The 1075565-nt window shown below is 39.1% G+C and overlaps 8 protein-coding genes, 3 long non-coding RNA genes, 2 other non-coding genes and 1 pseudogene across 25 annotated transcripts; 7 read left to right on the forward strand and 7 right to left on the reverse strand.

Moving 5' to 3' along the window:
- Positions 1-13365: 13365 nt before the first annotated feature.
- On the forward strand, positions 13366-38003 carry TSPAN3 (tetraspanin 3). The gene is made up of 7 exons (XM_077128461.1): positions 13366-13601; positions 24780-24971; positions 25206-25280; positions 26722-26823; positions 27777-27929; positions 28205-28288; positions 37047-38003. The coding sequence occupies exons 1-7, from the start codon at positions 13539-13541 to the stop codon at positions 37137-37139; spliced, it is 762 nt and encodes a 253-aa protein (XP_076984576.1). The 5' UTR covers positions 13366-13538; the 3' UTR covers positions 37140-38003.
- Positions 21180-35390, reverse strand: LOC143656379 (uncharacterized). The gene is made up of 3 exons (XR_013162476.1): positions 35173-35390; positions 22891-22973; positions 21180-21444 (listed from the first exon to the last, which is right to left on the reverse strand). It is a non-coding gene; the product is annotated as an uncharacterized LOC143656379 (long non-coding RNA).
- Positions 38004-48956: 10953 nt separating the features above from the next.
- PSTPIP1 (proline-serine-threonine phosphatase interacting protein 1) lies at positions 48957-104372 on the reverse strand. The gene is made up of 15 exons (XM_077128462.1): positions 104180-104372; positions 69108-69208; positions 68624-68698; positions 60014-60048; positions 59660-59766; positions 57639-57701; positions 56951-57049; positions 56045-56090; positions 54987-55066; positions 54342-54440; positions 53648-53744; positions 53065-53152; positions 50698-50747; positions 50331-50464; positions 48957-49230 (listed from the first exon to the last, which is right to left on the reverse strand). The coding sequence occupies exons 1-15, from the start codon at positions 104213-104215 to the stop codon at positions 49099-49101; spliced, it is 1242 nt and encodes a 413-aa protein (XP_076984577.1). The 5' UTR covers positions 104216-104372; the 3' UTR covers positions 48957-49098.
- LOC143656382 (uncharacterized) lies at positions 62157-66775 on the forward strand. Of its 2 annotated transcripts, none has more exons than XR_013162479.1 (3): positions 62157-62278; positions 64694-64788; positions 66366-66775. It is a non-coding gene; the product is annotated as an uncharacterized LOC143656382 (long non-coding RNA). The 2 variants fall into 2 exon arrangements; XR_013162478.1 differs by having other exon boundaries at positions 66449-66775.
- Positions 103104-108956, forward strand: LOC143656381 (uncharacterized). Of its 3 annotated transcripts, none has more exons than XM_077128464.1 (6): positions 103104-103471; positions 103630-103786; positions 106662-106720; positions 106898-107019; positions 107752-107909; positions 108571-108956. In XM_077128464.1, the coding sequence occupies exons 1-6, from the start codon at positions 103137-103139 to the stop codon at positions 108772-108774; spliced, it is 1035 nt and encodes a 344-aa protein (XP_076984579.1). In that variant the 5' UTR covers positions 103104-103136; the 3' UTR covers positions 108775-108956. The 3 variants fall into 3 exon arrangements, 2 of the variants coding, with proteins under 2 accessions (XP_076984579.1, XP_076984578.1); XM_077128463.1 differs by having other exon boundaries at positions 103111-103471; positions 106898-107040; XR_013162477.1 differs by lacking the exons at positions 103630-103786; positions 106662-106720; positions 106898-107019 and having other exon boundaries at positions 103182-103471.
- A 44509-nt stretch (positions 108957-153465) lies between these two features.
- On the reverse strand, positions 153466-168988 carry RCN2 (reticulocalbin 2). Its single transcript, XM_077128465.1, has 7 exons — positions 168842-168988; positions 168366-168471; positions 166077-166273; positions 160504-160617; positions 157182-157278; positions 156033-156175; positions 153466-154299 (listed from the first exon to the last, which is right to left on the reverse strand). Exons 1-7 carry the CDS (start codon positions 168986-168988, stop codon positions 154147-154149), a joined length of 957 nt encoding a protein of 318 aa, XP_076984580.1. The 3' UTR covers positions 153466-154146.
- A 45469-nt stretch (positions 168989-214457) lies between these two features.
- SCAPER (S-phase cyclin A associated protein in the ER) lies at positions 214458-892614 on the forward strand. 9 transcript variants are annotated; one of them, XM_077128470.1, is made up of 32 exons: positions 214458-214570; positions 229835-229901; positions 262380-262497; positions 304943-305013; positions 314597-314794; positions 377985-378085; positions 384100-384216; positions 395699-395859; positions 450658-450920; positions 455343-455579; positions 458890-459060; positions 459294-459369; positions 459572-459689; positions 459959-460070; positions 463425-463565; positions 503695-503850; positions 510021-510163; positions 535426-535507; positions 536492-536644; positions 537600-537707; positions 578758-578894; positions 596995-597060; positions 620947-621073; positions 686847-686962; positions 727820-727943; positions 772411-772646; positions 799552-799707; positions 816852-817089; positions 856147-856296; positions 887652-887843; positions 890244-890295; positions 892493-892614. In XM_077128470.1, the coding sequence occupies exons 2-32, from the start codon at positions 229899-229901 to the stop codon at positions 892591-892593; spliced, it is 4224 nt and encodes a 1407-aa protein (XP_076984585.1). In that variant the 5' UTR covers positions 214458-214570; positions 229835-229898; the 3' UTR covers positions 892594-892614. The 9 variants fall into 9 exon arrangements, with proteins under 9 accessions (XP_076984585.1, XP_076984586.1, XP_076984587.1 ...); XM_077128471.1 differs by lacking the exon at positions 214458-214570 and adding an exon at positions 214925-214976; XM_077128472.1 differs by lacking the exon at positions 214458-214570 and adding an exon at positions 215129-215560.
- Positions 261507-262156, reverse strand: LOC143656561 (large ribosomal subunit protein uL1 pseudogene; annotated as a pseudogene).
- LOC143656704 (U6 spliceosomal RNA) lies at positions 638244-638349 on the reverse strand. The gene has a single exon (XR_013162606.1). It is a non-coding gene; the product is annotated as a U6 spliceosomal RNA (small nuclear RNA).
- Positions 793717-795763, forward strand: LOC143656384 (putative ATP-dependent RNA helicase DDX6). The gene has a single exon (XM_077128466.1). It carries the CDS (start codon positions 794025-794027, stop codon positions 795474-795476), a length of 1452 nt encoding a protein of 483 aa, XP_076984581.1. The 5' UTR covers positions 793717-794024; the 3' UTR covers positions 795477-795763.
- A 6449-nt stretch (positions 892615-899063) lies between the features above and the next one.
- ISL2 (ISL LIM homeobox 2) lies at positions 899064-904367 on the reverse strand. Its single transcript, XM_077126672.1, has 6 exons — positions 904207-904367; positions 903197-903386; positions 902751-903013; positions 900835-901118; positions 900101-900268; positions 899064-899669 (listed from the first exon to the last, which is right to left on the reverse strand). Exons 1-6 carry the CDS (start codon positions 904262-904264, stop codon positions 899553-899555), a joined length of 1080 nt encoding a protein of 359 aa, XP_076982787.1. The 5' UTR covers positions 904265-904367; the 3' UTR covers positions 899064-899552.
- A 263-nt stretch (positions 904368-904630) lies between these two features.
- Positions 904631-911050, forward strand: LOC143655238 (uncharacterized). Its single transcript, XR_013162126.1, has 4 exons — positions 904631-904731; positions 907545-907673; positions 908276-908620; positions 910946-911050. It is a non-coding gene; the product is annotated as an uncharacterized LOC143655238 (long non-coding RNA).
- Positions 911051-951525: 40475 nt separating this feature from the next.
- On the forward strand, positions 951526-1063944 carry ETFA (electron transfer flavoprotein subunit alpha). 2 transcript variants are annotated; one of them, XM_077128476.1, is made up of 12 exons: positions 951527-951694; positions 965746-965892; positions 971655-971736; positions 971837-971919; positions 983321-983420; positions 984457-984567; positions 985213-985314; positions 986528-986596; positions 1000897-1000979; positions 1052012-1052077; positions 1055078-1055158; positions 1063592-1063944. In XM_077128476.1, the coding sequence occupies exons 1-12, from the start codon at positions 951656-951658 to the stop codon at positions 1063628-1063630; spliced, it is 1002 nt and encodes a 333-aa protein (XP_076984591.1). In that variant the 5' UTR covers positions 951527-951655; the 3' UTR covers positions 1063631-1063944. The 2 variants fall into 2 exon arrangements, with proteins under 2 accessions (XP_076984592.1, XP_076984591.1); XM_077128477.1 differs by lacking the exons at positions 1000897-1000979; positions 1063592-1063944 and having other exon boundaries at positions 951526-951694; positions 1055078-1055123.
- LOC143656644 (U6 spliceosomal RNA) lies at positions 1009361-1009471 on the reverse strand. The gene has a single exon (XR_013162552.1). It is a non-coding gene; the product is annotated as a U6 spliceosomal RNA (small nuclear RNA).
- Positions 1063945-1075565: the final 11621 nt, after the last annotated feature.

Genomic DNA, 1075565 nt, shown 5'->3' on the forward strand with positions numbered 1-1075565 from the left:
GGCCTACCCTCTGTGCCCAGAGGGGCCTCTCTCACCCATGGCTTCGGGCAGGGCAGCACCAGCAGCTGTGGGCCCAGAAAAGGCAGCTTACCGCCTCCCCATGCCACTCCGCGCTCATGCCCTCGGGGAAGCTGTGTTTGGGGTCCTTTCCAAGCTCTGGTGGGACAAAGGCCTCTCGCAGGGCACTGTTTCGACTCCAAGAACCATCAGCACACGGCGCTGTGGGGGCAGGTGGCCTTTACCCTCTGCCTCTCTCCTTTGAACCCAACCCTCAGGCTTCCCCGCACTGCCCTGCCCACCCTCCCCCAACCCCAGCCCCAGCCCCGTGGATTCCTGCCCCTCTTGGCCACTGGGCTCCCCTGGGCCTGCCTCTCAGGACCACACTTCACAGCCACTCTTGTCTCCTTTCCCACACATCTTTATTCTATTCTTCTACAAATTGCTTCTGGAACTCTATTCATGCTCCAAATGACCATGGCTTTCCAGCGTGGTTCCAGCATCCCACCCACATTTTACTACTGTTCCCCTCCGCTTTTAAGGTACTCCAAAGTATGGGTTTGTCTTTCCTTTCTATTCTCTTTCTTTTCTTTCTCTTCCCTCCCTCCCTTCCTTCTTTCTGTCATAGAGTTACTGTCCAGGTCATGGGGTTATTCATTAAGGCCAGGACATCTCTTTCATAGAAGAATTTTTGCCTCTGGCTTTGGTAGGAATGTTCAGCTGAGATGGGGACGCACCTGTCTATATACGTGGTAACATATATAACATAAAGTTTGCCATTTTAACCATTTTTCAATGTACAATTCAGTGGCACTAATTACATCTACAATGTTGTGCTACCTTCAACACCATCCATTACCAAATTTTTTCAGTCACCCCAAGCGGAAACTCTGTACCCATTAAGTAATAACTTCCCCTCTCCTCTCCCTCTAGCCCCTGGTAACCGCTAACCTAATTTCTCTATAAATTTTCTTATTCTAGATATTTCATATGAATTGAATGATATAATATCTGTCTTTTTTATGTCTAACATTTCACTTAACATATGTCTTCAAAGTTCTTCCGTATTGTGCTGGTTTGAAAGGAAGTATGCCCCCTAAGAAAAGCCATGTTTTGATATAAATCCCATTTCTTAAAGGTAGAATAATCCCTATTCAATACTGTATATTTGAAACTGTAATGAGATCATCTCCCTGGTTGATGTGATTTAGTCAAGAATGGTTGTTAAACTGGATTAGGGGATGACATGTCTCCACCCATTTGAGTGGGTCTTGATTGGTTTACTGGAGTTCTATAAAAGAGGAAACATTTTGGAGAAAGAGATTCAGAGAGAGCAGAGAATGCTGCAGCACTACAAAGCAGAGTCCACAAGCCAGCGACCTTTGGAGATGAAGAAGGAAAATGCCTCCCGGGGAGCTTCATGAAACAGGAAGCCAGGAGAGAAAGTAGCAGATGATGCCTTGCTTGCCATGTGCCCTTCCAACCAAGAGAGAAACTGACTGTGTTCGCCATGTGCCTTTCCAGATGAGAGAGAAACCCTGAACTTCACTGGCCTTCTTGAACCAAGGTATCTTTCCCTGGATGCCTTTGATTGGACATTACTATAGACTTGTTTTAACTGGGACATTTTCTCAGCCTTGGAACTGTAAACCAGCAACTCATTAAATTCCCCCTTTTAAAAGCCATTCCATTTCTGGTGTATTGCATTCCAGCAGCTAGCAAATTAGAACATGTATTGTAGCATGAATCAGAACACCATTCCTTTTCATGGCTGAATAATATTCCATTGTTTGGAAATACCACATTTTGTTTATCTCTTCATCTGTGGACAGACATTTGGGTTGCTTCCATCTTTCAGCTATTGTGAAAAGTGTTGCTATGAACACCGATGTACAAGTTTCTGCTTAGGTTCCTGCTTTCAGTTCTTTTGGGTGATAGACATAGGAGTGGGATTGCAAGGCATATGATAATTCTATGTTTAACTTTCTGAAGAACCACCAAACTGTAGGAGTGATTTTTTTTCATTTTATAATAATTTTTAATTTTTCTTTGTGGATAGATCAAGCTCCTCCAAAATATACATTCCTATGCACAATGAATGCATAACTTAAAATGAAGACTTCAGTAAATGAAGTACACAGGCAGCCTTAGAATAATTTGACATTATATATTCAGCTTGGTAGGAAACAAACCATGGTGCCAAATGAAAAAAGTTTTTTCTTCCTTCTACTTTTTGGAATTTTCCAATATTTCTATAATAAGCATCCTATCAGTCAAGAATCTTGACTATAAATAATGAAATTGACTCTGACTATTTTGAATAGAAAATGATTCAATGCAAGGATATTAGTTAGTTCCCAGAATCTTCAGGGATGCTGAAATCCCAGGAAAGCTTGGCAGGAGAGAACTCAGCCAAGGTCAAACCACAGGAGACGGCCACTGGCATTGCCACGTGTGGGCCCGCCTGTCACCACTGCTGCTGGGTCCCCGGACACCGATGCTGCCGCTGGAGCACTCTCTCTAACTGTCCCTGTGTCTTTGCCTCAGGCTCTCAAGGTTCAGATTTCGGGGCAAGATCACCTGACTTAGCAGCACCAGTCACATGACCACGTTCTAGCAGCCTCAGGGCAGGCATTAAGGACTGTATAACTCTTGGGTGGTGTTTCCTGTGGCTGCTGTAACAAAGTACTGCAAATCGAGTAGCTTCAAATAATAGAAATGCATCCTCTCACTGTCCTGGAGGCTTAGATGTCCCAAATCAAAGGGTCAGCAGGGCCATGCACCTTCTGAAGGCAGAATCCTTCCTTGCCTCTTCCAGCCTCTGCTGGCTGCTGGCAATCCTTGGTGCTCCTTCGTTTGTAGATGCATCGCTTCAATCTCTGCCTCTGTCTTCACCTGGCCTTCTGCTCTGTGTCTCTCTGTGTCCTCTCCTCTAATTTTTTTTATTTTTTATTTTTTAATTTTCATTTTTATTTGATGTTTCCAAATGTAAAAAAAAAAGTCAAGATTCTTATACCAATTATCTCAAATGAGACCATGCAAAGTAGTTCAAAGTGTGTACAACAATCATTTGTCCCCCTTCAGTGTTGCTGCTTTATCAATGGTGTGATCAACAGAAAAATGAATGGCATGTGCTTGGTGGGAAAATGTCATCTGTTTACAGAACATGCAGGACAGTTTCTACACTCCATGTCTGCGAGTTTTAATTTACAATAACTATTCTTTTCTGTTTGTTTTTAATTTAGAAGGCACATGGACAGAAACATTTAGCTGCCTAATTTTATTCAACTACCACACAAAAGGCACAAATGACGGTCCAACACTGCAAACTGCGGCCTCTCCTCTTATAAGGATCCTGTCACTGTACCTAGGGCCTACCCTAATCTAGTATGACCTCATCTTAGCTATAGCATCTGCAAAGACCCTACTTCCAAATGAGGACACATTCTGAGGTCCCAGGTGGATATGAGTGGGGTTTGGTGGGGGGGGGAGTATTTTTCAACTCATTACAGCTGGGCACGGACAGCTGGGTGCTTCTCAAGATACACACAGTGGGAATTCTCCCAAACATGTTTAAATGCAGAATTGCTCAAAAAAGCCTGCAAGCGGGCATTACTTTTTCATTTTTTGCAATGTTCTAAATCGGGCTGCAGAGCTGGTCTAATTACCTCTCACCACAAGGGGGCATAGTCTTTGCAGTGGGAAAACAGACCTTCCCTTTCCTGCCTTCTCTTCCTCCTCCTTTTTCCTTTTGGTAAAGATAATCACACAAAGTAAATCAGAGTGAATTTTACAACTTTACACAATATGAGTTAAGGAACAGGATTAACCGGGGAAAGTTATAAACTGAGGGTCAGTAGAAGAAGGCAGCAGGGGTGCCCTTTCCTCCCCTGGAGAGGTGTGCCATGCCAGGTGTGATTCTGGGGGCGGGACCTCACCCCACTTTTGCTCTCTCTTCTTATAGGACAGGTGTAAGCGCAACTTTGTCAGTGAGGGGAAAAATAGCCTGCTTATTCCTGGGGCAGTGGGTATTTAGAGTGCCAGGAGTTATCCACGAAGGCTAATTTTCCAGGAAGACAGGGACACCAGATGGGTGGGAGGGGTTAGTGAGGAGATTGTGGGTCATTAGGGTGAGGAATGATGCCCGGTCTTCACCCAGGTGGGAGGGAGGGAATGTTATCAGTGAGCTAAGAGCACAAGTGGAGGAGGGCAGGCTTGGGGGGAAGCAATTCAGTTTGGGATGTGCCGAGTCAGAGGTGCCTATGAGTCATCCTCAGTCAAACTGCCCCTGACCCCCAGACAAGGTCAAGGCCCGTTTACACACTTTCACAGCAGCCTGTGCTTCAGTCTGTAGTGCTCATCCCAACTGCATGCGTTTCCCAAGGCTGCTGTAACAAAGCACCACACACTGAGCTTTTTCTTTTTTTAACAGTATGATATCTTTATTGTGAAATATAACATATCTACAAAAAGCAATACATTTCCAAGTGCATTTTAACAAGTAGTTATAGAACAGAAATTTTTTATATTTTATGAGAAATTACTTTTATTGATGAAAAGCATAAATGTCCATGTAGATATACATGAGAACAACATTCAAATATTCAGAGATATTACACACATATTTACCGTTTGACTTACCACAGACTGCGTTTTAAACAATAAACATTTATTCTCTCACTGTTCCGGAGGCCAGATGTCTGAAATCAAGATGCCGGCAGGGCCGTGCCCCTCTGAAGGCCCTGGGAAAGAGTTCTTCCTTGCCTCTTCCAGTATCTGGTGATTACGGCAAGCCTTGGCCTTCCTCTGCCCCCATTTCCCCTGCATGTGTGATGAGTGTTGAGTCTTGCTGCTAACTACAAGCTCCCTGAGGCCAGGGGCCATGTCTAATCACTTCCCTGCTCTCTCTCCAGCATCTGGCATAGGATGAGGCATAGAGGGAGTAACCAACAAAATGTATCAAGTGAATAAATAAATCCGCATGGACCTATGTAGCAGGCATTGGATCTATGGATAGGCTGAAGTTGCAGATTCAGGAGAGTTCTGCACATTACATAGAAACTAAACCCAAAGGGCTGGGTGAGATGGCCCAGAGGGTTTGAGAAAATCAAAGGGCCTCGGTTAGAACTCTGGGAAACGCCAATACATCCAAGAAGGTGAGGGAGAGGAGCATCCAGAGGTAGGTAGAACACGAAGTGAGGCTGGTGTTCTGGAAGCGAAGGGAGGAGAAAGTTTTAAGCCTGGAGAAATCAATGGCGTCAAATGCTTCTGAGAGGTCCTGTACGATGGTAAAGGCCAGTGCTGATGAAGTTCGTGTGCTGGGTGCTGTTCGGATGGCTCTACGTGTAGTAACTCACGTAGTTCTCATAGCAACCATGGGAGACAGGTGTTATCATCACTACCCCCTGTGCATGATGAGGAGGCTCGGGCACAGAGCAGTCACCCAGCTAGCAAGTGGGTTACATTTTGAACCCAAGTTATCTGGCTCTTAACTACTGCCTATTAGTGTTATCGTTTTTTAACTGCTGCTGGAATGTATTATACCACAAATGGAGTGACTTTTTTTTTTTTAAACATAACAACATACAGACAAGAACATTCTTGCCATATGATCATTCCATTCTTGGTAAATAATCAAACTCAGAATATTATCACCATGATCATATCTCAGAACATTTGCATCAATCCAGAAAAAGAAATAAAAAGAAAAAACTCATACATACCATACCCCTTACCCCTCCCTCTCATTGACTGCTAATATTTCCATCTACCCAATGTATTTTAGCCTTTGTTTCCCCTATTTTTTTCTATATTCCTTACCACTCCCTTTCATTGATCACTAGCATCTCATTCTACTCAATTTATTTTAACATTTATTCACATTATTTATTTTTAATCCATACATTTTACTCATCTGTCCATACCATAGATAAAAGGAGCATCAGACACAAGATTTTCACAATCACACAGTCACATTGCAAAAGCTATATCATTATACAATCACCTTCAAGAAACATGTCTGCTGGAACACAGCTCTACAGTTTCAGGCACTTTTCTCCAGCCTCTCCAATATACTTCACTAAAAAGTTGGTATCTAAATACTGTATAAGAATAACCTCCAGGATAACCTCTCGACTCTGTTTGGAATCTCTCAGCCACTGACACTTTGTCTCATTTCTTTCTTCCCCCTTTTGGTCGAGAAGGTTTTCTCAATCCCTTTATGCTGAGTCCCAGCTCATTCTAGGATTTCTGTCCTACGTTGTCAGGAAGTTTATACACCTGGGAGTCATGTCCCACGTAGGGAAGGGGAAGGCAGTGAGTTTACTTGTCATTTTGGATGAGACAGCGAGGCTACATCTGAGCAACAAAAGCGATTCTCTGGGGGGGACTCTTAGGCCTAATTTTAAGTAGGCTTAGCCTATCTTTTGTGGGGGAATGGCTTTTTAAAAGGGGAATTTATTATATTGCAAGTTTATAGTTCTAAGGCCATGAAAATGTCCAAATTAAGGCATCGAGGGAAAGATACCTCAATTCCAAAGAAAGGGTTGATGACATGGGTTGATGACATTTGAGGTTTCTCTTTCGGCTGGGAGGGCACATGGCGACCTCCGCTAGCTTTCTCTCCTCATTTCATAAAGCTTCCCCAGGGGTGTTTTCCTTCTGCTCCAGAGGTCTCTGGCTGCATGAACTCTGTTGGTTCTGATGGCCCTAAAGCTTTTTCAAAAATGGTTCCCTCTTAAAGGGTTCCATCAAGCAACTGGACTTCAAATGGATAGAAACATATCTCCATGGAAACCATCTAATCAAAAGGTACCACCCACAATTGGGTGGGTCACATCTCCAGGGAAATAATCAAAACGCTCCCAGCAATATTGAATGAGGAATAAAGAACTTGGCTTCTTGGGACCCACAACAGATTCAAACTGGTAAGAGGAATAATGGATTGATCATTAGTGACTTTGGTGAGATCTATTTCAGAGGAGCAGTGGGGTGAAGCTACACCGCTGTGAGTTAAAAAGTGAATTGAAAAGAAAAAAAAGCAAATTAGGAAGTAAGAGAGTGAAGACCAGGGGTCCAGGCCCTCACTATTTAGAGTGGTCCAGCTGCATCAGCAACACCTGGGAGCTTGTTAGAGCTGCAGACCCATGGGGTCCAGACTGGCCTCCTGACTCAGTCTGCATTTTATACGTTTTTAAATTTTGCATGAGCAGGCACCGGAATCGAACCCAGGTCTCCAGCAAGGCAGGGGAACCCAGGTGCCTGCTAAGCCTCCACAGCCCACCCGCCAGGCTGCATTTTAACAGGACTCTCGGGTGATTCATGAGCACACTGAGAGGCACTGGGCTAGATGACTCTTCCAGGAACTTTGGCTGAGAAGAGGGGAGAGAGAAAGAAAATAGGATGTTAGCATGTTTATTAACTTAGAACAATGGTTCAAACACTGGCAGCACATTAGAATCATTTGGGGTACTTGTTAAAGATGACTGATCCCGAAGTTCACACCTCCCAACCCAGAGAATCTGATGGACTTTGTGTGGGCCAGAAAATTCTAACGTACAGGGAGTGGAGAGTCCCATCCCCGCCCATGACTCAAGTAAGGAAGGACAGGATGGAGGGACAGGCACCAAGGAATGGTGAATGGAAATGGAAAGGGATGGGATGAGGGTGAAGAAATGCAAAGGAGGGGTTTGGGGAAGGAGTTAGAGCAGTAAGAAAAGCAGAGAGGGAGACAGATTTGTAGGTGGTGAGGGCCGGTGAGGAGATAGGTTCTCAAAGAGAATCCTATATATAGCCATGATTCCTTTTTTCTGAAATAAAGAATTTTTTTTATTTAAAAAAATTTAACAACAAATGAACAAAAACATTCTTAACATATGATCATTCTGTTCTACATATATAATCAGTAATACACAATATCATCACATAGTTGCACATTCACCATCCTGATCATTTCCTGGAACTTTGCATCTATTCAGAAAAAGAAATACAAAGAAAACAGAAAAAAATTCATACATACCATACCCCCCACCCCTCCCCCTCACCGATCACCAGCATTTCAATCTAAATTTATTTTAATATTTGTTCCTCCTATTATTCATCTTTATTCTATGTGTTTTACTCGTCTGTTGCATATACAGAATGTTACACCCCAGAACAGAAGTACATACACTCTTCTCAAGTGTGCATGGATCATTCTCCATGATAGACCACATATTGGATCACAAAACAAGTCTCAATAAGTTTAAAAAGACTGAAATTGGGTGGGCCACGGTGGCTCAGCAGGCAGATTTCTCACCTGCCATGCCAGAGGACCCGGGTTCGATTCCCGGTTCCTGCCCATGTTAAAAAAAAAAAAAAAAAAAAAGACTGAAATTATACAAAGCATCTTCTCAGACCATAATGGAATGAAGCTGCAAATCGATAACCTACAAAGAACTGGAAAATCCACAAAATATATGGAAGTCAAATAGCACAATTCTAAACAATCAGTGGGTCAAAGAAGAAATTGCAAGAGAAGTCAGTAAATACATTGAGAAGAATGAAAATGAGAACACAACATATCAAAACTTATAGGATGTAGCTAAGGCAGTGCTGCAAGGAAAATTTGTAGCTCTAAATGCTTAAGTTAAAAAGGAAAGAGCTAAAATAGAAGACCTAACTATACACCTAGAGGAAATAGAGAAGGAACAGCAAACCAATCCCAAAGCAAGCAAAGGGAAGAAATAACAATGATTAGAGCAGAAATAAATGAAATTGAGAATAAAAAAACAGTAGAGAATGAACAAAATCAAAAGTTGATTCTTTAAAAAGATCAATAAAATTGACAAACCCTTAGCTATACTGCAAAGAAAAAAAGAGAGAAGATGCAAAGAAAACCATAAATGAGAAGGGGAACAACATTACTACTGACCCCACAGAAATAAAAAAAAATTAAGAAGATACTATGAACAACTGTATCCTAACAAATTATACAACCTAGATGAAAGGACGAATTCCTAGACACACACGAACAACCCACACTGACTCTAGAAGAAACAAAAGATGTCATCAGACCAATTACAAGTAAAGAGATTGAATCAGTCATCCAAAACCTTCCAACATTGAAAAGCCCAGGACCAGATGATTTCACAGGTGAATTCTACCAATCATTCCAAGAATCAATACCAGCCTTGCTCAAACTTCCAAAAAACTGAGGAAGAAGGAAAACTACCTAATTAAATCTCTGAGGCCAATATCACCCTAGTTCCAACCAGAAAAGATACTACAGAAAAGAAAATTATAGAACAATTTGTCTTATGAATATAGATTCAAAAATACTAAATAAAATACTAGCAAATTGAATTCAACAGCACATTAAAAGAATTATACACCTTGATCAAGTGGGTTTTATCACATTTATGCAAAGGTGTTCAACACAAGAAAATCAATTAATGTAGTATATCATATTAATGAAACGAAGGGAAAAATATCCACATGATCAACTTCATTTATACAGAAAAGGCATTTGACAAAATGCAGCATCCTTTCTGGATAAAAACACTTAAAAAATAAGAATGGATGGAGACATACTCAACCTGATAAATGGCATATATGAAAAACCCACAGCTAATATCATACTCAATGGTGAAAGACTGAAAACTTTCCTTCTAAGATCTGGAAAAGACAAGGATGCCCATTGTCACCACTGTTATTCAACACTATACTGGAAGTTTTACCCAAAACGGTTAGGCAAGAAAAAGAAATAAACGGTGTTCCAGTTTGCTAGCTGCTGGAATGCAATATACCAGAAATGGAATGGCTTTTTAAAAGGGGAATTTATTAAGTTGCTAGTTTACAGTACTAAGGCCATGCAAATGTTCCAATTAAAGCAAGTCTGTAAAAACGTCAAAATTAAGGCACCCACAAGAGAAAGGCCGATGAAGTTCAGGGTTTCTCTCTCAACTGGAAAGGCAAAGGCACATGGTGAACATGGCAACATCTGCTAGGTTTCTCTCCAGGCTTTTTGATTCATGAAGCTCCCCTGGGGACATTTTCCTTCTGCAGCTCCAAAGGTCTCTGGCTGAGCGGGTTCTCTTGGTTCTAGGGACAGTTTCGTGGCTCTGTCTCTTTCTCCAAAATGCTTCCGCTTTTAAAAGATTCCAGTAAACTAATCAGACCCACCTGGAATGGGCGGAGTCACATCTCCCTCTAATTGATACCCACAATTTGGTGAGTCATGGCTCCCTGGAGATAATCTAATTAAGCTCCCCGTATACAGCACTGAACAGGGTTTAAAAGAAGCTGCCTCCACAAGATTGGATGAGGATTAAGCCATGGTTTTTCCAGGGTACATAAATCCTTTCAAATTGGCACTAAAGGCATCCAAATCAGAAAGGAATAGTATAACTCTCACTGTTTGCTGATGACATGATCCTATATGTAGAAAGTTCTGAAAAACAACAACAAAGCTACTAGAGCTAGAAACGAATTCAGCAGCATTGGTGGGGTAAAAGATCAACACATAAAAATCAATAGTTTCTATACTCTAGAACTGAGCAACCTAAGGAGGAAATCAAGAAAAAAAATTCCATTTACAATAGCAACTAAAAGAATAAAATAAAATTTGAATTATTTATTTGAATACATTTCATCAAGTATGGAAAGGACTTGTACATAGAAAACTACAAAACATTGCTAAAAGAAGTCAAAAGGAATTCCCTGCTAATGGACTGGAAAATTAAATATTGCTAAGATGTCAGTTCTATCCAAAATGATTTACAGATTCAACGCAATCCCAACAAAATTCTAACAGCCTTCCTTGCAGAAATAGAAAAGCCAATTATCACATTTATGTGGAAAGGCAAGGGGTCTTGAATAGCCAAAAACATCTTGCAAAAGAAGAACAAAATTGGAGGACTCATACATCCTGACTTTAAAGCATATTACAAAACTACAGTGGTGAAATAGTATGGTATTGGCACAGGATTGACATATTGACCAATGGAATCAAACTGAGAGGTCAAAAATAGACCCCCACTTATCTGGCCAATTGATTTTTTTTTTTTTTTTGCATGGGCAGGCAGCAGGAATCAAACCTGGGTCTCCAGCATGGCAGGCAAGAAACTCTGCCTGCTGAGCCACCGTGGCCCCTAATTGTTTTTTGGCAAGGCTCCCAAGTCCACTCAACTGGGACAGAATAATCTCTACAACAAACGATACTGGGAGAATTGCATATCCATATGTGAAAGAATGAAGGAGGACCTCTATCTCACACTCACTAAAAATAACTCAAAATGTAAAACTATAAAATTAAACCTAATTTAAACATAAAACTAGATCTAATTATATTTAGGTCTTAAAACATAAAACCAAAAGATGACTATAAACTCCCAGAAAATGTAGGGAAGCATCTTCAGGATCTTGTGTTAGGCAACTTTACAACCAAAGTTCAAGCAACAAAAGAAAAAATAGATAAATGGAACCTCCTCAAAATTAAAAACTTTTGAGCATCAAAAGACTGTGTCACAGAAGTGAAAAGGCAACCAAGTCCACGGGAGAAAATATTTGGAAACCACATATCCCATAAGGGTTTAATATCCAGAATATATAAAGAAATCTTACAACTCATCAATAAAAATACAAACAACCCAATTGAAAAATAGGCAAATGACCTGAATGGACACTTTTTCAAAGAGGAAACACAATTGGCTGAAAAATACAAATGAAACCACAAAGGAAAACTATAGTTGTTGGAGAGGATGCGGATAAATAGGAACATTCATTAACTGCTGGTAGGAATGTAGAACAGTCCAAATGTGGAAGACAGTTTGGCAGTTCCTCAGAAAGCTGAGTAAAAATTACCGTATGATTTGGCAATCCCTCCAGTACATATATGTCCAAAATAATTGAAAGCAGGGATGTGAACAGGTATTTGAATACCAATGTTCATAGCAGCATTATTCACATTGCCCAAAGATGGAAGCAACCGAAATGTCCATCATAGATAAACAAGGTAAGATGTGATATATACATACAATGAATATTATTTAGCCGTAAAAAGAATGACACACACAACAATACATGCAACAATATGGATGACTCTGGAAGACAATTACATTAAGTGAAAATAAGCCAGACATAAAAGGACAAATATTGTATGATGTCATTGATAGGAACTAATTATTATGAACAATCTCATAGAGTTAGAATATAGGTTACCAGGGGATAGATTGGGGGTTAGAAAACAGGGAGTTGATGCTTAATTTGAACAGCATTTATATTTAGGTTGATTGTAAGGGTTGGAAATGGATGGTGGTAAGGGTAGCACATTATTGAGTGTAATTAACAGCACTGAATTATAGAAATGAACGTGGTTAAAATGGAAACTTCAAGTTGTATATGTTACTAGAATAAATTTTAAAAGATAAAGCATAGGGCTATATAATGTAGTGAACCCTGTTGCAGACAATGGACTACAGTTTTATAGTACAGGTATAACAGTGTTCTTTCACGAATTATAATAAATGTACAACACTAATACAGGGTGCTAATAATAGGGTGGTATCCAGAAAAAATATACCTGCCATAAACTATGGACGATGGTTACTAGTAGTATTTTAGTAATTTTTTTCAATTGTAACAAAGGTAAGTAGTTAAAAAAATTTGTATAATTACAAAAAAGTGCCATCATCAATTGTAACAAGTGTTTCACACCAGTGCAAGTTGTTGGTGGTGCGGGGTGTATATGGGAACTCTGTATTTTATGCATGAGAGGTCTGTAAACCCACAACTTATCCAATAAAAAATTGAAATAATAAAAAAGAAGTTTCTGGAATCATAAGACTTGTTCCAAAATGTACTGCCTTGTAATAAACTTGATGTCCTACCTTGCCTTCCACCACACACCCACATAAACACGTCTCAACCTTGCCAACCCCATCATTAACTTTCCTCCTTGTGAAATGTAGCTGGCACCTGGCACAAGAAGTTCCCCATAAATACATGTTGATGCTCATTGCAATTTTCTCTGTGCTTAATGGCTTATCCTCTAGTCAGGAAAATCTCTGGTAAGAGAGATTACTGTCTCCGTCCTTCCAGGGGAGAACGGGTTAGGTAGAAAGAAAGAACCCTATGGCCTCTGAGCCATCTATATGGCTGGCATAGTAAACCCACCTTAACCAGGGAGAGGGTCTGATTCACCAGGACCTCCCCAGTGGACTGGGTAGGGGACAAAAAAACGCGCTCAAATTTCGGCACCTTTAAAAGGCGTGGCCTCGCTGCTGCGATCGTCTGGAGTGATTGACTGATGAGACCTGTTCAGCCGCCGGGGGCGGGACTCCGTTGCCAGGGAGTGGCGCGGGGGCCGTTGGGGGACTGCGGCGGCTGCGCAGTGGGAGCCGGCACCTGCTGGGGCCCGCGCTCCGCGAGTGAGCGTCCGGGGACTGTGGGGAGCGTCGCGCAGGCCGCGCAGTTCCCAGTGGGAAGGCGCCGCCGCCATTGCCGCCTCGCTCGGTGAGCGCAGCTCCGCTCGCCGAGCTGGGCCTCCGCGGGCCGCTGGCACCATGGGCCAGTGTGGTATCACCTCCTCTAAGACCGTGCTGGTCTTTCTCAACCTCATCTTCTGGGTGAGCGACGCTGACGGAAGGCGGAGGGCGAGGGGCTGGCAGGGAGGCCCGGGAGGGAGGCTTGGGCTGAGGGGCCCGGCGAGGGCGAGGGCGGGGGCCGGGCCGGGGCCTGACGCTTTCTGGGGGCTGCGGTGGCGAGTCCCGGGCAGCGACGGGGCCCTGCGGCTAAGGTGCGGGGAGAGCCCGGTCCGGGTCCCGGAGACCGTTTCGCTAGGTCCGTCCGGGGCGAGGCGGAGACCCCGGGTGTGGAGGGCGACGAAGGGAAGCCCTCAGGCGCTTTCTGCGGCCTCGCTGCTCAGGCCCGACTCCCGGGACGCGTGGCTCCTCGCTAGAGTCTCGGCGTCGAGGAGCTGGGCCGAGTTCCCCGTCTCCCGCCTCCTGGAGCAGTTTGCTGGGCAGAAAGCTCTCAGTACTTCGGGTTGGAAACCGGATATTCCCAAAGGGTCGGGCCCCCGCTCTCTTTGTCAGGGCCCGGAGCCGGGTAGATCCGGTGGCGGCCCTGAGGCACGTGAGCGAACCGTGCGGATTTGCGGAGACGCTTTCCAGTCAGGGGTGAGGGATTTTGACCTCGAGCGCTTTGTGTGTGGAGAACTGGTTGGTTATCAGCCCAGAGGATTTCAACTTTAGAAGCCAAATAGTCTTTTCCCAAGAAAAGCAGTTTTCTTGTTTCGGTCTTTGATGTGGGTCAGCCTGCGGTTATGAACCTCGGTTCAATGTGATTCGGATGTCACAGGATTTCTGAGAGGGGTGATGAGTTGACGTTCAATAAAAGGTGGTTTATTAATTTTATTTGGACATGTCCCCTAAGAAAAGGGTGTTTGTAACCGTTGGGCCTTTTAGTTCAGGTCCTTATCTCAGCTGGGACTTTTATAAAAACTTGTGTTGTTCCTGTCAATGTCTCCACCCTGCAGCCTCTCTGGACCTTGCACCCGGATAAATCTTAAACATTTCCGCCATTACATCATTTTCTGTTATATTTTTACAAACCAAACAAACGAAACACTCAACAAGAAAACTTCAACAGCAGTAGAAATTTCAACCTCCTGCACCTGGTATTAGAACCAAAGTGCTCTGCCTGGTTCTAAAGCACCTTTACCCTCCATTTCCTTAAACTCTTGCTGCCCTGGACAGATTTCTCTGTCCATTCCCCAGAACACTCCTCAAACGGCTGGACCTGCCATACCTTTGTACGTCTTCACCCCATCCTCACTGATCCCTTTTCAACTCCCTCCTACAGGGAAACTCCTGTTCTGGAAAGAACCCTTTCCTTCCTTCTCTCCTTACCAAAGGATGAAACTTTTCATATCTTGACTGCTGATAGTAAGTCACCTGCTCCGTACATGCTTACCATAGATGCTTTAGGGTATTTAGGGTGTGCAGGAAAGTCTTGACTGATAGTACCTGTTCAAAATCACCCTGGTGACGTTGGGGTTTTGTAGTGTTTGAGGTACAGGTCTTTTTAAAGGGGAAAAGCAATTTTAAGACTCCCTAAATGAGAAAGGCTATAATAACTTACTTCAGTGAAGGAAGTTTTTTTGAACTTCAGCTGTACCTTTCATAGTGGGTTATTGCCAAGACTGAAGTCATAATGTGGTAAGAACACCTCTTATCTGTGCTAGTCAGATAGTTCTATGATAAGAAAGTTAAGCAGACACATAGGGAAAAAAATGGTATAGAGCAGGATTAGTGCAACATAACTAACAAGGAGCCAGCTTTAGATGCGTCCTATGCCACATGATTAGTTTAGGAACAAACTAATGAAATTGGTCGATGGTGATTAATATACTTGCTATATGCCAGACACTATGCTAAGCAGTTTACATGGAGTATCCCACAGCAACCATACCTGGCAGGAAATAGTATGCTTATTTTGCAGGTGTAGGCATTAAGGTTTACTGAGTTATAGTAGCCCTCAGCCCAAGGTGTGCTGGAGCCAGTGTTCAAACCCAGGTTGTTTCATACTGAAGAGCCTTTGAGGTTACTGCAAGGTGTGATTTCAAAAGATTGGAAAGTTAAAGAAACCTTTAACTTTGTTAGGCTTTGTTAGAGTCACTTTCTCCCAAACATGCTGATTTCAAGCTTGATTACAACCTGTGTCCACATTTAAACTACACTATTTAACTGATCTGTTTAAAAAATTAGGGTCATTGTGAGGAAGTATATAAAGCAAATGTTAATTGGTACCTTCTGGGAATTTGTCATGCATTCTTCACTTCTAATAAGTTATTCATATTTAGTGACCCCCTCCCCCCCTTTAATGCCTTGAGGTATACAAGTGGAGAATAAACCTTTCCTGTTTAGGGCATATCAGAAGTTTATCTGGGTTCCTTCGGGCAACTTTGGCAAACACTTTTTAACTTTCTTGCACTGGCTTTTAACTACAAGGTGATAACGACTGATAAGTGTTAAAGTGTAATTACTTTGGCAAGATCTTTAAATTATACCTTTTGCTATCTTGATAATCCTGATTTAATTGACAGTTTGTTTTATGAGCTGTGATATGTACCTGAAATACTGGAACTCAGCACTAAATGATCTGTGAACAGCCAAAGTTGTAGTTGATTTGGGCTAGATTGTTTTAGGCAATGCAGTCTGAGAATGTTTTTTTTGGAAAGGCGAAAACTAAAAGGGGAAACAATCATTTATAAAATCCTGAAGGTTTTTAACGTAGTAGAGAGTTCCTCACCAAATTCCAGAATTTTAGGGCTTTGCAGCTTGAAAAATAATTTTGCATAACTTGGATCTCTTCATTTAGAGTGCAAGACTAGTAATAATTTATCAAGGTGGTTAGGAATGTTCAAGGTACATACCAAATTTTGAAGGCTATTGGAAAAAAAATTTACTAGCCTCATCTATAAACTGTGCCTTTGTACCAAGGTCAGACGGCATACTAAGTTTAGAAGGGCCCTTGTCTAAAAGAAATTTAAATCAGTACTTTCAGATTTTCAGGTTTTTATTCTGGCAAGTTGAGTACTTCATCAAATTACCTTTATTTTTTCTACCCTATGAGAAAAAATAATTGTCTAATATTTATTTGACTTATATGTGCCTTAGGCATTTTATTGTTCTATTCCAAGTGAAATGGAAGCTTTGTCCGTGTTTGTAGAGTTTAAGATCTAACATATCTTTTTAGGCAGTTGTTTTTCATCTGCAGGAAAGGTGATAGTGACACTTAAACATCTGTAGAGTGGAAAGTGCCACAAGAAAGACACCTTTTTTTAATGCCATCAGAAACAGCTTCAGAATATAGCACCTTCATTGAACATCATTCAGTCATATGTAAAGACCCCATACAAACAAGTCATTTTATTTTCATTGTTATTCTATTCATTTTTCTTCCCAATTTTAAAATTTATTTTTAATTGTGATATAATATATATAAAAATCAGTCTAAGCATTTTAAATGCTCACATCTTTGACATTAAGTGCACCAACAAATACTGCGTAACATTCACAACTGGTCTATATCCAGGCTGTTTTCATCATCCTAAACCAAAACTCATGCTCATTTAGAAATAACTTCCCCATTCCCCATACCCTCCACCCCAGTAAGCACTATTCTGTTTTCTGTCTCTGTGAATTTGCTTATGCTAGTTTTTTTCATATAGAAGAAATCTTGTATTTGGTCTTATTGTGTTGGGCTTATTTCACTCAATGTCTTCAAGGTTTATCCATCTTATATCATGTGCAGCACTTCACTTCTTACCACTGAATAATATTCCAGTGTATGGATAGACCACATTTTGTTTATCCATTCTTCAAACGAGTCATTTTTTAAAACTCAAATTTAAATGGTTTAAATCCAAATATAACCTTTGAAATTTATTCCTCTTTTTTAAAAAAGTACTTTTCACATGGCATTCCCTTCTGTGAATGCATACAATTAAGGGAAATTGCTTTGTTAAACAAAAAAGCTACAAATTTTGTGTATCTTCTTTATGCCTTTATTGTTGTTAAAATGGTGAAAAAAGACAGTGACTCTCCCTGTTCTTATGGGATTTTCTTTCTGGTAGAGTAAGACAGACAATTAAAAATAAGAAAAATATGAGATACTGAGGTATTATTTAGAGAATTGAAGCAGAGTGATGTGATAGAGTGATTGAGTGGCTTTAGATTGGCACAGAAGACTTCTCCAAGGAGGGAAAATTTAATCTGGAGTACAAGATGCTGGTTTGGGGTGATTTGGGAGGGATGGGAAGCATCGAGGCTGAGGGAACAGTTTATGGGCCTTAAGGCAGTAATTTATTTGGTTTGTTCAAAATTACCAAAACAAGGTTTAACTATACCTTCATGCTCTTATTCAAAAAATAAAAATTTATGATGAACTATTTCAAGTTTTTTCCCACTTGTCCCAAATCTCCTTACACATATTTTGTGTTTTCTAGCACATCCTGCACCTGTGAGTCGGTAATTTGTTTCTCTGCTTCCTATATTTTTCCCAGGAGAACAGCAAATACCTGTTCTGACAGAAAATGGAACACACCTTCAAGTAGCAGATTTTTCCCCACAGTTTTCAATTCACTAGAAGAAAAGCTATCTCTGTCAGTTAGCAAGTCATGTTATGGTGTACTATAACTAGGAGAAGTATCAGATTTCTATAGAATATAGAAATTTGATATATATAACTTTATTTTTGTCTATGACGCTTAAGGTAATGGATGTTTCCAGTCTGACTGCATTCTTAGTCTTCTGTCCCCTGACCAAGAACCTTGTGGCCCTGAATAATCGTTAATGGAAAGAAATTCTAACACTGGGAACTTGGAATCAGCAGGGCTCATATTGAAGGAAAGCTCTCTGTAGTTGCAATTTAAGGAATGAATTATTTATTAGAAAACTAGGATAGTTATCATGCTTTGAGATATTTTAGTGAATTGTATTCCATAAGATTTCATTTAGGTTAAGTTTTTTGCAGTTTATTCCATAAAGTTTACACTTGCACCAAACAGGTATACCCCAAGAATCATTCACTCCGTAAATGTTAATTGAATATCTGCACTTTACCTGTTTCTGGGTAATACAAAGAATAAAAGCACATAACTCCTGCTCTCTGATAACTAATGATGGGGTGTGCAGGCAGACAGACAAAATCATTTCAATTTTCTTAGAATTTCATTTCTAGGTGTACTTCTTCACAAAATTCACATTCATGGGTAGTCCTCCCCCCTCATCCTCTCCCTTCTCCCCCACTTCCTCCCCTCCCCCTCATCCTTCCCCTTCCTTTTAATAGTTTGAGAGTCAATAGATTATGAGAAAATTGTTTGCATTTATGTGCTGTTTATATAAATTGGGTCTGTAGTAACTGTTTACATATTTATCTTACATTGCTGCTCCTACTGATTAAACACATAACCTGAGCATGGACAAATTGTAATATTATAAAGTGTAATTGCCCCAGGCTTCTACAGTAATAACTGACTCTTTTTACCACTAGAGTAGGTTTGAGTAGTAGGGTGTAGGGAAAATGCATGTCTAAATTTCATGCTTCTCAGGTGACCCTTGGAGCGCCTGAAAATAACCAGTTTCCATACTGTTCAGATAATCTGAAATTGGCAATTGGTTGATCTCCAATTTCATTGCCACCTGAACTTTTGGGTCTTTCAGTTGGTAGGTATGACTTGGGTTAAATATAACATTTGTTAAACAGAATAAACAATTACTACAGAAAATATATAGAAAAAGTGAAATAGGAAAGAATTGAGTAGCGTGACCATTGGAATGCTATTAAAGTAATAGTGGTTTGAAAGGATTATATTTCTCCTTTAAGAATGATGACAATAATAGTGACAGTGATGATGATGGCAGAAGTGGCTTGTCAAAACGTTTTGCCCCCAAGTAGAATTTTTTTCCTTATCATTGAAAGGTGGTATTTTGAGAAAAGATAATGTACACTGAAAGAATCAGGATTGTATTAGAAGTCATCAGAACATATCTGACGGATGAGTCAAAGCCAGACAGACCCTGAGAAGAGTGATATAAACGTGAGAGAGTGCCAGAATTGCCTAAAGTACTAAAATTTAATAGATGCCTATTTTGCGTCAATGATTATGGGCAGCTCTAGGAATTAATTCATTTGTGAGAGAACATTAAGTCTCAATTTCTGATATAATCTTAAATATTTACTTTTCTGATTATGCAAATAATACATTTGGCCTTTTTTAAGGAGACACTAAAAGTATTTAAAAAAAAAAAAGAAAAACAAAAAACACCACCCATAATCCCACCACCCAGACATAGCCAATATTAACATATTTTGGTGTGCTTTTAAAATGTCTATATGTGATAGATGTGTGTTTTTCCCATAGTGTACCACAGACATAATAAATTATGCTTTAACAAAATATGTAAGGTATGTAAGGACTATAATGCTGCCTTACGTCTGGGTGCCAGAGTTGCTTGGTTTTTGTTTGTTTGTGGCTCTTACAATTTTGTTATCCTAACACTTTGAAGAACTTTCTTTTTTTTTGGGTCCAGAAATGGAACCCAGGTCTCCTGCATGGAATGTGAGCATTCTGCCACTGAACCACCATGCACCCAAGAACATACTTTCTATACAAGCCTTTTTTCTCATCTGACTTATTTTTTAAGGTTAAATTCCTAGAGGTGGAATTAGGAGGTAAAAAGCATAAATGCTGAGGCTGATAGGTGTTGCCACATTGCCTTCCAGAAAGATTACTCTGTATTAATTTATACTCCTTCCAGCCCAAGAGCCCTTCTCTCTGTTCCCTCACACATGTTGAACAATATTGCTTGGTTTTATTATTGACCAGTTTGATAGGTAAAAAGTAGTATTTGTAAGACTAGCGTTAATTTCTGAAAGAGGACTTGAAATCTTTGGAATAGTTTTGTGTTTAATGACATGAACTAATCTATCAGACTAAGTCAGAATTAAAACAAAGCATGGTTGTACTAGAGAGTGCTTGGTAAGTAAAATGCTGAAAGATTGATGACAAGGTGGTTTTAAGACACTCATGAAAGTATGAGGGTGGAGTTTTGGGATGCCTTCAGAAATACCCTGTGTAGAATTACCTACCAGTGATTCTTCTCAGCAGAGAGGTGCAGTACATAAAAAACTAATATGGCTGTATAGGGAACTCTCTGAATTAAATGTTAAAAGATGTACACATGAGATGGTTTTCTGCTGCTTTGTTTTCCTCTCTGCTTTCTACTTTAAACAACTTTCTTAAAGTATGCAGTGGTCTTTTGCCCAGTTTTTCTCTTCTTGACTATTTTTCTCCAACATTCCATTCACTTATACTTTACCAGTTGACTCCTTGAAACAAAAATCACTCCAGAGGCGGGAACTGCCTGAAAATGTAGAGCTGTGTTCCAGTAGCCGTGTTTCTTGAAGATGATTGTATAATGGTACAGCTTTCACAGTGTAACTGTGTGATTGTGAAAACCTTGTGTCTGATGCTCCTTTTATCTACTTTATCAACAGATAAGTAAAACAAATGGGAAAAAAATCACTCCAGAAGAGCAATTCAGGCAGATGAACAGCAAGAACTTGTTAGGCACTGTGCTTTTTCTATTTTAGAAAAATAGACGAACTTGATTGGCCTTCATCTTTACACTGCCTTTATTCTTGCCCATTCTGTATTTGAACCATCCATGTCTACTCCAAACCACGGCAAGAAAATTACTGCTCTTCTTTGCCTTATCTTCATTCAGTGTTCTGTGAGATGCTTCCACTTTCACATTTCTGAATTTCCGTATAGATACACTTTTGACAACTGAGCTATTTTTTATCTCTCCAGTTTTGTAACAAGTTTGTCTTTTTTAATGTTGCCACATTTCAGTAGCAAATTTCTCAATGGTTGATGTGCCCCCTTTCATTTCATTTGTTCTTCAAAAAAAAAGAGAAAAAATTTTGTAGTTTTAAAGATTTTAGCATTTCATCAGCTCATCTGTAATTTCAGAGAGAATTTGCAATTACCAAAAAAAAAGTTTCTGAACTATATAAAAAGCAGTCTTATGTAAGAATGAGGTTTCTTATTTTAAAAGAGACTTCATGTTTATTTATACATAGAGGAAGGGTAAAAGGATAAACTGAAGTATCATGCTTTTGAAAATTATATATCCCCAAATTTTATAACAGAAGGTCTTTATTATTCTTAGGGAAAGAGCTTGGTGTCATGGACAAGCAATTGGCACTCCTAAAGTTTTAAAATTCTGTGACTTAATTTAGAACACAGACTTAAAAGGAGGTATTTTTCTTTTAAAGAAATCATCATTTCTATAGTTTCAGATCTTGCCTTTTCCCTTAAATTCCCCTTCATTTCTTTGTAAAGGATGAATATTTTTAGTATACTGTCCTGGTACAAATCCTCTTTATAGGCTCAGATTTTCTCAGTGGTGACTAAAGCAGTTCAGCTGGTTCCAAGTTCTACATTTCACTGCCTCTTCTCTCCTCCCCTCCCACCCCCACCTGCTTTGTTAGCAAAACCCAGATCCTTTGAGATATCCAGTCCCATCATGGCCCTTCAAAAGAAGAATTTAAGCAAGCTCACCTGTTAGCCTGTCTGATAGCCACACCTCCTATATTAAAAATCTGACTATGAAGTCCTTACACATACTAGTTCCGAGTTACTTACTTCCCTCTATTTACTGTATAGATTTTGCCCTTTCCCCTGTTCCTTTGAATGTTTTTCACACTGATGACTGGATGTCATTAATGCAATTGCTTATAGCTGCTTTTAGCTCTTCTGCTGTTGTTAGGACACCTACTATTTTCAAAGTAACTGGTATTACTTGATTATGCAACTTAAGTTATAAATAGCATATACAGATCTCATTAAAAGAAGAAAATTTTGAAAGTGTCTTCAATTTAGGGAACACAACCCCTGTTTATAAGTAATTTGATTTTACAGTTAATTTGTTATAGTCTCCTATCAGGAATCAGTGCAGTTTCTGCTTTGTATGTGCATGAGGCTTGCAGCTTAAGTTGCTTCTCACTATATGTAGTCAAGTAGAGCTCTGTTGTGATCTCAACTCTCTCCTGTGTGAATTGACTGTTGTGTTTGCAGGCTGGCAAAGAAATTGCTGAGTCTGTTAGAAGAGAATAGGTACCTTTACAAAAGGTAGGAAGGTACCTACCTTCCATTTCCTTTGTTACATGTCTAGTGATATCTGCTGCTGGTTTTGTTTTTCTCCCTTCTCAGTCTAATTTTCAGATGAGTACCTCAGTCTGGGTGGAAGATGACAGCCCTGGGATTGTTTCACTTGGCCCACTCCTAGGCAGCATGAAATGTGATTCTTATATTATGGGAATCTCTTTAAAATAACAACTCACCATTTTATATCTAAAATGCAAGGAGTTCTTCAGTGTTCTGTGCTTCAGGTTAATCATTGAGGACGTGTATCTTTCAGTTTTATCTTTTTTTTTTTTTATTAACGGAAAGAAAAAAAGAAATTAACACAACATTTAGAAATCATACCATTCTACATATGCACTCAGTAATTCTTAACATCATCACATAGCTGCATGATCATCGTTTCTTAGTACATTTGCATCGGTTTAGAGGAACTAGCAACACAACAGAAAAAGATATAAAATGCTAATATAGAGAAAAGAAATAAAAGTAGTAATAATAGTAAAAAAAAAAAACAAAACCTATAGCTCAGATGCAGCTTCATTCAGTGTTTTAACATGATTACTTTACAATTAGGTATTATTGTGCTGTCCATTTTTGAGTTTTTGTATCTAGTCCTGTTGCACAGTCTGTATCCCTTCAGCTTCAATTACCCATTATCTTACCCTGTTTCTAACTCCTGCTGGACTCTTACCAATATTCAAATTTATGGAAGCTAAAACTTCATGTACTAGAAGCTCAAAAGTGTAAATTCATTTAAATTCAAGCCTTTTAAGAAATAAATACTACCTTTTGGCGTATGAAAAGCTGAGAATTGAAAGAAAGAGATGGCTAATGAAGACAAACTGGGGGAAATTTGATTATTTCTGCTAATTCATTTTGACAGTAGAAACTGATTACTTTTATAATATATGTGTATACATATATATATACACATATATGAGTACAAATATATATGTGTGTATTTACATAACATCTTAACACTTACATAGTGAAAAACAAGTAGTATTTGGTAAGTGTTAGTAGTTCATGTTTTTCTTAAAGCACACCATGCTACTAAGCTATTTCTCCTCAAGCAGTTATGTCAGTAGACTCTGAGGATAAGGGATAAGATGAGGAGTCCTCAGTAAATTTTGACCAATACCTGCTATATGTATTGAGAGTGTATGGTGCATTTGGGTATAACAGTTTGTCCCGAGTGTGTGAAGGATAATGGTGAACTTTGAAGCTGAAAAATAAAGAAAAACAGCTTAATTCATCAAAGGCCTTATTTGCTTCATTTTGTGGGTGCTGGGAACTAGTAAAGGATTTTAAATAAGCTAATATCTTGATCTGGTTTGTGTTTTTAACGAAAATAACCCTTGTAATGTAGAGAACATATTATTAAGGGACAAAGACAGTCAGAAATTAAGATTTAGGATAACCAATGATAAAGCCTAAATTAAGAGAGAAGCAGAATTGAAGGAATTTGGTGATTGAGGGGATGTAGAAGTGGGGCAAGAGTATAGGATAACTCTTAGGCCTTTAACTAAAAAAATGAAGTGCTGAGATAGGAATGTGAGAGGAAGACAGGATGGTGGGCACGAAAGCCAAGAGGATTTGAGGCAGGTTGTGGGTGAAGTGTCTTTGGAACTTCCACATGAGGATGTGTAGATCTGAGGCGATAGCTTTAGCAGTGAGATAAAATGACTAATGAAGCCAGGGCTTCATAATCCAGGGAGAGCCTGGATAATAAGAAAAAAATAGAGCTGGATAGAATCACTAACTTTCCAGAGTCTAGTATAAAAGAGTCCATGAAGAGAATGCGAAAATGAGCAGCTAGAGAATAACAGAAACAGCAGTGGGACCCCTTGGAAGCCAGAGGGATCAGGATTTAAATGTATGTATATTTTAATTGCATACTTTATTCCAAACTTTTCAACTTTATCTGGTAAAGAAATGTTCTTAAGAATGAATAATGGGAGACTTTTCAGCTTTAAATTGATGTAAAAGTAATGGAAAATCTCATTAAATTATAATCTACTAAGAAACAGTAAGAAAATATTACTGGACAGGGCTTAGACTCTTGCCAATACTCTGTTTTTTGCAGGGGGCAGCTGGCATTTTATGCTATGTGGGAGCCTATGTCTTCATCACTTATGATGACTATGACCACTTCTTTGAAGATGTGTACACTCTCATCCCTGCTGTAGTGATCATAGCTGTAGGAGCCCTTCTTTTCATTATTGGGCTAATTGGCTGCTGTGCCACAATCCGGGAAAGCCACTGCGGACTTGCCACGGTGAGTTAGCATCTCACTGACCATGTGTTGTTATAATATGCAGGAGTATGTAATTTGTGCTGTCTTTTCTTGAATTGAGCATAAAACTGTAAAGATTTCTTGGCTGTTATACTTGAAACAGAACTAATGTTTGTCCTAAACAATGATCACCTCTGATCATTGTTTTTTATCAAGAGAGCCTTTAAACCTATTTTTTTCGTTTGTATTTAATTCTTTGCTAATATTTCCTTACAGTTTGTCATCATCCTCCTCTTGGTTTTTGTCACAGAAGTTGTTGTAGTGGTTTTGGGATACGTTTACAGAGCAAAGGTATGTTGTCTGCTCTAATTCACATAATGCTTTAAAAGGTATTTTTCAGATGAAGTAGAACAAGTTCATTTTTTAAGGTACACATTTTCTTTTTTTATTATGTTAGTGCTTTTAATTTTTAAAGTTAATTAGAAATTATCTGCATATCTAGACTTCTTCTGGTCTCTTTCGGTATATAGAAGTGTTAATTCTGCTGTTCTTGACCATAGGTAATTTTCTTTAAATTTTATCACGATAAGCTGCAAATCAATAATTGGTCAGCTGAGAAGTTTGTTTACATTTCCTCAGCCCATAGATTGCCTGTATGAGAGGATAAATGTAAATTTTCTGATTTCTCTTCTTCTCTCCTATCTATTTTGCCTGCTTTTGTTTTCTGCCTCCAGTATCACTTAAGACTAAACAGTCTGCTTTAAATTAATTTAGGTACAACTTTAGAGCCATGATAAAAGCAGAAGAGAATCATTTTCATTTACAGTTTAAGTCAAAGGCATTACATACCAACTTAATAATAAAGCCATTGATAGCATAAGGTGCTATGCAGCTATGCCAAATAAAAAATTAATGGATTATGTGCCTATCTCTGATTTGGTTATCAACTTTATAGTCTCATCACATCACTGACATAATTATCAAATAGTTATCATCATCTGAGAGGGATAAGGAGACTCTAGCACAAGCAAACTTAAAGTGATACTTATTTGCCACTTTAGTTGTTTTCAGCAAGAAATTGCAAAGTTTATTACCTGTCTCCTCTGGCATACATGAATTGCAGTCTTGGCATAAAGTACCACTTCTAAGGATTTTTTTTAACCTGATGATTATTTTTGCATATTTGGCCTAGTTTAGATATTGCATAAGTGAGTTTATTACCTGTCTCCTCTGGCATACATGAATTGCAGTCTTGGCATAAAGTACCACTTCTAAGGATTTTTTTTAACCTGATGATTATTTTTGCATATTTGGCCTAGTTTAGATATTGCATAAGTGAGATGGAAATAATGCTGGTATTTGTCCTAAAAGTATCTTTTGGGTACCTTAAAGTTGTTTTATTTTTATCTCTGTTTAGAAAGGAAAAAGAGTAGGTCCTTTGAGAACATACTGAAAGCTTACTTGAATAAAGAAGGTAGTCCATAGTTAGTGTAGGCTATCTATCCCAAGGTTCAACAGCTCTCTCCCTTTTGAGTAGATCTTTAACCTGCCATCTTGCACACAGCTTTCTCTTTGGATACTTTTAATACACGTGATATATATCTTAATCTTCACCTGTCTATCTGTATGGAAGCAGGAAGAGGGAAATTTTTTTTTCCCTTTTTCTTATAAGAAATTCCCAAAGATATCTGGCAACTTATAAACATGTCATTTAGGTATTTTAGCTAGAGTTTTGACTAGTGTTATTTTGGGCTAGTATTTTTGAGGGACTGAATCCTCTCTTTTGATTCAGGTGGAAAATGAGGTTGATCGCAGCATTCGGAAAGTGTATAAGACCTACAATGGAACCAGTCCTGATGCTGCTAGCCGGGCTATTGATTATGTACAGAGACAGGTGAGCTCTCCTGAGGTGAATATGTTTTTTAAGGGCCAATCACTGTTTGATCAACATCAAATTGACTGTGTTATTACTGCATAAATTAGCCATGTACCTTCACAGCCATCTGTGTTTGCCTCCCATTGTATCCAGTATTCTTCCCCATTCTGTCACCCTTGGGAAGTTTTTTCTGCTATCACCTAGTCAAAGTCAGAGAATGAGTGTCTTAAACTTTTTTTTTTTAATCATCTGATGTTTAAAAAAAAAAAAAATTGTCAGAGGTGTGTGTCAGAGAAAAGGTGGGAGTCCAGATAGATTCTAGGGAAGGTGGGAGGTCTGTATCTCCCTCTAATAAACAAGGTCAGAAAAGGCAACAGAAAAAACTGTAAAAAAAAAAAAAAAAAAAGAAATCAGTTATGGACAATTTGAAACATGTAAGAATAGAATAATAGTGTATTTATATACCCATAATCCAGCTTTAAAAATTAACCTTTAATCAGTCTTTCCGTCTATTACTTCCACATTTAAATCCCAGACATTTCAAATAAGATATTTTTAACACTTTTTCATTGGAAATAATATTTAACTTGAAACCAGACATGAAGATTTTTCTTAGCTTCTTGAAACTGTGCCTTATAGGCAATGTGGTTTTCATTTGGAGGTTCTAGAACAATATTGTCTAATATGTTAGCCACTAGCCATGTGTAACTATTTAAATTAAAGCTAAAAATTCAATTCCTTAGATGTACCAGCCGCATTTTAAGTGCTTAGTAACCTCATGTGGTTAGTGTCTACCATATTGGACTGCACAGATATAGAAAACTTCCAACAGTGCAGAAAGTGCTTTTGGGCAGCACCGTTCTAGAGTAGCTTATTTTAAAAGCACTATAGTGTGTGAAACTCTAAAATTTCAACCCTTGTGTATATGTTTTGTGAGGAGTAATATCTTTATTTTCTTTTGTCTCCTCTAGCTGCACTGTTGTGGGATTCACAACTACTCAGACTGGGAAAATACAGACTGGTTCAAAGAAACCAAAAACCAGAGTGTCCCTCTTAGCTGTTGCAGAGAGACTGCCAGCAGCTGTAATGGCAGTCTAGCCCACCCCTCTGACCTCTATGCTGAGGTGAGTCAACTTCCTTGGCCTAGACTTGAGTCTGTCTTGAAAACCTTTTTTTCTCTGTCTTATATTTACCTGGAACTTTTTTTCCACCCTCTTTGGCATGTCTTCAGTACTATTTTATTTTGCTCTAAATACTTTTAAAATGCATTGTCTTTTGCTTTAATTATGTGTCTATAACTTTTGCTCTATAGTTTCTGTCATTTCTATTCTGCCAAGGAGTAATCTGTGAGTCTTCAGTTTCACTTTTAAGACTTCTGATAAGAATGACTGTATTTCAGGGGTGTGAGGCTCTAGTTGTGAAGAAGCTACAAGAAATCATGATGCATGTTATCTGGGCAGCACTGGCATTTGCAGCTATTCAGGTAAGTATAGTTAGCTTAAGAGTTGTTATCAAAGTGAGCTGGTTCTCTGGTGTCAACCTGAATGGTTTTAATCACCAAGTGCAGTGAATCTTTGTATACGTAGATAACTTGTAAGTGGTTGAGGTACCAGTCAGCAGTTTCTAATATCTTCCATTTCATGCCTCTAGACCTGAACCCAGAAAGATCCAAAGAAACCAGAGATCTAGATGGGGGGTGGGGAGAAACCGTGTGTGGTTCTTCTAGCTATTCCAATACATTTGAAACTAAAAAGAAATATCTATATAATGAGTCAGTAGTCATAATCATTTGTTAAATCCTAATTTCTTAATTACACCTCCTTCCTCTCATTTAATCATTCTCTCAATCTTCAGGCATATCTGAGCAATGACTTTTAACTTGTTAGTGCTGGAAATAGGTATTGATTCATGGGCCAGGGGAGTGAAACTGGTTGATGTTCTCAGACTGACTGGTACCTCTGGGTTTCGAGATTGATCTGGCATAGGAACAATCTGGATCCTTAAGTTTCTGAACAAATAAACTTACTAAGAAAAGCTTTTATAGATCTTAAATTGCACCCAGGGTATTCTTTAGGGTTTTCAGGAATACTGTTAGTCGGGGCTTGGCATACTGTGGCAATTTGCAGTATCTGACAGCCAGGGATTTTTTTCTCTCTAATAATACCTTATGCAGAATAGCTTTTAATTGCTTTATCACTTTCACTTTATTTGTTCCCACCCAACTCCCCCAAAACACTCAACCTTATTTAACCCTCATCCTCCCTTGAAAAACAAAGAAGAAAAAAAATAATTTTCCCACCCAGTATATCTATATATTTTCCTAGTTTCTCAGTTATGTACAGTTTATCTTCTGGAACTGTTAAGGGAATGTCTTAGAGCAATCTTACAGCTGAGAGTAGGTAACTGTTTGAAAATTGAAAATCCTTTTCATCATATCTAATTTTCAAAATGTTTCTATTAGTTATTCTTGAAATAGATTTCCAGGCTATTTCAGAAAGGGAGGTATCTTTTAATTGTTGGATAAAAACAATGTAATTGCTAGCTTAAATATAAGTTGCTTGGATTTCCTGGACTTTGTATATTTGAACAGAAGCTAGTTTATTTAATGGGGCGTGCTTTTAAAATGGTAAAGCGATGATGTTTACTTTGCTGGTATTGAAACAACCCTGAAATGATATGTTAAAAAAGCCAAGCTCTTTATTTGCTATGGTCTCTGCCCTTTAAGCATTTACTTTGTAGCTGAGCATAGCTATAATCTGATGATCAGCAGGGATGTATTTCATATTTTGATTGTCTGTGCAAACACATGCATTTAGCTAAAAGTAATGAAACAAGAGAGAAGTCTCTTTTCCCAAGTGAAATCCTGATCTGTGTGCATTCTTAATGATTTTACATGTGGTAATAAATTAGCATGCAGCAAAAAACAAACCAAAAAAAAGCTTTGAAATTGTATGGTGCTTGTAGGAATCGTAAAATATGCGACATATATATAGAGGACTGATAAAAATTGTCATATTAGCTATAACCCTCATCTAGTTAAGCTTATTAACCAGCCAGATATTTCTTCATTAAAGATTTTTCAGTGAAAGTTAATAAATATTTTAACTAGTCTCTGAATTTACTTATGCCTGCCCTATGTGTTTTGTATTTAAATGGCTCTGACTTAAATAATAACCAATAAAGACTTGATATTTTCAGTTCAGCAAGGCAATGTCAGGGATTCAGAGCTTTCATGGACTCAAAACCTAGTGGTTTTTAAAATAAAACTTTGGTTTTAAGGGAAATAACACACATTAGAAATAATAAAAGAATTTTCCCTAATGTGTGTTCTTTTATTTTTTTAAGAGGACCTATAAATGTTCTAAACTTTATTCAAAATCTAACATAGGGCGGGCAGTGGTGGCTCAGTGGCAGAGTTCTTGCCTGCCATGCTGGAGACTTGAGTTTGATTCCTGGTGCCTGCCCCTGTTAAAAAAAAAAAAAAATCTAATGTAGATTGGTACCCTCCATGTGGAAAACCAGACAAAGGCAGAAATAACACAAAAGATCAGTGAGCTTTAATACTTGTATACTGACTCTGCTAGAAAACAAATTTAGAGCTAGAAGAAGAACCCTTGGAGATTCTCTAGTCTAAAGGCCACAAAAATGAGGGGAAAGGGAGCACGGATAATGACCATCTCACAGATAGTGGCAAAAGCAAGGCATAAATCCTGACTCTATTTGTACCCTGTCTCCATTTACCTATGTAAAAATTAATATTCTCAGATGATTAATTCCTAAATTCTGTTGTTAAACCTGACACGTCATTGATGCATCAGCTGGATAACATTCATAAGTTAAATAGCATCAAAATGTCATTAGTACTTTCCTTCAGGTTCTAAAGCTGAGTAACTATAAGAGTTGTAATAGGTAATAAAATTTCAAGTAAGTCAGAAGATTGAAAGATGATTTCTGGTAGTGTTGTAAGTATCAAAACTATTTTAAGTCTCCTTTGATTTGAGTGTGATTTGTGCTACTGTTATGACACATTCATGAAAGTACTATAGCATAAAGGTGACTTTAAGAAGGACTTTTCTAAACCTACTTTACCTGTAAAAGGTTCTAGTTCAAATGTTGACAGACTGCTGCCCCTTGGGCTAAAGTCATACCCACTGTCTGTTTTTGTATGAGCTCGCTCCAGTCATTTGTTTATTGATTGCCTATGGTTGCTTTTGTGCTGCAATGGCAGAATTCAGCAGTTACCACTGAGATAGGCTTTCTAAAATGTTTTCTTTATGCTCCTTTAAGAAAATGTTTGCCGGCCCTTCTTCTATACTAGTTAAATAATCTAGATGTGGGCCAAACCAAAATGATTAAGGAAGAAAAAAACCTGAAGCATATTAGTTAGTGATTATAAGTTTTTGGATATAGGAGAATGAAAATTTTTAAAATTTTGCTGGACCTCTCATTTTGTTAGCAGTCAGCAAGATTGCTATCTTTGAGAGTACCAAGTCTCTTAAATTAACAAATGGCCAATTGTGTCTTTTAAATTTAGAGGGTCTGGTCATAATAATAGACAAAAGTCTAGATTTTGATTTGGTAAGCTCTAAAGTACTACTGAGGATGGGGCTTTCTGCAACAACAGTATGGGGAAAATGGGATTTGTTAGTCTTTACTTTGTAGTCACGTGAAGTTGGAACATCCTTAAGATGAGATGATGAAGACCAAACTTTCATAGAGAATTCTTTCCCAAGACTATGTTGCTATTTTCTGGCCAATGTACCAGGTGAGAAGGAGATTGAGACTGCTCTTTCCATCCACCTCTTCCTCCTTGGGATGAGTTGAAGTACATAAATGAATAGCATTTCAAGTTGGGTCCATAGATAGGAGTTAAGATTGAGTGGCTTGATTCTGACTCTCTTTTGAAAAATATTCCAAGTAATACTTCCATATAAGGTTCACCAAAGCATGGGAAGGTAATTCTTTTTTATCTTACTTTTTTCCTTTTTAAAATTGTTTTTATTAGAGAAGTTGTAGGTTTCTAGAAGGATTGTGCAGAAAATACATAGTTCCCACCTACCTGCCCCCATTTTACATTAGTGTAGTACCTTTGTTACAACTGATGAGAGAATATTATTGTAATTGATACTATTAGCTACAGTCCAGTTTACATTAGGGTTCACTGTGTTGTACAGTCCTCTGGTTGTTTTGGTTTTTTACATTTTTATTCTAGCAATATGTATACCATCTAAAATTTTTCCCCTTTTAGCCACATTTGGATATATAATTCAGTGGTGTTGATTTGATTCACAATGTTGTGCTGCCATCATCACTGTATATTACCAAACCTTTTCCATTACCCCAAACAGAAACGCTACACTGATTAAGAATTAGCTCCCCATTCCTTACCCTCATCTCAACCCCTGGTAACCTGTATTCTAGTTTCTGACTGAATTTGGAAGCTAGTTCATTTTTGGCTCAGAGCTGTTATGTTTTATTATTTTTTTTAATTTTCATAAAGTCAATCTTAATTGTTAACTTTTTGTAAGTTTTTTAATGGAAAATACCCATTTGTTAAAAAAAGAAAACTTTTTCAAATGATTCATAATTGTATTTTAGTAAAAGTTAAGTCTCCCTTTTCAGTCTTAACCCTCAGTTACTTGAGTCCCCCTCTGCAGAGGTAACTGTGGTTACTTGTTTCCTGTATATCATTACAGAATAGTTTGTACTTATAAAAGCACACACACGTGTGTATATGTATTTATGCAAATAGATGCTTATAGCATTCAATCATGTACCTTGCCTTTTTTTAATTGAGATAATTGTATGTTCACATTCCATTGTAAGAAATAATGCAGAGATCCCTTGTATGCTTTGTTCTGTTTCTCCCACTGGAAACATTTTGCAAAATTATCATGACTATATTGACATTGATGCTATCCACAGTCTTACTCAAATTTCTCATTTGTGTATGTATGTGTATCTATTAAGTTTTATGCAGTTGTACTGTCTGTAGTTTCCATCACTACAGTCAAGATACTGAAAAGTTCCAGCACTACAAGGATCCCTCCTGTTACCCATTTATAACTACATCCATCTTCTTCCTGTTCCCCCACTCGGTACACCTGGCAGCCATTTATCAGTCCTCCATTTCTAAAATTTTGTCATTTCAAGAATGTTATATAAGTGGAATCATATAATATATAACCTTTTGTGCCTTCCTTTTTTTTTCTATGGTTGCTGAGTTTACTCCTAGTCCCTGGGGTTCAGTGGCAGCAGTGTTAAGTGTGTCATGTGGTCAGGGGGTTCCCAGGCTGGGGGTCACACAGGCCAGGGACTGACAACCTGTGGCTGTAGGAGACACGCAGGGGACCCTGAAGATTCCAAAGGACAGGCAACACTTGCCTGATGTTCTAGTTTGCTAGTTGCTGAAATGCAGTATAACAGAAATGGAATGATTTTTAAAAGGGGAATTTAATAAGTTGCTAGTTTACAGTTCTTAGGCCGAGAAAATGTTCCTATTAAAACAGGTCTATAAAAATGTCCAAATTAAGGCACCAGCAAGAGGTTACCTTCACTCAAGAAAGGCGGATGAAGTTCAGGGTTTCTCTGTCAACTGTAAAGGCACATGGTGAACATGGCAATGTCTGCTAGCTTTCTCTCCCGGCTTCTTGTTTCATGAAGCTCCCCTTGGGATGTATTCCTTCTTAATTTCCAAAGGTCTCTGACAGCATAGGCTCTCCACTTCATGGCTCTAAAAAAGGGACTCTGTTACTGGAATGGGTGGAGTCACATTTCCCTCTAATAAAAGTTAAAACCCACAATTGGGTGAGTCACAACTCTGTGGAGACAATCCAGTCAAGTTTCCAACACACAGTACTGAATAGGGTTTAAAAGTTTTCTCCCACAAGATTGGATCAGGATTAAAACATGACTTTTCTAGGGTACACAGTTCTTTCAAACCCGAACACCTCGGTTCTAGAGGGCATCTGGGGCTGGGTCTCCTTGGCCACTGCCCCAAACCCACCCAGCCACTCAGCCATTCAACTCCTGCCACCTGCCCAGGACCTGGGGGAGAAGGACAAGGCCCTGCAGGCCTTTTTGAAAACAAACATCTTTTGGATATGGTTCTACTGTTTTAATTTCATGGCTACATAATATTCTATTTATGGGCATACTTTAATTTATCTAATTTATACTAGTGGACATTTATGTAAGCCTTCCTATTATAAAAATCCAAGTATAAATGTCCTTGATATGCTTATTCAAAGTATATAAAGCAAAAATTTATAATGGTGAAATAGGTCAGAATATATGAAAGAATTTTTATAGACATTTCTGACTTTTTTCAGAAGAGGGTGTTTACAGTGTGTGGTTCCATTAACCTTCTACAGGAATACGTATTGTCCCAAACCCTAGCCCACATAGTTTGTTTGGTTTTTTTCATATGGGTAGCCACCAGGAATCAAACCCGGGTCCGTCCCCCCCCCCCCCGCCCGGCATGCAGGGGGAGAACTGTGCCACTGAGCCACCGTAGCCTGCCCCCACATAGTATCTTTTAAAACATTTTTATCCTTGGCACTCAGTTTTTAATCATCAGTTGCTTCTGTATTGAGGAGTAATTTTTTGCAGTTGCCAAGTGTTATATTTGGTCTAAGTGAAGATTAGGTTTCGTGCCTTGACTATTACAGGGGAAAATTTCATTGCAAGAAATAACAGTTAAAATATTTGCATATTTTCGAATCAGTTGTTGAAAGATTTCAATAAACAATGAAATTTCATATAGCAACACTGTGGAAATAGGCTTGTAATACTTAGTAATCATGTTTGGACTATAATAAATTCTGTGGATCTGAATGTTTTTAAATATTACTCATTTCCAAGCATGAGTAGATTTTATCAAGTTTATTTAATTGTTTTTAAAATAATGTGGATTGACTTAATTGAAATAAAAGAATTAGGAAAGAAATGATACTTTTCAGACCCCCCCCCCCTTTTTTTTTTATCTTCATGGGCAGGCACCAGAAATTGAACCTGGGTCTCTGGCATGACAGGCGAGAACTCTTCCACTGCAGCACCATTGTCTGTCCCAGACCCCATTTTGAGAATTCTGACTACTTTAGTAGAAGTTAACCAACTGGAGATGGGAAGAGATTTTTTTCCCCCCAGCATATCAGTAATTTCTGAGCTCAGTATTTTAATTGCTCGATTTAACGTTGCCTGGTTTTGTAGTTTGTAAGCTGCCAGAATGCGAAATACCAGAAATGGAACAACTTATAAAAAGGGGAATTTATTGTGTTGCAAGTTTACAGTTCTAAGGCAATGAAAGTGTCCAAATTAAAGCAAGGCTATAAGAATGCCCAGTCTAAGGCAGCCAGGAAAAGATACCTTGGTTCAAGAAGGCCAGTGATGTTCAGGGTTTCTCCCTCAGCTGGAAAGGCATTTGGTGAGATTTACTAGCTTTGTCTACAGTGGCTTCCCCAGGGCTCTGTCTTTTCATTTGGCTCTGTCAAATCTGGTGGTTCTCATGGCTCTTTCCAAAATGGTTCCCTCTTAAAGGCTCCAGTAAGCGATCCCATCTTGAATGAGTGGAGATGCATCTCCATGGAAACCATCTAATCAAGTGTTACCACCCACAATCGGGTGGGTCATATCTCCATGGAAATAATAAAAAAGATTCCGCCCGGCAATATCAAATGAGGATTAAAGGATATAGCTTTTGCGGAGTACACAACAGCCTCAAACCAGCATACCTGTGAACATAATTGTGTTTGATTTTATAGCTCTGCTGAGAATGTTTTGATGATATTCAACCAAAATGTATTTCTTAAGAAATTAGATCTTAAACATGTCCAGGATTGGCTTAAGATGTTTAGTGAACTTTCAGTAATACCCATTTTTAAAATGCCTTCAATGTGCTTTGCACTAGGTAACACTCAGCAAAAATTGATGTAATGAAACTAATGGATTTGGGTACAAGTCTATACCCTAAATAGTTTGAATATAGGCTAATATGAAAGCAGAAATTGGAGTGTGCAACTTTATACCAGGGAGCATTCAGACTGAAGGCATCCTTATTCTGTGTGTCTTCATTAGTAATTAATCTTGCACTTCAAACTTTGAGTGGTTGTGCAGGGAAGGAGTTCTTGCCTGCCATGCGAGAGACCTGGGTTTGATTTACAGTGCTTGCCCATGTAAAAAAAAGGGGGGGGGATCTGAAAAAGTATCAAAGTTTATGGATACTGTTTATGGATTAGGTACATTTTGTTGAAATTAGATTGACCCCAGATGTATATAGGACCTTGCCTTTTAAAATCAAATAATTGAGGCCTTTTACCTACAATGAAAAGTTAGATCAAAAATTAGTTACTGTTTATTTGTTGTGAGATGCTGGGTCAAAAATTCTAGAATTGTTTTCTCTTTAATCCACTTCATTCTCTTTCTTATCCGTAAGAACAGGGCATTACTTTATTACTATTGCAGTATGCTATCATAGAAGAATTGTGGCATATTAAAATAAAATATAAAGGAATAGTGACCTTTAAAATGTAATATGCATGTAATACCACAGAAGCCAAGCCTAGATTTCAAAAATAGTAAGTGTAAAAGAAACAAACACCTTCAGAATTGGCATATTTAGGCTTCAAAATTGCCTTCATTGGGCTGTTGGTACTGAAGTTTGTGGATTGCTTAAGCCTTTCTCCCCAAAATTCAGGTGCCTGAAAAGACCACCATTAAAGTTCGTCAATACACATGATCTTGACTATTCCACTCCCTAGACTTTTGCTGTCCGATATGGTAGCCACAAGCCACATGTGTCTAAAGTTTAACTTAATTTACATAGATGAAATATCCAACTCCTTTGTTGCACTAGCTGCATTTCAAGTCCTCAATAGCCACACGTGGCTAGTGGCTCCTGTACTGGACAGCACAGATATAAAACATTTCTTCTACCATTGCAGAAAGTTTTTATGGACAGCACTGCTCTAGATTGATGGTGGGGGTGGCAACAAGAAAGCCTTGATTCTCTGTGGCTTCACAAATAGTTCCTAAGTATAAAGCAGGGAAGTTAAAATTGGATACATAGATGATTCCTAGAAAATGTATTCATAAGGAATTCCTTTTTTATTCTTGTTATTGCTTTTTTGATGATTTGAGGTCATTGAGCATTGAAACATCTCCATGGCCAACATAGAAGTACGTACACATTTGCCATTAGAGGGTTTTCAGCCTTTTTTCCATTTTTGTTTTCTTCTCCACAGCTGCTGGGCATGCTATGTGCATGCATCGTGTTGTGCAGAAGAAGTAGAGACCCTGCTTATGAGCTCCTCATCACCGGTGGAACCTATGCATAGTAGAAAATTCAAACCTGAGCTTTTTAGTCTTGTTTTTCTGATTTGGAAGGTGAATTGAGCAGGTCTGCTACTGTTGGTGTCCTGAGTTCATTTAGTTAAAGCACATGTACACTGCTGTTGGGCAAAGCAGCTTGACTCTTCATGTACCTCCTTTCCTACCTACCTTCCTACCTGCTTACCCATAACTTTCTTTTCCCTTCTTTTAGCTGACTCTCCATGTCTAAGTTTTTCAAGTATGGTGGTAAATGTTCTAATTTCAGAACCATTTGCAAGTTATTTAGTGTGGTAGTATTGAAGGAGGATGTGGGACTACTTTTGTTACCTCCAGTTAATGAACTGATTCTGAAGTGTATTACCAGATCCTTTCAGTCTTTACAATTAGAATTCTTGGCCAGAAGTTGTGGGGAGAAGGGGGAAGAAGGCAGCTCTCTGGTTGAACTTAACAACAGATGGTACTCCCTCATCAGTGTCCTTTAAAATATACATATGTTTATATATATACCACAGTCCAATAAGATAGCAATTGTACAAAATGTACAAATCTACATTTGTACAAAATGACTAAAATAGACTTTAGAATCATATGGTGTGTATCTTGGTTCATCTTCAAAATCAGAGACTGATCTTTGAAACTAGTGGTTTTTAATCAAAGGTGGCTTTATAGGAGGAATATAATGTCTGCACTACTGTTTTAAAACAATTAGTGTGAGTGTGTATGTTTTTATATGATTGAGCCTTGTTCATCATAAGTCTTAAACTCATTTGGAAATAATGTACCCATGTAGACTAACAAAATAGTATGTAGATGTGATCTCAGTTGTAAATAGAAAAATCTAATTCAATAAACTCTGTATTACCCCTTGACATGTAGTTTTTTATTATTTTGGGGATACTTTAATTGCAGAGCAGCAGTGTAATGTTTGGTACTGTCTAGAGTTCATCATGATTCGTGTTTCAGTTGTATCTGTCGGCAAATTTTACAGGCCTTGGTATTCTGAAACCATTACAGATATGAGTATCTACTGTGTGTAAGGCACTAGAGATGCAGGACCAGTATCTTTAAGGACCTTAGAGTCCTAGTATAGGAGACATATAAAGGAGCAGATAATTTCCTTACAGTGCATTGATTGTAGTGATAAAAGAACGAGAGTCCAAAGAGGGTGTCCTTAACCCAGCCTTGCAGGCTCTCGAGGATAGCTTCCTAGAGGAGATGCTCAAGCCTGGAGGCTGAATAGACTTTTGGGGAGATATTATTTAGGAGTAGGAAATGGGATGGAGTATGTAAGGAACTACAAGTAGCTCATTGTGCCTGGAGCTTAAAATACAAGACTAAGAAAAGAATTGGAGGAAGTAGCAAAACCCCAGATCTCTAGGGTCTTACATGACATTCTGAGGAACTCAGCCTTGACTTGAAGGCAGAGGCAGCTGTTAAAGGGTTTGAACATGGGAGTTGTTCTAGTTTGCTAGCTGCCGGAATGCAACACACCAGAGACGGATTGGCTTTTAATAAAAGGGGATTTATTTTGTTGGTTCTTCAGAGGAAAGGCAGCTAACTTTCCACTCGCGGAAGGCACAAGAATGGTCTCTGCTGGGCTTCTCTCCAGGCCCCTGGGTTCCAACAACTTTCCCCGGGGTGGCTTCTTTCTGCATCTCCAAAGGCCTGGGTTGAGCTGCAAGTGCTGAGATGAGGAATGCCGAGCTGCTTAGCAGTGCTACCTTGCAATCTCCCATTTAAGCACCAGCCAATTAAGTCAAACGTCACCCATTGCAGCAGACACGCCTCCTAGCTGACTGTAGATGTAATTGGCAACAGATGAGGTTCACACACCATTGGCTTATGTCCGCAGCAACAAGACTAGGTATGCTCACCTGGCCAAGTTGACAACTGAATCTAACACAGGAGTCATGCATACAGATCTGTTGCAGATGGTAGGGAGGATGGATTGAAGAAGGTGAGACTAGGCATTGGTTAAGATGTAGTCATTCAAGAGAGCTTTAAGGCATGAAATAGGGCAGTGCTGGTTGAAGTGGAGAAGGGTAGACTCAGGGACTGTTTGGTGGGGGAAAAGACAGAATTTGATCATCAGTTGGATGTGGAGCAGAGAGAAGAGAGAGAAAGAAAAGTCTAGGATGACTGGTTCTGTCACCTGGGGAAGTAGAGTTAGGCATAGAGGCAGGGAACAATTAATCTGGTCTTCTAGACCAGATCTAGAAGAATGAATTCACATACGGCTTTGGACCCACTGATTTTAGGATGCCCATATCATGCTAGTCTGTCCTGCCTGAATATGGAGATGTGGGAAAGGAGGGCAGTAAAAGCTAACTCCTGTTCAAAAAATGGAAGTTACCAAAACATTCATGATTTCAGAGACCTCTAATGGGTGTGATAATGTTGGCATTGACCATCCCACCTCATGTCCCTACCTATTGCATTGTGGGCAGAGGTGTACTGCTTGTCCTTGTCACCTTTCACTACCACATTTCCTCTTCCAGCCCTGTCCCCTCCAGTTTTCTATATGTTCCATTCTGTGGCTACTCAGAATGTAGAGTGTGATGTTGGTTGCCCTCAGCTCTTACTGCACAGCACACCTGGGCCTCCAGAGAAGGAAATTGCTTTGGAAAAAGGTGCCAATTAGTAGCCCATATCTTGAACTTGGCCAAGAGGCTAATTCCCTGCATACTCCTTCACACGTTCCTCTCTGGTGTGGGGGCAGCTCCCTCCTGTGGGTTCTGTCATCAGGACCCAGCTCTACCGCCTTAGCAGTGAAGCTAAAATATGGTAGCTCTAGGGGTACACTATTCTAGCTTCTTCGAGCTTTAAGCTGTGTTTAATTCTTGGGACAAGAGTCATGGAAATGTCTTTTATCCTAGTTTGGAACAGTCTAGAAAGAGAATCTGTCCATGTTGACCTGGGCCTTAACAGATTCAGCTTCTACCTGTGTTAACATCTCCAGAGTTTCATATATGCCATGCTGCATGTAGCTCACTTTTGAAAACAGGAATCTTGCATTACTCCGAGACTGTATTTCCCAGTGCTATTCACAAATCAGAGGACAAAAGAGCTACCCCCATTTCTGAAATTTCATGATTGAGCTCTCCCCCTATATCTGCACACAGCAATCACCTTGAAAGCTTTGAAAATTACAGATGCCTGGGTCCCAGAGTTTCTGAAGTGGTCTGGGGGCACTTCTGTTGTGCAGCCAAGGTTGAGAACCACTGCAATATCTTACTGCCTTTTTAAAATAAAAAACTTCATTTAGAAATAATTTCAAACTTGCAAATAAGTTGCCCGATAGAATTGTACATATAAGGCCCAAATATTCTTTACCCAGATTCACTATTAATATTTTGCACCATTTGATTTGTCATTTGTGTTCTCTTGTGTGCATGCTTATCTGCATGCATTTGTGCAGTCCCCCCAACCCTCAACAACTCTCATCCCTGCGTATACATCATGGCCCTTTATCCCTAATATATCAGTGGGTATTTCCTAAGAGTAAAGATACTCTTGGACATAGCTGCAGTGCAGTTACCAAATTCCATAACTTCAGCACTGATACTACACTTTAATCGAATCTACCATTCATATTCCAACTGACCTCATAATGTCCTTGATAGCATTTATCCCCCAGTTTCCACAGTTTTGGAGTCAATTTGTTATCAGGTATTACATTTAACTGAGTCTTTGGTTTCCTTTAATCTGGAGCTGTTATATAGTTATGTCACTTATGACATTGATATTTTGGAAGAGTCCCTTCTTAAAATAATGCTTTCCTCTTGATGAGATCAGGTTTTACATTCCAAGTGGCTGGGCTACTTCCTGCGTCCTGTTGTGTCCTCTCAGGCATTGCATCTGGAGGCACACAGTGTCCATCTTCCCATCATTGGTGATGTTATGTTTTGGTCACCCAGTGTATCATTCAGGATCCAGTGAGAGAAGTTGAGCACAAAATTTGTTTTTTGGGTAGCTCAGTTTTATTTTCTGCAGTAACAAACATTTAAGTATGCCCTTATTCTAAATAAAGGGAAACAAAGCAAGTGGGTTTCAATCTCCCAAAGGTCAAGATAAGCAAAAAAGTTAGACCCTGATAATAAAGTGGCAAGTACTCTAAAAGTCAGTGCCCTATTGCATTGCTTCATAGGGAAAACAAGGTATTAAGCCTCAACCCCCTTTTCCTGGCCAAGGCTTAGCAGAAACGGGGCTAATGTGCTGAATGCTCCATACTACCAGAGAAAGCTGGTCAAGAAGGGACTTGGTGGAAATTTGAAAGAGAACAGGGTCTACAGCAGTCCATCTGAGAGCTAGGACACTGCCAGTCACTGGAAGTGCTTCTGAACCACTTGACTTTGGTGTAGGGCATCTTGGGTCAGAGACCTTTGGGCCATGTCCACCTCCAGGGTGGATTGGAAAGGTACCCTGAGGGTGAGCTCCAGCTGTCGGCGTCCTGCTCTCCAGCCAGGTACTAATACTGTAGTTTCCACATTCTTAGGGACACGTGGTACTCATGCAATCTAGGAAGTACCACTGGCTGCAGCACCCTCCGTTGCTGACCTCCTGGGCCTTGGGACCCACCAGGACTATCAGGGCCACCCTGGGAGCCATGATCTGTACTCATTGTGCCTGTAGCACTGCCTGTGCCTTCACCTGCAGCCTCCATGGCTCTCACAACTCTGCCTACCCCCTCAGAGCCCATTGGGAGTGCCGTTGATGCCGTCTGCCTGCCTCTGATCTCTGAGCAGAAAAATTTTAATGTAAAGAATTAACCTGGTAAGAGGTGGTTAACTACTAAAAGGGGTGAAAAAGAGAGCTCTGAGGTGTCACAGAGGTAAGTGGCAGCTTCGGAAAACAACAACCACCCCTAAGTAGGGCTGAGAGGAGAGTGAACAAGGAAGGAACTTAGAAACTCAGAGGAGGGTCCTGCAAGATTGAGAATCAGACCTCCAAGGAGAGGGTTAGCTGCCACAGGAATGCGCTGCCTGCCTTGTGCTGAAGAATAAACTTGCTGGCAGTGCCTACTGCCACAGGAGAGGGAACCGCCACTGTGGTGGCTACTATGGGGAACATTACCGCACTGAAAATAAAAAAAGAAGAAACTGTCCTTTCTCCTCTAGCTTTGCAGTCCCTTTCAGAGTCTCCCTCTTGGCTAGCTGACAAAGGAGAAAGGAAGAGGTAGAGGCACTTTGCAGAGTCTTAGCTTCCATGTGACTGGGAAGGGCAAAGAATATGGTGAATTGGAGTTAAGAGACAATAACATAGCATAGTTACTCTTTTTCCTCCCCTAACTAATAAGTATCTGTCTGGAGAGATTCTTTGAGACCATATAAATATCCTGCTCCTCATCAGATATCCCTTAGATTTAGCAAATACTGCTGATTCTGGCCTGATTAATCTTTACAATAATGATTGCAAAACAATGTTTTTCCAACCCAGTCCTCATCCTCTGTTTACTAGTCAGTCCTCCCTCCCTCTTATTTTATATATTTGTTTATTTATACCCATTATGTACTAATGAATCCCCATTTCTTTAAGTAGTCTATAATTCATTATTGCCCTTATTTTTTGTCCTCGGTAGCTCTAGAATTGGCCAGTGGGAGCCCCTTTAAGTTGGCACCTGTGTTCTTGGTGTTTTCTTGTGCATTTCTGTAATCTCTGGCCTAACAAGATGTTCCAGGCTCATCTTGTCCAACCTTTGCCCCAGCCCTAGGATCTGCCATTCCTCTCACAAACCCTGGTCCCTGGCACCAGGTATGCTTATTGTTACTGAGATGTCTTTGCATCTTGTCGATTGACAGAGCTTAACTTACTGACCTTTAAACATTTTTAATCTATTTTTTTTTCACAGAAATAATTAATGCTTTAAAAAAAATGTGAACCATTTAGAAGTCTAGACAGAAAAAAGTGCCCATAGTTGAGCAGTGGTGTGTATCCTTCTGGGATATGTTTTCCATGTATACAAAACCACATTTGGTGGTGCTTTGGTTTTGTTTTTGTAATGAGTTTTATTCTACAAGTTCCTTATTTTCTCTTCACAACATAATATGGTACTCTTTCTGTGTTTGACTGTAGATCTGTATCATTCCTTTTGTTAGCTGCATAAATGTATCAGTGTTTTGTGTGATGGTTAAGTTCGTATATCAACTTGGCTAGGTTATGCTGTCCAGTTGTTTGGCCAAGCAAGCTCTGGCCTGATTGTTACTGTGAAGGGTATTTAATGGATTTAAATCATTAGTCAGTAAATGGCATCTGTGGCCGATTACATCTACAATCAACAGGGGAGACTGCCTTCATCAATGAGAGAAGTCTCATCCAATTACTTGAAGGCCTTAAGGGGAGAACCGATGACTTCAGCAGTCAGAAGAAATAATTTTGATCTCTATTTCAGCCAGCCAACTTCTTCTGGGGAATCCATCGAAACCTTCATTGGAATTCCCAGCTTATGGCCTATGCTATGGAATTCCTAGACTTGGCAGTCCCCATAGTTGCCTGAGCCAATTCCTATAATGGATCTCTTCATATTTACATGTTTATCTCCTGTCAGTTTTGTTTCTCTGGAGAACACTGACTAATACCCTATGATTAACCAGTCTGCAGCGTTATGGACATTAGGTGGCCTCCAACCTTGGTGCAGTGAACATCTCTGTACATTTCTGCTTGAACTCAGGGATGAATTTTCTCTGGACCAAAAGTCATATTTAAAATTTTTTCGTGGTTATATCCAGTTGCCCTCCATAAAGGCCATGCCAGCTTATACTTCTATTAGTAATATATGAGAAAATGTGTATTTTCCTATACCCTTGCTGACACTTTGCTTATTATCGGCCTCTAACTCTCTTTTCCAATCTGACATGAAAATATTTCTTTAATTCTTTGATTGTTAACTAGGTCCAGGACGTTTTAAAAGCAGTCCAACCCTTTCTATCTCCTCTGAATTTCTAATTTCCATCCTTTGTCAGAACTTACTTATTTTTTGTTTGTTTTCCTTACACATCTTAATAGAGTTAAGTTTACTTAGGAAGCTCTTTTCTAGGAAACTTAATGTCTGTTTCTGTTGTGAATGGAAAGACTTTTCTGATATGTTTACCTTCTGGTTCTTGCTGGTGTGTGGGAACATTTACTTCCAGGGTATGTTACTCTTATATCCAGCATCCTTACAGTTCTTGAAGATAATTAGCATGTTCTGTTGGCTCTTTATTGCCAGCATCCCTGAGGTCTCCTGAGGACATTATGCACTGACTTTACAGAAACTTCCAAGTTTACCTCCTGAATTCCTTTTTTGGACAGTGCTGAGTACATTGCTAGTTGTGGGGAAGTTGATGCATACACAGCTCATGCTCTCCTGAGTTTACCCAACTGAAGAAATTAAAGCAGATGTGGGATTTATAATATAGGGTGGAAAGGAGGCTTGTTCATCTTTGCATCCTTTGCACGTGGCACATAGAAGGCAGTAAATGTCTGAAGTAAGACACTGAGGTGCCAGAAGAACATAGTTTTCAATTTTCTTTTTTAGCCGAAAGTCCATTAGCTAGGAGGTTCTCAACCCTGGCTGCACCTTAGAATCACCAGAGGAATATTTGAAATATTTATGCCTAAGTTCAATTTACAGAGATTCTGTTTTGGTTTATCTAAGGTGTGGCCAAAACATCAGCATTTTTAAAAGCTTAGGTGATTTCACTGAGCAACCAGGATTGAGAACCTCTCCTAGTCTGTAATCTAAACTATCCAAGGAGAGCCTGAGATGGTGTGGGGGTCTCCCTTTGACCCCTAAACTGAGCACAGTTTGAAAGCCAAGTCCTCATGGTCCTGTGGGGATGCCGAAGACAGAGCCTGCTTGCTGGTGGCAACCTTGTTCTAGGTTTGTGCTGCTGTTTCACATGCCAGGATGGGGAAATAGGCAGACATCTGCCTATTTGTAGATTGACCCAAGCCGTGCAGATAACAGCTATGTCGAGGTGGCTGGACCTAGGAATAGCTGTCAAAGACTGGTCAGAACTTGGCATTGGACACTAGTGGTATTCACGTCCAGTTCGGCCAAAGGGTGAATTACTTCTCCTTGTTACTGTTGTGAAGGTCTTGCTGACATAACCACATCTCTTTCAGGGGAGCATGCCAAATGAGTATGATTTTGCTAAGCCTACAGCTGCTGTTGGTTAAGGCCAAGATTTGGAGGTGTGGTGGAACTTAATCCATTGCTTGTAATTAGCATTGAACTGTTACCTAGTTTGAACCTTACGATGTTAGCTACTTACACAGGAACTTGTACTCATCTTACTGAAGATGAAACTGAGGCCTAGAGAAATTGTGACTTGTCAAAGACTACATAGGTAAATGTGAACCTGGATTCAGAGGCTGATGCTTAACCTTCGCTGCTCTGTGCCATCTTTGAGGCCCTTTATCAGGAAGAGGGCTGCAGTTATAGATTCACCGAGTTATACATATTCCAGCTCCCTCTTGATCTGGCACTAACTCTGCTGCGAAGGCCGTCCATCCATGCCACTGGTTTCCAGCAGCTTAAGTTGTGACCTGGTGCACAGGAGAATGGGGAAAGCTGCAGAGGCAATGAATCTGACTTAGATGTGTTATAGATTGTATTTCCTCTTTTTTTCCTGATATAAATTGTGACTCACAAGTTGCTTTCGGTTCTATCCTCCAACTGTCTGAAAAGCTAGAGCACAGACTCTGTTATCTAATTTGTGACTAATCACCCTCCGGAGCCCATAGCAATGGTGGCATCTGTCAGAAATGATAATAACTATCTAGGCCAAAAGTTAAAAAAAAAAAAATCTTTGCAGCAGAATAGAATGCTCTAGCAATCAAGATGACAAAAGTTTTCAAGGAATTAGAAAAGCACTGATAACCTAATTTTCTACTTTTTTCTTTCCTCTTTGCTGCCTGCTAGTTGTCAGTCTACTTGGGCTGTCCTACCTCTTCTCGGCTCTCTCCCTCTTAGTCCCTCAGACTGCCCCAAGGCTGTCTCACACTTTGACTCTGCTGGTAACCCTTTTCCATCTTCTGCTTCTCTTGGGGAAGACTAACCCGTCTTCAAGGTTCATCTCAGAAGTCACTCTTCACTTCTCACTCTTCCCCATCCCTATCTCACCTCCCATACATTACCAAACCCCGTCAATCCACTTCCTGCATTCTTCCAGCCCATTCACCACTGTCCTCTCTGTTGGACAGCCTGCATCTGTTTGCCTGCCCCACTCCTGGCCTACTCACTACCTTACATCCGACGGGTTATAGAATGTCTGCCACTCCTTGAGTGAGGGCACCCCTTTATCATAGCCTTCCCCACACCCATCAAACAGTGTCAGTCACACAGGAGTCATTCAAATGTCTGGCGCTGCCCAACAAGTCCGGTACCTGGCTGGGCCTGGCAGGGCCTGACATACATGTCTTGGGCAGTGGCTGCAGGCACACTGTCCTAGGTGAGTCTTTCTTCACAGACTGCTCTCTCTCCTTCAGGGGAGTGCAAGACCAAGTACCAAGTTACAGTTTTCTCTCCAAACATCCCTATTTATAGACCTCAAGTGTCAGGGACAGGTATGGGTGATTAGGACATGCTTTAAGAGGGGAATGGCATTTCAGGAAGGATTTAAGCCTGAGTCTGATTTTTTTTTCAGAGACCCAATGCCTTTCCCACCTGTGTGTGGCACACCCATCTGGTGGGAAATGGTGATGGGTAACACCCAGCAGACAACTAGCCTGTCCTCAGCTCTGGAGCTCTGCTTCCTGGGGTCCTATACCTGCAGCTTGGGAGCTGCCTCTTGCCTTTGCACCTCTGTCTGACCCCAACACAAGTAACATTTTGGTGGTACTACAAATCCTTCCACTACATTGGCTTGCAGACTGGAGAGGTGCCCAACACCTGAGATGGTTGGGAGGCCACAACCAGAGGTAATTTTCCTCCCCAAAGAAAACCCATTCCCCTCCATCAGGCCTCATGTTGGCTTAACCAAATCCACTTTTTTGCTCATATGATGAAGATGAGGGCATAAAGATGGGCGGCTACATTAAACACTGGAACAGCCCCCTTTTTACTGGATAGACTATTCCTGGGCCCCCACTTTCTCCCCTTCCTCAGTCACAGCTTGGTCAAAAGCTTTATTTTTGCTTCCTGTAGCACCTGATATTTGCCTGGGCATATGAAGTAGTCCTTGGTATGCTGGCTGTCGGGTGAATGGCCAGGTTGGGCCAGGACTAATGGGTGAAGGCCCAGTGCCACTGCGGGCTTCTTTGGTATGTGATGAGCTTCCTGTCACTAGAAATGTTGAAGCAGACCAGGGTATCCAGTGCTTGCTTGCCGAGGAGGTCAGATTAGATTCTCAAAGTCTCTTCACATTCTAAATTCCGGTGAACTCCAGTGATCACCCTCATTCCATTTCTCTCTGCCACGTGCACAAACTCTCCCCTATCCCCCCACCCTCCACCATTGTAGAGTTACCAGAGGCAGGAAGGAGCAAAAAGAAGTCCTCCCTTTTCGTTTCTTGAAACAGAAGGCTCTGTGACTGTTGTTTCATTTCTGGGCTGTTTGGTTCCCTCAGCCAGGTCGAGAGTTCCTTGAACAGAGCAAGGGACTGAGACTTCATTTATCTTGCCCTCACTGGGCCTAGCGCAGAGTGTGTGTAGGAGGGAGGTTCTTAAAGGTTTATGAAGGAGTAAATTTATTGATGGTCCCAGATAAAGATGGTCTACAGGGGCCAGTTAACACCCTTCAACAAACCATTTCTCCAGTTAGGGCCCAGTAGAGAAGAACTGATGTCTCTCCCACCCACCTCTTGGCCTCACAGTTGCCCTTCAGTCCCTGGGCGGGAGAACGAAGTCTGGCCCTGGCATGGGGGTGGGGTGGGGCTGCTGGCCAGTTGTGCTGGCTCAGTATTGGGGCCCTGGGCCCCAATGTTTGAATTGGAGCTGCCTTTGCCGGCTCAGCCACCCACTCTGGGGAAGCTCAGGACTGAGCTGCTGGCTCCAGGGCCATCCCAGTTCCCAGTGGTCCTCTCCCCTGTACCTACTCCTAAAGGCCTTGGTATGGCTGAAGCTGGGCTGAGGACTTGGCCAGCAGAGGAAGTTATATTTCTGGGGTCCAGGTCGAAAAAGAGAAGGGGCCGGAGAGTGTCAAGAACGGGAGTAACTGGACCACCTCAGTGCCCAGGGTCAACCTGCATGGCCCCAGAGCCTCTGCCCAGGCAGCGTTTACTATATTTGAGGGGCATCATGGGCAGCAATGACTGACTTCCCCAGGCCCCAGCTGGGTGGGAGAGAACTTGATGCCATGTGTACCCACCTGCCCCCAAGCCTGTCTTCCCGGACTCCCTACCATGACCCCTCCACCTCCTACAGGACCGTCACCTATCCCCCGTCCCGAACTGAGCTTGGTCCATCCCCAGAATGTGCCCCAGGTGTTCCCACCCCCTCTCCTGTGCTCACACACTTGCCCAGCCCTGGTACTCTTTTCTTCCTCGTGTCCTGTCTGCCACTGCCCATCCAAGGCTCTGCTTCACTCTCTGCCCCCGAGAAGCCTGTTCTCCCCATCCCAGCCCTCCTGAGCCCCTCTGGCTCCTATTCCATCCTCCCTTATCCTGCCTTCTCTTTCTATTTTGCCAGGGCATGTCTTCCTGGAAATGTGGGAGCCTGCAGAGCCAGGGGCTAGGGCTCCTCTGCTCCATCCACAGAGCAGAGCTTGGGACATGCCCAGGCAGGGCCCTCAGTGACTGCAGCTGAAAACTTGTCCAAGGACAGGGAAGCTCTGCATTCCCAGACATCTACTCACACTCCTTTACCACCTCTGAACCCAAGCACCTGAGAAAGTGATGCCAAAGACCAAGTTGAAAAGAATGCATTTATTTATTCCCTGTGGGAGAGACCCCCGGGGTGCAGGCTCCGTTCTGGGGCTCCAGGCAGTTAGCAGGGCACTGCTGGCTCCACAGGCGGGTGAAGTTCAGATGGAGCTCTTGCCTTTCCTCAGAGTTTCTCCAGGTAGGAACCGGGGACAAAGCCACGCTGCCCATTCCGTTCCACTGTCCACCAGCCATCCTCCCCTTCCAGGATGACCTGCAGGATGTCTCCTGCAGAGATGTCCAGCTCATCAGAATTCTGCACAAGAGATTCAAAGTGCATCAGTCTGGAGGTGCCTGCTGTGAGGGCTCTGGTTTGGCCTTCCCTTCCCCCCACCTCAGGCAATAAATAGAGCTGTCTCAGGGTGGGCCCAGTAAGCTGAGAAGCACTCTGGGAAAAGGCTGCTCTCTCTGGGCCGGCACAGCCCCTTGGAGACATGTCCTCCTTTGCCTCCTGTTCCCGTTTGTCACCATAACTCCCCCCGCCCCCATTGCCTTCCTCTGTTTCACGTCCCACCGTCAGCTCCAGACACACGGTAGCTCTAGCAAGTCAGGGGTCAGGTTTGCTCACCAGGCCCAAGAGCTCACTCTCCAAGGCTGGCCACACACAGCCTCCTCACTAGTGAGCGCCTGTGCTCTCCTGAGAAGCTTCGCCAGAGCTGCCCCTACCCTGCTAGTCCCTGTTACAGCAGCGCAGTCGTTCTCCTGGCTTGTCTCCCCAGGGCGGACTGGGCTGTTAGTGTCCACCCCGAACTGTGGCCTCACTGTTCCGCCTGCCCAGCCTCATGGGGTGCTCACCCTCAGTCCAGAGGGACCTGGGGTCTGGCTGCACACCCCTCATCTCGATGCAGGGAGCAGATTGGACTCTGGTGATCTCGGCACAGCCGCTGCCTTGGCCCATCTTCCCCTCTTGGGTTTCATTTCCTGCACAGCTGAAGGACTCTGGCTGTGGTTTGTTCTCCATAGCCTTGGCCTCAAGCATAAGGCCCTAATGCTGAGCCTGGCCCACAGGAGTTCGTTACCTGCAGGTAGCCCCGGGCTCTGCCAGTCTCCCTGCGTGCGTGCACACACATGGGCGTGCACGGTGCCCGAATGGACACCAGGTGTGTGTGTGCATACAGATACAAGCAAACCTAGGCTCTCACCGCCCAGAGACAGTCACTGAGCCCCTCCTCGGTGCTAGGTGCTATTCTGCATGCACACACCCTGCGCTCCTTCACAGGTCCCTGCATCTCACAAACACATGCCTGTCCCCCCAGATACATGTGTTCCAACTCCCACTGAGACCCATCTCTTCCTAGGACCTGTGGATGCCCCAGCCTGGGTGGCCCCATGTGGGGGGGCAAGCAGCTGGCTCACCTGTGCTGTGTAGTCATAGAGTGCCCTGTAGTCCTGGGCTGGCAGGATGGGAGTTTCTGGCGTGTCCTGCACTGCGATGGCAGCATAAACAATCTCATTCCGCTCAGGAGTGGGCGTCAGGGACTCTGTGGAGGCTGAGAGCAGCGTGAAGCCTAGACCTTGTCCCTTTCAAAGGACCACGCGCCCCAGAGGCCTGGCTGGGGAGGGCAGGGAACTTCCCAAGGCTTGGCTCAGCCCTCTCCTCTCCCTGCCTGCCCCACCTGGCTGCTGGAGGGATTGACCCTTCCTCTCTGGTGCCACATCATCTTCCCCCTGGGGTCACATTCTGTTGTAGGGTCGGGAGGGGGTGCAAATCACTTGCAATTACCAGCTGGAATTGCCGAGGTCTTGGGACTTCCATGCAGCAGCCCAGAGAACCTGGGGGCGGGGAAGAAAGAGGATAGGTCCTGGGAGGGAGTCGTCTTAGCCCTTAGCACTCTCTCCCAGGGCTCATAGCCTCCAGGCAGAGGCCTGATTTATGAGATGCCTTTCAGGCACAAAGGCTCCCCAAAAAGTGCCCCTTCCCTTCCCCCATCCGTGTCCTCCCACTCCCTTACTCAAGAGACCTCTTCTCAGCACATCCCTGCAGGCCCCAGGGGCTGCTTTGGGGTTCTCAGGCCTCTATGCTGTAGCCCTGGGATAATGCTCAGGTCCCCACACCTGCCAGGCCCACTACTCCAGCCTCCTAACAGTCTCCCCCAAAGTCAATGTGCTGACCTTCAAAGCTCAGCCCCCACATGCCCTGCTCAGGCCTTTACCAGCAGCCAACCCTCCTCCTGGCAGCCCCACAGTGCCCAGGCCATGCCCCAGGGGCAGGGAGTTGTCAATGTACATGTCAGCTCTGGGCTGATTCACCCTTTCCCTGCTCCCAACTCAGGCCTGGCCTGGAACGAGCTGGTCTCTTGAAGCTTTGTTGAATAAAAATGAAAGGACCAGGAGGCAGACATTGGGGGCACCCCACCAAGCAGATGATAGGGGCCAACATGACTTCCCTGCCTCAGGCTTCCTGGAGGAAGCAGCATTGATCACTTCAGAGATGAGTGAGCCTTCCACAGGTAAAGACGGGAGTGAGGCCTTGCCCGTGAATGGGAGGGGACAAACACAGGTTGTAGAGGAGGGACTGTTCAGGTGGGGCTTGGGGAATGGAGTGGGTCAGTTTGGGGTATGAGGGACACATGACTGGACTAGGGGCTGGGCCAGAACCTGAGGGGCCTCATGTGCCCAGGGGCCAGTGGAGATGTAAATGGCCTTCCTCGTGGTTGGGATGACCAGCCACCCCCCTCCTCGCAGGGCACCCTGGGAAGGACTGATGCTAACGGAAGTACCCTCACTGCCACACACCTGCTCCCTGTAGCAGGGCGGAAGGTCAAACCTTTGGGGGCTGTGGGTGGGAGGGAAGGAGAGCCACAGGCTATATGCATTTGGAGCTCATTGTCTGTCCTATACAGTTCACAGCACTTTTCCTGTCTCTACCCACTGTTCTGCTTCCCCAAAATTGTCTACTGGTGCTGGTGCCTCCCCTCTACCCACTTCTCAGCCACTGCCCCCTGCCACTGTGCACTCCTCCAACCCTGCCTTGTTCCTGGATGCCCCATCCCATGGCCCCTGACTGCCCTCTCCAGTGTCCAGGCTCAAATACAGCCTCTTCTAACTGTCTCTTTTATTCCCACTGGGGCACCCCTCTCTGTCCTTTCCTGAAGCGACGGCCCCAGGGGAACTTTTTAATCCAATTGCTTATGTGACCACCTAAGCTGGATCCAGGTATTCATCTGGGGTGCAGGGAGGCCTGAGTCCCCTGAGTCCTCAAACGTGAGGGTTTGAACATGCCTCTTTCTGGGGCCACTGCTGTCCCAAGGTCCTCAAAGGGGTGTGCTGTGTACCCCTGCTCTGAGCACAGGTGATTCCCGTGAGCCTCTGCTTCCCAGATACTTCCTTCCAGGAAGCTCAGGAGCTCCCGAGGCCTTGGAAATGAGCTGTCCTTGGAGGGCCAGGAGGGCCAGGAGGGCCAGGAGAGCCATCGCCTTCCCCACCATCCCCACCTTGCAAAGGCAAGTCAGGACCCAGGCCAAGGCGTCAAGCCCTTCTCTGCTGCTGGCTGGTGGGAGAGCAGAAGTCGTGGGTCCTCAAATGGGCGGTGGGGAGTGGATGCTCCTAACTGCCCCCAGGAACCTGCCTGAACCCTGAGGATCCTTTAGGTCCTGAGTCAGACCCCAACACTCATCTGGCCTGGAACCTAGAGAAGGTGAGTGGCTCACACAGGTCACACTTAGAGACACGGCACCAGGGCCTGCAGAGTTCACCAAGAGCACAGGTGGCAAGCCCCTGTTCCAGATAATGGCCAGCCAGAGAGCACAGCCACTGCAGCCTGACAGCCAGGGCACTGATGCAGGCTAGGTGCAGGGCCCCAGGCACAAGGAGGCCAGCCTGGGGCTCTCCCCAGAGCCCCGAGCACAGTCACCAGTGAATAACTAGGGTGTGATTATTTGTTTAATACCTGCTGGGTCCCCCTGGGCCAAGGGCTCCAAGAGGCTGGGCTGAGTCTGTCTTTTCCCCACAGCACCTAAATACCACAGCAGGAACATCACTGTGCTCAATGACTATGCGTGGAAGGAGCTGGCTGCAAGAGAGGCTGGGCCTGCTGCTCTGGGCCCCCTGCCTCTGCATCCCAGCCAGCTGTCATCCTTTGGCTCCTCACCTCTTCATCACGCTGCAGGACACCTGCGTTCCAGGACTGCCCGACAGGGTGATCTCCCGATCGTAGTAGCTGTGGTAGGGCACAGGAGCTGCAGGCGGCAAGCCATGAGGCCCAGGGCAGGGAGGCGGCTCGGGGCGGGCAAGACCCTGTGCCACCCGATGCCCCACCTTGTGTCTGCCCGGAGACCCAGGCTAGAACCCCACTTTCTAGCCCTGGCCCATCCTGGTGCTTGGGGAGAAGCCTCACCCACTCCCATGAGAGATCCCCACTGTGGGTGCCTCTGAGATGGGCTGTTCCGGATTCATGATTTAATGGAACCAAACAGGCTGGGGATGGGGCCTCTGAGGAGACTCTCCAACTCTTATCTCCCATCCTCATCTGTTGGGGGAGGCATCAGGCCAAGGGTCCAGCCAGGGTACTTGTCCATCCCCCACCCCTACCCCAGGGCTCCTCCACCCAGGAGGCAGCTGTGAAGCCCCCAGGCCTGTCCTGGTACATGAGGCTCGAGAAGCAGCCCAGCCTTCCAGGGACAGGTGGTCCTGGACCAGAGGCTGTGCTGCCTGAATGCTGGGCTGGGCCTCACCCGGGGGCTCGGTGCCAGTGCCCTTGGCCTGGATAAAGCTGTCGATGTCAGCGTCCACGCTGCAGCCCTCCAGCGTCAGCCGCACCTCCTCGTAGAGCTGGGAGAAAGGGGAGGCTGAGAGCCCAGGCCTCACCTGAATGCCCACCCTCAGCTAAGTTCTGTCCTTCTTTGGGTCTGAACTCTGCCCCTGGCCCCCACCGAGGGCCACACAGCTCAGTGCCTATTTCCTGAACACCTACGGTGCACAGTGCCCCATGGAAGGGACTTAATGCACATCTGTCCCCTGCAGCAGACACTCGTCCCTTATATTATCAGTGGGAAACTTGGCAGGAAAGTGACCTGCCCAAGGTCACAGAGCAATGATGCTGTGCTCGCCAGGAGCAGGTGTGGCTCTCAGAGCAGAGCCAGGGAACTTGCAGTGGAAGCCAAGGAGGCAGGGGCCAGGGCAACCACAGCCAAACAAGCTTCCAGGCACAGCAGCCAGTGGCCCAGAACTGTACTGAGCTGCCCATCCCTGGGGCAGTGGGGGCAGAGGGTGAGTGGCAGGAGTCTGAGCCTGAAGGCCCTGTTCACAGAGGACTAGGTTTCTGTTGACCAACCCAGTGGGCTACTGTTGCCCTGAGGCTACCCTTTCCCCAACCTCCGCCCTCCTCGCCCCACCCCAACGCCCCCATCCCTGCCCTTGGCACCCCACCTCATCGTCCTTGACGCACTGCATGGAGAGCTGGTTGCAGTGCACCCACAGGGCATTGCGGAGGATGGTCAGCCGGTCAAACTCTTGCAGCTGGAAGGCCTGGGGGTACCGGCGTGGTGGAGGGAGGTGGGAAGTAAGGAGGGGCTGGACCCAACTCATGGTCCAGCTGCTCTGACCAGCCCAGTCCCCACCTGGGGACCTTTCTGAAAGCCAAGTCTAAAGAAAAGACACCCCTCCTCCTAGGCCCTGAGGCTTTGCCCCATTCCTCCCTCTAGGCCCCGTTCCCACAATAAAAAAGGCCTTGGGGGTGGTGAGAGGAGCACTGGCCCAGCCGCCCGAGGCCCTTCTCCCAGGGTGCTCATGGGGTGGGGGTGAAGCTACAGATTTTGTCTCAGCCTCAGTTTCGGCTTCAGCCAAAAGGGGTGAAGAATTCCAGTCTGCCAGCAACAAAGCGACCCAGGGCACACAGCCAGGGGGTGAGAGCACAGGCCTGGTGCAGCATGCATGCCAAGTGAGTGAGGGAATGAATGAATGAAGCCTTTCCCCCATCACTTCTCATTTGTCCCCCGTGAAGCAGCCCAAGGTTTGACATCTTTCCCACTTTCCACCTGGGGGGGCCTGAGGCTGTACGCCGGGGTCCCTCACCTCGCAGGTGGTCCGGTGCTCCTGCTCCCACTCGCCCCGCACCTTCTCCAGCTGCTCCACGTTTTGCCGGTACACGCGCTCTGGAAGCACAGGGGGCCGTGGCCCAGGCAGCCTCCCACACCTTTGCTTCTGCAGCATGTCCTCCAGAAGTGCCCTTCCACCGCCCTGCAGGGACCCACCCTGGTGGTGCTATCCGTGCACTCCAATCAGATGCTCTTTTTGGGGTGACTCGTAGCTCTGCCACAAGCTCTGAGCTGCCCCAAGGCTGAAGGGGAGCCTCATACAAGTTCAGAGTCAAGGTCCCGTCCTTGGTCCCACCCCCTCCCTGTCCAGGATGGGAAACTGAGCCTCAGAGAGGGCAGAATACAGGAGGGTGAGAGGGAGCAGCACGAGCTGCTGGGATGGGAGACGAGCAGGCTTAGAGCACAACCAGTGCCCCACCTCAGGAAGCAGATGGGTCCTGGAGGAGGCAGAGTGGCACAAGAGCCTTCCCAGGGCAAGGGAGGAGGGATGACTGTTCCAGGAGGTGCCAGCAGGGACAAGCAGTTGGGGGAATTTTGGCTTCAGATGAAGAATAGAGGAGACAGGGGCCTAGAAAAGGCTGTGTGTACTTATACACACACATGTGCATGTGTGTCACTCTGTCAAATTGTGTGTGTGTGTGATATAAGTGGGTCTGTCTCCCATAAATGGGTGCATAAGTCCTGAGCTCTGGAGCAAGGTGGCCTAGGGTCAGATGCAGTCACCACCACTTATTGGCTGTGTGACCCTGAGCAAGTTACTTAACCACTCTGTTGCTCAGGTTTTTCATCTGTTAAAGACGGGGGATAGTAACAGCACCCACCTCATAGGATTGTTACCAGGGTTAGGTAAAACGTAAAGCACCACAGTCTCAGCACACACGAGAACGTACAAATGTGGAAATGAGTACATAAACATAGAAATAAGGGTACAATTGGGTGTGAGTCTGCGTGTGCTCCTGGGGCAAGGGAAGTGTGTCAGGGGCGGGACTTCCCAGGTCACCCCGCCAGCCTGTGAAGATGGACAGGCCCACATACCTGCCTCTGTGGCTGAGTCCCTGCACTGCTTCGCTTTGTTCTGGCTCTGGGGAGACAGAGAGGAGCAAGGCTGAGCCTTCCCCAGGGAGCCAGAGCCCACCCAGCCCCAGCCCCCCGGGGCCGCTCCAGAGGGACAGCCACACCTTCCCCAACCGCCCAGGGTAAAGCCAAGAGGCCAGATGTGGACAGTTCCATCTTTTACTGCTGGTCTCTCCCCTCAAAGCACCACAAGCTGGTTTGAATTAAAACATAAAAACAAGAAACCCTGAGCCTGCGAAGGTACAAATGAAAACTAAGATATCAGGACTCTGCCCTGCGAGGCCACCGTGGACCCCTTTGGGGGGGACTCCAGCTTTGGCACCCGGCTCGCTTATCTGACTCACCTGGCAGGGCCCTCCCCTCTGGGCCTCAGCTTTCCTGTCTGGGTGGGATGTATTCTTGGGCCCTGGACACAGGGCTGGTCCCTGGCTTGGCCTGGAGGCCAGAGCAGTCAAGAGCCTGGGCTCTGGACACACGCGGGGTTGGACGCTCTCTTGACTGCTTCCTGGCGCTATGGCCTCGGGTAAGTTGCCCACTGTGTCTGGGCCTGTCTCCTCCCTGGGACACGGGCCCACTGCGCCCCTCTCCAAGGGTCGGGAAGGTCAGTGAGGTAACGGGAGTGGACTGGGGCTGCTGAATGAGCCCTTGGGTGCAGCCTCGAGATGGCCTGGGGTGGGGGGCCTGTGGACCCCGTCCGTCCCCAGCCTGGGATACGAGGCACCCAGCTGCTCAGGGGGTGCGAGGTGGTCTCTAGGGTGGAAAGCCAGCACGCCCCTGATATACAGGGGGTGTCTGTGAAGCCGCCTCTCTCCACCCCCCTCAACTACCCGTCCTGGGTGACCCCCTTGTCCCAGCAGCCCCACACACCTTCTCCACCTGCTTCTGGTTGCCGCTGGTGCTGATGCGCTCGCAGGTCTGCTCGGCGTCGTCTGCGTCCCGGCACCTCTGCTCATACGACTTCTTGGACTAGGGGTGCGGAGGGGCGAGACCCGGGGAGCCGCACGGCCCTTACTTGTGGTCCCTGAGCTCAACCTCCCTCCCTCTCCTGATGGGTGACCGTGGGAGCATTCTCAGTGGGGACAGGGATCCGGGGGCACAGAATGGAGATGCAGGAGGGCTGGGGACTGCCGACCCTGTCCCCCTGGGGACCGCAGAGCCCTGGCCCTGGCCCCCGCCTCTTTGGGGGTTCATATCAGAGCACTGGCGGGTCCTTGGAAGTGCTGAGCAGCCTCGTGACGCTAAGCTGGTATGGAACACTTTGTCCCCTGCTTGCCAGAGTCCCATAGGACACAGCTCAGGGACCCCTCCTCCCGCCACCCTCGGGAGGCCCCAGCCGACAGCATGCATCACCCCGAGGACCACTGTCTGGGCCTCGGTCTGCCCATCAGACCCCCGGCGGGCAGGGCCTGGACACCTGCCGCAGCTCCCAGCCCCGGCAGGATTCAGTGCTTGTTGCTGGACAGAGGTCTGAGGAGGCGTGTCCCAGACGGCCAGCCCAGGGCCCCTGGGGAGCACACCCTGAGCCCCCACCCCAGGCCCATGACCCCCCACTCACCTCCATCGTTTTCTTGTACAGTGACAGCTTGCTCTTCTGGACGCGGTCCATGACAGCCTCATACTGCAGGGGACACGAGGCTCTGAGCAGGGGGCTGTGGCCTCAGGACGCTCCCCTAGGCCAAGAGGACGGGGTGGCCCTGGGATGGGGAGCAGCAGCCCTTCCTGGCTCTTTAGGAGGGGCGCAGAGGATGCACCCCTCCTGAGAGCCTGCCTTTTACCAATGACTGCTCAGAGCAGAACGCCAAAGAGAAGCAGGGCACGGAAATGGTGGCGCCTTCCTCACTGCAGACCCTCGCTGGGCCTGGGTCCCTAGCTGGAGCGTGCCCAACTACACACACACATACACAAAAACACACACACACACACACACGGTCCTTCACTCACAAGCCTCTGTGTGCACTCCCAGATGCGCACACAGATCCGTCTGTGTGCACACCCTGGCACGCGTACACACAGACCCACATGGTCAGAAGTGCTCACTAACACGGCCCCACACTCCCAGCTGCCACAATTGTGTACACACAGGCCTTCACGCACACACAGACACACCCGCAGACACTGCTTACAGGCACACACAAGTGCACTCTCTCGTGCCCTTCCACGCATGCCACAGATGAACATGCTAGGCTCATGAGCATATGTGGATGCGCTAGGCCACCGCACCCCCAGCCCTTGCCCCCGGGTTTCCTGTTCAGATGCTGGAGGTGAAATGCAGCATATAGAGAGACGGGGCAGTCAGGCAGGAGACCTGGCAGTGGAAAGGCCCCGCCCTGACACCCCTGACACCGGGGCTGAAGCCAGTCAATTCTGAGGCCTCGGCGGGGCGCTCTGAGCCAGCTGGGCGCACTCAGGCGAGCTGCCTCGTCGAAGAGGTGCAGACGCTCAGAGCCCAACAGGAACACCTGCGTGCAGGCGCGCACACGTGAGCCCACACTCCTTGTACACACACACACGTGTGCACACACGCACACTCTGGTGGGGACCCTCCCACAGCCTAGAGCACAGTTCTCTGCTTGCAGGGGCCACGCCACTCAGGGGAAGGAGTCACCCTATCCAAAACAGCTTCTGCGGACCCCACAGCTCCTCTGGCCACAGGAGAGCTCCAAATAGCCACCCAGGGCCACCCAGTTGTGGTGGGGGCATGCAAGCTCTGCCAGCAAGTCCTGTCCAGAGGGGTCGCTTGCTCCGGCACCTCGAGGTGGGCAGCGGGGGGCAGTTTCGGGCGCTGGCTTTGGGGATCCACTGTCTGCTCAGAACCCATATTCGGAATCTGGAAAGTCTGAGACCCCCAGCTGGCGGATGGGAGTGCAGCCACCCTGTGATTCTGTGATCAGAGCCGCTGCTGGGAAGGGTGCCCTGATGTGAAGGCAGAGGGGGTCTGCTCTGTGTTCGCTGTGGCCTCCCCCACCCTGTCATGGCTGTGGCCCCCAGGAGCCCCACCGGGCCAGCTTGCCCCCTGCCAGCCCTCTCAGATTCAGCCCATCTGAGAGCCTCAGGCGTGGGAGATGACCTGGGCACGGAGGTCACCAAGGCCAGGCCTCTGGATGCTAAGCTCAGCCTGAGACTCCCTCCCTGGCCTCAGACAGCCCTGCAAGGAGAGGTCACCGAGGCTGTGGCACCCAATCAGCTTTCTCCAGGACAAGCAGCCCTGACCCCTGGCTGGGAGCTAGTTTCCACCCACCCTGCTCCAACTCAGCTTGCCTCCTTTGGATATCCTCATTTTGTTGTGGGAGCGAAATAAAAAGGATCATTTTTGTCCTTCCTGCTTCCCGGGCATAGAACGCTGATCTCCAAGGAGGGAGCTCTTTCCAAGGCAGCTCAGCGGGAAGGACCCCGGTGGGGCTCTCTGGCCCTGCTTCCTCCTTCAAATCGCCCCTAGTCTCCAAAGCCTGGGCACCGCCCCCCACCCCCTCCACGAGCCCCACCGGGGGGGACCAGCCCCACCCTCAGCACAGCCATGATGGCTTCTCACTTGGGCACCTGCTGACGGCGGAGCTGCTCCCCCAGCGGCCGCCTCACCTTCTTTCTCTGCTCCTTCTGCCTCTCGCGGAACTCCTCAAGGCTCCTCAGCTCCTCACGCAGGGCCTGTGCCAGCTGGATGTGTGAGCTGCCCACGTTCTCCAATTCTGGGGGCACAGCACGCCCAGGGTCAGAGCTGATGGGCTCGGCCACCCCACGCTCACCTCTGCCTGGACCCCTGCCTCCCCCCACCCCTCCCCACCATCCGCCAGCCTCGCAGCTGGGCCACGACCGGAGCCCACCCCTCCAGACAGAATCCCACGGGCGGGGCAGGATCACGGCAACTGCAGAGAGGAAGCCCCGCCCCCCCGCCCCCCACCCCCGGCCCGGGGCAGGGGACAGTCGGGGACTTACGCTGCTTCATGGAGTCAAAGGAGGCCCTCAGAGAGCTGTAACACAGAGAGGGCAGTCAGCAGGAAGAGAGAGCCCAGCGCCAACCTGAAGTCCTAGCTGCCCTCCACCGCTCTCAACGGAAGGGGCCCGCCGTTGGCCAGAGGGCGACCGTCCACTCGGGTTCCACGCTGGGATTTCTAGAAGGCAACGTTCCTGGAACCCGTCCCCTCGGTGGCATCTCAGGAAAGCGAGGGGTCAGTGCCCGCCTCTGCCCTAGCTGTGCTCTGGAGAGGACTGGGCTGTCTTAGGACGGGCCCTCCCCCCTCAGAACCCCTCCCCACTTTACAGCTCTCGTGTCACCTCTTAGGTACCAGTGCCCCCGCCCCAACTGCTCCATGCACATTTTTTTAAGGGAGACGGCATTGCTTAAAGTCTCGCTGCAAACTGAGCTGGCCCTTGGGGCCAGAGAAGTCCCCACCATGGTGCCAGAGTTGGGTCTCGAAGGACCTATCAGGGTTTTCCAGGCCAAGATGAGGGGCAAGTACCTCCCAGGCCGCAGGGACAGCCTGTGCAGAGGTGGGAGAACACAAGGCAGACCTCGAGAAGGGCCGTGGTTCACCCGTCACGGCTGGACTGGTAGGTGAGGCTGGGTGAAGCGATGAGGCCAACTGGGGAAGTTGAGGCCAGGTCCCAAGGGGCTCAAATGTCAGGTTAGGGAGTTTGCCTTTTCCTTGGTGGGCCATGGGGTTGCCAGGGTGACACAGGGCAGGGCAGCTTTCAGGTCTGGCTTTCAGCAGGGGGCCCGGAGGTCGTCTTGGAGGAGGTAGGATGGGCGGGTGGGGTAATGATGCGGGGGCAGGCCTGGGGGTGGGGGAAGAGCAGAGGGGGGCTTTGGCAGCTGGTGAGGAGAATGGGGCTGTTGGTGCTCAGTTGGGGACAGCAAGGGGCTGAAGGGCTCCCTGGTCCCTGGCTTAGGAGGCTGAGTGAACAGAGGGTCCCCAGGAGGGGGGTGGGTTTGAAGGACACAAGGGGAAGGTGGGGGGTTTACTTTAGGTTGTGCTGAGCTTGAGGTGCCTGAGAACACCCGGGAGGAGGTGTCAGGGGCCAGCAGCATGGGCCAGCCTGGAGCAGAGATGTGGGTACCGTCTAACCCAGAGGGGCCCAGGGAGAGTGGGAAGGGAAGAGGCTGGCAGCAGGCCTGGGGGGGGGGGGTGGGAGGGCCCAGTGGGAGGCTGCTGGATGAGGCAAATAAAAATATCACCCAGTTAAATTTGAATTTTAGATAATTTTTTTTTTTTAGTATAAGTATACTCAATATCTGGGCCATACACTAAAAAAGCACTTTGCTTGTCTGAAATGCAACTTTAACTGGGCATTCTGTATTTTATCTGGCACTCCCATGAAACCACAAACGGAGTCGAGGCGTGAGAAAAGGTGCTGATGCCAGAACCCACTCTGGACTCAACCTGTCTGCTGAAGAGCAAGGTGGCACCGGGGATAGAGGGTCCCCGTGAGGGAGAGTGCCTACCCCAGCCCATCAGCACCCAGGGGCGGAGGCCTCGGAGGGATGAGCTCCCCGTGCCAGGGGGGGAGGGGACGGTAAGGCAGAGGGACCTAGGAAGCCGGCAGCACCCGGGCGGGGCTTCTTTCAGCCCTGGACTCTCACAATACATTTAAAGCACAAAGGGTCCTGGGCTCTGTCGTGCCCTCGCTGTGTGACCTTGGGCAACTTGCTTAACCTCTCTGTGTCTCCGTTTCCCGTTCTGTAAAACGGAGGTAACAAGAGCGCAAACAGGATGGATGGGAGAATTAAACGAGTCTGGGGGTGGGGGGTGCAAACCCCCTGCACCAGGACCTGCCTCCAGGTCCTGCAGACCCTTTCGTCCCAGTGTGGTGAAGGACGCTGGTGAGATCCCCGCCCTTCGCTTGAGTGCCCTTAACCTGGGAGGCGAACGCTGCCGGGTCTCCCTCCCCAGCAGGACGAGGGAACAGCCGCAGTCAAATCGAGGCTGGGCGGGGCAGCTGCGGCCTGCGCGGGCCAGCCTCGCCCGGGCCAGCCTCGCCCGGGCCCCCCTCCCACCCCGGGCGGCTCCCCATGCCGAGCGCTCGGCCGCCCCCTGGTGGCCACGCGGCCGCACGACGCCCGCCCGCGGTGCCTCCTCCACCTCGGCAGGGGGCGCCCTCCGCCCCGTGGCAGCCGGGGAAACGGAACTGGTGCAAATCGTTTAACCCTCACAAGTCTGCGCGGCCTGGCGGCGGGATGTCTTTATGGAAAAGGAGACCCAGGTGGGGCCCCCCTCGCTTCTCTCCCCGCTGCTGGCCGCAGCCCCTCCAGGCTCGGCGCGGCCTCCCCTCGCCCAGCTGCCCGCCCCCGCGCATCCTCGGGCCCCCGCACCCCCACCGCCCGGGCCTCACCTCCTTTCGGACCTCGCGTCTCGCGGACACGCAGCTCAGCCGCTGCCCCCAGCGCCCCGGGGCTCGCGTCGGGTGGCCGGAGCACCCGCCCACCCGTCGGACAGTCCGGAGCCCAGGGGTGGTCCTCGGCTCTGTCCCCGCACGCCCCCCCCCATCTTCTTCTCCCACCCTCTTCGCGTGCCGGCCCGTCTCGCCGCCGCTCCAGTGCAGTCACCTGGGACTTCCTTTTTTGCTGATGTATATTCTATATTCACATACCAAGTAATCATCAGTGTACAGTGTACAATCAGAGTGTACAGTCAGTGGTTCCCAGTGTCATCACACAGCTGTGCATGCATCATCACAATCAACTTTTTTGTGTGTGGACAATAACTTATAAACAAATAGGCAATAAATTTCAAAGCACATCGCAACAATTAGTTGCAGCACAGACCTCAGAGTTGGGTGTGGGTTACAGTTCCACAATTCTAGGTTTTCACTTCTAGCTGCTCTAAGAGACTGGAGACTGAAAGAGGTATCAGTATACTGATTCGGCAATCACACTCACTTGTTAAATCCTACCTTCTCTGTACAACGCCACCATCACCTGTGATCTTTCTCCCACTCTTCAGGGGATGTTTAGGCTATGCCCATTCTAACTTTTTCATGGTGGAAGGGACTGTCGGTAATATCCTACCAGTTCTTCTTACATAGCATGCTTCTTCCCACCTCAGGGCCTTGGCACGTGCTAATTCTCCCCTCCAGTCTCTGCCTGGCGTCCTTCTCTTTCCTTGATGAGCAGTTGTCCTTATTGTCACCTTCCACCCATGATTGTGAGCCGGTGGGGACTGGAATGATGTCTGGTTCTCCTCCCGTGTCCCCCGGCTCACGGCCCAACTACAAAATCAACACTCCACAAATACAGAGGCCTCGCTCTACTCCAAGCCCTCCCGTGCCCCACTTTGGCCCACCGCTAAGGCCCTCCCTGCCAGGCTCAGGCGGCTGTAAGGAATCACAGCCACTGTAGATCCTTCTTTCTGCCGCCCACCGGATGCTGGGAGTCTCTGTCCCAGCCAGCAGCTCTGTCCTCACCGCTGAGGCAGGCCTGATGGTGAACACGTCCATGCTCACCTCTAGCCTCCACCTGCTCCTGCGCCTGCCTGGAACTTGGAGCCTGTGCCCGCGCTGCCTGGGACGTGTGGGCCGGGGGTGGCTCTGCCCCCTCTGGGCTGCATGCTTTTCTGCCTCCGCCTCACCTGTTCCTAGGGCTGGTGCTTTTAGACGGGGCCAGTTTGGCTCACACAGCCGGGCCTGGGACGTTCAGAAAGGCAGCCCCAGCTCTGCAGGCAAGGGCGGGACCCCAGCTCGGCCCCCGTGAGCAGCCTTTTAAGCTGTGATCTTGGGGAGGTTAGGGGGCCCATCTAAAGCCTCTGCCGGCCCCATGAGACCCCGAAGAGATGTTTTCTCTTAGCTTGTCCCTCACTCCTGGGTTTCTCCACGTTGTCCCCCAGGGAAACCATCACCTTAAGCTCCTTGAGCTTTCCTCCACTCTGTCTCCATCGCATGTCTGGGTCAGAGTCCTCTTCCTCCTGTCACCAGTCACCAGCGCTCTGACGCGTTACTTGTCCCATTGTCCTTTTTGACATGGCTCCCAGGACGCTCAGCCTGGAAGTCTGTGCTCAAAGGACATCTAGATCTCTAATATCTCTTGTGGGCTAGGCCTGCAGTGAGCTGGTGTCCCAGGCGCCTTGATGGGAACCCGGCCTGACTCTCCCTCAAGCCCCCGAAGGGATATTTGCATTCTCTCTGAGCTCAGAAGGAGAGAGACACCCCTGCCCCCAAATGTCTTCTGACAGGAAAACCACATTGCTTTAGGCTTGTGACAAGCAGGGGGCAGAGTGGGCAGGACGATGGGACTTGTACCCCTGCCTCTTGGGCTTGCTTGCTGGAGCCACAGTGGGCCCCCCAGAAAGCTGGTCCCAGCCCTCTGCCCACCTCAGTGCTCTGTGTGTGTCCCCAGTGCCTGACCTGCGCAGCTCCTCTGAGCATCTGGTACCTTCTTCACCCTGGGGCAGCATGAGCAAGAGGGAGGCCAGCACACCCAGCTTGGGGAGGATGGGGAGGGAGGTGGCATTTTGGCTAGACTGGAAGGATGGATCAGATTGGGAGGGGGCGATCCCGGGAGCGAAGGCCCAGAGGCTGAAGCGTGGCATAGAGGCACAGTGTCTGCCGGGTTGGGTACGTGGCTGAGGCACGCACGCCTGCGCCCCCTGCACGAGCGTGATGCTGTCTGAAATGCATTCGCAGGGCTGGAGTCTGGGAAACAGGCCCTTCCTGTGTACTCGACATTGCCATTGCTGGATAAGTGGTGAAGGCGGTGAATGTCAACAACTCATGTTAAGGTGGGAGCGACCTTCCTTTAATTTATGTGGCCTGAGCCTCCGGAGAGGTCAGAGGATGCAGCAGAAATGCTGCCTCTTCAGGCAGCAGAGCTAGAGAGGCCAGCTGGCTCTGGCCTGCCGGCTCTCACGGGGCTGTTCCTGGGGTCCCTGAGCTCTCTGGCTTTTCGACCTTCTGGGTCACCCAGCCCCAGCCTTTCCCCCTCCAGCCTCTCTGACTGCCTTCCAAAGGGCTGCGAAGTGAGCATCTCAGAACACCCGCATGCACCCGGGAGGGCGGCCTGTAACCTCCATGCTGAGTCAGCCAGAGCACTTTCTAGGGGCCGATGCTGAGACACACCCGGTGGGTCTCAGTGATGAGAAAGTGACCAGGTTGTCACAGGAACAGCGTGACCTGGTCTAAGCCAAGACCTTGGCGGCAAGGCAAGGCTGGAGTGTCTGGGGGGTGGGGGGGCTTCTTGGAGGAGGTGGGACATGAGAGCACCTCGAATGAAGCTTCTGGTGCACAGGGTTGGGGAAGAGAATGAGGGCACCCACCACATGCTGGATTCTGGCTCAAGAATGGTGGGGCCCCTTATATATATATGTATTTTTTTAATGCCCAAATCCCACAACTCAGCCCAGGGTACAGCACATAGTAGGTGTTCCATAAATGCTTACTGACCAAGTGGATGCATAAGGATGCTTGGTTCATGCTTAAACAACGCTAATGCAAAAGAGCCAAAGACAACGAACCCCGCCAGGCCCTGGCACCTGCCACCTAGATCAGCAACAACACTTATTAAGCACTTACTGTGTGCAGTGAACTGAGCTGGGAGCTGCCTGGAACACGGCCCTGGGGGAGGCAGCAGGTGAGGTAGGATGAGTTCAGTCCCACTGCTATCATTCGCTGACTCAGGATGTGCCCTGCCCTGTCCCACCTCCGAGCCTTTGTCCGTGCCAGTTGCTCTGGCAGGAATGCCTTCCCCTGCTCTCCACCTGCCCACTGCCCTTGGCCCTGCTTCTCTGGCTGCCCTGACCTGATGGTGAGCTCCAGGCGGTGCTACTCTCTCTTACGCCACTCCTTGGCCTGCCCTGGGATGTTGGGTGGGTAGAGAGTAGGGAGGGACAACCCCAGCATCGCCTCCTCGGGGCTCCTGGCTTGGGTTTTGCATCTGCCTTTCCCACTGCTGCTGGGCTCAGTGACGGGGCCCGGCATTCCCGGTGGAGGCTCTAGGTCCTCCTCACCTCTGGCTCTGCTCCCTGCCCCAACCGGGTTTCCCCCCACAAGTATGGGGCTTCCAGCCTCCAGCTCCAGGCACTGGTTTTCCTGAGGTTCTTTGGCCCTGGGGCCCAAAAGGAAGTGATCTGGGCTGCCCAGTCGGTCTTCTCAGCCCAAAGCCAGGGTGACCCTGATTTATCTGATGTCAGGAGGCGTGAGGTCAGTGGGATCTGTAAAGACTTCAGTGTTTATGGAACATTCCCTGGGTGCTTGGCCCTTTCTGCTCATCGTTTTGATAGCTGGAAAATATGCTGGCCCCGGCCGAGCTTAGCAAGCTACTGTGCTTCATTCCCAGGGCAATAGCCAGACCTCCTCACAGTTCTGTTTACAGGAGTAAGATAACAGAATAGCATCGAGGACATCCTGTGGCCCAGTGAATCAGTGACTCCTCCCCTGTCACAGGGCAAAAGTCTGACATTCCTGAGGATCAGCTAAGAGAAGAGGCAGGAAGACCTTGGCTCAAGAACTTGCACAGGAATACCTAAACCTCAGCACTGACACTGGAACCGCAAGTCGTGCTTAAGACGACACGGGAGGGGAATTGCTTGTGCAAAGGTCCAACGTCATGTTGACCGGACAGGAATGAATCATGTGGATGCTACTTAGTTTTTGACCCCGACCCCAACTCCCTTCCCTTTACGTATAAAAAAAAACCCTAGTCCACATCCCCACTGGGTTGGGGAAGATTCCTCTGGTTCCTTGTAAGGTGCACTTGGAATAAATCACCGTCTTGCTAAGAGAGATGTGTTTCTCTTCCTTGGGGCTGGATCAGGCGAGTTTTGCCATCAGCAAACAGCCATGCTTAGGGTAACGATTTTACTGCCCAGAGTAACTCTCTGGGGTGACTACCCCTTCCAAGGCAAGGACCCAGGAAGCAGAGAGGGTGGGTGACCATCCCAGGGATACCCAGTGAATAGTCAGCACACAGCCTGCCCCACGTGGCTCCCGCAACCACACAGGGACTCAGGGCCGCCCAGAGCCTCATCTTGGCAGGAAAATGAGAAACTTTATGCTTCTAAAAATGGGACAAGGTATTGCATAGCAGCTACCCCCTTCCCACTGCCCACAGGCTCCCACCCCATTTTCGCTTCTTGGGGTGCTTTCTCCTTCCTTGTTATAAAGTCTCCTGGGACTCACAGCCCCCCCCCCGAGTGTGCCTCACATAGCCCACCTGGAGTACACCCTGCAGTGCTCCCCACTGTTTGTATCCCATCCCTACCCACCCCCAGCCCCCAGATGGCTCAGCTCCAGGCCCCCTGGTCCCCATCCACGAGGTTCTCGCTACCCGGGAAAGTTCTTATTTCCCAGCCGGCCAGGGAGGCTGAGAGCCAGCAGGGTGTAGGGGGGACTCCTCAGTCATGTCCACGCACCCACCCCCGGCTCCCACCTTCTGCACCTCCCCTGCCTGGGTGTCTCCCTGGGAGAGGCGCCCCACGGACTTCCAGTCCCTCCTTGGCCCACCCTGATTCCCTGCTGCACCCAACCTGACCCAGCCTCGGCTCGGCCCTTGCAAGCCCTTGGGCCATGTCCTCGCCTGTCTGCACCACCACTCGCTGTGGGGGCAGGTGTGGGACAGGCTCGGGGTGGCCAAGCCCTCTGCCCACAGCTCCGGGCTCACGGAGGCCACGCAGGGCCTGAGTTGGGGGAGGGGGCGCCTCTCTCAGAGGCTGCCCAGCTTCCCGGTGGGACACATGGGGACACTGACCTCCCCCAGGTCCTACTGCCTTGAAACTCTCCTTCCCGTGTCTCCTGCGGGTCCCCACAGGGGCCAGGAGCCAGGCGGGCTCTCCGTGTCCTTAGAATACCTAGTGCTGCATGTTTGGAGACGCAAGTGTGGGGCTGCCTCTGTGGCCTCCGAGCTGACGGCCTTTGGGGCCACCTCCCTCGGGCAGGGCCAGGCATGTCCCCGGCTGCGGGGGCGCAGGGTCCAGCTGCGGGCTGGAGTGAGGCCTCAGGGGCCCAGGTAGAAGGACTGTGCGCCCCGCCGGGACTTGGGGTCCGGCTCCTGGATCCTCACTTGGGCTCAGCCTTCATCCAGGGGCACGTGCGTGCCTCCCGGGGTGAACCCCCAGCCGCCCACTGGCTGCCGAGGGTCAGTCCTCACCCCTTTTCTGCTCCCTGTGGTGCCCGAGGCCCCCTTCAACTAGAGCCCCCCATATTGCCGTAATATCTCCACTTAGCGCCCCCCCCCATGCCAGGCCTGGACGGAGACCCTGGACCGCTTTACCCTCCAAGGACGGTGGCATTTGTATCCTGGGCCCTGGGACCCGGGTGTGTCCCCTGCCCTGCATCTGCAGGTTGCTAGGGGCTCTGGTAGCTCCCCCCGCCCCCCTCGGGACTCTCAGAGACTTAGTACCCCCCCATACCCTGAACTTGGCCTCCTGGGGTCCCCCACCCAGGATGCCCAATTCCCAGGAGAGCTGTCCCTGAGACGCCAAGGAAGGTCCTGCCGGCCCTGCCCCGAGAGCAATGCAGACTGTCCCCCCGCCGCCCTCCACCAGGCAGCCTTAAGCCCCCTCTGGGGGTCCCGGGCGCCCGGCTAAGCAGAGCGGCGAGCCCCAGGGTGGGTCCTCTTACTTGGCCTCCGTCTGGCCCCCCGCCTTCCGGGCGATCTGCACCAGCTCCTTTCCATAGCGCTCCTCGGCCTGGGCCCTGCAAGAACCCGGGGTGGGAGGCACTGAGGGGCCGCCACGTCCGCCAGCCAGGGGGTCCCCAAAACCTCCGTGGCAGAACCCGAGGTTCCAACTGTCCAGCCTGGGGGGAGGGCACAGCCCGACAGGCGCCTCTGTGAGAAAGTCAACCCATCCCCCCCAACCCTACCCCCCTGCTTCCAGGCCCTTCCCCACCTCTCCCCCTCCCCCCCCACTGCCCTTCCTCTCAATAAATGTTGGCCAAGTACAGGCATATTTGCAGAGTCAACAAATCTGTTGCCCATTCGGGCTCCCGCAGATTTGGGGAGGTCTAGGCCTGCGGAGAGACAAGAGTCAACCTCCTGAAGTTTCAGAGCAGGGGGTACTCTGCAGGCAGCTTGGCCGGGACTGGGGTGGGGGAGCCGGCTCACCTCTGCCTCAGCAGGTCCTCGGCGTCCTTGCACATCTTCCTGCCATCCAGCAGCCGCTGCAGCAGCACCTCGTAGCCCGTGTGGGCTGTGAAGTCCCTGCACTGCAACACGGGAGTGGGGGGGGACAGATGAGGGCAGAGGACCTGGCAGTGTGGGGAGCATGCGAGGTGGGCACCGAGCTCGGCCCCGCGAGGAGCCTCCAACCAGGAAAAGGCTCCCTCCCTGCCCCGGGGCCCGGCCACCCCGCCCCCCCCCCCCATCTGCCACCCCATTCAAGGCCAAGTTCTTGAGACTCAGGACGTGAGTTCCTGAAGGCGCACAGTAGGGGCCCCCCGAGTGTGCAGGTAACAGGGTGAGCAGTGAGCCTGCGTGGTGCACTCGGCAGGGGCCACGGCGCCTACTCACAGGGCTCACAGTCAAGGCCTCGTTGGCTCTGACACGAGTCACCCGATGGGAAGGGCCACCGCCGAGGCCCTTAGTGACAGGGCCAGCCCGGGATGGGATTTCTGGGTCCTGGCACTGCTCACGCCACCCTGTGAGCCTGCCCTCTTGGGTCCTATCTGAGGGAGACAACTGAGGCACAGAGTGGGGAAGTAGCTGGCCCAGGGTCTCACCACTTGTAAGTGGCAGGCCTGGCATTGAACCCAGGGAGTCAGGCTCCAGAGGCCATGCTCTTAACCTCTACGCCATCTGGCCTCCGCATGATACAGTCAGGACTGTCATTTCTCCAGCACTGCAGGGTGCCAGGCGCTGCCCTGGGCTCTCACCATGGGGCCTCGGCTAGCACCCCCGCACACACCCCAGGAGGTGGGTGTGGAGGGTGACTTCACACCCTGGGCCTCACATTTAGGAGGTGGGGGGTCGTGGAGACTTTTCCAGTACACAGCTGCCCCTCTGCCACCCGGCACTTGCTCGTCCAGCCCTGGCATTAGTGCTTGGCCTGAGTCACCTTCTTCCCCACTGATGTGGATTCTGGGGGTATATCTGAGCTGCTGGTGCAGGAAGAGAGGGTGGGAGGTAGAACTCAAGGATGATGAGGGATCAGAGGATCTCCTAGGAAAGCCTCAGTTTTAGGGGGCGGGTCCCAGTACGAGGCTGCCCACTCCTAGCTCTCCCAGGGCCCCCTGCGCGCACGGCTTACAGCCAGCTGGAGATTGATCACGGGAGGAGAAGTGAAACTTTGTGCTGAGAGAAGGGGCCTCTGTCCATCTGAGTATAGCATGCAGGTCCATTTTTTTTCCATCTACCCAATTTATTTTACCCCTCTTCCCCCCTATTATTTATTTTTTTCAATCCATATTTTTTTTACTCATCTTTCCATACCCTGGATAAAAGAGCATCAGACATGAGGTTTTTACAATCACACAGTCACATTGCAAAAGTTATATGTTTATACACTCGTCTTCAAGGAGCAAGGCTACTGGAACACAGCTCAACCTCCTTTTTCCCCAGTCCCCCAAGGGGAATTTGCAAATACTTCCCTCCAGCTGCTCCAATACACCAGGAACTAAAAAGGGATATCTATACAATGCATCAGGATAACCTCTCGACTCAGAAATCTCAACCACTGAAACCTTGTTTCATTTCTCTCTTCCCCCTTTTGGTCAAGAGGGCTTTTTCAGTCCCTGGATGCCAGGTCCTGGCTCATCCCCAGGATTTCTGCCCCACATTGTCAGGGAGGTTTACACCCCTGGGAGTCATGTCCCACGTAGCGGGGAAGGGCAGTGAGTTCACCTGCTGAGTTGGCTTTGAGAGAGAGGCCACATCTGAGCAGCAAAAGAAGTTCTCTGGGGGTGACTCTTAGGCCTAATTTTAAGTAAGCTTAGCCTATCCTTTGCAGGAATAAGTTTCATAGGGGCGAACCCAAAGATCGAGGGTTCAACCTATGAATTGGCTGTCCCCACTGCTTACAAGAGTATCAGGAATTCTCCAAATGGGGAAGTTGGATATTTCCTCCTTTCTCTCCAGTCCCCCAAGGGGAATTTGCAAATACTTCTTTATTCACTGCCCAAATTATTCTGGGATATATCAGGGCACCACACTAACCTGGATAAACCTGTAAGATCTCACACCCTGTTCAGGATTCCATGTACTTACGGTGTTCCACTCAACTGACCATACAAGTTAAGTTAGGAAATACACTACTCAAAATATAAACTTCGCACCAAATAAACATCCCTCCCTTTAGTCTCACACAGTAGTTGAAGTTTCAAAATATGGACGATATCATCCTTTGTATTCTGATTTACCCTAGTCCTATCCAGATCAGCTCCATTCATATCTCTAGTCAACATCTGATCCCTTTTTCAACTTTCAAAATAGTTCCTGTATAGGGTAGTGCTGACTTTCATGGCTCCAGAGCTCCAACTCTGAGTCTCAGGTGTCACATAAATACCTGGAGTTTCTGGGAACAACCAGGTTATATACAAACAGCTCAGTATCTCAGAATTTAGAATTAGCAGTTATACCTTTTGAATATATGTGACTGCTGTAAGAGCTTACAATCTAGGACCCTTTACAATAGGCCCCAACCTGATATCCCCTGCTCTCGACTTCAGATCGCCGAGTTTTTATATTATGGTTAGTCCATTGAGTTAGTCATGATAACATTTGCCTTTTTTTTTGCATGGGCAGGCACCGGGAATCTAACCCGGGTCTTCGGCATGGCAGGCGAAAACTCTGCCACTGCGCCACCATCGCCCACCCAATATTTGTCTTTTGATTCTTCCGTTTCATGCAACATACAGTTGAGGTCCATTTTTGAGGAAGTCCCCAGGTCCTGTGCCAGGCAACACCAGTCAGGGCAGCACTGAGATTCAGCACCTAGCCTCTGCCTGCTTTTCCGTTCCCACAGAGCCCTGGAAACCACGGAGACTGGAGAAAGGAGCCCCGGCTTCCCTGGCAGTGGGCACCGTATCCCTATTCACAGAGCAGGAACCCAAAGCTCAGAGAATTGATGGGACTTTCCCAAGCATGGGGGAATCCATTGCTCAACCCGTCTCAGAGTCAAAGGCTGATGTTCCTTTTCCCGCCCCGTGCCCCTCCTCAAATAATATGTTATGGATTGTCTAGGAAATCACAATCAAGGAAAGCTTCCTGCAGGAAGAGGCATTTGAGCCAGGTCCTGAGAGAAGAAGGTGCTGTTCTCCACAATCTGAGGGGTCTCAGACATGGAGGGGAGACTCGGGGGGAGCACACTCTGCCCTTTCTGGCCCCAAGCCCCAGGCCAGCCCAGGTGAGTGCAATCTCCAGGCCCAAAGGACACTTACGACCCCAAACTCATACCTTCCTTCATAAGCATTCCTAGAAATTCCTGAGGCTGGCCCAGCCTAGGCCCCGCTGCCCACAGGGTGACAAGAGCAAGACGTCTCCACAGACCCCTGCCAGCCCGTCCTGGGCCAGAGGTCAGCCCCAGAGTCCGGGGCTGGGCCAGACCTCCATGTCTGTGGCTGTTGTGTACAGCCTCTTGCCCAGTAACCGGTCAGTAGACCACGGCTTCCTGCCCCCTCGGCCTCGGCCCCCGCTCCAGGCCCCCAGGTCTGAACCTGGTGAGAACCTCAGCCTTCTACACCCTCCCCAGCTAGGGGACATTTGGAGCTGGACACCAACTTGCAGAGCAGAATGGAATAGAGGCCTGGCACTGGGAAGCATCTTTTCCATGTCCCCATAGTCCTGGGGGGAAACTGAGGCCCAGAGAGGGGAACGGCTCCAGGGCAGAGTGAGGACAAGAGCTGGGTCCTGTTATTGCTTCTAATGCTTTCGGGGAAGTAGGGAAACACCGATCCCCCAGCAGGACTCTCCACTTGCCCCTCCCAGACTTCTGCCAGCCAACACCCAGGGAAGCCCTTCCTCTATCCTTAGGGAGACTCCCAGCGGGAAAAGAGAAGCAAAAGCAAACCTACATTGGCCATTCCAGGAGGAGGTAGAAGGCAAGGAGGGGTCCCGCAGGATGGGTCCCCAGGAGCTCACTTCCCCAAAGCAGCACAGGCTCGGGGTCCCATCCAGCTGTGCTCGGAGCAAGGCCACGCTTGCGCTTGCGGGAGCTGCGGCAAAGTGAGCCAAGGTCACAGGCGACCAGGCTGTTCCAAGGAAGTGCTGGAGGCTGCTCCTCCCTGCGCCTCTCCCCCAGGCATGCTCCCTCCTGCTCCACCTCACCCCAGCCACCTCCTCAAGGGATGGGCTCTGACTCACAGCTCAGAGCTGGGCAGAGTGGGGGCTCAGCCCGCAGCTGAGGAAATGAATGAAGGAGGGAAGGAAGGGCTGAATCAGCTGCACTGTGAATTCATCCATCAGTCATGCAGTTCAACCATCTAAGGCCCAGCAGCAGAGTGTGTCTGCGCCTAGGCTTCCCTCCCCGGCACCCCACCCAGCTCCGTCATCCAAGCACCAAGGGCCTCTGTTGGGCCTCCTCATCTGGGGGCTCAGGCTGACCCTTCCATGATAGGTTGGCTCCCGCAGGGCCCCTGACCCCTCCTGTCCACCTCCAGCCTCAGCCTCCTGAAACCTGCCCTGACCTTGCTTTGTGTGAACTTGCCGTTTCTTGAATCCACCTGCCACGCAACGCCCCGAGAATGTCACAACTGGTTTCTCATGCAAAAGTCCGGGGAGGTAAGGATGGGACAAGGCGGCCCAAAGAGGGGAAGTGACCGCCAGGATCACATGGCTGGTGCACAATTTGGGATGTGAATCCCGGTCAGCCAGTCCCCAAAGCTACATGCCCAAATCAGGCATTCAGTAGACAGCCCAGTAACTGTTTTCATTTTTGAAACATCAAAAATGATTTTTTTTTAAAAGTAACTTTTATAAGTAGTTACTCAAATTCTTTCCACCTCAATCAAAGCTGTACTTTGGGCCGTAACTCAGTTCTGGGGTATTCAGAGAGGCCGGCTCTGTGCCCAGGCTGGGCCAGAATTGCCACGGCCCTGGAGAGAGGCCGTAGCTGGGCCCTGCAGACGGGAGCAGGCGAGCCAGCCACCGGCCAGAAGCCACGCCCCAGCCACGCGGCCCCTGGTGCCACACGCTCCAGGTCGCCCCTTCCTCCAGGATGTGGAATGCAGGTCCGAGGCCTGGGACCCGAGTTCCAGCCCTTGCCAAGTTGGGCAGCCACTCCGGGCCCCCCTTTCCCTGCAGAGGGGACAGATCCAGTCTCCAGGGCTCCCCCCAGGCTTCCAAGGGCACACGCTCAGGACAGCTTAGGGCAGGGGAAGCAAGTCGCTGCCTCAGCCTCTGGCCAGTCTAGGGAGGGCCTGGGGGCCCCGTCCTGCCCAGCACAGCCCACACACTTCCTTCTGAGCCACGACCCAGCCTGCAAGCTGGCCTGGCTCTGCCGTGCCCCCTCTGGTTAGGTAGACGCGGCCCCCATACCCACCACCACTTCCTCCTTTCCTGCTTGTATTACTCTTGGTGGCCGCAGGCGCCGAGCCACAGAGGCCAGGGCCCCAGCGAGCCACTTCCCTTCTTGAGACCTGGTTTCCTCATCGGGGCAGTGGAAGCGGGAGACTGAGCTCCCTCCTGGTCCTGACAACCTGCCCCCGCTAGGGATCAGCCTCATGGGGGCTGCCAGGTCAGAGAGGGGGCCCAGGCCTGATCTGAGAATCAGGAAGAGCTCAACAGACCAGATGTGGGTTCACATGCCACTCTATGACCCCAGGCGAGCCACTCGGCCTACTTCCCTCCCTGCAAAAAGGGGCCCAAGTCCCTATCACTTAGGGTTGATCTGAGAAGCAAGTGTGCAAGTGAGAATAGCTAAGAGCATCTCAGAGTGTACCCCGAGGCGGGTACCGGGCTAAGGACTGCTCCCCCCGTTTTCTAGATGAGGAAAATGGAATCCGGAGAGGTTACCCCACCTGCCCAGGAAGGTGCAGGGCAGGGCCGGGCTTTGAACCCAGGTCTTCCAGACTAAGATTTTCACTCTTAAATGCCCACCCTGTTTCCTGTCTCCGCCAAGCTGCAAACTCAGGATCCAGCACCCAACGGCTCTCCATGCCCTGCTCCTCCTCCAACCTCTGCCTTGGCCAGCTGGAAAAAACAAGGTATCTTTATATTCACCATGCCTCCTCCAGAAATTCCACTTATAAGGTAGTGGAGCTCCTTTTCAAATACTCCCTTACATGGAATTCCAGAATATAAAGTAGAGCAGAGGAAAGCTAAAAAACCCCAAAAGGACAGACCTGGGTTTTAATCCCAGTTCCCATCTGCTGGGCTGCCTAGATGGAGTCACTTGCCCTCTCTGAGCCTTCCTACTGGGAAATGAGCATCTCGTAGGTGACCTGCACTAGCCCTTCCAGCAGGGAGGTCCTCTGAGCTTCAGGCATCCAGCCTAGGTGTGAGAGGGGACACACGGGGCCCGCAGCCGGGCTCTCAGATGGGTGAGTGTTGACTCACAAGCTGTATTTTGCTTGTCCCACCCCAAGATATTTGGAGTGGGAGATCACCCCAAATGGGCATGCCTGCGCAGCCTGGGCGAACTTAAGTAACAAACCCCATGCCCTTGGACACCCACTCCCTGGGTGCCAAATATATGGCTTTTTACACTTGTCAATCAGCCTCAGACAAATCTGAGCGGAGGGAGTCCCAGGACCCACGGTGGCCCCGCCAAGGCTCACTAGGCAAACGCATGGAGCAGGTGTGTTCTGCTGCCTCCTGCCACAGCCTGGGAATTCTCTCTTTTTTTTTACTTTCTTTATTGTAGAATATAACCTATATACAAAGAAAGAAAGAAAAAAGCAATAATTTTCAGAGCACCCTTCAACAAGTAGTTACAGGACAGATCCCAGAGCTTGTCATGGGCTACCATACCAGCTTCAGATTTTTCCTTCTAGCTGCCCCAGAATATAGGAGGCTGGAAGGAATAAATATTTTTTTTATCATCACAATCGACTTTTTTTCTTTTTTGTGAAAAATAACATATATATCAAAAATTTCGAAGCACAGCAATTAGTTGTAGAACAGATTCCAGAGTTTGGTATGGGTTACAATTCCACAATTTTAGGTTTTTACTTCTAGCTGCTCTAAGATACTGGCGACTGAAAGAGATATCAATTTCATGATTTAGCACTCATACTCATTTGTTAAACCTGACCTTCTCTGTATAACTCCACCATCACCTTTGATCTTTCCATCCCTCTCTTTAGGGGTATTTGGGCTATGTGCATTCTAATTTTTTCATGTTGGAAGGGGCTGTCACTAATATAGGGTAGGGAGATGGAACTAGCTGATGTTCTGGAGAGGCTGGGCCCTCTAGGTTTCAGGACGTATCTGGTCCAGGGACCCATCTGGAGGCTGTAGGTTTCTGGAAATTTACCCTAGTGCATGGGAACTTTGTAGAAGCTTATATATTGCACAGCCTGGGGAATTCTATTGTGTTCCTTGGAAAAAGCGTGAGTAGAGTGTGACTCCCCCAAAGCTTGAGTCTTCAAGGTCACTGGGACACTAAATCAACTCATGGTGTTGCAGCAAGATTCCGGTTAGTACTGCTGCTGACCCGAGATGACTTTTCCCTTTGAGACTAACCACTCGTGCAAGGTAGAGAAGGGATCAGAAAAGAAGCCGTTTCTACCTGTCAAATAACTTGGGAACCCATAAAAGTTAAGCAGGCACATGCAGGCTCTTGTGGGGTGATAAGCTGCCAAACATATTTGCAAGTCTAGTTTAAAGGCAGCAGGGAGAGATCTGAAGTGAGATGGAGGGTATGGGTGAACAGGTGGTCAAAGGCGGAAGACCAGGGTTGTGGGGCCACCACGCATGCCCAGAAACTACTGGTATGAATGAAAACTGGTACAGTTTCTCAGAGAGCACCGCAGAATTCCCAACACATTTCAAATGCATTCTTCCTGTGACACAGAAATCCTACCTACAGGATTCTCTCCTACAAATGTGCTCTCACAAGGACACAAAAATAGATTGCCAGGGTGAAAAAGTCATTTCCAGATTGTCATCTTGGAAAACTGGAAGACATCCAAATGTTGACAAATAGGAGAATGCCTAAATCAATGACTCTATTTCCATACCACAGAATACTCAACAACCATTGAAAAGAATGATGATCAGGACGCATTGCTGAATGAAAAATCAATTTGCAGAACAAGATATATAGAATGATCCCATTTTTAATAAAACAATACAAAATTAAATTAAAACCCAACTATACAGAGCATCTAGCCTAGAACAGGAAAAGGTCTAGAACATTCCACCCCAAGCAGCATTAGCATTACGCTAAGGAGAGCCGGGGACAGGCGAGGCTTTCACACCGTACACGTCTGCACTGTTTGAAGTTGCTGCCACCAGAGTATATGATGGGTCCTTGATCTCTTCTCCAACCCTTTAGCGCCAGACGTATTTCCAAATTTTTAGATCTTAGAGCTTGTATGGAGCACTTGCTGTGTTGCATCAGGGTCTAGGGATGGCCTGATCAACAAATAACATCCCATTTCTGTAGTGAAATACATGGGGAGTTGCCACGAGTGGGGCAAATAAAGCCTGGAACTAGATTCACGGTAGTTTGGTCAGATTTGTTTGCCAAGCAAATCTCGGTGCCAAATGTACATAAAACCTTTTGGTTTTCTTGGATCTTGAAATCGTGGGCCTGTACTTTTAAAATTTAAAAGAGGTCAGTGGTCTGGTCTTTTTTTCCCCTTAAGACGTGTGCTTGTCCATAAGAAACACTTTTTTTGACAGATATTGGAAATCTAGTATCGCTACTTCGAATCATTTCTTTTTCCTTAAAAACCTATGTTGTCATTAGAAACGATTTTTTTAGATATTGGGGACCCAGTGTCCACACTTTGAAGTTGTGTGCATTAAAAAAACCACACACAACAAAAACAGCAGTAATGTGCAAAGTGAAATGCTTTTGAAAAAACATAAACCTATTTTCTGACCGTTCTTAATGCAAATTCTTTGCCTTCGATGGTAGAATGTTTTTAAATTTGCACCAAATAAAATATTAAAAAATCTAAATACTGTTTTGGATGGCTAATAGAAAAGTGTATACGTACATCTACAGATATGAACATACGAGTATGTAGACTATTTGACACAGAACAGGAAATCTGCCCGGCAAGTTTACCCCTTTGCAGTGGGAGTATTTGCTAGCTGTGTGTACAGTGTGGTTAATCATTAGTGACACGCTTCCCACCTGATTACAGCAACGGGAAACACACTGTGTCCTACCAGCCTCTGAAGCGTGCGCTCAAACTGCGTGTGTGCAGAGGCCGTGTGACGTGAGCGTGCACGAAGGGGAAAGTAGCTGTTAATCTTAGTAAGCCAAATGCTCAGGCTAAACAACTGACGAACAAGGGTCTCTGTAGGTTGTTTTGTTTTTTCCTGTCAAATTGCTACTTCTATTGTGGAAGACAAAAGCATTTCCATTTCAACAGTTTGTCAGCTTTATTAATGTTGGGAAAAATCGAAATGTTATGAAAATGAAACTGATCTATAGTTTTGGGGCAAAATTATAAAATTAAACATGTAGGTAACCTATTTCTATATTGCTATAAAGTAGTTTTTGAAGAATGATATGCAAAGAAGCTAGAACCTGAAATGTATATTGAAAGATTTTTTTTTTCCCTCTTGGGTGCCAGCAGATAAATATATCTGCTTTTTTTAAAAATAAAAATATCATACCATACTGTGATTCATCAAACAGCACAAACTTTCATTTCACAGAGTTTATCTGTTGACTCTGATTTCAACTATCCCTGGTTTTATCATGTGGGAACATAAGTTATGTGGTCAAAAATGCAAGGATTTTGAACTAATGTTAATTCAAGTTGTGTTGCCTTATCATATTCTTTTCAAAGTGCTGCCAGTTGAAAAGGGAAGCATTATGTTTACAAATCTATTTTGAAATGTTTGTCAAATTTTTGGTAGTATCTTTACATCCAAAAAAATTAAGTAATAACTTTGTGTGTAAAAAAAAGGACAATAGGAGGGAGGGGTAAGAGGTTTGGGACGTACGTGTTTTTTTTCTTTTTCTGAAATGATGCACATGCTCTAAAAAATGATCATGGTGATGAATACCCAGATATGTGATAATATCGTGAGCCACTGATTGTACACCATGTATGAACTGTATGTGTGTGTGATCTGTCAGTAAAAATATTTTTCAAAAGTTTAAAAGAAAAACATTTAAGATTAAAAAAAACAATAGAAAAGAAAGCCGCATTCAAAATTTAAAAAGCTCCTTTCTGCTGTTTCTCCCCTTCCCCATCACCTCGCCAAATTCTCCCCATATTTAGCCACATGGAGAACCCCCACCCTGGTTCTGTCTTTCCAGACCGCCCCCTGGCCAGCCCCCCTCACCTGCAGCACTTCTCTCCACCCAGGGAAGTCTGGTTCTAATCCTGCATGGTGAGACCGCGGCTACCTGCCATGCTTTTGCTCAAACAAGGCTCTAGTTATTAGAAGCCAGAGATGTGTCAGAATGTCCAGTAGGACCGCCTGGGGGGGACAGACGTCCATCAGAGCCGAGGATGAAAAGTAAGGTGGCTACATGTCTTAATCAGGGGGACCAAACCCTGTGGGCAGCACCTACCAAGGGGTGGCGAGCCGGCTGCTCATCCAGGGGGCGGGGATAGGTAATGGGGAGAGTCGCTGGCCAAGGATCAGGGAGCCACTGAGAAGCTCTGCCTTGCCTGCAGATCTCTATGAGGCTGACAGGAGCAGAGGCTGTGTCTGCAGCTGGTGACTCCGAAGGCTTCAGCCAATGCTCACTGGGGCAGAGTTGGGGGGCATTGGGGTGGGGGGACAGCCTCAGCTCAGTGCAGCGAGGGGCTCCCTGAGAGCTGGAGGGCAGACAGGGGAGCGAGATGGAGAGCCCCCATCCCCAGGGCTATGGAAGCAGGTCAGTGAATCTGCAGGGAGGCCTCATGTAGCAAGTACATGTTGAACTAGGTGATTCGTGTCTGAGTCTCGCCCGACCCAAGGACTCAAGGGGTCGGTGCATAAGCGTATAAGCACGGGGGTGACGTACGGCTTTTCTGAGATGGCCCAGGACAGGTGCTGGAGAGAAAGAGCCAACAAGGCAAAGAAAGACTTTTAAAGAACAATAGCACACTGAATGGGGTTACAGAAGCTACCCTGGGTTCAGCTGGGCTGCTGGGAACGTGAGAATAGATGGAAGTTTCCAGAATGCCCCACCTCTGCACCGAGCTAAACTTGGGGGGCCTCTGATGCTGTTTCTTACCTGCCCCCCCCGCCCCCCACCACCAAGCAGCTCAGCCCCTCGGGGCTCTGTGATGCCTGCAGCCCTTGGCCTGAGCCCGGCTGGGCTCGAGCACGCTGGGAAGCTGCAGGCCTGTGGCTGAGCGCCCACCCCACAGCCTGCTGCGGGCCCCAGTAGAGCCCTGGGAGAGGGCCACCGAGAAAGCAGCCGGGCCTTTGAAGAGGGCGTCCTGGGCACGCCTGTGCAGGCCTGGCTGCCACTGCTTGAGTCATCCACACCCCCCGTGGGTGATTGTCCACCTGTCATAAGGGCGAGGAAAGTGAGAGGGCGAGGTTATGTCACTCGTCCCTGTTCAAACAGCAATCGTGTGGGACAACCAGGCTTTTGACCAAAACCTATCTAGCTTGAAAGCTTTGTTCTTCTAAAGAGGCCTCCTCAGCTATTGGGAAGGAGAGCATAAGTCTCCCCCCTGGGCCTCCACTGCAGCCCGCTCCCCGCCGAAGTACAGCTCGCTTCCCCACTGACCCCTCGAGTCTCAGAAGCACCCCCAAAACACACACAATGCCCCTACCTGCTCTAGGAAACTGGAACACGTAGGGAATTTAGAGACCTGGCCAGAGCTGGGGTGTGCAAGCCCGGCCGAGGCTCAGGCTTGGGGGGCAGGGCAACCCGGTGCTTGGGCCCTAAGTTGCTAATACATATTTGCCACCTGGTGCAAAGGTGGCAGTGAGAGATCTGAGGGGACATGGGGATGTGTGAGACCAGAGGGAGTCCCGTATCGGGCCGGGGTGAGGTGCAGGATCTGCACAGGAGGTGACAGGGAACTGGAGCCTGGCAGGATATGCAAGGTCAGCTATTCTGCATCATGCCCTCTGGTCCCCAGGGGGCCCTGGAAGGCCAGCACTGGGCAATTGTTACCCCCACGTTCACATGCGGAGACTGAGGCCCAGCAAGGTCAGTGACGTGCCAGGGACATGCAGGATATACACCCTGGACAAGCTGACTTGGCATCGGGGCTCGCTGGCATCCAGCAGTACCCCAGGCTGAGGGGAAGGGGGGCAGGGGGTCCCAGGAGGTGGCTGATGGAAGGTGGGATGGGACTGGGGCAGCCCAGACTGAGCCCTGTAGGAGACGTAAACCCCACCACCAAGCCAGGCGGGGCCCCGACGGGCTTCAAAAAAGGCCAGCTCCTGTCCTGTCCACCCTGCCCGTGGCCACGGCACTGCTTTGAAAGGATTGTGTTCCCTAGAAAAGCCATGCCTTAATCCTAATCCAATTTTGTGGGCACAATTTTTCTTCTAATCCCTATTCAGTACTGTAGGTTGGAAACTTGATTAGGTTCTCTCCATGGAGATGTGACTCACCCAATTGTGGGTATGAACTTTTGAATAGAGGGAGATGTGACACCACCCATTTCGGGTGGGCCTTGACTGGAATCCTTTAAAAGAGGAAACATTTTGGGCCATTAGAGAAATGCAAATCAAAACCACAATGAGATATCATCTCACACCCACCAGAATGGCCATTATCAACAAAACAGAAAATGACAAGTGCTGGAGAGGATGAGGAGAAAAAGGCACACTTATCCACTGTTGGTGGGAATGTCAAAGGGTGCAACCACTGTGGAAGGCAGTTTGGCAGTTCCTCAAAAAGCTGAATATAGAATTGCCATACGACCCAGCAATACCATTGCTAGGTATCTACTCAAAGGACTTAAGGGCAAAGACACAAACGGACATTTGCACACCAATGTTTATAGCAGCGTAATTTACAATTGCAAAGAGATGGAAACAGCCAAAATGTCCATCAACAGAAGAATGGCTAAACAAACTGTGGTATATACATACGATGGAATATTATGCAGCTTTAAGACAAGATAAACTTATGAACCATGTAATAACATGGATGGACCTAGAGAACATTATGCTGAGTGAGTCTAGCCAAAAACTAAAGGACAAATACTGTATGGTCCCACTGATGTGAACGGACATTTGAGAATAAACTTGGAATATGTCATTGGTAACAGAGTCCAGCAGGAGTTAGCAATAGGGTAAGATAATGGGCAATTGGAGCTGAAGGGATACAGACTGTGCAACAGGACTAGATACAAAAACTCAAAAATGGACAGCACAATAATACCTAATTGTAAAGTAATCACGTTAAAACACTGAATGAAGCTGCATCTGAGCTATAAAAAAAAAAAAAAAAGAGGAAACATTTTGGAGAGAGTCCCCCTTTTAGAGCCATGAAAATGATGAGAGCCAGAGCCCACGCCACCAGAGAACTTTGGAGATGAAGAAGGAAAACACCCCTGGTGGAGCTTCTTGAAACAAGAAGCCTGGAGAGAAAGCGAGCAGACGTCACCATGTTCGCCATGGGCCTTTCCGGCTGAGAGAGAAACCCTGAACTTCATCGGCCTTTCTTTTTTTTTTTTGGACCCTTGATTCCTTTTTTTTTTTTTTGATTTATTTATTAATTAAAAAAATAAAGAAACAAAACAACATACATAATCAGTAATTCACAATATCATCACTTAGTTGCATATTCATCATTTCTTAGAACATTTGCATTAATTCAGAAAAAGAAATAAAAAGACAATAGAAAAAGAAATAAAATGAACACAGGAAAGAAAAAAAAAGATTATACCTATCATACCCCTTACCCCTCGCTTTCATTGATCACTAGCATTTAAACTAAATTTATTTTAGCATTTGTTCCCCCTATTATTTATTTTTATTCCATATGTTCTACTCCGTTGTTTACAAGGTAGATAAAAGGAGCATCAGACACAAGGTTTTCACAATCACACAGTCACTTTGTGACAGCTGTATCATTATTCAATCATCCTCAAGAAACATGGCTACTGGAACACAGCTCTACATTCTCAGGCAATTCCCTCCAGCCTCTCCATTACATCTTGAATAACAAGATAATATCTACTTGATGCATAAGAATAACCTCCAGGATAACCTCTCGACTCTGTTTGGAATCTCTCAGCCATTGACACTTTGACTCATTTCCCTCTTCCCCCTTTTGGTCGAGAAGGTTCTCTCAATCCCTTGATGCTGAGTCTCAGCTCATTCTAGGGTTTTTCTCAATCCCTTGATGCTGAGTCTCAGCTCATTCCAAGATCTCTGTCCCATGTTGCCAGGAAGGTCCACACCCCTGGGAATCATGTCCCACGTAGAGAGGGGTAGGGTGGTGAGACTGCTCATTGTGTTGGCTGGAGAGAGGGGCCACATCTGAGCAACAAAAGAGGCTCTCTTGGGGGTGACTGTTAGGCCTAAATTTTAAGTAGGCTTGACCTATTCTTTGCAGGGTTAAGTTTCATATGAACAAATCCCAAGACTGGGGGCTCAGCCTATATCATCAACCTTTCTTGAGTGATGGTAACCTCTTGTTGGTTCCTTAATTTTGGACATTTTTTATAGATTTGTTTTAATCGGGACATCTTCACCACCTTAGAATTGTAAACTTGCAGCTTAATTAATTCCCCTTTTTAAAAGCCGTCCCATTTCTGGTATATCCCATTCTGGCAGCTAGCAAACTAGAACAGCCATCCTGTGCATGGTTCCCTGCTGAGTGGCTCCCACTTAGGAGTGACCAGCCAGGGGCTGGGGGGGGCACCAAGGGCCTGGACGCTGTCCCAGCTGCCTCCTTTAACCACCTAGGAGGTACCCCCCAGACCCTCCACACATCCCTCCACACCCCTTACCCCCACTCAGGGCTGTCTAAGCCTGCCAGGGGTGGCCCAGGGGACACTGGCCCAAGGCGGGTCCCAGGCCGTAGGGGAATGGAGAGAGCTCAGGCCCTCGGCTCTGGTTCCTGCCAGCTCCACCCTGAACACCTAGAAGTCACTTTACGTCCTGAGCACCAACTCTCTCCTCTGCAAAGTGGGGCTAAACATATACCCCCCTCCCAGCTGGCCCTGAGAACAAAATGAAATCATGCATGTAGGAGACCAGCAAAAAGCATCCTGAGCTTTAACAAGCTCCCAGAAAATGCCAACTGTGGTGGGCATTACAAAACTATCAACTAAAAGTCCGATTAACTGAAAGTCCACCAAGGAAGGAAATTAAAAAAGAAGAGCTGGGTTTGAATCCTCCAGCTGTGCTCCTTATTTTGACTCTTCACTTCCAATCTCTCAGCCTCAGTTTGTCATCCGCAAAGTGGGGCAAACCCTCGGGGCTGGCGCAGGTATCCAGCATTGCGGCAGTGGATTGTGGCAGGTGTGAGGACTGGCAGCCTCTCCTGGTCTTGGAACCTGCTCAGGAAGTAGAGCTGGGTTCCCAGAGTGGCAAGGGAGCCCTCATTTCTGTCTCCGAATCTTTCCCCAAAGGCAGGTCAGCCCCCCTCCGGCCTCTGGAAGGCGGTCCCTGGCGTGGCCTTGCAGGGTCTGGGCCCCAGGGCTGACGCTGGGTCCTGGCTAAGCTGCCCCCCTAGCTGGGTCCTGGCTAAGCTGCCCCCCTAGCTGGGTCCTGGCTGAGATACCCCCCTAGCCTAGGGGCTGGTTGAGATGCCCCCCTAGCTGGGTCCTGGCTGAGATGCCTCCCTAGCTGGGTCCTGGCTGAGATGCCCCCCTAGCGGGGTCCTGGCTAAGATGCCCCCCTAGCTGGGTCCTGGGTGAGATGCCCCCCTAGCTGGGTCCTGGCTAAGATGCCCCCCTAGTTGGGTCCTGGGTGAGATGCCCCCCTAGCTGGGTCCTGGGTGAGATGCCCCCTTAGCTGGGTCCTGGCTGAGATGCCCCCCTAGCTGGGTCCTGGGTGAGATGCCTCCCTAGCTGGGTCCTGGGTGAGATGTCCCCCTAGCTGGGTCCTGGCTGAGATGCCCCCCTAGCCTAGGGGCTGGTTGAGATGCTCCCAGAGACTTGGGGAGGGCTGACTTGGGAGGGGGGCCTGCAATGGGGTTTCTCGCTCCCCACTAAATGCCTGGCTCCATGTCCCCATTCTCTAACCATGGACATCGATTTAATATGTGGATGTTTCTGGATAAGGACCCAGAGGCTGGACTCGCTGGGGCTACCCCACAGGTGGGCTCAGAGCTGGTCCAGGTAGGAGGGAAACGCTCAGGTGACTGAGGGGCTCCTCTTCTACAGCAGCTGCCAGCTGAGAGCTGGGGACAAGAAGTCCTCATTTCCAAGGGACCTTCCAGTCCAGGCAGGCCGAGGGCAGGGCAGACACCAGCTTCCTGTGGGGCCTTCCCAGGCTCCATTGCGGAAGCCTGTGACCCCATCTGGGGGCCTTCCCTCCTGACCCTCCTTAAAGAAGACCGAGAGTTGGTATGGCCTCAAGGAAGCCCAGAAGCCATGGGCCTGCCCAAGGGGCCTGAAGGTGAAGCAACCCCAGGAGGGAGCCCTTTACCCCTGGGGGGTGGGGAGGAGGTTGCCCAGGCAGGGTGTCTCCTCAAGCATGCCCAGGCTGTGGGAGGCATGTGTGTGTTTGTGTGTGTGTGTGTGTGTGTGTACATGTTTGCGGGGGTGTATATCACAGACTGGTGCTCAGCTCAGACTGGGCAATCTCAGAAAGGTCCAAACCTCAGTTTCTTCGTCTGTATAATGGGGATGATACAAACACCTCTATTTATAGGCAAAAGTCAAATGAGTTCATGAAATTGGGAAAGGTCATTGATCTAGAATCATCCAAATGGACTACAGGGGTTCACAATCTTGGCCACAAGTAGGAAACATGCGGGAACTTTGAAAAATATTGATGCCCAGGCCTCATCCCCAGAAATCTGCGCGTAATTGGCCTGGGGTCGGGGGCAGGCCATGGTGGCTCAGTGGCAGAGCTCTCACCTGCCATGCCAGAGACCCGGGTTTGATTCCCGGTGCCTGCCCATGTGAAAAAAAAAAAAATTGGCCTAGGTGGGGCTTTGGGAGTTTTGAGAACTACAGCCCCACAAGACTTGTTTCCCTGCTCTATTTCTGATCTGGCTGCAGCCACGCAGACCTCCTTGCTCTTCCCTGAACCTATCAGGTGGGCTCCTGCCTCAGCCTGTCGCCCCCTTGCTGCCATCCCCGGACCGCTCAGCTTCCCAGTTTCCTGTTTCTGCAGTTGGGAAGCCCCGAGTCCCTTCTGGCAACCCCGTCCCCACCCTGGCTGCTCGTCTCGGGAGCTCCAGCTGGCACTTCCTGTTGTCAGCACCAGTGGAAGGGGCTGTCACCATCAGCCTGCTTACCCGCCTGCTGAGGGGACCAGGACTGAGGAAATGGCCGCATCTTCCCCTGACCCCAAGGAAGGCAGCAGCCAGGCCCAGTGCAGCCCCAAAGTCCACTTTTGTGGTGCCCCCCCAGACCCATGTCCCCTCTATGAGCCTCAGTTTTCTCTCTGTAAGACAGGAGTAAGAATACCAACCTCATTTAATTGATGAAATTAAATGAGATAATTTGGTGCATCTTGTTATTGAGACAAAGGAAAGACTTTTTAATTGTGGAATTTAATATGCCGTGGTGAAAAGAGTTGGGAGGCATTTTGGGAGCAGGAGGATTCACATATAAAGTTCGCTCTGTAGGTGTCTCAGTGCATATTCAACTATAAACCTGGCATCTGATCCCTCAGGACCCGTCCCCTTGGCCCTGCTCTGAGAAGCTCCACTTCAATGCTGTTACCTCAGGTAAGAATCACTGGCGCCAGGTTTGGCGGCACCACCCCTTGACAGCCTACAGATGAAGAGACTGAGGTTCAGAGGAGACCAACCAGCAAGTGAGGATGGGGCCAAGGTGAGGCTTCAAGAAGTCCGTTGTTTCCTTCTGAGGTTGGAGGTTGGGAGTGTTCGGGCCTGTGAGGTTGGGAATTTCCAGAGGCAGCACAGAGGCAAGCCCTGGCGTGGGCAGCCCCAGGGGTACCATCACCCCTCACAGCAGAGCAGTTTCCGCTTCCGCACAGAGTTCCCTCTGGTGTGTGGTTTGCAGCGTCTGTCAGGCTCTGGGCGAGCAGGGAGGAAACCTACCCACACAGCCTGCAGCCTGCAGCCCATTTTGCATGAGAGGAAACAGAAGACACAGGGTTAAAAAGAAAATATCCCTGTCACCACTTAAGTGAGCGGTCAGGACCTTTCACAAGCCTGCTTGGACCATCCCGTCCTACCAGCTGCCCCACGCAATCCTCTGGGCCAGAAAACAAGCTTTCAAACCCACCAGGCCTGCTTTCACTTCCACATCTTTGCCCGCACACTTCCACCTAGGGTTGTCCACCCCCTGCCATTTCCACAATTATCACCACCCTTCAAGACACAAGGCCCTGCTTCTCCGTTCCAGGGGCTACCCAGCTCTGAGTGGATTCAGGAGCAGCCAGGAAAAGCATGTGAGTTCCCGGAAACTGGAGAACTGAGAATACTTGACATCTAAAGCAGATGTTAAGTATTTGCAAAGTCCCCTTGGGGGCCCTGGGAGAAAGGAAGAAATACTAAACTTTCCCACCTGGGGAATTTCTGAAATTCTTGTAAGCAGTGGGGACAACCAATTTAATAGGTTGAGCCCTCAATCTTGGGGTTTGCCCCTATGAAGCTTATTCCTACTTATAATTATGCCTAAGAGTCAGCCCCAGAGAACCTCTTTTGTTGCTCAGATGTGGCCTCTCTCTTGAAGCCAACTCAGCAGGTGAACTCACTGCCCTTCCCCCAGTGTGGGACATGACTCCCAGAGATGTAAATCTTCCTGGCAACGTGGGACGTGACTCCTGGGGATGAGCTGGGACCCAGCACCAAGGAATTAAGAAAACCTTGACCAAAAGGGGGAAGAGAGAAATGAGACAAAGTAAAGTTTCAGTGGTCAAGAGATTTCAGAGTCGAGAGGTTATCCTGGAGGCTATTCTTATGCATTATACAGATACCCCTTTTTAGTCTGTGGTATATTGGAGTGGCTGGAGGGAAGTACCTGAAACTGTTGATCCGTGTCCCGGTAGCCTTGATTCTTGAAGAAGACTGTATAAAGATACAGCCTTTACAATGTGGCCGTGTGACTGTGAAACCCTTGTGTCTACTGTTCCTTTTATCCAGGGGATGGACAGATGAGTAAAAAAAAGATGGATAAAAAAAATAAATAATAGGGGGGATAAAGAGTAAAAAATTGGGTAGATGGAAATACTTGTGATCCACTGGGGGAGGGGTAAGGGGTATGGGATGTATATGCTTTTTCTTTTTATTTCTTTTTCAGGAGTGATGCAAATGCTCTAAAAATGATCATGGTGATGAATACACAATTAGGTGATGATGTTTGTAAACCACTGATTGTATACCTTAGATGGACTGTATGATATATGAAGATATCTCAATTAAAAAAAAAAAAAAGCAGATGCTGTTTTCTTTGAAGAGTAAAATCAAAGATGGGGGTTGGAGTTCTTGACCCAGGACTCTGTGAGCAGTAAGTCCTGGAGGCGACCCTCGGCACAAGCAGGGCACACGTGACTGCAAACCTGTGCCATCATTTGGCACCATCAAACAGCCCCATCCTGTGCAAGAGGCCCCGAGGAGCCAAGGTCTCGGGTCCGGGAACGCAGGCGCAGACAATGTGGCAGGGTTTTAGCGGTTCAAACCACAGCCCTGGACTAACACCGCCTTGGCCTTGACACCAGGGGCTGCTTAGTTTTGTTATTAAACATTTCCTTTTAATGATGTATGTGCTCTGGGTCCATTTGCAGAAAACGAGGGTGAAATGGGGAGAAAACTCATCCCACTTTCAAAGGCAAAGAAACCAACAGTAACATCTTGGGGGCACCTTTCTTCCTAGGGGCACTTCAGACAGCAGTTATTACTGAACCAAGAGCAAACGGGCTCATCCTGGGTCAGAGCCCCTCATGGACCCAGGAGGACACTGAGAACGTGTCCCTGCAGGGTGCGTCACGGGACACATGCAAAGTGGCACAGAGTTGAACCTCCCCCGGCGGGCACCGCCGCTCCCCTGTGGGTGTTTCCCTGTAGCTGGAAAACAGAGAAAACGTCTCTGACTTGTCTCTGGAAATCAACATCCTCTTTTTCTTTCTCTTTATTTTTTTCTTGTTTACTGTATGGCGGGGTCACATTTCATTATTTTTCCGTGGGAGTATCCCATTATTGCAGCACCATTTGTTGAATTATTGTTTGTTTGGTGTTTGTTTGCTTTATTTTCTGGGATTGGGGGAGTTGCATGGACTGGGAATCGAACCCAGGTCTCCTGCCTGGCAGGCGAGAATTGTACCACTGAACTGCCCTTGCGCCCCTCCCCCTTCTACATTTTAAATTTTATAATTAAAATTTGCATAAGTAATTGCATTTACATGATTCAAAAATCCAACGGTATAAAAAAAGTACAGTCGAGTCTCGCTATTGGCAGTAGGTATGTCCTATAAAGTCACTGCGAATGCTGAATTCTCCGATGCCGAATCCCAGCTCCAAGGGGCAGTACAGGGGGAGATTCCTGTGAGCCTCTGGTCACGACATTTTCACCAATCAGTACATAACCTTGTTCTTTGTGCTTCTGTTTTAAGTCAATGTGCTTCATCTATACTGTTGCTTCATTAACCTTGAACTCACTGCCCAAAGCAACATACCTTGTACCTGTAAGAAGCTTCCCCGACACACGTATTTTCTCTGCAGCCCTCTTGCCCTTTGGAACACTAGAATTCAGTGCTTACTCGGGGGCCATTGTAAACAAAGAAATCACCAAACGAAGCAAAAGAATAAAATAAAAGAGATGCTAAAATTTAGGCCTAAGAGTCACCCCCAAGAGAGCCTCTTTTGTTGCTCAGATGTGGCCTCTCTCTCCAGCCAACACAACAAGCAAACTCACCACCCTCCCCCTGTCTACATGGGACATGACTCCCAGGGGTGTGGATCTTCCTGGCAACGTGGGACAGAAATCCCAGAATGAGCTGAGACTCAGCATCAAGGGATTGAGAGAAACTTCTCCACCAAAAGGGGGAAGAGGGAAATGAGACAAAGTGTCAATGGCTGAGAGATTCCAAACAGAGTCGAGAGGTTATCCTGGAGGTTATTCTTATGCAACAAGTAGATATCACCCTGTTATTCAAGATGTAATGGAGGGGCTGGAGGGAACTGCGTGAAAATGTAGAGCTGTGTTCCAGTAGCCATGTTTCTTGAGGATGATTGAATAATGATACAGCTGTCACAATGTGACTGTGATTGTGAAAACCTTGTGTCTGATGCTCCTTTTATCTACCTTGTCAACAGACGAGTAGAACATATGGAATAAAAATAAATAATAGGGGGAACAAATGCTAAAATAAATTTAGTTTAAATGCTAGTGATCAATGGAAGCGAGGGGTAAGGGGTATGGTAGGTATAATCTTTTTTTTTTTCTTTCCTGTGTTCATTTTATTTCTTTTTCTATTGTCTTTTTATTTCTTTTTCTGAATTAATGCAAATGTTCTAAGAAATGATGAATATGCAACTAAGTGTTGATATTGTGAATTACTGATTATATGTGTTGATGTTTTATTTGGTTTCTTAATTTTTAAATTAATAAATAAATTTAAAAAAATAAAATAGATGCAATAAAACATGGCCCTGGATACACCGTGGAAAGGACACCTGTTCCCAGGGTGAGAGCCGATGCGAGAAGGCAGGTGTTACGTTGCTCAACTTTACCAGGAGACATGCACATTCAAGGGACCGCACGCGTTTGTGAGTGGCAGCAAAGGCACCGTGAGTATTGACTTTGGGGTCACAAGCAAATTTTCATGAGTAGGTAAATGTACAAATACGGAAGCTATGAATAAAGGGAATCGACCGCCTATAGTGAGAACTTCCCCTATCACCCACCCTGGCCCCATATGTCACCTGTCTCCGCTGGTCTCACAGGTAACCACTCGAATCTGTTTCCTGCAGATCTCCCTTGAGATTCTTTTTGTTAATATAATTCTATGCCCATATAAATGCCTACTTCCCCCATTTTTCACAACAGGTTGCACATCAGACACACGGGCCAGCTTTACACTTAAAAGCATGTCTTAAAGAGCTTTCCCAGCCCTTTCCAGAGCGACAGCCTCACGTTTTCTGAACCACCACCAGGAAGCTGGTGCAGGGAAAGGCGGGACAGCCAGACCTTCCTTCCCTACTTCCACCGTCACTGACAAGCCTGTACCTCCAGAGACCGGCTCCTCAGCCCGCTTGCATCTTGGCCTTTGAGACCACAGGGGTCTGCCCAGCCTCTTATTCCGTGAAGGGCCCCACAGCCCCATCCCAGACTTCTCTGGTCCCTCCCGCCAAACCAGAGGATAGGAGGGGTCCCAAGGTGGCTAGAAGTGCCCAGAGCTGGAGAACTGGCCCCACCCTGACACCCAGAAATCCCCCCTCAAAACCTCAAAGATTTCCCCATTGCCTCGCTGTCCAAAAGAGCAAACAGTTGAAAGTAACCTAAATATCCAATCATAGGGGATTGGGGATTGAATAGGGGAATCCGTAGCATGTTGCCCATGTCTACAAGGTGGAAAAATATGAGCCATTAACAGCAGCATTGCTGAAGAGGAACGCACATCCATTTCCACAAATGTTCTCAATGAAGTGACGTAAAAATTTTAAAAAACTGAAAAGGCAGAATTCAAAATCGCACACACATAATAGGCTTGTACCTATTTATGGAAATATGCCCAAAAATTACCAGTTGTTTCTGCGTGATGAGACTAAAAAACTGCTTCTCCTCATTTTTCTCTATTTTCCCACTTTCCTTTGAGGATCTTATATTAATGCATTAATTTTCATATGCATACTTTTCTTTTTTTTTTTTTTTTGCATGGGCAGGCACCAGGAATCGAACCCAGGTCTCCGGCATGGCAGGCAAAAGCTCTGCCTGCTGAGCTACCATGGCCCACCCTATATCCCCAGTAGTACCCAGTAAATATGAACCCCTCCGGAACATCTGTGAAGCCCAGGCCATGATCCGCAGATCCTGGGAGGAGACAAGCAGCGTCAGGACAGACCACAGAGGGTGCCCTCAGCCCCCCTCTCTGCGGCCTCCCAAATGGGGAAGAAACACAACACAGAACCGGGAAGGGGAACAGGCACAGCAGCTGAGCAGCTGTGATGGGGGAGGGGAGCCAGCCTCAGATCCACTCGGCGACCCTGGGAGAGGCCCCCCCCCCCCCCACACCTGTCCTAGCCAGGCTCAGAGGTTTCCAGGTAAAGACGGAAACCAGGCTCAAAGAGGGAAAATGTGACTGTGCGTTGAAGGGGAAAGTTCAGGTCTACTTTCCCACACCCTTTGGGAGTTCCAATCAAGGGCTGAGGGGCTCTGTGGTGCATGTGCCGTCCCCTCCTCAGGCCTTCACTTTTCTTTTTAACTAGCCCGAAAAGGATGGGGGTGTCAATAAAGCCTGGGCCAGAACTAGATTTTCGCACTTAAAACACCATCTAAGCACACTAATGTAAGTACATTGAATGAAGCTGAATGTGAGAATGATAGAGGGAGGAGGGCTGGGGGCACAAATGAAACCAGAAGGAAAGAGAGATGATAAAAGACTGAGATGGTACAATCTAGGAATACCTAGAGCGTATAATGATAGTGACTAAATGTACAAATTAAAAAATATTTTTGCACAAAGAAGAACAAAACAATGCCAACATTGCAGGGTGTTCCCTCTCTACGTGGGACATGACTCCCAGGGGTGTAAACCTCCCTGGCAACGTGGGACAGAAATCCTAGAAGGAGCTGGGACTCAGCATTGAGGAATTGAGAAAATCTTCTCGACTGAAAGGAGAAGAGAGAAATGAGACAAAGCATCAGTGGCTGAGAGATTTTAAACAGAATTAAGAGGTTATCCTGGAGGGTATTCTTACGCATTATATAAATCCCCCTTTTAGATTAAGGTGTATTAGGCTGGAGGGAACTGCCTGAAACTGTAGAGCTGTGTCCCAGCAGCCATGTTTCTTTTCTTTTCTTTTTTTTTTTTTACCATATGATCATTCCATTCTTGGTATATAAGCAATAACTCACAATATCATCACATAGTTGTAAATTCATCACCATGATCATTTCTTAGAACATTTACATCAAATTCAGAAAAAGAAATAAAAAGAAAAAAACTCATACATACCAAACCCCTTATCCTTTCCTCTCATTGACTACTAGTATTTCTATCTACTCAATATATTTTAGCCTTTCTCCTATTTTTTTCTATACCCCTCACCACTCCCTTTCATTGATCACTAGCATTTCAATCTACTAAATTTATTTTAACATTTGTTCCCCCTAATAATAAATAAAATATTATTTATTTTTAATCCATATGTTTTACTCATTTGTCCATACCATAGATAAAAGGAGCATCAGACACAAGGTTTTCACAATCACACAGTCACATTGTGAAAGCTACATCATTATACAATCATCTTCAAGAAACACGGCTACTGGAACACAGCTCTACATTTTCAGGCAGTTCCCTCCAGCCTCTCCATTACACTTAAACTAAAAAGATGATATCTACATAATGCGTAAAAATAACCTCCAGGATAACCTCTCAACTCTGTTTTAGATCTCTCAGCCACTGACACTTTAATTTGTCTCATTTCTCTCTTCCCCCTTTTGGGAATGTCACCTCCTGATGGTCTCTGTTCTTAACTGAAATTCTCCAAGTTCATGCACTAATGTCAGCTCATATCAGTGAGAACATACAGTATTTGTCCTTTTTTTACTGGCTAATCTCACTCAGCATAATGTTCTCTAGGTCCATCCATGTTATTACATGCTTCATAAGTTTATTCTGTCTTAAAGCTGCATAATATTCCAACGTATGTATATACCACAGTTTGTTTAGTCACTCATCTGTTGATGGACATTTGGGCTGTTTCCATCTCTTGGCAATTGTAAATAATGCTGCTATAAATATTGGTGTGCAAATGTCTGTTTGTGTCCTTGCCCTCATGTCCTCTGAGTAGATACTCAGAGTAGGTCATATGGCAATTCTATACTTAGTTTCCTGAGGACCCACCAAATTGCCTTCCACAGCAGTTGTACCATTTCACATTCCCACCAACAATGGATAAGTGTGCCTCTTTCTCCACATCCTCTCCAGCACTTGCTATTTTCTGTTTTTTTGATAATGGCCATTCTGGTGGGGTGTGAGATGATATCTCATTGTAGTTTTGATTTGCATTTCCCTAATAGCCAAAGAAGTTGAGCATCTTTTCATGTGCCTTTTAGCCATTTGTATTTCCTCTTCTGAGACATGTCTGTTCATGTCTTTTGCCCATTTTTTAATTGAGTTTTTCATCTTTTTGTTGAATTGAAGAATCTCTTTATATATATTCTGGATACTAGACTCTTATCTGATATGTAGTTTCCAAATATTGTCTCCCATTGCATAGGCTGCCTTTTTACGTTCTTGATGAAGTTCTTTGATGGCAAAAGTGTTTAATTTTGAGGAGTTCCCATTTATCTATTTCTTTCTTCAGTGCTCGTGCTTTGGGTGTAAGATTTAGGAAACCACCTCCTATTACAAGTTTTAAAAGATATTTCCTTCTAAAAGTTTTATGGTCTTAACTCTAATGTTTAGATCTTTGATCCATTTTGAGTTATGAGATATGGATCCTCTTTCATTCTTTTGCATATGGATATCCAGTTCTCTAGGTACCATTTATTGAAGAGACTGTTCTGTTCTAGTGAGTTGGCTTGACTGCCTTATCAAAGATCAATTGTCCATAGATGAGAGGGTCTATATCTCAACACTCTATTTGATTCCATTGGTCAAAAGATATTACCATGCTATTTTGACCACTGTACCTTCATAACATGCCTTAAAGTCAGGTAGTGTGAGACCTCTGACTTCATTTTTCCTTCTCAGGATATTTTTAGCTATTTGGGGCACTCTGCCCTTCCAGATAAATTTGGTTATTGGTTTTTCCGTTCCTGAAAAGTAAGTTTTTGAGATTTTAATTGGTATTGCATTGAATCTGTAGGAAAAGATGAATTTTGTCAAATGCCTTTTCTGCATCAATCGAGATGATCATGTGATTTTTCTGCTTTGATTTGTTGATATGGTGTATTACATTAATTGATGTACTTATTTTCAACCATCTTTGCATACCTGGGATGAATCTTACTTGGTCATGATGTATAATTCTTTTAATGTGCTGCTGGATTCGATTTGCAAGAATTTTGTTGAGGATTTTTGTATCTATATTCATTAGAGAGATTGGTCTGTAATTTTCTTTTCTTGTAGTATCTTTGTCTGGCTTTGGTATGAGGGTGATGGTGGCTTCATAGAATGAGTTAGGTAGCTCTCCCTCCCCTTCAATTTTTTTGAAGATTTTGAGCAGGATTGGTACTAATTCTTTCTTGAATGTTTGGTAGAATTCACATGTGAAACTATCTGGTCCTGGACTTTTCTTTTAAGGGAGCTTCTTAATGACTGATTCAATTTCTTTGCCTTGTGATTGGTTTGTTGAGGTCATCTATTTCTTTACAAGTTAGTATTGGTTGTTCATGCCTTTCTAGGAAGTTGTCCATTTCATCTGCATTGTATAGTTTATTAGCATAAAGTTGTTCATAGTATCCTCTCATTACTTCCTTTATTTCTGTGGGGTCAGTGGTTATGTCTCCTCTTCCATTTCTGATTTTATTTAATTGCATCCTCTCTCTTCTTCTTTCTGTCAGCCTCACTAAGGGTCCATCAATTTCATTGATTTTCTCATAGAACCAACTTCTGGTTTTGTTGATTTTCTTGACTGTTTTCATGTTCTCAATTTCATTTATTTCTGCTCTTATCTTCGTTATTCCTTTCCTTTTGCTTGTTTTAGGGTTAGTTTGCTGTTTTTTCTCTAGTTCTTCCAGTTAACAGTTAATTTAACTGGACAGTTAAATTCCAGTTCTTCCAGTTAACAGTTAATTTAACTGGACAGTGGACAGTTAATTCCTTGACTCTTGCTCTTTCTTCTTCTTTGATATAGGCATTTAGGGCAATAAATTTCCCTCTTAGCACTGCCTTTGCTGCATCCCATAAATTTTGTTATGTTGTGTTTTCATTTTCATTTGCCTCGAGATATTTACTGATTTCTCTTGTAATTCCTTCCCTGACCCACTGGTTGTTTAAGATTGTGTTGTTGAGCCTCCATATATTTGTGAATTTTCTGGCACTCTGCCTATTATTGATTTCCACTTCATTCCTTTATGATCTGATAAAGTGTTTTGTAAGATTTCAATCTTTTTAAATGTACTGAGAATTGCTTTGTGACCCAGCATGTGTTCTATCCTTGAGAATGTTCCATGAGCCTTGAGAAAAAGGTGTATCCTGCTGTTGTGGGGTGTAATGTCCTATAAATCTCTGTTAAGTCTAATTCATTTATTGTATTATTCAAATTCTCTGTTTCTTTATTGATTCTCTGTCTAGATGTTGTGTCCATTGATGAGAGTGGGGAATTGAAGTCTCCAACTATTATGGTAGGTGTGTCCATTTCTCTTTTCAGTGTTTGCCTCATGTATTTTGGAGCACTCTGGCTTGGTGCATAAATATTTATAATTGTTATGTCTTCTTGTTGAATTGTTCATTTTATTAATACATAGTGTCCTTCTTTGTCTCTTTTAATTGTTTTACGTTTGAAGTCTAATTTGTTGGATATTATATAGCTACTCCTGCCCTTTTCTGATTGTTGTTTGCATGAAATATATTTTCCCAACCTTTCACTTTCAACCTATTTCTATCCTTGGGTCTAAGATGCATCTACTGCAGACAACATATAGATGGTTCCTGTTTTTTTAATCCATTCTGCCAGTCTATGCCTTTTGATTGGGGAGTTTAATCCATTAACATTTAGTGTTATTAGTGTACGGGAAGTACTTTCTTCTACCATTTTGCCTTTTGGATTTTATATGGCATATTTAATTTTTCTTCTTTTTACCTTTACTGATAGTCTTCACTTCTACACTCTTCTCCACATCTCTCTCCTGTCTTTTTGCATCTGTCTCTAGTGCTCCCTTTAGTATTTCTCGAAGAACTGGTCCCTTGGTCACAAATTCTCTCAGTGATTTTTTTTGTCTGAAAATGTTTTAATTTCCCCCTCATTTTTGAAGGACAATTTTGCTGGGTATAGAATTCTTGTTTGGCAGCTTTTCTCTTTTAGTATCTTAAATATGTCATACCACCGTCTTCTTGCCTCCATGGTTTCTGCTGAGAAATCTACGCATAGTCTTATTGAGCTTCCCTTGTATGTGATGGATTGCTTTTCTCTTGCTGCTTTCAAAACTCTCTCTTTCTCTTTGACATCTGACATTCTGATTAATAAGTGTCCTAGAGTACGTCTATTTGGATCTATTCTATTTCGGGTAGGCTGTATTTTTTGACCTGTAATTTTAAGTCTTTCATAAGAGTTGGGAAATTTTCAGTGTTAATTTCCTCCATTAGTTTTTCTCCTCCTTTTCCCTTCTCTTCTCCTTCTGGGATACCCACAACATGTATATTCGTGTGCTTCATGTTGTCATTCAATTCCCTGAGCGCCTGCTCATATTTGTCCATTCTTTTCCCTATCTTCTCTTTTGCTTGTCATATTTCACATGTCCCGTCCTCCAGTTCACTAACCCTATATCTTTTGCCTCTTGAAATCTAACATTGTAGGTTTCTATTGCTATTTTCATCTCTTCTATTGTGCCTTTCATTCTTATAAGTTCTGTGATTTGTTTTTTCAGACCTGTGATTTCTTCTTTTTGTTCATTCCTTGCCTTCTTTATAACCTTCCTCAGTTCACTGATTGGATTTTTGATGAGATTTTCCATGTCTGTTTGAACATTCTGAATTAATTATTTCAACTCTTGTATCTCATTTGAATTGTTGGCTTGTTTCTTTGACTGGGCCATATCTTCAATTTTCCTAGTATGAGTCACTATTTTTTGCTGGTGTCTAGGCATTTATTTTCCTTAATTAGTTTATTCTGGTGATTGTTTTCACTTTTTTTTTTTACCTAGGATTTTCTTGCTGAATGACTTTACTGTTTGTCTATTCTTTGACACTCAGTTCAGCTTATTCTAGACCTCTAGCTTTGGTTTTGTTTAACAGATCAGAATTTTTCAGTTCTTGTTTTCTTGTTTCTTGCCCTGCCTGTATGGTGCTTTTTTTTTTTTCTTTCCTCTAAGTGGGATCTACTTAGGTATTATATGATCCAGTCAGATTTTCCCAGAGCAGACTGGCCTCCTCTCAGGAGGAAAGAGTCACCTGCATCAGTTTTCCCTGAGGATGAGACCCAGCAGGTTGATGGACTTTCCTATGAAGCCTCTGGACTCTGTGATTTCCCTATCCTGCCTGGTATGTGGTGCTTGTCTGCCTATGGGACCCAGTAGCATAGATGAAGTGGTACCTTTAACTTCAGCAGACTCTCCCTGCTGAAGGCATGGTGGAGACAGAGGAGAGGTTGTAGGCTGGCTTTAATTGCATCACTTTTCCAGACCCTGGCGTCTGAATTCCTTGAGGGAGAGATTCCACCTGAGCTGGGCCCCACCCCTCACCCGGGGAAGGCACAGGCTCCAGATAAACTCTCAGAGAAGCTTAATTCTGCCCTTACTTGGGGCAGTTGGATCCTGAGAAGCCCTGCAGCTGTATCCAAAAAGCAGTCAAGCCTTAGAAACACAGCCACAAAAAAGAAAAGAAAAAAAATCCTTTCCAGAGCAGGAACCCCTTCCCTCGGGTTTGCCAATCAAGAGCTTAAGTTGGTACATTGTTCTGTGTATCTCTAGATCCTTTGTGTCCCCTCCTTTTCTTCAGGGCCCAGACCCTTTCAAGTATTTTGTGCTGTCTGATGCAAAAAAACCTGTTTTTTGTTTTTGCTTTTCTTTTTTTGGTTAGCCCAGCCCTCTGTGCCGGGGCAGAAACCAGCAACCTCAGCTTTTACTCGAGTTTCAGGTGATCTGGGGCCTATTTTTAGGAGTCAGAATCTGTGAATTAATTCCACAATTGGAGTTTGGTTGTGCTCAGCCCCTGCCTCTGGTAAAGTCCCTTTTGTTTCCCCTCTGGGAAGCAGCCTGTGGGGGAGGGGCGCCGGCTCCATGGGTTGGGGAACTCACGGTTCTGGGAGGGCTTGCAGCCAGTCCAGCTGGTCCAGTTGGGGTATGCTGTGTGTCCGGTCACTGATGTGGCCCCAGCAGTTGTTCTGAACTGTTTCTGGCTATTTACAAGCTGCTCTGGAGGACGAACTAAATCCCACATTGCACTAAGCCTCCAGCCACCTTTGCTCCCTTCTTCGCTGTGGATTTTTACTGAGACTCGGAATGTTGCTTCCAAGACTTCCCGGCACTTCTCTTCAGGTGTTGGTGCCATTTTATCTGGTGATGTAGCTATGTCTTATTTTTAAAAGCTCTTTTAATTACTTTCCTAATAAAATCTGTTTTTTTTTTATCACTGAAGTCTGTGTTGTCCACGAATCTGAACCTATAAATTAAGTGGCCACAGATATCATGTTGCCTTTCGTGCAACAGACTAAAGCAAGAAATGTTTATTTGGTACAAAATTTATGCTTTGACTAGCACATTTCATAATTTAACTTATATGGGCAGTTTAATTAAACACCATAAGTACACAGAACTTGAATAGGGTATGAAATTTTGTAGATTTGTACAGGTTGGTGTGATGCCCCGATAAATCCTAGAGTGATTTAAACAGTGCATAAAGAAGTATTTGCAAAGTTCCCTTGGGGGAATGGGGAGAAAGAGGGAAAATTCAACTTCCCCATGTGGAGAATGCCTGATAGTCTCACAAGCAGTGGGGACATCCAAATCAATAGGCCAAGCCCTCAATCCTGGGGTTTGTTCCTATGAAACTTATCCCTGCAAAGGATAGGCTAAGCCTATTTAAAATTAGGCCAAAGAGTCACCCCCAGAGAACCTCTTTTGTGACTCTGTCTCAGCCAACACAACAAGAAAACTCACTGCCCTTCCCCCTCGACGTGGACATGACTCCCAGGGGTATAAACCTCCCTGGTAACATGAGACAGAAATCCTAGAATGAGTTGGGACTCAGCATCAAGGAATTAAGAAAATCTTCTAGACCAAAAGGGGAAAGAGAGAAATGAGACAAAATAAAGTATCAGCGACTGAGAGATTTCAAACAGAATCGAGAGGTTATCCTGGAGGTTATTCTTACGCAGTATATAGACAACCCCTTTTTAGTTTAAGGTGTATTAGAGAGGCTAGAGGGAAGTGCCTAAAACTGTAGAGCTGTGTTCCAGTAGCCATGTTTCTTGAAGATGATTGTGTAATGATATAGCTTTTGCAATGTGACTGTGTGATTGTGAAAACCTTGTGTCTGATGCTCCTTTTATCTACGGTATGGACAGATGAATAAAAAATATGGATAAAAAAATAAAGACATAATAGGGGCAACAAAGTTTAAAATAAATTGAGTAGATTGAAATACTAGTGGTCAATGAAAGGGAGTGGTAAGGGGTGTGGCATGTATGAGTTTTTTCTTTCTTTTTCTGGAGTGATGCAAATGCTCAAAAAAATGATCATGGTGATGAATACATAAGTATGTGATGATATCGTAAGCCATTGATTGTACACCATGTGTGAAATGTTTGTAAACTAAGAATGTGTTTGAATGTTGTTGGGTTTTTAACTTTTTTATTGTGTAATATAACATATATCATACATTGTTTTAGCAATAAAAATATTTTAAAAACACCATTATCTAATGCCATCTCTCCCAAGGACATATGGGTCTGAGAAGATGTGGGAGACTGTGGGGCAGGCACAGTTCAGAGCCCTTCTTTGGAAAGAGCTCGAAAACCCCTGGTGGATTGGATGTGGGGGTGAGCTCAGGGGTATGGCTTGGCCCACCTGCTAGAGAACCCAACTCAAAAAATGTGTATAGAACACAGCTGATGTGCAGTGAAGGAGAAGATGGGATCAGGAGGGCGGGTGGGCCATGAAACGGGGCCCCCCACTATTCATTCATCTTCTCCACAAACACTTACTGAGCACACACTCTGCATGCAGACAGACTTTTCTTCCAGCCCCACTTGGCTGCCTGCTGGGACTCTGTCTCCTCTAGACTTCCGAGCCCCTTAGACTAAGCGCTAGTCTAAAACCCTCCCACTCAGATGCCCGAGCTTCTCAGCCTCATCCTTGTCCTGCTGGCAGGCCCCACTCCGAGGCTCTGCCACAAACTTCCTGTAAGGCGGTGACACTCTTTATCACTTGTCTGTGTATAACAGAGATCAAATTATTCCTTTCCTCCCCCTGCTTCGAGTCCACTCCACCTCACTCCCACGCTGACCTGCTGCAGATAAAAGCTGGCTATAGATAAACACTGTGTGGCCGCACGGACAAAATTCCAATACAGGCCTCCTAAGGGACAGAACCCCCACACTGAACGGCCCCACCACTTCTGAACCATTATGTCTGCTTTTCACAATTTTTCCATCTCCTTTCTGGCTATCAGACTATAAGTCATTAGTGAAATTGCCTCTAGAAGCTCAGGTCCCCCAACATTTATGATCACCAGCTACATATCAGATATTGTGCAGACTCCCTCCTGAATGCTGCCTTAGCGGGTTAAAGACTATGCGACCAAGCTTGTTGGAACTGCAAGGAAAATCAGAGTTCACAGGCCCCGACCAAAAGCCGGGGGCTTCTACGAGTAAGCGGTGATGCAAACTGTTAGGGACAGCAGGTTTGGCGACTCAGAAACCACATTTGCTTTCCTCCTTGCCCAATTTCACCCTGTGTTCGGGCCAGAAGCACGTGGTAAATGAAGTGCTGTGGAATGAGACACGCTCCTTCAGGGGTTTCCTTCCATTATTTAAAGCCTAGTGATTGTCAAGCAGTGCTCTGCCGGGCTGCAGGATGAGATGGCATTGCCTCAGGCTGGGGGGCACCGCAGGCTGGGCTCTGCCCCTAACCCACTCCACAGAAACACTGCATTGCAACTGAAATGTAAATGCTCCAAGCACCTAGACGGGCCCTCCTACCCCTCTGGGAGGAAGGAAAGAGAGAATCTATCCCCCATCTTGTGGATGTGGGTGCTGAGGCCCAAGGATCTCCAGGTGGAGGGTAGTCTGGGAGCTGAGAGCCCAGCACCACTGCCAGCCTGGCGGGGTCCGATCCTAGCTGTGGGACAAGAGACTTTGGTTCTCTCAGCCTCAACATCCTCCTCTGAGTGATGAGGATAACAATAGCAGCTACTCCATCAGGTGCTGGGAGGACTGAGTTAAAGTCTACACAGCCCTGAGAACAGCAGCTCACACATTAATAGTGCTCAGGAAATGCTACTGTTATCCCAGATCCCAGGCCAGGCTTAACATCATGGAGAGGTGCTAGAATTCAGAACTTGGGGGCAGGTGGTGCTGACAGTGACTTCTGAGGTTGCGCCCAGGCTTGGAATGGGAGGTACCCCCCCCCACCCCCAGCCTCTTCTTTTCCCCCTCCCTGCTCTGGCCTTCCCTAGGGAGGCGGCACCCTCACCCCAGGCCCAGGGAGTCCGGCATGGAGGAGAGGAGGCCCCTGGAGGCTCACAGCCTCTGGCGGGGGAGGGGGGGGCTCAAGCAGGATGCCACACAGGAAGCTGCCTCCAGGGCCCATTTCTTGCTGCTGCTGGGGCTGCTGCTGCCACACCCTGCTCCCTGACATCCCCTTCCCCCCTCCCCATGCTCACAGCCTACCCTGGGGGCAGCTCCTTGCCCCAGTTCTGCCGCAGGGAAGGTGGGCTCAGGGACTCTGGGCTGGGATAGATTTCCTAGAGAGAACAGTCTGGGTCTGCTGCATTTCCAGGCCCTTTTTCTCCCCAACCTTGCACTCTGGGGCCAGGGCAGCGATATGGTGACTCATTTCCTGGTCCCCGGAACCCCCTGTCCCTCCACCCCTTAGCTGCCAGCTGGGCAGGGAGCACCCTGGGGTTTGGAAGCCAGAGCTGCCTTCACCAGCTTCTCTGAGCTGGCTCCACCCCCTCTTTGTAGAGATGGGTAAACGGAGGTCCAGAGAGAGGCGGGGCGGCCTCCCCGGGCTGGGCCCTCTGCCCGCCCTGCGGCCAGCGCCGGCAGACAGCAGGCTATTCACTCAGCCTGGGGCGCTAAGCACAGCGTGGCCCGGAAGGGGAGGCAGCCAGGCCCGCTGGCTCCGTCCCTCCTGGCAGCTGGCCCCAGGGAAGGGCCCGGGGAGGGCCAGCGAGCCCTGTGAGGGGCGGGCTGGAGCTCTCCTGGGACAGTCACATTCCCGGCTCAAACCACAGAGGCCCCAGCTTCCCCCGCCCCGGGAGCCTCCGAGGACGGCGGAGCAGCAGGGCCCGGGGGAAGGGTGAGCGGCGGCTGCAGAACAGCGAAGGGGCCGGGTGGGGGGCGGGGGGCGGGGCGGCCCGGGCCGGCTGGCCAGGTGATCCGTGTCACCTGCCGGAGCGGGCCAGGTGCCGCAATCCCGTGGCGCCAGGACTTGTTTGATGCCTGCGCTGAATTTAGGAAAGTGAGCAATGAAGGGCCCAGCCCCCTGCTCCTCGGAGCCCGAAAGCCTCGAAGGGAAGAGGCTCTGCGTGCGGGGACCGCTTGTTGTGCCAGCGGGGGCTGGGCCTTCATTGCACAGAATCGCCCCGTTCCCTCCTCCCAGGCCTCTGCACAGGTAGGGAAGCCGGGGCTCTGGGACCTCTAAAGACGTCTTGCACAGACAAAATCTGACCCCAAGTTTTTGTCCGGTCCCCAAAGCTGTGATCCCCCCTTCGCCCCTCAAGCCCTGCACCCCTGCATTAGACTCTCCTAGAAAAGGTCCTGCCGGCGTGGAGAGGGTCTTCCACGTTCACAGACGGGGCGGTGACCCGGGGCACAGCCACGACAACGAGAACCACAAAGTGGTGGCCCCTGCTTTTTTTTTTTTAATGAGAAAAAGCTCCGCGGCGGAAGCCACATCCACGGGAAATTTCGGTGGGGTGGGGGTGGGGCTGGGGTCCTCCCCCTGACCCCCGCCCCGCGCCCCGGGCGGTCTCCACCTGCGCGCGCCCGCGGCGCCTTCACTCACCCAAAAGGCGTCTCTGAACTGCAGCTGGGGCGTCATCCCGGCTGGCGGCGGGGTGGGGGTGCCCGCGCCCCTGTCCCAGTGCCGGCCCCGGAGCCCTCCCAGCCCGCGCGCTCTGCAGCGGCTCCGAGGCGAGGTGCTGCAGGGAGGAAAGGGGCGCCACCTGCTCGCTGCGGGCCACGATCAGCAGCCAAATGAGGAAGGAGCCCATCGCGGGGAGGGCGGTCCCGGGGCGCACCCCGCCCCCGAGCGATCCGCGGCGACCCAGCGCGGGGCAGACCCGGGCGGGGAGCGGGCGCACCCCCGGGGGGAGGCGGCGCGCGGGCCAGGCGGGCAGGCAGCTGAGGCCGCGCCGGAGGGTTTGTGCAACCTCCCCCGGGCGGGCCCCCGGGCCCCCACCCACAGGAAGCGCGGTGCTCTGCAACCCCGCGCCCATCCCGCCGCCACCTGCCACGCTAGACTCCCCAGCCGTCGCCAGCGCACCGCTCAGGAGGGCGCCCCGGGCCTAGGCCGGCCATCGGTCATCAAACCCTGCTGCTCCGGCCAAGCCCTGGCCTCAAGGAGCTCATAGTCCAGACACAGACCCAGCTGGGCCAGAGGGGCGGGGAGGGGGGCAGACGTGGGAGCAGATGGGGTGAGCAGCGTCTAGCCTGAGACCTTATGAGACTGCTCACCACCCCCCCCCCACACCCACCCATGTCTGCAGATTAGACCCTCTCCTGGCATGGAGACCCTTCTGAAGATGGAGTCTAGAGAGAGGAGACAGAGAGAGAGAACTAGAAAGACACAGGGGTGGGAGTTTGAAAACAGGTGGCGGTCCTGTTTGTTTTGTCTGGGCTCTACCCTTCAGTGCTAAGGGACCTTCATCCACTCTCTGATTCCCCGGCCTCAGTTTCCTCATCTGTCACCCCCAGTCTTTGGAAAGGACAGAGTTTGGAGAGCATTTGTGGAATTTTCTGGAATGGTGGGGCAGGTGCTGGGGGCAGAGTCAGGTATGGTGTTGGGAGGAGCCCTGGTCTGGAGCCCAGGCTCAGCCCCAAGGACCCGGCACCCGCCCACCCAGCAGGAGATGCCCGCAGGGAGGCCGGAGCCCCGGCAGTGGCAGAGGGCATGGGTCAGGGGTTCTCCACGAATCCTCAGGCAGATGATAAGACAGAGGAAACTGCTCTGGGGGACTTGGCGAAGCTCCCAAGTACCAGGTACATAGGCCCGGGCTTTGGAGGGCAGGGGTATGTCCCAGAGAGAACGCATGGCACGGGCAGGGGGGAAGAGTCGCCGGGCAGTGGGGCTGGAGCTGCTCTGCCGACCTGGGACACGTCCTCCTTCCACACCCCTGGCCGGGTGAGCTGCTGATCAGCTTCAGCACTGAGGACCCTCCAGTGGGGTTTTCTGTTGTTTGCAGTGAGACAGCTAAGATTGTAAACCTCACCTTGAGCCCCAGAGGCTACAGCAGAGGCTGTGAGTCTCGCCCCAATGCACCATTGCCCTCTTAGCACTGACCCAGTCTCCCTGGGCTCAGTTTCCCCATCCATCAAATGGGATGATACCTCTAATTCCAAAAGTAGTCCGGAAACCCTCTGTTCATAGAGAGCCCTCCACTCTCTTATTGGCAGAAAACTTTGCAGCCAGCCTCCTTCCCCTGCCCCTACTGCCTCCCACAAACTCCAGCTCCCCTCAGGCCTCCTCTCTCTCCGCAAGGGCACCCTTTGCTCTCCCACCCGCACACTTTGCTCCATCGTGCCCTCCCTTCTGGCCTGCCATCCTCAATCTTCCTTACCTGGGCAAACCCTCCCATCCCTCAATGCACCGGAGCCCTTTGACTCTGCTCCACCCCGATGGGTGCTTGCTGGCAGTGGACTGGAGCAACTGGGGGAGGATGTGATAGGAGGAACAAGTGGAAAGATTTTAAAGTTCTCTGCAGAGAGAGGTCCCTCCACCCTGCCCTTTTGCAGCTGGCAACCAGAACAGGCAGCAACTGCTTTGGAGCCCTGATGGTGTGTGCAGTGCACCAATGAGCTTTTTACAGGGCCTGCCTCATTCACTCCTCACCCAAGCCTGCAGGCCGCTCTCTATTCTTATTCCCCATTTCGCAGCCAAGGAAACCAGTGATCAGAGTTTATATGACTCAGCCTCACAGCCGCCAAACCCAGGACTGTCACCTCCAGTTATCTCACACCAACAGGTCTCTGTTAGCAAACGGTTTTGTCCTTCCTTTCTCTAGGGCTGTGCCCAGAACCTGTCACCCCACCTGACGGATGGAAAACCTAGCCCAGGGAGGCTGTTGGGGGTTGGTGGTGCTAAGGGGATGAGAGCCCAGCCTTGGCACCTGGTCTTCCAAGTTCACTGTGGGGTGAGGTTCCTGGCACTGAGGAATTGTACCGTCCCCCTCCCCCGAGGGCTCCGGCGGCAGGACGCCCCCTGGGGGTGTTCTCAGGAATGCAGCTCAGTCTCTTGGCCATTCTCCCCCTTATGTCTCCCTTTTCAGCTGGTCCCCAAGATGCTACAACTGCTCTGGGCTCCAACTCCAGACCAGGCATGTCTTGAGTAAGAAAAGGGGCATCTGCCCTTATGTCTCATTTTCTCCAAGCTCCCAGAAGACCTCCCCTTGTCTCTCGTTGGCCGGAAGTGGGCCACATGCTCATGCTCTGCCACCACTGGCCGCAGGGATGTGAGCCCTCGTTGGGGTGCTATGGGCACTGGCCATCTATCTGCCTACCACAGGTGGCTTCTTTCCACCGAGGCCCACAGACCCGGGCAGCACCCCAGATCAGGCCCTGCCAGGACTGGGGAGCAGAGAGGCCAATCCAGTCTCCACCCCGAGGGGCCCACGGACCAGCCGACAGGTTCTAGAAAGATCTCTTCAGGTGGGAGTGGCTTGGAGAGACAGGCAGAGGAGGGGGTTGTGATAGCTCTCAGAGAGGGACTAGGCCTGGACGGGGCAGCTGGGGTGGGGGTGGGGGTAGCAGAAAGGAGGCGGCTGCATGCCCCTTGGAAACGGGAGCTGTTCTTTGCCCCTACCCTTACCAGCTGCCCTACCCTCAATCCAGCCCCCCAGCCCCCTGGGGTCAGGGTGGGGACAGTCAGCTCCTGAAAAGTACTACTTTTTAGCAACTGTTGCAGCTGCTTCAAGCAAAATTTGCCTTGAGGTCTGGGCAGTTGTGCCTCAAGTCCAGGCTTGTGAGCCCACTTTTTTTTACGGGGTGGGATGGCGGTGGGGGGAGTTCCCCAAGCAGGCAGAGGCCCATCCTCTTTTGCATGTTATTTAAATCCATCTGCTTGAAGAATTTAAAAAGCAGTAGGTTGAAGATTACAGAATAAAATACAAAACCAATTATTGCAACATTAAACACCACAGTCAGCCGCTGGGCTCAGCTGCAATCCACCATCTCCAGCTGCATAACTAAAAACTTGTAATTCTAGCCGCTATTTAGGGATATGCCTTTCCGTGCTTGTTCTCATTGATTGCTCACTGCCAGGACAAGTTTCAGAAGGCCAGTGTGGGGACTTAATTCAAAAAGAAGGGAGAGAAATGCCATTACAGGTACTAAAATGTACAACTTTCCTTTCTTCCACAGCCTCTTATCCTGCTCTAAGGGCCTCTCCTCCACACGGTAACTTCTCACGTAGAAGCAGCCCTCCTTCTCCACCGATGACTTCCTGCCTGGTAGACTGGGCATGTGTCCACAGTGGGACCATGGGTTTGGCTCTCAGCTTTTCAGCTGTAAAATGGGAGGTATTTCTCCTCACCTGCGGGGCTGATGTGAGGGCCCTGTGAGATGCTGCCTGTAATTCCCCAGCTCAGAACCTGGCCCACAGGGGGTGTCACTCTCCTTACTTCCTTTTGATGTGAGGCACTTCATGCATTCCACGGTTCAGAATATTGTAGTGTTGAATGGGTGATGATGGATGGATGGATGGATGGGTGGGCGGACAGGTGGATGGATGATGGATGGAAGGACGGATGGGTGGACGGACAGATGCATGAGTGGATAACAGAATGAATGATTGTGCCGATCAACAGATGGATGGGTGGAGAGACGACAAAGTGCAGAAAAGCCTGAAAGCAAATAAATGCCAACTTGAAGGAAATTTAGCGGAGTCCTCAGTGGCTGGAGATGTTTTCAAGAGAAACTGGTCTCAGGGATGAAGCCGATGTCAGACAGGAGAGCAGAACTGGGTTTCTAATTTGTAATCTAGAAAAGGTTGGCGCCCTTCTGAGGAGGCAAAGAGGCTGAAGAGAAGGAGCATCTGATAGCCCCGTGGTGGCCTCTGAGGAGCCAGGAGTCCCTGCCATGAGTTTCACTTGGGAGCAGCATCGCCACTGATCTAAGAGGCGTTTGTTTTGTTCCTCTCTTTGCTCGAGTCCCATCTGGCTAATACCTTCTGTTCTGCAGACAGGCCAGGCGACACGCGACACGCGACACTGGGCACTCTTGGCTCCTTCCTCGGGGGAAGAATCTGCCCTGAAGGAGCAGCCCTGGACCGGTCAGTGGATCCTGGCTAGAGCTGTGAGCCGACACCGCCACGACACTGCCCGCGGCCCTCAGGTTGCCTGCCCCACCATGGCTGAGCTGGAAAGTTCCCGTATCTCACCATAGTGGTCCACTGTTCCCGGGGGAGAAGCCTGTAGGGTCCCCCTAGGTGGCCAGAGGCATGTGTCCGCTGAGCTGCAGCTCCCAGCCTCAACCCCACCCAACAAGCCCCTGCGCGATGCAATTCCACCAGCCCCTGCTGAGCCTCTCTGTCTGGAGACATGGAAATAAAGAAGGAATTTCCAGAACGTCAGTAGTAAATCTGGGGACTAGTCACTACTGGGGACATGCCAGCCTCTTCATAAGCACTTTACTTGCCTTATGTTTCACCTAATGCTCCTATCCCTGTGTCTTATGGTCCTCATTCAACAGATGAAGAGACTGAGGCTCTAATAGGTTAGTCAACTTGATGGAGTCCCACCCACCACTAAGGGGGATCTTCTCTTCCCCCAGTTTAGGGCTGGGGGTGGCGGGCTGGGGCAGGGCTGGGGCAGATGCCAGATGAGGAGGAAGGGGAAGGAAAGGAGGTGCCCGGCTGAGGGGAAGTGAGGCAGCGAGGGCCGGGCTGGGGGGAGCGGGCGGTGCGGGGGGGTGGAGACTCAGCTCCTGTGTGCGACACCAGGAAGCAGTCGTGCCCTGGAGTACCCTCCCCCGCCGTGGGGGCCGCGGGTGTAGCTTTGGCCGTCAGGAGATGATATAGATTCAGGCTTTCAGTTTGACTCGGGAAAGCTGTTGTAAAAATAAGGTTCTTCCCACTTGCACAGCTCTTTTGAGTTGAGAAAGCGCTTTCAGGTTTAGTAATTTGCAGCCACAGGAGTGTGAACTCTGAATTTCCAGAAGCTGGGGTTCTGGTCAGCATTCTTAAAAGACATCAGAGAGGTGCAAACAGACCCACGGTGGCCGGGGAGATGTCGGGGTGTGGAGCTCCAGCCTATCCCAGGCATCCCCCTCCATCAGCTCAGGGGCTGGGCAACCTGCAGTGATGAAAGGGTCCTGGGGGAGCACCCAGAAGCTCTCAGGTGGGGTTTCCAGAGTGAAGAAATTGGGTCAGGGTGAAGAAACAGATAGCCAGGCCCCAACCTCAACAGACTGACTTAGAAAGCTGGTCTGGGCCAGGGAATCTGCATGTAGATTCAAGAGTCAGCCATACATGGGAGATCAGACCTCCTGCTATTGTCCTACTGCTTCACTTTCCAGAAGGGGAGGCTGAGGCCAAAGGCCGGAGCTAATGTCCTGACCGTGGCTGCTCTGTGTCCTTGTTAGCCTGAGCTTCCACCCCCCACCCCCACCCTCTCCCACTTCCCACCCCCTCCCACCCCCACCCCCACCCCCTCCCACCCCCACCCCCCCATTAAGGCAGCTGTTTCTCCAAAGAGCTTCAAAACAGTTCTTCAGTGTCCTTTTCCAGGTCGGATTGGTTTTAACTTAGTCAGAAAAATGACTTTGATCACAGTAAGGCAAAGCTTGACTGCAGGCCAGTTTGTGTTTTGTATACCACCAGGAACCTGGGATTCCGAGACAGGAGACCTTGACTTCCCTAGAACCTCAGGGATCATGCATGCAGGCAAGGGAACAGAAAGCAGCAAAGTCCCGGGCATGTGCAGGAAGGCTGGGGCACTGGGGGGTCGGGAGAACGGGTTCCCGCTACAGGAGTGGCTGCGCGTTGGAGGGATGGGCACTAGACATGGAATCAGAGAAACAGGGTTCAAATCCTACTTCCGTGACTCACGTTGCTGAAAATCCCTTTCCTCATCTGGAAGACGCGAATGATGAGCCTGCGTATTTAACAAGATTGCTCTGAGCTTAGGTAAAATGTTTATAATCTGCTGCCAGCTGTAGAGGTTTGAATAAGAGCTCGCAGACATCCGTGCCCGCCTGTAACCTCAGAATGTGAACATATGGGGGGAACCGGGTCTTGGCAGATGTAAGGAGATGAGATGAAGTCTCACTGGGTTAGCATGGATCCTAAACCGAATGGGAGACGTCCTCACAAGAAGAGGGGAGGACACAGAGATTCAGAGGGAAGGTGGCCATGTGACAAGAGAGGTCGAGAGTGCAGTAACGTAGCTGTAAGCTGAGAAACAGCTTTGAGATCTGGCAGCGTTGCTCCTGAAAGCCCTGTTCTTGCAGGTTCAGCCGGAAAAGGCTCATCCCAGGACCTCAAGTAGCAGAAGAAAGCTGAGGACTGATGCGTGCTCTGAGCAGCGCTGGGAAGTAGACCCTCATGAGACCCCCACATTCTGGGGGTGCAGACACCAATCCCTGGTCTCCTCCCAGACCTACCCCTTCACAGCCCCCTCCTCAGGTTGTCTGTAAGAGGCGTGTTTTCTTCTGTGTGTGTGTTTAAGTTTTGTTTTTATAGGATTTTAAATTTACAGAAAACAGTACAAAGAATTCCTGCCTTCTTTACCCGGATTCACCAAATTATTTGCATTTTACCCCAATTGCTTTATTATTGTTCCTCTCTCTATATCTGTATATATGCATATCAATTTTAAATATTACTTGAGAAAGCTGGAGACATGGTATCTTTACCCCGAAATTCTTCAGTGTGTCTTTCCTAAGATAAGGACATCCTCTTATCGAACCTCAGAACAATTTGCAAAATGAAGAAATTTGACATTGATACAATGCTATTAATCTGTGCTCCACATTCAAATCTAATTCCATCAATTGTCCCTGATAATGACCTTTAAAGCTATTCTTTTTCCCTCCTGGTTCAGGGTCTGAGTCACATTACGTTCAGATGTCATGTCTCTTTGGTCTTCTTCAATCTGGAATAGTTCCTTAGTCTCTACTTGACTTTCGTGACCTAGAAAGTTTCAAAGATTGCAAGCCAGTTTATTTTGCAGAATATCTCTCCTTTTGGGTTAGTGTCTGGTCTTTTCCTCACGACCAGAATCCGGTTTAGTCCTTTTGGCCAGGTCACCCTAGAGCACCACTTCAGACGCACGTGCTGTTGATCTGTCCCATCATGGGTGATGCTAACTTTGATCATTGATTAATGTCATGTCTACCAGTTTTCTTCACTGCAAAGTTACTGCTTTTCCCTTTGTGGTTAATAAGTATCTCGTAGGACATACTTTCAGACTGCAAATATCCTGTCCCTCACCACACACTCGCCCACTCATTTTTTAGCATCCGTTGATGATTTTCTAACTGCATCCTTCTTCCTACAGTTATTAGTTCGCATTCCATTGTAAGAAGAGTTGCCTTCTTCCTGTTTATTTATTCATTTATTCATATCACTGTGGACTCAGGAATTCTTATTTTATTCAATGAGTCATCATTGAATAATAAAATTATCATTTATTTTCATATTCAAATTGTCCCAGATTTGGTCAGTGTGAACCCCTTGAGGTGGTTTCTGTTTCTTTAGATGTCACCCCATCACGTCATTCTTTGAGCACCTCCTCACTCTCTGGCACAAGATGTTTCAGGCTCATCTTGTACTTTCTATACCCCAGCTCTGCACTCAACCTTTCTCCAAGGATCTCTGGTTCCTTTCAGCGGTGATTCCAAAGCTTTTGCTCTTAGCTCATTACCCTATACCGCTCATCTCCCAGAAACATTGGCGTAGACTTTGAGGAGAGAGCCAAGATTTTGTAATGAGCAGACGAGCCAAGCTTGTAGGTTATTGCCGATACCAAGCCTCTAGGAGTGTCCATTCTTTGGTGGAGCCTAGAGAGACATGAGTCCTTTACTGTTGTTATTGTCAATAATAAAGATATGCCTTTCCATTATTCAGCAGACATTCACTGCGTCGCCATCTGTGCCAGGCTGGGAGGGAGCAGGCCAGCTCATGCGAGCATTACAGGCCAGGCTGAGGATCTGGGCTTCCACCTAAGGACACTAGAGAGCCACTGAAGGGCTTCAAGCCAGAGGGTCCCGCCTGCCCTTTCCTTGAAGACTGGGTTCCTGTCTCTTTCTAGAGCTGCCTCCTCGCTCTCTGGCTTCAAGGCTTCTTGACCAGATCACACAGAGATGGGAACAGGAGGGAAATGATGCACTGTGCCTTTAACACAACTAAAGAATGACCTGACACCCTCGTCCAGCAGAAAGCATATTACCAGGCCTAGGAACCAGCTTCAGGGGGAGGAAGTGGTGAGATGTGAGTAACCGGACGTGTCAAAACTGCTGGGCCAGAAAATCAGGAACCCATGGGCTCAGAGCATCCAGCTCTCCTGCCAGGAGCTACTTTGGTACAAACAGAATGATCTGCTGTTTGACTTCATTCTCCTTGTCCGCATGTTTCAGAGCATCTGGACGAGTCCCTGTCCCCTGAAGTGTCTCTCCTGCAGGGCAACCTTGCAGAGCTGAGCAGGTGGTTCTCAGTGGCATGGAGAGGTGCTGCTCAGATCCCTTTTTATAAGGACTTGCTCCCCCAGCAGTGCAACGGTGGTTCAGTTCGTCTGCCATGCCTGAGACCTGGGTTCGAGTCCCGGAGTCTGCCAATGCCAAAAAAAAAAAAAAAAGACTTGCTCCCCAAGTGCAGGGAGCATGGTCAGCAGGGCCCCCAGCTCTCAGCTCCTTCAGGGTCCACCTTGGCTGCAGAAGGCCACCTGGCCTGTGACTGAGCAGGGCAGGGGTGTAAAGGTTCAGCCTTTTAGGCCAACGTTGATGAGTTCTTTTCCCTCCAGAGGGATCTGCTGGATTGGCTGTGGCTTTGTGAAGGCAGCAACACGGGCTGACTCTCCCTCCGCCCGATGCTGCTCCCCGCCCCGTTCCTTTCCCAGGTGTGGATCCCCGATAAACATCTTGCACCCCAAGCTGTCGTGGTGTGTGCTTCTGCAGAACAAATCCTGTGACACAAGGGTATCCAGCCAAGAAGAAATTCAGGGCTTAAAAACCTAGACCTCGTTCCTCTAGCCGAGCAGCCTGAGCGTGGGGTTCCTCTGCTCAGTGGCCACCAGTTTCCACTTTTCACTAAGACGTGGTGTGGGCCAGCGGCGGCCCCGTGACTCTCCTCGTCTCTGCCTCGGGATTCCCCATGCGGCACTTCCCACTTCCACATTCCTCCCCACCCCCACTCGGCCCCTGCCATCCCCTCTGCCCTGATGTGGTCGCTCTCTCTCTCTCTCTCTGACACTTGTCCTTCCCCTTTCCCAATTAACCGCTGAGGGGTCTTCCATTGTTTCAGGAGAGCCAGGGCGGTTCTTGTCCTCTGTCTCCAGCAGAGAAACCCTTTGGTAGATATTTAAATCTGCTGAGATGATGAGGGTTCCTTCCTCTCTCTGGTTCCCCAGGATTTCTTTGGGGCCTGGGCAGGTCTGAGGATGGAAGGACGCCCAGAACCTTCTGCAGATGGGTGAGCCAGCGCCCGGCCAGGGCGAGTCCAGGGTCACACAGTGAGCCAGGCCCAGGTGCAGGTGCTGGGTAACCCGCCAGCGCCCCCGGGGCCCACCCCTGCCCTGGGGCCAGCCTCCCGCCCCCCAGCCCCATTCCGGACCAGCTCCTCTGCCTTTCGGTCTTGCCCCCCTGCTCTTGACCTTCCCTAAGCCTCCTCCCTTGACCTCTCCCGCTTGCTTCGCCTTCCCCGCCCCTCTTTTTACCTCCTCTCCTAGACAGCCTAACAATCCCTCTCCTCTCCCCGCAACCCCGTTCTGCTCCCAGAGCGTTTTGTTTGCCTTCTCTAGCCTCTGACCTTGGCCTGTGTCTCCTGCTCGTCTGTCTGCAGGGCTCCTGGAGGCCCCGGGTTTATGGTTTTATCAGAGCAGGGATGGAAGAGCCAGGGTTGGGGGGCGGGGCTGAACCCTGACCCCGGTGGCCTCGGCTTCCAGAGGCGCGAATGCACACCAGTCCCGCCATACTGCAGGCTCGCCACACTGCAGCAGTAAACGCTTACTGTGTTCCTACTGTGTGCCGGACACCGAGTGTGTACTTTGTGGGGGCCTAACCTCGGAGACATGGCAGGTTCCATCGCAGACCACTGCAATAGAGTTACCATCACAAGAAAGCAAGTCCCATGGGTTGTTTTGGTTTCCCTGTGCATATAAAAGTCAAGTTTACACTATATTGCAGTCTATTATGTGTGCAAGAGCATTATGTCTAAAAATCAATTTATGTTCCTTAATCAAAAAATACTTTATTGAACTCTGATCACATGGCACTTAAGTTAGTGTTTAATGTTTAGAATTTAAGAAACTCTGCATTGGAATGTGTGGATTTTTTTTTTCTTGTTGCCTTGATTTTTAATTGGTTTGTGAAACTTACTGTGCAAACACGGGTTTTACACTGATTATTTGGATACTTTATTTAAATACGCCTATGGATTTGTTAACTGACATATCCATTTTTGGTGATTCTAAGTGTATTGTTTGTTTTCTTAAATAAAAATACCTTAAAAGATAAAAAACAAATAAAAAGACACTTTATTGCTAAAAAATGCTAATCACCAACTGAGCCTTCATCAGATCGTCATCTTTTTGCAGGTAGAAGGTTTTGCCTCAATGCTGACAGCTGCTGACTGACCAGGGGGTGGGCGCCGAAGGTGCGGTGGCTGTCGCAATTTCTTAAAATAAGACCACAGTGAAGTTTGGCACATCAACTGTGATGAAAGATTTCTCTGTAGCACGCAATGTTCTTTGATAGCATTTCACCCACAGTGGAACGTCTTTCAAAATCAGAGTCAATCCTCTCAAATCCTTCCACTGCTTCACCAACTAAGTTTATATAATGTTCTAAATCCTCTGTTGACATTTCAACAATGTTCACAGCATCTTCAGTGGGAGTAGATTCCATCTCAAGAAACCACCTTCTTTGCTTCTCCATTAGAAGCAACTCCATCACCCATTTGAGTTTAATCCTGGGATTCCAGCAATTCAGTCACATTTTTAGGTTCCACTTCCTTTTTTTTTTTAACATGGGCAGGCACCAGGAGTCGAACCCAGGTCTCCAGCATGGCAGGCGAGAACTCTGCCACTGAGCCACCGTGGCCCACTCCAGGTTCCACTTCTAATTCTAGTTCTTTTGCTTACCACATCTGCAGTTGTTTCTTCCACTGAAGTCTTGAGCCCCTCAAAATCAATCATGAGGGTTGAAATCAATCTCCAACTGTGAATGTTGATTTTTTTTTAAACCTTTTCCCATGAACCAGTTCTCAATGGCATCTGGAAGGGTGAACTCTTTCCAGAAAATTTTCAATTTACTTTGCTCAGATCCATCAGAGCAATCACTATCAATGGCAGCTATAACCTTACAAAACGTGTTTCTTTTAATTTTTAATTTTTGTTGGCAAAGCAAAACAACATGCAAACACGAACATTCTTAACATATGAACACTCCATACTTGGTGTGCAATCAGTGGCTTAAATATCATCACCTAGTTGTGTATTTATCACCATGAGCATTTCTTAGAGCATCTGAATCACTCCAGAAAAGGAAATAAAAAGAAAAAAGAAAAAACTCATGCATACCATACCCCTTACCCCTCCCTCTCATTGACCACTTGCATTTCCATCTACCCAATTCATTTTAACATTTGTTCCCCCTATTATTTATTTATTTTTAATCCATACACAATGTGTTTTCTTAAATAATAATACTAAAAAGTTAAAATGATGCCTTGACCCATGGGCTGCAGAATGGATGTTGTGTTGGCCAGCATGAAAACGACATTTGTCTCATTGTACATCTCCGTCAGAGCACTTGGGTGACCAGGTACTTAGTCAATAAACAGTAATATTTCGAAAGGAATCTTTTTTCCTGAACAGTAGGTCCCAACAGTGGGCTTAAAATATTCAGTAAACCATGTTGTGGACAGATGTGCTGTCATCCAGGCTTTCTTGTTCCATTTACAGAGCACAGGCAGAGTAGATTTAGCATAATTTTTAAGGGCTCTAAGATTTTTGGAATAATAAGTGTGCCCGTTTGGATCTGTTGTGGACCCCAGAAAAGCCGTGTCTTTAATCTTCATTCAATATTGCTGGGTGGGAGCTTTCTCTTTGACTTTTAAAAGGGGGGAATTTATTGAGTTGCAAATTTGCAGTTCTAAGGCCATGAAAATGTCCCAATTAAAGCAAGTCTATAAGAATGTCCAAATTAAGGCACCAATAAGAGGTCACCTTCACTCAAGAAGGGCCGATGAAGTTCAGGGTTTCTTTCTCAACTGCAAAGGAACATGGAGAACATGGCAATGTCTGCTAGCTTTCTTCCCAAGCTTGTTTCATGAAGCTCTCCCGGGTTCGTATTCCTTCTTCATTTCCAAAGGTCTCTGGTTACATAGGCTCTGGCTCTCGTCATTATGAAGATTTCTCCAAAATGTTTCCTCTCTTAAAGGATTCTGGTAAACTAATCAAGACCCATGTGGAACGGGTGGAGTCACATTTCCTTCTGTTCAAAAGTTCATACTCACAATTGGGTGAGTCACATCTCCGTGGAGATAACCTAATCAGGTTTCCAATCTACATTACTGAATAGGGATTAAGAGAAATGGTTGCTCCCACAAGACTGATTAGGATTAAAACATGGCTTTTCTAGAGTACAGGTATCCTTTCCAAGTGGCATATTCTACCCTCTGGACCCTAAAAAAGACATGTTTTCTCATACACAAAATACACTCATTCCATCACAATATCAGAAAGTCTTAAACCATTTCAGTAATAATACAAATGTAATACAAGGTTAAAACCAGTACAAAGTCTCATCAAAGTTAGCTACAGGCATGGTCTGTCCTAAGGCAAAAATTCTCCTCTGACTCTACACCTGTAAAACTAAGTTATTTTGCTGCCAACACACAAAGGAGGGACAGCCATTAGATAAATACCTCCATTTCTGTAGGGAGAAAGTGGAAGGAACACAGGGGTCACTGGACCCAAGCAGTTTCGAAAACCTGCAAGACGAAGTCTCTGCTGGGGTAGAGGAGCAGCGCCCCCCAGAGGCCAGCAGGGTAGAGCAGCTAAGAGCAATGGAAATCATGACCTCTGCTTTGGGCTTGAAGAGCTTCACGTCAGGGCCAACCTGGGCCTTTCCGAATTTTATTTCATGCAAGTAGCCCACTGCTTACTATGGTGGCTTTGGGTCCATGAAATGCCTGTTTGACTCTGTGGTGTACCCCAGAAAAGCCATGTCCTTTAATCCACTTCAGTAGTGCTTTTTTTTTTTTTTACATGGGCAGGCACTAGGAATCGAACCCGGGTCCTCTGGCATGGCAGGCAAGCATTCTTGCCTGCTGAGCCACCATGGCCCGCCCTGGGTGGGAGCTTTTTGATGATCCATGGAGATGGGACCCACCCAATTGTGCATGGTAACCTTCGACTAGATGGTTTCCATGGAGATGCGTCTCCACCCATTCAAAGTGGGGCTGCTCACTGAAGCCTTTAAGAGGGAACCATTTTGGAAAAAGCTTCAGAGCCAACAGAGCTAGAGACCTTTGGAGATGAAGAAGGAAAATGCCCCTGGGGGAGCGTTATGAAATAAGAAGTCTGCAGAGAAAGGCAGCAGGGTCACCATGTTCACCACGTGCCTTTCCAGCTGAGAGAGGAACCCTGAACGTCATTGGCCTTCTGGAACCAATGTATCTGTCCCTGGATGCTTTAGATTGGACATTTCTATAGCCTCACTTTAACTTGGACATTTTCACAGCCTTAGAACATGTAAACTTGCATCTTAATAAACTCCCTTTTTAAAAGCCATTCTGTTTCTGCTGTATCGCATTCAGGCAGCTTGCACACTAGAACATGTGGTGAGCAGAGCTGCTTCCCACAGGCCACCCAGGGTGCTGAGGCAGGTGCCGAGACCGAGGAGGTGCCCATTGGTTGCAGGGTGCCCCTGTTCTGCCTCCTGTCCATCCAGTCCTGCCCTGCCCTGCCCCTAGGTCTCCTCAGCCTTGGCGTGGGGGCAGCCAAATCTCGAGCTCAGGCTGGTTGTTACAGATTTTCAGATTTCCAGCCAATCCTTTGGAGCTGTTGGGCCTCTTAGCACTTGGGTAGCTTCTCTGGGAGCCAGGTAGGGCTGGGGGTGGAGCCCAGGTGCTACTCACCTCCAGCCCTCTCACCCCAAACCCTGTAGTTCGGGGAGTTTAGCCTGGTATGCTGGCGAGGAGGGAAGTGTTGTGCCTCAGCCGTCCCAAACGTCTCTTGCAGGCACAGGGAAGGGGTTTTAGCATCTCTGCTGGTGCTAGCAGGCTTCTAGGCTAAAGCCACCAGGTCAGTCGTGTGACCCAGACTTCCTGTTCCGGTGCCTATGATGGGGAGTCCGGGGCAAGCCGAGAGTCCATCAGTAGAGAGAAGATGAATTAAAGGTGGCTGTGGCTGATGTATTGGCCAGACGGTGCACACAGCCCAGGGATGAATCTCAAAATCAAAGCGCTTAGTGAAAACAGCAGGGAGCTGGATGAGGATTTATAACAGTGCCCTTTATAACACGTACATCAAAATACATGCCTCTGTGCATGCTTACTTTTAGAATTGCATTATAGCCTCTGTAATAAAATGAGTGCATGACTATTGAGTCAGGCTGTCTAAAAGAATTGAAATACTTAGCTTATTTTTAGGATAATAGGGGAATATACTTTTAACTAAAATTTGGACACTCACGTTATAGACTAGCATGATTGTATAACATCTCTCCTATGTTAATTATGCTTTTTTATTTGCAATTTTTGCATATTCCATATAGTTGAAAGATATTTCACTGCTTACTCTCAATACTTCAGTACTCTTTTTTTCTTCTTTTTTTTTTTTTTGCAAGGGTAGGCCCAGGAATCAAACCCAAGTTTTCTGGCATGACAGGTGAGAATTCTGCCACTGAGCCACCGTTGCACTGCCCTACAGTACTCCTTTAAATGTACTTGAACATTCTATAAATTATCAAAAGAATTACATACTTAAATGTATATCTGTTACTCACAATATATGTTGGCTTTCAAAATTATTTTTTATCACTCAGAAATGAATAGCACAACACTACCTAACTGTAATACAATTATGTTAGAACACTGAATGAAGCTGAATGTGAGAATGATAGAGGGAGGAGGGCTGGGGGCACAGATGAAATCAGAAAGATAGACAGTGTTCTAGTTTGCTAGCTGCTGGAATGCAATATACCAGAAACAGAATAGCTTTTAAAAAGGGAGAATTTAATGAGTTGCTAGTTTACAGTTCTAAGGCTGAGAAAATGTCCCAATTAAAACAAGTCTATAGAAACGTCCAATCAAAGGCATCCAGGGAAAGATACCTTGGTTCAAGAAGGCCGATGAAGTTCAGGGTTCCTCTCTCATCTGGAAGGGCACATGGCGAATACAGCGTCATCTGCTAGCTTTCTCTCCTGGCTTCCAGTTTCATAAAGCTCCCCGGGAGGTATTTTCCTTCTTCATCTCCAAAGGTCTCTGGCTGGTGGACTCTCTACTTCACGATGCTGCAGCATTCTCTGCTCCCTCTGAGTCTCCCTCTCCAAAATGTTTCCTCTTTTATAGGACTTCAGAAACTAATCAAGACCCACCCAAATGGGTGGAGACATGTCGTCCCTTAATCCAGTTTAACAACCACTCTTGACTAAATCACATCATCCAGGGAGATGATCTGATTACAGTTTCAAACATACAGTATTGAATAGGGATTGGTCTACCTTTATGAAATGGGGTTTATATTAAAACATGGCTTTTCTTAGGGGGCATATATCCTTTTAAACTAGCACAGACAGTAAAGACTGAGATGGTATAATATAGGAATGCCTAGAGTGTACAATGATAGTGACTAAATGTACAAATTTAAAAAATATTTTTGCACGAGGAAGAACAAAGGAATGTCAATACTGCAGGGTGCTGAAAATAGTTGGTAACTAATATTTAAAAATGTTAACTTATGTGTGAGACTAAAGCAAAAGATGTTTATTTGGTACAAAATTTATATTTTGATTAGTGCATCTCCTAATATAACTTATGCAGACAGCTTAATTGAACACCATAAGTACATGGAACCTCGGGTAGGACATGAGATTTTGTTGGTTTGTCCAGAGTGATGCCCCCATAAATCCCAGAGTTATGTGAACAGTGAAGAAAAAAGTATTTGCAAAGTCCCCTTCAGAGAATGGTGAGAAAGGGGGAAAATTCAGCTTCCCCAAGTTGAATTCTTGATATTCTCACAAGCAGTGTGGGCAACCAAAGCTGTAGGCTGAGCCCCCAATCTTGGGGTTTGTTCATATGAAATTTAACCCCGCAAAGGATAGGCTAAGCCTACTTAAAATTAGGCCTAAGAGTCACCCCCAAGAGAGCCTCTTTTATTGCTCAGATGTGGCCTCTCTCTCCAGCCAACACAACAAGCAAACTCACCACCCTCCCCCTGTCTACATGACTCCCAGGGGTGTGGACCTTCCTGGCAACGTGGGACAGAAATTCTAGAATGAGCTGAGACTCAACATCAAGGAACTGAGAAAAACCCTAGAATGAGCTGAGACTCAGCATCAAGGGATTGAGAGAACCTTCTCGACCAAAAGGGGGAAGAGTGAAATGAGACAAAGTGTCAATGGCTGAGAGATTCCACACAGAGTCGAGGTTATCCTGGAGGTTATTCCTACACATTAAGTAGATATCACCTTGTTACTCAAGATGTAATGGAGAGGATGGAGGGAACTGCCTGAAAATGTAGAGCTGTGTTCCAGTAGCCATGTCTCTTGATGATGACTGAATAATGATATAGCTTTCACAGTGTGACTGTGTGATTGTGAAAACCTTGTGTCTGATGCTCCTTTTATCTACCCTGTCAACAAAGGAGTAGAACATATGGAATAAAAATAAATAATAGGGGGAACAAATGTTAACATAAATTTAGTTTAAAATGCTAGTGATCAATGAAAGCGAGGGGTAAGGGGTATGGTAGGTATAATCTTTCTTTTTTCTGTTTTCGTTTTATTTCTTTTTCTGAATCGATGCAAATGTTCTAAGAAATGATGAACATGCAACTAAGTGATGATATTGTGAATTACTGATTATATATGTAGAACGGAATGATCACATGTTAACGTTTTAGTTTGTTAAATTTTTTAAATTAATAAATTAATTAATTAAAAAAAGAAATACACATGGTTTTCTAAGTTAAGAAAATGCATGCATGCAAAACACATACAAATAAAAACCTATACATAAGCACATTGGAATGGTTATCTTTGGGGGGAGGCGAACAGGAGGGAAATACGGAGATAAAAAGGAACTCATTAATTAAAAACCAAGAAAGGGGCCTTACTCCAATGATACCCCAATGATATTGGATCAGGAAAGCTGAGTGACTCAACTTCCCTTCCTGCACCAAAGGGCAAAAGAAACAAAAACCACTGCACAGCTGCTGGCTCCAAGCCCAAAGCCAAATCCTTCTGTTCCAACTTGGATGCAATGTCTTCCAGGAGTTCAGCCACCCAGAGACCCTGTACTCCAGAAAATTCCTTAGAAGCCTGGGGGGCGAAGGATGGTCACAACCGGAGAACTTCCACCCTCAAAGATGACAGCAAGTCTGTTAGATGCACCCCCCCACACACCCCCAAGGTCAGAAAGATGAACGGAAATCTGTTTTCGGTCTATTGGAGTTGAAAAAGAAAATTATTTTTCCAGGACAATGAAAGCTGGACTGTCTGTTCTGGATGACCTTGAAACCCCTGACTGCCCAGTGGCTCCAGCTATGAGCAGCGTTCAGGCTGCTGTAGTTTCCCAGCGCAGGACCTGGCCGGGCAGGTCCCCAGCAGAGTACTGGTCAAGCTGAAGCCTGCGGTGCCTTTGGACCTCTATAACTAGCTCCTAAAAGAAACACAATCAGCCAGGATGCCAAGAAGACACAAGCCTCAAATTAGTCAGAGTGTGCCTTTGCTTAAGGACCTTCTCTCTAAGGTATTAAGTCCAGATTCCCGGATCTGGAGTAGAAGAACTTGGCCCTGGCTGCATGTGAAGAAATACTGACATTTCATGTCTGACACATCCTGATATAGGAGCCCTCAGCAAAATCATGAAGAAGGTTGTGATGGCTAATTTCATGTGTCAATTAGGCTGGGTTATGGAATCCAATTGTTGGTCAAGAACTGGCCTGGTTGTTGCCATGAATGTATTCTGAAGTGGGATTTACATCTACTATTATCAGTCAATTGCATCTACAATGCACAAAGGAAAATGCCCTCAGCTTATATGGGGGGTTCCTTCATCCAATTGATTGGAAGTCTTAAAAGCCAGAATTAACAATTTCAGAAGTCAGAAGGGGAATCAACTTTAACATTGGCTCTTGCCAGAATTTTCAGCCAGCCAGCTTCCCCTGGGGAATTTAGACTAAAGACCTTACCTTAGCATCTACTTAATCGGAGTTTCCAGCTTGCAGCCTGCCCTACAGAATTGACTTTTTGCCAACTACCACAATCACATGAGCCAATTCCTTATAATAAATCTCTTTTTCTCTGTTGGCTCTGTTTCTCTGGAGAACCCTGATTAATAAAAAGGTAAACTTGAATGAAAGTCTTCAACCCTTCCATGAAAGGGCCAGTGGCTCTCTGGCTGCCTGGGCCCCTCCTGTAGGAAAAGATGTGAGGAACTGAAAGATTTCCTTTCCTAGGACAAGTTGCCTGTTGCTTGAGTGCACTGCTGCTGTTAAGGCCAAGAGGAGAAGTATGAACGTGGGACTGTATGCTGCTGAGGAGAGAAGGTTCTTCAACTTAGGCCAAGAGACCTTAACGCATATTTCCTTGACATTAGGTCAACTGGGCAACCATATTAATGATTCTTGGAGAGCAATACCCCCTGCTTTTTGGCCTTAGCAAGCATGCCAATCTCATCTTGGAGGCACAATGCTGATTTGCTAAATGCTATGACTTTTTAGAGGAAAGAGCTTTATTATTGAGTTTGTATTCATTTTCCTCCCAGATCAAACCAAAATAAATTGTATCATTTGTAGTTTTACTCCAAATAGCCAGATTTTAAATCCTCAAAGGATAGATCAGTCCCTTCTAGATGTGTCCATCCACGTGCCTTGATTTCTCTGTGGTTTATCATTTTGCTTTGAGAGTTGGTTGGAGATTACCCCTTAGATGAAGGTCATGAATTTAATTGGGAAGTTTGAAAAGTCCAAAGCCCCCACTCCCCACCCCTCATTTTGCTTCAGCTGAGATAAAATTCCCTTCTTCTGAGCCATCAGCCATTGCTGGTATCACCCTGGGGGTCTGGGAACCCTGAACCCCACAACCGTGCTTCCATTCTGGACCTCCTCCAATCACTCCCCTCCCCACGGCAGAAGGGCCTAAGGCATGTGTCCATCAGAGCTGAACCCCCTTTCTAGACCAAGTTTCAGGTCCCGGGACCCTGGGAATAGCCTGCCCAGACAGCCCCAAGTCTACTTCCAGGGCCATCTCTTCCCCAACTCTGTCTTCCAAAGGATAACCCAAACTGTTGGTGTGTGCACCCTATACCCAAAGGACGGCCAGTGGTGTGGGTAGAGCTTGGACAAAAGGGCTGGGACATCCCCACACATGTGTGCATATCTCCTTGCAAAGTGGGACAAAGCAAGGGAAGGAGAAAAGGGGAGCCCTCTCCAAGATTCCATGCTCCAACACAGAGTCCAAGAGTTTTATAAAGCTCTTTCCTCTAAAAAATCCTAAATAACTGATTATTTAGACATAAGGCAGGTGGTCTCCATCCATCCTCTTAATTGGAGTCCCACATATATTGGGGGCAAGGCCTGGATGCACCCCCTCTTGTGGGAGCCCACCCATAAACACCCATTTTTTTTTTCTGTGAGGCAGGGGAGAAGGCAGGAGGTGCAAATGGGACTTGAGAAGGGAATAGAGAAGAGGAAAATAAATGCCTCTTAAATCTCCTCCTCCAGCCCATCCTACACGCAACTGCCACAGGGATCTTTCTTTTCTTCTTTTTCTTTCCTAAATTGCTTCACATTTATATTTTTAAACACTTCATTATGGAAAATCTCAAACATATCCAAGAATAGACAGCATCAGATAGCACCCTTGTCCCTATACCCACCTTCGACAACTGTCAATTCATGGCTTAAACTTGTTTCATCTCTGCCCACCCACTTCCGCCTCCTCTTCTATTATTTTGAAGCAAATCTCAGACATTAAACATCCCATGTGTGAGTATTTCTCTATTTATCTCTAAATAGTAAGGAAACTTGGGAAAAAAAGCATCACCACCACAGCACACCTAATAACAATTTATGATCATTTTTTTTTTTTTTTTTTTTTTTTTAAGAGAGAGGGAGGAAGGGAAGGAAAGACAGAGAGAAGGAAGGAAGGATGGAAGGAAGGAAGGGAGGAAGAAAGGGAAACATCTTTAAACATTTTCTTGTTTTATTGTATTTTGTTTGTTTGTTTGTTTTTTACATGGGCTGGGGCCGGGAATCGAACCGAGGTCCTCCGGCATGGCAGGCAAGCACTTTGCCCGCTGAGCCACCGCGGCCCGCCCTATGATCATTTTTAATATCAGATATCCGATCAGGGTTCAAATTTCCAGTTGTCCCTTAAATACCACAATGAAATTTACTTATTTTTTTTTCACCATTTGTTTGAATTTGATCTGAATAAGTTCTACATGTAGTTGTTGGTGATATGTCTCTTAGGTTTCTTTTAAATATTAGTTTCCTTTCCATTGCCTATCGTTCTTGCAATTTATTTAAGAAACTAAGTCACTTTATCCTGTAGATGTTCCCTCAGTAGAGATTTTCCTGATTGAATTCCCCTGGTGTCCTTTAAGATCTTCTTTGGTTTCTGTATTTCCTATAAGCTGTCAATTGAATCCAGACCTAGGTTGAACTTCCTGGTACAAATACTTCACAGAAGGCATTGGGTTGTCTCTGTTGGTGATGTCAGCGCCTTCAGTGGCAATATCCATGAATTACTTAGGGACTGCCAAATGGTTCTAATTCTATCATCAGTCGGACAGTTTGTATAGGAAAGGCAGAAAAAATGTTCAATTATTTCTCCTTATCAGTTTTCTAAACTATGAATTTGTCTACAAGCATCCTTCAAAGGTCATCAGTTAGATTTGTTTTAATATTACAATGAACTCATGGAGGTACACATATTTGATGTATTTCAATCCACTGCAGTTTTTCTTTATTGATGCTAAAATCGCCCCAACTTTGGCAAGAGGGAACTTCTTCTAGTTGGCTCCTGAGTTCCTCTGACATTATACGAGGCGCTTCAAGGACACCCATGACATCTGTTACGGTGCCTGTTCCAGGTTCATCTTGTCCATTTCCTGCCCCAGATCTGAAATCAACCACTCTTTCAAAGTACCCTAGTTCTTATATTGGGAAATGGTATCTCAAGGCCACGATCTGGGCTCTGGGGGTGTACGTGTCACCAGGTTGGTTATTGTTGTAGGTCCTGTCAGCGTTCAGAGCCAGAAAATATGTTTTTTGGTTATTAAGATAAAATGCATCATAAGTTCATATTGATACTTTCAACTGAAATTCATGGCTAGAGGGTTTTGGTTTTTGCATAATCTCTGCTTTCTTCCACCTGCATCTTCTTCCTCTCTTGCCAAGAATCTCATTTTTCAAGGACACCAAGAATTAGGGGATGCGAGGGTAGTTCAGTGGTAGAATCCTCTCCTGCCATGTGGGAGACCCGGGTTTGATGCCCAGTCTATGCACTTCCCAAGAAACAAACAAACAAAAATTCAACAAATGGTGCTGCAATAACGGGTACTCACATGGAAATATAATGAAATGTGACCCCTGCCATACAGTATACAAAGAAAAGACACTGAGAATTACAGAATGACAATTTCATATACTTACTCGTTTGCTTTTTTTCTTCGGCATGGGCAGGCTCCAGGAATCGAACCCGGGTCTCCAGCATGGCAGGCTTGTTTGCGTTTATGTCACATTACACCCAACAGTCTCAGAATAACAATTCCAATGTTACCAGAAATATGATTGCTGAAAGCAAGTTTAAGATATTTTTGGTTGTTGGCAGTTCTTTCTTGTCCTTAAGGAATATCCCTCTAGGGATATGTAGTCAAATCACTGTGTTTGAAACAGTTCTCCTTGCATGCTTATCCCGCCCACCAGACACACATTTATATTTATGTCCATTTCTGTCCTCTTTTTATCTTTAGAGAGCCCCTTTTTATTTACTTATGCTTTTTTAAAAATTATGCAAGATGTTTCCTCGGTTCCAAAGTGAAATCTATATTTTCATATATATTTGGATAAATTCAGGTTCTCTCCCCATTTCCCCCATCTTTCCCCTCCCTACCCCCTATAATAAATCACTTTTCATCGGATTATCCTTCCATGGTTTCTCTGTTTTTTGGGCTTGGCTTCGTATTTTGTACTGACTGTCAAGTGATCCTTCACTGAGGTACTTTCCTTTGTAGTTCCTAACCAGCTGGGCATCCATCCCACCGCACCACTGCTGATGTCATCCACAGCGCCACAGGGGTGGCGGCTGTGGCATGGCAGCCTGCAGACCGGCCATCCCCAGTACCTTTTTTGTTTGTTTGTTTGTTTGTGTTTGTTTTGTTTTGTCTTCACAGGTTTTTAATTTTTTTTAATTTTTTTACTCATTTTATTTTTTATTTTATTAGCTTTAATTAATTTAAAAATTTTTTTTAAACTATGACAAGAAACACAAACACTCTTAACATATGATCATTCCGTTCTACATATATAATCAGTAATTCACAATATCATCACATAGTTGCATATTCATCATCATGATCATTTCTTAGAACATTTGCATCAATTCAGAAAAAGAAATAAAAAGACAACAGAAAAAAACTCATACATACCATACCCCTTACCCCTCCCTTTCATTGATCACTAGCATTTCAATCTAAGTTTAATTTTTTTTTTAGGGTTTTTTAAAAAATTTTTAAATTAAAAAAAAATGACAAGAAAGAAACACAAACATTTTTTTAAAACCAATTTTTTCTTTCTATTTCTTTAATCACAAGTATCTGTACATTCTCATTATTATTATTTATTTTTTTTAATTTTATTAACAAATCTTCATTACATATAGTCCATACATGGTATACAATCAATGGCTCACAATATCATCACATAGTTGTGTATTTACCACCATGATCATTTTTTCAAGCATTTGCATCATTCCAGGAAAAGAAATAAGAATAAATAAGAAAAAAAAATACATACCATACCCCTTACCACTCCCTCTCATTGACCTCTAGTATTTCCATCTACCCAATTTATTTTCCCCATTATCCCCCCTATTATTTATTTATTTTTTATCCACTTTTTTTTTTACTCATCTGTCCATACACTGGATAAAAGGAGCATCAGACACAAGGTTATCACAATCACACAGTCACATTGTAAAAGTTATATCTTTATACAATCATCTTCAAGAATCAAAGCTACTAGGACACAGCTCAACTGTTTCAGGTACTTCCCTTCAGCCACTACAACATACCATAAACTAAAAAGGGATAGCTATATAATGCATAAGAATAACCTCTAGGATATCCTCTCAACTTTGTTTGAAATCTCTCAGCCACTGAAACTTTACTTTGACTCATTTCATTCTTCCCCCTTCTGGTCAAGAAAACTTTTTCAGTCCCTTAATGCCAGATCCCAGCTCATCTTGGGAATTCTGACCCACATTGCCAGGGAGATTTACACCCCTATGAGTCACGTCCTACTTAGCAGGGGAGGGCAGTGAGTTCACCTGCCTAGTAGCTTAGAGAGAGAGACCACATCTGAGCAACAAAAGAGGGTCTCTGGGGGGCGACTCTTAGGTCTAATTTTAAGTAGGCTTAGCCTATTCTTTGTGGAAATAAGTTTCATAGGGGCAAACTGCAGGTTCAAGGGCTCAGCCTATTGATTTGGTTGTCCTCACTGCTTGAGAGAATAAGGTATAGAAAATTTCTGACAATCCAGAAGGCTCCCTCTATGTTCCAGTTGGGTAGTTGCAATATCTGGTTGCCAGCCAGTAGAAGGATTAATCTGAGCAACAAAAGAAGCTCTCTTGGGGGTGACTCTTAAGCCTAAATTTTAAGTAGACTTGACCTATCCTTTGTGGGGTTAAGTTTCATATGAACAAACCCCAAGTCTGGGGGCTCAGCCTGTAGATTTGATTGTCCGCACTACTTGTGAGAATATCAAGAATTCGACTTGGGGAAGTTGAATTTCTCCCTGTTCTCACCACTCCCCGAAGGGGGCTTGCAAATACTTTTCCACTCACTGATCAAGTCACTCTGGGATTCATCGGGGCATCACTCTGGACAAACCAACAAAATCTCATGTCCTACCTGAGATTCCAAGTACTTATGACGTTCAATCAAACTATCTACATAAGTTATATTAGGAAATGCACTAGTCAAAATATAAATTTTGTAACAAATAAACATTTTTTGCTTTAGTCTCACACATAAGGTGACATTTTAAAATATTAATTACCATCTATTTTCAGCACCCTGCAATAACTCATTATTTTTGCTTGTTTGTTGTAATTTTTTTTTCTCCAGGAATTCTAAATTTTTAAAAAATTTTTATATTTTATTTTTTTAAATACCAAAATACATGTAACAAATGCAAACATTCCTATTTTGCTCATTCTGTTCTACATACATAATCAGTAATTCACAATGTCATCACATAGTTGCATATTCATCATCATGATCATTTCTTAGAACATTTGCATCAATTCAGAAAAAGAAATAAAAAGACAATAGAAAAAGAAATAAAACAAAAACAGAAAAAAAAATTATACATACCATACCCCTTACCCTTCCCTTTCATTGATCACTAGCATTTCCAACTAAATTAATTTTAACATTTGTTCCCCCTATTACTTATTTTTATTCCATATGTTCCTCTCATCTGTTGACAAGGTAGATAAAAGGAGCATCAGACACAAGGTTTTCACAATCACACAGTCACATTGTGAAAGCTGTATCATTATACAATCATCATCAAGAAACATGGCTACTGGAACACAGCTCTACATTTTCAGGCAGTTCCCTCCAGCCTCTCCACTACAGCCTGCCCAGTACCTCTAAGATTCCAGAGAGTTCTCTACCTGAAGATCGGTGTTGCATCTGTACAGCAATGTGGCAATCTCATCGAAGGTGATATTTCCACGGTGCTTAATGTGTTTCTGCTTCTTTGGGCCTCTGGGTGGTTTTTAAGGACTTTGATGATCAGAGGAGGCAGTAGGTACCACTCAGTCCGGGCCCGTCTGATTGAATGGCCCAGTTTACCTTAATCCTTAGACCCGTCCAGCCACCACTGCCCTGGTGATGTCCTCACCAACCTTTGTGGGAGACAAACTCAGAGAGCCAATCCTGGGGGCTGGGGAAAAGGTAGCACTGACCCCCTCCCCGACTTTGGTCTCACTGGGGCAGCGTGGCCAGGCAGCTGGTGTGGAATGAACACGGATTTGGGACAATAAAAGAAGGTTGAACCTTGGCCTCTTCCGAGCTGAAAGCCAAAAGCTGTTTCTCTGCTTTTAAATATAAGCAGATGTGTTCATGTGTTTGTATATTTGTAGCCCTTACTTTCTTAGATAAATATGTACACATTCATTTTTCACCTAATGCCATATCTAGAATTCATTCTATTATATAGTAAGTGGGGTAATTCTCATTTATTTTGACAGTATTTCTTTGCATGGACAGTCCAGAGTTTATTCAGCAGCCTATTGTTAGACATTTGCATTGTTTCCAAACTTTTGCCATTAGAAGTGGTCCCGCAATTAATAGTATTTTGGCCTGAGTTTATTTGGATGCATACCCTCATAGAGGATTCTTCTAAAGCACAGATGTGGTCATAACTCTTTGCTGCTTAAGCCCCATCAGTGGTTCCTCATGGCTCGTAGGATCAAATCCAAACTCCTTAGCTCAGCAGATGGAACCTTACCAAAGGCTCCCAGCCTAGCTGCCCAGCTGCCCAGCCCGTCCTCTCCCCAGCACCTCAGGCCCCACCCAGGGGGACTGCTCTGCATGTCCCTGACACCAGGCTCCCTTTTGCGTGTTCTACTCTCTGCTTTGAAGGCTTTTCTCGCCCTTCTTTTCTTCATCTCTCTAACTTAACCAACAGCTCAACTGAGTCCCTTCTCTGTGTGGTTGTAGCAACCTGAGTAAATCAATCCCTGTCAACAAATGAAGTCCTGGACTAGAGGGGTGAATCCTGTGTCTGTCTTCCCCTCAATTGTTGATTCCTTAATTGCTAGGTAGATTAATTGCTACACCCCCAGCACTTACCAGAAGCCCAGAACCTCCCACATCCTCAGTGGAATGAATGCATACCTGCCTTTCTTTTCAAAAGACGAAAACAGCTCCATGTCACAGCCTTGCCAAGCAGGGAAGCAGCTGCACTGTGATGAAACCTTTTTGTTGGAATTCTTTTTGTTACCTTTCTGAAGGTAAAACATTTTCCTGCCTGTTAGATGTTTATGAGAAAGAGTAGAGTTATCACCACAGTGGGGAAAAAGGCATTACAATCCAAAAGCTCGAGAGGTCCAAGAATTTTCTTATGACAAAATCTCTGGTTCCTTAGACAAAAACAGACTTGGAGCCAGCAAGTATTGGGGCAAAGAAGGGAGGCCCTGGCTACCGACACTCTGCAGCAGGTCCCTGTGTCATCTCACATTTCACCCTTCAGAGTGGGAGAAGCCACTTTTGCTCACCTCTGAGACCCCTCCAGGGCACACCCAGGCAGTGGGCTTCCTACAGTCCGAGCAAATCCAAACTTCACATGTTGGCTCAGACTTGGGGGCCTGCCTGCTTTCTGTCCTGTCTGCACCCATGGAGGCTAAGGGCAGCCACATCCTTCTCAGTTCAGCTCATCACAGTCTCTGCCCTCTTCTACCACTAGGACCCTCGGTCTCGACATGGAAAGCCCTCGCTGTGTGCCTTCCCCACGCTATTCCTGTTGTGGCAGGCTGAGTTATATACCCTACCAAACAATTAAAAAACATGTGCGGAATCTTAACCCACATTCCTGTGGGTGTGAACTATTGCAAATAGGACCTTCTGAAGTCATTTTTAGTTAAGGCGTGGTCCAACTGAATGAGGTTGGGTCTTAATCTGAATCACTGGAGTTCTTTGAAAACAGAAGGAATTCAGATGTAAGAAGGAAAAGCTGTGTAGAGGTGCGCCAGAAGTCGGAAGCCAATGGACTTGGAAGAGAAAGGAGAGGACATCGCCGTGTGACAGGAATGCCAAGGAATTTGAGGGCCCTCAGCCAGCCAGGACACTACAGGCCCCAGGAAGAAGCAAGACTTCCAGCCTCTGAAACCTGAAGTCAATAAATTCCTGTTGTTTAAGGCAATCCATGCTGTGGTATATGTCATGGCAGCTGGGAAACCAAGACTCGTGGGGAGGTACATGCGAGGCAGTGGCTGCAGCAGAACATATGTTTAGATGCTCCCAAACCCTTCATCCATTGGTGGTGGCCCTCATCCATGGGGGTGACACCAGATCCAAGGGCTCTCAGGCGAGGCCTGGGGAAGAGGGAGAGCAGACGTTCTGGCTTGAAATTTGACAAAGAACCAGAGTCCGAGAAGCTCATGTTGGAAGCGGCCTTGGTACTCACCTAAGATGTTCCAAAGAGCTGTCCCAGGGATAAGGGAGCAGCCAGGTGGGCTCCCCAGGGGCGACCAAAAAAGGTTTCTTTTATCTGTTTCATAAATTGAGGTACCACGGTTTATCATTTTGCTTGAAGAAAGGGGTCTGCCCTCAGAAAACAATACAATTAAAATATAAAGATGCTGCAAACATTGAGACTAGCACAGTTTCTTGCCTGATCCCGGAATTCCCTTTGCATCTCTGTTACCTGGCGATGCAGATAGTAGCAGGAGACTCCTGTCGCTCCTAAGTTGCCCTCCCACTGAAGGGCAGACCTAATTATCAAAAGGAGCCGTGGGTGGGTCATGATGGCTCAGTTCTCTCCTGCTATGCTGGAGGCCTGGGTTCGATCCCTGGTGCCTGCTCGTGCAAACAAACAAAAAAAGGAGGCTCTAAGGGCCTCTCGGTGGTTCTCTGAGTCAGTCCTTCTCCTCAAGACAGGGCTGGGGCCAGGAGAAGGCCTCTTCCTCTCCCAAATGTCCCCAGGTCTGCTCCTTTGATATTTAGAAGGTCATTAACCTGCCCTACAGGGATTCTCTAGTGAGAAGTAAAAACTGTTTTACAGCCATCACTTCAATTTGCTGTGCTTTGGATTCAAAGCAGCCATTGCCTTCTCTTTAATGGTCTTGCTTTCGCCCCGCCCCTCCCCTTGCTGTGAGTTCTCACCCCTCTGGAAGGCTGGTTTGAGATTTCCTCCCCAGGCCATTTGCAACTTTTGCCTCCAGCCTCCCCTTCCTGGCCCGAGGACCAGGGACCCCGGAGTTATGGTTGAGAGGGTTACAGTGGGTGATGTGGGGTGTGCAGAATCATAAAGAAAGGGCTGTGACGATTCACACCCATAGAACCTCAGACCTGAGTGTGCGCTGTTGTTAAAACACACAGTCCCGGGCTCACTGATTCAGGAGATCGGGGGTGGGGCCTGAGAACTTGCATTTCTACACAGTTCCCAGGGGTGATGATTATCTCGGGGTCACAGAACCACACTTTGAGAACCACTGTATTCAATAACCTTGTAGAAACACCCCCCCCCCCCAAACAAAGCGGGGCATCAAAGAAAAGAAGTGCTAGTAAAAGTCCGGTGGGGAAGGAAGGGTGCACCTGACCTGAACCCCCCGCTGCTCCCTGAGGTGTGGAGACAGACCGCGGGCCACCCCGGCTTCCTCCCGAGAAGCCTCCACCTCGGCCGCTGGTGGCCCCAGCCCAGCGTGTCACGCAGGGTTAGAAGCACAGCGTCCCACCCATATGTTTCATCTCAAAGGCAAAGGAAACTGCCCCTGTGGACCTAATTTTGGCCACTAAGGAAGACCTGTTGAGAAAGCTGCTGTTCCGTCTCAGAGCTGACCATAATCAGAGAAAGGCTGTCCAGCACCACGGTCCTGCCCACAGCATTTTTTCCTTTTTTGCATGGGCAGGCACCAGGAATCCCCGGGTCTCCAGCAAGGCAGGCGAGAACTCTGCCACTGAGCCACCGTGGCACCGCCCCCACAGCAAGCTTTTAAAAAACATCTCTGTGTGCCAAAGCACTCTGCAACGATGTTCCCAGGACTTCAGAAAGGCAAATTTCAAACCCCGAGAAAGATGGTTCCCGGAAGACGTGGCTCAGAAGGGATGACAAGTGTTTGAAAACAATCATAATGACCTGATTTTGCAATCCTCTGGGTTGAGAGTATGGAAGAAGAGCTGAGAGGGAAACCAGAGTTCTGAGCTGGGCTGTCAACAGGACACAGAGGTGTGAGAGGTTGGGGCTGTTTGTTGGTTTCTGAAATATTTAGCGTCACTTGAGCATCAAAGACTGACAACAGGCTGTGAAACTTCCTGGAAGAGAAGGAATGCAATTAAGTTTAAGGGGCATGAACTGTCAATTGGAGGCTAATAGAGGTAGAAAAGCAGCCTTCATCTCTGGCATTTGTCTAATTCATCTCACCTTGCAGCCTTATCAAAGGTTTGCCCTTTTATTGCTTAGAAAGTCACTTTACTGGGATCTTGAAATGTCAGTTTCAGCTCCTATCAGAATTTAGATTGGCTTTAATCAGAAAGTGTGTATTTCCTGTTTTAACCTTTAAGGAAATGGCTACAGTGCCCGCTGAGGCCTGACAAGAATGGTTTTAAGACAGCAAGTTTAGAGTTTTCCTCCACATTGCATTTTGGCCACGCTTGCTTCGTCTCTCTATTATTACCTAGCAAGGAAAGAATTTCCTCTTTCTTTTCTTGTCTAAACATTCTCCCAGGAGAAAAGAGCCTGTTTCCCTATTGAATAATAGGTAAAAGAGCCTGTTAATAAGAATTAAAGTCCATTTGGAAATTAATGGTAGGTAAGAATCAATACAATTGACGTTAATCATATTTTTTTCCTATCCAATAGAGCATAAAAAAGCAGATTGTCTTTCCGGGCTGGCTTTGAAGAGCTAATACAGAGTTTATTTTTAATGATTTATGTCAGATTCGTATTGTTGATTCTACCTCCAAAATGTCCTCACTCCCTGTTCCTACAATTCACCTACCATAAGGCCCATCATTCTTTTCTTATGAGTCCACATCATTCATTCAGTCCTTCAATCCACACACAGTAAACCAAGGACTTTCTATGTGCCATGCACTGTACTGAGTCCCTTTAAGTAATATCTCATTTAATCCAACAATGACTCTATTAGGTATGTATAAATACCTTACAAACCCTATTTAACAGTTATGAAACAGGGACTCAGGGAAGCCAAGCAGCTTGCACAAGGTCAGGCTTCACAGTTGACGAGAGACAGATGACCAAGTGATCAATTGCTATGGTGACATAGGAAGGTGTGATGAGAGGCCAGCGGAGGCTTCAACCGTGCATTCACCGTGCATTCACTCACTCACCCATTCACTCACCCAACATATATTTTCGGAGCCCCTATTACATCCTGCATTGTTCTGGGTACTTGTAAAATATGAGAGAAGAAAAGAAAGATCACCGAACTCATGGAGCTTATATTTTAACGGAAGGAAACATAGAAAGAGCAGCTGTTAACGATATTATATTGTATGCTATGGGTCGAGGTGGGGACAGAGCAGGGCTTAGGGGGTGGGTGGCGGCTGGCAGTAGCAATGGGGTGGCCACAGTAAGCAGGTGACATTTTACGAGGCCTGAAGGAAGGAAAGCAGCCGGGCTCCGGCGCTCTGGGGGAAGAGGGAACAGGCAGAGGGCCTGGCGCGGGGGGGGGGGAGCTGCGGCGAGGTCCGGTGCGGAAGGAGAGGCGTGGAGAGGGAAAAGGTTAGAACAGGTCCGAGAGATCAGCAGCTCCTGGAAACCTGCAGCCGCTGAAAGGACTTCGGTTTTTACTCTAGGTGGAATTGTGGGGGTGGGGGCATAGGCGATGGAATCCCATTCTCTGGCACTGTGTAGAGAACAGGTTACGGAGCCTGCAGTGGGGACTTGGGGACAGGCAGGAGCACGGATGGAAGCAAGGAATTCGGAGTCGATTGCGTTAATCCAGGAGAGAGATGGCGCCGGCGGCGGCAGTGGAAGTGATGGGCAGAGCTGGCTGGATTGGAAGTGGAGTGAGAGAGGCGAGGAGTCAATGACTCCAGGGGTTTTAGTGGGGGGAGAGTAGGGAAGGCATCCGGGAGCCTGATCGAGCCCTCTAAATGCATCGTCCGTCCTTCACCCCACCTTCCTCTGACTCTGCTTAGGGGTTTTTATTCCTGTCTGTTCCTCTGATTTGGTTCCTAGCTCTTGGAGGACAAGGCACCAGTCTTGGCCGTGTTTGTATTCCATGCCTAGCAGGGTCACCATTTGCACAACTCCAGGGAGCTCCATAATCTATGGACAATGCGGCTCCCCTGTTGTGATGTCTCACACATAAAGAGCCCAATAAACGACTGTGGGAGGGAATGGAGGAAGGAGATGTATTTGGCATCACACACGCCCAAACTGGAGCTAGTTCATTCAATATGAACGTTACACTTAAAAAAAAAATCTACATTTAAAAAATTCTCCAATTACATGGTCTGTGACTATACTTCAATAATATTGCATTTTAAAAAATTTCTACAGACTCATTTTGGTTTTGAAAGTTAAATTGTTATATCCATTGTCTCCACTTTTAAATTTATCTCATAAAAAGGCAGTGTTTCTTTCTGCCTGTTTAAATCATATTCCGCACTGAAATTGGTTATGTAATTTAGGAATGAAAGCAATGTCATTCCCTGCTTTTAGTTTGTCCCCTGGGAGCAGGGCGGGGGCAGGTGGGGACAGGAGACTTTCCTTATCGAAGTGAGTGAGGGGAATCCATCAAGTCACGTTCATAAAGCAATTTAATGAACGTGTCCTTAATTAAGTGGGAAATATACAATTCTCTTCAATCAAGCGTACCAAATACAAAACACACTCCAAATTTCAACTGGCTGCCAGTAAAGGAGACAGAGTGTCAGAGCTGGAAGGAAATTGAGAGATGCAGTTAGCTTGATGTCTTTTAAGCCCTGGGCTGAGGAAACTGCCCCAGGATGAGGAGAGAGCTGGGGGGCATCTCCCAGCTGGTGACGACAGCCTACTGCTGTCCCCACACACTGCCCTGCAGCTTCCTGTCGGAGCAGAAATGGAAAACAAAAGTAGGAACTTTCAAAACCAGGGCTCTTAAAGCAATATTCAGAGCAACTCAACCCGTGGTTCTCAAGTGGGGGCAATTTTTCTGCTCAGGGGCAAATCTGGTTGTTCCGGGCGTGGGGGGGGGGGGGGCTCATGGCATCTCACGGGCAGAGCAGGGGACTTTAAACATCCTACAGGGCACAGGACAGCACCCCACAGCAGAGGGGTATGGGGCCCCAAATGTCAGGATTGAGCACCCCAAACGAGCTTTTCATCTCTAGCTGCACCTTAGAACCACCTGAGCCACGGCAGACCAACTCATTGTCTAGGGGTGGGGCCAGGGCATTAGTATTTCTCTAAAGCTTTCCAGTGATTTTTCACGTGCGGGAAGGGCGAGAGTCACTGGTTTAATTGAAAAACTGGAAAATGAAACAAACAATTGAAAAAGGTATTTAGCCTCTGCAATGTATCCACCAGACACCCAAGGGGATATGAAGAAGTTACCGGCCCAGTCTGCACCTCAGGGAGTAGCATTAAACGAGAAACAAACCAATAAAAACTAACACTTATGGTGGTATTTGTAGCAAGCGCTGTAGCAAAGGGGGCAGCAAATGAGAGCAGTGAGATAAAAGAAATAAGAACCCCGTTGCAGCCAAAGATAAGCTTATTGGTGGCAGCTCCTTCATTCCTTTTTGTATTCTTTATACTTTTGTTTCTGTGATCAGAAACAGCATTACTTTTTCAGCCTGTTAGAACTGACTTAGCCTCTTAAGATATGTTATCATTCCTCAATTATAATAGTACGTGATTTAATAATAATTCAAGATAGTGTAGGCGTATTGCTGAGTCCAGAAAGACAGTTTCAGTTTTTGGTTTTTTTTTTAGAAATGGGATAAGCAATTATGTGTAACTGATATACAAGGAAATAGTTGCGTTAAACTTGTCTTTTCCACTGGGGAGTGGGTTCCTTAAGGACATCTTGGTCGGATGCTTTAAATTGTCTGTCATTTTTGTGGTTAAAAATCCTCATTTGATCATTTAGGACAAGTCTTTTTCATTCTTAAACTAGTCTCTATTCAAAGTCTATTTTTTTTTCCTTTTCTCCCTACAAATACTGGTTGCTCTAGGCAGCAGTTTTCAACCCTGGAACAGCCCCCGTGTTCCTTTGTTTTAATACTTGTTTTGTGCTGTCGGCTTTACTATCTGAAAATGAGATTCCAAGATAGTATAACTTATCCACATATAAAATTTTTAAATATCAATATGTCCTGGCTGCCTCCCCTCCCCCACCTGCTTTCCATCCTTCTGGGCCCTGCTGAGACATTCCTTCATATGCTGCATCCCAGCCCTGGCTCCCTGGCTTCCCTTTGGATGAGGCCAATGGGAGGCACCGCCAGGAGACACAACAGCAGGGGAGAGAGGTGAGGGCATTTGCTCCCTGCCTCACCAAGGTACCGTTAGTGGCAGCATGTCTTCACAGCCACATTTCATGCATTTGCACATGCGTGTGCATGCACAACATCCCTAAGGCTAAGGGATGGCAAAGCTTTGTCTAACCCCATCATTTCTTCTACACATATTAGTTGGCATTCTGTTGTATGGAAGAGGGTTCACTTCCCCTAAATTCATTATTATTATTTAAAAATTTTTTTAAATTGAAAAATCTTCCTGCACATACTTTCTATACAAAGTGCAACAATCAGTGGCTCACAATATCATCACATACTTGTGTATTCATCACCATGATCATTTTTTAGAACATGTGCATCACTCCAGAAAAAGAAAGAAAAAAGAAAAACAAAAAACTCATACATACTATACCCCTTACCCCTCCCTCTCATTGACCACTCGTGTTTCCATCTACCCAGTTTATTTTATCCTTTGTCTCCTTATTATTTATTTATTCCAAATTTATTTTTAAATTCATTTATTTATATCAACATGGACTCATATTCTTATTTTATTCAGTAGAGTGTAATCTGTTAGCATCATCATTTATTTTGATGCTCCCATTGTACCAGATTTGGCCAGTGGGAACCCCTTCAAGGCTGAATCCTGTGCTCTTTTGATGTGTCACCTTTATCTTTTGATCACCTTTTTAAAGAGATTTGAAGAACTCTAAGTTTAGTCATTTAGTTGACTCAGCTGGCCTTTTGTTTGCTCTGACCTCATGACTATATCTAAGCACCAAAATCCAAAATGAGATCCAACAAACACTGGAATCTTTCTTACAGTCTACATACTGCATTTTTATTTAAAAAGCACCTATGATTGCGTTATGTACTTTTCATATCCTGGTGTTATTAGATTGCTACCACCTGTGGATATGTAAAACCTTCTGCTCTTTTTTTTAATATTCTTTTTTTATTGTAAAATATAACATACATAAAAAGTAAAGAAAGAAAAAAGCAATAATTCTCAAAGAAAAAGGCAATAATTCTCAAATTACACTTCAACGAGTGGCTTTGGAAGAGATCCCAGAGTTTGTCATGGGCTACCATTCCATCATCTCAGATTTTTCCCTCTAGCTACTCCAAAACGCTGGAGATTAGAAGAAATATTAAAATAGTGATACAGCAGCCATACTTGTTTGTTAAACCCCACTTTCTCTGTTATACCTCCTCCTTCTCCTTTAATCCTTCTCCCAATCTATAGAGGTCTTTGGGCAATGCCCGTTCTGACGTTTTCATGTTGGGAAAGGGTGTCCGCACTAAAGTATGGGGTGATGAAATGATCCTGGGGAGACTGGTCCCTCTGGGTTTCGGGACTTATCTGACCTAGGAACCCTCCAGGAATTATATGCTCCAGGGAGGCAAACCTACTGCATGAAACCTCTACAGAGTCTCAGTTTGATCCCTAGGTGTTCTTAAGAGTCAACAGGAGAGATGTTGATTGGGGTTTAGCAAACCATGGCAATTAGTTTCTCAGTCATTGTATCCTTCAGCTCCTTTCATCTGTTGAGATCATGGTTGTCTTACAGTTTCCTCATTTGGTTGTACAATCAGCAGCACTCTCAATTTTTTTTTTAATTTTGTATACTGTTTGGTGGGGGTCACGTTTCATTCTTTTTCCATGTGAGCATCCCCTTATTGCAGCACCATTTGTTGAATTTTTGTTTGTTTGCTGTTTTGCTTGTTTGTTTGCTTGTTTGTTTGGGAAGTGCATGGGCTGAGAATCGAACCTGAGTCTCCTGCATGGCGGGCGAGAACACTACCACTGAACCACCCTCGCACCCCCAGCAACACTCTCAATTTTACAGTTTTCATCAGCCCATAATGGCAAGGAACTGGCAAACACAACATCACCAACTACCAAATCAAAACTACCCATTATCACTTGTCCCTCCCCATAATTAATTGCCTCTGCTAGTGCTGCGGTACTGTTGATGTCTTCCTGTTCACTACTGGCCATAGCAAGCATTTTTAGTTTTCCCCCTATATTCCTCTACTATCGACTGTGTCCATTATCAAACCACTGAAATAGTTCATGGGAGAATTTATTTATAATTGTAGATTTAATCAGTGGGATACATAGCACTATACACCCCCTTTCAATCACATTCACCTTTAATACGACAATGTTACTTATAAACCCACTTAATTAGTCACCGTCACCTCTATCCATTCCCTTGCATTTCATCTGCTTTGGGTAGCCTTTTCTCTGTCTCTAGCTTTTACGTACTTCTAGGTCTGCTATAGTCAACACTGTAACCTATGAGATTACCTTCACCAGAATCATAACAGCGTGTCTGACTTACGTCATTCAGCGTTACACCCTCAAGGTCCAGCCACATTGTCATATGCTTCAGGACCTCATTCATCCTGCTGCTGCCTAATTGTATGTACTTATCACATTTTGTTTGTTCACTCACCTGTTCATGGGCACTTGGATGGTTTACATCTTCTGGCCATTGTGAATAGTGCCACTATGAACACCAGTGTGCATATGTCTGTTTCTGTCACTGCCCTCAACTATTCTGGGTATAGACCGAGTATTGGTATTGCCGGGTCATAGGGCAGCTCAATGTTCAGTTTTCTGAGGACTCGCCGAACTGTCTTCCACAGTGACTGCACCATTATACATTCCCTCCAGCAGTGTATGTGTCCCAATTTCTCCACATCCTCTCCAACATCTGTAGTTTCCTGTTTGTTTAATAGTCACCATTCTTATAGGTATGAGGTGATATCTCATCCTCATCTTAATGTGCATTTCCCTTATAGCCAATGAAAATAAGGTTCTGTTCATGTGCTTTTTTAGCCATTTGTATTTGCTCTTCAGAAAAGTGTCTATTCATATCCTCTGCCCATTTTATAATTGGGTTGTTTGTTCTTTTGTTGTTGAGTTGCATAATTTCTTTATGTATACAGGGTATCAAGCTTTTACCTGATATGTGGTTTCCAAATATTTTCTCTTATTAAGTTGGATGCCTTTCCACTTTTTTGATGAAGTCCTTTGAGGCACAGAAGCTCTTATCTTAAGCAGTTCCCATTTGTCTATTTTTTCTTTCGCTGCTTATGCTTTAGGTGTAATGTTTAAGAAGCTACCTCCTATTACTAGATTTTGAAGATGTTTCCCTGCATTTTCTTCTGGAACTTTTATGGTACTGGCTCTTACATTTTGGTCTTTAATCCATTTTGAATCAATTTTTGTATAGGGTGTAAGGTAGGGGCTCTTTCAGTCTTTTGACTATTGATATCAGTTCTCCCATGGCCATTTATTGAAAAGACTGTTCTGTCCCCATTCAGTGGACTTGGGGGCCTTATTGAAGATCAGTTGTCCATAGATTTGGTGGTCTATCTCCATGCTCTCTGTTCTAGTTTGCTAGCTGCCAGAATGCAAAATACCAGAAACAGAATGGTACTGAAAAAGGGAAATTTAATAAATTGCTAGTTTACAGTTCTAAGGCTGAGAAATTGTCCCAACTAGAACAAGTCAATAGAAATGTCCAATTTAAGGCATCTGGGAAAAGATACCTTGGTTCAAGAAGGCTGATGACATTCAACGTTCCTCTCTCAGCTGGAAGGGCACATGGCGAACATGGCGGTGTCTGCTGGCTTTCTCGTGGCTCTACCAAAAAGGGGACTCTCTCCCAAATGTTTCCTCTTTTAAAGGATTCCAGTAAGCAACTCCACCTTCAGTGGGTGGAGACACACCTCCATGGAAATCATTTAATCAAAAGTTACCACCCACAATTGGGTGGGTCACATCTTCATGGAAACAATCAAAATGTTCACACCCAGCAATACTGAATGAGGATTAAATGGCGTGGCTTTTCTGGGGTCCACCACAGGTTCAGACTGGCATACTCTCAATTTGATTCCATTGGTTGATACTTCTATCTTTGTGCCAGTACCATGCTGTTCTGACTTCATAGTAAACTTTGAAGTCAGGAAGTGTTAGTCCTCCCACCTCACTCTTCTTTTTTAGGAAATCTTTATCTATTCAGGGTCTCTTTCCCTTCCAGATAAATTTGATAACCAGCTTTTCCAAGTCTTCGAGTGGTTGTTGGGCTTTTGATTGGTATTGCATTGAATCTGTAGATCAGTTTGGGTAGAACTGACATCTTATCTTCTTATCCATGAACATGGAATGTCTTTCCATCTATTTAGGTCATATTGTTGTAATTTTCTGGGTGTAAGTCCTTGGCATCTCTGGTTAGGCTTATTCCTAGATAACTTTGGTTGCTATTTTGAATGGAATTATTTCCATAATTGTCTCCTCAGATAGGTCATTGCTTGTGTATAGAAACATTACTGGGTTTTGTACATTAACCTTGTATCCCACTACTTTGCTGAACTTGTTTATTAGGTTAAGGAGCTTTGCCATAGATTTCTCAGGGTTTTCTAAGTATAGGGTCTTGTCATCTGCAAATAATGAAAGTGTGTTAGTTAGATTCAGTCGTCAACTTGGCCAGGTGAGCATACCTAGTCTCGTTGCTGCGGACATAAGCCAATGGTACGTGAACCTCATCTGTTGCTAATTACATCTGCAGTAGGCTAGGAGGCGTGTCTGCTGCAATGAGTGACATTTGACTTAATTGACTGGTGCTTAAATGAGAGATCACAATGTAGCACAGCTAAGCAGCTCGGCATTCCTCATCTCAGCACTTGCAGCTCAGCCCAGGCCTTTGGAGATGCGGAAAGAAGTCACCCCGGGGAAAGTTGTTGGAACCCAGGGGCCTGGAGAGAAGACCAGCAGAGACCATCCTGTGCCTTCCACGTAAGAAAGAACCTCAGTGGAAAGTTAGCTGCCTTTCCTCTGAAGAACTAACAAAATAAATCTCCTTTTATTAAAAACCAATCCGTCTCTGGTGTGTTGCATTCCGGCAGCTAGCAAACCAGAACAGAAAGTTTTACTTCTTCCTTTCCTATTTGGATGCCCTTTATTTCTTTCTCATACCCTATCTTAGGGGGAATGCTATCAGTCTTGCACAGTTAAGTGTGATGTTGGCTATGGGTTTTTCATGTATGATATTAAGAAAGTCTCCTTCAATTCCTACCTTTTGAAGTGTTTTTATCAGGAAAGGGTGATGGATTTTGTCAAATGTTTTATCAGCATCAATCGATATGATCATGTGATTTTTTTCCTTTCAACTTGTTAATGTTCTGTATTATGTTGATTGATTTTCTTGTGTTATCAATCACAAGAAAGGGTTGTCCACCCTTGCATTCCTGGTATAAAGTCACTTGGTCAGGATGTACAATTCTTTTATTGTGCCATTGGATTTGATTTGCTGGTATTTTACGAATGTTTGCATCTATGTTCATTAGGGAGATTGGTCTGTAGTTTTTCTTTCTTGTAGCATTTTAATCCAATTTTGGTAGTAGAGTGATGTGAGCTTTTTAAAATGAGTTAGGTAGTGTTCCTTTTTCCTCAACTTTTTTGAAGCGTTTGAGTAGGATTGATGTTAGTTCTTTTTGAAATGTTTGATAAAATTCCCTTGCGAAGCTGTCTGCTCCTGGGGTTTTCTTTGTGGGAAGATTTTTCATGAATGATTGAATCTCTTTACTTGTACCTGGTTTGTTTTGATCTTCTATTTCTTCTCAAGTCAGTGTAGGTTGTGTGTTTCTAGGAATTTGTCCATTTCATCTAAGTTGTCTAGTTTGTTGACATATAGTTTTTCATAATATTCTCTTATGATTTTAAAAATTTCTTCAAGATCTGTGGTAACAACCTCCTTTCATTTCTGATTTTGTTTATTTGTGTCCTCTCTTTTTTTCTTTGTTAGTCTAGCTAGGCGTCCATAAATTTTATTGATTTTCTTAAAGAACCAACTTTCGGTTTTGTTGACTCTTTCTATTGTTTTATTGTTCTCCAGGTTGTTTATTTTTTAATCTTTGCTATTTTCCTTCTTTTATTTGCTTTTGGGTTAGTTTGCTGTTCTTTCTCTAAATCCTCCAGGTGCGCAGTTAAGTCCTCAATTTTTGCTTGTTATTGTTTTGTTTTGTTTTTGCATGGGCAGGCACCGGGAATTGAATCTGGGCCTCCTGCCTGGCAGGTGTTGCATGGCCCTATTGTTTTTTTAATGTAGGCATTTAGTGCAATAAATTTCCCTGTCAGTACTGCCTTTGCCGAACCCTGTAAGTTTTGATATGTTGTATCCTCCTTATCATTCGTATCCAGATATTTACCAATTTCTCTAGCAGTTTCTCCCTTGACACACTGATTATTTAAGAGTGTGTTGTTTAATCTCCAGGTATTTGTGAAAGCTCTGGTTCTTTGGTGACTATAATTTCCAGCTTCATTCCATTGTTGTCAGAGAAAGTGTTTTTGATAATTTCAATTTCATTAAATTTATAAAGACTTGCTATCCTGGAGAATGTTCCATGTACGTTAGAGAAGAATATATATCCTGATGTTTTGGTGTGTAATAATCTATATATGTCTATTAGTCTAACTCATTTATCCATTTGCTTATGTTCTCCATTTCCTTGTTGATCCTCTGTCTGGTTGTCCTATCTATAGTGGAAGGGGCGTATTGAAGTCTTCTACTACTATTGTTGAAACATCTATAACTTCCTTCAGTTTTGCCAATGTTTGCCTCATGTTCTTTGGAGCTCTTTGGGAGCATAAACATTTATGATTATTATTTCCTTTTGGTGAATTGTCCCTTTTATTAATATCTAGTGTCCTTCTTTGTCTCTTATGAAGTCTTTACGTTTAAAGTCTATTTTATCTGACATTAGTATTGCTACTCCTATACTAATATCAGCTTCTGTAGAAAATGTTTTTCCATCCTTTCACTTTCATCTGTGTCCTTTAATATAAGATGTCTTTTATAAATAGTCTGTATCTGTTAATTGGTGAATTTAAAGTTATTACTGCAAAAACAGTTCTTGAATCTACCATTTTATCCTTTAGTTTTTATTTGTCAGATCTCTATATTCTTTTCCTTCTTTCTCTTTTTATCCTTTAAATAATTGTTACTTGTATTCCTCAATTCTGTGCCCTCCCTCTCCTGTCTTTTTTCCTTTTTTTTTTTTTCAGCTAATAGGACTCCTTTAGTATTTCTTGTAGGGCAGACCACTAGTCCTCTCAGTCTTTGTTTGTCTTTGAAGATTTTAATATCTCCCTCAATTCTGAAGGACAGCTTGGCTGGATAAAGAATTCTTGGCTGACAGCCTTTCTTTTCAGGATGTTGAATTTATCATAGTCCTGCCCTTTTGCTTCCATGGTACCTGTTGAGTCATCCAAAGTCAGTCTTTTGTGTTTTCCCTTGTGTGTAGTAGATTGCTTTTCTTGTGCTGTGTTCAAGACTTTCTGTTTCTCTTCAACATTTGATCATTTGGTTAGCGTGTGTCTTGGAGTAGGCCTGTTCAGATCTATTCCATTTGGAATTCAATGGGCCTCTTTAATTTGCATATTTATGTCTTTTATAAGTATTAGGAAGTTTTCCCCAATTATGTCTTCCACTAACTTTCCCAGCCCTTTTCTCTTCTCCTTCTGGGACACTAATAATTTTATATTTGTGCGCCTCTTGTTGTCCATCATTTTTCCAAGATCTAGTTCCATTTTTCCATCTTTCTTGCCATTGTTATTTTTTGCACTCTAGTTCCATTGTCCTATCTTCTAGGTCACTTATTCTTCCGTTTGCTTCTTTGAACCTGCTATTGTGTGTCTGTAATTTCTATTTTTCATTTCTGTGAGATCTTCCATTTTTCTACTTAATCTTTTGAATTCTTCTTTATGTTCTTCTAGTGTGTTCCTGATATCCTTTTTCTTTATAAGTATCCGTGAGACACATATTCTGTGTCTCCTCAGGAGTTCTGATTTGGTTGTTTGGCTGGGTCATTTCTGTTTGGATCTTCATGTGCTTTGTGATTTTCTGTTGTATTTGGGGCATTTGATTACCTTAAGGTTATTTTGCAAGTTGGTTTCCGCTGTAGTTTGCTAGCTGCCGGAATGCAACACACCAGAGATGGACTGGCTTTTAATAAAAGGGGATTTGTTTTGTTAGTTCTTCAGAGGAAAGGCAGCTAACTTTCGGCTGAGGTTCTTTCTTACGTGGGAAGACACAGGATGGTTTCTGCTGGCCTTCTCTGCAGGCCTCAGGGTTCCAACAACTTTCCCCAGGGTGATTCCTTTCTGCAACTCCAAAGGCCTGGGCTGAGCTGGGAGTGCTGAGATGAGGTATGCTGAGCTGCTTGGGCTGTGTTACATTGTGATCTCTCATTTAAGCACCAGCCAATTAAGTCAAACGTTATTCATTGCGACTGCAGATGTAATCAGCAACAGATGAGATTCAGGCACCATTGGCTCATGTCCACAGCAACAGAACTAGGTGCCTTCACCTGGCCAAGCTGACAGCTGAATCTAACTACAACATGTTCCTTCACTTGTCTAAAGTTTTGTATTTACTTGGTTTAGCATTGAAGGTTTCCTTTTGCATTTTATCAGTTATCGCTGCCAAAGCAAGGTACTCCAGTGATAGAACGGCTGCCCACCACACAGGAGACTCAGGCTTGACTCTCAGTCCATGCATCCAAAAAAAAAGAAAAAGTAAATAAGAACATAATAAAAATATGCAACAACAACAAAACACACCTCAATATTAGTAGGCCCCAAAGACAGAAGGCAAAACTCCAAGATATACTGGGAATGAACGCAGACTGGTGCCCACCAACAGGAGAGAAAATTTAAGAAAAACAAAATTAATAATAAATATAAAAATAAATTAAAATATATGAAGTAGAAATCAAAAGTAAAGAGTAAAATATATATAAAATAAGATGGAAAATAATAAAAAATAACCTTAATACTACAAACAAAAATATATATATAGGAAAAATACATTTGAAAAAGAAGGGAAAAATAAAAAACAATATTAGGGAAAAATTAAAACCTAGGCAGATGGGGGTGAGCCTCCCTGTATTTACCACTTCTCACCAGCAGATGGCACTCTAGAGGCGCCTCCTCCCCCAGGCCCGCTTCTCCCAGCCAGCAGTGGCTGCTGGAAGAGAGCCGAGTGCACAGCGTGGGTGCTGCTCCCATCTGCGCTGGACCGCCAATCCCGCCCATGGGACTGGGGAGCTGATCAGCCGGCCCGCGGGGCCCGGTGCCTGGCAGGTCCATCAGACACCGCACCCACGGGGCCGGCTACTCCCGGTACCTGGCTCTGCCTCCACTCCCAGCGCCTGACCCAGCCGCGCTGTGGACGAGCGGGCCCACCTCTAGGCTCGCCACCGGGGCTGCTGACCACGGGGTGCTCGGGGAGGTTGCCCTAACCGGCCACTGGGGCAGGCTAGAGCAGAGAGACCGTCAGTTCTCTCCTATCGCAATTCACGCTGCAGCCGCCTGGGCAGGAATCACGGTCCAATCCACCCTGCTCTTCCTGTCCCCCCCCCCCCCCCCCCCCCCCCCCCCCCCCCCCCCCCCCCCCCGCCCCACAGCCTCTCTCCTTCCCCAACTCTCTAGGGACCCTCTGTTTACTCACACTCTGGGACTTCAGTCCTGGCCATTTTCTCCCCGTCCCCCATCCTGCTCCACGGAGCAGGAGTGAACACACTCCACTCCGCTCTCCATCTGCCTGGAAGTCCTGCTCTTTTTTTTTTTTTTTATTAATTAAAAAAAAAAAGAAATTAACACAACATTTAGAAATCATTCCATTCTATATATGCAATCAGTAAGTCCTGCTCTTTTTAACTGCAAATTGACACTAAGCCTTCTGGACATTGTGGCGGACTGAGATCCCATTCCAAGTGCATAGAAATGCTGGAACGTTTAATAATAGTGCAGTGTGCAAGAGCAAAAAAGAGAAATCCTAAGATATCACACACACAAGGAGAGAAAAGGAGGAGGCACAGGGGCACCACTGCTGAAAGGAGAGTTAGATTGGCCCGAGGATATGAGCCCTAACCTGTTCCTGGGGCTGCAGCCTTAATGCCAAAGGAAGGGAAGGGAAGGGTGCCTCGGGGCTCTCCAGTGGTGCGTTAGGCAGAACTGGAAGAAGGAAGAGCTCTTTGAAGTAGAGACTAAGGGAAAACTCTGCTCAACGGTGGAAGAAAAGAGCAAAGCAGTACATTGCCTGATGGAGTCAGGGGTGATAAAGTCACTGATAAGAAACTGGAACCTAAATTATGCCAATGCAGCTTTACGTGCCATTCACACCACTGTGAAGGATGGGAAACGTCACACCAAGGAAGTTTACACAGAAGCTTATGTAGAACTGATAAAACCCAGAGGGCCTATCGGGGCAAACTGGAAATCACACTGGAAATTTACAATGTTGGATACACCAGGCTCCCATGGAAAACAACTTACTGAAAATTGCAAACCACAATGAGTGAGAGTCAGCAAACTGACAAATGCAGCACACTAGAAGTAACAGAAGAGGCTCAAAGATACCAAAAAATACACATATTTAAATAGCCAAAGAGATAAAGAATATAGAGAACACAGGCTATTAGACATATAAAATAATATAGCCACTGAACTGGTCTCTCTCATCTTGTACATTTTATTAGTAAATCCACTCAATAATTATCTACTCTGCACTAATCACAAACTGAGTATGCTGGAGACAGAGTGATAGAATGACAGAGATACAGTCACAGTTTACAAGGAACTTATATTTCATTTTTTAACCTTAACATAGGATAATACAACCCAAATTGATTCCTAGATTAACTTTTTAATTGTATATCATAGCATATATACAAAACAAAGAAAGAAAAAAAGCAATAGTTTTCAAAGCACTCTTCAACAAGTAGTTATAGGACAGATCCCAGAGTTTGTCATGGGACAAACGATTCTCAGATTTGTCCTTCTAGCTGCTCCAGAATATAGGAGGCTAGAAGAAATAAATATGTTATCGTCACAATCAACTTTTTTGTGTGAGAAAAATAATATATGTACAAAAAAGCAATAAATTTCAAAGGCCAGCATAAGAAATTAGTTGTAGAACAGATTTCAGAGTTTGGTATGGGTTACAATTCCACAATTTTAGTTTTTTACTTCTAGCTGCTCTAAGATACTGGAGACTAAAAGATATCAATTTAATGGTTCAGCATTGATATTCATTTGTTAAATCCTATCTTCTCTGTATAACTTCACCATCACCTTTGATGTTTCTATCCCTCTCTTTAGAGATTATGGCCATTCTAACTTTTTCATGTTGGAAGGGTTTGTCACTGATATGGGGTACGGTGATGGAACTATCTGATGTTCTGGAGAAGCTGGGCCCTTATCTGGTCCAAGGACCCATCTGGAGGTTGTAGATTTCTGGAAAGTTACCCTAGTGCATGTAAGCTTTGTAGAAGCTTAGATATATTGCCCTAGGCGTTCTTTAGGATTGGCTGGAATGGTTTTGGTTGGGGGTTGGCAAGTTAAGATAGGTAGCAATGTTTAACTGAAGCTTGTGTACGAGTGACCTCCAAAGTAGCCTCTTGACTGTTTGATCTCTCTCAGCCACTGATACTTTACTAAACTTCTTTTCCCCCTTTTGGTCAGGATGGAATTGTTGGTCCCATGGTACCAGGGCTGGATTAATCTCTGGGAGCCCTCTCCCAAGCCGCCAGGGAGACTTTCACCCCTGGATGTCATGTCCCACATAGTGGGGAGGGAAATGATTTCACTTGCAGAGTTGGGCTTAGAGAGACTAAGGCCACATTCTAGATAGACTTTTATACTTTTTCTTCTTGCCACATATTTAGCAGGAGGAGGGTGGCAATCAATACCAATCAATCTTGTCTCTTTCCTTCTCTAAGCTTTCAGTAATTTTCATTTTGCTTTGGGTAGATTGTTTGGGAGTTTTGGCAAATTTTGCTTAGGTGCTTGGAACAAATAAAGTAAAACTGAAGGAGCAAAGACTGAAGACTAATGACAGTAAAATAAAATAACTGGAAATAGTTTACAATGATAGTCAGTCTTATCTTGGCCTACAACCTTTTCCTTACCACCAAGAAGGTAGTCCAAAATTAACCTTAATCAAGTTTTTCATTTCAGAGTACTATTGTAACATAAATCACTCGGTATAGCTGGAACGAAGCATTAATTCAGAAGACGGGCCAGCAGCTGACCTGACAAAGGAAAAGATCCTTGTTTATGCTTTATCTATCACTGTAATGGAATGGTTTATTGACCCGTGTTAGCAAGCAATCCAAATGGTACAATCAGAGACCAAAATAGTGAGCCTATGTCTGCTGGAACCTGGTCTCAGAAGAGCAGAAAATATCTTCTGTAGAACAGAGCAGAAAATGTTTTTAAAAAGGTTGGTGAAACCGAGATTAAAATCTGTGTAATTAAAAAAAAAATCCTTTTAACAACTTTAAAATAGTTTTGTGAACTCAAGTGGTCTCCTTTCTAGAGTTCATGAATGTCTTTGATTAATTTGAAATAACGATATGGCAAATTTGAGGTATTCCACAGTATTTGTTTTTCTTTATACTTGGATTGACTTTTTTTCCAAAATAAAATTGAGATGTATTTAGTGGCTGCTCTGAAGCCCTGAGATGGTTGAGCTACCCACCATTATCAGTTGTAAAAGCTTTTATAGCAGCCAGGAAATTTAACCAAATATTCATTCATAAAAACTCTATGTTGAAAGGAAGCAAATTAGTTGTTACACTTGTTTCAAAAATATGACTCTTATGTGGTATTCCTAAATAATTTTTCCGAGTAAAAAAGAGCTCATATAATTTGCAAAGAATTAATCATACTCAAAGAGAGGTCTCATCTTTGCCTTTAGCTGATCTCTCTGAGCCTTTGGACTGTGCTGTCTAGTTGAGAGCTTTGAGCCAAACCTGATAACAACAGCAATTTATGGTGGGGGCTTTTGGGTCACATGGTATTGGCTCAACATCCAGACAGGTTGGAAACCAAGGAGAGCCATGCAGGCAGTCAACCAGGTTCCTGGGCCCCATTAAAAACTCTGGGCACCAAAGACTCAGGTGAGTTTCCCTGGTTGGCAAAACTCTGCAAATTGCCACATATAGTTGCTCGGAGAAGTCAGTGCTGTCCAGAACTCCATTTGGAGAGGATGACTGGAATGACGGCAAATGCCCCTCTTCCCTTCGCTAATTCTAATCTGCATCCTTTCATTGAAAATATCATAATCATAAGTAAGATAGCTTTCAGTGAGTTCTTTGAATCCTTCAAGAGAATTATGGAACTGATAGTTGTCTTAGGGGTCTCCCGAACTTGTAATCAGTGTCAGAAGAGTGGGTAGGGTCTTAAAGACTCCCAAACTCTGCAAATCTTACAGAAATTCCTCACTCAAAAGGAAATATTGTAACACAAAAACTATAAAGAAATAAAAGCATAAGCAAATTTATCCACATACTTAAAACTACAAAGGAAAGAACTAATTTAAAAAATATGGCATGCTGGCTTTTACTCTGAACTTCCTGGTTTCAAGTTTAGCTTACAAGCTAAAAACATTTTCTGTCCTATAAAATCACCCAACTGGAGCCACATATGGACCGATTTGTGCCAACCCTGTTCACTTTTCCATTTTGAAGTAGTAGTAGACGTCAAATGGTGGAAGTGATGAAGTCCTTCAGCCAAGAATTGGTCAATTAACTCAAAAAACCTTATTCTATTTTTACTCTAACACTACAAGGATAAACTCAAATTATACTAATTCTATTGAAATGAAAATAAAAGGTTTAAAATTAAAATCCAAATGAAAGTTGTTAAGAATGAAATTTTCTATTTAACTTCATAGAAGATATAGAAACTATTCAAATAGATGATTCTTTTTCTCTGCAAGCTTGTAAAAGTCAATTGTCTAATGCCCAATCCTCACTCAGTCAGGATAGGCTGGGCTCTGCTATACTTAAAAAAAAAGAACAAAATCTCAGTGACTTAATATAGTAAGTTTATTTTTTGATCATACAAAGTTCACTGTGGGTCCGGCTGACCTACAGATGGTCACTCAGCAATTAAGATCACTTTGATCTTGTAGGTTCTTCATTTGAACCGAGGCACTTTCATAATGCCAAGGCAGAGGAAATGGGTTGTCACTGACCTGGGCTGGAAGGGACACACACTGCTTCCACTCATGTTTAATTGGTTAGAATTAGCCTCACAGCCCTGCCTACTTGCGTGGCGACTGGGAAGGACAGTTTTCCTTATGTCACAAGGAAAGGAGAGATACTGGTGAACATAAATAATGTCTATCACAATTCTTGTATCTACATGACATCAAGGCTGAATGTAATTCAGTAAGGGCATTTCTTTAAGGACTGAACATTTCTTTAAGGATTGAAATAACATCCATATATGATGACCTAAAAATTCTGGCAGATTTTGGAAAATCTAGCAAGACAAAAAAATAGTTAACAAGCTAATCAAACTGGTTATTTCAAATATCCCAACTTCAATAAGACTGACACCAACAGATGAATGATGTCTTTATATGCTAACAAACAGCTATAGCCAGAAAGGTTTTGTTTTAGATTAAAATGGAAAACATGTAGTTTAGATACCCAGATGAGCAAGCTATCAATAAGTTGACAGTTTGCACTCACACCTCTCATCGCCAAGATGTGGATAGTAAGACGTGTGCGGGTGCAGGAATTCTATCAGGAAAAGAACTTCGGTCTCATATACTCCTCAGTACTTGCTGAGCCCCCAAGTCCTCTGAGTGCTCCATGAAAGACAACGTACACAAGATTGCACTATATAAGAGACAATACAGTGCCTGGGAAAACTTCAACAGGATGCGAAGCTGACCTCTTTATTCACAAATAAAGTTACTTAAAAAGAAAAACTATCTTTGGAACAAAACCAAGAAAAAATACATTCTTCACCTTCTCACTCTTCCTAGCCCCTCCTTAAGGGTAAACAAATTGATCTGAAGAAGAATAAAATTGACTAGAGGTGGAAAAATGCTTATCAACCATGATCTTAATTTTAGTATAATTGATTTTGGGCTCTACTGGTGGTAACTAACCAGTTCTGCTGAGAATAGCACCTATTGTAATTCTTAACATTATTTCCAGCCCCAAAAGACAGTTGCTATTGTAGCAAATGCATCAAGTGTACATTCAATTATAACGTTTCTTTTATAAAAAAAGAAAAGCAAAGTAAGGAGATGCAGCAAGAACAATTTACGAGTTGTGAAGACGTATACAACCCAAATACAAGAAAGGAGAAGGTGAGAAAATGCCCAAATATAACAAAATGTATGTTAAATTCAAGGTTTATCTGGATGAGTAAAGAAAGACAAACAAAGATATACAAAGATAGGACATCTCATTTTTAATCAGTCAAAAATGAAAATGGTTCTGGACAATGTCAAATTCCACACACCATAATGCTATAGTTATACATTAAATATAATTACTATCTATACATATGCAAAAATATAAAGTTCTATTTCATACAATAAAACCCTTTATAGAAACCATTTTAAAATTAAGCAGAACTTCTCAACATTAACATGTGAGGTATAAGCTCTTCCAAAGGTTCCTTTAAAGGCTGTAAAACAAAATGCTAAATCTAAAAAACACTGTCCTTTCTGCCAATTCCAAATTAAATCTACTTAAAACAAAACAAAAATTGATAGCTTGGTCACATATCACTTAAATCATACTGTTCAGGTATCTCTAAAATCCTCCATTATTTCAAGTATGGAAATATAACTCAAATATTCCACAATACAGTACCAAACAGATGGAGTATTTAGGAAAGACTTTGTTGTCATATGGCACAATACTGTTCAATTTCTTCTATACATTTTGAAATAAATATCAAGTTTTTGTTTTGTTTTTCTTCTAAAAGGCCAAAATTATAATCTACATTAGGTAATTTTGACTGTGGTTAAGATAGTGTGTAAAATATAACATCAATATTTTATCACAAAAGTAAAGCTGGTAACAAATTATAAAAGGAGTCAGTACTTAAACATACTCAGGGATTATAGCTCATCATGATAGAAATACTCGTCATGGAGCTGTCTGCCGTAATCTGTAGCTTCACTGGTAAGAAACAAATCCTGATTTTCCAGAATCTCTGCTTCAGAGAGCTTTTTATCACTATTCAAATCCATTTCATCAATTAGATGAAGAGCCTTTAAAACAAAAGAAAACAAAAAGGTATCAAGTGCAGTATTTTCAGCAAGGTGGTCACAGTTTTAATGTTTTGGTTTTGATTTTTTCAAGACTATTCAGGTATGCCAGGTACTCATTATTGTCCAAGTATCCAAAAATCTCACACATTGTAACCAGGTGCTTCTCTCATTATCTCCTTTCTTAATTTCTGTTGGGTTCTGACTCCTCAAATTCAATCCAGGATATTAAAAGGAAAAACAAAATTTATAATTCACTTTGAGCTCTAATAAATAAATGTAAACTTTTAACTCTATTCACTATACTACCAAATTAATACATGAAACAGTCTTAATTGCTTGTCTCCCAGAAAATCTAAGACATTCTAAGAATGTTCACAGATTTAAAATAAAAACTCAGTGGCACGTGGTCCCTGCACGCTCGGCTGCGGCAGCGGCCAGGAGGACAAGCTCCTCTGCCATCTCCACAGCTGTGCTCCTTCCCCTGTGCCTGCCACTACCAAACTCCAGAAGGCCAAAGATGCACAGAGAATTCTGAAAGCCGAATGGGGAAGCACCACGCAACATATAAGCCTCATAAAATTAAGTGCCAATTTCTCATTGGAAACTATGGGGCAGGAAGGCAATGGGAAGACATATTTAAAGTGCTGAAAGCAAAAAATTGCCAAGCAAGAATTCTACATCCAGCAAAACTGTCTTTCAAATACAGGGAAGAGATTACGACTTTCCCAGACAAATAAAAGCTGAGGAACTCTGTTACCACTAGACTGACCCCTAGAAGAGATTCTAAAGGGAGTTCTGCAGGTTGAAAGGAAAGAAACTGACAATTGACGACTGAAGCCACATGAAAATCTCCAGTAAAGGTAACGGCATGGGCAAATATAAATACCAGTATTTGTAACTCCACTTTTTACTTCCTACAGCATCTATAAAGCTAATGCTTAAAATGTAATGGTAAATCGTGGTTCTGGATTCATGATTTATAAATAATTTGTGACAAAAAACTACTGGGACAGGGGACTGAGGGGTATAAGAACTTGGGTTAGGGGACAGAAGGGTGTAGGAACACAGTTATGTATGGGAAGACTTACATTGCGTATGTTTCCATAATTTAAAAAAATAAATTAACTAATGACAATTAAATGCAATACATGGTACTGGATATGATCTAAGAATGGTGGAGAAAAGGCTCAAAAGGACATTATTGAGACATAAGAAAAAAACTAGAATATAGAACGCAGACTTTGTATCAATCCGTTAAATATCTTGCGCTTGATAACTGCACTTAGAGGTGACTGCGTAAGTGAATATCCTTGTTCACAGGAAATGTACATGGAAGTACTGTGTGTTCAAGGAGTACACTGTGTGCAACCTGCTCTCGAAGTTCAGAAAATAGATGAAGACACACAGATGATGGAGTGATACAGCAAAGGTAGCAAAAGTGTTAAATTTGGTGGATCTGGGTTTCTGGGAGGGAGGGGTGGAGGTATGTTGGAGTTGTCTGTGTGAGGTCTGTATTATTTTTGTAACTGTCCCGTAAGTTTGAAATTATTTCAAAATAAATTTTTTTTTTCAAAAATAGCAGAACAAACCCCCAAAACACAGCAATGCTTCAATCACAAATAAATGGCCCTATGACGTCTGACGCTGGCTTAAGATCTATTTTGGACTTCCTTTCCTATCAACAGCACCAAGTTGAAATGATTGGGGGGCAGTGGTCATTCAGCAAGTCTTACCTCTTCCTGGGCAATGCCCTGATTATTGGGCACTACCCAAGATAACAGCTCTTGGGGATCAAGCCTGCCATCGTTATCACTGTCATAATCATTCACGAATCTGTCTTTCTCAACAAGTATCCATTCTGGATCTTCATTTGCAGCTTAATATAAAAAAACACAAACATACATACACAAGAATATCATATGCATCCAATAAGAAGTTTGGTATATCCCTGGAATAAAGAAAGTGAATTTAAAGTCTACTACATAAAGGAAGCCCAATGAAATAGCATGACTTAACTGAAAAATCCTGAAGTAACTACCACAGACACACTACTTTTCAAAAGCGACACATGTCTAAACAACTCAGTTTTGAAATAGTTGCATATATCACAAACTAGTAATCTTGTTAACTGCTATGATTTATTCTAATATCTAATTTTTCCAAATTTGAGTTGGATAATTTTTTTTTGTACATCATGAGACTGTACAAAAGTTTCCTATGGGGTGGTGTGACGGTGGCTCAGTGGCAGAGTTCTCGCCTGCCATGCTGGAGACTCGGGTTCGATTCCTGGTGCCTGCCCATGCAAAAAATAAAAAAAAAAAAGTTTCCTGTGTGTTCGAAGTAATGGCATGAATAATTTTCTAGTTAACAGTCATAGGTGACCAATTTTGAAACGGCATTGTCTGTCTGATGCTTTTAAGCAAGAATTCTGAAAAAGAGCTACTTATGGGAAAGGATACACAATCTCCTTTTAATTCCAAACACCTCATAAATCACCTTCTACAAGCATTTATAGTATTTATGTTTCTTTCTCTTTTAAGATTTACATGCAAAGACACTGGATTTTGCTTTAAAATATCGACCTTTAACTTCCTTCCCCATATGAACTGATAATTACATTCATTTGAAAAGGAAGAAAAACTTTTGACTCTAGATGCGACACTCCAAGTGAACAAGACAGCATTCTCGGAAAGGCTATAAATCCCTTTGTTTCACATGTACTATAGTTAATTTGGCTAAACAAGCAGAAATCAAGCACACTTTCTCATGTTCCATTTTCCTTTGTCAAAAAGCTCTCTCAACAAGCAAACCTGTCTTTTAATTCTTTTCTTCCTTAATTCTATTTTTTTTTCCTCCTTCCACATTCCCCCCAGGCTACTTACTTGGATCCCGCCTGTAATCACCAAGAAATTCTTCCAAACTAACAAATCCATCATCATTTTTGTCATGTTCTTCTAATGCCTCTTGAATAACAAATTCCTATAACATGTTTATAAAAAACAAAATTAGTCACAAAATTTTCAATCCCGCCACTCTCTAAATCAATCCTATTGTAGAACTTAAGGAATAATCATTTTGGCTATCTATACTTGTTGGGCAGTCTTCCAAACACTGGAATTTAGAAGGAAGAATAAAACTCCAACTACTTAGTAGCATGAAGTTCAACATCCTTAAGCTTCTGACATTGTAAAGAATTCCACTTTCATACTCCTAAACAACCTGGCACTAAGTTCATGCTCGTATAGTCCTCACACTCCTCTCCCTCTCAAGAATGACACTGTTACTATTCTTGTCTTAAGTCCAGTTTCCCTCCAATTCATTAACAACCAAAAAGGATCCCTTACCTTAGATCTTTGCACAGAACTACTGGTCCCACCTCCAGATTTGGAATTCGCCAGTCCCTGAACCTCAGCCTCCTTGCTCCCCTTACACCAAATCTGTCCCCAGCAATCCCAAATGCCCAGAAACCTACTCCTCATTCTTTCCAAAGCTTGTAGGTAATCAATCTTTCTCTCTGAAACCAAGATTAGACTCTTGTTAGTTATGCTTGACCCAAGATGTCCCGTTTCATGGTCAGCTGCTTCAGTACATTCCTCTTTACCTTCCTATCTCCTATTTTGTACTCTTTTCTTATTATGTCACTCCCCACCCTGCACATCGGACTCAGTCACCTTCTCCTTTTCTATTTTACAGCCATAAAGGCTGAAAAAGAAAGATATAAGAATATAAGCCTAGTCCTTAGTCCTTATATATTAATTTTCATATTGCCAATGGACCCTTGCTGCAGCTTAGAAGTTAGTCTCTGCCTCAGTTTTCCCAACACTCTCTACAGCTTTTTTTCTTTTGAAACGCCCACTTAATTTGAACCTCACTGCAAACCTTCCCCAATACTTTCTTCACAAAGATCCTCCTGTATTTCTAAACACGACAGAGATGTTTTAAAACGTTTTGTTGTTTGCCAGCATTACATCCTCACCTTTAAGTGCCCCTATTTCTATACCTATTCCTCTCATCCTTCCCTTTCATCTCAGGAAATTAAAGCTATCCCTTCCTAGATTCCATACTTTTCCATTTCCTATGTGCTTTCTTTTGCTCTTAACTCCGGCCTCCACCAAGCCACCAGCTCCTTCTTCTATACCTTTAGACAGCTTCAGGTCCCGAGGACTTTGCTGCAACTTTTAACTACCATTCTGGTTTTTTACTTCCTTGCCTTGCTTCTCATAGATTACATCTATTATTCTCATTTCCTCCCCCCTATTGACTCCCTATCTCCTTTCAATTTGGATTCCAGCATCACAACTCTAATGAAAACATCAAAAGTCTCCAATAACTTCATTCTTACCAAATCCAGGAGCTTCACCTGGCATCTACATGAAATATTACTTAAATTCAAGTTTTTCCTTTGAAATCAAATACTACAGATTTTATATATAGAAAGCAGGGGATCTTTATCCAAGGATCCAAAGATTAGTTTCAGAGGGAGGGATCAGAGAATCCCATGAAATTATGAGCCAAATATTTTGCATGTATGAGCATATCTAATTTTTCTGGGGGAGTCAGATTAATTTCTGGGAAAATTAGAATTAGATGTCACAGTTTGCATCACATCCTTAAGGGAGTCTGTGATTCAATATAAGTTAAGAACCACTGATCAAAATGATTATTCCTCCATTAAAAGTAATCCTCTAGGGAAACAACAGAATTTTTTCTATAAAGCTACCATGGTTAGAATAATTTTTGGAATGACATGAATGACAGTATCTCTAAAGCTGAATTGATTTTTAATCCAAAACAGAATCACTTAGGTTGATCTTGTACCACTGATTTTTTCCCTACACCAAATATGCCTTTAAAGGGCAAACGAGAGACACAAAAATAAACAAAGTCAACAGGAATTAATGAAGCTGTGGAATGAGATACCAGCTCATGGCCACATATCTCATGTGTGGCCATCACCTCCCACATCCTACAAAGGGAGCCGACCGTCCTTCGCTATCCCGTCCAAGGCCCTATTTCTACCATCGTCATCATCTGACTCTTTCCTTCACACGAGTCAATATTCTCGTTTATGCTTTCTTCAAAATGCTGAAGTCTATTTCATTCCACTGTCTTATTACTCCAGAGCTCTATCAAATAATGCCTAAATGATTTCATTGCTTTCAATGGCCATTCTCCTCCTCAAAATCTTCAACTGTTCCGTATTTGCCAGGGTGTAAGACCCAGCATCCTTCACCTGTCATTCCAGGACTCAAGAATCTTGTACCAACCTTATTCTGGCACTTGAACAAACTGTGCCCAGCACTGTTTTTAAGTTAGGTCACGTGTCTCACTTTGGGGCGAGGACAGTGGTACTAATGGGGGTGTCCCGACAACGACCTCTAGGAAAATCGTATCTGCAGACTCGTTACTCAAGGCAGCAGATTCTGACTGTGACCCACCAAACAAAAAGCTGCATCTTCCCTCCCGGAAATATGCTGAAAACTGACACTCTGAGTGGCAAACCTCAACATAAATGTTTAGTCTATTTTATTTAAAGCTATTTGTTACATTAATCTTTACTCCTAAATATGATTTCTGCCCTCAAGAAACTTCTCAAGTCATAGAAATGACTCAATCGATGTCTACTGAATTAAACCTGGAAGTCAACAAAAAGTCTGAAAAGCTCATACTTCTTTTAAGTGTTAAAAGGATGAGAGGACTCATTATGCTAAAGCTGCAAAAACAGTCATTAGCAGCTGCACCACCCACCCCCTCATCCCCTATGAAAAGTGATCCAAACGTGATATACTTTTCCAGAACAAAAGCTTTCACAAGTGGATGTTGTAAGTGTGCTGAAGCTAAAGAGGAAGTTCTAATATTATTAATAATTGAAAAACCAGTAGAAATCTGAAAGCTACAAAAAGGACCAGGAAGGCCCTGGGAGTAACGTCGCCATCAGAGAGAAAACAGCTCTAGGAACACCACTGCTCATGTAAAACACAGAGATAAAAAAAAAAAACCTCAGCCCTTCACCTCTCTTCCAAGAAGCACTCCTATCATCTCTATCCCCTAACCTTCTTCCCACTTCTCACTTTAGATGGGTAGAATTTTGGATGTTCCTGGATTTCTGGTAGCTACACAATTCATTTTAATAATCCAGTATACAGGGGTGGGTTTTAAAGTTTTGGTCATTCAATAATTCTCTGAAAAAAATTTATTCCATACCGTCATATAATCAACTTCTTCAGGATGCTCAAAAGCAATAAATTCTTCAAGACTCAAACCAGGACCTGAATCCCAGTCAGCTTTTTCAAATCGCTTCTTGTCCTTTAAATGAAGCTTTAAAAATTAAAAAAGAAAAATTTTAAACATGTTTAAAGGTCTAATTAATACCATAAAATCATTAAAATTACTTCAGAAAATACCAACAATATACAGTCTTGTACATTCTTTCATTTTACTCCTTATCATTCCGTTGAAGGTACGCTGGGCAAACAGTCACACACATTTATTAGCGGTAGTACAGACACAGGCTCTGGAGTTAGACCCAGACTGGAATTCCAGCAATGCTAACTATTGGCTGTGTATTTCAGAGCAAGCTGCTTAACCTCTGTTTTCCTCATCTATAAAATTGGGATAAAAATTCCTATTAAGCAGCAGTTAGCAAATCTTACATATTTAATAAATGTTAGTTATTACTATCATTGATAGAAAAACTGAGATTAAATAGTCAAAAATACAGAAAATATATTCAACTTGGATCCTCCCTGTTTTTACAGCATTACACTATTTGCTTTAATAATTAATCTCAATGCTTTTCTTGACGTACAAAAAACAATCAATTTAGTCTATGTACAAGTCTTGGTAGGACTTTTACAAATTGTTTCCAGTCTTTTAAGTTACTTTTTAAGAAAATGTTATCAGGTTTCAGAGTAAGTAGCCTTATAGCTCAAGAATCTCATACTATTAGTTTATATATACAATATTTGGAAGTCTAAGTGGGTTCTTTAAAGTGTTAATTCTGTATGTTCAGAAATACATCAGAAGTCCAACTGTACCCATTTTAACACACCTCTCTCCTATCTACCTTTGGAAAAAAAAAAGTACACTCAAGTAGTAAAATGATTCAACGCTAATAGGGACAAGGGTGTTTATGATTAATTTTTCAAATGTACTTCTGTAATCAAAAGCCTTGGAAGCCAATGGCACTATACTGTTAATCCTGCATAATTTCTATTTTGAGAATTCTATTTTTGAGAATTCTTCCTATAAACTGGTATATATTAAACTGAATGTCACAAAAAACCCGATTTCAAATATTTTAGTAGTTTTTAATTTACATGTTTCACTGTCAGAAAAAAAATGCTCCTTTCCATTTTTAAAAATAAGAAGCCAGATAGCAGTTTACTTCAGGTAAACACTAATTCTTTTATAATGACTGATTTACAGAGGAGGCTCACCTCTTCCCCAAAAGAATTACTCTTTTACCAATTCAGACTCTACGAGCTAGTTATACTTACCCAAACATGATGAAAAAGAGAACAACAAAAACTGTTCACAAATAGCTGCTTTTAACTTAATGTTTTATAACTTAAAATAACCACACCAAATAATTTACATTTTACATTCAGGTTTAACATGGGGAAAAGTATACAAGAACTTGAGGTTCTTTTTGAAAAAACCACTATTCTGAATACTAAGCGCTTAGAGTTTCTTATGAAAGAACCCTTCAAGCAAAAAGGTCCATGTTTCAGCAGAGGGAGCTGAATTTGGCCAAATCTGCTTATAGAAAGAAAGATCCTCTATCAACAAGCTAAAAAAAAAAATTGTTTTGAAGTAGTTTCTGGTTTGCATTTCTCAAGTTTTGTAAATAAAATGAATGTGATTTTTAAAAGCTTTTTATTCATGACAATTTGAAGAATATAATTTGAGACCAGCTCATATTAAATAAGTTAATAAGCAGCAAGACTTTTTCTTAAAAAGTGGCATATTCTTATGTGGACAGCTTAACCGAACACCATAGTACATGGAACCTTGAACAGGGCATGCAATTTTGTAGGTTTTTCCAGAGTGATGCCCTGATAAATCCCAGAGTGATCTGAACGGTGACTAAAAAGTATTTGCAAAGTCCCCTTGGGGGAATGGTGAGAAAGGGGGAAAATTCAACTTCCCCAAGTGGAGAATTTTTGATACTCTCACAAGCAGTGTGGACAACAAAAGCAATAGGATGGGCCCCCAATCTTGGGGTTTGTTCATATGAAATTTAACCCCACAAAGAACAGGCTAAGCCTACTTAAAATTAGGCCAAAAAAAGTCACCCCCAAGAGAACTTCTTTTGTTGCTCAGATGTGGCCTCTCTCTCAGCCAACACGACAAGCAATTTCACTGCCCTCCCCCTCTATGTGGGACATGACACTCAGGGGTGTGTGGACCTTCTTGGCAACGTGGGACACAAATCCTAGAATGAGCTGGGACTCAGCATCTCATTAAGGGATTGAGAAAACCTTCTCGACCAATAGAGGGAAGAAGGAAATGAGACAAAATAAAGTGTCAATGGCTGAGAGATTCCAAACAGAGTTGAGAGTTATCCTGGAGGTTATTCTTAAGCATTAAATAGCTATCACCATTTTAGTTAAGGTGTAATGGAGAGGCTGGAGGGAACTGCCTGAAAATGTAGAGCTGTGTTCCAGTAGCCATGTTTCTTGAAGATGATTGTATAATGATATAGCTTTCACAATGTGACTGTGTGATTGTGAAAACCTTGTGTCTGATGCTTCTTTTATCTACCTTATCGACAGATGAGTAAAACATATGGATTAAAAGTAAATAAACAATAGGGGGAACAAATGTTAAGATAAATGCTGTAGATTGAAATGCCAGTGATCAATGAAAGGCAGGGAATAAGGAGCATGGTATATATGAATTTTTTTCTGAATTGATGCAAATGTTCTAAGAAACGATCATGATAATGAATATACAACTATGTGATGATATTGTGAATTATTGTTTATATATCAAGAACGGAATGATCATATGGTAAAAATGTGTTTGTAGGTGATGTTTAATAAATAAATTAATAAATTAAAAAGTGGCATATTTCTAAAAGATAAACAACAAAAAGATGGACAGTTTTATAAAACCTCAACACTTTTTTCATCTGTATAAAAGCCTTTTATTTTAGTAGATGGGAGAAATTATAGTAGTAAAAAGATAGAAACAAACATACTCATCTATTTTTATAGATGATTATAACAGAAACTTGTAAGGAACAAAACTGCCATCTTTTGGTAGACTAATGAATTTACATGACGAAATACATAATCTGTGATAGTAGAACATCTAGGTCTTAAAAATTCTGATTAGCTACATGCAAGGTTATATCTTATGTAAATAAATATTGCTTTTACAGAGACATTTAGCAGCTGACTTGAGAAGTTAGAGCTATGGAACTTTTGTCAGGTAGGTCCTCAAACTTTAATTATACTGCTTATAAGTGCAGACTATAATAGTTCATTATATTATAAAGATATGCTTTTTCAGGCATTTCATGGTCTGAAAGAGTCATTATTCCAGGTTGTCTCTGTTCTCAAAAAAGAACCTTATTAAAAAATAAAATTAAATTCAGGTATCAAAGTGATTTTTGTTTAATAGGTTCTCATATAGAAAATTCTTATTTTTCAGATATCCAATTACTTTAATGCTTATTTTATTTATGATATATTGTTTAGTTTGTAACTCTGACATTGATTCATCCTTCATCTTTTATTTTTTATTTTGAAGAATATATACACTGTTTTTGGGTTCATCTTCACACCCCACATACATTTTTAGGGGTTATTTATAACAAATTCAAATAAAATGTGATTAGAACTCTCTGAAAAAGAGAGAGACATACTCCTAGATGTCAAAGAATAACTAATAGGACTCCCACTGAGAAATGTTCATTTTAGGGAGCTGAATTAATACTTTTAGGCTACTAACATCGATGCAAGTCTTATAATCAGCATATACAGAATATCTGGTGGGGAACACGGCATTAAAAAAATCCAACATTAAAAGAAAAACTGTACATAAGGCAGCTTGTATTAGTGAGTCTTGTCTCTTCAAGGTGAAAACTTTCTTCTCAGTGGCATTATCATCACCCTCCTCTCCACAAAGAATATAAGCAACGACTTTAATTAATTATCTGAGTGCCCCTCCCCCCCCAAAACAATTAGAATTGATTTTAAAACACCATAGTTTACTTTTCTGTTGTTTCTGGCCAGGAAAAGTTATAATGTCATACCATGGCTTGGCTTTAGAAAAGTCTGAGAACTCTACAGATGCTGCTGAAATACGTTAATTTGAATAATAAAGAAGGATACCTAGTAGATGAGACAACAACCCTAAATCTCAGTATGACTATTTGTTTTCTTTTTTGCTTTAGTCTGTTACAAAATGAAAACTCAAATAAGGAAGAAAAAAGGAAACAAAATGTTCATCTTTCCCCTATACATTGAATCCTAACTAATATAAAGTTAATATAGTTTAACAAATACCTCAGCAATTTTTAAAAGGTGATTAATATAAACATTAAATATAAATTTGACTCATACATGCTCTCTTCAACAACATTCCTTTAATCAAAATAGAATAGCTTACCATCCAACTATTTCCTAACATTTCCCCATACGATTATCCTTATTTTTGAGGTGAGGAAACAAACACAGAGAGGTTTAATAACCTTCTCAATAACCTGCACAGCTATCAAGTGGTCAAGCAGGATGTGAAGCCAGGCAGACAGGATCAAGGCAGGAGCCCTTAGCCTCCACACTGGCACTATATGCAAAGTATACGCGTATTCATTAGCAGTGAAGCAACCAACTTGGATTTAGTAGCAGGTCTATGGAGCCTATTTGAGTGGCCAATATAATTCTAAAATAAATAGCATGTATGATGATAAAAGAGTGGCCACAATAAAAATTAAAAGGTATCACTAATAATGGGACAAGTTAAGGAATAGAAAGACTCAAATAATTCCCTTGACTAATGCATTGACAGAGTTTGTAACAAAACTTTTTTTCCCACATATAAAAAACTATCCGTGGGTTTGGTCTCTGGAGACTGCCCCTGCCAAAAAAAAAAACTATCCAAAAAAAATCACGTCTTTAAAATTACTTTTGAAATGGCAGATTTCTCAAGCTTATAGTCATTTGAATTGATATACTTTCAGTTTAACAGGCTTCCTAAACAACTTGAAAAGTTTCTAAATAAAAAGTGTCCTCCTCAAAGAAATAATAAATAAATGGGACCCTCCTCCTCCCCTCAAAAAATGTTTTCCTCAGCTCTACTGGATTAAGAAGCACATATATCAACAAATTAAACTAAGGGAACTACAGAACTCAGTGATATTGAATCTTCAGAATGAGTTATTTTATATTAAGCTACATGCCTTAAAAAACGGCAATGGATCACTACAGTCTTCTTAGTAAACATGGTATAAAACCAACTGATCAATAATGACATTAAAAATGAAATATGAAAATGCATATTCAGAATACATACAAAAAAACAACTCTAGAAACGAGGACAAATGACATGGCTGAGAAAACCAGACACAACGGTAATTTAGGTAGTCCAGAATCGAGTCCTAAATCTGGCTGGAGGGAAAGGAAATCATCAAAAGGAGCACTGAAGTGGAATAGGCCTAGAGAACAAGGCAATCCAGTCCGCGACCTCAGGCCCTCTGGTGCTCACTCATGCAGGAAGGTAAAGGGGACTGGAAGGATCAGAGGAGCAGCTCCCGCGCATGCCCTCACCTGCCTGAAGGACTCCTCCTCCGCGTCATCCAGAGCAGCGTTCTCGTCGAAGTCGATCACGCGGTCGTACATCTGAATGTTGTATTCATCCCAAGACACGCTGCCGTCACTGTTTTTATCGTATTCGACAAACTGTTGCTTTGCTTCTTGCATAGCATAATGTTTAAAAGACATTTGAATCCATGAGCTGAGCTCACCTACGAGAATTTCCCAAAACACAAAGAATGTGGCAGTAGTTCTGACACTTAGGAGTGAAGATTTCTATACCTTTTTTAAAATCAAAAAAAAATCTTCAGGCTTTGCAAAGACTGAGTGAGGAGTTGGCCTTGCTGTACTGATAGAAATAGGGGCAAGGGGTGGGGAAAGGTATTTGAAGTATGACAATTATATAAGGTGATCATTAAAATGCAAAGTCCATGAGTACAGAGAATTGTACCTCTTTTTCTCCTTTGCTTTTTCATGTATACCCACGCCCAGAAAGTGCCTGGTACAATAAGTATTTGCTGAATGAATTATTAACTGGTCAAAATAGCATTTGGTCGGGTTTTTCATTTATGAAAGTGATATAAAATTTTCTTTTAAAATAAATTTTACTCAGGTGAGTTGAATCAAAATTATATTCAGGTAATAATGGATAGTATATGGTCTAAATTGTGAGAAGGTATTCAAAGGACTGAAGTTTGGAGAACACTGTCTCCTTTTAATCGTGTCTTAAAACATTTTAACCAAGTTTGGGTAACAATTATAATGTATGCCCTTCTGGCAACAGCTTTCTGTCTTAAATTGGTTACTTAAAGACATGGAGAAGAAGTTTCTAAATCTTAAATGTCCACTTTTGATCAACTTTTAAAACTCCATTCTGAGATATTTACTGCATTATAGAAAAAAGAGGGGAAGACGTGCATATTTGTAGGGACAGCAGGATTATCATCATTTGGTATAAAGATAATAAACCATTTGGTTTAAAGAATGTTGTATCACTTTTGGTTTGGGGGAGGTTAGGCAGAACAGTAAAGCAAAGACACTTTCTCCTCAAACTGTCAGGGCGAATAATAATTACTACGGCAACCATGTGGTAACAGTTACTATGCATTAGGTCTTCCAAATACACTATCTCTAATTGTCAAAACAGGATCATCACTATCACCACTATTTTACAGTTGAGGAAACCCAAGTTCAGAAAGTCCCAAGGCCTCACACCTAATGGAAGCAGAATCCAGATTCAAACCTATGTTTGGCTTGAAGGTTCAAACTCCTTCCAGTAACTTTTGCTGCCTCTTAAGAACTTCTGATACAGTCCTGGTCCTCAAAGTGTAAATTTGCAAAACTGTCTGAAGAGAAAGGTTTCGTTTGCTTGTTTTAAGTAGAATAAACAGAAACCCTGAATGTTCCTGGGGAGACCAATGTGATACTACATTGACTGTTCATCTTAAAATTATTAATTGGCTTCCAGTTCTCTCTCTCTACCAACTTCATTCCTTGGATGCTGTGCGACATTTAAATGAGAGGTATAGCAAAATAACTTATAGTCACAGTAACTACCTTTTGAATCTTTTGAGGATTAACTAGGAAAGTTAACAGGGTTCCTTAACTGAATCAAAGTAATGGGGAGACACACAGTCTTTTAATAATTTGTGCATTTCAGTTCTGACAAGAGAACCTACTTAAGAACACCCAGATTTTTTTTTTTTTTTTAAGTAAAGGGTATTAAAACCTGAATTAGGAAACTTGGATTCCAGATGTGGCTTTGCCCTTTTTTTTTGAAAAAGGCACTTACCCCTCCAGGCTCTATCCTTACAATGAGAGTGATGAAAAAGAGGTTCTAAGACCCATACCAAGTCTAACATTTTGTGATAAACAATTCATATGCAACGGGTCTTTTTCCTCTTTCCTTTACAAAGACGATTAAAACCCTAATGAAGTACATATCAAAAGAGCAATAAATCATTTAATGCCAGGAAAGTTTGGGACATATATCCAAAATTAATCATAATGTCGACATTGCAAAAAATCATGTTGGCATAAGGTGTCTCAAGATTGCACACATCGAGCAGGGTTAACGTTTATTTGCTACTGTATAATGTTTTACTTGGTACCCTATGTCTAAATAAAAATTTCCTGGTATAAAACCTACCCTTCACGTAGCAGGTTTTTCCTTCTCGCAATACCTCTAATTGCTGGAACATTAGCAATCTACCTTCAACACACACCCTTCGCTTAATAATGTTTGTATCTCTGTGTACTACACAGGGATTTCTCCATCGTTCGTTGGGTAAGACCAGTCCTTACTTTCGGTGAGAAAGCCGTCTGCGTCCAAGTCAATTTTCTTTATGATCGATTTCAGCCTTTTGTGCTGCTCTTCGGGGCTGAGTTTAACATATTCATCCACTTCTTCCTTCAGGGGGAAGGGAACACAGGGGTCGAGCATTACTATCAGTGGAGCAGGGTGGTGGGGGGAAACAGGGCTACCAGGAGTCCCCTTCGCCAAGGGGTTGACCTCGTTTCGAGGTGACCAGGGCCCCTGCACGCCCCCAACGACCCTGCCCCGCGCGCGGAGGGCAGCAGGGGCGGGCTCCCGAGCCGCGCTATTTCCTCAGGCCGAAGAGCCCGCGGTTCCCCAGCGAGCGAGCGCCGAGGCCCGAGGCCCCCCGCCCGGGCCCCCTGCTCAGGCCGCCGCCGGCGCCAGGCCTCTCCCGGCCGCCCCCTTTGTCCCGGGACAAAGCCCGCGGGGCGGCGGCGCTGCGGGGCCTGGCCTGGCCGCTCACCTGGCCGCCCAGCAGCGCCTCGCGGTCGTAGTCGCCGCGGTGCTCGCCCTGCGGGTAGTGCGGGTCCTCGGCGTTCTCGGCGCCCGCCGCCGCCGCCGCGCAGAAGAGCAGCAGCCCCAGCGCCGCGGGCCTCGGGCCCAGCCGCATCGCGCGGGCCCGCCACGAACACAGACCGCGGAAGCGGGAAGCGGCAGGCCCAGGCCCGCGGCGGCTCCGCGCCGACGTCGGGGGAGGGCGGGCGCGGGGTAGGGAGGCTGGGGGCGCCAACGCAGACCCGGGAGAGAGCGGCGCACGACCTCCCCAAGAACCACTAGGGCACGCACGGGCGACAGTTACAGCGCAGCGTCGCGCCAGGCCGAGGCCTATATAGCAACGGCTGGGGGGGCGGGGCGCAAGGCTGCGCCGCTGATTGGACCGCGTAGCGCTGGGGGCGGGCCACCGCGATGTGGCGGCCTGGAGGCGCCCAGGGACCGCGGGGAGGGCGGACCCCCTCGAGCGCCTGCTTGCCTGCTTCCCACGCATCGCTGCACCCTCCGGAAACGCGCATCCCACCCCAGCCCCGCCTTGTCTTTTCCAGTCTGCCTCGCTCCTGCTAGAAACTTGGTTATCTGGTCCGTGTGTCTGAAAGGCCGGCGATGTGAGTGAAAACAATAAATCTAGAAAGATCTTTGCTTTGAAGAACGGATCAGCCAACCCGGCGCCTGCATCCGGATGACTCCATCTGATGCTTCTTACCACTTAAAGTTATGTGACCTTGGCCAAGTTTCTTGGCCTCTGAAAATCTGTTTGCTCGTTTACAATATGGGCATAGTAATAAGATACAAGGACTTTTGTGAAAGTTAAAATTAAATAATGTAATACATTTAGAACAATAGCTGGCACATATGGTGAAGTGCACAGTAATATGCAAACTTTTATTATCATACGTACTGGCTAGTATCTATACAGATAAAAAAGCAGAGGGCAATTGGAGAGAATGAGTAGCCCAAGCAAAACTTTTGCAGATAGAGGGCATGTGCAGATGGCTTCTATTCCATACCTACTACTTGTCTATGTAATTTCCTCACCGCATTCCCAGTACATCCAGCCCGAGGAAATTTGTAGGCTGCAGCTTGCGTCCTTTTCTTCATTGATTGCTCCACTTACTACCAGGCCTTTTCACGCAGAAGAAAAGGCTTTCTGGATCCCCTTTCATTTCTCACAGTCTCTTTTTGGATTGGGAGCAAGAATCCTGTTCCAAACTGAAAAACTGAGCGGGCGGAAATCACACAAATATCCTGGGCCAGGTTGTAATATTTTATTGTTTTTCATTAGTGATCATTGAAAAGTTTCAGCGCAAACAGTAAGTTTGATATGATCTTTCCAGTATTTTGAAGGTCAACACAGAACAAAGGTATGTAAGTTTCAGAGTATAAATATGGACATTTCAGAGCTGATTTCATTAAAACAAATAGACCAAAAAGGAAAAGAAAAACTGTAATCTCTGGTTTTTAATTTTAATTTTAATTTTAACTTCAGTTCTTGGTCTCAATTCAGTCTTGGAAAAAAAAAGAGAGATAAATGTTCCTTTTTAATATGAGGAACTCAGTTTTGCATCGATTTTTCTCCAATGATTACAGAATAAACGTTGAGCAGCTTCTAATGCAACTCTAGACACAAATAGAACAAAAGGTATTATGGAAGTTAGTCTAAGCTCAGAGGTTCCACAGAGAGAGGTTTGAGGGCGAATGGGAATCTAACATCTAAGGAGGCAGTGGGGTTGACAGCATAAAACTCTAGGTATTCAAAGACCTCTGTTCTGTCTTCCTTCAGCCCCTGCTTTCCCTCCTGGGGCCTGTTTCCTTCATCTGTAGGAACAGGATTGGGTCAGCTAAGGAAACCTCAATTTGAGATTTTGGAAACTCCTTCTGGGTCCCTGGATGGGTTTCAGTGGCGGGAACTTGGTGTAAAACTTTGTGCATATGTTTATTTTGGGGGAAGAGGTCAAAAGTTTTGTTTTCATCAGAGCCTCAAGGAGCTCCATGAAGCAAAAAAGATTAAGAGCCCCAGAAGAATTCTCTAAACAACTCATCTCTTAAAATGCACGATTTGATGATCTTGGAAGTTAGGACTGTTTGGAAGCAGATAAACTGAAAAGACCTTCACTCAAGAGACAGAAGATTTATCTATTGTCCATACTTGTAATTAATTCATTTTATTGGGGGGAAGTAATGAAATAAAATTAGCCTATCAAAAAAAGCATTTTAAGAATCCAGAGGTCAATTTTCTTGGCTTAGAAAAGCTCATAATACATAGCAAATGTTTTAATTTACATTTTTATTGAGGTGTAATTTATATATAGTAAAATGCACAAATCTTAGGTGTGCAGGTTTTAGATACATGTGCACCTATGTAGCCTGTTCAGCACCCCAAAATTCTCCCTAGACATTACTCGTGTCAAAGGTAGCTACTCTTTTGATCTTTCTCACCATAGTAAGTTTTGCCTATTCTTGAACTTTATATAAATGGCATTATACAACATTTAAACCTACTGGCTGTGTGCCGTTCTGCCCTGCAGGGAAGCAGTGTGAGGTCGTGGACAGAACAGGGACAGTTTTGGAATCGGGCACAACTGGGTTTGAATTTTCAATGGCCATAGCCTACCTGCTGTGTCACCTTGAGCCAATGACCTAACCATTTATTTCACTCTATAAAAAATGGACTAATAAAAACCTTGTCTGATAATTTGGTATGAGGAGTATATTAAGTACTATATGTAAAGTGTCTGGCCCATAGAAAGGGCTCAAAGTTTTTTCTTTTTCTTTCTGTTCCCCTAACAAATGTCCATTCATTTGTTACTCACGTGTCCCGAGGGAGACCTTCCCTGAGTCCCTGACAAGCAAAATTGTTGGTCTCTCATGTCTCTGGATTCTGTCATTGTGGCTCACAGGCACCTCTGCTACAGCATTTAGCAGTCTGCTATGATTATTTGTTGACATTCCTTCAGGGCTGTGGGTGCCTTGAGGTCAGAAACTGTACTTCACTAGGGCCCCTACGAGAAAGAGGAACTCAATAAATTTTTGTGGAATGAATCATCATTCTTTTAGAAAGTACCCACTGTAGGTTGTAAAGGCAGCCTTGAAGCCATTAAGAGAGGGAATTTGTGGATCTTTTATTTTTTGAGTTTGATAAGGTTAATGTTACAAGGAGCAGTGACTTGAAAAGCAAATACTTCAGCCCATGCACTCCTCCCCCAACCCTGCAAAAAAAAATTTCAACAGATGGTGCTGCAATAATGGGATAGTTATAAAAGAATGAATTGTGACCCCCCCACCTACAGAGTGCACACACACACACACACACACACACACAAGCAAATACTCACTTTACATATATTATGCAGACCTCATGTTACAGGATGATTTTTGCTAGAATGAATGGGATTTGGCACAATAAACAACATAAGTGGAAAACAGCAACAGATTCAATGAGTTTGCAGCTTGTACGCAAGTGGAAAATCCAAGAAAAAGGAACGTCTGTTAGTAAATTAGTAAACCAGACATTAAGGCAATGAATGGGAGAATGACTTAGACTGAATGATTCCTATAATTTTGTTGGGTTTTTAATCTTTTAGAAGTACTTGCAAGAAATTCAATTTAAATGGTGTTCATTGAATGAGATTTCCCTAAATTAAACATGGATCTGACTCAGTGATCAAATGGAATGATGGCTCCATCCTCAAATAGAAGCCACCCTCTACTTCCGGCAATTCACATTTATGGCCCTCAGCCAGTTACACCCACCTCTCATCATAAAAACAACCCAGGTGGACAGATATTGGTCAGAGCGTCTTCCCTGACTTGCTTCCTACACCAATTCCAGTTGCACTAATATCATTATTAATCGCTCCTCCTTTCAAACTCAAAAGTGTCCTGGAATAGGGCGATAAGTTATAAGGTCACCCTATCTTTGGGTCTCACACTCAAAGTGTCCAACCTCTTCTCTGCTCCTCTCTCCTGCCCCAGGCTTTATTAAGCCTCAGAACCTTTTCCCACACTCTTCCCCTCAGGTTTTCAACAATAGGTCCTTGAAGTCTAAATCAAACACATCAGCAGTAAAGATGAAGAAGAGAGAGAAGATAAGACACTTAGCTAAAGGCCTTCAGAGAAGGAATAAGGAGAGGAGTGAAAGAGTAGAGCAATCTATTCCTAAGAGCCCTACAATCTTAGGAATTATAAAATAATGAAATTGATTTTCTTTTGGTATTAGGGAATTCTGAAGACAATTTCGTGAAAGGAAATCCAAAACTGAGATGAGGAAAGTGACTTCTTTGAAAGACAGCATTCCCTGAGTGTACAAATTCCAGACTGTTTATGGTCACACCATGTATCCAAGACTTACATGCTCACAGATCAGACAAACACAGAGAAAAAGCAGCTCTACGATTCCACCGTCATCACAAGACCATGTTCAGGGACTTGTGAAAAATTTGGGTTTCGAGTTTATGAATTCAGGATCAAACCTAGGTCTCTGGCTTTTGACTTTATCTCTGTTAAAAAAATAATCTGAGACCCCATTCTCAGAAATAACTACTATTAACATATTGTTGAACACTTTCCAAGGTTTTTCTGTATACAGTATATATACTTTTGAAGGCATTTATGTCTTATGCAATAATAGGATACAAAGGAAGCTGCTACTATTGATAAAATAGCAGCTCTAAAAGCAGAAGGAACTAGTGGGCCAGGAAACCACCCTAAAAATCATCAGCAAAATGCATATTCCATCTCAGTAGTTGCTGTGTATCCGTGAACTTTTGTCTGATGTGTTATTTCTCACCCTCTGTTTTTACTAGTCAATAACAACTAAATGCATATCTCCACCTCCAATCACAGATATTGTTTTGCCTGTAGCCTTCTGACCTCTGGGAATAAACAAACCATTTTGGAATCAAGTATAATATTCTAAAACATCGCATCTCCTCCGAAACATGACTCTTGATCTTCACTCTCAGATTTTACTCAAAATATGCGAAGTAAGAGGTGTTCCACATGATGTGGCGAAAAAACTGCCAACTGGATCTCACTTGTGGAATTAGAACACAAATGTACGGCGGGGAACAGACATTACTGAATCTGTGTTTAATACATCAGAGAGGCCAGCACTCAATCTCCTGATACCCATGCTTTCCTCTAAACCAGAACCATGTGCACTGGGGAAAAAGTCTGTATTGTGAAGTTGTTGATTGCAATTCTCTCTATATGCCAATTAATTAATTGTAAATGTGTAGTGTGAATCTTTTATATCTATGCCGATTTTTTGACAGCTTATTCTATTAGTTACTCTTTTGAGTTTGTTAATCTTTGTCATTTAAAACCATGCTGTTAAGGACAAATTTATGATGGCTATATTTTCCAGGTGGATTAATATTTTATCATTAAGAAATGTCTTCCTTATCTTTTGTATATATATAGCCTTTTGCCACTTGTTAGTATAGCTACATCAGAGTCCTTTTGATATACTGTTTGCAGAGAAACTAAATCCAAGGGAGTTCATCACCACTAGACAGGCCTTACAAGAGATGCTAAAGACAGCTGTGTAAGTGGAAAAGAAAGCATGATAGATAGTGGACCAAAGTCTTATGAAGAAATAAAGATTTCCACTCGCTACTATTATCCCGTGCATCTTGCAGCACGTTCAACATCTTTGTACTGCAAAAAAGTACATCGGTCACAGACATCGTGCTGGGTGAAATAAGTCAGACACAAAAGGACAGCTACTGTATGATTCCACTTGTAGGAAATGACTACAGTATGCAAATTTGCAAAGACAAAAGTAGCATAGAGGTCACCAGGGGTGGGGATGGGGACAGGGAACAAGGAGTTAATGGGTGCAGCGTTTCTGTCTGGGGCGATGGAAAGTCCTGGGAGTGGACGGTGGTGAGGGTGGGCCAACATTGTAAATGTGCTTACTACTGCCACTGGCCTGCACTCTCAGGGGTGGTTGAGATGGGAAATTTCATGTTGCATGTGTTTCCACAATTTAAAAGAGAGAGAGAGAGGCAGAAAGACCAAAGAGATGTTAACAACCAAATATAATACGTGATCTAATAATGCATCTAATTACAGAGGAGAAAAGACCCAAAAGGACAAGGGAGTCTCTGTCTACTTAAATTCAGTAATCACAGTCTGATAAGGACGCGGTCACCAGGAGCGTAGACTCCTCAGAGCCAAGGGTCTGGGCTAAGTCACCTAGACTGGCTGGACTGGTGAAAGGACTAGTTAAGGGGGAGGGGACTCTAGAAGGTGGTAGAAGAGAGAAAGGATAATTATCAGTATGGCCTTGGGTTCAACTGCAACAGCAGGGACTATAACTCATCTCACAGGCCCTCTTCTCTTAAGTTTTGCCAAAGATTGTAACTGGCCAGAATCTTGGAGAAGCTCTGACCAGAGGGAATGAATCTGATATGAAAATTGCATGGGTCTTAATGGTGGAAGACCTGGATGGCTGCTGATAGTCCACCGAGATCTGGAATCCATTTTCCGATTTGGTTGTGGGGCTCATCCCTCGGTAATGGGCACACCTGCAACTTTCTCTGAAGGATTTCACCTCCTGTGTTTGAAATCTCTGGATTTCTTGTATGGAGGTACCTGGGATTTATGTTAATCCCCACCCCCACCCACCCATTTCATGGGCTAGGACCGATGCATGATTGCGGGGGTGCAAAAAAGGTTCCCTCCTGTGCCGGGTGAGACAGGTTCCGCAGTGCACTGTATATACCAGAGCTCCTGGTAAGAAGAGCCCAAAGCCAGAATTCACCTGAAATCCCATTCTCCAACAGCACATGCTGAACTGGAGTCCACACTAGAATGACATCTCACCATGCCTGAAGCTGTGCTTTTCCCAGCTGCCTGCTCCCTGTCACCTGCAACTCCAGCCAGCAGGCTGCTCTCTTCTCAGCTCACCTTAGCGGGGCTCCTCACACCGCCTTGGAGAGGTGCTCACAATGGAGGGGGGCGGCGGGGAAGCTCTCACAGCAGTTCCTGCTCATGCCAAAAACACCCTGGGAATAAATAAAGGTCCCCATTCTAACACCTTCTACTCCTACCAAGTATTCACGTGGGAAAAAAAAAGAATAATTTAAAAATAAAACCCTCAGAGAAGATAATTCTTGGAAAGCCTCTAGCTCAGTGCTTGGCAGACACTCAAGGATCAGTAAAAGTTCCCTTCCTTTTTCTTTCCCATCTTCACGTCATATTTTCCTACTTTGGCACATGTGAGAGAATTGCAATAGGTAAAAACAAGAGGAGTTTCTTCCTTTATATAAACTTGTCCCCCCAGTGGAAGATGTTTGGCCTAGAAGATTGGAGACCTCTGAAGATCCTATCGTAAATATTTAGGGTGAAGCAGTGTGTACATATGAAGGACTGAGCCAGGCTAAATGGGGTTTATCATTTGTGAGCCACCTACCCCTATGTATGTCCCTTGAGAGGTCCCAGAGGCACATGGTCGGTAGCAGTGTCAGCTTTGTAACCAAAGAGATAAACATCATCAAACGCACGAAAGCTGTTGTGATGGGTCATTCCTATCACATTCTAGGTTAACTCATTTGTTTAGGTAGAACATATGAATGTTGACTCATGAAGAATAAAGGAGGTTATTAAATATTATTAAATAATAATAATTATCATTAATCAGAGGTTAACTTTAATTGCCACCAGTTGTTCCACATGTCCTTTTTTTTATTGAGAGAAATTAACAAAGTCCTAAACACTTGTTATACAGCAAGTCATTTGGTCGATGTTTTTTTCCTCCAACCAGGTAAGCCGAGAACACTAAAAATAGTTTGCTAGTTACACACCTTCACGTTTTTGACTCAGTGTTGCATCAACTCTGACTGTATGCCACATTTAATCCACACATAATCTTGACATTTTCACCATCCCATAAGACATGATGCTGATATGATTTAGAAACATAGAAAGTAGTAGCTATTCTAGATGTTTTGTAAAGATGTTAGGAGAAAAATCCCTTGAAAATGCAGTGTCATTCTACATAGGTAAAGTTTCTGGGGCTCAGTGGCTTAGGGTTTATCAGGGTCTTGGTCCAAAGTAAAGGAAAGCAGCTGCACCATGTACACCTATCACAAGAAAGAAACGCAACGCTTAAGAGAGATCTTCTAATTTTGGAGGCAATGAGTTCACAACTCTGGTCCATTATTGGATGACCAAAAAGATTGCCAAGTTTTACTGAGGCCAAGAGAAAGATAAAACTCTACATCTTTTTAAATTTTATTTTAATTTTATTTTTAAAGTAAACCGTTTATTCAAGGTAATTATAGATTCACAAGCAGTTGTAAGAAATAGTTACAGAAATTGTGTGCTCTTTTTTTTTTCATATTCATCATCATGATCATTTCTTGGAACATTTGCATCTATTCAGAAAAAGAAAACAGAAAAAAATTCATACATACCATACCCCTTACCCCTCCCTTTCGTTGATCACTAGCATTTCAATCTAAATTTATTTTAACATTTGTTCCCCCTATTATTTATTTTTATTCCATATGTTCTACTCATCTGTTGACAAGGTAGATAAAAGGAGCATCAGACACAAGGTTTTCACAATCACACAGTCACATTGTGAAAGCTATATCATTCTTCAATCATCATCAAGAAATATGGCTGCTGGAAACACAGCTCTACATTTTCAGGCAGTTCCTCCAACCTCTCCACTGAATCTTGACTAAACAAGGTGATATCTTTTAATGTGTAAGAGTAACCTTCAGGATAATCTCTCTACTCTGTTTGGAATCTCTTAGCCATTGACACTTTGTCTCATTTCACTCTTCCCCCTTTTGGTCAAGAAGAAACTCTCCATCTTGTCCAAGCTAGAGCGCATACAACTTTGTCAATTGGCTCCACAGATCCAGCAAATTCTCTGGCACTTTCAGTGTCTGTGGTTGACAGGCTTTCTGGATAGATGTGGAGCAGGATCAGTAGTGAATCTCAGTGGTGGTGCTTCAGGTTTTGGAGCAAAGCCGTATCTTTCTCTGCAAGTAACTATTTTTCTTCTTTTTAAAAAACTTTTTGTTGGAAGTACTTTCAAACTTATGGAACAAGTTGCAAAAATAATACCGACTTTGTACAGGAAACTCCAACATGCCCCTCCCCTCCCCCACCTCCAGATACCCAGACCCACCAATCTTAACATTTTAACACATTTGCTGCATCATTCTAGTGTCTATCTGCTTTCCTTCTGCGGTCTGTCACTCAGTCTGCCAGGCCATCTGCCTATTGTTTATCAATCCATTTTCGGACACTTGAGTGTAAGTTGCATATATCATACTCCTTGAACACCTATTATTGCTGTGTACCTTTCCTGAGAACATTTATGTAACCAGCTCTAAGTTCAGTTACAAGGTCAAGAAATTTAACATCAGTATAACGCTTACCGTCTATATTCCAATTTTTTTCATATGTCCTAATAATGTCCCTTTGAACCTTTTCTCTTTCCTTGTTAGGCCCCATCCAGAAACATGTGTTGCATTTAATAATAATTGTTTCTTTAGTTGCTTTTTTTTAAAATTTTGGGAACATACATGCAACAAGAACTTTCCCATCTCAACAACTCCCACACATACCAAGCAACGGGCACACAGTGTTGTGGTGCCCTCACCACCTTCTATTACTCAAACATTCCCATCTCCCCAAATAGAAACCCCAAACCCTTATGCATTAATCCCCCATCCCCCCTGCCTCTGCCTCGGGCAACCTGTATTCTAATTTCCATTTCTATTAGCGTGCATAATCCCAGTATTTTCTTTGTAACTACTCTGGGGTTTACATTTAACATCCTGAATATATAATAATCTTATTTGCTTTTGCAATAATTTCAATATTGTAGGTAAACTAAGTTCCTCCATTCTCCCTCACCTTTAGTAGTTCTGGTTGCAAATTACATGCTTATACATTATGAGTCAAAAACCATATATTTATCATTACATTTAAAGTATTTGTCTTTAGAAACAGTAGGAAGTAAAAAGTTGGGTTACAAATAAAAAGTACAATATTTGCCCATGCCATTACTCTCACTGGAGATCTTTATTTCTTCATACAACTTTGATCTATTGTATATTGTCCTCTCCTTTCAACCTGTAGAACTCTCTTTAGCATCTCTTGTAGGGCTGGCCTAATGGTGACAAACTTTCTCAGCTTTTGCTTATTTGAGAAGGTCTTCATAATTCCCTTATTTTTGAAAGATGGTTTTGCTGGGTAGAGAATTCTTGCTTGACAGTTTTGCTTTCAGCACTTTAAATATATTCTCCCATAACCTTCTTGCCTCCATGGTTTCCTATAAGAAATTAGCACTTAATCTTATTGAGGTTTCTTTGTACGGGACATGTTACATCTCTTGTGGCTTTTAGAATTCTCTTTTTATCTTTGGCATTAGACAATTTGATCATAACATGTTGCGGCATGGGTCTATTTGGGTTTATCCTGTTTGGAGTTCGTTGTGTGTCTTGGATGTGTATATTCATGTCTTTCGATAAATTTGGGAAGTTTTCAGCCATTATTTCTTCGAATATCCTCTCTGCCCCTTTCTCTCTTTCTTCTCTTTCTGGGACTCCTACAATCTGTATATTGACATGCTTGATGGGTCACCTGGGTCCCTTAGTCTCTTTCCACTTTTCTTTATTCTTTCTTCCTTCTGCTTCTCAGACCAGATGATTGAAATTGTCTTTTGTTCAGGTTCACAGATTCTTTCTTCTGCCAGTTCCAATCTGCCTTTGAACCCCTCTAGGGAATTTTAAATTTCCATTACTATGGTCTTTAGCTTTGTTCGTTCCTTTTTATAATTTCCATCTTTCTATTCATATGCTCTTTGTGTTCCTCTACTGTTTTTCTGATATCCTTTAGGTCTTTGTCCGTGTTTTCCTTTAAATGTATTTAGGATCATTTTTAAAAAGTCACATATAAATCATATTTAGAATCATTTTTTTTAAAGCCTTTGTCTGAAATGTCCCAGGTCTGATCCTCCTCAGTGATGGTTTCTGATGTTTTTATTTGCTTCTTTACCCGGGGCATCACTTTCTGTTGCTTTGTATGTTTTATAATCTTTTGTTGAAACCTGGACATTTTGTGTTTAATGTGCTGTCTCAAGGAATCTAGACTCTGAGGCTTTTGTTCCTTAAGCTTACAAGCAGCTAGTATTATGACAGCGCTTTCTTTGAATACTAGGATCTAATAACATATATATAAAATAAGAAAAAATGAAAACACCTTTCCCAGTCTTTTCAGATTGACCTGTTCAAGTGCTCTCCTTCTCAGTTTATCTATATAATTAGTTTAGAGAATAGCTCCAGGATAAAGTATAGGTGCCTCCCTGCTCCTTACTGTGCATGTGTTCTGTCTTGGGCATGCATGTGTGGCCCTAGGAATACATGGTTCACATGGTTCTGAACGTCCCCTATTCCTTAGGAAACAGTTTCTTCCTGGTCCTGGGCACTGCGCTGTATGTCCTACGGCCAGCAACCCCTTGCCCCAGGCAGCACAACTTGACTGCTTTCCCACTCAGCCTTCTGTGGGAGAGCTCTGTGAGCTGCCTTCCACATACCAGGCAAGGTCTGGGACAATGTGTCCCTCAGGCCACTACCACATAGGTCAGGACAGATAAACATGCTCCAGTATATGCACAAGTGTCCCTCTGCTCCTTCCATAAGTGGGACCAGGGATTCCAGAGGGAATGTGGGCCGACTCCATCTGCACCTGTGATGGGGTTGGGGAGGGGCCAGTCAGGGCGCCATGAAATCCTACAGCTTATAAGTGGCCTTCTTCTTGATTCAGTGTTTTCCCTGTCACTGCAATCCTTTAGCTGTTTTCCAGAGCTTTGAGAAAGATGTTTCTGCCAGTTTTTCGGGCTTGTTCAAAGCTTCTGTGGGATGATGGAGCCCTGAAGCATCCCATGCCGCCATAGTGGTCAGGGCCAACCAGTTTCTTTTTGAAGAATAGCTACTGATATAGACTGTGTGGCTAACAGTGAGATACAAGACGTTTATATGACCCAAGAGGCTCCAGCAGGAATAGGTTGCTATCTGGTCCATACAGCCATAAGTTTGTGAATATTTATAAGCACACATTATAGTGAAGGAGTAATTAGCATGAACTCTAGAGCCAGATTGCCTAGATTTGAATTCTGGATCCACTTTTGACTAGCTGTACATATGTCCAAGGATACATTATTTAGCCTCTTTTGCCTCAATTTCCTCATCTATTAAATGGGAATGATAATAGTTCCTACATCACAGGGTTGGTATGAGGAAAGTCAATATTTCAAATACATGGTAAAAGCTATATAAATGTTTATTAGATAAAGTAGACAATTAAAACCAAAGTGGGGGACATGCATAGGACTATACCTAAACAGGTCCAATGTACAAATAAGTTGCATAAGCTGGTGGCTTACACTCCTACTCATGCCGTAGTTACACTCCTTCCTCCAATCATGCTGTGGTAGTTAGATTTAGTTGTCAACTTGGCCAGGTGAACGTGCCTAGTTCTGTTGCTGTGGCCATGAGCCAATGTATGTGAACCTCATCTGTTGCTGATTACATCTGCAGTTGGCTAGGAGGCGTGTCTGCTGCGATGAATGACATTTGAGTTAATTGGCTGGTACTTAAATGAGAGACCTCAACATAGCACAGTCCAAGCAGCTCAGCACACCTCATCTCAGCACTCGCAGCTCAGCCCAGGCCTTTGGAGGTGCAGAAAGGAATCACTCCGGGGAAGTTGCTGGAACCCAGAGGCCTGGAGAGAAGGCCAGCAGAGACCATCCTGTGCCTTCCCACGTAAGAGAGAACCTCAGCGGAAAGTTAGCTGCCTTTCCTCTGAAGAACTAACAAAATAAATCCCCTTCTATTAAAAGCCAATCCATCTCTGGTGTGTTGCATTCCGGCTGCTAGCAAACTAGAACACATGCCATCGGCTTCAAGGACAATTCCCTAAGAAGAAATTCAAAACCGACTTAAATATAATTCTGCATGATTTGCTGGCCAAAGGCAAAAATGGAGTGGTTTAGCATTACACCCATGTTCACTAGTAGCTGAAATCCTTCAGTGGAGAAGGGAAATCATCAGATATACCGGAAGTTGGAACAGTACTTATTGTCTCTTTTGCCTGTAAACTTAAGGCAATGGTCTGTGTCTGTACCAAATCATGAGCAGTGGCTAGCTGTTTAGCCAGACGATTAGGGACTTAAGAGGCACAAGAATGGAAGATAGAAGAGAAGGGGACTTGGGGGAGTTCTGTGAATGAAACACTGCAAATGGGCCCAGAATATTTGTGTGCTTTGCTAATTTTCACCCAAGTGTTTCAATGAGGCTCTCCATAATCAGGTGGAAGACATGACAGGCCTGTGGATTTCAGTCCACCTCTTTGCTCCAATACCCTAGAACTTCCTTGATGCAGATATGAAGAAATTGGCCACTGTGGCAGGGATGATAACTTAGACTTCCTTTCGTCAGTGCAACCTGACTACTTCTACTGCTAAATGCCCAATTCTCCAGTAGGAACAACCAACCCCATCTCCCTATATTGCCATGTCTTAGTGGTCATGGTGGTGGCGTTATTCAACCAGCTAACCTGACGGCAATTTGATGACCTTAGACACCTTCTATTATGAAAGGGGCAGCTATTTGTCCTCTCTGGAATAAATATTCACTTTGGATTTGTCTTCAGTGCCCATGCGCATGATACCGAAAAGCATACCACCACCCATAACCCTTAAATATTTTATATATCATCATGATATTCCACTAACATTGCTTCTGACAAAGAAATTCACTTTATAGTAGAGAATTAAGGCATGAGCTGATGCCTGTGGAATTCACAGATCTTCTTTTTCAGGAACAAGTGATCTTATAGGTAGGATGCTCTATTGAAAACTCAGTTGTAATGCTAGCAGGGAGACTTTCCAGAGATGGGTATTGTCTTATAATATGCTCTGAGTCAGCAATGAACATGTGGTCCCATTTTTTCCATTGCCAAAATATAGGTTCCAAGATGGGAGTTGGAAGGGTGCCTTTCATATGTAATGCAAACTGGCAGTTTTTTTTTTTTGTTTTCCATCCTGGTGATTCTTGGATTTGCTGGTTTAGAGCTCTTGGTGTGGTCTTCCAGGGGGTACAACTATGGTTCTGTCCCAGTCTGAATCTGTGGTGGACCCCAGAAAAGCCATGCCCTTTGATCCTCATTAAATATCGCTGGGTGGGAGTATTTTGATTATTTCCATGAAGATGTGACCCACCCAATTGTGGGTGGTAACTTTTGATTAGATGATTTCCATGGAGGTGTGTCTCCACCCGCTGAAGGTGGAGTTGCTTGCTGGAATCCTTTTAAAGAGGAAACATTTTGGAGAGAGTCCCCTTTTTGGCAGAGCCACGTGAAAGCCAGCAGACGCCGCCATGTTCGCCATGTGCCCTTCCAGCTGAGAGAGAAACTTTGAATGTCGTCGGCCTTCTTGAACCAAGGTATCTTTCCCCGGATGCCTTAGATTGGACATGTCTATAGACTTGTTTTAATTGGGACATTTTCTCGGTCTTAGATCTGTAAACTAGCAACACATTAAATTCCCCTTGTTAAAAGCCATTCTGTTTCTGGTATGTTGCATTTCAGCAGCTAAGAAACTAGAACAGGTTCCACTGAATTTGAAGTTAAGTCTGCTACCTGCATACTTAAGGTTCCCATGTCACCAAGAAAACTAGTCAAAAGAAGTGTTGTCTGGGGCAATTTTGATCCTGACTGTCACAAGGAGTTAGGATCCCTGATACACAGCTGGAACTAAAAAGACCATGGTTGGAACTCACAGGATGTCCTTGGGGGCCTCCTAGTATTGTCGTGTCCAGTGATAAAATTGATGAAGGATTTCAGCAATCTTAAATGGACAAGAATATTAAGGATTCAGATCCCTCAGGAATAAAGGTTTGGATTATTCTACTAAAAAATGAAGCTTGGCAAGCTGCAGCTGTTAACTGTTGGCAAAAGGAACATGAAACAGGCGGTAGAGGAATGAAGTTAGAAATACCATTATAACCTTGTGGCCATTGCAGAAATAAAGACTGTAGAATCTAACTCTTTTTTTTTTCTTGTTCTGACATGCATATATTCAAACTAGCTTTACTTTTCTTTTCCATCCCCTTTCTCCAGGGTTACTGATGGGTGTTTAACTTTACAATTTAATATACAGTTTATCGAATACTGAGACAGGATTATGATGGAATCAGAAGAGGACTGAGCATCACCCCAAATTTTGGATGAGCTGGAGAGTAGCAACCAATGAGAGCTGAGATTGTCACACTCTTAGGGAAGGGCCAATCCGTTCTTTTTAAAAAGAATACTTGCTTTATGTTAAGTGGCAGAAGGGTTTATGTTAATATTGGGTATTGTTCTAGTTTGCTAGCTGCCAGAATGCAATATACCAGAAATGGAATGGCTTTTAAAATGGGGAATTTAATAAGTTGCTAGTTTACAGTTCTAAGGCCGAGAAAATGTCCCAATTAAAACAAGTCTATAGAAATGTCCAATCAAAGGCATCCAGGGAAAGATACCTTGGTTCAAGAAGGCTGATGAAGTTCAGGGTTTTCCTCTCAAATGAGAAGGCACATAGTAAACACAGTCAGGGCTTCTCTCTCAGCTGGAGAGGCACATGGTGAATATGGCGTCATCTGCTAGCTTTCTCTCCTGGCTTCCAGTTTCGCGAAGCTCCCTGGGAGGCGTTTTCCTTCTTCATCTCCAAAGGTCGCTGGCTGGTGGACTCTCTGCTTCGTAGTGTTGCTCTCTTTGAATCTCTCATTATCCAAAATGTTTCCTCTTTTATAGGACTCTAATAAACCAATCAAGACCCACCCAAATGGGTGGAGACATGTCATCCCCTAATTCAGTTTAACAACCATTTTTGACTAAATCACATCATCCAGGGAGATGATCTGATTACAGTTTCAAACATACAGTATTGAATAGAGATTATTCTACCTTTATGAAATGGGATTTATATTAAAACATGGCTTTTCTTAGGGGGCATACTTCCTTTCAAACCAGCACAGGTATGGACAACAAAGGGGTGAACTCTACTATATTGTCACTTATTTTCATCTAACATCTGAATTTCCTTTTGATGTTTGGAGACTTCCTCCCTTATAAATCTATTTCCCACTGCAGATGATGAAAATTGCAAATACTTACGTTTTCTGTCTTTCTTACCACTAGGGTGTGAGCTAGGACCCATCATTAACCAGATGCCAACTCCCAGTACCCTGAACCAGAAGTTAGCCACAGGAGGACTTCGAGGAAGATCACATGCTTGGACAGCAGGGGTGTTTTCACTGGACCAATTTTGTGGTGTGAATTTCAGGTGTAATTTCTGGTTAGGTACCCTTGAGCCTGGTCTCCAGCCTTTCTGGCAATTCTGGGGGCCACCCCAATATTATTTATTTTTGCTTAAAATTTTTAATTTTGATATGATTTCATTCTTACATAAAAATTTCAGGTATAGTTAAGGAACTCCCATATGCCTTCTCACAGAGAGAGAAATGGTGGAGAGAGTGAGAGAGACTCAATGAAATGGGAAAAGTATAAACAATTGGTGAATCCAGATAACGAGTGGAAGTTCCTTAGCTATTTTTTTTAATAGTCTCATACATTTTATTGTATAGTATAACATATATACAAAGCAAAGAAATAAAAAAGCAATAGTTTTCAAAGCACTCTTCAACAAGCGGTTATAGGACAGATCCCAGAGTTTGTCATGGGCTACCATACCATCCTCTCAGATTTTCCCTTCTTGCTGCTCCAGAATATAGGAGCCTAGAGGGCTTAAATACTTTTTTTATCATCACGATCGACTTTTTTTCCTTCTTTTTTTGTGAAAAATAACATATATACAAAAAAAGCTATAAATATCAAGGCACAGCACCACAATTAGTTGTAGAACATATTTCAGACTTTGACATGGGTTGCAATTTCATAATTTTAGGTTTTTACTTCTCGCTGCTCTAAAATACTGGAGACCAAAAGAGATGTCAATTTAATGATTCAGCATTCATATTCATTTTCCTTAGCTATTTTTGCACACACACGTGCACATATTGTTTCTGTTTCATTTTTTGAGAACAAGTTATAAATGTCATAGCCCTTTACCCCTAAATGCATCTGTGTATTTCTTAAGAACAAGGATATTCTTTTATATAACCATCACACAATTTTCCAAATAGAGAAATGTAACACTGTTGCAATACTATTATCCGATCTATATTCTATATTCAAATTCTTATATCATTTTAATACGTTTCTTTAATGCTTAAATAAATTAGACTCCACTTCTGTGAATGCTGACTTATTCAAGGTCTTAGAAAGATATTACTTCTTCCAAGACATATTCCTGAACTCCAACTCTGGATTAGGCAACTCTCTTACATATAACACAGGATGCTCTCCCTACCAGTGAATTTATAACGCTATTCCTGATTGTCTATGTGCCTATTTCTTCTACCTTAACTAAGTCACTTAAGGGCAGCTACCTCTTTTTTTTTTCAAACATGGGCAGGCACCAGGAACCGAACCCGGGTCCTCTGGCATGGCAGGCGAGCATTCTTGCCTGCTGAGCCACCGTGGCCCGCCCCAGATACCTCTTTTTTTTTCACTGTTCTTTCTTCACTAGCTGACACAGTGTCTGACACATGGTAGATATTTACTAAATAGTCATTGGACAACTGGCTTGGTGTACTTAATGACAACTTAAATTAAGTAGGTTTTAAATGGAATTTGTCAGGGAATCTTAAGAGGGGATCACAGGAAAGGCAGGGCTGTGAGTGGGACTGGCTGTGCATCAAATCCCTAAAGAGAAGCTTTAAAACACTTCGAAATCATTGGAAGAAAACTACAGCTGGGATCTGCCTGCTGACATGGGGGGGTCATTGGCTCTATGGAAAACACCGTGATAACCTACTAAGGAGAGCAGCCGTTCAAGAAGCTTAGGTGTTTGGCAATCAACTCACTCCTCCTAATGTACAAGTGAAGAAGGCAACTGTCTCTCAATTCTGCAACTTGCAAAAGGTAAAGCCAGGACTCCATTTGAAAAAAATCCTGCCCCAATTTTATACTTATCAGGCATGGATGTGACTATCATTTAGAGAGATTATAAGGGACAAGCCAAGAGACTCCTGGAATTGATGGAAAACACAGAGGTTATCATTGCTGCAGGTGGAGATGGGACATTGCAGGAAGGTTCTTCGAAGAGCAGATGAGGCTAACTTCAGGCAGATTCTCATTGGATCTATACTCTGGGACAGACCAGTAGTTTGAGTCATATCCTCTTTGCTGGAATTGGAAACAAAGTACAATGGGTCTTCAATGTGGGATATTAGCCTTTGTGGGTGTGTGAGTCTGGGAAAGAAAAATTCACAAGTGTGGTATAATTATTTTTATCATTATTTCAGTTTTGATAGCTTGATACTTGAAATATTAAGAGGGCCTAGATCAGAGCAACCTTTCAGTTCACTGGGAAGGTTTCCTATTAGGTTAAGGGATTTTGGTGATCTAATAATATGTCCCAAGTTCAGGTATGGAGATGAATACTTATGTTCTTTGGTCAGGTTAAGATAGCATGCCTGAGCCAAATTCTTTCATGCTTTTACTTTCTAGATTCTCTAGTGAAGCCCGATTTGTACTCATCATTTCTTTACTTTAAGTAAATATGACGACAAGTAGCAAGTTCCTTGTAAAGATTGAACCTGCAGGCTTGGCTTCATTATCTTGATGATATAAATAGCTAAAACAGCCTTTTGGGAATGCCTAAAGTGGTAGGCAATCGGGATAAAGCAGACAGTAAAACAGCGTAACCCTGTCATCTAAATTAGATTACTGTGAGCCTAACAATGTAAAAAAAAAGAATTTGTCGTATTCCATATTTTAGTTGAAAGCTGTATCATCCAAGGTTCAATGCAAAAAGTAGAAACCACTCCAGTATTTTTATACATGAAGGGATTTATTGCAGTGAATTAAAGCTTATAAAGGCTAAAAGAGAAAGATATAGGCTGGGATGCTAAGAATGACTCTTATAAAAATACAGAAAACACAGGGAGAAGATGGGAGACATTTCTACCTCTGAGGTTATCACTTGATCTATTCAGGACACATCCCCATAGCTTTGATCGAGGGATTAGAAAAATATAGTAAAAAAGCTGCTGGCATTGCCACCATGTATGACTACACTGCTCTCAAAACTTAGAAAGCTGGAAAGTGGCTTGGGATGCCACTGCAGAGAAAAATGCACGTTTCACAACCTTTCTTGGTATTATAAAGGGTAAAAAGATGGCTTTTGCTTTCAGATTACTTTTGCCTGTCATATTTCATGAGTTCATCCCAGCAGCAGAAACTAATTCTTCTTCTCAAGCTCACGTTGAACATTCACTAACCTAGACTACATCTTGGGCCATAAAACACAGCTGAACAATTTAAAAATAATAGAAATTAAACGAAGTATGCTTTCAGACCACATGGAATCAAACTAGAAATCAATAACAGAAAGATATCTGTAAAATCCAAAAATATTTGGAGATTAAACTTCTAAATAACTTCTAAACGTCAAAGAAGAAGTCTCAACAGAAATTAAAAAAACATTTTAAACTAAATTAAAATGAAAATACAACTTATCAAATTTGTGGGATGCAGCAATAGCAATGCTTATTGGGAAATCTATGGCATTAAGTGCATGTATTTGAAAAATAGAAAGACCAAAAGTCTATAAGCTTCCACCTTAGGAAACTAGAAAAAGAGAAAAACAAATCCAAAGCAAGAATAAGAAAAGAAAAAGAATAGCATTAGAAATCAATAAAATTGAAAACAGGAAAACAATAGAGAAAATCAGTGAGATGGAAAACTGTTTTTTTGAAAAGACCAATCAAATTGATAAAACTCTAGCCAGGCTAATCAAGCAAACAAAGGAAAAAACACACATTACTAATATCAGAAATGAAAGAGAGACCATCACTACCAATACCTTGGACATTAAAAGGATAATAAAGGAATATTCTGAGCAACTCTATGCCCACAAATTTGAAAACTTAGATGAAATGGAAAATTTTCTTGAAAGACACAATATAACAAAGCTTACACAAGAAAAATGGATAATCTGAATAGGCATATCTCTATTAAAAAAACTGAATCAATAATTAAGGTCTTCCAAAACAGAAAGCACCAGGCCCAGATGGTTTCACTGGTGAATTCTACCATTTAAGGAAGAAATGGTACCAATGCTCCCAAATCTCCTTCAGAAAACAGAAGAAGGAACACTTCCTAATTCACTTTATGAGGCCAGCATTCTCCTAATACCAAAACGAGACAAAGACATTACAAGAAAGGGAAACTACAGACTAATATCTCTCGTGAACATAGATATAAAAACCCTCAACAAAATATTAGCAAATCAAACCCAACAATGTATAAAAAAGAATTATATTTCACAACTGAGTGGGATTTGTTTTAAGTATGGAAGACTGATTCTGGTTCAAGATTCAACAATCAAATAATGTAATGCATCACATAAACAAGATAAAGAAGAAAAATTACATGATCTTATTGATACAGAAAAAGCATTTGACAAAACCCAATACCCATCCATAATCAAAACTCTCAGCAAACTAGAAATAGAAGAGAACTTCCTCAACCTGATGAAGAACATATCCAAAAACCCTATAGCCAGCATCACACATGATGATGAGAAACTAGATGCTTTTCCCTCGAGATCTAGAAAAAGACAATGATGCCCCTCTCTTCATTCCTATTCGACATCGTACGGGAAGTACTAGCTAATGCAATAAGACAAGAAAAGGAAATAAAAGGTATAGAGATTGGCAAGGAAGAAATAAAACTGTGTTTGCAGATGATACGATTGTCTACAGAGAAATACCCAAAGAATCAAGGAACTAAATTTGTATCCAGAAAACTAGTTTCCAAGGAGTCAGGACAATGTAGTTTTCAACTCTCCAGACTTTGTAGTGCAGAAGACCCCCTGTGGATTGGAAGGTAAATGTTTTAATCCACAGTATGCACCACAGTGCATCTGCATTCATACAGCGGGTGAAGTCAGACATCTGTTTAAAATCACTAGCCACTCTCTGACACTAAGAGGCTCCCCTAGTATGGATGGGGTCCTCTTCTGTGGCAGATTAAATTTAGAGGATGCAAAAAAGTTTGTTAGTATCCCAGGGGATGGGGTGAAGTACCTTAGTTGGCTGCCCAGAATCATGACACTTCAAGCAGTTTTCTGCCTGAGAAAATGATAGCCACATAGCCAAATTTGATCTTGCCTCCCTCTTTTTTTTTTTTTAATATTTTTATTGACAAAATAACATACAAACACAAACATTCTTAACGTATGAATATTCCATATTTGGTGTACAATAATGGCTCACAATATCATCACATAGTTGTATATTCATCACCATGATCATTTCTTAGAACATTTGCATCACTCCAGAGAAAGAAATAAAAAGAAAAAAGAAAAAACTCATTATACCATACCCCTTACCCCTCCCTCTCATTGACCATTAGTATTTCCATTTACTCAGAATATTTTAACCCTTGTTCCCCCTATTTATTTCTATACCGCTTACCACTCCCTTTCCTTAATCACTAGTATTTCAAGCTACTGGAACACAGTTCTACAGTTTCAGGCATTTTCCTCTAGCCTCTCTAACAAACCTTAAACTAAAAAGGGGATATCTATATAATGCGTAAGAATAACCTCCAGGATAACCTCTCAATTCTGTTTGAAATCTCTCAGCCATTGACACTTCATTTTGTCTCATTTGTCTCTTTCCCTTTTCGATCGAGAAGGTTTTCTCAATCCCTTGATGCTGAGTCCCTGCTCATTCTAGGATTTCTTTCCCACATTGACAGGAAGGTTTACACCCCTGGGAGTCATGTCCCATGTAGAGAGGGGGAGGGCAGTGAGTTTGCTTGCCATGTTGACTGAGAGAGAATGAGAGAGAGAGAGAGAGAGAGAGAGAGAAAGGGGTTACATTTGAGGAACAAAAGAGGTTCTCTGGGGGTGACTCTCAGGCCTAATTTTAAGTGGGCTTAGCCTATCCTTTGCAGTTGTGCTGATTTGAAAGGATGTATGTTCCCTAGAAAAGCCATGTTTTAATCTAAATCCATTTCATAAAGGCAGAATAATCCCTATTCAATACTGTATGTTTGAAACTGTAATCAGATCATCTCCCTGGAGATGTGATTTAATCAAGAGTGGTTGTTAAACTGGATTAGGTGACGACATGTGTCCAGCCATTTGGGTGGGTCTTAATTAGTTTCTGAAGTCCTACAAAAGATGAAACATTTTGGAGAATGAGAGATTCAGAGAGAGCAGAGCGGAATGACATAGCTATGAGAAGCAGAGTCCACCAGCCAGCGACCTTTGGAGATGAAGAAAGAAAATGCCTCCCAGGGAGCTTCATGAAACAGGAAGCCAGGAGAAGAAGCTAGCAGATGATGCCATGCTCACCATGTGCCCTTCCAGATGAGAGAGGAACCCTGACTGTGTTCATCATGTGTTTTTCCATGTGCCCTTCCACTGAGAGAGAAACCCTGAACTTCATTGGCCTTCTTGAACTTCATTTCCCTGGATGGCTTAGATTGGACATTTCTATAGACTTGTTTAATTGGGACATTTTCTCAGCCTTAGAACTGTAAACTAGCAACTTATTAAATTCCCCTTTTAAAAGCCATTCTGTTTCTGGTATATTGCATTCCGGCAGCTAGCAAACTAGAACAGTGGGGATAGTTTTGTAGGAACAAACCCCAAGATTGAGGGCTCCCCTTGCCTCCCTCTTTATGTGACAGTAACATACTAACTCATTTTGCCAAGTACAACTGTGTTCTCCAGAGCCAGTGTGGTGAAAGGAAAGTGCAGAAACCAGAGACAGTAAGATTCGTATGGTATAATGGAAAAAGCATGGGCTTTGTAGTCAGAGAAAACGTAATTTTGAATCTAGGCCCTGCCTACTGATGCATCTCCAGGAGCAAGTTCCTCATTTCTAACCTACCTACCTCATAGGGCTGTTACGAGGATTAAATTAGATAACACTTATGGGGATAAAATTAGATAACATGTGTAAAGTACCAGTACATACAAGTGCACAAAGAAATGTTGGCTTCCTTATTAGTTTCCTGTGGCCATGTAACAAATTATGCAAAGCTTAACATGCATTTTATCCTCTTAGCAGATGTGTAGATGTCTTGCTCCATTTCCCTTCAGCTCACTGGAGTTTACCTGCAGGTTTAGTAGAGAATTCCTTGTATAATGACAGCTTTCCACTTTCTCTCTTCTCTTCCTATGGGATTTCTTACACAGTTTGTGGGCATTGCAACAACTTGCTCTGTCAAATGCTGGTGCAGCCCAGATATAGGAGAGTTAATGTCTTGTGGATTGGAGTTGATATAAGCCTAGCCTTTCCTTCCTCCAAGAGGACCATTCTGAGGCTTGTTTCACACCACTTTTCAGAGGGTTCTTGGGGTGACTGAACCTCAGTTGTCCACAACAGTCACCTGTTTATCATCACATACCTTATTGGCTCTCCCTTTTCTGACTCACTCTCTTTATCTCCTCTTTTGTGTGTACTGGGATTGCCTCTCAGATAAACTACCTGCGCTCAAGACCTTGTCTTAGGACAAGAATCCAAATTAAGACAGGAACCAGGACCTCTAAACCAGAAGAGGCCAAGGTACGGAGAAGGGAAGCTAAATTTTGTAAGTCGATCATGAGGTACAATAGTGAGTATCACTTACACCTCTTGTTTCTGGAATCTGGGCATTTGGCTGTAGGAGAAACAGCACCATCTGTTGGTCACTGGCACAAAGCATAGACTCTGTACTGCATGGCAGTGCTAGAGCTCACAGGGCTGTGATTATGTAATTCTGACTTTGGTAGGCCGTTTCACCAATCTATCAAGAAAGTTGTTTCTGGACGATAGGATATGTGATAAAACTAGTGAATTCCAACATCATAAGCCTACTTCTCTCGCTGTGAAATGAGAGCCCTGGTGAGAAGCAATCCTGTATAGGCTATCATAATGGTAAATCGTGGAATCATGACATTGCATAAGTCTACAGTCTACAGATGATGCTGGTAGAACAATTTTGGACCTGGAAGACAAAACGGGACAAAAATGTCTTCCATTGAGGACAAAATTCTGTCCCTCCATGATGGAAAAGGTCTAACAAAATCAACATGTCCTAAAACACTGAATGAGGCTGAATGTGAGAATGATAGAGGGAGGAGGGCTGGGAGCGCAAATGAGATCAGAAAGAAAGACGATAAAGATTGAGATGGTATAATCTAGGAATGCCTAGAGTGTACAATGATGGTGACTAAATGTACAAATTAAAAAATGTTTTTGCATGAGGAAGAACAAAGGAATGTCAATATTGCAGGGTGTTGAAAATAGATGGTAATTCATTTTTTAAAACTTTAACTTATGTGTGAGACTAAAGCAAAAAAATGTTTATTTTGTACAAATTTATATTTTGACTAGTGCATTTCCTAATATAACTTATGTAGACAGCTTAATTGAATACCATAAGTACATGGAACTTTGAGTAGGACATGAGATTTTGTGGGTTTGTCCAGAGTGATGCCCCGATAAATCCCAGAGTGATTTGAACAGTGAATAAAAAAGTATTTGCAAAGTCCCCTTCAGAGAATGGTGAGAAAAGGGGAAAATTCAACTTCCCCAAGTTGAATTCTTGATATTCTCACAAGCAGTGTGGACAACCAAAGCTATAGGCTGGGTCCCCAATCTTGGGGTTTGTTCATATGAAACTTAACCCCGCAAAGGATAGGTCAAGCCTACTTAAAATTAGGCCTAAGAGTCACCCCAAAGAGAAACTCTTTTTTTGCTCAGATGTGGCCTCTCTCTCTCAGCCAACACAATAAGCAAACTCACCACCCTCCCCTGTCTATGTGGGATATCACTCCCAGGGGTGTGGACCTTCCTGGCAACGTGGGACAGAAATCCTAGAATGAGCTGGGACTCAGCATCAAGGGATTGAGAAAACCTTTTCGATCAAAAGCGGGAAGAGAGGAATGAGACAAAATGTCAATGGCTGAGAGATTCCAAACAGAGTCGAGAGGTTATCCTGGAGGTTATTCTTACGCATTAAGTAGATATCACCTTGTTAGTCAAGATGTAGTGGAGAGGCTGGAGGGAACTGCCTGAAAATGTAGAGCTGTGTTCCAGTAGCCATGTTTCTTGAAGATGATTGTATAATGATATAGCTTTTACAATGTGACTGTGTGATTATGAAAACCTTGTGCCTGATGCTCCTTTTATCTACCTTGTCAACAGACGAGTAGAACATATGGGATAAAAATAAATAATAGGGGGAACAATTAGGTGGCCTGGTGATAAATGAAATATATATGTAAGCCCATCACACATAGGATGCAATGAATTCTGTAGACCCCCTCTGAGGTTTTTTCCACAGTTCCTGAATGCATATTTGGACGACACATACTTGGCAACTGGTGGAACCCATGGCTTCCTGACCCATGAAGCGAGGGCTATTATGGCAGGAAAAGCCAAGTAGAAGTCCCTATAACTGCCCTTCTCTAACAAAATAGTAAACCAAGAGCAATACCACATCTCCCTGGGAATTTCAAAGATTAGTGCCACCATCAATGATTTGATAGATGCAGGAGTGGTGACTCACGTCATAGCCCTCTTTAATGCCCCTGTTTAATTAGCAGCAAAATTCAATGCTGAGGGTCAGTATAGTGGGGTGTGGAATTAGTTTGTCCTACTAAGAAGCTAGTAAATAGGAATGGCAGAACAGCTGCTGGGTAAAGATCAGTGACTGGACACACAGTGTACATCAGTCTGAAATGGGTGGAACGACTGAGACCCCACACAGAACCCCAAGCCATGGAGGTCAGTACCTCTCCACCAGGGACACAGCAGGCTGGTTCCCCAAGGGGAAAGGAAACAGACTTTACTGGCAGCAAGGGCTTAGCTCAGCCAAGCTCCAATTGTGGAAATAATGAACAAATTCTGACTACTGAAAACAGGCCCCCAGCACAGGTAAACCTGGAATAAAAACTAAAGGACTAGGAGCTTTTTCCCTGGCATAGAGAGGGTGCAGCTGACAGTAAATGAAACAGAGGCTTTTTGAGTTGAACAGCACAGAATACCGGAAAAGGGTGGAACCCAAGTAAAAGGAGCACATAGAGCCTGGAGGTACATAAAGCCATGTACCAACTCGAGCTCTTGATTGACAAAGCCCAGGAGCAGGGAGTCGGGGTGGGGCTGCTCTGAAAGGATTTTTAAAAATTCCTTAAACAGCTCATTAGATAGAACTGGAAACCCTCTCAGGCTCCAGCACTGTCCCAGGCAAGGGAGAATTAAGCTTGTCTGAGAGACAAAGTAACTAGTCAGGTGAAAGGAGTTAATTCCTTAAGGGGTGTATCTTTCCCAAGAAAAGGGGGGCAGGGCCCAGCACAAGTGGAATCCCTCCCTCAAGGAATTCAGACTCCAGGGACTGGGAAACAGAAGCAATCAAAGCCATCCTACTAACTCACCTCTGTTCCAACCTCACCACTGGCAGGGGGAATTTGGAAATTAAAGGCACCGCTTCACTTTAAACTGATGGAAAGCCATAGGCAGACAAATACCTCATGTTGGGCAGGATAGGAAAAGTACAGAGTCTAGAGGCTTCCCAGGAAAGTCTGACAACCTGCTGGGTCTCATCCTCAGGGAAAACTGATTCTAGCTACTCTTTCCCCTTGAGATGTGAGCCTGTTTGGACTGGGAAAATCTGACTGGGGTCTATAATATCTGAGGAGACTGCCTCAAAAAAATAAAAGTCTCCATATAAGTAGGGCAAGAAAAACAGAAAAACAAGAAATGAAAAATTCTGATCACTTAAGCAGAATTATGCTAGAGGCCTAGAATAAGGAAAGCGGAATGTCAAAGAATAGATAGAAAACAAAGCCTCCAGCAAGTAAAAGAGTGAAGACAACCTCCAGAATAAACTAGTTAAGGAAATCAAATGCCTAGACACCAGGAAAAATAAGGAGTCATATTAGGAAAATTTGAAGATAAGGCCCAGTCAAAGAAACAAACCAACAATTCAAATGAGATACAGGAATTGAAACAACTAATTTAGGAGGTTCAAACTCATGCAAAAGTCTCATCAAAATCAATCAATGAGTTGAGGAAGGATATAAAGAAGACATTGGGCAAACAAAAAGAAGAACTTGAAAGTTTGAAAGAAAAAAACATAAATCACAGAGCTTATGGGAATGAAAGGCACAGTAGAAGAGATGAAGAAAAAAAAACCAATGGAAACCTACAATGATAGATTTGAAGAGGCAGAGGAAAGGATTAGTGAATTAGAGGACTGAACATCTGAGATCTGATACACAAAAGAAATATAGGGAAAAGAATGGAAAAATATGAGCAGGGACTCAGGGAATTGAATGACAACATGAAGTGCATGAATATACATGTTGTGGGTGTCTCAGAAGGAGAAGAGAAGGGAAAAGGAGGAGAAAAACTAATAAAGGAAATAATCACTGAAAATTTCCCATCTCTTATGAAAGACACAAAATTACAGATCCAAGAAGTTCAGCCTAACCCATACAGAATAGATCCAAATACACATACTCCAAGACACTTACTAATAAGACTGCCAAATGTCAAAGACAAAGAGAATTTTGAAAGCAGCAAGAGAAAAGCAATCCATCATATACAAGGGAAGCTCAATAAGACTATGTGTGGATTCCACAGCAGAAACCATGGAAGTGAGAAAGTAGTGGTATATATTTAAGATTCTAGAAAAGAAAACTGCCAACAAATAATTCTAAATCCAGCAAAATTGTCCTTCTAAAATGAGTGGGAGAAAAAAAATGAGGGGGGAGATTAAAATATTTTCAGACAATCACTAAGAGAATTTGTGACTAAGAGACCAGCTCTGCAAGAAATACTAAAGGGAGCACTACAGGCAGATAGGAGAAGGCAGGAGAGAGAGGTCTGGAGAAGACTGTGGAAAGGAAGACTACCAAAAAAGGTAAAAAGAGAAAAAAAATTAGATATGACATATAAAATCCAAAAGACAAAATGGTAGAAGAAACTACTGCCTTTACAGTGATAACATTAAATGTTAAGGGATTAAACACCCCAAACAAAGGACAGACTGGCAGAATGGATTAAAAAACAGGTCCTACATTTATGCTGTCTACAGGAAACTCATTTTAGACCAAGGGACAAAAATAGGTTGAAAGTGAAAGGTTGAGAAAAGATATTTCATGCAACAGCAATCAAAAAAGAGCAGGAGTAGCTAAACTAATATCCAACAAATTACACTTCAAAAGTAAGACAATTAAAAGAGACAAGGAAGGACACTGCATTAATAAAAAGGACAATTCAGTAAGAAGACACAACAATCATAAATATTTATGCACCAAGCCAGAGTGCTCCAAAAAACATGACAACATTGGAGGGAGAAGTAGACACCTCTACCATAATAGTTGGAGACTTCAACTGCCTGCTCTCATCTGTGGATAGAACATCTAGACAAAGGACCAATAAGGAAACAGAGGTTCTGAATAATGCTATAAGTGAGCCGGACTTAATAGACATTTACAGAACATTACACCCCACAACAGCAGGATACATATTTTTCTCAAGTGTTCCTGTATCATTCTCAAAGAATAGACCATATGCTGGGTCACAAAGCATGTCTCAATACATTGAAAAAGATTGAAATCATACAAAACACCTTCTTGGATCATAGTAGAATGAAATTGGAAATCAATAATAGGCAGAAAATTCACAAATATATGAACACTAAACAATGCACTCCTAAACAACCAGTGGGTCAAGGAAGACACCACAAGACAAATCAGTAAATATCTCGAGGCAAATGAAAATTAAAACATAACATATCAAAATTTATGGAATGCAGTAAAGACAGTGCTGAAAGGGAAATTTATTGTTTTAAATGCCTTTTTAAAAAAGAAGAGCAAGAACAGTCTCTTCAATAAATGGTGCCTAGAGAACTGGATATCCATATGCAAAAGAATGAAAGAGGACCCGTATCTCACACCCTATACAAAAGTTAACTCAAAATGGATCAAAGATCTAAACATTAGGTCTAAGACCATAAAACAGTTAGAGGAAAATGTAGGGAGATATCTTATGAAACTTACAATTGGAGGCAGTTTTATGGACCTTAAACCTAAAGCAAGAGCACTGAAGAAAGAAAGAAATAAATGGGAGCTCCTCAAAATTAAACACTTTTGTGCATCAAAGAACTTCATCAAGAAAGTAGAGAGACAGCCTACACAATGGGAGACAATATTTGGAAATGACATATCAGATAAAGGTCTAGTATCCAGAATTTATAAAGAGATTGTTCAACTCAACAACGAAAAGACAGCCAACCCAATTACAAAATGGGAAAAAGACTTGAACAGACACCTATCAGAAGAGGAAATACAAATGGCCAAAAGGCACATGAAGAGATGCTCAATGTCCCTGGCCATCAGAGAAATGCAAATCAAAACCACAATGAGATATCATCTCACACCCACCAGAATGGCCATTATCAACGAAACAGAAAATGACAAGTGCTGGAGAGGATGCGGAGAAAGAGGCACACTTATCCACTGCTGGTGGAAATGTCAAAAGGTGCAACCACTGTGGAAGGCAGTTTGGTGGTTCCTCAAAAAACTGAATATAGAATTGCCATACGACCCAGCAATACCATTGCTAGGTATCTATTCAAAGGACTTAAGGGCAAAGACACAAACGGACATTTGCACACCAATGTTTATAGCAGCGTTATTTACAATTGCAAAGAGATGGAAACAGCCAAAATGTCCATCAACAGACGAGTGGCTAAACAAACTGTGTTATATACATACGATGGAATATTATGCAGCTTTAAGACAGAATAAACTTATGAAGCATGTAATAACATGAATGGACCTAGAGAACATTATGCTGAGTGAGTCTAGCCAAAAACTAAAGGACAAATACTGTATGGTCCCACTGATGTGAACCGACATTTGAGAATAAACTTGGAATATGTCATTGGTAACAGAGACCAGCAGGAGTTAGAAACAGGGTAAGATAATGGGTAATTGGAGCTGAAGGGATACAGACTGTGCAACAGGACTAGATATAAAAACTCAAAAATGGATAGCACAATACTACCTAATTGTAATGTAATTATGTTAAAACACTGAATGAAGCTGCATCTGAGCTATAGTTTTTTTTTTTGTTTGTTCGTTTGTTTGTGTCTTTTGTTTTTTTCTTTTTCCTTTTCTTTTTTTTAATTATTATTTTTATTTTTTCTCTATATTAACATTCTATATCTTTTTCTGTTGTTTTGCTAGTTCTTTTCCTAAATCGATGCAAATGTGCTAAGAAATGATGATCATGCATCTATGTGATGATGTTAAGAATTACTGATTGCATATGTAGAATGGAATGATTTCTAAATGTTGTGTTAATTTCTTTTTTTCTTTAATTAATAAAAAAAAGAGCAAAAATCAAGGAATTAACTGTTCACTTGGAGGAACTAGAGAAAGAACAGCAAATTAACCCCCAAAGCAAACAAAAGGAAATAAACAATAAAGATTAGAGCAGAAATAAATGAAATTGAGAATATGAAAATAATTGAGAAAAACAACAAATCCAGAAGTTTATTCTTTGAGAAAATCAATAAAATCAATGGACCCTTAGCTAGGTTGACAAAAAATAAAAAAATAAAATAAGAGAGAGAGAGAGGATGTAAATAAATAAAATCAGACATAGAAGAGGAGACATAACCACTGATCCTGCAGATATAAAGGAGGTAATGAGAGGATACTATGAGCAACAATATACTAATGAAGAAAACAACATAGATGAAATAGACAATTTCCTAGAAAGGTATGAATAGCCAACATTGACTCAAGAAGAAATAGATGATTTCAACAAACCAATCACAAGTAAAGAGATTGAATCAGTCATCAAGAAACTCCCAAAAAGAAAAGTCCAGGACCAGGTGACTTCTACTAAGCATTCAAGAAATAATTAGTACCAACCCTACTCCAATGCTTCAAAATAATTTAAGAGGAGGGAAAGCTACCTAACTCACTCTATGAAGCCAATATCACCCTAATACCAAAGCCAGACAAAGATACTACAAGAAAAGAAAATTACAGACCAATCTCTTTAATGAATATAGACACAAAAATCCTCAACAAAATACTTGCAAATTGAATCCAGCAGCACCTTAAAAGAATTATACACTATGACAAAGTGGGATTTATTCCAGGTATGCAAGGCTGGTTCAACGTAATAACATCAATTAATGTAACATACCATATCAATAAATCACAGCAGAAAAACCACTTGATCACCTCGATTGATGCAGAAATGGCATTTGACGAAATTCAACATTCTTTCTTGATGACAACACTTCAAAGGATAGGAATAGAAGGGAACTTCGTCAACACGATAAAGGGAATATATGAAAAACCCACAGCTAACATCAGCTTCAATGTTTTCCCTCTAAGATCAGGAACAAAACAAGGATGCCCATTGTCACCACTGTTACTCAACATTGCGCTGGAAGTTCTAGCCAGAGCAATTAGACAAGAAAAAGAAATACAAGGTATCCAAATTGGAAAGTGTTCTAGTTTGCTAGCTGCCAGAATGCAACACACCAGAGATGGATTGGCTTTTAATAAAAAGGGATTTATTTTGTTGGTTCTTCAGAGGAAAGGCAGCTAACTTTCCACTGAGGTTCTTTCCTACGTGGAAGGCACAAGATGGTCTCTGCTGGTCTTCTCTCCAGGCCCCTGGGTTCCAACAACTTTCCCCGGGGTGACTTCTTTCCACATCTCCAAAGGTCTGGGCTGAGCTGCAAGTGCTGAGATGAGGAATGCCGAGCTGCTTAGGCTGTGCTACATTGCGTTCTCTCATTTAAGCACCAGCCAATTAAGTCAAACGTCACTCATTGCAGCAGACACGGCTCCTAGCTGACTGCAGATGTAATTGGCAACAGATGAGGTTCACGTACCGTTCGTTGGCTTATGTCCGCAGCAACAAGATTAGATATGCTCACCTGGCCAAGTTGACAACTGAATTTAACTAACACATGTCCACCCCTTGCCAACTTGGCAACTTCAAGCATCACCTTAAACAGATGCAAAAAATTCTGTTCTTGCTGTGGACCTGTGAATCTCAAAACAAGTTGTTTGGTGCCAAGATGCAAAGGAGCATATTCACAGGATATAGACTGTCATTTCCATAGGGAGAAATTGGAAGAAACACAGATGTAAAACCTGCAGGGCAAGCGCCGTGGGATCTCAAAGTCTGAAAGTCATTCATTCTTCTGCTGTAGAAAGTGGCAGTCCCACCCTTTCTGAGGGCCTATGCAGTGGCCCGCCCTTTCCAAATCAACCTCGGGAAACATCGAGGAGACCACCTCTAGGCTCCACTCTCTCCAGGCATCAGGGCCACCCCTGGGCTCTCTGCCATTTCTGGGGCACACGCTCAACCCCTCCACATGGTGGCAGCCAGGCTCTCCCAGTCCCCCAAGGAGCGTGCTCTACCTTCTCCAAAGCCTGAGGCTACACAACTCTTCCACTGCAACAAGATGATGGTCTCATCCTCACCCTTCAGGGTAAACTCACCCTCTCCATGTATATGGGTGGGTCCACTCTCCTGGCTGAGGTTTCTTGGCTTCAGAACCGAGCTTCCATTGTTCTTACTCTGCAAACTCCAATTTTTCCCTTTTGTGTCCTCCTTTGCCAAGATTGGCAGTGGTTCCATTTACACCAACAGTCTCTTCGAGCCCTCCAGGACTTCTCCATCAATCTCTTCACAGTTCCTCCAAAGTCTTCCCCTTAGCCATCCAAAACACCGTTCCAATAGGTCTGGTATTTGCAAACCGCAGCAGCACCCCACTCTCCGGTAACAACTCTGTTCTAGTTTGTTAGCTGCTGGAATGCAACACACCAGAGATGGATTGGCTTTTAATAAAAGGGGATTTATTTTGTTGGTTCTTCAGAGGAAAGGCAGCTAACTTTCCACTGAGGTTCTTTCCTACGTGGAAGGCACAGGATGGTCTCTGCTGGCCTTCTCTCCAGGCCCCTGGGTTCCAACAACTTTCCCCAGGGTGACTTCTTTCCGCATCTCCAAAGGCCTGGGCTGAGCTGCAAGTGCTGAGATGAGGAATGCCGAGCTGCTTAGGCTGTGCTACATTGCGTTCTCTCATTTAAGCACCAGCCAATTAAGTCAAACGTCACTCATTGCAGCAGACACGGCTCCTAGCTGACTGCAGATGTAATTGGCAACAGATGAGGTTCACGTACCGTTCATTGGCTTATGTCCGCAGCAACAAGATTAGGTATGCTCACCTGGCCAAGTTGACAACTGCATCTAACTAACACAGAAAGGAAGAAGTAAAACTCTCACTGTTTGCAGATGACATGATACTATATGTCGAAGATCCAAAAATCTACAGCAAAGCTACTGATTCACAGTGGATGGAGGTGGCCTAAAGGCACAATGACTGAGGAATGGCAGGAGGAACTGTGGTATTTATAAACAATGGACTACTGAACAGCTGCAAGAAGGAATGAAGTTGTGAGGCATGCAACCAGGTGAATGAACCTTAAGAGCTATATGTTGAATGAAATGTCAGAAACAAAAAGACAAATATAATCATGCCTCACTCATATGTACTAACTATACTATACAAACTCAAAGAACTGAAGTCAACAGCATGGGTTATCAGGTTGGAGCCTATTGTCAAGTGTCCTAGATCGTAAACTCTTACAGCAGTCACATATATTCAGGAGTTGTAACTGTTAATTCTATTCTGAGATATTAAGCTGTTTGTATATAACCTGGTCATTTCCAGAAACTTTGGGTGTTTATGTGACACCTTGGACTCAGAGTTAGAGCTCTGAAACTATGCAAGTCAGTACCCCACACAGGAACTGTTTAAAAAGTGAGAAGGGGATCAGACTTCAACTGGAGAAACGAATAAAGGTGGTCTGGATAGGATTGGGATAGATCAGAACACAGGATACAGGATGATATCATCCACATTTTAAGACTTCAACTTCTGAGCGAGACCAAAGAAGAGATGTTTATTTGGTGCAAAATTTATATTTTGGGTAGCACATTACCTAATTTAATTTGTATAGTCAGTTTAGTTGAACACCATATGTACATTATTCTAGTTTGCTAGCTGCCGGAATGCAACACACCAGAGATGGATTGGCTTTTAATGAAAGGGGATTTATTTTGTTAGTTCTTCAGAGGAAAGGCAGCTAACTTTCCACTGAGGTTCTTTCTTACGTGGAAGGCACAGGATGGTCTCTGCTGGTCTTCTCTCCAGGCCCCTGGGTTCCAACAACTTTCCCCAGGGTGACTTCTTTCCGCATCTCCAAAGGCCTGGGCTGAGCTGGGAGTGCTGAGATGAGGAATGCTGAGCTGCTTGGGCTGTGCTACATTGTGATCTCTCATTTAAGCACCAGCCAATTAAGTCAAACTTCATTCATTGCAGCAGGCACGCCTCCTAGCCTACTGCAGATGTAAATCAGCAACAGATGAGGTTCACGGTACCATTGGCTCATGCCCGCAGCAACAGAACTAGGTACGCTCACCTGGCCAAATCGACAACTGAATCTAACTACCACATACATGAAATCTTTTTATTTTTTTTTTAGCTTTTTTTATTGTTAATGTAACATACACAAAGCAAAGAAAGAAAAAATAGTTTTCAAAGCCCTCTTCACAAGCAGTTATAGGACAGATCCCAGAGTTTGTCATGGGCTACTATACCATCATCTCAGAGTTTTCCTTCTAGCTGCTCCAGAATATAGGAGACTAGAAGGAATAAATATTTTTTATCATCACAATTGACTTTTTTCTTTTTTGTGAAAAATAACATATATACACAAAAGCTATACATTTCAAAGCACAGGGCAACAACTCTTGTAGAACAGATTTCAGAGTTTGGTATGGGTTACAATTCCACAATTTTAGGTTTTTACTTCTAGCTGCTCTAAGATACTGGAGACTAAAAGAAATATCAATTTAATTGCTCAGCAGTCATATTTGTTTGTACGTGGAATCTTGAATAGGGCACGAGATCTCATTGGTTCTGTCCAGGTTAGTGTGATGCCCTAATATATCCCAGAGTAATTTGGTTAGTGACTAAAACAGTATTTGTAAAATCCCCTAGGGCGTCTGGGGAGAAAGGAGGAAATATTCAACTTCTTGTTTTGGAGAATTCTTGATATTCTTGCCGGCAGTGGGGACAACTAAATCAATAGGCTAAGCCCTTGATTTTGGGGTTCGCACCTATAAAATGTATTCCTGCAAAGGATAGGCTAAGCCTACTGGTAATTATGCCCAAGAGTCACCAACAGAGAACCTCTTTTATTGCTCAGATGTGGCCTCTCTCCCTCTCTTTAAGCCAACACAACAGGAAAACTCACTGCCCTCCCCCTTACATGGGACATAACTCTCAGGGCTGCAAATCTCCCTGGCAACATGGGACAGGACTCCCAGGATGAGCTGGGACTCAGCATCATGGGGTTGAGAAAGCCTACTTGACCAAAAGGGGGAAGACATAAATGAGACAAAATAAAATTTCAGAGGCTGAGAATTTCAAACAGAGTCAAGAGGTTATTCTTAAGCATTATATAGATATCCCTTTTCAGTTTATGTTGTATTAGAGTGGCTGGAGGAAGCACCTGAAACTGTTTAGCTGTGTTCCAGTAGCCTTAATTCTTGAAGATATCTGTATAACCATATAGTTTTTACAATACGACTATTTAATTGTGAAAATCTTGTGTCTGATATTCCTTTTTTTTTTTTTAACATGGGCAGACACCGGGAATCGAACCCAGGTCCTCTGGCATGGCAGGCAAGCAGTCTTGCCTGCTGAGCCACCGTGGCCCATCCTGATATTCCTTTTATCCAGGGTATGGACAGATGAGTATAAAAATAAATGGGGCGGGCCACGGTGGCGTGGTGGCAGAGTCCTCCCCTGCCATGCCGGAGACCCGGATTCGATTCCCGGTGCCTGCCTATGCAAAAAAAAAAAGATAAAAAATAATAAATGATGGGGGGATAAGGAGTAAAATAAATTGGGTAGCTGGAAATACAAGCGGTCAAGGAGAGGGTGGGATAAGGGATACAGGACGTATGAGTTTTTTTTTCTTTTTATTTATTTTTCTGGAGTGATGCATAAAAATGATCATGGTTATGAATACACAAATATGTGATGATATTTTGATCATTGATTGTATACCATGTGTGCTGTTTGAAAGAATGTATGTCCCCTAGAAAAGCCGTGTTTTAATCAAAATCTCATTTTGTAAAGGCAAAATAATTCCTATTCAATTCTGTATATTTGAATCTGTAATTAGATCATCTCCCTGGAGATGTGATTTAATCAAGAGTGGTTGTTAAATTGGATTAGGTGACAACATGTCTCCACCCATTCGGGTGGGTCTCGATTAGTTTCTGAAGTCCTACAAAAGAGGAAACATTTTGGAGAATGAGAGTGATTCAGAGAGAGCAGAGCAGAATGACATAGCCACGAGAAGCAGAGTCCACCAGCCAGCGACCTTTGGAGATGAAGAAGGAAAATGCCTTCCGGGGAGCTTCATGGAACAGGAAGCCAAGAGAAGAAGCTAGCAGATGATGCCGTGTTGGCCATGTGCCCTTCCACTTAAGAGAGAAACCTTGAACTTCATCGGCCTTCTTGAACCAAAGTATCTGGATGCCTTGATGGGAGACATTTCTATAGACATGCTTACACTGGGACATTTTCTCAGCCTTAGAACTGTAAACTAGCAACTTATTAAATTCCCCTTTTTAAAAGCCAATCTGTTTCTGGTATATTGCATTCTGGCAGCTAGCAAACTAGAACACCATGTATGGACTATATGTGTGTGAAAACTTGTCAGTAAAAATATATTTTTTTAAAAAAAACAGCCAACTCGATCCTGACTCTACTTGCAGCTTCTGATCCAGACATGACATCTTTACTGGAGCAAATTAATGCACTCCTGGCATCTAATATGTAGTTTTTGATCTGGTAAGTCATTTTTCCTTCCTTATCAATTATCAAGGAAAATCAGAAAAAGTAATTTTTCACCTGTCAGGAATAGCAATACACTTATAGCAATACTTACTTACTTTAGGACTACGTTAACTCTCAAACTCGCTGTCACTGTACAGAACATCACTTTGATCCACTACATTGATAACACCATGCTGATTGGCTTGGTGGAGCAGAAATTAGCAAGTATTCTAGAAGCCTTAGTAAGACACAGCGTCGAGTTTTGCCAATAATTAAAGAGGGATATGATGCAAATCACTACTCTTACATCTATTAAATTGTTGATGGTGGCACTGATCTCTGTAATTCCCAAGGAGAAGAGGTATTGCTCTTGACTTACTATTTTGTTAAGGAAGGGCAGTTCTAGGGATTTCTACTTGGCTTTTTCTGCCATATGTGTCAGGGAGCCAGTGCAGGGATTCCACCAGTTGCCAGGTATGTGTAGTCCAAATATGCATTCAGGAACTGTGGAAAATACCTCGGAGTGGGTCTACAGAACACCTTGCATCCTCTGTGTGATGGGCTTACGTATATATTTCATTTATCACCAGAACACCTAATGTTCTCAGTCTATACAGAGGTTCCAAGGGTTAACATAAACTCAGAAAGCAGTGTCTAATAATCCCCTCCAAGTCTGGGTATGCCCCTTTTCTCAGTGCACACCCATGCCGTTAATAGCCACAGGTCTTTTTGGGGGAAGGCTTGGAAAAATATTTACAGTATACAGTTGTGACAGAGTTGCAGTGTCCTTCCTCAAGAGACCCAGTTTCTACTTCAGTCACTGGCCCCCGGGTATATGAAATAACTTAGGTCTGGGAACAAAATGAGAGGCTCTTGAGGCTCAAGTAATACTTTGGTAGGCTGCCCAGTGATTTTATTCCTAGGGACTCTGTCATCAGCACCCTCCAGATCCCTGAGGATCAAAACATTCTGACGGCCACTCTGCCTCTCCTGCCCGTTGTGGTAACTGTGCCCCCTTGTTGCTGATGGTTAAGTATTTACACCTGGCCTCTTTCACTCTAGGATCCTAATGTTCCCATTGAAATCACAATGACAAAAATCAATCATTTTTGTCCTAGAGAGAGCAGCCATCACAGAGTTTTCAAGGATGTTTTCTCAATGCCTCAGTGCCTTTTTTTTTAAATTGTAAAATATAACATATATGCAAAGCTAAGAAAGAAGAAAGGAATGATTTTCAAAGATTCTTTGAAAATAGAAAGAGTAGCTACAGAACAGATCCCAGAGTTTGTCATGGGCTACCATTCCACCATCCCAGATTTGTCCTTCTAGTTGCTCCAAAACACTGGAGGCTAGAAGGAATATTACTATATTGATTCAATAGTCATATTCGTTTGTTAAATCCCAATTTCTCTGTTATACCTCCTTCTTCTCCTTTAATCCTTCTCCCAATCTATAGGGGTCTTTGGGGAATGCCCGTTCTGACTTTTTCATGTTGAGAAGGGGTGTACACACTAAAGGATAGGGGGTTGTAATTAATTGATAATCCTGGAGAGGCTGGTCCCTCTGAGTTTCAGAATTTATCTGACCTAGGGACCCTCCGGGAATCATACGTTCTAGGAAGACAAACCTAGTACATGAGACCTTTATAGAGTCTCAGGTTGAGCCCTAGGTGTTCTTAAGAGTCAACAGAAGAGATGTTGATTGAGGTTAGCAAACCATGGCAATTAGCACTATCTAACTGAAGCTTGCATAAGAGTAGCCTCTATAATAGCCTCGACTCCATTTGATCTTTCTTGGCCACTGATGCTTTATTTTATTATACTTCTCTTCCTCCTTTTTGGTCAGAAAGGCATTGTTGATCCCACAGAGCTAGGGTCAAACTCATCCCTGGGAGTCATACCCCACGTTATCAGGGAGATTATTTCTCCTGTAAGGCTGTATCACGTAGTGGGGAGGGCAGTGATTCTCCTTGCAGAGTTGGGCTTACAGAGAGAGGCCACATCTGAGCAACAAAAGAGGCTTCCTGGAAGCAACTCTTAGGCCTCCTTATGGGTAGTCTTAGCTTCTCCCCTACAGAAATAAGTTTCAAAAGTGCAAGCCTCAAAATCCAGGGCCTGCTATTTTCCTGGGAGTCCCCAATAGATAAGAGGGTACCTGCGGTTTCCCAGATGGGAAAGTTTAATGATTCCATATATGTTTTTCCCCTTTGGACCCTCAGGGGACTTTACGAACACTTTTTAATTATCAGCCCACCATAGTCTGAGACGTATCCTGGTATTACCTTAAGCTATACAGAATTACAAGGCCTCATTCCTGTTCTGGACTCCAGGAGTTTGGGTTGTTTAAATGAGGTATACTCATAGGTTGATTTAGATTATGTGTTACAGAAAATTTAGGTTCTAAACATAATAAACCTTTGGTCTCATACAGTAGCTGAAGGTATGGAGTACCGACACTATCAACTTTTACCCTGCATTTTAATTTACCTTAGACCCAACCAAACTGGTTGTGTTTTAAACTCTAATTGAAGCCTGATCTCTTTTTCAGTTACTTTAACTGTTATTATTTAGAACTATGCTAATTTTCAGGACTGCTCAGTGCCTTTTACATACGACCCTTTGGATGCACCCTTAGAGTTCCTTTCTTCACATTATGTGTGAAAAGTTCTGGCATCTCAGCTTTACTAAAACCTAGTTTCAGTCAACCAACTAAGCAAACTGCTAGAGCTGCTTCTTGCTACACATAGCACATCAAAATCAGAATCTCAGGTAAGAACATGATTGTGTAAATTTAATTTGAACCATCATCATAGTCTATCTCTCCTCATCTAACAGTTTTAAACTGTACTCCCATACACGTTTCCCAGGTTACTGCTGATGTACATAAACAATATATTGTAATTGTTTTGGTATGTAAGTATATTTGTATGTATAATCTATACACTTTTTTGGAATAGACTTTGCGATTCTCTTCTGGGCCGTAGATTTGAATTTAGATATGGGAAGCAATGAAGGGTGGTGGAATGGGTTTTGGGGAGAATTGACATGGCTTTGCAAGGCAACTGTTGTATACAGGATCATTATAGAATCACTAAGCAAGGGTCAAGTTTCCTCAGTTAAGAGAAGAGGCAATGGCAAAGGAGGCTCAGGGATATTGAGGCAGCTTGTCTGAATCACCTCCAATGTCACTATCCTAAATCTCAGGGTGCCACCCCTTTCCGGTTGATGTCCTAACCTTAATACAAGTGACTGGGAGAGACTGTTTATTGAATTTGCATTTTAATCCTGCAACTTGCACAAGATTGATTTTGATACTGAGCCATAATCTGTCCTTAGGTCATAACAAATAAGACATTCTTTGGGTCACTGTAGATTCTTTCTGGTTCACTAACCATGATTTGAACTGAGAATTTAAAGCCCTGAGTTTAAATTTTCTTTCTCTGAGGCTTCTGACATTGTCAACCTACACATAGTCCTTGTAATTACTATTATTACTACATGGTAGAGTACGGCAGCTCCAAATTTTCCAGTTTCCTTACCTTCAACTGGTACTTCATTTCAAACAAACACAGATATTAATTTAAGCAATTATAGTACCATTGCCTGCCATAGATTACCATATTCCATTTCCCACTTGCCAGGAGGTGATTCCCACATTCAAGGTAAACAGATGAGCAAATTAATGCTCAGGTACAATGGAAAGAGGTGTTGCTACAAGAGCCCCAAAGCTAAGACTGTCAGGCAGAATCTAGAACCATGGCAGCAGCAGCTCAGTTGAAGTTGGAGCTATGGAGGAGATGCAGCAGCCACTGGAGATGCTGCATGAGCAGAGTAAGAGAGGGGAAACCTCATGGCTTCTACCCTCCAGCCTCCTGCTAGCATCTTTCATTGACTGAATCCAACCCCAAGCCATGTGGCAAGGGAATCTAGGGAGTGTAGTCTCTTGAAATTCAGAGCAGAAAAAGACAAGGAATGGATCTGAAAGCAAACAGCACAGATTCACCTTCTAACAACTCCATTCCACCCCAACGTCATGTACTATTGTATTTTATGTCTCCTAATCACATCTTTTATTCTCCTGCCTCTGAACCTTTGTTCAACCACTGTCTGTCAGTTATTCCTTTCCCCTTTGTTCATTGACTATCTAAAGCTAGCCTTTATTTCACAAGATTTTAATTCAAATCCTATTGTCTTTTCTATATCTAAACTAAACTCTCACCTCTAAATTCTTACTATATTAATTCATACAATAAACATTTGTTGAGCCCCTACTATGTGCCAGGTTCTGTGCTAAGCTCTTAGGACAGGCATTAGATGTGCTTTGCCCTTAGGGAGCCAATAATGGGAGCAAGTTTAGTGGCGGGGACATGTGTTCAAAGTAAATAATTACAATACAGCACAATTTTACTAAGCAGGTCAGGCTTCAGAATTCCTGCCTTGCCCATACCTTCAATGGGACATGTCCCCATGCCTTGGCAGTCTTATTTCTGTATCATGTGGACAATCTCCATGCCATCCTCTCCAAACCCTGTGCACCTCTGCTAGTGTTGAGTGGGCTAATGGTGGGCACTTGGTGTAAAAACAGCCAATCTATAGGCTGGCTATGACAGAGTTTGATTGAAAAAATGACCTGGGAGAATTAGGCTCCCTTTCTTGGAATATGATAATGTATCTCTAGAGTCCAGCATTGTCTAACAGATCCCTCTGTGATGATGGAACTGTTATATATCTGCCCTGTCCAAGACGGTAGTCACTAGCCACATGTAAATATTGAGTACTTGAAATTTGGCTAGAGCTACTGGGCAATTTAAATTTTATTTGATTTTAATTAATTTAGATCTAAATAACCACATGTGGCCAGTGGCTATCTTAACTGTATAGACTTGCTCTAGAGAAAGAATTGGAACTGAAAGGCCTTGATAGAAAAAGGCAACATGGTTGGCCACGATGGGCTGGTGCAAGCTAAGAGAAGATTCTGTGAGTGAGCAGAGAAGCTGGTGGCCAGGAGAGGAGAATGGGACCCAAAGCAGAGAGGGACAGAGAAGCCAGAGGATCCATCTTAGAGAGGGAAGAACAGCTGATTCAGAAGGACATTTGCATTTCAGCTCTAGCCTCACAGTAAATTCCACTTTTCCCCAAGTGAGTTTTTGCTTTCAAAGAGTCCTAACTATCAGAATTTGTACAAAGGGCTGGGAAGCCCAGGGAGGGAGAGACCAGGCTTGCTGTGGAAGTGGAGGAAGGGCTATCGCAGGCAAGTCCTACAGGTGAATGGCAGTTTAACAAGCAGAAAAAAGGAGCTGGAGCATTCTGAAGGACTAGGGTGCCAGAAGCCAAGAGGTGGCAAAGGATAGGGCAGCTAAAGAAGAGGGGACACTTATATAGGAGTATTTACCTCGTAAGTTTGTTGTGAGGTTAGATGACAAAATAAACATTACAGCTGGTACAATCTGAGATCTTACTATAAACTAACCTTTTCTAGAAGCTTCCTAAAATAAACTCATTTAATAGTAATAAAAACCCGATGAGGTACATCTTATTCCTACATTTTACAGATGAGGAAAACTAGAGGGTTTAGTAATTTGCTCAAGGTCACGCAGTGAAGTTGTCTGACTCCAAAGTTTGAGTCTTAGCTGCTATAGGATATTGTTACTCTATACTTTGTGGCCTGCATTTTTTTTACATTGATTAAATACAATGCAAAGTGCTTTAGCACAATGTCTGCCACATAGTAAATGCTCAATAAAAGTTAACTTTCTCTAGATATTGCCGTAGCAGAATAACTCAAAGAGGGTCTTTGGAGTAAAGAAGACCTGGGTTTAAGTCCTGGCTATATGCCTTCCTAGATGTTTGCTCCATGACAAGTAAATCTAGAGTCTTTATTTGCAGAATGGGGACGTTACCTAATTCGAAGGGTTGTTGTTAGATGAAATGAGATCACATGTAAATTGTCTTGTACATTGAAAATGTGCAGGCAAAGATTCCTGTTATTATTACTCCAGTAATAAGGCACAACTTGAGTAAAAGCTTAGGGTGGGGCGAGGGAGAGAGGGAGAAGTGAATTCCATGGCTTGAAGGTATTTTAATTTGCCTGGATCCTGGGGTGGTTGAGAAAATAACCTAGAATGAAGCTGGAGGGGTCAGCAGGCTTGATCTGCAGAATCTTGTAGGCGAGATCAAGGAGCCTAGAGGGAAAGTGGAGCCTGTCACACAACATACAGGACAAGGGTATTCTTCAGGACAGGCTAGGTTATGCTACAGTAACAAATATTCCCTAATATTTCAGGGGCTGCCTTAGTTTGCTAAAGCTGCTATCACAAACCACAGCTTGGTTTTGGCTTAACAACAGGAATTTATTGGCTCACAGTTTTGAGGCTAACAGAAGATAGTGGCAAAGCTTGCTTTCTCCCCAAATCAGTAGCATTTTGGTGCTGGCTGTTGGAAATCCTTGGGGTTCCTTGGCTTATATCTTTGCCTCCCTACACATGAGATGATCTCTCCTTTTTGTCAGTTCTTCTGGTTTTCCACTGACTTCTGGCTTCTGGTTCCTTTCATGTTTTTTTTTGGACTTTGGTTTCTTCTCTTTATAAGGTCTCCAGTAGTATGGACCAAGACCCATCCTTTTTCAGTTTGACACACTTTAACTAAAAATAACATTTTCAAAAGGTCCAACTTATAATGGGTTCACCCCCCCCCCCCCCATAGGGACATGGATTGAGATTAAGAACATGTTTTTGTTGGGTTATATAATTCAATACACCACCATGGCTTACAAAAACCAATGCTATTTGTCAGGCATGGACTGTGTTTCTGTTCCATGTCATCTTCATTCTGAAACTCAGTTTGATGGAACAGCTTCTGTCTGAAACAAATTGCTGGTCTGGCAGCAGAAAGAAAGAGACATGGTAAACTCCAAGCTGGCTCTTCAAGATTCTGCTTGAAATACATACTTCTGCTCACATGTTACTGGCCAAAGCGAGTCACGTGGTCAAACCTGCAACAAGTGGGGGGAGAGGAAAGGGCATGAGGAGCACCTGAATACTTGGCAGAAAAGAACAGATTTTGTGGAAAAAGATAATAATTATATGTTTTTTACTTTTTTGAACGTGATGATTTTGAGAGGTTTAAATGGAGATGACTAGCAGGTGGTCCTAAGTGGATATGGAGCTCAGGAGCAGAATTCAGGCCTCAATATATAAACTGGGAAAGTAAGAGCACAAAGATGCTAATTGAAGTCATGCTAACTGAAGCCATCACCCAGAGAGAATGCATCCTGTGGGAAAAGAGAGAGGCCTTGTACCCATCCCTGAGGGAGAAATGGGGACGGAAATCAGAGTTTAGTAAGTCAAGGGATGAAGGGTAGTTGAAGCAAAGATAGAGTTCAACAATGGGAGAAATGGAGCTGCAAAAGGCAGGTCTGAAAGAAGAAAGAGAGCAGAGGTAGAAGTGGGTTTGAGGGGTTGGATGGGAGATTTCAAGACGGGAGTTTAGGTTATTTAAATGCTCTGAGAAGGAGGGAGGGAGAGAGGAAAATTTGTAAGAGGAAGAAGGCCCGGACATTAAGGAATTTGCAGTGTACTCTTCACTCCATCCTTTCATTCTATTCATTATTTCTGTAGTGTTTATCACCCTCTTATGCGTCATATAATTTACTTATTATGTTTACTATTTACTGACTGTCTTTATCCTACTCCTGGAAGGCAGGGATTTTTTCTATATGGCTCATTTGGAATAATATTTGACACACGGTATGTGTCAATAAACATTTGTTGAATAAACGAAAGAGCTCGTTTTCTAAGAAGGCAAGGGGGGAAAGTATCCAGAACACAGACCACCATGTATTTCTGTCCCACAAGTGCTCATAGTCAGAATGTGAGGTAGATGCCATGAGATTCCACGACTTCCTACCTATTACGGGCAACGCGGAGGAACGAACCGAAAAGCCTCCGAGTTTTCCAAGTGGAGGATACTGGATGAAAAGCAGTGGGGAATACTTGGAGTCTCTGTCACTCATTTGACAGTTATGGTCTGCGTTGAGTCACTTTTCGATTTTGTTCAGAGTCGTGATTTAAATATTTAACAATATTTATCACGTGTTCATTTGGTCTTTGAAATAGATTAAGACTATGTAAGTGTTTGTACTTTGAGTCACAGCTAGCCCATCAACCCCGACAACACAGAAGGGGCCGAATAAAGCTCCACGGAGAAGGGTGAGCTGTTTGGCACAGACGTGCGTGCTTTTCTGAAGCTCTCTCACTTGGACAGATTTTTAATCTGTGGGACTGACAGTGTCGATAAGGAGGGCGGAGGGAAGGGAATGAAGCTGAGCGATGGGACAGTGGAGCTAAAACCGGAGGCGCGGCCCAGACCCAAGTTCGAATGCAGCCGGCGCGCGGAACAACTAACCCAAACCCACGCCCCCGCCTCCCGCCACGGCGCCCCACCCGCGCGCAACGCGCTGCGCCTGCGCGCGGGCTGCAGGGTGCGAGGAGCGGCGCGACACCCGCCGCGAGTCACGTGGTGCGCCGTGCAGCCGCCCCGCCCCGCCCCTTTCCCGGCGGGACGCTCGGAGCGGCGTCGACCCTGTGAGCAGGGCGGCGGGGGTGAGTGTCCGCGAGGGGCGCGCGTCGCGCAGACCCGGGCGGGCCTGGGCTGGGGCGCAGGCTGGCTGCCAGCGTTGCGGGGGCCACGGGGACAAAATGGCGGCGGGGTACGCCCTCCCCCCCACCTCACCTGGGCGGGCGGACGTTGGGGACCGGCGTCGTTGCTGTGGGCGGGGAGCTGCAGCCGCTCGGGGGTTTGAGGAGCGGGAGGACACTGAGGCCCCCTGAGGAGGCCTGGGGGCGGCAGGCTGCCCAGAGGTCTCGGCAGGAGTGCGAAGGACGCGGGAGCCCGCGCGCGACGCGGGCCGAGGGGTGAGCGGCCCGGGCCGCGCGTGTCGAGGTTTCTGGTATGTCAGGACCGCGAGGGGTGTCCCACGAGCCTCCCGCCCAGCCCGTCGTTTGACAGGTGATCGCCGTCGTCCCCGCGGCGCGGTTGGCCAGGCTTTCTCTGAGGCCCAGAGGGGTTCAGAGCGCGTGACCAGGGCCTCACTCCTGGGGTCCTACGACCCGGCTTTCCGCCTTCCTAGCGCTCTTTAATCAGCACTTTCTTTTTCGCGCGCCCCCCCCCCCCCCTCCGCCGCGTTCTCTGGGCCAGGCTGGAGGAGGGAGAAGACTCGCGTGGGGGACGGGATTGTTAGAAAGCTGGTCTTCGGGCCGGCACCTGCTCCTGTCATTGGCTCCCGCCGGGATGGGAGCCCGCTTGAGCGCAGTTCTTCATGCTGGTGGCCCGAATCCTCGAATCTGTTCACGCCAAGTTAATTTCGGTAGAGGCATCTTACTGAAGAGGTGGTGCTTTTATATAGCGTGTTGTAGTTTACAGATTGCTTCTGCCAACATGAACTAGTTCATCCTCACGGTCTGTGAGGTGGAAGGGTAGGATAGCTGCTACGCCCTTCATACGAATGGGAAACTGAGACTTGAAGAGGTTACTCTTTGCTCCAGGCCACTCCGTGGTAAATCTGAGGCTAAGGTTAAATCTTCTGACCTAAGGTTGGTAGTCTGATTACTGCTTCACTCTTGTCTTGGTTCTCTGTCCCGTGTATTTCTTCCGTCAACTATGATTTTTCCTCGAAACGAGTTGGTTGCAGATTGATTTAAACCACATATTGAATGGTTTGAATAATAACCACTAAGGAATTAATATTAAGTAATTGAAGAGTAAATTTTAATATGGTTTAGAAGGTTGTTTTTGTGGGAGGAAGTGTGGTGATCTGGTGACTTTCAAGGCAGACTGATTTAAGTTTGAATCCATCTCTGCCATCTGTCCTTTGGCAAATCACTTACTTTTTTGAGTCTTGGCTTCTTCATCTGTAAGATAAGACAATACCCACCTCATAAATTTGTTGAAAGCAGTAAGTGGGATTTAGAACTGCTTCTGGTCCATAGTGTATTCCCTCAGCAAATGCTTATTCCTTTCCTCTTCACCCACTCCCTTTAGCCACTCTTTTTCTTGGTAGTTTAGGTAAAATAAACATGGAAGCCTAATTAGTGATACTGTACAAATGTGTTTATAAGTGAACTGTTTTGGTGATTGATTTCCAAAGGATATTGTGTTTTAAATATAGGCTTTTAAAATGTTTTGCCCCTTGGACTTCATAGTGATTTAAGAATCATTTAAAAATTGATTTAAGGCCTTCACTTAGCTGAGTGTTTTTTTGTTTTTTTGCATGGGCAGGCACTGGGAATCAAACCTGGGTCTTCCGCATGGCAGGTGAGAACACTGCCTGCTGAGCTGCCATGGCCTGCCTTACAGGAATGTTTTAAAGATGAGTAAGATTGAAGTGAAGGTGCTTGAGATTCCATCTTTTCTTTCACCTCCATATAGAACTACAACCCAACTTATTTTTAAAGGAAAAGCAAAAATTCTTTGGGAATCACATGTGATTGTCCTTTAAACACCTAGAAAGTGGTAGTGTTTTTTAGTGGGAAGTTAAACAGAATTCTCTCTAATGGTGTAATCTGTTATCCATTGTGAAATGGGCATTTCTGAAATTGTTTGTAGAAGTGAAAACTGTAAATGGCTGGTATAACAAAATCTTAAATAAGTCATTAATAAGAATCTGTTTACCATTTTCAGCTGTTCTAGTGACCTCCTTATTCACAAATATGTTTGGTTTTGTCTGATTGGCAGTAGATATTGTGGAATAGAAATAACAAAAAGATGTGTAGTCCAGGGATGAAGCCAGCTTTAAAAAATTATTAAAAGGAAATAATTTATGGGAAGATTTTTTTTCACCTCTGTGACATGAAACACTAAAGATTTCATGAAACTGCAAAATAATGACTTTTTTAATGGTAACTTCTTAAAGTAAGTTCAGTTTTTGAAATGTTTTAGTATGGAAAATTTGGAAACATATGCAAACATAGAATTGTATAATGAACTACTCTGAACCAATCTTTTTTACCAATTACTTATGCAAGGACAATCTTGTCCCATAAAAGGTACATTTCCCTCCTGTCTCCCATGGTTTTGAAGCAAATCTCAGGCATCATATTTCATTTGTAAATACTTAAGTATGTGTTAGGCCTACTTTTGATATACTATTGAGAAATAAGAGGTAGTTTTGGTATTTTCAGTGAAGCGTACCAGGTTTATTGGAAGAAAATAAACGTCTCCTAGTTGACATATCCACAGCAGTATATATATAGGAGTAATTGGAATTGAAAACTTCATTAAACAACTTGCAATTATCATTTTTTACCATAATACACTTATTTTTCACTTAACAAAGACATGAAAAATTACAGCTAGTTTTTGAGTGTCTTTACAGCAACACTGTTTAAATGCCAGACTCAGAAAGGCAAATACACAGATTTTCTTAGACTTCAGAAAAGGCAAAAACAATGGGTGATAGGTTTTATGATCATCAGAGAGTGACTATGATTGTAAATCCCAGTTTTTCTGCTCTTTGTTGGTAAACATGAGAACAGTTTCTGGTTTCAGCTAGATGGGCCTATACTTTTTAGAGTTTTGCTATTTATAAACTTCTTACCACTTTGGACCCACCATTTACTCCCTACCCTTTTGGAATATGGTTACCCGAGTGTGGATAAAGGAAAGGAGACATAGGCCTCTCCTGACACTTGAGCCAGTGTTTACATTCACATCTCTAGGACTGTCAATTGTCTGCACAGATAGTCTGGTACTGCAGGCCACAGTAGGATAAGTGAGACTTCAGTTAATCACAGGTAACAGCTTGTTCAGAACACCTTAGGCTCAGTCAGTCCCAGTATTAATTCCCTGCTAAAACACTTGTTTTGTGCTCTATTTTCTGCTAGGCCATTATTTTGCTGTAGCCCAGAGTCCCCCAAATTTCATTTTTTGGTACTACTGTCAGTATTTGCCGTATCTATTTTTTGTATTAATTGATTTTTCATTTATGATAGTTGCAAACAGTTAAGTAAAAATGTGGTTCTGTTTAAAGAAAAATATGTAAATAATAGTATGGGTGGCATTTAGTTATGGCAAGTGTCATGATAGTAGTAGTTGAATGATTGAAATATTGGAAATTCTGGATTAGGACGGTGTTCTTTTTTAAGATGTGTGCCACACACCATTAAATTCACTGATTTAAAGTGTGCACGTCAGTGGTTTTCAGTGTATTCACAGAGTTGTGCAACTATTACCACAGTCTGATTTGAGAATATTTTCAACATCTCAAAAAGAAACCTCATACCTGTTAGCAATCATTCCCCATTCTTTGCCTCCCTCTCCTCTTCCTCACTCCCCTCGTCTCCCCACCCACCCTTAAGCAAACACTAATCTACCCTCTATGGATGTTCTTATTCTGGACATTTCACATAAATGGAATCATACAATATGTGGTCTTTGTAACTTTCTTTTTCACTTTGTCATGATGTTTTCAAGGTTCATCCATGTTGTAGCATATACTTCATTCCTTTTTATAACCAAATACTGTTCCCATTGTATGGATAAACCACATTTTATTCATTCATTAGTTGATGGACGTTTGGGTTGTTTCTACTTCTTGATTTATTAGGAATAATGCTGCTGTGTGTACTTGTGAACTAGTTTTTGTGTGGATATGTTTTCCTTTCTCCTGGGTAGTGGAATTTCTTGTAGTGGAATTGCTGGTTCATATGGTAACTGTATGTTTAACTTTTTGAGGAACTGCCAAACTGTTTTCCAAAGTGACTGTACCATTTTACTTTCCCACCAGCGATGCTTGAGGGTTCTAATTTCTTCTCATTCTCCGCAACACTTGTATTGTCTTTTTTATTTTACCCATCTTAGTGTATGTGAAATATTACCTTATTATAGTTTTGATTTGTATTTCCTTAATGAATAATGGTGTTCATTGTCTCTTCATGTGCTTATTGGCTATTTGTATATTATTTTTGGAGAAATGAGGACACACAGCTTTTTTTTTTTTTTTTTTTGAGAGAGGGAGGAAGGGAAGGAAAGATGGAAGGAAGGAAGGGAGGAAGAAAGGGAAACATCTTTAAACATTTTCTTGTTTTTTATTATATTTTGTTTGTTTGTTTGTTTTTTACATGGGCTGGGGCCGGGAATCGAACCGGGGTCCTCCGGCATGGCAGGCAAGCACTCTTGCCCGCTGAGCCACCGCGGCCCGCCCGACACACAGCTTTTTAAACCTGGTATGGTGGCTCTGCTTAACCTGATGTGGACCCTTGCAAGCTCTTTCTTGCTCTATTGGATTTTTATTCCTGTCCTTAGGTGGATTACTCCTCAGGAATCCTTTGTGATATTTAATTATTGATGATTTTGATGGCACTTTGCATTTAATATTGTTACTGAAACGATTTAAGGTTTTTATGCTATTGTGATGGAATGAATGTATTTTGCGTATGGAAAGAAGAAGACTTTTTGAAGTCCAGAGAATGGAGTATTGTAGTTTGGAACTGTATGTACCCCAGAACAGGCCATGTTCTTTTTTTTTTTTAAATTTTTATCGATACAACAACATACAAGCACATATATTCTTAACATAAAACATTCCATACATGGTATGCGATAAGTGGCTCACAATATCATCACATAATTGTATATTCATCACCATGATCACTTAAAAAATTTATTTATTTATGATATATAACCACATGCATATGCAAACATTCTTATCATATGATCATTCTGTTCTTGTTATATAATCAATAACTCTCACTATCATCACATAGTTGTATATTCATCATCACGATAATTTCTTAGAACACTTGCATCAATTCAGAAAAAGCATAAAAAGAAAATAGAAAAAAATTCATACATGCCATGCCCCTTACCCCTTCCCTTCACTGATCACCAGCATTTCAATCTACTAAATTTATTTCAACATTTGTTCCCCCATTATTTATTTATTTTTAATCCATATGTTTTACTTGTCTGTCAATAAGGTAGACAAAAGGAACATCAGACACAAGGCTCTCACAACCATACAGTCACACTGTGATAGCCATATCACCATGCAGTTATCTTCAAGAAACAGGGCCATGTTCTTTTAATCCATTCCTGTGGGTACAGACCTGTTGTGGATAGGACCTTTGGTTAGGTTATTTCAATTTAGATGTGACCCAGCCCATTCTAGGTAGGCTTTAATCCTTTTACTGGAGTCCTTTATGAGAGAATAAAATACAGAAAAAGCCAAGAGAGAGTATAGAGAAAAGCCCTGGAGAAGCGAGGAGAGTACCCACAGGAGCTGAGAGAGGAAGCTGCTGAAGTCCAAAGCAGAAAGCAGTGAAACCTGGGAGAGAAGGACCAGCAGATGCTGGCCATGTGCCTCCCCATGTAACAGAAGTGTCCCAGATGTCAGCAACCTTTGTTTAGAGAAGGTATCATTGTGTTGATGCCTTAATTTGAACATTGTCACAGCCTAAGGATGGTAAATTGTAAGTTAGTAAATCCCCATTGTAAAAGCCAACCCAATTCAGATATATTGCATTCTGGCAGCATTAGCAAACCAAAACAAGTGCCTGCCATTTTGTAAAGCAGTACATTAGGTGGAGTAGAGCAAAAATGATTCAACTACTGATTCTGTCTTTCAGGACCTTCCCTTATGTGAGGGAAATGGGGAAAAAGAGAATAGCATTTATTAAGCATCCTCTTTGTGCCAGTTTTCATATATTCTTTCAAAAATTATTTGAGTACATCTTATATGTCCAGTATTGTGTTAATTTGTAAACATTTGAACTCTAGTGTAGTGCCTTTTAAATATTAAGTCTATTAAGTATATACTATTCCTATATTATAGAAGAGAAAACTGAGATCCTGGGGGTTAAATGCCTTTATATACTATAAATTTAATAGGGATCTAAATTGGGATTCAATCCCAAATCAGTGTGTATTCTTTTCCACTTGTGCCATATTGATTTCAGTATATATGTAGCTCAGCTAGTCCTCTTAAAAAGTTTGTAAGTTAGGGAGAGCCTTCATTTTTTCTTTTCTTTTCTTTTTTTTTTTTTTGCATGGGCAGGCACTGGGAATCGAACCTGTGTCTCCAGCATGGCAGGCAAGAATTCTGCCACTGTAGCCGCCCTAGTCCTCATTTTTATAGATGAGAATACTGATACTCAAAGAGGTTAAATCACTTCTCAAGGTCACATAGCCAGTGATTTGGCTGACTCCAATGCCTCTATACACTTTTTTCTACTATATAAAGCCTTTTACTTTTTAGAGGTAAAAGATACAGATCAAGTGATCTGGGAGTTTAGATAAAGGTGATCTCTGTCAGCTGGGGATGTCAGAGTTGGCAGGCTTCATGAAGATGACTTTTGAGCTGGGTTTGAAAATTGGTAGGCCTTGAATATATAGAGGGTGGGAGGAAAAGAGCAAGGTGGGCAAAGATTCTTTAGCATAGGTTGCATTGATTAGTAAATAAATATTTAATTAATGCCAACTCAATGCCAGGCCCTGTTTGTCCTGTGTTCTGGGACTATAGCAGTAACAAAACCATTAACTATCCCACCCCTCATGGAATTTACATTCTTTGGGGGGAGGCAGATAATACATCAAGTAAGTAAATAATAAAATAAAAATTAATAATAACCTTTGTAGAGAAAAGAGGTATAGGGAGTGCAAGTGGTGGGAATGAAGGTAGATTAGTGCAATTTTAAATAGGATGCTTGGAAAAGTCTCGCTGAGAAAATGCCATTGAACAAAGAAGGAGTGAATCTTGAGTGGTCCAGACAGGAGTTCAGTAATCTACTTTCTGTCTCTATGGATATGTGTATTCTGGACATTTCACATAAATGGAATCATACATATTTGGTCTTTTGTGATTGGTTTCTTTTACTCAGTATAAAATTTTCAAGGTTCCTTCATATTGTAGCAGGTATCAGTACTTCATCCTTTTTCATAATTGAATAAATATTCCATTGTTGATAGATACTTAGGTTGTTTCCATCTTTTGGCAATTATGAATAATGCTGCTATGAACATTAGTGTGAAAATGTCTGTTTGTATCCCTGCTTTCGGTTCTGAGTATGTATAGCTGATAGTGGGATTGCCAGATCATGTGGCAGTTAGCTTTCTCAGGAATCACCGGACTGTCTTCCAGGGTGGCTTAATAATGACGTTCTAGTAGGTGTGAAGTGATAGCTCACTGTGGTTTTGATTTGCATTTCCATAATAGCTAGTTAGGTGAGCATCTTTTCATGTGCTTTTTTAGCTGTTTGTATTTTCTCTTTGGAAAAATGTCTATTCAAGTCTTTTGACCACTTTAAAAATATGGTTGTCTGTCTTCTTAGTGTTGAGTTGTAAGATTTCTTGATATATTTTGGATATCAAACCCTTATTGGATATATAGTTTTGAAATGTATTCTTCCATTGAGTAGGCTGCCTTTTCACCTTTTTGACAAAGTTCATTGAAGCTGCAGAGTTTTCAGTTTTGGGAGGTTCCATTTATCCATTTTTTATTTTATTGTGCTTGGATATAAGGTCTAAGAAACCACCACCACCTACTACAAGATCTTGAAAATGCTTCCCTACATTTTCTTCTAGGATTTTATGGTCCTAGTTCTTATATTTCGGTCTTTGACCTGTTTTGAGTTAATTTTTGTATATGGGGTGAGATATGGTCCTTGTTCATCCTTTTGGATGTGGATATCTGGTTCTCCTAGCACTATTTAAAAAACATATATATTTTTATTGAGATATCTTCACATACCATACAGTCCATCCAAAGTATGCAATGAATAGCTAACAATATACATAGTTGTATATTCTTCACATAATCATTTTCTTTAACACTTGCATCACTCCAGAAAAAGAAATAAAAAGGCAAAAGAAAAACACCCACACCCCTTACCCTTCCCTCTCACTGACTACTAGTATTGCAATCTACCCAATTTTTTTTTACTCTCTATTCCCCTCCTCCCTCATATTATTTATTTATTATATATTTTATTGCATGGGCAGGCACTGGAAAGCAAACCCGGGTCTCCAGCATGGCAGGCAAGAATTCTGCCACTGAGCCACTGTTGCACTGCCCCCTTATTTTTTTACTCATCTGTCCATATCCTGGATAAAGGGAGCAGCAGCCACAGTATTTTCATAATCACATGTGTATAAGAATAACCTCCAAGATAACTTTGAGACTATGAAATCTCTCAGCCACTGAAACTTTATTTTGTCTCATTTCTCTCTTCCCCCTTTTGGTCAAGAAGGCTTTCTCAAACCCATGATGCTGGGTTCTGGCTTATCCCCACGAGTCATGTCGGCCAGGGAGATTTACACCCCTGGGTGCCATGTCCCATATGGAGGGGAGAGCAGTGAGTTTACCTGACAAGTTGGCTTCAAGAGAGAGGCCACATCTGAGCAACAAAAGAGGTTCTCTGGGGGAGACTCTTGGGCATAATTATAAGTAGGCTTAGCTTCTCCTTTGCAGAAATAAGTTTCACAGGGGTGAGCCTCAAGATCGAAGGCTCATCCTATTGCATTGGTTGTCCCCACTGCTTGCAAGAATATCAGGAATTTCCCAGGCTGGGAAGTTTAATATTTCTTCCTTTCTCCCCAGCCCCCCAAGGGGGCTTTGCAGATACTTTTTTATTTTCTGCCCAGATTACTCTGGGATATATTGGGATACCACACTAACCTATAGAAACCAACAAGCTCTCACTATATTCAAGATTCCATGTAATTATAGTATTTGAATAAACTGACCATACAAGTTAAATTAGATAATACACTGCCACAAAAATAGAAATTTTGTACCAAATTTGGTCTCACACAGGAGTTGAATTTTTAAAATACAGACCATGTCATCTTTTACCCTGTATTCTGATTTACCTTAATCCTATCCAGATCAGCTTCAATCATATTTTTAGTCGAAGTCTGATCACTTTCCTACCCAGCACCATTTGTTAAAGAGACTACCTGTTCCAGTTGAATGGGGTTGGCAGCCTAGTCAGAATTGATTGGCTGTAATGTACAGATCTATTTCTGAATTCTCAGTTTGCTTCTGTTGATCAGTATGTTTATCCTTGTGCTGATACCATGCTGTTTTAACCACTGTAGCTTTATAAAATGCTTTAAAGTCAGGAAGGGTGAGTCCTCCAACTTTGTTCTTTTTTTTTTTTCCTAGCTGTTTTTGGCTATTCAAGGCCCCTTACCCTTTCAAATGAATTTGGTAATTGAATTTTCCATTTCTTTAAAGCGATCCCAAAATTTTGATTGGGATTGCATAAATTTGTAAATCAATTTGGGTAGATTAGATGTCTAAATGATATTTATTCTTCCTATCCATGAACACAGAATATCCGTCCATTTCTTTAAGTCTTCTTTGGTTTCTTTTAGCAATGTTTTGTAGTTTTCTGAATATAGGTCCTTTGCATCCTTCGTTAAATTTATTCTCTCATATTTGATTCTTTTGAGTGCTATTGTAAATGGTACTTTTTTCTTGATTTCCTCATCAGATTTAGTGTATAGAAACAGTACTGATTCTTTCATGTTGATTTTGTATCCTGCCAGTCTGCTGAACTTGTTTATTCGCTGTAGTGGCTTTTTTTTGTAGATTTTTTAGGACTTTTTAAGTATAGGATCATATCATATGCAAATGTATGAAAGTTTTACTTCTTCCTTTCCAATCTGGATGCCTTTTAGCTCTTTTTCTTCCATAACTGTTCTGGCTAGGACTTCTAGTACAATGTTGAATAACAGTGGTGACAGTGGGCATCCTTGTCTTGTTCCTAATCTTATAGGGAAAGTTTCAGTCTTTCACCATCAAGTACAGTGTTAGCTGTGGGTTATTTATTTATGCCCTTTATCACATTGAGAAAGTTTTCTTCTGTTCCTATCTCTCTCAGTATTTTTATCAAGAAAGGATGCTGGATTTTGTCAGATGCCTTTCCTGCATCAGTTGAGCCGATTATGTGGTTTTTCCCTTTTGATTTGATGTGGTGGATTACTTTAATAGCTGTTCTTGTGTTGAACCACCCTCTACACCTGGAATAAGGCCCACTTGATCATGGTGTATAATTCTTTAGTGTGCCATTGGACTCAATTTGCAAATGTTTTGTTGAGGATTTTTGCATCTATATTCGTTAGAGAGCTTGCTCTGTAATTTTCTTTTCTTGTAGTATCTTTATCTGGCTTTGGTATTAGCTTCATCGTCTATGAAGATGTTGGCTTCGTAGAATGAGTTCAGTATGGTTCCCTCTTCTTCAGTTTTTTGGGAAGAGTTTGAGCAGGAATGGTGTAAATTTGTCTTGGAATGATTGGTAGAATTCAACTGGTCTTTTTGAGAATCCCTTGTAGGTAATTAATCACGGTTGCTGCTTTCAGAATTCTCTCTTTATCTTTGGTATTGGACATTCTGATTAGTATGTGTCTTGGAGTAGGTCTGTTTGGATTTATCTGAAGTATCTTTTGCTTCTTAGATATGTGTTTTTATGTCTTTCATAAAAGGTAGAAGTTTTTGGTTATTATTTCCTCAAATCTTCTTTTTGTCCCCTTTCTTTTTCTTCTGGGATACTCATGATGTATATTTTTGTGTGCCTCTTTCAGTCATTTAATTCTCTGAGATCCTTCTCAAATTTTCTCATTCTTTTTCTCTGTTTGACTTAGGATGTTCTGTTATTTAGGTTGCTGTTCTTTTCTTCTGCCTGTTCAATTTTGCTGTTGTATTCCTCTGGTATATTTTAAATATCATCTGTCATGCCTTATGCCTTTCATTCCCTTATTTTATTTTCTTTGCATGCTTTCAGATTCTTCTTTATGCTCCCCACTGTCTTCTGATATCCTTTATCTCTGTAGCCGTATTAACCCTCATTTCCTTGAATTGCTTTGAGAGATTTGTTTGAACATCTTTGATTACTTTTTCCAAATTCTGTTTCTCCTTTAACTTTTATTTTCCTTTTTTTTTGCTTTATTTTTTGTTCTCATCCTCACTCCCTCCACCCTACACCACCAGTTGAGGGTAAGTGGCAGGCACAGCCCTTTACCCCTAAATGTTTCACCATGTACTTCCTGAGACTAGGGTTCTGCTTTTACATAACTGTAGTTCAGTTCTCACCATCAGTTAAATTTAATAGTTGATGTAAGACTTTTCTCAAATTGACCCTCCATGGACCAATTTTGTCAGCTGACATCATAAATGACATTTACAGAATTGCTTTTCCCTCCAGTACAGGATCTGGTCTAGGAGCAAGGGCAGGTATTGCATTCGTTATGTCTCTTCTTTCATCAGAGACATTTCCACAACCTCCTTTGACTTTCAGTCATTGGCATTTTTTTGTAATGGGTGGCTCCCAACTCAGGCTTTGTCTGGTGCTTTTCCTGTCTGGATATGGGTGATGCTCTCCCAGAGGCAGCTGAACGGTGCTTGGAGACCGGGCCCTCGGGCCCTCTGTGCCCAGCAGCCACTCCTTGGCAATTGCAGTTTTCACCCCCCCCCCCCCCCGCTAAGATGTGGCTTGATCTCTTCACTGTATAATTCTTTTTATTTTCACTTTCTTGCATCCAAAAGCAGTCTGTGGAGAGATCCTCAAGAGCTTGGAAGTATCCTGATACTCAACAACATTTTTACTGGAATTAGCACTCACTGAGAATGAACAGTGCCTGCTCTAATCTTTCTTGTGCAGCCTGCAAATGCTGATGTCAACTGCAGCTCTCTTCCCTCCCCTACCAAGGGGCCTTCAGCATTGCACTGTGAAAAGAACACATCCTTTCCCTCCTTCACCTATTTACTGATTACCAGTGTGTCATGAATTCTTATTTTCCAGGGGTTTATAATCATCACTCCATTTAATTATTTTGGTGCTCATATTATCTTAGATTTGGCCGCTGGGAGCCCCTGAAAGCTATGTCCTTGCAACATATCCCATCTTTTTTTTTTTTTTCTTTTTTCCCTAGTATTTGCTCACTTTTTGGCACAACAGAGTGTCCCAGGCTTACATTATATTGACCCTGTCCCAACTTTGGAATCAGCCACTTCCCTGAGGAGCTCTGCTCGTTTTGGTGGGGTGACGTTAGAAGCCAAGGTCCGGGCTCTGAAGTGCTCATCATTACAGGGTGGTCTTACTTTAAAGCCCTCCCAAGAGACAGAGCTGGAAAATAGACACAGGATACACATATCTGTTTATGTACGTACACACACAGACATACACACACCACACCATCTTCTATCACATCATCTCACCACTTGTTTATTCTTGTGAATATTGACATACTCTGAAACAATCTGGTTTATTAATCTGCTTGTCTGTTCACTGGGTCTCTGATCCATCTGTGACCCCACAGAAGCGGGATTGGCCTGCCCTGCCCTTCACTGTGTGCCACAGCAGAGCAGGGCTTCCCAAACCCTCTAGCACGAGGCCTTGGCTGATGTTCCTAGCTTCAGGGTGGCTCATCTGCCCATGTGGCCTGGAGGCCTGCAGTAGACGAGCGTGCCCTCCGCAGTGAGTGCCCGTGGAGCTGCTTCCCTGCCCTCTGGGAGACTGAGTCATGAACCCCAGTGTGGACATGTCCTTGGCCTTGATTGGCTTTGCTGTGGTATGAACCCATTGTAATGAGCATCTCTAGAAGATGTTATTATAAGTATGGTCCAATTGTATCCTGGTGGGCCTTAATCTGGAATCCTGGCACCCTCCATTAGCAGGAGAAATTCCACATAGAGGAAGCCACAGGGAAATGCCAGGAGTCAGCAGAACCTCTGTTATTATATTTACCCCACTTTCTAGATGGGTAAACTGAGGTTTGCCTCCAGGTGAGACCAAGGGCAGCTTGTGGGTCCTGACCTGGTGCTGGCCCGGCAGGTGCAGGCAGTGCTTTGGAGTGCACGCCTCTTCTTTGACTTTTCATAGTTTTTTTTTTTAACATGGGCAGGCACCGGGAATCGAACCCAGGTCCTCGGGCATGGCAGGCAAGCATTCTTACCTGCTGAGCCACCGTGGCCCGCCCTCTTCTTTGACTTTTGAATGTTCCCTTGACTGGGCCATATCTTCCTGTGTCATAGTATGGCTTCTACGTTTTTGCTGATATCTGGGCATCTGGTTATCATGATGAGATTATTCTGAAGGTCAGTTTCTCTCTTTTGTCTGGAATTTTTTTTGTTGATTGGGTTTGTGTTAAGGCCCTTCTCTGATCTCTGATATATCAGTATTTCACAGACAAAACAGGACAGGGACCCACATTAGAGTTCAGGCCAGTTCAAAAGCACCCTGGGGAGAGGGTCAGAAAAATAAAAGCCAAGAAAGCCTTTATTTCAGCTCTGTAGGGTTGCACTTTCCTGACTTGACCAGTAGATGGTGCTCTTCGCCAAGAAGTCTTTTTGATAGCTCCCTGAAGGTACGCTTTCCTGACCTGTCCAGCATGTGATACTTTTCAGCCCATTCCCTGCATCCCTAAGAAGGCAGGGTATTTTTTAACCCTCTGGTGGTTCTGACTCTGAGATGGGTCAAAACAATGGTTCAGGTTGCTTCTGTCCAAGACAGGCTAAAGCAGCATGACCCAGTGGTCTAAATTTGCTGACTAATAGTTGTACTTGGCTATATTCCCCTGTTTTCTTGGAGAGGAAGGCTTCTGTGGCCCAACAATTCATAGTAGCCTGCCAGGCAGATCTGGCCACCCTGAAGCTGCTTGCCTTGAGGGGTGGGGCATGGGCCGCATGAGTCTCTGTTTTTCACCGGTTTCTCAGTCTTTTGGTCCTGCTCTTCCCTGGATGCTGTGCAGTACTTTCCTGGTCTCTGGAGCCCCAGAATAGTTGTTTCAGAAAGTTTCTGCTTGTTCTTTAGATGTTTTTTGGGAGAGGAGTGAGCCATGCAGCTCACTATTCTGCCATCTTTCTGAAAGTCCTGCCTAACCCACATTTTTTCCGTTCATTTGTTGATGGATTGATTTTTTCCCCTGCGTTTGGCTATCATGAATACTGCTGCTATGAACATTTACATAGAAGTTTTTGCATGAAGAAATGTTTTCATTTGAAGTGCTGCTTTTTAAAAGGAACAAATTTATTTGACAAAGGCAAATTCAGTTAATAAAGAATAAATGTCCTAGAATCTCTTCCCATAAGAGTGTTTAGTTTCAGTTGTTGCTTTCTTTTCTTTGTTCATTGCCTCTTCTTACAGGGCTAGGCCACTCTTCCTAGCAATTTCCATGTCCCTATGTGTTCTATCTGTTTCTCTGCTTTGGATTTCTTTGAGTAAATTTTGACTTTGTTAAATAAGTTCCTTGACAAGTAAGGTCTGTTCTGTGTAGGGCATTTATGTAATTGGTAGTTATGATATACTGATGAAATATAAGTTTGTAGAAGTTCTTAAAGAGAGTTTAGACTGTGTTTTCATACTGAATTGAAACTCATTAGTGAGTCATAAATCAATACAGTGAGAACAACATTTTAAAAATGTACTAGAATAGAGATAAATATTATTTCGTGGAACTTGTTTCAGTTAAACATGTTTGTATGAACTGTATCAAGATATAAAACGTGTGTCTGTTTGTATGTGTGTTTGTGGGTTGTGGTATGTTATCGTAAAAAAATTTCAATCTCTGGGTTAATATATACTGGATTATTCATGTATCTCCTTTCAGTTTGCCATGGATATGCTAAACACTGTTTCTTTTACATTTTATATTTTTTTGGAGAGTATTGAGGTATTCCTTAGCTTGGGGTGTTTAAATCATGCTATTATGTCCAGACAGACAATATAAATGAGCTATTTTATTTTCTTAGTGTTTAATGTAGTAAAAAATTTAAGGAATTTTTTTTTAATTTAAGAGTTTATATCTTTTTATGAATACATGTGATTTGATGATAATGTCACTGGTTTATAGTATGTTTTTTTTTTCTGTAGGAGTCACACCCTGTGGGTTTACGTGATAAATGAGGTCCTTGACACAGACAAGACGTATAGAGTGATGGTAAGTGATCCATATAGTTTTCACAATGTGACTGTGTGATTGTGAAAACCTTGTTCATATGTGTTCATAGTACTCTCTCTAGGTATGTGGTTAGGTCTCTAATTTGAGATCTTCTTTTCTGTTGTCAGTATTTAGAGCCATAAATTTCTCTCTCATCCCTGCCTTTACTGCATCCAGTAAGTTTTGGTATGTTGGGTTTTCATTTTCATTTGATTTCAGGTATTTCCTCATTTCCTTTGTGATTTCTTCTTTGTCGCATTGGTTGTTTAAGGGTGCATTGTTCAATTTCCACATACTTGTGAATTTTCCAGTTTTCTCTAATTGATTTCAAGCTTTAGTCCATTTTGGTTAGAGACAATACATTGCATAATTTCAGTATTTTTGAGTTTATGGAGACTTGTTACCTAATGTTTGGTCTAATCTGAATAATGATCAGTGTACACTACAGAAGAATGCACATTCTACTTCTGTAATTTGAAGTATTTTTTATATGTTAGGTCTAGTTGTTTTATAGTGTCATTCAAGTCTTCTTTTACCTTACTGATACTCTGTCTAGATATCCTATGTATTATTATTATTTTAAAAATCTTTTTATTGAGGTGTCTTCATGCCCCATACAGTCCATCTGAAGTATACGATCAGTGACTCACAGTATCATCACATACATCACATAGTTGTGTATTCATCACCATGATCATTTTTAGAATATTTGTATCGCTTCAGAAACAGAAATAAAAAGAAAAATAAAACCCCATACATCCCATACCCCTTACACCTGTCTCTTGTGGACCACTATTATTGCAATCTACCCAATTTTTCCCCCACTCATCCCCCCATTATTTATTTATTTTTTTGTCCTTACTTTTTTTACTCATCTGTCCATATCCAGAATAAGGGGGGCATCAGCCTCAAAGTTCTCACAATTGCATGGTCACATTGTAAAAGCTATACAGTTATATAGCCCATAGCATGAAATAGCAGTTTTCCCCCTGTACTCTGAACTTATAAACTCTTTATACAAGAGTCATGTCTTTCCAGTAGTTCATGCAAGAACTTATTTATATTTGTAGTGTTAAACAGTGGGACCCATGGGTCTTATACCCCTTTCAATCATGCTCACCTTCAATATGGTAATATTACTTACAGACCCACTAATGAACTGTCTTTACTTCCATCTATTCCCTTACATTTAAGTTCAATCTCATTAGCTAACTGTTCACCCATCTCTAGCTTCTTTGTATCTCTAGATCCCCTATATTCTGTATTATAAACCTTTGATTCACCTTTACCATGGTCATAAAAGTGGAATCATTCAGTATCTGTTCTTTTGTGTCTAGCTTCTTTCGCTTAGTATTATGTCCTCAAGACTCATCCATCTTGTCATGTACTTCAGGGTGTCATTTTGTCTTACTGGTGCATAATATTCCATCGTGTGTATATGCCACATTTTGTTAATCCACTCCTCTGTTGATGGGCACTTGGACTGTCTCCATCTTTTGGCAATTGTGAATAATGCTGCTATGAACATTGGTGTGCAAATGTCTCTTTGTGTCACTGCTTTCAGCTCTTCTAGGTATATACTGAGTAGTGTTATTGCTGGGTCATAGGGCAACTTGATATTTAGTTTCCTAAGGAATTGCCAAACAATCTTCCATAGTGGCTGTACCATTATACATTAATACCAGCAGTGCATAAGTGTCCCAGTTTCTCCACATCCTCTCCAACATTTATAATTTCCTGTTTGTTTAATAGCACCCATTCTTATAGGTGTGAGGTGATATCTCATTGTAGCCTTGATCTGCATTTCTCTTATAGCTAATGAAAATGAGCATCTTTTCATGTGCTTTTTGCCATCTGTTTTTGGTCTTCAGAAAAATGTCTATTCACATCTTTAGCCCATTTTATAATTGGGTTGTTAGTTCTTTTGTTGTTGAGTTGTGTGATTTCTTTATGTATACAGGATAGCAAACCTTTATCCAATGTGTGATTTCCATATATTTCCTTCCATTGATTTGGTTACCTCTTCACCATTTTGACAGTCTTTTGAGGCAGAGAAGCATTTGATTTTTTTTTAACTTTTTAAATTGTATAATACAACATATATATGAAGCTAAGAAAGAAAAAAGCAATAGTTTTCAAAGCACTCCTCATCAAGTAGTTACAGGATAGATCCTAGAGCTTGTTTTGGGCTAGCATACCATCATCTTAGATTTTTCCTTCTAGCTGCTCTGAAACATTGGAGGCTAGAAGGAATATATATATTTTTTATCATCACTTTTTTTCATTTTTGTGAAAAAGAACATACATACAGAAAAGCAATAAATTTCAAAGCACAGCACAACAGTTAGTTGTAGAACAGATTTCAGAGTTTGGATGGGTTACAATTCCACAATTTTAGGCTTTTACTCCTAGCTGTTCTAAAATACTGTGACTAAAAGAATTATCAGTATGATGATTCAGTAGTCATACTCGTTTGTTAAACCCTACCTTCTCTGTATAACTCCATCACCCTTGATCTTTCTCCCACTCTTCAGGGGTATCTGGGCTATGCCCATTCTACCTTTTTCTTGTTGGAAAGGCTTTCAGTAATATGCATTTTGTATAATCTTATGTATTGCCCTAGGTGTTCTTTAGGATTGGCTGGAATGGTTTTGGTTGGGGTTTGGCAAGTTATGATAGGTAGCAGTGTCTAACTGAAGTTTACGTAAGAGCAACCTCTAGAGTAGCCTCTCAACTCTATTTGAACTCTCTCAGCCACAGATACCGTATTTATTACACTTCTTTTCCCCTTTTGGTCAGGATGGCATTGTTGATCCCCTGGTGCCAGGACCATACTCATCCCTGGGAATCATCTCCCACACTGCCAGGGACTTTCACCCCTGGATATCGTGTTCCACGTACTGGGGAGAGCAATGATTTCACTTGCATGGTTGGGCTTAGAGAGAGTGAGGCCACATCTGTCCAAGAAAAGTGGTACTCTGAAGGTGACTCTTAGGTACACCTATAGATAGGCTTAGCTTCTCCACTACATACGTAAGCTTTTCAAGAGCAAGTCTCAAGTTCAAGGGCTTGCCTATTGAGTTGGGTATCCCTAATGTTTGACACAGTATCATGATTTTCTCCAGTGATAAAGTTTAAGAGTTCCATAATTTTTCTCCCATCCCGTAAGGATCTTTGCCAATACTTTTTAATTTTTTTTTGGCATGGTAAGCTCTGGGAATCGTACCCAGGTCTCTGGCATGACAGGCGAGAATTCTGCCACTGAGCTACCTTTGCACCATCCTGCCAATACTTTTTGATTATCTGCTTAATATATTCTGGAATATATCCAGGCATTACATTAAGCTATACAGGAGTAAATGCCCTCATTTTTATTCTGGGCTCATTGTGTCTCTCTTGTTTAAATGAGCTATGTAGGTAGGTTGAGTTAGATTATGTGCTACGGGAAATTTAGATTCTGGACAAAATAACCTTTCTTCCTTTGGTCTCAAAGAGTAGGTGAGGTTATGAAATACAGACAATATCTTCCTTGCCACTCTGTTCTGTATGACCTTAAACCTCACCTGATCATCTTCGTTCTTATCTCTGAGTATCAGGTTATATATATATATGAAACAACCTCTAAAAATCCAGAAATAATAATTACCGTTCTGGACAAAAAGTGACTGCTACAAGAGCTTACAATCTAGGGCCCTGTTTTCTTATAATCATTTTCTAAATGAGACCATACAATAATTGCTCTTTTGTTTCTGGTTTCTTTTGCCTTACTAAATGTCCCACAGGTTCATTCACAATGTTGCAGCCTCACAACTTTGTTCCTTTTTGTAGCAGCACAATATTCGATCATATGTATGCACCATCATTCACCAATCTACTTCACAGTTCATCCTTCAACCACTTTTACCATGGTCATAAAAGTGGAATAATACAGTATCTATCCAGAAATAAGTCTGGCTTATTTCACTCAGCATTATGTCCGCAAGGCTCATCCATCTTGTCATGTGCTTCAGGGTGTCATTTCATCTTACTGATGCATATTATTCCATCGATGTAATATACCACATTTTGTTAATCCACTCCTTTGTTGATGGGCACTTAGATTGTTTCCATCTTTTGGCAGTTGTGAATAATGGTGATATGAACATTGGTGTGCGAATGTCTGTTTGTATCTCTGCTTTCCGCTCTTCTGGGTATATACTGTAGTAGTGCTATTGCCGGGTCATAGGGCAACTCAATATTTAGTTTCCTAAGGAACCGCCAGTCTTCCATAATGGCTCCAGCATTATACATTCCCACCAACAGTGTATAAGTGTCCCAATTTCTCCATATCCTCTCCAACATTTGTAGTTTGCTGTTTGTTTAATAGCAGCCATTCTTATAGGTGTGAGGTGTTATCTCATTGTAGCCTTGAGCTGCATTTCCCTTATAGCTAATAAAATGAGCATCTCTTCATGTGCTTTTTGAGTCATCTGTATTTGCTCTTCAGAAAAATGTCTATTCATATCTTTAGCCAATTTTATAATTGGATTGTCCTTTTGTGGCTGAGTTGTATGATTTCTTTGTGTTTACAGGATATCAAACCTTCATTCAATGTGTGATTTCCTAATATTTTCTCCCATTGATTTAGTTGCCCCTTCACTTTTTTGACAAAGTCTTTTGAGGTCCAAAAGCATTTTATTTTGAGGTATTCCAATTTATCTGTTTTTTCTTTTGTTGCTTGTGCTTTGGGTGTGAAGTTTAAGAAGCTACCTCCTATTACTAGGTCTTGAAGATGTAGCCCTACGTTTTCTTCTAGAAACTTTATGGTACTAGTTCTTTTATTTAAGTGTTTGATCCAGTTTGAATTAATTTTTGTGTGGGGTGTAAGGAAAGGGTCCTCTTTCATTCTTTTGGCTATTGCTATCTAGTTCTCTTTCCCATGCCCATTTATTGAAGACTATTTTGTCCAGTTCAGTGAATTTGGGGGCCTTGTCGAAGATCAGTTGACTATATTTGATTGTCTATTTCTGCGCTCTCATTTCGATTCCATTCCATTGGCTAGTACATCTGTGCCTGTACCATGATGTTTTGATCACTGTGGCTTTATAAGTTTTAAAATCAGAAAGTGTCAATCCTCCTACTTCATTCTTCTTTTTTTAGGATACTTCTACCTATTTGGGGTCTCTTTCCCTTCAAGATGACTTTGTTAACTAGCTTTTCCAAGTCCTCAAAGTAGGTTGTTGGATTTTGATTGGTATTGCGTTGAATCTGTAGATCAGTTTGGGTAGAATTGATATCTTAACTGCATTTTACCTTCCTATCCATGAGCAGGGAATGTCTTTCCACCTGTTTAGGTATTCTTTGATTTCTTCTTGCAATGTTATATAGTTTTCTGTGTATAAGTCCTTTACGTTCCTAGTTAAGTTTATTCTTAGGTACCTGATTCATTTAGTTGCTATTTTGAATGGATTTTTTTCCTTAACTGACCCCTCACTTAGATCATTGCTTGTTTATAGAAACGTTACTGTTTTGCACATTAATTTTATATCCCTCTACCTTGCTGAATTTGTTTATTAGCTCAGGTAACTTTGTTGTAGATTTTTCAGATTTTCCAAGTGCAGTATCATGTCATCTGCAAATAATGGAAGTTTTACTTCTTCCTTTCCAATTTGGATGTCTTTTATTTGTTTTTTTCTGCTTGATTGCTCTGGCTATAACTTCTAGTACAATGTGGAATAATAGTGGTGACAGAGGGCATCCTTGTCTTGTTCCTGATCTTAAGGGAAAGCTTTCAGTCTCTCTCGATGGAGTATGATGCTGGCTATGGGTTTGTGATATATATCCTTTATCATCATATTGAGGAAATTACCTTTGATTCCTATCTTTTGAATTGGTTTTATCAGAAAAGGATGTTGAATTTTGTTGAATTTTTTTCTAGCATCAATTGAGATGATCATGTGATTTTTCCCTTTTGATTTATTAATGTGCTGTATTACATTAATTGAGTTTCTTTCATTGAACCATCCTTGCGTTCTTGGTATAAATGTCACTTGGTCATGGTGTAAATTCTTTTAATGTGTTGTTGAAATTGATTTGCTAGTATTTTGTTGAGAATTTTTGCATCTGTGTTGATAAGGGAGATTGGCCTGTAGTTTTCCTTTTTTATAGCATCTTTACCCGGTTTTGGTATTAAAATGATGTTAGCTTCATTAACTGAGTTAGGTACTGTTCCTTTTTCCTCAGTTTTTTGGAAAAGTTTGGGTAGGATTGCTATTAGTTCTTTATTGCAATGTTTGATAAAATTCCCCTGTGAAGCCATCTGGCCCTGGGCTTTTCTTTGTAGGTAGATTTTTGATGACTGATTGAATGTCTTTACTTGTGATTGGTTTGCTGAGATCTTCTATTTCTTCCTGAGTCATTGTAGCTTGTTTGCATGTTTCCAGGAATTTGTCCATTTCATCTAAGTTGTTAAGTTTGTTGGCTTAAAGTTGTTCATAGTATGGGCCTTATGATTTTTTTTATTTCTTCAGGGTCTGTGGTAATGACCCCTTCTCATTTATGATTTTATTTGCATCCTCTCTCTTTTTTTTTGTCAGCCTTGTTAGTGGCCCATGGATTTTATTGACTCTCTCAAAGAACCACCTTTTAGTTTTATTGATTCCTTTTGTTGTTCTTTTTATCTCTCGTTCATCTAACTCTGCTTTAATCTGTGTTATTTCTCTTCTTCTGTTTGCTTTGGGGTTACTTTGCTGTTCTCTCTCAAGTTCCTCCAAGTGAGCAGTTAAGTCCTTGATTTTTGCTCTTTCTTGTTTTTTGATATAGGCATTTAGGATAATAAATTTCCCTCTCAGCACAGTCTTTGGCACAGTCTTTGCCACATCCTAGAAGTTCTGATTAGTTGTATTCATGTTTTCGTCTCCAGATAGTTACTGATTTCTCTAGCAGTTTCTTCTTTGCCCCACTGGATGTTTGTGAAATTTCTTGTTCTTTGATGATTATTGATACTCAGCTTTATTCCATTGTGATCAGAGAAAGTGCTTTGAATAATTTCAGTGTTTTAAAATTTATTAAGACCTGTTTTGTGCCCCAGCATATGATATATCCTGGAAAATATTCTGTGAGCACTAGAGAAGAATGTATATCCTGGTGTTTTGCGGTGCAGTGATCTCTGTATATCTATTAGGTCTAATTAATCTATCAGATTGTTTAAGTTCTCTATTTCCTTGTGGGTCCTCTAGTTCTGTCTATATTGAAGAGTGGTGTATTGAAGTCTCCTACTATTATTGTCGAAACATCTGTCACTCATTCCAGTTTTGCCAGTGTTAATCTCATGTACTTTGGAGCTCCCTGATTGGGAGCATAAACATTTATGATTGTTATTTCTTCTTGATTGATTGTCTCTTTAATTAATATACAGTGTTGTAATGGTCAGGGACATGTGTCAACTTGGCCAAGTTGTGGTGCCTGTTTATCTGGTTGGGCAAGTGCTGGCCTGTCTGTTGCAATGAGGACATTTCATAGAATTAGATCATGATCATGTCAGCTGCATCCACAGCTGATTCCATTTGTAATCAGCCAAAGGGGAGTGTCTTCTACAATAAGCGATGCTTAATCTAATCACGGGAAACATTTTAAGGAGGATTCAGAGGAGACAGGCCCCATTCCTGCTTCGGCTGGTGAGCCTCTCCTGTGAAGTTCATCCAGACCATCCATCAGAGTTGTCAGCTTCACAGGCTGCCCTGTGGATTTTGGACTCTGAGTTCCTGCAGTCACGTGAGACACTTTTATAAATAGTATATTGCAAGTGTCCCCTGTTGATTCTGTTTCTCTAGATAACCCTAACTAATACAAGTGTCCTTCTTTGTCTGTTATGATGTCTTTACATTTAAAGTCTGTTTTGCCTGATACTAGTAGCTATTCCCACTTTCTTTTGGTTACAGCTTGTGTGGAACATCTTTTTCCATCCTTTCACTTTCAATCTGTTTGTATCCTTGTGTCTAAGATGAATATCTTGTAAGCAGCATATAGCTGGATTTTATTTCTTAATCCATTCTGCCAATCTGTATCTTTTAATTGACATATTTAGTCCATTAACATTCAGAGTTATTACTGTAAAGGCGTTTCTTGGATCCATTATCTTATACTTTGGATTTTATTTGTCAGATCTGTGTATTCTTTTCACTCTTTCTCTTTTTATCCTTTGTTATCTTTACTGGGACTCTCGCATTCTGTGTCCTCTTTCAGACCTCCTGCTCCTGTCTTTTTTTTTTTTTTCTTCAGCTCATGGAACTCCCTTTAGCATTTCTTGTAGGGCTGGCCTCTTGTTTACAATTCTCTCAAGATTTGTTTGTCAGTGAAAATTTTAATCTCTCTCTCAGTTTTGAAGGACAATTTTGCTAGGTACTGAATTCTTGACTGGAAGTTTTTCTCTTTCAGAATCTTAAATATATCATACCACTGTCTTCTCACTTCCATAGTGCCAGTTGAGTAGTCTGAACTCAGTCTTATGTGGTTTCTCTTGCGTGTAGTGGATTGTTTTTCTCCTGTTGCTTTCAGGATTTTCTGATTCTCTTCAACACTTGACAGACTGATTAATATGTGTCTTGGGGAAGGCCTTTTTAGATTTATTCTATTTGGGCTTCTTTGATTTGCATATTTATGTCCTTTATAAGGGTTGGGAAGTTTACCCCATTATATCCTTAACTAATCTTCCTAACTCTTTACTCTTCTCTTTTCCCTCTGGGACACCTGTGATTCTTATATTTGTGCACTTTGTTTTGTCCATCATTTATTTCCCTGAGATCCAATTCAAATTTTTCCATCCATTTTGCCTTTTTGTCTTTTGTATGTTTGAAATCAATTGTCCTGCCCTCTAGTTTGCTTATTCTTTTTTCTGCCTCTTCAAATCTACTGTTGAGTGTTTGCAGTATATTTTTAATTTCATTTACAGCATCTTGCTATATGGTATTTATAAGTTGTTGTATGTCATTTTGTAAGTCTTACCCCTTTCTTCCCCTTAATTCTTGCATTAATTTCAGAATTCTTTTAGAATTCTCTAAATTTTTGTACTGTACCATTTAAGTACTTTCTTATTTCTTTCTGTGTGTGTGTGTGTATATATATATATATATATATTTTTTTTTCCCCTTCAATACTTGTTTGTATTTAGATTTCACTTTCACTTCACCTTAATGAGTTTCATTTAGGGTATTTTTAACACTGTGGATTGGGTAAGTGGTAGGAATTTATTGGTTCACAGTTTCAAAAGCTAACAGTTCAAAATCTTGCTGAAGACTAGCATTCTGGTGGTGGCTGCTTGCAATCTTTGGTATTCTGTGTCTTATATTTCTGCCTCCTGTCATGTGGTAATATCCTCTGCTTTGATGTCTGTGTCCTGCTTAGAAGGCTTCCGATTATCTGGCTTAAGACATACCCTGCTTCAATTGACCACACCTAAACTAAAAATAACATTTTGAAGAAGTCCTATTTACTGTGGATCATACTCATAGGAATATGGGTTAAGAATATGTATTTTTTGTGATACATGATTCAGTTTACCACTTTCTATTTCTGTTTTTATTGGTTTTCATTTACTTGTTTTGATTTGTCTCCTAATATGCCTGGAATTAAAAAAAATTTCATTTTGAAATAATTTAAAATTTTTAGGAGAGTTACAAAAATAATATAAAAACTCACCAAGAGAACTCCAATATACCCACTGCCACAATGCCCAGATCCTCCAATTTTTACATTTTGCAACATCATTCTTTCTATCTATCTGTCGTTCTATCTATATCTTTCCTAAATATTTGAGAGTAAATTGTATACATCATGCTCCTTGGACAGGTAACACATCTCTGTACACTTCCTAAGATTAAGGATATTCACTTAATGTAACCACCAAAAGTACAGTTATCAAGTTGAAGCAATTTAACAGTGATAAAAGGCTTACCATCTGTTCTAGTTTGCTAGCTGCTAGAGTGCAATGTACCAGAAACGGAATGGCTTTTAAAAAGGGGAATTTAATAAGTTGCTAGTTTATAGTTCTAAGGCCGAGAAAATGTCCCAATTAAAACAAGTCTATAGAAATGTCCAATCAAAGGCAATCCATCCAGGGAAAGATACCTTGGTTCAGGAAGGCCGATGAAATTCAACATTTCTCTCTCAGCTGGAAGGGCACATGGCGAACATGGTTGTTCCTGCTGGCTTTCTCATGGCTCTACCAAAAAGGGACTCTCTTCAAAATGTTTCCTCTTTTGGGCGGGCCGCAGTGGCTCAGCGGGCAAAGTGCTTGCCTGCTATGCCGGAGGACCTCGGTTCGATTCCCGGCCCCAGCCCATGTAACGAAAACGGAGAAACAAAATACAATAAAACAAGAAAATGTTTAAAAGATGTTTCCCTTTCTTCCTCTCTTCCTTCCTTCTATCCTTCCTTCCTTCTCTCTGTCTTTAAAAAAAAAAAAAAAAAAAAAAAAATGTTTCCTCTTTTAAGGGATCCCAGTAAGCAACTCCACCATCAGTGAATGGAGACACACCTCCATGGAAATCATCTAATCAAAAGTTGCCACCACAATTGGGTAGGTCACGTCTTCATGGAAACAATCAAAATGTTCCCACCTAGCAATATTGAATGAGGATTAAAGGGCATGGCTTTTCTGAAGTCCACCACAGATTCAAACTGGCACACCATCTGTACTGCAGTTTTTTTTTTTTTTTTTTTTTTTTTTTTAAAGAGAGAGGGAGGAAAGGAAGGAAAGACAGAGAAGGAAGGAAGGATGGAAGGAAGGAAAGGAGGAAGAAAGGGAAACATCTTTAAACATTTTCTTGTTTTATTATATTTTGTTTGTTTGTTTGTTTTTTACATGGGCTGGGGCCGGGAATCGAACCGGGGTCCTCCGGCACGGCAGGCAAGCACTCTTGCCCGCTGAGCCACCGCGGCCCGCCCTGTACTGCAGTTTTGTTGTATGTCCCAATTATGTCCTTTTCTCTTCCTTATTAGATCTCTTCCAGGATCATGTATTTGTATTGCCTTCATTATCGCTCTTTGTTTTTTAAGATTGCAGAAACATATATATATATATCATGAACTTTCCTGTCTCAGTCACTGCTAAACATAAAATTCTGTGGGATTAAACAGTTCAGTGTTGTGCTACACTCATCATTATGCATTACTATAACCTTCGCATCACCCCAGGAGAAATCCTGCACCATTGTGCATAAAGTCCTTCTTTTCCCTCCTCCTCTCCCATAATCTGTACTTTATTTTTTATCTCTGTGAATTTGCGTATTCCACCTATTTTATATAGGTGAAATTATATAGCATGTTTGACATTTTACTCAATATGATATTGCCAAGGTTCACCCATGTTGTCATCTGTATCAGAACTTCATTCCTTTTTAGAGCTGAATATTTTTCCGTTGTAGGGATATAAACTACTTTGTTTATCCATTCAACTGTTGATCGACCTTTGGGTTGCTTCTAGTTTTTGGATATTGTGAATAATGCTGCTATCAACATTGGCGTATAGATATCTGTTTTCAGTTCTTTTGGGTGTATACCTGGAGTGGAGATTCTAGGTTATATTGTAGTAGAGGAACCACCAAACTGTTTTCCACAGCTGTTGTACCATTTTATATTCCCACCAAAGATTTACTAAGATTCTCATTTTTCTGTATCCTCACCAGTATTTTTTTTACTTTTCATTTAAAAAATAATGCCCATTCTAGCAAGTGTGAGGTAGTATCCATTTTGGCTTTATTTGCATTTCCTAATGATTAATGATACTGAGCTTCATTTCATGTGCTTATTAGCCATTTGTGTATCTTCTTTGGAGAAATGTGTATTCAAGTCCTTTGCCATTTTTGTAGCTAATCCTTTAACATCCTTTCTCATTTCATTCTATGCATATTTTCCCCATATTTTCTCTGTCATTACCATGGGACTTAAATGTAATGTTTTCTATCTATACCAGTCTTTTTTGACCTGACATCAACTTAACTTCAAGAGCATGTATGCCTTATATTCCTATTCTCCTTCTTGTTACAAATGACAGATTTTACAGTATAAGTCCAAAAATCATTGATTTGTCAATATTTTTTTATGTATTTGCATTTTAGGTAGAATTCTTGGATGATAGTTTTTTCTTTAAGGACTTTATATGTGCCATCCCATTGTGTTCTTGCCTCCATGGTTTCCCATGGAAATTGACACTTAGTCTTATTGAGGCGCTTTTAAACGTGACATGTTACTTTTCTCTTCCAGTTTTCAGAATTTTGTTTTTGTCTTTGGTACTTATAAGTTTGATTATAACATGCCATGGCATGGGTCTGTTTGGGTTTATCTTGTCTGGAGTTTGTTGAGTGTCTTGGATGTGTCTATATTAAATTTGGGAAGTTTTCCATCCTTATTTCTTGGAATATTCTCTCTGTCCCTTTCTCTCACTCTCTTCTCCTTCTGTGACTCTCACAGTGTATATATTGGTGCACTTGAAGGTGTGCCAGTATATACAGGTGTCTCAGGCTCTGTTCACTTTTCTTCATTCTTTTTATCTTTTTGTTTCACAGACCTGCAGTTTCCTTATCTTCAAGTTCATGGATTATTTCTTTGGCCAGCTTCAATCTGTTAAACTTTTCTACAGTTTTTTATTTCTGTTCTGTGATCTTCAGCTCAATTTGGTTCCTTTTCATGATTTCTTCCTTTTTTTTGATATTCTCTTTTTATTCATCTATTGTTTTCCATGCTTTCCTGTAGCTCTTTGAGCATATTTAGGACCATTTACCAAAAGTTTTTGTCTGATATTTCCAAGGTTTGGTATTTCTCATTGATAGTTCCTATTTCTTTAATTTTTTCCTTTCTAGGAGCCAGTGTTTCCTGTTTCTTTCTATGTTTTGCTGCAAACTGGACATTTTGATATTTTAATGTGTTATATCTGAAATTTAGAACCTTGTGCTTATGTTCCTTAAGTTTGTGTCTAGTTATTGTTATGACAGAGATTTCCTTAAATGCCAGCAACACTTTTTTCCCCTTCTTTTTGTCAGCAGCATTTTAAGTTGCCCTTTTCTTGAATTGTTGCTTGCCCCGTTATTGCAACCCTTTAAGAATTCTTTCCTAGGACTTTGAGAAAGATGGTTTTGCCAGCTCTTCTTTGTTTCTTAAAACTTCTATGGGAGTCCTGGAGCCCTGGAGCAGCTCACTGTGTCATCCAAGGACCAGAACCCAGTCATGCTTGGTAATTTTTGATTGAGTGCAGGACATTGTATACAATAATTTACTAGTTAATTTGATGCCTAAAATGATGATATCTTCTTCCATAGAGGCTTACCTTTGGTTAAGGGCACTGGTAATCCCAGTTTACTTTAATCAAGGATTGAGATGGTTCAAGACTGGCTCAGTTGTTTGTGAGAGCTAATCTATTTCTGACTCATCCTTATTCTTGGGATGAAGCTCTTTTGAATCTCAACCTAAAACCTGGGTAACCTTGGACAAATTTTGTTTTCATTCTTTTGTGAGTCTGTCAAACTCTTTTTAGCATCTTTTGTTGAATTGGTAGGTGCCTCTGAGAGAAAAGCAGCCCTGAATGCTGCACATACCTGTCTAGGTTTCTTTTCTCCCTAAATCTTGGCCCTGTAATTGCTTACCTCTTCTGTGTTTATCTGATACTTTTCAAAAGATGTTTTAAAAAGTATTTTGTTGAGCTTTTTTGTTCTTTCTCAACTGCAATAGGTGTTCTTAACTTGTCCTCAATAACCAGAAGGCAATCAACAGATTGGAGTTTATTTCTTATTCATATAATATAGTTCATTGCATGTATTCTGCATGCAGCATTCGAAGTTGTGATTCTCAGGATAAATGTACTTCTGTCTTCTGGCTCTGTCGTTCTCTAGAGAGTCCTGTGCTGGACCCTCTCTCTAGTCAGCAGGTGGGAGAAGAGTAAGCAGTTTAGTTGTTTACCCAGAGATCTTTTTATAAGCAAGCCTGGAAATGGTTTACATAATCTTTGCCTACATTCTTTTGGGCAGAACTCAGTCACATTGCCATATCTGTGAAAGCGTTGGGGAATAATTGTATAGCTTTGTTCCAGACAGAAAAGTAAGTGGTTGTGGTGAACATATGGTAGTTTCTGATACAGGAGGCTGTTATTTAGGTTTGAGATGATGATGGTTCAGACTGTGGAGGTGTTAATGATTTATGATTTCAAGATATATATAGAATATAAAATTGGTCAGACTTGATCTGTTATTTAGGGTGTAGGATAACTTGCTATAATAGAGACCTCAAAATACAGTAACTTATTCAAGATAGTTTATTTTTTTCCTTTGTAATAGTGTAGGCAGCATCATTTTACCTAGGGATTTGCCTTTCAAAAAGTGTGAGATATGAGTAAGATTGAAAAATTATCATAGATTACTAAAAAGATTTCCAGCCTGTCATTTTGTAACGTTAGGGAAAGTGTACCAGTTACATCATTTCTTGAGTATGCTTTCATAGTTTGTAAAACTAATATTCAAGTATTACCAGTCTTAGGATTTTAATGTATTTTTAAAAAAAAAATTTTTTTATTAATCAAAAAAAGAAAAGAAATTAACACAACATTTAGAAATCATTCCATTCTACACATGCACTCAGTAATTCTTAGTATCATCACATAGATGTATGATCATCATTTCTTAGTACATTTGCATCGATTTAGGAAAAGAACTAGCAAAACAGCAGAAAAATATAGAGAAGAGAATTAAAATAATAATACTAATAAAAAATATATATATAAAAAAAGGAAAAAGAAAAAAACAAAAACAAAAGATGCAAACAAACAAACAAACAAAAAACTATATTTCAGGTGCAGCTTCATTCAGTGTTCCAACATAGTTACATTACACTTAGGTATTATTGTGCTGTCCATTTTTGAGTTTTTGTATCTAGTCCTGTTGCACAGTCTGTATCCCTTCAGCTCCAATTACCCATTATCTTACCCTGTTTCTAACTCCTGCTGGTCTCTGTTACCAATGATATATTCCAAGCTGATTCTCGAATGTCAGTTCACATCAGTGGGACCATACAGTATTTGTCCTTTAGTTTTTGGCTAGACTCACTCAGCATAATGTTCTCTAGGTCCATTCATGTTATTACATGCTTCATAAGTTTAGTCTGTCTTAAAGCTGCATAATATTCCATCGTATGTATACGCCACAGTTTGTTTAGCCACTCGTCTGTTGATAGACATTTTGGCTGTTTCTGTCTCTTTGCAATTGTAGATAATGCTGCTATAAACACTGGTGTGCAAATGTCCGTCTGTGTCTTTGCCCTTAAGTCCTTTGAGTAGATACCTAGCAGTGATATTGCTGGGTCGTAATCCATTCTGCCAGTCTATGTCTTTTGATTGGGAAATTCAGTCCATTAACTTTTAGTGTTATTACTGTTTGGATAATATTTTCCTCTACCATTTTGGCTTTTGTATTATATATATCATATCTGATTTTCCTTCTTTCTATACTTTACTCCATACCTCTTTCTTCTGTCTTTTCGTATCTGACTCTAGTGCTCCCTTTAGTATTTCTTGCAGAGCTGGTCTCTTGGTCACAAATTCTCTCAGTGACTTTTTGTCTATAAATGTTTTAATTTCTTCCTCATTTTTGAAGGACAATTTTGCTGGATATAGAAGTCTTGGTTGGTAGTTTTTCTCTTTTAGTAATTTAAATGTATCATTCCACTGTCTTCTAGCTTCCATGGTTTCTGCTGAGAAATCTACACATAGTCTTATTTGGTTTCCCTTGTATGTGACAGATTGTTTTTCTCTTGCTGCTTTCAAGATCCTCTCTTTCTCTTTGACCTCTGACATTCTAACTAGTAGGTGTCTTGGAGAACGCCTATTTGGGTCTAATCTCTTTGGGGTGCGCTGCACTTCTTGGATCTGTAAATTTAGGTCTTTCATAAGAGTTTGGAAATTTTCAGTGAAAATTTCTTCCATTAGTTTTTCTCCTCCTTTTCCCTTCTCTTCTCCTTCTGGGACACCCACAACACGTATATTTGTGCGCTTCATATTGTCATTCAGTTCCCTGATCCCCTGCTCAAGTTTTTCCATTCTTTTCCCTATAGTTTCTGTTTCTTTTTGGAATTCAGATGTTCCATTCTCCAGTTCACTAATTGTAGCTTCTGTCTCTTTAGATCTACCATTGTAGGTATCCATTGTTTTTTCCATTTTTTCTTCTTTGTCCTTCACTCCCATAAGTTCTGTGATTTGTTTTTTCAGATTTTCTATTTCTTCTTTTTGTTCAGCCCATGTCTTCTTCATGTCCTCCCTCAATTTATTGATTTGGTTATTGAAGAGTTTTTCCATTTCTGTTCGTATATTCAGCATTAGTTGTCTCAGCTCCTGTATCTCATTTGAACTATTGGTTTGTTCCTTTGACTGGGCCATATCTTCAATTTTCCGAGCGTCATCCATTATTTTCTGCTGGTGTCTGGGCATTTGATCAGATTTCCCTGGGTGTGGGACCCGGCTGGTTGAAAGGTTTTTCTGTGAAATCTCTGGACTCTGTTTTTCTTTTCCTGCCCAGTGGGTGACGCTCGTGGCGCCCGTCTGTCTGCGGGTCCCACCAGTAAAAGATGCTGTGGCTCCTTTAACTTGCCAATCCAAATCTCGCAGTCGGCCCGGGAAACCGCGCATGGAGGGGGGTCGCCGGCCGCTGCGGCTTGGGGGAGTGCCGGTCCAAATTGCCCAGCTGGCCCGAGACGCCAAGCGTGGCGGGAGGGCCCCGCTATCCAACGTTCCCAGTCAGACCGGGGCGCCACGTGCGTGGAGGGGACCCCGGTCGCCAGCCGCCCCGGCCGGGAAAACGTGCGCCCCTCGGGTATCTCACCGCAGCGGATTCTCCCTCCCCGTTCAGCCGTTCCAGAATGGGGTACGCTGTCTTTCTGGTCTCTGTCGTGGCTCCGGGAGCTGTTTCATATTGTTTCTGTTTCTTTAGTTGCTGTTCTGGAGGAGGAACTAAGACCCGTGTGTCTTACTAAGCCGCCATCTTCTCCGGAAGTCAGGATTTTAATGTATTTTTGATCTTCGCTGGTTGATTATCTTTTCTTCATGTTACCCAAAATATGAAGGGATTTAGTAGTGAAAATTTAGGAGAAATGCTCTTTACTGAGTTTTTCAGGAAATTGACAAACATTTAAAAATATATGGGATTTCATTTTCTTGACAAACAGTATGGATAGATTTTGAAGAACTTGTATAAAGTGGTAGCTTTTTGAAGATACAAATATAAAAATTGATGCTTATAACCATTTCATGGTTATAAGAAAAGTTGAAAGTAGAAGTTATTAAAAAATTTTTTTTTTAACCTAGGAGAGAGGAAAGTTAAAACTTTCTTTTCTCAGTTTAGGAAGCAAGTCTCAAATACATAGTATTCTAGTTTGCTAGCTGCTGGAATGTGATATACCAGAAACAGAATGGTTTTTAAAAAGCGGAATTTAATAAGTTGCCAGTTTACAGTTCTAAGGCTGTGAAACTGTCCAAATTAAAGCAAGTCTATAGTAATGTCCAATGTAAAGTATCCAGGGAAAGATGCCCTGGTTCAAGAAGGCCAGTGACATTCAGGGTTTCTTTCTCAACTGGAAAGGCACATGGCGAACATGGCTTCTCTCCAGGCTTTTTGTTTCATGAAGTTCCCCTGGGTTTTTTTTTTTTTTCCCCCTTCTTCATCTCCAAAGATCTCTCACTGCGTGTGCTCTGAAGCTTTTTCCAAAGTGGTTCCCTCTTAAAGGGCTTCAGTAAGTAGCCCCAACATGAATGGGTGGAGACACATCTCCATGAAAAGCATCTAATCAAAAGTTACCACCCACACTTGGGTGGGTTGCATTTCTATGGAAACAGTGAAACCCTTCCTACCTAGCAATACTGAATGAGGATTAAAGGACATGGCTTTTTGGGGTTCACACCAGACTGAAACCGGCACACACACAGTCTCTTTGGTGAACATTCTGAATACTTGCTTTCTTAGGTTATGGACTGTATAGAGTCGAACATAAAACCTTTCTTCAAGACTGATGTTTATGCCTTTCGTTGAAACATTTAGTATTTGAATAAGTCTCTGTAAAATCTCCCTATGGCACTAGGTGGCACACTGTGATTTTGAATGAAAATAAACCTTTTTGGTTTAAAACTTCTTGAGGAAAAGAACCTAGTTTTGAAATAGACATCTATTAATGGTATGTGGTATTTCAGACTCATTTACTGCATTGTAAACCTTGGTACTTTAACTAAAATGTTAAAAATGTTGTATCTGAGTTATTACTGTTATTATTATAAGAATTGGATTATTAAAAATAATTCAACTTCATTGGTTTTTACTGAAAGTTCATTATGCATATATTTTAGAAATGCAAATGTGTTTTAAATTGAGAAATAGCTTTTAATCATATTTTAATAAGATCAGTATGTTTCTGCATATGAAATATTGGAATTAAGTCTGAAAAATTCTTGAACCGGCTCCTTTTTGATTGATTATGTGTGTATGTGTACCAAGTACAAAAGAACCGTCTTGGTAAAATTTATAGTAAACAGAAATGTTTGTAGAAGAAAGGAATATTAGCTTTGCAGTTTTCTGGTCTTGCATGACTACATTGCTATTTTGAGGTCATTTTTTTTTTTTTTAATTTTTTTATTTTTTTTTATTAATTAAAAAAATTAACTAACACAACATTAGAAATCAGTCCATTCTACATATGCAATCAGTAATTCTTTTTTTTTTTTTTTTTTTTTTTTTTTTTTTTTTTTAAGGAAAGACAGAGAGAAGGAAGGAAGGATAGAAGGAAGGAAGAGAGGAAGAAAGGGAAACATCTTTTAAACATTTTCTTGTTTTATTGTATTTTGTTTCTCCGTTTTCGTTACATGGGCTGGGGCCGGGAATCGAACCGAGGTCCTCCGGCATAGCAGGCAAGCACTTTGCCCGCTGAGCCACCGCGGCCCGCCTGCAATCAGTAATTCTTAATATCATCACATAGGTGTATGGTCATCATTTCTCAGTACATATACATCGATTTAGAGAAAGAAATAGCACGACAACAGAAAAAGAAATAAAGTGATAACACAGAGAAAATACAAATAAAAATAAAAAGTACAAAAATATATAAGAGAAAGAAAAAAAAAACAAAAAAAAACTATAGATCAGATGCAGCTTCATTCAGTGTTCCAACATAATTACATTACAATTAGGCAGTATTGTGCTGACCATTTTTTTTTTTTTTTAGACATCATACCATTCTACATATGCAATCAGTAATTCTTAACATCATCACATAGATGCATGATCATCGTTTCTTAGTACATTTGCATCGGTTTAGAAGAACTAGCAGTATAACAGAAAAAAATATATAATGTTAATATAGAGAAAAAAAATAAAAGTAATAATAATAAGAACAAAACAAACAAAACAAAACAAGAACCTATAGCTTGGATGCAGCTTCGTTCAGTATTTTAACATGATTACTTTACAATTAGGTATTATTGTGCTGTCCATTTTTGAGTTTTTGTATCTAGTCCTATTGCACAGTCTGTATTCCATCAGCTCCAATTACCCATTATCTTACCCTGCTTCTAACTCCTGCTGAACTCTGTTACCAATGACATATTCCAAGTTTATTCTCGAGTGTCGATTCACATCATTGGGACCATACAGTATTTGTCTTTTAGTTTTTGGCTAGACTCACTCAGCATAATGTTCTCTAGGTCCATCCATGTTATTACATGCTTCATAAGTTTATCCTGCCTTAAAGCTGCATAATATTCCATCGTATGTATATACCACAGTTTGTTTAGCCACTCTTCTGTTGATGGACATTTTGGCTGTTTCCATCTCTTTGCAATTGTAAATAACACTGCTATAAACATTGGTGTGCAAATGTCTGTTTGAGTTTTTGCCCTTAATTCCTTTGAGTAGATTCCCAGCAATGGTATTGCTGGGTCGTATGGTAATTCTATATTCAGCTTTTTGAGGAACCGCCAAACTGCTTTCCACAGTGGTTGCACCATTTGACATTCCCACCAACAGTGGATAAGTGTGCCTCTTTCACCGCATCCTCTCCAGCACTTGTCATTTTCTGTTTTGTTGATAATGGCCATTCTGGTGGGTGTGAGATGATATCTCATTGTGGTTTTGATTTGCATTTCTCTAATGGCCAGGGACATTGAGCATCTCTTCATGTGTCTTTTGGCCATTTGTATTTCCTCCTCTGAGAGGTGTCTATTCAAGTCTTTTTCCCATTTTGTAATTGGGTTGGCTATCTTTTTGTTGTTGAATTGAACAATCTCATTATAAATTCTGGATACTAGACCTTTATCTGATATGTCGTTTCCAAATATTGATTCCCATTGTGTAGGCTGTCTTTCTACTTTCTTGATGAAGTTCTTTGATGCACAAAAGTGTTTAATTTTGAGGAGCTCCCATTTATTTATTTCCTTCTTCAGTGCTCTTGCTTTAGGTTTAAGGTCCATAAAACCGCCTCCAATTGTAAGATTCATAAGATATCTCCCTACATTTTCCTCTAACTGTTCTATGGTCTTAGACCTAATGTTTAGATCTTTGATCCATTTTGAGTTAACTTTTGTGTAGGGTGTGAGATATGGGTCTTCTTTCATTCTTGAGGTCATTTGTTTTAGTTCCTGGGAACAAATTAGTTTATGAGGATCCTGAGTTAGAAAGTAATTTATGGTGGGATAGTTCTGTATCTGCATATAAATCTCATATATGTGAGATTTTTAAAATACTGATTGTCTAAGGAAATTATCTGAAAAAAGAAGCTGAAAGTAGGCAAGCTATTTAAATGTTCATCTGGCTGGTAATAGAGAGGAATGGTGAGACTTCTTGGTTAAAACAGTACAGATAATCTAAATGATTTATGCCAACATAAGTTATATAGAATTGAGTTATAAGCACTTCTAAGTGTTTAAGCTAAAGGATGATGTTTCATGATGTTACATTGATTATAAAGTGTGGAAATAAATAAGGAGAGCTGAGTCTAGAAATTTGCAAAACTGTAGGTCATAGACTAGACCTTGAATGGTGATCAGAGACTAATAAGTTACAGGGAAAGTTGAATCAATCAGGTAAGTTGATGCCACGTGGATATTTAGGGAAAGGTCAGAGAAAATGCAGGACTTTGGGTGCAGGTTGTTTATATTACAGATGTAAAAGAGTTAAGTTATGGAGAGGAAAATTTAGGTTAGCCTTTTAGTACAGAGTATTATAGGGGAAGAGAGCAGTCTTTGTTTTTCTAATAGTTTGGGCTGATTGGTTGGTTCATTCATCATTGGTGTACTGGAACTCAGTCTCTTTACCCTATAGATTTATCTCTTACGGATGTTCTATAAGATTCCTCTTTTCCGTACAGAATGACGTTTGTCACTCTACTAGATCATTCCTTCAGTATAAAAATATGATACACTATTTTCTATCTTGAAAATCCTCTTTGTTCATTTCCGGTTTTTTCTTTCTCTGTCCTTATAAAAGGCAAAATGAAAAAAAAATGTATATCTACTGTCTCCACTTTCTCACTCATCATTCTTTGTTGAACCCTTTTCAGTCAGGCTTTTGACCCTACTATTCCACTAAACAGATAATATTTGTTTATTGATTTATTAGAGTTCAGTTTAAATTATTACTTTTATCACTTCCTGAACAAAGCAAAGCTGTTGATCTTGTCATTTCTTTAAAGGTGAGTTTTCCCCCCTGCTATGTATGCTCTTAAGATTTTCTCCTTTTGTTGTGTTTTCAATGATGGAATTAGATGTAGTTTTCTGTGTACTTATTCTGCTTGGGGTTTGTAGCGCTTTGGAAGACTCATGCTGATGTCTGTAGTTAATTTTATCTTATACAATTGTTTTGGTTTGATAAAGCTGCCAAAATACAATATATCAGAAATGGAATGGCTTTTATAAAGGAAATTTATTATGTTACAAGTTTACAGTTCTGAGTCTGTGAAAATGTCCAGGTTAAGGCACCAACAAGAGATTACCTTCACTTAAGAAAGGCTGATGCCATCCATAACACCTCTGTCAGTGGGAAGGCTGCCCCCTGGCTCATGGGCTCCACTGCCTCCAGCTTCAGATGCCAGTAGTTTCCTCTGTGGGCCTTCACTTAGTTCCTCCAGGGCACAACTCTGGATTCTGGCTTGCTTAGCATGTGTGCTGGTTTGAAAGGCAGTATGCCCCCTAGAAAATCCATGTTTTAATCAAAATCCCATTTCATAAAGGTAGAATAATCCCTATTCAATACTGTATGTTTGAAACTGTAATCAGATCATCTCCCTGGATGATGTGATTTAGTCAAGAGTGGTTGTTAAACTGGATTAGGCGACGACATATCTCCACCCATTTGGGTGGGTCTTGATTGGTTTATTGGAGTTCTATAAAAGAGGAAACATTTTGGAGAATGGGAGATTCAGAGAGAGCAGAGCAGAACAACATAAGCCACGAGAAGCAGAGCCCACCAGCCAGCAACCTTTGAGATGAAGAAGGAAAATGCGTCCCGGGGAGCATCATGAAACAGGAAGCCAGGAGAAGAAACTAGCAGATGATGCTGTGTTCACCATGTGCCCTTCCAGATGAGAGAGAAACCCTGAATGTGTTCACCATGTGCCCTTCCAGATGAGAGAGAAACCCTGACTGTGTTCAGCATGTGCCTTTCCAGATGAGAGAGAAGCTCTGACTGTGTTTATACCATGTGCCATTCCACCTGAGAGAGAAACCGTGAACTTCATCAGCCTTCTTGAACCAAGGTAGCAAACTAGAACAGCATCTCATGGGAATGCACATGGGGCGACATCTGTCTCTCTCTCTCTCTCTGCGCATGTCTAGGCTGCTCTCTCTGTTGGCATTCGAAGCATCTCTAAACATTCTTGTCTCTGTCAGCCCTGAAACAACTGTTCTTCAAGCATCTGCATCTGAGGTTTCTCCAAAATGTTTCCCCTTTTAAAGGCCTCTAGTAAACTAATCAAGACCCGCTTTGAATGAGTAGAGTCATATCTCCATCTAATAAAAAGGCCACACTCATAACTGGGTGTGTCCCATCTCCATGGAACCAATCCAATCAGTTTCCCAACCTAAACAGTAGGTCTGGCCCCACAAAATTGGATCAGAAATAAAACATGACTTTTCTGGTCTACGTAATAGTTTTCAAACGGGCGCAACTATCAAAGACATTAGTTGGATAGATAGTGAAATAAAAAAGTGCTGATTTAGATAATAGTTTTGGCTCAGTGATAATTTCCTAATTTTGATAGTTGTAGCCTAGTTACATAAATGAGTATCCTTGGATATAGGAAATATATATTGAAGTATTTAGGGGTATCATGACTGTAGTTTACTCTCAAATGTTTCAGAAAAAATGTGTAAGGGTATTTGGGGATTCTTTGTAATAATTTTTAATTTTTTAATTAATTAACGGAAAAAAAGAAATTAACCCAACATTTAGAAATCATACCATTCTACATATGCAATCAGTAATTCTTAACATCATCACTTAGATGCATGATCATCGTTTCTTAGTACATTTGCATCGGTTTAGAAGAACTAGCAACACAACAGAAAAAGATATACAATGTTAATATAGAGAAAAGAAATAAAAGTAATAATAATAGTAAAAAAAAAACAAAACAAACAAACAAAAAACCTATAGCTCAGATGCAACTTCATTCAGTGTTTTAACATGATTACTTTACAATTAGGTATTATTGTGCTGTCCATTTTTGAGTTTTTGTATCTAGTCCTGCTGCACAGTCTGTATCCCTTCAGCTCTAATTACCCATTATCTTACCCTGTTTCTAACTCCTGCTGGACTCTGTTACCAAGGACATATTCCAAATTTATTCTCGAATGTCTGTTCACATCAGTGGGACCATACAGTATTTGTCCTTTAGTTTTTGGCTAGACTCACTCAGCATAATGTTCTCTAGGTCCATCCATGTTATTACATGCTTCATAAGTTTATCCTGTCTTAAAGCTGCATAATATTCCATTGTATGTATATACCACAGTTTGTTTAGCCACTCTTCTGTTGATGGAGATTTCGGCTGTTTCCATCTCTTTGCAATTGTAAATAACGCTGCTATCAACATTGGTGTGCAAATGTCCGTTTGTGTCTTTGCCCTTAAGTCCTTTGAGTAGATACCCAGCAATGGTATTGCTGGGTTGTATGGTAATTCTATATTCAGCTTTTTGAGGAACCGCCAAACTGCCTTCCACAGTGGTTGCACCCTTTGACATTCCCACCAACAGTGGATAAGTGTGCCTCTTTCTCCGCATCCTCTCCAGCACTTGTCATTTTCTGTTTTGTTGATAATGGCCATTCTGGTGGGTGTGAGATGATATCTCATTGTGGTTTTGATTTGCATTTCTCTAATGGCCAGGGACATTGAGCATCTCTTCATGTGCCTTTTGGGCATTTGTATTTCCTCTTGTGGTAGGTGTCTGTTCAAGTCTTTTTCCCATTTTGTAATTGGGTTGGCTATCTTTTTGTTGTTGAGATGAACAATCTCTTTATAAATTGTGGATGCTAGACCTTTATCTGATATGTCATTTCCAAATATTGTCTCCCATTGTGTAGGCTGTCATTCTACTTTCTTGATGAAGTTCTTTGATGCACAAAAGTGTTTAATTTTGAGGAGCTCCCATTTATTTATTTCCTTCTTCAATGTTCTTGCTTTAGGTTTAAGGTCCATAAAACTGCCTCCAGTTGTAAGATCCATAAGATATCTCCCTACATTTTCCTCTAACTGTTTTATGGTCTTAGACCTAATGTTTAGATCTTTGATCCATTTTGAGTTAACTTTTGTATAGGGTGTGAGAGATGGGTCTTCTTTCATTCTTTTGCATATGGATATCCAGTTCTCTAGGCACCATTTATTGAAGAGACTGCTCTGTCCCAGGTGAGTTGGCTTGACTGCCTTATCAAAGATCAAATGTCCATAGATGAGAGGGTCTATATCTGAGCACTCTTTTCGATTCCATTGGTCGATTTATCTCTCTTTATGCCAATACCATGCTGTTTTGACCACTGTGGCTTCATAATATGCCTTCAAGTCTGGCAGCGCGAGACCTCCAGCTTCGTTTTTTTTCCTCAAGACACTTTTAGCAATTCGGGGCACCCTGCCCTTCCAGATAAATTTGCTTATTGGTTTTTCTATTTCTGAGAAATAAGTTGTTGGGATTTTGATTGGTATTGCATTGAATCTGTAAATCAATTTAGGTAGGATTGACATCTTAACTATATTTAGTCTTCCAATCCATGAACACGGTATGCCCTTCCATCTATTTAGGTCTTCTGTGGTTTCTTTTAGCAGTTTTTTGTAGTTTTCTTTATATAGGTTTTTTGTCTCCTTAGTTAAATTTATTCCTAGGTATTTTATTCTTTTAGTTGCAATTGTAAATGGGATTCATTTCTTGATTTCCCCCTCAGCTTGTTCATTACTAGTGTATAGAAATGCTACAGATTTTTGAATGTTGATCTTGTAACCTGTTGCTTTGCTGTACTCATTTATTAGCTCTAGTAGTTCTGTTGTGGATTTTTCGGGGTTTTCGACGTATAGTATCATATCGTCTGCGAACAGTGATAGTTTTACTTCTTCCTTTCCAATTTTGATGCCTTGTATTTCTTTTTCTTGTCTAATTGCTCTGGCTAGAACGTCCAACACAATGTTGAATAATAGTGGTGATAGTGGACATCCTTGTCTTGTTCCTGATCTTAGGGGGAAAGTTTTCAATTTTTCCCCATTGAGGATGATATTAGCTGTGGGTTTTTCATATATTCCCTCTATCATTTTAAGGAAGTTCCCTTGTATTCCTATCTTTTGAAGTGTTTTCAACAGGAAAGGATGTTGAATCTTGTCAAATGCCTTCTCTGCATCAATTGAGATGATCATGTGATTTTTCTGCTTTGATTTGTTGTTATGGTGTATTACATTAATTGATTTTCTTATGTTGAACCATCCTTGCATACCTGGGATGAATCCTACTTGGTCATGATGTATAATTCTTTTAATGTGTTGTTGGATTCGATTTGCTAGAATTTTGTTGATGATTTTTGCATCTATATTCATTAGAGAGATTGGTCTGTAGTTTTCTTTTTTTGTAATATCTTTGCCTGGTTTTGGTATGAGGGTGATGTTGGCTTCATAGAATGAATTAGGTAGTTTTCCCTCCACTTTGATTTTTTTGAAGAGTTTGAGGAGAGTTGGTACTAATTCTTTCTGGAATGTTTGATAGAATTCACATGTGAAGCTGTCTGGTCCTGGACTTTTCTTTTTAGGAAGCTTTTGAATGACTAATTCAATTTCTTTACTTGTGATTGGTTTGTTGAGGTCATTTATTTCTTCTTGAGTCAAAGTTGGTTGTTCATGTCTTTCCAGGAGCCCGTCCATTTCATCTAAATTGTTGTATTTATTAGCGTTAAGTTGTTCATAGTATCCTGTTATTACCTCCTTTATTTCTGTGAGGTCAGTAGTTATGTCTCCTCTTCCATTTCTGATCTTATTTATTTGCATCCTCTCTTCTTCTTTTTGTCAATCTTGATAAGGGCCCATCAATCTTATTGATTTTCTCATAGAACCAACTTCTGGTCTTATTGATTTTCTCTATTGTTTTCATGTTTTCAATTTCATTTATTTCTGCTCTAATTTTTGTTATTTCTTTCCTTTTGCTTGCTTTGGGGTTAGTTTGTTGTTCTTTCTCCAGTTCTTCCAAGTGGACAGCTAATTCCTGCATTTTTGCCTTTTCTTCTTTTCTGATAAAGGCATTTAGGGCAATAAATTTCCCTCTCAGCACTGCCTTTGCTGCGTCCCGTAAGTTTTGATATGTTGTGTTTTCATTTTCATTCGGCTTGAGGTGTTTACTAATTTCTCTTGCAATTTCTTCTTTGACCCACTTGTTGTTCAAGAGTGTGTTGTTGAGCCTCCACGTATTTGTGAATTTTCTGGCACTCTGCCTATTATTGATTTCCAACTTCATTCCTTTATGATCGAGAAAGTGTTGTGTATGATTTCAATCTTTTAAAATTTGTTAAGACTTGCTGTGTGACCCAGCATATGGTCTATCTTTGAGAATGATCCATGAGCACTTGAAAAAAAGGTGTATCCTGCTGTTGTGGGATGTAATGTCCTATAAATGTCTGTTAAGTCTAGCTCATTTATAGTAATATTCAGATTCTCTATTTCTTTATTGATCTTCTGTCTAGATGTTCTGTCCATTGATGAGAGTGGTGAATTGAAGTCTCCAACTATTATGGTATATGTGTCTATTTCCCTTTTCAGTGTTTGCAGTGTATTCCTCACGTATTTTGGGGCATTCTGTTTCGGTGCGTAAATATTTATGATTGTTATGTCTTCTTGTTTAATTGTTCCTTTTGTTAGTATATAGTGTCCTTCTTTGTCTCTTTTAACTGTTTTACATTTGAAGTCTAATTTGTTGGATATTAGTATAGCCACTCCTGCTCTTTTCTGGTTGTTATTTGCATGAAATATCTTTTCCCAACCTTTCACTTTCAGCCTATGTTTATCTTTGGGTCTAAGATGTGTTTCCTGTAGACAGCATATGGAAGGATCCTGTTTTTTAATCTATTCTGCCAGTCTATGTCTTTTGATTGGGGAATTCAGTCCATTAACATTTAGTGTTATTACTGTTTGGATAATATTTTCCTCTACCATTTTGCCTTTTGTATTATATATATCATATCTGACTTTCCTTCTTTCTACACTCTTCTCCATACCTCTCTCTTCTGTCTTTTCGTATCTGACTCTAGTGCTCCCTTTAGTATTTCTTGCAGAGCTGGTCTCTTGGTCACAAATTCTCTCAGTGACTTTTTGTCTGAGAATGTTTTAATTTCTCCCTCATTTTTGAAGGACAATTTTGCTGGATATAGAAGTCTTGGTTGGCAGTTTTTCTCTTTTAGTAACTTAAATGTATCATCCCACTGTCTTCTAGCTTCCATGGTTTCTGCTGAGAAATCTACACATAGTCTTATTGGGTTTCCCTTGTATGTGATGGATTGTTTTTCTCTTGCTACTTTCAAGATCCTCTCTTTCTCTTTGACCTCTGACATTGTAACTAGTAAGTGTCTTGGAGAACGCCTATTTGGGTCTAATCTCTTTGGGGTGCGCTGCACTTCTTGGATCTGTAATTTTAGGTTTTTCATAAGAGTTGGGAAATTTTCAGTGATAATTTCTTCCATTAGTTTTTCTCCTCCTTTTCCCTTCTCTTCTCCTTCTGGGTCACCCACAACACGTATATTTGTGCGGTTCATATTGTCCTTGAGTTCCCTGTTACCCTGTTCAAATTTTTTTTCTTTTCCCGATAGTTTCTGTTTCTGTTTGGAATCCAAATGTTCCATCCTCCAAATCACTAATTCTATCTTCTGTCTCTTTAAATCTATCATTGTAGGTATCCATTGTTTTTTCCATCTTTTCTACTTTATCCTTCACTTCTATAAGTTCTGTGATTTGTTTTTTCATATTTTCTATTTCTTCTTTTTGTTCAGCCCATGTCTTCTTCATGTCCTCCCTCAATTTATCGATTTTGTTTTTGAAGAGGTTTTCCATTTCTGTTCTTATATTCAGCATTAGTTGTCTCAGCTCCTGTATCTCATTTGAACTATTGGTTTGTTCCTTTGACTGGGCCACGTTTTCAATTTTTTAAGCATGATCTGTTATCTTCTGCTGGCGTCTGGACATTTAGTCAGATTTCCCTGGGTGTTGGACTCAACAGGTTGAAAGATTTTTCTGTGAAATCTCTAGGTTCTGTTTTTCTTATCCTGCCTAGTAGGTGGCGCTCGTGGCACACGTTTGTCTGCAGGTCCCACCAATAAAAGGTGCTGTGGGTCCTTTAACTTTGGAAAACTCTCGCCGTGGGAGGCGGTTCGCCAGCCGAAGCATCTTGGAAGAGTGCCAGCTGGCCCGGGGGTCTGAACGCGGGGAGGGTCGCCGGCCGCCACAGCCCGTGAGAGCACCCGTCCGAATTTCCTAGTCGACCCGGGGCGCCAAACATGACGGGAGTGCGTCAGCCGCCGCGGCCCGGGAGAGTGCACCGTTCCCAGCCAGACCGGGGAGTCACGTGTTTGGAAGGGACCCCCCCCCCGGTCACCGTTCTCCGCGGCCTGGGGATTTCCAATCCAATTCTCTCAGTTGGTCCGGGAGGCCGTGCGTGGTGGGGGCGCCAGTCGCCGCGACTTTAGGGAACCGCCTGCCCAATTCTGCCAGCTGGCCCAGGAAGGAGGAAGGGATGGACTCCGACCGCTTTTGCTGCCCGGCCCGGGGAACCCCGCGCCCCTCGGCGATCTCACCGGAGCGAGTTCTCTCAGCCAGTCAGCCGTTCCAGGATGGGGTACGCTATCTTTTTGATCTCTGTCATGGCTCTGGGAGCTGTTCTGTATCGTTTCTACTCCCCTAGTAGCTGTTTTGGAGGAGAAACTAAGATCCGCGCGTCTTACTAAGCCGTCATCTTCTCCGAAAGTCCTCTTTGTACTAATTTTGAACTTTGAATTTATTTAAAATAAAAAGTGATATCCCTTTAACTGTCTCCCACTTGGCTTCTTACCACTCTCTTGTTATCACTACCATCAAAACCACTGTCATTTTCTGTCAGAACTGTTTTATTAAACAAATAACTGGTCTTTCTCCTTGCACTTTTGTTTGGGAGTAATGTGTTTCTTTCCCTTCACATACTCCCCCAAAAACAAGCAATTGAAATAAACCATTATGTGGGGGAGAAACCCAAAATGGAATGTTCATAGTTACACAATACAAATGAAAACATAAGCACTCTGAAGGGGGTGAGGATGAAAGTAGCTAATTTAAGTAACTTTTGAAATCAGTACTTTGACTAGGCATTGTAAGGCCAAGAACAAAAAGAATTGTATATAAATGCTGTAATATAGTTAGAAAATGTGCTTCCCAGAAGAGTGGGTTAGCAATTCTGAAACCCCCTTGTGTGTGTACTACAATGGAAGGCCTGTGTAAATATATTGTAGATAATGAGAGCAGGGTTTCTCACTGTAGAGAAAGAAGTTACAAATAAAGAAGGGGAAGGCTAAAATGAATACTTTGTTGTAGGATTGAAACCAGAGATAGTATAAATTCATGTTATATATGCATATACTAGTATACACATACACACACATATATATACACATACATACATATTTACATACAGGTACCGAAGTACAGATGTATATATGGGTGGGTTAGTATGTATACATATAGTTCCTATTGTTTCTCATGATTCTGTGGGTTGATTGGGTAGTTCTTCTACTGTGGTGTCAGCTGGTACAGCAGCAGTCATCTAGAAGCTCCTTTGGGCTGAAGTATCCAACCAACATCATTTGATGGATGCTGTCTCTCGGCCAGGAGTTCTGCTAGGGCTGTTGGTCACAGTACCTAGGCGTGGTTTCTCTATGTGACTTGGGCTTCTCTTGGCATGATGGCTGGATTTTAAGAGTGACTATCCCAAGAGTAAACCTTCTGAGAGAACCAGGAAAGCAGCAAAGCTTCTTGTGACCTAGTCTTAGATGTCCTGCAGTATCACATTCACCTCATTTTATTGGTCAAAAAGTAAGTTACAGGACATATTTAAGGGAAGGGAATTACACAGGGCATGCATACAAAGATGTGGCTTACATGGCAGGAGTGCATCTATGGAGACTAGCAGTCACACTAATTAATTCATGTATTATTTTTTGGTTTATTCACTTGGGTTGTTAATTCTTTGAGGAGAAGTTGCAGTACCTTCTATTTCTTTGTATGTTTTTCAGTGTCTTATATAGTGATTTGTACATAGTAATTGCTCAATAGGTATTGTTGTCTAAGTATTCCAGCAATGGTGAAAGTCCAGTCTTAGAAGAGCTAGAAGAGCGGATGAAGGCACCCATTAATTGGTCTGGAATTTTGGTCTGGGCTCAGTGGTAAACTTTTTTCAGAAAGAGTCAGAGAGACCACTTATAGTTAAGGATTACTAAGAATTCTGCGTCTTCATGCTCATATGGATGCTTTAGGACCCCTTTCTTTTCATAGATGTTTGATAATAAAAATAGACTATTTTGAATAATATTCCTTAGTGGGGAGGTTTATCTTACTGGCCATGGCTCCCACTGGCCCAGGGTCTTGGTAGGCCTGAACCTGTAAGCTAATGTTGCTTTCAAGCTGGGAGAGGCTAGAGCAGACAAGGAATTATATATATGAGCAGTACACACACACATCTATATATAGCAAACACACACACTTGTACACATTACATGCAGGAGTTTGAGTTTTAAAATTTGCAACTTAAATATGTCAGTTACAGGATTATTATTTTTGTTCCAATAACTTAGAGGTAAAATTGTCTAGCTGGTAATTGAGTAGAAAGGTACTTTAGTGATGTCTCTCCGGGAAGAGAAAAGATTTTCTAAGACTTTTTCTGCTGCAGAGAGCTGGCAAGGGAAATACACGGTCTGTTTGTACAAACTCGTCTCTTTGACACTTTGACCTGTTGATATGTAAGGGGTGATGCTTAATGGGTAGATTGCAGTGTTTGTGCCCTTTAGGACAGTTTTTCAAAGCTTAGCTTGTATTTATTCTTGAAATATTTTATTTTATTTTTTCTTTTTACTGGGACTAGCGTTTATTGAGCTGTGTCTTAGTATAGCACTGGGACTTGCCCATGGTGTTCTTGATATATCAAGTCCAAACATTCTGCCAATTCTTTGTGAGCAGTGATACCAAGAATTTGACAGCCAAGTGAATATTGTACACAAGCTTGTGTCATCGTCATGTAGCCAACAGCCACAGCCAGATACAGCACCTTTTTCATCTGGAACTTGACTGTGGACTTCACTTCATCAACTTTGGCCACCATGTTCTCCTTGTGGGTCAGCATGGAAGGGACTTGTCAGCTTTATTCAGGCCTGGGCCCAGGATTCATCGAATCTGCTTGTTCATGGATTCAGAGGCCAAAATGCCATCATACTTCTTGGCCGGTTTCTTCATTAACTTCTTATTCTTGTTGAATTTCTTCAGAACTTTGATGTCCATATAGGAGCTGTCTACAGCCTTGACTTCATCACATTGCTAGTGGTCCCCCAGGACACACACAGAGAACTTGGGGTGGGGAGTAGACTTAAGCCTGATGGTGTCCGAGAAACGTTTGTCCCGAGTTCTTCAAGCTGATGTGCAGTTCCACATTTTTGGTGCTTGCACTGGTTCCCAGGCAGGACTTCCCACACTTCCTCATAGAGGGTGTCTTGAGACACTCTGCTCGTGGTCCTTCATATCGCAATAGTTTATTTTTAAAGTTGTAGAATTCAGTCTTTTTTGGAGCTAAGAAAAGCTGTGACTTAGTTTATCTCTGTTTATCTTCCTTCTCAATCCCAAATTAGGTTTCAGTGTTTCCTTTCAGAGAAAATGTGAGTGAGAGTGAATTTATCTGTCAAATATATTCTATCTGTTCAGTAAGGTAATCTAATAAACATTCTTTTTTTCTGTATATAGGCTTCATTCCAGCGTTCCAATAGTCATGACAAAGTAAGGAGAATAGTTGCAGAGGAGGGCCGTACGGCAAGAAACCTAATAGCTTGGAGTGTTCCACTAGAAAACAAAGATGATGATGGTATGTATTAAAATATTTGGTTTTATTTTTATGTAAATTAAAAGGATATATTTAGTCTTAAACAGGAGATAGACTGAAAACTGTTTACCATAAGAATTCTAATGGGCAGATTAGTATATATTAATAAGGTAATTTCATTATTGCTTATCTTACTTTATCAAATACACTAAGGGTTTCATAACTGTTAATATTAGTTTTGCTCTTTCAGGTAGAAATGAAATTGGGTTTATACTTTTATTACTATGAGATTTGTTTTTTTTTTTGGTTAAAGAAAACTTAGATTTTTCTTTTGTTAAATTCTTTTGAATTGAAAAATAGGTTTTAAAAAATTCACTATATTTACAGTGATTAGCTACAGTTTAATGTAATGATTTTAAAAATAAAAGATGATTATATTTCTTTACTTGTCATGATTTGAACCAGAAAAGAATATCTTCTTTATTCAGTCCCCTCCATTTGATGGATAGGGGCAGTGTGAGGCCAGTGCTTTTGGGGATCTAGAAGTTTGGATGGGGATATAGGAAACAGGAGGTTGGAGTATGCCAAAGGAGATGTCACTATGAACATTTTCAAGAACTTGTAGACTATTTTTCATATTGGGTTTGTCTGATGTTTGTTCATGATTAGATTTACATATCTATTTTTGGCAAGAATTCTATAGAAGTGATATGTCCTTTTCAGTGCACCAGGGGAGGCAAATGGTGTCAGTTTGTCTCATTACTAAAGGTATCAGTTTTAGTCACTTGGTTAAGGTGATGCCTGGTAAGTTTCTCCCCTGTAGATTAACTATTTTTTCTCTTTGTAATTATTTAATAGATAATTTATAGGAAAGTAGTTTGAGATTTGTAACTACTGTGTTTCTTTTGAAATGGTCCACGCTCTATTGGTTTCCATTGATAATTCTTCTTTGAATACGTTATTACTCTGGTGCTTGCAAAATGGTAATTTTTCAAACTTCGTTATTCCACATATATTTATTAGTTGGTGTTCCAGTGTAAGGAAGAACGTGCCCTTCTCCTGTGTATTCATGTATGTATATATTTAGTTATGTAAATTTGAGTGGACTCATGATTTCTTATCTTACTTTAATTTTTTTATTGTAAAATATAGTTTTATTTTCAAATCAAAGAAAGAAGAAGCAATATTCATAGCAGACTTCAGCAAGTAGTTACAGAACAGATCCAAGAGTTTGTCCTGAGCTATCATTCTGCCATCTCAGATTTTTCCTTCTAGCAGCTCCAAAATACTGGAGGCTAGAAGAAATATTAATACAGTGATTCAGCAGTCATACTTGTTATTTAAATCCTATATTCTTTATTATTCCTCCTCCTCCTTCTCCTATTCTATAGGGATCTTTGGGCAGCGCCTGTTCTGACTAATTTTTCATGTTGAGAAGGAGTGTCCACACTAAAGGATAAGGAATGTAATTAATTGATGAGTTTGGAGAGTCTGGTCCCTCTGAATTTCTGGATTTATCTGACCTAGGAATCCTTTGGGAATTACAGCTTCCAGGAAGGAAAATTTAGTGGATGAAACCTTTATAGAGTCTCAGTTCGAGCCCTAGGTGTTCTCCAGAGTCAACAGGAGTGATGCTGGTTGGGATTTAGCAAACCATGGTAATTAAGTACTATCTGACTGAAGCTTGCATAATAGTCACATCCAGAATAGCCTCTTGACCTCATTCAATCTCTCCTGGCCACTCATGCCTTATTTTTTTTTTTTATTAATTAAAAAAAAAATTAACACAACATTTTTTTTTCATGCCTTATTTTATTACATCTCTATTCCTCCCCTTGGTCCAGAAGGTGTTGTTGATCCCATGGTGCCAGGACGAGATTCATCCTCTTGAACTGTGCACCATCTGCCAGGTAGACCTTCAGCCCTGGATCTTATGTATCCTGCAGGGTGGGGAGGGCAATGACCTTCCTTGCAGAGTTGGGCCTAGAGAGAGAGAGAGGCCACATCTGGGTGGCAAAGAGCTTTCCTGGAAGCAACTCTCTGGCCTCACCATGGGCAGTCTTAGCTTCTCCCTGACGGAAAGAAGTTTTATAAGGCCAAGCCTCAAAATCAAAGACCTGACCCATTTTCCTGGGTGTCCCCAATGGTTGAGAGGGTACGTGGGGTTTCCCAGATTGGACCGTTCAGATAGTTCCGTATATAGATATATTTTTTCCTTCAGACCCTCAAGAGACTCCACCAATGCCTCCCAATTATCAGTCCACCACAGTTTGAGATGTGTCCCACACTACACTAAGGTACGCAGACCTATGAGACCGTCTTCCCACTCTGGACCCCAGGAGTCAGGGCTGCTCAAAAGAGCTATATAGACAGGCTGATCCAGATTATGCATTACGGAAAATCCAGGTTCCAGACACAAAAACCCCTCAGCCTTAGGTCCCACCCAGTAGGTGAGGGTCTAGAGTACATACATTATCATCCTCCACCCTGTGGTCTGATTTACCCCATACCCTTCAAAATAGACTTTGTTTTTAACTCCATTCTAGGTCTGATCTCCCCTTGGTCACTTCCACTGTTCTTGTATATAGCCATGCCAAGCTTCCAGGCTGCAGCTCTTCTTCACTGGGTCCCAGGTGTCATAGAGTTACTTGAAGTCCCAGAGAAATACTAGATGATACGTACACAGCTTGGTGTCTCAGCATCCAGAAAAACATTTACAACTTGAGTCAAAGTGGGGCTGCCACAAGGGCTTACAATCTAGGCTCCAAACTTCCTACAAGTATTTCTGAAAGAGACCTTAGCATATTAGTTCTTTTGTTTCTAGCTTGTCTTGCACAACACACTGTCCTTAAGGTTCATTCAGTTCATTGCATGCCTCTCGACAGCCTTCCTTTTTGTATTGGCATCATATTCCATCATATAAGTGTATCAGAGTTCACCATTCTGCTTCTCAGTCACTAGAACTTTTGCCTTCCTCCATCTACCATACATCATGGATAATGTCCAAAATAAAAAAAAAAACCACCTTACAGTATTCTCACTTGATTGTAAAATCAGCAGCACTCTCAATTTTAGACGATTTTCATTGGTCTTTACCAGAGTCATAATAGCAGAATCATGCAGTATCTATCCTTTTCTGTCTGACTTATTTCACTCAGCATTATGTTCTCAGGGTTCCTCCATGTTGTCATATGCTCTGGTACTTACTTTCATCTTACTACTGCATAATATTCCATCGTATGTATATACCACATTTTATTTATCCTGTCGTCTGTTGATTGGAACGTGGATTGTTCCATCTTTTGGCAATTGTGATTAGTGGCACTATGAACATTGGTGTGCAAATATCTGTTTCTTGTCACTGCTTTCAGCTCTTCCAGGTATATACTGAGTACTGGCATTGCTGGGTCGTAGGGCAACTCAATATTTAGTTTTCTGAAGAATCGCCTAACTCTTCCACAGCAGCTGCACCATTTTTCATTACCACCAGTAGTGAATAAGTGTTGCAGTTTCTCCACATCCTCTGCAACATTTGTAGTTTTCTGTTTATTTAATAGCAGCTATTCTTACAGGTGTGAGGGGATTTGTCATTGTCATCTTGATTTGCATTTCCCTTATGGCTAGTGAAAATGAGTATCTCTTCATGTGCTTTTTAGCCATCTGTATTTGTTCTTCAGATACGTGTCTATTCATATCTTCTTCATTTTATAACTGGGTTGTTTGTTCTTTTGTTGTATAATTTCTTTATGTACACATGGTATCAAGCCTTTACCTGATATGTGGTTTCAATTGAATTATTTGACTATTGACCTTTGTGACAAAGTCCTTTGAGGCATAGCAGCTCTTTTCTTAAGGAGTTGACATTTGTCTACTTTTTTCTTTCGCTGCTTGTGTTTAGGTGTAAAGTTTAAGAAGCCACCTCCTGTTACTAGAAAGATATTTCCCTGCATTTTCTTCTAGAAATTTTGTGGTTCTGGTGCTTACATTTAGGTCTTTAATTCATTTTTAAAAATATTTTTGTTGTAAACAACAAACATACATACAAACATTCTTGACATGGTTATAATCACAATATCATCACATAATTGTGTATTCATCACCGTGATCATTTTTTTGAACATTTGCTTCTCTCCAGTAAAAGAAAGAAAAAAGAAAAAACTCATACATGCCATTCCCCTTACCCTCCTTCTCATTAACCACTAGTATTTCAATCTCAATTTATTTTTACCTTTGTTCCTTGTATTATTTGTTTATTTTTACTCATCTGTCCATACTGTAGATAGAAGGAGCATCAGACACAAGGTTTTCACAATCATACAGTCACATTGCAAAAGCTATATCATTATACGATCATTTTCAAGAAACACGGCTACTGGAACACAGCTCTACAGTTTCAGGCACTTCCCTCTAGCCACCCTAATACATCATAAACTAAAAAGGGGATATCTATATAATACATAAGAATAACCTCCAGGATAACCTTTCGACTCTGTTTGAAATCTCTCAGCCACTGACAATTTATTTTGTTCCATTGCTCTCTTCCCCCTTTCAGCTAAGAAGGTTTTCTAAATTCCTTGATGCCAGGTCCCAGCTCATCCCCAAACTGCCTTCCATAGTGGGTGCACCATTTTACATTCCCACCAGCAGTGGATAAGTGTGCCTCTTTGTCCACATCCTCTCCAGCCCTTTTCATTTTCTGTTTTTTTGATAATGGCCATTCTAGTGGGTGTCAGATGATATTCATTGTGTTTTTGATTTGCATTTACCTAATAACCAGGGAAGTTGAGCATCTTTTCATGTGCCTTTTAGACATTTGTGTGTTCTCTTCTGAGACATGTCTGTTCATGTCTTTTGTCCATTTTTAAATTGGTTTGTCTTTTTGTTGAATTGAAGAATCTCTTTATATATTCTGGATACTAGACCCTTATCTGATACGTGATTTCCAAATATTGTCTCCAATTGTATAGGCTGCCTTTCTACTTTCTTGACGAAGTTCTTTGATGCACAGAAGTATTTAATTTTGGAAAGTTTCCCGTGTATCTGTTTCTTTCTTCAGTGCTCGTGCTTTGGGTATAAGATCTAGGAAACTGCTTCCTATTACAAGTTTTAAAAGATATTTCCCTACATTTCCTTCTAAAAGTTTTATGGTCTTAGCTCTAATGTTTAGATCTTTGATCCATTTTGAATTAGTTTTTGTGTAAGGTATGAGATATGGATCCTGACCCTCTTTCGTTCTTTTTCATGTGGATATCCAGTTTTCTAGGCACCATTTATTAAGGAGACTGTTTTGTCCCAGGTGAGTTGGCTTGACTGCCTTATCAAAGATCAATTGTCCATAGATGAGAGGGTCTATATCTGAACACTCTGTTTGGTTCCATTGGTCAGTATATCTATCTTTATGCCAGTATCATGCTGTTTTGACCACTGTAGCTTTGTAATATGCCTTAAAGTCAAGTAGTGTGAGACCTCCAACTTCATTTTTCTGTCTCAGGATATTTTTAGCTATTTGGGGTACCCTGCCCTTCCAGGTAAATTTGGTTATTGGTTTTTCTATGTCTTCAAAGTAAGTTTTTGGGATTTTAATTGGTATTGCATAGAATCTATAAATCAATTTAGGTAGAATTGACGTCTTAACTATATTTAGTTTTCCAATCCATAAACACATTATGCCCTCCCATTTATTTAGGTCTTCTGTGATTTCTTTTAGCAATTTCTTGTAGTTTTCTTTGTATAGGTCTTCTGAATCCTTAGTTAAATTTAATCCTAAATATTTTATTCTTTTGGTTGCAATTGTAAATGGAATTTTTTTCTTGATTTCCCCCTCAGAATGTTCATTATTAGTGTATGAAAGCACTACAGATTTTTGAGTGTTGATCTTGTATCCTGCCACTTTGCTGTACTCATGTATTAGCTCTAGTAGTTTTGCTGTGGGATTTTTGGGGTTTTTGATACATAGTTTCATCTCATCTGCAAACAGAGTTTTACTTCCTTTCCAATTTTGATGCCTTTTATTTCTTTTCCTTGTCTAATTGCTCTAAGAACTTCCAACACAAAATTCAATAACTATGGTGACAGTGGACATCCTTGAGTTGTTCCTGATCTTAGGGGGAAAGCTTTCAGTTTTTCCCCATTGAGAATGATGTTAGTTGTGGGTTTTTCATGTATTCCCTTTATCATATTGAGGAGGTTCCCTTCTACTCCTATCCTTCATAGTGTTTTCATCAAGAAAGAATGTTGAATTTTGTCAAATGCCTTTTCTGCATCAATTGAGATGATTATGTGTTTTTTTTGCTGTGATTTGTTGATATGATATATTACATTAATTGATTTTCTTATGTTGAACCATCCTTGCATGCCTGGAATAAATTCCACTTGGTCATGATATATAATTCTTTTAATGTGCTGTTGGAGTCGATTTCCAAGAATTTTGTTCTTTAATCCATTTTGAATTAATTTTTGTATAGGGTATAATTTAGGGGTCCTCTTTCATTCTTTTGACTATTGATATCCAATTCTCCCATGCCCATTTATTGAAAAGACTGTTCTCTCCCAGTTCAGTGGATTTGGGGCCTTATTGAAGATCAGTTGTCCATAGTTTTGGTGGTCTGTCTCCATACTCTTTAATTCAGTTTCATTGGTCGATACATCACATCTATACCCTGATGTTTTTGGCCACTGTGGCTTTATAGTAAGCTTTAAAGTTGGAAAGTGATAGTCCTCCCATTTTGCTCTTCTTTTTTAGAATATCTTTATCTATTTCGGGTATCTTTCCCTTCCATATAAATTTGAGAACTTGTTTTTCCAAGTCTTCAAAGTCAGTTGTTGCAATTTTGATCAATATTGCATTGAATCTATAGATCAGTTTGGGTAGAATTGTCATTGTAATGACATTCAGCGTTCCTGTCCATTCATGAGCATGGAATGTCATTCCATCTGTTTTGGTCATTTTAAATTTCTTTTAGCAGTGTTTTGTAGTTTTCTGTGTACAAGCCCGTGACTACCCAGGTTAGGCTTATTCCTAGATACCTGACTCTTTTGGTTGCCATTTTGAATGGAATTTTTTCCTTATTTGCCTCCTCAAGGTAGGTTATTTCTTATATATAGAAGCATTACTGATTTTTGTACATCAATGTTTTATCCCTCCCCTTTGCTGAATTTGTTTATTAGTTCAAGTAGCTTTATTGTAGATTTCTCAGAGTTTTCTAGGTAGAGGATCATATTATCTGCAAATAATGAAAGTTTTACTCCTTCTTTTCTTATTTGGATGCTTTTTATTTCCTTTGTTCTTTTTTATTTTTTTTCAAGCATGCACTTTGTATTTATTTCATTAATCATTTCCATAGTCCAAAGCAGACATTCATCTGATGAGGTCAAATGACTTGTCCAGCTACAGAATCCATACCCATGGAAGGTCTGATCTGTTAACTTGATGCTCTGGGGTTCATCAAATACCTTCTAATTCAGGAAATGGATAGATGCCTCATCTTCAAGAAAGAGGAGGAGTGGGAAGGAATCCACTTGCGGCTACCTTCAGGGCTGACTTGCACACAGTGGCATCCTCCTTTTATGTTTTCCAGTCAAGTATTCTATGACTGTCTCATGAGAAGACCTCTGTCTTCAAGACCTGGAAAGGATGGCAGAAGACGTGAGAAAAGTTGGGTGTTTGGGTGGCAGCTTAGTCTCTGTTGAATACTTATGTGTTCTCACCAAAGCGGGCACTTCTGGGAGGTGATCCGAATCTGAGCAGTAAGGGGTGATAAGTGAATCCTCTTAGCAGATAGTTGGGTTGGTTCCCTACTGCCAGACTTCCTGAGATGTGAGAGCTAATGCACTTTCTATTTTAGTGCTGGTTGCTGGCATGAGAGCAAGCCTCTTTCTGAGTTTAGCCATTGCATTGGTTGGCCTTTATTTTACAACCACCTCTGACTATAAATCTAAGCACTTCCCTTGCATCCCACCCAAAAGAAACTAGTTTAAAATTACCTGTGTTACCTAATCTGCCTTTTAAAAAGCATTGATTACCAAAATTTTTCCATCACCCCAAATAAAAAAATCTATCCATTAAGCAGTAACTTCCCATTCCCCCTCTCTACAGCCCTTGGTAACCTCCGATCTACTTTCTGTTCCTATGAATTCGCTTATTCTAGTTATTTCATGTCATTGAGATCATACAATATTTGTCCTTTGGTGTCTGTCTTATTTCACTGATGTCTTCAGGGTTCATCCATGTGGTTGCATGTTTCAGAACTTCATTCCTATTTATGGCTGCATACTGTTCCATTTTATATATGATACATATATACACATATAACCACATTTTAAAAATCCATTCATTGGTTGATGGACATTTGGGTAGCTTCCACTTTTCCTTTTTTGTGAATAATGCTGAGGCACTGTTTTCAATTCTTTGGGAGTAAATACCTAGAAGTGGAATTGCATGATATGTCTTTGACTTAGACCAAATATCCTGATTCCTGATATCAGTTAAAGGGCATTATTATTAAGAGATTAATTATTTTATTAATATCATGATAGCAAAAGGCAGCATTTATCAAGCATTCACTATGTGTCAGGCACAGTGCTTAAGCTCTTCCCATAATGTACTGTTTATCAGTCTCCCTTTTATAGATGAAACCATAGAAGAACAGAAACTATGTGAGAAACTCAAGACTATGTATCTAGGAAGTAGTACTGGGTGCTGGCAGTTGACCCCAAGTTGAGTGGCTCCCTCAGCTGTTCTCTTCAAGTTTGAGTTACCTCTCATGCCAGGGACTGAAGTATTAATCCTGAACTAAAATTGCATCGCCCTTCCTAAGATCAGCAGCTCTGCTTTTTGACCTTTTTACCCTTTGCTAGCTAGTTTTGTTCACTTGGTTGGATTGCAGTGGGATTGGCCAGCTCTGAAGCTTTCTGAAATCTTAAAGTATCACAGCCCTTGTTGCCCAATCTGTATTCTAGTCAGTGGGACCAGACTCAAATTTCGAATTAGTTCCAAATATGCACATCATTTTTTTCCACAGAGATTCCAAGATCCTAAGAAACAGGGCCAATGCTTTGTTTTTCTTTGGTTTCCCCCAGAGAGCCTAGCATGTTGGTGGGTGTGTAGAGGTAGTTTAGTACCGCTTAGTTTGTTAGGGGAACAGAATAATCTCAGTTTAAGTGGGTGACTTCTGTTGATAAAATCTGCTTTAGAGTGGTAATAAGAATCTTTATCTCTTTAGAACAAATGCGGTTTGCTTTGGCAACTATAAAGCAGACCAGAAATGTCACTGGGAGAATTGTAGGGGCCCATCATATAGAGCTTTTTTTTTCTTTGAACTTTTTATTTTGAAATAATTTCACACTTACAGAATGATTCCAAAAATAATATAAAACTCATAGAGAGAATTCCAACATATTCCCATCCTCCCAGATACCCATTTTCACCAATTAAAACGTTTAAACATCTCTCTCTCTCCATCTATTAGTTCTTTGCTCTATCCATCGCTCTCTCTATTTATTTATTTTTTGAGCATTTAAGAGTAGATTGTATGCATCATACTCCTTGAACACATAATACTTCTGTATTAGTTAGGATTCTTTAGAGAAAAAGAATCAACAGGGAACACTCGCAGATATAAAATTTATGAAAGTGTCTCATGTGACCATGGGAATGCAGAGTCCAGAATCTGCAGGGCAGGCTGTGCAGCCGACGATTCCGATGGAGGGTCTGGACGAGCTCCACAGGAGAGGCTTGCCAGCCAAAGCAGGAGGGGCCTGTCTCTTCTGAATCCTCCTTAGAAGGCTTCCTGTGATCAGATTAAGCATTACTCGTTGCAGAAGCACTCTTCTTTGGCAGATTACAAATGGAATCAGCTGTGGATGCAGCTCACATGATCATGATTTAATTCTATGAAATGTCCTCATCGCAACAGACAGGCCAGCACTTGCCCAACCAGACAAACAGGTACCATCACTTGGCCAAGTTGACTTAAGAACCTGACCATGACAGTCTACCCCTTGTAAACTTGGCAGGTATACGTACCACCTTAAACCATACCTAATTTCTAAATAAAAAACAATAAAACACACATTTTTTTCTTTCACCTAACAATATTCAACTGTCCTGCATATAACTGGAAACACATTATATCTCTCCAGAATGTGGTGCAAAATCCTTGGGTAATATTTACTCTTAAACTTGATATCTTACAACTTAAATAGTATAACATGAACAAAACAGTATTACAGTTCTCGTTTCTGTAACTGATCACGTGGTCGAAGTTCATATTTATCACTACCTTCTTCCACTACCCATTCCACTTCAGCCGGCTGTGGTCCTTTGCCTGGTGGGGTGACCCAAACCTTCATTCCTGAAGTTTCAGAGCCATTGGTAGTCCTGCCTGGATTGGGTTGTTGCAGTTTTTCATTGATTTTAATCACAGGGCATGGTAGTACTAAAAGACGCTCTAGGGGATCTCCTATATCCCAAGAAAACTCTTCTTTACCTCCATTATGTAGTTGCAGTCCTACTTCCCCGTGATAGTCAGGGTCAATCACCCCAGACAATAATGTAATCCCCTTCTTGGCTTGTTGATCCAGTGGCATAAGTAGCCCAAAGTGATCAGGTGGCAATCTTAGATTCCAGTTCAATGGAATCATTGTTGTTTCTCCTAGTGGAAGCACTCCCATTTTGAAACTAAAACCTGTAGACCAGCAGAGCTCAGGGTCGCAGGGACAGGAAGCAGAAATTTTCCTAGTGGATCACTAGGGGTAATAGTGAGTGGTATGCGGGAAGGGAGGTTTGCTAAGCCTTCCTCGATGGGGGGTCTTCTGCGGCCAGCGGTCGGGGGAAGCGTTGGCCTATGCCTCCGGGGGCTCGACAGGGCAGGACGTGCAAGCGGGACGGAAATCAAACCGCGGGACCAAGTGGAGTTAGCAGGACTGCGCACAAGGACCTTTATTAAGGGAAGTACATTTGCTTATATAGAAGCGGTGGAGAGGGGGATAATCTCAGGAAAGGGTGGCCGTGGGCTTAGCTGATTGGTGGAAGGAGACATTATATCTAAATATGGCTTGGGACGGAGGAGAAGTGGAGGATGGGGGTGGTTAGAGCCAAAGGGAGAGAGAGATAAGTGCGTGAGGTGTTTAGTAGCCGGGTAGAGGGTTGAAAAAAGGTGGCCAGTAAAGAAGGCTCTGTGATTGGAGGATAGGATGACGCTATCAGTTGCTGGGTAAGGTGTGGTTGAGGAGGGGCCTGGTTTGAAAGTATACTGCAGTGGTACCACTCCCATTTCCACCCCTTTGTTCCTGGACTCATGGATCCTGACTATGAGAGAAACAGCATCATACAGCTGATGCTGATTCAGAGCATATACACCTTCCTGGAGGATATCACCCCAGCCTTTCAAGGTGTTGCCACCTAGTTGGCACCGTAATTGAGTTTTCGAAAGGCCATTACACCATTCTGTCTATCCAGCTACTTCTGGATGATGGGGAACAGGGTAAGACCAGAGAATTCCATGAGCATGTGCCCATTCCCATACTTAATTTGCTGTGAAGTGTGTTCCTTGATCAGAAGCAATGCTATGCGGAATACCATGACGATGGATAAGGCATTCTGTAAGCCCATGGATGGTAGTTTTGGCAGAAGCGTTGTATGCAGGGAAAGCAAACCCATCTCCAGAGTATTTGTTTATTTCATTTAGAACAAATTGTCCCCCCTTCCATGAAGGGAGTGGTCCAATGTAATCAGCCTGCCACCATGTAGCCGGTTGGTCACCTCGGGAAATCGTGCCATATCGGGGGCTGAGTGTGGGTCTCTGCTGCTGGCAGATTGGGCATTCAGCAGTGGCTGTAGCCAAGTCAGCCTTGGTGAGTGGAAGTCCCTGTTGCTGAGCCCATGCATAACCTCCATCCCTACCACCATGACCACTTTGTTCATAAGCCCATTGGGCAATGACAGGAGTTGCTGGGGAAAGAGGGTGACTGGTATCCACAGAACGGGTCATTTTATCCACTTGATTATTAAAATCTTCCTGTGCTGAAATCACCCTCTGGTGCGCATTTACGTGGGACACAAATATGTTCATGTTTTTAGCCCACTCAGAAAGGTCTATCTACATACTTCTTCCCCAGACCTCTTTGTCACCAATTTTCCAATTATGGTCTTTCCAAGTCCGTGACCATCCTGCCAAACCATTAGCAACAGCCCATGAGTCAGTATATAAACGCACCTCTGGCCAGTTTTCCTTCTAAGCGAAATGAACAACCAGGTGCACTGCTCGAAGTTCTGCCCACTGGGAGGATTTCCTCTCACCACTGGACACCTAGAAATTTCACTGAGGTGGAAGGCCTCTGTATTTTTGTTGGATTTATCTCTCATCCTCTGACATGCAAATGCCTTACCAGTAAGTCTAGAGTAGTTGCTACTTCTTGCTCACTAGGTCCAATCAACATGTTATCATCAATATAATGGACCAGTGTGATGTCTTGTGGGAGGGAGAAACGAGCAAGGTCCCTGCGGACAAGATTATGACATAGGGCTGGAGAGTTGATATACCCTGAGGTAGGACAGTGAAAGTATATTGCTGACCTTGCCAGCTGAAAGCAAACTGTTTCTGGTGGTCCTTACTAATAGCTATTGAGAAAAAAGCATTTGCCAGATAATAGCTGCATACTAGGTACCAGGGAATGTATTCATTTGCTCAAGCAATGATAGCACATCTGGAACAGCAGCTGCAATTGGAGTTACCACCTGGTTGAACTTACGATAATCCACTGTCATTCTCCAAGACCCATCTGTTTTCTGCACAGGCCAAATAGAGTTGAATGGGGATGTGGTGGAAATCACCACCCCTGTATCCTTCAAGTCCTTAAATTCCTCCAGGAATCCGGTATTGTTTCTGATTTACTATTTTGTTTGGTAGGGACAGTTCTAGTGGCTTCCACTTGGCCTTTCCCACCATGATAGCCCTCACTGCATGAGTTAGAGAGCCAATGTGGGGATTCTGCCAGTTGTTCAGTGTGTCTATACCAATTATACATTCTGGAACTGGGGAAATAACCACAGAATGGGTCCGGGGGCCCACTGGGCCCACTGTGAGATGGACCTGAGCTAAAACTCCATTGATCACCTGGCCTCCATAACCCTCCACTCTGACTGGCGGACCTGAGTGACGTTTTTGTTCCCCTGGAATTAATGTCACTTCTGAACCGGTGTCTAATAATTCCTGAAATATCTATCATTTCCTTTTTCAAGGCTGTTGGTCTCCTTGGGGAAGGCTTGGAGGAAGATTAACAGTATAAATTTGTGGCAGTGTAACAGGGTTCTCCCCCAAAGGGACCTGGCCTCCCCTTCATTCAAGGGGCTCTGGGTCTGTAAAGTGTTTCAAGTGTGGAAATTGATTAAGGGGTTGAGACTCTGTGTTTTTTTAATTCAGGTTAGACTTCTGTTCACTTGACCTAGAACTCTTTTGTTTATACAGCTCAAGCAACAATTTAGTAGACTGCCCTTCTGTTGTATTTCTAGGTGCCCCATGATTTACTAGTCAATGCCACAAATCTCTGCGAGTCATATAATTTTGATGCCTGTCTATTATAATAGCCACGTCTACCCTGTCTTTGGTGATTAAATGCAGTCACCTGGCTTCTGCCAACTTGGGATCCAGTCCTCCCCATTGTGTTTAAGGATTCCAGCTCAGTGACAGCAGTTCCTACAGTAATAACTGACCTACAGAGAAGTGTAACCACAGAGCTCTTCAGGGATGATGGTGCTAGTCTCACAAATTTATTTCTCACTGTTCTGGTAAAAGGTGCATCCTCTGGACGTTCCTGGGGTGTGAGAGCAGGCTTTGCATGATAAATCCACTCTAACATTCCAATCTCTCTAAGCTTCTGGATCCCCTCATCTACATTATACCTCGGCAGTTCTGGCATTTCAACCTCAGGTAATGCTGGCCACCTTTTGATCCATGTTTCAACCAACCATCCAAACAAACTGTTAATACCTTTTCTTACTCCTCAAGCTATAACATTGAATGCAGAATGTCTGCTCAGTGGGCCTATATCAATAAATTCAGTCTGATCCAGCCTTATATTCCTTCCTCCATTATCCCACACCCTTAAAATCCATTGCCACACATATTCCCCTGATTTCTGTCTAGATAAATTGGAAAACTCACACAGTTCTTTTGGAGTATAACATACCTCCTCATGTGTGATACTTTGTACCTCACCTTTAGGGGCCTGTTGGGACTTTAGTCTATTATTAGGTCTGGAAGAAATGAGGGGTGGTGGGGGTGGGTCATGAAAAGAATTAGAAATATCTTCCAAGCCATTTGCTTCTGGGCCTTCATTTGCAATTTCATCTGGTGAAATGGGATTAATCACTCTAGGGCTAATCCGGGTGGCCAACTCCTCAAGGCAGGCTGGAGGTGGGGCAGTTATGTCCTCAGGGCAGACTATTACAGGGTTATCTGGAGAAGCCTCAGCATAACCTAGGGTTTCAACCTCATCCCCGACATTGTCAATCCACATGTCACCATCCCATTTTTCAGGTTCCTACTCCTTTCCAATCAATGCCCTCACTTTAATGGCAGGCATCATGCAACATTGAGATTTCAGTTTACGTTGTAAAGTTGCTACTCTAACAATAAGATTCTGAGTTTGATTTTCAGAGATCTCAGGTGTATGGCTACAGGAAATAAGATTTTCCTTCTGGATACTCATAGAAATGTCTACATCTGTCAGACGATGCTTAAGCTTCTCGTTTGAATCCTTAAGCCCTTCCTTTGTACTCCTAATGTAGCCAGTGTATATAACAACAACCAGCCAGCATCTCTATGCCTCTTATTTCCACAAAACTCTGTAAGGATGTCAAAAACATTATCCCCCAGAGCCTGGCTTCATACAAGTGAAGCATTAAGAGAATCGAATGGGAGATTCAGAGAATGCTGCAGCACCATGAAGCGGAGAGTCCATTGGAGATGAAGAAGGAAAACACCTCCCGGGGAGCTTCACGAAACCAGAAGCCAGGAGAGTAAGCTAGCAGATGACACCGTATTTGTCATGTGTCCTTCCAGCCAAGAGAGAGAAGCCCTAACTGTGTTCGCCATGTGCCTTCTCACTTGAGAGAGAAACCCTGAACTCCATCAGCCTTCTTGAACCAAGTTGAGAGCATGGTAATTGTTGGAAAGGCCATTCTTGAAAGGAATAATTTCACTGACTTCAAAAATATGAGGATGGGTTTCCATATGCCGCCATTCTGTTCTATTTCCCACTTGCATCTTTATGTCCTGGCACCAGTCACTCAGCTTGGCTTCATATCAAAATTTGTTTATAGAGTCAATTCCTAGTGGTTTATCACAGCTGATTATTTGATTGATAAACTATGAACATGAAAATGTCAACATTAAGAAGACTTTCCTAATCATAGTCCAACATAAATTAATATTTTGATCCCTTTGAAGTCTACTTGCTATTTTAAGGTTTGTTGGGTTTTATAAGCAGCTATTGCTGAGTAGCCTGAGATCTTTTCTGAATGTATGTTTCTTGACCTATGATGTAGTTTAAATAAGTATCTGTCATTGACTTCTTTGTTTTAATGGTTAGTTATCTGAAGTGTAAGATACTATGGATAAAATTCCATAAAAAATTGTTAATCAATAAGGGCTCTGTATTTTAAAAATTCAAATATTTTCATTTCTCAATAGTAAAGAGGAATGATTTATTTATATGTGTCCACTATGAAGAATAAACAAGTATAAAAAATACTTTATTAGAACCTTTATTACTTTGAAGGAGTAAAAAATTAACTATTTATTGATGGTTCTTTAGTTTTAAACACAATTATTCAAAATATGGAATACTTCAATATAAAGCAATCTCTGATCTTGTTGATGGAAAGAGGTTTATCATTTTTCACTTAAATTTCAGATGTTTGTTTTTAACTCCTAAAACCTAGCATTTTTGTAATATACTGATCCTGAAATTTGGGAACAGTGAATTTGTAATAACAGTCACTGGGGCTAACAACAGAAGTCACTGCAATGGAATTTACTGTAGGAACATAAATGGGGAAGAAACATAAAGTGGTTATGTTAACATATTAAAACTGACAGAAACTATTGCTTCATGGCTTGATTTTTATGCCAAAGGGAAATTTAAAAGATTTCATCATGAAAAAGGCCTCATTTGAAAGAAGAGATAGACTTGGTTATTAAAATAAATTTTCATATCTACATTTTAATATTAAGGACATATCATTTCATGAGGTGTATTTCTTTAGGACTTGCCTGTTGGTGCTAAGCCATTTAAATACTTCTGTGTATCTCCAATAACTGTAGTGAATGTGAATGGAGAGTAAGTGCTGAGACCTAATCCTGCATTGTGTCAGTGTATAATGGGCCCATGTACATGAATATAAATGGACATAAGGATTAATATATTGATGTTGGAAATGAGCTGAAATTACTAGTTTTCTTTCTTTGGGTGTTTGTGATGTAAAATATAGTTTTAAGAAATGAAATGCTGCAGTGTTTGGTTGAAACATCTGAAGTCAATATTGTTTAGTTTGTTAATTCATTTATTTTTTCAGTAAACATTTGTTTAGTATTTAATGCATACTATGCCCTGTGATAGGATCAGGGAATAATAGAAATGAGAAGAGACAATCTGCTTCAACTGTTAATAAAGGGGTAAGACAAAATCAGTGGTTAGAATTTAGGGTAGAATGTGTTGTAATGGTTATGTGTCCAAAGAAGAGATTGGAGGAGGAAACACCTCTGAAAGCATGTGGCAGTGAAGCTGAGTAGTAAAGACTTAATGTTAGGCAGGCAGATTGTGGAAGTTTAGTTGAGGGACCACATGTACTTTTCTTGAGTTCTGCTTTTATTATTATTTACTTTACAATTGAAATGAATGTCAGTTTCATTTTAATCATTGGCAGTGGGGAAGGGAATTTGGAAGTTGGTATTATGGGCTGTCAAAGTTGGATTACAAGGTTTTCAGCATTGCTTTGTGAAGTAGCTCACCGAACACCTACTTGTTAGCAGTTACAAGTTTCCATAAATCAGCTAAAATCTGACCAGCTATAGGAAAGGAATTTTCAACATGTGAAAATTGAGTGCTTAACTATGTATGCTTGCAATGATATAACTGACAATAGTATGAAAATAGTATACAAATTATTTAAGGTGTTTTGAAATGCCTTATGGATCTCTTCAAAAATGTGTTTAGTCCATTAATTTAATTTATATAGTTAATATTCATATGTTTTTCTTCTTTGTGGAGAGTCTCTGCTTTTACATGTAAAGATAATCAAATTGCTACAATAAAAATTCACTTACCCTTAAAAAAGAAAAAAAAAGAATCGAATGGTGATATTTTGACTATCTCTTTTGCCAGCTTACCCATGGATTGGGACTGTCATTCTGATTATGGGAATCAGAGTCCTTAATGCCTTTGAGTCCAGTCAGAGTAGAAAACCATTCATAAAAACCCATTTTTAAGGTACTTTTTCTTAAGAACCACTCCTGGTACCAAGATGTATTAGTTAGGGTTCTCTAGAGAAACAATCAGCAGAGAACACTCACAAATATAAAATTTATAAAAGTGTCTCACGTGACCATGGGAACACAGAGTCCAAAATTTGCAGGGCAGGCTGTGAAGCCGATGATTCCGATGGAAGGTCTGGATGAACTCCACAGGAGAGACTTGCTAGCCAAAGCAGGAAGAGCCTGTCTCTTCTGAATCCTCCTTAAAAGGCTTCCAGGTATCAGATTAAGCATTACTCATTGCAGAAGACACTCCCCTTTGGCTGATTACAAATGGAATCAGCTGTGGATGCAGCGTGACATGATCATGATTTAATTCTATGAAATGTCCTCATCGCAACAGACAGGCCAGCACCTGCCCAACCAGACAAACAGGTACCATCACTTGGCCACGTGGACACATGAACCTGACCATGACAACTTCCATGTACATTTACTAAGATCAAGGATATTCACTTATGTAACCTCCTTAAGTACAGTTATCAAGTTCAAGAAATTTAACATTGATACAAAGATTTCAACTCTATACAGGCATTCCTGTTTGTTCATATGTCCCAATAATGTCCTTTTGAGCCTTTTGTCTTCCCTTACAAGATCCTCTCCAGGAGCACATATTGCATTCACCATTATTTCTTTAGTTGGTCTTTTTTTTTTTTTTTCAATTGTGGAAATCTTGTGCATTCATATTGGCCTCTTTATATCAGGTGTCTTTGTGCTGTGGAATTGCTAAGGTGACTGCTGTCTCATTAGTCTGTGCAAAGGACAGAACCAACCTCAGCTCTGAGATTGAACCTGGTTTGCTTGATGGGGCCTTAAAGTCTCATCTGCCAGGCTGTGTTGTTTGGTTTTGCTGCCGGTTGGTTGATTTGCACACGTGCCTGTCTGAAAACAGCACAAGCTGCCCAATGGCTCCCATGCTGTTGGCAGGGGAGGCCTTGGAGAGAAGCGTCAATGCATGTTTCAGAGTGGGGGGCTATTTTTTTTTTAACCCCATTTTGGCCAGTGAATGCTCAGACATTCTTTTCAGCCTGCTTCATCCTTGGCTTATCTTGGGTGAACAAAGTGTTAAATTACAGCCAGCTGGGGGCGTCCTGCTCTTCTGGAGCTGGAATGCTCTATGGGTCCCTTTTCCAGAAAGAATTTTGTTGGCTTTTCTTGGATCTGGTCACTTCTTTTATGTTACTCTATGAAATGAAGAACCCATGCCTATTATTTGTGTTTCTGCAGGCTGACTTGGGGTAAGGTTGCATCCCTTGGTGGCATATTAGAGAACTAGGGACAGTGGCAAGCTTACCAACCCCCAGACACGCAGATGGCATCGACCCTGTGGTGCTTGTCACCTCTCTTTCTTCCTCTGCCCCAGGGAACGTGAAGGGTCAAGGGCATCATAGGTACACGATAGCCAAATGGTGTGGTCAGTGACTTGCAAGAGACTTTCTGTAGATGGAGAACAGCAGGTCCAAGTGGCACCTAAGTCATGAGTGGAGACATTCCAGGGAAAAATGTTTGGCAAACTCAGTGGCAGAGCCAAGGGGGCGGGCCTTCAGCCTTATTCAACTTTATTCGTGGCTCTGATATAAATTCACTCCAAGTTCAGATTTCTCTGGGTTCCTTGTGTATCTAGTGGGTACCACTGAGACTGCTAGAAAGACTGAATGATGCTGAGCAAACAGTGAGCAGACTTACTGACATAGCAACCTTGGCATATCTGTTCAGAAGAAGACACTCAGAAGCAGACAGGATCCTGGAGGGTTTTTTCTGATGAGGGTTTCATTATAATTGCTTTGTTCAAAGGAGCCCCTTCTACCCCCTTACTGTACTTGGCCATCAAAACCTTGTTTAATGCTTCAGAGGAAGGAGGAGGAAGTGCTGGGGGCATATGGAGCCCTAAATTGTGTAAACTCAGAAGAGAAGGCAAGGTGAGGGAAGCAAAGGGTAGTAGACATGTTCTTGCTAATTTTCACAGCCAAAGGCTGATTCTCTGACTCAAGGATTGACCCTACATCCAGGGTTCCTCTGTCACATCGGAACACACATGGTGACATTTGCTGGTCCTTCTCTCTAGGGTTCTGGTTTCAATAGCTGTCTCCAAAATGTCTCTGGGCATTTCTTTCTCTCTCAGCTTCTCCCGGGTCATTTTTTTTCTCTGACTCCAAATGTCTGAGTTCTGAGCTTTGTCTGGATGCCTTTTATTTCTTTCTTCTAATTGCTCCAACTAGGATGTCTAGTTCAATGTTGAATAATAGTGGTGGCCAATTCCTGATTGCCTTATTCTTGAACTTAGGGGGGAATGCTTTCAGTCTCTCCCCATTAAGTATGGTGCTTGCTGTGGTTTTTTTTTTTTTTTTCCATGGGTAAGCACTGGGAAATGAACCCAGGTCTCCGGCATGGCAGGCGAGAACTCTGCTTGCTGAGCCACCCTTGCTATAGGTTTTTAATATATGTCCTTTATGACTGAGGAAGTTTCCTTCGATTCTTTCCTTTTGAAATATTTTTATCAGGAACAGATGCTGAATTTTGTCAAATGCTTTTTCAGCGTCAATCGACATGTTCATGTAATTTTTCCCTTTCAGTTTGTTAATGTGATGTATTATGTTGATTGATTTTCTTATGTTGAACCACCCCCTTGCTTCCTGGTATAAACCCCACTTGGTCATTGTATTAGTTTGTTAATGCTACCAGAAAGTAATAAACCAGAAATGGGATGACTTTTAAAAAGAAAATTTAATAAGTTACAAGCTTACAGTTCTAATTCTATAAAAATGTCCAGCTAAGGCATCCAAAGAAAGTTAGCTTGACTCAAGGAAGGCCAGTTTGGGAAGGCATGTGGCTGGTGTCTCTGCTGGTCCTTGTCCCAGGTTTGTTGCTTCCAGTTTCTTATGCCAGTGGTTTCTTCTCTAAGTATTTCTTCACCTTCATATAGTTCCTCCACGATACTTTCTGGGTTCTAGCTTGCTTAGCATGTCTTGGGAAAGCATGTGGTGTTGTCTGCTGGGCTCTTCATCTCCAAACGTCTGTGTATGCATCTACTTCTGAGGTTTCTCTGAAATGTTTCCTCTTTAGAAGTATTCCAGCAAACTAATCAAGACCCACCTTGAATGTGTGCAATAGCTCCATCTATTCAAAAGGTCACTCCCACTTTGGGTGTGTCACATCTCCATGGAAACAATCCAGTCAGTATTTCCATCCCACAGTATTGAATCAGGATTAAAAGAAACATGTCTGCCCACGCAAGATGGCATTAAGAATGAAAACATGGCTTTTCTAGGGTACATAATATTTCAAACCAGCATGGTTGTGATGTTTAATTCTTTTAATGTGTTGTTGGATTTGATTTGTAGTATTTTGTTGAGAGTTTTTGCATATAAATTCCTGAATCTTGAGAGATTGGTGTGTAGTTTTCCTTACTTGTGGCATCTTTATCTGGTTTTGGTATTAGAGTGATGTTAACTTCATAAAATGAGTTAAGTAGCGCTCCATTTACCTCAATTTTTTGGAAGAGTTTGATGAGGATTGTTGTTAGCTCTTTTTAGGAAAGTTTAATAAAATTCCACTGTAAGCCATCTTGTCCTGGGGTTTTCCTTATGGGAGCATTTTTGATAACTGATTGATTCTCTTTACTTGTAATTGGTTTGTTGAGATCTTCTGTTTCTTCTCAAGTCAGTATAGGTAGATTCGTGTGTTTCTAGGAGTTTGTCCATTGCATCTCAGTTGTCTAATTTGTTGGCATATAGTTGTTCATATGTTCTATTATAATTATCTAAATTTCCTTAGGATTCATGGTAATGACCCTCTTCTCATTCCTGATTTTGTTTATTTGCATCCTCTCTCTTTTTTTCTTTGTTGGTCTGGCCAAAGGTCCATTAATTTCATTGATTTTCTCAAGGAAGCAGCTTTCGGTTTTATTGGTTCTTTGTATTGTTTTGTTTTCCAGTTTGTTTATTTTTGCTTAAATCCTTATTTCTCTTCTTTTATTTGCTTTGGGATTAGTTTGCTGTTCTTTCTCTAAAGGTGAACAGATTAGTTTTCTATTTTTTCTGTTTCTTATTTTTGCCCTATTTTCTTTCTTATTTACTGCCCTAAACCCCTTATATAGGGGTTTAGGGCAGTAAATTTCCCTTTCAGCACTGCCTTTGTTGCATCTCATAAATTCTGATATGTTATATTCTCATTTTCATTCATCTCCAAATCTTTCCTGATTTCTTTTTTTTTTTTTTTTTTACATGGGCAGGCATCGGGAATTGAACCCGGGTCCTTGGGCATGGCAGGCAAGCACTCTCACCTGCTGAGCCACTGTGGCCCGCCATTCTTTTTTTTTCTGATTTCTTTAGAAATTTCTTCTTTGCCTACTGTTTATTTAAGAGTATGTTTAAGCTCCATATGTTTGTGACAACTCTGGTTCTTTGGTGATTATTAATTTCCAGCTTCATTTCATTGTGGTAAGAGAAAAAGTGCTTCGGATAATTTCAATTGTATTAAAGTGGAAAGACTCATTTTATGTCCTAGCATATGATCTGTCCTGGAGAGAATGTTCCATGTGCATTACAGAAGAATGTATTTCCTAGTGTTTTGGAGTATATATATGTCTATTAGGTTTAATGTGGGGTAGTTGATGGCTGGTTAGCTGATGGCTGGGGGTAAGCGGCGGTACTGAGTCACTTACACAGACACAGACACACAGCACACGACTCAGGAGACAACCCGCAGGGGAAAATGGAAGGCGTCTGCTTTATTCAGGAAGTGCACAGGCTTATATAGGCTGGGAAGCATGCAGGGACATGTGTCGGGCTGGGATTGGTGGTCGTTGTTGCTAGGCTGGAGGGCAGATTACCGGGATTGGTCACCGTTGTTGCTAGGGCGGAGGGCAGATTTCAGGTTAGCCATTTTGTGTTGCCTTGCATCAGCCGCGGCAGCCATGTCAGCGATGTTTTATGGCTTCTCCAACAATAGCAATATTTTATGGCTTCTCCAACAGTTTAGTTCATTTATCACATTGTTAAATTCTCTGTTTCCTTGTTTATCTTCTGTCTGGTTGTTCTGTCTATCGTGGAGGGTGATATTGAAGTCTCCCACTATTATTGTTGAGATATCTGTTGCTTCTTTCGTTTGCCTCTTGTACTTTGGGCCTACTTCATTGGAATCATAATAATTTATTGCCTCTTGGTGAATGGTCCCTTTTATTTAGTGTCCTTCTTTGTCTCTTATGATATCTTTTCATATAAAGTCTATTTGATCTGATATTAATACAACTACTTCTGCTTTCTTTTGTTTACAGCTTATATAGAGTATCTTTCTTCATCCTTTCATTTTCAGTCTAGTTCTGTCCTTGGGTCTAAGGTGCATCTCTTGTAAACAGCATACAGATGTATTATACTTTTTAAACCATTTTGCCAGTCTGTATCTTTTAATTGGTGAGTTTAGTCTGTTAACATTTAAAGTTATAATTGTAAAAGCAGTTCTCAAATGTACCATCTTGTCCTTTAGTTTTTGTCAGATCTGTATATTCTTCTCCATCTTTTTCTTTTTATCCTTTAAATGCCCATTTCTAGTATTCTTCAATTCTGTGCCCTCCTACAGACTGCCTTCTCCTGTCTTTTTTATCAGTTGATAGGACTCCCTTTAGTAATTTGTAGAGCAAGTCTCTTATTAACTAGTCTCTTAGTCTTTGTTTGTCTTTGAAGATTTTAATCTCTTCCTCAGTTTTGAAGGACAACTTGGCTGTATAAAAAAATTCTTGGCTAGAAGCCTTTTTCTTTCAGGATCTTAAATATTCATACCACTGCCTTCTTGCTTCCATGGTTGCCTGTTAAGTAGTCTGAGCTCAGTGATATGTGTTTTCACTTGTCTCTAGTAGATCTCTTTTCTCATGCATCTGTCAGGAATTTCTGTTTCTTTTCAACTTTTGACAGTTTGATTAATATGTGTCTTAAAGTAGGCCTATTAGGATTTATTCTATTTGGAGTTCGTGGAGCCTCTTTGATTTGTGTATATGTGTTTTATAAGATTTGGGATGTTTTCCCTGATTCAACTAACTTTAACTTCAACTAACTTTCCAAGTACTTCTATTTGTCTTTCTGGGACACAGATGATTATTTAATTTATGTGCCTTTTGTTGTCCATCATTTTCCTAAGATTCAATTCCATTTTTACCATCTTTCTTGCCATTTGCTCTTTTTTTGTACTCTAGTTCAATTGTTCTGTCTTCTAGCTCACTTATTCTTCCTTGTGCTTATTTTATTTTATTTTTTTCTTTATATATTTTTATTGACATCTTCACACACATACTTTTCATAGATGGTATGCAATCAGTGGCTCACAATATCATCACATAGTTGTATATTCATCACCAGGATCATTTTTCAGAACATTTGCATCACTCCAGAAAAAAAAAAGATAAAAGAAAAACTCATACATACCATACCCCTTACACCCCAGTCTCATTGACCACCAGTACCTACATCTACCCCATTTATTTTACCCTTTGTCCCCCACATTATTTATTTATTTTTTATCCATTTATTTTTACTCATCTGTCTATACACTAGACAAAACAAGCACCAGACTTAAGGCCTTCACAGTTACACAGTCACATTGTAGAAGTAATATGTTCATGCAGTCATCTTCAACAATCACGGCTCCTGGGACACAACTGAACAGTTTCAGGTACTTCTCTCCAGCCACTCCAATACACCATAAACTGAAAAGGGATATCTATATAATGCATAAAAATAACCTCCAGGATAACCTCTCAACTCTGTTTGAAATCTTTCAGCTACTGACTCTTTTGTCTCATTTCTCTCTTCCCCTTTTGGTCAAGAAGGTTTTTCTCAATCTCTTGATGCTGTGTCCTGGCTCATGCTGGGATTTCTGTCCCACATTTCCAGGGAGATTTACATCCCTGGGAGTCATGCTCCACATAGTAGGAGAACAGTGAGTTTGCCTGCCAGTTGGCTTAGAGGGAGAGGCCACATTTGCACCACAAAAGAGGTTCTTTGGGAGTGACTCTTAGGCCTAATTTTAAGAAGGCTTAGTTTATCCTTTACAGGAATAAGTTTCATAGGGATGGGCCCCAAGATTGAGGGCTCAGCCTATTGATTTGGTTGTCCCACTGCTTGTAAGAATATCAGAAATTCTCCAAATGGGGAAGGTGAATATTTATTCCTTTCTCCCCAGTTCCCCAGGGGACCTTTGCAAATACTTCTTTATTCACTGCCCAAATTATTCTGGGAAGATCAGGGCATACACTAACCTGGACAAACAACAAAATCTCACTCCCTAGTCGAGATTGCATGTACTTATGGTGTTCAATTAAACGGACCATACAAGTTAAATTAGGAAATGCACCACCCAAAATACAGATTTTGCACCAAATAGGCATCTCTTCCTTTGGTCTCACACAGAGGTTGAAGTTTTAAAATAGAGATGATATCATTCTTTACCCTGTATTCTGATTTACCCTAGTCTTATTGAGATGCCCTTCATTCATATCTCTACTTGAAGTCTGATCACTTTTTCAACTTTTTAAACAGTTCTTGTATGGAGTAATGCTAACTTTCATAGCTTCAGAGCTCTAACTCTTATGTCTTAGGTACCGCATAAATACCCAAAGTTTCTGGGAATGACCCAGGTTGTACCCTTGTGCTTCTTTTAATCTGCTGTCATTTGTCCGTAGTATATTTCTGATTTGGTCTATTGTATCTTTCATCTTTGAGAGATCTGTCATTTTTTTGTTTAATCTTTCAGATTCTTCTTTATGCTTTTCTATTGTCTTCCTGATACCCTTTATTTCTTTATGAATATCCTTGAGTAGTTATTCCATATTCTGTGTCCCCTTTGCTTTTCAGAAGTAGGTGGTCCTACTGAATCACTTTCCCCCTCAGGCCTGCCCCTCCTTGACTACAGCAGCCTACTGGAAGAATGCATGTAAGGCAGGGGAGCTGTTCATGGCCCCCAGTGGCAGGACAGCTGGTCCTCACATGGAGCATGTTGGGAGCCTGCTGTAGCACCTGGGGCACTCCTGACCTGCAACACCCGGTACCCAACAGATCTCCCACATATGGTGCATTGTGGCACCCGACTGGTTGACTGCTCCCTGGGCCTTGGGGTGCGACTCTTTGTGGTGGATGTTGTGCTCCCCTGGGTGCTCCCCGATTCGGAACCACTTGGAGAGGTCTTCTTAGCCAGCAGTTGGAGTTACCTGGAGTTGAGGGATGTTTAGTTTCCTCCTATCCATACCATCCCAGGTGCCATCATCCTCTCCCAGTAGGGTCTTGGCCAAGCTGAGTCACTTCACTCTCTCCATCCTGATACCATGCCTCCCCATACCTCCCTTTCTGACCTCCCCAAGAAACATTGGGGACCCTCTGCAATTACTCACCTCCCAGGACTCCAGTCCTGGTCATTTGCTCCCTGTCCCCTGTCTTGTCTCACGTAGCATGGGTGATTAACTCTGCCATCTTCCTGCAAGTGTTCTTATTTTATTTTAAAGGGTTAAAATACATTACCCTATTTTTTTTGATGCTTAAATTGTTCTAGATTATCTTGTGGGAGTCCCTACTCTCTGGCTCCTGTTTCCTTTTTTTTTTTTTTTTTTTTTTTAAAGAGAGAGGAAGGAAGGGAAGGAAAGACAGAGAAGGAAGGAAGGATGGAAGGAAGGAAGGGAGGAAGAAAGGGAAACATCTTTAAACATTTTCTTGTTTTATTATATTTTGTTTGTTTGTTTGTTTTCTCATGGGCTGGGGCCGGGAATCGAACCGGGGTCCTCCGGCACGGCAGGCAAGCACTCTTGCCCGCTGAGCCACCGCGGCCCGCCCTCCTGTTTCCTTTTGACATGTTTTATCGTTTATTGAGAACATCCTTGTACTTCAAGCTGTACAAGAAGTCACTCATGTTTTTTCTTTTTAAAATTTTATTTTTACATTTAATTTTTAATATTTTATTTTTTACATTTTTATTTTATTACTATTTTTAAGTTTAATCTTATTTTTATCTTTATTTTTAAAATTTACATTATTGATCCTTTGTAGTTTATTCTTATGTATCATTCTTCTTACAATTAGAACTACTTCATGAATCTAATTATATGTTTTTTCATATGGCTAACCAGTTGTCCCAGCATCATTTATTACAAAATCCATCTTTGCCACAGTTCTTTGAGATGTGTCTTTATTATGTATTGAATTTCCATATCCATTTATATTTTGTTCTCTAGTTTATTCAGTTACTGTGCCAATGCCACATTGTTTTAATTAGGAAATTTTTATAGTATTTTTTAAATATCTGATAGGACCAATCCTCCATTTTTTTGCTCAAAGCAGATTCTATGTAATGCATTGGCTTTAACTACTGGAATGTATTAGCTTACAAGCTTACAGTTTTGAGGTTGTGAAAATGTCCAAATCTAGGCATCATCAAAATAATGCTTTTTTCCTGAAGACAAGCTGATGATGATTCTGGACTTCTGTGTTACATGGCAAAGCACATGGTGGCGTCTGCTGGTTTTTCCCTTCTCTTTTGGGTTTAATTGCTTTTAGCTTCTTGGTTGCCTGGCTTTCTTTTTTTTTTTTCCCTGAATTTCATTGTCTTATATATTCTGGATATTAAACCCTTATCTGATATGTGGTTTCCAAATATAGCCTCCCATCACATAGGCTACCTTTTTACTTTCCTGACAAAGTTCTTGGATGTACAAAAGTTTAATTTTGAAGAGATCCCATTTATCTTTTTCTTTTTCATTGCTCATGCTTTGGACATAAGGTCTAGGAAGCTACTGCCATCACAAGATTTATAAGATATTTCACTACATTTTCTCCTAAAAGTTTTATTGTATTAGCTCAAAAGTTTGGGTCTTTGATCTATTTTGAGTTAATTTTTGTACAGGCTGTGAAATATGGATTGTCTTTTGTTATTTTGTGTATGAATTTATGGTTTTCCAAACACCATTTATTGAAGAGGCTGCTCTGTCCTAGTTTGGTTGACTTGGTCTCCTTATCAAAGATCAGTTGTCTGTAGATGAGAAGATCTATTTCTGAACACTCAGTTTGATTCAATTGGTCAGTATTTCTATGTCAGTACCACGCTGTTTTGACCACTGTAGCTTTGTAATATGCTCTAAAGTCAAGAACTGTGAGACCTCCCATTTCATTTTTCTTTCTCAAAATATTTTTACTATTTGGGGCACACTGCCTTCCAAATAAATTTGTTTATTGGTTTTTCTATTTATGCAAAGTAAGTTGTAGGGATTTTAATTAGTGTTGTATTGTATCTGTTAATCAGTTTTGTAGACTTGACATCTTAACTATATTTAGTCTTCCAATCCATGAGCATGGTATGTCCTACCATTTATTTAGGTCTTCCATGATTTCTTTTAGCAATTTCTTGTAGTTTTCTGTGTATAGCTCTTTTGTGTTCTAAGTTAAATTTATTCCTAAATATTTGATGTTTTTAGTTGCTAGTATAAGTGGAATTCTTTTCTTGATTTCTTGTTCAGATTGATCATTATTAGTGTATAGAAACCCTACTGATTTTTGGGTGTTGGTCTTGTACCCTGCCAGTTTCCTGTACTCATTTATTAGCTCTAGTAGCTTTGCTATAGAATTTTCAGGATTTTCGATATATAGTATCATGCCATCTGTGAACAGTGAGAGTTTTACTTCCTCCTTTCCAACTTGGATTCCGTTTATTTCTTTTTCTTGTCTAATTGCTCTGGCTAGAACTTCTAGCACAATGTTGAATAACAGTGGTGACGGTGGGCATCCTTGTTTTTTCCTAATCTTAGAGGGAAAGTTTTCAGTCTTTCCTCACTGAGGATGATGTTTTTGTATATTCCCTTTATCATGTGGAGAAAGTCCCCTTCTATTCCTTTCCTTTGAAGTGATTTCATCAAGAAAGCATGTTAAATTTTGTCAAATACCTTGTCTGCAACAATTGAGAAAATCATGTGGTTTTTCCGCTTGACTTATTGATAGGGTGTATTATATTAATTGATCTTCTTGTGTTGAACCAGCCTTGCACACCTGCAATATATCTCACTTGTCATGTTGTATAATTTTTAATGTACTGCTCGTTCAATTTGCAAGTATGTTGTTGATTTTTGCTTCTATTTTCATTAAAGAGATTGATGTGTAATATTCGTTTCTTGTAATATCTTTGGCATTAGGGTGTTAGTGGTTTCTTAGAATGAGTTAGGTGCCTTTTGCTCATCTTCAGTTTCTTTGAAGAGTTTGAGCAGGATTGCTTCTAATTCTTTCTTGAATGTTTGGTAGAATTTACATGGAAAGCCATCTGGTCCTAGACTTTTCTTTCTTGGGAATTTCTTGACAATTGATTCAGTCTCTTTACTTGTGATTGATTTTGTTGTGCTCGTCCATCTCTTCTAGAGTCAGTGTTGGTAATTCATGCTTTTCTAGGAAGTTTTCCATTTCATGTATATTGTCTAGTTTATTTGTATGTGGTTGTTCATAGTAACCGCTCATCACCACCTTTATTTCTGCAGGGTCAGTGGTTGTATCCCCTCTCCCATTGTTGATTTTATTTATTTGCATCTTCTTTCCTATTTTATTTCTCAGCCTAGCTAAGGGTCCATCAATTTTATTGATATCCTCCAAGAACCAACTTCTGGTTTTGTTGATTTTCTCTACTTTTTCATATTCTCCTTCATTCATTTCTGCTCTAATCTTCGTTATTTCTTTCGTTTTGTTTGCCTTTGGGTGAGTTTGCTATTCTTTTTCTAGTTCTTCCAGGTAAACAGTAATGAAGGAATAGAGTATAGAAAGAAAGAAGATAAAATTCCCTTATATAATTTTTCTGTTTATCATCAACACAATATTTGCCATATTGGAAAAAATCAGGGAAACTGCGAAAAACATTTTCTAGATATATGTTATAATATACCTTAGTATTGTACAGTTTAGAAAGTGAAGCTGTTCCAAGGTTTTAAGTTATGCTTATGGCCTTTTTGGCATCTTATTTTTTTTAATCAAAGAATTAATTTTAGGAATTAACCTGATAATAAGCCCTCCTGCCAACACTTGTTCATTTTACTTGTGAGTTCTCTGTTTCTGCAGAGTTCACTGTGAAGAGCAATACTTATTTCTGATGTTTAAGAACTTTGGCTTCCTCTACTCTGATTTCTCTATCAGTTTCATCCCACCTGCATTTCTGAATAGGCCGCCTCTGATATAGTTTTTTTTTTTTATTATTGTATTTTTATTTATAATGCCATGTTTTAGTTTGTCAAAGCTGCCTGAATGCAGCACATCAGAGGTGGATCGACTTTTTTTTTTTTTTACATTTTTTTATTAATTAAAAAAATTAACACAACATTTAGAAATCATTCCATTCTACATATGCAATCAGTAATTCTTAATATCATCACATAGATGTATGATCATCATTTCTTAGTACATATGCATCGATTTAGAAAAAGAAATAGCAAGACAACAGGAAAAGAAATAAAATGATAATATAGAGAAGAAATAAAAATAAAAAATACAAAAATATATAAGAAAAAAAATTTTAAAAAAACTACAGCTCAGATGCAGCTTCATTCAGTGTTTTAACATAATTACATTACAATTAGGTAGTATTGTGCTGTCCATTTTTTTTTTTTTTAGAAATCATACCATTCTACATATGCAATCAGTAATTCTTAACATCATCACATAGATGCATGATCATCATTTCTTAGTACATTTGCATCGGTTTAGAAGAACTAGCAATACAACCAAAAAAGATATAGAATGTTTATATAGAGAAAAAAAAATAAAAGTAATAATAGTAAGAACAAAACAAAACAAAAACCTATAGCTCAGATGCAGCTTCATTCAGTATTTTAACATGATTACTTTACAATTAGGTATTATTGTGCTGTCCATTTTTGAGTTTTTGTATCTAGTCCTGTTGCACAGTCTGTATCTCTTCAGCTCCAATTACCCATTATCTTACCCTGTTTCTACCTCCTGCTGGACTCTGTTACCAATGACATATTCCAGGTTTATTCTCGAATGTCCGTTCACATCAGTGGGACCATACAGTGTTTGTCCTTTAGTTTTTGGCTGGACTCACTCAGCATACTATTCTCTAGGTCCATCCATGTTATTACATGCTTCATAAGTTTATTCTGTCTTAAAGCTGCATAATATTCCATCGTATGTATATACCACAGTTTGTTTAGCCACTCTTCTGTTGATGGACATTTTGGCTGTTTCCATCTCTTTGCAATTGTAAATAACGCTGCTATAAACATTGGTGTGCAAATGTCCGTTTGAGTTTTTGCCCTTAATTCCTTTGAGTAGATTCCCAGCAATGGTATTGCTGGGTCGTATGGCAGTTCTATACTCAGCTTTTTGAGGAACCGCCAAACTGCCTTCCACAGTGGTTGCACCATTTGACATTCCCACCAACAGTGGATAAGTGTGCCTCTTTCACCGCATCCTCTCCAGCACTTGTCATTTTCTGTTTTGTTGATAATGGCCATTCTGGTGGGTGTGAGATGATATCTCATTGTGGTTTTGATTTGCATTTCTCTAATGGCCAGGGACATTGAGCATCTCTTCATGTGCCTTTTGGCCATTTGTATTTCCTCTTCTGAGAGTTGTCTGTTCAAGTCTTTTTCCCATTTTGTAATTGGATTGGCTGTGTTATTGTTGTTGAGTTGAACAATCTCTTTATAAATTCTGGATACTAGACCTTTATCTGATATGTCGTTTCCAAATATTGATTCCCATTGTGTAGGCTGTCTTTCTACTTTCTTGATGAAGTTCTTTGATGCACCAAAGTGTTTAATTTTGAGGAGCTCCCATTTCTTTCTTTCTTTCTTCAGTGCTCTTGCTTTAGGTTTAAGGTCCATAAAACCGCCTCCAATTGTAAGTTTCATAAGATATCTCCGAACATTTTCCTCTAACTGTTTTATGGTCTTAGACCTAATGTTTAGATCTTTGATCCATTTTGAGTTAACTTTTGTATAGGGTGTGAGATATGGGTCTTCTTTCATTCTTTTGCATATGGATATCCAGTTCTCTAGGCACCATTTACTGAAGAGACTGTTCTGTCCCAGGTGAGTTGGCTTGACTGCCTTATCAAAGATCAAATGTCCATAGATGAGAGGGTCTATATCTGAGCACTCTATTCGATTCCATTGGTCGATATATCTATCTTTATGCCAATACCATGCTGTTTTGACCACTGTGGCTTCATAATATGCCTTAAAGTCAGGCAGTGCAAGACCTCCAGCTTCGTTTTTTTTCCTCAAGATGTTTTTAGCAATTCGGGGGCACCCTGCCCTTCCAGATAAATTTGCTTATTGGTTTTTCTATTTCTGAAAAATAAGTTGTTGGGATTTTGATTGGTATTGCATTGAATATGTAAATCAATTTAGGTAGGATTGACATCTTAACTATATTTAGTCTTCCAATCCATGAACACGGTATGCCCTTCCATCTATTTAGGTCTTCTGTGATTACTTTTAGCAGTTTTTTGTAGTTTTCTTTATATAGGTTTTTTGTCTCTTTAGTTAAATTTATTCCTAGGTATTTTATTCTTTTAGGTGCATTTGTAAATGGGATTCGTTTCTTGATTCCCCCTCCACTTGTTCATTGCTAGTGTATAGAAATGCTACAGATTTTTGAATGTTGATCTTGTAACCTGCTACTTTGCTGTACTCATTTATTAGCTCTAGTTGTTTTGTTGTGGATTTTTGTTTGTTTTGAAGTACCACTGTGGTTTTATTCTTTAAAAATAAGTAATCTAGAACAGTCATCCATACAAAAACTCTGAAACCTGTTCTATAACTAATTGTTGTGTGCTTTGAAAGTTAATTGCTTTTTTGTATATATATTATTTTTCACATTAAAAAAAAATAAGTGGGCAGTGCTATCGTGGCTCAGTGGCAGATATCTCACCTGCCATGCCAGAGATCTGGGTTCAACTCCCAGTGCCTGCCCATGCAAAAAAAAAAAAGATAATAATAATTTAAAAATAAGTCATCTGTCTGTCTATTCGTTTGTCTTCTTTTCCCATTTCTGTGGATCTTCAGAGGATGGGTCTCTGTGCTGAATAAACCAGGCATCAAAGAATTAGAATGAAATATATGTAGAATATTGGGATCAGTTTAAAGCTGGCTCTTAAGCACTAAATGCATTTCTGTCTTACTTTAAAAATTTAGTTTTGCTTAATAGCTTTTTTATTAGAGAAGTCTTAGACATACAGAAAAATCATGCAGCCCCCCTCCTAGTGTGTTACCTTTGTTACAAATCATGAAACAGTATTATAATTGTGTTATTAACTGTAGTCCTTAGTTTACATTAGTACACTGTTTCTGTTGTATAGTTGTATTTTTTTAATTCTAATTACATAAATGCAATCTAAAATTTCCCTATAACAACATTCAAATATATAATTCATGGTATTAATTATATCCACAATGTTGTGCTACCTTTACTACCATCCATTACCAAAACTTTTCCATCGCCCCAAACAGAAAGTAATTAACAATTAAGCATTAACTCCGGGTTCCATATCCCTACCTAGAAACCTGGTAACCTGTATTCTAGTTTCAGAGTCTCTGAATTTGCTTATTCTAATTATTTAGTATCAGAGTGCTCATACAGTATTTATCCTGTTGTTTCTGACATTTTCCGTGCAACATGATGTCTTCAGTGTTCATCCAAGTTGTCAAATATATCAGAACTCAGTTCCTTTTCACAGCTGAATAATAATTCATTCTATATATAGACCACATATTGTTTGTCATTGATCTGTTGATGGACACTTGGGTAGCTTCCATCTTTTTACTTTTGTGTATAATGCTGCTATAAACATCAGAGGGTAATATCTCTTGGAGTCCCTGCTATAAATTCTTTTGGAAATACCACCTGGAAGTGGGATTGTTGGGTCATATAGTAATTCCATATGTAAATTTCTGAAGAATTGCCAATATCTCTTCCATGGCAGGCAGCTGCACCATTTTAGATTCCCACCAACAATGAATGAATTTTCCTATTTACCCACATCTTTTCTAACATTTATTTTCTGTTTTTTAAATAGTACCTGTTCTAGTTTGCAAGCTGGCAGAATGTAATATACCAGAAACAGAATGGCTTGTGTAAGGGGGAATTTGCTAAGTTGCTAGTTTACAGTTCTAAAGCCATGAAAATGTCCAAATTAAAAGCAAAGATATGGAAATGTCCAATCTAAGGCATCCAAGGAAAGATACTTTGGTTTAGGAAGGCCAATGATGTTCAGGGTTTCTCTCTCAACTGGAAAAGCACATGGTAAACATGATGACATTGGCTAGCTTTCTCTCCAGGCTTCTTGTTTTATGAAGCCCTCCCTAGGGGTGTTTTTCTTCTTCTTAAAAGGTCTCTGGCTGCAAGGGCTTTCGTGGTTTTCAAGCTTTTTCCAAAATGTTGCCTCTTTTAAAGGATTCCAAGAATCTAATCAAGACCCACCTGGAATGACTGGAGTCACATCTGTCTCTAATTAAATGCTAATGTCCACAGTTGGGTGTGTCATATCTCCGTAGAGACAATCTAATCAAGTTTCCAACCTATAGTGCTGAATAGAGATTAAAAGAGAAGGTTGCCTCCATGAGATGGATCAGTATTAAAACATGGCTTTTCTGGAGTACATCATCCTTTCAAACTGTCATAACTATTATCTGATACATAGCTTCAGAATCTTTTATTGCTTTCTGTAGGTTGTCTTTTTACTTTATTTATTATTTTTAAAAATTTTAACATTTGTTCCCCCTATTAATTTTTATTCCATATGTTCTACTCGTCTGTTGACAAGGTAGATAAAAGGAGCATCAGACACAAGGTTTTCACAATCACACAGTCTCATTGTGAATACTATATCATTATACAATCGTCTTCAAGAAACATGACTGTCTTTTTACTGTAATAATGAGGTCCTTTGATGCAAAAAGTTAAATTTTGATGAAGTCCCATTTATCTGTTTTTTCTTTGATTGCTCATGCCTTTGGTGTAAAGTCTAAGAAACCATTGTCTAGCACAGGATCCTGGAGATGCTTCCTTATGTTTTCTACTAGGAATGTTAGAATCCTGATTCTTATATTTAGGTTTTTGACCCATTTGGACTCTTGTATATGGTGTAAGATATGGTCCCCCTTCATTCTTTTGCATGTGGATATTTAGTTTTCCCAGCACCGTTTGTTCTTTCAGTCAAAGAGACTGTTCTTTCCCAATTTAGTGGACTTGGCAGTCTTGTAAAAAATAATTTGGCCATAGATGTGAGGGTTTATTTTTGAACTGTCAGTGTGATTCCATTGAATCACATATCTAGTTTGTTAGAAATATCTGTACTTGTTCAAGTGCCATGCTGTTTTGATTACTGTGCAGGTTTGAAAGGATTTGTATAACCTAAAAAGCCATGGCTTAATCCTAATTCAGTCTTGTGGGAGCAACCATTTCTTTTAAATCCTATTCATTTCTTTATGTTGGAAGCTTGATTAGATTATCTCCATGCAGATGGGGTTTGCCCAATTGTGGGTATTAACTTTTGAATAGAGGGAGATGTGAATCTGCCCATTCTAGGTGGACCTTGACTGGAATCCTTTAAAAGAGGAAACATTTTGGAGAGAGACCCTTTTTTTTTAGAGCCATGAGAATGACGAAGCAGAGAGCCCACACTGCCACAGACCTTTGGAGATGAAGAAGAAATGCAACCCTGGGGAAGTTTCATGAAACAAGAAGCCTGGAGAGAAATTGGCAGACATTGCCATGTTCACCATGTGCCTTTCCAGTTGAGAGAGAAACCCTGAATGTCATCGGCCTTTTTGAACCAAGGTATCTTTCCCTGATGCCTTAGATTGGACATTTCTATAGCCTTGCTTTAATTTATACATTTTTATGGCTTCAGAATTATAAACTGGTAACTTATTAAATCTCCCTTTTTAAAAGCCATTCCGTTTCTGGCATATTGTATTCCGGCAGCCAACAAACTAGAACAATTACTATAGTTTTGTAGGAAATTTTAAAAGTGTGACGTATGAGTCCTCCACTTTCTTCTTTTTTCAAGATGTTTTTGGCTAGTTGGGTTCCCTTGTCTATCCAGATAAATTTGATAAGTGGCTTTTCCATTTCTGGCTGTTGAAATTTTGGTTGGGATTGTGCTGAATCTGTAAATCATTTTGGGTAGAATTGACATCTTAGGAATATTTAGTCTTCCAATACTTGAATGCATAATGTCTTTCCATTTATTTAGGTCTCCTTTGATATCTTTTCAGTTAAGTTTTATAGTTTCCTGCCTATAAGTCCTGTACATTCTTTGTTAAAATGTTCCTAGATATTTGATTCTTTTAGTTGCTATTATAAATGGTATTTTTCTTGACTTCCGCTTCAGATTGTTTATTACTAGTTTATAGAAACACTGCTGATTTTTGCTTGTTGATCTTGTGCCCTGCTGCTTTGATGACTTCATTTACTATCTCTAGGAGCTTTTTTGTGGATTTTTCAGGTTTTTTTGTATATAGGATAATGTCATCTGCAAATACAGAAAATTTTACTTTTTCCTTTCTAATGTGTATGCCTTATATTTATTTATTTTCTTGCCTGTTCATTCTGGCTGGAACTTCTAGTACAGTGCTGACAGTGGAATAAGCATCCTTCTTATTCCTGACTTAGAGGGAAAGTTTTCAGTCTTTCACTATTGAGTATGATGTTATCTGTGGGATTTTTGTATATTCCCCTTTTCATGCTGTGCAAGTTACCTTATAGTCCTAGTTTTCTAAGTGTTTTAATCAAGAAGAGGTTGTAGATTTTGTCAAATGTATTTTCTCTGCCCATTGAAATGATTGTATTTTTTCCTTCTTTCTCTTAATGTAGTGTATTACATTAATTGATTTTCCTAAGTTGAACCACTCTTGCTTTTTTTTTGAACCATGGAGTTACAGTAGTATTAGCATTTATAATTACTCATATTGTTACCTTTATGAGAGGTCATTATACCTTTATGTTCTTTTGATCCACTTTTAAAAATATATATATATTTATTAAAAATACATCAAAATGACAAACAGCCATGTCCTGCAAGGCCTGAGTTAACATCAAAATATGCTATAAGCATCTTCCCAAAGTGCACTATGCTGGATGGTGTTTTTTTTTAAATTATGCAGTTATTTTTATTGTGAAATGTAACATATATACAAAAAGCAATAAATTTCCAATTATATTTTAACAAGTAGTTATAGAACAGATTTTAAAGTTTGGTATGAGTTATAGTTCCACGATTTTTCATTTTTTCTTCTAGCTGCTCCAAAATACTAGAGACCAAAAGAAATGTCAGTATAATGATTCAGCACTCATTCTCATTTGTTAAAGCCTGTCTGAATCTTGTTATACTCCTCCTTCTCTTTTTTTTTCTTTTTTGTGAAAAATAGCATATATAAAAAAAAGGAATAAGTTTCAAAGCACATTGCAACAGTTAGTTGTAGAACAGATTTCAGAGTTTGGTATGGGTTACAGTTCCACCATTTTAGGTTTTTATTTCTAGCTGCTTTAAGGTACTGTAGACTAAAGGAAATATCAATATAGTGATTCAGAATCATACTCATCTGTTAAACCTGACCTTCTCTGTTTAACTGTACCATCACCTTTGATCTTTCTGTTCCACTCTTTAGGGATATTTGGGCTGTGCCCATTCTAACTCTTTCATGTTGGAAGGGGCTGTCTGTAATAGATCCACTGTCTTTTGTCCTTTCATTTCAGTCTGAAGAACTCTTTACCATTGTTTGTAGGGCAGGTCTAGGGATGACGAAGTCCCTCAGGTTTGGTTATCTGGTGTGAATGTCTTAATCTCCCCCTCATTTTTGAAAGACAGTGTCACCAGATATGAAAGTCTTGGTTGGGAATTGTTTTCTTTCAGCACTTTAAATAATTTTTTCTGTTGCCCTTTTACCTCCATGATTTCTGATCAGAAATCAGTTTTTAATCTTATTGGAACTCCCTTGTATGTAACATATACTTTACTTTTGCAACTTTCAGAACTGTCTCCTTGTCCTTGGCATTTGAAGGTTTGACTACTGTGTGTCTGGGTGTAGTTCCCTTCAAGTTTATCCTTTTTGGTGTTAATTTGGCAAGTCTTCTGCCGTTATTTCTTTGAATATTCCTTCTGTCCCTTTCTCTCTTTCTTTTCCTTTTTGAACTTCCATAATGAGTATATTGGCATGCTTGATGGTTTCCCATATGTCTCTTAGGCTATGTTAGCTTTTTAAAATTCGGTTTTCTTCCTGTTCCTCATTTTGAATGATTTCAGTTGTCTGTCTTTGAGTTCATTGACTCTTCTGTTGACTCCAATCTTCTGTTGAAATTGTCCAAGGAGTTTTTTATTTCAATTATTGTGATTTTTAACTCCAGTATTTCTTTTTTGGTTTCTTTATTTTTTGAAAAACCTTCTGTCTCTTTATTGAGATTCTCATATTTTTTATTCCTTTTTTTTCCTGATAGCCTTTCATTTTTTCTCTGTTTTTTCCTTTATCTCTTTGAGCATATTGAGGATCTTTTAAAAAAGTTTTTGGATAATACATCCAGATCTTCGTTGATGGGTTTCTGGATTTTTATCTTTTGAATGGGCCATCTTTTTATGTTTTGTTTGTTTGTTTCATATTCTTTTGTTACATACTGTACAGGTTAATATTTTAAGTGTTAGCTCTGGGATTTAGGCTCTAAACTGCCTGCTCTTTAAGTTTGTATCCAGCTAGTATTATGACAGTGGATTTCTTTGTGTCCCCGGAGCTAACAAATACAAGCAAACTAACTTAAAAAAACCCTTTAACAGTCTTTGAAAATTGGTCCTCTTTTGGTTGGTGTCCTCCTTTCATGAAGATTAGACTGACCAGAATGTGGAGTGCAGAGTCCTCTCCATTTTTGTGAGCCTGTGTCTTGTCCTGGGCTCCTGCTTGCTGGTAGTCTTAGGTTTTCCCCCATTTACTGAAATTAAAATGACCTTCTGTTCCCTAGGTGTTGCCCATCTCCAGGGTGCTCTATTTTATAATTTGAAGTAGGTAATCCTTTGCCCCAGGCTGGTTTGAGTTCATTATTTCTTATACTGCTTTAGCTAACTTTAACTCCTTCTGTCTGCAGGGCAAGTTCTGGGAGTGTAAGCCTGGTATACATTTCTTGGTTCAGTTTTTCAGGCTGCCACCCGATAGATTGGTATGTACATGTAGGCACCCCGGTATGCTCTTAGGGGTTAATCTGTTCCCTCTGGAACAGGGCCAGTGTCCCACAGTGGGAGTTCTGGCTGGCTATATGCCATGCTGGGAAGGGGATGAGGGGTGCCAAGCAAGGGGTGCCAAGCAAGGGTGCTGGTAGTTTCTTCTCCCATTTTGCAAGCTGTGTTTTCTAGATTTGGCCTACAACCCATTATCTTTCTTCAGAGTTTTGAGTAAGATGGCTCAGCCATGTTTTGCTAGTTGTTCAAAGATTTTGTGGAATAACAGCATGTAGGAGGGTGTTGTTTAGCTGGAGGTCTCCTGATCTTTCCTTTGGTTTTGAAGTCATGATTAAGTTTTTTAAGATCATCATAAAATATATTTTATGATCACAATAATGAATCTTAATGTCTGTTATATAGAAGTACAAGAATAAGTCTTGTGTCTTAAGTTCACCAGATGTTTTCATTCTAGGAAAAATGAGAAGCCTCCAGAAAAATGTTATATCTCATTTCTGGATAACTGTGATCCTAAAGTTTTTATCATTTGCTTTGGATTATTCCTGAAACAACTCTTTTATCATTCTTTTGCTTAAAAACTGTCAGTGGTCCTCCCCCATTCCCTCATCTCACCCTACCCTGCCTGCTACATTAGGAGACATAAAAACAATTTGGCTGAACATTTAAAATTCTCTATAACTTATCCTTACTAACTTTTCAGTTTTATTTCCTGTTCAACTCCAACCTATTTGAGCAATATTATTTTATCGACCATGTATTCTTATATGTTGGCTGTCTTTTCCTTCATTCTTTACCCACGTTTTCTCTCTGCCTTGGATAGCTTCACTTAACTCTTTTCTGTCTTATCAGATCCTTTTATACTTGGCCTGAATTTTCATCATACTGTCCATTTGCTTCACCTTGTATTATTTTTAGTTTTTAGTTTACCTTCTGCATTAGAATTTCTATGTCAGGATTTGTCTATGGTGAAAATTTCTTTATTTCTGTGTTTGAATTTTTCAATGACCAGAGCTGTCTGGTTAGAGACTGTCAATTTTCCCACCCATTTTTTTCCATTTCAGCTAGGTATTCTGCAGAACCAAGACTAGGTATACCAAATAAAAGAAGCATGTATAAGCTCACTATCTGAAGCCAAGAGTTATGTTTTAATTTTTGCTTTTTTATTATTCCTGTTTGTTTGTTGGTTCCTTAATGTAACTGTTTATTCATATTCTAGTTGCAAAGCTTCTGCTCCCCCTCCCCTCCTAGTTTCTGTTTTCTTTTCGTGTTAAAAACAATGTTTTAAAGCATAACATTAGTATGTAGTTATTGTAAAAACTTTCATGATACAGAAGCATAACGTGAAAATTTTCACCTCACCCTTCTCAATTTGCATTTCATAGTTTGTTGTATATTCTTTGAGAATCCTATGCAAAAGAAGGATATATATTTGTATGTATTAGGAGTGTTTTTAAAAGTAGAACTTGGTTCATTAAAGTACACATTATTCTTTTTGAAGGTTTTCTTAAACTTAGTCAATTTTGTGTCTCTCCATATAAGTGTTCTTCATTATTCTTTTTAAGGATTTAATAATGCAGTGAATGATGGAAAGAATTTATTAAACCAATATTTAATTGATTGGCATTTGATTATGTTTCTAATTTTTCATATATATAACGTTTCTAAAAGTAAGATTGCTGGCTCAGAGGTGATGCAGGTTTAAATTTGGATGGCTTCTGCGAAATTACTTTCCAAATTGGACTTTGAATTCCAAGCCAGAATTACTTTGGGGTGGAGAGAATTTGGAAAATAATTCTCAACCCTGGACATGTGCTGGGCATGGAGGAGGGGAAGGAGGTGTTGTCTGTGTTGGTGAAGGCTTTTCTAGAGTGGGCTTGTACTGGTTGCCACCTGAGGGGAGGTTAAATTCTAGGGTTATTGGGAAACTGGAAGAGCAGCAGCATTTTTCTTTTGTGAGTTGACAATTCCAGGAGTGGAAGTATAAGGGAGTGTTGTGGAAAGCTGTCTTCCTAGGTATCAAATTATTTTCACTTATGTTTAGGTGTTACTAAAATCTTACTATGAATAAGTCTCTGATAGTTCATTTTCATATTTGCCTTGGGGAAAATGTTTTGACTAAAGTATGTTTGTGTTTATATTTTTTGAAAAAAAATATTTTATAAGAAAAATATATTATTAGAAAAACCAGGTTGGCCTCATAAATGATTCATTTAGCTCAATATTTATTGAAGGTTTTTCCGTGCTGGACAATTGTGTGATACCTGGGATACTCAGTGATAAAAAGGACAAGAATCTCTGTCCTCACGGAGCTTATTTTCTACTGGTCAACACTTATATAGTACTTTATGCATATTAACTCATTTAATTCTCCCATTAGTAATATGAATTAGAATGGTTATTATTTTCCTCATTGTATCGAAGAGGAAACTGAAGCATAAAAGAAAGGTTAAGTGATTTGCCCAAGCTCATGGGTTTTGTAAACTCTTGCGATAGAATTTAAATCAAGGTAGTTTTGCTGCAGAGTGTACTATACTGTACTACCTGTAATACAGAACAAACTTGTAATTGATTTGGTTGTCTTTGGTTCTCTTAGCACCTTATGTTTAGTTAAATATCTTGATGGGATTGTATAGAATAGGTTTAAGAGATGATTGCAGATTTGAAGCGAGGGTCAAAGTAGGTTTTTATGCAGTGTGTAAGTTCAGTTCTATTTCTGTTTAATGAAAATATTATCAAACTGTAGTAACTAGCAGACTACAAATATTTTAAGCTTTATTCCTTAGAAGTATTATATATATAAAATCTTAGTACAGTCAAATAATAAATTGACTTGTTTTTTTTAAAGCAGTGAGATCTGATCTGAATCACTGGTTTTCTTATATTTGAAAGGGATTCCTCTCCCTTTTTCTCTTCCTTCAAGCAATTATTTGGTATATTTTATTGGGTGCTCACTGTTTGCCATCACTGGGCTAAAATCTAGGTATTCAAAGTTATTAATCATAGTTTAGACTTCAGCCTGCCTGTGACGGTGTAAAGCCTGTAGTTATTTCATTCATGGGACTGCCATAAGAGCAGTTCCCCACAGCCTGTCCTTTGAGTTCAGAATTTCATATTGATTCCTGAATAGAAAGATGGAGGTCCCAAGTGGTAGGAGAGGCTGTACCTTCATCCCTGGTGAACAGTGAGGGAGTCACTGTGAATAAGTTATCAGGAGGTACCTGTGTGTTATGACTCATCTCCCTTGTATTATTTCAGAAGACCTAACCCTAAAATTATTTTGCAGAAGGGAAAATTATTCTGTTGTACATTATAGCATTTTATACCTGTTTTGAATTTCTCACAAGAATAGTGATTATACAGCATCTGTTAGTGTCTTTCTTACTATAAAAAAGTGAGAAATATGTATCTAACTATAAAAATTCAGAAAACTGAAAATCTCCCCTTTCAAGATGAAACTATACATTTCATTGTCCGAATAGATTGACTTCTTTAAGTAGCTAATTTATCCTGTTCTGAGAAAGCCATTCAATAAAAGGAAGCTCTGGGGCTTTGGAAATTTCTTTTTTCTTTTTTACTGCATCAGTTCATATTGACCACGAATAGATAGTATTGTTTTGTAGTCTCTGGAAGATGATATGTTAGTATGACTGAATCATTTGTATAGTTGTTTTATACTATCTGTGTACCTATAGATCAGTTATATATTTATTTATTTGTTGATCTATATATCTATTTATGTTTTTTAAATTTTTGACTTGAAGGCAAACCTAAATGTCAAACTGGTGGAAAACCGAAGAGAACAATTCAGGGCACTCACAAAACTACTAAGCAGGTATAGTATGTAAAGATTTTATATGCTGACTTTTAATTTTAATTTCTGAGTATAATATGAATTATAAAATCTACTTTTTCAGGATTTGAATAGTGTATTTTATTTTCATATAAAAATGTAATGTAACATTCTTTATTTAACAAGTATGTGTATAGTACTTATTATGTGCCTAGATTGTACTAAATTCTTTATAAATGTAATTTATTTGGCTTTCATAACAATCCTTTGATATAGGCATTATTATTATCTTCATTTATAGATGAGGGAACTGATACAGAGAGTAGGTACTTAACTTCTTAGTAAGAAACACAATCAGAATTTGAACCCAAGCCATCATTTCCCACAGTTCATGCCTTTAACCCCTCTGCTGCGTATCTCATATTTGCAAGTTCTTTATGATTTTTCTGCCTTTGAATTGTAGAATAGTAACAATATATTGACTCTAAAAATTATCAAATTGCTTTACTGAAGTCTTAGAGAACACAAACTTATTTATTTTTTGAAAATTTTTGCTGCTATTATAGTTTTTAAATCCGTAATTATTTTCTCTGAACTTTTTGTTATGCTATTTTAGTCTGATATTATACCTTTTTTTTTTTGGCGTGGGCAGGCTCCGGGAATCAAACCCGGGTCTCTGGCATAACAGGTGAGAATTCTGCCACTGAGCCAATGTTGCTCACCCTATACCACTTTTTATTATGCAAACTAAAAATTTTCATATAAGAAAATGGATTTCTAGTGAAGATACTGTCATGCATTCTCAAAGAACTCCCTTCCCCTTGCACAGAGACATCAATGATAAAAATTTTTTTAAAAATATAAAAAAGCTAAAGGATGCTTTCAGAAATAAGGTGAACATCTCTGTGGATCAGAAGTAAAACAAAAACATACATTGACATGTAAATGGAGTTTGAGATCACAAGCTTGATCAATAGAAGCATCTTGAAGATCAATTTGTGTGGGATAAAGGAAGCTGAAATACCCCATTTGTGATGGGGAAACAGATCCAGGTTCATGATTTGAAACCTTAGGCTTGTACAAGGCTCTGCATTAGGAGACAAAAAAAAAAGCTACAAACTGCCTGGTGCAGTTGTGATAGCTGATGCCTGAAGCAATAGAAGGGAGTGGAGACAGCCACTGAAGGGTGGCATCCTGGTTCACGACTGGGTCTGCTATATTCTTGAAGGATGAGAGCTTTAAGATCCCCAATAAAAGAACTTCAGTAGTGGAACCATAGTGGACCAGATGATGATAACCATAAAAATAGTAAACATGAGGTTTCAGCCCATAGTGAGAAAAGGAGAAAACTAAAATATAAGAAACACAAACTCATAATAAGCTTCCAAAGTAAAATAACAAAGCACATGAGGAAAATAATCCTATAAAATATTGATGAATGCCTTCCACGAATGAGAGAATTTGTTCCTGAAATAATGCAAGGAAGAGAGCATTTTTAAAAAGAGAACTTTAAGCTTAAATACCTCAGAGGAAAGAAGAACACTTACATAAAGCAAAGAGAAGAAATTATGGAATAAAAATAGGTAGATATTAATTTTGAACATTTGTAAATAAATCTGAGCCAATCAAAGTGAGCCAATCAGAAATCTTAGAAATGACAATGTCAGTGAAAGTATAAAAACCTTCAATTAATGGAAAAAATGATAGATTGGGCAAAGAGATTAGTCAAAGAGAATTTGTGAATTGAAAGACACTGTTGAGGAGGATAGTGTCTCCTATCTCCAAGCTATGGAGAACTAAAGAGAATAAAAATATGAATGGGAATATAAGATTGAAAAATTATAATATATACCTTATAAGATTTCCAAAAGTAGAGAATAAATACTGGGCATAGACTATTTGAAGAAAAAATATTGAGAATTTTCCTTACTTTGTATGTTCTCAAAAGCCTAGAAACTGAGTTCAAAAATTGAGCAAGATAACTGGAAATAGATCTAGTTCCTAAATACCTTCTAGGGAATCTGGAGAACATCAAGATTAAGAAAAAAAGTCTTTAAAACTACCAGGGAGTAAACAAAACCACAGAAGGATGACAGGTTAGTAGCAGCCTTGTTATCAACAAAAAAAGACACTGAAAGCAATATCTTCACAGTTATGAGGCAAAGTAACTTTTAACTCAGGATTCTATGCCTAGCCAAATTATTATTTAAGTGCAAGAGTGAAATAAAGCCAATTTTAGATATCCAAAGACTAAGGGTTTGCCATTTATAGATCCTTAATGAAAGAAAAGCTTATCTGTAAATATATTGGTAAAACCCATTAACTATTGATTTTTTAAAAACCCACACTAAATTCATTACAGTTTTAGAAAGTTAGACTACGGTTTTATGTAACATTAACAGGGAAGATGGATTGTAGGGTGGTTGAAAGGGAGTTATTGTCTTATTTAGGAAAAAGTCTTCGTTAGGAAAATATGAGTATTAAGTGTATGTGATAAAAATTTAAAACTAGCCACTAAAAGAATAAAAATACCAGCTATGATTTCAAAACAAACAGAGGAAAAGGGAAAGTAAACAGATAAAAGTTTTTCATTTTAATGGAAAACAAGAGAAGGAAAAAAAAGAAAAATCTGGTAAGTAAAAAACACAAAACAAGACAGTAGCTGGTAGTATAAATATATCAGTAAACACAAGATGTGTACTGATCATATCCATAAAAGACAGATTGGATTAAACCTCTCACCTCAGAAGTGAGCTCTATGCTGTTTACAATGCACACTTAAAACCTCAGAGAAAGGATTAAAACAAATGATTGAGAAAAATCCAGACAAATATTTGGTATGCTAGATGTATTCTAAAGCTGATAGAGTAATATTCACATTAGCTCTTGAAAAGCTTTGATAAGGGTAAAGATGGAAATTATCTAATGATAAAAAGAATAATCTGCCAAGAAGTATAAAACATCCTAAACTTTTATGTACCTGTTTTAGTTTCCTCATTGCTAAAGCATGTACCATGTGATGGGGTGGCTTAAACAATGCAAATTTATTGGTTCGTGGTTTTGAGGCTAGGAGAAGCCTGAAGTCAGGGTGTGATCAAGGTGATAACTTTCTTCTCCCAGAAGACTGTGAAGTTCTTGTACTGGCTCCTGGAGATGGTTGGTCCTTGGCACCTGATGACCTCTCTTGGCTCCTCCCTTCTCTGCTGGGTTCCCTTGCTTTCAGCTTCTGACTGTTCCACTGCATTTTGTGTCTGGCTTTCACGGTGTTTATAAAGGACTCCACTACTCTAGATTAAAGCCTAACCTGATTGATTTGGACACACCTTTCCTGAAGTAACATCTTGAAGAGATCTTAATTTATAGTAGGTTCACACCCACAGGAATGAATTACGTTTAAGAACATATTTTACTGGGGTACATAGCTCCAGGCCACCACAGTACCTAATACTATCGACTTGAAATATTTAAAACCCAAACTAACACAGTCATAAGGGCCAGAGTGCACTCATAAGCTTACTGGGAAATATTAATATCTTTCACTCAGAAACAGGTAAGCAGAAAAAATTTTAGGATATAAAAGAATTAAGAATACAATTATTCTTTATTTAACATAAATGTGTGCTAGTTCTTTAATCCTGATTCAGTATTGCTGGGTGGGATCTTTTTGATTAAGTTGTTTCCATGGAGATGCCACCCACACAGTTGTGGGTGGGACCTGTTGATTAGGTGGTTACTGTAGAGATGTGTCTCCACCCCATTCAGGGTGGGGTGCTTATTGTAGTCTTTTAAGAGGGACAAAGTTTTAGAGCCCACACAGCTGAGACCTTTTGAAATGCAGAAAGAAACTGCCCCCGTGGAAGCTGTTTGAAGAATCCTGGAGAAAAAACTAGCAGAGGTTGCCATGTGCCTTCCAAGCTGAAAGAGAAACCCTGAATGTCATAAACTCTTTCTTGAGTCAGGGAATCTTTTTCTGGATTACTTAGTTTGGACATTTTTCTGGCCTTAGAACTGTAAACTTGCAACTTAATAAATTCTCTTTCTAAAAGTCAATCTATTTCTTTTTTTTAATTAATTAATTTTTTGCGTTGGCAGGCACCAGAAATCGAACTTGGGTCTCCAGCATGGCAGGCAAGAATTCTGACACTGAGTCAAAAGCCAACCCATTTCTGTATATTGCATTCCTGCAGCTTTAGCAAACCAAACAGTATTCATATGTGTATGTATTTGTTTGTATTTATTTATGAATTTTTTGGCATGCAAGAAATAGAGTATGTATATTATTTTCAAAATTTGCAAAAATGTCTACATACTAGATCATAAAGGAAGTCACAGTAAATTTCAGAGAATACATTGCATCAGTCACATTATGTTCTTTGGGGCAGTACTGTCCCAAAATCCTACTGCATTTCCCTAGTCATTCACGTTCCCATTCTCATAGGCTATTTCATCTCATCTCCAAGCTTTCAAGACTTCCTCCTCCATCTTCATTCTTAACTGATGGTCTTATTTCCTAGTTCACTGAGAAAATAGAAGCAAGTGGAAGAGAACTTCCATGTGCTTCCACTACCAGTTCTTCCAGCCTACCATCATCTTGATCCATGCAGTTTGCTTTCACCATAGATGAATAGACTGTGTTAATATCCAACTTGTGAATCTGTTCACTAGATCCCTCATGTGTTCTTACCTTTCCAAGGTCATTGTTCCAAGTTGTACCCTGTTTTTCTTGTAGCATCTCTTTTTGCCTCTTTGTTGGAGTATTCTCATCAACATATAGACATGCTGTTGTAGATTTCATCTTAAATCAGGCTTTTATACCCCTTACTCATCTGAAAGAGCTCTTGGCAAGGTTATCAGTGACCTTTGCGTTGTCAAATCCATTGGTCAAATCTTAATCCTCAATTTAGCAGCATTTGACACAATTGTTCCCTTGGTTCTTGATGCACATTACTTGCATTCCAGGATGTACTTTCTTCATTTGGTTGCTCCTGCTCATGTTCCTTTACAGGCCTTTCTCTTCCTAACTGCTTCACTTTAGAGTATCCTAGGTCTCGTTCTTCCCTTTATATGGTAACCCTCTTGCTGATCTCCAGTCCACCATTTATATCATTTATAAATCAGTGACTTGCAGATTTATATCTCCAACTTAGACTTTTTTCCTTAAATTCCAGGCTTGAATATTCATTTCAGCTTCCTACTTAACATTTCTACCTAGATGTTAATAGATATATTCAGTCAGAAATGTCCAAATTGGACTAGTTATTTTTCTATACCTGCTCATAGTTCCATACATATTTAGTAAAAGAATTTTGGCCTGGAAGGATGTGTTAGTTTGCTAAAAGCTGCTGGAGTGTGATATACCAGAACTAGAATGGCTTTTATAAAGGGGAATTTAATAAGTTACAAATTTACAGATTTACTTCTTTAGAAGTGAAAGTGTCTAAATTAAGACACCTTCAAGAGGTTGCATTCACTCAAGAAAGGCCAGTGGGTCAGGAACACCTCTGTCAGCTTGGGTAGTCAACGTGGCTGGCATCTGCTGGTTCGTTGCTCCTGGGCGCTGTTGCTTCCAGCCTCTATTCCTGTGGAGGTCCTCACTTAACTTCTCCAGGGCTGGCCAACTCTTGGCTTCCCTTGGCTCTCTCCGGGGTTTGGCTTGCTTAACATCTCATGGCAATGTCTACTGGGCTCCAAGCATTTCCAAACATCCGTGTCTCTTGTTCTCCATGTGTCCACATCAATGTGACCTATGCTATGAAGGTTCTGTTGGCTCTGAGGCTTCTGCTGTTTGTCTCTCCCTCCAAAATGTTTCCTCTTTTAAAGGATTCCAGTAAACTAAGCCAGACCCACCTAGAATAGGTGGAGACACATCTGCTTTTAACCAGAGGTCACACACACAGCTGGGCATGCCATGTCTCATGGAGATAATCGAATAAAAAATTTCTGAACTATAGTATTGGATTAGGATTAAAAGAAATGGCTGCTTCCACAAGATTAAATCAGCATTAAAACATGGCTTTTCTGGGTACATAATATTTTCAAACCAGCACAAAGGGTATAAACCAAATTCATGATTGGTATGTCTGGAGATTGGGGAGAGGAAGTGAAACCAGGAAGGGAAACAAAGAAGACTTCAACTTGATTCAAAATTTTTATTACATTAAAAATATCTGAAACCAAAATGATGCAATATGAATAGTTATGTATTCTGTGTAATGTGTGATATTATTTTCATCTGCAGAATGGAGTTAATATTACTACCTACTTTATTGGTTTATTCTGATGTCTAATTAATCTGTATGTATTATTTAAAAGAAAACCTGGTATGCAGCATGCAAAAAATGTTTTAACACTTGGTATCTCTGAGTGGTGGCAATATGAGTGATTTCTCTTTCTTTGTTTCTGTGTGTTTTAAATCTTCTGAATTGAATATGTATTTCTCTTATGGTAGAGAACATTTTATTAAAAAACAAACTAGTTTAAATATTTAATTCATATTACATTGAAAAAAATTAGTTACCAAGGTATACTGTATTGATAATTTGAGTGGGTTATTTATTTAATTTTCTGTTAGTTACACATATAAGAACCTGTCCTGTCTATGGAGGAGAAGGCACCAAAAAGAAATCTAATTTTTGGAATTAAGAAAATGCAAATGCCTGCAAAATACAGGGAGAGAGTGTCCTAGTCTGGAATTTAAGGTGGAATCTGTTCTAGTTTGCTAGCTGCTGGAATGCAATAAACCAGAAATGGAATGGCTTTTTTAAAAAAAGGAATTTAGTAAGTTGCAAGTTAACAGTTTTTAGGTTGTGGAAATGTCCCAATTAAAGCAAGTCTATGGTAATGTCAGATCTAAGGCATCCAGGGAAAGATAGCTTGATTCAAGAAGGCTGATGAAAAACGAACAAACAAGAAACAAAAAAAAGCCAAAAAAAAAAAAAAAAAGGCCAATGAAGTTCAGGATTTCTCTCTCAAGTGGAAAGGCACTGAACATGGTCAGGGTTTCTCTCTTGGCTGGAAGGACACGAGGCGAACATGGTGTCATCTGCTAGCTTTCCCTCCCAGCTCCGTGGGAGGTGTTTTCCTTCTTCGTCTCCAAAAGTCGCTGGCTGCTGGACTCTTTGCTTCTTGGTGCTGCAGCATTCTCTACTCTCTCTGAATCTCCCCCATTCTCCAAAATGTTACTTCTTCTATAGGATTCCAGTAAACTAATCAGGACCCACCTAGAATGGGTGGAGACACGTCTCTACCTAGTCCAGTTTAACAACCACTCTTGATTGAGTCACGTCTCCAGGGAGATAATCTAATTAAAGTTTCAAACATACAGTACTGAATAGGGATTAGAAGAAACAGATGCCTTTACAGGATGGGATTAGGATTAAAACATGGCTTTTCTAGGGTACATACATCATTTCAAACCAGCACAAACCTGTCGTGAGCAACAGGAAAATATATGTTCAGTTTTACAATTGTAGTTGCCTTTTTCTGGGATTAAGTCCATGGGTTTTGTCAGATTCTCAGAGTTGTTGATGAGGGATGGGTCAGAAGTACCAGTCTCTTCCCCCCCTTCCTCTCTCTCTCTCTCTCTCTTCACTTCTTCTTTCTTTTCCTCTGTTATTAATTAAAATAGAATTCACTTGTCTGACTTTCCTGGAAATTTAGATTGTTTTGTCTTTATTGGATGTCTTGGGAAGCAGATATTTGTATAATAAGAAGTTTCAATTGGATAGTTAGTGGATTTAGAATTCTGGATTTGCCACTTAACTAGTGTGACACCTTGGGGGTCATCATTTAACTTAGCTAAACCTCAGTTTTCTCCTCTGTAAGATGGAGATAATAGTGTCTATGACATAAAATTGTTTCAAAGATAAAATTAAGCATAAACACTTAGCACATTATCTGACACACAGCAAGTATGCCATGAATGTTAGGTACTACTGCTTCAGCAGTATTTTTACTATTGCTTTTTATCAGTTTTAGGTAAGAGCCCTTTAGTTGGAACTTTGTACTGGATTTCTCAGCCTTCAGGATTTGATGAGCCTCTTCTAGTCTTTTTCCACAAATTTGATGTTACTGTCATTTGTTTAATCACATTTTTTATGAGCATATTTTTTCTCCTCTTTTGCTTTCTCACAATGATCATAATTAACATTATTTGGGCATTTAATTGTTTGCTAGATGCTGTGCCAAATGCATTTATGAACATTGGAGCAGAAGCTGAAAGATTAGGTTTTGTGGTTCCAGTCTGCCACTCCTCAATCCTTTAATTTTGTCAAGAAATTCAACCTCTCTGATCCTTAGTTTTGCCATCTATAAAATAGAACTAACAATACCCTGTCCTGTTTTTGCAGTTAGTTGGAAGGTTAAATAATATTGTGTTTCTAGAAGCTCTTTACAAAATAGAAATATTTGTAAATCTACATGTAAAAATATAAAGTATAACTATTTTTTCCAAGTTAAATGTCAAATTTGCATAGCACAGTGCCTTGCAGATAGAATTACTGAGCTATAGTTTCTAGTTTCCTGGAATCATTGGTAATAAAATGTCTCAAGCATAGCAGATACACAGAACAGAAATATCTGAATCTCAAAGCAGTATTACCTGTTCTACATTTTAAGAAAGGATAGTAAAAATCATATACATTTTATGGATGCAGAACATGATAAATACATATCTGGAGGAAGATGAATGAAAGTATTTTTGAGATTTTCATGGTAAGAATTGAATCAGGTTCATAGGAAGCTACTAGCCCTTTGCTGATCAATGTAGAGTAAACTCTTGGAAGAAGGTATGATTTAGGAAACTTCCCAAGTTAATTTTAATTTTGGATAATGTATAGAAAGAAACCCAAGAATTGAGGTGCAGGGCTCTTATAAAGGGCTAACAGTAATCAGTTTAAGTAGCCACAGAGAAATAAAATGCTCTTTTGTATTTCTAGTGAGAAGCTTCAGGTTTGCCTTTTGAATTTAGGTCTTTATATGAATAAATTGCATGCTCTTGTTTTTGCTGGAATGATTCTGTGGGATATAGTTTTGTGCTTTCAAAGTTGACTTGAGCAACTGTAGAAAGACTGGGTCATGTGAACATTAAAGTTATTTTATTTGGTGAGTCTGCTCTGTAGCTGATGCTTGTTTTTGCTAATTCTTTCCATTTTCTTTTTTAGTAAATTGTTTCCTCTATATTTTTACTTGTAGTGGGAAAATGGTTTAAGATAAAATTAAGAAATTGAATACAACTGTAGTAAATGCCATTTCTAAATGAAAAGAATATATGTAAACAGTTTCAAAATGTGGAAAATCACTACTTATTGCTCATGAATACGTACAAATGTGTCATATATGAGTTCCAGTAAATCAGGAACAACTTTGGTGCTCCTTTTTGGCTAAGGGTCTGTTCACTGTTGAAGTCACCCTAATCTTCAATAAGATGTATTTGAAATGACTTTATGAGCCCACCTCTTTTATTTAAGGTGAGAAGCTTTGTTTTGATGAACCCAGTTTGATATGATAAACTGAAAGAATGTCTTGTTTGAAAGTATTTATGTTGAAAATGTATTTTATTAAAAAATCCAATCCCTGGAGGGCTTTTTATTTATGTTTTTTTTCTTGTTTTATTTTATTTCACCAGAACACTGCAGTAGACTGTAAAATAACATCGTCTACAACAGGAGATAAACACTTTGATAAAAGTCCCACTAAAATAAGACACCCTCGGAAAATTGATCTAAGAGCTCGATACTGGGCATTTCTTTTTGACAATCTTCGCCGGGCAGTAGATGAAATTTATGTAACTTGTGAATCAGATCAGAGTGTGGTGGAATGTAAGGTAAGGTTTGTTTTGAGGTTTTGTAATCCATCTGAAGTCACATTCTCCAATTTTGATACACCTATTTACCTCAATTTTTTAGTGTTAATAAATTCTTTGTACTTTTACCCTCATTACTTATTGTCAAAAGTTATTCTTTTGATCAGTACACTAAAATTAGCATTATACTTCAGGTTTTTCTTGAAGAATGTGCCCCCCTACCCCCTTTTTTCTGTATAACCTAATTATGTATTTTTATATTCAGCAAAATATTTCATAGAAAGGGGTCTTGATACGTAGTCTTAGGCAAGGGATTAAGAGATACACACACAAGTACATATGTATATGTGTGCAAGCCTGTATTATATATATATAAATAATATATTTTATATATTTGTATATATAAATATATACACACATGTGTATGTAATTCTGTTTTATCTGCATTCTCCATTGGTGCTGTAGGTGGCACTGGTGAGATTTTCACATTCTTTGGTTTCATGTTTAATGTCTTTAATTGGACATTGCTCTCTTTCCGTTGAGCTAGTTATCACTCTTCTAATTCTCTCTGGTCAAGAAAGACTGAGATTGATGGCTAACCGTAAACAATCCTGGGTGGGATTGGGATGTCTTTGTAAGGTGTGTTTTCTAATTTTAGATAACCTTGTGTTTGCAATAGGATATTAAACAGATGAATTGTAAAGTCTGTTTCTGAAAGTCTGTAAAAAGGCTGGTCTTTTAGTAAGTAGAAATTGTACTATGTTAATTTATATTGAATAAAATTATTTTGAGGAAAAAACAGAGTGATAGGGCTTCATATTAAAGAGGTAATAACTTATATTTCTATAACGAGTATAGTTGAAAACACTGGAATTCATTATTTAACCTTTGAAATATGTGAAGGGTCAAAGAAAAGTTATATTTTGAGACAGCAGCTGCATTTCTTCTCAAATTGTAAACAGCCAAATATCCAAGTTAGTTTTAGACTAACTTTAAAATGTGATTCATCAGAAGCAGATTTCAGAATGAACCAAATTGATATCAGTTTTATCCACATTCATGGTTTGGTTGTCACAATTTATACTTTTTCTATCAGGATGTAAAAGCATTTTATATTTTAAGAAAACATTTTTAAGCAAAATCAGTTCCTTGAAATATAATGAGTCAGCAGGTTGTGATAGGAGGCACTGCTGGACTTTGGAGTTATGGATTATAGGACTAGAAAATCTCTAGGTTATCCATGAAGAATCTTTGATTTTGTGATTAAAAATAACAAAAGATTGACAGAGAAGTTATACAAATGGCAAATAAGCACATGAAAAGTTGCCCAGCATCATTGGCCATCAGGGACATTCAAATCAAAACTATAATGATATACCACTTCACACCTTCTAGAATGGCTATTATATATGTATTATATATATAATATATATGAAACAAGTGTTGGTGAGGGTAAGTAGGAAACCTTGTACATTGCTGGTAGGCTTGTAAAACGGTCCAGCCACTATGGAATATTGTGGTGGGTTCTCAGAAAGGTAAACAGAATAACCATATGAGCAAGAAATTCTACTTCTTGATATATACCCAAAGAATTGAAAGTAAGGACTCGAACAGATATTTGTACACCAGTGTTCAAATAGCATTATTCACAATAGCCACAAAGTAGAAACAAAGCAGGGTCCATCAAAAGATGAATGGATAAACACAATGTGATATATATATATATAACACACTCAATGGAATATTGTTCAGCCATAAAAAGAAATGAAGTTCTGATACATTCTACAAGGCGGATGAACCTTGAAGACATTAGTGAAGTAAGCCAGACTTAAAAGAACAAATATTGTATGAGTCTACTTATATGAAGTCCCTAGAATAAGCAAATACATGGAGATGGGAAGTATATTACAAGTACCAGGAGATGATGGTGGGGAATGGGAAGTTGTGTTTAATGATTGCAGAGTTAACGTTGTGAATGTAATTAACATCATTTAGTTGTACACATGAAAGTGATTAAAATGGGAAATTTTGTGTTGTATATATGTTTTACACAATAAAAATTAAAATAAGAAATTCCAAAAAAGTAAATAACAAAAGATTGCTAGAAAAAATAAAACTGTTAATGTGTACTTTATAGAAGAAAGGCTGACCAGTTGTTATCATGTCGTTTTCTGATAACAAAAACGATTGCATTTGTCTTGGGCACTGCATTTGAAGGAAGGCAGACATGGATATAGAACAGTGTGGCTTTTATTTCTGGCTCTGTCACTTATTTACCCAAAGCTTTATGGGATTTTTTTTTGTTCATAAATTTCTTTATTTTATTCTTACACATGATCGATGGGTATGTGATTCTAGTTTGGAAATTTCCTGCAAATTTCTGAAGGCATCAGTTCATTGTTTTCTAGCTTTTAGTGCTTCTGAGAAGTTAAATGACATTCTCATCCTTGACCCTTTGCATGAATCTATTTTTTCTGTCTGGAATCCTGTCGAATCCTTTTACTGTTTTAAGGAATTTCATTAAGGGATGCTTGCATGTGGAATAGATTCATCTATCCAGTGAGTTTGTTCAACCTAGAAACTCATATCCTTTACTGCTGGGGAATTGTCGATGATAATTTGTTAAGGAGTTTTATTGACTTAGGCACACCCAGAAAGAAGACAAATTAGTAATATCAGAAATGGAAGAGGTGTCTTCACTATTGATTACATGGGAATTAAAAAGATAATAAATGAATATTTTGAATAACTCTATGTTCATAAATTTGATAACTTAGATAAAATGGACCAATTCCCTGAAAGACACAATCTACCAAAATTCCTTTATGAAAATTGAAAGTAATAGAAATGTGTTGTATAAATTGTATATTAGAAGAATAGGGAGGTTTTCTATATAGTGAGGAGTAGAGATGTGTTCTCCCTTCCTTGTACTGTGTAAAAATCCTTAAAGGCTCATGCTGAGAAAAAAGTTTGGAAGCTTAAAAGCTCCTTTCCCCACAGCTGCCACTTATGGCAGAGGACCCAAGGTTATGAATGTAAGAAACAGAGAAGCAGGAAAGTACAAAGTTGAGGAAGGGAGGAGAGACCCAGTGAAAGCAAGCTTTGCCCCTCCCCACCACAGGCGTCTGCTAGAGGCTGTGTGATTCTCACTTGTGCTAATGAGAAAGATTGTCCATAGGTGGGGTTTAAAAACTATGCTATGATAAATTGAATGTGAATGAAAATTGTGTAGTTGCACTGTGCATACTCAGGAGGTTTAGGACTGAACTGAGTAGCTGTGGGGGAAAATATAAAAATATTCTGGGTTTATATCTCAGTAAGTTGGGGCTTCTCAATTCAGCTAGTTAAATAAGGCTAAAAATGGGACATAAGAAAATGTTTTGAAAGGTATGGCATGCAATGAAAACAAAATCAACTTTATAACTGGAAAAAGGATGGAGATGGAGGAAGAGGAGTATCGGTACAGAGATGGAAAAGGGTCATCGTTGAGGCAGGAAGAGGACTAGGTGAATAGGAATGTCCTGAAAGCCATGGAAGGAGCAGGAGCACCGTAGGAATTGACCGTGTTTGAGAGAAAGCCTTTTCATTTGGCATTCAAGAGGAATAAGAACAGATGGGCCATGTCAACTGTGCTCTCCTGTAGTGAAATGTCATGTGGAAAGGAACCCATCTGAGCCCAAGGTGCCCAGCCCAGACTCTAGCCCCTCTCCCTCCAGAGACGTCCTTTCACTGCACAGAACCTGTGACAGGCCCAGGACACATAAGCCACATGGTCCATCCTTCAGCAATGCCTTTGGCAAACAGGTCAGCTCAGGGAACTTCCACTGACCCCATGCTCCCATACCTTGTCAACTCAGCAGGCAGACAGCATTAAAGCCCAGGGGAGGTGCTCTGGGCCTGTCTGTAGTTGTGTCTTCCTTACATCAACAATGTGGGTTGAAAAATTAAAACTAATTTGAAAAGGGGAAATATTAGTTAAGCTCATGTGAATAAAACTTTCAGTAGATTGATAAAAAAAAAAAAGAACAGATGGACTCAAGATGAAATTTGTGGTAAGAATTTGAAATTCCATTTGATGGGTTCTTTGCCCAATTTATCTTTGTTTAAATTTTTATTGTGAAATATAACAAATATAAAAAGGTAATACATTTCAAAATATATTGTAACAAGTAGTTATAGAACAGATGTCAAGAGTTTGGTATGGGTTACAATACCACAACTTTAGGTTTTTACTTCTAGATGCTGCAAGACCCTGAAGACTAAAGGAAATGTCGATATAATGATTCAGCAGTCACACTCATTTGTTAAATCCTATCTTCTCTGTTATAACCTTCCTTCTTTGATCCTTCTCCCAGTCTTTAGGGGTATTTAAGCAAGGCCCATTCGAACTTTTTCATGTTGGAAAGGGCTATTGATAATATGGAATAGGGGAATGGAGCTAGTTGATGATGTGGAGAGGTTGGCCTCTGGTTTTCAGGACTTATCTGGCCTAGGAACCCATCTGGAGGTTGCAAGTTTTTGAAAAGTAATCATTATGCACAAAACTTTTGTAAAATCTCAAATTGAGTCCTGTGTTCTTTCGGGTTGGCTGGAATGGTTTTGATTGGGATTTGGTACACCATGATAAATAGCAGTATCTAGCTGAAGCTTGCATAAGAGTAGCCTCCAGAATAGCCTCTTGACTCTATTTGAGCTCTCTCAGCTGCTGATACCTTATTTGTTACAACTCTTTCCCCCATTTGGTCAGGCAAGCATTGTCGATACCACAGTGTCAGGGCCAGGCTAATTCTTGGAATTCATATCCCAAGTTGCCAGGGAGACCTCTAGATGTCATGTCCCACATAAGGAGAGGGTAATGATTTTCCTTGTAGAGTTGGGCTTAGAGAGAGAGAGAGCCTACATATAAGCAGCAAAAGAAGTCCTCTGGAAATAACTCTTAGGTATAACTGTAGAGAGGCTTAGCTTCTCCGCTACATAAATAAGCTTCACAAGAGCAACCCTCAAGATCCAGGGCTTGGCTTATTGACTTGGGAGTTCCTAATCTTTAAGACAGTATTAGGGATTTCCCCGATGTTAAGGCTTAGCAGTTTCATATTTTCTCCCCCATCTCTCAAGGGAGTTTGCCAGTACTTTTTAATTATCTGCTCAACATGCTCTGGTCTCTATGCAGGTATTACATTAAACCATACAGAATTACAAGCCTACGTTCCCATTCTGGGCTCCATGTGTTTGGGTTGTTTAAATTATCTGTCCAGACAAGTTGAGTGAGATTATGTGCTAAAGGAAATTTAGGTTTTGGATAAAATAAACCTCTCTTCATTTGGTCCCATTGGGTAGGTAAAGTTCTAAAATACAGACAATGTCCTCCATCTCGCTGTATTGTGATTTACCTTAGTCCTGACCCAATCATCTTCATTTTTATTTCTAACTGAAGCCTGATCTATTTTAAATTTCTTTAACAGTTGTTGTATGTGGCAATGCTGACTTTCAGACCTGTAAAAGTACTACTCTGAGTCTTAGGTATCACACAGGTACCCAGTGTTCCAAGGAAAATACCAGGTTTAGCCTCTCAAAATCTAGAAATAACAATTATGGCTCTGGACGGAATATGACTGTTGTTGAGCTTACAGTTTAGGACCAATTTTCTTATAAGTGTTTTCTAAAAGATACCATACTATATTTGCTCTTTTGCTTCTGGCTTATTTTGCATCGCATTATGTCCCCAGTTTCATTCACCTTCTTGCATGCCTCACAACTTTATTCCTTCCTGTAACTGTACAGTGTTCGATCATATTCAGTTATATGTATACACCTCAGTTCACCATTCTGCTTCTCTGTCAGTATATCTTTCAGCCACCTCCATCCATTGGTCATCTGGTTTAATGTTCAGAGTCAACAATCCTTGTCTTACGTTAACCTCACTTAGTTGTATAATCAACACTTTTGATTTTAGACAATTTTTGTTGCTCCCAAGAGAAAAATAACCATAAACATACTCTTACCAAATAGAAAATCCGCATCCCCCCTTAACTCTCACCCCAATTATTTACCCCTGGTATTGCTGTGGTACTGTTGATATCTTCCTCCTAAACATAGACCATAGCATGCAATAGCAGTTTTCCCCCTATATCCCAACATTATTTACTCTTTGTACAAGATGCATACCTTTGAAGTAGTTCATGCAAGAACTTTTATTTGTAGTGTTAATCGGTGGGATGCATGGATTTATGCAACCTCTTTCAATCATGTTCACCTTCAATATGACAACATTACTTATAAACCCTCTAAAAAACTGTGTTCTCTCCTATCCATTCCTTTACATTTAAGTTCAACCTCATTAGCTAACTGTTCACCCATTTCTAGCTTCCATGTATCTCTGTGTCCCCTATATTCTGTATTATAAGACTCTGAGTTTCCCTTTGCCAGGATCATAAAAGTGAAATCATATATTATTTACCCTTTTGTGTCTGACTTATTGGAGAGGATATGGAGAAAATGGAACACTTATGTACTGCTGGTGGGAATGTATAATGGTATAACCTGGCAGTATTACTTATAAATCCTCCAGGTTCATCCATGTTTTCATATGCTTCAGGACCTCAATTCAATTTACTGCTGCATAATATTCTATTGTATATATACACCACATTTTGTTTGTCTACTTGTCTGTTGATGGGCACTAGAATTGTTTTCATCTTTTGGTGATTGTGAAGAATGCTTCTGTGAACATCGTCATGTGATGTCTGTTCATGTCACTACTTTCAGCTTTTCTGGATATTACCGAAAAGTGATATTGCTGGGTCATAGGACAACTTGATATTTAGTTTTGTAAAGAACCGCCAAACTGTCTTCCATAGAGGCTGTACCGTTATACATTCCCACCAGCAGTACGTAAGTGTTCCGTTTTCTCCACATCCTCTCCAATATTTGTAGTTTGTTTAATAGCATCCAATATTACAGGTGTGAGATGATATCTCATTGTATTCTTTTTTTTTTAAATATATACCATGTTCATTTATTGGGACACTCAATATTATTTAAATGGCAGTTATCCCCAAGATGATTTCTAGATTGAACAACACTCCTAATAAAAATTTCAGGCTTTTTAACAGATTCTAAAGTTTTTAAGGAAATGAAAATGCCCTAGAATAACCAAAGCAATTTTAAAAATAAGGATAAAGTTAGAGGACTCTATTTGAGTTTAAAGATTACAATAAAGCTACAATAATTAAAAGTAATTTAGTCTTAGCAAAAACGTAGACATATTGATCAATGGAACATAACAGAATCTAGAAATAGATCCACATATATTTTGCCAATAGCTTTTGAAAACAAAACCAGAACAAAACACCATTGACTAAGGTTGAATCCTGAAAAATTTTAGACAGTAAAATCCTCCCACCAGTGGCATCACTAGTGTGTCACATGCATATTTTAACACTCTCTCCTTGAAGGAACACATTTTCAGTAATAGCCATGAGTGAAATTACATAATAATGGTCAGAAAAGAAACGAAGTGTAAATTCTGTTTTATTGAACTTTTTTTTTTACCTTTTTTTTTTTATTAATTAGCGGAAAAAAAGAAATTAACCCAACATTTAGAAATCATACCATTCTACATATGCAATCAGTAATTCTTAACATCATCACATAGATGCATGATCATCATTTCTTAGTACATTTGCATCGGTTTAGAAGAACTAGCAACACAACAGAAAAAGATATACAATGTTAATATAGAGAAAAGAAATAAAAGTAATAATAATAGTAAAAAAAAAAACAAAACAAACAAAAAACCTATAGCTCAGATGCAGCTTCATTCAGTGTTTTAACATGATTACTTTACAATTAGGTATTATTGTGCTGTCCATTTTTGAGTTTTTGTATCTAGTCCTGCTGCACAGTCTGTATCCGTTCAGCTCCAATTACCCATTATCTTACCCTGTTTCTAACTCCTGCTGGACTCTGTTACCAATGACATATTTCAAGTTTATTCTCGAATGTCCGTTCACATCAGTGGGACCATACAGTATTTGTCCTTTAGTTTTTGGCTGGACTCACTCAGCATAATATTCTCTAGGTCCATCCATGTTATTACATGCTTCATAAGTTTATCCTGTCTTAAAGCTGCATAATATTCCATTGTATGTATATACCACAGTTTGTTTAGCCACTCTTCTGTTGATGGACATTTTGGCTGTTTCCATCTCTTTGCAATTGTAAATAACGCTGCTATAAACATTGGTGTGCAAATGTCCGTTTGTGTCTTTGCCCTTAAGTCCTTTGAGTAGATACCCAGCAATGGTATTGCTGGGTCATATGGCAATTCTATATTCAGCTTTTTGAGGAACCGCCAAACTGCCTTCCACAGTGGTTGCACCCTTTGACATTCCCACCAACAGTGGATAAGTGTGCCTCTTTCTCCGCATCCTCTCCAGCACTTGTCATTTTCTGTTTTGTTGATAATGGCCATTCTGGTGGGTGTGAGATGATATCTCATTGTGGTTTTGATTTGCATTTCTCTGATGGCCAGGGACATTGAGCATCTCTTCATGTGCCTCTTGGCCATCCGTATTTCCTCTTCTGGTAGGTGTCTGTTCAAGTCTTTTTCCCATTTTGTAATTGGGTTGGCTGTCTTTTTGTTGTTGAGTTGAACAATCTCTTTATAAATTGTGGATACTAGATCTTTATCTGATATGTCATTTCCAAATATTGTCTCCCATTGTGTAGGCTGTCTTTCTACTTTCTTGATGAAGTTCTTTGATGCACAAAAGTGTTTGATTTTGAGGAGCTCCCATTTCTTTCTTTCTTTCTTCAGTGCTCTTGCTTTAGGTTTAAGGTCCATAAAACCGCCTCCACTTGTAAGATTCATAAGATATCTCCCTACATTTTCCTGTAACTGTTTTATGGTCTTAGACCTAATGTTTAGATCTTTGATCCATTTTGAGTTAACTTTTGTATAAGGTGTGAGATACAGGTCTTCTTTCATTCTTTTATATATGGATATCCAGTTCTCTAGGCACCATTTATTGAAGAGACTGTTCTGTCCCAGGTGAGTTGGCTTGACTGCCTTATCAAAGATCAAATGTCCATAGATGAGGGGGTCTATATCTGAGCACTCTATTCGATTCCATTGGTCGATATATCTATCTTTATGCCAATACCATGCTGTTTTGACCACTGTGGCTTCATAATATGCCTTAAAGTCCGGCATCGCGAGACCTCCAGCTTCGTTTTTTTTCCTCAAGATACTTTTAGCAATTTGGGGCACCCTGCCCTTCCAGATAAATTTGCTTATTGGTTTTTCTAATTCTGAAAAATAAGTTGTTGGGATTTTGATTGGTATTGCATTGAATCTGTAGAGCAGTTTAGGTAGGATTGACATCTTAATTATATTTAGTCTTCCAATCCATGAACACGGTATGCCCTTCCATCTATTTAGGTCTTCTGTGATTTCTTTTAGCAGTTTTTTGTAGTTTTCTTTATATAGGTTTTTTGTCTCTTTAGTTAAATTTATTCCTAGGTATTTTATTCTTTTAGTTGCAATTGTAAATGGGATTCGTTTCTTGATTTCCCCCTCAGCTTGTTCATTACTAGTGTATAGAAATGCTACAGATTTTTGAATGTTGATCTTGTAACCTGCTACTTTGCTGTACTCATTTATTAGCTCTAGTAATTTTGTTGTGGATTTTTCCGGGTTTTCGACGTATAGTATCATATCGTCTGCAAACAGTGATAGTTTTACTTCTTCCTTTCCAATTTTGATGCATTGTATTTCTTTTTCTTGTCTAATTGCTCTGGCTAGAACTTCCAACACAATGTTGAATAATAGTGGTGATAGTGGACATCCTTGTCTTGTTCCTGATCTTAGGGGGAAAGTTTTCAGTTTTTCCCCATTGAGGATGATATTAGCTGTGGGTTTTTCATATATTCCCTCTATCATTTTAAGGAAGTTCCCTTGTATTCCTATCTTTTGAAGTGTTTTCAACAGGAAAGGATGTTGAATCTTGTCAAATGCCTTCTCTGCATCAATTGAGATGATCATGTGATTTTTCTGCTTTGATTTGTTGATATGGTGTATTACATTAATTGATTTTCTTATGTTGAACCATCCTTGCATACCTGGGATGAATCCTACTTGGTCATGATGTATAATTCTTTCAATGTGTTGTTGGATACGATTTGCTAGAATTTTATTGAGGATTTTTGCATCTATATTCATTAGAGAGATTGGTCTGTAGTTTTCTTTTTTTGTAATATCTTTGCCTGGTTTTGGTATGAGGATGATGTTGGTTTCATAGAATGAATTAGGTAGTTTTCCCTCCACTTCGATTATTTTGAAGAGTTTGAGGAGAGTTGGTACTAATTCTTTCTGGAATGTTTGATAGAATTCACATGTGAAGCCGTCTGGTCCTGGACTTTTCTTTTTAGGAAGCTTTTGAATGACTAATTCAATCTCTTACCTGTGATTGGTTTGTTGAGGTCATCTATTTCTTCTTGAGTCAAAGTTGGTTGTTCATGTCTTTCCAGGAACCCGTCCATTTCATCTAAATTGTTGTATTTATTAGCGTAAAGTTGTTCATAGTATCCTGTTATTTCTGTGAGTTCAGTAGTTATGTCTCCTCTTCCATTTCTGATCTTATTTATTTGCATCCTCTCTCTTCTTCTTTTTGTCAATCTTGCTAAGGGTCCATCAATCTTATTGATTTTCTCATAGAACCAACTTCTGGTCTTATTGATTTTCTCTATTGTTTTCATGTTTTCAATTTCATTTATTTCTGCTCTAATCTTTGTTATTTCTTTCCTTGTGCTTGCTTTGGGATTAGTTTGCTGTTCTTTCTCCAGTTCTTCCAAGTGGACAGTTAATTCCTGCATTTTTGCCTTTTCTTCTTTTCTGATAAAGGCATTTAGGGCAATAAATTTCCCTCTTAGCACTGCCTTTGCTGCGTCCCATAAGTTTTGATATGTTGTGTTTTCATTTTCATTCGCCTCTAAGTATTTACTAATTTCTGTTGCAATTTCTTCTTTGACCCACTTGTTGTTTAGGAGTGTGTTATTGAGCCTCCATGTGTTTGTGAATTTTCTGGCACTCCGCCTATTATTGATTTCCAACTTCATTCCTTTATGATCCGAGAAAGTGTTGTGTATGATTTCAATCTTTTTAAATTTGTTAAGACTTGCTTTGTGACTCAGCATATGGTCTATCTTTGAGAATGATCCATGAGCACTTGAAAAAAAGGTGTGTCCTGCTATTGTGGGATGTAATGTCCTATAAATGTCTGTTAAGTCTAGCTCATTTATAGTAATATTCAGATTCTCTATTTCTTTATTGATCCTCTGTGTAGATGTTCTGTCCATTGATGAGAGTGGTGAATTGAAGTCTCCAACTATTATGGTATATGTGTCTATTTCCCTTTTCAGTGTTTGCAGTGTATTCCTCACGTATTTTGGGGCATTCTGGTTCGGTGCATAAATATTTATGATTGTTATGTCTTCTTGTTGAATTGTTCCTTTTATTAGTGTATAGTGTCCTTCTTTGTCTCTTTTAACTGTTTTACATTTGAAGTCTAACTTGTTGGATATTAGTATAGCCACTCCTGCTCTTTTCTGGTTGTTATTTGCATGGAATATCTTTTCCCAACCTTTCACTTTCCACCTATGTTTATCTTTGGGTCTAAGATGTGTTTCCTGTAGACAGCATATAGAAGGATCCTGTTTTTTAATCCATTCTGCCAGTCTATGTCTTTTGATTGGGGAATTCAGTCCATTAACATTTAGAGTTATTACTGTTTGGATAATATTTTCCTCTACCATTTTGCCTTTTGTATTATATATATCATATCTGACTTTCCTTCTTTGTACACTCTTCTCCGTACCTCTCTCTTCTGTCTTTTTGTATCTGACTCTAGTGCTCCCTTTAGTATTTCTTGCAGAGCTGGTCTCTTGGTCACAAATTCTCTCAGTGACTTTTTGTCTGAGAATGTTTTAATTTCTCCCTCATTTTTGAAGGACAATTTTGCTGGATATAGGAGTCTTGGTTGGCAGTTTTTCTCTTTTAGTAACTTAAATATATCATCCCACTGTCTTCTAGCTTGCATGGTTTCTGCTGAGAAATCTACACATAGTCTTATTGGGTTTCCCTTGTATGTGATGGATTGCTTCTCTCTCGCTTTCAAGATCCTCTCTTTCTCTTTGACCTCTGACATTCTAAGTAGTAAGTGTCTTGGGGAACACCTATTTGGGTCTAATCTCTTTGCGGTGCGCTGCACTTCTTGGATCTGTAATTTTAGGTCTTTCATAAGAGTTGGAAAATTTTCAGTGATAATTTCTTCCATTAGTTTTTCTCCTACTTTTCCCTTCTCTTCTCCTTCTGGGACTCCCACAACACGTATATTTGTGCGGTTCTTATTGTCCTTGAGTTCCCCGATACCCTGTTCAAATTTTTCCATTCTTTTCCCGATAGTGTCTGTTTCTTTTTGGAGTTCAGATGTTCCATCCTCCAAATCACTAATTCTATCTTCTGTCTCTTTAAATCTATCATTGTAGGTATCCATTGTTTTTTCCATCTTTTCTACTTTATCCTTCACTTCCATAAGCTCTGTGATTTGTTTTTTCAGTTTTTCTATTTCTTCTTTATGTTCAGCCCATGTCTTCTTCATGTCCTCCCTCAATTTATTGATTTCGTTTTTGAAGAGGTTTTCCATTTCTGTTCGTATATTCAGCATTAGTTGTTTCAGCTCCTGTATCTCATTTGAACTATTGGTTTGTTCCTTTGACTGGGCCGTATTTTCAATTTTCTGAGCGTGATCTGTTATCTTCTGCTGGCGTCTGGGCATTTAGTCAGATTTCCCTGAGTGTTGGACCCCACAGGTTGAAAGATTTTTCTGTGAAATCTCTTGGTTATGTTTTTCTTATCCTGCCCAGTAGGTGGCGCTCGTGGCACACGTTTGTCTACGGGTTCCACCAGTGAAAGTTGCTGTGGGTCCTTTAACTTTGGAAAACTCTCGCCGTAGGGGAGGTTCGGCAGCCGAAGCGTCTTGGAAGAGTGCCAGCCGGCCCGGGGGTCCGAACGCGGGGAGGGTCGCCGGCCACGCAGCACGGGAGAGCGCCCGACCGAATTTCCAAGTCGGCCCGGGGCGCCAAGTGTGGCGGGAGGGCGCTAGCTGCCGCAGCCCGGGAGAGTGCACTGTTCCCAGCCGGACCGGGGAGTCATGTGTTTGGAAAGGACCCCTCGGTCACCGTTCTCCGCAGTCTGGAGATTTCCGACCCAACTCTCTCAGTTGGTCTGGGGGGCCTCGCGTGGTGGGGGCACCAGCCGCCGCCGCCCAAGGGGATCGCCTGCCCAATTCTGCCAGCTGGCCTTGGAAGGAGGAAGGGAGGGACTCCGGCCCCTTGCTGTCCCGCCCTGGAAAGCCCGCGCCCCTCGGCGATCTCACCAGAGTTGGTTCTCCCAGACAGTCAGCCGTTCCAGGATGGGGTACGCCGTCCCTTTGATCTCCGTCGTGGCTCCGGGAGCTGCTCTGTATTGTCTCCAGTCCCCCAGTAGCTGTTCTTGAGGAGGAAAGGTGAGGGTGGCAAGGCTGTCGAGGCCGGTGGTGGAGGAGCCGGTGAAGGCCGAAGAGGGCACGGTGGTGATTGGAGAGCCGCCGGAGGAGGGGGAGAAAGGGAAGGATAAGATGGCGGATGGAGCACTGCCGGAGTAGAAGGGGGAAGAGCGAGAGGAGGGCGGGCAGGCTGGCTGGCTGACTGGCGGGGCACGTGCGCCGCACGCTGGGCCAGGTGGACAAAGAGGGAGAGGATGGCGGGCGGACTGGCTGGCTGACGGGGCGTGGGCGCCGCGCGCCGGGCCGGCGGACAAAGAGGGAGAGGAGGGCGGGCGGGTTGGCTGGCTGGCGGGGCATGGGTGCCGCGCGCCGGGCTGGCGGACAAAGAGGGAGAGGAGGGCGGGTGGGCTGGCTGGCGGGGCGTGGGCGCCGCGTGCCGTGCGGGCGGAAAAAGAGCGAGAGCCCCCCATACCCTTCTGTTGACTCTTTGTGTGCTATCAAACCCTTAAAATAGTTCATGAGAGAACATATTTATGATTGTAGATTTAATCAGTGGGATACGTGGCAATATATATTCCCTTTCAATCATATTTACCTTCAATATGGTGATGTTACTTATAAGCTCTCTAATTAGTTACCATCACTTCTGTCCCTTCCCTCGCATTTATGTTCATCCTTTTTGCTAAGATTTTCCCCCATCTCTGGGTGTTATGTACCTCTAGGTCTGCTATATTCTATACTATAACAATTCAGATTACCTTTATCAGAGTCATACTAGCAAAATCATACAGTATCTGTCCTTTTGTGTTCAACTTATTTCACTCAGCATTATGTTCTGAAGGTGCACCCATGTTGTCTTATGCTTTGGGACCTCATTTTGTCTTACTGCTGCATAATATTCCAATGTATGTATATACCATTTTGTTTATCCACTTATACATTCATGGGCACTTGGATTGTTTCTGTCTTTAGGCCATTGTGAATAGGGCCACTATGAACATTGGTATGCAAATGCCTGTTCATGTCACTGCTTTCAGCTCTTCTGGGTATATATAGAGTATTGGTATTGCTGGGTTGTATGGCAACTTAGTATTTAGTTTTCTTAGGAATCGCCAAACTGACAGCGGCTGCACCATTTTTCATTCACACCAACAGTGAATAAATGTTCCAGTTTCTCCACATCCTCTCCAACATTTGTAGTTTTCTGTTTGATTAATAGCAGCCATTTTTTTCCAGGGTTTTCTTTTCTTTTTTTACTGTGAAGTATAATATATATCCAAAAGTGCAATAAATTTCCAGGAACATTTTAACAAGTAGTTATAGAGCAGATTTTAAAATTTGGCATGGATTACAGTTCCATGATTTTTTGTTTTTTTCTTCTAGCTGCTCTAAGACACTGGAGACCAACAGAACTATCACTATAATGATTCAGCAGTCACACTCATTTGTTAAATCCTATCTTCTCTGTTATACTCCTCCTTCTCTTTAAGTAACATATTGTTTTGTACCTCTTGACATCCTTCCTTTTTGTCGCTATCCTACTTCTCAGTCATTGTACTCTTTGGCTCCCTGAATGTATTAGCCATTATGGATAGTGTCCAAAGTAAATAAACCATGTCTTACAGTATCCTCACTTAGTTGTACAATCAGCAGCACTCCCAATGTTAGGGTGAAATATAATATATATATATATATATATATTATATTTTATAAAATAATAAATATATTATAATATAATATATATTATTATATATTAATAATATATATTATAATAAAAATATAATATATTTATAATAAATAATAAATATATTATAATATATATATATTATATTTTATAAAATAATAAATTTATTATTATTTATCTATAAAAGCAATAAATTTCAAAGTACAGCACAACAGTTGTAGAACAGATTTTAGAGTTTGCTGTGGGTTACAATTCCACAGTTTTAGGTTTTATTTCTAGTTGCTGTAAGGTACTGGAGGCTAAAAGAAATATCAGTATAATGATTCAGAACTCATACTCATTTGTTAAACTCGACCGTCTCTGTGTAACTCAACCATCACCTTTGATCTTTCTCCAACTCTTTAGGGGTATTTGGGCTATGCCCATTCTAAGTTTTCATGTTGAAAGGAGTTGTTGATAATATGGAATGGGGGATGGATCTAGTTGATGTTCTGGAAGGGCTGGTTTAGTGCATTTCAGAACTTACCTGGTAGGGATCCATCTGGAGGTTATAGATTCCTGGAAAGTTACCCTAGTGCATGGAACCTTTGTAGAATCTTAAATAATGCTTTAGGTATTCTTTAGGATTGGCAGGAATGGTTTTGGTTGGGTTTTGGCAAGGTATGATAGCTAGCCAAGTCTGACTGAAGCATGTATAAGAGTGGCCTTGAGAATAGCCTCTGGACTCTATTTGAACTCTCTCAGCCACTGTACCTTATTTCTTTTCCCCCTTTTTGTCAGGATGGCTTTGTTGATCCCATGATGCCAGGAATAACAGCCAATCTTATAGGTGTGAAGTGATACCTCATTGTCATCTTGATCTGCATTTCCCTTATCATTAACAAAATTGATCATCTCTTCATGTGCTTTTTTAGCCATCTGTATTTGTTCCTCAGAAAGGTGTCTATTCATATCCTCTGCCCATTTTATAATTGAGTTGTTCTTTTATTGTTGAACTGTATAGTTTCTGTATGTACACAAGATATCAAGCCTTTACCTGATAGATGGTTTCCAAATGTTTGAGTTGGCTGCCTCTTCATCTTTTTGACAAAGTCCTTTGAGACACAGAAGCTTTTGATCTTAGAATTCCCAGTGGTCTATTTTTTTTCTTTAACTGTGTGTGCACTGAGTGTAAAGTTTAGGAAGCTTCCTCCTATTAATAGATCCTAAAGGTATTTCTCTGCATTTTCTTCTGGAAGTTTTATGGGACCGGCGCTTACATTTAGGTCTTTAATCCATTTATTTATTTATTTTTTATGTAGGCAGGCACTGGGACTCGAACCTGGGTCTCAGGCATGGCAGGCAAGAATTCTGCCACTGAGCCACTGTCATACCGCCCCCCCCTCCAAATATTTTTATTGATAAAACAACATACGAACACAAACATTGTTAACATACAAACATTCCATATATGGTGTACAATCAGTGGCTCACAATAACACGACATAGTTGTGTATTCATCACCATGATAACTTTTTAGAACATTTGCATCACTCCAGAAAAAGAAACAAAATGAAAAAAGAAAAAACTCATACATGACATTCCCCTTACCCCTCCCTCTCATTGACCACTAGTATTTCCATCTACCCAGTATATTTTAACCTTTGTTCCCCTTATTATTTGTTTATTTTTTATTAGCCATATTTTTTACTCATCTGTCCACACAGGGTTTTCACAATCACACAGTCACATTGTAAAAGCTATATCATTATACAATCATCTTTAAGAAACAAGGCTGCTGGAATACAGCTCTACAGTTTCAGGTACTTCCCTTTAGCCACTCAAGTACCATAAACTGAAAAGAGATATCTATATAATGCATAGGAATAATCTCCAGGGTAACTTCTTGACTCTGTTTTAAATCTCTCAGCCACTGACACCTAATTTTTTCTCATTTCTCTCTTCCCCTTTTTGGTTAGGAAGGTTTTCTCAGTTCCTAGATGCCGGGTCCCAGCTCCTCCTCGGGTTTCTGTCCCATATTGCCAGGGAGATTTACACCTCTGGGAGTCATGTCCCATGTGAGGGGGTGGGAAGGACAGTGGGTTTACTTGCAGTGTCGGCTTAGAGAGAGAGGCCACATCTGAGCAACAAAAGAGGTTCTCTGTGGATGACTCTTAGGCCTAATTTTAAGTAGGCTTAGCCTTTCCTTCACAGGAATAAGTTTCTTTGAGGTGAACCCTAAGATTGGGGATTTGGCTGTCCCCACTGTTTGTGAGAGTATCAAAAATTCTCCAAATGGGGAAGTTGAATATTTCCCCCTTTCTCCCCATTCCCCTAAGGGAACTTTGCAAATACTTCTTTATTTACTATCTGAACACTCTGGGATTTATTGGGGAATCATATTAACCTAGACAAACCAAAAGAATCTCATGCCCTTTTCAAGATTCCTTGTATTTACGGTGTTCAACTAAACTGACCATACAAATTAAATTAGGAAATGCACTAGCTGAAATATAAGTTTACACCAAATAAACATCTCATGCTTTAATCACACACAGAAGTTGAAGTTTTAAAATATGAACGATACCATCCTTTACCCAGTCTTCTGATATACCTTAGTCCTTCAAATCACCTTCATTCATATCTCTACTCAATATCTGATCACTTTTTCAGCTTTTTAAACAGTTCCTGTATGGGGTGCTGCTGACTTTCATAGCTTCAGAGCTCTGACTCTTGAGTCAAAGGTGTCACATAAATACCCAAAGTTTCTGGGAAGGACCAGGTTATATACAAACGGATCAGTATCTCAGAATTTAAAGTTAACACTTACACCTTCTGAATGTATGTGACTGCTGTAAGAGCTTACAATCTAGGACCCTTTACAATAGGACCCAAACTGATAACCCATTCTCTTGACTTTAGTTCACTGAATTTTTATAGTACAGTTGGTCCACATAATTGAGGCATGATGGTATTTGTCTTTTTGTTCCTGACATATCATTCAACATACAGCTCTTAAAGTTCATTCACCTAGTTGCATGCTTCACAACTTCATTCCTTCTTGTGGCTGGTCAGTAGTCCATTGTATGTATACACCACAGTTCCTCCTTCTGTTCTTCAGTGGTTGTAACCTTTTGTCACCTCCATTCATTGTAAATCATGAACACTACCGCCAGAAGCACCAGTCTATTTGTGTACCTCACTCAGTTCCTTCAGGTATGTACTGAGCAATGAAGGTTCAGGATCATATGGCAAACCCACCCCTAGCCTCCTGTAGAACCACCACTCTACCCTCCAAGGGCTCCACCTCTCATTTCTCTTCCTACAGGGAATAGGTAACACCTTTTTCTCTGGATTTTCTCTAGCACTTATTTCTTTCTGTTTTTTAAATAGTTTTATTCACACATCATACAGTCCAGCCTAAGTGTATAGATATGCCTTCGCCACCGTACTCTATTTGAAGACATTTCATTTTCTTCCACAAAGAACCAATTTCCCTTTCCCAATGCCTCCCACCTGCTAACATTTAGTTTTGGCATAATACCTTTGTTACATTCAGTGGAAGCCTATTACATTGTTACTGTTGACTATAGACCCTAGTTTACATTGATTGTACTTTTTCCCATATACCATCTGTTTTCAACACACTGCAATACCGACATTCCTTTGTTCTTCCTCCTGCAAAAATCTTCTTTAATTTTCTACATTTAATCACCATCATTGTATACTCTAAATTATACCGTCTCAGTCTTTATCCTCTATCTTACCTTCTGATTTCATACATGCTCTCAGCCCTTCTCCCACAACAATAACTCACATTCAGCTTTATTCAGTGTAGTTACATTACTGTGCTACAATCAGGTAGTATTATACTATCCATATCTGAATTTTTACAATGTATTATTGCATAATCTGTATTCCTTTAGCACCAATTGCTCAATCTCAACCCTATTTCTATCCTGATAACCTGTGTTCTTAACTGAAATTCTTCAAGTTCACTCATTAATGTTCATAATTATCAGTGAGACCATACGATATTTGTCCTTTTGTTTCTGGCTAATTTCACTCAGCATAATGTCCTCAAGGTCCAACCATGTTGTTACGTCCTTCATGACTTTATTCTTTCTTATAGATGTGTAATATACCGTTGTGTATATATATACCACAACTTGTTTAGCCACTCATCTGTCAGTGGACATTTGGGCTGTTTCCATCTCTTGCCAATTGTAAATAATGCTGCTATAAACATTGGTGTGCAGATGTCCTTTGTGTCCTTGCCCTAATGTCCTCTGAATAGATTCCTAGCAATGGTATTGCAGAATCATATGGCAGTTCTATACTTAGCTTCCTGAGGAGCCACCACACTGCCTTCCACAGGGGTTGTACCATTTTACATTCCCACCAACAGTGGATACGTGTGCCTCTTTCTCCACATCCTCTCCAGCACTTGTCATTTTCTGTTTTATTGATAATGGCCATTCTGGTGGGTATGAGATGATATCTCATTATGGTTTTGATTTGCATTTCCCTAATATTGAGGGAAGTTGAGCATCTTTTCATGTGCCTTTTAGCCATTTGTATTTCCTCTTCTGAGACATGTCTGTTCATGTCTTTGGCCTATTTTGTAATTGGGTTGTTTTTCTTTTTGTTGTTGAGTTGAAAAATCTATATACTCTGGATTCTAGACTCTTATCTGATATGTCGACTCCAAATATTCTCTCCCATTGTGTAGGCTGTCTTTGTACTTTCTTGACATAGTTCATTGATGCACAAAAGTGTTTAATTTTGTAGAATTTCCTGTTTATCTGTTTCTTTGTTCAAGGCCTGTGCTTTGTGTGTAAGACCTAGGAAACTGCATCCTATTACAAGTTTTATAAGATGTCTCCCTAAATATTCTTCTAAAAGTTTTATGGTTTTAGATCTAATGTTTATGTCTTTGATACATTTTGAGTTAATTTTTGTAAAGGGTGTGAGATATGGATCCTCTTTTGTTCTTTGCCATGTGGATATTCAGTTCTCCAATTACTGTTTATTGAAGAGACTGTTCTGTCCCGGGTGAGTTGGCTTGACTGCCTTATCAGAGATCAATTGTCCATGGATGAGAGGGTCTATAACTGAGCACTCTATTCGATTCCATTGGTTAGTATATCTATCTTTTTGCCAGTACCATGCTGTTTTGACCACTGTGGCTTTGTAATATGCCTTAAAGTCAGGTAGTGTAAGACCTCCAACTTCATTTTCCTTTTTTGGGATATTTTTAGTTCTTTGGGGCACCCTGCCCTTCCAGATGAATTTGGTTATTGTTTTTTCTATGTTTCAAAGTAAGTTTTCGGGATTTTAATTGGTATTGCATTGAGTCTATAAATGTAGAATTGACATCTTTTTTTTTCAATATGAACATTCTTTTTTTATCACATAATTGCATATTCGTCTGCATGATCATTTCGTAGAGCAGTTGCATCAATTCAGAAAAAGAAATCAAAAGAAAACAGAAGAAAAGTTCATACGTACCATACTCCTTACCCCTCCCTTTCATTGCTCACCAGCATTTTAATCTACTAAATTTATTTTAACATTTGTTCCCCCTATTATTTATTTTTTTAAAGAAATTTTTTATTAATTAAAAAAAATTACAAGAAACAAACATTCCCAACACATACACTCAGCAATTCACAGTATAATCACATAGTTGCATATTCATCATCATGATTATAGAGTTGTCATCTTAAACATATTTAGTCTTTCAATCCATGAACACAGTATGCCCTTCCATTTATTTAGGTATTCTGTGATTTCTTTTAGCAATTTCTTGTAGTTTTCTTTGTATGGATCTTTTGTATCCTTCGTTAAATTTATTCCTAAATATTTTAGTGTTTTGGTTGCAGTTGTAAACAGTTGTTTTCTTGATTTTCCTCTCAGATTGCTCATAAGTAGTATATAGAAACCGATTTTTGAGTGTTGATCTTGTATCCTGCCACTTTGCTGTACTCATGTATTAGCTCTAGTAGTTTTGCTGTGGATTTTTTTGGGTTTTTGATATATAGTATCATATCATCTGCAAACAGTGAGAGTTTTATGTCTTCCTGTCCAATTTTGATGCCTTGTATTTTTTTTCTTGTCTAATTGCTCTGGCTAGAACTTCCAGCACAATGTTGAATAAGAATGGTGACAGTGGACATCCTTGAGTTGTTCCTGATCTTAGGGGGAAAGCTTTCAGTTTTTCCCCATTGAGGATAATGGTAGCTGTGGGTTTTTCATATATTCCCTTTATCATGTTGAGGAAGTTCCCTTCTGTTCCTATCCTTTGAAGTTATTTCAACAAGAAAGGGTGTTAAATTTTGTCAGATGACTTTTCTGCATCTATCAAGATGATCATGTGGTTTTTCTGCTTTGATTTGTTGATATGTTGTATTACATTAATTGATTTTCTTAGGTTGAACCATCCTTGCATACATGGGATGAATCCTACTTGGTTATGGTGTATAATTCTTTTAATGTGGTGGTGGATTCGATTTGCAAGATTTCTGTTGAGGATGCTTGCATCTGTATTCATTAGAGGGATTGTAATTGTCTGTAATTTTCTTTTCTTGTAGTATCTTTGTCTGGCTTTGGTATGAGGGTGATGTTGGCTTCATAGAATGGGTTAAGTAGCCTTCCTCCCTCTTCTGTTTTTTTTTTTTTTTGAAGAGTTTGAGGAGGTTTGGTACTAATTCTTTCTGGAATGTTTGGTAGAATTCACATGTGAAGCCACCTTATCCTGGACTTTTCCTTTTTGGGAGCTTCACATGACTGATTCAATTTCTTTCCTTGTGATTGGTTTGTTGAGGTCATCTATTTCTTCTTGAGTCAGCATTGGTTGTGCATGCCTTTCTAGAAGTGATCCATTTCATCTACGTTGTCTAGTTCATTAGCATAAAGTAGTTCATAGTACCCTCTCATTACCTCCTTTATTTCTGCGGGGTCAGTGGTTATATCTCCCCTTCCATTTCTGGTTTTATTTATTTGCATCCTCTCTCTTCTTCTTTTTGTCGGCCTTGCCAAGGGTCCATGAATTTTATTGATTTTCTTGTAGAAACAACTTCTGGTTTTATTGATTTTCTCAATTGTTTTCATGTTCTCAATTTCATTTATTTCTGCTCTAATTTTCATTTTTTATTTCCTTTTGCTTGTTTTGGGGTTAGTTTGCTGCTCTTTCTCTAGTTCTTCCAAGTGAACAGTTCATTCCTCAACTTTTTCTCTTTCTTCTTTTTTGATATAGGCATTTAGGGCAGTAAGTTTTCCTCTTTGCACTGCCTTTGCTACATCCCATAAATTTTGATATGTTGTGTTTTCATTTTCATTTGACTTGAGATATTTACTGATTTCTCTTGTAATTGTGTGTTTTCAGCCTCCATATATTTGTGAGTTTTATGGCCCTCTGCCTGTTATTGGTTTCCAACTTCATTCCTTTATGATCTGAGAAAGTATTTTGTATGATTTCAGTCTTTTTAAATTTATTGAGACTTGCTTTGTGACCCAGCATGTGGTCTGTCCTTGAGAATGATCCATGAGCTCTTGAGAAAAAGGTGTATCCTGTTGTTGTTGGGTGTAATGTTCTATAAATGTCTGTTAAGTCTTGTTTGTTTATTGTATTATTCAAATTCTCTGTTTCTTAATTGATCCTCTGTCTAGGTGTTCTGTCCATTTTGGTGAGAGCGGGAAACTGAAGTCTCCAACTATTATGGTAGATGTGTCTGTTTCTGTTTTCAATGCTTTCAGTGTTTGCCTCATGTATTTTGGAGCACTCTGGTTCGGTGCATAAATATTAACGAGTGTTATGTCTTTTTGTTGAATTGTTCCTTTTATTAATACATAGTGTCCTTCGTTGTCTCTTTTAATTGTTTTACACTTGAAGTCTGTTATATTAGTAGATATTAGTGTATATATAATATATATAATATATTAGTAGATATTAATATAGCTACTCCTGCTCTGTTCTAGTCTGCTAGCTGCCAGAATGCAATATACCAGAAACGAAATGGCTTTAAAAAGGGGAATTTAATAAGTTGCTAGTTTACAGTTCTAAGGCCAAGAAAATGTCCCAATTACAAGAAATCCATAGAAATGTCCAATCAAAGGCATCCAGGGAAAGATACCTTGGTTCAGGAAGGCCGATGAAGTTCAGGGTTTCTCTCTAGTGAGAAGGCACATGGCGAACACAATCAGGGTTCCTCTCTCATCTGGAAGGGCACATGGCGAACATGGTGTCATCTGCTAGCTTCTTCTCCTGGCTTTCTGTTTCATGAAGCTCCCTAGGAGGAATTTTCCTACTTCATCTCCAAAGGTCACTGACTGGTGGACTTCTGCTTCTCGTGGTGATGTTGTGTTTTTTTCTGATTGTTTTTTTGCATGAAATATCTTTTGTCATCTTTTCACTTTCAACCTGTTTTTATCTTTGAGTGTAAAATGAATCTACCGTAGACAGCATATAGAGGAGTCCTAATTTTTAATCATACTGCCAGTCTATATCTTTTGATTGGGAAGTTTAATCCATTAACATTAGTGTTATTATTTTAAAGGCAGTACTTTCTTCTGTCATTTGCCTTTTAGATTTTATATGTCACATGCAGGTTTTTTTTTCAACTCTTTTTACTTTTACTGATAATCTTCATTTCTACACTCTTCTCCACAGCTCTGTCCTGTCTTTTCTTATCTGCTTGCAGTGCTCCCTTTTGAATTTCTTGCAGAGCCAGTCTGTTGGTCACATATTCTCTCAGTGATTTTTTGTCTGAAACTGTTTCAATTTCCCCCACATTTTTGAAGGATAGTTTTGCTGTATATAGAATTCTTGGTTGGTAGTTTTCTCTTTTAGAATCTTAAATATATCATACCACTGCCTTCTTGTCTCCAGGTTCTGCTGAGAAATCCATGCATAATCTTATTGGGCTTCCTTTATATGTGGTAGATTGCTTTTCTCTTGCTGCTTTCAATATTCTCTCTTTCTCTTTGACATCTAACATTCTGATTAGGAAGTGTCTTGGAATATGTCTATTTGGATCTATTATGTTTGGGCTGTGCTGTACTTCTTGGATCTGTAGTTTTGTCTTTCACATGAGATGGGAAATTTTCAGTGATAATTATCTCCATTAGTTTTTCTCCTCCTTTTCCCTTCTCTTCTCCTTCAGGGATACCCACAATACATCTGTTTGTGTGCTTCATGTTGTCAGTGAGTTCCCTGAGACCCTGCTCATATTTTTCCGTTCTTTTCCCTATATTTTCTTTTGTGTGTTGGATTTCAGATCCCAGTCCTCTAGTTCACTAATCCTTTCTTCTGCCTCTTCAGATCTTTTGTTGTAGGTTTCCATTGTTTTTTACATCTTTTCTTCTGTGCCTTTCATTCCCATAAGTTCTGTAATTTATTTTTTCAAACTTTTGATTTCTTCTTTTTGTTTGCCCTGTGTGCCTTCTTTATATCCTCCCTCAACTCGTTGATTTGATTTTTGATGAGCTTTTCCAGGTCTGTTTGCACATCCTGAATTAGTTGTTTTCAGTTCCTTTATCTCATTTGAATTGTTGGTTTGTTCCTTTGACTCGGCCATGTGTTCAATTTATCTGATGCGACTCATTTTTTGCTGGTGTCTAGACATTTGATTTCCTTAATTAGTTTATTCTGGAGGTTGTTTTCACTCTTTTACCTAGGATTTTCTTGCTGGATGGCTTTGTTCTCTATCTGGTTTTTGACATTCTGTTCAATTTATTCTAGACTTCTAGCATAGGTTCTTTTCAACTGATCAGAAATTTTCAGTTCTTGTTTTTCTGTTCCTTGGCCAGGCTATACGGAGCTTTTTTTTTTTTTTTTGAGAAGGGTGTTCTAGTTTGCTAGCTGCTGGAATGCAATATACCAGAACCAGAACAGCTTTTAAAAAGGGAAATTTAATAAGTTGCTAGTTTACAGTTCTAAGGCCAAGAAAATGTCCCAGGTGAAACAAGTCAATAGAAATGTCCAATCTAAGGCATCCAGAGAAAGATACCTTGGTTCAAGAAGGCCAATGAAGTTCAGGGTTTCTCTCTCAAGTGGAAGGGCACATGGCAAACACAGTCCAAGTTTCTCTCTCATCTGGAAAGGCACATGGTGAACATGGTCAGGGTTCCTCTCTCATCTGGAAGGGCACATGGCAAACACAGTGTCATCTGCTAGCTTCTTCTCCTGGCTTCCTGTTTTATGAAGCTCCCTGGGAGGCATTTTCCTTCTTCATCTCCAAAGATCACTGGCTCTTGGTTCTCATGGCTATGTTGTTATGCTCTCTCAGAATCTCTCATTCTCCAAAATGTTTCCTCTTTTATAGGACTTCAGAAACTAATCAAGACCCACCCAGATGGGTAGAGACATGCCATCACCTAATCCAGCTTAACAACCATCCTTGATTTAATCACGTCTCCAGGGAGATGATCTAATCACAAACATACAGTACTGTATAAGGGATTAGAAGAAACGGTTGCCTTTATAAAATGGGATTAGGATTAAAACATGGCTTTTCTAGGGTACATACATCATTTCAAACCAGCACAGAGGGTCTCCTCAGATGCTTTAGACCCCAGTTAGAGTCTTCCCAGATCAGACTGACCTCCTCTCAGGAGGAAGGAAATTAATCTGCATTAATTTTACCTTAGAGTGAGACACAGCAGGTTGACAAACTTTGTAACGAAACCTCTAAACTCTGTGTTTTTCTGATCCTGGCCATTACGTGGCACTTGTCTGCCCGCAACTTCCCGCCGGCATACCTATAACTTCAGCGGACTCTCCCTGCCAGGAAAGGTGCAGCCTTAGCGATTTAATTCCTTTCACCTGATTAGTTGCAAGGGACTGTTAGTAATATGGAGTAAGGAAATGGAACTAGTTGATGTTTTGGAGAGGCTGGCCCCTCTAGGTTTCAGGACTTATCTCATCCAGGGACCCATCTGGAGGTTGTAGGTTTCTGGAAAGTTACCCTACTACATGGAATCTTTGTAGAATCTTATATATTTCCCTAGGTGTTCTTTAGGATTGGCAGAAATGGTTTTGATTGGGGTTTGGCAAATCATAATAGGTAGCAATGTCTAACTGAAGCTTGCGCAGGAGTGACCTCCAGAGTAGCCTCTCAACTCTATTTGAACTGTCTCAGTCACTGATGCCTTATTTGTTACTCTTTTCCTCCTTTTAGTCAGGATGGCATTGTTCATCCCATGGTGCCAGAGCCAGACTCATTCTTGGGAGTCATCGCTCACATGACCAGAGAGACTTTTACCCCTGGATGTCATGTCCCATGTAAGGGGAAGGGGAATGATTTCACATGCTGAGTTGGGCCTAGGCAGTGTGATGCCACATGTAAGCAACGAAAGAGGTCCTCCAGAAGTAACTCTGAGACATACCTATATATAGGTTGAGCCTCTCTGCTGCATACGTAAGCTTCACCAAGAGGAAGCCTCAAGATCAAGGGCTTGGCCTATTTATTTGGGTGTCCCTAATGTGTGACACAGTATCAGGATTTTCCCCTGTGGTAGAGTTTAATAGTTCATATTTTTTCTCCCGTCCCTGAAGGGACTTTGCCAATACTTTTTGATTATCTACTTAATATATTCTAGGATGTAACCAGGCATTACATTAAGCTATCCAGGCATTACTTTAAGGTACATAGTCATTAAATACCCTCATTATTATTCTGGGCTCCCTGTGTTTTGATTATTTAAATGAGCTATCCAGACAGGTTGAGTTAGATTATGTGCTAATTTAGGTTCCAGACAAGATAAACCTTTCTTCCTTTGGCCTAAAGAATAGATGAGTTTTAATAATATAGACAATGTCTTCCTTACCCCCGTGCTTTGTATTATCTTAATCCTGACCTGATGGACTTCATTCTTCTCTCTAAATATTCTTGTGGTAATATTTTTGATGATTGATTGAATCTCTTTACATGTACTTGATTTGTTGATATCTTCTCTTTCTTATCAGGTCAGTATGTTTAGTTTGGGTATTTTTAGGATTTTTTCCATGATATCACTGTTGTCTGTTTTGTTGGATATATTTAGTTCATAGTATTCTGTTCTGGTTTTTAAAATTTCTTCAGGACCCATGGTATTGACCCCCTGTTATTTCTGATTTTATTCGTGTCTTTTCTCTTTTTTTTCCTTTGTTAATCTAGTTATGGGTCCATCAATTATATTGATTTTGTCAAAGAACTAACTGTTCATTTTATTGATTCTTTGTATTGTTTTCCAGTTTTGTTTGTTTCGCTTTAATCTTTGTTATTTCTCCTCTTTTATTTGGAATCAGTTTGCTGCTCTTTCTCTTCATTCTCCAGGTATACAGTTAAGTTCTCAATTTTTGTCTTTTTCTTTAATATAGGCATTTAGATTAATAAATCTCCCTCTTAGCACAGCCTTTGCCAAGTCCCATAAGTTCTGATATGTTGTGTTCTCATTATCACTTGTCTCCAGATGTTTACCTAATTCTTTAGTAATTTCTTTTTTGACCTCATGATTATTTAAGTATGTGTTGTTTAATCTACATTTATTTGTATAAGCTCTGGTTCTTTGGTGATTATTATTTTCCAGCTTCATTCTATTTTGGTCAGAGAAAGTGGTTTGGATAATTTCGACCTTATTAAATTTATAAAGGCTCATTTTGTGCCCCAGCATATGATCCATCTTGGAGAACAGTCCATGTGCACTAAAGAAGAATATATATAATGGTCTTTTGGTGTGTAGCAATCTATATATGTCTGTTAAATCTGGTTTGTTTATTACATTGTATAGTGAATAGTGGTGTATTGGAGTCTCCCATTATTGCTGAAACCTCTCTAGCTCCCTTCAGTTTTGCCAGGGTTTCCTTCATGTACTTTGGAACTCCTTGATTTGGAGCATAAACAATTATGATTGTTATTTCCTTTTGTTCACACAAATGTAAGAATCATTGGTGTCCTACAAGTAGAAGAAAGTCCCTTTTATTAATGTGTAGTATCCTTCTTTATCTCTTATAAAGTCTTTATATGTAAAATCTATATTATGTGATATTAAGATAGCTATTCTTGCTTCCTTTTGGTTACAGTTTGCATAGAACATCTTTTCCATTCTTTCACTTTCATTCCGTTTGAGTCCTTGGATCTAAGGTGCATTTCTTGTAAACAGCACATAGCTGGATCATGTTTTTAAATCCATTATGCCAATCTGTGTCTTTTTTTGTGTGTTTGGTCTCTTAACATTCAATGTTAAGTTATTACTGTAAAAGCAGTGCTTGTGTCTACCATTTTATTCTTTAGTTTTTATTTGTGAGATCTGCATATTATTTTCCCTCTCTCTCTTTGTGTCCTTTAGATTACCATTACTGGTACTCTTCAATTCTGTGCCTCCTGTAGATGTCCCTTCTCCTCTTTTTTTTCGTTAGCCAATGGACTCCCTTTTGTATTTTTTGTAGGGCAGGTCTCTAATTGACTAGATCTGTCTGTCTTTGTTTGCCTTTAAAGATTTTACTTTCTTTACTCATTTTTGAAGGACAAGTTGGCTGGATGAAGAATTTTTGGCTGGAAGCCTTTCTTGTTCAGGATCATAAATATATCATACCACTGTCTTCTTGCTTTCATGATGCCTGTTGAGTAGTTTGAACTCAGTCTTATGTGTTTTCCCCTGTATATACTAGATCACTTTTCTCACATGGCTACCAAGACTTCCTGTTTTTCTTCAACATTTGATGGTTTAATTAGGATGTGTCTTTGTGTAGGCCTGTTTGGGTTTATTATATTTGGAGTTCCTTGGGCATCTCTGCTTTCCACATATTTATCTTTTATAAAGGTTGGTAAGTTTTCCCCGTTTATATCTTCGACTAGCTTTCCTAGACCTTTGCTCTTCTCTTCTACTTGTGGGACACCAATGATTCTTACATTTGTGTGACTCTTGTTGTCCATTATTTCATTAAGATACAGTTCCATTTTTTCTGTCTTTCTTGTCATTTGTTCTTTTTTGCTCTGTAGTCCCATTGTCCTGTCTTCTAGCTCACTATTCTTCCTTCTGCTTCTTTGATTCTGCTACTGTTTGTCTCTAGTGTATTTCTAATTTGGCCTATTGTATCTTTCATCTCTCTGAGATCTGCCGTTTATTTGTTTAATCTTTTGAATTCTTCATGCTGTTCTAGTGTCTTCTGATAGTCTTTATAAATATCCTTGAGTAGTTCTGTGTTCTGTATTCCCTCTGGAATTTTGATTTGGTCATTTTTCCCAGTTATTTCTGCTTGGATTTTCATGTGCTTTGTGATTTTTTTGTTCACAGCAGTTGATCATTTTAGTAAGGTTATAGTGCAAGTTTATTTCCTTCATTCCTCCAAAGTTTTATATTTACTTGGTTTTGCATTGAAGGTTTCTTTTTGTACTATGTCGTGTGTTCTCTGCCTTGAGTGAACAAGGCACAGATATCATGTAGGGTGTGTAATTCTGCTTGAGAGTTTGTTATAAGCTAGGCAGGGTTGCACATGTATTTCAGTGGCAGAATGCCTTCTTACCATGTGGAAGTCCCTGACTCAATTCCAGGCCCATGAACCCTGCCCCCCCCCCCCAAAAAAAAACATAAATAAAAGAAATAATGATAATAAGATAAAATAAAAATGTAATAGAAATATGAAAGAAAAAACAACTGCACCTCAACAATAGTAGACCCCAAAGTCAGAAGAAGACACCTTAAGTTATAATGGAAATGAAATCAGATTGATGCCCACAGAAGGGAGAGAAATAATGCTTAAGAAAAGCATTATTATAGTACAAAATAAAAAATTAATAAAATCTATAAAAATATATACATATGGAAACTATGTATGAAGTAAAAATAAAAATTAAAATAACAGTACAACTAATACAACATATATAGGGGGTGCAACGGTAGTTCAGTGGTCGAATTCTTGTCTGCCATTCGGGAGACCCAGATTTGTTTTCTAGTCCATACACTTCCCAAAAAACAAGCAAATAAGCAAAAACAAACAAACAGAAATTCAACAAATGGTGTTGTAATAATGGGAAGAAAAAATGAAATGTGAAATGTGACCCTGCCATACGGCATACAAAAAAAAAATATAGAAGAAAATATTTTAAAAAGTAGAAAAAAAAAAGAGAAGAGGAAAAAAACACGAGGTGTGTAGGGAGTTTGCTAGTCTGCACTTACCACCTCTCATCAGTAGGAGGATCTCATGAAGCACCTCCTCCCTTCAGGCTGGTGGGTCAAGGAGACTGTTCCCTGTTCCTGGCAGCTGTGCAGCTGATTGCTCATGGGATGGGGAAGCCAACAGCCACACCTGGGATGAATAGTCAACCAGCAGTGCCTGGCCAATCTCACTCACACTGCAGCAGATGGGCCGGCTGTTTTTGGCACCTAGCTGGGCACCTCCTAATTTGTTGCCTAACTCTGGCCTCTGCATGGGTGCTCTAGAGGGTTGTAGAGCGCCTGGGAAAGTTTTCCCAATGAGCTGATGGCATTGGCAAGAGCCGAAGGAGATCAGTTTCCTCAGGTTCACACCTCTCTGTGCGGTGCTATCTGCCTCCAAGGGGATCACTGCCAGTCTGACTCACCCTGCTCTCCCTGCTCCAGTCCTCCTGGGTCTCCTCCCCAATAATCACTGCAGGTCCTTTATGATCACTCACCACCCTCAGACTGCAACCCTGGTTGTTCACTCTCCATTTTGTATCTTGTGCCATGGGGCAGGGGTAAACTGAGTCTACCCCAGTCTGCCATCTTCCCCGAAGTCCTTAGTATCTATCAACTTGATCATTACTTAGCTTAAGCTAAAAATATTTATTTTTAGGGGTGGTTTTGTTTTGAAAGAAAGTTATTTGTCTCAGATGTGAACTTTTTTTTTAAATACAATTTTATTGAGAGGCACTCACACACCATACATATCATCTGAAGTATACAATCACTGGCTCACAGTATCATCACGTAGTTGTCCATGATCAATTTTGGAACATTTTCATTACTCCAGAAAGGAAATAAAAATAAAAAATAAAACCCAAATCCCATACCCCTTATCCCTCCCCCTACCCACCCACCCATTGACCCATAGTATTGGTATGGTGCATTTGATAATTGTTAATGAAAGAATGTTAAAATATTACTGTTAATCATAGTCCATAGTTTGCAATAGGTACATTTTCCTCATGTATCCGCCTATTATTTTTTTTCACAGTTGCCATTATTTGTTTTTAATCCATATGTTTTACTCATCTGTCCTTACTGTAGATAAAAGGAGCATCAAACACAAGGTTTTCATAATCACACAGTCACATTGTGAAAGCTATATTATTATAAAATCATCTTCAAGAAACATGGCTACTGGAACACAGCTCTACAGTTCAGACACTTCCCTCTAGCCTAATACACCTTAGACTTAAAAGGGGATATTTATATAATGTGTAAGAATAACCTCCAGGATAACCTCTCAACTCTGTTTGAAATCTGTCAGCCACTGACACTTTATTTTGTCTCAGTTTTTTTCTTCCCCTTTTCGGTCAAGAAGGTTTTCTCAATCCCTTGATGCTGAGTCCCTGCTCATTCTAGGATTTCTGTCCCATGTTGCCAGGGAGGTTTACACCCCTGGGAGTCATATCCCACGCAGAGAGGGGGAGGGCTGTGAGTTCACTTGCCCTGTTGACTGAGAGAGAGATAGGCCACAGCTGAGCAACAAAAGAGATTATCTGGGCTGACTCTGAAGGCTAATTTTAAGTGGGCTTAGCCTATCCTTTGCAGGGATAAATTTCATATGAACAAACCCTAAATTGAGGGTTTAATCTATTGCTTTGGTTGTCCCCACTGCTTGCAAGAATATCTGGAATTCTCCAAATGGGGAAATTGAATTTCCGTTCTCTCTCACCATTCCACCATGGAAATGTATTTGCAAATACTTCTTTACTCACTGTTCAAATTACTGTGGGATTTATCAGGGCATCACACTGAACAAACCTATAACATTTCATGCCTTATTCAAGGTTCCATGTACTTATGGTGTTCAATTAACCTGTCCATATAAGTTATATTAGGAAATGCACTAGTCAAAATATAAATTTTGTACCAAATAAACATTTTTTGCTTTAATCTCACACAACAGTTGAAGTTTTAAAATATGAATGACCATCTATTTTCAACACCCTGCAATATTGACATTCCTTTGTTCTTCCTCATGCAAAAACATTTTTTAATTTGCACATTTAGTCATTATCATTGTATACTCTAGGCATTCCTAGATTATACCATCTCAGTCTTTATTGTCTATCAGATGTGAACTTTTGAATAGTTACAGACTAAAATTAAAAATTCTTATATTTAAATAGTGTGGTTTCCATGCTAATATATATATATATTAATTTATTTATTAATTAAAAAAATTAAAAAATGAATGAAAACATCAACATATATAATCAGTAATTCACAATATCATCACTTAGTTGCATATTCACCATTTCTTAGAACATTTGCATCAATTCAGAAAAAGAAATAAAAAGACAACATAAAAGAAATAAAATGAAAACAGAAAAAGAAGAAAAGATTATACATACCATACCCCTTACCTCTCACTTTCATTAGCGTTTCATACTGAATTTATTTTAACATTTGTTCCCCCTATTATTTATTTTTTATTCCATATGTTCTACTCGTCTGTTGACAAGGTAGATAAAAGGAGCATCAGACCCAAGGTTTTCACAATCATGCATTCACACTGTGAAAGCTGTATCATTATTCAGTCATTATCAAGAAACATGGCTACTGGAACACAACTCTACATTTTCAGGCAGTTCCCTCCAGCCTCTCCATTACATCTTGACTAACAAGGTGATATCTACTTCATGCATAAGAATAACCTCCAGGATAACCTCTCGACTCTGTTTGGAATCTCTCAGCCATTGACACTTTGTCTCATTTCACTCTTCCTCCTTTTGGTGGAGAAGGTTTTCTCAATCCCTTGATGCTGAGTCTCAGCTCATTCTAGGATTTCTGTCCCACATTGCCAGGAAGGTCCACACCCCTGGGAGTAATGTCCCACGTAGACAGGGGGAGGGTGGTGTGATTGCTTGTTGTGTTGGCTGGAGAGAGAGGTCCCCATCTGAGCAACAAAATAGGCTCTCTTGGGGGTGACTCTTAGGCCTAAATTTTAAGTAGACTTGACCTATCCTTTGTGGGGTTAAGTTTCATATGAACGAACCCCAAGACTGGGGGCTCAGCTTATAGCCTTGGTTGTCCACACTGCTTGTGAGAATATCAAGAATTCAATTTGGGGAAGTTGAATTTCTCCCCGTTTTCACCATTCCCCAAAGGGGACTTTGCAAATACTTTTCCACTCACTGATTGAATCACTCTGGGATTCATCGGGGCATCACTCTGGACAAACCAACAAAATCTCATGTCCTACCTGAGATTCCAAGTACTTAAGGTGTTCAATTAAACTATCTACATAAGTTATATTAGGAGATGCACTAGTTAAAATATAAATTTTGTACCAAATAACATTTTCCATGCTAATATTGACCTTGTAATTCAGGTCTATTCACAATAGAGTAAAATTCTGCATAAGATTAACATGAAATTATTCAAGGATGTTAGAGTCTATAAAATATGAAAACGATGAGTTCTGTAAGGCTTCTGGCAGATAGAAAGACTCCCATAATGATCCAGTGCTTGTTTCTAATTAGAGAGTAATTCTCTTCTTTTAAAACTTCACCTTAAGGAAATGGAGACATATAAATAGATACATATTAAAATTTGGTTGTATCTGATAAAAAGACTGAAGAAATGTGCAAATATTTTTGTATTAGAAACCAAGCTGAAGCAAAATGTGAACTATTATCATTAACCATGAAATCTGAACATGATTTTAGAAATCATATAATCAAGTCTCGTGATTTCATTGGTGAGTGAACTGTAAATCTAAGTTACAAGCCTGAAAATATGTAGGAAATTAGCGATAGAGTTAAGAACTAGAACCCAGGTGAACTTATCTTTTATTCAGTAATTCTTAATTGAATATTTATTACAATGTGCACTGGTTTAGGTGCTGTTCCTGAAAATAAAAGTGGTATAACTATAACAAATGCTTTATATAAAACATAATTATTGATTTACACACCACAGTTTTGTAAAAATATTTAAAGTTTTTTTTCTAGGAGGGAATATACATGTTACTTCTGTTATCTTTTGTTTGTTTTTCCTTTTTATTGAGGGATTATGGTTTTTAATTTAAATAATTGTTTTTGTTAATTTGAAAGTGATAGATGGTAGATGATGATTCTAACACATAACGCAGATCTTCTTGGTGTTAGATCCCTAAGCATAGTAGCACAGTTAAAATTCATTATATTATTCCATTGGATTATTAAAATGATGTGAGATTTGATTGCTGATGAGAAAGGACAGTCATTTTATGTCTTTGGAATAAACCTTGCTCTTCCATACATGTTGCCTCAATTATGGTAAATGTTTAAGGATTCACTTCATACTGTTTTTTTTTCAGCAGTAAGTTAGAAAGTGAGATGTATTATTACAAATGTATATGATTTCAGGAAGAAAAGACTTTCAATTGTATAGCATTTGTGAGCTTTGAATATGAATTAACATTTAGTATTACACTTCATAATACTTGGCTGTTCATACAAGAGATGGCTTCTGGCTGTAGGCTCTTAGAAGAGCTTCTGCATTGTGGTACTTGTGCTGGTCCTTGAAGAGAGATTTTGGATATTTCAGGATAGTAGTCTATGCTGGTTTGGAGCTGTTATGTACCCCAGAAAAATGTCATGTTCTTTAAACCATTCCTGGGGGTGCAGACCTGTTGTGGGTGGGACTTTTTGGTTAGATTATTTTAGTTGAGATGTGACTCACCTCATTCAAGGTGTGTTTTAATGCTTTTATGGGGCTTCTTTATGAGAGGATTAAGGATCAAAAAATCGAGTGAGCGTAGAGAAAAAGCTCAGGAGATGCTAAGAGAGTATCCATAGAAGCCCAGAGAGGAGACTGCTGGAACAAGGAGCAAAAAGCAATGAAGCCCACGAGTGAAGGACCACCAGTCACCAGCCATGTACCTTCCCGTGTAACAAGAAAACCTTGGATGCCAGCGGCCTTTCTTCAGAAAACATATTGACCTGTTGGTGCTTTAATTTTCCTGTCCTTAGAACTGTAAATTTATAAACTAATAAATCCCCATTGTAAAAGCCAGCCCATTTCTGGTATATTGCATTCTGGCAGTTTTAGCAGACCGAATAGGCATTCCAGTGCTTCCTTTGAGATAGTTGTAAGACTTTGGGAAAAAAATCACCTAACCTGATTCAGTCTTTGATTTTGTAAATGAAGAGGTTAGTCTAGATGAGGGCCAGGGTCCCTTCAACTTGAATATAATCATATTATTTGATATTGGGAGACTATTCTAGGCAAAATAAATGCCTTAAGAAATTATTTGAAATTAAGCATGTAGGAATCTGGGAAATTTGAGTGTGACACATTGAGTTTGAGCCTTAAAACAATTTATTTTTAGCAGCTTTGCCTATTTATTCATACCTGCAATAGATCTCTGATTTTTTTCGGAGCAAGAAGTACCATAAGAGAAAATTCAGGCTAACTTGCAAATGAGTTGAGAAACAAATTAAAATATGGCTGAAATTAGTCACTGCAGTAAATATATGTATCACTACCCAGTCAAATTTTATTAACATATAAAGATGCTAGTAATAGATTAAAGTTAGGGAATGGTTTTCATTAGCAGATTTTCATTTATATTGTTTTGGTTGGTGAATATATTCTGAATCTCTTTTCTAAATAGCTTATATTGGAAATTATATGGAGACATTTGAAGAGATGAGTGAGGGTTGAAGATGACTATGAATGATAACATTATTAGATAGTTTTGAAAATGGTTTGCTTGCCATTTTATTTCCAGATGATTTCCATTTGAACTGTTTATTTTGGTAGCACCTTTTAAAAATCTAGATAAAGCTGTTCTTAAAAATAATGCTTCTAAAAATTTGTTTCAAGTTTGGTTAAGCTCTTTCTTTCATAAAGCTTCCCTTTTGTCACTGACTTCTCATGTGGTTTCTGTCCCTTCAGTATCACTGGGGTACACTACTGTACTCATTCCTGTAGCTGAATTGGAGGGGTGTATTGATGTCCTGGGCCCAAGGGCTTGTGCACTAGTATTATGTGTCAGGAGGACAAAGAGATGGCGCCAACATTCCTGCTCTGTGCGCCAGTAACTCGAATTAATTATAAACCAATCGAATCCGTTGCAGCCAATTGGTAAACTAATTGGTAATTTTAGCTGTATGTCTATACGTAGTTATCTGAATGCCTGTAACATTACTTTCAGAGCCACTTTTGTTCTGTTTCATCCTGCTTGACAAAATGGCCTTCATAGCTTTAGGGAGAAAGATGTGCATCAGTGATTGTGAGGCTGCTCCAGCTGCTTGTCTTGTTTGTGTTCCCTTGTTCATAAAACATGACTCAGATTACAGCCGCATGGTACCACTCTGATCATTTTGGATAACGTTGAGCTAAACATTCCTTACAATAGGTTGTTTAAGCCATGAAATGTATTTTCTCTGTGCCAACTAGTGTCAGGAATTAAGCTGCTTATATCTTACCCTTTAGGTCCCTTTCCCCACCCCCTAGCTAAAGGGAACTCAGTAGAAAACTTCTGAAATAAATTATTCTCAATTAAATCTTTCTGTCCCTTAATGTAAGTGGTTTAAGCTAAATGAATATAATTAAAGAATTTGAATTATTTTAATAGAATTGAGAAAAGGTAGCCAACTAAAATTTAAAATTTGCTCTTTTCCTGATTACAAAAGACTTTTATTACCAGGGATTTGGCAGCAAGGATTACCTTTGAAAGCAAATAAATAATGTTTCTTTGTTTAATAGAGTCTTTTAAAATGGAATGTAATTTTAATGACTAAGAGTGGTACTGTATTTCATGTTTGAATAGTTTGGCATTCATTTATTATAAGTCTTGATTCTGATTTCCAAAGTATCTATAACTTTTAAAACATTCTTAAGAGAAAAGTGGCTTTCAGGTCTTTGCCTGCCATTGATAATGCAAAGTCAATTTAAAACCTAGCTGTAGGGGGTGCAAGGGTAGTTCAGTGGTAGAATTCTTGCCTGCCATGTGGGAGACCTGGGTTCAATTCCTGGTCCATGCACCTCCCAAAAAACAACAAACAAGCAAGATAAACAAAAACTAATCTAACACATCAAATGGTGCTACAGTAATGGGATACTCACATGGAAACATAATGAAATGTGACCCTGCCATACAGCATGCAAAAACAAACAAACAGAAAATCTAGCTGCAGGAAAGTAATGTATTTATAATGCAAATGATCATTTTTATATCTGGTTGACATTTATTGCTAATCATTTTCTGGAAATTTTGGAAAGTAACCTTTATAGTAAGGTGAGACTGGTATGAGTAACTTTTTGGAAATGAGTAAACTTAAAGTTCTTTGCCTTATACATTTAAATGGCCACTTCAGTGAATGTTCAATACTTACACACACACACACTCACACCTAGGTCAGTTTTGCCTTTCTGAACGATTGAATAGATCTCAGTGGTCCATGCTTTTATACTCTTTCCTTACACAAAATGTTCATTTCCATTTAGATGCACAACTAATCAGTGCTAAGAACATAATCTTTGCCCGATACATAGAATGTAGTGTCACAATAAATAATTTTAGATGTCTAAGGAAGAAAATTAGAGTGCACTAATGCTTATTAGGATAAATATGTATAATGGGCACAGATGACCTACTCATCCTAGTTAGGCTGATTTGAAAATGAATATACTTCAAATACAGTGAATTTTACATTTGTCTTATCTTTGGATGCTCAATGTCAGTTGAAATGTTACATTTGATAACTGAAGGCAAGTTATGCATCATATTATTGAAAACTGATTTTAAATCCTGCAGAGTAGCCTATGATATAGTTTGCTTTTTATCAAATGCATAAGAAATGTTGATAAACTTTCAAGTGTTTACTTTTTCAAACATTTATATCTTTTTAAAGTAATGATAATTTCACATATATGTTAGTAGAATTGAAGATGAATGTTTGGAAGGGGCTAAATAGTACTGAATTTTCATTTTGAATACGTTCTATGTTGCTAGCTGCCAGAATGCAATATACCAGAAATGGAATGGAATGGCTTTTTAAAAGGGGAATTTTATCAGATGCTACTTTATAGTTCTAAGGCTGAGAAAATGTCCCAGTTAAAGCAAGTCTATAGAAATGTCCAATCTAAGCCATCCAGGGAAAGATACCTTGATTCAAGAAGGCCGATGAAGTTCAGGGTTTCTCTCTCAAGTGGAAGGGTACATGGCAAACACAGTCAGAGTTTCTCTCTCATTTGGAAAGGCACATGGTGAACACTGTCAGAGTTCCTCTGTCATCTGGAAGAGTACATGGTGAACACGGCATCATCTGCTAGCTGCTTCTCCTGGCTTCCTGTTTCATGAAGCTCCCCAGGAGGCGTCTTCTTCATCTCCAAAGTGCTGGCTAATGGACTCTCTGCTTCATGGTGCTGCAGCATTCTCTGAATCTTTCATTCTCGAAAATGGTTCCTCATTAATAGGGCTTCAGAAACTAATCAAGACCCACCCGAATGGGTGGAGACATGTTATCACCTAATCCGGTTTAACAAACACTCTCGATTACATCACATCTCCAGGGAGATAATCTAATTACAGTTTCAAACATACAGTGCTGAATAGGGATTAGAAGAAACGGTTAAATGGGATTAGGATTAAAACATGGCTTTTCTAGGGTACATACATCATTTCAAACCAGCACAGGATACTTTCAGTTTAGAAGTAAATGCTAAAAATGTTGAGACATTAAAAATATTGAGGAAAAAACTCTGGAGGGAAATGTACTCAGGTTTTTCTTATTGCCAATGTAGACAATATAGGCAGCATGCCAGGAATCAGAGGACTTGGATTTTGGGCCATTTTAAGTTATTCACTAAATCTCAGTATTCTCAATTTTAAAATGAAGGGCTTGACTGTAGACAGTGTGACTTCATCACTCAGTAAATAATTCCTTGGGATTTGCTTATTATTTACTATCTTTTGTAGTTAATAGTTTTACGTAGTCAGCCAATTCATTAGAATACAAATTTCTAAACAAGACTGACAAGGATAGAAATTTGTTTTAGGAAAGATTGCAAAATATTATTTGTTCTGTCAGAAAATACCACGGATAGCTATTTGTTAGTAATCGTGAGAGAAAAATTTGCTGAATTCATTTAGGCAAAAGAGCAGCATTTGCTGCCATACTGTCAGTGTTTCATAGCATGATAAACCTTTTTAATATGGTTTGAGCTTTCATACATACAGCAAATAACCCACCCATTTTGGCACACTGCTGGATTCTAACAGTTGGTGAATAAATCATAGAATCTCAGAATTGTAAGTAGAGCTAATTCATCTATCCATTACATGGTTATCTTTGGCCATACCTGTCTGTCACTGAACACATCTAACAGTAGAGTACTGTCTACCATTGGTATATAATTTTCTCTTGAGACAACTCTGTGAGGTAAAAAATTTTTTTCTCTGACATTTTTACTTAGCTTTCTTTGTTCCATGCCTCATGTCTATATGGAAGTAATACAATTCCTTTTTACTAGCCCTTTTTTAAGTGAAGTCCCAGGCAAATAAGTCTGACTGGTTAAAGCCCCGTTATATTTCCATGCTTTACTCCAAGGGGTATGGAGGAGGAGGAAGGGAAAGAGGAGGAGGATGATTTCCTCTTCTTAAATCTGAATAAGAACCTAAACCCCAAAACCAGAAAAGGAGTCACAACACTGGGTAACAATTAACTAAAAAAAAGGAAAAATATGTTTAGTGCAAATGAAATACCCTCAGTGGAGGTGATCTCACGGTACTCTGTGCTGGTCAAATCTCAGTGTCTTCATAGATATTATTTATTTATCAGGCAGTATTAAAAACATATTTACTTTTTCATTTGGCTTAGCATTTTGTTTACTCAATTAAGTTTGGTGCCACAATTCTTAAATCTTTTTTATAAAGTGTCCTGTGTTGTTAAAATCAACTTTCTCCCACTCCTGTACTTATACCGTTAGTTTCTGGATCAAAAGGTAGAACCTGAAATTTATCCTTTTAATTCTTATCTTAAAAAATTCGTGTTATAACCATAGACTGCCTAGAGCAGCATTAGCCAATAGAAGTTATAATGTGACCTTTAAAGCTTTCTAATAGGCACATTAAAAAAGTAAAAAGAAACAGGGGAAATTGATTTTAATTATTTTATTTAACTCTTCATCAAAAATATTATCAACAGGTAATCGGTATAAATATTATTAGAAGAGATTTTTCTCATTTTTTGGTCTAAGACTTGGAAATCTAGTCTGAACTAGCCACTTTTTTATTTTTATTTTTTTAACTTTTATATGGTATAATATAACATATATAAAAAGCAAAGAAAGAAAAAAGTAATAATTTTCAGAATACTCTTCAACAAGTAGTTACAGGACAGATCCCAAAGTTTGTCATGAGCTACCAGTCCATCATCTCAGATTTTTCCTTCTAGCTGTTCTGTAACATTGTAGGCTAGAAGAAACATGTATTTTTAATCATCACAATCAACTTGTTTTTCTTTTTTTGTGAAAAATAACATATATACAAAAAAGCAATAAATTTCAAAGCACAGCACAATTAACTGTAGAACAGATTTCAGAGTTTGGTATGGGTTACAATTCCACGATTTTAGGTTTTTACTTCTAGCTGCTTTAAGATACTGAAGATAGAAGAAATAGCAATATAATGATTCAGCAGTCATATTTGTTTGTTAAACCTGACCTTCTCTGTGTAACTACACCATTATCATTGGTCTTTTTCCCACTCTTTAGAGGTATTTGGGCTATGCCCATCTATCTTTATCATGTTGGAAGGGGCTGTCAGCAATAAGGGGTAGGAACGTGGAATTAGCTGATGTTCTGGAGAGGCTGGCACCTCTAGGTTTCAGGACTTATCTGGTGCAGGGACCCATCTGGAGGTTGTAGGTTTCTGGAAAGTTACTCTAGTACATCGAAACTTTGTAGAATCTTATATATTGTCCTAGGTGTTCCTTAGGTTTGGCAGGAATGGTTTTGGTTGAAGTTTGGCAAGTCATGATAGTTAGCAGTGTCTAACTGAAGCTTGCACAAGAGTGACCACCAAAGTAGCCTCTCATCTCTCTTTGAAATTCTCTCAGCCACTGATACTTTATTAGTTACACTTATTTACCCCGTTTTGGTCAGGATGGAATTGTTGATCCCACAGTGCCAGGGCCAGACTTATCCCTGGAAGTCATCTTCCATGCTACCAGGGAGACTTTCACCCCTGGATGTCATGTCCCATGTAGGGGGGGAGGGCAATAATTTCACTTGCTCAGTTGGGCCTAGGGAATGTGAGGCCACATCTGAGTAACAAGAAAGGTCCTCCAGAAGTAACTCGTAGACATACCTGTAGATATGCTAAGCTTCTCTACTACATACATAAGCTTCACAAGAGCAAAAGCAAGCCTCAAGATCAAAGGCCTGGTGTATTGATTTGGGTGTCCCTAATGTTTGACACAGTATCAGGATTTTCTCTGGTGGTAAAGTATAATGGTTCCATATTTTTCCCTCATCCCTTAAGGAACTTTGCCAATACTTTTTTACTATCTGCTTAATATATTTTGGGATATATTCAGGCATTACATTAGCTATACAGGATTTGTATATATGTTATATTATACAATAAAAAAGTTTAAAAAAGTGCAGAGATAGACCACCAGAAAAAAAAAATTAACATTCTGAGTGACAATAGTGGGATCCAAAGGCTACCACTGATGGTTCTGGAGACAATGAAATAGACAGGAAATATGTCCACTGAATGCTTTGAGTTGTTTGTCCTCCCTCCATCTCCTGGGTTGTGGGTGAGTCCCTTCCACATCCAACCTCTACACTTATATTCTCAGTGTCATTAGTCCTCAGTCCAAAGGTTGGTTAATCTGTCTTATTGATGAGAAAGCTGAAATTTTTAGCCTGAGTCTTTAATAGTTTGGTGAAGTCTGAAGTTCATTTTTGTTATTGCTACTTTCTTTGTCCAATGCAGAGCTTAGAAGTGTTCTGTTCTGTGCACAGGGTAGAAAGTGGTGAGAGAAACAGAGGAACCTCAAACTCAGAAAAGTTTTACTCTATCTTCTGGCACTCTGGCATGCTACATGTTCAAATATATGGGACCAGAAGCTGTGCCTGACCAAAAAAAAAAAAAGAAAGAAAAGCTATACAGGATTAAAGGCCCTCATTTTTATTCTAGGCTCCCTGTTAGTTTAAATGAGCTTCCAGACAGGTTGAGGTAGATTATGTGCTACAGAAAATTTAGCTTATGGACAAAATAAACCCTTCTTTCTTTGGTCTCAAAGAGTAGGTGAGATTTTAAAATATAGACATTGTCTTTCTTACCCCTGTATTACGAATTACCTTAATCCTGACCTGATTGGCTTCACTCTTATCTCTGAATACTAGGTTATACATATATAAAACAGTCTCTCAAAATCCAGAAATAATAATCGTCACTCTGGACTAAATGTGACTGCTATAAAGGCTTACAATCTAGGTCCCTCTTTTCTTATAAGCATTTTCTAAATGAGACCATACAATAATTGCTCTTTTGTTTCTGGCTTATTTTGCCTCACCAAATGTCCCACAGGTACATGCACAGTGTTGCATGCCTCACAATTTCATTTCTTTTCTTAGCAACGCAATAGCAGTGCAATATTCGATCATATGTATACACCATCATTTGCTAATCTACTTCTCAGTCAGTGCATCCTTCGGCCACCTGTGTTCATTAGGCATCTTGTATAATGTCCAAAGTTCACAGTCCATCAGCACTCTCAATTTTAAATAATTTCATTGTTCCCAAGAGAAAGATAACCAATAAACATACCCTCACCAAATAGGTGAGGTCCTTATCCTTCTCCCCCATTGTTTACCTCTTGTTTTGCTGTGGTACCACTGATCATTTGCTGTTAAACATATCCCGTGGCATGCAGTAACAGTTTTACCCCATTCCCTGAACTTAAACACTCTTTGTACAAGAATCGTATCTTTGAATTAGTTCATACAAGAACTTATTTATATTTGTAGTGTTAATCAGTGGGACATGTAAGTCTACATAACCCCTTTCAATCATGTTCAACTTCAATATGGCAATATAACTTATAGACCCATTAGTGAAGCGCCTTCACTTGTATCTGTTCCATTACATTTGAGTTCACCCTCATTAGCTAATCATTCACCCGTCTCTAGCTTCTGTGTATCTTTAAGTCCCCTATATTCTGTATTATAAGCCCCCGATTTTACCTTAACCATGTTCATGAAAGTGGAGTCATATGTTATCTATCCTTTTGTGTCCGACTTATTTTACTCAGCAAAATGTCCTCAAGGCTCACCCATCTCGTCATATGCATCAGTATGTCATTTCATCTTTCTGCTGTGTAATACTCCATCGTATGTATATACCACATTTTGTTAATCCACTTGTCTGTTGATGGGCACTTGGGTTGTTTCCATCTTTTGGCGATTGTGAATAATGATGCTATGAACATCAATGTGCAAATATCTGTTTGTGTTACTGCTTTCAGCTCTTCTGGGTATATACCAAGTAGTGCTATTGCTGGGTCATAGGGCAACTTGATATTTAGTTTCCTAAATATCTGTTTCCCTTTCAGATGAATTTGGTAACTAGCTTTTCCAAATCTTCAAAGTAGGTTGTTGGAATTTTGATTGGTACTCCCTTGAGTCTATAGATCAATTGGGTACAATTAACAAACTGTCTTCCATAGTGGCTGAACCATTCTACATTCCCACCCACAGTGCATAAGTGTCCCAGTTGCTCCACATGCTCTCTAACATTTGTAGTTTCTTGTTTGCTTAATAGCAGCCATTCTTATAGGTGTGAGGTAGTATCTCATTGTAGTCTTGATCTGCATTTCCTTTATAGCTAATGAAAATGTGCATCTCTTCGTGCGCTTGTGAGACATCTGTATTTACTCTTCAGAAAAATGCCTGTTCATATCTTTAGCCCATTTTATAACTTGGTTGTTTGTTCTTTTGTTGTTGAGTTGTATGATTTTTTTATGTATACAGGATATCAAACCTTTGTCCTACATGTGATTTCCAGATATTCTCTCCCATTGAATTGACTGCCTCTTCACCTTTTTGACAAAGTCTTTTGAGGCATAAAAACATTTAAGGAGTTTCCAGTTATCTGTTTTTTCTGTTTTTTTTTCTTGTGCTTTGGGTATACAGTTTAGAAAGCTTCCTTCTATTATTAGGTCTTGAAGATGTTTCCCTATATTATCTTCTAGAAGCTTTATGGTGTAAGTCTCATATTTAGGCGTTTGATCCACTTTGAGTTAATTTTTGTATAAGGTGTGAGGTCAGGGTCCTCTTTCATTCTTTTGGCTATTGCTATTTAGTTCATGCCCATTTATTGAAAAGACTATTAAGTCCCAGTTCAGTGGATTTGGTGGCCTTGTCAAAATACAGTTGACCGTAGATTTGGTGGTCTATTTCTGCACTCTCGATTCTATTCCATTGGTCAATAGTTCTATCTTTGTGCTAGTATCATGCTATTATTATTTTTTTTTTTTTAGCTTTTCTTATTGTATAATATAGCATATATACAAAGCAAAGAAATAAGAAAGCAATAGTTTTCAAAGCACTTTTTAACAAGTAGTTAGAGGACAGATTCCAGAATTTGTTGTGGTCTAACATACGATCCTCTCACATTTTTCCTTCCAGCTGTTCCAGAATATAGGAGGATAGAGGGCTTAAATATTTTTTTTATCATCACAATCGACTTTTTTTCCTTCATTTTTTTTGGGAAAAATAACATACATACAGAACTATAAATTTCAAAACACAGCACCAGAATTAATTGTAGAACATATTTCAGAATTTGACATGGGTTACAGTTTCACAATTTTAGGTTCTTACTTCTAGCTACTCTAAAATACTGGAGACTAAAAGATATATCAGTTTAATGATTCAACATTCATATTCATTTGTTAAATCCTATCTTCTCTGTATAACTCCACTATCACCTTTGATCTTTCCATCCCTCTTTATGGGTGTTTGGACTATAGCAATTCTAAATTTTTGATATTGGAAGGGTCTGTCACTAATATGGGGTAGGGAGATGGAACTATCTCATGTTCTGGAGAGGCTGGGCTAGGTTTCAGGGCTTATCTGGACCAGGGACCCATCTGAAGGTTGTAGAGTACCATGCTGTTTTGACCACTGTGGCTTTATAATAAGTTTTAAAATCAGAAAGTGTTAATTTTCCCATGTAATTCTTCTTTTTTTAGGATACTTTTAGCTATTCAAGGTCTCTTTTTCCTTCCAGATCAATTTGGTAACTAGCTTTTCCATGTCTTCAAAGTAGGTTGTTGGAATTTTATTGATACTGTGTTGAATCTGTAGATCAATCTGGATAGAATTGACATTGTAACTATATTTAGCCTTCCTATCCATGATCAGGGAATGTCTTTCCACCTACTTAGATCTTCTTTGATTTCTTTTAGCAATGTTATATAGTTTTCTGTGTACATGTCCTTTATACCCATATTTAAGTTCATTCCTAGATACTTGGTTCGTTTAGTTGCTATTTTGAATGGAATTTTTTCCTTAACTGATTACTCAGGTCATTGTTTTTATATAGAAACATTAGTGATTTTTGCACATTAATTTTATATCCCGCCACCTTGCTGAATTTGTTTCTTAGCTCAGGTGACTTTGTTGTAGATTTCTCTGTATTTTCCAAGGATAGTATCATGTCATCTGAAAATAATGCAAGTTTTACTTCTTCCTTTCCAATTTGGATGCCTTTTATTTCTTTGTCCTGCCTGATTGCTGTAGGTAGAACTTGTAGTACAATGGTTGAATAATGATGGTGACAGTGGGCATCCTCGTCTCATTCCGATCTTAGGGGGAAGGCTTTCAGTCTCTCTGTAGTGAGTATGATGCTGGTTATTGGTTTCTGGGGCACATGATGTTTTCAGACCAGCATAATGCTCTTTCTAATATTGAGGATGCTTGCTTCGATTCTTACCTTTGTTTTTATCAGACAAGGATGCTGAATTTTGTTGATTATTCTTTCAGCATCAATTGAGATAGATGATCATGTGATTTTTTTTCCCTTTTAATTTATTAATGTGCTGTTAATACATTGATTTTCTTGTGTTGCTCCACCCTTGCATTCCTGGTATAAACCCCACTTAGTTGTGGTGTATAATTCTTTTACGGTGTCATTGGATTTGATTTGCTAGTATTTTGATGAGAATTTTTGCATCTGTATTCATTAGGGAGATTGGCCTGTAGTTTTCCTTTCTAAAAGCATCATTACTTGGTTTTAGTATTAAAATGACTTTAGCTTCATAAAATGAGTTAGGTAGAGTTCTTTTTTCCTCAATTTTTGGGAAAAGTTTGAGCAGGATTGGTGTTAGTTCTTTTTGGAATATTTGATAAAATTCCCCTGTGAAGCCATCTGGCCCTGGGCTTTTCTTTGTAGGAAGATTTTTGATGACTGATCGAATCTCTTTACTTTGGTTTGTTGAGATCTTCTATTTCCTGAGTGTGGCTTGTTTGTTTGTTTCCAGGAATTTGTCCATTTCATCAAAGTTGTCTAGTTTGTTGGCATATAGTTGTTTATCATATGGGCTTATGATTTCTTTTATTTCTTCCGGGTCTGTGGTAACAACCCCTCTCTCATTTCTGGTTTTGTTTCTTTGCATCTTCTTTCTCTTTTTCTTTGTCAGCCTTGCTAGTGGTCCATCAATTTTATTGATTTTCTCGGAGAATCAATTTTTAGTTTCATTAATTCTTTCTGTTGTTCTTTTGTTCTCCCATTCAACTCTGCTTTAATTGTTGTTGTTTCTCTTCTTCTCTTTGCTTTGGGGTTAGTTTGCTGTTTTTTCTCAAATTCCTCCAGTTGAGCAGTTAAGTCTTCGATTTTTCTCTTTCTTGTATTTCAGTAGGCATTTAGGGCAATAAATTTCCCACTCAGCACAACTTTTGCTGCATCCTGTAAGTTCTGATGTGTTGTATTCTCATTTTCATTTGTCTCAAAATGGTTACTCATTTCTCCACCAATTTCTTCTCTGACCTACTGGTGTTTAAATGTGCGTTATTTAATCTCCTTATATTTGTGAATGTTCTTATTCTTTGGTGGTTATTGATATTCAGCTTAATTCCATTGTGATCAGAGAAGTTGCTTTGAATAATTTCAGTGTTTTAAAATTTATAAAGACTATTTTGTGCCCCAGTATATGATCTATCCCGGAGAGTGTTCCATGAGCCCTAGAGAAGATTGTATATCCTGGTGTTTTGGGGTGTAATGACCTATATATGTCTGTTAGACCTAATTCGTTTATCAACTAGTTTAACTTCTCTATTTCCTTGTTTATCCTCCATCTGGTTGTTCTATCTATAGAGGAGAATGGTGTATTGAAGTCTCCTACTATTATTGTTGAAGTTTCTCTCGTTCCCTTCAGTTTTTGCCAATGTCTGTCTGATGCACTTTTGAGCTCTTTGGTTGGGAGCATAATTATTTATGATTGTTATTGCTTCTTGGTGAATTGTCCCTTTTATTAATATATAGTGTTCTTCTTTGTCTTTTATGATATCTTTACATTTAAAGTCTGTTTTGTCCAATATTAGTGTATCTTCTTCTGTTTTCTTTTAGTTACAACTTCCATGGGACATCTTTTCCATCCTTTCACTTTGAATCTGTTTGAATCCTTGTGTCTAAGACAAGTGTCTTCTAAGCAGCATGTAGCTGGATTATATTTCTTAATCCATACTGCCAATTTGTATCTTCTAATTGGTAAGTTTAGTCTGTTAACATTAAAAGTTAGTACTGAAAAGGTAGTTCTTGAATCTACCGTTTTATCCTTTGGATTTTGTTTTTCAGATCCATATATTCTTTTCCCTCTATCTCGGTTTGTCCTTGAGTTTCCCCTTACTGGAATTCTTCAATTCTGTGCCTTTCTCCCTTTTTTTTTTTTCTTTTTTTCCCAACAGGCAGAACTCCGTGTAATATTTCTTTTAGGGGCAGTCTCTTGTGACAGATTCTTTCAGGATTTGTTTGCCTTCGAAAATTTTAATCTGTCCCTCAGTTTTGAAGGACAGTTTGGCTGGGTACAGTATGCTTGGCTGAAAGTCTTTATCTTTCAGGATCTTAAATACATCGTACCACTGCCTTCTTGCCTCCATAGAGTTCCACTGAGTAGTCCGAACTTAGTCTTACGTGGTTTCCCTTGTATATAGTAGATTGTTTTTCTCTTGCCACTTTCAGGATTTTTTGCTTCTCTTCAATGTTTGACAGACTGATTATTATGTGTCTTGGGGAAAGCCTATTTGGATTTATTCTATTTGGAGTTTTTTTTGGCATCTTTGATTTGCATATTTATGCCCTTTATAAGGGTTGGAAAGTTTTCGCTCATTATATCGTCAACTAACATTCCTAGCTCTTTACTCTTCTCTTCTCTTCTCATTGTGGGACACTGATGATTCTTTTATTTGTGTGCTTTGTTTTGGCTATCATTTCTGTGAGATCCAATTCAAAAATTTTTAATATTTTTTGCCATTTCCTGTTTTGAGTGTTCAAAATCAGTTGTCTCTGTCCTCTAGTTTGCTTATTTTTTCTTCTGCCTCTTCAAATCTGTTGTTGCATGTGTTGAGTATATTTTTGATTTGGTCTACAGCATCTTTAATCTCTATGTTATATTCTGTTTTTGTATTTATTCTTTCAAATTCCTCTTTATGCTCTTCTAGTGTCTTCTTGATCTCCGTTATGCCATTAACCATCCTGTTTATTTTATTTAGTAGAGTTATATGAACATCTTTGATTAGTTGTTCCAATATCTGTGTCTCCTCCCATGTTTTAATTTGTTCATTAGGCTGAACTATATCCGTGTGCATCTTGATATGCTTAGTAATCTTCTTTTGTTTTTGAGGCATGTAAGTATCTTGATAGGTTTATTTTGGAAGTTCATTTTTTAGAATCTTATACAATGCCTTAGGTTGTCTTTAGGATTGACTGGAATGATTTTGTTTGGGGTTTGACAAGTTCTGATAGGTAGCAATGTCTTACTGAAGCTTGCTTAAGAGTGACTTCCAGAGTAGCCTCTCAACTCTATTTGAATTCTCTCAGTCACTGATACCTTATTTGTTATACTTCTTTTCCTCCTTTTGGTCAGGATGACATTGTTGAACCCGCAATGCCAGGGTCAATTCATCCTTCAATTCATCCAAGCCAATGGGGGTTGCCTTGCCCCCATTTCACCCCAGAATGTCATGGCCCACGTAGTGGGGAGGGGAATGATTTCACTCCCAGAGTTGGGTTAGAGATCTAGCTCACATCTGAGCAACAGAAATACTAGCCAGTTTTTTTTTAAACATTTTTTATTGTGAAATATATACCAACAAAAAGCAATAAATTTCAAAGTACATTTTAACAAGTAGCTTTAGAACAAATTTCAAAGTATGGTGTAGGTTACAGTTTCACCATTTCAGCTGTTTTCTTCAAAGACACTGGAGACTAAAAAGAAATACCAGTATAATGATTCAGCAGTCATACTCATTTACTAAATCCTGTCTTCTCTGATACAACTCCTCTTTCTCCGTTGATCCTTCTCTCTTTTTTTTTATTTTTAACTTTTTTTATTGTATAGTATGACATATATACAAAGCAGAGAAATAAAAAAACAATAGTTTTCAAAGCACTCTTCAACAAGTGCTTTGTTGAAGGACAGATCCCAGAGTTTGTCATGGGCTACCATACAATCCTCTCATATTTTTCCTTCTAGCTGCTTCAGAATATAGGAACTAGAGGGCTTATATATATTTTTTATCATCACAATCAACCTTTTTCCTTCTTTTTTTGTGAAAAATAATATGTGTACAAAAAAGGTGTAAATTTCAAAGCACAGCACCACAGTTACTTGTAGAATACATTTCAGAGTTTGAAATAGGTTACAATTCCACAACAAGCCATTTTAAAAGCATAAAATAACTACATATGGTAAGTGACTAGCATATTAAATGGTGTAGGTTTTTTCTCTTTTTGGTATTTAGATTTTGTTGTCTCCTATGATACTGCTTCATCTGTAAATTGCATCAGCATGCCTTACAGTTTTTACCTAAGTCACTGGCAAAAACACCCACTCCATCATTGGATGAAAGGGTTTCCACTGCCAGCAGGGATAGACTACGTAATTCAGTCTTACTCTCACACGGAGGACAACTAGTGGACTTACATGATATAACAGATCTGCTAGAAGTTTAAGAGAATGAAGAATTCTTAGGCAGTGAAGAGACACAGGGGGATAATACAAGAAAAGATAGAAGTCCTAGGACTGGAGCCCAGCAAAATGCTTCTAAATAGTTCATTGGTTAAAAAGAAATTACAATAGAAATTAGAAAATATGGTTAACTGAGTGATAATAAAAATAATAGTTGTGGGGTGGACCTTAAGTCATGCTTGAAGAGAACTTTATAACCTTATTAAAAATGTAAATATTTGAAATGAATAAAAGGTGGAAAGCCAGTGATCTAAGTACCCAGTTCAAGAAGTTAGGAAAAAACAAAACTAAGTTTAAAGAAGTCAGAAGGAAGAAAATAATAAAGATAAGAATAGAAACTAACTCTCTGTTGTACTCCGTTCTCCCTGGTAACCTATATTTTAGATTCTGACTCTATGAGTTTACTTATTATAATTATTACACATCAGATCATACAGTGTTTGTGTCTGGTTTATTTCAATATTAAGAATTGGTACGTAACCCCATAGCTTTAAAAGAGAAATGGCTGGCAGGCTCAGGAGTTGGTTGCAGAAGAGGTATTACTTAAGCAAATAAGTAAATATATTAAAGATAAAAGGAGTTAGATTTCTTATTTTTGGAGCAATTATTTACGTATATGAAAACATTGAAGGTTAGAATGAACCTTGACTGATTGATTGGAATTTGGAAATATTAATGTGAACTGATGGTTTTTAATACCTATAGATAGTTAAATATATAAATAGATGTAGATGTGGGTGTGTATGTGTATGCGTGTACTTCGTAGTTCTCTCTGCTAGGAGGACCTAGAAGCATTGACATACCAAAAGCAGTGAACACATGAAGCATCTATATATTGATCAAATATCATTCTCCAATAAAAGGAACCAGGGCTTATTGGAGGAATGATGGATTCCAGGGATGGGACAGGAAAAATATAAGATGAGCCTGAAAAATCTTTTTGTGATAGAAAGTTAAGAGGTGCTCACAGAGTGGTGGAGATATGTTAGGGAAACACAGAAGCCAACTTTAAGGGCCTGTTGGCCAAATCTGGGACAATTTGAGCCTAGGAATATAAAGTGGATTAATGGATTATTCAATATAATAGGAATCTGTGAGCCCATACTGAAATAAATAAATAAATAAATGAGAAGGGAATCTTTCATACATTAGAATGCTTAATAATAAATTTAGAAGGAATGATGGAATTAGAAAATCATCATTTGGAAGCTATTATAATAATAATTGATTTCGGCAAGTATTATCAGTGGATTTTAAAATAGTGGGCAAAAATTTGATGAGAAATAGGATATTTATATAGTCACAGAGTATCTTTCTACAAAATATTTATTAATTATAAAAGGAAAAATAAGAAGTTTAAGTGGGGGAGACCTGGTTGATACCACTTTAACCAAATGATCAAAATTAATTAGTAATAGGACATATAGATGTCATATGTCTTCTGATATAATGATCAAAATTAATTAGTAATAGGACATATAGTTGTCATAATGCCTTCTGATATAATGCACTGAGAAGAATTCAAAATAAATTCTGTGGTATTCTTGCCATAACCTAAATCTGATTAATGTTATCTAATTTAATACTAACTTAAACTGAGGAGTGTTCTGCAAAATAACTGGCCGGTACTTTTTAAGAATGTCATGTCATGAAAGACTGAGAAACAGTTGTTCCAGATTGAAGATGATATGGCAGTTAAATACCGTGTATAATCCTGGATTGGATTGCGGAGTATAATTTTTTTCTCTAAAGAAATATTATTGAAACAGTTGATGCAATTTAAAAGTGGTCTATTAGTTGGTAGTATTGTATCATGTTACTGTCCTGATTTGATTATTCTGTGGTTCTATAGCGATTGTCCTTGTTTTTTAGAAAATAACTACTGATATATTTAGGAGTAATGTGACGTCATATCTGCATTTTACTGTCAGTTGGTACAGAAAAAAACATAGATTTGGAGAGAATAGTAAAAACGATTATGCCATATGTTAAGCATTGAGGAATTTGGCTGATGGGTATTATAGAGGTTTTTGTACTATTCTTACAGTTTTTCTGTAAGCTTAATATTATTTCAAAATAAAAGATTGTTGTGGTTTGCTAAAGCTGGAGAAATGTAATATATCAGAAATGGATTGACGTTTAACAATGGGGATTTATTAGCTTACGAGTTTACAGTTCTAAGGTCATGAAAATGTCTACTTAAGCCATCAACAGTATGCTGCGATTATGAAGGTCGGTTACTGGTGAACTTGGGTTCCTCTGTCAGATAGCAAGGCACATGGTGTTGTCTGCTGGTCCCTCTCTGACAGGTTTCATTGTTTCGGGTTCTGGCCTCTCTGTGGCATGTTCTAGCTTGCTAGCTGCCGGAATGCAATACACCAGAGACAGATTGGCTTTTATTTATTTTTTTTTTTAATTTTTTTATTAATCAAAAAAAAGAAAAGAAATTAACACAACATTTAGAAATCATTCCATTCTACAAATGCACTCAGTAATTCTTAGTATCATCACATAGATGTATGATCATCATTTCTTAGTACATTTGCATCGATTTAGGAAAAGAACTAGCAAAACAGCAGAAAAAGATATAGAATGTTAATATAGAGAAGAGAATTAAAATAATAATACTAATAATATATATATATATAAAAAGGAAAAAGAAAAAAACAAAAACAAAAGATACAAACACACGAACAAACAAACAAAAAACCATATTTCAGGTGCAGCTTCATTCAGTGTTCCAACCTAGTTACATTACACTTAGGTATTATTGTGCTGTCCATTTTTGAGTTTTTGTATCTAGTCCTGTTGCACAGTCTGTATCCCTTCAGCTCCAATTACCCATTATCTTACCCTGTTTCTAACTCCTGCTGGTCTCTGTTACCAATGATATAGTCCAAGCTGATTCTCGAATGTCGGTTCACATCAGTGGGACCATACAGTATTTGTCCTTTAGTTTTTGGCTAGACTCACTCAGCATAATGTTCTCTAGGTCCATCTATGTTATTACATGCTTCATAAGTTTAGTCTGTCTTAAAGCTGCATAATATTCCATCGTAGGTATACGCCACAGTTTGTTTAGCCACTCGTCTGTTGATGGGCATTTTGACTATTTCCATCTCTTTGAAGTTGTAGATAATGCTGCTATAAACACTGGTGTGCAACTGTCCGTCTGTGTCTTTGCCTTTAAGTCCTTTGAGTAGATACCTAGCAGTGGTATTGCTGGGTCGTAATCCATTCTGCCATTCTATGTCTTTTGATTGGGAAATTCAGTCCATTAACTTTTAGTGTTATTACTGTTTGGATAATATTTTCCTCTCCCATTTTGGCTTTTGTATTATATATATCATATCTGATTTTCCTTCTTTCTACACTTTACTCCATACCTCTCTCTTCTGTCTTTTCGTATCTGACTCTAGTGCTCCCTTTAGTATTTCTTGCAGAGCTGGTCTCTTGGTCACAAATTCTCTCAGTGACTTTTTGTCTATAAATGTTTTAATTTCTCCTTCATTTTTGAAGGACAATTTTGCTGGATATAGGAGTCTTGGTTGGCAGTTTTTCTCTTTTAGTGATTTAAATATATCATCCCACTGTCTTCTAGCTTCCATGGTTTCTGCTGAGAAATCTACACATAGTCTTATTGGGTTTCCCTTGTATGTGACAGATTGTTTTTCTCTTGCTGCTTTCAAGATCCTCTCTTTCTCTTTGACCTCTGACATTCTAACTAGTAAATGTCTTGGAGAACGCCTATTTGGGTCTATTCTCTTTGGGGTGCGCTGCACTTCTTGGATCTGTATATTTAGGTCTTTCATAAGAGTTGGGAAATTTTCAGTGATAATTTCTTCCATTAGTTTTTCTCCTCCTTTTCCCTTCTCTTCTCCTTCTGGGACACCCACAACACGTATATTTGTGCGCTTCATATTGTCATTCAGTTCCCTGATTCCCTGCTCAAGTTTTTCCATTCTTTTCCCTATAGTTTCTGTTTCTTTTTGGAATTCAGTTGTTCCATCCTCCAGTTCACTAATTGTAGCTTCTGTCTCTTTAGATCTACCATTGTAGGTATCCATTGTTTTTTCCATTTTTTCTTCTTTGTCCTTCACTCCCACAAGTTCTGTGATTTGTTTTTTCAGATTTTCTATTTCTTCTTTTTGTTCAGCCCATATCTTCTTCATGTCCTCCCTCAATTTATTGATTTGGTTTTTGAAGAGTTTTTCCATTTCTGTTCGTATATTCAGCATTAGTTGTCTCAGCTCCTGTATCTCATTTGAACTATTGGTTTGTTCCTTTGATTGGGCCATATCTTCAATTTTCCGAGCGTCATCCATTATTTTCTGCTGGTGTCTGGGCATTTGATCAGATCTCCCTGGGTGTGGGACCCAGCTGGTTGAAAGGTTTTTCTGTGGAATCTCTGGGCTCTGTTTTTCTTTTCCTGCCCAGTAGGTGGCGCTCGTGGCGGTCGTTTGTCTGCGGGGCAGTCGGCCCGGGAAACCGCGCGTGGAGGCGGGGGTCGCTGGCCGTGGCTTGGGGGAGTGCTGGTCCAAATTGCCCAGCTGGCCCGAGACGCCAAGCGTGACGGGAGGGCCCCGCTATCCAATGTTCCCAGTCAGACCGGGGAGCCACGTGCGTGGAGGGGACCCCAGACGCCAGCCACCCCAGCCGGGAAAACGTGCACCCCTCGGGTATCTCACAGCAGTGGATTCTCCCTACCCGTTCAGCCGTTCCAGAATGGGGTACGCTGTCTTTTTTGGTCTCTATCGTGACTCCGGGAGCTGTTTCGTATTGTTTCTGTTTCTTTAGTTGCTTTTCTGGAGGAGGATCTAAGACCCGCGCGTCTTACTAAGCCGCCATCTTCTCCGGAAGTCTCAGATTGGCTTTTAATAAAAGGGGATTTATTTTGTTGGTTCTTCAGAGGAAAGGCAGCTAACTTTCCACTGAGGCTCTTTCTTATGTGGAAGGCACAGGATGGTCTCTGCTGGCCTTCTCTCCAGGCCCCTGGGTTCCAACAACCTTCCCCGGGGTGACTTCTTTCTGTATCTCCAAAGGCCTGGGCTGAGCTGCTAGTGCTGAGATGAGGAATGCCGAGCTGCTTAGCTGTGCTACGTTGCGATCTCTCATTTAAGCACCAGCCAATTAAGTCAAACATCACTCATTGCAGCAGACATGCCTCCTAGCTGACTGCAGATGTAATTAGCAACAGATGAGGTTCACGTACCATTGGTGTATGTCTGCAGCAACAAGACTAGGTATGCTCACCTGGCCAAGTTGACAACTGAATCTAACTAACACAGTGACCTTCTTATAATTTCATATCTATGTGTTTTTATTTTTAAAAAATTTTATTTATATATCTTCATGTACCATACTGACCACCCAAAATATACAGATCAGTGGTTCACAGTATCATCACGTAGTTGATACTGTGATCATTTCATTTTTAGAACATTTGCATCACTCCAGAAAAAAAAAAAACAGCTCATACATCCCATACACCTTACCCCTCTCCATCTCATTACCCACTAGTATTTTAATCTACCTAATTTTTTAACCCCTCACCCCCCATTATTTATTTATTGTTCTTTTTCCCCTACTTGTTTAATTGAAATTTTATGAGATATGTTCACATACCATGCATCCGTCCAACATATATAATCAGTGACTCACAGTATTAACACATATTTGTGTATTCATCACCACAGTCAATTTTAGAACATTTTCATTACTCCAAAAAATTAAACATTAACAACAAAACCCAAAGCATACATGCACTTTAGCCCCCTATTATTGACCCCCTAATATTGTCATATATTTGTTACTGTTGATGAAAAGATATTAAGATATTGATAGTTAGCAGTAGATACATTTTCCCCACATACTACACTATTATTAACTCCCTCTCACAGTGTCATACATTTGCTGTACTTCATGAGAGAAAGTTTTTATATTTGTACATTTAACCACATTCATAGTCCACCACGAGATTCATGTCCTTATTTTGTTTTACTCGTTTGTCCATACCCTGCATAAAGGGAGCATCAGACACAAGGTTTTCACAATCACACAGTCACATTGTAAAAACTGTATTTACATTCATCCTCAGGAATCAAGGTTGCTGGAATACAGTCCAGCAGTTTCATATACTTCCCTCTGGCCACTCCAATACACCATAAACTAAGAAGGGATATACATATATATATATATATATATAATGCACAACGGTAACCTTCAGGATAACCTCTCAGCTCTAAAGTCTCTCAGCTACTAAAACTTTACTTTGTTTGTTTTCTCTCTTCCCCCTTTTGGTCAAGAAGTGTTTCTCAATTCCGTTGGTTTAGACAATAATTTTTAGATGTGCTACTAAAAGCACAGCAACCAAGGAAAAATTAGAGAATTGGACTTCATAAAAATTAAAAATTTCATGTCAGAGGACATTATCAAGTGAAAAGACAACCCACAGATTGAAAGAAAATGTTTGTAAACTATATACTTGTAAGGATCTAGTATCCAGTATATATAAAGAGCTCTTAACTCAACAACAAAAAGGCAAATAAATTTTAAAAATGGGTAAACACTTGAAGTATATGTGTCTCCAAAGAAATATGCAAGTATCCAAGAGAAAAGATGCACAACATTATCAGTCATTAAGTAAATGAAAATGAAAACTATGCCAGATACCACTTCATATCCAGTAGGATTTTAGATTTAAAATGTTAGATGATGTTCTAGTTTGGTAAACAAACCAATATACCAGAAGTGGAATGGTTTTTAAAAAGGGGAATTTAATAAGTTACAAGTTTATAGTTTAAAGCTTATAGAATTGTCCAGGCTATCCAGGGAAAGATACCTTAATTCAAGGAAGACCAATGGGTCAGGAACACCTTTGTTAGCTGGAACGGCACATTGGTCCCTTGCTGGTCCCTTGTTCCTGGGCTCTGTTGCTTTCAGCTTCTGTTCCTGTGGGGGTTCCTCACTTTGCTTCTCCAGGGCTGGCTCTCAGAACTCTTGGCTTCCCTGGGCTCTCTCCAGGTGCTGGCTTGCTTAATATCTTATGGCAACATCTTCTGGATTCCAAGCATCTCCAAACATCTGTGTCTCTGTTTTCCACGTTTTGGCATCTGTGTTGGCTCTGCTCTGCAGTTTCTGTTGACTCTGTCATTTCTGACTCTCCAAAATGGTTCCTCTTTATAGGATTCCAGTAAACTCATCAAGATTCACTTGGAATGAGTGGAGTCACATCTCCATGTAATCAGAAGGTCATACTCACATTTGGACATGTCACATCTCCGTATAGATAACCTATTCAAAAGTTACCACTCTAGGGGGTACAAGGGTATTCAGTGGTAGAATTCTCGCCTGCCATGTGGGAGACCCAGGTTTGAGTCCCAGCCCATGCACTTCCCAAAACAAACAAACAAGCACACAAACAAAGAAAAAAACAAAAACTCAACAAATGGTGCTGTGATAACGGGATACTAACATGGAAAAATAATGAAATGTGACCCCCGCCATACAGCATACAAAAAAAAGTTATCACTCTACAGTATTGAATTAAGGTGAAAAGAAACGGCTACCTCCAGAATATTGAATCAGGATTAAAACATGGCTTTTCTGGGGGTACATAATAGATTCACACTGGCACAGATGATAAAAACTGTTGATGAGAATGAGGATATGGAGGATCAGAACCTTCATGCATCGCTGGTGAGAAAGTAAGATGGTACAGCTAATGTGGGAAGCAGTTTGATAATTGTTCTCAAAATGCTCAATTTAGAGTTACCATATGTTTTAATTTGCCAAAGCTGCCAGAATGCAACATGCTAGAGATGGATTGGTTAAATTTATAGTTCTTCAGAGGAAAGGCAACTAACTTTCATCTGAGGTTCTCTGTTACATGGGAAGGCACACAGTGACGATTGTTGGTGTTCATTCTGGCTTCTGGGTTCCAGTTGCTTTTCCTGGGTGATTCCTTGCAGCTCTTAGTTGTGAGTGCCAGATGGCGTATGCTGAGCTGCTGAGCTCTCTTCTGACTTCTTTCTTTTAAGCCTCTAGCTAATTAAGTTAAACCTCACTCATTGTGAAAGGCACTCCCCTTAGCCTACCTCAAATGTAATCAGCTATAGATGAATTTCGCATGATTATTTAAGGCAGCAGAATCCGAATCAGTGGGCATCATCACTTGGCTAAGTTGACACCGAACCTAACTACCATACCTTTTGACCCAACATTTCTACTCCAAGGTGTATGTCAAAGAGAATTGAAAACATACATTCACAAAAAGCTTGTACACGAATGTTCACACGGTATTATAACAGTGGAAAAGTGGAAATAGTCCCCACCCGCATCAAGATGGTGGAGTGAGATGCTTCAGGGCTCCATTCCCCCCACAGAAGGTTTGACCAGCCAAGAACTGGCAGAAACATCTTTTCTAAAGCTCTAGAAAACAGAGTTGCAGTAACAGGGCAAGCCCAAATCACATGATCCATCTCAGTGGACACAGGAAAGGCATTTGATAAACCGGACATCCTTTTGTGAAGAAACACTGAGATAAATAGAAATAGAAGGAAACTTCTTCAACATTGTTAAGGGCATATTTGAAAAACCCACAGCTAATATCATGTTCAGTGGTAAAAGAGCAAAAGTTTTACTCCTGAGATCAGGAACAAGACCAAGATGCTCACTGTCACCATCACTATTCAGCATTGTACTGAAAGTGCTAACTAGAGCAGTTATGCAAGAAAAAGAAATAAAAGGCATCCAAATTGGAAAGGGAGAAATAAAGCTATCTTTATAAGCAGATGACATGATCCTATATGTAGAAAACCCAGAAGAATGTACTGAAAACTGATAGAACTAATAAACAAATTCAGCAAAGTAGCCAGGTATGAAATCCATATGCAAAATAGTGAAGACCACCCAAATGTTCATCAGCTGTTGAGTGGATAAAGAAAATATGGTATATTTATGCAATCATTTAGCCATAAAACAAAGAATTGAAATATACTAAAACACGGATAAACCTCAAAAATTATTCTAAGTGAAAGAAGCCAGATATAGAGACTTCTTATGGAATGATTTTATTTACGTGAATTATCCAAAATAAACATATCTATACAGACAGAAAGTAGATTAGTAGTTGTCATGGACTTATGGAATGACTGCTTACTAGTACAGGATTTTTTTGGGGGGTTATGAAAATATTCTGAAATTAAATAGTGATAAAGGTTTCACGACTCTGTGAATATTCTAAAAATGACAAAAATTATATACGGTTATAGGTTGAATTATTTCCCCCAAAAATGTATGTTGAATTTCTAAATGCCTATTACCTCTGAATCTGACTTTATTTTGAAATAAGGTCTTTGCAGATGTAATCAAGTTATGATGAAATCTCACAGAATTAGGGTGGGCCCTAATTCAATAGGATAGGGTCTTAAGAAGAAGAGGACACAGATACAGTCACAGAGAGTACAATGTCACATGCAGACCAAGACACATAAGGAGAAGCTGGCGATGTGAAGATGGAGACAAAAATTGGAGTTAGGTTGCCTTACCAAGGAACACTGGCAACTATCAGAAGCTAGGAAAAGGCAAAGAAGGATTCTTCCCTAGAACCTTTAGAGGTTGCATAGTCCTTCTGACACCTTGATTTCAGACTTCTAGCAGAACTCCAGAACTGTGAGAGAATAAAATTCTATAGTTTTATGCCACTCAATTTGTAGTACCTTGTTACAGCAGCCCTAGAAAATGAATATTATATATATACTTTAAATTGATGAATATTATGCTATGTGTTAAAAAATACAGTTGAGTAAAAAAATTAAAGTAAGTCAGTATATTACATGAACTATTGTAGAGTAGAGAAAAAAGAGAGGCCCTTACTTGTTTACTAAAACATTTAAGAGAAATGAAAAGTACATATCACTTGAGAATATCAAATGAAAATTATACACCACTTGAGAATATTGATGTAGAAGTACTGATATGTTGAATCTGATGATTCAAAAGTCAGATAATATATCATAATCAAATTACGTTTATTCCAGCAATGCAAGGCTTGAGATTCAAAGGTATTACATTTTAATCTCAAAGTATTTGTCAAATGAGATGAATAAAGATAGAAGATTGTATGATTGTCTCAATAGAGCCAAAGAAAATTTGCTAAAATTCAATACCCATTTATAATAAAACTTTAGCAGATGGGGAACAAAAGGAAACTTCCATACTGATATAGGAAATTTTTCAAAAAATTTATAGAAAACATCATACTGAATGGTGAGATATTGAGAGTGCTCCTTCTAAAATTGTGAATGAGTCAAAAACCTTGCTGTTGGGCTGCATATGTGGTTCAGTGGTAGAATGCGCGCCTTCCATGCGGGAGACCTGGGTTCGATTCCTGGACCATGCACCTAAAAAAACAAGAGAAAAGCTTACTGTTGTTATTCCTATGCAGCTTTGTACTTAAGATTGTTTGCAACAAGGAAGGGCAGGAGTAAGAAATATAAGGTGAGGATTGGAGAGAAAGAAATATGTCATTATTTACAGATGATGTGTCTATAGAGAAAATCCAGAGGTATATAAAGAGAAATTATTAGAAATAGTGAGTTAAAAAAGTTGCTGCATGTAAGTTCAAAATAATAAAAATCAATATTATCAGAATATGAAAAAGAAAATGAAAATTTAAAACATCTGTATTTATTTTTAGTGATAAATCTAATAGAAGATGTACTAGACCTCTATGCAAAAAGCTATAAAACATTATTGTGAGATATTGAACAAAGTGTTTATCTCTTCATGGACTACAAGACTCAGTATTATAAAAATGTTAGTTTTCTTCCAGTTGATCTAAAGAGTCAATGCAACTGAAATTAAAATTCCAACTTTTTTTCTGGAGAAATTGGCAACCTGATTCTAAAATTCATATGGAAATGTAAGAACGCCAGGATTACCCTAAACCACCTTTTAGTCAAAGATACAGTAGAAGTGTTTAATCTAATATGGTGGATTTTAAGATTTATTCTAAGAGCTATAACAATGTAAGACAGTGTGGTGTTGAGACAAGAATAGGTAAACTGACCAATAACAAAGGAGAGAGGCTAGAAATGGAGCCATGCTTATGTATATCTGATTTATGACAAAGATGACACTGCAGGGTAGTGGGGAAAGATTAGACTCTTCACAACTAGCATTTGCATATCCACATGGAAAAAGAAACTTGTCTGTTTTATACCATACAGAAAATCAATGCCAGATGATTGCAGTTCTGAAGGAAAATGATAAAACTCCAGAATATCACACTGGAGAATATCTTCCTGACCTTGGGATAGGAAAAGATTTCTAAAAAAAGACACAAATAGCAATAACCTTAACGTGAAAGACTCATAAATCAGATAACATTAAAATTAGGAACTTCTGTTTATCAAAAGTGCAGTGCTTTGAAATACATTAAGAAAATGAAAAGGCAAGTAGAGAATAGAAAATATTTGCAACACAGATAATCTACAAAGGCTGATATTCAAAAGATAAAATGAACTCCTGTTAAACATTAATGAGCAAAGGACAATTTATTCTCTAGAAAAATGGGCTAAAGTCTTTAACAGGCACTTTACACAAAAAAGAAAAAGGATATCAAATTGTTAGTCATCAGAGAAATACAAATTAAAACCACAATGAAATATCATTACACATATGTGCTAGTATGGCTCCCAAACTCCCAAAATGGACAACTAGTGTAGACAAGGGTGTGGATCAAGTACTCACGTACAGAACTGGTGGGAGTGGCAAATACTTTGGAAAATAACTTAGTATTATACTAAAGTGCAATGATATACTTACCTGTGACTCAGCAGTCCCATTCTTGGGTTTATACTCAAAAGACTTGCATTCCATATATGCAAAAGACACGTATGTGAATATTTATAACAGTGTAATAGATAATATCCCAAATTGAAAATCACCCAAATGTCCATCCACAGTAGATTGCATACATAAATATTGGTATATCCAGGCAATAGAATATTGTTCAGCAATGACAAGAAATGAATTTCACTTATATTCTTCAATATGGATGAACCTAGTAAAAGAAACCATACAATAATACATTCTGTATGAGTTCAAATGAACTCATATATATTAAGTTCAAAAATGGACAAAATTAAGCTATTAGAAATCAGGATAGTTGTGCTTTTGGAGGATGAATAGGGTAGTGATTGGATGAGGGCACCAGTGGAGCCTTTCCAGACTAGCGTTGCTGTTACTGTTGTCCTGGGTGGTGGTTACATGGGTTCTTGCTTTGTGATAATTTATCAGTACATTTATGTTTTGTGCATTTTCTATATATTAAACTTCAAAATAAAATAGGTTCAAAGAATGGCCATTTGGGAATGTCTTGAGAAAGAATAGCAATATCATCTCTTGTCTTTAGATTATCATAGTCTACTAATTTCTTATTATATTACTAAGGAGTGGCAATTAAAAAAAAACAACCCAGACCACTAAGTTATGTAGCTTTCTCATTGAGGAGTATGTTGTAAAAATTAATTCCTACATCATTCACTCTAATAGTTTTTTCTTGGAGCTTTTTAGTCTCAGATGGGACTTAATGCATTTTGTTTGTTTTAAATTAGGAGGTGCTAATGATGCTGGATAACTATGTAAGAGATTTCAAAGCATTGATTGACTGGATTCAGCTTCAGGAGAAACTAGAGAAGACAGATGCTCAAAGCAGGTAATGGTCTGGTCTTCATTTATAGCAGCCTGCTATTTTCAATTACGGTGACTGACCTCATATTGACTTGAAACTTATAAAAATCTCAGAGTTAGGTGCTGCAGTTCTCATTCAGTATAGCACATATTTAAGGTACCTAGTAATTCAAGGACACTTTTATCTACTACAGAGGTTTAATTTCTGCACATGACACATTTACCATTACCATGGGCTTCGCAGTTTTGAGGTGTGACAGACTAGAACTTGTAAGTACAAAAAACTATTATGGGTTTTCAGAGGACAAGTTCATATCCCCAGTTGAGGGATTGATCAGGAAAGAGTTCATGGAAGATACAGCAGTAGAAGTAGTGTTTAAATGATGGGACAGATTTTAACAAGAGTGTAGCATTTCAGATGAAAGGATTAACATTGACTGTCATGGAAGTGCAGGGCATGTGTGAGGGGTGATAAGTAATACAGGGAAAGGTGTAGTATTTATTCTTAGTATATTAGACAGGAAAATTGACAGTTTTTGATTAGGAAAGTAATGAGAGATCAAAGTTTCTTTTGAAAGCTTCATTTAGAATCAGAATACAGTAGTATGCTAGGCTGTAGATTGAAGAAAACAGCCACTGCCCTCATGAGGTACACAGTGCATTTTTAGCAGGAAAGAGTGATATTAAATAATTATAAATTTAGTAAATAATTATTCATTTGCAACGTGTCACCAAGAAGAAATAATGTACCTTTGGAGCAAAAGATAAGGTGGTCTTAACCAGTTTGCTGAGACCAGAAAGTCTTCCTTAAGAAGGCAATATTTAAGTTGAAACAGAAATGGCAAATAGGAGTTAGCTGGACTAAGAGAGGGCAAATGAGTAATTCCATGTAGAGATAATGATACATGCAGTGTCTTGGAGATAGAAAAGAGCACAGGGTAGTCAAGGAGATTAGAGTTTAGCAGGGCTAGAGTGAACAAGGGGAAGAGTAGCATGAGATGAGCCTGGAGAGGTAGGCTGTGATCAGATTATGTAGGACTCTATAGACATGATAAAGATTTTAGACTTTATTTTGAGCCAATAAGGGGTTTTAAGTAAGGAAGGGATATATATATATATATATATATATATATATATGTTTATTTATTGTTAAATATTTTTATTGATGAAACAACATATACACACAAACATTTTTTACATACAAATATTCCATGTATGGTGTACAATCAGTGGCTCACAATATCATCATGTAGTTGTGTATTCATCACCATGATCATTTTTAGAACATTTGCATCACTCTAGAAAAAGAAAAAGATTAAAGAAATAAACTCATACATACCATACCCCTTACCCCTCCCTCTCATTGACCACCAGTATTTCAAGCTACTCAATATATTTTAACCTTCTTTCCCTCTATTATTTGTTTTTATTAATCCAAATATGGATAAAAATATTTTACTCATCTCTACATGCCCTTGATGAAAGGAGCATCAGGCACAAGGTTTTCACAATCACACGGTCACATTGTAAAAGCTATATAATCTTCAAGAAATGGGGCTACTGGAACACAGCTCTGCAGTTTCAGGTACTTCCCTTTAGCCACTCAACTTCCCCTTAAATGAAAAGGAATAGCTATATAAGGCATAAGAATAACCTCCAGGGGAACCTCTTGACTCTGTTTTAAATTTCTCAGCCACTGACACTTTATTTTGTCTCTTTTCTCTCTTCCCGCTTTTGGTCAAGAAGGATTTCTCAATCCCTTGATGTTGGGTCCTAGCTCATCCCAGGATTTCTGTCCCATGTTGCCAGGGAGAATTACACCCCTGGGAGTCATCCCACATGGTGAGGTGGGAGGTGGGGGTTCAGTGTCACTGGGTCCACTTGCCATGTTGGCTTACAGAGTGAAGCCACATCTGAACAACAACAAAAGAGGTTTTCTGGGGCTGACTTTTGGGCTAAATTTTAAGTAAGCTTAGCCTATCCTTTGCAGGGATAAGTTTCATAGGGGCGAACCCCAAGATTGAGGGCTTGGCCCATTGATTTGGTTGTCTACACTGCTTGTGAGAGTATAAGAAATTCTCCAAATTGGGAAATTGAATTTTTCTTCCTTTCTCCCAGTTCCCCTAAGGGGACTTTGCAAATACCTCTTTATTCACTGTCCAAATCATTCTGGGAATTCAGATTTATATTTTTAAAAAATCATTCTGGCTGTGGATTGGTGATGTAGCAGTCTAGTTTAGAGTTCATGGCTACTCAGACTGGGGTAGGGGCAGTAGAGAAAGAGAATTAATAGATATTCCACAAACAGATAATCTCCTGACGTTACTATTATTTTGGGTATGTGCAAAGGCATAATTCATTATTTAATTTAGACTTGTAAGTAAAACTTGAGCCCTTGTGAGCTGGGCCTTGGCACATATGGATCTATATTGATGCTTTTGACCCAGAGAAAACAGGTAGCCTAGGCTGCCTCTTTCCCTGTCTACTTTGATTCTATGACAGTGAGTGGAACCATCTGATAGAGAAGGCATCTTTTGGCCTTCTAGTGTATCAGTCCCATAGTGGACAGGAGGGGAACCAAGAGGGTGAAGGAATCCCAAGAGACAAATGAAGGAAGGCTGGATTCCCAGACTAGAAAACCCAAGTAAAGCATGACAGTGAAAATTTGACTGTGTTTTTTGATGTCGTTTTTTGCACTTGCTTTGCCTACAGTCTCGGAGGAAGCCAGAACTAGGTGAATTTAAGCTATGTGATTTTACGCTTAATCCTTGATTGGATCTGGGGGATGCAGTTCTTCACTGGGTTTAACCAAGTTAGAGATCACCATGCTCATTTGTGACTGATGGCTATATTGCCTTGTAAATATAAGCAGAACAGAGAAAGTTGAAAGAAAATGGAATAGATGTACAGAGAGAAGCAGAGATGAGAGAAACCATGTGATGGTTGAAAGATTAAGAATGTTACTTTAAAATCTGTCTATTCCATGTCTAATCCTGCTGAGCCCTGATTCCAGTTTTTTTTTTTTTAATCCTTTGATGTCCTTGACTTTATGTAGTTTATATCCTTAAAATAAATCTTTTGTTTTCTTTTTTATTTAGCTTGATTGGGTTCTGTTTCTTGTATCCAAAAAGGTCTACAATGTAGCTGCCAATAAAAGAAAAGATAACTGGGTTGTTTTTTTCTTTCTTGAAAACGTAAATCAGCTAGTGGTAGCTGCCTTGGAAACTGTGTTGAGAAGGATTCTTAGGCCAAGTCCAGGCTTTGCAGAGTGATTTCCATCCCTGCCCTGCTGTCTTGTTCAATAATACCTGAGGCATCTCTTTTGACCTTAACCAATATCACCATTTCTCCTTTTTGCCTCTGGAGCAGCAACCAGATATGGAAGCAACCTTAAATTTCAGGTAGCTGTCAATATCCAGCTTACATTCCTTAAATCATGTATCAAAATTCATTTCAGCTAGACTGGAGATTTAAATGTAAAAACTGAAACTGTAAATGTTAGGAGAACAACATTTAGGTAAGTATTATATTTGTATTGTGTAAAAACATTGTAAAGCAAAGGCAAATCTACAAAGTGAAATATTGACCGGTTTGATTTATTAGGAAGAAAATATACTTTTCTTCATAAAAATAATTAAATTAGAAGTAGCAAACAAGGAAATGGTTACATCATCTATACCAAAGAATTCAGAATTGTAAGAGTAATTATGATAGTAATAGTGGTAGTAATAAATAATTTCTAATCAACTAGAAAATGATGCAAATCCCAGTCGAAAAAAATGAGTTAAAGATACCAGCATGCAGATCTCAGGAGAGGAAATTGAAATGACTGGTAAAAAAATCTAACCTCACATATAGTGATAATGAACATATGTACATTAAAAAACAAAAAGCAATGAAATATGGTGGGAGTATAATTTGTTGCAACTTTTCAGAACGGTGATTTGGCAATAAATTGTCAGAAATCTTAGACTTTTGAATAACCTTGACATTTCTGTTTCTAATATTAAGAAAATTGTCATGCATATATACATGTGTATAACATATAGGATATTATTTGGAGCATCCTTCACCATTCATTCATTAGTTTAAAAAATATTTAATGATTTCATGCTATATTCAACTTCTCTGCTAGTTGCTGAGATTGTGTCCTCAAAGAGTTCTAATTTAGTGAGTGAGAAATATATTAATTAAATGCTTGCAAGATTAAATATGTAGTTAAAATTGTGATGAAAACTGTAAAAGAATAAGTATTACATTTTGTAAGTACATATAATAGGGAAGCCAAACCTAGTCTGAAGATTTAAGGAAGACTTCCCTGAGGACTTAACGGTTGTGTAGAGCTCTGAAGGATGAGTTTTTTTGTGCACCCAGGGGAGGGAAGGAAAGTGCTCCAGGTATGGGAAAGCATATGCAGAGGACAAAGTTAAGAGGTACCTAGGCGAAAAGATAAAATGCTGGAGATATACCAACTTGAAAACTATATTTAGGATTTTGATCTTTATCTTTAGAGTAAGAGGGAACAATTAAAGAGATTTAAATAGTCAAGAGACATGATTAAATTTGGAGTAGGTGAAGACCAGTGGGTGAGAGGAGCTAGTTAGAAAGCCATTGTGGTAGTTCAGATGAAAGAAGGATGATAAATGGTGCATGGACTAGGGGATGGCAGTGAATGTGGGTAGGAATGGATTGACTTGAGGGAGATTTAAGAGATAACATTTTTCAGGAATAAATGATGGAATATGAGGGTGAGGTAGAAAGAGGCAATAAAAAGTTATCTTCTGGGCTTTCATTTGTCAAAGATATCAGAGGGAAGAGGATACTAGGCTAGAAGTGAAAGAGGGATCATGAGTTTTGAGTTGCTTTTGAGATATCCAAGTGAATATTTCCTGGAGTCGAGAGTATGAGCTGGCAAAGGAGATTGAGAAGACATGGTAGAGGTTTACAATGGTGAAAACTATTTTGACAATTTTACATTTATTATAAGTAATATGATTAATAATAATTTCATTTATTGCACTCTTCATATGCTGCATGGGATAGTTAGTATCTTATATACATTGTCAATCATAATAACCACCCTGGGAACTCTTATTATTCTTATTGGAATAGCTATACCATAGACTATTATATAACCATTAAAAATGATCTTGTAGAATAATATAGATTTACAAGGAAAATATATTTATGATATATATATATTTAAATATGTGTATTCATACATAGAAAAAATAATCTATTCACAGGAACCAGAGGGTTAATAGTGCCTTTGTTTTTGAGTAGTGTATTATGGATAACTTTTATCTTCTTTTCGTTATCTGAATTTTTTTGTTTTGTAACAGCAAATACAAATGAGAAAAAAATTACTAAAATTGTGTAGACTAGATTGAATAGAGAATAAAGGCAGGGACACCCAAGGATGTGAGGAGGATCTGACTGAGGGCACAGGGGTAGAGAAGTCATTGTTTGTGAAAGGCATTTTAGTAGAGATTTTAATCCTGTCACCTGATTGATTGTGGGTCCAATAAAAAAAGAAGGATACAAGTTACATTTCTTAGCTTTCCTAGCAAATGACAATGAAATCTTTATGCTCCCACTCTAATGAATGAGTAAGAGGGAGGAGACTTCATATTTTCCGGTGTATTCTTCATTTAACTTCCATCTATTTTGATCCCTGCTCAGTGAACTTTCTTTTGCAGGAGATGAAACACATGTAGCCTGAATTAGTACCATTGCTTTTTAAAATTGTATTCTTTTTTAGCTGGAGCATGGAGCTTGTAAATCACAAGTTTATCTCCATGTCTGTGTAACCCCATGACCCTTTTTAAAAAGTAAACTTGTGCTATTATGCTTCAGTGGATGGAAAACCCTGGGCCATACATCATTTGTGATTCCTGACAGGTGTTGTGGTAACTTTCTGGTAAGCAGTACTCTAGGGAAAATTGTGACCTGATTATATTTTCACCCACAAATAACTAAGAGAAAAGATTAGTTTGTTCTCCCCTTTTCTCTAATCTGTTGTATGTCTTGAATATGCAGACCAACTTCATTGGCATGGGAAGTAAAGAAGATGTCTCCAGGACGTCATGTGATTCCAAGTCCATCTACAGATAGAATAAGTGTAACATCAAATGCTAGAAGAAGCTTAAATTTTGGGTGAGGTGAACTCAATAAAAGCCTACTAAGACTTGTATTACAGTAAAAATTATTCTCTGTGAACAATATGGTATTGTAAAACTGATATTGCACTATAAAAATATCCATGTATATGTTTGAAATTGTCTAAATAAAAAGTTAAGAAGTTCCAGAAGAATAAAGTTTAATTTACAGAAAATGTAGTAGGAAATATAACTAGTGATCCATACTGAATACCAGTCACTATATTGCATGCTAAATGATTCCTGTTATGAACTGCTAATTTCTTTCAGAACAAAATATTTGAATACATATCATAAATTGTATTATTTAGAATTGCTAATATAATTGCATCCTATTTTAGGGGAATGTGGGCTGTTGTCTTATTGAAAACCATTGCTCAGCCAGGTAGGACATGGGTCAAGGCATGTGAAAACACCACAGAGCTTTCCTACCATCTTTCCTGTTTTTCCCCTCCATAGTGCTGTGAGATGGACCCAACCAGTACTATCCATTTTTTAGAAAATTAACTTTATTAATGCAATTGTAAGTTTAAAGAAAAATTGTGCAGAAATTAAGAGTTCCCATATAACCCCCTCTTAGACATACAGTATTCTCTGTTAAATTTTTTTTTTTTTTTGGGTGCTTGGTCTGGAAATTGAATCTTGGTCTCCTGCATGGCAGGAGAACAGTCTACTACTGAACCACCCGTGCACCCTCTCTATTCACTTTTTACATTAGTGTGGTGTCTTTGTAACAATTGATGAAGCATTATAATTATACTATTAATTATAACTCATAGTTTTCATTAGGGTTCACTCTTTATGTGGTACAATTCTATATTATTTTTTCCTGGTAACTTATATATAATCTAATATTTCTCATTCTATCCACTTTCAAATATACAATTCATTGTTTTGAATTGCATTTATAAAGTTGTACCTCCAGTACCATCATACATTGCCAAAAGTTTTCTATCACTCCAAACAAAATCTCCAAACCAATTAGATATTAGTTTCCTGTTCCCCACCCTACCCTGCCCCTAATTCTCATTTCTGACTTTATGAATTTGTAATGTTCTGTTTGTTTCATGTAATGAGATCATAAAATATTTGTTCTTTCGCATTGACTTCACTCATGGTTGATCCAAGTTAGAGCATACATCAGAATTTTATTCTGATGTATTTTGTGTAGTATATATGTATACACTACATTTTTTTTTAAACCCATTCATCTGTTGATGGGCTCTTGGATTGCTTCTAACTTTTGGTTGTTATAAATATTATCAATGTGGAAATATCTGTTCAAGTCTTTGCTTTCAGTTCTTTTTGTATATATGTAGAAGTATGATTATGAGGTCGTATGGTAATTTCATATTTCCTGAGAAACTGTTTTCCACAGTGTCTACGGTATTTTGCCTGCCCATCAGCAATGTATGAACGTTACTATTTCTTTACATCCCCTCCAACAATTATTTTTCAATAGTATCCATACTAGTGGCTATGAAATGGTATTTCATTGTGGGTTTGATTTGCATTTCCCTGATGACTAAATGATACTAGGCAACAAAAAAATGAAAAAAGAAGAAAGAAAAAAACAAATAAAAAAGGAAAAAAATGAGAAAATAAAAAAGAAAAGAAATAAAACAATGAAATGACATTAAGCATTTTATTATGTATTTATTCGCCATTTATATGTCTTCTCTGCAGAAATGTCTATTCGTGTTTTTTTCCCATTTTTAAATTGGATTGTTTGTCTTTTTGTTGTTGAGTTTGAGAAGTATTTTATATATTCTGGATATTAATATACATCTTATCAGATGTATGGTTTCCAAATATTTTCTCCCATTCTGTAGGTTGTATTTTTACTTTCTTGTTAAAGTCTTTTGATGTACAAACAATTTTAATTTTGATGAAGTCCTATTTAACTATTTTTTCTTTTGTTGCTCCTACTTTTGGCGTAAAGTCTAAGAAACCATTTTCTCTCACCGGGTCCTAAAAATGTTTCCTTGTATGTTCATCCAGGGAGTTTATGGTTTTAGTTTTTATATTTAGATTTTTGATCCATTTTGAGTTAATTTTTTGAATTCGGTATGAGGTAGAGGTCTATCGTCATTCTTTTGAGTATACCTGTCCAATTCTCCCAGCACCATTTGAGGAAGAGACTCTTCTTTCCCCAGTGAGTTAATTAGGCATCCTTATAAAAAATCAGTTGGCCATAGGCATCAGGGTTTATTTCTGAACTCCCCATACAATTTTTCTGGACTATAGGTCTGTCCTTTTGTTAGCACACTATTTTGATTCTTGTAGCTTTGTAATAAGTTTTAAAATCAGAAAGTGCAAGTCCTCCAACTTTGTTCTTTTTCAAGATGGTTTTGACTATTCATAAACCCTTACCTCTTCCATATAAATTTGAAAATTGGCTTTTCCATTTTTGCAAAGAAGGCTGTTAGAATTACATTGAATCTGTAAATCACATTGGGTAGAATTGATAGATTAATATTTATTCTTCCAGTCCAGGAACTTGTAATGTCCTTCCACTTATTTAGGTCTTTAACTTTTCTCAGCAATGCTTTCTAGTCTTCTGTGTATAAGTTCTCTATCTCCTCGGTTTAATTTATTCCTAGGTATTTGATTCTTTTAGTTGTTATTTTATTTTATTTTTTATTAACGGAAAGAAAAAAAAGAAATTAACACAACATTTAGAAATCATACCATTCTACATATGCACTCAGTAATTCTTAACATCATCACATAGATGCATGATCATCGTTTCTTAGTACATTTGCATTGGTTTAGAGGAACTAGCAACACAACAGAAAAAGATATAAAATGTTAATATAGAGAAAAGAAATAAAAGTAGTAATAATAGTAAAAAACAAAACAAAACAAAAAAAGCCCTATAGCTGAGATGCAGCTTCATTCAGTGTTTTAACATGATTACTTTACAATTAGGTATTATTGTGCTGTCCATTTTTGAGTTTTTGTATCTAGACCTGTTGCACAGTCTGTATCCCTTCAGCTCCAATTACCCATTATCTTACCCTATTTCTAACTCCTGCTGGACTCTGTTACCAATGACATATTTAAAGTTTGTTCTCGAATGTCCGTTCACATCAGTGGGACCATACAGTATTTGTCCTTTAGTTTTTGGCTGGACTCACTCAGCATAATATTCTCTAGGTCCGTCCATGTTATTACACGCTTCATAAGTTTATCTTGTCTTAAAGCTGCATAATATTCCATCGTATGTATATACCACAGTTTGTTTAGCCATTCTTCTGTTGATGGACATTTTGGCTGTTTCCATCTCTTTGCAATTGTAAATAACGCTGCTATAAACATTGGTGTGCAAATGTCCGTTTGTGTCTTTGCCCTTAAGTCCTTTGAGTAGATACCTAGCAATGGTATTGCTGGGTTGTATGGCAATTCTATATTCAGTTTTTTGAGGAACTGCCAAACTGCCTTCCACAGTGGTTGCACCATTTGACATTCCCACCAACAGTGGATAAGTGTGCCTCTTTCTCCGCATCCTCTCCAGCACTTGTCATTTTCTGTTTTGTTGATAATGGCCATTCTGGTGGGTGTGAGATGATATCTCATTGTGGTTTTGATTTGCATTTCTCTAATGGCCAGGGACGTTGAGCATCTCTTCATGTGCCTCTTCGCCATCCGTATTTCCTCTTCTGGTAGGTGTCTGTTCAAGTCTTTTTCCCATTTTGTAATTGGGTTGGCTGTCTTTTTGTTGTTGAGTTGAACAATCTCTTTATAAATTGTGAATACTAGACCTTTATCTGATATGTCATTTCCAAATATTGTCTCCCATTGTGTAGTCTGTCTTTCTACTTTCTTGATGAAGTTCTTTGATGCACAAAAGTGTTTAATTTTGAGGAGCTCCCATTTCTTTCTTTCTTTCTTCAGTGCTCTTGCTTTAGGTTTAAGGTCCATAAAACCGCCTCCACTTGTAAGAGTCATAAGATATCTCCCTACATTTTCCTCTAACTGTTCTATGGTCTTAGACCTAATGTTTAGATCTTTGATCCATTTTGAGTTAACTTTTGTATAAGGTGTGAGATACGGGTCTTCTTTCATTCTTTTACATATGGATATCCAGTTCTCTAGGCACCATTTATTGAAGAGACTGTTCTGTCCCAGGTGAGTTGGCTTGACTGCCTTATCAAAGATCAAATGTCCATAGATGAGAGGGTCTATATCTGAGCACTCTATTCGATTCCATTGGTCGATGTATCTATCTTTATGCCAATACCATGCTGTTTTGACCACTGTGGCTTCATAATATGCCTTAAAGTCCGGCATCGCGAGACCTCCAGCTTCGTTTTTTTTTCCTCAAGATGTTTTTAGCAATTCGGGGCAACCTGCCCTTCCAGATAAATTTGCTTATTGGTTTTTCTAATTCTGAAAAATAAGTTGTTGGGATTTTGATTGGTATTGCATTGAATCTGTAGATCAGTTTAGGTAGGATTGACATCTTAATTATATTTAGTCTTCCAATCCATGAACAGGGTATGCCCTTCCATCTATTTAGGTCTTCTGTGATTTTTTTTTAGCAGTTTTTTGTAGTTTTCTTTATATAGGTTTTTTGTCTCTTTGGTTAAATTTATTCCTAGGTATTTTATTCTTTTAGTTGCAATTGTAAATGGGATTCGTTTCTTGATTTCCCCCTCAGCTTGTTCATTACTAGTGTATAGAAAAGTTACAGATTTTTGAATGTTGATCTTGTAACCTGCTACTTTGCTGTACTCATTTATTAGCTCTAGTAATTTTGTTGTGGATTTTTCTGGGTTTTCTACGTATAGTATCATATCGTCTGCAAACAGTGATAGTTTTACTTCTTCCTTTCCAATTTTGATGCGTTGTATTTCTTTTTCTTGTCTAATTGCTCTGGCTAGAACTTCCAACACAATGTTGAATAATAGTGGTGATAGTGGACATCCTTGTCTTGTTCCTGATCTAAGGGGGAAAGTTTTCAATTTTTCCCCATTGAGGATAATATTAGCTGTGGGTTTTTCATATATTCCCTCTATCATTTTAAGGAAGTTCCCTTGTATTCCTATCTTTTGAAGTGTTTTCAGCAGGAAAGGATGTTGAATCTTGTCAAATGCCTTCTCTGCATCAATTGAGATGATCATGTGATTTTTCTGCTTTGATTTGTTGATATGGTGTATTACATTAATTGATTTTCTTATGTTGAACCATCCTTGCATACCTGGGATGAATCCTACTTGGTCATGATGTATAATTCTTTTAATGTGTTGTTGGATACGATTTGCTAGAATTTTATTGAGGATTTTTGCATCTGTATTCATTAGAGAGATTGGTCTGTAGTTTTCTTTTTTTGTAATATCTTTGCCTGGTTTTGGTATGAGGGTGATGTTGGCTTCATAGAATGAATTAGGTAGTTTTCCCTCTTCTTCGATTATGTCGAAGAGTTTGAGGAGAGTTGGTACTAATTCTTTCTGGAATGTTTGATAGAATTCACATGTGAAGCCGTCTGGTCCTGGACTTTGCTTTTTAGGGAGCTTCTGAATGACTAATTCAATCTCTTTACTTGTGATTGGTTTCTTGAGGTCATCTATTTCTTCTTGAGTCAAAGTTGGTTGTTCATGTCTTTCCAGGAACCCGTCCATTTCATCTAAATTGTTGTATTTATTAGCGTAAAGTTGTTCATAATATCCTGTTATTACCTCCTTTATTTCTGTGTGGTCAGTAGTTATGTCTCCTCTTCCATTTCTGATCTTATTTATTTGCATCCTCTCTCTTCTTCTTTTTGTCAATCTTGCTAAGGGCCCATCAATCTTATTGATTTTCTCATAGAACCAACTTCTGGTCTTATTGATTTTCTCTGTTGTTTTCATGTTTTCAATTTCATTTATTTCTGCTCTAATCTTTGTTATTTCTTTCCTTGTGATTGCTTTGGGATTAGTTTGCTGTTCTTTCTCCAGTTCTTCCAAGTGGACAGTTAATTCCTGCATTTTTGCCTTTTCTTCTTTTCTGATAAAGGCATTTAGGGCAATAAATTTCCCTCTCAGCACTGCCTTTGCTGCGTCCCATAAGTTTTGATATGTTGTGTTTTCATTTTCATTCGCCTCTAGGTATTTACTAATTTCTGTTGCAATTTCTTCTTTGACCCAGTTGTTGTTTAAGAGTGTGTTGTTGAGCCTCCATGTATTTGTGAATTTTCTGACACTCCGCCTATTATTGATTTCCAACTTCATTCCTTTATGATCCGAGAAAGTGTTATGTATGATTTCAATCTTTTAAAATTTGTTAAGACTTGCTTTGTGACTCAGCATATGGTCTATCTTTGAGAATGATCCATGAGCACTTGAAAAAAAGGTGTATCCTGCTGTTGTGGGATGTAATGTCCTATAAGTGTCTGTTAAGTCTAGCTCATTTATAGTAATATTCAGATTCTCTATTTCTTTATTGATCCTCTGTCTAGATGTTCTGTCCATTGATGAGAGTGGTGAATTGAAGTCTCCAACTATTATGGTATATGTGTCTATTTCCCTTTTCAGTGTTTGCAGTGTATTCCTCACGTATTTTGGGGTATTCTGGTTCGGTGCGTAAATATTTATGATTGTTATGTCTTCTTGTTTAATTGTTCCTTTTATTAGTGTATAGTGTCCTTCTTTGTCTCTTTTAACTGTTTTACATTTGAAGTCTAACTTGTTGGATATTAGTATAGCCACTCCTGCTCTTTTCTGGTTGTTATTTGCATGAAATATCTTTTCCCAGCCTTTCACTTTCAACGTATATTTATCTTTGGGTCTAAGATGTGTTTCCTGTAGACAGCATATAGAAGGATCCTGTTTTTTAATCCATTCTGCCAGTCTATGTCTTTTAATTGGGGAATTCAGTCCATTGACATTTAGAGTTATTACTGTTTGGATAATATTTTCCTCTACCATTTTGCCTTTTGTATTATATATATCATATCTGACTTTCCTTCTTTCTACACTCTTCTCCATGCCTCTCTATTCTGTCTTTTTGTATCTGACTCTAGTGCTCCCTTTAGTATTTCTTGCAGAGCTGGTCTCTTGGTCACAAATTCTCTCAGTGACTTTTTGTCTGAGAATGTTTTAATTTCTCCCTCATTTTTGAAGGACAATTTTGCTGGATATAGGAGTCTTGGTTGGCAGTTTTTCTCTTTTAGTAACTTAAATATATCATCCCACTGTCTTCTAGCTTGCATGGTTTCTGCTGAGAAATCTACACATAGTCTTATTGGGTTTCCCTTGTATGTGATGGATTGCTTCTCTCTCACTGCTTTCAAGATCCTCTCTTTCTCTTTGACCTCTGACATTCTAACTAGTAAGTGTCTTGGAGAATGCCTATTTGGGTCTAATCTCTTTGGGGTGCACTGCACTTCTTGAATCTGTAATTTTAGGTCTTTCATAAGAGTTGGGAAATTTTCAGTGACAATTTCTTCCATTAGTTTTTCTCCTCCTTTTCCCTTCTCTTCTCCTTCTGGGACGCCCACAACACGTATATTTGTGCGGTTCACATTGTCCTTGAGTTCCCTGATACCGTGTTCAAATTTTTCCATTCTTTTCCGGATAGTTTCTGTTTCTTTTTGGAATTCAGATGTTCCATCCTCCAAATCACTAATTCTATCTTCTGTCTCTTTAAATCTGTCATTGTAGGTATCCATTGTTTTTTCCATCTTTTCTGCTTTATCTTTCACTTCCATAAGCTCTGTGATTTGTTTTTTCAGTTTTTCAATTTCTTCTTTTTGATCAGCCCATGTCTTCTTCATGTCCTCCCTCAGTTTATCGATTTCGTTTTTGAAGAGGTTTTCCATTTCTGTTCGTATATTCAGCATTAGTTGTTTGAGCTCCTGTATCTTATTTGAGCTATTGGTTTGTTCCTTTGACTGGGCCATATTTTCAGTTTTCTGAGCGTGATCCTTTATCTTCTTCTGGCATCTGGGCATTTAGTCAGATTTCCCTGGGTGTTGGACCCCACAGGTTGAAAGATTTTTCTGTGAAATCTCTGTGTTCTGTTTTTCTTATCCTGCCCAGTAGGTGGCGCTCGTGGCACACGTTTGTCTACGGGTTCCACCAGTGAAAGTTGCTGTGGGTCCTTTAACTCGGGAAAATTCTCGCCGTAGGGGAGGTTCGGCAGCCGAAGCGTCTTGGAAGAGTGCCAGCCGGCCCAGGGTTCCGAACGCGGAGAGCGTCCCCGGCCACCGCGGCACGGGAGAGTGTTTGGCCGAATTACCTAGTCGGCCGGGTTGCCAAGCGTGGCGGGAGGGCGCCAGCTGTCGCAGCCCGGGAGAGTGCACTGTTCCCAGCTGGACCGGGGAGTCACGTGTTTGGAAGGGACCCCCCGGTCACTGTTCTCCGCAATCTGGGGATTTCCGACCGAACTCTCTCAGTTGGTCCGGGGGGCCTCGTGTGGTGGGGGCGCCAGCCGCCGCGGCCCAAGGGGACCGCCTGCCCAATTCTGCCAGCTGGCCTTGGAAGGACGAAGGGAGGGACTCCGGCCGCTTGCCGTCCCACCCAGGAAAGCCCGCGCCCCTCGGTGATCTCACCGGAGCTGGTTCTCCCAGACAGTCAGCCGTTCCAGGATGGGGTACGCCGTCCCTTTGATCTCCGTCGTGGCTCCGGGAGCTGCTCTGTATTGTCTCCACTCCCCCAGTAGCTGTTCTGGAGGAGGAAAGGTGAGGGTGGTAAGGCTGTGGAGGCCGGTGGCGGATGAGCCGGTGAAGGCGGTAGAAGGGAGAGGAGGGCGGGTGTGTCGGCTGCTGCAGGGCGTGGGCGCCGTGCGGCGGACCGGCGGACAAAGAAAGAGGGGAGAGGAGGGCGGGCGGGTCGGCTGCTGTGGGGCGTTGGCGCCGCGCGGCGGGCCGGCGGACAAAGAAAGAGGGGAGAGGAGGGCTGGCGGGTCGACCGCTGCGGGGCGTGGACGCCGCGCGGCGGGCCTGCGGACAAAGAAAGAGGGGAGAGGAGGGCGGCTTTAGTTGTTATTTTAATTGGAATTCATTTCTTGAGTTTTTCATCAGATTGTTTGTTGCTAGTGTACAGAAAAACAGCATTGTTTTTTTAAATATGTTCTTGTACTCTGTCGTCTTGCTGTACTTATTTATAAAAGCTCTAGTTGATTGTTGTAGATGTTTCAGTTATTTTCTATATGTGGGGTCATGTCATTTACAAATAGGGTTATTTTTACTTCTTTCTTTCCAGTTTGGATGCCTTTATTTCTTTTTCTTGCTGATTGCTCTACCCAGCACTTATAGTACAACATGGATAACAATGGTGACAGTGATCATCTTTGTCTTGTTCCTAATCTTAGTATGAACATTTTCAGTCTATCACCGTTAAGGATGATGTTAGCTGTGACTTTTTCATGTATGCCCTTTATCATGTTAAGATTGTTTCCTTCTATTCCTAGTTTTCTGAGTGTTTTTATCAAGAGTGGGTGATGAACTTTGTCAAATGCCTTTCCTGCCTCAATTGAGATGATCCTGAGGGTTTTGTCCTTCATGCTGTATTCATGTGTATGTTAATGATCTTCTCATATTGATCTTAAATTGAACTACTATTGCACTCCTGAAATAAATTCTATGTAGTCATGGTATATAATTCTTCAGTGATTCTATGTAGTCATGGTATATAATTCTTCAGTGTGATGTTGAATTGGATTTGCTAGCATTTTGTTGAAAATTTTTGCATCTTTATTCATAAGAGATATTGATCAGTTATTTTCTTTTTTGTGTGTTGTGTCTTCATCTGGCTTTGGTATAAGGGTGATGCTCTTTTCATAGAATGAAGTGGAAAGTATTCCCTCTTAAATGTTTTTTGAAAATTTAAGCAATATCGGTGTTACTTCTTCTTTGAAAGTTTGGTAAAATTCACTGTGAACCCATCTAGTCTTTCCCACCATTTTTAGGTTTCCTGTTTTTTGATTTAGGGCTTGCTTAGTTGTAAACCTTGGATTGTTTTCCAGAATTTTGACAAGACTGGCTCTGACAGTTTCTTGCTTTTTAATGTTTCTGTGGAGGGAGAAGATCTTGGAGCTGCCTACTCCACCATATGTTGATGTCACTCCCCTTGAAATATTTTAATGCCTGTTTTTTCCACTTACACCGTGACCTTCTTTAAGACAAGGTCTTTGTCGTGTTTTCTGTATACCAAGTACTAGCATTGTACCTAGTACTTGGCAAAAAGTCATTAAATGTTTATCCTGTAGAGCCAAACGTCTGCGTTGAGATTCCCATATGGGGTTGTTACATAATACTGCCTTTAGCGAACGTTCATGGACTTTGGAATCTTAAAATATTCATATCTCAAGGGGGGTATTAAAGATATATAAGCAAAACAAAACAAATATTTGTATGTTCAAGCAGCTTTTTCAGGAACTTGCTCTGTAATACATTCCTTTGGACTTTGGGTGAGAGTTTTTTATGATGCATGGTTTATTTTACATGGGAACCTTTTAATGCATGTTTGGTAAATGTTCTCTTACTGATCTCCAAATATCTGTGTCTTTAGATTAACTGATACTCTTCATTATCATTGTAAAGTAGTTTTTTTACAGCATGATGAAAAATTGTGACTTGTAGATTACCTTTCATATATGTCCTTACTTCTATTCCTACTGTTGAGTTATATGCTTACTCAGAATATGTTACTAGTTACCAAACCTATTTATGCAAATTACCTTCATTATTTTAATTCACAATTTAAATACTAAATAAACCAGCAAAATGTGTGAAAAAAAATCATTGTTTCTATGAAAACTAAGAAGGTTTCTGATTTTAAAGTAGTATTGTCTGTTTAATAATTATTAGTTATTAGTAATATTTTACAGAAATCTTATTGGAAATAAGATAAGATTTTGGAAAGTTTGGATAAAGGTGAAATATTGACATAAAGTGGTTGGAAAAAGAGGAGTTGATAGAAGAACAACAAAAGATCTGGGAAAATATTAAAGTTGAGGAGGATTATGCAGTTAGATTGCTGCATGTGTCACTAAATTCTCACTCCACTCTACAGAAATCAACATTTGCTGTTGTCTATGAGGCATTATGTTTGTGGCTCATGTAAGAAATGTACACAAAGAAAAAAAACAGTTTTAATAGTGCCTATTTCAACAGGTTGACAAATTAATGCACATTTATATTATTTAAACATGAAAATTTTAAACATAAAAAGTTTGTTATGCATAATTTTTAATATTCCCCATTTAATTGAATTGTCCTTTTAACCAACTAATGAGGGCTTCTAGTATATTATCCTAACTCCCTTCTCTGTATTTCCAAGCACTATAATATGTTGTAATATACTAAATTAATGAAGTATTAGACCAGGACAAATTTATTAATATATTTGCCTAAATTATATTAATTTTATGTTATTCTATAAAATTGTATGCACACCTTTATACATGCACAGTTTACTTTAAATTCAAATATGTGCTAAGAATATATTTTAAATTGTAGCATTTTTACTTTATTAATGCAGTTATTTTCTCCATAGGGGTTCACCTGGTACTGTGGCTGCCCCTCGTCTGGCTCCCACTGGTGTCAGTTGGGCCGACAAGGTAAAGGCTCATCATACAAGCTCTTCTGCTTCTTCTGATGTAGCAGCTATCCAGTCTTGCCAACCGATGACAATGCAGAAGACCTCTCGCAAAAATGGCAAGTGACTTTAAATTATCATTTTTTTTGTGTGTGTGTTTAACTTTTTTTATTATATTGTATAACATATATACAAAGCAAAGAAATAAAAAAGCAATAGTTTTCAAAGCACTCTTCAACAAGTGGTTACACAACAGATCCCACAGTTTGCCATGGGTTACTGTATGATCCGCTCAGATTTTTCCTTCTAGCTGCTCCAGAATATTGGAGGCTAGAGGGCTTAAATACGGAGGCTAGAGGGCTTAAATTTTATCATCACAATCAACTTTTTTTCCTTCTTTTTTGGTGAAAAATAACATATATACAAAGAAGCTATAAATTTCAAAGCACAGCACCACAATTAGTTGTAGAACACATTTCAGACTTTGACATGGGTTACAGTTTCACAATTTTAGGTTTTTACTTCTAGCTGCTCTAAAATACTGGAGACTAAAAGAGATATCAGTTTAGTGATTCAACATTCATATTCATTTGTTCAGTCCTGTCTTCTCTGTATAACTCCACCATCACCTTTGATCTTTCCATCCCTCTATTTAGGGGTGTTTGGGCTGTGGCCATTCTAAATTTTTTATGTTGAAAGGGTCTTTCACTAATATGGGGTCGGGAGATGAAACTATCTGATGTTCTGGAGAGTCTGGACCTCTAGGTTTCAGGATTTATCTGGACCAGAGAACCATCTGGAGGTTATAGGTTTCTGGAAAGTTACTCTAGTGCATGGAACCCTTGTAGAATCTTATATGTTGCCCTAGGTGTTCTTTAGGATTGGCTGGAATGGTCCTGGTTGGGGTTTGGCAGGTTATGATAAGTAGCAAGGTCTAAATGAAGCCTGTGTAAGAGCATCTTCCAGAGAAGCCTCTCAACTCTATTTGAACTCTCTCTGCCACTGATACTTTATTAGTTACACTTCTTTTCCCCGTTTTGATCAGGATATACTTGTTGATCCCACTGTGCCAGGTTTGGACTCATCCCTGGGGGTCCTCTCCCACGTCACCAGGGAGGCTTTCACCCCTGGATGTCATGTCCCATGTAGGGGGGAGGGCAATGATTTCTCTTGCAGAGTTAGGCTTAGAGAGACTGAGGGCACATCTGAGCAACAGCAGAGGTCCTCCAGAAGTAACTCTTAGCCATGCTTATAGGTAGTCTAAGCTTCTCTGCTACCTACATAAGCTTCACAGGAGTAAGCCCCATGATTGAGGGCATGGTCTATTGATTTGGGTATCCCTCAAGTTTGACACAGTATCAGGGGATTCCTGATGGTAAGGTTTAATAGTTCCATATTCTTTCTCACCTCCCTCAGGGGACTTTGCCAGTACTTTTCGATTACCTGCTTAATACATTCTAGAATGTTACCAGGCATTACAATAATATATACAGGATTAAATGACCTCTTTCTTATTCTGTGCTTCCTGTGTTTCAGTTGTTCAAATGAACTATGCAGATAGTATGAATTAGATTATGTACTAAAAAAAATTTCAGTTCCAGATCAAATAAACCTTTCTTCTCTTGGTCTCAAAGACTATGTGTGGTTCTCAAATATAGATACTGTCTTCTTTACCCCTATGTCCTGAATTACTTCAACCTCAACCTGTTTGGCTTCATTCTTATCTCTAAATATCATGATATATATATAAAACAGCCTCTTAAAATCCAGAAATATTAATCATGACTCTGGACTTAATGTGTCTGCTCTAAATGCTTACAATCTAGGCCCTTGTTTTCTTATAAGAATTTTCTAAAGGCGACCGTACCATTGTTGTTCTTTTGTTTCTGGCTAATTTTGTTTCACCAAATGTCGCATATGTTCATCCACATCGTTGCATACCTCATGACATTGTTCCTTTTTGTAGCAGCATAACCTTCATTCATTAGTATATACCATCGTTCCTCAATCTACTTCTCTATCAGTGCACCCTTCAGCCACCTACATTGATTGGGAATCATGTAGAAGGCCCAAAGTCCACAGTCCATCAACATTCTCAATTTTAGATAATTTCATTGTTCCCAAGAGACAGAAAACCAATAAATACACCCTCACCAAATAGGAAATCTAAACCTCCTCTTGACTCTTATCCCTCTCCCCATTATTTACCTCTGCTGTTGCTGTGGTAGTGATGATGGTTTCCTTTTGAACATAGCTCATAGTATGCAATAGCAGTTTTCTCCCTATACCCTGGACTTAAACACTCTTTATATAAGAATCATATCTTTGAAGTAATTCTCATGAGAAAACATTCATATTTCTAGGTGAATCAGTGTGACATGTAGGTCTATACAGTCCCTTTCAATCATGTTCATCTCCAATATGGTAATTTTACTTCTAGACCCACTAGAGAATCACCTTCACTCCCATCTTTTCCCTTACATTGGAATTCAACCTCATTAGGTGATGATTCACCCATCTCTAGCTTCTATGTATCTCTAAGTCTCCTATATTCTATATTATAAACCTCTGATTATACCTTTATGCTGGTCATAAAAGTGAAATCATAGTATCTATCCTTTTGGGTCTGGCTAATTTTGCTCAGCATTATGTCCTCAAGGCTCATCCATCTTGTCATGTGCTTTAAGATGTCATTTTGTCTTGCTGCTGCATACTATTCCATCATATGTATATACCACATTTTGTTGATCCGCTTGTCTGTTGATGGGCATTTGGTTTGTTTCCATCTTTTGGTGATTGTGAATTATGCTGCTGTGAACATCAGTGTGCAAATGTCTGTTTGTATTGTTGCTTTCAACTCTTCTGGGTGTATACCAAGTAGTGTTATTGCTGGGTCATGGGGCAACTCAATATTTAGTTTCCTGAGTGTGCTGGTTTGAGATGATTTTTGTACCCTGGAAAGGCCATATTTTAATCCTAATCCCATTTTGTAAAGGCAGCTGTTTTCTCTAAACACTATTCAATACTGTATGTTTGAAACTCTAATTAGATCATCTCCCCGAAGATGTGATTTAATCAAGAGTGGTTGTTAAGCTGGATTAGGTAATGCATGTCTCCACCCATTTGGGTGGATCTTGATTAGTTTCTAAAGTCCTATAAAACAGGAAACATTTTGGAGAATGAGATTTTCAGAGAGAGCACAGAAGAACGACATAGCCACAAGAAGCAGAGAGCCCACAAGCCAACAACCTTTGGAGATGAAGAAGGTAAATGCCTCCTGGGGAGCTTAATGAAATAGGAAGCCAAGAGAGAAAGCTAGCAGATGACTCCTTGCTCACCATGTACCTTCTAGCTGAGAGAGAAACTGTGACTGTGTTCGCCATATGCCTTTCCAAATGAGAGAGAAACTCTGAACATCATCGGCCTTCTTGAACCAAGATATCTTTCTCTGGATGCCTTAGATTGCACATTTCTGTAGACTTGCTTTAATGGGAACATTTTCTTGGCCTTAGAACTGTAAACTACCAACCTATTAAATTCCCCCTTTTGAAAGCCATTCAGTTTCTGGTATATTGCATTCCAGCAGCTAGCTAACTAGAACACTAAGGAACTGCCAAACAGTCTTCCATAGTGGCTGCACCATTTTACATTCCCACCAGCAGTGCATAAGTGTCCCAGTTTCTCCACATCCTCTCCAACATTTATAGTTTCCTGTTTGTTTAGTAGCAGCCATTCTTACAGGTGTGAGGTGGTATCTCATTGTAGTCTTGATCTGCATTTCTCTTGAAGCCAATGAAAATGGGCATTTCTTCATGTGCTTTTGAGCCATCTGTATTTGCTCTTCAGAAAAATGTCTATTCATATCTTTAGCCCATTTTATAATTGAGTTATTTGTTCTTTTGTTGCTGGGTTGTATGATTTTTTTGTATATACAGTAAATCAAACCTTTGTTTGATATGTGATTTCCAATTATTTTCTCCCATTGAATTGGCTGCCTCCTCACCTTTTGACAAAGTCTTTTGAGGTACAGCAGCATTTGATTTTGAGGAGTTCCCATTTATCTAGTTTTCTTTTTGTTGCTTGTGCTTTTGGTGTTAAGTTTAGGAAGCTAACTCCTATTATTAGATCTTGAAGATGTTTCTCTACATTTTCTTCTAGAAGCTTTATGGTGCTAGTTCTTTAGGTGTTTGATCCACTTTGAGTTAATTTTTGTGTAGGGGGTAAGACACAGGCCCTCTTTCATTCTCTTTGCTATTGATATTCAGTTCTTCCATGCCCAATTATTGAGAAGACTAGTTTGTCCCAGTTCAGAGGATTTAGGGGCCTTGTCAAAAATCAGTTGACCATAGATTTGGTAGTCTGTTTCTGTACTCTCGATTGTGTTCCACTGGTCAATGCTTCTGTCTTTTTTTGTGACAGTGCCATGCTGTTTTGACCACTGTGGCTTTATAACAGGTTTCAAAGTCAGAGAGTGTTAATCCTCCCCCTTTGTTCTTCATTTTTAAGATGCTTTCAGCTATTTGGTGTCTCTTTCCCTTCCAGATAAATTTGGTAGTTAGCTTTTCCAAATCTTCAAAGTAGGTTGTGGGACTTTTTATTGGTACTGTGTTGAATCTGTAGATCAGTTTGGGTAGAATTGACGTCTTAAACATATTTAGCCTTCCTATCCATGAGCAGGGAATGCCCATCTGTGTATTTAGATCTCCTTTGATTTCTTTTAGCAGTGTTATGTAGTTTTCTGTGTACAAGTCCTTTATGTCCCTAATTAAGTTCATTCCTAAGTATTTGATTCTTTTAGTTACTGTTTTGAATGGAATTTTTTCCTTAACTGACTCCTCAGCTATGTCATTACTTGTTATAGAAATGTTACTGATTTTTGCACATTAATTTTATATCCTGCCACCTTGCTGAATTTATTAATAAGCTCAAGTAACTTTGCTGTAGAGTTCTCAGGTTGTTCCAAGTATAGTATCATATCATCTGCAGATAATGAGAGTTTTACTTCTTTCTTTCCAGTTTGGATTCCTTTTATTTCTTTGTCCTGCCTGAATGCTCTAGCTAGAATTTCTAGCCCAATGTTGAGTAATAGCAGTAAGAGTGGGTGGGCATCCTTGTCTTGTACCTGATCTTAAGGTAAGGCTTTCAGTCTATCTCCATTGAGTACAATGCTGGCTAACGGTTTTTCATAAATTCCCTTTATCATATTGAGGTACTTACCTTTGATTCCTATCTTTTGTAATGTTTTTATCATTAAAGGATGCTGAATTTTGTTGAGTGCTTTTTCAGCGTCAATCAAAATGATCATGTGATTTTTCTCTTTTGATTTGTTAGTGTGCTATATTACATTAATTGGTTTTCTTGTGGTGAACCATCCTTGCATTCCTGGTATAAACCCCACTTGGGCATGGTGTATAGTTCTTTTAATGTGCTGTTGGATTTGATTTGTTAATTTTGTATTGAGAATTTTTGCATCTATAATATTAGGGAGATTGGCCTGTAGTTTTCCTTTCTTATAGCATCTTTACCCAGTTTTGGTATTAAAATGATATTAGCTTCATAAAATGAGTTAGGTAGAGTTCCTTTTTCCTCAATCTTTTGGAAAAGTTTGAACAGGATTAGTATTAATTCATTCTGGAATGTTTGATAAAATTCCCCTGTGAAGCCATCTGGCCCTGGGCTTTTCTTTGTAGGAAGATTTTTGATGATTGATTGAATCTCTTTACTTGAGATTGGTTTATTGAGATCTTCTGTTTCTTCTTTAGTCAGTGTAGCTTCTTTGTGTGTCTCCACGAATTTGTCCATTTCATTTCATTTGTCTAGTTTGTTGGTGTATAGTTATTCATAGTATCCTCTTATGATTTCTTTTATTTCTTCAGAGTCTGTGGTAGCCCACCCCTTCTCATTTCTGATTTTGTTTATTTGCATTGTCTTTTTCCTTTGTCAGTCTTGCTATTGGCCTGTCAATTTTATTGATTTTCTCAAAGAATCAACTTTTGGTTTTATTGATTCTTTCTATTGTTTTTTTTTTGTTTTCTCATATATTTAACCCTGCTTTAATCTTTGTTGTTTCTCTTCTCCTATTTGCTTTTGTGGTTGGTTTGCTGTTCTTTCTCAAGTTCCTCCAGGTTTTCTGTTAAGTCCTCGATTTTTGCTCATTCTTGTTTTTTAATATAGATATTTAGGGCAATAAATCGCCCTCGTTGCCACATCCCATAAGTTGTGATAAGTTGTATTCTCATTTTCACTAATCTCTGGATAGCTACTGTTTTCTCTAGCAATTTCTTCTTTGACCCACTTTATGTTTAAGAGTGTGTTATTTAATCTCCATGTATTTGTGAATGTTCTCATTCTTTGGTGGTTATTGAGATCCAACTTCATCCCATTGTGATCCGAGAAAGTGCCTTGAATAATTTCAGTATTTTTAAATTTATAGAGATCTGTTTTGTGTCCCAGCATATGATCTATCCTGGAGAATGTTCCATGAGCCCTAGAGAAGAATGTATATCCTTGTGCTTTGGGGAGCAATGACCTGTATATGTCTGTTAGGTCTAATTCATTTATCAAGTTATTTAACTTTTCTATTTCCTTGTTGTTCTGTCTAGTTATTCTATGTATAGAGGAGAGTGGTGTATTGACGTCTCCTATTGTTATTGTTGAAACATCTATTGCTCCCTTCAGTTTTGCCAGTGTCTGTCTCATGTACTTTGGAGTTCCTTGATTAGAAGCATAAAGATTTGTGATTGTTGTATCTTCTTGATGAATTGATCTTTTAATTAATATATAGTGTCCTTCTTTATCTCTTAGGGTGTCTTTACATTTAAGGTACATGTAAGGTAAATGTCTGATATTAGTATAGCTACTTCTGCTTTCTTTTTGTTACAACTTGCGTGGAAAATCTTTTTTCATGCTTTCACTTTCAATCTATTTGTATCCTTGTGTCTAAGATGAGTCTGTTAGCAGCATATAGCTGGTTTATATTTCTTAATCCATTCTTAGTCTGTGTCTTTTCATTGGTGTTCTAGTTTGCTAGCTGCCAGAATGCAATATACCAGAAACGGAATGGCCTTTAAAAGGGGGAATTTAATGAGTTGCTAGTTTATAGTTCTAAGGCCGAGAAAATGTCCCAATTAAAACTTAAGTCTATAGAAATGTCCAATCTAAGACATCCATCCAGGGAAAGATACCTTGGTTCATGAAGGCCGATGAAGTTCAGGGTTTCTCTCTCAAGTGAGAAGGCACATGGTGAACACAGTCAGGGCTCCTCTTTTGGCTGGGAGGGCACATGGAGAACATGGTGTCATCTGCTAGCTTTGTCTCCTGGCCTCCTGTTTCATGAAGCTCCTCGGGAGGTGTTTTCCTTCTTCATCTCCAAAGGTCACTGACTGGTGGACTCTGCTTCGTGGTGCTGCTCTCTGTGAATCTCTCATTCTCTAAAATATTTCCTCTTTTATAGGTCTCCAATAAACCAATCAAGACCCGCCCAAATGGGTGGGGACATGTTGTCCCCTAACCCAGTTTAACAACCACTCTTGACTAAATCACATCATCCAGGGAGATGATCTGATTACAGTTTCAAACATACGGTATTGAAGAGAGATTATTCTACCTTTATGAAATGATTCTTATGTTTGTATGCTTTGTTTTGTCTGTCATTTCCCTGAGTTTCTGTTCATTTTTTTCCATCTTTTTTGCCATTTGCTTTTTTAAGTCTTTGAAGTCAAATTATCCTGTCCTCTATATCACTTATTCTTTCTTGTGTCTCTTCAGATCTGGTGTTGTGTGCCTCTGGTATGTTTTTTATTTGGTCAGTAGAGTCTTTAATCTCTGTAATTTCTGCTGTTTTTCTATTTATTCTTTAAAATTCCTCTTTGTGCTCTTCTGCTGGCTTTTGATCTTTATGTCATTTGCTATTGCACTTATTTTATTAAATAGAGTTGTATGAACATGTTTGATTAGTTGTTTTAATTTGGTCATTAGAGCTATATCTGTCTGCATTGTGATATGCTTAGTGATCTTCTGCTGTCTTGTGGCATGTAAATATCTTGATTGATTTACTTTGGGAGTTGATTTCTTTCACTAGTCTAAGGCCTTGTGTTTGTGGTATAGTTGTCCAGCAGGGAGCACAGCATGGAGTGGAGCACTCAGCAAGGTGATTTGTTTCAGGGCAGGTATGACCATAAGTTGGGGATATTATGCTGATGCTTGTGAACATGGGCACCCAGCTGCCAAAGAGGATGTAGCTGTGCGGGTACACCAGTCTGGGGGCCATATGCTGGTGTGCACTTGTCTAAGGCACAGGGCCCTTTGTGCGGCTGTGTAGAGCTGTGGCAGTAGATTGGAGTTATGCCATCGTGGATTGGGGGTAGATGTGACCCGGCTGTGCAAGTCAGCACTTTCTCAGAGGTGGGAATTGAGGCTGAGGGCTGTGCACATGCATGGTTCTAGGACTGCTGTAAAGTGCAGTTCCCAGAGCTGAATGATGTGATTGAGGGTCTGCACGCATGCATGGGCCTGGGAGTACCATAAATGGATGCGCTCAGGGAAGCTCAGGGAAGGCAGGGTGAGGCTGTGCAACACTTTGGGTGGGGGGGCGGGGTTAGCCTAGGTATGGTGGTTAGTGTCCGCAGCCTTTATGTGCTGCTAACAGCCTGCAAGAAACAGGGAGGGGGAGGTAGTGCTTGGGAGAGGTGCAGGAGAGGTGGGCTGGACTATACTTGTGGTGGGGGTGTGGGGCAGGTATGTGCACTGGGGTCCGGTGGGGTGGGGCACCTGGAGCATGGGGGATGGGAGTGTATAACAGGGTTCAGGTGCGTGGGGTGTGGGCTGATTCACAGGTCATGGGGCTGTGCTGGTGAGAGTAGTGTGTCCAAGGAACGTGGCCTGACTTACTCCCTAGTCCCATGCTCCTGTCCGTGCACTCCCATGGGCTCCACGGCTCTGCACCTCCGTGCCAGGCTCCAGCTTTCTGCCTCTTAGTTCCTTTACCCCTGCAACCACGGCTGCTGCATGTGGTGCAGAAGCCTCTCTCAGGTCAGCTGCACTCACGAATTGCTGCCTCAGTTGCCCTCCTGTCCCTTCTCTAACTTTTCTGGGGAGCAGGGCTCGTCTTGAGCTACTCTAGTCGGCCATGTTCCTGGAAGTCCTCCTGAATTAACATTTTTGCGTAGTAGTCAGATAGCTATTCTTTCATTTATTTATTTTAAAACTGGTCCCAAAAGAATTATATATTTTATTTCTTATATCATCCATGTACTATTAATTTACCTTCAGTAAAATAAAAAAGCCTTAAAAAAACTTCTTAGCTCTGTATGAAATCTATGAACATCGTGCTAGTCTCAGGTTCACCTTGTATAAAATTGAAGGACAATGATTCCCTTTGCCAGTTCATTTATAAGAATGTTTTAAATTCTTTTGACTTCAAGAATAGGCTAGTCTGTTCAATAAGCGATATGCATTTTTAAGAATCCTATTACTTCATGTAGTTAGTAATTGATTATTATTTTTGTACAGTAAAATAATAATTTGTTTACTGTGTTCACACATCTCTTTTCTATACCATCAGAATAATTAAGGAGCCATTATTTTGAGGATCTACCACCAGGAACAATTGACTTTATAAGAATATCCTTCCTAAAATGTTTTTATTTAGCAATCCATAGTGGGATTTTATACATTTATGGAGGCTTGAATTTTAGAATAGTAATAAATAATACTGAGTTTTTGGTACTTATGAGTTAAGGAACAATTTCATACAGAAATACTGTATTTGAACTTTTTGGTTCAGAAGGAGTGTTTAATTGGAAATAAAAAGACTTTTTATCTTTACATTTTGGAAGTGTTTTTTGTTTATTTGTTTGTGTTTTGTTTGTTTCTTTTCTGTTCTCAGTAAGGTATATTGGCTTATTTCAAATAATATTTCTTAATTTTACCCAATGTATTTCCCTTTGTTTCTCTGTCAGACTGACTAGTATAAAATGGAGAGAGGCAAGTAGTAATTTATATTAGACTATCATAGGTCATAATGTATATTATAAACTCTAGAAGACCATGAAGAGTAAGAGAATTTATAAGTAATAATCTAATAAAGGGATCAATAGTATTGTAATAAATTTTGATTATTCCAAAACAAGACAAGAAAGAAGAAAAACGAAACACAAAGCATAGAAAATACATAGAAAACAAATTATAAGATGATAGCTATAAATAAAAATGTCATCATATGTTAAATGTAATGTAGCATTAAATAGTCAGTTGCAAAACAAAGATTATAAGATGCCATTAAAAAAACTCCACTATGTGCTGCTTACAAGAAAAAACACCTTAAATATGAGGACATAGAAAGATTGAAAGAAAAGAATGAGGAAAGTTATTTCATGCATATCCGATTAAAATCAAAGGTGTTGTCACTCTTATATCAGACAAAATAGATAAGGGAGGCAAGGTACATTCTAAAGAGGGATGTTTCTTAATGATTTAAGCGTCTGTTCAGCAGGAAGATAATTTTTTATTTATGTGCATCTAATACATGACTTCTACATTTATAAAGCAAAAATGGAAAGAGTTTAAAGGCATAATTGACAAATCTACGCTCATGCTGAGAAACTTTAATGTACCTTTTTGAATAAGTGTTGGAAATAAGTAAAAATAAATATTTACAACCTGATTAATGCATTAGACATAATCAATATCTAGTGATGATAATGCATATTCTTTTCCATACTTTTTTTCATTTAGTGCTTCAGTCTGGACCCTTTTTACTGATATGTCTTTATAGTCCACTAATCTCTGTTCTGCTGTGTCTAATCCAATATTAAGCTCATGCTAAATTCCCAATTTCAGTTATGTGTTTGTTAGTGCTGTGATTTCCTTTTGATCATTAAAATAAAAAATTTCTGGAATTTTCCATTTTTTCCGTGTTTTCTTGAACATTGCAGTAATAATTAAAAAAAATTTCTAGAAATACAGTACGTCTATGTAAAGTATCTGTGGGTTTGTTATTTAAAAACAATTTGTTGGACTTCCGGAGAAGATGGCGGCTTAGTAAGACGCGCGGGTCTTAGTTCCTCCTCCAGAACAGCAACTAAAGAAACAGAAACAATACGAAACAGCTCCCGGAGCCACGACAGAGACCAAAAAGACAGCGTACCCCATTCTGGAACGGCTGAACAGGGAGGGAGAATCTGCTGCAGTGAGATACCTGAGGGGCGCGCGTTTTCCTGGCCGGGGCGGCTGGCGACTAGGGTCCCCTACACGCACGTGGCTCCCTGGTCTGACTGGGAACGTTGGATAGCGGGGCTCTCCCGCCACGCTTGGCGTCTTGGGCCAGCTGGGCAATTTGGACCGGCACTCCCCCAAGCCGCGGCGGCCGGCAACCCCCCCTCCATACGCGTTTTCCCGGGCCGACTGTGAGATTCGGATTGGCAAGTTAAAGGAGCCACAGCATCCTTTACTGGTGTGACCCGCAGACAGACAAGCACCATGAGCGCCACCTGCTGGGCAGGAAAAGAAAAACAGAGCCCAGAGATTTCACAGAAAAACCTTTTAACCAGCCGGGTCCCACACCCAGGGAAATCTGATCAAATGCCCAGACACCAGCAGAAAATAATGGATGATGCTCGGAAAATTGAAGATATGGCCCAGTCAAAGGAACAAACCAATAGTTCAAATGAGATACAGGAGCTGAGACAACTAATGCTGAATATACGAACAGAAATGGAAAACCTCTTCAAAAACCAAATCAATAAATTGAGGGAGGACATGAAGAAGACATGGGCTGAACAAAAAGAAGAAATAGAAAATCTGAAAAAACAAATCACAGAACTTATGGGAGTGAAGGACAAAGAAGAAAAAATGGAAAAAACAATGGATACCTACAATGGTAGATCTAAAGAGACAGAAGCTACAATTAGTGAACTGGAGGATGGAACATCTGAATTCCAAAAAGAAACAGAAACTATAGGGAAAAGAATGGAAAAACTTGAGCAGGGGATCAGGGAACTGAATGACAATATGAAGCGCACAAATATACGTGTTGTGGGTGTCCCAGAAGGAGAAGAGAAGGGAAAAGGAGGAGAAAAACTAATGGAAGAAATTATCACTGAAAATTTCCCAACTCTTATGAAAGACCTAAAATTACAGATCCAAGAAGTGCAGCGCACCCCAAAGAGATTAGACCCAAATAGGCGTTCTCCAAGACACTTACTAGTTAGAATGTCAGAGGTCAAAGAGAAAGAGAGGATCTTGAAAGCAGCAAGAGAAAAACAATCTGTCACATACAAGGGAAACCCAATAAGACTATGTGTAGATTTCTCAGCAGAAACCATGGAAGCTAGAAGACAGTGGGATGATATATTTAAATTACTAAAAGAGAAAAACTGCCAACCAAGACTCCTATATCCAGCAAAATTGTCCTTCAAAAATGAAGGAGAAATTAAAACATTTATAGACAAAAAGTCACTGAGAGAATTTGTGACCAAGAGACCAGCTCTGCAAGAAATACTAAAGGGAGCACTAGAGTCAGATACGAAAAGACAGAAGAGTGAGGTATGGAGTAAAGTGTAGAAAGAAGGAAAATCAGATATGATATATATAATACAAAAGCCAAAATGGTAGAGGAAAATATTATCCAAACAGTAATAACCTAAAAGTTAATGGACTGAATTTCCCAATCAAAAGACATAGACTGGCAGAATGGATTACGACCCAGCAATACCACTGCTAGGTATCTACTCAAAGGACTTAAGGGCAAAGACACAGACGGACATTTGCACACCAGTGTTTATAGCAGCATTATCTACAATTGCAAAGAGATGGAAACAGCCAAAATGTCCATCAACAGATGAGTGGCTAAACAAACTTTGGCGTATACCTACGATGGAATATTATGCAGCTTTAAGACAGACTAAACTTATGAAGCATGTAATAACATGGATGAACCTAGAGTACATTATGCTGAGTGAGTCTAGCCAAAAACTAAAGGACAAATACTGTATGGTCCCACTGATGTGAACCAACATTCGAGAATCAGCTTGGAATATATCATTGGTAACAGAGACCAGCAGGAGTTAGAAACAGGGTAAGATAATGGGTAATTGGAGCTGAAGGGATACAGACTGTGCAACAGGACTAGATACAAAAACTGGAAAATGGACAGCACAATAATACCTAAGTGTAATGTAACTATGTTGGAACACTGAATGAAGCTGCACCTGAAATATAGTTTTTTGTTTGTTTGTTTGTATCTTTTGTTTTTGTTTTTGTTTTTTTCTTTTTCCTTTTTATATATATATATATTTTTATTAGTATTATTATTTTAATTCTCTTCTCTATATTAACGTTCTATATCTTTTTCTGCTGTTTTGCTAGTTCTTTTCCTAAATCGATGCAAATGTACTAAGAAATGATGATCATACATCTATGTGATGATACTAAGAATTACTGAGTGCATGTGTAGAATGGAATGATTTCTAAATGTTGTGTTAATTTCTTTTTTTTGATTAATAAAAAAAATTTTTAAAAAAAAGCAATTTGTCATTTATTTGACCTTTTTTTGTTAGCCTCCCTACATTTTTTATTGAATGTTTAACACTGTGTATTAAAAAAATCAAGAGGTTTGTCCTAAAAGAATTATTTTTTCTTCTGTCAAGCATATAGAGTATAAGCAGATCACCTTAATCCTGTTAAGGATTGGTTTGGGGTTTTATTAAGGCTGATGTAGTTCATTTTCTGGTCTCAACTAAAAGTCTGGGGTGTTTGCCAAGACCACTATACTTCTGAATTTCAATTTTTATTTCCTCAGCATGGTCCTAATGCTACAATGTCTGCTTAGCTCATTATCCACTCAGCTGCTACTTTTTGCTAGATTTCTTGGACTCTTACCTAGTGTATGAAAGCTTAGCAGTTGTCAAATTTCTTAAGGGGAGATTGAGCGCATATTTTTTTTTTTAATTTTTGTATTAATTAAAAAAAATTAACTAACACAACATTTAGAAATCATTCCGTTCTACATATGCAATCAGTAATTCTTAATATCATCACATAGGTGTATGGTCATCATTTCTCAGTACATATGCATCGATTTAGAGAAAGAAATAGCACGACAACAGAAAAAGAAATAAAGTGATAACACAGAGAGAAACAAAACTAAAAATAAAAAGTACAAAAATATATAAGAGAAAAAAAAACAAAAAAAAAATCTATAGCTCAGATGCAGCTTCATTCAGCGTTCCAACATAATTACATTACAATTAGGTAGTATTGTGCTGACCATTTTTTTTTTTTTTTTTTTTTTTTTTTTTAGAAATCATACCATTCTACATATGCAATCAGTAATTCTTAACATCATCACATAGATGCATGATCATCGTTTCTTAGTACATTTGCATCGGTTTAGAAGAACTAGCAGTATAACTGAAAAAGATATAGAATGTTGATATAGAGAAAAAAAATAAAAGTAATAATAATAAGAACAAAACAAACAAAAAAAACAAAACAAAAACCTATAGCTCGGATGCAGCTTCATTCAGTATTTTAACATGATTAATTTACAATTAGGTATTATTGTGCTGTCCATTTTTGAGTTTTTGTATCTAGTCCTATTGCACAGTCTGTATTCCATTAGCTCCAATTACCCATTATCTTACCCTGTTTCTAACTCTTGCTGAACTCTGTTACCTATGACATATTCCAAGTTTATTCTCGAGTGTCGATTCACATCATTGGGACCATACAGTATTTGTCTTTTAGTTTTTGGCTAGACTCACTCAGCATAATGTTCTCTAGGTCCATCCATGTTATTACATGCTTCATAAGTTTATCCTGCCTTAAAGCTGCATAATATTCCATCGTATGTATATACCACAGTTTGTTTAGCCACTCGTCTGTTGATGGACATTTTGGCTGTTTCCATCTCTTTGCAATTGTAAATAACGCTGCTATAAACATTGGTGTGCAAATGTCCGTTTGTGTCTTTGCCCTTAAGTCCTTTGAGTATACTCCCAGCAGTGGTATTGCTGGGTCGTATGGCAATTCTATATTCAGCTTTTTGAGGAACCGCCAAACTGCCTTCCACAGTGATTGCACCATTTGACATTCCCACCAACAGTGGATAAGTGTGCCTCTTTCTCCGCATCCTCTCCAGCACTTGTCATTTTCTGTTTTGTTGATAATGGCCATTCTGGTGGGTGTGAGATGATATCTCATTGTGGTTTTGATTTGCATTTCTCTAATGGCCAGGGACATTGAGCATCTCTTCATGTGTCTTTTGGCCATTTGTATTTCCTCCTCTGAGAGGTGTCTATTCAAGTCTTTTTCCCATTTTGTAATTGGGTTGGCTGTTTTTTTGTTGTTGAGTTGAAAAATCTCTTTATAAATTCTGGATACTAGACCTTTATCTGATATGTCGTTTCCAAATATTGATTCCCATTGTGTAGGCTGTCTTTCTACTTTCTTGATGAAGTTCTTTGATGCACAAAAGTGTTTAATTTTGAGGAGTTCCCATTTATTTATTTCCTTCTTCAGTGCTCTTGCTTTAGGTGTAAGGTCCATAAAACCGCCTCCAATTGTAAGATTCATAAGATATCTCCCTACATTTTCCTCTAACTGTTCTATGGTCTTAGACCTAATGTTTAGATCTTTGATCCATTTTGAGTTACCTTTTGTGTAGGGTGTGAGATATGGGTCTTCTTTCCTTCTTTTGCATATGGATATCCAGTTCTCTAGGCACCATTTATTGAAGAAACTGTTCTGTCCCAGGTGAGTTGGCTTGACTGCCTTATCAAAGATCAAATGTCCATAGATGAGAGGGTCTATATCTGAGCACTCTATTCGATTCCATTGGTCTATATATCTATCTTTATGCCAATACCATGCTGTTTTGACCACTGTGGCTTCATAATATGCCTTAAAGTCAGGCAGTGCAAGACCTCCAGCTTCGTTTTTTTTCCTCAAGATGTTTTTTGCAATTTGGGGCACCCTGCCCTTCCAGATAAATTTGCTTATTGGTTTTTCTATTTCTGAAAAATAAGTTGTTGGGATTTTGATTGGTATTGCATTGAATCTGTAAATCAATTTAGGTAGGATTGACATCTTAACTATATTTAGTCTTCCAATCCATGAACACGGTATGCCCTTCCATCTGTTTAGGTCTTCTGTGATTTCTTTTAGCAGTTTTTTGTAGTTTTCTTTATATAGGTTTTTTGTCTCTTTAGTTAAATTTATTCCTAGGTATTTTATTCTTTTAGTTGCAATTGTAAATGGGATTCGTTTCTTGATTTCCCCCTCCGCTTGTTCATTGCTAGTGTATAGAAAAGCTACAGATTTTTGAATGTTGATCTTGTAGCCTGCTACTTTGCTGTACTCATTTATTAGCTCTAGTAGTTTTGTTGTGGATTTTTCCAGGTTTTCGATGTATATTATCATATCGTCTGCAAACAGTGATAGTTTTACTTCTTCCTTTCCAATTTTGATGCCTTGTATTTCTTTTTCTTGTCTAATTGCTCTGGCTAGAACCTCCAACACAATGTTGAATAATAGTGGTGATAGTGGACATCCGTGTCTTGTTCCTGATCTTAGGGGGAACGTTTTCAATTTTTCCCCATTAAGGATGATATTAGCTGTGGGTTTTTCATATATTCCCTCTATCATTTTAAGGAAGTTCCCTTGTATTCCTATCCTTTGAAGTGTTTTCAACAGGAAAGGATGTTGAATCTTGTCAAATGCCTTCTCTGCATCAATTGAGATGATCATGTGATTTTTCTGCTTTGATTTGTTGATATGGTGTATTACATTAATTGATTTTCTTATGTTGAACCATCCTTGCATACCTGGGATGAATCCTACTTGGTCATGATGAATAATTCTTTTAATGTGTTGTTGTATACGATTTGCTAGAATTTTATTGAGGATTTTTGCATCTATATTCATTAGAGAGATCGGCCTGTAGTTTTCTTTTCTTGTAATATCTTTGCCTGGTTTTGGTATGAGGGTAATGTTGGCTTCATAGAATGAATTAGGTAGTTTTCCCTCCTCTTCGATTATGTCGAAGAGTTTGAGGAGAGTTGGTACTAATTCTTTCTGGAATGTTTGATAGAATTCACATGTGAAGCCGTCTGGTCCTGGACTTTTCTTTTTAGGAAGCTTTTGAATGACTGATTCAATTTCTTTACTTGTGATTGGTTTGTTGAGGTCATTTATTTCTTCTTGAGTCAAAGTTGGTTGTTCATGTCTTTCCAGGAACCCGTCCATTTCCTCTAAATTCTTGTATTTATTAGCGTAAAGTTGTTCATAGTATCCTGCTATTACCTCCTTTATTTCTGTGAGGTCAGTAGTTATGTCTCCTCTTCCATTTCTGATCTTATTTATTTGTGTCCTCTCTCTTCTTCTTTTTGTCAATCTTGCTAAGGGCCCATCAATCTTATTGATTTTCTCATAGAACCAACTTCTGGCCTTATTGATTTTCTCTATTGTTTTCATGTTTTCAATTTCATTTATTTGTGCTGTAATCTTTGTTATTTCCTTCCTTTTGCTTGCTTTGGGGTTAGCTTGCTGTTCGTTCTCCAGTTCTTCCAAATGGATAGTTAATTCCTGCATTTTTGCCTTTTCTTCTTTTCTGATATAGGCATTTAGAGCAATACATTTCCCTCTTAGCACTGCCTTTGCTGCGTCCCATAAGTTTTGATATGTTGTGTTTTCATTTTCATTCGCCTCGAGGTATTTGCTAATTTCTCTAGCAATTTCTTCTTTGACCCACTCGTTGTTTAGGAGTGTGTTGTTGAGCCTCCACGTATTTGTGAATTTTCTGGCACTCTGCCTATTATTGATTTCCAACATCATTCCTTTATGGTCCGAGAAAGTGTTGTGTATGATTTCAATGTTAAGACTTGCTTCGTGACCCAGCATATGGTCTATGTTTGAGAATGATCCATGAGCACTTGAGAAAAAGGTGTATCCTGCTGTTGTGGGATGTAATGTCCTATAAATGTATATTAAGTCTAGTTCATTTATAGTAATATTCAGATTCTCTATTTCTTTGTTGATCCTCTGTGTAGATGTTCTGTCCATTGATGAGAGTGGTGAGTTGAAGTCTCCAACTATTATGGTATACGAGTCTATTTCCCTTTTCAGTGTTTGCAGTGTATTCCTCACGTATTTTGGGGCATTCTGGTTCGGTGCGTAAATATTTATGATTGTTATGTCTTCTTGTTTAATTGTTCCTTTTATTAGTATATAGTGTCCTTCTTTGTCTCTTTTAACTGTTTTACATTTGAAGTCTAATTTGTTGGATATTAGTATAGCCACTCCTGCTCTTTTCTGGTTGTTATTTGCATGAAATATCTTTTCCCAACCTTTCACTTTCAACCCATGTTTATCTTTGGGTCTAAGATGTTTTTCCTGTAGACAGTATATAGAAGGATCCTGTTTTTTAATCCATTCCTGCAATCTATGTCTTTTGATTGGGGAATTCAGTCCATTGACATTTAGTGTTATTACTGTTTCGATAATATTTTCCTCTACCATTTTACCTTTTGTATTATATATATCATATCTGATTTTCCTTCTTTCTACACTTTACTCCATACCTCACTCTTCTGTCTTTTCGTATCTGACTCTAGTGCTCCCTTTAGTATTTCTTGCAGAGCTGGTCTCTTGGTCACAAATTCTCTCAGTGACTTTTTGTCTATAAATGTTTTAATTTCTCCTTCATTTTTGAAGGACAATTTTGCTGGATATAGGAGTCTTGGTTGGCAGTTTTTCTCTTTTAGTATTTTAAATATATCATCCCACTGTCTTCTAACTTCCATGGTTTCTGCTGAGAAATCTACACATAGTCTTATTGGGTTTCCCTTGTATGTGATGGATTGTTTCTCTCTTGCTGCTTTCAAGATCCTCTCTTTCTCTTTGACCTCTGACATTCTAACTAGTAAGTGTCTTGGAGAACGCCTATTTGGGTCTAATCTCTTTGGGGTGCGCTGCACTTCTTGGATCTGTAATTTTAGGTCTTTCATAAGAGTTGGGAAATTTTCAGTGATAATTTCTTCCATTAGTTTTTCTCCTCCTTTTCCCTTCTCTTCTCCTTCTGGGACGCCCAGAACACATATATTTGTGCGGTTCACATTGTCCTTGAGTTCCCTGATACCGTGTTCAAATTTTTCCATTCTTTTCCGGATAGTTTCTGTTTCTTTTTGGAGTTCAGATGTTCCATCCTCCAAATCACTAATTCTATCTTCTGTCTCTTTAAATCTATCATTGTAGGTATCCATTATTTTTTCTATGTTTGCTACTTTATCTTTCACTTCCATAAGTTCTGCGATTTGTTTTTTCAGTTTTTCTATTTCTTCTTTATGTTCAGCCCATGTCCTCTTCATGTCCTCCCTCAATTTATCGATTTCTTTTTTGAAGAAGTTTTCCATTTCTGTTCGTATATTCAGCATTAGTTGTCTCAGCTCTTGTATCTCATTTGAGCTATTGGTTTGTTCCTTTGACTGGGCCATATTCTCAATCTTTTGAGCGTGGATAGTTATCTTCTGCTGCTGGCATCTGGGCATTTATTCAGCTTTCTCTGGGTGTCGGACCCAGCAAGGTCGTAAGATTTTTCTGTGAAATCTCTGGCATCTGTTTTTCTTATCTTGCCCAGTAGGTGGCGCACGTGGCACACATTTGTCTCAAGTGTTTGGAATGGGTCTCCCCCAGTCACCGATCTCTGCGGCCTGGGGATTTTGGATCCAATTCTCTCCGTTGGTTCAGGGGCCACGCGTGGTGGGGGCGTCAGCTGCCGCGGCTTGAGGGGACCCTGTGACTGGTCGCGGGCCGCAGCGGGCCTGGGGGATTCCCCACCGGACCAGGAAGCCTCCCGCGTGGGGGGGGCCACCGCAGCTTGGCTAGCCCTCCGATCCGAGACTCGTATCTGCGGACTCGAAGCCGAGACTCGAAGCCGCCCGCAAAAGAGGGGCCCCGGCCATCACGGCTTGGGAAACTTGCCTCTCTCAGGCTCTCAGCCGGCCCGGGAAGGAGGGAGCGAGTAGCTCGGACTGCCGCAGCTGCCGCTGCTTGGGAAATCGTGCGCCGCCGGGGGTCTCACCGCAGCCGAGTCTCGCAGTCAGACTTGCCAGCCCAGACTTTGGATAGCCCTCTGATCCTAGATTCGTAGCTGCGGACTCAAAGCCGAGACTCGAAGCCGTCCGCAAAAGAAGGGCGCCGCCTGCATCGGCTTGGGAAACTTGCTTCTCCGATACTCTCAGCCGGCCCGGGAAGGAGGGAGGGAGTAGCTCGGACCGCCGCAGCTGCGGCTGCTAGGAAAATCGCGCACCTCCGGGGGTCTCACCGCAGCCGAGTCTCGCAGTCAGACTAGCCAGCCCAGACTTTGGATAGCCCTCTGATCTGAGACTCGTAGCTGCGGACTCAAGGCCGAGACTCGAAGCCGCCCGCAAAAGTGTGGCGCCGGCCGCCTTGGCTAGGAAGCTTGCCTCTCCGAGTCTGTCAGCCAGCCCGGGAAGGAGCTGAGCGCATATTTTTTGACTCACTTCCCTGTATATCCTTGTCTCCATATATTTTTTTGCCCCTAAAGTCCCAGTTGTGTTAGAGTCCCTACACTCCATTATTTGTCTTTTCAGCCATCTGGGACTGCTTGTTTCTTCTAGGACTCAACTGCCCTGCATTGTGAATTTACAAATCTTCTCAGGAGAAAAGGCAGGGTATATGTAGATTTCACCTTGTTTTACTTCCCTTTTCTCAGGTATTGTATATAGTTCCTCCAATATTGCTTGCACTGATTGCTTTAAACAAATTATTTATTTTTTTCTAGATTTTATAGTTGATTTTAGCAGAAGGAGGGTTACTTCTGATATAAGCCTACTTTGTCATGGGCTGGAGCTGTAAATCCAAGTACATATTCACGTGCATATGGAACATTTGCCAAAGTTGAGGTATACTTGTCCAGAAAGCAAATATCAACAAGTTTGAGAGGACTGAAATCATTCTGTTTCTGGTCACAATTGAACTAAAAAGTCAATTACAAAGGAAAAAGAAAATTCCCAAATATTTGGAATAAACTTATAAACCATTTTTCAAAGGAAATCACAATGAAAATAAGAAATGTGAATTAGATGAAAATACATGTTTAAGAACTTGTGGGATTAAACTAAAGCTATATTTTGAGGAAAGTTTCAAGCCTCAAGTATAAATATTAGAAAAGTAGAAAAGCTAAAATCTTCAATTGGTGTCCATCACAGGAAGTTAGAAAAGAGCAGAATGTTAAACCCATGGAACATAGAAGGAAGGAAAATACATGGGTGAGAATAGAAAAAATCAACAAAGCCGAAAGGTAGTTCTTCAAATAGACTAATGAAATTAATAGACCTATAGTAATAATAATAAGAAAAAAAGGAGAGAGAAGTCATACATACCATTAATGAAATAGAGTACATTGTTAGGGATCCCACAAATAATAAAAAGATATTAAAATGAACCACTGTACACTAAATTTGGAAACTTAGGAGGAAATAGAAAAATTCATTGAAAAACACAACAAAGTTTTCATAATAAGAATTAGAATATTTGAAAGGTCCTATAGTTATTAAAAAAATGTATCTGTAACTAAAAATCTTTTCAAAAAGAAAATTCCAGGCCATGATGGCTTCACCAAAGAATTCTTCCAACCATTTAAGGTGAAAGTAATGTCAGTTTCATAGAAACTTCCTGAAAGTGGAAAAAGAGGAAACCCTCCTTAGCTTCTTTTCTGATGCTTGTATAACCTAAGTATCAAAACTTAGCAAGGGCCTGCCATGCAAACAAAACAAAACAAAACAAAAAACTTATCAAGGGAAATTTCAGTAAAGCTGAATGTTATGTCTTGAACATTGTTGTAAAATCTTGGGCAAAATATTGGTTAAATACAGTGATAAATAAAAATGATAGTGCATCACAATCAGGTTGGGATTATCCCAGGACTCTACTATTATTAGTTGAATTGATTTGAATTTAGAGCTATTTATTAATGACATTCATAAATTTTTTAAATTGGTCAATATTAGAGTGTAAAATTCATGATGTGAAATGTAGTTTTACATTTTATATGCCTCTGTTCTAAGATAGTCATAGCATTTATAAGCTCTCTGACTCTTAAAGTACATGATTTTTCTGTCTGTAATAAACAGTATTATGGGATTAAGTTTTCAAAGTAGCTTTCCCATATGGTACATTAAAAGTATTATTTGTCCATAACTAATTTCTTTGTTTTAAAGAGATTCAGATTATAGTTTCTATTTCTGTAATTTGGTTCAATTATTCATATTATTATTATTTTTTTATTACATGATAATATTTGTGTAGGCCATCTCATTGGTTAATGGATTAGGCCAAGTTTTAGGCAATAAATATTTCTTTATATGAGGAAGCTTTTAAAGAGGGATGTTTTTCTTTCTTTTTAAAAAGGAAAGTGATTAATCATAGTGCTCAGGGTGGGCCAGGTAACTCAATTGTAAACTGAAATCTTTCGTTAAGCCTTCTCAATTTTAAAGTTTAGTATGCTTTTAAATATTTGTGTTTTTTATAAGCTTCATTTTGTGGTTTTTCATTTAAATTGCAATGTACATATATTTATTTAAAAGATAAAAAAGAAATGTGTAATATTACCATGTACTAAGTTTTCAAAAAGTTAAACATGAAGGAAAATCAAAAACAGATTCAAGGCGTCGAAGGCATTGCTAATAATTTTGATGGGTTTCAGCTTAGTTACGTGTTTTATTACATTCCTATCTGTTAAAAGATATTGAGGTATTCTCAGGTGAAATGATAATCTTAAGATTTGCCTTAAAATATTTTGGAAAAACAATGGGAAGGGGTGAATAAAACCCCATGAAATAAGAGTTGAGAATGTTATTTATTATTGAGGCTGGATATGATGGGAACATGGAGTTCTTTGTACTCATCTGTTTTGTGTATTTGAAATTTTTCACTATAAGAAGTTAAAAAAATTGAGAATAACTTCTCTTTTGAGATTTCTGACTTAAGACCTTTAAAGTAAAAGATTACAGGTTCTTTGCAATAATTTTGAATTCAAAATGAATATAATATAAAATATATGAACATAGCTATGGTTAATGCTCTAATGTACCAGTTACCACATGAGAATTTCCTAAGTGTTTTTTTTTCCTGAAATAAAATTCCATACCTTTTGTGAATCATGTGATGGTATAATACAGTGGTTTATGATAAGTAGTAAAATTGTAATTTTCATGGTATTATAGATTTTCAGTTCTTCAGAAATAACTTCCAGCCTTCCTATTAACTTTCATATACCAGTTTTATTAATTTGTAATTCACATACCATATAATTGACCCATTTAAATGTATAGCTTAGTGGTTTTTATTGTATTCACAGAATTGTGCAACTATTACCACAGTCAATTTTAGAATGTTTTACTGTCTCAAAAAGAAACTCTGTACCCTGTAGCTATCACCCCTCCCCTTGCAACTTCTTCCCTTCCCTGAGCCCTAAGCAACTGTTATTCTACTTGTTTCTGTAGATTTGTCTATTCTGGATATTTAATAAAAATGGAATTGTATAATATATGGTCTTTTTGACTGGCTGCTTTAACCTAGCTTAATGTTTTCAGGTTTGAGCACTGTTTTAGCATATATCAGAACTTCATTCCATTATATGGCTGAATATTATTCCAGTATGTGAATATTCCTCATTTTGTTTATTCATCATTTGAGAGACATTCAAGTGATTTTTACATTGATCTTATATCTTGAAACCTTGCTGAACTTTTATTAATTCTAACTGATTTTTTAGTGAACTTCTTAGGATTTTCTATGTATAAGATCATGTCACCTGTCAATAGAGTTAGTTTTCTCTCTTTCCATTTTTTTTTTTAAGCTAACTTCCTTTGTTGGAACCTCTAGTACAATGTGGAATAGAAGTGGTGAGAGCAGAAATCTTTTACTTATTTCAGATCTTAGGAAGAAGCATTCATCTTACACTATTTAGTATATGATGGTAGCTGTAGATTTTTTGCAGTTTTTCATCAGGTTGAGGAAGATCTTTTGTATTTAAGATACATTGAATGTTTTTATCTTGAAAGGATGTTGTTGGATTTTGCCAAATGCTTTTTTGTGTCTATGGAGGTGATCATATGGTTTTTGTTTTCTGTTCCATTTATGTGTATCAATTAATTGGTAGATTGATTTCTAGGTATTAAACTGACAACTTTGTATTCCTGGAATAAATGTTTTGTTTTCATGATGTTTAGTGCCTTTTATATCTTGTCGTATTTGGTTTTCTCGTGTTTTGCTGAAGAATTTTGCATCCATGTTTAAAAGACTTAGTGGTTTTAGTATTCTTTCCTCCTGATGTCATTGTCTGCTGTTCGTATCAAGGTAATACTGGCCTCATAGAATCCGTTGGATAGTGTTCCTTCTGCTTCTTTTTTTAGAAGAGATTTGAAAGATTGGTATTAATTATTCTTTAAATGTTTGTTAGAATTTACCAGTGAAGTTATTTGGACTGGGCTTTTCTTTGTGAATAGTTTTTTGATGACTAATTCAATTTTTTGTTATAGGTCTTTTCTTCTTTTTTTTGAATATTTTTGTTGAGAAACGTTCCACACACATGTAATCCATCCACAGTGTACAATCAGTGGCTCACAATATCGTCACATAGTTGTGTATTCATCACCATGATCATTTTTAGAATGTTTACATCACTCCAGAAAAATAAATCAAAAGGAAAAAGAAAAAACTCACCCCTCTCTCATTGACCACTAGTATTTCAGTCTACCCAGTTTTTTTTTTTGCCCCTTATCCCCCCATATTATTTATTTATTTATTTATCCTGATTTTTTTACTCATCTGTCCATACCCTGGGAAGAAGGAGCATCAGACACAAGGTTTTCACAAGCACCTGGTCACAGTGTAAAAGGTATATAGTTATACAGTTGTCTTAAAAAATCAAGGCTACTGGAACAGAATTCGACAGTTTCAGGTACTTCCCTCTAGCCATTCCAATGCACCATAGCTTAAAAAGGGTTATTTATATAATGCATAAGAATACCCTCCAGGATAACCTGTCAGTTCGGTTTGAAATCTCTCAGGCACTGAAACTTTATATATTTTTTTAAATCTTTATTAATTTAGACATTAAATGTTTACAATGCTTCAGAAAAGAGAATGAAAAAAACCAGTAAAATTATTTTATTTTGTTTTGAATCTCTACCTTAAGCTGCTTTTTAGTAGCTTTTATTTTTCATATATTGCAATGCATATCAGTGCACATTTGTAGTGAAATACACGGATCTTAAGTATATAACTCAGTGAGTTTAGATAAGTGTATATACTACCTAATCACTATCCTGAAAAAATATGCAATAATTCTAACAGCCCAGACTTTCCCTCGTACCCCCAGCAGTTAATTTCCATCCCCACCACCCCCACAGGAAACCACTATTCTGATTTCTGTCCTATAGATTAACTTTGCCTGTTCTTACACTTCATATAAATGGAATTATCAGCTGGTACTCTTTTGTGTCTGGCTCCATATATTATCATATTTTTGAAATTTGTTAATGTTCTTGCATTTATTAGTAGTTTATTTTTTTGTTGCTGAATATTCCATTGTATAACTATACCACGATTTGTTTATCTATTCTCCTGTCAATGGACATGGGAGCGGTTTTCAGTTTGGGGCTATTATGCATAAAGCTGATAAAAGAGCATTTTTGTTCAAGTCTTTTTCTGGGCATATGTGTTATTTCTCTTGGATAAATACCTAGGCCATAGGATAGGTGTGTGTATAATAATTTTCCTAGGTATTTGTATCATTTTATGCTCCTATCAATTGTTCCACATTCTCACCACATTGTATTGGTCAGCCTTTTTAATTTTAGTCATTTTAGAGAGTAGGAGATTGTATCTCATTGTGATTTTTTTTCTGAGGTTGCTTTTTTTTTCTTTTTTTTAACTTTTTTATTCTATAGTGTTCTAGTTTGCTAGCTGCCAGAATGCAGCATACCAGAAACGGAATGCTTTTAAAAAGGGGAATTTAATAAGTTGCTAGTTTATAGTTCTAAGGCCGAGAAAATGTCCCAATTACAACAAGTCTATAGAAATGTCCAATCTAAGGCATCCAGGGAAAGATACCTTGATTCAAGAAGGCTGATGAAGTTCAGAGTTTCTCTCTCATCTGGAAAGGCACATGGTAAACATGGTCAGGGTTCCTCTCTCATCGAAAGGGTGCATGGTGAACATGGTGTCATCTGCTTGCTTCTTCTCCTGGCTTCCTGTTTCATGAAGCTCCCCAGGAGGCGTTTTCCTTCTTCATCTACAAAGGTCCCTGGCTGGTGGACTCTGAGTCTAGTGGCTTTGTCGTTTCTGCTCTGCTCTCTCTGAATCTCTCATTCTCCAAAATATTTCCTCTTTTATAGGACTTCAGAAACTAATCAAGACCCACCCAAATGGGTGGAGACATGCCTCCAACTAATCCAGTTTAACAATGACTCTTGATTAAATCACATCTCCAGGAAGATGATCTCATTACAGTTTCAAACATACAATACTGAATGGGGATTAGAAGAAACAGCTGCTTTTACAAAATGGGATTAGGATTAAAACATGACTTTTCTAAGGTACATACATCATTTCAAACCAGCACATATAGTATATACAAAGCAAAGAAATTTTAAAAAGCAATAGTTTTCAAAGTACTCTTCAACAACTAGTAATAGGACAGATCCCAGAATTTGCCGTGGGTTATGATACCATCCTCTCAGATTTTTCCTTCTAGCTGCTCCAGAATATAGGAAGCTAGAAGGCTTAAATATTTATCACCACAATTGACTTTTTTCTTTCTTTTTTGTGAAAAATAGCATATATGCAAAAACCATTAAATTTCAAAGCATGAAACCACAATTAGTTGTAGAACATATTTCAGAGTTGGACATAGGTTACAATTCCACAATTTTAGGTTTTATTTCAAGCTGCTCTAAGATACTGGAAACTAAAAAAAAATCAGTATAATGATTTAGCAGTCATATTTGTTTGTTAAATCCTATCTTCTCTGTGTAACTCCATCATCACCTTTAATCTTTCTGTCCCTCTCTTTAGGGGTGTTTGGTCTATGGCCATTCTAAATTTTTGATGTTGGAAGGGTCTGTCAATAATATGGATAGGGAGAGGGAATTATTTGATGTTCTGGAGAGTCTGGGCCCTCTAGGTTTCTGGACTTATCTGGACCAAGGACCCATTTGGAAGTTGTAGGTTTCTGGGAAGTTACACTAGTGCATGGAACCATTGTGGAATTTTTATATATTGCACTTGGTGTTCTTTAGGGTTGGCTGGAATGGTCCTGGTTGGGGTTTGGCAGCTTATGATAGCTAGCAAGTTGTAACTGAAGCTTGTATAAGAGCAACCTCCAGAGTAGCCTCTTGACTCTATTTGAATGCTCTCTGCCACTGATACTTTATTAGTTACACTTCTTTCCCCCTTTTGGTCAGGATGGAATTGTTGATCCCCTGGTGCCAGGGCTGGTTTCTTCCCTGGGAGTCATTTTCCACATTGCCAGGGAGACTTTCACCCCTGTTTGTCATGTCCCATGTAGAGGGGAGAGCAATGATTGCACTTGCAGAGTTGGACTTAGTGAGACTGAGGCCACATCTGAGCGACAACAACAAAAAAGGTAACTTTTAGGCATGCCTATATGAAGGCTAAGCTTCTCTGCTACCTACGTAAGCTTCACCAGAGTAAGCCTCAAAATCAAGGGCATGGTCTATTGATTTGGTTGTCCCTAAAGTTTGACACAGTTATCGGGGGATTTCCTGATGGTAAAGTTTAATAGTTCCATATTTTCTCTCCCAGCCCTCAGGGGACTTTGCCAATACTTTTTGATTATCTGCTTAATATACTCTAGGATATATTCAGGCATTACATTAAGCTATATCGGATTAAGGGATCTCTTTCTTATTCTGGGCTCCCTGTGTTTGGATTGTTCAAATGAGCTATACAGATAGGTTGAGTTAAATTATGTCCTACAGAAAATTTCAGTTCCAGACAAAATAAACTTTTCTTCCTTTGGTCTCAAAGAGTATGTGTGGTTCTAAAATATAGACATTGTCTTCCTTATCCCTGTGTTCTGAATTACTTTAATCCCAATCTGATTGGCTTCATTCTTATCTCTAAATATCAGGTTATATATATATAAAACAGCCTCTCAAAATCCAGAAATAATAATTACCACTCCAGACTAAATATTTCTGCTATAAAAACTTACAGTCTAGACCCCTGTTTTTCTCGTAAGTATTTTCTAAAGGAGACCATACCACTGTTGTTCTTTTGTTTCTGGCTTATTTTGCCTCACCAAATGTCCCACACTTTCATTCACATCATTGCTTGCCTCACGACTTTGTTCTTTTTTCGTAGCAGCACAACATTCGTTCATGAGTATACACCATCATTTGCCAATGTACTTCTCAGTCAGTTCATACTTCAGCCACCTGCATTCATCAGGGATCATGTATAGTGCCCAAAGTCCACAGTCCGTCAACACTCTCAATTGTAGACAATTTGATGGAAAACCAATAAACACTCCCTCACCAAATAGGAAATCTAAACCTCCTCTTAACTCTTGTGCCTCCCCGCATTATTTACATCTGCTGTTGCTGTGGTAGTGCTGATGTTTGCCTTTTAAACATAGCCCATAGCATGCAATAGCAGTTTTCCCCCTATACCCTGGAGTTAAACATTCTTTTTATATAAGAATCATATCTTTGAAGTAATTCTTGCAAGAACTAATTTATATTTCTAGTGTTAATCAGTGAGACACATAGATCTATAAACCCCTTTCAATTTTCTGCATCTACAATATGGTATTATTACTTACAGATGCACTAGAGAGCCGCCTTCACTTCTCTCTATTCCCTTATAGTGTTCAATCTCATTAGTGACTGTTCACCCATCTGTAGCGTCTATGTATCTCTTAAGTCCCTTGTATTCTGTATTATAAGCTTCTGATTTTATCTTTACTATGGTCATAAAAGTAGAGTCATACAGTAACTATCCTTTTGTGTCTGGCTAATTTCACTCAGCATTATGTCCTCAAGGATCATCCAGTTTGTCATGTGCATCAGGACCTCATTTCATCTTACTGCTGCATAATGTTCCATCGTATGTATATACCACATTTTGTTAATCCACTCGTCTGTTGTTGGGCATTTGGTTTGTTTCCATCTTTTGACAATTGTGAATAATGCTTCTCTGAACATTAGTGTGCAAATGTCTGTGTCATTGCTTTCACCTCTCCTGGGTATATACCAAGTAGTGCTATTGCTGGGTCATAGGGCAACTTGATATTTAGTTTCGTAAGGAACTGCTGAACAGTCATTCCACAGTGGCTGCTCCATTATACATTCCCACCAGCATCATATAAGTGTCTCAATTTCTCCACATCCTCTCCAACATTTATAGTTTCCTGTTTGTTTAGTAGCAGCCATTCTTATAGGTGTGAGATGGTATCTCATTGTGGTCTTGATCTGCATCTCCTTTATAGCCAATGAAAATGAATATCTCTTCATGTGATTTTGATTCATCTGTATTTGCTCTTCAGAAAAATACCTACTCATATCATTAGCCCATTTTATAATTGGACTGTTCTTTGTTGAGTTGTATGATTTCTTTGTGTATACAGGATATCAGACGTTTGTCCAATATGTTATTTCCAAATGTTTTCTCTCATTGAGTTGGCTGCCTCTTCACCTTTTTGACAGTCTTTTGAGGTTCAGAAACATTTGATTTTGAGTATTTGTGTTTTCCTTTTTTCTTTTGTAGCTTGTGCTTTGGTATAAAGTTTAGGAAGCTACCACCTATTACTAGTTCTTAAAGATGTTTCCCTGCATTTTCTTGTAGAAGCTTTATGGTGCTACTTCTTGTGTTTAGGTGTTTGATCCACTTTGAGTTAATTTTTGTATAGGTGTAAGATAGGGGTCCTCTTTCATTCTTTTGGCTATTGGTATCCAGTTCTTCTATGCCCAGTAATTGAAAAGACTATTTTGCCCCAGTTCAAAGGATTTGGGGGCCTTGTCAAAAATCAGTTGACTGTAGATTTGGTGGTCTATTTCTGCACTTTCGATCTGATTCCATTGGTCAGTGCTTCTATCTTTGTGCCAGTACCATGCTTTTTTGACCATTATGGCTTTATAATAGGTTTTAAAGTCACGGAGTGTTAATCCTCCTACTGTGTTCTTCTTTTTCAGGATGCTTTTGCTATTCGGGCTCTCTTTCCCTTCCAGATGAATTTGGTAACTAGCTTTTCCAAGTCTTCAAAGTAGGTCGTTAGAATTTTGATTGGTATTGTGTTGAATCTGTAGATCAATTTGAGTAAAATTGATATCTTTTATTTGGCCTTTTTATCTATGATAAGAGAATATATTTCCACCTATTTAGATCTTTTTGGATTTCTTTTAGCAATGTTATGTAGTTTTCTATGTACAAGTCCTTTACATTCTAGTTAAGTTCATTCCTAAATACTTGATTCTTTTAATTAATATTTTGAATGGAATTTTTTCCTTAACTGACTCCTCAGTCAGGTCATTGCTTGTGTATAGAAAAGTTACTGATTTTTGCCCATTAATCTTATATCCTGCCACCTTGCTGAATTTGTTTATTAGCTGAAGAAACTTTTGTGTAGATTTCTCAGGATCTTCCAAGTATAGTATCATGTCATCTGCGCATAATTAAAGTTTTATATCTTCCTTTCCAGTTCGGATGCCTTTTATTTCTTTTTCCTGCCTGATTGCTCTAGCTCAAACTTCTAGTACAATGTTGAAAAATAGTTGTGACAGCTGGCATCCTTGTCTCTTTTTTGATCTTAGAGGGAAAGCTCTCAGTCTCTCTCCATTGAGTATGATGCTGGCTATCAGTTTTTCATCTATTCCCTTTATCCTGTTGAGGTAATTACCTTTAATTCCTATTTTTTGGAGTACCTTTGTAAGAAAAGGATGTTGAATTTTATTGAATGCTTTTTCGGCATCAATCGAGATGATCATGTGATTTTTCCCCTTTGATTTGTTAATGTGCTGAATTACATTAATTGATTTTCTTGCATTCAACCATTCTTGCATGCCTTGTGGTATGTAATTCTTTTAATGTGTTATTGGATTAAATTTTTTTTTTTCTCATGCAACACGCAAGGGGTTTATTTACCACACATGCGTGGGGCTCACTGAACAAGCAGGAACAGAGAACCCCGAGCCTGGGTTTTGGAAGCCTTTTAAGGGCCAGGATAAGGGGGTGGGGTTTGAGGGTTGAACATGAGTTACAGGTTCTGCTTTATGCAGGAAGTAGATAACGAACAGTTTCACAACAAGTATTTCTGGCGCCAGGAGTCATGGGGGTTGCGAGAAGCAGATAACCGCCCCGGGAAAGTCCCGGGTTGTTTTTCTTCAGCCTGATGGGGCCCGTGACTCTTTTCTCTACAATTCTTATCAGATGCATAGCAATAAAATGACACAAATGCTTTTGCTGGATATTTCTGTTATTCAGAAGCTAAAATATATGTAAATAGCTAAATTAAGCAGTAAAAATTAGCTACTGTTAAGCTTTATAAAATCCCTTTTTACATTCCCCACTCCTTTTTGTATATATCTCTAATCTTAGAGATTTTCTGGGTTATTTAACACTGAGTACTGTTGTCTGATGAGCATTAATTTGACATTTCCAATCTGCCTTTGTAAAAACTGTATAATTCTATTTAGAATACATGGTCTTATAGTTATTATTAAAAGTAACACAGTTAAAGGCCCAGTGAGAGCAGATAATAGCATCGTCAACCAGGGGGACTTAGTAAACCAAGATTCAAACCATCCCTGTTGCGCCTCTCGTTCTTTTTGTCTTTCACGAAGGCGCTCTCTGAGTTTTGTCATGGACTCTTTAACAACACCAGAGTGATCCGCATAGAAACAGTACTGTTCTTTTAAAGCTGCACATAATCCCCCCTCTTTAAGGAAAAGTAAGTCAAGTCCCCGCCTATTCTGCAGAACTACTTCTGAAAGGGAGGTTAGAGAGTTCTGAAGGGCTGAGACAGATCTTTCTATTTCTTTTAAGTCTTGATCTATCGCGGCCTGTAATTGACTGGTTTGCTGATTGCTATGTACAATGGCAGCAGTCCCTGTGCCTATACCAGCAGCAACAGTTACCCCCATAAGGACTGCGAGAGTTATTGAGATTGGTTCTCTTTTGTATCTGGTTTGGCTTAATAGTGTAGTTTCTAAGTCTGTCCCTGAATGATAGAGAATTCGGGGGTATATAGAAACTAATACACAATAGTTGGCAGAGCTGTTAAAAACCTTTGTAGATACACAAGGGGTAATTCCAGTGTCAATGCCCACTTTAAACCTGGGGGAGGTTGAAGGAATTTATCATTATCTTGGGTTTGATTAATGGTGGCACATAAGATTTAACGTGGGGAGGAGGGTTACCTATACAAGTTCCTTGTCCCGTAACTTCAGACAAGGTGAGTTTATGGTTGCCGTCCCAGTCGCAAGACGTGCCAGAAGGGAGGATGGTATATGATTTGCTTATAGCTATTCCTTCATAATAGGGCGGCGAAGCCGACAGGCAAAGCCAGCATGACTGGGTGAGACTAGCTCGGGAGTGATGGAGGGCAGAAAAGGCTCCCAGAATTAGGTTGTATAATCGGTCACCAAGAGTTCCTGGATTGTGGGAAGTCGGAAGGGGTGGGGAAGTGGGAATTAGGGTACTAATGGGGTTACGGGGGGTTTGGCTAGGACTTCGTGGGGGTGTAGGTTTTGCACAAGGCCCTGGGTTTTTCACAGTTAGAACAGGGTTGGGGCCTATCCTGATAGCTTTTTTGGGGATTTCTTCCTTTTTAATTAGTATTAGCCCCCCCCTGTCTGGGCCTTCTTCGTTGTATCTGATTCCCCAGGTCTTTCCACTGATCCAACCATTGTCTGAGGGGTTAGTGATATTTAGGAACACTTGGATGCAAGGGGGAAGGGAACCTGGTTTCTGCGCATAATTTCAGCCAGTGCCGCCTGGGTCACATCCACATGGGGAATCCAATTTTAAGGAAAGGATCGCCTGAGGTCATCCACTTTGAAGCTAAAGTCTCACAGCCCCAGTGGGCAAAATAATAATGTCCTGGGCTGTTACAATAACTTTTACCCGGATTGGATGCAGGACATAGGTAAACAGGGGCCTGGTTGCAGCAGGGCTCGGACGAGCCCCCATGAATGGTAAGACTACAAGGGGTCATTAGAAAAGAAGGCTCCCCTGCTCCCTCCCAAGTTTTTATAGTCTTCCCATCTTCCCATCTGGATATTGTCCATTTCCAAGGCTTATGCGGGTTGGACTTGGGTTCCCCTGGGGGAAGGAGGAGAAGAAGTAGTAGCCCTACGAACCCGCAACTTGAGAGGATTGTCAGTCTTTTCCAGTTTCCACTGGGACTCAGAGGACGAAGGCGCAGGTTTGAGGTGAGATGCATGGATCCAGGATGCGATGCCATCAACCTTGACTGCGGTGGGGGTGGTCAAGAGTACCTGATACGGTCCTTTCCAGCGAGGTTCAAGAGTCTGTACCTGGTGGCGGCGGATGTAGATGAAGCCTCCCACCTGATATTGATGCGGAGTTCTGTTGTCTCCTGGCTGGTAGAGGGTGGAGAGCTGCCGCCACAGGAACCTCTGGGCTTTTTCTAAGGCTCGCAGCCCATGGAGGTGGGTTTTCACACAGGTCCTGCCAAATCATGATGTAGGGCTGCTGGTCTGGGTGGCCATATGGGTCAGGGCAGAATATGACTGACTTGACGGCCTGAATCAAGGGTAGATGAAAAGCTCCTTCACGAGGCCATTCCACGTTAAAAGAGGGCCACTCGGCCGAGCAGAAGGTCTGCCATTTGCCTTTTTTACAATAAGAGATAGATTCTGACCTCTTTCCCTGACCTCAGACCAGTGTCTTAAGGTCAGAGAAAGTGGAGTCGATGTTCTCTGACCCATCTTTGGTAAAACAAAAACAATTCCTAACACACAAATACAGACAGACACACACAGAGCCGGCACACCACGTTTACACAGTTTCAGAGACAGCTCAGACTGGCCTGATGACTATGATCGAGTTTCCCCCTGTCAGAAGGGAAACAGAATCAGAGTCGGCCCTGTAGGAAGCCTCCAGGCATCCCCAGAGGTCCCCCAATCCCGAGGCGTCCCTCGGGAGAGTGACCTGCAACCCCTGGACACGTCTGCCGGTTGCGGTCGGGGAGTGCTCACGCAATTCTCCGACAGTCACTGCCAGTCTGACAGACTAAGCGATCGCACCTCAGACAAAAAGGCCTCACTTACCCCGAGAGAAAGAGCTGTTGGAGCCTCCCCTTACGAAGAGCAGATCTCGGTGGAACCTCCAAATGTAAGAATTCGAGAGTTTTGCCACGCAAAGGAGGACTCCAAGAGACGTTCTCTCATGCAACACGCAAGGGGTTTATTTACCACACATGCGTGGGGCTCACTGAACACGCAGGAACAGAGAACCTGGATTAAATTTGCTAATATTTTTTGAGAAGTTTTTGCATCTATATTCATTAGAGAGATTGGCCCATAGTTTTCCTTTCTTATAGCATCTTTAGTTGGTTTTGGTATTAAAATGATATTAGCTTTATAAAATGGATTAGGTAGTGTTCCTTTTTTCCTCAATTTTTTGGGCAGACTTTGAGCAGGATTGGTGTTTCATTCTGGAATGTTTGATAAAGTTCCCCGTGAAGCCATCTGGCCCTGGGCTTTTCTTTATAGGAAGATTTTTGATGACTGATTGAATCTCTTTACTTGTGATTGGTTTGTTGAGATCTTCTGTTTCTTCCTGAGTCAGTGTGGCTTGTTTGTGTGCTTCCAGGAATTTGTCCATTTCTTCTACGTTGTGTAGTGTTCTGGTTTGCTAGCTGCCATTTGCCAGAAATGGAATGGCTTTTAAAAAGGGGAATTTAATGAGTTGCTAGTTTAGAGTTCTAAGGCCGAGAAAATGTCCCAATCAAAACAAGTCTATAGAAATGTCTAATTTAAGGCATCCGGGGAAAGATACCTTGGTTCAAGAAGGCCGATAAAGTTCAGGGTTTATCTCTCATCTGGAAAGGCATATGTCGAAAACAGTCACAGTTCCTCTCTCAGTTGGAAGGGCAAATGGCAAGCAAGGCATCATCTGCTACTTTCCCTCCTGGCTTCTGGTTTCATGAAGCTCCCCGGGAGGCGTTACTTTCTTCTTCTCCAAAGATTGCTGGCTGGTGGACTCTCTGCTTCGTAGTGTTGCTCTCTCTGAATCTCTCATTCTCCAAAATATTTCCTCTTTTATAGGACTCCAATAAACCAATCAAGACTCACCCAAATGGGTGGAGACACATCATCCCTTAATCCAGTTTAACAACCATTCTTGACTAAATCACATCATCCAGGGAGATGATCTGATTACAGTTTCAAACATACGGTATTGTATAGAGATTATTCTACCTTTACAAAATGATATTTTGATTAAAACTTGACTTTTCTAGGGGACATACTTCCTTTCAAACCAGCACATGTAGTTTGTTGGTATATTGTTGTTCATAATATTCCCTTATGATTTCTTTTATTTCCTCAGGATCTGACTTCAATTCTCTAAGTTTATACGTTATGATTAGTCCGTTTGAGTGAGATATGATAATATTTGTCTTTTTTTCCTGCCATTTCATGGAACATACTGTCCTCAAGGTTTGTTCACTTTTTTGCATGCCTCACCACTTCATTACTTCTTGCAGCCACTCAGTAGTCCATTGATGTATACATTGCAGTTCCCCCTTCCATCCTCATCATTGAACGCTTAGGCTACCTCTGTGCATTTCAAATTGCAACACTGCCACTCTAAACTACAGTGTGCAAACATCCATTCATGTCCCCACTTTCAGTTGCTTCAGTTATATACCTAGTAGTGGGGTTGCAGGATCATATGGCATCCCCACCCTTAGCTTCCTTTACAGTCACCACACTGCTCTCTGGAGGGGCTGTGCCTCTCAGCTTCCCTACCAACAGTGAATAGGTTCGTCTGTTTCTGCGCATGTTCTCTAGCATTTGTTTCTCTCTGTTCATTTATAGAGTTTTGTTCACACATCCTACAATCCAACCTAAGTAAATAACCATGCCTTTGCCTTGTATGAAGAAATTTCATTTTCTTCTTCAGAAAATCCATACCCTTCCTCCATATCCCCTGCTTGTTGCCATTTAGTGTTTGCATAATGCCTTTGTTATATTCAGTGGAAGCATATTACTCTTTGAATATAGGTTGAATATATACCCTAGCTTCATTAATTGTACTTTTCCCCATATATATATATATATTTTCAGCACCTTGCAATGTTGACATTCGTTTGTTGTCCTCCATACCACAATGTTTTTATATCTGTCCACTCTAGGCATTCCTAGTTGTGCTATCTCAGTCTCTATCCTCTGTTTTTCCTTCTGGTTTCATACATTCCCCCAAGCCCTTCTGCCTCAACCATACTCACATTCACCTTCATTCAGTGTACTTATATTACTAAGCTATCTTCAGACAGTATTGTGTTATCCATTACTGAGTTTTTACAATCAATACTCTTGCACATTCTGTATGCCTTCAGCACTAAATGCCAAATCTCTACCTCCTTCTATCTCCTAATAACGTGTGTTCTTAACTGAATCTCTCAAAGTTCACTCATTGATGTTAGTTTATATTAGTGAGACCATAAAGTATTTGTCCTTTTGTTTCTGGCTAATTTCAGTCAACAAAGTGTCCTCAAGATTCACCTATGTTACATGCTTCATGAGTTTATTGTGTCTTACAGCTGCATAATATTCCATCGTGTGCATATACCACAACTTTTATGGCCACTGGTCTCTTCATGGGCATTTGGACTATTTCCATCTCTTGACAATCGTAAATAATGCTGCTCTAAACATTGGTGTGTAAATGTCTGTTTGTGTCCTTGCCCTCATGTCTTCAGAACATTTATCTAGTAATGGGATTGCTGAAACATATGGCAATTGTATACTTAGCTTCCTGAGGAACTGCCAAAGTGCCTTCCAGAGTAGGTTGCAACATTCTACATACCCACCAACAGTGGATAAGTGTGCCTCTTCCTCCACATCCTCTCCAGCACTTGTTTTCTGATTTTTCAGTAATAGCCATTGTAGTAGGTGTGAGGTGATACCTCATTGTGGTTTTGATTTGCTTTTATCTGATAGCCAGTGAAGTTGAGCATCTTTTCATGCGTCTTTTAGTCATTTGTATTTCCTCTTCTGAAAAGTGTCTTTTCATGTCTTTTGTCCATTAAAAAATTTTTTTTTGTCTTTTTGTTGTTGGCTTGTAGAGTCTCTTTATATATTTTGGATATTAAACCCTTATCTGATATGTGGTTTCCAAATATTGTCTCCCATTGTGAAGTCTGCCTTTCTGCTTTCCTGACAAAGTTCTTTGATGCACAAAAGTGTTTAATTTGGAGGAAATTCCATTTGTCTGTTTCTTCTCTCGTTGCTCATGCTTGAGGTGTAAGATCTAGGAAATCACCTCCTATCACTAGATTTATAAGATATTTCCCTGCATTTCCTTCTAAAAGTTTAATAGTCTTGGCTAATGTTTAGGGCTTTGATCCATTTTGAGTAAATTTTTTGTGTAGGGTGTGAGATATGAATTCTCTTTAATTCTTTTGCATATGGATATCCAGTTCTCCAAACACCATTTATTGAACAGGGTGCTCTTTCCCAGTTTGCTTGCATTAACTGCCTTATAAATGATCAGTTGTCCACAGATGAGAAGGCTCTATTTCTGAACACTCAGTTCAATTCCATTAGTCAGTATAGTTATCTTTATGCCATACCATGGTGTTTTGATCAGTGTAGCTTTGTAATATGTTAAAGTCTGTGTCATGGTTAGGTTCATGTGTCAACTTGACCAAGACAGCTGTTTGTCTGGTTGGGCAAGTGCTGGCCTGTCTGTTGCGATGAGGACATTTCATAGAATTAAATCATGATCATGTCAGCTGCATCATGTCAGCTACATCCATAGCTGGCATTACATTTGTAATCAGCCAAAGAGGAGTGTCTTCTGCAATGAGTAATGCTTAATCTGATCACTGGAAGCCTTTTAAGGAGGATACAGAAGAGACAGGCTCTTCCTGTTTCTGCTGGTGAGCCTCTCCTGTGGAGTTCGTCCAGACCCTCCATTGGAATCATCGGTTTCACAGCCTGCCCTGTGGACTTTGGACTCTGCATTCCTGTGGTCACGTGAGACACTTTAATAAATTTTATATTTACAAGTGTTCTCTGTTGGTTCTGTTTCTCTAGAGAACCCTAACTAATACAGTCTGGTAATATGAGACCCCCCCCACTTATTTTTCTTTCTCTAGATACTTTTTGCTCTTTATGGTACTCTGCTCTTTCCAATAAATTCGGTCATTGGTTTTTCTATTTCTGCAAAGTAAGTTGTTGGGATTTTAATTGGTATTGTGTTGAAGCTATAAATCAATTTGGGTAGAATTGTCATCTTATTTATATTTAATCTTCCTATTCATGAACACAGTATGCCCTTCCATTAATTTAGGTCTTCCATGATTTCTTTTAGCAATTTCTTACAGTTTTCTGTGTATAGGTCCTTTGTATCCTTAGTTAAATTTATTCCTAAATATTTTATTCTTTTGATTGCCATTGTTAATAGAATTTTTTTTCTTGATTTTCTCTTTAGATTACTTATTACTATTGCATAGAAACACTACTGACTTTGGTGTGTTAATCTTATACCCTGCCTCTTTGCTATACTCATTTATTAACTCTAGTTGCTTTACTGTAGTCTTTTTCGGATTTTTGACATTTAGTATCATATCATCTGCAAACAGGGAGTGTTTTACTTTTTCCCTTCCAATTTGGATGCCTTTTATATCTTTTTCTAGTCTCATTACTCTGTCTAGAACTTCCAGCACAGTGTTGAATAACAGTGGTGACTGTGGTCATCCTTGTCTTCATCCTGATTTTAGAGGGAAAACTTTTCCCCGTTGAATATGATGTTAGCTGTGTGTTTTTCATATATTCCCTTTATCTTGTAGAGGAAGTTCCCTTCTATTCCTATCCTTTGAAGTGTTTTCATCAAGAAAGGACATTGAATTTATCATATGCCTTTTCTGCAACAATTGAGATGATCATGTGGTTTTTCTGCTTTGATTTATTGATGTCATGTATTACATTATTTCATTTTCTTGTGCTGAAACAGCCTTGCATACTTGCAATAAATCCCACTAGGTTATGGTGTATAATTCTTTTAATTTGCATCTGGACTCAATTTTCAAGTATTTCGTTGAGGATTTTTGCATCTGTATTCATTAAAGAGATTGGTCTGCAATTTTCTTTTCTTGTAGCATCTTTGAATTCATATGTGAAGCATCTTGTCCTGGACTTCTTTTTTCAACTATTTTTGATGATTGATTCAGTCTCTTTACTTGTGATTGGTTTATTGAGGGTATCTATTTCTCAAGTCAAGGTTGGTTGTAGGATTTCAGATGTCCTTTCCTCCAGTTCACTAATCCTTTCTTCTGCCTCTTCAAATCTATTGGTGTAAGTTTCTATTGTTTTTCATCTCTTCTGTTGTGCCTTTGATTACCATAAGTGCTGTGATTTGTTTTTTTCCAGACTTTTGAGTTCTTCTTTATGTTTGCCCACTGTCATCTTAGATATCCTCTCTCAACTCGTTGATTTGATTTTTGATGAGTATGTCTGTTCAGACATTCTTAATTTGTTATTTTGACTCTTGTCTTTCATTTGAACTGTTGTTTTGTTCCTTTGACTGGGTTATATCTTTGATTTTCTTAGTATAACTAGTTATTTTTTTTGCTGTTGTCTAGGCTTTTGATTTCCCTAATTAATTCATTCTCACTCTTTAACCTGAGGCTTTCTTGTTGGATGGCTTTGTTCTCTTTCAGTTCTTTGGAATTCAGTTCAACTTATTCTAGACCATAGCATAGATTCCATTTAATTGATCAGAATTTTTCAGTTCTTGCTTTTCTGTTTCTATATGGAGCCTTTTTTTTTTTTTTGAGGGTCTCCTCAGATGTGATCAACACCAGTCAGATTTTCCCAGACCAGATAGGCCCACATCTCAGGAGTAGAGAGTAGCCACCGTCAAGTTTTCCCTGAGGGTGAAACCCAGCAGCTTCTCAGAGTTTCCTATGAAGCCTCTAGTCTCTGTGGTTTTCTGTGACATTTGTCTCCCTGTAGTTTCCCACCATTATAAAGTGATGCAGTGCCTTTAATTTCACCAGCCTCTCCTTGCCAGGGGCTTGATGGATACAGAGGTTCAGGTGGTAGGCAGGCTTTGATTGCTTCTATTTTCCAGTCCCTGGGGCCTGAATTCCCTGAAGGAGGGCATCCATTTGAGGTGGGCCCCTTCCCCCTCTTTGTGGGGGATGCATCCTTAAAGGAAAAGTCCACCTGACTTTTTCCTTTGTATTTCATGCATGCCTTAATTATGCCATTGCCTGGGGGCAGTGCTGGAGCCTGAGAATACTTGCATGTCAATCTAATGAACTTTTAAGTTTTAAAAAAATGCCTTTTCAGAGCTAGACCCTTGATCCCCTGGTTTGTTTAACAAGAGCTGGTGCTGTACATGGCTCAGTGTGTTCCTAGGTTCTATGTGCTACCTTTTCTTGGGATGCAGCCCTTTTCCTGCGTTTTGTGTTCTCTGACTCTAAAAGTATCTTTTTTTTTTTTTCTGTCAGCCCCACCCCCTCTCTGCTAGGGTGAAAACTCCTAGTTCCTTTAGTGCTTACTCTAGGTTATGTATGCTCAGGACCTTTTTACAGCAGTCAGAATTTGTTAATGAATTCTGCAATTGGTACTTGGTTGAGCTAAGCCCTGCTGCTAGTAAAATCTGTTTCATTTCTCCTCAGGGAACCAGTCTGTTATGCCCATTGGGGAGGGGTACCTGCTTTCATGGCTTAGAGGACTTTCTGTTTTATCTGGGATCTCAGCCGTTCCATCCATCCCAGACTAGTATATACTATGTGTCTGGTCACTGATGTACCCCCAGCAGTTTTCTGTACAGTTCCTGGATATTTATTAGCTGCTCTGGAGGCTGAACTCGGTTCTGCCCCTCACTATGCCACCATCTTACCCGTTTCTAACCATCTGTTTCTTCTTGAGTAATTTTCAGTAGTTAACATTTTTCTAGGAATTTGTTCATTTCATCTAATTGTCTAATTTACTGGCATACAATTGTTCATAGTGCTTCTTTTCAAAATTTTTATTTCTGTTAAAGCACTATTGATGTCCTCAGTTTCATTTTTTTTCTAGTAATTTGTGTCTGTTCTCTTTTTTTTTTTTGAGTCCATGTTGACTTAGTTTTGGTAGGTTTTTTTTTTTAAAGAACCAACTTTTGTTTCATTCTTTTATGTTTTTCTATTCTGCTTCATTAATTTTTACTCAAATACTATTTCCTTTCTTTTGCCTTCGATTTAGTTTGCACTTCTTTAGCCATTCTGTTACTACAGAAGTTTAGTTTATTGATTTCAGATCTTTCTTCATTTTTAATAAAAATATTTACTGTTATAAATTTCCCTGTTAAGCACTGCTTTAACTGTATCACATAAAGTTGCATATGTTGTGTAATTTCCATCATCTCAAAGTATTTTTTATATTCAATTTTGATTTTTCTTTCACCCATTAATTATTTAAGAGTGTGTTGTTCACTTTCCTCATATTTGTAAGTTTCCCAAATTTCTTTCAGTCATTCAGTTATAATTTCATTCCATTATGTTCAGAGGACATACTTTTGCATTATTTCTATACTTTGATATTTATTGATGTTTATTTTATGACCTAGTATGTGGTCTATCTTATAGAATGTTTCATGTACCGTTGAGAAAAACGTGCTGTTGCTGGGTGGAGTGATCTACAGATGTTTGTTAGGTCTAGTTGGTTTATACAGTTGTTCAAGTTCTCAGTTTCCTTACTGATCTACCTAGGTGTTCTATCCATTATTGAAAGCAGAATATCAAATCTATTTAAAGTCTTTATATTTATATATTTTCTATATTAACATTTTTTAAAGCCATTTTTAGTTCTCTTCTTTCATTCCTGTGGATTCACATTACTGTCTGATATCATGGCTTTGCTCCTACCCACCTCCTCTGTGCTGTTACATTACGTTCCTATGTCATATACTGCTAGCAGTATTTAGCTTGTTGTTTCTTTGCATGTTTCATAACTTCTCTTTCTTGTTGGAGGATGATATCGAAATAATATATTGTAATAACTCTGGGTACTGCCATCTCTCCCCCCACTTCCTAGGCTTATTATTGTTATTTGCTTGTTTATTTGTTTAGTGATTGGCTGGATATTCTAATGAAGTCTGTTTTCCCTCCCCATTACAGTGTGAGTCCTCTGTTGTTGCGCCCCAGGAATCTCACATTGTATTTGGTTTAGTTCTTCTGGGATGACAGTGGATTTGGCAGGGCTCTCTTTGTCTTTTTCCTGGGCCATACCCATTTGTATGCTCTAATAATTGTTGTTTGAATGCTCTGTTGTTTTCAACAATTCCCTGGAGTGTAAATTGCCTACAGAATAATCCAAATTAATACTGGCTCCTTTGAAAGGGTAGTCCCCTGGGTTAGTGATTAAGACTTGTTCTGCCCCAGGAGCATTCTTCCCAGCTGTGTCTTTCTGACAAACTAGATGGCCTAAATTTAGCCTGTATCTTCATTGAATCTATCAGTATCCTCCCAGTTGTCTTTCACCACCACTTCCACTGTTATTTTTCAAATGCCGTAGGCTTTAACTTTTCCATACACTGCTGTAAGTGAAGCTCTTTCTTGTGGAGTTTGATTTGGAGCTCTCTGTTGTATGGCCTGCTTCATCTCTTTGGAAAATTTCTGAACCATAGATACCTATTAATATTTTAAAACTTTATTTTGAGATAATTCTAGATTCATATATAGTCTTAAGAAATTCTACACAAAGATTTTGTGTACTCCCAGTTTTCCCCAGTGGTATTATCTTACATTACTGTTTTACAGTAGTACAATCAGAAAATCTACATTGATAGATTTTCATGTGTTGGCATGTATCCTGCAACCTTGCTGAACTCACTCATTAGTTCTTAGATTTTTTTTTTATTTTGGGAGTATATCCCTTTGTATTTTCTGTATAGACAGTCATGTGATCTTGCAAATGGAGGCATTTTATTTCTTACTTTCCTTTAAGAAAATAAGGAATTTTTTCTTATTTTATGTGCCTTTTTTTCTTGTCTTTGTTTTTTTGGCATGGACAGGCTCCAGGAAATGAACCTGGGTCTCTGGCATGGCAGGCAAGAACTCTGCCACTGAGCTACCATTGCCTGCCCTTTCCTTGTCTTTTTCTACTGTCTTGAACTTCCAGTAATATGTTGAATATGGGAGCAGACATCCTTGCCTTATTTTAGATCCTAGAGGAAAAGCATTCAGTTCTACAACATTGAGTATCATGATAGCTGTAGGTTTTTTGTGATGGTTATCAAATTGAATATCCCCTCTATTCGTAGTTTTCTGAGATATTTTCCTTCAAAATTTTAATTTTAAAATAATTTCAAACTTACAGAACTTGCAAAAATTATATAAAACCCATAGAGAGAACCCATACAAAGAACTCCCACACACCACTCCACTTTCCAAGGTACCCACATCCACCAATTTTTAAATTTGCCATATCATTCTATCCATATGTCTGTTTGTCTATTTTCTGAATATTTGAGAACATTTTGCCACATTTGCCATATCATTCTATCCATCTGTCTGTCTATTTGTCTGTTTTCTGAACATTTGAGAGTAGATTGTATACATCAAACTCCTTTAACACAGTAATTCTGTGTACGTTTCTTCAGAACAAGGATATTCATTTATGTAACTACCTTAAGTATGGTTATCAAGTTTAAGAAATTAAAAATTTTTATATAAAGTTTACAGTTTATATTCCAATTATTTCATATATCTCAGTAATGTCCTTTTTAGTCTTTTCTCCCTCATCATTATACCCTATTGAGGATCCTGTTTTGTATTTAGTTGTCGTTTTCTCTTTAGGTGCTCTTTTTTTTTAATTGTGGAAATATATATGCAATATAACTTTCCCATGTTGCCCATTTCCAAGCATACTGCTCAGTGGAATTAATCACATTCACAATTTTCTTTTACCCTCACCACCATCTAATACCAGATCATCATTCTAAACAGAAACCATATACTCATAATGTGTTAATTCTCTGTGCCCCTGCCCCTGATAACTATTCCCTCTATCTCTGGTAAATCTGTACTTTACTTTCCATCTCTATGAGTTTGCATATTTAAGCTATTTCACATATTTCGGATATGTGATCATGCAATATCTGTCCGTTTGTGCTGACTTATTTCACACAACATGATATCTTCAAGATTAATCCATGTAGTAGCGTGTAACAGAGTTTCATTCCTTTTCAAGGCTGAGTGAAATTCCATTGTATGTATATTCTGCATTTAGTTTATCCAGTCATCTCCTGAAAGACATTTGTGTTGCATCTACCTTTCAGCTTTTGTGAATAATGCTGCTGTGAAAATGGGTATACCAGTATCTGTCTAAGTACCTGCTTTCAGGTTTTTTTGGAGTATACCTAGAAATGTGGTTATTGGGTTATATCCTAGTTCTCTGTTTTACTCTCTGAGGAGCCACCAAACTGTTTTCCAGAGCAGCTGCATCATTTTACATTACCCCCAACAATATAGGGGAGTTTCTATTTCTCCATATCCTCTCCAGTACTTGTAATTTTCCATTTAAAAAATGATAGCTATTCTGGTATATGTGAGGTTTTGATAGGAATTTCTCTGATGGCTAATGGTTTTGAGCATCTTTTCATTTGCTTTTTAGCCTTTTGTATATCTTCTTTGAGAAAATGTCTATTCAAGTGCTTACTGTCCATAGTAATTTACATATGTAATGCAATCCTAATTTATTTGATTATACTAGTACTATTTAGATTTTCTAATTTATCATGAGGGTTGCAACTGTTGGAAGGCAGATGTTAGGTAAGGGGAGCTTATGTCAAGATTATAGCTGCCAGAGGACAAGAGGGATGGGTTGGGGTGGGTTTCCTGGAAATTAGGGGTGAAGGAAAACTTCTTAGAATATTTGTTGGAGGTTGGTCATATCATGGGGGAGGGGATTCTACTTAACATGCCAGCCTTTTCCTTTTAGTTTTCTTGAGAAGCTAAAAAAAGGTGAAGGTCTGTGTTCTGATTTGCCAACTGCCGGAATGCAATATACCAGAAACAGAATGGCTTTTCTAAAAGGGAGAATTTAATAAGTTGCAAGTTAACAGTTTTTAGGCTGTGGAAATGTCCCAGTTAAAGCAAGTCTATAGAAATGTCCAGTCTAAGGCATCCAGGGAAAGATACCTTGATTCACAAAGGCTGATGAAGTTCAGGGTTTCTCTGTCAAATGGGAGGGCACTTGGCAAAACACCGTTCGAGTTTCTCTCTCAGCTGAAAGGGCACGTGGTGAACATGTTCAGGGTTTTTCTCTCTCAGCTGGAAGGGCACATAACAAACATGGCATCATCTGCTAGCTTCCTCTCCTGGTTTCCTGTTTTATGAAGCTCCCCGGGAGGCATTTTCCTTCTTCATCTCCCAAAGTCACTGGCTCGTGGACTTTTTGCTTCTCATGGCTATATTGTTCTGCTTTACTCTCTCCGAATCTTCTCCTTTCTCCAAACTTTCCTCTTTTATAAGATTCCAGTAAAGAAATCAGGACCCACCTAGAATGGATGGAGACACATCTCCACCTAATCCAGTTTAACAACCACTCTTGTTTGAGTCACATATCCACGGAGATGATCTAATTAAAGTTTCAAACATACAGTACTGAATAGGGATTAGAAGAAATTTCTGCCTTTACAAAATGGGATTAGGATTAGAACATGGCTCTTCTAGGGTACATACATCCTTTCAAACCAGCACAGTCTGTTTTCTGTATCTGCTTCTAGATGGTGGGTGGGGGTGCATAGTGTTGTCCCTATGTTTTGTCACAGGGCAGTGGCTGGTGCTGGTGTTTTTGTTAGAGAAGTAACCTGTCACCAGCAGCCTGATTCGTCATCATTTGGATGGTTCTGTGAATAAAGCTGGTTAAGAGTTTTAAGAGACAGAACCCAAAAATGAAGGGAAATATCTGGGTGATGACTCTCTAACTGCTTCAAAGCTGAAAAAAGGGCATTGTCTTAAGGGGCAAAGGAATGATACGATAATATTGGTTGTTACTCTTGGAAGGTTTGAAATCTCTGGGTTTCAGAGCTTCTCTGGCATTAGAACAATTTGGAGATCTTAAGTCTCTGAAAAAAAAACCTAATAAGAAAATTTTTACAGAGCATAGGATATCTTTTAGGGTTCTCAGGAACACTGTTGGTTGGGGTTTGCCATGCTGTGATAATATCTGGCTGAAACTTGCATAAGAGTAACCTCCAGAATGATCTCTTGACTCAATTTGAAATCTCTTAGCCATTGAAACTTTCATTTCACCCTTTTGGTAAATTAATCCACAGTGCCAGGGCCAGTTATGTCCTGTGATGCCAGGGCCAGGGTTAGACCCCTGGAAATCATGTCCCACATTGTGGGGGAGTTTAGAGTTTAGTTTAGAGAGAAACCACATTTGAGCAGCAGCAGAGATTTTCTGGAGACGACACTTAGGCTTTAATCATAAGAAGGTTTAGTGTGTTATTACAGAAATTAGTTTCATAAGGGCAAGACTCAAAACTGAGGTATTGGCTTAATAAATTGGGAGCCCTTCTTACTTAAGAAAATGTCTAGAATTCTCCAAGTGGGAAATTTAATAGGTCTATATTTCCCAGTCCCTCAAAGGACTTTGCAAACACTTTTTCATTTTCTACCCAAAATACTCTGAGATGCATCATTGCATAACGATTTGTACAGAATATTAAAATTTTAATCCCTATTCCAGTTTCTATATCAAATAAAGCTGAAATAGGTTGTTTAAATTAACTGACTAGACAGATTAAATTAGATAGTGTGCTACAGAAAACTTACATTTTGTACAAAATAAACATTTTTCTTTTTGTCTCACACAAAAAGCTTTAAAATACAGACAATATTATTATTATTTTTAATTTACTTATTAATTAAAAAAATTTAACAAACCAAATAAAACACCAACATATATAATCAGTAATTCACAATGATATTGTGAATTAGTTCACTTAGTTGCATATTCATAATTTCTTAGAACATTTGCATCAATTCAGAAAGTGTTCACTTAGTTGCATATTCATAATTTCTTAGAACATTTGCATCAATTCAGAAAAAGAAATGAGGACAATAGAAAAAGAAATAAAACGAAAACAAAAAAAAAGAAAGATTATACCTACCATACCCCTTACCCCTCGCTTTTATTGATCACTGGCATTTCAAACTAAATTTGTTTTAACTTTGTTCCCCCTATTATTTATTTTTATTCCATATGTTCTACTCGTTTGTTGACAAGGTAGATAAAAAGAGCATCAGACACAAGGTTTTCACAATCACACAGTCACATTGTGAAAGCTGTATCATTATTCAGTCATCCTCAAGGAACATGACTACTGGAACACAGCTCTACATTTTCAGGCAGTTCCCTCCAGCCTCTCCATCACATCTTGAATAACAAGGTGATATCTACTTAATGCGTAAGAATAACCTCCAGGGGCGGGCCGCGGTGGCTCAGCGGGCAAGGTGCTTGCCTGCTATGCCGGAGGACCTCGGTTCGATTCCCGGCCCCAGCCCATGTAACAAAAAACGGAGAAACAGAATACAATAAAACAAGAAAATGTTTAAAAATGTTTCCCTTTCTTCCTTCCTTCCTTCCTTCTATCCTTCCTTCCTTCTCTCTGTCTTTCCTTTAAAAAAAAAAAAAAAAAAAAAAAAAAAGAATAACCTCCAGGATAACCTCTCCACTCTGTTTGAAATCTCTCAGCCATTGAGAGATTTGTCTCATTTCACTCTTCCCCCTTTCAGTTGAGAAGGTTTTCTCAGTCCCTTGATGCTGGGTCTCAGCTCATTCTAGGGTTTTTCTCAATCCCATGATGCTGAGTCTCAGCTCATTCTAGGGTTTTTCTCAATCCCATGATGCTGAGTCTCAGCTCATTCTAGGGTTTTTCTCAATCCCATGATGCTGAGTCTCAGCTCATTCTAGGATTTCTGTCCCACCTTGACAGGAAGGTCCGCACCCCTGGGAGTCATGTCCCACGTAGACAGGGCAGACAATATTATTCTTTACCCTATATATTGATTTACCTTGGTTTTAACCAGATCAGTTTCATATACAAAGAGTAAAGCATTTTAGAATTTAAAGGTAACAGTTATAGTGTATAATCTGAGCTTTAATTTTTATAAACATTTTTAAATGAAGCTAATTTTAGAACTAAAAATTAGGTACTTGCTTTATGCTAAAAATTAGATACTCTGCTTTATAGCAGAGCTTTTGTTGTTTCACTTTTACATATTTACCAGAGTTATGTTAATTAACAGATAAAGTATTATATGTGTGTGTATGTATGTGTGTGTGTGTGTATATATAAAGTATTATATTATGTGTGTGTATATGTGTATACATACACACCTACATTTGTCCTGTCTTTCTTTTAATGTTTTTCCTGTTACAGATGGAGCTCTAACTTATTACAGACTTCATATACTTTTAGAGAAGTGTTAGAGCAAAGCAGTGCAACTGATAATTTGGCTGTTTCTATGATCTACAGCTTTTTAAAAATATTTCAAACTATGAATAACAACACCATACCATTGCTGAACATCATACAGATTAGTATAGGATATAACATGGGTGGTTGAGAATATTGTCAGATTTTTAGGAATTTTATGTAATTTCTAATATATAAATAATACCCTTTTACCTATACAAATTTAACCTGCAAAGGATAGAAAATCTCTTTTAACCTTTGTAGTACTTCCCGAACACGACGTATGCAATAGGTTGAACTACTTTAGCACCTTACTTATGGAAGTTGGAAGAAATGTTTGCAACATTTTTTTCCTGAAGAGTGAGAAAACTTGTCCTCTGAAATAAAGAATGAGAAAGCTAAGGATATTTTTTTAAATGTTTTTTTCAATTGTGAAATATAACATATATACATAGAAGCCATAAATTTCAAAGTACATCACTACAATTAGTTGTAGAACAGATTTTAGAGTTTGGTATGGGTTACAATTCCACAATTTTAGGTTTTTATTTTTAGGTACTGGAGACTATAAGAAATATCAGTATAATGATTCAGCACTCATACTTAATTGTTAAACCTGACCTTCATTGTATAACTCCACAATCATCTTTGGTCTTTCTCTCACTCTTTAGGGGTATTTAGGCTTTGCCCATTTTAACTTTTATAGGATAGGGAAATGGAACTAGTTGATGTTCTGGAAGGACTGGCTTCTCTGCATTTCAGGACTTATCTAGTCCAGGGATCAATCTGATGGTTGCAGGTTTCTGAAAAGTTACCCTAGTGCATGGAATCTTTGAAGAATCTTATATCATGCCCTGGGTTTAGAATTGACAAGAATGGTTTTGGTTGGGGTTTGGCAGGTTACTATAGGTAGCAGTGTCTGTCTGAAGCATGCGTAAGAGTGACCTCCAGTGTAGCCTGTCAACTCTATTTGAACTTTCTCAGCCCAATACCTTATTGTTACACTTCTTTTCCACCTTTTGGTCAGGATGACATTGTTGATCCCATTGTGCCAGGGCCAGGCTCATTTCAGGGAGTCATCTCCCACGCTTCCAGGGACACTTTCACCACTGGATGTCATGCCACACATAGTGAGGAGGTCAATGGTTTCACTTGCAGAGTTGGGCTTAGAGAGAGAGGCCACATCTGAGCAACAAAAGAGGTCTTCAAGACATAACCTATAGGTAGGCTAAGCTTCTCTGTTGCATACATAAGATTCATAAGAGCAAGCCTCAAGATCAAGGGCTTAGCCTTTTGATCTGGGTGTCCCTAATGTTTGGCACAGTTTCCAGTGTTTCCAATGTTTCCCCCATAGTAAAGTTTTTGGTTCCAAATTTTTTTCCCCATTCCTCAAAGGATTTTGCCAAAACGTATTGATTATCTGCTTAATGTACTCTGGGATCTATCCAGGCATTACAGTAAGGTATACAGGATTAAAGACTCTCATTCTTATTCTGGGCTCCCTCTGTTTGGGTTGTTTAAATAATATATCCAGACAGGTTGAGTTAGATTATGTGCTACAGAAAATTTAGATTATGGATGTAATAAAACTTTCTTCCTTTTGTCTTCAAGAGTAGGTGAAGTTATAAAATACAGTCAGTGTCTTCCTTAACCCTTTATTCTGAACTACCTTAATCCTGACCGGATTAGCTTCATTCTTATCTCTAAAGACCTGGTTATACATATACAATATAATAGCCCCTTAAAATCCAGAAATTGCAATTATTGCTCTGGTCTAAATGTGGCTGCTATAAGAGCTTGCAATCTAGGCCCCTGTTTTCTTATAAGTATTTTCTAAATGAGATCATGCAACATTTGCTCTTTTTTTCTGGCTTATTTGCCTCACCAGATGTCCCACAGGTTTGTTCACGTTGTTGCATGCCTCACAACTTCATTCCTTTTTGTATAGGAGTACCATGTTCGATCATACGTTGACACCATCATTTGCCAATCTACTTCTCAGTAAGTGCATCTTTTACCTATTTCCATGTATAATGTCCAAAGTCAATAGTCCATCAGCACTCTCAATTTTAGATAATTTCATTGTTCCCAGGAGAAAGATAGCCAATAAACACACCCTCACCAAATATAAAATCCAAATCTCCCCCCAAGTCTTGTCCCTCCCCCCGTTATGTATTCTTGGTATTGCTGTGAAACTGTTGATGTTTTCCTGTGAAACAAAGCCCATAGCATGCAATAGCATTTTCCCCCATACCCTAAAATTACACACTGCTTGTACAAAATTCATACCTGTGCGGTAGTTCACGCAAGAACTTATTTGTATTTGTAGTGTTAATTGTTACGACACATGAGTCTATATAACCCCTTTCAATCATGTTCACTTTCAATATGGTAATATTACTTTTAGACCCACTAGTGGACCGTCTTCACTTCTATCTGTTCCCTTACAATGAAGTCAACCTCGTTAGCTAACTGTTCGCCCATCTCAAGACTCTGTGTATCTCTAGGTCCCCTGAATTTTGTAGTATAACCCTCAGAGGAGGGTTGAGATTCTGTGGTGGAATTTAGAGCTGGGAGAGAGGAGAAGATGGGGGAGTGTTATCTTCTGGCTGCATCAGAGGTGCTGCATAGGGAGGAGGGGGAGAGGAGTTAAGGGGAACAACTTAGGTGGAAACAAAGGAAGAGTTACGGGGTGGGGAGGATTTGATAAGTGCAACAAGTTTGGCAGAGAGAGTGAGGGGCATCTGCGCAAGCCAAATAAAGCCTGGATATATATATGGGATTTCACTTCAGTTGTCAAGACTATAATTGTCAAGGTTTACAAGAATGGTGAATCAAGGGTTGCATTCTGGTCAAACTGACCCATTATTTAATTTGTGCTGTGGCCAGGCAAAGTAATTTCTTAGGTTTTAATTTAGCAGCAGGACCAAGGACTGTCTGTTTCTCACAATAGTAGGTAGGGTAAGGAGAAAACTCTCACTCTTAGACATCAAGAGGGTATCCCAGGTTACAGGTTATAAGTCCTGGGACTTATAGAGGAGTGAATGGATGCATCCCACTGTCTCAGTTGCTCCTAGGGTCCAGGACCTGACAGAGGCAACTCTACCCTCACGTTAGGATTTCAAACGTGTTGTTCAGGACAATGGATATCTCAGACAGAAAAAGCCAAGTGTTTTTCCTTACGCTGAGAGATTTGCCGGTGTTGGTGCTGAAGTTAGGCAAGTGGATTCCGTTCCCTTTTAAAGGAGGTGTCGTCTCCATTCCTGGTCCCAGGTTTTGGCCCCAAAATGATGGGTTTCTTAACTGAAAGGGAGGAGAAGAGTCCAAAACTCAATTAATGGAACTTTATTGTAAGGTGTGCTAACACTTAAGATGGTGACAGCCCCTTGTACTTTTAATGGGTATAGGACCTATGGTGATATTTCCGGTCATTTCTGATATTGATGATTTGTATCTTTTCTTGTTCTGTTTTAGTCAGAATGCTAGAGGTTTCTCAATTTTGATTTTTTCCAATTATTTTTGCTATTGATTTTCCCGTGTTTTAGTTTCCTAGTGTCTAAAACAAATGCCATACAATGGGGGCTTAACAACAGGTATTTATTGACTCACAGTTTCAGAGCCTAGAAGGTTCACTTCTTTCCAGAGTCAGTATCTTCTGGCTGGTTAGAAATCTTTGAGGTTCCTTATCTTTTCGTCACATGGGTTCTGTGAACTTCTAGCTTCTGGCTGCTCCCAGTGTTTCTCCCTCCATCTGTCTTTCAGTCTGTTTGTAGAAGAATTCAGTAGTCCAGATGAGGGCCCAACCTGAAACAGTGGGGCCACTCCTTAACTGAAGTCACAGGTAGAAGAGATCTTATTTATAAGGGGCTCACACCCACCAGAATGTAGACCAAGATTGAGAACATATCCAGACTGGGTGTACAATTCAGTCCATCACCGTCCTGTTTTTATTTCATTGAGTTGTGCTCTTGTCTTATTTCTTCCTTTGTGCTTACTTATGTTGTTTTATTTATTTTTCTTTTCTTGAGATTTAGAAACTTAGATGACTGAGACTTTCTCTTGTAAATATTTAGTGCTCTAAATTCCTTTTTTGCATTGCTTTAGTTGCATGTCATAAATTTTGATGTGTTGTATTTTCATTCAACTTTATGTACTTATAAATTAAAAAAAAAATTTCCTCTTTGACCCATGGACTATTTAGAAATGTGTTCTTTAATTTTCAAGTGCTTGGAGATTTTCCTTTTGTCTTTCTTATTTTGATTTCTGGTTTGATTTCATTATGATGAGAGAACATATTATGTATGATTTTAGTTCTTTTCAATTTGTGGTGATTTATTTTATCGTCCAGAATATTGTCTATCATAGTGAAAGTTCCATGAATAGTTGAAAAAAAGTATATTTTATGGTAGTTGAATAGACTTTTCTATACATATTATTACATCTTTTTGACTAGTTATGTTGTCCAATTTTCCATGTACCTGATGATTTTCTGCATTGTAGTTCTCTTAATTGCTGAGAGAGAGGTTTAAAGAAGTCCATGGCTATAATTGTGGATTCCTCTGTTTCCCCTTTCAGTCATATCATTTTTTTCCTTCATGTATTTTTAGGTTCTGTCGTTTGGTGTGTACCTGTTTAGGAATTTTGTGTCTTCATTCTTGAGTGATAAATTTATCATGTAGTGCCCCTCTTTGTTTCTAGTAATTTTCTTTGTCCTAAACACTAGTTTATCTGATATTGATATAATCATTCCTGCTTTTTTTACTGATGTTTGCATGGTATATCTTTTTCTTCCATTTTATTTTCAACCTACCTGTCATTGTTTCTGAGTGAATCTTAGAGATAACATGTTATTTGATTACATATTTTTATTTCATTGTGCTATTCTCTTTTATTTGGTGTATTTAGACTATTTACCGTTAAGATAACTACTGATGTGGTGGGTCTTAAATCTGCTATTTTATTATTTGTTACTGTTTCCTCTTGTTTCTTGTTCCCTTGTTTCTTTCAGTGGATAAGTTGAACATTTTTTATGATTACATTTTTATTTATTTATAGTTTTTTTGGTACATTGATTTGTATAGTTTTAATGATTACTTTATGTGTTACAATACACGTTAAGTAACTTATCATAGTCTACTGTGTTGATGTTTAGCACTTTTGAGTGAAATTATTGCCAGGCAAAGACCTTGGATTCTTTTGCCCGACATGCTCAATAATCAGTTCCTGAGACACTGGGATTTCAAATAGTGAAAGAGGTTATTACTAGGTGTGTGGTAGGAGAGTAGATGGCCTAGTAGCCCAAAACCTGTCTCTTCGAACTGCAGTAATTCTGATAGTTTTATTGGAGAAAAAGATGGGCAGGGTTTAGGATAATGAGCACAATAGCCCGGTTGATGTAGAGGCGTTCTAAATAATGAGTATGCGCAGATTGATTAAATGCTTAGTCACATAGGGTGTGTAAGAGCAGAATGAGGTATAGGTGACTTGTGGGTTAAAGTTAAGGTACTGTGCTTGTCAGGCAGGCCCATTTTGGTTAGATCCAGTCTTGGTTATCAAGATAACTTTGGATTTGGAGTGGGTTACTTCTAGGCTGACCCAAGACCCTTCATTAATAAACATTAGGGGCTGTCTTTAGTGATTACACTGAAGTTGAAAAACTTAAACTTTAGACTCTAAAGTTTAGAAACTTTAAACTTTAAAGTTTAAAATTCTAAAGTTGAAAAACTGGGTAACTGGATACAAATGAAGATTAGTCACAAGGCTTTTACAATCACAGGGGCAGAAGATAAGGGCTATACAGTCATTATCAGAAATCAAGGCAGCTGGATTACAATGTAGAAATTTCAGGTATTTCCCTCTGTCTACTCCAGCAAGCAAAAAGAAATATCTACATAATGATTCAGTAATAAAAATCATCCCTTAAATTCTGATTTCTCAGTTACTAAATGGAGATATCTTCTTTATGTTTGAGTCCCTTTATCCTCTCCACTTTTAAAATATAATTATCTTTAGTATTTCTTTTATGTACGTTAAGAACGATACCAGATTTTGTTACAATTTTTGCTTTGCTATCAAATATGATTCAAAAAATTCATGAGAATAGTTTATTATATTTATCCCTGTTTTATCCCTTTCTCTGTTGTTCTTTCCTTTTATCATCTAATGAAATCTTGATTTGTTTCCTTCCCCCAATTGCATAGAACGGAAAGATGCTGAAGGATGGGAGACTGTTCAGAGAGGAAGGCCTGTTCGTTCACGATCAACAATAGTGATACCAAAAGATTCATTAGTTACAGAAGCACTGAGGTCAAAGGATGACAGTGATAAAGAAAATGTACATCTTTTACCTGAAGAAAGTATACAGAAAGGTGAATTTGTTGGAGAAGGACCTTACAATATTGTAGAATCTTGGCCCAAAGACTCATTACACTCTTGTGAGCATCCTCTTACTGAAAGAACCCAGGTAATGCATTTTCAAAATAATTTTACTCCTTTTTAACGTGTGTATTCTGGAATGTCTTATTTTTCCTCTTGATGTTTAACTCTTTATTGTGAAGAATTTCAGATCTATAGAAAATTTGCAAGAATAGCATGAACCTTAAGCACCCTTACCTAGATTCACGTATTTTAACATTTTTCCCACATTTTTCTTTTCTCTTTATAATTAAATGTCACACGCATATTGCATGCTAAACATCTGAGAGTAATTTGCAGACATCACAACCATTCACCTTTAAATACTTTAGCATGTAATCGCAAAGAACAAGGACATTTTTGTTTATTTAACCACATTATAAATAGCAAAGTCAGTGAATTCTAATTTATAGTCCATATTTAAAACTTTCCAGTTTTCCAAATTCTTTTTGTAGGATCCAATCCAGAATCTCACATTATATTTGGTTTTGTTTCTTTAGTGTCTTTCATCTGGGACAGCTCTTCAGCCTATTTTTGTCTTTCATGACATTAATATTTTTGAAGAATTTTTTTTTTTTGTAGTTTATCATTTGTCCATGATTCAATTTAGCTCATGCATTTTGGCAGGAATAAAGTGATTGTCCTTAGTGTCACCTAGAGGTGTATAATATTAGTTTGCCAAATTTTGTTGTTAAGTTTGATCTCTTGTTTAAGGTTGTAACATGTTTCATTTGGAGTGTTATTAAGAATGATGATAAAAATAAATTTTGAACTTGTTCTACTTTTTCTTCCTGAAAATTGTGGAAAATTTTTCTAATAGTTAATATTACTCCCTAATGTTAATATTCCCAGTATTTCTTCTGTTGAGTCACTTGAAATTTACTTTACTTACTTGATGAAGGACTTCATCTATTTACCTTTTTGTTTACATAAAAATTCGTGTTCAGTTGGTATGATTTTATATAAAATGACTAATGAAATGTAGCAGATATTATTTGAAACTATGGAGTATTGGCTAGGTTAATAAGTTGTAAAATAAAGTAATACTTTTCTCAGTCTGGGATAGTATCTGCTTTGTAAAATTCTCTTTTTACTTTTAGGATATTTATTTACATTAGAAGCTCAACTTCTTTGTTTTCCTTCTTAATGATGATAATGATTCTTAATCCTATACTGCTCCTGGTGTTGTTTGGTTCTTTAATGTGTATATGTTTTATACGCATATGAAATTTGGAAGCCTCTGTAGGCAGTATCTTATGCTTTTATATTTTCTACAATATGGAGCAGAGTTCTAGACATATGGAAATAATCAATACATATTTAGTGGCTATAATGTTAAGAAAATTTTTAACATAGTCAAACTGAAGCTAATTCTTGGTAAAGAAATAACTTTTCATAGCACTTAAATGTTTAGTATTTTTGTTAATGTGTACTTTAGCTAAAATATATATATAAAAGTTACGCTGGTTTTATGTAATGAGTACATTTATATAATGTTGAAATTTCAGGGATAAGCCATACATAAAACTTTAAAAAAATTTTTTAAGTTAATTTTTAAATTAAAAATATATAACAACAAGCATTCTTAACATATGATCATTCCATTCTACATATATAATCAGTAATTCACCATATCATCACATAGTTGCATATTCACCATCATGATCATTTCTTAGAACATTTACATCAACTGAGAAAAAGAAATAAAAAGACAACAAAAAAATTCATCCATACCATACCCCTTACCCCTCCCTTTCTTGATCACTAGCATTTCAATCTAAATGTTGCATTTAGATTGATTTGTTCCCCCTATTACTTATTTTTATTCCATATACTTTACTCGTTTGTTGATAAGGTAGATAAAAGGAGCATCAGACACAAGGTTTTTGCAGTCACACAGTCACATCGTGAAAGCTATATCATTATACAATCATCTTCAAGAAGCATGGCTACTGGAACACAGCTCTACATTTTCATGCAATTCCCTCCAGCCTCTCCATTATATCTTGACTAACAAGGTGATATGAATTTAATATGTAAGAATAACCTCCAGGATCACCTCTCAACTCTGTTTGGGATCTCTCAGCCATTGACACTTAATTTTGTCTCATTTCTCTCTTACCCCTTTTGTTTGTGTTGGTTGGAAAGAGAGGCCACACCTGAGCAACAAAAGAGGTTCTCTTGGGGGTGACGCTGAGGCTTTATTTTAAGTAGGCTTGACCTATCCTTTGTGGGGATAAGTTTCATATGAACAAACCCTAAGATTGGGGGCTCAGCCTATTGCTTTGATTGTCCCCACAGCTTGTGAGAATATCAAAAATTCTGCATTTAGGGAGGTTGAATTTTCCCCCTTTCTCACCATTCCCCCAAGGGGACTTTGCAAATACTTTTTTACTCACTGTTCAAATCACTCTGGAATTTATTGGGGCATCACTCTACAAACCTACAAAATCTCATGCCCTACTCAAGGTTCCATGTACTTACGGTGTTCAATTAAGCTGTACACGTAAGTTATATTAGGAACTGCAGTAGTCAAAATATAAATTTTGTACTGAATAAACATTTTTTGCTTTAGTCTCACACTTAATTAATATTTTAAAAATTTAATTTACCATCTATTATCAACATCCAGCAGTAATGACATTCCTTTGTTCTTCCTCATGCAAAAAACATTTTTAGATTTGTGTATTTAGTCACTATCATTATACACTCTAGGCATTCCTAGATTATACCATCTCAGTCTTTATCATCTGTCTTTCTTTGTGATTTCATTTGTGCCCCCAGCCCTCCTCCCTCTATCATTCTCACATTCAGCTTCATTCAGTGTTCTAACATAATTGTGTTACAGTTAGGTAGTATTGTGCCATCCATTTTTGAGTTTTTACAATCTGTCCTGTTGCACAATCTGTATCCCTTCAGCTCCAATTACCCAATATCTTACCCTGTTTCTATCTCCTGATGGTCTCTGTTACCAATGAAATTCTCCATACATAAAACTTTTGAGAAAACTATTAGTTAAATATTTCAGTGTAAAAGTTCACTGCTGTTGGTGACCAAACTAGTGATGATATTTGTTTTCTTCATGGTCATTCAAAGAATGAAATTAGCATATTTATTTCTTTTTCTCAGCATTCCCTGACAGTTTTAGCTTTTATTTTTGTTATATAAATGATAATGATTTTTAGTAAACAGGATTGACTATATTGTAAACATCAGTAATGCCAATATAAATATTGCCAAGAAGATTTTAAACCATCGTAACTAATGTATGTAAATAATGTTGATAGCAATATAGACAATGTGATACCGTTTAAATAATAATTAAGGTAAAATCAACACTTTGGGACACTTTAAGTTCAGACCAATCAATAGGAGAATTTTAAAAGTAGTTTATAAGATTGGCCAAGTTTAATATTTATATAAATAACCATACTGGGGTTTTTATGGACATTGTGGTGTTTATTTAAGAAGCGATATGAGTTTTAAATTCACAATTTTATATTTCAGTTCTTCAACTTGGAGCTCATTACTCTGAGTATAACTGACAAAAAATACCCTGTTTGAAAGTCAAAACAAAAGCTTGTTTCTCTTTACTAAACTATAAAGTTAAAAGAACAATGGATGTGTTTGAACTAAACCAATGTTTTTTTTCTTCCGTTTTTTTTCCCCCTCATTTCTGTTGGATATGTCTTGCATCCTTCTGGGGAATGGGGAAGATCTCTAAATCTGAAGAATACAAATCATATGATGTGATACTGCATGCTCAACTAAGCTATGCTTTTTAATGTTTTATTTTTCTTTTAGATCAGTGAATTAGTGCCACATGGGTCTTCATCAAAGATACTTTCAGGTTATGCTAATGATATCTGAAGAGAACAAGTTTCACATTTTTGAGTAAAATGCTCTCAAGTGTATTTTGGTGAAAAATGCCTTTAGGGTGTTTTTAAAAGAAAGCTGAATTACCTCATTTGGTATTAGACAGTCTTCTTGAAAGATCATATGAATAACTTTAGTTAGCATGAGTATGAGACTGAGTGTCATACTGTGATGATTAGATTTCTTTTGTGAAGGGTGTCAAGTAATCATCAAAAATCTGCCTTTTATTTCAATAAAATATAATTGCAATATATACTGTATATATTGGCTAATTTTTTGTGCACTTCAGGTGGTACTCAATACATAGTAGGCATGCAAATAAAATTTGTGACTGCTTAATGGTCTTCTCTCCTCTCCAACCCTCCCCTTCTGTCCCTTCCCTTCTTCTCTTCCTCTCTTCCTCCTCTCCTCTTCTTTTCTCTTCTTTTCCACTTGAAACATGTAGAAGAGGTGACTTGGTAGGGTGAATTATCCATCAGCCAATCAACTAGTGCTTCACATTTGGGAGGTTATGCACAATCAGTCTTTCTAAAGTGGAATAATTGCTGAATATTTTTTATTATCTCTGATTCATTCTATCAATATGTTTTATTAGTTTACAGTGAGTACTTTGGATGATGTCAGGAACTCTGGCAGTGGTTTCTTACAAGACAATTGTGTTCGAACTTCTGAAATACCTGCTGTACACATTGATATAGAATGTGTTTCAATTACTCAGCAAGCCGACGTACCTCTTTTGCAAACCAATGAAGACAAGTTTCCAGAAGAAAAAGCAAGGATAGAAAGTGAAATGGACCCTTCAGATATTTCAAATGTGAGTGCTGCTAACTTGGTAAGAACAACTTAATAGAATTCTGAGTAAACATATTTGAGAGGCATAAAGCCCAATAATAATATAATAACTGGAATTATGTATTACTTTACACTTTACAAAGCATTTTTTAACAAAGCATTTGTATATACTATTTCATTTTAGCATTTTATTCTAATAGTAATCTTTTCATATAGTTAATTTCTTCTTGTTTTGTAGAGAAAGTGAGATTGTGAGAAGTAAATAACTTCCTCAGAATCATAAAGTTTGCATGTGATATAATAAAATGCTCTTTAGTCCAAGATTAAGAAATCAAATCACTAACAATAAAATCTTCCATATGATTTCTATCATTCTGATAGATGGGAAGTGGTGCTTATTGGACTTAATTGTTAAAAGTCTCCTTCGCAGAGTGCTTCAGACAGGTATTATCATTTGCTTGGGAATGTTCTTGAAGCTCTTCAAGGTCTTTAAGATCTTTAATAAGAAATTTATTTACCAACTCTACTCCAGAGTCTCAAAAATTACATTGATTTGGGTTGATTTATATATTCATATTTTTGTATGACTACTTATTTCTGCTCATCTCTTCCTATTTTTATTTTGTATTAAGATATTTGATATGGGGATAATCCTGAATAGATCCTGAATAGCTTTGTTCAAAATAATCCTGAAAAGGTTGTTCAAAAAATAATTTTCTAAAGAGATAGGCATGTATAAAAAGATAAGTTATTCAAGTATTATTTTTTAAAAGACTACTTACTGTACATTATGATATCTTCCAAAACTTAATACCTTAAAATGCTAAGAGATGCTAACAGCAGATGATACAAGACCAAATTATAGTTCTGGTAGAGAGAGAATAACAGCAACTATAAATGAATCTTGATGTGAGTTATGAGGCGGGGGGAATAGAAAAGAATGGATTATCATAGTAAGAAAAACAAATGTTTAGATTCCTTTAATAAGGTTGAGCAATTTGCTCTTTAAGTTGGGTCTTTTAGAGATGAAGTTTGTAACACAATTCTGGTCATGTAAATAAGTAGTATATTCAATATAAATAATAAAATTGTATATGGATCATTAATTGTTATTCCATCTATCAACTCTATAAACTTTACTACTTGGTTAAAATCTTTTCAGGTCTTCAGAGAGTTAACTAAATAGAAGTGAATTCTGGGGAAAAAAAATTGAGAAAGAAAATAAGTTTTATGTGAGAGCCTCTTTTCTCCAAACTTAAATATACATGACTTTACTATCTGGATTTTTATTATTGTTAGATATCACATCTGTGCAACCCATTAACAGTAGTCAGTTTCTATAGTATTCTAGAGAGAACACTTTTTTTTTTCTCTTCCCACTTCTATTCTTTTCCCCAGAGACAACTTTTGAGGGAAGGGGGTGCCATAAAAACGTACCAAAGCCAAGTCTCCACTTCAGACCAATTATATCCTAAGCTAGGGCCCACACATTTACATTTTAAAATAACTTTATTGATGTTTAATTGATTTACAATAAACTTCACATATTTAAAGAATACAAATTGATGTTTTTAGATGTATTTTATGCCCACGAAGCCATTACTACGATCAAGATAATGGATGTTGATTGATCCCAGAAGTATACTCATTTCCCTTTGCAATCCCCTTTCTTGTCCTTCCCTGCACTGTCTTCCCAGGCAACCATTAAGCTGCTTTCTGTCACTCTATATTTTCTAGAATTTTATATAAATGGAATCATACGATTTTACTTTGGTTTCACTAGGCATAATTAGTTTGAGATTCATCCATATAGTAGGATGTATTAGTAGTTATTCGTTTATATTGTTGTTAATAATATTCCACAATCTGTTTGTACATTCACTTGCTGATGGACTTGGAGTTGTTTTCTTTTTCTGTCTTATGAATGAAGCAGCCGTGAACATTTGTGTGAATCCTTGTGTGAACACGTTTTCATTTCTCTTGGGAAAATACCTAAGTTAATTTTGTCGATAATATTGTTCAAGCCTACTATATACATACTAATTTTCTGTCAGTTGAGAGAGGTGTATTGAATCATCTGGATATAACTGTGGATCTATTTTTTTGTTTTAGCAATTTTGGGAATACAGTGTGTCTTTTGTGAGTGACTTCTTTCACTTAGCATAATGTTTTCAAGGTTCATCCATGTTGTAGCATATATCAGTATTTTATTCCTTTTTATGGCCAAATGATATTCCTATGTATGGTTATACCACATCTGTTCATCAGTTGAGCATTTGGAGTGTTTCCACTTTTTGGCCATTATCAGTAATGCTTTAACTATCTGTGTACAAGTTTTGTGCAGATGTGTGTGTGTGTGTGTGTGTGTTTGTGTGTGTGTGTATATATATATATTGTGTGTGTGTGTGTAGACATATTTTAATTTGTCATTTGAAGTAGAATTGTTGGGTTATAGAATAGCACTTTGTTTAACCTTTATGAGGAATTGTCACATTATTTTACAAATTGGCTGTACCATTTTACAAACCCACCAGGTTCATTTCTTTTTGCATTTCTGTCAGATTTTGCTTCATGCATTTTTCTCTTTTATCCCTCCTTATGGATTGAGGTTGTTGTTTTTGTAAATATGAAGTCTTTAATTTTTAGTATTTCTTTCAATAACAAACTTTTTTTAAAAAGAATTTTGCCATTGCTTAGTGTTCTTATATATGGGACCCTACAGTGTATAATTGAATATTTTTTGTAATTATACTTTGTCTTTGTTGGCATATTAGCTATAACTCTTTGTTTTGTTGTTTCAGTGGTTACCTTAGGGTTTATGGCATATATTTTTAACTTCTCATGGGGATTTATAATTTAATAATTCTGATGCATATTATTTGTATTTCTTCTAATGCATATTTTGAAATTAGGTATATATGTTCAGAGAGTGCCATTACCATTACAGAATCAATTCTTTCCATGTTCCATTTGTAGCCTAGTATTTTTCTTTTGTTATTGTTAGCTTATTTGATTTGTAACTGTTTTGAATTTTGGCACTCAGATTATTTTGTCATTAATAATAACAACTTACATAGCTGCACAGTTTTTCTTCTACAGGAGTCTTGTGAAGAAGGTAAATAATGGATTATTGTCTCATTTTATGGAGTAGAAAATAAGCTTTTGGTTCTAAGAAACTTCCGACTCTCATACTAGCAAATTGTAAGCCTATACTGAATTCAAGGTTTTATCATTTGAGATGAGTGCTATTTTATCTATACTGTTTTCATGATTAAAGCATAATGAAATATTACTTAACTTTCCAGTTCAGTGATCAATCTGTTTTTGTATGTTCATTTTTTACATTATAGTCCATGGCAGAAGTTCTTGCTAAAAAAGAAGAGTTAGCAGATCGTCTAGAAAAGGCCAATGAAGAAGCCATTGCTAGTGCTATTGCTGAAGAAGAACAGTTAACCAGAGAAATCGAAGCTGAAGAAAACAATGAAATTAACATTGAAACTGACAACGATAGTGATTTTTCGGTGAGCTTTTAGAATTTTTAACATAGTTATTCAAAATATTTTATTCCCAAATAAAATTTGTGGAGCCAAAAGGACTTAGAGTTCATCTAATCCTATATAAAATTTTTTACTTAATGTAGCTTTTTTCTTGTTTTTGATTATGTGTTCAATGAAATATATTAGCAACAAGTAGAAAAATGGTATATGTAGTTCATTGTTATAATTGCTTTTCATTTTTCTTTATTTCACTTTAGGCCAGCATGGGCAGTGGGAGTATATCTTTCTGTGGTATGTCTATGGACTGGAACGATGTCTTGGCGGATTATGAAGGTATTGTGTGTGTGTGTGTGCGCAAATGTGTATTTGTAGGTAGAGGAGTGTAAAATAGATTATCTTATTACATGGAGTTTTTGTGTAAAATAAATAATTTGGAAGAGGAATGCTGATGCCTTTTTAATATTCTCTTCTTATATATTGGTATTTTAGAACTGTATGGTTAGACAGTAACAATAGATTTCTTTTTTCTGTACAGCTCGTGAGTCTTGGCGCCAGAATACATCCTGGGGAGATATTGTAGAGGAGGAACCTGCTAGACCTCCGGGACATGGAATTCACATGCATGAAAAACTTTCCTCACCGTCTCGCAAGAGGTCTGGCCTTTGAAAATTAACTTGAAGTGTTTCATAGGTGGGAAACTGGTTCTCTTGATGAAAATAGATTTGCAACATAATCTCTTAAGACACAGTACTTCAGGACAGTTTGATATGCGTTGAAAAGTGACAGTCTTTTCCTGGAATATTAAGCCAGAATTAGTTTGAATACTATTTATATTTATTTTAAGAACTGTGTAGACTAAAGAATAGTCTTTTTGTCTTTATCATGTAAATATTTGTCTCTCCTGTCTTTGTTTGTGTAATAGAACAATTGCAGAATCTAAGAAGAAACATGAAGAAAAACAAATGAAAGCGCAGCAGCTAAGAGAAAAGTTACGTGAAGAGAAAACATTGAAGCTTCAGAAATTGTTAGAAAGGGTATGTTTCAATGAAGTTAAAATTTGTTTTTGGGAAATTATGGTAATTTTAAATTGATGGGTTTATTTTCAACTTGACTTTTTCTTATGGCCTGAGAGAAGCTAAAAGAACCATAGAAATAGTTAAATTTTCTAGTAACTAAAGGCATTTCTCTCTATTGAATTCCAGAAAGTTACCTGTCAAAAATGAATTTGGGGCGGGCCGCGGTGGCTCAGCGGGCAAAGTGCTTGCCTGCTATGCCGGAGGACCTCGGTTCGATTCCCGGCCCCAGCCCATGTAACAAAAACGGAGAAACAGAATACAATAAAACAAGAAAATGTTTAAAGATGTTTCCCTTTCTTCCTTCCTTCCTTCCTTCTATCCTTCCTTCCTTCTCTCTGTCTTTCCTTTAAAAAAAAAAAAAAAAAAAAAAAAAAAAAAAAAAATGAATTTGTAGTTCCCAAATTAGTAAATTGATACTTTGGAGGCTTGGCATAGATTATTGGGGCTTTCTTTTTGTCTTTAGCCATATTCATTGAAGGATACCCTTTGAGGAGTCTTGTCCATAGTGTAGAATGACTTGATAGGATGATTTTGAGCCTCATATTATCAGGTTTGAATAACTGGGGAGATTTTTTTGCAGAAAACCTTCTTGGAGTATTTAGAGTAGTGCAGCTGTAGATCAGTGTGGTATGTTTTAAGGAACATGGCCCTTGGAGGTAGCCAACCCAGTTCAATCCTGGTTTTACCAAGTAATAAGATACGAGGCCCAGGGCAAATTACTTAACATTATTGCATTTCTGTTTTTTACTTTGTAAAATGAAAATTGTAATTATTTACTTTATAGGACTGATATGATGATTAAATGAGGAAGGTATGTAAAGTGCTAGTGTAGTAGTGGAATGGTGTTGCTCAGTAGTGCTTCATCTTTTTGTTATTTAAACACATGGCAGATATTGATGAGTACTTGTTCTAGTTTGCTAGCTGCAGGAATGCAACACACCAGAGATGGACTGGCTTGTAATAAAAGGGGATTTATTTCATTAGTTCTTCAGAGGAAAGGCAGCTAACTTTCATCTGAGGTTCTTTCTTATGTGGGAAGGCTCAGGGTGATCTCTGGTGGCCTTCTCCCCAGGCCTCTGGGTTCCAACGACCTAGCCGACTGCAGGTGTAATCAGCAACAGATGAGGTTCACGTATCATTGGCTCATGTCTACAGCAATAGAACTAGGTGCCTTCACCTGGCCAAGTTGACAACTGAATCTAACTACCACAGTACTATATCAGTTATCTTTGCTGTGTAATGAATGGCCTCAAAACTTAGCTTAAAACACAAACATTTATTATCTTACAATTTCTGTGGTCAAGGAAGCCAGGAGTGACTTGTTCCAGTGATAACTTGCCCAGGGTCTCTCATGAGGGTACAGTCTGGCTGTTGACTGGGGCAGCAGCCTCTGGAGCTAGACATTTCACTTCCAGACTCATTCTTGTGGTATTGGCAGGCCTCAGTTCTTCTCTAGCTTTTGGCTAGAGACCTCTTTTTCTTGTCACCATGGTTTTCTCCTTACCAGAGCTCCTGTGATATGGCTGTAATCCCTAGAATTTCTTGTTCTGGGGAAGTAATCCTAGGGAGTGAGGTAGAGAATGGAAGAGTGAAAAGGAGATCTACCAAGATTAGTATCTAATCTTGGAAGTGACATGCGATCACTTTTGCTGCTTTCTATTGGTCATACCCTGTTCCAGTGCAGGAAAGGCCTGCATATCAGGAGGTTGGGGATATTGGTGGTCATCTTGAAGGTTGCCTACACAGTATGACAAAAGATATATAATCATTGTATAACAGTTATAGGGTGAGCTTCTTTGTTACTTTCTGATATTAGAAAGGAGTACTAATATACATAGGTGAAGCGTATTACTTGTATTATAAATATTATAATGCATATTTTTAGATTCAGGAGAGTTAATTAAATTAAATAATGCTAATGTGTTATCTAGCATAAGATTTTCTTTAGTATGGTAGTAAAGTTAATTGAGATGAGAAGAAATTCTTTGAGTTTGCCCTTTTACTGGAATCTCAAGAATTTGCCAATATTTTTCTTTTAATCATTTTAAATGGAAGTTCAAATATGAATAGCAGCCCCCATATTGAGGGATTCTATAAGAATTAATATATTATTTCATTTTCAGCTTGAGAGGTTCTCTAACAAAACCACCATTTGTCCCTTTGTTGGGTGTATAAAGCATGTAAAATTGCACAGTATATTTTCTCACTATATAATATGTTCTCTAGGTGTTCATGCAACCATAATCATATATTCTTGAAATTGTTTAAGACTTTAGACATTCTCTAGTTTAATTTTCCATCAATACAGGTATCTCTTCAAATGATTATAATGGTAAATTCCACCTTCCATTTGTGTAGTATTCTACATGTTCTGCACTATTCCGCATGTCTGTCTCATCTGATCACAATAACTCTACAAGGTGGATATAGCAGATACTGAAACCCTGTGTTACAGAGTGAAAACTATGTCTAGAAGAGACTGACTGCTATTTTCAGTGTTACCAGACCAATAATTTGCAGAGCTAGGGCTTTAAGGACTCTGGCTTCTAGTCCACTGCTATTTCTGTAGCATGCTTTTTTCCATTGGTTCAACATATGATTATTTAGCTGAAAATCAACCATAATGTTAGTTTTTTTACCCCCTCATGTTGAACCAACATCTTGATTATCCATTACTTATTCTCATTGGTTGTGAATATGATTTCCTGGAGCAGTACAGAATAAGTCTGTTACTTATCTTGTTTGATACTGTTTTAAGGTTTAAAAGCTGCTGTCATGTCTGTCTTTGTTGTTTTGTAGGCAAAACCCTCTTAGCTCCTTCAGAGAATGATTCTTGTGCATATAATGTGCTTTTTCAGACTTCTAACCATTTTCCAGCCTCTTGGATAAAATTACTCATTGAAGTTGAGTTATAGAAATTTTTAAGGTTTATAAGGATGAGATTTATACACTTAGGTTTGTTTTAGGTATATTCCAGTGCAGTGCAATGACAATAACAGTAAAGATTTCTATAGAATTATGTCTAAATATATGTGAGTTAATATTAACTCAGTCCTCATAGAAACCTTCTGAATTAGATACTATTAAGATATTCTATTAATAGATAAATAAACTGAGACATAGGCTGGAAGTTTGCTTTGTTACACAGCTTGTAAGCAGGCAATATTGACTCATTCAGTCTGTCTTCAGAGTCTGAGTTCTTAATCATTAGTCATACTACTTATTTAGGTGTCTACGTTCTGGGCTTTATGTATTCATAAGATATTTATCTGTTAGAACTTCTGTATGTTGAAATTAACTCACTATATATAGGAGAAGGATGTCCGGAAGTGGAAGGAAGAATTACTAGATCAGCGACGTAGGATGATGGAAGAGAAATTACTTCATGCTGAATTTAAACGAGAGGTGCAGTTACAAGCAATCGTGAAAAAAGCACAGGAGGAAGAAGCTAAGGTATATTTTAGATGCTTTAAACATTGAATTAGTTAGCTAAGTACATTTTTCATTTGTTAATTTTAATAGCAGCTAACATTTATCGTGTTTATTATGTGCCAGTATTTTATGAGCTCTTTCTAAACTTATAAGTTGCATTATCATATTTTATCCTTAAAATAATTCTTTGAATTATGCATTATTTTTACAGCTTTATTGAGGTATCATTGACAGACAATAAGTAACATGCATGTAAAGTATTGTTTGAGAGTTTTGATATGTATACATCTCCAAAGCCATCAGTACAATGAAGATAATGAACAACTCCATCAATCAAAATTTCTTCATTCCTTTTTGCAATTCATTCCTTTCTTTAACACTGTCCGCAGGCAACTGCTGATCTCTTTCTGTCATTATAGATACTTGTATTTTCTAGAATGGTACGTGAATGGAATCATACAATATGTGTTCTTCTGTCTTTTTTCTCTCAGCAAATTTTGAGATCTATCCATGCTATTGTGTGTAACAGTAGTTCCTTCCTTTTTGTTGCTGAGAAGTATTTCATTATATGGATATACCATAATTTGTTAATCTAGTCACTTGTTCATGGAAATTTATTTCCAGTTTTTGACTATTGCACATAAAGCTACTGTGAACATTCATGTATGCACATTGGTGCAGTGCACTTTAATTTTGCTTGAGTAAATACCTATAAGTATATTGGCATCGTCTTATGATAGGTTCATGTTTAATTTCTAAACATACGGTTTTCTAAAGTGGTTATATTATTTTACATTCCTTTAAGCAGTGAATGAGGGTTCTAATTATACCATGTCTTCACCAACACTTGGCATGGTCAGTTTTAATTTTAGCTATTTTTGTATGTGTGTTTTAGTTTTCCAGCTGTTAAGACAAATATCATCTGATGGCTTGGCTTAATAACAAGAATTTATTGGTTCATGGTTTCAGAGCCTACCAGAGTTCACATCCACAGAAACAGGGGTTGGAACCTGAACATGTCATTTGCAGAGGGCATGTTTAATCCCAGACATGCTGTGCATAGTGTCTCATATGTGTTTTTCTTTGTTGTTGTTAATATTTTTATTGTACACAATTAACAAACATGCAAACATTCTCTACATGGTGTGCAATTGGTGGCTCACAATATCATCACATAGTTGTGTTCATCACTGTGATAATTTTTTTTAACATTTGCATCTCTCCAGCAAAAGAAATAAAAAAGAAAAAGAAAGAACTCATACATGCCATACCCCTTACTCCTCCCTTTCATTGACCACTACTATTTCAGTCTGCTCAATTTATTTTAACCTTTGTTCCCCCATTATTAGTTTATTTTTATCCATATTTTTTTACTCATCTGTCCATACCCTAGATAAAAGGAGCCTCAGACACAAGATTTTCACAATCACACAAAAATGATATTGCAAAAGCTATATCATTATACAACCATCTTCAAGAAACATGGCTATTGGAACACTCTACAGTTTCAGGTACTTCCCTCTAGCCACTTCAATACACCATAAACGAAAAAGGGGATATCTATATAATCTGTAAGAATAACCTCCAGGATAGCCTCTTGACTCTGTTTTAAATCTCTCAGCCACTGGCACTTTATTTTTTCTCATTTCTCTCTTCCCCCTTTTTGGTGGAGAAGGTTTTCTCAATCTCTTGATGTTGGGTCCCAACTCATCACAGGATTTCTGTTCCATGTTGCCAGGGAGGTTTACACCCCTGGGAGTCATGTTCTACATAGAGGTGGAGAAGGGCAGTGAGTTTGCTTGCACTGTTGGCTTAGAGAGAGAGAGAGAGTCCACATCTGAGCAACAAAAGAGGTTCTCTGGGGGTGGTTCTTAGGCCTAATTTTAAGTAGGCTTAGCCTGTCCTTTGCGGGGATAAGTTCTATAGTGGCAAACCCCAAGATTGAGGGCTTGGCCTATTGATTTAATTGTCCTACTGCTTGCAGAAATATCGGGAATTCTCCATATGGGGAAGTTGAATTTTCCCCCAAGGGAACTTTGCAAATAGTTCTTTATTCACTGTTCAAATCACTCTGGGATTTATCAGAGCATCACACTAACCTGGATAAACCAACAAAATCTCATGCCCTTTTTAAGATTCCATGTACTTACAGTGTTCAGTTAAACTAACCATACAAGTTAAATTAGGAAAATGTACTGGTCAAAATACAAATTTTGTCCTGGTGCCTGCTCATGCAAATAAAACAAAACAAAACAAATTTTGCACCAAATAAACATTTCTCCCTTTAATCTCACACAGAAGTTGAAATTTAAAATATAAATAACCGTCTATTTTCAACACCCTGCAATACTGACATTCGTTTATTCTTCCTCATGCAAAAACATTTCTAAATGTGTACATTTAGTCACTATCATTGTATACCCTAGGCATTCCTAAATTATGTCAGTCTTTATCATCTATCTTTCCTTCTGGTTTCATACGTGCTCCGAGCCCTTCTCCCTCTATCACTCTCATATTCAGCTTCATTCAGTGTACTTACATTATTGTGCTATAATCAAGTAGTATTTGCCATCCATATCTGAATTTTTACAGTCAGTCCTGTTGTACAATCTGTATCCCTTCAGCACTAATTACCCAATATCTACCATAGTCCTATCCCCTGATATCCTGTGTTCTTAACTGAAATTCTCCATGTTCAGTCATTAATGTTAGTTCATATCAGTGAGACCATACAGTATTTGCCTTTTTGTTTCTGGCTAATATCACTTAGCATAATATCTTCAATATCCATCCATGTTGTTATATGTTTCCTTGCTTTATTCTGTCATACAGCTGTATAATATTTCATCATATGTATATACAGCAGCTTGTTTAGCCACTCATCTGTTGATGGACCTTTGGGCTGTTTCCTTCTCTTGGCAATTGTAAATAATGCTGCTATAAACATTGGCATGCAACTGTCCATTTGTGTCCTTGCCCTCGTGTCCCCTGATTAGATACCTAGCAATGCTATTGCTGGGTCATATGGCAATTCTGTACTGAGCTTCCTTAGGAACCACCATACTGCTTCCCACAGCTGTTGTACCAGTTTACATTCCTACCAAAAGTGGATAAGTTTGTCCCTTTCTCTACATCCTCTCCAACACTTGTTGTTTTCTGTTTGTTTGATAATTGCCATTCTGGTGGGTGTGAGATGATATCTCACTGTGGTTTTGATTTGCATTTCCCTGATAGCCAGTGAAGTTGAGCATCTTTTCGTGTGTCTTTTGGCCATTTGTATTTCCTCTTCTGAGAAGTGTCTGTTCATTTTGCCCATTTTGTAACTGGGTTGTCTTTTTGTTGTTGAGTTGAAGAATCTCTTTATATGTTCTAGATACTAAATCCTTGTCTAATACGTGGTTTCCAAATATTGTCTCCCATTGTGTGGGCTGCCTTTTTATCTTCCTGACAAACTTCTTTTTTTTTTTTTTAATTTTTTTTATTAAGTAAAAAAAAAATTAACAGACAAAACATTAAGATATCATTCCATTCTACATATACAATCAGTAATTCTTAATATCATCACATAGTTGCATATTCATCATTTCTAGAACATTTGCATCGATTTAGAAAAAAATAAAAAAGACAACAGAAAAAGAAATAAAACGATAACAGAAAAAAAAAGATTATACATGCCATACACCTTACCCCTCGCTTTCATTTACCACTAGCACTTCAAACTAAATTTATTTTTAACATTTGTCCCCCCTATTATTTATTTATTTATTTTTAATTAATTAAAAAAAATTAACGCAACATTTAGAAATCATTCCATTCTACATATGCAATCAGTAATTCTTAATATCATCACATAGATGTATGATCATCATTTCTTAGTACATTTGCATCGATTTAGGAAAAGAACTAGCAAAACAACAGAAAAAGATATAGAATGATAATATAGAGAAAAAAATAAAAATAATAATAAAAAATAAAAAATAAATATATATATATAAACACAAACAAACAAAAAAACTATAGCTCAGATGCAGCTTCATTCAGTGTTTTAACAAAATTACATTACAATTAGGTAGTATTGTGCTGTCATTTTTGAGTTTTTGTATCTAGTCCTGTTGCACAGTCTGTATCCCTTCAGCTCCAATTACCCATTATCTTACCCTGTTTCTAACTCCTGCTGGTCTCTGTTAAGAATGACATATTCCAAGTTTATTCTCGAATGTCGGTTCACATCAGTGGGACCATACAGTATTTGTCCTTTAGTTTTTGGCTAGACTCACTCAGCATAATGTTCTCTAGGTCCATCCATGTTATTACATGCTTCATAAGTTTATTCTGTCTTAAAGCTGCATAATATTCCATCGTATGTATATACCACATTTTGTTTAGCCACTCGTCTGTTGATGGACATTTTGGCTGTTTCCATCTCTTTGCAATTGTAAATAACGCTGCTATAAACATTGGTGTATGTGACAGATTGTTTTTCTCTTGCTGCTTTCAAGATCCTCTCTTTCTCTTTGACCTCTGACATTCTAACTGGTAAGTGTCTTGGAGAACGCCTATTTGCGTCTAATCTCTTTGGGGTGCGCTGCACTTCTTGGTTCTGTAATTTTAGGTCTTTCATAAGAGTTGGGAAATTTTCAGTGATAATTTCTTCCATTAGTTTTTCTCCTCCTTTTCCCTTCTCTTCTCCTTCTGGGACACCCACAACACGTATATTTGTGCGCTTCATATTATCATTCAGTTCCCTGATCCCCTGCTCAAATTTTTCCATTCTTTTCCCTATAGTTTCTGTTTGTTTTTGGAATTCAGATGTTCCATCCTCCAGTTCACTAATTCTATCTTCTGTCTCTTTAAATCTACCATTGTAGGTATCCATTGTTTTTTCCATCTTTTCTACTTTGTCCTTCAATCCCATAAGTTCTGTGATTTGTTTTTTCAGACTTTCTATTTCTTCTTTTTGTTCAGCCCATGTCTTCTTCATGTCCTCCCTCAATTTATTTATTTGGTTTTTGGAGAGGTTTTCCATTTCTGTTCGTATATTCAGCATTAGTTGTCTCAGCTCCTGTATCTCATTTGAACTATTGGTTTATTCCTTTGACTGGGCCATATCTTCAATTTTCCTCGCGTGATCCGTTATTTTCTGCTGGCGTCTGGACATTTAATCAGATTTCCCTGGGTGTGGGACCCAGCAGGTTGAAAGGTTTTCCTGTGAAATCTCTGGGCTCTGTTTTTCTTATCCTCTCCAGTATGTGGCACTCGTGGCACTCGTCTGTCTGCGGTCCCACCAGTAAAAGATGCTGTGGCTCCTTTAACTTTGGAAAACTCTCGCTGTGGGGGAGGGTCGCCAGCCAAAGCGGCTTGGGGGAGTTCCAATTCAAATCCCGCGAAGCCAAGCGTGGCGTTGGGCACTGGCCGCTGCGGCTTGGGGGAGTGCTGATCCAACGTTCCCAGCCGGACCGGGAAGCCACGTATGTGGAAGGGACCCCGGTCACCGGCCTCCACGGTTTGGGGGACCTCCTATCCAATTCTCCCAGCCGGCCCGCGAGGCCGCGCGTGTTGGCGGCGCCGGCCGCCGCGGCTTGAGGGGATCGCCTGTCCAATTCTCCCAGCCGGCCTGGGAAGGAGGGAGGGAGGGACTCCAGCCGCCAGCCGCCCCGGCCCGGGGAAACACGCGCCCCTCGGGGATCTCACCACAGCGGATTCTTCCTGCCGGTTCAGCCTTTCCAGAATAGGGTACGCTGTCTTTTTGGTCTCTGTCCTGGCTCCGGGAGCTGTTCTGTACCGTTTCTATTTCTTTAGTAGCTGTTCTGGAGGAGGAACTAAGACCTACGCATCTTACTAAGCCACCATCTTCTCCGGAAGTCCCTGACAAACTTCTTTGTTGCACATCAGTGTTTACATTTGAGGAGTTCCTGTTTATTGATTTCTTTCTTCAGTGCTCACCCTTTGGCTGTAAGTTCTAGGAAACTGCCTCCTATTACAGGTTTTATAAGATATTTCCCTGCATTTTCTTCTAAAAATTTTATGGTCTTAGCTCTAATGGTTATGTCTTTGATCCATTTTGAGTTAATTTTTGTGTAAGGGGTGAGGTATGTATCCTCTTTCATTCTTTTACATATGGATATCCAGTTCTCTAAGCACCATTTATTGAAGGGACTGCTTGGCCCCAGGTGAGTTGGCCTGACTACCTTATGAAAGATCCGTTGTCCATAGATGAGAGGGTCTGTGTCTGAACACTCTTATTTGATTCTCTTGGTCTGTATATCTACCTTTATGCCAGTACCATGCTGTTTTGATCACCATAGCTTCGTAATATGCCTTAAAGTCAGGTAGTGTGAGACCTCTGACTTCATTTTTCTTTCTCAAGATATTTTTAGCTATTCAGGGGACCGTGCCCTTCCAAATAAATTCGCCTATTGATTTTACTATTTCTTAAGAGTAAGGTTTTGGAATTTTAATTGGTATTGCATTGAATCTATAAATCAATTTAGGTAAAATTGACATCCTAACTATATTTAGTCTTCCAATCCATGAACACAGTATGCTCTTCCATTTAGTTAGGTGTTCTTTGATTTCTTTTAGCAATTTCTTGTAGTTTTCTATGTATATTTCATTTGTATCCTTAGTTAAATTTATGCCTAAATATTTTATTCTTTTTGTTGCAATTGTGAATGGAATTTTTTTCTTGATTTCCCCCTCAGATTGCTCATTAGTAGTGTATAGAAACACTACAGATGTTTGAGTGTTGCTCTTGTACCTTGCCACTTTGCTGTACTCATTTATTAGCTCTAGTAGTTTTGCTATGGATTTTTCAGGGTTTTCAAGGTATAGTTTCTTATCATCTGCAAATAGTGAGAGTTTTACTTCTTTCTTTCCAATTTTGATGCTTTGTATTTCTTTTCCTTGTCTAATTGCTCTGGCTAGAACTTCCAACACAATGTTCAATAACAGTGGTGATGGTGGACATCCTTGTCTTGTTCTTGATCTTAGGAGGAAAGCTTTCAGTCTTTCCTCTTGAGGATGACATTTGCTGTGGGTTTTTCATATATTCCCTTTATCATGGTCAAGAAGTTCCCTTTATTCCTATCCTTTGAAGTGTTTTCATCAAGAAAGGGTGTTGCATTTTGTCTGATGCCTTTTCTACATCAATTGAATTGATCATGTGGTTTTTCTGCTTTGATTTGCTGATATGGTATATTAGATTAATTAATTTTCTTATGCTGAACCATCCTTGAATAATTGGAATAAATCCCACTTGGTCATGGTGTATAATTCTCTTAATGTGCTTCTGGATTTGATTTGCAAGAATTTTCTTGAGGATTTTTGTATCTGTATTCATTAGAGAGATTGGTATGTAATTTTCTTTTCTTGTCGTATCTTTGTCTGGCTTTGGTTATGAGGGTGATTTTGGCTTCATAGAGTGAGTTAGGTAGCCTTGCTTCCTCTTTAGTTTTTTTGAAGAGTTTGTGCAGGATTGGTACTAATTCTTTCTTTAATGCTTGGTGAAATTCACGTGTGCAACCATGGACTTTTATTTTTTGGAAGCTTTTTGATGACTGATTCAACATCTTTACTTGTGATTGGTTTGTTGAGGTTATCTATTTCTTCTCAATTCAAATGACTTTCAAAATGTCTTCTTAAATGCCTTCTAGGAATTTTTCCATTTCATCTTTGTTGTCTACTTTATTAGGACATAGTTGCTCATAGTATCCTCTCATTACCTCCTTTATTTCTGTGAGGTCAGTGTTTATGTCTCCTCTTCCATTTCTGATTTTATTTATTTGGATCCTTTCTCTTTTTCTTTTTGTCAACCTTGCTAAGGGTCCATCAATTTTATTGATTTTCTCATACAAACAACTTCCAGTTTTGTTGATATTCTCAATAGTTTTCATGTTCTCAATTTCATTTATTTCTGCTCTAATCTTCATTATTTCATTCCTTTTGCTTGCTTTGGGTTTTGTTTGCTGTTCTTTCTCTAGTTCTCCCAAGTAAGCTGTAAATTCCTCAATTTTCACTCTTTCTTCTTTTTTTGATATAGGCATTTAGGGCAAGAAATTTCCCTCTTTGCACTGCCTTTGATGTATCCCATAAATTTTGATATTTGAAGTTTTCATTTTCATTTGCCTCAGTCTGTTTACTCATTTCTCTTGTATTTTCTTCCTTAATTCACTGGTTGTTTAAGAGTGTGTTGTTTAGCCTCCATATATTTGTGAATTTTCTGGCCCTCTGTTTGTTATTGATTTCCAACTTCATTGCTTTATGGTCTGAAAAAATGTTTTGTATGATTTCAGTCTTTTAAAATTTATTAAGACTTGCTTTGGGACCCAGCATATGGTCTGTCCTTGAGAATGATCCATGAGCACTTGAGAAAAAAGTATATTCTGCTTTTGTGAGATTTAATGTTCTTTAAATGTTAAATCTAGTTCGTTTATTATATTATTCAAAGTCTATGTTTCCTTATTGATCCTCTGTCTAGACATTTTATCCATTGATGAAAGCAGGAGATTGAAGTCTCCAACTCAAAATAGCTACTCCTGCTCTTTTCTGATTGCTGTTTGCATGGAATATCTTTTCCGAACCTTTTACTTTCAACTTATGTTTGTCTTTGCATCTAACATCAATCTCCTGTAGACAGCATATAAATGGGTCCTGTGTTTTTAGTCCATTCTGCCAGTCTATGTCTTTTGATTGAGAGTTATTATTGTAAAGGTAGTCCTTTCTTCTACCATTTTGCCTTTTGGATTTTATATGTCACATCTAATTTTTTCCCTCTTTTTACCTTAACTAATGATATTCATTGCTACGCCCTTCTCCACGTGTCTCTCTCCTGTGTTTTCCTGTCTGCCTCTAGTGCTCCATTTAGTATTTCTTTCAGAGCTCGTCTCTTGGTCACAAATTCAGTGATTGTTTGTTTGAAAATCTTTTAATTTCCCCCTCATTTTTTGAGGACAGTTTTGCTGAGTATAGAATTCTTGGTTGGCAGTTTTTCTGTTTTAGAATCTTAAACATAGCATACCACTGACTTCTTGCCTTCAAGGTTTCTGTTGAGAAATCCGCACATAGTCTTATTGGGCTTCCATTCTATGTGATTGATTGCTTTTCTCTTGCTGCTTTCAAAATTCTCTCTCTTTGACATCTGTCAGTCTGATTAGTAAGTCTCTTGGGGTATGTCTATCTGGTGTGTTCTGTTTGGGGTACGCTGCACTGCTTAGATCTATAATTTTATGTCTTTCGTAAGAGATGGAATATTTTCAGTAATAATTTCCTCCATTAATCTTTTCCCTCTTTTTGCCTTCTCTTCTCTTTCTGGAACACCCACAACACATATATTTGCATGCTTCATGTTGTCATTGAGTTCTCTGAGACCCTGCTCATAGATTCACATTTTCCCCCCCATATTTTCTTTTAGGTGTCAGATTTCAGATGTCCAATCCTCCAGTTCCCTAATCCTTTCTTCTGTCTCTTCAAATCTACATTACAGGTTTCCATTTATTTTTTTCATCTCTTCTGCTATACCTTTCATTCCAGGAGTTCTGTGATTTGTTTTTTCAAACTTTATGTTTCTTCTTTTTGTTTGCTTATTGTCTTCTTTATATCCTTCCTCAACTCATTGATTTGATTTTTGATGCGATTTTCGATGTCTGTTTGAACATCCTAAATTAGTTGTTTTAACTCCTGTATCTCATTTGAATTGTTGTTTTGTTCCTTTGGGCCATATCTTAAATTTTCCTTGTATGACTTGTTATTTTTTGCATTTGATTTCTTTAATTAGTTTATTCTAGAGATTTTCACTCTTTTACCTAAGATTTTCTTGCTGGATGGGTTTGTTCTCTCTCTGTTCTTTGACATTAAGTTTAGATTATTCTACACCTCTAGCATAGGTTTTGTTTAACAGTTCAGAGTTTTTTAGTTGTTTTTTTGTTTCTTGCCTGCCTATATGGAGCCTTTTTTTTTTTTAGGAGGGTCTACTTAGATATTATAGACTCCAGTCATATTTCCCCAGACCAGACTGGCCTCTTCTCAGGAGGAAAGAGTCACTTGCATCAGGTATCCCTGAGGATGAGACCCAGCAGGTTGATAGACTTTATTATGAATCCTCTAGACCCTGTGGTTTTTGTATCCTGTCCAGTATTTGAAGCTTGTCTGCCTGTTGTTTTCCACCAGCATAATGTGATGTGTTGCCTTTAATTTCAGCAGACTGCCCTGCTGGGGGCGTGGTTGAGTCAGAGGAGACAGTGTAGGCTGACTTGGATTGCTTCAGTTTTCCTGTCCTGGGAGGGAATTCCTTCAGGGAAGGTTTCCACCTGAGGTGGGCCCCACCCCTCTCCTGGGGAACATCCAGCTTCTCGGGAATTAACTCCTTTCACCTGTCCAGCAGCTTTGTCTCTCAGACAAACTTAATTCAGCCTTTGCCTGTGGCAGTTGGATCCTGAGAAGCCTTGCAGTTCTATCTATTGAACTGTTAAGTAGTAGAAACAAAGCAAAAAAAAAAAAAGTCCTTTTCAGAGCAGGATCCGATTGCTAGTGTTTGTTAATCAAGATGTTAAGTTGGTAAGTTGCTCTATGTATCTCTAGGCTCTATGTGCTTCCACCCCTTTTATTTAGGGTCCAGCCTTTGTAAGAATTTTATGGTGTCCTATCCCAAAAAGCCTCTGTTTCTGTTTGTTTGTTGTCCAAACCCCCCACCCCCACCCCCACATCAACCCTGCCCCCCACTCTACTGGGGCAAAAACTTCTAGTACCTTTACCTCTTATTTGAGGTTTATCTGAGCTGTGGGCCTTTTTTCAGTAGTCAGAATTTGTTAAATAATTCTGCAGTTAGAGCTTGGTTGAGCTAAGCCCCTGCTGCTAGTAAAGTCTTTGTCCTTTCCCTTAGGGGTACCATGCTGCTGTGCCTGAGGGAGGAGAGTTGTCCTCTGGTGATTGGGGACTTACAATTCTGGGTGGGATCACAGCTGGTCCAGCTTGTCCAAACTGGTGTACTCTGTATTTCCTGTCACTGATACCACCCCAATAGTTGTTCTGTACTTGCCTGGCTATTTACTAGGTCATATGTATGTATCACATTTTGTTTATCCATTTTTTGGTTGAGGGACACTTGGGTTGCTTCCATCTTTTGGCAATTGTGAATAATGTTGCTGTGAGCATCAGGGTGGAAATATCTGTTTGAATCCCTTGTTTTCAGTTCTTTGAGTTTATAGAGGGTTTGCCAGGTCATATGATAATTCTATACTTAACTTCCTGAGGAACTGCCAAACTGTATTCCACAGTGTTTGCACTATTTTGCATTGCCAACAGCATACAGTGAGTGAGTGTCCCTGTTTCTCTATATCCTCTCCAAAACTTGTAATTTTGTGTTTTAATAGTAGCCATTGTAGTGGGTGTAAAATGTTATCTCATTGTGGTTTTGATTTGCGTTTCCCTAATAACTAATGCAGTTGAGCATCTTTTCAAAGTTTTTTTGGCCATTTGTTTATCTTCTTGGAGAAATATCTGTTCAGGTCTTTTGCCCATTTAAAAATTGGGTTGTTTTCTTTTTATTTTTGAGTTTTAGGATTTCTTTATATATCCTGTATATTAAACCCTTGTTGGATATGTTGTTTCTAAATATTTTCTGCCATTGAGTAGTTTGTCTTTTCACTTTCTTTTCTTCCAAAATTATAGACAGGATTTTATTTCTCTTTGCATTTATGAGGTGGTATTTGTGGCATATTGTATATAAATAACAAAGTAATATTTCTACTAATATTTCTTAATACTCATCTTTCCATTAGATATGAGTTGATACTTATTTTTAGCAAACCTGCACAAAAGTATTGCCACAGATTTCATTGAGTCTTATTATTCCTAAGAACAAGAATTTTAAGATAACGTCATGCTTCCCAACAATATTCTAAGAATTTAGTAAGCTGTTTTTCATTAAGATTGCATATGAAGTAATACGTTACCAACTTTATCAGCTAAGTAGATCTAAGAGGTTATAAAAATAAATATTTTAGCCAACAATTTAGAAGTAGACATAAATGGTTATAAAAACTATAAATATATATCATTTAAGCACTAAGTTTATCTTACAGAATGATTCAGAACAATGAATCTAAAATATTTTCACTTTGATATGACTGGAGTTCAAAGAATATTCTGTTCTAACAATAATGTCTGTGTATGAAGCTTTGATTTTGGTGTGTAGTAGGCAGAATAATGGCCCCACAAAATGTCTATGCCCTAATGCCAAGCACCAATGAATATGTTACCTTATATGGCAAAAAGAATTCTGTAGTTATGATTAAAGGTAAAGAGTGTGAGATGTGGAGATGTACCTGGGTAATCTGTATTTTCTCTGTGGGCAAATTGAATCACATGCATTCTTAAAACTCAGAACCTTTCTTGGAAGAGAAATGAGGCAAGAGGAAGAGGAGAAATTTGAAGAGTGAAATGGGTTTGACATACAGTTGCTGGGTTTGCAGATGGAGGAAGGCACCACAAGCTAGGGCACAAGGGTAATCTTTAGAAGCCGGGGATGGCTCTCAGTTGACTTCTAGCAAATAAACAGATGTCTCAGCAATGACAAGGAGTTGAATATTGTCAACAAACTGAATGAGCTTTAGCAAAGGTAGGTTATATGGTCTTGCATTTTTAACCTAATTTCTTATAATGGCTAAATAATAAAAATTCATTTAAACTTTTGTTGAAGGAGGTTATAGGAATAGATATCAACCTGAATGAGTTAATAGTTATAATTTACATCTCTTTAAGATAATTTACCTTTTCTAAATTCTCATTTTCTGTATCTAATCCACATCAAATAATCAATCGATAGAAATAGAATGAACATGTTATTCATGTTGTATCATTAGGCTCAGATTATATGGAAAGTAAAACATAATATGGAAATAGTCTGACTGAGGTCTGTCAACCTTCCATGTGACCCACAAATATACCCTGAGTTAGGAGTAGATATGTTATTCTGGCTCCTGGCATGGGGTGATAGTTAAGGGCTTACTTCTTTCTCAGGAGTGCCTGAAGATAAAAGACATAACCTAGCAGATGGAGACTTGCTAGGACGTTTCTTCCCCTTTTGTCCAAAGCATTGTGTAAACATTCCCTGGAAATTGCTTGGCCAAGTATGTGCATTATTTTATAGCACTTGGCCAGACCTCTGGTTATATGTGTTTTTTTTTTTATTAATTAAAAAAAGAATTAACAAAACAATTAGAAATCATTCCATTCTACATGTACAATCAGTAATTCTTAATAACATCACATAGTTGCATATTCATCATTTCTTAGTACATTTGCATCGATTTAGAAAAAGAAATAAAAAAATAAAAAGACAACAGAATAAGAATTAAAACATTAATAGAAAGAAAAAAAAAACAAAAAACCTATACCTCACATGCAGCTTCATTCAGTGTTTTAACATAATTGCATTACAATTGGGTAGTATTGTACTGTCCATTTCTGAGTTTTTATATCCAGTCCCGTTGTACAGTCTGTATCCCTTCAACTCCAATTACCCCTTCTCTTATTTTATTATTATTTTTTTTTAATTAACGGACAAAAAGAAATTAACCCAACATTTAGAGATCATACCATTCTACATATGCAATCAGTAATTCTTAACATCATCACATAGATGCATGATCATCATTTCTTAGTACATTTGCATTGGTTTAGAAAAACTAGCAACATAACCGAAAAAGATACAGAATGTTAATATAGAGACAAAAATAAAAGTAATAATAGTAAAGTCAAAACAAAACAACACAAAACAAAAACCTATAGCTCAGATGCAGCTTCATTCAGTGTTTTAACAAGATTACTTTACAATTAGGTATTATTGTGTTGTCCATTTTTGAGTTTTTGTATCTAGTCCTGTTGCACAGTCTGTATCCCTTCAACTCCAATTGCCCATTATCTTACCCTGTTTCTACCTCCTGCTGGACTCTGTTACCAATGACATATTCCAAATTTATTCTCGAATGTCTGTTCACATCAGTGGGACGATACAGTATTTGTCCTTTAGTTTTTGGCTAGACTCACTCAGCATAATGTTCTCTAGGTCCATCCATGTTATTACATGCTTCATAAGTTTATCCTGTCTTAAAGCTGCATAGTATTCCATCGTATGTATATACCACAGTTTGTTTAGCCACTCTTCTGTAGATGGAGATTTCGGCTGTTTCCATCTCTTTGCAATTGTAAATAACGCTGCTATAAACATTGGTGTGCAAATGTCCGTTTGTGTCTTTGCCCTTAAGTCCTTTGAGTAGATTCCCAGCAATGGTATTGCTGGGTCGTATGGCAATTCTATATTCAGCTTTTTGAGAAACCGCCAAACTGCCTTCCACAGTGGTTGCACCCTTTGACATTCCCACCAACAGTGGATAAGTGTGCCTCTTTCTCTGCATCCTCTCCAGCACTTGTCATTTTCTGTTTTGTTGATAATGGCCATTCTGGTGGGTGTGAGATGATATCTCATTGTGGTTTTGATTTGCATTTCTCTAATGGCCAGGGACATTGAGCATCTCTTCATGTGCCTTTTGGCCATTTGTATTTCCTCTTCTGATAGGTGTCTGTTCAAGTCTTTTTCCCATTTTGTAATTGGGTTGGCTGTCTTTTTGTTGTTGAGATGAACAATCTCTTTATAAATTCTGGATACTAGACCTTTATCTGATATATCATTTCCAAATATTGTCTCCCATTGTGTAGGCTGTCTTTCTACTTTCTTGATGAAGTTCTTTGATGCACAAAAGTGTTTAATTTTGAGGAGCTCCCATTTATTTATTTCCTTCTTCAGTGTTCTTGCTTTAGGTTTAAGGTCCATAAAACCGCCTCCAGTTGTAAGATCCATAAGATATCTCCCTACATTTTCCTCTAACTGTTTTATGGTCTTAGACCTAATGTTTAGATCTTTGATCCATTTTGAGTTAACTTTTGTATAGGGTGTGAGAGATGGGTCTTCTTTCCTTCTTTTGCATATGGATATCCAGTTCTCTAGGCACCATTTATTGAAGAGACTGTTCTGTCCCAGGTGAGTTGGCTTGACTGCCTTATCAAAGATCAAATGTCCATAGATGAGAGGGTCTATATCTGAGCACTCTATTCGATTCCATTGGTCGATGTATCTATCTTTATGCCAATACCATGCTGTTTTGACCACTGTGGCTTCATAATATGCCTTAAAGTCCGGCATCGCTAGACCTCCAGCTTCGTTTTTTTCCCTCAAGATGTTTTTAGCAATTCGGGGCACCCTGCCCTTCCAGATAAATATGCTTATTGGTTTTTCTATTTCTGAAAAATAAGTTGTTGGGATTTTGATTGGTATTGCATTGAATCTGTAAATCAATTTAGGTAGGATTGACATCTTAACTATATTTAGTCTTCCAATCTATGAACACGGTATGCCCTTCCATCTGTTTAGGTCTTCTGTGATTTCCTTTAGCAGTTTTTTGTAGTTTTCTTTATATAGGTTTTTTGTCTCTTTAGTTAAATTTATTCCTAGGTATTTTATTCTTTTAGTTGCGATTGTAAATGGGATTCGTTTCTTGATTTCCCCCTCAGCTTGTTCATTACTAGTGTATAGAAATGCTACAGATTTTTGAATGTTGATCTTGTAACCTGCTACTTTGCTGTACTCATTTATTAGCTCTAGTAGTTCTGTTGTGGATTTTTCGGGGTTTTCGACGTATAGTATCATATTGTCTGCAAACAGTGATAGTTTTACTTCTTCCTTTCCAATTTTGATGCCTTGTATTTCTTTTTCTTGTCTAATTGCTCTGGCTAGAACCTCCAACACAATGTTGAATAATAGTGGTGATAGTGGACATCCTTGTCTTGTTCCTGATCTTAGGGGGAAAGTTTTCAATTTTTCCCCATTGAGGATGATATTAGCTGTGGGTTTTTCATATATTCCCTCTATCATTTTAAGGAAGTTCCCTTGTATTCCTATCTTTTGAAGTGTTTTCAACAGGAAAGGATGTTGAATCTTGTCGAATGCCTTCTCTGCATCAATTGAGATGATCATGTGATTTTTCTGCTTTGATTTGTTGATATGGTGTATTACATTAATTGATTTTCTTATGTTGAACCATCCTTGCATACCTGGGATGAATCCTACTTGGTCATGATGTATAATTCTTTTAATGTGTTGTTGTATACGATTTCCTAGAATTTTATTGAGGATTTTTGCATCTGTATTCATTAGAGAGATTGGTCTGTAGTTTTCTTTTTTTGTAATATCTTTGCCTGGTTTTGGTATGAGGGTGATGTTGGCTCCATAGAATGAATTCGGTAGTTTTCCCTCCACTTCGATTTTTTTGAAGAGTTTGAGGAGAGTTGGTACTAATTCTTTCTGGAATGTTTGATAGAATTCACATGTGAAGCCATCTGGTCCTGGACTTTTCTTTTTAGGAAGCTTTTGAATGACTAATTTAGTTTCTTTACTTGTGATTGGTTTGTTGAGGTCATCTATGTCTTCTTGAGTCAAAGTTGGTTGTTCATGTCTTTCCAGGAACCCGTCCATTTCATCTAAATTGTTGTATTTATTAGCGTAAAGTTGTTCATAGTATCCTGTTATTACCTCCTCTATTTCTGTGAGGTCAGCAGTTATGTCTCCTCTTCCATTTCTGATCTTATTTATTTGCATCCTCTCTCTTCTTCTTTTTGTCAGTCTTGCTAAGGGCCCATCAATCTTATTGATTTTCTCCTAGAACCAACTTCTGCTCTTATTGATTTTCTCTATTGTTTTCATGTTTTCAGTTTCATTTATTTCTGCTCTGATCTTTGTTATTTCTTTTTTTTTGCTTGCTTTGGGAATAGTTTGCTGTTCTTTCTCCAGTTCTTCCAAGTGAACAGTTAATTCCTGCATTTTTGCCTTTTCTTCTTTTCTGATATAGGCATTTAGGGCAATAAATTTCCCTCTTAGCACTGCCTTTGTTGCATCCCATAAGTTTTGATATGTGGTGTTTTCATTTTCATTCGCCTCTAGGTATTTACTAATTTCTCTTGCAATTTCTTCTTTGACCCACTCGTTGTTTAAGAGTGTGTTGTTGAGCCTCCACATATTTGTGAATTTTCTGGCACTCCGGCTATTATTGATTTCCAACTTCATTCCTTTATGATCCGAGAAAGTGTTGTGTATCATTTCAATCTTTTTAAATTTGTTAAGACTTGCTTTGTGACCCAGCATATGGTCTATCTTGAGAATGATCCATGAACACTTGAGAAAAAGGTATATCCTGCTGTTGTGGGATTTAATGTCCTATAAATGTGTGTTAAGTCTAGCTCATTTATAGTAATATTCAGATTCTCTATTTCTTTATTGATCCTCTGTGTAGATGTTCTGTCCATTGATGAGAGTGGTGAATTGAAGTCTCCAACTATTATGGTATACGTGTCTATTTCCCTTTTCAGTGTTTGCAGTGTATTCCTCACGTATTTTGGGGCATTCTGGTTCGGTGCGTAAATATTTATGATTGTTATGTCTTGTTGAATTGTTCCTTTTATTAGTATATAGTGTCCTTCTTTGTCTCTTTTAACTGTTTTACATTTGAAGTCTAACTTGTTGGATATTAGTATAGCCACTCCTGCTCTTTTCTGGTTGTTATTTGCATGAAATATCTTTTCCCAACCTTTCACTTTCAACCTATGTTTATCTTTGGGTCTAAGATGTGTTTCCTGTAGACAGCATATAGAAGGATCCTGTTTTTTAATCCATTCTGCCAGTCTATGTCTTTTGATTGGAGAGTTCAGTCCATTAACATTTAGTGTTATTACTGTTTGCATAATATTTTCCTCTACCATTTTGCCTTTTGTATTATATATATCATATCTGACTTTCCTTCTTTCTACACTCTTCTCCATACCTCTCTCTTCTGTCTTTTCGGTTCTGACTCTAGTGCTCCCTTTAGTATTTCTTGCAGAGCTGGTCTCTTGGTCACAAATTCTCTCAGTGACTTTTTTTCTGAGAATGTTTTAATTTCTCCCTCATGTTTGAAGGACAAGTTTTCTGGATATAGGAGTCTTGGTTGGCAGTTTTTCTCTTTTAGTAATTTAAAGATATCATCCCACTGTCTTCTAGCCTCCATGGTTTCTGCTGAGAAATCTACACATAGTCTTATTGGGTTTCCCTTGTATGTGATGGATTGTTTTTCTCTTGCTGCTTTCACGATCCTCTCTTTCTCTTTGACCTCTGACATTCTAACTAGTAAGTGTCTTGGAGAACGCCTATTTGGGTCTAATCTCTTTGGGGTGCGCTGCACTTCTTGGATCTGTAATTTTAGGTCTTTCATAAGAATTGGGAAATTTTCAGTGATCATTTCCTCCATTGATTTTTCTCCTCCTTTTCCCTTCTCTTCTCCTTCTGGGACACCCACAACACGTATATTTGTGCGCTTCATATTGTCCTTGAGTTCCCTGATACCCTGTTCAAATTTTTCCGTTCTTTTCCCGATAGTTTCTGTTTGTTTTTGGAATTCAGATGTTCCATCCTCCAAATCACTAATTCTGTCTTCTGTCTCTTTGAATCTATCATTGTAGGTATCCAGTGTTTTTTCCATCTTTTCTACACTGTCCTTCACTTCCATAAGTTCTGTGATTTGTTTTTTCAGATTTTCTATTTCTTCTTTTTGTTCAGTCCATGTCTTCTTCATGTCCCCCCTCAATTTATCGATTTCGTTTTTGAAGAGTTTTTCCATTTCTGTTCGTATATTCAGCATTAGTTGTCTCAGTTCCTGTATCTCATTTGAACTATTGGTTTGTTCCTTTGACTGGGCCATATGTTCAATTTTTTGATCGTGATCCGTTATCTTCTGCTGGCTTCTGCGCATTTAGACAGATTTCCCTGGATGTTGGATCCAAAAGTTTGGAGGATTTTTCTGTGAAATCTCTCGGTTCTGTTTTTCTTATCCTGCCCAGTAGGTGGCACTCGTGGCACACGTTTGTCTGTGGGTCCCACCAGTAATAGGTGCTGTGGGACCTTGAACTTTGGAAAACTCTCACCGTCCGGAAGGTTCGCTAGCTGAAGCGGCTTGGAAGAGTGCCAGCCGGTCCGGGTTCCGAACGCGGGGAGGGTCACCGGCCGCCGCAGCCTGGGAAAGCACCCGTCCGAATTTCCTAGTTGGCCCGGGGCGCCAAGCGTGGTGGGAGGGCGCCAGCCGCAGCGGCCCGCCCGGGAGAGTGCACCGTTCCCGGGGAGTCACAGGTTTGGAAGGCCCCCCCCCCCCCGTTACCGTTCTCCGCGGCCTGGGGATTTCCAATCCAATTCTCTCAGTTGGTCTGGGGGGCCGCACGTGGTGTGGGTGCCAGCCGCTGCAGTTTGAGGGGACTGCCTGTCCAATTCTCCCAGCCGGCCTGCGAAGGGGGAAGGGAGTGACTCCGGCCGCTTGCCAACCCGCCCGGTGAAGCCCGCGCCCCTCGGCGATCTCACCAGAGCGGGTTCTCTCAGCCAGCCAGCCGTTCCAGGATGGGGTACGCTGTCTTTTTCATCTCTGTCATGGCTTTGGGTGCTGTTCTGTATCATTTCTACTCCCTTAGTAGCTGTTCTGGAGGAGAAAGTAAGCTCCGCATGGCTTACTAAGCCGCCATCTTCTTCGGAAGTCCCAACTTTTCACTTTCTTGATGAAGTCCTTTGATGTACAAATGTTTTTAATTTTGATGAAGTCTCATTTATCTATGTTTTCTTTTGTTGCTTGTTTTTTGGGTGTAAAGTCAAAAAAAACCATTGCCAAGCACAAGATCTTGAAGTTGCTTCCTTACATTTTCTTCTAGGAACTTTATAGTCCTGGTTCTTACATTTAGGTATTTGATTCATTTTTTAAAAATACATTTTATTGAGATATACTCAGACAACATATAGGCTGTCCAGAATATTAGCCAGTGGCTCACAGTATCATCACATAGTGGTGTGTTCATCAACACAATCAATTTTAGAACATTTTCTCTACTCTAAAACAAAGCAGCCCATACTGTTTTCCCCCATGTTGACCCCCTATGTTTGGTGTGGTGCATATGTTACTGTTCATGAAAGAATATTAATATTTTACTGTGAACTATAGTTCATAGTTTACAATAGGTGCATTTTCCCTGTGTATCACTCTAGTATTAACTCTGTGTGATGTACATTTTTTCTAGGTCTTGGAATAACTTTTTTTATATTTGTTCTATGAATCACATCATCGTCCACTATAAGGTTGACTGTGTTGTACAGTCCCATGTTTTAACCTGTAGCTTGCCTTCTATTAACATTTATGACTTTAAACTTCCCCTTTCAACCAAAATCACACTCATAATTTGTTGTTGTTAATAAAACTCTCCATAATGTGCTTATCATCATCTCTATCCATTTTCGAAGTTGAAATTCAAGTTGGTTAAAAATTCTACACATGTTAAACATCTTTTTCCTGTTCTCTAACCTCATTTTATTTCCTTATAACCTGTATTCTAGATTTTATCTCTGTGTGTTTACATATATAATAATTAGTTCGTATTAGTGAGGACATACAATATTTTCCTTTTATGTCTGGTCTGCCTGATTTCATTCACCATGATGTCCTCAGGGTTCATTCACATTGCTGTGTGCTTCAGGACTTCATTCCTTCTTACTGCTGAATAGTATCTTATTTATGTATATAAAACATTTTTAAAGTTCATTCATCGGTTGATGGACACTTGGATTGTTTCCCTCTTTTGCCCATTGTGAATAATGCTGCTATGAACATTGGTGTGCAAATGTCTGTTTGCATGCCTGCTTTCAGATCTTCTGGATATATACCTAGTAGTGCGTTTGCTGGATCATATGCAGCTCTAAACTTAGCTTCCTTAGGTACTGCTGAGTTGTCTTCCATAGCTGCTGTATCATTTTATATTCCCACTAGCAGTGAATAAGTGTTCCTATTGCTTCAGGTCTTCTCCAACATATGTAGCCTCTTGTTTGTTTAATAGTAGCCATTCTAGTATGAGATGATACTCGTGGTTTTGATTTGCATTTCCCTGATAGTAAAGTTGAGCATCTTTTCATGTGATTTTAGCCATTTGTATTTTTCCTTTGGAAAAATGTGTATTCATATCTTTGGCCCATTTTTTAATTGGGTTGTTTGTCTCCATGGTGTCTGATGAGAAATCATTATTTGTCTTATTCGGCTTCACTTGTATGTGGTGAAATCACTTTTCTCTTGCTGCTTTCAGAGTTCTCTCTTTTTGACATTTGACAGTCTGATTAATATGTGTCTTTGAGTGGGTCTATTTCGATTTATTCTATTTGGAGTATGTTGGGCCTCTGGGATTTACAAGTTTTTATCTTTTATAAGGGTTAGTAAATTTTGGGCCATTGTTTCCTCAAATATTCTTTCTGGCCCTTTTCCTTTCTGTTCTCCTCCTGGGACACACATGATATGTATGCTTGTGTACTTTGTGTTGTCAGTCCTTTCCTTGAGACCCTGCTCAAATTTTTCCATTCATTTCTCCATCTGTTTGAATTCAGATGTACTGCCTTCTAGCTTCTTGATCCTTTCTTCTACTCCTTCAGTTCTGCTGTTGCATTTCTCTTGTGTATTTTTAATTTTATCTAGTGTCTCATTTCCATTAGATCTGTTACTTTTTTTTGCTTGCTTTCAATTCTTCTTTATGCTTACCCAGTGTCTTCTTAATGTCATTTAATCTCTTTAGCTAGCTCCTTGAATTGATTTAGTAGATTTATTTGAACATACTAGAGTAGTTCCAATTTCTGTATTCTCTCCAACTTTTTAGTGTTTTTCTTTGAGCCATATCTTCCTGTGTTTAGTATGTCCACGTTTTAGTATGTTTTTGCTGATATCTGGGCATTGTATTATCTTCATGTGTTTGTTCTTAAAGTCGCTTTCCTGTCTTGTCAGGGATTTTGTTGATGATTGAGTTTGTGTAAAGTCTCTTCTTTGACAGTTAATTCATCAGTATTTTCTAGTCCAAACAGGACGAGGTGCCTGTTCAGGGGCATAGACTAGATAAAAGGGCCCTGGGAGAGGGTCTTAAAAGATCCCCAGAAGCCATTTTTTTTGTTCATTCCAGGTCACCTGGCTGCACTTTCTTGCTTGCCTAGCAGGTGGTGCTCTTTGGCTACCCATTTGTTTCAGCCCTTGGAAGACATGCTGTTATGGCTCTTTGTGATTTCTGCATCTTAATATGTGAAGAGCTTTTACAATGAAAACACAGGCCAGCATTTCAAATAGAAAAATGGTTGACGTACATGAACAGGCAACTCAGATAAGAATTAAAAAATGGCCAGGAAACTTTTAAAAATGTTCCAACATCACTATCAATATAAAAATGAAATATCATATTTGATTGAAAGGTAACTTGTCTCCCTTCCTTTTGACTCACATCTTTAGTACTGAAGTGATGGCTCTGCCTCCCCTTCTTCAGTTTATGTTTTCCTATTGAAATGAAAATGATAACACTATTTCCTTTTCTGCTTTGAAATTACTTTCCAAAATGACCTCATTTCCCCTTGCTAAAATCCTTAAAAACCTTAAACCCCCTAAACTCAGGGAGACAGAGTTTGGGCCCTTAGGCTGTCTGCTTTCCTACTACAAGTACAGTAATAAACTCTTTCTCTTGTTGAAACCCTCGTGTCTCAGGAATTGGTTATTGAGCACATCAGGGAAAAGAATCCACAGCCATTGTCCAGTAACAATTTGGCGACCCTCCAGGATGAATGCCTGAATATCTGGAGCCCCAGCAGAGCGGGTGAGCCAGGTAACCGAGCCTTTTGCTAAAAAGAAACTGGACTAAATTTGTTCTAGAGGCTCGGCAACCAGGGTTTCTCTGTTCTGCCAGCAGTCTAGAGACTTTTGGCGCTTTAAGAAAAACTTCAAAGATAGAAACCATTTCCAGTTCCAGGTTCAGACATCTGACTGGAGACTTGAAACCTCCAGATTTTTCCAATAGCAAAGAAGCTTCACAACCCAGACATGCTGGACTCTCCAAGAATGACAACTAGTTTCATCAGTTCACCCCTTTGCCTGTTAGTAACAGTGCCCCTTTTCAGCATTGAAGCAGTTAGAAGAGTTACCCAGGTATCCCTCAGTATTGAGAGATAATTATCAAATGAGATGGAGGAAGTACAACTAAGAAATCAGGATTTAAAGAATGGTTCTTATTACTGAATCATTATACCGATATTTCTTTTTGCTTCCTGGGATATTGGAATAGACAGAGAGGAATACGTGAAATCCTTAAACTATAAATCAGCTCCCTGATATCTGAAATGATTGTAAAAGCCCTTATCTTCTGCCTTTGTGACTGTAAGAGTTGTTATCTGGTCATTTTCTTGTAAGAAATGAAGTTGGCTGTTAATTAGACTTAGCATCTTACATTTGTAAATTGTATTGGCTAGGTTCTGCTATTGAAAGGTAACTTGTCTCCTTTCCTTTTGACTCATACCTTTAGTACTGAAGTGATGGCTCTGCCTCCCTTCCTTTCAATTTTGTTCTCCTGTTGAAATGATACTGATAACACTGTCTCCTTTTCTGCTTTGCACTTACTATCCGAAATGACCTCATCTCTCCTTGCTAAAATCCTTAAAAACCTTGAACCCCCTAAACTCAGGGAGACAAGAGGTTGAGCTTTTAGGCTGTCTGCTTTCTTACTACATGTGTAGTAATAAGTTCTTTCTCTCTTTGAAAAAAGAATCATTTTCACCTCTTATTTGGCTAAGATTGAAACTATTATATCCAATATTATCTTGGGTGAAAGTACAAGGACTTGCTCATGGCATTATAGATTGATATTCTCTGTGTAGGACAGTTTGGCAATATGGATCAAAATCCTTACTGGACAACCTTTAACCCAGAATTATCCTGGGCTCTGATCATGGGTTTCTCAGTCTCTTTGTCCTGCACTTCCTTGTATGTTGTACTGAACTCCCGCAGTGTCTAGATACCCTAAACAGTTGGAAGTTCCTCCTGTGGTCCATTTCGAGACAATTTTTGTATATGGTGTAAGATAGGGATCCTCTTTTGTTCTGTTGCATATGGATATCCAGTAGTTCCAGCAAAATTTATTGAAGAGACTTTTCTTTCCAGTTGAGTAGACTTGGTTGCGTTGTCAAGAATCATTTGGCCATAGGTGTGAGGGTCTGTTTCTAAACTCTCAATTCAATTCTGTATGTCAGTATATTTTTCCTTGTGCCAGTACTGTGCTTTGTAATATACTTTAAAGTCAGGAAGCATTAGTCTTCCAACTTCATTCTTTTTCAAGCTGTTTTTGGCTGTTTGGAGCTCTTTGCCTTTCCATACAAATTTAAAAAAAATTTTTTTTAAATTTATTTCTTAATTAAAAAATAAAGACACAAAATAAAACAACATACATAATCAGTAATTCACAATATCATCACTTAGTTGCATATTCATCATTTCTTAGAACATTTGCATCAATTTAGAAAAAGAAATAAAAAGATAACAGAAAAAGAAATAAAACGATAACAGAGAAAAGAGTGATACATACCATACCCCTTACTCCTCGCTGTCATTGATCACTAGCATTTCAAACTAAATTTATTTTAGCATTTGTTCCCCCTATTATTTGTTTTTATTCCATATGTTCTACTCCTTTGTTGACAAGGTAGATAAAAGGAGCATCAGACACAAGGTTTTCACAATCACACAGTCACATTGTGACAGCTGTATCGTTATTAAATCATCCTCAGGAAACACGGTTACTGGAACACAGCTCTATATTTTCAGGCAGTTCCTTCCAGCCTCTCCATAATGTCTTGAATAACAAGATGATATCTACTTAATGCATAAGAATAACCTGCAGGATAACCTCTCGACTCTGTTTGGAATCTCTCAGCCATTGAAACTTTGTTTCATTTCCCTCTTCCCCCTTTTGGTCGAGAAGGTTTTCTCAATCCCTTGATGCTAAATCTCAGCTCATTCTAGGGTTTTTCTCTATCCCTTGATGCTGAGTCTCCATTCATTCCAAGATCTCTGTCCCACATTGCCAGGAAGGTCCACACCCCTGGGAATCATGTCACATATAGAGAGGGGTAGGGTGGTGAGACTGCTGGTTGTGTTGGCTGGAGAGAGGGGCTACATCTGAGCAACAAAAGAGGCTCTCTTGGGGGTGACTCTTAGGCCTAAATTTTAAGTAGGCTTGACCTATCCTTTGCGGGGTTAAGTTTCATATGAACAAACCCCAAGACTGGGGGCTCAGCCTATAGCTTTGGTTGTCCACACTGCTTGTGAGAATATCAAGAATTCAACTTGGGGAAGTTGAATTTCTCCCTATTCTCACCACTCCCCAAAGGGGGCTTTGCAGATGCTTTTCCACTCACTGATCGAATCACTCTGGGATTCATCGGGGTATCACTCTGGACAAATCAGCAAAATTTCATGTCCTACCTGAGATTCCAAGTACTTATGGCATTCAATCAAACTTTCTACATAAGTTATATTAGGAAATGCACTAGTCAAAGTATAAATTTTGTAACAAATAAACATTTTTTGCTTTAGTCTCACACAGAAGGTGACATTTTACAATATTAATTACCCTCTATTTTCAGTACCCTGCAATCATGACATTCCTTTGTTCTTCCTCATGAAAAACATTTTTAAAATTGTACCTTGTACCTTTCACTATTATTATACACTCTAGGCATTCCTAGATTATACCATCTCAATCTTTAACATCGATGTTTCTTTCTGATGTCATTTATGTCCTCAGCCCTCCTCCCTCTATCATTCTCAAATGCAGCTTCATTCAGTGTTTTAACATAATTATATTACAGTTAGGTAGTATTGTGCTGTCCATTTCTGAGTTTTTGTATCCAGTCCTGTTGCACGGTCTGTATTCCTTCAGCTCCAATTACCCAGTATCTTACCCTATTTCTATCTCCTGATGGTCTCTGTTACAAACAAAATATTCCAAGTTTATTCACTAATGTCAGTTCATATCAATGAGACCATACAGTATTTGTCCTTTAGTTTTTTTTTTTAATTTTTATTAGCAGAAAAATAAAATTAACACAACATTTAGAAATCATACCATTCTACATATGCAATCAGTAATTCTTAACATCATCACATAGATGCATGAACATCGTTTCTTAGTACATTTGCATCGGTTTAGAGGAACTAGCAACACAACAGAAAAAGATATAGAATGTTAATATAGAGAAAACAAATAAAAGTAGTAATAATAGTAAAAAACAAAACAAAACAAAACAAAACAAAAAAACCCTATAGCTCAGATGCAGCTTCCTTCAGTGTTTTAACATGATTACTTTACAATTAGGTATTATTGTGCTGTCCATTTTTGAGTTTTTGTATCTAGACCTGTTGCACAGTCTGTATCCCTTCAGCTCCAATTACCCATTATCTTACCCTGGTTCTAACTCTTTCTGGACTCTGTTACCAATGACATATTTAAAGTTTATTCTCGAATGTCCGTTCACATCAGTGGGAACATACAGTATTTGTCCTTTAGTTTTTGGCTGGACTCACTCAGCATAATATTCTCTAGGTCCATCCATGTTATTACACGCTTCATAAGTTTATCTTGTCTTAAAGTTGCATAATATTCCATCGTATGTATATACCACAGTTTGTTTAGCCACCCATCTGTTGATGGACATTTTGGCTGTTTCCATCTCTTTGCAATTGTAAATAACGCTGCTATAAACATTGGTGTGCAAATGTCCGTTTGTGTCTTTGCCCTTAAGTCCTTTGAGTAGATACCTAGCAATGGTATTGCTGGGTCATATGGCAATTCCATATTCAGATTTTGAGGAACCGCCAAACTGCCTTCCACAGTGGTTGCACCCTTTGACATTCCCACCAACAGTGGATAAGTGTGCCTCTTTCTCCGCATCCTCTCCAGCACTTGTCATTTTCTGTTTTGTTGATAATGGCCACTCTGGTGGGTGTGAGATGATATCTCATTGTGGTTTTGATTTGCATTTCTCTGATGGCCAGGGACATTGAGCATCTCTTCATGTGCCTCTTGGCCATCCGTATTTCTTCTTCTGGTAGGTGTCTGTTCAAGTCTTTTTCCCATTTTGTAATTGGGTTGACTGTCTTTTTGCTGTTGAGTTGAACAATCTCTTTATAAATTCTGGATACTAGATCTTTATCTGATATGTCATTTCCAAATATTATCTCCCATTGTGTAGGCTGTTTTTCTACTTTCTTGATGAAGTTCTTTGATGCACAAAAGTGTTTAATTTTGAGGAGTTCCCATTTCTTTCTTTCTTTCTTCAGTGCTCTTGCTTTAGGTTTAAGGTCCATAAAACCACCTCCAATTGTAAGATTCATAAGATATCTCCCTACATTTTCCTCTAACTGTTTTATGGTCTTAGACCTAATGTTTAGATCTTTGATCCATTTTGAGTTAATTTTTGTATAAGGTGTGAGATACGGGTCTTCTTTCATTCTTTTACATATGGATATCCAGTTCTCTAGGCACCATTTATTGAAGAGACTGTTCTGTCCCAGGTGAGTTGGCTTGACTGCCTTATCAAAGATCAAATGTCCATAGATGAGAGGGTCTATATCTCAGCACTCTATTCGATTCCATTGGTCGATATATCTATCTTTATGCCAATATCATGCTGTTTTGACCACTGTGGCTTCATAATATGCCTTAAAGTCCGGCATCGCGAGACCTCCAGCTTCGTTTTTTTTCCTCAAGATGTTTTTAGCAATTCGGGGCACCCTGCCCTTCCAGATAAATTTGCTTATTGGTTTTTCTAATTCTGAAAAATAAGTTGTTGGGATTTTGATTGGTATTGCATTGAATCTGTAGATCAGTTTAGGTAGGATTGACATCTTAACTATATTTAGTCTTCCAATCCATGAACATGGTATGCCCTTCCATCTATTAAGGTCTTCTGTGATTTCTTTTACCAGTTTTTTGTAGTTTTCTTTATATGGGTTTTTTGTCTCTTTAGTTAAATTTATTCCTAGGTATTTTATTCTTTTAGTTGCGATTGTAAATGGGATTCGTTTCTTGATTTCCCCCTCAGCTTGTTCATTACTAGTGTATAGAAATGCTACAGATTTTTGAATGTTGATCTTGTAACCTGCTACTTTGCTGTACTCGTTTATTAGCTCTAGTAGTTTTGTTGTGGATTTTTCTGGGTTTTCGACGTATAGTATCATATTGTCTGCAAACAGTGATAGTTTTACTTCTTCCTTTCCAATTTTGATGCGTTGTATTTCTTTTTCTTGTCTAATTGCTTTGGCTAGAACTTCCAACACAATGTTGAATAATAGTGGTGATAGTGGACATCCTTGTCTTGTTCCTGATCTTAGGGGGAAAGTTTTCAATTTTTCCCCATTGAGGATGATATTAGCTGTGGGTTTTTCATATATTCCCTCTATCATTTTAAGGAAGTTCCCTTGTATTCCTATCTTTTGAAGTGTTTTCAACAGGAAAGGATGTTGAATCTTGTCAAATGCCTTCTCTGCATCAATTGAGATGATCATGTGATTTTTCTGCTTTGATTTGTTGATATGGTGTATTACATTAATTGATTTTCTTATGTTGAACCATCCTTGCATACCTGGGATGAATCCTACTTGGTCATGATGTATAATTCTTTTAATGTGTTGTTGGATTTGATTTGCTAGAATTTTGTTGATGATTTTTGCATCTATATTCATTAGAGAGATTGGTCTGTAGTTTTCTTTTTTTGTAATATCTTTGCCTGGTTTTGGTATGAGGGTGATGTTGGCTTCATAGAATGAATTAGGTAGTTTTCCCTCCACTTCAATTTTTTTGAGGAGTTTGAGGAGAGTTGGTACTGATTCTTTCTGGAATGTTTGATAGAATTCACATGTGAAGCCGTCTGGTCCTGGACTTTTCTATCTAGGGAACTTTTGAATGACTAATTCAATCTCTTTACTTGTGATTGGTTTGTTGAGGTTATCTATTTCTTCTTGAGTCAAAGTTGGTTGTTCATGTCTTTCCAGGAACCCGTCCATTTTATCTAAATTGTTGTATTTATTAGCGTAAAGTTGTTCATAGTATCCTGTTATTACCTCCTTTATTTCTGTGAGGTCAGTAGTTATGTCTCCTCTTCCATTTCTGATCTTATTTATTTGCATCCTCTCTCTTCTTCTTTTTGTCAATCTTGCTAAGGGTCCATCAATCTTATTGATTTTCTCATAGAACCAACTTCTGGTCTTATTGATTTTCTCAATTATTTTCATGTTCTCAATTTCATTTATTTCTGCTCTAATCTTTGTTATTTCTTTCCTTTTGCTTGTTTTGGGGTTAGTTTGCTGTTCTTTCTCCAGTTCTTCCAGGTGGACAGTTAATTCCTGTACTGTTGCCCTCTCTTCTTTTTTGATATAGGCATTTAGGGCAATAAATTTCCCTCTTAGCACTGTCTTTGCTGAATCCCATAAATTTTGATATGTTGTGTTTTCATTTTCGTTTGCCTTGAGGTATTTACTGATTTCTCTTGTAATTTCCTCCTTGACCCACTGGTTGTTTAAGAGTGTGTTGTTGAGCCTCCACGTATTTGGAATTTTCTGGCACTCTGCCTATTATTGATTTCCACCTTCATTCCTTTATGATATGAGAAAGTGTTGTGTATGATTTCAATCTTTTTAAATTTGTTGAGACTTGCTTTGTGACCCAGCATATGGTCTGTCTTTGAGAACGATGCATGAGCACTTGAGAAAAAGGTGTATCCTGCTGTTGTGGGTTGTAATGTCATATAAATGTCTGTTAAGTCTAGCTCATTTATTGTAATATTCAAATTCTCTGTTTCTTTATTGATCCTCTGTCTAGATCTTCTGTCCATTGATGACAGTGGGGAATTGAAGTCTCCAACTATTATGGTATATGTGTCTATTTCGCTTTTCAGTGTTTGCAGTGTATGCCTCACATATTTTGGGGCATTCTGTTTCACTGCATAAATATTTATGATTGTTATGTCTTCCTGTTTAATTGTTCCTTTTATTAGTAGATAGTATCCTTCTTTGTCTCTTTTAACTGTTTTACATTTGAAGTCTTAATTTGTTGGATATTAGTATAGCTACTCCCGCTCTTTCTGGTTTTTATTTGCATGAAGTATCTTTTCCCAACCTTTCACTTTCAACCTATGTTTATCTTTGAGTCTAAGATGTGTTTCCTGTAGACAGCATATAGAAGGATCCTGTTTTTTAATCCATTCTGCCAGTCTATGTCTTTTGATTGGGGAATTCAGTCCGTCAACATTTAGTGTTATTACTGTTTGGGTAGTACTTTCCTCTACCATTTTTCCTTTTGTATTTTATATATCATATCTAATTTTCTTTCTTTCTACACTCTTCTCCACACCTCTCTTTTCTGTCTTTTTGTATCTGTCCCTAGTGCTCCCCTTAGTATTTCTTGCAGAGCTGATCTCTTGGTCACAAATTTTCTCACTTACTTTTTGTCTGAAAATGTTTTAATTTCTCCCTCATTTTTGAAGGACAATTTTGCTGCATATAGAAGTCTTGGTTGGCAGTTTTTCTCTTTTAGTAGTTTAAATATATCATCCTACTGTCTTCTTGCCGCCATGGTTTTTGCTGAGAAATCTACACATAGTCTTATTGCATTTCCCTTGTATGTAACGGATTGCTTTTCTCTTGCTGCTTTCATGATCCTCACTTTCTCTTTGACCTCTGACATTCTGACTAGTAAGTATCTTGGAGAACATCTATTTGGATCTATTCTCTTTGGGTACGCTGTACTTCTTGGATCTGTAATTTTAGGTCTTTCATATGATTTGGGAAATTTTCAGTGATAATTTCTTCCATTAGTTTTTCTGTTCCTTTTCCCTTCTCTTCTCCTCCTGGGACACCCACAGCACATTTATTTGTGTGCTTCATATTATCATTCAGTTCCCTGAGTCGTTGCCAACATTTTTCCATTTTTTTCCCTATAGTTTCTGTATCTTGTCGCATTTCAGATGTTCCGTCCTCCAGTTCACTAATCCTAACCTCTGTCTCTTGAAATCTACCATTGTAGGTTTCCATTGTTTTTTTCATCTCTTCTACTGTACCTTTCATCCCCATAAGTTCCGTGATTTGTTTTTTCAGACTTTCCATTTCTTCTTTTTGTTCATTTCTTTCCTTCTTCATATCCTCTCTCAATTCATTGATTTGGTTTTTGATGAGGTTTTCCATGTCTGTTCGTACATTCTCAATTAGTTGTTTCAACTCTTGTATCTCATTTGAACTATTGGTTTGTTACTTTGACTGGGCCATATCTTCAATTTTCCTGTGTGATTTGTTATTTTTTGCTGGCGTCTCGACATTTAATTACCTTATTTAGTTTATTCTTGAGATTGCTTTCACTTCTCTTACCTTGGGTTTTCTTGCTAGATGAATTTGTTGTCTATCTGTTCTTTGTCCTTCAGTTCAGCTTTTTCCAGACCTCTAGCTTAGGTTTTGTTTAACAGAGGATAATTTTTCAGTTCTCGTTTTCTTGTTTCTTGCTCTGCTTATTTGGTGCCTTTTTCCTCCTCACCCTTAGAAGGGTCTGTGTAGGTATTATAGACTCCAGCCGGGTTTTCTCTGACTAAACTGGCCTCCTATCAGTGGAAGGGGTCACCTGCGTCAGTTTTCCCTGTGGGTGAGACCCAGCACATTAAAAGACTTTACTGTGTGGTCTTTGGGCTCTATTTTTCTTATCCTGCCCAGTATGTGGTGCGTTTGCCTGTGGGTTGCACCAGCAAGAGATGTTGTTTCACTTTTAACTTTGGAAGACTCTGTCTGCTGGGGGCGTGTTGGAGATTGAGGAGAGGTTGTAGGCTGGTTTAATGGCTTCAAATTGCCAAGCCCTGGGGTCTGAATTCCTTGAGAGAGGGATTCCCCCTGAGTTGGGCTCACCCCTCCCCTGAGGAAGGCACAGATGGTAGACAGCCCTGAAAGCAGTCTGTTTCTGCCTATGCCTGGGGCAGTTGCAGCCCAAGAAGTTCTGCCGCTGAATCCAGAGGCTGCCAAGTCTCCGTAGAAACACAGCCACTAAAACCTCTGTTTCCTCCTTTTTCGTGAGCCCAATGAGAGAACTCCGCTTGACCAGGTTTAGAGTCTCTTTCCTTTCCCTCTGGGAAGCTGCCTGTGGGGGAGGGGTGCTGGTCGCCGGCTACCACAGCTTGGGGAACTCACGGTTTTGGGGAGGCTTGCAGCCATTCCAGGTGGTCCGGACTGGTGTATGCTGTGTGTCCGGTTATTGATGTGGCTCCGGGAGCTGTTCTGTGCTGTTTCTGGTTATTTAGTAGTTGTTCTGAAGGACGAACTAAAATGCGCACATTGCTAAGCCCCCATCTTGACTTGTGGGCCATTTCCATATAAATTTGATAGCTGCTTTTCCATTTCTACAAAATAGGCTCTTGGAATTTTTATCGGAATTGTGTTAAATCTTTAAATCAATCTTAATGATATTCAGTTTTCAGTCTATGAGTATAAATGTCCTCCCATTATATATGTCTTCTTTGATTTCTTTTAGTAATGTTTTATAGTTTTCTGAATATAGGTCCTTTACATATTTGGTTAAATTTATTCCTAGATATTTCATTATTTTCGTTGCTATTGTAAATGGATCTTTTTTTCTTGATTTCCTCCTTGGGTAGCTCATTGTTAGTGTATGGGAACATTACTGAGTTTCGTTTGTTCATCTTGTATCCCACCACTTTGTTGAACTCATTTATTAGAGCTAATGGCTTTGTAGTAGATTTTTTGAGGCTTTCTAAATATCGGATCATGTCATCTGCGAATAAAGGAAGTTTTTCTTCCTTTTTGATTTTGACTTCTACCTTTTGAAGTATTCTTACCAAGAAAGGATGCTATACTTTGTCAGATACTTTTTGTGTATCAGTGGAAATGATCATGTGGTATTTTCCCCTTCATTTTCTTAATGTGGTATTTTAGTTTGTAAAAGCTGCCAAAATGCAATATGCTAGAAATGGAACAGCTTTTAAAAAGGGAATTTATTAAGTTGCAAGTTTACAGTTCTAAGGCCACGAAAATGTCCTTAGAGCACCAATAAGATGTTACCTTTACTCAGGAAAACCTGATGCTGTCTGTAACTCCTCTGTTAGCTGGAAAGGCACATTCCTGGCATCTGCTGAGATCTTTGGCTTCTGACACCTCTGTCAGCTGGGAGGGCACATGACAACGTCTGCTGGCTTTCTCTACCAGCTTCTTCAATAGCTTTCTCTGGGGGCATTTTCCTTCATTTCCAAAGGTCTCTGGTTGTGTGGGCTCTGTTGACTCTAAAGTTTTTTTGAAGATGATTCCCTCTGAATGGGCTCCAGTAAGCAACCCCACCTTGAATGGTTGGAGACACATCTCCATAGAAACCATCCAATCAAAAGTTACCACCCGCAACTGGGTGGGTCAGATCTCTGTGGAAACAATGAAAAAGATCCAACCCAGCAATATTGAATGAGGATTAAAGAACTTACCTTTTCTGAGGTACAAGACAGTTTTAAACTGGCACATGTGCTGTATTACATTAATTGTTTTTTTTTTTCCATTGAACTACCCTTGCAAACCCACTTGATCCTGGTGTATAATTCTTTTAAAGTGCTGTTGAATTTGATTTGCATGTATTTTGTTAAGGATTTTTGCACTTATATTCAAAGAGAACTTGATCTGTCATTTTCTTTAGTGTCTTTATCTGCCTTTTGTATTAGGGTGATGTTTTAAAACTGAAGGTGTTGGAATGCAGTTTACCAGAAATGGATTGGCTTTTTTGAAAGGATTAGGTTACAGATTTACAGTTCTAAGGCCGTGAAAATGTCCAAATTTAAGGCATCAGCTAGATTATACCTGGACTCTGAAGAAAGGCTGCTGGCATCTGGAACACCTCTTTCAGTTGGAAAGGCACATGGCTGGCATCTGCTGATTTTTACTTCAGGTTTGTTACTTTCAGCTACTGTCTGGTCTTTCTCTCTGTGTCCTGTGAGTCTTCTGTTAGTGTCTCTGAGGCATTTCTCTCTCTGGGCATCTATGGGTCCTTTCTTAGTTTCTCCAGGGAAAACTCTGAATTTCATATTTTAGCATCTCCTGCGGTTTGTTTCTGTCTCCAAACATCTGTGCTTTCTCCAAAATGTCTCTGACTTAAAGGACTCCAGTAAGCAGAATTAAGACTCTCTTGAATGGGTCGGTCACATCTTCAGGGAAACAACCTAATCAAAAGGTCCCACCCAACAATAGGTCTGCCCCAACAAGATTGGATTAGAATAACATGGCTTTTCTGCCATGTTTCATACAACACACGTGATGTTAGTGTCATAAAATGAATTGCATAGTGTTCCCTCCTTTCCATTTTTTAAAAGAGTTTGAGCAGGATTGATGTTAATTCTTCCTGGAATGCTTGGTAGAATTTACCTGTGATGCCACCTGGGTCCTGGGCTCTTGATTATTTGGAGGTTTTTGATGATTGATTCAATCTCTTTACTTGTGATTGAACTTTTGAGGTCTTCCACTTCTTCTTGAGTCAGTGTAGTTTGTTTGTGTGTTTCTAGAAGTTTGTGCATTTCATATTCGTTGCCTAATTTCCTGGCATTCCATTGTTCATAGTGTCTTCTTATGATGCTTTTTATTTCTGTGGTGTCAGTTGTAATGTCCCCCCACTCATTTCTGATTGTATTTAATTGTATCTTCTCTCTATTTTGTCATTCTAGCTAAGGGGTTGTCAATTTTATTGATCTTCTCAAAGAATCATGTTTTGGTAATTCCCTTTCTTGTTTTATTATTCTGTTACATTTTTTCTTTCCTGATCTTTGTTATTTTTTCCTTTTACTTGCTTTGGGATTAGTTTGCTGTTCTTTTTTAGTTCCTCCAGGGGTGCAGTTAGGTTTGATTTTAGATCTTTTTAAATTTAAGGGTAGGGCGGCAATGGTGGCTCAGTAGCAGAGGCCTGTATACTGGAGACTCAGGTTCGATTCCTGGTGCCTGCCTCTGTGAAAAAAATAAATACAAAAAATAAATTTAAGGGTTTTATGGCTCAAATATTCTTTCTTTCCTTCTTCCTTCTCTTCTTCTGGCACACCCATGACATATATGTTTGTGTCCTGTTACTCATATTCCTGAGACATTGCTCAATTTTTTTCTATTATTTTCTCTGTCTATTCTTTTGAGTGTATAATTTCGATTGTCCTGTCTTCCTAGTTCACTGATTCTTCTGCCTGTTCAAAGCTGCTGTTTTATGCCTCTAGTAAGTTTTTACTACTATTGTGCTTCTCATACCCATCATTTGTTTCATTTTCCTTTGTATATGTGCATATTCTTCTTGCTGTTCACCTATTGTCTTTTTAGTAGCCTTTATCTCTTTATGCATATTTTCTTTTACCTCCTTGAATTGATTTAGGAGACTTACTTGGACTTCTTTAATTAGTTGTTCCAAATTCTCTGTCTTAAGTTACAGTTTGTTCCCTGGACTGATCCATATCTTCCTCTTTCTTAGCATGGCTTGGAATTTTTTGCTGCTGTCTAGGCATCTGATTATCTTGCTGAGTTAACTCTGAAGGTCAGCTTCTCCTTATTGCCTTGGGTTTTATGGTTGATTGGCTTTCTGTTAAGGTTCTTCTTTGGTACTTGGTCTAACTTATTCTATTCCTTAGAATAGCCCATGTTTAACTGATTATATTTTCTCAGCTCTTCTTCATTAGATTCTTGCCCTGGAAATGTAGTTCAATTTTTAAGATTGCATTTCTTGTGTAATTATTTAACCTCCATGAGAAAGCTTATTTTCCTTTATTCTTACACCATGTATCATGTTTTTTCTGTGTAGAATTTTCTCCCCAGCTCCTATGATTTGTTTAAATTTTCTTTCTCCTTCATTTTCCTGTTTTTCTTACAGTTTTCATTTCTGGAACCCTCCCATCTTACAGCAGTTCTATTTAATTCCTCCCTCATCCCCACTTCCCCCCCCCCCCCCTTAGGCTTTTCTGTCTCTGGTTTCTTCACTGTTAGGGTATCCTGCCCTGGAGAGCCAGATGGGGTCAGTCCAGAAAGGTGGGTCACCCCAGAGCCGTCTATGTTTGTGTTTATGTGGTCCAGCCAATAAAAACAGTGAGTGCAGCAGTTGCCAGTCTTTCTACCATGGTGTCTTTCTGCCACCCTTACCTTGGGGCCCTTTTGTATGCAGTCCTTCTTTGATTCTTATGTTTTGCCTTGAGTATCTGTGAGCTTGGACCCATGTGCCTGGATATACGTGGGTTTCTTACTTGCTGCCTTGAATGCCTTTGTGTTGTAGTCTCTCCTGTGGAAGGGATCTGGGCCACTGCCTCTGAGAAACTCCCAGGCTATACAGGACCAAGGGAAGTGTGGGAAGAGGACCAGTTGGTCCTGGATGGAAATTTTGCTGAATCTTGGGAAGGTTTTTTTCAGGATATGTTTTAACGCTGCATGTTGCTGACTTCAGCCTTGATATTCAGCATCTTTTTCATGTGCATTTTGGCTGCATGTATATACTGTTTGGACAAATATCTTTTCAAGTCTTTTGCCTAGTTTTTAATTGGGTTGTTTTCCAATCAAACAATAAAAGTTCTTTATGTATTCTGGATATTAAGCCTAATCATATATATGATTTGCAGGAATTTTCTCCTATTCTGTGGGTTATTTCACTGTCTTACTAATATTCTATGATGCATGAAATGATTTTATTTTTTATTAAGTCAAATTCATTTATTCGGTTTTATTTTATGGTTGTTCATGCTTTTGTTTTATATCTAAGAACTTATCACCAAATCCAAGGTCATGAACATTTGCCCCTGTATTTTTGTGTAAGAGTTTTATATTTTTAACTCTATATTTAGGTCTTTCCTCTATTTTATTTGAATTTTGTACATGGTGGGAGGTGGGGGTGTTTCCACCTTCTTTTTTTTTCAAGTGGCTATCCAGTTGTCCATCATTTGTTGAAGTGATTACTCTTTCCCCATTTAATGGACTTGGCATCCTTTACAAAAATCAGTTGGCCATACTGTAAAGAGTTTGTTGCAATGGATGATATTTTTTTTTTTTTGTAACTCTACTTCTTTGTTAACAGTAGTTAACACTTAATAACTGATGAAAAATTATCAAAGTAGTACTATAATGATTGTACATAGTTTACATATGGGTATTTCTGCCCATAGTTCCAATTTACCACTATTATTATTTTTTGCATGTCTTTATTTTAAACCTTATCTACCCATACCCTGGATAGAGGGAGTGTCAGTCACAAAGTTTTACAATCAAAGAGTCACATGATGAAAGCTCTGTAGTTGTGCAATCATTATCAAATATCAAGGCTAATGGATGACTATAGTTTCACATATTTCCTTCTGGCTAGTTTAACATACTAGAAAATAAGAAAGATTGTAACACACACACACACACAAAATCAATTAGCCATAGAGGTGAGGGTCGATTTCTGGACTTTGAATTCTATTCCATGCTTATAGTTATGCCAGTAATACACCATCTTGAAAACTATAGCTTTGTATTAAAATTTGAAATTGAGACGTGTGAGTCCTCCAGTTTCCCTTTCAACATTTGTTTTGGCAACTTGGAGCCAAAAATGCTGCTGGAATTTTAACAGATTTTGCATCGAGTCTCTAGGTTGCTCTTTCTTTATTTTTGCTCTTTTTAATTGTTATCTTTCTTCGGATTGCTTTGTGTTTATTTACTCTTCTTTTTTCCTATTTTCTTATGTTGGAGAGTTGGGTCTTTGCCTTTCAACAACTTTCTGTTTTTCTCATATAGTTTATTACTGCAGTAAATTTCTCCTCAGATACTTGATTTAGCTGCTTACCACACCTTTTAGAAGTTTTGTTTTATTTTTTATTTAATTCAAAATATTTTTTCTTTTTTTTTGTATTTAAGAAAACAAACAATACACTTAGAACCACCAAAAACAGATATCATAGTTATTTTAACCGTAGGCATATTTAAGTAAAGTATCCATATAATCATTGTAAAACCTATGTTTGTGCAAGGAAAAAATCTAGAAATTCAAATAGCAAAGTTCTTAAACTCTATCAAACACTAGCTTTGATACCGTTTGATTACCCTTCAAAACTGTGAATGCTCTCAAAATATGAGGTAGAAAGTTCTTACAAATATCTGCATTGCTGTAATAATGACATGTTGCTGAATATTTTCCTGACTTCAGGAAAATACGAAGATACAAATATTTTTCCAGTTAACATATGAAAATTTTAACCACCTAAAATGAATATCTTAGCTTATCTATGGGCATATTAAAAAATATATATAAGTAATCATCATAAAGCCTGTTTGTACAATATGTTCAAAATGTTTTCTGATAGCCATTGTGATGTCTTTTCGACCTGTGGTTTACTCAGAGTATGTTCTTTGGCTTCTAAATATTTGATGAACTTAACAGGTAATTTTCTAAACAGCTTTATTGAATTATAATTCACATATCATACAGTTCATCCATTTGAAGTAGACTTACATAAAATAACAATCTGTGGTTTGTGTTACAGTCACAGAGTTGTGCAACCATCACAATAATTAATTAAAAGATTTTTTGTCACCCCACAGAGAAATCCCACACCATTGGCAGTCACTCCCCATTTTCCCCCAACTCTTTTCTCTTTCCAACCCTAGGGAGGTGTTAATATTTTTGTCTACATAGATTACCTATTCTAGATATTTCATATAAATAAAATCTTGTGTGACTGGCTGCTTTCACTGAGCATAATGTTTTCAATGGTCATTTCATTATACAGATAAATCACGTTTTATTATCCATCATTAGTTGATAGGCATTTAGGTTGTTTCCACTTTTATTGTGCTGTTATATAAGAAAAAGATTTCTATGAATATTTGTGTGCAAGGTTTTGAGTGGGCAAATGGTTTCATTTCTCTTGGGTGTATACCTAGGAGTGGAATTGATGGTTCATATCGTAACTCTGAATTTAAACCATTTGAGGAATTGCCAGGCTGTTTTCCAAGGAGGCTGCAATGAAGGTTTCAGTGAATTCTTTCAGAGAAGCTGGCTGGCTGAAGTAGAAATAGAGACTCTTCTTTCTGATGTTGAAGTCATCCATTCTTTCTTTAAGGCCTTCAACTGATTGGATGAGACTTTTCTAATTTGTGCAGGGAATCTCCTTTTTAATTGCAGCTGTAACCAGCCATAGATGCAATCAACTGAGTAATAATTTAAATCCATGGAACATCCGTATAGTAGCAATCAGGCCACTGGGCACCATGCCCTAGTCAATTGAGACATGATCTTAACCATCACAGTTTATTAGTTGCCATTCCTTTTTCTTTCATCTTGACTTTGCTCAACATGTTTGCCATGGTATAATGTGGATCAGTTTTCCTTGACTATACCTGGTTGTCTTCTACTTTAAGTACATTTTGAAAGATGGGGATAATGTTTATCTACTTTTATGTGCCTTGGGGAATGGAGAAGATGAAGCTTAGTTACAAATGTATTCATACTTTCTTGTCTGAGATTTGTAAAATATCTTGTGGTATATTTCCTGCAATCTATGCTTCTGTCAAAGAGAACCCCACTACTTACTTCCCCTATTTCATTCTACCGTTTTTACTCTAGTATACCTTTCCTCAGGCTTTCAAGGATGAGAAATATGACCACAACTGACTTTTCCAGCTTATCGTTCACTACACTCTATGCATAAAACTGTACTTTCTAGGAGAACTTGACTATCAACACTCAAGATGTGAAATTAAGGATGTGGTGTATAAAGTTCAATACTTGGTAGCTTGTTATCGCTTACTCAGTATATGTTGAAGAAAAATGCTTTGTTGTTTTATTTAAAATTTAGTCCATTCAAACTTTTTAGAATTAAAATGTGCATATTTATTTAAATGTTAAGTACTTTGCATAATTGCAAATTACAGAAATATTAAGTAGAACTTTAGAAGATGGTCTGTATAAGAATCTTGAATTCTTTCTTCCCTTAAATATATTTTATATAGCAGAAATTTATTTACCCTGAATCAGTTCTTCCTGTGGCCTGTGGATTTGTTATGTACACAGGATTATTCCCCATTTTGAGGAGGTAAATATTGGGGAAAAAGCCAATAAGTCATTTTTAAAAAATTTTGTCTTATCATTTATTTGCATGTTTATGTAGATTTTTTTAATTGTTGTGGTATTTCTTAAAATTAACTTGATTTGAAACTCACTTTCTTTGTTTTTATTGAAGGTAAATGAAATTGCTTTTATAAATACCCTTGAAGCTCAGAATAAACGCCATGATGTTCTGTCAAAATTGAAGGAATATGAGCAGAGGCTTAATGAGTTACAGGAAGAGCGTCAGCGAAGACAGGAAGAAAAGCAAGCCCGTGATGAAGCTGTGCAGGTAGACTTTTATTCAGCATGCCTTTATTGAAGACCTGCCATATTCAAGGCTCTGAGCTAGGTGCTGAAGATGCAGAAAAGAATAAGACCTAATATTTGCTTTCAAGAGTGTGTGGTTTGGTATAGCACTGTTTGGAAACATGAATAAAAGGCAGTGTTTATTCCTTTAGATAAGGTAATGCAATGCTTTCCTCAATAGTTTGCAATCATGGAATTAGAATCCACCTCAACTGGGAGAAGGACTATACTCTTCCCCCTAATTAGAAAGAATTGCTTTTAAATCAGTGTACATTGCCTTAAAAAACTGGCCAATCTTTATCCTGTAACAAGGGGCACCTGACATTTACTGGGAAGTGTCATTAGATACCTTAATTGCTTAGCTTTTAAAAAGCTTTTAATCTGGGTAGTAAACCCCCAGTTGGATACAGTTTTTAGGATGGGAAGAATGGTTAAAGCATTAACTCTAATGCTGTTTATAATCTAATTTAGATCGTCCTCCTTAATAGAAAGCCTTTCCTGAGGACTCTTATAGGATCTGACAATTTTGATATAGAGAACAAATTTCACAATATTTATGTATAAGTGCAGACATATTTTGTTGTCACTAATATTTACTTATTTGTTCATTCATTCGATGATCATTTACTGAATTACCACTGTAAGCCATATGCCATATTATGTCCAAGGACTGAGAACAAGGAAATATCTCTTTTATGTCCTTGGCGATCTATACATAAACAAAATCTTAATGCATTAAGATAAGTGCATTTGTGGTAGCACAAAGGGGAGTACAGTACTCAAATTGAGAATGGGGAGGGCATGAGAAAATCAGGAAAAATTTCCCAGATGATGTGATAACTAAGTTTTGAAAAATGAGACAGGTGCAAATAATGTGAACTGGTGTGGGAGGGCATCCCATGTAGAAGGAGATGTGAGAGAGCATTGCCTGTAGAATTAGGGGGCAGATCATGAAGAACTTTATTATGTTAAAAATTAGGAATGCTAGTTTCATTTATGCTACTTCATATCATTTTGTTGATTAGTTGTTGCTATTTGTGGGCATTAGCAGGCATTCCCATCTTCTTTGCTGATCTTTATTTGAGTTCGATGTCTTATTTTAACCTGATTGCCAAGCTACCTTAAGTTTAAAAATATAGAATGCTATTTATTAGAGTGAGTTTAGCTTTTTCTTAACAAGGAGCAGCAAAAGTTTTCATTTTTATAATTAATTTTAATACTCTGTTAACTTAAATTGGTAAATAAAATAGCATGATATTTCTATTTTTAATTTAAGACTTCCTTTCAACATTATTACTGTCTCTTAATAGCTGGACTGTTTCATAAAAATAAATATGTTTTGAAATTATGTGTGATTTTTCATAACCCTCAGACATTAGTAATTCAGAGATAAATAAGATATATTCATTGCCTTTATGCTAAAAAGTAAATTACAGTAAAATCTGAAAGAATCTTCTATACAAGGTATAGAGAAACCACAGAGGAGGAAATAATTGGCTCTCTTGGTATGATGGGAGCATCAATGGAAGTTCTCTGAAAGATGTGATTTTTCAGCTGGATTTTGGGGAGAAAAAGATGAGTAATATTGCATGTTTTTAGAATAGATACTTTGGGTCCCTTTTCTGCAGCTATTTTGCAGTTTTGAAGATTGAAAATAAAATATGTATCTTCTTTAAAAATGATGAATCTTATTTCATAATTTGGAATATTCTTTAGAACTTAAGGGAAAGCTTTTTTTTTTTACTAAAAGTTGTAAGAAATTTCCTCTACTTATCAACACTGAGAATTATCTTTTTAAAAATGTAGACATTTCCTATGGATTTAATTTTCAAAGAAAAATTTAAAACCTACCCACATAAATTTACTTGAGATAAACTGAGGATATTCTTGAAAAAATGCACTAGTAATATGTAGCTTACATTTACAATTGAATTTTTAAAAATGTGTAGTCATTATTAGTTCTGCAAGGTGCTAATGCAACACATTCTGTAATATAATAATAGTAAGAATTTGACTTCATACAGAATTCAAAGGCCCTTTATCTATTTTACTTATAAGTTTGAAACATTTTCATGAATTGTTAAACATAGTTGTGGTCCTTGTTTCTTATAAGTGAAATACTAAGTTAATGCTGCCATCTTATATTCTCAATTTGCCGTTATTGCCATGTAAATCCTTGATTGGTTAGTTTTAAGCCCAGCTTCCTTAAGTATTCTCCTCAGACCTTTTTGCCCTAATCATTTTAATTGTAGACATACAGAGGGAGTTGTAGAATCCTTTCTTTCTTCTTCTTTTTTTTTTTTTTTTGCAGATGCATAAAGAAAAAAGTTTAATATACCAAAGACAGTTTGTTGTTTGAAGCACTTCATGTAATATTTGCGGTGATTTTTAGGTTTTAAGAAAAGAAATTAATAATAGTGCTGTACAATAATATTTAAAATAACTCAATAGGTAAATGAAAACTACCCTCACAACATATATTCATAAATTATTCTAAAGACAGAAAACTCATGTTCATTTGTTTTTCCTTTTGCTTTAAAATAAGCTACCAGTAATTCTGACCAGTCTAAAATGTATTGTTACTGGATGAAATACTAGCATCTATACTTGAAAAATGTCTTGTAATGGTATCTTGTCCTCTACACAAAGCATAAAATAGCCTAGGAGAGATTGGGGTTTATTTTCAATTACTGTGACTGACTTTCAGTAATCTCTTATCAGTAAAACTATTGGCAAAATACCAGATATTTAGGGTCAGATCTCATTCTTTGGCATACGCATGAATCTGTTTACTGACGACTTTCAAAGGCTTCTTAATAAACCAATTAAAAAAACCCAGCAGCATGTGTGACAATGAAATCTAACAGTGCAGGGCAGACCATAGTGAAAAAGTTAAAAATTTTTTAAACAGGAAAATCGACACTAAGATTATACTGTAGAGAAACTAACACCTATTTAGAGGTTTTAACATTATAGCAAACCAAAAGGTCAAACTTCATAATGACCAGAATTATAACTTGTAGCTGGAATATTTTGCTGCTTTTTGGCATTTTACAGTCATTTATGGTATATAGCTATCTGAGGACTCTTAGATCTTGGCATGACAGACTAACTTCTCACACCACCCCAGAGGAGGGAAAAACAAATTCTTTTCTCTCCACAAATGCTTGAAGTTTGTACCCTAAAATAAATCAGAATGAGAGGTATAAGGCAACTCTCTTATCAGTTTTGAATTTTTTGCTCTGTCACATAGACAAGTTTATTTTTGTTTTTGGAGTTGTATCCTGCTTGACAAGCTTAAAAGCTTATAAAATTTAACTTTTTGAATAAGAATAAAGTCAACAACTTTTTTATTATTAATTTTACTACCAAAATATCTGAGGGACTCAATCCATTTTAATAATTATAGTTCTTTTAAAGATCATTTGGAAAATTATTTGTGGACACTATACCCAAGACTATCCAATGTCCAAACAGAATACCTATGACCTTGAAGTTTTACTACCTTGAAGTTTTTCATTCAGTTACCTGTTCTTCAACCTGCTACTTGCTCTCATACTTTTTTTAAACATTTTTTTATGAAATATAACATATACAAAAAACCAGGAAACTTCAAAGTACATTTTAACAAGTACTTGTAGAACAAATTTCAAAATTTGTATGGGTTACAGTTCTACCATTTCAGCTGTTTCCTTCTAGCTGCTCTAAGACACTAGAGACTGAAAGAATATATCAGTTTAATGATTGAGTGGTCATACTCATTTGTTAAATCCTGTCTTCTGTGTTTCAGCTCGTCCTCCTCCTTTGATCCTTCCCCAAATCATTAGGGGTATTTGGGCAATGACTATTCTAACTTCCTTATGTTGAAAAGAGGTGTTGACGTTATGGGGTCGGGGTATACAACTGGCTAATGCTCTTGGAGAGACTGGTAACTCTGAGTTTCAGGAATTGTCTGGCCTAGGAACCATCTGAAGGTTATAGGTTTCTGAAAAATAACTTACTGAGTGAAACTTTTATTGGTTCTTAGATCAAGCATTGGGTATTCTTTAGGCAGAATCATTTCTTAGGCTGCCATGAACACATCTCCCAATATGGAGTAAAGTATGTTGTGGGAGTGGGGGAAGTTCTTCTGAAGGCTTGGCTTCATTATCTTTCTTATATTTTTGTTGTAGGTTTATAATATTTATTTGTATGTATATCTTCGTAATGCATATTATTTTATAAAATCACATTTATTTATTTAACAAGTATTTTTGGAATTCCTACCCTGTGCAAGTGCTTTTTGGGGTGGGATACAGTTTCCTGTCTTTAGGGGATATAAATTTTAGAAAGGGAAAAACTAGATGAAATTACCAATTCTCTTTTACCATTTATTAAAAATAGAGATTAAAAGGTTGGGTATTTTTTGAGATTCAGCTGTCTCCTAGTATAATTTTGGTATAGGTCTTTTATCCATGAAAATAATCAACAAGTTAACGTGTTTATGCATCTACAACTTGGCTACTTTACACGTACACATAAACTAATTTTACATAGTATTAATAACATTTAATTTATAAGACCAATTTGTAATTTTAGAATTATATTCCTCAAGCTTTTGGTTTTGTAGAAGATGAAACAAAAAGTTCTGGTTTGATATTTTTTATTTAATGTCCAAGCTTTTTGTATTTCATTGTGACACTTGCGTTTTCAGGCATAATACAGTTTTTTACAAACTTCAAATAAATGCAAGCATGAAGGGGGAAAAATGTTTTATGATTTTCTTTAGTGGAAAATTTTCCTATATCAGATTTGATTGTTTTGCGTCTTAAGAGTTTTTTGAGATCTTGTATACCTAGACAAGTTTCCACATACTCTTACTAATGGGAAATAGCTACAACCAATTCATGAATAATATGCCAGACACTAATGAATGTATTTAAAATCTGAGTGAATGTCTCCAACAATCTACAGTCTGTCAGATATTCCTTCCTGAAATCAGTACTTTCTCTCTAGATTTCCCTCCTCTTGAAAAAGAAATAGATGCCTTTTTGATTTACTGCTTTAAAAGAGTTTACTCCCAATGTGGTAGAGCTTATTGTGGAAATGAAGTCACCATTGGGGGTTCTGTAACTTTTAGAAAAATTCATTTCTGCTTATTGCTCTGTAAAGAGTAACTGCTAATTTTTTTTCTGCTGTCATTTATGGAGCACTTAGCAAACCCTATGTAGAGTGTTTACCTGTATTAGTAATTTAAATATCACAAGAAACTGAGGTTCTTTAAGGTGAAATGACTTGCCAGCATTCTGAAAGTAATAGAATCAGTGTGTTTCATTAATTATGAGGAGATAGGGACAGGTGGAGAGGTTGTATGAGCTACTTAGGGAGTGGGGATGGATTGAAAGAAATGTGTCACTATACTAGCAACATGGTGAAAATTAGAAAAATACTGTTACTAGGCAAAAAAATTACACAGTACAGTATTTCACATTGAAGTTTGCCCTCTTTTGATGAAGAGTTTTCTGCCTTAATGATGATAAGTAATTATTGAGAATTTATTATTTGGCATTCCCTGTGGTGCTTTCTGTGTATTATCTCATCTAATCTTCACGACATCATATGTAATCAGCAATGTTACTGTTTATCTGCCAGAAAACTAAGGCATGGAGAATGTAACTAATTGGGCCATAGTCACCCAGTCAGTAAAGTATAGGTCAGTAGGGTCAGGAAACAAAACCAGGGAATCTGACCCACTATGTTATATTTCCTTCTTTCTCCTTCTCGTGAGCTTTTCTTCAATTAATTCCATTATATAAGCTTAATTAAGAAGCAGAATTTGTTAAATGTGTGTTTTTCAACATGTTCAGGTTATTTATAACTATCTACTAGTATAAACCTTTAGGTTGTATTCAATTAGGTTCCCATGGAATATGTTTAACATAACATTTGTTTAAAATAGCATGATGTTCTCATAATTAAATGTAACACTGGTAAATAACACATGAAGGCTAGATATCACTGAGATTTGATTTTTATTTAATTTCTGAGACGCATAACACCTAGGGGCAAGGTGGGATATACTTAGTTTGAATGTATGTGTCAAAGATATGCTACTTTTAATCATTTCCATTTTATACATATTTTAATAATCTTTTAAAACATCTCTGACATTAGGAACGCAAGAGAGCTCTAGAGGCAGAACGACAGGCCCGTGTAGAAGAATTACTGACGAAGAGGAAAGAACAAGAAGCCCGAATTGAACAGCAGAGGCAAGAAAAGGAAAAAGCCCGTGAGGATGCAGCCCGGGAAAGAGCTAGGTACCTCATTTCCTGCCTTGATTTTGATCCTGTTAAATATTTTGCCTTGAGTGAATATTGAAATCAAGTCTTAAAGTTATTTGCTGGCATGCAGATTATTTTGGAAATAGTCATAAATACAGAACTGTTGTACTAAATTTCCATTTCCAGGAATTGTGACATCATACTCAAAAGGAAAATAATTTGTACATTTCTATTGGACAAAAAACTTGGTATTTCAAGATTTTTTGGTAGCAAGAAATAAAATTTGATTCTGACTAGCTTAAGTTAAAGGGAATTTACTGAGAAATATTGGGACATAGTTTTGAAGGATGGAAGACCAAGCCTGGAAATTATCAGGCATCAAACTGACAAGAGCTGTAGTAGTGGTCTTTTGGCAGAAACAGTCTGGTCAGCATGTTGTCACTGAGATTATGATAAGTGACCTTTAGCCATCCCACATATTTGAATCACTTTCTCACGATTCAGAGTCCCAGGAAAAAGCATTTGATTGGCCAAGCCTAAGTCCCTTCAGGTTGCTCTGCATTTGTTGATGGGGTGTTTCCTTATCTCTGAAATATGGCAGATTTGGTGGTTGTGAAATGATACTCCTTGTGGTTAATTTGCTTTTCTATGTATTTCCCAGTTAACAGTGAAGCTGAGCGACTTTTCATGTGTTTATGAGCTCTACTCAGGCTTTTTCCTATAAAGTGCCTATTCAAATATTTTGTCAATTTCTCTATTGGAGTCTTTTTTTGAAAAATTAATATTTAGGACTTACTTTACTAGAGACTAGTCCTTTGTCAGGTATGTATGTTGCACGTAGTTTTATATGTTACATCTCACATTTTTACTGTCTTTATGAGACCTTCTGACTAACGTCATTGTTAATTGTAATATTTTAGAACAGAATTTCTTGTGATCTGTGCATGGTATACCTTGCTTGTCTGTGTTGTTCTATGTACCACTAATTTGTTCATTTTAAAAATTTCTAAGTAGTATTTGTATGTATATACTACAAATCATTATGTATTCACCTAATGATAGGCATTTGGGTTAATTCCATTTCTTTTAACTACTATAATAAAAGCTGTTATGAATATTTATGGACAAATCTTTGTGTGGACATATGCTTTGTTTCTCTTGTGTAAATAGCTAGAAGAAGAATGGCTGGGTTATATGATAGATATATGTTTAACTTTTTAAGAAACTCCAAACTGTTTTTCCAGAGTGGTTGTAAAATGTTAGATAACCTCCAGCAATAAATGAAAGTATTGGTTTCTCCACAATCCTTGAAAAAACACTGGTAGCATCAGATTTTAAAATGTGTGCTTTTCTAAGTGTGTAGTGATATCTCATATTGTTTTGTTTTGTTTTGTATTAATTTTTAATTTTTTTTAAAATACCAAAAAAACACCACACAAACGCAAACATTCGTAGCTTTTCATTCTTCCGTTCTATATATATAATCAGTAATTCACAGTATCATTACATAGTTGCATATTCATCATCATGATCATTTCTTGGAACATTTGCATCTATTCAGAAAAAGAAATAAGAAATAAAAAGAAAACAGAAAAAAATTCATGCATACCATACCCCCCACTCCTCCCCTGATCATCAGCATTTCACTCTAAATTTATTTTAACATTTGTTCCCCCTATTATGCATCTTTATTCCATATGTTTTACTCGTCTGTTGATAAGGTAGATAAAAGGAGCATCAGACAGAAGGTTTTCACAATCACGCAGTCACATTGTGATAGCTATGTCATTATACAATCATCTTCAAGAAACATGTCTACTGGAACACAGCTCCACATCTTCAGGCATCCTCTCCACTACATCTTGAATAACAAGGTGATATCTACTCAGTGCGTGAGAATAACCTCCAAGATAACCTCTCGACTCTCTTTGAAATCTCTCAGCCATTGACACTTTGTCTCATTTCACTCTTCCCCCTTTTGGTCGAGAAGGTTTTCTCAATCCCCTAATGCTGAGTCTCAGCTCATTCCACAATTTCTGTCCCATGTTGCCAGGAAGGTCCACACCCCTGGGAGTCATGTCGCATATAGTCAGGGAGAGCGTGGTGAGTTTGCTTGTTGCTTTGCAAATACTTTTTTATTCACTGTTCAAATCACTCTGGGATTTACTGGGGCATCACTCTGGACAAACCAACAAAATCTCATGCCCTACTCAAGGTTCCATGTGCTTATCGTGTTCAATTAAGCTGTCTACATAAGTTATATTAGGAAATGCACTAGTCAAAATACAAATTTTGTAACAAATAAACATTTTTTGCTTTAATCTCACACATAAGGTAAAATTTTAAAATATTGATTACCATCTATTTTCAGCACCCTGCAGTAATTACATTCCTTTGTTCTTCCTTATGCAAAAACATTTTTTTAATTTGTGCATTTAGTCACTATCATTATACACTCTAGGCATTCCTAGATTATACCATCTCAGTCTTTATCGTCTATCTTTCTTTCTGATTTCATTTGTGTCCCCAGCCCTCCTCCCTCTATCATTCTCACATTCAGCTTCATTCAGTGTTTTAACATAGTTGTATTACACTTAGGTAGTATTGTGCTGTCCATTTCTGAGTTTATACATTCAGTCCTGTTGCACAATCTGTATCCCTTCAGCTCCAATTACCCAGTATCTTATCCTATTTCTATCTCCTGATCATCTCCGTTACCAATGAAATTCTCCAAGTTTATTCACTAATGTCAGTTCATATCAGTGAGACCATACAGTATTCGTCCTTTTGTTTCTGGCTAATCTCAATCAGCATAATGTCCTTAAGGTCCATCCATGTTGTTACATACTTCATAAGTTTATTCTGTCTTATGGCTATGTAATATTCCCTCGTATGTATATACCACAGTGTGTTTAGCCACTCATCTGTTGATGGACATTTTGGCTGTTTCCATATCTTTGCAGTTGTAAATAATGCTGCTATAAACATTGGTGTGCAAATGTCCGTTTGTGTCTTTGCCCTTAAGTCCTCTCAGTAGATACCTAGCAATGGTATTACTGGATCATATGGCAATTCTATATATAGCTTTTTGAGGAACCGCCAAACTGCCTTCCACAGCGGTTGTACCATTTGATATTCCCACCAAGTGGATAAGTGTGCCTCTTTCTCCGCATCCTCTCCAGCACTTTTCATTTTCTGTTTTGTTGATAATGGCTATTCTGGCAGGTGTGAGATGATATCTCATTGTGGTTTTGATTTGCATTTCTCTAATGGCCAGGGACATTGAGCATCTCTTCATGTGCCTTTTGGCCATTGGTATTTCCTCCTCTGAGAAGTGTCTGTTCAAGTCTTTTGTCCATTTTGTAATTGGGTTGGCTGTCTTTTTGTTGTTGAGTTGAACAATCTCTTTATGAATTGTGAATACTAGACCTTTATCTGATACATCGTTTCCAAATATTGTTTCCCATTGTGTAGGCTGTCTTCTTTTTACTTTTTTGACAAAGTTCTTTGATGCACAAAAGTGTTTAATTTTGAGGAGTTTCCATTTCTTTCTTTCTTTCTTCAGTGCTCTTGCTTTGGGTGTAAGGTCTAGGAAACTGCCTCTTAGTATAAGATTTATAAGATATTTCCCTACATTTTCTTCTAACAGTTTTATGATCTTAGATCTAATCTTTAGGTCTTTGATCCATTTTGAGTTAATTTTTGTATAGGTGTGAGATATGTGTCCTCTTTCATTCTTTTCTGTGTGGATATCCAGTTCTCTAGGCACCATTTATTGAAGAGACTGTTCTGTCCCAGGTGAGTTGGCTTGACTGCCTTATCAAAGATCGATTGTCCATAGATGAGAGGGTCTATATCTGAACACTCTATTTGATTCCATTGGTCAGTATATCTATCTTTATGCCAGTGCCATGCTGTTTTGACCACCGTAGCTTCATAATAAGCCTTAAAGTCAGGTAGCGTGATACCTCCGACTCTATTTTTCTTTCTCAGGATACTTTTAGCTGTTCGGGGCACCCTGCCCTTCCAGATAAATTTGGTTATTAGTTTTTCCATTTCTGAAAAGTAGGTTTTTGGGACTTTAATTGTTATTGCATTGAATCTGTAAATCAATTTAGGTAGAATTGACATCTTAACTATATTTAGTCTTCCAATCCATGAACATGGTATGCCCTTCTATCTATTTAGGTCTTTTGTGATTTCTTTTAACAATTTCTTGTAGTTTTCTTTGTATAGGTCTTTTGTCTTTTTAGTTAAATTTATTCCTAAACATTTTATTCTTTTGGTTGCAATTGTAAATCGAATTCTTTTCTTGATTTCCACCTCAGATTGTTCATTACTAGCGTATAGAAACACTACAGATTTTTGAGTGTTGATCTTGTAACCTGCCACTTTGCTGTACTCATTTATTAGCTCTAGTAGTTTTGCTTTGGATTTTTCAGGGTTTTCGACATATAGTATCATATCATCTGCAAACAGAGTTTTACTTCTTCCTTTCCAGTTTTGATGCCTTGTATTTCTTTTTCTTGTCTAATTGCTCTGGCTATAACTTCCAACATGGTGTTGAATAACAGTGGTGATAGTGAACATACTTGTCTTGTTCCTGATCTTAGGGGGAAAGTTTTCCATTTTTCCCCATTGAGGAGGATGTTAGCTATGGGTTTTTCATATATTCCCTTTATCATTTTGAGGAAGTTCCCTTCTATTCTTATCCTTTGAAGTGTTTTCAACAGGAAAGGATGTTGATCATATTGTTTTAAGTTGCATCTCCTTGATAACTAATGTTAAGCATCTTTTCAAATGTTTATTAGTGTGCTGGTTCGAAAGGATGTATGTACGCTAGAAAAGCCATGTTTTAATCCTAATCCCATTTTGTAAAGGCAGCTGTTTCTGCTAATCCCTATTCATTACTGTATGTCGGAAACTTTAGTTAGCTTATCTCCATGGAGATGTGACTCACTCAGTGTGGGTTTAAACCTGATTAGGTGGAGACGTGTCTCCACCCATTCCAGGTGGGTCTTGATTGGTTTTACCGGAATCCTTTAAAAGAAGAAGCTCTTTGGAAGAAAGCTAGAGAATGACAAGAGAGAAAGCCATGAGATTCTAAGAGAGCAGAATGCCACAGAACCACAAAGCAGAGAGTCTACCAGCCAGTGAATTTTGGAGATGAAGAAGGAAAACGCCTCCAGGGAGCTGGAGAGGAAGCTAGCAGATGATGCCGTGTTTGCCATGTGCCCTTCCAGCTGAGAGAGAAACCCTGACTGTGTTCGCCTTGTGCTTTTCCACTTGAGAGAGAAACCCTGAACTTCATCCGCCTTCTTTTTTTTTTTTTTTTTTTTTTTAAAGAGAGAGGGAGGAAGGGAAGGAAAGACAGAGAAGGAAGGAAGGATGGAAGAAAGGGAAACATCTTTTAAACATTTTCTTGTTTTATTATATTTTGTTTGTTTGTTTGTTTTTTACATGGGCTGGGGCCGGGAATCGAACCGGGGTCCTCCGGCATGGCAGGCAAGCACTCTTGCCCGCTGAGCCACCGCGGCCCGCCCCTCATCCGCCTTCTTAAATCAAGGTATCTTTCCCTGGGTGCCTTAGATGGTACATTTCTATAGACTTGCTTTAATTGGGACATTTCCATGGCCTAAAAACTGTTAACTTGCAACTTATTAAATACCTCTTTTTAAAAGCCATTCGTTTATGGTAGATTGCATACTGGCAACTAACAATTAGCCATTCATACGCCTTCTTTGTGAAATGAATACTCAAACCTTTCGCCTGTTTTTCAATTGGATTGTTTGCTTCTTATTGACTTATATATATATATATTCTGGATGCAGATCTTTTGTCAGGTGCATGATTTCCAATCCTTGCCTTGTTTTACTCTCTTTTTTTGCAGCCTCATTCAGTGTTTTAACATGATTACTTTACAATTAGGTATTATTGTGCTGTCCATTTTTGAGTTTTTGTATCTAGTCCTGTTGCACAATCTGTATCCCTTCAGCTCCAATTACCCATTATCTTACCCTGTTTCTAAGTCCTGTTGGTCTCTGTTACCAGTGACATATTCCAAGTTTATTCTCGAATGTCGGTTCACATCAGTGGGACCATACAGTATTTGTCCTTTAGTTTTTGGCTAGACTCACTCAGCATAATGTTCTCTAGGTCCATCCATATTATTACATGCTTCATAAGTTTATTCTATCTTAAAGCTGCATAATATTCCATCGTATGTATATACCACAGTTTGTTTAGCCACTCGTCTGTTGATGAACATTTTGGCTGTTTCCATCTCTTTGCAATTGTAAATAACGCTGCTATAAACATTGGTGTGAAAATGTCCGTTTGTGTCTTTGTCCTTAAGTCCTCTGAGTAGATACCTAGCAATGGTATTGCTGGGTCGTATGGCAATTCTGTATTCAGTTTTTTGAGGAACCGCCAAACTGCCTTCCACAGTGGTTGCACCCTTTGACATTCCCACCAACAGTGAATAAGTGTGCCTCTTTCTCTGCATCCTCTCCAGCATTTGTCATTTTCCGTTTTGTTGATAATGGCCATTCTGGTGGGTGTGAGATGATATCTCATTGTGGTTTTTTTTTTTTTATTTTTTTATTAACGGAACGAAAAAAAAAGAAATTAACACAACATTTAGAAATCATACCGTTCTACATATGCACTCAGTAATTCTTAACATCATCACATAGATGCATGATCATCGTTTCTTAGTACATTTGCATCGGTTTAAAGGAAGTAGCAACACAACAGAAAAAGATATAAAATGTTAATATAAAGAAAAGAAATAAAAGTAGTAATAATAGTAAAAAACAACAACAACAAACAAACAAACAAACAAACAAGCAAACAAAAACAAAAAAACCCTATAGCTCAGATGCAGCTTCATTCAGTGTTTTAACATGATTACTTTACAATTAGGTATTATTGTGCTGTCCATTTTTGAGTTTTTGTATCTAGTCCTGTTGCACAGTCTGTATCCCTTCAGCTTCAATTACCCATTGTCTTACCGTGTTTCTAACTCCTGCTGGACTCTGTTACCAATGACATATTTCAAGTTTATTCTCGAATGTCGGTTCACATCAGTGGGACCATACAGTATTTGTCCTTTAGTTTTTGGCTGGATTCACTCAGCATAATATTCTCTAGGTCCATCCATGTTATTACATGGTTCATAAGTTTATCTTGTCTTAAAGCTGCATAATATTCCATCGTATGTATATACCACAGTTTGTTTAGCCATTCTTCTGTTGATGGACGTTTTGGCTGTTTCCATCTCTTTGCAATTGTAAATAACACTGCTATAAACATTGGTGTGCAAATGTCCGTTTGTGTCTTTGCCCTTAAGTCCTTTGAGTAGATACCTAGCAATGGTATTGCTGTGTCATATGGCAATTCTATATTCAGCTTTTTGAGGAACCGCCAAACTGCCTTCCACAGTGGTTGCACCCTTTGACATTCCCACCAACAGTGGATAAGTGTGCCTCTTTCTCCGCATCCTCTCCAGCACTTGTCATTTTCTGTTTTGTTGATAATGGCCATTCTGGTGGGTGTGAGATGATATCTCATTTTGGTTTTGATCTGCATTTCTCTAATGGCCAGGGACATTGAGCATCTCCTCATGTGCCTTTTGGCCATTTGTATTTCCTCTTCTGAGAGGTGTCTGTTCAAGTCTTTTTCCCATTTTGTAATTGGGTTGGCTGTCTTTTTGTTGTTGAGTTGAACAATCTCTTTATAAATTGTGAATACTAGACCTTTATCTGATATGTCGTTTCCAAATATTTTCTCCCATTGTATAGGCTGTCTTTCTACTTTCTTGATGAAGTTCTTTGATGCACAAAAGTGTTTAATTTTGAGGAGCTCCCATTTATTTATTTCTTCCTTCAGTGCTCTTGCTTTAGGTTAAGGTCCATAAAACCGCCTCCAATTGTAAGTTTCATAAGATATCTCCCTACATTTTCCTCTAACTGTTTTATGGTCTTAGACCTAATGTTTAGATCTTTGATCCATTTTGAGTTAACTTTTGTATAAGGTGTGAGATACGGGTCTTCTTTCACTCTTTTGCATATGGATATCCAGTTCTCTAGGCACCATTTATTGAAGAGACTGTTCTGTCCCAGGTGAGTTGGCTTGACTGCCTTATCAAAGATCAAATGTCCATAGATGAGGGGGTCTATATCTGAGCACTCTATTCGATTCCATTGGTCGATATATCTATCTTTATGCTAATACCATGCTGTTTTGACCACTGTGGCTTCATAACATGCCTTCAAGTCTGGCAGCGTGAGACCTCCAGCTTCGGTTTTTTTCCTCAAGATACTTTTAGCAATTCGGGGCACCCTGCCCTTCCAGATAAATTTGCCTATTGGTTTTTCTATTTCTGAAAAATAAGTTGTTGGGATTTTGATTGGTATTGCATTGAATCTGTAGATCAGTTTAGGTAGGATTGACATCTTAACTATATTTAGTCTTCCAATCCATGAACACGGTATGCCCTTCCATCTATTTAGGTCTTCCGTGATTTCTTTTAACAGTTTTTTGTAGTTTTCTTTATATAGGTCTTTTGTCTCTTTAGTTAAATTTATTCCTAGGTATTTTATACTTTTAGTTGCAATTGTAAATGGGATTCGTTTCTTGATTTCCCCCTCAGCTTGTCCATTACTAGTGTATAGAAATGCTACCGATTTTTGAATGTTGATCTTGTAACCTGCTACTTTGCTGTACTCATTTATTAGCTCTAGTAGTTTTGTTGTAGGTTTTTCTGGGTTTTTGACGTATAGTATCATATTGTCTGCAAACAGTGATAGTTTTACTTCTTCCTTTCCAATTTTGATGCCTTGTATTTCTTTTTTTGTCTAATTGCTCTGGCTAGATCCTCCAACACGATGTTGAATAATAGTGGTGATAATGGACATCCCTGTCTTGTTCTTGATCTTAGGGGGAAAGTTTTCAATTTTTCCCCATTGAGGATAATATTAGCTGTGGGTTTTTCATATATTCCCTCTATCATTTTAAGAAAGTTCCCTTGTATTCCTATCTTTTGAAGTGTTTTCAACAGGAAAGGATGTTGAATCTTGTCAAATGCCTTCTCTGCATCAATTGAGATGATCATGTGATTTTTCTGCTTTGATTTGTTGATATGGTGTATTACATTAATTGATTTTCTTATGTTGAACCATCCTTGCATACCTGGGATGAATCCTACTTGGTCATGATGTATAATTCTTTTAATGTGTTGTTGGATTCGATTTGCTAGAATTTTGTTGATGATTTTTGCATCTATATTCATTAGAGAGATTGGTCTGTAGTTTTCTTTTTTTGTAATATCTTTGCCTGGTTTTGGTATGAGGGTGATGTTGGCTTCATAGAATGAATTAGGTAGTTTTCCCTCCACTTCGATTTTTTTGAAGAGTTTGAGGAGAGTTGGTACTAATTCTTTCTGGAATGTTTGATAGAATTCACATGTGAAGCCGTCTGGTCCTGGACTTTTCTTTTTAGGGAACTTTTGAATGACTGATTCAATTTCTTTACTTGTGATTGGTTCGTTGAGGTCATCTATGTCTTCTTGAGTCAAAGTTGGTTGTTCATGTCTTTCCAGGAACCCGTCCATTTCCTCTAAATTGTTGTATTTATTAGCGTAAAGTTGTTCATAGTATCCTGTTATTACCTCCTTTATTTCTGTGAGGTCAGTGGTTATGTCTCCTCTTCCATTTCTGATCTTATTTATTTGCATCCTCTCTCTTCTTCTTTTTGTCAATCCTGCTAAGGGCCCATCAATCTTATTGATTTTCTCATAGAACCAACTTCTGGTCTTATTGATTTTCTCTATTGTTTTCAATTTCATTTATTTCTGCTCTAATCTTTGTTATTTCTTTCCTTTTGCTTTCTTTGGGGTTAGTTTGCTGTTCTTTCTCCAGTTCTTCCAAGTGGACAGTTAATTCCTGAATTTTTGCCTTTTCTTCTTTTCTGGGATATAGATATAGGCATTTAGGGCAATAAATTTCCCTCTTAGCCCTGTCTTTGCTGCGTCCCATAGGTTTTGATATGTTGTGTTTTCATTTTCATTAGCCTCGAGGTATTTACTAATTTCTCTTGCAATTTGTTCCTTGACCCACTCGTTGTTTAAGAGTGTGTTGTTGAGCCTCCACGTATTTGTGAATTTTCTGGCACTCCGCCTATTATTGATTTCCAACTTCATTCCTTTCTGATCCAAGAAAGTGTTGTGTATGATTTCAATCTGTTTAAATTTGTTAAGACTTGCTTTGTGACCCAGCATATGGTCTATCTTGAGAATGATCCATGAACACTTGAGAAAAAGGTATATCCTGCTGTTGTGGGATTTAATGTCCTATAAATGTGTGTTAAGTCTAGCTCATTTATTGTAATATTCAAATTCTCTATTTCTTTATTGATCCTCTGTCTAGATGTTCTGTCCATTGATGAGAGTGGTGAATTGAAGTCTCCAACTATTATGGTATATGTGTCTATTTCCCTTTTCAGTGTTTGCAGTGTATTCCTCATGTATTTTGGGACATTCTGGTTCAGTGCATAAATATTTATGATTGTTATGTCTTCTTGTTTAATTGTTCCTTTTATTAGTAGATAGTGTCCTTCTTTGTCTCTTTTAACTGTTTTACGTTTGAAGTCTAATTTGTTGGATAGTAGTATAGCTACTCCTGCTCTTTTCTGGTTGTTATTTGCATGAAATATCTTTTCCCAACCTTTCACTTTCAACCTATGTTTATCTTTGAGTCTAAGATGTGTTTCCTGTAGACAGCATATAGAAGGATCCTGTTTTTTATTCCATTCTGCCAGTCTATGTCTTTTGTTTGGGGAGGTCAGTCTGTTAACATTTAGTGTTATTACTGTTTGGATAATATTTTCTTCTAAAATTTTGCCTTTTGTATTATATATATCATATCTGACTTTCCTTCTTTCTACACTCTTCTCCATACCTCTCTCTTCTGTCTTTTCGTATCTGACTCTAGTGCTCCCTTTAGTATTTCTTGCAGAGCTGGTCTCTTGGTCACAAATTCTCTCAGTGACTTTTTGTCTGAGAATGTTTTAGTTTCTCCCTCATTTTTGAAGGACAGTTTTGCTGGATATAGAAGTCTTGGTTGGCAGTTTTTCTCTTTTAGTAATTTAAATATATCATCCCACTGTCTTCTAGCTTCCATGGTTTCTGCTGAGAAGTCTACACATAATCTTATTGGGTTTCCCTTGTATGTGATGGATTGTTTTCTCTTGCTGCTCTCAAGATCCTCTCTTTCTCTTTGACCTCTGACATTTTAACTAGTAAGTGTCTTGGAGAGCGCCTATTTGGGTCTATTCTCTTTGGGGTGCGCTGCATTTCTTGGATCTGTAATTTTAGGTCTTTCATAAGAGTTGAGAAATTTTCAGTGGTAATTTCTTCCATTAGTTTTTCTCCTCCTTTTCCCTTTTCTTCTTCTGGGACGCCCACAACACATATATTTGTGCGCTTTTTATTGTCATTCAGTTCCCTGATCCCCTGTTCAAATTTTTCCATTCTTTTCTCTATAGTTGCTGTTTCTTTTGGAATTCAGATGTTCCATCCTCCAATTCACTAATTCTATCTTCTGTCTCTTTAAATCTACCATTGTAGGTATCCATTGTTTTTTCCAGCTTTTCTGCTTTGTCCTTCACTCCCATAAGTTCTGTGATTTGTTTTTTCGGTTTTTCTATTTCTTCTTTTTGTTCAGCCCATGTCTTCTTCATGTCCTCCCTCAATTTATTGATTTCGTTTTTGAAGAGGTTTTCCATTTCTGTTCTTATATTCAGCATTAATTGTCTCAGCTCCTGTATCTCATTTGAACTATTGGTTTGTTCCTTTGACTGGGCCATATTTTCAATTTTCTGAGCGTGATCCGTTATCTTCTGCTGGCATCTGGGCATTTAATCAGATTTCCCTGGGTGTAAGACCCCGCAGGTTGAAAGATTTTCCTGTGAAATCTCTGGGCTCTGTTTTTCTTATCCTGCCCAGTAGGTGGCGCTCGTGGCGCTCATCTGTCTGCAGGTCCCACCAGTAAAAGATACTGTGGCTCCTTTAACTTTGGAAAACTCTTGCTGTAGGGGGGGTCGCCAGCTGATGCGGTTTGGGGAAGTGCCAATCCGAATCTCCCAGCTGGCCCGGGGATCCGCGCGCAGGGAGGGTCGCCGGCCTCTGCGGCTTGGGGGAGCACCTGTCCAAATTTCCCAGCTGGCCCGGGGCTCCAAGCATGGCGGGGGGTGCCAGCTGCCGCGGCTTGGGAAAGTGTCTATCCACCGTTCCCAGCCAGACCGGGAAGCCACGTGTTTGGAAGGGACCCCGGTCGCCGTTCTCCACGGCTTGGGAATCTCTGATCCAATTCTCCTAGCTGGTACGGGGGGCCACGCGTGGGGGGGTGGGGTGCCAGCTGCCGTGGCTTGAGGGGACCGCCTGTTCAATTCTCCCAGCCGTCCCCGGAAGGAGGTAAGGAGGGACTCCGGCCGCCTGCTGCCCCGGCCCGGGGAAGCCCGCACCCCTCGGCGATCTCACCGGAGCGGGTTCTCCCAGCCAGTCAGCCGTTCCAGAATGGGGTACGCTGTCTTCTTCGTCTCTGTCATGGCTCTGGGAGCTGTTCTGTATCGTTTCTACTTTTCTAGTAGCTGTTCTGGAGGAGGAACTAAGACTCGCGCATCTTACTAAGCTGCCATCTTCTCTGAATGTCTGTTTTACTCTGTTAATAGTGTTATTTGAAAAGCAAAGTTTTTTAATTTTGGTCGAATCTAACATCAATTTTTTGTGTTATATATTATGCTTTTGGTGTCATATCTAGGAAATCTCTGTCTATCCCCAAATTTCAAAGAGTTTTTCCTAAGTTTTCTACAAGAAATGTTTAAATTATATTTTACATTACAAATGTTTACATTTAGGTCTGTAATTCTTTTTAGACTAACTTTTATGCATGGTATAATATAAAGATCTAAATTTATTCATTTGCTTTTGGGTATCCATTTATTAAACCATTTGTTGGAAAGATATACTATATATATGGGAAAAAGCACAATCAATGCAAACTAGGGTCTTATAGTCAGTGTTAACATTGTAATATGCTTACACTGACTGTAACAGAGGCATTATGTCAAAATTAAAGGTCAGCAGGCAGGGGGATTGGGAAAGGGGTATGGATTCTTTGTGGAAGAAAACAAAATATCTTCAGATAGAAGAAGGTAGTGAAGGCATGTCTATACACTTAGGCTGGATTGTATGATATGTGAATAAAACTATTTAAAAATGAACACAGAGAAGCAAGTGCTTGAGAAAATGCAAAGTAAGAGATGTACGTATTCACTGTCGGTAGGGAAATGAGAAGTGCAGCCCCTTGGAGGGCAGAGAGGTCGTTTACAGGAGGTTAGAGTTGGGGTTTGTCACATGATCCTGAGACCCTCCTACTCCATATGTACGTGGAGGAGCTGAATGTGAAATATGAATTGGCATTTTCACACTGGTGTCTGTGATGGCAGTGTTTGTGGTCTACAATGAATGGAGGTGGCCTGAGGGTACAAAGAATGAAGAATGGAAGGGGAAACTATGGTGTATACGTACAATGAACTACTGAGCAGCTACAAAGAAGGATTGAACTTGTAAGACATGCAACTAGATAAATGAACCTTAAGAGCTGTATGTTGAATAAAATGTCAGGAACAAAAAGACAAATATTATCATACCTCAATCATATGGACTAATGTAAAAATTCAGTGAACTAAGGTCGAGAGCAGGGGATATCAGGTTGGGGCCTATTGTAAAGGGTCCTAGATTGTAAGCTCTTACCGCAGTCACATATATTCAGGAGATGTAACTGTTTATTCTAAATTCTGAGATACTGAATTGTTTATATATAACCTGGTCTTTTCCAGAAACTTCAGGTATTTATGTGACAGCTGAGGCTTAAAGTTAGAGTTCTGAAACTATGAAAGTCAGCAGTACCCCATACAGGAACTGTTTAAAAAGTTGGAAAAGTAATCAGACATTGAGTAGAGATATGAATGAAGCTGATCTGGATAGGACTAAGGTTTATCAGAAGACTGTATAAAGGATGATAGCATCCATATTTTAAAACTTCAACTTCTGTGTGAGACTAAAGGGAGAAATGTTTATTTGGTGCAAAATTTATATTTTGGCTAGTGCATTTCCTAATTTAACTTGTATGGTCAGTTTAACTGAACACATTAAGCACATGGAATCCGGAATAGGACATGAGATTTTGTTGGTTTGTCCATGGTAGTGTGATGCCCCGATGAATTCCAGGCTGATTTGGTCAGTGAATAAAGTATTTGCAAAGTCCCGTTGGTGGAATAGGGAAAACGGGAAATATTCAGTTTCTCCATTTGGAGAATTTCTGATATTCTTGAAAGCAGTTGGGACCACCAAATCAATAGGCTGAGCCTTTGACCCTCAGGTTTGTCCCTGTGAAACTTATTCCCGCAAAGGTTAGGCTAAGCCTACTTAAAACTAGGCCCAAGAGTCACACCCCGCCCCGCCCCGAGAACTTCTTTTGTTGCTCAGATGTGGCTTTTCTCTTTCTAAGCCAACACAGCAAGGAACTCACTGCGCCCCCCCGCACCCCCTATGTGAGACATGACTCCCAGGGTTGTAAATCCTCCCTGGAAACGTAGAACAGAAATCCTTGAATGAGCTGAGGCTTGGCATCAAGGGATTGAGGAGGCCTTCTCCACCAGAGCAGGAAGGGAGAAATGAGAAAAAATAAAGTGTCAGTGGCTGAGAGGTTTCAAACAGAGTTGAGAAATTATCCTGAAGGTTATTCTTATGCGTTATGTAGATATCCCTTTTTAGTTTGTGGTATATTAGAGTGGCTAGAGGGAAATAGCTGAAACTATAAACTAGCCATGTTTCTTGAAGATGATTTTATAATGATACAGTGTTTATAGTGTGGCTTTGTGATTGTGAAAACCTTGTGTCTGATGCTCCTTTTTTCTACGGTATAGGCAGATGAGTAAAAAATATGGATTAAAAAATAAACAAATAATAGGGGGAACAAAGGTTAAAATAAAGTGAGTAGATTGAAATACTAGTGGTCAATGAGAGGAGGGTATAAGCGGTGTGGTTTGTATGAACGCTTTCTTTCCCTTTTTTGTTTCTTTTGCTGGAGTGATGCACGTTTTCAAAAATTGATCATGGTGATGAATACACAACTCTGTGGTGATATTGTGAACCATTGATTGTACATCATGTATAGAATGTATGTCAAGAATGTTGGTATGTTAAAGTTTGAGAATAAAAATATTAAAAAAAAAAGAAAGATATACGTTTGTCATTGAATTGCTTTGCCACCTGCTGAAGATCATTTGACCGTAAATGTAAAGGTTTATTTCTGAATTCTTTTCTGTTTTATTAATCTGTATATCTGTCCTTATGCCAATACCACATTGTCTTGTTACTGTAGTTTTATAGCAAAGTTTTTGAAATTAGGTAGTATAAATTCTCCAAGTTTATTCTTCAAAATTCCATTTCCATGTAAATTTTTGAATCAGCATATCAGTTTCTACAAAATAGTAACCAAGAATTTGCAAGGATTTTAATAGGAATCTGTAGATCAGTTTGGGGATTTTTTTTTTTTTTTTTTTTTTTTTTTTTTTTAAAGGAAAGACAGAGAGAGAAGGAAGGAAGGATAGAAGGAAGGAAGGAAGGAAGAAAGGGAAACATTTTTTAAACATTTTCTTGTTTTATTGTACTTTTGTTTTTCCGTTTTTTGTTACATGGGCTGGGGCCGGGAATCGAACCGAGGTCCTCCGGCATAGCAGGCAAGCACTTTGCCCGCTGAGCCACCGCGGCCCGCCCAGTTTGGGGATTTTTTTGTCTTGATTGTATCTTCCCAAAAGATAGTCGATAACCACAACCCTTAGGGTTCCTTAGCTTGCATCTGTCTCCCATCACATAGCCATCACTGTATTCTGTCTGCTCTTCTGTTTTCTGCTTATTTCTGACTTCTTACTGTGGCTTTTCTGGTTTCTGGCTTCTCTATTTAAGGCCCCCAGTAATACAGATTAAGGCACAACCTGATTCAATTTGGCCATACCCAAATAGGGTTTAGGAGATCTTGTTCACAAATGAGTTCACAAAATACATCTTCAAAGCGTCCTGTTCACAAATGGGTTCATCCGCCAAAAATTAAGGTTAATGATTTAATATACCACCGTGTATCTCTCCATTTGTTTAAACTCCCTTAATATCTCTTACTAAATGTTTTGTGGTTTTTAGCATATAGGTCTTGCACTTCTTTTGTTAAATTTATTCTTATGTATTCTTTTTGAAGTTATTATGAATGGAATTGTTTTCTTAATTTCAGCTTTGCCTTTTTCTTCTTATATAGAATACAGGTGATTTTTTTATATATTTCTTTCTATGACCTAGTTTTTGCTAAACCTTCTTAGTAATTTTAGTAGTTTTTAAATAGAATTTTTCTGCCTAAAGGTTCATGCCATCTGCAATTAAGACTGTTTTACTTCTTCTTCTTTTTTTTTTTTGCTTAAATCCTATCTTCTCTATGTTTCACTTCTTTTCTTATGTTATTGCATGGCTAGAACTTCAGTATAATGTTGAATAGAGATTTTGACTTTGGATATCTTTCTCTTGTTCTGATGTTTGGGGAAAAGCATTCAGTTGTTCACCATTATGTATAATGCTAGAATTTTCATAGTTCCATTCATTAAATTAAGAAAATTTCCTTTTAATTCTATATTGGTGAGAGTTTTTAACAAGGATGGGCTTTGAATTTGGTTAAATGCTTCTCCTTTTTGTGCTCTATTGTGATTATCATATGGTTTTTATTCTTATTTTATTAATATGGTGTGTTACCTTAATTCATTTTTGGATATTTTGGATTTAAACCAACCTTGCATTCTTGGATTAATTCTGATTTGGTCATAGTGTATTATAATGAATTCTGGAATATAATATACATCTCGACTTACCACAATCTATTTACATTAATACCAATTTAATTCTGGTAAAGTACAGCAATTTTGCTCCAATATAGCTCTATTTTTCCTCACGTTGTGCTATTATTGTCAAATATACTACACCTGTATATGTTATAAGCGCAACAATACAGTGTTATAATAATTTCTTTATGTACTCGTATTTTTAAAGAAAATAAGTGAAACAAATTCTTTTATGTTTACTCATTTTTTTTAATGTTTTATGTAAATATGCGCAATTTCTGGTTTACTTGCCTTTTTTCTGTGGATTTGGTTAACCTCTGGAGTTGTTTCATTTTAACCTGATGGACTTCCTTTAGTATTTCTTAAAGGGGGGGGGGGTTTGCTTTCAGTTAACTATCTTGATATTTGCTTTTTTGGGATTGTCTTTATCTTTCCTTCATATTTTGAAGGATAGTATTTCTGGATGTAGAGTTCTTGATTGACCATTTATAATTTCAGTACTCTGAATCTTCTCACTTCTCTTATTTCTAATGAAAAATTATCCACCAGTCATACTGTTTTTTCTCACGTACGTGAGAAATTGTTTTTCTCTTGCTGCTTTTAAGATTCTTCTCTTTTTCTCTATCTTTGTTCAGTTTGACTATGAGAATCTAGGTTGATTTTCTTTGTGTATATCTTACTTAGAGTTAATTAAGCTCCTTGAATTCGTATGTTAATAATTTTCAACAAATTTGGGAAGTATTTGACCAATAATTCTTTGGGTACTTAATTGTCATGTCTCTTTAGGATCCTCTGGGCTGTGAGAGTTTCTTAGACTTTCCTTGGTTTTGAAGACCTTAACAGTTTTGAACTGTAGTGGTCAGGCATTTTGTGGAATGTTCCTCAGTTAGGATTTGTATAATGGTTTTCTCATGATTAGGCTGGAGTTGTGAGTGTGTGGCAGGAAGACCACTGAGGTGAACTGTTGTTATTAATATATCAAGGATAGGTACTGTCAGCTTGACTTACCAGTAACTCTGTTAACCTTGAACATCTGGCTAGGATAGCATTTTTCTACTTTACTTTTGTTCCCCTTTCTCTCTATACTGTGTTCTTTGGAAGCAGGACACTAAGTATAAGGGTTAGGAAGTTTATGTTTCACCTTCTTAAGAGAAGAGTACCTACATAAATTATTTGAAATTCTTCTGTGTAGGATATTTGCCTATTTTTGTTGAAAAATAGATTTATCAATATTTATTTTATACTTTTGGTATAAAATAATACTATTTTATCTTTTTGTTGCTCAAATTGTTCCAGTTTTGGCCATCGGGATCCTCTTATCCCTTTAACATATTCCATCATTTTGCTTTTTGAACACTTCTTTCTGCCACTATAAGATGCTCCAGTTCATATTGTGTTTACCCTGCTGCAGCCCTAGGTTCATTTGTTTCTTTAAGGAATTCTGGGTCCCTTTATTGGGGAATTTTAAAAATTGTTTCTACTTTATTGAAATTCTTTCTGGGTTGAGTCATTGTCATCATTTTTTTATTTAATTGTTTTGAGATACTTTCCTTCAATTCTTTGAATTTAATTAATTATTTTGTATGGGCAGGCACTGGGAATCGAACCCAGGTTTCCAGCATGGCAGGCAAGAACTCTGCCTGCTGATGAATTTATTTTTTTATAATAGCTGTTTTATATCTTTGATAAATCCAATGTATTAGCCCATTCAGAGTTATTTTCAGTTTACTGCCTTTTTTCCCTAAGCATTGTCATACTTCAGTTGTTTTGTTGAAACATGATTATTTTAGATAATATATTTTGGCAGCTTTGTTGCATATTTAAAATTACCTGCCTTGACTTAAACTGCAGAATCTCTCCCACCTATGGTATGCAGCAGTTGATGTCTCCGCTTTATTTTTCCTTATTCTTATTATTTTACTGTACTTCCTGGACTTGTTCCATTGTCTGTATAGCTTAATCACTTGCCAGTGATTTAGGCAGAGGTCAGGTTCAAACCCCTTGGGCATGTAAGGCATCCATCCTCTACTGATATGTTTGTGACTTGGCTGGAGAGCACATTCAAAGTTCATCCAGTTCTTAAATTTGCCTTGGCATTCAATTTTAATTGGGCTTTCTCTGGCTTTTCTTGTACATGTGCTTAGTCCTTTAGTCAGCCTGGAATGTATGGAAATTATATAGCTTTCTAAAAAGTTATTGTGGTAACATGTATGTACATATATACATAAAATTTACCATGTTAACCATTTTTAAGTGTACAGTTTAGTGGTATTAATGACTTGTATAGTGTTGTGCTACCATCACCACCTTCTGTTGCTAGAACATTTTCGTCATCCCAAAGAGAAATTCTATACCAATTAAGCAATAATTCCCATTTCCCCAACCCCTGTTCCCTTATAACCTCTAATATACATAAAGTTTCCTTATAATCTCTAATCTACCTTCGGCCACTTGAATTTGCCTTTTCTAGATATTTTGTATAAATGGAATCAGATGATATTTATGCTTTTATGTCTGGCTTATTTCATTTATCATGATATTTTCAAATTTATCCAGGTTGTAGCATGTATCAGAATTTCATTCCTTTTTTGTGTGTATGCTTTGTGGACGGTGTCACATTACATTCTTTTTCCATGTCAGTATCCCCTGATTGCAGCACCATTTGTTGAGTTTTTCTTTTTTGGTTTGGTTTTTCATTCATTTGTTTTTGTTTGTTTGTTTGTTTGGGGAAGTGCATGGGCCGGGAATTGAACCCGGTTTTCCCCTCATGGCAGGCGAGACTTCTACCACTGAACTATCCTTACACCCCCAGAACTTCATTCCTTTTTATCAAACATTTTCAAAATGTTTTCTCTGTTACTGATAAGGCTGTTGTGTTGTGCCTAGACTCTGTACAAGTTAGTCATTTGTTGTGAATACCTATTTTCTTCCTGGGAGTATGGAATTTTGATAGTTGTAGATAGGCAGAGAGTGCCTATGAGACCAGCCTTTAACAGAAACTTTGGACTCTGAGTTTCAAGTGGGCTTCCCTAGGCAGATACACTGTGCACATGTTGCTTCATTTTACTGCTTGGGGGAATAGTGTGCTATGTGTGGTCCCTTTGGAGGTTGTATAGCAAGCTTGCACATGGATTTCTCTGGATTCCACCTGAGTGTCTGTTTTTCCTTTCTTATACAATTGTGTATCTTAACGATGTTGGTGTCCCAAACCTGAGCTGTGTGTGCAACTATAGCTACTTGCTGAGTCCTGCAAGTCCTAATGAAATACCACTGGTGGTGGATTAGCTGGTGCAAATAATGTGACTAGTGTTCCATGCCGTTCGTTACCATGTCCACTATTTTCACTAAAAATGCTGCTGCAGGTGTTTGTCCTTTACCTGAAATTGAGTACACCAGCAAAACAATCATCATCAAGAAACATGGCTACTGGAACACAGCTCTGCATTTTCAGGCAGTTCCCTCCAGCCTCTCCATTACATCTTGAATAACAAGGTGATATCTACTTAATGCGTAAGAATAACCTCCAGGATAACCTCTCGACTCTGTTTGGAATCTCTCAGCCATTGACACATTGTCTCATTTCACTTTTCCCCCTTTTGGTCGAGAAGGTTTTCTGAATCCCTTGATGCTGAGTCTCAGCTCATTCTAGGGTTTTTTTCAATCCCTTGATGCTGAGTCTCAGCTCATTCTAGGATTTCTGTTCCCACGTTGCCAGGAAGGTCTACACTTCTGGGAATCATGTCCCACGTAGACAGGGGGAGGGTGATGAGTTTCCCTGTTGTGTTGGCTGGAGAGAGAGGCCACATCTGAGCAACAAAAGAGGCTCTCTTGGGGTGACTCTTAGGCCTAATTTCAAGTAGGCTTGACCTATCCTTTGTGGAGTTAAGTTTCATATGAACAAACCCCAAGACTGGGGGCTCAGCCTATAGCTTTGGTTGTCCATACTGCTTGTGAGAATATCAAGAATTCAACTTAGGGAGGTTAAATTTTCCCCCATTCTCACCATTCCCCAAAGGGGATTTTTCAAATGCTTTTCTGCTCACTGATCAAATCACTCGGATTCATTGGGGCATCACTCTGGACAAACCAACAAAATCTCGTGTCCTACCCAAGGTTCCATGTACTTATGGTGTTCAACCAAGCTATCTACATAACATATTAGGAAATGCACTAGGATCTGACATGTTTTTTTAAAATATTTTTCTTGAGAAATATCCAAACACACAGTCTAACCATGTTATACAATCAATGGCACAATATCATCACATAGTTATATATTCTTCACTGTGAGCATTTTTAGAACATTTGCATCACTCCAGAAAAACAAAACAAAAAACCAGATAAAAACCTCATACATCTCATACCCCTAATTGTCCCCCTCATTGACCCAAAGTTGTTTCAGTCTGCCCATTTTTTTTACCTTTTCTCTCCCCCATTATTTATTTATTTACTTATCCTTATTTTTTTTTTTTAACTTATCTGTCCATACCCTGGCACCAGACACAATGTTTTCACAATCACACAGGCACACTGTAAAAGCTATGTAATTATCCAGTCTTTTTCAAGAATCAAGGCTACTGGAACACAGTTCAGCAGTTTCAGGTACTTCCCTCTAGCCATTCTAATACACCATAAACTATAAAAAGGGATATTTATATAATGTGTAATAATAACCTCCAGGATAACCTCTCGACTGTTTGAAATCTCTCATCTACTGAGACTCTGTTTTGTCTCATTTCTCTCTTCCCCCTTTTGATCAAGAAGGCTTTCTCAATCCCATGATGCCAGGTCCCAGCTCATCCCTGGGAGCAGAACCCACATTGCCAGAGAAACTTACACCTCTGGGGGTCATGTCCCATGTAGCAGGGAGGGCAGTGAATTCACCTGCCAAATTGACTAAGAAGGAGAGGCCACATCTGAGCAGCAAAAGAGGTTCTCTTGGGATGACTCTTAGGCTTAATTATAAATATGCTTAGCTTCTCCTTCATAGGAAGAAGCTTCATAGGGGCGAGCCCCAAGATTGAGGGCTCAGCCTATTGAATTGGTTATCCCACTGCTTGCTAGAACATTAGGAATTCCCAGATGGTGAAGTTCGATACTTTCTCCTTTCTCCTCAGGCCCACAAGGGGACTTTGTAAATACTTTTTATTCTCTTCCTAAATTACCCTGGAATATATTGGGGCATCACACTAACTTGTAAAAACCAACAAGATATCACGCCCTATTCAAGATTCTTTGTAATTACGGTTTTCAAGTAAACTGACCATGCAAGTTAAATTAAGTAATACGCTACCCAAGATATAAATTTTGCACCAGATAAACATCTCACCCTTTGGTCTCACACAGAGGTTGAAATTTGAAAATATGAATCATCTAATTCTTTACCTAGTATTCTGGTATACCTTAGTCCTATCCAGATCAACTTCATTCATATCTCTACTTGATGTCTGATCACTTTTTCAGCATTTTTAGCAGTTGCTGAGTGGGATAGTACAACTTTTATAGCTTCAGTCCTCTAACTCTGAGTCTCAGGTGTCACATAAATACCTGAAGTTTTAGGAAACAACCATGTTATATACAAATAGCTTAGTATCTCAGAATTTAGAAATAGCAGTTACAACTCCTCAATGTATGTGACTACTGTAAGAGCTTACAACCTAAGACACTTTACAGTAGGCCTCAACCTGATAACCCATGCTCTCAAATTTTTTCTAAGTTTGTGTATTAGAGTCAATCCATATGAGTGAGACATGATATTTGCCTTTAGAAAAAAAACTTCTTAAGTTGTATAATATAACATATATACAAAGCAAAGAAAGAAAAAAGCATTAGTTTTGAAAGCACTCTTCAACAAATGCTTATGGACAGATCCCAGAGTTTGTCCTGGGTTACCATACCATCATCTCATATTTTTCCTTCTAGCTCTTCCTGAATGTTGGAGGCTAGAAGGAAGAATATATTTGTTCTAGTTTGCTAGCTGCTGGAATGCAACACACCAGAGACGGATTGACTTTTAATAAAAGGGGATTTATTTCCTTAGTTCTTCAGAGGAAAGGCAGCTAACTTTCAACTGAGGTTCTTTCTTATGTGGGAAGACACAGGGTGGTCTCTGCTGGCCTTCTCTCCAGGCCTCTGGTTCCAACAACTTCCCCAGGGTGATTTCTTTCTGCACCTGCAAAGGCCTGTGCTGAGCTGTGAGTGTTGAGATGAGGTATGCTGAGCGGCTTGGGCTGTGCTACGTTGAACTCTCTCATTTAAGCACCAGCCAATTAAATCAAATATCATTCACTACAGCCATCATGCCTCTTCGCTGACTGAAGATGTAATGAGCAACAGATGAGGTTCACGTATCATTGGCTCATGTTCACAGCACCATAACTAGGCACCTTCATCTGGCCAAGTTGGCAACTGAATCTAACTGCCACAATATTTAAAAAGGACTTTCTTTTCTTTTTTTTGTGAAAAATAACATATGTACAAAAAAAGCAATACCTTTCAAAGCACATTGCAACAATTAGTTGTAGAACAGATTTCAGAGTTTAGTATGGGTTACAGTTCTACCAATTTAGGTTTTAACTTCTAGCTGCTCTACAAGACTGGAGATTAAAAGAAATATCAGTATAATGATTCAGCAGTCATATTTGTTTGTTAAACCCTACTTTCTCTGTATAACTCCACCATCACCTTTAATCTTTCTGTCCCACTCTTTACGGATATTTGGCCTATGGCCATTCTAACTTTTTCATGTTGGAAGAGGTTGTCAGTAAAATGGGGAAGGGCAATGGATATAGCTAATGTTCTGGAGAGACTGACTTCTCTAGATTTCAGGACTTGATTTGTCCAGGGACTCATCTGGAGGTTGTAGGTGTCTAGAAAGTTACCGTAGTGCATGGAACTTTTGTAGAATCTTATATATTGCCCTAGATGAATATTTGCCTTTTTATTTTTTCTAACATTTCATTCAGCATACCGTCCTTAAGGTTCATTCACCTAGTTGCATGCCTCACAACTTCATTCTTTCTTGCAGCCACTCAGTTGTCACTGCACGTAAACACCACAGTTCCCACTTCCATTCCTCAGTCCTTGTACCCTTAGGCCACTTGCATCCGTTGAGAATCACGAACACTGCCGGTATAACCCCATACATGTTTGCTTTTAATATTTTTGTCCCGCTTTATACTTGCTATTTTGGGGGAGGATTCACTGATCACTTCACTGCTCCATAGCTAGAAGTCCTACTCTTAATGTTGTATTAAAAATAAATAAATACAATTTTTGTAATTTATAAAATCAAATAATATTAATAATTTTGTAAGGAAATACAGCATGACCTAGTCCTATAACCTTCTACCTTCAGTGACAGGTTAATATTAGCTCTAGGACTTCATTTAAATATGGCATATTGAAAATGTACATTTATCACTGTTCTCTAGCTAACAAACTACTTTGGACTCTTTAAGCTAAAGACATTTGTTTTTCAGCTGTCTGATATTTACTTCAATGTTTCTAAATAACATATTTCTATTTACATTTTGTGAGTTTTCAATTTAGAAATTATTTGATTCCCTACTAAAGAAGATGAGGTTTTCTCCTGACTATCCCCACTTCATACCTATGTTTCTCACCTTTACAATATGTAGTCTTTTACTTAAACTTCCTGTTTTTAGTATAGTCTGTACTCTCAGCTAGCCTGGTGTCCTTGAATTTAAGGTCTGTTTGGTAAACCTCTCTAGGGAAGAATCTCCCAGCATTCTGCCAGAGTGGAGGAGATTTGGAGACTTGACTGTTTCTTTAAGGCTTTGAACAATCTGTTTTCATCCCCAAATTTTATTCCCAACTTCATTTGTAACTAGTTTCTTCACTTTCTGAAATTTATGGAATTTTACTGGGAGAATTATCTTGCTTATTAGTTTCTCCCTCAAAACTTAGGTTTTACCTTTCTGAGGTCTGCTTTTGAGTTTCTGAAATACTGGTTTATATTGTTTATGATTGTTTCCTCCCTTTTCTGCCCTTAATTTATGCCTTTTCTATCCTCTTAGAAGAGAACAGTGATAAATGTATGTTTTCAATATGCCATATTTAAATGGAGTCCTAGAGCTAATATTTAAACCCATGCCTCAGTCCAGAAACACATTTTCAAAACTAATAACCTGTATTGATTCCCAAACATTCAATGAGCAATGTATCTGACACTTAGTAGGCATTCAGAAAAAAATACTTTTTTTATTATTTAATAACCCTTTAGGCTGTATAAGCCATGTATCCTGATTGTATTTTTTAACCTCCTTGTATTTCTGTTATGCTTATTACTGTAAGCCTTTGAGTGTTTAATTTTTGCTATCTTTTTCTTACAGAGACAGGGAAGAACGATTGGCAGCCCTCACAGCTGCTCAACAAGAAGCAATGGAAGAGCTACAGAAAAAAATTCAGCTCAAGGTAGGAATATCATATATTTTTCCTTTTTTGTATGCTGTATGGTGAGGTCATATTTCATTCTTTTTCCATGTGAGTATCCCGTTATTGTAGCACTACTTGTTGAAAATTTTTTTGGTTAGTTTTTGTTTGTGTGTTTGTTTTTAGGGGGGAAGTACATGGGCCAGGAATCAAATCCAGGTCTCCCGCATGGCAGGCGAGAATTCTACCACTGAACTACCCTCACGCCCCCAGGAATATTATATATTTTTGTTGGAAATTTCAGGAGAATGGAATTAAAATTTTATCTGTGGAATAAAAATTGAATTAATTTGTGTTGTACTCTTTGGATAAGACTCATAAGATTTGGCCATGACATTTCTAACCTGCTATCTGCAATCTAAATTCATTTATTTTAACAGGGTAAAACCGTTGATATAAACAGAGGTTTTTTTTCACTAATCATTTCATAAATGACTCGAAGGAATTGCTGCTAGGCTTTTTTTTTTTCTTTTGCATGGGCAGGCACCGGGAATCGAACCCAGGTCTCCAGCACAGCAGGCGAGAACTCTACCTGCTGAGCCACGGTGGCCCGCCCTCTGTTAGGCTTCTGATGCTCATATATTTTAATAATTTAGAAATAAATTAAAATGTATTTATTATAATTTATCTCACATGATTTAAGTGCTTTTGTATTATACAATTGTAGCTTGGGAGATTATGGTAGATTGATATTTTAGAGAAAATTCATTCCATTAATAAAACATGTAGGCAGCTCTTTGCAATAGGAAAATTTCATGTTTTTCAATTATTTACATGTCTTTACCTCACATGTCCCATGTACTAGTTCTGTGAAGCACCTTACATAAATTCTTGTCCTCCCTTTACAAATTAACATTGACATTCTCTTAATTATTTTTAGAAGTTTTAATGGGAATACTATTTTTCTGAGCTTTCAGTCTAATTTGAATAATTTTTAATATTTTTTAACTTTGACTTCATCTACAGCATGATGAAAGCATTCGGAGGCATATGGAACAGATTGAACAAAGAAAAGAAAAAGCTGCTGAGTTAAGCAGTGGCCGACATGCAAATACTGATTATGCCCCCAAACTTACCCCTTATGAACGAAAGAAGCAATGTTCTCTCTGTAATGTCCTGGTAGGTTGTTGTTATCAATATTACAATGCTGTATTATAATTAATTATTAAAGTTTTATCAAAGTGTGGAAATATAGTCTCTTGGTCTTTCTACATTCATACTAAGCTGACTACTGAGTAACATGGATTTCTTTCAGAATTTTTTGTGCAAAGTAAATAGTATGAAAATAGTATCACCATTTACAAATAGCAGTGCAAAGTGCCGAAGTGTGTAGTTGCTCCTAAAATATATGCATACCTGCTTAATGATATCCCAAGTCAATCTTTCTGGGTATTGGGATCTGTGTTTAGGGTTCTCTAGAGAAACAAAACCAACCTAGAGAAGCAGAACCAACAAGAGAGAACTGTAAATATGAGATTTATAAAGGTGTCTCATGCAACCATGAGAATGGAAGAGTCCAAAATCTGTAGGGCAGACTGTGAAGTTGTTGTCTCTGATGAAGGGGAAGCCCCCAACTGATTGGATTATCTCATTGTGGGAGACATTGTAGGAGATGTAATCTACCACAGATGTAATCAGTTGACTGATGACTTAATAATACACCAGCCTTCCGGTTTATCAGCCAGCCGCAACATATACTTGCAACAACTGTCTGACTAGTCCTTGCCTGACCAGACAACTGGTCATAATAATTTGGTCAAGTTGACCCCAGAACCTAACCATCGCAGGAACAGATATGAAAAGCAGCATTTTCATTGCTAAAACTTGAATCACTTAAAGTAAATGCCTTCCTGTTAAGGATGGCTATGATGGCATGCCTGTTTTGAGCATGTGTTTTCTAGTTGATTTGCAGAATTGTATTCTGAAGAAAGTGTGTTTAAGCCTTATGTTTAATGCCGAAGTGATCATAACTTGAATACACTATATTGGATTAAATGTATAATTTTTAAAATTAGATATAATTTTATGTTGATTACATTGCTTGGATTGTAACTCGAACAATTTATTCTTTTAGATCTCTTCAGAGGTCTATCTTTATAGCCACATTAAAGGGAAAAAGCACCAACAAGCTGTGAGGGAGAATAGCAGTATCCAAGGGCGTGAACTTTCAGATGAAGAAGTGGTAAGCTTTACTTTTGTTATTTACAAGTAGTTATTGAGTACCTAGCATGTGCAGAACTCTTTTGTTATTAAAAAATTCAATGTTAATGTGTATTTTGTGATTATTTAAAACTGTATTTAGCACTTAAGAATACTACAATGTAGCACATAGATGTCGTTATTTTTGTATACATATTAATTTAACAAGAAATGTAGGGAAAAGGATTTAATACTATAATTTATATCATTTCAATACAAATAAAGGTTGTGGTGTATTGATATTTTAATAGTGTAAAGAAGGAATTATTCATTGATGTTCCCAATTTCTTGGAAGACAGTTTTAACAATGAGAATTTTATACAGATGGATCATTTTAGAAATTTTTGGGAAATACATTATTTGTTCATCTACAATAATTGTTCACATGGAATTTATATGTATATTTTTTCATTCAGTTGTTACTGAATTTGCATGTCATAGGTAGATAATCTGTGAATTTGTTGATTCTGTTTGTGGTAGCTAATTTCTAAAGGGAGTTATTATTGCTTAATTGGTACAGAGTTTCTGCTTGAAGTCATGAAAAAGTAAGTAGGAGTAATGGATATTGGTGATGATAGCACAATACTGTGAATGAAATTAATACTATTGAATTGTGCACTTGAAAATGATCAAATTGGGAAACCGAGTCATATATGTGTTACTTCAATAAACAGTTGTTTTTTAACTTTAAGATTCTTAATTGAATATCTAGGAAAAATTATTGTGGGATTTTGTTCTGCATTGAGGGCAGTACCTGTGTGTAGGTGCATGATTTGTGTATGTGTAACTTTTTTTCTCTTAAGTATATCATACATGCATTAATAAAGTGCACAGATCTCCACTGTGAATCTTGATGAATTTTTACATATGTATATACTCATATAACACCACCCAGATCAAGATATAGATTATTTCTTGTACCCCAGAAGGCTCCCTCATGCACTGTCTTAGTAAGGGCCCCAAGAGGCCACCTCTCTTCTGACTTTTCAACCACCATCAATCTTGTCTGTTCTTGAACTTCTTATAAATGATTTTATACACATGTACTTGTTTGTGTTTGGCTTCTTTTCATTCGTCCTTAAGTGTGAGATTGTTTCCTATTCCTTGTGTGATGCTATAGTCCATTCTTTTTCATTACTTTTTGTCAATATTGTTTCAAGCAGTGACATCCAGGATCATTCCTGTAGTTGAATACAATTAGATTATGACCTGTTGCAAGAAGGGAAAGTGCATACATAGAGGACTTATGGGACTTCTCAGTAAGAGGATATTAGAAAGGACTTAGAGGATTGGGAATTATGCTAGGTGATTTTGTGAAGGTTCAAGAATATGAGTTGTTCTGGATTGTATGTTATCAGGAAGCAGAGGTAATACTTTGTGGTTCATTCTTAATAAATCTTATCTAGAAGGCAGAAAGAATGGTTGCTGCCGTTTTCTCCTTATTTCTGGATATGATGGTGCTTGAGGGGAAATTGTGCATCACTATTTGTATTTTCTTCTCTGTGATTTCCTCCTCTTTAGGATTTTTACCTCTGAAGTTCTAACCATTTTGACAGCTCTAAATAACAATTTCTGTCTCTTTAGCCCAGGAAAACTGGACTTTATAATGGACTCTATTCTCCCATGCCAAAATGTATTATAAGCCCTTAAGAAAAAAGGTAGTGTGAATATGGAGCTAATCTTATATACTTTTCTTGTTTTATGGATCATAGTCTCTCAAGTCCTGGATATACGTGTTACGTAGTTTTGTGTGTTTGTGTATTTTGTGCACCTTACAGAGTTGGAAGATTCGTCCAATACAAGCCACTACATTGTGGCTGGAATTGGAAGTCTCTCAACGTTCAATTCCTATATATCCATTATTTGACATACTGATTGACACCTAACAAGATATTTAATAAGTGCTAATTGAGTTGAGTTGAATTATACAGAATGGCTTGAAGGTATCATTGAAATGGTCCTCTAAATTTCTTCTTTGTGAATACTAGGTTCTTAATACAAGTGACACTGAAAATGGAACCACCTATTTAGTTTATCTCAAATATTTTTCTCTTTTTACTCCAATTCTGTAGATATTTTAGGAGAGAATGTTATGGAATTTTTGTTTTCTTGAACCATTCATATAATATCTTAAACCATCCTCTACTTGAGTTTGCTATTTAGAAGAGAGTCATGTGTAAGGTTGTTCCACTGTAGGAAAATCCTGTTACTTCAGATAATTAGAATGTAATTATTACTATTATAATGGGAATTCTTCTACTTGAAAAAATTATTTGTACAGAGTTCCCTTAATAGAAGAGCTAAATATATTATTTAATTTTCAAAAAAATTATTTAGAATTTTTCTGTAGCACTGCTATTATATAAGTGGAAATATAAATTGCATGTGTTTTTATTTCAGTGAGTAAAGATGAGAAGGAAAGTATTGATTTTATGTGCTTTGGAAAAAAAATGTACAATATCTAAGCTCATGAATCATCTAATTTTTGTAGCTCTCCTAGGAGTATGATATTTAGCTGTTGTGGTTTGAGATTTGATTGATGTGTTCATTTTCTCTACTGATTCAGTTTAAAGGAATTAAATTTTCTTTAAGTTCTCACTTAATTCATGCAGTTATTCTTGGTTATAGCCTCTTCTTTCTAAAATGGGTGTGCATTATAGTGTATGAGTTATGTAATATAGAAAGGCAATTATATATTTACTCACTTCGAAGTTTCATTTTTAATCAGTGAAGGTACCTATAGTAAATGTACTTGTTTTACTTAAAGTTATTACTTGTCATCTGTGATGTCTTAATATTATATACACCTTGTCTGTAACCCTTCTTCTTTGACATATAAAATTTTATTTATACCACTTCTGACCTAATAAAATCATACCTTTGACCTTATGCACTTGACATCTCAGATAACGAACTCTTGATCTTTGACACATTTTGTTTTAAGCCTGTTAAACCTAATAGGTAGCTGCCCAGAAAGAAAGCTTTATTGTTTTGTGTTTTTATTATAATTTGACTGGGAAATTTTTCTAGTTTCTTGAGAATTCATATATATAAGTGTTATGTGTTTTTTTTCTTTATCATTCTAGAATCCAAATGATAAAGAGTATGTGACTTTTAAAAATCAAGAACAGTGCTAGTTTTAAATACATCCCCAAATTTAATTTTTTGCGTGAATTTCAAAGAAATAATAAAATAATGAATTTCAGTTAAAACTCTGATTTTTTTTTTTGTGGTCTTGTTTTCACACTATCTGAACAAGCTGATAGCAGTTGTCCTACAATTTATGCAAGTTGCATAAAGTACATTTAATCCTATATGGATATAAATTAAATTTTCTTTTCATTTTTGGGTTCATATGCTTTTTTTTTTTGGCATGAGCAGGCGCCGGGAATTGAACCTGGGTCTCAGGCATGGCAGGCGAGAATTCTGCCACTGAGCCACATTCGCACTCACCCACCTGTTCATATACTTTTATGTTTATGAGATTCCTTGGCCTTAAAAAGCATGTAAATTGTTAAGCCCTGTTTGTTCCTGTGTACTTAAATATAGAAAAAATAATAGTTGTGCTGGTTTGAAAGGGAGCATGCCCCCTAAGAAAAGCATGTTTTGATATAAATCCCATTTCTTAAAGGTAGAATAATCCCTATTCAATACTGTATATTTGAAACTGTAATGAGATCATCTCCCTGGTTGATATGACTTAGTCAAGAATGGTTGTTAAACTGGATTAGGGGATGACATGTCTCCACCCATTTGAGTGAGTCTTGATTGGTTTATTGGAGTCCTATAACAGAGGAAACATTTTGGAGAGAGAGATTCAGAGAGAGCAACACTGTGAAGCAGAGAGTCCACCAGGTAGCGCTTTGGAGATGAAGAAGTAAAACACCTCCCGGGGAGCTTCATGAAACCGGAAACCAGGAGAGAAAGCTAGCAGATGAAGCCGTATTCCCCGAGTGCCCTTCCAGCTGAGAGAGAAGCCCTGACTGTGTTCACCATGTGCCCTTCCACTTGAGAGAGAAACCCTGAACTTCATCGGCCTTCTAGAACCAAGGTATCTTTCCCTGGATGGATGCTTTTGATTGGACATTTCTATAGACTTGTTGTAATTGGGACATTTTCTCGGCCTTAAAACTGTGAACTAGCAACTCATTAAATTTCCCTTGTTAAAAGCCATTCCGTTTCTGGTATATTGCATCCAGCAGCTAGCAAACTAGAACAATAGTTAATTTTCATTTGACTCCTGAAAGTATGAAAAGTCATTTCATGAAGGATCTTAAATTAACTACTATTTATGTGTTATTTGCAACCAAGTATGGTTTTATAAAGCCCAAATTAGTGTTTCCTCCTAGAAAAATTATGCTAATTAGGTAATTGAAGAACAAAATTAATTTTAAATTAGCAAAATCGTGAAGACATCACTATATTTAATGAAATGATTATAAACAGACCTTCTTTGTCTGTGGGATCCCTGATATTGAGTTAGATGATCTTTTTAGAGGCTGAAAAAGTTAGCACTTTGTCATTGATCTCACTTAGCTTGAGACACATCTTTTTCTTACCTTCCTCTCTTTATCGTGAATTTTTTTTGTGGCTAGAAATGGATGGAATTTCTTTAACCACTCCTGTATGTATTATTCTCCTTCCTTCCTACTCTAGCCATGTAGCTAAGCCTTGAGACCCGAAAAGGAAACATTCTTTACAATTTGAATCCTCCAGTCTTGATTATTAACATGCTAAAGCACAAGGAATTTATTACATCTCCTCCGAATAATTGCTTGGCTTATAAACTTGTCTTGCTGCATGTATCTATTTTACATATCTAAAGCTGATTATTCGAGTACGCTTTTCTCTTGCATTTATTTTGGAACATCTAATCACCTTTGACTAGACTGAATTAGGCAAAGGCTGTGCTCTAAGAAAGGCAAGATAACCGCATTAATAATTTTTGAATTATTACTCTAGTTATACCTGTTTGTCTTACTTCTTCAGATGTCTTATGATCACTGTACTTTTACTGTTTCACTGCTATTACAGTAACTTTTCCATGTTTGCTATCTTTTCTTTTATTAAACATTTATTTTAGGAGATAACGATCATTAACCAATGATTGAGACTAGAAACCTAAAAAGCTATAATTTTTGTTATGGTCTTTGCAGGGTTTGTGTTAGTTGTTTGGTAAATTACAACTAAATACCCCTGTTTTTGTGAACCTTTTCTTTGAAACACTTCCTTTGTTGTAAAATGCAGTTTGAAAGAGATAATAAATATCCACTGTTCCTAAACCCTGTCTATTTAACTTTTGTAAACTTGTTTTGTATGACTCCTAGATGCTCTCATAATACTGTTAAACTTATACAAATATGAAAAGCTGTTTCAGACATACTTTTTTGCATGAGCCCTTGTAGTATATATTATAACAATGTTCCTTTTTAGTGTACATTACTGTGGTTGCCTAATTTTACTGTTTAATTAAATTATTAAGTCTGTTTTTTCCTTTTAGGCATCTGTTTACTTGGAATTAGATTGGATTGTTTCTAGCTAACATTTTGTGTTAAAAGTTATCATCTCTGTTTGGCAGTTATTGGTAGTTCACCTGTTGCTTTTAAGAAGTTAACTACATATGTAAACCTTATTGCTTTGTTAAAAAAACAAACAGATATAAATTCCTTAAACTCTTAATCCAGATCCTGTTATCTTGGAATGACTAGGACTTTTATACATCCATTGAGTACAGGCTGGTACTTTATCTGCCTCATTTGTATCAACTTGAGGAGTTGCAGAATTGTGGCCATTAAAAGATAGGAACAAATGTGACAATTATTATAATTCTGCTCTTGGAACAGAGTAACACTGAGGTAAATTTATACAACTCAGTGTCTTCCATTTGAATAGCTTTCAAAGTTTTGTACATGTACCTTTTTAAACATTTTTTTTTATTGTGAAATATAACATATATACAAAAAAAGCAATAAGTTTCCAAGTACATTTTAACAAGTAGTTATAGAACAGATTTTAAAATTTGATATGGGTTACAGTTCCATGATTTTTCATTTTTTCTTCTGGTTGGTCTCTCTATATGGAGACCAACAGAAATATCAATATAGTGATCTATCAGTCATGCTCATTTGTTAAATCTTCTCTTCTCTGTTATCCTTCTTCTCTTTAAATAACATATATACATAAAAGCAATAAAGTATATCACAACATTTAGTTGTAGAACAGATTTCAGAGTTTGGTATGGGTTACAATTCCATAATATTAAGTTTTTATTTCTGGCTGCTCTGAGGTACTGGAGGCTAAAAGAAATATGAGTATAATGATTCAGTACTCATACTCATTTGTTGCACCTGACCTTCTTTGTATAAGTCCACCATCACCTTTGGTCTTTCTCCCACTCTTTAGGGGTATTCAGGCTTTGCCTGTTCTAACTTTTTCATGTTGGAAGGGGCTGTCGATAATATGGGATAGGGGATGGAAGTAGTTGCTCTGGAAAGGCTGACCCCTCTCTATTTCAGGACTTATCTGGTCCAGGGACCCATCTGGAGGTTGTAGGTTTCTGGAAAGTTACCCTAGTGCATGGAATCTTTGTAGAATCTTATATAATGTCCTAGGTGTTCTTTAGGATTGTCAGGAATGGTTTTCGTTGGGGGTTGGCAAGTTGTGATAGTAGCAATGTCTAACTGAAACATGCATAAGAGTGACCTCTAGTATGGCCCTTCAACTCTGTTTGAACTCTCTCAGCCGCTGACTGACACCTTATTTGTTACGCTTCTTTTCCCCTTTTTGCTCAGAATGGCATTGTTGATCCCACGGTGCCAGGGCCAGGCCCATCTCTGGTGGTCATTTCCCATGCCACTAGGGAGACTTTTATCTCTGGATGTCATGTCACACACAGTAGGGAGGGCAATGATTTCACTTGCAGAGTTGGACTTAGAGAGAGTCCACATCTGATCAATGAAAGAGGTCCTCTGGAGGTGACTCTTAGGCATACCTATAGGTAAACTAAGCTTCTCCACTACATACATAAGCTTCACGGGAGCAAGCCTCAAGATCAAGGGCTTGACCTATGGATTTGGGTGTCCCTTATGTTTAGCACAGTATCCAGGGTTTCCCCAGTGGTAAAGTTAATAGTTCCATAGTTTTTCTCCCATCCAGCAAGGAACTTTATTATTATTATTTTTTTAATTTTATTTTTTTCTAATACCAAACAAATGCAAACATTCCTGTTTTGATCATTCCGTTCTACATGTATAATCAGTAATTCACAATATCATCACATAGTTGCACAATATCATCATCATGATCATTTCTTGGAGCATTTACATCTATTCAGAAAAAGAAAACGAAAATAGAAAAAAAATTTATGCATTACATACCCCTTACCCCTCCCTTTCATTGATCACTAGCATTTCAAACTAAATTTATTTTAACATTTGTTCCCCATATTATTTATTTTTATTCCATATGTTCTACTCATCTATTGACAAGGTGGATAAAAGGAACAGCAGACACAAGGTTTTCACAATCACAGTCACATTGTGAAAGCTATATCAGTATACAATCCTTTTCAAGAAACATGGCTACTGAAACACAGCTCTACATTTTCAGGCAGTTCCCTCCAGCCTCTCTAATACACCTTAAACTAAAAAAGGGATATCTATATAATGCATAAGAATAACCTCCAGGATAACCTCTCGATTCTGTTTGGAATCTCTCAGCCATTGACACTTTGTCTCATTTTACCCTTCCCCCTTTTGGTCGAGAAGGTTTTCTCAATCCCTTGATGCTGAGTCTCAACTCATTCTAGGGTTTTTCTCAGTCCCTTGATTCTGAGTCTCAACTCATTCTAGGATTTCTGTCCTAAGTTGCCAGGAAGGTCCACACCCCTGGAAGTCATGTCCCACGTAAACAAGGGGAGGGTGGTGAGTTTGCTTGTTGTGTTGGTTAGAAAGAGAGGCCACATCTGAGCAACAAAAGAGGTTCTCTTGGGGGTGACTCTTAGGCCTAATTTTAAGTAGGCTTGACCTATCCTTTGCGGGGTTAAGTTTCATATGAACAAACCCCAGGACTGGGGGCTCAGCCTATAGCTTTGGTTGTCCACACTGCTTGTGAGAATATCAAGAATTCAATTTGGGGAAGTTGAATTTTCCCCTGTTCTCACCATTCCCAGAAGGGGATTTCCCACAAGGGACTTTGCCAATACTTTTTGATTATCTGCTTAATAATACTCTGGGATTTATCCAGGCATTGTATTAAGCTATACAGAATTAAAGGCTCTCATTCTTATTCTGAGATCCCTGTGTTTGGATTGTTTAAATGATTTATCCAGACAGATTAAGTTAGAACATGTACTGCAGAAAACCTAGGCTCTGAATATAATAAAACTTTCTTCCTTTGGTCTCAAGGAGTAGGTGAAGTTCTAAAATACAGGCAATATCTTCCTTACCCCTGTGTTCTGAATTACTTTAATCCTGACCTGATCAGCTTCATTCTTATCTCTGAATACCAGGTTATGTACATGTACCTTTTTATGTGGAAATTTTATACATGCATGATCTTGAAATGTATATGATAGTTTCATGTGGGGGGGAGTAAAGGAAACAAAATGTTTACTAATAAGCATTTATCAGTGAGTTTGCCCTAACAGTAGAGATAGATGACCAATTTACCATTTTACCTGCCTAATTGAGATAATTTGCCTAATTTTAAAATGTAATTGTTTATCTTAACTAAGACTTCATAGGTTCTTGGTCTGAAATTCAAAGGCCAGTATTTTAGTTCCAAATTAGACATTTGTAGAGGATCAGAGAGTGTGTATCCCTTTAATAGTTATAAATTTTTTTTCAGTTATAAGTTTTAAGAAAAATTATTTTCTCAACTTGGCTTCCCATGAAATTGACCAAGAAAGCATATCTTGTATGACAGAAAAACCAGAAAGCTATAAGGCAGAATTTTTATAATCCTACAATTTGTTTCTCTCTCAAAAAATACTTTTTTTAGATCACAGAATATTTCAGCATCAGAAATTAATGTAGTAAACCCCATATTCTTGCCATCTAGATAACTAGATAATATGTTTACTTTTCACATTTGGAATTATGAAAGGATGTAAACTGTGAGTGGTTGATCCAAATGCAGGGAACAGAGCTTAATCTTTAGGTTCCGTGGTGAGAACTCAATAGGAGCACTTAAAACTGAAGAGTAAAGTAGTAATGCAAATATGCACTTAAGAAACATGGAGTAAAAAGACAAAATACTCAGCTAAAATGGTTCACAATGAGAAACTGCTTTGTTTTTAAATCTTTATTTTAATTACATACATAGGTAACTTTGATAAAAGGAAAAATATTAAGAATTAAAGAGATAGAAGCATGGAGATCGTATCTATGTTGCTCATGAATTTTTAAAAACATTTTTATTGTGAAATATAACATATATGTAGGAAAGTAGTAAATTTCAAAATGCAGTTTAACAGGTAGTTATAGAGCACATTTCAAAGTATAGTATGGATTATAGTTCCTCAGTTTTGTGTATGTGCCTGTATATTTTTAAACTTTTTTATTATATAGTATAACATATATAAAAAGCAAAGAAATAAAAAAAGGCAACAGTTTTGAAAGCACTCTTCAACAAGCAGTTACAGGACAGATCCCAATGTTTGTCATGGTCTACCATACCATCCCCTCGGATTTTTCCTTCTAGCTGCTCCAGAATATAGGAGGCTAGAAGGCTTAAATATTTATCACCACAATCAACTTTTTTCTTTTTTTGTGAAAAGTAACATATATAATGAAATGAAAAATTTCAAAGCACAGCACCTCAATTAGTTGTAGACTTATTTCAGAGTTTGACATGGGTTACAATTCCAAAATTTTAGGCTTTTACTTCTAGCTGCTCTAAGATACTGGAGACTAAAGAGAGATACCAGTTTAATGATTCAGCTATCATATTCATTTGTTAAATCCTATCTTCTCTGTAGAACTCCATCATCACCTTTGATCTTTCTATCCCTCTCTTTAGGGCTATGGCCATTCTAATTTTTTCGTATTGGAAGGGTCTGTCACTAATATGAAGTAGGGAGATCTAACTATTTGATGTTCCGTAGAGCTGGGCCCTCTAGGTTTCTGGAGTTATCTGGTCCAGGGACCCAACTGGAGATTGTAGGTTTTTGGAAAGGTACACTAGCACATGGAACAGTTGTGGAATCTTATATATTGCCCTAGGACTTTAAGATTGGCTGGAATGGTCCTGGTTGGGGTTTGGCAGGTTATGGTAGGTAGCAATGTCTAACTGAAGTTTGTATAAGAGCAACCTCCAGAGTAGTCTCTTGACTCTATTTCAACTCTGTCTGCCACTGATACTCTTTTAGATATACTTCTTTCCCCCCTTTTGGTCAGAATAGAATTGTTGATCCCACAGTGCCGGGGCCGAATTTATCCCTGGGGGTCAACCCCCATGTCGCCAGGAAGACTTTCACCCCTGGATGTTATGTCCCATGTAGGGGGGAAGGCAATGATTTCACTTGCAGAGTTGGGCTTAGAGAGAGTGAGGCCACATCTGAGCAACAACAGAGGCCCTCCAGAAGTAACTCTTAGGCATACCTATATGTAGGCTAATCTTCTCTGTTCTTACATAAACTTCACAAGAGTAAGTTTATGTAGATCAGGATCAAGGGCATGGCCTATTGATTTGGGTGTCCCTAAAACAGTATCAAGGAATTTCCTGATAGTAAAGTTTAATAGTTACACATTTTTTCTCCCATACCTCAAGGGACTTGACGAATACTTTTTGATTATCTGCTTAATATACCCTAGGATGTATCCAGGCATTACATTAGGCCATACAGGATTAAAGGACTGTTTCTTATTCTGGGCTCCCTGTGTTTCATTTGTTCAAATGAGATGTACCGATAGGTTGAGTTAGAGTATGTGCTACAGAAAATTTCAGTTCCAGAGGAAATGAACCTTTCTTCCTTTGGTCTCAAAGAGTATGTGTGGTTCTAAAATATAGACATTGCCTTCCTTACCCCTATGTTCTGAATTACTTTAACCCCAACCTGATTGATTTTCTTCCTATCTCTGAATTTTTATATATATATATATATATATATAAATTTATTTATGTTTTTTATTTTTCTATAAAATTAAAAAAATTATTTATAAAAATTTACATATAAATAAATATATATATACATATATATATGTATATATATGTAAAACAGTCTCTTAAAATCCAGAAATAATAATTACCACTCTGGACTAAATGTGTCTGCTATAAAAGCCTATAATCTAGGCCCCTGTTTTCTTTCAAGCATTTTCTAAAGGCGACCATACCATTGTTGTTCTTTTGTTTCTGGCTTATTTGCCTCACCAGATGGCCCACACGTTCATTCAAATTGTTGCTTGCCTCAAGACTTCATTCCTTTTTTGTGGCAGCATAACATTCATTCATAAGTATACACCATTGTTCACCAATGTACTTAGTGCATCCTTCAGTGAACTGCATTCATCAGGGATCATGTATAATGCCCAAAGTCCACAGTCCATCAACACTCTCAATTTTAAATGATTTGTTTGTTCCCAAGAGAAAGAAAACCAATAAACCCTCTCCAAATAGGAAATCTAAACCTTCTATTAACTCTTGTCCCTTCCCCCATTATTTACTTCTGCTGCTGCTGTGGTAGTGCTAATGGTTTCCTTTTAAACAGAGCTCATAGCATACAGTAGCAGTTTCCCCCCTGTACCCTGGACTTAAACACTCTTTGTACATGAATTGTATCTTTTCAGTAGTTCTTGCAAGAACTAATTTATATTTCTAGTGTTAACCAGTTGGACACCTAGATCTATACAATCTCTTTCAATCTTGATCATCTTCAATATGGGAGTATTACTTAAAACCCACTAGAGAACTGCCTTCACTTCTACCTATTCCCTTACATTGGAGTTCAACCTCATACGTTAACAGTTCACCCATCTCTAGCTTCTAAGAGATCTCTAAGTGTATCTCTAAGTCCACTATATTCTGTATTATGAGCCTCTGATTTTATCTTTATCGTGGTCCTAAAAGTGGTGTCATCCTGTATCTGTTCTTTTGTTTTTGGTTTATTTCACTCTTCATTATGTCCTCAAGCCTCACCCATCTTGTCATGTGCTTCAGGACGTTATTTCGTGTTGCTGCTGTATAATATTCCATCGTGTATATCATCTTTTCTTAATCCACTCGTCCATTGATGGGCAAGTGCTTTGTTTCCATCTTTTGGCGATTCTGAATAATGCTGCTATGAACATTGGTGTTCAAATATCCATTTCTGCCTTTGGTTTCAGCTCTTCTGGGTATATACCAAGTAGTGCTATTGCTGGGTCATAGGGCAACTCGATATTTAGTTTCCTAAGGAACGCCAAATAGTCTTCCTTAGTCGCTGCACCAGTATACATTCCCACCAGCAGTGTATAGTGTCCCAGTTTCTCTACATCCTCTCCAACATTTATAGTTTCCTATTTGCTTAATAGCAGCCATTCTTACAAGTGTGAGGTGGTATCTCATTGTAGTGTTAATTTACTTTTCCCTTAATCTGCATAGCCAATGAAAATGAACATCTCTTCATGTGCTTTTTAGCCATCTGTATTTGCTCTTCAGAAAAATGCTTATTCATGTAGTTAGCCCATTTTATAATTGGGTTGTTTGTTCTTTTGTTGTTGAGTTGTATGATTTCTTTGAGTATATAGGATATCAAACCTTTGTCCGGTGTGTTATTTCCAAATAATTTCTCCCATTGAGTTGGCTGCCTCTCCACCTTTTTGACAGTCTTTTGAGGTGCAGAAGCATTTTTTTTTTGAGGAATTCCCATTTATCTATTTTTCCTTTTGTTGCTTATGCTTTGGGTATACAGTTTAGGAAGCTACCTCATATTGAAGATGTTTCCCTACAGTTTCTTCTAGAAGCTTTGTGGTACTAGTTCTTATATTTAGATGTTTAATCTACTTTGAGTTAACTTTTGTATAAGGTGTGAGATAGAGGTTCTCTTTCATTCTTTTGGATATTGATATCCGGTTTTTCCATGCCGTTTTATTGAAAAGACAATTTTAAAATTTCCAATTCCGAGAATTTGGGGGCCTTGTCAAAAATCAGTTGACCATAGATTTGGTGGTCTCTTTCTGCACTCTCAATTTGATTCCATTGGTCATTCCTTCTACCTTTGTGCCACTACCATGCAGTTTTGACCACTCTGGCTTTATAACAGGTCATAAAATCAGGGAATGTTCATGTTCCCACTTCGTTCTTCTTTTTTAGGATGCTTTTAGCTATTCGGGGTCTCTTTTCCTTCCAGATGAATTTGGTAACTAGCTTTTCCAGGTCTTCAAAGTACGTCATTAGAATTTTGATTGGTATTGTGTTGAATCTGTAGATCAATTGGGGTAGAATTGACATCTTAACTATATTTAGCCTTCTTATCCATGAGCAAGGAATGTCTTTCCACCTATTTAGATCTCCTTTGATTTCTTTTAACAATGTTATGTAGTTTTCTGTGTACACATCCTTTTACTTCCCTAGTTAAGTTCATTCCTAGGTACTTGATTCTTTCAGTTGCTATTTTGAATGAATTTTTTTCTTTAATTGACTCCTTAGGTCATTGCTTATGCATAGAAGCATTACTAATTTTTGCACATTAATTTTATATTCTGCCGCCTTGCTGAAATTGTTTATTAGCTCAAGTAACTTTGCTGTGGATTTCTCAGGATCTTCCAAGTATAGTATCATGTCATCTGCAAATAATGAAAGTTTTACTTCTTCCTTTCCAATTTGGATACCTTTATTTCTTTGTCCTGCTGATTGCTCTAACTAGAACTTCTAGCACAATATTGAATAATAGTCATGACAGTGGGCATCCTTGTCTTGTTCCTGATCTTAGGGGGAAAGCATTTAGTCTCTCTCCATTGAGTATGATGCTGGCTATAGGTTTTTCATATATTCACTTTATGATATTGAGGTAGTTACCTTTAATTCCTATCTTTTGGAGTGTTTTTTTTTTTTAATCAGAAAAGAATGTTGAATTTTGTTGAATGCTTTTTAAGCATCAATCAAGATGATCATGTGATTTTTCCCTTTTGATTTGTTAATGTGCTGTATTACATTAATTGATTTTCTTGTGTTGAACCATTGTGGCATTCATTCATTGATATAAACCCCACTTGGTCATGGTGTATAATTCTTTTAAGGTATTGTTGGATTCGATTTGTTGAGGGTTTTTATATCTATATTCATTAGGGAGATTGGCCTGTATTTTTCCTTTCTTGCATCATCTTACTTTTTTTTTTTTGGCATGGGCAGTGTGCTGGCTTGAAATGATGTATGTACCATAGAAAAGCCATGTTTTAACCAAAATCCTATTTCATAAAGGCAAAATAATCCCTATTTAATACTGTATGTTTGAATCTAATTAGATCATATCCCTGGAGATGTAACCCAATCAAGCGTAGTTTTTAAGCTGTATTAGGGAGATGTGTCTCCACCCACTTGGGTGGGTCTTGATTAGTTTACTGGAATCCTGTAAGAGAGGAAACATTTTGGATATTCACTGAGAGCAGAGAATGCTGCAGCACCACGAAGCAGAGAGTCCTTTAGCCGGTGCTTTGGAGATGAAGAAGGAAAACGCCTTCCGGGGAGTTTCATAAAACAGGAAGCCAGGAGAGAAAGCTAGCAGATGATGCCGTGCTTGCCATGTGCCCTTCCAGTGAAGAGAGAAACCATGACTTTGTTCACCATTTGCCTTCTCACTTGAGAAAGAAATCCAGAACTTCATCGGCCTTCTTGAACTGAGGTATCTTTCCCTGGATATCTTTAATTGGATATTTCTGTAGACTTGTTTTAAATGGAACATTTTCTCGGCCTTAGAACTGTAAACTAGCAACTTATTATATTCCCCTTTGTAAAAGCCATTCCGTTTCTGGTATATAGCATTCCAGCAGCTAGCAAACTAGAACAGGCAGGTTCCAGGAATTGAACCTAGGTCTCTGGCATGGCAGGCAAGAATTCTGCCACTGAGCCACTGTTGCAGTGCCCTCTTATATCATCTTTACCTGGTTCTGGTATTAAAATGATATTAGCTTCATAAAATGAGTTACATACAGTTCCTTTTTCCTTATTTTTTTGGAAATGTTTGGGCAGAATTGGTGTTAATTCTTTTTGGAAAGTTTGCTAAAATTCTCCTGTGAAGCCATCTGGCCCTGGGCTTTTCTTTGTAGGAAGATTTTTGATGACTGATGGAATCTCTTTCCTTGTGATTGGTTTGTTGAGATCTTCTATTTCTTTCTGAGTTAGTAGAGCTTCTTTGTGTCTTTCCAGGAATTTGTCCATTTGATCTAAGCTGGCTATTTGTTGGCATATAGTTGTTCATAGTATCCTCTTTTTTTGTTGTTGCTGTTGTTTAATTCTTTTTTTTTATTGTTAATTAACGGAAAAAAAGAAATTAACCCAACATTTAGAAATCATGCTATTATACATATGCAATCAGTAATTCTTACCATCATCACATAGATGCATGATCATTGTTTCTTAGTACATTTGCATCGGTTTAGAGGAACTAGCAACACAACAGAAAAAGATATAGAATGTTAATATAGAGAAAAAAATAAAAGTAATAATAACAGTAAAAAAACAAAACAAAACAAAACAAAACAAAAACCTATAGCTCAGATGCAGCTTCATTCAGTGTTTTAAAATGATTACTTTACAATTAGTTATTATTGTGCTGTCCATTTTTGAGTTTTTGTATCTAGTCCTGTTGCACAGTCTGTATCCCTTCAGCTCCAATTACCCATTATCTTACCCTGTTTCTATCTCCTGATGGACTCTGTTATCAATGACATATTCCAAGTTTATTCTCGAATGTCGGTTCACATCATTGGGACCATACAGTATTTGTCCTTTAGTTTTTGGCTAGACTCACTCAGCATAATGTTCTCTAGGTCCATCCATGTTATTACATGCTTCATAAGTTTATCCTGTCTTAAAGCTGCATAATATTCCATCGTATGTATATACCACAGTTTGTTTAGTCACTCTTCTGTTGATGGACATTTTGGCTGTTTCCATCTCTTTGCAATTGTAAATAACGCTGCTATAAACATTGGTGTGCAAATGTCCGTTTGTGTCTTTGCCCTTAATTCCTTTGAGTAGATTCCCAGCAATGGTATTGCTGGGTCGTATGGCAATTCTATATTCAGCTTTTTGAGGAACCGCCAAACTGCCTTCCACAGTGGTTGCACCCTTTGACATTCCCACCAACAGTGGATAAGTGTGCCTCTTTCACCGCATCCTCTCCAGCACTTGTCATTTTCTGTTTTGTTGATAATGGCCATTCTGGTGGGTGTGAGATGATATCTCATTGTGGTTTTGATTTGCATTTCTCTAATGGCCAGGGACATTGAGCATCTCTTCATGTGCCTTTTGGCCATTTGTATTTCCTCCTCTGAGAGGTGTCTATTCAAGTCTTTTTCCCATTTTGTAATTGGGTTGGCTGTCTTTTTGTTGTTGAGTTGAACAATCTCATTATAAATTCTGGATACTAGACCTTTATTTGATATGTCATTTCCAAATATTGTCCCCCATTGTGTAGGCTATCTTTCTACTTTCTTGATGAAGTTCTTTGATGCACAGAAGTGTTTAATTTTGAGGAGTTCCCATTTATTTATTTCCTTCTTCAGTGGTCTTGCTTTAGGTGTAAGGTCCATAAAACTGCCTCCAATTGTAAGATTCATAAGATATCTCCCTACATTTTCCTCTAACTGTTTTATGATCTTAGACCTAATGTTTAGATCTTTGATCCATTTTGAGTTAACTTTTGTATAGGGCGTGAGATATGGGTCTTCTTTCATTCTTTTGCATATGGATATCCAGTTCTCTAGGCACCATTTATTGAGGAGACTGTTCTGTCCCAGGTGAGTTGGCTTGACTGCCTTATCAAAGATCAAATGTCCATAGATGAGAGGGTCTATATCTCAGCACTCTATTCGATTCCATTGGTCGATATATCTATCTTTATGCCAATACCATGCTGTTTTGACCACTGTGGCTTCATAATATGCCTTAAAGTCAGGCAGCGCAAGACCTCCAGCTTCGTTTTTTTTCCTCAAGATGTTTTTAGCAATTCGGGGCACCCTGCCCTTCCAGATAAATATGCTTATTGGTTTTTCTATTTCTGAAAAATAAGTTGTTGGGATTTTGATTGGTATTGCATTGAATCTATAAATCAATTTAGGTAGAATTGACATCTTAACTATATTTAGTCTTCCAATCCATGAACATGGTATGCCCTTCCATCTATTTAGGTCTTCTGTGATTTCCTTTAGCAGTTTTTTGTAGTTTTCTTTATATAGGTTTTTTGTCTCTTTAGTTAAATTTATTCCTAGGTATTTTATTCTTTTAGTTGCAATTGTAAATGGGATTCGTTTCTTGATTTCCCCCTCCGCTTGTTCATTGCTAGTGTATAGAAATGCTACAGATTTTTGAATGTTGATCTTGTAACCTGCTACTTTGCTGTACTCATTTATTAGCTCTAGTAGTTTTGTTGTGGATTTTTCAGGGTTTTTGATGTATAGTATCATATCGTCTGCAAACAGTGATAGTTTTACTTCTTCCTTTCCAATTTTGATGCCTTGTATTTCTTTTTCTTGTCTAATTGCTCTGGCTAGAACCTCCAACACAATGTTGAATAATAGTGGTGATAGTGGACATCCTTGTCTTGTTCCTGATCTTAGGGGGAAAGTTTTCAATTTTTCCCCATTGAGGATGATATTAGCTGTGGGTTTTTCATATATTCCCTCTATCATTTTAAGGAAGTTCCCTTGTATTCCTATCTTTTGAAGTGTTTTCAACAGGAAAGGATGTTGAATCTTGTCAAATGCCTTCTCTGCATCAATTGAGATGATCATGTGATTTTTCTGCTTTGATTTGTTGATATGGTGTATTACATTAATTGATTTTCTTATGTTGAACCATCCTTGCATACCTGGGATGAATCCTACTTGGTCATGATGTATAATTCTTTTAATGTGTTGTTGGATTCGATTTGCTAGAATTTTGTTGATGATTTTTGCATCTATATTCATTAGAGAGATTGGTCTGTAGTTTTCTTTTTTTGTAATATCTTTGCCTGGTTTTGGTATGAGGGTGATGTTGGCTTCATAGAATGAATTAGGTAGTTTTCCCTCCACTTTGATTTTTTTGAAGAGTTTGAGGAAAGTTGGTACTAATTCTTTCTGGAATGTTTGATAGAATTCAGATGTGAAGCCGTCTGGTCCTGGACTTTTCTTTTTAGGAAGCTTTTGAATGACTGATTCAATTTCTTTACTTGTGATTGGTTTGTTGAGGTCATCTATGTCTTCTTGAGTCAAAGTTGGTTGTTCATGTCTTTTCAGGAACCCGTCCATTTCATCTAAATTGTTGTATTTATTAGCGTAAAGTTGTTCATAGTATCCTGTTATTACCTTCTTTATTTCTGTGAGGTCAGTAGTTATGTCTCCTCTTCCGTTTCTGATCTTATTTATTTGCATCCTCTCTCTTCTTCTTTTTGTCAATCCTGCTAAGGGTCCATCAATCTTATTGGTTTTCTCATAGAACCGACTTCTGGTCTTATTGATTTTCTCTATTGTTTTCATGTTTTCAGTTTCATTTATTTCTGCTCTAATCTTTATTATTTCTTTCCTTTTTCATTGCTTTGGAATTAGTTTGCTGTTCTTTCTCCAGTTCTTCCAAGTGGACAGTTAATTCCTGCATTTTTGCCTTTTCTTCTTTTCTGATATAGGCATTTAGGGCAATAAATTTCCCTCTTAGCACTGCCTTTGCTGCATCCCATAAGTTTTGATATGTTGTGTTTTCATTTTCATTCACCTCGAGGTATTTGCTAATTTCTCTTGCAATTTCTTCTTCGACCCACTTGTTGTTTAAGAGTGTGTTGTTGAGCCTCCATGTATTTGTGAATTTTCTGACACTCGGCCTATTATTGATTTCCAACTTCATTCCTTTATGATCCGAGAAAGTGTTGTGTATGATTTCAATCTTTTTAAATTTGTTAAGACTTGCTTTATGACCCAGCTTATGGTCTATCTTTGAGAATAATCCATGAGCACTTGAGAAAAAGGTGTATCCTGCTGTTGTGGGATGTAATGTCCTATAAATGTCTGTTAAGTCTAGCTCATTTATAGTAATATTCAGATTCTCTATTTCTTTATTGATCCTCTGTCTAGATGTTCTGTCCATTGATGAGAGTGGTGAATTGAAGTCTCCAACTATTATGGTATATGAGTCTATTTCCCTTTTCAGTGTTTGCAGTGTATTCCTCACGTATTTTGTGGCATTCTGGTTCGGTGCGTAAATATTTATGATTGTTATGTCTTCTTGTTTAATTGTTCCTTTTATTAGTATATAGTGTCCTTCTTTGTCTCTTTTAACTGTTTTACATTTGAAGTCTAATTTGTTGGATATTAGTATAGCCACTCCTGCTCTTTTTTGGTTGTTATTTGCATGAAATATCTTTACCCATCCTTTCATTTTCAGCCTATGTTTATCTTTGGGTCTAAGATGTGTTTCCTGTAGACAGCATATAAAAGGATCCTGTTTTTTAATCCATTCTGCCAATCTGTGTCTTTTGATTGAGGAATTCAGTCCATTAACATTTAGTGTTATTACTGTTTGGATAATATTTTCCTCTACCATTTTGGCTTTTGTATTATATATATCATATCTGATTTTCCTTATTTCTACACTCTTCTCCACACCTCTCTCTTCTGTCTTTTCGTATCTGACTCTAGTGCTTCCTTTAGTATTTCTTGCATAGCTGGTCTCTTGGTCACAAATTCTCTCAGTGACTTTTTGTCTATAAATGTTTTAATTTCTCCTTCATTTTTGAAGGACAATTTTGCTGGATATAGGAGTCTTGGTTGGCAGTTTTTCTCTTTTAGTAACTTAAATTTATCATCCCACTGTCTTCTAGCTTCCATGGCTTCTGCTGAGAAATCTACACATAGTCTTACTGGGTTTCCCTTGTATGTGATGGATTGTTTTTCTCTTGCTGCTTTCAAGATCCTCTCTTTCTCTTTGACCTCTGACATTCTAACTAGTAAGTGTCTTGGAGAACGCCTATTTGTGTCTAATCTCTTTGCGGTGCGCTGCACTGCTTGGATCTGTAATTTTAGGTCTTTCATAAGGGTTGGGAAATTTTCAGTGATAATTTCTTCCATTAGTTTTTCTCCTCCTTTTCCCTTCTCTTCTCCTTCTGGGACGCCCACAACACATATATTTGTGCGGTTCATATTGTCCTTGAGTTCCCTGAAACCCTGTTCAAATTTTTCCATTCTTTTCCCAATAGTTTCTTTTTCTTTTTGGAATTCAGATGTTCCATCCTCCAAATCACTAATTCTATCTTCTGTCTCTTTAAATCTATCATTGTAGGTATCCATTGTTTTTTCCATCTTTTCTACTTTATCCTTCACTTCCATAAGTTCTGTGATTTGTTTTTCAGTTTTTCTATTTCTTCTTTTTGTTCAGCCCATGTCTTCTTCATGTCCTCCCTCAATTCATCAGTTTCGTTTTTGAAGAGGTTTTCCATTTGTGTTCTTATATTCAGCATTAGTTGTCTCAGCTCCTGTATCTCATTTGAACTATTGGTTTGTTCCTTTGACTGGGCCATATTTTCAATCTTCTGAATGTGGTCCGTTATCTTCTGCTGGCATCTGGGCATTTAGTCACATTTCCCTGGGTGTTGGACCCAACAGGTTGGAAGATTTTTCTGTGAAATCTCTGGGTTCTGTTTTTTTATCCTGCCCAGTAGGTGGTGCTCGTGGCACACGTTTGTCTCACGTGTTTGGAAGGGATTCCCCCGGTCACCGCTCTCCGCGGCCTGGGAATTTCCGATCCAATTCTCTCAGTTGGTCTGGGGTACCGTGTGTGGTTGGGGCGCCAGCCACCGCGACTTGAGGGGACCCTGTGGCTCCTTTATTAATGCCCCTATTGGTGTTTGGTTGAACCCAGTCCCTGCCACTGTCGGAAATTCCCTCCTCTCCCTGGAGGGGTGCCGGTCGCCGGCCGCCGCGGCCCGGGGAACTTGCCACCGGACCAGGAAGTCGCCTATGGGGGAGGGGCACTGGTCACCGGCCGCCGCGGCCTGGGGAACTTGCCACCGGACCAGGAATCCGCCGCGGGGGAGGGGCGCCGGTTTCCGGCCACTGCGGCTTGGGTAGCCCTCTGATCCGAGACTCGTAGCTGGTCCAGGAAGCCGCCCGCAAAAGAGGGGCACCGACCGCCGCGGCTTCGGAAACTTGCCTCTCCGAGACTCTCAGCCGGCCCGGGAAGGAGGGAGGAAGGAGCTCTGGCCGCCAGCTGCGGCGGCTCAGGGAAGCGCGCGCCGCTCAGGGATCTCACCGCAGCAGAGTCTCGCAGTCAGTCTAGCCAGTCCAGACTGTGGTACGCTGTGTGTCCATTCCCTGCCGTGGCCCCGGGAGCTGTTCTGTACTGTTTCTGTTCACCTAGTAGTTGCTCTGGAGGAGGAACTAAGACGCGCGTACCTTACTAAGCCGCCATCTTGGCCCCCCCTTTATTCTTTTTTAATAGCGGTATTTATAGCTCTAAAATTTCCTTTTCAGCACTGCATACCAAAAATGCAGCTTTGGTATGTTGTGTTTCATTTTCATTTGTCTGTAAGAATTTTCCCTTGTGATTTCATCTTTAAGCATGGGATTTCTGATTATTTAACGTCCACATGTTTATAACATTTTCAGATTTCCTGCTAGTACTGATTTCTATTTTGATTCCGTTGTGGTTGGAGAAGATACTTTATATGAGTTCAGTATTTTAAAATGTATTGAGACTTGTTTTGTGCCCTAACTTGTGTTCTATTCTGAAGAATGATGTACACCTGAGAAGAAAGTGTACTTCTGCTGTTGTCAGCTGAAGTGTTCTGTGTGTTTGTTAGTCTAGGTGGCTTGTGGTGTTGGAGGGTAGTGTCATTCTGTTTCCGTGTTAATCTTCTGTCTGGCGGATTTCTCCAGTATTGACAGTGGTTTACTGAAGTCTCCAAATATTATTGTAGTATTTTTAGTTATGTTATTTAGTTATGTTATTTAAATTGTAAGATTTGGAGTACAAAGTAACGTTGAATTTACACAAATGCTAGTGCAATAACTCATATCTTAAGCTGAAGGAAATTAAGACTGTTTGCTTTACCCTATTCTTTTTCTGATTTGCAGTTTAATTGATTTATTGATACTTATGAATAAATTCAACAGGTAAGGGGTTCCTTTCTATCCCTAGTAGTAAGATTTAAAGAATAAATTGGTATTAATTTTTATTGAATATTTTTTCTGATGTAATGCAAAGTTTTCCCTTTAATTTGCTATTGTGATACATTATATTAGTGATTTTTCTGTTATTAAACTCATTTGGTCATGTCTTTAAAATATGTACTTAAATTTGTTTTGGAAATATTTTATTTAGAACTTTTGTAATTTTTCTTTCTCTGGGTTATATTATCTTAATAATGTAAACAGACTAGCTTTTCTCATTTTTTTTTTAATTCTTGGGAACTGGTTGCACAAAACAGAATTTTCTATCCTTTGTTAATGTGTCTATAAAATTGAGTGTTTCTGATTTTTTTTTGTTTTTTGGCAGATTTTAAATCAGCAATGTGTTTCTTTGAGTGTTGCATTTTCTATGATTTACTATATTGTTTTTGGTAAATTTTAATTTTCTAGGAATTTATCTGTTCAATTCTTAAACTTTGAAAAGTTTTGTCAAAAAATTTTCATATTTTAAACTTGTTATATATTGATTTTGTTACTGTCTACCGAACATTCTAGTTTTTTGGTTAATATTCTTAGATTTTATAATTCATTTATAGTGTTTGAAAATGACAGTTTGGTGAGGTGTTTTCAATTTTTATACTTTTTAAAATGTTTTTGTTGCATTCGCTATATCCTCAGTAGAATGCTAAAAAGTAGTGGTAAGAACAAGATCAATAGCTTTTTCTTTTTTTTCACTCTAGTGGGAATACTTTTTCAGTATTAAGTATGATACTTACAGGTTTCTGATAATTTTTTTCATTAAATAATTTTCACTCTATTCCTATAATTAATTATTTTGATTCAATGTGTTAATGTGTCATATAGATTTTTTCCTTTGTCCCTTTTTTTTGTACTTTCTGCTTTCTACTTTATTTCAGTTCTGTTAAATTTTTCTAGAAATTTATTTGTAGATGTTTTCCAATTGGTTTAATATACTTAGTGGTAGTACTTTTGTATCTCTTAATTTCCTACTTTGTTTGTAGTTAGAAAATTGTTTATTTGTAATCTCTTTATTTCCAGTCTCTCTCGTTTTAGATGGGTCTCTTAAGATGGCTTGTGGCTGGATTTGATACTTTTAAATTAGGTTTAAAGCCTCTGACTTTTAGTTGAGTTTTTTTTCAACATCAACACATTATTTTATAACATTGTAGTTAATTGCACATCATCATATTTTCTCTTACAGTGTATGTCTTACTGCAACAAATTTGAAAATTGGGTTTCTCCTTTCATTTATAGGGTTAGGAATAACTTTTTCCTGGAGGCTTTTTGTAGTTTTTAAAGATCTTTGAGGTACAAATTACGCATTAAATTGCACTTATTTAAAAGTGTATACTTTGATACTTTTTGACATGTAGACACTCATGAAACCATTACTGTGCTCAAGATAGCAAACATATCCGTCATTCCCCAAAATTTCCTCATATGTTATATCCTTGTGGATTTTCTGCCTACTTGTTCCATCAATTTTTGAGAGAGGATGATAGAAATCTCTGACTTTGTTGTTTTATCTGTTTCTCTTTACAATCCTATCCGTTTTTGTTTGTTTATTTTTTGGGGGTATGCTGTATTGTAGGGGTCAGAAGTGTCCTGTTATTGCAGCATCATTTGTTGAAAAATTTGGGGGGGTGGGAGCGCCCTGGCATTGGACCCAGATCTCCTGCATGGGCTGCGAGAATTGTACCACTGAACTACCCTTGCACCCACAGTCCTAACAGTTTTATTCCATGTATTTTGAAGCTTTGTTAGTAGGTGCATAAACACTGAGGGTTGTTTTGTCCTGTTGATGAAAAGGACCTTTTTATCATGAAATGAGCAGTCTTTTTTTCTTGGTTATGTAGTTGGTCTGAAATCTGCTTTGATTTTAGTATGGGCACTCAAACTTTCTTTTGTTTGGTGTCAGAATGGTGTATATTTTTTTATCCTTTTACTTTTAACCTTTTATGTCTTGTTTCTTGTAAATAGTATATAATTGGATCTTATTTTTTAATAATGTGATAATGTTGGCCTTTTAATTGGTATATTTAGAACATTTGCATGTATGGTTAGGGTTTGAGTCTCTTTCTCATTGTTTTCTATTTATATCATCTGCTATTTGTTCATTTCTTTCTTTTTCTGCGTTTTTTTTTGGATTGAGTATTTTTTATGATTATCCATTACTTTTTGCTTTTGTTGGCTGTTTAACTATAACTGATTTGTTATTTTAGTAGTTTTTTAGGGTTTATAATATATATCTTTACTTTGTCACGGTCTACTTTCAAGTGATATTTTATTATCTCAGTTATAATTTTATTATCTCATTTATATATCTTATAATAAGAGTATAAGGATCTTACTTTTTTTTAGTACTTTTAAAAATTATTATTTGTGTAATTGTTGTGACATGAGATTCCTGAGAAAGCAGGAAAAGATGGGACCCTGAGTATAGCTGGAAGGGCCAGGTGGTGCTTTCTCCACTGTAATGGAAGGGGAGAGAGGGGGGTGGGCAGATTTGTTAGTTGTAGATTTGGAGCATGAAGTCAAGGAAATACTTTTGTATTGGTGTATACTTTTCTGGGTGAACTGGAAAACAAATTTATCTGTTATGGATGTGGAATGGAATCAGAATTGAAGGCCTAATGAAAATGGGTAAGTCTTGAATTAGTTATTGTGCACAGTATGAGAATGAGCTGACTAAAACCGTTATCTGATCGCCGGGCAGTGTTGAGGGCCTGGGTAATGATGGTAGCCATAAATTTGTAGTGTCACTGGATACATTATGGGTTTTTTTCTCACTGTATTTAGCTACCTGATTCAGATATTGGATATTTCCAAGAAGGTTTGAGAATTGAGCATAGACAGAGTCTAGATAGTTTAGAATATTGGAAAGAGAGAATAGGATCTAACCTGAACGGTGAGGGAATTGGAGGGGAGGTAGTGGGATAGGAATAAAAGAGAAGGAGAAGCATCCGTAGACTCAAGGTAATTCCATTAAAAATGCCAAAAAGAAATCTTTAAAATATTATTATAATATCATGAAACTTTCATGTGTATGTGTGATTTTGGAATAGACTTTTTTTACATGTAATCTTGTTTTCAATATTTGAAAGTTAATAGAGTAAAAGGGAATTCTGCTCTAGTGTTGTCAAGTGTATGAAGCATCTGACTCTCCTATCCCCTAGTCACCCAGAGCCTTGAAAGCCACTTACAACTGAAGAGTTCCAGCTCTGTCTGTGAGCATCATCTTTCCTTTAATCTTGAACTGAAGTGGTGATGTTGTCTGTGATATGTGGTATTAATACTACTCTGATATTATTAAAATGATTTCTAAGGATGGAACCTGCTAGTGATCCTAGTTACTGTATTTGAAATCTCAGAACTTTGAGAAAACACCCTCCATTAAAGCCTTGATGTAATACAGCTGAACCATTCCCTGTTGCAGTTTTGTGCCTTAGATTTTTCTCAGTTTTCACAGCATGATAAATTAATAATATTATTGAACTCTGGGCTTTACTTTGAGTCATCTATTAAACCTTGGATTAGATACAGAAAGGAACATCAGAATTTGCAGAAGAAGGCTTTATCTCATTCATCATTTTTGCCTGCGAGAAAAGTGGTGGAATATTTATAATTGTCACTGAATGGCAGGGGGACATCTGGTGGATGATCATCCTTATCAGAAGATGGACTTTTCTCTTTTCCATGCATGGTATCTGTTTCACAGTATTTCATTAGCTTCATTTCTGCCATCTGTCACTTTAAACAATATAATACACAGATTGTAATTGATGAAAACATAAGTGTATCCTATACTTCTTGGAAGGGACTTTGGCAGAATTGAATCTACTATATAATGAAAGTGGCCTGTCTAGTATAAAAAGTCATTGCCATATGTGTTTAATTTTCAAAAAGATCCTTTTGGAAAGGGTGTTATTTTAGTAAAAAGTATGTCACATTAGAATTTCTCTGACAACATTTTAAATATCTTTAAATATAATAGAACTCTCAAACTTTTTATTTCATTTATGCTAGTATTTCTTGATTACCTGCTTGGGCACTATGCATTAGGCTAGGCATCAGTGAAACAAAGGTAAATAATGTCATATGAGCCCGCCTCTTTATCTTATGCTCTCTCCTAATAAATTTCATAGTTTCTTGAATCTGTAAACATACTTTTTTATAGTGAATTAAGTGAATTTTTGTATGTCGTGCTTTCTTTTTTAGGGGGGTTGCATAGTCCGGGAATTGAACCTGGGTCTTCTGCATGGAAGGCATGCATTCTACCACTGAACCACCATGCACCCTGTGCTTTCATTTTTGAATAGTGTTTGGATAATGTCTATACTTACTTTGTTTTATGTGGCTAATGCCATCCAAGAAATCAGTAATTACAAATGAACTTACATGTGTACAACTCTTTCTAGAAGACAATATGCTGAAACAATTTTATGGAAGAATAGTATTGATCAAAATAATAGTTTCCTACCTGCACCTTCACTAAATACTTTTGTCTAATGTGAGTAAAACTCTGACACCCGGAGAATCGTGCCTCTTTAAGCAGTTAGCTTTAGCCTTTGACATGTATTAGGTGTTAAATTAAAATGTTAATGAATTGAGCTAAAGTTGTAATTTATTATCTTCAATATGGTATGTCTGTGAGGGTAGTATTCAAAATACATGTCAAGTGGTATCTAAAAATGCCATGTTGTTTTTAGCAAGTGTTCCCTTTCTTTCTTTCTCCCTCTGTTTCTCTCCCTCTCTTTCTGTCTCACTCTCTCTCTTCCTGTCTCTCTCTCTTTCTGTCTCTCTCTCTCTCTCTCTCTCCCTCCCTCCCTCCCTCCCTCCCTCTCCAGCTCTTGCGCTTTCTCTTTCACTTGCAGTTCGTTTTCCCTGGTTTCCTCTCTCCTTTCCAGACATCTTCCTCTCCTGCCATCCCACTTCTTCTTACCTCACACTTTTCTCACTTGTATCATCATCCACAGAAACAAGAAATATAAGTTAAAACCTCCTACCCCTTCCCAATTTTTGTAGGAAGCAAAGTGAGAGAATGTTGTAAAATGCCTCATATTTATCTTATTTGTTGTTGAACTCTAATAATTTTATTCAGTTTGTTATGCTTAAAAGAGTGGAATACCTAATAATATTTTTAAGAATTTAAGCACTATTTGATTCTTGAATAGACCGGTAACTTTATAATCAAAGTTGAAAAAGCACAGAGGAAGTTGAGAGAAAATGTTTTTTTTTTTTAAAACAAAGTGTGGAACCCCCTGCATTAATTTCTCATCTGTTTCAATTAGTAACTTGGCATCCACTCTACCCTTCAGAAAAAAACTTATGGCTTCAGAGAAATAGGCCTCGTAAGCATGATTTTGGATTTCTATTGAAAAAACTTTTTATATGAATATATTTGTATTATTCATAATGATGAAGCTTAGATTCCTTCTTTCAAAGGAGACATATTTAAATTAAACCTTTTTGATCTAGGAAGAGTAACATCCTTGGTAATTCTCCATTCTGTATTATAATATTTTAAAATAATGGAAAGCAAATTATTTCATTCATTTACCACATTCTGTGAATTGTGTGTATTCCAAGGGGTCACTTGAGGGAACTCTAAATATGGCAGTTTAATGAAATTATATATTGCATCATTTATATTTTCCTGCTTTATTCTCTTTATAGAAACTTTACATTCTTTCCCAAAGATCATGAACCTATCTATGGCTTGATTTTTTTTTTCATGTCTCGTTTAGAAAATAAGGAAATATGGGAATCTTTAGGAGGAGTCTGATAGACTATCAAGGTCATAAACCTCAGAAATGAATTATTTCATTTAATCTAGTAAATTATGTTAGAAAGGCCAGAGCTTTGGTCTTCTATGACATAAAAGGTAATTAAAAGAATAAGAATAAGATCATGTCTGCATCGATACTGGTTTCCTTATATACGTTAGTATTTTATATTGTAGCCAAGCTATTTAAATAATGCACAGTTGTGACTTAAAAACCGGACAGAATTTTTCTGAGTGTATAGAAGTAACCAACATTAATTAGTTTTTGTGCTTGTTATATTGACTTTTAGAATGTTAGAGAAAGAGTGAAGTGGGGGGGGGGGATTTAGAATTTGTCTAATCCCTTCATTTTATCAGTGGGAAACTAAGGCGCAGAAAAGGCACTCAGTAATGAGTTACAGAATTTATTCTGGTATAGATCTCCTGAATACTGTGAGTTTCAACCAGCTTTTCTATGCTTAAAATTAAAGTTCAGTTTTATTAATGCGTATTTAGAATCAACAGTATCAGTTAGAATGATGAACTAAGACTCATTTTTGACTTGTTAATAGGTGAATCAGACTTGCACTGAGAAGGATACAATGAGGCTAGAAATCATATTTTAAAAATTATTTTAGGAAGGAGATCCATAAGTTTTGGGTGAAAATTTTCAGTCTTGATTGATTCGCAATTTGAAAATGAGTGAGTAAATCATGGACACTGTGTCACAAAGAACATATCTTGCTTCTTCTTATGCCTGTGGTATAATAAACTGTGAGTAGATTGTAAAACTGTTTGCATTGATGATCATTCTTCTAAAGGACAAAATAATCTGACTTTAAAGAGCTTACTTTCTAAGGTAGTATACAAATTCTTGTATCAATTCCTTGCATTTCCTTAATAGCATAAGTTTTATAATAAAATAATATATAATTAAAATATATATTAATTGTAGAAAATTTTGAAAGCTGAAAAGTAAACAGTACCTATGGTTAATATTTTGATCCAGTTATTTTCTGCTTTTTATATATGGATATTGTTCTGGTTTGCTAGCTGCTGGAATGCAACACAACAGAGATGGATTAGTTTTCAGTAAAAGGGGATTTATTTAGTTAAAAATGTATAGTTCTTCAGAGGGAAGGCGGCTAACTTTCAACTGAGGTTCTTTCTTACGTGGGAAGGCACAGAGTGATCTCTTCTGGCTTCTCTCCAGGCCTCTGGGTTCCAACAACTTCCCCAAGGGTGATTCCTTTCTATATCTCCAAAGGCCTGGGCTGAGCTGCGAGATGAGATATGCTGAGCTGTTTGGCTGTGCTGGATTGAGCTCTCTCATTTAAGCACCAGCCAATTAAATTAAACATCCTTCATTGCAGCAGGCATGCTTCCTAGCCGACTGCAGATGTAATCAGCAACAGATGAGCTTCACATGCCATTGGCTCATGGCCACAGCAATAGAACTAAGCACCTTCACCTGGCCAAGTTGACACCTGAACATAACTACCACAGATAGATAAATCTTATATTCTTATTTCTATAGGTTTGAATTGCAAAGATTGCACAGATTTGAATTCTGACTTTTAATTTAACATTATACAATGAATTTTTTAGTATCATTAATATTATTAAGATTATTCAAATCTGTGTAGTATACAACTTAATGCCTGTACCATAATTTATGGAAATCTCATTGTAGTGACTATCTTTATAGAGAAATCTTTTTATACCTCCCTATCTTAGATACAATTCCCTTATGGTATTTTTGCAGAAGTAAATTAATTCAGTTAAATTACTTTCATATTTTATTAAACATTTTATTAAATATCAGGTGGATTGTGTTGTGAAACTAATTGGTTGGTCAGCTCAGTAGACCTTTAGGACACGGGACTATGCAGAACAGAAGTAGGGCTACCAGTATCTGAAGAACTTTACCTTTTGGATGATTAGAGCTGCAAATGCCTTGAAGCAGCAGCACATGAAGTAAGAGGAGGTGAGTCTGCTGTATTTTTCTGACCCTAGCCATTCCTGGGGGTTTTAAAAAAGGATGTCAGCAAGGATCAGATCCCAGTGGTAGAGTGTGAAGGTTTAGGACAGGGCTAAAATTTTAGCAAGAATCTACAACAATGAGAAAAATTATTAGGGAACCCATTTGTATGGAGCAGACTGATCCTGAGAATAGATTAGGGTGGGAAGGAAGGATTACTGTATGCCTGTGTATACAGGTGCTGAAGGATTACTGACATATTCTGGATTCTGAACCTAGAGTAGATTGACTAGTTGAAGAACCACCCAGCAGTGAACCGGTCCTTCTTGTGTACTTCATATCTAGGAAAGATTTGACTGAGGAATCAGGTGAAGAGTATTAAAACCTTCATCTTGAATGTCTCCAGAGAGTAGAGGTCAGCACTGTTGCTTAGGAAACTCATTCTGCAAGTGCCACTTAACTTTTTCCCTGTTCCATAGACTCAGGCATGAGGATAGATGATTGGATCAATAAAAACAATATCACTCCTTCTAGGAAAGCAGTTTCTTTTTCTGCAGGAGTTTGTCTTCTGTCCTTACAAGCTACAGTCTTTCAGAACATGCTTTCAGCACTTGAATATTGTACAAATATGAGTTAACTTCAATTCTTAAATTCTTGAGAGAAATGAACATATTAATTTCATTTACATTTTTTGGCATATCAAACATGAATTTTGAGATTCATGTGTAAAAATTAATTTTCCTTACAAGACGGCTACTTTTGAAACTGGTTGTTATGGACAGTATAAAACATACCTAATAGTAGACAGAATAGTACAATGAAATGCATGGTACTTCTCGCCCAGTCCTAACAGTGATAAAATCATAGTGATCCTGCCCCATTGACATCTCATCCATTCTTTCCAAATACTATTTTGAATTCAATTCCAGATGTCATTTTATTACATCTATTTTTAAGGAAATTTTTTTATGCTTATAAAAGTGATACATGCTTATAAAAATAGAAAATTGAAACCTATCACAATCATCCAGTGAAATTTAAGTATTTTGATTTATTTTCTTAGAGTCACTTTATACATATACACATATGTATACATATAAATACACATAGATATATTTATTGCATAATTACATTAGTTAGGGAAAAGCCTAAGCTGCTGTTTAAAAAAACCCCAAAACACAGGGGTTTTAAGAACATGAAGTTCATTTCTTAGAGTCCAGTCCTGGAGTAAGCAGTCCGGTCACGATAACTTTATGCCATGTGTTTATTCAAGAACCCATTGTATGACACTGACATCCCCTAAGACTTGTCCTCACTTTCATGGTCAAAGCTGGGTTACAGCTACTTTTGTGTTCATTTAGAAGAAGGGGAAAGAATAAATAGGCTTTAAAACACTGGGCATTCATTCGTCTTTCACTGATGAGAACTCAGTTATGTGGCTACCTCTAGTATAAGGAAAACTGAGAAATTCAATCCCTATCTCAGCAATCATGTGGTTTGTGCTCTAAGTTCCAGTCTAGTGCAATGCGATATGTTTTTGTGGTCTCCTCTATTTCCTGTACACGGGCAGGTGAATCTAGAGGTTTATCAGACTTTGGTTCAATCCAGTTGATAGAACTATAATTGGTGTTGAGTTCTGTCATCAGGATGCACATAATGTCTGATTGTGTTTCTTTGGAGGTATTAAAGATATTGGTACTCAGTTCCTAGATCCATTATTCATGGATATGGGTATATTCCATTTCTGTCACATCATTTTCATTTATTAATTGGAATATGTTTATATTTTATGGTTGCTGAGTGGCTCAATTTGTATAAGAAAGGCAGAATAAATTCTTGATTATTTAACTACTTTTCAAGATAATAAACTGGTTATCTGTTATCCTCTAAAAGTGTCCAGTTAGTGTTTTAAATATCATTATTAACTGATGAATTTGAACTCTTATGATGAATTTCTGTCATTTGTGGTTTTCCTTTTTTTATATTTTTAATATTTTGTGAAAAATAACATATACAAAAAAAAGCATTACATTTCAAAGCACACTGCAACAATTACTTACAGTACAGAATTTAGAGTTTGGTATGGGTTACAGTTCCACAATTTTAGGTTTTTCCTTCTGGCTTCTCCAAGACACTGGAGACTAAAAGAAATATCAATATAATGAGTCAACAGTCATACTCATCTGTTAAATCCTATCTTCTCTGTAATAACTCCTCCTTCTCCTTTGATTTTTTTGCCACTCTTTAGTGGTATTTGGACTATGCCCATTCTAACTTTTTATTTTATTTTTATTTTAACTGTTTTTATTGTATAGTATAGCATATATACAAAGTAAAATAGAAAAGCAATAGTTTTCAAAGCACTCTTCAACAAGTAGTTACAGGACAGATCCTGGAGTTGTCAGGGGCTAACATATGATCCTCTCATATTTTTCCTTCTAGCTGCTCCAGAATATAGGAGGCTAGAGGGCTGAAATATTTTTTTATCATCACAATCGACTTTTTTTTCCTTCGTTTTTTTTTTTTTTTTGTGAAAAATAACATATATACGAAAACTATAAATTTCAAAGCACAGCACCACAATTAGTTGTAGAACATATTTCAGAGTTTGACATGGGTAACAGTTTCACAATTTTAGGTTTTTACTTCTAGCTGCTCTAAAATACTGGAGACTAAAAGAGATATCAGTTTAATGATTCAGCATTCATATTCATTTGTTAAGTACTATCTTCTATGTATAATTCCACCATCACCTTTGATCTTCCCATACCTCTCTTTGGGATTGTTTGGGCTATGGCAATTCTAAATTTTTGCTATTGGGAGGGTCTGTCACTAATATGGGGTAGGGAGATGGAACTATTGATGCTTTGATGTAGGTTTCAGGAGTTATCTGGATCAGGGACCTATCTGGAGGTTGTAGGTTTCTGGCAAGTTATTCTAGTACCTGAAACCCTTGTGAAATCTTATAAATTGCCCTAGGTATTCTTTAGGACTCGTTGGAATGGTCCTTGTTGGGGTTTGGCAGATTATGATAGGTAGAAAGGTCTACCTGAAGCTTGTGTAAGAGCAACCTCCAGAGTAGCCTCTTGACTCTATCTGAACTCTCTCTGCCCTGGTACTTTGTTAATTATTATACTTTTACCCCATTTGTTCAGGATGTAATTGTTGATCCCACAGTACCAGGTCTGGATTCATCCCTGGGAGTCATCTCCACATCACCAAGGAAACTTTCACCCCTGGATGTCATGTTCTACCTTGGGGAGAGGGCAGTGATTTCACTTGCAGAATTGGGCTTAGAGAGACTGAGGCCACATCTGAGCAACAACAGAGGTCCTCCAGAAGTAACTCTTAGGCATGCCTATAGGTAGTCTAAACTTCTCCACTACCTCCATAAGCTTCACAAGAGTAAGCCTCATGATCAAGGACACGGCCTATTGATTTGGTTGTCTCTAAAGTTTGACACAGTATCAGGAGATTCCCTGATGGTAAGGTTTAATAGTTCCATAGTCTTTCTCTCCTCCCTCAGGGGACTTTGCCGATACTTTTTGATTATCTACTTATTATACCCCAGGAGGTATCCAGGCATTACAATCTATACAGGATTTAAGGACCTCTTTCTTATTCTGTGCTCCCTGTGTCTCAGTTGTTCAAATGAGCTATACAATAGGTTGAAATAGATTATGCACTACAGAAAATTTCAGTTCTAGACCAAATAAACCTTTCTTCCATTGGTCTCAAAGAGTACGTGTGATTCTAAACTATAGACACTATCTTCTTTACTCCTATGTTCTGAGTTACTTTAACCCCAACCTGTTTGGCTTCATTCTTATCTCTAAATATCAGGTTATATTTAACATATATGTATGTTACATATATATGTAACAGCCTCTCAAAATCCAGAAATAATAATCACCACTCCTGACTTAATGTGTCTGCTCTAAAAGCTTACAATTTAGCCCCGTTTTCTTATAAGCATTTTCTAAAGGTGACCATACCATGGTTGGGTTTTTTTGTTTCTGGCTTATTTTGTCTCACCAAATGTCCCACATGTTTGTTCACATCGTTGCATACCTCACGACATTGTTCCTTTTTGTAGTAGCACAGTTCAAATATATATATGGTGTTCATAAATATACACCATCATTTGCCAATCTACTTCTCCATCAGTAATAGCAGCCATTCTTATAAGTGTGAGGTGGTATCTCATTGTCTTGATCTACATTTCCCTTATAGCCAATGAAAATGAGTATCTCTTCATGTGCTTTTGAACCATCTGTATTTGCTCTTCAGAAAAATGCCTATTCATATGTTTAGCCGATTTTGTAATTGGGTTGTTTGTTGTTTTGTTAAGTTGTGTGATTTCTTTGTATGTACAGAAATCAAACCTTTGTAAGATGTGTGATTTCCACATATTTTCTCTGAGTTGGCTGCTGCTTCACCTTTTGACAGTCTTTTGAAGAGCAGCAGCATTTGATTTTGAAGAGTTCCCACTTACCTATTTTTTCTTTTGTTTTTTGCGCTGTGGGTGTAAAGTTTAGGAAGCTACCTCCTATTACTAGGTCTTGAAGATGTATTTCCCTGTATTTTTTTGTAGAAGCTTTACGGTATTAGTTGTTATATTTAGGTGTTTGATCCACTTTGAGTTAATTTTTGTGTACGGTATAAGATAGGGGTCCTTGTTCATTCTCTTGGCTATTGATATCCCATTCTTCCATGACCAATTATTGAAAAGATAATTTGTCCCCATTCACAGGATTTGGGGGCCTTGTCAAAAATCAGTTGACCATAGATTTGGTGGTCTATTTCAGCACTCTCATTTTGATTCCATTGGTTAATGCTTCTGTCTTTGTGTCAGTAATATGCTGTTTTTTTGTTGTTGTTGTTTTTAAATTTATTTATTAATTAAAGAAAATTTAACAAATGAAATAAAACATTAACATATATAATCAGTAATTTACAATATCATCACTTAGTTACATATTCATTATTTCTTAGAATATTTGCATCAATTCAGAAAAAGAAATAAAAAGACAGTAGAAAAAGAAATAAAACAAAAACAGAAACAAAAGGATTATACCTACCATACCCCTTACCCCTCACTTTTATTGATCATTAGCATTTCAAACTAAATTTGTTTTAACATTTGTTCCCCCTGTTATTTACTTTTATTCCATATGTTCTACTCGTTTGTTGACAAGGTAAATAAAAGGAGCATCAGACACAGTGTTTTCACAATCACACAGTCATTCTAGGATTTCTAGGAAGGTCCACACCCCTGGAAGTCATGTCCCACGTAGACAGGGGAAGCGTGGTGAGTTTGCTTGTTGTGTTGGTTAGAAAGAGAGGCCACATCTGAGCAACAAAAGAGGTTCTCTTGGGGGTGACTCTTAGGCCTAATTTTAAATAGGCTTGACCTATCCTTTGCGGGGTTAAGTTTCATATGAACAAACCCCAAGACTGGGGGCTCAGCGTATAGCTTTGGTTGTTCACACTGCTTGTGAGAATATCAAGAATTCAACTTGGGGAAGTTGAATTTCTCCCCGTTAGTACCATGCCGTTTTGACCACTGTGGCTTTACAATAGGTTTTAAAGTCAGGGATTGTTAATCCTGCCACTTTGTTCTTCCTTTTTTAGGATGCTTTCAACTATTTGGGGTCTCTTTCCCTTCCAGATGAATTTGGTAGTTAACTTTTCCAAATGTTCAAGTAGGTTGTTGGAATTTTGATTGGTACCATGTTGAATCTGTAGATCAATTGGGGTAGAATTGACATTTTAATTATATTTAGCCTTTCTGTCCATGAGCAGGGAATGTCTTTCCACTTATTTAGATCTCCTTTGATTTTTGTTTTAGCAGTGTTTTGTAGATTTCTGTGTACAAGTCCTTTATGCCCCTAGTTAAGTTCATTCTTAAGTATTTGATTTTTTTTAGTTGCTGTTTTAAATGGAATTTTTTCCTTAACTGACTCCTCCATTAGGTGATTGTTTGTGTATAGAAACATTACTGATTTTTGCACATTAAATTTATATCCCGCCACTTTGCTGAATTTATTAGCTCAAATAACTTTGCTGTAGATTTCTCAGAATCTTCCAAGTACAGTATCATAGCAAATAATGATAGTTTTACTTCTTCCTTTCCAATTTGGATACCTTTTATTTCTTAGTCCTGCCTGATTGCTCTAGCCAGAACTTCTAGCACAATGTTGAATAATAGTGGTGACAGTGGACATCCTTGTCTTGTACCTGATCTTAGGGGAAAAGCTTTCAGTCTCTCTCCATTGAGTATGATGCTGACTATCGGTTTTTCATATATTCCCTTTATCATATTGAGGTAGTTACCTTTGATTCCTATGTTTTGGAGTGTTTTTATCAGAAAGGGATACTGCATTTTGTTGAATGCTTTTTGGCATCAATAGAGATGATCATGTGATTTTGCTCTTCGATTTGTTAATGTGCTGTATTATGTTAATTGATTTTCTTGCATTGAACCATTGTGGCATTCCTGGTATAAGCCCCACTTGGTCATGGTGTATAATTCTTTTAATGTGTTGATGGATTCCATTTGCTAATATTTTATAGAGAATTTTTGCATCTATGTTCATTAGGGAGATTGGCCTGTAGTTTTCTTTTCTTACAGCATCTTTACCCGGTTTTCGTATTAAAATGATACTAGCTTCATAAAATGAGTTAGGTAGAGTTCCTTTTTCCTCGGTTTTTTGGAAAAATTTGAGCAGGATTGGTGTTAGTTCTTTTTGGAATGTTCCCCTGTGAAGCCATCTGGCCCTGGGCTTTTCTTTGTAGGAAGATTTTTGACGACTGATTGAATTTCTTTACTTGTGATTGGTTTGTTGAGATCTTCTGTTTCTTCCTGAGTCAGTGTAACTTGTTTGTGTGTCTCCAGAAATTTGTCCATTTCATCTAAGTTGTCTAGTTTGTTGGCGTATAGTTGTTCATGGCATCCTCTTTTGATTTCTTTTATTTCTTCAGGGTCTGTGGTAATGCACCCCTTCTCATTTCTGATTTTGTTTATTTGCATCCTCTCTCTTTTTTTCTTTGTCAGTCTTGCTAATGGCACATCAATTTTATTGATTTTCTCAAGAACCAACTTTTGGTTTTGTTGATTCTTTCTATTATTTTGTTCTCCCATTTATTTATCTCTGCTTTAATATTTGTTATTTCTCTTCTTCTTCTATTTACTTTGGGGTTATTTTTCTGTTCTTTCTCAAGTTTCTCCACATGAGCAGTTAAGTTTTTTTTTGCTCTTCTTGGTTTTCAACATAGGCATTTAGGGCAATAAATTTCCCTTTCAGCCCAGCCTTTGCCACCTCCCATTAGTTCTGATAAATTGTATTGTCATTTTCATTCATCTCCAGATAGCTACTGATTTCTTTAGAAATTTCTTCTTCGACCCACTGGTTGTTTAAGAGTGTGCTATTTAATCTCCATATGTTTGTGAATGTTCTTGTTCTTTGATGGTTATTGAGATCCAGCTTCATCCCATTGTGATCAGAGAAAGTGCATTGAATAATTTCAGTGTTTTTAAATTAATAAAGACTTGTTTTGTGCCCCAGCATATGATCTATCCTGGAGAATGTTCCATGAGCACTAGAGAAGAATGTATATCCTTGTGCTTTGGGGTGCAGTGACATATATATGTCTGTTAGGTCTAATTCATTTATCAAGTTATTTAACTTCTCTATTTTCTTGTTGGTCTTCTGTCTGATTGTTCTATCTATAGAAAAGCATGGTGTATTGAAGTTTTCTATTATTGTTGTTGGAGTATCTATCATTCCCTTCAGTTTTCCCAGTGTCCGTATCATGTACTTAGGAGCTCCTTTGTCGGGAGCATAAACATTTATGATTGTTGTATCTTCTTGGTGAAGTGACCCTTTAATTAGTATATAGTGCCCTTCTTTGTCTATGATGTCTTTACATTTAAAGTCTATTTTGTCCAATATTAGTATAGCTACTCCTGCTTTCTTTTGGTTACAACTTGCATGGAAAATCTTTTTCCATCCTTTCATTTTCATTCTATCTGTATCCTTGTATCTAAGAGGAGTCTCTTGAATGCAGCATATAGCTGAATTATGTTTCTTAATCCATTCTTCCAATATATATCTTTTAATTGATGTTCTAGTTTGCTAGCTAGTTTAGATAACTTAGATAAGTTGCTAGTTTATAGTTCTAAGGCCGAGAAAATGTCCCAATTAAAACAATTCTATAGAAATGTTCAATGTGAGGCATCCAGGTAAAGAGATCTCGGTTCACGACGGCCGATGAAGTTCAGCGTTTCTCTCTCAACTGAGAAGGCACATGGTGAACACAGTCAGGGTTTCTCTTTCATTTGGAATGGCACGTGGTGAACACGGTGTCATCTGCTAGTTTCTCTCCTGGCTTCTTGTTTCATGAAGCTCCCTGGGAGGCATTTTCCTTCCTTTTCAAAGATCGCTGACTGGTGGACTCTGCTTCACATGCCTCTGTCATTCTTCTCTGCTCTCTCTGAATCTCTCAAGCTTTCTCCAGAATGGTTCCTCCTTTATAGAATTCCAATAAACTTATCAAGATCCACCCAAACGGGTAGAGACATGTCTCCATGTAATCCAGTTTAACAACCACTCTTGATTGAGTCACATGTCCAGGAAGATGATCTAATTTCAGTTTCAAGCATACAGTACTGAATAGGGATTAGAAGAAGCAGTCTTTACAAAATGGGATTAGTATTAAAACATGGCTTTTCTAGGGTGCATACATCCTTTCAAATTGGCACAGTAGTATTTGAAGTCACTGCACTTGATGAGTGAGTTTGGATAGAGAAGAGGAAAGATTTAGAGATAGCTCTGGGACTTTTCAACATTTAGCTGTCAGGAAGAGGAGGAAGATCCAGCAAAGAACATTTAGAAGAAACAGCCAGTGAATCAGGAGAACAATGTGACATCAAGTAGCCTAGTAAAGAAAGAATCTCAGGGAAGAGGAAGTGGTGATCTATGAGGGTAAGGCTGGGAGAGCCAGATGAGGACTGAGAGTAGACCATTAATGTTGGTCACCTTGACAGGAATAGTTCATTGAAGTGGAAAGGGTAAAAGCTGGACTAATATGGGTTCAAGAGTGAAGAAGAGTTAAGGAAACAGATTCAGAGGGGATACATTTCTTTCAACAAATTTTAATTTTATAAAAGGTTAGAAGCTGGAGAGGGAAATATTAGGTTGAAGGAGGATTCTTTTGAAATGATTTAAGAAGAAAGAATTTAAATGACTTAAGTAGAAAGGGAAAATTTGATGCAGAAAAAAAGGGGAAATAACTATGTGAATGGGAGAGAAGAAATGGGGTACAGTGTACAATTGGAGACACTGGCCCTAGATAGGAACATGAGGGAGGGAAGACAGAGTTTATAGCTATAGGTTCAGATTAGCTGGTTAATTTGGATATGAGAGGGTGCAGAAGTTCTCATCTGAATGATGCTTTTTCCCATAGTTAAATAAGCATGATCGTAAACTAATGGGATGGGGTGGGGCGTAAAGGGTATTGGGGATTTGAAGAGATGGTCTGAAATAATTGTCCATGAAGGCATTAACTAGAATTAACTAGAGTAATGTAGGTTGAGTGACTGGCAATATTAGAGCCCACTTAGGGTCCAATGTCATGAATTTAAAGTGAGAGTGGTCAGCATGGTTGTAATTGTCTGTAGCCATGTTCATCTGCTCAGGTGTAGGTACAGTGTACTAGGCACGGAATTGGATTTAAGGTTGTTATTTTGCCATAAAGGTATGAAAAAAAGAAACAGGCAAGGGATTTGGAAATATGCACGGGAGTGCATTTGGGCCATATGGGTGTCGTGATGGGGCATACAGTGTAACATGGATAAGGAGAGGAGTAGGCCAAACTCACTGTGCTCTAGTCAAACCAAACCTCTATTGCCAGTACTCACATTCTACTTTTTCACCTCTGCCTGCATTCTCTGGGATGTCCTTTTTATCCCCCTGTCTTTTCTCCTTCTTCTTCTCCATCACCAGTCTCCCATTCAAACACACACACATACTCAATGTCCTTATGTTTAAATTTACCCATCTGTGGTAGTTAGATTCAGACGTCAACTTGGCCAAGTGAAGGTGCCTAGTTCTATTGCTGTGGACGTGAGCCAACAGCATGCTAACATCATATGTTGCTAATTACATCTGCAATTGGTTAGGAGGTGTGTCTGCTGCAGTAAATGATGTTTGACTTAATTGACTGGTGCTTAAACGAGAGCGCTCAACGTAGCACAGCCAAACAGCTCAGCATACCTCATCTGAAAACTCGCAGCTCTGCCCAGGTCTTTGGAATGCAGAAAGGAGTCACCGTGGGAAAGTTGTTGGAACCCAGAGAGCTGGAGAGAAGGCCAGCAGAGATCACCCTGTGCCTTCCTGTGTAAGAAAGAACCTCAGTTGAAAGTTAGCTGCCTTTGCTCTGAAGAAAAGCACTATACATTTTTAACTAAATAAATCCCCCTTTATTAAAAGCCAATCCATCTCTGTTGTGTTGCATTCTGGTGGCTAGCAAACTAGAACACCATCCTTCAAGAGATATTAGGAATGGTACTTCCTTCTTGAAGTTTTCCCTCCTTGCCCCCAGAAAACAGTGATCATTGTTACCCCTTTTGAGCTCCTGTAGAAATTTACTTGTAATTCTCTAATAGGCACTTATCACCTGGTGTTATGGTTTTGTTTATCTATTTTATCTCTCCTACTACACTGTGTGGTTCCCAGAGATAGGACTATATTGTTATATCCTTAGCATTTAGCACAGTAGATGCACCTTGAAAGTTTAGTGAGTCAGGGAAAATCTCAAGTAAGAAAAGTTCTTCAGCATTTTCCTAAGCAATTGTAGAAGCCAATAGAGATTATCTTTAGTTTCAGCTTTATAGTCTTTTGTAACTCGTATTGTAACAGCAATACTATATTAAGTCTCATTGTTATTGTTTTATTTATTTATCATCCAGGAGCATCTGTCCTTGAAGAAGTATATTATTGACATTGTGCTTGAAACTTCAACTCCATCAGAGCTTTTGAAAGATGGAGAAGAAAGGCAAAAAAATAAAAAAAAAGCCAAGAAGATAAAGGCCCGGATGAACTCCAGGTACCTTGAAATTCCTTCTCTAATGAATATCTAAAGAAGACCAAAAAAAGTTTAAAGTTGTTTGCTTTAAGAAAGCCTTAAATATATCTCTGATGAGCCTAATTTATAGCCACTTTCTTTGATTGAGAAAGAAAACTGCATATCGATTGAAAGCCCTTGCTTTTCACTTGTTAAGAGCTCTTCTTATAATTGGATGCCAAGGCCCTGCCAAATTTGTGCCTCCTCCAGCATACAATAGTATGTTTAAGTATGTGTAAACCAAGCCTATTTTTCTTCCCTAGTATTGATTTTTAAATGAAGTATCAAAGAAAATCAATAGCAATCAACAAATAGAAGTCTGCTGGCTAAAGTGTCAAATCCCATAACTAGGTTTAATCAATTTGGTTGCCTGTCACAACACGAAAAAGTTTGAGAAATATCTTGAAAAGAAAAGTGAGCTGTCAGAGCTGTAGTTTATCATCAGCCTCCGAAGTGACATCTGAAGATCAGACAGCTGTGTTATAGTACATCATTACCTCACTAGCTTTGAGCATCATCTTATGACTGATGACTCTTATTTGAGAACACAGATGTAGTTCCTCCTTAGTAGATAATTCTTTGCTGTTTGAGGGAAGGTAGCCTGAATGTGTTGTTTTGCTTTTCTTCCCAAGTTTCTCTATAGATAGAGAAGCTTGATCCATGGGAGTTTAGAAAACAATAGGACTAGAATAATGGTGAATGTTGTAGTTATCTCTCTGTATTACAGTTTTCATGTTCAGATTGTGAACAAACAAGGTATCCATCTTACAGAATCAGTGAGACTTCAGAGTGGTCATTCAAGTAAAGAACAGAAAAGGCTTTTTTGATTTTGGTTTTTGAGGTACCTTCAAATTTCTTTCCAAGGATAGTTTTACAAAGGAATCATTTACTCATCTTTGTTTTTAGTTTATGCTAAGAACTTGCTGATCTCTTAACACTGGAATGCCACAGAACCTGTCCCTTGGACATTGTTTCAAGGGCTTTCACACTTGAAATTTTCTTTTCCTGAAAGGCTTTTTTCATATGTGTCCAGATAATGGGTCCCTTACCTCCTTCAGGCCTTTGCGTAAATATCATCTTTTCAATGAGACCTTCCTTGAAGACTTATTTTTTTGTTTGTTTATTGTTTGTTTTACATAAGTGATGCTTCTTATTAAAGAAAATCTGAAAAATACAAATGATCATAGGAAAACCTATAATTTTGCTGCTATTAATATTTTGGCATATATATATCTTTTTTATGAATATGAACCTTTATCTATAGACTTTTCAATGATGTATAATTTATTGAAATGAAATATCAAGATCTTAAATGTACATCTTGAGCTTTGACAAATATAGATACCCATAGAATCCATGACCCTATAAAATTTGGAACATTCCCTTCACCCCACAAAGTTTCTTTGTGCTCTTTGCAGTCATTCTCCTGCCACCCCTAACACCTGGCAACCACTGATCAGCTTTCTGTCATTATAAATTAGTTTTTTGTGTTCTGGAAATACAGACTAGTGAAACCACGTTCTTCTGTAGGGGGCTTCTTTTGCTGATTGTACTGTTTTTGAGATTTCTCTTTGTTATTATGTGTATCAGTAGTTTACTCCTTTTTATTGCCAAGTATATCCACTGTATGGAGAGATCACAATTTTTTTTTTTTGCATGGGCAGGCACCAAGAATTGAACCCGGGTCTCAGCCATGGCAGGCAAGAACTCTGCCTGCTGAGCCACCATGGCCCGCCTGAGAGATCACAATTTGTATCTGTTTATTTGTTGATGGATATTTGGATTTCCAGCTTGGGTATTTGTTCTAATTTGTTAGCTGCTAGAATACAATATACCAGAAATGGAATGACTTTTAAAAACGAGAATTTATGATGTTAAGAATTACTGATTGCATATGTAGAATGGAATGATTTCTAAATGTTGTGTTAATTTCTTTTTTTTTCTTTAATTAATAAAAAAAAAAGAAAAAGAAAAAAAAAAAGGAGAATTTAATGAGTTGCAAGTTAACGATTTTTAGGCCTGGGAAATGTCCCAATTAAAGCAAGTCTATAGAAATATCTGATCTAAGGCATCCAAGAAAAGGTACCTTGATTCAAGAAGGCCGATGAAGTTTAGGGTTTCTCTTCCAAGTGGAAAGGCACATAGTGAGCATCGCGTCATCTGCTGGTTTCCTCTCCAGTTCCCTTCTTCATCTCCAATAGTCGCAGGCTGGTGGACTCTGCCTCATGATTCTGCGGCATTCTCTGTTGTGGCTTTCTAATGGCTCTTTCTTCTCTGCTCTGTCTGAGAAATCTCTCCCTTTCTCCAAAATGTTTCCTCTTTTATAGGATTCCAGTTAACTATTCAAGACCCACCTGGAATGGGTGGAGACACGTCTCTACTTGATTGAGTCACATCTCCAGGGAAATGATTTAATTAAAGTTTCAAACATACAGTTACTGAATAGGGATTAGAAGAAATGGCTGCCTTTACAAAGTAGGATTAGGATTACAATATGGCTTTTCTAGGGTACATACATACATCCTTTCAAACCAGCACACCCAATTAATTAGAATGTTAGCTGTGGGCTTTTCATACTTACCCTTTATCATGTTGAGTAAGTTTCTTTCTATTCCTAGTGTTCGTTTTTTTTGCGTGGGTTGGCCCCGGGAATTGAGCCCAGGTCTCCAGCATGGCAGGTGAGAATTCTGCCACTGAGCCACCATCATACTGCCCTAAGTGTTCTTATCAAAAAAGGATGTTGTATTTTGTCAAATTCCTTTTCTGCATCAATTCAGATGATCATGTGTTTTTTTACTTCATTCTGTTAATGTGCTATATTACATTAATTGATTTTCTTATGTTGAACCATCCATGTACATCAGGAATAAGTCCCACTTGATCATGGTACATAATTATTTTAATATGCTGTTGAATTCGGTTTCCTAATATTTTTGCAAGTATATTCATAAAAGATATTGCCCTGTAATTTTGTTTTCCTGATAAGTTTATCTGGCTTTGGTGTGAAGGCACTGTTGGCCTCAGAATAAATTAGGGAGTATTACCCCTTTTCAGTTTTTTTTGGCAGAGTTTGTGCAGAATTGGAGTTAAGTAGTCTTGTAGGGTTTGGTAGAATTCCCCTGTGAAGCCACCGGGGAAGCTTTTCTTTCTTGGTGGTTTTTTATTATTTTAATTTTTTTTTTTCTTGAGTCACTAAAGGTACTTTGTGTGTTTTTAAGACTTTTCCCATTTCATCTAGGTTATCTAATTTATTGGCATACAGTTGTTCATGGTAACCCCTTTAGTCCTTTTATTTTAGCAGGGTTGGTAGTAATGTCCCCATTTACATTTCCTATTTTCCTTATTTTTGTCCTCTCTTGTTTTTCTTTATCAGTCTAGTTTATCAGTTTTATTTGTCTTCTCAAACTTGTTTTTGTTGATCCTATTTTATTTTATTATATTATTATTTTGTAAGTTATTAATTAAAAAATTAAGAAACGAAATAAAACATCAACATTCATAATCAGTAATTCACAATATCATCACTTAGTTGCATATTCATCATTTCTTAGAACATTTGCATTAATTCAGAAAAAGAAATAAAAAGACAATAGAAAAAGAAATAAAATGAACACAGGAAAGAAAAAAAAACGATTATACCTATCATATCCCTTACCCCTCGCTTTCATTGATCACTAGCATTTCAAACTAAATTTATTTTAGCATTTGTTCCCCCTATTATTTGTTTTTATTCCATATGTTCTACTCCTTTGTTGACAAGGTAGATAAAAAGAGCATCAGACACAAGGTTTTCACAATCACACAGTCACATTGTGACAGCTATATCATTATTCAATCATCCTCAAGAAACATGGCTACTGGAACACAGCTCTACATTTTCAGGCAGTTCCCTTCAGCCTCTCCATTACGTCTTGAATAACAAGATGATATCTACTTGATGCATAAGAATAACCTCCAGGATAACCTCTCGACTCTGTTTGGAATCTCTCAGACATTGATACTTTGTCTCATTTCACTCTTCCCCCTTTTGGTCGAGATGGTTTTCTCAATCCCTTAATGCTAAGTCTCAGCTCATTCTGGGATTTCTGTCCCACGTTGCCAGGAAGATCCACACCCCTGGGAGTCATGCCCCGGGTAGAGAGGGGTAGGGTGGTGAGTTTGCTTGTTGTGTGGACTGGAGAGAGAGGCCACATCTGAGCAACAAAAGAGGCTCTCTTGGGGGTGACTCTTAGGCCTAAATTTTAAGTAGACTTGACCTATCCTTTGTGGGGTTAAGTTTCATATGAACAAACCCCAAGACTGGGGGCTCAGCCTATAGCTTTCATTGTCCACACTGCTTGTGAGAATATCAAGAATTCAACTTGGGGAAGTTGAATTTCTCCCCACTCTCACCATTCCCCTAAGGGGGCTTGTAAGTACTTTTCCAGTCACCGATCAAATCACTCTAGGATTCATCGGGGCATCACTCTGGACAAACCAACAAAAACTCATGTTCTACCTGAGATTCCAAGTACTTATGGCATTCAATCAAACTATCTACCTAAGTTATATTAGGAAATGCACTAGTCAAAATATAAATTTTGTAACAAACATTTTTTGCTTTAGTCTCACACAGAAGGTGACATTTTAAAATATTAATTACCATCTATTTTCAGCACCCTGCAATAATGACATTCCTTTCTTCTTCCTCATGCAAAAACATTTTTTAAATTGTACATTGTACATTTCACAATTATTATACACTCTAGGCATTCCTAGATTATACCATCTCAGTCTTTAACATCTATCTTTCTTTCTGATTTCATTTAGGTCCCCAGCCCTCCTCCCTCTATCATTCTCACGTGCAGCTTCATTCAGTGTTTTAACATAATTGTATTATAGTTAGGTAGTATTGTGCTGTCCATTTCTGAGTTTTTGTATCCAGTCCTGTTGCACAGTCTGTCTCCCTTCAGCTCCAGATCCTATTTTATTTTAAATCTTCTATTTCATTAATCTTTGTTCTTTCCTTCCTTCTGTTTTCTTTGGGTTTATTTGCTTTTCTTTTTCTAGTTCTTCCAGTTTTGAGGTTAGGTGTACATTCTCGTCTTTCGCCAAGTTTTGGGAAGTTCTCTGTTATTATTTCTTTGAGTATTTACTCTGCTCCTTTTTCTCTTCCTTTTCCTTCTGTAACCCACATTATGTGTATTTTGGTATGCCTAATGATATTCCAGAGGTTTCGTAGGTTATTATTATTATTATTTTTGCATAGGCAGGCACTGGAATATGAACCTGTGTCTCCAGCATGGCAGATGAGAACTCTGCTTGCTGAGCCACTTTGGCCTGCCCAGGGTTATTTTTGCTTTTTATAGTTTTATTTCTTTCTGCTCCTCAGTCTGACTATTTAAGTGTTTTGTTTTCAAGTTCACTGATTGTTTCTTCTGTCAGCTCAAGTCTGTTCTTGAAACCTTCCTAGACATTTTTCATTTCTGTATTTGTAGTCTTCAATTCCAGTAGTTGCATTTGGTTCCTTTTAAAAATTTCTCTCTCTTTTCTAAGACTTGAATATTGTTCATTTGTTTTCCTGATATCCTTCAGTTCTCTGTATGTGTTTTCATCTGTTTGAGTATTTTGAAGAACATTTTTTACCCGCTTTGTTTGCTGTGTCTACATTCTCATCTTCTTTGTTGATGCTTTTGGATTTTTTATCCTCTTCTTTTGAATGGGCCATCATTTCCTGTCTCTTTTTTTGTTTTGTATTATTTTGTTGCACACTGTATATTTTAATATTTTAAACTGTTAGCTCTGAAATTTATTGCCTGAGATTTCTATTTCTTGGTTTTATAACCATCTGGTGATAAGACACAGGCTTTCTTGAGCTTCAGCATCAGGAAGGTCTTTCCAAAGCGCATACAGTGTGCAGGGTTTTCACTGTCTTTCTGGGCCTCATTTTTGTCCTGAGCTTTTGCATATTAGTTGTTTTGGAGTTCCCCTGTTTACAGGAGTTTGGTTGTCCCCTCCATTTCCCATGGACAGATCTCCTGGATATTTCAAGTCAGCAGGCATTGGTCTCAGACTGTCCTCCTCTATAATTTTTTCTACACTTTTCGTTGTCTCAAGCTGCTGTTTCCTAAAGGTCAAATTCTGGGAGAACGGCACACTGGAGAAAATTTTTCCAAAGTCAGTCTTTCACAACCAAAAAAGGGCCAGGATCCACAAAGTAGAGGTTGATCAAGAAAGCTTTGTCAACTTCCATGATGCCAGGGCCAGGCTTGTCCCTGGGAGTCATATCTCATGTTGCCAAGAAGACTTACACTCCTGGGAGTCATGTCCCATGTAGAAGGGAAGGCAATGAGTTTCATCTTTGGAGTTGGCTTAGGAGAGAGAAGGGCAACATATGAGCATCAAAAGAAATTCTCTGGGGGTGAAAATACAACTTACAGAATGGGAGGAAATATTTGCAAATCATATTGCGGATGGGAAACTTGTATCCAGAATATATTTAAAAACCTCTCACAGATTCAATAATAAAAAGAGTTAAAAAAGACCAAAGGACTAATGTAAATGTCTTCAAAGAAGACTATACATATGACCAACGAGCCCATGAAAAGATGCTCAGCATCATTAGTTAGAGAAATGCGAATCAAAACTACAGATAGATTCTACTGCTCACCAAGTAATTGTTGTGATTGTCTAGAATCAGAATATCAGCTAATAACAAGGATCTGAAGAAACTGGAATTATTATACATTGTGGGAATTAAAATGGTCTGCCCACTCTGGAAAATTGCTGATTATCCCTCAAAAAGTTAAATATAGATTTATTATATGACCCAGCGGTTCCACACATAGACATATACCCAAGGGAACTGGAAACATGTTCAAACAAAAACTTAAGCATGCATGTTCATAGCAGCATTATTCATAATAGCTAAAAAGTAGAAAGAACCCAAACCTCCAGTGACTGATGAATGTGTAAAGAAGATGTGATTTCCCCATACAATGGGATATTATTGAGCTACAATGTGGATTAACCTTGAAAATATTATGCTAAGTGAAAGAAAGCAGTCGCAAATACCACATATTGAATAATCTCATTTATAGTAAATGTCCAGTATGAAAAATTATAAATAAAGCTAAAATAGTGGTACTTAACAATGGGAGTGGGATTGGAGGCATGGAGATTGACTGCTAATGAGTTCAAGATTTCATTTGGAGAGATGAAAATATTCTAAAATTACATTGCATTGTGGTGATGCTGTACAACCTTATGAAAATATTAAAAGACATTGAAGTATATCACCATTTTAAATGGGTAAATTATATGATATATGAATTGTATTTCAACAGAGCTGTTTTAAAAATAAAATGGCAGAAATAGTGCTAAATATATTTGTCGGCATGATAAATATAAGTTATGGTCTCTTATTTAAAAAACAAAAATCCTAAGTGGCTTAAGAGAAAATGTTGGAATAGGGAATTCAAAAGTCCGTTGATCCACAAAAGCAATGGATAAATTGACAAAAACTGTTCAAATTAACTTTTTTTGAAACTTTGGACAGTAATCAAATGCTTATTGCAACCAGAAGAATCCTTAATCAATAACTATCTAAAATGGTGGCATTTTAATTTATCCTGGACCCGTCCCTTACACCCAAGCTCAAGCCTTGAAGACAACAGCCCAATACACAAAGTAGTACTGGAGGAGCAGGATAGAGCTTAATCCTGTAGAACTGTGGTTGTTTGAGCTGTCTGGTAGCTTCTTGATAGAGCAGTTCACAAGACTTCCCTTCCTTTTGTTTAAGTCTGAATTCTCCCAGGATTGAAATGGCTAACCAGAGGCATTTACTGAAAACATTTACAGGCAAATATATTAGTTGCTACTATCTGGGGCAAGAGAAAATGGGGCAAATGATAGACTAACCACAAAGCTTGGGACGAAAGGGTAGGAACTGCCATAGTTGGGAGAGTCAAGACTTTGAAAAGCTCCTGCATATTTCTGGGAATTTAGACGATGCACGCATACCTGGATAATCTTACTGGACTTCTCCTTCACGTTCACTGAACTTACTTATTTTGCATAAATCTTCTGTTAAATACCTCTGGTTAAATTTTTCATTTTAGTAATTTAATTTTTCAACTCCAGAATTTCTGTTTGTTACTTCCTACAATTTCTGTCTCCTTCATATCAGTAATTCCATTAACTCCACTTAAAAATCAGAAATTGACAGAATGGATTAAGAAACATAAACTTCTTGCTATTTATAAGAGGCTTACTTTACATTCAAGGACACAAATGGCTTGAAAGTAAAGAATAGAAAATGATATCCTGTTCAAATAGTAACCAAAGGAGAGCTGACATGACTGTAGTAGTAACAGACGAAATAGACTTTAAGACAAAAATTGTTAAGAGACTAAGAATGACACCAATGATCCGAAAAACGTAGAGAACACTTAATCTAACAACATCAGGATGTACATTTTCTCAAGAATACATGGAACATTCTCTGGGATACAACATATATTAGGCCAGAGAACAAGTTTCAGTAAATTTGAAAAGATTGAAATTATACAAAGTAGCTTTTCTGATTATCATGTGTGCTGGTTTGAAATGATATATATATACCCTAGAAAAGCCATGTTTTGATCCTAATCCCATTTTGTAAAGGCAGCCACTTCTTCTAATCCGTATTAAGCACTGTATGTTTGAAGCTATAATAAGCTCATCTCCCTGGAGATGTGATTTAATCAAAAGTGGTTGTTGAGCTGGATGAGGTAGATAGAGGCTTGTCTCCACCCATTTGAGTGGGTCTTGATTGGTTTACTGGAGTCCTATAAAAGAGGAAACATTTAGGAGAATGAGATTCGAAGAGAGCAGAGAATGCTGCCGCACCACGAAGGAGAGAGTCCACTAGCCAGTGGCGTTTAGAGATGAAGAAGGAAAACGCCACCCAGGGAGCTTTATGAAACTGGAAGCCAGGAGAGAAAGCTAGCAGATGATGCCGTGTTCGCCATGTGCCCTTCCAGCTGAGAGAGAAACCCTGACTTAATGTTCACCATGTGCCTTCTCACTTGAGAGAGAAACCCTGAACCTCATTGGCCTTCTTGAACCAAGGTATCTTTCCCTGGATGGTGCCTTTGATTGGACATTTCTATAGACTTGTTTAATTGGGACGTTTTCTCGGCCTTAGAACTGTGAACTAGCAACATATTAAATTCTCCTTTTTAAAAGTTATTCTGTTTCTGGTATTTTGCATTCCAGCAGCTAACAAACTAGAACACCATGGAAATTAGAAATTAATGACAGGAAGAACTGAAAAATTCACGAATGTGGAAATTAAATAAGGACTCTTAAAGAGCCAGTGGGTCCAAGATAAAATAACATATGAACTTAGAAAATACTTTGAGATCAATTCAAACAAAAACACAGCATACAAAGAGTTATGGGATACAGTAAAAGCTGTGCTCAGAGGGAAGTTTATAGCTGTAAATGCTTACATTAAAAAAAATATATTATATTAAAAACCTAACCTTCCATCTTAAGGAAATTAGAGGAAGAGAGCAAACTAAGCCTAAAGTTATCAGAAGGAAAGAGATGATAATTAAAACAGAGATAAACAAGATGAAGATTAGGAAAACAGTAAAATCAACAACCAAAAGTTGGTTCTTTGAGAAGAACAACAAAACTGACAAATTTTTAGGAAGACTGACCTGAAAAAAAAAAAAAAGGCTTAAATTACTAAAATGGAAAATATAAGTAGGGACATTACTATTACTTTATGGAAATTTTTTAAGTAGGGACATTACTATTGACTTTATAGATATTAGGTAACCTAGATAAAATGAATGAATTCCTAAAAGCATGCAAACTACCAAAGCTGACTCAAAAAAGAAATAGAAAATATGTATATACCTGTAATAAGTAAAGAAATTGAAAGAGTAAGAGTAATCAGAATACTTCCATAAAAAAAATCCCAGCTGCAATTTTCTGTTGAATTCTAGTAAACATTTGAAGAAGAATTAGCACCAGTCCTAATTAGCTCTCAGTCCTAGCTCAGAGCTTCTTCCAAAATAAATAAATAAGGAATAGAAGAGGGGAGACTTCATAACTCATTTTATGAGGCCAGTGTTACTCTGATACCAAAGCCAGATAAAGATAGCACAAGAACAGAAAACTACTATAGAGCAATTTCCTTAATGAATATAGATACAGAAATCCTCAATAAAATAATAGCCAACAAATCCAACAGCATATTAAAAGGAGTATACACCATGACCAAATGGTTTTGATACCAGGAATGCAAGGGCTGTTAAACAAAAATCAGTCAGTGTACTATATCATGTCAATAGAATGAAGGAAACAAAACACATTATCTCAGTTGATACGGCAAAAGCGTTTGATGGTATACAGGGCTCTTTCATAATAAAAGCACTTAAACTAAGAATAGACAGCAACTTCCTTTCTTAATATAATAAAGAGCATTATAGTACTTTCTTGGGACTGCTGTAAGAAAGTAACACAAATTGGTTGGCTTAAAACTCGCCAAATTTATTTGCTCACAGTTCTGGAGGCTAGAAGCCCAGAATCAAGGTTTTAGCAGGGGCATGCTCCCTCAGGGAAAAATCCATCCTGTTTCTACCAGTTCTGGTTGCCCCTCACAGGCCTTGTCTTCTGGCAGCATAGCTTCAATCTCTGCCTCAGTCTTCACATGACTGTCTTTTTCCTGTGTGTTTCTGTCTGTGTCCAAATTTCCCTCTTCTTATAAGGATACCAGTCATTCCTTTTAGGGTATAATGTAATCTAATATGACCTCATGTAGACTTGATTGTACCGCGAAAACCGTATTTCCAAATATGGTTACATTCACAGGTACAGGAATTACGGCTTGACTACATCTTTTGGGAGGAGATAATTCAACCTATAATTGGCATGTTTGAAAAGCTAACCTACTCAATGATGAAAGACTAAATTCTTTTCCCCTAAGATCATGAACAAGATAAGGATGTCCACTCTCTTCTCTTTGTGTTAGAAGTTCCAGCCAGGACACTAAGGCAAGAAAAAGAAATAAAAGGCATTCAGTCTGAAAAAGAAGACGTTAAAATATCTTTATTTGCAGATGAAATGAACTTATGTATAGCAATCCCTAAAGAGTACATACAAAACAACAGAGCTAATAAAAAAGTTCAGCGGAGTTGCAGGATACAATGTCAACATCCAAAACTCAGTTATATTTCTATATAGTAACAGTGAACTATCTGAAAATGAAATTAAGAAAACAAATTCCATTTACAAAAAGAATAAAATTCAAAGGAATAAATTTAATTAAGGAGGTGCAAGTCTCACACTCTGAAAACTATAAAACATTGTTGAAAGAAATTGAAGAAGCAGAAAAAATTGGAAGATACTCCATGTTCATGGATTGGAAGGTTTATTAATGTTAAGATGATAATATCCCCAAAATTGATACACATATTCAGCACAATCCCTATCAAAATTCCAACTGTAGTTTTTTGCAGAAATCACAAACTGATCCTAAATTTCATATGAAAATGTTAGGGATCCAGTAGATCAAAAACAGCCATTAAAAAGAAGAACAAAGTTGGATGACTCATATTCTTGATCTGAAGACTTACCTACGTAGCAACTGTAATCAAAAGGGTATCGTACTGTTGTAAGGATAGACATAAGTCAGTGGATCATTTAAGAAATAAACTCATACATCTATGTTCAGTTGATTTTGCAAGGACACCAAGACCATTCATTGGGGAAGAATAGTCTTCAACAAATAGTACGGGATAACTGGATATCCATATACAAAATAATAAATTTGGGCCCTATCTTATACCATATACAAAACTTGATTCAAAATGAATCAAAAACATAAATGTAATAGCTTAAGCTGTAAAACTTTTAGAAGCAAACTTAATTGCTAATCTTCCTTACTTTGTATGAGGCAGTGATAGCATAAATATGATACCACAAGCGCAGGTACCAAAAGAATTAATAAATAAATTGAATCTCAAAATTAAAACATTTTGTGTATCAAGGGATACTATCAAGAAAGTGAAAAAGAAAAGAATGGGAGAATATATTTACACATCATATATGTGATAAGGTCTAATATTTAAAGAGCTTTTATCACTCAACAAAAAGACAGCCCAATTAAAATGTGGGAAAAGGACTTAAATAGACATTTCTCCAAAGGAGGTATGTGTAAGTCTGTTAAGCACGTGAAAAGATGCTCAAAGTCATACATCATCAGGGAAATGTAATTTAAGACAAAGTGAGATACCTCTTCACAGCCACTAGAGTAACTACAATCACAGAAAAATAACTGTTGGTGAGGATATAGAGAAATTGGAAACTCTGTATATTCTTAGTGGGTATGTAAAATAGTGTGGCCACTCTGGAAACCTGTTTAACTGTTCCTCAAAAAGTTAAACATTGAAGCACCATATATGCCAACATTTTCACTCCTAGACATATACCCAGGGGAGTTGAAAACATAAGTTAGCTTGAAAATGGGTACACGGTGTTCATAGCATTAATCCTGGTAGCCAAAAAATAGAAACAACCCAAATGTCTACCAACTGAATAAAGGAAATGTGGAATATCTTCAGAATAAATTGGTTATAACATGGTGACCATTTTCACTCCTAGATATATACCCAGGGGAATTGAAAACATAAGTTAACTTGAAAATGGGTACACAGTGTTCATAGCATTAATCCTGGTAGCCAAGAAATGGAAACAACCTGAATGTCTACCAACTGAATAAAGGAAATGTGGAATATCTTCAAAATAAATTGGTTATAACATGGATGAACCTCATAAACATGTTAATTACAGACACAAAAGGCCACATATTATATGATGTCCAGAATAGGAAAATCTGTAGAGAGAGAGAGAACGTAGATCACTGGTTTGTTGCTAGGGTGAAGAGGATGAGGGGATGAGATTTAAGGAAAGAGACATGAAAGAACTATGTAGCATTATAGAAGTTTTCTGTATCATGATTGTGGTTTTGCTTAACACTGGTGTACATAATCATGAAAATTAATTGAATTGTATGCTTAAAATTGAAATGTTTCATTGTATTTATATTAAGGCTTACCCCACAAATTTTTTAAAACAAAACAAGTTAAAATTATAAAGAGAAAAAAATAAACATGATGGAACCAAGAAAAAGAAATATTGTTTAAAGGAAGAGTGTTTAGGATGTAAATAAAAATGGAAAATACCAATTATTTGAGAGTTTTGATAGCTGAGAGTAAGAAAATTATGTGTTATACCAAAGCTTAACTCACAATGAAATTTTTAGCTTTAAGTGATTTTATATTGAAGTAAAAATGGCCTAACCAACTTAAGGAGCTAGGACAATATTCATATCATTCCATGGATGATAGGATAGATGTGTTATTTACTTAACAAATTCATGTATGGCACTTACTGTGTAGTAGATCTTTGTAAAGATAGAGGCAGAAATAAACAATTAGAGATCGATAAGACCTAATTTTATGAGACGATTGGTAAAATAGCCTGTGAAAAGACTTAAAAAATTGAATAAACAAATGTCCCACATTGGCGGAGAAGGAATAGAATCAAGAACATATAGAGATCTAAAAAGAAGGAATACAATGCACAGCACCATGTTAATGAAATAAAGATCTCAAAATGGATTGTTATCTGAAAAATCATCAGTTTGTATGGTGATGGAATAGATGAATGGATTCTTTTCAACTTTTTCTCTCACTATTCCCATAGTATAATCTTTTAATCAAACCAGATAGGTCTGTTTACTGTTCCCTAAGCACAATTTGTGTTCTCCCTCATATTCAAGTTTGCTCACGTTCCTCTGCCATTTCCTCTATTTTCTGTGTACTGCTATTCATATACTACTCTCTTTCAAGCAAATCCACATTCATTTCTTTCATAAAACTTACCGTTGCATTCTTAGCTGGAAATGAACAGTTGTCACAATATTTATTATGTGTCTTTTTATTGGTAACAGTTTTAATTGTTATGATTCACATATTATATAATTCACAATTTTGTGGTCTTTAGTATATTCACGGAGTCATGGAAAAACCTCTAAAACCTGTTTAGGATATTTTCATTACCCTAAAAAGAAACCTCATACCCTTTTTCCATCACCCTCACAAACTCCCCACCCCCTAGCCATAGGCAGCCACTAATCTGCATTCTGTCTTTAGGGATTTGGCATATTCTGGAAATCTCATAGTTATGTATCTTTTAAGGCTCTTATGTTTTTATCCTTCTGGAGAATAAGTTGCTTGAATATTCCACTGTGTATATAATTCTTAGAATCTCCCAGTCTAGTTTAGTTTACACAAAATAGGAACTCTCAAAAAAAATTTAATTGATTGCTGAAAGTGAATCAAGACAAAACTTAAATTTGGGAAAAGTGGGAAACTACTCCTTCAGGTAAGGTGAAATTTCTAATTATGTGTTCTTACTGTAGGAGTTAGAGAATGTACTCAGCCCCTCCCATTAAAGTCCTAGGTAGATGTATGTTATAAAATACAAGCCTACCTTGGAGATATTGCAAGTTTGGTTCCAGACCACTGTGATAAAGTGAATATCGCAATAATGCAAGTCATAAGAATTCTTTGGTTTCCCAATATGTATAAATGTTATGCTTACACTACAATGTAGTCTCTTGAGTGTGTAATAGCATTATATATATATATATGCTCACATACCTTAATTTTAAGACTTTGTTGCTAAAAAAAATGCTAAGCATCATCTGAGCCTTCATTGAGTTGTAATCTTTTTGCTAGTGGAGGGTTTTGTCATGTCTGTGGGTACTGACTTAATAGGGTAGTGGTTGCTGAAGGTGGAGTGGCTATGAGAATTTCTTAAAATAAAACAACAGTGAAATTTGCCACATCAATTGACTCATCCTTTTATTAGAGATTCTTTTGTACTATGCAGTGCTGTTTGGTAGCATTTTATCCACAGTAGGACTTCTTTCAAAATTGAAGTCTGTCCTCTCAAACCGTGGCTCTGCTTTATCAACTAAGTTTATTTAATATTCTAAATCCTTTGTGGTCATTTCAACAAGGTTCATGGCATCTTTACCTGGAGTAGATTCCATTTCAAGAAACCTCTTTCTTTACTCATTAATCAGAAGCAACTCCCCATCCATGAAAGTTTTGCCATGAGATTGCAGCAATTCAATTACATATTCAAGCTCCACTTCTAATTCTAGTTTTCTTGGTCTTTCTACCACATTTGTAGTTACTTCCTCCACTGAAGTCTTGAACCCTTCAAAGTCATTAATGAGGGTTGGGATCAACTTATTCCAGACCCCTGAGAATAGTGATATTTTGATTTCCTCCCATGAATCACAAATGGCATAAAAAATGGTGAATCCTTTCCAGAAGGTTTTCAATTGACTTTGCCTGGCATCAGTGGGATCATTTTCTTTAGCAGCTATAAGCTTATGAAATATATTTCTTAAATAATAAGACTTGAAAGTTGAATTGATGCCTTGATCCATGGGCTGCAGAGTGGATGTCATGTTAGCAGGCGTGAAAACATTAATCTTGTTGTATATCTCCATCAGAGCTCTTGGCTGACCAGGTACATCATCAATGAGCAATAATATTTTGAAAGGAATCTTTCTCTTCTTAGAAGTAGGTTTCAACAGTGGGCTTAAAATATTTAGTAAACCATGTTATAAACAGGTGAACTTTCATCCAGTCCTTTTTGTTCCATTTATAGAGCACAGGCTGAGTAGATTTAGTATAATTCTTAAGGGTTCTAGGAATTTTGGAATGGTAAATGAACATTGGCCTCAATGTAATATTACCAGCTGCATTAGCCTTCAATGAGCATCAGCCTGCCTTTAAGGCTTTGAAGCCAGGCATTTACTTCTCCTCTCTAGCTATATCCTAGCTGGCATCTCCTTGCAATTGAAGACTGTTTCATGGACATTGAAAATGTGTTGGTTAGTGTAGCCACATTCATCAGTGATCTTCAGCCATATCTAATTGATAACTTGCAGCCGCTTATGTATCAGCACTTGCTGCTTCACCTTGCACGCCACTTAGGGAGATGGCTTCTTTCCTTAAACTTCATGAACCACTTCTGCTAGCTTCAAACTTTTATTCTGCAACTTCTTCACCTCTTTCAGCTTTCATAAAATTGAATAGAGTTAGACCCTTGCTCTGGATTAGGCTTTGGTAAAAAGAATGTTGTGATTAGTTTTATCTTCCATCCAGAGCACTGAAACTTTTATCCCTATCAGCAGTAAGACTGTTTTGCCATATCGTCATCCATGTGTTCACTGGAGTAGCACTTTTAGTTTCTTTCAAGAATTTTTCCTCTGCTTTCACAACTTGGCTAACTCTAGCGCAAGAGGACTAGTTTTCAGCCTGTCTCAGCTTTTGACATGCCTTCCTCACTAAGCTTAATCATTTCTAGTTTTGATTTAAAGTGAGAGTCGTGCAACTCTTTCTTTCAGTTGAACACTTAGAGGCCATTGTAGGGTTGTTATTTGGCCTGATTTCAATATTATTGTGCCTCAGGCAATGGGAAGGCCTGAGGGGAGGAGAGAGATAGGGAATGGCTGGTCAGTGGAGCAGTCAGAACACACATAACATTTATCATTAAATTCCTTGCTATATGGTTCATGGCACCCCAAAACAATGACAATAGTAACATCAAACATCATTGGTTACAGATCATTATAACAGATGTAATAATGAAAAAGTTTGAAATATTGTGATAATTTCCAAAATGAACACAGAGACATGTGATGCACTGACACGGTTGATTAAATGGTGCCTATCGACTCGTTTGATGCATGTCTGCCACAAAACTTCAGTTTGTAAAAGCACAGTATCTGCAAAGTGCAATAAACTAAACCACAATAAAATGAGATATCCTTTTACCAGGCATCTTCCTAAACTTCAGTTTCTTCTTTGCAAATTGGGGATAATACCATAAGAGTTTTTAGGACTGAATGAGGCAGTGAATGTATAACACCTGGCCCAAGGCCTGGAACATAGTCAGCCCTGGCTGGAGGTTTCTTTTCCCACCTTTCCGATGAGGTCACTGTTAATTTGCAGCTACCAGGTAACTATCTTTCCGTTTTGATAGGTCTTAATGTTATGGCTAGTGGTAGTGCTCTAATTTAGATACCTGTGTTAGTTTGCTTTTTCCTCGTGGGGCTTGTTCTTATTTACGTCTTTCATTATTTTCTAGGAAGGTGTGGTTTTTTTCCTCACCTGTCGTTGTTGTTTGAATTGGCTGAATCTTGTAGCTAATGAGTTCACCAGACTTACTCTTTGAGACTAGGACCATTTTGGTGGGGAGTTGAAATTTAAATTGGCATTTTCTTTACTTTTTTCTCCAAAAGTGAATTGACAAAGTTAATATTTCTGGGTTGCCATAATAAGACCTTTCTTACCTTGATGGTCTGTTAATGTCTATCAAGTACTGGTTCAGGCAAGCTGGAGCCAGGTTTAGACAGTGATAAAGAAGTGTTAGCTCTGGACTTCCACACCTTTTGGTATTTAGCAAAATAAACAACAAAAACAATCTTAGCAGGTCTGATTAAGTTATTTCCACTGGCTTAAAATCATTTCTAAAGTTTAACGACTATTTTTCACTTGCCTTTATTTTTGGTGTGGGATAGACCTCCCACAGCAAAGTCTGTCTGGCCAAAATGTCAGTATTGCCAATTCAGCTACTTCAGCTGAATGTCAGTATTGCAAATTCAGTCACTTCAGCTACTGTATGGAAATTTAATATGCTTTGAAATATAATTCTTAAGATTCTAACATTTCTGTAAAACAAACACCGTTCTGAACCAGGTCTAAACTCAGCAGTGTTTTCATGAATCTCTATTATTCTATTAGGAAATATGTATTTTTCAGTCTTTTCTGATCACATTTATCATAACTTTAAAGAAGCCATTTAAGAAGTCAAAGTATTAGAATTATGTTGTAATGTTCCTGATTGGTCGCTTTCACAACACAGCTTTTGTACTGGGAGAGGAAAAGCATGACCAAGTTTATGGTTTGCCATAAAAATTAGGGCAAAATAACTAATAGTGATAAAATTTTTCTCTCTTCAGGGCCAAGGAATATGAGAGTTTAATGGAATCAAAAAATTTTGTCTCTGACTCACCTTATAAAGCAAAGTGAGTATTCCGTCCCACATTTTAGTTCTCCTTTTCTTCACTCTCTGCCTCTAACCAAAGTGTATCTGAGTCATTATTTTGTGCCTGTGGTCATGGGCTTTGTATCTGATGCCTGGAATATCTGATGCACTCTAACACAGTGTTTGTCATCCAGGAATGATTTTGTTCTCTAGGGACACTGGGATATTTTTGGTTGTAACAACTTGCAGGGAAGGTGTTATTGACATCTAATGGTTAGAGGCCAGAAATGCTGCTTAACATTTAACAGTGCTCAGGACAGCCTCCCACAGCAAAGTCTATCTGGCCAAAATGTCAGTATTGCCAAGATTCAGAAACCCCATTTGAACACATCAGGTTCTGGCAAGACAAAGCTGTGCTTGTGCTTTTTCTGATGATGTCTTTCAGGATTGTTTCTATTATCACAAGAGAAATGAGAATTTATTCTCCGTCATTGGAATATAATTTTAATTGCAAGGTAGGTGAATAAACAAAAACATCTTTGCATCTCTCATAAATACTGGTAGGAGACATGCAGTGAGAAAGGTACTCACATACACTGCTGATAAGCGTGCAGGAGCCTTATTCAAATGCACTGTGAAATCAGAAGCTTAGAGAGCCCACTTCAGACTTTAGACTGTTCAATGAAATAGTGCGAACTGGGCCCAAATAATTATATACAATGAAGATTATTTTACTGCTATTTTAAATAATGAAATTGTCAATAAACAAGTTAAATACCCAGTATTGAGGACCATCTATAACCAGTTGTTGGTGTAGTTGTATTGTGGAATGTTTTGTAGCCACTGTTTACATTCATAATAAATATTTTTACCTGTCAGAAATAAGGTACCCATAAGATAATTTTTATTTACCATTGTTCTGAAAGTATAAGCTATTACATTTCTAAAAGAAAAAAAGAAGGAAATATAAAATATGAATGGAGACAACAAAATTGTCAATATTTTGATAATGGCATATATCTGGAAAACCCAAGAGAATCAAGTCAAAAACTATTGAAACAAGAGAAGTCGATAAGATGGCTGACTACTAAATTAATGTGATAATAAAAACAGTAGGTAATACTTACTAAGCCCTTTTACCTTATGCCAGGCCTTTTTAAAATTTATTTAGTTTAACTTTTAGTCTATAGTCTGTGTGTCTTCTTATACATGCCATATTGTATATTAATTCTCATTGCATTTTTTGTTCTGTTTTTGTTCCTAGTGTTGATAATTTTTGTCCTCTTTTATTCTTGATGAAGCTTATCAAAGATTCTTTATTATTTGTCCTTTCCAAAAGTTACGTTAAGGTTTATTGATTTGGTCTGTTTTTTGCTTTCTGTTTTATTAATTTTCACTTTGACACTGTTAATCTCTTTTTTACTTCTTATGTGTTTTCATATAATGTTTTTGTTTTTATTCATTTCCACATAATCAATTTTGATTTTCTTTCAATCCAAGAGTTATTTAGAAATATTTAAGGAAATAATTTCCAAGTGCAGATATTTTTTCCTCTAATATTTTTGGCTAATTTTGAATTTAATTATATCCTTATCGTGATTTTCTGTTTTGGGATTTGGGGGTTTCTTTCTGACTTAAGGCAGTTAGTTTTTATAACCACTCCATGTCTTTTGGAAAGAATTATAAATGTGTGTTAAAATATAATCATGATGGTAGATTTCTCCTTATATTTCCTCCAGCATTTCATTATGAAAATTTTCAAAAATCAAAAAAAGTTTGAAAGAATTATATACTGTAAACCTACATACCCACTACCTACATTCTATAATTTACAACTTTCTATATTTATATTGTTATGTGTGTACCTGCCTTTTTCATCCTTTTATCCATTGTTAAGCCATTAAATTTTTGATGCATTTCAAAGTAAATTGCATGCATCATTGTCAGCATGCATATTATTAACTAGATTTCAGTGTTTGTTTACCTGTTTTTTTCTTTGAGGCAAAATTTTTATAATCAAATGCATAAATCTTAATGGTTTCATTTGATGATCTTTGGCAAATCCATACACCTTTCTAACCCAACACATATTTAAGGTTCCGAACATAATTATCATTCCAGGAAACTCTTGTAGGTTCTTCTCTGTCAGTCCCTTCACACACACACCCCAAGAGGCAACCACTACTCTTGTTTTCGTTTACCATAGATTAAAATCACCTGTTCTAGAGGGTCATATAAATGGAAACAAACAGTATTTTGTTCTCTTGTTTAAGGCTTCTTTCATCCAGCATATTGCTTTTGAGATTCACCTATGTAGTTGGGTTTATTAATTCATTCTTTTTATTGCTGAACAGGATTTCAGTATGTGACTATACCCACGTTTTGTTTATTCTTTTTCCCACTGACGAACACTTGGGCTGTTTCTAGTTTGTGGAAATAGATTTCCATTTCTTCTGGGTAAAAATACCTAAGCATGGACTTCTGGGACCTTATGATATGTGTATGTTTAGAGTTATCAGACACTACCAGACCAGGGGTACAAGGGTAATTCAGTGGTAGAATTCTCCCCTGCCATGCAGGACAGCTGGGTTTGATTCCCAGTTCATGTACTTCCCAAAAAATAAACAAAAAATTCAACAAATGGTGCTGCAATAACAGGATATTCTCATGGAAAATTAATGAAATGTGACCCCACCATACAAAAAAAAGACAGACAGAAGCTACCAAACCTTCTTTCAAAGTGGTTATCACTATTTTACATTCTTCCAATAATGTGTAACAGCTCTGTTGCTTTACATTCTCACTAATGTTTGATGTAGTCAGTCTTTTTAATTTTAGTCATTTAGGTGGATGTGTAGTGGTATTTCATTGTGGCTTTAATTTTCATTTCCCTGATGATTAATGATTTTGTATATCTTTTCATGTACTTATAGTCCATTCACTTGTCTTCCTATGTAAATTGTCTATTCAGATATATTCCCATTTTAATTGCATTATTTATTAGGTTTTTTATTATTGAATCACAGACATGCATATATTTGTGCTGTTTTTCTTTTAATTTGAAAAAATAACTAAATATAACAATTAAATGGTCCTTATTACCCATCCATTGAATTATCACTTTAAACCAGGGCTTGACAAATTTTTTCTGTAAAGGACCAGATAGTAAATATTTTAGGCTTTGTGGACCATAAAGCCCCTTTCTCAACTGTTTAACTGTGCCTTTGTAATGTAAGGCAGCCATAGATAATACATAAAGTGTTCCAATAAAACTTTATTTACAAAACAGGCAGTGGAACTATTTGGTCCTCTGGACCATATTTTGCCTATCCTGGTTTGCCTAACCCTGCTTTACATAATTGCATAAAGTCATAATTGAAATGTTTCTTTATTTCTAAATAATCTCTCCCTCCCTACCTCCTAGGTACTATTATTTAACATCAGTTGATATCATTTCTAAGTACTACCTATCTATATGCATTCATATTTATACTAACTGCATGTCTGTATTTTATTTAACTATGAACTGGTTACTTAAAATGGAATTGTGCTATACATTTTGATTGCCTACTTGAGTTTGCTTTTTTGCGTGGACAGGCACTGAGAAACGAACCCAGGTCTCTGGCATGGCAGGTGAGAACTCTGCCTGCTGAGCCATTGTGGCCCACCCTGGCTACTTGTTTTTTACCCTAAATATTTATGGACCATTTTTAGTGATAATATAGCATTCCATTCTTTGGATATTTCATAATCTATTCAAGAATTCTCCTATTGTTGTCTGTGTTGGTTTGAAAGGATGTATGGACCCTAGAAAAGCCATGTTTTAATCAAAATCCCATTTCATAAAGGTAGAATAATCCCTATTCAATACTGTATGTTTGAAACTGTAATCAGATTATCTCCCTGGATATGTGATTTGATCAAGAGTGGTTTTTAAGCTTAATTGGATGACATGTCTCCACCCATTTGGGCGGGTGTTGAGAAGTTTCTGGAGTCCTATAAAAGAACAAACATTTTGGAGAATGAGAGCAATTCAGAGAGAGCCAGAGAAAATGACATGGCCACGAGAGCCCACAAGCCAGCGACCTTCAGAGATGAAGAAGGAAAACACCTCCCTGGGAGCTTCATGAACAGGAAGCCAGGAGAGAAAGCTAGCAGATAATGCTGTGCTCTCCATGTGCCCTTCCAGCTGAGAGAGAAACCGTGACTGTGTTTACCATGTACTTTCTCCAATGAGAAAGAGACCCTGAACATCATCGGCCTTCTTAAACCAAGGTATCTTTCCCTGGATACCTTTGACTGAACATTTCTATAGACTTCTTGTAATTGGGACATTATCTCAGCCTTAGGACTGTAAACTTACAACTTATTAAATTCCCCTTTTTAAAAGCCATTCTGTTTCTGGTATATTACATTCCAGCAGCTAGCAAACTAGAACAGATTTTGGTACTGGAGAGTGGGGTGCTTCTTCAGTTTGCAAATACTAAACATGTTGGAACATCTTTTTAAATTGATAAGGGGAAGAATCTGAAGGAGTTGTGAGAAGTTTGATAGAGAAGGGCTAGAATGTTTTGAAGAGAATCTTGGTAGAAATGTGGACTCTAAAGATACCTTTGACCAGATTCTAGACAGAAATAAGATGTGTGTCATTACAGACTGGAAGGAAGACAAGCCTTCTTTTAAAATGGTAGATAATCTGGCAAAATTGACTAGTGGCTTTGGCTGGAAGGCAGATTTTAATTAAATGTTGAACGTGCAGTTTGGTTTCTCCTCGCAACTTATAGTGAAATGTGACAGGAAAGAGATAAGCTGAAAACTGAAGTCTTGGGTACAAAGAAACCAGAAATTGAAGTTCTGGAAAATTCTGGGCTTCCAGGAAGGGAGACCCCAGAGTATAGTGCCCCACTTGAGGTCTTGGCCAAATGTGAAACCAGTCAGCCATTTTAGAGAAAGTCAGGTTGGACGTGAAGTTATCCAGGAAGGATTTGTGGAAACTCCTTATGTCTGATGGGCATGATCCAAGGCTACTGCATAGAAAGCCAACGAGAGTGCTGTGGGACCTGTATAAACAGAGCCACTGCCAGTCTAGACTGGGGGGTTCAGAGAAGGGACACATTGGAAGAAAAATAACTTCAGAGGCAAAACCATGGAGGCTGAGGCCTGAAGTCAAGAAGCCTTGGGCCAGGAGAACGGACCCACCCAAGACCATAGAGAGGGTGACTTTGCCCCAAAGGATTGGCCTTCCACCTCGTTGCAGTGGAAGAGTCATGCCACCTTAGGCCTTGGAGAGGGTGAAGCACATTCCTTGAGGTTTGGGGAGAGCCTGGCTGCCACCACTTGGAGGGGTTGAGCATGTACCCGGGAAATGGCAGAGAGCCCGGGTGCAGCCCCGATGCTTGGAGAGGGTGGAGCCTAGAAAAAGGTGGTCTCCCCACTGTCCGCCAAGGGTGCATTTGGAGAGAGGCAGGCCTCTGCATAGACCCTTGGAAAGGGTGGGACTGCTGCTGTCTAAAGCCCTGAGGATAAATGACTCTCAGACTTCGAAATCTAATGGACTTTACCCTGCAGGTTTTTGAAACTGTATGGGTCTGGTGTCACCTGTGTTCCTTCCTCCCTATGGAAATGTGTATATGTATCCTATGAATGTTCCTCCTTTGTATGTTGGCAGCAAATAATTTGTTTTGAGTTTTTATAGGTCCACAGTCAGAGGAGAACCTTGCCTTAGAACAACCATGCCCGTAACTAACTTTGATAGGAGTTTGTACTGTTTCTAACTTTGTATTTCATTTGTATTGCTACTGAAATGGTTTAAGGATTTTTGATATTGTTACAAAATTAACGTATTTTATATATGAGAAAAACATGTCTTTTTTAGGGTCCAGAAGATGGAATGTGCTGGTTTGAAAGGGTATATGGACCCTAGAAAAGCCATGTTTTAATCAAAATCCCTCTTCATAAAGGTAGAAGAAACCCTATTCAATACTGTATGTTTGAAACTGTAATCAGATCATCTCCCTGGAGAAGTGATTTAATCAGGAGTGGTTGTTAAACTGGATTAGATGCCGACAGGTCTCCACCCATTTGGGTGGGTGTTGAGAAGTTTCTGGAGCCCTATAAAAGAAGAAACATTTTGGAGAATGAGAGCTATTCAGAGAGAGCCAGAGAAGAACGACGTAGCCATGAGAGCCCACAAGCCAGCGACCTTTGGAGATGAAGAAGGAAAACACCTCCCCAGGAGCTTCATGAAAGAGGAAGCCAGGAGAGAAAGCTAGCAGATGATGCCGTGCTCGCCGTGTGCCTTTCCAGCTGAGAGAGAAACCGTGACTGTGTTCACCATGTGCCTTCTCGGATGAGAGAGAGACCCTGAACTTCATCGGCCTTCTTGAACCAAGGTATCTTTCCCTGGATGCCTTTGATTGGACATTCTATAGACTTGTTGTAATTGGGACATTACCTCTGCCTTAGAACTGTAAACTTGCAACTTATTACATTCTCCTGTTTAAAAGCCATTCCATTTCTGGTATATTGCATTCCAGCAGCCTTTTTCTCCAAATAGGAAATTAATTAAAAAGTTACATTCCCCAAATTTTCATAGACTGCATATTCAAATATGTAAAGTTGTATTTTTTTTTTAACTGTTAAAATCAAACTTAATTTATATCTCAAGCCTCCACTTGCAACCTGTGACATAAAATTCAATTTGGTCACTTCCAGGTAATCTCAATCAAATTCAGTAATTTTTAAAATGTTTCAGGTTTAAAATTTAGTCCTAAAAACTTTCAGGATCTCACTCTTTCTTCCTTTACCCCAGAAATGGTTTAAACTCTGAGGTTTATGAGGTGGTGTGATTTTGAGACCTTTTCTTATCCATTTGGTTACACTTGTGCTGTAATTTGCTGGGGTGGTCAAAACTCCTCCATCCTAGTACCCTTTGGGTCTAGCTGATATATTTCACAGGCCGTGCTCAGGAAACTTCCTTTTTCAAAACTGGTGAGCAATGTCTGGTCACAGCAGCACAGTCTTTTTATACTGGGCATTACAGATAAATATTGCCTGCTTCCGTCCTTCATTAGAACTCACAGGAACTTTACTTTTTATCCCTCCTTATATTTTTAAAAGTTTTGCTTCATATACCTTTAATCTGTTTTGTTGTAGCCATAAATAATCTGATTGCAGCCTCTTTTGTTGGATTGCTTCTTTCATCAATACAAAATAGCCCTGAAATTCTGCTTTTGACATTAATATTGATATATTTGCTATCTTTTGGTTAGCATTTTCTGAGGATATAAAGATATATAAACATATATATATATATACACGTACACACACTTATACACTTTTCTTGGTTTGTGTATGTGTGTATGTATGTGTGTATGTATATATATATAGTGTGTTTAATTTCATTTCAGTTATATCTCTTAGCATATTGCTGGATTTTGCTTATCTACATCTCTGTTTTTTAATAAGTGAATGTGCAAATTTGACCAATTCACATTTATTCTTTTCATTGATGTATATGGTCTTATTCTTTATTCTTACTATCTTATTTTGTGTTTTATGTTTTTTAAGCTATTGCAAATGGAACTGTTATCCTGATTTCCTTTTCAGAGTGTTCATTCTGGTGTATAGGAGGAGCACCACTGATTTTTGTGCATTATTTCATATCCTGCCACTTTACTGATTTCATTTATTAACTATAGCAACTTTCTTGTAGATTTTGTGATTTTCTATGTTGAGGATCATGACATTTGCAAATAGGTATAGTTTTATTTCTTCCTTTTCAGTATGGATGTCTTTTATTTCTTTTTCTTGCCTAGTTGCTCCAGCTAGCATTTCCAGTGCAGTGTTAAATAGCAGTGGAAATGCAGGCATCCTTGTCTTGTTTCTGATTTTAGGGGGGAAAGCTTTCAGTATTTACCTGTTAAATATGATGTTAGTGTGGGCTTTTAATATATGTTCTTTATCATACTGGAGATGTTTCCTTCTATTTTTAGTTTTCTGAATGATTTTATAAGAAAAGGTGCTAGCTTTTGCCATATGCCTTTTCTTGTCACTTGAGGTGATTATGTGATATTTTTCCTTCCTTTTATTAATGTAGTGTATTTTATTGATTTTTTTTTAAGCATTCCTGGCATAAATACCTCTTGGTGATAGTATACAATCCTTATATGCTGCTGGATTCAGTTTGCTGGTATTTTGTTGAGGATTTTATCCTCTGTAGTCTTAAGGGATACTGGTCTGTAATTTTCTTTTTTTCTGGTATCTTTGTGCTATTAGAGTGATACTGGCCTAATAATATGAATTAGGAAGTATTTCCCCCTCTTCACTTTTTTGAAAGAGGCTTATAGTATTAGTGTTAATTCTTCTTTGAATGTTTAATAAAATTCACCAGTAAAAGTATCTGATCCTGCCTCTGTTGTTGCTCAGATGTGGCCTCAGTCTCTCTAAGCCCAACTCTGCAAGAGAAATCATTGCCCTCCCCACTACAGGCACATGACATCCAGGGGTGAAAGTCTCCCTAGTGATGTGGGAGATGACTCCCAGGGATGAATCCAGATCTGGCACTGTGGGCCACAATTCCATCCTGACCAAAAGGGGTAAAAGAAGTGTAGCTAATCAATTATCAGTGACAGAGAGAGTTCAAATAGAGTCAAGACGCTACTCTGGAGGTTGCTCTTATGCAAGCTTCAGTTAGACCTTGCTACCTGTCATAACCTGCCAACCCCCAACCAGGACCACTCCAGCCAATCCTAAAGAACACCTAGGGCAATATATAATACTCCACAAGAGTTCCAGGCACTAGAGTAACTTGCCATAAACTTACAACCTCCGGATGGGTCCCTGGTCCAGATAAGTCCTGAAACCTAGCCCAGCCTCTCCAGAGCATCATATAGTTCCATCTCCCTACCCCATATTGGTGACAGACCCTTCCAATATCAAAAATTTAGAATTATCATAGCCCAAACAACCTCAAAGAGAGGTATGAAAAGATCAAAGGTGATGGTGGAATTATATGTAGAAGATAGGACTTAACAAATGAATATGAATGCTGAATCGTTAAATTGATATCTCTTTTAGTCTCCAGTATTTTAGAGCAGCTAGAAGTAAAAACCTAAAATTGTGAAATTGTAACCCATATCAAAGTCTGAAATATATTCTACAACTAATTGTGGTGCTGGGCTTGGACATTTATGCTTTATATATATATATGTTATATATACAAATATATAACAAATATGTATAGCTTTGAAAACTATTCCTTTTTTATTTCTTTGCTTTGTATATATGTTATACTATACAATGAAAAAAATTAAAAAAGAAAAAAAAGTACCTGGTCTTGGACTTTTCTCTTTTGGGAGGTTTTTGACTACTGGTTCAACCTCTACTTGTTATTAGTATTTTAAAAATTTGTGTATTTCTAAAAAGTTGTCAGTTTGATCTAGGTTTTCTAATTTGTTCTAATACAGTTGTTCACAGTTTCTTTTTATAATCCTTTTTGTTTTTGTGGGTCAGTAGTAATGTCTCCCCTTTCATGTCTGATTTTGGTTATTTGCATCCTCTCTTTCTTTTCTGTCAGTCTAGCTAAAGGTTTGCCAATTTTATTGGTCTTTTCTAATAACCAACTTTTGGTTTTGTTGATTCTCTCTATTGTTTTTCTGTCCTCTATTTCATTTATCTCTATTCTAATCTATATTATTTCCTTTCTTCTGTTTCCTTTGTGTTCCATTTGCTCTTCTTTTTCTTGTTCCTTCAGATGGGAGATTAGGTTGCTGATGTGAGATCTTTCTTCTTTTTAATGTATCCATTATCTTTTGATTTTACTCTGATCAGATTTTGTTGTATAAAACATGTCTTTTCAAGGTGTGTAGTAACCTCCTTTTTGTTAAATCCAGTGATCAATTCTTCATTCTCATTTTTTTCAACCTTTTAGCAGCATATGATACTGTTGATCCTCATCTTGAAATATTTTCTTCATTCGATTTCTGAGATACCCCTTAATAACAGTTATCTTTTGCTGTGTAACTGAAAATCCCAAAGGTTAGTAAGTCAAAACAACAGCCTTTCATGTGCCTGTGTTTATATGGGTTGGTAAATTGAGCTGGAGTCAATTGAATTGTTTTGAAACCATTTAAGAACATATAAAACCAATAATATTACTGTAGTTTTTCTCAGCTTAACTGGGGCTCAGGGGTCTTAGAACGCCTCATTCACATGCCTCAGAATTGGTGTTAGCCATTAGATATTCCTCTCCCTCCTTTTTATGAGCCAGATCTTCTTTACATGGTGTCATGGTTAGGGACAGGGGTCAACTTGGCCAAGTTGTGGTACCTGTTCATCTGATTGGGCAAGTGCTAGCCTGTCTGTTGCAATGAGGACATTTCATAGGATTAGGTCATGATCACGTCAGCTACATCCACAGCTGATTCCATTTGTAATCAGCCAAAGGGGAGTGTCTTCTGCAATTAATGATGCTAAATGCAATCATGGGAAGCCTTTTAAGGAGGACTCAGAGGAAACAGATTCCATTCCTGCTTTGGCTGGTGAGCCTCTCCTGTGGAGTTCATCCAGGCCATTCATCGGAGTCATCGGCTTCGCAGCCTGTCCTGTGGATTTTGGACTCTGAGTTCCTATGGTCACGTGAGGCACTTTCATAAATTTTATATTTGCAAGTGTTCCCTGTTGATTCTGTTTCTCTAGAGAACCCTAACTAATACACATGGCAATAGGGAAAATTCTAGTGCATGAGCACTTACCAAGCCTCTGCTTGTATCATACATATTTATATCCCATTGGCCTAAACAAGACTCTTGGCCAAACCCTGAGTTACTGTGGGAGGGGACATAGTCACTGGGGGCCATTAATTAATAATCCACTAAACAACTTTCTCTGGATTCTCCTCTTATTTGACTGGCTACTCTTTTTTTTCTTTAGTATTTTTTGCCTGGTTCTTTTCATCTCTTTAATCTTTAACATTAGCGTAACTTGGTTCTATTCTCTATCTGAGGATTCAGATAGGGAATGATCTCTTGGTAATCTCATTCAATTTTATGGCTTTATACAGCTGGGTACTGATACTTTTCAGTTTATATCTCCAATACTAATCTTTTCCCTAAACTCCAAACTCACATACCTAACTTCTGAGCCAACATTTCTACTTGTATCTCTGTATGTTCATTTGGACCCCTCAAGTGCACATGTACAAAATCAAACAACTGAAATTTACTCCCTGACCTTATCCCCTTCCCCATCATCTTGCTTATCTTAGGAAACTCTTCTTTTAAGTAAAAACTAAAATATTCAGAGTCATTTTCACATTCTACTTTCAATCCATCAGCAAATTTGGAATTTGACCACTATTCACTATCTCCATAATAACTGCTGTAATTCAGCCTACCATCATCTCTCATCTAGATTATTTTATCAGCCTCCTAACTGGTATCACTGCTTCTGTCCTTGCCCTGTATGGTCTATTCCCCACAAGGCATTCAAGATGTTCTTTTTTTTTAACATGGGCAGGCACCGGGAATTGAACCCATGTCCTCGGGCATGGCAGGCAAGCATTCTTACCTGCTGAGCGACCGTGGCCTACCCTCAAGATGTTCTTTTAAGCGGCAAGTCTGGAAAGTGGCAGTAGCGGCAGAAGTGTAGTGTTTCACCATCTCTCAATTCTCATATAAAAACCAAATACCTAGTTAACAAAACAAAAATCCACGTCAACATTTATAGCAAACCACATTACCAGGTATCTCTATGAGATTGGAAATATAAGTGGATAGGAACAAATAGCTGCAAGGCCTGCATGCTTGGTATTGGCATCTGTGTGGCAGAAAGCAAAGAGAAACAATTGGGCTAATAGAAGTAAAGAAAAGAGACCTCTAAAACCTAACAGTTTTTAACTGGAATGCGCAAGGGACCAATATGGGAAAAGGAACTGAACCTCATTCTCAAGTAGCTGCCTCAGGAAGGGCTCGTGTGAATAGTATTCCCCTAGTTCTTGCTCTTGTGTGTTGGTAAGTTTGTGTCCTTTCATGCTGCCCCAAATCAGTTGTAGCAGTTACAAGAGCCTTCACTTACATTTTCTTTCTTTGAGGATCTTAAATACAAAGTGATTAAAGACATATCAACATAAGGACTAATGATGAATATTTAAGTTAGAGTTTTCTTATAGAAACTTTATAGAACTGAAAGTGTCTGGTTAAAAGGAAGAGAATTTATATGTAAATGATATGTATCAGTTTTATTGTGTAACTAGAAGAGAAAGTTACAGTTTTACAAAAAATGCAAAAATTTAACCATTCTCTATTTATATTGGTGATTATATTATTAGTAATGTTATTCTGAGACTGTTGTGCATGCAGTGTGGGATAAAGTAAAGGAGATGAAGAATTCTAGAATTCTTTCATCCTGTGTGTCTGAGAAACTGAATTATTGGTCTGGAAGGAAAGACATAGATGTTTTAGTTTTCCAAATGCTAAAACAAATGCCATAAAGGAAGAAAGAAATGAGATAAAGTGTCAGTAGTTGAGAGATTTCAAGCAGATCCAAGAGATTATCCTGGAGTTTCTTGTTATGGATTATATAGTTATCCCTTTTTAGTTTATGGTATAATAAAGTGGCTAGAGAGGAGTACTGCAACTGTTGAGCTATATTCCAGTAACCTTCATTCTTGAAGATGATTGTATAAAGATATAACTTCTACAATGTGAGTGATTGTGAAAACCTTGTGCTTGATGCTCCTTTTATCTGGGGTATTGACAGGTGAATAAAAAATATGGATTAAAAAGAAATAAATAATAGGGAGGTTAAGGGATAAAATAAATTGGGCAGATAGAAATACTAGTGGTCAATGAGAGGGAGGGGTAAGGAGTATGGTATGTATGGGTTTTTTCTTTATATTTCTTTTTCTGGAGTGATACAAATGTTCTAAAAAATGATCATACACAACTATGTGATGATATTGTGCGCCGTTGATTGTATACCATGTATGGAATGTATGTGTAAAGTTTTATCAATAAAAATATTAAACAAATTCCATACAGTCGGCTTGCCTAAACAATGATAATTTATTGCCTTGGTTTTTGAGGCTAGGGGAGGTCCAAAATTGAGACATCAGCAAGGTTATGCTTTCTTCCTGAAGACTGTGGCATTCTGGGACCGGCTGCTGGCTATCCTTGGTCCTTGACTTTTCTGTCATGGGCGGTGCACATGGCATGTCTTTTCCTCCTCGGGGTTCCTTTGATTTTGGGCTTCTTCTGCATTTTTTTTTCTCTGTAGCCTTTTTTGTAAGGCCTCTAGTAATAGGAGCAAGGGCCATCCTGAGTCATTTGGCCACACAACTAAAAATAACATCATCAAAAGGTCCTATTTACTATGGGTTCATACCCACAAGAATGGGTTAAGATTAAGAACATATTTTACTGGGGTATTTCACTTTCCCAAAGGTATTGTATAGTACAGATCAGGTAAAAAAAACCTATAGGGCTGAATATGAATTATATGAACTTATAAGGTATTATATCTTTTTACAAAGTGTGGTATGTGCATGTATATACATACATATGTTCATATGTTTGTGTGCATGTGTGTTCAGGAAATACCAACCTACTAGCAGTGAGCATCACTAGTGCTCAATGATCTGACATTTGAAATGCCATTTTTCAGTAAAGTAACAAGACTTCTTGGAGAAATGCCAAATTCCAGATCTCAATATCTTGTCATATCAGAAAATAAGGAAGTTCTCAGAGACTGCTAGGGTTTTGTCAAAGGACTCAGGAGCCAGCATAAAGAGTCTCCACCTGGTCACAGAAAATTTGAGCTTGAAAAAGGATAATAATAGCAACTAATTGAAACCTATAAAATAAATTAAAGCTTAAGTGAGTTCACAATAATATTAAAAACAATTGGTCACTTTCAGAGGATTATGAGAGACCAATAAATTTAAAAAGTAGAAAATAAAAAGAATCAGTGTTTTTCTTACCTTTCTTAGATGAATTCAGTAACTAAGTAGTAAATGAAAAGAAATGGCTCCTTATGAAATTATTCTAGCTAATAAATGAAAATGCCCCTTCCTCTCTCCCTCCAATTGTTCCTTCCCTATTCTGAATTAAAAAATCAGTCCTGAAGCCATTAGATTAGGCAGCACCAAGTAGGCATGTGTGGGAAGGGGTGGGCAGCCCTGGACATTTGAGAGGGCATCATAACCTAAGCATGATGAGAAGGGTATTCATGCAGAGGGTGGCCTGGTGTGGAGACTCAGAGAGGTCAAGCAGAGTAAAGGGGTTTTCCATGTAAGGTGGAGAGCCATCCATGGCCTGGTATGGGGATTGAGGGCAGATGAGGAGGGCATCTCTATGAAAGAGTTGCCTGACAGGGTCTATCAAACCTCAAGAGAAGGGGAGCCTGGCAAAGGGTGTCAAAACCCATTAGGAGTGAGGAAGGCAGGCGGGCCCAACATGGGAAATCAGCCTGAGCAGAGAAATAATAGGATACATGCAGTAAGGAGGCTGTTTACATCTAGGGGAATTGTCAAATGAAGAAATGACCTGCATGATGGAATACAGGTTGCAGTCTGCTAGAAAAGAGTTACGTATATGACAAAGGACAACAGTAAACCTTGTGGTTTCAGCATTGCAGTAAGATGAATTATGTACCTCCTAAAAAGACAGGTTCTTAATCTGCATTCCTGTGGTCATTAGCCCCTTTATAAATGGGATCTTATGAAAATGTTATTTTTAGTTAAGGTATGGCCCAAGTGAATCAGGGCAGGCCTTAATCTGTATTACTGGGAGTCCTTCGTGAGCAGAAGAAATTCAGAAACACACGTAGAAGGCCACACGAGAGCCAGAAGTCAGCAAATACCAGAAGAGCAGCCAGAGAGAGAGAGAGAGATCATCACATGATAGGCAGAGTTACAAATGAAAGAGTCCCAAGAATTGTGGAAGAAAGCATAACTGTGCTGACATCTTGATTTTGGATTTCTAGTCTCTGAAATTGTGAGATAATAAATGCTTGTTGTTTAAACCAACCCATTGTATGGTATTTGTTATAGCAACCTGGCATACTAAAAGAAGTGTTAGCATATGTTTTTAAATATGTATAGATATGGAAATAAATATAGATGGTAGTGTGTGGATATGTTTATATGTTTATTTATTATGTATATTACCTTCATCATAGATTAATATACGCATATTCCCTAGCTCTGTCTACTGAGAGAGAGGGCCTAGGAGCAGTAACGCAGTAATGGCAGTGAGAACATCTGCACACACGTCAGAATGGGAGCAGGGCAGTTCCCTAAATGAGAGGGATGAGTTCTGTTTCCATAAGAAGGGGTACTGGCAGGCAAAACAAAGATATTTCCACTGTAGGAGGCAATATACGCACACTGATTTTTTTTTTTTCATTTTCTATATGGAAAATCAAAAGGGGCTATTCGATTTCTTAAGTTCATAAATTTAGAAATGACTTGAGAATTTTAAAAATAGATGATAAATGATAAAGGGGGTATGAGGGTAGTTCAGTGGTAGAATTCTTGCCTACCATGTGGGAGACCCGGGTTTGATTCCTGGTCCATGTGCTTCCCAAAACAGACAAAAAAAAGAAACCAACAAAAATTCAACAAATGATGTGGCAATAACAGGATACTTACATGGAAAAAAAAATGAAATGTGACCCTGTCGTACAGCATACAAAAAAAAAGGTAGATGGTAGGAATATACTTGGAAGAAGTGAAAGCAGGGAGTCAAATAGAGATTTGTACACTGTATGTTTATAGTGGCATTATTCACGATAGCCAATGCATGGAGGTGGCTGAAGGATACAGGACTGAGAAGCAGAAGGGCAAACTGTGGTGCATACATACAATGGAATATTGTGCAGCTACAGAAAGGAATGAAGTTGTGAGGCATGCAATGAGGGGAATGAACCCTGAGGACCTTATGTTGAGCAAAATAAGCCAGAAACAAAAGGACAATTATAGTAAGGTCTCATTTAGAAAATACTTAAAAGGGAATTAGGGCCTAAATTGTAAATTCTTAACAGCAGTCACATTTATTCCTGAGTGTTAAGTGTTATTTCTAAATTCTGAGATGCTGAATTTAGATGTGTATAACTTGGTATTTCCCTGGGACTTTGGGTACCTGTGTGACAACTAAGACCTGAGTTAGCGTTCTGCAGATCTGAAAAGTCAGCATTACTCATACAGCATCTGTTAAAGAAGATGAAAAAGAGATCAGACTTCAACTAGAGACATGAACCAAGCTGATCTGGTTGGGACTAAGGTAAATCAGAATACCGAGTAGAGGATGATAGTGTCTGTATTCTAAAACTTCACCTTCTGTGTGAGACCAAAGAAAGAGACATTTATTTTGTCCAAGATTTCAATTTTCTGTAGGACATAATCTAACTTAACCTGTCACCCCAGTTCATTTAAACAATCTAAACACATGGAGCCTAGAATAGGGAATGAGATCTTATAATTCTCTATTGCTTAATGTAAAACCCTGTATGTTGGACAGGTAATAAAAAAGTATTTTTGCAAAGTCCCTTGAGTACTGGAGAAAAAATGTGGAACTTCACCTGGGAAGTTCCTGATATTCTTTCAAGCATTAGGGACTCCCAAGTTAATAGGACAAGTCCTCCATCTTGAGGCTTGCTCTTATGAAATTCATTCATTTTTGTAACAGGGTGTTCTAGTTTGCTAGCTGCCAGAATGCAATATACTGGAAATGGAACAGCTTTTAAAAAGGGGAATTAATTGTAAGGCTATGAGACTGTCCAAATTAAAGCAAGTCTATAGATATGTCCAATCTAAGGCATCCAGGGAAAGTTACCTTGGTTAAGAAGGCCGATGATGTTCAGCATTTCTTTCTCAGTTGGAAGGGCACATGGTGAACATGGTACCATCTGCTAGCTTTTTCTCCAGGCTTCTTGCTTCATGAAGCTCCCTGGGAGGCATTCTCCTTCTTCATCTCCAAAGGTTGCTGGCTGGTGGACTCTGTGGTTCTCTCGTCCTTCTGTCGTGTTTCTGTGCCTCTCTCCTCATTCTAAAAAGGGAGTCTCTCCAAAATGTCTCCTCTTTTATAGGGTTCCAGTAAACTAATCAAAACCCACTTAGAGTGGGTGGAGACCTGTCTCCATCTAATCAAGTTTCATTCCTACAACCGATTGAGTCACATCTCCGTGGAGACAACCTAATTTTATTTCCAGCCTATAGTACTGAATAGGGATTAGAAGATGCTCAGATGTGGCCTCTCTCTAAGCCCAACTCTGAACATAAACTCATTATTCTTCCCCCATGTGGGACATGACTTCTAGTGGTGTAAGTCTCCCTGGCAACATGGGACATGACTCCCAGGGATGAGTCTGACTCTGGCATTGTGGGTGACAATGCCTGCCTGACCAAATGGGGTAAAAGAAATGTAACAAAATAAGTTTTCATGGCTAAGAGACTTCAAATAGAGGCTATTCTGGAGGTTACTCTTATGCAGACTTCAGCTCGATATTGCAGATTGCCACAGTATGCCAAGCTCCAACCAACAGTATTCCTGTAAACCCTAAAGAATATACAGGGCTCTGTCTGAAACTCTATAATAGTTTCACTCAGTTTATTTTTCAAAAACCTAAAAACCTCCAGATTGTTCATATGCCAGATAAGCCCTGGAACGTAGAGTTACCAGTCTGTCTAATAACATCAACCAGTAGCATCCCCCACCCCAAAATGTTGACACCCTTTAACGTGAAGAAGTTAGAATGGTTATTGCCCAAATATCCCTGCAGATTGAGAGAAGGATCAAATGAGAGGGTGAATTGTAACAGAGAACATGGGACTTAACAAACGAATATGCCTACTGAATCATTATGTTGATATCTCTTTTTAGTCTCCAGTGTATTAGAGCAGCTAGAAGGAATATCTGAAATTGTGGGACTGTAACCCATACCACATTTTGAAACTTGTTCTATAACTAATTGTTAAAATGTACTTTGAAATCTATCACTTTTCTGTGCAGATGTGTAATATTTCACCAAAAAAGTTGAAAATTAGATGGTAACCCTAAATTCTTACCTATGTACCTTCCAAATAAAGGAGATGAAAGGGAAGAAATTAATGCATTTATGTCTTCCTGAAACAAAATCCATCCACACTAAACAGCAGCATGTTATTTTCTAAAACCAACACACTTGCCTTTCTTACATTTTACATATTTTTGCAGTGATCTTAGTGCATACCCCAAAACTTTGCTGTGATAAAAGTTAGGACTCCTTTGAGAAGTACTTTTATATTTTACTTTTGTCAGTGACAGATTTGTGCTTAGCGATTTTTTTGAAATTTGTTCAATTTTTGAGAAGAAAATATCTTAGACATTCTCCACAAAGCCATTTACCTGAAAGATACTTCTGATATTCTAGACTATGAAGCCTCCACTTTTTCTTTTCACGTTAGAAAAATATCTGCCAAAAGTTACCCAAATTACAATTTCTGTGTAAAAAACTGGGCTGTGTAAGCAGCTTCTGTTCTTGACCTGTAGGGAAAACACAGCTTCCAAGGCTTGTAAGGAGCTATATTCTTTCTAACACTTCTGTGGAGGCAGGGAATGGGGCAGAGGTTTAGCTCATGTTACAGAGCATCCCCTTGATTAGGCATTCTTCCTTGAATGGTAGGTTCATATGAATCCCGGAATTTGATTTACCTCCACTGAAATACAAGCCTCTTGTATCCTATAAATTAAAATGGTCCTTGTGCCTCTTTAAGTATCCCTGGTTTTCAGGGGAATGTTAGCATTCTTGATAAGAATGCTGCTAGATTCATATGTATCTGCTGCTACGGCTGGATATTCAGTTACATGGTGTGCATGCTTTATTCATCCCAAAGTTGAAGTGGCTACTTATCTATCATACAATGAAGCTCGCTTCCAGTGTTCTTCCACATGATAAGGTCGGTAACTTTAATCGGATAGGTTTCCAGCCCATATTCATTTAAAGGAAAAAGAAGTATGTTGCTGTTACTCTAATTTGTACTTTTTTGTATTCCTTTTCCTCTTGTGTTATATTGTGACCATTTGTCAATCCATAGTTTAATAGTTGATCATTTATTGAATATCCACTTCAGTGCACGTTAGGTACATCACATTATGTTTAACTTTCAAAATCTATGTATGAGGAAAAATCAGAGGAGCATATGGTAGCTCACAACAGACTCTGGGATCTGTCCTGTAACTACTTGTTGAAGAGTGCTTTGAAAACCATTGCTTTTTTATTTCTTTGCTTTGTGTATGTGTTATATTATACAATAAAATTAAAGGCTTTGTTTGCAAATATAAATTTAAAAAACTGAAAAAAAGAAAGCTATGTATGAGAAAAAAAATTATCCCTACTTTTAAAGTGGAAAAACTGAGATTCATAGAAGTTAAATAACCTCCCCAGCCCCAGCATTTTCCTATGTGGTCTGTGCTGAACTGAGAATTCAAGTATATGTATAGCTGACTTTAAAGTTTGAGTTAAAGTCAAATTCTGTAGAGGTAGCTTAGGTTTAAGTTTGAGTTCTCTAGTGCCTTTTTGAGCTTCATTTGCTGTTGTATTTTTTGATAATTTTTTAAATTTTAGGTGAAATTGTACTCTAGAAAATTATCCAGATGTGTATAAAATTTATTTGAGCTCATTAATATGGTAAGGAGACAAAAGCAGAAAATTTAAAGATGAAAGGCTTAGATTTTGCGTTTCAATAATACCTTTTACCAAATATCTGATCTTGGAAAAATTACCTATTTTCCCTCACCCTTAATTTTTTCAGCTTTCAAGTGGGGATAATACTAGTTGACAATGTTATTGAGAAATTTAAATAAGATAATATACATGAAAATACTCTGTAACCTATTCTGTTATGGATATTATTAAATTTAATATAAAGAAGTGTCTCTAAACCACTTATTAAATATCCTTTGAGTGCACTTATGTATAGATGGCATGTTACATTGCGGAGGATAAGGCAGTGAACAAGGTAGACAAAGTAGGACAAGGTGGACCCTCTCTCATGAAGTTTGTACTCTGCTGCTGTACTGTCCAGTATGGTTGCCACTAGTTCCATGTGGCTATTTAAATTTAACTTATTAAAATTAAATAGTTTAAAATTCAATTCTTCTGTTACATTACCTATATTTCAAGTGCTCAGTAGCCACATGTGGCTAGCAACCATCCTGTTCACAATGCAGATATAGAACATTTTCATCACTGCAGAAATTCTTGTTATAAAGCTCTGAACAGGGGAAGCAGACATTAAACAACTAACCACATAAATATTGATTTTTTCTATGTTTTCTTTTTTAAATAAATATTAAATTTCACTTGTGATGAATTATTTGGATGAATGGTCAGATCACACTTTGAAGCTTGTCTGGATAAGACTAAGGTAAATCAGAATACTGGGCAAAGGATCATATAGTCCATATTTTAAAACTTCAACTTCTGTGTGAGACCGAAAGAAGAGATGTTTATTTGGTGCAAAATTTATAGTTTGGTTAGTGCATTATCTAATTTAACTTGTTTGGTCAGTTTACTTGAACACCATAATTACATGGAATCATTAATAGGGTCTGAGAGTTTGCTGATTTGTACAGGTTAGTGTGATGCCCCAATACTCCCAGATTAATTTGGGCAGAGAACAAAAAGTATTTGCAAAGTCTCCTTGGAGGTCTGGGGGAAAAAGGAGGACATATTCAACTCCTCCATCTGGGAAATTCCTGATATTCTCACAGGTGATAGGCTGAGCCCTTGATCTTGGGGCTCACTTCTATGAAACTTACTCCTAAAAAGGAGAAGCTAAGCCTACTTATAATTATGCCTAAGAGTCAGCCCCACAGAACCTCTTTTGTTGCTGAGGTGTGGCCTCTCTCTCTCTCCAAGCCAACTCAGCAGGTGAACTCAGTGCCCTTCCCCCTACATGGGACATGACTCCCAGAGATATTAATCTCCCTGGCACCATGGGACATGAATCCCGTGATGCTGGGATTGAGAAAGCCTTCTTGACCAAAAGGAGGAAGAGAGAAATGAGACAAAGTTTCAGTGGCTGAAAGATTTCAAACAGAACCGAAAGGTTATTCTGGAGTTTATTCTTACACATTATATAGATATCCCTTTTTAGTTTGTGGTGTATTGGCTTGGCTAGAGGGAAGTACCTGAAACTGTGTTCCAGTAGCCTTGATTCTTGAAGATGATTATATAACTACACAGGTTTTACAGTGAGACCAGGTGATTATGAAAACCTTGTGACTGATGATCCCTTTATTCAGGGTATGAACAAATGAGTAAAAATATAAATAAATAAAAACTAAGGACAAAAAATAAGTAAATAATGGGGAGATAGAAAAGGGGTTAAAAACAAAATTGGGTTGATTATAATACGAGTGATCAGTGAGAGGGAGGGGCAAGGGATATGAGATGTATGGGTTTTTTCTTTTTATTTCTTTTTCTAGAATGATGCAAATGTTCCAAAAATGATCATGGTGATGAATACATAACTATGTGATGATATTGTGAACCATTTATTATATACTTTAGATAACTATTGCATGAAAATACCTCAATAAAAATATTGAAAAATAAAAAAAGAATAGTCAGATCAGGGAAAGTAATGTCAAAGCAAGAACTGAGGGAAAAGTAGGAATTCTCTAGGTCATGTGGAAGTGGGGAAAGCATTTGAAAAGGGGGTTTAACAAATCCACTGAAGCAGGAAGAAGAGAGGGATTGAGGTCCAGAAAGGGACTGGCATGTACAGCCTATGTGGAGAGATTAGCTCTTCACAAGAGGAATCACCCTTCTGTTATAAGAGGAAATACAAAGGAGAGGATGGGTGAAAATATAAATAAATTTGAAGGTTTTGTGGCAGAGATGGAAGGTTTTCCTGTTCCAGTAGCTTTCATTTTCTCTGTCAAATGCAAGATCTTCCGAGAGCAAGAAGGAGAAAAGAAAGGATGGAGTCTTGAAGACGGCAGGGAAGCCATGAGGCAAGTGTTTGTGGAGAGTGGGAAAGTGAACAGACTAGAGAGGAGAGAGTTGGTAAGGTTTTGAATCTGTAAGTTATAGCAGTCTTTTTTAGGGTATGGCTTTTTTTTCATGTGCAGACAGAGAAAATGGTGGTGGTTGTTCATAATTCAGCTAAATAAATTAACATGCAAGTCACTGAGAATGTGCCTGGCTCATAGTAAGGGCAAAACAAACATTAGTGATTATTACTAGGATTTGACTAGTAGGAGTAACAAACAACAAAAAGAATGAATGTAGAGCATTTGCAAGCAAGTGACTATAATGGTATTCTATGGAATGTATGACAGATAAAACTGGAGGTAGCACAAAATTGGGTGAAGCATAGGGGGAAAGTTGGAGAAATCCACTGACTGGAGATTCTGGTGGAATAAGAAAGAATAGGAGTATTTTGTCAGAGAATAAATTGTATGATACTGAAGAAGTAGGGGCTACAAGGAAGTATTACACACTGTCCTCTCCCTAAAGAATCTTACCGTCCAGGTGATGTGTGGTATTTCCCAGTGAAAAGCAAATATACTTACTTGCTCAACTGTGTAAGTAATTATATTGGTGGTAGTAAATAAGAAGTAGTATTAGACTTATCCCTTGATCTTGAGGCTTGCTGTTGTGAAACTTATATATGTAGCAGAGTTTAACCTACCTATAAGTATGCCTAAGAGTTGCTTCTGGAGGACCTCTTGTTGCTCAGATGTGGCCTCACTCGATCTAAGCCCAACTCTGCAAGTGAAATCATTGCTCTCCCCACTACATGGGACATGACATCCAGGGGTGAAAGTCTCTCTGGTGGGATGGGGTATGACTCCCAGAGATAAGCATGGCCCTGGCACCGTGGGATCAACAATGCCATCTTGACAAAAAGGGGGAAAAGAAGTTGAACAAAGTATCTGTGGCTGAGTGTAGAGTCCAAATAGAGTAGAGAGGCTACATTGGAAGTCACTCTTTCACATTCTTCAGTTAGACATTGCTACCTATCATAATTTACCAACCCCCAACCAAAACCATTCCTGCCAATCCTAAAGAATACCTAGGGCATTATATAAGATTCTACAAAGGTTGCATGCACTAGGATGATTTCCAAAATCTGCAACCTCCAGATGGGTCCCTGAACCACGTTAAGTCCTGAAATGCAGAAGGGCCAGCCTTTTCAGAGCATCAACTACTTTACCCCCCATACCATATTATCAACAGCCCTTTCCAATATGAAAGAATTAGACTGGACATAGCCCAAATACCCCTAAAGAGTGGGAGAAAGAACAAAGGTGATGGTGGAGTTATACAGAGAAGGTCAGGTTTAACAAGTGAGTATGAGTGCTGATACTTCTTTTAGCCTCTAGTACCTTAGAGCAGCTAGAAGTAAAAAAAAACTTAAAATTGTGGAATTGTAACCCATACCAAACTCTGAAATCTGTTCTACAACTAATTGTTGTGATGAACTTTGAAATTTATTACTTTTATGTATGTAATATATATATATATGTAAAGGAGGTATAAGAGAAGATAGGATTTAACAAATGAGTACGACTGCTGAATCATATTGATATTTCTGTTGTTCTGCATTGTCTTGGAGCAACTAGAAGAAAAAATGAAAAATCGTGAAACTATAACCCATACCATCTTTAAAAACTGTTCTATAAGTACTTGTTAAAATGTACTTGGGAATTTGTTGCTTTTTTTTTTTTGTATATCTGTTACATTTTACACACACACACAAAAAAAGTTAAAAAAAATAGTACTAGGCTTTTGAGTTTTCTGGTCTTTCCTTCCCTGCAGTGGTCTGTAAAGCAAGCAGTTTGAAATACAATAGTGAAAGTAACTTATGTTTCAAAATAAGTAAAGTAATATAGTTTAATTCATTAATGTCATTCTTCCCTTTCATTTCTTATTGAAGGCTTCAGCGCTTAGCCAAAGATCTTCTAAAACAGCTACAGACACAAGACAGTGGCTCATGGGCAAACAATAAGGTTTCTGCTTTGGATCGAACTCTAGGCGAGATTACTAGAATATTGGAAAAAGAGGTATGTGACATATCTCTGACCTTTAAACCTTAATCTTTGGTTTCTCATTATAACAGGAAAAGGTTGTATTGCAGAATCTCATTATATGCATTTCTTCTGTGTTTTCAAAATTTATTCAACAATTGGTGGGCACTTTTTACTTTTATTTTTTAATGAAATTGAAATTGTTTTCATTTTTTTAATTGAAGTTCTCAATGGCAAAAATAGGATTTTTAGGTCGGATTTCTCAGTCATATTTTTCCCTATGCAAATGTAATGAAATTATTTATCCAGTAATAATAATGATAAAGACAACCCATACGATTTTATGGCAGAAAATATAAAATTTTGGATTGTAAAGCTCATAAATCATAACTAGAAAGGGTGCTTATAAAACAGCAATTTCCTCCCTGTTTCCAACAGAATATTTGGCAGTTTTCTTTAATGACTTAGAATTATTAAATGTCTCAATGACAGTTAAAAAAAATCATGGATGATTTAAAATGTGTTATTTACTGCATAAAAATTTTAAATGTACAAAGAAATAAAACTCCCTGTAATATTCACTATTAATATAATATTGTATTTTCATCTGTTTCTTTTACTATATTTTTTACTTCTTTTTAATAAATGTTTAGTCATGTCTAAAAATTCTTTGTAACTGAAAACTTCCTAGTTTACATAATTTGTAACAATTCTAGGTTTGTAAGTTCTTCATTTAAATTATGGCCATCTTTCTTCTTAGCTGTATTTTTTGTTAGCATGTTTTTTCACTTTCTGGTTTGTAAATTTATTGTGTAATATTTTATAAATACAAAAGAATATAGCAAGAAAAAGAGCATAAATATGACGAGCAAATGTGAACTAACCACCTAACTTAAAAACTAAATCGCTACCAGAGTGTTCATGGCTTCTAGTGATCCTTCCTCTCCTCACCTCCCTGCCTCTGCACCCTCAGAGGTACAGTAATGCTGCGTGGAATTAAAGGTGTATCATTTCCTTTTAAAAATAGCTCTTTGCTGTATCACATACATGTATTATTACATATTATATTATTTAGTTTTGTTTTTTTAACTTTTTTTTATTGTAGTAACATATACAACTCAAAATTTCTCATTTTAACCACTTCAGGTATACAATTCTGTAGTATTAGTTACATGTACAATATTGTACTACTATCACCAATATCCATTACCCCAACATTTTTATCACCTCAAACAGAAACTTTGCACTAATTAAGTAGTAACTCACTCTTCTCATTCCTCCTCTGGCCCTGGTAACCTATAGTCTACTATCTGTCTCCATTACCCCAACATTTTTATCACCTCAAACGGAAACTCGCACTAATTAAGTAGTAACTCACTCTTCTCCTTCCTCCTCTGGCCCTGGTAACCTATAGTCTATATCTGTCTCTATGAAATTTGCTTCTTATGGTTATTTCATTTACATAGGATCATACAATATTTGTCTTTTTTTTGCCTGGCCTTTTTCATTCAACTTGAATGTCTTTAGGATTTATCCATGTTGTAGCAGGTACCAGAATTTCCTTCCTTTTCATGGTGAATAATATTCCATTGTGTATGTATACCACATTTTGTTTATCCATGTATCTGTAAATGGACACTTTTACCTTTTGGCAATCATTGATAATGCTACTTTGAACATTGGAGTACAGATATCTGTTTGAGGTCCTGCTTTCATTTTTGAGGGGAATAAACTAAGTGGGATTTCCACGTTATATAGTAATTCTATTTTGGGGGAGTATATACTAAGAAGTAGGATTTCCAAGTCATTTAGTAATCCTCCTTTCAACTTTTTGAGGAAATGCCAAACTGATTTCCACGGTGGCTACACCATTTTGCAGTGTCACCAGCAGTGTATGAGGGTTCCTATTTCTCTACAAGCCTATCAACATGAAAACTTATTCTTTTCTTTTTTTTTCTTTTTTTTTTTTGATAGTTATCCTAGTTAGTGTGAAGTGGTATCTCCTTGTGGTTTTGAGTTGCATTTCCCTAATGACTAATTATATTGAACATCTTTTCATATGCTTACTGGCTGTTTGTTTATCTTCTTTGGAGAAATGCCTACTCAGGCCCTTTGCCCATTTTTAAATAGAGTTATTTACCCTTCTGTTGTTGAGTTATAGCAGTTCTGTATGTATTCTGAATATTAAACCCTTATCAGATACATGGTTTGGTGGCTTGGACCGATAGACTACAGAAAAGCATATTCTCAATCTTAACCCATTGTACATAGGACCTTTTGATGAGGTTACTTCAGTTATAATGTGGCCCACCTTAATCAGGATGGACCTTAATCCTGTCACTGGAAGTCTTATTGAGAAGGCCACAGAGATAAACCATAGGAAGTATCCAGAAGCTGAAGAACTTTGAAGAAAAGGGAGAATACATCACCATGTGCCTTGCCATGTAACAGAAAATCAGGAACCCCAGTGATTGCCAGGCAGCTAGAAAGTACCAACCCAAGGAGAAAGTGAGCCTTCTGGCCTCTGAAACTGTAAGGCAATAAATTCCTCTTGTTAAACCAACCCATTGTATGGTATTCATTTTAGCAGCTGGAAAATGAAAACATTATGGTCAGCAATTATTTTCTTCCATTCTGTAGATTGTCTTTTCACTTTCTTGATAGTAGTAATTGACATTCAAAAGTTTTAAATTTTGATGAAGTCTGTTTTATCTTTTGTTGGTCGTCTGAGAAGTCACTAACAAATCCAATGTTATAAAGGTTCCCCCATGTGTTTTCTTCTAAGAATTTTATGGTTTTGGTTCTTAAATCAATTCCTTGATCTATTTAGAGTTTTTGTGTATGATATGAGGTGTAGGGGTCATACTTCATCCTTTTTTTGCAAGTAGACATCCTGTTTTCCCAGAACATTGTTGTAGAAACTGTTGTTTTCCCAATGATCTACTTAATACCTTTGTCAAAAAGCAGTTGGCCATAGATGTATGGGTTGATTTCTGAACTCTTGGTTCTATTCCATTGGTCTGTATGTCTGTCTTTATAGACTTCACTGTTTTGATTGCAGTGGCTTTGTAGTAAGTTTTGAAATCGAGAAGGGTGAGACCTCCAGCTTTGTTCTTCTTGCAATATTGATTTGGGTATTTGGGGCTCCTTGTGGTTCCATATGAATTTAAGCATCAGTTTTTCCGTTTTTGCAAAAAAGGCTGCTGGGATTTTGATAGGTATTGTTTTGAATCTGTAGATCACTTTGGGTAGCCCTGACTTCTTAATAATATTAAATCTTCTTATCCATGAATACAGAATGTCTTGCCATTTATTTAGGTTTTCCTTAGTTTCTTTCAACAGTTTTTGTACTTTTCAGTTAAATTTGTTCCTAAATGTTTTAGTTTTTCTTGTTTTTGACCTTTAACAAAACATCATATCATAGACTTCTGCAATTTTGTTTGTTTTTTTTTGTTTTTTTCATACATACCGTTCCCCTCACCCCTACCTTTTTTTTATTAATTAAAAAAATTAACTAACACAACATTTAGAAATCATTTAATTCTACATATACAATCAGTAATTCTTAATATCGTCACATAGATGCATATTCATCATTTCTTAGTACATTTGCATCAATTTAGAAAAAGAAATAGAAAGACAACAAAAAAATAAAACGATAATAGAGAGAAAATAAATAAATAAATAAATAAAATAAAAAATAAAAAAAACAAAAAAAAACTATACCTCAGATGCAGCTTCATTCAGTGTTTTAACATAATTACATTACAGTTAGGTAGTATTGTGCTGTCCATTTCTGAGTTTTTGTATCCAGTCTTGTTGCACAGTCTGTATCCCTTCAGCTCCAATTACCCATTATCTTACCCTATTTCTATCTCCTGATGGTCTCTGTTACCAATGACATATTCCAAGTTAATTCTCTAATGTCGGTTCACATCAGTGGGACCATACAGTATTTGTCCTTTAGTTTTTGGCTAGTCTCACTCAGCATAATGTTCTCTAGGTCCATCCATGTTATTACATGCTTCATAAGTTTATTCTGTCTTAAAGCTGCATAATATTCCATCGTATGTATATACCACAGTTTGTTTAGCCACTCGTCTGTTGATGGACATTTTGGCTGTTTCCATCTCTTTGCAATTGTAAATAATGCTGCTATAAACATTGGTGTGCAAATGTCCGTTTGTGTCTTTGCCCTTAAGTCCTCTGAGTAGATACCTAGCAATGGTATTGCTGGGTCATATGGCAATTCTATAGTCAGCTTTTTGAGGAACCGCCAAACTGCCTTCCACAGTGGTTACACCATTTGACATTCCCACCAACAGTGGATAAGTGTGCCTCTTTCTCCGCATCCTCTCCAGCACTTGTCATTTTCTGTTTTGTTGATAATGGCCATTCTGGTGGGTGTGAGATGATATCTCATTGTGGTTTTGATTTGCATTTCTCTAATGGCCAGGGACATTGAGCATCTCTTCATATGCCTTTTGGCCATTTGTATTTCCTCTTCTGATAGGTATTTGTTCAAGTCTTTTTCCCATTTTGTAATTGGGTTGACTGTCTTTTTGTTGTTGAGTTGAACAATCTCTTTATAAATTCTGGATACTAGACCTTTATCTGATATGTCATTTCCAAATATTGTCTCCCATTGTGAAGACTGTCTTTCTACTTTCTTGATGAAGTTCTTTGATGCACAAAAGTGTTTAATTTTGAGGAGCTCCCATTTATTTCTTTATTTCTTCCATGCTCTTGCTTTAGGTTTAAGGTCCATAAAACCGCCTCCAACTGTAAGATTCATAAGATATCTCCCTACATTTTCCTCTAACTGTTTTATGGTCTTAGACCTCATGTTTAGATTTTTGATCCATTTTGAGTTAACTTTTGTATAGGGTGTGAGATATGGGTCTTCTTTCATTCTTTTGCATATGGATATCCAGTTCTCTAGACACCATTTATTGAAGAGACTGTTCTGTCCCAGGTGAGTTGGCTTGACTGCCTTATCAAAGATCAAATGTGCATAGATGAGAGGGTCTATATCTGAGCACTCTATTCGATTCCATTGGTCGATATATCTATCTTTATCTGCAATTTTTTTTTTTTACTCATAATTATGGTTCTAAGTTTTAGTTACACTTATAAGTGTAGCTCTTTTTCATCTATTTTCTGTTGTATTTTTCATACTTCATTGTATTAATACTATAATTTTTTTATCCATTCTGTCAATAGACGTTTGTTTTCGGGATTATTGTTGTTATGTGTGTATTGTGTGTGTGTGATTACAAACAGTGGTGCTCCACTAGTCTTGGGTCAAAGCAAATGAATAGGAATCTCTCTGTAGTAGGGAATCTTAGAATTTAGCTTATATCCTAATCACCTAGAGAACTTTTAAACCACATATTACTGGGCCCCACCCTGGATTTCTGATTCAGTGGTCTAGTGTGGGTTTTGAGGATTTGTGTTTCTAACTGTTTGTTTTTTCCCAGGAGATGCTAATGCTAGTGAGTCTGTTTGAGAATGATTGCTGCAGTCTAGGGCCTCTGTCTCTAGGGAATTTGTGGGTTCTCGGGTATATGAATGACGAACTTTATCAGACAGTGCTCAGCTGCATTATGATCTCAAATAATCCAATCCTCAGTAGAAACCAAGATGGGAATCCTCAGTACGGCATCTTGGCAGGGCCATGTAGAGTTAGTTTTCCTGTACAATACATACTTTTCAGGGTGTTGAGGGGTTCAGAAATTGGTCATTTTTAGACATGTGCTAGATGAAGAGTTTAGAGGCTTGATATGTCTTGGGGAAAATCTCTAATCATTTTAGAATGAGCACAGACTGATTATTTTTTGCCTTTGTCAAAAATATTTTTACTTTGAATTAAAAGGTACTTGCTTGAATATACCGCTGTATGCACCTTAAAAGATTTTTATCTCATGAATATTGTTTTAAATTTAAGTAGTCACAGAGCTTTTCCTCAAGAAAAAGTAAAATGGTCTATATAAGAAAGTTAATCAGTATGAAAATATAAGTAATTCACAGTTTACTGGAATACTACTTATGCCTTATATTTAGGGGAGAAAAACGTCGTCTGGCTCCAGATCTAATGGTCTTTGTCAGGAACCTTGCTGTAAAGCTGTCTTCAGAGTAGACACTGCAGGACACTTTGGAGTTTAGATTACAATAAGATCCTTTTGCTACTTTTGTAATAAAATCCTTTTTACCTAACCAAGACAGACTCACTTTATATAGAAATCTGTTCTGTAATGATATGCTGACATTTCAGTGTAATTCAGCTGGTGATATTTATAATTTCAGACAGGAATTGTATATAACCATGCCTTTTTTTGGCTAAACTGCCTGGGGTAATAAGATCATTAGAGTCAAAAGGGTGACAGGGGTGGAACTGGTAGAGCTTGGACAAGCTCACACTGAAAGGAAGGGTGAGAGATGAATCTTGATGTCTTTACCCACTTAATTTAGATCTCAACACACTGAGACTTTCTTTCATTGCTTTGACACAACTTTTTCTTGAAAAATTTTTCTTAAGTCCTGAGAACTACTTTAGAGCTAAAGGTTTAAACTTGTGATGCACAAAGACATTCTTGCAATGAAATGAATCAGGAAATTGAGGAGACCTGAGTTTTGTAGTTCTTATCGATTGTGCCATTGGTCTCTGTGTGTCCCAGGTCCCTTTGGCTTCTTGAGTTTTCTGATTCTGTTTATAAATAAAAAAAACTGTCAGGTTTTGTTTGCATGCATTTTGCCTTTACATTTTTTCAACCATTTCTATTTACACAAATATGGTGGTCCAGGGTACTTGCACTAACTCTCCCAAAAACTAACATCTAATAATTGTAGATAACATTAGAAGGAAACATCAAAAAGCTGAGATGAAATTAAAGAATTACCTGACCAAAGCAAAAGCAAGAAATTTGTTGAATTTGAATGCCTCCAAGTGCATTTGCCATGCTAGCAAATGGAAATTATGAGTCTGTCAACCTCATAGGACAAAGGAACAAAAGGAACTTACCCAAGGGCTGCCCAGGGTATGAAGTTTAATGGAAAAGTTTTGCTCCACAAAGTTAAGACCCCAACAGACTGCTCCCTCACATAATCAGGAACCCTCTCACCCTACCCTTAAGTATGGTGAAGGCATCATCTTGGCTCAGTGCAGGAATTATAACTATAAATCCAGCCATGTGGTAAATTTGCACCCCTATTCACAACACCTATAATATTTTGAATGGTGAATTGAGTTTATTATAATCCCAGATTGATTAGTGGTGTCCCTAATCACCTGACAGAAGAAAATACAAATCTTCATTGGAGGAAGATACCTCCTTCATCAAGAACAATAGCCATAGTCAAAAAGGAATAGCACACAAAAGTAAATAATATATAATGGGTGAGAATAAGCATAAACTGGAGTTTAAGGCTTTCTAACTACCAGTCATAGATTATAAAACCATACTTGCTATCTTCTAACTCAGTTAAAAAAAACTTTTACAGTAATAAACCTAATAGTAGTGTCAGAATAGGTAATTCAGAATAGTCCTCCCACTGTTGACAATGACTAAAGCCAGATCAAATATAAACTAGAACTGAATTGCGAAGAAGTTAGTGAAGAATTACTTGGGAAGGTCTGGGTATATAGCATTTGGGGCTGTTTTTGCCCTGGGTGTAACTGGTAATCTGAAAGAGGTGGATAAGATATTGAGCGTACTTTCAACATTGTTGCAGACCTGGTGGGAAAAAAACGTTTCTACGAGTGTAGGACTTGGAGTGGTAAGAGCTGTGGCAAACAACTTTTGGTTTGTGACCTTAAAGAATTTCACAAGAAGAGAGGGTAGACAAAAAGTACACCAGTGATTGCACAGAGTGAAGCTCAGCTTCAAAACAGCTTGGTGGCTGGGAAAATCCCTATCAGTGAATAAAAGATTCAAGTGATCTTGACTTGCTCCTACCCACAGATGCCTAACAGAAGTAAGTGGAGCAAGGGTTATGGTACAAAGGATGATAATACCAATCTAAGTCTCAAGTTATTTTGATAAAATAATTTTACAAGTACAGTGTCTTGCATGGAAAGGTAATTAGACATACAAAGGGGCAAGACAACATGAAAAGTCAACTGAAACAAGTGACAATAGAAACAGACCTAGAAAGGCCCTAGAACTATGCTGACTATGTTCAAATATATACATATAAATTATTTTTAAAAGTATACCAAATTTGAAAGAAAATAGAAATTTGCGAACTGAAAAATTTAGAAATCAAAACAAAAAAATGGTAGATGAGCTAACAATAGAATAAGCCAGATGAAGAGAGGAACAGTGTACTAGAAAATGTCATAAAAAAGAACCCAGACTGAAGCAAAAACAGAAAATTACATTATACAGTGAAAATGTCTATTTTATATATAATCAGAACCCCAGAAGGAGAGAATGGAAGAGGGCAGAAGCAATGTTTGAAGTGATTATCATTTAAAATTTTCTAAATCTGATAAATGAGTATACAGATTGAAGAATCCCAGTAAAGCCCAAGCAGGGTATATAAAAAGAAACCCACCAAATCTTACAGACATCATAGTAACACTTCAGAAAATAAAATTAAAAGCCAATCTCACTCATGAACTTGGATTCACAATTCCTAAACAGAATTTTAGCAAACTGAATCGTGCAATATATAAAAAGAATAATATATTACAACAAAGTTGAATTTCTTAAAGATATTCAAATACAGGTTAATATTGGCAAACCAATCATAATTTACTATATTTCCAGAAGAAAAGAAAGAATATATGATCATTTCAAAAGATGCAGCAAAAACATTTGGTAAGGGCGGTGGAACAGTGGCTCAGTGACAGAATTCTTGCCTGCTGTGCCAGAGACCCGGCTTTGATTCATTCCCAAAGCCTGCCCATGAAAAAAAAATTGGTACACTCAGCATCATTCATGATAAAGATTTGAAACACATCACGAACAGAACGAAATTTCCTTAACATGACAAATTGTATCTACAAAAAAACAATAAAAAAAGCTTGCAGCAACCATTATACATAGTGGTGAAATGTTGAAAACATTTCCTTGTGAATTTAAGAACAAAAGGATGCCTGTTTTCGGCACTCTTTTTTTTTTCATTATTATTTTTTACCATTTTAGAAATCTAAACTAAGAAATTTTATTATTTATATTTGTTCATTCATTTAGAGTTGCAGTAATAAATCCATGCATGTTACCATACATAGTTTTATGGAGCATAACTATATGTTCTAAAAAATTTTGTTCCAAGAGCAATATTGTTTTTCATTTTTGTATATCCCTTTTATGTCTAACATCATCAAAGATAGCTGGATGCTCATATTTGCTTCTTCATTCAATCTTGTTTTTAAACCAAATTATATATATATATATATTTTTGAATTGTACATATGAAGTAGATTACATGAGTTAATTTTTCATTTGTGTTAGAGGTATTTTCACTGAACAAGGTCAGTTAGTTACCTCCTTATTACAGCTGATATAATCGAGGGAAATTAAAATTAAAGCCACAACCAGATTCCATTAAAACCCATGAGAATGAGAGAACTTACAAAGGCAAAACATAATTAAGGTTTGATGAAGACATGGAATAATGGACCCTTATACATTGCTAGTGGAATGGTAACATATCCTGTGTCCTAGCAATCCTGGCTACTTATTTATCCCAGAAAGAGAAACAAGTCCCTGCAAAAATTCCTATATGCATATTCTTATGTATTGAATATGGGAAAAATAAAAATATAGGAAAAATTGACAGAAAATATCAAATGACCATTAGCTGGTGAATATGTAAATAAATTGTGATTTTTCCATACCATGGAATGCCAAGTATCAACATGCCTTTTTAAATTGATTTTTGAGCAGTGCTGTAAGTAAAGTAAAAGAAATGAAAGTGATGATTTTGAAAGGAAAACGTGCAACAGTCATTATTAGCAAGTGATATAAATTTTACATAGAAAATTCAGAATAATTTACAGAAAAGTTATTAGCACCAATAAGTGAATTTAATAAGATTGTTAGACAAAAGGACAGTATACAAAAATCAACAAAAAAGAAATTATTTATTTTTTGAAGATTGTCATTTAATATCATCAGAGTATTAAATATACAAGAATAAATAGCCATACATAGAAAACTCACTGTAGTATATTCCCCTTTTATCTCCACACGATTTTTAGATTCAATTACAATTCCAAAACTTCATTTTGTAGAAGTTGAAATGCAGATTCTAAAATCTGCATGGGATTTCAAAGAACCAATAATGGCCAAGACACCTGTAACAGAACAATATGGAAGATCTGCTGTAGCAGGTACCAAAACTTATTACCAAACTGCATTTACTTAGACTGTGCTTTTGGAGCACAGGTTAAGAAAAAGAAGGATAGAACATAGTTGAGCTCAGAAACAGACCTATTCTTATGTGTATGCATAATCCATGACATTTCAGGCACTTGTCTATGCATATATGGAAAAAGGAAGTACTTCAATGCATTGTGGCAACTGTTGTTTATTTAGTGGAAGATGCCATAGTGATGGAATATCCTTATTTAAAAGAATGAAACTTGATCCCTATGTCACATCATAAGCAAAAAAAATTAATTCCAGATGGACCTAAATATAAAAAGAAAAAGCAAAGCTGTAGGAAATAATTTAGGAGACTGTCTTCTTGACCTTGGGTTTCTGCCTGGACAAACGAAAAAGGGGGCACAAAAGACATTAACCAAAGAGGAAAATGTTGATCGATTCGACTGCATTAAAAATAAAAAAGTGAGATAGCCAGAAAGTTCTACATCCCATCAGGCAGGGCCTATACCCCCTAACAAGCAATAATCAGCTACAGAAGACAGACCCTTGTCTCTCAGCACCCCTTAAGATTAAGGGGCAAGAACTCTCTGAGGGAGAAGGTGCAGCAGGCTAGAACAGGGACCTGATTAGGGAGAGAAGCTCTTCAACAAGACAGTTAATCACGAGCAAGAAGGCACCTGTCCCCACAAGATAGCCTGCTTCCGGCTACACATTTATGTAACACCCAGCCCCAGCCAACCTATCTGGAGCCAAACAATCTCCACCTGAGTGAATCATCTTCAGTGAAGGGTGGAGCCAACCAAGCTACCTAAATGCAGTATACTACAAATGCAGTATACTATACCAGGCACTACCCTGGAGAGAAGGAAGGGGTAGAGAAAGCCCCAAACAAGGGGGGGGGGGGGGGGGGAGTAAGGAAAGCTAATTTATAAAAGCAAAGGGGCCCACATTACTTATTGCCTCTCACTTTTCATCTTTCCTTTTTCTTTTCTTGTGAGAGTGCCTACATGTCTTCTTACATGTGTGTTCAATAAACTATCTGCCTACTCTTCCAAAAAATAAATAAGTAAATAAAGGAACTTCTGTTCATCAAAAGACAGCAGGAAAAGAGTAAAAAGAGAAGCAACAGAGTAGGAAAATATTTTTTATATGTCAAATCAACAATGGAGTGGTGTCCAGAGTTTATAAGAAATTCCTACAGATTCTTAAGGAAAAAGACAGACAATCCAGTTAAAAAAAAAATGGTCAGGAGAATAGACATTCCATAAAAAGAAATCCAAATATCCAGTATGTAAATGCAAAGATAGTCAACCTTATTTATAATCAGGGAAAAAGCAAACTAAAATCTCAGTGTGATGCTGATTCATCTATCAAAGTGACAAAACTTAAAATGACTCAAAGTACCAGTTGGCAAAGATCTGGAATCATGGGAGCACTCAGACCCTATTTGTGAAAATATAAGTTGGTATTGCTACTGTAGAAAACAGTTTGGTATTACCAACTTAAATGACAGACTTGTATATCATATTCATCCAGGAAAATGAATGAACTACAGCTATGGATAAGAAACAGCATTTATTGAGTGAATCAAGTTGCAGAAACACACACACAACATGATTCCAGTTATATAAAGTTCAAGAATAGACAAAAATACCTATATTTTTTTATAATGTATACATGAATGGTAATAGTTTAAAGAAATCAGGATAATGGTAACTAAAAAAGAATGGGAGGTGAGTGGCTTCTTGAGTGCTTCCAGTCTTCCTTTTCTTGACCAGGTAGTGGTTACACAAGATTCAAGTTATAATAATGCATTAAACTGAACTTAGATGTTTTTAATTTTTTGTGTGTTTGTTGTATTTCATACTGAAATTATATTAAAAAATTCAAGTTACGATAGATTGGTCCAAAGACCATTTTGTGGAAGAAATGTTTAATTAGTTCAAATTAGAGGTTCTAAAGCATTCTTACGTGTTCAAAGACATTTTCCCTAGTCTCATCATTGTATTAAATTTGGTCCAAGTGAAAGTAATTTGTTTTACATTGAATTCTCTCATTATTCTATAATGATGAACATTGCATTTCAGTTTGGATATTAACAGCATCCCAGAAGCTTTCTGTGGTTTATGAGTAACATGAGACATTTGTATGTTGTTATAAGTAAACAGTTTAAGCAGATGGATTGGACATGGAGTTTGTCCAATTGCCTTTCCTGACTTTTTTAGAATCCTGCCAAATTTAAGTAGAGTTTCAGCTGTGAAACTTTGAACCTGAATAAGCAAACCACAAAGCTGGCAGATTCATAATTTGAACTGGATTAAGACAAGTCAAATCACAATTTATGTGTGATAACCTATAGAAAACCCCGCTGTGCTTTGGTGTTTGCCAAGTTCATCTTGTAGAATTGCACTTACAGATATCTGCAGAAGGTAGAAAGGTAGAAACTCTCCTTCGCCTTCCTTTTTACCTCCTTTTTCCTACCTGAGGCTTGTGGCTGTTTAACACACGTCTAGACTGAGAGGAGATAGACTACTAAGCCCTGGGAGCTTTTACAGCATAATTTTATTCAGAAACAGGTTCTGCTACACACCACCTTTTCCTCAAACCCCATGCTTGTATTTGTTTTTTGCTTCTATTTTCAGCTGTAATTCTTCATTTGGCAGGAACTGAAAAACATACAACCTTATTTTGATTCCCTTACTTACTGTGTTCTCAATTTACTAGGTTGTTTCTTCAAAGCAGCTGATAAATAACTATATGGCCCATGTGACATCTATGTTTTGTCAGAAGGTTGGCAAGTAAAAATAAAATGAAAATGTTTCTCAGGCCATCTTCAGCTAGCTTGCATTTGAAGATTACTTTAAGGAAAAGTGAAATTTTTATTTCAAGATTCTGACAGAGGTTTGATTTAAATATGGTTTGTAGTTTTAAAAAAGGAACAGAGAAAGAAAATAAAGTTTTAAGGAATGAAAGAATTGCCTGGAAATTCTTTCTCATGAGCAGCTTTCTAGGGTGATAGAAATATTTTGTATTTTATTTTAGGTGGTGGTTACATAGTTGCATGCCATTGTTAGAATTTATCAAGCTCAGTACCAAAATCTGTACATGTTATTGTTTATTAATTATATCTCAATAAACAATACAATTAGATAGTAATGATTACAAAATTAAATATTTTTCCAATTCACTAGGTGACGCTTGCCTTGATAAAAACACTCATTTAGTCGTCTCATCTGGAATCACTTATGGTGGCTTCCTCCTGAAAAGTACTCTTTTAAAAGTAAATGTGTTATAAAAAGTCTTTGACAGTATGGACGGTGCTAGTTTATAGGAATGTTCTCCACAAAAATTTGATAATATTTTTCTACTAAGATTATGCAAATTAACTCTTTATGGCTTATTTTAAAAAACCACTAGTATTATGTAATATAACACCAAAACTTACTTAAAACGCATTTGCATAGAATAATGAATGATTATTAGGCAAAAAACCTAGAGCTCCTAATTGAGAAACAAAAAATTACTGTCACCCTATAACCTCACCTCCTGTTCCCCCCCAGTTTGTTTTGCCAATCGTACTCCTTGTCTCTCCATGTTAACTATTACTTTGACTTTTTAGTAAGCATTTCCTTACTTTTCTTTATAGTTTTATCACCTAAGGATTCATCACTGAACAATGTATGTTAGTTTAAACATGCCTGTCTTTGAACTTTATATAAAGGGAATCCTACTTATGTTAGTAAGCTGCTGGAATGTGATGTACCAGAACTGAAACGGCTTTTAAAAAGGGGAATTTAATAAGTTACAAGTTTGTAGTTCTGAAGAAGTGAAAGTGTCCGAATTAAGGCACCTTCAAGAGGTTACCTTCACTGAGAAAGGCCTATGAATCAGAACATCTCCATAGCTGGATAGTCTCATAGCTCGCATCTGCTGGTCCCTTGCTCCTGGGCTCCATTTCTTTCAGTTCCTGTGGGGATTCTCACTTTGCTTCTCCAAGGCTGGCTTTCATCTCTTGATTCCCTTGGCTTTCTCCAGGTTCTGGCTTGCTTAATGTCTCATGGCAATGTCTGCTGGGCTCCAAACATCTCCGAATATCTGTGTCTCTTTCTCCATCTGTCTGCATCTGTGTCAGCTCTGCTGTGAGGTTTCTGTCTGCTTGGAGGCTTCTTACGTTTCTCTAGGCTCTGTCATTTCAGAGGTTTCTCCAAACGTTTCTTCTTTTAAAGGATACAGTAAACTAATCAAGGCACACCTGGAATAGGTGGAGTCACATCTCCATCTAATCAGAAGGCATACCCACAATTGGATGTGCCTATTTCCATGGAGATAATCTAATTAAAATTTTCCAACCTACGATATTAAATCAGAATTAAAAGAAATTGCTGCCCCAGCAAGATTAAATCAGGCTTAAAAGATGGCTTTTCTGGGGTACATAATGCTTTCAAACTGGTGCACCAGTCTATGGTGTTTTGGTGTCTTGCTTCCATTGACATTTTTTTTTAAGAATCTGTGTTGTAAGGTTTTTTCCCATTGCTTTGTTTTGTTGTATTTATGCCTTTGTATTAATTTACCACAATTTATTTATCCATTCCATTGTTGATGAATGTTTGGATTGTTTTTTTGAAAAATGTGCTTTTAAACACTTATCCTGCTGCTCGTGCATAAGAATTTCTCTGAAGAATGGAATTCCTGGATAAATATAGCTATAACTTTTCTTGATAATGCTAAATTATTTTCTGGAAAAGTTGTACCAGTTTGCTGCAGCCTATGACTGCTGATATTCCCTTCCTTTCTAATACTTGATATTATCAGTTTTTTTTATTGCTGCTCTCTGGAGGGTCTGTAGTTTTAATATGTATTTTTCTATTGGCTCATAGATTTGGGCACTTTTTCATATTGGGCCATTGGATATCTTCTTTTGTGGCATGCCTGTTCAAATCTTGGGCTCATTTTCTACTGATTTGTAGGAGTTCTTTGTATATTATGAACACCAGTCCTAAGTTGTTGAATTTTATTAAAAATATCTACTTCTATTCTTCATGTCTTTTTACTTTCTTTTAATTCATTTGGTGAATAAAGGTTTTTAAATTTTTAATGTGATCAAATTTATCAGTCTTTTATAGTTAATATGTTTTGTTTTTCTCTGTAAAATATTGTCCTACCCCAGTTATGAAGATATATTCCTATATTATCTTCTTGAGGGTTTATAGTTTTGCCGTTATTTGTGGTCTATTGACAAAGATTTATAAAATAACAGGGGCTTGTTCTAGCTTCCTGATTCTTTCCATTTGAACTCCTTGCCTTTCCTTTTGCCAAAATTTACCCACAACAAATTTTCTAAGCATTATCACCTTATAATATGTTATCATCACTTACAGTTTATTAATTCTCTCTATGTCTAATATGGCTTTGAAATTTAATTTATAAATTAAATTCCTAATTTATAGTATTTTATTTTCCGAAAGCTTGCTTGGCTCTTTTTAAATGTGCTCTGGATCTTTTTATGTTTATGTGATGTTTGTGTTGTCTGTTGTTTTCACAAGTTCTTTCTTATAGTGTCTTCTTTTTTACCTATAATTTTTACTACATACTGGTATTGTATTTGCTGAGGAGGTTTGCATCTATGTCCATAAGAGATATTGGTCTTTAGGTTCTTTTCTTGTGATGTTTTTGTCTGGCTTTGATATCAGGGTAATGTTGGCCTCACAGAATAGTTCGGAGGTGATACCTACTTCTCATAGTTTGCTAGGGCTGGCACAACAAAGCACTGTAAACTGGATGACTTGAAACAACAAAAATTTATTGCCTCACTGTTCTGGAGGCTGAAAGTCTGAAATCAAGGTGTCCGAAGAGCCATGATGCCTCTGATGTAGGGAAGAATCTATTCTATGCCTCTCTCCTGGCTTCTATTACTGGCCAACAATCCTTGGTATTCCTTGTCTTTTGCATAGTTCAGTTTCTGCTTCTCTGATATGGCTACCTTGTCTCCTTGTATCTGTCTGTATCTTTTTTCCCCTTCTTGTAAGGACACCAGTAGTACTGGAAAGGGACCACCCTACATCCATATGGCTTCATTTTAACTTGCCATATTCCATTTATAATAACTTTATTTCCAAGTACAGTCACATTCTGAGGTGATAAAGATTAGGGCTTCAATATATGTTTTGTGGGGACACAGTTCAACCCACAACATTGCTTTTTTATTTTTTGGAAGAATTTGAGAGGGATTCTTGTTGATTCTTCCTTAAATGTTTGATAGAATTCACCACTAATTTGCATTTGGTCCTGGGCTTTTCTCTGTTGGGAGGTAGGTTTTTGATTACTGATTCAGTCTCTTTATTTGTTACAGATCTATTCAGATTTTCTATTTCTTGAGTCAATTTTGGTAGTTTTTGTGCTTTCTAGAAATTTCTCCATTTCATCTAAGTTATCTAATTTGCTGGTGTATATTTGTTTATAATATGCTCTGATACTCATTTTTATTTCTGAAAGGTCAATAGTCATGTCCCCGCTTTAATTTCTGTGATCTGTGTCTTTTTTTATTCCTTAGCTGGCCAGCAAAATATTTGTCAACTTTGTTGATCTCTTCAGAAGAATCAACTTTTGGTTTCAGTTATTTTCTTTATTGTTTTTCTCATTTCTGTTTTGTTTATCTCCACTCTACTTATTATTTCCTTCCTTCTGCCTAGCTTTGGGTCTCATTCACCAGTTCTTTAAATAGTTCTTTGAGATGTAAAGTTAGGTTTTGGTTTGAGATTTTTCTTCTTTATTAATATAGGCATTTGTAGCTGTAAATTTCCCTCTCAGCACTGCTTCCTTTTCATCCCATGATTTTTTGTTTGTTTTTTTTTTTTTTTGCTTTTCAAAAGGGGAAAAATATGGAACGCTTCACGAATTTGCGTGTCATCCTTGTGCAGGGGCATGCTAATCTTCTCTATATCGTTCCAATTTTAGTATATGTGCTGCCGAAGTGAGCACTTTTTGTTTGTTTTTGGGTTTTTTTTTTTTTTGGTATGCTGTGTGGTGGGGGTCACATTTCATTCTTTTTTCCATGTAACTATCCTGTTATTGAAGCACTGTGCTCTAGTTTGCTAGCTGCCAGAATGCAACACACCAGAGATGGATTGGCTTTTAATAAAAGTGAATTTATTTAGTTGAAAACATATAGTTCTTCAGAGGAAAGTCAGCTAATATTCAACTGAGGTTCTTTCTTACATGGGAAGGCACAGGGTGATCTCTGCTGGCCTTTTCTGGTCTCTGGCATGGCAGGCAAGAACTCTGCCTGCTGAGCCACAGTGACCCACCCACCCCGTAAGTTTTTAAATGTTGTGTTTTTGTTTTCATTTGTCTCAAATTATTTTGAAATTTCCCTCTGATTTCTTTGCTCACCCATTGCTTATTTAAGAGTGTAATGTTTAATTTCACATTTTGGTGAATTTTCTAAATTGCCTTTTGCTATTGATTTCTAATTTTATCCTGTGTAATCAGAGAAGATACTTTGTATGAATTTTATTTCTTTAATTTATTGAGACTTGCTTTGTGGCCTGTGGTTATTGTATTTGCACAATTTTAAAGAATAAGTGATAACTTAATATAATGGTGCTTTTCTCTGGAAATATTTTCATTAAGTTTTGGTAGGTACTGACAGTGCTACTATTTCTGAGACCTCACTAAACCAAATTCAAGGCCTAGGGTCCCCTAGATCATCCTGGTGTCCTGAACACAGGCTCAGTGTATGTGGATTGGCTGATTTGTCCTGAGAGTGAAACTTTTCAGTCTTGGTGGGAAATGGTTTGTTTACCTTGCATCATTTTTGTAAATTTTCTTATGGGTCAGCAAAAGCAGTTCTGAGGACTATACTACTGTCTCTGAGTTTTTACCTTCTTCTGAAATTTTGGCTTGCAATAATCTATCTTGTGGCTTTTTTATTAAGAATATTTTAAAAAATATTTTATTCACCTGTTCTTTTTAGTAAGCAGGTTTATCTTGATTCCCTAGGTTGCTGGGTTTTTTATTCAGCAAATATTCTTACCATATGATCATTCCATTCTTGTTATATAATCAGTAACTCACCTCATCATCACATAGTTGTATATTCATCATCATGATCATTTCTTAGAACATTTGCATCAATTCAGAAAAAGAAATAAAAAGAAAACAGAAGAAAATCCATGCATACCATACCCCTTACCCCTCCCTTTCATTGATCACTAGCATTTCAATCTACTAAATTTATTTTAGCATTTGTTCCCCTGTTATTTATTTATTTTTAATCCATATGTTTTACTTGTCTGTCAATAAGGTAGATAAAAGGAACGTCAGACACAAGGTTTTCACAATCACACAGTCACATTGTGAAAGCTATAACATTATACAATCGTCTTCAAGAAACACGACTTTTGGAACACAGCTGTACATTTTCAGGCAGTTCCCTCCAGCCTCTCCATTACACCTTAACTAAAAAGGTGAGATCTATATAATGTGTAAGAATAACCTTCAGGATAACCTCTCAACTCTGTTTGGAATCTCTCAGCCATTGACACTTTATTTTGTTTCATTTCTCTCTTCTCCCTTTTGTTTGAAAAGGTTTTCTCAGTCCCTTGCTGCTGAGTCCCAGCTCATTCTAGGATTTCTGTCCCACGTTGCCAGGAAGGTCCACACCCCTGGGAGTCATGTCCCATGTAGAGAAGGGGAGGGCAGTGAGTTTGCTTGTCGTGTTGGCTGAGAGAGAGAGGACACTTCTGAGCAACAAAAGAGGCTCTCTTTGGGGTGACTCTTAGGCCTAATTTTAAGTAGGCTTAGCCTATCCTTTGCAGGGTAAAGTTTCATATGAACAAACCCCAAGAATGAGGGCTCCACCTATTGCTTTGGTTGTCCCCACTGCTTGTGAGACTATCAAGAATTCTCCACTTGGGGAAGTTGAGTTTTCCCCTTTGTCGTCATTCTCCCAAGGGAGCTTTGCAAATACTTTTTTATTCACTGTTCAAATCAGTCTGGGATTTATTGGGGCATCAGTCTGGACAAACGTACAAAATCTCATGCCTTACTTAAAGTTCCATGTACATATGGTGTTCAATTAAGCTATCCACATAACTTATATTAGGAAATGGGCTAGTAAAAATATAAATTTTGTACCAAATAAACATTTTTTGCTTTAGTCTTACACATAAGTTAAAGTTTTAGTATATTAATTACCATCTATTTTCAACACCGTGCAGTATTGACATTCCTTTGTTTTTCCTCTTGCAAAAACATTTTTAAATTTGTACATTTAGTCGCTATCATTATACACTGTAGACATTCCTAGATTATACCATCTCAGCCTCAATTGTCTCTTTCCTTCTGATTTCATTTGTGCCTCCCTCTCATTCTCACATTCAACTTCATTCAGTGTTCTAACATTATTGTGCTACAATCAGGTAGTATTATGCTATCCATTTCTGAATTTACAATCAGTCCTGTTGTACAATCTGCATCCCTTCACCTCCAATTACCCAGTATCTACCCTATTTCTGTCTCCTGATGATCTCTGTTCTTAACTGAAATTCTCCAAGTTCACTCATTAATGTTAGTTCATATCAGTGAGACCGTACAGTATTTGTCCTTTTGTTTCTCACTAACCTCACTCAGCATAATGTCCTTAAGGTCCATCCATGTTGTTACATACTTCATAATTTTATTCTAGTCTTACAGCTGCATAATATTCCATCATATGTATATACCACAGCTTGTTTAGCCATTTGTCTGTTGATGGACATTTGGGCTGTTTCCATATCTTGGTAATTGTAAATAACGCTGCTATAAACATTGGTGTGCAAATATCCATTTGTATCCTTGCCCTCTGAGTAGATACCAAATAGCAATGGTATTGCTGGGTCCTAGGTTGTTATTTTTGACTGTGGAAATCCCTCCAGTATCATTTTTTGAGTATGTGAGAAATAACATATATACAAAAAAAGCAATATATTTCAAAGTACATCATAACAATTAGTTGTAGAACAGATTTCAGAGTTTGACATGAGTTATGTTTCTACAATTTTAGGTTTTTACTTCTAGCTGCTCTAAGATACTGGAGGCTAAAAGAGATATCAATTTAATGATTCAGCAGTTATATTCATTTGTTAAATCCTGTCTTCTCTGTATAACTCCACCATCACCTTTGATCTTTCTATACCTCTCTTTAGGGGTGTTTGGACTATGGCCATTCTAAATTTTTCATATTGGAAGGGTCTGTCACTATATGGAATAGGGAGATGGAACTATCTGATGTTCTGGAGAGGCTGGGCCCTCTAGGTCTCAGAACTTACCCGGACCAGGGACATATCTGGAGGTTGTAGGTTTCTGGAAAGTTACTCTAGTGCATGGAACCCTTGTGGAATCTTATATATTGCCCTAGGTGTTCTTCAGGATTGGCTAGAATGGTCCTGTTTGGAGTTTGGCAGGTTATGATAGGTAGCAAAGTCTAACTGTACTTTGTGTAAGAGCAACCTCCAGAGTAGCCTCTCAACTCTAATTGAACTCTCTGTGCCACTGATACTTTATTAATTACCCTTCTTTTCTCCCTTTTGGTCAGAATGGAATTGTTGACCCCACAGTGCCAGGGCCAGATTCATCCCTGGGGGTTATCTCCCACATCACCAGGGAGACTTTCACCCCATGGACGGGAAGGCAATGATTTCACTTGCAGAGTTGGGCTTAGAGAGACTGAGGCCATATCTGAGCAATAAAAGAGGTCCTCCAGAAGTAACTCTTAAGCATATTTATATGTAGGCTAAGTTTCTCTGCTACCTACATAAGCTTTACAAGTGTAAGCCTCAAGATCAAGGGTATAGCCTATTGATTTGGGTGTTCCTAAAGTTTGAGACAGTATCAGGGGATTTTCTTCATGGTAAAGTCTAATAGTTCCACATTTTTCTCCCATCCCTCAAGGGACTTTGCCAATACTTTTTGATTTTCTGCTTAATATACTCTAGGATGTATACAGACATTACATTAAGCTATACAGGATTAAAGGACCCCTTTCTTATTCTGGGCTCCCTGTGTTTCAGTTGTTCAAATGAGCTATACAGATAGGTTATGTTAGATTATGTGCTACAGAAAATTTAGGTTCTAGACAAAATAAACCTTTCTTCCTTTGGTCTCAAAGAGTGTGTGTGGTTCTAAAATATAGACATTGTATTCCTTACCCCTATGTTCTGAGCTACTTTAACCCCAATCTGATCGGCTTCATTCTTAACTCGAAATATCAGGTTATATATATATATTATATGTAAGCTCTCAAAATCCAGAAATAATAGTTACCACTCTGAACTAAATGTTTCTGCTGTAAAAACTTACAATCTAGGCCCCCGTTTTCTTGTAGGAATTTTCTAAAGGTGACCATACCATTGTTCTTTTGTTTCTGGCTTGTTTTACTTCACCAAGTGTCCCACATGTTCATTCACATTGGTGCTTGCTCAAGACTTCATTCCTTTTTTGTAGTATCATTTTTAACTATCTTTTCAAATAAAATATATAACAGAATAGAAGGATATTACAACCTCTTTAATCAGGATTTTGAGAAATGGCTATTTAAGTCTCTGTGAGTGAGAACAACCTGTTTCATATCAAGTCATGTAACGAATCTTTAAAAATCTTAAAAAAAACAGCTCTATCTCATTTTCTACTTTGAAAAGTATCACACATAGAGGAGAATGAGGTCTGTCTTTGCTGATTGAGCATAAGCAGGTCCTCATTCAGAAATAAAAATCTTTATGAAATTTGACTGACTGTAGGTGATTACAGTAGAGTTGGCTTTTTAACTGAATCCAGCAACATACAGTTTTCAGTGGTTATTTATTTCGTCTTAGAAGTCAAATGAAATAGTTCTAGACATGACAAATCAAAAGCAAGTTCTCTACTCATCTAGCTAGTGTGTAAGGTAAATACTTACACACTGTGCTTAACTGCCTTTCCCCATAGCAAGGAGGCTACTCAAAGCTGTAAAACAGGATAGCACATTTCCCCTCGAGTGTCATTTTTATTCATACATTTGAGGAAGAAGAATCATTGAAACTTTTTTTACACTCTTAAGTTTTTGTCCATGCCTTTGGAGGCAAGATGTAATTGTTCTTTGCCATTTCAATAATGTTTCTTAATGAAAGATGATTTATAAAATGCTTTATGGTAAAATAATCGATAAAAAAATTTTCAGTAACACATGTTAATGTTTTTATTGCATGTAACAAGAAGTATCATGAAAATAAAGTAATGGGTCTATGAATGATTTAATCTTAATTTATTTACATTACTAGAAATTGTAGTTCTAATGATAAAATTTTAAACACAATGTTAGTTATTTCTTCATTAATATGAAAATCCCTTTTGTAATTGTTAAATTAAAAAATAGGTAAGTAAGACAGTGATGTCGAAAAGGCCCTTTCAGCCCAACATATGACATAAATAATTTCAACTGTCAGGAGATGTGCTTGTTGAAATTTCTGCCCACAGCATCTTGACAATATTCCATGATGCTGCTTCTCTGGCACTGTTTTGCTCTTGGCTCACCTTAGTGATTGATTGCCTGATGCAGTGAGTAAACACTTACTGTTTTAAACCACATTTGTGTAAGTCTAGGTTCTCAAAAACAGTGACACTGAGAAGCAAGAAAATGCCTGTGTATGGAACTTGATATTAACTGCCTTCAGTGAGGCTCAGTTTTCTAAATTAGTAGACTCCGTGAAAAAACCTTGTGTATTAACTAAGGCAGAAAATTCTTTTCCTCTTTAGTAGTATAACATTTTAAATATATTTTCTGATTAAAATAAGCATAGATCATGTCATGGAAAAGAATGCAAACATATTTTAAATAAAATCTTTTGCTTTAACTTTTACTAGGTATTTACCTTGGAATTCTCTTTTCTGTGAAATTAGAGATTGTTAAATGGAAAGTTGGAGAAACTCTTCCTTAGAACAAATTAACTTGTGGCTTTAGTTTCCTAGGCTGCTCAAGCAAATACCATTACAGGTGTGGCTTAAACAGTGGGAATTTAATTACTCACAGTTTTGAGGCCAGAATAATACCCAAATCAAGGCATCATCAAGATAACGCTTTCTCCCAAAGAATGAGGCATTTGGGGCTGGTTGTTGTGATGCTTGGTTCCTCTCTCACATGGTGAGACACATGGCAGAGTCTCCTGGTCTGTTCCTTCTCTTGTGGGTTTTGTTAAGCTTCTTGCTTCCTGTGGCTTTATCTCTCTCTCTGTCTGAATTTCATGCTGTCATAAAGGGCTCCAGTATAGGATTAAGACTCATCCTGATTGAGATGGGACATAGCTGAAGTAAACTCATCAAAAGGTCCTACTTGGGTGGTGCAATGGTGGGTCAGTGGCAGAATTCTTGTCTGCCATGCTGGAGACCCGGGTTTGATTCCCAGTGCCTGCCCGTGCAAAAAAAAAAAATTCCAACTTTAATTGGTTTCATACCCACAGGAATGGATTAAATTTAAGAACATTTATTACAGGAGTACTTAAGAGCTTAAACCATCACCTTCGTCTTGCTTGTCATCTGTTCCGTTTCCAGGAACTTTGAAGAAGCAGAGGGGTGTTAGAAGTTTTGTGTATTGTGAGTCAGAATTGGACCTGCTTTGGGAAGGTGTTTAAGGAAGTAGATCAGAGTAGTTCGAAAAGCATGGACTCTACAGTCTGCTCCCTCCTTATTGTATGACCCTAACAAGTTAGTTAATCTCGCTAAGCTTCAGTTTCTTCATTGGTGAAATGTAATATAATAACACATCCCAAAAAGTTTCATGACTGTTAAATGATATAGTATGTTAAATTCCTCACAATCAGTAGGCAAACAGAAAATGTTGATACAATGTAATGCAGCTGTTAAAAAGATTAGACTTTGTAGTTATCAACCTGAATTCAAATTCCACATCAGCCATATAGTAGCTTTTTGAGCTCAGCCAGGTTACTTACCTTTTGTAAGCTTGTTTCTTCTTTTGAAAAATAAGGATAGGATACATACCTACCTTCTTGAGTTGTCAGAATTAACATTTAACAGTATGATCAAGTAGTATTTATCATAGAAATGCAAGGATGATATAACATTTAAAAATAAATTAATGTAGGGCAGTGCAATGATGGCTCAGCAGGTAGAATTCTTGCCTGCCATGCCGGAGACCTGGCTTCAGTTCCCGGTACCTGCCCATGTAAAAATTTTAATTAATTAATTCATTCATTAATATAAATTGTTTTAACAAATATAAAGGAGAAAAACTATATGATTAATAGATACAGAAAAGGCATAAATTAAAATTCACTCATTCCTAAATTTAGCAAGTTAAGAAGAGCCTCGAAAAGGGTGGTCACCAAGAAACTATAATATGCATCATATTTAATAATGAAATATTTATGTACTGCCCCGGAGGTCCTGGGGGGCCTCGGTAGAATAAGGAAAAGCAGTGCCGATAACTAGCTGGCATGTACCAGTACAGCTGTGTGGATTGTTTAAAGTCAGTGCTCCATCCTGGTTGGTTATTATCTGTGAGATAATATTATTAAATATTTCAAACATCATACCTGAATAAAAGATAGTCAAGAAAGAAGCAAAGTTGTTATTATTTCTGATGATGTGCTTGTCTATATTAAAAATCCATATTCTTTAAATGGAGAAGAAAGCCAGAGTCCTTGGTTATAGGATACATTTACTAAAGTAAATTGTGCTCCTAAACACCAGCAACCATTTGAATGTAAAACAAAAAAAAAGTTACTGCCATCATTAAAAGCAATGAAACTATTTCATGGCTAGGAATAAATCTTTTAAGAATATAAAGAAGACTTTTATGGATAAAATTGTAATACTTATTGAAAGAATATTTAAACAAATGGAGATACATCATGTTTATGGTTGGAAAGACTCAATACCATAAAGGATCAAGTCTCCACAAATGAAATCATATGTAAAATTCAATTAAAACTGCAGTAGACCTTTTCAGAGAAGATTACAAGGTGATCCTAAAAGTTCTTATAAAAGAATAAAGGTCTGAGAAAACCAAAACAATTTTACAGTGAAGAAGTATATGAGACTTTTTGTAGGGCTGTAGTAATTAGAAGTGTATTGTTGGTCAGGGGGACAAATAGATCAGTGGAAGATATTAGCTCAGAAATTGTCTTATATATACACACATACACATAACACACACTTCTACATACATACATGGGGAGAGAGGAAGAGGATCTTAGTATATGACATAAGTAGTGGATAAAGAATGGACCCTTCAATAAATGGAGCTGATAATTGTTTTCCATACCAATTAATTAGTCAGTGGATGAAAAATAAACAAATGGGTGAGTGAAAAAATAAGAATCCTGTCTCACTTCCATATACAGGCGTTAATTCCAGGAAGAGTTAAAAACCCATATGTTGAAAAGCAGAACATTTAAAATTTAGAAGAAAAGAAACAGGATATCTTTGTAACATTAGGTAGGATAGAATTTAACATCCCCAAAGCATAAAAAATAAGGGGAAAATGTTTAATCATTAAAGTAAAAGATAAAATGCTTCAGAAATTGGCACATGATAAAGTTAAAGCCAAAGAATAGAAAGAAGATATTTTCAACAAATATAACTCACAAAAGGGTTAATCAAATATATATATATATAATCAAATATAGATTAGTAAGAAAAAGTCGAACTACTAGAAAACTGGACTGAGTCATAGTAAAACAAATCCAAATAGCCAATAGATATTTGGAAAGACACTCAACATCATTAATAATCAGAGAGCTGTACATTTAAAGAAGATAGCATCTTACTCCCACTATTCTGGCAAAAATTAAAAAGTGCAAAATATTAAATATTGGTAAGCATATTGGAGATGAGTGTATGACTACTCATCGCTGTGGGTGAAGTCTCAATTGGGACACCACTTTCAAGAGCAGTTTGACAAGATCTAGTGAAGGTGAAGCTGTGCGTGCCTTATTTGACCTAAGAATTTTATTTCTAAGTTTATGCTTTAGAGAAACTCCTGTATTTGTGTACAGTGAGATCTAAATCAGTATGTGCATTGCATCACCATTTTAATAGTAAAAAAACAGAAAACAACCTAAATGTTCATCAGTGCAAGAATGGCAGTACAAAAGTGGACACTGTGCAACACTATCGTATTAATAGAATTTTATAGAGCAGTTAATTGATTCAGTTAGCTCAGTAAACATTAATATACTGTCGCTGTACCAGACGGTTTTCAAGGTGCTAAGGATACAGTGATAAATATGATGAAATCTTTTAATCCATGAAACTTAAATTGTGGTAGTTAAAATGAATGGAGGTAGAGTGCATTAACTTTGTGAAAAGTCGTCAAGCTACATATTATTTGCACTTTTCTGTATGTATACCTAACCAAAAATGTTTACTTAAAAAAATTAATATAGGGTGGATCATGGTGGCTCAGCTGGCAGAGTTCTTGCCTGCCATGCCGGAGACCCCGGTTTGATTCCCAGTGCCTGCCCATGAAAAAAAAACAAAAACAAACAAACTAAAAAACCTAATATAATATTGGATAAAAAGGCAAATTGAAAAAGTGTAAATGCTATCATTTTTGTAACATTTTAAAATATTCAAAGCAATACTATACTGTTTACAACATATATATGTCAAAAAGCATAAAAGTGCTAGTAGGAAGAATACACTGCAATCTCTGGATAGTCATTACATTTGAAGAGGTTGAAAATTGAATTGGGGGATGTTAATCCTGTTAGTTCTATTTCATTTCTTTAAAAAAAACTGAAGTAATTTTTTTTAAAATAGCATTTATTAAATGTTGGCATAGGGTACATAGATTTTGGTTCTATTATCTATACTTTTATGTGTATTTCACAAATAATATTTTATAATTGAAAAATGAGTGGCAATCAGTAATTTAGAATATTCCAGTCTTGTGGTTTCATCATTTGTACTTTATGCTCACAATGGCTTGGGATATCAGTGGATCTTTGTATGGAGATTTTTTTTCCCTGGGAAGAGATGCTTAACATCATTAGCCATTATGGAAATGCAGGTAAACCCACAATGAAATAAATATCATTTCAGCCTGATAAAGATGGCTATTAATTAAAAAAAAGAAAATAACAATTGTTAGAAAAAAATGCAGAGAAATTGGAATGCTGTTGCATTATTGGTGGGAGTGTAAAATGTGGTAAACACTGTGGAAAGTAATTTGACAGTTCCTCAAAAAGTTACATATAGAATTACCATATGTCCTGACAATTCTACTTCTAGATATATACTCTAAGTTTGTGAAAATAGGATCTTAAGTACATGTGCATGAATGTTTACAGCAGCATTATTCACAAAAGCAACATCCCAAATGTTCATTAATGAATGAATAAGCAAAATGTGGTATATATATACAATGTAATTCGCCCATACGTAAAAATGAAGTTATGCAACATGCTGCTACATGGAAGAACCTTGAAATAAGTGAAATACTCGGTGAAATAAGCAAGGCACATAAGGCCATAAATCATAAATTATATGATATCCCTCATAAAATTAAACTAGAAATAACAAATTTGCACAGAGAGCAGATTAGAGATAGCCAGCGTAAGGAGCGTCTGGGAGAGGGTGAAAGGGAGAGTGTTTGTAAAATTTAAAAATTAAAATGAAAGTAAAATAAATAAATAGATACATCACTTCATCCACTGCTAAATAACATTCCCTTGTATAATAAACCACATTTTATTTACTCATTTATCAGTTGATGAATATAGAATTATCATATGACTAAGTGTTTCATAAAAGAGAAGTCATACCGTATTTGTCCCTTTGTGATTTATTTCACTGAACATGATGTCTTCAAGGTTCATCCATATTGTAGCATGTACCAGCACTTCATTTCCTTTTACAGTTGAATAATATTCCATTGTATGAATATGGCATATTTTCTTTATCCATTCATCTGTTGGGAGACACTTGGGTCACATCTGCCTTTTAGCTGTTGTGAATAATGCTGCAATGAACATAGGTGTACAGCTATCTGTTCAAGTCCCTGTTTTCAGTTCTTTTGGGTATTCTAGTTTGCAAGCAGCCAGAATGCAATATATGAGAAATGGAACAATTTTTAAAAGGGAATTTAAGTTGCAGCTTTACATAGTCTAAGGCTGTGAAAATGTCCAAATTAAAGCAAGGCTGTAGAAATGTCTAATCTAAGGCGTCCAGGGGATGATACCTTGGTTCAAGAAGACCAGTGACATTCAGGGCTTCCCTCTCAACTGGAAAGGTACATGGCGAAAGTGGCGACGATTGCTGGCTTTCTCTCCAGGCTTCTTGTTTCATGAATCTCCCCAGGGGCATTTTTTTTCTTCATCTCCAAAGGTCTTTGGCTGTGTCGGCTTTCAAGTTTTTTCCAAAATGGCTCCCTCTTAAAAGGACTCCAGTAAGCAAACACCTTGAATGGGTGGAGACACATCTCCATGGAAACCATTTAATCAAAAAACTCCGACCCAGCAATATTGAATAAGGATTAAAGGACATGGCTTTCTGTGGTACACAACAGATTCAAACCGGCGCAGGTATATACCTAGGAGTGAAATTGCAAGGTCATGTAATAATTTTCTATGCTTTTCTTTGTGAGGAACTGCCACACTCTTTTCAGCCACACTTTGTGAGGAACTGCCACACTCATTTCACATTCTAACCAACAACATACATATTTCTCCACATCCTTGCCAACACCTATTTTCAGTTTTTAAAATAATAGCCATCCAAGTGGGTATGAAGTGCATTTGCATTTCTCTAGTGACTAGTGATTTTGAGCATCTTTTTATATGCTTATTGCCAATTTGTATATCTTCTTTGAAGAAATATCTATTCAAGTCCTTTGACCTTTTTTTTTAATTTTTACATTGGCAGGCCCTGAGAATCAAACGCAGGTCTCTGACATGGCAGGCAAGAACTCTGCCTGATGAGCCACCGTGGCCTGCCCCTTTGACCATGTTTAAATTGGAGTACTTGTCTTTTTAATATTGAGTTGTAAGTGTTCTTTATATATTTTGGATATAGGTCCCTTTTTAGATATGTGATTTGCCAGTATTTTTTGCTATTCCCTGGGTTGTTTTTTCACCTTCTTGATGGTGTCCTTGGAAGCACAAAAGTTTTAAATTTTTATGGCATCCAGTTTATCTATTTTTTCTTTGATTGCTTGTGCTTTGGGTGCCATATTGAAGAAAACATTGCCTAATTCAGGGTTATCAGACTGAGGTTTCTGAGTGTTTGTGCCATTCGTGACACTTAGGGGAGTTATAGAGAAAGTGTTTGAAAAGTAGGTGCCTTATAGTAATTCGTAAATTAATAAAAACAAGTCAGGTGAAAATTATTCTTTCCAGTATAGCAGATTAAAATGCATTTTAGTTTTTCATTGCTCCCATATCTGTGTTATGAAGAAGATTTAAGAAATTTTAAATATTTGGGGGAAAATAACTATATTTACTAAGGTTTTTTTTAGATGTTGAGATAATTATCTCTGGTTTTGCTTGTAGTAATTGAAGATGCATATAACTTAAAACAGTTTTTAAAATTACCAAAATCCCTTTGATAACTTCTCAGTTCCTGACAGATAAAGCACAACCTCCTTAATTACAGGATGTTCAATTAATATTTATTGATAAATGCTGGACTTTTCACATTCTGGCATCCAACCAACTGTTCCGGCCTTATTTCTTAGCAGTCATCCCAGTGTAGCAGTCACAGTTTTGTGGGTGATAGGATTAATTGTCTGAGCTCATTCCCAGTTCAAGCTAGAACTGGAACAGGTTTTGTCTGTCCGTCACACAAAATCAAAATATGTAGGAGCTATTTTTTTTTTTTGCTGTTCCCCCAACTTCAAATGGCCTTCCTCTTCCTTCCTCATTCATGCTAATAAAGTTAGATCAATTTGACTTCAAATGTAAAATGCTTCAAACATCGAAACAATTAAAACAAGCCATTAATATTTTACTTTGTGTGCAGAAGCATGTTGAAGCATGTTGAAGTCTTTCTCTGTACACCTCAGCTGAAAAAAACTTTGCTGGAGATAAGTATATTCTATCAAGCTGCCTCTCTTGAGGCATTTTAGAAAATGTTAATATTCTATGGAGGCATGCCTCTGTTTTTTCAGCACCTGTAGAATACCCAGCACTTTGTTAGAAATGAGAGGCATCTTTACAAGCCTATATTTTAAATAAAACATGGTTTTGTTACCTACCCTTGTCCTAGATTCCCTAAGACTTAAATACAGAGCAAAAGAAGCCAAATTCCTCTTTCTTTTCCTTTAGCCAGCTCAACTCTACACTTTAAGAAACATTGTAAAATAGGAACAGATCACTTCTCTGGGAGTTGTGGATTCTTAGTCCACCTCTGTTCAGATATGACCATAGGCAAGTTACTTCCTTTCTCTGGGTTGCAATTTCTTTACAATAAGATAAGTGGATTGAATTAAAAGATCTCTAGGGTCCTGTCCATTTCTAAAATTACTTGATGTTATGCTTCAAAATATCGTATAAGCAGGTAAATGAAACAGTTTTCAGAGTTTCTCCATTCTACAATGTTCAGATTTTTCCTCAATAGCTCTTACCCTATGGTTACTCTAAAACAAAACAAAACAAAACAGGTATTCTCCTCATTTAGAAATTGTATCCTGATCTTAGAGGTTTGGAAGACAGGTAGCAAAGACGTTTTCACATCTATTTATTTTGTTAATTTAAGAAAATGTTACCAGCAACTATTAAGAAAAATCACGTGACCACAAAATTGATGATTAACTTTTTATCATATATGTTTCTAGGTGATTGTCTGTAATAAGAAAAGGGCAATAGGAAGATAAATTTGGCAGTGTTAATAGGCGAGCCTTCATTGGAGTATTTTTTTCTTTTTCCAAGCATTACTCTGCCACTAGTGAAGTCTCATTATTTTTAAGTGTGCTAATCAATAAGGTCATGAAAGATTGATTTCAGGAGCTGTCACTGTGTTTATGACAAGAAGCATATAGAGTCATTTATAGAAGTGGGCAGTAATTCTCCTGTTAACTAGCAAGTCAAGGAATCAGTAAGCCCATCTTACATGTCTTTAGGTGGTGAGGAGAATCTTGATGGTGGCCATCACTGACTGAGAGGAGGAGGCTAATATTGTTAATTGAATTTCCCCAAAGAGAAAAAATATATACTGTCATGTTGGGCGGGGGGGAAGGAGAAGGAGTAAATCTGTGCAAGGCTCCAATATATATAAGTTGGTTGCATTGATTTTCCTCTGCTAAGGGCCTGGGATGGATACAGAATTGTCCTCAGAAAATATAAAGTTCATTGCAGCAGCTCCTTCCAGCTAAGACTTTCAGAATTGCAACTACCAGTATTTCAAATAAAAGTTGTATATATCTTAATTTTACCCTATTAAAGTAATATGTGTTGTAGAAAATGTGTAACCTATAAACATTTCCTCATTAATCTTTTACAAACATGATCTTAAGGATCATGCAGTATTCTGTAATACGCGTATACTATAACTTATTTGGCTCTTCATTTAGGTTCACAAAGCTTTTTAGAAATAAAAATCTCTATTACTATACTATATGTTCATTAAAAAAACAACACAGAAATGTATAAATAAATAAGTGAAAGTACCCTCATTTGCCCCTCCCAGGCATAATTGTTATTAATAGTTTGAAATGTATCCTTCCAGGTTTTTGAAATATGCATATTCCTGTGCATGCACATACACACATATCATTTTTTTTCATTTAAATAAGTATCATATATATATAGTCCCAGGGTGAACAAAACTGGAATGAGAGTACTTACCTGAGGCTGCTCTAGTGTAGCCTGGTTCTTAGGTAGAAAAATGGGGCTGAGCATGTTGTCTGATGCAAAGGGTAAAGGAAGGGCAGATATAGAAGAAAAAGCAGCAAGGATGGAAAGTACATGCAGATTGGGTCAAGATGTAATTAGAACTACACTGTTACTAGACAGTGCCATTGAGCTCCCTCTACCTGGTGTTCTAGTTTGCTAGGTGCCAGAATGCAACACACCAGAGACAGATTGGCTTTTAATAAAAGGGGGTTTATTTCATTAGTTTTTCAGAGGAAAGGCAGCTAACTTTCATCTGAGGTTCTTTCTTACATGGGAAGGCTCAGGGTAATCTCTGCTGGCCTTCTCTCCAGGCCTCTGGGTTCCAACAACTTTCCCCGGGGTGATTCCTTTCTGCATCTCCAAAGGCCTGGGCTGAGCTGCGAGTGCTGAGATGAGGTATGCTGAGCTGCTTGGGCTGCGCTATGTTGCACTCTCCCATTTAAGCACCAGCCAGTTAAGTCAAATGTCATTCATTGCAGCAGGCATACCTCCTAGCCAACTGCAGATGTAATCAGCAATGGATGAAGTTCACGTACCATTGGCTCATATCCACAGCAACAGAACTAGGTGCCTTCACCTGGCCAAGTTGACAACTGAATCTAATTACCACACCTGGTGTTAGGTCTATTCAGGAACAGGCATGACAGGATAAAAGAAATTGTATAGGGCTTTACGCATAACTGTTTTTCTCTGAAAAACAAGACTGCCCTAACCAGCGGGGAGAATTAGACTAGGTAAAGGAATTGTTTTTTTGTCTTTGGTTTTATAATGGCATGTTTTACAAAATGAATCTAGTAGATTTTATTTAAAATATAATTGTGTAGTATGAATAAAGCTATGTTCATTTTTATTTTAGCTGATATTATTAAGGCGGTATGTGCAAATTCTTTGGGTTTCATTTGCATAGCAGGAAATTCTTTCTCCTTTTTCCAGTCTTTAGAAAATATAAGTATTTACAAAGTCCTGTTGGGGGAATGGTGTGAAAGGGGGAAAATTCAACTTCCCCAAGTGGAACATTCTTGATTTCTCACAAGCAGTGGGGACAACCAAAGCAATAGGCTGAACCCTCAATCTTGGGGTTTATTCATATGAAATTTAACCCAGCAAAGGATAGGCTAAGCCTACTTAAAATTAGGCCTAAGAGTCACCCCAAAGAGAACCTCTTTTGTTGCTCAGATGTGACCTCTCTCTCAGCCAACACGACAAGCAAACTCACTGCCCTCCCCCTTCTCTACGTGGGACATGACTCCTGGGGGTGTGGACCTTTCTGGCAACATGAGACAGAAATCCTAGAATGAGCTGGGACTCAGCAGCAAGGAATTGAGAAAACCTTCTCAAATGAAAGAGGGAAGAGAGAAATGAGACAAAATAAAGTGTAAATGTCTGAGAGATTCCGAACAGAGTCTAAAGGTTATCCTGGAGGTTATTCTTATGCATAATGTAGATCTCACCGTTTTAATTAAGGTGTAATAGAGAGGCTGAAGGGAACTGCCTGAAAATGTAGAGCTGTGTCCCAGTAGCCATGTTTCTTGAAGATGATTGTATAATGTTATAGCTTTTGCAGTGTGACTGTGTGATTGTGAAAAACTTGTGTCTGATGCTTCTTTTATCTACTTTATGGACAGATGAGTAAAATATATGGGTTAAAAATAAATAAATAATAGGGGGAAGAAATGTTAAAATAAATTTAATAGATTGAAATGCTAGTGATCAATGAAAGGGAGGGATAACGGATATGGTATGTATGAATTCTTTTCATTTTCTTTTTATTTCTTTTTCTGAATTGATGCAAATGTTCTAAGAAATGACCATGATGATGAATATACAACTATGTGAGGATATTGTGAATTACTGATTATATATGTAGAATGGAATGATCATATGGTAAGAATGTTTGTGTTTGTATGTTGGTATGTTTAATAAATAAAATTAAATTAAAAAAAGAAAAAATATATAGTGGGCTTTGCAATGTATTTTACATATTCAAAATATTGGTAGAATGATTAAGAACAATTAATCATAATAAATCCATTAGAAAAAGTTAAGATTTTAATTAGTCATACCATGGTAGTGTGAATTATCTTATATAAAATGATAAAATAATTTAATTGTATTTATTATTAACAGTAAGAAGTCAAATTAAAGTCCTTGGTTTTGGACTCTGACCTTATAGAACTTGAAGTGAGCTTTTGAAGTTCCCAGGTCTTGAAGTGAGTTCTACTCCATTTTTCTAAAACTTTTTAACATATTTAGAAATAAAAAATTTACTGTATTTGTCCTTCATATTGAAAGTCATCATTAAGCTCTAAGTATATGTAGCCCAGGAATAGAGATGTAGGAATTATAAACATTTATACACTGATATAAAAATTCAGTGAGCAATATTCTAACCCTGTTTTTAATTACCATATCATGTCATTCTAAAACTAAAATCATTGACTTTGGTTTGCAGTGCCATCTTAATTAAAAAGATAACTTGAAGTTTTCAAAAGAAGTGTTCATCCGTTTGTCCTGAATAACTTTTCAGAAAAATTGTAGGAAGAAGTATTAGCAATCGTCTCTGATAGAACTGAGGAAATGAAAGTATTGAAATTCATTACATTTTTTAAAAAAAATTAGAGTTATAATTTGTTTTCCATGCTCGTCCATATAGAATTATTGAAAAATTAAACAGAGATGAAGGTTAGTGAAATTTTAAATTCTGTTCCAATTTAGAATAAAGAGAAAATTTCACCCTTTTTATTGACGTTTTAATTCTTTTGTTTCTCTTATTACATATTCTTGGTTCAGCTAAGTTGTGACAATATCTTTGGTGCATATTTTTTGAAGACTGATGCACAACACTTACGACCTCCCAAAGCTGCTCCCTTAGTGACCACTAATGGTTTATCTAGTGTCAAACAAGATCTTTGTTTTCTTGATTTTAGATAAATTTTCAGCCCACTGCTTCACTAGTCATGATGTCAGTTGTTTACATTTCAGCAAAATGTTTGTCATAACTTTCAAATACAGGGGAACTGTAGACAGACGGTGTTTATCACATTGTAGAGACTGTCAGAAATGGTTGGCCTCAACATAACTGAGTCAAGCCCAGTGTTTATATGTTCATCTGCAAACTGTCAGACCTGCTCAGTATAGTGACCAATGGCTGCATGAGAAGATGAATGGCACAGTTTTTTATATAGTTACCATATATTTTTCTGATTTAGTCTTTTTTAAAAAAATGTGTTTTACAGTGATGTTGACTAAAGAATGAGAAGAAGCCATTCCAACAAATAAGAGGTATTATTACCATTTTGGTAAATATGTCTCTTCCAAAAGTGAAGTGTAGAAAATCACATATAGAGTATGTTTCCTGTGGTGATACTCTATCAGCTCTAAGTTAATTCAGAAAAATGTGCTAACACTTAGGTAGGAGAAGCATTCTTAAAAAAGAAGGAATGGCCCTTTGCTTGCATAGTATTGTTTTATTATAACCAGTTTCTCAATTTTAGTCATTTACTCAGTCCTTTATTGAGCAGGTTGGGGGACATGTACATAAATTAAATATTGCCTAAGAGATGTTTATAGATCTTATGTAAGTACTTAAATATTGACATACTGAATTTTTAACAGTATAATTCTTTCCTGACTCCCTACATTCCATTTCCATCTCTGGGATACCCACTCCCTGAAGCAACCCCTTCTCATTCTTCAAACTTATCTAAATAATCTTCAGGAAACATTCCCTCATTTAACTTAATGTCTTGTTGCCCAACTGTGTCATAGCATTTTTTCTACTTCATAATATGATTACTGATTTTGCTAAACTATAAGCTTCTAAAAGGCAGAGACTGTGTTCTATTTAACCATGCGTCATTATTGCAAAACAGAGTATTTGACATATCATTGGTGCTAAATAAATATTGAATTGTTTCATTTAGAACATCATTCTACTTCCCTAGTACCATAGTGTTCATGCCACTCCCTCATTTGCTCTTTCATTCCCTGCCTTTCCAAGGGCGTCATCACTTGTTGATCAGGAGCAGCATACTCTGTATCATGCTAGCACTGTCATTCCTTTCTGCATTTCCTTGTGATGCTGCTTCTGTCTGTAATAGGCCCCCATTTCCACTTCTTATCTATTGCTACTGTTTTCTTCAAGACCATATGCAAGATGCATTTCCTTCAGAAAACCTATCATTAACTTGGTCCTTGGTGCTGCAGAGATTACAGTGGACAGTATAGGCCCTCGGGTTACTTACTGAAGAAATGAATGATTGATAGAGGTCAATGAAAAGTAAACGTTGGCCTACAGGCTTGAAAGTAGGAAAATTATGATAAACAAAGAGGAAGGTAGGTGATGGGGAAATAATTTTAATGGAGCTTCGATTGTTAGTCTTTTATTTCGTCCTACTGTTAGTGTAGATTATCTCTAAGACAAGGAATAGTAGAAGCACAGAAATAATAAGCCTTAACTTCTTGCTCCAAATTTGCCATTACCTAGATGTGTACCTTTAGGAATCACTAACTCTTTCAAGCTCAGTTTCTTCTTCTATGAAACAGAAGTTTCAAGTGTTCTTCTGATTGTTGACTAGTTGTGGACTCGAGCTAGATGAGAAAAGCAAAACTGCTTTCTTGGTGAAACTATTTGGGAAGGCCAATTTAAACTTAATTAGTGTGTCAGTATGTCTCTCTGTGATGGTCCCTAGAACCACACTACAGAAGCCCCCTCCCTACTAAAAGAGCCAGACAGGTGGAGGATTTTAAGGATTATTTGGCTAAAGAGGAGAAGCACTGTAGAATTTCAAGGCAATCGTTATGTGATTCAAAGAGAATTTAATGGGTTCCCCCCTCTGTGGCCTCAGAGTAGAGACACCATTTCTCCAGCCTCGTGATGATGATGATGATGATGATGATGATGATAATGCTTGTGTTTGCAGAATACATGATGATTTCCAAAGAACTTTTTTTTACCCTATTCTTCATATGAGTAGGTCCTTCTTTAAAAAGTTAAACCTAGAGCTTGGGGGACAGTAAAAGTTGGAATGAGAACAAGGAAACCAAGGTTGCCTGGTGGAGTCTGGGGAAGAGCTTTTATTTTCTGATCTAGACCATCACAGATAAGACATGTGTCTTAGTTTGCCAGGGCTGCTATAACAAATACCCCATTTCAGTTGGCTTAAACAACAGTAATTTATTGTCTCTCAGTTTCGGAGACTAAAAGTCCAAAATCAAGGTATTGTATGCCATGGTTTTTCCAGAGTCTGTAATATTCTGGTGGTGAGTGGCCAGCAATCCATAATTCACTGTCTGCTTCTATCACGTAATAACCGGTTTCCTGTCTCCTTCTCACTTCCACTACTGTGTCCAAACTTCCTCTGTGTATAAGGACTCAATTCATATTAAATTATGGCCCACCCTGATTCAGATTGGCTTCATTTTAATAGGCTCTTCACAAATCCTATTTAAAGAATTCACATCCACAGGACCTGGCATTAGGTCTTAAACATATCTTTTTGGGGGACATGATTCAATCCATGACAATGTGCTTTCTTGTTGGGGGTAGATCTTGATGACCTGTGTTTGTCTACCATGCCCTACTGCTGAGTGGACAGGGAGTCTGCTGAGCATAAAAGCACAAACCCAATCCAGTCATTCAATTCATTGATTTTCTAAAGGTTAGTTAGGTAGGTAGATATCTGGCTCTCTGGAGATCATGAAGTCTAAGAGCCAGAAGATACAGGGAAAGAAAAGAAAACATCTCTAAGTTGATTAAATAGGTAAAGACTAGTAATCATAATTAGCACTTATTGTGTGTGAGACTCCATTCTAAGTTTCTAAGACAAATTAATCCTATTGCTTTCTTGTCCCTAGTTTACAGACAAAGAAACTGAGGCCCTTGTCCAAGATCCCACAGTAAATAAGTAAAGAACTAGTGCTGCATATATTCGTAACTGTCTCCTCTTATCTGCCTTAACATGCCCCGACATGTCCAGACATCTCTCGCTCTTGCAAGCTTTGCTAATCTAACCCCCTGCCTAGCAAACTCCTGAGCATATATCGCACCACCTTTTCACCTCTTCTTCATTGGACCATGTACACTCCTCACCTCACCACCCATTATAATATTCTACACACCTCCTAGCCAATCCACATCCTACACGACACCATACCAGCTGCCCATCAAAGTTTCTTCACCTCTGTTAACTCCCCCTCACCAACCCTATATATTCTTTGTGTTTCCTCCTGTCGGGGTCTTAGCCTGTAAGCCTTGCCAGCCAGCTAGGTCCCGCGAGCCCCTATGCAATAAACTACTGCTATTATTCTTTAGTCTCGGTTTATTGCGCTCGCGCGTCCTCCAGACCTTCGAGCCCCGTGGTCTCGGCTGACGCCGCTCTCCGGCCGAACCACATCCGAGGACGAGACCCCAGTGCGGTCGGGCTAGGCAAGCCCCAAGCCGCAAACTAGATTGAAAAACAGATATCTTGCTGCCAAAGTCCATGCTATTAATCACTTCAGTGTACTGAATAAAGCAAATTGATGTGTTATCTTGCTGCTCTTTGCTCAAGTGTGTATTTGGACATGATGGTCCCCACCTCCCTCAAAAAAGAATATCGGGACTGTCTTCACACGTTCTCATAGGCCGCAGTTATGAGAGTCATGTTTCAGTCTCAGAAAGACATCTTTTTGTAGAAAGTGTTTTTCCAGCATAGTAATGATAACAGGCATCTCTTCCCAAGCAGTTTGATCTTCTGAGTTCCTTTACCAACTTTAATAGATTCTTCTAGCAGATTTTACATTAGGATTCATTCTTTGGGTCTGTACAATTCTGTGATTTTTTTAAAAAAATATTTTTTCTGGTAACATACATACAACCTAAAATTTCCTGCTTTAACAACTTTAGATATTCAATTCTCTAGTGTTAATTGTATTCACGTGGTTTGCTGTCCTGTAGACTAAAAGGGGGCTAGGTGTTCTATACAGAGCCATGCTCACAACCTAACGTCAGAGGTTGGGAAATGAGCTTTACTACTTTTGAAAGAAGATTGGGAAAAAACTTCTGCTATCCGCTGCCTAGTGCAATGACATTTAGGAATCTCCAGGCCTAGGGAGGAAGGGAACATAAAGATTTATAATCAAGAATTGAACTAAGCCACCTGCCAGTTCATTGACTGCATGTGCAATGTCTCTAATATTACTCCAACTTCTGAACTGCCATTTATGCAACCCAGAGCCTGGGTGCTCCGGGGAAGCAGCTGTGAAGCTGCTAGATAAGGAAGGGTGAGCATAGAGGGAGAGACAGAATAAAACAACAACAACAAAAAATGCTCACTCAAAAGATGTGGGCAAAGAAAATTACGAACATAAATCAAATGTTAAGAAAGATAGCCATGGAACAATATAAGATGTTGAAACAAGAATATATAGCAAAAGAAATTAATTTTATAGAGCTTATCTGATAAAGATTTTTAAATAAATTTATTATGCTCAAAGAGATCAATGAAAACATCTATTTAGAAACAACAGGAAAGTATAAAATAGGCAGAAATGAAATAATAGGTAATGGTTAAAAGAATAAAAAGAAATCTAAGAAATAAAAAATATAGTTTTTGAAGTTAAAAAAGCAAACAAACAAACTGGAAACAGCAGGCAGCCAAAGGGGCTTGGGGATATCTGCTTATGAGGCAAAGGTCTCTACAAATCTCTGAATGATACAAGAGCTTTACTCAAAATTAAAGAGCACTCCGAAAATGAGGTACAGAAGAATGAGTACTAAGTGCGGGAATGACAAGTGAATGAGCCATAACAGTGCATTTCATCAAGAACAGGGACATCAAATATTAAAGAAGTATTTGGATACTTTTCTTAGTGGCAGGTGTGGACTCAGGATATTGTTTCTTTTTTGTGGAAGAGCAGTTGAGATGAGATGGTTTGCAGACTGGGGACACAGTATATGGTGTGGAGATCAGTGGACTTGGGATTTGAAATTTTTTTTATAGACCAGAATCTTTCTTGCTCGGAAGAACCAATTGCTGAAATTCCTAGAGCTAATGTATTTAAGAGTTCTTCAGGAAACATTTTCACTGTACTGTTGCAGCATTTTTAATCTTTCCAGAGTAAAATGTTGTTGACAAATTTCACAGGATTCAGGATAGAGGAGCCTTAGTGGCTGTTGATCCAAGTATTTTAGAATGCTATGTTGATAAAATATCATACCTAATAAGAAAAGGATTCCAGTTCCTCACATCTGTTGTTGCTTATGATCCAACTAAACATGCAGGCCCACCATTTTATATTCCAGACACTGAAATTAAAAGGTTGTTTGGCACAAAATGCAATAGTCATTGTCTTGAGAAGGTTGATGCTTTTGAAGAACGTCATAAAAAACGGGGGATTGACCACATATTTGAAAAGATGTATCTATTTACAGGCAAATAAAATCTAGTACATCAGCTTGTTTTTGAGCAGCTGAAAATTATGCTCAGGCATGAAAATATAATGAATGACTAAAAAAAATCACTTACCAGTCACATCACAGATCTTTGTTTAAAAATGCTTATAACTTTTTAGAGAAAAACAATACTAAAAAGTTAAAAGTGACTGCGTTTTAGAGAAGAGTGTAATGAAGGCTAAAAACAGACTATACTTGGCTGTTTTACATACAGATTGTAAATAATTTTACCATTGGGATGTATTACTTGTATAATTAATACATAAAAGAGAAATGCAATGCATATAACAAAGAAATATGAGACAGAAAAATTGACATTGAGTGTAATACTTCAATAAGGTGCAAGGTAAAAAAGTAATCTAAGAAATTATATAGAACAATTTTTACTATAAATAAATCGAACATTCCCATCTAACCGCACTACCTAATATCTAAAAGGTTTTGATTGTTTAGCTCATGTTTATAGAAAGATGTATTTTATTAAAAATACATTATTTGTGAAAAAATACTGGGTAAAATCTAGACTGGACATAGACAAAGAAAGAATTAGTAGCTTGGGAGACAGTATTAAGGAATACACCCAAAACACCAAAGAAAAGCAGATGAACCATGTGAAAGAATGGCTTAGAGTCACAGAGGGTAGAGAGGTTCCACAGTTGTTTATTTAATGATCCAGGAAAGAATGAAGGGAAAAGTGTAATATCCAAGTTGCCTACCTAAGAGTGACACATAGTAACAGAACTTTCTATGATTGAAGAAAAGCAGGAATTCGCATCATGGTGAACTGCAGAAGATCAAAGAGAAGATGAAAATGTTAAAAGCTGCCAGAGTAGAGACAGATTGTTTTAAAAGGACACTTAGATAGATAGCAGAATTCTTGTTAGCAATAAGAAGTGCCAGGAAATAAACTAGTGTTTTCAAAATGTGTTAACTAGCAACTTAGAATTCTTTGCCCAGTAAAGCACAATTTGAGTGTGAAGACAAATAGAAGATATATTCAGTCATTCAAAGACAAAGAAACTTTACCACAGCCCTTCACTAAAAGAACAGTTAAAAGATGTACCTCAACAAGAAGAAAATAACTTCCACCAAAAAAAAGTGGTGAGCCTACGAATTGGAAAAATATATCAATTTTTAAAAACTTTTTTATTTACCAAAAAAAAAAAAAAGGAAGGAAGGGATGAAGAAAGGAAGGAAAGCTAACACTTTAGTCCATGATAACAAGATAGAAGGAGGGTATATAATTGGGAGTTTTTACTAAGGACCTTATGTCAGTAGTACTAATCTAGCCTTTATTAGAAACATCCATAATTGGCATATACGATAATAATTCAAGGTTAATGAATAAAATAATAGAAATATATCATCAAGGGGGAAGACAGAATAAGAAATCTTAGTCTAACTGAAGACAGAAGAGGAGGGGAAAAATGTAAAGGAAATGATAAATAGAAAATACATAAAAAAAGATAGAGAAGTCCAAATAAATCTGTAATCACAAACATAAACATATCATATCTGCCAATTAAAAAGATATATGGTTAATTTGGATGTTTTAAAAATTCAGCTATTCTACTTAGAAAAGATATACCAAAATTAAATCACCCTGGCTTAAAAAAAAGAAGAAAAAAGCCATAGAGATGACAAGCAAATAATAACCAAAGGAAAACTCTTATTAATTATATTAATATCAGAGAAAATTAAATTTAGTGCAAAAATTAATAGAAATAAAGAAGGATGCTACATAATTATAAAAGAAACAGTCTGACAAATATACAAAACCATCATAGAGTTGTTTGGACCTAGCCACAAAGCCTCAGAACATTTCCGCAGAAACTATCAAGGTTACAAGAAACAATGGACAAATTTAACGTCCTAGTCATTAATTTTAAAATGTCTCTATCTGATGGTGATAGTTCAAACAATCAGAAAGTTATGAAGTGTATAGAAAATTTTAAACAGCAGTACTTCTAAAATTGGTCTAATAATATTTTGTGTGTATGTTTTAGGAAAGGATGGGTGGATAGATGGATCTATAATTATAACTGTTGAATGGAGAATATAATTTTCAAAAACACATGGAACTTTAAAAAAAAAAAAGGAACTATATTATTGGTCATGAAAGGAAGACTCAACGAATTTCAGAGGATTTGTATCATACCGACCAAATTTTTCTGGCCATGATACAATTTAGTTAAAAATCAGTAATACCGTATTTGGAAATCAAATAAGAAAGGGTATGGGTGACATAAAATAACCCTTGGATCAAAGAGAAAATCAAAATGGAAATTATCACATATATTTAGAATAGAAAATTGAAAACACTGCATATAAACACTGTTGGCAGGCATGCAGCTTGTGACATTTTGAGGAAAAGTTAGCTTTTATTATGTTTATTACAAAACAGAAGAATTGCAAATGAACTGTAGACTCAAGAGGCTAAGTAAATATCAGAAGGAAAGGAACGTTAAGAACAGAAATTGGTGAAATGTAAAAATATAGTAGAGAAGATCAATGAAATTAAGATGAGGGGGGTTGACAATTCCAAGAAAAATACGAATAAAAAGTGTCTTATGTCTATTAGACAATTGGTGACTTTGTGAAAGTAGTTCATGTGGGCATAATTAGACAGTAGTGGATTGAAGAGGTAATGAGAGGTGAAAAAAGAGACATCAAGTGTAGACCAAGCTTTAAAGAAGTTTGTGAAGGAGATCAGAAAAATAGGATGAAAACTGGAAAAAAAGTAGCAAGATTTTTTTAAATTTAAAAATGTTGAACATTATCCATCTTTAAATGCTAATACTAAAAGGTTAAAGATTGAAGCTCCTGTAGATTGCATAATTATTATAGGTTTGAGGTTCTTAAGGAGCTGTAAGAGAAAGCAGTGAGTTCAGATAGAAAATACTACTTCTGTTTTCATGAAAAAATAGGAAATAATTAAGTACAGTAGCAATTAACTTTGTAATTTTAGGAAAGGAAATTTTATGCAGTAGAAAATATCTGTTGAATGTAAAGAGTAAGAAAATAAGAGTTTATTTAGGAGAGTGAAGATTTTTGAAAGATTCTTCTGTTCTTCACTAAGCCTTCAAAATCAGATAAATTGTAGATGAGGCATTGATACAGTAAACACAAAGATAAAATTACTTGATCAACCTTGAAAATCATTAAAATTATAGTAGTGCTTAATTTCAAAAGGTACTAAAAAGGAATACCAAATATTTTCTAAGCATACATATAGTATGTAAAAATCCAACTCTAGAGAAAAATAAATTCTACCTAAGAGGCATATATTGATTTAGTCAGTATTTGTATAGACAGTAATTGTGTTTAATCATTCATAATTTAAGAGGCCTATAATGGATGTTTGAATGGCCCTGATATCTTAGAAGATCTCCCTTCCATGTAAGCCTGTAGTTAACAGGGGCAGTCATACTCATTCTTGAGATCTTTCAAAATTAGGTTGAAATTCTCTTCTCATTTCATAGATACACTTTCATATAATGGTAAGTCTTTTAAATGAATATTTAAATGAATATTTAAAAGACTTCAGAAAGAGTAACAGTTCTCTGAGCATCTTGAAAAATACAGAATGAACATTTCTAAACAGCATATGGGACTGTTCTTATTTTCTATTTCTGAGTGTCATAAAAATAATATAACGGCAATAATAATTACATAAAAGGCTTCAATAATAAGTAAATATATTTTTAAAAATTCACCAATAGATATATATTGGTCTGGTAATCAAATTGAAAATATCTCCCCAGGGGTAATGATCTCTTTGTCCTTTGAACAGTTTGTCTACACCTCTCTTAGGACAAATACCAATTTCTGCCTTAGCTAATAAGTAATTGTTATGACTTTTATCTTCTTTCCTGGACTCTAGTCTTCTTAAGATTTCATACTGTGAATCTCTAATCTCTTCCACCCCAACCCACAAATGTTGTATGAATGAGTGTTTCATATATCTGCATTTTTTTTACTGTTTCACTAAAGCATTTTATAAAATTTGTTACTGTATACTGTCATGCAAAGCTATGAAAATTTTACAAATTTTCTAGTAAAGTAAGATAAGTTTCTATTTGAGTTTAGGTAATTAAGATAAGAAAGGTTTGTGTAAGGCTGATTTTTTGATATTTTGAAGGAACATCACACCATAGTTTGATATAAAAGAGTCTTATTTCAGTTCTGACAGACGTTTTAGTCTTCGGAGAGTCAGGAATTGATGGCATATGTGAGGAAACTAAGGTGGAAGAGGTTAAGTGAATTCACCAAGTTCGCACGTAACAATTGACATTTTTGATAGTTGATTTATGCTTTTTTTAAAACTAAGACTCTGAAATAGAATGTATATCATCCATCAAACATACCTGACAACATGCTGCAATAGTTACTTTAAAGCATGTATTTTCTTTAAAAAAAAAAAAAGGAAACAGCAATCACTCCTCTTTTGTGCTCTCACAACCCACTGCTTAGGCATCCATTTCAGCATTTTCCATAAGATTACAATGAGTTAACTTCTTCCTAGTATACAATCACCATGGTATCTGGCATATGGTGGATAACCAAAAATGTTTATTGAATGAATTGAATCCTTGAATGTAGTTTAATTGCCTGTGGAATTTGGGTCCTTCAGGCTGTTTATATTATCACGTTTTCTGAGGTACGCAGATTCCGAATCTCTGTTGATTGTTGGTTGATCTATCAGATTCTCCTAAAGAGGTATCAGTTACTAGCCTGGGAACCAGTAGATTAGTATTTCTGTAGCCTTGTTCTTAGGAATGTACTGACTGCTCTGAGAGAGAAAAACATCTCAGTCCGTATCAGAACTTATAATCAGGGACTTGTATCTGATTCCAGTTTTACCTCATTTTATACAAATATATGTTTCTGATCTATTATCTAAGACTTTATCATTCTAAGTAGGTCATCTGAATCAGAATTCTTTGGTAAAGTTAAAAATATTTTTATAAAATAGTGTTCTCCTAATTTTAATTTTATGTATCAAGTTTAAAACATTTCTTAACAGCTATTAATACTTCAGGAGAGTTAAACTAATCAATCTATTTTGAAATTGCAGCAAATGTTTAGGAAATCAACATTCAGTGGTTACATATTTTTTTAATTAGACTATTTTGTTAACATTTTAACAGCTTTCTTGAGATAGTCACGTATATCTTATCCACCTAAAGTGTACAATTCAGTGACTTCATATATTCACAGAGTTGTACAACCATCGCCATAATCAATTTTAGAAAATTTTCATCACCCCAAAAAGAAGCCCCACACCCTTTAGTCAGTATCCCCCAGTCCTCCCATCCCCCCACTAGCATTTCGTTAACATTTACTTAACTCATTGTTAAAATGTTCATTTATTTTCTGTCCTGCCATAGCATAAAAATCTTGCATTTTTTCAGCTGTTGTTTCTGTGTACAGTGCAGACTTTCACATCTTGCCACAAGCTTTATGTGTAAATGAACTCCAGATTTAGTAGCTTGAATATTATCATCTGGAGTATATATTATCATCTGGAATATTATCCTCTGAAGTAGAAAATTGAAAAATTAGTGTATTGTTTGAAGAAGAACCATTGCTTTATTGGCTGAATTGGAATCAGCAATCTTTTAACTGACTCACAACCAGTGAATTGTATAGTGATTAAAGAGCTATCTCTGCACCAAATTCAAGTAGGGATAAATTATACTTAGGTGAATCTGTCTCTCTTCTGCAGTTTGAATTAAGTATATTCAGTTTATATTTCTTGACCTAAATTGTTCTTTTTGTAGATTTAGACATCGTAAGAAACATAAAACTAATCAAGGAAGATTTGAATTATTTAGAATAGAAAATCTATGTAAATGGCAAGTAATATTTTACACTAAATTGTCTATTTTTGATGAATAGAAATGTTATATAAATCACTTGTCAAAAACACATTACATGTTTTTATCTGGGTAATTTACACTAAATTCTTGCTGGCACAAAGCATTCTCTGAATTAAATTCTCTGTACACAAGCAGTAAAACACATAATGTACTTATGAATAATATATTAACGGCTTATAGTCAAGATCAAGGATAAACAAATTGGTAGTCTAATGTCTGGGGACACATTGCAATTAGACTGCTGAGTCCAGTTGATGGAAGACATTTTAGATTTGTATCTGTCTTTGTATGGAGTACCATAGAAACAAATTTAATACATTTGTCTAATTCAAATGTAGTCTTAGGTAAGTCTGCAGTGAATCTCTGCAGCTTCTCTGAGATCTTTGTATATCCTTTGCATAAAAGTATCATTTATAAAGTGTTTTTTGTGATACATCATTGTTACTTCAGGGGCATGAATGAATTACTAAAGTACAACTGTAGCACTGAGAAAGGCATTCTTCTACACGTCACACACATAAAGCAGTCTTTAATAGGACTGCTGTTCTGATCACTTTGGTTTATTAATTAATACATTTTTATAGCTTAGCATAAAGGAATAAATTTAATTTCAGAGGTTCTTTCTGATTAAAACATTCAGACAACTCAGAATTTGAGTAGTACTTCATGACCTTATTTTCACTGAGCTTATGTTCCTTATGTATTCATAAATAGAAACTAATTGTATCAGACTAGAATGCTAGATTGTAAACTCCATGAAGGCATGGGATAAAATAAAATTTAAAATGTCTGTTTTATTTTTTCCCAGCATCTAGTATAAGCCCACCATGATCTCTTGATCAATGTTTGTTGAATAAAATGAATGACAATGTTAATCAAAAGGGCCAGTAAAAAATTAGGCACTAAAGGAAGGAATGGGTGATAATTAGTGTCTCAGATAGTGTCCAGGTAGGAAGATATTAACTTCTTTTAAGTTTTTCAAGAAGGATATTTAAAACAGAGATTTTGTTACCAAAATTATTGGACAGGCTGGAGGAACAAAAAAGGAGAGTGATGTTACCCAGAGCTAGTAACTGCTGGGAGTTGCTCCCACCCCATCTCCACTCCCATCCAGTGGTGGAGGAGTGAAAACGGGCGTGTGAGGTTATGTGGCACCTGTAAATCCACACTGATCCCTGGGAATGCCAACATTCTACCTCTACCTTTAAAGAAAATAGTATTTCTAAGTAGTTAGAATGTGTGTTGTTCTAGTGCATTAGCTTCTGGGATGCAATATACCAGAAATGGAACAACTTTTATAAAGGGGTATTTAATAAGTTGCAAGTTAACAGTTTTTAGGCTATGAAAATGTACCAATTAAAGCAAGTCCAATCTAAGGCATTCAGGGAAAGATACCTTGATCGAAGAAGGCTGATGAAGTTCAAGTGGAAAGGCACATGGCGAACATGGTCAGGGTTTCTCTTTCAGCTGGAAGGGCACATGGTGAACATGACATCATCTGCTAGCTTCCTCCCCAGCTTACCAGGAGGCGTTTTCCTTCTTCATCTCCAAAAGTTGCTGGCTGGTGGACTCTCTGCTTCATGTTTCTGCAGCGTTCTCTGTTGTGGCTTTCTCGTGGCTCTGTCGTTCTTCTCTACTGTCTCTGAATCTCCAGCTCTCTCCAAAATGTTTCCTCTTTTATAGGATTCCAGTGAAGTAAACAAGACCATCTGGAATAGGTGGAGAGATGTCTCTACCCAATCCAGTTTAGTACCCACTGTTGAGTGAGTCACATCTCCATGGAAATAATCTAATTAAAATTTCCAACGTACAGTACTGAATAGGGATTAGAAGAAATGGCTGCCTTTACAAAATGAGATTAGTAAAGCATGGCTTTTCTAGGGTACTTACGTCCTTTCAAATCAGCACATTTATCTATACACGCACACACGCACGCGCGCACACACACACACACACATACACATCATACATCATACATTACAACTTTAAGTTTGGGTATACTGTGTACCAAGCAGAGCAGTCTATGAAGAATATTGTTCTCCTGTGCAACTTGTACATTTTGGTATTTAAATTTTGAGAGACTGCAGTCTTCTGATTTCTTCTTTTGTAGATAGGGAGGTGATTTGTTAGTACAAAAATATTCATTTATTTATTCCATAAATATTTAAGTACCAACTCAGTGCTAAGCAATCTGTTAGATGTTAGGATTTTAAGGACGAATAAGGGACAGTTTCTTCCCTCACATCTATTTAAGGAAATCTAATTAGCTAAACTAACTCAGATTTTGTAGATGAAATATACAATTAATTTTTAAAGTGCCACCTATAATAAGTAGTAATAATAGTATAAACCAGGTATTATATTAACTACCTATAATAAGTAGTTTTATAATAAGTAAATTTACCTGGTTTATTTACATGTTTTCATGTAAATATGTTCAGACAATTATATTATCTAACTTGTATTGAAATTTTAACATAAGAGTTTTGAGCCTCCAGTTTACCTTGAAATAACCCTAATTCTTCCTCTCAAATTGTATTATTCTTTTAAAAAGTTGGTGGGGGAGTGCTATATAGCTACTTATCTATCGTCCTCTACTGGCTGTTAGGCAGTACCACCCACAGGCCATCTGATATATGATAGTTCTAATTTCTTGGCAAGTCGGAGAATCGGTCACGTGTCAGAAATGGATTTACTTAATAAAATACACCTCCTGAGAAATATTAGCAGTTATCTTTGTAGGTAGCTAACAACTTACAAAGCTTAAATTTGCATTGCCTTTGAGCTCGTGATTGCTACCTAGTGCATGGAACTGTCAAGAGCATACAAAAATCATTATGAGATTCCAGCCTCCTCTGAGCTATTCCATATGCTCCATATTTTGGCCTGTGATGTAGCCCCTGTTGCTGCCTTCAGAGAAGAGATACCAAACTAATATCCCTGAAACCCTTAGAGAACAATGGCATCCATGTGGTGATGTCACAAGAATCCTTGTAAGTGCAAATTAAAGGAAATTAAAAATAGCCTTTTTTTTTTTGAAGTGCATGGCAAACAAAATATGACATCCATCAAAGAATAGCATATCTTCTGTTTCTTTCCTTCTTTTCTCCCTTTTCACATTTTATTCCTTTACTTTTTGAACAGTGATGGCTGATTAATGACACATGCAGTAAATTCTGTCCAAATTACAATCCTGTATACAAATACCCATTTTGAGCTGCTGTTCCCCTGGGCAATGATGTAAGTGAAGGATAAAGCAGTTTTCGAAAGAGTTTTTAACTTGGCATGGTGTAAAGGATGCGTGAGAGCACTCCCTCTCCAGCTCTGCATGACCCTTGGGTCCTATGACTGCCATACTCTAATTTGGCACTTAGCCACTATCTTGACAATTGTTAAATTCTTTTTATACCTGGTTTTCTCACTGAATTCTAAGCTCTTTCTAAGAAAGACCATGATCCTTTATCAGACCAATTTATATACTTTATACAAGGCCTTTGCTTGTAAAGATACTTTGTATATTGACTCATCTTTCTCTCTTGTTTCCCACATCCAGTCAGTGTCCAAACCTGTTAATTTTATTCTTTCAGATAGCATTAAGCCAGCCAGCCTTCTCTTTATGAATTGGTACTGCTGATGCTGGGAATTAAATCATTTCTTAATTTAGATACAATAATCTATTTGTTGTCTTTGTTTTTGTTTTGTTTTGTTTTTTGTTTTTTGTTTTGTCTTGACCCTCTCCAGTCTATTAGCTATATAGCTTCCAGAGCATACTTTCAGAAATAAAAATCTGGGTCTTTACTCCTTGCTTTAAAACCTTTTGGTGGTTCCCTATTGCTTTAGAATAAGATTTAGACTCGATCTTTACATAGAATGTTTCCCGTAGGATGTGTATCTTGCCTATCCTCTCTGGCACCATTTTTCAACATTTCTTCCTTCACACGTCACACGCCAATTATTTTCAATGGCTTAGAGTCCCTTGACTGAGCCCTGTATATACTCAGATATACTTCTTATCTCCAAAAAACTCATCCCTTAGAATATCTCATTCTCTCCTATCCTAGCCAACTGTCTCCTTCTTCCTGCCCTACACCCCACCTTTGCTCCATAAATTAATTCTTTTACCTGGATGTCTTCTTGTCTTTTGAGGCTCAACTCTTGTGTCCCCTTCCCCTGGGAAGTATGCCCTGCAATTCCCCTGATCCTCACCTAACCAGATTAGGTATCTTCCATGTAAACCCAAAGGGTACCCTATACCTCTATCATACATAGAGCTTATGTCTTACTATGTCATATAGAGCTATGTCTTGCTAATCTTGTTTCAAATCTTTCTCTCTCACTAGAATATAAGGTCCCTGAGGGCAGGCCCTGGTCCTGTGTGTATCTTTTGTATTTCTACTTCTTAGGAAGTAGGCAGTAAATATTTGTTAAATTAAATTGAATGGTTTTATTATTTTTTGTTGTTCCTGTTGCTGTTGTTGCTGTTATTGTTTGGTTTTTTTTTTTTTTTTTTTTGGCTTGTCTTCCAGTTCAGTCCTGTCCTCCTTGCCATAAGGCAAGCAGATTCTTAAATACTGAGTCAGATGTTTGTCTGGACCAAAAAGCTTACTACAGAAGTTGCCAATTTGGCAGATTTGGTGATACCCGAAAATAAAAAATTAGTTCTGGGAATTCAGAGGGAGAAATTGCTGCTATCTTGAAATGTTGCCATAATAGCAGTGACTCACTGATTTATTGTGTTTGCTTTCATGTATGTATCCCAAATTTACTGTACTTACATCAAGGACCAGAGGAGGCAAGAAAATAGAAGATTTTTTCCCTCAGAAACCCTGTAATTTAAATAATTTATTTCTTGAATACAGAATGCAAAATACAGATACTAGTTATGCGGTTTTTGCTTTCCTAACATTTGGTCTTCTAAAGCACTGCTCCAGTTTTACTTATTATATTCTAGGCACTGGGTAGATTGTTTGCAGAATTGATGTAATAACAAGTCTGTTTGTTATGAATCCAAGGCATTAAGTTATAAAACATATAAAATATAATAAGACTTCAGAAAATATACATTTGCTAAACAAAAATGGCCAAATTAATATAATTTTGGCACATTTTTGTCACATCTAATAGTGTTAAACTTTCTGCAGAGAATTAGATCATTTTTCAACTTTCTTCTTAATTCAAAATTCTTTCATTCTGTAATTCTTTTATCTTACCATTTATTCTTAGCTACTTGAATATTATCCCTTTTTCAAACCTTCAGTAGCCTTTCTCTCAGGAACAATATAGACCCGTTCTCTAATCTAGAAGTTTGCAGTCTCTTAGATCTGTAGTGCTATAATTCTATCTAGGGAAGCTTCCCTACACTAACTCTTTTAATGTTACACTCACCTTCCATTTTAGTGCGGTTAAATGCTTTTTCTTTTCAATACATACTGTGCTGAAAGGCAGTAATATAGTGTGCTAAGAGGCACTAAAATAGGTTGAAGGTTCAGATTCTAGAGTCAGACATATCTGGGTTTGATTTCTAGATCAGCACTTACTAGTTATATAATTTAAGCAAGTTACTTATCTTTTCTGAACTTCCGTTTCCCCATAAAATGGAATATTAATTGTATCACTTTCATACTGTTGTATGACATGAGATGGTGCATGCAAGACAGGATTTAGGAGAGCGCCTGGTGGGTGTGTGTTATGTCTGTGTGCATAGATATATAGATAAATATAGATATGAATATAAAGAGCACAGTAAATGTTACTGATTTTTTATGTGCCAGACACATGGGAAACAGCAGTGAATAAGACAAATGTAGGTCCTGCCATTTCAGACAACTAAGCAAGTAATTACAATAAAGAGCAATGACTGTTATGATTGTGGAAATTTGGAGTGTTATCTAAGGATGTAGTAGGGAGACTAAACACAACCTAGAGGTCAGAGCAGGCCTCTTTGAGGAAGTAATATTGAAGCTGAGACTGACAGGGTGAGTTTGTAGGCTCTTAGCAAAAAAATATAGGTGTTTATGGGAGAAATCATACTGTAATGCAATTTTGAGATATCACAAAAATCCCAGGATATATTCCTCAAGCACATTAAGGATCTATCCTGGAAACACAGAGAAAGAAAGAACACTCAAGGGTAGGAACTAATATTTATTCAATGTTAATGCATGCTAGCTACTTAGCTGAAGAAGGGGGAGATATGAAGATGGTGCTGTTGACTAATATTTACATGGATTAATTTAATCTTCTCAACAATCACTTAAGGTGGGAATTATGAGCTGTCTTTTATGAATAAGACATTGAGATATTAAGAGCATAAGTAACTTGTCTGATTTTATATGGCTAGTAGGGTGGAAGAGTTGGGATTCATACTATGGTGGAATCATTCCATAGGCCGTGCTCTTAGCCCCTATGCTAATAGCCATTGAACGAAGAATAAAACATGGCCCATGCCTGCAAGTGGCTCAGAGTCTAGAGGAGGGCACTAATGATTCTGAGGTAAACTGCTAGGAGTTTATATTGCAGTCCCTTATATCCCATAGTCAGCAGCCCTGAATGGTCTTTCTGTCTGATCCCTCCCATGCACTGTTATCATTTCTGCCTGTCTTTCTTAGGGCCCTGCCTTTCCCTTTCCCTGCCAGAAAGGCCTTCTGGCATTGGTCTACAAATAGAAGTCTTCAAAAGTACAAGTTCTTTTCAAAGTCTTTACATTTTTTTTTACATGTGATGACTTTGCTTCCACATATTGTGAGAATGTGGATTTGCATGCTTATTTAAAGCTAGAACCTATTTCAGACTCAAGGCTTTGTGTAAATATAAATTGATCAACCAATTTCTCTTCAGTTGAACTTGAGTGGTCTTGGTAAAGAGAAAGGGGTTTATTTTTGCCTTTTATTAAAGAAATAAGATTCTGTAATGATCTGGTGTTCTCCAGGCTAATAATTTCCAGGAATTTTGTTTGTCTTTGATAAGCAAACTTTTAAACATTCTGGTTTACTGTTGGTAAAAGTTTTATCTTATTATCACTAGCTAAAAACAGTGAAATAGAGCAGCTCTAATGTTAAAATTCAGTGGGAAATGTTACCCTACAGTAAACATTTGATCATGTTTGCTTCAGCAAAATCAAGAAAAAAGAACAGATATTCTGGGGAAACAGAAAAAGCCCTCCACACTGTTCTCAACATAAGAAGGTACTGCACACAGTTTTTTAATGGAAAGCAAAAGCTCTCCAATGTTAAGCAGTTTTCATCCATGACAAAAGCACGTGTTATCACGGATCTCTTGAAGTCCCCAAATCTGAAGTTCCACTTGTTTTTGCCTTCTTCCTTGCTGCAGTTTGTATCAGGTTGTCTCATAAGTAATAGATTTTGTATTGTTTCTGCCTCTTCTGTTTCCCCTATGTACACCTTCCAGATGCTAGAAAACAGGCGTTTCTAAACCAGAGTGGACTCCAGATAATCTGTCTGAAAAAATTCTGACATTGCCTATCACTAGCCCATTTCCTTCTTTTCATTTCCTCTGCACTAAATTAAGCAGACCCAGTGCTTTCTAGCAACATCTTTTCTAAAATTGACTGTGCTTGACTTTCCTAGTGTCCTATCAGAAGGCTTTTAACCTAGCTGCTTCTTGAAAAAAAATCTTACAATAAATATCCTACCATAGGTACAAACCGGAAAACTTACTCTAAAGACTTTGAAGCTATATCTGTGCAGAAGTTGGAAGCAGAACCTACAGAGATAAATTCCAATTCCCTGAATTCCAGGAAGGAAAAGATTTTGAAAAACTCTTCTAGCTGAGAAAAGTATTGAAAGCCCGTTGGGACTGGAGCTGCAGCAAGCCCGTCTTGGGCCACCTGGGGTCTCTTTTAACCCTGGTCCCACATCCTTCCCTTCTCACCCAAGGCCTGTTTCCCTCCTGCTGTGTGCTCATTTCTTTCCATTTCCTGACAGTCTCAAGAACTGCACTACCAGGTAAAAGAGCTACTCATATTTCAGTCCCTTAGAATCTAGTTAGCTCTTTCATTTCCTTTTTTATTTACTTGTGATGGTCAAATTTGGCATTCCTTTACGTTCTCTGAGTCTGGATTATTTCAAGAATTTTTTTTTTTTTTTTAGCTCCGAGCGAATGCTAATATAGCAGAGTTCAGGATCCCTCTAATGCATAAAGCAAAAAGATAAAAATAACTTCATCTTATCTTCAAAATAGTATTAAGCTAAATGCAATATGGTGTCCTAGATTTAGTCCTGAAACAGAAAAATGAAATCAGTGGAAAAACCGGGGAAGTCCAGATAAAGGATGTAGTTGAGTTAACAGTAAAATGCCAGTGTAATTTTTTTGTTTTGATAAATGTGCCATAGTTATATAAGATGCTAACATTAGGGAAAGCTGAATTAAGGCATATAGGAACGCTCTATATTATCATTGCAGCTCTTCTTTAAATTTAAAATGATTTCAAGATAAAAAGTTTTAAAAAGTTATAATGGTATTGATTGAGTTCAGGATTTTACAAATTTGCAATATTTAGCAATAAGTGTGCCAAAAGTCAAACACATACCTGCAACCACGCACTAGGGTTTCCCACTCATTCTTGGTGTAGAGCCATCATACCCTCAGAAGACAAGTAAATCTGGGTTTAATCCCCAGCTCTGCCACTTCTGGGTCTATACACTTGAGCAAGTAACCTGACTCCTGAGACTAGTTTACTTCTCTGTATAAAGGGGGTAATGATTCCTGCCTCACAGAGTTGTCTGAGGGTTTATGTGAGATAATAGGCCAGGGTCTGCCATATGGAAAGCCCTCAGAGGCCACTCTCAGTAGCCTTCCTGCATAGTGCTTTGAGAAAAAGTAAAGTATGAGTTCCTGTTTTCTCCTTAAGTTTGTTTTTACTCTTTAAAATTTCTCCCCTCTCTTCCTCCTAGAAGGCACAAGAAGATTTGAATCGTTACTTTACCTGACAGTATATCAAAACACTGTTGCCAACATGAGTAGCACAGGATATAGGCAGAGATGGCTGGTAAAGGCTCTGCGGATGACCTTTGTGTCTCTGGTTTCCAGTTTTATCCCCTTCAGACAGACCTGAGACCAGGGCCTGCCTTCTTCTTCCACAGTTTCTAACTTACTCAGAGTCTTACCATGCTTTTCTAAGGCTTTTCTTCCTCATTGTGGATTTATGGGCTTTCTCCCCTTTTAAAATAATTAGATCATACTTTCTCTCTTTGATTCAGCAAATATTTATTGACCACCTACTTTTTAAAATTTTTCGTAATTATGGAAGTTGTAGGTTTACAGAAAATACATATAGAAAATACGGTGTTTCCAGATACCAGTCCCCCCTGAATTATTAACATTTGCATTAGTGTGGTACCTTGGTTAGAATTGATGAAAGAATATTATAATTGTATTATTATAGTTTACATATAATAATCTGTAATAATATGTCCATAGTTTACATTAGGATGTATTTTTTCCCATATACCATCCTATTATTAACACCTTGCATTACTGTGGTGCATTCATGAAATAAAGGTTCTATAATTGTGCTATTAACTTTAATCCATCATTTACACTAGGGCTCATTGTGTATACAGTCCTGTTTTATCTTTTAATTTTTATTCTAGTAACATAAATGCATTCACATATATAGGTCAATGCTGTTAATTATACTTTCAATGTTGTGCTAGCATCAGCACCCTCTATTTCCAAAATTTTACGTTCAACCCAAATAGAAATGCCATACAAATCAAACATTAACTCTCCACTCCCCACCCAAAACCCAGCCTCTGGTAACCAAATTCTGTGTTCTGGCACTGTGAGTTTGCTTATTCTAATTAGTTCGTGTATTAGTTAGGGTTCTCTAGAGAAACAGAATCAACAGGAAATATTCATAAATATAAAATTTATATAAGTGTCTCATGTAACCATGGGAACTTAGAATCCAAAATCCGCAGGGCAGGCTGTGAAGCTGCCGACTCCAGTGGAGGGTCTGGATGAGCTGCACAGGAGAGGCTCATCAGCCGAAGCAGAAAGGGAGCCTGTCCCTTCTGAGTCCTCCTTAAAAGGCTTCCAGTGATTAGATTAAGCATCACTCTTTAAAGAAGACACTCCCTTTGGCTGATTACAAATGGAATCAGCTGTGGATGTAGCCGACATTATCATGATTTAATTCTATGAGATGTCCTCATAGCAAAAGATAGGCCAGCACTTGCCTAACCAGACAAACAGGTACCACCACCTGGCCAAGTTGACACATGAACCTGACCATGACAGTTCATATCTGTGAGATCATACAATGTTTGTCCTTTTGTGTCCAGCTTATTTCACTCAGCAATGTCTTCAAAGTTCATTGGTGTTGTTGCATAAAACAGAATTTCATTCCTTTTTAATGCTGAATAATATTCCATTGTCAGTATATACCACATTTTGTTTATCCATTCATTAGTTGGCAGACGCTTGGGTTGCTTCCCTCTGTTAGTAATTGTAAATAAGGCCACTATGAACATCAGTGTACAAATACTTGTTTTCAGGTCCCTCCTCTCAGTTCTTTTGGGTATATATACGTAGTGTGGATTGTTGGGTCATAAGGTAATTCTATACTTAGCTTTCTGAGAAACTGCCAAACTGTTCTTCATAGCACCTGTACCATTTTACATTCCTGTCAACATTGGATGAATGTTCCTATTTCTCCACATCCTTTCCAACACTTGTAATTTTCTGTTTTTTTTTTTTATTATTATTATTAATCATTCTGGTGGGGGTGAAGTAGTATCTTATTGTGGTTTTGATTTGCATTTCCGTAATAGCTAATAATGTTGAGCATCTTTTCATGTGCTTTTTGACTATTTGTATATCCTCTTTGTAGAAATGTCTATTCACGTCTTCTGCCCATTTTAAAATTGGGTTGGTTGTCTTTTTATTGTTGAGTTGTAAGATTTCTTTATATTTTCTGGATATTAAGCCCCCATCAGATATGTGAGTTCCAAATGTTGTCTCCCACTGAATAGGTTGTTTTTTCACTTTCATAGTAAAGTTTTTGATGCATAAAAGTTTTTAACCTTGATGTGGTCCCATTTATCTATTTTTGTGATATTGTTGCTTATGCTTTGGTTGTAAGGCCTAAGACACCATTGCTTAACACAGAATCTTTTCAGATGGCTCCTACATTTTCTTCTAGGAGTTTTATAGTCCTATGAATACCTACTTTTTACTGGGTACAATCTAAACATAATCCCAGCAGCCATAGAATTCAGTCTGGTTTGGATTAGGAAAAATAGATAATCAGTATGATCCAGTTTACAATTAAATAAATAGAAAATGAATAAAGAACCACAAGTGTTTTGATGGAGAGAGAATGGGGTGCTATAGGAACACTCCTCCCATTCTCCTTGCTATCTCAGGGTAGAAAGCCTCTGAGCTCTAATGTCCTTACCCCTTTGCCCATACAAGACTCTCCTTGGTCTTATGGCCCTAAGTTTCTTTTGCCTCCAAACTTACTTGCTGTAAACCTGGAAATTGGGAAAGGTGGGAGTATACAGGAGGTGCATAACCTTGGATACTTTGTCTTTTAATTTAATAGCATGATAGTTCAGAAAACTGTCCACATTGGTATCCAGTGTGTCTTAAAGAACTAATCAAAAGAGTAATTTCCTCTTTGTGCATAGAGCTTTTTGTACATCCCCTCCTTATAGTATTTATCTTGCTCTATTGCATTTATCTGTTTTTAAGTCAGTCTCTCACTAGGTTATGAGTGCTAGGTCTGGCCCCAGTACCTGCCATTTGGCAGCTTTGACAAGCTCGAAGATGAGGGAGATCAAAATATCTTTACTGTGAGTTTTGTTAGATTGCACTAGTGAACTCTATTCATTAATCTTTGATCATCTATTTCATAACAGTGTAAAAAAAACAGAGAAAGAGCACTTGAATCTTGTGTCCTGCTCCTGTCCTTCAGTTCCTACACCATCCCCTCTACCTCACCCTGCCCCCACCTCCCTAAATCCAAATGGATCAGAAAAGGCACACAGTAAGCTCCCTAAGGAGAGCCTTTCAGAGGGTTCAAGTTTTGATTAGCATCACAAAGGAATTGTTCCTCTGATCTTGAGAAGGTTTTTCTAGCTCCCTTCAGCCCCATGTACCTTATTAGACTGTAGGTTATGACTTCACTCTTTTTGGCACCGTATTCCCACAAGTTTATAATTTCACCCGTGTGATATCCTTGACCCCACAGAGCCTGAGTCATTTCAGGTGTTGATGCTTACCCTTGAGAAGCTGAGCACATTTATGTAGATTATAGTAATAAAGAAATGAGCAGTATGAAACCTTATAAGGAAAAATATTTATATTAGAACAAGGAATATCAACTCATTATACTTGGTTCTTTTAATCTAACATTAACGGGCAAAAATAGTAGATGAGTAGAGATGGTATCCTTTAACTGTTTAGAAAGTTTTCCAAATGAGAAAAACAACCATCAAAAATTTCACACCAGCCCAATTGGGCTACTGAGTTCTGAATTTATAGACTTGCTCAGACCTACTTGTATTATCTCTAAACAGGCCTTAAGATGCCACAGATGCTCCGAACAAATCTAGCCCATCCTGCTAATAAACATGCAAACAGTTTTCTCCATCTGCTACCTTGTCTAAAAGGCTAGGAAAGCCTTCCTTCCTGATCACAAAGAACATAATTACTGTCTATGGAGAAGTCAAGTACAAAGGCCAGCAGCCTTTGCAGGCCACCAAAGATTAACAGCTGCCTCTCCTTTGATTGGGAGAGGTAATAACAAGTTACTCTAGTTAATAATTGGATGGATTCCCAGGCCATGTAATTTAGATAGAGGCTGTCATTTCTTGCTGCCCTTTAGCTAAGCTGGGTTATTAGAATGGAATTGCTAATCCTATTAGTCAGTTGTCAGTCTCACAGTGGGAGAAAGCAGGGAAAGACTTGAGCTATTAAGGTGTTATGCCAGGTACATAAAACCACACATTTCATCTTTATAGGTATTTTTCTTCTCTCAAATCAGAATGCTAAAGTTCTTTATGAAAGTTTTTTCCAGTTTCATATGTCTGGATATTTGGAAAAGGCATAATAAGGAGAATGAAAAGTATCTAGTTCACTTTTCTGGAATGAGAAATTTGAATCACTCAGTAAACATTTGCTCATTGTCTACAGTATGTGCATCCTGTGTTTGGCCCTGGATGGCGAAGCCGGGATAGGAGAGTTTGGGCTTTACAGACTAGCACATGAATACAAATAACTTTGGAATAAAGTAGAAAATGATAAGAGCCACAAGAGAAATACAGATAAATACACAGAGGGCTTTGACTTTAGTTGAGGGGATCAGGAAAAACTTCATGGAAGGTTTGATCTGAATTTTGAAGGACTGATAGCTAGCATTTGAACTTCACAAGTTGGGAAGGTGACACTTTGGATGGAGAGACTAATTACGGTTAAGCCTTTTTACTATGCTTGCTTTTTTTCTAGATTCTAAGAGAGAGAGAAACAAGCGTAAGATAATGTCTTCACAAAGCATCTAGTCTGATTGTTGAGATAAGGCATCCAGGAATGAAAAGACAGCAGTGTGCAGAAGACACTGAATGATTAGCACAGAAATTTAGTGTGATGGGAACAGAGAGAAAGAGGAAATGGTAGGCTTTCAGCATCATTTGTATCTACCTAGATTGTTATGTAAACTTAACATTTATAAGACTTTTTTGATTTATATATAAAGTATCTAATGCCATGTGTTTGAGAAGGGTTTTTTTTTTCTTCTTAATTTTAACATTTAGGAGGCCCATGTTACCTTTTGATTTTCCCTTTTTGCCCCCATGAGGGAAATAGGTGAAAATGAAGTTTATTTCTGATTATAGGATTGTTTCATCCTGTACATTGAGCGGGGGAATAGTTATTCAACTGCAGAGGGTATAGGGGGAGTTCTTCCTTGTTATGCTCTCATGCCTTTGTTGTAGTAATCTCTCGTATCTCACAGGTCATTTTTGTTGTACATAATCCATCATATATTTACCATGCCCACTCTGTGCCAGGACTGGAGTTTTGGAAAGATGAGTGAACTCCACTCTTAAGGAGCTCAGAGACAAGACAGAATGGGGCTCTGAGGTCCAGCAGAGATAATGGAATGAGTAGACGTTGAGTAGGACATGAAGGAGAAGTTGAGGAGGATACTGAGCAATATTTCCATCTGGTCATGCTGTATGAAAGAGAGTCCAAAGGTGGCTTGATAACATCTCTAATCCATAAATATTCATAACCATAAAGCTCCTTGACTCCGAGGAGAGATTTGTGATATTGTTTATTTCACAGTTGCTTTTTGCTGTATATTCTTGAAAAGCTGCAAATGACAAATTAACACTTCAATTTTCAATAATACAATAGTAAAAAATTGACTTTGAATGACCTTTATCTTCCTGAAATTGTCTTATTTTTTCCTGCTTAATGTTTGTTAGAGTGTATATCTTAGGTTTTTCAAGAGGTCACATCCATGTTGTTGGCATTGCATAAAAGACTTTGAGGTTTTATTTTCTTTACAGAATAGATGTATACATTAAAATGGTCTGCTTTTACTCAGTCCTTTTCCTCTCTGATTCTGCAAAGTTGAACCAGGACCCTTCAATTGTGGAAAGGTCTCCAGGAACTGCAGTGGTTCTACTCTGTTTTCCTGTGGACAGAATGCATCAATTGGTGCATCTGCGTGGTTTGAAATATGATGTCAACATATAAAGAATTTATACTAAAATAGAGTAGAAGTGGAGAGTTTATTTCCTTCTTTGAGGGTTGTTAAGGAGAGTCAAACTGTACATGTCTTTCAGTCTTGAAAAACTGAATCTCATTCTTTGGTCATGAAGCTCAATTTCAGTGAAAAACTGTTTTGTAAGGCCAACCCAATAACAGAAATGGAAGATTTTATCCTGGGATCTCATGCCAGAAAAATTACTATGTTTCTACAGAATATCACTTAAAAGTATCTTTGCTAGCCTTCCTTCTCAAAACTATCATTTAACAACCATTAATTGAGCACTTGCTAAGATAAATTCCCTATACTAAGTATTTTGGATGTGATAATGAAATAGACATGGTCCCTGACCTCAGGGAGCAGAGTTTAGAGGTAAGCTAGAGGATCATCTCTTCTGGAAAAGAAGAGTGTATGCAGAAGCATGGAAGCATGAAAGAACATGGAACATTTGGGAAATTTGATTGAGAGAGAAGCAGGGGCATGGCAGAGAAGGACACTGTTAGAGAGAGATTGAACTCTGAAGGCCTGTGTACATTGTGTTAAGGAATTTGGGCCTTATTCTGTAGACAGTGAAGAAGAAGCCTTTGAAGAGTTAAACAAGGGAGTAACATGATCAGATTTACTCTATAGAATGTTATCCTCCTTGCGTATACTGGCATCCAGAGCAGGGCTGCTCAAAATGTGGTTGTGCTGGTTTGAAAGGATGTATGTACCCTAGAAAAACCATGTTTTAATCCTGATCCCATTTTGTAAAGGTAGCCATTTCTTCTAATCCCTATTCAGCATTGTATGTTTGAAACTGTAATCAGATCATCTCCCTGGAGATGTGATGTAATCGAGAGTGGTTGTTAAACTGGATTAGGTGACGACATGTCTCCAACCATTCGGGTGTGTCTTGATTAGTTTCTGAAGTCCTATAAAAGAGGAAACATTTTGGAGAATGAGAGAGATTCAGAGAGAGCAGAGCAGAATGCCATAGCCACGAGAAGCAGAGCCCACCAGCCAGCGACCTTTGGAGATGAAGAAGGAGAATGCCTCCCAGAGAGCTTCATAAAACCAGAAGCCAGGAGAGAAAGCTAGCAGATGATGCTGTGTTCACCATGTGCCCTTCCAGCTGAGAGAGAAGGCTTGACTGTATTCACCGTGTGCCTTCTCACTTGAGAGAGAAACCCTGAACTTCATCGGCCTTCTTGAACCAAGGTATCTTTCCCTGGATGCCTTTGATTGGACATTTCTATAGACTTGTTTTAATTGGGACACTTTCTTGGCCTTAGAACTGTAAACTAGTATCTAATTAAATTCCCCTTTTTAAAAGCCATTCTGTTTCTGGTATATTGCATTCCGGCAGCTAGCAAACTAGAACAGTGTTCCATAGTCCGATGTCAGTCTGCTGTTACCAGAACATGATGAGATGAGTACAGAAATCAAGAGTAAGGTTTACCAAATTGACGGAGCTATATTAGGTCTATAAGCTCTAATATTTTAAAACGTGGGCTTGTATTTAGTATACCTCCCCCTCCCCCATTTTTCCAGTATTTCATTTGCACTGTATTTCAAAAAGTACAGTTTAAAATGGAGTGGAAAGTTTTAAAAGGCGGAGAGGGGAAGCACTGCTCTGGAGGTTGGACTGGTGTGAGGTGAGCCTGGACTCAGGAAAACTGATTAGGAGGTTGCAGTAATACTTCAATCAAGAGAGAATGAGAGCCTGAACTGACGTGGTAACAGTGGGCATGAATAGAAGAGGCAAAAGTCAGGAGCTGTAAAAGAAAGAAGTAAAATTATCAGAACCTGGAATCTGAATCAGCATGGAAGTTGAGGGAAAGAGAACGGTCTAGAAGGGCAAATACTCTTTTGAGAATCCTGCTGAAAGTCAGGCCTTTGCCCTGTAAATTAATATGAGCTTCCTCTCCATCCCTGCTTAACAGAGATTTTTCATTTATTTTTAATGTTCTTTTATATTTTTAATATTTTAAAATATTTCATCTATAATGCCTGCTTGTTTCAGGTGTAAGAAGAAAGGAGGTGTATGGAGATATTCACTTCCCCATCTTGACCCAGAGTCTGTCTGCCGTTTTCCTTAGCTATCAAATGCTTCCAGGGCCAGTCACTGGTAAAACTGCTGGTAGGGTCGTCAATCACTAGCAGATTAAATCCAGAAAATATTCATACCAATATGATTTTACTTACATGAAATTCAAGAATAGGCAAAACTAACCTGTAGTACTATAAATCAAATCAGTGTTTGCTTCAGGAAGGAGGGATTGACTATAAAAGAGGCACAAGGGAACTTTTTGGTATTTGAGTCTTTATAACCATTCATCAAATTTGATTTAATAGTTTACTGAATATCTGAACCTTTTATTCAACTGTAAACTACAATTAAATTTAAATTCACACACACATACAAATAGCCAATAAAAGTCAGGTGTTTAACCTTGTTTGTCATCAAGAAAAGGCAAATACAAATCTCAATAAAATATGAGTATACAATAGGATGTCTGAAATTTTTTTAAAAATCTGACAAAACCAAGTTTTGATGAGGACATGAAATAACTGGAATATATACACGAATTGTTATAAACAGTTTAGAAAGCTGTTTGCCCGTACTAACAAAGCTGATCCTGTGCACACTGTGACTGAACAATTTTCTAACCATTTACCCAACACAGTTGCATTATCACAGTGCCCAAAATACATATACAAAATGTTTAAAGAAGTGTTTTCCAGAGCTTCAAAGTGGAAATAATCTAAATTTCAATCGGCAATGAAACATTTAAATAAGTTGGAGTTTAGTCAAACAAGGAAATACTATGCAACAAGAAAAATGAATGAACTACTACTACAGGCAGCAACACAGATAAATTTAGAAACAGATAAGCAAAAGAAACTAGATACAATAGATTAGAATACTATATGATTCCCTTTATAAATTGGAAAATAAGATAAATCTGTGATTTTAAAAATCAGGATAACCTTTACATTTGGAGAAGGGGGAGAGATAGCGGGTGGTATGTATACCAGGGGTTATTGCATGTTGTAAAGCTTTATTTTTTGATCTTGGAGTTCTTACAGTAGTGTATTCAGTTGGCCATAACTCACCAGCTGTTCCATTGTAATTAGTGTAATTTTCTGTTACATGTTAATGTAAAGGTTATTGTTATTTTTTATGTTGATATTCTAGCCTAAGAAGAAAGAGTGGTAACAAAACAAATTATAAAATTTTCTGATTATTAGTTTTAGTGCAGAGAAATTTTCTTGCTAGCAAATAAATTACTATAATTTTTTAATCTTGGAAATATGTGTTCTTGTCTGACTTTCACAATGAACTTATTATATTCTCAAAATGTATATTATTGTGCACAAAGAATGAGTAAATGAATGTTTACGATATGTATATTATTTTAATACCAGACTCTAGACATGCTAAAGCCAATAACTGATAGTCCACATTAGCCAGGCAGACCAGTGTGCTTAGAACCTCAGACAATGAAGAAAAGTTGACTTGGTAAACCTGTTTGACAGAGCTGCATCAACTCACACACCCCTGCCTCTAGTCAGAAACAAACAAAAGCGTTCAGTATTTCAAAGCAGTTTCAAGGCTTGGTGAACAGTAGAACATTAGGATGCTATTTGAAGAAATCAAAGTGTCATTCTAATGGAAGGATTGCTGTTCAGTTTCTCACATATATAATGTAGTGATTCTGTATATGTTTAAAAACTAAAATAATGTGTAGGACAGAATTAGTCTTGACCTCCCCAAGCCAGAGGAATGCAAAGAACTTCAAGTTCTTTTCCACAGGAATTGTATACAATTCAGAAATTAAATAGAAATAATCACAAGTTGAGTTCTAAAGTGATTACTTAAGATATCCCTAAAATATCTGAAATGGTTTTTTAAAAACTGTATATCAGATCATGTTGTATTACTGTATATCAGATTTTTAATGACTATATCAGATCATCTTGTATTACTGTATATCAGATTTTTAATAACTATATCAGATCATCTTGTATTGCTGCATATCAGATTTTTAATGACTGTGTATCAGATTATCTTATATTACTGAAAAAAAGGAGAGGAAATGCTTTGTGGAAGTCAATTTATCTTGTTTAATTAATTAACCCATATTCTGGGGTAATTATAGTATTGTTAAAAAATTCTATATAAAATGTTTTTTCCCTCTGCTTAAAATGCTTCTTCCCTTATCCCTTTCTTTTACCTGTCTTAACACCTCAGTTTTCTCAGAAGCCTTCCTCCCAAATTACCCATTATTCTCATAGAATGCCTTTGATTTTTTCTTCAAGGTACTTTCATAATTGAAATAATTTTATTTGTAGTTATTTGATTAGTGTTAGTGTAATTCCCTTTAAGCTTCATGGAAGATAGCAACCTTGTCTTTGTGTTACTACTGTTAATCTATGGTTCCTAACACTGAATAAACATTTAAGAAATATTTAAAGAATAATTGACAAAAAAGAATGTTTCAGACTACAAATATTTCATTTGGTTATAATTTTATGCCTGGGAAATTGGGCTGACCTTTGTTTAAATTTCTGTCTAGAATGTAGCAGATCAGATTGCATTTCAAGTTGCTGGTGGATTAACAGCCCTTGAACACATCCTTCAAGTAGTAGTCCCAGCAACAAATGTGAACACGGTTTCACGAATTCCTCCTAAGTAAGTATAGTTTTTTAATCTGTCTTTCATGTTTCATTTGTGAGTCCTTTCTGCTCTATGGTTTCCATATGGGGAGCCAGAAAATCTGTATGGGTATTCAGGCTTGAATAGCAAAAACTGACACTCCCCATTAGGGAAAAAAACAGAGGTGCTTGTCTTCACTTACAAAACTCAAACTGAGCCTTAAAAAAGCCTTATAAAGGAAATCTCTTTGGTCTATGACCTGCTATAATCTTAAATTAAGAAGAATTGAACTCCTGAGCAGATAAAACTGCTTCCAAAAATTGAACACAAATGAATAGTAATGACAGAAAGCTAGCTTTTTGGGTTACATATGAAAAAAAAAAAAGAGGAGTAAGTACATTAACACAGGCCTGAGCTATGAAATTTGAAGAATTCCCTAACATACAGGAAGAACAGTCTGAAGCAAAAACTGCCATAGTCTAGAGTCCCAGCCAAATTGCTGGGAACTGAATTGCAGTTTGGCTTTTAAGTGTAAATTATTCTGTGTTGTAAGAATGCTACACTGCATTTAAACCTAATATCTGCTTTTCTTAAGTTACCCTTTAGTCTCTGGCTTGCAGGAATATAGTGACAGAGCAGTATTTCACAAGAAGTATATACCTGAGTTGTAATATGCACAATTTGTGAGGTCTTATATTTGCAGTTTTGATAAGAGGTGTTGATAAAGTCAATATGTATCACCGAGAAAGCTTTTCAGTATTTAAATAGACCAAAAATTAATCTTTCATTTGTCCATTGGATATGACAGAAAAAAGTTGCAAGAATATTGTCTTTTTTCTTGAGAGACTTTTTGTTAAAATAGAACTAGCACTGGTTTTGGAGTCAGACAAACTTGGGTTCCAGTTTTACCTCTGGCATTTACTAGCCCGAAGAATTTGGGCAAGTACCCAGATTGCCTGTTTCCTCATTTCAAAAAATGGGGTAATCATATTCACCTCACAGTGCTATTGAGGGGACCAGTTAAAATAATGTATATGAAAACTGTTATATAAACTTTAGGTGAGAGTTTTTATAATAGTAATCTTGCCTGGTATAAGATAGTGCTATCTACTTGACATGAGATATTTCTAAATATAAACTTTTTTTATCATGGAAGTTAGTTTGGGTTCCTTTGTTCAACTGACAAAATAGAGATTGTTGAAAAAAAGGTATGATATCCTTAAAGTCAGGGTCCCTTATTGTGGAGCAGAAAGCTACATATTGGGCAGTTCTGGCATGCAGAGAGGTCTTTTTAACCCTGAAGAGGTAATATTCTTTATCAGAATGGATTTTATTTACAGTGTGTTGTTTGGCCTGTCGTCATCCTCAGTGTGTATTGATGGGCAGGCCTATGGAAGGGGAACAAGGAAGAAGGATTCAGACTGTAAATATTTGAGATAGGAAAAGAAATGGCATGTGGCAAAAGGTAGTTGTTCTAGTGCTCATCTGTGCTTCTCCTTTGGGAAACAGAGAGGTTTCCACAGCTCCTAAAGAGACCCAAGCAAGAATTAACTCACCTCCTCTAGATAAATGCTCTGGAATCCTGAGAGTCCAGACTGGTACTCCTCTGGTGCCCACTAGCTAACCACAGTACCAGGATCGAGAGCTTGTTTCTTCTTCTTAACTTAACCCAAAGTGCTTGTGTGTTTAACTAGGCACTACTTTCTGTGTAATGTCAGCTCTGTGAGCATCTAACATTGACTCACGAGTCTCCTGTCCCAAGCACAACTTCAAGATGATGACTGTACTTCCTAAAGATACCTCAGTTCCCAGGTCTAGAAGAACTAATGATGTGAGAGTATTGTGCTCCTTACTCATAAAAGGGCAAGAAAAATTCAATGATTATTTTAAATTCAGAGGCAAAATCAAGTCACATTGGCGAGCATGAATCAGTGACTTAATTCAGAAAGTTCTCCTTCTCACTTTCCTTCCAATTGCTCTCCTGTGCTGGCCTCAGGACTTCCACAGTTCCATGGTACACTGGTTATTCCCTTTATTCTTGACCTGCCCAGATCCTTTCCTTCCATCCCTCATGAGTTCCCGCTCCTCGACTCCATGAACCTTCTGCCACTTAGCTCATGCTATTCTTTGCCTCCTGTGGCATTTTATGGCTTTTGAATCTCCTGCATTAATTCATTTTTCTCTGTGATAAATAGCAGAAGATTGAGAAATGTAAGCCACTGTCTAGTAACAGTTACCATATGCATCATCTGGACTGTGACTGTGAACCTGATGTATCACTGCCCCTAAGCTTTGAGCTTGTGTGAGAGAAACCAGCACCCTGTTTCTCTTTTCTTACCACCCTTTTTACTCCAAATAGTGCTTCAGCAGTTGTATATCTTACATATTTTATCCTAATATCGCTACTAGGTAACTTCTTGTAAGTGAATTTTTGCTTCCAGCAGCTTAATTTTTTTAAACATGAAATTGAGACTAATACACACTCCTGGAAATTTATATTTCTGAGATCTTTCTGAATCTTCAGTGGTTGTTTTGTTTTTGTTAGAATCAGAGGAAATCTATAAAACTGCTTCATCCCTTTTCGAGTTATTATTGAGAAAACTTAGTCAGAATGTTGTATTCCAAAGTCAACCTTCTTGACAAATATTCTCCAATACAATCCTTCAGTGAGAAGAAAGATCACCCTCCAGCAAGGCAATTTTCATTTCCTGTTGTACCTGCTTTGGGGAAGGCTTGTATTATTCAGCCTACGAACTTTAATTGCAGAGCAGTTTAATTGCAGTACAAAAGAATGAATGACATATTCTGGCCTTTTCTTTGATTTAGGATAGTAACCATTGTTTAACATAGCTTTTACTGTTTGAAAATAAATGATGGTTTATCGTTTTCTTTGGGCAGAAAAGAAACAAGCCCTGCTCTGTAAATAAGAACATGAATCTTTTGTAACTGGAGGCTATGTTGTGTTTTTATTGCAAGTTTACATAATAGTAATGATAATAAAAGTGAAGGTTGGCACTCACTGGCGCTCCACATCTCCAAGCCCTTTTCGGAAGCAGTAGATGTTCATAATTCACAGGGAAGTTAGCAAACCTTTTGAGCCATAAAATTAATCACTGGACTGAGTCTTCCCCAGTCTACCTTTATTTATTTGGCATTCCTAATTACTGACAGACCCTCAAGAACAACAAAGAGGCCAGTGGTTAACTCACCAAATTACCTTAGGTTGTCTTATTGGAGAACTAATCAGGCCTCTGTTTCTTCCCTATGAGCCTTGCTTAGCTTCCTTCATCGTCCCACTGAATGTGGTTTCTTCTATAGATGTAGCTCATCTGTGTAGCACATAGCAGACACACAGTGTGATTGAAAATGTAAAAGCTCTGGAGTAAGACAGATGTAGAATCAAATCTCTGCTTTTCACTTATTAGCTATATGACCTTGGGCCAAGTTACTTGTTATATCAGAGGCTTGATTAAACGGTGAAACTAATACCTACCTAGTAGCGCTATTCAGAGTACTAAAAGTACACAAAGAAGCGCTTAGTTAATAGCAGTGGTTTTTGTTGTAGTCATTGTTATTGATTTGGCTCCATGACATGGCTTAGTTATAGCTCTTTAAATCCTTAAATCTCTCTCACTTTAGATTGTAAGAATGTATAATAGGACAGAAGGATGTCAAAAAGATGGCAGAGAGAGGGATGCTCCAGGATTCTGCTCCCACCCCCGCACACACGCACGTAAACACACCCACAGAAGTTTAAAACAACAAGCTAATTTGACAGAACCATCTTTCTCAGAGCTCAAGAAAACAGTTAAAGGATCACAGTAAAGGATGAGTGTCATGCCACACACACACACACAGGCAATTTTAAAGTGATAGGGAGCTGGAGACCCGGCTTCAATTCATGGTGCCTGCCCATGTTCCCGCCTCCCCCCCCAAAAAAAGTGATAGGGAAACCTTGTACCACCCTTAATGGCCCTTTCCTCACCCCCTCTCTGGCATGGTATGGAGTTGACCTGCACTTCCAGTCATTTGGATGGAGCAAGGTAACACTTGTATATATACTCTGGTGCATGTATGTCTATGCCAGTCTGGCCAGTGGCAGCCTAAAGACTGAACTAGCACATTCTTCACAGACTCCCAATCCCGAAACTTGCCTTCTGCATAGAGGCAGCTTGAAGGGCAGCTAGAACTCTGTAGGAGAATGGTCAAAAATTGCAGCTGCCTAGGGCAGTGAGAAATATGATATAGCCCTGGAACTGGGAGGAAATACTATTCCCTAGGACAAAAGGAACAAATGGAGGAATTCTTAGAGCCACATAAACATGCCCAGGACAAGATGCATGCTCAGAAGAGACCAGAGAGGACCCTATACCTTTGTCATGGGCTTCTCTTTAAACTCATTGCTAGGCAGGCTAACTTGTGAAGAACATTTATGCATCCTAATCTGTGAAGACTGAGAAAGGTGTTTTCTTTTGTTGTTGTTGGTTAGCTTGTAACATTCAAGGAAATGCAAGATTAAGGAGCAGACACCTCAGTGACTAAATTCTAGAGATAACACATTAGTATGTTAAAAATCCAGTGTGCAAAAGAAGAATACAACACATACCAAGAAACAGGAAATAGTGGCCTATGCAAAGGAGTAAGATAAAGTATTTCAAACTGTCAATGAGGAATACCAGATCATGTTTATATCAGACAAAAATTTTTAAAAATTGGCTTAAATATGGTCAAAGAGCTAAAGGAAAACATGGACAAAGAACTAAAATAAATCAGGAAAATCATAAGTAAACAAACAAAAATTTCAGTAAAGGCATAGGAATCATAATAAGGAACCAAACAGAAATACTGGAGCTGAAGACCACAGTAAAAAATAAGAACTTCCTTAAAAGGGTTCAACAACAGATAGGAGCTGACATGAGAAAGAATAATTAACTTGATGATGAGATAAGTGAAATCATTCAGTCTGAGCAGAAAGAAAAAGAATGAGGAAAATTGAATAAAGCCTGAGAGAACCGTGGGACACTTCTTGGCTGCCAAAGCAAATTACCTGCAGTGGGTTTGCTTAAAAATGAGAATTTATTGGCTCCTAGTTTTGAGGCTAGTAAAAGTCTAAAATCAAGGTGTCATCAAGTAATGTAATCTCCCAAAATGCTGTGGTGTTCTGAGACTGGCTGCCTGCAAACCATGGTCCTTTGCTTTTCTGTCACATGGCAATGCATGTGATAGCCTTTTCCGACTTCACCTTTCTTTTCCAGATTCCAGTGACTTTCTTTTTCTAGCTGTTCCCTCTGTGACTGTCTCTCTGTGACCTTCCCTATAAGGCCTTTAGAAATAGGATTAAGTCACTTCCAGATTCCACTGTGCCACACCCTGACTGAAGTAACCTCATCAGAAAGTTCCATTTACAATGAGATCTTACCCAGAGGAGTGGATTAAGTTTAAGAACATGTTTTCCTGGGGGAAATAGTTTCAAGCTATCACAAGTACAAAGTAAATTAATTGGGGGGAGAATGTTCTGTTCAATAAATGGTGTTAGGAAAAGTGGGTATCCATATACAAAAGATATCCATATACAAAAGAATGAAGTTAGGCTCCTACCTCACAACACATATAAAAAGTAGCTCTAAATGAATTAAAAACTTAAGCATAAAAATTAAACCATGAAACTCTGAGCAGGAAATATATGGTAAAACTTTCATAGCCTTCATTTTTGGCAGTTATTTCTTAGCTATGACACCAAAAACACAAGCGGTAAGAGAAAAATAGATAAAATGGATTTCATTAAAACTTTTATATATCAGAGGGTATTTTTAAGAAAGTGAAAAAGTCTACAAAATGGGAGAAAAGAGTTGCAAACCATATATTGGATAAGGGCTTACGATCCAGAATATATAAAGAACTTTTACAAGGCAACAACAAAAAGACCCAATTATAAAGTGGGTAAGGTAGGCCATAGTAGCTCAGCAGGCAGAGTTTTGGTCTGCCATGCCAGAGACCCGGGTTCGATTCCCAGTGCCTGCCCATGTTAAAAAAAAAAAAAGTGGGTAAAAGACTTGAATAGACATTTCTCCAGAGAAGATATGCAGATAGCGAATAAGTACATGAAAAGATGCTTATAATCATTGAACATTGGGGAAATACAAATTAAAACCACAAGGAGATACCATTCATACCCACTAGGATGGCTATTATTTAAAAAAAGAAAATAACAAGTCTTGGCAAGGATCTGGAGAAATAAGAAGCCTTATACATTGCTGGTGCCACTGTGGAAATCAGTTTGGCATCCTCAGAAAGTTGGACATAGAATTACCGTATGACCTGGCAATCTCAATTCTTGGTTTATACCAAAAAGAATTGAATGTAGGGACTCAAACAGATAACTACGCACCAATGTTTATAGCAGCATTATTCAAAATAGTCAAAAGATGGAAGTACAACACAAGTGTCCCATTAACAGATGAGAGGTTAAACCAAATATAGCAAATACAAACAGTGGAAAATTATTCACATGTAAAATGGAGTGATGTATTGTTCTAGTTTGCTAGCTGCTGGAATACAATATACCAGAAACAGAATGGCTTTTAAAAAGGGGAATTTAATAAGTTGCTAGTTTACAGTTCTAAGGCTGAGAAAATGTCCCCATTAAAGCAAGTCTATAGAAATGTCCAATCAAAGGCATCCAGGGAAAGATACCTTGGTTCAAGAAAGCCGATGAAGTTCAGGGTTTCTCTCTCAAGTGAGAAGGCACATGGTGAATACAGTCAAGCCTTCTCTCTCAGCTGGAAGGGCACATGGTGAAGATGGCATCATCTGCTAGTTTTCTCTCCTGGCTTCTGGTTTCATGAAGCTCCCTGGGAGGCATTTTCCTTCTTTATCTCCAAAGATCGCTGGCTCATGGACTCTCTGCTTCGTGGTGCTGCAGCATTCTCTGCTCTCCCCGAATCTCCTTTTCTCCAAAATGTATCCTCTTTTATAGGACTCCAATAAACCAATCAAGACCCACCCAAATGGGTGGAGACATGTCACCTAATCCAGCTTAACAACCACTCTTGACTAAATCACATCATCCAGGGAGATGATCTGATTATAGTTTCAAACATACAGTATTGAATAGGGATTATTCTACCTTTATGAAATGGGATTTTGATTAAAACATGGCTTTTTTAGGGAGCATACTTCCTTTCAAACCAGCACATGTACTAATACATAAAACATGGATGAACTTTGAAGACATCATGTTGAGTGAAATAAACCAACCACTCACTTACATGAAAGACCCAGAACAAGCAAATTCATGGAGACAGATGATAGATTACAGGTTACCAGGGGCCACTGAGTGAAGCGAAAGAGGAATTACTGCTTAACAGGTATAGAGTTTATGTTTGAGGAGGTGAAAAAATTGGAGTAAAAGATGGTGGTGGTAGAACCACAGTACTGTGAATGTAATTAATATCATTGAATTGTACACTTGAAAGTGGTTCAGATTGGAAATTTCAAGTGGTAAAAATGTTACTACAATAAAAAGTTAAAAAAATAAGTGCTGATTTCCCATGAGGAACCCTGGAGGCAAGAATGCAGTATGATGTATTTCAGATGTTGAAAGAAAAAAAATTGCCAACCAAGATTTCTATATCCAGAAAAACTATCTTTCAAAAATGAGGGAGTGATTGAGACATTCCAAGATAAACAAAAGCTGAGGGAAGTCATCATCACTAGAGCAGCCCTACATGAGACTAAAAAGTACTGCAGGTTAAAAGGAAAGGACAATAGAGAGTAGATCAAAGCTGTATGGATAAATGAAGATCTCCAGTAAGAATATATCACACAGTCATTATATCAATGCTATTATAATTTTTTACTTCTCACTTTTTATTTCCTACAGGAGCTAAAATGCAAATGCATAAAAAGTAATGATGTATATATGGCTTCAGAAATGCAATCTATTAACATGTAAATTGCAATAAGAAGAGCATAAAGATGAGGGGATGTAGGGTATAGGAAGTTAGTTTGTATATACTATTGAAGTTAAGTCGGTATCAAATCAAACAAGATTGTTTTGGATTGAGGAGCTTAAATTTAAGCCCCTTGGTAAATGTAAAAAAAATATTGGAAAAATATGTAAAAAGGGAAATGAGAAGGATTTCTGAAGGATTCGCTACAAAGAATCAACAAAAAAATATATATAGGCAGTAATGGTAGAATTGAGGGACCAAAAATTCATAAGACTTATAAAAATCAAAGAGCAAAATGGCATGAGTCTTGCATCATCAGTAGTTACTTTGGTTGTAAATGGGTTAAACTTTCCAGTCAAAAGGCAGAGATTCGTTGAGTGGCTACAAAGGCATGATCCATTTATTTGCTGTTGCAAGAGACTCACCTAAAATTCAAAGACACAAGCAGGTTGAAAGTGAAAGGATGTAAAATTTCCATGTGAATAATAACCAAAGGAGAGCAGGGATGACTTTACTAATATCAGACAAAGTAGACTTTACATCAAAGCTGTTAAAAGGGACAAAGAAGAGCACTATATATTTATAAAAAGGTCAATTAATCAAGAAGCCATGATAATTTTTTTATAAACATATATGCACCTAATAACAAAGCCCCAAATATATGAAGTGTGAGCATTGACATATTAGAAGGGAGAAATAGTTCTACATTAATAGTAGACCTCAGTACACCACTTTCAAATATAGTTAAATCATGTAGACAGAAATAGATGACTTAACCAATATTATAACCCAACTAGACCCACCAGACATATAGAGAAAGAACACTTCATCCAAAAATAGTAGAATATACATTTTTTTGAAGTGCACACATATCATTCTCTAGGGTAGACTATATGTTAGATCACAAAACATGTCTCAGTAAATTTTAAAAGATTAAAGTCATACAAGATATCTTCCCCAAACACAGTGGAATGAAGTTAGAAATCAGTGACAGAGAACTGGAAAATTCACAAATTGTGGAAATTAAACAACATACTCTTAACCTGTGGGTCAAAGTAGAATTCACAGGGTAAATTAGGAAATAACTTGAGATGAATGAAAATGAAACTACAAAATACCAAAACTTATGGTATGTAGCAAAGGTAGTTTTAGGAGGGAGTTTTATAGCTCTGAATGCCCATATTAAAAAAGAAGAAAGGTCTCATATCATTAACCTAACCTCACACTTAAAGGAAATAGAAAAATCAAGAGCAAACTAAACACAAAGCAAAAAGAAAGAAATAGTAAAGATTAGGGCATAGGTCAACAAAATAGAGATAGAAAAACAATAGAGAGAATCAACAAAACCAAAAATTGCTTCTTTGGAAAGATCAATAAAATTGGCACATTTAGATAAACACAAATAACCAAAATCAGAAATGGAAAGGCAACCTTACACAAATTAAAAGGATTTTTATGAGAATGCTATGAACAACTGTACACCAACAAATTAGATAACCCTGATGAAAAGAACAGATTCTGAGAAACACAAATCTTACCTAAACTGACTCAAGAAGAAATAGATCTCAATAGACCAGTATCAACTAAAGAGATTGAATCAATTATCAAAAACCTCTCAGCAAAGTCCAAGACCAGATAGCTTTATTGGTGAATTTTACCAAACGTTCAAAGTAAAATTAACACCAGTCCTTCTCAGATTCTTCCAAAAATTGAAGGAAGAATATTTCTGAACTCATTCTGTGAGGCCAGCCTCAACTTAATACCAAAGCCAGATAAATTTGTAATAAGCTAATTTCAAGCCAGTATCCCTCATGAATGTGGGTGCAAAAATCCGTAACAAAATTCTAGCAAACCAAATCGTACAGCATATTGCAAAGATTATACACCATGACTAATTTGGATTTAATCCAGTAACAGAATGTGGTTCAACATAACGAAAGCAGTTAGTGTAATGTGCCATATTGATAGAACGAAGATTTAAAAAAGAACACATATTCATTCAGACATTGTTGTTGGGAATATAAAATGTTGCAGCCGCCGTGGAAAACAATTTGACAGTTCCTCAGAAAGAATTACTAAATGACCTAGCAATTCCACTTCTAGGTATATACCCAAAAGAGTTGACATCATTTACATATCAATGTTCACAGCAGAATTATTCACAGTAATCAAAAGGTGAAAGTAACCCAGGTGTCCATCAACAGATGATGGTTAAGCAAAATGCAATCCATACATACAGCAGAATATAATTCAGCTGTAACTAGAATTGAAATTCTGATATACACAGTAACATGGATGAACCTTGAAGACATCATGCAAGTGAAATAAGCCATATTCAAGAGGACAAATATTGTCTCATTTTTTTTATATGATATACCTGGAATTGGGAATTTTGTAAATGTAGAAAATAGACAAGCAAGAAAAACAATAAAAGACGTCAGTTGGAAAGAAGTAAAACTTGGTAGTATAGACAAGACTCCAGAAAAGTAATGTTTTGCAGCATAGCCATTTCGTGCCAACGTATTTTCCTAACCTGCTGGTCTGATTTGCTCTCTCGCTTCCTTCTTGTTCTGGTCTTTTGACTCTGTTGGCTATTTTCTTTGGCACTTGTCTACTGTTTATTTTTTTGCCTTTCTCTTAAATTTTCAACATTATTCATAAATGCTGTTCCTACGAGCTTGGACTAGCTGAATTTTCCTTTTTTCTACTAACTCCAGTTTGGAGAATCTATGTAAAAAATGATGAACATTAAACTTGCTGTCTCTAGATCCTAAAGTAAACATACAACATACTCTAGAGTGAGGAGCTTCTCTTCAGAATCAAAGATAGAAAAATATATATGTATTATTCTTTAAGAACCATACATATGAACAAATTATAGTAACACTTTACAGCTTAATTTTATTCCAGTTCTCAAGTGTTACTTTCTTGGGGGCCTTTGGGTCCTCATAACTAACCGTATAGTTAGGACTTAGTCTGAAACCTAATAGCATTGTCTTACATTTATATAAACAACTGATAAATGTGTTTCCTTGATCTTGCCCTCTCAGACTTGATCATAATTGGCCATAGCTCAAGTTTTTAATGAAACGTAAGTTTGTTCATGGGGAACTTAATCATTTCTTTAATTATTATTCTGGAATTAGAAGTTTATTTCCTGTTTTGAAGGAGAGGTTAATATGTTGAGAAGGTGAGATTATAAGAGCACTTATCTACTTCTCTCTCTCAAATCCTGGCAGCATGCCACAGTTCAAAACGTTAATCCTGCAACTACAGGATAATGCTTTGATGTATTTTTAAAATCGAATCATATGTATTTTTAAAACTCAATTATATACCTCTTTTTCTATCCAGATTATTAGGTTTAACAACACGGTTATAACTGTTAGGAGAAAGATACAACATTTGCAAAAGACAAATGGTCCTTGATAAATGTTATTTTTAGTGCTTAGCAGAAGGAAAAAATGAATCGGTTTATATCATTTCCAAGTGGGCTTTTTGAAATTGCAGTTTTGTTCCTCTCAGAGAAACCAAACATTAAGTGTCTGTCCCATAGCATGGCATGTTCAAGTAGCAGATGCAGGTTTCAGAGCATTGCATCATCTTTAATTCTCCTCTCCCTCACAATAAGAAATGCAAAACTTCATTCAAGTTGGGGTTGTGTTTTCCCTGTGATGTCAATAATACTACTAAATACAGAACTTATAAAGGAAAAAAATTCACTGGTAAATGGTGGGTTCATGTTTTCTGATAAAATCAACAATATTGAGACTCTTTTCTTAGCCCATTCTATATTAAGCCCTTTGTTTATCATGCAGAAAGCTCTCAAGTAATATTTTGTGGGTTGAACATTTTTCGTTATCTATCTACTTTAGAAAATCTTTAATTAACTTGAATCATTACTGTTAACTCATTCCTGGGACGTTACTCACAACTTTCCTGAGACTTATAACTTACTTGCCATTTCCTTTGTACTAGTGCTTTTTCAGAAAATCATTCCCATCAAGTCTAGCTATTGATTCATTAATCAGGTTACGGCCTTACTGAAAATAAAAATCTAAATTATTTTCAAACATAAGTTTTCTGTACTGGCGTTTGAGTTTATGTAATTACAGATCTGTCTCATTTTTTCAAATTGATGCATTCCAGCAAAGACACTTGCAAAGCTAATTTCTGTTAAGTGCACACAGTTTTTTCATTACTTTTCTTTATAAAATTAGCAGTGTATTTTTATAGAGAAACTGTCAAAGGATTAGGCAACTGATGTAGAGTTGGTGTTCTAGACATTGTAATATAGTAGAGTCCTATTGAAAACACTTCAGAACACTTTCAGAATTATGTACCACTTTTCTAATTTTGGAACTTCTCTTTTCATGTCACCTTCTAGAACTTCAATTCTTAAGAAAAGCCTACGTGGGATATGGATTATAATATCATGTTTTATAAATACATACCACAGTCTAACATCTATTTTAGCCTGAAAATTCCTTCCATAAATGTATTCACTCTTCCACCTTGTTAGTTCTAGAAGTCAAGACAGAAATACCTCAATTTAGAATTACAGAAAAAAATATATAATGCCCTAATGGATTAAACTCAGTTGAGAGTGAGAGTCATTAGAGTTCACATACCAGCTTTGCCAGTATATTGACCTGAGAAATGCCACTTAAGACCCTATTGAACCATAGTTTTTTTTTTTTTAATCTGGATAATGAGGAAAAGATTTCTATCTCATAGGATTGTTGTAAGGATGAAATGTTAATAATGTGCAAATAGGCTTTGTGAACTGTCAGACTCTAGATCCTGTTTCTCAGTGGGGGCACTTATGGAATTTAGGGTGGAATGCAGGGTTGTCCTGCGATTTGCAGGGTATATAACAACTCTTGATCCCATCCATTAAAAATCCAGTAGAGGCCCCCAGTCATTGCAACAACCAAATATGACATTACATATTTCCTCATTGCCACCTAGAGGAGTTCACAGGACTCCCATTGAGAAGTGTTTGTTGTACAATAGAGTTGTAGTGACAAATAAAGCATCTGTACCCTTGGGGGTTCACTCTTTAGGTGGCAAGCTAAATAGAGAAGTAATTCAGTACAAGTTGCCAAGAACAGCCATAACAGTATGCACCAAGTATAGTCAGAGCCCACAGGTTGGCATAATTAATTCTGTCAGAGTAGGGCACAAATTCTTTCCTAAAGGGTGTAGCGTCTGAACTGACTCTTAAAGAATAGATCAAGGGTTTGTCAGACTAACAAAGTAGAAGGACAGCATCTCCCTAGGCACAGAGTGGCAGCATGTGTAGGAAGAGTATGGTGGTCTGAAATAATAGGATGTGCTTGGGGAACTATAAAAGTTTTGCTACCACTATAGCATAAAATGTTCTAGTAATAGGAAAAAGCAGAACACTGTCAGAAAAATATCAGAAGTATTACGTATAAGTGAATTGGGCAAACTAACTCAGGTAAAAGTCAAAAAGTTATATGAATACTTTTTATTTTACAGTGGGGGAGAGTTCATATCAGTTCCATTCACTCATCTATCTATTGTTGCCACTATGCTGATTTAAGTCCTATTGCTTGTGTTATTTTAATCATACACGATGAGGAGTTCAGTCATTTAACACTCTTTTGTTACTATGTGTTTAGGACTTTGTTAATTGTGGCTAAACATGAGTGAGAGAAATAAACTTCTTTTGAGAAATATTTCTGTAAAACTCTTGATGCTATCAGAAATACAAGCATAGCATCACTATTTTATATATTACCTATTCCTGCATTCGGAGTTGTGGGCATGTCTTCACCAAATTATCACATTATATAAATGTTAAAATTAAGGCTTAAAAAGATTGAATGATTTACCCTTTGTCATCAGATAAGCAGGGCTAGGAAGAGCATCCTATTCTGGTGTTCTTTCTTCCATACCTTATTGCATGCATGGAATCATCAGAGAGAAATATTTTCAATCTGCAAGGATTTGTTGAATTTTTTTCTGTGATGAGAGATTCGTGATTGTTTTCTTCAAAGAGCTTACATCATGTTTGGTATCATAAGAGTAATCAATTAAATATTGTATACTACACAACAAAACAAAAGCAGATCATTTAAGATGTGTGAGTCTGTGAGGGTCCTTGGCTGGCTCTCTTATAAGATTGGGTAGTGATGGCTCTGTTGTTTCTGCTATGTGAACATTTAACTCTCTCAGTATTTTAATAAAAGTAAAATATAATTTCATTGATATCTTATAAAAATTACCATCATTCCAGTGAATTGCTGAGGGTAGGTTGAAGGGGGATTTAGTTCTTTTTCCTTTTGGTGAAGGAGGTATTTTTTGGTGATTGGTTTTTAGTTTTCGATTTAGGTTTTTTAGTGGTGGTTTTATTGTGTGAGTACAGGAAATGGTCCATGGAATCATTTTTCCCACTTAGCAGTTTGGGGACCAAAGGTGAGCCTTCTAGATCAGCTAGAAATTGGGAAAAGCGAACCAGAAATAACTTGTAGCTCTTTGTATGTATGAGACAAAATGTACAGGGAAGATCTAGCAATGAAGTCTAAAAACAAAAAGACAGTATTCCTGTGCAATTACCTTAAACACTCTTTTCAGTGCCCAAAATCAGATAGCAAATATGGCATAAATTTTATCATAGGATTTATTCTAGCATATAGGTTCCCCATCAGTAACACATGTAAACATCATGGAGATGGAACCCGTTTGCCACCTTGGGTGTCTACTACATGATAGGCCCTCAATAAATGTTAATAAAATAGAATTAACCAGGGTGGGGTACAGTTTAGAATGCAACCCATTGTTAATAAACAACTGTTTATTTCTAGACAGTATTATTTTAATATAACTCTATTTTTAGATCAAGGTTTACTAAAAGTAAATAATTTCCCTCAAGACAATAAAAGTAAAAAAATTGTTTTACAAGCTAATTAGCCATAGCAATTGATAAATTGTCTTCTTGATTTGACAAATTGAAGCATTTTGTTTATGTCACAGAAGGCTTTACAGAGATGGTTACATTTGACAGCTGTTGTACCACTAATAAGATTAAAGTAAAGAAATTAGTTGTGTTGACTTTAATCTGCTCTTTAACACTGCAAACCACCTGGGGTCTTGTCCAGAGCCAATGTGTCTAATTGTGAATTTAAAATTACAAAACCAGATCCTACTTAAGAATATTTCTAAAGACTTGCTATTCATAGCTGTCTCGTTATTAATAAATTTATGTTAGCAGCCAAAACAATGCTGTGGCACTAGAATTTAAAGTAAATTTTATGTATTAATTTGATGTTCACCCATATTTTTAATTGTATTATTATAATCTTTGAAACATAACACTTTGTCCATGGGAGGAAATCCAAGAAGTCTAATTAGGTTTGTGCTTAAAATATAGATGGTTTTCCATCTAAAATTAGAATATGCTCCTGTAGAATAATTAAGCTACCTATTCTACTTGTACCACATTCACCAATTAAGCAAAAAAATTCATTGAAGGTTCTTACTCCTTCCTGTGAGGCATCATTATTATTAGGAAAATAGTTTAATTTTAAACTTAATTTTGAGTTTGTTAAAATGTCACATCACAGAATATTATGCACAGTGTAGTAATTACTTGTCATTATTACATGACTTTTGTTCCATAATCATGCAGGATGCATATAATTTACAACTCCACAGTGAGGACTGTTTGGTCTGACAGCATCACGAGTAAGAGCTGTGTTCACACATGCCCTTCCACCCACAGGCTCATTATATCCTCCCCCCCATCCCCAACTAACATTCTTATCTGATAGTCCCATTGTCCACTGCAAAAAGAAAACTTCCCAAATTCTGTCACAATTCTTCGATTTTCCTGTAGACAAAAAATGTCAAAACTGACTGTCTTCCTTTTTGCACTTTCTGTATCATTCTCCTGCCTCCTCTAGTTACTTGATGACAAGATATTTTCTTATTAACCAAGACTTGTTTGTCTAAATGAGTATCTTCTATTTTTATCAGAAAGGTATGTTTTTATAGATTTCCAAATGTGTAAGACCAAATATAGGACTTCTTACAAATACATTTTTCATGCTGAACACTGTTTTTCTCTACTTTTATTCAAGAGATATCAATATATTTCTTATCACTACTGTACATCTAAAATCTATTTGGTACATCGTATCTAATGAAAATTATTAAAATGAGGTGCCATTGGACCGTGGGATCAACAATTCCATCCTGACCAAAAGGGGGGAAAAGAAATGTAATAAAATATCAGTGGATGATAGAGGTAGGAGGCTACTCTGGAGGGCACTCTTATGCAAGCTTCAGTTAGACATTGCTACCTGCCTTAACTTGCCAAACCCCAATCAAAACCATTCTAGCCAATCATAAAGAACACTTAGGGCAATATATAAGATTCTACAAAGATTCCATGCACTAGGGTAACTTTCCAGAAATTCCTGCAACCTCCAAATGGGTCCCTGGACCTGATAAGTCCTGAAACCTGGAGGTCCAGCCTCTAGTTCCATATCCCCACCCCATATTATTGACAACCCCTTCCAACATGAAAAGTTTAGAATGAGCATAGCCCAAATACCCCTGAAGAGTGGGATAGAAAGATCAAAGGTGATGGTGGAGGTATGCAGAGAAGGTAGGGTTTAACAAATGAATATGATTGCTGAATCACTAAATTGATACTTCTTTTAATCTCCAGTTTAGCAGCTAGAAATAAAAACCTAAAATTGTGAAATTGTAACCCATACCAAACTCTGAAATCTGTTCTACAACTGATTGTTGTGCTTTGCTTTGAAATGTATTGTTTTTTTGTATATATGTTATTCTTCACAAAAAAAGAAAAAAAAGTCAATTGTGATGATAAAACAATCCTTATTCCTTCTAGCCTCCTATATTCTGGAGCAGCTACATGGAAAAATCTGAGATAGTGGTATGGTAGCCCATGACATACTCCAGGGTCTGTCCTATAACTACTTGTTGAAGAGTGTTTTGAAAAGTATTGCGTTTTTCTTTCTTTGCTTTGTATATTTGTTATATTTTACAATTTTAAAAGCTTAAAAAAATGAGGTGCCATTGGAAAATTTTCTGCCTAATTGCAATAAATAGCTTTATATACATAACCAGATAACTCTGTTTTTCTTGTTAACAGCCTCTAAGTATTCCATGTTATTTTATAATGTGAAATGCATTGTTTTAATAATATACATTAGAGTAATTATACTTTCTGTGGAGGTAAACTAATAGTTCATTCTGATGCACTTATGTTTGTAAATGAGAGCTGCTTTACTTGTTCTAAAATTTTAAAGATCATAAGTTTTCTACTCACTTTCTAAACAAGGTAGTGTGACCTCTTTACTTTTTGGGGGTGATGAGGAGAATAATATATTATTTCATTCTGTCAGTCAATGCATATTTTTAAGTTCCTACTATGGACCGCAAAGTGTTTTAGGTGCTGTAGATGCATCACAGAACAAAACGGTGAAATAAGCAAATGTAACGAAGACTTGAATATACACTTGATCAAAGCAAATATACAGATAATAAACAGACACTTGAAAATATGCCCAGCATCATTAGGAAATGCAAACTAACCCATGAGACATATCCACATCCCTGTTCAAGTAGCTTAAAAAGAAATTGAAGATGACATAGTAGGAAGCTCCAAGAATCAATCCTTCCACCAGAACGGTTATTAAACACTCAGGAACTGTCTGAATCAACTATTTTTTTTTTCAAAATAAGAGTATTCTGGAGTCCAGAAGAACACTGTACAGCACCCGGGAAGAGCAGGAGAAGTAAACTGGTAAGTTACAGTAAATTCCAGTAGCTGGCTCTCCCTGTGCTTTTCCTGGTGTCCATCCCTCTACTCTCATGGCAGGCAGCAGTGGGATCTGGCCCGTGGCATAGCCTGCTGGTGACAGAAGAAGACATAAAAATCCACTTTCCCAAGATCTGGGATGGGCAATTGCTGATCACAGGTTTTGATTAGTTGCTTTGGATCACTAGGGGACCAACTCTGAGAGTGGATTTGTTCCAACCCATCCTAGACAGGGCAGTGGAGCAGACTTAAAGACAGTACTCTTACTCAGAGCTGTGGAGGATAGTTAAAGGGCTGCATTTGCTGGATAGATCAAGAAGGCACAGGTTCAGGAAAATGGAATAATCTTCTGGCACCCTCCCTCACCCCTCCCTCATCTCCTCTCCAGGGCAGTTTGGAGCCAGCCAGCACTCCTTTTGTGAGTCTTTCTGGCTGGGAAAGACTGACTTGGGAAATTCTTTTCTTGTGTGCCCCACCCTCACCCTTCCCAGAATTTGCCCTCCAGGCACAAGTAGTTTGAGACAAGAAAGCATTGCAAGAAACATTTGAGATAGATGGCCTGGGGCAGAGGTTTATGTACTTTAAAGCCAGCATTAGAGTACTGTACAGAGGAATGTCAGTCTCCTGGGAGGTGCAGGTCACATTCGAACTCCTATAGACAGGAGAATTCCTAAGGCCACTCTTAAGCACAAGCCCAGAACAAGATACAGGCCCAGAGAAGTCCTGTACTTTGCATTTCTTTTGGGTAGAATCTTCCTGTTAGGAGGGCTGACATTCAAGAAAACCTTTGTCATGTCACCAGCTGGTTATACACTCAAGGAACAGGCATCTCAGGGAACAGATGCAAGAGTTAACATTTTAAAATATTAAAATTTATAGTGTACAGCAGAAGATTACAAGACAAAGAAACAGGAAATGATAGTCCATTCAAAGGGACAAGATTAAAATCCAGAAAACAGCAACAAAGAATACCAGACTGTGGAAATACTGGACAAAGACTTTTAGAAAAATGATCTTTAATATTATCAAGGAGATGAAGGAAAATACAGAGACAAAACTAAAAGATATCGGGAAAACAATAAACAATATGAGAATCTCAATAAAGAGAGACATTTTTAAAAGGAACAAACAAATACTGGAGTTGAAGACAACAATAGCTGAAATGGAAAATTTTCAGGACGGTTTCAACAGCTGATTGGAGCTGATAGAAGGAAGAATCAGTGCTTGAAGACAAGATAATTGAAATGAGTCAGGCTCAGTAGCAGAAAGAAAAAATATATATAAAGTGCAAAAATAACAAAAAAATATTTAATAGTATCTGGGATGCTATTAAGCATGCCAATATACACATTATGGGGGTCTGAGAAGGAAAAGAATGAGCGAAAGGAGCAGCAGGAATATTCAAAGAAATAATAACAGGGAACATGCCAAACTTAGCAATAGATGTGAATATGCACATCATAGAAGCCTATCCCATCAAGAGGGATAACTTTGAAGGAAAAATGCCCAACATATGCTGATTACACTATTGAATGCAGTGGTCAAGGATGGAGTTCTAAAAGCTGCAAGAGAAAAGCAACATGTTTTGTTCAAGGGAGTCCTAATTAGGATTGTATTCCAGTTTCTCATCAGAAACCATGGAGGCAAGAAGGCAATGGGTTGAAATACTTAAAGTGTTGAAAGAAAACAGTTGCCAATAAAGAATTTTTTTATCTGGTGAGACTTTTCCTTCAAAAATGAGGGAGAGATTAAAACTTTCCCACATGAACAAATGTGAGGGAATTCATCACCACTAGACCTGCCCTGCAGGCAATGCTAGAGGGAGTTCTTCAGACTGGAAGGAAAGAACAGTAGACAGTGCTTATAAGTGATATAAAGAAATAAAGACCTCCACTAAAGGTAACCACTTAACTAATTATAAATACCAGTACTTTGTATTGCATTTATTGGTATGTAACTCTTTCTTACTCCCATCAGGGGCTTAATGGAAATGTATAAAAGTAATGATGAATCTGCGGTTGTGGACATACATTATACAAATATATAATTTACAATAAGTTCATATAAAGGAGGGAAAGAGGGGTATAGGACAGCGTATGTGTATCCTATTGAAATCATATTGGTATTTGTGATGGTCAGGTTCTGATGTCAACTTGGCCAAATGATTATGCTCAGTTGTCTGGTCAGACAAGCACTGGCCTGACCATTGCTGCCAGGATAGTTCATGGCTGGTGTATTAAATCATCAGTCAGTTGATTGCATCTGTAGCTGATTATATCTGCGATGAACTAAGGGTCTCCCATAATGAGGTAATCCAGTCAGCTGAAGTTTTTTAAGGAAGAAAAGAAATTCTTTCACTGCTTCTTCAGCCTCTCCTGTGGAGTTTGTCCAGACCTTTCATCAGCACCAGCTTTACAGCCTGCCATATGGATTTGGGACTCTTCCTTTCCCATGGTTGCATGCGACATCTTTATAAATCTCATATTTACAGTTCTCTCCTGTTGGTTCTGTTTCTCTAGAGAACCCTGATTAACACAGTAACAAATCATATATAATTATTGTATATTTAAGATCTTGAATTTTAACCCCATGGTTAGGAAATATATGAAAAATATATCCAAATAAAAATGAGAAATAACTCAGTATAGTGCAATGCAAAATATCAGATAAATTTGAAAATAGGCATTAACAGAAGAATCGAGGGATGAAATGGAATGAAGACTTACAGACTCTAAATAGCAAGATGGCAGGAGAGAAGTCCTATATTATCAGTAATGACTTTACATGTAAGTGGATTAAACTCTTCAGTCAAAAGACAGAGATTAGAAAAATCTGATTTAAAAATCATGAACCAACTAACTATATGCTGTCTACGAGAGAACCCCCTTTAATTAAAAAACACGGGAAGGTTGAAAGTGAAAGGATGGAACAAATATCCAAAAGAGAGCTGGGGTTGCTACACTAATAAATAAAATAGACTTTAAGTAAAAAAACATAAAAATGTTACAAGGGATGGAGATGGTCAAGATATACTGATAAAATGGTCAATTCAACAAAAAGACATAATAATTATACATATATATTCACCAAACATCAGAACCCCAAAATATATGAAGCAAATGCTGACAGATTTGAAGGGAGAAATTAACAGTTCTATCTTAATAATAGGAGACTTAAATATACCAGTTTCGATAAAGGATAGAACATCTAGACAGAGACCAATAAGGAGATAGAGATTTCAATGATACTCTAAACCAACTAAACTTGACATACATTTATAGAACATTTCACCTAAAATACACTTTTTTCTCCAGTGCACATGGATCACTCTTCAGTATAGACCATATCTTATGTCATAAAACAAGTCTCAATAAGTTAAAAACTATTGAAATAGCACACTGTATCTCAGCTGGCCAAACTGGAATAAAGCTAGACAGCAATAACAGAGGGAGAAATGGAAAATTCACAAATAGCAGAAATTAAACCACCTAGTCTTAAACCATAAATGGGTTCAAGAGGAAATCACAGGGAGAATTAGGAAATATCTTGCAAGAAAAAAATATTTATAATAGCAACTAAAAGAATCAAATATATAGGAACACATCAAACCAAAAGACTTGCACACAGAAAACTAGAAAATACTGCTAGAAGTCAAAAATAAATAGAAGGGGCGGGCCGCGGTGGCTCAGCGGGCAAAGTGCTTGCCTGCTATGCCGGAGGACCTCGGTTCGATTCCCGGCCCCAGCCCATGTAACAAAAACGGAGAAACAGAATACAATAAAACAAGAAAATGTTTAAAAATGTTTCCCTTTCTTCCTTCCTTCCTTCCTTCTATCCTTCCTTCCTTCTCTCTGTCTTTAAAAAAAAAAAATAAATAAAAAATAAATAGAAGGACATTCCATCTTCATGGATTGAAAAAACTAAATATTAAGATTTCAATTCTACCCAAAATAATTTGTGGGTTCAATCCCAGTCAAGTTCCAACAAGTCTCTTTGTAGAAATGGGAAAGCTAATCATCAAATTCAAATGGAAGGGTCAGGGTCCCGCAATAGCCAAAGCCATCTTTAAAAGGAGAATGAATTTGGAGGATGCACAGTTCCAATCTTAAAAATATTACAAGCCACAGAAGTAAAAATAACATGGTACTGGCACAAGGACATATATACCAGTGGAATTGAATTGAGAGCTCTGAAATCAACCCTCACATTTATGGGCAACTGATTTTTTACAAAGGAATGGAGACCACTCAGTTTGGAAATGAATAGTTTCATCAACAAATGGTGCTGGGAAATCTTGATCTTTATTTGCAAAAAAAAAAAAAAAAGGAAGGCTCCTACCTCACGCATCATACAGAAATCAACTCAAATAAATCAAAGACCTAAATATAACAGCCAGAGCTATAAAACTCCTGCAAGAAAATGTAGGGAAGCATCTTCAGATGCTTAGGCTAGGCAGTGGTTTCTTAAAGCACACATGTAAAGTGCAACAAAAGAAAAAAATAGATAAATGGAACGTCATCAAAATTTAAAACTTTTGCCCCTCAAACGACTTTATCTTGAAAATAAAATAGCAGTCTACAGAATGGGAAAAAAATATTTAGAAACCACATATATGATAAGGGTTTAATAGGCAGAATATAAAAAGAAATCCTTCAACTCAACTACAAAAAGCAACCACCCAGTTAAAAAAGAGCAAAAGACTTAAGTAGACATTTCTCCAGAGAAGATATACAAATGGCCACAAAGCATATGAAAATATGCCCAACATTATTCCATTAGGAAAATGCAAATCAAAACCACAATGAGATTATATTCAACGCCCTCTAGAAGGGCTACTATTTTTTTAAAAATGAGAAATTCCTTGCATTGGAGAGGATGTGGAAAAACAGGAACACTCATTCATTGCTGAATGCAGTTTAAAATGGTGCATCCACTGTGGAAGACAGTTCATCTCATAAAATAAAAGTATAGAATTACCGTATGACCTAGCAATCCCACTTCTAGGTATATGCCCAAAAAATTGAAAGAAGGAACTCAAACACATATCTGCATACCAGTGTGCATAGTGGCATTATTCACAATTGCCAAAAGATGGAAGCAACCCAAGAGTCCATCAGCTGATGAATGGATAAGCCTAAATGTTGCATATACACACAAGGGAATATTATTCAGTCATAAAAAGAAATGAGGTTCTGATACATGCATAAGATGAATACATCTTACCAGATACGAAAGGACAAATATGTTATGATCCCACTGATATAAAATAATTAGAATAAGCAAATGCACAGAATAAGAATCTAGAATATAGGTTACCAAAGGGACATGGTGGGTATAGGAAACGGTGTCAAAGCTTGAAATGTACAGAGTTTCTGTTTGGGATGATGGAAAAGTTTTGGACTGTGCTGTAAACCACTCCTCTAAAAAAAATGGGATGGAAACCAAGAACCACAAAATACCTTAATATTAGCAACTGCTGGTGAGCGTACAGAACAGCTGGACCTCTCATACACCACTGATAGGAACAAAGTGGTACAACTACTTAGCAAAACAGTTGGCAGTAAGTTTTTCACTTACTGTATGACCCAGCAATTCCACTCCTAGATGTTATCTCAGAGAAAAAACACATATATTCTCACAGAAGCTTGTAAATGCATATTTGTAGCAGCTTTATTCATATTCCCCGAAAACTGGAAACAACCCAAATGTCACTAAGCTGACGAATATATAAAAATAATATATTTATTATTATATAATAAATTAGTCATTGTGTGACTCTGCACAATGAAGTACTACTCAGCCATAAAAAGAAACAGAATACTGATGCATACAACATATTGTTGGATACTGATTGATTTGGATGACTCTCAAACACATTGTCCTAAATGTAAAAAGGCAGTCTTAAAAGGCTATACATGTGGTGTATGATTCTGTTTATATGACATTCTGGAAAAGACAAAACTATAGAAACAGAAAATAAATATATGATTGTGGTGTGTTGGGAGAGGTGTTCTCTACCAAGGAGCCTCACGGGAGAATTTGGGAGTGATGGAACTGTTCTGTGCCTTTGTTGTAATGGTGGATTCATGACTGAATACATTTGTTAAGACTCTTCAACTGCACACTAAAAAAGAGTGAAATTAACTGTGTATAAACAAAATTACATGTTGAAAGAGCAAAAAGAGCACATGACTTTCAAGGAAAAGGGAATCAATTTATCACCAAACTTTAGAATAGCAATGCGCTTTATTCTACAATTAAAAGGAGTAATACTTTTAATATACTGTAGAAACTAAAATATTGCCAAAGATTCTGTCAAAATTGAACTTATAAAAGGCTCAGACACACTGTTATCAATATGTAGGAACTCAGGGAATATTGTTCCTACAAGTCCTTTCTAAAGAATCTACTAGGGAACAAACCTCAGACAAGCAAGTAACTAGATATGTTGACATAAGGACTGGTGGTGAGCATCAAATATGTTGTTATTTATAGCCATAAAACTAAAGAAAATTAAGAAGGAGAGAGTATCATATGAAATAACCAATGTACTGACAACATAGATAACACAACTATAAAAAAATTGTTGGTGGGAAATGAATATAGCATATGCCAGAAAAGTTGTAGCCATTTTCAATAGTCGTACTTGGTGGTGGTACTGTTAATATTGTTATTCTGAAACTGTTGTGAATTGTAATACAGCATAAAAAAATAAATAATTCTGGATGTTCTGATTCTTTTCATTGTAAAGGCCTGGAAACAAAGACAAACCAAGTAGCTTTGAGACATGTCCCTAGTGCCAAATTATGGTTTGGAAATATTACTTCCCATTAATATAAACCAGTACTTTTTGGATAGATGACTGGCTCCAGTTCTGATGGAGGAAATGTAGATGCTCTCCTAGATGGTATGGACATTATCAAAGACTATCAGGGTCCAGTCAAAGGACTGAAGAGTTTCAGTGCCAAAGATGGGGCAGCTTGAGCTAACGTATGGATAAGAATTGCAGTGGATCAAAGCCCATCAAATATATTTAAATCCATGAGCTTTTAATGACATTTAAAATTAAACTAATTGATCACTTTCTGAGTGTTCTGGTTTGCTAGTTTACAGTTCTAAGGCCAAGAAAATGTCCCAATTAAAGCAAGTCTATACAAATATCCAAGTTAAGGCACTAAGAAGAGGTTACCTTCACTCAAGAAAGACCGATGAAGTTCAGGGTTTCTCTGTCAACTGGAAAGCCACATGGGGAACATGGCGACGTCTGCTAGCTTCCTCTCCAGGCCTCTTGCTTCATGAGGCTCCCCTAGGGGCATATTCCTTTGTCATCTTCAAAGATCTATGGTGGCGTGGGCTCTCTGCTTCGTGGCTCTGCTGTTCTCAAGCTTTCTCCAGGATGCTTCTTTTAAAGGATTCCAGTAAATTAATCAAGACACACCTAGAATGTGTGGAATCACATCAAGTTTCCAATTGAATGGGGATTAAGAGAAACAGTTGCTCCCATAAGATTGATTAGGATTAAAATATGGCTTTCCTTGGGTACATAATTATTTTAAATCAGCACACTGAGTATGACAGGGAACCAATTAATTATGTTCAATGCTGAAAAACTGAAAGACTAAAGTATTTTTTCAAGTACTGTACCACTAGGAAATAGGTGAGGGGAAGTCTTTCCTTACAAATTTCTTTCATGTAAGAAAGGAAAAAAAAATCGATACAATTAGAACATCACAATTTTGCAGTCCTTAGTGAATTAATGAATCTGAGCATTGCTCATCGATGACTGTAAACATTAAAAAGTGTGACATTCAGATATCATATGCTTCCCAAATAAAGAGCTCCACCACCCATAGTCTTGCCACAAGTTATCAAACCAAAGTCTAATCAAGCCTCTGGTCCAGCTGCCAATTCTTAGTAAGTACTGAGGACAGAGAAGAAAAAGTAGAATAATGGAAATATGGTTATTTGATAAATGAAGATACTCTACAGGTGAACATTCTCACATATTCTGCTTGAAACAAGGAAGACAGTTGTCCCTTCATTGGACATCTACCTTCTGTGCTGTATATTGTTAGGACTCTATGAAAGATGAATCTGGCAAATGCCTTGCCCAGAAGTAACAGTCTAGTTATGTCACAGAAGAGAGTTCTGAGTGGTTTGAAATGTCTAAATTTTTAGCATCTAGAGTTAGCACGCGTAGCTTTCAGGTGGGCCACCACTGTGGAGCCAGGCCTAGAACATAGGGTCTGTTCTATGAGGGTGCCACTTACCAAGGAAGTCAATTTAGGACTTTAGAATTCTAACTCTGAATCTCCCTAGTTTTAGAGAATCTTTGTAATAATAAAAGAAGAAGTTATTTTGGTTTAGAATTTTATAAAGACAGTGCCTAACTTGAAAATGACTAAGTGTATATAAAGAATATAACATTTATTAAATGCTTAAGGCAAACCAAGGAATTTGTAAATTATAATATTTATTTATTTATTTTACCATTCATTTTCCCCTTTGCTGAGGAATTGGTGAAACTTAAGTTCTGGATTTTCTGATTCAGTCTAGATAATCTTTCTGCAAGCTATTTCTACATTATTTCCAAGTCATCCTCTGTATTTTATGAGAATATGTCCCTTTTCTACATTTTTTCACATTTGGCCAATCCCTTTATTATATGAGTACTGAAACAGTAATTGGTGAAAAAAAATCTAAGTTTCTCTTTACAGCTATATTTCTGTGACTTCAGAATTTATTGTTATACTTGGACAAAGTTTTGCTCTGCAGAGACTTAAGACCATTTACTTTCTCCCACTGACATTTCGCACAATTGCTCATAGCAGCTGTTTTAAAATGGCTTCTCTCTTGACAGTAGTATAAGACAATGGATTTTGGTGAATAATGTTTTTTGAAAAGTCTCGACCACTGAAAACCGCATAAGGATATAAACTATGTACTTTCTAAGTTAAATTATCAAACCCTCCCAGATTGCAACCACCTTGGGCTTTTCTGTTTAATTATTTCATGATATCTTAGGTATGTACTATGTTGTATTTTATTATTGTTCTTTTTGCAAGTAAATGTGTTCCCAATCTTACTGCCCAAAGACCCAGTTTTCTGATGAAACATTATCATTGAAAGATTTACTGATGCAAGATTCACTCATAGACTCACGATTGTTTGGGGCAGAAAGTCTTTATCTTAAACCCAACTAGGGTTTACTTTTGACAGAATGCACGGTGAGATTTTAATGTCTTCTCAAAAGATACTTTTAAAGTCTTGGGCTTTTTGTTTGATGTTAAAAAGTACTTCCAGTCATTTGGGTTTTAAATTACAGGGAGAGCTGCTTGGGCAGACCACCCAGGTTGGGTTCTAATAAGTGATCTTTCTAAGACAGGTGCTATTCAAATAGAGGTTGTCTTTCAAATAAGTTTTACAGAGTGGACAAGTTTTTCCTGACACTGAGATTTTGGGTTTCCTCTCTTTTTTTTTTCTCTCATCAGAAAGTGGTTGCTTTGTGAAAGTTTCTTGTGAGCGAGTTTGGTGAGTATAAGAATATATAGGTGCATGTTTCACACTTGAACAGTAAATGAGTTTTCTTTAATGTAAAACACAGAGGGCATTAGGTGATTGTTTTTTATTTGCATTTTTATCTATACCTCATGTTGGTCCACAAAAGATTTGGGACAAGTTATAGGAATTGTATCAGAGAAAAAGGAAAAATAGAAATCCAAATTTAAGACCATAAAAAATATAGATCAGAACAGTAAGTAGCTCAAGACCAAAGGGAAAGTAAGATATGATTATAGAAGTTATAAGGTTCCACATATCATTTTAAGTGTGGTATCTGTAAAATTTTTTTGTAAATATTTTTATAAAAGCTTTTTTGAGCTCTACAATTTTATATATATCAACTTTCTATAAAGCTGCAGTAAATAAAACCAGGTAATATTGGTACAAAGCAAGATAGAGTTAACAATTAGACTATGAGATCAGGGACTATATTCTGCATATAGTTGTTTAAATTACTTGATAGTGAAATATAAAACCATAAAATATCACATACAGTGATAATTCAAGGAAAAAAAACAAATGCAAATGATTAGAAAGTAATGCAAATGAATAATTAATGTCATCTTATAGTGATGAAAACTGTTTAAGAGTAAAAGGCTATAAAGAAAAAAGAAAAAAAACCACAAAATATTGTTAGATTACATAAAAATAGTTTAATTTCAATACAATAATAAAAAATCTTAAAATAACATAAAGCGAAAGACAGAAAGTAAGCCATAAAAAATAGTTGCAACATGCATTAACTCTTTGTTATATTTATAATCTAAGAGAATCCTTATAAATCATTAAGAAAAAGATGTAAACTTCCCACGAAGGTAAAACCCATACGTCTGTGGCCAGTTGGTTTTTGACAGGGGTGCCAAGCCCATTCAGTGGGAAAGAATAGTCTCAACAAATTGTGCTTGGACTACTGGATGGACACATGCAAAAGAATGAAGTTGGCCCCTTTCCCAAACCCTATATACAAATTAACTCAAAATGGGTTAGTGAAAAGAAAAATGGATCAGTGAATTAAATAAAGGAGTGAAAACCATAAAACTCTTAGAAGAAAACATAAGGATAAATTTCATGATCTTGGATTTGGTAAAGAATTCTTAGATATGACACCAAGGACATGAATAGGAAAAGAAAAAAATAGATAAACTCAACTTCAAAATTAAAAACGTGAGTACGTCAAAGAATACCATCAAAAAGTGGACAGATGATGTACAGAATAAGAGAAAGTATTTGCAAATAATATATATTATAAGGAACTTGTATTTAGAATATATAAGGAACTCTTAAAAATCAACAGCAAAAAGAGAAACAAACTGATTTAAAAATGAACAAAAATACTTGAATAGACATTTCACCAAAGAAGATTCAAAGGTGGCCAACAAGTACATGAAAAGGTGCTCACCATGAATAGTCATCAGGAAAATTCAAATAAAAAACCATGAGATATCACTTCATACCTACTAGAATGACTTTTAAAATGATTTTTAAAAGAATATTGGTGAGAATGTGGAGAATTGGAATCCTTGTACATTGTTCATAGGAATATAAAATGGTTCCACTGCTGTGAAAAATTTGGGCAGTTCCTCAGAAAGTTAAATATAGAATTACCATGTGACTCAAAAATTCCACTCCTAAATACATACCTCAAAGAACTAACACCTGGTACTGAAACACAAGCACATATAGGTATGCTTATAGCAGCATTAGTCACAATAGCCAAAAAATGGAAATAGCCTAAATGTCCATCAACCGATGAATGGTAAGTTGTGTTGTATACATAAAATGGAATATTATTCAGCTAGAAAAGGAATAAGTACAGATATATGCTACAACATGGATGAATCTTGAAAGCACTATGCTAAGTGAATGAAACCAAACCAAAATTATTCTCTATATGTGAAATATCCAGAATAGGTACATCCATAAGACAGAACACAGATTGCTGGTTGCGCCAGGGTCTGGGAGGAGGGATGAATAGGGAAAAACTACTAGGGTACAAGGTTTAATTTGGGGTGGTGAAAATGTTTCAGAACTAGTTAGAGTTGGTGGTTGCACAACACTGAATGTACTAAATGCCACTGAATGGTTCACTTTAAAGTGGTTGATTTTCTATAAGTTTACTTCATGTAAAAAAAAAAGACCAATTAATAAAAAGGTAGAAAAAAAGGGTAGAAGACAATAATTTAAGAAAATATAAATACATACGACCAATAAACACGTGAAAAAGTCTTTTTTTTTAACTAAACAATTTATCGTAGCCCAAAAATCCCAGAAAAACCCATTCTTATGAAGAATGTTTCCAGAGCACCTCAAACCTCCTTATGGCCCACCAGTCACCCCACCCTGTGCTATCCTGAACATCACTTCCTTGACTTTCTTTATTGTTTTATGACCTAAGCACACCTCTCTAAAAACTCTTCATACACTTAATATACACCCATAATTAAAATAAATACACAAGGGGCAAACCATCATGGTATTTTTAAGTGGTCTTTTTTCTTTTCCTCTTTTGTTTACCTCTGCCTCTCTCCTCTATCACCTTCACTCTTTTATAATTCATGCTTAGAAGCAAAATATTCCCTGTTTTTCCCCATGCTTGTATTAATCACATAAGTACATATACAGATTCACACAGAGTGGTGTGAATTTAGATAATTTTATACTTATTTTTCTTCATCTTGCTTTTCTCACTCAACACAACTTCAAGACAGGCCCTCCAGGCCAACTGATATTATGTTAACTCATTCTTTTTGATGGTAGCATAAAACCTGTACACAAATAAATGTTTTGATACTCCTCCTCAAAAAAGATGGAATCTAATTCCTCTCTTTGAATATGGGCTAGACTTAGTAACTTATTTTTTTTTTATTTGCTTTTTTTAAAAATTTATTTATTAATTTAAAAAAATTTAACAAACCAAATAAAACACCAACATATATAATCAGTAATTCACAATATCATCACTTAGTTACATATTCATCATTCTTAGAACATCTGCATCAATTCAGAAAAAGAAATAAAAAGACAATAGAAAAAGAAATAAAATGAAAACAGAAAAGAAAAAAAAAAGATTATACCTACCATACCCCTTATACCTCACCATGAAAAAATCTTTAATCATACTAATAAAAAAAGAAAAGAAATGCAACCTTTAAAACTACCATTTTCAGGGTGGACAACGGTGACTCAGTGGCAGAGTTCTTGCCTACTGTGCCCAGGTTCGATTCCTGGAGCCTGTCCATGCCAAGAAAAAAAAAAAAAACTACCATTTTCAGCTGTCAAATTGGTAAAGATTTTTTTAATGAGAGTATTCAGTATAGGTAAAAGCATGGAGAAGCTCTTTTTCTGGGAGTATAAATTTGTTTGAAATTTTTTTTCTGGAGAGCAATTTGAATTTCACAATTTATATCATAAACCTTAAAAATGTGTATATCCTTTGACCCTAATTATCTTTGCTGGAAGTTTATCCTGTGTAAGTAGGCAGAGTTGTACAGGATGATTGGCTCAGCATAGCTGTTATGAACATGAGCTGCGTGTTGTTGAACTGCCCACTATCTTAACCACCATCCTCCATTTGAGGAGTTCTCCAACCCATTATAGAACCTGAGAATACCAGGTCTTTGCTTTCCCAGTCTTCATTGCATCTAGGATGCAGGCATGCCTGTGACCTTGATTTCAAAATACAATATACCCCTTCGAGACGTTGACTGAAGCTAAAGAAGTAAAGAAGCGGGCATATCTCAGACTACTAGGGTGACAGTTGGCAGCAACTGCATCTATTGTCCAAAACCATAATGTCAAGGTTCAAGCTATAGCATATGGTGCCCAGTGATTTTTTTTCAGCAGACCAGGTGTGGTGTGATTTGAATACACCTGGGTTTTCCCAAGTCTATGATATACCCAATAGCCTTTCAGTTAATTCTCTTTCTGCTTAAATCAACCAGGGGTTTCTCCTACACCTTGCAACTAAGAACCCTAACTGTTACAATGCTATTATTTATTACATTGAAGATTAGAAACAATGATAATAAAAGACTGACTGAAATAAATTTTCTGTATCCATAGGATGAGACACTATGAAGCCTTCAAAAATCATGCAGTAAAAACCTTAAAAAGTCATGCAATCTTTTTCAGTTTAAGTATTTTAAGCAGAAAATACCTTTAGAATAAGACATTAGATGCTCACAAAATTGTTAGCAGAGGTGAAGGAGCAGCTTGCAGACCTCTGGATTGACTCCAAAAACAATAGTCAACATCTATCAGCAATGTCCCCTCTGAGAACAACTTAAGTAAGAAAGAAAATGAGCTAATGCCAAATGAACAATTGTCTCTCACATAGGAAATGTCAGAGTGGGTACCTGAAGCTGCGATCCAAAGATTAGGAAATCAAATCAAGTAGCACAGCTTACCCCACTGCTTCTTGACTCAAGGAAACTGAAAAGTGGACCCTAGAATGCTTCTGCAGGAAAGCCTCATACTTTGAAAATTTGCTTAATAGCAACAGCAGCCAAGAGACACACAGTGGCCTTGACTCACTTTCAATCTCCAGGTTTTTTATGAGACTATTTGTGTAGAAAAGAAAGGGGAGGTGAAGCACATACATATGCACAAAGACTGTCTCTAAAAGAATGCCTAAACACTCCTAAACAACGAGTGGGTCAAAGAAGAAATTGCTAGAGAAATTAGCAAATACCTCGAGGCGAATGAAAATGAAAACACAACATATCAAAACTTATGGGACGCAGCAAAGGCAGTGCTAAGAGGGAAATTTATTGCCCTAAATGCCTATATCAGAAAAAAAGAAAAGGCAAAAATTCAGGAATTAACTATCCATTTGGAAGAACTGGAGAAAGAACAGCAAACTAATCCCAAAGCAAGCAAAAGGAAAGAAATAACAAAGATTAGAGCAAAAATAAATGAAATTGAAAACATGAAAACAATAGAGAAAATCAATAAGGCCAGAAGTTGGTTCTATGAGAAAATCAATAAGATTGATGCGCCCTTAGCAAAATTGACAAAAAGAAGAAGAGAGAGGATGCAAATAAATAAGATCAGAAATGGAAGAGGAGACATAACTACTGACCTCACAGAAATAAAGGAGGTAATAACAGGATACTATGAACAACTTTACGCTAATAAATACAACAATTTAGAGGAAATGGACGGGTTCCTGGAAAGACATGAACAACCAGCTTTGACTCAAGAAGACATAGATGACCTCAACAAACCAATCAGAAGTAAAGAGCTTGAATCAGTCATTCAAAAGCTTCCTAAAAAGAAAAGTCCAGGACCAGACGGCTTCATATCTGAATTCTATCAAACATTCCAGAAAGAATTAGTACCAACTCTCCTCAAACTCTTCAAAAAAATCGAAGTGGAGGGAAAACTACCTAATTCATTCCATGAAGCCAACATCACCCTCATACCAAAACCAGGCAAAGATATTACAAAAAAAGAAAACTACAGACCAATCTCTCTAATGAATATAGATGCAAAAATCCTCAATAAAATTCTAGCAAATCGTATCCAACAACACATTAAAAGAATTATACATCATGACCAAGTAGGATTCATCCCAGGTATGCAAGGATGGTTCAACATAAGAAAATCAATTAATGTAATACACCATATCAACAAATCAAAGCAGAAAAATCACATGATCATCTCAATTGATGCAGAGAAGGCATTCGACAAGATTCAACATCCTTTCCTGTTGAAAAGACTTCAAAGGATAGGAATACAAGGGAACTTCCTTAAAATGATAGAGGGAATATATGAAAAACCCACAGCTAATATCATCCTCAATGGGGAAAAATTGAAAACTTTCCCCTAAGATCAGGAACAAGACAAGGATGTCCACTATCACCACTATTATTCAACATTGTGTTGGAGGTTCTAGCCAGAGCAATTAGACAAGAAAAAGAAATACAAGGCATCAAAATTGGAAAGGAAGAAGTAAAACTATCACTGTTTGCAGACGATATGATACTATACGTCAAAAACCAAGAAAAATCCACAACAAAACTACTAGAGCTAATAAATGAGTACAGCAAAGTAGCAGGTTACAAGATCAACATTCAAAAATCTGTAGCATTTCTATACACTAGCAATGAACAAGCGGAGGGGGAAATCAAGAAACGAATCCCATTTACAATTGCAACTAAAAGAATAAAATACCTAGGAATAAATTTAACTAAAGAGACAAAAAACCTATATAAAGAAAACTACAAAAAACTGCTAAAGGAAATCACAGAAGACCTAAATAGATGGAAGGGCATACTGTGTTCATGGATTGGAAGACTAAATATAGTTAAGATGTCAATCCTACCTAAATTGATTTACAGATTCAATGCAATACCAATCAAAATCCCAACAACTTATTTTTCAGAAATAGAAAAACCAATAAGCAAATTTATCTGGAAGGGCAGGTGCCCCGAATTGCTAAAAACATCTTGAGGAAAAAAAACGAAGCTGGAGGTCTTGCACTGCCTGACTTTAAGGCATATTATGAAGCCACAGTGGTCAAAACAGCATGGTATTGGCATAAAGATAGATATATCGGCCAATGGAATTGAATAGAGTGCTCAGATATAGACCCTCTCATCTATGGACATTTGATCTTTGATAAGGCAGTCAAGCCAACTCACCTGGGACAGAACAGTCTCTTCAATAAATGGTGCCTAGAGAACTGGATATCCATATGCAAAAGAATGAAAGAAGACCCATATCTCACACCCTACACAAAAGCTAACTCAAAATGGATCAAAGATCTAAACATTAGGTCTAAGACCATAAAACAGTTAGAGGAAAATATAGGGAGATATCTTATAAATCTTACAATTGGATCTTAAACCTAAAGCAAGAGCACTGAAAAAGGAAATAAATAAATGGGAGCTCCTCAAAATTAAACACTTTTGTGCATCAAAGAACTTCATCAAGAAAGTAGAAAGACAGCCTACACAATGGGAATCAATATTTGGAAACGACATATCAGATAAAGGTTTAGTATCCAAAATTTATAATGAGATTGTTCAACTCAACAACAAAAAGACAGCCAACCCAATTACAAAATGGGAAAAAGACTTGAATAGACACCTCTCAGAGGAGGAAATACAAATGGCCAAAAGGCACATGAAGAGATGCTCAATGTCCCTGACCATTAGAGAATGCAAATCAAAACCACAATGAGATATCATCTCACACCCACCAGAATGGCCATTATCAACAAAACAGAAAATGACAAGTGCTGGAGAGGATGCGGTGAAAGAGGCACACTTATCCACTGTTGGTGGGAATGTCAAATGGTGCAACCACTGTGGAAGGCAGTTTGGCGGTTCCTCAAAAAGCTGAAAATATAGAATTGCCATACGACCCAGCAATACCATTGCTGGGAATCTACTCAAAGGAATTAAGGGCAAAAACTCAAACGGACATTTGCACACCAATGTTTATAGCAGCGTTATTTACAATTGCAAAGAGATGGAAACAGCCAAAATGTCCATCAACAGACGAGTGGCTAAACAAACTGTGGTATATACATACGATGGAATATTATGCAGCTTTAAGGCAGGATAAACTTATGAAGCATGTAATAACATGGATGGACCTAGAGAACATTATGCTGAGTGAGTCTAGCCAAAAACTAAAAGACAAATACTGTATGGTCCCAATGATGTGAATCGACACTCGAGAATAAACTTGGAATATGTCATTGGTAACAGAGTTCAGCAGGAGTTAGAAACAGGGTAAGATAATGGGTAATTGGAGCTGATGGGATACAGACTGTGCAACAGGACTAGATACAAAAACTCAAAAATGGACAGCACAATAATACCTAATTGTAAAGTAATTATGTTAAAACACTGAATGAAGCTGCATCCGAGCTATAGGTTTTTGTTTTGTTTTGTTTTGTTCTTACTATTATTACTTTTATTTTTTTTTCTCTATATTAACATTCTATATCTTTTTCAGTTATATTGCTAGTTCTTCTAAACCGATGCAAATGTACTAAGAAACGATGATCATGCATCTATGTGATGATGTTAAGAATTACTGATTGCATATGTAGAATGGTATGATTTCTAAAAAAAAAAAAATGGACAGCACAATACTACCTAATTGTAATGTAATTATGTTAAAACACTGAATGAAGCTGCATCTGAGCTATAGTTTTTTTTTTCTTATATATTTTTGTATTTTTTATTTTTTCTCTATATTATCATTTTATTTCTTTTTCGGTTGTCTTGCTATTTCTTTTTCTAAATCGATGCATATGTACTAAGAAATGATGATCATACATCTATGTGATGATATTAAGAATTACTGATTGCATATGTAGAATGGAATGATTTCTAAGTGTTGTGTTAGTTTATTTTTTTAATTAATAAAAAAAAACTGTTCTTATAGAATTATCTATTATAGTAAAAAATTACACTGATAGAATAATACATTGTAGTATATTCATACAGTGGAATACCATAGAACAATAAAAAAAGAATGGACACCAAGCTATATGTGATAATAGATTAATTTCACAGACACAATGTTGCACTAATGAAGTCAGACACAGAAAAACACAAACTTCATAGTTTTATGTATACCAAGTTCAAAATAGGCAAAACAGACCAATGATGTGTGAAATTACAATAGTGGTTACTTCTGGGGAGGAGTATGTTTTTTGTACTTTTCTGTATGTTTGGTTTCACTTTTCAAAGTTTGTTAAAGAAGAAATAAACCCTAATGTAAATGTAAAAAAAAAAAAAAAAAAGAATGCCTAAACTAGTATCCTTATTTTTCCAGTTACGGCTAAGGCAGGGAATTGAGTGACCAGAAATTATGTGTATGAGGGAAGTGATTTTCAGTATACGTCATTTTGTCTTGCTTGTTGCACTCTGGTCACCATCACCTATCAAACAACAACCAAGTTAAATTGTAATTGTATTGTTGTACAGTTGTTTTCACTGTACTCCAAGGGACTCCACCCCAGGCCTCTGAGAAACCTTCAAGTCTCTTTGAGCAGAAGAGGGAGCAGGGAAGATCCCTGAATCCCCCATTTCTGCTTCTGCCAGGACAACTCTGATTTTATCTATTCTGTCGTTTAAGCTGTTGAGTAACTTTGTTTGAAGAAAGTGTTCTGCCATTTTAAAAAAAGTATTGAAGACCAGTGTGGCACAACAAGATTAAATGTCATATTTGTTAAAATACATATGCATTTATGAGAATAGAAAAAAGACTGGATACACAAATACCAAATTGTTCTCTTCTTTGTGCTTCTCTTTCTTAGATTTTTTACAGCTATATAAAAATTATTTTACAATAAAAAATACATATATCTTCAAATAAATGATATGGTGCTGATTGCATTTGTGAAGATTTGCTAAATCGAGCCAGTGTGTCACAATTGAGTTATATGTGGTCCAGGGTTTTTCTGTTCAGTCCTCAGGGAGATTGGATGAGGTCTCTGCCATGCTCCTCCAACTTATACAGTCACTTCATCATTTATGCCATATGTCCCGTATTCCATGAAAGATGTTGGGGAGCACAATGCTTTATCCTGGAAATAAAAGCTCCCATAGCATGCTTTAATTTAATTCAGTTTATTAATATTTCATTTGTACTTTGTTCATAATAAGAATAACAACATTAATAACCCTGATAAGGACTACCATTTAACCATTTGCCAGGTACCGTCCTGAGTAGCTTATATCTATTATCTCATTTAATTCTTATGGCAACCGTATGAAACTTGATATTATCACCCCAGTTTTATAAGTGAGAGAATGGATGCTAAGATGCATAACTCACTAAAATCTCAAGTAGCAGAAGTGGGATTTTAACCCAAGTATATCTTATTCTAGTGTCTATACTCCTAGTTCACATACTCTACTGTTTCCAGTTTTCAGAAACCTATTAATTATATGAAGCATGGTACAACTGTATCAGACAAACAGATGATTACAAATACAACAGATACTTTCTTCACCATCTCTCTACCACTAGAGCATTAGTGCCATGCAGACAGAGAATTTGTCTGTCTTACCCACCTAACACAGTGCCTGGAATATTGTGGGCATTAGACATTTGAATTCACATGGTGGTTCTTTGATCTGTGATTCTCAACACTGGCTGCATATCAGAATAACCCATTAAGCTTTTGAAAAGCTTATGGGATGCTGATGTCTGGAGCCCACATCATCCCCCAACTAGTACAGCCAAGAGAGAAATTCAGGCAAATATATTTTTAAAAAGATTTATAGGTGATTCTAATGCTCAGTCAAAATGGAGTACCCCTATCCTAGAAAAGTGATTTTCTAACTTAAACGTTTATCAGAGTTACCTGCAGAGCTTGTTAAAACACAGATCGTTGGGCCCCATCCCCAGAGTTTCTGGGGTGGAGGTCCGAGAATTTGTATTTCTCACAAGTCCCCAGGGAATACTGATGTTGCTTGTCCACGATCACACTGTAAGAACTACCTACCATCCTAGAGGATTGGTTGTAAGAGACTGAATCAAAACACTTGTAATAGGACTTAAGCAGATACGTTAGTCAGTCAAGCCAGAATCTACATTGATTACTGAAGCAATGCAAGTTTTAGTCATGGTCTTCAAAGTACCCAGGAGTGTGCTTACTGAATTTTTGCTCCTAAAGTTTCTTTGAACAATGGCATATCATTCTTATTGTCCCTTAGAGAAAAATATTTCTTTGATCATTTCAGCCTTACACTGTCTGGCCTGCAAGTCTAGTTTGTATCCTCTAGGAAAGTTGTCATCATCTGCTCAGGTATTCTGGGTCCACGTCAACACAGCCTCCAAGCAGATGTGGGGTTCACTCCCCAGAAATCAACAGATCTTATCTTGTCTCCTAGAGAAAACTGTCCAGCTTCTCCTCTGGGCACTCCCTTATTCCATCATCTACCTTTATTTGTTAGTAAGAGATCTGGCAACAGGATTTTTGACAAGTCTTTTCTCTGGATATTATTTGAAGAATTCTAGATACCAGAGTTCCTAGGTGATACTACCTACTCTTAGATTATTAAGGGATTATCACATAGGCTGGTGAATATGTTTCCATTGTCTTTTGCGGCAACTAATTGAAATTAATGAGACCATTTTTAGGTAGTAATGAACACTGGGCTTTTGGATGAAAGTATAACCTTTTATATTTAGTTGATATGCCTTGTGCTTAATAATATTTGGCTTGTTTTTTTATGATTTATGTTTAGTTATGGTGAAATATACATGTTATAAAATCATTTTAAGTGGAAAATGTTTTGACATCTAAGTACATTAACAATAAATACAATGTAACTTTCATCACTATCTATTTCCAGACTATCTCCAGCATCCCAAACCAAAACTCATACTCATTTAACAAAATAACTCCTCATTCTTTCTCCTTCTGCCCCTGGTAACCATTATTCTGCTTTCTGTCTCTAGGAGTTTGGCTCTTTTAAGTATTTCATGTGAGAAAAATCATTCAATATTTGACCTTTTAAGTCTGGCTTATTTTGCTCAATGTGATACATTCCACTTTCATCCATGTTATAGCATGGACCAGCAGTTCACTTCTTTTTATAGCTGAGTAATATTCTATACCACATTTTTTTAATCCATCTGTTAATGAGCACTTGAGTTACTTCCAACTTTTGGCTGTTATGAACAGTGGTGAGAAAACATCTGAGTCCTTTCAGTTCTTTGGGGTATATATCCAGGAATTGGAATTGCCAGGTCATACAGTAATTCCATGTTTAACTTTCTGAGGACCCACCAAACCATCTTCCACAGTGGTTGCACAATTTTAATTTCCACCCGTAATGTATGAGGGTTCTTTTTTCTCTGCATCCTTGCCAACAGTTGTTATTTTCCATTTTTTTAAAATAATAACCATCCAAGTGGGGTAAATACTGTTTCTTAGTTTTAATTTGCGTTTCTCTAATGGCTTATGATGTTGAGCATCTTTTCGTATATCTATTGGCCATTTGAATATATTCTTTTAAGAAATATCTATTCAAATCCTTGGCCCAGTTTTTATTTGGGTCATTTGTCTTTTTGTTGTTGAGTTACAGAAGTTCTTTATATATTCTAGATATTAGACCCTTATTAGATATATGGTTTCCAAATAATTTTTCCCATTCTATAGGTTGTCTTTTCACTTTCTTGATAATGTCCTTGATGCACAAAAGTTTGTAATTTTAGTAAAGTCTTTTTTATCTACTTTTTATTTTGTTGCTGTGCTTTTAGTGTAAAATCTAAAAGTCCATTGCCTACTACAGGATCCTAAAGATAATTTCCCTGTTTTCTTGTGAGAGTTTTATAGTGTTAACTCTTATACTTATGTCTTTGATCCATTTTGAATTAATTTTTGTAAATGGTAAGATATAGGGGTCCACATTCATTCTTTTGCATATAGACTTCCAGCTGTTCCAGCACCATTTGTTGAAGGTACTTTTCTTTCCCCATTGAATGGCCTTGGCACCCTTGTCAAAAATGAACTGGCGGGCGGGCCGCGGTGGCTCAGCAGGCAAAGTGCTTGCCTGCCATGCCGGAGGACCTCGGTTCGATTCCCGGCCCCAGCCCATGTAAAAAACAAACAAACAAACAAAATACAATAAAACAAGAAAATGTTTAAAGATGTTTCCCTTTCTTCCTCCCTTCCTTCCTTCTCTCTGTCTTTCCTTCCCTTCCTCCCTCTCTAAAAAAAAAAAAAAAAAAAAAAAAAAATGAACTGGCCATTTATGTATGGATTTATCTTTGGGTTCTCACTTCTATTCCATTGGTCTATATCTATCCTTATGCCAGTCTTGCATTGTTTTAATCATGGTTGCTTTGTACTAAGTTTTGAAATGAGAAATGTGAGTTCTCTAACTTTCATCTTGTTTTCAAGAAAGTGTTGGCTATTCAGGGCCTCTTGCAATTACATATACTTTTGAGGATTGGCTTTTCCATTTCTACGAAAAAGGCGCCTAAAGTTTTGATAGGCATTTCATTGCATTTGTGCATTGCTTTTGGCATTATTGACATCTTAAAAATGTTAAGTCTTTCAGCCATGAAAAGGGAACGTCTTTTTCTTTTTTGAGGTGGTCATCTTTCTTTTCTTTCAGCATCTTTCATAGTTTTCAGAGCACTAATCTTTTACCTCTTTGGTTAAGTTTATTCCTAGATATTTTATTCTTTTAGATGCTGTTGTAAATAGAATTATTTTCTCGATTTCCTTTTTCAGATTGTTCATTGCTGATGTATCGAAGCACCACTGACTTGTTTGGTCACTGATCTTGTTCCCCATTGCTCTGCTGCATTTATTTATTAGCTCTAATAATTTTCTTGTAGATTTTTTGAGAATTTCTCTATATAGTACCATGTCATCTGCGTATAGAGTTAGTTTTACTTCTTCCTTTCCAGTTTAGACCCTTTTATTTCTCTTGCCTGATTGCTTGGCTTGGTCTTTTTTTAGAGTGGCTTCCATCTCATACCTGTTGCTTTCATGCCGTTTCATTTGATATAGGTTTAAATGTTTGGAAAAGAGCTTTTCAGTTGCTATAAATGGTGTTTTTCTCCTTCTATTAGGTCTCTCTGCAATGCAATCAATGTTTACAACCTCACCTGCAATAACTGCTCAGAAAACTGCACCGATGTTCTGTTTAGTAACAAGATTACCTTCTTAATGGACCTCCTGATACACCAGTTGACGGTATGTAATGTTATTGCTTAAGTTAGAAACAGTTAAAGTTTGAAAAATATTTCCTGAGGTTAAGAGCTAAAAGAATTTGGATTATTTACTCATCAGATGAAAAGAAATGAAGAAGATTGAGGAAACTCTAAACAGTTTGAAATTTTTTTCTTTGATTCTCCTAAGTTCTGATATTTAATGGAAAAATAGACTTGCAGTATCTGCCAGGATCACAAATTTATATGATTACATTCGGGTTTTGAAATCAGTGGAACCCAGCCAAACCTCTGAGGCCACATTAATGAAGGCTGTGAAAGGGAAGAAAACTTGGAAAGCCTCAAAACCTCTCTTGCTAGTTTGGGTAAAAAGATCGTTTTGAAAAGAATTTTTGATAGCCATTGAGATTTAAGGTAAAAAAAAAAAAAGGGGGAAATTCCTCTGTCAGAAAGGGACAAACCTGTTACACTTGAAATCAGAACAAGCAGTCAAATGTTGCCTTAAATTCTGCCTCAGCTCACAGGTGTCAAAAGAGGTAAGCTCAGTATAATATCCAGAGGTTCATGCTTGTCAATTTCAGTGTCCAGAACAGAGCCCTAGGGCCAGAAGTTTCCTGATGAAGTTTTTCTGAGCCCCTTAGGTGCTGGTGCAAAATTGTTCACAAGCTGTAAGTTTACAACACAGGAGATTTATTCTTCTGAACCGATTTACTTTTACTCAGCACACACTTCTAAATAGCTCTTCCTAAACAACATGCCTTTTACTCTCTTCCCTCCTCCATCTGGTTAATTTCTGCACATTCCACAGATATAAACTCAGGCATGGTGTTACCTTCTTCATGAAACCATCCCTAAGCAGACTCTTTCTTCAAGTCCAGATTAGGTATTTTTCTTATGTGCTTCTAGGCATCTCCATGGTTTCAAGCTTTCATGAACTGATTACATTGAATTTCAGTTCACTATTTACTTGTCCATTTTCACTATTAGCAATAAAGTAAACAAGAACCAGAAGTAGTTTGTTAATATCTCTAAAATCTAACACAGGACCTGGCACTTGATGGATTCAATAAGTCATTGAATGAATATATGAATGACTGAGTAAATCCTAGCACATCATAAGTTGAAAGTCAGAAAGGAAATTATAAGGCTCTTGTAGACAAGCATACTGACATTGAGAGAGTCGCCTCTCAGGGAGGACAAAGAAAGGCAGAAACCTAGAATACTTTCATATCCCAATAAGGGCTATATATAGGGATGACCCAGAGTCATCAGTAGAAGGCTAAAGTATGTATGGTATTATCAAAGGAATTAAAATATGAATAAAATATTTTAGTAAAAATTCTGTCAGAAATGATTGAAAGGCAGGACAAGAAAGAAAGACTTAATGTTTGTTGTTGGACTTATATCTCAAGCATTTTATTATAAATTATCTCATTTAATTTTCAAAGTCAGTATTATTATTTTCATTTTACAAGTGGGGAAATTTGAGTCTCAGAGAGGTTAGCTTGTCTAAAACTACATAGATAGTAAGGTCACAGAACCAATAGTCAAATCTACATCTGTCAAACCCAAATTGAGGGACATTTTACAAAATAACTATTTCTCAAAGTATCATGGTCTTGAAATGCAAGAAAAGACTGAGGAACTGTCACAGATTGGAAGAATCTAAAGAGATATGTCAGCTAAATGTAATATGGGATAATGGGCCAGAAAAAGGACAGTGAGAAAATTTGAAAATTCAAATAAGGTCTGTGGAATAGTTGATTTTATTGGTTCAGTGTTAATTTTCTGGTTTCAATAATTGCACTATGGTTATGTGAGATGTTAACTGTAGCAAACACTGGATGAAGGGAACTCTGTACTATTTTTGCAACATTTCAGTTAGTTTAACATTATTTCAAAACTGGTGGTGAAAAACAAAAACCAAAATCCTGTGTTCTCCCACCATTTCTGTTGCATCATCTGTGAAACTTATTCTGTATTGAAAATGGAAGAAGAGACCTTAATGTACTTTTAGCAGAATATGTAATGAAAAAGAATAGCATTTGAAATGTGAAGGAATGAGCAAGAAAACTTATAGATAGAATCTTCCTTCCACCCTGGCTGGCTCTTCATTCTCACCTGGCCAAAAACTGTTCTTATTGAGAGAAATCATTTGAGGCAGTTGAGTTTTTCCTCTCACTTAATATTGGTTTAGTCCTATTTATTATGTTCCAATTGCAGAAAAGCATAGTATATGAACCATACCTCCAGGAGCTCCCTGCATAGGAGTGGGAACAGACATATGGATGGCATATAGTAAATGGTGTCATAGTAGCCTGAAGAGATTGCTATGGGAACACAGAGGAAAGAGTTTGGTACCTCTGCCTAGGACATTACATAAGAGGGACATTTGCACTTGACTTAGCTACTCACAATGGCTATTTATTTATTTAACTGCCTGCCATGTACCAGGAACTTGTGAGTAGCTTGATCATCTCCCTCTTCTTTGAAGTCCCCAGTTTCCTTTGAATAATGTTCCCTTCCTTATGACCTCAAGGTTTCTTGGCACTTAGAAAAGGTTTTAATCTCTCAACCAATGGATTTTACCACATTCTTTGTTTAAATTGCTCTGTGAATTTTGCTCGATTTGGAATTGGAATTCTGAGATATTTATTTCCCAAACACATTTTATCCTTCTCCTTACATGTGACACTTCCTGGTTTTACAGTTCCTTTTAGGCTTTTTATCTGCTACTTACCAGTTCTAATGCTACTGTGACTAGGTTTGCAGCACTGGGGAGAGGAAGATATGTTTCCTCTCCTTTCCCCCTGCCTCCCAGTGGGATAGCTGGTGATGGCGACTTCTATGTTTTTCAAAATCACTTGAGTTCATTTCCAGTTTTCTTGCTAACAGATATACCCTGGCTTTGATGTACATGTAACTGAAAAAATGAATTCCTAACTTAATAGTATTCTTTAAATAAGGATAGAAAATATTCACCAAGGCATTTTCCAAGAGAAATAGAAAGAAAAATAAAAGAAACTAATTATTCACAGTCTGATGGAATGTGTTCAGGCACTTTGAACTTCCTGGTTCTTTAGCACACCCAAATGCTAAATCCCAACCAATCCAAATCTTCTCATCTAGCTGTTTGGTGTTTTTCTTTAAACTTCTTTTTATTGTGAAATGTGGCATATACAAAAATGCGATGAATTTCAAAGTACACTGTGACAACTAGTTATAGAACAGATTCCAGAGTTTGGTATGGGTTACTGTTCCATAATTATATGTTTTTCTTTCTGGCTGCTCCAAAGACACTGGAAACTAAAAGAAATATCAGTATAATGATTTAGCAGTCGTACCTATAACCACTAACTTCTCTATTATAACTCCTTCTCCTTTGATACTTTTCCAATCTTTAGATGTGTTTAGGTTCTGTTCTTTCTAACTTTTCCATTTTGGAAAGGGTTGTTGATATTATGGGATAGGGAGATGGAATTAGTTGGTGTTCTTAGAGAGGCTGTCCCCTTCTGGGCCTCAGGACTTATCTGGCCTAGGAACCACCTGGAGATTGAAGATTCTGGAAAGTAATCTTAGTATGTGAAACTTTTATAGAATCTCAGATAAAGCCCTAGGTGTTCTTTAGGGTTAACAGGATTGTTTTACTTGGGATTTGACAAAGCGTGGTAATTAGCACTGTCTGCCTAAAGCTTACATAAGAGTAGCCTCTGGAATAACCTCTCGACTGTATTTGAACTCTCTTAACCATGGATACCTTATTTTTTTACATTTCTTTTCCCCTTTTCATCAGGAAGGCATTGTCGATCCCATTGTGCCAGGGCCAGACTCGTCCATGGGAGTCATGTCCCACATTTCCAGGGAAAATTGCACCCCTAGATGTCATGTCCCTCTTAGGGGGGAGGGTAACTTGAAGAGTTTGGCTTAGAGAGAGAGAGAGGCCATATCTGAACAACAAATCAAGTTTTTTGAAAGTACCCCTAGAGTTACTGCCTAGAGGGAGAACCAAGATGGCAGCTTAGCAAGGTGTGGGATTTAGTTCATCCTCCACAGCAGCTAGTAAATAGCCAGGAACAGTACGGAAATACTACTGGGGTCACGTCAGTGACTAAACACACAGTGTACCCCAGTCTGGATAAGCTGGACCGGCTACGAGCCCCCCAGAACCAAGAGTTGCCCAAGCTGTGGTGGCCAGCACCCCTCCCCCACAAGCTGCTTCCCAGAGGGGAAAGGAAAGAGACTTTACTAGCAGCAGGGGCTGAGTGCAACAAAACTCCAATTGTGGAATTAATTAACAAAATTCAACTACTAAAAATAGGCCCCCAGCTCAGCTGAACCTCGAGTAAAAGCAGAGGTTGCTGGTTTTTGCCCCAGCGTGGAGGGGCAGGGCTGACAGAAAAAGAAAAAAAAACACGTTTTTTTGGATCTGAAAAGGTCTGGGCCCTGCAGAAGAGGAAAGGAAGAGGCACATAGGACCTGGAGATACACAGAGCAATGTACCAACTTAAGCTCCTCATTGGCAAGAGCAACGGGGTCCTGCTCTGAAAAGGATTTTTCTTTTTCTCTTTTGTGGCTGTGTTTCTATGGGTTGATTACTCTATGGATACAGCTGCAAAGCTTCTTGGGCTATACTGCCCCAGATATAGGCAGTATTCAACTTGTTTGAGTGTTCCTTTGGAGCCTGTGCCTTCCCCAGGAGATGGGTGGTGCCCAGGTCAGGTGGAATCCCTCACTCAAGGAGTTCAGACTCCAGGGTCTAGAAAATTGAAGCAATTCAAGCCGCCTAGAACCTCTCCTCTGTTCACCACGCCCCCAGCAGGGAGAGTCTGCAGAAGTTAAAGGTACCACATCACCTTATGCTGGTGGGATCTGCAGGCAGAAAAGCACCCACATACTGTGCAGGATAGGAAAAACGCAAAGTCTAGAGACTTCATAGGAAAACCTTTTAATCTGCTGAGTCTCACCCTCAGGGAAAACTGATGCAGGTGACTCTTTCCTCCTGAGGGGAGACCAGTTTGGTCTGGGAAAATCTGACTGGGGTCTATAATACATAAGTAGACTCTCCTAAAGGGTGGGGGAAAGGCACCATACACGCAGGGCAAGAAACAGAAAAAAAATGAACTGAAGAACTCTGATCTATTAAACAAAACCTAAGCTAGAGAACTAGAATAACCCGACCTGAGTGTCAAAGAACAGATAGTCAACAAAGTCATCCAGCAAGAAAATCCTAGGTAAAAGAAGTGAAAACAATCTCTAGAATAAGCTAATTAAGGTAATTAAATGCCTAGATGCCAGCGAAATATAACTAATCATACTAGGAAAATTGAAGAAATGGCCTAGTCAAAGAAACGAACCAACAATTCAAAAGAGATACAGGAGTTGAGACAATTAATTCAGAATATTCAAACAGACATGGAAAACCTCATCAAAAATCAAGTCAGTGAATTGAGGGGGGATATAAAAAGGCAAGGAATGAACAAAAAGAAGAAATCGAAAGTCTGAAAAAACAAATCACAGAACTTATGAGAATGAAAGGCACAGTAGAAGAGAGGAAAAAACAATGTCAGATTTCAAGAGGCAAAAGATAGGATTAGTGAACTGGGACATGGGACATCTGAAATCCAACAAGCAAAAGAAAATATAGGGAAAAGAATGGAAAAATAGGAGCAGGGACTTAGGGAATTGAATGACAACATGAAGCACACGAATATACGTGTGTGGGTGTCCCAGAAGGAGAAGAGAAGGGAAAAGGAGGAGAAAAACTAATGGAGGAAATTATCACTGAAAATTTCCCAACTCTTATGAAAGACTTAAAATTACAGATCCAAGAAGTGCAGCATTCCCCAAATAGAATACGTCCAAATAGATGTACTCCAAGACACTAATCAGAATGTCAAATGTCATGAGAAAGAATCTTGAAAGCAGCAGGAGAAAAGCAATCCATCACATACAAGGGAAGCCCAGTAAAACTATGCATAGATTTCTCAGCAGACACCATGGAGGTGAGAAGACAGTGGGATGATATATTTAAGATACTAAAAGAGAAAAACTGCCAACCAAGAATTCTATATCCAGCAAAACTGTCCTTCAAAAATGAGGGGGAAATTAAAACATTTGCAGACAAAAATTCACTGAAAGAATTTATGGCCAAGAGACCAGCTCTGCAAGAAATACTAAAAGGAGCACTAGAGACAGATAAGAAAAGATAGGAGAGAGAGGTGCGGAGAAGAGTATAGAAATGAAGGCTATCAGTAAAGGTAAAAACAGGAAAAATTAGATATGGCATATAAAATCCAAAAGGCAAAATGGTAGAAGAAAGTACTGGCCCATACAGTAATAACACTAAATGTTAATGGATTAAGCTCCCCAATCAAAAGACATAGACTGGCAGAATGGATTAAAAAACAGTACCCATATATATGCCGTCTACAGGAAACACATCTTAGACCCAAGCATAAGCATAGGTTGAAAGTGAAAGGTTGGAAAAAAATATTCCATGCAGATAACAATGAGAAAAGAGCAGGAGTAGGTATGTTAATATCCAACAAATTAGACTTCAAATGTAAACAGTTAAAAGAGACAAGAAGAACACTATGTATTAATAAGAGGAACAATTCAACAAGAAGACATAACAATCATAAATATTTATGCACTGAGCCAGAATGCTCCAACATACATGAGGCAAACACTGAGAGGAAAAATAGACACCTCTGCCATAATAGTTGGAGACTTCAATTCCCCACTCTCATCAATGGACACAACATCTAGACAGAGGACCAATAAAGAAACAGAGAATTTGAATAATGCAATAAATGAGCTAGACTTAACAGACATATATAGAACATTACACCCCTCAACAGCAGGATACACCTTTTTCTCAAGTGCTCATGGATCATTCTCAAGGATAGACCATATGCTGGGTCACAAAGCAAGTCTCAATAATTTTAAAAATTTTTAAATCATACAAAACACTTTCTCACATCATAAAGAAATGAAGTTGGAAATCAATAATAGTCTGAGTACCAGAAAATTTACAAATATATGGAGGCTTAACAACACACTCTTAAACAACCAGATGGTCAAGGAAGAAATTACAAGAGAAATCAGTAAATATCTCGAGGCACATGAAAATAGAAATACAACATATCAAAATTTATGGGATGCAGCATGGGCAGTGCTAAGAAGGAAATTTATTGCTCTAAATGCCTATATCAAAAAAGAAAAGCAAAAATTGAGGATTAACTGTCCACTTGGATGAACTAGAGAAAGAACGGCAAATTAGCCCCAAAGCAAGCAAAAGGAAAGAAATAACAAAGATTAGAGCAGAAATAAATGAAATTGAGAACATGGAAACAATTGAGAAAATCAACAAAACCAGAAGTTGATTCAATGCGAAAATCAATAAGATTGATGGACCCTTAGTGAGGTTGACAAATAGAAGAAGAGAGAGGTTGCAAATAAATAAAATCAGAAATGGAAGTGGAGACATAACCACTGATCCCAAAGAAATAAAGGAAGTCATGAGAGGATACTATGAACAACTTTATACTAATAAACTCGACAATGTAGATGAAATGGACAAATTCCTAGAAAGGCATGAACAACCAACATTGACTCGAGAAGAAATAGATGACCTCAGCAAACCAATCACAAGTAAAGAAATTCATCAGTCATTAAAAGCTTCCCAAAAACATAAGTCCAAGACCAGATGGCTTCACATGTGAATTCTACCAAACATTCAAGAAATAATTAGTACCAATCCTGCTCAAACTCTTCAAAAAAATTGAAGAGGAGGGAAAGCTACCTAACTCATTTGACAAAGCTAACATCACCCTAGTACCAAAGCCAGACAAGGACATTACAAGAAAAGAAAACTGCAGAACAATCTCTCTAATGAATATAAATGCAAAAATCCTCAACAAAATTTTTGTAAATCAAATCCAGCCTCACATTAAAAAAATTATACACCATGACCAAGTAGGATTCATCCCAGGTATGCAAGGACGGTTCAACATAAGAAAATAAATTAATGTAATACACCATATCAACAAATCAAAGCAGAAAAACCACATGATCAACTCAATTGATATAGAAAAGGCATTTGACAAAATTCAACATCCTTTCTTGTTGAAAACACTTCAAAGCATAGGAATAGAGGGAACCTCCTCAACATAATAAAGGGCGTATATGAAAAATCCACAGCTAACATCATCCTCAATGGGGAAAAACTGAAAACTTTCCCCCTAAGATCAGGATCAAGGCAAGGATGTCCACTATCACCATTGCTATTCAACATTGTTTTGGAAGTTCTAGCCAGAGCAATTAGACAAGAAAAAGAAATACAAGGCATCAAAATTGGAAAGGAAGAAGTAAAACTCTCACTGTTTGCATATGATATGATACTGTATGTTGAAAAGCCTGAAAAATCTACAGTAAAACTACTAGAGCTAATAAATGAGTACAGCAAAGTGGCTGGTACAAGATCAACACTCAAAAATCTTTAGTGTTTCTGTACACTAGTAATGAACACTCTGAGGGGGGAAATCAAGAAAAAATTCCATTTACAATTGCAACCAAAAGTATAAAATGTTTAGGAATACATTTAAAGATGCAAAAGACCTATACAAAGAAAACTACAAGAATTTGTCAGAAGAAATTACAGAAGACCTAAATAAATGGAAGGGCATACCGTGTTCATGGATTGGAAGGCTAAATATAGTTAAGCTGTCAATTCTACCTAAATTGATTACATATTCAATGCAATACCAATTAAAATCCCCAAAACTTACTTTTCCAAAATAGTAAAACCAATAACCAAATTTACCTGTAGGGGCAGGGTACCCTGAATAGCTAAAAATCTCCTGAGGAAGAAAAATGAAGTTGGAGGCCTCATGCTGCCTGACTTTAAGGTGTATTATGAAGCTACAGTGGTCAAAACAGCATGGTACTTGCATAAAGATAGATATACTGACCAATGGAATCAAATAGAGTGTTCAGATATAGGCCCTCTCATCTATGGACAACTGATCTTTGATAAGGCAGTCAAGGCAACTCACCTGAAACAGAACAGTCTCTTCAATAAATGGTGCCTAGAGAACTGGATATCCACATGCAAAAGAATGAAAGAGGATCCATATCTCACACCCTATACAAAAATTAACTCAAAATGGATCAAATATCTAAACATTAGATCTAAGTCCATAAAACTGTTAGAAGAAAATGCAGGGAAATATCTTACCAATCTTATAATAGAAGTCGGTTTCCTATACCTTACACCCAAAGCACGAGTGAGAAAGAGAGAGAGAAAAGAGAGAGAGAGAAAGAAATGGGAAATCCTCAAAATTAAACATTTTTGTGCATCAAAGAACTTTGTCAAGAAAGTAAAAAGGCAGCCTACACAATGGGAGACAATATTTGGAAACGACAGATCAGTAAGAATCTAGTACCCAGAATACATAAAGAGATTGTTCAACTCAACAACAAAAAGACAAACAACCCAACTACAAAATGGGCAAGAGACATGAACAGACACTTCTCAGAAGAGGAAACACAAATGGCCAAAAGGCACATGAAAAGATGCTCAATTTCCCTGGCTGTTAGGGAAATACAAATCAAAACCACAATGAGATATCATCTCACACCCACCAGAATGGCCATTATCAATAAAACAGAAAGCAACAAGTGCTGAAGAGGATGTGGAGAAAGAGGCACACTTATCCACTGTTGGTGGGAATGTAAAATGGTACAACCGCTGTGGAAGGCAATGTGGCAGTTCCGCAGGAAGCTAAGTATAGAATTGCCGTATGATCCAGCAGTACCATTGCTAGGTATCTACTCAGAGGACATGAGGGCAAGAACACAGACGGACAATTTGCACACCAATGTTTATAGCAGCATAATTTACAATTGCCAAGAGATGGAAATAGCCAAAATATCCATTAATAGATGAGTGGCTAAACAACCTGTAGTATATACATACGATGGGGATATTATGCAGCTTTAAGACTGAATAAAGTCATGAAGCATGTAACAACATGGATGGGCCTTAAGGGCATTATGCTGAGTGAGATTAGCAAGAAACAAAAGAACAAATACTGTATGGTCTCACTGATATGAACTGACATTAACGAATGAACTTGGCGAATTTCAGTTGGTAACAGAGATCATCAAGAGATAGAAATAGGGTAGATATTGGATAATTGGAACTGAAGGGATACAGATTGTGCAACAGGACTGATTGTAAAAACTCAGAAATGGATAGCACAATACTACCTAAGTGTAATACAATAATGTTAGAACACTGAATGAAGCTGTATGTTAGAATGATAGAGGGAAGAGGCCTGGGAGCACAAATGAGATCAGAAGGAAAGATAGTTAATAAAGACTGAGATGGTGTAGTCTAGAAATGCCTAGAGTGTATAATGATAGTGACTAAATGTGCAAATTTAAAAATGTTTTGCATGAAGAACAAAGGAAAGTCAATAATGTGGGGTGTTGAAAATAGATGGTAAATAACATTTTAAAACTTTAACATATATGTGAGACAAGCAAAAAATATTTATTTGGTACAAAATTTATATTTTGACTAGTGCATTTCCTAATATAACTCATATGGATGGCTTAGTCGAACACCATAGTACTTGGAACCTTGCGTAAGGCATGAGATTTTGTAGGCTTATCCAGAGTGATGCCCAGATAAATCCCAGAGTGATTTGAACAGTGAATATGGAAGTATTTGCAGAGTCCCCTAGGGGGAATGGTGAGAAAGAAGGAAGTTTGACTTCCCCAAGTGGGGAATTCTTAATATTTTCACAGGCAGTGGGGACAGCCAAAGCAATAGGCCGAGCCTCCAATCTTGGGGTTTGTTCATATGAAACTTTATACCGCAAAAGATAGGCTAAGCCTACCTAAAATTACACCTAAGAGTCGCCCCCAAGAGAACCTCTTCTGTTGCTCAGATGTGGCCTCTCTCTCTCTTGGCTGACACAGCAGGCAAACTCACTGCCCTCCCCCTCTCTAAGTGGAACATGACTCCCCAGGGTGTGGACCTTCCTGGCAATGTGTGATAGAAATCCTAGAGTGAGCTGGAACTCAGCATCAAGGAATTGAGAAAATCTTCTCGACCAAAAGGGGGAAGAGAGAAATGAGACAAAATAAAGTGTCAATGGCTAAGAGATTCCGGAGTCGAGTGGTTATCCTGGAGGTTATTCTTACGCATTCTATAGATATCACCTTTTTAGTTAAGGTGTAATGGAGAGAAGGAACTGCCTGAAAATGTGGAGCTAGTGCTCCAGTGGCCATGTTTCTTGAAGATAATTGTATGATGATATGGCTGTCGCAGTGTGACTGTGTGGTTGTGAGAGCCTTGTGTCTGATGCTCCTTTTGTCTACCTTATCAACAGACAAGTAAAACATATGGATTAGAAATAAATAAATAATAAGGGGAACAAATGTTGAAATAAATTTAGTAGATTGAAATGCTGGTGATCAGTGAAGGGGAGGGGTAAGGGGTATGGTATGTATGAATGTTTTTCTGTTTTCTTTTTATTGCTTATCTAAATTGATGTAGATGTTCTAAGAAATGATCATGATGATGAATATACAACTATGTGATGATACTGTGAGTTATTGATTATATAAGAAGAACAGAATGATCATATGATAAGAATGTGTATGTGGTTATGTATCATAAATAAAAAGTAATAAATTTTTAAAAAATAATGAGTTACTGCCTAACCTAGGTAGGCTTAGGTTCTCCAAACTACAGAAGTAACCTTCACAAGAGCAAGCTTCAAGACCAAGGGCTTGGTTTATTGACTTGGGAGTCCTGAATATTTGACACAGTATCAGGGGTTTCCCTGGTAGTAAATCTTAATAATTCTATATTTTTTCTCCCGTCCCTCAAGGGACTTTGCCAGTACTTTTTAATACACTGCCCAACTCCACTTGGAGTTTGTTTTAACATTCTTGTATTTCATTTTAATTACTGCATACAATGCACTGTACAGATGCTGAGATTACAGAGGTGAATTGGGTGGTTTTTCTGAAAGGAGCGAAGAAATTGTATACACAAATATTAAAGACAAACTATGAGAAGTTCTGTAATGTTATCAAAAATACAGAGTAGCTCACGAAACCTGGAATAGTACGTGGCACATAACAGGTGCTTGTTAAACATTTTATGACCAGAGGGAAGAAGCGAGGGAGGGAGGGATGGAGGGAGAGATGAATTATAACTAGGGGAATTGAGGAGGTTTGGGGAAAATAATTGGATTTATCTATGCCTTGAGGATAGATGGAACTTCTATAAATCTGGGTTTATAATATTTACAAGAGATGAATTAGCACATGTGGCACTGTAAAGGAAGGTAGCTCAACTTAAAATACTTTTTCTTGCAGTATAGATGCAAAGTTGGATTTTTAGGATAAGCTCTTGGAAAATTTGTTTGGGTCCCTGCAAAATAGTTCATTTAGATAGACTTCCTCTAAAAATGTAGTCTGACACAGATGTTTTATCTCCAGAAAAGCATGAAAGCTTTAAAAACTAGTTAAACGGATTTCTTCCTTCTTACAGTAAGTAATTATTAAGCATCTTCTCTGTGCCTGTGTCATTCCAATGCATAGAATAGTGAGTCTCTAGCTCAAGATGTCTCCTTGAAGAGATGAGGCCAAGCACATTGGAAGGCAATAAAAAAAAAAAAAAAAAAGTAATAGTGCATGTAGTGAAAAGAGACTAATAGGATTTTAAATTTGTCCAATATGCAGATGAGCACGAAAGAGGTATCACACAGCTTCCTAGTGGCAGAACCATGAATTTGACTCTGGTCTTCTGAGTCTCTCTCTAGGACTCCCTTTCCTGTAAACTAAATTGATGTCTCCTTACTTTATTGAGTTGATAAATGAAACAAAGCAACATTTTTATTATTTTAATTTATTGTCTATACATGTTTAAAATTGTTACCTGGGTAGGCTATAATAAAGAAGCATTTAATTAAAAGATTTATAATTTCTTGATGTTTCTTTGCATTTCAGAAGTCATTATATATTTATTAGCAGTCCTATTTTTAATTCGTGGTGACCTGTTCTTCATGAATATTTAAAGAATACACTTATAAATTGTGTGTGTATGTTTTCTGAGGCCAAGGATATTGTTAATTGAAAAGTGATATGCTAACCGTAATAATTGATATGATACTGTTGTATCAAAGAGGCTGTTGAGGAGCTTTGCAAAAGGTGACAAGAAAGCCCTGGATACAAAGAAAAATCTAAGTGCAACCTATATCAGCAAGAGGATTGTTTTTCACTGAGTCATGTGCAGAGCCATCCAGGTTCCTATTTGCTTTTCATTATAGCAACAGAGAGTGGGAGTAGCCATTCACCACACTGTTTTCTTTGTACTGAGAGCCACAACATGGACTCCGTAGTTAATTACATGGGAGCAGAAATCTTTCGGCATTCTACAGGTGACAGTACTCTTCGTGATATCAGTTACATCTTGCTTCCTTCTTTCCTCACTGTGTGGCAGTTCCTCAGCCCATGAAGGACACCTTGACCTTCATAAAAATGTGAGCTTTGTTTGTATTCTGGTATGCCATATGTCTTATTGACGCAGAGAATATCAGAACCAGAGGGGAGGCATTTACTTATCTGGTGTATATTATTTTATAGATGAGGCCAGTGGAATTCAAAGAGATGAAGATAAGGACTGCACAGGTAGTTCAATGGTAGAAGTCTCACCTATAATGTTGGAGACCCAAGTTCAATTTCTGGCCATGCATTCAAAAAGAAAAAAAAATCCAGCAGTTGATGCTGGGATAGCAAGATGTTCACGTGGAAAAAGAGTGAAATGTGACCCCTATCATGCAGCATACCAAAAAAAAAAAGAGAGAGAGATAGCATATGGGTGGGGTACTTGCCAAAGTTCCCTATTGCATTATCAGTAGAACTAGGATTCAGGTCTTCTAAATCTCACCCTAGCCTTGTTTCCACTATATCACAAGTTGCATGGCCAATTTAAATTTGATGAGTGCAGTTGAGGGATGTTGTAACTGGCATGGAGCTTTACTCACAGAGCTACATTCAGATCTCAGCTAAGAAAAGAATATGTGTCAGATTATAACTGTAATTGAACTTCCAGTTCAGTCATATAGAATGGTATCATCAGCATCATTATTATCACCTCAAGTCATTAACTGACTACTAGAGAAAGAAACTGATAATACCATCATAGTGGAGATTTTGGAACACTGCTTTGAAATATAGATAGGTAAAGCAATAAAAAAATAGTATAGATGTAAAATGCTTGAATAAAAGAATTAAACTTGATTTAATGCACATAGAAAGAACCCTATGTGCAACATTAGAGAATATACATTCTTTGTAATCACACGTAGAAAATTTACTAGGCCTTAAAATGAGTCTTAACAGATTCCAAAGAATCATTATCATATACGTGATTCTGTTCTGTTTCCAGTATGTCTTAATAAGCTCCTGCAAATAACAGCTATAAATGCTGGTTAGAGTATAAAAAACACATACCTCAAGATATTGGAGAGTGATTAAAACAGGTGGATTCTTGATGCAAATACATACTTGGAAGAAGGGAACAGCATTGGATGAGTTTCCCAGTTTTATGGCAGTTAGCCCAAGGGCAGGCCACAGTTGGTGGCACATGGAATGGCTAAAACTTCAATAGAGAGTTCACGATCTTTCTGGCCTGAGGAAGCTGAAGATAGAGTTGAGGAAAAAGACTACTGCTGGAAAGTGGGAAGAATATTCAGAAAGTAGAAGCCTATAATTTTAGTAAATATGTGAATGAGCCTTGAACTGTGTATGTACAAGACAAACTATAAGTAGCTCAACTAAATACTAAAGATCAGAACTGAGAGTTGAGCTGCCATACAAGAATAGTTTTGCAGTTTGAGCCCAATGAAGAAAAATATCTGCTTAATTTTTTTTAACTTATCAGACAAATATAACAGAAACCACACCCTTCACAACATAAAATTTACAATGTCCAGGATTGTTCAACATACAAAGGAAAAGAAAATGTGGCCCATTCTCAAGAAGAAAGAAAATTAATGAGGGGGTGGGTCACGGTGGCTTAGCAGGCAGAGTTCTTGCCTGCCATGCCGGAGATTCAGGTTTGATTATCAGTGCCTGCCCATGCAAAAAAAGAAAAAGAAAATTAATGAGGTCTGACCCTGAGATGACACAGATGTTAGAATTAGCAGACAAGAATATTAAAGCAACTGTTATTCCTAAGCTCAGTGGCATAAAGGGAAATATGCTCACAATGAATAAAAATCTTAGTGGGGGGGGCACGATGGCTCAGTGGCAGAGTTCTTCCCTGTCTTGTGGAAGAATCAGGCTCAATTCCTGGTATCTACCCATGTTAAAAAACAAAACAAAAAACACTTAACAGAGAAGAAGAAACATAAGAAAGAACCAAGTGAAAATTCTAGAACTGAAAAGTACAATAACTGAAACAGAAAATTTACTGGGTGAGTTAATAAGAAGGAATGATGCAAATAGAAAATCTATACTAGGAAAACACCACAGTGGTAATGATTTTAGAAGAGATTCAGTGTATGCAAAAATGAATGGGCAAAAGTACACTGAGAAATAGAACATTTACATTCTTTTAGAATAACTTTCCACAAGATACTTTTAACTACAAAGGGAAAAATATTAACTTTATAGTGAAATCATTTTGTAGACACCAACTTTACCAAGTGATCAAAGTTAACATCACCAGTAACCGAATGTATTAATATCATTTTCCCTCTCATATGCTGTACTGAGAAGCTCGCAGCATCATTTCTATGGTATTCTTGCCAAAAATAGTACAATCTAATTATGAGAAAACATCAGACAAACCCAAACTGACGGACATCCTACAAAACAACCGAACAAACTCTTTCAGAATACAGAAACTGAGGAACCATCATGGATTAGAGGAGAGTAAAGGGGCCTGACAGCTAAGTTCAGTGTGAGATCTTAGTTTAGATCCTGGGCCCGAAAAACAGCATCAGTGAGAAAAACATCAAGATTCTGATATGGTCTGTAGAGTGGTTCATCATTTTGACTCAATGTTAATTTTGTGGCTTCAATAATTGTACTGTGGTTGTATAGGATGTTAACATTAGGGGAAGCTGGGAAAAGTCTAAAACCACCTCCAGTTTACTGGGCGAACATAACAGAATGGACACGGCAAAGAAACGGGTCATTGAACTTGAGGCTACTTCATTAGTAATTATTTAGCCTGAAGAAGAGAAAGAAAGAAGACTAAAAGAGTAGAGCCTCAGGGACTTGTGGAAATAGCAAACAGTCTAACATGCATGCCGTTGGGTATGCAGGAGGGCAGAGAAATAATGGGGCCAAAAACTATTTCTTGAAAAAATAATGAATAAAAATTTTCTACATTTGGTGAAAAACGTAAATGTACAGTTTCAAAAATGGTCAACAAACCCTGAAAAGGATAAATATGAACAAAACCATTCCCAAGAAAACCACAGTCAAACTTCTGAAAACCAAATTTTGAATATAGCTATATTACATACAGGTAAATAATGGTTCAAATAACATCTGACTTCTCATTAGAGGCCAGAATACAGTGAACATCTTTGAAATGATGGAAGAAAAAGTAAAAAACTGTCATCCTAAATTTCTATACCCAATGAAAAATATATACCTAGAAGAATTTGTTGGCAACAGACCTGCACTATAAGAAATGCTAAGGGAAATTCTTCGGGCTGAAGGAAAATGCTATCCAGTTGAAATTCCTATCTTTTAGAAATAATGAAGGGCAATGGAAATGGAATTTTTTCCCTTTTATATCTTTAAAGTTTTTTAAAACTTTAAATGATGTTTTGAAGCAAAATTTTTAACATTGTCCTGTGAGGTGTTATGTCAATGTTTTGCCTGTGATAACTATAGCATACAGGATGGGGAGGACAGAAAATGAACTACCAGTTTACTAAATTTCTACATTTTGCACATAGTGATATAATATCAACTCTAAGTAGACTCTGAAAAGTTAAGACTGTATATCATAATCCTAGAGCAGCTATTAACAAAATGAGTAAATTAAAATGGAGTTCTAAAATGTATCCAAATATTTCTGAAGAAGAAAGGAAAGAAGGAATAGAAGAACAAAACATATAGGGGAAAATAGAAAATAAATAATGAAATGGTAGACCTAAACCCATCATGTAAATAATCACATTGAGTGTAATATATATATGCTCCAGTTAAAATACGCAGATTGCCAGAACAAATAATAAGAAAGGCCTGACTATATGCTATCTCCGTGAGATTCATTTTCAATATCAAGACACAACCTATATCAATATAGGTTGAAAGTAAATGTATGAAAAAGATATATTATGCAAATAGTATCAGAAGGCTGGAGGAACTCTATTGATATCGGGTGAAGTAGACTTAGAGATACAGTGTATTAGTAGAGATGAGGTGTGCAGAATGATAAGAGTCAAGTCAGTAGGAAGATAATCACATTAAATGCAATGTATGAACTCTAGTTAAAATGCACAGATTGTCATGAAGTATATGTGCCTAATAATAGAGCTTCAAAATACATGAAGCAAAAAGTAACAGAATTAAAGAGAGAAATAAACAATTCCATCTCATTTATGGATATTCTTAAACCTCTATCTCAACAACTGATAGATCAACCAGAAAAAAAAAAAAATCAGTAAAGTCCTAGATGATATGAACAATAACACTATTAACCACCTTGACCTTAATTTATAGATCACTACATCCAACAACTGAAGAATGGACACATTCTTTTCTAGCATGCTTAGTATGTTCAACAAGATAAACTATACTCTGGGCCGTAACACAATCTCAGTAAATTTAAAGAGATTGATATCATTTGAAGTATATTTTCTGACAACAGTGGAATAAAATAAAATAAAATAGGAAATCAATAAATCAATCACAAAGGAAATTAGTAAATATTTTTAACTGAATGATATTGAAAATATAGCCAGAAAAGCCCTCTTAGAGGAAAATTTATACCTTTAACTAGAAGCTTTATGCAATGCATTTTCTCTGAATATGATGCAATTAAGGTAGAAATCAGTAGCAAAAAGATAAATTTAAAATCCCTATACATTTAGAAATTGAGACACACAGCAAATTCGTCATAGAATAAATCATGCTTTTTTTTTAAGTAGAAAGAAAATTTATTAGGTACACATGTGAGGAGGAAGATGTGGGCACTCTCACAAGAAAAGAGAGATGAGAGGCCCCCTACACTGTGGGCAACCAAATCACACATTTTTAAAACTTAAAATAGCAAAGTAATGAAAATATTACGTATAAAAATTTGAGGGCTATAGCTTGTTTGGGCTTGCTAAAGCTACCAGAATGCAATATACCAGAAGTGGACTAGCTTTTGACAATGGGAATTTATTAGCTTACAAGTTTGCAGTTCTGAGTCCTCAAAAATGTCCCAATTAAGGCATCAACAGGATGATACCTTCTCTGAAGAAAGGCTGCTGGCATCCAGGGTTCCTCTGTCAGATAGCAAGGCATGTGGCTGGCATCTGCTGGTCCTTTACTCCTAGCTTTTGATGCTTTCAGCTCTCTCTGGGTGTTTCTCTCTCTATATATATATATCCTCATAAAGGACTCCAGTAAAGGATTAAGACCCACCATGAGTTGGGTGTGTCATCTCAATTGAAGCAGCTTAATCAAAAGGTCCCACCCATAACAGGTCTGCACCCACATGAATGGATTATAAGAACATGGCCTTTTCTGGAGTATGTAAAGCTTCAAACTGGCACACAGCCAAAGTAAACTCATAAGAAAAACATGGAGCCTTAATATTTATATTAGAAAAGAATGAAATGTATGTATTAATAAGTTGAACATTTAAGTGAAGAACTTTAGAAGCAATCACATTAATCTAAGGAAAGGAGAAAGGAAGGTTATCATAAAAATAATTAGCTGAGCCCAGCTCTGCAAGTGAAGTCATTGCCCTCCCCGCTATGTGGCACGTGACATCCAGGGGTGGAAGTCTCCCTGGTGGCGTGGGAAATGGCTTCCAGATATGAGTCTGGCCCTGGCACCATGGGATCGACAATGCGATCCTAACTTTTGGTTAGGGTGATGGGGAAAGGAGATGTAACAAATGAAGTGTCAGTGGCTGAGAGAGTTCAGATAGAGTTGAGAAGCTACTCTGGAGGTCACACTTAACTCAAGCTTCAGTTCAATATTGCTGCCTATCATGACTTTCCAGACCCCAACGAGTGCCATTCCAGCTGGTCCTGGAGAACCTGTAGGGCAATATATGGGATTCTACTGGGGTTCTATGTACTAGGGTAGCTTTCCGGAGGCCTATGGCCTCCAAATGGGTCCCTGGACTAGATAGGTTCTGAAACCTAAAGGGGCCTCCAGATGGATCCCTGGACCAGATAGATCCTGAAACTTAGAGGGTCTGGCCTCTCCAGAACATCAGTTAGTTCTGTCTCCCTACCCCATATTGTTGACAGTGCCTTCCAATATGAGAGGGTCAGAGTGGGCATCTCCCAGATACCACAGAGAAATAGGAGAAAGATCGAGGGTGATGGTGGAGTTGTGCAGAGAAGGTGGGGTTTAGCAGACGAGTGTGACTGCTGAATCAATTATACTGATGTTTCTTTTGGTCTCCAGTATCTTGGAGCAGCTGGAAGTGAAGGCCTAGAATTGTGGAGTTCTGACCCATGCCAGGCTTGAAGTCTGTTCTGCAGCTGGTGGTTGTGCTTTGCTTTGAAATTTATTGCTTTTTCGTATATATGTTATTTTTCACACACAAAAAAAGTCAATTGTGATAATGAAATATTTATTCCTTCTAGCCTCCAATGTTCTGGAGCAGCTAGAAGGAAAAATCTGTGATGATAATATGGTAACCCATGACAAACTCTGAAATCTATCCTGTAACTGCTTGTTGAAAAGTACTTTGAAAACTATTGCTTTTTTCTTTCGTTGCTTTGTATATATGTTATATTTTACAATAAAAAAGATAATTAGAAAATACATTGGAGAGTATCAGCAAAGCAAAAATTAGTTAATGAAAACTAATAAAATAAGCAACCTCTGGTTGGATTGATCAAGAAAAAAAGAAGCCCAGTGAATAACAGAAGCAATGAAGAAAAGGAGGATTTGACTACCAATTGAAGATGAATTATAAAATTAAAAGTATACTGAGAACAACTTTATATAGCTGCAGTTGAAAGCTTAAATGACTTGAACAAATTCCTAGAAAACTATATTTTACCAAACCAACTCAAGAGTAAATAGAAAGCCTGAACCATTCTTTAACCATTAAAGAAATTGAATTAGTTATTTAAAATATTTCTACCAAACAAGGACTAATTCATTTCAGTCTTCAACTATTCCAGAGAGAGAAAAAGTGGGACTTCTTTCCAATTCCTTCTTTAAGGCCAGTATATCCTTGATAACAAAACCAGACAAGATAGGCACAAGAGAAAAGAAATCAGAGCACAATCTGCCTCTTGAATTTAGATGCTAAAATTCTAAATAAAATATTAATAAATTTAAAAAGTGAATTATTTTTTAGAAAACAAAAGTGTAAAACAGGCAAAACTAATATTATATTTTTACAGGCCCATATGATTTTTTTAAAAAACTTTTTTAAGCAAGGAAATGAAAAAAACAGAATTAGCATTAGTGGTTCTGTTGGTAGAGAGGTAGGATATGAGGTAGTAGATAAAGTGGTATTGGTATTGTCCTAGCTTGCAAGCTGCCGGAATGCAATTGCCAGAATGCGATATACCAGAAACAGAATGGCTTTTAAGAAGGGAAGTTTACTACGTTGCTAGTTTATAGTTCTGAAGTCATGAAAATGTCCAAATTAAATCAAGTCTATAAAAATGTCCAATCTAAAGCATCTAGGGAAAGATACCTTGGTTCAAGAAGGCCAGTGACCCTCAGGGTTTCTCTCTGAGCTGGAAAGACACGTGGTGAGATCTGCTAGCTTTCTCTTTGACGGCTTCCCCGGCGCTCTGTCTGTTCTATTGTCTCTGCCAGTTCTGGTAGCTCTCATGGCTCTCTAGCTTTTTCCAAAATAGTTCCCTCTTAAGGAATTCCAGTAAGCAACACCACCTTGAATGGGTGGAAACAAATCTCCATAGAAGCCATCTAATCAAAGGTTACCACCCACACGTGGGTGGGTCACATCTCCATGGGAACAATAAAAAGATTCCACCCCGCAATATTGAATGAAGATGAAAGGATATGGCTTTTCTGGGGTATATAATAGGTTTAAACCAGCATGGGTATCATTCTAGATTTGTTATTATACTTTTAATTAAAAACTAAAGCCACAGTCCTCTTGGAATTTACAGTCTAGTGGATAGTTCAATTCAGGCAAGCAGCCGGACAAATGCAATATAATGTTTAAAGATTATGATGAGTCCCAGACAAGGTGCTGAGGCTTACAGGAACCCTACAAGAGGTGATGTTTAAGCTAAGCCCTGAAGGATAAGTAATCATTAGCTCCAGAAAGATTAAGAGAAAAATCAGCCTCAGCAAAGGTTAAAGTCTGAGTAAAGGTGGGGAAAAGTGAGGTGACTGTTAACTGGTAAGAGCTCTGGCTGGAGACTGAATCAAGAATCAGCTCATGAAGGACGCTTAGTGATTAGCTGACAGTTGCCTCAGCTTTTGCCCTGTGGAATCTTGCTTGTCTCTCAGGTTTCAAATTTAAGGAAAGAATATACTTATTGTGCTGCTATATACTGGAAAATAATGACCTGTATTTTATGTAGATCCATGGTAATTAATTTGCCAATTGAAGCAGGAAGACCTAGATCTCAAATTCTCTACATATCATTCTGCCGTTTTTTTACCAATGAAAGAGTTACTTACTTTGTTTATAAAATATTTATGCCTCACCTATTTCCCAAGAAGAATGGAAGTTTGTTGGGGAACAGGCTGTTTACATAGTTTTGAAGTTCCTCCCTACAAATACCTATTTAAAAGTGAAAAATTAACTCTCTAGTGGAAAAGCTGACATATAACGCCCTATCGAGTGATCAACTTAAGCGTCATCAGTAGCAGCATCAGAACTGTCCGCCCTCGCTGGGTGGTAACGAGAAGGACGCAGCGTCACTTCTGTGGTATTTCTGACGAAGCCATAATCCGATTCTAAGCATTAGGAAACATGAGACATTCCCAAATTGTAGGGAGTTCTTTAAAATAAGGTATAGTTTTCAAATTTCAAAATCATAAAAGTTCAAGGAGCCGTTGAAGGATTTTCCTAGACTGGCGAAGACTAAAGGGATATAGCAACTCATTGCAGTATGATTCTGAACTGGATCATTATTGAGACAATAGTGAATCCAGAAGGTAATTTGAAGATTAGATGGTAATGAAGAATATTAATCTCCTGATTTTGATGGATGTGTTGTGATTATGTAGGATGTCCCTGTTGGAAACATATACAAAAGTATTCAGTTGTAATGGGGCATTATGTGAGCAATTGATTCTCACAACATTAAGGAAGAAAGTTCTTTGAACTATCCTTGAAACTATTCTAAAATTTGAGATTACGTCTACTCGTAAACATGTATATATGCCTTAAAGAGGTACAGAAATAAAAAGTTCTAGAAACCTGTAATGAGTTGATAAAAGTTACATGATTTCCATCAGCTATATATATTGACCTCAGTTGCTGAAACTGAATAATTTACATATCAGGCCTCTTGTCTCAGGACTTAAATATGACCTTGAACTTTAAAAGATTACCTTATTGGGGAAGTTATTATTCTTATGAAAGTAAAGTAAGTTTCCATTACAGACTATGTACCTATAGATATACACTTGAACACACTTAAAATCTTTGAAGAAGAAATTTTAAATCAATTCTTTAACTCAAATTATGAACGGTCTTCAAAAGGGATGATGCTGTTCTATGTACATGCTCCAATTTGAGCACAACAGTGTGTTATCATTTACCATAGAGGTTCAGGAAAATGGGCAAGCCCAGTCCCCAGATAGGACATCTTTTGTAGAGAGGTACTTTGAAACCTAAGTGCTCTGTATTGGAAAATTCATTTTCTAGCTGCAGAGAGAAGACTACAAATAAAAGATACAAAGGCCATCATCAACAGTGCAAGGGAGTAATGACTCTATCCCTTTGTGTCTAACAAGTCTATAGGCACAGAGTTTGGTAGCTGCTGTTTGGAAGAACGAGCAAAAGCCTATGATAATGAAAGCTAGTGAGGGTAAGAGTCATACACATATACATGTTTGCACACACTCAGAGTGATGAGAGAATGGAAGAGTGAAACTACAAGATAGGCAGGAAGAGATCAAGGAAAGGAGCTGAGGAAGGAAATGGAATGGAGAGGGAAAGAATACAAGTGGGTCAGGTGTGAGGAGTGGGTGAAAATTAGCAAGATTAATTTCCCAGTACCCTGTAATAATACAGTTTCACTGCCTGCCCTCCTGAAGCTTACATCACATCGTCATGCTAGTATTCAGCTATATAGCAGCACATCAAGCAGGAGGCCTTCTGGCTTTTTCAGGAAATGAAAGAAAACATAACACCAGACATTAAATTGGTCATACACACAGCTAAATTTCTGTTTCTATGCCCTTTTCCACTCCTCCTGGGGTTTTATGAGATGTGGAAAATTAGACTGAAAACACTCTTTTTTAGTTGGCTTTCACTCATTCTCACCTGTGAAAGCAGTCTGTTCAGAGAGGAAAGGGCAGCAGTATTAGATATCATTAACACCTCTGACTGCAGCAAATGAAGATCTTAATATAGACCACACTTTAATATGTAGGACCGTCCTTGAAAACTAACTTGCTTGCTTTTGAATCTTGACAATATAGTTTAACAAATTCCTTTTTAACAACATAGTTTAACAAATGTGCTTTTAGTTTGGCAGTTTCTTATAAACTCCTAAGTATTTACATGAACAACAATGATCTTAACAGTCTCATTCATGAAGAACTAAAATCTCTCAACAATGTACAAATCCATCAACAGGTAAATTGATAAACAAATTATGGTGTATCCACCAATGGACTAATACTTAGCATTCAAAAGGAATGAACTACTGATATATTCAACAATATGGATGAATATAAGAACACTATTCAAGAATGGTGGCCCTCTCCTGTCCCTCCCTCACCTCAGGTGTAAATGACAGGAAGAAATAACAATAATTTAAGATTCAAAAAAATGGAATAAAACAGATTCAGAAGTCTACCTATTGTTTGATTCCAGTTATTTGAAGTTCTAGAAAATGCAAATTAATTTATACTGGCAGAACACAGATCACTGGTTGCCTAGAGCCAGTATGTAGAGGAGAACATTGACTTCAGAGGGGCACAAGAAAACTTTTGGGGTGATAAAAATATTCTGTATCTTTATTGTGATGGTTGTTACATAGATGCATATATTCATCAAAACTCATCAAAGTGTACCTTTAAATAGGTGCAGTTTACAATAAAATTATTTTTTTAATGTGCTTTTGTGAATGTGGCAAAAATGTTATCAATTGGTGGATCTGGGTGAAGGGTATATGGATTCACTGTATACTGTTCATTTTCTTCTGAAGATCTGACATTTTTCAAAATAAAAAGTTGGGGGAAATATGCTTTTGTCTTTATGCAGAAGGCCCCTTTGGCTTTTGACATTTTAAACTGAGTGGTATTTTAGTTTTGCCCTAGAGTTAGAGGGGGAAAAAAGAGTACTCTCTACAGAAAGCAGCAATGTAAAGACACCAGTTGAATTGAGGAGAAAAGACAGGGCCTACGGACTGCAGCATCTTCATAGGCTCTTTTTTTTTTACACGGACAGGCACCAGGAAACAAACCCAGCTCTTCAGTATGGCAGGCTAGAACTCTGCCACTGGGCCACCATTGCCCACCCTTCATAGGCTTTTGTATCCATTTTTTCAAGCTATTATACTGCTGCCTCCCTAACTCTGTGTCCAGCTGGGAATAAAATTGAAGGAAGGCTATTGGTTTTCTTTCCTCATAGACTTTCTTTCTTTTTTAACTTCTTATTTTGAAATTATTACAAAGACAAGACAAGACAGTTGCAAAAATAATACAAATCCCATATAGAGAATTCCAGCGTACCTTAACCCCCCTCCCCAGATACCCATATCTACAATTTTTAATATTTTGTTACCTTTGCTGTTTCCTTTTCCTTCCTTCCCTCCTACCTTCCTTCCTTTTTTCTGTGTCTCCTCCATCATCTATCTTCTGAGCATATGAGAGCACATTGCACACATCCTTCAACACATGATATACTTCACATGTCCATTTCCTACGAACAAGAATATTTGCTTATGTAATCCCCTTAAGTACAGTTAAGAAATTCAAGAAATTTAACATTGATATAAAGCTTTACATTCTATATTCTATTTTCCCCTTATGTCTCAGTAATGTCCTCTTTGAGCTTTTTCACCTTTATTTTTAGATCCCATCCAGAATCGTGTATAGCATTTAATTGTCATTATCTATTTAGATTGTCTTTTATTTTCAGCTGTATAAACATATATATGGCAGAACTCTTCCAATTCCAACCCCTCCTAAGCATACCATTTATTATTAATGGGATTAATCACATTTAGTATATTGTGGTACCCTTCCCACCATCCATTACTGGAAATTTCCCTTTACCCCAAGCAAGAACCCTACACTCATTTCATATTAACTCCCCACTGCCCTTTCCCCCCACCTCTAGTAACCCATGCTCTACTTTTCATCCCTGTGAGTTTGCATATTCTCTGATACTTTCTTTGTGGTTACCATGGGGCCTGAATTTAGCATCCTAATCTATAACAGTTTTATTTTCTTTGATACCAACTTAGCTTAAATAGCATGCATAAATTATCTTCCTGTACTTCTCCATTCCCCCACCTTTATGGAGTTCTTGTCAGAAATTACATACTTTACAAGTCAAAAAAACCTCTGATTTATCACTATACTTTATGTATTTTCCTTTTATATACTGTAGGAAGTAAATAGTGGAGTTACAAATAAAAAATACAAATACAAAATACAATAGTATTAATGTTTAAATTTACCCATGTGATTATCTTTACTGGAAATCTTTGTTTCTTCATGTTGTTTAAGTCTATTATCTAGTGTTCTTTCCCTTCAGCATGCACAACTCTCTTTAGCATTTCTTATAGAACTGACCTATTGGTGATAAACTCCCTCAGCTTTTGATTATCTGGGAATGTCTTCATCTCTCCCTCATTTTTGAAGCACAGTTGTGCCAGATACAGAATTCTTGGTTGGCAGTTTTTTCTTTCAGCACAACCCTATTGCCTCCATGGTTTCTTATGAGAAATAGACACTTATTCTTATTGAAGCTCCCTTATATGTGACATGTTGCTTCTCTCTTGTACCTCTCAGATTCTGTCTTTACTTCGACATTTAACAGTTTTATTACAATGTGATGCCATGTGGGTGTGTTTAAGTTTATCCTGTTTGGAGTTCTTTGAACATCTTGGAGGGGTATATGTATGCCTTTTGTTAAATTGTGAACTTTTCAGCCATGATTTCTCTGAATTTTGGCTCTGCTCTTTTCCTTCTTTTGTCTCCTTCTGGGACTTCAAAATGTGTATGTTGGCCCACTTGATTGTATCCCACAGGTTTCTCAGACTTTGTTCACTTTTATTCATTGTTTCCTCTTTCCAGCCCTCACACTAAATGATTTCAATTGTCTTGTCTTCAATTGGTTCTCTCTTCTGCCAGCTCCAATCTTCTGTTGAATCCCTTTTAGGAATTTTTAGTTTCTGTTTCTGTGTTCTTCAGCACTGGGTGATTCCCTTCCTTAATTTCCATCTCTCTGTTAATATTCTCTTTGTGTTCATCTATCATTTTCTTTATCTCTTTGAGCAAATTTAGGACCATTTTTTAAAGTCTATGTTTGGTATGTCCCAGTTCTGGTCCTCTTCATTGATGATTTCTAAAGCTTTACTATTCTCCTTTGTCTGGACCATCACTTCTTGTTTCTTTGTATATTTTGTAATCTTTTGTTGAAACCTGGACATTTTTATTTTAATATATTATTATTGGAATTTAGATTCTGCGGCATCTGTGCCTTTAGCTCGTATCCATCTAGAGTTATGCCAGAGCTTTCCTTCAATGCCAGGAACTAATAATAAAATCTTTTTATAATAATAAAAAAAATAAAAGAAGGCAAAAAAAGAAAATACCTTTCCCAGACTTTGCAGATAGACTTGTGCATTGCTTTTCTTCAGCGTTTATCTATACAATGAGTTTAGCGACCAGCCCCAAGCAAAAGTGTAGAGGCTGCCCTAATTCTTTCTGAGCATGCATCTTATCTTAGACTCTAGGAATTACCCCCTTTACATGGGTATGAATGTACCTTCTTCCCTAGGAGAGTTTCCTCACAGTCTTGAGCAATGCAACGAATGTCCTCCAGCCAGCATATTGTGGCAAGACTCATTTTTTAAAAATGCACACCATTCATATCATTTTCTTGCTTGAAATTTTCATTGGTTTACCCAATACGTTCAAGATTAAGAGCCTTAATAAAACATACTCTTTAAGAAAACATGCCAGTCCTTTGTGTTCTGACAGTATCATTTTCCTCTGTTCTGGCTACATCCACCAATATGCAACTGTCTGAATTTCCACACTCTCTCATGCCTTCTTTCATGTTGTCCACTCTTATAGACTCTCCTGACACATACCATCAGCAGCCTGCCGAGCTAAGTTCTTCTCTTCCTGTGAGACTCAGCTCAGACTTTATCTCTTCCAAGCAATATTTCTAGCACCAGTCATCGCACAGTGCCATACATTTACTTCTACAGTTGTGCTTATCACGCAATTCTAATTATACTTTAGTTAACTAGGAACTTTTAAGGTCAGGACTTTGTCTTTCATCTTTACCCATTGTGTTTACCAAGGACATAGGATAGGACATAGTTGACAAAAATTAATTTAGTAAATGAATTAAAAAATTTGCAACCTAATGTGTTTTGTGTGTGAGAATTACCTGTCACTTCAATTACAGGTGAAATGTAGATGCCAGTGCATTTCCCTTTTTATATGATTTCTGTTTCATTTTCTACATATGCTTCTTTAAACTGAAGATGTTCCTCTGGAATGTTGATCTCCTTTCTATAAAGTAGATAGCATGGCTCAGTGATTACCAGTAACATCTCTCTCCTCATGGGTGTCTTCTTAACCTGCCTAAAGAGATCAAAGCAAAATTCAGCTCCTATTTCTGCATAAGAAAAATGTAAAAATACATATGAGAAAATATTATATATCTGTTTGTTCCTGAAGTTCAACCTTTAAAACTTTCAGAGATTCTTTTGCTGAATATGAAACATCAACTTTAGGGTAGCTATTGCAATGGGAAACAATGTTTAATGATGCATTAGACTGGATGAGCCTGGATATTCATTTACCTAATATGGTCACTTGTTGAAGTGTTCTGGAAAGTGGTAATAAAATTTCCCTCACATTTGTTTAGTGCTTTATAATTTTTAAGCATTTTCACACGTCATCTTGATTAAGCCTCTACATTATAGTATGGTAGTTAAGTGCACAGACTCAGAAATGGCCACTGTTGAAATCCTGACTATGCTATAATTGAACCTCTGTGAACTTCTCTTTCTTAACTGGAAATAGGAATAACAATATTGCTACTCCATGGGAATGTGTGGAGGTTCAATGAGATGATCCAAGTGACACTGTGTTAGCATGTGTCATGGTCAGGTTCATATGTCAACTTGGCCAAGTGGTGGTACCTGTTTGTCCGGTTGGGCAAGTGCTGGCCTGTCTGTTGCGATGAAGACATTTCATAGAATTAAATCATGATCACGTCAGTTGCATCCACAGCTGATTCCATTTGTCATCAGCCAAGGGGAGTGTCTTCTGCAATAAGTGATACTTAATCTAATTACTGGAAGCCTTTTAAGGAGGATTCAGAAGAGACAGGCTCTCTTCCTGCTTTAGCCAGTGAGCCTCTCCTGTGGAGTTTGTCCAGACCCTCCATTGAAATCATCGACTTTACGTCCTGCCCTGCAGGTTTTGCACTCTACGTTCCCACGGTTGCGTGAGACACTTTTATAAATTTCAATTTTGCGAGTGTTTTCTGTTGATTCTGTTTCTCTAGAGAACCCTAACTAATACAACTTGGTACCAGGAATGGTTCTTAAGAAACAGAATCTAAAAATGGGTTTTTATGAATGGTTTTCTACTCTGACTGGACACAAAGGCACTAAAAAGTCTGATTCCCATAATCAGAATGATACTCCCAATCCATGGAATGAGTTGGCAAAAGAGGTAGTGAAAATATCACCATTTGATTCTCCTAATGCTTCATTTGTACGAAACCAGGCTCGGGGGTGGGGGGTAATGTTTTTTGTTGTTTTTTTTTTATACATGGGCAGGCACCGGGAATCAAATCCAGGTCCTCTGGCATGGCAGGCAAGTGAGCCACCGTGGCCCGCCCGGGGGTAATGTTTTTGACACCTTTGTGGAGTTTTGTTTAAATAAGAGGTGTAGAGATGTTGGCTGGTTGTTGTTAGATACACTGGATACATTAAGGAGTGAAAGGGATGGGCTTAAGGCTTCAAACGAGAAGCTTAAGCACTGTCTGACAGATATAGAAGTTTCTATGAGTATTCTAAAGGAAAATCTTATTTCCTGTAGCCATAGACTTGAGATCTCTGAAAATCAGACTCAGAAGCTTGTTAGAGTAGCAACTTTATACACGTAAAATGAAATCTCAGTGTTGCATGGTATCTGCTGTTAAAGTGAGGGCATTCATTGGAAAGTAGTGGCACCCTGAAAAATGGGATGGTGACATATGGATTGATAATGATATTGGGAGTGAGGTTGAAACCCTAGGTCTTGCTGAGTCTTCTCTAGATAACCTTCTAATAGTCTGGCCTGAGGACATAGCCACCTCACCTCCAGCCTGCCTTGAGGAGTTGGCCACCCAACCTCCTCCTCAAGGGATTAGCCCTAGAGTGATTAATCCTGTTTTACCAGATGAAACTGCAAATGAATGCCCTAAAGCAAATGGCTTGGAAGATATTTCTAATTCTTTTCATGACCCACCCCCACCATCCTTCATTTCTTCCAGACCTAATACTAGACTAAAGTCCCAACAGGCCCCTAAAGGTGAGGTACAAAGTATCATACATGAGGAGGTACATTATACTCCAAAAGAACTCTGTGAGTTTTCCAGTTTATATAAACACAAATCAGGGGAATATGTGTGGTGATGGATTTTAAGGGTATGGGGTAATGGTGGGAGGAATATAAGGCTGCATCAGGCTGAATTTATTGATGTGGGTCCACTAAGCAGAGATTCTGCATTCAATGTTACGGCTCGAGGGGTTAGAGAAGGCATTAACAGTTTGTTTGGATGGTTGGTTGAAACATGGATCAAAAGGTGACTGACATTACCTGAGGTTGAAATGCCAGAACTGCCCTAGTATAATGTAGATGAAGGGATCCAGAGGCTTAGAGAGATTGGAATGTTAGAGTGAATTTATCATGCAAAGCCTGCTCTTACACCCCAGGAATGTCTGGAAGATGCAGCTTTTACCAGACCAGTGAGAAATAAATTTGTGATACTAGCACCATCATCCCTGAAGAGCTCTGTAGTTGCACTTCTCTATAAGTCAGATATTACTGTAGGAACTGCTGTCATTGAGCTGGAATCCTTAAACACAATGGGGATGACTGGATCCTGAGTTGGCAGAAGTCAGGTGGCAGCACTTAATCGCCAAAGACAGGGTAGACATGGCTATTATAATAGCAAACTGAAAGCAGGTGTCAAAATTGTATGACTTGCAAAGATTTGTGTCATTGGCTAGTAAATCCTGGGGTACCTAGAAATACAATGGATATGCAGTCTACTAAATTCTTGTTGGAGGCATATAAACAAGAGTTCTAGGTCAAGTGAACAGAAGTCTAACCTGAATTACTAAAGTACAAAGTCATGGCCCCATAATCAATTTCCAGACTTAAGTCTGTTTACAGACCCAGATCCCCTTGAATGAAAGGGAAACCAGGTCCCTTTGGGGGAGTACCCTGTTATGCTGCCACAAATTTATACTGTTAATCTTCCTCCAAGCATTCCCCAAGGAGACCAACAGCCTTTTACCAGGGTAACTGTGCATTGGGGAAAAGGAAATGATCAGATATTTCATGGATTATTAGACACTGGTTCAGAGTGACATTAATTCCAGGGGACCCAAAATGTCACTCTGGTCCACCAGTCAGAGTGGGGGCTCATGGAGGCCAGGTGATCAGTGGAGCTTTAGTTCAGGTCCATCTCACAGTGGGTCCAGTGGGCTCCAGACCCATTCTGTAGTTATTTCCCCAGTTCCAGAATGTATAATTGGAATAGACATACTGAGCAACTGGCATAATCCCCACATTGGTTCTCTAACTCATGCAGTGAGGGCTATTATGGTGGGAAAGGCCAAGTGGAAGCCACTAGAACTGCCTGTACCTAGCAAAATAGTAAATCAGAAGCAATACTGGATTCCTGGAGGGATTGCAGAGATTACTGCCACTCTTAAGGACTTCAAGGATGCAGGGGTGGTAATTCCCACCACATCCCCATTCAGCTCTCCTATTTAGCCTGTTCAAAAAAACAGATGGGTCTTGGAGGATGACAGTAGATTATCATGAGCTCAACCAGTGATAACTCCAGTTGCAGCTGCTGTTCCAGATGTAGTATCATTGCTTGAGCAAATCAGTACATCCCCTGGTATGTGGTATGCAGCTATTGATCTGACAAATGCTTTTTTCTCAATAGCTGTTAGTAAGGACCACCAGATACAGTTTGCTTTCAGCTGGCAAGGTCAGCAATATACTTTCACTGTCCTACCTCAGGGGTATATCAACTCTCCAGCCCTGTGTCATAGTCTTGTCCACAGGGACCTTGATCATTTCTCCCTCCCACAAGACATCACACTGGTCCATTATATTGATGGTATCATGTTGATTGGACCTAGTGAGCAAGAAGTAGCAACTACTCTAGAGTTACTGGTAAGACATTTGCGTATCAGAGGATAGGAGATAAATCCAACAAAAATACAGGGGCCTTCCACCTCAGTAAAATTTCTAGGTGTCCAGTGGTGTGGGGCATGTCGAGATATCCCTTCTAAGGTGAAGGATAAGTTGCTGCATCTGGCCCCTCCCACAACCAAAAAAGAGGCACAATGCCTAGTTGGTCTTTTTGGATTTTGGTGACAACATATTCCTCATTTGGGTGTGCTACTCCGGCCCATTTATTGAGTGACCAGAAAAGCTGCTAATTTTGAGTGGGGACCTGAACAAGAGGAGGCTCTGCGACAAGTCCAGGCTGCTGTACAAGCTGCTCTGCCACTTGGGCTGTATGACACAGCAGATTCAATTGTGCTGGAAGTGTCAGTGGCAAATAGAGATCCTGTCTGGAGCCTTTGGCAGGCCCCTGTAGGAGAATCACAATGCAGACCATTAGGATTTTGGAGAAAGCCTTACCATCTGCTGCAGATAACTACTCTTCTTTTGAGAAACAACTTTTGGCCTGCTCCTGGGCCTTAGTAGAGACTGAACGCTTGACCATGGGCCACCAAGTTACCATGAGACCTGAGTTGCCATGAGATCATGAGCTGGGTGTTGTCTGACCCACCAAGCCATAAAGTTGGGCATGCACAGCAGCACTCTATTGTAAAGTGAAAATGGTATATACGAGATAGGGCCAGAGAAGATCCTGAAGGCACAAGTAAGTGACATGAGGAAGTGGCCCAAATGCCCATGGTCTCTGCTCCTGCCACATTACCTTCTCTTTCCCAGACCAGAGCTATGGCTTCTTGGGGAGTCCCTTCCAGTGAATTGACTGAGGAAGAGAAAACTCAGGCCTGGTTTACAGATGGTTCAGCACGATATGCAGGGATCACCCAAAAGTGGATAGCTGCAGCACTGCAGCCCTTTCTGTGGTGTCCTTGAAGGACAGTTGTGAAGGGAAATCCTCCCAGTGGGCAGAACTTCGAGCAGTGCACCTGCTTGTTCATTTTGCTTGGAAGGAGAACTGGCCAGAGGTGTATTTGTATACTGACTCATGGGCTGTTGCTAATGGTTTGGCTGGATGGTCAGGGGCTTGGAAAGACCATAATTGGAAAATTCGTGACAATGTGTGGACAGACCTTTCTGAGTGGCCTAAAAACGTGAACATATTTGTGTCCCATGTGAATGCACACCAGAGGGTGACTTCAGCAGAGGAAGATTTTAATAATCAAATGGATAAGATGACCCGTTCTGTGGATAGCAGTCAGTCTCTTTCCCCGGCAACCCCTGTCATTGCCCAATGGGCTCATGAACAAAGTAGTCCTCGTGGTAGGGATGGTGGTTATGCATGGGCTCAGCAACATGGTCTTCCACTCACAAAGGCTGACCTGGCTACAGCCACTGCTGAGTGCCCAATCTGCCAGCAGCAGAGACCCACAGTTAGCCCCCATATGGCACCATTCCCTGAGGTGACTAGCCAGCTGCATGGTGGCAGGTTGATTACATTGGACCACTCCCTTCATGGAAGGGACAGTGATTTGTTCTAACTGGAATAGACACATACTCTGGATATGGGTTTGCTTTCCCTGCATGCAGTGCTTCTGCCAAAACTGCAATCCGTGGGCTTATAGAATGCCTTATCCATCATCATGGTATTCCACACAGCATTGCTTCTGATCAGGGAACACACTTCATTGCAAATGAAGTGTGGGAATGCGTACATGCTCATGGAATTTTCTGGTCTTACCATGTTTCCCATTATCCATAAGCAGCTGGATTGATAGAATGGTGGAATGGCCTTATGAAAAGTCAATTACGGTGCCAACTAGATGGCAATATCTTGAAGGGTTGGGGTAATGTTCTCCAGGAGGCTGTATATGCTCTGAATCAGTGTCGATGTATGGTGCTGTTTCTCCCATAGCCAGGATCCATGGGTCCAGGAACCAAGGGGTGGAAATAGGAGTGGTACCACTCACTGTTACCCCTAGTGATCCACTAGGAAAATTTTTGCTTTCTATCTGTGCAACCCTGAGCTCTGCTGGTCTACAGGTTTTAGATCCAAAATGGGGAGTACTTCCTCCAGGAGAAACAACAATGATTCCATTGAACTGGAAGTTAAGATTGCTACCTGGTCACTTTGGGCTACTTATGCCACTGGATCAACAAACCAAGAAGGGGATTACATTATTGTCTGGGGTGATTGACCCTGACTATCAGGGGGAAGTAGGACTGCAACTACATAATGGGGGTAAAGAAGAGTTTTCTTGGAATATAGGAGATCCCCTAGGGCGTCTATTAGTACTACCATGCCCTGTGATTAAAATCAATGAAAAACTGCAACAACCAAATCCAGGCAGGACTACCAATGGCTCTAAAACTTCAGGAATGAAGGTTTGGGTCACCCCACCAGGGAAAGAACCATGGCTGGCTGAAGTGCTTGCTGAAGGTAAAGGGAACATGGAATGGGTAGTGGAAGAAGGTAGTGATAAATATGAACTTCGACCATGTGATCAATTACAGAAACGAGAATTGTAATGCTGTTTTATTCCTGTTATACTATTTAAGTTGTAAGATATCAAGTTTAAGAATGAATATTACCCAAGGACTTGCACCCTATTCTGGAGAGATTTAATGTGTTTCCAGTTATATGCAGGACAGTTGAGTATTGTTAGGTGAAAGAAAAAATGTGTGTTTTGTTTTTATTTGGAAATTCATATGGTTTAAGGTGATATGTATAGCTGCCACACTGAGAAGAGGTGGACTGTCATTGTCAAGTTCATGTGTCAACTTGGGCAAGTGGTGGTACCTGTTTGGTTGGATATGTGCTGGCCTGTCTCTTGCAATGAGGACATTTCATATAATTAAATCATGATCACGTCAGCTGCATCCACAGCTGATTCCATTTGTAATCAACCAAGGAGAGTGTCTTCTGCCCTGAGTGATGCTTAATCTAATTACTGGAAGCCTTCTAAGGAGAATTCAGAAGAGACAGGCTCTCTTCCTGCTTCACCCGGTGAGCCTCTCCTGTGTAGTTCATCCAGACCCTCCATTGGAATCATTGGCTTCACAGCCTGCCCTGCGGATTTTGGACTCTGCATTCCCACGGTTACATGAGACACTTTTATAAATTTTATATTTGCAAGTGTTTCCTGATGATTGTGTTTTTCTAGAGAACCCTAACAAATACACAACAGAAGCCCTATAGGACTATGCATAGATTTCTCAGTAGAAACCATCGAGGCAAGAAGGCACTGATACGATGTATTTAAGATTCTCATAAGGAAAAACTGCCAACCAAGAATTCTATATCCAGCAAAATTGTTATTCAAAAATGAGGGGCAAATTAAAACATTTTCAGACCAAAAATCACTGAGAGAAATTGTGACCAGGACACCAGCTCTGCAGGAAATACTAAAGGGAACACTAGAAACAGATAGGAAAAGACATGAGAGAGAGGTGTGAAAAGGAGTGCAGAGATGAAGACTATCAGAAAAGGTAAAAAGAAAAATTACATATGACATATAAAATCCAAAAGGCAAAATGGCAAAAGAAAGTACTGCCCTTACAGTAATAACACTATACGTTAATAGATTAAACTCCCCAATCATAAGACATAGACTGGACCATCAGCACTACCATAGCAACAGCAGAGATAAATAATGGGGTGAGGGATAAGAGTTAAGGGGAAGTTTAGATTTCCTGTTTGGTGAGGGTGTGTTTTTGGTTATCTTTCCCTTGGAAATAATGAAATTATCTAAAATTGAGATTGTTGATGGACTGTGGACTTTGACCATTATACATGATACCTAATGAATGCAGTTGGCCAAAGCATGCACTGACTGAGAAGTAGATTGGTGAACAATGGTGTATACGTATAATCAAATACTGTGCTACTACAAAACGGAACAAAGTCATGAGGCATTCAGCAATATGAGTGAACCTATGGGACATTTGATGAGGCAAAATAAACTAGAAATGAAAGAGTAATTATTGTATGGTGTGCTTTAGAAAATGCTTATAAGACAACCAGGGCCTGGATTGCAAGCTCTTACAGAAGACATGTTTAACCCAGAGTGGTAATTATTATTTCTGGATTTTGAGAGGCTGTTTTAATATGTGTAATCTGGCATTTAGAAATACGAATGAAGCCCATTAGGTTGGGATTATGGTAATTCAGAACACAAGAGTAAGGAAGACATTGCCTGTATTTTAGAACTTCACCTATTCTTTGAGACCAAACAAAGAAAGGTTTATTTTGTCTGGAACCTAAATTTACTGTAGCATATAATCTAACTCAGCCTGTCTGGATAGCTCATTTGAACAATTGAAAGGCAGGAAGCCCAGAATAAGGGCGAGTGTCTTTAATTCTCTATAGCTTTATATAATGCCTAGATACATCTAGAATATAATAAGCAGATAATCAAAAATATTGGCAAAGTCCCTTGAGGGATGGGAGGGAAAATATGGAACTATTAAACTTTACCATCAAAGAATCCTCTGATCCTATGTCAAACATTAGGGACCCCCAAATAAATAGGCCAAGCCCTTAATCTTGAGGCTTACTCTTTTGAAGCTTATGTAGTAGGTACTGAAGAATCTTAGCCTACCTGTAGGTATGCCTAAGAGTTACTTCTGGCGGATCTCTTTTGTTGCTCAGATGTGGCCTCACTCTCTCTAAGTCCAACTCTGCAAGTGAAATCATTGCCCTCCCTCCTACATGGGACGTGACATGCAGGGATGGAAGTTTCCCTGACAGCATAGGAGAGGACTCTCAGGAATGAGTCCAGCCCTGGCACTGTAGGATCAACGATTCCATCCTGACCAAAAGGGGGAAAGAAGTGTAACAAATAAGGTATCAGTGGCTGAGAGAGTCCAACTAGAATTGAGAGACTACTTTGGAGGTCACTGTTATGCATGCTTCAGTTAGACATTGCTACCTATCATAAGTTGCCTACCCCCAACCAAAACCATTCCAGCCAATCATAGAGAACACCTAGGGCAATATATAAGATCCTACAAAGGTTCCATGCACTAGAGTAACTTTCCAGAAACCTTCAACCCCAAGATGGGTCCCTGGACCAGATAAGTCCTAAAACCTAGAGAGCCCAGCCTCTGCAGAACATCAGATAGTTCCATCTCCCTACCCCATATTAGGTAAAGTTCTGAAATACAGGCAATGTCTTCCTTTCCCCTGTATTCTGAATTACCTTAATCCTGACCTGACGGGCTTCATTCTTATTTCTAAATACCAGGTTATACATATATAAAGCAGCCTCTCAAAATCCAGAAATAACAATTACCACTCTGGACTAAATGTGACCGCTATGAAAGGTTATAGTCTAGACCCCAGTTTTTTTATAAGCATTTTCTAAAGGAGGCCATACAATATTTGCTCTATTTCTGGCTTATTTTGCCTCACCAAATGTCCCACAGATTCATTCACATTGTTGTATGCCTCACGACTTTGTTCCTTTTTTTAGCAGCACAGTGTTTGATCATATGTATATACTATCATTCACCAATCTACTTCTCAGTCCACCTCCATTTACTGGGCCTCATGTATAATGTTCAAAGTCAACAATCCATCAGCACTCTGATTTTTAAATAATTTCATTGTTCGCTAGAGAAATAAGCACACCTTCACCAAATAGAAAATCCAAACCTCACCCTATCTCTTGTCCCTCCCCCCATTATGTACCCTCATATTACTGCAGTACTGTTAAACATAACCCAAAGCATGCAGTAGCAGTTTTCCCCCATACCCTGAAATTATATAAAAGATTTATACTTTTGTAGTAGTTCATGAAAGTACCTTTTTTATATTTGTAGTGTTAATTGGTGGGACACATAAGTCTATAAAACCCTTCCAGTCATTTTAATAGAATGGCTACTCTTTTTAAAAAAAATAATGGAACGTTACAAGTGCTGAAGAGGATGGAGAGAAATAAGAAAACTCATTAATTGCTGGTAATGATGTAAATTGGTAAGCCACTGAGGGTGATAATTTGGCAGTTTCTCAGAAAGTTAAATATAGAATTGCCATATAACCCAGTAATCCCATTATAGCTATATACCCAAAAAGACTTGAAAGCAGGGACTCAAACAGAAATTTTCACCTAGATGTTCATAGCGGCATTATTCATAATTGCCAAAAGATGGAAGCAACCTAAGTGTCCATCAAGCAATGAATGAATAAACAAAATATGGTATATACATATATACAATGGAATATTATTCAGCATTAAAAAGGAATGAAATTTTGAAACATGCAACATGGAAGAACCTTGAAGACATCATGTTGAATGAAATAAACCAAACACAAAAGGACAAATATTATATGATATCACTGATATTTTTATCAGACAAAGGTGGTGGCTTCTCTGCCCAGTACACTCAGTTGGTCAATTTCTGAGACGCTGGGACTTCACAGAGAGAATGTGTTGATTGCTAGACTTGAAACAGGAGCTCAGATGACTTATTGACCCCAGAATCTCTCTCCCTGAACTTCAGTAAATTCTGAGAGTTTTATAGTATTAAAAGATGGGTATGTTTTAGTTTACAGGCGGACCACAGTAACTCAGCAGGCAGAGTTCTCGCCTGCCTTGCCAGAGACCCAGGTTCGATTTCCGGTGCCTGCCCATGCCAAAAAAAAAGATGGGCATATTTTAGAATAATGAGCACAGTGGTTCCAGATGACATAATTAGAGGTGGTCTAATTATTTAGTATGCATAGCTTGGTTACATGCTTAATCACAAAACATGTAAGAAAATGATGGCCTTAAGCCCCTCATGTTGTGGCTTGCTCTTATGAAACTTATTTCTATAGTGGGAAAGCTAAGCCTACTTATAATTATGCCTGAGAGTTACTTTTGGAGAACTGCTTTTGTTGCTCATACGTGACCTCTCTGTCTAAGCCCAGCTCTGCAAGGAAAATCATTACCTTTACTTGGGATATGATATCCAAGAGTGAGTCTCCCTGGCAACGTGGGATATGGCTCCCAGGGACAAGCATTGCCTTAGCACTGTGGGATTGACAATGCCTTCCTGACCATAAGGGGGAAAAGAAATGTAACAAAATAAGGTATCTGTGGCTCAGAGAGTTCAAATAGAGTCAAGAGGCTATTCTGGAGGCTACTGTTATGCAAGCTTCAGCTAGATGTTGGTCATTGCTACAGTTTGCCAAACCTCAACCGACATCATTCTTGTTAACCCTAAAGAACACCCAGGGCTCTATCTGAGATCCTTCAGAAGTTGCACATGCTAAATTTACTTTTCAGAAACATAAAACCTTCAGATGTTTGCTAGGCCAGATAGGTCTTAAAACCCAAAGGTGCCAGTCTCTTCAAGAATATCAACTGGTGCCATCCCCCTATTCTATATTATCAACAGCCCTTTCCAACATGAAAAAGTTAGAATGGGCATAACCCAAATGTCCCTAAAGATTGGTAGAAAGATCAAAGGAGAAGGAGTTGTAACAGAGAAACTAGGATTAACAAATGAGTATGAGTGCTAAATTATATCAATATTTCTCTTTTTAATGTCCTGTCTTGGAACAGCTAGAAGGAAAAACTTGAGATTGTGGAACTGTAACCCATACCAAACATTGAAATCTGTTCTATAACTACTTGTTAAAATGTACTTGGAAATTTATTGCTTTTTTGTGTATATGTTATATTTCACAATAAAAAAAAGAAAATGGCTGCCTTAATATGTTGATGGGCATAATTTTTAGTATTATAATGAAGTATAGATGACTTAAAGGTTAAAGTCTAAGCTACTCCACATGTCAGGCATGCCATTTTGGTTAGATCCAGCTTTGGTTCTCAAGACAATTTTTGAATTGGGGTGGGTTAGATCTGAACTGACGCAAAGTCCTTCATTAATGAGTGTTAAGGGCTGTCTTTAGTGATTATAAGACTCCAAAGTCTAAAAACTGGATAAAATGAGTACAAGTGTGGATAGTCACAAGGTTTTTATAGTCATAAAGGCACAAGATAAAGGCTATCCAACCATTATCAGAGATCAACGTAGCTGGATTTCTGTTTAGTTATTTCAGGTATTCCCTCAGACTACTCTCATATGCCAGAAAGTGAAAAATAAGAAATTTCTTTATAATGATTTGGTAATCATTACCATCCCTTAAATCCTAATTTAAGTATAAGGAGATGATATATAGGTAAAATACTTAAGCATCTGGCATTGTAGAGAAACCTAATAAATGTTTGTTTTCATCTTCCTGCCCTGTAAGTCTGGTTCATTATGTAACTTTTTCTTGAAATCTTAAAATTGCCATTTTAAACATAAGCAGTTACACTGAACTGTATTAAATAATTTCAGAGAAAGTAATGATGAGTGAATCCAACTCCCCACAGTACAGTGCCTTTGGAATTCTTATGTCTGTATTTCTTTTGCTTCCAGAATTAGTGTTACATACTGCTACTATCAGACCTGCCTCACCACTTTGCTTATTTATATTGTTCTTTCTGTTCTCTTATAAGCCAAGAAACCATAGCTTTTAAAATTGTTTATAAAATCAGAATCTGTAGGGTCTGGATGAAAGAAAACCTGAGGGTGAGAAGAGTATATCACTCTGCTCCCTTGGACAAGTATGTAACAGATACTCAAATGTTAGAATAAATAAATAAATGATATTAATTTTGGTATGTCAGAAGTCTTTTTTATTCCTTTTTGATTCTCAATTGTGTATTTTAATAAAAGATACAATTACTAGATAAATCCTTCTAGATAGATGAAAGCTTGCTAAATACACATATACATACATTCATACACAGGGTTTTATTTGAAGTATTTCATGATGAAAAGCAGAATGAGGTTCTTGAAAAAAAATATGAAAATTTGTGAGAATCAAGAACCCTGGCATTACCAGGAAATGTATTATTTAACATTCTTTCTGTAACATACAAAAGGAAAAGAAATCCATGTCTTTAGGGGATTTGTTAAGTTAATTTTAAAATGTGGCAGATTGAACAGATAAATTTAAATTTTCTGTGTCTTCTGGCCCCACAAATGTTAAAGTAAATAAAGTTATAAACCCACAAAGAAAAAAAAAAAAAGGAAAGCAAATATTATTTAATTGGGAAAGCACAATTGAAAGGCAATTGCCTGCAAGCTAAAACCTAAACAAGCAGGAGAAGGAGAGCCAAAAATTACCACTTATTTGTCCTCCAACCTGAAAGAGAAAGAATTCAAAGGAAACAGAAATCAGGCAAGAAACAAAAGAAAGTCTTTAAAAATTATATCACAGAGAAGATATTACATGCATGAAACAACAAGATACTATAAAAACAAAACATACAGGGAACCCAAAAGAGCTCATAAAAATTAAAAATATAGTTGGTAAAATAAAATCTCAGTAGAAGGACTGAAAAATAAAATTAAGGAAGTCTCCAAAGAAGCAGGACAAAAGAAAAGAGATGGAATGTAAGGAAAAAATATAAGAAAATTAGAGACCCAGTCCAGATCCAAAGTCCAACAAAAATGAATAGGAAGAAACCAGCAAAGAAGTAATTCATGAAATTTTCCCAGAAATGAAACACATGCAGAGGCCACTGAGTTTTAACGGTGTAAATGAAAGCACAAGAAATCAAGGATAAGATGTTCCTAAAGGTTTCCAGAGAGAATTGATGCAAATGTTCTAAGAAATGATCATGATGGTAAATATGCAACTATGTGATGATATTGTGATTACTGATTGTGTATGTAGAACGGAATGAGCATATATTAAGAATGTTTGTGTTTCTTTCTTGTAATTTTTTTTAATTAATAAAAAAAATTTTTTTGAAAGTTTCCAGAGAGGACAAAATAGGTCATATACAAAAATATTGGGAGTTAAGATTAAATTAGAAATCAGTGGAGCAGTCATTCAAAACTCTGAAGGAAAATAAGTTCCTACCAACAATTCTGTTATCCAGCCAAAGAGTCAAGTGTAAGGATGGAATAGAGATCTTTTCAGGCACATGGAGTCTCAAAATTTTTCTTTCTGAGCACTTACAAAGTTTCTGGAATATATCCTACTGGAAAATAAGGGAATTATGTAGGGGGAAGGATCCAGAAATAAGTGACTAACACAGAGAAGAGGTAAAAGGAGTTCTTAGGGCGTTCTCAAGATGAGCGCTGTGTTGGAAACCTGTATGTAACCAGTACAGAACAGAGCAGGAAGAATGTCTCCATTTGCGTGGAGTGGGGGTTAGGGAAGTGGGGGGGGGCAGGGGGGTGCAAATCAATAATCCCAAATGTATTGAACTTCTTGAGAGGAAATTTCACTTTAATCAAAAAGAATGAGGATGAATTAATGATACATAAATAGTAAGTCCAGCAAATGAAAGAAAAAAATTATCTCAGTAAAACCAAAACTTTGAACTAAAATCTAAATACAGTCATTAGCTTAGCTGTGAATAATGTTTGCATAGTCATAATGGAAGAAAGAATATACTGTGCAGTGAGCAGTACAGTGAACCAGTCACCCTTGTTCTCCTCTTTCCAAGTGCGTGGTAGGGTGGCATGTCCTGATTCCCTTGTGTTTGGGTTGGACTGTGACTGGTTCTGGTCAATAAATTGTAAGCAAAGGTGGTATGTATCAGTTACAGATTGAGTATTTAATGTTGATGCAAGACTTTCCAAAGGTCTATTTTCCCTTCTGCCACTGTGAAAGGCTCTAGCCACTAGACACATATAGCTATTTAAATTTAAATTAGTTAAAATTAGTAACAGGTATAGGTCAGTGCATATTGGGCATTTCTATCATCCAAGGAATTTCTGTTGGGCAGTGCTACTCTAGGTGGTGGCTGCTTTGTCACCTGGGTTCCTGAGTAAGGACAACAGTAATGCAAAGCAGTACACCCGTCCAGCCTCTGGTGGACATGTCATTTGAATGGAAATAAAGCTTTGTGGTTTGAAGTCACTGAAATTTCTGAGGGATTTTTCAGTGCAGCATAATCTTTTAGTAGTAATTGGAGCACATCTGCAGAAATAACTTATGGTCACCAGTGTTCAGCAAAGCTGTTCTCAGAAAAGTGATGTTCAAGGAAAGTCAAAATTAAATAAAGAGAGAGAGGGAATGGAGGGACAATTTGCTTGTGTTATAAAGAGCCTCATTTCAGATCCAAGTAATCGTTTATTCCTCTAGCTTTTGGTAGAACTGATGCAGGTAAAGAGTGACAATGAGGAAAAGATTGGTTCTAAGTAACTACGTTTGTGAAATGTAGTAGTTTACCAAGTATTTTCCCATTCATCTTATTTGAAGTTCGCACAGTCCTGGGAGACAGATACAGAAACCACGACTTTGAAATGTGAGATTGTTATTTTAATAATAAATTATATGATCTGCTAGAGGAGAAATGAACTTGAATACAGTGCCGTCTGCTTCCAAGTCCAGATCTCCAAATTGCCTTCCCTCCAATTCTTAGCTTATTGTCTCTGCCCCTTTTATCGTAATGAGGCGTTTAGGAAACAGCCACTTCTCTCCCTACGATGAGAGAGCCCTATGTAAACAGCACCTCAGGCCAATGCCCAGAGCTCCCAGCCTAGTAACTCCATATCTAGCCATGTGTGTCTGCTTCTGTGTGAGAGTCAGCGTTCATACACAGCAAAATTTACTCCAGGTATAGTATTAGCCTTAGTAAGAGCAGCGATTTTAGCAGCAGATAGCATTTCTTTGGGGCCTACCTACGTGCCAGGCACTGCTCTAAGTGTTTTACATGTATTGATTCATTTTAAACTTCCTATAATCCTGTGAAATAGATACTATGATTATCCCCATAGGATAGGGTTACTCCCTATCTCAGAGAGGAGGCACAGTGAGACTAAGGAACTGTCTAAAGTCTTATAATTGCAAAAGACAGAATAGCCATCCAACTTTTAGCAATATCTTACTTCCTGTAAACTAAACACAGAGCTGAATGTGACCCTTTTTAACTAGGAAATGAACTCTTGACATTTTGCAATGAGAAATGCAAATTTCACCCTAATAGAGGAATTTAGATTAGATTTTTTAAATTCACTTTAGCACAAAACAAGGCTGTCAGTTTACCAATTGATTTGTTGACTACATTAATATAAATTTCAACTGATTAATATTTATGGGGCATTTACCATGTGCCTAAACTTGTTCTAATAAGCTTTTCATGTGCATTAGCTTATTTAATTCTCACAAACTACCCTGTGATTTCTCATTGTCCCAGTTTTATAGATGAGAAAAACTGGAGCTTAGACAGTATAGTAACCTGCCCGAGATTACCCAGCTAGTAAGAGCAAAACTGAATTTGAACTCAGCGTTCCCAACCTCAGAGTCCATACTCTTGAACGTTTCAGATTGCCACCTATAGAATTTCAAAAATATTTATGATTCCAGGGATTTTCCAAATCATCTCTGTCCATTTTTGGGTTTTACTAAAACTCAACTATGTACTTTTTTTAAAATCTAGGCTTATGTTCCAGATGAAAATAATGCTATTTTGGGAAGAAATACAAATAAGCAAGTATTTGAAGGCTTGATAACTGGACTTCTCAAAGTCAGTGCTGTGATTTTTGGCTCCCTGATTGCAAATCGACCAGATGGAACCAGCTGGCCAGCTACACCAAAAATATCATCACAGGAAACGAAAAGCAGACCCTTACAAGGTGGTGATACTTTTAACACCCGAGTTCAGGACCTCATCAGGTAAAATTGTTAGACTTCTTAAAACTTCTGCTTAATTAAAAATTGTATATGTATATAAATATATTAATATTTATTAATATAAACATATTAAATTATACTTATATGTCATATAACTATAGATAAACAGTTTAAATCAGAGGACCCATATGATGGCAGTAGTTCTCACAGTCTCACTCACAATTCATGGTAGAAAATGCACCACATTTTGTAGAGAGAAGGAAAATCTTATTCATGAAGAGCAACATTAGTTAGAGTCACCTGTCATTCTTGATATTTAGACATCTGATATTAGAATATGTAGTGTCCAGGCTTTTGTAGCATTCTTATTATCAACTCTTTCCAACTCAAGGAATTTCTAAGATCTTTATCTCAGGCCATCTTTGGTTATGAATTCGGTTCAGGCTTAAAATAATAATAGCTATCATTTATGGCACATCCATTACTTTTCAGGTATTGTAGGAGAGGATGTAAGCTTTACTTTTGCCCTTTCAAAGTAGGTCTTCTAATTCAAACTCTGTAGGTAAGGAATGTGAGCCTTGATGAGGTTGCTTTCCACAAGATTATATTCTAAATAAGTAAGAAGTATGTAGGACAACTGAGACTGGAAGTCAGGTCTAGTTAGACTCCCAGCACCTGTGTGCTTTCCACTGCACAAATGTGCAAATTTTTAACACCTATTCAATGTCAGCCCTGCTTCCTTCTAAGGTCACCTTTTCTGTGGAGAAATTTACTCCTGCTCTGACACCTGAACTCTTTTTCCCTCATGAACTTGAAGTCAGGCAGGACATTTAATTTCCCCACAGGGTTCTGTCTGATATTAATCAATTGCCTCTCCCATTTATCAACTGTTCTGTGGTCTGCACTGATCTCTGGCTCCCCAAATCTGTGCAATTTGTTGTTCTCTGAAGCTTATGGTAGGTTAAAAGGAAGAAAAGAATATCTTCCTCTGCATTTGCTTCTTTCATAGTTCATAAAATTCCTCTGGTTTCTTCTAGTGCTTTCTAGGGAATGGTTGTTTCATTCAGTGTCTTTCTTTTTTTTTTTTTTTCTTGCATGGGCAGGCACCAGAAAACGAACCTGGGTCTCTGTCATGGCAGGCGAGAACTCTGCCTGCTGAGCCATCGTGGCCTGCCCTCAGTGTCTTTCTTACCCTTGATTACTTTGTTCACTTACCCCTTCCATCTGCCTGCCCTCTTTCCCCAAGAAAATTTATTGGTGGAGAGCACAGGACCTTTGGGTCCACAACCATTTATCTTACAGCCCTTGACTTTTACCCTCCATGGCCTTTCTCTTATTCGCTTGATCCCATTCAATTTCCCCATGTCCTTATTGCCATTATAGAACCTAGCCCTCTCTGCTGATGAATGCCATTCTGTCTCAGCATTCTCCCTTGGGCTACCCTGTGATACAGTAAGCCTGCATTCTTATCATCCATACAACTCAGCAGCATGCCTCAGTTGTGATGAGGCAGAAGGCCCAGCCAAATGCTTCAGTGCAATTCCAGTGGGCCTTCTGGGGAAAGTGCTTATGTTTCCATATATATTATCATAGTTACTAGGTACTTTTTAAAGGAGGGAGTTATTAGAAATTAAAAAAAATAATAATAGTAGTGATAATCTGCCAAACAGAATAATTCATTTAACTTAAAAAGAATGGTTGAGAACCACAGTCCCTGAGAACCAACCTGTGCCACTCTTTCTCTAACTTGAATCACTTTTGGTGAATATTGTTTTCATGTAGATGCTACATTGTTAGTGGATCTGACGATGCTTATGTATGGAACCACAAACCATATGTCAGGTCTGCCTAGTGGAGCACACAGAACACGTTTAACATGCCCATGCTTTTTTTTCCCACCTTCTAAGATATATACTGACAAGAAATCCCACCCCATCCCCTGCCACAATTTGGGCATTTTTTATTAGTTTATGTCTTTAGACTTGTGACATTGATTGGAAAGTATTTCACCACAGTCCTTGGAGCTCTTCTCTGGCCTATCCCCTGATGTAGAGCTGGAGTACAGCACATCTCCCTGACAAACATCCCTTCTTTCTCCTCATCTGGTATAGGAGAGACAAGAAAGGTGTCTAAGAAAAATGAGGTAGTTAAAACATTTTTCTTTATTTTACATGGTTCAGTGAAGTTTCTAGGCCTAAGGGATCCTTAGAAATATTTATCAAGTTTTGTAAATAAATTTATGATCACTTTGTACCAAACACTGCACAAGGTGCTAGGATACAAAAAAAAAAGATATTCCATAACATATCTAATATTAAAATACCTGTATTTTTCTGTAAATTGAAAATATTGGCAGGTAAATTGTTTAACATAGTTCTAGGACAGTAGTACTGTTTGTGGAATAAAAGCAAACTGCAATTTGAAAGATAATTATATGAAATTTGCTCAGGAAATAGACCCACCATTATTTTCATCAAATTCCAATTACAAATTTATATCTATCTCCCAAAACAAGAAAATCAAACTGGGAGGTAAGTGACACTACATCACTGATATAGCCTTTTGGAATCATCAATTATCAAACATTAAGCTTGTATTCAAGGAGAAATTATAAACCTATGCTTTAGCCTAGCACTTTCTGGCTCCCAGGCCCACATATCTAACTACCCACCAGAATGTCCCACCAGCACCTCAAGCTGCACCAGGTCAAAACTATAAATACATGATATTTCTACCCAGAGAAGCTCCTCTTCCTGTGTCCTCTGTCCTTACCAGTGGTACCACCATCACATTCATTTATTTACATCAGCAACCTGGGCATTCATAATCCTTTACCAACCCAATGTACAGTGAAGTCTCTAGTACATATTGATTGTGTCTTGTAAATATCATTCAGATTTATCACCTTCACTTCATTGCCACTTCTTTGTTTCAGATGTTTAGGCTTCTTAAAGTCAATAGTTATCTCTCTTTCTTTTCTCCTTCACCCAGCCCCTATAAAGTAATTTCTTTTTCCTAATTATAGAATTACCTTGTTCTCAATGAAAAAAACAGTTTGGGAAACACAGAACATAAAGATTTAAAAGATTATGCAAAAATTGTCTTTAATCCCATCACCCAAAGATAATCACTGAATTGGGGTTTTTTTGGTTTTATTTCTTTGTGTGTATCTGTGTGTGTATAGGACTATTTTGTTAAAGTGTTGTATTACTTATAAATACTGTTATATCATGCATTTTTTAGAGAAGTTGGAGATTTACAGAAAATCATTCATAAAATACAAGGTTCCTATATACTACCTTATCCTTGCATTAGTGTGATAACAGTTGTTACTATTCACGAAACAACATTTTTATGATTGTACTATTAACTTTACTCCATCATTTACATTAGGGTTCACTATTTTGTGTTGTATAGTCCTATGTTTGTTTTTTAAATTTTTATTCTAGTAATATATAACCTATCATATGCTTTTTAATTTATTTTCCAATTCATCAGAAACATGCAAATTGATTTTTACTGGCCGAGTATTTTATTATGTAGTCATGATTTGTTTCAGGTAACCTATGATTAGTCATGTAAGTTTATTCCAGTTTGTCAGAGAAAACTGTGGAGAACATCTCTGTACATTTATCTTTCCATATAACTGATGATTTTCTCAAGATAAACATTGAGAAATAGAATTTTTGGGTTAGAAGAGTGTGCACTAAGGCTTTTTATCATATCACCAAGTTGACCTACATAAAGATTATCAATCTATACTCCCATGAGTAAATATTTGTACTTTCACTATAGATAATATTGGATATGATAATATTTTGAATCTTAACCAAATAAGAGGTAAAAATGATATTTCATTTTTATATTGCTAGTGATGTTGGAACTTTTTTTTGGTGTTTCACTCTATAGAGAGAATTTTTTTATCATACTTTTTAAAATTTTTTTAAATTTTATTAATACAACCAATCAACATACAATATGAACATTCTTTTTTTATCACAAAGTTGTACATTCATTATCATGATCATTTCTTAGAACATTTGCATCAATTCAGAAAAAGAAATAAAAAGAAAACAAAAAAAAATCATACATACCATACCCCATACCCCTCCCTTTCATTGATTACCAGCATTTCAATCTATTAAATTTATTTTAACAATTGTTCCCCCATTATTCGTTTCTTTTTAATCCATATGTTTTACTCATCTGTCCATAACGTACATAAAAGGAATATCAGACACAAGGTTTCACAATCACATAGTCACATTGCAAAACCTACATCATTATACAATCATCCTCGAGAAACATGGCTACTGGAACACAGCTGCACATTTTCAGGCAGTTCCCTCCAGCCACTCTGTTACCTCTCAATTAAAAAGGTGATATCTGGGTGGGCCACGGTGGCTCAGCAGGTAGAGTTCTCGCCTGCTATGCTGGTTACCTGGGTTCGATTCCCAGTGCCTGCCTATGAAAATAATACAGGTGATATCTGTCCAATGCACAAGAATAACCTCCAGGACAGAGAGGTGCCCACAGCTCGGGGAGTACTTGGGGCATGTCCAAACAATAAAATTTTCCCCTGGATTCTCCAGTTTGAGCTTTTCTCACGGGCAGCAGTGGAATGTTCCATGGAGAGTTGCACGGTCAGATGAGTCAGTGTGCTTCTAACCGCACCAAGTGGCTTTGAATCCCTTCGAGAGCCTTCTGAGGGATCGGATACTGTCGCACTGGCACGGGTTCCTCCTCCAGAGCAACTACTAGGTGACCAGAAACAGTGCAAAACAGCTCCCGCGGCCATGGCAGGGACTGGACACACAGCGTACCCCAGTCTGGACTGGCTGGACCGGCTGCAAGACTCCGCTGCGGTGAGCTCCCCGAGCGGCGCGCACTTCCCCAGGCCGTGGCAGCTGGCGGCCAGCGCCCCTCCCTCCCTCCTTCCCGGACTGCCTGAGAGTATCGGAGAGGCAACTTTCCCAAGCCGCGGTGGCCGGCACCCCTCTTTTGCGGGCGGCTTCCCGGACCAGCTACAAGTCTCAGATCAGCGGGTTCCCCAAGCCGTGGCGACCGGCGCACCTCCCCCGCCGGCGGTTTCCCAGTCCGGTGGCGGGTCTCGGATCAGTGAGTTTCCCAGGCTGCGGTGGCTGGTGGCCGGCACCCCTCCCCCACAGGCAGCTGCCCAGAGGGAGAGGAGGGAGTTTCCCACAGTGGCAGGGACTGGGTCCAAACAAACACCAATAGTGGCATTAATAAAGGAGCCACAACATCTTTTGCTGGTGGGACCCGCAGACAGACAAGCGCCACATACTGGGCAGGATAAAAAAACAGAGTCCAGAGACTTCAAAGGAAAATCTTTCAACCTGCTGGGTCTCACACTCAGGGAAATCTGATTAAATGTCCAGACGCCAGCAAAAATAACAAATCACACAGGAAAATTGAAGATATGGCCCAGTCAAAGGGAACAAACCAATAGTTCAAATGAGATACAGGAGCTGAAACAACTAATTCTGAATATACGAACAGAAATGGAAAACCTCTTCAAAAACCAAATCAATAAATTGAGGGAGGACATGAAGAAGACAAGGGATGAACAAAAAGAAGAAATGGAAAGTCTGAAAAAACAAATCACAAAATTTATGGGAATGAAAGATACAGTAGAAGAGATGGAAAAAACAATGGAAACCTATAATGGTAGATTTAAAGAGACAGACATTGTTTAAAGAGACAATTAGTGAACTGGAGGATGGAACATCTGAAATCCAAAAAGAAACAGAAACTATAGGGAAAAGAATGGAAAAATTTGAGCAGGGGCTCAGGGAATTGAATGATAATATGAAGCGCACAAATATACGTGTTCTGGGTGTCCCAGAAGGAGAAGAAAAGGGAAAAGGAGGAGAAAAACTAATGGAAGAAATTATCACTGAAAATTTCCCAACTCTTATGAAAGACCTAAAATTACAGATCCAAGAAGTGCAGCGCACCCCAAAGAGATTAGACCCAAATAGGCGTTCTCCAAGACACTTACTAGTTAGAATGTCAGAGGTCAAAGAGAAAGAGAGGATCTTGAAAGCGGCAAGAGAAAAACAATCCATCACATACAAGGGAAACCCAGTAAGACTATATGTAGATTTCTCGGCAGAAACCATGGAAGCAAGAAGACAGTGGGATGATATATTTAAATTATTAAAAGAATAAAACTGCCAACAAAGAATTCTATATCCAGCAAAATTGTCCTTCAAAAATGAGGGAGAAAATAAAACATTTTCAGACAAAAAGTCACTGAGAGAATTTGTGACCAAGAGACAAGCTCTACAAGAAATACTAAAAGGAGCACTAGAGTCAGATACGAAAAGACAGAAGAGAGAGGTGTGGAGAAGAGTGTAGAAAGAAGGAAAATTAGATATGATATATATAATACAATAGGCAAAATGGTAGAGGAACGTATTACCCAAACAGTAATAACACTAAATGTTAATGGACTGAATTCCCCAATCAAAAGACATAGACTGGCAGAATGGATTAAAAAACAGGATCCTTCTATATGCTGTCTACAGGAAACACGTCTTAGACCCAAAGATAAATACAGGTTGAAAGTGAAAGGTTGGGAAAAGATATTTCATGCAAATAACAACCAGAAAAGAGCGGGAGTAGCTGTACTAATATCCAACAAATTAGACTTCAAATGTAAAGCAGTTAAAATAGACAAAGAAGGATACTATCTACTAATAAAAGGAACAATTGAACAAGAAGACATAACAATCATAAATATTTATGCACCGAACCAGAATGCACCAAAATACGTGAGGCATGCACTGCAAATACTGAAAAGGGAAATAGACACATCTACCATAATAGTTGGAGACTTCAATTCCCCACTCTCATCAATGGACAGAACATCTAGACAGAGGATCAATAAAGAAACAGAGAATTTGAATATTACAATAAATGAGCTAGACTTAACAGACATTTATAGGACATTACACCCCACAACAGCAGGCAGGATACACCTTTTTTTCAAGTGCTCATGGATCATTCTCAAAGATAGACCATATGCTGGGTCACAAAGCAAGTCTCAACAAATTTTAAAAGATTGAAATCATACACAACACTTTCTCAGATCATAAAGGAATGAAGTTGGAAATCAATAATAGGCAGAGTGCCAGAAAATTCACAAATACGTGGAGGCTCAACAACACACTCTTAAACAACCAGTGGGTCAAGGAAGAAATTACAAGAGAAATTAGTAAATATCTCGAGGTGAATGAAAATGAAAACACAACATATCAAAACCTATAGGACGCAGCGAGGCAGTGCTAAGAGGGAAATTTATTGCCCTAAATGCCTATATCAAAAAAGAAGAAAGGCCAAAAATTCGGGAATTAACTGTCCACTTGGAAGAACTGGAGAAAGAACAGCAAACTAACCCCAAAGCAAGCAAAAGGAAAGAGATAACAATGATTAGAGCAGAAATAAATGAAATTGAGAACATGAAAACAATAGAGAAAATCAATAAGACCAGAAGTTGGTTCTATGAGAAAATCAACAAGATTGATGGGCCCTTAGCAAGATTGACAAAAAGAAGAAGAGAGAAGACGCAAATAAATAGGATCAGAAATGGAAGAGGAGACATAACCACTGACCTCACAAAAATAAAGGAGGTAATAACAGGATACTATGAACAACTTTATGCTAATAAATACAACAATGTAGATGAAATGGACAAGTTCCTAGAAAGGCATGAACAACCAACTTTGACTCAAGAAGAAATAGATGACCTCAACAAACCAATCACAAGTAAAGAAATTGAATCAGTCATTCAAAAGCTTCCCAAAAAGAAAAGTCCAGGACCAGACAGCTTCACATGTGAATTCTACCAAACATTCCAGAAAGAATTAGTACCAACCCTGCTCAACTCTTCAAAAAAATTGAAGTGGAGGGAAAGCTACCTAATTCATTCTATGAAGCCAACATCACCCTCATACCAAAACCAGGCAAAGATATTACAAAAAAAGAAAATTACAGACCAATCTCTCTAATGAATATAGATGCAAAAATCCTCAACAAAATTCTAGCAAATCGCATCCAGCAACATATTAAAAGAATTATACATCATGACCAAGTAGGATTCATCCCAGGTATGCAAGGATGGTTCAACATAAGAAAATCAATTAATGTAATACACCATATCAACAAATCAAAGCAGAAAAATCACATGATCATCTCAATTGATGCAGAGAAGGCATTTGACAAGATTCAACATCCTTTCCTGTTGAAAACACTTCAAAGGATAGGAATACAAGGGAACTTCCTTAAAATGATAGAGGGAATATATGAAAAACCCACAGCTACTATCATCCTCAATGGGGAAAAATTGAAAACTTTCTCCCTAAGATCAGGAACTAGACAAGGATGTCCATTATCACCACTGTTATTCAACATCGTGTTGGAGGTTCTAGCCAGAGCAATTAGACAAGAAAAAGAAATACAAGGCATCAAAATAGGAAAGGAGGAAGTAAAACTCTCACTGTTAACAGGTGATATGATACTATACGTTGAAACCCCTGAAAAATCCACAGCAAAACTACTAGAGCTAATAAACGAGTACAGCAAAGTAGCAGGTTACAAGATCAACATTCAAAAATCTGTAGTGTTTCTATACACTAGCAATGAACAAGCGGAGGGGGAAATCAAGAAACGAATTCCATTTACAATTGCAACTAAAAGATTAAAATACTTAGGAATAAATTTAACTAAAGAGACAAAAGACCTATACAAAGAAAACTACAAAAAACTGTTAAAAGAAATCACAGAAGACCTAAATAGATGGAAGGGCATACCGTGTTCATGGATTGGAAGACTAAATATAGTTAAGATGTCAATTCTACCTAAATTGATTTACAAATTCAATGCAATACCAATCAAAATCCCAACAACTTATTTTTCAGAAATAGAAAAGCCAGTAAAGCAAATTTATCTGGAAGGGTAGGGTGCCCCGAATTGCTAAAAGTGTCTTGAGGAAAAAAAACGAAGCTGGAGGTCTCACGCTGCCTGACTTTAAGGCATATTATGAAGCCACAGTGGTCAAAACAGCATGGTACTCCATAAAGATAGATATATCAACCAATGGAATCAAATAGAGTGTTCAGATATAGACCCCCTCATCTATGGACATTTGATCTTTGATAAGGCAGTCAAGCCAACTCACCTGGGACAGAACAGTCTCTTCAATAAATGGTGCCTAGAGAACTGGATATCCATATGCAAAAGAATGAAAGACCCATATCTCACGCCCTATACAAAAGTTAACTCAAAATGGATCAAAGATCTAAACATTAGGTCTAAGACCATAAAAAAGTTACAGGAAAATGTAGGGAGATATCTTATGAATCTTACAATTGGAGGCGGTTTTATGGACCTTAAACCTAAAGCAAGAACACTGAAGAAAGAAAGAAAGAAATGGGAGCTCCTCAAAATTAAACACTTTTGTGCATCAAAGAACTTCATCAAGAAAGTAGAAAGACAGCCTACACAATGGGAAACAATATTTGGAAACGACATATCAGATAAAGGCCTAGTATCCAGAATTTATAAAGAGATTGTTCAACTCAACAACGAAAAGACAGCCAACCCAATTACAAAATGGGAAAAGGACTTGAACAGACACCTCTCAGAAGAGGAAATACAAATGGCCAAAAGGCACATGAAGAGATGCTCAATGTCCCTGGCCATTAGAGAAATGCAAATCAAAACCACAATGAGATATCATCTCACACCCACCAGAATGGCCATTATCAACAAAACAGAAAATGACAAGTGCTGGAGAGGTTGCGGAGAAAGAGGCACACTTATCCACTGTTGGTGGGAATGTCAAATGGTGCAACCACTGTGGAAGGCAGTTTGGCGGTTCCTCAAAAAGCTGAATATAGAATTGCCATACGACCCAGCAATACCATTGCTAGGTATCTACTCAGAGGACTTAAGGGCAAAGACACAAACGGACATTTGCACACCAATGTTTATAGCATCATTATTTACAATTGTAAAGAGATGTAAACAGCCAAAATGTCCATCAACAGACGAGTGGCTAAACAAACTGTGGTATATACATACGATGGAATATTATGCAGCTTTAAGACAGAATAAACTTATGAAGCATGTAATAACATGGATGGACCTAGAGAACATTATGCTGAGTGAGTCTAGCCAAAAACTAAAGGACAAATTCTGTATGGTCCCACTGATGTGAACCGACAGTCGAGAATAAACTTGGAATATATCATTGGTAACAGAGACCATCAGGAGATAGAAATAGGCTAAGATAATGGGTAATTGGAGCTGAAGGGATACAGACTGTGCAACAAGACTGGATACAAAAACTCAGAAATGAACAGCACAATACTACCTAATTGTAATGTAATTATGTTAAAACACCGAATGAAGCTGCATCTGAGGTATATTTTTTTTTATTTTTTCTCTCTGTTATTGTTTTATTTCTTTTTCTGTTGTCTTTCTATTTGTTTTTCTAAATCAATGCAAATGTACTAATAAACGATGAGTATGCATCTATGTGATGATATTAAGAATTACTGATTGTATATGTAGAATAGAATGATTTCTAAATGTTGTGTTAGTTAATTTTTTTAATTAATATAATTAAAAAAAAATTTTCCCCTAAAAAAAAAAAAAAAAGAATAACCTCCAGGATAACCTCTTGACTCTGTTTGGAATCTCTCAGCCATTAACACTTTATTTTGTCTCATTTTGCTCTTCCCCCTTTTGGTCGAGAAGGTTTTCTCAATCCCTTGATGCTGAGTCCCAGCTCACTCTAGGATTTCTGTCCCATGTTGCCAGGAAGGTCCACACCCCTGGGAGTAATGTCTCATGTAGAGAGGGGGGAGGACAGTGAGTTTACCTGTTGTGTTGGCTGAGAGAGAGAGGGGACACATCTGAGCAACAAAAGAGGCTCTATTGGGGATGATCCTTAGGCCTAATTTTAAGTAGGCTTAGCCTGTCCTTTGTGGGGTTAAGTTTCATACGAACAAACCCCAAGATTGAGGGTTCAGCCTATTGCTTTGGTTGTCCCCACTGCTTGAGAGAATATCAAGAATTTTCCATTTGAGAAAGTTGAACTTTCCCCCTTTCTCAACATTCCCGCAAGGAGAGTTTGCAAATACTTTTTTATTCACTGTTCGAATTCTCCTGGGATTTATCAAGGCATCACTCTGGACTAACCTACAAAATCTCATGCCCTATTCAAGGTTCCATAAACTTATGATGTTCAATTAAGCTGTCCACATAAGTTACATTAGGAGATGCACTAATCAAAATATAAATTTTTTACCAAATAAACATTTTTTGCTTTAGTCTCACACATAAGTTTTAAAATATTAATTACCATCTATTTTCAACACCCTGAATTACTGACATTCTTTTGTTCTTCCTCATGCAAAACATTTCTAAATTTGTACATTTAGTCACTATCATTATACACTCTAGGCATTCGTAGATTATACCATCTCAGTGTTTATCATCTGTCTTTCCTTCTGATTTCATTTGTGCCCCCAGGCCTCCTCCCTCCATAATTCTCATATTCAGCTTCATTCAGTGTTCTAACATTATTGTATTACAGTTAGGTAGTATTGTGGTATCCATTTCTGAGTTTTTACAATCAGTCCTGTTACACAATCTGTATCCCTTCAGTTCCAATTATCCAATATCTACCCTATTTCTATCTCCTGATGACCTCTGTTCTTAACTGAAATTATCCAAGTTCATTCATTAATGTTACTTCATATCAGTGAGACCATACAGTATTTGTCCTTTCATTTCTGGCTAATCTCACTCAGATGATGTCCTTAAGGTCTATCCATGTTGTTACATACTTCATAACTGTATTCTGTCTGAAGCTGCATAATATTCCATCATAGGTATATACCACAGCTTGCTTAGCCTCTCATCTGTTGATGGACATTTGGGCTGTTTCCGTCTCTTGGCAACTGTAAATAATGCTGCTATATATATTGGTGTGCAAATGTCCGTTTGTGTCTTTGCCCTCATGTCTTCTGAGTAGATACATAGCAATGGTATTGCCAGGTCATATGGCAGTTCTATACTTAGCACCCTGAGAAACTGCCAAACTGCCTTCCACAATGGTTGTACCAGTTGACATTCCCACCAACAGTGGATAAGTGTGCCTCTTTGTCCACATCCTCTTCAGCACTTGTCATTTTCTGTTTTACTGATAATGGCCATTCTGGTGGATGTGAGATGATATCTCATGGTGGTTTTGATTTGCATTTCCCTAATAACCAGGAAAGTTGAGCATCTTTTCATGTGCCTTTTGGCCATTTGTATTTCCTCTTCTGAGAACTGTCTGTTCAAGTCTTTTGCCCATTTTGTAATTGGGTTGTCTGTCTTTTTTGTTATTGAGTTAAACAATCTCTTTATATATTCTGATTACTAGACCATTATCTGATATATCATTTCCAAATATTGTCTCCCATTGTGTAGGCTGTCTTTTTACTTTCTTGATGAAGTTCTTTGATGCACAAAAGTGTTTAATTCTGATGAGTTCCCATTTCTTTCTTTCTTTCTTCAATGCGCATGCTTTGGGTGTAAGGTCTAGGAAAACGCCTCCTCTTACAAAATGTATGAGATATTTACCTACATATTCTTCTAACAGTTTTATGGTCTTAGATCTAATGTTTAGGTTTGATCAATTTTGAATTAATTTTTGTACAGAGTGTGCGATATAGATTCTCTTTCATCTTTTGCATGTGGATAATCAATGGTCTAGGCACCATTTATTGAAGAGACTGTTCTGTCCCAGGTGAGTTGGCTTGACTGCCTTATCAAAGATCAATTATCCATAGATGAGAGGGTCTTTATCTGAACACTCTGTTCAATTCCATTGGTCAGTATATCTATCTTTATGCCAATACCATAAATGTACCATTTGCCAGTACCATTAATGTAATACACCTATCAATAAATCAAAGCAGAAAAATCACATGATCATCTTGATTTATGCAGAAAAGGCATTTGACATAATTCAACATCCTTTCCTGTTGATAACACTTCAAAGGACTACTGTAGCTTCGTAATATGCCTTAAAGTCAGGTAGCATGAGACCTCTGACTTCATTTTTCCTTCTCAGGATACTTTCAGCTATTCAGAGCACCCTGCACTTTCACATAAATTTGGTTATTTGTTTTTCTAATTCTGAAAAGTAAGTTGTTGGGATTTTAATTGGTATTGCATTGAACCTGTAAATCGATTTAGGTAGAATTGACATCTTAACTATATTTAGTCTTCCAGTCCATGAATACAGTTTGCCCTTCCATAAGACTTCTGTGGTTTCTTTTAACAATTTCTTACAGTTTTTTCTCTGTGTAGGTCTTTTGTCTCTTTAAATTTATTCCTAAATATTTTATTCTTTTGGTTGCAATTGTAAATGGATTTTTTTTCATGATTTCCCCCTCAGATTGTTCATTACTAGTGTATAGAAACACTAAAGATTTTTGAGTGTTGATCTTATACCCTGCCACTTTGCTGTACTCATTTATTAGCTCTAGTAGTTTTGCTGTGGATTTTTCGGGGTTTTCAACATATAGTATCATAGCATCTTCAAACAGTAAGAGTTTTACTTCTTCCTTTCAAATTTTGATGCCTTGTATTTCTTTTTCTTGTCTAATTGCTCTGACTGAACTTCCAATACAGTGTTGAACAAGAAGGTGATAGTGGACATCCTTGTCTTGTTCCTGATCTTAGGGGGAAAGTTTACAGTTTTTCCCCATTGAGGATGACGTTATCTGTGAATTTTTCATATATTCCCTTTATCGTGCTGAGAAAGTTCCCTTCTATTCCTGTCCTTTGAAGTGTTTTCAACAGGGAAGGATGTTGAATTTTATCAAATGCCTTTTCTGCATCAATCAAGATGATCATGTGCTTTTTCTGCTTTGATTTGTTGATAGGTGTATTACATTAATTGATTTTCTTATGTTGAGCCATCCTTGCATACCTAGGATGAATCCTACTTGTCATGGTATATAATTCTTTTAATATGCTACAGGTTTTGATTTTCAAAAATTTTCTTCAGGATTTTTGCATCTGTATTCATAAAAGAGATTGGTCTATAGTTTTCTTTTTTTGTAATATCTTTGTCTGACTTTGGTATGAGGGTGATGTTGGTTATGTAGAATGAGTGAGGTAGCTTTTCCTCCTTTTCAATTGTTTTGAAGAATTTCAGTAGGATTGGTACTAATTCTTTCTTGAATGTTTGGTAGAATTCACATGTGAAGCCATCTGTTCTTGGACTTTTCTTTTTTGGGAGCTTCTTAATGACTGATTCAGTTTCTTTTTGTGATTGGTTTGTTGAGGTTGTCTATTTTTTCTCAAGTCAATGTTGGTTGTTCATACCTTTCTAGGAAGTTCTCCATTTTATCTACATTTTTGAGTTTATTAGTATAAAGTTGTTCATAGTATCCTGTCGTTACTTCCTTTATTTCTGTGGAGTCAGTAGTTATGTCTTCTGTTCCATTTCTGATTTTATTTATTTGCTTCCTCTCTCTTCTTCTTTTTGTCAACCTCGCTAAGGGTGCATCAATTGTATTCATTTTCTCATAGAACCAACTTCTGGTTTTGTTGATTTTCTCGATTGTCTCCATGTTCTCATTTCATTTATTTCTGCTCTAATCTTCATTATTTCTTTCCGTTTGCTTGCTTTGGGGTTAGTTTGCTGTTCTTTCACTAGTTCTTCCAAGTGGACAGTTAATTCCTCAATTTTTACTCTTTCTTCTTTTTTAATATAGCCATTTAGGACAATAAATTTCCCTCTTAGCACTGCTTTTGCTGCATTCCATAAGTTTTGATATGTTGTGTTTTCATTTTCATTTGCCTCGAGATATTTACTGATTTCTCTTGTAATTTCTTCCTTGACCCACTGGTTGTTCAAGAGTGTGTTGTTGAGCCTTCATATATTTGTAAATTTTCTGGCACTCTGCCTATTATTGATTTCCAACTTCATTCCTTTATGATATGAAAATGTGTTTTGTATGATTTCGATCTTTTAAAATTTATTGAGACTTGCTTTGTGACCCAGCATATGGTCTGTCCTTGAGAATGATCCTTGAGCACTTGAGAAAAAAGTATATTCTGCTGTTGAGGGGTGTAATGTTCTTTAAATGTCTGTTAAGTCTAGCTCATTTATTGTAGTATTCAAATTCTCTGTTTCTTTATTGGTCCTCTGTCTAGATGTTGTGTCCATTGATGAGCATGGGGAATTGAAGTCTCCAACTATTATGATAGATGTGTCTATCTCTCTTTTCAGTATTTGCTTCATGTATTTTGGAGAATTCTGACTTGGTGCATAAATATTTATGTCTTCTTGTTGTGTTGTTCCTTTTATAATACATAGTGTCCTTTTTTGTGTCTTTTAACTGTTTTATATTGAAGTCTAATTTGTTGGATATTAGTATAGCTACTCCTGCTCTTTTCTGATTCTTATTTGCATGAAATATCTTTTCCCAGTCTTTCACTTTCAACCTGTGTTGATTCTTGGGTCTAAGATTCATCTGCTGTAGACAGCATATAGGTGGGTCCTGTTTTTTAATCCATTCTGCCAGTTGATGTCTTTTGATTGGGGAGTTTTATCTATTAACATTCATGTTATTACTTTACAGGCAGTATTTTCTTTTACCATTTTGCCTTTTGGATGTTACATGTCATATCTAATTTTCCTTTTTTTTTTTTTTTTTTTTACCTTTACTGATAGTCTTCATTTCTGTACTCTTCTCCAGAGTCTTTTCGCATCTGTCTGTAGTGCTCCCTTTAGTATTTCTTCCAGAGTCAGTCTCTTGGTCACAAATTCTCTCAGAACTTTTTTGTCTGAAAATGTTTTAATTTCCCCCTCATTTTTTAAGGACAGTTTTGCTGGATATAGAATTCTGGGTTGGCAGTTTTTCTCTTTAGTAATTTAAATATATTATCCCACTGTCTCTCACCTCCATGGTTTCTGCTGAGAAATCTACCCATAGTCTTATTAGGCTTCCCTTGTATGTGATCGATTGCTTTTTTCTTGCTGCTTTCAAGATTCTCTCTTTCTCTTTGACATCTGACATTCCGATTAGTAAGTGTCTTGGAGTACGTCTGTTTGGATGTATTTTTGTTTGGGGTACACTGCACTTCTTGGATGTGTAGTTTTAAGTCTTTCATAAAGTTGGGAAATTTTTCAGTGATAATTTCCTCCATTAGTTTTTCTTCTCCTTTTCCCTTCTCTTCTCCTTCTGGGGCACCTACAACACATATATTCATGCACTTCATGTTGTCATTTAACTCCCTAAGTCCCTGCTCCTATTTTTCTGTTCTTTTCCCTATATTTTCTTTTCCTTGTTGGATTTCAGATGTCCTGTCCTCCAGTTCACTAATCCTATCTTCTGCCTCTTGAAATCTGACATTGTAGGTTTCCGTTGATTTTTCCTGTCTACTACTATGCCTTTCATTCCCATAAGTTCTGTGATTTGTTTTTTCAGACTTTTGATTTCTTCTTTTTGTTAATTCCTTGCCTTCTCTATATCCCCCCTCCGTTCACTGATTTGATTTTTGATGAGGTTTTCCATGTCTGTTCGAACATTCTGAATTAATTGTTTCAACTCCTGTATCCTATTTGAATTGTTAGTGTGTTCCTTTGACAGGGCCGTATCTTCAATTTTCCTATTATGATTCATTATGTTTTGCTGGTGTCTAGGCATTTAATTACCTTAATTAGTTTATTCTGGAGATTGTTTTCACTTCTTTTACCTAGGATTTTCTTGCTGGATGACTTTGTTGTCTATCAGTTCTTTGACATTTGTTCAGCTTGTTCTGGACCTCTAGCTTAAGTTTTGTTTAACAGAGGAGAATTTTTCAATTCTTGTTTTCGTGCCCAGCCTGTATGGTGCCTTTCCCACCCACCCCACCCTCTTAGGAGGATCTGCATAGGTATTATAGACCCAGCCAGATTTTCCCAGACCAAACTTACCTCCTATCAGGAGGAAAGAGTCACCTGCGTCAGTTTTCACTGAGGGTGAGACCCGGCAAATTAAAAGGCTTTCCTTTGAAGCCTCTGGGCTCTCTTTTTCCTGTCCTGCCCAGTATGTGGTGCTTTGTCTGCCTGCAGGTCCCACCAGCTTAAGGTGATGTGATACCTTTAACTTCAACAGACTCTCCCTGCTGGGGGCATGGTGGAGACAGAGGAGAGGTTGTAGGCCGGCTTGAATTGCTTCACTTTCCAGACCCTGGGGTCTGAACTCCTTGAGGGAGGGATTCCACCTGAGCTGGGCCCCACCCCTCTCCTTGGGAAGGCACAGCTCCAGACTAACACTCAGACAAGCTTAATTCTGCCTATGCCTGGGGCAGTGAAGCCCAAGAAGCCCTGCCGCTGTATCAAAAGAGCATTCAAGCCATAGAAACACAGCCACCAAAATGAAAGAGAAAAATCCTTTTCAGAGCAGGACCCCCATTCCTCGGATTTTCCAATCAAGAGCTTAAGTTGGTACATTGCTCTGTGTATCTCCAGGTCCTGTGTGTTCCCTCCTTTCCTGCAGGGCCCAGACTTTTCAGATCCAAAAAAAACCCTGATTTTTTTTTCTTATTCCATCAGCCTTGCCCCTTCTGCCGGGGCAAAAATGAGCAACCTCCACTTCTACTGGATTTCAGCCAAGCTGGGGGCCTATTTTTAATAGTCAGAATTTGTTAATCAATTCCACAATTGGAGTTTAGTTGCACTCAGCCCCTGCTGCTGATCAGCTCTCTTTCCTTTCCCCTCTGGGAAGCAGTCTGTGGGGGTGGGGGGCCAGCCACCAGGGCTTGGGGAACTCACGATTCTGGGGGGGGGGGGGGGCTCGCATGGGTCCATCTGGTCCAGACGGTCCAGACTTGGGGTACGCTGTGTGTCCAGTCACTGATGTGGCCCCAGCAATTGTTCTGTGCTGTCCCTGGCTATTTATTAGCTGCTCTGGAGGACTAACTAAATCTCACACCTTGCTATGCCACTATCTTGGCCCCTTCATGGAATGTTTTTTAAATGCTTAACTGGCCATTTATTTTATCACGTAAATTGCCTGTTCATGTACTTCACCCTTTTTCTATTGGCGATGTTGATTTTTTTTCATTGTAAAAACTCTTCACATATTAAGAGCATTAACCCTCCATCTTACAGGTTGCAAATGTTTTTTCACAGTTTTTCATTGCCTCTTTAAATGTTTAACTTTTCTGTTTATTATGAAATACGTTAACATACTGAAAACGAAGTTATAGAACCTATATACTAATAACTGGTAACTGATATGTTCCTATCATATTCTTAGATATGTTCTTAGATTTAGATCTTTTTTTATTTATAAGAAGCCAAATGTTGCAGATATAGCTAAATCCTCATCTTCATTTCTTTTCCCTTAATCTCTCTCAGTAGGTTAGCCACTCTACTGAAGTTGGTATATCTCATTCCTGTGCACATTTTCATAGTAAATTATATATTTTTATGTACATAAACAGCATGTTATACATTTTATTTTCTGTGTATTTAAAATTTATATACATGCTGTCTTATACTATTTTGCAAATTGCTACTTCATTTAACATGTTTTTGAGATTTATATTGATTCATATAGATCTAAGTAATTTTAAAAACATTTATTGCGGTAACATATATAATACAAAATTTCCCACTGTAACCATTTTGAAGTGTACAATTCAGTAGTATTAATTACAGTCACAACATTGTGCTAACATTACCACTGCCCATCACCAAAACCCTTTTATCATTCCAAACAGAAATTCTGCATCCCTATGCAAAAACTTCTCATTCCTCCCTCCCTTTGGCCCCTAATAACCTCTGATTTACTTTCTGTCTTTGTGGATTTACTATTTCTAATGATTTCATATAAGTGGAATCACACAATATTTGTCCTTTTGTATCTGGTTTATTTCACACAATATGATTTCAAGGTTCATCCAGGTCATAGCATGTATCAGAGCTTCATTCCTTTTAATGGTTGAATAATATTCCATTGTATGAATATACCATATTTTGGTTATCCTTCGTCTTTTGATGAACACTTTGGTTGTTTCCACCTTTTGTTTATTACGAATAATGCTGCTCTGAGCATTAGTGTACAAGTATCTGTTTGAGTAGTTAATTTTAACTGCTTTACAGATTCTATTTTGTGAACAAATCCCAGTTCGTTTGTACATTTTCCACTGGAAGGCAGTAGTTTCTACTTTTTCATTATTTCAAGCAATGATATAGTGAATGTCCTTTGTAGAAATTTCTTTCTGCACTTGAGCAAGAGTTTCTCACGGATATATACCTAAAGGAGGAATATATTATAATCAATACAACATATTGATGATATGTTAATAAGTGTTCAGCTTTACCAAGTAACATCAAATTGTTCTCCAAAGTGATTGTACAAATTTCAGTTCCCATTTCCCCATATCCTTGCCAGTGTTTTGTGTTAATACACTTGAAGTAGTGAGGTTCAGGTGTCAACTTGGCCAGGGGATGGTGTCCAGTTGTCTTGTTGCAATGAACTTAAATCATCAGCATGTGAAATTCATCTATGACTGAATATGTCTTCTGTCAGCTAAAGGGAGTGCCTTTCCCAGTGAGTGACATTTTAATTTGATCAGCTGGAGGTTAAAGAGAGAGTCAAAAAACACAGGGAGCCCAGAATAAGAATGAAGACCTTTAATCCTCTATAGCTAATGTAATGCCTGAATACATTCTAGAATATATTAAACAGATAATAAAAATGTATTGGCAAAGTCCCTTGAGGGATGGGAGAAAAAATATGGAACTGTGAAACTTTGCCGTCAGGGAATTCTCTGATACTGTGTCAAACATCGGGGACACTCAAATCAGTAGGCCAGTCCCTTGATCTTGAGGCTTACTCTTGTGAGGCTTTTGTAGTTACCGAAGAAGCATAACTTACCTATAGGTATGCCTAAGAGTAACTTCTGGAGGACCTCTTTTGTTGTTCAAATGAGGCCTCGCTCTCTCTAAGCCCAAATCTGCAAGTGAAATCATTACCTTCCCCACTACGTGACATCCAGGGATGAAAGTCTCCCTGGCGGCGTGGGAGATGACTCCCAGGAATGAGTCCAGCCCTGGCACCATTGGATCAACAATTCTATCCTGACCTAAAGGGGGAAAACAAGTATAACTAATAAAGTATCAGTGGCTGGGAGAGTTCAAATAGAATCAAGAGGCTACTCTTTAGGTCACTCTTAAGCATGCTTCAGTTAGACATTGTTACCTATTATAACTTGCCAAACCCCAACCAAAACCATTCCAGCCAATCCTAAAGAACACCTAGGGCAATATATAAGATTCTACAAAGGTTCCATATACTAGGGTAATTTTCCAGAAACCTGCAACCTCTGGATGGGTCCCTGGACCAGATAAGTCCTGAAACCTAGAGAGCCCAGCCTCTGCAGAACATCAGATAGTTCTGTCTCCCTGCCCCATATTATTGACAGCCCCTTCCAACATGAAAAAGTTGGAATGGCTCATATCCTGAAGAGTGGGATAGAAAGATCAAAGGTGATGGCAGAGTTATACAGAGAAGGTAGGGTTTAACAAACGAATATGATTGCTGATTCATTAAACTGATATTTCTTTTAGTCTCCAGCATCTTAGAGCAGCTAGAAATAAAAACCTAAAATTGTGGAATTGTAACCCATACCAAACTCTGAAATCTGTTCTACAACTAATCATTGTGCTGTGCTTTGAAATTTTTTGCTTTTTTTGAATGTGTTATTTTTCACAAAAAAAGAAAAAGTCAATTGTGATGATAAAAAATATTTATTCCTCCTAGCCTCCTATATTCTGGAGCAGCTAGAAGGAAAGATCTGAGGTGATATGGTAGCCTATGACAAACTCTGGGATCTTTCCTGTAACTGCTTGTTGAAGAATGCTTTGAAACAATTGCTTTTTTCTTTCTTTGCTTTGTAATATATGTTATATTAGACAACTTGAAAAGTTAAAAAAAAATCTTGTTACAAAGCCACAGTAATCAAAACAGCATGGTACTGCACAGGGACAGACTTATAGACCAATGGAATAAAATTGAGAGCTCAGAAATCAACCCTCGGACGCCATGAGAGCAGACAGCGGCGGAGATTGAAGTGAGTGAATTCAGATATAACAACCTTGTTAGAGGGCTTTTTAAAAAAAATACAAGTTGATCCGGTGCAAGTTACTGCTGCTTACTGTTCAGAGACTTACAGGTGCTTGCCTGCATTGCAATAAAGGACTCAATATATTGAGCAAGACTTATATTTATCTCTTCATTTTGGAGAGCCTAATAAACTGTTATTACAGTTTCTCTACTGACTTTCAAAAGTTTTAAAGTTTGAAAGAGACATCTTTACAATTAACACAGCATGAGCACGGCCAGAACAGAGAACCCTGTTATAATGGGTCTTTCCAGTCAAAATGGTCAGCTGAGGGGCCCTGTGAAGCCCAGTGGTGGCCCCGGAGGAGGGGGAACACAGACACAGCAACAGATGAACCAGCTGAAAAACACCAACACAATCAATAATGGCACTCAACAACAAGCACAGAGTATGACCACCACTATTAAACCTGGTGATGACTGGAAAAAGACTTTAAAACTCCCTCCAAAGGATCTAAGAATCAAAACTTCGGATGTGACCTCCACAAAAGGAAATGAGTTTGAAGATTACTGTTTGAAACGGGAGTTACTGATGGGAATTTTTGAAATGGGCTGGGAAAAGCCATCTCCTATTCAGGAGGAGAGCATTCCCATTGCTTTATCTGGTAGGGATATCTTAGCTAGAGCAAAAAATGGAACAGGCAAGAGCGGTGCCTACCTCATTCCCTTACTTGAACGGCTAGACCTGAAGAAGGACAATATACAAGCAATGGTGATTGTTCCCACTAGAGAACTTGCTCTACAGGTCAGTCAAATTTGCATCCAGGTCAGCAAACACATGGGAGGGGCCAAAGTGATGGCAACTACAGGAGGAACCAATTTACGGGATGACATAATGAGGCTTGATGATACAGTGCACGTGGTGATAGCTACTCCTGGGAGAATCCTGGATCTTATCAAGAAAGGAGTAGCAAAGGTTGATCATGTCCAGATGATAGTATTGGATGAGGCTGATAAGTTGCTGTCACAGGATTTTGTGCAGATAATGGAGGACATTATTCTCACGCTACCTAAAAACAGGCAGATTTTACTATATTCTGCTACTTTCCCTCTTAGTGTACAAAAGTTCATGAATTCCCATTTGCAAAAACCCTATGAAATTAACTTGATGGAGGAACTAACTCTGAAGGGAGTAACCCAGTACTACGCATATGTAACTGAGCGCCAAAAAGTACACTGCCTCAACACACTTTTCTCCAGGCTTCAGATAAACCAGTCAATCATTTTCTGTAACTCCTCTCAGCGAGTTGAATTGCTAGCCAAGAAGATTTCCCAACTGGGATATTCTTGCTTCTATATCCATGCTAAAATGAGGCAGGAACATCGAAATCGTGTATTTCATGATTTTCGAAATGGCTTATGCCGCAATCTTGTTTGCACTGATCTGTTTACCCGAGGTATTGATATACAAGCTGTGAATGTGGTGATAAACTTTGACTTCCCAAAGCTGGCAGAGACCTATCTCCATCGTATTGGACGATCAGGTCGCTTTGGTCACCTTGGCTTGGCCATAAATTTGATCACATATGATGATCGCTTCAACCTGAAAAGTATTGAAGAACAGCTGGGAACAGAAATTAAACCCATCCCAAGCAACATTGACAAGAGCCTGTATGTGGCAGAATACCACAGCGAGCCTGTAGAAGATGAGAAACCTTAACAAGCATGTGCGTACCTGACAGAATATCCAAGTGAGCGGAATGTTTAATGAAAGGAAAGAAATCAAGAGCCTCTTTTTCCTTAGGGAAATTTGTCCTGCCATATAATAGCAATATAGAGGAAAATAGTTGTTGGCATAAATGATAGGAAACAGTAAATCTCTCTTGAATGAGGTGTGGGAGTCTCTTTAGAACCCATAAAATGCTGTTCTTGAATGCAGCCTTCCTAAGTAATGTGATAATGTGAGCATACTTAAGACAAATTCAGCTTCCATAATAATAAAAGCAAAAAAAATTTTTTTCAGCAAAAAAAAAAAAAAAAAAAGAAATCAACCCTCACAGTTATGGTCAACTGATTCCTTTTTAATTTAATAATTAAATTATTTAATTTAAAAACTTTGTTTTCCCCAGCACCCAAAAACAATTTCCTCACTGTCCTTTTTTTAATTTGTAGTAAAAGATATGTTATCTTTGATCTTAATGTCCATTAGAATATTCTGCATTGTTCCCTCAGAACTGTGAGGTTGAAAAAAATTTAAATTCTCTGCAGTGACATTTTAGAGCTATTTATTTAGTTTCATTGTCTTCTTAGTCATCTAAAGATTATAAAATAGCTCAAAACCCGGACAATTTAGAAAAATATCCATCAGAATCACTAGTAGGACCATAGATGACCTCCAGGTCGCCCCATCAGAGACCATCTCAGAAAGTATCCCATGCTCAACAATAGTTTTTTTCAATTAGTTTGGCTTTGTTTTCCTATGTTTTTTATTTCTATTCATTCTGGCTTCTTTTCTCCTTTCTGGCTATTTCAAGGCTAGAACAGGAACTCTATTTAAGCTATGTTCCTCTTAAGACTAGGCGGTTTTGAGGCATTCTGTGGTCACTAATTTAGTCTCGGAAATAATTTTACATCCTTGTTTTAAAAAATTCATACCTCAGTAAGGACCCAAAAAATGCCACAGAGAAGGCAGCATATTAGAGAAAGGACTCATATCAGGAGTCAGAAGACCTTAGTACATTCTAGCTCTCTGCTTGTATAAGTGCTTTACCCTCCTTAAGCCTCAGTTTATTCATCTATCAAATGGATATAGTAATACCAACCTCCTCATAAATGTATGCATATACTTTGACTAGTTAATTCTACTTTTAGGGAAGTAATATGAAATTCTGACAGAATTTCTATGCAAAATGTTCATTATAACATAGTTTATAACAGTGAATATTGAAAACAAACAAAAGTTCCAAAAGTATTCCACTGGTTTTACCATTAATAAATGACATTCAGTTTACAATCTTGCAAATCCCACCCTGGCTCTGTGCCTTCCTTGTTCCTACCTGATATTAACCCCTGTAATCCCCTGGACACAGAACACTGCTCTGAATATCCTACAGCCGCCTAGGACCAGCTCCAAGTTTGTAAGTTCCCTAATAAACTAGTTACTATTTTGTTTTAAAAAAAGATGTTTGTGAATCCAGTCAGACCTCTAGAATCTACATCATTTTATAGGAAATACGTAGTTCAAAGAAATATGTTAAATGACACCACAAGAATGTAATCAGCAAAATTCAGATTGTGGAAAACTGTATCAAATAAATAACCAGTTTTCATCAACAGATAAATTGTTAGGAAAAGAAGAGAGATGAAGGGACAAAGTATAGATTAAAAGAGACCTAAAAAGGCATATCAACCAACTACAATGTATGGTTCTTACTTGGGTCATAATTTTTAAAAATCTGTTAAAAATGTTACACCATTTATGAGATATTTGAAATTTTGGACACTTGTCATTTCATAATATTAAGGAAATATTATTTTCTAGATATAGTAATGGTATTGTTATGTTTTTAAAAGTCCTTACTTTTTTAGAGATACAAACTGAGATATTTACAAATGAAATTATCTGATGTCTTAGATTTGCTTAAACATGCAGAATGTGGAATAGTAGGATGTAGATAGGTGGGATTGGCTGTGAGTTCTGGTGGTCAGGGCTGGGTGCATGAGGATCTATTCTATTCTGCCTACTTTTGGTGTATGTTCAAAAATGTCAAAGATAGAATTTTTTAAAATTTGGAATATGATGCTTACCAAGATGTTTTAATGACATAGAAAAGCGCCTAAAACAGTCAGTTGAATGAGATTCGGTATAATGTTAATCAAGTGGGCAAAAATCAAATAAGAAAACATGAAAGGAAACATGTCAAACTTGGTTATCTTTAGGTAGCGAACTTATGGTCAGTTCTTTCTTTTCTGGCTTTTCAGTATTATATAAATTTCCATAATAGACCTATATTACTTATGTAATCAGAAAAATAATTATTCTCTTCCCATGGCTAGAAACTCTTCCATCTGCACATGGTGAAAATCTAACTTGAAATAACTTAAGCCACAAAAGATAATAAAATAACTCATGTAACTGGCAAGGACAAGGTCTAGAACTAGATGCTGAAGCTCCTGTTATGCCATCAGGGTTCTGCCTCTCTTTTGCTCATTTCTGCTTGGTTCATTCTTAGGCCAGTGTTCTCTATATGACAAGTAAGCTAGCTGCTAGCAACCCCCAGACTCATATCTCTCAATTTAGGTCCTCCCAATGGAAAGAGTTTTTTTTTCTTTTTAGCGCCATAGGGTAATCCCAGAGAAGATGCTGATTGGTCCTCTTATCCCTGTGATTACTTTGGCTGTACTGGAACACCTGCTTAATCCTACCTAGCAGGAGGGGACCATATTTAACAATCCCACCAGGACCACGTGGAATAGGAGAGGAAAATATGCTGAGCAGACAAAAATCCAAGCTGCCATGATCTGTTCTCTCATGGGATTCTTAGATTATTCACTGAGATGATTATTGTAAAAATACTTTCTAAGTTAAAAAGTACTGTTCCAATATATGAGCCAATTTTAAAGGTCTAATTCTATAAAATCAGGGAAGATCCTCAGTATGTACGTATGTGTCAGTCTGTTGGTTTCCTTTATTATAAGAGAATAGGGCTGAGGGTAACATTTTATACTTCCTAATTTTAAAACTATAGAAGAGGCTCAGTGGCTCAGGCAAATACATTTCCTAATGTAAAATGAGAAAGGGGTCATTAATTTACACCTTCTAAGTAATAATCTTAGAGGAAGCTGCAAACATAAATTGTTCATCAGGTTTTCATTCCTTTTGCAAAAAGACGTATTGATGAATGAATAGTAATGGGGGTGGGGGTTATGGTGCACTTACCTACAGAAACCTCAGCTCCTTTGCACATATCACTGAAAGTTAACATCTGTTGATTTTCAGAATTTCCATATTCACAGTCCCATTCTTTTCATACATGTAAATACAGTAGCACTGAATTAGTATAAAATTTCTGAGCTAAGGCTGATTTATCTGTATGGTCATTTATGGTTTTAAAATATTAGTTTCAGTGATTGCTATTTTATGAAATAATAAAAGAGCTCTACTGTTGTCAGTCCAGTTTAATAAACAGCTCTAGAAAATTGTCTAATGGATGGAAAAGATGAAAGTGAATTCTTAAATGTCATTGTCAGCCATCAGACTGGCACTTTTCATAACAGAAAGCAATTAGATTCTCACTGTTTGTTATTTTCTTAATGGTGACAGAGTTTTAAAAAATGGAGAACCTTCAGTGGCACTAGAAGTTTATGTTGTAACAAGATTGTGTCTGGGTATCATCATCTTATCTTCTGAGTCCCTGCATTCTGGTGAATTTGGCTCTCTAGTCTTTAAAAAGTACTGTTCTGTGAGTTCAGAGGTCATAATAAATCATTTCAAATATTGTCAGGCTCTTTAGACAGTAAAAAGAATGTTCAGATAATCATTTTCATTCATCTTTCTTGTAAAAGAGCATCAGAATAGCCAGAAAAAAAAGAGAGAGAGAGAGAGAGAGAACAATCACTTAGCCAAGACAGCGATTATTCAGGCCTAAATTTAAGGAGATTGTTACCTGAGATGCTTTCTTCGAACCTATGCAGTGTTTGCTTGTTTAAGGGCTCTAGGCCTGTATTTGCGATGATTTAGCATTTAGGGACCTCTGCAGATTGATAAATCACATTTCTCTCCTCCTCTCTTCTAGCTACATGGTGAACGTAGGTCTGATCGACAAGCTGTGTAGCTGCTTTCTCTCAGTACAAGGCCCAGTGGATGAGAATCCCAAGGTGGCCACATTTTTGCAGCATGCTGCAGGACTTTTACATGAAATGTGCATGCTGTGCTTTGCTGTCACTGGAAGGTAAGTCTTCTTATTCAGTCCCAATCTAGACTCAACTTTCTAAACATCTCTTGTTTTTTGCTTGTCTTAGGGTCATTTTGTAGGTATGCAGATGGTCACCTTCGTCCCTTTCCCTCTTTGTCCTTCCTCTGTCCTTATTGACTTTCCATATTAAGACTTGTCTTCCATTTCTCATTTTGCTGGCCACATGCTTTGGCCGAAGTCAATTTTTCTTGCTGATGTCATGAACTTGACTGTCATTGCTGGAAAAGACCTTAGACGTCACCTAGTCCCTCTCCCACTGAGGTTCAGAGAAGTCTGGTAATTCTCCTTGAGTCAGAATCAGTGACGAAGCCTAGACTGTACTGAACAGGCCCTCAGCACAACAGAGTACAGCCTCAGTGTCCACAACCACCATTCACCTGCTTTCAGTTATACTCTTTCCTATGTTAATTTTTTCCCATCTCTGACTTCTTCTAAGGTACCCCTATGAATAAGTGGTGAGGGGAAGGGGGCAGTCCTTGAAGTTACATATGATCCATGGGCATGGTGCAGCCGGTATGCCAGGGACTACAATTGGTCAGATTGGCTGTTTAGACCCCCTATACCTCCAATGGACTATACTAAAAAATAACAATTCTCTAAGAGGAACAGGGAAAACTTCCTCTGGTGTTTTTTCTCTCCCCTTCCCACCAATTAGAATCATTACAGATGATTCAGTGTTTCTGATAGCAATATGATATATCCCTCGGGTATGATGAGGATATTCAGTAAAACAATTTTCTTACAATTTAATTCTAAACAGCACCACATACAAATAAATATATTTTTAGGGACTTTCAAGGAGGAAGCTAATTATTTGAAACCTCTAAAGCCTAGATACTTAAAGAAGTGTTATCTTTCCATATTCAATGAACTCAGGATGCTTGCGACTATATTCAGAATATTTCAAGAGAGGCAAATTGTTTTCTAAGATGAATGTTCTCAACAATTTTTATTATACATAAGACCCCTAAACCCTCTTATTCTTCCTTATTCTTACCTGATCCCTTTACTCCCAGTCACTTTCTAGGAAGATTAAGACTGTCCAAGATGTCAAGCATGCCAAATATTGCCTGGATTCGAGTGTTCCAATTCAGTCTGTTTCCAGGATACATGGGTTGCTCAGTGGTAGAACGCTCACCTGCCATGCAGGAGACCAGGGTTTGATTCCTGGCTCATGTACCCCCAAAAAACAAAACTAAATGGGCAGTAGGAGGAAGAAAGGGCCTTTCTGAAAAGATTTAGGCCTACTATACAGTAACTTCCCCAAACCCTAACTTTCCAACTTAGTCTGTTCCCCATCTAGAAATGCAAGCAGAGCCCACTCTCCGGGTATTAGAAGAGAATTCAGAAAGTGACTATTTGTGGGTCTGGGACCTAAGTAGGGTCAGATGGTACGATCTGACTGACAGCAGTAACACTACTCCATGCAGAGCATTAGCACCTACCAGCTTGGAGGCTGCATACTGCCCAGCTATCTTCCATGCAGTGACCAGGACCCTCCAAGGGAGGTATCTTTTCCCCCAGGAGACCTGTCCCTACCAGCTCTTTTGTATACACTACAATACAAATGTGCCAGTGTCTCAAGTCTGTATCCCCTGCACTCGTTCCTTGAATCCAGATAAATATTTCAAACTTTCAAGCATTTGGATATTTGGTTGTTTACAGTTTGTGGGTTTCAGCTTTCACTTAGAGTCAGTAGCTTGAAATCTGTGGAACTTCAAAGAAGCTTAAAAAGTCATTCACACACCCCTTGTCTTACAGGGAAAGCACTCTACATTTTTCTGTAGGGATCACTCTGTAACACATATTTGAGCCTGCTGTTCCCTCTCTAAAAACTTCAGTGGTCTTCCACCATGCTAGTTTGGCACATCAAGCTCTTGCCTCCCTTTGAGTCCCCCAAGTACTAATATTTATTGAACTCATTTCCTGCCTCTCTCCCCCAATCACCGTATTGTACAGTTACTTCAAAACAAACAAGAAATACCTGGTATATCCATGTATATATCCAATACCCTGAAACAAGGGAAGGGAGGAAAACTGATAAAGGACATGCTAATGAACAGGTTAATGCTAGGGTCCCTTTGGAATGGCATGAGCCTAGAGGCAGAAGGAGTATAAAGAGCCCCTCTTATGATCCAAATGAGAAATGGTGAAGTCCTATAGGAGCAGTAGAAATAGAAAGGCACAAATACATTTAAAAGGAAGTATAATAAATGTAGGGAGTATAGCACAGTGACTTGAAACTTTTGAGTGGTAGGTGTACAGTCACCAAATTCAGGAATATAAGAAACAGTTTTCCATAGGAGAAGAATGAGTTTTCCCCTAGACATGCCTAAGGATTATCTGAGTGGAAGAAAGTCTAGCGTTTGTGCACACATGCACACACTGAAATGTAATTGCTTCTGTGACTCATAACTGGATTTTAAATAAATCAGTGATTTATTCTTGTTGGTTCCTAACAAATCTTAGTCCATTTTTCCCCCAATGTAATTTTCTTCCCAAATCCCAATTGCTTGGCAAATTTCTTGCTACAAAATTAGATTATTCTAGAAAAAAAGGTTCAGTTAGTTTCCTGACTTAATTTACCTAGGAAATTCTTGGCATATCATTGTAAGCTGCATATCTGAAAGGGGCGAGGGAAATAGCCCCTGGTTGCTGCTCTTCCTCTCATTCCTCAGTCACACAGTATTTCTGAACAGTGCCAGACCATGGGAAACCAAAGAAGGGCACAGATTCATTACCTCTAATATTTATAGACCATTCTATACTACTTCCCATTTCTTTGTAGAAATTATATTTCTAAACCATAAACTACAGTGACCTGTTGAAGCACTTTGTAACATGCATTAAATAGAATTTCTGTGCTAGGTCACAGTCATGTCCAAGAAGGAAAGTAGTGCAGTTGTTGCTGTAATGGAGATATTCACAAAAAGCCTGTTCTGGCTTTAAGGAGAAGCTAGGCAGAGTCAGAGAGTCGAGAAAGTCTTGCTATGAAAGCCGTTTTGTGACCAGCAGGAATAAAAGACAAAGACGAGCCAGAGAGGCCTCCAAAAACTGCCTCTTGTACCGGCAGACCCTGAGATAATTAAGTGGACTAATTGACAGTAGAAGGTTTTGAGTAAACACTCTGCAGTCTGCTGGTGGCCCAGCCTTTGTGATGGTGATTACAGCAGGTCTCCCCATGCCCTACTTTTCTATTGTGGCCTTAATCTCCTAATTTTAACCTAGGTTTTCTGGAAGACAGTTTGGGTGTCAGAATTTGTGCTGTTAATCTTTGCGTCAGCATAGAGGAGAAAAGTGCTAACTGATGATTTTTGTACCAGGCTTGGTTTTGAACAATGAACTGCATTTCTTTAAGTAAAAATTGAAGTTTTGATCCTCTGTCGAAAGGATTGATTTTATGTTAGGATTACCCAAGAATTTTAATATGGAAATTGTTCACAAACTGTAATTCTTAATCACTTAAACAAAATTCAACAATTTGGAATGGGACTTTCAGAAATGCCTTTTTCTTTGGCGTTTACTTTGATCAGTTTTCCATTCTTAGTTCTACAAAAGATAAAGAGAAAAGGGTAGTTTTTAGTTCACAGGGCAGCAGTTCAACTGCTGTAATTAGCTGAGGCTATGCAAGTATCACCCCCCTTCTCCCAAAAAAAGGTGCTATCTGTTTAGCAAAACTAATAGAACCAGAACAGTAATGACTGATTATGAATTGTAGGCAGCAAAAGCCTTTCAATCAATCAGCAATCATTTACTGTATTTATAACTATCATAGGTACTACAACAAGAGGGCCAGGAAGCAGTGAAATCACAGTGAAAGAACTTAAAATCCTTATATCTAAAAGGAAGAAAGGAACTTGTCAAACCTAACTAATCAGATTGGTTGGAGAAGACTAGTCTGGATTCTAGAGTATTTGTATGCAAAAAGAAGTCTGTTGTTTTATGTGTTTGTGTTTTTAATTTTCACATCCATAAACTAAACTAACAAAATGTATTCTAATCAAGATCTCTGGAAACCTATGTAATAAAAAGAAAAGAATGATTTGTAATTTAGCTCATTAATTATGTGGATATAAATGAGTGCTTCTTAAGTGTTTAAGGGTGCTTGAAAACCAGTCATGTTCAAAGGTAAACTTTAACTCTGCCTGCCTGAACTATTCATTCATTCATTGAACAAATATTTATGTAGCACTTGCTCTGTGCCAGGCCCTGTGGTAGGCTTGGGAGAAAGCAGAGATGGCTCAGATGATGATTGTGTCCTCAAAGACCTTGTAACCACACACTCCAGCCTTCATCATCTCTGTCTCATCTCTCTTCCTTGTACCCAGATCTAACCTGCTGCCATATTTTATTGATTGGAAGGGACTTTAAAGTCACCTAATCCAGTCTTTCTTTCAGGTTTAATCTCCTCAGTAACCCTACCATGTAATCATGCAGTCTATACTGGAATCTCTCCAATGATAGGGAATTCATTACTGGATGAGGGAGTTTGTTTTCGGTCTCTGATCAGTTTTTTTGTTTGTTTGTTTTTTGCTGCAAAGACAAGAATGAAGCTTTATTGAGCCAGAGCCAGAAATCAGCACCTACTCAAGGGATGGAATTTAGGGAACAGCTTAAATGAGCTATCTGGGACTTGGGCTGCCTTAGGAGGAAGTAGGGTGTTGCTAGGAGTGGTTTCAGAGTGGGATGTCCTTGGACTTGGCTGGCCAGTTCACATACCACAGAAGCAGAATGTTCATCAGCAGACTTTCATGGCTAACTTAACTGGTCTTTCTAGCCTTGTGTTTCCTGTAGTTGCAGAAATGTCATGGGCACACAAGGGATCAGGTATGTCAAGCTGGAACAGCTTTTCAGCTGGTTTCACTGGATTCTCAGTCCCCTTGGTTCTCCCCTGGATAATATGGGTGCTCAAGTAAATCAAGATGATTAGTGCAGTCCTTAACCATCCCGTTTTTATATTCCCTCCTTTTGGTTGAGGGAGTCTCAAAACTTCCTAAACACCTAGGGGGATTATCTTTTTGGTTAAAGCTTTGGTAGCCTAAGGAGATAAGAGATAGGTGAGACGAAAAAGAGTCCAGTAGCTCCTGTTGTTGGGCCACAAAGTCTGTGAGCCACCACAGGATTATAGGGCCAAAGAGGAGCAGGCACATAAGCGTAATCGGGGAGATCAGAGACTATCACCAAGCACCTGTAGGCAGAAAGCCCTTCGTGGGTTCTCAGAGGTCCCCTGGACAAAGGTTCATGTTGTTCAACCATTTGACCTGTCTGAAGATTTCCTAAATGTTTGCTCCAACCTTTCCAGAGGTGTTAACCCAGGTACAGTAGGAAGTGTTGGCAATGATCCATACACCTTCTTCTGCAGCCAGAAGGTAATCAAGGGCTAGTCAAGTATCCATGGCTGCATTGGTTAGAGAATTTAAGGAGATCTGTAGGCCTTGGAGTGCCTCACCAGTCTACTGGGTAAGGGTTTCAAGCATAGAGGTATGGTTAGAAAGATTCTGTTCACAATAGACAAAGTCATTCTTGCCAGAATTGAATTCGATTCCAGCAAGAATGAGCCCAATGGATCTTCAGGACCAGCCTGATTTTGTGTGGAATTCAGAGTTTGGATATTTGAGATGCCCAACTGTACAGCTTCCTTTAAAGAGTATATGGTTAAGACAGTGGAAGACGAGAGCTCCTTGAGAGCAGTTGCAGAGAAAGACATATCCAGGAGGCAAGGAAATATAACAGCACGATGGGGAGACTTAAAAGAGGGAAGCTGCTGGGAAATAACATTGAGTCCAGTTGGAAATGAGGGAAGAGCATCAGAGCCTAACAGTAACATGTCTTGATTGGCAGAGTCTTTGGCATCAGCCTCTTTAAGACTTAATGTCCTACTAGTGCATTTATAGTGGTTCTGTTGCTGGCATTTGATAGGGCAAAGAGACAGTCAGCCATTTAGAAATGAGAATCTAATTTTTCACCTGGCTGGACAAGGAAACAGGGGTTTGTGCTCAGAGATGAAAATTTTTAACTCGCAGTGAGCGAGGCACAAAAAGTGGTTTGTTGAGGCTGGGTACTTGGGGCCAGCTAGAAATGCTGGAGAGGGGAATCTCAATAAGTATGGCATCAGAACTTTGGGGGTTCACATGGCAGATCAGTTATTTTTTCCAGTAGCTACAGTTGGGATAACTGGAGAAGAGCATTATTAACTCAGTACTTAAAATGGCAGGACAAGGTAACAAGATGAGGAAAAGAACTAAAAGGTTTGAAATATGGCTGTTGACTGTGAGTTTGTAAATGAGAATGGCTTAGCTTAAGGAAAACAGGTATGGAATGACACACTTACTAAAACCCAGAGAAGAGTAGAGATGCTGAGCATAGCCAGGGTGAGATCACGGGGCCAGCAAGGGTCTCCTGGTTCCTTGGGAGGATGACTGTGTATTTAAACTGAACAACAAGAAAGAAAAGATTTTAAGTATACTCAGTCCACATCTGAGGTCTTGGGAAAGCTGTCTACTTGTGATGGCAGTGGCTTCTGGACCTTACCAAGTCATAAGGTCAGGTCTCTGCTGGGTTTGGAGGTCTAGGCAGGGGGTGGAGCTTTCTTTAGGAGTGACAGATATATCCATAAGAGTCAATACCTCTCAGCTTTGCTGCAGTAGGAGTGGTCAGGAGAACTAGGGATGGTCCTCTCCAGCATGGCTCAAGGGAGTGTTTTCTTAAGTGATTCTTCCAGTATACCCAGTCACCAGGATGTCCTGGGAGGTATGGGGCCACTGGTGGACCTCACCCGTGGTCCTAGGGAGGACGAATCTCAAGGGGCTCCAGGAGGTACCATGCTCATCTCCCGGGCACTGGCAGAATTATCTAACCCTGCTCTTCTCCTTTAACTCTCCTGGTTCTCATCCTACCCCATACTCTCCTCCTTTGCTTTCCTTTTCCTTATTCTAGTTACTATGGCTGTTTTACAGATTACCCCAGTAGCATTCAGCAGTCTTGCCCACACAGTCCTAGGGGACAAAACAGTCCCCACATTGATAAAGAGGAGTGAGTGTCAGCATCCTTCAGATCTGGAGAGTGAGAAGAATATAGGAGGAGGAATCTCTGGACTGTCTCTGAAAGATCAATCCCAGCTGATTTGTAGGAACAGAAAAATGAGCACTTCATTGGTACAATTCAGATTGGGTTCCCACTATGTACTAGGTACTATACCAGAGAAGGAGTGCTGGCTGGGCCCCATACATCGGGCTAAGGTTTAGGAGCAACCTTCAGTGGCTCACCACTCCTAGAGGCGATGGGGTATGATGAAGGAAGATTGTCCAGTCTAAGGCAGCAGATTATGTCCAGGATGCACTGGCTATTGAAACTCCATTGGATCAGGACTTTCAGAGGAAATCTGAAGATTGAAACCCTTGTGTATTGCTATGTTGAAGAACACAGTATTGGGAGTCAAAAGGATGTGGATTCCACTCCTGCTTTCCTGTTACCTGGGGCAGGTTCCTTAGCTTCTCAAAGTCTGTTTCCTGACATAAAAATTTATCTGATAGTTCTTCCCTCACAAGGTTGGACAAAGTAGAGGCAAGTGGGAACTAACACATCTATCATCCTAGCCTCTTTACTAAGATGCTATTTTTGTATGTATTTACTATACCCCACCTCACCTTATTCCAAAAAATCATGATATGGCTTACATAGGTATAAACATATTTCATTTAAAATTTATAAAATTATAACAAAAGAAAATAGGCAGGAAAAAGTAAACCCAGCCAGAGATAAGTAAGATTAAGGCACAGATTACCTGCGTGTGAAGGCCCTGATAGATATTTCCTCTTGGAATTCCTACTGATATTTCTATCAGGACCTTGTATTTAATATGTCAGATCCTGAGTTCATTACCTTCATCCAAAGTTGGCTATTCTGATCACCTTATTCTGCTCATGATTCTAGTTATCTGACTACATTTTAAGGTCCCAAACTTTAGTCATCTTTCACTTGTCTCTTCTAGAATGCAATCCAGCCCTGTTTCAGTCTGAGGGATACTTGCCTCAGAAATTTGAGATGGCACCTCTGTTTATATCTCTTATTTGATATTTGCCTACTGCTAATTCACTTGTTCTCTTGTTCTGCATAAAAGGTTTATGTCTTCATTGAAAGAGATTTCCCAAAGGAAAGGAGACTAAATATCCTAGCAGTTTCTCCTTCCAGCACCTAGCACCAGGCTAGATACAAATTAGAAACTCAGGAAAAAGCTGTTGACTGGCAGAGCTAGCAGACATCGGTGTGCACCACTGACATATGCCAGAGCTCTGCATCCTGGGCCTACTCTTAACACAGAAAGAAGGGCTGCTGACATTTCATGTTCTTCTTCCTCTAAGGTATGAAGGAATGATCCCAAGGTCCCCATTCTTTTGGAATGCCTTATAAGATCATTTCTCCCTTCCTTCACTCTAATTCCTTTGGCAACTATTTATTGAGCACTTGCTGTATGCCAGGCACTTGTCTAGGTATTGGGGATCCACTAGTGAACAAGACACCTGCTTTTATGGAGCTTATAGTCTACTTGGGAGAAAAGACAATAAATCACTAATCAAATACAATAATTTTAACTGCTGGTAAGTCATATGAAGAAAGAAAACAGGATAATATAGTGACTTAGGCAGGCACTTCTGTAGATGGCATGGTCTGGGAAGGCCTTTCTGGGCAGTTGACACTGAAGCTAAGAAGGAGTCAACCATGTGAACATCCAGGGAAGAATGGCAAGACCCTGAGGTGGATGTATTCCAAAAAAAAAAAGAGGAGGAATACTAGAATGTGGTGAGTGAGAAAGAAAGTGGTAAGAGATGAAGTCAGAGAACTAATAAAGGCCAGGAGATGAGGAAAGAGATTAGGTTTTATTTTATTCTAAGTGTGATGGGAAGCCACTGGAGGATTTTAAGCAGGAGAATGGCATGATCCTATTAACTTAGAAAGTAAAGAGTGTCTGTTTACTCTCTAAAGAGTTTAGTTGAAACTTGTAATCAGGTACTTGGGAAATTCCCCCTGGATATCTGAGCCTCTCCCTCCCTACTGTTCCCACTCTTCTATTGTCGCAGTGTTTATCCTTTGCTCTAACCAAATGTCCAAGCTGTCTTTTAGTGTTTATGCATACATTTATTCCATCCTGAGCTTTCTCTTTCCCTCACATTTCCACTAAGCCTCTTCAACAGAGTCTCAAATTAGGTCTGCATTAAACAGGCTCTTTTGAACATCTCCTGTCTTCATAGCATATAATGTTGGGGGAGCACTACTGTGGGTGTGGATATGAAATTAATTTTCAAAGTAGATTCATATCTTTTATAATGTCCCAGGATTGTACAGAATATTAGATATCATCCAGTCCTATGCCTAGCTAAATTTTGAGTACCCTCTGCTACCTCAGTGGCATGTGATCCTTTGCCTCTTCCAGGATGGGGAAGAATGTAATGTCTCACTAAACAGCTCAATTCACTTTTGGGCTTCTAGTTATAAAAATTTTCTAAATGTTTATCTAATATCTGCTTTCCAAAACTTCTCTCTTCTTGGGCCATAAAATGCAAGTGTAATACCGCTTCAGTTTGAAGATAGCCTTCATGTCATCCAGTTCTGAATTAAATATCCCAATTCCTTCAGAATTTCCTCAGGTGACACTGTTTCCAGTTACTTCCACCACTCAAGTCACTTTCCTTGAAGACATTCTGATATATTAGTGTCCTTAGTATCATGCAGCAGCCAGTGCTGGACTCAGTAGTAGGACAGTGCAGTGGACGAAGACTTTAACTTTCCTCATTGTGTGTATTCTACTCCTATTAATTAGGTCAAACTTGAATTATATTCATTGGTAATTAAGCAACTCTGTTTCCTCATTTGAACTGGTAGTTGATTTTCTCAGTCTTTTTCCCACTAATCCTCTTCCCATCCTATACAGATGTATTTAGTTCTTGTAATCTAAAAATAGTACTTAATAGTCATTTCCTATAGTTTTCATCTTTCTTTCAGCTCTCATATTTATTTTTGAATAAACTTTTTATTTCTCACTTTCTCCTCTCTGAAAAACTATCTTCACTTTTTTTCTTGGTGCTGGAGCCTCCTAGTTTTCCTCCTACTCCACTGGTTCCTATATTCACAGTTTCCTTTGATGGTTTTTCCTTATACCCACCCCCACCCCCCAACTTCTCAATTTTGGAGTACCCCAAGTCTCTCCTCTGATCACTGTCTATACCCACTCACTATATGAGCTCTGGCTTTAAATACCATCAGTGTGTTGACTCTCAGATGTCTTCAGCCCAGACTTCTCTGAATTCAGACATTTATTTATTCAGTCAGTTAACAAATTATTTTGGCTACTATGTTTCAGGCACTGTTCTGAACCCTTGGGAGATAGCAGTGAACAAAAGAGACAAAAGGGAAACTTTTTTTTTTACCCAACTGCTAATCCAGTATCTCTGCTTGGAAGTCTAATAAGCATCTTTTTATTTGTTTGCTTATGTAATTTACCTCTCTTTTTTTCCACAGTATCATCACCTAGCTATGTATTCATCACCGTGTCATTTTTAGAACATTTGCATCACTCCAGAAAAAGAAAATACATACATCCCATACTCCTATCCCTCCCTCTCATTGACCACTAGTCTTTCAAACTCCCCAATTTTTTTACCCTTTATCCCCCCACTATTATTATTATTATTTGGCCCTTATCTTTTACTCATCTGCCTATACTCTGGATAAAAGGAGCATCAGGCACAAGGTTTTCATAGTCACACAGTCACATTATAAAAGCCGTATAGTTATACAATCGTCTACAAGAATCAAGGCTACAGGAATACAGTTCAGCAGTTTCAGGAACTTCCTTCCAGCCACTCAAATACACCATAAACTGAAAAGGGATATCTATATAATATATAAGAATAATCTCTTGACTCTGTTTCAAATCTCTCAGCAACTGAAACTGTTTTGTCTCACTTCTCTTTCCCCCTTTTGGTCAAGAGGGCTTTCTCAGTCCCATGTTGCCAGGTCCTGGCTCATCCCTGGGAGTTCTGTCCCACGTTGCCAAGGGAGATTTACACCCCGGAGTCATGTCCCATGTAGAAGATAGGGCAGTGAGTTCACCTGCCAAGTTGGCTTAGAGAGAGAGGCTACATCTGATCAACAAAAGAGGTTCTCTGGGGGTGACTCTTAGACATAATTATATATATAAGTTTAGCTTCTCCTTTGTAGTAATATGTTTCATAGGGGCAAACCCCAAGATTGAGGGCTCAGCCTATTGAATTGGTTGTCCTTACTATTTGCAAGAATATCAGGAATTCCCAAGATGGGGAATTTGAGTATTTTCTCTTTCTCCCTAGTCCGCAAGAGGACTTTGCAAATATTTTTTTATTCTCTACCCATATTACCGTGGGATGTATCGGGACATCACAATAACCTCTACAAACCAATAAGATCTCACACCCTGTTCAGATTCCATGTAATTATAATGTTCCAATAAACTGAATATACAAGTTAAATTAGATAATATGCTACCCAAAATATAAATTTTGTACCAAATAAACATCTCTTCCTTTGGTCTCACATGGAAATTAAAGTTTTAAATTATGGACCATATCATCCTTTACCCTGTATTCTGATTTACCTTAATCCCTATAGGCATCTCGAATTTAACAAGTCCAAAACTGAGCTCCTGATTTTCCTCTCCAGACATGCTCTATCCACTGTCTTCCTCATTTCTATAAATGGCATTTGCATTCTTCCAATTATTCAGGCCCAAAATCTTGGAGCCTTTTTTTAGTCCACTTTCTCTTTTAACCCACGTCCATTATCAGGAAATCCTGTGATGTTCCCTTCTAATATTTTCAGAATCTACCTCTCACCACATCCATGGATGCCATCCTAGTCCAACTACCATCAGTCTTTCATCAGATGATTGAAACAGCTTCCTGTTGGTCTCCTGGCTTCTGCCTGCTTCTCAAGACTTTTTTAACCCAGGAGCTGTAGTGATCCTTTTAAAACCTAAGTCAGATTACATCACTCCTCTTCCCAAAACTTTCCAGTGGCTGCCTATCTTGTTCAGTAAAAGCCTTATAATGTCCTTACAGTGGTCATTAAGACCCTACCTGATCTCCTCATTGTGCCCCCTCTGACCACATCTCCTGTTGCTCTTCCACCTACTCCCTCTGCTCCTGCCCCAGTGGCCAGGTGTGATCCTGACTCCACGTCTTAGGCCTTGCTGCTCTTCTGCCTCCTTCCCACAGATATTCACATGGCTTGCTTCCTTCCTCCCTGTAAGAATTCTGCTTAAATAGCACCTTAGAAAGGGCTTCCCTGACCACCCGGTGTGAAATAGTATTCCGTACTTCTTCATTCCCTACTTGTCTCCCTGCTTCAAAGCATTTCACACCTGACATACTGTACATTACATATTATATATTTAATTGTTTATTTGTATATCGTCTGTCTTCCTGCACTAAAATGTAAATGTTAGGAGGAAAAGAACATAGATTTTATTGCTGAATCCCCAGTGCCTACAATAATGCTTTCCATATAGTAGACCCTCAAGTAAATATTTGTTGAATGATTGAATAGGCCCGGAGTAACGCATGATAATGACCCCCCCAAATATATCTACATCCTAATCTCCAGAAATCCTGAATGTATTACCTTACACAGCAAAAGGGACTTTACAGATGTGATTAAGTTAACGCTCTTGAGATGAGGAGATTATCCTGGATTTTTCAGGTGGGTCCAACATAATCATGAGGGGCCTTATAAGTGAAAGAGGGAGGCAGGGGAGCCAGAGTTGGAGAGAAATTTGAAGATGCTAACTGCTGGCTTTGAAGATGGAGGAAGTGGGCCAAGAGTGAAGGGACGTAGGGACGTAGGCAGCCTCTAGAATCTGGAAAAGGTAAGGAAGCAGATTATCCCCTAGTACCTTCAGAAAGAATTTACCACTGCCGATACCTTGCTTTTTAGGCCAGTGAGACCCGTTTCAGACTTCTGACTTCCAGAACTGTAAGATAATAAATTTGTATTGTTTGAAGCCATGAGGTTGTACTTATTTGTTACAACAGCAATAGGAAGCTAATACGCCCGTTTTCCCCCTTTTAGACTGTAACCCTCCTCTAGGCAGATCTTCCGTGGCCTTGCACATCACAAGTGCTGCTCATTGTTCCTTGAGCACAAGTACTTTGACTTTTTTTTTTTAAGTACCTTGACTTTTTAAAGAGAGGATATCTCATAGAGTATCATGCTGCCTTGAATTCAGCACAAAGCCTGATAAATTGGTAGTCTCATTAGATGCAGGTCAGCCTGCCCAGACTATCCCAGAAGGTAAGAGTTCAAAGCTGGAATAACTCTAAGAAGAAATTCACATATTCTTGAACAGTAATACTCTTTTCCATCATTGGGAGAGACAATGAGTTAATACCACCCACTCCCAACACTGTGGACACCTTTGAGTGGAGTTTTCTGGGGTCAGGGGTTAAAATGGGACATTTTCACAAGATGATCCAAGGATTCCAGAACTAAAGGATTGAACAAAACCAAAATCTAGGAGTCCAGGAGAGCAGTCTAGAAGATCACCAGTAGCAGAGGAGTCATAGTGGATGCTACCAACCCAGGAATCTGATGAGAGCAAATAATCCAGAAACAAACAGGAGAAAGGAGAATTACAGTGTCTGAGACTATCACAGCTACTTTTTTGAGCTAACTAAGACTTGGTACATAAGTGATTTAAAATACCAAAGATTGAATGGTTGGTACTTGATACATGGCATTTATTCATTTTATTGCCCAGTTGTACTCTTCTTTAAGTCAAAATAGGGTTTTCAGGTGCTGTACAAAAAAACTGAAAAAAGTTATAGCTTTTCCTAATTGAATCTAGCTTTCAGTGAACAGAAATGAATACACTACTGAAGTCTCTAGTCCTGGAGACCAAACAAAAGCAGTTTAAAATCTTGTAAAATACAGAACATCTCAGAGTGTAGTATACAGAATTTCAGATCAGTTTTTTCAAAAATTCCATGTATTTTTTTAAGAAAACTTTATATCCTATGTCTGATAGGAATAAGACCTTTTTCATTTTTATTATAAACATTTAGGCTTTAAGCGATTAGAACTGACAGTTAAGACCAACAGGAGCCAGTGGCCTGTTCATGGAAAAATTATCTGTATTTCAGGCTAAATCAAAAGTAAACATTTGCTAAAATCCCTTCAGGTCTACATTAGTCTGTGAAAGCCAGGACTAATATTGCAGACAGGACTTTTCCTTCCTCTCCCTGGATATGTTCTATGGACTCATTTAAAAATGAATAGTCTTTTCCATGAAGCAATAATGCATTCATTTTGAACCATTTCTGTACCTGAGTTCTTGAATGTATATTTAATTGATTTTTCTCAGTGTTTTTATTTCATTAGAAAATTGCAAAACATCCTGAGATGTGTTGTTTTATAATCAGATTCATGTTTCCTCAATAATGGGGAGGAGGAGGGAGGGAGGAGCTGTTCTGGTGACCTTCACTCACTGAGTTTTTAGATTGTTTTTGTATTTATTCTTTTGAGGAATTTATAGCAGTGAATTCATGTCAATAAATATTTCAAAAGATAGACTTTCACAAAGTATTTTAAGTGAGAAAGCTATATGCCTGAATATCTGCATTAGAATATGCTAACAATCAGTTTAAAAACAACACAAGCAGTAAGGGGGAGGTCAGAGCTCTGAATCACAGAGCTGTAAAACTGTTGCCACCAGCCATGATATCACTCATCCCCGAGGTTCTGAAAATCCATTAGAAATTAGCATTAGGGAGAAATGTCTTCTAACCTGTCATTGGTTCTAAAAGGCAGTCAATGTTAAACAAACACAGGCCCCTTTTTTGGAACCTATATAATAAACTCAGACACATTAATCTCTACTCATGTCTCTAGTCAGGGTCTGACTTCTACCTCTTAAAGCTGTAATGGAAGAAGGTAAGGGCCAACTGCCATTAGCTTGCAGAACTTCGTAAAGGTTCAGACATGCCTGTAAGCAAATAAATATCCTAACCTTTTATTTTTATTGAATGCCATAAGACAAAAAGTGTTTCTCCATGATAATACAAGAATACGTTAACAGTCTCTATGTACTTTAATGCTTCACATAATCCCCAAATTTGTCTTAAGAGAAGGCATTGAGAGAAAAAAAGGTTTTGGTCCTTGGACAAAGTACTGCTCTTTAAGGACTCAGAAGTCCTGGGTAGAACATTCAAATTTGCCACTAACAAATTTATATGACTTGAACATATCACCAAATTTCTCTGGGTCACAGTTGCCTCAGGCAGAAGAATAATAGCTTCCCAACAAACTACGAAAAACCGAAAAACCGTAATAAAAGTGAGATGCAATAGAAGATGCAAATGCATTTAGCAGATCCTGCCACATAGATAGATGACTGTATTTCATGAGAGCTTCTTTCTTGAGAAGATAACAAGTTCTGCAAGGATGGTATATCACTTGGTTGTAGTCTTAGCAATATCAGAAATAGTGCACATTCGGGAAATAAATGGTTAACATAGTTATGTATAAAACTGATTCAACTAGCCGATTAAAGCAAGTAAAATGATCCTTTTGGAAAAAATAAGTTATGAATTGAGAAAATGAGAGAGACAAGATACCAGAAACTTGCCAGTTGACAACTTCCAATTCTTTTTTCATTATTGGCATCTTTTGAGTGCCTTCTGAGTTAAGTTAGTAAGTAAGCAGAGACCTTTGACTCCTCCCTCCCACCCCAGATTTCACCTGAAAGAGACAACAAAAAGTAAGGAAAAACCTGTGTTGGTGTTAAAAACTAGAGAAAGGTATCATCCCTATGCTAGAAATGTAAGATATGTTGTACATATCTTACCGATTAAAAGAAGGTCTGAAAAGAAACTTGTAACTTCTTTTCTTGAGGAAAAGCTACATCTATGAAGGAAGGCAACTGTCCCCATTGGAACAGCACTGAAAAACCTGAGGGTTGTGCAGTGGTTAGAGCAAGAGGCTGCAGCAGCTGCAGACCTTACATCTTTCACATTCAACCTAATAGAAAAAAAGTGAGGGCTTCTTTCCAAACAATTCAGCAAAAACAGTTCTGCCATCTCTTTAGCTCCCATTTCAACATGTTTCATCCCTTGAAACCACACTGCAGCTAAAGAAAGAAAATGGGCAGCCTACCTTAGGTATGGGCCACATGCTACATCCTTCAACCCAGAGAATTAGTGAGGGGAGCCCCATCTGAAGCCCGTTGGCTACAAGTTGGGAAAAGATGGTTCCTCAGAGATATCTAGATATAGTTTCTAGGATAAAAAAGGATGAATAAATGCTTGCCAATAAAAGGAATGACTACTACAACTGCCTGTTCTTAGTCACTAGACATTTCATGTATACCTGAGTTCAGGAATGAGGTGGATTTAGCAAGCTTGTGCTGGCTTCATGATTGATTTTAGGAATCCATTTTCCACTGCCATTGCCTCTTGTTCATCCATAACACTGCCTGCCACGGTTACTAAGTTGACTTCATGATGATTTACATGAAACTAATTTAGCACATGCTTGTTGTTGGGAGTCTAGCTCCCACAGCCCATCCCCACCTACTCCTTGATGATGGAGAAGTGCCTTCAAAAGCAGTTGAAGGGTCTCCCTACTACAGTGTGCCAACACGCTGTTGGGTTTTTGAGGTCTCATGCTTTCCTGGTAGCAGCCTTCCCTGGGAAGATTCCCTTTATGTATCCAAAAAGGTAGCTGTGGTGGTTTTGATCTGTGAGTAGCCAAGAGTATGCAAGGGTTCTGTCTAGTTTGCCCAGACCTAGAAATAAGCAAAGTGAGACTACCCAGGCAGCAAAGGGTGAGGAGGGTGGTAGCAGCCTCAGCACTGGCTGTGGAGTGCCTGGTTACCGCTGCTGCAGCAGCCTGATCTTCCAGGGAGAAGAAAGGGCAAGCCACAGTGCACTAGGGGGAGGGCAGCATTTCTTCCTTGAGGTTTCTTGTTACCTTATTACACAACTCAGATGGTTTGCTTTTAACGGTCTGCTTGTTTTGTTCCATTTGACCTACAAAAATACTAACATCCTTTAAGTAGATTTATCTTAAAGAGTTGAATGTTTCTTTGTCAGGTCGTACAGGATATTTGACAATAATCGCCAGGATCCCACAGGATTTACAGCTGCTCTTCAGGCCACAGACCTGGCTGGAGTTCTGCATATGCTCTACTGTGTCCTCTTCCACGGCACCATCTCAGACCCCAGCACTGCCAGTCCCAAGGAGAGTTACACCCAGAGCACCGTTCAAGTGGCCATTCAGAGTTTACGTTTCTTCAACAGCTTTGCAGCTCTTGATCTGCCTTCTTTTCAGGTACAAACCTTTCTTTGACTTGGTGTTAACTAACCAAGAGTTAATATTTTAGTGGAAAAGGATGTGAGATTCTTCTCCTACATTATAGCATATGTAATAATTTATAATAAATGGAACTGTAATATATACCATTTATTAGGCTCTACTACCTTCTGGGTACTGATTTAAATGCTTCTATATGCTTTCTCATTTATCCTCATAACTACAATGCAAAATATTCTTATATCCATTGTATAGATGGAAAAACTGGCAGTTAAGAAATTTGTCCAATGTGTTATACATGGCTGAGGCCAGACTGGTCCCCAAAACTATCTGACCCCAAAACCTAGACTCACTCCATGCTTCACTGATACTATAAATCTTCTGACTTGATTTCTCTAGTGACTTTATCATCCTATCAACTTTTAAATATTAGAGAAATAATCGTTTCTTATCTACACAGAACCAAAATCAGATAAATTATTTTGATTGATATGATTTTCTGTCAAGGATTTAACTGATTTGTGTTCATTGTAAAGTACCTGTATAGTTAAATGTGCATAGCCTTATAAATTAAGTTTTTATAGCTAAAGAAAGAATAATTGCTTTATGTTATAATGCTAGATTGTCAGCTTAGAAACAGATTTTTTTTCATGTAGGAAATTTGATTTTCAAAAACACTGAACCTTTAAAACAGAGCAAGCCCCAAGGAGTAGACTTTCACATTCAATTTATTAACTGTCAAGCAATTTCATTAGAAAGGGAACAAACATGGCAGATGACGAACCCATAATTTGGATGAATTGCTTTGCTCAAAGGGAAAAAGGTTATAGAGATAGGAATGTATGAAAATGGTGGTCTTTGGTTGTTCTGAGATGGAAGAAATGTTTTTGTTTTGTAGTTGATGAAAAATGTGCTATTTTCTAATTGACATCTTCCTGTCATTCTGCTTACAAAGGGAAATTAGTGAGTAAGCTGTCTCATCAGAGCCAGTAATTTTCAAATTTGTAAAATTCATTTCTAAAACAAGAACAGAAATCCCTCCCTTAGGGTTAATAGTGCTTTTCAGTTTTCAAAGCATGTGAACAAGTCTTGGGTGGTAACTACATAATATGTAGCATCATGGGAATTTACAGGCATACCTAGAACAGGAGATAAATCCTCCAGAATATGCCAAGTGGTTCTTGCCTCTGGGGTGAACATAGCTTGGTTTATGAAACCCATACCCATTGTGTTCTGTCTGGTAACAGCTTGGAAATCAGGGGACCCTAATTTTTTGTCCTTGGAACATAAAAGCCCAGCAGTCTACCTATCAACTAATTCCAAATAGAATGATTTTCAGGTGTGGTAGATTGAAACATGTTCCCCGCCGCAGACATGTTCAAGTTTTAACCCTTAGTCCTGGAGACCTTATAAGTAGAGGATATTTAGACACAGTCAGTCAGTGGAAGCCAGAGGAGAAATCACAAGGGTACAGATTGCCATGTGACAGAGGCACAGATGCATCTAAAGCCAAGGAATGCTGACACCTTAATTTTGATTTTGGATTTCTAGCCTCCAGAATTGTGAACCAATAAATTCCTATTTAACCCACCAGTTTGCGGTATCTGTTACAGAAGCTCAGGCAAACTGAGATACAAAGGTTTATAAAAAAGCAAATATCTAAAAACTATCTCTTAGCTTCTAGTTTCATGTGTCTCCTAACCAGGATTTTTACTACTAGGTTACTCTACATCATAAAGAAGCACCTGTATTAAATCAGCCATTCCATCAGTCACTCTCATGGAACCCCAGATCCCTGTAACCTCCACTCTCCTCTGAACTCATGTCCTCTGTGGCATCACACGCAAAGGAGCACCACTGAATCTCCAACCATCCTTTCTCCCTAGTGGCCTTAAAACACAATGAATAAATCAAAAGCTTATTACTGGAGCCCTTCCTGCCAAAACAAGATAAATACCAAGATTTTTTGTCTCCACCTCCTTGTCATATCCAGCCCAAAATGTATCCCCTACTTTATCCACTTTTGCCAGAAACAGAATCCCAACGTGGCTCAAGAATGCTCAAGCCATTCTCAGAATCAAAAATTCTGTGCCGCAAGTGGAATATCCTTTCTTGGCTGATTTTTACCAGTGCTTTGTTTCTTTTTTCTCTGTCTCTCATACAACGTCATATTTCTTTCTTAATTCTTTCCTTTCTATCTTTTTTCTTTTTTGTCTATACTCTGTCTTTCCCGCTTCCTTTATTTTAGTCAGTCTTGCTATCGCTGTCTCTCATTTGCTATTATTCCCAGGTCCATTTTCATCATAATCGGAGCACCAACCAGGAAAACGTCCAGGTGCCTTCCTTGTCCTCCCGTTCTCTAGGTCTTCACCGCCATCCTTTTGTTTCCCAAGATCTAGCATAGTATCTTTCTGACTTTTCATCAGCATCTGGAGGGGCCCAAATATCCAAAATTTCTAGCATCAGGGCTTTTAAGGCATTCACTGATAATTACCTTATTGTTCCAGTTACTCTTGCACCATAAAAAGAAAGGAAGACAACCAGAGAAGAGCAGGTTAGCTATACTAACATCAGACAAATTAGACTTCAAATGCAAAACAATTAAAAGAGACAAAGAAGGACACTATGAGTTAATAAAAGGGACAATTCATCAAGAAAACGTAACAGTCGTAAATATTTATGCACCAAGCCAGACCTAAATACCTGAGGCACATAGACAATACTGAAGGGAGATGTAAAACACATCTACAATAATAATTTGAGACTTCAGTACACCACTCTCATTAATGGATAGATCTCTAGACAGAGGACAAAAAAGGAAACAGAGATTTTGAATAATACAATAAATGAACTAGACTTAATAGACACTTACAGAACATTACACCCCACAACAGTGGGATACACATTTTTCTCAAGTGCTCATGGATCATTCTCAAGGATAAATCACATGTTAAGTCACACAGCAAATCTAAATGAATTTTAAAAGATTGAAATTATGCAAAACACTTTCATGGATCATAATGGAATGAAGTTGGAAATCAGTATCAAGCAGAAGGCTGGAAAATTCACAAATATATAGACTAAACAACGCTCTTAAACAACCAATGAGTCAAGGAAGAAATTGCAAGAGAAATCAATAAAAATCTCAAGGCAAATGAAAATGAAAAGACAGCATTCAAAAACTTATGCTGGCCATGGTGGCTCAGCAGGCAGAGTTTTTGCCTGCCGTGTCAGAGACCTGGGTTCGATTCCCAGTGCCTGCCCATGCAAAAAAAAAAAAAACTTATGGGATGCAGCAAAGGCATTACTGACAAGGAAATTTATTGCCCTAAATGCCTATATTTAAAAAGAAGAAAGAGAAAAAGACAGGTAATTAACTATTCACCTGGAAACACTAGAGAAAGAACAGCAAACTAACCCCAAAGCAAACAGAAAGAAATAAATAACAAAAATTAGAGCAGAAATAAATGAAATTGAGAATATGAAAACAATAAAGAGATTCAACAAAACTAGAAGTTGGTTCTTTGAGAAAATCAATGAACTCTTAGCTAGGCTGACAAAAACATGCAAATAAATAAAATCAGAAATGAGAGAGGGGACATAACTAGTGACCTGCAGAAATAGAAGAAATACTGAGAGGATATTATGAACAACTAGACAATGCAGACCAAACGGACAACTTCCTAGAAAAGCATGAGTAACCAGTATCAACTTAAGAAGAAATAAACGACCTCAACAAACCAGTCACGATTAAAGAGTGAATTAGTCATCAAGCGGCTCCCCAAAAAGAAAAGTCCAAGACCAGGTGGCTTCACAGGTGAATTCTACCAAGCTTTCAAGAAGTGATCTGTACCAGTCCTGTGCATACTGTTCAAAAAAATTAAAGAGGAGGAAATACTACCTAACTCATTCTATGAATCCAACATCACCCTCATACCAAAGCCAGACAAACATACTACAAGATAAAAAAAATGCAGCTTAACATCTCATGGGTACAGCAGGCTGGTTCCCTAAGGGGAAAGGAAACAAATTTTACAGGCAGCAAGGTTTTAGCTCAACCAAGCTCCAATTGTGGAATTAATTAACAAATTCTGACTACTGAAAATAGACCCCAGCATAGATAAACCTGGAAATAAGCACTAAAGGTACTAGGAGTTTTTGCCCCAGCAGAGAGGGGGTGAGGCTGACAGGAAAAAAAAAAAAAAAAAAAAAGAGGCATTTTGGGACAGATAGCACAAAATACTGGAAAAGTGCTGAACCCCAAGAAAAGGGGACACATGGAACCTGGAGATAAAGTGTCACATACCAACTTAAGTTCTTGATTGACAAACCAGAGGAGCAGGGGTCCCTCTCTGAAAAGGCCTTTTTTCCTATTCCATAACAGCTCCTTAGATAGAACTGGAAACCTTCTCAGGCTCCAGCACTGCCTCAGTCAAAGGTGGAATTAAACTTATCTGAGAGACAAAGTCAGGTGAAAGGAGTTAATTCCCTAAAGGCTGTACGTTTCCCAAGAGAAAGGTGGGGCTCAGCTCAAGTGGAATATCTCCTGCAAGGAATTCAGGTCCCAGGGATTGGAAAACTGAAGCAATTAAAGCCATCCTACAATCTCACCTCTGTCTCAGCCATGCCCCTGGCAGGGAGAGTCTGCTGAAATTAAAGGCATCACATCACTTTACACTGGTGGGAATCTATGGTCAGACAAGTGCCACATGTTGTGCAGAATAGGAAAAAGCACAGTCTAGAGACTTCATAGGAAAGTCTGATGACCTGCTAGATCTCACCCTCAGGGAAAACTGATGCAGGTGACACTTTCCCATTGAGTGGAGGCCAATCCAGTCTGGGAAAATCTGACTAGGGTCTATAATATCTGAAAAGACCTTCCTAAAAAAAATACTCCTTATTGGCAGGTCAAGAATCATAAAAATAAGAACTGAAAAATTCTTATCAGTTTAACAGAACCTATGTTAGAGGTCTAGAATAAATTTAACTGACTGTCAAAGAATAGAGAACAAAGCCATTCAGCAAGAAAATCCTAGGTAAAAGAGTGAAAACAACCTCCAGAATAAACTAATTAAGGAAATCAAATGCCTGAATGCCAGCAAAAAAAACTATGTGTCATGCTAGGAAAATTGAGAAGATTTGGCCCAGTCAGAGGAACAAACCAACAATGCAAATGAGGTACAGGAGTTGAAAAACTAATTCATGATGTTTGAACAAACATGGAAAATCTCATCAAAAACAGAATCAGCAAATTAAGGGAGGATGTAAAGAAGACATTGGGTAAACAAAAAGAATAAATCAAAAGTTTGAAAAAAATAACGAAACGTATGAGAATGAAAGGCACAATAGAAGAAATGGGGAAAAAAATGCAGCAGAAACCTAAAATAATAGATTTGAAGAAAGGATTAGTGAACTAGAGAACTGGACATCTGAAATCCAACACACAAAAGAAAATATAGGGAAAACAATGGAAAAATATGTGCAGGGTGACAGCATTCAATTATGAGTGTCCCATAAGAAGAAGAGAAGGGAAAAGGAAGATAAAGACTAATGGAGAAAATAATCACTGAAAACTTCCCACCTCTTATGATAGACATAAAATTACAGATCCAGCTCTTTCTCTGCCGGCCCGCCCGCCCTCCTTCTCCCCTCTCTTTCTCCGCCGGCCCGCCGCGCGGCGCCCATGCCCCGCAGCAGCCGACCCGCCCGCCCTCCTTCTCCCCTCTCTTTCTCCGCCGGCCCGCCACGCGGTGCCCACGCCCCGCAGCAGCCGACCCGCCCGCCCTCCTTCTCCCCTCTCTTTCTCCGCCGGCCCGCCGCGCAGCGCCCATGCCCCACAGCAGCCGAACAGCCTGCCCTCCTTCTCCCATCTCTTTCTCCGCCGGCCCTCTTCCCCCTCCTGCTCCGGCGGCTCTCCAACCACCACGGTGCCCTCTTCCGCCTTCACCGGCTCCTCCGCCACCAGTCTCGACAGCCTTGCCGCCCTCACCTTTCCTCCTCCAGAACAGCTACTGGGGGAGTGGAGACAATACAGAGCAGCTCCTGGAGCCACGACAGAGATCAAAGGGACAGCGTACCCCATCCTGGAATGGCTGACTGTCTGGGAGAACCAGCTCCGGTGAGAACACCGAGGGACGTGGGCTTTCCTGGGCGGGACGGCAAGCGGCCGGAGTCCCTCCCTTCCTCCTTCCGAGGCCAGCTGGCAGAATTGGGCAGGTGGTCCCCTCAGGCTGCGACGGCTGGCGTCCCCACCACGCGAGGCCCCCCGGACCAACTGAAAGAGTTGGGTCAGAAATCCCCAGACTACGGAGAACGGTGACCAGGGGGTCCCTTCCAAACACGTGACTCCCCGGTCCGCCTGGGAACAGTGCACTCTCCCGGGCTGTGACAGCTGGCGCCCTTCTGCCACGCTTGGCACCCCGGGCCGACTAGGAAATTTGGTCGGGCGCTCTCACGTGCTGCGGCGGCCGGCGACCCTCCCCGCGTTTGGACACCCAGGCCGGCTGGCACTCTTCCAAGACGCTTCGGCTGCCAAACCTCCCCTACGGGGAGAGTTTTCCAGAGTTAAAGGACCCACAGCAACTTTTACTGGTGGATCCCGTAGACAAACGTGTGCCACGAGCGCCAGCTACAGGGCAGGAAAAGAAAAACAGAACCCAGAGATTTCACAGAAAAATCTTACAACCTGTGGGGTCCAACACTCAGGGAAATCTGACTAAATGCCCAGACGCCAGCAGAAGATAACGGATCACGCTCAGAAAATTGAAAATATGGCCCAAAGGAACAAACCAATAGTTCAAATGAGATACAGGAGCTGAAACAACTAATGCTGTATATACGAACAGAAATGGAAAACCTCTTCAAAAACGAAATCGATAAATTGAGGGAGGACATGAAGAAGACATGGGCTGAACATAAAGAAGAAATAGAAAAACTGAAAAAACAAATCACAGAGCTTATGGAAGTGAAGGATAAAGTAGAAAAGATGGAAAAAAACAATGGATACCTACAATGATAGATTTAAAGAGACAGAAGATAGAATTAGTGATTTGGAGGATACAACATCTGAATTCCAAAAAGAAACAGAAACTCTCCGGAAAAGAATGGAAAAATTTGAACATGGTATCAGGGAACTGAAGGACAATATGAAGCGCACAAATATACGTGTTGTGGGTGTCCCAGAAGGAGAAGAGAAGGGAAAAGGAGGAGAAAAACTAATGGAAGAAATTATCACTGAAAATTTCCCAACTCTTATGAAAGACCTAAAATTAAATATCCAAGAAGTGCAGCGCACCCCAAAGAGATTAGACCCAAATAGGTGTTCCCCAAGACACTTATTAGTTAGAATGTCAGAGGTCAAAGAGAAAGAGAGGATCTTGAAAGCAGCGAGAGAGAAGCAATCCATCACATACAAGGGAAACCCAATAAGACTATGTGTAGATTTCTCAGCAGAAACCATGGAAGCTAGAAGACAGTAGGATGATATATTTAAGTTACTAAAAGAGAAAAACTGCCAACTAAGACTCCTATATCCAGCAAAATTGTCCTTCAAAAATGAGGGAGAAATTAAAACATTCTCAGACAAAAAGTCACTGAGAGAATTTGTGACCAAGAGACCAGCTCTGCAAAAAATACTAAAGGGAGCACAAGAGTCAGATACAAAAAGACAGAAGAGAGAGATATGGAGAAGAGTGTAGAAAGAAGGAAAGTCAGATATGATATATATAATACAAAAGACAAAATGGTAGAGGAAAATATTATCCAAACAGTAATAACTTTAAATGTTAATGGACTGAATTCCCCAATCAAAAGACATAGACTGGCAGAATGGATTAAAAAACAGGATCCTTCTATATGCTGTCTACAGGAAACGCATCTTAGACCCAAAGATAAATACAGGTTGAAAGTGAAAGGTTGGGAAAAGATATTTCATGCAAATAACAACCAGAAAAGAGCAGGAGTGGCTATACTAATATCCAACAAATTAGACTTCAAATGTAAAACAGTTAAAAGAGACAAAGAAGGACACTATATACTAATAAAAGGAATAATTAAACAAGAAGACATAACAATCATAAATATTTACGCACCAAACCAGAATGCCCCAAAATACGTGAGGAATACACTGCAAACACTGAAAAGGGAAATAGACACATATACCATAATAGTTGGAGACTTCAATTCACCACTCTCATCAATGGACAGAACATTTAGACAGAGGATCAATAAAGAAATAGAGAATCTGAATATTACTATAAATGAGTTAGACTTAACAGACATTTATAGGACATTACATCCCACAACAGCAGGATACACCTTTTTCTCAAGTGCTCATGGATCATTCTCAAAGATAGACCATATGCTGGGTCACAAAGCAAGTCTTAACAAATTTAAAAAGATTGAAATCATACACAACACTTTCTCGGATCATAAAGGAATGAAGTTGGAAATTAATAATAGGCAGAATGCCAGAAAATTCACAAATACCTGGAGGCTCAACAACACACTCTTAAACAACGAGTGGGTCAAGGAAGAAATTGCAAGAGAAATGAGTAAATACCTCGAGGAGAATGAAAATGAAAACACAACATATCAAAACTTATGGGATGCAGCAAAGGCAGTGCTAACAGGGAAATTTATTGCCCTAAATGCCTATATCAGAAAAGAAGAAAAGGCAAAAATGCAGGAATTAACTGTTCAATTGGAAGAACTGGAGAAAGAATAGCAAACTAATCCCAAAGCAAGCAAAAGGAAAGAAATAACAAAGATCAGAGCAGAAATAAATGAAATTGAAAATATGAAAACAGTAGAGAAAATCAATAAGACCAGAAGTTGGTTCTATGAGAAAATCAATAAGATTGATGGGCCCTTATCAAGATTGACAAAAAGAAGAAGAGAGAGGATGCAAATAAATAAGATCAGAAATGGAAGAGGAGACATAACTACTGACCTCACAGAAATAAAGGAGGTAATAACAGGATACTATGAACAACTTTATGCTAATAAATACAACAATTTAGAGGAAATGGACGGGTTCCTGGAAAGACATGAACAACCAACTTTGACTCAAGAAGACATAGATGACCTCAACAAACCAATCACAAGTAAAGAAATTGAATTAGTCATTCAAAAGCTTCCTAAAAAGAAAAGTCCAGGACCAGATGGCTTCACATGTGAATTCTACCAAACGTTCCAGAAAGAATTAGTACCAGTTCTCTTCAAACTCTTCAAAAAAATCGAAGTGGAGGGAAAACTACCTAATTCATTCTATGAAGCCAACATCACCCTCATACCAAAACCAGGCAAAGATATTACAAAAAAAGAAAACTACAGACCAATCTCTCTAATGAATACAGATGCAAAAATCCTCAATAAAATTCTAGCAAATCGTATCCAACAACACACTAAAAGAATTATACATCATGACCAAGTAGGATTCATCCCAGGTATGCAAGGATGGTTCAACATAAGAAAATCAATTAATATAATACACCATATCAACAAATCAAAGCAGAAAAATCACATGATCATCTCAATTGATGCAGAGAAGGCATTCGACAAGATTCAACATCCTTTCCTGTTGAAAACACTTCAAAAGATAGGAATACAAGGGAACTTCCTTAAAATGATAGAGGGAATATATGAAAAACCCACAGCTAATATCATCCTCAATGGGAAAAAATTGAAAACTTTCCCCCTAAGATCAGGAACAAGACAAGGATGTCCACTATCACCACTATTATTCAACATTGTGTTGGAGGTTCTAGCCAGAGCAATTAGACAAGAAAAAGAAATACAAGGCATCAAAATTGGAAAGGAAGAAGTAAAACTATCACTGTTTGCAGACGATATGATACTATACGTCAAAAGCCCGGAAAAATCCACAACAAAACTACTAGAGCTAATAAATGAGTACAGCAAAGTAGCAGGCTACAAGATCAACATTCAAAAATCTGTAGCTTTTCTATACACTAGTAATGAACAAGCTGAGGGGGAAATCAAGAAACGTATCCCATTTACAATCACAACTAAAAGAATAAAATACCTAGGAATAAATTTAACTAAAGAGACAAAAAACCTATATAAAGAAAACTACAAAAAACTGCTAAAAGAAATCACAGAAGACCTAAATAGATGGAAGGGCATACCGTGTTCATGGATTGGAAGACTAAATATAGTTAAGATGTCAATCCTACCTAAATTGATTTACAGATTCAATGCAATACCAATAAAAATCCCAACAACTTATTTTTCAGAAATAGAAAAACCAATAAGCAAATTTATCTCGAAGGGCAGGGTGCCCCGAATTGCTAAAAACATCTTGAGGAAAAAAAACGAAGCTGGAGGTCTCGCGCTGCCTGACTTTAAGGCATATTATGAAGCCACAGTGGTCAAAACAGCATGGTATTGGCATAAAGATAGATATATCGATCAATGGAATCGAATAGAGTGCTCAGATATAGACCCTCTCATCTATGGACATTTGATCTTTGATAAGGCAGTCAAGCCAACTCACCTGGGACAGAACAGTCTCTTCAATAAATGGTGCCTAGAGAACTGGATATCCATATGCAAAAGAATGAAAGAAGACCCATCTCTCACACCCTATACAAAAGTTAACTCAAAATGGATCAAAGATCTAAACATTAGGTCTAAGACCATAAAACAGTTAGAGGAAAATGTAGGGAGATATCTTATGAATCTTACAACTGGAGGTGGTTTTATGGACCTTAAACCTAAAGCAAGAGCACTGAAGAAAGAAAGAAAGAAATGGGAGCTCCTCAAAATCATACACAACACTTTCTCAGATCATAAAGGAATGAAGTTGTAAATCGATAATAGGCGAAGTGCCAGAAAATTCACAAATACATGGAGGCTCAACAACACACTCTTAAACAACAAGTGGGTCAAAGAAGAAATTGCAAGAGACATTAGTAAATACCTAGAGGCGAATGAAAATGAAAACACAATATATCATAACTTATGGGACGCAGCAAAGGCAGTGCTAAGAGGGAAATTTATTGCCCTAAATGCCTTTATCAGAAAAGAAGAAAAGGCAAAAATGCAGGAATTAACTGTCCACTTGGAAGAACTGGAGAAAGAACAGCAAACTAATCCCAAAGCAGCAAAAGGAAAGAAATAACAAAGATCAGAGCAGAAATAAAGGAAATTGAAAACATGAAAACAATAGAGAAAATCAATAAGACCAGAAGTTGGTTCTATGAGAAAATCAATAAGATTGATGGGCCCTTAGCAAGATTGACAAAAAGAAGAAGAGAGAGGATGCAAATAAATAAGATCAGAAATCGAAGAGGAGACATAACTACTGACCTCACAGAAATAAAGGAGGTAATAACAGGATACTATGAACAACTTTATGCTAATAAATACAACAATTTAGAGGAAATGGACGGGTTCCTGGAAAGACATGAACAACCAACTTTGACTCAAGAAGAAATAGATGACCTCAACAAACCAATCACAAGTAAAGAGATTGAATTAGTCATTCAAAAGCTTCCTAAAAAGAAAAGTCCAGGACCAGACGGCTTCACATGTGAATTCTATCAAACATTCCAGAAGGAATTAGTACCAACTCTCCTCAAACTCTTCAAAATAATCGAAGTGGAGGGAAAACTACCTAATTCATTCTATGAAGCCAACATCACCCTCATACCAAAACCAGGCAAAGATATTACAAAAAAAGAAAACTACAGACCAATCTCCCTAATGAATACAGATGCAAAAATCCTCAATAAAATTCTAACAAATCGTATCCAACAACACATTAAAAGAATTATACATCATGACCAAGTAGGATTCATCCCAGGTATGCAAGGATGGTTCAACATAAGAAAATCAATTAATGTAATACACCACATCAACAAATCAAAGCAGAAAAATCACATGATCATCTCAATTGATGCAGAGAAGGTATTTGACAAGATTCAACATCCTTTCCTGTTGAAAACACTTCAAAAGATAGGAATACAAGGGAACTTCCTTAAAATGATAGAGGGAATATATGAAAAACCCACAGCTAATATCATCCTCAATGGGGAAAATTGAAAACTTTCCCCCTAAGATCAGGAACAAGACAAGGATGTCCACTATCACCACTAGTATTCAACATTGTGTTAGAAGTTCTAGCCAAAGCAATTAGACAAGAAAAAGAAATACAAGGCATCAAAATTGGAAAGGAAGAAGTAAAACTATCACTGTTTGCAGACGATATGATACTATACGTCAAAAACCCGGAAAAATCCACAACAAAACTACTGGAGCTAATAAATGAGTACAGCAAAGTAGCAGGCTACAAGATCAACATTCAAAAATCTGTAGCTTTTCTATACACTAGTAATGAACAAGCTGAGGGGGAAATCAAGAAACGAATCCCATTTACAATCACAACTAAAAGAATAAAATACCTAGGAATAAATTTAACCAAATAGACAAAAAACCTATATAAAGAAAACTACAAAAAACTGCTAAAAGAAATCACAGAAGACCTAAATAGATGGAAGGGCATACCGTGTTCATGGATTGGAAGACTAAATATAATTAAGATGTCAATCCTACCTAAACTGATCTACAGATTCAATGCAATACCAATCAAAATCCCAACAACTTATTTTTCAGAATTAGAAAAACCAGTAAGCAAATTTATCTGGAAGGGCAGGGTGCCCCGAATTGCTAAAAACATCTTGAGGAAAAAAAACGAAGCTGGAGGTCTTGCGATGCCGGACTTTAAGGCATATTATGAAGCCACAGTGGTCAAAACAGCATGGTATTGGCATAAAGATAGATATATCGACCAATGGAATCGAATAGAGTGCTCAGATATAGACCCTCTCATCTATGGACATTTGATCTTTGATAAGGCAGTCAAGCCAACTCACCTGGGACAGAACAGTCTCTTCAATAAATGGTGCCTAGAGAACTGGATATCCATATGTAAAAGAATGAAAGAAGACCCGCATCTCACACCTTATACAAAAGTTAACTCAAAATGGATCAAAGATCTAAACATTAGGTCTAAGACCATAAAAAAGTTAGAGGAAAATGTAGGGAGATATCTTTTGAATCTTACAACTGGAGGTGGTTTTATGGACCTTAAACCTAAAGCAAGAGCACTGAAGAAAGAAAGAAATAAATGGGAGCTCCTCAAAATTAAACACTTTTGTGCATCAAAGAACTTCATCAAGAAAGTAGAAAGACAGCCTACACAATGGGAGATAATATTTGGAAATGACATATCAGATAAAGGTCTAGTATCCAGAATTTATAATGAGATTGTTCAACTCAACAACAAAAAGACAGCCAACCCAATTACAAAATGGGAAAAAGACTTGAACAGACACCTACCAGAAGAGGAAATATGGATGGCCAAGAGGCACATGAAGAGATGCTCAATGTCCCTGGCCATTAGAGAAATGCAAATCAAAACCACAATGAGATATCATCTCACACCCACCAGAATGGCCATTATCAATAAAACAGAAAATGACAAGTGCTGGAGAGGATGCGGAGAAAGAGGCACACTTATCCACTGTTGGTGGGAATGTCAAAGGGTGCAACCACTGTGGAAGGCAGTTTGGTGGTTCCTCAAAAAGCTGAATATAGAATTACCATACGACCCAGCAATACCATTGCTGGGTATCTACTCAAAGGACTTAAGGGCAAAGACACAAACGGACATTTGCACACCAATGTTTATAGCAGCGTTATTTACAATTGCAAAGAGATGGAAACAGCCAAAATGTCCATCAACAGAAGAATGGCTAAATAAACTGTGGTATATACATACGATGGAATATTATGCAGCTTTAAGACAAGATAAACTTATGAACCATGTAATAACATGGATGGACCTAGAGAATATTATGCTGAGTGAGTCCAGCCAAAAACTAAAGGACAAATACTGTATGGTCCCACTGATGTGAACGGACATTCGAGAATAAACTTGAAATATGTCATTGGTAACAGAATCCAGCAGGAGTTAGAAACAGGGTAAGATAATGGGTAATTGGAGCTGAAGGGATACAGACTGTGCAACAGGACTAGATACAAAAACTCAAAAATGGACAGCACAATAATACCTAATTGTAAAGTAATCATGTTAAAACACTGAATGAAGCTGCATCTGAGCTATAGGGTTTTTTTTTATTGTTGTTTTTTACTATTATTGCTACTTTTATTTCTTTTCTCTATAATAAAATTTTATATCTTTTTCTGTTGTGTTGCTAGTTCCTCTAAACCGATGCAAATGTACTAAGAAACAATGATCATGCATCTATGTGATGATGTTAAGAATTACTGAGTGCATATGTAGAACGGTATGATTTCTAGATGTTGTGTTAATTTCTTTTTTTTTCTTTTTTTCTTTCTTTCCGTTAATAAAAAAAAAAAAAATTACAGATCCAAGAAATGCAGCATACCCCAAACAGAATAGATCCAAATAGACAAACTCGAAGACATTTACTAATAAAACTGTCAGGTGTGAAAACGAAATTGAGAATTTTGAAAACAGTTAGAGAAAAGCAGTCCATTACATACAAGGGAAGCCTAGTAAAACTGTGCAGATTTCTCAGCTGAAACCATGGAGGTGAGAAGGCTGTGATATGATATAGTTAAGATTCTGAAAGAGAAAAACTGCTAACCAAGAATTTTTATATCCAGCAAAATTGTCCTTCAAAAATGAGGAGGAGGGTGGGCAATGGGGGCTTAGTGACAGAATTATTGCCTGCCATGCTTGGAGACCCAGGTTTGCTTCCCGGTGCCTGCCCATGTTAAAAAAAAATGAGGAGGAGACTAAAATATTTTCAGACGAATAGTCACTGAGAGAATTTGTGACCAAAAGACTAACTGTGCAAGAAATACTAAAGGATACTACGGGTAGATAGGAAAAGGCAGGAGAGAGCAGTCTGGAGAAGACTGTAGAAATGAAAACTACTGATAAAGGTAAAAAGAGAAAAAAAATTAGATATGACATATAAAATCCAACAGGCAAAATGGTAAAAGAAAGTACTACCTTTATAGTAATAACATTAAATGTTAATGGATTAAACTCCCCAATCAAAAGACATAGACTGGCAGAATCAATTATAAAAGAGAACCCATCTATATGCGGTTTTACAGGAGACTCATTTTAGATGCAAGAACAGAAAATAGGTTGAAAGTGAAAGGTGGTGAAAAGATATTTCATGCAAGCAACAATCAGAAAAGAGCAGGAGTAGATATACCAATATCAGACAAATTAGACTTCAAATGTAAAAAAGTGAAAGAGACAAAGAAGGACAGTATGCATTAATAAAAGGAACAATTCAACAAGACAAATATTAATGCACTGAGCCAGAGTGCTCCAAAGTACAAGGCTTTTCTAGTTTGCTAGCTGCTGGAATGCAATGTACCAGAAACAGAATGGCTTTTTAAAAGGGGAATTTAATTAGATGCTAGTTTAAAGTTCTAAGACCAAAGAAATGTCCCAATTAAAAGAAGTCTATAGAAATGTCCAGTCTAAGGCATTCAGGAAGAGATACCTTGGTTCCAGAAGGCTGATGGAGTTCAGGGTTTCTCTCTCAAGTGGACGGGCACATGGTGAACACAATCAGAGTTCCTCTCTCATCTGGAAGGGCACATGGTGAGCACGGCATCATCTGCTAGCTTCTTCTCCTGGCTTCCTGTTTCATGAAGTTCCCTGGGAGGCATTTTCCTTCCTCATCTCCAATGGCCGCCGACTCGTGGACTCTGTTTCTCATGGCTATGTCATTCTGTTTTGCTCTCTCTCAGAATCTCTCTCATTCTCCAAAATGTTTCCTCTTTTATGGAACTCCAGAAACTTATCAAGACCCACCCAAATGGGTGGAGACATGTCATCACCTAATCCAGCTTAACAACCACTCTTGATTAAATCACATCTCCAGGGAAATGATCTGATTACAGTTTCAAACATACTGTATTGAATAGGGATTATTCTGCCTTTATGAAATGGGATTTAGATTAAAACATGGCTTTTCTAGGGGACATACATCCTTTCAAATTAGCACAAATGGCAAACACTGACAGCACTGAAGGGAGAAATAGACACCTTTACCATAATAATTAGAGCTTTCAATTCCCCTGTCTCATCAATGGATGGAACATTTAGACAGAGGATCAGTGAAGAAACAGAGAATTTGAATAATAGAATAAATGAGCTAGACTTAACAGACACTTGCAGAACATTATACTCCACAACAGCAGGATACACCTTTTTCTTAAGTACTCATGGATCATTCTCAAGGACAGGACATATGCTGGGTTGCAAAGCAAGTCTCAGTAAATTTAAAAAGATTGAAATTGTGCAAAACACTTTCTTGGATCATAAAGGAATGAAATTGGAAATCAATAACAGGCAGAGAGCCAGAAAATTAGCAAATATATGGAGGCTAAACAGCACACTCACAGCACAACGAGTGGATCAATTACAAGAGAATTACAAGAGAAATTGGTAAATACCTCAAAGCAAATGAAAATGGAAATACAACATATCAAAATTTATGGGACACAGCAAGGTAGTGCTGAGGGGGAAATTTATTGCCCTAAATGCCTATATTTAAAAAGGAAGAAAGAGCAAAAATCAAGGAATTAACTGTTCACTTGTAAGAACTAGAAAAAGAACAGCAAAGTAACCCCAAAATGAAAGGAAAGAAATAAAAAAGATTAGTGCAGAAATAAATGAAATTGAGAACAGGAAAATCAACAAAACCAGAAGTTGATCCTTTGAGAAAATCAGCAAAATTGATGAACCCTTAGCTAAGTTGACAAAAAGAAAAAGAGAGAGTATGTGAATAAATAAAATCAGAAATGGAGAGGAGCCATAACCACTAACCCTGCAGAAATAAAGGAGGTAATGAAAGGATACTATGAGCAACTATATACTAATAAACAAGACGATGTAGATGAAATGAATAACATTCTAGAAAGGCATGAACAACCAATATTGACTCCACGTATTAGTTAGGGTTCTCTAGATAAACAGAATCAACAGGGAACACTTGCTAATATAAAATTTATAAAAGTGTCTCACGTGACCACAGGAACACAGAGTCCAAATCCACAGGGCAGGCTGTGAAGCTGACAACTCCGATGGAGGGTCTGGATGAACTCCTCAGGAGAGGCTCACCAGCCGAAGCAGGAATGGGGCCTATCTCCTCTGAGTCCTCCTTTAAAAGGCTTCCTGTGATTAGATTTAGCATCACTAATTGTAGAAGACACTCCCCTTTGGCTGATTACAAATGGACTCAGCTGTGGATGCAGCTGACGTGATCATGACCTAATCCTATGAAATGTCCTCATTGCAACAGACAGGCCAGTACTGGCCCAATCAGATAAACAGCTACCACAACCTGGCCCAGTTGACACATGTCCCTAACCATGACAGTGCACCCCTTGTCAACTTGGCCCCTATATATATCACCTTAAACCATACTTAATTTCCAAATGAAAACAAATAAGCACACATTTTTTTCTTTTACCTGACAATACTCAACTGTCCTGCATATAACTGGAAACATTAAATCTCTCCAGAATAGGGTGCAAATCCTTAGGCAACATTCATTCTTAAACTTGATATCTTACAACTTAAACAGTATAGCATGAACAAAACAGCATTACAGTCCTCGTTTCTGTAACTGATCACGTGGTCGAAGTTCATATTTATCACTACCTTCTTCCACTACCCATTCCATGTTCCCTTAGCCCTCAGCAAGCACTTCAGCTGGCCATGGTTCTTTGCCTGGTGGGGTGACCCAAACCTTCATTACTGAAGTTTCAGAGCCATTAGTAGTCCTGCCTGGATTGTGTTGTTGCAGTTTTCCATTGATTTTAATCACAGGGCATGGTAGTACTAATAGACGCCCTAGGGGATCTCCTATATTCCAAGAAAACTCTTCTTTACCTCCATTATGTAGTTGCAGTCCTACTTCTTTCTGATAGTCAGGGTCACCTATCCCAGACAATAATGTAATCCCCTTCTTGGCTTGTTGATCCAGAGGCATAAGTAGCCCAAAGTGACCAGGTGGCAATCTTAACTTCCAGTTCAGTGGTATCATTGTTGTTTCTCCTGGAGGAAGCACACCCCGTTTTGGAACTAAAACCTGTAGACCAGCAAAACTCAGGGTAGCAGGGACAGGAAGCAAAAATTTTCCTAGTGGATCACTAGGGGTAATAGTGAGTGGTACCACACCAATTTCCACCTCTTGGTTCCTGGACCCATGGATCCTGGCTATGGGAGAAACAGCATCATACAGCGGACACTGATTCAGAGCATACACAGCTTCCTGGAGAACATTACCCCAGCCTTTCAAGTTTTTGCCTCCTAGTTGGCACCGTAATTGAGTTGTCAAAAGGCCATTCCACCATTCTATCAATCCAGCTGCTTCTGGATGATGGGGAACATGGTAAGACCAGAGAATTCCATGAGCATTTGCTCATTCCCGCACTTCATTTACTGTGAAGTGTGTTCCTTAATCTGAAGCAATGCTATGCGAAATACCATGACGATGGATAAGGCATTCTGTAAGCCCACGGATGGTAGTTTTGGCAGTAGCATTGTGTGCAGGGAAAGCAAACCCATATCCAGAGTATGTGTCTATTCCAGTTAGAACAAATCACTGCCCCTTCCATGAAGGGAATAGTCCAGTGTAATCAACCTGCCACCATCGTAGCCGGCTGGTCACCTCGGGGAATGGTGCCATATCGGGGGCTGAGTGTGGGTCTCTTCTGCTGGCAGATTGAGCACTCAGCAGTGGCTGTAGCCAGGTCAGCCTTGGTGAGTGGAAGTCCATGTTGCTGAGCCCATGCATAACCTCCATCCCTACTACCATGACCACTTTGTTCATGAGCCCATTGGCAATGACAGGAGTTGCTGGGGAAAGAGGCTGACTGGTATCCACAGAACGGGTCATCTTATCCGCTTGATTATTAAAATCATCTTCTGCTGAAATCACCCTCTGGTGTGCATTCACATGGGACACAAATATCTTCATGTTTTTAGCCCACTCAGAAAGGTCTATCCACATACTTCTTCCCCAGAACTCTTTGTCACCAATTTTCCAATTATGGTCTTTCCAAGTCCCTGACCATCCAGCCAAACTATTGGCAACAGCCCATGAGTCAGTATACAAACGCACCTCTGGCCAGTTTTCCTTCCAAGCAAAATGAACAACCAGGTGCACTGCTCGAAGTTCTGCCCACTGGGAGAATTTCCCCTCACCACTGTCCTTCAAGGACACCCCAGAAAGGGGTTGTAATGCTGCAGCTGTCCACTTTCGGGTGGTACCTGCATATTGTGCTGAACCATCTGTAAACCAGGCCCGAGTTTTCTCTTTCTCAGTCAGTTCACTGGAAGGAACTCCCCAAGAGGCCATAGCTCTGGTCTGGGAAAGAGAAGGTAATGTGGCAGCAGGATTGGAAACCATGGGCATTTGTGCCACTTCTTCATGTAACTTACTTATGCCTTCAGGACCTGCTCTGGCTCTATCTCGTATATACCATTTCCATTTACAATAGAGTGCTGCTGTGCACGCACAACTTTATGGCTTGGTGGGTCAGACAACACCCATGGTGGCCCATGGTTAAGCGTTCAGTCTCTACTAAGGCCCAGTAGCAGGCCAAAAGCTGTTTCTCAAAAGAAGAGTAGTTATCCGCAGCAGATGGTAAGGCTTTGCTCCAAAATCCTAAGGGTCTGCGTTATGATTCTCCTATAGGGGCCTGCCAAAGGCTCCAGACAGCATCTCTATTTGCCACTGACACTTCCAGCTCCATTGGATCTGCTGGATCATACGGCCCAAGTGGCAGAGCAGCTTGCACAGCAGCCTGGACCTGTCGCAGAGCCTCCTCTTGTTCAGGTCCCCACTCAAAATTAGCAGCTTTTCTGGTCACTCAATAAATGGGCCGGAGTAGCACACCCAAATGAGGAATATGTTGTTGCCAAAATCCAAAAAGACCAACTAGGCATTGTGCCTCTTTTTTGGTTGTGGGAGGGGCCAGATGCAGCAACTTATCCTTCACCTTAGAAGGATATCTCGACATGCCCCACACCACTGGACACCTAGAAATTTTACTGAGGTAGAAGGCCCCTGTATTTTTGTTGGATTTATCTCCCATCCTCTGACACGCAAATGCCTTACCAGTAAATCTAGAGTAGTTGCTACTTCTTGCTCACTAGGTCCAATCAACATGATACCATCAATATAATGGACCAGTGTGATGTCTTGTGGGAGGGAGAAACGATCAAGGTCTCTGCGAACAAGATTATGACATAGGGCTGGAGAGTTGATATACCCCTGAGGTAGGACAGTGAAAGTATATTGCTGACCTTGCCAGCTGAAAACAAACTGTTTCTGGTGGTCCTTACTAATAGCTATTGAGAAAAAAGCATTTGCCAGATCAATAGCTACATACCAGGTACCAGGGATGTATTGATTTGCTCAAGCAATGATACTACATCTGGAACAGCAGCTGCAATTGGAGTTACCACGTGGTTGAGCTTACAATAATCCACTGTCATTCTCCCAGACCCATCTGTTTTCTGCACAGGCCAAAAAGGAGAGTTGAACGTGGATGTGGTGGGAATCACCACCCCTGCATCTTTCAAGTCCTTAAGAGTGGCAGTAATCTCTGCAGTCCCTCCAGGAATACGGTATTGCTTCTGATTTACTATTTTGCTTGGTAGGGGCAGTTCTAGTGGCTTCCACTTGGCCTTTCCCACCATGATAGCCCTCACTGCATGAGTTAGAGTGCCAGCGTGGGGATTCTGCCAGTTGCTCAGTATGTCTATGCCAATTATACATTCCAGAACTGGGGAAATAACTACAGGATGGGTCCGGGGGCCCACTGGATCCACTGTGAGATGAACCTGAGCTAAAACTCCATTGATCACCTGGCCTCCATAAGCCCCCACTCTGACTGGTGGTCCAGAGTGACGTGTTGGGTCCCCTGGAATTAATGTGACTTCTGAACCAGTGTCTAATAATCCCCGAAATACCTGATCATTTCCTTTTCCCCAATGCACAGTTGCCCTGATAAAAGGCCGTTGGTCTCCTTGGGGAAGACTTGGAGGAAGATTAACAGTATAAATTTGTGGCAGTGTAACAGGTTTATCCCCCAAAGGGACCTGGCCTCCCCTTCATTCAAGGGGCTCTGGGTCTGTAAACTGTTTCAAGTCTGGAAACTGATTAAGAAGCCATGACTCTGTGTTTTTGTAATTCAGGTTAGACTTCTGTTCACTTGACCTAGAACTCTTTTATTTATACAGCTCTAACAAGAATTTAGTAGACTGCCCTTCTATTGTATTTCTAGGTACCCCATGATTTACTAGCCAATGCCACAAATCTCTGTGTGTCATATAATTTTGACACCTCCTTTGCATTTGCTGTCTATTATAATAGCCACGTCTACCCTGTCTTTGGTGATTAACTGCTGCCACCTGGCTTCTGCCAACTTGGGATCCTGTCATCCCCATTGTGTTTAAGGATTCCAGCTCAGTGACAGCAGTTCCCACAGTAATATCTGACCTACAGAGAAGTGCAACCACAGAGCTCTTCAGGGATGATGGTGCTAGTCTCACAAATTTATTTCTCACTGTTCTGGTAAAAGGTGCATCCTCTGGACATTCCTGGGGTGTAAGAGCAGGCTTTGCATGATAAATCCACTCTAACATTCCAATCTCTCTAAGCCTCTGGGATCCCCTCATCTACATTATACCAGGGCAGTTCTGGCATTTCAACCTCAGGTAATGTTGGCCACCTTTGATCCCTGTTTCAACCAACCACCCAAACAAGCTGTTAACACGTTTTCTAACCGCTCGAGCCATAACATTGAATGCAGAATCTCTGCTTAGTGGGCCCATATCAATAAATTCAGCCTGATCCAGCCTTATATTCCTCCCACCATTATCCCACACTCTTAAAATCCATTGCCACACATATTCCCCTGATTTCTGTCTATATAAATTGGAAAACTCACACAGTTCTTTTGGAGTATAACGTACCTCCTCATGTGTGATACTTTGTACCTCACCTTTAGGGGCCTGTTGGGATTAGTCCAGTTATAGATCTGGAAGAAATGAGGGGTAGTGGGGGTGGGTCATGAAAAGAATTAGAAATATCTTCCAAGCCATTTGCTTCAGGGCGTTCATTTGCGGTTTCATCTGGTGAAACAGAATTAATAACTCTAGGGCCAATCCCTTCAGGAGGAGGTTGGGTGGCCAATTCCTCAAGGCAGGCTGGAGGTAGGGCAGCTATGTCCTCAGGGCAGACTATTACAGGGTTATCTAGAGAAGACTCAGCATGGCCTAGGGTTTCAGCCTCACCCCAAACATCATTATCAATCCATATGTCACCATCCCATTTTTCAGGGTGCCACTACTTTCCAATCAATGCCCTCACTTTAACGGCAGACACCATGCAAGACTGAGATTTCAGTTTACGTTGTAAAGTTGCTACTCTAACAATAAGATTCTGAGTCTGATTTTCAGAGATCTCAAGTCTACGGCTACAGGAAATAAGATTTTCCTTCAGGATACTCATAGAAACTTCTACATCTTTCACATGGCGCTTAAGCTTCTCATTTGAAGCCTTAAGCCCATCCCTTTCACCCCTTAATGTAGCCAGTGTATCTAACAACAACCAACCAACATCTCTATAACTCTTATTTCTACAAAACTCTGTAAAGGTGTCAAAAACATTATCCCCCAGAGTAGGGCTTCGTACAAGCAAAGCATTAGGATAATAAAATGATGATATTTTGACTATCTCCTTTGCCAACTTCCACCATGGATTGGGAGTGTCTTTCTGATTACGGGAATCAGAATCCTTAGTGTCTCTGAGTCCAGTCAGAGTAGAAAACCATTCATAAAAAAACATTTTTAAGATTCTGTTTCTTAAGAACCACTCCTGGTACCAAGATGTATTAGTTAGGGTTCTCTAGATAAACAGAATCAACAGAGAACACTTGCTAATATAAAATTTATAAAAGTGTCTCACGTGACCACAGGAACACAGAGTCCAAATCCACAGGGCAGGCTGTGAAGCTGACAACTCCGATGGAGGGTCTGGATGAACTCCTCAGGAGAGGCTCACCAGCTGAAGCAGGAATGGGGCCTGTCTCCTCTGAGTCCTCCTTAAAAGGCTTCCCGTGATTAGATTTAGCATCACTAATTGTAGAAGACACTCCCCTTTGGCTGATTACAAATGGACTCAGCTGTGAATGCAGCTGATGTGATCATGACCTAATCCTATGAAGTGTCCTCATTGCAACAGACAGGCCAGTACCGGCCCAATCAGATAAACAGCTACCACTATTTGGCCCAGTTGACACATGTCCCTAACCATGACACTCCAGAAGAAATAGATGACCCCAACAAACCAATCACGAGTAAAGAGATTGAATCAGTTATCACTGCGTTTGCAGTCAGCTAAGGGGAGTGTCTTCTGCAATGAGTGACACTTAATCTAATCACCAGAAGGCTTTTAAGGAAGACTCTGAAGAGAAAATCACACTTCCTGCTTCAGCCAGCCAGCCAGCCTCTTCTGAGAGTTCATTGAGGAACTTCATTGGAACTGCCAGCTTGTGGCCTGCCCTACAGAGTTAGACTCTACATCCCCACAGTTAAGTGAGACACTTTTTAAATTTTATATTTACAGATATCTCCTGCTGATTCTGTTTCTCTAGAGAACCCTAGCTAATACAGTTTGGTACTGGGAGTGGTTCTTAAGAAACAGAATTTTTAAGATGGATTTTTATGCTTTCATTTCCACTCTGAATAGACTCAAAGACACTTAAAACTCTGTTCCCGTGGTCACATGAGACACTTTTATAAATTTTATATTTGCAAGTGTTCCCTGTTGAATCTGTTTCTCTAGAGAACCCTAACTAATACATCTTGGTACTAGGAGTGGTTCTTAAGAAACAGAATCTTAAAAATGGGTTTTTGTGAATGGTTTTCTACTCTGACTAGACTCAAAGGCACTAAGGACTCAGATTCCCATTATCAAAATGACACGGCCATTCCATGGGGTGAGCTAGCAAAACAGATAGTCAAAATATCACCATTGGATTCTTCTAATGCTTCGCTTATACAATGTCAGACTCTGGGGATAATGTTTTTGACACCTTTACGGAGTTTTGTGGAATTAGGAGTTTATGTATAAAGATATTGGCTGGTTGTTGTTAGATATGCTGTATACATTGATGAGGGGAAGGGATGAGCTGAAGGCTTCAAATGAGAAGCTTACATGCTGTATGATAGATGTAAAAGTTTCTATGAGTACCCTGAAGGAAAAATCTTATTTCCTGTAGCCACAGACTTGAGATCTTTGAAAATCAGTCTCATTGTTATGGTAGCAACTTTACAACATAAACTGAAATCTCAGCCTTGCATGGTGTCTGACACATGTCAATGTCAGATCATTGATTGGAAAGGACCCTGAAAAATGGGATGGCAACATATGGATTGATAATGATGGCTGTGGAGAGATAGAAATGCTAGATCCTGCTGTGTCTGTTCTAGATAACCCTGTAATAGTCTGCCCTGAGGACATAGCCACCCTTCCGCCACCCAGCCTCTACCTGAAGGAATTAACCCTAGAGTGATTAATCCTGTTTGACCAGATGAAACTGCGAATGAATGCCCTGAAGCAAGTATCTTAGAAGATACTATTAATTCTTTTCACGACTCACCCCTACCACCCCTCATTTCTTCCAACCTATAACTAGACTCAAGTCCCAACAGGCCCCAAAAGGTGAGGTACAAAGTATCACCCATGACGAGGTACGCTATACTCCAAAAGAATTGCATGAGCTTTCCAATTTATATAGACAAATTAGGGGAATATGTGTGGGAGTGGATTTTAAAGGTATGGGATAATGGTGGGAGGAATATAAAGCTGTATCAGGCTGAATTTATTGATACATGCCCACTAAGCAGAGATTCTGCATTCAGTGTTATACCTCAAAGGGTTAGAAAAGGTATGAAGAGTTTGTTTGGATGGTTGGCTAAAACATGGATCAAAAGGTGGCCAATGTCACCTGAGGTTGAAATGCCAGAACTGCCCTGGTAGAATGTAGATGAGGGGATCCAATGGCTTAGAGAGATTAGAATGTTAGAGTGGATTTATCATGGAAAGTCTGCTCTTACACCCCAGGAGTGTCCAGAGGATGCACCTTTTACCAGAACAGTGAGAAATAAATTTGTGAGACTAGTTCCATCATCCCGGAAGAGCTCTGTAGTCACCAATCTCTGTAGGTCAGATATTACTGTGGGAATTACTGTCACTGAGCTGGAATCCTTCAGTACAATGGGGATAACTGGATCCCAAGCTGGCAGAAGCCAGATGGCAGCACTTAATCGCCAAAGACAAGGTGGACTTGGCTTTCATAATGGACAGCAGACTCAAAGCAGAAGTCAAAATAATCTGACTCACAGAGACTTGTGGCACTGGCTAGTAGATTTTGGGATACCTAGAAGTACAATAGACAGGCAGTCTACTGTCCACCAAAGACAGGGTGGATGTGGCTATTCCAATAGACAGCAGACTCAAAGCAGGAATCAGAACAATTTTATTCGCAGAAATTTGTGGCATTGGCTAGTAAATCATGGGGTACCTAGGAATACAATAGATGGGCAGTCTACTAAATTCTTGTTTGAGCTGCATAAGCAAAAGAGTGCTAGGTCAAGTGAACAGAAATCTAACTTGAATTACAAAAACAGAGAGTCAAGGCCCCTTAATCAATTTCTAGACTTGAGACGAGTTACAGACCTGTTGAATGAGGGAGAGGCCAGGTCCCTTTGGGGGTGGACCCATTTACACTGTCACAAATTTGTACTGTTAATCTTCCTCCAAGCCTTCCCCAAGGAGACCTATGGCCTTTCACCAGGGTAACTGTGCATTGGGGATCAGATATCTCAGGGATTATTAGACACTGGTTCAGAAGTGACATTAATTCCAGGGGACCCAAAATGTTACTCTGGTCCACCTGTGAGCGGCAGCTTTTGGGGGTCAGGTGATCAAGGGAGTTTTACCTTAGGTCCGTCTCACAGTGGATCCAGTGGGCCCTCGGACCCTTTCTGTAGTTATTTCCCCAGTTCCAGAATGCATAATTGGAATAGACATACTGAGCAACTGTCAGAATCCCCACATTCGTTCTCTGACTCATGGAATGAGGGCTGTTATGGTAGGAAAGGCTAATTGGAAGCCACTAGAATTGCCCCTTCCTAGCAAAATAGTAAATCAAAAGCAATACTGGATTCCTGGAGGGATTACAGAGATTATTACCACTCTTAAGGAGTTAAAGGATGCAGGGGTGGTGATTCCCATCACATCCCCATTCAACTCTTCTATTTGGCCTGTGCAGAAAACAGATGGGTCTTGGAGGATGACAGTGGATTATCATAAACTCAACCACGTTGTAACTCCAATTGCAGCTGCTGTTCTGGATGTGGTATCATTGCTTGCGCAAGTCAATACATCCCCTGGTACCTGGTGTGCAGCTATTGATCTGGCAAATGCTTTTTTCTCAATAGCTGTTAGTAAGGACCATCAGAAAGAGTTTGCTTTCAGCTGGCAAGGTCAGCAATACACTTTCACTGTCCTACCTCAGGAGTGTATCAACTCTCCAACCCTATGTCATAATCTTGTCCACAGGGACCTTGATCATTTCTCCCTCCCACAAGACATCACACTGGTCCATTACTTTGATAATATCATGTTGATTGAACCTAGTGAACAAGAAGTAACAATTGCTCTAGACTTATTGATAAGGTATTTGCATGTCAGAGGATGGGAGAGAAAGCCAACAAAAATACAGGGGCTTCCACCTCAGTGAAATTTCTAGATGTCCAGTGGTGTGGGGCTTGTTTTAAGGTGAAGGATAAGTTTCTGCATCTCGGCCCTCCTAAGACCAAAAAAGAGGTATAATGCCTAGTTGGTCTCTTTGGATTTTGGCAACAACATATTCCTTATTTAGGAGTGCTACTCTGGCCCATTTATCAAGTGTGACCAGGAAAGCAGCTAATTCTGAGTAGGGACTTGAAGAAGCGGAGGCTCTGCAACAGGTCCAGGCTGCTGTACAAGCTGCTCTGCCTCTTGGACCATATGATCCATCAGATCCAATGGTGCTGGAAGTGTCAGTGGCAAATAGAGATGCTGTCTGGAGACTGTGGCAGGCCCCTATAGGAGAATCACAACTCAGACCCTTAGGATTTTGGAGCAAAGCTTTACCATCTGGTACAGATAACTACTCTCCTTTTGAGAAACACCTTTTGGTCTGCTACTGGGCCTTAGTAGAGACTGAACGCTTAACCATGGGCCAACAAGTTATCATGACACCTGAATTACCTGTCATGAGCTGGGTGTTGTCTGACCCACTGTTGTAGTTTGCTAGCTGCCAGAATGCAATATACCAGAAACAGAATGGCTTTTAAAAAGGGGATTTAATAAGTTGCTAGTTTATAGTTCTAAAGCCAAGAAAATGTCCCAATTAAAACAAGTCTATAGAAGTATCCAATCAAAGGCATCCAGGGAAAGATACCTTGGTTGAAGAAGGTCGATGAAGTTCAGGGTTTCTCTCTCAAGTGAGAAGGCACATGGTGAACAAGATCAGGGCTTCTCTATTAGCTAGAAGGGCACATGGTGAACATGGCGTCATCTGCTAGCTTTCTGTCCTGGCTTCCTGTTTCATGAAGCTCCCCGGGAGGCATTTTCCTTCTTCATCTCCAAAGGGCGCTGGCTCGTGGACTCTCTACTTCATGGTGCTGCAGCGTTCTCTGCTGTCTTCGAATCTCCTTCATTCTCCAAATGGGTGGAGACATGTCGTCACCTAATCCAGTTTAACAACCACTCTTGATTAAATCACATCTCCAGGGAGATGATCTAATTACATACAGTATTGAATAGGGAGTATTCTGCCTTTACGAAATAGGATTTAAATTAAAACGTGGCTTTTCTAGGGGACATACATCCTTTCAAACCAGCACACCCACTAAGTCATAAAGTTGGGCCTGCACAGAGGCACTCCATCATAAAATGGAAATGGTATGTACGAGATAGAGCCAGAGCAGGTCCTGAACACACAAGTAACTTACATGAGGAAGTGGCCCAAATGTGCATGGTCTCCACTCCTGCCATGTTACCTTCTCTTTCCCAGACCAGAGCTGTGGCCTCTTGGGAACTTCCTTACAGTGAAATGACTAAGGAAGAGAAAACTCAGGTTTGGTTTATAGATGATTCTGCATGATATACAGGTACCACCCGAAAGCAGGATAGCTGCAGCACTACACTCCCTTTCCAGGATGTCCCTAAAGGTGCGAGGCAGTCCTCCCAGTGGGCAGAATTTCGAGCAGTGCACCTGGTTGTTCATTTTGCTTGGAAGGAAAATTGGTCAGAGGTGCAGTTGTATACTGACTCATGGGCTGTTGCTAATGGTTTGGCTGGATGGTCAGGGACTTAGAAACATCATAATTGGAAAATTGATGACAGAGAGTTCTGGGGAAGAGGTATGTAGATAGACCTTTCTGAGTGGGCTAAAAACATGAACATATTTGTGTCCCATGTGAATATGCACCAGAGGATGACTTCAGCAGAGGAGGGTTTTAATAATTAAGTGGATAAGATGACACGTTTTTTGGATACCAGTCAGTCTCTTTCCCCTCTTTACAATTACCAGGATTGTAATGGTATGAATATTTCTTGCTTTGTAATTAGTATCTATATATTTCTATATAAGTCAGATATCTTTGTTCTCATTATTTTATTCCCTTTATCATATGAGCAATGGGCTCATGAACAAAGTGGTCATGGTGGTAGGGATGGAGGTTATGCATATGGGCTCGGCAAAATGGACTTCCACTCACCAAGACTGACCTGGCCACAGCCACTGCTGAGTGCCCAATCTGCCAGTAGCAGTGACCCACACTCAGCCCCTGATAGGGCACCATTCCCCAAGGTGGCCAGCTGGCTACATGGTGGCAGGTTGATTACATTGGACCTCTCCCTTCATGGAAGGGGCAGTGCCTTGTTCTAACTGGAATGCATATATACTCTGGATGTGGGTTTGCTTTCCCTGCATGCAATGCTTCTGCCAAAACTACCATCTGTGACCTTACATTAAGAATGTCTTATCCATCGTCATGGTATTCTGGTCAAGGTACCCACTTCATAGCAAATGAAGTGCAGGAATGGGCACATGCTCATGGATTCTCTGGTCTTACCATGTTCCGCATCATCCAGAGGCAGCTGGATTGATAGAATGGTGGAATGACCTTTTGGAAACTCAATTTTGGTGTCCACTAGGTGGCAGTTCCTTGCACGGCTGGAGTGATGTTCTCCAGGAGAACTGTGTATGTTCTGAATCAGCACCCACTGTTTGGTGCTGTTTCTCCCAATGCCAGGATCTATATGTCCAGGAACCAAGGGGTGGAAATGGGAGTGGCACTAAGCACTAATACCCCTTGAATACCACTTGTGATCCACTAGGAAAATTTTTGCTTCCTGTCCCTGCAACCTTGAATTCTGCTGGTTTATAGATTTTAGTTCCAGAAGAGGGCATGCTTCCACCAGGAGAAAGAACAATAATTCCATTGAACTGGAATCTAAGACTGCCACCTGGTCACTTTGGGCTACTCATGCCCCTGGATCAACAAGCCAAGAAGGGGATTACTTTACTGGCTGGGGTGATTGTCCCTGACTGTCAAGGAAAAAGGACAGCAACTACACAATGGAGGTAAAGATGAGTTTTCCTGGAATATAGGTGATCCCCTACGATGTCTCTTAGTACTGCCATGCCCTGTGATTAAAATCAATGGAAAACTGCCACATCCCAATCCAGGCAGGACTACCAATGGCTCTGAAACTTCAGGAATGAAGGTTTGGGTCACCCCACCAGGCAAAGGACCATGGCCAGGTGAAGTGCTTGCTGAGGGTAAAGGGAACATGGAATGGGTAGTGGAAGAAGGTAGTGATAAATATGAACTACAACCATGTGATCAGTTACAGAAATGAGGATTGTAATGGTATGAATATTTCTTCCTTGCTTTGTAATTAGTATCTATATATTTATATATAAATCAGATATCTTTGTTTTCATTATTTTATTCCCTTTATCATATGACATAAGCTGTTTTGTTCATGTTATAGTATTTAAGTTGTAAGATATCAAGTTTAAGAGTGAATATTACCCAAGGACTTGCACCCTATTCTGGAGAGATTTAATGCATTTCTGGTTATACGCGAGACAGTTGAGTACTGTCAGCCAAGGAAAAATGTGTCTGTTCTTGTTTTCACTTTAGTGATTAAGTATGGTTTAAGGTGATGTATATAGCTGCCATGTTGACAAGGGGTGGACTGTCATGGTCAGGTTCGTGTTTCAACTTGGCCTGGTGGTGGTGCCCAGTTGTCTAGTCGGGCAAGTGCTGGCCTGCCTGTTGCTATGGGGACATTTCATGGACTTAAATCATGACCACGTTGGCTGCCTCCACATTGCAAATGCAGTCAACTAAGGGGAGTGTGTTCTGCAATGAGTGTCACTTAATGTAATCACCAGAAGCCTTTTAAGGAGGACTCAGAAGAGGCAATCACACTTCCTGCTTCAGCAGCCAGACTCTCCTGAGAATTCGTTGATAACCTTTATTGGAGCTGCCAGCTTGTGGCCTGCCCTTCAGACCTTAGACTCTGCATCCCCATGGTTGTGTGAGACACTTTTATAAATTTTATATTTACAGATATCTCCTGCTGATTCTGTTTCTCTAGAGAATCCTAGCTACTATATACCATATCAACAAATCAAAGCAGAAAAACCACATGATCATTTTGATTGAGGCACAGAAGGCATGTTACAAAATTCTACATCCTTCCTTGGTGAAAACACTTCAAAGGATAGGAATAGAAGGGAACTTCCTCAACGTAATAAAGGGAATATATGCAACATCCACAGCTAACATCATCTTCAGTGGGGAAAAATGGAAAGTTTTCCATCTAAGGTGAGGAACCAGACTAGGATGTCCACTGTCATCATTGTTATTTAACATTGTGCTGGAAGTTCTAGCCAGTGCAATTAGACAAGAAAAAGAAATGCAAGGCATTAAAATTGGAAAGGAAGAAGTAAAACTCTCACTGTTTGCAGATGGATGATGCTATATCTCAAAAATCCCAAAAAATCTACAGCAAAGCTACAAGAGCTAATAAATGAGTACAGCAAAGTGGCAGGGTACAAGATTAACACTCAAAAATCTTTAGTATTTTCATACACTAGTAATGAACAATCTGAGGGGGAAATCATGAAAAAAATTCCATTAACAATTGCAACCAAAAGAATAAAATAATTAGGAATAAGTTTAACTGAAGAGACAAAAGACCTAATCAGAGAAAACTATAAGAAATTGTTAAAAGAAATCACAGAAGACCTAAATAAATGGAAGGGCATACTGTGTTCAGGGAATGGAAGACTAAATATACTTAAGATGTCAGTTCTATCTAAGTTGATTTACAGATTCAATGCAATACCAATTAAAATCCCAAAAACATACTTTTCAGAACTAGAAAAACCAATAACCAAATTTATCTGGAAGGGCAGGGTGCCCCAAATAGCTAAAAGTATCCTGAGAAGGAAAAATGAAGTCAGAGGTCTCACACTACCAGACTTTAAGGCTTATTTCAAAGCTACAGTGGTCAAAACAGCATGGTGTTGGCATAAAGATAGATATACTGACCAATGGAATCAAATAGAGTGTTCAGATATAGACCCTCTCATCTGTGGACAATTATCTTTGATAAGGCAGTCAAGCCAATCATCTGGGACAGAACAGTCTTTCAATAAATGGTGCCTAGAGAACTGGATATCCACATGCAAAAGAATGAAAGAGCATCCATATCTCACACCCTGTACAAAAATAACTCTAAATGGATCAAAGACCTAAACATAAGCTCTAAGACCATAGAACTGTTAGGAGAAAATGTAGAGAAATATCTAATACATTTCATAACAGGAGGCGTTTTCCTAGACCTCACACCTAAAGCACAAGAGTTGAAGAAAGAAATGGGAACTCCTCAGAATTAAACACTTTTGTGCATCAAAGAACTTCATCAGGAAAGTAAAAAAAGCAGCCTACACAATGGGAGACAATATTTGGAAACGATATATCAGATAAAGGTCTAGTAACCAGAATATATAAAGAGATTGTTCAACTCAACATCAAAAAGACAGACAACCCAATTACAAAATGGGCAAAAGACATGAACAGACACTTCTCAGAAGAGGAAATACAAATGGCCAAAAGGCACATGAAAGGATGCTCAGCTTCCCTGGCTATTAGGGAAATGCAAATCAAAACCACAATGAAATATCATCTCACACCCACCAGAATGGCCATTATCAATAAAACAGAAAACGACAAGTGCTGGAGAGGATGTGGAGAAAGAGGCACACTTATCCACTGTTGGTGGAAATGTCAAGTGGTACAACTGCTGTGGAAGGCAGTTTGGTGGTTCCTCAGGAAGCCAAGTATAGAATTACCATATGACCCGGCAATACCATTGCCATGTATCTACTCAGAAGACATGAGGGCAAAGACACAAATGAACGTTTGCACACTGATGTTTATAGCAGCATTATTTACAGTTGTCAAGAGATGGAAACAGCCCAAATGTCCATCAACAGTTGAGTGGCTAAACAAGCTGTGGTATATACCTATGATGGAATATTATGCAGCTGTAAGACAGAGTGAAGTTATTAAGTATGTAACACATAGATGGACCTTAAAGAGATTAGCCAGAAACAAAAGGACAAATACTGTATGGTCTCACTGATATGAAGTAACATTAATGAATGAACTTGGATAATTTCAGTTAAGAACAGAGGTCATCAGGAGATAGAAATAGGGTAGATATTGGATAATTGGAAATGAAGGGATACAGATTATGGAACAGGACTGATTGTAAAAATTCAGAAATGGATAGCACAATACTACCTAACTGTAATACAATAATGTTAGAACACTGAGTGAAGCTGAATATGAGAATTATAGAGGGAGGAGACCTGGGGGCACAAATGAAATCAGAAGGAAAGACAGACGATAAAGACTGAGATGGTATAATCTAGGAATGCCTAGGGTGTATAATGATAGTGACTAAATGTAAAAATTTAAAAATGTTTTGCATGAGGAAGAACAAAGGAATGTCAATAATGCAGGGTGTTGAAAATAGATGGTAATTAATATTTTAAAACTTATGTGTGAGAGTAAAGCAAAAAAATGTTTATTTAGTACAAAATTTATATTTATATTTTGACTAGTGCATTTCCTAATATAACTTATGTGGACAGCTTAATTGAACATCATAAGTGCATGGAACCTTGAGTAGGGCATGAGATTTTGTAGGTTTGTCCAGAGTGATGTCTCAATAAATCCCAGAAGGATTTGAACAGTGAATAAACAGACATTTGCATAGTCCCTTTAGGGGAACAGTGAGAAAGGGGAAAAATTCAACTTCCTCAAGTGGTGAAGGCCTGATTTTCTTGCAAGCAGTGGGGCCAACCAAAGCAATAGGCTGAGCCCCCAGTTTTGGGGTTTGTTCATATGATACTTAACCCCGCAAAGGATAGGCTAAGCCTACTTAAAATTAGGCCCAAGAGTCACCCCAAGAGAGCCTCTTTTGTTGCTCAGATGTGGCCTTTCTCTCTCAGCCAACACGACAGGCAAACTCACTGCCCTCCCCCTCCCTATGTGGAACATGACTCCCAGGGTTGTGGACCTTCCTGGCAGCGTGGGACAGAAATCCTAGAATGAGTTGGACTTGGCATCGAGGGATTGAGAAAACCTTCTTGACCGAAGGGGGAAGAGAGAAATGAGACAAATTAAAGCATTAATGGCTGAGAGATTCCAACCAGAGTCGAGAGGTTATCCTGGAGGTTATTCTTGTGTATTGGACAGATACCACCGTTTTAGTTGAGGCGTAATAGAGAGGCTGAAGGGAACTGCCTGAAAATGTGGAGCTGTGTTCCAGTAGCCATGTTTCTTGAAGATGATTGTATAATGATGTAGCTTTCACAGTGTGACTGTGTGATTGTGAAAACGTTGTGTCTGATGCTTCTTTTATCTACTTTATGGACAAATGAGTAAAACATATGGATTAAAAATAAATAAATAATGGGGGAATTATAAATTTAGTAAATTGAAATGCTAGTGATCAATGAAAGGGAGGGGTAAGGGGCATGATATGTATTTTTTTTTCTGTTTTCTTTTTCTGAATTAATGCATATGTTATAAGAAATGACCACAATGAATATACAACTATGTGACGAAAAAGAAAGAATTAATATCCAGTTTAAGTAAAGAAATTCTTCAATTAACAAAAAGACATATTACCAAACTAAAAAGTGGGCAAAATTCTTGAACAGACATCTCTCCACAGAAGATATATAAATGGCCAGAAAGCACATGGAAAGATGTTCAACATCATTAGGCACCAGGGAAAATGCAATTCAAACCCACAGTGAGACACCATTTCACACTCATTACAATGGCTACTATTTAAAAAAAGAAAGTACAAGTGTAGGAGAGGATGCAGAGAGATAGGAATACTCTCATGCTGGTAGCAGTGTAGCATGATGTAGCTAGTGTGTAAGACAATTTGGCAGTTCCCTGAAAAGCTGAGTATAAAAGTACTATATAACCCAGCAATACCACTACTACATATATGCCCAAAAGAACAGAAAGCACTAGCTCAAACATATTTGCACTGTAATGTTCATAGCAACATTATTTACAATTGCCAAAAAAAAACCCAGTGCCCATCAACCAATGAATGGATTAATAAATATGGTATATGCAAGCAATGGAAAATCAATTAGCCATAAAAAAGAAAGAAGTCCTATACATTTGACATTGATGAACCTTGAAGACATGTTGAGTGAAATAACCAGACAAAAAAAGATAAATATTGTATGATCTCACTCACAAACAATTAGAATAAGCAAACTCATGGAGTAAGAATCTAGAATATTGGTTGTCAGGTGTATTAGTTAGGGTTCTCAGGGAAACAGAACCAACAGGAGATATCTGTCAATATAAGATTTATAGAAGTGTCTCATGCAACTTTAGGAATGCAGGAATCCCAGATCTATAGGGCAGGCTGCAAGGTGGCAACTCCAATGATGGGTCTAGACGACCTCCAGAGGAGGGACTCACTGGCTAAAGAAAAAGTGAAAATTTTCTCTTCTCCCTTCAGTCTTCAACTGATTGACTCAAGTCCCCCGATTGAATTTTCTTGTTTGTGGGAGATGCACCCTTATTTGATCCTAGATGTGATCAGCCACGGCTGCAATCAACTCACTGATGATTTAAGAAACCAGCCTTCTGGTTTATCAACCAACCATAAAATATCCTTGCGGTAATGGTTAGACCAGTGCTTGCGTAACCAGACAACTGGGCACCATCACTTGGCCAAATTGATTCCAGATCCCAACCATCATAGAAGTTAATACTTAATTTTTACAGAATTTCTAATTAGGTTGATTGTAAACTTTTGGAATTGTGTGGTGGTGATGGTAGTGCATTATTGTTTGTGTAACAAACAGCACTAAACTATATATGTGGATGTGGTTACAAGAGGACATCTTAGGTCATGTATATATTATTAGAATAAAAATTTAAAAATAAAACTTAGGGCTGAATGATACAGTGAACTCTTGTAAACAGTGGACTGTAATTAATAGAACAAGTATAAAAATGTTCTTTCATGAATTATAACAAATGTACCACACTAATGCATTGCAAAGTGTTAATAACTTCAGTGGATCATTTATGGGAAAAATATACACCTAATGTAAACTTTGAACTGTAGGTAATAGTACAAATTTAATATTCTTTCATCAACTGTAACAGAGGCACCACACTAATACAAAGTGTCAGTAATAGGGAGGTTTATGGGAACACTATTTTTTACATTATTTTTTCTGTAAGCCTACAACTTCTCTAATTAAAAAAAAATTTAATGTTTTATTAACATCCCCACTTCTCCAGGCATGATGGTATGAACATATTTAATATTCAATAAATGAAAGCAGTTTACTATGATTTTAAAAATATTTCCATAAGGATTAGAACATGATTTGATATTGTAATCATCTGGTAAAGATCATTAGAAACTTTTTCAAAGCTGACAGGGAGGGAGGGAGGTAGGTGGTCAGGCAGGCAGGCAAAGCAATTTAGTGCAGTAAAACAGCAAACATTTCATTGTGAGCAGAGATTAAGTGGTTCCTTAAGATTAAGGATTCAGACAGACCTCATCACAGCAGAGATGGCTTGTCTCAGCAACATGATGTCAGGGCGGAGAGGATTGGCTGAAATAATTGGAGCTGGAATTTTCTGGAGACTCCTTGACTATCATATTTGGAGCCTGAGCTGGGATAGCGTGAAGACTAGGCTTACATATTGACCAAAATAATTTGGGCTTCTGTCTGGATTCTGGGTGGGAGTGTCCTGAGAGGAAACATGTAGAAATCAGCTGTCCCAAGAGAACCAGACAGAAGTAGCGGAAGGCTTTTTATTGCTTCAGAAGTCACATAGTGGCATATCAACCATACTCTTTACTGAATCAGTCACAGACCTTCCCCAAGTCAAGGGAGGGTACATAGACCCCACCTTTTGACGGGAAGACAGTCAGAGATTTGTGACTATTTTTTTGGACTTCCACATTCTGTTCAGCAAGCTAAAGCAACAGACTTGATTGATGTAGCTGGACATCTGATCAAGTGTGCAATGATCATGTAAATTACTTGTATTAGGGTTCTCTAGAGAAACAGAATCAACAAGAAATACCCTTAAATATAAAATTTATGAAAGTGTCTCACATAACCATGGGGACGTAGAGTCCAGAATCAGTAGGGCAGGCTGTGACGCTGATGGCTCCGATGGAGGGTCTGGACAAACTCCACAGGAGAGGCTTACCAGCTGAAGCAGAACAGAAAGAGAACCTGTCTCTTCTGAGTCCTCCTTAAAAAGCTTCCAGTGATTAGATTAAGCATCACTCTTTGCAGAAGACATGCCCCTTGGCTGATGACAAATGGAATCAGCTGTGGATGCAGCGTGACATGATCATGATTTAATTCTATGAGATGTCCTCATAGCAACAGACAGGCCAGCGCTTGTACCCAACCAGACAAACAGATACCACCATCTGGCCAAGTTGACACATGAATCTGACCATGACATTACTTTTTCTTTCTTTTTTTTTTTTAAAGTTTTTTTTGTGGGGGGGGGGGGGGTTTGTTCATTGTTTTTTATTTGTATTTGTTTTCCATTTCTTTTTGAACATGTAAATTAAATACAAAGACCTCCTCATCACAGCCCTGTAATCAGACTGATCTGACTTTGAACCATCATTCTACCACATCAAATTGTGTGACCTTACATCACTTGTAACCTTTAAGACTGTTTCCTCACCTGTAGAACAGTAAAACTGCCTGCCTCACAAAATTGTAAGAGGATTAAATGATATGACACATAACTGTGCTAGCTAGCACAGAGGCACTCAGGAAATGTATGCTGACTCGGAGTCTAATGAGGAATTTACCCAAGTCATGTTAGAGATGTTGAGTTGGAAAGTTGGGAGCTGAATGCAGCACTCCCAGTGCTCTGCCACCTTTCTTGTGGCATGTTTCTTTTGTGTGAAAACCCATCATGTAGTGGAGATCCATTAAAATATTTTCTTAGCTGGTTCCATTTCAAAAGACTGTCAAAGTGTTTTTCTGTCTTCCACAAAGAGTGGAATTTCACTATGAATTCGCATTGGCACAGATGGCTTTGAGATCAGGATATTGTATATTGTATAAACTTTGACAGTTTTTACAGTTGAAGGTGGTCTTAAGAAACAAATCAGTTTACTGACTTTGCAATTAATTCTGACTAAAAGGGGAATATCATTTCCTTGAAAACTTGGCTTAATTTTTATATTCAAACTTACATGCCCCTTGACCTGCTCTTAGCAGTAGAGGTTAAACAAAGGGCACTAGTTCATGGCATTCTGGACACAACTAATTAAATAAGGGTTGAACTGAGAAGGTGTCATTACTTGATTTAAAGGAGCAAAGCTTTCCTGAAGTCTCTTTGGGTCTTTGTTGTTGCTTTTTGCTTGGTGATGTGAAACTGAGACAGAAGGTGCTCTACTTTAGCAGTAATTTGTTTAGCAGTACTCATTAAAAGGACTCTCTTTCACCTGCTCTTAGGCAAAATGAATTAATTGAAACTTCTAAACTACAATGTATCTGACCTGATTCTGGCACAGCAAGACCTCCAGTGGAGAGATGAATTTTAAAATAGTGTCTTTTCCCACAGGCCAGCAGTGGTGCTTTATTCCAGTGCAGGGCTGCAAGTGTGTTCTGTGGGCTTTGCCTCTCCCCTTTGCCCTCCTGTCGCTCTGTCTGTTTGACATGTTTATTAAATACAAACTTCAGGCTACGCAGACAGACTCAGCCTCTCCTCTCACGTCGCCCACAGCTGACCGCCCTTTGCCTGTTTGGTTAAAGGATCCCAGAAGCATCATAGCTGAGGGGGCTTCATGATTTGGGGGAAATTTTTATTTTGTTTTCACACTTCCTAAGGAGTCTTGAGTGTCTAAAGTTGTTTATTTGAATAATAGCTAGTTGTTACTTGTATTTCTTCTTATTTAGACATAACTAAAAGTGTATTTTTATCCCTGTGCACAAGAAAATATTTTCTCCTTTAGAAAAAAAGGATATATTGGAAATTAGCTAGTCAGTAGATTTACAGATAGCATCTAGATTTACAGATAGATCTCGAGCTATCTGTAAACCAAAAGCAGGCATTTGGTCTTCTGTGTTCTATTTTCTTTCTGTTTTCTGGTTAAACTTTGCATTTGTTATGATTATTTATTAGAGCTCGAAGCCCTGAACTGAATTGTTAAGCATGGTGCTCTAACTTTCATATGCTTTGCCAACACTGTGGCAGAAAGCATACAGATCCCAGTCTTGCTTTGTGATTTGCAGCATGGCTGGGGAGTTCTAACTGCTCCTTGTCTTTGTCAGTCTATCGTAGGGGCAGAGGGCCTGTCCCTTGCTTTCCGGCACATTGCTAGCTCCCTGCTGAGCTACTGCAGCCACATCTCCTGTGAAACCCTCCTTCATGAGGTCATCATCTGCGTGGGCTACTTCACAGTCAACCACCCAGATAACCAGGTAAGAGGCCCCAGAGTGTTCGTTCGACTGCTCCCCCAGCCCTGTGAGTGTGAGGTATTGGAGTGAGAAAAGACAGGCTAGCCTGCTGGAACCCATCTGTCCTGTGTGCGGAGTCCCTTTACTGGGCTCCAGGGGTATGTCTCTGGCTGCTTTATCCAAAGAGATTTGATCAATGCCAAGAGTAGTCCCTGGGCCTCTTCTTAGAGTTATAAAAATAAAATATTTTAAATAAAATATCCTTCTTATACCTCACAGAAGCATCTGCTCCCTTACCATGTAGATTCTTTAGCACATGCTCTGAGGTCCTATGCATCTATTTTTTGTTTTGATGGAGACACTTGCATCTTTCCACTTGGATCAGTTTCCAAATAGTAGTAGAGCCTGGTGCTTTATGAAACTGAGAATCCTCCAAGCTCTTAGCTTCTGCTTACGTGCTTAGAGGCTACCAGATGGTGTTGGAGGGGAGATGGAGAGGGCACGTCTCTGGGTATCTCTCCCTTAAGTCACCCAGAGAAGTTTTGCTTCTAACTGTTTTGACTGCTTGATTTCTGAGCAAGATTTCATTTGTAAATAGTGTTCTGCTGCTTTAAGAATTGGAAAATCTGTGTTACATGTTTTGTAGAAAATAAAACACCTTTTTTCTCTTTGTTTCTGAAACCAGAGTTAGGACATAACTAACATACTGAGTAGTAATTCCTGACCACCTCATTTACCCAGAATCCCCTACACAGCAACCTTAATCACATAGGTCATATCTAAGAAAAAGCCTCTAAATAACCCCTTAACTCTTGCTCCCAGCTTACTCATTTTTATTTTAGGCGAATCTCTTAATAAGCATACTTACTAGGTTTGTCACCCTTCAGCAAACTAAACTAGGGCAGAAGAAGAAGAGAAGATAATTATATTGCCAGAGCCAAGTACAAAGTGAGAAGATGCACAATGAGAGCTGAAATCTCCTCCCTGACAAGGAGAAAGAGGACATAAAAAATAACAGTCCAAGAACTTAGAAATTGCAAAAGACATCTGGATTCAAGGGACTTTAAACCTTATATTTTCTTTTCTAGATAATTGTTGATGCCTCTTATGCCAATCCTGAGTGAGCATGCAGGCAAAATGAATGGTCAGTGCATTCCCTTTAAGCAGGTTGACAAGTATGCATTCCATTTTAGAAAGAGTCCCATGGTTAAAGTAAAGATGTGAATCAGAATATCATTCATAGAAAAGTTCCCCTTTTGCAGACCTTGTTGCCAGGAGGGTGGATCTTTCTCACCTTCCACTGTGGGAACACTCAGACAGTGTGCTTTCTTGCCAACACCTCCAAGTAGTGGGGCTTTATCCATTTCATGGCAAGCTGAGCAGGTTCACAAGTCTCCTAGAAGCTGCTTAGAAAAGGAAAGTTGAAGAAAAGCTCTTGTGTGTGTGTGTTATTCATGTATATCCCATTAAACCTAAATTTACTTAATTCCATTTTATTTTCCTTTAAAAGCTTGTTTTTATTTTTCTGATCATAAAAGTAGTCCATTTTGGGTGGGCCACAGTGGCTCAGCAGGCGAGTTCTCGCCTGCCATGCCAGAGACCCGGGTTTGTTTCCCAGTGCCTGCCCATGTAAAAAAAAAAAGGAAAGAAAAAAAAAAAGTAGTCCATGTTCATCATGAAATCAACAGGCAAGAGTAAAGAAGAAAATGGAATTACATTTATTTCTGATCTCACCATTCCAAGATAACCGCTGTTAACATTATGACAGGTGCCTTTCCAGTCTCTTTTCTATGCAGATTTTCACATAGCAGAGATCATAGTGTGCACACACTCATATCCTACTCTATACACTTAATGCTATAGCTGAATCATTCTTTATGAATATCATTTTTAATGGCTGCATGGCTTTTTGCGTGTGTGGACATTCCATGATTTACCTAACAACTTCTTTCTTATGCTTGTTCTTTACTATATATCATGACATTATCTACTGTACTTGTAAAGAGGTGAGTAACACGTGTGTGATTGTATTTTGATCTGTGCATTTCTGCTACAAAAAAAAACCATTTAGTTCTCTCCGTTCACCTCGTTCTCAGAGTTGATTTGAAACTCTTTGCTTAAACCAACTCTATTGTGATAAATTCATTGAACTCAGAATTGTGTGGGATTTCAGAAGTTTTTCTGCTGATGCTGGAACACAGACCAATTCCCTCTTTTAGGCACAATACCAGCTTCCAATATCTCTGGGCTCATCAAAATGAATGGGAAATGGGGTATTTGGAGATGGCATGTTAGAACAGTTTTGGATCTCATGGAGAAAATGAAGCCTGGGCATATTGGAACAAGAAAAAAGCAGATAAAATGAGCAGAGAGAGGATTAGGCAATACAAGGAGGAGGAGACAGAGACCCTGTGGTTTATTGATTAGGAAAGAAGAGGATGCAATGGGTCTTGGAGATAATTGTTAAGAGGTGAGCTTAGTATCAGGAAGAAATTAGAAAAGTGATTAAAGCCAAACCTTGTGTTTCAACACCGTGCTTCAAAGAACGATTGAATACTAATCTGGATATCCTCTTCGGATATGGGGAAGTATCAGAGAAGTCAAGTCAGTCCCAGGGCAATTTCTGAATGCAACAGTCTAGGAGAAGAAACACTGTGATTAAGAAGTAATAGAGAGCCCCCGCGTGTCGTCCACCATTTTAGCATTAAAAGACTTTATTGAGCTCCTCCAGAACAGCAACTAAAGAAACAGAAACAATACGAAACCGCTCCCGGAGCCACGACAGAGACCAAAAAGACAGCGTACCCCATTCTGGAACGGCTGAACGGGCAGGGAGAATCCGCTGCGGTGAGATACCCGAGGGGCGCGCGTTTTCCCAGCCGGGGCGGCTGACGACTGGGGTCCCCTCCACGCACGTGGCTCCCCGGTCTGACTGGGAACGTTGGATAGCGGGGCCCTCCCGCCACGCTTGGCGTCTCGGGCCAGCTGGGCAATTTGGACCGGCACTCCCCCAAGCCGCGGCGGCCGGTGACCCCCCCTCCATGCGCGGTTTCCTGGGCCGACTGCGAGATTTGGATTGGCAAGTTAAAGGAGCCACAGCATCTTTTACTGGTGGGACCCGCAGACAGACGGGCGCCACGAGCGCCACCTACTGGGCAGGAAAAGAAAAACAGAGCCCAGAGATTTCACAGAAAAACCTTTCAACCAGCCGGGTCCCACACCCAGGGAAATCTGATCAAATGCCCAGACACCAGCAGAAAATAATGGATGACGCTCGGAAAATTGAAGATATGGCCCAGTCAAAGGAACAAACCAATAGTTCAAATGAGATACAGGAGCTGAGACAACTAATGCTGAATATACGAACAGAAATGGAAAAACTCTTCAAAAACCAAATCAATAAACTGAGGAAGGACATGAAGAAGACATGGGCTGAACAAAAAGAAGAAATAGAAAATCTGAAAAAACAAATCACAGAACTTATGGGAGTGAAGGACAAAGAAGAAAAAATGGAAAAAACAATGGATACCTACAATGGTAGATCTAAAGAGACAGAAACTACAATTAGTGAACTGGAGGATGGAACATCTGAATTCCAAAAAGAAACATAAACTCTCCGGAAAAGAATGGAAAAATTTGAACAGGGTATCAGGGAACTCAAGGACAATGTGAACCACACAAATATATGTGTTGTGGGTGTCCCAGAAGGAGAAGAGAAGGGAAAAGGAGGAGAAAAACTAATGGAAGAAATTATCACTGAAAATTTCCCAACTCTTATGAAAGACCTAAATTTACAGATCCAAGAAGTGCAGCGCACCCCAAAGAGAATAGACCCAAAGAGGCATTCTCCAAGACACTTACTAGTTAGAATGTCAGAGGTCAAAGAGAAAGAGAGGATCTTGAAAGCAGCAAGAGAAAAACAATCTGTCACATACAAGGGAAACCCAATAAGACTATGTGTAGATTTCTCAGCAGAAACCATGGAAGCTAGAAGACAGTGGGATGATACATTTAAATTACTAAAAGAGAAAAACTGCCAACCAAGACTTCTATATCCAGCAAAATTGTCCTTCAAAAATGAAGGAGAAAAAAAAAAAAAAAACCTATACCTCACATGCAGCTTCATTCAGTGTTTTAACATAATTGCATTACAATTGGGTAGTATTGTGCTGTCCATTTCTGAGTTTTTATATCCAGTCCCGTTGTACAGTCTGTATCCCTTCAGCTCCAATTACCCCTTCTCTTTTTTTTCTTTCTATTATTGTTTTAATTCTTATTCTGTTGTCTTTTTATTTCTTTTTCTAAATCGATGCAAATGTACTAAGAAATGATGAATATGCAACTATGTGATGTTATTAAGAATTACTGATTGTACATGTAGAATGGAGTGATTTCTAATTGTTTTGTTAATTCTTTTTTTAATTAATAAAAAAAACCATAAAAAAAATGAAGGAGAAATTAAAACATTTATAGACAAAAAGTCACTGAGAGAATTTGTGACCAAGAGACCAGCTCTGCAAGAAATACTGAAGGGAGCACTAGAGTCAGATACGAAAAGACAGAAGAGAGAGGTATGGAGTAAAGTGTAGAAAGAAGGAAAATCAGATATTATATATATAATACAAAAGCCAAAATGGTAGAGGAAAATATTATCCAAACAGTAATAACACTAAAAGTTAATGGACTGAATTTCCCAATCAAAAGACATAGACTGGCAGAATGGATTACGACCCAGCAATACCACTGCTAGGTATCTACTCAAAGGACTTAAGGGCAAAGATACAGACGGACATTTGCACACCAGTGTTTATAGCAGCATTATCTACAATTGCAAAGAGATGGAAACAGCCAAAATGTCCATCAACAGACGAGTAGCTAAACAAACTGTGGCGTATACCTACAATGGAATATTACGCAGCTTTAAGACAGACTAAACTTATGAAGCATGTAATAACATGGATGGACCTAGAGAACATTATGCTGAGTGACTCTAGCCAAAAACTAAAGGACAAATACATACTGATGTGAACTAAAGGTTCACATCAGTATGGTCCCACTGATGTGAACCGACATTCGAGAATCAGCTTGGAATATATCATTGGTAACAGAGACCAGCAGGAGTTAGAAACAGGGTAAGATAATGGGTAATTGGAGCTGAAGGGATACAGACTGTGCAACAGGACTAGATACAAAAACTCAAAAATGGACAGCACAGTAATACCTAAGTGTAATGTAACTATGTTGGAACACTGAATGAAGCTGCACCTGAAATATAGTTTTTTGTTTGTTTGTTTGTATCTTTTGTTTTTGTTTTTTTTCCTTTTTATATATATATATTTTTTATTAGTATTATTATTTTAATTCTCTTCTCTATATTAACATTCTATATCTTTTTCTGCTGTTTTGCTAGTTCTTTTCCTAAATCGATGCAAATGTACTAAGAAATGATGATCATACATCTATGTGATGATACTAAGAATTACTGAGTGCATGGAATGATTTCTAAATGTTGTGTTAATTTCTTTTCTTTTTTTTGATTAATAAAAAATAAAAAGAAGAAGTAATAGAGAAATAACAAATTGATAGAAATAATAGTAATTGTTAAAAACTGAGAAATTGTGCCTTATGGAAATGCTGTTTCTAAGCATAATGTCTGGTATTTATAGAGTACTTTATACTATTGTTTCCATCTGCTATCCCTTGGACCTCATTAGCACTTCATTGAGGCTGTAGGTACAGGAATTATTCCTGTCTCACAAACAGGTAAGAAATTAGGCTTAGACAGGTGAAGTAAGCCCCTATTGAAATAGTATAGAGAATCACTGAAAGACCAGGACTGGAATCCAGGTCTTGTACAGCCCAACCCAATATACTTTTCATTTCACCTCATATTTCTTAGAAAATCTAGTGTGTTACAGACCTGCTCCAAGGGATTGCTGAGGTGTATCAGGGGTGGTGGTAAAGGGTAGGGAAGATGATGTCCATTTGCCAAGACCATATATTGAGAACCTGCCATACTGTCTCTGTGAAAGCTGACTTGGCTGTTTCTGGGGCATATCTGTGTACCTTACTCAGGGAGACTCCTAAAAATCCTGGGAAGGTATAAATGAAAGCATTTTAAGAGCACAAATGGACCAACATTTAGCATTTAGAATGCCTGGGTTCTAGCCCTAGCTCTTCCACTAGCTGTGTGGTCTGAAATAAATCTTTTCCCTTCTTGATGCTTGAGTATCTTTGACTGTACAAAGAAATGGATTATACTGAATGATCTCCTCTATCTGTGAGTCTCTGGATATTTTATAGCTGGAATTGGAACCACAGACAGACGAGCATTCTGATCTCAAGGGGATTCCAAACCATTTTGTGGTTTTTCCAGTACCACTCACCCTACTCCCATTTTCTCTCAGCACCAGAGAACTTCATGAGCTATCTGTCCACTATGTGGCAACTCATCATTAAAAGCTAAAATTTTTTTTGACTTCCCAGTTTTAACAGAAGGGGTCCATTGACAGATGCTCATAGCATAGGTGAGATGTCAGGTACCTTGCTCTGTGATGCCATCTCCAGCCACAGCTTTTCAGACTTGCACCTGTTCTTACCATCTCATGACTGGCTCCATGCCAGTTAGGCTGAAAGACAGGGGCAGAATATGGGAAACAGCCAGAGGCCTGCTGAGTTGATAACTGCTCGTATTCCTGGAGAGTTGGGGGTTTCTATGACAAAAAGGCTGATTGTCTTCATTTTTAAAACTAACTTTTACTCCCACCAAAACCCAGTAATTTACCCAGTAAACGTTTGCTAGGGGGATGCGTTAAGTGCAATTGTAAGCTATCACTCCAGCCACAATCACAGATCCATGGAGCCGTCATCCTAGTAGAGCTGTGAGACATCTAGTCCAGTTTCCTCATATTACAGGTGAAGAAACTGAGGCTCAGAGAAGGAAAAGGAATCACCAAGCAAGAATTACCACAGCCCAACCTAATGATTGCCAGTCTAGTTAGTGCCCTTTCCACCTCACTTCTGTTCTTCTGAAAGTGAATTTATTTAACCTGATGCCACACTTGAAATCAGAGGACTTTCAGAGGAGAAATTATGATGCTCAATTCATTTAATGCTTCCCTATTGTTAGTCAGAAGCCCTGTTAATTTGCAGGGCCTATTTGCCCACAGGGGATCCTGTATTTCCTACTGAGGAAACAGCTTGTGTCTATAAGACAGGAGAGCCTGAAATCCTGCTGTAGTCTCAGGTTATTTTACTAGGCAACTCCTTTGCATAAAGGACTGACACTTTTTATTTGCCACCATTTAGTCTATTAACTGGAAGGACGGTGCCCCATGATACCAAGGATAACTTCAGAAGGGAAACCTCAGTAATAAAAATAATGCCCCATCCTTGATTGAACCAATCATTTGTTTCCTATAGGGTTGTTGTTTCTAATTAAAATGTTGTTTTAATCAAAACCTCCCCTGCGTATTATGGAGCTTTCATGACTCTTTCTAAGCTCCTTCCCATTTAATTATTATAATGAATATAATTAGTATGTGCTGTCAGCTCTTCACTTTATTTACATTTTATATTGGATAACTAAATGTGGTCTGATAATTAAATTACTCGAATGACAAGTGATTTGACTGCTTGCATATTACTTTATTGGGATTAAGCGTCTTTGCATATTCATTTTAGTTAGCAACTGACTTTTTCATTTGGAAAGGCCCAAGAGATTCCAGCTGTCTGAGCTGAACTGAAGTCTCTTGTAATAGACTTTGGCCCACTCTCCCCCCAACCAGCTTCTTTGTAGAGAAGTTTATGTAGATCACGTAATCATCTGCTCTATGTTGTACCACAGTCTACTGAATGCTTCCAGGGAGATCAAAACTGGCAAGTAAACTGGACAGTGAGGCTTATTTCTGCTGAGCTGTGTGGCATGCATTTTCCAGTTCTTTTGTAACTTGACAACTCAGTAAGCAAACCCAAAGGTCAATGTCCTAAAGGTTCCTAAAGTAAATCCGTTCTACTACCCCAGACGGATCCCTAAAGACAGAAACAGGAGCTCCTAGCTGGATACCATCTGCAGGTGAGGGAAGCAGAGGGTTGTGTTTTAAGAGTGGCAGTTTTCCACAACCTCATTCCAGTTTTTAAAACTTTCAGAGGTGGCCTAATTCCTGTACAAATATTCTGACTTTACTCGTTGTTTTTCTCAAAGACAGATGGTCCTAGGTCACACCCATTTGGTAAATTCCCCCAGCCCATCCAAGTCCATGAGTGGAGTCTGCTGTGGTGTCTCAGATGAAAGCTCCGGCATTCGAGGCCTTTCTCTTCTTCCAGTACCGGCAGCTCATTCTTTAGCTGTCACACAAGGGCTTAACTTCCAGTGTTTTCTTTCTTTGACAGATAAGTTCCTTTCATAAAATAAAAATGCATCGTGTCTAAAGAAAAGCCTAAGAATTTCAGCAATATGAACGTTTTAGAACCAAGTTACTTTCAGTATTACCACATCAAAGAAAAATGGATTTTTTGTAAATTTCCTTACTAAAAAGAAAAAAAAGAACAGGCCACAGTGGCTCAGCAGGCAGAGTTCTCACCTGCCATGCCAGAGACCTGGGTTCAATTACTGGTGTCTGCCCATGTAAAAAAAAAAAAAAAGCTTTTGCCTAATTGTTTATTTGAAGACTTCCAGTGAGTGACCCGGCTGACGTTAAAATGAAATCTGCCAGTTAGCCGCCTTGGCCTAGTGAAATCATGAAATTCACAGAATCCAAAAAAAGACACTTTTGATTTCCCCCATATCTTTGGTGAATTTTCTAATACAAGGGTGGTTTAAAGTACCACGTGCTCACACACCAGTTACTTTTTTACTTCAGAAACCACCTGAGAAGTCATAGGTACCTCTGGCATGATCCAGTGGCTGATTGCCAGGGGATCAGCTGGAGTAGCCGGCAGCCACCCCATGGACCAAGAGCCCTCAGATGGAAAGCATTGCTACTTGTTTCTGTTGGTAAAGCTGCTGGAATGCAATATACCAGAAATGAATTGGCTTTTACAAAGGGAAAAATGTCCAAATTAAGGCATCCAGATAAGATACCTTACTTTAAAGAAAGGCCACAGGCATCTGGAACCCCTCTATCAGCTGGTTGTTCCTTGCTCCCAGTTCCCTGTTTTCAGCTTCTGATTCTAGTGGCTTTCTCTCAAAGAGTCTGTGGGTCTTCACTTAGCTTCTCTGAGACAAACTCTGGATTTTCTTTCTTAGCTTAGCATCTCCAAATGTCTGTCTGAGCTTTCTCAAAAATATTTCCCTCTTAAAGTTCTACAGTTATCTGATCAAGACCCACCTTGAATGGGTTGGGTCACATCTCCATGGAAATAACCTAATCAGAAGGTCCTACCCATGACTGGGTGAGTCACATCTCAATGGAAACAACCCAATCAAGAAATTCCACCCAACAGTAGGTCTGCCCCCATAAGATTGGATTGAAAGAACATGGCTTTTGTGGGGTACATATCAGTTTCAAACCATCATACCATTCAACATTAACATGGGCTAGGTATACTTGTAGTACTTAGCTGAGGAAGGAATATTCTTCCCCTTTTATAGGAGATTGCTTTCTGATTTGTGACTCACTATAATTCCCACAGATCCTCCTGCTTCTGCATGATGCAGTAGTGAAGGGGAACATGAATGAATTCACCCCTTAAATCAGTCTGCATTTCAGGTTTTGAACTTGGACTCTGGCATGTCAAATATCATAGTGGTTCAAAACAGAAGCTGTCAAGTCAGCTGGCTTTGAAATCTCTGTCTACTTTTTCCTAGCACAGTAACCTTGAGCAAGTTAGTAAACTCTAGGCTTCAATTTCCTCATCTATGAAATGGAAGTCATGATTCCACTATTCCCCTGGTTGTTGTATGAATTAAAAGAGAGCGCACTGGGCCTAATTCATAATAAATGCTCAAGAAAGGTAGTTGTTGCTGTCCCTGCCTGCTCTGTTATCATCATCATCTTCCTGGTGCTAGATAAGATATTTGATTACCTGAAAATCTTAACAGGAGACTGAATTCTTAATTCTAACATAGTGATCTGAAAAGAAGCAAGATTATATAGATAAACTATCCTTCCCTTACCATTCTTCTCAGTTTCTTGTTTTTAGAGAACTCAGATTCAAAACACTCCAATCAAATAACTGTCATTCAAAATAAAGTGTCAGTGACTGGGAGATTCCAGAGTCCAGAGGTTATCATGGAGGTTATTCTTAGGCATTACATAGATATCACCTTTTTAGTTAAGGCATAACAGAAAGGCTGGAGGGAACTGCCTGAAAATGTAGAGCTGTGTTCCAGTAGCCGTGTTTCTTGAAGATGATTGTATAATGATATAGCTTTTGCAGTGTGTCTGGGTGATTGTGAAAACCTTGTGTCTGATGCTCCTTTTACCTACCTTATCGACAGATGAGTAAAACATATGGATTAAAAATAAATAAATAATAGGGGAAACAAATGTTAAAATAAATTTAGTAGATTGAAATGCTAGAGATCAATGAAAGAGAGGGGTAAGGGGTATGGTATATATGAATTTTTTTCTGTTTTCTTTTTATTTCTTTTTCTGAATTGATGCAAATGTTCTAAGAAATGATCATGATGATGAATATACAACTATGTGATAATATTGTGAGTTATTGATTATATATCAAGAATGGAATGATAATTTGGTAAGAATGTTTGTGTTTGTATGTTGTTATGTTGAATAAAAATAAATAAATAATAAAGTGAACAAATGTTAAAATAAATTTAGTAGATTGAAAAAAGAAAACTGTCATAAAATCTAATGTCACATATGTGAAATTGAAAAATAACCATAACTTCATCTCAGTTGGATTTTAACAAATTGGGTAGCCACTAAGCTCCTTCAGCAGTGGCCATGAGACCAAGAGCAGTAGTAGGGTCATTATGAGGGCTTAATTTAGCCACAAGGTAACATGTAGTTAATCATCGTCTTCCGAGGTCAATCCCAAGACCAGACCCTGCTTCAGAGCAGCATAAGACGCACAAGAGGAAGCCAAGCAGCAAACCCTCAGCACATTTTTCCCAGAATATACAAACCCAGAAGCTCTGAACAAGGTTTAGAGATAAATGCTATTGCCAGATCAGAGGTGTGTGCACCAACCTCAGTTATCCTTTGCTCACTTGAAACTCTCTATTTGGGTGTCAACTATACACAAGAAAATGAGGCCAAAAGGAATCTTTGTCAAAGTTTAACTTGTGATCCCAAGACAAATCTAAATTTTTCTGGGCCTGCCTTGGTCTTTAGTGATAACCTTTTCAATAAATCACTCTGAGATAGATTGTAAAGAACCAATCTATAATCAGAGAAAACACCTCTCCTGAGACAATTTTGTTTCTTTTCCATCAAAAGGTTTTTAAGTTTGAGGTAATCAAATCAATGAATTTTTTACTTGACAGTTTCTGTCTTTTATATTATGCTGAAAATGCTTAAAACTCACTTTCAGGTAAGGGGCCCTGAATAGCCAAAACCATATTGAAAAAGAACAAGGTTTAAGGACACATGCTTTCTGATTTTACATATGAGTAAGAGTTCAGAAGTAAACCCTCAAAACTGTGGCAAATTGATTTTTGACAAGGGTAAAACCCACTCAGTGGGGAAAGAATAGACTCTTAAGTATATGGTTCTGGGAAAAATGGATGTCCATATGCAAAAGAATGAAGATGGATCCCTACCTCACACCATATACAAAAATTAACTCAAAATGGATCACCTAAGTATAAGAACCCAAACTGTAAAACTCCCACAAAAAAAGAAATCATAGGGAAACATCTCTAGGACCTGTATTAGGCAATAGTTTTTCTTAGATTTTACACCAAAAGCACAAGCAACAGAAGAAAAACTAGATAAATGGATATAATGGATAAGTTCGTGTGTCAACTTGGCTAGCTAATAATATCTAATTGTTTAGTCAAGCAAGCACTGGCCTGATTTTTACTGTAGGGATATTTCCTGCATTTAAGTATCAGTCAGTTGATATCATCTATGGCTGATTACATCTAAAGTCTACTAAGAAGATTGCCTTCAGCAATGAGAGAAGTCTTATCCACTCATTTGAATGCCTTAACAAGGAGAACTGATTCTTTCAGCAATCAAAAGGAAGAATTTCCTTTCTACTTATGCCACCCAGCTTCTTCTGGGAAATTCACTAAATACCTTCATCAGAATTCCCAGCTTGTGACCTTCCCTACAGAGTTTGGACTTGCCCATCCCCACAGCCATGTGAGCCAATCCTATAGAAAACTACATAACATTTGCTATATTATGTCTATATATCCTGTCAGTTCTGTTTCTGGGGAGAACCCTCACTAATACAAAAGGAGTCCATCAAAATTTTAAAATTTTGTTCATCAAAGGCCAGTATCAAGAAAATGAAAAGACAACCTACAGATACAGAATGGTAGAAAATATCTGAAAACCACACAGCTGGAAAGAATTTAATATCCATAATATATAAAGAACTCCCTCAACTCAACAACAAAGAGACAACCCAGTTAAAAAATGGGCAAAAGACTTGAAAAGACATTTCCCCAGAGAAGATATACAGATGGCCAGCAAGCATATGAAAGGATGTCCAACATCATTAGCCATTAAGAAAATGCAAATCAAAACCACACGAAGCACCACTTCATACCCATTAGAATGGCTACTATTAAATGGAAAATAACAAATGTTGGAGAGAATGTTGAGAAATAGGAACACTCATACATTATTGGTGGGAATGTAAGTGGTGCAGCAACTGTGAAAAACAGTTTGGCAGCTCCTCAAAGTATAGAATTACCATATGACCTGGCTATCCCACCTCTAGGCATATACCCAAAAGAATTGAAAGCAGGAACCTGAACAGATATTTGCATGCCAATATTCATAGCAGCATTATTCCTCATTGCCAAAAGATGGAAGCAACCCAGGTGTCCATCAACAGATGAATGGATAAACAAAATGTGGTATAGACATAACAATGGAATATTATTCAGCTATAGAAAGGAATGGAGTTTGGATGCATGCTGCAACAGGATGCACCTTAAGCACAATATGTTGAGTGAAATTAGCCAGACACCAAAAGGACAAATATTGTACAATTCCACTTATATGACATAATTAGAATATGCAAATGTATAGTCAGAAACTAGAATATAGGTTACCAGTGGTGGGGGTGAGGTATAGGGAATTAATGCTTACTTGAAACAGAGTTTTTGTTTGGGGGGGGGGATGGAAAAGTTTTGGTAACGACGATAGTACAACATTTTGAATGTATTTAACACATTGAGTCATGTATTTGAATGATGTTAAAAGGGAAAACTTTAGGTTGTATATGTTATCAGAATAAAAATATTTAACCCTCCCTAAAAAAATCCCTTCCCTCCCCCAAATATATTAATATTCACTGATATCTTTTTCTTACATTCTATACTATTATAATTTACATTCAAATTTTCAAAATTCATTCAACCTGTATCTTATTCCAATGTAAAATATATGGGAACTACACTTTTTTTCCAAATGCTTAGTTATAATCACTCAATGTATTGAACTGTTCATATTACCAAATTGATTTAAATTTATCATATACTGAATCCTTTATACTTTTATCTGTTTGGGGAATTACTAATTTATTATTCTCTATTTCTGTCCCTTTCCATACTGTTTTAATTGTGTGTCTTAATAGACAATTATGTGTCTATTCTATAATGTTTATTCCTAAAGCTCAACTTAAGAATTCAGAATTTCTTAATGTAGTCCCAGTCTAAAAAGTTACATTGAGATTTAGGTTCCAGTTATTCACATTTATAGGTTACCTTAGAAATAAATTGACAACTTTACACTATCGAATCCTCCTGAGATAGGAAATTTATATAAGACCCTCTTCCATCACAAAAGCCCATTACCATGAAACAGATGCAAGAGAAGTAGGGCCTGCTGGATCCCTTCATACCTGTCCAGCTGTTTAACCCTGGGCAAGTCACTGCTCTTCTCTGGGCTTTAGTTTCTGTCTGTAAAAAAGAGTTAGCCTGACTGCTCTGAAGAGCCCTCCAGCTCTGATAGAGGATGAATATATAATTCTAAGATGAATTGGGAAGTCATGGGCAGATCAGTATAATTAGATAAATTTAATCATTTCATTTCTAACTACAATAATTACTAATACTCTACCCTAGCCACACTGGGTCTCCTTGCTGTTCCTCAAATGTGCCTTGCCACCCCTCCCACCTAGGCCTGTGTCCTTGCTGCCTTTTACCTGGAAGGCTCTGCCCTCAGAAATCAATGTTAGCTCACTACCAAGGTTTTCTTTTAGGATGTCATGTTATCAGAGAGGCCTTTCCTGACTACAGTATCTAAAAAAGCCCATCTGCCCCATGGTTACTGTTTCCCCTTCATTTTGCCTTATTTTTTTCCATATACTTGCTAACCCTGACATATATATTTTATTGCCTGTCTCCCTCCACTAGAAAGTATGCACCTTGGGAAGGATCTTTGTCTGTTTTGTTCGTTGTTCTAAACCATTGGCTACAATGCCTGGAACATAGCAATTGCCTCATAAGATAAATGTATCTTTGAACCTATTCTAAAAGAAATGTCTTAGTTTTGCTCCTTCTTGAAACCTGATTCCTCACCTATAAAATGGAGAATATACCAATAATGCCTCATGTGATTTGTTGTGCACATTAAATTAGATCATGCACATAGTGATTATTAGCACATTGCCTGGCCCAGAGTAAATGTTGAGTCAGTGATTTTTGTGTTGAAATTATCTTCATCTGCCCACAGGGCCCCTGCTTTTAATGAGAAAAGTCCTGGAGGATCCACTCCCCTCAGATCTGACATTTGATACTACTCTAAATGGGCCATCTCTGCTGTTTCCCCATCTGTTGAGAAATTGGAGAAAGCTCTTTGGGGCTCCTCTGTGGTCCCAAAAGATGTAGAAGCACCAGGGGGACCTCCTGCGGAGATCTCTGGATTGCCCTCACTGTGCTACTGTGACAGCACCAAGGGGTCTGGGAGGATCACTCTGGCTCTGGCCAGCTGCCATCTAAGCGGCATGCCTGGTTCAGCTAGACATACCTGAAAGGTGATAAGCACATGCTTGTCTGAAAGTCCATGAAGGAGACTGTCCGCTCACCACCTTGGGCTGCAAAAGTAGGAGGGAGGGAGACCTCATAGCCAAGTAATTCTCTTCTGCATGGGCAATTGCTAAACCAAAAACACACCACAGAGATATCTCAGAGGTGCGTTGAGATTGTGTTGGGAAAAGAAATTGGAAAATGGCTCACATGAATCAATGTGAACATTTAATGGGCCTTAATTGGAACCTTATCCTACTGTACTTAGAGCAGAGAGATGAAAGCAAAAGAAATCTGAGATACCATTTATTTCACTTAAAGAAGTAAACTGAAACTACAAAAAGATTCGACTGCTATTATATTTTTATGATTAAATAAAATTGTCATAGACTAATGCTGGTGAGCCTATAAATGCTCCATGGAATGTATCCATGCTCTCTAGCTGCTGTTAGAGTATGACCAGAAAATGTATTATTTTATCCTCTGCATTTATTACTCATGCTGTTCTCACACCACCCAAGAGTTCCATGGTGAGGAAGGTATGTCCCAGGTTCTCTTCACAGAAAGGTCCAAGCCCACTTGGAATATTTGATTTGTGTTTTAAGACATTGTTAAATGCACCTATCCACCTCCCTACTGCTACGTGCGCTTCCTTTAGAGCTGTAGTGGACAGAACCTTTTAAGTGTTCTGTGGGTGTATGCGCATATATGTGTGTTACAAGTAATCAGTTTTCTTTTCTTAAAGAAGCTAGATTAGAAAGACAGAGGAGCTACCAGTTGAAGGTTTTTTCATTCATTCTTAAGAAAAATATTCTTAGCTTCCTTTTTTTTTAACCAATTTAAATATAATGTCTCTGCAAGTGTGGGCAACATACTGCAGGTGTAGGCATATATATGTGTGAATGCTCATAACTCAGAATTATATTATATATGCAGCCTGAAGGTCTTCAGAGCTCATGTAGTTTAACTCCTCTCACTGCCAGAAAGTAGAAGGACTTGTCCAAGGTCAGCAGAACCAGGCATCCTGACACCTTGTCCAAAGCTTTCTGTGACCAGTGCCACTATCACTACCCCTCTGCCAAAGGCAAATGGGACACAGATAATGCAAATAAACAGAACATCCAAAACACAGTTAGACCTCAAATTTATAGTGATATGGTCATTCTGTATAATTTCTGAGTCTTTGCTCTTCAGACAAGTTCTTTCTCAAATATAAATTTAAATAAATGGAAGCAGCATAAATTATCGAATCCATGACTTTGAGAGTTAGACCAAGTGTTTGAGATAATCTAGTCCAACGTTTTTGTGCCTCAAGATGTGTTTGTAGGGAATTTAGAACATGCTTTATTTAAAAGGTAAACTCTTCTTGCAGAATAGACTACATGAAAGGAGGAAAGACTCTAACACACAACAGAAGGCTGCAGAATGACTTATTCTTGGGGAAATGCCAGTATCATGAACTTTTTGTCCATATGAGTATTCAGTACTTCTTGCTCTCATTTATCAGCTTTTGCTTAGTGCCCAACCTGTGTCAGACCGTATGTTGTGAGATGAATACAAAAGTGAATACAGGGCGGGCAATGGTGGCACAGTGGCAGAGTTCTCACTTGCCATGCCAGAGACCCGGGTTCGATTCCTGGTGCCTGCCCATGCAAAAAAAAAAGGGTGAATACATCCCAGACTTTGGCCTTGTGAAGCTGCAGCCTAAGGGCAGTGCTGTGAGTGCTAAAACTCATTCCTTCCTTCCACAAACATTGCAGTGCCCACAGTGTGCCAGGCACTGTTCTAGATACCCAGGAAACAGAAACAAAATAGACAAAATCCCTGCCCTTAAGTTGCTGCCATTTGGTGGGGGTGAGGGGGGACAGGGCAGGGACAGGAGGCAATAAACTGGGATATGTCCAATCGTGTGCTAGAGGATCTTCTTGGAAATATCTCACCATGGAGGTGGTGTTTGAGCTGATATGTGAAAGCTGAGTAGACACTTACCAGGGAGCAAGGTAGAAAAAACATTCTAGGCAAAAGGAAAGAGCATGAGCAAAGGTAATGAGATATAAAATAGCCTAACAAGTTCAGCAGCTGCAAGCTGTTCGTTCTAACTGGCGCTTAGGAGGTAGGGGGAGAAGACAAGAGCTAAGAATAGAGACCAGCAGGGCCAGGGCATGAAAGGATCTATGTGATAGGCCAAGAACCTGGGGCTTTTTCCTCTTAAAAGTGATAAAGAGCCCTAAAAGTTACTAAAAGGAGAATGACATGTCAAATAGTGCCTCAGAGTCCACTCCAGTATGCAGAAAGTGGGTAGATGGGCTTCTACAGAATCCCAGGCTATGAGCAGGTTCAGAAGCATTATCCTTCCCTGCAGGGCAGAATGGTATTTGAGGAGGAGGCTGCCCAGAAGCCTCTTTCACAGCCCTCTGCTAACAGCACCCAGCACCCAGCCTTTTCTCCTTGGCAGGCAGAGAGCTGCCCATCAGGAGCCTTATGATGCCATTTCCCTGGAGGGAGGGCAGTAAGACAACCACCAACACCCTCCTGCGTGAAGAAAAGCCCGGTTTCCCTCAGACCACCTTGTTTCTAAAACCTGTGAGGAGCCAAGTCCCCACCCACAGGCTTTAGCCTCTCCGATGGCCCTAACGGCTTTCCTTCTCTTTCTCTTTCTCCCCTCGCTCTCATCCTTCCTCCTTGACGCTGTGTCGTGCTGGGCTGCAGTGAGTCCTTGGGACCACCAAGAAGAAGGCTAGTGTTTAAAGAGCCTGCTTCCCACATAGTCTGCCAAGTTCTCTGAATTTAATCTCATCTAGAAATCATCTTATAACTGAAGCAAGCTTGGGAGGACAGGAATTTGTTTGCTAGCCAAAGGAATCTCTGTTTCTCTGCAGTGGATTTGGCTTGATGATGTATGTGGACAGTCTTTTCAAATTCTTTTCCTGAGATATTTAAATAAAACTACTTCCACACTCTTCCTACCTTACCCCCACCCCCAAAGTATCAGAAGACCAAGGAGTGTGTGTGTGTGTGCGCGTGTGTGTATGTGTGTTTGGGGCATGCCATTTCTGTATATGATACCCAGAAGTCACTGACCTCCAGGTCCCTCCTGTCACATTGCTCCTGTCCTTGGCCTGGGCTCCAGGTGTGTACAGCATGTCAAGAGCAGAGCAGACAGAGGGGCTTAACCTGTGCCCCGGCCTGGCCACTGCATCCTCCACCTCTTCATTCTAGCACTGTATCAGGGACAGTTTTACAGAGAGGAATGCAACACATACCTTGTTTCTGCTCTGCTAGAAAAATATCCTTTGTTCTGAAGATTTACAGACTCTCATGGCTGTCTCTTTTAGTGAATTTAGATGTCTAGACACCTAGTCACCTATTTTTGCCCTCTCTTGAGGACTTCTTGAGTCTGACAAGAAAAAGAAAAAAAACAAAACAAGAAGCCTTAGGCATGAAGACTTTGCCCTGGTGAGATTTAACTATTTGTGTACATTTCTATCTGGACTTCCCCACTCTCCCTACGACATTGAACAACAGACCTGGTTTGGCCTTAGATTTGACAGGACAGCTCACAGGGCTTGCTGAAAAATAAGTTGCCCCTCCCCTTCCCCACCACATCCCTACTCTCTGTACTGTTGTGCTAAGAAGTCATTGGACGAGAGAGGATATTGGCGCTTGTTGCACTTGCACTTGTTGCAAATGCAAAGGTAGTTTGACCTGCGGACTTTGAAGGGTCCGAGGTGAGTAGACCCAGTGCTCTGGTGATCGCTGCAGGCCTCTGGAGCCAACATCACCTAATCCCTGGCCAGAGAGGGCCATGTTTGTGGTTCTGTCTTCTGATCTATGGCAGAGACGGGGACTGAGGCCCCAGTGACATGAGTACATAGAAATTTAACAGTGGGCCTTCTGAAAGAAAAAAAAAATAGAGCTTTCTAAAACCATAAATGAAGTTCCTCCTAAATAAGGGGGAAATTCAGGATCACTGATCTTAGCAAAAGCCACAGGATTCAGAGTCTCAAAGTAGGTAAAACAGAACATGACCATTTTCAGTTTTGTTTCCCTGAATGTAGGTGAGTTCTAAAGAGCTGGAGATTTTACCTTAGATTTTACATTAGGACCCCATGGCTGTGTCCATTTGGAAAAATATATATATATGTGTGTGTGTGTGTGTATGTGTGTGTGTGTGTGTGTATAGCAAGAAACTGCCTAAGAACCTTTTTTCTAGTTTATTTTTTTTTTTTTTTTTTTTTTTTTTAGAAAGGGAGAAAGGGAAGGAAAGACAGAGAAGGAAGGAAGGATGGAAGGAAGGGAAACATCTTTAAACATTTTTTCTTGTTTTATTGTATTTTGTTTGTTTGTTTGTTTTTTTACATGGGCTCCGGCATGGCAGGCAAACACTTTGCCCGCTGAGCCACCGCGGCCCGCCCCCTAGTTTATTTTTATTATTCAGTGTCATAGGTTTAGAATGGTCAGGAAAGGAGCTGTTCCTCATTTTGCAGGTGACCAAACACCGTTAAAACACAGTGTTTGTTTAACTTTATTTCTGATCATTTTATAAAATATTACATAGCTTCTAGCCTTCTTAAACAAATTATACTGAGTGTATTTTGATATTTTTGATGCCTTAATAAATGAATTCCTAATATATTAGCCACATGGGAATTATCATATATGTGAAAGCAAACTTTAAAAGTATGAAAGCAAAATCTTGAAAGTGCTAAGTAAAAGTAAAATGGGTTATCATTAATAAGATATTTTATAACAATACAGTAATACTCTTGAGATCAACTGAAAAGATACAGGTATTACAGTGAGACCAAATGATTCCAGGCAATCTTTTGAATTCTCATTTCTGTTTGAAATAATTTTAATTCCTCTTCCTTCACCTATTAACATCATCTGATACTTCTTCCCGTTGTCAGTTTACCTGTCTCCAGCAGTCTCCTTTCTAATTTGTTTATCCAGTCTACTGAAGCCAGAAAACTCACTCTTATTAGACTTGCTTCTGCAGTGTGAATTGGTAGACTGCAGAACTTTCTTGTGAGTAACTGACATGGATTTAATGGAAAGACTGGACACTCAGTGAGGGCAGGGATTTCTCCGACTTGTTCACTGTTCCATTGCCATTACCCAGCTCCATGCTTGGCCAGAGTAAATACTCAGTAAACATTTTGCTCAGTGTACTAATATGAGTGCTCAGAGGCCAGTTTGCATATTTCCTGGGTCTTGGTTACATTCCAGGTGGTCACAGCTGGAGGAAAGGGGACCTCTGAATGAAGAGAATCAAGTTTTTTGCCATCTATATAACATAATAGACTCCCTAATGGGCCTTCCTTACCACCTTCCTTAGGATCCTATGAAGTGAATTGTATCCGTTGTCATTTTTTAAATGCAAAATCTACAAACTTTCATCAGGCCTATTGCATTTCTAAACTAGACTTACAACCATTCAGTACCCCACCACCCATTTCTTTTTTTTTTTCTTTCCTGTTTTAAATTTAACTTTTGAGTGAGTACTAATATTGTACATGAAAGCATTTGTTGCAAAAATTATAAGACCAGACTTGAAAACACTCAAAGACCAAGTTTGCAGACTCTGAAAACCTGTCCATGGCTTCTCTAAAAGGCCCTGACACTACGTGAGCATCACAAAAACAATGCTCATTTCAGGGTCACGTGTTCTAGCAGAGTCTAGCACCATCACCCACCTTTCCTCTTTTTCAAGTTCTTACCTCTGATAATTTGAGACAAACCTTTGACACAGCCCAGAACATAAGCCAAGAACTGGTTATTTGATACCTAGCCACAAAGAATTTAGGTTTCTGAAGAAAGGCCTTTTGTGTTGGTTCAAGCTGTGTATGTCAGTTGGTTAAGTTTATTTAGAATGGCAGTATGTCATTGTCATCTTCGTCTGGGTTGGCAAGGTTGTGCAAGAAGCTAGCTGGAAACCAGTCATGGCAGTCAGCTTAGGCCCAGTGAAAAAAGGGGTGGGCTCATGAGCCCCATGGCCCTAGATGGGCTTGGGAGGCTGCCTGGTAAGGGAGATGTCGGTTCTCAGAGTCATGAGTTTTCCAGGCCCAGCTCGGCCACTGACTGACTGGGGCAGCTAAAGCAAGGCTCTTGAACTTCTGAACATTCATTTCCTAAGAAGATAGTCATCCCTGTCTGCCCACATCAGAAGGTATTTAGAGACTCAGATAATGTAGGTAGAGGAGCTTGATAGACTATTGAGTACAGTCTCTGCCAGTGACATACTTTTTGCTGTATGGGAGGGTGTTGCCAAAGTTTGGCAGTGCCATGACTTAATATCTTTGAGTCTTTCACACTAGGTGAGAGACCACTGTTCCCATACCCTCAAAAGGGGAAGGATCCTTTCCAACCCTGTTTTTATAACTAATACCTCTAAGCTATGGATCCCTGAGTTGGTGCCCAGGATTCTGCAAACAGTCCCCAAACCCATCTTCCTTCTGGGTTAGGAGATAGCATATCACAAAATCCATTCTTTAGAGACCAGATATGGAGACCTAACGCAACATGATGTGGACACCGGACTCAGAAAATGGTAGATACACCTCAGGAGAAGAGCAATAGCATGATTCTCCCCTGAGGCAAGGTACCAATGAGTGTAACTAGGGGCTCCTATCACTTTGATTCATTCTAGTGATTTGAGGACCTACTCTGTGCCTAACCCCCCAGCAGAGTAGAGAACACAGTAGTTAAAAGATAACAGTTCCTGCCCTTCCGGAACAGATAATTAAGCAACATATGCTTGGATATGTGGTAGCTGTTGCCATATCTTTGGGTTGAAAAGAAGAGGCCGTCTCTGGCTGGACTGGCTAGGAGGACTCTCTGGGCCCAAGGATTTCCTTTTGTGCTTGGAGGGAAGCTCATCCTGGGACTGAATTAAGAACTCACAACACCAGCGTATTAGCTCTGGCCTTAACAGTTTTGTTTTCAGATTTGTAAGTCTAGCACAACAGCCTCAAAACACACACACACACCCACAAACACATACACTCTTTATTCTAAGCCTCTGTTTCTCTTTACCACTTACCTATGTTTCTTGGATCATGCTCATGCTGGGATTTTCTTTTCAGAGCTGTCAGAATACATTTCCTACCCCGCCACCACAAGATCCTGGCTGGCATCTTCAGCACTGTTTGCATAGCTCCCTCCTGTGCAAGCAGGACAGGGAGAGGTTGCAGCAGTGGCTTCCCAAGTGGCATGTAGCTCATTGATGAGTCCCAGCCAGGAATAAGGCCTGCTGCTGCCTGCCTCCTGCTCTAATGAGCAGCCTTTATGGCGAGATAGTGGTGAGATGATGGAAATCATTCATTAGGTCTCACACTGGGAGATGGGTTCTGGTCCTGCAAGTGTGCAGAAGCCAGATTTGGCAGAAGGCTCAGAGCAGCAAAGCTGGAAAGCTAGCCAAATGCTCAACTAGCCTTGTTTTTGTACTTCATGCTCACAGACACTGTGTCATTGGATTCTCATCTAAATCCTGAAGGCTACCACCTACCCCTATTTTATAGAAAGGATGCTTAGGCTCAAATTGATGAAGTGACCACACCAAATCAGGAGCAGAGCCAGGCCTACAGCTCAAGGCCACTTAACATCAGTACCCTTGAGCCAACAGTTTCATGGTTTATGATCACTGAGAAACAGTTGACCCAGGAAAAGCCATTCAACTCTGAAATGTACCTTGTTAGCAAGGCTTTCTAATGGAGTGTCATTCTGACTGGGGGTAATGAGGTAGGAAGGAATGAGTTAGGGCTGGCATTTAAACGGTGAGCTGCTTCTTCTCTCCACTTAAAAGTCCTCTGACTAGGTCAAGATGGCAGCTTAATAACGTGTGCATTTTAGTTCGTCCTCCAGAACAACTATTAAATAACCAGAAACAGTAGAGAACAGCTTCCAGAGCCACAATAGTGACCAGACACACAGCGTACCCCAGTCTGGACCAGCTAGATTGGCTGCGAGCACCCTACTCCCCCAACCGTGAGTTCCCAAAGCTGCGGCGGCCAGCGCCCCTCCCCAACAGGCCACTTCCCAGAAGGGAAAGGAAAGGACTTTACCAGCAGCAGGGACTGGGCATAATCAAATGCCAATTGTGGAACTAATTAACAAATTCTGACTACTAAAAATTGGCCCCCAGCTTAGGTGAACCTGATCAAAGCCGAGGTTGCTCATTTTTGCCCCGGCACCAAGGGGGCAGGACTGACAGAAAAAGGGGGAAAAAAAAAAAAGAAGGAAACAGAGGTTTTTGTGGCTGTGTACCTACAAAGGCTTGACTGCCTCTGGATACAGCGGAAGGACTTTTCAGGCTGCAACTGCCCCAGGCACAAGCAGAAGTTAGCTCTTTTGGGGGCTTATCTGGAGCTTGTGCCTTCCCCAGGGGAGGGGTGAAGCCTCACCCAGATGGAATCCCTCCATCAAGGAATTCAGACACCAGGGCTTGGTAATTTGAAGCCATTAAAACCAGCCTACAACCTCTCCTCTGTCTCCACCATGCCCCCAGCAGGGAGAGTCTGCCAAAGTTAAAGGTACGGCATCATCTTATGCTGGTGGGACCTGCAGTCAGACAAGCGCCACATACTGGGCAGGATAAGAAAAACAGAGCCCAGAGACTTCACAGCAAAGTCTTTCAACCTGCTGGGTCTCACCCTCAGGGAAAACCGATGCAGGAGACTCTTCCTCCTGATAGGAGGCCAGTTTGGTCTGGGAAAATCTGGCTGGGGTCTATAATATCTAAGTAGACCCTCCTAAGTGTGTGTGGGGGAAAGGCACCACACAAGCAGGGCACGAAGCAAGAAAACAAGAACTGAAAAATTCTCCTCTGTTAAACAAAACTTAAGCTAAAGGTCCAGATAAAGCTGAACGGAATGTCAAAGAACAGATAGACAACAAATTCATCCAGCAAGAAAACCCTAGATAAAAGAAGTGAAAGCAATCTCCAGAATAAACTAATTAAGGTAATTAAATGCAACAAATCATACTAGGAAAATTGAAGATAAGGCCCAGTCAAAGGAACAAATCAACAATTCAAATGACATACAGGAGCTGAAATAATTAATTCAGAATATACAAACAGACATGGAAAACCTCATCAAAAACCAAATCAATGAATTGAGGGAGGATATAAAGAAGGCAAGGAAAGAACAAAAAGAAGAAACTGAAAGTCTGAAAAAACAAATCACAACTTATGGGAATGAAAGACACAGTAGAAGAGATGAAAAAAACAATGGAAACCTACAATGGTAGATTTCAAGAGACAGAACATAGGATTTCTGAACTGGAGGACAGAACATCTGAAATCCAACAAGAAACAGAAACTATAGGGGAAAAACTGGAAAAATATGAGCAGGGACTCAGGGAATTGAAAGACAATATGAAGCGCACGAATACATGTGTTGTGGGTGTCCCCGAAGGAGAAGAGAAGGGAAAAGGTGGAGAAAAACTAATGGAGGAAATTATCACTGAAAATTTCCCAACTCTTATGAAAGACTTAAAATTACAGATCCAAGAAGTACAGCATACCCCAAAGAGAATAGATCCAAATAGACATACTCCAAGACATTTAATAATCAGAATGTCAGAAGTCAAAGAGAAAGAGAGGATCTTGAAAGCAGCAAGAGAAAAGCAATTCATCACATACAAGGGAAGCCCGATAAGACTATGCGTAGATCTCTCAGCAGAAACCATGGAGGCGAGAAGACAGTGGAATAATATATTTAAATTATTAAAAGAGAAAAACTGCCAACCAAGAATTCTATATCCAGCAAAATTGTCCTTCAAAAATGAGGGAGAAATTAAAACATTTTCAGACAAAAAAATCACTGAGAGAATTTGTGACCAAGAGACCAGCTCTGCAAGAAATACTAAAGGGAACACTAGAGACAGATACGAAGACAGAAGAGAAAGGTGTGGAGAAGAGTGTAGAAAGGAAGACTATGAGTAAAGGTAAAAAGAAGGAAAATTAGATATGACATATAAAATCCAGAAGGCAAAATAGTAGAAGAAAGTACTACCCATGCAGTAGTAACACTGAATGTTAATGGATTAAACTCTCCAATCAAAAGACATAGTCTGGCAGAATGGATTAAAAAACAGGACCCATCTATATGCTGTCTCTACTCAAAGGACATGAGGCCAAGGACACAAATGGACATTCACACACCAATGTTTATAGCAGCATTATTAACAATTACCAAGAGATGGAAACAGCCAAAATGTCCATGAACAGACAGTTGACTAAACAAACTGTGACATTTACATAAGATGGAATATTATGCAGCTGTAAGACAGAATAAAGTTATGAAATATGTAACAATATGAATGGACCTTAAGGACATTAAGCTGAGTGTGATTAGCCAGAAACAAAAGGATAAATACTGTATGGTCTCACTGATATGAACTGACATTAGTGAGTAAACTTGGAATATTTCCTTGGTAACAGAGACCATCAGGAGATAGAAATAGGGTAAGATATTGGGTAATTGGAGCTGAAGGGATACAGATTGTGCAACAGGACTGAATATGAAAACTCAAATGGACAGTACAATATTACCTAACTGTAATACAATTATGTTAAAACACTGAATGAAGCTGCATGTGAGAATGATGGAGGAGGGCTGGGGCGTAAATGAAATCACAAAGAAAGATGATAAAGATTGAGATGGTATAATCTAGGGATGCCTAGAGTGTATAATGATAGTGACTAAATGTACAAATTTAAAAAATGTTTTTGCATGAGGAAGAACAAAAGAATGTCATTACTGCAGTGTGCTGAAAATAGATGGTACTTAATATTTTAAATTTTCAACTAATGTGTGAGACTAAAGCAAAAAATGTTTATTTGGTACAAATCTATACTTTGACTAGTGCATTTCCTAATATAACTTATGTAGATAGCTTGGTTGAACAATATAAGTACATGGAACCTTGGGTAAGACATGAGATTTTGTTGGTTTGTCCAGAGTGATGCCCCAGAGAATCCCAGAGTGATTTGATCAGTGAGTGGAAAAGTATTTGCAAAGTCCCCTTCGGGGAATGGTGAGAATAGGGGAAAACTCAATTTCCCCAAGTTGAATTCTTGATATTCTCACAAGCAGTGTGGACAACCAAAGCTATAGGCTGAGGCCCCAGTCTTGGGGTTTGTTCATATGAAACTTAACCCCACAGGGGATAGGTCAAGTCTACTTAAAATTAGGCCTAAGAGTCTCCCCCAAGAGAACCTCTTTTGTTGCTCAGATGTGGCCTCTCTCTCCAGCCAACACAGCAAGCAGACTCACCACCCTCCCCCTGTCTGTGTGGGATATGACTACCAGGGGTGTGGATCTTCCTGGCAGCGTGGGACAGAAATCCCAGAATGAGCTGAGATTCAGCATCAAGGGATTAAGAAAAACTCTAGAATGAGCTGAGACCCAGCATCAAGGGATTGAGAAAACCTTCTTGACCAAAAGGGGGAAGAGTGAAATGAGACAAAGTGTCAATGGCTGAGAGACTCCAAACAGAGTCGAGAGGTTATCCTAGAGGTTATTCTTACGCATTAAGTAGATATCACCTTGTTATCCAAGATGTAATGGAAAGGCTGGAGGGAACTGCCTGAAAATGTAGAGCTGTGTTCTAGTAGCCGTGTTTCTTGATGATGATTGTATAATGATATAGCTTTCACAATGTGACTGTTTGATTGTGAAAGCCTTGTGTCTGATGCTCCTTTTATCTACCTTGTCAACAGATGAGAGGAACATATGGGATAAAAATAAATAATAGGGGGAACAAATATTAAAATAGATTTAGTTTGAAATGCTAGTGATCAATGAAAGGGATCAGTAAGGGGTATGACCTGTAAAAATTTTTTTTTTCTGTTATATTTTTCTGTTGTCTTTTTATTTCTTTTTCTGAATTGATGCTAATGTTCTGGGAAATGATCATGATGATGAATATGCAACTATGTGATGATATTGTGAATTGCTGAGTGTATGTGTTGGGAGTGTTTGTTTCTTGTAATTTTTCTTTACTTAATAAAAAATTAAAAACTAAAAAAAAACATCCTCTGACTACAGTTTCCAGATATTCAGAGCTGATCCAACTTTCAAGATTTAACCCACCTTCTCAGTGCAGTCTTCCACCTTCACTTAAGTGAGCAGAAATCTCTACCTTCTATGGAGTCCCCTAGCACCTTATCCTTCCCTCTCTGATGTCTCAGGCTTCTTCTACTGTTATCAAATGTATACATATCTCATCTCCCTCACAGCTAAAGCCTGATCTCTTCCTGACATATTGCATTTTCACTTGTGAATGTTGAATGTAGAGGCCTTCTTTGTGTCCCTGTAACATTTAACATAGCACAGGAGGCACTCAGTAAATGTCTGCTGGACTTAAGAGTTCTCTTCTGGCTCACACTCTCTTGGTGAGCACACAGAGGTTGGAGCCAGAAGGCCCATTGCGTGACCAGGGGCAGCATGTCCAGTTGTCTACTTCAGATCCCTTTTTTTTTTTTTTTTACCAGATTCTTTTTTTGTGGGGGTGTATTTTTTTAGCAAATTCATTCACACACCATACAATCCGCCCTAAGTATAGTCAGTGACTTTCTGTATAATCACAGAGTTGTGCACATTGCCACAGTCAATTTTATAACATTTCTGTAGCTCCAAAAAGAAAAATCCCGTGCTGTTTATACCCCCTTATTTTACCAGATTTCTTTTTTAATCCCAGTATTCAGATCCTCCTGGCCCTCCCTTTCCACCAGGCAAATGCATACATTCCCAGCCTGCAGCCTTCCTGTTTCTAAAGCCACTGCTTCCCAGAACTGTTAAATAGTTCCAAAAAGAAGAGGGAGTAGTCACAGTTGTCCACTTGACCTGCACAGGGAGCATGATGGACTGGGCTTGCTTGGTGTTTCTCCCTCCTCCTTCTACCCCATCTCTGATGATACTAAAGAAAAAAGTGGTGGATCACCAGGGCATTTGGGTAAAGATGCCCTTCTTCAGTGACTGTGGAATTATGCCCACTGTCCTCTGCTTAACAAGACCAGAGGAGGTACCTGTGCTGCTCATGGTCCTGTCTCTAGGTAATAATCAAGGATGGCTCCATGAAGGCCTGGAAGTACTCTCCCTTGGGTTCTAGTACTGTCAGATAGTTTCAGTATGGTTTTTCTCAAGTTCACAATGTAGAATGTAATTTTCAGTGAGAAAGAATATATTTAAAGATCTTGCACCCTTGGTCATGTTCTTTCTTGATTTGGGTACTGGTGACAGGTACATTGACTTTCTGAAAATTAATTGAACTGTTTGCTCAAGGTGTATGTGTGTGTGTGTGTGTGTGTGTGTGTGTGTGTGTGTGTTACACTTCATAAAATGTTTACTTTAAAAAATTCTCCACCCTAAAACTCAGAGCAGTTTAGCAATTTGCAAACCAAGGTCACAAAACTAGTCAATGAATAGAGTAAAGGCAGAATTACTCAGATATCCTAACTCTTAAGTTAGTACCTATTTCAAAATTGCACTGAAGAGCAAGTGGAAAGTTTAATTTCAATCACTTCTGATCTGAAGGTACCTGGAAATTCCCTTGATCTCCTTGGAGCCCTGTTCTGCATCAGAGAATGGATATTATATTTGGAGGCAGTTTCTTGTTGTTAGTAGGGTCATACCTGCTCCTTACTTGCTGTCTCTAGTTGATGACAGTGGCTGTCAAAGAAATCCAGGACTTAGCCACTCCCTCCCCTTTGTGCAGTGCTCTTGGAGGGGCCTCTGTGGGAAGCTCTTTATCTGTGTGTTGATCCTGGATAACCTAAAAAGTACAACAGGTGGTCTGGCCAGGCTTGGGGTCCACCGTGGTGCTGCTCGCCTTAGGATTCATTGGCAACCCTTTATCTGGACAAAAGTGGCAGATCAACAGTTATTGATTGTTAAGCTCCACCTGGAAGCGACTAGAGAGCACCATATTGTAAATCTGAGTTCACCTAGAAGAGATGGCTCTTATTTATACACATTCCTCTCATTCACCAGGACTCTCATGTCCCATGACGACTTTCTACTGACTTTAGAAAGCTTGCGCAGTACAAAGTGACAGTTGACCACTGTAAGGCCTAGGAGTGAATGCCTGGATGAAATAAAATTGACCCTTCCTCCACTCTCCAACCCGTCAGAAGCCTCTGGTGCAACTCTCTCCCATTGCCCGAGTATCAAGGTCAGGCTGTTTCCATTTCCAGCCTCACTTCCCTGCCCAAAGGAAAACACTTAGCCTAATTCAGCTGACTGTTCCATTGAGCTCAAGACATGCCTCGCCCATTAAGTCTCAGTGCTGCTGGTTGGCCCTTTCCAGGACCTTCTGAGCCTGTCTCCCTATAATGTCTGAAATGTGGTTCACAGGACAGTGCAACAAGACTGGCTTACTCTGGCTCACTGTTGAGCCCCTGGGATATGACTTCTACCACCACTCATGAACCTCTTACCTGTCCCAGGATCACCTCCTATCGTAGGTGGTTTGATGGATAAAGAGCCCTTGCTCAGGGTAACCAACCTACCTAAATCCATTTGTGTCTCCTGCAATGCAGGGACTTAAAAGTAATGGCCTCTGGCAGGTCATCTCACTACAGCAGTGGTAACCTCTGTAAACTCACTTCCTCAACTGAAGATAACCGCCCGTGTTCTTGAGAGGACTGACAGGCCCCTGGGAGACTCTGTTTGGCCCCCCTCAGTCTGAGGAGGCCGGGTGGAATAAGCTCCAGTTAAGCCTCATGTTCTGAGCTAATTCCCTAGAACCAGGAGTTGTAGTCTTTGAGTTACTGTGTCTGTGCCAGCCTGACTGCCCAGTTTAATATCTTTTAAGTTAGTGAATCTTCCAGTAATAGCATTTTAACAATGAAGTTGAAAGAAAAACCTTGTTCTTAATTTTTGTTCAAAGGGGTAAAAAAAAGACTTCTAATAATTGTATCATTATAAATTCTCATGTGGTGACTATTTGGCTATATTACAGAATTTGTAGCTAATAATTAAAATAAGGACTTAAGTAGATGCTTTATCAATAAAGTAAATGATAGAGCATATTTTTCTGAGCCAGTGTCAGAAATGGCAGTACATAGCCTTGTGTTGAATTGTCACACAATGCAAGTCTTTAAAATTCCTTTTGGATTTGAAGGTATTAACAGGTCTCTATTAACATTCTCTAAAGGTTTTTGATGTCATTTTAGCTATTGAACTAAAATATGTGAACTATTACTTTGTTGATTTTGTTCTTAAACCAAACTGCATTATCATCTGAGAGTGTGTTCTTAAAGTATTGTTAAAAGTACTTTGAAAACTTGTAAATCCCTGTAATTTATGTTTTTCCTGCCTTTGCTGTTTCATTCTGTCCTTCTGGTTTTAATTTGAATGTAGTCCTGTCTGGATGTGTACCTGTAAAATTGTATTTTTCCAAGTACAATTTACAGTCCTGACCTTAGGTTTTACAGTGTCCCTAACCTTCTAGGAGCTTCCTCCTGTACCAAGAAGTGGACTTTCAGTTACCCAGCTCTTTCATATTAGAACTGCCCAATCAGGGTTACTTGAAACAGATCTGATTTTGACATCTTAGTTTATGGTGGAGGCCTAGGGAGTAAATTAGGAGGGCTTCCCTACAAACCCATTAATTGCATTTCCCCATTTCTTAAAATGTATACAATTGTAAACCTAGACTGCTTCAAGATGACAGTCTCATTTGTCTAAACAATTCTCCTTTTAGACTCAGTGGCACTGGTAGAAGTAGATAAGAAGTATGGATCTGAAGAAGGGTCTTTGGGAGCCCATACATACTGAAACTGTTGCCATTTCCCTTATAATCCCCTTTCTTTCCAGGGCTTGTCTACATACGGAGTAGATATATCTGCATCCAGTATATCCAGTGAGCTAGATTAGAGGAGGACTGCAGTGGGCAGGGCCATGGATGAGGGTATCTTACTTTCTTGTGAGCGAGCTTTCTCAGTTTTTAAGAAATATCGCTACTCTGGGGGGAGGGGAGATATACAATTTGTTAAGCATGTGTGTATCCTGAATCCATTTCGCAGGAATCCCCTTTCCATGGCAGATGCACCTTTTACAATGGATTATAATAATTTTTAAATAGCTGTAGAACTTTTGGAATCTTTTCCTTAAGGAAATAAGATTTATTTATTTTCTGCTCTTTTCAACTATCATTGTCCATGGCTCTTACTGACACTATGTTGGAGAGTGGGAGGCATGTCAGAGTCCCTGCCAGGGTCTTTAAAAGTTGACCCAGAGCTCCCCCTCTGCTTCAGGTAATCGTACAGTCGGGCCGCCACCCCACGGTGCTGCAGAAGCTCTGCCAGCTGCCCTTCCAGTATTTCAGTGACCCACGGCTGATCAAAGTTCTGTTCCCTTCACTTATCGCGGCTTGTTACAACAACCTTCAGAACAAAATCATTCTGGAGCAAGAGATGAGCTGTGTTTTACTGGCCACATTCATTCAGGTACCTTCTACATTATGCCTAATTCTCTGGCTTTATTTATGAGCTGATACAGATGCAATTGAAAAGTAAAAGTTAAACCAGCTGTTTATTATTCTTGCCTTCCACACTATTTCACATATTTCTGTGCTTGAAAATTTAATTCCTAAAATAGCAGGATAATAGAACTGGAGTTGAGTGTTGTATAATTTCTACTTGGAAGATACCAAGAAAAGGATATTTTTCCAATGAACAAAATGGTAAACCCACACTCAGGAAATGTTTTTAAAAGACTGCCAGATTTCTATAAAGCTTTAACTGCTGCATTCATCTTTTTTTTAATCTAGGTATAGGGAATGGATAATGATTGCTAAAGAAATATCAATTAAACTTCAATTTATCATAAATTTTTCAATAAGTTTAATTCCTTTATAGAGAGAGAGACTAAAAACTGTCTTATATTGTTTTGTATAGTTTTAAACCTAAAAATTTTTAAGTACTGGCCTTATATATTTCTTACCCATTAAATTCTTTAGGATTTGAATCACATTTACTGCTATAAAAAAGCAATATTTCCACATCTCAAGTAACTCAATCAACTGACAACAGAAAAATCAAGTTGACAGTTCTTTAACATTAGCTAACTCTAATCCTGGATTTTATTCTGTCAATGTAGATAATTATTTGCTGAAAATCTTCCATTTCCTTTCAAATAGAGTCCACCATAAAGTCCGTATGTTTCCATTCCATAACACATGTGATTGGTAGACAGTGCTTTCTGTTCTAGGTAATAATGAAACAGAAAGCAGAGCTCCTAGTTTATAGTTCCTTACTCTAGCAACCACGCGTATATCACTGTCAGACGGGGTGAGAACTGAAGAGGCTCCCTAAGCCTTCTTCCCTTTTGTAGTAATTAGCAGTTTATATTTTTTAAACTATCCTCTATGAGATGATCAATTAATAAACGCAGGTCAATTATGTTTAGAGATATTTTACTTTCAGTTTAGGTTTGAGTCTAATTCCATTTTCTGCAAAAAATTTCAAGTCAAATATTCAGATCTGTAGGTGGAGTATGGATTTTCAAAAAACGTCATATCATTAAATGTAATATCTTAATAAATTCATATAACTATCAAATTAACATTTCAAAGTCTTAATTTATCCAATCTAATTAAGTTCATTTAGAAAATACATTATAGAGAATTTTTAAACTGTGATCTTTAAAAATTCAGGTTATTCCTTCTTCATTCCTTCTTCATTCACTGTCTTTACAGATCTTTCATTAAAGTGGGGGGTCGAACAAAAGACAAATAATAAGTAAAAAATATATAGCATTTTGGATGGTGATAAGTGCTGTGAAGAAAAGTAAAGCAGGAAAGGGAGATGGCAGCTGCCCAGGAAGAGAGGGATATGCATTTTGTTTGTTTGGTTGGTTGGTTTTTTGGGGGGATGCATGATCCAGAAATCGAACCAGGTCTTCCGCATGGAAGGTGGGCATTCTAACCACTTACCACCCGCGCACCCAGATACGTGTTTTTTTATGGTGAGCAGAGAGGCCTCAACTGAGACAGTGATATTTGAGTAAAGACGATTTAGTACCAAGTTTTAGTTTCTTACATTTTCAACAGCTTGGAAAACAACTTATATAAGAGGAATGATAACAGAATCTAAAGTGAAAATTATATGTGTATATATATATATATATGTTTTCTTATGATATTGATCATAGAGTACTTCTAAATATACCCTTCTCTATTACAAGAAAATCTATGTTTAACACTCAAATTTTGTACTACTACAGAAATTTCTTATAATGCTTATTTGGGATAGCAAGTTAGAGTAGTGGCGTTAAAGGATTTTTTTCCTATAAACAATTGTGCTCAAAGGCATATACATAGGATTTTAGTTTATAAAATGTTTTTTTGAGGTTCCCATGTTTTAGGTTATTAATACTCACTAGAAAATTGAATTAAAATATATGATAAAACTGTTGGTTTATTATATATTTCTAGCAATTAACATATTATATATTACATTATTGCATTTTCTGGCTCAAAGTAAAACTATCAGATTTTCAGATTCAGCTCCAGAATACATAAGGGCTTTTATACTGTGTATTAAAAAAAAAAATGTCAATACTTTAAGAGAATAAACTTGGCAAAAGTTTTTAGCTTGTTAGATGTGTAGTTTCCACAATATGCAGCAACCTGGCCCGTGATGGCAAAATTTAAGAGTCATCACTGTTTGGTTTCGATTCATAAGAACCCAGAATAAGTAACAAGTTTCTTCAGTTCTTACATCTGGGGTCCAAAGTAATATGCAAAAGAGTGGTTGCCTCAGAATTCAGAAGCATTTTTAAAGGTGCCTTCAGCAAAATTCTCTGTTCATAGCATTGGGATAAAAACACTTTTCCGTCTCACACAGGATTTTGCACAGACTCCAGGTCAGGCAGATAATCAGTCTTGTTCGCCCAAAGGTATGTCGCTATTGAAATTGAATTTTATGTATTGTTAGCCAAACTGACATGTTTTCTCCCCTACCCCCCTGGAACTGTTAGAGAAATCAGTTTATTATATTTCACCTAAAAGATTTGAGATTCAGATACTAAGTGTATTTCAGTGAGTAAAATAATAAATGTTGTCTTCAAGCATGAGTCCGTCAGAATATAAAATCTGTGGAACCAAAAGAAAAGCACGAAACATCTTTGTAAGTCAAGAGATAATCAGATTAATATTAGCCTAAATTTCTCACGTAAATGCTGAAATCACATAAGTGTGGTTCTTTATCCACGTTCAGAATAAAGTTATCAATGATAATAGTCCCACATTTTCCCCCAAATTTAAGTTCTTGAGGTTTTTAATTGAAAATAATTGTTTTACATGAAGGAAAAAGCATCAAATTAGCAGAGTTCAGGAGCCAAAAGGTTCACAAGTTTTTTTCTCTAGTGTTCCTGCTGGAGAGTTTCCTGTGATCAGAGTTGGAGATTTAGAATTTTAAGATGCATTTTTACTTTTTACAATGTCCTGCTACCCAGAGCAGATCAGAAAAATACAAGTTGCTCTTTGTTTGGCTACTGTGATAGTATCTCTGTTTAATGAGACCCTAACCCAGATTTTCTTCTACTAGCCTGATAGTCATTAAACTGGCCAGTCAGAGGCCTGTTCCCTCTGGGGTACCCACCAAGGAGCTCTTATGCGGGGTGAGGGGTGTCATCATGGACTCTTTCGCAAAAGAAAAAGTCATCTACAGTGGGCATATGTTTCAACGTGTATAGAAGAAAATACAGCTAAAGCTGTTACAATATCATGAAAAAATGTCATTTTTTTGGACCCAGGTACCCAGAGAAGTAAACAGAAAGTTACGCAACTTTTCAGAAATTCAGGTCAACACCATAGTCAGAACCATTTGTCTAAGCCAGAGTTGATGTGCAAGTTCAGTTCTGCCCTGACTCACTCACAGCCCTTTTTTTTGTTAACCTGTTGAGCCTACTTTGGAAAAATCATCATCATATGTTACAATTTCTTACAATTTTTAAAAATTGGAATACTTGAAAGGACTTAGAAAAAATCTCCTAATGTATTTCTCTTTAACCATACAGCAATATTTTTGCCAATAAGAACTACAGCCATTGTTTTTTTTCTTACTCTTTGTCCTAATTGCAAAAGATGAGTCACCATTTGCTACATTTCTGGAAGGCAATGTCCTGAGGGTTGCCTCTGCCTGCTTGATGGGCTGAGACCTGTGAGAGCCTCAGCCTTTTTTCTTTTCCAGCAGACCATCTTCTCTGATATTCATTATTTCCCCAATTACAATGGGGAAATTCACAGAACAGCAAATGGGAAATTGGTCTCTGCTTTGCTCGGAAAAGGCCAATCACTGCATTGGTGACAGCTCACAATATTATTTGATTAGGAAAAAAAATGTTGCCTCACCAAGTCACCAGTTTGCAGTTTGGATATCTGTTCCCATTTTGGTCTTAGATTCAGTCCCAATAAACTGTCCTAAGAATTTTTTTAGTTCATTGCCTAGGTGAACCTTTTAGTATAAAGCAGCTCCTGGTAGCAGCACCATATTCTTATTTGCCAAGAAGAATTCTAGTTTTCAAACATCCAAAGCTCACTGACTCCCCAGCTCTGAGATTGTTTGCTTTGTGATATTGCTAACCAATAAAGTCCCGAATTGTTCCCTCTGCTTTGTTAGAGAGGCAACTGAATGCCAACTTTGAACATTTTAAAAGTTATATTTAAGCTAAAATTATGTTTTAAATTAGACTATTTTAGTAAACAGATGTCACAGGTTACAAACAGATTTATCTTTTCAAGGCTAACTCAAGGATAGAATATGTGACTGCCATTTTTCTGTTCACTATAGTTTATTTTATCTTTTGATTATTTTCTTAAATAATAAAATTATTTTGATTATTTTCTTATTAACAAAACAATTTTTTGTTAATGTTTTGCATAGGAGTTAATGTCTGAATATGTTAGAAGCACAAACTGTAATGTGATTAAAATATGTATTATATAAATTTATAGTAGATATCATTGTTTACATAAAGTGTATGTCTTCATTCAATAATTAGGTATCAAAATAAATTTAATTTCTTAAACTATAAAGAATTTAACTCTTTTTAACTTAACCCTTTTCTCGCTCTCTTTTTTTTTTTCTCTCAGGAAAATGCTTTGGTTCCCAAGACTATCTTGAGTTGGCAAACAGATTTCCTCAGCAGGCCTGGGAAGAAGCTCGACAATTTTTCTTGAAAAAAGAAAAATAATAAATGTTTTGTTTCGTTCTACATTTGCATACCCTCGTTAATATTTTAAACTGTTGAAACAAACATTCTAACTATTCCTTAAAAAAACTCATTTTCTCATGTTTATATTCTCCCCTACACTGTAGATATGGTATATACTTTGCACTATTTATAATGACTGTAGATACTTTAATGCTCTACTTGCTCATTTTGCAAGTTGAGTTTATTTCATTTATGAACAATATTTTGGGGTTTGATAACTTCCTTCCATCTTATGATAATATATACCTTGCATTTGTAACATGGGTGAAGTTAGACAAAATTAGCAAGTCTGTTTTGTTCTTGTAATAAAAATAACTTATTCTGTTTGAAATGTGGCTTTTTTTTTTCAAAATTGGTGTTTTCACATTATTGCTGATTTTTCCTGTTAAGGCAACTCAAATTTGAAAGGAAAATGTTAACTCTAACACCTGAGGTATTTTTTAATTAAAGATTTCATTAAAGTTCACCTGGTCTAAAGTTCCCTTTTTAGAGTTTGGGGTAAAGATGTTTGTAACATTTGCACATTATAATTGTATAACCTGATGGGGCAGCAGGGTATTTAAAATGAAATTAGAGTTTTGTATTCCTTGGTCTCCTAAACTTTCCTATCAGTTAATACCGGAACCTCCTTTTAACATTGCGGACTGAAATTACTCTCCAGAATGAAAATTAGTGATCCAAAAAGGCCAATCATAATGAATCATCCTAAAGTACCTTCTCAAATAATTGTGAAATGAAGCAACACTAAGTAGATGTAAAACTGAAGATCCCAGGGCTCCGAATATGTTTAAACTCCTCCCGCGCGCCACTCGCACTTGAACGTGTGAAACGTGCGCCCGGGAGAAGCTGACCTCTCCACTGCTGCTTCCATCGCTGCTCGGCCATAGGCCGACGTCAGTCCTAAGCCGTTCACTGACTAGTATCAGTAATAATTCTGTCAAATTAAGGATCAAACATTACCAAGAAAAAAGATATGCTAGGAAAAAAAATCTGATCCGAAAATTTATCAAACTCAAGACTATCAGGAGGTAAAAACTGGAAAATAACAGGCATTTCATCTGTTTTTTAAAAGCAAACCTTTACATACCTAGCGTTCAGGACGCTTGTTTTGGAGCCTCCCAACCTGCCGAGTTATGTATATGCTGTTTTTATACTTCTTTGCAAATCAAGAGAAAATAAAGAGGTCCGATTTAAAACAAAACAAAACATGAAAAGCTCGCCCAGCGCGTGCGGTGCTCCCGCCGCCGCGCCGGGGCGCCCTCGGGTGCTCCGGGCCTCGGGGGCCACAGCTGGCCCCGCGACCGCCCGCTCCAAAGACAGAGCAGGCTCTCGGGGAGGCCCGCCCGCCACCGCGGGTCCGGCAGCCCGGGCTCGGGAGGCGACTCGGCACCTCGAGGCCCTGGACTCTCGTTGGGCCGGGTGCGCTGCGACCCAGGAGGGCGGCGAGGCTGGGTCTGGGGCCCGCGTCCCTGCCGCCACCGCGGCCCGAGCCGGGCAGGGGCAGGTGTCAACCGCAGCTCGGTCGGCGACTAGCCGCCACCCCGCGTGCCCAGCCAGGGGACAAGTTCCCGAATCCCGCTAGCCCTGCTCATCTTGGGGCGTCGAAGCAGAATTCTTGGGGCTGAAAGGAATAATCAAATATTTATAAGATTTCCTGCAAGATGCTTCACAGTAGAAAATACTTATCTGGTCGGAAATTTGCCAGAAAGTCGTAAATAATTGAGGCAGCTGTGATTAACCTCCCAGAACCCGGACCAGGATTCGCAATTAAACATTTAATTGAAAGGTGGCCTTGCCCCGCCCGGCGCCCGGGAGGAGAGACCGGCTGCTAGAGGAGCCCCGGCCCCACCCTGCCCGGGAGCCCCCAGGCTCACGGGTGCGGAGGTCGGGACTGGGGTCTCCTTGCCTCCCCACCCGGGCGGTTTCTGAGGGTCTCAAGTTCCCCTCCTGAATGCGCGCTCCGAGCCAGCGTGACTTAAGCTCCAACTCGCCTGGGTTTTACAACTACTAAAGCTTCGCGGGACCCGGCGAGCGCGGCGCCCAGGTGCGCGCAGGCACATCTTGTTTCAATCTGCGAGGACGCAGTGCCACCCTCAGGCTTTCCTCTGGGCGGGGGCCGCCCACGGGCCTCCCGAGACTCAGGAGCCCCAGGCGAAAGCCCCGGGCCGAGGGGAGAGGCGAGCGGCTCCTATTGTCCGATCTTTGCAGCTGAAGCTGCACTGGGCACAGCTGGGGCAAAAGCAACAATTTCGCCCGAGCTTATAACCAGAATTTGCATTAAATGGGGAAAAGCCCGCTAGGACGCCGACTCCCAGTGCCGTCAGCCCGACCGGACTTCCCGCTCCGGGAGGCAGCTCCCCCCACCCTACCCCGGAGAATGCCGCGGGGCCCGTCACCCGGATGCCCAAGCGATGTCAGCGCCGCCGCTTCCCGCCCGCTCCCGGATCCCCTCCTCCCTCCCGGCACCCGAGAGTCGAGGTCTCCCCTCACGCCTCTCTCCCTTCCTCCCCCAGCACAGTTGGGAAAACCACCTGGGCCTTTTCTTCCAGAGACTCTTGCCACGCTTTCAAAATTCTTGGGTCTCAATAACCTGGGGAGAGATTGTAATTCACCATCCCCATACTGCCACCTCCCTCTTCCCCTGCTCCCCTACTCCCGCAAGCCCCCAACACAGGGATCTCCTATTTTCTGTACTCAAACCACCCGGCTGAAAGCTGAAACCTCCCGTTTCCAGGTAGGGAGACCCTCAGCCTTGACGAGCCCCTGCCCGCCCCCCCGCCCCAGGGCCCACTCTCCCGCCGGCTGCTGATCTTCTTGACCCCTGGGTACTGCTGGCCCGAGGGCGGGTTCCGGTCCCGGCTCACCTAGCACTCGCATCTCTCCAGCACAATTGCTGCGGGGACCCCCAAAGCGCTTTATAAATTGAGCCACTCCTCACCCAGCTCCACATCTGGTTCTCAGTCGACTATTTCCTTGTGCCCTTTCTTTCTCTCTCCCATCACGACTCTCAGTCTAGCTCCATTCATCTATATCTGCCATGCACACCCCCGTCCACAAGGTGCTAGTTTGTAATTGGTCACGCAGTCCTCATTATTTCACTGAATCTCAGCATCCCCAAGAAAGTTTACCTTTACATCAATCAGACCCATACTTAAAAGCCTCTAATCTTCCCTACATCAGCTTAATAAAGTCTTCCTGAATTTCCTGCTTTTATCACAACTCCATTGGAAACTTCTCTGCAAATAGTTATTAATTCGTTGTTTTCCCTCTCCAACAAGCTACGATTTGACTAATTTTTATGTTCTCTTTGGTGAACACTCATATGGGAAAGTATCTGCAGCTCGGACCAAAGTGAGCTTTAACTGTTCCATCTTCAAAACCGATTTTCAAAAGAGTGGTTTCTGCTCCACAATCCATTAAATATTAAAGTTCGTTGAAAATGCAGCCACAAGGACTGAATTTCCCAGAATTAGAGTCTTTCAATATGTATTAAATTTTGTGGCATAATAACTATAAACCTTTCCGTCTCTGGGAATTCCCTTCCTGCCTCAATTGCATAAGAGCTATCCAAATTATTAAATAAATCTTCTGAGAAAATCATATTCTAAAATGAATCTAGCTAAATTACTAACTCCCATTTCCCACCTATGACTTTAGTATTTTATTGAACTGCGTTTTTACTATACACTTGGGGGTCTCACTTTAAAAGTTCAGTAAGCATAAAATACTATACTTCTAATTGTTACAGGTAATTTAATTTACAGGGAAATCCCTACTGTAATACAGAAGATATTTAAAGATGACCTGGGAAACATAAAACTGATATTTTATTAGGATAACTAACCAACCGTAGACCTGACACCTCACCAGGGACCCTTGTAATAAGAGAAACACCCTTTCCCCAAAAGAACATATGGGAAACGATGCACCCCTTCACATCACTAGAAATAAACTACAAGTGAGAAAAATGCGTGCTGCTTTCTACAGAAACACAGATACAAGCTACCCTAAGACAGAATCCCTCCAACTTTCACGTGGATAATCACCCAATATTCAAATACAGACACACATTTAAATGTTAAAAAAGAGGAATTAGAGTTTTGGCTTATGAATAAGTGAAGATATGACTAGATAGGCAGATGTTTTCATTGGCAGCATTAAAAACACTGTACTGCAGTCTGTCAAAAGCAAAAATTCAGAGCTAATTAAGAGCCACTAACAAAATCCTTTATTCAAGAACTATTGTTCTCTCTTTTTTTAAAAAAAACGACAAACCAGTGTTCTGAATAAATTGAGAGGACGTGAAGGTAAGATTTCTTGAACGGTTAGCCCCCTTACCAATGGCGGGCCAGAAGGTAGAAGGAGATGCGTGCATTTCTATTTGGGAAGGAATGGTCAAAGTTGAGGGAAGGGAGCCTTCCAGAACACACTCTTGCTTATTAAAACCGTATCTGGGCACTTGAGAGGTGAAGCTGGTCCTCATTAACCCTGCATATCTGTTGCCTTATCTCTAAGTTTGCAGCACCATTTCCTAAATACTGAAGAAGGGGAATTTTCCCTTAATACTTTTTTCTAGCGTCACCTTGACTTTCAGGAAGTAAAATATGAACGTGGCTCTATTTCCCCACCTCTTCCCATTTTCTTTCAATAACTGCCAGCAAACCTTCCATCCTTGGGGGGGGGGGGGGGGGCGGGGGTGGATCCTGCCATCAGCTCTGCTGAAAACTCTGCAGCGTGGCCTCTAGCCGTGCGAACAGCCTGTGGCTCTCTAACAGAAGGCGCCTGCTCCACTCTCCACTCTCCAGCAAGCGCAGCTGCCCCTCAGAAACATTTTTTTCTCACCAATCACTACCTGAGCTAAGATGGCAACTACCCCTAGCCATATAGGGCGTTGGCTTCTTTCGAGTCAAACTCGGGACAAAGGGTGCGTTTGTGAGTCATTTAACTCAGGGACAAGGAAACGAAAATTCAATGTCCGAGATTCTTCAAGAGTAATGGAGAGGCTGGTAAGCTGGCAGCTTCCTGAAAACGCGCCAAGTGAGGTCTGGTCTTGCAAAAGAACTGTCCCAGGCTGCCAAAGGGTTAAATATTTGTGAAGGTTAAAACCTGAGCCTCGCGGTTTTTTTGTGGTGCTGTGTGTGTGTGTGTGTGTGTGTGTGTGTGTGTGTGTGTGTGCGCTTGCCCGGGGGCCTGCTGGAGATTCAGTATCTCTCGGTTATTTCCTGCGATCACTAAAGCCAGTTTTCAAGAAAATAAGTCGCAGGGGTTTGAAATGTCACACCAAGTGACCTGGGCACGGCATATCCAGGGGCCATTCCCAGCCCCCTCCCACCCGGGCTAGCCCCCGCCCCCTCCATTTCGGATCTGGAAAGAAAATAAACCGAGGACACGCCAGACTGGTTCTGGGTGGACTTATTTTCCCGGCAGCCGCGATCCGAGCGGGGGCTTGTTGTGGCTCCTTCAGTGTATCGCTTGCAGGTGATGCCAAATGCAGATAAGGAGCCGCCGCCCGGCCTTCTCCTCCGTCTAGACGGGGGAATTAATAAATGTAGTGAGATTGATCACGTCGCGCATCCACTCTGGGGACAGCGTGGAGGACCAGCCGTCCCGGTCTCCGGATCTGGCCGGGGTCGGCGCCGGGGGATGGGGCTCGCGTCTCCGGACCCACGGAAAAGAGCAGCGCCGGGAAGGCGCAAGTGCACCGGCCCGAAAGCGCGGCGAGCCGCCGAGGTCCTGGCGTGCCGGGGCGCGGGGCTGGGGCCGGCTCCGCGGGAGCTGGGCGCGGGGCACCGAGGCGAGGCTAGGCGGGAGCGAGAACCACCCCTCGCGAGCCGGGCCGCTGGCCGGAGTCCGCCGCGGGACCGCCGCCTGGGCGCTGCGGAATTCCCGCGCAAACCCGGCCGCCGCCCGCTCCCCGAGGGCCTCTACCGCCCGGCGCGCCGAGGCAGCGTGCAGGGGAAGCGCGCCGGCGTCCGGGAGGCCTCGGCGCTCGGACGCATCGCTGGGCGGTGCGCATGGACCCCGCCTCTCACCGCCCACCCCCGCCCCCATCCCCCAACGGCGCCCAATCCCCGCCGGGCGCGCCCCCTGCCCGCGCGGGAGCACGCGGACTACCGGCGGGCGAGGCGCGGGCGCGAGCAGCCGGGTCCGCGCGCAGCGCCCGCCGTCGACCCCGCGGGACCTGGTTTTCGTTGACGCCAGGCGCGCCCCCAAACGGACCCTCCTGCGGCCCTCCCGCTGCGCCCACAGCACACGGGGACCGCAGCGCGTCGGGTTATTATTATTTTTATTATTAAGATCGAAAATATTCGTCCCATTATGAACTGGCTGTTCTCGCAATAAATAACAATAACTTACGGTTGTTTGTTCGGCAAAGGCTCACACACTCTGTCCTCCGTCGACTGATAACTTATAACATTTTCAAGAAAAGTCCCGCTTCTACTCCCCCCCCCCCCCCCCCCCCCCCCCCAGCAATCATGCGCTTTGGGAATCGGAGTGCCTGTCCTTTGGGGTTCTCTCCTTTCCTGTTCCCCGCAAATGCCTGGGCTGGGAGCGCGGGGCGGGCCTGGGGACACTCGAAGGCGCTCTTGCGTCCTCCACGCCAGGGGCGGGCAGGCGGGTGCCGGGCGCCGAGAGACAGAGCCGCGGGGGCCACACGGAGTGCGGGAGAGGAAAGGGCAGGGCAAACCCTAGCAAATCCCAGAATCTGGTTTTGTAAAAATCAGAGTCCTCAGAGCGCGGGCGTCCAGTCTGCTGCAAGCGGGTTGCGTCCTGGCGCTTTTGACTGTCCTGACCTTTCTCTCGGTCCCATCTCTTTAAATAACAATAATAATAATTAAAAAGGCGAGAGAGTTTTCGGAGCTGGAATGGCCTGAGCACGGGTGAGTCTCATGCAGGGAGCATGCGAGGTCCGCAGGGATGGCGGGGAGGGGTCCCCCTCACGTCTCCACGGGGCTCGGCACCATGCTGTTGGGGGTGTCCGGTAGCTGCGAGGACAGGGAGGTCACGTCGCTGCCGGAGGAGTTGCCCAGGGAGCCGGACTCGGAGAAGGAGACCTGGAATGGCAGAGTCACAGCGAGGAGCGGTGAAGGGTGCTGGTGGCTGTGTGTGCTTTGAGTCGCGGCCGTCCCGTGGGGACCCGCAACCCGCTCAGAGCAAGGCGCGGGGTGGGGGGATGTCGGCCGGACTCTCATGCGCACCCCGGGAAGCAGGGAGGGGGTCCGGCTGGCTAATCCCTGCCACAGCTCCTGTACTCTAATTCGGGGAGACCCGGTTTAGGGCAAATTGTGGGCCGGGGTACAGCTGCAGCCACTTCTCTCCCCCTCTCCCCGCACTAGAATCCTACTTCCGAGGGCTCTCCCCAGACCCCCATTCCACAGGAAAGCCACCTCTCCCTCTCCCCCCGGGCAAGGCGGAGCCCCCACCCGGCGTGGCCATGTCCCACAGCGGGAGTCCCGAGGCTGGGGCGGGCAGGGCTGGGCCTCACCAGCTGCTGGAAGGCGGGCTGGTCCAGGTCACTTTGGAGAGCGAACTCGCTGAGCGCTTTCCACGGCGGCTGGTAAGTCTGCACCTCGACGGCGCTGCCCTGCACGGCGCTCTCGTGGCGGATGGGGCTGCCTGCCACCAGGGGCGTGCCGGTCAGTCCCTGGAGGCTCTGCGGGGCAAGCAGAAGGCGGGCGTCACTTCTACAATTAAACCTTGCCTTTTCCGTCACCTTCGGGAGTGGGGGGTCGAGGCACCCGCGCCGGATCTGCGGCCTAGAGCGGTTGCGGGGTGGAGGCTGGCATACACTCGCAGACCTCGGCGCTTGGAGCCCACCGCAGGGGACGGGAAAGCGAGGCCTGCGCTCCCAGCCGGTGCCAGTTTGCAGAGAAAAAGGATTCAGACGCAGAGGTGCCCAGCGAAGGACACAACCTGCCGCTCACATTGCGGGCGCTGCACACAACCGTGCACCCTTGGGCTCCGCGCCGCTCCCGGCTCCTGTCAACTCAGGGCTGCGATTACGTCAGGGAGAAGATCCGACCTCAGATAAAGTAATTAAGGGACCTTAACCCCCACGTCAAACCTTTCTCCGAAGGCGCAAACACAGACGATTCGGGGAGTACAGCTCCCCGCCGGATTTCCCCAAAGGGAGAGCCCACCCCTTGCCCAGGGCGCACAGACATCTCGCGCCGGCCCAGGCTCCACCCGACCGGGTCCCCGGGCCGCGCCGCTCCTCACCGTCTTGTCGTTGTGCTGCTGCTGCTGCAGCTGCTTCATGAGGATGGATTTCTTCTTATCCTTGCAGCGCTTGTTCTGGAACCAGACGCGGATGACCCGCGGGCTCAGGCCGGTCATCTCCACCAGCTGCTCCTTCATGAGCGCGTCGGGCCGCGGGTTGGCGGCGTAGCACGTCCGCAGGGTGTGCAGCTGCTTCTCGTTGAGGACGGTGCGCACGCGGGTCGTCTTCTCGGTCTGCTTGTGCACGTGCGGGCGCAGCGGGGGCTGCCGGCCCGCCCCGGGGTCTGCGGGGCCAGGGGGCGAGGGGTGAGCGACGCGCCCCACCGCCCCGGCGCCCGCCCGCGCGCGGCCCGTCCCTTCGGAGCCCGGAGTCTCTTTGATTCTGTTTCTTTCGTTCGATTGTTCGTCTCCCCTCTCTAGCGGACATGTCCGCCTTAGCCCGAGGGAGCTGCGCGTTTTCGGCCCTTCCCCTCGCTCCCTGGCCGGGCTGCCCACCCCGCAGCGATCTCCCCGGGGCGCATACAGGGCACCCCTCCACCAAGCTGCGTGCTAGGCCGCCGCGGGACCTGAGCCTGCTCCCTCCCCGGACCCCTCAGGGGAGCCCGTCTGGGCCCCGCGGAACGAGCCAAGCCCCCCGGAAGAAGTCAGAGAAAGAGGAAGGAGGAGCCCGGGACTCGGGATCTGGAAGAGCAGCACCCAGAGGCCGGCTCCCGGGGCCCGCGAAGTCCCCTCCCCCTGGTTCGGAGGCCGCTCCGCAGAGCCAAGATGAGCCGCCCGGAGGCTCACGGGCCTCCAGGGCCGGGAAAGGTTCCTTCCTGCCGGCGCTCGGGCCTCGGCCCCGGGGTTCCCGCCTCGGGGCTCCAAGTTCCCCCTCCCCGCGGCCACCCACCCTCGGGGCCGGCTCCGTGCCTGGCCACCCGGGAAGCAGGGCCTGCTCCCTGCAGCTCTCAACCCGCAACAAACAATGGGGAAGCCCCTCCAAGGGACAGGGGAGCAGCCACCATCCGCTTGGTCCCGTTTCACAAGCACCGTCCCTCCGAGCCCAGCTTCACACACCCACCCATAGGCGCGCACTGTTTCCATTTATATCCTCCTCCAAGGATCTCTCGGTCTGGACAAATATTTACAAATAGCCCATCCAGCCCAATTTCCTCATTCTATGGAGGAGGGCAGGGAGGTCCAGAGAGGGGAGCAGCTGCCTTAAGGCCACACAGCACCCAGAGGCGCAGGCCGGTCTAGAGACGGGCTTCGGGTTATGGATTGCCCCTAACCCCAAACCCCACGCTCCTGCCATCCTCGGGCAGCTTCTCATTAGGACACAGCGCATTCCCCTGGGGATTCTTCTGTAATCCCCAAGTCCGCTGTGCTTTTATAATCCTTCTCTTCGGAGAAGCACTTGGCCAAATTGTCCACCCAACGGGGCCTCAAAAAAACCAAACCAAACCATACAGGCACCTTTGCGGGGTGGCGGAACTGGAGCTGTCTTTACCGGTGGCTCTGGCGGCCGAGCTTTCAGGCCCATCTCCCCGCAGGGGTAACAAAATTAGCCCCGAGCAAACCTATCCTTCCACCCTGACTATAGCACATATTCCTCGGAGAAATTCCCAAATATTAGTCCCCAGACAGGCGATTTAGGATCCCCTGTTGTCTCAGAGCCTCCCGCGCCCGTGCCCCACACATTCCCGGTCACGGAGCACACAAGTCCCCCCGCTCACACACGCACAAGCCTGGCTCACACTGACCCCTACCCAACCACGTCCCGGCACACACGAACACACGCCCGTGTTCCCAGCACGCGGCTCTCCTGCACTCGCACAGAAACCACACACAATCGCGGCAAACGGAACCACACACAAGTGACAATTTCCCGTCACGGGAGCCCTACTTGCCGCGAAGGCCCGGCGCGCGCCGCTTACCTGACACATGCAGGCCGCGGGCGGCAGGGAGCGGGCCGGGGCTGCGCGGGCTGCCGGCCGCCGCGCGCTCCAGCAGGAGGCCGTGGTCGGCGCGGCACAGTAGCTCGTGCTCCCGCAGCGAGAACTCGTCGCCGGGAAGGAGCTGGCGGCTGCACACGGAGCAGCGAAAGCACTCGATGTGGTACACGCTGTCCCGCGCCCGCATCACCAGGTCGCTGCTGCTGAAGCCCACCTGACACTTGGCGCACTTGATGCCGAATAGCCTGCGGGCCGAGGGCGCGGGCGGCGTCAGCGCCGGGCCCGGCATCGCCCGGCCCTGCCCAGCCCGGCCCCGGCCGCCGCGCCCGCCTCCCGGGCTGCTCTCCGGGGCAAGTTCCCGGGTCCCGCGGCGCGCGCTGCGGGCGAGCTCCCGCGCCATCCCCGCGCCGGGCTCCCTCGGGCCTCACCGGACGTAGTCGCGCTTGCAGTAGGTCTTCCCGTCTCTCACGAAGCACGTGCACGTCTCGTCCAGGTACTGGCTGCACTCGGCGCACTTGAGGCAGGCGGCGTGCCACTCGAGGTCGGGCGACACCCGCAGGATAAACTGGTCGTGGATTTGACTCCCGCAGCCCACGCACATGGCGGTCCCGGGCTTCTCTGCCGGGGAAGGGCGCGAGGCCCGCGTCAGGCCTGGCTGCCCGGACCCCGGGCCGGCCTCCGCCGCTCCAGCCCCAACCCAACCCACTCGCGCTCTCGCTCTCTCTTCCCGGGATCGCGAACCCCAGGAAAAGGAGCCGCACCTTCCCAAAGGGCCAGGCAATCGGAAACGAAAAAGCAAAAATCTTCTGATTTCTGTGACGGCTTTTCGTCTCCCCCACCCCACACCAAAAATACATATATTTTTTCGCTATTACATTCACTTGGATGCATTTTATCGATGCATCTTGTAACTAAACGCATAATGGAGGTGGGAGAGCGACCGGGCATGGAGGCTCCGCGCCGCCACCGCGCCGGCGCCCGGCTCTGTCCCTCTCCCCGCAGCTCGCTCCCGTTCCCGCACCGGCACATCGGCTTTCCGCCGAGCCTCCGCTCACCCTCGCGGACATTTCTTAGTTTAGATATTTCCGATGAAGCCCGGGGGGCCCTCATTTGAAGGGCCGGATGACGAGCAAACAAAAACCCACCTCCCCAAATCCGACCTAATTGCTTTAGCGCAAAACAGAAGGAGATTTCCCAGCGTGAGGTCAGCAAGAGCCGACCTGAGAAAATAACGTTGAATTACCAAATAAAACCACGAGATTCCAAAAGGTAAGCAGTCCTGCAGGAGAAATGCATTCGTTTTATTTTTTTTCCTCTCCCAAAGTGTCCTGTCAGATAGAAGCCACTTGTAGAATCCGCTAAACATTTCTTCTGCATTAGAAATACTGCCTATCAAGTGCACGCATCCACACCCCCAGGCACACAGAGGAACACTTACTCTTGGAATGATCCCCCATAGCACCCAGAAAAGGATAATGAAAAATAATATCCACCATGCAGAAAAGAGACGTGAGCACAGAGTGCGGCCAGGGCCAGAAGGACGAGGGTCGCGCGCCCGGCCTCGGCTCTTCGCTAACTAACTCCCGCCGGGCCGAGTTCAGGGCGAGTCCGCACTGGCCCGCACGCGGCATGACGTCAGCACGCACTCGCCCCGGGCCGGAGCGGGGGGCGGGACCTGCGGCGTCACGAAGCTTCCCCAGAACCGCCGGGGCTGCGGGGGAGGGGTGGGAGGGGGCGGGGGGGCTGGGGAGAGGCCCGGTGCGGGGCGATTGGCCGCGAGCGTCCGGAGAGCCCGGATTGGCCCGGCGTGAACAATGGAGCGCAGCCCCCTCCCCCGAAATCGGCCAGGATCTCCCCTCCCGCCCGGGGCCGGGCCACCCCGGCTGGACCTGCGTCCCCGCCGAGGGAGCCACGCGGCCGCCGCGGCTCTGCGCTTCCTCTTGGACTGGCCGGGCGCGCCCACGTAGGGTGATGGATACCTGCGGGGGGTGGGAAACCTGCTTTTAAAGCTCCCTTCTTTTATACTTTTTTTTTCTTTTTTAATGCACCCTCTTGGGAGGAAGGAGCTGGGAAGCGGCCGAAGGAGGAGTGCCCCGTCGGGACGAGACCCTCGCGGTCCCGGCTTTCCCCGCCCGTGCTCCTTTGTTCTCCTGGGCCAGTCTAGAGAGGGAGGCGAGGGAGCGGGCGCCTGGGTCTGGTGCAACTCTTTTACCCCCACTCCCACCCCTGCAAAACTTCTCCGAGCTGGAGCGTTGTTGGGGGGTGGGGGGCGCCAGAACGCAGAATCCGGACCCCCTCTCCGGGAATGGGGCCCGGACGGGTCTCTGACTTGCAGAAATATTTGGTTTCTAATATGAGGCGCCCTCCCCGCGTGCCTTCCTCCTGCGAGCAGCACAGCTCCTTCTAGGAACGCGGCTGGGGCCCACTGTGTGTCCCGCTTCCACGATAACCGATTCCTACAAACTCTGCGGTCGCATGTCGCGAACCAGCCGCGGCGCAAATAATCCGAAGCAAACGCGGCGCCCCGGGGGACTGAGCGTCGGCGCCGCGGCCCGGGGGTCTCGGGAAGGTCCGCGCCTTCTGGGCAGAGTCGGGGCATCTGCTTGGTTCACAGAAATCGCTGTGGGTTTCGTTAGAGAAGGGAGAGAGGCCCGGGAATCAGAAATAACGTTCATCCCGAAAGGGTGGCTGCTGTCGTTGTCCCATTAGAAGGCGCGGCAGGGACTTGGCGCGCGGCTGGGCGGGGCGCGGTGAGGGCGTGGGACGCAGCGGCTCTACGGGAACCCCACACCCGGGCCCCGCGGGCGCGTCCTCCTGGGGCGCTGTTGGGCGTGGCGACCCTGCCGCACCCCGAGGCGCGGTGGCCTCAGGTTCTGCGTGGCCAGCAGTGAAATGGGCGCAGCCAGGGACAGGCGTTGCGCAGACCCTGGGCCAGCTCCAGAGCGCACCGTGGAGCAGCCACGCCGACGTGGTCCCGCACCCAGCTCCCTGCCAGCGCTCGCCGGTCACCCGGCCGGCGCGGGGACGAGCGCTTGGCGCCCGCGCTCCCATTTCTAATGCGTCTGATCCTTGCCTCCTGCCTTGGAACCTCTGGTCTCCTGTTCTACCCGGTTCCTCGGTACATGTCACCTTCAGCTTCTGCCAACAGGCTGTTTCTTGGGTCTTTGGTCATTAGCGTCCCAAACAGCGCTCACCCAGATTGCGCTGGAATGAATGTGTCTGTAAATAATGGGGGGCATGGGCCAGGTGGCGGGATCTGTGCAGGTGTGACTGCACCGGGCCACACTTGCCTGACCACCGTCACCTTAGTTTACTTCTCTGTCCCTTAGTTTCCTTATCTGTAAAATGGGAGATAACATTAGCGGCTACCTCTGCTATGGTGCGAATTAAATAAACTATTTTGCCTGAAAGGCTTGGCACAATACCTGGCACATAGTAAGTGCTCCATAGAGGTTAGCTGTAAGTATCCCTGTGGCTGTATCTTTGTGTGGAAGTCTCCGTGGACCTGCGGACCTCTCCTGTGTGCCAGGCCTGGCCTGGAGGTGAGGCCTGTGCGTGTGCACCTGTGTGTAAGTCATCTGTATATTCCAATGTGTGATTGCGGAATGTGTTGTGGGTTTGCGTTTGCTGTGGGAATGGGGTCTTGGAATGAGTGCTGTATGTGATCTGGGTGTAGTTTGTGCAAAGGTGATGTCTTCTCATGGGGGGCGCATGGTGTGTATTTTCGTGCACTGTGCAACGACATGGCACCCCCGGCCGATGAGGTGGACCCTCCGGCAACCCACTCCTGCCATCCCCAAGACGCGCGCAGCCGCCTGGAGCAAGTGCATCAATAATTCAGGGGCTCAGACTGTGCAGAGGGGGCAGCCATCTCCTGTTAAGGGGAGAAGCCCCCTCCAACTTCCCAGAAGATCCAGCCCTTTGAGGCTGTGCCCCCATTGTTTACAGGGAGGGAGAAGCGACTGGGAAATGCCCTCCTGGCAAGGAGGAAAGGACCTAGCAGTTACTTCTCCATATGTTGGAGGAGGGCTGTTGCTTCAGTTCCCACCATGTGCAAAGTCCCTATTGGGTATTAGCCTATTGGGACCTTACAACAAGGTTGTCAGGTGGACAGTATTAGACCCAGTCAATCCTCAAGGAAGCTGAGGCTCAGAGAGATGAAGTAGTTGCCCCCTGGTTACATCCGGGAAGTCAGCTGGGAGCCTGTTGGGCGCCAACTCCCCTGCTTTTCTCACGGTGCCATCGAAGACCCACATGGAAGTGGGCTCCAGCACTCACCAGCTTTGCTCCTCTATAAAACCATCTCCAAGATGTCAGTCTCCTGGGTCACAACTCCCCACCCCCACCCCAGGAGGCTAGAGCTGGGGCAGGAGAAGAGAAAATCTCTTTCCCTGGCACAGCCACAGCTGCCAGTCACCTGCCCGTGCTCTGGTTCTCTGCCTCCTGGCCCTCCCAGGGTCCCGTTCCGAGAGGGCAGGCTCTGCAGTGCTCTCCGTGTCCCAGGCTGCAGCACACAGGGGACCTGGCTGTCTCTTTTCCTGGGCTTTAGGGCACTGTCTTTCCGCAATGGAAACAGCAGCGGGAGCTCCATGGATTAATTCTGCATCATCCTGTGAAACCGGCCCTAGGTTTGAACCTCCTCCTGGGAGGATTTCAAAATCACCGAAAAGTCTCCCTGGATTCCTTCTTCCCAAATCCTCCCCCCACCTCCCCTCCCAGTCATTGTTGCCTCAGCTCTGCTCATAATTCCCCTAAGAACACAGGCTTTCTCTGCAGAGACACGGCAGGCCCGGTGGTTCCATCTGCTCGAAAGTAATAGCAGCTCCCAGCCTGGAAACAAGATCAGGAGAAAGAGCAGGAAGGTGCTGGGCGTGGGAGCCAGAGGCTGGGAAGAAATCGCATCAGGTCAGGTCACCAAAATGAATGGCCTTGATGATTTTACTGTTGTGCTTAGTCAATCCTCCAACCTTCCTTCCTTCTAGAATTCTAGACACAGGAAGCTGGAAGGAGGGCCTTTGGAGATCTCCTGTTTGAGACCCTTGTGTCACAGATTAAAAACTGCAGCCAGAGAGGGAGGGGCGTGCCCAGGGACACCCAGCAATTCTGGGACAATGCTGGGACCAGACTCAGAATGCTGGCTTTGTAGGTAGTGCCTCACCCAAGTCCTGCCTTCCTCGTTTGCCAGAAAAGGAGAGAATCTCCTGCGTGTCTCAGCCTGAGCTCTATTCTCCCTCTGTCTGGGTTTTAGTCCCACTGAAATCCTCCAGGCCCTTGGGGTTCAAAGAGCAGCCACCACCACCTCCTCTTTCAGCCCAGAGGGCCGGGCGTGGGGGAAAGGGTGTCTGTCTGTGTGTCCCCTGGCGACGAGGAAGCAGGAATGGGCATTTCCAACCCGACAGGGTGCAGGAAGGAGGAAAGGGCTCTCCTAAGGGCTGGGCGCCGAGCAGACTTGGCGGTTATTTGATCTCAGCAATAGTGCTGGGAATATTTTCCTTTCTCTAAAGCAGCCAACGAGGAGGTGACCCGGTGGAGGAGATGTCACCGTTGTCCTCCTGTCCCTGCTGCTGGTGAACAAGGGCCCGTACCAGCTCGTCGTCCTCTGTCACTTCACCGCACCCCCACCCTCCCTGGAGACCATCCTCTGGGCAGAGACCTTGTGTCTCCCTGTCTTCCTGGGATCACTGAGGAAAGGGGAGAGAAAGCCGGACCTGCCGCTGTTATCACCACCTTAATGGTTGGCATGGTGGCTAATGGCTTCCTTGGAGCGACGTACGCCTTACAGGCCACTGCCGTGACCAGCCCGCCCCTCCTAGGAAGGGGCTGCTGTCGTTACAGTGATTGTCATTTTACAGGTGAGGAAGCCGAGGCTGCAGTGCTTTGTTCCCCGCGCCGGGCAGAGCCAGGACTTGAACCGGGCTCTCTGCCTCCAGACCCCGCGTTGGTGACTGCGGCACCCGGTGGCCTTGGCAGCGCGTGAAGGGGGGGGAGGAACCTGTGGCCGGCGGTAAAGGAAACCGAGGCCCTGCGGTCTGTCACCCAGCGAGGAAACAACAGGCGTGGACCAGGAAGCCTGCTGCAGGGGCTGTGGACGGGTTCTGCCATCGCCCAGGGCCGACAGCCCCACCACCACCCCACCGCGCCAGCCTCGCCCCTTCCCCCGTCTGCCTCCCACCTCCCCCCCAAGGCCTCTGCCTTTCTCCAAGGCAGTGGGGGCCTTGTTCGGGACAGTCCGGAGAGGACCTCAGTGTTCCCATCCTCTGGGGACCAGGGAACCAGGTTTCAGGGAAAGTGACGAAGGCTGGGGACAGGGAGAGCGGTGGGAGGTCAGAGCCAGACTCAGGTGTCCCGCCACCCCAGCCCTGAGCGCTGTCCCCAGCTGGCCTCTCCCCCCAGACGACCCCTTCTGAGGAGGCTGGGCTGTGTGGCACTTGCTGGGCACCTCTTCCTGAACATTTATCGAGCACCTGCTGTATGACAGAAGGTCCCTTTTTTCAGTTTTTTTTTTGATGGATGTTATATATTCACTTACCGTGTAATCATCCAAAGTGTGCAATGGATGGGTCACATCATCACATACCTGTGTATTTATCACCACAATTGACTTTTTTTTTGTAAAAAAAAAAAAACGTTTACAAAAAAAGCAATGAATTTCAAAGCAGGTGGCAACAATCAGTTGTAGAACAAATTTTAGAGTCTGGTGTGGGTTCCAATTCCAAAATTTTAGGCTTTTACTTCTAGTTGCTCTAAGATACTGGAGACTAAACGAAATATCAATTTAATGATTCAGCAGTCATACTCACTTGTTAAATCCTAGAAGGTCCCTTTGAAACCCCTCAATACCTCCTTTGATTAGGCGCAGCTCCGTACTTTGCAGGGCCCAGTGCAAGATGGAAATGGGGGGCTTCTGGTCCAAAAAGCATCATGGATTTCAAGGCAGCTGCAGAGGGGCACGAAACCAGCGTGGGGCCTTCTGAGCCTGGGGCCCCAGGTGGCTACACAGGCTGCTGCTGAGGCACCAAGGGTGGCCCTACTGGGCGCTGCTCAGTTAGTGCAGAGGGTAAGAGGTGGGCCTGGGGCACCCATCTACCTCGCTGCGGGTCCTGGGACGGGCTGTGGGCTTGTGGAACCTGGGTCTGTCCAGACGGGAAGAGTTTTGTTCGTTCATTTGCTTGTAGCAGACATGGGGAAGGTTATTCTGTATTAAAAAAAAAAAAAAGCTGAAGCCACAGTCTGCAGGATCTGGTCCTTTAGGCACCAGTCGGGCTGGATGTAGAAGGATGAGAAAAGTGAAGCTTTTTTTTCTTTTAAACACATGGGAGCCTTTGTCTCTTTGCAAATCATATCCCAACAGTAACTTCAGGAGAACCTCCAAGATGAGATCTTGGGAGACCCCGGGCATCAGGAAGGAGAACTGCTGGGCCAGGGGTGCTGGTGCAGTCCTGCCTGCAGCCTCCCAGGGTGTGCCTTCTAGTGTTCGGTTTCCTTCTAGAACTGCCCCCCTCCGCCCCCCCCCCCCCCCCCCGTTCCTACAATCTGCGTTCTGAGCAAAATGAGCAAGAAAGAGAGGGCGAGACTGCACCGCGAAGGGAATAGATTCACTAGGGCGCAGCCTCCCGGCCGGGCCCTACATAAACAGGCTGCCAGTCACTCACACAGGCGACGCTGCACGGGTGGAGGAGATGAAGGTGGCAGTTGGGACTCTCGGGGTGGAGGGTCGGTGCCGAGAGGAGGGCTGTCCAGTGCTGGGACCGAGAGCTGCAATGGGCTCCCATGGGCAGGAGGGGTGTGGCTGGGGAGGCCTCCCCTGAGCCCTGACTTCTCAGCTGAGCCTGTAGGGCGGATACGATTCTTCCAGGCAGAAAAGGAGCAGGTGGGTCTGCCAGGATGGGGGGATGGCCTGGGCAGGCAGAGGGAGATATGCAATCAATGCATTTCTCTTTTGCGAGGGTGGAGGGGCTGTGGGATGGTGAAATGTAGCTTCTTGGAGAGGCTGGAGTCAAGGTGGATAAGGGCACAAGCAAAGCTGTAGGGTCACCGAAGAGCCACCCAAGGCCCATGTGGCTGGGCTGTCATGGGAGAAGGATCAGGGGCCAAGGACAGCGAGGGACCCTCGGGACAGAGGGCAGGAAGATCCCCACGCCCGGCTGAGGCATTCAGAGGGGCTTCTCTCACCCAAGGGGGACCTCCGCATCCTGTCGGAATGCTCAGGGGATCCCGTGGGGAAGTGGCGCGGACTCAGCTGCTGTGGGAAAGTAACACATGGATGAGTCAAGAGCACAAGGCAAGTGCTAACCAGGACTAAGTCAGGAGGGCAGGAGGAGATGGGGTGGGGGGTGGGTGAAGGAACGTGGGGGGGGGGTCTTCCCTAGAAGTGGGTGCATCGGGGTGGGGAGGCTCTTGGGGTGGTGTGGAGGCATGAGGGGTTCACCTCCACCCTTCCCACGTGCTGAGAGGAAGAGCTGCCAACTGAGCAAAGCGGGAAAGACCCCACCTGCTTGTAAAAGTACTCGTTAGAGAGGCGGGAAACTACATCTGGTTGGAAATACAGGTACCAGCACTGGAGCGACCCTCCTGCCCGGTGACCCCAGTGTCCCGGCGTCAGCCTCACCGAGCCGCGCGGGGTCCCCTATTCCGGGGTCTCTAGACTCGCATTAGAGGACGTGTCCGCTGGCAGAGCTCAGTTTGACCCGAGCATTAATGGTGCCTATTTCTTTTATTCTGTATTTCTATTATTTATTTTTAAAATGTCCCCTACAGGAAAACTGAATGCTACAATAATCTCCGCCATCATTCAGAGATGTACATGGGTTTGCGTTTTGCAGGGCCTCCGACTTTTGGGGCCAATTGCAACCCCTCTACTAACCATAGGTGCTGGTCTTTAGGGTGCTAAAATGAAGGGAAAACGATTTTCCATTTTCTGTGTATCCTCGAGGTGAGGATATGTGCTGGTGTGAATCTGTGCTGGACCCCAGACAAGCCAGGCCCTTTGATCCTCATTCAATATTGCTGGGTGGGAGCATTTTGATTGTTCCCATGAAGATATGACCCACCCAGTTGTGGGTGGTAACTTTTGATTAGATGATTTCCATGGAGGTATGTCTCCACCCACTGAAGGTGGAGTTGTTTGCTGGAATCCTTTAAAAGAGGAGACATTTTGGAGAGAGTCCCTTTTGGTAGAGCCAAGTGAAAGCCAGCAGATGCCGCCATGTTCTTTCCAGCTGAGAGAGAAACATTGAACATCATCGGCCTTCTTGAACCAAGGTATCATTCCCCGGATGCCTAAATTGGACATTTCTATAGACTTGTTTTGATTGGGACATTTTCTCAGCTGTAGAACTGTAAACTAGCAATTCATTAAATTCCCCTTTTTAAAAGCCATTCCGTTTCTGGTATATTGCATTCCAGCAGCTAGCAAACTAGAACAGGATAACTTCATACCTTTTTATAAAATCTTTTAAAGGTTTTGCAGGATGACATTTAGTCTCTCAAAAGCACTTTTTGAGAAGCTAAACACATGTTTGTTTTCTCATAAGGAGGACCGCAGGAGCATGTCCTATTTTGTCTGTTCATCAGCTTGAAACCAAATAGGAAATATAAAATGACGCCAAATGTTTGCTTCTTCTCAAAGCACATGAAGCAACAGCTTTTTTGAAAGAACCTGCACAGAATTCTCTTTCACTGCAGAACATGTCCCGGAGGCTAGAGTTACTGGCAAATTCCAAAAATAGTGAGTGAAATAATAGAATCTGGGTTGTCACCTCTTGTCCAATGGGCTTATCCTACAGCTAATCACGGACAGATTGTGATTAGCGTGATTGTGGCGGGGCAGTAATCTGATTGAGAAGGGAAGCCAGTGAGATTCTCATCTGCACTGAATATGTAATTGGTTTGGAGGCAGCAGAGACGCAGCCTGTACTGGGCTTTGCTGTATCACCGTGATGTGGTCCTATTTTGATCAGCTTGAGTTATGGGCAGTATAAATTATTTATGGACACTTTAGACATGCCTTACACTTGTAAAGACCTTCAGAACAAAATAATAACCCTCCCCTTGTTGTTGAGCAGGAGGGATCTCATCCTGCTCGATGCCAGAGCCCCCGGCTTGTAAAAAGCAAGGGGTGGGGCTGGGAGGAGGGTGGTAGAGATTAATGGCCCGTCAGCTCATCGCCAAATACCTACTGCATGTTCTAAGAGCAAAGAGGTTGAGCTGAACCTAAGGGCCAACCTGCCTTAAGGAGGGGTCCTGGCACTCAGGTGGTTTTACTCTTTTGGGGAAGTTGAGGCCGAGGCTCCGGAAAGCAACCACAGAAGCCCGTGTGTGGTGAGGCGCAGATGTGCCGAGGACGGAGAGGCTGAGAGGAGACTCCCCCATGAGCTGGAGTTGGAGGAGGCAGGGTCTAAGCTGGTTCTCCGAGCCAAGGACAGCCGGCGCCCATGTGCTGAGCGCCAAGAAGGACGGCGCGTTCAGGGCAGAGGGGAAGGGAAAGCGCTGGCATCTGCTGAGCAGCTCCAGGCGCTGGGTGCTACCGAGGACTCCACCAATCTCCCTGGATCCTCACGTATCAGTCAGGGTGCTTTGGGCGGCTGGAAACCCCAGCTAAGATGGACATAACAGGAAGTAAACAGGCTCAGATGCCAAGGACAGAGGTAGGGCAGACGCCAGAGTCGGATGAACCGATGGCTCAAAGATGTCATCAGCAGGTTCTTTTCACTTCTCTGCCCTACTGTGCACAGACTGCTCTCAGGATTGTTCTTACAGTCACATAACGGCTGTGAAAACATCCAGGACCGTATGTCTCCTCGTCTGTGATCCGTGGGAGAAGGTGGCTCCCTTTTGGTGAGAGGGCTCTCACCAGAGAACAAGGAAGCTTCTTTTCAGAATCCCCCAGAAAACCTCTTTTCTGTTCCATTGGCCCAAATGGGCTTAAATCTGCCCATTTCTCCACCAAAGGAACTTGGGATTCCCCTCTTGAATTAGACTAATGGACGCAGTCACACATCCTCGCAATGGAATGCTTGTGAAGGCTTGACAACTGTCTCTCTCTAGGAAACAATTATGTATGTGTATGTATATGTTTATACATAAGTTTGTTATAGATTTTCATTGATATAAAGGATGTGTAGCAAACAATTTGCAAATAATGATAAAATATATCATATTCTGCATTGTAAATTCCACATAACCTTTGCTTCTCACAGAATGTTTCAACTGATTTTTACCAAACTCTGGTCTCTATAACCGACTACGGTTGGAGCTGTAATGAGTGTAGCTCGAATAGGAACATTAGTTGATGTTTTCCAGTAAGACGAAAGTGAAATAGAGAAGATGTATGTGAGCGCGCCACTCGCTTGTCAGTGATATGAGTGATATTTTTCCTGAATAAAGTAATAATTTTTAAATATTGAAAGACTACTTCCTCAGGTGTGTGTGTGTGTGTGTGTGTGTGTGTGTGTGTGATATTCACAACGTAAGGGCAACAACATTCTTTTTTAGTTGAATCTGAATTATTAACATTTTGGCCAGCACTGGTCTAGTGGAAAGCACACTTTTTCTGTGATGGGCCAGATATTAAATATATGGCCTCTGTCCCAGCAACTCGGCTCTGCCTTTGTCGCGTGAAAGCAGCTATGGGCAATGCATACACGAGTGAGCAAACTGTGTTCCAGTAAAACGTCATTTACAAAAACAGGCCCCTGGCTGGATTTGGTGCATAGACCCACTGTGTGCTGACCCTACCCCTGTCCTAGAAAATGAGTGAAATAATAAGTCAAGCCCTGATTTGTGCCATTTGCAGATTTCCCTGGTGTGAACACTTCCACTATGGCCAGTCTCAAGTCACAATTAGTTTGTTCAGTTGTAAGTTTAAATAGTTTCATTTTAAATAGTGGCTGCATTTAACCATGAATGGCAAATTCCTGGAAACCTGTCGGTCTCTCAGGAGCCAGACCTGGCATCCCCACCCCCACCCCTGCCCCCGCCCCAAGGTTGGAGTTAAAAGGCTGTTGGGCACAGGAAGTTACCCACCTGACTCCCACATTTCATAACACATCTGTGAGCAGGCCATCATATTCTCATTTTACAAGTGAGAAACTGAGGTTAGGGAAGACACGTGGGCTTCCCCTGACCAAACCACTGTCATTTCCAGGTGAAATAATAATTTGGCTGGAAAACCCAAAAGCAACAATGGAAAAAAATGTATCAATAGCAATAGGAGGATTTAGTAAGGTGGTCAGTTACTAAAATACATACATGCATTCATAAATACATACATGCATGTTTTTCCTCTCATCTAGCAGTAAACAGTTTTAAAGTATTTTAGGATTAGCATATTTTAAATGAAAATATTTAAAGCCCTGACATTAATTCAACAAGAAATGTATAAGGTCTATATAAAGAAACCATCTTTACTAGGGTCATGTAAAACAAAACAAATACATGGAGTGCCAAAGCTAGTTCTGAGATAGAATTATAGGATGTCAATTATGTAAGGGCATAAATCTATAAATGTAACACGATATAGCACAGATACAATGACATTTCCAACAGAATTGGCAAAACGATTCTAAATACAAAATGAAAGAATGTGTGAGAAAAGGCTATAAAAGATTAAAAGTGAAGGGTGACAAGAGAGCCTCTTTTGTTGCTCAGATGTGGCCTCTCCCTCCAGCCAACATGACAAGCAGTCTCACCACCCTCCCCCTCTCTGCATGGGACATGACTCCCAGGGGTGTGGACCTTCCTGGCAACGTGGGACAGAGATCCTGGAATGAGCTGAGACTCAGCATCAAGGGACTGAGAAAAACCCTAGAATGAGCTGAGAATTAACATCAAGAGACTGAGAGAAACTTCTCGACCAAAAGGGGGAAGAGTAAAATGAGACCAAGTGTCAATGGCTGAGAGATTCCAAACAGAGTTGAGAGGTTATCCTGGAGGTTATCCTTACACATTAAGTAGATACCACCTTGTTGTTCAAGATGTAGCGGAGAGGCTGGAGGGAACTGCCTGAAAATGTAGAGCTGTGTTCCAGTAGCCATGTTTCTTGATGATGATTGAACAATGATACAGCTTTCACAATGAGACTGTGAATGTGAAAACCGTGTGTCTGATGCTCCTTTTAGCTATTATATCAACAGAAGAGTAGAACATATGGAATAAAAATAAATAATAGGGGGAAAAATGTCAAAATAAATTTAGTTTGAAATTCTAGTGGTAAATGAAAACGAGGGGTAAGGGGTACGGTATGTATAACTTTTTTTTCTCTATTATCATTTTATTTCTTTTTCTGTTGTCTTTTAATTTCTTTTTCTAAATCGATGCAAATGTTCTAAGAAATGATGAATATGCAACTATGTGATGATATTAAGAATTACTGATTATATATGTAGAATGGAATGATATTGTTTTGTTGGTTTGTTGTGATTTTTTTAATTAATAAAAAAAAATGAAGGGTGATTTTCCCCTACTAGACAAGCAAATGCATTATAAAGTTCTAATAATGAAAACATTTTAATACTAAAGCAGAACTTGACAGATGTAATATAACAGATTGAAAAGGCCAAAATCAGAATTGTGATCTGATATTAATTTAGTGGGAAAACAAATGACTAATCAACGGTACAACTGAAAACAGTTAAAATTGGACCTCTCTGCACTACACCGTTTACCAAAACCTTTTCAGATGGAGTAAAAGATGTGAACATACTGATGAAACTGCGCAGTCCTGGTTGAAAACGCAAGTGTCTCCTCTTGGAACTTTCAAATGGCACAGCAGAGGCAGACGCCAAGCGGATGGCAGGCCTGTGGACTGACCACATCAAAATTGCAGTTGCAAATTTTTTAAAAACATATTCAGCAAGGAAGGAAGGAGGGAGGGACAGAAGGAAGGAAGGAAGGGAGGGAGGAAAAAAGAAAAAGACAAAACAAAATAATGCTATTGAGTTTCCACGGGAGGTCAGACCACTGTGCTGGGCCCCAGAGCACTCATTTCCTGGGAGCTGAGTGTGGAGCTGCCGATAGTCTGGGGTCCAGGGGAGATTTAGTTCTCAGGAACTACTTAAGGGGATTCCTTGAAATCTCTCTTTTCTAAGCTCCGAGCATACGGTCATGAACAAGACAGGTGTAATTACTGCTCTTCCTCTTAGAGGAGAAGAATCAGAGACAACTGTCTTTCAATAAGTCCAGGAGGCCAGAGATGTTTCAGTTGTCTCCTCTGCAGCTTCTGCAGGACTGAGTTGCCACCCAATGGCAACTTAGGTGGTTTGTCTTGAGCACCTGTGGGCTCCTCTCATCAGAAAAAGTTCAGGTCTCCATTTCCATCCACAGGCACTTTGGAGAGATGTGCATGTTTTAGTAAGCTCAGGATAAGTCTTCAATATTTATATATAAATTTCAAACTTCACTTTGGTATTACGAGGGCTAGGGAGATGTAAGGGCTAATTTGATATAAAGCAGACAAATTCCTCTGCCATGAATCCCACAAATCATACATGTCTCCTCTAAGAACCTGAAGTATTTTAGCACAAGTAAAGTATCAGGAAAGTAAAATCTTATTAATTGGGACAAACTGGAGGAAGATCAGAGTGCATTCTAGATTTTAATATCAAAGTTACCTTATATATATATATATAGTGCAAATGTGATCCTCAGTGTAAAGTCTCAGCCTCTAAACCAAAACTTACAAAAGCACCAAGAGGGTGCTGCTTGGATGGTGGCTGTACCTCTGATTAGCAAGGACTCTCTTCTGAAGTCTGAAGTATATTTTTCTTCCTCAAGGGTCCTGTGCTGGTTTGAATCTGTTCTGTGGCCCCAGAAAAGCCATGACCTTTAATCCACATTCAGCAGTGTTGGGTGGGAGCTTTTTGATTATCCTTGGAGATGTGACCCACCCAATTGTGGGTGGTAACTTTTGATTAGATGGTTTCCATAGAGTTGTGTCTCTGCCCATTCCAGGTGGGGTTGCTTCCTGGTGCCCTTTAAGAGGGAACTATTTTGGAAAGAGCAAACAGAAGCAACAGAGTCCACACAGCCAGAGACCTTTGGAGATGAAGGAAAATGCCCCGGGGCAGCTTCATGAAACAAGAAGCCCGGAGAGAAAGCTAGAGGACATCGTGATGTTTGCTATGTGCCTTTCCAGCTGAGAGAGAAACCCTGAACTTCATCGGCCTTCTTGAACCAAGCTATCTTTCCCTGGGTGGATGCCTTAGATTGGACATTTCTATAGCTTTGCTTTAATTTGGACATTTTCACAGCCTTAGGACATGTAAACTTGCGATTTAATAAATTCTCCTTTTTAAAAGTTGTTCCGTTTCTGGTATATCACGTTCTGGCAGCTTGTGAACTAGAGCAGGATCTTATACCTATTTATTTTTATTTTATTTTAAGGGAGAAAGGAGGGAAGAAGAAGAGAAATAGAGAAAGAGAAGGAAAAAGAGAGGAAAGGAGAAGGGAGAGGGGAGGAAGAGAAGAAGGGGGAAAGGGGGAGGGTGATGTGGGCCGGAGAGCACCCCATTTCCCATCAGTCCCCACACTCTTCATGCAGCTCATCCTAGAGCAAAATATCAGAAACATTGCACTGACTTTCCATCTGGGAGCTGATCGTCTTTTGGCCTAGTATTCAGAGCAACTCATTCAACTTGTCTGAGCCTTGACATTGTCATCTTTACCAGAGTCATAATATCGAGATCACACAGGATCCATCCTTTGGTCTCTGGCTTATTTCACGGAGGATTATGTCCTCAAGTGTCATCCATGTTGTCACAGGCCTCAGGACCCCATTTTGTCTTATTGCTGCATAATATTCCATTGTATGTCTATACCACATTTTGTTAATCCACTTGTCTGTTGATGGGCGCTTGGATTGTTTCCATCTTTTGGCAATTGTGAATAGTGCTGCTGTGAACATCGGTGTGGAAATGTTTGTGTCACTGCTCTCAGCTCTTCTGGGTATATACCCAGTAGTGCATCGCCACGTCGTAGGACAATTCAGTGTTTAGTTTTCTGAGGAACCGCCAGACTGTCTTCCATAGTGGCTGCACCATTGTACATTCCCACCAGCAGTGCAGAAGTGTCCCAGTTTCTCCACATCCTCTCCAACATTTGTAGTTTCCCGTTTGTTCAGTGGCAATGATTCTTAAAGGTGTGAGATGATATCTCATTGTAGTTTTAATTTGCATTTCCCTTACAGCTAAAGAAGATGGGCATAACTTCATGAGCTTTTTAGCCATTTATATTTGCTCTTCAGAAAAATGTCTATTCATAACTTTTGCCCAATTGATAATTTGGTGGTTTGTTCTTTTGGGTTGAGTTGCATAATTTATTTATGTACCTGGAATATCAAATCTTTATCTTATGTATGGTACAAATATTTTTTCCCATTGAGTTAGCTGCCTCTTCACCTTTTTAATAAAATCCTTTGAGGCACAGAGGCTGTTGCATCTGGGGAGCTCCTATTTATCTGTTTTTACTTCTGTTGCTTGTGCTTTGGGTTTAAAGTTCAGGAAACTACCTTCTATTACTGGGTCTTAGAGATGTTTCCCTATGTTTTCTTCTAGGAGTTTTGTAGTACTGGCTCTTATAGTTAAGTCTTTGATCCATTTTGAGTTAATTTTTGTATAAGGTGTAAGATATGGGTCCTCTTTTGTTCTTTTGAGTATCAAAATCCATTTTTCCCAAGCCTCTTTATTGAAAAGACTATTCTGTCTCAATTCAGTAAATTTGGGAGCCTTGTAGGAGATGAATTGACAGTAAATTTGGTTGTCAACCTCTGCACTCTTGATCGGTTCCATTGATCAATGCTTCCATCTCTGTGCCAATACCATGCTGTTTTGATGACTGTGGCCTTACAGGGAGCTTTAAAGTTGGGAAATGCTAATCCTCCCACTTTACTCTTCTTTTTTAGAATATCTTTGGCTATTCGAGATTCTTTTCCCTTCCAGATGAATTTGATCACCAGCTTTTCCAGGTCTTCAAAATAGGTTGTTGGAATTTTGCTTGGTATTGCATTAACTCTATAGATCAATTTAGCCTTCTATTTATTGAACACTCACTATGGCTTGTAGAATGTACTCTTGAAGACAAGGACTATATCTCCCTTATATCTCTTTTTCCTACAACAAGACTGACACGTAATAAGCGCTCAGTAAGTGACTGGTGAATTAGCAAGTGAAAACTAGACCTCATTCAGACATGGCAGCTAGCCTCCAAGTGGGCCGACAATGATATCTGCTACCCTTTTGCAGTCCTCTCCCACACTGTACCAGGGTGGGTTAGGTGTGGTCAGTAGAACATGGCGGTCATGATGGTATTCCACTTCCCAGTTTAACTCATCAAGCACTGCAGCTTCCACCATTCCCCCTCACCACTCGCTCTGGGGAAAGCCATATGCAGAGGTTTCATACGGCGAGACGCTGAAGCCCTCTGCCAATAGTCACGTGAGTGTGTTTGGAAGGAAATCGTCCAGCCCATTAAAGTCTTCAGAGATTGCATCCCTGGCCAACAGTTTTAATGCAACCTCATGAGAGCTCTGAAGCAAAACCATCAGGGAAAGTGAGATAATGAATGTTCACTATTTCATGCTGTTAAATCTTGGAGTGATTTGTTACACAGCAACAGATAACAAATACAACATATAATCCCACATATTTCTTTCCAAAACCCTAAGAGAAAGGCAATGTCATCACTCTTCTAAGAATAAAGGCAGAAGGATCAGAGAGATTAAGAAAATTGACAAAGACATCTCAGCTAAAAATGGAAAAAGCTGGATACAAACCTAGGTTAGACACCTCTTCTCTCTCAGAATTTTTCAGTAAGAATAACATCAATAGCAAAAATATTACACTTGTCTTACTCAAATAAGCTTACCCTCAAAAGCTGTCACTGTGTTATCATTTGGGGTTTCAACATCTGGTAATAAGAGCCATGATTATTAAAAATACACCAAGGGAAGCTGTTTGCATTAACCATAAATATTCAAGGTTTTACGGTTATGATTTTCAAATAGAGAAATGACAGCACATGGGAAGGAGCAGATACGTTAAAAGGAGAATTAAAAGTGGCACATTAATATCATCTGTAGGTATTTTTAACAAGAAGAAAGAAGTCCTGTTGGCAGACATTGCTAAAAGGTAGGTTCATTTTCATAGGCTGTATTTAGAAAGGCAGAATGCCATGGCAAATAATTGCTTATGGAGAACATGGATGAGCCTTAAAAAAAGAAAACAGGTTTTAAGGACAAGGGACTGATTTCCACATAGCCTATACTGAAGCAGGGAGGAGAGGGCCACTCAGAAACAGTACCTTGAGAGCGAATCTCCACCCCCACCCCCCACCAAATCTAAGTGAAAATATAGCCCCAATATGAAAATGCAACTTCAAGACAAGCCCTGCAACTCCCTTTCCTACCCGACTGCTGGTCCTAAGACCCTCCTTTACAGAGATTCTGGAGCAGCTATAGAAATGAATGAACCTCTCCAGAGTAGTGGAGAGGCTACTCTGGAGGCTACTCTTATGCAAACTTCAGCTAGATAGTGCTACTTATCATGGTTTGCCTAACCCCAACTGTCATAGTTAGGGACGTGTGTCAACTTGGCCAAGTTGTGGTAGCTGTTTATCTGATTGGGCAAGTACTGGCCTGTCAGTTGCAATGAGGACATTTCATAGGATTAGGTCATGATCACGTCAGCTGCATCCACAGCTGATTCCATTTGTAATCAGCCAAAGGGGACTGTCTTCTACAATTAGTGATGCTAAATCTAATCACAGGAAGTCTTTTAAGGAGGACTCAGAGGAGACAGGCCCCATTCCTGCTTCAGCTGGTGAGCCTCTCCTGCGGAGTTCATCCAGACCCTCCATCGGAGTCGTCGGCTTCACAGCCTGCCCTGTGGATTTTGGACTCTGTGTTCCTGCGGTCACGTGAGACACTTTTATAAATTTCGTATTTGCAAGTGTTCCCTGTTGATTCTGTTTCTCTAGAGAACCCTAACTAATACAACAACCAAAATCATTCCCACTAACCCTAAAAAGCACCCCGGACTCTATCTGAGATTCTACAAAGGTTCCATGCACTATGACTATTGTGCAGAAACCTATAACCTCCAGATAAGTCCGGAAGCCCAGAGGGTCCAGCCTCTTCAGGACGGCAACTAGTTCCATCCCCCGATCCCATGATCAACAGCCCCTTCCAACGTGAAAAAGTTAGAATGGGCATAGTCCAAATACCCCTAAAGATTGGGAGAAAGATCAAAGAAGAAGGAGGCATTATAACAGAGAAGCTAAGACTTAATAAATGAGTATGAGTGCTGCATCATTATACTGATATTTCTTTTAGTTTCTAGTGTCTTGGAGTTTGCTAGAAGTTAAACTCCTAGCAGTTTAGGAGAAACCTAAAATTGTAGAACTGAAACCCATATCAAACTCTGAAATCTGTTCTATAGCAAATTGTTGCAGGTCACTTTGAAATTTATTGCTTTTTTGTATACATGCTATTTTTCACAATAAAAAAGAAAATGATGAATCTGAGTCATGCAGATGGAAAATAGAGGAGGGATGTTAAACACATTAAATGAGGTGGAAAGCAGTGGTTCCCACTCCATTTGTCCTGAGCCACTGGTGGTTGAGGTTGGTGTGTGAGATGAGGGAAAGACCTTCGCAATTATCAACAGGTAAATTACTGGCCTTTTCAAATGATTTACTACTTTTTTAAAAAAGAAAATAAATAAGCACTTAGAATAACATCCTTCCCTCTCACAGGAGATTGATAGATGTGTTAGTTTCCTAGCTGTTAGGACAAACACCACTCAGTGGGTTGGCTTAGTGGCAGGAATTTTTGGCTGATGGTTTTAGAGGCTAGAAGGCTTGTTTTCTCCCAGGACTGGCAGGTTTCTGGCTAACGAGCCATCCTTGGATTCCTTGCTTTTTCCCATGACATGGCCAAGTTCTCTCCTCTCTCTTCTGGGTTCCATTGACTTCCTGCTCCTGATTCCTCCCTGTGCCTCTCTCTCACTATTTCTGAATTTCTTCTGCTTTTAAAGGACTCCAGCAATCCAGATTAAGGCCCAACCTCATTCAACTGGGCCACGTCTTAATTAAAAATAGCAGCTTCCAGAGAACCTATTTACAATGGGCTCACACCCACGACCCGTTGGAAGACAGATGAAAATTAAGAACACATTTTTTTCTCAGGGGTGCATAATTCAACTACTACAATATCTACAACTATCTGCGGTATGGCTATAGATAAACCAGCTGTATCACAATATAATCCACACACTTTTCAATTTACCCATTTGAAGTGTGCAATTTGATGGGTTTTGGTATAATCACTGATGGCATAACCATCACCACATCAATTTTAGAACATGTTCATTATTCCAAAAAGAAATCCTATACTTATTTGTTGTCATTCCCGGTCCCTTCCCTCTATCTTTCCACCCCTGAGCATCACTAATCTACTTTCTGTCACTATGGATTTGCTTATTCTGGGTCTTTTGTATAAATGGAATCACACAATTTATGATGTTTGTGACAGACTTCTTTGACTTAGCATAATGTTTCCAAGTTCATCTGTATTGCAGCATATATCAGTACTACATTCCTTTATCTTGCTGAATGATATTCCATAGTATGGGTAAATGACATTTTATTTATCAGTTCATCAGTTGATGGACATTTGGATGGTTTCCATTTCTTGAATATCATGAATAATGCTACTATGAATATCTGTGTACAAGTTCTTGTGCAGATATATGCTTTAATTTCTCCTAGGAGCAGAACTTCTGGGTTATATGGTAACTCCATGTTTTTCATTTTGAAGACCTGTGAGACTGTTTTTCAAAGGGGTTGCCCCATTTTACATTCTCACCAGCAGCATATGAGGGTTCCAATCCTTCAACATCCTTTCCAACACTTTTTATTATCTGTCCTTTTTATTACAACCTCCCTTGTTGGTGTGAAGTGGTATGTCATTGTGTTTCTTTTTTTTTTTTAACCTTTTGAAAGTATTTTATTTTTATGGATATATATTACATATTCACATACTATGTAATCATCCAAAGTGTACAATCAGTGGTTCACAGTATCATCATATCGCTGTCCATTTATCATCACAATCGACTTCTTTTTCTTTTTTGTGAAAAATAACATATGCAAAAAAGTAATAAATTTCAAAGCACATTGTAACAATTAGCTGTAGAACAGATTTCAGAGTTTGGTATGGGTTACAATGACACAATTTTAGGTTTTTACTTCTAGGTGCTCTAAGATACAGGAAACTAAAAGAAATATCAACATAGTAATTCAGCAATCATATTCATTTGTTAAACTCTACCTTCTCTGTATAACTCCACCATCACTTTTGATCTTTCTCCCACTCTTTAGGAGTATAAGAGCTATGCCTATTGTAGTGTTTTTCATGTTGGAAGGGGTTGTCGATAATATGGGATAGGGGTTTGGAACTAGTTGATGTTCTGGAGAGGCTGGCCTGTCTGAATTTCAGGACTTATCTGGTCCAGGGACCCATCTGGAGGTTGTAGGTTTCTGGAAAGTTACTCTAGTGCATGGAACCCTTGTAGATTCTTTTCTAATGCCCTAGGTGTTCTTTAGGATTGGCAGGAATGGTTTTGGTTGGGGTTTGGCAAGCTGTGACATATAGCAATGTCCAATTGAGGCTCAGGTAAGAGTGACCTCCAGAGTAGCCTCTCGACTCTATTTGAACTCTCTCAGCCACTCATACCTTATTTTTGTTACACTTCTGTTCCCCTTTTGGTCAGGATGACATTGTCAATCCCATGGTGCAAGGGGCAGGCTCATCCCTGGGAGTCCTCTCCCATGCCGCCAGGAAGACTTTCAATGCTGAATGTCATGTCCTGGGGAGTGCAATGATTTCACTTGCAGAGTTGGACTTAGAGAGAGTGAGGCCACATTTGAGCAACAAAAGAGGTCCTCCAGAAGCAACTCTTAAGCATACTATGGGAAGGCTACGCTTCTCCACTACATACATATGCTTCACAAGAGCAAGCCTCAAGATCAAGGACATGGTTTATTGATTTGGGTACCCCTCATGTTTAACATGGTATCAGGATTTTCCCTGGTGGTAAAGTTCAATAGTTCCATATTTTTTTCTCCCATCCCACAAGGGACCATGCCAATACTTTTTTATTACATGCTTCATGTACTCTGCAATGTATCCAGGCATTACATTAAACTGCACAGAATTAAAGGCCCTCATTCTTATTCTGGGCTCCTTGTGTTTGGATTGTTTAAATGGTCTATTCAGACAGGTTGAGTTAGATTATGTGCTACAGAGAATTTAGGTTCTGGACAAAATAAACCTTTCTTCCTTAGGTCTCAAAGAGTAGATGAGGTTCTAAACTAAAGGTAATATCTTCCTTATCCCTGCATTCTGAATTACTTTAATCCTGACCTGATCAACTTTGTTCTTATCTCTAAATACCAGGCTATATATATATATATAAAACAGCCTCTCAAACTCCAGAAGTGTGCTGGTTTGAATCTGTGGTGGACCCCAGAAAAGCCATGCCCTTTGATCCTCATTCATTATTGCTGGGTGGGAGCATTTTGACTGTTTCCATGAGGATGTGACCCACCCAATTGTGGATGGTAAGTTTTGAGTGGATGGTTTCCTTGGAGGTGTGTCTCCACCTGCTGAAGGTGGAGTTGCTTGCTGGAATCCTTTAAAAGAGGAAACATTTTGGAGGGAGCCCCTTTTGGTAGAGCCATGTGAAAGCCAGCAGACACCGCCATGTTCGCCATGTGCCCTTCCAGCTGAGAGAGAAACGTTGAATGTCATCGGCCTTCTTGAACCAAGGTATCATTCCCCGGATGCCTTAAATTGGAAATGTCTATAGACTTGTTGTAATTGGGACATTTTCTCGGCCTTAGAACTGTAAACTAGCAACTTATTAAATTCTCCTTGTTAAAAGCCATTCCGTTTCTGGTATATTGCATTCCGGCAGCTAGCAAACTAGAATAAGAAGTAACAATTACCACTCTGGATGAAATGTAATTGCTATAAAAGCCTGCAATCTAGACTCCTGTTTTCTTATAAGTATTTTCTAAAAGAGACCATACAATATTTGCTCTTTTGTTTCTGGCTTATTTTGCCTCACCAAATGTCCCACAGGTTCATTCAGAATGTTGCATGCCTCACAATTTCGTGCCTTTTTATAGCAGCACAATATTCAATCATGTGTATACACCATCGTTCACCAATCTACTTCTCAGTCAGTGCACCCTTCAGCCACCTCCATTCATTGGGCATCATATATAATGTCCAAAGTCAACAGTCCATCAACACTCTCAGTTTTAGATAATTTCATTGTTTCCAAGAGAAAGATATACAATAAACACACCAAATAGAAAACCCAAAACTCCCCTTAACTTTTGTCCCTCCCCCCATTACTTACCCCTGGTGTTGCTGTGATATTGTTGATGTTTTCCTGTTAAATACGGCCCATAGCATGCAATAGCAGTTTCCTCCTATACCCTGAACTTATACACTTTTTGTACAAGATTCATACCTTTGCAGTAGTTCAGGCAAGAACTTATTTATATTTGTAGTGTTAATCAGTGGGACACATGGGTTTATACATCCCCTTTCAATCATGTTCACCTTCAATATGATAATATTATTTATAGACCCACAAGTGAACTGCCTTCATTTCTATTTATTCCCTTACATTTAAGTTCAATTTAAGTTCAACCTCATGAGATAACCGTTCACCCATCTCTTAGCTTCTGTGTATCTCTAGGTCCCTTATATTCTGTATTATAAGCCTCTGATTTTACCTTTACCATGGTCATAAAAATGGAATCATACAGTATTTATCCTTTTTTGTCTCACTTATTTCAGTCAGCATTATGTCCTCAAGGCTTATCCATCTTGTCATGTGCTTCAGAACGTCATTTCATGTTACTGCTGCATAATATTCCATCATATGTGTATTCCACATTTTGTTACTCCACTTGTGTGTTGATGTACACTTGGATTGCTTCCATCCTTTGGTGATTGTGAATAATGCTGATATGAACATCGGCATGAAAATGTCTGTTTGTGTTACTGCTTTCAGCTCGTTTGGGTAGATACCAAGTAGTGCTATTGCCAGGTCATAGGGCAACTTCTATTTTATTTCCTAAGGAACACCAAACTGTCTTCCATAGTGGCTATAGAATTATACATTTCCACCAGCAATGCATGTGTCCCAATTTCTCCACATCCTCTCCAATATTTGTAGTTTCCTGTTTGTTCAGTGGCAGCCATGCTTATAGGTGTGAGGTGGTATCTCATTGTAGTTTTGATCTGCATTTCCCTTATAGCTAATGAAAATGAACATCTCTTCATGTTCTTCTTAGCCATCTGTATTTGCTCTTCAGAAAAATGCTTATTCATATTTTTAGCCAATTTTATGGTTGGGTTGTTTGTTCTTTTGTTGTTGAGTTGTGTGATTTCTTTATTTATATGGGATATCAAACCTTTGTCCAATGTGTGATTTCCAAATATATTCTCTTCCATTGAGTTGGCTGCCTCTTCACCTTTTTGACAGTCTTCTGAGGCACTAAAGCATTTGATTTTGCGGAGTTCCCATTTATCTATTTTTTATTTTGTTGCTTGTACTTTGGGAGTAAAGTTTAGGAAGCTACCTCTTATTACTAGATTTTAAAGATGTTTCTCTACGTTTTCTTCTAGGAGCTTTATGGTACTGGTTCTTATATTTAGGTGCTTGATCCTCTTTGAGTTAATTTTTGTATAGGGTGTACGGTAAGGGATTCTTTTGGTTATTGAGATCTGGTTCTCCCATGCCTATTTATTAAAAAGACTATTTTGTCCCAGTTCAGTGAATTTGGGAGCCTTGTCAAAGGCAAGTTGACCATAGATTTGGTGGCCTATTTCTACCCTCTCAATTCAATTCTGTTCATTAATCCTTCTATCTTTGTGCCAGTACCATGCTATTTTGACCACTATGGCTTTATAATAAGTTTTAAAATCAGGAAGTGTTAATCCTCCACTTCTTTTTTAGGATGCTTTTAGCTATTTGGGGTTTCTTTCCTTTTCAAATGAATTTGGTGACTAGCTTTTCCAAGTCTTCAAAGTAGGTTGCTGGAATTTTTATTGGTACTTCATTGAATGTGTAGTTCAATTTGGGTAGAATTGACATCGTAACTACATTTAACCTTCCTATCCATAAGCTGGGAATGTTTTTCTACCTATTTAGATCTTCTTTGATTTATTTTGGCCATGTTATGTAGTTTTCTGTGTAGAAGTCCTTTACGTCCCTAGTTAAGTTCATTCCTAGATAATTGATTCTTTTAGTTGCTATTTTGAATGAAATTCTTTCCTTAATTGATTCCTCAGTTAAGTCCATTGCTTGTGTATAGAAACATTACTGATTTTTTGCATATTAATTTTATATCCCACCACTTGCTGAATTGTTTATTACCTCAAGTAACTTTGTTGTAGTTTTCTCAGAATTTTCCAAGTATAGTATCATGTCATCTGCAAATAATGAAAGTCTTACTTCTTCCTTTCCAATTTGGATGCCTTTTATTTCTTTGTCCTGCCTGATTGCTCTAGCTCGAACTTCTAGTGCAATGTTGAATAATAGTGGTGACAGTGGGCATCCTTGTCTCATTCCTGATCTTAGGGGGAAGAATTTCATTCTCTCTCCATTGAGTATGCTGCTGGTTATGGGTTTTTCATATTTGCCCTTTATCATATTGAGGAAGTTCCAATCAATTCCTGCCTTTTCAAGTGTTTTTATCAGAAAATGATGTTGAATTTGTTGAATGCTTTTTCAGCATCAATCAAGATGATCATGTGATTTTTCCTTTTCTATTTTTTAATGTGCTGCATCACATTAATTGATTTTCTTGTATTGAACCATCCTTGCATTCCTGGTATAAACCCCACATGATCGTGGTGTATAATTCCTTTAATGTGTTGTTGGATTCAATTTGCTAGTTTTTTGTTGAGAATTTTGGCATCTATGCTCATTACGGAAATTGGCCTGTAGTTTTCCTTTCTTATAGAATCTTTACCCAGTTTGGATATTAAAGTGATGTCCGCTTCATAAAATGAGTTCAGTAGAGTTCCCTTTCCCTAATGTTTTGGAAAAGGTTGAGCAGGATTGGTATTATTATTTTTTGAATGTTTAATAAAATTCCCCTGTGATGCCATCTGGCCCTGGGCTTTTCTTTGTAGGAAGATTTTTGATGACTGATTTTTGATGACTGATTGAATCACTTTACTGGTGACTGGTTTGTTGAGATCTACTATTTCTTCATGAGTTAGTGTAACTTGTTCCCGTCATTGTGGTTTTGATTTGCATTTTCCTGATGACTAATAATGGTAAGCTTTTTTTCTTGTGTTTACTGACCATTTGCATATCTTCTTTGGCGAAATGTCTATTCAGATCATTTCCCCATTTTAAATTGGATTATTTGTTTTTTTATTGTTGAGTTTAAGACTTTTTAAAATATATATTCTGGGAAAGTCTGTTATCAGATATATAGTTTGTGAATATTTTCTCCCATTCTGTGGGTTGGTTTTTCACTTTCTTTATAATGTCCTTTGAAATACACAAGATTTTAATATTTTTAACCTTTTTTATTGTGATATATAACATATATACAAAAAGCAATAAATTTCAAGGTACATTGTAACAAGCAATTACAGAACATATTTCAGAGTTTGGTAAGGGTTGCAGCTCCATAATTTTAGTTTTTTTTTCTAGCTACTCCAAAACATTGGAGACCAAAAGAAATATCAATGTAATGATCAAGCAGTCATACTCATTTGTTTAATCCTAGTTTCTCTGTTGTAACTCTTCCTTCTGCTTTGATCCTTTTCTCAATTTTTAGGGGTATTTGGGTTGTACTTATTTTAACTGTTTCATGCCAGAAAGGGCTGTTGAAAATATGGGATTGGGGGTTAGAACTAGTTGATGACCTTGGAGAGCTGACAAGTTTTTACTTTTGATGAAGTCTGATTTATCTATTTTATTCTTATGTCACACAGTTTTAGCCTCATTTCTAAGAAATATATTCTTATATTTTATTATAATAAATTTTAGTTCTTACATTTAGGACTATGATCCATCTTGTGCTCATTTTTATGTATGGTGAGAGGAAGGGGTCCAACTTCATTCTTTTGTGTGTGGATACCTAATTGTTCCAGCACCATTTAAAAAAATTTATTAATAAAACCAAACAATATAAACATGAACATTCTTTTTTTAAAAAATTTATTTATTAATTATAAAAAATAAAGAAACAAAATAAAACAACATACATAATCAGTAATTCACAAAATCATCACTTAGTTGCATATTCATCATTTCTTAGAACATTTACATTAATTCAGAAAAAGAAATAAAAAGACAATAGAAAAAGAAATAAAATGAACACAGGAAAGAAAAATAAAGATTATACCTACCATACCCCTTACCCCTTGCTTTCATTGATCACTAGCATTTAAACTAAATTTATTTTAGCATTTGTTCCCCCCATTCTTTATTTTTATTCCATATGTTCTACTCCTTTGTTGACAAGGTAGATAAAAGCAGCATCAGACACACTGTTTTCACAATCACACAGTCACATTATGACAGCTGTATCATTATTCAATCAACCTCAAGAAACATGGCTACTGGAACACAGCTCTATATTTTCAGGCAGTTCCCTCCAGCCTCTCCATTACATCTTGAATAACAAGATGATATCTACTTGATGCATAAGAATAACCTCCAGGATAACCTCTCGACTCTGTTTGGAATCTCTCAGCCATTGACACTTTGTCTCATTTCCCTCTTCCCCCTTTTGGTTGAGAAGGTTTTCTCAATCCCTTGATGCTGAGTCTCAGCTCATTCTAGGGTTTTTCTCAATCCCTTGATGCTGAGTCTCCGTTCATTCCAAGATCTCTGTCCCACGTTGCCAGGAAGGTCTGCACCCCTGGGAGTCATGTCCCACGTAGAGAGGGGTAGGGTGATGAGACTGCTCGTTGTGTTGGCTGGAGAGAGGGGCCACCTCTGAGCCACAAAAGAGGCTCTCTTGGGGGTGACTCTTAGGCCTAAATTTTAAGTAGACTTGACCTATCCTTTGTGGGGTTAAGTTTCATATGAACAAGCCCCAAGACTGGGGGCTCTGCCTATAGCTTTGGTTGTCCACCCTGCTTGGGAGACTATGAAGAATTCAACTTGGGAAAGTTGAATTTCTCCCCGTTCTCACCACTCCCCGAAGGGGGCTTTGCAGATACTTTTCCAGTCACTGATCGAATCACTCTGGGATTCATCGGGGCATCACTGTGGACAAACCAGCAAAATCTCATGTCCTACCTGAGATTCCAAGTACTTATGGCATTCAATCAAACTATCTACATAAGTTATATTAGGAAATGCACTAGTCAAAATATAGATTTTGTACCAAACATTTTTTGCTTTAGTCTCACACATACGTTAAAGTTTTAAAATATTAATTACCATCTGTTTTCAACACCCTGCAATATTGACATTCCTTTGTTCTTCCTCATGCAAAAACATTTTTTAATTTGTACATTTAGTCGCCATCATTGTATACTCTAGGCATTCCTAGATTATACCATCTCAGTCTTTATCGTCTATCTGATTTCATTTGTGCCTCCAGCCCTCCTCCCTCTATCATTCTCACATTCAGCTGCATTCAGTGTTCTTAACTGAAATTATCCAAGTTCATTCATTAACGTTACTTCATATTGGTGAGATCATAACAGTATTTGTCCTTTTGTTTCTAGCTAATCTCACTCAGCATAATGTCCTTAAGGTCCATCCATGTTGTTACATACTTCATAACTTTATTATATCTTACAGCTGCATAATATTCCATCATATGTATATACCACAGTTTGTTTAGCCACTCGTCTGTTGATGGACATTTGGACTGGTTCCATCTCTTGGCAACTGTAAATAATGCTGCTATAAAGATTGGTGTGCAAATGTCCATTTGTGTCCTTACCCTCATATCCTCTGAGCAGATACCTAGCAATGGTACTGCCTGATCATATGGGAATTCTATTCTTAGCTTCCTGAGAAACCGCCAAACTGCCTTCCACAGCGGTTATACCATTTGACATTCCCACCAACAGTGGATATGTGTGCCTCTTTCTCCACATCCTCTCCAGCACTTGTCGTTTTCTGTTTAATTGATAACGGCCTTTCTGGTGGGTGTGAGATGATATCTCATTGTGGTTTTGATTTGCATTTCCCTAATAGCCAGGGAAATTGAGCATCTTTTCATGTGCCTTTTGGCCATTTGTATTTCCTCTTCTGAAAGTGTCTGTTCGTGTCTTTTGCCCATTTTGTAATTGGGTTGTCTGTCTTCTTGTTGTTGAGTTGAGCAATCTCTTTATTAATTGTCAATATGAAACACTTATCTGATACATCACTTCCAAATATTGTCTCCCATTGTGTAGGCTGTCTTCTTACTTTCTTGAGAAAGTTCTTTGATGCACAAAAGTGTTTAATTTTGAAGAGTTCCCACTTATCTATTTCTTTCTTTAGTGCTCGTGCTTTGGGTGTGAGGTCTAGGAAACCGTCTCCTATTATAAGATTTATAAGATATTTCCCTAAATTTTCTTCTAACAGTTTTATGGTCTTAGATCTAATGTTTAGGTCTTCGATCCATTTTGAATTAATTTTTTATAAGGTGTGAGATATGGATCCTCTTTCATTCTTTTGCATGTGGATATCCAGTTCTCTAAGCACCATTTATTGAAGAGACTGCTCTGTCCCAGGTGAGTTGGCTTGACTGCCTTATCAAAGATCAACTGTCCATAGATGAGAGGGTCTATATCTGAACACTCTACTTGATTTCATTGGTCAGTATATCTGTCTCTATGCCAGTGCCATGCTGTTTTGACCACTGTGGCTTCATAATATGCATTAAAGTCCGGCATCGCGAGACCTCCAGCTTCGTTTTTTTTCCTCAAGATGTTTTTAGCAATTCATCTAAAGAAATGGGATTCGTTTCTTGATTTCCCCCTCAGCTTGTTCATTACTAGTGTATAGAAAAGCTACAGATTTTTGAATGTTGATCTTGTAACCTGCTACTTTGCTGTACTCATTTATTAGCTCTAGTAATTTTGTTGTGGATTTTTCTGGGTTTTCTACGTATAGTATCATATCGTCTGCAAACAGTAATAGTTTTACTTCTTCCTTTCCAATTTTGATGCCTTGTATTTCTTTTTCTTGTCTAATTGCTTTGGCTAGAACTTCCAACACAATGTTGAATAATAGTGGTGATAGTGGACATCCTTGTCTTGTTCCTGATCTTAGGGGAAAGTTTTCAATTTTTCCCCATTGAGGATGATATTAGCTGTGGGTTTTTCATATATTCCCTCTATCATTTTAAGGAAGTTCCCTTGTATTCCTATCTTTTGAAGTGTTTTCAACAGGAAAGGATGTTGAATCTTGTCAAATGCCTTCTCTGCATCAATTGAGATGATCATGTGATTTTTCTGCTTTGATTTGTTGATATGGTGTATTACATTAATTGATTTTCTTATGTTGAACCATCCTTGCATACCTGGGATGAATCCTACTTGGTCATGATGTATAATTCTTTTAATGTGTTGTTGGATTCGATTTGCTAGAATTTTGTTGATGATTTTTGCATCTATATTCATTAGAGAGATTGGTCTGTAGTTTTCTTTTTTTGTAATATCTTTGCCTGGTTTTGGTATGAGGGTGATGTTGGCTTCATAGAATGATAAGGTAGTTTTCCCTCTTCTTCGATTATGTTGAAGAGTTTGAGGAGAGTTGGTACTAATTCTTTCTGGAATGTTTGATAGAATTCACATGTGAAGCTGTCTGGTCCTGGACTTTTCTTTTTAGGGAGCTTTTGAATGACTAATTCAATCTCTTTACTTGTGATTGGTTTGTTGAGGTCATCTATTTCTTCTTGAGTCAAAGTTGGTTGTTCATGCCTTTCTAGGAACTTGTCCATTTCATCTAAATTGTTGTATTTATTAGCGTAAAGTTGTTCATAGTATCCTGTTATTACTTCCTTTATTTCTGTGAGGTCAGTAGTTATGTCTCCTCTTCCATTTCTGATCTTATTTATTTGCATCCTCTCTCTTCTTCTTTTTGTCAATCTTGCTAAGGGCCCATCAATCTTATTGATTTTCTCATAGAACCAACTTCTGGTCTTATTGATTTTCTCTATTGTTTTCATGTTCTCAATTTCATTTATTTCTGCTCTAATCTTTATTATTTCTTTCCTTTTGCTTGCTTTGGGATTAGTTTGCTGTTCTTTCTCCAGTTCTTCCAAGTGGACAGTTAATTCCTGCATTTTTGCCTTTTCTTCTTTTCTGATATAGGCATTTAGGGCAATAAATTTCCCTCTTAGCACTGCCTTTGCTGTGTCCCATAAGTTATGATATGTTGTGTTTTCATTTTCATTCGCCTCGAGGTATTTACTAATTTCTTTTGCAATTTCTTTTTTGACCCACTTGTTGTTTAAGAGTGTGTTGTTGAGCCTCCATGTATTTGTGAATTTTCTGGCACTCTGCCTATTATTGATTTCCAACTTCATTCCTTTATGATCCAAGAAAGTGTTGTGTATGATTTCAATCTTTTTAAATTTGTTAAGACTTGCTTTGTGACCCAGCATATGGTCTATCTTTGAGAATGATCCATGAGCACTTGAAAAAAAAGGTGTATCCTGCTGTTGTGGGATGTAATGTCCTATAAATGTCTGTTAAGTCTAGCTCATTTATAGTAATATTCAGATTCTCTATTTCTTTATTGATCCTCTGTCTAGATGTTCTGTCCATTGATGAGAGTGGTGAATTGAAGTCTCCAACTATTATGGTACATGTATCTATTTCCCTTTTCAGTGTTTGCAGTGTATTCCTCACGTATTTTGGGGCATTCTGGTTCGGTGCGTAAATATTTATGATTGTTATGTCTTCTTGTTTAATTGTTCCTTTTATTAGTAAATAGTGTCCTTCTTTGTCTCTTTTAACTGTTTTACATTTGAAGTCTAATTTGTTGGATATTAGTACAGCCACTCCTGCTCTTTTCTGGTTGTTATCTGCATGAAATATCTTTTCCCAACCTTTCACTTTCAACCTATATTTATCTTTGGGTCTAAGATGTGTTTTCTGTAGACAGCATATAGAAGGATCCTGTTTTTTAATCCATTCTGCCAGTCTATGTCTTTTGATTGGGGAATTCAGTCCATTAACATTTAGAGTTATTACTGTTTGGATAATATTTTCCTCTACCATTTTGCCTTTTGTATTATATATATCATATCTGACTTTCCTTCTTTCTACACTCTTCTCCATGCCTCTCTCTTCTGTTTTTTTGTATCTGACTCTAGTGCTCCCTTTAGTATTTCTTGCAGAGCTGGTCTCTTGGTCACAAATTCTCTCAGTGACATTTTGTCTGAGAATGTTTTAATTTCTCCCTCATTTTTGAAGGACAATTTTGCTGGATATAGGAGTCTTGGTTGGCAGTTTTTCTCTTTTAGTAACTTAAATATATCATCCCACTGTCTTCTAGCTTCCATGGTTTCTGCTGAGAAATCTACACATAGTCTTATGGGTTTCCCTTGTATGTGATGGATTGCTTCTGTCTCGCTGCTTTCAAGATCCTCTCTTTCTCTTTGACCTCTGACATTCTAACTAGTAAGTGTCTTGGGGGACGCCTATTTGGGTCTAATCTCTTTGGGGTGCGCTGCACTTCTTGGATCTGTAATTTTAGGTCTTTCATAAGAGTTGGGAAATTTTCAGTGATAATTTCTACCATTAGTTTTTCTCCTCCTTTTCCCTTCTCTTCTCCTTCTGGGACACCCACAACACGTATATTTGTGCGGTTCACATTGTCCTTGAGTTCCCTGATACCCTGTTCAAATTTTTCCATTCTTTTCCGGAGAGTTTATGTTTCTTTTTGGAATTCAGATGTTCCATCCTCCAAATCACTAATTCTATCTTCTGTCTCTTTAAATCTATCATTGTAGGTATCCATTGTTTTTTCCATCTTTTCTACTTTATCCTTCACTTCCATAAGCTCTGTGATTTGTTTTTTCAGTTTTTCTATTTCTTCTTTTTGTTCAGCCCATGTCTTCTTCATGTCCTCCCTCAATTTATCGATTTCGTTTTTGAAGAGGTTTTCCATTTCTGTTCGTATATTCAGCATTAGTTGTTTGAGCTCCTGTATCTCATTTGAACTATTGGTTTGTTCCTTTGACTGGGCCATATTTTCAATTTTCTGAGCGTGATCCGTTATCTTCTGCTGGCGTCTGGGCATTTAGTCAGATTTCCCTGGGTGTTGGACCCCACAGGTTGAAAGATTTTTCTATGAAATCTCTGGGTTCTGTTTTTCTTATCCTGCCCAGTAGGTGGCGCGCGTGGCACATGTTTGTCTACGGGTTCCACCGTGAAAGTTGCTGTGGGTCCTTTAACTCTGGAAAGCTCTCACCGTAGGGGAGGTTCGGCAGCTGAAGCGTCTTGGAAGAGTGCCAGCCGGCCCAGGGGTCCAAACGTGGGGAGGGTCGCCGGCCACCGCAGCACCGGAGAGCGCCCGACCAAATTTCCTAGTTGGCCCGGGGCGCCAAGTGTGGCGGGAGGGCGCCAGCTGTCGCAGCCCGGGAGAGTGCACTGTTCCCAGCTGGACCGGGGAGTCACGTGTTTGGAAGTGACCCCCCGGTCACTGTTCTCCGCAGTCTGGGGATTTCCGACCCAACTCTCTCAGTTGGTCCGGGGGGCCTCGCGTGGTGGGGGCGCCAGCCGCTGCGGCCAAAGGGGACCGCCTGCTCAATTCTGCCAGCTGGCCTTGGAAGGAGGAAGGGAGGGACTCCGGCCGCTGGTCGTCCCGCCCGGGAAAGCCCGCGCCCCTCGGTGATCTCACCGGAGCTGATTCTCCCAGACAGTCAGCCATTCCAGGATGGGGTACGCCATCCCTTTGATCTCCGTCGTGGCTCCGGCAGCTGCTCTGTATTGTCTCCACTCCCCCAGTAGCTGTTCTGGAGGAGGAAAGGTGAGGGTGGCAAGGCTGTCAAAGCCGGTGGCGGAGGAGCTGGTGAAGGCAGAAGAGGGCACGGTGGTGGTTGGAGAGCCGCCGGAGCAGGAGGGGGAAGAGCGGACAAAGAGGGGAGAGGAGGGCGGGCGGGCCGGCTGCTGCGGGGCGTGGGTGCCGCGCGCCGGGCCGGCGGACAAAGAGGGGCTCTCAGATTTTTCATTACTAGTATATAGAAACACTACAGATTTTTGAGTTTTGATTTTGTAACCTGTCACTTTGCCGTACTCATTTACTAACTCTAGTAGTTTTGCTGTGGATTTTTTTGAGTTTTCAACATATAGCATCATATCATCTCCAGCACCATTTTTGAAGAGACTATTGTTTCTCATTGAATGGTCTTGCACCTGTTTTGAAATTCAATTGACTAAATTCATGACAGTTCATTTATGGACTCTATTTTATTGTAGTCTATATATCTATCCTTATGACCTTACCATTTACTTTGTAGTATGTTTTGAAATAAAGTATGAATCTTCCAACTCATTCTTTTTGAAGTTTGTCCTGAGTATTCTAGTTCCTTCAATTTCCACATACAATTTAAAATCAGCTTCTCATGCAAAAAAAAAAAATTAAATTAAAAAAAATTAACTTCTCAAGTTCTGCCAAAAGACAGGACTTTAATAGGGAATGTGTTGAATCTGTAGATGCATTTAGGGAGTTTGTTATCTTCACAATATCATAGGAGGTATTTAAAATATATATTTTTATTGAGAAATATGCCAGTTTGAAAGGATGTATGTATCCTAGAAAAGCCATATTTTAATCCCAATCCCATTTTGTAAAGGCAGCTGTTTCTTCTAATCTCTGTTTAGTATTGTATGTTTGAAACTGCAATTAGATCATCTCCCTGGAGATGTGACTCAATCAAGAGTGGTTGTTAAACTGGATTAGATGGAGACGTGTCTCCACCCATTTGGGTGGGTCTTGATTAGTTTGCTGAATCCTATAAAAGAGGAAACATTTTGGAGAAAGGAGGAGATTCTCAGAGAACAGAACGATGTAGCCATGAGAAGCAGGGAGTCCATCAGCCAGTAGCCTTTGGAGATGAAGAGGGAAAATATCTCCCAGGGAGCTTCATGAAAGATATCAGGTGATGCCATGTTCACCATGTGACTTTGCAGATGAAAGAGAAATGCTGACCGTGTTCGCCGTGTGTCTTTCTACTTAAGAGTGAAACCTTGAACTTCACTGGCCTTCATGAACCAAGGTATCTTTCCCTGGATGTCTTAGATTGGACATTTCTATAGATTTGTTTTAATTGGGACATTTTCCACAGCCTAAAAATTGTTAACTTGCAAATTATTAAATTTTTGAAAGCCATTCCATTTCTGGTATATTGCATTCAAGCAGATAGCAAACTAGAACAAGAAATATCCACATAGATAAATATCCAAATACCATCCATTCACATTATACAATCAATAGCTCACAATATCAGCACATAGTTGTGTATTCTTCACCATGATTAGTTTTATAATATTGGCATCACTCCAGAAAAAGAAAAAGAAAAAAACGCATACATCCTGTACACCTTACCCCCCCCTCTCATTGACCCATAGTATTTCAATCTACCCATTTTTAACCTTTTATCTCCCCCTATTATTTATTTTTTATCATTTTCAGTCATGTTTCCATGTCCTGGATAGGCACATCACATACATGCTTTTCACAAATATACAGTCACACTGTGTTCTAGTTTGCTACCTGCTGGAATGCAACACACCAGAGACGGACCAGCTTTTGATAGAAGGGGATTTATTTTGTTAGTTCTTCAGAGGAAAGGCAGCTAACTTTCAACTAAGGTTCTTTTTTACGTGGGAAGGCACAGGGTGATCTCTGCTGGCCTTCTCTCCAGGCCTCTGGGTTCCAACAACTTTCCCCAGGGTGATTCCTTTCTGCATCTCCAAAGGCCTGGGCTGAGCTGCAAGTGCTGAGATGAGGAATGCTGAGCTGCTTGGGCTGTGCTACATTGAGCTCTCTCATTTAAGCGCCAGTCAATTAAGTCAAACATCCTTCATTGCAGGAGGCACACCTCCTAGCCGACTGCAGATGTAATCAGCAACAGATGAGCTTCACGCACCATTGGCTCATGTCCACAGCAATAGAACTAGGTGCCTTCACCTGGCCAAGTCGACACCTGAACCTAACTACCACACGCTGTAAAAGCTATCTAGTTATACAGTCTTCTTCAAGAATCAAGCCTACTGGAACACAGCTCAACAGTTTCAGATAGTTCCCTCCAGTCACTCCAATACATCATAAACTAAAAAGGGATATCTATACAATGCATAAGAATAACCTCCAGGATAACCTCTCAATTCTGTTTGAAATTTCTCAGCCACTGAGACTTTGTTTTGTCTCATTTCTCTCTTCCCCCTTTTGGTCAAGAAGCTTTCTCAATCTCATGATGCCAGGTCCTGGCTCATCCCCTGGAGTCATGTCCCACATTGCGAGGGAGATTTACACCCCTGGGAGTCATGTCCCATGTAGTGGGGGAGTTAGTTCACCTGCTGAGTTGGCTTAAAGAAAGAGGCCACATCTGAGCAACAAAAGAGGTTCTCTGGGGGTGACTCTTAGCCATAATTATCAGTAGGCTTAGCTTCTCCTTTGCAGAAATAAGCTTCACAGTGGCGAGCCTCAAGACTCACAAGAGGTATTTTGATCTAGAACTGTAGCAACCTTTCTGGGACTTCCTACAGACATAGGCTCTGAGGCAGTCAGAGAAAATAAGGGGGACAAAAAAATGAAGAACAATAATTATAACAGCACACATGGATAGATTGATACATTTTTGGTGAAATACCTGCTGATGAGTAAGATGAGAAATAACCGTAGGCTTTAAAAATGTTACATTTATGCAAGCTTTTAAATTTGTCCAACTAAACTTTTAGCTACTTCCTACATTTTACCACCATCAGTTGTAACACATCTTAGCAGATTCTGCTTCAGATTTTACTGTTTTCTCAACTTCTTTGAAAACGTTCTCCTCTGTTTTTCCATGAAGATCATTCAAAGAGCCTAATTCTTCAGTCACTTGAAACTTGGCACTAATTTCTCAGGTAAAAAATAATTGAGAAGGATTGGTACATTTGTGAACTCATCAAGAACCAAGGAAAACTACCTGGAATCATTGCCTTGCAGGTAATTAATTATGGATGTCGCTCATCATTCCTTTAACTCTGAGCAATTGTTGACACTGAAAGGGTAGAGTTGTATGCAAGTTAATTTTCTCTGGACACATTTCTTTGACTGCTGCAATCAAACACAATTTAATTAACTCATCCTCTGTAAATGGCTTGCCTTGCTTGGCTAACAAATGAGCCACTCAGAAACTTATTTTGGTTGCAATTTTATTTTTGTGAAGAAATTCGGATGTAATGTTGTCTTTAAAATTTTAAATGCAATTTTATTGAGTTATAATCACACATCATATAATCCATCCAAAATATACAATCAATGGCTCACAGTATCATCAATGGTTGTGTATTCATCACCCCAATCAATTTAGAACATTTTCATCACTCCAAAAAAAAAAAATAAAAGGAAAAAAGAAAACCTCAAACATCTCATACCCCCTCTCCTATTATTATTGTATTTTGTACCTATTTTTAAAAATTTTTTATTGTATAGTATAACATGCATACAAAGCAAAGAAATAAAAAAGCAATAGTTTCAAAGCACTCTTCAACAAGTGGTTACAGGAGAGATCCCAGGGTTTGTCATGGGCTACCATATTATCCTCTCAGAGTTTTCCTTCTAGCTGCTCCAGACTGTAGAAGGCTAGAGGGCTTAAATACTTATTTATCATTTCATTCGACTTTTTTTTTTCCTTCTTCTTTTGTGAACAATACCATATATGCAAAAAAGTTATAAATTTCAAAGCACAACACCACAATTAGTTGAAGAACATATTTCAGACGTTGACATGGGTTACAATTTCACAATTCTAGGTTTTTACTTCTAGCTACTCTAAAATACTGGAGACTAAAAGAGATATCAATTTAATGATTCACCATTCATATGCATTTGTTAAGTCCTATCTTCTATGTATGATTTCACAATCGTCTTTGATCTACCCTATACCTCTCTTTGGAGTTGTTCGGCTATGGCAATTCTAAATTTTTTATATTAGAAGTGTCTGTCATTAATATGGGGTAGGGAGATGGAACTACCTGACATTCTGGTAGAGGTTGGGCTAGGTTTCAGGACTTATCTGGACCAGGGACCCATCTGGAGGTTGTAGGTTTCTGGAAAGTTACTCTAGTGCATGGGACCCTTGTGGAATCTTATATATTGCCCTAGATGTTCTCTAGGATTGACTGGAATGGTCCTGGTTGGGGGTTGTGAGGTTATAATAGGTAGCAAGGTCTACCTGAAGCTTGTGTAAGAGCAACCTCCAGAGTAGCCTCTCAATTCTATTTGAACCCTCTCTGCCCCTGATACTTTATTAGTTATACTTCTTTTTCCCCTTTTGATCAGAATGGAATTGTTGATCCCACAGTGCCATGTCTGGATTCATCCCTGGGAGTCATCTCCCAGGTTGCCAAAGAGACTTTCACCTCTGGAGGTCATGTCCCACGTAGTGGGGAGAGCAATGATTTTACTTGCAGAGTTGGACTTAGAGAGACTGAGGCCACATCTGAGCAACAACAGAGGTCCTCCAGAAGTAACTCTTAGGCATACCTATAGGTAGTCTAAGCTTCTCCTCTACCTACATAAGATTCACAAGAGTAAGCCTCATGATCGAGGACATGGCCTATTGATTTGGGTGTCCCTAAAGTTTGACACAATATCAGGGGATTCCGGGATGGTAAGGTTTACTAGTTTCACATTCAGGGGACTTTTTGTTTACCTGCTTGATATATCCTAGGATGTTTCCATGCCTTACAATAATCTATACAGGATTTAAGGACCTCTTTCTTATTCTGTGCTTCCTGTGTTTCAGTTGTACAAATGAGCTAAACAGATAGGTTAAATTAGATTATGTAGTACAGAAAGTTTCAGTTCCAAATCAAAGAAACCTTTCTTTCATTGGTCTCAAAGAGTATGTGTGGTTCTAAAATATAGACACTGTCTTCCTTACCCCATGTTCTGAATTACTTTAACCCCAACCTTTTCAGCTTCTTTCTTATCTCTAAATATTAGGTTATATATATAAAACAGCCTCTCAAAATCCAGAAATATTTTTTCTGGATTTAATGTGTCTGCTCTAAAAGCTTACAGTCTAGGCCCTGTTTTCTTATAAGCATTTTCTGAAGGTGACCATACCATTGTTGTTTTTTTGTTTCTGGCTTATTTTGTTTAACCAAATGTTCCACATGTGCCTTCACATCATTGTATTCCTTATGACATTGTAGCAGCACAGCCTTCGTTCATAAGTGTACACCATCGTTCCCCAATCTACTTCTCCGTCAGTGCATCCTTCAGCCACCTGCATTAATTGGGCATCATGTAGAGGGCCCAATATATTTTGTATCTATTTTACTACTTATCTACCCATATACTGGATAAAAGGAGTTTTGGTCACAAGGTTTTTATAATCACAAGGTCACATGATAAAAGCTATATAGTTATCGTGGTAGTTAGATTCAGGTGTCAACTTGGCCAGGTGAAGGCACCTAGTTCTGTTGCTGTGGACATGAGCCAATGGTGCGTGAATCTCATCTGTTGCTAATTACATCTGCAGTCGGCTAGGAGGCATGCCTGCTGCAATGAATGTTTGACTTAATTGGCTGATGCTTGAATGAGAGACTCAACGTAGCACAGCCCAAGCAGCTCAGCATACCTCATCCCAGCATTCGCAGCTCAGCCCAGGCCTTTGGAGATGCAGAAAGAAATCACCCCAGGAAAAGTTGTTGGAACCCAGAGGCCTGGAGAGAAGGCCAGCAGAGATCACCCTGTGCCTTCCCATGTGAAAAAGAACCCTAGTTGGAAGTTAGCTGCCTTTCCTCTGAAGAACTAACAAAATAAATCCCCTTCTATTAAAAGCCAGTCTGTCTCTTGTGTGTTGCATTCCAGCAGCTAGCAAACTAGAACAATTATACAATCATTGTGGAGCATCGAGCCTACTGGATTACAGTTCAACAATTTCAGCTATTTCCTTTTAGCTATTCCAATGCACTAGAAACTAAAAAGAAATGTCTATATAATGAGTCAGTAGTCATAATCATGTGTTAAATCTTAATTTCTCAGTTACACCTCCTTCCTTTCATTTGATCATTCTCTCAATCTTCAGGAATATCTGAGCAACGACTATTTTAACTTCTTTGTACTGGAAAGAGGTGCTGACCTTATGGGGTAGAGGAATGAAACTGGGTGATATTTTGGGGGAAACTGGTACCTCTGGGCTTCAGGGCTTATCTGGCATATGAACCATTTGGAGGCCTTGAGTTTCTGAAAAAAATTTAACTTACTGAGAAAACCTTTTATAGAGTCTTGGATCGACCCTAGGGTATTTTCAGGAACACTGTTTGTGGGGCTTGGTATACCATGGCAATTTGCAATATCTGGCTGAAGCTTGCATAGGAGTAACCTCCAGAATACTCTCAACTCAATTTGAAATCTCTTAGCCACTGAAAATTAATAGTTTCATTTATTTTCTCTCTTTTGGTCAAGAAAGCAGTCTTGAGCCCATAATGCCAGGACCAGGCTGATCCCTGGCAGTCATGTCCCAGGTAGAGAGGAGGGTAGAGTGAGTTTTTTGCAGAGCTGGCTCAGAGAGAGAGGCCACATTTAAGCGACAAAAAGTGTTCTCTGGGGGTGACTCTTAGTCATAATTATAAATAGGCTCAGATTTGCCATTGCAGAAGTTTCATAAGGACAAGCGTCAAGATTGAAGGCTTGACTTATTAAATTGGGAGTCCCTAGTGCTCAAGAGAATATCAGGAATTCTCTATGTGGGGAAGTGTAATAGTTGCACATTTTCCCCAGTCTCTCAAGGGGCCATTGCAAATGCTTTTTTATTTTCTGTCCAAAATACTCTGGGATGTATCAGGGTATTACATTAATCTGTACAGAATAACAAGATCTCATTCCCTATTCTATGTTCTCTGTAATTATGTTGTTTAAATAAACTGACCAGACAGGTTAAATTAAATAGTGTGCTGCAGAAAATTCAAATTTTGGACCAAATAAGCATCACTTCCTTTGGTCTCACAGTAAAGAGGAGGTTTTAAAAATAGAGACGACATCACCTTTTACCCTTTTGCTGATTTACTATAGACCTTAACCCAGTCCATTTCATTCATATCTCTAACTGAAGTCTGATCTCTTTTCAGCTTTTTTAACAATTGCCGATGGAGTAATGCTGACTTTCAGAGCTGCAGAAATCTCTCAGTCTCAGGTGTCACACAGATACCCAAAGCTCCAGGGAACTACCAGGCTATGCACAAACAGCACAGCATCTCAAAATTTAGAAATAACAGTTAAAATGAGATTCTATTTTAAATATCTCATACAGAACGAGATAGTCCTTTCAAAATTTAAAAACTTTTCTGTTGATTGCGCCTCTGTGAGTTGGGAATATTGTTGTGAGTGCTTAGTCTGGTAATACAGACATTTTATCGCCTTCTTTTAGCACAACTACAGTGTCCTTGTGCAGTAAACACAATGCTATGCTATCTCATTCAATAGCAGGATGCAATAACCCTCATTCCAGCTGATTATTGCCCAGGTCTGCATAACAGCTCAACTTCTCCCTCCGTCCAGTTCCCCTTCTGGGCCTTCCTTTCCACAGGGGTGGATCCTAAATGCATGCACTCCCCTCTTCTCAGAGCTGCTTCCCAGAGACGCAGCAGTCTGGGAGCTTTATCACTCTTCGCTGGACTGCCAGAGAGGACCCCTCGTTGCCCGCAGCTGGAACACAGGAAGTCCTTAGCGCAAAGACGTGGTCCAGATGTTCGAACTTTCCCTGGTTGTGAATTGGGAGGAAGGGAGTGGAAGGGAATTTACTAGTCATATGAGAAATATGGGGGAAAGAGTAACTACCAGGACAACGAATTGGGTGGCAATTGCTAAGCTCTGCTGATGCCCTAGGAAAAAACCATAAAAGACTAAGACTAGTTAATGGCACTTGAATGTATGTGAAAGATCTAAAGGACCACTTGGTCATAAAGAGACCAGCTTGAAGGATGTACAAGACCACCATCATTTTTCCTTTTCATTCACCAGTATGGTCCCTGCAGAAACCAGATTGAACCCGGAGGATGGCAGGAGGCTACCACAAATGCAACCAAGCGGTGGTCCAATTGCAGCCCTGATGCCTTTCGTGGATATCTTTGCAGGAGAGATTGATGTGGCCTCAGGCACAGGTGGCCACTAATTTGACAAAGAGATCTTTTCCATCCCAATGAAGAAAGCGGATCAGAAAGCTGTATGTATTCATATGCAACAGAGAGCAGGATGCATTTATGGTTTTGCCCCAGGGTTATGTCTACTTTCAGCCTCCATCCCACTTCAGCCGTAAGAGTTCTGGACCATCTGGACTTCTTGTAGGACAACACATTGGTCCACTATGCTGATGATGTCATCCTAATTCAGCCAGATGAACAAAGCGTGGCTAGCGCATTGGAGGCCTTTGCTTGACACGTGTTCCGGAGGGTGGAGGATAAACCCTATAAGATTCAGGGGCCTGCCACATCAGTAAGGTGATTAGGGATCCAACGTCAGTGGCATGCCAGGAGAAGCCATCCAAAGAAAAAGAGAAATTATTGCATCTTATAGTCCCCATAACAGTGAAAGAAGCAAAGTGTATTTTTCCACACTTCCACAGCTGGGAATACTGCTCTGCCTCATGCCAGGTCACAAAAAATTTGCCAGCATTAGGCAAAACTCAGAGCCGGAAAAACGCTATGCAGCAGGCCCAGGCAGCTGGGAACACAGTCTTCCACTTGGCACAATGGCAGAAAAAGATGCTGTGTGGAGTTTGTGGCAAGCTCCCCTGGGAGAATCACCGCGCAGTCCCTGGGTGATGGAACAAGGCCATGCCATCTGCAGCAGAGTTTATGCACCTTTCGAAAATTAACTCTTCATGCTACTGGACTTGATTCTAGGATACCAAGTGATCATGGGTCTGGAACATATGTCACGAGCAAGTTTCTGTCAAGTTCACCAAGTTGTAATGTCAGGTAGGCATCCACAGTCCATCCTGGGATGGAACTGTTACATCTGGGATGAAGTACAATGACAAGCAGAGGCTGTGAGTAAGTAGCATGAGCAGGCAACCAGACCCCCTGTCATTCCACCACGGTTACACCAGCACTGCTCTCGAAGCTCCACTTGTGGTTGTAGGTAGGATCCCTTGTGGACAGCTGACAAAGAAGAGGACAAATTCCATATCTGGTTTTTGGAGGGTTAGCTCAGTATGTGAGTACAAGCTGAAAATGGATGGCAGTTGCACTACAGTCTCACCTAGGAGTGGTCTTGAGAGACAGCCTTGAAGGAAAATCTTCCCAACGGGCAGAAGCTTTAGGAGGCGTACTTGGCCATGCTCTTGGTGTGGACAGAGCTGCCATCCACGGATAGGCTGTATATGAATGTGGGGCAGTGAGGAATGGCCTGGCTGGCTAGTCAGGGGCCTGGATGAAGAAAGATCGGAAGATTGGAGACAAGGAGTCTGGGGTAGGGGCACATGAACGGATGGATGGGGGTGGGCACCAAATATGAAGCTCTTTGGTTCACATGTTAAAGGCCACCATGGAGCATCCACCATGGAAAAGGTACCGAACAACCAAGAAGGCCAAATGACTTGGCTAGTTGATTTTAGGCAGCCTCTGTCATCAGCCACCCAGTGCTAAACCTAAGGGCACATGAGTAAAGTGGTCACAATGGTAGAGATGGTGGCTAACATGAGCCTAATGGCGTGGATTTCCATTTACCAAGGCTGATCCAGTTACTGCTGTGAATGAATGAACCCCAATATGGCGCCACTCCTCCAGGAGACCAGCTGGCTACCTGGAGGCAAGTTGACTGCACTGGTTCCCTTCCACTCGGAAAGAGTCATGATTCATTCTGATAGGAATCAATGCATATTCTGAGTATGTTACCTTTCCTGCCCACTAGCCAGAGCTACTATCCAAGGACTTATTTGATTCCTTAGTGTGGGATCTCATAGAACATCACATCAGACCAGGGGCCCAATTTACTGCAACAGACATGCAAGAGTGAGCCCATGGATTCACTGATGGAGTCATACATGTGCCACCCCAAGGCTGCCAGCCTGGTAGGGGGTTGGAATGGCCTGCTGAAGTCCCATGTGAAGCAACAATTGGAGGAAATGCTTTGTAGGGATGGGGTGCTGTCTTTCAGGATGCCGTGTACATCCTGAATCAAAGACCTTTATAGGGTGCTGTGTCCCCACCAGGAAGAATACATGGATCCAGGAACCAAGGGGTGGAAGCAGGAGTGGTTCGTTTTACCATCAGTGTCAAGTGATGAGCAGTACCCACAACTCTAGGCTCTGTGGAATTAGAGAGTTTTGTCCCCAAAGGGGGAAACTGCTGCCAGAGGACCCGGCATGAGTCCCATTGCAATGGAAGTGACGGTTCCCACCTGAGCTCTTTGGGAACCTTGTATGGAGGGACCAGCAGGCAAGAAGAGGAGTCACCATTACGGCCAAGGGAGATCCACTTGGGGGACTCTCCCACCCCCTTGAATGCATGACAAATGGGGAAGTGCAGCAACCCTGGTCTGAAGACAGCCACCAGGTAAGCCACTGAGCCTAGCAGAGCTGCTGACTGAGAGTGGAGGGAACTTAGAATGGACAAGGAGGAAGGAGTGCAGTAGTGGCCCTGAGATCACTGCAGCAGCCGGGGCTGTAGTTCAATGATCTATCCTTCCTCATCCAAGTTTCAGTGGGAAGACAGGCCCACCAGACTCCCGAAGGAGCTGCTCCCCAAACTGGCCTGTGGAGAGGAAAGAGGTGTTTTTCCAAACAGAGTCAGTCTTCAGGGGTTGACTGTGACAACCCCTCCCTCTAGGCATTCCTTTCTTCTCTCCTTTCCTCTGTGCACAAACATTTTTACAGACACTCATTGAACATCCACAAATATCAACCAGATAATAAAACCCACGTTTCCTGCCACCAAGAAGCTCCTAATGGAGTGGGAGAGACAGACCCCGATATTATGAATGCTTTAGTAAGCACATTTCTCTGGCCCTTCTCCTCTTGCAAATGCAGGAAGCTCCCACTATCTCCCATGCCTCCCAAACACCCAGGAGGCATCTCATGGGTGCCCCTTCTCTGTTCTGACCCTGTTCTTCCAGGATCCACCGCTTCCCCCGGGCATGGCGCCTCTGCTGGGCACAGCTGCTGCTGATTCACTGGAGCCTGGGAGGTGCCAACTCCGTCCTGTGTGGGTCGGGAAGCTTCTCTCCCCTTTTGCGTTTTGCTTTGTCATGGGCGGGGGACAGGGAAAGAGGTTAGTTTGTATCCCAATTTTTTACATTTTTTTTTTAAGCAAAATATCCCTTTCGGTTTTGACTTAAAGTACTCCCATCTCTTCTGTTAATTTCCATAGGACTCAGATTTCAGTCCAGTGGGGTACTGGGGTGGGAGGCAGCGTAGTGGTCAATGGGACTTAATGGTCCCCTCCTCCCACACGCGGATTTAGTGGGGCTCCACAGCCTCGGGCCCCTGCACAAACACAGACATGTCTGCAGCGGATGTGAGTATGCTGAAAGTGGGCCCCCAGGTCCTCATTGAGAAAGGTAAGAGAGTAAAGGTGAAAGACAGATTCCTTCATCCTGGAGGACTAGGGAAGGCTTTGCAGAAGAAATGTCACTTGAGCTGTGTTTTTTTTTTTTTTAATTTTTAAAGTTTTTTAAAACATGACAAACAAGCACAAAAATTCTTACCATATGATCAATCCATTCTACATACATAATCAGCAATTCACAATATCATCACATAGTTGCATATTCATCATCACGATCATTTCTTAGAACATTTGTATCAATTCAAAAAAAGAAATAAAAAGAAAACAGAAAAAAATTCATACATACCATACCCCTTACCCTTCCCTTTCATTGATCACTAGCATTTCAATCAACTAAATTTATTTTAACATTTGTTCCCCCTATTATTTATTTATTTTTAATCGATATATTTTACTCATCTGTCCATAACGTAGATAAAAGGAGCATCAGACAGAAGGTTTTCACAATCACACAGTCACATTGTGAAAGCTCTATCATTACACAATTATCTTCAAGAAACATGGCTACTGGAATACAGCTCTACATTTTCAGGCAGTTCCTCCAGCCTCTCTGTTATGCCTTAACTAAAAAGGTAATATCTATTTAATGCGTAAGAATAACCTCCAGGATAACCTCTCGACTCTGGAATCTCTCAGCCATTGGCATTTTATTTTGTCTCATTTTGCTCTTCCCCCTTTTGGTCGAGAAGGTTTTCTCAATCCCTTGATGCTGAGTCCCAGCTCATTCTAGGATTTCTGTCCCACATTGCCAGGAAGGTCCACACCCCTGGGAGTCATGTCCCACGTAGAGAGGAGGGTGGTGAGTTTGCTTGTCATGTTAGCTGAGAGAGAGAGAGAGAGACCACATCTGAGCAACAAAAGAGGCTTTCATGGGGGTGACTCTTAGGCCTAATTTTAAGTGGGCTTAGCCTATCCTTTGTAGGGTTAAGTTTCATATGAACAACCCCCAACATTGGGGGCTCAGCCTATTGCTTTTTTTGTCCACACTGCTTGTGAGAATATCAAGAATTCTTGACTTGAGAAAGTTGAATTTTCCCCCTTTCTCACCATTCCCCCAAAGGAACTTTGCAAATACTTTTTTATTCACTGTTCAAATCACAGTGAATGCTGAGGGATGCCAAGAGAGCAAGGCATCGGAGGAAATTAAATTTTGTATGGCCATGGGGAGTGGGGTGGAGAGTGTGAAAAACAAGGCTCAAGAGGAAGGAAAGGATCAGCTCATAGAAGGCTTGTTAAGTCATTTAAGGAGTTTGGATTTTATCCTAAGAGCAATGGAGAGCCACTGAAGTGTTTCGAATAGGAAAATAACATCACTAGTTTGTACTTTGAAAAGAGCTCTTCAGTTGCAGTTGAAGATGCATTGGAGGGTGGGAAGACTGGAAGGTGGGATAACAGTAAGGAGGCAATTGTAGAAGCCCAGACACAGAATAGGGTAGAGGACAGTCCTAGATGGATTTGGGAGATGTTTTGGGAATGGAATTGTCCAGGTTTAGTAGATAAGACAGAGGATAATGGGGAGAACAGTCAAGTATGACTCCCAGGTTTCTGGCTTGAGCAGCTGGGTGGAGGCAGAATGCATGCTCTGAGAAAGTGATTACAGAGAGAAAATTAAATTGGGGGAGGGAATGACTCAGTCTCAAAAATATGGGGTTGAGGTATTGAAATACATCCTGAGTGGATGCCCAGTAGGCAGGTGGATATATGAATCCAAAGTTCTGGAGATTTGGCAGTGAAGCCTTGGGGGTGGGTGGAGTGGGACTGCTGAGCAAGACTGGGTAGATTGGAGGGAGAAAAGGGCTGTCTTAGTTTCCTGGATGCTAAATCAAATGCATTACAATGAGTTGGCTTAAACAACGGGAATTTATTGGCTCGCGGTTTTGAGGCTACTAGAAGTCCAGACTCAAGGTATCATCAAGGCAATGTTTTCTCCCATCGGTTGCTGGCAATCCTTGGTCCTTGGCTTTCTGTCACACGGCAATGCATCCAGTGGCTTCTTCTGGCTTCTCCTTCTTTTCTGGGTTCTATCGACCTTCTGCTTCTGACTGCTCTCATTGTAGCTTTCTCTCTCTGTGTCTGATTTTCACTCTGTGTATAAAGGACTCCAGTAATAGGATTAAAACCCATCCTGATACAGGTGGGCCACACCTTAACTGAAGTAACCTCATCAAAAGGTCCTATTTACAATGGGCTCACACCCTCAGGCAAGAATTATGATTAAGAACATGATTTTCTGGGTTCATAGCTCTAAGTTCCCACAGGCCCCAAGGGATGCCTTCATTCAAGACCTTTCCCAATCTGCTTTTCCAGCATATTTCCAGCCATCCCTTCCTCCTTCTACAGCACATAAAATTTTGTCCCTTTTCTCTGGACCCTCCCATCAGTTCCTCCATTCTTGTTGTCCTGGAGGTTCCTTTTCTGGAATTCAGTTCAAATATCCCTAACTCCCTGTACACATTCCCTTTCTTTTTTTTTTTTTTAACTCTCTTTCCATAATGGTAAAGGATATGCTTTTCTGTGTGTTTCCTCCTAAATCTTGTGAGGTCCCCAGAGGTAGGACAACATCTTATGCATTTTTTATTATATTCCCCTCATCCAGAAGAGTTCTTAGCACATCATAGCTGCAGCACTGATACCTGTGAATAAATGAACGAGCGAATGAATGAATGGAGGGAGAGGGTGGACTTCATCCTGGCGGGGGGAGGGTGGAAGCCAGGAGAGTGACGTCATCAGTTCACTTGTTAAGTTTACTCCAGCGACGTCGCCTGTTGTGGGGCTGGGACACCGTCTGGCCCATAGTCGCAAGTAGCCTTCCCCCCTGCCTCGGCCGCTCCACCGCCGCGCTTCAAACCCAGCCTCCCAGAGAGCACCTCACCTTTACCCCACTTCCAAGTCCGGCCCCAACTTTCCGCCGCCCTCATTGGCTGCGCGGTTGTCCAATGGGCGGGCGGGAAGCGCGCGCTCGCGGTCCGCGTTGAGGTCGCCCACTCTCGTTCGCGCCTCTCGCGAGCGTTAGGGTGGCTGGCCCGGGCCGTGCGTCTTGGCCTGGAGGCCTGGAGGCTGCCGGCTGCCGGGAGGCTGAGGTGCGGACCCGACCTGTACAGAGACCATGTTCCGAGCGGCAGCTCCTGGGCAGCTCCGGCGGGCGGTGAGTCCGGGCGGGGAGGGCCGAGCTCGGTCACCGGCCCTCGCGCGGGCAGGTCGGGCCCGCGGGGCCTGGGAGCGTCGGGCCAGAGGTCGGGGCCTGGTGACCCGGGGTAGGGAAGCTGCCCGCCCCGCGCCCCTCCTCCGCGCCCCGCCCCCTCTGGCCCCTCTCTCGGGGTTCACGCGCCTGCTGGGCACCCCAGGTCCTCCACACCGGGAGGGGAGCGGGCGGCCCAGACCCCTGACGCGCGGGGACCGAATGTCGCGCGGGAGGCGCCCCCGGGGGGAGCTGGGAACCCGGCCCAGCCTGGAGCCGCCGCTTGTGGAGGATTCCGCGTCTGATCCGGGCACTGACCGGCGTGGGGGTGGTGCGTGTCTGTCCCTGGCTAGTGGGACAGAGCTCCCTTTAGGCCACTGTCTGTGCAAGGCCCGCGGTCCAGTCCGACGACTTGAGCCGCTTTTGAGCGGCGGGCGTCTTGATCCTGCAGTCTGACCTGCTTTTAAGCCAGCACGTGGTGTTGAAATGGGCAGAGAACCGGTGGCAGCGGTGCGTTGTGGTGCTTTCAGTTGGGACACCTCGTGAGTTTATCACGTTTTTTAACTCCTAATGTGGGAGGGGCTGATAAATTTTGTCCAAATGCTGTGGGAGAATTGGAGACTGGCCAGACACATGTCAAGTAACAGTTTATGTAGATTTCTAATTAACATTGAAGTTAAGTGAGAAACGAGATTACTAAACTTGGGTCAGAAACTTTTTGACGTTTTGTACCTTTCCTCTTTTTTTTTTTTTTGGTGTTTGGCATATTTTCCATTCACCGCTGGGCTTTTCTCCCCGGGAAGTAGCTGTCAATCTATCCAGATGTCTGTAGGCCCTTTCTTTGGGCTTATTCCTTATTCCATAAAAAATCCCACCCCACCCTCCCCTAAAAACCCACATCCTTCAGGTTTGTGTATTCGCTTTCCTCCGGGAGTTCCCCTCCCCCAGTATGATGTAGATAGAAACAAGTTATAAGTCTTGCATTTGGGAAGATTCCAGAAATCAGAGCCGGATTTATGGAAGAATATCTGTGAATAACTGAAAGGTGGTTTTATGGACTGGATTAGAGTCTGGCATATATGAAATGAGCGATTTTGGGGGGCAGACTCATTAGTTTTGTAGCACTAACAAAAAAATCAGGATTGATTTTTGGTAATTCTTATTTACACCGTTATAAACAGACATGGTTTTTCCAGATGTTTATTGCAGTTTTCCAAGGACTTTTCTAAAGACTTTGACCTTGATTTGAAGCTGAGAGTAGCTGCTCTAAAGTCTTTGAGAGTGTATGAGAGATTTGAATTACAAGTGTATGGGAAATGGTGGGAACACTTCCAAAACAGGACATAAGTACAGATAATTTAAATTTTGAAATATTTCAACTTATAATAAATATGAAAAAATAGTACGAAGAATTCTTCAATTCTTTCACCAATTGTTAAGTTTCACACATTTGTTTTAGCTCTTTTTATATATTCATATTATTATTTTCTGAACCATTTCAGAGTAAATTGCAGACATGCCCAATACCCCTAAATATTTTTTAAAGTATAAATGTTTTTTATTTTTATTTTTTAGTGTTTATTTTTTAAGAACAAGGAGGTTCATTTTGAAAAACTCAGTATAATTGTCAAAATCAAGAAGTTTAATAATGATACAGTGCTATTGACAAGTTTTGCTAGTTACATCAATGTGGTTTATAGCAATTTTCCTTATTCTGGTCTAGGATAGTCCAGAATCATGCCTTACACTTAGTTTTCATGTCTCTTTAGTCTTTGTTAGAAAGGTTCCTCCTTTGTTTTTTTTTGGCTTTGATGACAGTGACATTTTTGAAGAGTATAGACCTTTTATTTTTTATCCTGTCTTCTGATTTGGGTTTGTCTGATGTTTCCTTACAGTCAGGCTCAGGTTATGTATTTTTTGCAAATTATCACAGATGTAATGTGTAGTTAATTCAGTGCATATTAGGTGACGCTTTATTTTGGTTTATCCCATCATTGTTGGTGCAACTTGAATCCCTTTGCTAAAGTTGAGTTCACCAGTTTCTCACTGTAAAGTTACTAGTCTTCCTTTGTGAATTTTAAAGTAATTTGTGGAGAGATGCATTGAGACTTTGAAACTATTCTGTTTCTTATCAGACTTTCATCCTGTGATGATTTTTGCCTGAGAAATGCTTATTATGATGGTTGCAAAATGGTAACTTTCTAACTCCACCATTCCTTCTACACTTACTAGTTAGCATTGTACTACAGGGAAGAACATTGCCTTCTTTCTTATTTATTTATGGACTCATGGATCCATATTTCAGTTAGTGAGTTATAATCTATTATTTTCTGTATATATATTTTGATGAACAAATTGTCCCATATTTGTAAAGGGGGAGCCTCTTCAGTCTGGCTCCTGTTTATTCATAAGGCCATAAAATCAAAATAGCTGATCTCAAATCTCCATTCTTCAAATGTTTCTAACTGTTCTGTAGCTAGCCATGAGTAAATTTAGGAAGATATATTTCCAAAAACATGCTTTTAATAATCAAGTTAGAAACTATATTTAAAATATTATCTTAATTGTTAGAATGTAAGTTAAATGATTTGCCTTTGGTATCAAAGTTGCATTTCCAATTTTGACTGGTTTGTGCCATTGAGTAAAGTCTTTGAGGTTTCGGGACCCCTTCCATAACGTCATCTGTCAATGAAGGTGGTATTTTACATCTATGGTAAGAAGCTAGAGAACACACAGGGGAAAATAAAAAGTCAGGCATTTTCAATTTTAACATTCTTACAGGGATTTAAATTATTGTTGTTGGTATTGTATTCATTTGCATTCAAAATTGATTTGTTGACTAATAAGATACCAAAGAAATATATGGAAGTGAAGCAACACTTTCAAGGTCATTTGAGTGCTCCTCTCACTGTGTTTACTGCCAGACAGGAGGAAATACTCTGATGATTCAGAAGCTGTGAGATTGGTATGACGGAACATGGCACTTTTCAGAGCTGTGGTCTAGCATTGATGAATGAGTTTGAACTCTGTAATTCTTATGGAAGTTTTAATTTCATTTCAAGAAGAAAGAGAGCCAATTTTGGTGTGGTTCTAAAAGATGATTTATTGCATAGGGTGAATTTAGTAAAATTATGCTGCCTGCCAATGTGTCTCCTAAGGGTCTTGTCTATTTTTAAAGTGAAGTAAATTGACTGTGTTTTTAATATTATAATCAATGTCATATGACATTTCTGGTCATGTTTAAAAGCAGCCATATTTTATTACTAAAGAGGTTAAAGTCAGTTATTTAGTTTAAGTACAGAAATGTAATATACATTTTATTATTATAAAATGTATATTAAAATGGAAATAGGTGACTTTAATTATTTATTGTTTGTCTCTTTGAGTAAAACTTGGAAAGCTTATATAGCTTATTCCTGATTTTTTTTGTTTGTTTGTGAATTAAAAAACCCAAAGACTCCCCTCCCCCAAACCTTCATACCATTTAGTTTCCAAAGGGGTTAGTGGTGGGGAAGTAGATTAAAATTATTCTTACTATTTTAGGTTATATGTGGGTTTCTAAGGGTAAAGTAGGGAGTGAGATTCCAGCCTTTCCTGCACCTCCACCCCCCTTCTAACCCTTGTGGTAATTTACTACATGGACATACAGTTAAAGCCACAGCAGGAACTTCTGAGCATTAAATCTCTTTGATGGCTTCTGAAAGACTGAAGAGCAAAAGCAGTGTCGGAAACTGCTGCAGTTTAGTAAGAGAGGACCAAAATGTGTTCGTTGCACTTAGCAATGCTGAGCTTGTTGGTGGTTCTGAAGAGATTAGATTCAGTGTTTTGGACATGAAAGCCAGTTTGCTATGAATAAAGGAGAGAAAGGAATCTGAGGACTTAGAGTGGTATATATGGACATTATTTTGAAGAAATTTGGCTCTGAAAGGGTGGAGGGAGGATAATAACCTCTTTAAACCCTGCCCTTAAGAATTAAACTATCTGATACAAAAGTTCTAAAAATGGTCAGGTGATGAATACACAAGTATGTGATGATATTGTGAGCCATTGATTGTATACTATGTATGGACTGTATATGTGTGAAGATTTCTCAGTAAAAATATTATAAAAACAAAAAAGAGTAAACTATCTTATAGGGGCCAATCAACTTTTTAAGCGTATGTGGCTTGTATGTGAAAGGAAACTTCACATTTTACTCTTTGAATCAAATTTAGTAAGTAGTCTAGGGTAAATTCTTTTAAGGCATAATTCGGGTATCTGTTTTAGTGATTGGCTAGTTTTTATGCTGTTCTTGTTAAGGACCCTTGTAAGTGTTTAGATGATCAACTTATCATTGAGATAGAAACCGTTGGTTTTCATTTTTGATCATTGGAATCTTCATTTAGTTGCTGAACGTTCATTCAAATGCCAGCTATGAGCCAGGCACAGAAGTATTGAGTTCTCAGTGGAGAACAAGACAAACCTTTGTGATGTAAATAGACTGAAGAAGACAGACATCGAACAAATTATTTTAAGTGCGTTACAGAAAGCATGAATAGGGTGTTGGGGATGGGTGTGTTTGTGTGTCTTTTTGTGATTAGTTTAGTGAGGGGCTGGGGAAATTCTGAAAGGATATCTGAATTCACGTTGTAAACTAAGGTGCTCTGCAATTACTGTTACTGTAAGGGATTTAATTTGGATAAAAGTTACTTCATTTTTGTGTTAGTCTTAAATTATCTGTTTATCATTGTTTTAATTCTGTTCATATCATATGTGTTCTTATTAGACACTTATTTTACTTTTTTTCTTTCTTTATTAAAGGAGTTATAGGTTAACAGACCAATCATGGCTTAAATACAGGATTCCCATATAACACCCTATTGTTAACACCTTGCATTGGTGTGGAACATTTGACAAAAGCACAATTTTATAATTGTACTATTAACTGTAGTTCATGGTTTAACTTAGGGTTCACTGTGTTGTGCAGTTCCATGGATTTTTTTAAAAATTATTATTCTGAAACCATATATGCAATGTAGCATTTCCCCCTTTAAACACATTTTCAGTGCTGTTAATTATGTTTACAATGTTGTGCTACCATCAGTACCATCCATTACCAAAACATTTCCATTATGCCAAATAGGAACCCTATACATCTGAAGCCTTAACTCCCTATTCCTTATCCCTGTCCCCTTCTCTGGAAGATTCCCTGGTAACCTGTGTTATAGATTCTGACTCTGAGTTTGCTAATTCTAACTGTTTCATATCAGTGAGATCATACAGTATTTGTTCTTTTGTGTCCTTAACGCATTGTGGAAAGGAGGATCTGCAGCCCTCTTGCTTCAATTTTGGGAGAACACTGAAGAACCATCCCAGCTGTAGGGTGCCTCGTGGAATCCACTGAGATCTTTGTTGTGACTGTTTTGCAGTATTGCAGTTCAGCTTCTCCACTGCTACTTTGCTTCTGCCATGGTGTTGTTCCTAAGAGCATTCCCTAATGAACTTCTTGCGCGCGCGCACGATAAGTGAAAGGTACTGTGCCGGTTTGAAAAGGTTTATGTACCGTAGAAAGGTTGAGATATAATGTAATTATTCCACTTGACCATGAACTGTTAATGGTCTCTTGATGGTCTGCAGTAGCTAAGGTTTCTGTTGGAGATTGAATCATGTGCCCCCAAAAAGGCATGTTCAGGTCTCACCCCTAGTGCTGAGGGTGTGAACCCATTTGTATATAGGACATATGACTTGCTATTAGTTGAGGTGTACCCAAACTGAATGAAAATGGGCCTTAATTCAATATAGCTGAAATCCTTATAAGCCAAGGGAGTTGGATATAGAAAGAGAAGTCATGGTGTTTTGGTTTCCTAGCTGCTAAAACAGATACCATACAGTGGATTGGCTTAAGCAGTAGGACTTTATTAGCTCACAGTTTTGAGCCTAGGAGGAGTCCAAAAGAAAGTGATGACTTATTCCTAATAACTGTGGCATTCTGGGGCTGGCTCCAGATGGTCCTTGACTTTGCTGTCACATGGTCTGGCTTCTCTCTCTGTCTGACTTTCATTCTGCCTATAAGGGATTCCATTAATCTAGATTAAAGCCCAACCTGCTTAATCTTGAATAGGGTGTGAAATCTTGTTGGTTTGTCCAGGTTAGTGTGCTGTTCCAACATATCCTCAGAGTAACTTGGGCAATGAATAAAAAAGTATTTGCAGAGTTCCCTTGGGGGACTGGGTAGAAAAGAAGAAGGTTGGTGTCCAAGAATTATGGTGGCACTGGTCTGCATTACTTAATTTTAATTGCAGTGTTTTGAAGAGATTGAGATTTATTTTGAGGCAATTAACATTAAGTATTTCAATAGTTGTCATTAAATATTTTAAGAATCTGACTCCTTTTCTTTCTATAACTTGTTAAATGAGTGTATAGAGTATATAGAGGCATTAGGTCATAAAGTAATAAAATGAAAAATTTGTTGCTTTAAAAAATCCTTTCAGTCATGGGCCTGTAGTTTTCAACTCTTTTACTTGAAATAATTTAGAATTTTAGGGTTATGGAATTTTTAGAGCTTGGAACAGAGACCTTTGAGACCATCTTTTACATTTCTTCTTGACTAATACTAATTTTTCTTTTTAAAGCAAGAGAACTTCTCCTAAGTGAAATCTTACAGGAATGACCCATATATAAAACAGCTAAAAATGGTGATGCTTTGAGGTGAACTGGTAATTAAGAACCCAAACTGGAGTCAGACTACCTGGGCTCATAACCTGGCTCTGCTTCCTAATAAATGGCCGCTAAGTCCAGTTTCCTCATTCTGTCAAGTCCGGATAATAATAGTACCAACGTCATAGAGTTAATACGAGTTTTAAATAACATACTGTATATAAAAATACTTAGTAGAGTGTTTTATAAATGTTCGTTTGGTTAATTTGGTTAAAGTAAAAGTGGGGGGATGGGGTAGGATTGGGCAGGAAAGGGAGCTGTTGTGGTATTCCCACTCACCTAGTTTCCTTTTTATCATGTGTGGTGGCTTCTGAGTACCTCCTTGAAACCTGTAGCCTTCTTTGGAGTATCATTTGAAAACTCTGATCTAGATCATCTCTCTCAGTTTGTAGTTGAGGAAACTAGGCTCCTGATCATGGAGTAACATTTTAAATGTCACCAAACCCGTTTCTCCTGGTCTAGGCTCCACATAGCCATTGTTACTGAATTAAGTCACACAACCATTGCAGCTTTTCTCTAGGTGGTGTCTCAGAAATGTAAGGTAGAACACTGAGGTAGAAGGAAACTTAACATCAAAAAAAAATTACAAAGGGGTCAATTGATGAAGTAAAACGTAGAGCCCTTAAGATGTATATAGTATCTAGTAAAAATTGATCAGCTAGATGGACTGAGTGGGTTCCTAAATATATTTGTTTATTTTTTACTCTTATATATCTCCTTTTTTGAACAATCTTTTGAAAAGAATATACAGTCTCCTTCTGGAAGTTCTAAAAAAGCTCAGTAATTCCTTGGTAGAACTACCCAGTTTATTTCATGATAGAACTATAATTTGCAGCAAACATGGGCCTTCTGCCACCAAATCTTGGATTTAGTCTTCAAACGGTGGTGGAAATCTCATACTTTTTATGATGAATGATGTATGAAACATAATAAATATGTTATATGTATTGGTAATAAATAGTTTGTTACTGGCAATTCTTGTGAAATGTGATCTAAATCAGAAATTATAGCTTTGGGTCTTAATTACAAAGTCCTTTATAAGGTATTATGCTTCTCTGATTTAAAAAGTACCATATAATTAGTTCTGTAGATGTGTATTGAAAAAAGAAGTTATTATATTGGACTGGTGATAAAAAAATGAACAGGCAAGATACTTGCCTTATAAGAACTTTCATTCCATCTCAGAAATTGTGAATTACTACAACATTTCTGTGGAACAGTTTGTAGGTGGTATCAGAAATCTTAAAATGTGCCTTCCTCTTTATTTAACATGTCTATTCTAGAAATTTTTCATAATAAAATATCCAAGATAGTCATAAAGGTTTCTAACCTTAATTTTTAAAAAAATTTTTTAAATACCGAAAAACACAAAGCAAATGCAAACATTCCTATTTTGATCATTCCGTTCTACATATATAATCGGTAATTCACAATATTATCACATAGTTGCATATTCATCATCATAATCATTTCTTGGAACATTTGCATCTATTCAGAAAAAGAAATAAACTGAAAACAGAAAAAAAATTTATATATACCATACCCCTAACCCCTCCCTTTCATTGATCACTAGCATTTCAAACTAAATTTATTTCAACATTTGTTCCCCCTATTATTTATTTTTATTCCATATGTTCTACTCGTCTGTTGACAAGGTAGATAAAAGGAGCATCAGACACAAGGTTTTCACAATTACACAGTCACATTGTGAAAGCTATATCATTATTCAATCATCATCAAGAAACATGGCTACTGGAACACAGCTCTACATTTTCAGGCAGTTCCTTCCGGCCTCTCCATTACGTCTTGAATAACAAGGTGATATCTACTTAGTGCGTAAGAATAACCTCCAGGAAAACCTCTCGACTCTGTTTGGAATCTCTCAGCCATTGACACTTTGTCTCATTTCACTTTTCCCCCTTTTGGTCAAGAAGGTTTTCTCAATCCCTTGATGCTGAGTCTCAGCTCATTCTAGGGTTTTTCTCAATCCCTTGATGCTGGGTCTCAGCTCATTATAGGATTTCTGTCCCACGTTGCCAGGAAGGTCCGCACCCTTGGGAGTCATGTCCCACGTAGACGGGGAAGCGTGGTGAGTTTGCTTGTTGTGTGGGCTGGAGAGAGAGGCCACATCTGAGCAACAAAAGAGGCTCTCTTGGGGATGACTCTTAGGCCTAATTTTAAGTAGGCTTGACCTATCCTTTGTGTGGTCTAACCTTAATTTTAACTACCTCCCTTCTTACTGGACATGTTTTACTATAAAAAAAGAAAAAGTTCTACAAATAGGTACTTGATTTGGTGGCAATGAAAGTCTCATTTTCTCCCCTTTCCTTTACTCCTTGTAAGTAAAGAAAAGTTGGGGAGAGGGGAGAGGAAAGAAATACCCATCTGCTGATACATGATGCAGTGATTGTTTCCCCTGGCAGAGTTTGCTTTTGGTGTCCTCTCCCTCCTCCCCACTGTCAGGTTGGTGAAGTTCTAGAAGCATTCTACTCTGGGAAGACTTGCCTCCTGGGAGTAGAGTCTCTGGCCCCCAGCTATGGATTGGGTTCATCAGGTTTGGGGAGAGGGGCATTTAGAGGGTTGAAGAGAAGGGTTGAGATATAATGTAATTATTCCACTTGACCATGAACTGTTAATGGTCTCTTGATGGTCTGCAGTAGCTAAGGTTTCTGTTGGAGATTGAATCATGTGCCCCCAAAAAGGCATGTTCAGGTCTCACCCCTAGTGCTGAGGGTGTGAACCCATTTGTATATAGGACATATGACTTGCTATTAGTTGAGGTGTACCCAAACTGAATGAAAATGGGCCTTAATTCAATATAGCTGAAATCCTTATAAGCCAAGGGAGTTGGATATAGAAAGAGAAGTCATGGTGTTTTGGTTTCCTAGCTGCTAAAACAGATACCATACAGTGGATTGGCTTAAGCAGTAGGACTTTATTAGCTCACAGTTTTGAGCCTAGGAGGAGTCCAAAAGAAAGTGATGACTTATTCCTAATAACTGTGGCATTCTGGGGCTGGCTCCAGATGGTCCTTGACTTTTCTGTCACATGGTCTGGCTTCTCTCTCTGTCTGACTTTCATTCTGCCTATAAGGGATTCCATTAATCTAGATTAAAGCCCAACCTGCTTAATCTTGAATAGGGTGTGAAATCTTGTTGGTTTGTCCAGGTTAGTGTGCTGTTCCAACATATCCTCAGAGTAACTTGGGCAATGAATAAAAAAGTATTTGCAGAGTTCCCTTGGGGGACTGGGTAGAAAAGAAGAAATATTCAACTTCCCTTTTTGGGGAATTCCTGATATTCTCGCAAGCAGTAGAGACAACCAAATAAATAGGCTGAGCCCTCAATCTTGAAGCTTGCCCCTATGAAATGTATTCCTGCAAAGGAGAAGGTAAACATACTGATAATTATGCCTAAGAGTCACCCTTAGAGAGCCTCTTTTGTTGCTCATATGTAGCCTCTCTCTCTAAGCCAACTTGGCAGGTGAACTCACTGCCCCTACCCCTATATGGGTGTAAATCTCCCTGGCAATATGGGACCTTCTTGACCAAAAGGGGGAGGAGAGAGGTGAGACAAAATAAATTTTCAGTGGCTAAGAGATTTCGGAGTCAAGAGGTTATTCTTATGCACTATATAGATATACCTTTTTAGTTTAAGGTGTATTGGAGTGGCTGGAAGGAAGTACCTGAAACTGTTGAGCTGTATTCCAGTATAGTAGCCTTGATTCTTGAAGACAATTGTATAAAGATACAGCTTTTACACTGTGACTGTGAGTGTGAAAACCTTGTGTCTGACGTTCTTTTTTCCAAGGATTTGGACAGATGAGTAAAAAAATATGGAGAATAAATAAATAAATAATGGGTGGATAAGGGTTAAAATCTATTGGGTAGATTGAAATACTAATGGTCAGTGAGAGGGAGGGGTAAAGGGTATGGGGTATATGAGTTTTTTCTTTTTATTTCTTTTTCTGGAGTGATGCAAATGTTCTGAAAATGTTCTGGTGATGAATATACAAATATGTGATGATATTGTAAGCCAATTGATGTTACACCATGTATGGAATGTATGTGTGGGAAGGTTTCTCAATTAAAAAAAGAAAAAAAAAAAACCTGATCTGATTCAGTGGGTCCACACCTTAACTGAAGTCACATCTTGAAGAAATCTTTCTTGCAATGGTCCCACACCCACCAGAATGCAGGCTAAGACCAAGAACATATCCAAACTGGAGTACACTATTCAGTGCACTGCATGCAAGGAGCAGCCAGAAGCTGGAAGTTGATGGAAATTCAAAGAGAAGGAAGATGCCACCGTGTGCATTGCCATGTGACAGAAAAGTTGAAGAACCCCAAAGAATACTGGCTAGCTGGAAGGTGCTGACCCTGGTAGGAAGCAAGCCTTCTCTGAAACCGTAAGTCAATAAATTGCTGTTTTTAAGCCAACGACAAACCAACACAGCAAAGGTAGTATTTTTTTAGCAGCTGGGAAACCAGTATAGTCTCCATTTGAGATACTGGCTGGTTTCTAGCTTTTAAAAATTTTTTTAATTCATAAGCTTATATGAATGGTGAAAACACTAGCAAAATTTTTATAGGGTATTATACTTTAAACACAGATTTACAGGAAAATTACAAGAGCTGAGGAACATGCAGAGAAATAGGAAACCTTGTATATTTTTGGTGAGAATGCAAAATGGTTCATCTTCTGTGGAAGCCAATTGATGGTTCTTCAAAGAGTTAACATAGAACTACTATATTACCCAGGAATCCTTCTTTTAGAGCTATACCCCAAGTGTCCATCAACCAGTGAATAGATAAGCAAAATGTGGTGTATACATAAAATGGAATATTCTATTCAGACTTTTAAAAGAATGAAGTTCTGATACATGCCGTATATTGATGAACCTTGAAGACATTAGTATGAAATAAGCACAAAGAGGCAGACATTTTATGATTAACTTCCATTAATCATAATTTATGTTACATATAAGTTAATGCATAAGGATATTGAGTTACTTTAGGGGTAATGGGAAAAGTATAGTATTGAATAGTACAATATTACTAATTGATTAATCTCACTGAATGTTATGCTTGGGAGTGTTTGAAATGGGAAAGATTATCTGTATGTATGTTTCCACAATTTAAAAAAAGAATCAAGAGGGGACTGGTCAAATAATATGATCCTGAGAGAGAGAGCTCCTTATATACCAATATGAAGTGATCTTCAAGATACCTTGCTAAATGAAAAGTGCGTAGTTACTTGTTAAAATAAAAAAAAAAAGTGCATGAGGAAGAACAAAGGAATGTCATTACTGCAGGGTGCTGAAAATAGATGGTAATTAATATTTTAAAATTTCAACTTATATGTGAGACTAAAGCAAAAAATGTTTATTTGGTACAAAATTTATATTTTGACTAGTGCATTTCCTAATATAACTTATGTAGACAGCTTAATTGAACGCCGTAAGTACATGGAACCTTGGGTAGGACATGAGATCTTGTTGGTTTGTCCAGAGTGATGCCCCGATGAAACCCAGAGTGATTTGATCAGTGAGTGGAAAAGTATTTGCAAAGTCCCCTTCAGGAAATGGTGAGAACAGGGGAAAATTCAGCTTCCCCAAGTTGAATTCTTGAAATTCTCACAAGCAGTGTGGACAACCAAAGCTATAGGCTGAGCCCCAGTGTTGGGGTTTGTTCATATGAAACTTAACCCCACAAAGGATAGGTCAAGCCTACTTAAAACTAGGCCTGAGAGTCACCCCCAAGAGAGCCTCTTTTGTTGCTCAGATGTGGCCTCTCTCTCCAGCCCACACAACAAGCAAACTCACCACCCTCCCCCTGTCTATGTGGGACATGACTCCCAGGGGTGCAGACCTTCCTGGCAACGTGGGACAGAAATCCTACAATGAGCTGAGACTCAGCATCAAGGGATTGAGAAAAACCCTAGAATGAGCTGAGACTCAGCATCAAGGGATTGAGAAAACCTTCTCGACCAAAAGGGGGAAAAGTGAAATGAGACAAAGTGTCAATGACTGAGATGTTCCAAACAGAGTCGAGAGGTTATCGTGGAGGTTATTCTTACGCATTAAGTAGATATCACCTTGTTATTCAAGATGTAATGGAAAGGCTGGAGGAAACTGCCTGAAAATGTAGAGCTGTGTTCCAGTTTCTTGACAATGATTGAATAATGATATTATAGTTTTCACACTGTGACTGTGTAATTGTGAAAACCTTGTGTCTGATACTCCTTTTATCTACCTTGTCAACAGACGAGTAGAACATATGGAATAAAAATAAATAATAGGGGGAACAAATGTTGAAATAAATTTAGTTTGAAATGCTAGTGATCAATGAAAGGTAGGGGTAAGGGGTAAGGTATGTATAAATTTTTTTTTGTTAATAAAGTGCAACGAAAGATACATTGATAATGCAACAAGATTGTGGAGGGGATCTAATAGTGGGGGAGAAAAAGCTCAAAAAGACATTATTGGGGCTATGAAAAGTTGGACTATATCATGTATCAATGTTAAATTTCTTGCACTTGGTAACTGCTTACAGTGGTTACATAAGTGAATATCTTTGTTTTTAGTAAACATAAATGAAGTATTGTGAGTTAAAGGGGCATGATATATGCAACCTACTCTCACATGTTCAGAAGATGATAGGTAGATAGAAAGAAAGAAAGAAGGAATGACATAGCAAACATGGCAAAAAGCTAAAATTGGTGGATCTGGGTATTTAGGGGTAGGGGTATGTTGGAATTCTCTGAATGGGTTTTCTATTTTTTTTGCAACTGTTTTGTAAGTTTGAAATTATTCCAAAATAAAAAAGTTTAAGGATAAAAAAAAAAAGATTTCCATGCATTTAGCCTGAAGCAATAGAAGTCAGTAGTTGATTTCAAACTCATTATTTCTGGATATAACAACTCTTTAGCCGTATTGTTGTAACTGGATGTGATTGACAGTAGAATTAGACCAATTCCTGGTGTGATCATTAACTTCTGTCTAAGGATTTTACATTTAGGTATATTTAGTAGTCTTCCATTGGACATAGATTAGTGGGAAACTTGTTTTGAAATCATTTAAAAAATTTTAACAGTAGAGAAGTAATTGGCATTTTTCCATTTTTACTAGTTAAGACTATTGGTAGTAAAAGTGATAAGTGCAAATAGCCCAATTTTTGCTATTAAGGAAATATTTTATAAATATATTTATAAAACTTGAGTATTGTTTACACAATAGTTTTCTTTAAAGCACACATACTGACAATTAGAGTAAAAAAATCTATTTGTATTGATAACATTCTCTCCCTTTTTTTCTCTTTTTAGGCTTCATTGTTTCGATTTCAGAGTACCCTGGTAATAGCTGAGCATGCAAATGATACTCTAGCCCCAATAACTTTAAATACCATCACTGCTGCCAAACTTCTTGGAGGTGAAGTGTCCTGCTTAGTAGCTGGAACCAAATGTGACAAGGTGAGAAATTTTTAAGGTCAGCCATAGCAAATATAATCTCCATCAAGAGACAGGGAAAAATGGCAACAGAGAATTATGCTGAGGACTGTAACCCAAACTGGGCTCTAATCCTCATTAAATGGCCAGTGTTACAACTATTACTACATGTGAAAAAGGTATTAAAAGATTTGCTCACTAAGCTTTTTATCTCTTGAAATGAGGAAGAATACTTGATTTAGTTCCAATGGAACCATGATGTGCCATCAGGTACAAAATAGAATTATAATATTTCAGTCCCCTTAGAGGTTAATAGCCAATCCCTTTTTTGAATTGATGAATATGCTTGCTAATTGCTTTTAATTCCTGAAAGTGGTAAATCTGGCAAAGTATCATGGGTGCTAATTTTTAATTGGTATAAGAATTGAAATGTAACTACTATTCTTTCCAAACTGTGGTTAGTGCTAAGACATATTCTTTTTGCTTGTTTGTTTGTTTTTTGTTGTGGTTGAAATAAGACCATGACAGCTTTATAAATGAACTCCCTGGAAAAGTATTTTTTGCAGAGTGTGTGCCACCTGGCCACAGTGTAGTTGAAACTGTGCTTCAGTTAAGTTTGTACAGCTTAAGCCACTAATTCCCACTCATGTACAGGAGTTGCTGAATATGTAGTTGGGAGCTTGGACCTCAGAGGGAGAAATCTGAAAAGGGCATGTTTCTTTCTACAGGATTTTATTTATTTATTTAAGTTGCATTAATGCAGAGCATGTGATAATCCAGGTTCAGAAAGCTAGTATCACTTTTGTATAATTTTCTACATGAAATTGATACTGTAAAAGAATGAATTTGAGCAGACTTAAAGTTAGTTAAGTTATATGGATTTCTTTATCTGAATTCTGCTAACACTGTATATGTAAGCCACAATACATGGTGAAATGGCTAAGCTATTTTTTCAGTTACCCTGTTTTCAGATATGTAAATTCTAGCTTTTTTTTTTTGCTGTGATTTTAAATAATTAGTCTAATGTTAGTTAAACATATTTACAGTGGCACTTTATTTAACCTACTTTAGGAAAATCTAAACAGAAATCCTCTTCCTTCCTCAGTCACAATATTATTATCAGGTTAAATTCCATCTTAAAGAAAAATAATCACTACCTGAATGAAGAAACTAATAATTTAATAGTCTAGCCAGATTCAATATTATACTGTTTTCTCTAGCTTTTGAAAGACACGATAAGCAGCAAGTGATTCTTGGGAGTATTGCCAGGAGTTTTTGGCAGTAAAAAAACAGATGGTTTCAGTGGGAAAATTCCGATTGATTTATATCATGGGCTTGTATACAGCTTCTTTGGAATTAACTGGGGTGTTTTAATTGGAAGTTCTCTTAAAGACAGAGAGGCTAATACAGATGCATCTATAATAAAGTGGTGATAGCCAGTGAGGGCCTCTGTAGTACAAGCTATCTGTTGATAAACATTTGGCTTAAATCTTACAATTCACCAGAGGTACTTTTTTTAAAAAAAGACTTTTTATTTTGAAATTCTTTCAAACTTACAAGACAAGTTACAAAAATAATACACAGAGAACTTCAACATACCCCTACCCTTCCAGATACCCATATCTACAGTTTTAACATCTTGCTACATTTGCTGTATCATGTTTTCTTTTTCCATCCATCCGTCTGCTAGCTATCAGTCCATTTTCTGAACACTTGAGTGTAGGTTATATACATCATGCTCCTCACATTTAGTACTGCTATATAAATTTCCTAAGAACCAGTGTTAACTTATATAACCACCTTAAGTGCGGTTATTGAACTCAAGAAATTTAGCGTTGTTATATAGCTTATAGTCAGTGTTCTAATTTTTCATATGTCCCAATAAGGTCCCTTTGATTCTTTTCTCCTCCCTTGGTATTCTACTGAGGATCATGTATTGCTTTTTTTTTTTAATTTTTAAATTTCTTTATTGCATAGTGTAATGTATATATAAAGCAAAGAAAGAAGAAAGTAATAGCTTTCAAAGCAGTCTTCAACGAATAGTTACAGGACAGATCCCAGAGTTTGTCATGGGCTACCATACCATCCTGTCAGATTTTTCCTTCTGGCTGCTCCAGAGCATTGGAGACTAGAAGGAGTAAATATTTTTCTGTCATCACAATAAGACTTTTTTGTGAAAAATAAGATGTATAAAAAAAGCAATAAATTTCATAGCACAGTGCAACAATTAGTTGTAGAATAGATTTCAGCATGTGTTGCTTTTAATTGTCATTGTCTGTTTATTTGCTTTTTTTTTTAATTGTAGAAACATATATACAACATAAACTTTCCCATCTCAGCCCTTCCCAGGCATACCATTCAATGGGATTAATCACATTCGTAGTGTTGTGGTATCCCTACCACCTTCCATTACTAAAACTTTTCCATCACCCCAAACAGAAACCCTATACCCGTTATGCATTAACTCCCCATCCCCCCATTCCTCATCCTTGGCAACCCGTATTCTAATTTCTGTCTTTATAAGCTTGCATATTTTCTGATACTTTCTTTGTAGTTACCAAGGAGCTTAAATTTAACATCCTAAATTTTTAATAATCTTGTTTGCTTGGATGTCGACTTTAATAGTATATACAAACTATGTTTCTATATACCCTGTTCCCCAGTTTTCTATAGTCTTGTCACAAATTGCATGTTCATACATTATGAGTCCAAACCACTGATTTATCATTACATTTTATGCATTTGTCTTTTGTATCCTATAATGGAAGTGAAAAATGGTATTACAAACCAAATATATGATAGTACTGGCATTTATATTTATCTGTGTTACTACATTCACTGGAGATCTTTATTTCATGTGACTTCAATCTATTGTTTATGGTCCTTTCCTTTCAGCATGCAGAACTCTCTTTAGTATCTCTTATAGGACCTGTCTAATGGTAATGAACTTCTTGAGCTTTTGTTTATTTGAGAATGTCTTAATCCTCCCTCATTTTTGAAACAGTTTTACTGGATATAGAATTCTTGGTTGGCAGTGTTTTACTTTCAGCCCTTTAATAAATATGAGAATTTTATTGATTTCCAGTGAGAAATTGGTCCTTAATCTTATTGGGGCTCCCTTGTATGTGATACATTGCTTCTCTCTTGCAGCTTTCAGAATTCTCTCTTTTTCTTTGGCATTCAGCGGTTTGATTATAACATGTGTTATGGGTCTATTTGTGATTTTCCTGTTTGCAGTTTGTTGAGTATCTTGGATGTGTATGTGTATTTGTGTCTTTTGTTAAATTGGGGAAGCTTGCAAACACTACTTTGAATATTCTCTTTGTCCCTTCCTATCTTTGTTCTCCTTCTAGATTCCCAAGTGTGCATATTGGTGTGCTTGATGGTGTCCCACAGGTTCCTCAGGCTCTGTACACTTTTCTTCATTCTTCCCAATTTCTGCTCCTCAGACTGAATGACTTCAATTATCTTATCTTCAAGTTCTCTACTTCTTTCTTCTACCAGCTCCCATCTGCTCTTGAACCCTTCTAGGGAATTTTTTATTACTGTTACTGTGGTCTTCAGCTCTGATTCCTTTTCATAATTTCCATCTCTCTATTGATAATCTCTTTGTGTTCATCTGTTATTTTCCCAATTTCCTTTAGTTCTTTGTCCATGATTTCCTTTTTTGCTTTGAGCATATTTAGGACCATTTTTTCAAAGTATGTCTCAGGTCTTGTCCTCCTCATTGATTATTTGTGATGCTTTAATCTTCTCCTTTGGCTGGGCCATCCCTTCCTTTATCTTTGCATGTTTTGTGACTTTTTGTTGAAATCTGAACATTTTGATATTTAATGTGTTATTCCTGGAATTTAGACTCTGAGGCATCTGTTCCTTAGCTTGTATCCAGCTAGTAATATGACAGAGATCCTTTGATTACCAGGAGCTAATGAAAAAAAAGGAGGAGGAGGAGGAGAAAGAGGAGGAAAAAAAGAAGATAACCTTTCTCCAATGTCTGCAGATTGGATTGTGCAAGTGCTCTCTTTTAGTGCTTATTCATACTATGAGTTTAGATAATAGCTCCAGGCCAAAACTTGGGGCCTTCCCAGATCCTTTCTGTGTAGGAGTCTTGTCTTGGGCATGTGCATGTGGTTCGCATGAATCTGAATGACCCCTCTACCCTAGGGAACAGTTGCCTCCTGGTCATGGGCACTGCACTGTATGGCCTACGGCCAGCAGTCCCTTGCTCCAGGCAGCATGACTTGACTGCTTTCCCACAGCATTCTCTGGGAGAGCTCTGTGAGCAGCCATCTACATGCAAGGATGGTGAGTCTCTCAGGCCCCCACCAGACAGACTGGGCCAGACATACATGCTCTCAGTATTGCACATGAGGATTACTCTGTGCCATCCAGAATCAGGACCAGGGATCCGCACTGGAAGTGTGGGCCAGCTCTTCCAAGCAGAGGGGCCAGCCAGGGTATGTGGAAATGCTGCCTCTTTTCAATAGCCTTTTTCTTCACTGTGCTTGCTCTGTTATTGCATTCCTTAACTGTTTTCTGGAGCTTGAGAAAAATGTTTCTGTCAGTTCTGGGTTTTTTTTGCTTTTAAAAGGGAACTTATTAAGTTCTAAGCTTATAGTTCTGAGGCTATAAAAATGTCCAAACTTAGGCATCCAGGGAAACATACCTTGACTCAAGAAAGGGCTGATGACATTCAGTGTTTTTCTGTCAACTGAAAAAGCATATGGTGATATCTGGTGGCTTTCTCTCCTGGCTTCCTCAAATTCTGTCGGTTTTTGATGGTTGTTTCTAGGTTCTGTGGGGGACAGAACCCTGGTGCATGTCATTCCACCAACTTGAACTTCAATCCACTAGAGGTATTTTTTCACTGTGTCCTATTTTCAGTGAATGTTGCAACTTCAGAGTCCTTTGAGGGGGACAGGAGGTGCAGCCATTTATGCCAACTCATCAGGGAATCAGGGAATCAGCAAGTCAGTGTAGAGGTAGACAAGGAGACAGAAGATGTAACATGGCTGATGACTCTGCTAAAGTAGAAACCAGTCGTGCTGTAATTAAGGATCTTTAGAAGGGAAATTCTGATTGTCTTCTTTATGCTGAAAATTGGAGAGGTTGGAAAGCTTTTTCAGAACCCCATCCTGATTCAGAAGAAGAAAAATGAGGAATTAAAATTGAAAATATTTTGCTTTGTCATAGCTAAATATATGTACAGAGACAGGAACTCAGTGGTTGACAATGGGCTATTACATAATGTTTTCCCAGGTTCACTAACTTGAAAATCAGCAAGACATTATTTTTAAATAAAATACAAATAAAGTTACAATGGCTAAGTAAAGTACAATGGCCTATAAACCAGGATGGTTAAGTCCTGTTTTTTACCTCTAGGAAACTCTAAATGCAAAATGTTTTGACTGTGCTGTTATTGTGAGAGAGAGAGGACCTAAACATTACCTCATTTTCACCATTTCTGAAACGATGAACTTGCACTTGCCTTGAGCTAAAATAAAGAGCACAGTTTACATCTAAATTTGAATAGAGCCATGTTGATTTTGGTTTATCAGTAGTTTTTTTTTTTTCAAGTGAGGAATATTTGCAAAAAATCCGCTGTAGTAGACCTGTATAAAGTCACTCTGCCATTAAATCAATTGGGATAAGAATTTCTTTGTTAAAGGGTATATATTCTTTTACTCCTCAGTAACAGTCTGTTTCTAATTCTGTTGGTATTTGTGGTGGTGGCTCTATTTGTATATTTCTGTTAGAGGGATAATTAAAATCTCTTTTAATCACAGGTGGCACAGGATCTCTGTAAAGTAGCAGGTGTAACAAAAGTTCTCGTGGCTCAGCATGATGTGTACAAAGGTCTTCTTCCAGGTGAGTTTTCAGTTGGAAAAAGTAGATTGTGTACTTATGCTTGAATGGATGAAGATGAGTATATTATGAAATGTGTTTATCAAATGTGTTTAATTCTCAGAGGAACTGACGCCATTGATTTTGTCAACTCAGAAGCAATTCAGTTATACACACATCTGTGCTGGAGCATCTGCCTTTGGAAAGGTGAGAGGACTGAGAATGAGGAATCTGGTATCGCTGCTTGGAAGGGTTAGGTTTCATTGTGAGAAAATGTACGACAGACATTGTACAGATAATAAATCCTGATTTTTCTGAATTAATGTGGTAGTTTTGCTAAAATTTATTCTTTCACATTGTTGTCATAATTTCTGTCAGAATATCATTTTCAGGTTGTCACCATTTTGTTGGACTTTCTTTAGATTATTATCTTAAAATTATCTTTGTTTAAAAACCAAGTTAAACTGTGTGTGTGTGTGTGTGTGTGTGTGTGTGTGTGTGTGTGAGAGAGAGAGCAAATGTCATTTATGTAAGTAACATATGTTAAAGTATGGTTTATTTGTGTGGCTGATGAATATTTAGAAAGACCAAATTCTATCTACTTGGGGTATTTGGGAAAGGTTGTGAGATGGTTGAAGATATCCTCAGGGTAAAGAAAGCTGTAATTTGATCATGTGGTTTGTGATATGTCTGAAGAAAGAATGTGTTAACAGATGGGTAGTGGTCTGTATGAAGCTGGGAGAGTCCAAGAGGTAGAATATGTCAGTGGGTCTGTCTTGTTTTTTCTATGGTCATTCTTTTATTCCATTCTCAATCTACAGATTTTAGTCTTTATTTTTCTTTTTAAAGTTATAAAATAAGTTGTAAACTTACTGTGAAGGATGTATATGATTCAGCAATGCACAGAGAAAAGCCTCCACATCCCCTGTTTAATCGCCAGTTCACTCTCCCGCTTCAGGGCTGCTGCTTTTAAAAATTATATGTTCTTTTAGGCCTCTTTCTATGGAGTCAAACATTGTACAATTTGTATAAATATGTTTTTATGTCCAAAATGCAATAATAGTGCAGGAATTGATTTGTGACTAATGGTTTTTACTTAAGTAGTATGTCATGAAGATACTAGCTCATAATATGTCTGTCTCATTTTTTATGGGACATATTTTAACCAAGAAGGATAGTTAGGTTGTTTCTAATTTTGTGCATTTACAAGATTTGATGCTAGGAGACATCCCTGTGCATACATTTTTGTATACATTTGTTAGTATCTTTTTAAAATAGAGTTCTGCAATAGCTTATTTATATATTAAAATTTTGATATATATTTCTAAATTGGTTGCCTAAAAGGATGCATTTCAGAGTATCTTGTCAATATTTGGTATTACACATTTTACTGTTTTTTTTCCCTTAGTCTTATGGGTGAATAGTTATATCTAGTTTTGCATTTCTCTGATTGCTGGTTAGATTGAACATTTTTTCATATGTTTATGTTCATTTTTATTTCCTCTGTGAATTGTCATGAGTTCACTTTTTCCCCTTTTTAATCACAGTTCTGTTACTGTGATAGTTTGATTTTTTAGTTTATTTTTGTTTTGTTTTTGTGTTTTTAAATTTTTCATTTAAACATTTTTGCTTGTTTTTTAATTTTTTAACTTTTTTGTGTACCATTGATTTTTTTTAACTTTTTTTTAATTGTATAGTATAACATATATTCAAAGCAAAGAAATAAAAAGGCAATAGTTTGAAAGTACCCTTCAACGTGTAGTTACAGGACAGATCCCAGAGTTTGTCAAGGGCTGGCTACCGTATGATCCTCTCATATTTTCCTTCCAGGTGCTCCAGAATATAGTAGGCTAGATGGCTTAAATATTTTCATCATCACAATTGACTTTTTTTTCTTCCTCTTCTGTGGAAAATAGCATATATACAAAAAAGCTGTAAAATTCAAAGCACAGCACCACAATTAGCTGTAGAACATATTTCAGACTTTGACATGGGTTACAGTTTCAGAATTTTAGGTTTTTACTTCTAGCTGCTCTAAAATACTGGGGACTAAAAGAGATATCAATTTAATGATTCACCATTCATATACATTTGTTAAATCCTAACTTCTCTGTTTAACTCCACTGTCACCTTTGATCTTTCCATGCCTCTCTTTGGGTTGTCTGGGCTATGGTAATTCTAAATTTTTGATATTGGGAGGGTCTGTCACTAATATGGGGTAGGGAGATGGAACTATCTGATGTTCTGGAAAGGCTGGGTGAGGTTTCAGGACTTATCTGGACCAGGGACCCATCTGAAGGTTGTAGGTTACTCTAGTGCCTGGAACGTTTGTGGAATCTTATATGTTGCCCTGTGTGTTCTTTAGGATTGGCTGGAATGGTCCTGGTTGGGGGTTGGCTGGTTATAATAAGGTAGCAAGGTTTTTCTGAAGCTTGCATAAGAGCACCCTCCAGAGTAGCGTCTCGACTGTATTTGAACTCACTCTGCTACTGATACTTTATTAATTACGCTTCTTTTCCCCCTTTTGGTCAGGATGTAATTGTTGATCCCATGGTGCCAGGTCTGGATTCGTCCCTGAAATCCTCTCCCATGTCACTAGGGAGACTTTCATCCCTGGGTGTCATGTCCCACGTGGGAGGAAGGGCAATGATTTCACCTGCAGAGTTCAGCTTAGCGATACTGAGGCCACAGAGGTCCTCCAGAAGTAATACTTATGCATGGCTATAGGTAGTCTAAACTTCTATGCTATCTACATAAGCTTCAGAAGAGTAAGCCTCATGATTGAGGGCATGGGTTAGTGATTTGGATATCCCTCAAGTTTGATGCAGTATCAGAGTATTCCGGGATGATAAGGTTTAATAGTTCCATATGCTTTCTCCCCTCCCTCAGGGGACTTTGCCAATACTTTTTGATCATCTGCTTAATATACTCTAGGATGTTTCCAGGCATTACAATAATCTATACAGGATTAAAGGACCTCTTTCTTATTCTATGCTTCCTGTGTTTCAGTTGTACAAATGAGCTAAACAGATAGGTTGAATTAGATTATGCACTACAGAACATTTCAGTTCCAAATCAAGTAAACCTTTCTTCCATTGGTCTCAAAGAGTGGTTCTAAAATATAGACACTGTCTTCCTTACCCCTGTGTTCTGAATTACTTTAACTCCACCTTGTTCAGCTTCATTCTTGTCTGTAAATATCAGGTTATAAATATGAAACGGTCTCTCCAAATCCAGAAATAATAATCACCATTCCGTACTGAATATGTCTGCTCTAAAAGCTTACAGTTTAGGCCCCTGTTTTCTTAAAAGCATTTTCTAAAGGTGACCATACCATTCTTCTTTTGTTTCTGGCTTATTTTATCTCACCAAGTGTTCCACATGTTCATTCACATTATTGCTTGCCTCATGACTTTTCCTTATTGTAGCAGTACAACCTTCGTTCATAAGTATACACCATCATTTGCCAATCTACTTCTCCATCAGTGCATCCTTCAACTACCTGCATTCATCGGGCATCATGTAGAGAACCCAAACCACAGTCCATCAACATTCTCAATTTTAAAAAATTTCATTGTTCCCAAGAGAAAGAAAATCATTAACACACCCTCACCAAATAGGAATTCTAAACCTTCTCTTAACTCTTGTCCCTCCATCCATTATTTACCTCTGCTGTTGCTGTGGTAGTGCTAATGGTTTCCTTTTGAACATAACTCATAGCATGCAATAGCAGTTTTCCCCTGTACCCTGGACTTAAACAGTCTTTATATAAGAATCATATCTTTGAAGTAATTCTTGCGAGAACTAATTCATATTTCTAGTGTTAATCAGTGGGACACATAGGTCTATACAACCCCTTTCAATCTTGTTCATCTTCCATATGGTAATATTACTTGCAGACTCTCTAGTGAGTAGAGAGAGTCTTTACTCTTATCTGTTCCCCTACACTGGAGTTCAACCGTATTAGCTAACGGTTCACCCATCTCTAGCTTCTATGTATCTCTAAGTCTCCTATATTCTGTGTTATAAGCCTCTGATTATACCTTTATGCTGGTCGTAAAAGTGTAATCATGCAGCATCTAACCTTTTGTGTCTGGCTAACTTCTCTCAGCATTATGTCATCAAGGCTCATCCATCTTGTCATGTGCTTCAGGACATCATTTTGTCTTACTGCTCCTTAATATTCCACTGTATGTGTATACCACATTTTGTTGATCCACTTGTTTGTTGATGGGCATTTGGTTTGTTTTCATCTTTTGGCTTTGTGAATAATGCTGATATGAACATTGGTATGCAAATATCTGTTTTTGTCGTGGCATTCAGATCTTCTGGGAATATACCAAGTAGTGCTGTTGCTGGGTTGTTAGTCAGCTCGATATTCCTAGTTTCCTAAGGCGCCACCAGTCTTCCATAGTGGCTGCACCAATATACATTCCCATCAGCAGTGCATAAGTATCCCAGTTTCTCCACATCCTCTCCAACATTTATAATTTCCTGTTCGTTTAATAGCAGCCATTCTTATAGGTGTGAGGTGTTATCTCATTGTAGTCTAGATTTGCATTTCCCTATAGCCAGTGAAAATGAGCATCTCTTCACATGCTTTTGAGCCATCTGTATTTGCTCTTCAGAAAAATGCCTATTCGTATCTTTAGCCCATTTTATAATTGGATTGTTTGTTCTTTTGTTGGTGAATTGTATGGTTTCTAGTATATCTGGGAAATCAAGCTTTTGTCTAATATGTGATTTCCAAATATATTCTCCCATTTAGTAGGCTGCCTCTTCACTTTTTTGACAAAGTCTTGAAGTGCAGAAGCATTTGATTTTGAGGAGTTCCCATTTATCTATTTGTTTTCTTTTGTTGCTTGTGCTTTGGGTGTAAAGTTTAGGAAGCTACCTTCTACTACTAGGTCTTGAAGATGTTTCCCTACATTTTCTTCTAGAAGCTTTATGGTGCTAGTTCTTATATTTAAGTGTTTGAATCACTTTGAGTTAATTTTTGTGTAGGGTGTAAGATGGGGATCCTCTTTCATTCTCTTCGCCATTGATAAGCAATTCTTCCATGCCCAATTATTGAATAGACTATTTTGTCCCGGTTCAAAGGATTTGGGGGCCTTGCCAAAAATCAGTTGACCGTAGATTAGGCGGTCTATTTCTCCACCCTTGATTTGATTCCATTTGTCAATCCTTATGTCTTTGTGCCAGTACCATACTGTTTTGACCACTGTGGCTTTATAATAGGTTTTAAAGTCAGGGAGTGTTAATCCTCCCACTTCGTTATTCTTTTTTAGGATGCTTTTAGCTATTCAAGGTCTCTTTCCCTTTCAGATTTATTTGGTAGTCAGCTTTTCCAAATCTTCAAAGTAGGTTGTTGGAATTTTGATTGGTAATGTGTTGAATCTGTAGATCAGTTTGGGTAGAATTGACATCTTACTATATTTGGTCTTCCTATCCATGAGCAGGGAAAATCTTTCCACCTATTTAAATCTCTTTTGTTTTCTTTTAGCAATGTTATGTAGTTTTCTGTGTACAAGTCCTTTATGTCCCTAGTTAAGTTCATTCTTAAATATTTGATTCTTTTAGTTGCACTTTTGAGTGGAATTTTTCCTTAACTGACTCCTCAGCTAGGCTATTGCTTGTGTATAGGAATGTTACTGATTTTTGCACATTAATTTTGTATCCCACCACCTTGGTGAATTTGTTTATTAGCTCTGGTAACTTTGCTGTAGATTTCTCAGGATCTTCCAAGTATAGTGTCACATCATCTACAAATAATGAGACTTTTACTTCTTCCTTTCCAATTTGGGTGTCTTTTATTTCTTTGTCCTGCCTGATTGCTCTGATTGTGACAGTGGGTATCCTTGTCTTGTACCTGATCTTAGGGGGAAGGTTTTCAGTCTCTCTCCATTGAGTATGATGCTGGCTATCAGTTTTTCATATATTCCCTTTATCATATTGAGGTAATTACCTTTGATTCCTATCTTTTGAAGTCTTTTTATCAGAAAAGGATGCTGAATTTTATTGAATGCCTTTTCAGCATCAATTGAGATGATCATGTGATTTTTCCTTAGATTTGTTAATGTGCTGTATTTCATTAATTGATTTTCTTGTGTTGAGCCATCCTTGCTTTACTGGTATAAACCCCACTTGATCGTGGTGTATAATTCTTTTAATGTGCTGTTGGATTCGATTTGCTAATATTTTACTGAGAATTTTTGCATCTGTGTTCATTAGGCAGATTGGCCTGTAGTTTTCCTTTCTTATAGCATATTACCCAGTTTTGGTATTAAAATGATATTAACTTCATAAAATGAGTTAGGTAGAGTTCTGTTTTTCTCAGTGTTTTGGAAAAGTTTGAGCAGGATTAGTGTTAGTTCATTCTGGAATGTTTGATAAAATTCCGCTCTGAAGCCACCTGGCCCTGGGCTTTTCTTTTTAGGAAGATTTTTGATGACTGATTGAATCTCTTTACTTGTGATTGGTTTGTTGAGAGCTTCTATTTCTTCCTGAGTCAGTGTAGCTTGTTTGTGTGTCTCCAGGAATTTGTCCATTTCATCTAAATTGTCTAGTTTGTTGGCATATATATATGTGTATATAGTATCATCTTATGATTTCTTTTATTTCTTCAGGGTCTGTGGTAACACACCCCTTCTTATTTCTGATTTTGTTTATTTGCATCCCCTCTCTTTTTTTCTTTGTCAGTCTTGCTAGTGGCTCATCAATTTTATTGATTTTCTCAGAGAACCAACTTTTGGTTTATTGATTCTTCCTATTGTTCTTTTGTTCTTCCATTCATTTTTCTCTTTGTTATTTCTTTTCTTCGATGTGCTTTGGGGTTAGTTCTCCAGGTTTGATGTTAAGTCCTCGATTTTTGCTCTTTCTTGTTTTTTAATATGAGCATTTAAGGCAATAAATTTCCCTCTAAGCACTGCCTTTACCACATCCCATAAGTTCTGATAAGTTATATTCTCATTTTCATTCATCTCCAGATAGCTACTGATTTCTCTAGCAATATCTTCTTTGACCCACTGGTTGTTTAAGAGTGTGCTGTTTAATCTCCGAATATTTGTGAATGTTCTCGTTCTTTGGTGGTTATTGAGATCCAGCTTCATCCCATTGGGATCAGAGAAAGTGCTTTGAATAATTTCAATATTTTTAAATTTATAAAGACCTGTTTTGTGTCCCACCATATGATCTATCCTGGAGAATGTTCCATGTGCACTAGAGAAGAGTGTATATCCCTGTGCGTTGGGGTGCAATGACCTATATATGTCTGTTAGATGTGATTCATTTATCAAGTTATTTAACTTCTCTATTTCCTTGTTGATCTTCTGTCTGGTTGTTCTGTCTGTAGAAGAGAGTGGTGTATTGAAATGTCCTACTATTACTGCTGAAGCATCTATTGCTTCTTTCAGTTTTGCCAATGTCTATCTCATGTACTTTGGAGCTCCTTGATTGGGAGCATAAATATTTATGATTGTTATATCTTCTTGGTGAATTTACTCTTTAATTAGTGTATAGTGTCCTTTGTCTTTACATTTAGAGTCTATTTAGTCCGATATTAATATAGATGCTCCTGCTTTCTTTTGGTTACAACTTATGTGGAAAATCTTTTTCCATGCTTTCACTTTCAATCTATTTGTATCCTAATGTCTAAGATGAATCTTGTAAGCAGAATATAGCTGGATTATGTTTCTTAATCTGTTCTGCCAATCTGTTTCTTTTAATTGATAAGTTTAGTCCATTAACATTCAAAGTTATTACTGTAAATGTGTTTCTTGATTCCACCGTCTTATCTTTTTAATTTTATTTATCAGCTCTATATATTCATTCCCTCTTTCTCTTTGTATTCTTTAAGTTCCCCTTAATGGTACTCTTCAATTCTGTGCCCTCCTCCAGACCTCCCTTTCCTGTCTTTTTTTTTTTGACCCTGCAGAACTCCTTTTAGTATTTCTTGTAGGGCCGGTCTCTTGTTGACAGATTCTTTCAGGACTTCTTTGTCTGTGAAAACTTTAATCTCTCCCTCAGTTTTGAAGGACAATTTGGCTGGGTCCAGTATTGTTGGCTGGAAATCTTTCTCTTTCAGAATCTTGAATGTATCATACCACTGCCTTCTCGCCTCCAGGGTGCTAGATGAGTAGTCTGAAATCAGTCTTATTTTGTTTCCCTCTATGTAGTAGGTTGTTTGACTCTTGCTGCTTTCAGGATTCTCTGTTTCTCTTCAACATCTGACAGACTGATTAGTATGTGTCTTGGGGAAGGCCTGTTTGTATTTATTCTGTTTGGAGTTTGTCGGGCTTCTTTGACTTGTATACTTATGTCCTTTTTGAGGGTTGAGAAGTTTCCCCCATTATACCCTCAACTACTCTTCCTAGCCCTTTACTCCTCTCTTGTCCTTCTGGGACACCAATGATTCTTATTGTGCTTTGTTTTGTCTATCATTTCCCTGAGTTCCATTACAATTTTTTCCATCTTTTTTGCCATTTATTGTTTTGAGTCTTTGAAGTCAATTCTCCTGTTTTCTGTATCACTTATTCGTTCTTCTGTCTCTTCAAATCTGGTGTTGTGTGCCTGTAGTATGTTTTTTATTTGGTCATTAGAGTTTTCAATCTGTGATATTTTGCTATTTTTTCATTTATTCTTTCAGATTCCTCTTTATGCTCATTTTCTCTCTTCTTGATCTCCCTCATGTTGTTTGCTACCACACTTAAGTCGAGTTGTATGACCATCTTTAATTAGTTCCAACGTCTGTGTTTCCTCTGGCGTTTTAATTTGGTCATTAGGTAGGGCTGTATCTGTCTGCATTGTGACATGCTTAGTGATCATCTGCTGTCTTTGTGGCAATTGAATATATTGATTGATTTACTTTGGGAGTTGATTTCTTTTAGTAGTCTAAGGTCTTTTGTTTGCGGGATGGTTGTACAGCATGGTGCAGGGTAGTGGGTGGAGCACTCAGTGCGATGATTTGTTTCAGGGCAGGTATAGGCGCAGGTTGGTGATGTTATGCTGATGCTTGTGAACACGGGTGCCCAGTGGCCAGGGAGGATATGGCTGTGTGGGTGCATTGGTCTGGGGGAGCGTAACCCTGGTATGTGCTAAGGCATGGGGCGCTTGGTGTGCATGTGTACAGCTGTGGCATCTGGTCAGCATTATGCCTTCAGTGGCCTCACAATAGTCCTTTACCAGCTGTGGTTGTATACTTCTATTCTGCTTTTTTTTTTTTTTTTTTACTGATGTGATAGAATTTTAAAATCTGTCACCTGTTTTTTATAGATGGAAAGCACACTATAACAGTTATCGCTTCCCCTTCTCAGACCATGTGGTTAAGCCTGTAGGATAATAAGATCTATTTACTACCCCACCCTCTCAGGAAATTGAGATGGAAGACCAGACCAGAAAAACCTATACCTTTAGGCACCATGGTAATTTGTTTTAAGATGTGCTAAAATAAAACAAGATAAATGTAAAAAAGATATTTAATTTCAAGGAATTTAGAAAGTTCTAAAACTTTGAGAAGAGGCACAGTCTGTATAACATGAAGTTTGTAAGATAATCTGCTCAGGCAGATAACAGTATTCCAGTAGTTTTCCTGACCAGTGAAAGAACGTGGTTTAGAGAAAGGATTAGTCATAGAAGCAGGTTTTTAATACTGATAAATATGGTTGTTTTGGAATTAGATGTCTTCTTAACCTCTTACTTGCCACTGAGAACTGTTTTTAGCAGCATTTAAATTGTTTTCCCAAGCCCTTTATTTTCTATAGGGTCTTATTTTTTTCCAATTGTCATTTTATAAACTATGATATTTTTCAGTAGCTTTTCTACCCTGTTTGACAAAGGATTACTATACAATATAGTAATATAGAGTTAGAAAAATTTTCCTGTTGGAGATATGACAGAAGGGATAGTGACTCTGGCTTTCAATACTTTTTGGTTTCAAATTATGGAGAACTGTTTATTAGATATGCTTTAGGGTTACACAAAATAAGTAGAAGACACAGAATATCTGTCCTTGAGGTGCTTCTAAATCTGGTAGAGGGTCATAAAACATGTATATTAAAATTATTTTAAAATAAGATATATATTAATGCCAAGTAATATAGTATAACTGTACATGCATGTGGGAAGATACAGCATAGAGGAGTATTTAGAGGATAATCCTGGGAGAATTCTTAGAGAACCAAGAGGGTATGGGCTTTGGGAGAGTAACCTGAATAACATTGTTTTGAGAGCATGCCGACTGGAGGCAGTGTCATGGACCAAGTTCTAGAGATTCCATCTAAATTCAGTCAGAAATTTCTACTCTGGGTAGAGAGCAGTGCGGAATTCAGCTTTTCTACTTGGTGATAAAAGGAACACTTCATTTTATTCGTGATTATGAAGTATTGAGGCTAATGATCTCATCATCTAGGAGAACTTTTGTGTCTAGAAAGTAAGTACTTTCAGTCTTTACTGACTTTCTTTGGTTTTTGAGCCCTAGGATCATAGAATTTTGTGATAGAATGTAAAGATTCTCTTCCCTTCCATCTTAAGATGAAGTAACTGAGACCCGAGAAGATTGTGGCTTTCCTCAGGAACCCCGCTAGTGAAAGCAAAGTTATCACATGCACCTGTTCCATAGAGGTTCTGTGCGCATGTAAGGAAAAGCATATCTTCTTTTTTGTTTGCATGGGCAGGCACCGTGAATCGAACCCAGGTCTCCAGCATGGCAGGCGAGAACTCTGCCTGCTAAGCCACCATGACCCACCCGCATACGTTCTGTTTAATGCATATTATACAAGCTGTTGTTCATCTTCCTCATTGTTTTTTTGTGTGGTTGCTTAGTATTCCATTATATGGATGAACTGAATGAAGTATAATTTATATAAACTGTCCCCTATTCATGGGCATTTAGGTTACTTTTGATTTGTTTTTTAATGTAGCATAAATTTAAGCAACAGGTGAAAATGTTGGCTTTGAAATTTTTTTCTTTCATATCATTAAGTAAATATTCACAAGTATAATCTCTTAGTATTTGAGAATCATCCTACTATTCTAAATATGTTTTCTCTTTCTTTATCTAAATTCAGTAATCCTTAATTGTTGCACATTGTAAGTGGATTTATTAAAGCAAATAATCACATCTCATAATTCAACTTATTGAACTAATGTGGTTTGCTTACTGTAAATCTCAGAATTCCTGATGCGTTAGAGTAATGGTAAGCTCTCACTTAATCCCAAAAGCTGTCCAAAAAGCTGTGTTTGAAGTTGTAGTATGTCCAAAGTACATATGAGAAATAAGATTTTTTTTTTTTTTTTTTTTTTTTTTAAAGAGAGAGGGAGGAAAGGAAGGAAAGACAGAGAAGGAAGGAAGGGAGGAAGAAAGGGAAACATTTTTAAACATTTTCTTGTTTTATTATATTTTGTTTGTTTGTTTGTTTGTTACATGGGCTGGGGCCGGGAATCGAACCGGGGTCCTCCGGCACGGCAGGCAAGCACTCTTGCCTGCTGAGCCACCGCGGCCCGCCCAGAAATAAGATATTTGAATTAAAATCTCAACAGAATGCCACTGCTCTTAGTTTCTAGCCATCAATTAGCATGTATGTGTGTAACTCACAGTTTACTTTGCTTTTAGAGCCTTTTGCCCAGAATAGCAGCCAAACTTGATGTTGCCCCAATTTCTGACATCATTGCGATCAAGTCACCTGACACATTTGTGAGAACAATTTATGCAGGTGAGTATCTAAGGAAGATAATATGTTAAAACTAAAGTTTTGAAAAACTCAAGTTTAAAAGAAAGGATTAATCTTGAAGATAGGCTTTTAAAACAAGCCACATAGTTACTTAAAATGGACGATCTTAAAGATTTCTGAGAAAAATCTTACAATTGCTCACAAAATGATGTTCTCTCTGTGTGGTCATTCATTTCACACAGTGAGATTTTTCCAGTGGTCAATACAAATTAGATTCACTATTTTAATATATTTTGTAAGTGGCACCGGAAAGGCAAAAGTTTTTTTATAGTGTTCTTAATCTTCTTTGCTTTTCCTACTCCACTTCTATCTACATTAAGAAATTCATTTCAGTGTCTCGAGTTGATTGATCTGTGGTAAGAACACTGGTCTCTAGTGGGGCTGAAGAAGGCAGTGAACATTTTGTTCCTTCTGATTAAAGTTGTGTGTGTCCATATAAATGGCCAAATCTCAAATCAGGCCTTTCATCTTCAGTAATGTTTGAGGGGAAATATTTGGTCATAGTTTAGGTCATTCTTAATGTGATTGCTAATCCATAAGAAATGTCTCAAATCCTTTTAAAATCTTGGCACATCTGTACTTGACTTTTATGCCCTATCATGTTGTTACTTATTTTCCTCCTTTAGCAAGCATAGTAGCTTCCTTCTTAATAAGTTGTTGCAGCTCATATTGTTGAGTTACTCATTATGCTGTTTTTGGAGAAGGAAGTTTTGTTTATTTTCATTTTAGGGAGAGTGTACCTTACTAGTGTGGCTGCCTCTTTCCAGTTTCTTGCTTCTAGGCAGGTTAGCACCTGTCCTAGTTTTGAAGACATCCTGGGTTATACAAATATCTAGTGATATGTTTCTTCACTGTTATGGTTCACATTTTTCCTATACTTGGTAGAGATGGAAACCAACTGGTCCACAGTTACTTTCTTTCCATGTCTTTGTGAAGTAAATTCTCAGTCTCCAACAAGTACTTGCTTTGTTGCCCCTTGAATAAATTCTGTTTTTTAAAAATAAATTGTGTATCTCAGGAAATGCTATATGTACGGTGAAGTGTGATGAAAAAGTGAAGGTGTTTTCTGTCCGAGGAACATCTTTTGAAGCTGCAGCAACAAGTGGAGGTAGTGCCAGTTCAGAAAAGGGTGAGTGTTTGTTTGCTTTTTTGTTTTTGTTCTTTTTAGTTCTTAGGTTTTATTAGAAGAGATGGTCGTTGGTTGGGTTTCTAGTGCAGAGTATTTGAAAGCTCAATCTAAATGATACTCCCAAACTTATGTAAGAATAATAAGAAATGTTTATAACTTATGTCTTCTTTGCATCATTTTTGCTACTAGAGTAGTTGCTTTGGTGGGTTAAGGGGAAGTGAGAGAGAGGATCCATTAAGGTTAGTTGGTGTTATATTGATGTTAAAGTTTTTTTTTTTACTCTCCTCACTATTTCTAAAATACTTGGAAGATTCAATAAAACAGAAGAATTAATAATAGAAAATGTACAGAGGGTATTACACTTTAGCATATATTATGTCTTGCTTGAACTCAACAAAAAAGGAGTCATCCCAGTTTTACAGTTAGACTCAGAATTAGATGAATTCTCAAAAATCATACATTTAATGAAGTAGAGGCTGGAATCTAGTCCTTTTACCCTTTCCAAATCAGAGAGAATAAAATTAGGACGGAGAAAATTCAGTTAACTAACGATTTCATGGAAATCTGTATTTGTTTCTCTTAAAAGAAGTTATCGCTACAGAACTTAAAATCGTAAGCATTGTTTTGTTCTATTAATGTATACAGCATCAAGTACTTCACCAGTGGGGATATCAGAATGGCTTGATCAGAAATTAACAAAAAGTGATCGACCTGAGCTAACTGGTGCCAAAGTGGTGGTATCTGGTGGTAAGTAGAATATTGTTACTTACTAATTTTAAAAGATGGTATAAACTTGTAATACTTTGATTTTATTAGTACTAATTTCAGAGGAGCGCAGGGTTTTTTCAAATATAAGAGTAGGGTATGTGGCAAGTATTATTCCTGTTTTGCCAGTTAGGAAAATGAAGTTGAAAATATGAGCATAATATGCAATTTGGGCTTTCTGTTGCAAATCTGCATCACTGGCACCAGGGGGAGCATGGTACAAATCTCATTTCCATAGCTTTGCAGCTTGGTATCTATTTTATTGACTGATTTACATGTTAACTATGGTTGGCTTCTTCTGAATCATAGAAAGAACTGGTTGCAGTCTCAGAGCCATCTTATCTAAATCCTTCCCTTAACCATAATTTGAGAGACATCCAAGATTGTTTAGATCTCTGTGTATAGTTCTTTCAAAGTTTCTTGACATTTAAAATCAGAGCTCTTAATATTGCACAGTACTTGCTTCTTTTTGTTTATCATTCTTGTTATTTAGAAAAATTTAAATGACTATTTCATTACCCACTAACTTAACTTTTTGAAAAAATAAGGACCACTATGACTTTTAAATCTTTCCAAATTAAACATAAGCATATCAAACAGAATTAAGCTTCCAGATAGCCCTGTATTGCAATTGCCATTGAGAAGAAATAATTTAATACTTCATAAAGATGTATGACTCGTTTATTCAAGAAATTTTTATTGAGTGTTTGTTCTGTGTGGTCCCTGTGCAGTGGAGAAATGAAGATGAAAAGGCAAAATGTTCTTTTACACAAAGAGTTTAAATTCTAGTGGGATGACCTCCATTAAAATAATAATTTCATTCAGTTATTCACAAGTATTTATTGAACATCTACATTGTATAAGGAGTTTTTTTTTTTTAAGTACTACAGATATAATAACAAGATAGATGTGAATCTTGAAATTAAAGAGCTTTTGTTCTTGTGAGGTAGACTGGTATAAAAAACTAATTACAAAATTAGTTAGTTACAGTAGTGTCAGATGCTCTGTAGGAGAAGTACACAACTAAGTACAGTTATAGGAATAGCATAGAAAAAGTCAGGGAACATTTTATAGAGGAGCTGGCAAGCCTAATATGGTAGTTGTATAATATAAAAATTCACTCAGGTATGCACAGTAGCAAAATTTTATAGAATGGAATTTAAATTTGCTTAATTTTTTTTTTTTTAATAATGAGGTCGAGGTTTGAAGAGTGGAGAGAACTTTAAGTTGTTATATGACTTGGCAGATCAACTACATGCTGCAGGTAAAGTTATTTTCTTTAATAGAAGAATGCTCCTTTTTTGTTGGAAATTCTTTTTTTCATTATTTTATTTATGTTAAGTCATTCAAGTCTGCAAATTTACTGTGCTTTCTATGATTTTCTGCTTTTCTCTCTTAAACAATTTTCTTAGTCTGCCAAGTACATAGTATAGGTAGATGTGCTGGTTTGAAGCTATGTGTGTCCCAGAAAAACATGTTCTTAAATCTCATCCATTCATGTGGGTGTAAACCCATTGTAATAGAACCTTTTGTTGAGGCTACTTCATTTAACATATGACCCACCTCATTCAGGATGGGTCTTAATCCTATTAATGGAGCTTTTTATAAGTAGAGTTATTACAGAGGGAGAAAAAAAAGGCACAGAAGCGAGAAGCTAAAATCAACAAAACCTGCACGAGAAGGGAGAAACCAGTAGACACTGCTGTGTGCCTTGCCATGCATGGAGGAGCCAAGGATCACTGGCAGCTGGTCACTGGGAATAAAGCATGGCCTTGATGATGCCTTGATTTGGATAATTATCGGTGAATAAATTCCCATTATTTAAGGCAAACCATTTCATGTTATTTGCTGGAAACAGCCTAGGAAACTAAAACAGAAGAGGATATCCTCATTTCTTAGTATTTATGTGACACCGTTAGTTGCCGAATCTTAGTTGTTTTTTAATTTTTAAAAAAATTTTAAATGTCAGTTTCAATGCCCACTTCAGATTCAGGAATTTCTTGGTTTTTCTCTTTATTAGTGTCTAATATAAATCGCTCATACAAATTTATATTCATTTAAAGTTATTTAAAAATTGTAGTTAAACATCTATAGGAGAGATAGAACGTTTGTTAAAAGTGCACTAATGGGAACAAGACGGTGGAATAAGACATCTCTGAAATGTTTCCCTTTAGAAACAGCTGAACGAAAGGCAACTTCAACTCACTTGGAACTCTGAACAGCAATAGAGACTGGAGAAAGACTCCACAATGCTGAAATGAAGAAATAAAAAAACACCCACCCCCTCCAAAAAAAATAGAGTTAGGAGAGTAGTGTGGGGCTTGCCAGTCTGGACTCCACTCTTAGGCTCAGTACCGTGTGGTTTAAGAGACACACAGTGGCAGTGATCTGGCCTGGACCCCTCCTGCTATGGTCACTACCGCAGAACCAGCCACTTAGAGTCCCTCACACTTTTGGGCATGAGGACCTAAGGACACAGAACCAAGGTAGGTGAATACAAAGCAGTCCCCTGGATGAGAGCGACTGATGGTAGAACTATTGGTAGCTGGGTACACTCCTAGCTTAGTTCCTAATTGCTGGAACATTTAAACAAAAAAGTCAGATGTTTTTGAACACTGATTCCATCTGATTCCATGGATTGGGATCCCCTAACACAAAAGTTACCAAAGGCAGTAAAGTTGCTTAAAAAGAAGAAAGGGAACTGGTGTAAAGCAGGGCACGCACACCCAGGGCTGAAAGCTGGAATAAAGAGGTATCTTGGAGTGCAGGAGAGGAATTAAGCAGATCATAGCTGTGGGGGAGGAAAATTAATATAAAAATGAAGAGAACCACCTAGAACTCTCAGAGGAAGAACAGAGGAAAGGAAATCCTCTCCTGTAGGGGAAGCAGTTGCACATAATAGGTAAACTTAAAGTTACTGTACATGCCCAGGCAAGAGGCAGGTGTGGAAGACCTGAGAAAATCCAAATTGTTAGACGTGCGCTGTTTTAAATGTTCAGTATAAACTGGACCAAGCACTGAAGAAGAGTCTTAACACCCAGCTAATCTATGCTAAAACCCTAGGTAAGAAGTAGAAACTGATTTTCAGGGATAACACATCAAAACAAGCAAATGCTCAGACTTCCACGAAAGATCACAAACCATACAAAGAAGCAGGAAGAGATGGTTCATTAAGGGGAAGAAGTTAAGATTTCAAAGGAAACATAGAAAGTGGAACAACTAATCAAAGACATTCAGTCAAATTTCCTAAAGCATTTCAAGGACCATGGGGAAAATATGGGTAAAAAACAACCAAATATGGATATGGAACTAAAGGATATCAAGAAGACGATGCCTGGTCAAAAAGAAGAATTAGAAAATGTAAAAAAGGAACATAACAAAACTTATGGGGATGAGAACCATAATAATGGAGACTGAAAATACAGTAGAGGTGTTCATCAGATTTTGAACAGGCAGAAGAAAGAATCAGTGAACTAGAAGATGGGACAACTGAAATCACACAGTCAAAGGAGCAGAGGAAAGAATGAAAAAAGTGAGCAGAGCCTAAGGAACCTTTGGGACATCATGAAGTATATCAACCAATATGAGCGTTATGGGAATCACAGGAGAGGAGAAGGGACAGGTTGCAAAAAGAGTATTTGAGGAAATAATGGTCGAAAATCTCCCAACTCTTACCAAAAACATAAATATGCAAGTTGAAGAAATGTAACAAGCTCCAAACAGTGCAAACCCCAATAACGCTTGACCAAGATACTTGCTAATCAAAATACTGAATGAAATAAAGAATTCTGAAAGCAGTAAGAGAAAAGTAATTCACCACATACAAAGGATCCTCAATAAAACTAAGTATTGATTTCTTATCAGAAACCATGGAGATGAGAAGGCAATGGAATGACATATTTAAGGTCCTGAAAGAAAATAACTTCCAGTTAAAAATTTTATATCTGGCAAAACTGTCCTTGAGAAATGAGGCAGAGTTTAAGACATGTACAGATAAAGAAAAACTACAAAAGTTTATCACTGAGTAACCTGCCCTATAAGAAATGCCAGAGGGAGTTCTTTTTTTTTAAGATCCCATCACCCTTATTTTTTTTTTTAACAATTTTGTTCACACGCCATACACTCCATCCTAAGTGTACAATCAGAGGCTCTTAGTATAATCACAGTTATGCATTTATCCATACAGTTAATAATGAGAATACTCTCATTTCTTCCATAGAAAAAAAATCCCATAGCCTTTATAGTCCCCTATCATTGATATTTAGATTTATTATAATGCCTTTGTTACATTTAATGTAAGAATATTACAGTTAAATTAGAATGTTAATTCTAATTAAGATGTTCTTTTTTGTATTGTGAGAAATAACATGTATACAAAAGAATAATAAATTTCAGAGCATACCATAGTTAGTTGTAGAACAGAATTCAGAGTTTGGTATGGATTGCAGTTCTACAATTTTAAGTTTTTCCTTCTAGCCACTTCAAGACCCTGGAGATTAAAAGAAATATCCGTATAATGATTCAGGAGTCATACTCATTTGTTAAATCCTATCTTCTGTGTTATAACTTCCCCTTCTCCTTTGATCTTTCTCCCAGTCTTTAGGTGTGTTTGGGCTATGCTCATTCTAACTTTCTCATGTTGGAAAGGGCTGTCAGTAATGTATGATAGAGGGATGAAAGTAGTTGATGTTCTGGAGATTCTGGCACCTCTGGGTTTCAGGACTTACCTAGCCTAGGAACCCATCTAGAGGTTGTAGGTTTCTGGAAAGTAATCATAGTGCATGGAACCTTTGTAGAAACTCAGATAAAGCTCTAGGTGTTCTTTTGGGTTGGCAGGAACGGTTTTGGTTGGGGTTTGGTAAACCATGATAAGTCTCAGTATCTAGCTGAAGCAGAAGCTTACATAAGAGTAACCTCCACAGTGGGTTCTTGACTTTATTTGAACTCTCATCCGCTGCTACCTTATTTGTTACAGTTCTTTCCCCCTCTTTGGTCAGGAAGACATTGTTGATCTGTTGATCCCATAGTGTCAGGGCCACGCTCATCCCTGGGGGTCATCTCCCATGCTGCCAGGGAGCCTTATATCCCTGGATGAAATGTCCCACATAACGGGGGAGGGTAATGATTTCACTTGCAGAGTTGGGCTTAGAGAGAGAGAAGAGGCCACATCTGAGCAACCAAAGAGGTCCTCTGGAAGTAACTCTTAGGCATAAATATAAGTAGGTTAAGCTTCTCTGCTATGTAAATAAGCTTTATAAGAGCAAGCCTCAAGTTCAAGGGCTTGGCCTATTGACTTGGAAGTCCCTAATATTTGAGATAGTGTCAGGGGTTTCCCTGGTGGTAAAGTTTAATAGTTCCATATTTTTTCTCCTGTTCCTCAAGAGACTTTGCCAATACTTCTTTTAGACTTAATTATTTGTTTAATATTTTTATTGACAGATTTTCACACATACAGTACATACATAGTGTACAGTCAGTGGCTCACTATATCATCACATAATTGTGTATTCATCACCATGATCATTTTAAACCACATGCATCCAGGCAACAAAAGAGGTTCTCTGGGTATAACTCTTAGGCATAATTATAAGTAAGTTTAGCCTATCCTTTATAAGAATAAGTTTCATAGGGGTGAACCCCAAGATCGAGGGCTTAGACTATTTGGTTGTCACCACTGCCTGTGAGAAAGTCAGAAAATCTCCAAATGGAAAAGTTGAATATTTCCTCCTCCCTCCCCAGTCCCTCAAGGGAACTTTGCACATACTTTTTAAAATTCATTGTCCAGTTGCTCTGGGATATATACTAACCTGGACAAGCCAACAAAATCTCATGCCCTATTCAAAGTTCCATATGCTAATGATATAGCTTTCACAATGTGACTGTGTGATTGTGAAAACCTTGTTTCTGATGTTCCTTTTATCTACCTTATCAACAGACGATTAAAACATATGGAATAAAAATAAATGATGGGGGAACAAATGTGAAAATAAATTTAGATTGAAATGCTAGTGATCAGTGAAAGGGAGGGGTAAGGTATATGGTATGTATGAATTTTTTTCTGTTTTCTTTTTATTTCTTTTTCTGAATAGATGCAAATGTTCCAAGAAATGATCATGATGATGAATATGCAACTATATGATGATATTTTGAATTACTGATTATATATGTAGAACGGAATGATCAAAAGTTAAGAATGTTTGCATTTGTTTGCTTTTTTTTTGGTATTTATAAAAAAATAAAAAAATTAATTAAAAAAAAAGATTCCATATACTTATGTTGTTCAGCTAAACTGACCATACAAGTTAAATTAGGAAATATGTTATCCAGAATATAAATTTTGCACCAACTAAACATCTCTCCCTTTGGTCTCACCCAGAAGTTGAAGTTTTAAAGTGTGGACAGTATCATCCTTTACCCCTTATTCTAATCTATCCCAATCCTATCCAGATCAGCTTCATTTCTCTAGTTGAAATCTGATCCCCCTTTTAATTTTTTAAACAGTTCCTGTATTTGCCAAAACTTTTTAATTATCTGCTCAACATACTCTGGGATATTTCCAGAGTTTTACAGAATTGTCCAGTTTTACAGAATTCTAGACCCTCATTCCCATTCTGGCCTCCTCTTTTTGGGTTCTTTAAATGAGCAATCCAAACAGGTTGAGTTAAATTATGTGCTACAGAAAATTTAGGTTCTACACAAAATAAACCTCTCTTCCCTTGTTCCCATAACATACGTGAAGTTCTAGAATGCAGACAACGTTCCTTACCTAGTGTTCTGATAGAGGGAGTTCTTAAGGTTGAAATGAAAGGACAGGAGATAGTAACTTGGAGCAGTATGAAGAAGTGAAGGTTTCCAGTAAAGGTAAGTATGTGGGTAAACATGAAACTCAATAGTATATCCTCAATATGTAAATTACTTTTTATTTCCTATAAGATTTAGCATATACTTGATTAAGAAAAATAATCACATTTCCATGTTATGGACATACAAAATATAAATGAGGTAACGTGTGACAAAAACAACATAAAAAGGGGAAATGGAGGGAAATGGAAGCAGAAAACATGTGTGCTATTGAATTTAAGGTGGTATATTTCAAACTACTTGGTTATAAACTTAGGTAGTTTAATAGAAACCCCAGGGTAATCACAAAGAAAGTATTTAAAATATAAAGAGAAACAGAAATGAGAAAGGGATTAATAAGTTGAATTACAAAAGATCAACTATATGCATGAAAGTCTTCCTTAAAGGAAAAAAAGCGTAAAAAGATAAGACAGAAGAAACAAAAGGCAAAATGACAGAAGTAACTCCTGCCTCATCAATAATTACAGAGTTTAAATGGATTAAACTCTCCAATCAGAAGACATGGATTGGCAGGATGGATAAAAAAAGCACGATCCAACTATATGTTGTTTACAAGAAACTTATCTTAGAACACAAGATACAAATGGAAAAATGAAAATACAAAAAAGAATCCCATGCAAATATCAACCAAAAGAGAGCTGGGGTAGCTATACTAATATTAGATAAAATAAAATTCTAACAAGAGACAAGGACATTTTATATTGACAAAAGAGAATACACCAAGAAGAAATAGCTACCATAAACATTTATACTAACAACTACATTGTCCCCAGTGAGGCAAATATTGACAAACTTGAAGGGAGAAATAGAGACCTCTATGATAATAGTTGTGTACTTCACTACAGCACTTTCATTAATGGTTAGAAAACCTACACAAACATCAATAAGGAAACGGAGAACTTGGACAATATTATCAATTAACTTGGTCTATAAGACAGATACAGAACACTGCCCCCAAACAGTAGAGTACGCATTCTTCTAAGTGCAGTTGAATCGTTCTCCAGGATAGAACACATATTAGTTCAAAAAACAAGTCTCAATAGATTTAAAAAGATTGACATTGTACAAAGAATCTTCTCTGACCACAACGGAATTAAGCTAGATCAATAAAAGAATTGGAGAATCCACCAATATGTGGAAGTCATACAATGCATTCTCAGACAATTAAGTGGGTCAAAGAAGAAATCACAAGAAAAATCAAGAAATATCTTAAAACTATTGAAATTGAAAACAAAATATCAAATTTATGGAATACAGAGAAGACAGGACTCAGAGGAAAATTTATAGCTCCAAATGTTTACGTTATAAAAAGAAGAATTACAACTGGCAGATGTAGAAAAAGAAGAGCAAACTAACCCAAAGGAAATAAAGTTTAGATCACAGATAAGTGAAATAGAGAATTAAAAAAAAAGATAAAAAAGAGAATGAATTAAGCCAAAAGTTGGTTCTTTGGATAGAACAATACAGTTGACATGCCTTTACCTAGAGTGACAAAATAAAAAAGAAAGAAGATGCAAATAACTAAAATCAGGAATGAAAGAGGGAACATTACTGCAGACTCCAGAGAAATAAAAAGAATTGTAAGACGATACTTTGAACAATTGCATGTTAACAATTAAGTAATCTAGATGAAAGGGACAAGTTCCTAGAAGCACGCAAACTACACTCACTCAAGAAGAAATGAAAGATCTGAACAGACTAATAAATAAAATATTGACTCAGTAATGAAAAACCTCCCAGCAAAGAGAAGCTTAGGACCAGATAGATTCATTGATGAATTCTACCAAACATTCAAAGAAGAATTAGTACCAATCCTGCTCAGACATTTCCAGAAGAATTGAAGAGAAGGCAGTACTTCCCAACTCATTCTGTAAAGACAACAACCTTTTAATACGAAAGCCAGATAATGGTATTATAAGAAAAGAAATTTATATACTGATCACTCATGAATATGGATGAAAAAAATCCTGAACAAGATATTAGCAAGCTGAGTCCAACAACACATTAAAAGAATTACACACCATGATCATGTAGGATTTATCCTAGGTGTACAGGATGGTTCAACATAAGAAAATAATTATGTACTACATTAACATAATTAAAGGAAAAACCATGATTATCTGTGTTGATGCATTTAACAAAATACGGCACAACTTCTTGATAAAAAAACTTTACAAACTAAGAATAGAAGGAAACTTCCTCAACATGATAAGATACATACATGAAAAACTCATAGCTAACATATTTAATGGTGAATGAATGAATGAAGCTTTCCTTCTAAGATCAGTAACAAGAAAAGAATACCCACTGTCACCACTATTATTCAGCATTATGCTAGAAGTTCTAGCCAGAGCCATTAGGCAAGAAAAAGAAATCAAAGGCATCCATTTTGGAAAGGAAGAAGTAAAACATTCCCTATTTGCAGATGACAAATCTTATATACAGAAAAATCCACAACAAAGCTCCTAGAGTTAATAAATTCAGCAAAGTGGCAGGGTATAAAATCAACACACAAAAATCAGTAGTACACTTGTAATGAACAATCTGAAGAGGAAATTAATTCTAAAAATCCATTTACAACAGCAATTGAAAAAATCAAATATCTAGGAATAAATTTTACCAAGGATATTAAGGACCTGTATGTGAAAATTATGAAACATTGCTGAGAGAAGTTTAAAAAGATTTAATAAATGGAAGGACATTCCATCTCATGGTTTTGAAGACTAAATATTGTTAAGATGTCAGTTCTACCCAAAGTGATTTATAGATTCAACACAATCCCAGTCAACATTCCAGCAACCTTCTTTGCAGAAATGGAAAAGCTAATCATCAAATTTATTTGTAAGGATAAGGGACCCTAAATAGCCAAAATCATCTTTAAAAGGAAGAATAAAGCTAGAGGACTCAGACTTCTTGATTTTAAAACTTATTACAAATCTACATTAATCAGAAGAGCATGGCAGTGGCTTAAGGGCAGTCATATAGACTAATAGAATAGAATTGAGAGTTCAGATATAAACCTTCACATTTATGATGAAAACGAGTTTTAAAAAAACTTTTTATTTTGAAATAACTTCAAAGTTCTAAGACATTTGTAAAAGCAATACAAAACAGATAGCTCCATCCATCATACTCTCCCCCACATTCCCAGATCCATCAATTTTTAACATTTTTATTGTCAGTTGATTTTAAAAATATATATTTTTATTGTAAAACTTAACAAACATTCTATACATGGTGTACAATCAGTGGCTCACAATATCATCACATAATTGTATATTCATCAAAAGATCATTTTTTTAAATATTTGCATCTCTCCAGCAAAAGAAATAAAAAAGATAAAAGGAAAATCTCATACATACCATATCCCTTACCCCTCCCTCTCATTGACCACTAGTATTTCAATCTACTTAATTTATTTTAACCTTTGTTCTCCCTATTATTTATTTATTTTTTATCCATATTATTTACTCATCTGTCCATACCATAGATAAATGGAATATCAGATTCAAGGTTTTCAAAATCACTGTAAAAAGCTGTATCATTATACAATCATCTTCAAGAAACATAGCTACTGGAACACAGCTCTACAGTTTCAGGTACTTCCCTCTAGCCGCTCCAATACACCATAAACTGAAAAGGGGATATCTATATAATGTGTAAGAATAACCTCCAGGACAACCTCTCAACTCTGTTTGAAATCTCTCAGCCACTGATACTTTATTTTGTCTCATTTCTCTCTTCCCCCTTTTGGTTGAGAAGATTTTCTCAATCCCTTGATGCCAAGTCCTAGCTCATCCCAGGTTTTCTGTCCCATGTTGCCAGGGCGGTTTACACTCCTGGGAGTCATGTCCACGTAGAGGGGAAAGAGTAGTTAGTTTGCTAGCCGTGTTGGCTTAGGGAGAGAGAGGCCACATCTGAGTAACGAAAGAGGTTCTCTGGGCATGACTCTTGGGCCTAATTTTAAGTAGGTTTAGCTTTCCTTTGCAGGGGTAAGTTTCATGGGAGCAAACCCCAAGATCGAGGGCTCAGCCTGTTGATTTGATTGCCCCCACTGCTTGTGAGAATATCAGGAATTCTCCAAACAGGGAAGCTGAAACTCCCTTTCTCCCCATTCCCCCAAGGGGACTTTGCAAATACTTCTTTTTTCACTGTTCAGATTGCTCCGTAATTTACCAGGGCATCACGCTGACCTGAACAGACCAGCAAAATCTCATGCCCTATTCAAGGTTCCATGTATTTATGGTGTTCAATTAAATTGACCATAAAAATTAAATTAGGAAATGCACTAATCAAATTATAAATTTTGTATCAAATAAACATTTCTCCCTTTAGTCTCTCACAGTTGAAGTTTTAAAATATGAATGACCATCTATTTTCAATACCCTGCAATGCTGACATTCTTTTGTTCTTCCTCATGCAAAAACGTTTATTAATTTGTACATTTAATCACTATCATTGTACACTCTAGGCATTCCTAAATTATACCATCTCAGTCTTTATCGTCTATCTTTCCTTCTGGTTTCATACGTGTCCCCAGCCCTCTTCCCTCTATCATTCTCACATTCAGCTTCATTCAGTGTACTTATTATTGTGCTACAATCAGGTAGTACTTACTATGCTATCCATATCTGAACTTTTGTGATTATTCCTATTGCACAATCTATATTCCATCAGCACCAATTACCCAATCTGTACCCTATTTCTATCTTCTGGTAACCTGTGTTCTTAACTGAAATTCTCCAAGTTCACTCATTAATATTCATATCAGTGAGACATACCACATTTGTCCTTTTATTTCTGCCAGTTGGTTTTTGAGAAGAGTTCCAAGTCTGTTCAGTGGGAAAGAATTGTCTCTTCAACAAATGGAAACTAGATATCCACGTGTTAAGAAAATGAAAACTAGATATCCACATGTAAAGGAATGAAGTTTGACCTCTACCTCACATCTTATACCAAAATTAACTCAAAATGGATCAAAAACCAAAATATAAGGAATAAAACTGTACAATCCCTGAAGGAAAAAATTAAGTATTCTCTTCAGGACCTTGTATTAGCTAATGGATTACAGCATTTTATAGTGAAAGCATGAGCACCAAAAGATAAAACAGATAATTGTATTTCATCAAAATTAAAAGCTTTTGTGCATCAAAGAGCATTATCAAAAAAATGGAAAGGTGACTTATAGAATGGGATAAAATAGTTGTAAACCATATATCTGATTAGAGTTTAATATCCAGAGTTTATAAAGAACTCCTATAATTCACCAAGAAAAAAAGATAACCCAATTAATAAATGGGGAGGGACTTAAATAGACATTTCTCCAAAATGATATAAAAATTGCCAATAAGCACATGAAAACGTGCTTAACATTATTAGCCAGAGGAAAATACTAATTAAACCACAATGAGAGAGCACGTCACACCCACTAAAATGGCTAAGAATAAAAATATAAATTAAAAAAAAGGAAAATAAGTGAGAGGATGTGGAAAAATAGGAACCCTCATTTGTGGGAGGTGAAATGATTCAGCTGCTGTGGAAAACAGCTGGTTCTTCAGAAAGTTATATATAGAATTACCATATGACCTGGTCATCCCACTTCTAGGTATATACCCCAAAGAACTGAAAGCATGTACCCAAATAGGTGTTTGCACATCGATGGTCATAGCAGAATTATTCACCATTGCCAAAAGATGAAAGCAGCTCACATGTCCATCAACTGATGAGTGGATAAAAATATGTGATACAGAAATACAATAGAATATTATTCCTTTATAAGAAAGAACGAAGTTCTGATACATGCAACAATATAGATGAACCTTTAGGCCTCATGCTGTATGATATAAGCTGAAGACAAAAGGCAAATATGGGTGATTTCACTTATGTAAATAGACTATGTAAATTTGTAGAGTCAGAAATTAGAATACAGAATACAAGGGGCAGAGTGAGGATTTAATGCTTAATTGGTGTTCTAGTTTGCTAGCTGCCAGAATGCAATATTCCAGAAACAGAATGGCTTTTAAAAGGGGTTATTTGATATGTTGCTAGTGTACCGTTCTAAGGCTGAGAAGATGTCCCAAATAAACAAGTCTATAGAATGTCCAATCTCAGACATCCAGGGAAAGTTACCTTGATTCAAGAAGGCTGATGAAGTTCAGGGTCTCTCTCAAGTGAGAAGGCACACGGCGAACACGGTCAGGGTTTCTCTCTTAGCTGGAAAGGCACATGGTGAACACGGCGTCATCTGGTAGCTTTCTCTCCTGGCTTCCTGTTTCATGAAGCTTCCTGGGAGGCATTTCCCTTCTTCATCTCCAAAGATCACTGGCTGGTGGACTCTGCCTCATGGTGCTACAGCACTCTCTGCTCTCTCCGAATCTCTCCTTCTCCAAAATATTTCCTCTTTTATAGGACTCCAGAAACTTCTCAAGACCCACCCACATGGGTGGAGACATGTCATCACCTAATCCATCTTAACAACCACTCTTGATTAAATCACATTTCCGGGGAGATGATTTGATTATAGTTTCAAACATACAGTATTAAATAGGGATTATTCTACTTTTATGAAATGGAATTTTGATTTAAACATGGCTTTTCTAGGGTATATACATCCTTTCAAACCAGCACAGTTGGTATAGGATTTCTGTTTAGAGTGATGGAAAGGTTTTGGTAATGGGTGATGTTGATGGGAGCACGACATTGAGAATATAATTAATACCACTGAATTGTGTTTTTTTTTTACATGAGCAGGCACCAGGAATCGAACCCGGGTCCTCTGGCATGGCAGGCGAGCATTCTTGCCTGCTGAGCCACTGTGGGCCGCCCTGAATTGTGTTTCTGAAAGTGGTTAAAATGGGAAATTTTATCTTGTATATATGTTACCAATAAAAATTGAAAGGAAAACCCCTCCTAGAACTATATAACACAAAGTGTATATCCTAATGTGAATTATGGACTGTAGCTAATAATATAACAATAATAATATCGATTCATCAAGTGTAATAAATGTATCACTGATGCAAAGTGTTAATAAACATGTGCATAACAAAAGAAAAAGTAAATAAATCGGACTTAATCAAAATTTAAAACTTTTTTATATCAGAGGTCATTATCAAGAAAGTAAAAAGTCAATCTACAGAATGGGAGAAAACAGTTGCAAATCATATATATGATAAGGGTTTAGTATCCATTATATATATTTCTACAGCTCAACAGCAAAAGGTCAGTAACCCAATTTAAAAACTAGGCAAATGACTTGAACAGATATTTCTGCAAAGAAAATATACAGATGGACAACAAACACAGGAAGTGGGTCAACACCACTAGTTATTAGGGACATGCAAATCAAAACCACTAAGAGCTACCACTTCACGTCCACTGTGATAGCTGTATAATAATAAATAGAAAATAACAAATGTTGGCAAGGATTTCCAGAAATTGTAACCCTTCTGCATTGCTGTTGGTGGGAATGCAAATGGATCCAGCCACTCTGGAAAACAGTTTAGCAGTTCCTCAAAATTTAAAACATGAAATTACTACATGACCCAGCAGTTCTCCTAGGTATATATCCAAAAGAATTGCAAACAAGTACTCAAAATATACGTGTACAAGCTTGTTTATAGTATCACTGTTCACCATAGCCAAAAGGAAGAAACAGCCTAAATGTCCATGGACAGATGAATGGATAAACAAATGAGGGCATATGCATGCCGTGAGTATTATCCAGCCATGAAAAGTAATGAAGTAATGATAAATGCTACAATGTGAATGAGCCTCAGAAACATGTTAAGTGAAGGAAGCCATATTCAGAATGCCATATATTGTATAATTCCATTTATATTAAGTATTCAGAATAAATAAATCCTTACAGACAGAATGCAGATTGGTGGTTGCCAGGGGCTTGGAGAAATGGGGAGTAGCTGTTTAATAGGTAAGGGGTTCTGATGAAAATATTTTGGAAGTTGCAGACATGGTGGTTGCAAGTATTGTGAATGTCCTGAATGGCACTGAGTTGTTCACTTAAAAATGTTTCATTTCTTCTCGCTTTTAAGGGTTCCTAAGCTTTTCCGTTGTCTTTAAAATGCATTATGTATGTAATCATGAAACAGTAATGGTTTTGTCTGATAAAGCATAATATTGGCTTTATAACTAGATAGATATATTTAATATAAGATGTTTATTTCATTCATGCTTTCTTTCATTCATTCAACAAATATTTGTCGCGTGTCATTCAGGTAGCCAGAAATATTTTAGTTGGTAGGGAAATAACAGTGAAGAAAATAAACAAAAATCTCTGTCATTTTATTACTTAAATTTCTTGTTGGGTCTGACAGACATATTAGTGTCCTGTGGCTGCTGAAACAAATTACCACAAACTTGGAGGCTTAAACAACAGAAATTTATTCTCTCATACTTCTGGAGGCCAAATGTCTGAAATCCCTCTGGGAGCTGCGTGGGAGAATCCACTCCTGACCTCTTCCAACTTCTGGACTAGCGGCCGCTGTGCTCCAATCAGTGCTTCTGTCTTCACATTGCCTTGCCCTTTCAGAGTTGGTATTTAGACTTTTCAGTCAGACAGGAATTTCTTAGGGGGACTTACTTAAATTTCTGACGTATAACAGTGTCTGCCTTTATAGTTACCAGCAATTGTCCCGACAAGCTGAGTAATAGCTTGAACAAAATGATAAATGTTTTTCGTCTTAGTTGGTGCTTCCCGTGCTGCCGTCGATGCTGGCTTTGTTCCCAATGACATGCAAGTTGGACAGACAGGAAAAATAGTAGCACCAGTAAGTATGGTAGTAAAATACGCTGGGCCAAGTCGCATGCTTGTCAAACAGTAACCTCAGTGATGTACGTGCTAGTCAGTGTTCCTGAGCACTTAACTATTACCACGGTGGATGTGTCCTCCTTTTCACAAGCAGTGCATACTTTTTCTTTTCTTTTTTTGTTTTTATAGTATATACATTTTTTTCTGCATTCAATTCTACAGTTTTCTTGATCTCAATAAAATGCTTAGCAGTTCTTAAATCTACTAATTTTTTTCAAAAATTTTAGTGGTAGAACACTTTTGTTAAATGGAATCATACCACAACACCAAATATAAAACTGATAAGCTTAAAATAAAACCAAAAAAAAAAGGTAAGCCGCATTTTAGTAAATGGATTTTATAAGTTCGCATTGATAATGTTTATTTTCTACAAGCCTTTAACTATAAAATCTATGAGTAAGAACAGTAAACCTGTTTTAATGAACACACAAGTTCAGAATTTGAAACTATGAATGACAGTTGAAACCTCAGATATTCCTGTATGTCTGGTTTATTTCTATATTTTGTTTAGTTGTATAAAATTCTGAATATTCTGATCCATGTGGATAAGTAATACTAGAATGTTCTTTTTTTAATTCTATCCAGAACTTAAAAAAAGACTGGTAGGAAACTTTGGTTCCAAAGTTAAATCCCGATGACGGTGAGACACCTCTTCATATGCACTAGGATGGCTCCTGTTAGAAAAGGAGAAAATATCATGTGCTGATGAGGATGTGGGGAAATTGGAACTTTCCTGCCTTGCTGGTGGGAATGTAAAATGGTGCAGCCACTGTGGAAAACAATTTGGTGATTCCTTTAAAAGTTAAATGTAAAATTATCATATGACCCAACAGTTCCACTCCTGGATATATAACCCAAAGAATTGAAAGCAGGGACTGAAACAAACATTTGCACATTGATGTTCATAGCAGCGTTATTCACAATAGTGAAAAGGTGGAAACAACCCAAATGTTAACAATAGATGAATGGATAAACAAAATGTGGTATGTACATATAATAGACTACTACTTAGTGATAAAAAAGAATGAATTTCTGATACGTGCTACAACATGGATGGACATTCAAAACATTATGCTAAGTGAAATAAGCCTGACCCAAAAGACAAATATTGTATAATTCCACTTATGTGAAGTGTCCAGAATAGGCAAATTCATAGAGACAGAAAGTCGATAAGAGGTTACCAGTAGCTGAGGAAAGGGGGACTGTGGAGTTATTGCTTAATGGGTACAGAGTTTCTGTTGGGGATGATGAAAAAGTTTTGGTAATTGAGAGTTGTGACAGTTGCATAATTTTGTAAATGTAATTAATGCCACTGAATTGTACAGTTAAAACTGGCAAATTTTGTGATATATATATATATGTGTGTTATAATAAAAAAGAAATGGAAAGAAATAGAATCAATACCTAATAACTGTTCACATTTATTAAGCCATATAAATTTTCAGTGAATAGGATTCTGAGCCATTTAAACCTTAATTGTGTAGAGGAAAATGTACTTCTTATATGTTTAAAAATGAGATACTAAGTCTTGTCCATTTAAAAAATTTCATATGTCAGTGTCCTGTTCTTTCAGATTTTCTCAAATTTTAAAGACTTATCTTTGAAGTTTGTTTTGAAGTGTCTGCTCAAGTGTTTGGCCCCCCTTTTTTTTGTGAAGGATTCTGTGCTTGTGTTCTTCCTCAGCTCCTAGGAGTGCTCGGCCTGGTGTGAAAGTGCAGTGCCTTCTTGGATCTTCTCTGAGCAGATGGCTTGTGCCGAGCCCACACTCAGGGATTTATCATTTCTCAGTTTATGTTAGGTATTTGTTAAATTGCCCCCAGCAAATTCTGTTTCCTCCTGGTCCTGGGTGCCCTAGTTTGTCTTAATCTGTAGTCCTTTGTCCCAGGTAGCTGTTGCTTTTCTTTTTTTATTTAAGTGTTTTTTTATTGTATAATATTGTATAACAATATTATATTATATTATATTATTGTATATATATGTTATATACAAAGCAAAGAAAAAAAAGCAATAGTTTTCAAAGCACTCTTCAACAAGTAGTTACAGGACAGATCCCAGAGTTTGTCATAGGCTACCATACAATCTTCTCAGATTTTTCCTTCTAGCTGCTCCAGAATATAGGAGGGTAGAAAGCTTAAATTTTTTTTTATCACCACAATCGACTTTTTTTTCTCTTTTTTGTGAAAAATAATATATATACAAAAAAAAAATTTCAATGCACAGCACAACAATTAGTTGTAGAACAGACTTCAGAGTTTGACATGGGTTCCAGTTCCACAATTTTAAGTTTTTACTTCTAGCTGCTCTGAGATACTGGAGACTGAAAGTGATATCAATTTAATGATTTAGTGCTCATATTCATTTCTTAAATCCTGTCTTCTCTGTATAATCCCATCATCACCTTTGATCTTTCTGCCCCTCTCTCTAGGGGTATTTGGCTATTCTAACTTTTTTATGTTGGAAGGGGCTGTCAAAAATATGGGGTAGGAAGATGGGTTCTGGAGAGGCTGGGTCCTCTAGGTTTCAGGACTCATCTGGTCCAGGGACCCATCTGGAGGTTGTAGGTTTCTAGAAAGTTACGCTAGTGCATGGAATCTTTGGAGAATCTTATATATTGCCCTAGGTGTTTTTTAGGATTGACTGGAATGGTTTTGATTGAGGTTTGTCAAATTACAATAGGTAGCAATGTCTAACTGAAGCTTGCGTAAGAGCAGCTTCCAGAGTAGCCTCTCTGTTTGAACTCTCTCAGCCACTGATACCTTATTTGTTACACTTCTTTTCCCCCTTTTCATCAGGATGGAGTTGTTGATCCCACGGTGCCAGGGCCTTATTCATCCCTGGGAGTCATGTCCCATGCCTCTGTGGAGATTTCACCCCTGGATAACATGGCCCACATAGAGGGGAGGACAATTATTTCACTTGCAGAGTTGAGCTTAGAGAGAGTGATTTGGCCCATTTTTAAATTGTGTTTTTTCATTTTTTTGTTCTCTCTTTAGTTCTTTATATAACCTGGATACAAGTTATTTGTCAGATATACATACTGTGAATATTTTTTTCCCATCCTGTGGCTTCCTTTTTCATTTTCTTTTTTTTTTTTCTTTTTAAAGAACTAGTAGGCTTAAAGAAAAATCATTCACAAAATAGAGAGCTCCCATAGACTACACTATTATTAACAATTTCCATTAGTGCACTGTGTTTATCACTTATTGAAAGGACTTTTTTTAAGCTTTTTAATAGTATAGTATATCATATAGAAAGCAAAGAAATAAAAAAGCAATAGTTTTCAAAGCTCTCATCAACAAGTAGTTGTTGGACAGATCCCAGAGTTTGTCATGGGCTACCATTCGATTCTCTCATATTTTTCCTTCTAGCTACTCCAGAATGTAGGAGGCTAGAGGGCTGAAATATGTTTTATCATCACAATCGACTTGTTTTCCTTCATTTTTTTGTGAAAAATAACATAGATACAAAAAAGCTATAAATTTCAAAGCACAGCACCACAATTAGTTGTAGAATATATTTCAGAATTTGACATGGGTTACAAGTCCACAATTTTAGGTTTTTCTTCTAGCTGCTCTGAGACACTGGAGACTAAAAGAAATGATTCAACATTCATACTCATTTGTTAAATCCTATCTTCTTTGTATAACTCCACCATCACCTTTGATCTTTCCATCCCTCTCTTTAGGGGTGTTTGGTATGGCCATTCTAAATTTTTCATATTAGAAGGGTCTGTCACTAATATGGGGTAGGGAGATGGAATTATCTGATGTTTTGGATAGGCTGGGCTGGGTTTCAGGACTTATCTGGATCAGGGACCCATCTGGAGGTTATAGGTTTCTGGAAAGTTAGTCTGGTGCATGAAACACTTGTGGAATCTTCTATATTGTCCTGGGTGTTCTTTAGGATTGTCTGGAATGGTCCTGGTTGGGGACTGGCAGGTTATGATAGGTAGCGAAGTCTACCTGAAGCTTGCGTAAGAGCAATCTCCAAAGTAGCCTCTCGATTCTATTTGAACTCTCTCTGCCACTGATACTTTATTAGTTACAATTCTTTTCCCCCTTTTGGTCAGGATGAAATTGTTGATCCCATGGTGCCAGGTCTGAATTCATCCCTGGGAGTCATCTCCAATGTTACCAGCAAGACTTTCACCCCTGGATGTCATGTCCCACATAGCGGGGATGGCAATGATTTCACTTGCAGAGTTGGGCTTAGAGAGACTGAGGCCACAGCTGAGCAACAGCAGAGGTCCTCCAGAAGTAACTCTTACGCATGACTATAGGTAGTCTAAGCTTCTCCACTACTTACATAAGTTTCACAAGAGTAAGCCTCATGATCATGGGCATGGCCTATTGATTTGGGTATCCCTAAAGTTTCACATGGTATCAGGGGAGTCCCTGATGATAAGGTGTAATAGTTCCATATTCTTTTTCACCTCCCTCAGGGGACTTTGCCAATGCTTTTTGATTATCTTTTAATATACTTTAGGATGTATCCAGGCATTACAATAATCTATACAGGATTAAAGGACCCCTTTTCTTATTCTGTGCTCCCTGTGTTTCAGTTGTTCAAATGAGCTTTACAGATAGGATGGATTAGATTATGCACTACAGAAAATTTCAGTTCCAGATCAAATAAACCTTTCTTTCATTGGTCTCAAAGAGTATTTGTGGTTCTAAATATAGACACTGTCTTCCTTACCCCTGTGTTCTGAATTACTTTGACCCTAACCTGATCGGCTTCGTTCTTATCTCTGAATATCAGGTTATAGATATAAAACAGCCTCTCAAAATCCAGAAATAATAATCGCCACTCCAGACTTAATGTGTCTGTTCTAAGCTTACGATTTAGGCCCCTGTTTTCTTATAAGCATTTTCTAAAGGTGACCATACCATTCTTGTTCTTTTGTTTCTGGCTTATTTTGTCTCAGCAAATATCCCACATGTTCATTCATATCATTGCATGCCTCACAACTTTGTTCCTTTTTGTGGCAGCACAACCTTCATTCATAAGTATACACTATCATTTGCCAATCTACTTCTGTCAGTACATCCTTCAGCCACTTGCATTCATCGAGCATCATGTATAGGGCCCAAAGTCCACAGTCCATCACCATTCTCAATTTTAGATAATTTCATTCTTACCAAGAGAAGGAAAACCAATCAACACACCCTTGCCAAATAGGAAATCTAAATCCCCTCTTAACTTTGTCCCTCACCCCATTATTTACCTCTGCTGCTGCTGTGGTAGTGCTGATGGTCTCCTTCTGAACATAGCTGATAGTGTGCAATAGCAGTTTTCCCCCTGTACCCTGACTTAAAACGCTCTTTGTACAAGAATCATATCTTTGAAGTAATTCTTGCGAGAACTAATTCATATTTCTAGTGTTAATCAGTGGGACATGAAGATCTATACAATCCCTTTCAATCTTGTACATCCTCCATATGGTAATATTACTTCTAGACACACTAGAGAACCACTTTCACTCCTATCTATTCCCTTACATTGGAGTTCAACCTCGTTAGCTAACGGTTCACCCATGTCTACCTTCTATGTATCTCTAAGTCCCCTATCTTCCATATTACAAGCCTCTAATTATACCTTTATGCTGGTCATAAAAGTGGAATCATACAATATCTGTCCTTTTGTGTCTGGCTAATTTCACTCAGCATTATGTCCTCAAGTCTCATCCATCTTGTCATGTGCTTCAGGACATCATTTTGTCTTACTGCTGCATAATGTTCCCTCATATGTATATACCACATTTGGTTGATCCATTCGTCTGTTGATGGGCATTTGGTTTGTTTCTGTCTTTTGGCGATTGTGAATAATGCTGCTATGAACATCGGTGTACAAATATCTGTTTGTGTTGTGGCTTTCAGCTCTTTTGGGTATATACCAAGTAGTGCTATTGCTGGGTCATAGGTCAACTCGATACTCCTTAATTTCCTAAGGCACCCCCAAACAATCTTCCATAGTGGCTGCACCATTATACATTCCCACCAACAGTGCATAAGTGTGCCAGTTTCTCCACATCCCTCCAACATTTATAGTTTCCTGTTTGTTTATTAGAACTGTTCTTATAGGTGTGGGTGGTATCTCATTGTAGTCTTGATCTGCATTTCCCTTAAAGCCAGTGAAAATGAGCATCTCTTCATGTGCTTTTGAGCTATCTGTATTTGTTCTTCAGAAAAATGCTTATTCATATCTTTAGCCCATTTTATAATTGGGTTGTTTATTCTTTTCTTGTTGAGTTGTATATTTCTTTGTATATATACAGAAAATTGAACCTTTGTGCGATATGTGATTTCCAAATATTTTCTCCCATTGAGTTGGCTGCCTCTTCAGCTTTTTGACAAAGTCTTTTGAAGTGCAGAAGCATTTGATTTTTAGGAGTCCCCATTTATCTATTTTTTCTTTTGTTACTTGTGCTTTCGATATGAAGTTTAGGAAGCTACCTTCTATTATTAGGTCTTGAAGATGTTTCCCTACATTTTCTTCTAGAAGCTTTATGGTGCTAGTTCTTATGTTTAGATGTTTGATCCACTTTGAATTAATTTTTGTGTAGGGTATAAGTTGGGGGTCCTCTTTGATTCTTTTGGCTATTGATATCCAGTTCTTCCATGCCCAATTATTGAAAAGACTATTTTGTCCCAGTTGAGAGGATTTGGGGGCCTTGTTGAAGATGAGTTGACCATAGGTTTGGTGGTCTATTTCTGCACTCTCGATTTGATTCCATGGTCAGTGCTTTTATCTTTGTACCAGTACCATACTGTTTTGACCATTGTGGCTTTATAATAGGTTTTAATATTTAGTCTTATCTATGAACACACAATGTCATTCCATTTATTTAGGTCTTCTTTTAGCAATATTTTTTACTTTTCTCTGTACAAGTAATTTACATCCTTGGTTAGATATATCCCTAAATATTTGATTTTTTTAGTTGCTATTGTAAATAATTCTTGAGTTTTTTTTTTTTTTTTTTAAAAACTATTGTACAGAAACACCCCTGATATTTTGGTGTCAATCTTGTACCCTGCCAATGTGCTGAATTCATTCATTAAATCGGATAGCTTTGTTTTGGATTTTTCAAGATTTTCTGCATATAAACTCATGACATTTATAAATAGGGAAAGTTTTACTTCTTCTTTCCAATGTGGATGCTTTTGATTTCTTTTTCTTGCCTAATTACTCTGGCTAGAACTTCTAGTACAATGTTAAGTAATAATGGTGGAAGTCTTGTTTCATCTTAAAAGGAAAGTTTTCATTCTTTCATCAAGTATGATATTAGCTATGACTTTTTGATATATACCCTTTATTGTGTTGAGGAATTCCTGGTTTGTTTGTTTTAAGTGTTTTTATCAACAGGTTATGCTGGATTTTGTCAAACTCCTTTTCTGTATCAATTGAGATGTTCATATGTTTTTTACCCTTTGTTCTGTTAATGTGTTATGTTATTTGATTTTATTATGTTGAACTGTCCTTGCATATCTGGGATAAATCCCACTTGATCATGTTCTATAATTCTTTTAATGCGCTGTTGTATTTAGAGTGCCAGTATTTTCTTAAGGATTTTTTGTATCTGTGTTCATAAGGGATACTGTAATTTTATTTTCTTGTATCTTTTTCTGGCTTAGGCATTAGGGTGATGGTGGTCTCACTGAATGAGTTAGTAAGTGTTCTCTCCTCTCAGTTTTTTTAAAGTTTGAATAGAACTGTTGTTAATTCTTCTTGGAATGTTTGGTAAAATTCAGCAGTATATTCATATAGTCCTGGGCTTTTCTTCGTTAGAAGGTTTTTGCTTACAGATTCAGTTTCTTTACTAGTTATTTGTTTGCTAAAATCTTTTTCTTCTTGAGCCGGTGTAGCTAGAATGTGTGTTTCATCTAGGTTATTTAATTTGTAGGCGAACAGTTGTTCATAGTGTCTTCTTATAGTGATTTTTATTTTAGTGGGTTGGTAGTAATATCCCCCTTCCATTTCTGTTTTGTTCGTGTCCTTCTCTTTTTTTCTTCATTAATCTAGCTAAAGGTTTGTCAATTTCATGATGTATTTAAAAGACCAGCTTTTTTTCTTTATTATTATGTGAAAATCACATGTATACAAAAAAGCAATAAATTTCGAAGCACACCAAACAATTAGTTACAGGACAGATTTCAGATTTTGGTATGGGTTACAGTTCCACAATTTTAGGTTTTTCCTTCTGGCCTCTCTAGACACTGGAGACTAAAATACAGTATGATGATTCCGGAGTCATCGTTTCTTAAATCCAATCTTCTCTTTTATAACTCCACCTTCTCCATTGATCTTTTTTAAAATTATATATGTATTTTTTTCTTTTCTAAAAATATGGAACGCTTCACAAATTTGTGTGCGATCCTTGCTCAGGGGATAATCTTCATCTTCTCTTTATCATTCCAATTGATACAGTATGTGTGTTGCTGAAGCAAGCACTATATATATTATTTATTGATATGTATTGTATATTCACATACCATATAATCATCCAAAGGGTACAATCAGTGGTTCACAATATCATATATAGCCGTGCATTTATCATTGCAATCACCTTTTTGTGTGTTTGTGAAAAATAACATATATACAAAAAAGCAATGAAATTCTAACTATATCACAACAGTTAGTTGTAGACCAGATTTCAGAGTTTGGTTTCAGACCAGATTACAGTTCCACAATTTTAGGTTTTTACTTCTAGTTGCTCTAAGATATTGGAGACTACCCCCCACTCCCTCTTTCTCGCCAGCGGCGCTCCGCCGCCATCCGCCCTCCTCTCCTCTTTCTCCGCCGGCGGCGCTGCCGCCTCCATCCTGTCCTTCCCTCTTTCTCCACCGGCGGCGCTCCTGCCGCCATCCAGCCTCCTCTCCTCTTTCTCGGGCGGGCGCTCCAGCCGCCTCTTTCTCCGCCCTCCCCCTCTCCTCTCTCTCTTCTCCGCCGGCGGCCGCCTGCCCTCCTCTTTCCTCCTCTTCCTTCCTCTTTCACGCCGGCCAGCAGTTTCCGCCGCCATCCAGCCCTCCTCTCCCTCTTTCTCCGCGGCGGCACTCCGCCGCCAACAGCCCTCCCTTCCCTTCTGCTCGGTGGCGCTCCACCGCCATCCTGCCTCCCCTTCCCCCTTCTGCTCCGGCGGCGCTCCCGCCGCCATCTATCCTTCCCTTTCTCCTCCTGCTCCGGCAGCTCTCCAACCACCACCATGCCCTCTTCCGCCTTCACCGGCTCCTCCGCCACCGTCCTCGACAGCCTTGCCACCCTCACCTTACCTCCTCCAGAACAGCTACTAGGGGGGTAGAAATGATACAGAACAGCTCCTAGAGCCATGACAGAGATCAAAAAGACAGCGTACTCCATCCTGGAACGGCTGACTGTCTGGGAGAACCTGCTCCTGTGAGATCGCTGAGGGGCTCCCTGGGCGGGACAGCAAGCGGCCGGAGTCCATCCCTTCCTCGTTCCCGGGCCAGCTAGCAGAATTGGGCAGGTGGTCCCCTCAGGCCGTGGCGGCTGGAGCCCCCACCACGCGAGGCCCCCGGACCAACTGAGAGAATTGGATCGGAAATCCCCAGACCATGGAGAACGGTGACTGGGGGGGGTCCTTTCCAAACACGTGACTCCCCGGTCCGGCTGGGAACGGTGCACTCTCCCGGGCTGCGGCGGCGGGCGCCCTCCCGCCACGCTTGGCGCCCCAGGCCGACTAGGAAATTTGGTCGGACGCTCTCCCGGGCTGCGGCGGCCAGCGACCCTCCCTGCGTTCAGACCCCGAACCGGCTGGCACTCTTCCAAGCTGCTTCGGCTGGCGAACCTCCCCCACGGCGAGAGTTTTCCAAAGTTAAAGGACCCACAGCACCTTTTACTGGTGGAACCCGCAGACAAACGTGTGCCACGAGCGCCACCTACGGGGCAGGATAAGAAAAACAGAACCCAGAGATTTCACAGAAAAATCTTTCAAACTGTTGGGTCCAACACCCAGGGAAATCTGACTAAATGCCAGACGCCAGCAGAAGATAACGAATCACGCTCAGAAATTGAAAATATGGCCCAGTCAAAAGAACAAACCAATAGTTCAAATGAGATACAGGAGCTGAGACAACTAATGCTGAATATACGAACAGAAATGGAAAACCTCTTCAAAACGAAATCAATAAATTGAGGGAGGACAGAAGAAGACATGGGCTGAACAAAAGAAGAAATAGAAAAACTGAAAAAACAAATCAGAGCTTATGGAAGTGAAGGATAAAGTAAAAAAGATGGAAAAAACAATGGATACCTACAATGATAGATTTAAAGAGACAGAAGATAGAATTAGTGATTTGGAGGGTGGAACATCTGAATTCCAAAAAGAAACAGAAACTATCGGGAAAAGAATGGAAAAATTTGAACAGGGTATCAGGGAACTGAAGGACAATATGAAGCGCACAAATATACGTGTTGTGGGTGTCCCAGAACGAGAAGAGAAGGGAAAAGGAGGAGAAAAACTAATGGAAGAAATTATCACTGAAAATTTCCCAACTCTTATGAAAGACCTAAAATTACAGATCCAAGAAGTGCAGCGCACCCCAAAGAGATTAGACACAAATAGGCGTTCTCCAAGACACTTACTAGTTAGAATGTCAGAGGTCAAAGAGAAAGAGAGGATCTTGAAAGCAACAAGAGAAAAACAATCCATCACATACAAGGGAAACCCATTAAGACTATGTGTAGATTTCTCAGCAGAAACCATGGAAGCTAGAAGACAGTGGGATGACATATTTAAATTACTAAAAGAGAAAAAATGCCAACCAAGACTCCTGTATCAAGCAAAATTGTCCTTCAAAAATGAAGGAGAAATTAAAACATTTATAGACAAAAAGTCACTGAGAGAATTTGTGACTAAGAGACCAGCTCTGCAAGAAATACTAAAGGGAGCACTAGAGTCAGAACCGAAAAGACAGAAGAGAGAGGTATGGAGAAGAGTGTAGAAATAAGGAAAATCAGATATGATATATATAATACAAAAGCCAAAATGGTAGAGGAAAATATTATCCAAACAGTAATAACACTAAATGTTAATGGACTGAATTCCCCAATCAAAAGACATAGACTGGCAGAATGGATTAAAAAACAGGATCCTTCTATATGCTGTCTACAGGAAACACATCTTAGACCCAAAGATAAACATAGGTTGAAAGTGAAAGGTTGGGAAAAGATATTTCATGCAAATAACAACCAGAAAAGAGCAGGAGTGGCTATACTAATATCCAACAAATTAGACTTCAAATGTAAAACAGTTAAAAGAGACAAAGAAGTTCACTATATACTAATAAAAGGAACAATTGAACAAGAAGACATAACAATCATAAATATTTACGCACCGAACCAGAATGCCCCCAAATACGTGAGGAATACACTGCAAACACTGAAAAGGGAAATAGACACATATACCATAATAGTTGGAGACTTCAATTCACCACTCTCATCAATGGACAGAACATCTAGACAGAGGATCAATAAAGAAATAGAGAATCTGAATATTACTATAAATGAGCTAGACATAACAGACATTTATAGGACATTACATCCCACAACAGCAGGATACATTTTTCTCAAGTGCTCATGGATCATTCTCAAAGACAGACCATATGCTGGGTCACAAGCAAGTCTTAACAAATTTAAAAAGATTGAAATCATACACAACACTTTCTCGGATCATAAGGGAATGAAGTTGGAAATCAATAATAGGCGGAGTGCCAGAAAATTCACAAATACGTGGAGGCTCAACAACACACTCTTAAACAACCAGTGGGTCAAAGAAGAAATTGCAAGAGAAATTAGTAAATACCTCGAGGCGAATGAAAATGAAAACACAACATATCAAAACTTATGGGACGCAGCAAAGGCAGTGCTAAGAGGGAAATTTATTGCCCTAAATGCCTATACCAGAAAAGAAGAAAAGGCAAAAATTCAGGAATTAACTGTCCACTTGGAAGAACTGGAGAAAGAACAGCAAACTAATCCCAAAGCAAGCAAAAGGAAAGAAATAATAAAGATTAGAGCAGAAATAAATGAAATTGAAAGCATGAAAACAATAGAGAAAATCAATAAGACCAGAAGTTGGTTCTATGAGAAAATCAGTAAGATTGATGGGCCCTTAACAAGATTGACAAAAAGAAGAAGAGAGAGGATGCAAATAAATAAGATCAGAAATGGAAGAGGAGACATAACTACTGACCTCACAGAAATAAAGGAGGTAATAACAGGATACTATGAACAACTTTACGCTAATAAATACAACAATTTAGATGAAATGGATGGGTTCCTGGAAAGACATGAACAACCAACTTTGACTCAAGGAGAAATAGATGACCTCAACAAACCAATCAGAAGTAAAGAGATTGAATCAGTCATTCAAAAGCTTCCTAAAAAGAAAAGTCCAGGACAAGATGGCTTCACATGTGAATTCTATCAAACTTTCCAGAAAGAATTAGTACCAACTCTCCTCAAACTCTTCAAAAAAATCGAAGTGGAGGGAAAACTGCCTAATTCATTCTATGAAGCCAACATCACCCTCATACCAAAACCAGGCAAAGATATTACAATAAAAGAAAATTACAGACCAATCTCTCTAATGAACATAGATGCAAAAATCCTCAATAAAATTCTAGCAAATCGTATCCAACAACACATTAAAAGAATTATACATCATGACCAAGTAAGATTCATCCCAGGTATGCAAGGATAGTTCAACATAAGAAAATCAATTAATGTAATACACCATATCCTCAAATCAAAGCAGAAAAATCACATGATCATCTCAGTTGATGCAGAGAAGGCATTTGACAAGATTCAACATCCTTTCCTGTTGAAAACACTTCAAAAGATAGGAATACAAGGGAACTTCCTTAAAATGATAGAGGGAATATATGAAAAACCCACAGCTAATATCATCCTCAATGGGGAAAAATTGAAAACTTTCCCCCTAAGATCAGGAACAAGACAAGGATGTCCACTATCACCACTGTTATTCAACATTGTGTTGGAGGTTCTAGCCAGAGCAATTAGATAAGAAAAAGAAATACAAGGCATCAAAATTGGAAGGGAAGAAGTAAAACTATCACTGTTTGCAGATGATATGATACTATACGTCGAAAACCCGGAAAAATCCACAACAAAACTACTAGAGCTAATAAATGAGTACAGCAAAGTAGCAGGTTACAAGATCAACATTCAAAAATCTGTAGCATTTCTATACACTAGTAATGAACAAGCTGAGAGGGAAATCAAGAAACGAATCCCATTTACAATTGCAACTAAAAGAATAAAATGCCTAGGAATAAATTTAACTGAAGAGACAAAAAACCTATATAAAGAAAACTACAAAAACTGCTAAAAGAAATCACAGAAGACCTAAATAGATGGACGGGCATACTGTGTTCATGGATTGGAAGACTAAATATAGTTAAGTTGTCAATCCTACCTAAATTGATCTACAGATTCAACGCAATACCAATCAAAATCCCAACAACTTACTTTTCAGAAATAGAAAAACCAATAAGCATATTTATCTGGAAGGGCAGGGTGCCCCAAATTGCTAAAAACATCTTGAGGAAAAAAACGAAGCTGGAGGTCTCGTGATGCCGGACTTTAAGACATATTATGAAGCCACAGTGGTCAAAACAGCATGGTATTGGCATAAAGATAGATATATCGACCAATGGAATCGAATAGAGTGCTCAGATATAGACCCTCTCATCTATGGACATTTGATCTTTGATAAGGCAGTCAAGCCAACTCACCTGGGACAGAACAGTCTCTTCAATAAATGGTGCCTAGAGAACTGGATATCCATATGCAAAAGAATGAAAGAAGACCCATATCTCACACCTTATACAAAAGTTAACTCAAAATGGATCAAAGATCTAAACATTAGGTCTAAGACCATTAAACAGTTAGAGGAAAATGTAGGGAGCTATCTTAGGAAACTTACAATTGGAGGCGGTTTTATGGACCTTAAACCTAAAGCAAAAGCACTGAGGAAGGAAATAAATAAATGGGAACTCCTCAAAATTAAACACTTTTTGTGCATCAAAGAACTTCATCAAGAAAGTAGAAAGACAGCCTACACAATGGGAGACAATATTGGGAAATGACATATCAGATAAAGGTCTAGTATCCAGAATTTATAAAGAGATTGTTCAACTCAACAACAAAAAGACAGCCAACCCAATTACAAAATGGGAAAAGGACTTGAACAGACACCTACCAGAAGAGGAAATACAAATGGCCAAAAGGCACATGAAGAGATGCTCAATGTCCCTGGCCATTAGAGAAATGCAAATCAAAACCACAATGAGATATCATCTCACACCCACCAGAATGGCCATTATCAACAAAACAGAAAATGACAAGTGCTGGAGAGGATGCGGAGAAAGAGGCACACTTATCCACTCTTGGTGGGAATGTCAAATGGTGCAACCGCTGTGGAAGGCAGTTTGGCGGTTCCTCAAAAAGCTGAATATAGAATTGCCATACGACCCAGCAATACCATTGCTGGGTATCTACTCAAAGGACTTAAGGGGAAAGACACAAACAGACATTTGCACACCAATGTTTATAGCATCGTTATTTACAATTACAAACAGATGGAAACAGCCAAAATGTCCATCAACAGAAGAATGGCTAAACAAACTGTGGTATATACATACAATGGAATATTATGCAGCTTTAAGAGAAGATAAACGTATGAAGCATGTAATAACATGGATGGACCTAGAGAACATTATGCTGAGTGAGTCCAGCCAAAAACTAAAGGACAAATACTGTATGGTCCCACTGATGTGAACGGACATTCGAGAATAAACTTGGAATATGTCATTGGTAACAGAGTCCAGCAGGAGTTAGAAACAGGGTAAGATAATGGGTAATTGGAGCTGAAGGGATACAGACTGTGCAACAGGACTAGATACAAAAACTCAAAAATGGACAGCACAATAATACCTAATTGTAAAGTAATCATGTTAAAACACTGAAGCTGCATCTGAGCTTTAGGTTTTTTTTTGGTTTTTGTTTCTACTATTATTATTACTTTTATTTCTTTTCTCTATATTAACATTCTAAATCTTTTTCTGTTGTGTTGCTAGTTCTTCTAAACCGATGCAAAAGTACTAAGAAACGATGATCATGCATCTATGTGATGATGTTAAGAATTACTGATTGCATATTTAGAATGGTATGATTTCTAAATGTTGGATTAATTTCTTTTTTTCCGTTAATTAACAAAAAATAAGATATTGGAGACTAAAAGAAATATCAATATAATGATTCAACAGTCACATTCATTTGTTAAACCCCGCCTTCTCTGTATAACTCCACTATCACCTGTGATCTTTCTTCCACTCTTTAAGCATATTTGGGCTATACCCATTCTAACTTTTTCATGTTGGAAGGGGCTGTCAGTAATAAGGGGGTGGGGTGGGGAATAGAACTAGTTGATGTTCTAGAGAGACTGGCACCTCTCCATTTCAGGACTTAAATCAGCTTTTGGTTTTGTTAATTCTCTCTATTGATTTTTTTTTAATTCTGTATTTTATTTTTCTCTTCTCTTAATTATTCCTTCTTTTTACCCTAATTGGGTTTAATTTGCACTTGTTTTTCTAGTTCTTCCAGTTTTGAGGTTATTCTCTGATTTCAAGTCTTTCTTATTTTTAAATTTATACATTTAGAGCTATAAATTTCCTCTCAGCACCGGCTTTGCTACATCCCATAACGTTTTTTTAACTTTTTTATTGTATAGTATGACATATATACCAAGCTAAGAAGTAAAAAAGCAATGGTTTTCAAAGCACTTTTCAACAAGTAGTTATAGGACAGAACCAGAATTTATCATAGGCTATCATATGATCCTCTCAGACTTTTCGTTCTAGCTGCTCCAACTATATGCATCCCATAACTTTTATTTATTTATTTATTTAACATAACAAAATACAAACAGGAACATTCTTACCATATGATCATTCCATTCTTGGTATATAATCAATGACTCACGGTATCATCACATAATTGTACATTCATCACCATGAACGTTTAGAACATTTGCATCAATTCAGAAAAAGAAGTAAAAAGAAAAAAGAAAAAACTCATACATACCATGCCCCTTACCCCTTCCTCTCATTGATTGCTAGTATTTCCATCTACACAATATTTTAGCCTTTGTTTCCCCTATTTTTTTTTCTATACCCCTTACCACTCTCTTTCATAGATCACTAGCTGTTCTAGTTTGCTAGCTGCCAGAATGCAATATACCAGAAACAGAATGGCTTATAAAAAGGGGAATTTAATAAGTTGGTAGTTAACAGTTGTAAGGCTGAGAAAATGTCCCAATTAGAACAAATCAATAGAAATGTCCAATCAGAGGCATTCAGGGAAAGATACCTTGGTTCAAGAAGGCTGATAAAGTTCAGGGTTTCTCTCTCAAGTGAGAAGGCACATGGTGAACATAGTCAGGGCTTCTCTCTCAGCTGAAGGGCACATGGCGAATACAGCGTCATCTGCTAGCTTTCTCTCCTGGCTTCCGGTTTCATGAAGCTCCCCGGGAGGCGTTTTCCTTCTTCATCTCCAAAGGTCACTGGCTCATGGACTCTCTGCTTTGTGGTGCAGCAGCATTCTCTGCTCTCTTTGAATCTCCTTCGTTCTCCAAAATGTTTCCTCTTTTGTAGGACTGCAGAAATTTGTCGAGCCCCACCCAAATGGATGGAGACATGGGTCACTTAATCTAGCTTAACAACCGCTCTTGATTAAATCACATCTCCAGGGAGATGATTTGATTATAGTTTCAAACATACAGTATTGAAGAGGGATTATCCTGCCTTTATGAAATGTGATTTTGGTTAAAGCATGGCTTTTCTAGGGGACATACATCCTTTCAAACCAACACACTAGCATTTCAATCTACTAAATTTATTTTAACATTTATTCCCCCTATTATTTATTTATTTGTTTTACTCATCTGTCCACACCATAGATAAAAGGAGCATCAGACACAAGGTTTTCACAATTTCAGAGTCACATTGTGAAAGCTATATCATTATACAGTCATCTTCAAGAAACAGGCTACTAGAACACAGCTCTACATTTTCAGTCACTTTCCTCCAGCTTCTCCATTATACTTAACCAAAAAGGTGGTATCTGTATAATGCATAAGCATAACCTTCAAGATAACCGCTCAACTCTGTTTGAAATCTCTCAGCCATTGGCACTTTATTTTGTCTCATTTCTCTCTTCTCCCTTTTGGTCTGGGAGATTTTCAAAATTCCTTGATGCTGAGTCCCAGCTCATGTTAGGATTTCTGTCCCATATTGCCAGGAAGGTTTACACCCCTGGGAGTCATGTCCCACGTAGAGAGGGGGAGGGCAGTGAGTTTGCTTGTTGTGTTGGCCGAGAGAGAGAGGCCACATTTCAGCAACAAAAGAGGTTCTCTGGGGGTGACTCTTAGGCCTAATTTTAAGTAGTCTTAGCCTATCCTTTGTGGGGATAAACTTCATGTGAACAACCCCCAAGATTGAGGGCTCTGCTTTTGTTTTGTTGTCCCCACTGCCTGTGAGAATATGAGGAATTCTCCACATGGGGAAGTTGAATTTTCCCCCTTTCTTGCCATTCCCCCAAGGGGACTTTGCAGATACTTTTTTATTCACTGTTCAAATTACTCTAGAATTTATTCGTGCATCACTCTCATCCCATAACTTTTTGCATGCTGTGTTTTCATTTTCACCTCAAGGTATTTCCTAATTTCCCTTGTGATTTCTTCTTTTACCCATTGGTTGTTTTATTGCACATTGTACTGGTTTGAAAGGATGTATGTATCCTAGAAAAGCCATGTTTTAATCCTAATCCCATTTTGTAAAGGCAACCATTTCTTCTAATCCCTATTCAATACTGTATGTTTGAAACTGTAATTAGATCATCCCCCTGGAGAACTGACTCAATCAAGAGTGGTTATTAAGCTGGATTATGTGGAAATGTGTCTCCACCCATTCGGGTGGGTCTTGATTAATTTACTGAAATCCTGTAAAGGAGGAAATATTTTGGAGAATGACATTCAGAGAGAGCAGAGAAGAACAACATAGCCATAAGAAGCAGAGAATCACCAGCCAGTTACCTTTGGAGATGAAGAAGGAAAACACCTCCAAGGGAGCTTCATGATACAGGAAGCCAGGAGAGAAAGCTAGCAGATGACTCCATGTTTGCCATGTGCCCTTCCAGCTGAAGAGAGAAACCCTGACTGTGTTCACCATGTGCCTTCTCACTTGAGAGAGAAACCCTGAACTTCATTGGCGTTCTTGATCAAGGTATCTTTCCCTGGATGCCTTAGATTGGACCTTTCTATAGACTTGCTTTAATTGGGACAGTTTCATGGCCTTAGTACTGTAAACTTGCAGCTTAATAAATCCCCCCTTTTAGAAGCTCTTCCAGGGCAGTGCAACGGTGTCTCAGTGGCAGAATTCTCGCCTGCCGTGCTGGAGACCTGGGTTCGATTCACGGAGACTTCCCATGCAAAAAAAAAATAGCTTTTCCATTTCTGGTATATTGCATTCCGGCATCTAGCAAACTAGAACATATGGTATATTTTTTTTCTATCCTTTTACTTTCAGCCTACTTATATCTTTGAATTTAAGGTGACCCTATTATAAACAGTGTATAGTTAGGTTCTGCTAATCTCTACCAATTTTTTGAGAGTTAATCTATTAATATTTAAAGAGAGTATTGATAATGCAGGACTTTGTCATTTTGCTATTTAGTCTTTATAAGTCTTATACCTTTTTTTTTTGACCTTCACTTCTGTCAATGCTTACTTTATTTATTTTTATTTTATTTTTGTATTGTATCATATTGAGTCCCTTCTTATTTTCTAGATATATTTTTCATTTATTTTCTTTGTGGTTACCATGGAATTAAATTTTATATCCTAAATATTTTTTTAGGATATAAAAAATATTTTTTTATTTGCTACCAACTTAACACAATAGTATATGATATTCTGTTTCTGTACTCCTCTGTCCCCACATCTTTTTTTTAATACTTGTTACAGTTACTTTTTGGACTTTATGTCCAAAGCCAGGAATTTAACATTACTTTTATGCGTTTACATTTTAGCTCCTGCAAGAAGTAAGGAGTTGAGTTGTATATCAAAAAATGCATACAATGGTACCAGCATTTATAGTTACCCATATGTTTACCTTTCCCAGAGTTCTTTATTCTTTGTGATGCTTTGATCCACTGCTAGTATCCTTTTCTTTCAGTTTGAAGAATTCCCTGTAGCATGGCTTATAGCACAGATCTAGTTGCATTGAACTCCCTCAGCGTTTATTTATCTTGGAATGTTATCATCTCTTCCTCATTTTTGAAAGAAAGTCTCAATTCATACAAAATTTTTGGTTTGCAAGCATTTTCTTTCAGCACTTTAAGTATTTCAGCACACTGTCTTCTTGCTATAATGGTTTCTGATGAGAAATTGGTACTTCATGTTGTTTTGACTTCCATGTACATAACACATTGCTTTTATCTTGAGGCTCTTAGCTCTTTCTCCTTGTCTTTTGCATTCAACAGATAGGCCTCCGTGTATCTGGGCATGTATCTCTTCAAGTTTATCCCGTTTGGTGTTTATTGGGCTTCTTGGATATGCATATTCACGTTTGGAAAGTTTTCTGCGATTATTTCCTTGAATATTCCTTCCGCTCCTTTCTCTCCCTCTCTCTCTAGGATTCCCATAATGCATATATTGGTATGCTTGATGGTGTCTCTCAGGGGTCACAGAGACTGTTTTTGCTTTTTCTAATTCTTTTTGCTTTCTGTACCTCAGCCTGACTCATTTCAGTTGTGTGTTCTTCTTGTCCACTCGGCTGTAGAAACCTTCCTGGGGATTCTTCATTACAGGTTTTATGATCTTCAACTCCGGGTTCTGTTTGTTTTGGTTCCTTTTAAAAAACTTTGTATCCCTTTATTGAGATTCTCATTTTATTTGTTCATGTCCTTTTTGTCTGTATTTTCTTTCTGTCCTTGAGCATATTGAAGATACTTTTTAAAAAATTGCTAGTCTGGTATGTCTGTAGTCTTGTCTTTGATGTTTTCTGGATATCTGTTCTCTCCCTTTGAATGGGCCATCACTTGCTGTTTTCTTGTTTGTCTTGTAATCTTTTGTTGTACACTGTACATTTTAATATTTAAAAATGTTAACTCTGGATTTAATCCCTGAGATTTTTCTCTTGAGTTTGTATCCAGCTCATGATATGACAGAGATTTTCTTGAGCTCCAGGAGCCAAGAAAATGAAACAAAATTCAAAAAAAAATTTCACAGTCTGCAAATTGACTTTGCATTGGCTGGTGCTGTGTTTCAGAGTTCAGCCCTTCTGTCAAGATGGTCATCCCAAGGCAAATGCACACTGCAGGGTCCTCATTATCTTTTCTGAGTCTGTCTTGTCCTGGGTTTGTACTCGCTAGTGGCTTTAGGAGTTCCTCTGTTTACAGGAATTTGAATGCCCCATCTTCCCTCTAGGAAACAGACCATCTCTCTCTTCCAGGTGCTTAAAGCATTTAAACCTTTGTGCCAGGTCCCCCAATTCAATTATCATCTAAAGCTGGTTTTGCCTGGAGGGCAAATTCTGGAAGGGTAGTGTGCCGGAGGAGTCTCCCAGGTCAGTATTTCCCAACTGGAAAGAGACCCATGAAGGAAGCAGTGGGCAGGTTCCACAATGCCCTGGGGAATAGATAAGGAAGGGTTTAGCAAGGGTGCCAGGAGCTTTTCTTTTGGCACTTTAGAGGTGCATTTTCTTGATTTGGCACTTGCCCGGTAATACAGTCCTTTTTAACTGTTCCATACTTTTGAGGAAGGATACTTCCTTATGTCTGCTCTGCTGCTTTGCCTTATGTGGTTTGGACCAGTGATTGCCCTCAGAGCTGGCACCTACTGATCTGATATAGTTGATCAAAAGCAGTGGTCATTGATCAGACCACACCCCTTGTATCTTGGGGAACTAGGTCTTTATATCCTACTCTGACATCAGCAAGCTACACCAGGGGGCTGAGGTTGAGGACCTCACTACTTCCTGCTGTGAGACTGGGATCTGGGTGATTGCAGCTGCTACATAGAGAGTGAAACTTGCCAGTATTTACTGTCATTTACCATCCTTTCCTCTCACTCTTCACTGTATCTCCACAATGTTCTACTAAACTCTGGAGTTTTAAATAGTTGTTTCAGACAATTCCTGCATGTACATTAGTTCTGGTAGGGGGACCGATTCCTGGAGCTGCTTACTCTACCATCTTCTTACAATTCCCCTTGTAGAAATTTTTTTAATTTAATAGAGTGCAATCTATTACTCTTTCCTTTGTGGGAAGTACTTCTTGAGTTATTCATGTTATTTGAATTCAGATAAGAAGACCTCAATATTTAAAACAGAGTCTAAAACTTCATAATAGGAAGATGTAACACTATGTGACATTTATTGTGATACCACATTAGTCTGTGAGAGAGTTTTACTAAGCAAATGTGTATGAGCCTTCCCTGGCATTTGATTAGGTGTGGAGCACTGTATTTTGTGTAAATCTTGCTTGTCCAGTTTTACATGAGTAGACATCTTTAGGCCAAAGTTCACAAAAGATCAGTGTGTGTGTGTGTGTGTGTGTGTGTGTGTGTGTGTGTGTAGAGGTGGATACACATACACACGTATTTATATACACATAAAAACGTATTTCCATCTATATTTCTGTATCGTTCTATATCTGTTGAAAACCATGAGCTTAACACTGATATTGCCACTTCTAGTCCAATAACACAAGATATTTATCTGATACCTAGTTTTCTCCCTTTCCTTTTTTGTAATGCCCTGGACCCTGTCAGTACTCTCGTCTGCTCAGATGCTCTCCTTGCCTCTCTCAGCCTCTAACATCCTGAGTGATCAGCCCTCCTATACAGATAACCCCTTTACCCTCCTTGGACTCTGACATCCCTCTTTCCAAAGCGGTTGTGCGATATTACCGTCCCATCAGCTGTGATCGTGGGCTCTGGTTGCTCTTCGTCTTCACTGACGTTTGGTGTTTTAGCCATTCTGGTAGGTGAATGGTGGTAGAGGATTGTGGTTGACTCTGATACCTGGTGCTCTTTTCATGAGCTTATTGGCCACTCAGATATCTTCCTTTATGAAGGGTCGCTTTAAATCTTTTGCCCTTTTTATTATTGACTTGTTGAATTTTTAATTTTGGATATGTGTTTCCTTATGTGATATATTGTCTGCAATTGTTTTTGCCTAATCTGTGGCTTGCCTATTTATTTTCTCAATTTTATTAAATTGAGGAATCTCCTTTCTTTTCCTAATTTACCAAGAGTTTTAAAATCATGGATCAGTGTTCCATTTGATCACATGCCTTTTCTGCATTTGTTGGAATAATAATATGGTTTTTCTCCTTTATTCTGTTAATGTAGTGAATTACGTTGTTTGATTTTTTTTGCATGGGCAGGCACGGGAAATCAAACCCAGGTCTGCGGCATGGCAGGCAAGAACTGTACCTGCTGAGCCGCTGTGGCCCACCCTCTTTGATTTCTGAATGTTAAACTATGTTGAATTACTGGGATAAGCCCTAGATGCTCATAATATATTATCTAATACATTGCTGTTTTTATTCGCTAATATTTTGTCAAGGATTTTTGGGGTCTGTCTTTATCATGATATTCTGTAATTTTCTTTTTTAGAAAGACTTTTGTCTAGTTTTGGTATTAACCTTATGCTGACTTCATAAAATGAATTAGGAGGTATTCCCTCCTGCTCTGTTCTCTAAATGAGTTTCTGTATGATTGATTTTTTTGTTTTCCTGAAATGTTTGGAAGTATTCACCTTTGGGGATGGAGTTTTCTTTGTTGCGGTATTTCACAGTGTACTCAATTTCTTTAGTAGATTTAGAGCTATTCAGATTTTCCATTTTGTTTTGGGTCTGTTTTGCTAAGGAATTGATCTGAGTATTTTAATTGTCAAACTTACTGTATAAAGTTGTTTATAGTATTGCGTTATTTTCCTTTTGTTGTCTGTAGGGTCTGGAGTAATGACCTCTCTTTCATTACCTATAAAATAGTTTGTATCTTCTCTCTCTTCCTCACCTCTTCATCAGTCTACCTAAGGATATATAAAGAGTTTTAAAAATCTTTTCAGTGATCTAACTTTTGTTCAATAGAAGCTTTATACCACACAATTTGTTCATTAAAGTGTACAATTCATTGGTTTTAGTATACTTATGGAGTTGTGCAGCTATCATCATTAATTTTAGAACATTTTATCACCACAAAAAGAAACCCCATACCAGTTAGCAGGCACTCCCCACCTCCCAGTCCCCTCAGCCCTAGGCAAGCACTAATCTACTTCCTGTTTGTTGAATTACCTATTTTGCACATTTCATATAAACGGAAGCATGCCATATGCGACCATTTATATCTGGCTTCTCTCAAATAAGATTAGTACATTTGCAAAAACAAGACAACTACATACTACCTATATGAAACACATTTTAAATATAAAGAGATTCACTGAAAGGAGAAGGATAGAAAAAGACATACCGTGCAAACAGTAAGCATAAGAAATCTGGAGTGTTTATTGAAATCAGATAAAGTAGATTTAAAGACAAAGAGCAGTGCCAGATATAAAGATGAAAATTACATAATGATAAAGAGATTAATTTATCAGAAAGACAACAGCAATCATGAGTGTCCAAGTGCATAATATCAGAGAATCAAAATACATGAAGCAAAAAATAACAGAACTAAAGTGAGAAACAAATCCATAATTATAGCTGGGTGTTTTAACATCTCCCTCAGTAATCAAAAAAGTGAGTCCAAAAAATCAGTAAGAAAATAAAAGATCTAGACCTGGGGTCAGCAGACTTTTCTGTAAAGGGTCAGAGCTTAAATATTTCAACTTTGTGAGCCATAGAGGCTTGGTTTCTACTCAGCTCTGTCACTGAATGTGAAAACAGCCATTAACAATAAGTAAATTAATAAGTATGGCTGTGTTCCAATAAAACTTTGTGTACAAAAACAAGCTTTAATCCATATTTGACATGCTAACCTAACATTTACAGAACACCACATCCAGCAACTGCAGAATACATACTCTTTTCAAGTGTGCACAGTATGTTGACCAAGATCATATAGTGGGCCATAAAACAAGTCTCAACAAATTTGAAAAGGCTGAAGTGACCACAATCAAATTAAATTAGAAATCTCTAACAGAAAGATATCTAGGAAAATACACATATTTAGAAATTAAACATACTTCTAAGTTAGAAAATGTTTTAAAATAAATGATTAAACTTACAATACATCAAAATTTGTGGGATGCAGCTAAACAATACTTGAAGGAAATGTGTAGCTTTAATATTTATATTTTAAAACAAGAAAAATACAAAATTAACCAATTAAAGTCTACTTTAAGAGCAATGTAAACCGAAAGCAATGAGAAGGAAGGAAATTAAGAGCAAAAAGCAATAAAATAGAAAACAGATAAACAATGGGAAAAAATTAACAAAGCTAAAAATTGATTCACTATTGGTATAACTGCTCTGGAAAATAGTTCCACAGTTCTTCAAAAGGTTAAACATAGACCCAGCATTCCCAGTCCTAGGTACATATCTCCAAGTAAATGAAAGCATACATGCACACAAATGTTCATAGCATCATTATTCGTAATTACCAAAAAGTAGAAACAACCCAAATAGTCTATCAACTAATGAACGGATAAATGTATTGTGGTATATCCATAAAGGAATACTAATTGGCAATGAAACGGAAAGAATTACTGATCCAGGCCACAAAATGTACAAGCCTGAAAATAATACTCTAATTGAAAGAAGCCAGATACAAAAGGTCGCATATGGCATGCTTCTGTTTGTATGAAATGTGCAGAATAGGCAGTTCGACAAACAAGAAGTAGATTAATGTTTGCCTAGGGCTGAGGGGACTGGGAGATGGGGAGTGCCTGCTGATTGGTATGGGGTTTCTTTTTGTGGTGATAAAATGTTCTAAAACTGACGATAGCAGCACAACTCCATAAGTATACTAAAACCATTGAATTGTACACTGTAATGAACAAATTGTGTGGTATAAAGCTTTTATTGAACAAAAGTTGGATCACTGTCTAATTTGTTGTTAATTCCATCCAGTATATTTTTCATCTCAGAAATTGTACTTTTTATCTCCAGAAATTCAAGTTAGGTCTTTTTACATTCTCCACATCTCTAACATACTCAACCTTTCCTCTCTCATCTAATAATAACTTTTAATATCCTCAATTAGTAATTCCTTATCTTGTAATTCCTTATCTTTGTCATTTTGGGGTTGATTTCATTTGATTGATTTTCTTTCATTATGGGTCTTATTTTACTGTTTCTTTGCATGCCTGATACTGTGAATTTTGCTTTCCTGTGTGGTGGATATTTTTGTATTCCTGTAAATCTTCTTGAGCTTTGTTCTGGGATACAATGGAAGTTACTTGGAAACAGTTTTATCCTTTTGGATTTTGCTTTTTTTTTTTTTTCTATTTTTTTTTTATTAATTAAAAAAAGAATTAACAAAACAATTAGAAATCATTCCAATCTACATGTACAATCAGTAATTCTTAATAACATCACATAGTTGCATATTCATCATTTCTTAGTACATTTGCATCGATTTAGAAAAAGAAATAAAAAGACAACAGAATAAGAATTAAAAAAATAATAGAAAGAAAAAAAAAAAAAAAAAACAAAAACAAAAAACCTATACCTCACATGCAGCTTCATTCAGTGTTTTAACATAATTGCATTACAATTGGGTAGTATTGTGCTGTCCATTTCTGAGTTTTTATATCCAGTCCCGTTGTACAGTCTGTATCCCTTCATCTCCAATTATCCCTTCTTTTTTTTTTTTTTTTAATTAACGGAAAAAAAGAAATTAACCCAACATTTAGAGATCATACCATTCTACACATGCAATCATTAATTCTTAACATCATCACATAGATGCATGATCATCATTTCTTAGTACATTTGCATTGGTTTAGAAGAACTAGCAACATAACCGAAAAAGATATAGAATGTTAATATAGAGAAAAAAATAAAAGTAGTAATAGTAAAATCAAAACAAAACAAAACAAAAACCTATAGCTCAGATGCAGCTTCATTCAGTGTTTTAACATGATTAATTTACAATTAGGTATTATTGTGCTGTCCATTTTTGAGTTTTTGTATCTAGTCCTGTTGCACAGTCTGTATCCCTTCAGCTTCAATTACCCATTGTCTTACCCTGTTTCTAACTCCTGCTGAACTCTGTTACCAATGACATATTTCAAGTTTATTCTCGAATGTCCGTTCACATCAGTGGGACCATACAGTATTTGTCCTTTAGTTTTTGGCTGGATTCACTCAGCATAATGTTCTCTAGGTCCATCCATGTTATTACATGGTTCATAAGTTTATCTTGTCTTAAAGCTGCATAATATTCCATTGTATATATATACCACAGTTTGTTTAGCCACTCTTCTGTTGATGGAGATTTTGGCTGTTTCCATCTCTTTGCAATTGTAAATAATGCTGCTATAAACATTGGTGTGCAAATGTCCGTTTGTGTCTTTGCCCTTAAGTCCTTTGAGTAGATACCTAGCAATGGTATTGCTGGGTCATATGGCAATTCTATATTCAGCTTTTTGAGGAACCGCCAAACTGCCTTCCACAGTGGTTGCACCCTTTGACATTCCCACCAACAGTGGATAAGTGTGCCTCTTTCTCCGCATCCTCTCCAGCACTTGTCATTTTCTGTTTTGTTGATAATGGCCATTCTGGTGGGTGTGAGATGATATCTCATTGTGGTTTTGATTTGCATTTCTCTAATGGCCAGGGACATTGAGCATCTCTTCATGTGCCTCTTGGCCATCCGTATTTCCTCTTCTGAGAGGTGTCTGTTCAAGTCTTTTTCCCATTTTGTAATTGGGTTGGCTGTCTTTTTATTGTTGAGATGAACAATCTCTTTATAAATTCTGGATACTAGACCTTTATCTGATATATCATTTCCAAATATTGTCTCCCATTGTGAAGGCTGTCTTTCTACTTTCTTGATGAAGTTCTTTGATGCACAAAAGTGTTTAATTTTGAGGAGTTCCCATTTATTTATTTCCTTCTTCAGTGCTCTTGCTTTAGGTTTAAGGTCCATAAAACCGCCTCCAGTTGTAAGATCCATAAGATATCTCCCAACATTTTCCTCTAACTGTTTTATGGTCTTAGACCTAATGTTTAGATCTTTGATCCATTTTGAGTTAACTTTTGTATAGGGTGTGAGAGATGGGTCTTCTTTCATTCTTTTGCATATGGATATCCAGTTCTCTAGGCACCATTTATTGAAGAGACTGCTCTGTCCCAGGTGAGTTGGCTTGACTGCCTTATCAAAGATCAAATGTCCATAGATGAGAGGGTCTATATCTGAGCACTCTATTCGATTCCATTGGTCGATATATCTATCTTTATGCCAATACCATGCTGTTTTGACCACTGTGGCTTCATAATATGCCTTAAAGTCAGGCAGCGCGAGACCTCCAGCTTCGTTTTTTTTCCTCAAGATGTTTTTTGCAATTCGGGGCACCCTGCCCTTCCAGATAAATTTGCTTATTGGTTTTTCTATTTCTGAAAAATACGTTGTTGGGATTTTGATTGGTATTGCATTGAATCTGTAAATCAATTTAGGTAGGATTGACATCTTAACTATATTTAGTCTTCCAATCCATGAACACGGTATGCCCTTCCATCTATTTAGGTCTTCTGTGATTTCTTTTAGCAGTTTTTTGTAGTTTTCTTTATATAGGTTTTTTGTCTCTTTAGTTAAATTTATTCCTAGGTATTTTATTCTTTTAGTTGCAATTGTAAATGGGATTCGTTTCTTGATTTCCCCCTCAGCTTGTTCATTACTAGTGTATAGAAATGCTACAGATTTTTGAATGTTGATCTTGTAACCTGCTACTTTGCTGTACTCATTTATTAGCTCTAGTAGTTTTGTTGTGGATTTTTCCGGGTTTTCGACGTATAGTATCATATCGTCTGCAAACAGTGATAGTTTTACTTCTTCCTTTCCAATTTTGATGCCTTGTATTTCTTTTTCTTGTCTAATTGCTCTGGCTAGAACCTCCAACACAATGTTGAATAATAGTGGTGATAGTGGACATCCTTGTCTTGTTCCTGATCTTAGGGGGAAAGTTTTCAATTTTTCCCCATTGAGGATGATATTAGCTGTGGGTTTTTCATATATTCCCTCTATCATTTTAAGGAAGTTCCCTTGTATTCCTATCTTTTGAAGTGTTTTCCAACAGGAAAGGATGTTGAATCTTGTCGAATGCCTTCTCTGCATCAATTGAGATGATCATGTGATTTTTCTGCTTTGATTTGTTGATATGGTGTATTACATTAATTGATTTTCTTATGTTGAACCATCCTTGCATACCTGGGATGAATCCTACTTGGTCATGATGTATAATTCTTTTAATGTGCTGTTGGATACGATTTGCTAGAATTTTATTGAGGATTTTTGCATCTGTATTCATTAGAGAGATTGGTCTGTAGTTTTCTTTTTTTGTAATATCTTTGCCTGGTTTTGGTATGAGGGTGATGTTGGCTTCATAGAATGAATTAGGTAGTTTTCCCTCCACTTCGATTTTTTTGAAGAGTTTGAAGAGAATTGGTAGTAATTCTTTCTGGAACGTTTGGTAGAATTCACATGTGAAGCCATCTGGTCCTGGACTTTTCTTTTTAGGAAGCTTTGAATGACTAATTCAATTTCTTTACTTGTGATTGGTTTGTTGAGGTCATCTATGTCTTCTTGAGTCAAAGTTGGTTGTTCATGTCTTTCCAGGAACCCGTCCATTTCCTCTAAATTGTTGTATTTATTAGCGTAAAGTTGTTCATAGTATCCTGTTATTACCTCCTTTATTTCTGTGAGGTCAGTAGTTATGTCTCCTCTTCCATTTCTGATCTTATTTATTTGCATCCTCTCTCTTCTTCTTTTTGTCAATCTTGCTAAGGGCCCATCAATCTTATTGATTTTCTCATAGAACCAACTTCTGGCCTTATTGATTTTCTCTATTGTTTTCATGTTTTCAATTTCATTTATTTGTGCTCTAATCTTTGTTATTTCTTTCCTTTTGCTTGCTTTGGGGTTAGCTTGCTGTTCTTTCTCCAGTTCTTCCAAATGGATAGTTAATTCCTGAATTTTTGCCTTTTCTTCTTTTCTGATATAGGCATTTAGAGCAATAAATTTCCCTCTTAGCACTGCCTTTACTGCGTCCCATAAGTTTGATATGTTGTGTTTTCATTTTCATTCGCCTCGAGGTATTTGCTAATTTCTCTTGCAATTTCTTCTTTGACCCAGTCGTTGTTTAGGAGTGTGTTGTTGAGCCTCCACGTATTTGTGAATTTTCTGGCACTCTGCCTATTATTGATTTCCAACTTCATTCCTTTATGGTCCGAGAAAGTGTTGTGTAAGATTTCAATCTTTTTAAATTTGTTGAGACTTGCTTTGTGACCCAGCATATGGTCTATCTTTGAGAATGATCCATGAGCACTTGAGAAAAAGGTGTATCCTGCTGTTGTGGGATGTAATGTCCTATAAATGTCTATTAAGTCTAGTTCATTTATAGTAATATTCAGATTCTCTATTTCTTTGTTGATCCTCTGTCTAGATGTTCTGTCCCTTGATGAGAGTGGTGAGTTGAAGTCTCCAACTATTATGGTATATGAGTCTATTTCCCTTTTCAGTGTTTGCAGTATATTCCTCACGTATTTTGGGGCATTCTGATTCGGTGCATAAATATTTATGATTGTTATGTCTTCTTGTTAATTGTTCCTTTTATTAGTATATAGTGTCCTTCTTTGTCTCTTTTAACTGTTTTACATTTGAAGTCTAATTTGTTGGATATTAGTATAGCCACTCCTGCTCTTTTCTGGTTGTTATTTGCATGAAATATCTTTTCCCAACCTTTCACTTTCAACCTATGTTTATCTTTGGGTCTAAGATGTGTTTCCTGTAGACAGCATATCGAAGGATCCTGTTTTTTAATCCATTCTGCCAATCTATGTCTTTTGATTGGGGAATTCAGTCCATTGACATTTAGTGTTATTACTGTTTGGATAATATTTCCTCTAACATTTTGCCTTTTGTATTATATATATCATATCTGATTTTCCTTCTTTCTACACTCTTTTCCATATCTCTCTCTTCTGTCTTTTCGGTTCTGACTCTAGTGCTCCCTTTAGTATTTCTTGCAGAGCTGGTCTCTTGGTCACAAATTCTTTCAGTGACTTTTTGTCTGAGAATGTTTAATTTCTCCCTCATTTTTGAAGGATAATTTTGCTGGATATAGGAGTCTTGGTTGGCAATTTTTCTCTTTTAGTATTTTAAATATATCATCCCACTGTCTTCTAGCTTCCATGGTTTCTGCTGAGAAATCTACACAAAGTCTTATTGGGTTTCCCTTGTATGTAATGGATTGTTTTTCTCTTGCTGCTTTCACGATCCTCTCTTTCTCTTTGACCTCTGACATTCTAACTAGTAAGTGTCTTGGGGGACGCCTATTTGGGTCTAATCTCTTTGGGGTGCGCTGCACTTCTTGGATCTGTAATTTTAGGTCTTTCATAAGAGTTGGGAAATTTTCAGTGAAAATTTCTTCCATTAGTTTTTCTCCTCCTTTTCCCTTCTCTTCTCCTTCTGGGACACCCACAACACGTATATTTGTGCGGTTCATATTGTCCTTGAGTTCCCTGATACCCTGTTCAAATTTTTCCATTCTTTTCCCTATAGTTTCTGTTTCTTTTTGGAATTCAGATGTTCCATCCTCCAAATCACTAATTCTATCTTCTGTCTCTTTAAATCTATCATTGTAGCTATCCATTATTTTTTCTATGTTTGCTACTTTATCCTTCACTTCCATAAGTTCTGCGATTTGTTTTTTCAGTTTTTCTATTTCTTCTTTATGTTCAGCCCATGTTCTCTTCATGTCCTCCCTCAATTTATCGATTTCATTTTTGAAGAGGTTTTCCATTTCTGTTCGTATATTCAGCATTAGTTGTCTCAGCTCTTGTGTCTCATTTGAGCTATTGGTTTGTTCCTTTGACTGAGCCATATTCTCAATCTTTTGAGCGTGGACAGTTATCTTCTGCTGCTGGCGTCTGGGCATTTATTCAGATTTCTCTTGGTGTTGGACCCAGCAAGGTTGTAAGATTTTTCTGTGAAATCTCTGGGTTCTGTTTTTCTTATCCTGCCCAGTAGGTGGCGCTCGTGGCACACGTTTGTCTGCGGGTCCCACCAGTAAAAGGTGCTGTGGGACCTTAAACTTTGGAAAACTCTCGCCGTCCTGGGGGTTCGCTAGCCTAAGCGGCTTGAGCCGGCCCGGGGTCCGAACGCAGGGAGGGTTGCTGGTCGCCGCAGCCAGGGAAAGAGCCCGTCCGAATTTCCTAGTCGGCCCTGGGCAACAAGCGTGGCGGGAGGGCGCCAGCGGCAGCGGCCCGCCCGAGAGAGTGCACGTTCCCCGGGAGTCACGGGGTCACCGTTCTCCGCGGCCTGGGGGTTTCCGATCCAATTCTCTCAGTTGGTCCGGGGGCTGCGCGTGGTGTGGGCGCCAGCCGCCTTTGTTTCAGGGGACCACCTCTCCAATTCTCCCAGCCGGCCCGGGAAGGGGGAAGGGAGTAACTCCGGCCGCTTGCCACCCCGCCCGGTAAGGCCCGCGCGCCTCGGCGATCTCACCCGAGCTGCTTCTCTCAGCCAGCCAGCCGTTCCAGGATGGGGTACGCTGTCTTTTTTATCTCTGTTGTGGCTTTGGGCGCTTTCTGTATCGTTTCTACTCCCCTAGTAGGTGTCCTGGAGAAGAAACTAAGATCCGCGCGTCTTACTAAGCCGCCATCTTCCAGGAAGTCCTCTGGATTTTGCTTTTAAGCTTTGTTAGGTGGAATCAGAGCAGTAACCTTTAATCTAGGACTAGCTTTTCTTCTCTATTGAGGCAGTACTTTTTGAGTACTCTGCATAAAGTCCCATGAATTATGAGATTTTCCACTCTGGTTGTTGGAAATGTGAACTGCTTCTGAGTCTACATGAGCCTTGGGGATTGTTTCTCCTTGTTCTTCCTTCTGATCTTTCTTTCCCTATCCTTGGGTAGTTTCTTATACATATGTGCCGATCTGTACTCAGTTGAGACTTAAGGGGGACTCTCTGAGGCTCTCTGGGGCACTGTTGTAGTGTGGCTCTCTCCATTCCATTACTCTGCCCTGCAAATTTCAGCCCCCTCAGCCTCCCCAGATTCCTAGCTTCATCTCTTAAAACATGATCATCAGACTGCTTAGATTCAAAATTGTCCAGTTAGTAAACTGGGACAATCTCAGGACTCACATTGTTTGTTTCTCCTCTTTCAGGAATCAGTGACCTGTGCTGCCTGATGTCCAGTGCCAGAAAACCATTGCTTATTAAGTTTTATGTAGCATTTTTAGTTGTTTTAGGCAGGAGGGTAAATCCAGACCCTGTTGCTACACCTTGGCCAGAAATGAAAGTAGTCCATAATTATTGATGTGGTTGGATTTAGTTTTGTCATTTTGCTACTTGTATTCTGTTTATCCCATCTGTGGGTTTTTGTTTTCTTTTTTTTTAATGCTTCTCGTTTCCTGACATGTTGTTGATCAATTGAATATTTTAAAATAATTTTGTTTTAATTTTTTTATTGGATGTTTTTCCAGAGCACTTTACATTATTTTTTTTAGTGATTTTATAGAGATTACAGTATATATCTTTAACTTTTCACAGTCTGCAAAGAGTTAATATTATGCCACTTCATGTAAAATTTAAGAAATTTGGAACCATAGAATTACATTTATCTCTGGCCTAATGCTATAGTGGTCATTTGTGTGACATCTGCATATGTTATATACCTCATAATACAATGTTATAATTTTGCTCTAAGCATTCATATACATTTGAAGAAAGTTAAGAGGTTAAAAAATACTCCTGAATTTATTATCTTTTTATCATTTCCAGTAGTCCCCATTTCACTTGAAGATTTGAGTTTTCTTCTTGTATCATTTCCTTCCAACCTGAAGAACTTCCTTTAGTTTACTTATAGTGTGATATGCTGGTTATGAATTCTGTAAGTTTTTACTTTTATCTGAAAGTATCTTTATTTCAACTTCATCCTTGAAAATGATTTTCATAGCTATGGAATGTTAACGTGGCTTTCTTGTAGCACTTTAAAAATGTCCCATTGACTTCTGAGCTCTCTTGTTTCCGATGAGAACTTAGCTATTACTTGTTTTGTTTCTTTGTGTGTAATTGCCTTCAAGATTTTATCCTTATCTTTGATTTTTAGAAGTATGACTATGATGTACTTAGGGGTGGGTTCTTTTGTATTTATCCTGCTTGAAATTCAGTGAGCTTCTTAAATGTAGTTTATGCCACATTTGGGAAATTTTCTGTCACTGTTTTTTCTGCCCCATTTTTTCCTCTACTTTCAATCTGGGACTCCAGTTACACATATGTTAGGTATTTTGATATTCTCCCATAGGTGATGGTGTCCTCAAAATGTACGCTTTGAAAACTCTACTGTATACTTGTGAGAGAACAAAAGTAAAAAGTGAGGATATCTTTGTATTATTATGCAGATTTTTTTGTATGCTGTGTGACAGGGGCACATTTCTTTCTTTTCCATGTGACTACCCTGTTATTGTAGCACCATTTGTTGATTTTTTAGGGGGTGGCTGGAGTGCAAGGCCAGGAATCGAATCCAGGTCTCCCACATGGCAGGTGAGAATTCTACCACTGAACTACCCTCATACCCTCTTGCAAATAGTTATGATCTCAAAGGTCCCCCGAAGGTCTTGGGGGGCCCCTAGGAATCTACAGACCATACTTTTGGGTTATTTTTTGGACTTTGGGTTCTGTTATATTCCTCTAAAGAATTTTAACTTTTTGTTTTAGCAGGCAGTTAGCTTGGCTGAACTCAAACCCCAATCCTTATCTTCGCTGTTAAGTTATTTTAGTCTTAGCCAGGCAGCTTAAAATTTGCCTCCTATATGCTTAATGCAGTTGACAGAGTTTTTAGAAAAGTTAATATACAGTGTTTGTGGTTCTGCTTTTGTGAAGCTCTCCACTTTGGAATTTTTCTTCACTTCACTCGTAGCCACGAGTGCTGTCTTCTGAGTGTTTCCTCAAACAGTGCAACTGACGATTTCTGTCCAAAGTGATTACTTTCAGCCTGACTCTAACCCCCATTTAGGGAATCCACAAATACCCCAAGGGAAAAGCAGGGCTGACCTTAGTGTGCCTCTTTCCTCTTCAGAGTTCAGGCTACTCTAATGCTACCTGTCTTTGTTACTCTCCAATATATTTAAACAGTTGCTTTCTGTATTTTAACCAGGTTTTATGGGTGTTCTCAGCAGGAAGGTTAGTATAATACAAGTTATTCCCTCATGACAATAAGCAGGAGTTCTGAGGCCCGGAATTAAATGCATTACTTTAGATGTGCTCTGACTAGTGCAGAGTTGGATTATTATCTCCTAAATAATATTTTAATTAATGCTACTTAATGTTACATTAGGTTTTTGGCAGCCATACCCCACAGCTGGCATGGGTTATACTTGTGGACATCCAAAATCTCTCTCTCCCCTCCCTTACCATTCACACCTCACTCACAGTTGAATTACTTCCTGTTAAGTCACATCTCCCTTGTTTGTAATAAGGCAGTGTTTCTTTGTTTTTAGACCTAATGCAGAACTTCCATTTATCCTTATTAAATTTGGGTCTGTTTTCCCTACCATTGAAGCCCCTTGAATCTTTTAAAGTTTGATATTTTTTCCATTCACTTTCTTGCCAGCATTGTATTATTTGAAGAGCTTATGTTTTATTGCCAGTTTTGGAATTGTTATGGAAAGCATCACCTCTACTCTCTTTATTGTAAGTAGTAAATACTTAATTCCATACTTCTCCAAGTAAGCGGACATAAAAAGGCAAAATTTGAGGAAATATATCCATAACACAATGATTTAGTTATACTTTTAAATAAATTTTATTTTATTATTCATGATACCGTATCCATACATATAAAAAGTAATTGAATTGATATGTATGCAGCAATTACTGGTATGCCTATGGATTTATAGTTCCTGCAGGAAAGAATTCATATCCCAGTGATGGGAACCATTGGACTCTAGCTTACTGCTTTCACAAAGACTTCTATTCCTTTTTTTTTTTTTAACAAACTTTTTATTTGGAAGTAATTGAGAGCTTATAAAAAGTTGTGTATGTCTATACACACATATATACATAACTTTACTTATGGCAGTAAGTAACATCATGGCCCTTTACTCATACATATTTCAGTGTGTGTTTTAGTTTAACATCGCTGGAATGCACTATACCAGAAACAGAATGGCTTCTAAAAACGAAATTTATTAAGTTGCAAGTTTACAGTTCTGAGGCCGTAGAGATGTCCAAACTAAGGCATCCAGAGAAAGGTACATTAACTCCAAAGGAAGGGCTGATGACTTTCAGGGTTTCTCTCTCAGCTTTCTCTCCTTGTTTTGTAAGGCTTCTCCAGGGACATTTTCCTTCTGCATCTCTGAAGGTCTCTGGCTGTGAGGGCTCTATTGGCTCTAAAACCTTTTCCAAAATGGTTCCCTCTTAAAGAGCTCCAGTAAGCAACCCCACCTTGAATGGGTGGAGACACATCTCCTTGGAAACCATCTAATCAAAAGTTATCACCCACAATTGAATGAGTCACATATCCATGGAAAGAATCAAAGAAATCCCACCCAGCAATATTGAATGAGGATTAAAGAACATGGCTTTTTTGGGGTACATAGTAGCTTCAAACTGGCGCAATGAGTATTTCCTAAAAGTAAAAAATATTTTCTTACATAACCAAAATATAGTTATATTCCATATTACAATTTTGTAAGTTGATATTCCAGTTTTGCCAGTTAGCCTAATAATTTCCATTGTTGTATTTCCCTAAACAGAATACAGTTTAGGGTCCAGTGATGCATTAAGTTGTCATATCTTTTTACCTTTCATCTCAGAGTAGAAGTAAGGGCCAGTTCTTGGTTCTTATTCAGCCTGTCATAGGCTCACCCTCTGCATCTGGGCTGCCAGGGAGCGGCTTTCCTTGTGTTTCTGCTCCTACTCCCTACTTTCATGGCCTGGGGCAGCTAAGGTGTGCCTTGTATCTCTGGGGTAGGAGTGGGGGACAGTGTGAGAAGGTTGACAGGTTGAAGGTGTTTGGGAAGATACCTTAAAAGTAGGGGAGGGCAGGCCACGGTGGCTCAGCAGGCAGACTTCTCGCCTGCCATGCCAGAGACCTGGGCTTGGTTCCCGGTGCCTACCCAGGCAAAAAAAAAAAAAAAAAAAAACTAGGAGAGAAGTTTTAAATAAAATAAATTCTTTATGGTCCTACTTGCTAAATGTGGTCAACAAATTTGGCACTAGGTTTTCTAGAAGCCAGTTCATACTGAGAAACAAGATCTGTGCCCTGATTTACAGTGTCCCTAAGGTAAAACAAACAAATTGCACATAAGAAGCATAATTTGACCTTTAATCAAGATCAGAGAGATATACATCCCTTGAGTCTTTATAAAGAGGACACTATCGATTGGCATCCTTAACAATATTTTTACTGTAAATAGGACAGTGGGTTCATAGGGCCATTTCTTATGATGTCCTTCAATGTAATCCAGTTGCCAAATATTGAGTACAATACCACAGGTGCCAAAATTATTTGGTTTGGAGCCTGCTGGTCTGTCTTATTCTAGGGTAAATTTTCCAGACTTGTGATTTAATTGTGAAACCCTTCGTCAAATGTAATCTTACCAAGAAGTCCTGTATGTAAAATAGAAAAAGCAGAGTTGAAATGGGGTGTTGTAGCTACAGTGCTGTGAGAGATTCTGACTCTTCTGCACATCGTAGGACTGCAGTCCTAAGCACGTTGTAAGAACCATTTGTCCAGGGAAAAGTTGGTAGATTGCAAAGCCTCAGAGAATTCTTCACATCTATACCTACCTGAACTGAATTTTTATTTTTTCTTTGTGTTAGTATTTCAACTACATTATTTTAAATTGTCACCAACTCTTTACTATTTTCCCTTATTCTCAGACACTGACCTTTCTTTCTACCTAACGAGTGAACTTGTCCTCTCTGCAAAAGCAAAATGATATAAAACAAAAACTCATTGTATTTACGTGGTTCAAAGAAAGAGGTAACCCTTTTGTTTAATACTGGTATCTCTCCCTGTTCTCTGGATCTTGTCATTTCCTACCTCCTTTGAGACAGTGTTCCCTTAGTTACCCATTCTCCTGTCTTCCTATCTGCTGCCTCCTTTCCATAGCCTTAGAGATGAAAAACTCTGTTTAATTAGCAGCCTCTTCCTCCCTAGTTTACAAGGCTTTTTTTTTACTTTTCTTGCTACACTAAGCTTCCTAAAAAGTAGCTTACATTTGATATATTCGCTTTACTTCCCTTCTTTTCTTTAAAAATTTTATATAAATATATAAAGTTATATAAAAATAATACAGTGAATATCCCTGTCTTTACCACCACGCTTAAGAAACAGAGTCTTAAAATACAGTGGAGGGGGCGGTGCAGCAGTGGCTTAGTGACAGAGTTCTCACCTGCCATGCCGGAGACCCAGGTTCGATTCCTAGTGCCTGCCTGTGCAAAAAAAAAAGAAAAAAAGTTTGTTTGTTTTTTTTCATGTATTGAATACCTCTTTATGATTTTTTCCTCTGAATTATCTATTCATGTCTCCTGCCCACTTTTTTTCTATTTGAATTGTTTGCCTTTATCTTATTGATTCTTCTAAGTTCTTTATATTTTCTGGGTACTAATCATTTATTAGTTATTTGTTGCATGCCTTTTCTCTCAGGTTACAGTTTTTCCATTTTTTTATTATGTCTTTTGATAAACAAAAACTTTTTTAATGAGGCTGGACTTAATTTTTCCTCTTTCTGATGTGTATTTTTGCAGCTTAAGAATTTTTTCGTAAGGTAGGATCTTAAATTGACCTCTGTTTTTTTCCTAAATGTTTTAAAGTTTTCATTTTCACATTTTGGTTTATTATCTACGTTATTTGAGTTTTATGCTTGGCATGAAGTTGGTATTCTTTCCTTTGCAGCTACTCAATTATTTTATCACCATTTGTTACACAGTCCCTGCCCCCCCATCCCTAACACTCAACATCCACCACACTGATCTACAATGTCTCCTTTTGCATATTAAGTTTAAGTATAGTTACAGGTCTGTTTCTGTGCTCTGTTCTGTCCTCTTGGTCAAGTTTTTTTGTCACTGTACCAATATTGCACTTAAAGCTTGATAATAAAGACATCTAGTTTTGGGCAATCTCCCCCTCTCCCATTCTTCTCCAAAATTTTCTTAGCTCTTCTTGGCTCTCTACCTTTCTCAGCAGTTTTAGGATCAGTTTGTCAAGTTCCACAATTGGAATTTTGATTGGAAAGTGAGTATCTAAATTTAACCTATTCTACTGAAGCATAAGAAAACCTAAGACTATATTATATTATTTTAAATGGGAAAAGTATTAATTGGTTCCCAGTCCATCTAAAAACCTTAAATAATTTCCTCCCAAATTACAAAATCTTAATCATTAATATGAGTCCACCAAGATTTTCTGTGTAAAATAAAGCATGTAAAATATCAATTAGTTATTTAACACTTAACTAAATTCAGTAGTTGGTATATTTCTGGACAGAATACAGTGATACTGGACAGTATAAGATATTTACTCTATACTCTTCCAAAAGTGTGCCATAAAATAAATAAACAATGAAAAATATGTTAAAGGCACATGATGAATACAAATAATTTAGCTAATAATCAAGGCCATTTAAACAGTGCTGCTTTACTGGTTGAAAAGTTGTCTGAGCAAGATTTAGCGGATAGAAGTGGGAAAAGGAAGTTGTAATCACTGTCACTGTTCAGTGCTGAGACAGGTGTATAGATAGTGCCATTGAAGGGGCTCACAGCCGGATGCAAAGAACTGAGGACAGTTTTCTCTTCTTGGTACCTGATACTCCAGAAATAAGTGATTGTAGCTGTTGCCCAAAGCCTTAAGGATCAAGCTGTAAGATGAAAACAGTCTCAAATGGAGGTCTCTTTATGTTTGCTTGTGGTTGTACAGGGTGAGCATAATCTATCATCCTGGTGGGGAAATAGCTGAGGTACAGCCTCAGGGACAAGACTGTCTTGGATCCACAAGCACCTTATACGTGCACTCGTGAAAATTTATTGTAATTGTTTTTCATTTGAATAGTGAATTATGGGTTTAAAAAAGTACGAGCTACAACAAATATTCAGGTTACAAACATTCTTCATGTAAGGAATATTGGTTGTATAGATTCATTGGAGAGAGAGTTGATATTTTTCTGATATTTGGTCTTGTATCCATGACTGTGATTCATTTCTCCATTTATTTAGATAGTTTTACAGTTTTCTTTTTAAAGGTATATAGGAATGTAACTGACATATATATGTTGCTGTTATTAAATTTACCTGTAAAGTGTCATGGTTATTTTATATACAGAGTCATGTCTTCTGAGAATAATTAAATTTTGTTTCTTTTTCTTAATGTTCTTATTAAGTGTTGGGGCAATGTTTGAATAGAAGTGGTAATGATAAACAGGCATCCTTGTCCTTTAAAGGACTAGGTATGACATTTACATTCTGATTTTGGTGGATATCCTTTATCAGATTAAAGAATTTTCCTACAAGAGGCAGTGCCATATAATGGTTAAGAGTCCAGAACTTATAGCCAGATTGCTTGGATACAGTTCCTAACGTTACTACTTGCTTGCTGTGTGATTTTGGACAAGTCATTTAACTTCTCTGTACCACAGTTTTCTCAGCTGTTAAGTGATAATAATAGTCCCAACTTCATACAGTAATTGTGAGGATTAACTGAGTTAATATATGGATAACACTTAAATTGGTGCCTGGCACACAGTTAAGTGCTATGCATTAGCTATTTGTACAGTTACTATTGCAAGTCCTAGTTTCCTAGGGGATTTTTGTTTTGTTTTGTTGTGAAATCATGGACAGGTGGTGAATTGTTATTTCTTTAACTGATGTCTGACAGCCTCATTGGATTTTGTTAGCACATTAATTGGTATTTATTGAGCTTATAGACTTTTAAATCTTATGCTGTGACTAGAATTTAACTTTAACTAGTATGGCTTTTTAAGCCTTTGCATACTTGGTTGTGGTTCCCACTTTATCTTTATTTCTGTTTTACTTTTTATTAGCTCTGTGAATGAGGCTGACCTTACCTTCCTAATCATCCAAAAATATAACAGCATTTTGCAATCACTAAATAGTATGTTACCCAATGCCAGGGAAATGTGCTTTCACACTTAGTGTAGCTTCTTAGTGGGAGTAGATTACTTTGTCTGCATGTTAGTATTTTACTAATAAACCAGCAAGTCTATTAATAATTTTGAGACTAGGTGAATAGAGGCCAAAGTAGAGTTACTAGATGGAGTGGCAGCTTTGGGAGAATTTACCAAGACAAGGAATTTTGTTTCTGGGTTTCTCTTTTGAAAATTCAATAGCGTTGAAATGTCTCTGTAGAAACAAACTTTATAGAGCTATTTGTATACAGCTGGGACTGAATTTACAGACTGCCTTTCTGGCTTGCTAAAAAGCTGAAGATTGACAACCCCTTTCATACTGCATTACCCAGCTTAGCTTTTAACTCCAAGAAAACTGTGTTCACAAATTGATGCTCTGTTCCTTTGGGGTTGGTATAGAAGCATTAAATTGTACTAAAATATTCATATGTGAGTGCATTTAGCTGAGAGCAATTGATGTTCTATTCCCAAGAGGACCAAAAGAATTGCTATATGGACCTGCAGTCCAGAAACCACCCTAAGCATGCTTCTTAAAGGTAATTACATGGCCTGGGTGCTCAAAGTCCTTACAGTAAAGCCTAAAATGACAAGGGAGAGGTTGTAGAATTTATAAACTGTGGTTTGAATGTATAAATTATTTGGTGGTACAATAGTTAAAAACCTTTTTGCTAAACATTGGGAGTCCTAATTATATTTTTAATTTGTTTTCTGAGCTAATTTTTATTAGACTGATTTCTCTAAATGTTTATTTCAGAGGACCAATATCAGTAAAGTTTCAAAAACCCATTATCACTCTGTTATATAAATTTAAAAATTTTAAGTTTTGCAGAGTTTATTGAATTCTTTTTCACATATATGTTGCAACTGTTTAAAAGCATGCCACTGATATGATAAATTGACATGTCTTGTAGGGAATCAATCTAATTTAGCAGCTGGCATGAAGATCAATAAGAGTAGACAGCAAATCTTTGTTGTAGCTATTTTGGTGTGGTAACTTGGAAAGAATAAACTATTCTAAATTTCTTTTCTTATTCTAACTGTGCTGTTTTGATTATTTCATATAAAATGTATTTTTTTCAGGTATAGCTTACATATGATAAATATGCACACAAATATCAAAGAACTTCAGACATTGTCCTAGAGGGAGATATTTATTCAGTGAATAATTGGTCACTTAACGTGTAATTCAAAATTTGTGTGCACTTCAGAACCATAGACATGAATACTAAGATATTGTACAAAAGAAAATTATAATAATTTAACTGTATATTAATATTAACCAAGCTTTGTTTGAAAAGGAATTTGATAAATGGTATTGTGGGTGGGGGAAATATCCCATTTATTTTAAGTGAGATTACTTAGAGACCTCCAGTTAGATTAGATTTATTGTTAAGTTATTATATTCTTACAGGCATTGCCTTTTCACCTATTATTAGATCTGTTTCAATTGTTTTAAGGCTAAAAGGTGCTTCAAGGAGAGTTTGTATAACTTGGGCTGGACTTCACAACTTGGATTGCTTTTTAGCTCTGATGAGATGAGCTCCTTGGCATAGAAGTTATCTAAATAATTTTAGGTTGAAGTTAAGGAAAGGCTATGCAGTAAGCAATGGCCTATTCTTCTTAGTAATTTTGGGAAAGAGGCAACTTGATGCGTGGAAAGAATACTATTTGGAATCAGGAGTCATGGGTTCCAGTGTCAGTTCCTGGGGCCTCAGCTTTCTCATTGATAAAATAAAGGATTGCATAGATAATCTCAGAGATTTCCTAGAATTCCAAAATTCTACATAGATATATATAATTTAGTACATTCTGACTTGGATCAGTTAAAGAGCCTTACTGATAAAAAAACTTTTGACATACTTTTTATTTGACATGCTAAAATGCAAAGCTTTGTAATAGACTGCTCATATACCCAGTATCTCAATGTCATATACCCAAATAATTCAGTGTAAATCAAGCCTCTGAATAATTTTAGTCAAGTATATAATCATATACTTGGCTTTCCATCATTCCAGGGGTATTTGAAGCATATCTTTCCACAATGGAAAATATCTGTATTAGTGTAGAAGTTAATTAGGTAAAAGCCAAGCATTTAATTGCAAAATAATTACCAAAATTATATTTTGTATAAATATTTTCTTAAGAACACTTATTTCAGGTCCTATACATCCTGTGTAATCAAAAATTGTAAGTTAAAATAACTACTAAAAGGTTAAAGATTCAAATTTCACTTTTTTCTGGTTTACATTTAAACTTTTGAATAGCAAGTCACAATGTAGTAAGTAAAAAAAATAACTCTGTATTTGAGCAGCTGGGTTATTAAATTTACATTTTGAACAAAAAAAATGTGAGGTACATAATAAAGCATATGCTAGGGGTATAAAATTGCCATTTGCTTGGAGCATTTGATGGCTAGACCAGTTTGAGGAAGACAGTTATTTACTTGGCTCCCTATACATCCTGGGCAGGTAAAAAGAATGTGGAGGAATTTATATCTAAGGATGAATTTAGGATTTCAAAGAATCTTTGACTAAAAGCCCAAGCTCCATATTCTCTGGCTAATGGCACCAAGTTCATCTACTGAGACGTGGAATGTCCACTCATGTGAGAAACCTTCCGAGGCTAGATGAGGATGGCTGTTTTTGCTTCCAAATACCAAATGTACTTTCTGGCTTTGCTTCTGGACATTTTCCTTTAATGGTTATTTGTGACCAGATATTGACTTCATTGGAAGCCAGATCAAAAATCTGAAGCCAGAACGTGTCAGCCACTTTTCAGCCCAAGTTACATAAATTAAAACAAACAAACAACAACAAAAGAAAAGACAAACAAGGTATATTTCCAGGCCTCGCCTCGTCTGTGAGTCGGTGTTCTTGATGGCCCTGCAGCAAGTGCCTGTGTTACGGGTCTGTCTTAGAGGCGCAGCGAGTCTAAAAGGCGGAGCTTAAGCCGTTATTGATTACAGGGAACCGAGAGCTAATATACAAGCTGATACTTCTCGTAACATGGGTGAGAGGTAATGTTAGCTAAAAATGACAGTACTTTTTCATATGCAAAATTAAGTTGACTATCTCATCTCAACTTGTTTTAAGAGGGATTTATCTCTGAGATAAATGCTTTTACTGGAGTTTTAATAAACTAGTGACTACACTTAAAGGTTGTTATCAGTACCGTAACAAGTACTGAACTTAGCATCAAAGAACTTGGCTTGAGAAGCCTGCCTTTATCTAGGTGTGTATAACTTTGAACAACTCATCAAGCCTGCCTGAGTCTGTTTTCTCTTCCATAAAATGAAAATAGTGTCCACCCAAAAAGAGTTACTGTCATGGTTAAGTGAGATAATACATTCAAACTACAGTGTAGTTACGGGCATATTACTTATACTCATATGTACATATAGTGATTATTAGTAAGCAATTTTAAATCCTGATAAAACTGAAACTACTTTTTCTATAGGAACATTGCTGAATGGGGCGTACTTTTTTGCTTTTAAGCCAGGAGTGTGGATGAAGTCTTCCATTCATGTGAAACTCAGTTTAGCTAGAATCCTGCCTGAGAATTTCATAATACAGTCGGAAAGCTGTTTGAGAAAAGAGCTGCAGATAGTTGTGCTTTGCATTTTGGAGTCTCTTCCAAAAAGAGAAGCGACTTAAACACAATTTGGCAAATAGAGGAAATAATTTGGCCTTTTTAATGAGCATCAAGATGAAATATAGCAATATTAATGCACAGTACGCTTGCAATAATTAGAAAATGTAGTTCAGTTAATCTACTTCTCAAAGACAGATTCATTATTTGCTATGATAAATTGCATTTAACTTCTAACCTGGCATTTGTCCTATTGTATTATGTTTTAGCTGTAAAAGTTGCTGTTTAAGGTATGCCTCTGTAGTGTACTGAGTAAAGAAAGTTGTGAGAGCATTAACCATTCTATAAACCTCTTGTCTTGACTGAGGCAGTTTCACGGGTGTTGTTTCTGAACATAAAACATTGGCTCTCTGAACGCTAGTTTAGTTATAACTACTTATGTGATGTTTTTAAAGAATTTTGTCTTGGCAGAAATGTAGTTTTTCATGTTCCTTCCCCACCTCTACCTGGAAAGGAAGACTGTTGCTGGAGAAAAAAATTAAAAGACTGATTTTTCAAGAAAGGAAACAATATTGGCTTGGTTTTTCTGCTCTGAATGCTCCAGATTTATCCACTCTGCTCATATTCGTATTTCATATAAACAAAAAAGTAAATGTTTAAATCTCTCCTTTCTACTTTGTTTAAAGTAAAGCAGATCTGAGGTTGCTACAGGCAGAATACCATTCCAATTCCAGAAAAAATGTGAATTTATGAGTTTATATTATAAATTCTTATAATTTCAACTTCATATGCATTTTTTTTACATGACCAACTTGATATGTCTTGGTATCTGAATCTGGGTTACGTATCCCTGCATGGAGATTGTGTTAGAAGTTTATATAGAAATTCACCCCAATTTCCTAGGCCAGCACTGTCTAGGAGGTTGGGAAGAAATTCTAACTTTACAGCTGGTACTAAATGCAAGGAAGAAACTAACAGATATCAATGAAAAGAAATTTGTAATAATATTTAAAATTTAATATTTCAAAATTAGCATTTAATATTTTAAATTTAAAATAATGTATTATCCCATGAAAATTGTATAAAGTTAATAACAACTTTCTTTGCCTATAAAAAGTAATAGTTACCATTTTAAAGTGAAATTTATGATAGTTGACAGTTTCCTGTTTTATTCAGAACTATAATACATTAAAATGGCTTCTAAGTTTAAAGATTTCATGACAATTTTAGTAAATAATAACAATAATAGAACTAGCTCACATATTTTGAGCACTTCACATGGATAGTTATTTAGTTATCACAACAATCGTGTCATTAGCTACAGATCTTTTTCTCCGTTTTACACATGCAGAGATTGAACCTTTGAGAAGTTATGTAGCTTGTCCGAGAGTACAGTAAGTGGGCATAACCAGAATCTAAATCCAGCTCTCTCTGATGTTACTTATTTAATTATAATAGCTTTCAATAAATGTATGGTTTGTTATTCTGCTCATGTTCAACATTCTTGAGTTGAAGTCTTATATCATTAATTTTCTAACATCCTTTTTTTTTAATATGTCTTTAAAGTTATAAAAATCTAAGTATCTCTTTAGCTGCATTCCACAGGTTCTGATATACTCTGCCTTCTTTTGGTGTTTTGTTCCAAGGACTTTTAAATTTCTGTTTTCATTCCCTTGACTCAGATTTAGATACGTTTTTTGAAAAGTGTGAGTTTTTGAGGATAGATTTTTTTAGGTCCTTCCGGAGTTTTGAGAAGAAATATCATTTAATAGAGAAGAAGATTTAATAATTGGAGAATTTCTAACTTAATGTACTAAACCAGTAATTTTTGTCTGCATTTGGTTTTCCCAAAAGAGTCTACTACTACCTGAGAGTTGGTTGCTTTTAGTCTTCCGTTTGTAACTAGTGGCCATGCTCTTGTTTAATCTGCTGTCTCTTATGCTAGTCTTTTTTCTTATGTATAAACTACTTATAGATAGATAAAGATCTAAAAGGATGGAGATGAAAAGAGAAGGTGGATTCTTGTTGTTGTTGTTGTTTTTATATTTTTCCTTGTGTGGTATTTTTTAAAAACAGTTTTATTCATGCACCATACAATCCATCCTAAGTGTATGATCAGTGACTCTTGTATAATCACCTAGTTGTGTCTCGTACTAGTCTTAAGTTCTGTCATACTGCTGACTTTTCCTTTTGGGTTGTGCCACGGAGTTTGAAGCATCCTATAAGTGATCTTGTTCTAAGCTGGTACAAAGATCCATACCATTCTACCTTCTACATCTACTGTCAGACCGTGTGCCACAAAGCCTGCTAGGGCTCAAGAGAAGGCTCTTTTTAGCTCATTCTGTGATGATTGTGCATCTGTGCTGTCCAGCACAGTCACCACTAGCCACATGCAGCTATTGAGCACTTGAAATGTGGCTAGTAGGAATTGAGACTATGTAATTAAAATTCATTTTACCTGTTCCTTTTATTTTTATGTGGCTACTAGAAAATCAAAAATTAAATATGTGGGTCACGTTTTATTTCTGTTGACTATCTCTGTTTTGGATTTAACCAAAGGTTTAGGTTAATATCACATGTGCAAGTAGGGGACAACTTTTTCCTTAGTTCTGTACTAAATTCTTTAGGAGAAGCAAGAAACTCAGATAATACTTCTTGGCTTGTAGATTCCAGGTTTCATGCATAAGATTTGGGTAATACAGGAGTGATGTTAGAACATACTTGATTTTGGAAGAAAGGAGCCAAAAACCAAATAAGTCATCTATCAGAAAATACTCTGACCACTTTGATTCGGAGGGTTGGTTAGATTTCTGTGAAAATATTAAGATTTCATTCTAACCATTTTCCTTTCTCAGACATACAGGTTTGTCATCAAGCTAGAACCAAGAAAACCTGCTTTAAATACTTGTTTTGTCTGAAGGACTAAAGGAGCAGAAACAGATGGAATAGGCTGTAAAAGTGGGCTCTTGTTTGACATAGGGTAAGAGTAGCAACAGAAGAATTCTCTTTTCCTGGTCTGTTTCCAGCTCCTAAAGGTCTTTCCACTCCTCTGTGTACAGAAAGTGAGGGCTTACGTAAGAGATCAGAACACTAACATACTTCTTTAACTTTCTCTATGTTGGATAACAGATTTTTATGATCTTGCCTTACCTGTGTTATTAGACTGAGCTTCATGAGGACAGGGGACAAAGAATTAGTCATCATTATATTACCTATATATTGCCCACAAGAATGCCAGTGACAATAAAATAGTAGTTAGCCAGAGCCACACAACCTTTTTCCTGTTATGGTGCACTTAGAAAATTATAATATTTGTACTACAGGGGATTCTGACTAGAATAGTAGTATTCTACAGTAGAATCCTACTAGTATTGTATATAACTCTTTCATATGATTTAGGAGAAAAGTACCCCTTTCTTTCTCAAACGACTTTACTGCCATCTATTGGAAAATTGTTGTAATAAAAATGCAGATCTATAATGACTATGACATGAATGGTGCCCCCCCACGCCCACCGAGTTGTTTGTTTTACAGCCTACCCAGCTGTACATGGTAGCCCTAAGACCACCTTGGGACTCCACCTGGCCACCCTGTGGGCCGAGAAAATCAACAGTTCAGCAAACCACAACCCTTAAGTCACACACACTGTGTGTACCATGCTGAGGACTGAAGCCTCGAAGTAACACTGTGAAGAAGAAATGCCAGTTTTTCAGATGAGCAAACTGAAGCATTGAGAGGCTAAATAATTGGCCCAGGGTCATGCATTTATCAGATGGCAGAGCTAGGATTTGAATGAGGCAGTAAGACTCCAGAGTCGAAGCTCTTAACCACAGCAGTATACTCCTGACAAACCCCTGTTAGATTGTGTCCGATGCTGCAGTTTCTAAGCCTTACTGCTATTTCCATCTCATCCTACTGTGAAGAATGTAGACCTCAGCCTCTGAGCGAATACACTTAGGATGCTTCTATAGTTGTAGACTTTTTGGAGGTTCTGCCAGTCCTTGATTGTATTCTCCATATTTCTGTCCCTTCTCTGCATTTCAGAATAACCTAGTCCTCTTACCATTCTGTGGTTTTGTCTCTTCCCTCTAGTCCCCATTCTTGAATTGCAGAGTAACCAACCCAAACTGCTACTGGCTGTGGAAGGTGATTATTTCTCTCACTCTAAAATCTCTCCTTCCTCTCTGTCTGTTCCTTTTTTTAATTCCCCCTCTTTTTGAACACTTAATTGCTGTTCTCCCCTCCAACACTGTCTTTTATTTTCTCCTCAAATTACCCACTTACTTACTATTTGATTTAGAAGGAAAGTGCCTTAGGGCAGGAATTGCCTTATTATATTGTGAAATTGTATCTAAAGTGCTCCATAAATTAGCATCTGTAGAGAGTTTTGTACATACTAATTATTATTATTGACATACAAAAATGCTTTCTAAACCACGAGGAAGTATCCTAGGATATTAGTCTAATTGCCTGAACATGTTTTTTAAAAAGAAGGAAAAAGCCTCTCTTCCTGCTTGAGAGAGCTCTCAGAGGCTTAGAACAGCAGCAAAAAAAATCCCTAAACCCAGTCTGGGCTTTTGAACACTTACGGATTTATTCAGAGAACCATGTTTGCAAGACAGTAAAATAAGGTCCTGTTGGCCATGTGGACCCATTTGCACTATTTATGCCAGTGCGAAAGGCAAGAATGACTCTGAGCACCTGCCTTTAGTTTGCTTTGGTTCAGAATCTGTTACTTTCTTAGCTGCATTTATGGATACGGTTGATGGAATTCATTTGGGAGGGGGGCGGGGGTATGGGAGGGTGGGAGGGATTGGGGAAAGTGGGGGGTTAAAGCAAATTTCATTAATACTATGTAGATGTTTACTGCCAGAATGAACATTTTTTATTAGCATTTTATGATGCAAATGGAGAGGCTTTTAAGACTTGTTGAATTTTAATGTAGATGTATGTCAGAAGGACTCGTTTATGGAACTATTGATCATTTCCAATGCTTGCTTTGAGAATATACCCAGAAGAGTGGTTAGGAAAAGTGACCATGAGATGGTTTCTTTCTATCTATCTAAATGACTTGCTTTAAAAGAAAAATATTTGCATTAGAACTTCTTGCCATGATGTGTAGTTCTGGTTTTCCTCAATCTGAGATTTATTAGTATGTCTTGATTAACAATTTAATGAGCATCCCCTTATGAAATAAAATGTTAGAATAAATGAAGTGACTTTAAAATTATCAATTGAGGTTTGTCCGTCTGTCTGAAATAGAAAACGACAATCATTTTTTCAAATAAAAGAATCCCAGTTATCACTCATGTGAATGTCCGTGTGAGGAGAAAGGACAATGACAGCGCCTCATTGTGTTGTCCAGCTGTGCGTGGTCATAACAGTATACTGGGTTTTCCCAAGATAGAGCCCCGGGTCATGTGATTACTTTTATCCTCATCCATGTATTTTGCTGTCTGCGGTACACCTCTACACCCTAAGACACAGTGTCTCAGCAAAATTCCTCTTATCTGTGATGATAAATATAAAGCAAGTTGAATCAGAAAATAAGTTCTAATTTATTTTTAAAAGAACCTCTCTTTGGAAGCAGTGGGTACTTTGTGTCTTTAGAGGCTAGCCTTCCAGAGGTGGGGCCCAGGGATACACCACCAATATGCTGGATTGTTACAGGATTCAAGATGTAAGAATTGAGGGGTCATCTAGTGTAGTGCTTCTCGACTCTGGCTGCACATTAGAGTATCCTGGGGAGCTTTAGGGAAAAGATTTATATGTGACCACATACACTTAGGTGCTGTAAAAATTATAGCATTAAGTGGCAATCACATCATTCCCAGATCCTAGTTGGAATGCTCTTTTATTTTGGAGCAAGCAGTTGTTAAATTAAATCATGAGCAGTGCAGGAAGCAAGGTGAGGCCCCCTTAACACAGTAACTGGCTGTAGAATATCTACCCAGTAATAGAACTAAGCATGACAGTGCCTTCCACCTGTTATTCATGGTGAGGAGACTTCCCCTTCAGTTGTGACAAAACCGTAGTGTCAGTTTAGTTACATATTAGTCATGCCCCATCCCAAGCAGGGCTTTTTAGTTCAGCTTATGTGTGGGTAAAGCTTTTTGCTGGAACTTTAATTTTATTGAGTAGAGAAAATGGAACAACTAAGCTCTTTTAATTTTATGACTTTGAGTTTCTATGACGATAGCTTTAATTTTCAAAATGGATACTTTAAAACTTTTATATAAGAGGACTGGGAACAGTAGTCAGTCATCATTCCCTTCATGTTTTGATTGTTGGAAGTTGTAGGGAAGGAAGAGGTCCAAATAGCATCATCAACATTTACTTAGAAACTACACTGTAGGAGGCTTTTTTGTTTTGTGCTGGAAATACAAAGTTCAGCCCATGCCTTTGAGAAATTTATTTGGGAAGATCATGTTTGTATGTGTGTGTTTAGAATCTGTTGATACTGGTTTGTATTTCTGATTTTTCCAAATATGAAGTTTCATAAATGTGTCCTAACCATCGTAAGAAATATCCTTTTGTGAGAAAGCAATTAAATAAACAAAATATATGTGTATGAGTATATGTGCTTATATGTTAATGTATAGTGTGTGTGTACTGAAAATGAGTGTATATAGTGTGTATGAGTTGGGGGTGACATCCAAATGAGTGGCACAGACAAAATGTTCTGCATCATGGGGTCATTGTGAGGTTAAGTGAAACAGTTGATGTCAGATGCTTAGCACATTGGCTTGCATGTAGTAAATGCTCAGTTCTCACTGTCCACATATTTATTAATATACCACCACTACTCAGGAAGTCAGAAGAAAATAAGGACTGTGCATTGGGGTGACCAGGGAAGAAAGAAAGTGATACATGTGCATCTCTGTTTTTAATTTAAAATAACTTTTTCAGCCTAAAACTTAATTTGAATGGCAAACATGTTGGAAACTATTATATAAATATGTATTAATGTGGTCTCTTTTGTTTCAGGAACTTTATATTGCTGTGGGAATATCTGGAGCCATCCAGCATTTAGCTGGGATGAAAGACAGCAAGGTAACTATACACAGAAATGATAGTTAAGAGAACAGGTTTTCAGTATCTAAAATCTAAGTTTCACTGTGTTTCCACATAGTTATAGAGCATGTATTGAACCATTCACATTAACACAGATCTGGAAACGAAAAAAAATGTAAGCACTGTTTATCCGCTGAAGTCGTGTCATTGATAAGAGAGGCAGTGCTGTCTCATGGGACGAGGCCTGAACCCTAAGTTCCAGCTCCACCTCTGGGTAACTGCACAACGCATTGTGTCTACACCTTGGTTTTCTCATCTGCTAAAGGTGTGTGCTGGCTAACGAGCTCTGAGGTCCCTTTTAGCTGCTAGTCTGTAGGTTGAAAATGTGGGGCATAAACAACTTGATGAGGCTCTGACCATCCGACTGGCTTATGAGTTCCTGATTCCTGATTCTTTGTCTGTTTTACCTTTGACTCCTGACACTCCCACTCTCATAAATCATCAGGATCTCTCTTCTTGGGTTGTTACTAAAGTATGACCAAGATATTTTGTGTTGGAGTGTCAGGCCATCTTCCTATCTCAGTAATTGTTAAAATTACAGCATACAGAGGAAACACCTGATTGTAACTTGCTACTTGGACTGTATCTGGAAGTCCTGTGTAATGACTCTGGAACATATATTTCAGAATATGACACATTAATTCATGCATAACAATGTACAGTTTGAATTATGAACTGAGTCTTTCATGAAGTCAGAGATGCCTCTGACACTTCTGCATTTATGCATTCAGATGGAAGCTTGATATAAAAGGTAATAAAACTTTTAACAGGTTTAACTTCTAACTTGAAGAAATGCATGCACTACTTCCTTGTAGTCTCTAAATGATTGGCCCCAAACCAGTCAGATTTCACAGTTGGATGGCAGGTTGCTTTACTGAGCTTTGAAAACAGAAATGCCAGTGGGGAAAATATGATTGCTGCATTAAAGGAATAAAAAACACTCCAACCCATCAGCCTTGAAATATATTTTTAGCAAGATTGGTTCAGACAACATGTAGAATTCTGTTACTATAAAATAGAAGATTCTGCCTGCCAAGAAGATCCTGGGGAAAATTCTCATTTTATACCAGCAGGGATCAGTTGGGGAGGGAAGGACTAGATAGTATATGTCAAAGAAAACAGGAAACAGTTGAAGTAGGGAGATCAGTGTTGTGGGGTCAGCCCATAAGAATAAGCTTGAGCCAAGACTTTGTCCCTTCACCCAGTCAACAGATACTTTTTAAGCACATGCCACGTACTAAGAAAGGAAATATCCCTTGTTCTTGCTGTTTTATATGGGAGACAGAACAATGTCCAGTTGTGATTTTTATTAAGCTCTAAAATGGGATAATTTAAATGTGATAGTTACACAGGGTGGGATTTTAATTAACTTCATGGTATAGCGGAAAGAATAAGAGACTGAATTGTATCCAATGAGTAAATGTAAATGAAGAAACTTTTTAAACTATTTGCTTATCGAACTATTTGCTTATCTATATGGTTGAATACAATTTGTGGATTAAAAAATTCTGTAAGGAAAAAGAGGAGAGCTTTTAAGGAGATTTAAGGAGATTTTAGGAGAATTTTAGGGTGCAAGCAAGACTTTCATAGCTCTGTACAGTTGTTAATCCAAGAATATTATTTTAGTAATCTGAAAAATTGTAACCACCCCACAACTTTTTTCTTAAATATCTTAGTGGTTCCTTGCCCACAGTTAGTGCTGTTTCTTTAAATAAAATAGCTTTTATATGGTAGAATAGAAAAGCTTCCAGATGATTAAACTGTCACATTTGTCTAGGTGAACTCCATGGGAATCATTAACCATCGTCAATTAAATAGATCTCTACTAGTAGCTATGAAGGTTACACCTTCTCAGAAGAGGAGCCCCTCAATGCAAATCGATGCCCGTTATTCAAAATACTTGTCCTTGTGACTTTGAATTTGAGGCTAATATTTGAAACCATCATTTATTGCCTCTTTCCGTGGCATCCTAATATATATAGCGTGTTTCTCTGGATTGACAGTTATCTGGACTTCACCATGTCCCAGTCTCAGATCTTCTGGGATTTTCTGCCCATCAGGGTCCCTCTAAGGGAATTTCACATTTATCGTGTGGCCTATATTTGAAGTCAGAATATATGAAAACACTTTCCAAATGTGTCCCAACTAGTTTCATGGGATACAGTAACAGGCAGGTAGAAACTTAATTTTACTTCTAGAGAGTTGGCTTATTATAATCTATTTATTGAAATAATGCCATGTTAGAATAAAAACTAATTTTATTTTAATTGCAGTTGTCAGAGACATCTATAGGGAATCCCAAACTATTTTTAATATATAAATACATCTGATGTTAATAAAAGAATAATTATAATCACAGCACCTTATTGTGTGACTATTCTTACCTGTTACTATTCTATCATTATAAACTTTCATATTTAAAAATATTTTTATAGAAGATAAAGTTTTTGTAATTTTTGCAGGAAGTGCAGGAATTTGCTTGTTTTGTTACATACATTTGCTGCATACATAGGATTTACAATTTCTTGTTTTAAAGTTCTTCATTACTAACAGGCTAACCTGGATAGTTAGCTTTAATCTTCTCAGAATAAACACAGGATAATAATTTTAGAATAATAAATGGATTGGAGTATATGGAGGGAGAAATAGTTTGAAGTACAAAAGCTATGAATTAGGGTATGAATTTGTTACTTTTTCATCTCATGTCAAACTTTTTTATCAGCAGTCGAAAAAACTGAAAAAATGTTTAAACCTTTTTATACTTTTTAAAACTCGGCTGGTAGTGGGGGTGGGAGATAATTTTGTTACTTGGCAACCCAAACATTTCTAATAAATTTACAATATTGGCACAGACACATCAAATGAATCTGACTTTGGTAAACATTATAAAAATACTAATTTGTTCTAAGGGGTTAAAATAGAGCCTCAATGTATATGGCGTATTTTCTCAGTAAAGGCCAAATTTTTGTTTTATCATAGACTATTGTGGCTATTAACAAAGACCCAGAAGCTCCAATTTTCCAAGTGGCAGACTATGGAATAGTCGCGGATTTATTTAAGGTAAGATGGCCTGAGAGGAATGGCTGTTGTCTAGATCGTCATCCTAGAACCTCTCACGGTTGATCAGACATGAAGCTATTAGAGCAGAACGTGGGGGGCGGGGTGTGTGTGTGTGTGTATCTATGTCTGTATCTGTGTATGTGTGTATACAACGAATGTATGTGCAAATTTTGACCTACTTACAAATGAGATTGACCTAATACATGCTATTTGTAGAGTATTTTAACTTTCCCCTTATGAATGACTCCAAATTGCCTTTAAAATATCCTCATGGCTCTTAACATCTCATGTTGCTAAATTATACTACACGGTATGAAGTGACTCAGACAGTTACAACCTAGTATTGTATTTGGCGCAAGTCCTTAAAGAAATTCACGTCAAACTCCATTTTCGTATTTGACAAGAATACTGTAGCTTTTCAAGCAGCCTAACTCAACAAGTATGCTTTTCCTGCTGTGTTTGAGAATGGAAGGCCTTCTGAATGTGATGTGTGCAAGGAAGAATGCTTACCTTCCTCTCCTCACACTCGTCACTCTTTGGGTGTTCTGTCTCCCCCATAATCACTCAAGTATTTGTCCTCCCCATGCGAAAAATGCCCTATTTATTTAGTGATGTTGATCATAACCTGGCTGTATATAAAGTTCACAACTCATGCGTGACTTGGCCTGTTCTGGTCCCCTGTGCCTGCATACAAGCTTCTGGGTTACCCTGTGTAGAAACCACTTGTGCAGGGATTGATGCTCTGAAAGTAGCATCCAATTCGGGGAAAAGTGAGGAACCCCACTCGTAGAATCACTGTGAGCTGCTGTGGGCCTCAGTGGAGAGGCTGCAGCCTGAGAACAGAGCGGGTCATCTGCTGGCAGGAGGACTGGTACACCCTTGTGACTTCACTAGCACTTGAATATGGTCCAGATGAATAATGAGCTGCACCACTTCGGGAGCATGTCTTTGTGCTCGGTGATGTATGAAAACTCAGATTACTCGGGAGTGGCCCAGCCTTCATGCAGCGTCTAGGGTAGGGCTGTGGCCCTGGGCCAGCCTAGGGCGTCCTTCCCTTCAGGAGCCCCCACAGAACCGGGATGGTGCTGTCTTGTTACTGTTGCTTTGTAGTGAGTTTGAAATTGAGAAGAGTCAGTTCTCCAACTTGGTTCTTCATTTTCACAATCGTTTTGGCTATTTTGGGTCCATTGCATTTCCAAATGAATTTTAGGATTGGCTAGTCTATTTCTACAAAAAGAGGCAATGGAGGTTTTGATAGATTGTGTTGAATCTGTAGATCGGCTTGGGGAAGAGTTCCATCCTAACTGTATTAAGTCTTCTAGTTCATGTATATGGAATGGCTTTCCATTTATTTAGTTTTCCTTCAATTTCTTTCCATGTTTTTTTTTTTTATTCTTTTCAGTTTAAAAGTCTTATACTACTTCTGTTAAGATTGTCCCAAGCACTTTTTTCTTTTTGATGGTATTATAAATTGAATTGTGTTCTTAATTTCAGTTTTACATTTTTCATTTGTAGTATTTGGATCTTGTATTCTGCAGCCTTGCTGAATTAATTTATTAGTTCTAATGGTTTTTTTTTTTTTATGGGTTTCTTAGGATTTTTCTATGTACAAAATCATGTTATCTATGAGTAGTTTTACTTCTTCCTTTCCAGTATGGGTGCTTTTTATATCTGTTCTTGCCTAATTGCCCTGGCTAGAACCTCCAGTACAATGTTGAATTGTTTCAGTTGTAAGGGGGGGATAAGGGGAATTTATATCCTTACCTTGTTCCTGATCTAATGGGGAAGGCTTTCAGTGTTTCATCATTAAGTACGTTGTAAGCTGTGGATTTTTCATCGATACCATTTTGATGAAGTTCCGTTCTGTTCCTCTTTTGTTGAGTGTTTTACCACCTGTCTTTTCACACCTTTTTCACCCCTCCCCAGCACAGCTACTCATTAGAGTCATTCTAGTCTCTTCATTCTCTCTGGAACCTGCATGTTTATCTCTGACTCCTCATTTTTTGCCCAGAATAATTTTCTTCTCCATGTTGTTGTTAGGAATTTTCCTAGTCCACATGATTTCTCCTTCCTCAGAACTCATGAATGTGGAGCATTGAATGCTGCTCTTATCTACCTCCTACGCTCCAGGATAAGATGAGCACATTTCTGATCAGGTGTTCGTAGGCTCATCTCCCCACTCAGGTGGGGAAGCTCCTTGTGGGCAGGAATCAGGCCTGAACTTCCCTTTCTCCCTTAGTGCTTATGTGGAGGAAGTACTAAGTGAATGAGTGAAGCATAGGTGTATTGTGACTTGTGTCAGTAAATTGTCCTTCTTTAAACTTCACGTTCACTCTCATTTGAGCTTGCTGAGTAGAGTAAGGAACTGAAATACCTAAAATAGAATGGAAACATGACTGAATTTCTCAGCATGCCCAGCTCATCAGACACCTGTGAACCAGAGTTGGCATTTTCTTTTCCCTAAATAAGGCGTTGTTTGGTGTGCTTGGAAAATCTGAGGTTAGTCTAATAAAAGGACATAGTTGATGGAGAAAGAAAGTCCCCATCCTCCTCCCCCACCTTTCTTTTTCTGAGGGTATGGTACGGACATTGTGTAAGGTTTTCAAAAATTGTATGTCCTAAATCAAATTAATGTTTGGATTCCTAGGGAAAGAAATTGGGCTCTATCCTTTTTTCATGAAACACACAGGACCCACATGAGGGTCGTTTAACATGTCATCTGTGTGCCTGGCATGAGCTCGTGGTCTCTCCATCGAGGAAAGCTGGGAGAAGTGGTGCCAGCACTTACTGCTGCCCCTAAGCTAATGCCTGCTGGCTCCATGGTAAACATGGGCCTTTTAATAAGCTGGAGACAAAGTGACATTCGGAAGAAACAACATGTCGACAATTTCCTTAATAAATTTTGTACGAACACATTATTTCCACCTAATGGAAATGTAGCACTCTTAAATAATTGAGAGGCTGTATTCATCAGTGGCGAGTTCAGCTGGGATCTCTGTGAGCTTGGGCAGCCGACAGCCCCTTGAAAGTCTGGGTAACTGATACTGGTTTTCAGGTGAGCTCTGTGTAACATGCCTCTGCAGGCCGCTGCATCGTTCTCTCCTCCTGGCAGCACAAAGCAGCTTCACGCTGGAAGCTCCAGTTGTAGCCATTGAACTGCCAAGACTAGGGGTTAGTGATCCTTTTAAAAATTGGAGCCAACTTGGTCAGTTTCCCCTCTCTGGGGTTTCTTACTGTGTCTGCTGATCAGCTGCTGTACTAGTGCTGAAGGCCTTGATTTTTTTTTTTTTTCAATTCTTGTACCTTTTATTTAATATTCTTTTTTTATTAATTAAAAAAATTAACAACCAACAAACAATAAGATATCATTTCATTCTACATACATAATCAGTAATTCTTAATATCATCACATAGTTGCATATTCATCATTTCTTAGAACATTTGCATTGATTTAGAAAAAAAAATAAAAAGACAACAGAAAAAGAAATAAAACGATAATAGAGAAAAAAAAGTTATACATACCGTACCCCTTATCCCTCGCTTTCATTTACCACTAGCATTTCAAACTAAATTTATTTTAACATTTATTCCCCCTATTATTTATTTTTATTCCATATGTTCTATTCTTTTGTTGATATGGTAGATAAAAGGAGCATCAGACACAAGGTTTTCACATTCACAGAGTCACATTGTGAAAGCTATATCATTGCTCAATCATCATCAAGAAACATGGCTACTGAAACACAGCTCTACATTTTCAGGCAGTTCCCTCCAGCCTCTCCATTACATATTGGATAACAAGGTGATACCTACTTAATGCGTAAGAATAACCTTCAGGATAACCTCTCAACTCTGTTTGGAATCTCTCAGCCATTGACACTTTATTTTGTCTCATTTTGCTCTTCCCCCTTTTGGTCGAGAAGGTTCTCTCAGTCCCTTGATGTTAATTCTCAGCTCATTCTAGAGTTTTTCTCAGTCCCTTGATGCTGAGTCTCAGCTCATTCCAGGATCTCTGTCCCATGTTGCCAGGAAGGTCTACACCCCTGGGAGTCATGTTCCACGCAGAGAGGGGGAGGGTGGTGAGACTGCTCGTCATGTTGGCTGGAGGGAGAGGCCACATCTGAGCAACAAAAGAGGCTCTCTTGGGGGTGACTCTTAGGCCTAAATTTTAAGTAGACTTGACCTACCTTTTGTGGGGTTAAGTTTCATATGAACAAACCCCAAGACTGGGGGCTCAGCCTGTAGCTTTGGTTGTCTACACTGCTTGTAAGAATATCAAGAATTCGACTTGGGGAGGTTGAATTTCTCCCCACTCTTACCATTCCCTGAAGGGGGCTTGCAAATACTTTTCCACTCACTGATCAAATCACTCTGGGATTCATCGGGGCATCACTCTGGACAAACCAACAAAATCTCATGTCCTACCTGAGATTCCAAGTACTTATGACATTCAATCAAACTATCTTTATAAGTTATATTAGGAAATGCTCTAGTCAAAATCTAAATTTTGTAACAAACATTTTTTGCTTTAGTCTCACACATAAGGTGACATTTTAAAATATTAATTACCATCTATTTTCAGTACCCTGCAAAAATGACATTCCTTTATTCTTCCTCATGCAAAAACATTTTTAAAATTTTGTACATTGTACATTTCACTATTGTTATACACTCTAGGCATTCCTTGATTATACCATCTCAGTCTTTAACATCTATCTTTCTTTCTGATTTCATTTATGTCCCCAGCCCTCCTCCCTCTATCATTCTCACATGCAGCTTCATTCAGTGTTTTAACATAATTATATTACAGTTAGGTAATATACAGTTAGGTAGTATTGTGCTATCCATTTCTGAGTTTTTGTATCCAGTCCTGTTGCACAGTCTGTGTCCCTTCAGCTCCAGTTACCCACTATCTTACCCTATTTCTATCTCCTGATGGTCTCTGTTACCAATGACATATTCCAAGTTTATTCACTAATGTCGGTTCATATCAGTGAGACCATACCGTATTTGTCCTTTAGTTTTTGGCTAGTCTCTCTCAGCATAATGTTCTCTAGGTCCATCCATGTTGTTACATACTTCATAAGCTTATTCTGTCTTAGAGCTGCATAATATTCCATCGTATGTATATACCACAGTTTGTTTAGCCACTCATCTGTTGATGGACATTTTGGCTGTTCCCATCTCCTTGCAATTGTAAATAATGCTGCTATAAACATTGGTGTGCAAGTGTCCATTTGTGTCTTTGCCCTTAAGTCCTCTGAGTAGATACCTAGCAGTGGGATTGCTGGGTCATATGGCAATTCTGTATTCAGCTTTTTGAGGAACCGCCAAACTGCCTTCCACAGCGGTTGCTCCTTTTGACATTCCCACCGACAGTGGATAAGTGTGCCTCTTTCTCCACATCCTCTCCAGCACTTGTCATTTTCTGTTTTGTTGATAATGGCCATTCTGGTGGGTATGAGATGATATCTCATTGTGATTTTGATTTGCATTTCTCTAATGGCCAGGGACGTTGAGCATCTGTTCATGTGCCTTTTGGCCATTTGTATTTCCTCTTCTGAGAAGTGTCTGTTTCAAGTCTTTTTCCCATTTTGTAATTGGGTTGGCTGTCTTTTTGTTGTTGAGTTGAACAATCTCTTTATAAATTCTGGATACTAGACCTTTATCTGCTGTGTTGTTTCCAAATATTGTCTCCCATTGTGTAGGCTGTCTTTCTACTTTCTTGATGAAGTTCTTTGATGCACAAAAGTGTTTAATTTTGAGGAGCTCCCATTTATTTCTTTCTTTCTTCTGTGCTCTTGCTTTAGGTTTAAGGTCCATAAAACCGCCTCCAATTGTAAGTTTCATAAGATATCTCCCTACATTTTCCTCTAACTGTTTTATGGTCTTAGACCTAATGTTTAGATCTTTGATCCATTTTGAGTTAACTTTTGTATAGGGTGTGAGATACGGGTCCTCTTTCATTCTTTTGCATATGGATATCCAGTTCTCTAGGCACCATTTATTGAAGAGACTGTTCTGTCCCAGGTGAGTTGGCTTGACTGCCTTATCAAAGATCAAATGTCCATAGATGAGAGGGTCTATATCTGAACACTCTATTCGATTCCATTGGTCGATATATCTATCTTTATGCCAATACCATGCTGTTTTGACCACTGTGGCTTCATAATATGCCTTAAAGTCAGGCAGTGCGAGACCTCCAGCTTCGTTTTTTTTTCCTCAAGATACTTTTAGCAATTCGGGGCCCCCTTGAAGGCCTTGATTTGATGAAGGACGGTGTGATGAATGTTAGGTGTGCAGCTCGTTCTCATGCGTGTCGGGTGACAGTAGCACGTGCCGAGGCAGCAACCAGAATGTTTGGACTGAACGAGTGAGTGAACAAGAGCACAAATGCCAGAGGCGTTGACGGGAGCCACGTGTATGCTGGAGACCCTTGTGGACTTTGAAGGAGAGGCAGGAAGGGAGGCGAGGAAGGATGCAGAAAGGTAAAAAATATACGTGCTACTGTTAGATAAGAAAAATTAGACTTCTGTTTTGCTGTGATACATTCCTGAGGTTTGTGATTTGTCACAAAAGCCTGCTAGGCACATAAAACGACAAATATTGTATGATTCCATTTATATGAAATATCTGGAATGAGCAAATTCAAAGAGACAGATAATAGATTAGAGGTTACCAGGGGCGAAGGGGAGGGGAAATAGGGAATTATTGCTTAGTGGGTGTGGAGTTTATGTTATGAGGTGGTGTAAAAGTTTTGGTAATGGATGGTGTTGATAGTAGTACAGCATTGTAGATGTAATTAATGCCACTGAATTGTACACTTAAAATGGTTAAAGTGGCAGATTTTATGATCCATATGTCAAAAAATAGCACCAATTAAAAAGGTTAAGCTGACTCAGTGGGAGAAAATATTTTGGAAATCACGTATCTAATAAGGGTTTGGTATTCAGAATATATAAAGAAATCCTACAATTCAACAATAAAAAGACAACCTAATTAAAAAATGGGTAAAAGACATGAATAGACGTTTTCCAAAGAAGAACTACAACTGGCTAAAAGCACATGAAAAGATACACTCATCTCCACTAGCTATTAGGAAATGCAAGTCAAAACCACAGTGAGATATCATTTCACACCTATTAGAACGGCCAATATTTAAAAAGCAGAAAATTACAAGTGTTAGAGAGGATGTGGAGAAATAAGAATAGTCATTCACTGCTGGTAGGAGTCTAGGAATAGTGCAGCCATTGGGGAAGACAGTTTGGCGTTTCCTAATAGAGTTGCCCTATAATCTGGCAATCCCCTATTCGGTATATACCCAGAAGAACTGAAAGCAGGGATGTGAATGGAAATTTGCACACCAATGTTCATAGTTGCATTTGCCAAAATAAGGAACCAATCCAGGTGTCCATCAACTGATGAATGGATAAATAAAATGTGATGTATACATACGATGGAATAGTATTCATCAGTAAGAAGGAATGACGTCCTGAAGCATGTGGCAACAGGGATGAGTCTTGAGGACATCATGTTGAGTGAAGTAAGTCAGAGACAAAAGGACAAGTATTGTATGATCTCATTAATATGAACTAATTATACGATATAAACTCATGGGCATAGAATCTACAAAATAGGTTACCAGGAGATAGAATGAGTCTAGAGAATGCGAACTGGTGGCTTAAGATGTGCAGAATTTTTAGCTAGGTTGAATTTAAATGAGTAGAAATGGATAGAGGTGCTGGTAGCACGTTATTGTAAGTATAATTTAAAGTGCTGAATTGTGTATGAATGTGGTTGATAGGGCCGATTTAGAAGTCATGTATGTCAATAGAAAGAAAACCAGAGGTTAAGATACGAGCCTGTATAACTCAGTAAATCATGTGGTGGATGATGACTGTGATTCACAGTATAAATATAAAAAAATGTCTTCCATGAACTAGAACAAATGTAGAAAACTATTACAAAGAGTTAAAAATAGACGGGTATATGGGAAAAACACTCTTACTGAAAACTATGGACTATAGTTAACAGTACTATCTTAATTTTCTTTCATTAAAAGTAACTCATGTACCATGTAACTCATGTAGGAGTAAATGAGAGGGGTACGGGTGTTTTGAGTTTTCTCTTTTTTGCTTCCTGGAGTAATGAGATAGAAAAGAAAAAGGGAAAAAAAAAAGCATTAAAAGGAAAAAGCCTCGTAGACCATAAGTAGAATTCTCGGCCCTGCCAGCCCTGTGTCCAGGGTGGTTGCTCCTTCAGAAGATTTGCAGTTTCCCCATAGAGGGAGGAGACACTGGGAGGGGCTCCTGGTGGGGAGACAGGATGCTGTTGGGACTTGCGTTGTTTCTTTTGGCCTCCGTTAAAGGGGCTGTGACAGTGATCGCAGTGAAGGCTAAAGTTCCTTACTTTTTAATTTAATTTTATTTTCAGGTAGTTCCTGAAATGACTGAACTATTGAAGAAGAAATGAATGATGATCTTGTCCTAAGAAGAAAGCGCATGTTCAAGTATTCAGCTGAAACTACAGAGAGCCATGGGTAGCATTCATGATCATTGGAAAGCTTGAGAGCTAAATTTTATAATTTGAGGGAAAATTCTATGAGATGTCAGAGTGCTTTTTTAATGGGTCTATTATTTTTTTTCTTTCTAATTATGTGTGTCTAAACAATTATTTTTTGAAATTTTCTAATTCTGTAAAATTATCTATAATAAAGCCTTTCCATAGACTTAAAACTACTACCAGAAATATGCCTTGCTCCTTAATAAAAGAGAAAATTGAAGAGAGGGAGTAAGAATGCGTCCATTATTCTTTCTTTGCCTGTCTTGTTCGTGGAGAGCTCTATGTTTTAGGCAACATTGTAAACATGAATGTCTTCACCAGCCTAATCAACCTAATCTGATTGTTGAAAGGCACATCTCAGAGAAGAATGGAACTAGATGGGCAGACGCAGAGTTAAAAAAAACATGGCCACAAAGCATGATATTATCCTGAAGATGCTCCAGTTTTCATAAAACCATAGCTAATGTGACCAAAGCAGCAAACCTGAGCTTGTGGGATTTATTTACTTGGCTTAAATTTAATTTTCCATTTCATTTTAAGATTTTGTCACTTTATAGAAATTTGTGTGTAAAAAAGAGGGGAATGGGGAAGCAGTGTGGCTGCTTTGAACAATATGGCCCCTGTTGCAAACAGATAGTTTAATATGTTATAACTGTTTAAACTCCCGAGCATGCTCTAAGTCTTTTGTTGTCTCCTGATCTCTTCCCTGGGCTCTCGTGGAACGGCAGCTAGCCATGTGAGTGGCCACACGGTGTGGCTACCTCTGTAACGTGTGCTCTGCTGTCCTAGAACTCAGTCTATGCCGAGTCCCACCCGGGGGGCTGCAGGCTGGTGGGTGCAGGCCTGAGAACAGGGAGCCGAGGCTTTGGCCAGCCTGCAGGAATGTGTGGTGTGGGCAGGTTTCTGAGGTCTCAAGAAAGGTCAGAATCAGCAGGCTAAGGTAGAATGAAAAGAACTACATCTGAAGTAGTGGCCGGGACAAGGTAAATGGCAGGGAAGAGATTGGAAGTGGCCAGTGATGCATGACAGGGTGACAGAGGGGACCAGCCTGCATCTGCTAATTGAACCCTTTCTGATTTGTGTCACAGTCACTTTCTGTGAAACACTTTTAGAAGTTAAGTATCCTCTGGCATTTCAACCTTCTTTTAATGAGGTGAGAGAGGAGCAGTAAAATGATGCCCCTTTGCAAGTAGCGTCATTTTAACACACTCTGCATTAGAGTAGAAGACTCATAGAACATCAGTGCTGAGACATTCAGCCCTTATACAGATAGGGATACTGAGGTACAGAGGTGAAGTGAAGAATCTGAGGTGACTTGCCCAAGGCCATGGGCTTGAATCACTTCATGGAAGTAATTCCCTAGTGTTGTTGCTATCTTTCAGGCTTCTCCCGAGGGAGCTAGCCATGTTGAGGGCCTTCTCCACCTACCCCTGACCCCTGTTGGACACTAACTGCAGAGCAGGAGAGAGGGTGAAGGTGGTGGCTGCAGAAGCACCTCCAGGAGAGGGGGTGTTGGCTCAGGCAGGGGCTTCCCAGCATGGTTCCTTGCCTCCAGAGTTGAGCTGGTTGAGTTTTCTCCCTTTTGCTCCCTCCTGTCATGACTGCCCTGCTCCAGCCCCAGACAGCTGTTCCCTGAAATAATGGACAATTGTGGGCCACAATCTCTGCCAGGTCCTGAGGGTCTATGGAGATAGAGGGACCCACAGACCCCTCTCTCCAGGGGCTTGCCTCAAGATAACACAATGTGGTAATAATAACAGTTGCATTAAGTATAGCACATACTAGATGTCGGGCACTATTCTTGTACTTTCTTCACCTAAGTACTGTTATTGTCCCCATTTTAGAGATGGGGAGGCTGAGGCACAAAGCGATTACATAACTTGCTCAAATTCAGATAGCTTGTAAATAAGAGTCAGGATATGGGACCAGACAGTCTGTCTTCAGAGCTGCATCTTCCCCAGTCTGTGATTCTCCCTCACCTGGGCTCAAGGAATAGGGACACTCACTGCACACTGAGTGCCTTAGGCCAGGTGTGGGGCTGGTGGTGGGAGGCACGCAGCCACGACAGCGGTTGTCAAGGAGAGATGGTGTTCTTGGCTCATCTCTCCAGCAGGATATTACTCAACTCAAAAAATCCCTCTGAGTACCCACTTGAAGCTTACCTTTCAGAGTCAGTTGCATAGTTCCATCTCCCTACCCCATATTAGTGACAGACCCTTCCAATATCAAAAGTTTAGAATTGCCATAGCTCAAACAACACCAAAGAGAGGTATGGAAAGATCAAAGGTGATGGTGGAATTATACATAGAGGGTAGGACTTAGCAAACGAATATGAATGCTGAATCATTAAATTATCTCTTTTAGTCTACAGTATTTTAGAGCAGCTAGAAGTAAAAACCTAAAATTGTGAAATTATAACCCACGTCAAAGTCTGAAATATGTTCTACAACTAATTGTGGTGCTGTCCTTTGAAATGTATAGCTTTTTTGTATATATGTTATTGTTCACAAAAAATGAAGGAAAAAAAGTCGATTGTGATGATAAAAAGTATTTAAGCCTTCTAGCCTCCTATTCCGGAGCAGCTAGAAGGAAAAATCTGAGAGGACCATATGGTAGCCCATGACAAACTCTGGGATCTGTCCTGTAACCACTTTTGCAGAGTGCTTTGAAAACTATTGCTTTTTTATTGCTTTGCTTTGTATATATGTTACACTGTACAATAAAAAAAGTTAAAAGAAAAAAGTTGCATGAGATGGGGGCAAGTAGTTGAAATGAAATTGTAATGTACCCTGGAAGGTGTGATTCCACGTACCCTTTTATCTGTGTGTTTTATTGGAAACCGAGCTGTCAGTTCCTAATGACTCTGCCCCTGGATTTGACCTTAGGATCCATAGCAGTAGCTCTGGAAGCAGTGGGGGGGAACATGTTAAGGGTAGCTTTCTTTAGTTAAGAAAGAAAAGTGTGTGTGGTTCCTGTATTTCCCCCTACTTTTTTGAGGTCTTTAGTTAACCTCACACAGCCCCTGGTAATTTGGTGGCTGGCTACTCTTGGTGGGACACAGAGTCAAAACATGTATATAGAAACGCAGCTCTGTGAGGTCAGAGCTGAATAGCTTTCTGAGGTCTCTGGTTCAAGCAAAAACCAGCTCACTTTGTGGTCTGAGGCCCAGTGAGGCTTCTGGTGTCAGCTTTTAGCAGTTGAGTGGGGACAGAATCCAACATTTCTCTGGGTCCCACACTCCCACAGCACCCCCGTGAGTTCTCTGACTCTCAGCTGTGCTGTACAGATCAATCAAACGTCTAGAAGAGTCTGGCTCAGCCACTGCCCTGCAGTAGCTTGTCCTGGCAGGGAGAGCAGTGACCTGACATGCTCTGAGAAGATGGGATGATTGAAGCACAGCCTCTGCCCTCAAGGACTTTGCAGCTACCAGAAAAGATGAGACTTAAACACGAGCGTGAATGAATGCAGGCAGAGCGCCATGGGTGGCCTGGAGAGGGCACCCTCAGTGGGTCTGCCACGGCCATTCCTCAGGAGTGGAGGGTTTGAATTTACCATGTAAGGGCAGAAGTGGAAACAGATCCGAGTTCACATGGGTGCTGAAGGCACGAGGGATGGAAGCAGGGGGGCCAGGAAAGGGTGAGGGTGGGGATTAGTTAAGGCCAGATTGTGAAGGACATCGACTGACAAGCTGAGATGTTTGACCTTTATCTTCCTAGGTCAGTGGTTCTCAAACTTTGCCCCCAAGGAACACTGCCATTTCAGAAGCTGGGCCAGGGAAGGTACCATGAAAGTCATTTCCTGATTTGCAGGAGAAAAAATTAATAGAATTTTCCCAATCTTATGTTTTTCTCACATATATATATATATGTGAGAAGAATAATATATATTATTATTATATTATTATATATTATACATAATAATATAATAATAATAATATATATATATTTAAAACTTAACTGACTGCTACCCTTTATCCTCTTGGAAATGTGAACAGGTGGCAAAGTGAATGGACAAATGGCAGGTGGATATTAACAAAAAAGGCCAACAACAGACTTGTGTGCATATGGGGTTGTGATTTTGTTGAATAGTTACAAGTACTTTCTGCTTGTTGGTAAATGTGTTCCTTGTTTGTATTTTGGAATGAAATATGTCTTATCAAGACTGCTCCACAAGGAGTGGCCCAGTTTCCCGGGGCTCTGTGATAATGGCAATGGGGAGCCAATGATGCTTTCTGAGGAAGGCACCTAACAACCTGGAGAAACAACCCAACCTGGTGGTATATTCAGGATGGAGGGAGGGAGAAAGAAAAGATGGAAGCGATTAGGAGGCTGTGGCAGGAATCCTCTGGCCTGGTGCCTGGATGGTTTTGGCTGAAAGCTCTTTGGTTCCGGAATGGCTCCCCTGAGACTGTGGGGGTGGGTTCCGTGCTGTGGGTGAGACTGGCAGAGAGCGGGGCAGGGGGGAGCCGTGCCACTGGCAGAGCTGGAGAGAGAGGGTCAGCCCCGTTGCATTTCACACTGTTGCTTGCAGGGGTTTTGGTTTGGGTGTACATAAAAGTGGGCTTAAGAAGAAGAGAAACCTGGAGGACACTGCCGATCAACCACAGAAGGGTTTGTTAGCTGTTACTGAGAAAAAGGAGGCTTAATTGATAACCATGTAAAAAGCCCGTGTCGGGTACAACACTGCCACAATTTCCTGATAGCCCTAAGTATTTTTCGTCTTTTCTAATGGGGAATCCAAATAAAGATGAGCTGCTGATAATCCCTGGTTTATAAACCCCATCAGAGAGGGAAAGCATAGGAAACACTGAAGAAATCCAGCTCTCAGGAGAGGAGACAATATATTCCAGGTCACAAAGAAAGTGGAGGAACTGAAATACATTGGCAAATATTACTTAAGAACTGACAGTGTGGCGGGTGCATTGTTTGACCTTCTCTAATACAACAGTCCCCAAAGTGGGGCAAGGAGGTGGGCTGATATCACCAGGACTGGAATCCAGGTCCGGAGGGCATGGCCTGCACGCTGCCTCCCGGCACCTTCCAGCTTCTCCAGGCCCCTGTCCTCTGGTTTGCACTGCCTCAAAATACAATGCCTAGCATTAGAAGCATGGAACATTGATGGAGTTAGGGATCTATTGGAAGTGAGCTGACGATGACTTTCTGTGGCATAGGGTGTGATGAGAGGTGAGGCCCTGGTGAAGATTTACCTCCTTTACCTCCCACAAGTAGCCATTGACTACAGGTTACTGCGGCTCACCTCCCGGCATGGGACTGCACGGGGAGCACTGCGGTCTGGAACCTGGGGAGGGCCAAGCACGCGGGAACTGGCCACGGGGACGCTTGGGTTCTTGACCGGGTTCTGTCACTGTCTAGAAAATGAAGAATTTTCTGGACGAAAATTCTAGAAAATGAAGTTACCAGGTGATTTTTCACACGTGAACCTGTGAACATTTTTTTTGGGGGGGGTACATGGTCCAGGAATCGAACCCAGGTCTCCCATGCCTGTGAACAAATTGGCAGATCTCAAACAGGGTAGGTAGCTAGAAACAATAATAACCATTTTTGAGAGTTTTCTATGCCCAGGACGCCGTGCTGAGCCTTTTACAGACATTAGTTCATTTAAGTCTTGAGACGCTACAAGGTGTACTGTTATTAGCCCACTTTACAGATGAGAACGTTGATGCTTAGAGAGCTTAAAACATTTGCCTGAAATTGTAAAGGCCAGATGACGCTGTGCCCGGTCTGAATTTTGTTGTTGCTTTGTATGAGTGTTTGCCAACGAAGGGCAGACTTTTCTTTTATTCAAACTCTGCTTCTGCTGTCGAAAGAGTTGTCTTACTACATCTAGGGTACCACCCACATGTCATGAAGTCACCTAGTCAAGTCCATAACGCTACTCATAACAGGAGAAGGTTCTTTTGCCTAAGAAGTTGCTCCCTTCTTGTGTCATTTCCTGTTGGAGCCTCACCTTTCTTTCCTCCTCTGTGACAGTGGAGATGTCATCCACGAGGTGTTTAAGCCAGTGCTGGATTTGATACCATCTGCTGCGGTCTCTGGAGGATAAGGATTGGGGGCCAGCTCCCCCTTCAGTTTGCACTGGGAGCACTCGTCTGCACTCAGGGCTTCAGCAGCATAGACTTTCACACTAGGCTTCAGAGCCTAAGAGAAGGAATGTTAGACACCTTACAACTAGCCACAGCATTGCCCACATGCCTGAAATACAATAAGCAGGAGAGTTACATTTCTGCCCAAGTAAGAGGCTTCCTTTTGATGATGCATTTGATGAAGAGAGAACCTTTAAAGCACTTTATAAATTAGTTATACGTTTTTACTGGCCTTCAGTTACCCAGATTACATCTGGTACTGCTGGTGATTTGGGAATAGTAGTCTCTGGATTGGATAACAGGCTGGTGAGACGGAATTCAGGGAAATGACAGCGAAGGTATTTACTCATTGTAACGGTTTTTGTGTTGTAAGAGTTGTCATGGATTAAGATGAGGGTAATGAGGCAGAGAAGGGCCTTCCATCCCAAGTGCCAAGGGGTGATGGGAACGAATGGCAATTTGGGGGGAAATGCTCAACAAATACCCACCATGTAGTGTGATGTAAAATAAAATCCATGCCTGGAAAAAAAAAAAGAAAACCCCACTTGCCTGAGAACTCATGCCTGGAAAGTGCTGACCTTAGGCCAATGTGTCCTGTCCATCCTGAGTCCTGTGGGAGCCCAGAGGATGAGCCTGCTGCAGCCTGGCTGGGTGGGCTGAAGCTGAGGGAGCAGGGGATGACGACCCGGCCGAGTGCCGACGGGACGGTCACAGTCAACCAGACGAGGACACGCATCCCAGGCAGAGGGCCACCATGGGCCAGGCACAGGAGTACCCAGAACGGACAAGCTCCATTTCTTCCTCTGGAAAATGCAGGCGTTGCACGCCAGTCCCTGAATCCCCTTCTAGCCTGACATGCCTCCATGCTGCCCCACTCTTTGTTCAAGGAAGCAGGGTCTTGTACTAGAATCTGGATCCAGTCTGGCCAGCATTTGCGGCGTTGAACAAAGCCTGTGTCCCTTCTTTCTGCAGGGGAGGCGGAGGTGAGCCCACCCGGCGACGAGACCCTAATGGATGCTGGGGAGGTTCCTGGAGCGCTTGGTGAGAGGTGCCCTGTAAATCTCACACTCTGAAGAATTCCGCCACATTCATCACGGTGTTTAATGTCCCGATTGATCTCTGGGGTAGTCAATTTCATTTGCTTGTTTCAGGATGAATAGGCAACATGTTCCCCTAAGCTGCAGCCTGGGCCACTGCATAAAATCACGCCAGACCTGTCTCTTTGGTAGCTTGCAATAAATTTTAGCAGCGAACGTTCCATCATTCTCTTTGGATAATTAAATTAACTATTCACTGAGAGATGACACCAAACTTTTCAGCATTGGAGCCAAAAAAATCCAGAAGAGTTAAGAATTCCTCAACCAGTTCATGCCAGGGAAAGGCAGGGCGAGAGGATACTAGGCCTCTTGTCTGGGGAACAGCAGCTTCTCTAACCTCACTCGGGGTGACTCTAAGGCCTCCTTTACAGGGGAGCCACAGCCTTCCCCGCTGCCCCCCACCCGACTAGCAGCGGCAGTGGATGAAATAGGGAGCCTCTCCTGGGCGGCGTCCTCACAAGCACCCCGGGCATCCTGTATTAACAACAACGCCTCTGTTTGTGTTTCCCTGGAAGCGATCCCTTCCGTGGTATCATTCGCTTTCCCAGCGACCCCGGCAGGGGCCGAGGCGTTGCTTGTCCTTGTGCAGTGGGGGAAGCAGTTTGAGGGGTTGTCCGGGAGCCTCGCAGCAATCCTGCGGCAGGGCTGGCTGAGGCCCTGGGGCTCCGTGCGCCCAGCAGTGGGGCGGAGTGGGGGTAGCGGGGCTGAGGGGGGCGTCGGGGGCGATGCAGACCCCTCTCCAGCCCCGAGACGTCTCAGCAGCGCTGGGCCCGGCAGGGGCACTGGTTAGATGCTCTCCTCTGGACAAGACTTCCTGCTCCCATTTGAGGCTCTCCCCGGCTCTCGGGAGCAGGGCTCAGGCTTTGGGGGAGCCCCGGGAGCCTACCCCCTCTGCACCCCGCCGCGCTAAAGCCAAATCCAGGCCGCGACTCCAACCCGGGAAGCCACGCTCAGGGCCCGAGGCCCCAGGAGGGCCCCCGGGACGCCTCTAAGCACCTGGACAGGTCACTTACGCACTTCACTGCTGAAGTCCCCACCCTCTCTCGGGCCCACCCGGGACAGCGGCGGGACCAGAGCTTCCTCCCCTCCACAAGAGAGCTGCTGACCAGCTCCCCGGGACCACCAGGGGGTACGAGCAAGAGGGGCCATTTCCCAGAGCTGCAAACCTCCCCGCACGTGCTCAGCTCCATCTCTACCAGCACCCCCAGGGGTCCCCCAGCCTCAGCTCTGGGCGCCCCTCCATGCGGGCTCTCGGTGGCCAGGCGGCCATCCCGACGTCCTGCAGGAAACTGGGACGCCGTGGCTGGAGTCCACCACCTTCCTTGTCCCCCGCGGGGCTTCCCATCTCCATGTCCAGGTGGCTGCCAAGTCCCACCGAAGCTCCCTAAGGCCTCCACTGCCCACTGCTCCTGTCCACCTCACCCGCCCTCTCCTCTGACCTGCCTCCTCCCCCTGGCCATCATTCGGCAACTACCAGAAGGTTCTGCTGAAATCCAGCCCCTGCTCAAAACCCTCCTATGGCCCCTCATGATGTTAAGGCCAGAAGTCCCTGCTTGGGCCAGCATTCGAGGCCTCGAGGGGCCAGTCCACCCTTCTTTACCATGGGCCCCCCCCGGGCCACACCCCCACCCACACACCCCTCCCTCTCCCTGTGCTTCCCCCCTCCTGACACCCGACATCCCCTGCTCCCCAAACTGGCCTCTGGTCATCACGCTGCTGTTTCCTTGGCTGGCACTGCTGCCCCGTCACTCTCTACCGGACAGAGTCCTGCTTCTCCTATTTATTTTTGTAGCACTTTGACAACTGACTATTAATTCAGGAATATGGTCCAAGATTTCCTCACTCACATTTTCCTGACTGGGTCAGTTCTGCAGCTCCGTGTTGAAAGTGTCCCATGAAAGAGTTCTCCTCTCCCACGGCACAGACATGGAAGAAGGAGCTAATACTTGCCATACTTTCTCTTTTAAACCCCCCATGTCCAGGTTGGCAGCTCTCTGAGGCCGTCCAGATGTCCCCCGGCAGGCACGTGTCTCCCTGTATCTGTGCTCACCCTCGTTCTGGGACTGGGGGCTCGGTCCGGGGGGCTGGAGCCCCCTCTTGTTTCCGCACCAGGCCATGCGGGCGCGAGCTCTGAGGCCGACACGTGGCTGTTGAAGCAGGAAGGCCCGGTGCCCGCCCAGGCAGGGTTTGCCTCATGCGGTTTGTCAACAACCCCAAGAAATTAGCTTTTGGGGGCCAAGATGGAGGCTTAGTAATGTGCGCGCGTTTTAGTTTGTCCCCCAGAACAACTACTAAATAACCAGAAACAGTACAGAACAACTCCCGGAGCCACGATAGTGACCGGACACACAGCGTACCCCAGTCTGGACCAGCTGGACCGGCTGTGAGTCTCCGGAACAGTGAGTGCCCCAAGCCGCGCGCAGTTCCCCAAGCAGTGGCAGCCGGCGCCCCTCCCCCACAGGCGGCTTCCCGGAGGGAAAGGAAAGAGACTCTAACAGTAGCAGGGACTGAGACCAACCAAACACCAATTGTGGCATTAATAAACAAATTCTGACTACTAAAAATAGGCCCCCAGCTCAGGCGAAACTGGTCAAGGCAGAGGTCGCCTATTGGGCTAACCGAAAAAGAGGAAAGGGGACAAAACGGAGCCTTCTGTGGCTGCTTCTACGGAGGCTTGGCTGCCCCTGGATTCAGTGCTGGGATTACACAGGCTGCAACTGCCCCAGGCATACACAGAAACAGGCTGCTTTCAGGGCTGTCTTCCGCCTGAACCTTCCCCAGGGGAGAGGTGAAGCCCAACGCAGGTGGAATCCCTCTCTCAAGGAATTCAGACCCCAGGGCTTCGCAATTTGAAGCCATTAAAACCAGCCTACAATCTTTCCTCTGTCTCCAACACGCCCCAAGCGGGGAGAGCCTTCCAAAGTTAAAGGAGCCACAACATCTTTTGCTGGTGGGACCCGCAGGCAGACAAGCGCCACATACTGGGCAGCATAAGAAAAACAGAGCCCAGAGACTTCACAGGAAATTCTTTCAACCTGCTGGGTCTCATCCTCAGGGAAAACTGACGCAGGTGATTCCTTCCCCCCAAAAGGAGGCCAGCTTAGTCCGGGAAAACCTGGCTGGAATCTGTAATACCTACGTAGACCCTCCTAAGGGTGCGGAGGGAAAAGGCACCTTACAAGCAGGACAAGAAATAAGAAAACAAGAACTGAAAAATTACCCTCTGTTAAACAAAACTTAAGGTAGAGGCCCAGAAAAAGCTGAACTGAAGGTCAATGAACAGATAGACAACTCATCTAGCAAGAAAACCCTAGGTAAGATAAGTGAAAGCAATCTCCAGAATAAACTAATTAAGGTAATTAAATGTCTAGACACCAGCAAAAAATAACAAATCACACCAGCAAAATTGAAGATATGGCCCAGTCAAAGGAACAAACCAATAGTTCAAACGAGATACAGGAGCTGAGACAGCTAATTCTGAATATACGAACAGAAATGGAAAACCTCTTCAAAAACCAAATCAATGAATTGAGGGAGGACATGAAGAAGGCAAGAAATGAACAAAAAGAAGAAATGGAAAATCAGAAAAAACAAATCACAGAACTTATGGGAATGAAAGATACAGTAGGAAAGATGAAAAAAAAACAATGGAAACCTGCAATGGTAGATTTCAAGAGACAGAGGTTAGAATTAGTGAACTGGAGGATGGAACATCTGAAATCCAAAAAAGAAACAGAAACTATAGGGAAAAGAATGGAAAAATATGAGCAGGGGCTCAGGGAATTGAATGATAATATGAAGCACACAAATATATGTGTTGTGGGTGTCCCAGAAGGAGAAGAGAAGGGAAAAGGAGGAGAAAAACTAATGGAAGAAATTATCACTGAAAATTTCCCAACTCTTATGAAAGACCTAAAATTACAGATCCAAGAAGTACAGTCCACCCCAAAGAGAATAGATCCAAATAGACATTCTCCAAGACACTTACTAGTTAGAATGTCAGAGGTCAAAGAGAAAGAGAGGATCTTGAAAGCAGCAAGAGAAAAGCAATCCATCACATAAAAGGGAAACCCAAAAAGACTATGTGTGGATTTCTCAGCAGAAACCATGGAGGCAAGAAGACAGTGGGATGATATATTTAAATTACTAAAAGAGAAAAACTGCCAACCAAGAATTCTATACCCAGAAAAACTGTCCTTCAAAAATGAGGGAGAAATTAAAACATTCTCAGACAAAAAGTCACTGAGAGAATTTGTGACCAAGAGACCAGCTCTGCAAGAAATACTAAAGGGAGCACTAGAGACAGATATGAAAAGACAGAAGAGAGAGGTGTGGAGAAGAGTGTAGAAAGAAGGAAAGTCAGATATGATATATAAAATCCAAAAGGCAAAATGGTAGAGGAAAATACTACCCAAACAGTAATAACACTAAATGTTAATGGACTGAATTCCCCAATCAAAAGACATAGACTGGCAGAATGGATAAAAAACAGGATCCTTCTATATGCTGTCTACAGGAAACACATCTTAGACCCAAAGGTAAACATAGGTTGAAAGTGAAAGGTTGGGAAAAGATATTTCATGCAAATAACAACCAGAAAAGAGCGGGAGTAGCTATACTAATATCCAACAAATTAGACTTCAAA

Source organism: Tamandua tetradactyla, chromosome 14 (genome assembly GCF_023851605.1).
Source record: "Tamandua tetradactyla isolate mTamTet1 chromosome 14, mTamTet1.pri, whole genome shotgun sequence".
Classification (NCBI taxonomy): domain Eukaryota; kingdom Metazoa; phylum Chordata; class Mammalia; order Pilosa; family Myrmecophagidae; genus Tamandua; species Tamandua tetradactyla.

What these genes read in the sequence shown, in the direction of transcription:
- TSPAN3 (XM_077128461.1), top strand. Translation starts at nt 13,539, where the DNA reads ATGGGCCAGTGTGGTATCACCTCCTCTAAGACCGTGCTGGTCTTTCTC. An exon ending in TTGATTATGTACAGAGACAG is followed by an intron (nt 26,824 to 27,776) that starts GTGAGCTCTCCT and finishes TGTCTCCTCTAG; the next exon opens with CTGCACTGTTGTGGGATTCA. An exon ending in CCTCTGACCTCTATGCTGAG is followed by an intron (nt 27,930 to 28,204) that starts GTGAGTCAACTT and finishes ACTGTATTTCAG; the next exon opens with GGGTGTGAGGCTCTAGTTGT.
- LOC143656381 (XM_077128463.1), top strand. Translation starts at nt 103,137, where the DNA reads ATGGGTAAACGGAGGTCCAGAGAGAGGCGGGGCGGCCTCCCCGGGCTG. An exon ending in CCTCCCAGGCCTCTGCACAG is followed by an intron (nt 103,787 to 106,661) that starts GTAGGGAAGCCG and finishes CTCCCTTTTCAG; the next exon opens with CTGGTCCCCAAGATGCTACA. An exon ending in TTTCAGCTGTAAAATGGGAG is followed by an intron (nt 107,910 to 108,570) that starts GTATTTCTCCTC and finishes TCTGTTCTGCAG; the next exon opens with ACAGGCCAGGCGACACGCGA.
- ISL2 (XM_077126672.1), bottom strand. Translation starts at nt 904,264, where the DNA reads ATGGTGGATATTATTTTTCATTATCCTTTTCTGGGTGCTATGGGGGAT. An exon ending in CCGCGGCCTGCATGTGTCAG is followed by an intron (nt 901,119 to 902,750) that starts GTAAGCGGCGCG and finishes CTGGCCCCGCAG; the next exon opens with ACCCCGGGGCGGGCCGGCAG. An exon ending in AGCCCGCCTTCCAGCAGCTG is followed by an intron (nt 899,670 to 900,100) that starts GTGAGGCCCAGC and finishes CTGCCATTCCAG; the next exon opens with GTCTCCTTCTCCGAGTCCGG.
- SCAPER (XM_077128470.1), top strand. An exon ending in GCAGCCCGGGAAAGAGCTAG is followed by an intron (nt 510,164 to 535,425) that starts GTACCTCATTTC and finishes TTTTTCTTACAG; the next exon opens with AGACAGGGAAGAACGATTGG. An exon ending in CTAGAATATTGGAAAAAGAG is followed by an intron (nt 621,074 to 686,846) that starts GTATGTGACATA and finishes ATTTCTGTCTAG; the next exon opens with AATGTAGCAGATCAGATTGC.
- RCN2 (XM_077128465.1), bottom strand. Translation starts at nt 168,988, where the DNA reads ATGCGGCTGGGCCCGAGGCCCGCGGCGCTGGGGCTGCTGCTCTTCTGC. An exon ending in AGGCGCTGCTGGGCGGCCAG is followed by an intron (nt 168,472 to 168,841) that starts GTGAGCGGCCAG and finishes TTCCCCCTGAAG; the next exon opens with GAAGAAGTGGATGAATATGT. An exon ending in AGGGCATTGCCCAGGAAGAG is followed by an intron (nt 154,300 to 156,032) that starts GTAAGACTTGCT and finishes TTTGTTTTAAAG; the next exon opens with GCTCTTCATCTAATTGATGA.
- PSTPIP1 (XM_077128462.1), bottom strand. Translation starts at nt 104,215, where the DNA reads ATGACGCCCCAGCTGCAGTTCAGAGACGCCTTTTGG. An exon ending in AGAAGGAGCAGAGAAAGAAG is followed by an intron (nt 57,702 to 59,659) that starts GTGAGGCGGCCG and finishes TGTCCCCTGCAG; the next exon opens with TATGAGGCTGTCATGGACCG. An exon ending in GGACTCAGCCACAGAGGCAG is followed by an intron (nt 55,067 to 56,044) that starts GTATGTGGGCCT and finishes CTGTGCTTCCAG; the next exon opens with AGCGCGTGTACCGGCAAAAC.
- LOC143656384 (XM_077128466.1), top strand. Translation starts at nt 794,025, where the DNA reads ATGAGCACGGCCAGAACAGAGAACCCTGTTATAATGGGTCTTTCCAGT.
- ETFA (XM_077128476.1), top strand. Translation starts at nt 951,656, where the DNA reads ATGTTCCGAGCGGCAGCTCCTGGGCAGCTCCGGCGGGCG. An exon ending in GAGCATCTGCCTTTGGAAAG is followed by an intron (nt 971,920 to 983,320) that starts GTGAGAGGACTG and finishes CTTTGCTTTTAG; the next exon opens with AGCCTTTTGCCCAGAATAGC. An exon ending in CAGGAAAAATAGTAGCACCA is followed by an intron (nt 1,000,980 to 1,052,011) that starts GTAAGTATGGTA and finishes CTTTTGTTTCAG; the next exon opens with GAACTTTATATTGCTGTGGG.